Below are 1,043,340 nucleotides of genomic sequence, written 5' to 3' on the forward strand. Positions count from 1 at the left end.
ACTAAAGTCCGATCCGCCCCTCTCAACAGCCGTTCTATATCATCGGAAAGGTGAATACTGACTGTTAGGGGCAGTAGCTGTAGCAAAATAGGCCGCCAGAGTCTCAGCTTGTCTAGGGCTTGGTCTTGAGGCTTACTTTTTCCAATATGACACTTACCAGACATTTCCACCTAGGTTTTGGTGGTCACGAACTGTTGCCATGTGTTCTTCTTGGTCTCTCTAATAATTAAGTGATATTTCGTCCTCGCATAATAATAAAATATATCAAATATTTTACTGAAATTATAATAATTTTTAGGTACGAGAATAGTAAACTGCTTTAGTACAGCGGCCAAGAAATCTCTTTGGTGTAAATAGCACGCCGTGCGAGTAAACGGCATTCGTAGTGTTCGGTTCGCCTTAGCTCATGTCCCGGCAGTTGTTGGTTTGCCCACGAACCATTGCAGAAACTTCGCTTGTTTTCTGCTTCGGCTCTAGCTTTGGAGTCAAACAGAAAGAACCCAAATTCTCTATCACACTCTGTTGTTTCTCGAGCGCTAATTTCCTTTGCTATTACTATGAAATGCGATATGTGTCAGCCGTGAAATAACTGGAAGACAACGTATTGTTGTTGACTGAAGATTACAGATCTCACCGGTGCTTGGAGATACTGTAGATCCAAGAGTCAAAGACGTAGAAAAGAAATGACGCTTGGCAAGAAATTTTAGAAACCTTGAAAATATCAACAGAGGAACTGAACAAGAGCTCGTTACCTGCTTCTTTCAGGAGTAAATGGACTAAACGGAGCACAATCTCCAGAATGGATGCAGGGAAAAAGTAGAGTTCGAGGTGGACTACCTTCAAACCGATGACGCTCTTCCTCGACAAATTTGAACTGAAGAAAGGCAGATGTTCGGAAGTAAATATATGTATCAGTAATATCTGGTACTAATTTAGTTTATTCCTACTAAAAATACAAACAGTAACAGCGAATCTACTCAGCTAAACAATGTTTATCCTCCCATGGGGCTGCCCTTACATGAATTAAATTACTTTGTAAAATCTAAATTCTGTATATTTCTTGGACGATTTACGTGGAACAGACCTCAGAGGGAAGAATGAAATGTATGTTTAAAACCCTCGCTGCCAGCTAACGTAAACCAGACCCTCTTCTTCATTTTCTTTTTTATTACACATATTAAAAAACGTTTTGCATCACCTCGGTTCCGAGAGTTCCGGAACCTGTACAGAAAATTGGAACAGAGATCAACATAAACATTTTTATTGCTCATGAAAACCACACTTGCATGTTGTACCACCATACAGCGAGACCTTCAGAGGCGGTGGTCCAGATTTCTGTACACCTAGTAGCACGTCCTCTTGCATTGATGCATGCCTGTATTAGTCGTGACATACTATCCATAAGTTCATCAAGGCACTGTCGGTCCAGATTGTTCCACTCCTTACCGGCGATTCGGCGTAGATCCCTCAGAGTGGTTGGTGGGTCACGTCGTCCATAAACACCCCTTTTCAATCTATCCCAGGCATGTTCGATAGGGTTCATGTCTGGAGAACATGCAAGCCACTCTAGTCGAGCGATGTCGTTATCCTGAAGGATGTTATTCACAAGACGTGCACGATGGGAGCGCGAATTGTCGTACATGAAGAAGAATGCCTCCCCAGTATGCTGCCAATATGGTTGCACTATCAGTTATAGCATGGTATTCACCTATCACACAGCCGTTATGGCGCCTTACATGTCCATCAGCGACGTACGTCGGCCCCACATAATGCCACCCCAAAACAGCAAGGAACTTCCACGTTGCTGCATTCGCTAGACAGTGTGTCTAAGGCGTTCATCATGACTGGGTTGCCTCCAAACACGTCTCCGACGATTGTCTGGTTGAAGGCATATGCGACACTCATTGGTGAAGAGAACGTGATGCCAATCCTGAGCTGTCCATTCGGCATATTGTTGGGCCCATCTGTACCGCACTGCATGGTGTCGTGGTTGCAAAAATAGACCTCGCCATGGACGTCGGGAGTGAAGTTGCGCATCATGCACCCTGTTGCGCACAGTTTGAGTCGTAACACGACGTCCTGTGGCTACACGAAAAGCATTATGCAACATGGTGGCGTACTGTCAGATTTCTTCCGAGCCATAAACCGTAGATAGCGGTCATCCACTGCAGTAGTAGCGCTTGGGTGGCCTGAGTGAGGCATGTCATCGACAGTTCCTGCCTCTCTGTATCTCCTCCACATCCGAACAACATCGCTTTGGTTCACTCCGAGATGCCTGGACACTTCCCTTGTTGAGAGACCTTCCTGGCACAAAGTAGCAATGATGGCGCTATCGAACCTCTGTATTGACGGTCTAGGAACGGTTGAACTACAGAATACGCGAGCCGTGTACCTCCTACCTGGTGGAATGACTGGAACTGATCGGTTGTCGTACCCCTTTCATATAATAGGCGCTGCTCAGGTACCGTTGTTTAATCTTTGGGCGGGTTTAGTGATATATCTGAACAGTCAAAGGGACTGTGTCTGTGATACAATATTCACAGTCAACGCCTGTCTTCATGAGTTCAGGGAACCGGTGTGATGCAAACCTTTTTAGATGTGTGTATATGAATGCATGCTGTCAGTTCTTTCAGACAGGACAGACACCACGCGGAATCTGCAGCTGTGATACATGATATGTAAACTGAAGGTGGATGTGAACGAAAGGAAAGGAAAGGGAAGGGGCTACTGATGTTAGCTGCATCGGGACTATATACGAAATCAGCGACGAGGAGCGAAAATGCGTGGTGGACTGTGATTCGAATCTGGGCTCTCCTTCTTACTAGGCAGTTGTGTCAGCCACTGCTCCATGTGAATTATCTTGGCCGACCAACGCTCCCACCCAGAGCCACTTCTCCACAGTCCCTGTCTGTTAGTAACAGGGCAACAAGGCCATCAGAACAGTTTAATTTGTTAATGCAGGTTGCTTACATTGAGGGGCAAGCAATCATCCAGGGGCAAACCATTCTTCTCTTTTGATTGACAGGCCCTTAACCTATTATTCCGCCAAGTGAATTATGACTCCCTGGTGATAATGCGCTATTTGATTGACAGTCCTTAACCTGTTGTTGGGTTAAGTGCTTTTCCATGTCACCTCACCCCCTTCCCACCCTCTCTGACACCCAGCACCACTTCTGATATCAAATTAATTCATCAATTAAACTGATTGAAAAATATTGGTAGGAAATAGCTCAATAGTTCCAGTTTCAGTATTGAAGAGCTGCTTGAGGTTTTCCTAGTTCTCCCTCTTCACCACTGTATCAGATTGATGGACTAATTAATATGGGATACAAGGTGGTGTACTGAATATAGTCTATTTAAAGACTTTATCAGGAAATCGATTGCAGTGTGTGGCGCTTTTTTCATTCTGATCACATAAGGAAACACATAATTGCACTGTCACAGACCGCTTAAACATAGCCGAAAAACTTTCTAGCATACGCCACTTGCGCAGTCTGTCCTGGTCACACACCCAAAGGCCTGCGACAACTGTCAGGTTCCTCGCCGTGCGGGCCTCTGCAGCAGCAATTTAGGAAGGCTCGCTGCACCGCTGTTGGCTGTGGGCGGCTCCACAGCTACGTGAAGTACAGCGCTAATCTCTGAACAAAAGCGTCAGGTGGCGGCAATGCTTTGATATTGATACCTGAGAAATTCCTGTCGCCGTCCCCCACCATCTCAAGTGGTCTGTGTGCATCAACCAGCCTGTCGGATTCCAGCACATACGAGAGATGCCTTCCTTCCGAAGCAAATACCTGACATGAAATCGACCCAGAAATACTGCTGAAGTCAATAAATAATTAATTGCCGGTCATATGATCGTGGTGTAGGGGATATAATGCAGATGCGGTAACTATTTCACACACACGCACACACACACACACACACACACACACACACACACACACATTGACCATATAACAAAGCTAACAGAAAGCTGACTCGAAATACACTTTAAAAAAAGACTGTTGCACACAAAGATAGATAGATAGATAGATAGATAGAGAGAGAGAGAGAGAGAGAGAGAGAGAGAGAGAGAGAGCTGTAGTTTGCTTTGCAGATGACTTAGGAAACTAGCATGGGATATTCATTCCACCATGGACTCCAGACTGCCCCAGCCTCCCTTGGCGTACTTTCTTGTGGTGCATTTTATGAACCGCTTCAGGAGTTGTGATATTTCACACCTATTGAAGGTGTCACAAATGTTGCTTCACAAGATGTGGCTTGGGAAATATTAATGAAATCGTTATTATAGCGTTTAAACAATTTACTTCACACAGTAAAACTACACGAAATAAAAAAAAGATCGACTCTGCACATTAGTTTGCAAGCATGAACAACACTGTTATGTTTCTGATGAGAAATTTCATTAAACAGTCCTGACTTATTATTATTATTGGAAGTGGTGATGTATGGAATTACAAATTTCGACTTGAATTTATACCGTCATGTTTATAGCGTTTCCGTCCACTGCAGGTCTGATAAGCGTATTTTCTTCTTTAAAGCACCATTGAATCCCTAAATTGGTTCTCTCCACTACACTCAGAAGGAGGAAGAACGGTCTACCACATGATAGGATAGAGACAACAGCAAGACAGAGTCTACTGCAATGTACTGATAAGCAGTAAACCCAACACACTTAAACGATTTCCAGTCCGTAGCAGCAGCTGCTGCCGTGGCTAGATGGAAATTTCTGAAAACATCTGCACATCCCACGCACGGACCAGCGCGCCAAACTCCACATACACCACCAGCGCCGACCTTCAGGGATCAGAGAAAACTACTGCCACGGCTGCAGCCGCAGTAATGGACGCGCGTGTATTTCAGGATGAAGCACCCCCGATCATGGAGGACGTCCGGAGATTATTGGAGTGGTAGGAATTCAAAGAAGAACAACTGTGAGCAACATTCCTTCTTTTCGCGATGGCTTCAAAAGACAGGATCTACAACGCCATCTTGCCACTATGGGAGAATCAGTTACATTTTCTCTAAAAATCTGGCTCAGCCAATAGTACTCTATTGAGTTCTTGGCACACAAGGCTGACTAATCGTGAGGACATTGTTCTGGACGAGTGCCAACTTCATCGTACAAAATGTGCGCCTTATACACAACAGGATATACTAACAATTCTCCCTCGTTAAACTGGTTTTTTTTTTTTTTTTTTTTAGCAGAGAGTTGTGGTTCGTGAACTTGAACTGTGGGCAGGCACTCTGCTGCAGGCGATCGAGGGGACGGCACTGTCTCCAGAAGCCGTTCAGTGCTGGTCGGCGTACACTGGTTGTTAAAGCGAATGAAAGTAGAGCAGCTGCGTTCTGAATCATATTCTGTATCGCTCGTTCCTTGCTTTTTTTACCATACAACTTCTGTTGCTAGTTTTTTTCACATTTGTGGCTTTCTGTTGTAACGCTGTCCTCGATTATGAGAACTGCCCACATAAGCAGATCTTGTGTGCTAGATACATAAAGTTCCACAGTGTTTTGGTACAACCCACTATGTTAATGTCGTGTTGTAATCTAATTTTAACTACTCATAAATTTGTTGTGTGTTAATCATCTCATTGTGATTCATGTCAATGTTAATCTCAGTCCTGACTTATATTTCACGATCCTTCAACTTGTCCTACAACTTCTCGTGGTTAGACGACCAATTGAAAACGAATATAACCGGCTGTGTTCCCAATTCACTGCGTTGGCATTCTCCTTGTTCACAGTGGCCCACTACAAGGATAATTTGCTCAATATTCTGTCAAAATAACAAGCATTGCATTTGCTCATCTTATTTCAGTACGGGTTCTTATCTCCCGAAATTCAGTCTCAAAGCAAGGGGCGTTGCACTCGCTTGAACTGCATCAGTACTATTTTCTCTTGAGTGTTGTGTCGAAGCAATGAGCACTGCACACGGCTCGACGTGCACCACTACACACACACAGAAGATCGACAACGGTTCAAAACGTTGCGAAGTATCTCCTAAAGGCACCTGTTTTGAGTGCAACCTTGTATAGAAGTGTAATGTTGACAACAAACAGTTCACACCAGAAGAGAATAGATACTTCTTAAATGTGGTGATACAAAAAAATGCTGAAGGTTAAATGGGTAGACCGAATAACTGGTGAGAAAGTACTGAATGGAATTGTGGAAAATGTTATTTATGGCAGAACAATCTAAGAAAGGATCGTTTGATAGGAAACGTCAATTTGATAGTGGAAGGAGGTGTGGGGGCGGGGAGGGGGGGGGGAATTCTAGAGGGAAACCAAGGCTCGAGTACAGTGAGCAGGTTCTTCAAATAGATGTAGGTTGCAGGAGTTATGAAGAGATTCACACAGGACAGGCTTTGAAAGAGGGCTGCATCAAACCAGTCTCCAGAGCGAAGATCACAGCAACCACGACTATACACTCCACAGTGTTCATCCCATTTTCGCCATTTGTCAGCAGTTGTTCTCTGAAACATCAGTTTCATGGCAACTACAACTAACGTTAGCAAGGGAGAGGTTGAGAGATTTGTCGTTTGGTCCTTGTACGTGCCAGTTCCCTAGCACAGTTGTTGTACTTGGTAATATAATATTACGGTGACAGGGGGAGGTGCGAATTTAATGTGGAAGCTCACCTAGAATTTTCGGATTATGAGAAAGCATTTGACAGAAATTATGGAGACAAACTGTGAGCAATAATGGGAAAAAGAGGAGTCCCTAAATATCTTACCCAAGTCGCTAAAAGCCTGTATACACTCCTGGAAATTGAAATAAGAACACCGTGAATTCATTGTCCCAGGAAGGGGAAACTTTATTGACACATTCCTGGGGTCAGATACATCACATGATCACACTGACAGAACCACAGGCACATAGATACAGGCAACAGAGCATGCACAATGTCGGCACTAGTACAGTGTATATCCACCTTTCGCAGCAATGCAGGCTGCTATTCTCCCATGGAAACGATCGTAGAGATGCTGGATGTAGTCCTGTGGAACGGCTTGCCATGCCATTTCCACCTGGCGCCTCAGTTAGACCAGCGTTCGTGCTGGACGTGCAGACCGCGTGAGATGACGCTTCATCCAGTCCCAAACATGCTCAATGGGGGACAGATCCGGAGATCTTGCTGGCCAGGGTAGTTGACTTACACCTTCTAGAGCACGTTGGGTGGCACGGGATACATGCGGACGTGCATTGTCCTGTTGGAACAGCAAGTTCCCTTGCCGGTCTAGGAATGGTAGAACGATGGGTTCGATGACGGTTTGGATGTACCGTGCACTATTCAGTGTCCCCTCGACGATCACAAGAGGTGTACGGCCAGTGTAGGAGATCGCTCCCCACACCATGATGCGGGGTGTTGGCCCTGTGTGCCTCGGTCGTATGCAGTCCTGATTGTGGCGCTCACCTGCACGGCGCCAAACACGCATACGATCATCATTGGCACCAAGGCAGAAGCGACTCTCATCGCTGAAGACGACACGTCTCCATTCCTCCCTCCATTCACGCCTGTCGCGACACCACTGGAGGCAGGCTGCACGATGTTGGGGCGTGAGCGGAAGACGGCCTAACGGTGTGCGGGACCGTAGCCCAGCTTCATGGAGACGGTTGCGAATGGTCCTCGCAGATACCCCAGGAGCAACAGTGTCCCTAATTTGCTGGGAAGTGGCGGTGCGGTCCCCTACGGCACTGCGTAGGATCCTACGGTCTTGGCGTGCATCCCTGCGCTGCTGCGGTCCGGTCCCATGTCGACGGGCACGTGCACCTTCCGCCGACCACTGGCGACAACATCGATGTACTGTGGAGACCTCACGCCCCACGTGTTGAGCAATTCGGCGGTACGTCCACCCGGCCTCCCGCATGCCCACTATACGCCCTCGCTCAAAGTCTCTCAGCTACACATACGGTTCACGTCCACGCTGTCGCGGCATGCTACCAGTGTTAAAGACTGCGATGGAGCTCCGTATGCCACGGCAAACTGGCTGACACTGACGGCGGCGGTGCACAAATGCTGCGCAGCTAGCGCCATTCGACGGCCAACACCGCGGTTCCTGGTGTGTCCGCTGTGCCGTGCGTGTGATCATTGCTTGTACAGCCCTCTCGCAGTGTCCGGAGCAAGTATGGTGGGTCTGACACACCGGTGTCAATGTGTTCTTTTTTCCATTTCCAGGAGTGTATATATATATGACCAGGGAATGGAAAATAAATAGAAGACCATCAGGCATAAATAATGGGAGGAATAAAAATATTAACACAATGTTATTCGCAGATCTACATCTACATCTACATCCATACTCTGCAAGCCATCTGACGGCGTGTGGCGGAGCGTACCTTGAGTACCTCTATCGGTTCTCCCTTCTATTCCAGTGTCGTATTGTTCGTGGAAAGAAAGGTTGTCGTTATGCCTCTGTTTGGGCACCAATCTCTCTGATTTTATCCTCATGGTCTCTTCGCGAGATATGCGTAGGAGGGAGCGATATGCTGCTTGACTCCTTGGTGAAGGTATATTCTCGAAATTTCAACAAAAGCCCGTACCGACCTACTGAGCGTCTCTCTTGCAGAGTCTTCCACTGGAGTTTATGTGTCATCTCTGTAACGCTTTTGCGATTACTAAATGATCCTGTAACGAATCGCGCTGATTTCCGTTGGAACTTCTCTATCTCTTCTATCAACCCTATCTGGTACGGATCCCACACTGCTGAGCGGTATTCAAGCAGTGGGCGGACAAGTGTACTGTAACCTACTTCCTTTGTTTTCGGACTGCATTTACTTAGAATTCTTCCAATGAATCTCAGTGTGGCATCTGCTTTACCGACCATTAATTTTATATTGTCATGCCGTTTTAAATCACTCCTAATGCCTACTCCCAGATAATTTATGGAATTAACTGCTTCCAGTTGCTGACCTGCTATATAGTAGCTAAATGATAAACGATCTTTATTTCTATGTATTCGCAGCACGTTACCCTTGTCTACATTGACATTCAATTGCCGTTCACTGCACCATGCGTCAATTCGTTGCAGATCCTGCTGCATTTCAGTACAATTTTCCATTGTTACAAACTGTCGATATACTACAGCATCATCCGCAAAAAGCCTCAGTGAACTTTATTGTGAATAGCAACAGTTCTACGAAACTCCCCTGTGGCGCACGTGAAATCACTCTTACTTCGGAAGACTTCTCTCCATTGAGAATGACATAATCAAATTATTATACAAGACAGTGAAGATAAGTTACAAATTGCATTGCATAAACTAAATGAGATAAGTGTAAGCTAGACTCTGGCTATAAATCTAAATGAAACTAAGACCATGACCTTTTTAGGTATGCACACAATATGAACAAAAATAGTCCTCAACATTAAATCCTCAATGTTAAACCCATCGAACAGGTAGCCCATTTCAAGTATTTAGAATATGACACATCATGTGATCAAGATATGGATGGACAGAAAAAGGTAATGCTTGCCAGCATATAAGTGGCACAATGAGGAGAACACTTAAGGGTAAAACAAGAAAAGAGATACAACTGAAATTTTATATAGTCATGGCAATTCCTACTTTATTATGTAGAGCAAAACCTTGGGCGGCAACTAACAGCACCAGAAATTAAATTTCTCAGATCTGTCAAAGGCTACGCCAGGGAAGACAAAATTAGAAACGAAACAATAAGGGAAGAGTTAGGAATCCAACCCATAGCCCGAAAGGCAACGCAATAGAAAGGAAAATGGAGAGAAAATGTGCTTCTTTTTTCACCACTAATACTTCCTAAACTAGTTATGGTTTATAAATCATGGGACAAATGAAGTACGGGAAAACCGAGGATGAGATACTAAGATCACAACAAGCCCAAGGTCTAACCCATGGGGTGCCAGAAGAAAAAGATAATCTTACAGCTTGCTGCAAAAGGGTGAATAATTCCCGCCATATAGTAACTCACGCCAATGACTTTTCCACGAGTTTGGCCTGTACCAATCGCACTGTTCTAAGCTTGAGGAATATCTGCCTCAGCATCTGACACATGAGTTCTCCTATACATGGGAACAGCCATTCGCTACCTCTCAGATGCATAATGTAATGAGAAGCTTTCGTATACATCGAAATCTAACTTTGCATTAAATGAAATATTCAAATGGAACAAAGCGGAAACGTTCACAAGTCATGTAATTACGGAGCCCCTTCTCTCTGTATGGAAGATTTTTCAATCTTCTGATTTACAAAGAGCCCGGAGACTAAGTTCGGGATGAAATACTAGAAAATAACTCAGTGGATTCCTTAACATATTTCGAAAGTATTAATAAAGAAAACAAACTGGAACAGTTAAATGCATAAAAAAGTATTGTGTTACATCGTTTATCCGGTTGTCATCAATCCGGAGCTCTGTATCATCTAGATTTTTTTTTAAATTTATGTTTTTAGTGCGGTAACTGTACAGTATTTCATACCGGAAGTAATAGCGGCAACAATTTCCAGTGAGCATCATTAAATTTAAATTCAGCTAACTGCTATACGATGATCCTTGAATGATGTCAATTGACAAGTTGACACTGAGCGGCGCAGTGCTCTATTGGCCCAGTAATTGCGTGTATAAAACGATATAAAACACGAAGAAGGTGATTGTGTTCACGGACAAAAGGATACATATATTGCGTACTGTGCAGCTGTATTCGGTGTTGAAGCAGTTGCAAAGATTCCATAATGCTTAGACATACGCGGTTATGATGTAAATGACTGGTTACAAAATGACAATGACGCTATGAAATTATTGCAATTTGTTCCTCTACAGGCAAAGTCGATAGTAACGATGATTGAGTGCCGCGCGGAGTGGCTGCGCGGTTTGAGGTGTCATGTCACGGACTGCGCGGTCCCTCTTGCCCGAGGTTCGAGTCTTCCCTCGGGCATGGGTATGTGTGTTGTTCTTAGCGAAAGTTACTTTACATTACTTTAGGTTGTGTGTAAGTCTAGGGACCGATGACCTAAACAGTTTGGTCCCTTGGAATTCACACACATTCAAACATTCGATGACTCAGCTTACGAAACCGGCCTCAATCTGAAGACGTTACAACAACTAGAAAAGTAACAACGCAGCCGAACAAAATAATGTTGAATTTGTAATACCGGGCAGAAAGGCCTGCGTGATGGTGCTGCAAATAAACGACATAAGAAATCTGTTTCAAAAGAAACCTACTGACTATTTTAGTATTTACAACTGGCTTTTCCAATATATGATCAACATTTATGAAAATATAAGGTATAATTTGTGTCTTTACGTGAAAATAAAAACAACGTGTGAGAATAAAACAACGTGCTGTTAACAGCACTTAATTCGTTTCATTCAATTTTTTTCTGAATTTCCGGAATGGCTACATATTGAGTATGCGAATGACAACCGTACACCTAGTCTGAATAAATGAAGTTCCTCTGTATCTGATTCTTCAAGTTTTTTCAACAAATAGAAAACAACATCTTTAATTTTTTTCGGCAGACTAAATTGGCAACGATTTTTAGTGCAGAGCCACGAGCTCCACGCATTGCTTTGAATGGACGAAAAATTTATTGTAATTCTTTTTCATGTTTGCTTTTGATTAGCATACGTCAGATGAGCTCCCTTTTTATACTAACTTCCCAATAGTTTAATTTAAGGATGAAACATACCACACTCTTTCTTCTTTTAAGTCTTTGGCATCAACTCTTGCATGTACCTATAATAGCATATCTATCGTCCAATACCATACTGACTGATTTATCAATGTTTAAACCCGTGTTTTGGAGTTTTCGGAGGTAATTCACATGATTCATCTCCGACAGAAGTAAGGTCACGTATTAGTTAGCCATTAACATCCTAAGACAAAAAAAGACGCACCACTAAGAAGTTATCAAAATGGGATGGAAATCAGCAGGTGTGATGAACAAGTGTATACAAACAAATGATTACAAGTTCAGAAAAATTGGATGATTTATTCAGGAGAAAGAGTTTCACAAATTGAGCAAGACAAATACCTATTGGTCCAACTTTGGTCCTTACGCAAACAGCTATTGGGCTAGGTATTGATTGATGGAATTGTTGGACGTCCTCCTGAGCGACATTGAACCAACGTCTGTCCAAGTGCATTTGTGCTAGGTGTTGGTAGCTGAACTACATTTACAAGCAATTTTAGGACACGGGACGAGAAGTGATGTCAAGACTGCATGGGTAGAAGTGACATAAAATCTATAAAGTTGCGAAAAATGACGGTAGTTACGTATAAATTGAGGGAAAATACACCAAAATGCGGGGAAATTGAGGACGCAATTTCGTGTCTTCTGGTTGGCGCAGAACAATTCTTGTACATGGGAATGAGTATGCGGTAGCAGGAGGAAAACGTGAAAACGTTGTATGGAAGCACCTGGAACCAGGGAAACAGTCATTACTTTTCATCGAGGCAGCATTCTGTTGAGGTAATAGTGATATACGCGAGTTGACTGCCTCTAAACTTACTTACATGTGCGTTAATGGATGACAGAGAGTGGCTGGAGTGATTGGTTGGTTGAGATGGAGTGTAAACGAGGTGCGATTTAATTGTGAACTGATAATACCTTCTAGAGAGAGAGGGGGGAGGGAGGGAGATGTTGCCGCAGATCATTTGACTATTTTTTCCCCGTTGTTCTGTCAGGAGGGATCAGTTGAGTTGTTGACATAGCCTGCATTCGACTCATATACTACCGTGGGGCTGGTTTAATTTAGAGCACTGTCTTCTTGCGGTCGTTAACAGCAAACCTCTCGGTCATCAGAGGTTTCCATGTCACGTGTGATGAAACGTGGCCACCCCGTTTCGAACATTCCTCTGAATGAACGAAAATTTATGTGACGTACTCCATTCCCCTGTCGCATCTTGGGTATAAAATCAAGACTTCAGTTTCATAACTAAGATGATTCTAAGTTAACGACAGATGTTTGTGAGGTACTTCAATCCCCATATATACATCTGCTTGACAGATGTCATGTTTACAGAATTAGTGGCGGCGTGACATGTAATTTCACATGTCAAACGTCGCTGCTATGCATTTATATGTTTCCTTGTAACAGGTCTTCTCCGTTACTAACGATCGTTTTCTATACGTGTGATGCAACCATAGTATAATTTCTGAACCGTGATCAGATGTGAAAAGTGGACGCTACACACTTCTGGAAAGCTACATTGTGCATGTATCACACAGAATCGATGTTTTTAGGAAGTAGTTTTTTTTTCATTTTACAGTTTGTCGCCACAGATTATCATAAAGAAACCTGCAAGAAAGATGGCTGCCATGCACTAGAAATATATCTATTGTATTGGAATTTTAACAGCGTTGCATTCTATATGTCTAACAGGTCGGAAACTGCAACGATATAACATTATAGCCTGTTTTATGTGCATAACCGTGTATCCTTAGGAGTGCACGTTGTGCACTTACCAATACCTTCTTGGTACTGATCCCAGACACTAGAACAACTCTTTAGAATTGATAGGTAGTTGATTTACGTAAAATGCTTCAAACTCTGTCCGCCTGGAGCTCCATCATGCATAAAAATCACCCATTTAATGTCCTTCTTGACCAACTGCTATTACATCACAACACTTACATATCTACTACTATACACCTGTAGGTGTTTCTAACCTCCTCGACAACCACGCATCTGGAGAAATATTATGCACTTGGATGGGTACAGAACAGCAGTTATAGACTCACCACTCTCCATTCTTTCACAAGACATGGTATGAAGCGATCTACTTCTGGTCAGCTGCAGATTAAATCGGTGACAGTGCTGCAGGGCAGGTTGGTCAAAGCCACTGCGAGGAGATTTTTCAGTATCTAACTTTATCCTAAGAATGCGAGAATGCCCTGTGACTCCCATCCGTATAGAGAAAGATCGTAAATTATGCACTATGCTCGAAGTGCTAGAAATATGTAGACCGCTGTCTGGTATACTTTAATATGTATGCTCTAGAATTAACAATGAATGGACGTACTGCACAGTCATCTATCTGCATTCGCAATCATACTCGCAAAGTAGAGGAGGGGCGGTTTAGCAATGACACTGAAACTGAGAATCACGCTGCCACCTCACTGGTTGCCGTCGAAATTACAGTAAATTGCTAAAATTATTCACACTATCAACTGTGATGAGTATTATGACAGTACATCGGTGGAGTCTTCTCCATCACATCTGTTCACCAATATGCCATTGATTACCACGTAGTGGTTGACTGACATTGCTCGTTTGAGATGGAGCAAGAGTCTTGGTGGAGGGGCAACACCTTCTGAGGATGGCTAGCAGCAAAACAGCGATCACATGCATGACTGCAATACGAGGAATCAATCGAAATAGAACACTGAGCCATCAGCTAGACGTCACTGTGACAGATGAGTTTAAATGTAGAGGCCGCCAATCACTTTCGGACAGCAGTTTGGAAACTCTCCACAAGGCCGCCAAACTCGTCCAGATTCCTTATGTTGTAGCTGTCTCTTATTTTAAATCATCCAGTGTGTGTGGCATGTTATGGTAGTCAGAGTAACAAGATGATTTACACTGTGCGACGTCTGGTTTTCTGTGAGAAGCAGTGGATCAGATCGTGTTAATGTCAGTTTAGAACTTGACACAGACCTCGAAGTCAAGGCGCAAAAACAAAATGTATGGCAGTGAACAAAGCATGTTATGGCAGAAAAAAACAATATATCAAACAACAAAGCAGTGACTCTCTCTTGCGACTGATAGTCTGTGGGATATAGTCGTCCCACAGTATGGGCTATGAAACTATACACTGGTCTGTGCAAGCGACTTCGATCACTGACCACCTGCTCCAATCGATCAGTACCTGTATATTTAACAGGATCACCACACTTGCTTGATGCTGGCACATAGATAGTATTTGTTTTCGATAAATATTTCAAGTTCTTATAGTTAGTAGTTTTTTGTTCTCTGTTGGTGGAGAGAATGTTGGGGTGATAGACATGAACGGACCCTGAGAGACGCAGATCTGCTCCGGACTGCAGTACCTGTATGTAGTTGGAGACACTTGGCAATGCAGTAGCAAAATCCTCATTCATCTCCCAGTTCCTGTACTATCTTTTATACTACCTCGTGTTGCAGGAGTGGGCTTCTTATGGCGCTGACCTTACGTATCACACACGATTGGCAGGGCTACGGTAACATGTTCCCATATCCGCCGAATGCCAAAATATGTTCCTGTCGCACTCACTCTAACCTGTTTCTACATGGGTTGCAGAATGTGGTAGATGTAGCTCTCTCTGACTTCTGCTCCGTTCCGACTTAAATTCGAATGATCACATCCGCAAAACTGCAGGCATGGCAGGGCTGAGTCTGATGAGCAGTTACAAGATGCATAGGGACTGCCTAAAAATCGATGTTAGAGTTTTACTGTGACAGATAGGTTCGAAAAAGGTGACTCATTTAGAGATATGAGAGTGCCACGAATATGATTCACCAGTGCCTGTAATCATTAAAATACTTCTCCATAGGATCCAATGCAGGTATGTGGTTGAATGAAAGGACTTGATTCCAAATCACAGACATCATTTCTACTGGAAAGTGTAACAGTATAGATCTGAAAAACTATTGTACATTCCTTATGACCTAAATCTAACATTGCATAGCACACCATATCGTTATGTGATTATTTGCAATCAACCATCGCCTACAACCCAGTGGATATATCACAGAATCTCCGACGTGTCCTAAAGACAGAATGTGTTACAAGTACTGGAGAAATGTCTGCCAGTGGCGTGAGGAAGTTGCAAATATCACTTCATACCACGTTCCTTAGCTGAATCACTTTCTAGATCTGGTGATTTTATTACGAGCTTAAACCATCGGCGAAGTGTAACTGACTGTTGGCCTGTTAATATACCCTCCGGCGATCAGCGTCTATATTCGCTGTTGTGGTATTGGTGTGAAAAACCACTTCATTCGGAAGCAATTCCATACCTCAATTTATAAAGTCAGTATAGTTTTTAGCATGGATACTTGTGTGCGCTGGAAGAACCAATAGTGATTGTGACCATAACATGGCCATTGCTATCAGGTTTTTAACATCTGTCAGCTTGTAAGACGATTATGTTTCTCTTTCTAAGACACAGTGGTACAACTCGCAAGAAAAACTTATGAGACATGTCCATCTATCACCGATTTTCCCTCATTATTGTTTCATATCGCCAGCAGTCAGTTACTGGCGAAGTATTATAGTAGTAGGGGATACATGATAGATTCACTTTGAGCATCAGGCTTAGGAAGTATGTGTGTGTGTGTGTGTGTGTGTGTGTGTGTTCCGACATGTGGAATGAAAGTGGATATGTCCTGTCGTAAGGGAAAGTATGGATCTGACGTGGTAAACTGGAATGAAAGATTTTTTTGTTTTGCTTGGAAAATTATGTCAAGTCATCAGAATGGTATAGATATTTCTATTTCCAGAGCCGCAGTCGTCAGGAGGGGGTATTTGCGATACTTCTCTCATTGTTGAATTTCGTCCGATTGAAGTTGCAGTCGTAATATTTAATTTTAAGTACAGTGATCAAATATATCTGTGGCCGGTTTCGTAGGACGATTCTATCTGGGGGTGCGTGGCTCACGGCGGCAGTGGATTGTGGAGGGAATAATTCACGTTTCTCGCTTACGGCAGGAGATGTCCGAATGGAGAGGACATATGGGATGTAGGAATATAGCTGACCTAACCGTGTCGCCCTCTAGACAACTGAATAGCGGACCAATATTCAGTATGGGTTGGACAGCTTTCGTGATCGCATGTGTTCTCCATGGAAATTTGAGAATGTTTAATATGGACGTGTGTTTGCACTGGACTATTATTCCCTCCCACGTAAATTTTCCAGTTGAGTGCTTGTGCACATTTCCAGTCTTTATTTAGTTGAGAGAATCTAGGAGCTGCAAGACGGGTGGAAGATACATTTGCTGGTTCTCTAGACACGAGAAACACCTCAGTTGACTTTGTAAATTACAAGCATAATTTGGAATCTGTTATATCACCGACTTCGGTATTCGTGAGTGGAATTATCAGTTTCCTCTATTTTTTCGAGCTTTCACGTAAAGTTCTTCACAGACGAGGTAAGTTTAACATTGTTTGTGGTTCACAGCACATTCCACCTCGCTGCACGTCACCAAAGTTTTGGGTTTCTAGAGAAATAATTTCCAATCTATTTCTTTGGAATTATACTGTGCAATAGATACTGCTATGTAATTTATATTTCTATGTGTTTTATATTGGGAAGTATCGCCCACATATGTTCTTGTAATCCCAGAGTCTGGAGATTGCTATAGAAAGGAAGCATGCAACCAGGTCAGGGTCAGAAACAGTAACACCTCTGTGCCAAGGGGGACTGACTTAGCCTCTGTACAACTGTTCAGAGAGTGACCTCAGCCCACTGAGGGCGCTTTGATCATGCATTGGGTCAGTGTGTGCGCAGGGGCAGATGACGTGTGACCGTCGACTGCAGTGGATGACTGCCCAAACCCACAGGAAAAATATAGTGTTGTGGACCAATATTGCATGTGCTTATGCCATCTGTCTTCGTCGGATGTGTATGTGTGTCTAGTGGTTGATAGCTATATGCAGGATACAGAAAGTGGTGATTTTGTACTACACAGGATTTGAACTGTGTGTTTACTACATCGATATGGTGTGTGGTGATCCAGCCGAGCTGGAGAGAGGCTTCACAAAAAAATATTCAAGCTTTCCTCTACAGTAGCAGAGCAGTTTAATTCAGGAAGTGTATTTCCATATTTGACATTCTGTAGACCACTTTTGCAAGATTTAGCTGTCAGTGCAATATGGTGATATGTACAAAATTGTTTTGCCACTGAAAGTCTCGTATGTGGAAAAAAAATGCGGACACTGCTCCCACACTGTCAGCAGCAGCTGTTTGACGGGTAAAGTCAGCAAGAGCCAATCAGAATGCTCCATTCATTCAAACACATTCTTTGTGCTGGGGCATAAGAGCCCCTGCAGACTGGTTCGAATAAGAAGGGGACATGGTATCTTCTGTTCTGAGAGTAATGTGAGGTCTTCTTTGTTCGAACATTCAGAGTCAAGTTGAAGCAGACCATCCATATCCAGCAGGATGCCGCCCCTCATCCGCTACTGTGGCATCAGAACATCCCCAGACCAGCAGCTGTAGGACACCGAAAATTCCAGCCATTTTGCTCTTCTGTAGGATGGTGCTTCGAATTCCATTTGCGTAATTTTTCTGATTTTCCCATCTGTGCTTAGATAGTGCTTTCTTTCCAAACAACAAAATCATCATCATCATCATTTAAGACTGATTATGCCTTTCAGCGTTCAGTCTGGAGCATAGTCCCCTTTATAAAATTCCTCCATGATCCCCTATTCAGTGCTAACATTGGTGCCTCTTCTGATGTTAAGCCTATTACTTCAAAATCATTCTTAACCGAATCCAGGTACCTTCTCCTTGGTCTGGCCCGACTCCTCCTACCCTCTACCGCTGAACCCATGAGTCTCTTGGGTAACCTTGCTTCACCCATGCGTGTAACATGACCCCACCATCTAAGCCTGTTCGCCCTGACTGCTACATCTATAGAGTTCATTCCCAGTTTTTCTTTGATTTCCCCATTGTGGACACCCTCCTGCCTTTGTTCCCATCTACTAGTACCTGCAATCATCCTAGCTACTTTCATATCCGTAACCTCAACCTTATTGATAAGGTACCCTGAATCCACCCAGCTTTCGCTCCCATACAACAAAGTTGGCCGAAAGATTGAACGGTGCACAGATAACTTAGTCTTGGTACTGACTTCCTTCTTGCAGAAGAGAGTACATCGTAGCTGAGCACTCACTGCATTAGCTTTGCTACATCTCGCTTCCAGTTCTTTCACTATGTTGCCATCCTGTGAGAATATACAACCTAAGTACTTGAAACAGTCCAAATGTTCTAACTTTGTTCCTCCTATTTGGCACTCAATCCGTTTATATTTCTTGCCCACTGACATTACTTTCGTTTTGGAGATGCTAATCTTCATACCATAGTCCTTACATTCCTGATCTAGCTCTGAAATATTACTTTGCAAACTTTCAATCGACTGTGGCATCACAACTAAGTCATCCGCATATGCAAGACTGCTTATTTTGTGTTCACACATTTTAATCTCACCCAGCCAGTCTATTGTTTTCAACATATGATCCATAAATAATATGAACAACAATGGAGACAGGTTGCAGCCTTGTCTTGCCCCTGAAACTACTCTGAACCATGAACTCAATTTTCCGTCCACTCTAACTGCTGCTTGACTATCCATGTAAAGACCTTTAATTGCTTGCAAAAGTTTGCCTCCTATTCCATAATCTCGTAGAACAGACAATAACTTCCTCCTAGGAACCCGGCCATATGCCTTTTCTAGATCTATAAAACATACATACAATTCCCTGTTCCACTCATAACACTTCTCCTTTATTTGCCGTAAGCTAAAGATCTGACCCTGACAACCTCTAAGAGGCCTAAACCCACACTGATTTTCATCCAATTTGTCCTCAACTAGTACTGCACTTTCCTTTCAACAATACCTGGGAAGATTTTACCCACAATGCTGATTAAAGAGATACCTCTGTAGTTGTTACAATCTTTTCTGTTTTCATGTTTAAAGATTGGTGTGATTACTGCTTTTGTCCAGTCTGATGGGACCTGTCCCGACTCCCAGGCCATTTCAGTTATCCTGTGTAGCCATTTAAGACCTGACATTCCACTGTATTTGATGAGTTCCGACTTAATTTCATCCACCCCAGCTGCTTTATTGCCCTGCAATCTGTTGACCATTTTCATCATTTCCTCAAATGTGATCCTATTTCCATCCTCATTCCTATCCCATTGTACATCGAAATCTGAAACATTGCTGATCGTATTTTCACCTACATTGAGCAACTCTTCAAAATATTCCCTCCATCTGCCCCAGGAATCCACAGGATTCACAAGCAGTTTTCCTGACCTGTCCAAAATACTTGTTATTTCCAAGTCTTCCCAAGATTTCTTCTTGGATGCTGGAATTATCTGTTTGGCTTTGCTTCTTTCTTCAACATAACTTTCTCTGTCTACGTGAGTTCTAGTATGTAGCCATTTTTGATACGCCTTCTTCTTCCTTTTACAGGCTGCCTTGACTGTGTCAATCCACCATGCTGTTTGCTTCATCCTACCTTTACACACTACTGTTCCAAGACATTCTTCAGCCACTTCTAGTACTGTGTCCCTCTACCTTGTCCATTCCTTTTCCAATGACTGTAATTGACTACATTCAACTAACTGGTACCTTTCTGAGATCACTGTTATGTACTTGTGCCTGATTTCCTTATCCTGAAGTTTCCCCACTCTTATCCTCCTACATATGGACCTGACCACCTGCACTTTAGGCCTCACAATACCAATTTTGCAGGAGATTAAATAATGATCAGTGTCCTCAAAGAATTCCCTGAATACTTGTGTGTCCCTCACAGCCTTCCTGAATTCCTAATCTGCTATTATATAGTCAATGACAGATCTGGTTCCCCTGCCTTCCCAAGTATACCGGTGAATGTTCTTATGTTTAAAAAAGGAGTTTGTGATTACTAAGCCCATACTGGCACAGAAATCCAAGAGTTGTTTCCCGTTCCTGTTGGCCTCCATATCCTCTTCAAATTAACCCATAACCTTTTCATTCCCTTCTCTCCGATTTCTAATCCTGGCATTAAAATCACCCATGAGCAGAACACTGTCCTTGTCCTTTACTCTAACAACTACATCACTGAGTGCATCATAAAAACTATCCATCTTATCTTGATCTGTCCCTTCACAATGCGAATATACTGACACAATCCTAATTTTCTTGCTGGACACTGTCAGATTTATCCACTTCAGTCGTTCGTTTTCATACCTTATTGCAACTACGCTGGGTTCCATTTCTTTCCTGATGTAAAGCCCTACACCCCATTGTGCTATTCCTGCTCTGACTCCTGACAGGTAGACCTTGTATTCTCCCACTTCCTCTTCTTTCTCACTCCTTACCTGAATGTCACTAACAGCTAAAACATCCAGCCCCATCTCACTTGCAGCCTCTGCCAGCTCTACCTTCTTCCCAGAGTAGCCCCCATTGATATGAATAGCTCCATCTCTCATTACCGTTTGTTTGCCGAGTCATATCTTAGGAGTCTCTGGTTTGTCAGTTAGAGGTGGGACTCCATCACCTCCAAAGGTGACTGTTGCCAGCAGCATATTTAAAGTACCAGGAAAGCAGGTTGCTAGCCTTACTTGCCCCGAGTCCCATTGAGTTTTACCCCTAACGGTTGAGGGACTAACCGGCGGGTTTGGTAGTCTTTGCCGAATGAGCACAAAGGTGACCATAACTCAGAATATGTCCGAGATGCCCAGCCTTATTCCAAAGTAACTGGTATCCCGACTGTCGGGACCACTTGCTTGGCCACTCATACGTTGCCCGTGTTTCATGAACTAGGACATGACTACAGGAATCCACACCATGAACCACAAGAATGCTTTTATAATTAATGGTGCTTCTGCAGTCATGCACAAATATGATGAAGGCTTTTAGCGGTGAGAACAGAAGTGAACGTTTACCATTTCTGATACTATGTTGAAAACAGGAAGTTACGATTTCTGGGAAGGGTAACACGTGATGGGCGGGGTGCCTCATTAGGACCATCAGGAAGAATGTATTCAGTGTTATTCCGGAACATATTCGTAGACAGGTACTGTTAGGACAAGAATTTCCATGCAGAGAAGCTGAGACATCAAAAAGCTCCTACAACCAAAGCGACCACTAATTATGTGGTACTTTGCAATTTCCGGGAAGGTTGTCCCATTAGGATTGCTAGGAAGAATGCATCCTGTGTTATTCTGCAATATTTTCGTAAACAGTTTCTGAAAGCAATGCAAAAGATTTTATATAGCGCATCCAGAGGGAGAAAAAAAATGGTTCAAATGGCTCTGAGCACTATGGGACTCAACTGCTGTGGTCATTAGTCCCCTAGAACTTAGAACTACTTAAACCTAACGAACCTAAGGACATCACACACATCCATGCCCGAGGCAGCATTCGAACCTGCGAGCGTAGCAGTCGCACGGTTTCGGACTGCGCGCCTAGAACCGCAAGACCACCGCGGCCGGCCCAGAGGGAGACTTGACTGTTATTTACATAGACATGAAACATGAGCATAACATTGACAACTTTTCAGCTGCATATGTGGAGATGAGTCGTTAGGCAAATATCTTACTCAGCAATTAGGCTAGTGCTGGAGCCACAGGTACGAAGGCTACACATCAGTGCAGCAGCAATGGTAAACACATGCGTGGCCAGAGGCATCTCACATGTGGGTCATCATACCAGCTTGGATCTCTGTAGGGGACAGATCACTGATATGTTGCGGTCAAGTTTGTTAACTAGAAGTCAAAAGCGTTTTTACATGTAATCAGAGTTTGTGCACTGCATTATTTCGGTTGTTTAAGCATTGTGAGTGTGTTTGCAGAGCATTATACATGCATTATTTTGCCAATTTTATGCATAGTGAACATGTCTGTACATCAGTGTACTGCATTGTTTTGTGAACATATCTGTAGTCTGTGTGTTGCATTATTTCGACAGTTTACAATTATTGAGTGTGTTTGCACAGGGTTTTACATGCTTCATTTTGACAACTTATGTGTTGTTTGTGTGTCTGTACATCAGTGTACTGCATTATTTCGGTAATTTACGAATAATCTGCACGTCTATAGGCTATTTATTGTGACCCCAAGCACATCAGGGTGTGTGTTTTTTGCCTGCATAATAAATAAACTACATGAAATCCATCCCTAAATAAATTTTTCCAGCTTCCTGCTAAAAATAAATAAATTACACTCCTTCATCTCCAGTAGCTGAACACAGACTGTGTCCTTTTCCCACCATTTTTCTCTAGACCGCCATGCTGGATTACATCATGGGATGGGAGAGGGGTTTGGAATGACAGCGCTCTCTGGTGGCCGTACTGAGTAGTAGGTGAGTTGGACTTCGGACCTCATGGTGAACACACTGGATGGAGCTACTGCTTGTAACAACTCAAATTATTTAAATAAACAATGCACGGAGAATAATGACTTACATCCATCATCTCCAGCAGTCCAGCACAGACTGAAAGAAGAGGTGGTGGTTGGATGACTTAGGTTGGTGGAGGTAGCCCAATTGACCTATTTTCCTGCCAAACTTTGAATTTCCTGCCATGATGTCATTGTGACATTACCACATGTATCATCACCATCTTGGATCCGCTGTCTTGAATAAATTTGGCAACACTGCAGAGTGGGGCCACACCAGCCTTGTCCCACTACTAGCGATTTATTTGCGTTCTTCGTGCACTGTGTAAGGCCTCAGAACATATGGTCCATGACCAGCTAACACAGTACTTAGCTACAAGCAGCCTATTAGACGAATACCAATCAACATTCCATAAACATCGCAGCAGAACGTTTCCCTTAATAAGGGCAACAGACGACCTGAAGCTTTCAATTGATGCACAAGAGGCAACTATGATGTGCATCTTAGACCTCAGAAAATCCTTTGACACCGTCTATTATGACATTTTACTTGCCTAACTTAGCAACCTAAATTTCTCGCCAAGTGCAGTGAAATGGTTTCTTCCATACCTGACATCTCACCAGCAATGCATCATATACGGCTCCATAAGGTCACAATGGAGGCAGCTAGTATCTGGAGGCCCCCAGTTTTTCGGTAATAGGCCCTACACTCCAAGGAAGGAAGGAAGATTGAGTTTACCATCCCGTCGATATCGAGGTCATTAGAGACGGAGCGCAAGCTCAGATTGCATCAAGGCTGGGGAAAGAAATTGGCCGTGTCCTTTCAGAGTAACCATCCTGGTGTTTGCTGGAGTGATTTAGGGAAATCACAGAAAACCTAAATCAGGATGGCCAGACGCGGGTTTGAACGTCGTCCTCCCCAACCGCGCCTTGTGTATTAACGACTGTGCCACATAACTCGATGCTCATTGTACGTAAATGAGGTGTCATCGGTCTTGTCTTACTGAAAATACCATATGTACATTGGAGACTTCTAGCTGCATCTAAGAGCAAAACCTAGAAACCAGAAGACAGCTATCGAAAATTTCAGTACCGATCTGTATGTACCATCCAAATTGGCGCTGGATATACCAGGTGTAGAAGTGTGAAACTGGAATATCCCTACAGACGGTGCTAGCCGTCAGTGTAGGGCTCGTGAGACCGAGTCTGCAGCGCCATCTGCTTCCTGTAAAGGCTGGCAAAGAATGTCAGCACGCAGTAACCCAAGTTCCATACATTGGTATCTGTTTCAACTCGTAACCATGTCGAGTTTTGTGCCTGCGAACTACGATTTGCGCACAACTTTGGTTTCCTGTTACTGCTTGAAGAAAACTGCTGCAGAATCGCATCGAATGCTAATCGAAGCTTTCAGCGAACATGCTCTTGGAAAAACACAGTCTTCTGAGTGGTTCAAAAAATTCAAAAGTGGTGATTTTGACGTGAGAAACGACGAGCGCGGGAAACCACGGAAAAAGTTCGAAGACAACGAATTGCAGGCCTTATTGAATGAAGATGACACGGCCCATCACACACAGCAAAACGGATCAGAGAAACGATTGAGTCGTTCAGCTGGAAAATACTAAGGCTTGCAGCTTATTCTCGAGACTTGATTCCGTCCGATTATCATCTGTTTACATCACTGGGACACACTCTCCTTGAACAACGCTTCAATTCGAATGAACATGTACGAAAATGACTCGGTGACTGGTTTGCTTCAAAAGAAGAATTTTGGGGTGTGGGGGGGGGGGGGGGGGGGGGAGCGCTTGTGGCATCTCATCTCTAGCCTGCCGGAGAAGTAGGAGAAATGTATAAATAGCCATGGAGACTATTCTGAATAAAATATTGTTTATCAGTTTCAAACAACAGACATGTAATTTTTACAGCCAAATTCCGGTTTCCTATTCCTACACCTGGTAGGATTAAAGGCCACCTCGTCGAAAACCTATTCCTACACCTGGTAGGATTAAAGGCCACCTCGTCGAAAAAACAAACGATACTGATTGGTGATTCTAAGTTCATTAAACCGAAATATCGGGAATCCCTACCATCTTTAGCTCTAAATGGGACAAGTGTCAACTTCTCTCCTTCAGAAAAGAGTCTAGGAGGAATAAAAGCTGAAAATCCAAATTGGACTGAGCACGCAACTGTAATGTGCAAGAAAGCATCAGCATCACTCCGGTCCCTACAAAAATAGTTATAGGTATTCCCTCTTGACTTGAAAGTAAACTTGTACAAACGCTTCTATTTCCAGTTATTGATTTCAGCGATGTTATACTGCAAGGTCTTTCTCAGCTAAGCCCACGCTGGGTATGGATGTCTGTGCTCGTTATATCTGTGATGTTCAACTCTGAAAACATTTGACCTTCACATGCAAAGCTATCCTGGCTGCGTGCAGACAAATGCAGAGATTTCCCTACCCTCTGTCTTCTTCATTGTGTTATCAGTGAACGCTGTCCCTCATACCTCTCTTCGATTTTAACGCTCTTGACTGAACAATTTGGCAAATACACCAGTTCCCATCAGTGCAAAATCCTTTCGGTCCCATTCCGTCGTTCAGCTACCTTCTCGAAGTCCTTCGCAGTAGCAATAACATGACTCTGGAAAACCTCCTGCACTACATAAGAAAGGTAAACAACATCTTCAGCATCATTAAACATCCCTGTTCCCAACACAATATTCCTCATCTCCCAGTATCGTTAGCCGATGTAGTGTACTTAAATTTTCCTTTCCTCGTAACTCGCTGTATGAGAAAACATCTACTTAGTAGATCTATAAGACCTTGTTTTATTGACACTAATATTAATGTTATTAATGTCACATTTATTGTAATTATTATTATTATTACTGTTATCACATCAGTATCTACAGCTGCAGGAGTACAAGTAATGCCAGTATTAACTTTGTTAGTTCATAGTCAGTCACTTCACACAGTCATCTGAACTATTGGTTCTCACTTTCTCCAGTCATCTTCGAAGATACAGACGCATCTATCAGCCGACGTAAAATGAGACTGAATCTGTGCTAGGGATCTGAATCCCCCCTCCCCACCCCCACCCCCCACCCCCAATTAAAATGTTTACTGCTTACTGCTCAGGCAACCTCTAAACATAGTCAGAAATACCTAGTTATGTATTTGCTTCTTGTTTAACACGAATAATCTGTGACGCTATAACAGACTCGTGATTGAAGTTCTTCCACTCATTCAAAAGGCTGTCAGCAGTTAACAATAAGTTTACCGCGTGTTTAGGATTTTCAAAATAATTTCCACAAAATAAGTTTAGTACAACGTCACAAGATTTTTGTTCCTGTCTTCCATTCCAAACGCTTGCGTCTTCAGTGGAAGACTAGTATTTTCTCTTGTGATTATATCTTGATCGGAGAATTTATGCACGAATTTGTACTCGAATTTGTGTCCAGTCTCGACGTTGGCAGAGGTAACTATCCGCTGTGTGAGAAATAGATATTTTCCCTAAAATAAGCCACTTTTGCAGAGCCTACGTATTGCTGTCCACTGTATCTCACTAAATGAGATTCAAATCCAAATTCATTGTAGTCTATTATGAACTCCCAACGGAAACGTACGACTGAGTCAGGATAATTGCGAAGCCAAGATGCACATTCTCACTCAACACACTTACTTCACAACTGAAATCCGGTTTCGCAGGACAGAGCGGATCAGGTTGTGGAAAGGGGCCAAGGTCAGTTACTGTTAGTTATACAAGAAGACAACTTTATTCCTCAAACCAATGCACAGTTTTCTCTTGAAAACAACAAAGATGAATTCACAGCTAAGGGCCCAAGTAACATCTCCAAAATAAGTTTAACTGATTCTTTCTAAAACATCAGAATTGAGAGTAACGCCTGAAGACCTTACTTAAGTAAAGCTGCAATATCTTCTTGGCTAAATGTCGAAATAATATTTCAGATCAGCCAAGGAAATTCTTTAAATGCCAAGCATTTACAAATTTCGGCTAAAGGCGGTATTAAGGAAAATCCAAATTAGTTCTTCTGCTGAAAGCCCAATTTAAAAAAAAAATACATGATAAAAGAGAGGCTTTAAAGATAAGCTTTTACACAGTAGAACAGAAAAAACATCTTAAGAAAACTTGAAGTATCTTGTCGGCTGAAGGCCCAAACAATTACTCAAAAATAATTAAAGACAACCTTAAGATAAACATTTACAGAGCACAGCTGAAGGCTGTTTCAAGAATTCAAGATAATGAAACAGAAACCTTACAGACAAGGCTTTACATATTAAAGCCATAGACTCTGAAACAAACGCCGCTGCAGGCCTAAATCCAGAGCAACAAGAATTTTAAATGAAACACAGTTGAAGACCTAATCTTAAAGTTGTTATGAAGTTCGGCTGAAGGCCATATATTAAACATACAGGGTGTTTCAAAAATGACCGGTATATTTGAAACGGCAATAAAAACTAAACGAGCAACGATAGAAATACACCGTTTGTTGCAATATGCTTGGGACAACAGTACATTTTCAGGCGGACAAACTTTCGAAATTACAGTAGTTACAATTTTTAACAACAGATGGCGCTGCAAGTGATGTGAAAGATATAGAAGACAACGCAGTCTGTGGGTGCGCCACTCTGTACGTCATCTTTCTGCTGTAAGCGTGTGCTGTTCACAACGTGCAAGTGTGTTGTGGACAACATGGTTTATTCCTTAGAACAGAGGATTTTTCTGGTGTTGGAATTCCACCGCCTAGAACACAGTGTTGTTGCAACAAGACGAAGTTTGCAATGGAGGTTTAATGTAACCAAAGGATCGAAAATCGATACAATAAAGGATCTGTTTAAAAAATTTCAACGGGCTGGGAACGTGACGGATGAACGTGCTGGAAAGGTAGGGCGACCGCGTACGGCAACCACAGAGGGCAACGCGCAGCTAGTGCAGCAGGTGATCCAACAGCGGCCTCGGGTTTCCGTTCGCCGTGTTGCAGCTGCGGTCCAAATGACGCCAACGTCCACGTATCGTCTCATGTGCCAGAGTTTTCACCTCTATCCATACAAAATTCAAACGCGGCAACCCCTCAGCGCCGCTACCATTGCTGCACGAGAGACATTCGCTAACAATATAGTGCACAGGATTGATGGCGGCGATATGCATGTGGGCAGTATTTGGTTTACTGACGAAGCTTATTTTTACCTGGACGGCTTCGTCAATAAACAGAACTGGCGCATATGGGGAACCAAAAAGCCCCATGTTGCAGTCCCATCGTCCCTGCATCCTCAAAAAGTACTGGTCTGGGCCGCCATTTCTTCCAAAGGAATCATTGGCCCATTTTTCAGATCCGAAACGATTACTGCATCACGCTACCTGGACATTCTTCGTGAATTTGTGGCGGTACAAACTGCCTTAGACGACACTGCGAACACCTCGTGGTTTATGCAAGATGGTGCCCGGCCACATCGCACGGCCGACGTCTTTAATTTCCTGAATGAATATTTCGATGATCGTGTGATTGCTTTGGGCTATCCGAAACATACAGGAGGCGGCGTGGATTGGCCTCCGTATTCGCCAGACATGAACCCCTGTGACTTCTTTCTGTGGGGACACTTGAAAGACCAGGTGTTCCGCCAGAATCCAGAAACAATTGAACAGCTGAAGCAGTACATCTCATCTGCATGTGAAGCCATTCCACCAGACACGTTGTCAAAGGTTTCGGGTAATTTCATTCAGAGACTACGCCATATTATTGCTACGCATGGTGGATATGTGGAAAATATCGTACTATAGAGTTTCCCAGACCGCAGCGCCATCTGTTGTTGACAATTGTAACTACTGTAATTTCGAAAGTTTGTCCGCCTGAAAATGTACTGTTGTCCCAAGCATGTTGCAAGAAACGGTGTATTTCTATCGCTGCTCGTTTAGTTTGTATTACCGTTTCAAATATACCGGTCATTTTTGAAACACCCTGTAAAACAGACAATATTAATACATGACTGATACCCTGGCACAGTACCTGCGACCCAATAAAATGACAATCACAAACAACAAACAGTGGTGCTCAGAAGTGTTCCAAGGGTCGGCCTGGGGAGGAAACTCTAAGCACAGTTTAGGTGGAACAGACAGCCGAGCATAACACTAAACACTCAGGGTGCAGCACGACCTACGGAAGGCTGAAGAACCAACCAACAACCTAATCAATTCCCTCTGTCGCAACCGACCATTTGCCTATTCCAGTACGCAGACAGCATTCATGTCATCAGTGGAAATCACAGAAGCTACACACAGTTCGAAGTAAACACACTTGCACAAGAACTTGAACATTCGTAAAAGCAATCACAGTAAAACAACAAGGACGAATCAATTCGACACACAGAGAGTTTCCACAAGTGGTCGGCGAACAAATACACATGAGACACATGAGACTACCGACCAAACGACCGACTCAGGTCGTTCCCACTCAAGTTACATGTCAGCGGTGGTTGGGCGAGTCTTGGCTGCCTGAAGCTGACTGCAGCTCCAACCCGACTCAACTCCATGTCCGTTCGGTACTCGGAGACACGGTGACCAGGGCACCCTGGATCATGCAGAGGTAACTCTTGCCCATTGGCCATGACGTTTCTGCACGAGGAAGGAACTGATCCACGTCCGGCAAGATGACCAAGTGACGAGGCCCAGAGACAGTCAAAAGATCAAATACACGTCGCCCGATGAGAGGAACAACCGAACGACCGACCAACATTCGTCCCGCTCCAATCTCCTTCCATCGGACAGTTCGTGTGTGTCGCCAGCGGTCTTCGAGCACTGGCTGCCCGCATCTCACTGGCGCTCCGTCCCCGACTGAATTGCTGCTGTGTCCCGACGGAGCTTCCAAATGAGCTCTAGACACACGACGACCCAGAAATATTATCGGTTGCTCCAGAGATGGTCTGCTCCTGCTCCTGCCACTCACGAGCAGGTAAGGCAGGAAGTTAGTGACGACAGTGAATGGACCAAGAACACGAGGTGGGGGTACCTTAAGACAAGATGACAAACAATAAACGATGAACACGAGCCATGCACGGCTCAACAATGTTATCATGTTGTAGGTCAGTGCACTTTGATGATCGTTTCTCTAATGAACAGATTCCATCCCAGAAGTGCGATCCTGGAAGGTTTACAGAATACTCTTCTACAGTTGCCACAATCTTTTCATTGCCCTAAAATTGTTTTCCGGACACAAATATCATTAGATTTGGAAATAGATTGTCGTACATCCTCCCTTTGTACCTGCACAGTGAGTGTACTAATGTGTGCAAACTTAGCTTACTACTTAGCACGCAAGTGGACTAAACATCTGAAGTGTGTTCTTAACCTCAGGGCGTCAAACAGACATTGTAAATAAACATGACCCTGGCCCTGTAAGGTGGCTAATATCAGGTGTGGATCGTAACAAAAATCATTAGAAATGTCGCTGTCAAGTACCTAGAATGGATGAATTAATAAAAGTGAAAGTTCGGCGTCTATTCTGGAAAGACAACACAGCTATTCGGTTTTTTGTTCTACATATAATTTATCAACTCTTGCTTTCAGGGATCAAGTGATAAACAACAATCATGTTCAATTACTTCTGACACTCAATAACAAATTATTTAATTCTTCTACATATTGAAATGACGATTATTAAAATCTTTATCTATACACATAAAAATATTGTATCACAGGAAAGAATGATTATTAAAATCCTTATTAGCTCATTTAAATCTACATTGTCGTAGCTGGTCAATGCACTGAGTTGGTGGAGAATAAATTTCCTTTTGGACCAATGCAAAAACTCTCATGTACTGAATGTGACGGTAGGTTAGCATTCTAGTTTTTGATATTCAATGGGTAATGTGTACACACGATGGAGTGAGCAAAATCTACAATCAACATTTACAGTGGTCTAATGCAGGATGGTATAAGGGGCGTTCAAAAAGTTATGCACAGTCGTCTCTAATTTTTCTTATTTATTGCAGGATGAGAATGAAATATTTTGTGAACATACTTGGAATGTTTAGCTATACATTGGGCCTACTCAATGTAGCCTCCATCAGCTCTGATGCATCTGGCCCAACGTTCTTCCCATGATGTAAATGTACTTTGTTAAAATTCTGGGGACTGAATTTTACACCATCGCTTGACACAGCTCACTATCAAATATTTAACCGTGCAGGTGGGCCTTCAGACGACCAAAGAGGTAAACATCAGACGGAGCCAAGTACGGACTGTAGGGAGGATGAGGAACCATTTTCCAACCCATTTTCCTGATTTTCTCCTGTGTTATAAGGGCTGAATGAGGTTTGGCATTGTCATGTTGTAGTCTGATGAGCTGACCCTGAAGCTGTGGTCTGTGGGTCTTGACGGCACGTCGCAGCTTGTCCAATGTCAAACAGTAATGGTCCCGGTTAATTGTGGAGCCAGGTTCCAAAAAGTCAATGAAAATGACACCACACTGATGAAACAGAAGAAGGAGGCCATCACCTTTCGGCCTGCTGTTCGTGAAAGCCTTGGTTTCTTCTTCTGAGGGGAACCCGAATGACGCCACTCCATGGATTGGGTTTTGCTCTCAGATTCAGACATAGAACAATGATGTTTCATCCCGAGTAATGACGATGTCAAAACACTGTTTCCACTATTCAGTAAGGATCTTCATGAGACCCTCACACACATTCTTCCTCATTGTTTTCATTTATCTTCTCAATAATCTAGACACGCATTGTGAATAAAATTTTCTATACCCTAGTTACTGTTCCAGTGATACCACACTACCCAATGAGAAACGAGTCATTTTAGCAAGCTGTTGTGTCATCACACATCTGTCATTTTGGATGATTTGATCAATGTTCTCGTTATTCACATCACTCACGCCCCTCGATGGTCTACCACATTGTGTATTGTCCAGTAGAGAGAAATCGCCTTCTTTAAACCTCTGCAACCACCGCCGGATACTGCTGCGATCCACTGTGTTCTCTCCATAAACAGGGAGCAACTTCCTGTGAATCGATGTGGCAGAGTCATGCTGGTCTTGAAGAGGAACTCCATCATCGACCGTTGTCACAACCTGACATCTACTTCACTGCCCATTATGGCTCACCTGTAAATATAAGAAAATACTTTTATATATGAACTTATAGCTAAATGCTCCAAGTATGTTCACAAAAAATTTTATTCTCCTCCTGCAAAAAATAGAAAAAAATAGAGACGACTGTGTCAAACTTTTTTAACGCCCTTTGTACTTCACCAAAAGGCATCTGCAACGGTGTTGTCTTCATGGTGGATCTGAAACGCTAATTCCCTACTCTGGCCTCGACTGCATTCACTCAGTCGCAACTTCCCTGCGTTCAGTAGAACGTTAATCTTTCCCTAATCGAAATAATGGATATTGCACACTCGTTGTGGGTCGGAGTGATGTGCTCAATTTCTTTGCCCGCCAAAATTCTCGAAGGAATAATTAACTACCGCTTTGCTATCTGTCACCACGATATGAGAAGCGTGTCATCCTCACTTCACAGAAAGCAAAGCTTTGAACGCCCTTGCTTATTTCCACGCACTTGTGCGGTCCGCTGCGAGACGAGAGAGAGAGAGAAATTTTAGGTTGGGTTGGGTTGTTTGGGAAAGGAGACCAGACAGCGAGGTCATCGGTCTCATCGGATTAGGGAAGGACGGGGAAGGAAGTCAGCCGTGCCCTTTCAAAGGAACCATCTCGGCATTTGCCTGGAGCGATTTAGGAAAATCACGGAAAACCTAAATCAGGACGGCCGGACGCGGGATTGAGTCGTCGTCCTCCCGAACGCGAGTCCAGTGTCTAACCACTGCGCCACCTCGCTCGGTAGAAATTTTAGGTCTCAAAATGCTTTTATATAATGGAGATCTCCCCACCGTGTCGCGTCTGTGTCGCCAAGAATGAGTTCTACAAGTCACCATCTCGCTAGAGGCAAATACATTTTTATTTTCCTTGCTGGCTCGCAGCCTAGCCCTGTTAATGACGTGTTAATAATGTATTGTTCTGGCCTTATCCATTTCTGTGCTGAATCTCGCCGTTCTCTTGCTAAATGGGTGTTTAACCACCTGGTTGGTTCGTCTCCAGAATGCGTTCCACTTTAACTTGTTTGTTCATACTAGTCCACATATTGGTAGATATTGTTTTGTTAGGTTTCGGTACATGAGATTAACCGTAATTGCCTTTCGTTGATATAATATAATTATTATTTTCTGAGGATCTCATATTGTATCGTCCTATCGTTATGGATCAAGCTGATGTAAGGTCCGTAAAATCCGGATGCCTTACAAGATGACATCAGAGAATGCCATGTGTGGTGAGCAATGAACATGTTACGTATTAGCTCGGCCAGACAGCCTATTCTCTTCGGCTTAAAATCCATCAGTGTTCCCATTGCCAAAACCCCTTTGTGAGTAGGAGCATTGTCCTGAAAAAAAAAGATTTTTCTCTTTTGAAAGGTAGGTTACTTTTAATATCATCTCCACAGCGAGAAATCGACGCTCTTTAATCAGTTGGATTATTTTTAAAAGAATGTAATCACTGATAATAAATTGATTTTCGAATTTCTTTTGGGCCCGTATCCAAGTTGCATATAATTTTCGCACTGTTCATTCGCCGTGTGCAATGTGCCATCCTCATTCTTATCATGAATCAGTGTCGCAGCTACTTCATAAACGTTTAATCGCCAATCGTGCAATACCAAAATGTGCACTTCATCGATGTTATCTTAGATAGTAGCATTACTGCAAACTTACATATTATGATGGAGTGACTGGTGTTGTGATGCAGTTAAGATGCTGCTTCTGGCAAGTCCCAGAAGATCATCATTCAGTGAGAGCAGTAAGTGTAGAAAGAAACTGGAGGGATGAGGAGCAGCACGGTTTTGAGCAGGTGGGCGGAGGGTGGGGGAGGGAGTGGACTGATGTCGAGCTGGAAAGTGTCTGATCGATAAGTAGGGGCGGAACAGGGGGAAAGAGGATGACGTTACGGTGGTCTGGAGACTGGGAGGGGTGTTGGAGCCTTCATCTATCCTAATTAAATGGGCTCTAGGGCTGTAGCTGGTAAGGCAAGGCTGCCATAAACACAAAGGTCGGTTTGAGCACAACAGTGCTTCACTAGCCTTGGTCCTATCGGAAGTGGTACTGCCTTCCCTTTCTCAAATCTTTGAACTACTCTACTCAATGATTTACATGAGATCCTATAGTTTAACGTGGAATACGAACCACGTTGTTACTCGGCATTTTTGACATTAACAAGCGTTGCTAGAGGCGAAACAAGTGATAAGGCACAAAACCCTGGGACTTAACCACTAAAATTTTTCTTTCTGCTGGAGATCGAAATGCGACCATGGAGTTGTGGGTTAGGTAGAGCCTGTTGAAGTTTCCTTTGGATATGACGTGGAGCGTGTAAAAGTCGAGGTATCGAATAAGAAACAAAATATGACTTAACAACTGAGAATGATTTTTCGTTGACTGTAAACCGCCAAAAACAAATAATTTCCAATCTTCCATCTGAATGAAAGACACAGAAACATAACTATTTTTAAAGGTCAGACCTTCGGATAACGTTGTCAAAGCGGACGATGTCCCAACATAACAAAAAGACTTTTCATTGATATCTACGGCAACCCTTTACCAGTCCGAAGAACTCTCACTTTTTTCTATCGTAAAGAGGCTTTACGATTAAACGTGCGAATTGCAGAACCCGTCTTTTCTTCCGCCAGACAGTCTAACCTCGAGTCAATCTCATACTCAGGCAATAAGTGTACAATACAATACGGGTTTCTCGCATTTTTTTTTCCTTGGCCAGGTCCTAGCGGTAGTAGCGTGTCGTTGCCTACCTCAGATCTGTTAACGATCTATCAAGCACCTTTCTCTATAGTGAATGTGCTGAGCAAATATTCAGTGTAGGTTTATGTTTGTATTGTAACGAGTGAGTGTGGACTCAAAGGAAGTGAGAGCAACAAGTCCGGTCACACTATACTCTCCAACTCAAACAGAGAGTGTCACAGGGTTTAGCGTCCCCACTGAAACGACAGATCACGATCAACGTCAGTCCATTAGACGCTCAGGAGTCTTTTCTGATGTAACCCGGTAACACAGTGACATTTCTGTCTAACAGGACAAATACTGCCGAAGAGAATACGCTGTCTGGCCGAGCTAATACGTAGCTACTACCTACAAACTTTTCAACAATGTTTGTGCGTATTAAAGTGCTACTAGGAAAGTAACTTTCCGTTAGATTGGAATCCCTTCCATATCTATAATTTAGTAGTTTTTGACACTGAGTGACAACACGAAGAAAGCACCACAAAGGTACATTTTCAGTTGGGGTGAGAATAGTGGTGATCGACGAAATTGTTTTGAGATTTCACAACAAATGGCTCTAGGCGCACTTGCTGCTTGCCAACATCCATTACATATTCTGACCACAAACTCCTAAAAGCAGACATACTGAGCTCTGCACAGAATACAACTTTTAACAACGTTAGTATTGGCTTCCTGGCTTGCTGAATGTGCTGTGAGATATGTCTGAGGAAAGTATATACACTTTGTAACCGCTTAGCATGGATTCGTTTTTTTTTTTCGTGATTTTTTTTCACAGCTACAACATTCATGTGAAAGATGATGAATGACGCAAACAGCTACAACTACTTTTAAAATATATCACTGCCATAACCAGTTTCGGGATACCGTGGCCGTCTTCAAGTGGCTAATATTTTCCGGTATACAGGGTGGTCCATTGATAGTGACCGGGACAAATATCTCACGAAATAAGCATCAAACGAAAAAACTACAAAGAACGAAACTCTTCTAGTTTGGAAGGGGAAACCAGATGGCGCTATGGTTGGCCCGCTAGATTGCGCTGCCATAGGTCAAACGAATATCAACTGCGTTTTTTTAAAAAATGGGAACCCCCATTTTTATTACACATTCGTGTAGTACGTAAAGAAATATGAATGTTTTAGTTGGACCACTTCTTTCTCTTTGTGATAGATGGCGCAGTAATAGTCAGAAACGTATACGTACGTCGTATCACGTAACATTCCGGCAGTGCAGACGGTATTTGCTTCGTGATACATTATTCGTGTTAAAATGGACCGTTTATCAATTGCTGAAAAGGTCGATATCGTGTTAATGAATGGCTATTGTTATGAAAATGCCCAACAGGCGTGTGCTATGTATGCTGCTCGGTATCCTGGACAACATCATCCAAGTGTCCGGACCGTTCGCCGGATATTAACGTTATTTAAGGAAACAGGAAGTGTTCATCCACATCTGAAATGTCGACCACGACCTGCAACAAATAATGATGCCCAAGTAGGTGTTTTAGCTGCTGTCGCGGCTAATCCACACATCAGTAGCAGACAAATAGCGCGAGAATCGGTAATCTCAAAAACGTCAGTGTTGAGAATGCTACATCAACATCGATTGCACCCGTACCATATTTCTGTGCACCAGGAATTGCATGGCGACGACTTTGAACGTAGTGTACAGTTCTGCCACTGAGCAGAAGATAAATTACGGGACGATGGCAGACTTTTTGCACGCGTTCTATTTAGCGACGAAGCGTCATTCACCAACAGCGGTAACGTAAACCGGCGTAATATACACTATTGGGCAACGGAAAATCCACGCTGGCTGCGACAAGTGGAACATCAGCGACCTTGGCGGGTTAATGTATGGTGCGGCATTATGAGAGAAGTGATAAATGGCCCCCATTTTATCGATGGCAATCTAAATGGTGCAATGTATGCTGATTTCCTACGTAATATTCTACCGATGTTACTACAAGATATATCATTGCATGACAGAATGGCGATGTACTTCCAACATGCTGGATGTCCGGCACATAGCACGCGTGCGGTTGAAGTGGTATCAATAGCATATTTCATTTATAGGTGGACTGGTCGTCGAAGCACGTTCACCGGATCCGACGTCCCCAGATTTCTTTCTGTGTTGAAAGTTGAAGGATATTTGATATCGTGATCCACCGACAACGCCTGACAACAGGCGTCAGCGCATTGTAAATGCATGTGCGAACATTACGGAAGGCGAACTACTCGCTGTTGCGAGGAATGTCGTTACACGTATTGTCAAATGCATTGAGGTTGACGGACATCATTTTGAGCATTTATTGTACTAATGTGGTATTTACACGTAATCACATTGTAACAGACATTGTAAAAACCGAAAAAGAATGTTCAAACGTACCTATGTTTTGTATTTTAATTTAAAAAACCTACCTGTTACCAACTGTTTGTCTAAAATTGTGAGCCATATGTTTGTGACTTACAGCGGCATCTATCACAAAGCGAAAAAAGTGGTCCAACTAAAACATTTGTATTTCTTTACGTACTACACGAATATGCAAAAAAAATGGGGTTCCTATAAAAAAAACGCAGTTGATATCCGTTTGACGTATGGCAGCGCCATCTAGCCGGCCAACCATAGCGCCATCTGGTTTCCCCGTTCAAGCTAGACAAGTTTCGTTCTTTGTAGTTTCTTCATTTGACGCTTATTTCGTGAGATATTTGGCCCGGTCACGATCAATGGACCACCATGTTGTGGTCAGCGGTACGTCGACTGCTGCTGCAATAACTTCCAGTAGATGGCGACTTGTTTTGTTGTGGTCCACATGTTGTTGCTGCACTGCAAACAGCACACATATTGTAAATGAATCACTGTGGCACATTTCATAATATTCTTAATGCCAGTGTCGAACGCCACACATGTGCTAGGCACTTCATGTTTTCGTTCGCAGTGTGTGTACTGTTTGCAATTTAATAACATACACAGCGTCCTGGAAAATCGTATGTAGCACGACAAAACATGTCGCCATGTGGAACTTATTGCACAGCTGACGACATGTCGTTGACCAAAACATGCGTGTTACTGAAAATATTAACCCTCTGAAGATGGGCATGGTAGCTCGAAACCTGTTATGGTACTGAAATAAAACAGTGTAAAAGTATTTGTGGCTGGTTGCGTCATTCAGCAACTATCATTAATGGCCACACGAGATCCAGCATGTATAAAGTAACATTTATATGAAATGTTCTTGGATCCAGAGTTCTGAGTCGAGATTCATATTATTGTGACAGAATATTTAAAAGGGGTAGTGTCGTCAGTATGAACGCAACAGAAATCTCCCTAGAAAATTGTGCTGTAGTTACATATGAACAGAACTTCTTTGGAGTTCTTGTGGAGAACGGTATCCTGTTACACGAGATGCGGTCGCCCTCTGTGCTCAGACAACAGTTCGAGTTACAAATGGGCCTGTCACAGGGCGGCTGACAGGGCTGTGTTTTCTCTGAATGGGGAGACAGCCCTCGAGGGCGGAGCAAGTCAGCGACCTCTTGCGGCCATCCTGAACCAGGTAGTGTTCATTTGCACACGCTTGGCAGCTGTCAAGCTGATTTACACCGGCCCGAATGGACGGAACACGAACAAACGAATTATTCGACAAGATTCGCTAGTATTCACTTTCATTCGTCTTTACGTGTCAATGCGCGTCTACACAGCTCATAACGGAGGTGAACACAAGAGAACAACTATCGAAGAATGCGCTTCGCTGTTGTTTTTTGGCGCTAAAATTGTCGCTATAAAGTCACTTAACTCTATCCATACAACACACAGAGTCGCGATGGAAAACAGGCGTTCAACTTGGTTTATTGTGTATGCCGAGCACGCCCTTGGTCTGGAAAGAAGCGAAACGGCGTAGCAATCATGAAATGTGGGTGGCTCAAGTTATCCGAAAGCATGGAACGAGGGTTGCCTCGGCTGTGATGGGTGTTTGGCAGCTGCGACCGTCCCTGGTCCTATTAATACGTCGGTTGACGATTTTCACTTGCTGATTATTGCAATGAAGGCGATGATTTTTAAAGCTAGACACAAATTATTGACGAACTATATCAGCAGAATAGAGGCTAGCAAATACGCCCCGATTCCTAACAATTGGTGACAGTTGAGCTAGCCTCAAGTGTGTCCTTCTCATTTTGTCTGCATCTACGATCCTAGAGAATACCTAAAGTATGTAGTGCCATATGCAAAGCCCTTAAGGATTTTATTAAAGTAAGTGCGAGGGTGGTAGCACCAATAACACCGACTATGTAATGTAAAAATTTATAAACGAGCAATGTTATAGACTTTTCATAAGTTGTATTTTCAGTTTATCGGATACGGGACAGCGTGATTGGACGAACAAAAGATTTTTATTCATTTGGTGACTACATTCAAATCTCGTCGAAGTAATAAGGAAAATTGTGACGTACTTACAGATACCTTGAACATACGCCACGCGTATTACCGGATCTTTCATATTATTGACGAAATTTATATGTTTAGTACAAAGTGCATTTATTTTACTGTTGACTGTTACATATGTTGAATGTCAATAACCAAACACACAGTACACGTAAATATTAAACTACACCAAAAAAACTATGCACGACATTATCAGAAGGTTATGAATTTGATATAATGGAGGAAGAGGCTGATCACTGTATTATTTCAGCTGGCTGGAAAGATACAGAACGGCAATTGAAATTGTCCTTACGTACTTGGAATAAAAGTTCCTGAATCTTGAACTGCACTATGTGGCGAACATGGCAATTATAATTTTTCATTTTTGAAGCCCCTTATTCGAAAGAGAACTCACAAGGCAACTTTCTTTCTTGTTTCACAGCGTCGTTTTTTGTATCTGCTAGAAATATCTTTTTTAAAGTTTAGGGCATCAGAAAATTCACTGTCTGATTTCTTACATTTTCTCTCCTTTTTTGGTGACTGATATAATTCCACTATGTCCTCTCGATACAAACCTTCTCAAGCAGGCTGTGGTGTGTATGACAGAGCTATGACTTCAATCATTCCCTCATCTTTAGTCACTTCCAAAGACATCGCATATTCCTCGACTACCTCAACTGTGCGCATTGTTTCCTAGAAGTAAACAATATTTCTTGACTCACCGTAACATTTATAAGACATGATTTGTTTCTTTAAAGGCAGAAGAATTACTTTTGATACACTCCAATTTAACTGAATCAGTCTAGATATCAGTTAGTGGATTTCTTCGATACTATCTGTTTAGGTCAATAAAGACTTTTATAAGTCTCTCATTTATTAGAAATAATTTTTCCTCTGTTTAATCCAGTGCATTCTGAAGCTACAGCTTGCGGTGGCACAAGCACGTCCGTCGATCTGCTAATATCGAACTTAGATTGATGATCCGTTTGTAACACAGCCTGCTCTACTGTTTCAGCGTGCATGGCAGTTGTGTAACCATACACGTAACAGCACAATCTCCTTCACATGATCAAGATTTACAGAAATCTTTATGCACCTAGAAGAAAAATCTCAAGCGTGGAGCATGGAGGGCATGAAAACAGTAGGGTAACAAGAACATCAGGCCAAATTGTTAGTGTGAGTTGCCTCCATTCAGGGGCAAGCATACATTCAGGGGCAAAACTGTTGTTCTCTTCTGATTGACAGGCCTTAACCCATTGTTCTGCTAAGTGGATTATTACCCCCTGGGGATGACCCGCCATTTTGATTGAGAGGTTCTTAACCTATTGTTGGGTTTTCCATTTCACCTCCACCCCTTACCAGCCTCTCAGAAACTCAGCACCACTTCTGATATCAAATTAATTGACTAATTAATTAAATTCATTGAAAAATGGCGGAAAATAACTCAGTTGTATCACTTTCTCATTAACGAGCTGCTTCAGGTTATTCAAGTACACCCTCCCCACCTCCCACCTTACCACTGTATCAAATTGATGGACTAATTCATTACTTAATTAAATAGATATCTTCAGTTTTCCTTGCCCCCTCCCCTTTCTGGAAACACTGACTGATCGGTCGCAATGTAGGAATATTATTTAAAAAATTTAGACAATATACGTAATATTGTTTATTTAAACAATTTACGGGATGCAAGGTGGTATACGGAATATATCGTATTTAAAGAATTGTTCAGGAAATCGATGGCAGTATGTGGAATATTTAAACAATTTGCGAAGTTTTTTTCTTTTTTTCATTCCTATCGCGTAAGGAAACTCGTAATTACACTGTCACAGACCGCTTAAGCACACCTGAAAAACTTGTAGCATACCGCCACCTGCGGAGGCTGTCGTGGCCACGCAACCAAGGCCCCACGACAGCAGTCTGCTGCCTCACCCTGCAGGCCTGTGGAACAGCGACTCAGAAAAGCTCACTGCACCGCTGGCGGCGGCTCCACAGCAACGTGAAGTGCAGCGCTAATCCCTGAACAAAATAATCAGGTGGCGGCTACGCTTTCACTTTGATAACTGAGAAATTCCCGTCGCCGTCCCCGCCCCCCCCCCCCCCCCTCACCCCATCTCAAGTGGCCTGTTAGCATGAACCAAGTTGCCGGATACCTGCACACGCAAGACACGCCTCCGTCCCAAAGCAAACACCTGACAGGGTATCGGCCCAGAAATACTACTGAAGTTAATAAATAATTAATTGCTGCTCACATGATCATCAGCAGGAGATATAAGGCAGACGCGGTAGGTATTTTACAAACACAAATTGACAATGTCATCTTTTTTTGAAGGCCGCAACTGTGTGGGAACCACTGTTTTCATGCAAAATGGTCACCATCTCGTGTCGCCCACCCAGTCAAAGATCTGCTTAACGCAACCTTCCACGAACGTGTTATATTTTCCAGAGGCATGCATGTCCTGCAAGACCATTTGATATGAGTCTGTGTGACTTTGGCGGTGGGAATATCTAAAAGAACGCGTTTACCAGGGACACGTTTGGTCCCTTCCCAGATGCCAGCAGAACTGCTGCGAGTTTATGCCTCTTTCACTTGTTTGACGTTTTCTGCCCACGTCCGGTTCCTAATCCATTACATATGGAAAAATTTCTTGCATTCACAGCGCCAGATTTTCACCTGGTGGCCAAAATTGGAACTAATTTTTTTCAGGCGTATATCAGTACCTTTGGAGAAAACAGAACCACTTGTATGAATATCGAGAGCTCAGATGGAAACCCAGTTCTAAGCAAAGAAGGGAAAGCAGAAAGGTGGAAGGAGTATATAGAGGGTCTATACAGGGGCGATGTTCTTAAGGACAATATTATGGAAATGGAAGAGGAGGTAGATAAAGATGAAACGGGAGATATGATACTGCGTGACGAGTTTGACAGAGCACTGAAAGACCTAAGTCGAAACAAGGCCCTGGAAGTAGACAACATTCCATTTGAACTACTGACAGCCTTGGGAGAGCCAGTCCTGACAAAACTCTACCATCTGGTGAGCAAGATGTATGAGACAGGCGAAATACCCTCAGACTTCAAGAAGAATATAATAATTCCAATCCCAAAGAAAGCAGGTGTTGACAGATGTGAAAATTACCGAACTATCGGTTTAATAAGTCACAGCTGCAAAATACTAACGCGAATTCTTTACAGACGAATGGAAAAACTGGTAGAAGCTGACCTCGGGGAAGATCAGTTTGGATTCTGTAGAAATGTTGGAACACTTGAGGCAATACTGACCCTACGACTTAACTTAGAAGAAAGATTAAGGAATGACAAACCTACGTTTCTAGCATTTGTAGACTTAGAGAAAGCTTTTGACAATGTTGATTGGAATACTCTCTTTCAAATTCTATAGGTGGCAGGGGTAAAATACACGGAGCGTAAGGCTATTTACAATTTGTACAAAAACCAGATGACAGTTATAAGAGTCGAGGGGCACGAAAGGGATTCAGTGGTTGGGAAGGGAGTGAGACAGGGTTGTAGCCTCTCCCCGATGTTATTTAATCTGTATATTGAGCAAGCAATAAAGGAAACAAAAGAAAAGTTCGGAGTAGGTATTAAAATCCATGGAGAAGAAATAAAAACTTTGAGGTTCACCGATGACATTGTAATTCTGTCAGAGATAGCAAAGGACTTGGAAGAGCAGTTGAACGGAATGGACAGTGTCTTGAAAGGAGGGTATAAGATGAACATCAACAAAAGCAAAACGAGGATAATGGAATGTAGTCGAATTACTCGGATGATGCTGAGGGAATTAGATTAGGAAATGAGACACTTAAAGTAGTAAAGGAGTTTTGTTATTTGGGGAGCAAAATAACTGATGATGGTCGAAGTAGAGAGGATATAAAATGTAGACTGGCAATGGCAAGGAAAGCGTTTGTACTCACGTGATTCATATGGGAGGCTTACCGCCCTTTTCTACCTTGTACAAGCGACACTTCCGCCGTAAATACATGTGCATATCGCTATCCCATGACTTTTGTCACATCATTGTATAGCTGATGACAGCAGGACTAAAAAGAATATGAAAAACAGGCTGGTAATAACAAGAAAAGCTTTTCTGAAAAGAAGAAGTATGTTAACAGATAGTATAATTTAAGTGTTAGGTAGTTTATTGAAAGTATTTGCTTGGAATGTAGCTTTGTATGAAAGTGAAACGGTGCACACAAAAAGAAAGCTATAATTTTTGACCTCGGTATTTCAAAAGAATGTTGAAGCTTAAATGGGTGGTAGGAGAATTTCTGAAAAGGTATTGAATCGAGTTGGAGACTTTTATGCCAAACTTTACGAAAAGATGGAAGCTTTCTGAAGCATCAAAGAACAGTTTATTTGATAATGAAGGGGAGTTTGTGAGGTGGGTGTGGGGAGGAGAGGGAAAGTGTAAAAACACTAGAGGGCGACCAAAGCTGGAGAACAGTGAGCAGGTTCAAGTGTATGTACGTTGAAATAGTTAAGCAGAAATGCAGCCTCCTACTGAAGATCATAACAACGACTTTTGAAGGTGCCTGATTGGGATGCAGATACCTTGTTAAGCTTTAGCGACTTTACTTTCCTTTCGTTACTGTTTCACTTACTTTTTGTATGATGCGGCGATCGAATGGTGATAACATACTTGATTTACTTTTGTGAAATTCAGATTTTATTTTGCTGTTATTATTGCAGTCAGTATGTCGTCAGAAGCCTTAATACACTGGTGTCTAAAATCGGATACCAATCTCTGGATGACGCGCAGCCTCTGTTAGTGGCGGTAAAACATTACACACTAGAGGCATTTCTGGTACAATGCGATGATAACCTATTCTGGTGGCGTTCCTCAAGGTGACCGCTGCTCTCACGTGGTCATTACTCCCTAGCTCCCCGAGTCAACAGCAGACGCGTGTGAAGAACGAACCGCTCGCAGCAACTGTAGTCGATTTATATGCTCTTCTTATGCCACCGTACAAACATTTATGACAAAAGAATAAGACCAACAGCTCTTGCAAGCATAAAAAGGAGTCGTTGACCTTCCAGATCGTCTTTCTTGTTTTTGGAGTTCAGCCATACGGTTCAGGTGTAAAAGTTTGATACTTCTTTAAACACACAATTTTTGGTGTACTGTGTTAAGTTTTGCCGTGGTTAAGTGGATTAGCTTTTAGGCTTCGACATTGTGGTGGCTAAGAGTTACTTTTTATGGTACTTAACATGACTTTGACCTCTATCAATGAAAAATATCAGGTTTTATCGTAGTGTGGGTTCTTCATAAAAGGTACTAAAAATTTAACGCATTTTGCAAATAAGTGAAACAGAATCAAGTAATTATTTTGTTTGTCTTTCGTACAAGAAATAACAGTTTCGCTCAAACTTTACAAATGATGCAAAAGAAGACCATCAGTCTTTCAACAGTATACACTATGTGATCAAAAGTATCCGGACACCTGACTGAAAATGATTTACAAGTTCGTAGCGCTCTCCATCGGTAATGCTGGAATTCACTGTGGTATTGGCCCACCCTTAGCCTTGATGGCAGCTTCCACTCTCGCAGCCATATGTTCAATCAAGTGCTGGAAGGTTTCTTAGGGAATGGCAACCCATTCTTCACGGAGTGCTGCACTGAGGAGAGGTATGGATCGATGTCAGTTGAGACCTGGCACGAATTCGGCGTTCCACTCTGTGCAGGCCAGCCCATTACAGGGGTGTTGTTGTCGTGTAAGTACTCAGCCGCAGGCCGCGCATTATGAACAGGTGCTCGATGGTGTTGAAAGATGCAATCGCCATCCCCGAAGTCGGAAGCAAGAAGGTGCTTAATACATCAATGTAGGCTTGTGCTGTGATAGTGTCACGCAAAACAACAAGTGGTGCAAGACCCCTTTATGAAAAACACGACCACACCATAACACCACCGCCATCGAATTTTACTGTTGCCAATACACATGCTGGCAGATGACGTTCACTGGGCATTCGCCATACCCACAACCTACCATCGGATCGCCACATTGTGTAACGTGATTCGTCTCTCCACACAAAGTTTTTCCACTGTCTAATCATCCAGTGTTTACGCTCCTTACACCAAGCGAGGCGTCGTTTGGTATTTACCTGCGTGATGCATGGCTTATGAGCAGCCGCTCGAACATGAAATCCAAGTTTCTCACATTCCGTCTAACTGTCATAGTACTTGCAGTGGATCCTGATGCAGTTTGGAATTTCTGTGTGACGGTCTTAATAGATATCTGCTTATTACACATTATGACCCCTTTCAACTGTCGGCGGTCTCTGTCAGTCAACAGACGAGGTCGGCCTGTACGCTTTAGTGCTGCACGTGTCCCTTCACGTTTCCACTTCATTATCACATCGGAAACAGTGGACCTAGGGATGTTTAGGATTGTGGAAATCTCTCGTGTATGTCACAAGTGACACCCAATCGCCTGATCACGTTCGAAGTCCATGAGTTCCGCGGAGCGCCCCATTCTCCTCTCTCACGATGTCTACTAAGGTCGCTGGTATGGATTACTTGACAGTATGTAGCAGCACAATGTACGTAATATGAAAAATGTATGTTTTGGGGGGTGTCAGGATATTTTTGATCACATAGTGTATCAACCTAAACACTCAAAAATTAGCAGTACAAGGTCAGTTATAATTATACACACAAAAACCAAGTATCTTCGAGCAAAGAAAATACACAACCAGACATTAGATTTTTAGCAACAAACGATTTCACTGCCTAACAAAATACTAACAAGGGATACGAGCCATACAGTAACCAGCGACTTAACAGCAACCATGATGGACACGATAGTGAAAAGTGTTGTAACTTTGAACATTTTTCGGATTGTTACCGCTAGCCAGCCCTGCAACAGAATTTTAATATACTTTCCTATTCCATTTGTAAATGATAGCATTCACTTTTTATGTGCTGCAGTCCTTTCCTGAAATTTAAAAAAAAAATTACTTCAGGAAAGTAAGATTTTTCCAAATGTGAAAAAATTATCCAAGGTACAACACAGTCATGTACCTAGGAACAGAGGTTCTATTGAAACTTATAAATGTTGTGATCGATAAAATCTTGTCAATTCTGTATTATTACTTCACTACATACCAATATGTGAAATCAAATTAAGTAGCAGTATCACCGAAAACCAGCTATTGAAAACTAACACAATTTTTATTTTCAAGACAGGCAAAATTGTTCAGAAACTGAAGGAACTCAGTTTTTCTGCAAATATCACGGATTCCATGGTAGAATACCTTCATCCATTTCAAGCTGAAAGACTCTGCGCCCAGACGAAGTACTGCATAATTGTCAATACGTTTGCGCGACGGGAATGCACAGACTTTGAACCGTAGTCACAGTTAGACGCATGGGACATTCCCTTTCGGATATCGTAACAGAATTCAATATTCCGAGATCAACAGTGTGAAGAGTGCGCCGAGAATATCACATTTGAGGCGTTACCCGTCACCACGACAATGCAGTGATCGACGACCTTCACGAGAGCAGCGGCGTTTGCGTTGAGTTGTCAGTGCTAACAGACAAACAACACTCAGTGAAATAACCGCAGAAAACTATATGGGACGTAGGATGAACGTATGCGTTAGGACAGTGTGGCGAAATTTGGCGTTAATAGGCTATGGCAGCAGACGACCGACGCAAGTGGCTTTGTTAATACTACAAAATCGCCTGCAGTGCGTCTCCTAGGTTCGTGACCATATCGATTGGACTCTAGACAACTGGGAAATCGTCATATGAGTCCCGATTTCAGTTGGTAAAAGCTGGTGATAGGGATCGGGTGTTGCGCAGACTTCACGAAGCCATAGACCCGTATTGTCAACAAGGCACTGTGCAAGCTGCGGGTGGCTCCGTAATGGTGTGGGCTGAGTTTCCATGGAATGACTGGGTTCTCTGGTCCAACTGAACCGATCATTGACTGGGGATAGCTGCGTTCGGCTACTTGGAGACCATTTCCACCCATTCATGGACTTCATATTCCGGAACAGCGATGGAATTTTTATGGATGACAATACGCCAAGTCACTGGGTCACAATTGTTAGCGGTTAAAGAGCATTTTGGACATTTGGTACGGATGACTTGGTGACCCAGATCGCCTAACATGAATCCTATGGAACTTTTTTTTGTGTCATCAGTCTTCTGACTGGTTTGATGGTGCCTGCCGCGAATTCCTCTCCCGTCTCAACCTCTTCCTCTCAGAGTAAGCAGGGGCTGTGGGAAGCCGCGTAGGGGAAATGCCGAACGCTGGAGGCGAAGTGCCGTTCTAAACTGAAGTCTATACTCACATTGTTTTGTAAAAACAACTTGTACGCTGACCATTCAGAATGATCTTCACTTCTGCTTTGGTTAATATCTAAAAATAATTCCGCCAAATATGCAGCTATTTATTTTCACGTGGCTAGTTAACCATTTGTAACTTTCAGAGATGCGTCACTAGTGGTGAATTTTAAGTAAAAGCTACACATTTCTCTTGTTGCCATGTTAAAATTTGCCTCTTTTGGGAAAACACAGCGAAGTTGACACAGTATCATCTCACAAACATGTTGTGCAAGGGCAGTTGCGAGAGAGTTCTGAAACAGTGCTTAATTAAGTGAGGAACTGAGGAAAAGCAAGTTCAGTATCTTATAAAAAGAAGCACCATATGGCAAAATACACTTCTCTTAGCGTGCTACCATTTGTCAAAATCTCATTTCTGAATCCCAAACCGTATATGAAACATGAGGAATTTTGTAGATATTTAACTCTTGGGTTATCGGTGGAGCAGAGCGATAGCAAATGAGTGTCACATCAGTTTTCTCGAGATTGGTGACAAATAGACTTCCACCCAAGTCTAAAGAAAAATTCAATATGTTTGCTAAATTTCATACGCAGCAACACATTGTGTAATATGCACTAAACGCAAAATCAGAGTGACCTCTATTTTTCATTGAAAACTTTTTCAAATTTCGCGCAGTGCTTTACTTCCGTGTAAATATCACAATATATACGACCATTAACGAAATTATGGGCATATCATCACGAACCTGATATATAAAGCTACAAGTAAAGCAAAAATGAATTTTTTTACCGAATAGTTACTGTAAAATCGTTTGAGAAAGTTGGCATGGCGTGTGCCTCGATTCTCTCATCGAGATCGGCCGAAAGATGTTAGACAACAACGAATGAACTCGCCCAGCGCTTGGGACGACAACTGGTCGCTGTGCACTGGCCACCGTATCCAGCTTGAACTCTAGCAATCCATTCTTTGAAAACCTCACATCAATAGCTCTTTCCATTTCCCCAATATTTATGGTGCAAATTTTAGGTGATTCAGCCTTATACATACATAAACACACACACACACACATACATATATGAGAGAGAGAGTTGTTGTTGTCGTCTTCAGTCCAGAGATTGGTTTCATGCAGCGCTCCATGCTACTCTCTCCTGTGCAAGGTTCTTCATCTCCCAGTACCTACTGTAACCTACATCCTTCTGAAAACTTCTTACTGAATTCATCTCTTGGTCTCTCTCTACGATTTTTAGCCTTCACACTGTCCTCCAATACTAAATTGGTGATCCCCTGATGCCTCAGAATATGCCCTACCAACCGATTCTTTCTTCTAGTCAAGTTGTGCCACAAATTTCTCTTCTCTCTAGTTCTATTCAGTACCTCCATATTAGTTATGTGATCTACTCATCTAACTTTCAGCATTCTTCTGTAGCACCACATTTCGAAAGCGTCTATTGTCTTCTTGTCTAAACTATTTATCGTCCATGTTTCACTTCCATAATTGCTACACTCCATACAAATACTTTCAGAAACGGCTTCCTGACACTTAAATCTATACTCGATGTTAACAAATTTCTCTTCTTCAGAAATGCTTTCCTTGCCATTGCCAGTCTACATTTTATATCCTCTGTACTTCGACCACCATCAGTTATTTTGCTCCCCAAATAGCAAACCTCATCTATTATTTTAAGTTTCTCATTTCCAAACCTAATTCCATCAACATCACCTGATTTAATACTACTACATTCCATTACCCTCGTTTTGCTTTTGTTGATGTCATCTTATATCCTCCTTTCAAGACACTGTCCATTCTGTTCAACTGCTTTTCTCTCTCTGACAGAATTACTTTGCCATCGGCGAACCTCAAAGTTTTATTTCTTCTCCATGGATTTTAATTCCTACTCCAAATTTTTCTTTTGTTTCCTTTACTGCTTGCTCAATATACAGATTGAATAACATCGGGGATAGGCTGCAACCCTGTCTCACTCCCTTCCCAAACACTGCTTCCCTTTCATGCCCCTCGACTCTTATTACTGCCATCTGGTTTCTGTACAAATTATAAATAGCCTTTCGCTCCCTGTATTTTACCCCTGCCACCTTTAGAATTTGAAAAAGAGTATTCCAGTCAACATTGTCAAAAGCTTTCTCTAAGTCTACAAATGCTAGAAACGTAGGTTTGCCTTTTCTTAATCTTTCTTCTAAGATAAGTCGTAAGGTCAGTATTGCCTCACGTGTTCCAACATTTCGACGGAATCCAAACTGATCCTCCCCGAGGTCTGCATCTACCAGTTTTTCCATTCGTCTGTAAAGAATTCGCGTTAGTATTTTGCAGCCGTGGCTTATTAAACTGATAGTTCGGTAATTTTCACATCTGTCAGCACCTGCTTTCTTTGGGATTGGAATTATTATATTCTTCTTGAAGTCTGAGGGTATTTCGCCTGTCTCATACATCTTGCTCACCAGCTGGTAGAGTTTTGTCAGGACTGGTTGTCCCAAGGCCGTCAGTAGTTCTAATGGAATGTTGTCTACTCCGGGGGCCTTGTTTCGACTCAGGTCTTTCAGTGCTCTGTCAAACTCTTCACGCAGTATCATATGTTCTATTTCATCTTTATCTACATTCTCTTCCATTTCTATAACATTGTCCTCAAGCACATCGCCCTTGTATAGACCCTCTATATACTCCTTCCACCTTTCTGCTTCCCCTTCTTTGCTTAGAACTGGGTTTCCATCTGAGATCTTGATATTCATGCAAGTGGTTCTCTATTCTTCAAAGGTCTCTTTAATTTCTCTGTAGGCAGTATCTATCTTACCCCTAGTGAGATAAGCCTCTACATCCTTACATTTGTCCTCTAGCCATCCCTGCTTAGCAATTTTGCACTTCTTGTCGATCTCATTTTTGAGACGTTTGTATTCCTTTCTGCCTGCTTCATTTACTGCATTTTTATATTTTCTCCGTTCGTCAACTAAATTCAGTATCTCTTCTGTTAGCCAAGGATTTCTATTAGCACTCGTATTTTTCCTGCTTGATCCTCTGTTACCTTCACTATTTCGTCTCTTAAAGTTACCCATTCTTCTTCTACTGTATTTTCCCCCCATTTTTGTCAATTGTTCCCTAATGCTCTCCCTGAAGCTCTCTACAACCACTGGTTCTTTCAGTTTACCCAGGTCCCATCTCCTCAAATTCCATCTTTTTGCAGTTTCTTCAGTTTTAATCTACAGTTCATAACCAATAGATTATGGGCAGAGTCCATATCTGCCCCTGGAAATGTCTTACAATTTAAAACCTGGTTCCAAAATCTCTGTCTTTCCATTATAAAATCTATCTGATACCTTCTAGTATCTCCAGGATTCCTCCATGTATACAACCTCCTTTCATGGTTCTTGAACCAATTGTTAGCTATGATTAAGTTATGCTCTGTGCAAAATTCTACCAGGCGGCTTTCTCTTTCATTTCTTCCCCCCCCCCCCCCCCCCCCCCCCCATCCATATTCACCTACTACGTTTCCTTCTCCCCCTATTCCTACTGTCGAATTCCAGTCACCCATGACTATTAAATTTTCATCTCCCTTCACTATCTGAATAATTTCTTTAATTTCATCATACATTTCATCAATCTCTGCGCCATCTGCGGAGCTAGTTGACATATAAACTTGTACTAATGTGGTAGACGTGGGTTTCATACCTATCTTGACCACAATAATGCGTTAACTATGCGCTTTGTAGTAGTTTACCTGCATTCCTATTTTCCTATTCATTATTGAACCTACTCCTGCGTTACCACTATTTGATTTTGTATTTATAACCCTGTATTCACCTGACCATAAGTCTTGTTCCTCCTGTCACCGAACTTCACTAATTCCCACTATATCTAACTTTAACCCATCCATTTCCCTTTTAAGGGATCTGACATTCCACGCTCCGACCCGTAGAACGCCATTTTTCTTTCTCCTGATAACAATGTCCTCCTGAGTAGTCCCCTCCCGGAAATCCAAATGAGGGGCTATTTTACCTCCGAATATTTTACCCAAGAGGACGCCATCATCTTTTAACCATACAGTAAAGCTGCATGCCCTCGGGAAAAATTACTGCTGTGGTTTCACCTTACTTTCAGCTGTTCGCAGTACCATCACAGCAAGGCCTTTTGGTTAGTGTTACAAGGCCAGATCTGTCATCCAGACTGTTGGTCCTGCAACTACTGAAAAGGCTGCTGCCCATCTTCAGGAACCACACGTTTGTCTGGCCTCTCAACAGATACCCCTCCATTGTGGTTGCACCTATGGTATGGCTATGTGTATCGCTAAGGCACGCAAGCCTCCCCACCAGCGGCAAGGTCCATGGTTCATGAGGGGGAGGAGTTACAACACATTATTCTGAGTGGGTTGTCTCCATAAGAGTATTTGAGCCAAGTGAACTTAAAGTAACAGATTTAAATCTGTAAATCAGCTTTTTTCCAATATTCCGTTATCAGATTGTGTTTATTTATTCTGTAGAATAAGGAGGCAACACTAGTAGGTAGTCGAAAAACCCTTGCAACCAGTTTCCTTTACAGTACCTCTTGTGCTTCCTTGTACTTAGTGCATGCCAGTATTAAATGATTCAGATTCACCATGAAAGTTTGGTTCTCTTCACAATCTCCTGAATCTGGAACTTTCACGTGGTTTAAATGCCCGGGGTAACGTCTAAGCCGCATATGAATTATGGACAGCACTCAATGTTTAATTAGCTTCTCATAGTCAAACCATGCTCAACAAGAGACGCCTGGTGTTATGGCTGCTTGGTATAGGCACTTGTGTTACTCGGATACATGGCAATAGGACTATAACAAAGCCAGTTCTGTCCCACATTGCATTGTTGCCAGAATTCGCCATTGATCCTCCGCTCCCCTCCCCCCCCCCCCCCCCCCCGTCAATGATGTCTCATGCTGTTTTCAGATTTCCCCCTCTCCCATCTCTCGTCATCCATCTGACATAGGCAAACTGCCCTTTCATGGGAAATTCAATTGCATCACGTGCAAAATGATGGGAAACTCAGATGTGGCGTGAAATAAAAAAAAAAAACGAGATTTGCAATTACCTTCTTAGTTGAAAATTCAAGATGGCAGACCCTGCAAAACTGGTGCAGCCAGCATAGTTGTCAGATTCCCTGGATTTTCCCCATCGCTATGACATCATAATTCAAGAAGTTGGACTCTGGAAACTGGCACAGCCTGAATGGTTGTCATATTTCATGAATCTTCCCCAATTCTTTCATTTAATAATTCAAGACAGAGGACCTTCAGATATTGGTGCTGCCAGCATGGTTGTCAATTTCTTAGTTTTTTCCAATCTTATGACATTTTAATTAAAAATGGTGGGCCCTAGTATATTGATGCAGCTTGTATGGTTGTCAGTTGTCATGTGTTATAAGTTCAGAATTCTGTTCTAAGAATAAAAACTGATCGGAAATTCAATAAATAGACACCAAGAACGCCTGAAGACAACAAGAAGTCGGCCTGCCGAAATATCGAGCCTTTTGGACGACGCTACCTGGCTGAATACAAGAGAAATATTCAATAAAAAATAATTGGCTTTCCCTGATGTTTCAGTCCCCTTATTGTATGTTTAAAATTTTGTTGGCCAATCTCTCAAAAATTTTCGCAACTTCATCCACCCCTCTGACATAACTGATACAGCTTGCATGATGGTCACCCTAACTTTGGTGCTGACTTGCCCTATGTTTAAAACTGTAAGTAGGCTATTTAGTTTTTCTTATTGGTAACGCCACGTAGCGCTCTGTATGAAAATTACTGGCTGTGCAGTGTGCAGTCTGTGGGTAGTTTGCATTGTTGTCTGCCATTGTAGTGTGGGGCAGCTGGATGTTAACAGCGCGTAGCGTTGGGCAGTTGGAGGTGAGCCGCCAGCAGTGGTGGATGTGGGGAGAGAAATGGCGGAGTTTTGAAATTTGTAAGACTGGATGTCATGAAGTGCTATATATATTATGACTTTAGATGATATTAAGGTAAATACATTGTTTGTTCTCTAATAAAATCTTTCATTTGCTAACCATGCCTATCAGTAGTTAGTGCCTTCCGTAGTTTGAATCTTTTATTTAGCTGGCAGTAGTGGGGCTCGCTGTATTGCAGTAGTTCGAGTAACCAAGATTTTTGTGAGGTAAGTGATTTGTGAAAGGTATAGTTTAATGTTAGTCAGGGCCATTCTTTTGTAGGGATTTTTGAAAGTCAGATTGCGTTGCGCCAAATATATTGAGTGTCAGTTTAAGCACAGTCATGATTAATTTTTCTAAGGGGACGTTTCATAAAAGTATGTGCTGTCTACTAGGAATTGGAAGGAATGTCTACATCTTTATTTAAACAAATATTATATTGGGGAGGGTCTCTTCCGTGGTCATCAGACACTTCGGTCACTGGTAAGACAGCGTGCACTGCTGCCCCAGACAGGGCCACTGTGCGCAGAACTTAAATTAATTCTGGGGCTAAATTTGAATCGAGTATGAACGATAGCCGTTGTCTGCTGAGAAAAGAGCTCATCAGGGTAATTAAAAATGCGTTTAGTTATCACTGGTGGAACCTAAGAGAACTTCAAAAGGAAAATTAGAATCCCACCAATGCCTAGCACATCATGTGGGTTCCTTCCATTCATTAATTCCAACCATGGTGAGACTTACAGTGGTTGGTTCTTTAGCTAGTGGCATGGCAGCTATCGCCAGAACAGTTGAATGCGTAGAAAATGCATCGCAGCAGCTTCATTAAGTGAAGAGACATAATAGAGTCATGGAATCTGAGGCTATTGGGAAAGGATTATCTTTAAAACGGCACAGGAAAGTGCTTGAACTGTTCATGAAAGATAAGGCTATTATCTATATTGTCCAACAGACTGCTTAGAAATATCGACCTGCTTAAGTTCGTAAAAGAGTTCTCCATCCCAAAATTTTGTTTTATGTTTATGCAGAATCCACGGCCCGTGACTATGTGGAAATCTAAAAAATGTGGATTTGTGTATTTAGATGTTGTAGGAGGACTTGGATCTCACTGGGCGGAAAATGTCAGAAGTGCCCTGAGTAGCATCTATTACTTTGACTCATTCAGTCTCTTACAGACGCCACAAGAATTATGCTGCTACTTTATCGATAGCCGCGTATTCTATAATTGCCAGTGATATTAAAAAGTTCATTACGTATATCTGCAGACATTTATATTTCATTCTGGCATTTATATATCACTCAGACTGTTACAAAGAAGAAGACATAAAAACTAATGTCACGCACACCATTTCGACAGTTGAGCTTGAGGAATGATGTCCTATACATTACATTCACTTTAAAAATTCGGTTGTTGGTGCTAACTCTGAATTACTTTCCACAAATTAAGCAGATGGTATTGAAATATTGTGTCCCTAGGCCCTATTCCTAATATCACAGTATCAAACTGCAGTCTATGTCGGGGAAGTGGTAAAATTGTGCAATTACCTCCCCCCCCCCCCCCCCATCCACCCTCCCCCCAGTGCTTATGAAACCGATGATTTAAACAGATACTTAAAATTGGTAGTATGGTAGTATCAGGTTTTGACTTAATTGCGAATGTCAATAGGTTTAAATGGAAAATAAGAAAGATCAAGCAAGTAATAGATTTTAGAAAGGAAAATTCAATAGAATCGACCCAAATAAATTTTGTGTATCGGTTTATTCAGTGGATATACCACTGGTTAGGCAAATTCATGTCGACTCCAATATTGGGATGTACTCCCTTCTCAATAAGAAATTGATTCAAACAAGCTATGGATTCTTCCCTTCCAGGTATAAAATTGTAGATTTGTCAAGCAATACAATTCTCCTTTCAATCCCTGTTCATACATTAGACTATGCTGAGTTAAGAGCTCTGAAACAGAGCCATTATCTTGTCGACTTTCGACTTTCACAGAGAATAAATCATGGTATGACTATATTTGAAGCAGGATGAGTGTATGGTATAAAACCAGCACATGCAACCAACAGCAATTTACAATGGAAACACGACATGTTGATACCATAGAACCTCGATTCCTTAAATATTAGACTTGAAACCACACAATAACAATGTCAGCACTCAACACAACTGCTCCAGTCAAACATGATGAAAAAGTCATTTGGCAAGGATACTTCTTGCTTGAACCTTTTGTACAAGCAATGTTCGAGAACCATGATGAGCTCTACATAGTTATACAGCACCAGGATGATGTGACCGTTTCAAGTAAGCGTTTCCTCTGCTTGTAGGGGAATTTCATGAAAAAGATTGGTGGTCTCACAACATCCCATCTTACAAATAATGCATTAACTTTCCTGTTTCAAGAAAGAACGTAGAAGTTAAACGGTGTTGGGATTGAGAACAATCATAATATAGGTACCACATCAACCTTTAAAACATATATTCCAGCTTCAAAATTGCACTTGAACGGTTTAGAAAACGCAGAACGATTTATGGAGAAACAACCATCAGCAGAAAAGTACAAGTGATCTAGTTCATGCACACTTCTCAAGGTTATTGTATGATACTTTGAGGATACAAGACAAATTCTAGTTAATGTTAAACAGGAACTTATACTAGCACAACGTGGGACAGACGTTTTCATACGTCCAAGCTGTCAATGGACAAGAAAACAATATTGTGCTTTAGAAATTAACTTGGAAAATGCCTCATGTCTCTGTAGCCGACAAAGAATGTTCGAAACTTCTAGAAATACTTTATTCTGGTATTCATTTGCTTTTATATTTCAAATCATTGGAGCTGTTTGAATATCCTCTACTTCCAAGCTCATAGTGACGCTCATGAGTATCAAAACATCATCTTAATTAGAAACACCATGATTTACTATACTTGCATTTCAGTCCAATAGGAAAGTGAACCTGACACATAATTTGAGTGAATTAGACAATTGTAATTTAACAAATGCAAAAGTTTATCTTAATTCTGAGCTTTACTTGTATGACAACTTACAGAAATATTGGTCTAATAATGAATATAGCTGCTTTTCGAAATATATGAGAGGATATGTCAAACATACTCTGAAAATGAAGAGAATGAAAGTTGTCTGCTCAGTGCAAAGAAATTTAAGAACTTTGTTCCAGTTGCCCTCATAGATTGCTCCAAACAGAACAGAAGTGTGAAGAGTGGGGCAGTTGACGTTTGCATCGAATATGAGGCCTCTCAGGACTTCTCCTCCGGCATAGCAGCAGTTGCATTAATGTCACATGAGCACATAGTCAACTACAGTCTACTTACTGGAGTAGTGTAGGGGCTTGTATGAATTAACAGATGTTAATATCAGTTAAACCATTTCATAATGGCAGCTCATAATTAATTCCAAGTCTTCCTTGATGATCATCGACATTTTGTATTTAAAGGCACACAAGTGATGGATGAGTTAGCATGACATTTTCTACATCAACATTTCAGAGACATTAAATATCCCAAAACACATAAAAGTGTGTTATGGTTAAGCCAAAAATTTCATGGTATCAACTGGGATCGAGATGGAATATAGTGATACAGTGCCTTATTTCCGAAATTTTGATCATACTGACTTGACAGTTCATATGAAAAATCTTTATCGATATCTAATATTCCCCCTCCCCCCATGACCTTGCCTCAGCAATACAGATAGCCATACCATAGGTGGAACCACAACTGAGGCGTATTTGTTGAGAGGCCAGACAAATTTGTGTTTCCTGAAGAGAGGCAGCAGCCTTTTCAGTGGTTGTAGGGACAACAGTCTGGGTATTTGACCGATCTGGCTTTGTAACATTAACCAAAGCGGTCTTGCTGTGCTTGTATTGCAAACGGCTGAAAGGGGAAACTACAGCTGAAATTTTTCCTGAGCGTTTGCAGCATTACTGTATGGCTAAATGATGATGGCGTCCTCTTAGGTAAAATATTTCGAAGGTAAAATAGTGTCCCAATCGGATCTCCAGGCGGAGACTACTCAGGGGGACGTTGTTATCAGGAGAAACAAAACTGGAGTTCTGCGGATTAGAATGTGGAATGTCAAATCCGTTAATTAGGCAGGTAGGTTCGAAAATTTAAAAAGGGAAATGGATTGATTAAAGTTAGATACAGTGGGAATTCCTGAACTTCAATGGCAGGAGGAGCAAGACAATTGAATACAAGGTTATAAATACAAAATCAAATAGAGGTTATGCAGGAGAAGGTTTACTAATGAGTAACAAAATAGGAGCGCAGGTAAGCTACTACAAACAGCATAGTGAACGCATTATTGTAGCCAAGATGGACACGAATCCCATGCCTACCACAGTAGTAGAATTACACATGCCAACTAGCTCCGCAGATGGCGAGATAAAACAAATTATTCAGATAGTGAAGGCAGACGATAATTTAATAGTCATGGGGGACTCAAATTCGATAGTAGGGAAAAGAAGAGAAGGAAAAGTAGTAGGTGAATGTGGAACGGGGGTAAGGAATGAAAGAGGAAGCCACCTCGTACAATTTTGCACAGAGCATAACTTAATCATAGCCAATACTTCGTTTAAGAATCATATATTGGTTATGAACTGTAGATTAAAGCGGAAGAAACTGCAAAAATGCGGGAATGAGATAAGACCTGTATAAACTGAAACAACCAGAAATTTTAGAGACTTTCAAAGAGAGCATTAGGGAACAATTTACAAGAACAGTGCAAAGAAATACTGTACAAGAAGAACGGGTAGCTTTGAGAGATGAAATAGTGAAGACAGAAGCGGATCAGGTAGGTAAACAGACGAGGGCTGGTAGAAATCATTGGGTAACAGAAGAGATATTGAATTTAATCGATAAAAGTAGAAAATATAAAAATGCAGTAAATGAATCAGGCAAAAAGGAACACAAACGTCTCAAAAATGAGAGAGACAGGAAGTTCAAAATGGTTAAACACAGGTGGCTAGAGGCTAAATGTAAGAATGTAGAGGCACATGTCACTAGGGGTAAGATAGATACTGCCTACAGGAAAACTGCCTTGGGACAACCAGCCATGACAGAACTATACCATCTGGTGGGCAAGATGTATGAGACAGGCGAAATAACCTCAGAATTTAAGAAGAATATAATAATTCCAATCCCAAAGAAAGCAGGTGTTGACAGATGTGAAAATTACCATGCTACCAGTTTAATAAGTCACTGGTGCAAAATACTAACATGACTTCTTTACAGAGGAATGGAAAACTGGTAGAAGCCGACCTAGGGGTGGATCAGTTTGGATTCTGTAGAAATGTTCTAACACATGAGGCAATACTCACCCTTCCACTTACCTTAGAGGACAGATTAAGAAAAGGCAAACCTACGTTTCTAGCATTTGTAGACTTAGAGAAAGCTTTTGACAATGTTGACTGGAATACTCTCTTTCAAATTCTGAAGGTGGCAAGGGTAAAATACAGGGAGCAAAATGCTATTTACAATTTTTATAGAAACCAGGTGGCAGTTATAAGAGTCAAGGGGCATAACGGGAAGCAGTGGTTGGGAAGGGAGTGAGACAGGGTTGTAGCATATCCCTGATGTTATTCAATCTGTATATTGAGCAAGCACTAAAGGAAACAAAAGAAAAATTTGGAGTAGGAATTAAAATCCTTGGAGCCGAAATAAAAACTTTGAGGTTTGCCGATGACAAAGTAATTCTGTCAGAGAGAGCGAATCAGTTGAACAGAATGGACAGTGTTTTGAAAGGAGGATATAAGATGACATCAACAAAAGCAAAACGAGGGTAATGGAATGTAGTGGAATTAAATCAGGTGATGCTGATGGAATTAGGTTTGGAAATATGAATCTTAAAATCGTAGATGAGGTTTGCTATTTAGGGAGCAAAATAACTAATGATGATCGAAGTAGAGAGGGTATAAAATGTAGACTGGCAATTGCAGGGAAAGCGTTTCTGAAGAAGAGAAGTTCTTAGGATCGAGTATAGATTTAAATGTCAGGACGTCATTTGTGAAAGTATTTTTATGGAAGTAAAATATGGACGATAAATAGTTTAGACAAGAAGAGAATAGAAGCTTTCGAAACGTGGTGCTACAGAATAAAGCTGAACATTAGATGGGTTTATCATGTAACTAACGAGGAGGTACTGAATAGAATTGAGAGAAGAGGAATGTGTGACTCAAGTAGACTAGAAGAAGGGATTGGTTAGTAGGACACCTTCTGAGGCATCAAGGGGTCAACAATTTAGTGGTGGATGGCAGTGTGGAGGGTAAAAGTAGTAGAGGGAGACCAAGAGATGAATACACTCAGCAGATACAGAAGGATGTAGGTAGCAGTAGGTACTTGGAGACGCAGAAGCTTGCACAGGGTAGAGTAGCAAACCAATCTCTGGATTGAAGATCACAAGAACATCATGTGATATTTACAAGAATCCCCCTGTTAGAAAACTTGAAACATACAGATGTCCACCGCTACATCACTATATTAGATAATTTAAAATATGTACTATTTAATTGGGTTATAAGTAAATCATTTCTTAAAATAATGTACAGTGAAGAGCCAAGGGAACTGGTACACCAACCTAATATCGTGTAGGGTCCCCACGAGCAAGCAGAAGTTCCACAACATGATGTGGCATGGACTCGACTGATGTCTGAAGTAGTGCTGGAGGGAAGCGACACCGTGAACCCTGCAGGGCTATCCATAAATCCGTAAGAGTACGAGGTGATGGAGGTCTCTTCCGGACAGCACGTTGCAACACATCCCAGATATGCTCTATAATGTTCAAGTCTGGTGAGTTTGAGTGTTCAAACTCAGAAAAGTGTTCCTGGAGGCACTCTGTAGCAATTGTAGACTGTGGGGTGTCCCATTGTCCTGCTGGAATTGCCTGAGTCCATCTGAATGCACACTGGACATGAATGGTTGCAGGTGATCAGACAGGATGCTTATATATGTGTCACCTGTTAGAGTCGTATCTAGACCTATCAGGGGTCCCATATCACTCCATCTGCACACCATTACAGAGCTTGCACCTGCTTGAACAGTCCTCTGATGACATGCAGGGCACACAGTTTCATTAGATTGTCTCAATACCCCTAACTGCCCATCCACTCGATACAATTTGAAACGAGACTCGTCCAACCAAGCAACATGTTTCCAATCACCAACAGTCCAGTATTGATGGTTCCAGGCAAAGGTTAAATCTTTGTGTCATGTAGCCGTCAAGAGTACACAAGAGGGCCTTTGGATCCGAAAGCTCATAACGATGACGTTTCGTTGAATGGTTCACACACTGACACTTGTTGATGGCCCAACATTAAAATTTGCAGCAATTTGCGAAAGGGTAGCACTTCTGTCACGTTGAATGATTCTCTTCAGTCGTCTTTATCCCATTCTTGCAGGATTTTTTTCCAGCTTCAGTGATGTTGGAGATTTGATGTTTCACCGACTTCTTGATATTCACACTACACTCATGAAATGGTAATACGAGAAGTCCCCACTTCATCGCTGCCTCGGAGATGCTGTCTTCTATCGCTCATGCGCCGACTATAATGCTATGTTAAAACTCATTTAAATCTTGATAAGATGGAATTATAGCAGCAGTAACCAATCTACCTACTGCACCAGACATTTTTTGTCTTATATAGGCGTTGCCGACCGCAGCGCCGTATTCTCCCTTTTTACATGTATCTGTATTTGAATATGCATGCCTATACCAGTTTCTTAGGCACTTCGGTGTATCATGTCTTCTTATTTCACAGATGCACCCCAGCTTTCAAAGCATTTACTAACACTCTACTCCCGCTAGCTGCAGTGACATGCATCCACTCCCAGTGGAGTCTACATTGCTACCAGCTGAAATCTCGCTAACTCTTCCGCAGGTGTGCCTATATAGCAACGCCCAGCAAGCGGTAATTCACATTAGTCTGGTTCTAGCATTTGTGTGTATCACTATTATCCTTAGCATCTTCATTATGAAGAGGCCAGGCAGTGCCAGCAGCAGTTACAGTGGTAGCTGCCAGCACCTTGATGAGATTCATGATAGCAGTATGTCATCACTCCTCTGAGATGATGATAATTTTGCTGCTTTCATAGAGAACATTGCAGATGACTAGGATCTTGCAAGTGTGCGCTACTTATTTTCTGTGTGTGTGTGTGTGTGTGTGTGTGTGTGTGTGTGTGTGTGTGTGTACGCACATGGGTGGGTGTCAGTATTTTCGATATTTATTGACTGATGGTGATGTTCCAGGAATCATGAATAATTTGAGTGTTACTCTATAGATACATACATCATATGACTGATTTCATTAAACTATCCCAGCATCCTGATGACAACAATAGTACGTATATCGCTATACATGTGTGAATGCCTGTATTTTTCGCCTTTTACTTACCTAGAGTAGCTCTTGCTGTTTCAGAATCTATCAGCGATCTTGTTATGGTGCACATGCCGTTTTTTGGTGTCACTGTCACCTGAGGTCAGCGTCCAAAAGTTAATAGGTTATAGAGATTCAGGCTACACAATCTCAGGGTGACTATCATATATATATGTTTGTGTTAGTGTCTGCGTTTTCTTACATTTTACTCAGTCAGTGTCATTCTTGTTTTAGGACAGATTAGTGTTGATGTCTTTGCACCTACATCGTTCTTGGCTTTGCCAGCATTGGAGGGCTGGTACCCAATCATTAATGGCTGAATAGAGAAGTTGCCCACACTATTTCAGGACACTAATGGATGATGAGTTTATACGTAAGTATCTAGCCATCTCTCTTTTACTCAAGTATATGTCTGTGCACAAATTTTCAATATCGATAGGCTTATGTGATTTTTTTTGTCAAAAATGCGCCGTAGTTTTTAGCACCACTTGTGGACAGAATCATGAAGATGATGATGTTTATCATTTGGGTAAGAGGGAGTTTTCACTTACAAGTAAGTATACGTCTGTCTCTTTTTTTACTTGAGTACATGTACGTATATAAATTTTCAGTGCTTATTGAACATTGTGTTTTTTTTTCATCTGCTTTCCAGAAATGTTCGGAAACTTAGTGCAATCACCTGCATCATTGGCTGCACAGACACAAAGAAACAGCGCATGTCCAGATTTGTGCAAACAGCAGCACCAGCACCACCAGTGCGTGGAAAATTGCGAGCACCAGCGTTATCGATATGTGCATCGCTGATGTGAGGGCCTGCGTGGGCAGCAGCAGCAGCACTGTTGCTGACACTGCAGTGTAGTTTTAGAGAAGATCATCTATTGGTCAGTAGCAACCTCTCTGCCCATTCTGACAGTGAATGTAAATATGTTCCGGTATGCTAGAGAGAATTATCATTTTCAGTTATTAGAAGCACACTTCGAGGCAGGATACTGCTTACCTGCATGAGTGCATACCCGTTCTGGAAAGCGAAATTTCCATGAACTTCAACGTACTGTGATATGCTGCCATTAAGTGCAGCGCTACATTTATAATGTGAGTTCACCCTCCTACCTAAGGAGGGTATCTCCAAGAATGTGATTACATACAAGCAATGTGATAATAGCAAGATAATGTGGGACACCTCAATTGCTGATTGGTTTGAGGAGTTTACCCTGGAGCCAATATAGAACTGGTTCTTTGAGTTCCAAGTTAGCTCTAAATAGAGTCATGTAATTCGATGTTGAATGCTTGCATTTGATCCAACACGTGATCCTTCCTCCTATATTCACCTTACAGAGGATGGAGCAAAAAAAGGGGACATTATTAAAGTCAAAATAATGACAAATACTAGTTTCTGTGGTTAGTTCTGGTGTGCAAGAGAAACTTGCTTGGTATCCAAATAAGCACAACATGGATATCAGTGGCTATTATAAATATGAAGGTACTGAATTTTCCCAAAACTCTTCAAGATACCACTAAACTGGTGACATATAATCCCGAAATACCTATTCATGTACATGGCATGAAGGAATGTAGGTCAAATGATGGAATGTTACATAAGGTCACTGGGCTCCTTTACATTGCCAGGCTCATTGGTCGGCATCAGAAACATGAAGACTTGTTGTCAACTGCCAACGACCTTACAGCAGTGGTAACCTGGTTCCCGTCAGATCGCCGATGTTAAGCACTGCTTGGCTGGGCTAGCACTTGGATGGGTGACCATCCGGTGTGCCGAGCGCTGTTGACAAGCGGAGTGCCCTCAGCCATTGTGAGCCGGCCGCGGTGGTCGTGCGGTTCTAGCGCTGCAGTCCGGAACCGCGGGACTGCTACGGCCGCAGGTTCGAATCCTGCCTCGGGCATGGATGTGTGTGATGTCCTTAGGTTAGTTAGGTTTAAGTAGTTCTAAGTTCTAGGGGACTGATGACCTAAGCTGTTAAGTCCCATAGTGCTCAGAGCCATTTGAACCATTTTCAGCCATTGTGAGGCAAGTTGAGGAGCTACTTGATTGAGAAGTAGCAGCTCCGGTCTCGCAAATTGACATACGTCCGGGAGAGCGGTGTACTGACTTAATGCCCCTCCATATCCAATCCAGTGACCCTGTAGATGAGGATGACAAGGCGGCCGGTCGGTACCGTTGGACCTTCCAAGGCTTGTCTTAATCATTTTGGTTTGTACATCTACATCTACATGACTACTCTGCAATTCACATTTAAGTGCTTGGCAGAGGGTTCATCGAACCACAATCATACTATCTCTCTACTATTCCACTCCCGAACAGCGAGCGGGAAAAACGAACACCTAAACCTTTCTGTTCGAGCTCTGATTTCTCTTATTTTATTTTGATGATCATTCCTACCTATGTAGGTTGGGCTCAACAAAATATTTTCGCATTCGGAAGAGAAAGTTGGTGACTGAAATTTCGTAAAAAGGTCTCGCCGCGACGAAAAACGTCTATGCTGTAATGACTTCCATCCCAACTCGTGTATCATATCTGCCACACTCTCTTCCCTATAACGCGATAATACAAAACGAGCTGCCCTTTTTTGCACCCTTTCGATGTCCTCCGTCAATCCCACCTGGTAAGGATCCCACACCGCGCAGCAATATTCTAACAGAGGACGAACGAGTGTAGTGTAAGCTGTCTCTTTAGTAGATAATCCTGTGGGATTTTTTCTTGCTTAATACGAAGACGCCGGCCGCCGTGGCCGAGTGGTTCTAGGCGCTACAGTCCAGCACCGCACGGCTCCTGGGTCGCAGGTTAGAGTCCTGCCTCGGGCATGGATCTGTGTGATGTCCTTGGGTTGGTTAAGTTTAAGTAGTTCTAAGTTCTAGGGGACTGATGACCTCAGATGTTAAGTCCCATAGTGCTCAGAGCCATTTGAACCAATGCGAAGTCCTTGCAATGCGAGTTGATGAGATTTATAGCATCAACATTCCTATGACCAAAATGCAGGAAGAGAAATTACTGTACAAGAGAGGAGTTCGTTGTTATATTTGTGGGCAGCTATTAGATAAAAAGCAGAAACACTGGGTGGAGATCGTTGCCATCTAACTGGCAATTTCTGCAGTGCCAGACACAATGCTTAAAGTTGAATTACCAATCCCCATGACACTTACCCATTTTCAGCCATAGCTTAATTCCTAGTTGTGCTTCCAGCTGATTGTGATCTGAGCAGAGATCAGGTTAGTGTTCCGCCCAACAGCACAGATGTATGCATTAATTCGTTTTCGAGGAGAATCATCAAAAAAAATTATGTTGCCCTTCTTGGATTCACCGAGATTCATGCAGGCACAACTACACAAACTTGGTGAAATGATGGTTAAGTAGATTTACAACTAACTCGAGCTGCTTTTCCAATGATACTTTCAGTTTGTAGCGAAAAAGTAAGTTTTCCCATACAAATATCTAGATTGGAGGGAGAAACTCAACGAAACCACATTGCTCGACATAACCGCATTCTCGAGCAAACTTTCAGGCACTGCAGTACTGGAAAGAGAGTAGGGGAATGCAGTGAGTGTACGGCAGGAATTCAACGTATCTAATTTAGGGGAATGAGCAAAGCTTTATATGGTCCCTGACGTACGCTCACTTGCAGACATTTCCGAAAACTTCTAAAATGGAGACATATCATGTGGATATTGCCAACTACTATGCCTTGCCAGAGTTTTCATGGGACGCCCTGATGAAAAAGACACCTGACAAATGTCGATATACTGTTGTTGTTATATGAATCTGGGGCTTGCGGGGTCCTTTGACGATGTATCCACAGGCATACCGACGCAAATAACCCACCAACGCATGAACAAGTCAGTGCATCTAGCAATTTACCTTACGTCCTGTACTTAGATGTAAACAAAGTATAAAGGCATCCTGTGCAACAGTCTTTACCTATTGAACGGTTTCTATAGCTGACTGGTAAGGAATTCATCAGACTGAATAAAGTCAAAGATGTACCAGCACAAAGGGTAGTTGTATTCTCATGAAGCAATGAGTGTAATCGAGAGGGAATGTCAAATTGATTCGTATTTTTGGATTTCCAGAAAACTTTTAATACAGTTCCTCATAAGTTGAAATTGAGTGCCTACGCAGAAATCGTCTCAGTTGTCCGGCTGGATTCCTGATTTCCTGTCAGAAAGGTTACAGATCATAATAATTGACAGAAAGCCATCGAGTAAAATGGAGGTGATATCTGGCGCTCTCATAGAAGTGTTATAGGACCTCTATTGTTCCTAATCTGTAAAAATGTTTTAGGTGACAATCTGAGCAGCTATCTTAGATCGTTTGCAGATGATGCTCTCTTCTACAATCTAGTAAGTAACTCAGAAGATCAACCCTATCATAAAGTGATTTACCTGTATGGAGCGAAAAAAATTCAGATTTATGAAGTACCGTAAGATATTTGTAGCATGGTTTCCGCGCTTGTAACTGCCTATTTTACAGGCCTGACCTCTATCGCTACGTTGTGCCAACGCCATCTAGGGACAAGGTGGTGGTGGTGTTAGCTACGCATCGCCCTCTTCCCACAGCAATGAGAGAGCTGAGTCGCTCAGTGAAAGTGATCATAAAGCAATTAGACATACGTTGACAAGCGCAACTGATATGTTATCTACAGAATTATTTCCAAATTGCTATGGAGTAGACACAAACAAATATATGGATTGGAAAACGAGAAAATGAATTTTATTTCTTGCGACTACCGCAAAAACGCAAAATGTTGACGCATTGTTCCAAACATACATTTTGCATGCACCAAGATCATGCACGAAAAGACGACATATGACAGCTCTGCGAGTCACAGACGTTATTAGACGTCCTTAAACAAATTTGGGTCGGTATTAGAAATGAATCAGGCCTAATATCAGTATATTTCAAAAAGTGTCACGCACATTTAATAAAATTTTGAAACCGTGGAAAGGAAGACTGATAATCTACTACTGACTGCAAATTGAGAGCATTGTCACGGAGGTAGACTGAAAGCTGGAGTGATCTGCACACAATAATTTTCTCTGTTAGTTTTCTGTGAAATACCTTTCACTGACGGGAAAATTCTGTCTAATGGTTGAATTACGTTCGTTCCAAAATGTTCAGATGTGTGTGAGTACCTAAGGGACCAAACTGCTGAGGTCATCGGTCCCTAGACTTACACACTGCTTAAACTAACTTATGCTAAGAACAACTCACGCACACTCATGCCCGAGGGAGGACTCGAACCTCCGACGGGAAGGGCCTGAATTACGTTCGCCTTGCCGCGCGGAATCTGCAGTATCTTCACTTCTTTGTTAGGGTGAGCTCAAAATACAGCTTTTAATGAATCAGAACTTTTATAACCTAGAAGGAAAAAAGATTTGTTCCTGCAGAACTGAACAAAAGCATGATGCTTGGAAACTGTAAGGTTTTCATTGCCCATTTTTTCCGACTTCGTTGCGTCTACCACATTATTGTTTGTGTAGAACATTGCTCTTTTGACACGTGGTCCAAAACGTCCGATTGATTCTTGAAGACATACATCTAGTTTAGGCAATAATGAACCATCCAGACTAATTATGAACATTATAGTGTACGACTGCAGTCGTGGACTGCACAGTCGCTTCTGTATGTTTTTCTCCTTTGAATGAAAGTGTTCTTTCAGCACTTTTCTTTTCTTATTTTTTTAACCTGTATTGTAAACATTAAGATTCACTAAAACTAGGGATCTTATGCTTTGCATTCTTAATGAAAGCTTCAATCATTTCGGTTTGAATCACTTCATTTTCCAACCTATTTCTCGATACAAATTTTGTTATTTTTCTTGCAGCAGTTATATGTGATCTTTTGCAGCGACTAATCCATCGCTGAGAAGCTGTAAGTTCTTTAGCGTCTATCGCGTTGGCAATATCTAACGACCAGTCACTTGTGATGTCCTTAGGTTAGCTAGGTTTAAGTAGTTTTAAGTTATAGGGGACTGATGACCTCACTGACACTACATGATTAAATGACATAAATAGCTCAAAAGTTGAGAAATTAACTCCGTCCCAATTTGCAGTCGACGCTTAAAGACGTCCAGACACTTCATTTTTCCGTCTATACAATTCACGTTCACAACGGGTATGATGATGATGATGTCCCATATTCCTTGAAAGAGCGTAGGGGAAAATGTGGGAGACCCGCACCACTGACTAGGCAAGGTCCTAGTGGAGGCGGTTTGCCATTGCCTTCCTCCAACCGTAAGGGGGATGAGTGATGATGATGAAGACGACACAACACCACCCACTCATGTCGAGGCAAGTGAAGATCCCTGACCCCGCCGCGAATCGAACCCGGGACTTCGTGCTCGAGAAGCGAGAACGCTGCCGCGAGACCACGAGCTGCGGACTCAAAACGGATAAAGCGATATTTATTCTGAGCAGTACTGATACATAGGCGTTTCTTACCACTTTTGTTCAACCGGTACATAATTGGTTTTTCTTTGTCTGATAATTTTAATTCCAGGTGTTGCTTTCGGAGACAGTTGATGATTATACGTGACACTGTCACTCAAAAAGTTTCACGAGTACAACTTTCTCCAGTTTCTTCACAGTCTGAGGATTCATAGTCTACAATATCAAGTGTTTCAGCCGTTTCTAGCCACATTTCTGCACTGTTTAGAAGTTTAATTATCATTTCGTACATCACATCGTCTTAACGCGTGTTTTGTTGATGGCTTCATTTGGCGTCTGTTGTATGTCTCCATAGCAAGCAATAAAACATTTACAGTATTCGCCAGCACCTGTGAGGAGAGACTGAATGTTCAGTGTAAAGTGACTTGTGGGGCATAGATGTAAATGTACAGAATATATTTCACAGATCGAATTAGCGTCAGGACGAAATGTTTCCAAATTCAAAGAAAATGTGTCCCAAAGTAAGTAATATTAGTTTCCCTTTTTCACTAAATGTTGCAGCGATATTCTTCTTTAGTGAACGGTCCCATAACACGCGCGCAACGTTCGTCAGACCAACACCTGGCGACTCGCGGATTCCAGAGCTGGCCAGCTTTCACTTGCTAGCACCAAGCAAGAAAAACAACCGTTTTCGTGTTTTCGTGTAGGTGACTTTCAGTTCGTGTCAGCAGCTACAATTCTGCGTACAGACCTTTTTCACAGTTAACTAACAACGGTAAAAAAAATCGATACTGTTTCGTCATGACAAACCCGACCACTCCCTTGTAGGAGGAACAAGTTAAATTGCAGTTACACAATAAAGAACATAAATCTAAAGATTGTCATTTCATCTAAATACCTAGGAACTACAAACACGTTCAGCTTAAATCGGAATGATTACTTAGGTAATTTTGTGGGGAAGGTGTATCAAAGACTGCGTTTTATCGGCAAAACACTTACAGGGCGCAATGGATCCTTTAAAGAGACAGCCAACACTACGCTTTTCCATACTCTGCTAGAGTACTCGTATTGCTGTGGCTATAGTATCTTCACCAGATAGGACTGAAGGAGGACATTTCACCGAAAAAGTTCAAAGAATGGCAGATCGTTTCGTGCCATCGCGAAATAGGGGAGAGAGTGAATTTGGATGGCAACTATTAAAACCAAGGCGTTTTCGTTACAGCGAAATCTTTTCACGAAATTTCAGTCTCCAACATCCTGCACCAAATGCGACTCACAATAACGTAGGGAGAGAAGCTCATCATAGTAAAATAACAGAAATGAGAGCTCGCAACGAGAGACTTAAGCATTATTTATTCCCATGCACTGTTCGAGAGTGGAACGGAAGGGTAATTGTGTGAATATGGCTCAATGAACCCTCTGCGAGGCACTCAAACGTAATTGCACAGTATTCATTTATATAATGAGATTTTCATTCTACAGCGGAGTGAGCGCTGATGTGAAACTTCCTAACAGATTAAAACTGTGTAGCGGACCGAGACTCGAACGCGGGACCTTGGCCTTTCGCGGTCAAGCACTCTACCGACTCTTTTCTTTCTTGTTTTCATTTTGTTCGTTATTGTTTGTTGCGTTTGGTCTGGGCGGACGCCATATGACATCCGTTCAATTTGATTCGTTTATTCCTTTGCTCAGTTATTATTATTATTATTATTATTATTATTATTATTATTATTACAGAGGGCAATCGGCCCTCTGACTGAACATGCTGAGCTACTGTGCCGTCTATCAACTGAACTACCCAATTACACAATTTACGACCCGTCATCACAGCTTCAATTCCGCCAGTACCTTGTCTCCTACCTCCCAAACTTTACAGAAGGTCTTCTGAGAAACTTGCAGACTAGCTGTCCCGGAGGAAAGGACATTGCGGGGACACGGCTTAGCCACAGCCTGGAGGATGTTTCCAGAATGAGATTTTCACTCTGGAGCGGAGCGTGCGCTGATATATGACATTTACATTTCAGGTAAATGTAGGTTTTATGTGAATGTACATACCACTAGTTCGTGTGACGTGCACAGCAATTTGCCGCTATGTGCAGAGTACTGTTTCTGCGAAACAGTTCCCACCCCAGGCTGTTAACAATGCTGTTACGAAAAATAAGGTACATATTACATGATCGTAATTTCCAGCAGCGACTCAAGTTTGGGTTGAAACTGGATAGAGTCACCACCACTATTTCCTACAAGCAGCATTCCTGGTTCAAGGAATGCATTTATATGCACATGTGAGAGAAGTTTTTACAAACCTTCGAATGATGCAGTTTTCGGCAAAACCATAGAAAATTTTAAAGAACATCACGAAATTCACTTACACCATGTCCTCAAAAGTATCCGGAGACCTGGTTGAAAATGACTTACAAGTTCGTGGCGCCCTCAATCGGTAATGCTGGAATTCAATACGGTGTTGGCCCTTAATGACAGCTTCCGCTATCGCATGCACACGTTCAATCAGGTGCCGGAAGGTTTCTTGAGGAATGGCAGCCCATTCTTCACGGAGTGCTGCACTGAGGAGAGGTATCGATGTCGGTCGGTGAGGCCTGGCACGAAGTCGGCGTTCCAAAACATCGCAAAGGTTTTCTAAAGGATTCAATCAGGGCTCTGTGCAGGCCAGTGCACTACAGGGATGTTATTGTCGTGTAACCGCTCCGCCACAGGCTGCGCATTATAAATAGGTGCTCGATCGTATTAAGAGATGCAATCGCCATCCCCGCATTGCTCTTCAACAGTGGGAAGCAAGAAGGTGCTTGAAACATGAATGTAGGCCCGTGCTGTGATAGTGCCACACAAAACAACAAGGGGTGCACTCCTCCTCCATGAAAAGCACGACTACACCATAATACCCCCGCCTCCGAATTTTACTGTTGGCACTACACATGCTGGCAGATGACGTTCACTGAGTATTCGCCATACCCACACCCTGCGATCAGATCGCCACATTTTGTACAGTGATTCGTCACTCCACACAACGTTATTCCACTGTCCAATCGTCCAATGTTTACGCTCCTTACACCAAGCGAGACGTCGTTTGACATTTACCGGGGCGATATGTGACTTATGAGCAGCCACTCGACCACGAAATCCAAGTTTTCTCACCTCTCGCCTAACTGTCGTAGTAACTGCAATGGATCCTGATGCATTTTGGAATTTCTGTGTGGTGGTCTGGATAGATGTCTGCCTATTACACATTACGACCATCTTCAACTGTTGGCGGCTTCTGTAGGTCAACAGACGAGATCGGCCTGTGCGCTTTTGTGATGTACGTGTCCCTTCAACGTTTCCACTCCACTATCACATCGGAAAGAGTGGACCTAGGATATTTAGGAGTGTGGAAATCTCGCGTACAGACGTATGACGCAAGTGACATGCAATCACCTGACCACATTCGAAGTCCGTGATTTCCACGGAGCGCCCCAAGCTACTCTCTCACGATGTCTAATTTCTACTGAGGTTGTTGGTATGGAGTACCTGGCAGTAATGGCAGCACATTTTAAATGGGGCACAATATTCAGTAAAGATTTTCACGGTTTGGAGACGACTGAGTTTTTGATAGAGATCACGAAACCTGTTTATGTGAATATGTGTATATTACACCCGTCTATACTCCACATCTATCAGTTCCATCATGAGTTGCGAAAACTAATTTCATGGATCCAAAGTTACTGTATAGAGACGCAGACAGCGTCATCTGTTGGGCGAAGAAGTAAAGAGAATCAATTAAACTGCACCCTGATGCCTTTGATACATATGGATATGCAGCTAGTAATTCTTATGGTATAACGCCAGCTAACAATAGTGTTATAAGCTTGATGAAAGATAAGGCAAATGGGTCACGAATTTGAAGTGTGTATGCACCTGCTAGAAAATGTAAGCAGGCCGCACAGACACAGTTGCTCTCTCGTGGTTAAGGACTACTTGAAGTGTCTGCACAGTGGTGTTGGTGGTGCTTCATCTGCCCCTCTACATATGGTGTACCAACTCAGCACTCAGTCACGAAGACATGAGGTGCACACTGTATCACAGCTGAAAATTGGTCTGTTGCGACATGACAACAGGCATTCATTTGAGCTGATGAGACCAGAATCCTACCGTGACACACTACTCACTTGAGTGATAGAGTGTATGTACGAGTGTTGTATATATGGTGAAAATGTGTGTGTGTGTGTGTGTGTGTGTGTGGGAAGCAGCATGACCTACTTACCATGTTATGCATATATCTGTATTTATGTATATATCTGTGATTTCTGTGATTGTATGTGAGAGTGCATGTACAAGTGTGAATTGTACTGTTTTCCACACCCTGTGTATGAGTACACAGGGTTATTTGGTAAGCGTGATAGCGTTACGGAGATGTTTAGCAAACTCAAGTGGCAGAATCTGCAAGAGAGGCGCTCTGCATCATGGTGTAGCTTGCTGTCCAGGTTTCGAGAGGATGCGTTTCTGGATGAGGTATCGAATATATTGCTTCCCCCTACTTATACCTCCCAAGGAGATCACGACTGTACAATTATAGAGATTCGAGCGTGCATGGAGGCTTTACGGCAGTCGTTCTTCCCGCGAACCATACGCGACTGGAACAGGAAAGGGAGGTAATGACAGTGGCACCTAAAGTGCCCTCCACCACATACCGTTGGGTGGCTTGCGGAGTATAAATGTAGATGTAGGTAGATGTAGATGTACATTCTGTGTTTGTGAAACAGGGGGCGCACTATGCTCATATTGTATGTATTGTTTACACATGATTAAGTTTCACTGTTTCTGGCCATAACAAAATGAGATCATATTTAGTTTAATGTTGTGTCTCACAAGGGGACTTGGTTAAAGTGCATAGTCTGCATTCCAAAAAACATCCGTCAACTGTGATACAACATTATAAATTGTGCTAGTATTATACTAAACTGTTGGAAGAAGAAAATATAAAAGGGCTTCAACTGTAGAAAACACATTAGCTGTGAGATATATTTTTCGTATATATTTCTTTCTGGACATTCTTAAAGTGTTTTTTGTAAATTTTTGTATACAGCTTTTTGTATCTTGTTTTTTCTGTCTATGAAGTAGTCCCACTTGTGCTGAAAAACATATTATGAGAAACGTAAAGCGAATTAACTACTCCAACATGGGATACGGATATTCTCTGTAAAAACATATTATCTGAAATCTTAAATCTATTTTGAAAAAAAAAAAGAGATGAAGCAAATAAATATATCTGCACTGCACATATCTTTTTCTATAAGCCTGGGCACATGTACACTATTGAGTATGTTCAGTTTTACAGTATGCAAACAAACATATGCACAAAATATTCAAGTATACAGTAGGCAGGTACATCTGAATTGCATGTGTCCAAGAAGAGATGCATTTACACTTCATTAAAAGCGTTGAAATATGAACACCTACACTTATCACCAAACAGCTAGGTGAGCAGCAGAGTGGCCTGGCAGGTCGCAGGGCTGACGGCGGAGGTTCTGCCCAGGCCTCTCTTCAGATATGGCACATGACCCAGTAGTGGTCCAGTGGAGAACTATATCCATGGAGATTTTTTTGAATTTGCCAACAGTTCTTATGTTTATGAGAGAATTCTTAACTTGAAGCAATTGACATCTGACAACCATGCAGGCTGCGCCAGTATCCCAAATCTGTCATCTTTAATTCTAACATCAGACGGTTAGGGAAAACTCAGGAAATTCGACAGCTATGCAAGCTGCACCAGTACCCCACTGACCACCACCTTGGATTTTCAATTAATAAGAATAGTTGCTTATCTCAGATCTTTTAAATTTCCTATCTTTTTTTGATTTCCCACCATTTTACATTTAAGAAAATTGGGCTACTTTGAATTTCTCACCAAATTTGAATTACCCACCAATTTATACAAGAGGCAATTTGCCTGTGTTAGAGGGGCATAGGGAAATAGGAAATATAGCAACAATGCACGACATCATTGAGAAGAAGGGGAGGGGAGAAGAGGGGGGGAGGAAAGGTTAAGACTCTGTCAATGACGCACCTAGGGCATGAACCGGCTTTGTTCTTTCTCTTTTTCTGTGAGGTATGTGTATTAATTCCTGGATTGCCATTCATGGTCTTTCTTGATCATGGATTTGAAATCAGTATGAATTGTCCTTCAGTAATGCTCCTCTTTGCTAGTTAGTCGACTATTTCATTACCTAAAATTCTGTGAAGTCCTTTTATCCAGTAACAAGCAGATGTCTATATCATTTTTCCTTGGTTCTTAGATGGTCTCCAATCTTCGATATATCCTAAATATATCTGTCAGACAGCCTGTCGAATTTTGGATTTTGCAATTTCTCCATAACGTTTTGGGAGCTCATGACTATCAGGATGAGCGTAAATATCTGTGCACCATAGCAAACAGCCACCCTTATGGTCAACAGCCCCCTGTATAGAAGGAAGTGCAATCATTTTACAGATGCCATTAGAGTGCTGAAGAAGACATATCCCAATTCCTCTTCTGTTTTAGAACAAGCATATGTTACTCTAGTTCATAACTGATGTGCTTCCCGTTTCTTAAAATGAATGACAAATATACCACTAGCGCTGCATTACAGAAGATTTCATGCCAAGAGCAAGGTAATTTACAGTCCTATAGAATTATTGTCAAGGAATTTCGCCATTTCTTGCACTTTCTTACCAGCAGAGCAGTTAATTTTGTTCTTTTTATGTTAGATTTTTGTGTTCGCCCTTAGAATATAGTCACTGTCTTTATGGAGTTAAAGTCAGAGATATGATACACAAGGTCATCAATTTGCTTACATCTTAGTGTAAACAACAACAAAATATCAGAAAACACCTATTATCTTAACTTTTACTTCATGTACTGAAGCAATTAAATGGAAAGATATATTCATTGAACTGAAAGCTAATTTTGTTCTGAATAGTTCCCCTGACATACTTAATGCTGTACATAAAATAGAGATTTTTCTCAAAATGCAAGTGAAATCGATTTAGTAGAGGAATGTCAATAAGATAAAGGAGAAAACAAGGCCCAAGACCCATTTTCTACTCTAAATCAGTACTTCTAAACAAACAGAAGGACTAATTTTAGTACGTATTGCCACTTCTAATGACATACAAGAAAGGGTAAACACCAGCTGTCACCCTCTTATTTTTTGTCACAATCCTTTTCAATGACTGTCCGTCATGATCACTCAACTTACACACTTTCGTCCACGTTGTGAGTTAGTGGATGATGGTTTCCTCTTCCCCTGTACAGGGTATAAATCTTAGATATGATGCGTTTTGAAACAACATACGCTTGGGCCACCTTGGTTAGGGGAGCACCCACCATACGAGCGCCAACCATTTTCCACGTTCGAAGTCACTTGGCTGCGACATAATGCCCTAACAACCGCACAGAATGCTGTTCTAACCACGACTGACAGTTGCTTCGCATTGAGGACATTAGATGTCTTTCATGGTCAAACAGAACAGCGCAACGTACAGGCTCGTCTAGCATCTGCATTTATGTTCTAGCATGCATTTCTCTCCGCTTTTCCATATTTTTTGTCCAGCCACAGTATGTCACTGCTATATTGCTTACTCAAATTAATCTGTCACTCTATAACTGGCCACCATAGCCTTTATATTTGTTCAAAATAATAAAATGTTCCACCAATGGATGTCACTCTATCAGAATGACAATATTGTTTTGTCGACTGATTTCATTCTCTACGAATAAATTGAATAATCACTCACTGTTGCCCTTACAATCGACAGAATACTTCCAAGCTTATTTTAATCACATCAGCTGACAGTTCATATAATTTTTGGTGCTAAGGTGCATACGATCGTTCTACGTGAAACCCAGACAACGTCTCTGTTCTCACATTCTGGTGCATGGCGGGCATTGCTCGTGCATTGTCAAATGTAATAGCCAGACACGACCCTGTAGGGGCGCTCAGCTCCAAACGTTCTAGAGAGCCAGTGACACATAAGGGATACGATTTGCTATATCATATCACTATCGATGGGCGTATCCCTTACAAGATGTAAAAATGATTTGGAAAGTGTTACCCAAAAAACCACAAGTGCATCATCAAAATATAACTTTATTGATTACAAAGCAAGAAACGACAATTTGCAGCCATATTTATACAATATAAAACACAAAAAAAAGCTGCCAATAAAGAGTTTTGAACAAATTTCTAGCATCAGATCAGTAAAATATCATCTTTTAACTTAACCAGATCAGTATACAAGTATGTATGTGTAATGTGCTGTCCAATAAAGGAATCACAGTAAAAGGTCTCCATATAAATAAATGGTTCGATCTGATCAAAGAGTGTGCAAAGGGCGTTCAAAAAGTTTTGCACATTCGGCTCTAATTTTTTTTATTTCTTGCAGGAGAAGAATGAATTTTTTGGCGAACATACTGGGAACATTTAGCCATGCATTGAGCCTACTGAATGTAGCCTCCATCAGCTGTGACACATCTGGCCCAATGTGATTTCCATGACGTAAATGCACTTTTGTAAAATTCTGGGGATTGCCTTTCACACCATCGCTTGACACAGGAAATAAGGTCTTTCTCACTATCAAATGTTTTACCGCACAGGTGGGCCTTCAGACGACGAAAGAGGAGCCAGGTCCAGACTGTAGGGAGGACAAGGAACAATTTTCCAACCCATTTTCCTGATCTCCTGTGTCATAAGGGCTGTATGGGTTTGGCATTGTCATGGTGTAGTCTGATGAGCTGAACCTGAATCTGTGGTCTGCGGGTCTTGATGCCACGTTGCAGCTTGTCCAATGTCAAACAGTAACGGTCCTGGTTAATTGTGGAGAAGAAGGAGGCCATCACCTTTCGGCCTGCTGTTCATGAAAGTCTTGGTTTATTCTTCTGAGGGGAACCCAGATGACACCACTCCATGGATTGGGTTTTGCTCTCAGGTTCGGGCAAAAACAATGATGTTTTATCCTGGCTAATGATGCCATCAAAGCATTGTTTCCACTCTTCACTAAAGGTCTTCATGAGACCCTGGCACACATTCTTCCTCATCGTTTTCATTTCTGTTGTCAAGAACCTGGGCACCCAACGTGAACAGATTTTTCTGTACCCTAGTGACAGTACCAGTGATACCACACTACCCAATGACAAACGAGTGACTTCAGAACGCTGACGTGCCATCACACACCTGTCATTTAGTATGATTTGATCAATGGTCTCCTTACTCACATCACTCACTGTCGTCGATGGTCTACCACATTGTCGATTGTCCAGTAGAGAGAAATCACCTTCTTTAGACCTCTGCAACCACTGCTGGATACTGCTGCGATCCACAGGGAGCAACTTCCTGTGAATCGATGTGGCAGAGTCACCGCCAGTCTTGAAAAGGAACTCCATCACCGACCATTGCCGCAACCTGAGATCTACTTCACGGTTCATTGTGTCTCACCTGTAAGCAAAAGAAAATACTTTTTTATACCGCCTTATAGCTAAATGTTCCAAGGATGTTCACAAAAAATTTCATTCTCCTCCAGCAAAAAATAAAAAAATTGGAGATGACCGTCCAAAACTTTTTGAACGCCCTTTGTATTACTGATAGCTATAAAGAAGAAAAAACGTCTGGTGAATTCTTTCACGGAGCAGTAGGATATACACAATTTAAAAAGTTACAAGAAGCAATTATATCGTCTAGTTGAAGATACCCAAAGCATAATAGAGGGTGCTTAAAAAACTGTACTCTATTCTTACAGGAGAAAGTACTGATGAAAACTAAAAAGAAAATCATATAAACGTTTCTTCAGGATCAAATACTTGTAGAGAAAAAGAGATAGGGATCATTTTACTTCTCTTGTGAAGACTCAGTACTCAGTGGTTAGGTTGTCTCCCTGTTGGCGGTCAGTAACTGTCTCCTGCATATTGGTTTTAGACTGTGCTAAGATGGGAACAACAAGATCAAATAACATGGCCTCCCCATTCATCTGACCTTAATCTTTATATTTCTAGCTGTAGGGACATTTAAAAGCATTGGTGTATTAAACAGAGCGGGAACCCTGTGCAGATGTCCAAAAATTAGAGCATCAAGTATGTTCACACAAGTTTGAGACACTTTGAGAAGGAGAACTGAATAATTTGTAAGAATGAGTTGTAGCCACATTGACTACCTCCTGTGTGTCAAGAACGAGAGCATAGGAAAAAATGAACCTTGCCCAAAAAGTATTTGTTTCCATCAATATGTTAACTGACATTATTTCTAGTTTTGATCAGTGTTATCTCACTTTAAAAAATGGTATGCTCTTTTTTCTATTCTTTGTGTACTGAGATTGAAAGAAATCATAGACAGGTGAGAAAGAAGTTTTAGAATTAATGCTTGAACTACTATCACTGATCTCACAATTCGTTGAGGGAACTGAGCTTCCAACACATTATTCACATCATAAACCATTATGCAAGTGCATAAAAAGTGAAACCATTTGTTCACCCTTAAGGAAAATAGTTACAGAAGGCTGATTTTATCTTTCAGTAAGTCAACAGAGATGTTTACTTACAGGAAAGTTGATGTTTACTGATGCAGTTTTATCTTGTTTGCTTCTAATGACAAGTACATACTTAGCAGGCACCAAATGTGGCCCTACAGTTAAACATGGAGGTTGTTCTGTCAAACATGCTTCTGATCTTACACATACGGCATATGCAATTGTTGCTACTGGTAGTAGTTTAATTAAACAGTAGATTCTGTTGTATGAAAATGTATAAATATGCTCTTACGAAACTGGATCCACTGCTTGATCAAGCATGATAGCGTCATAGAAGATGTTTTGGGTGAAACAGCCCACTTTAGAATGAGAGATCTAATTGTCATAGAAAGCAGTTCGTGAGCACAAGGTAAACTGAATACTTACTGGTGATATTTACAGAATAGACTTTTTAAATTGGTCCTGGAATTGTAATTTTCATACTTATCATGTAGTACAGCCACATCTTAAGAACTGTAACACTAGCCTTCATTCTATATTCGAATACATGTTTTCTGCAATACCAGTCAAGATAATGTGTGTTGTCTTGTGCAGCTAGTACGCTTGCTTAGTGCTGTCACAGATTAAAAAGATCGAGAGAAGCGTCTTATACTAGGCTTAATGAATGCTATTGCGTTTCGATAATTTCTATTAACTGGAAAACAAAAATAGTTCCCAGTCCATAAGCAAATGTCCTAGTGCAAATTGCTTGGTAATCAGCGAGTATGTTACTCTTCATTTGCACAAGGATCATGATCAAATCTATGATTTGCTATGTGTGTTCTATTCTAATTTCTCCCTTACATTCACCATTTGGCTTTACTACTCTTGCATTTGCCGTGTTTGAAATTAAAATTATTGGATATGAGGACTGTATGTTATGCTAAACACTGTTTTTCATATGAGTCAAACATGATTCAACACCTTTGTTCCATCATAAGTGTGTTTTCTTCAATTCTGTGAGATGTGAACATATTTTAAGAGATGACTGACATACCAAAATTAGGTATAAAGATAGTTTTTATTGTTTTTGTTATTATCTTAATTTTAAATTATATGGTTATGCAGGACCATTTCTACATTGTCATGTACTGGTAGCTTGTCAGCTGCAACCAAACGATGTAAATGTGAGTTTGGTTGGCTAGTTAACACATCACTTCATGTTTGTGTAGAGATATTTTGTGCATGTATTTGCTATTAGTTACATTTTCCTTTACAAATACTTGTTTCTGCATTCTCATGAGTTATTGTGGACCACACAAAATTTCTACAAAATGTGAGTAGTATTTGTGTATGGTTCTCAATAACTCATGAAAATGCGACAGAAAGAGGATCTGCCAAAGCAAAACATAACATCACTAGGCAATGGAAACCTCAGAACTCAAAATGGTCAAATTTTACAGGAGAAACAAAAAACGAATTATTGAAATCATATGGGAACCTGATTAGTCAAATGTAGTGGTTTCTGCTACACAATATGGATCTGGTCATTGGTACATAAGACTTTATTGTGCACTTCAAATTGTCTGCCTGTTTTTGGAGTTACAAGGTTTTCACAGTTATTTTTTTGGTAGTGATGGAGATAAGAGGCATTTAACGAGTACACAGTTAAAAATTGAAATGAATGTTTAATTTGTTTTAAAAAGTACTCACTTAAACTCTGCATTATTTGTGAATAATGAAACATCTGTAAGGTTACATTATTACAGATATGAAGTGAAATGAATAATTTCACATTGATCAAAATATTGGAATCTGGATGTTAATAAATTACAGTGTTTAAAAAACACAGAAACGATATTGTAACCTTTAATTAAACTTTTATTACTGTAAACATTTGTGCAGTTTATTAACATTTATTATTTTTACTATTACTGCTACTGTCACAATCACAGTCATAGGTGGCTGTAAACAAGTTTATTTTCGGATGCAATTTTTTAGGCATGGACATGTTCTCTCATTACAAATGTGTGGCAGTGTGTCATAAAATGAACGCACATCCTTAGGAAGGACCAGCTTTAATTGTTGCAAATGTGTAAACTTTTCTGCACTGGTCTTTAGTGGTGAACTGTGTAGAGGGGTAGGGTAAATGAGCTGGGTATGTTTGACATCCTTCTTGTAAGTGGTTCCCACGTATCGCTGAATTTCAATTTATATTCCATGTTTCCGGAGGGATCATACTTGAGACAATGGTTATCGGTCACTGTTGGATCCCCAATCTTGGATCCTGGCTGAACAGACGAATACAACGAGAGTTTATCATAGGACTTGAAAAACGTGTGGTCCAAATTATTGACAACGTAAGGTCTAGCACTTTGTCTTGCGGTAGTACAAACTTCTACATAGCAGGATTATAAATGTGTCTGTTTTTTAACTTCCTTTCTATGGTGAAGTGCATAGAATCACATTTCATTTGAGTGTGACCTTTCTCCAAAAATTTTTGCACTGTGTAATGACTTTCTGATTGGCGAGATGAGCCAATGCAATACTCATGACTGAGTTTCGATTCTAGTACATGCATTCATTGCTATAGAAAATAGCTTCTGAATCTTTTTGGACGTACGTTTCTATAAAATGCACGAGTGTATTGGCAAATTCCGAAGCTGTTAGTCCACCTTCACTCTCGTGCCAAAGGTAACAATGACTATAGCTACTTTTTAAATCATAGATGGTAAAGTTGTGGACCTTTAGTTTGCTTTTATAGTACAGTGCAGATTCTTTTAGCCTGGGAGAAAGCAGAAGTGCTTGAAGGTCCATAGAAAAACAATCTAGCTGGTCATAATTTATCGCTATTTTTCGCTTCCCTTGCCTCAGTTTTTCGGGCCATATGCAAAGAGTATTCATTGTCTGAGAGATTGCTGTCTGGTGAAAACGACAAAGATCGCACTGGTCTTTTTTAGGCATAAATAAGTTAAGGTTATTTTCATCGAATACCTATCAGAATTGTTTGTAAGCAGCTGGGATTTGTCCTCTTTTCTTGCAAAATTCTATGTATACCCTATGTAGTTCTGATTTACTCTGCCAGTTAGGTTCCAAGTAGAGTTCTGTGGAAGAACGATGGCAGTAATGCGATTCCAGTTTCGGCAACTCTGCAAAAAAATCTGACGCTGATTGTCGTCCACCTGAAACTTTTGTTGGTCTCTCCTGCATTTGAGGCCCTTCTCCAAGCGTTCTTCCTGATGCACTAGATACCTATATTCTGACACTCCGTTCGCCTGAGCACAGAGTATTCAGAAACATAGTCTTGCAGACAGTTTTCTCTGTCCTTCTATTACAAAATTGTAATATAGTGTGTTAGAACGGTGAGATTTATTAGATTCTGAATTATTTCTGTCTTTTAACTGGAACGGGGTAGACATGGCTTCACCCCAAGACATATACTGCCAGAAATGATTAAATATTAGCTGTCTCTGCTCTTCTGTAATATCCTTGCAATTCCTGTTCTGATTTAAGGAAGAATGTGTACAAGTACATCGTGGTTTCATTTCCCTCCTATTTCTGCCAATTGTTGGTCTCTTTTTGCCAAATTCATATTTTTGCATTCCTAAATAATCCTATCCCCTCATACGTTTTTCTTTCTGCAAACTTTGAAGCGATTGATTGCTTTTTCTTTTACGGCGCTGCTTAGTACTTTTTACTCCCACATTAACTTCGTCATCGTCGTCTTCCATGCTGTTGTTACTGCTATGGTCATTTTTGTTTTTATCTGGATCATACACATCACTACTGCCACTGGAGATGTCATCCTCGCTGCTGTGTTCGGAAAGACTTTCAAACTCAGAAGTGGAAATCGCCTCTGTATTGGCTTCTTTTTCCGCATTATCTGTACTGTAAACAATAATGTCATCAATAATATTTAAATAATTTAATCACCTCAACTTTCAAACAAAGATCTTACTTGAAGTTACAGCAATATAAACTACAGTTTTCCTTCATTTTGTAGGTCTACTCTTTCTTTTGGTGGAGGACAAGGAGGAACCTGATTAGAATCTTCTTTTATACGATATGACCCGTTGTCGGTTTGTTTCACAAGGTGAAGAGTGCATTTATTCTTTTTACCCATAGCTAAAAACTAAGTAGTTACTGTAGAATGTAAAGGATTCTGTTAAGTTCTCGTATGTACCGAATGCAGTCTGCTTTACGCGCGATGAAAACTGGTAAATCAACATTGTACTTAATGAGGTCATTATTAATTCTGTATATTAAAATACAATACATAACTATACCTAGATACACTAACACGTACCTGTAGCAATAAATCAGTGTTCAGTCTGTCAGTCAAAAAGCTTACTATCACATCAAAAAACGTTTTAATCTTGGAGAATGTGTTCACCCTGCATACTAACAATGGCGATTACCGGAGATGCGAAGTTTACAGCACAAACTACACATCGCTGGAGTTGTGAGTTTTTCATTATTGCTGCCTGATGGCGACATTGTACAACTCGAAGAAGGAAGGTTTCAACAGGCTATGTGGCATAATGGTCTACATTTGGTAATGGAGTTACGTGGATTTCATTGTCAGATGGAGTTATGAGGTTTTCATTGCCTAGCGACGATAAGTAAACGCAAATATATGCATGAAATGAACAGTGTACAGCAAAGGCGTTCCTTATTTCAAAACTAAAAGCTCGATAACTAAGAGTGACAGACAAGTACACCAAAATGTATGTTAATTGTGAAAGCTGCAACAACTTAACGTAGAAGTTTCGAAATAGATTGAAAAGCTGCTAACAGGTGGCACTGTACACTTACTGCTGTAGTGGGCATAATTAAAGTCCTCATCTGCAAACAGTCGTTCCAGTCATATCACAATCTTTTCGAAATGTCCATCAGTAACATAATGGAAGCGGTGCAAACGAACAATGAAAGTTTCCATCACATCCTGCAGTGTCTTAACGGAAATGGATTCAGATGCCACACAGCTCACCGATTCAATACCGTCCAGCATGCCAGAATTTATTTATTTATTCCATATGATCTGGTGGTACACAGTGTGCTGCAGTTGTCGGAAAATATCATGTGACATTGTTAACATATATTAATATAGGCCTATAGTATCCTAATGTATTATATTGCTCAATGTTTTCAATTTAACACAAACAGGAAGATTACTGTTCTAAGTATTCGTTTACAGAGTAAAAACAGAGACACAACAAATATGACTTCACAGCTTTCCTAAATTTTATGTTGTCTTTGATGGACTTAATACTAGTGGGAAGTTTGTTGAACAGTTGGAGGCCCATGTGGAAAGCTCCCTTTTGTACACAGTTCAGTGTTTGTACGTATAACATGCAGGTTTGAGTTTTCCCTGGTGTTGTGTTCATGTTTTTCATTATTTTTGTACGACTCTGGGGTCAGTTGGCACTATGTGGTTTCTGAGAAATTTTAGTCTCAAGAATGTAGAGGCAAGGCAGTGTAAGGATTTCCAACTTTATGAAGATGGGTTTGCAGGAGTCTCTGGGTTTGCTCCCAGTAATAATCCTCATTGCTCTCTTCTGGATTCTGAATGTGCTCATAGCAGTTGGATAATTTCCCCAGTATATTACACCATATTTTAGGTGGGTTCATATGTAAGCATAGTACGCACTGGTTAATGTTTTCAGGCTAGCACATGTTTACAGTACTCTCAATGCATAACAGCCAGTACAGATCCTGGCATTTACCTTTCCTGTATGTGTATTCCATTTCAGGTTATCTTGAACCCACAGACCCAGGAATTTGAAAACAGTGTCGGTATCTATTGACTGCTTATTTACAGTGAAAAATGGCTGAGAGGAATTTGCATTTTGTGTTGTGTGAAAGTTCATGGAAGCTGTCTTGTTGGTGTTGATAGTTAATCTGTTGATTTTGGCCCAGTTGCTGAGTTGTTCAGTGGCCAAGTTCACAGATTTTTGCATAGCCTCTGTATTCTCCCCTTTGAGGAGTACAGTGATGACATCAGCAAATATTATTGTTTTGTGTGCATCAACGTTCAGGCTCAAGTCATTAATATACAGGAGGAAAAGTAGGGGTCCCAATACTAAACCCTGTGGAACACCTTGCATTACAGTTTTATTACTTGATAGTATTTCGGTTATTGAGTTGCTTTGTCTATTAGTGTATTTCATGCTGACTCTCTACATCCAATTGGTTAGGAATGTAGCAATCCAGTTGTTTGCAATTCCTCTGATACCATAGTGTTCTAATTTTTCCAGTAATATTTTGTGGTCAACAGTGTCAAAAGCCTTTGACATATCCAGAAATATGCCTGTTATGAGTTGTTTTCTATCTAACAGTTCTAATAGCGTATTTATGATATCATATACTGCAGTTTCAGTAGATTTGTCGCTTCTGAACCCATGTTGAGCTAAACTTACTAAATCTTTTTTTTCAATGAATTCCATCATTTTTTGTACATTATTTTTCCAAAAACTTTAGAAAAGCAGGATGAGATTGAGATTGGCCTGTAGTTATTCATATCTTTATTATCACCTTTTTTTGAAGAGAGGAAATTACTTTAGAAAGTTTCAGAGCTTCAGGGAAGATACCAGCCTGGAAAGAACAGTCACAGAGGTGAGTTAATGGTCCAGCAATTGTGTGTTCACAATTTTTGTTACAGCTGCTGGTATACCATCAATTACAGCTGAATATGAATGTTTTAACTCTCTGAGGGCTTTCGCAACATCATTTTCAGTGACTTTGGTAATGAAAACTGACTCTGCACACATATGATATTTTTGGTTTGATGGTTGGTAATTTGTGTTACGAATATTTTGGACCAATTTTTCAGCTATGCTCGTAAAGAAATTGTTGAAGGAGTTCATAACAACTTCGGGATTAGGTGTAGATTCATTGTTGAGTTTGATTTCTCTGTTAGTGTGTGAAGCTTTCATTTCCACTCTCTCGCTTTTTATGATATTCCACATTGCTTTTACTTTATTGCTGGATTTGTGAATGTACTCATCATTCTGCATCCTTTTTGCTTGTTTTATAACCCTTCTTAGGATACATGTGTACTTTTTTTTGTATTCTGTTAGTTGGAGGGAGTCACTACTTTGTGACTTGACTCCAGTGAACAGTGTCTTTAAATATTCCCCACAAAAAGTAATCACAAGGAACACGTAGGGCGAATATGGAGGCCAATCAATCATTTCGCCAGTAAACTTGCAATAATCCAAGACAATGACTCTATTCCTGGAGTATTCATAAAAAAAGTTCAAATGTGTGTGAAATCTTATGGGGCTTAACTGCTAAGGTCATCAGTCCGTAAGCTTACACACTACTTAACCTTAATTATCATAAGGACAAACACACACACCCATGCCCAAGGTAGGACTCAAACCTCTGATGGGTCCAGCCGCACTGTCCATGACTGCAGCGCCTAAGACCACTCGGCTAATCCCACACGGTGCATTGATCAAGAAAGGGAAATACCTGTTCAATGTGATGTGTTCTAGCACCATCCTGCATGACCACTCTGTGACTGGTCAATCCTCCTACACCAGATGTGTGTCGACAAACTGTTCCAAAATTGCACCGTAACGTTCACTGAAACTTCCTTGCATGAAAAAAGGGCCAGTAATGCTCTACTGCATATTCCAACCCAAACAATGACCTTGGGAGAATACAGTTGTTTCGCGGGCCACTGTGGCCGAGCGGTTCTAGGTGCTTCAGTCCAGAACCGCACTACTGCTATGGTCGCAGGTTCGAATCCTGCCTCGAGCATGGATGTGTGTGATGTCATTAGGTTAGTTAGGACACTGGATTCGCATTCGGGAGGATGACGGTTCAATCCCCTGTTCTGCCATCCTGATTTAGGTTTTCTGTGATTTCCCTAAATCGCCCCAGGTAAATACCGGGATGGTTCCTTTGAAAGGGCACGGCCGACTTCCTTCCCCGTCCTTTCCTAATCCAATGAGACCGATGACCTCACAGTTTGGTCTCTTCCCCCAAACAATCCAACCCAACCCGCAGAGCCAGAGGAGCAGGTTAGTTAGGTTTAATTAGTTCTAAGTCTAGAGGACTGATGACCTCAGATGTTAAGTCCTATAGTGCTTAGAGCCATTCGAATCATTTTGAAATACAGTTGTTTTGCTTCACGCAAATGGGGATTTTAAGAACCCCAAATTCGCCAGTTTTGTTTACACGACTCCATTGCAGTGGAAATGTTCTTCATCTGTGAACCAGCCAACATCAAATCCCTCATCAGCAATCATAGTGAGAATGTAGTAAGCTATGTCAGCCCTCTGTCGTGCAGCTCACATAGGTGTGAACGTAAACATGTGTCAGCTTTGTCTCAGTATTTTCTGCATGCTGAAACACTTCAAACCAGTCTCTGCTGCAATTCCTCAGATGGGTTTCCTTGGATTTGACGAATAATTATAGAAACTGTGGCGACATTTTCAGGAGTAACTACACTTTGTCTGGGGCCAACATTCCTCGACAGATCAACAGTCACACTCCTTGTACATTGGAGTCTGGTGAAGAGCCTGTGAATAGTATTTGAAAGCTACACCTTATTGCCATATGGCTGTATGCTACCCTGTGGTATTCCAGCACTAGAAAACATGTTGCTCAGTGGAATACATGATTTCTACCTCTTCCTTTGGTATGCTAACCCTCTCTCATGTTTCAATGGTGTAACTGTTCGTTCTGAGCTGCTGTGCGCTATTTATAGGCATCATGCATTCCGATTACAGTGCCATCTGTTAGCGGCTTTTGGAACTATTTCGAAATGTACGTATAAAATTCTAGCAGCTTTCACAACAAACATGCCATTTGTTGTAGTTGTCTATCGGTCTCAGTTTTCAGGAAATTTAATTTTGAAATTAGGAACACCTTCACTGGACACACTGTAGGTATCGTGACCAAACAATTACGTTTAAACATGGAATGATAAGTTAACTCACCAATCAAATTAACATAAACACGGTTTGTGTATGGATGAAAACGTAACAGTGCATGATAATGTACAAATGGTCCTGCAAAACTGTATAATGTAAAATTAAGGTAATACCAAATACTATTTTCATAGATTAGTTATTATTTAAAACATGTTCACATTTCACAGAACACAATCCAGGAAACCATAATACTACTGCTAATGTATAGAGAGAGAATTATTGATTGAAATTCTTTTACAGTAACTTAAATTGTGCTTTCCCACAGTAACACATAGTTTCATATATACTTAGCCAGTAACTATCGAGAATTTAGCATATATTTCTATGGACTTTAACTTCTAACGTTTCAGTACTACCATTCCAAACTAAAAATAAAGCAGTTGGAAGGGAATATCCATATCTTCCTTGAAGAGGTACATTTAGCAAACTAAGATATAGCTGTGACAACTAACTGAAATAATGTACCATACTGGTAATTTTCAAATATAAATTGTCTCAAAGAAGTGCAAGTAATTCATGAACCAGAATATTCGAATTAATGCCTGATGTGTCCTTATAGGCAACATATGAAAATAGATCTAATTGCACACAGCTCATAGTTAAAGACTCAGCGACAGAGCCACCTGAAAATATACACTGTGAATCATAATTCCACCAACAAACTTTCTGAAACTTTAAGGGAGGCCTTCTGATTATTTTGATGTAAGGGGCCCATGGTCTCTAGTGGCTCATTAGAAAGTAATAATTAATTATGATTAATTCAGTTTGTTATAGCAATCACCCTTGTTTTTGTGAAAATATTTTCACAATAGTGAAGAAGCCTATAATCCAAACATGTTATAAAAATGTATATATGTGTGTGCATGTGTGTGTGTGTGTGTGTGTGTGTGTGTGTTTGTGTGTGTGTGTGTGCGCGTGTTTCCCATATCCCCTCCTAAACCACTCTATCAATTTCAACCAATCATGATACACATATACCTCACTGTCAGGCAATAATCGCTGTGGGGGTGGAACCAAAGAAGAATTGTGGCTCATGATGGTTGAATTCCCAGATTTTATTCATCTTGTATTTGAGAATGAGAACATTTAGCTGTGAATTCCCAGATTTTATTCATCTTGTATTTGAGAGTGAGAACATTTAGTGACTTGAAACAAACTTTATGTACTAACCTCTAGAAGAGGAGGGAGACTCACTGAAGTGAAACATACACTTTGCAATAGCAACTATTTATTGCAAGAACTGAGCTAAACAGAACCTCTGAGAGTAACGTCTACGAAACTTGAGAATAGCAATATACTGAGGAGCAGCGAAGATTAACATCGACACAGTCCCATGAGGCTGCTAACTCGTAGGCGGTCTCCCAATGAGCTGTAACGACACAGTCCTTTGAGGCTGAGAGCTCATAGGTAGTCCCAATAAGGAAACCTCAAACCATGATCATTATTTCATTATCATCATCAATCTATACAGGGTGTTTATTTTAACTGAAGACAGTGGAATATCTCGAAAATTACACATTGGAACAAAAAAGGCTATAATCCCAATTTGTCTCAGAGGAGGTATCCAACGATAAGACACTCGATCCCCCATCCCGTCCCATCTATGGATTATAAGTGGCCAACCTGTTCATGACAGTAAGAGTCATGTATCTGCCTGCATCTTTATGTGTATTTGAATTTGGAGTGTCAAGTTAGTTATTCTGTTCTTTAAAAACTTGGTATTGTATTTTTATTGTCAATATCAAACGTACTTTTCATCTCAAATTTTATATCCATTAATTCACAATTGTGTCACAATTGAAACATTAACAAAACTACATAAAATCTATAAGCTGCAACAGAAGAATAATACCTGCTCTACATATGGCGTATTTAGCCTGGAGCTAATTAAAGCAGTGCTTCACTATCTGCAACATGAAAAATTTAAATATATTCATAACTGTTTACACTCAATGAATAAATCTAATTTCCCCTTTCTATCTGAGGAACTTACCCACTGTTTTACAAGAAGTATTCAATATCTTCCTGCAGTAGAAACAACAATGTCAAAATAGTATAATTAAATTTATAGAAGTAAATTTACTAAAAGATTAATTTAATTGAATGAAATGAAAATATTACTTGTTAGTAAAAACATAGTTTTCGTATCTCAGTTATTTATGGACTAATATAACGTAAATATTGAACAGGATAGCATGTAAATGTACTTGCAAATAAGGACATTTGAATTAATGCTGTTAGCTATTATAGCTGTTATTGGATGTACTGTGATTAGTGTCACCAGGAGCATTTAATTTAATTTTGTATTTGTGCTTCATGTCAAGGCAGTAAATAAACTGAACAGCCAATATGGAATCAACCAAAAGTTGCACAGCTGTTATAGCAGATGCAACTAGATTTCCTTTACAGACATTGAGGCCTTGTAGTGGGAACCAAGACGGTTACATTTAGTGCAGGAACTCATGTTTGGAATCGTACTGTTTTCCTGCTACATGCAAAATACTCCAGTACATTTTCAAATCTTCAGCATTTCAGTGCCACTGAGTAGAGTACTGATCATCTAATGCCTTGCATCTACTACAGGTTTATTTGCATGCCACTCAGTTGAGTCTTTGATCTGCTCAGAGTACTTTGTAGCTGCTATTGTGCTTGTGATCTTTGTTCATGTGCATAACTGTGAAGTAGTAATCATCCACTACAGTACAGAATGCAAGGTGTATGTACAGTTCATCTCTAGGGTGTTGCTGGTGACTGTGGTGAACTACCTATTTGCGGAATACGCCAGCAAAATGTTTTTATATGGCGAAGCTCAGTGCAAATGGAGGGCTGCTCATCAATTGTATGTAGAGCAACTGCCACACTGCCAAACACCTCTACAATCCCTCTTTTCTAAGGTTCACTAGTGGGCCTCAGAGACAGTTGCATTCATCACCAGCTTGGCCGACTGTTGGGCTCCATGGTGGTGCTGCACACTCAAGTTTGAAGAGGCCATACTCCATGTAGTGGAAGGAGACATGACAATGAGTACCAGAAAAATAGTAAATAGACTGAATGTGGGTCACTGCTCTGTCAGGCTTGTTCTGCGTCAGCACCAGCTACAGCCATACCACCCCAAGAAGGTACATGCAATGCAGCCATGGGATTTTACCTCACAAACCCATTTCTGCAGGTGGTCCTTGCACTACTGTGTAGATGAACCCAACCTCCCATGGCAGATCCTTTTCAAGCAAGAAACCAAGTTCACCAGGGAAGGTGACCTCAGCTCCCACAACAGCCAGTTTGAAATGTTGGAAACCCTATGCTGTGTGTCCCCATAAGTTTCAGAAATTATGTGGTCTGAACATTTGGCAATATTCATGGATGCATATGTGGTTGGGCCATACATTTTTCCATTACATCCCACATGTGCTGCGTTCTTGCAGTTCCTTGATGATGTACTGCAAGAGCTCTTGGAAGGTATGCCACTGCATGTGTGTCAAAACATGTAATTCCAGCATGGTAGTACACCACCTGTTTGTTAGTTTGAGATCATCTGAACCAATGGTTTGGGCTACAATGGATTGGCCGTGGGGCCCAATTGCATGGCCTGCATGGTCGCCCGACCTGAACCCACTATATAAGTACCTGTGTGATCTTGTGAAATCCTTGACTCCTATGGCATCCACCTACTGGTATGGGCTACAACTCTGTTTAATTGGGAAGCATATGTACCAGAACATAATATAGAGATATTGTGTTTGTGGTGAGGTCAGTGGTCGTCACATCAAACCCTACTTGTACAACATGCAGTAAGAGTCAGAGAGAGACATATATTGTGGTATTTTGCTTGTAGCAAGAAAGCTGTGTTTCTGTATGTGGTAAATAACCTCAAAGTCTGTAAATGGAATTTAATCACCCCCCGTGAATCAAACTTAAAAAATATGGATATCTGAATGGTGGCTGGTTGTCAGAATGAATGGACACACAGAAAAATTACAGACCAGTAATAAGTAAACCTGTGATTAAAATATGTCAGCATGTGAATGATAATATGTCAGTCTCAATCATTACGCATAACGTATAAACAAACTAAGATTACACAATAATTTCACACAATCAAATCTCATGTCTAGAAATAGAATAGGAGCGATGAATTAAGAAATGATGAGTCAGTTTGGATTTAATTTTCTTTCTGTGATTCACTTAGGTTGGATCTACTGAAGTGTGATTTTATATTTCTATTTCCATATACTTGAAGCTGATTTGATAATTTTTTTGCTGATTATTTTTCCTTATTGTAACGTTAGCGACCATATTATGTTTGACTGACAATTCTAAATATTATTTTGAAACGTGTAAACGTTAAAAAGAATGTTTGGTACTGGATTTTAAGCTATTTGGATATCGGTTTACAGACTGAAATCCCTCATGTAAATTCAGTGGCTTACACATTACTAATTTTTCAAAGAAAGAAAACAAAATATTAACTAGCAACCCACACTAAAACTAAAATTCGCAGTGTTGTAAATAAAGAGGAAAATGTCACTTAACTCCAAACAAACGTGCAATGATGGGGTTACCGGTACCGTACATGACTTTCGTAAGCATTGACACAGTTCTTATGGTGCTTCTAGTCTGTCACTTGTTGTTAATATACGTTTTATAATATGAATGCTGACCCTTAGACTACCGATTTGTAAGGTTATACAAATTAAATGCTAGAGACCATGAAAATCCATAATCAGATTTTGAAAATCTCAGTCACTGGCCGTGAATGATAGGTATGTAAAATTGTTCGTAAAAACTGTACCTGCTATATGACTGATTACAAACGGCATATTTTACTGGATTACATCTCTGAATTAAAACAGCAGAGAGGACTTCAGTTAAATTTAATAAGGTGGCATGTAAATCCCATATTAATTATATGAATTAAGATTTACTTAAACTGGCCACAGAATCGACTCAAGTGGGACCAACCACATCTGCATGCAAAAGCATCGATTTCTTAGTTTGCTGGATATGAGGCAACTTCATCAAATAATTGTCGATGAATAAGAGACGGCCATGGCTGCAAATACTTTCATCTGTGTGTACCATCAATGCACTAGCGTTAACTGACTCTAGCAGCAGACGTTTACGCACTTACCAATTTTTTATTTCAGGAGCTTTTAAACATGGCGGTTTTTATTTCATCGGTCATCAATTTAAACAATCGATGAGTGAGAGTATATCGATAGTGTCTTAATTTCACCCTCTGCCCCAAGATCACCACGCTTCCCGCAGTTGGTTAGGAGGAGCGTGAGGTCGGTGAGGGTGGGTGTCAGTTTATAGTTCGTTTCTTTTTTGTTCTGCAATGAAGGAGCGTAGCACCTTTAAAGTAATCTGTTTATAATGAGCGATTATTACTATCTGGATGTTTCATTGTTAGTAAAGCTTCTGTTTTTAGCGTTTATATGATTCAGAGTTTGGTTACGTTTTGTTAAACCGGCGATGCTCACCGAGCGCGCTTAGAAATTGTTTATACTTTTCTTCTTGTGTATTAATGTTACAATATTCATAAATCTGAAGTTTACAACTTGTGCTATAAATAAAAAAGTTTTTAAACGACATTTCTTGCACAGGGAATTGATACCGGCAGAGAAGGAGAAGGTGTCAGCTGTATATTTTAAAAACCATGTTATGCAGTCCATGAAAATTTTATTTGGAGAGGTACGTATGTGTAAGTTGTTTTACTATTCAATGACAGCTAGCAGACTTTCAAGAAGTGCTTCGCCCAAAGCTAGAATGTTGGTTAGTTTATTATTCGTTGATAAAGTCAAACAGACAAATAACTGGCTTCATTTTTGTCGACTCATTATGAGGATAACGTTATGCTTTTTAGATGATGCAATCGTGTGCGTAACTTAAGACATAGTTCGGAGAGGTACACAGTGTCGCGCTTTTATAGAAAAAACTCGTAACCGGTCTTAAATTTTTGCAAGTGCATAGAAAAAAACTTCAATGAAAGCGGTGTTCTTGTTTTTCTGAACATTTACACGTAGGAAACCCATCTGCAATTCAGAGATGTAGTAACAGATCAGCCTACCTGAGCAATTTTTGTTTTCTTTTTCTTTTCTGTATTTTTAGCGGCCGCATACAGGCCAAGTATCATTGAACCCCGCATTCTCTAAGACCCCTAGTGAAGTTGTTTATATCTAAGATACGAAACCACCACTTGATTACATTGCCTGCGAAAACAATTTTTATCTTGTTTTGCCATTTTAGTACCAGAAAATGATCTGCATTGCCTCTTATGCTTTACCCAGAAATTAATTTTTTGTTGAAATAGTGTTACGAATACTGTTTTCATTAAATATTGCACGAAACTATTCCCTAAACGTTTGCTATGAAAACACTGCTGGTATGTTTACAAACAAGTTGAATTGTAGAGATAATTTCCTCTGAGGGAAGGGGTGGAGGGGCAGTCAAGTAACAAGTTTTTTTCATGTTCACTGTTAACTATGGGAAAGTGTTGTACACTCTTCAGTCAGAAAGCTTGTAGCGAAGAAGGGCTACTCAAGTGTTAAGGCATGTGGAATGATATGACGTGTGAAGTTGCAGGCACCAGAAAATATTTTAAAAAGAAATATAAATGTTGAGGCTTTTTTTATTCACTTGATTTTAAATTATTGTGCTCTAACTTATGTAATTAACTATAATGTTCTTTGTTTTCAAATCATTATTTTTATAACAGATAACCAGTTTTATACACAGCTAATTCTTTCTCCACCCACTTTCGGTGTTGGCTATCCCATGCCCAGCTTCCACGCAAGTAAATGGCCACATCTAACTGTGGTCCAGGGCTCTCTAATGAAGAGCACAGATGAGAATTGTCTGTGCAACACAGCCTTTATTCCTGTAATCGTTCTGACATCACTGTCTACCTCCACCCTGCACCAGCAGTTTGACTTCACTCGTCCAGTACTCATTACCCTCTTCCCTCCATTCTTTGCATTCTCTGGTCTATCAAAAGTATTGATCTGAAAGATGTCAAAATTTTCAGTATTGTTTATTTGCCTGAGCAGCTCGACACATCTACTGTTTGGCGAGTTATTGCATTTATCCCTAAATATTTGCATTCTGCCAAAGCTTTCCACCATCATTAATCAGTTGTCGTGGCTGATTCTATTATTTCAGTCTATAGCGAGAGTGGCTCATAGTTTGGAATATTTGTGCATTACCTTTCTATAATAGGGACACAACTCATGTGTGCCTTCTGCACCTAAAGAAAATTTTGTTACATCTTCTCTGTGATACTTGAAAAAGATAGTCATTCACAAAATTTGTTAATTCTTGTTCCTTTGCTGTTATTTTTGTGTTGTTGTAATTGTTTGCCTTTTTGGTTTCTTCTTTTATGACGTTCCATGCTGCTTTACTTTTATTTATTGCATTATGCTGCTTTACTTTTATTTATTGCATTATGCATCATTTTTTATCCATAGACTGTAAGCTTTATGTAAGTGTGATGATAATTTGGCAACATTAGATCAGTACAGTGCTTTTCTTAAGAATGGAGGCGCAATGTTAGTGTCCTTGGGCTATCTAATACCTGCAATTATTGATTTACTTTTAGTCGATGCTGCTGCTGCATAATTAGTCTCCTCAACATACAGTTTGAACATTGTGCAGAATTTAGAAAAATATATATTTTAGGCTTGCAGAGGATTCCTTTGAGTCCCCAGTATTATCGAATTTTCTGAGCCTGCCTTTAGACTCATTATGTTATTATTCACTAAAGACTTAACACCTCTTTTAATTTGTGAAAAAAGTTTTTTTTTTTTTTAAGCAAATGATAGCATCCTGGGGGGCACATACTTTTGTTACATCATGGAATCTCAACTCTTGTATCTGTAGAGATATTGAAGCAAGTATGATTTTTTAAAAATAGAATGGTGTTTCTTGTATCCATTCCAAAAGCACTTGAAAAGGCTAGTACAGTGATATAATGCTTATTAATTTTGAGGTTGAAACTCTTTGCAAAAGCACCAGAAATATCCTAAAATTAAAAGGCAGGTTGGCCAGGGTGGTAGTTATAAACACATTCATGCTAGGCTACTTCACTGTATCAAGCCTTTCGACAATTTTCTTGCCTGCACTGCAAAATTAGCAATAAGTGTGGCTTATATTAGCAGGTCATTTCTGCTTCAACATTCCTTGCATGCAGGCATGTGCACCAATGAGGAGAAGTATGGTATGCTGGATTTTTACGGCAAATTTCAAAAAAATCCACTTAAATGGTATGATAGGGTAATGCAATGTCTATTCTGATCATTGCAGTCCATTGGACCAGGCACTGCACAAATTATTAGGTCACTAATATGACTAAACAGCTTCAACGTCAAACAGAGGATGAGGATGAATACTGCAACTGACAGTGCAAATGAAGAAGCTGCTCTGGCTATGACATACATCAGTCTGCATGGAAACACAAGGCACATTGCCAAGGAATGTGGGATCAGACAGACAAGTGTTATTCACATCTTGCATTGACATAAATTTCGTCCTTATCGATCACTCCCCCTCCCCATGAACCATGGACCTTGCCGTTGGTGGGGAGGCTTGCGTGCCTCAGCGATACAGATAGCCATACTGTAGGTGCAACCACAATGGAGGGTTATCTGTTGAGAGGCCGGACAAACGTGTGGTTCCTGAAAAGGCTCAGCAGCCTTTTCAGTAGTTGCAGGGGCAACAGTCTGGATGATTGACTGATCCGGCCTTGTAACACTAACCAAAATGGCCTTGCTGTGCTGGTACTGCTAACTGATGAAAGCAAGGGGACACTGCGGCCGTCATTTTTCCCGAGGGCATGCAGCTTTACTGTGTGATTAAATGATGATGGCGTCCTCTTGGGTGAAATAGTCCCCCATTCGGATCTCCGGGCAGGGACTACTCAAGATGATGTCATTATCAGGAGAAAGAAAACTGGCGTTCTACTGGTCGGAGCGTGGAATGTCAGATCCCTTAATCGGGCAGGTAGGTTAGAAAATTTAAAAAAGGGAAATGGATAGGTTAAAGTTAGATATAGTGGGAATTAGTGTAGTTTGGTGGCAAGAGGAACTAGACTTCTTGTCAGGTCACTACAGGGTTATAAACACAAAATCAAGTAGAGGTAATGCAGGAGTAGGTTTAATTATGAATAAGAAAACAGGAATGCAGGTAAGCTATTACAAACAGCACAGTGAATGCATTATTGTGGCCAAGATAGACACGAAGCCCACCCCTACTACAGTAGTACAAGTTTATATGCCAACTAGCTCTGCAGGTGACGAAGAGATTGAAAAAATGTATGATGAAATAAAAGAAATTATTCAGAGAGTGAAGGGAGACGAAAATTTAATAGTCATGGGTGACTGGAATTCGAGTGTAGGAAAAGGGGGAGAGAAGGAAACGTAGTGGGTGAATATGGATTGGGGATAAGAAATGAAAGAGGAAGCCGCCTGGTAGAATTTTGCACAGAGCACAACTTAATCATAGCTAACACTTGGTTCAAGAATCATGAAAGAAGGTTGTATACATGGAAGAATCCTGGAGATACTAAAAGGTATCAGATAGATTATATAATGGTAAGACAGAGATTTAGGAACCAGGTTTTAAATTGTAAGACATTTCCAGGGGCAGATGTGGACTCTGACCACAATCTATTGGTTATGACCTGTAGATTAAAACTGCAGAAAGGTGGGAAATTAAGGAGATGGGACCTGGATAAACTGAAAAAACCGGAGGTTGTACAGAGTTTCGGGGAGAGCATAAAGGAACATTTGACAGGAATGGGGGAAAGAAATACAGTAGAAGAAGAATGGGTAGGTTTGAGGGATGAAGTAGTAAAGGCAGCAGAGGATAAGTAGGTAAAAAGACGAGGGCTAGTAGAAATCCTTGGGTAACAGAAGAAATATTGAATTTAATTGATGAAAGGAGAATATATAAAAATACAGTAAATGAAGCAGGCAAAAAGGATGTAGAGGCTTATCTCACTAGGGGTAAGATAGAAACTGCCTACAGGAAAATTAAAGAGACCTTTGGAGATATGAGAACCACTTGTATGAACATCAAGAGCTCAGATGGAAACACAGTTCTAGGCAAAGAAGGGAAGGCAGAAAGGTGGAAGGAGTATATAGAGGATCTATACAAGGACAGTATTATGGAAATGGAAGAGGATGAAGATGAAATGGGAGATACGATACTGCATGAGGAGTTTGACAGAGCGCTGAAAGACATGGGTCGAAACAAGGCCGCTGGAGTAGACAACATTCCATTGGAACTACTGGCGGCCTTGGGAGAGCCAGTCCTGACAAAACTCTACCATCTGGTGAGCAAGATGTATGAGACAGGCGAAATACCCTCAGACTTCAAGAATAATATAATAATTCCAATCCCAAAGAAAGCAGGTGTTGACAGATGTGAAAATTACCGAACTATCAGTTTAATAAGTCACAGCTGCAAAACACTAACGCAAATTCTTTACAGACAAATGGAAAAACTAGTAGAAGCCGACCTTGGGGAAGATCAGTTTGGATTCCGTAGAAATGTTGGAACACGTGAGGTAATACTGTCCCTACGACTTATCTTAGTAGCTAGATTAAGGAAGGGCAAGCCTATGTTTCTAACATTTGTAGACTTAGAGAAAGCTTTTGACAATGTTGACTGCAATACTCTCTTTCAAATTCTAAAGGTGGCAGGGGTAAAATACAGGAATCGAAAGGCTATTTACAATTTTTATAGAAATCAGATGGCAGTTGTAAGAGTTGAGGGGCATGAAAGGGAATCAGTGGTTGGGAAGGGAGTGAGACAGGGTTGTAGCCTCTCCCCGATGCTATTCAATCTGTATATTGAGCAAGCAGTAAACGAAACAAAAGAAAAATTCGGAGTAGGAATTAAAATCCTTGGAGCCGAACTAAAAACTTTGAGGTTTGCCGATGACATCGTAATTCTGTCAGAGACAGCAAAGGACTTGGAAGAGCAGTTGAACGGAATGGACAGTGTCTTGATAGGAGGATATAAGATGAACATCAACAAAAGCAAAACAAGGATAATGGAATGTAGTCGAATTAAATCAGATGGTGCTGAGGGAATTAGATTAGGAAACGAGACATTTAAAGTAGTAAAGGAGTTTTGCTATTTGGGGAGCAAAATAACTGATGATGGTCGAAGTAGAGAGGATATAAAATGTAGACTGGCAATGGCAAGAAAAGCGTTTCTGAAGAAGAGAAATTTGTTAACATCGAGTATAGATTTAAGGGTCAGGAAGTCATTTCTGAAAGTATTTGTATGGAGTGTAGCCATGTATGGAAGTGAAACAGGGACGATAAATAGTTTGGACAACAAGAGAATAGAAGCTTTTCAAATGTATGCTACAGAAGAATGCTGAAGATTAGATGGGTAGCTCACATAACTAATGAGGAGGTGTTGAATATGATTGGGGAGAAGAGAAGTTTGTGGCACAACTTGACCAGAAGGAGGGATCGATTGGTAGGTTCTGAGGCATCAAGGGATCACCAATTTAGTATTGGAGGGCAGCGTGGAAGGTAAAAATCGTAGGGGGAGACCAAGAGATGAATACACTAAGCAGATTCAGAAGGATGTAGGTTGCAGTAGGTACTGGGAGATGAAGCAGCTTGCACAGGATATAGTAGCATGGAGAGCTGCATCAAACCAGTCTCAGGACATAAGACCACAACAACAACATCTGCCACTACATTAGGCACTTGGAAGATTGATTTGAAATAAGTAATGGAATTTTGTTGATTTCCTCTGGGGTGCCTGGGAGCTGACACCACATTTTTCCAGTGTGTGGTTTTTACTGACAAATCAGTGTTTATGCACCATGGTAATGGAAATATACATAATATGCACTACAAGGCAGCTGAAATCCCGTGGTGGCTCCATCAGGCTCAGCACAACTACTAAAGAACGGAAATATATGGTACGGCATCATAAAAAAATCAGGATTACAGAAGTGTCTGATTCCACTAGTCTGCTTTGACCCATGACATCACCAATATGGTGGAAACAACCATTCTCAACATTTCCAATGTGGCACCTATGACGTCATTACATAAACACAACATCAAACGCGAAAATAAAACCAACTAACACATGTCCCTCCAAAAATATAATCAAACTAACGGGACCAGCGTGGGAAATTGGGAGTTTTTCTGTGGGGATAAACTAAATATGAAAACACACACACCACGACCACAAACCACACGAAACGGCAACATAAAACCACCACAAAATTCCCAAAATCCGCTACACTTACAATATCAACAGGAATAGCTCACTTCCCTTCACCTACATAGCTCAACCACAATTGTTGATACCACAAAATAAAAACCATCTATTCCAGAAATTATAATCACACCGCAAATTTAGATACCATAAAACCAACATCAAGAACAACAAAAATTGGAATCTGGCACTTGTCTTGACCTATGTAGGTCAGCAGCAGCTCACAATACTGAAACACGTAATTATGATCACTCATTGGAATCGGACACTTCCCTTGACCTATATAGGTCAACAGCAGCTCGTGATAGGAAAACACACACAGCTACGATGACACATTGGAATAGGTCACTTCCAATGACCTATGTAGCTCAGATACAATTGATGATACAAAAAAATTGAAATCTAGTACTTCCCCTGAGATACACAAATCAACCACAAGTACCGATACCAAAGTATCAACCACCAACACGTGCAGTAAATAACACTTCCCAACAACACACAAAAACCCTGCGAACAATAGACCCAAGAAAAGACTACTTACCCCAAAAAAGTTCCGGTCCCCCCCACCCCCCCCCCCCCCCCCCCTCCAAACACACACATACACACGAACAAACAAAAACAACCCCAACTCGCATATTCTGCTTGCATACGCCGTATTTTACTATCTCCGCGACAAGCCCAAGAAGTTGAAGAAACTTAATTACGGCCAACGTGTCGTTCCCCATTTCAGCTCGCAGATGCACACTATTAAACTTACAAGTCATATCCATACCCAACTAAAGAAGCCACAAATTGAATTAAATGACTTACTGTGCAACAAACAGTAAAGCAGTAACATCAAATGACACCACAATAATGTAAACACAATGGAAACTTAATTCTTAACTCACTGAAATGCACACTTCAAGCACAGACACCCAAATGAACCCACGCACTACAGAATGTGCTGACCATACACACACCACCAGAGAACACCACAAACTGCAGCAAGATGAAATATACAAACACAACACACTCGTAAACTAAACTCCACGCCATCATGACCACCACACCCTTATGTCACTGGTCAATGCCAACTGGTGGATTGGGCAGCTCAGTTGACCCAACAATTCTACTGAGATATCTTGGAAACTTTCTTATGAATGTTATACCTGTTCGTGTTGAAGAGCTGGATAAATGACGCTGTATGTCTTTCCAAGGCGGTTGCCCAGTGCACTCTTCTACATGCTTCTCATGCTGCAAGACAAATGCTGAATGAAAAGTTTCCTGACTGTTGGATAGGACAGAGTGCCGCAGGAAAATGGCTGGCCAGGTTCTCTGGTTTGACTCCTCTTAATTTTTATTGTTGTTTGTGTTGTTGTGGTCTTCAGTCCTGAGACTAGTTTGCTGCAGCTCTCCATGCTACTCTATCCTGTGCAAGCTTCATCATCTCCCAGTACCTACTGCAACCTACATCCTTCTGAATCTGCTTAGTGTATCCATCTCTTGGTCTCCCTCTAAGATTTTTACCCTCCACGCTGCCCTCCAATACTAAATTGGTGATCCCTTGATGCCTCAGAACATGTCCTACCAACCGATCCCTTCTTCTGGTCAAGTTATGCCACAAACTTCTCTTCTCCCCAATCCTATTCAATACTTCCTCATTAGTTATGTGATCTCCCCTTCTAATCTTCAGCATTCTTCTGTAACACCACATTTCGAAAGCTTCTATTCTCTTCTTGTCCAAACTATTTATCGTCCATGATTCACTTCCATACATGGCTATACTCCATACAAATACTTTCAGAAATGACTTCCTCACACTTAAATCAATACTCGATGTTAACAAATTTCTCTTCTTCAGAAACGCTTTCCTTGCCATTGCCAGTCTACATTTTATATCCTCTCTACTTCGACCATCATCTGTTATTTTGCTCCCCAAATAGCAAAACTCCTTTACTACTTAAGTGTCTCATTTCCTAATCTAATTCCCTCAGCATCGCCTGACTTAATTCGACTACATTCCATTATCCTCGTTTTGCTTTTGTTGATGGTCATCTTATATCCTCCTTTCAAGACAGTATCCATTCCATTCAACTGCTCTTCCATTATCATTATTATTGTTAATTCCCCCCCCTTACGGGGAGAACTAAAAGAAGCCATCTATCATGATGCCCCAACTACGCAAGACTGTATGCACCATTAAATCGCCACAGCATGCAACGTCAATATCATCCAGTGTTCTTTCATCTGTTCATCTATCTCTCGAACAGTGATTGCAAATATGCATGAAGTTGATGCTGAACAATTTGGGCACATGCCTAAGCAAGAAAAGTATTTATTTTATGTTTGACATTGTTGCCAGTCATTCTGAATAAAATGTTTAGTTTATTTCAGGTGTAGTCAGCCTAGTTACAGTTTCGAATAATTTGTCCAACATCATGTGTTTTGGCTTTTAAGAAGCATTCGAGTGTCTCCAGGCAGAGACAGGTCAGGATGATTTTCCTCCAAATTTGAGGAAGTTTATACAGCAGTTTTGTCTGCCAGTTAAATAGGGCTGTCTATCATTTTGAAGTCTGAGCAACTGACTTTTTTGTTTTGGCTTTGACAACGTACCTGCATGTGAAATAGTTTTCCTAAATCACATCTGATGCCCCAGAAGCTAACATACACCACATTTCCATATAGAAAAATCATGGCTGATTCTTTATCTGCTATATAAGAAATGGGAGTTTTATCTTAGTAGTTTAGACCTGTCTTGCTGCATATAATGGGGGGGGGGGGGGGGGGGCTGGCATGAGAACTCTTAGTGGTATTTATACTGCCACAGCCGACTCTGACCTCATTGCTTTCCATTTTTAATACGTTATTTTGATTCTTTTGTGAATGATTTCAATGCCAATATTAACAAATGATATGCCACTGTAATTCTCTTTCAAAGAGCTATTGAATGCAGTTATGAAGTTTGCAGGTCCATTACAAAAACCATACTTCTTTCAATATCTCAGTCGAAACCAGATTTCAGAGCATTATTCACACACGAGCTGTCATGTCTCTCAGGATACTAGCAGTTGCAGAAAACCTCTTTTGATATCTGGAACCTTTCAGGGAATAAAAAGGGTGTTATGTGAGCCACCATGTATATAGGCCTATATTGCAGTTTTTGCTGCTGTTATCTGTAAGTGCATGGTCTAAGACTGACACTACCTTTTTATAACTTCTGTGACAGTGTTTTTACAGGTATTCACATACCCACATATAATTATGTAAGTTTTGTGAGATAAGACTCTGTCAAGTTAATTTGTTAAAAATCTTGTCCGCAAATGTCTCTTGCCTGCTATAAATGCATTGTCCATCCCTTCCTCCCTCTCCTCTTCGGTAATTCTGCAATAACAGCTTGCCATTCTGTAAGGTGTGAGCACCGCATGCTGTATTTCAGCATCTCTACACTAGTGCTCAGCCACACAAGCAACATACTGTTCAGAAGCTTTAGATCCATTACAAGTTATTGTACATCATTTTAATAGACTGTACACTTAGATGGAAGATGGACAAGTCTGTGTACATTTCTGGGATGTTTATCCTTAATATTTCTTTTTCTTTGCTGTTACCTGTGGTCATACGCCCAGTGTGGTACATTTTATCTAAAGTGTACCTGTTGCAGAAATCTCTAAATCAGTTAAAACACATGGTTGTCAGAGAAACTTCTTGCCAAGGTGAATCCTAAAAGGACCTGGTTCTTCTTCCCATAAAAACAGGGACTGAACCATTAAAGGCCCCATCCCAACCCTCTACACTCAATTAACCCCACTAGCCTCACTTTCCCAACACTATTCAGCCATACCTAGCTCCCAGTGGTCTTAAGAAGCACCAGTGCAATGTGTGTCAAATCAGCAGTCATCCGTATCATTTCCAGCTCCCCTTGAACTCCCTCTACAGCACTGTCAGTGCATGTGCAATCATGGTACTGGAATAGTTCAACCAGGCACACATTTGTGCCCCCAGTTAAGGGGCTTTAGTGTTCAAGTCACCACCTATGTCATATTTCCTCTCACTTTCGAAGCTGTTCTCTGCTCCACTTACTATTACCATCTGATCATCTTTATTTAAATATTTACATGAAGTCCCTAAACCCTCTGTCATCTGATTGGGCCTTGCATTTAGCTTGAAAAAGCTAGTGTGCAGATACTGATTCCAATTTCTCCTGTAACTGAGGACCTATATCTGTGGCATGACTACTACCTAGCAGTCACATTTTCATTTCTCTCCAATGAGCAGTGTTCCTATTTTTCCTGGTCATGGGCAAAGTCTTTGGCAAATATCCTACTCTGTTGCTGCTTGAGGCTCCTCTTGACTTCCCTCCGGCAGCTGGAAGCTGTTTTTGGAACTTGTATGAAGTCGGTTCATATCCCCCACCTTCCGGTCTTCTTACCAGCTTCCAAGTTCCAACCACATATCTTCCGCATTCCCTGCTTACGTTCTCATTAGCTACTTCCTTACTTCTTCCAACTGTGCCTGAAGAGCACAGATTTTTCTTTCATGCTTCTATATTAAACTATTCCTACTTCACATCTAGCAGCTCCAAGATGGGACATCTGTGATATCCCCAGTGTTCTCCCCACTACACTTCCACCACTGAAACCAGTTACTGTAACCTTCACAATGTATCCCAGTACTCACTTCCTTATGACATCTCTGACAGTTCTCACTCATGGTCAATAACAAAAAAACTAAAGTCTAACTCCTAGCTAATAATGTTTTGTAGTAATAAAAATCACGGTGCTAAATCTGCCAGATCTAATTTTTTGAAGGTAGTGTTCAATGCAGGCAGGATGCTAGTTCTACCACTATCTGAGAAAAAATAAATTTATTTTTGCTTTGCAAGCAAAGTACAGAAGTAACTGGAGTAAAATGTTTGTTTTAGATTTGATTTGATAGCCAGCTATGAAACAAAGTGTAATTTTTAAATGGTTTATTGTGAAGCAGTAACTGTCCACTTCTATCATCATCATTACTAATAGCTATTTTGATTTATAAGGACACATACTATTAGTTCTACAAAAGAAAGTACCCATCTCAAACAGCTGTTTCTGAATAAAAAGATTTAAAATAAAGAGAGGTTCATGTTCTACAACCTGTCCAGGTGATTTATCTGTAAAACTGCATTTGTGTAAAATTGACATTTGAAAATCAGTGAACCAAAGGCTTAAGAAGCTAAAGTTGTTAAAGAGAAATAAATACTGTGTGACAGATCAGAAGATTCACAAGAGTTACAAATGAGGTATTATTTAGTGAGAATCCTGAACATCATCCATAGAAAGAACATAATGTTCTGTACGGTTACCTTGCACAGTACAGCCTAGACATTATTGGGAGAAGAAAACATGGGGAGGAGGGGGGGGGGGGGGTGTTATGCACATGTTTTAAATACCAGAACAGGTCAGGTGGTCATCCCATTCCATAGTTGCCAGAAGGTGCATTTTTTGTGAAGGCAATGAAAGACTCTTGGTAAAAGCTTGGATTGTTAGCAAATTACTTCATGTTCCTGAGTTGCAATATTATACATGTAACTGGTCTACATGTAGCAGTTGTTTTGCTGATAATGTCAAGCTCATTTGTCTCAGGTTTGATATCAACCACTGTTTTGACTTTGGATAAAACTCATCAGCTGTGGCAGCCCAAAACTTAGCAGTGTAAAGGGACAACCGTATTCTGCCAATGACTGTGTCAAAAAAGTACAGAGGTATAGATAATGTCCAGAGCATGCTGTTGTCATTTTGATGGGAAACTGATACTCACAGCCAAATAGAATGTTGGTCTGGAGTACATCATTGTATAGAAGCAATTACAGACTGAGAGAAAATTGTAAAAGAAGGTAATTGAAGTGGTTGAAATGTAATATCGGGTGAGGCATAAAGGATGGATGTTAAAAAAATTGTTACTTGTGTTTCAAAAAAAATGTATTTACAGAATAATAATCAAATGATGCTGCCATTTTATACAATTAATGCTTGAAAACATAATCTCCCAGGTGACGGCCATTTTCAGCGATGCACTTCTCAGGCTGCTCTCAGAAGTTGGCTTCCCCACTCCCTCCAGCATTGCTCCATCAATTTGAACAACTTCCTCATGAATTGCTTCCTTCAGTTCTTAAAGTGTATGCAGTTTACACCCGTTACTTGTCTTGAGGTAACCGCATAAAAAATAGTCGCACATGGACAGGTCTGGGGAGTGAGACGGCCAAGAATACAAAAAAAAAGTCTGAATAGCTTCCATTGATTTTCTTGCTGTGAGAGTTGAGCCTGTCCTGCTGAAACCAAACACACTGGCTAGAAATAAGTTTTCTTCTAGTTCAGGTAGGAAGAATTCAGTGATCTGTCTATAACATTCTGAGGTTACAGTTACAGTGCTCTGGTTATCCTGTTAGAAAAAAAGTATGGACCAGTAACATTTGTACCAGTTACAGCACAACGAACATGTGGCAGCTACAGCACCCTAGTCAGCCAGCTTGGGACTATGTAATGGTCTCTCATGCATTAGTTTCGGGTTTTCACTGGCCCATTAATGACTGTTCTGCTGATTTACCATGCTGCTTAAATGAAAATGAGCTTCATTACTCATAAACAAACTAATGTCATTTTGCTGAAGTATGACCATTTTCTTGAGCAAAATTTAGCTGCTGTACATAACCTCAGTTGTTGCACCATGGCCATTTTGTAGGTATGAAATCCTAAACCAATATGCAAAATACACCTTACTGTACGATTACTTATGTGCAGTTCAGCAGAATGTTTCCTAGCATATCAACCAGGACTATGAAGTATGGCTTGCCAAGCTCTTTCAACATTTTCTGCAGTGCATACTGAGCAAGGAGCCTCTAGCAGTTTTCTATTCATCACTGTTCCTCATAAACCAAATGATTCAACCCAACATTAAAAGTGGGAACACTATCATGTCTCGTGAGATTGAAATGGCGGTGAAACTCTCACTGAACTGCAATGATACTCATTATTATACACAGAACTATCATAAGCAAACACGCAGTGGTGCACAGTCCATGGCTCCATGACCTCGGTGAAATCAGGCTGGTGTCTGTGTATATGTGCGCGTGTGTGCGCGTGTGTGCGCGTGTGTGTGCGTGTGTGTGAGTGTGTGTGTGCGCGCGCGTTAGTATATACCTATCCTTTTTTCCCCTAAGGTAAGTCTTTCCGCTCCCGGGATTGGAATGACTCCTTACCCTCTCCCTTAAAACCCACATCCTTTCATCTTTCCTTTTCCTTCCCTCTTTCCTGACAAAGCAGCCGCCGGTTGCGAAAGCTCAAAATTCTATGTGTGTGTTTTATTTATTGTGCCTATCTACCGGCGATTTCCCCTTTGGTAAGTTTTGGAATCTTTGTTTTTAATAAACCACATATTTCAATTGAGTACCTCCAAGAATAGCATCCTCACCAAAAAACAGAAATTGTTATTAAGTTATTGTTGTTGTATACATTTTATACAAATGTGAGAAATGCACCAGGTGACACCTGTTAGTTATAGCTCTAGGGACTGTATTAGCTATGTGGATTATACCAAACCACTTTTTCTTTTCATTAGGGCCTACTTAGGACCACAGGACTCATTTTGACACTTAGTCCTTCTTTTTTTCTTAGCCCCTAAAGCTTTAATTTTATGTGGGACATGGGGGAATATCCCTTGGAGAGTGATCTTCCAGAATTTGGACTGATATTGTGTGGTTTCAGTAGAATTTAAGTGTTCCAGGTCTTATTTCACTGTGGTGAAACATTTGTTCTTGGATGCTTTCCTTCCGTATGTGATGGTGAAGATCCTGTTCCTGAGTGGATGGGTTCTTGTGTGTCAAATGTCCATAGAAGGCCAGTAACCTTGTCCTTATAGTTGTGACTTCTTGGGTGTGGTCACTGTTGTCTGATCCTGTAGGTGGCATCATCTTCTGTAATTGGCTCTAGTATTCTCCTTAGCATTTTCTGTTCCTTGACCTCTAGTTTCCGGAGTGAAGCCTTCCTGTTCATCAAGAGGCATATAATATGGAGGGCTTTACTACTGAGTTTGTAATGATTAATACTTTTCAAAATATAAATACTCTTGCAGGAGTGGCACATCTGGTATCTGTTGACAAGTTCTCACTCCCATTTACTGAAATCCACCCTCCTAAATGCTTGACTGCTGGAACTTCACGAGTAGTGGTGCCTTTTAGTGGAATTGCAGATGGGGCTTCCCCTAGGTTATTAATAAAAGTGTATATATGCTGACTGTCGGTCGTGTCTAGCTCCAATGCTTTAGAGGCTCTGTAGTTGTTGAGTAGCCTCCTCTGTATTGTTGGCTGCAAAGGCTAGGCAGGGTATGTTGAGGTTATCTTTATGCACCCAATCTTTACTTCAGTTTCTGATGGTAGTGTGAGTCCATTCACTTATAGATTTTCCACTACACAATTGAATAGATAGACAAGAGGCCATCACCTTGACTAATTCCCTTTCAGTAATGAAACTTTCAGAGAGCTCACATTTAAATTTGGCTTTGGAAGTTCTGTTCCTATTATTATTATTATTATTATTATTACATCAGTGTGGCTGTATAAATTTTATTCAAATGTGACAGTTATATTAGACACCATATATCACCAGTATCTTAAAGACTATTCATAATGTTGATGTGGTGCAGCATGTAAATTTGCAGATAAGTGGGTAGGCTAATCCCGGAACCAGTACGTTGAGACACATTCTGGTACATGGCGTTGTGTCGTAACATTTTTTGTTTTCTAGAGTATTTGCTGATTAGGTACTTTACTATTTTCTACAGGTCAGTGGATGGTTCATGGTGAATGGAAAAAGGTCATTTATAAATGCGATCAGACTGATAATAATGTGGTTTGATACCTTCATTTTGGAGTTGGATGATTAACTCCAAAATGAAGGATGTTGAGTGCCCTCCACACAAACCAATACTGTTCACACCCAGGTGGGATGATTTACAAAGGGAGGGGCTGGTTGGAGCGATTCTCAAGTTGAGAAGTCCACAATTTTCTTCCTTGCTATAGCTGCTGGAGATAACCATGGGGCTGCTACATGTGCTCACATAATGGGAGGTTTTCTTGATGAGCCTGATTTGTTCTCTCCACATTGGCAACTACTTTACAGTGAATATCTGGTGGTGCTCTACTTGGGAGCTGATAAAGTTTTATAAGTAGCATACATTTCAAATGACATGCAATAAGCCTACACATTTCATTTTGGTCCTTGTCAACTATAATTGCATGGATAGATTTGCACCAGACTGGACACACTTTCTCTGCAGCCGTGTGACGTGTTTCTGGTTTTGTTGTTGTCATGGTGTGTGATCAAAAGCCCCAAATGCTATAGGTGACCTTTTGAAGGATAATATTTCTGGCTTCCTCCTTCATTCTTGCATTTTCGCAACACTGCTTGTACTTCAGATTATGACCCAAAGTGGCTTCCAGATATTTTGGATGGTGCAGATTTAATAATTATTATCACTTGCCAAGTGATGTTAATTTTGCTACATGCTTGATTTGCTTAAGATAAAACACACAGTTTGGTTTTAGTTGGGTTTGGACGAAGTTGATTTTTAGATTAATGGACACTAAACTCTTTGTGCATCTGTTGGGTGGACTGTAGTATCTAAAATAGATTTATCTTGACTCACCAGTGCCAGATCACTGCTATAAAGGAAACTCCTTGTTTTCAGCAGAAGTAGTTGTTCATTGGTATAGATGATAAATAACATTGGTGAAAGAACACTTCCTTGTGCTAAGCCATTCTTAGGTATCTCCATCAGTTTTGTTGACCCTGGAGGTCCACGTAAAATCTCCTGGTTTGGAGTGAACTTTGAATAAGTTTGGTTAAATCATAATCTGTCATTATCTCCTAGCTTTTCTGTGACAGTGTGTTGGTGATTGGTAGTGTCAAACGTCAATAAAAGCTACTCCTGTAGTTCTGCAGGTTTCTGAGTCACCCTCAGTGAGTTGCTTGAGATTGAAGACTTGAGACAGATTCTTAGTGTCCTGAAACCTGCTTGTTCTTTTATTAGAATGTGCTGTGCAACAAGAATCAAATGGTTCAGCTACATTCACATGAAAATTTTGAGCAGATGGCACAACAAAGATATTGAACTGTAGTTTTCTGGCTTGTTGTTGTTGTTGTTGTTGTTGTCTTCAGTCCTGAGACTGGTTTGATGCAGCTCTCCATGTTACTCTATCCTGTGCAAGCTGCTTCATCTCCCAGTACCTACTGCAACCTACATCCTTCTGAATCTGCTTAGTGTACTCATCTCTCGGTCTCCCTCTACGATTTTTACCCTCCACGCTGCCCTCCAACGCTAAATTTGTGATCCCTTGATGCCTCAAAACATGTCCTACCAACCGATCCCTTCTTCTAGTCAAGTTGTGCCACAAACTTCTCTTCTCCCCAATCCTATTCAATACCTCCTCATTAGTTACGTGATCTATCCACCTTATCTTCAGTATTCTTCTGTAGCACCACATTTCGAAAGCTTCTATTCTCTTCTTGTCCAAACTAGTTATCGTCCATGTTTCACTTCCATACATGGCTACACTCCAAACAAATACTTTCAGAAACGACTTCCTGATACATAAATCTATATTTGATGTTAACAAATTTCTCTTCTTCAGAAACGCTTTCCTTGCCATTGCCAGTCTACATTTTATATCCTCTCTACTTCGACCATCATCAGTTATTTTGCTCCCCAAATAGCAAAACTCCTTTACTACTTTAAGTGTCTCATTTCCTAATACAATTCCCTCAGCATCACCCGATTTAATTTGACTACATTCCATTATCCTCGTTTTGCTTTTGTTAATGTTCATCTTATATCCTCCTTTCAAGACACTGTCCATTCCGTTCAACTGCTCTTCCAAGTCCTTTGCCGTCTCTGTCAGAATTACAATGTAATCGGCGAACCTCAAAGTTTTTACTTCGTCTCCATGAATTTTAATACCTACTCCAAATTTTTCTTTTGTTTCCTTTACTGCTTGCTCAATATACAGATTGAATAACATCGGGGAGAGGCTACAACCCTGTCTCACTCCTTTCCCAACCACTGCTTCCCTTTCATGCCCCTGGACTCTTATGACTGCCATCTTGTTTCTGTACAAATTATAAATAGCCTTTCGCTCCCTGTATTTTACCCCTGCCACCTTTAGAATTTGAAAAAGAGTATTCCAGTCAACATTGTCAAAAGCTTTCTCTAAGTCTACAAATGCTAGAAACGTAGGTTTGCCTTTTCTTAATCTTTCTTCTAAGATAAGTCGTAAGGTCAGTATTGCCTCACGTGTTCCAACATTTCGACGGAATCCAAACTGATCCTCCCCGAGGTCTGCATCTACCAGTTTTTCCATTTGTCTGTAAAGAATTCGCGTTAGTATTTTGCAGCCTTGGCTTATTAGACTGATAGTTCGGTAATTTTCACATCTGTCAGCACCTGCTTTCTTTGGCATTGGAATTATTATATTCTTCTTGAAGTCTGAGGGTATTTCACCTGTCTCATACATCTTGCTCACTAGCTGGTAGAGTTTTGTCAGGACTGGTTGTCCCAAGGCCGTCAGTAGTTCTAATGGAATGTTGTCTACTCCGGGGGCCTTGTTTCGACTCAGGTCTTTCAGTGCTCTGTCAAACTCTTCACGCAGTATCGTATCTCCCATTTCGTCTTCATCTACATCCTCTTACATTTCCATAATATTGTCCTCAAGTACATCGCCCTTGTATAAACCTTCTATATACTCCTTGCACCTTTCTGCCTTCCCTTCTTTGCTTAGAACTGGGCTGCCATCTGAGCTCTTGATATTCATACACGTGGTTCTCTTCTCTCCAAAAGTCTCTTTAATATTCCTGTAGGCGGTATCTATCTTACCCCTAGTGAGATAAGCTTCTACATCCTTACATTTGTCCTCTAGCCATCCCTGTTTAGCCATTTTGCACTTCCTGTCGATCTCATTTTTGAGACGTTTGTATTCCTTTTTGCCTGCTTCATTTACTGCATTTTTATATTTTCTCCTTTCATCAATTAAATTCAATATTTCTTCTGTTACCCAAGGATTTCTAGCAGCCCTCGTCTTTGTACCTACTTTATCCTCTGCTGCCTTCACTACTACATCCCTCAGAGCTACCCATTCTTCTTCTACTGTATTTCTTTCCCCTATTCCTGTCAATTGTTCCCTTATGCTCTCCCTGAAACTCTGTACAACCTCTGGTTCTTTCAGTTTATCCAGGTCCCATCTCCTTAATTTCCCACATTTTTGCAGTTTCTTCAGTTTTAATCTACAGGTCATAACCAATAGATTGTGGTCAGAGTCCACATCTGCCCCTGGAAATGTCTTACAACTTAAAACCTGGTTCCTAAATCTGTCTTACCATTATATAATCTATCTGATACCTTTTAGTATCTCCAGGGTTCTTCCACGTATACAACCTTCTTTCATGATTCTTAAACCAAGTGTTAGCTATGATTAAGTTGTGCTCTGTGCAAAATTTCATTTCTTAGCCCCAATCCATATTCACCTACTATGTTTCCTTCTCACCCTTTTCCTACACTCGAATTCCAGTCACCCATGACTATTAAATTTTCGTCTCCCTTCACTCTCTGAATAATTTCTTTTATTTCATTGTACATTTCTTCAATTTCTTCGTCATCTGCAGAGCTAGTTGGCATATAAACTTGTACTACTGTAGTAGGTGTGGGCTTCGTATCTATCTTGGCCACAATAATGCGTTCACTATGCTGTTTGTAGTAGCTTACCCGCATTCCTATTTTCCTATTCATTATTAAACCTACTCCTGCATTACCCCTATTTGATTTTGTGTTTATAACCCTGTAGTCACCTGACCGGAAGTCTTGTTCCCCCTGCCACCGAACTTCACTAATTCCCACTATATCTAACTTTAACCTATCCATTTCCCTTTTTAAATTTTCTAACCTAGCTGTCCGATTAAGGGATCTGACATTCCACGCTCCGATCTGTAGAACGCCAGTTTTCTTTCTCCTGATAACGACATCCTTCTGAGTAGTCCCCGCCCGGAGATCCGAATGGGGGACTATTTTACCTCCGGAATATTTTACCCAAGAGGATGCCATCATCATTTAATCATACAGTAAAGCTGCATGCCCTCGGGAAAAATTACGGCTGTAGTTTCCCCTTGCTTTCAGCCGTTCGCAGTACCAGCACAGCAAGGCCGTTTTGGTTAATGTTGCAAGACCAGATCAGTCAATCATCCAGACTGTTGCCCCTGCAACTACTGAAAAGGCTGCTGCCCCTCTTCAGGAACCACACGTTTGTCTGGCCTCTCAACAGATACCCCTCCGTTGTGGTTGCACCTACGGTACTGCCATCTGTATCGCTGAGGCACGCAAGCCTCCCCACCAACGGCAAGGTCCATGGTTCATGGGGGGAGGTTTTCTGGCTTACCTGATGATTTTACAGATAGGAATTGCATTTAGTTTCCTCTAGGTTTCAGTGAAATCGTAGGCTTTTACACAATTCTGAAAAGCGACAAAATCCCGTCTCTTGCCTAATCGCTAAAGTGTTTGATCTGCTCCATTCTGATGTCTTCTACCCCTTCTGCCTTTGTGTTTGTGGTTAATGGCTGCATTCAGTTCTTTCATATGAAAAGGCTGTAAAATTTCACTACTCTCCAGTACCCTTGCCCATGCAATTTTGTAATCTGACTTACATATAGGATGACTGGTTTACCGTTGCTTGCAAGTTGGCAACTAGTCCTTTTCTTGTTGTTGTATAGCAACTAGGATACTTAAGAAACCTCCAGGGTTTGTGGCTACTCTTGCACATATGACTCGTACATCAGTTGACACCAAGCATCATCCTTGTTCTTGGATATTGCTGTTAACAGATCTTCTCCAACCTACAGGACCTTTTCACTAAAAGGATCAATATCAAATAAAATAGTTTCCCAAGTATTCCTAAATTTCTGAAGTCAGATCTTTAATGTATTGTGGCCTCCAGCCACATAGGATTCAAATACTGCAGCAGTGCTTCATGACATTCACAAAGTCATCATCTGATTCTGGAATTAATTGAATCATACATATTCTCTTGTCCCATGCAAAGCTGGCATTGTTAAAATTATACCTTCATCGAAAGGGAAATTTCTGTGGTTGGATTACAAAATATATCCAGCATATAACAGAATGGTGTTGCATGCGAGGATTGCCTGTTCCACTGATTTCATTGGTAAGTGAAATATTTGTTCGCAATGATGAGATCTAGATAACTTACAGCTGTTGACTGATGCTAGAAGTTATTGTGTAGTAGGCTGAGGGTACCCATTCTGCCATAATTCCTCAAATTGTGCCAGTATTTGAATAGCCCAACATAGTATTATGGCTAGTGAAGTGGCCAAGCCCAAACATGATGCAGTAATACTGGAAGTTACTGGATTCCACAAATCTAAATCCAGTGCTCAGGGGCTTATAAAGAGATGTTATGGAACAATTACTCATTTGTTCTGTGAGAATTTTTGTATTGTCTTCCACTTATATTCCCATGGAGATAATCTGAATATTAGGCTTGATAAAGTGGGCTTGCTATATTGTCAGTGAGGATATTCAGTTGCTAGGCTTACTCCTCTGTTTTTGGAGTGACAAAAGTTCAAGTCCCTGAGTATCCTGAATTGATATTAAGCACAATTATGGTATCTAGCTTAGTAGTGATTCCTTTGCAAGATTTAAGACCTTGCATATTGACAGAAGCAGTCACTTTTGGCTTTGAAAAGGACCGGGTTTTTATTAACGTTTTCATTAAATTGTTTCTACATTCCCAGTATTCAGTTCGTTACCTAAGTTCCTAACCCAGTTACCTATGTGGGTGCACCACGTACAGGAATCAGCTTCACCCTCAACCTTACAAATTTTTTTGAGTTAGTGGCCTGACAAGATGTGAGGTGCACTGCAGAATTGGGGGGAGGGGCGGGCAGTAATATATCGGACATACTTATCTACAAGAAGGGACAGGATGATAGAACATGATATGACACTAGGGAATAACTTTTATGATGCTGGACAAAACTTTGCAAGGGAAGAATTGTACAGGAATATAGAATTAGAATGTATCTACAAATATTTGAAGTTGGTTGTAGGTGCTACTCTGAAATGAAGAGTTTGTTTGGCTTCGGAGAGAGAATGTGGTGGACCACATCAGGCCAATCAGAAAACTGATGAACCAATTAAAGAAAAAGTAGAGTGCATATTGGTGGTATAGGAAGTATCAGTAGCATTTGTTTTTCAAAACTTCACTTCTTTCAGAACTGTGGGGTACTGCTTTTGCTGAAACAAATGCAAAATAAGGAAAAGATAAATTCGAAGGTACTGATACAAGATAATAGATTATATTTTAGGTGAGTTTTGTTGATTTCGGGAAAGGGTCAGTGACAACAATTTTTGGAAAACAAATTGCAAAGGGATGTTAGTTACCGTCCTTTAACGATGCTTCTTAACACTGTAAACCTGTATTCCTCCCTTCGTGTATCCATGTAAGAAAATAATTATTCTGTGGCATTAGGACTGTACACTTAATCTGTTGTATTTTTCTAGGTCTTAACTTTTTCAGAAGATTGATTACACAACTTAAGTAGCTGGTGATGGTTTTTTTTAAATATATAAATTTGATTTTAACAGTTACCTGCTTACAGATGAATTTGTTACAGGTTGGTGCAAGCATTCCTGTTGATGTACTGAAGTACGATATTGAAAAACAGCGTGCTGTTCTTCGCTGTCCAGCAGAGTCCTATGTGAAATTGCATAGTTCTCTAACTTTACGTGGTGATTACGGTGGCAGTTCGTGTGTTTATAAAGTGCATCAGACCAGTCCATTTCTTCTGTCTCTCCTTTCAAACAGTAGGACATACAGTCATGTGTAAGTCTTTGTTTTAAAAAAGCCTAGCCAAGACTTTGTATAGTTCCTTAACTGTGATTCTTGGTTGTGAAAAATGTCTTACTGTCGTGAAGAAGGCAAAGACAGAATAATATTTGCTACAAAAGAAGATCATAAAGTTCCAAGCAAAGTCCAACTCCCAGCACCTGATCCACAGCCTGGACTTATTCTTCCAGATGGCAGTATCAACTGGAACTGTCCTTGCTTAGGAGGTATGGCAACAGGACCCTGTGGTGTACAGTTCAGGGAAGCTTTTTCTTGCTTTCACTACAGCACTGCTGAACCAAAAGGAAGTGATTGTTATGACGCTTTCAAAGAAATGCAGTCTTGTATGTCAAAGTATCCAGCCCTATATAGCCGTGATGATGACAAAAATGATGATTTAGACCTTGAATCTTTATCGGAGGCCTCCCAGGCAGATGCAAGTGACAAACATCCACAGCAAGAAAAAACAAGTGACAAAAAGGCGTAGCCATTGCGTTTTGTAGCAGTTTTTCGTAGCATTGAATAATATATGTTGTAAATAATGTGAAGGCAATTGTGTTGGTTTCTCGTATGCAGTGAGATAAGAAATTGACTTGCTAGAAATATTTAATTTTTGACACAATGAGGCTGACACCAAATTTGCAGCAGTTTTCAAATATTCATTATACTCGTAATGAGTTTTTTCATGATGTGTTGTACTTAATGCAACATCTGTATTCATCAGGTCAGTAGAGCATGTGCAAGTATGCTGACTTACTACAATATTGTGAGTGATGTTTAGAAATTGATGCCTTTCGTATTCTGTGCTCATTGTTTCTGACAGTGAACTGAACACCAGTGTGAATGCCAAGTTTGTGTTGTGGAAGAAGCTTCTTGTTCAGTGCCTAATTATGAAATAACCCTTCTGATGGGCAAGTTACATTTCACATTCTTGTCATTTGCCCAGAAATAGAGTATTTATAAACAAAGCAGAAAGCCATGCTATTATATGAGAAAACCTTGTTATTAATGTGTAAAACTGTTATTAAACTTGTTGCAGATATTTATATTTCACTGTAAAGACAGTAATAAATAGTCATGTTTGAAAAATTGTTTTTTACTGTAGGTTTTGAAAGGGGAAAAATCCTGCTGTTGCGGAAATGCTTGAAAACTTGGGTTACTTCACAGATATTTTTTTACTGAATTTCGTATTTTAATACTCTCCAAAGATACAAAGTAAATAATTTAGATTGTGGTGGCAGAATCAAGATGTTGATTCCGTCAGTGTGCTTTTTTTAAGGAAAAGATATGCATTCTGGAGAATATTTTGACTTCCTTGTGCTGCGCTGCTTATTTGAGTTTCATGTCAGCATTGTTGTCATCAACAAGGTTATAAAATTTTTAGAGATGGCAAACATTACTTATAAAACAACTTTAAAAACTTTATTTTGTGGTCGTTACATCCTCTTCACATACTAGTAAGTGCATTCTTTGAACAAGTTGGAGGAGTGGCTTTTTGAGACTACACTTTTCCTACACAATAACAAAATATATGCTTTGATGAATGTTAGTGACAAATTGGTGTACCAGACTGAGACTGAAACTTGGATTTTTGTGTTCTGCAGGCATTATACCACCAAATGTGCTGTCTGCCAGTGTCCCACTGGTTAACTCAATTTCAATCTGTCTCATTTCCTTACTTACTATTCAGACTTGACTCTGCCCACCATACATCAGTTTGTTGCAAATGTTTATTGCAGTATATGCTCCACTGCAAGGGTAATTTCAAAAATTGTGCACACCGTAAAATTATGCTTCAAAAAAAAATTCAAAAAAATTATTTGACAGGTTCTCCATGGTCCATTCTTAACAGTAACAACAGTGCAGTGTTTCAGCAAGTCTTGTATCCGTAAATATCTGCATCTGAAATCTGCTCAATATTTTGAAAACATGGTTTCTCAAGTTTAGGGTACAAATCAGTCCAGTGGGCTCAAGTCAGGAGTGTAGGGTGGATGGGGAGGAATTTTCCAAAAATGTCCTTACTTGTTTCCAATATACAGTCAAGCATTACCATGCAGAATGAGCACTCTAGCTGCCAAAGTGTCAGACCTTCTTGGGCTAATCTTTGACCACAAAACATTTCACAGGAAGTCCATGTACTGGGTAATCAAAAAGTCAGTATGAATTTAAAAACTTAATAAACCATGGAATAATGTAGATAGAGAGGTAAAACTTGACACACATGCTGGGAATGACATTGGGTTTTATTAGAACCAAAATGCAGGTTGGCACTCCACTCCGTATTGCTAAAAGCGTGAAAGATCTCTTGTGCAATTATCAATTTTTTAAATTTTTAGGGTGGTTACAAAGAAACATCACTCCTTCCCCTCCGTCTCCCTCTTCCCCCCCCCCCCCCCCCTCCCGCAACCACTATGGTAATACATGTTGTTGAAAATTTGTTAGTATTGTGAGGATTAAAGAAAATTAGAACATGTAATAGGTAATGACTTGTAGCAAGTGCTCAGGCATTTCTCATGGAATCTCAAACTATTTCATTGTTCACTGAGAGGCTAATATGAATTGCTCACACACACCACAGCTCAGATCCTGGGTATGCTCTTGATAGTAGCTTTAAGAAAACACTTTTTGTAAGACCTTTGCTAAAATAATGAAAAATTGGCATACTGAAACAGGGCAGACTAAGTAAAACAGAAGGTATGAAGAAACAATGGAGGCTTACATCTTTGCAGCTTCTGCAAATGATATCTTTTTTATGAAGTACCACCTTTTCTACTGCAAAATCAGGACAAAGTGCACCTACCAGGTATCTGAACACTTCTTTACTTCTATGTGAAGCTGGTATCTGTACAGACACCATTGGTGATCCTACAGCTCTCGAAGAATGAAATTATAATGAAATCTAGACCTTCAGCTGCTTACAGGCATTGATAAATATCAACGAGACAATTGGAAAAATGTGTGCCCTGACGGGGACTCGAACCCGGTACCTCCTCCTTAGATGGAACACACTATCCGACTAAGCCACCGAGGACACTACAAGTGTAATGTGTGGACAGAAAGTTAAAAAGTGTGGGTCTCAAGGGGTGCGTGTCAGAGATAAGTCCCTGCAGTCGCGCTATTGTCTATCCTCGTTGGCTCAGTCGGATAGAGCATCTGCTATGTAAGCAGGAAGTCCCGATCGAGGCACATATTTTTCAACTGTCACATTGATATTTATCAATGCCTGCAAGTAGCTAAAGGTCTGGATTTCATTATAATTTCATTCTTCTGTGTGAAAGCAACTAACAAGTTGCAATATGGTAGATAACCGTCAAAATAAATACAAAAGAACCCTGAAGGCAATGTTGTCAGTATCCCATTTGCTTCTAAGAAAAAAATTTCCCTCAGTCACTTACTAATGTGCACTGTGTATAGAGGTAAGCACTGACCCATTAAAAACTCATTATGTTTATAAGCCCCTTAAAATCTCCTTTCCTTTTTACAAAGGAAGTGTATGAACCATGTATTATTTTGTGTAAAACATTACTTACTGAGAAAATTACCATCTTGTCTTTGATGGACAATGCAGTTTTACCACCCAGCAGCAGGTAGATTATTATCCAAGAATATTTTTTCACAACAGTAGGGCTGTCATACTTTTCCAGTACAAACTATACACCTGCACTCTGCACATGGAAAAAATATATATTACTGTGAGGAAGCCTTAAGAACTTAAAATAACTCGCCACGAATTGTGCTTCTAACTGGAAGATAGAAAATTCAGTGAGAGGAAAGTACTTCATGGCAGTGTAGAGAAATTCCATAGTCTGAACAACAGATTTGAAGAATGTAGAGCCTTTTCACAACCACTGTACTGTGTTCTGGAGGAAAAAAATGTGTTCTGATTACAGTCTTGCTGAAACATCTGTTCTACTACGATGTTAGTGAAGTCTGAAGCTCATGGTCTAGTGGCTAGCATTGCTGCCTCTGTCACGGGGTCCTGGCTTCGATTCCCAGCTGGATCAGGCATTTTCTCTCCCCAGGGTCTGGGTCTTTGTCTTGTCCTGATCATTTCTTCAAAGTGGCAAGATTGGGAATTTGAATGGACACTGATAACCGCGCAGTTGAGCGCCCCACAAACCAAGTATCATCATTGTTGTCACATTATTCCATAGAGAAGCCTCAGTTCATGGTAATATTAAAGATTTTGAAGCATCAGATATGATAATCGTGCAAAAGATCTTTTTTAGTGTTTCTCAGGCTTGGTTACACTGACTATATCGTAATGGATTCAAATGATTAATGGAAAATCTCATATAAATATGTGAAACAAATACTAACAAAGAGATAGAGGGGCTGGCCAGTACTTACCTGAGCTCAGTACAGCCGATAGATGACACAAAACAGAAAAGAAAATTTACATTTGACAACCATGCCTCCATCCTTGCTACCCTCCCTGTTTACCTTTTCTTGTTGCTTCATAACCTGGGTTGTGAGTAACTAAATCCACTTTCCCTTCTGCCCTTTTTTTCCCCTCTCTCCTCCCTGATGAAGGAACAAAGTTCTGAAAGCTAAAAATGTAAATTTTCTGTTCTGTTTTGTGTCATCTGTCGGCTGTACTGAGCTAAGTACTGGGCAGCCCCCCTCTCTCTCTCTTCATAGTGGATATATTCAGTCCCTTTGCAATGCCTTGTAAGCTTTTTTCCCCTTTGCTTGTATCTGCTTCTAATCATGTTCCCAAGAAAATACAAAAGTTGTGTAATACATAAAAATACATTAAAAATGGTATTTCAATTAAATAAATGTTCATTATTTATGCTTCATAAATCATTAAAATATACATCCCTGGAAATAAATTTATTGCACCACATTACATGTAGTAACAAGGTTACCTTAAATTTGAATGCAAGGATACATTTTCTCAATAGGTGATTATTCTTTCTTTGCTATCATTGAGCACAACTTTGATGCCAGTTGGGAAAAATATGTAAACAAATTAACTCAGGTATACATATCACTTGACTTTATGTATTAGCACCATTGTCACACTTTTTTTTCTGGAAATGAGAATCAAGACAAGCAAAGTTCCAACATATTAGCTGCTCATTCGAGGAGTTACGGGATGAATATTTCTCTCTGCTGCATACCTCCAAGTTGCAAGCAGCAGCACCAGAGCCTAAAAATGAAAGTATTTTCAAAATTATGTTTCTTATATATAATGCAGAAACATTAAAAAATTCATGGTAGTTTATATTTTCATTTATTTATTTATTACCAGCAGTGTTTAAAGATTAAATTTATTGAATCAAATTTAATGTGTTACATTTTAAACAGATTTTCATGCAACCAGCCTGTCTTTTTTTAGAACTGTTTTCCTTCTAGTGAACCAACTATTGAGCTGTATTCAAGTTTGTATGCTAGTAGGAAGTCTTCATCTTGGCAACTGAATATGCAATGAAATAAAAGATTCTGACTCTGTATATTGCATCACATACGCAGCTGTATTCAATTCCCCACAGATGAAGTGCCACTTACAAACAAAATGTGCCGTTATGAATATGTCATTGTCTTACCTGGTTTCCTGATCTTTCAGCATGTTCAGAGGTTTTTCCTAAATATTTGTTGGGGCTCCTGCTTCAGATGTAGTGTTATATGTTTGCCTGTAGTGCATACTAATGTGAGAACACTGACACCAGATTGGTGTACTACATGTACTTGCTACAGCAGCCATAGACAGTGTCCTTTGTGTGTGTGTGTGTGTGTGTGTGTGTGTGTGTGTGTGTGTGTGTGTGTGTGTGTGTGTGTGTTTCTCCTCTATATGGCGAGTAAAAATCTATCCTTTTCAAGCAGCGGAAAATCCAGGACCGAATAATGATAATATTATGAAAAGGATAGTCGCTACTAACCATATAGTGAAAATGCTGAGGCACAGCAAAAAGACTTTCATCGAAATGAGACCCCCCGCCCCCCACACACACAAAAGCACTGCATAATGGGAGAAGCAATCTGGATGGTGGGGGTGAGGAGGAGAGTTGTGTGGGGAGGGGCTGTAAAGTGCTGCTTGTGGGAAATACAGGAAGATAGGTGCTGTCAGTAGGTCAGATGGGTGGGGGACAGCAGAAAAGGAAAGAAGTAAAACGGCTATGCGTGTCTTGGTGGAATATTGGGCTGTATAGTGCTGGAATGGGAACAGGGCAGGGGATAGGTGGGTAAAGGACAATGACTAACGAAGGCTGGGGTCAGGAGGATTACAGAAACATAGTATATATGCCATAGAGAGTTCCGAACTGTGCAGTTCAGAAGAGCTGATGTTGGTTGGAGGGATGCAGGTGTCATAGGATTTGAATCAATCATCAAAATGAAAACCATCGTGTTGGGCAACATGATCAGCAAGTAGGTGGTTCAGAAGTTTCTTGGCCACAGTTTGTCAGTGGCCATTCGGGCAGACAGACATGCCCACGTAGAATGCAGCACAGGGGTTACAGCTTAGCTTGTAGATCATGACTGGTTTTACAGGTAGCCCTGCCTTTGATGGGATAAGTGATGCTTGTGACTGGACTGGAGTAGGTGGATGTATGGGACAGGCCTTGTACCTAGGTCTTATTTCAGAGTGTGATGAGAGGTAATCAAAACCCTGGCAGAGAATGTGATTCATTTGCTCCAGTCCTGGGTGGTACTGAGTCATGGGCAGAATGCTCCTCTGTGGCTGGACGGTGGGAGACTGGAAAAATAAGGCATGCAAGATTTGGTTTCGTACAAGGTTGGGAGGATTATTACAGTCTATGAAGGTTTCAGAGAGACCTCTCAGTATATTTTGAGAGCGATCGCTCGTCACTGCAGATGCGATGATCACGGGTGGATAGGCTGTATGGAAGGGACTTCTTGGTATAGAAAGGGTGGCAGCTATCAAAGTGGAGGTATTACTCGTGGTTAGTAGGTTTGACATGGCCGGAGGTTCTGATGTAGCCATCTTTGAGGTGGAGGTCAACATCTGGAAAGGAGACTTGAGTTGAGTAGGACCAGGTGAAGCAAATGGGGGAGAAGTTGTGGAGGTTCTGGGGGAATGTGGATAGGGTGTCCTCACCCTCAATCCAGATTGCAAAGATGTCATCAATGAATCTGAACCAAGTGAGGGGTTTAGGATTCTGAGTTTTTAGGAAGGATTCCTCTAGATGGCCCATGAATAGGTTGGCATAGGATGGTGCCATGCGGGTGCTCATAGCTGCACCCCAGATATGTTTGTAGACGATGCTTTCAAAGGAGAAATGATTGTGAGTGAGGATATAGTTGGTCATGATGACTAGAAAGGAGGTTGTAGGTTTGAAATCCATTGGGCGTATGGAAGGGTAGTGTTCAATAACGGGAAAGCCATGGGCTTTAGGGATGTTAGTGTAGGGAGGTGGCAACATTAGTGATGAGCAGGAGATCGTGCGGTAAAGGAACAGGAACTGTGGAGAGTTGGTGGAGAAAACGGTTATCTTTCATATAGGAGATTAGGTTGCAGGTAATAGGCTGAAGGTGTTGGTCTACAAAAACAGAGATTCTCTTAGTGGGGCACAGTAACCTGTCACAGTGGGGCTCGTGGGTGGTGTGTTGTAATAAAAATAAATAAATAAAATAATTATTAAATACACCCGCATATTAAAAACATTTAAAAGAAGATAATTCAGTTGTGTTATTAGAGATGTTCTGTGCTTGTACGAATTTGTAGGCAACCAGACTTCTCTTACATTTCAATTGTAGATGCAGGCAGTGGACTTAAAGTACACCAGTGCATGCCATAAATGAGAAAATCCTCCTTACTTGGTTTCACTTCACTTGAATAAAAAATACTTAATACTGGTGTCAAAGTTTTTCTTATTTTGAAATAGGTATGATAAAAACACACTCATAGCCTGTCGTATTCTGAATGGCACATCTCAACAGAACCTCTACATGCAAGAGAGTCAGAAACAAATTTACGTACAAAAAAATGAGTGATGTTTTTTCATTTGTCTGTGCCTTACCATGCATTCATAATTAACGTCTTTGCTATCACTTATGGTCAATCGGTGTTTCATTTTTATTTTTAATAAATTTTAGCTTTGATATCCTGGGGGTTTTTAATCATGTACCTACACAATTGCCCTCACACTGTACGTTGACATGTTTACATTTGCTGATAGGGGTCAATACCCTTTACTTGTCGGCTTCCCTTTTATTTAATGGAATGGTTATGTCGGCTTATCCTATGTATGTTAGAGTTCTACAAGAAATTAAAAGATTGTGCATATAATATGACAGTCCATTACATATTTGAATTTAGTGTGTGAACAATAATGTTCGGTTTGCTTCATTGTCACTGCCGGGTTTCGCGCTTGCACACTGGCAGATTTGGTGGCAAGAACTAGTCACCATCGGTCAACATGTCAGCTGCTACCATCGCATGTGCAAGCACTCGTTTTCTGAGTGTTGATGTCACATTGAGTGTCACACTTTCACCTGAGTGTCACATATTAAAGAGTTGCTGTGGCGTTTGTCTTCATTCTGGATGCAGTGGATGTATGCTTTTTGTTCAAAATCCAACGCTGTGGCAGATCATCTCCATTTTTTCGGCCCAGGCATTATTATTACCCATTGTATTTGCATTTTCAGCAGAGAGAACCACGACCAACAGTATCCGTCAATGAGGTAAGTACTGGCTCAAACAACTATATTTCACTTGTTACTGTGCCCAGTGTTGTGAGCCACAATACTCAGAAATTATTTCATTGCACACGCATGTTCATGTTGCGCCACTTCACCATCGACTTGTTGAAACACACAAATAGCCACCCAAAACATACTATGCTTAAACTTCTCTTCGTTCACATTATCATGATACAATACAAGCATATCATACATTTATGCTTCATTTTATAGGTAGATTTTTATCACTTATGGGAGCTCATTTCTTCCATAGATAGAGGAGTGAGAAAAACATTGGAAAGAGGACTAAAACATTATGCATTGCTGGCTTAACTATGCTTGATGCCGCCTTCTTTGTTTGGGAGGGAAGAAAGGAAATACTTGTCTTCTGATTCAAGGATTTATGAGGAAATGTTACTTATACAGTCATGTTGCCAAGGAACTTTCGTTTCACGGAAATAATGTGTATTGACTAATCATTCACGTGATATCACATTGTTTCTTCATGTGCTGATGGTTCAAATGGCTCTGAACACTATGCGACTTAACTTCTGAGGTCATCAGTCACCTAGAACTTAGAACTAATTAAACCTAACTAACCTAAGGATATCACACACATCCATGCCCAAGGCAGGATTCGAACCTGCGACCGTAGCGGTCGCTCGGTTCCAGACTGTAGCGCCTAGAACCTCGTGGCCACTCCGGCTGGCCATGTGCTAATGCTATTTACTTCAATTCACATGTAGCTTAGTGTGAAATATGGCGTTTTAACCATCATAGACTTATCTTTCTCAAATACCTGGAAAAATCATTATTCAAGCTTTCATGTGACAATAAAAATTAATTGGTTTTTGCAAAATCTCATGTTTAACTGTTTGTGTACTATGCAGCGAATAGGTACTGATAATTATCATGGAGATACACTGTGACGATGCATTTTTCATTTGTCTTATGATCTTTGCATAAATATCGTTATAACTAAATTGTTTAGTCGAGGTGAGGCTGGTTTCTTCATTTGGTACCTGCTACTCTTAATGTAATTCTCTCCTCCTGCCATGATGGGGCACTGGTCGCTGGAAGAAGAAAGCTTAAAACTAATTGCATTATGTAGCTCAGTGGTCACTGATACATCTGTTCGCAGATATTTCCATACTTTGTTTAAATTCACAGACATTTGTTTATTCTGTTACCCATTATGATCATTTACTCTGCAAAGAAAGTTATTTGACATTTCTTACAGTATTTCGTCATTTGTTCTTAACTTACAAATCTTCTATAATTTTTAATGCTCTTTTTTGCTTGTAAATATGTTGTATATAGCTTAGTATTCAATTAAATCTCTGTGTACATATATCAATAGGTTCTCTAGTTATTAGACAGTAGATGTATTTGCATAGTATTTTCATTTACTTTGTATTTAAGTTAGGTACTTGCACATATTGCATTCCTATTTGGTTGCGCCTTCCACCAGTCTGTCGCACATGCACACAGGTCAATGCCATCTCTCCTACTAATTTTGTTTATACCTTTGTTTTGCATTAAGCAGTGTATTACTTACCATTGCTGTTAATTTTATGCCTTTGTGTACAAATCAAAAGAATTAATTATGCCTATACAGATTACTTTATCTTAAAATACACTTCACGAGAAAAATTACACTTTAGAGTTATGTACAGTATGTAAACTTATCTTGTGATAGAAAGAAAAAATGCTACCTAGCTTCATCATTCTATAAGAGCTTTTATATCTTTGTGAGTGTGGAGACCCTTGTCTCTCCCTGTTTTCAGACAGACTATCCTGTACATCCCAGGGTAAGGTATTTTGGAAATTATATATGGCCCCAAATAGAGTAATTGCCACTTCTTATTCAGTTTGCCAAATTTTGTCGATTTGTCCATAAGAGGACTCGTCCTTAAAAAAATTGTGCAACACGTTTCAGTTTCTTATCATAAATTTTCTTTGAATACTTGGCACGGTTTCCTAGTGTAACCATGGCTTGTTTGATTTTGTTGTGTAGTGTCATTTCTTTAGTGGGTACCTTTGGTGTGGGCGACTCCCACTCATTTGTCTGTTTTGTCTGAATATCAAGTTATTAGGTGTGAAACCTGTTGAAGAATGTGGAAGGTTATTGACAATTTGCATAAAGACTGTTACGTACTCTATCCATCGGGTGTGTTTGTGAGGGATGTACATCCTAATAAATGACTTAAATTATTTAAAGACTCGTTCTACTGGGCTTACTTCTGGGTGAAAAAAGCTTATTAATATGTGCTCTATGCCCTGTGAGGTCATAAATTGTTTCAACTTTTGCCCAACAAAATATGAAGCATTATCAGTTAATAGTACCTTTGGTTTACCTATTTTTCTCAAATAGTCTCTTTCTGATTTTGTGGCTGTTGCATTTTTAATGGGACAAATTTTGATATGTTTCAAGAAAATCTCGTATAGTCTACTATGTATGTTACTTCTCCTTTAGTTCTTTGATATGGACCAGCTATGTCCAGGGATACTATATCTAAAGGGTTTTTTGAGAGTACTGGATTTAGCTCAGTATATTTTGACACATTGTACTCTTTTGATTGTACCTTGCATTAATAACATTCTGAGTTCTGCATCTTGTTCTGTTAATTCACCAAATCCCTCTAACCCTTGTGATAACCTGTACAAAGGGCCTGCAATAACATTCTGACTTCCTTTAATATAAATGATCTCGAAATTTAATTCTTGTAAATATAGACACCACCTAACTAGTCTGCGGTGCAGTAGTTTACATGTTAAAAGAAATGACAGTTACTGATGATCACAGTAAACTTTGGTATGTTTGCCCCACAAAAAATATTCAAACCTTTTATATGCCCATATTACTGCTAAAGTTTCCAATTCTGACACAGGGCACGATCTTCCTGCTTCTGATAATGTGCAACTAGCAAAATTCACATCCGAGACAAGCATGCCCTCCAGCTCCTGAGGGGTCAATAGCTTGGGGCTTAACTACGACCGGTTGATGTTTCCCGACGGCGTAGTGTGACTTTGTTCGTTACCTGGAGTAATTTCAGTTATTTGCACTGTGTGGGTACTTCGTCAATTTGTGTCGTTAGCTGCTATGCCGTTATTTTGCCAAAGATCGGCTGCAGTACAGCACGAGCCACTAGTGTGGCTGACTGTTTCTGTTTATGTTCGGCATAGGGCCTTGTGATGGTGGATTGTAATTCACTCGTGCATTGAAATTACTCCTGTTGTTTTGAAAATTTCTTTTAAATAATTTGTTTTTTCCATTCCCATTACCGTACTTGTTACTTCTGGGTATGTAACTTTGTTGTTGTGTGTATCATCCTTGTTGTGTGTTTGGATCACATTTTATTGACTAATTTACATAACTATGTTGTTGTTGTGCCTGATTTTCTGTTGGCTACAGGTCTTTCCTCACTGATTAAGTCAATAGAATCAGGCACTCACAGAAAATATTCATTGTCATGCTCTGGTGTTGTGACTAATTTTTCTCTAATGTGCTATTGTAAATGACTTTCCAAAATTCTTAGCACATCTGCCTGTGATACTGGGTTCGTCCAGTAGTGTGTCTTGTTCAGGTATTTTTGAAAGTATCCACGTGGGCTACCGTATTTGCCATTGAATGGTGCGGGGTTGAAAGCCTCGCATCTGAGTCTTTCTTGCACTGCCTCGGACCAGACTGCCTCGGACCAGTATTTGTTGAGGAAAACTCGTTCAAGTTGGATATAAGTGTTGCAACATTTGGCCACTTCAGATTCCCGCCCGTAAAAGAATGTCACCTTGCGTATACCCACAATAAATCTGATTTTCTGTACTTCCGTCCAGTGGCGTGGAAATGCATGACAAAAAGTACTGATAAATACTACAGGATTCATTCTTTTATCTTTGGAAGTGAATGTAGTAAACTGTCGATGTCTCTACAGCTTTCACTAGTACCTACTGTGGGACTTGTGACAATTTTTGGGTAAGTACCAACAGGTTGTGGTTTGTTCACCGTAGCATGTGTATTATTTACATGCATATTTTGAGATATGATAATATTTCCTTCTGAAAGAGTGCGGCTCCTATTTTCTGCAGCTTGTAGGTTAGTGTTTATCTTGTTCACTATTTCATTTTCTTTTTTCTGAATAGCATTTTCTACTACATCTGTGTATAGCTTGCAATCGGTTACTAACTTCTCTGCAATGGTATTACCCTTATCTAATGTATTTTCGTTGATGTCTCTCTCCTTCTTAGCATATGCTGAGTCAACTTCTAATGTTGCTGCCTTTAAAGTAAGCTCTTCTACAGCTACAGGTACACTTTCATAGTCTTTAGTTTGTTAGTGACAGTGGTTACCTTTTTTACTGTCGAAACCAGCTGGTTTTGTGTGGCTTCAGTATTTGTGTTTGTGTCTGTGATTTTCTTTATCTGTTGCTCTACTAGATCATTATGGTTGTTAAAAGAATCTACCTTCTGTCTTAACTCCATAATATCATCATTAACTTCAGAAAGTACTTTCATGCTTTACTTGTTTTTTCGTATCATTCAATTTTTCGTCGATTTCGAAAATTTTTGGCTAAGTCATTGAATTTCTGTGAGACTGTGTCTTGTAAATCTTTGATCCTTGAATACCTGTTTTTGTTCTTATTTCATTATATTTAGATCTTGTGTGACAGTGTTCAGATTGTGTGTCCATATATCAATTTTGGTATTCATATTGTGTTTCATATCACTGAAATTTGTGTTGATGCTACCTAATTTCATGTTAGATAATAACTGCCATAGCAGTGTGTCAGTTGTACTACTGTGGTTGTTGTCAGCTATAACTTTCAAGTTAATCAATTTGTTGTGACCAAGTGGTGTTTATGACGTGTTTTCAAAATTCATATTGGAATCGCTCTCCAGTGTTTCCTTCAAGAGCGTTATGTCGGTCTGGGAGATGTGTGGCATTGCCTCATCAATGGTAAGCATTGTGTCATCAAGGTTATTTTGCTGTGGAGTGTCGCTATCATTTGTCACACCTGCGACATTCCTCTCTGATCGACTTAAACTTTCTGCTGTAGGCATGCATGGTGCTTGAACTTAAATTGTTCGATTACGTAATTCTACACCACCTTGGCTGGTTGTGTTTTCACTGTCGCTATCAACAATGAACATGTATTTTTTGGCCATGTTATATGAATGTGCAAGAAATAAAATTTTAACAAAAGTGTAAAAAATTCACATGCTAGTTATTACACTTCACAATCGTAATTTACATGATGTCAAAGACTGTTTTACCTCTATCATGATATGCGAACTATTGTGTCACAATTCCTTATGTTTTACAAACAATGTGTATCCCACTGAAATTTCCTGTAAATTATTCAGAATAAAATTCAAGGAAAGGAATAACGAGGAAAATGTTTCTATCTACATCAAAAGAGGCGCTACCAAGTGTAACCATGGAAGCAACTTGTGTAGCCGTCCTGCCTGTGCTATGCTAAACAAAACAGCTCACTGTGAAAATTTTATGTAAACTGTGTCCAATTCTTATTACTTTCCATAATTTCTCATCAATTTTTGCCTTTCTGCTTTACTTGCTCCCCCTTGTGATTCATTCAAGCAGAAAATACGGACAATTAGTTTTTATGATTCATAACAATGTCATAGAAATTTCTTATTATAACAATAGTTAACAAACCCTACTCACAACCGGTGCCTTGAAATCCTGGCACACACCTCGACAGTTGTGCTGTAATATAAATAAATAAAATAATTATTAAATACATATGCATATGAAAAACATTTAAAAGGGATAATTCAATTGTGTTATTAGAAATGTTCTGTGCTTGTAAGAATTTTTAGGCTATTGGACTTCTTCTCTTACATTTCAATTGTAGATGCAGGTAGCGGACTTCAAGTACACCAGTGCGTGCCATAAATAAGAAAATCCTCCTTACTTGGTTTCACTTCACTTGAATAAAAACTACTTAATACTGGTTTCAAAGTTTTTCTTATTTTGAAATATGTATGACACAAAACATTTGTAGCCTATCATATTCCAAACGACACTCCTTAACAGAACCAGAGTGTCAGAAACAAAATCATATACAAAAATTAATAATTTATTTGCCATCGCTTATGGTCGGTCAGTGTTTCATTTTCGTTTTTAATAAATTTTAACTTTAAGGTATCCTGGATGTCTTTCATCATGTGCCTGCACCTACCCAGTATTGCAGTATGAAGAGAGTAGGAGTGTGGGGAGTGGAGAGAGGTGGACTCTGGGTAGAGGTTTTGGGATGGGCCAAAGGATTTGAGCAGAGACTAGAGATCCTGCTGGATTTCTGGAAGGGGGTCATTGTGGCACTGTTTATTGGTGGATGAATCTGACAGCTGGTAAAGAGTTTCTGCCAGGTAATCCTTGTGGTTTGAAAAAACAGAGGTGGAGCCTTTGTCAGCAGGTAGGATATAAGGTCTAGATCAGTTTTTATATGGCGGATAGCAGTTCTTTCTGCAGGTGTAGGGTGTCAAAATCTCATCCTTCAGTATAGTAAGTGGTGCTATACAACGTATGTCCATGATGATATTGTGAGCTGTAATAGACGTTGGCTTGTCGATTTTAAAATAACAACTTTGTGCACACACATTATTGCACTGATTATAAGTGTTCACATTATCACCACTTTACAACTGACAGATCTAAGCGTAAACATTCTTATATTAAAAACAAAGATTCCAAGACTTACCAAGCGGGAAAGCGCCGGTAGATAGGCACAATAAATAAAACACACACACACACACACACACACACACACACATAGAATTTCTAGCTTTCGCAACCGGCGGTTGCTTCTTCAGGAAAGAGGGAAGGAGAGGGAAAGACGAAAGGATAAGGGTTTTAAGGGAGTGGGTAAGGAGTCATTCCAATCACGGGAGCAGAAAGACTTCCCTTAGGGGGAAAAAAGGACAGGTGTACACACACACACACACACACACACACACACACACACACACACACACGCACACGCATCCGCACATACACAGACACAAGCAAGCAGACATAATGTCCTTTTTACCCCCTAAGGGAAGTCTTTCTGCTCCCGGGATTGGAATGACTCCTTACCCTCTCCCTTAAAACCCTTATCCTTTCGTCTTTCCCTCTCCTTCCCTCTTTCCTGAAGAAGCAACCGCCAGTTGCGAAAGCTAGAAATTCTGTTTGTGTGTTTTATTTATAGTGCCTATCTACTGGTGCTTTCCCGCTTGGTAAGTCTTGGAATCTTTGTTTTTAATATATTTTTCCCATGTGGAAGTTTCTTTCTATTTTATTTACATCATCATTAATTTGAACCCAACGTAAACATTCTTAGTGATACATAAGTACATCAGATGGCTCAGTGGTAGTACAAATCAATACTATCACCTCACATCAGATAAGGCATTGAGCTACCGCTCCAAATAATTATGTATACCTAAACTATCATCGAAACATATAAGCTAAGTTGGTATTTCACATTTTTTAAAAACTGTCTGTAAAACAATGTGCAACATTCATAAAACATAACTTAGACTAAAGCTTTTTATATCACTTTAGAAAAATCTTAAAAACATGTTATGAACATTCTTAACAATTCTTTACCAAGTTTTCCATTATATAAAATCACAACCAATGTGACAGCCTATAACTACTTAAAAGTTCTTTATGTACAGCTAAAGGTATCGCAAGTAGGTTGATTTTAATACGTCTAGGAGTAGCTCGATATCTGCAGGCACAGGTACGATATTACATCAAGAATACATTCAAGGTGTGTGTACCAACAGTGGAGCTGTTTAATGTTTGTGCTTTTGTTGTCCTTTACAATCTTTATGTGAGCTTATCCAAAAGAATATGTTACTGGAGGTCCAGTGGGGGATCTTAAATTGAGCCTATGATCTGTCATTATCAGCTGTCTCTTATGTGTGGCTGTGCTAGAACAAATATGTTTAGATGCTGTCAAAATGCCATCATCTAACAGAACATGGTCAGTGTCCAAATCATCATAATAAATATTTGTTATACAATAAATCCGTAAGACATTTTTCATACAGAATTACATTATATGCCAATCTTTACCCAAAAAACTTTTTCTAAAAATAGTTCTAAATTTTTTAACAATTCTTAATGACAAATTACATAAAATGAAACCAAAACCTTTTTTTAAAAAAAATCTTATGTATGCCTTGTAATGCCGTTTGTGAGCTAGTTTTATTATGTCCATAATTACTAGGAATTAAAGGTGCAGTTAATACATTATGATAATTTTCATCTGGAGCAACAATTAATATTTTGCATTTCTGTTAGCAACCAACCTGTTTGTGCTATGTTGTACACGACAATATGTTGTTCAGCATCTAGGTGAGAGCTCGTTCCTTGATGCCTACCTGCAGTTCAGTCACCTGATGTCCAGATGAAATCTCTTCCATTGTTTGATCTGATCAAACACATGACTTTAGCAATCTTGGCAGTTGAAAATTTATTCAATGTTCACAATACTATAGATCACCCCCTTGCTGACTATGTCAGAACTGTATAAATGCGAACTGGTTGTAAACGGTACTTCTAACCATTTCACTGGTTATCACCTGGAGCTGAATTTGTGAGAAAGATCTGACACTATTTTTGTATTTGGTACTCCTGGACATTGAAATTATATCAGAATATAAAACTGTCTTGACAATTCATGTTACAAAACAGGATCATTCAGTTATTGTACACGGTAGTGTTTACAATTCTAGCCTCTCATAATGAAATGCAGTAAGTCATTCTGTCACCCAAGTTTCTTTCTCTCGCTTACGTAGATCTTCACATGATGTAGACAGATCATCAGGGCTGTTGCAAATAGGTAGCAAATTGATTGAACACTTAGTGTAACAATGAACAAATTCCAAATTGATAAAAGGATGACTCTTGGCATGCTGCAATTAAATGGTCGCCAATAGTGTGGCGCTGTGCAGCCAGCTTGATGTAAACACTTTTGTTTTTAATTCTTCAAAAGTGTTTGCATCAAGGCATACCCATGGTCCCATATTGTTTTATGCATTCATGGAGCAACACAAAAGAAAGAAAATAATTAGTTATAGTAATTACAACAACAGAATGCTTCTAGGCCATTTTCTGAGCCTTCAGCAAACAAGATGTTATCAAGAATTGAAACAGACAGTGCCCTGAATGATACTCAGACCTCTAAGTTGTAGTGATTTTTTTCGTTTCCAGATACTGGTGCAAATTTTACACACTCGGACAGAAAATATTCCTCGGATAATTATTCTTCCATTAATTTGTTAAGTGTTGCGTAACTAGTAGCATCCAGAACAATTCTAATAGTCAAAAAACACATATTTTTAAATTTTTTTATTTATCCTTTGCCTTTGGTCATGTTCATAAAATGCTTGTAATTTTGATGCCGGAATGAAATAGAGATGAATTATTTATGAGATGAAATCTGCAATTGTAGCAACTCTATATACAATTTAATGAAGAATATTTCTTTTTTTTACGTCTGTAGTTACAAAGTACAGGAGACAATTTTTTATTGTGATCAGATAGGTACATAAATAAGCAAACACATGCTAAAAAAATTTAAGACTGTGGAGGTAGACTACTTTAATGCAGGCAAATATTCCTCAGATAATCCAATAAAAGTATTATAGACTATCTAAACTAAAGCCAAACTTTCAGATTATTTGGTAGAATAAAAATAGTGTTCCAGGAATAATGGTTTTAAATTAGGTCTAAGTGTTCTACCAAGTAGCTTGATTTTATTTCTTGTGGAGCACCATTATGCAGTTTTTTTACTCATGTACTTAATATTATAGGTTTTGGTTTTATAGGTTATTATTTGTAGCTGACTTCTTGATCTTGGTACAGCAATGACTATCTTCCTTTTTACGAGATGTGGCTGGAAAGTTTTAAGAATGGCTCTACTACTGCTTATTGGTTTGGCAGGCAGGTACACGGATGGCAGGCAGGTACACGGAGGGTGAGGAGTGAGTCATTGCCTTGTCCTTAAATGTCCTCTCACAGGAAACTGCGTTTCCTTTACTCAGTTCATTGTGGCAGCGGGTTGAGTACGGATCTGTTAGAGCTTGTTGCCATATTCTGTCAGCGTGAAAATGGACATAAAAATAGAGCAAAGAGTTTGTGTGAAATTTTGTTTTAAAACTGAGAAATCAGCTTCTGAGACTTATAAACCATTAAAAACAGCTTTTGGAGATAATGGTGTGAGACAGACAAATATTTTTGTCTGGTTCAACAGATTTAAAAATGGCTGCAAATCATTTGAAGATGAACCACAGTCCAACTGCCCTTCCCCCTCGAAAACGAATGAAAATGTTGTGAAATTTCATGACTAAGTGCACTCTGATTGTAGACTTATAATTAGGGCTGGTGAACTTAATTTAAGTTGCTATGCAATTCAGTTAGTTTTAACTGAAGATCTGAACATGTGTTGAGTGGCCACAAGATTCTTTCCAAAAGTGTTGTCAAGTGACCAGAGGCAATAACGACTCGAAGTGTGCCAAGAACTGCTTACTCAGACTAAAAATGAATCAGATTTGTTAAATAGGATAATTACAAGTGACAAATTATGGGTATATGGACTTGATCCTGAAACCAAAGTGCAGTCTTCGTAGTGGAAGACTCCAGGTTCACCACAACCAAAAAAACACACTAAGTCGGTTGAAGGTGAAGACAATGTTGGTGTCCCCCCCCCCCCCCCCCCCTCCCCCACGATTCTACCAGTATTGTGGATCATGAATTTACCCCTGAAGGACAGAAAATTAACCAGGAATACTGCAAATGTGTCCCCAAGTGTGTTTGTGAAAAGGTTTGGAAGAAAAGGCCTGCATCAAGGAAAGACAGGAGTTGGGTGCTACACCATGACAATGCTCCAGCTCATCGTGCCTTCTCCATCATTGAGTTTTTGATCAAATTCAAAATTCCTGTGCTTCTACAAGCGCCATATTCCCCTGATTTGGCCCCTGTGAACTTCCACCTGTTTCCTAAACTGAAATTTTCACTGAAAGAGAAGCAATTAGACTCAATTCAAGCATCCATGCAAATATGGAGTGTGTCCTTAACACACTTCAGGAAAAAAAATTCCAGGAATGTTTCCAAAAGTGAAAACACTGTTGGAGTTGATGTGTTCAGTCAGAAGGGAACTATTTTGAAGGAGATGCATCACAGTGCATGTAAGTACCACCATTGTACAATTACAAGCCCTTTCTTAAAACTTTCCAATCACTCCTCGTATGCAGGGTGCAAATTCTCTCCCCCTTCCTCCCTGTTCTGTTCCTGTAAGGAGAGCAGGAAGAAAGAATGTTTAAATGCTTCTGTGTATGCTGAAAGTAATCTAATCTTGTCTTCACAGCCCCTGTGGTAACAATACATAGTGGGTTGTGGTATATTCCTAAAGTCATCGTTTAAAGCAGGTTCTTGAAATTTTTTAAATAGGCTTTCTAGGGATAGTATACATCTATCTTCACCAATGGCTCGAGCAAACCTGTGATCATTTGTGCTAATCTTCTGTGTATATGTTCAATATTGCCTTTTACTCCTGTTTGGTGCAGGTCCCACAGTTCAGCAATATTCTAAGATGGTTCACATGATTTGTAAGCAATCTTCTTTGTAGAGTAATTGCATTTCCCTAAATTTTACCAAGAAACACTAATCTGCTATCTGCTTTACCTACAACAGCCTGTGCGATCGTTTCATTTCATACCCCTTAAAAGTGGTACACCGAGGTACTTTTACTAGTTGACAGATTCCAAATGTGACTTGTTGATACTGTAGTCATATGACATTACTTTTTCATTATGTTGAGTTCACAGCTTTACATTTTTGAACATTTAAAGCAAGTTGCCAATCTTTGCACCACTTTGAAATCTTACCACGATCTGACAGATTATTTATGCAACTTCTTTCAGGCAATACTTCACTGTAGATAACTTTGTCATCCACAATAAGTATGAGGTTACTATTGATGTTATCCACAATGTCAATAATATTTAACATGGACAGAAAGAGCCTCCAACCGACTTCTCTGAGGCTACTTGAAGTTACTTCTATACCTACTGATGGTTTTCCATCCAAGATAACATGTTGTGTCTTCCCTTCCAAAATGTTTGCAATCCAGTCACAAATTTCACTTGACATCCCATACAGTTGTCCTTTTATGATAAATGAAGATGTGGTACTGAGTCAAAAGCTTTTCAAAAATGGAGAAGTACTGCACCTATCTGACTGCCTTGATTCATGCCTTTCAGGAAGTAATGTGAGAAAAGTAAGAGTTGACTTCACATGATTGATGTTTTCAGATTCCATTCTTGTTGGCATGGAGGAGGTCATTCTGTTTGAGATATCATAATACGTTTGAGCTCAGGATACATTATAAGATTCTACAACAATTGAATATTAAGGGTATTGGATGGTAGTATTGTGGATCACTTCTGCTACACTATTCTTTCTTCAGACAACTGTACATGGTTTTTTGTTCAAGGGAACTACAGTAGGTTAGTTAGAAGGATTAACTCAGCCACAAATTCAGCAAAGAATCTGACAGAGATTCCATTATGCCCTGGAGCTTTGTTCAGTTTTTGCAATTTAAACTGTTTCTTAACACAACCAGCACTAGTATCCATATCACTCATTTTGCAATGGTGCAAAAATTAAATTGGGACAGTACCCCAGGATTTTCATTTGTAAAGGAACATTTGAAAAATAATTCAACATTTCTGCTTTTGCTCAGCTACCCTCAATTTCAGTCCCTGTCTCATCTGCTAGTGTCTAGACACTAATTTTGGTACCACTAACACCTGTTACAAATGACCAGAATTTCTTTCGATTTCATGAGAGGTCCTACTGTAGTTGCTGAGGGCTTCACACATTGCTCTCTTGGCAGACAAATACGTGTAATTCAGCATCTCCCTGTATCTAGCCTTATGTCTTGCTTTACACCTGTTATGCAGTAACCTCTTTCTTTGGAGTGACTGTGGAGATTCCATTCCATCATGAACTGTTCTACAGGGTACAAATCTATCAAGCACATGTTCAACTATTCCAAATGTGTTCACAGTTCTGCATGCCATTCTCAAGAACTAAATGTTTAGAATTCTTTACAGGCATAGGACACAACTGCCACTTAACCGAGTTTGCTGAAAATATAAATCCTTCTACTTGTTTTAATTTACCTTCATTCTATCCAATATATTTCCATCATGAAGGGACTTCCAAGTATTTTTTTCTAGATCATTCTCAAAGAATGCATATAGTAATGTTTTGCATGACATTTTGTCATGCCCACCAGTTGAAAACTGTAATTTTCCCACTTAATAGATGATTCAAGCCTCTCCAGTGATGCCAGTATGAACAGGGAACATACACACTAGTGAACTTACATGTTCTCAAAAGTTTGTAGAGGTGAATCTGATGGTCAATGGAAGGGCCCAATTATAAGTTCATGCAGACATTTGATATGACATCTTTCCAAAATAGTCACGTACGTAGATTCAGTTTCTATCTCGGTGGATTTAATTTTTCTGTGTACTGTGACAAATACACTACATCCAATCACCATTAACCTATCCTTTTAATATACTCTTAGATTTCTTTCCAAATATCTCACTACAGTCAACTGTGGGTTTTAACCAGCTCTCTGTACCTAATAAAATGTGAACTCCACAGATTTGTAGAACTGCTTCAAACTCTGGCACTTTGTTGTGAATGCTTCAGCAGTTAACAAATCACCCCCCTTCAGACATTTTTGTGGATATAATACTGACATTTCTGGGTCCCCTATAAACTGCCAATATCTAGGTTGGATGGAGAATAGCCCAGCCAAAAAATAAATAAATAAAGTATAAAAAAGGAGTGTGCTACCAGTGTAGCAACAAGTGATGTGCAGAACTTACTCAGTATTTTCTGAATGTGGTCTACAAGAGAATGTTAATCTGTTTTTCATAGCATAACTTGGTAGCTGCCTAGCAGTTGTGCTTTCTCAACAGAGAAAACCTCACGTGATTTCACAAACCATTCCTGGTTGACTGATTTGTTGTATTCCATATATCCCATAATGAAAGGAAATCTTCAAGAATGTGGAACAACTTAGGGTGTACAATAACAAAGTGAAGTGGCTTTTACATACTGTATCCATATAGAAAGTTACAAATGAGAGTAAGTAAGTTCTAATCAGTTGCTTGTTAGTCTGTTTTATAGAAACTGCATGCAGTGGCTGCTTTTGCCTGTTAGTGTATAACTTGACTCATCCCACATCCTTGAAGGTTCTCCATGATGATGGGATTTACAGAGAATGATGTGTGAGTATTTATCCAAGGTAAATTTAACATGGTAAAATTAAGAGGAAAACCAATACTTTCCTAAAATGTTGTGATATTCATGCAATCCTCCTGGCATAGGTGGAGTCTTACCTTGATAACATAAAGCTGGTGGTCATAATGATAATCTCACATTAAAATATTTCAAACAAGCAAAATCATGCAGCTGGTGCTACAAATAAACACTAATAGTTATACATCAAATGGAACATGATGTGTAAAATGTTTTGCAGCCCACCTGGACAGTAAACTAAAATGCACATAGAGAAACTAATCAAGAAACTCGGGTGGAGATATTTTGATCTACACGACCTCAATACAGGAAAAAAAATTTCCCAGTAGACTTTCGTCTCTTTATCCAGAGTTCTAAGTAATGTCTAACATAAACCAAGAAACTGAGACTCCCTCTACATTCAAAAGAAAATTAAAAACTTATCTTAGTAGGCACTCCATCTATAATTCACCTGGTTATCTAGATTCAAGGATTGAAGATTCCTGCTAGCAGCAAGATAAGTAAATGAGTTTTTTTTCTTATGACAGAAAACTATTTTTGATATATGTTATTTTGGCCATGTAGATATTACACTAGCTCCAGGAGATAAACAGCAGCTATTTGATATAACTGAGGTAGCAGTAGCTTTTTCAATCTAAAAGCTTTACTGTGATAAATCTAGCTTCATTCCACATCCCTGAATGTTCTTCCTCCACAACAGAATATCATGAATGAAAAAATCCTGGGGAATAGCATTCTGTGCATTACCAGCAGTATTATTAGTGGCTGCTTGTTTAGCAAAGATCTGTAGAAGCCAAGTTATTTGTTTCTCGTCAATCTTTGAGAGTAAGAGAGAGGTTTCAGGTTTTCATTTACTTTTATGTGAAAAATGTTACATTCATGTTATTCTTTCTTAGTCTTCAAGTACAATGTCTCCAGTCACTATTGCTCATCACACACACTCCTGATGCACCACAGTGAATATTAATCTATTTCTGCTTTCGGTCATATGAAGTACCTCCCACCACCTCAAGTGTAACAAGTTATGAATTATTTTTTATGTATTCAGTTTTTGTCTGTAGACGCTATAAAACTGCTCAGAGTTCTACTTTCTTTAAAATAAAATTTGAGTTTTAAATCCTGTTTCTATTATCTTCTATCGTGCAGTTAATTATACATGTTCTGTTGTCATTATTGGGGGTTTTAGCATACAAAAAAAAGACAAAAACAAAATTTACCAGAGTAGTGATGGCTACAGAAATAAATCCACACAGGAAAGAAGCTGTTGCTGCTAAGTCCAATGCTGCCACATCCAGGCAGCTCTGGGCAAAGTATGATGTAGATGAGCAGTTCTGAAAATAAATGGTTAAAATCTTCTTTAAGTTTTGGTCAACATCTTTACTAAAAGAAATCATTATGTACAACATCAAAAAGCTGCTATAAAGCTCAGCTTTGATTAAACTAGTTTCAACTATTTTGTCTACATATGGCAGAGCTTTCGTTCTGAATTCTTGTTTTCCATTTGAATTCTTGTTTTCCATTTGAATTATGAGTTTAGTTTCTATATATGCTGTATCGGTGTGTAATGTTGCCATGCATGTGTATGTAAATCAATTGCCAACTGTATCAGCATGGGCCAGTCAGCAGAGGCCACATGTAGAAAGCGTGCATATGGCTCAGTCTCCACTGCAGCATCTACTGGCAAATCACACCTATATACGCACAGAGCTGTGCTGACTCACCCTCTTTATGTTCTTTTAGTCAGTCTGTACTGCTCACATCAGTTTTTTGTGTATCGCTTATGTTGACCCTCTGTATGATTCTTTTGTCTTGTTACGTGTGTGAAGGCACAGGAGTCTTATTTCCATTATTACCAGAGATTTATGAATAACACCATATTTGTGTTACTTCAATCGGTTTCATGTGTTACTTGGTTACTACACAACTGGCAATGAGTTTGGATTAGTTTCCATGTGTGCAGTTTCATTAGGTTGGGTCATTATGGATGTCATGCTACTAGCCGTGATTGAACAGCTCACGTCACCGATTATTACTTTGTTGGCTTCGATTAACAGACAGGGTACCATTCCACCAGTCTATCCACCCACTTTTCCTCCACGTGATGATTAAGCTGAGGATTGGGTAGATTATGAAAAGAGACTCGGACAGATTTTTTTGGCTTTTGATGTGACAGACTCTAACTTGTGCAGAGCCTCATTCCTCTCGTGTATTTCACCTAAGGTGTATCGATTACTACATCAGCTTGTCTCTTTACAAGAACTGGTAGCTCTTAGTTTTGATCACATGTGCAGTTTATTGTCCAACTAGGATCGCAAACAAACACGTGTCGTAGCAGCACAAGTTGACTTCTATTGATGCCACACGAAACCAAACCAGTCATGCAGGGCCTGGGCAGTGAACTTCACGACCTTAGCTGTAAGTGTCAATTCATTACTGATGCCCACAATGACTCTTACGCAGACCCTATGAAGTGCGATGTAATTATATGTTTAGCTCCAGATAAGGAATTGAGAAAAAGCACTTTATTATGTGAACCCTGCCGCCCCCCCTCCATTGTCAGAAGTTTTGCAAATAATACAGGATTTTGAAGTTTCTCGGGCAGCAGGTCACCAAATTGAAGAGTGGGCCTTGATGGCAGTAGTGTCACAAGATGTGCCCACTATTATGACAAACAGCTTCAGCATGTTCTAAGCACTGAGATACTTGTAATGCTTGCCAGAAGGAAGGCCACATCTCCCTGTGTCATTTGCTAAAGGTTGCTCAGGATATGGATGTGTACATAAACTGTGTGACTCCAGTGCTCCTGACTTCTCCAAAGCTGTTTATCGAGTTAAGTGATTTTCGCCAAGTGCTCTGGCTACAGGTCAACAGGTGCTGCAGTGACATAATTGAATTGTCAAATCTATGAGAGTTTAGACTTGACGCTGTCAACACTGGTCATGCAGAAGCTTTTCAGTTATAATTGACAGAACATTGCACTGTTGGGACAATTTACGGCTTCTGCCTCTTACAAGTCAGTGGTTTGATCCATTACATTTTTGGTTGTTGCTGATGCTGGTGTTGAGAACTTGTTCGGAGTGGATGTATTTCAGGGATTTGGGTTTTCTGTCAGCAACACAGTTCACTTTGTGTCCAATCAGGTACCATATTCTCTATTGGAAACACTGTGTGAGGTGTTTTTGAACTTATTTTTGAAAGGTATAGGGTGTGCCATGAATTTTTCTGCTCATTTTCTTTTAAATCCACAGCTCAGCCCCATTTTTGTAACGCACATCCTATTTCCGCCAAAATTGAAAGATCAAGTGAAAGCAGTGGATGGACTCCAGTCTCTTAGGGCTGGTGCATCCTGTTATGACTAATACATGGTCATCTCCATTGGTTGTAGTTCAGAAGCTACCGGGGAAACTTTGCCTCTGTGGCGACTTCAGTACTACTGTCAGTGTGCTGTTGGTCACAAATACATATCGTCTCCCATGCCTGGAGGAACTGTTGGTGAAAATATCAGGTGGCCGGTACTTTTTCAAAATTGGTTTGTCCGGAGCATATCTGCAGGTTCCTGTGAACGAAACGGTGAGTTCTGGTTTTGGATATTCCTTTTGGTCTCTCTTAATATTTGCACCTTCCTTATGGTGTGGCTACTTCCCCTGCTATTTTCCAGTGCATTTTAGAGCAAGTGACTATGCCTGCCCATGTTGCATTAGTTATCTGGATGATGTTTAAAGAGCTCCTCCATGGCCGATTTTTTGAAAAATGTACACACTGTTTTCTTACAGTCCAGAGGCATATGATGTAACCTTGTGAAATCTCAGTTTTTTCAAATTTCTATTATTTATTTGGGGTTCAAGATCTCACAGGATGGGGTTCACCCTCCGCCAAACCACATCTCCACTGTGAAGTCTATGCCTTGCTCCTCATCCACAAAGGAGCTTCAGGCCTTCCTAAGGAAAACAGCCTACTACCATAAATTTCTGCCGGGAGTGGCCACATTCGCCCACCTGTTGCATGCCTTGTTACTCAAGAATGTATCTTTTTGCTGGAGCCTAGACTGCGAAAATGCCTTTGAAATCCAAACTACTCTTGGCCCCTTCTTTAGCTGTGTTCTCACTGGCACAGCACATAGTTTTGGTGAATGACAGTTCGCAGTACGGCCTCAGAGTTGTCTTAGTGCATTGAAATGCTGACACCTCTGAGCAACCTGTTGCTTTTGCCTCTAAATTGCTGACTCCAGCCAGCAGCATTACTCTCAAATGAAAAAAGAGGTTCTTTCTGTGGTCTATCCTCTCCAGAAATTTCATGGTTTTTTTGTGTGGCTCCACATTTCACCTAATTACTGACCATAGACCCTTGGTTTCCTTGTTTAATGCTACATTTCCTTGTGTGACAATGCAGCACACCACCTACAATGCTGGGTCCTGTTATTGTCTTTTTAAAATACTATGAAATCCATTTTTGACCTACATCTAAACATGCCAACACGAATGCCTTGTCAAGCCTTCATGTGGGTCCTGGTCCTGATTTTAAATGTGAAGAATTGCTTTGATTCCTTCTTGTTACTGAAACGCAGGCTGCAGTCAAACGTTTCCCAATTACAACCTGCATGTAGTAGCACCGTTGCCGTCAACACTGTTTTCCACCAGGGGGTTCAGATAGTTCAAGAGGGCTGACCAGATAAATTGCTGGGTCAGGTTTTGAACCCCCTGCATAACTATTTTTCCTTACAGAATCAACTCATCATTTTTTGACATGTTTTGCTGCTATCCACAGGAGACCTCTCTCACAGAGTAGTCATTCCTGCCACATTATGGCTCTATGTTCTATGCCTTCTCCACTAGGTCCATTAGGGAGTTTTGTACACTAAACTATTAGCTAGGAGACTTGATTTTTGGCCTGGTATTGGTGGAAAAATTGTCTGTTTTGTCATGGCATGTGAGCAGTGTGCCCAGCAAGAGGCAGCTCCCTGGGCATCTCTGTATGTCAGCGATGGGAATGCATTCATGTAGGCTGTTCTTGGATTCCCATCGGTTCTTGGTTGTGGATGCATTATCCCAGTTTCCTTACATTCTTTCGTGTGGGTCGACATTGGCTGAGGTCTCAATTTGTATGCTTTTGAAGTTTTTTTTCTGTTGGATGGTTGCTTTGTACCTTAGTTTTCAATGAAAGGTCTCAGTTTGTTTTACACACCTGTCAGTTGTTTTGTCCTGTCACTGCATTTGTCATGTTACAGCTCCACCATTCCACCCTCAATCAAATAGTGAGGCAAAATAACTGGTGCATATGTTCCAGTCCCAAATGAAAAAGTTTGTTGTGGATTCTTCACCAGATGACGCTCTCCTTCACTTTCTGAGCACGTATTGCTTCATGCCTATGGGGGAATGGAGCCTGGCTGAGTTGCTTCATGGCTGGCAGCCACGCACGCTCCTCCACCTTCTGTTGCCTGAGCTGCACCTGCCACGGTAGGGTTCATTTGGCCACTTCAAGTCGGGACTGCCAGTGTGGGTTCAAGGGTTTGGTAGCTGGCCCAAGTAGGTACCAGCCACAATTGTCCACCATCATGAAGTCCGTCTTTGTAATGTCCATATGGCTGACAGGCTGGTGACACACCCCTTTGATCAGTTTCGTCGCCAGAAACTATTGGTTTGCAGGCCTCGTAACCACAGTCCACCTCACCAACCTCCACCTCCCTCCTCCTCAAGTCCATCGTCGCCTGCTGTAGAGGTGCTGGTGTCAGTCCTTCTCCAGCCTTGGCTCCTTGTCACAGTCTGCTGCTCCACTCGGGTTGCCTCCACTGTCCCCCTCGCCATCATCACCTCAGCATCCCTGTCAAACCTTGTCTCCTCTGCACTGGGGCATGCCTGCCAATGACAACACAGAGATAGCAATGACACCCTCATATGCTGTGCTGTCGTCAGTTGCAGTGTGAATCCACCACCCTCAGGCATGACCGTGTTTCCGCACATTCCAACACTATGCTCTGATGCCTGCCTGGCATCTCATCCTGCCACCACCATCAGCACTGGCTGGTGCCACCTTGGATCTGATGGATGTGTGTCTCAGTAAGCCGTTGGCATCTGCTCCATCTCCTGGGTGCCCTCCTTGGATGAGGGAGAAGTGTGCTATATCCTGCTAGTATAGTCGAACCCATGAACAATGGCAATTCGCGAGGCAAGGACGAGGATTGCAGTGATGATGATTCCAAGTGATAGCTGCAGTATGCAGATGTGTATGCTTTCTTGAAGAAGACATAATTCTGCAAATTACATCTCTCACTTGCTCATGTGGAATGTATCACTTACCACCACTATCAGCAATGGTAACTTGCAACAAATGAAATAAAAATTCACTGATCAACCCACTACAATCATGTTTAATGCTCGCGTTAGCTAGAGCATTCAGAACAGATCGCTCAGAACACTAATGAATGCTCATGACTTGTGACTATAACTACAGCGCATGTGAATGAGAGCGAGTGAATGTTGTGTCACCGCATGTGTGTACTTAAATCAATTGCCAACTGCATCAGCACAGGCTGGCCACTAGAGGCCGCCTGTGGGAAGTGTGCACATGGGATGGTCTCCGCCACATTGTCTACCAGCGACTCGCGCCCATATATGCACAGAGCAGCACTGATTCATCCTCACTATGTTCATTTAGTTTGTACTGCCTCACACCAGTTGTTCTGGATATCAATTATGTTGCACCTCCTGCATGATTATTTTGTCTTGTTACATGTCAAGTCACAACAGACTTATTTCCATTATTGTTCAGAGGTTTATGAATAAAGCCATATTTGTGTTACTTGGACTGGTTTCATGTATTACTTCATTACTACAATGTCAGCCTTCCTTAGCTTGAAGAAAGAGACAATACTGCCACTTTGAAAGACATTGTCACATATTAATAAATGTCAGTCTGGACTGCACGTCCACAACACCCAACTCAGCCAAAATGTGAGGCTTGATTTTGTTTTCATTTTTATGGTAATACAATTCAAAAAGTAAGTGTTGCTAGTATGTAATGTAGAGATCCATGTTGCATTAACATACTCGTACCTGTCAACGTTTGAAAAGATCTATCAGTAAAGCTCACATGTGACAAAAAATCTAATGATTTTCAACATGCCCCAGATTGACAAAAATAATAATACTTCTGGGCTGCAAAATACAATAATTCAAGCTTTAAACAGGATACTTCAATGAAATCACATCGTACTTACGTGATAGGCCAATGATTTGTAGGTAAATATACCAATCAAGAAGAAATCCAAACAGCAGCAGGTGTGGTGAATATTGGTTTGGAGCAAACATAACAGGACTTCTATGATAAATTAAGCAGATATGCCATAATTGAAAAAGGCTTTACACACACAACTTGTTTAATGTAACACGCAAGAAATAATATAATAAAAACTGCAAACCAATGCTAGTAGGACTTAAAAGTTATAGTTGTGGGCTTTTTAGCCGTCTGCAGGTCTTGAGAAAATGTTCTGTTATAACAGAGACCAGAATTCTTGGTCTTCAAAATAGAAATAGACTCCAGAGATTCATTGGACATGGATGAGCTGAACTCTGTTCTATTATTCTTCACAAGGTTGAGAACACATTCACATTCGGTATTGCTGTGGGGTGTGGTGTGAATAGTGAGCATTACTCTAGACATTTGGTTATACTTAAGAAGTCCACTGGCTCCATGAATTCTTGACATTTGTGCCCAACTGGAATCACTTGCGGCTCCTTGATTTGCAGCCAAAGTGTCACCTACTTGAAGAGCTGTGAATTGCCTCTGAAGCTCATTCACCAACTCATCTGTAGTTTCATTCTCTTGTTTTGTAAGTTTACAAATTATTCTGACTTTGCTTATATCAGCAGCAAGTAGTGAAAAGAGTTTTTCAAAACTCATATTTATGAAGACATATTGCAGTTCTCAACACTTTCTAAAGAACAGTAATGTGAACTGTCAACCTCAGCCACTGAAAGCAGTCTCTTGAAGTATGTAGTTCCAGGTTCGATTTTGAAAGATTTTTCTAGGTTAAAGGACAGAAAAATTTCAATATCTCTTTATACAAGACAAAAATAAGTGCTTCTTTATTGACCATCACAATTCCTGCTGTATTTTCTGGGTAGTTATAATTAAACTTTCCCTATTTAACATGTTGTAACATGGAAACTAATTACCACACGAGTACTAAACTTGGTAGCATTCATGTCAAGGACATGGGGAAGAGGAATAATGCAGAATCAGTTCAATTGAAACACTTTTAATACACTGCTACTGTACATCATACCATTACATACCAGTAGCATTATTGCTACAAAACGGGCTCAATATGGTGCCCATCAGTGTCCAGAAGAGTCTCAAAGCACATGATTGCATTCAGCACAGGAGAATGAAGTGTGTCCATAGGTATGCTCGTGCCCTCTCTTGTAAAGCGTGTCCTTCAGGTAGTCCCACAACCAGAAATTGCAGGGTGTGAGATTAGGTGATCATGCCGGACAAGCATTTGGAAACGATCGCCTGATAATTTGATAGTTTGCAAAAGTGTTTTGGAAAAGCAGGTGAACTTCGTGAGCGATGTGCAATGGGCCCCCATTCTGCATGATAACTGTTGAGTTCAATGTGTCTCTCTCCTTTAGGGTGGGTTTGACATGTTATTCAAAAAAGAATGTACCAGTGATGACTGTAGCCCTGAAACAACACCATACAGTGACACGTTCATGATACAGAAGAACTTCATTCACAGTGAACGGTCGTGAAGATCCCCGCATTCAGCAATTTTGTGTGTTCACCTCACCCGTCAGAGAAAAATGAGCTTTGCTTGTCCCTAGGATGGTCAAGGGCTAGCCCTCACCATCTTCAATTCTTGCTAGAAAGTGTAGAGCAAAGTCAACACGTCATTGTGCATTCTATGGTGCAAGCTGCTGTATGATATGAATCTTGTACGGATACCACTTGAGAATGGTTTGAAGCACCTTCTATACAGTGGACCATGGATGTTCAACTATCGTGACGCAGCACGCACACTGCCTGACAATCGGGAATTGTGCACAGCATTGTCTGCCATAGCAACAGTGACTTCATCAACCACCTGTGGTGCAACCGGTTGTTGGCCTCTTCCCAGAGCAATGCCCAGTTCTCCAGTTAATTCGACCTTCTTCATCATGCTCTGCACAGCAGGTGGAGAAAGATAACTCCTCCGTAATCCTGGCAATATTCTCGAAGTGCAGCTGCAGCAGTACTGTTGTTTTGATAATAGAACTTCACCAGTAATGCCCTGCTCCTGTTGTCCAAGTTCACATTGACAAGTAACAAGTGCACTGCAACTGATCAGGTGTGTGATTATGAATCATGATAACTGATCATGGCAACTGTTGGCCATAGTTGGACCTGGGCAGTGCTGCTGTTATGCATGGAAATCATGCACTGGATGCTCTGGACATTAATGCTACCAAGTTTGGTACTCATATGGTAATTATTTTCTGTGTTATATCATGTTATATAGGGAAAGTTTAATTATAATTACCTAATATTTTCTAGTGTTATATTAAATTAAAGAGACTGAGTTTGAAGAGCCATGAAGTAAATTTATATTGTTAATTCTATTTTTATATCACTTAAAATTTTAAATCAAATCTTTAATGTCATCAGCTTCTCTTACCTCTGTCGCAAGACAGGAACAAGGGACAGAATCTTGAACATTCAGCCAATCACTATAATTGTCTACACCACAGCACTGCAACTAAGACAAATTTTTAAGTCAAAGAGTAAACAAGTCAGAAATAGGACAGCATAAAACTGCTAAACAGCACTGATATCTAATTCACAGTGTTGTATATAACTGGATGCGTATCAGGAAATGACATATGTTATGGCTAGCAATGAACTGCCTAAAACTTTAATAACACATATATAATCAGATATTCAAGAAAACACCTCAGCCATAAAGAAATAATTAAATGTTTGCTATAAGCATGGGACTTGGTCTGGGCCTGGAAAATGGCTTTGAAATACTGGATTGCTATCTGTACTGTAGAACTGGTAGTACCTAACATTTTTCTTAATTGAGAACAGAATTTTAAATCTGCTATTGAAACTATTATCACAAACATTTATGAGTACAATACATTAATGCCACACAAAACATTGGTTTGATGGGAGTTGTTACATTAATCTGTAATAAATAAATATATTAAGTTGTCACAAATAAAGTCTCTGCTACATTACACTGCTAACAAGTAATTACAGCATTGTCTGCTTCTATATAGGGTGAACATTAATAAAACCAACAAACTGACGGGATGAATTTCCAAATGGAAATGGAGGAAGAGAGGTCTAATGAAGATGTGTCTGGAAATGGACAGTGTGCGTACAACTAGAACAAATTCTCCCAGAGCACGGTACAGAGCTGCATTGCATACACTTCACAACAGGTGCTCAAAGGAGCCTCCACAGGATTGCGAGTGATAGGGATAATAACAGCTGTCATACAGGATATATGTAATTTTACTTTGGTTCACAATGTGTTGGTAGGCCACTTGCCTGGAGCTTGTACTAGAGTTCATGAAGATATGCTGTAGAATCTGGTCCTCCAAATCTGGTGTCTGAAAGGACTCATGATCGCACAAGGGTCTGAAATGTTGTGTGTTGGGGTTGGTGTCTGTGAGAGTAGTTGTTTTGGTGTAACCACACTACCTCTTGACCGTTTCCATCTGCTTGACCATACACATAACACCATCTTGGCTTGTTCTCGACGTGAATATCAGACCAGTATATTGTGTGAATCACACAGCCTGTAATGCACAAGGAATGCATGGTAGGCAATCAGAGGTACTGTTATTTGTCAGTGCCATCTACCGTGGCAATGATGCACTTCTGGACACACGTTACAGAACCTTTTTTCCTCAGTCAGGAATCCGTCCCTGCAGTTTGTCGGATATTAATATTCACCCTGTATAGCAACAAACATAAAAATGAGAAAAAGTAAAAAAAAAAAAAAGAGCTAGTTTTATATGTGTAACTTCCTTCAGGTGACAAAAGAGAAGAAATGTCCGGAGGAAATGGAAACATTCATTTATTAAATAGGAAAGTTGCCCAGGGTCCCTAGTGAAGGGAGCCTCATCCATGTGTTGTATTTCATAGGCGAATCTCCTTTATCATTGGTTTGCTCCTCTGTCTATCCTTGGGATTGTTGAGATCCTAAAATTTTATTTGTTTGCAGAATTGTTAGATATGCATTTAAACTATGGAGCAGTAGGATGTAGTGCTTGGAGAACTGAATAAGTGCACAGAGAAAAGTTTCACAACAGCTGCCACCATAATTAGAAGAAATTTATCACCATAGAGGCAAGCTTACAAGAAACTGTGTTCTTCAGGCCGCAGAAATATAGCCAGGGTTCTTGACAAAAAGTTATTTCTACATTAGAATTTGAGGAGATGATGTTGGATCAGCTGAAGATTTGTCAGTGTTCACTGTCAAATGCACACTTCAAAGAAACCAGTGAAGAGAGTTTTGGCAGAGCAGCAATGGCATCCCATCATAAAATGTGTGTGCAAGCAAAGGGGCCATATGATTATGAGCCAATAGTTCCATTGCAATGGGTGGACTGAGATTGGAAGTCATCACTTTGGACAATTTCTGTGAATTCGAGTTGTTGCTGTAAATTCAACTGGTTGCTGGAGGATGTAGTTGTTTATGACAAAAAACTAAATATCCATTTGTAACTAACAATTGTCTATATCAATGCAATGTTTCAGATACTTGCAACTCATTTCTATGCCTCCCCTTGTAAATCCTTCCTTCCACCTGACTACAGTTCTTGAAGACATGATGAAATGTGAGTTTAATTCTATACATGTACACACCATTGGCGGCTATCTAAATGATTAGAGTTATAATTCTCTGTGAGAGGTAGCACAGTGACCAGAGTGCATACGAGTTGTTCGCGTATAGTGTTGTTACCAGGCCTGGTAGGGTATGTATGGGTTGTGATCAGCATCAGATGTTGAATGATCATTGAAGGACACGGAGATAAAGCATACATGTGTGAGACAGCATTACAAGCACCTGACAGTTTGAAAGGGGTACAATTGTGGGTCTCCATTTGGCTGGCTGGTTGAATTGTATAAAATGCAGACATGTGGGTTATTCAGATGTGACAGTGGCCTAGTAGATTGCATGGGAACGTGAGGGCAGGCAAACTCTGCATCGAAGTTCCAGTGAACCTTGTCTGACCATCACAAAGGATGGTGGCTGTGCCTGTACTGTGCACCAAGCACATTGTAATACCTTCATATCTGCACTTGACATCCAAAAACAAGTAATGCACTCCCTCCAACATTCTATATCAAGTTGCACCACTGGTCAGATACCAGTAGCATCCAGACAAGAGAATTACTGTCCCATGCGTGGGCTGCTTAACACTAAAACACAAACACCTGTACTTGAAGTGGTGCCATGACCAGGAAATATGAACTACTGATAAATGGCATTGCAACAAATGACCATCATTGACTAGTATGGTGGTGACCTGAGGAGAGATCAAATTTTTCCAGTGTTTAAGAGAAGCAAGTGGCACTACTACTAGTGTCATAGTTTTGAGGTGCCATCTGGTATGACTTCTGGTCACAGCTAATAGTGTCTGAGCGAACTCCAACAGCACAATGACACATCACGGATATGCTGTGCCCTCAAGTGTTACCTCTCATGTGACAGGATCATGGTGCCATTCTTCAATGGGAAACTGCACGTCCACTCACAGAATGTGTATTTTGAACAGTTTGCATTATTTTGAGATATCCCAGTAGCCACCAGTTTCACCAGATATGTCCGCAATAGAATATTTGTGGGAGTATCCAAGATACTGAGGACCAATTACAACAGTTGTGGTCCAACTTGCCTCAGGAGAGGATGTAACAGCTTTAAGCCACCCTTCCCAACTGAATAACTGTATGTATCCAGGCCAGGGCGTTGCAACATTATATTGATAATTAGGCTTATATTGCCTAGTTCCTTGTAAATTCGACTCAATTTTTTTAATCTCTGGAATGACATCACAATCTCTGTCAAGCCATGAAATTTCATTTTGTTTCCTCCACACCTTCTGGGTGCTTCATGTTTATGCTCGGCTTGTGTATATGCCCAAACATTTTCCCTTCAGTTTATTATGTCCTTTACTAAGCACTGTTTACTGTTTAAAATTAGTAGGACATCTTTATTCATCACTTAATCAAGTTATATAATATTCAGTAATTTCCTGTAACTTCACATTTCAAAGGGCTATAATTGTTTCATTTTTAGCTTGCCCATCGTCCACATTTTGCATCTGTACAGAACTGTGCTCCAAATGTATCATATCACGATTTTTTTTCTTTTCCAGTTTCAATAGCTGTTCATTTATATAGAAAGCCCTTTTGTCCTGTATTAATTCTTGGCACTAAAGTTTCCTTGTGTCTTCCTTCTTTATCTATTCTACTTACGAGAGAGTAAAATTCATCCACCTCTTTGAAAGTCTTGTCCAGCTGAACAGGTAACTGTCCAGCATGTCCACCTCTTGTGCATACCGTTACCATAGTTTCATTTTTGCTAGTGTATATACCATAACTATCAGCTAGCACATGTTGGGTTTAAGCATTCAATTGGTGGTCCCTTTCAGTGACAATCAATATATTGTTGCAAACCGTATTGTTCAATGGTGGCTCATGACTAACATGACTTGAGGATTTACATACAAGTTCAAGATAAGTACAAAGTTAGTTTTCTTCTCAAAAATAAGCTGGCGAATACTACTTCTTTTATTTCTGAAACTTTCAACAAATTTCTTAAAACTATATACAGTTTCAAACATAACTACAAATACAATGTACCACACAGTTAAAATGAAAAACAGTGTCAGAGACATGTACACTTATAGCACTTTTCCTACTCTCACAACACAGCTCATCCACTCCATGGACAAGAACAGTAGAGGTGTGCCACAGGAGCTTGCCAGTTAGAGATTCCTCACCACTATTCTACTGACTGCCCATTCAAAGCCAGATGCCAGACAAGACATAATCTAAGTTTCAATTGTCACGTAGAATAAAATACTTATCGCTTGCGAATCATGGCATGCTCTGATTATGAAGTCACATTATAAACAATTCCTTTCGGCCCCCTTACTAGAGCACACTGGTCGCTTTGATGTGCTGTGGTCAGTATAGAACTGGTACCAGGCAGTCATGTGACCCGCCAGCACTGACATAAGTCATGGCCGGAAAGTGGTGCGTACATATCAGCAGGGTGTATACAGCTCACGTCAAATGAGAAAACGCGGGAACTTTTTCATCTGGAAAAAAGTGGGATTTTTTTTTAATTCCATGAACTTTTCATTGGTTTAGTTGTCTATTCAATTTTGAATGGTAAGAACTGATACTGTAATGATGAATTTTACTTTAGAGTGCTACTGTGTCAATAAGATATAAACAAGATAATAACGCCAAAATAAAACTTTAGTTGTAAGAAAAATGCACCATTTACAACAACAAAACGTAGTGCACCACAAGCGCCTGTTGACAGCAAAACAAGTCAATGACTAGGGTGAAGACTATGCAATACTTATAACAACAAGCCACCTTCAGTGACCGTGATGCCACAACCGTTTACATTTCTAACAGGTCGCGAGTAAATATTGTGATGGTGGTTTGAGAAGGATTACTTTCAACGAAAATTTCCTTTTACGCATACTGAATTATGTTATGTGTGAAACTGCGCAATAAATTTCTTAAATAACACAGCATTTGATTCTTCTTCAAAATAGAAACACTTTGAGAACCATTCACTTCAAAAAAATTCAGGCCCAGAAGACCAGCTATTTATGCCATACTTAAAATTTTACTGGTACATTTGTGTTTGGTATATTTTAAAGGGAAACACACACTAAAAATACCAAGCTTCACTGTTAGTTTTTCATATTTCCTTAAGGTATTTCATAGATTACAAATTATGCTATAAGAGTGGCAAAAAGTACAATTATCCTTAAAAAAGTTTGACTTGGCTTTTGTATGCAAAAGTCAAAGTTCTCGGTGGAACACATACTCAGCCATGTACAGGTAACTCACAAAATGTTCGCTGCACAGCAGTGAAATTTATGATAGTGATTGTCAGAAATATATAGCTGATGCGATTTAAGCTGTGCTCTTAGGATCCTTCCTAACTGCACTGTCGGAAAAAGAAACGCAAAAATTTTTTGATGACCCATATTATATGTGAAAGCTTAGCTTCTTGTAGTTGCACTGGATGTATATTAATTTAAATCATTAACTTTTCCTGTTTGTGTGTTCATGCTACTTAATAGTGATGTTACTATCGGCTGACAACATCACTTGTCCTATGCTCTAAATATTTGCTGTCAGTGGCTGGCGAGATCACGTGACTTGTGATTGGCAGCCTAAGCGCATTATGCAGCACAATCTTGATTTCAGTGCTTCAGAAGCAAATGTGTTTTATTTGATGGAATTCGTATTTATACGTTTTTAGATGACAATATGTTGCGTATGTGTTGCTGCACATCATAGATCTTTCCAAAATGCATTGTATTTGCTGGCTTTCGTTTTCCAAAGTGCTGGGAAGTTCTACACATGTGTATAAAACCTTCACCATTCAAAGGATGGATAAGTTTTTCTGGCTCCAAGGGAATGTATAGTGTCACTTAACACAGAAAAAAATGTACTTTTACCTTGGGTATAGCGTACTTTCACATAGGAAAAAGTGTATATGTAACTGGAAAATCAAGGAATTTTTTTTTCCTGTGCGCATATACACCTTGATCAGTGAGTTGTGTGGAACCAGTCCACTTGGGTGGATGTGAAAGCAGGACAGGATGGCACAGAAGAGTTATCTTCTATGTGCGTGTAACCACACTGTGTTGCAGTTACCTGATTTGTTGCTGTAACATTGTGGACTATCCAAAGTGTCTACAAGGAATATTGTGCCACATGCAGTCCTGTAACAAAACCTAAGAACAGTGGTAGTAAAAAGATCCTAACCGACTGGGACCAGACACAAGTTTCACACTCTATCAGTGGCACTCAGTTTTAAGCCCAACAGGAATTGCTGCTGTCCTGAATGCAGGTTCCTCTCAAACAGTTTCTGAACAAACGTTGCAGAGGTAAATGCTTACAACGGACATTTGGAGTCAGGTATGGCACCTCACTAAAGGCCATGCTCACAGCCGCACATAACGTTGCACGTCTTGGCTAGGCCAACCAGCACAAACATTTGACTGTAGCATATTGGAAGTGTGTAGCGTGGCGCTACTTGTCATGATTTGGTCTCTTTGTAAAAGATGCAAGCTGTCAAATACACTAATGACCGAATGAGATGTTGAACCTGCATTATACAGAGGATGTAAACTTGCCGAAAGTGTTTCCCGTACCATGACTTGGGCCCACTGAGTCAGGCTACCACGAATATGAATCAAGACCTTTATTTCAACATATTTGAAGACCAAGCATTTCCCATTCATCTAAATCTTCATCATGAATATGATGTGGACACTCCTGAGTTTCAAGATGACAACATCTGGGTTCACAGAACTGCACACATAGATTCCCAGTTCTACCAGCACACTGGCATCGTATTGCATCTTGACTGGTCCACTAGAACACCAAATCTTAGTCCCTTAGAAAATGTATGGGACTGTTTGGAACATTGCTTGAAACATACCAATCAACATACCTGCAGTTTGGTAGCTCATACGATGTAACCATCAGCTGGTAGATTCAACTGGACATTGCATATCTGAAGAAACTTGTGGATTCTGTCCATCGCCAGGGACCATCGTTAGAGCTAGAGGTGGTGTTATTCACTGTTAGCATGGTATCTCCTGGTGGTGACCAATTTTCTGCCCAGTGTACGAATACTTATTGCATTAGATTGACGCATAAGTTCATAGCATTTTTCCATAAGTTTAATAAATGTTACAGATACACCTAACACAGAATTTACTCATTAACACTGTACTCTCCTTCACTATTTGCAACAGTCTGTCAGCACTAGGGTAACTTCTCGGTTGTAGAAATCACGTGCATTTTGACCCAGAATGAATGTTCATTGAAGCTTGCTCCATCGAGGGGAGAGAAGGTGAAAACCTGAGGGGGCAATATCGGGTGAATAAGGTGGGCGCGGAATGACTTTCCAACCCAACTACTGTATAGCACTTTTTGTCAGTGTAGCAGATTGCAGGTAGAGTTATTTTGGAATAGGATCACTGCACGCAGTCTTCCCGGTTGCTGTTCTTGGACTGCATCTGCAAGACGTCTCAGTTGTTGACAATAAATGTCAGCAGTGATAGTTACACTTCAGGGGAGCAATTCAAAATATGGCTCTGAGCACTGTGGGACTTAACATCTGAGGTCATCAGTCCCCTAGAACTTAGAACTACTCAAACCTAACTAACCTAAGGACATCACACACATCCATACTCGAAGCAGGATTCAAACCTGCTATCATAACAGTCACGCAGTTCCAGACTGAAGCGCCTAGAACCGCTCGGCCACCGCGGCCGGCGGGAGCAATTCGTAGTGCACCGTATTGCTGCTGTTCCACCAGATGTGCATAGGTCTTTGTGTGGGGAGTTGCTGCTTTGTTTGGGCTCAACCACTCATTTCTTTTCCTTATGTTAGCATAATGACACTATTTCTCGTCACCAGTAACTATTTAGGATAGGAATGGTCAGCGTTGTTCACAAGCCAATTGACGACGAGCACACAGAACGCACGTGTGCCATCTACAGATTTTTTTCTGATTTTTGGCTTAGAGCATGCTGTAACCATACACCCAACTTTCGAACCTTCCCCATTGTCTGTAAACGTCGCACAATCTTGGAATGATCAAAGTTCATCACATTTTCCAGCTCTCGAGTACATTGAAGTGGATCATTCAGGATTAATGCATGTCAACGATCTTCATCAAACACCGAAGGAGAGAGTCACGATCCTTCTCAAAACGAAAAAAAAGAAACATTTTCTTGCCATGCCCTGTCCAATGGCATTATTCCCGTACACAGAGGAAATGTATTTGGCTGTCTCCACTGCTGTCACCCCTCTGTTGAATTCAAACAGAAGAATATGTAGGAAATGTCCGATTTCTCCACTTTGTGCTGCATTTTATAGCAACTCCATTCGCTCCCTCTATATGACAAAATGTCACTCAGATAGCATAAGTGAACTACAGATAAATATGGCAATCTGTAAGTAAACCGTTAGCAACCGTAGTACCAACATGCAAAACCAAAACGTTACGAACTTATGCACGAACCTAAAACAATAATATGACATGGAAATGTGTGGTGGGTTGACTGGCGAATCTGTTACAGATGCCACCAGCATCGTGTAGATTTTCTGCCCGCGACACGTAGGCCTACCGATCTCTGCAGACTGTCCCACGAGTGCCGGAGGTCTGCGGAATATCTGGTGAGGGCAGCGCGCATGACGGCGCCCATCGAGTCCCTGGCGGCGCCGGGCACCAGCACGAGGCCGCTGGGCAGCGGGGCGGCGGGGGGCGGCAGGCTGGTGGCGCCGTGGGCGGCGGGCACGAACGCCAGCGCCGCGCGCTGCTCCACTGTCTGCCACGCGCCGCCCACCAGCATCACCAGCGCCAGGCTCGCCAACGACAGGATCTGCAACGTCACGGAGCGGAACGCCTCTGACAATGATTCTCGGGAAGAACGTACAGTTTTCGTGACACACTGCGAAGGTTGCATCGGGACTCTTGATATTTTTCTTACGAGGGTTCTCACACAAAATACACCAAAAATACGAAAGCGCAAAATGATTTAGGATTTACAATATCAGAATAAAGAAAAAGCTTGCAGCATTTGTAAATTAGAGCACAAGCAGACAAATAATAAAAATCTCTGTGCACATGCCGCGTCAATTCAGGATAAAACTCCACCCACGTGCAAGTTCAGCCTGATAGCACTTGTCTTCGTAGATCTGGCAGCAAATAGGCGTCTACGTACGACCTACTAAATATTGTTTCATGTGTTTGTGTCTATATATTTTATCGAAGAAAATTTCTATGTTCTGAAATATGTGGACGACACTTTCAGTTCCTAGGAAAATTGAAAATTTATCGTAGGACTCTTGTCAATAACATCGGTCACAAATTTTGCTTTAGGCATTAATTTAATCTGCTATCATGGCTAGTGCCATAATTCCGGTACTATATTCATGCTTTTTGCAAGACAGGTTGCCTCTCCCGGACGCACACCCATCATTCACAACTGGGCTGAGTGATGATACATTTTGTAGATATCCATCTAGTGTGATCACATCACCATTTCACAATGCCATTCCATCTCATTCCACGTAGGTACATTGTGGGCCATTGTCGTTGATTCGTTTCCTAAGCACTGAGGACAGAAAAAAGGAAATTATAGAACGGGTTCCAGGCTTGGTCAAGGTGGTTCGTCTTTGGCGGGAAATCGTGAGCTAACCCAGGAACGACTGACAATCTGCCTCACAGTTTTAGTCTATCCCATGGGAGAAAGGACACAGCTGAGAGTGGGTTAGCCACGGCCCATGGAAGTTTTGTGGAGTTTATGCTGTGAAACTTCCTGATAGTTGCAAGCTGTGAGGCAGAGTGCAGTTCGTACTTGATATCGTTCAATTAGTAAGGGCAGCGTTCACACAAGTCGAGGATCCATCCATCACACAGCTTAGTCTGTTAGGAGTTTTCACAAAAGTGTAAATTGCATTACAGGGAAGAGGATTAATGTAAGGAAGGCTAGAATTTAACTTTCTGGCAAATCGATGTCCCCAATGTAAGACCAAAGTTCAGTTGAAAGTGGATAGAGCAAGAAAGTGACCGTGGCCTTTCTGAAGGAACTGTCCCAGCAATCGACTAGCTCAAGCCAGGAAAAGTGAAGTAAACGAAACCCACAAGTCAGGGTTATGAAATGAAAACTACTTCTCTCAAATACGTGTCCAGTGTCAGTAACACAACACTACACCACTTTCTAGGTAAAATGTTTGCAAGAAGACCATCTAGATGAGTTGTCGTCGTTCAAAAAGAGATAGTGTTTCTATAATTTCAGGGTTGGTAAGGCGATCGGGGCATCAAGATCTAAGTACGAGGTCTGTTCGTCAGGGAAGCACTGTACAGGAGATTGTTGTTTGGTTCCATTTTTTAACGTCTCCAGACACCACCCACTCAGCCAGTTTCTAATACAAGTAGTAGTCCTAATGTTTCAAGTATTTTTAACAAATTTTTTTTCTGTTCCAGGCACATTTCTATAGTCCTGGTATACATTCAAATTCCGAAGCCACGGTGCCGAAGCACGATCCCAGAGGGGCCTGAACATAAAGGCATTTGAAGGGAACAATGCTGCATTAACCGATGTTGGTTCGGTATTAGATTCGTGTGTAAGTTCGTAGCGTTGTTCCGTAAGTTTAATAACCACAACAGATACACATAACTGAGACATAAACCATCAATAGTATATTCTCTTGCATTATTTACAACAGTCTGTCAAGGCTGAGGTAAATTTTCGATTCTGCGACTGTAGAAATCACGTGGTTTTGGGCGAAAAACACTTCGAGCTCTGTTCTGAGTGTATGTTCGTCCGGAAATGAAGTTCTTCGAAGGTTGTTCGGTATGGAGTGGAGAGAATCTGACGCGAAAGATCGGGTGAACAAGGTGGATGCGGAATGACTTTCCAACCCAACTCCTGTATATTGTTTTTTGTCAGTTTAACAGAATGCAGGCGGCCGTTACCGTGGAGTAGCATCACTTCACTCAGTCTTCCTGGTCGTTGTTCTTGGGTTGCATGTGCAAGACGTTTCAGTTGTTGACAATAAGAGTCAGCAGTGATGGTTATATATTAGGGAAGCAATTCTTAGTACAATACACTGTTGCTGTTCCACCAGATGCATAACATTACCTTTTGTGGATGCGCACAGGTCTTTGTATGGGGAGTCGCTCTTCCTTTCTTTTCCTTATGTTAGCATGAAGACACAATTTCTCGTCACCAATAACGATACAGGGTAGGAATGGTCGGTGTTGTTCACAAGCCAATTGGTGACGAGCAGTCAGAGATCATATACGGTCACCCACAGATTTTTGTCTTTTTGTCTTAAAGAATGCTATCTACATCTCGTTTATACTCTGCAAGCCACCCAACGGTGTGTGGCGGAGGGCACTTTACGTGCCACTGTCATTGCCTCCCTTTCCTGTTCCAGTCGCGTATGGTTCGCGGGAAGAACGACTGCCGGAAAGCCTCCGTGCGCTCTCGAATCTCTCTAATTTTACATTCGTGATCTCCTCGGGAGCTATAAGTAGGGGGAAGCAATATATTCGATACCTCATCCAGAAACGCACCTTCTCGAAACCTGGACAGCAAGCTACACCGCGATGCAGAGCGCCTCTTTTGCAGATTCTGCCACTTGAGTTTGCTAAACATCTCCGTAACGCTATCACGGTTACCAAATAACCCTGCGACGAAACGCGCCGCTCTTCTTTGGATCTTCTCTATCTCCTCCGTCAACCCGACCTGGTACGGATGAGCAATACTCAAGTATAGGTCGAACGAGTGTTTTGTAAGCCACCTCCTTTGTTGATCGACTACATTTTCTAAGGACTCTCCCAATGAATCTCAACCTGGCACCCGCCTTACCAAAATTAATTTTATATGATCATTCCACTTCAAATCGTTCCGTACGCATACTCCTAGATATGCTGTCTGTATTTGTTCCGCTATCATATAATAATACAATAAAGGATTCTTCTTTCTATGTATGCGCAGTACATTACATTTTTCTATGTTAAGGGTCAGTTGCCACTCGCTGCACCAAGTGCCTATCCGCTGCAGATCTTCCTGCATTTCGCTGCAATTTTCTAATGCTGCATCTTCTCCGTATACTACAGCATCATCCGCGAAAAGCCGCATGGAACTTCCGACACTATCTACTAGGTCATTTACATATATTGCGAAAAGCAATGGTCCCATAACACTCCCCTGTGGCACGCCAGAGGTTACTTTAACGTCTGTAGACGTCTCTCCATTGAGAACAACATGCTGTGTTCTGTTTCCTAAAAACTCTTCAATGCAGCCACACAGCTGGTTTGATATTCCGTAGGCTCTTACTTTGTTTATCAGGTGACAGTGCGCAACTGTATCGAACGCCTTCCGGAAGTCAATGCTATACCAACGCATCCGATTTTTGAACCTATCGCACTGCTTGAAAATGTCGCAAGATGGTGGAATGATCACAGTTCATCATTTGCCAGTTCTCGAGTACACTGCTTCCTGAATGTCGCTAATGTCAAAACGATCCTCCTTAAAAAGAGAAAACCATTTTCTTGCCGTGCTCTGTCCAGTGGCGTTATCTTCTTACACGGCGCAAATGTTTCTGGCTGCTTCCGCTATCGTCACTCCTCTATTTAACTTAAACAGAAGAGTATGTAGGAAGTGTTACGATTTCTTGGCTCCCCCTTTTTTAGTGTTCACAGGTCCAGTCACTATCATCAAATAACAAAATGGCAATGTATAAACTCAAATAGCAACAATGAACTACAAATAAAAAAATGACAGTTTATAATTAAACCCATAGCAATCATAATACCGACATGCAAAACAAAAATGCTACGAACTTATGCAACAAACTAACAGGAGTATACAGCAGTGTGTATTGTATTGTGTATGAAACCGGGGATCTAGAAACGACGGAGAGGTTTCGTCCCGCCGTAGCCCTCAGTGGTACACAACCCTACAACAGGCCGCAGCAGTTCACCCGCCCCACCGCCGCCTCATACCGAACCCAGGATTATTGTGCTGTTCGGCCCCTAGTAGACTCCTCCCGGGAACGTCTCATACCAGACGAGTGTAGCCCCAAATGTTTACATGGTAGAGTAATTATGATGTACGCGTGCGTGGAGACAGTGTTTGCTCAGCAATAGTCGACATAGTGTAACTGAGACAGAATAAGGGGAACCAACCCGCATTCGCCGAGGTAGATGGAAAACCGCCTTAAAAACCATCGACAGGCTGCTCGGCTCACCGGACCTCGACACTAATCCCCGGGGTGGATTTGTGACGGGGGGCCGGCACGCCTTCCCGCTCGGGAATACGACAGTAATGTACCATCATACCCTGACGGGCCAAAATATTATGACCTCAGCCACAGCGAGACTGAAGGCAGCCTGGTGGTGTTGCGGACACATAGCATAGGAAGGAAGGAATATAAGTACAGCACAGACGAATGGGGAATCATTCTGCGACGATATGGGCCACCAAATGTGAAATACCTTGACACATGATTCTTGAGTTTCTCCCGGCGTATTTGATAATCAAAATATCCACGGGTGTACTGCCGGTCTACAGTGTCCAACGGGTACAACATTTCGGCGATCATACATGTCGCCATCATCAGGTGAACTGACGGACTGAGCTCCTGTGAACTTGCCGGCACGGAGATCCGTACGCTATGGCTGCTCAGGGGGAACTGGGTTCGGTCGCTGACGCTGACGCTGTAAAGACGAGCCGATCCTTGGCTCGAGAATGGTGCAGTCTAGACAGATTTGTCATTCCTGCGGTTCCTGTGGAAGAGAAAAGAAAAATATATTAACACACTTGTCGATTTTTCCATGCTGGTGTGACCTGTAAGAGAAAAAGTAACACACTCTGCTGGGGGATTAGTAAAACTTAATCCCTCAGCAGGTCAGGCCAGCGCGTGGTTGGCCTGTGATGTGGTTGTTGGCCCAGTCCACGGATGAGCCGGTTACGGGAGTGTTCCGTCCTCTCGTAGAATTTCCTGGCGATGGCGCGGAACCTTTCTCGAAGAGGCAGGATTCCGGTGTCCTCGTGGAGTTGGCGCGTCGAAAAGCGCCTTGGAAGATGCATAGCAGTCTTCAGGGCGCGGTTCTGTATCCGTTGCAGAGTCACAATGTGAGCATCTGCGGCTTTCCCCCAGACCACGGCCGCATACTCTAACAGTGGGCGAACCAATGTTAGGTAAAGCGTGATGCCGTGTTGCGTTGGCAAAGTTGACTGCGGGTTTAGCAGTGGATACAGGGCGCGGAGGCGTCCAATTGCTCTCCCTTTCACATCACGGATGTGATGCTTCCAGGTGAGCCTGCGGTCTAGGGTAACCCCTAGGTATTTTGCCGTCCCACTCCATGGGATGGGTTCTCCCAGGATTTCGAGCGGCGTAAGCCCTGGCGGCAGAAGTCTTCGAGTGAAGACGACTGCTGGGTTCGGTCGCGGCGGCGGCCGATTTAAATACCCTCCGCCCGCGGCGCGCTCCCTCCGCCGTCCGCGTCCCGCGCCACGGTCGCGCGGTGGAACAGATTGCGACGGCGTCTGAGATGACGTCGGTGTGATGTCTCTGCCCGCTGTGGTCGTCACAACTATACGTTTGCTCGATTTACTCTTGATTAAACCAGTCGTTGATTCCCAAGTCTTGCTAAGATTATAGCCACAGTCACGGTTTATGAGGTCGTCATTGGTACGAATTTCGATGGCCTCTCTAACAACGCTGTCCCAGTATCTCGACGTCTGTACCAGAATACTCGTGCGTTCATACTCCATAGCGTGATTTTCCGACTAACAATGTTGGGCGACCACCGACTTGTTCGGATACATCAGTCGAGTGTGCCTTTGGTGTTCACGGCATCGATCCTTGACGGTACGCATCGTCTGACCAATATACGACTTGCCACATTGACACGGAATCTGGTACACGCCGGCCTTCCTCAAACCGAGGTCATCTTTGGCGCTCCCCACCAGTGCACGAGTTTTATTCGGAGGACAAAACATAGTTCCGACCCGGTGTTTCTTCAAAATGCGGGCGATTTCCTCCCAGAGAGTGCGCCTGTATATGGAACGCACTGCGCGACCGTGGCGCGGGGCGCGGACAGCGGAGTGAGCGCGCCGCGGGCGGAGGGTATTTAAATCGGCCGCCGCCGCGACCGAATCCAGTTCCCTCTGAGCACCCATAGCGTACGGATCTCCGTGCCGGCACGTTCATAGGAGCTCAGTCCGTCAGTTCGCCTGATGATGGCGACATGTATGATGGCCGAAATATTGTGCCCGTTGGATACTGCAGACGGCAGTACACCCGTGGATATTTTGATTACCTTTACATGAGTGAAGTTGACAAAGGACAAGTTGTTATTGCCCAGCACCTGGGAGTGTGCATCTGGGAAACAGCGAAGCTGATTGGCTGTTCGTGTGCTTTTGTCGTAAAGCTGTATAGGAAGCGATGTATGTCATATTTAACGAAGAGTATAGTGCTGGTGCAGGCAAAAGTGTTTCGGAGCTCACCGTTCAGCGCTTATTGTCGAACGTGGTGCTCCACAGCAGAGGAACGCTGTGTATTCCCATGTTGACGCAACTGCACCTACAATTATAACTGCAGTGGGCACTGTACCATCGGAACTGGACCCTGGATCAATACAAACGTGCCGCTCGGTCAGATGAACCACGTTTCTTGTTGCACCAGGTCGATGGTTGTGACCGCATACTCCTCTATCCAAGCGAACGACTTGTCGAAAAATGTACTTCGCCACAGACGCCGAAAGTTGGAGAGGGGGGGGGGGGGGGGGATATGATGCTGTGGGGGACACTCGCCTTGGCTTCTGTGGTACCTGTGGTGGTAATAGAAGGTGCCATGACAGCTGCAGACTACGTGAACATTGTGACCACCTGCATTCCTTCATGGTTGATGTCTTCCTCAACACAGATGGCATCTACCAGCAGGCTAACTGTCTGCCTTAAAAGGATAGGATTGTACTGAAATTGTCGGAGAAGCATGGTTAGTGAACTCACCTTGATGGAACTTATCTAGGACGATGTTAGGCGCAAGCTTAACGCCATCAACTCAGTGGCCTGTAATTTACTACAATTGCTTGACTTGTGAGTTGACATCTGGTGCCACAAACTCCGGAAACCCACCAAGGACAGTTTAATCCATGCCATGCTGACTCTCTACTGTATTATGTTTCAGTGAGTACCAATACGCTAACGGTTAGGTGGTCGTAATGTTAGTGTGTAACACAGTGATTAGGTGGCAAAGAGATTTCCAGTGTGGTCAGACAAGTCGAAAGGACAAAGAATGAAGTGGCAGACCATCTCTCTCTGAAGAATCGGGAATCGCAAGAGAGGTAGTGGCCCTGAGGCTCGAAGACCAGTATATCACAATAGAGACGATATTGCAAATAGTAAAAATTGGTCATGGATCAGTATTCATCATAGTGTCTGACAATTTTCGCTCTGCAGCATAGTGTGCACTGGTTTGAAACTTCCTTGCTGGATTGGGACTCAAATCCGGGAGCTCTAGCTTTCGTGAACAAATGCTCATCCGCTGATTGGAGTTCCAGTTCAGTACACAGTTTTAAGTTTGATGACATGATGAACATGACAGCCCGGCTCCGTAGCTGAGTGGTCAGTGCGGCTGACTGACATGTGGGGGACCCAGTTCGATTGCCGATTCTGACGGGAAGTTTCTTCAGTGGAAGGACTGATGCGGAGTGCGCTCAGACCAATTGAGGAGCTACTCGATTGAGAGGTAGCGACTCCAAGGCGTGGAAAGTCGGAAAAATGACCAGGAGAGCGGTGTACTGCCTACATGCCCCTCCCTGCTGCATCTGTGTCACGCGGATTCGTCAGAGGATGACACGATGGTCGGTCAGGATCGGTTGTCCTGACAGGGTCAGAATGCGGAACATGATCGTACCCTTAGTTTGAACATGACAAAAGTCATCACTAGGTGGGTCCCACGACCGCTCGCACTCATTCTAAAAAGCCTGCTGAACTGAGGCTGCAGTGAAAACCTTGCAGTTGCCTCAGACTGATCAAGATGACTCCCTCAGCCGCGTAATCAAAATGGACAAGTTATAAATGTATCACTATGACACCGAGACAAAGAGATAAAGCAAGCAGTGGAAACGTGTGGATTCACCACCCCCCAACCATCATTGGGCAAAGGGTGTCAAATTAAACACCTTTCAACCGTGAAATTTCCAACTTCATTTTACTTGGCAACCAGTATCAGCGTTTCACTACGCTATCTTCTGGCCCTTGACCGACGTGTAGAAAGAATCTGCCTCGGTTTTGATCAAAACAGGGGCCAGAAATACTGGTATTAGTAGATATCTGCTACAGTGATCACTCCAACCATCACGTACCGATTGTTGGTTGGAAATAACGGTATATCCCTATCTCTTCCTGTACCACTATCATATTTTACCTTAGACTTCTCCATTGAATATTTCAAGCATCAGTTCAAATTTCCACCCTAAACTCATGTTCATAAATTAAGGATAATGCTGATACATGGTGAAACAACGCTCTGGTGGGCGATTTGCGGGTTTAAATTACCTCAGGGTATGACCATGCGGTGCATTTGACCTGCGATCGTCGCACGGTGGCGCTGGCAGCAGTCCACATACGCAGAGGTTTGTTGGTGCATGTCAAAGTACGGTGCAGCGAGTAAGTGTGCAGATGTTTTCAGACGTGCTGATGGTGACTGTGTGTTGAAAATGCCTCAAAGAACACATAGTGAAGACGTTATGAGGGGTAGAAAACTAGAGCGACTGGAGGCTGGTCAAACACAGCAGGTCGTAGCATGGGCCCTCCCTGTGCCACAAAGTGTGATCTCAAGATTATGGCAACGATTCCAGGAGGCAGGAAAAGTGTCCAGGCGCTACAGTAGGGGACGTCCACAGTGTACAACGCCACAAGAAGACCGATGTCTCACCATCATTTCCCGCAGACGGCCACGGAGTACTGCAGGTAGCCTTGTTGAATTGCTCGGGACCTTACCGCAGCCACTGGAACCATTGTCTCGAGACACACAGTCTACAGACGACTGAACAGACATGGTTTATTCACCCGGAGACCTGCAAGGTGCATTCCACTGATCCCTGGTCACAGGAGAGCCCTAAAAGCCTGGTTTCAAGAACACACAGTGATTCTCACCGGGTTTTCATCTGGCGTGAACCAGGAACCAGATACCAAGCCTTTAATGTCCTTGAAAGGGACCTGTGTGGAGGTCGTGGTTTGATGGTGTGGGGTGGGATTATGATTGGTGCACATACACCCCTGCATGTCTCTGACAGAGGAACTGTAACAGGCCAGGTGTGTCGGGACGTCATTTTGCGCCAGTTTGTCCGCCTGTTTAGGGGTGCAATGCGTCCCATCTTCCTACTGATGGATGATAGTGCACGGCCCCACCGAGCTGCCATAGTGGAGGAATACCTTGAAACAGAAGATATCAGGCGAATGGAGTGGCCTGCCTGTTCTCCAGACATAAATACCATCGAGCACGTCTGGGATGCTCTCGGTCGACGTATCGCTGCACGTCTTCAAACCCCTACGACACTTCAGAAGCTCCGAAAAGCAATGGTGCAAGAATGGGAGGCTATACCCCAGCAGCTGCTCGACCACCTGATTCTGAGTATGCCAACCCGTTGTGCGGCCTGTGTACGTGTGCATGGTGATCATATGCCATATTGATGTCGGGGTACATGCGCAGGAAGTGGCGTTTTGTAGCACATGTTTTTCAGGACCGTTTTCTCAACTTACCACCAATACCGTGGACTTAAGAACTATGTCGTGTGTGTTCCCTATGTGCCTATGTTATTAGCGCCAATTTTGTGTAGTGCCAGTACACTCTGCAATTATCCTTAATTTATGAGCATGAGTGTATTTAACTGCCTAGCTTTTGAGCTGTTCTATCAGTGATTGTAGCACCATCAGGAAAATTTCGAAGGGTCATAAATGATACTGCAGATAAACAAATAAAATCTAAAGAAACTAACAAAAATAATCTACTGCTGGGCGCTTCTCTCTATAAGGTATTACCACATTAATGTTGCTTCTACATCTACTCGTGTGCTTTGAGAACGATATAAAATGTCTGGGAGAGGATGCCTTCGAATTCGTGTATGGAGCTTACCATGAAGGATGGCTCGGCGCACGTTAACAATTACATGCGGTGCATATGTGTAGGGCTGCGAACCACTACTAGATACCTTACCTTTCTGTAAGGTACCTAGTAGTATTCAAATATCGTTTCACGTTATGTTGTGCATTATGCTTTGAGTATCAGCTGGTTCAGAATTTTCGAAGTTTCTATTACACTCTTACGTGAGTCAATCAAAATGCAACCATGCATAGTGCTCTTCTTTGTGGAATGCAGTGCCGCATGTTAATTCACACTGATTCAGATCTCACATACTTGAGCAATATTCCAGTGCAGAGAATGCATCCGTAGTAAATCGGCGTGCTAGGCTGAAAAACTTGTTTAGAATTTTTGATAGCTATTTCTTTGATACCTTGGTGGCTGCACAAAGAAGTGTAGGGCTAAAAACTGACAAGTGTGAGCCTCAAATGCTGGACAGCTATTGGATTTATTTCTGATACCTGGTGACTTCCACGAATGACAGTGCTTTTGTATAAATGTAGAAATCAAGTTGCAGCGTGCTTAGAATCGTTAAACTGTAGAATGGCCGCGCGGGATTAGCCGAGCGGTCCGGGCGCTGCAGTCATGGACTGTGCGGCTGGTCCCGGCGGAGGTTCGAGTCCTCCCTCGGGCATCGGTGTGTGTGTTTGTCCTTAGGATAATTTAAGTTAAGTAGTGTGTAAGCTTGGGGACTGATGACCTTGGCAGTTAAGTTCCATAAGATTTCACACACATTTGAACATTTTTTGAACCGCAGATCCACATGTAGCTAGCTTGGTCATCTAGAGCTGATTTTCAGGTCGAAGGAAGACAAAGACTTGTCACCTTGAACAGGACCATGCATAGTGAAGTACAGCGGTGCTCAAATAAATTTCCAGGTTTCAATTTAATAACAGCTCTATCTTTTTATTCTTTTACATCGTCGTTTTTCTCGCGTTAGAAAATGATCACATTCTGAACTGATAGTACTTGTTAGAAGCTGCCAGCACTCATTCACATCTAAGCGAAATTTTATCAGCCATGACTGCAATGAACGTCGCCTATCGAAATCAAAGTAGAAACAGTACAATTCTTTTGAATGAGAGGCCAATCTATGATGTCAAATAATACAGGACCACCGTTTCGACTGTTATTGAAGGCAATTCCTTTCTAATGACTCTATACTGCTGCGTATGTATCACTAGTTCCCTCTCCCACCATGACCGAAGAAGAGGAGCGTTTTGGGAGCTGTTGCGATGGATCGATTGTAGGGACGTATAAGAAAGAGTTGAAATACTTTGTTGATGAATGCTGTTAAGTACTTTATCAATCATCACCAACTGTCTGTGTATTTGTTGAAATAATGAGCAACCAACCCCACAGAAGAATTTTTTTTGTTTTTACCAGCTTCACATACCTTGTGCCCTTCTTCAGATGATTGTAACTATCGCGTTATTAGCGAGCATCAAAACTAAGCAGGCGTATGCAGCATACTACACGCACTATAATCCACATGACTACAGTAGTATGCTGCATGCCCTCCCCCCCCCCCCCCCGTCCTCCTCCTCTACCCCTCTTACGCTCATTTTTGTTTTCTCCCTTGATGTCTGCTTCTCATTCTCATTGGAGTTCTTGATGGGATCATTGTTATACATTAATTATAGTTCTTATTTTCTGATTCAATCGCAACTAATTCACCAGTCGTAATCAGATGATAAGATGGATACAGTAGTTCACTCCAATTCAAACGTAATTTTCCTCGGTGTCTGGAGTGCACTATTACATCCGTCTTACGATCTCAAGGTGGACGGTGGCGGCCGAAACCGGTAATTTCGTTTTGAAATTGTGAATATTTGTGCCGCAAAGCAAACTATTTTCAAAACAAGCATTTGAACAGAACAGACACTGACATCTCAAGAACGAGTGAATTCCTTTACCTCCATAAATTATATTGTCATCTGCGATAAAAGAAGCATATCGCTGTATCTTCATCTTAGAGCCAACAAAGATTTTTGTCTGGATCTGTCTACAGGATGCATGAAAACACGTGCCAGAAACTCTGCGGATTTATTCTTGACATGAAAATATTACACTTAGTTGCTATGAACGTGAGTCTGAAAATCCTTCGTCACGGAGGTATGTGAAAGGATTTATTACTGATGGTAGAAAACTGATACAAATCTGAAAGGAGTTATTATTAATCGCGGAAAAATGACACATACACCGAACAGATTTACATTTACAAAATGACCACTGGTGATTATCAAGTGCTTCCGTGTGTCTCCTGAACCTGCTTTTCATACTTGGCCGTTATGGAGAGCTCCTGGTGTATTTCATATTTGGTCAAATCCATTTTGGATACTCTCCCTCAGAACATTGACTATCGGTCGGTAGTTGAATACACCAACGATTTTAAATATTCCCAAAGGAAAACGTACATCTGGTAAACAGACAAGCCATGCGATGGATCTCTCTCGACCAATCCATCTGTTCGAAAACTGGTTGTCGGGATACTGGCAAATTGTGCGTGTAAAGTGTGGCAGAGCACCAGCGTGCACAAACCAAATTTGCCGCGCCGTCTTAGGCGCCTTGCAGGGTCCGTGCGCCTCCCCCCGTCGGAGGTTAGAGTCCTCCCTCGGGCGTGAGCGTGTGTGTGTTGCCCATACCGTAAGTTAGTTTAAGTTAGATTAAGTAGTGTGTAGGCTTAGGGCCCGATGACCTCAGCAGTTTGGTCCCATAAGACCCCCACCAAAAAAAAAAAAAAAAAAAAAAAAAAAAAAAAAAAAAAAAAAATGTTGGATGACGTCCTGATGTTCATCATAAAGTAAGTGAAGCAACTCGTGTCTGAGAAATTGTAGATACGATTGTCTAATAGACGTTGTGGGAAGAAGAAGGGCCAATGAGATGATCGTGAATGATTCCGCCCCACACGCTGAGGCTGAAGCCTGTCCTGTCGCACTTCGTCAGGGTTTTCGTAAGCTCAGACGTGACTGTTATGGTAACTGAAGATACGATCACGTCAAAAGCCAGCCTAATGACTGAAAAATTTACAGGCTTAGAGGTGCGCTGACGTAAAATTATTCTTGACTGAAAATTGGCTAATTTAGTCCTTGCACCCGGTGAAGGTGATAGGTGCACAGAAGATTTGCAAGCAGGATTTTCCAGATCGTCATGCCCTTAACGTCTTCCCTTCTCGTGATTCTCCTAGTACTAGTTGATGGACTTTCGTCCACAGCACGATGAAACCGTTCTTAAAGCTTATGCTTTCGCACATCGCTTGGTTACCCACCATCTGCAACTCTTTTCTCGAATGTGCCCGTCTCTTTCCCGTGTTGGTGGAGTCGTACAAGTGTTCTTGCAGAAGGAAACTGCCACCCAGGGCAATGCTCGAGACGTTCTTTGTCACATTCCCATCTGCTAGGCAGTACACGTTGTGCATATACGTCGTTTCAGACACGGACTACATCGCCGTGATGTTTTGTGATGAAAGTTGGTCTACAACAGAATAAATGACAATCAGACAAAAGAAAACAAATGCCAAGACCAACTGCAAACAAGAAAGTGAGTAAAAAAAGTACATATGAGGCAAATTACACAACCAGGAGTCGCTACTGTGAATTCATTTCATATGTCCCTAGCGAAGGTTTTTTCAGACCCATGTTCATATGAATTTTTTTGTAATGTTTTGATGATGATCCCTAAAGTTTCTGAAACAAGTTTTTGCTCATCCTGTATATTTACATACAGCCCAGTCTACAAAGACTAAAAAAGGTCGATTAGGTTAACAAAATTGCTTAGTCGCAAATTTTTTGAACAGTACTACGTAGGATGGAGTGTCCTGAACAACTTACTAAAACTCCTGACAGGTGGGGTTGGGTGGGAGTGCGTTTAAAGATTAATTTTTATATTTTTCTCGAAAAACTCGAAAACTGTGGCTTCTAGCGAAAATTTTCCCCAGTCCAAAACTAGATTACATTAAATTTCATACAAAAAATGCCCTATGCATTTTGTTCTCTAGGGCTAAGAGCTTCTGTGTTGCAGGGAATGGAAAAATCACAGTTTATTAAATCTATTGTTGTAATGGCATAAAATTAATATTTGTCTCTAAATAAAGTGGGTTAAAAACAAATATTAAATGTTTGTAGCCCCTCTAAGTGCAGCAGAGCCGTGTTAAGGGATAGCTTGTGTTCCGGTTGTGAAACGGGGTGGAGGGATGTGTGTGGGGTAGAAGCGCAAGGGGACGTAGGCCGCTGAATCGTGTTCATGCACTTCCCTTCTTCATAAGACTGCAAACTGAAGAGCGAGCGGGTGATTCACCACTCTATCTACTCCACCACGTCTCAAGAAGCAACTACAATGTGTTTCACATAAGTTATATCGGCCTTCCACGGTGTGCCTTATGAATCACAGGCGATGCAGTGAACAGACATACTAGGGGAATGTTTATTTTGCACAAAATGCGTTGACGCTACATGGAATACAGATATGAATTACTAATAACACTAGCGTAGATAATGCATACAGACATAGGAACGTCTACACAAACACGAGCTCAGTGAAGTTATTGTGTCTACTCACGTTACAGAACGTGGCAGGAAATGCTGGGGAATTATAGTCTACCTGTAAAGTGAAAAGCGATCTATGCTCACGGTGGGGGAAGTTGCCTTTCCTGGAAGAACACTGCGGCTTCTTTGCAGGATGACTAAGAACCAAATTCACCTCTAACAGTCTAGAACGGTGTGTAGAGCCTTACGTAGATTCCGTCCACATACAATACCTGTGCTAGTGCTAATAGTAACTCATATCCGCATTCCCTGCAGTGTCAAAGCATTTTGTGCAAAATAGACACTCCCCGGATAAGTCTGCACACTGCATCGCCTGTGTTTCATAAGTCGCGGTGAAGGGCCTGTATAGCTTTGTGAACCACCCTGTAGTTGCTTCTTGTGACGTGTTGGGGGACAGAGCGTGGAATCACCTATTTGACCTTCAGTCTGCAGACGTATAAAAGGCACGAACACAGCCTCAGGTGACCTACCTCCCCCTGCGCTTTTATCCTGCACATCTCCCCCTCCCACACTCTTACACGCTCGGAACACAATTCAACCTTCTACACAGCTTTACTGCACTTAGACATGGTATACACATTTAATATTTGTTTTTAACCCGCTTTATTTAGAGATAAACTTTAATTTTATACCTCGAGAACAACATTATTAACACTTTGCCGTCCGCACGTCTCGTACAAATTTATTCGCCTGGCGCCGGCAGCGGATTGCTTGGCTTGTCGCCGGCCTCTTGTCACCTTTCCGTTGATGACAAGCTTCAAACACATTGACTTTTGCGCGCTTTAATTTTCCGGAAATCCTCTATTTTGCCATATCGTTCCACAATCTCGAATCTTCTTTTCAAGTAACTTCTCTGCAAGTTCTACACTGTTACACTAATTATCCATGCAGAGGTGATGCCATTTGCATCAGGTGTCAATAGTTCCATCACTGTTTTTGCTAAAGGCTCTCCAGCGCCGGAATATATCTTTCATGAAGAAGTGTATCCCGTACTCGAATCACAAAGCATGTAAATGCGTTTGCCGTATTTCGTAATTTTCGATGGATTGTAAACTTTAAAATTTAACCGTCGACGCCACGGTCTCATTCCTTCATTAAATGAGATATTTTGACTTGCATTAAACGTTTCTTTAAACTTTTTGGAAAAGTAAATAATTACGAATTGCACTTTGACAAGCCGGTCGACATTATCCGATTAATTGTTGCTGTCGGAAAAATGTAAAAATTATAATATTTGTCTGAATCGGTTGCAGGACATCGTTTTGCGAAATCTCGGTGTGTCTATCAACGGATTCGTTGACCAATAATAATTGATCTTTGTTTTTTTACGATTCCCAAGAGTATAGCAAACCCAAACCGTTTTCTAAGTTCGGGTCCCGTAACGTCGACAAATTTGGCATTTTTTCAAATGCCGGCCACTGCGGCCGAGCGCTTCTAGGCGCTTCAGTCCGGAACCGCACTGCTGCTACGGTCGCAGGTTCGAATCCTACCTCGGGCATGGATGTGTGTGATGTCCTTAGGTTAGTTAGGTTTTAGTATTTCTAACTCTAGGGGACTGATGACCTCAGGTGATAAGTCCCGTACTGCTTGGAGCTAGTTGAAGTTATTTTTTTAAATCCAGTATCCTTCTATTGCATTGTTGATTGTAGTACTTGTTGGTTTCGTTGCTAATATGTTTCAACAGATCGTTCCCAATATACACTCCTGGAAATTGAAATAAGAACACCGTGAATTCATTGTCCCAGGAAGGGGAAACTTTATTGACACGTTCCTGGGGTCAGATACATCACATGATCACACTGACAGAACCACAGGCACATAGACACAGGCAACAGAGCATGCACAATGTCGCCACTAGTACCTTTCGCAGCAATGCAGGCTGCTATTCTCCCATGGAGACGATCGTAGAGATGCTAGATGTAGTCCTTTGGAACGGCTTGCCATGCCATTTCCACCTGGCGCCTCAGTTGGACCAGCGTTCGTGCTGGACGTGCAGACCGCGTGAGACGACGCTTCATCCAGTCCCAAACATGCTCAATGGGGGACAGATCCGGAGATCTTGCTGGCCAGGGTAGTTGACTTACACCTTCTGGAGCACGTTGGGTGGCACGGGATACATGCGGACGTGCATTGTCCTGTTGGAACAGCAAGTTCCCTTGCCGGTCTAGGAATGGTAGAACGATGGGTTCGATGACGGTTTGGATGTACCGTGCACTATTCAGTGTCCCCTCGACGATCACCAGAGGTGTACGGCCAGTGTAGGAGATCGCTCCCCACACCATGATGCCGGGTGTTGGCCCTGTGTGCCTCGGGCGTATGCAGTCCTGATTGTGGCGCTCACCTGCACGGCGCCAAACACGCATACGACCTTCATTGGCACCAAGGCAGAAGCGACTCTCATCGCTGAAGACGACACGTCTCCATTCGTCCCTCCATTCACGCCTGTCGCGACACCACTGGAGGCGGGCTGCACGATGTTGGGGCGTGAGCGGAAGACGGCCTAACGGTGTGCGGGACCGTAGCCCAGATTCATGGAGACGGTTGCGAATGGTCCTCGCCGACACCCCAGGAGCAACAGTGTCCCTAATTTGCTGGGAAGTGGTGGTGTGGTCCCCTACGGCACTGCGTGGGATCCCAAGGTCTTGGCGTGCATCCGTGCGTCGCTGCGGTCCGGTCCCAGGTCGACGGGCACGTGCACCTTCCACCGACCACTGGCGACAACATCGATGTACTGTGGAGACCTCACGCCCTACGTGTTGAGCAATTCGGCGGTACGCTCACACGGTCTCCCGCATGCCCACTATTCGCCCTCGCTCAAAGTCCGTCAACTGCACATACGGTTCACGTCCACGCTGTCGCGGCATGCTACCAGTGTTAAAGACTGCGATGGAGCTCCGTATGCCACGGCAAACTGGCTGACACTGACGGTGGCGGTGCACAAATGCTGCGCAGCTAGCGCCATTCGACGGCCAACACCGCGGTTCCTGGTGTGTCCGCTGTGCCGTGCGTGTGATCATTGCTTGTACAGCCCTCTCGCAGTGTCCGGAGCAAGTCTGGTGTGTCTGACATACCGGTGTCAATGTGTTCTTTTTTCCATTTCCAGGAGTGTATAATTCTACGATATCTTTGGGAAATATGTTAGGACCCGGGGATCCTTCAAATTTATTATTGGTCCTAGGTAAATCGAAGTCTGACCACTGTGGTCTGCCTTCTTCGTCTGATTCAGCCGAATCAGTTGGCAACCGTAGCTATCGCCGATTTCTTCTTGGACGTATCTTGGACGTATCTTCCTATGATTCTGCTTCACTTTCATTTTTTTTCTTTTTTACATCCAATGTCTTCTTCCCAATCGGCCAAGTCGTCCGGAACGTCAGACAAGAAGTCCGCGCATTCATCGTAAATAATCCTATTGTCTCTTTCATCCGCCATGATGAAAGGGCACAAATATTCATAAAAACAAAACACTTGCTCACGTGTGTAACTTGTTGTTACCTAAACAAAACACCAACAGAATGCAAATGACACACTACCGGCCATTAAAATTGCTACACCACGAAGGTTTAACCGACAGGAAGAAGATGCTGTGATATGCATATGATTAGCTCCTCAGAGCATTCACACAAGGTTGGCGCCGGAGGCGACACCTACAACGTGTTGACATGAGGAAAGTTTCCAACCGGTTTCTCATACACAAACAGCGGTTGACCGGATTTGCCTGGTGGAACGTTGTTGTGATCCCTCGTGTAAGGAGGAGATATGCGTACCATCAAGTTTCCGACTTTGATGAAGGTCGGATTGTAGCCTATCGAATTGCGGTTCATCGTATCAAGACATTGCTGCTCGCGTTGGTCGAGGTCCAATGACTGTTAGCAGAATATGGTGGGTAATACGGAACGCCGTGTTGGATCCCAACGGCCTCGTATCACTAGCAGTCGAGATGATAGGCATCTTATCCGCATGGTTGTAACGGATCGTGCAGCCACGTCTCGATCCCTGAGTCAACAGATGGGGACGTTTGCAAGACAACAACCATCTGCACGAACAGTTCGACGACGTTTGCAGCAGCATGAACTATCAGCTCGGAGACCATGGCTGCGGTTACCCATGACGGTGTACTCAACGACGAACCTGGGTGCACGAATGATAAAACGTCAGTTTTTCGGATGAATCCAGGTTCTGTTTACAGCATCATGAATGTCGCATCCGTGTTTGGCGACATTGCGGTGGACGCACATTGGAAGCGTGTATTTGTCATGTCCATACTGGCGTGTCACCCGGCGTGATGGTATGGGGTGCCATTGGTTACACGCCTTGGTCACCTCTAGAACAGTGGACGTTACATTTCAGATGTGTTACGACCCGTGGCTCTACCCTTCGTTCGATCCCTGTGAAATCCTACATTTCAGCAGCATAATGCACGACCGCATGTTGCAGATCCTGTACGGGCCTTTCTCGATACAGGAAATGTTCGACTGCTGCCCTGGACAGCACATTCTCCAGATCTCTCACCAACAGAAAACGTCTGGTGAATGGTAGCCGAGCAACTGGCTCGTCACAATACGCCAGTCACTACTCTTGATGAACTGTGGCATCGTGTTGAAGCTGCATGGGCAGCTGTACCTGTACACGCCATCCAAGTTCTGTTTTGACTCAATGCCCAGGCGTATCAAGGCCGTTATTATGGCCAGAGGTAGTTGTTCCGGGTACTGATTTCTCAGGATCTATGCACCCAAATTGCGTGAAAATGTAATCACATGTCAGTTCTAGTATAATATATTTGTCCAATGAATACCCGTTTATCATCTGCACTTGTTCTTGGTGTAGCAATTTTAATGGCTAGTAGTGTACTAACGTGGTGTAGCCGGCCACTGCGCGATACTATGCTCACACCACTGTGGTGTCGCCGGACGGCATAATGTTAATAATGCGCGATTTTTTTATCTCTTGCAACACGAAAATTATTAGTCCTAGAGAAAAAAATTGTAGATCCTTTTTTTGTAGGAAATTTAATGTAGTTTAATTTTGTACTGGGGAGCATTTTCACTAGAAGCTGTGGTTTTTGTGGTTTTCGAGTTATTCGAGAAAAATATGAAAAGTGACCTTTATGCCCATCCTCACCCCAACGGTCAACGCCACCGGTCAGGATTTTTAGTATGTTGTTCGTGACACTCCCTCCTAGCACTGTACAAAAATTAGTTGACTAGGGTAACAGTGTCAGGTGTGATTACGGAATTTTTCCCATCCTTTGTTCAACAACCGCCGCTTTCAGCGACTTCTTTCAGTACTTCCCGAGGAAATTATAAGACTTCTATTAAGATGGGATTCGAAAATGGTACAAGTGACTCTAAGCACTATGGGACTTAACTTCTGAGGTCATCAGTCCCCTAGACTTAGAACTAATTAAACCTGACTAACCTAAGGACATCACACACATACATGCCCGAGGCAGGATTCGAACCTGCGACCGTAGCAGCAGCGTGGTTCCGGACTGAAGCGCCTAGAACCGCTCAGTCATAGCGGCCCTCCATGGGATTGACGAGAAAAGGTAAGACTTTGAAACATGGAGTCTTTCGTCGTATATTTTTGTGTTAACTGTAGTGATGAAAGGGTGTGATGGCGGCCAGCGCACAGTGGGTGTATCGTCGCCGAGCCGGGCAAGTGGCAGGCGTGGCGCATGCCGGACGGCGATAAGCGCGGCATTCCACTGCCGACAGCCGCTCACCAGCCCTCCCTCCGGCTCGCCGGATTCCCAGCGTTGCTGCGATGCTACGGAACGCGCTCTCACAATTCATTAAGTCCTTAATACGACATATAGGCGTCGATTCTTTCGAGTCCTCGTCTCAGAAGTATGTCACTCAGTCTAGCAGCATAACTCAACGATGGAAAATTGCGCTACAACGGCAGATTTCCTCAGTAGCTTATTGGTTTACGTAAATCAGGATGGGGGAAAATCTTCCAGAAGTAGTAAGCCGGGAAGACATGGAGAGAGTGGCGCGGTAGTTACCAATGTAAAAACACAAGCGGCATCTGTAATGTAAGAAAGCAACTACTACTGTTAGTAGCAGGAGGTATCTTGGACAAGAACATTGGTTTCTTGGCATCCAGACATCACGTATAAGACGAACTTCAATGATTAATTTTTGACAGATTAGAGGCATCTCAAATTCAGACAGAGGGTGACAACTGATTCAAAGTTCATAGCATTGCCTGTAGACTGTCCCTACAATTTCCAACTACAAATTCGATATACACGGCAAGGAACCATGATGCAAATTAATTATGTTCAAAACGTTCAAATGTGTGTGAAATCTTATGGGACTTAACTGCTAAGGTCATCAGTCCCTAAGCTTACACACTACTTAACCTAAATTATCCTACGGACAAACACACACACCCAAGCCCGAGGGAGGACTCGAACCTCCGCCGGGAGCAGCCTCACAGTCCATGACTGCAGCGCCTTAGGTAATTATGTAATTACTTGTATTTGCTGTTATAAATTTTAAAGGCTGGAGGATAAGGCCTTTAATCCCTATTATAATTTCGAACAAATCGTATGGCACACATTCTCCTCAAATTTTCGGACGAATGCTTTTCGAATTCTGTATTTCTCTGCACTGCAATTTCTTGATGTTTTGCTAAAGCGATGTGCTAAGTACTGATGTAAGCAAATCATTATCATTATTATATTAAAAGATTTTATGTATTTTATCGTCATTATTATCAAAACCATAGTCATCTGTGGCACATTAAAAATGTAGGTGACCACAAGTAATATCTGCGGGGGGAATGGGGAGGCAGTAACAAGCTAGCCGCTCCACCCCCCACCCCATCTCCAGAATTGATCCCTAGATCTGCAGCTGAGTTCAGCTTTGTAAACCAGAAGGGCCTTTGATTTGATATGAAGATTATGGAAACATTAGTTAGCACTTTTACTCTATCAGGGCACACGCATCATATAGGCATTACTTGCGCTGTTCGAAAATGATCGGGACAGCGACTCCCAAACCACCTTATGGGAATGGCAGCGAGGCACGCGCTATGAAGGAGAATTTTTACAGACAAGAGGCGGGCTTCACTGAGACAGAGTTAGCTAAGTGGTTAGATGTCCGTCCGTTTTTGTTCAGTCTCTGGCAACAATTTCTAACCACAAGTTCAGCAGCCACAGTGTTCGGACAAGTGTTACGACATTCGTGTAACATGATATTTGGTGTTATACACTCCAAAGCAAGAGGACCACGACCTCATCTCCCACCTGCCCATCCTACCACCACGCAAAAGGTGATACTGAGGCTTATAAAGGTGGTTTGCACTCAAGGCGACGGGCCACGCTATAGTAGGAAGGAGTAGGTAGGACTGTCGCGTACACAATCGCATAAATCCCGGTTCCACTTGCGAATGTCAACAGGCGTCTTTTGGTTTGATGAAGAGCGACAACTCATTGGCATCCATCAAATGCACGTGAAAATAATGCGTACAAAGAATGCAGTATGTATATCTGTTTGAAGCTGTATGTCATTCCATGAATAACTATGGACGCCATAGTTATACGTAAATTGCATATCTGATGCTCATGTTTGTCATTATGCCATTGCAAAGGAAGGGAAGAAGGAAGAATAGGGTTTACTGTCCTGCCGACGAGGAAGTTATTAAACACAGATCTCAAGTTCAGATTTAGGAAGAAAATCGGTCTTGCACCTCCATCCAGGCATTTGCGTCAGGCGATTTGAGGAAATCAGGGAAAACCTAAAGCTGGATCACTGAGTAATGATTTGAACTGTCGTCCTCCAGAATACGACTCCATTGTCTTGACACTGTGTCACCTCAGTCAGTATATGACATTGCAGTAGGTGAGCCTTTTATCCCACAAGACGTTAGTTCTCGACTACGCTAAGTTTTGTGTGGAAGGGCACCAAAGCAAACATTTATCGCAGCCTAGCCTACCTCCAAGCTTGTATCGCTAACAGACGCAGAAAATTTATGGTTTGCAACAATAGTGAGGGATGTTACTGGCTGGCAGCGCCCCAAACCCTTGTAGCGGTCAGATAGGCGTGGATCCAAGGGAACGGCGGGAGGTGTGAGACGGAGAAGGAGAGGGCAATGCAGAGGGGTGTCATGGTGTCATGAACCTTCCTCTTTTCTTCTGAGCACCTGCTCTTACCTCTTGAGGTATGCATTTTGGAGCCCATATTTATTAGACAATTTTTTTCTTGTTTTCGTCCATACTACCTCCTTCCAAAATATAGAAAGCAAAGAGCTTACAGTAGAAGAGATTTGTTTCACAGTATCGAAGATGGAGAAGTTCTAAGTACTCTGAACGTATGCATTTTAAAAGCCGTGTTTGCGTAAATTATCACGTTGTCAAAGCTTTCTCTGAACTGCAATTTCTTCGATATTACGTTAAAATGATATACTAAGAGCTGATCTAAACTAAATATTATTATTATTATTATTATTATTATTATTATTATTATTATTATTATTATTATTATTATACTAAAATATTATATACACTTTATTGTTATTTTTAGTAAAGTTGAAGGTAGCCGAGGCACGTTAAGCCATTGGTATGACAATTGTAAATTGTCGTAGCTGTGTTGGGAAAGTTCCAGAGCTCCAAGCGCTAATAGAAAGCACTGATGCTAAAATCGTTACAGGCACTGAAAGCTGGCTAAAGCCGGATATAAGCTCACCCGAAATTTTTGCGAAGAACCTAACGGTGTTCCGAAAGGATAGGCTAAACACGGTTGGCGGGCGTGTTTGTTGCTGTTTGAAGTAGCTTATCTTGTCGTGAAATCGAAGTAGATAGTTCCTGTGAGCTACTATGCTCATTGCTCGCAACCGGAATAAAATAGTAATTGGATCCGTTTACCGACCTCCCTATTCAGATGATACAGTTGCTGAAACGTTCAAAGAAAACTTGAGTTTGATTTCAAACACGTATCCGACTCATACGGTTATAGTTGGTGGTGACTTTAATTTACCCTCGATATGTTGGCGAAAATACATGTTTAATTCCGGAGGTACGCGTAAAACATCATCCAAAATTGTGCTAAACGCATTCTCTGAAAATTATTTAGAGCAGTTAGTTCATGAACCCACGCGAGTAGTAAACGTTTGTGAAAACACACTTGACCTCTTAACAACAAATAAATCTGTGTTAATAACGAGCATCAAAACCGATACAGGGATTAGTGAACACAGGGTTGGCGTAGCGAGACTAAATACTGTAACCCCCAAATCCTCGAAAAATAAGCGAAAAATATACCTATTAAAAAAAGCAGATAAAAATTCAGTTGACGCCTTCCTAAGAGACAATCTCCACTCATTCCAAATTAATAATATTAATGTAGACCAGATGTGGTTTAAATTCAAAGAAATAGTGTCGGCACCAATTGAGAGATTTATACCAAATAAATCATCAAACGACGGAGCTGATCCTCCTTGTACCCAAACAGGTCAGGACACTGTTGAAGAAACAATGAAACAAACATGCCAAATTTAAACAGACGCGAAATCCCCAAGATTGGCGGTCTTTTACAGACGATCGAAATTTAGCGCGGACTTCAATGCGAGATGCTTATAACAGTTTCCACAACGAAACTTTGTCTCGAAACCTGGCAGAAAATGCAAGGAGATCCTGGTCGTTTGTGAAGTATGCTAGCTGCAAGAAACAATAATGCCGTCTTTGCGCGATAGCAATGGAGATACTATCGAAGACAATGCTGCCAAAGCCGAGTTTCTAAATACAGCCTTCCGAAATGCCTTCACAAAGGAAGACTAAGTAAATATTCCAGAATTCGAATCGAGAACAGCTGCCAACGTGAGTAACGTAGAAGTAATATCCTCTGAGTAGTGAAGCAACTTAAATCACTTAATAAAAGCAAGTCTTCTGGTCCAGACTGTATACCAATTAGATTCGTTTCGGAGTATCCTGATGCATTTACTCCGTACTTAACAATCATATACAACCGTTCGCTCGACGAAAGATCCATATCCAAAGACTGGAAAGTTGCACCGGTCACAGCAATATTCAAGAAAGGTAGTAAGAGTAATCCACTAAATTACAGGCCCATATCGTTAACGTCGATGTGCAACAGGATTCTGGTACATATATTGTGTTCGAACGTTTGAAGTACCTCGAAGGAACGGTCTATTAACACCCAGTCGACATGGGTTTGGAAAACATCATTCTTGTGAAACACAACTAGCTCTTTATTCGCAGGAAGTGTTGAGTGCTATTGACAAGGGATTTCAGATCGATTCCGTATTTCTGGATTTCCGGAAGGCTTTTTTGACACTGTACAACACAAGCGGCTTGTATGCGTGCTTATGGAATATAGTCTCAGTTATGTTATTGGATTTGTGACTTGCTGTCAGAGAGGTCACAGTTCGTAGTAATTGACGGAAAGTCATCGAGTAAAACAGAAGTGATTTCTGGCGTTCCCGAAGGTAGTGTTATAGGCCCTTTGCTGTTCCTTATCTATATAAACGATTTGGGAGAAAATATGAGTAGCCGTCTTAGGTTGCTTTTGCAGATCACCCTGTCGTTTGTTGACTAATAGAGTCATCAGAAGACCAAAACAAATTGCAGAACGATTTAGCAAATATATCTGAATGGTGCGAAAATTGGCAGTTGGCCCTAAATAACGAAAAGTGTGAGGTCATCCTCGTGAGTGCTACAAGGGATCCGTTAAACTTCGGTTACACGATAAATCAGTCAAATATAAAGGCCGTAAATTCAAGTAAATACCTAGGTATTACAATTATGAACAAGTTAAATTGGAAGGAACACATAGAAAATGTTGTGGGGAAGGCTACCCAAAGACTGCGTTTTATTGGCAGGACACTTACATGTGATTTGCAGAGCATCCATGTAGATGTAGAAGAGTGTGAGTGATGGCTGAATCCTGAACCACGTCTGCACTAAGACCAAAGAGCATGCTCCTATGGAGCTCCTATAAAGTCCCTAGTTACCATCACTGACAGCATCGCTCACTTGTGTAGTTGCTGAATTGCTCATAGGGATAATCATGATTTTACTGGCGTTGAAGTGTACTGAGACATCAGTTTTGTACATGAGATGTAGGTTACAAGTTGCAAAGTAATCTTTTTGACTGCGCCCATGGTTTCAAGTATTGTTTCATGATAATCGTCTTCATCAACGACAACAACCACTACTACTACCACCACTACTACTGCTGCTACAACAACCATTTGACATAATCTGCTGAATGAACGATTCCTCTAGACTTGAGCGCGCGTTACAGTGTTCGGCTACATGTGGGCTGGTTCCCCTTATTCGGTCTCAGTTACACTATGTCGGCGATTTCTGCTCAAACACTGTCTCCATGTACGCGTACACCATAATTACTCTACCAAGCAAACATTTGGGTTTACACTTGTCAGGTATGAGATGTTCCCTGGGAGGGGGGGGGGGGGGGGGTTCCACTGGGGGCAGAACCGCATAATAACCCCTAGGTTCGGTGTGGAGCCGCTGTGAAGTTAGTGGACTGGGGGGGGGGGGGGGGGTGTACCACTGAGAGCTACGGCGGGGACGCACCCTCTCCGTCGTTTCTAGGTCCCCAGTTCAATACGATACAATTTCTGTAGTGCTAGAGGGAACTGACACCATGAATACTGCAAGACTGTCCATAAATCCGTAAGAGTACGAGAGGGTGAAGATCTCTACTGAGCAGCTCGTTTAAGGCATCCCAGATATGCTCAATAATGTTCGTTTTTGGGGAGCTTGGTGGCCAGTGGAAGTGTTTAAACTCAGAAGAGCTTCCCCGAAGCCACTCTGCAGCAATTCTGGACGTTTGGGGCGCCGCATTGTCCTGCTGTAGTTGCTTAAGTCCGTCGGAATCAACAATGGACACGAATGTATGCAGGTGATCAAACAGGATGCTTACGTACGTGTCACCCGCCAGAGTCGTATCTAGACTTATCAGGGATCCCATATCACTCCAGCTGCACACACCCACACACAGCCTCCACCAACTTGAAAAATCCCAGCTGTCAAAATGGTTCAAATGGCTCTGAGCACTATGGGACTTATCATCTATGGTCATCAGTCCACTAGAACTTAGAACTACTTAAACCTAACTAATCTAAGGACAACACACAACACCCACCCATCACGAGGCAGAGAAAATCCCTGACCCCGCCGGGAATCGAACCCGGGAACCCGGGCGTGGGAAGCGAGAACGCTACCGCACGACCACGAGATGCGGGCGATCCCAGCTGACATGCAGGGTCCATGGATTCATGAAATTATCTCCCCCCGTGCACGTCCATCCGCTAGATACAATTTGAAACGAGACTCATCCGACCAGACAACACATTTCCCGTCCCAACAGTCACATGTCACTATCGACGGACCCTCGCGAGGCGTTAAGCTTTGTGTCGTGCAGCCATCAAGGGTAAACGAGTGGTCCTTCGGCTCCGAAAGCCGTTTCTTTGAATGGTTCACACGCTGACACTTGATGATGGCCTAGCATTGAAACCTGCAGCAATTTGTGGAAGGGTTGTACATCTGTCACGTTCAACGATTCTCTTCAATCGACGTTGATCTCGTTCTTGCAGGACCTTTTTCAGGCTGCACTGATGTCGGAGATTTGATATTTTAACAGATTTCGTATATTCACGGCACACTCGTTAAATGGTCGTACTGTGGCCGAGCGGTTCTAGGTGCTTCAGTCCGGATCTGCGCTGCTGCTACGGTCGCAGGTTTGAATGCTGCCTCGGGCATGGATGTGTGTGATGTCCTTAGGTTAGTTAGGTTTAAGTAGTGCTAAGTTCTAGGGGACTGATGATCACAGCAGTTTGTCCCATAGAGCTCAGAGCCATTTGAACCATTTTTGAACCCATGTCTGGAATGTTACAGTTTAGGTACAAAATATGCTTGAAGACCGACTCACTTTCAAATGTATCGCTGCACGGTTCGCAGACTAAGAAGAGGGCGCCGTCGTCAGTCCCTGTTGCAATCTCGACATCACATACCATCTGCGTTCCACTGTAACAACGCCTACGTTAAATTGGTACGTTCACAACTACGATGTTGGACTGTGGTGCAGCAGTTGCAGCAGTCTCGGCTTCAGATGGACTCGCATTCGGGAGGACGACGGCTCAATCCCGTCTCCGGCCATCCTGATTTAGGTTTTCCGTGATTTCCCTAAATCGCTTCAGGCAAATGCCGGGATGGTTCCTTTGAAAGGCCACGGCCGATTTCCTTTCCCATCCTTCCCTCACCCGAGCTTGCGCTCCGTCTCTAATGACCTCGTTGTCGACGGGACGTTAAACACCAATCTCCTCCTCCTCGGCTTCAGAGAGGACGTCCTTCGTCATGTACAAGAGAACCCGACGACGAGTACTCGCAACATTTGCCAGGGGCTCCTGTAGTGCACGCGGGTCAGAGTTCATGGTCTCCGCAGTGTGCATACAGCTACGCTGGCCATTTATAAGTAGTCCGATCTTCAAACTTATATTTTATCTAAATGGTAAATTTTCAGACATACCTTCTTTATCAAAATTTTATCTACTAGATTCCTGTAATAGGAATTGTGAAACAGATGCTATTTTATCGACAACTGACATTTTGAGACTGTGGTTGTGAACAAAATAAAGGGTTATTCTCAAAAAGAAAAAACCAGCAGTCAGCCACTGTTAATAATGCTATTTATTTTGACGTAATGAACATAAAAGTAAAACAATTCCACCTTAGAGATTTGTTTGTATTGTTTTAAATCTTTATTAGGCCACTGCTCACATGGATTTTTGGTTTTGGGGCAGCACCACCCAAGTAACTTTCGCCGCAACAGGGAAAAACAGCCAACTAAACAACAATAAACGTAATCCAGACGCGAACAACTGCCCGAAGATGAACGTGTCAGCTCGAAACCGCTGTTTGTGTAAATAAATAGCATTAGCAGCAGTGACTGGCTGGTGTTCCCTTCTTTGCAGGAATCCACCTGTACCCTGTACAGACCTCCGTGGCGCACTGTTTTGCCCACCCCTGCTGCCAGCACGTCTCCCCTGCCAGGAAGAAACGTCTCTTTGTGACAGGGGACGGAAAAGCAGGTATGCGTTATGCAGCCTGAGGTGCGCGCTCGCGCCCCTCTTGCTGGGACACGCCTGCGTCTGTCTATACGCTGCAAATCACCGCACGGCTGGACCTCAGTCAGGATGTTCCTCTGTTGATACCCAACTAGGGGTTGCAAATGCAGCTAATTTTACATAGGGACAAGTATTTATTTTGTACGTGTTGGATCTTGCTGAACTGCATGGCTGTTACTATACGAGGGTTGGAACTTTAATAGTGGTAGCCATTTATTTACAGCTCGTACAAAGTAGATACGTGTTTCAAAGTTTTACTGACCTTCATAATAGTCATCAGCATTGTATATAACCCGTTGTCAGCGATGTGGGAGTCGTAGGACACTCTTAGCAGTGCAGTTCTGTTGACAGTTCGAGCGCCGGCCACGGTGGCCGTGCGGTTCTGGCGCTACAGTCCGGAACCGCGGGGCTGTTACGGTCGCAGGTTCGAATCCTGCCTCGGGCATGGGTGTGTGTGATGTCCTTAGGTTAGTTAGGTTTAAGTAGTTCTAAGTTCTAGGGGACTTATGACCTAAGATGTTGAGTCCCATAGTGCTCACAGCCATTTTTTTGACAGTTCGAGCGGCGCGGTTTCTTGCCCGACGAATTTGTAGCAGTTCTGAAGCGAATGCCGTGAAGTGTTACCCTCGGTTAAGAAATCGAGTTGAACTCACGAGGGCTTCAGTCAGGGGAGTGTAGTAGGTGGTTTAGCACTTAGCAGCCCCATCAGTCAAACAAATCAGTAACAGCTTGCACTGTACGTGCTTGAGCATTGTCCTGCAAAATGATGGTCAGGTCCTGCACTTCTGTCTCTAAGCTGGTCGTAGGTTGTGTTCCAAAATCAAACAGCACACCAGACGAGTGCAACCCCAATGTTTGCGTGGTAGAGTAGTTATGGTGTACGCACAGCAATCACCGACATAGTGTAACTGAGGTGGAATAAGGGGAACTAGCCCGCATTAGCTGAGTCAAATAAAAACCGTCTTAAGAACCATCCACAGACTCGCCGGAACACCGGACCTCGACACTAATCCGCGGTTCCCCCCGTCGGAGGTTCGAGTCCTTCCTCAGGCATGGGTGTGTGTGTTGTCCTTAGCGTAAGGTAGTTGAAGCTAGATTAATTAGTGTGTAAGTCTAGGGACCTTGACCTCAGCAGTTTGGCCCCATAGGAACTTACCACAAATTTCCAATTTCCACTAATCCGCCGGGGGGATTCGTGCCTGGGACCGGCACACCTTCCCCGCCCGGAAAGCAGTGCGTTAGACCGCACGGCTAACCGGGCGGGCAACTGGATATTTACTATTAGCCTCCACCCAGACACCTCTTTCGTGGTATCTTTTGTGGACACAGTAAGACCGTCTTTGTCCCTCCCTTCGATCGAAAGACTGGTGTCATTTACAAATAGAGCTTTCTCTGAATCCTTGACGCGTAGTAGGTAGTCTCAGAAAATGTCTGGGGCTATTTGGAACAGAGGGTGAGGCGTAGCAATCAGAATCGCCGCAGTTTGGCTGCACTAGGAGATCTTCAGTTGAATACGGCATACCTGCGAAAGCTCCTCGTCGCCGCATTGGGGCCGTCATAAAGGCTGGGCTAGATGCGACGTTCTACGCCATTAGTAGGAAGTCTCCTGACTAATTTTTTTGTCTGGTATGTGCGTGTGATGGGTATGAGTCTTTGTCTGACAGGCCGTTCCCCTCAGTATTTCTATCTGCTATCGACTAACGACTGGCACTGTCCGCTTGGGTCATTAAGAGCAATCACGGGTAAAATTCGCTTAGGGATTCCCACTTCATCAACGTTCCTCAGAAGAAACAAAAGCTGTATCAATAGCGGTAACGACACGAGTGACAACAGAGCGAGATTTTAGAAAAAATATCGAACAGCAACATCGATCTGGTGACAAAAAATAACAAATGAAATACATATAAGACATAAAATCGAGCAGATGTATAATATTTTTCAAGTATTTATACGACCTTGAAAAATCTATAAACCTCATACGGGAAAGGTTCCGAAGTTTACGAACATGAGAACTGCTCTTCATAGGAGAATCATTCTTAGTTGCGTCTGCATAGGCGCCCGAGAGGGGAGACAAAAGGGGGCTTTTGCACATTTCTGGAATCTGTGGTAGACTTTTAATTAATATCAAAATTCTTACGTATTTCTAGAAATGATTGTTTCTTATTCTACTGAACCGCAACCAGGAGTAACGCAGTGACTTCAGTAAATACTATATTGTCTGATTGCCGTGTCGCTAAAGGGAAATTTTACCGTTTCCTTGTCGACGTTACGGTTTCGGCGTTGTTTTGCAATCTTCGGAGATGTGAATATTCACAGAATAGTTCAGTCTTTTGTCTGTCTTTCTTGCGCACGCCGTAATGAGCCACGCTGTAATAAGCTACAGTAAGAACAGTTGAACGGAATGGACAGTGTCTTGAAAGGAGGATATAAGATGAACATCAACAAAAGCAAAACGAGGATAATGGAATGTGGTCGAATTAAGTCGGGTGATGCTGAGGGAATTAGATTAGGAAATGAGACACTTAGAGTAGTAAAGGAGTTTAGCTATTTGGAGAGCAAAATAACTGATGATGGTCGAAGTAGAGAAGATATAAAATGTAGACTGGCAATGGTAAGAAAAGCGTTTCTGAAGAAGAGAAGTTTGTTAACATCGAGTTTACATTTAAGGGTCAGGAAGTCGTTTCTGAAAGAATTTGTATAGAGTGTAGCCATGTATGGAAGTGAAACATGGACGATAAATAGTTTGGAGAGGAAGAGAATAGAAGCTTTCGAAATGTGGTGCTACAGAAGAATGCTGAAGATTAGATGGGTAGATCACATAACTAATAATGAAGTATTGAATAGAATTGGGGAGAAAAGGAGTATGTGGCACAACTTGATAAAAAGAAGGGACCGGTTAGTAGGACATGTTCTAAGGCATCAAGGGATCAAAAATTTAGCATTGGAGGGCAGCGTGGAAGGTAAAAATCGTAGAGGGAGACCACGAGATGAATACACTAAGCAGATTCAGAAGGATGTGGGTTGCAGTAAGTACTGCGAGATGAAGAAGCTTGCACAGGATAGGGTGGCATGGAGAGCTGCATCAAACCAGTCTCAGAACTGCAGACCACAAAAACAACAAGAAATAGTCCCAACACATGACACAGTATATGCGGGGCCGCATTGCACATGCCCGACACCGGTCCAAAATGTTCACAAGAACAATGCCGTCTCTTGTGCACATTTAAATGTCAACAGTAAGTTTTCATTTGACCCGTCAAGGCGTGCTGAGACTGTTTTGCACTGCAAAGAGCTTGTATGAGAGTATAAACAACGCGGTAATGCTATATTGTTGGTAAATCAACCTATATCTTCTGCTCTCGACGAGAGGGAAAAGTGAAATATCAAAATCGGAAACGTGTTTGAATCTTATTAAACTTTATTGTTTTTAAACTATATGAGGTGCAGCCGTGCACGACACCCAGCCATACAGTTAAGAGATCTGTAGTCCAGTTTCCATGTCTACACAATAAGGTACCAAACCAGGGGAACGATCTTTTTCATTGAGTCTTAGACCGGTAACAGCTGATTCTAACGACCAATCTGATAGTTGATTTCGACGTTTTCCTACGTCAATATTGCTATTAAGACTATAAAATAATGTACTTGGATAGACTAATGAAATACCATTGCTTCTAAGGTATACCAGTAATGTACCTTCCATGGACTCTGTGACTGGTCCCGGCGGAGGTTCGAGTCCTCCCTCGGGCATGGCTGTCTGTGTATGTCCTTAGGATTTCACACACATTTGAACATTTAATGTACCTTCAAAAAAATATTGCCTCGGTTATTATCAGACTTTTAAGGTAGAATAAGCTTTGTGTACCGTCTGTCAAATTTATTTCTGAGGTTTCAACACATTATTCAAAAATGGAACTTTAGGACTCTTGCCCCCTCTTGGCTAAACTTCTGAGGGCGCCCGTGGGTATATGCCCCGATTTCTGTCAGCTCTTCACTGGTTTCTGTTGTCAAGAAATAACAAAAGTACGTATCAAGAGACTTATTTTGAACACTATGTGTATGAACAATACAAAGGTTTCAAAAAAAATCTCACAAGTTTGATAGATATAGAAATTAGTGAGCTTGGAAGTGAAAAACTAGTAAAGAAGCACGCCAGGGAAAGGGCTCGTTACCTGACTGAATATACGTTATCGAATATGCGGAAGAAATGGCCACATTTCTAACAACAGTGTGCCTTAGATCGCTAACATGCTACGTGACCGGAAAAAGGCGAACGTCTTTCCGATCTGTAAGAAGACTTGTGCAAACCTGCAGACCTATCTCTCTGATGTCAGTTTGCTGAAAAATCATCAGAAACATTTTGTGCTCACGAACGACTACCTTTTGGAATACACAAACTCCACTTAGGAACAATACGAATTCCACAAGCACCGACCTTTTGCAACTCAGATTATTCTTTCGTTAATGAGATCCAGAAGATTGTGGATAGCGGAACACAGGTTGATGCAAAGTTCATAACGCAATTTGAAGCTCTGTTACCGTGCTTGGAGAAAATAATAACACTGTGGCCTTCTTGCAAGAAAACAATGTTTGCCTGTATAATCCCCAAACACATTTCACCACCGTTGTGGCAGCCTTTGCGACTTTTTTCCTTTTATTGCTTCTGAAATATATGTATATAGGAATTTTTTGTAGGTTAGAAATATACTGAGATCAGATTTTGTCATGGTTTAGATTTATAATTATCTACTTCACCTCTTTTATATTATGACTACCTTGTAGCTGCCAACCGAAATCAGTGACACGTCTAAATTAATACACTGTGTCATCTGCAACACAGGGATATTAGGGCAACGTCTGGATTTAATTTTTATTTTAAAATATAAATTTTTAACTATATATTCAAGTATAATTGTGGCATATGCCTCTTTGACGCCTGTCATTGTTCTATCTGACTTGCCGTTAGCGGTACTTGGCCTCTATTTGCTTGTTAGATGTGTTTTTGTTGATTTCATATTTAAAATCACTGTGGACACCGGTAAAATTTCACGTGGCCTTGGTTTGGGAAGCTGTTTGTTGTGGTTTGTTATTTATAGATCGCGCTACTTATTTTTAACAGCATTTACTGTCGTTTTCTTGTGCTCATTGAGGAACTATGAATATTATTATGTTGCTGTGGCTTAGATAACACTTTTCACTGCTGCACTGCTGCAGTATTTACAACAATTCATGACTACCATTTAAATGTTTCTTACCTTATTGAAAGCCTCCTATTCAGCTTCGTTCCACCTTCTAGTAAACAAAACACGAACTTACAGAACAGCGGAACAGGTCTGCCAGTGAACTGAAGAGTTCCTAGATAACAGAACTCCACTGTATCGTTCTTTATGGGCAGACAATGTCAGTAGCGAAAGAAACGTCTCATGTATCTAAGAGAAGTGTGATGGAACTTTAGCGTTCTCCGTGTACAGGGTAAATTTTAAGTTGACAAACCAGAATAATTCGAAAAATAAGATTCACACGAAAAAATGTGTAGATTCCGAAGTTGATTATTTTCGAGGGGGACATCTGCTGGTGCTAAAATTAGCCCGCCACCCCAGCCCCTGGGGGTGACGCGGGAGGCGACTTTAAAATTTCAAATTGGAACCCCAATTTTTTATTTCAGAATCAGATTCTACATAAAAAACTACGCACATTTTGCCTTAAACATTTTTTTTGTTCCTTGTAGTTGACGCTGTAATTCAAGAAAAACCATGTTCTCATTTTTGCGTGGAAAATGGTTACGAATAAATAAAAAATACTTATTTACTTCGTAAATTTTGATTCGCTGAAACTAAAACTCTCTCTCTCTCCCCATCGAGTGGGGTCTCAGAGAGAGGAATTAGAGTTTTACAAATGTTGACCCACATATTAATTTTTACCGCAGATTCGGATAAGGTTTGCTTGTTTCGTGGTCCTCTCTCTCAAACCCCACTCTATGGGGAGAGAGGGAGAGTTTTAGTTTCAGCGAATCAAAATTTACGAAGTAAATAAGTATTTTTTATTTGTCCGTAATCATTTTCCACGCAAAAATGAGAACATGGATTTTCTTGAATTACAGCGCCAACTACCATCAATTAAAACTAATGTTTAAGACAAAATGTACGTAGTTTTTTTTACGTAGAATCTGATTCCGCAATAAAAAATGTGGGTTCCCATTTGAAATTTTAAAGTTGCCTCCCGTCTCACCCCCAGGGGCTGGGGTGGTGGGCTAATTTTAGCACCAACAGATGTCCCCCTCGAAAATAATCAACTTTGGATTCTACACATGTTTTCGTGTGAAGCTAATTTTTCGAGTTATTCTGGTTTGTCAACTTAAAATTTACACCCTGTATATAAGCGACGTACAGGACAAAATTTTTGTCTTTTTTCAGGTCGTTTGAATAAGATGCATTAGTATATAGGGTGGTCACACTGACAATTTTTTTTTACGAAATACTGAATAGGTGACTTCGATGAGCCATAAGTGCAAAGACTGGCAAATGATGCTCAACATACGCAAACGTAATGTAATGTGAGTAAACAGACGAAAATACCCTCTATGTTTGACTACAGCACCAGCGAAAAGTCTCCATAATCAGTGACAACAGTTACGTACCTATGAGAACCTGTCGAGCGTGATTAATGGTGTCCGACTGAGATCTATCGAAATACTCCTGCAGAAATTTTAGTCACGCACGAAAAGACGTTGATTCCAGAACTACCGCTCGACTTATTCTTGAGTATTATTCGACTGTTTGGATCCCTTACCAGCTATTAGCAAAGGAAGGAGATAGAAAAGATTAATTAAGATGTGCACACTGAGTATCAAGTTTAATTAGTCAGCGCTGGGGTGACACAGAAATGCTCTAGAGCAGAGTGGAAAGGGTTACAAGACAGGCTCTTGTGTTGAGCCTTTATGCGTCATTGATTTGAAGAGTTCCAAGCAAATACACATTTTGTCATTCTTAAGGTAGAGAAATCGTCAAACGTAAAAGAGTATATCAGGGTAGGCCTGCCGCAGTGGAGTGTTATATGACAATTACAAAGTACACAGGATGTTCGGAAATTCCCGTTAAAGTCTTGTAGAATTTGTAGGGGGAGTGAGCATATAATATTTTGAATAGGAACCCATGCCCAGAAGCGTACCGATTCCATGCTACAGCCGTTTGAAAACATGTTTGCTAAATAGGTATGCAACAGAGTAGTCATGGTGGGAGGGAGGCGGGGGGGGGGGGGGGGGGTGTAGTTATGTCGCATCGCCTGAAGTCATTTGACATCTTTTCGTTTCAAGCTTCATTCACGAGTCTGTGAGCGTTAGAGGAACATGGCTGAGTACAAGTTTGCACCGACACGGTTCTTCTGTATGGCGAAGCTCACGGAAATGGAAGAGCTGCTCGTCACCTTTGTCAAGATCGTCATCCACAACGTCCGACCCCATCGCATACCCTTTTCGTCAGAATTACGCATCGGCTTCGAGAAAGGGTACGTTCATTTTCAGCAGACGTGTTACTAACATGTTTTCAAATGGCTGTAGCACGGAAACGGTACATTTTCGGACATGGGTGTCGAATCAAAATATTATCTACTCACTCCCCTCTACAAATCCTATAAGTTTATAACGGGAGCTTCCGAAGACCCTGTATAAATGCCGTGGAGGACAGCGTTGGAAGTTCCTTGTATACAAGAGAAGTTGTAACGCTAGAAAACTGTAGCGAAATGCAGAAAGACCTGCAGAGGAGCAACGCTTGGCACAGGTATTGCCAGTTGTGTCTCAACATGAACAAATGTAACGCACTGATCATAAACAGGCAGACAGACCCATTGTTGTATGATTATAAGATTGTAGAACAGTCACTGAAAGTAGTCACATCCACTAAATATCTAAGAGTATGCCTACGGAGCAGTTCAAAATGGAACAGTCACACAATGCTAATCGCAGGTAAGGCAGGTGCCAGACTGAAATTCGTTGGAGGAATCCTCAGGAAGTTTGGTCCATCCACGAAGGAGTTAGCTTACTGAACGCTCCTCCGATCAATACTTGAATATTCCTCTTCAGTCTGGGATAGAAAGAGGAAATAAAGAACATCGAAAGAAAAACAACGCGTTTCGTCACAGTTCCATTTAGTAAGCGCGAAAGCGTCACGGAGTTGCTTGGCCAACTCCAGCGGCAGACGCTGCAAGAGAGGCGCTCTGCGCCATGGTGTGGTTTCTTCTTCTTCTTCTTGTTCTTCTTTCTTCTTAACTGTCGCTTGGCCCTTGGAGACCATACGCGTTCTCTTCATGCCTCTTCCAGTGCTCTCTGTTCCTGGCTTTTGCAGTCCATTCTCCTTTACTCAGGCCCATTGCCACCGCCGCGTCCTCGTCGATGTCATCCTTACATCTGGTTTGTGGCCTTCCTCGCTTCCTTCTGCCCCTTATGGATCCAGAGAATGCTACTTTAGGTAGTTGTTCCTCCTCCATTATAATTAGATGTCCAGCCCACATCAGTCTTCTCCTCTTCATCCTTTGACTAATATCTGCCTGTTGATATAGCTCCTTCAGTTCCTGGTTTTTATGTATGCTTCGCTCCTGTGTTTCTGGGTCTCTCTTGCGTCCAAAAATTTTCCTTAACATTTTCCTTTCAAAAACTAATAACAATGTGGTTTACTTTTAAAATTCCGAGAACGTACCTTCTTAGAAGATTCAAGCAACGTATTATTTCCCCCTTCATATATATCACGACAAGAGAGAGGCTTACCAGTAATCGCTCTTCCCATGAACCATTCGTGACTGGGTCAGGAAAGGGTGAGAAGTGTCAGTGGTGCAAAAAGTACCCTTCGCCACACACCATAAGTTGGCGTGGGAAATATAGATGTAGATGTAGAAGGAGGACACTCAGATAAAGTGCAACTTGCGACACTGCTTGTTTAATCTGACTAGCGATGTCATCACAAGACCACATTATTCACATGGCGAGTATAGCATCATAGTCTATGTAATATACTTTTCTAAATTTACTTCGAAGTTACTTATAACTACAAGACTCTTGCACAGGGCACGAACAAAGACCTGGGTGTACACTACTGTTCTGTCCATTACGGCAACAAAGGTTCTGAGGTAGGGTACAATCACACTGCAACCGCCGGAGGGGTGGCCGAGCGGTTCTAGGCGTTTCAGTCTGGAACCGCGCGACCGCTACGGTCGCAGGTTCGTATCCTGCCTCGGGTATGGATGTGTGTGATGTCCTTAGGTTAGTTAGGTTTAAATAGTTGTAAGTTCTAGGGGACTGATGACCTCAGGTGTTAAGTCCTATAGTGCTCAGAGCCATTTTGAACACTCCAACCAGGTGGCCACATTTCGAACTGTAAATGAAATAGACATTTTAATTACAAGAATATCAGACAAATGAAGTGATGGCACAGTAACCATTGCCATTATGCCGCTGATCTCATCGCAAATTCATTGCCCATAAAGTCCTTAGAGATCACAATACAGGGTAAGTCATGTAACTTATTTTATACCCAAACACATTTTTTTTTTGCCAAATAAATCTGTTCATAATCTTACGTTTGCTCTTCTCGACTTCGACATAGCTTATATGCTTCTACTTTGCTAACGTTATTTCAGCCACTACTGTAGATACTCTGTATTTTCCTTTGGGATCATGTACAGAAAACCACCGACTGGGGCGCGACGTACAGTGGTTACGGAAAATGGCGCCGAATCAGGCAGAGCAAGCATTTTCTGCGCTAGATTTTGTCCGTTGTCAATCAATAGTAAACGTGCAAAGAGATTTCCGTGGCAGTTTTCACAAGACACCATCAGCTTGCAACAGTTCTGTGCCGTGTCCAAGACAGCCTATGGATCTGTAGGTAGTTTCCTTCGCACAGTGCAAAAAAATGAAGCAATTATACGTAAACAGGGACGTTCCAGTATAAGAATAGAATCACATATATAATTAAGGCAACGACGGCCAATGTCCCTCCCGTGCAGATGTACACCAGGCTTGAACTTTGTTGAGGCGCTAGTCTTTATTTCACTTTAAGAGTGTATTTGCAGCGGCACTACATCAGCAGTGTGTGGTAAGTTGAGAGTTCGGCTCTGACGCGAGGTGTGCTGTGATAGTCCGTGCAGTTCTGATGACCACTGCGTCCAGATGGCGTAGTAGTAGGCGCATTTCGCTAGTAAGCAGCAGACCTGGGTTCGAATCCTGGTACAGCACACATATTCAACTTGCCCTGTAATCGGTGCCCACTGCAGCTAATGTCTTTAATCCGCTGTGTCGTGATTTATAGTGGCTGCAGGAACAACACTGGGTCTGTTGCTTCTGACACTTCCAAAATAAGAGGCACCACATACATACTTAAGACGATGACAGCCAGTGATTCGTTCAGTGCAGATATACAGATATACATTCTTGACAAGATGCTAACGCATACAGTCATGTGCAGAATGAGATTTTCACTCTGCAGCAGAGTGTGCGCTGATATGAAACTTCTTGGCAGATTAAAAGTGTGTGCCGGACTGAGACTCAAACTCGGGACCTTTGCCTTTCGCGGGCAAGTGCTCTACCAACTGAACTACCCAAGCACGACTCACGACCCGTCCTCACATCTTCAATTCCGCCGGTACCTCGTCTCCTACCTAACAAACTTCACAGAAGCTCTCCTCCTGCAAACCTTGCAGAACTAGCACTTCTGGAAGAGCACGTGCCCGGGAAAGGCAAATATCCCTAGTTCGAGTCTCGGTCCGACACACAGTTTTAATCTGCCAGTAATGAACACACTCCGCTGCAGAATGAAAATCTCATTCTAGAAACATCCCCCGGGCTGTGGCTAAGCCATCTCTTCTATTAATCCGATACGGTAAGAGTCGTACACTGACTAGCAACGCTCAAGAATCGGTCGAAAAAGTGTTTTGTAAGCCAGCTTTTCCGTGGATGAAACACATTTCCGTAAGATTGTTCCAATGAATTTCAGCCTGGCGTATGAGTTTCCTACAATTCTTTTTATGTGGTCATTCCACTTTAGGTCACTCCGGGTTTTTAATCCTAGGTATTTTACGGTAGTTAGTGAGTGTCTGGTAATTTGTCGCCAATGGCGTACCCGTACAGTTGCGCATTTCTTCGCCTGTTTATGTGCACTACATTAGATTTATTTACGTTCAGGATCAAGCCTGCACCAATCATTATTTGTCTGGAGGGCTTTCTTCGTCTCGCTAGCCGCCTTGCATTGCAACCTTCTTATAGAGAGTCGCTTCATTTGCGAACACCCTCAACGAGCTTCCAACGATATCCACTACATCATTTGTATAAACTGTGAACTGTTACGATCCAGTCACATTTATTTGGGGTACTCCTAAAATTACCTTTCCACCTCTCGATTTTGATGAGTTAAGTGCGACGTGAATCTGCAAAACAGTCCTGAATACAGTCAGAAAACTGGATCGATACACGGTAAGCTCGTATTTTGTTCGTATTTGACCTACTGAGTAGTGAAGTTGCAACTCTTCTGACAAGCTAAAAATTAATTTGTTCTTCTGAGGATTGCTAGGGACTTATCCGTCACTGCGATGCAGCAATGTATTCGGGATTATGCTTCTAATAATTAAGCTACAGGAATGCAGCTCTGAGTGTTTCGTAATTTAGTTTCTGTCCATGGCGGGGAATTCCTGTCGTATCATGTTCATAAGGTCAACATCTAATTTATACCTTCGTGGGCGTCTTTACACATCAGTGCCTCTGTTAAAAAAAATCTCTGCGCTCTATGGGGCTATCCGTTAAGAGTTTCGCACCGTCTGCAACTTTGCACCTTCGTCAGTTGAAAGTAGGAGGTCTGGGAATATGGAAATTGGTTTGGAGCTATAAATATAGTAAAAGTAGGCAAGTGTTCGCTTTATAGCCCCCCGTTACTCGCTGAATCATCTGAGCTCACGGCGTCTGGTCTGTGGACAGGTGAAGGGGCGACTAGGGCACGCCGTGTCCGGACAGCCAGCGCCCTTCGCCGCCTCGTAAGTTCCCGGTTGGCGGTTCACGTTTCAGGCGACCGCCGGGCTGCGTTCTCCTCAAGGCTGGCCATTGCAACACGGCCGCCCACTCCGATACTGTCAGTCGTAAGGTCGCTGTCACACGGCTGTGACACCGCGCCATTTCACATGTACGAAACTAAACAGCAAATACATAACACTAGCTGTTTGAGGAATATTTTCGAATCCGCGGATTTCGTGTGCAAATTTTGTTTGTCCTACAAATGATAAATTTCGGCACATGACAGTTCCCCTTACTCATCTTGCAGCTACGACCACCAGTCATCATCAGGATTCTTGGCAGTCAACCAGTGACTCATTTCAGTATTTTTTTGAATATTGGTCTTATTTTGTAAGTAGAGTATATCCACGAATAACACTACTGGCCATTAAAATTGCTACACGAAAAACAAATGCAGATGATAAACGGGTATTCAGTGGACAAATATATTATACTAGAACTAACATGTGATTACATTTTCATGCAATTTGTGTGCATAGATCCTGAGAAATCAGTACCCAGAACAACCACCTCTGGCCGTAATAACGGCCTTGATACGCATGGGCATTGAGTCAAACAGAGCTTGGATGGCGTCTACAGGTACAGCTGTCCATGCAACTTCAACAGGATACCACAGTCCATCAAAAGTAGTGACTGGCGTATTGTGACAAGCCAGTTGCTCGGTCACCATTGACCAGACGTTTTCAGTTGGTGAGAGATCTGGAGAATGTGCTGGCCAGGGCAGCAGTCGAACATTTTCTGTATCCAGAAAGGCCCGTACAGGACCTGCAACATGCGATCATGCATTATCCTGTTGAAATGTAGGGTTTCGCAGGGATTGAATGAAGAGTAGAGCCACGGGTAGTAACACCTCTGAAATGTAACGTCCACTGTTCAAAGTGCCGTCAATGCGAAACAAGAGGCGACCGAGACGTGTAACCAATGCACCCCATGCCATCACGCCGGGTGATACGCCAGTATGGCGATGACGAATACTCGCTTCCAATGTGCGTTCACCGCGATGTCACAAAACACGGATGTGACCATCATGATGCTGTAAACAGAACCTGGATTCATCCGAAAAAATGACGTTTTGCCATTCGTGCACCCAGGTTCGTCGTTGAGTACACCGTCCCAGCCCCTCCTGTCTGCGATGCAGCGTCAAGGGTAACCGCAGCCGTGGTCTCTGTGCTGATAGTCCATGCTGCTGCAAACGTCGTCGAACTGTTCGTACACATGGTTGTTGTCTTGCAAATGTCCCCATCTGCTGACTCAGGGATCGAGACGTGGCTGCACGATCCGTTACAGCCATGCGGATAAGATGCCTATCATCTCGACTGCTAGTGATACGAGGTCGTTGGGATCCAACACGGCGTTCCGTATTACCCTCCTGAACCCCCCAGACCACAATTATAGGTGTATGTCCAGTGTGTGCACGGCGCAGATAGGCTGGTTGAAAGCCCTCAACTGGCCTCATTTTAACCGACACACGGCCATCATCACTGGTACCGATGCCGAACCAGCTTTAATCAGAAAACACATCTCCACCTTGTCCTCCAACGAGCTCTTGCGTGACACCACTGAATTCGCATATGGAGGTGTTTTGGGGTCAGTGGAATGCACGATACAGGCATACAGGCCGTCTAGATCAGATTTGTAACAGTTCATTGTGTCACTGTGATGCCAACTGCTGCTCATATTGCTGCTGCAGATGCAGTACGATGCGCCACAGCCACACGCCGAATTGATGGTCTTCAAAAAAATGGTTCAAATGGCTGTGAGCACTATGGGACTTATCTGCTGAGGTCATCAGTCCCCTAGAACTTAGAACTACTTAAACGTAACTAAGGACGTCACACACATCCATGCCCGAGGCAGGATTGCGACTGGCACGAAATTTGAATAGACATCGTTGTCCAGACGCAGCAACACGCCTATCATCTACATCTACATCTACATGACTACTCTGCAATTCACATTTAAGTGCTTGGCAGAGGGTTCATCGAACCACAATCATACTATCTCTCTACTATTCCACTCCCGAACAGCGAGCGGGAAAAACGAACACCTAAACCTTTCTGTTCGAGCTCTGATTTCTCTTATTTTATTTTGATGATCATTCCTACCTATGTAGGTTGGGCTCAACAAAATATTTTCGCATTCGGAAGAGAAAGTTGGTGACTGAAATTTCGTAAAAAGCTCTCGCCGCGACGAAAAACGTCTATGCTGTAATGACTTCCATCCCAACTCGTGTATCATATCTGCCACACTCTCTCCTCTATAACGCGATAATACAAAACGAGCTGCCCTTCTTTGCACCCTCTCGATGTCCTCCGTCAATCCCACCTGGTAAGGATCCCACACCGCGCAGCAATATTCAACTTTCGTTTATCTCGCAGAACTCCTTCTTGGTGTTGCGATTTTTTTTCCGTGAGCGTAGATAAGTACTGCAATCGGACTACAATCTCCTGATGTAAATAATGTCCTTGGTGTAACCGCCGGTAGAGGAGTCCAGTAAGAAGGCGCGGATCCTGGGGCGTGATAGCGAGGGGAAGTACCCAGTTTGTTACCTTTATCTCTTCCAACCCCATTTCCCCCTAATATACTTTGCTTGCATTCCCACTTTTAACGCACCATAGTTACAAATAATTTAATAATATCTACAAAATGTTTTAATACAGTAATAATAACCTGCTTATTTATTGCTTATTGCATCGCTTCAGCACAAATTACAAGTCTTGTGTTCTGCTTCGAACACAAGTAGAAGTGAACAATTGTAACACTCAAAATGGTTCAAATGGCTCTGAGCACTATAGGCCTTAACATCTGAGGTCATCAGTCCCCTAGAACTTAGAACTACTTAAACCTAACTAACCTATGGACATCACACACATCCATGCCCGAGGCAGGATTCGAACCTGCGACAGTATCGATCGCGCGGTTCCAGACTCAAGCGCCTAGAACCGCTCGGCCACACCGGCCGGCTGTAACACTGAGTTAAGTGAACAGTTGAATAACATTACACTTTGTTAATACAAAAAATAATCTTCTCATTAGCTATCCATAGCTGTGGCTGTGTGAAACCTCATGGAACTAATTGTGCAGTTAAGTGACTTGCTTTTTAAATAGTCAAGAGACAGTCGTAGACACCGAGATCCGTTAAAGTAAAAGTCTGTAGATGATGCACTTTGAATTTTTACTGTAGCTACGACGAAAACGCGGCCGTTGATGGCTCTAAACACACTGTACGTTTAAGAATGAACTGGGCTTGATTCGGTGGCGATACGATGACACTGTCCTCTGAAAGCAGAAGCAGAACCTTGACGCGGGACTGCACTCGAGACGGAACTGTAGACACAGTTCGTAGACAGAACAGAACTGGCCGCCCTTGCCCTATGCAGCGATATATGGAGAGCGTTACGCGACAGCGGCACCTCGTAACTGCTCCTTCCTGATTGGCGCCTGGTGATGCTGCTTGGGCGTGGAGTGTCACTTGCGATGATCGACTGTCGATTTGCCGCAGTCGATTATCGGCGACACCATAACAAGTATAATAATTTGCACGATATAATATCGGACTGCGCGGTCACCGTGCACAAATGTCAGAAGACTATGACTGTGCGAGCGTGTAAAAATAATTTAGTATAGTATTTCTTTTATTTGTTAATTCAGTGGAGAGTCTTTCCATTTCCAGGCAAGACCTCAAGCGAGCAACTGAAAGTGTCTTGTGGTAAACGTAGCTTATACGAGGGCGTGCTGAAAACTAATACCTCCGAGTTTTTTATGTGAAAACTATTAAAACTTTATAAATAATACAAACCTTATTAACATTCAACATCATGAATTTTCATGTCTCCCTACTTACTTCTCAAGATAGTCACCCTGCCGACGAACACATTTCTCGCAACGAGAGACCACTTTGTTGATATCGTCGCTGTAGAATGCTTGACTTTGTTGACGGAGTCACAGCCTCATTTCTGCTTACACCACTTCATCACTATCAAAGTGAAGTCGTCAAAGGTGTTATTTAAGTTATGGACAAGGATGAAAATCAGATGGGGCCAAGTCAGCAGGATGCTCGATGTCAGTGAACTTAAGGTGTCGGATTGTTGCAGAAGTTGCAGCGCTCGTGTGTGTTCTGGTATTGTCATGCTGAAGCAGAGGATGCTCCATGTGTTGACGAACTCTTAGAATTCGTGCTTTCAGCGTTCTCCCGCACCGATACACACTGAAGAGACAAAGAAACTGGTACACCTACCTAATATCGTGTAGGGCCCCGCGAGCACGCCCAAGTCCCGCAACATAACGTGACATGGACTCGACTAATGTCTGCAGTAGTGCTGGAGGGGACTGACACCACCAGTCCTGCAGGACTGTCAATAAATTCGTAAGAGTACGAGGGGGTGGAGATCTCTTCTGAACAGCACGTTGCAAGGCATCCCAGATATGCTCAATAATGTTCATGTCTGGAGAGTTTGGTGGGCAGCGGAACTGTTTAAACTCAGAAGAGCATTCCTGGAGCACTCTGTAGCAATTCTGGACGCGTGGGGTGTCGCATTGTGAAATTTCTTAAGTCCGTCGGAATGCACAATGGGCATGAATGGTTGCAGGTGATCTGACAGGATGCTTACGTACTTGTCACCTCTCAGAGTCGTATCTAGATGTATCATGGGCCCCATATCATTCCACTGCAGACGCTCCACGCCACTGCAGGACCTCCACCAGCTTGAACAGTCCCCTGCTGACATGCAGAGTCCATGGAAATTGGAAATTGTGGTAAGGTCTTATGGGACCAAACTACTAAGGTCATCGGTCCCTAAGCTTACGCACTACTTAATGTGACTTAAACTAACTTACGCTAAGGACAACACACACACCCATGCCCAAGGAAGGACTCGAACATCCTACGGGGGGGGGGGGGGGGGGGGGGGGAGCCGTGCGGACCGTGACAAGGCGCCTGAGACCGTGCGGCTACCCTGCGTGGCTCAGGGTCCATGGATTCATGACGTTATCGGTTTTCTGATGTTCACAGTATGACTCGTAAAGTGGTTGTAAGGGAAAATCCCCACATCATCGCTACCTCGGAGATACTGTGCCCCATCGATTGTATGCCGACTATAACACCATGTTCGAACTCACTTAAATCATGATAATCTGCAATTTTAGCAAGAGTAATAGTTCTAACAACTGCGCCAGACACTTTTCAAATATGTAGGCGTTGCCGAGCGCAGCGCTGTATTCTGCCTGTTTACATATATCTGTGTCTGCCTACACCAGTTTCTTTGGTGCTTCAGTGTAGTTACGTTACACAGCGCCCTGTTACACGTTACAGTTTCGGATCCCACTAGCGGCAGAGGACTGCAGGTTTCGTCAGCGAAGCGGTAAAGTCGACCGAGTAGTACGCACGACAAGTAATACCTCAACCGATATTGAGAACTGAATTTAAAAATTCGGAGCCATTACTCTTCAGCAAACCCTCGTAGTTTTCTAGAATTCATTGTCATTTTTACACTGTAATTTCGATATACACGGTGTCTTGTAGACCGCATTCAGCGTCGCTGCTGTAGAAGGCTCGCCGGTCGCGGCCAGATGGCGCTCCCGCCGCCAGAGGACGCTGTATCCGCATCCCTTCGCTGCCTCGTCTGTTATTAGTCCACGCCGCTGCACTCATAGCTCAAACAGAGATTGATCTAAGATTGTCCCCAGATTATTTTCAGATTGTCATTAGACTACTCTCTGATCACACTGAGTGTACGGATGACAATGCACTGAGAACTTACGAACGTAGCACGATGCTATAGAGACTTGAAGAACCTAGTTCGACGATATTGCTACGCCGACTGCTTGTGAACATTGAAAATCAGGACCAGTGGAACAAAGAGAGATAGAGATACACAGAGAGAGAGAGAGAGAGAGAGAGCACAGACTCTAGGATACAAAGTTTCTTGTATATATTGTAAATGAAGACATTTTGTTTTGATCCTTCAATAGTGTGTGAGGTGATATGGTGTGTTCATCCACCTAATTATACCGACGGACACAACAGTACTCACGCTAGTTCATTTTCCGACATTATCTAAGAAGCTTGGAAATTGATGTACGTAAAAATATAAACGCTTTTAGTGGAATGCTCTTTACCGGTCGGGGGCACCTTCCGAGAAGAGATTTGCTTCTTGGACAAGGGGAACCATCGAATGGGTCCAACTCAAAAAATTATTGATAAGAAATTGTCCAACATTTAGTTTGTGTGGTCAGAACGTTCCTCTCAGTTACTTAATTATTTCGGCGCTGTTTCTTCTGGTTGGATCATAGTATACCGTTCCAACAGAGCAAGGAAATTTACAATATAAATACAGGGTGTCTCACTCAAACCTCCCTGATTTCAAAGACCCAGGAAAAAAACCACAGTAGATACGACAATCAAAAATGCACCACATTGTAAAGCATGTCAAAGAATTTATGTATTTATCATCAATACACTTCTACATGTGAACCATTTGTAGCACGAAGAATATCGAGTCTATATTCAATTTATTGCCAAGTTCTTTGTAACATTTCCTCTGTTATTGTTGCAATCGCATTAGTGATCCGATGTCGCAACGTAGGAATGTCGTCCGCTTCGGTCACATACACGCGGTCCTTGACGAATCCCCACATGAAGAAATCAAGCGGCGTAGTGTCGGGTGAACGTGGTGGCCAAAGCAATGGGTTCTCCGTGTCCGATCCAACGATTGGGAAATTTCCTTTCCAGGAACTTGCGAACAGTCGTTGTCCAATACGGCGGAGCTCCATCTTGAAAAATGATGTTGGGTTGCAAGTCTTGTATCTGAGGGTACACAAACTGCTCCAACACGTCCAGATACACTGACCCATTTGTTCCGCAAAGAACAGTCCAACAATCCTGTCGTGCATTAGCCCGCACCAGACGTCTAGTTTAGAGCTATCACCTTCAATGACAACGTGCGGATTTTGCGAACCCCAAATCCGAACATTATGCCTATTAACCCTTCCTGATAGGTGAAAGGTTGCCTCATCTGAGAATAAACATCTTTCCAGGAAGCTTGCATCCATATCAATACGCTGCAGCATATCCACAGCAAATTGTTGTCGTCGTTGTTTGTCGTTCGGATTCAAATGTTGTGGAATTTGCACATTGTAAGCGCACATACGAAGACGCTGGTGAACTACACGATGTAATGTCGATCGAGGTACAAGTTGCCTAGATGCTTGACGAATCGACTTACGTGGGCTTCTGAGAAACGTTTGTCTGATGTCCTCCACTGTCTCTTCTGAAACTCCGTAACTTGCATCGCCAGAATGTTTCAGAACACTTCCTGTCGCTAGAAACTCCCTATACCATTCCTGAATTGTTTTCACATCAGGTGGATCACATTCATGCACAAGACGATAATTTCTTTGCACAGTAATCGGCGATTTTGTTTCTGAAAACTACACTACTGCTTGTGCGCGCTGCTATGGAGTCGCCATTTTTTGTTCATGCGCGGCCATGCTGCACTCTGGCGACGATACTTGGCATTTCTGATGCGACAATATAAATTCATTGAGATTCTCTACAATGTGGTGCATTTTTCACTGTCGTATCTACTGCGGTTTTTCTCTCCTAGGTCCTTGAAATCAGGGAGGTTTGGGTGAGGCGGTCTGTATATCCTTACTAAAACATTGACAACGTCGCTCTGCGTTTTAGCTTCTTGTTCCTGTGTTCCTGCCGCGGCTTCGATGTACAGTAGGACTGTTGGAACCCCGAAGTCAATGGTGCGCTAAACAGAAATACCATTATCTCGTCACAACGTTGTGCAATGTCGACTTCAGAATGAACAGTTGCCGACTAGCACGCAGGTGACACTTGGATGGTCTGTGGCCAAAAGTCTCCTACATCACTTCCACTACATTTGGCGGATTCGTCCATGTGTCAGCAATGCGGTATGCTGGATACCGACGACCTGCATACTTATTGTCATTCGTTGTATTTCTGGTTAACTACAATGTACCATGTTGACCTGACTGTTCAAATAGTTCAAATGAGTCTAAGCACTATGGGACTTAACATCTGAGGTCATCAGTCTCCCAGACTTAGAACTACTTGAACCTAAATAATCTAAGGACATCACACACACATCCATGCCCGAGGCAGAATTCGAACCTGCGGCCGTAACAGTAGCGCGGTTCCGGACTGAAGCGCATAGAACCGCTCGGTCACATCGGCCGGGCGACCTGGCTGTCGTAGGTAGATAGGGGTGGTGTACCGTACGCCACACCACGTGCCTGTTAACGGCTGGATGTTTCCGTTCCGCCCTGTTCCGGGCGAACTGTCGAGGAAGCAGATAGCACACGTCCTTTGAGGCCAACTATCGGGAAATCGGTAAACGCTCTCGAAAGTATTTAACCACGACGACATTACTGTTGCCGCCCGCTCTATATTGAACTTGTTGTCCTTAGACCATTCGCTGTTTCTGCTTTGCCTTCTTTTTCACAGTTCAGGCACCCTTCTTCCTGGTTTCATGCTTGATCTGTGTTCAGGTTTTGACAGGCTGTCCATTGGGACCTCTTGCCAGTAAATCTGAGGGGGCTGCGATGCGGAATTTCTCTTGCGAGTAACTGATCCATCAGAGACGCTTCAAACCTTCTACAACTGCCCAATTCGACTGTTGGTGATGTGACTGTGAAGTGGATGCGCGAAGGAACTACCACAGCTAAACCAGGACCATGCCAACCTCATGAATTAACGAACAGGGACCGTGGAGCACTGCGGAGGTTAGTTGTAAATAGTAAATTAGGGTGAGGAATGGCTCGTGAGTTCCAAAGTGTTAACAGCAGTCCAACTGCCGCAATGACTGTGCACAGGAAGTTAAAAAGGGTGCGGCACGATAGGCGAGCAGCTCGTCATAAGCCACACATTTGTGTAGTCAGTGCTAAGAGACGCTTGGGATGGTGTAAAGAGAAGAGATGCCACTGAACAGTAGGCGACTGGAAATACGTGATTTGAAGCGATGAATGACGCTGTATCCTGTGGCAATCCGATGGAAGGGTTGGGTATGGCGACTGCTTGAAGGGCGTTATATGCCATCGTGTGAAGTGCCCACAGTGAAGCAAAGAGGAGGTGGCATTGTGGTGTGAGATATGTTTCATGGTTAGGATATGTCTCCTTTTTGCGCTTAAGAAAAAGCTGCTAAATGCGGAAGGATACGAACATGCTTTACAGCATTTTGTACTGCGTACAGTAGAGGAACATTTCGGCGACTATGACTGTTCGCATCGGCTCCACAACGTAATCCGTCATATGTGAGGCAATGCTTTGTGGACAATAACATTTCTGAAATGTGCTGGCCTGCCCTGAGTCCCTACCTGAACGCAATGGAACACCGTAACGTTGTCTGGCCAATTCGCCCCACACACCCACCTTCTCTGGTTTCGGCTCCTGAAGGAGAATGGGCTGCCATTTCTTCACATACATTGAGATACCTCATTTTAAGTGTTCCCAGTAAAGTTCAAGTCGTCTTAAACGAAAAGCGCGGGCACACACCACAATAAAAGCCACTAATAGGTGTCTGGATGCTTTTGATCAGATAGTGTACATGAAAGATGTCTGTGTATGTGTTTTTTTATGTCTCTTTTTCTGCAATCTTCTCCTTATGTTGTCAAGTTAATGTCTCTCCTTCATCACGCAGACATTTACAAACACACAACACATTCACTACGATCGGAGCCGTCATAATACCTTGGGAACTCGAAAAGACGTCTGTGGGAAAAGAAGGGGACAACACGGCCACAGGCATCATGTCTGATACTTACGAAAACACTCACAGCACTCGAAACTATCAATAAATTGCTCAAATTCGTCATGACATGCTTGAAAAATTGAAAATGGTGCAGGGATAGAAAACAATTAAAATCGCTCAAAAGAGGAAAGGCCGCTAAACCTGATGGGATACCAGTTCGATTTTACACAGAGTACGCGAAGGAACTTTCCCCACTACTTGCAGCGGTCTCTAGCAAAGCGTAGCGTTTCAAAAGATTGGAAAAGGGCACAGGTCATCCCCGTTTTCAAGAAGGGACGTCGAACAGATGTACAGAATTATAGACCTATATCTTTAACGTCGATCAGTTGTAGAACTTTGGAACACTTATTATGTTCGAGTATAATGACTTTTCTGGAGACTAGAAATCTACTCTGTAGGAATTAGCATGGGTTGCGAAAAGGACGATCGTGTGAAACCCAGCTCGCGCTATTTGTCCACGAGACTCAAGAGGGCCATAGACACGGGTTCACAGGTAGATGCCGTGTTTCTTGACTTCCGCAAGGAGTTTGATACACTTCCCCATAGTCATTTAATGAATAAAGGAAGAGCATATGGCCTATCAGACCAATTGTGTGATTGGACTGAAGAGTTCCTAGATAACAAAACGCAGCATGTCATTCTCAATGGAGAGAACTCTTCTGAACTAGGAGTGATTTCAGGTTTGCCGCAGGGGAGTGTCATAGGACCGTTGCTATTCATAATACATATAAATGACCTGGTGGATGACATCGGAAGTTCACTGAGGCTTTTTGCGGATGATGCTATAGTATATCGAGAGGTTGTAATAATGGAAAATTGTACTGAAATGCTGGAGGATCTGCAACGAATTGACGCATGGTGCAGGGAATGGTAATTGAATCTCAATGCAGACAAGTGTAATGTGCTGCGAATACATAGAAAGGAAGATCCTTAATCATTTAGCTACAATATAGCACGTCAGCAACTGCAAGCAGTTAATTCCATAAATTATCTGGGAGTAGGCATTAGGACTGATTTTAAATGGCATGACAATATAAAATTAATCGTCGGTAAAGCAGATGCCACACTGAGATTCATTGGAAGAATTCTAAGGAAATGCAGTCCGAAAACAAAGGAAGTAGGTTATAGTACACTTGTCCGCCCACTGCTTGAATGTGGGATCCGTACCAGATAGGGTTGTTAGAAGAGATAGAGAAGTTCCAACGGAAATCAGCGCGCTTTGTTACAGGATCATTTAGAAATCGCAAAAGCGTTACAGAGATGACAGATAAACTCCAGTGGAAGACTCTGCAAGAGAGACGCTCAGTAGCTCGGTACGGGCTTTTGTTGAAGTTTCGAGAACATACCTTCGCCGAGGAGTCTAGCAGTATGTTGCTACCTCCTGCGTATATCTCGCGAAGAGACCATGAGGATAAAACCAGAGAGTTAGAGCCCACACAACTGCATACCGACAATCTTTCTTTCCACGAACAATACGAGACTGGAATAGAAGGGAGAACCGATAGAGGTACTGAAGGTACCCTCTGCCACACACCGTCAGGTGGCTTGTGGAGTATGGATGTAGATGTACATCATTATTTCAATCTTTACTGATACAATCGCTGGATTTCCAAAAACATCGTTTACGATGAATGAAATTAAAACAAAATGGTTCAAATGGCTCCGAGCACTATGGGACATAAAAACATCTGAGGTCATCAGTCCCCTATAACTTAGAATTGCTTAAACCTAACATAAGAACATCATACACATCCATGTCCGAGGCAGGATTCGAACGTGCGACCGCAGCGGTCGCGCGGTTCCAGACTGAAGCGCCTAGAACCACTCGGTCACAGCGGCCGGCAAATTAAAACAATTTATAGAAACCATACAATTAAGGTCAGATGAACACCGGTTTTCGGGATTGTCGCTATCACGCGACTATCTTGCTAGGACAACCGAACAAGCCGGCAGCAGAGATGCCGAAACCACGGGCAGGAACCGTCCTGCAGCTGAAAGTCTTCAGCTGTTCAGCACTCTGGAACGAGCCGGAGTTCCGGCACCTGTTTACGATGGCTAAACGCCGCGGCGCTGGCCTTGGAAGAAACCGTTACTTGCAAGGGTTGACTGACTGAAAAGGGATGGGGTGGCGAGGAGAGTGTGGTGGTGGGTGACGAATCCAGGTAGCAGCCACGAGAGAGGAGAGCACGACGTGTGGACTGTGATGGTTTGGGAGAGCGGTGTAAATGTGTGGCCCACGTGCAGATACCATCGCCACTCGTTATAGAAGAAGCATATTTTGCTGGCGCTTCCAATAGGGATTCCCCACTCCACAATTAATAAAATGTTCCGGGCTATTGTGCCGTGGTCGAATAGATATTACATTTAAACAGTGTTTCGTCACCATCTGCGGAGGGCTATCAGAGCTTCTCTCAGTGCCCAATTCACACTCCGGCTCGCCACGCTGTGGCATGACGTCACATGTTTTGAATACCCCACCGCAGTTGGCCGTTGTCGACGCTTTTTGTATTATTCAGGTTCAGTTTTATGTAATTCAGAGGGCCAAGTCTAATACTTTGCGAAATGACCTAACTCCCCAACAGAGCGGTAGCGTCTCACTTTCTTATTTTCTGTGTTGCCCGTGTTAGTTCAACTTCCGCCACCGTCTGAGTTCTCGGGCAGCAGCCACACCACACGCTTCGACAACACACGGGACGCTCGTAGCTTATGTTGTTGGTAAATGACACATGAGCATGTCGCCATGTGGTAAGTTTCACAGGCAGCATACGCTTCTTCTTTTCGGCCATGGATGCCCCCCCCCCTCCCCCCCCCCCCCCCCATAACACTTAAAATAATTTCCGGTACATTTCAGTGCATTACATTTACTAGTTTTAATCACTAGCTTTATTTTATTCTTGAGTCGCTACAGGACCGAGTACGTGTCGAATAACATCTCTGAGGGGCATTTTGTTGCTTGACATAGGTCGACAAGAGCATATTTTAATCGGAGTGTGTACAGTTCGCGGCTTAACCCAAGTCAATCACGTTTATGGCAATTGATCCACAACATATGGAGATGGTGCCCATCTATTTTTGAGTTGAGCTACTGTTTCATTGTTTTTTAATTAATAATGATCACTTCTGATTCCTAATTCCATTCTTTTGTTTTAGACTTGACTTTCATCATTGACGATGGTCTTTTTATCATTTGACGATGGTTTTTTTTCAATTGAGGAATCCTAAAATTTTTACCTAGCCATTCCAATTGTTACACTGCGGCATTCTCTAACCTATGACATAGCATTTGTAAATACTTTCTGTTGGTAGGAATTTACAAGTTGCATTTATTAAGTGTATATAACCCTGTTCTTGTGTGGCGCATGTGATCCACACCAGTTTCCTAGCTTGACGCGTAATATTTTCTTCCATTTTTTTGCCTAATCATTCAGTATTCCAGGATATCTCATATAACTGCATTAATTTTAAAAATTACTTTGTATAGATTTTTACAGCAGAAGCAACTCAAAAGTTGGAAACCGGCTGTGTGGATTTATAAGTGACCTGAACAAATACAGCAACAGCGGACCTCTGGACACTTCATCCAGTTTCATTTTAATAGCTTTAACACCTGTATTTTAAAAAACCGTTCACTGTATGAAGTGTCAAACAATTATGTATAACTATTTTAGCTGTGGTTGCCCCAGTTTTAAAATTATCTGTAACCCCTGTTTACGTTCCAAGAGTGAAACAGACTGGATTTCGGTAATGAAAATTATCTGTAACCCCTGTTTACGTTCCAAGAGTGAAACAGACTGGATTTCGATAATGGTTTGGGCAGTCTTATCCTGTAATTCCATGTGCCCCATGGCTACTCTGCAAGATCGCACTACTGTCACGGATTCTGTGAGTATTTTGGATGATCAGGTGCATCCTCTGGTGCAACGTTTGTTCCCTAACTGTGATGCTGCATTCCAAGATGACAGGGTTCCTTTCACACAGCTCGCATCATCCAGGGCACGAGGATTGTCGCATCTTCCCTCGCCTATTCACCATATCTCAATATTACTGAGCCTTTGTGATCTGCTTTGGAGAGAAAGGTGTACTATCGCTATCCATCTAATCTTGCTACCATTTTGGAGGAATAATGGTATAAGATTCCCCTGAAAACCGCACGCGATCTGTATTTATCTGTTCCGAGACAACTGGATGCTGTATTGAATGCCAATGGTTATTCTGCACCGTTTCAGGTATAGTAATGAGTTGTGTTTTTGACATATCCATCGTTTTGCCCACCTCTTGTAGTCGCGTACAGGAAAGTAACGTCGTTGGCCGACCACAAGGAACGGTAGAAAGCCAGACAAAATTTACACTCTGTGTAATGAATGATGGCTGTCTTTATATACGAATAACTGCAAGGTGATGCCTATGGCAATGAGAAAGAACCCTATGGTATCTGATTACAAGATAACTGGTTAACATCTTGAGCACGTCAAATCGTATAAGTATATAAGGGTAATCACGACTGCTACGGTCGCAGGTTCGAATCCTGCCTCGGGCATGGATGTGTGTGATGTCCTTAGGTTAGTTAGGTTTAATTAGTTCAAAGTTCTAGGGGACTGATGACCTCAGATGTTGAGTCCCATAGTGCTCAGAGCAAGCCATATAAGGGTAATACAAAGTGGCAATATGAAACAGAACGATCACGTAAAATTAGTATCACGTAAGGCGAATGGAAGAAAGATACATTGGAAGGGTTCTATGAGAATTCAGTTCGTCCGTAAAAAGAAATCGCATGCAAGGCGTCAATGCTAGCAGTATTTGAGTTTGCTCCAGCGTGTGGACCCGTTATCAAGCAGCCATGACGGTAACCCATTCAATTCAGAGACATACTGCTTGGATTGTAGCTGGTGGGCGTAGCCCATATGAAAGTGTAACAGAGTTGCTTTGGGCCCTTAAATGAGTACTCTAGGAAGAAAGAAGACGTAGTTCTCGCGAAAATATGTTGGGTAAATTCAGAAAAACTTTATTCGAAGAATACTGTGCAACAGTTCTGTTGTTACCATCGAGTTTCTCGCTTGGCAATCGTGACAACAGACATGAGGGTGCAAACAAAGGCGTATAGACAGTCATTCCTCACTCGCCCAATACGCGAATGGAATAGTACTGAAAATCGATTATGGGTACGAAACACCCCCTGCTACATACTGTATTATAGCTTGCGGAGTACTTACGTAGATGTAATTGTATACGTTGATGTAGACGTACCTGTAGACGTAGATGAGGCAGGGGAAGAGCTGCTGAGACATTTGTCTAATTGTTAAGGCGCATCCACATTATGCCGTACTTTGGCGCTTGATGCCCGCATCTCGTGGTCGTGCGGTAGCGTTCTCCCTTCCCACGCCTGGGTTCCCGGGTTCGATTCCCGGCGGGGTCAGGGATTTTCTCGGCTTCGTGATGGCTGGGTGTTCTGTGATGTCCTTAGGTTAGTTAGGTTTAAGTAGTTCTAAGTTCTAGGGGACTGATGACCTAAGTCCCACAGCGCTCAGAGCCATTTTGAACCTTTTTTTTCTTTTTTTTTTTTTTGGCGCTTGAGGAGACAAGGTAGCAAAACAGCACTCGCCATCACTTCTACAGTACAAATGATAATTGTACACCACAGCCGACAAAGTAGTAATTTTTAGGCAAAATAAACCACATCATAAACGACGATATTTGGTGGGTCCAAATATCTGTAGAGACTAGTCTGAGTACGGGGTCAGTGATTTTATGAGAGATTCAATTCTGGATTACGTAGAGGACTTCATTCTTAAGTACAATTGTAGAAGTGGTTCCCGGATTTTTTTCGGAATGGCGAGCAGTGACTTTGAGTCTATTGTTAGTTTAACTGCTACAAAAATTAGGAATAGCAAAATTGTGTATGGAATAACTGTTCCACCCCATCAGCGTCCTGCACTTAGCGAGATTCCTGAATACAAGAATACTCGTATTACTCACTGGTGAGCTTGTTCGAAGTATCAAAGCAGGAATTTGCAACTACGACGCAAGATGTGAGTTATGATCTGTTCAACGCTTTGCATTGGTCATGTAGGGATTTCAGAAGCTAAGTTACACGTGTCGTCCCACATTAAGGGCATTACTCAAAAAGAGTGGCGCATTGTCAGAAGTACATGTTCACAGGGTGTCCTGCAGAAACAGTTATCTGCTGCTGTGAAAACTGGAAACGTACTACAAAACTGAAGTAGGAGGACAGCAGGATTCTTGCGGTCAAAACGTTTAAATTGCACTTAGATTCACTGTGACGTTCTGACGGTACATGGACCAAATGCAGTGTCACGTCCAGCCATAATGAAACAGTGCCAACGGTTTCACCAATGCCGCATACAACGTGAGTGATGTTCCTGAAAGAACATCTGGCGGGGGGGGGGGGGGGGGGGGGGGAGATTTTCAACGATGAGCATTTCTAAACGTTCACACAGCGTTTCTCGAATGACTCTGTGACTAAGGAACGGATTTCAATCGTAGAGTAACCGAACGACTGGCAGAACGCTCAGGTTGTTGTTTACAGAGACTTGACAATTGTTGAAAAATAGCGCAACCAATCCGTGCCACGTTGAACTGTAGTACAGCAATCGATAAAACTTACTTGCCCTATCATGGTAATTTGTAACTTTCTTTTTGAAGTCCCCTCGTATATTAAGGAAAGACAATTAATAATTTAAATCTATTAAATCACAAATAAGAGTATTAAATTGAAATTTTTTCCTTTTAGGAAAACTGTGATTTCAAAGAATTATTAATCCAAATACTTCAAAACAGTTAGTCACAAAATCGATTCACAACGTGAAACTATTCACGTTCGTGGAACTCTCGCGAGAAAGCTGTCAACGGAATCGAAACGGAAGTGTAAGGGCTTGGTTCAGATTGTGTAGATTGTTGGTGAGTAGGTATTTGTGACATGGTAAGTATTGTCCATGAATAGGGACTAACAAGTAACAGCAGGCGTGAGTAGCCAACACGCTTATTCCACAACGAGGGAAAACCGAAAACGGAATAATACAACACTACAACGACTAGGCTAGCCACTGGGACGACGATCAGCGAATCCTTGGATGAAACCGAGGTTGGATGCCGTGAAGCAGTATCCCTGAGTTGTTCAGTTCCAGAGCGGGGTTGAAATCTTAATGGTGGCAAGCAGAGTGGTGTGGCATCGTGATATGGTTCAAATGGCTCTGAGCACTATGGGACTTAACATCTATGGTCATAATTCCCCTAGAACTTAGAACTACTTAAAACTAACTAACCTAAGGACAGCACGCAACACCCAGCCATCACGAGGCAGAGAAAATCCCTGACCCCGCCGGGAATCGAACCCAGGAACCCGGGCGTGGGAAGTGAGAACGCTACCGCACGACCATGAGATGCGGGCCTCGTAATATGAACCATAGTCGAGTCCAAGGCGAGGCTGCCTGTAGCGAGGTGCTGCATGCGCTTATAAATTCCCCGCGCGGCGTAGGAATCTGCCCACCGTCGGCACATCGTGATTGGCGCAGTACAGTCGTGCAGCTATTTGACGTGGGTACGCCGGCCAGATGTTGCTGTGTCAGCGCGGAGGCAGCTACACTGAAGAGCCAAAGAAACTGGCCCGCAGAAGTGCCGCAACACGACGTGGCATAGACTCTACTAATGTGTGAAGTAGTGCTGCAGGGAACTGACACCAAGAATCCTGCGGGACTATCCATAAATCCGTAAGAATAAGCGGGGTTGCAAATCTCATCCGGATAGCACATTGCAAGTCATCCCAGAATACGCCCAATAATGTTCATGTCTGGAGATTCTGGTGCCCAGCAGAAGTGTTTAAACTCGGAAGAATATGCCTGGAGCCACTTTGCAGCAATTCTGGACGTGTAGTGTCGCATTGTGCTGCTGGAATTGCCCAAGTCCGTCGGAATGCACAATGGACATGAATTGGTGCAGGTGATCAGACAGGATGCTTACGTACGTGTCACCTGTCAGAGTTGTATGTAGGCGTATCAGGGGTCTCATATCAGTCCAACTAAATACGTCTAACACCATTACAGAGACTCCACCAGCTTGAACAATCCCCGGCTGATAAGCAGGGTCCATGGATTCGTAAGGTTGTCGCCATATCCGTAACCATCATCCGCTCGATACAATTTGAAACGAGTCTCGTCTGACCAGGGAACATGTTTCCAGTCATCAACAGTCCAATGTCAGTGTTGATGGACCCAGGCGAGGCGTAAAACTTTGTGTCGTGCAGTCATAAAGAGTACACGAGAGGGCCTTCACCTCCGAAAGCCCATATCGATGATGTGTCGTTGAATGGTTCGCGCGCTAACATTTGCTGATGGCCCAGCATTGAAATCTGGAGCACTTTCCGGAAGGCTTGTACTTCTGTCACGTTGAATGATTCTCTTCAGTCCTCGATGGTCCCGTTTTTGCAGAATCCTATTCCGGACGCAGCATTGTCGGGGATCTGATGTTTTACCGGATTCCTGATATTCACGGTTCACTCGTGAAATGCTCGTACCGGAAAATTGCTACCTCGGAGATGGTGTGCCCATCGCTCGTGTGCCGACTATAACACCACATTCAAACTCATAAATCTTGGTAAGGCGGATTGTAGCAGCAGTAACCGATGTAACAACTGCGCCAGACATTTATTGTCTTAATAGGTGTTGCAGAATGCAGCGCCGTATTCTATCTTTTTACATATCTATGTATCTGAATACGCATGCCTGTACCAGTTTCTTTGGCGCTTCAGTGTATGTGTTTGGGCTGTACCTGCGCTGTCCAACTCGTGAGCGCTGCGCATGCACTAAGAACGGCTGGCCGCGGGCTGTAAGACATGGCCGTCTGCGGCAGGCACAGGCGTTGATGCGGCAGGCACAGGCGTTGATGATAACACAGCAAGCATGGGGAGTAGCAGGAAAAGAGCCGCGTATAGGTGCAAGAAATATCGAAACTTACAGCAGTTACCCGATAAGCATCGAGCTTTTTGTTATGATTTTAACAGTTGACTATCCCATAAAATAGTCGGTCTTGATACGCATCTCATGAACTTAAAACTTCCCCGTTTATCTCGAACTGCGGTAGCTTACTACTAGCTCCAGAGTTGCTCATGAAACGTGGCCAGAAACAGCAGAAAGTCACTTGGGCCGTCCTCACAACCTGAAAGACGAGGCTTTCTTTCTTTATACTGATTGAAACTGGTCGATTTGCACCGGCTTTACAATCAGAAGCGTCATACTTGACAGCACAAGTGAATAAATAAATGCACTCTCTGCCACACTTGGTTGGCTAGGCCAACTGGCAAAGTGTGGCGTAGTATGGACATGCGTTTAGACAGACAGGTGGAAGAGGATAGGTTTGCTTAACAGTTTGGCAGTTACATGTGAGACTCAGGGTCCATGATTCCGATGATGCATACTTCCCGAGGCACACACGATTTCTAAGCGCTTAATGTTTGGTGTTTGGGTGCGCACTGTGGGAGGTAGGACTATTGGTATTCGTGTCTTTGTCCGAACAGGCCTCAGAAGGTCTAATGGAACCGACTGATGCCGTATCATCCTCAGCCGATAGGTATCACTGGATGCGGATATGAAGGGGCACATGGTCAGCACTCTGCTCTTCCAGGCGTTGTTGGTTTTCATGGCCGGAGCCGCTACTTGTCAGTCAAGTAGCTCGTCAACTGGCGTCACAGGAGCTGAGTGCACCCCACTTGCCAACAGTAGTCACCTATCGACGTGCTAGCTCAGCCCGACACTGTTACCTTCAGTGATCTGATAGGAAGTGGTGTTGCCACTGTGGCAAAGGCAGTGGCATTTCATGCCTGATGTAGTTATATTGCATGGACAAAAAACATGTTTACTTTTGTGACATATTCGTTCACTGTCTCAAAAAGAGACTAGACAACACATATGTTTTTGGATAGGGTCCTCCTTTAGCAAAACATAATTTTGTTTTTTATCCCAAGCATGTTTCACTGGAGTTGCAACATCATCAGTAGGCTTTTATTTTATCACTGTTCAACATAAACAATGTTCTTTACTGTTTGTATACATGTAAATATTGCAATTACAGATTTTTTAAGAACACATAAAATTATGTATTCATACCTTTTTGCACCACATGGTGAGGCACTATAAAAACATAATACATCCTTTTTACCACATGGTGTGATTTTCCTGATGTATTATGTTTTTATGTATGGGCAATACATCAGGATGTATTATGTTCTTATAGTGCCTATAAAAACATAATACACGAGGAAAACCACACCATGTGGTAAAAAGGTATAAATACATAATTTTATGTGTTTTTCAAACATCTGTAATTAAGATTAAAAACTAATGTTTACATGTGTAGAAACTGAAGAATATTGGTTATGTTTAGCAGCCAGAAAATAAAAGCCCACTGATGATGCTGCACCAGCCGCAGTGGCCGAGCGGTTCTAGGCGCTTCCGTCCGGAACCGCGCTGCTGCTACGGTCGCAGGTTCGAATCCTGCCTCGGGCATGGACGTGTGTATGTCCTTAGATTACTTTCGTTTAAGTAGTTCTAAGTCTAAGGGACTGATGACCACAGATGTCAAGTCCCATAGTGGTTAGAGCCATTTGAACCATTTGATGATGCTGCAACTACAGTGAAACATGTTTGGGATAAAAAACAAATTTGTGATTTGCTACTAAAGACGGACCCTATCCAAAAACATATGTATTGTGAAAGCAAACGGGGGCAAAAGAGCTTCAACCTCAAAAGACTAAACAAGAATATTTACTGCCGAAATTGTTTCTGGTGTAGAAAGCAAGAAGAGTTACAGAGCATTCTTTAAACACAACTTTTTTTCAAAACACCGCTTTTCGCTGAGACTTGTTATTTTCTCATCGGAGGTCAGGAGCTCTTTACACGCCAAGACGAGTCATAAGTAGTGCTGCAATCTAATAAATTTCGTATTCCACTAAAGCTAAGCGATAATGTCATGGCAATCGCTGCTCAATAGGGGTCCCAACCCGCTTAGCTAGTGGCGTCAAATCAACAGACAGTTTTCGCACAGCGGACGAGTGGTTTCTCGAAACGTCAAAGGAAGCCGCAGCTATAGACAGGGTAGCGGCTGGACCAACAGCTTAGAGGGGCAATCTTGTTTCTACTCGAACGGCCAAAGGAACTGAATGAAAAAGTTATGCAGCAGAGTCCCCGCTTGCGGGGACACCCACACTGCCACCCGCGCCGCCTCCGTCAGTCAGGTCGCACGCCATTCGTTTCTTTCAAGAAGAATCACTCTTCGAGATTAAAAAGAGACTAATAGGAGAGATTCTTCATTAGAAGCATAAACGCCCTTAATGTTCGAGATTCTGTAATGCAGGCGTTGTCTGTTTGCCCTAGATCTGACGATCCTACTTTGTAAATGCAGTACAAAATACCTACATCGACTGCTACAGTAGAAAGAAGTTTTTCAACATTGCGGAGTACAAAGACATGGCTGAGGTCGACAAAGAAGGAGGATCGACTTAATGGTTTAGCTCCGTTGAACACTCACCCCGATATTGATTGTCCTATTAATTATCGGAATGAACCAATTCGCCAGAAAGAATAGGCGTATAGAATTCGTCGTTTAAGGAAGAGAACCACAATTGTAACTTTCTTATATCATAAGATGGCACTATATTGCATATCTGTATAATCAGTTTAAATAAAACTTCCTTAAACTTTGCATGTGACTTGATTATTTTTTATTACGGACAAAGTAAAGGTAGCTTAAGACATGTTTAGCTACCCCTCCTTGAGTTTTTTCTGTATCCACCACTGATTGAATTCCGCCGCCACGAATTTTGTTCCGAGGGGTCGCCGTAATAAGAGCGAGAATAATCCATAATACCGTAAAATTTCGTATTTGCAGCTCTTACTGACCCTTCGTCACTGCACCTATCATCCAAATCGCCGATATACACTATGTTGTAAGTAGGCTGTTTAGGTTTTTTTATTGGTAACGCCGCCGCCACGTAGCGCTCTGTATGAAAATCACTGGCTGTGCCGTGTGCAGTCTGTGGTTGGTTTGCATTGTTGTCTGCCATTGTGGTGTTGGGCAGCGGCAGCTGGATGCTAACAGCGTGTAGCGTAGGGCAGTTGGAGGTGAGCCGCCAGCAGTGGTGGACGTGGGGAGAGAGATGGCGGAGTTTTGAAATTTGTAAGACTGGATGTCATGAACTGCTATATATATTATGACTATTCAGTTTGAATCTTTTATTTAGCTGGCAGTAGTGGTGCTCGCTGTGTTGCAGTAGTTCGAGTAACCAAGATTTTTGTGAGGTAAGTGATACGTGAAACGTATAGGTTAATGTTAGTCTGGGGCATTCTTTTGTAGGTATTTTTGAAAGCCAGATTGCGTTGCGCTAAAAAAATATTGTGTGTCAGTTTAAGCACAGTCTTGTATAATTTTTCTAAGGGGAAGGATTGCACAATACTGTAATGGAACAGAACTACTATAGTGATTGTGCAATGTGGTGGCGAGTGCATGTTTGTAGGTGGATTTGCATATTCAGAAAACGACGGTAAAAATTTACGAGACCTAGAAAACTGCGGACTTGTTTTTTTGTGGATGGAACTGGAATGGCTCTGATTGCTTCTAACTTTTCAGGATCCGGCTGAATGCCTTCAGAAGAAATAATATGCCCAAAAAACCTCATCTTTGACCTACCGAATTCAGACTTTTCCAAGTTAACTGTAATTACAGATTCTGCAAAAATACGTAACAAACTGTTGAGGATGCGATTATGTTGTTCCCATGAGGCTTCTGCTATTAGAATATCATCCACATATAAGGCAGTTGACGCTAAATAACGAAAAGTGTGAGATGATCCACATGAGTCCCAAAAGAAATCCGTTGGAATTCGATTACTCGATAAATAGTACAATTCTCAAGGCTGTCAATTCAACTAAGTACCTGGGTGTTAAAATTACAAACAACTTCAGTTGGAAGGACCACATAGATAATATTGGCGGGAAGGCGAGCCAAAGGTTGCGTTTCATTGGCAGGACACTTAGAAGATGCAACAAGTCCACTAAAGAGACAGCTTACACTACACTCGTTCGTCCTCTGTTAGAATATTGCTGCGCGGTGTGGGATCCTTACCAGGTGGGATTGACGGAGGACATCGAGAGGGTGCAAAGAAGGGCAGCTCGTTTTGTATTATCGCGTTATAGGGGAGAGAGTGTGGCAGATATGATACACGAGTTGGGATGGAAGTCATTACAGCATAGACGTTTTTCGTCGCGGCGAGAGCTTTTCACGAAATTTCAGTCACCAACTTTCTCTTCCGAATGCGAAAATATTTTGTTGAGCCCAACCTACATAGGAAGGAATGATCATCAAAATAAAATAAGAGAAATAAGAGCTCGAACAGAAAGGTTTAGGTGTTCGTTTTTCCCGCTCGCTGTTCGGGAGTGGAATAGTAGAGAGATAGTATGATTGTGGTTCGATGAACCCTCTGCCAAGCACTTTAATGTGAATTGCAGAGTAGTCATGTAGATGTAGATGTAAGGTGATGTGACGTTTTAAGAAATCAGGTAATATGGAATTTAGCCCACGAATGAATGCTGCCGAAGAAATGTTCAAACCAAAAGGAAGTTTCCGAAACTGATAACAAACGCCGTATCTCGAATCTAAGACAAGCCTGATCGATGCATTTTTCTTCTCAACAACATGTAATGGATTGTTGTATTAGCTTACTGCAGGCTGAATAATGCTCTCGTCAAGCATAGATTGTATTTCTGTTCTAACACGGTCCCTATAATGTGCTGAAATTACGTATGGTCTAACACAAATTTAGTGTGCTCACAAACACTAAATTGGTACTGAAATCCCTTGATTGTTCCTGTTTTGTGAGTAAAAACTGTGGAATGTGCTTGTAAAATCCTGCCTATCAGTGTCATTACAATTCTCAATTGTTTGAATTTTATTCTGAATTAACTCATTAGTTTAAAATATTCCGTCGATATCATCCCTGTCAGTACTTGCAGAGTGATTGTTAGTGTCTAGTTCCGTAGAAAATTCCGAACTGTTGTCTAACAGAAGGTAAAGCCGATTAATTTCCTCGTCATGGTTTGAGAGCCAATCTTCAAATTTCAAAGCTATTGACTTACCTTCTTTCTCTAAACTTATTTCAGCATCGTGAAGTTTAAGATTGCTTTGTATTCATTCAAAAAGTCTACTCCCAGTATAATTTCCGTCGACAATAATGGAACAGTAAGAAAGTTCATAGAGAAGCTGTGGCCATGACAAAAGAATTCTAAGTTGGTTTGTTGACGTTCATCTACACTTTTTCCAATGACTGCACCTTGTAGTTTAATCTTGCGTGGGGCAATCGTTCGATTTGTTGCATTTGCTAAAAGCTGTTTCAGTAATTACTGAAATGGGACTGCCTGAGTCAAGTAATGCCGTAAATTTTACGTCATTTACAGTAATATGAATCCCAGGATATGCAATGTTGTTATGTTTTACGTCGTGTTCCTGGAGTAAGATGTCCCTAATGTCTTCCATTTTTACGTAATTACTAGCTACGGCAGCTGCGTCGTCAGTTTCATGCGTACGTTTTGTGGCTGCCAGCGGTATGAGTCATTGCCTATTGTGTCTTTGTTGGCGCGCGTCGTTATTGGGATTTGGAGACCTAACTTCTACAAATTCACCTTGCCGAGAGGGCCCTGCTCTGTTTGAATCCCGCCAGTTCTGCTGCAATTCATGTCTGTCGTTACGATCATATCGTCTGCCGCCATGTCGGTAGATTTCATAGCTTCTTTCTTGTCGGTCACGTGATGGAGAATTTCTCCCTGAATCGTAACTGCGCGCTGGACCGTAGCGTCTTAAGTTATTCTGTCTCCCTTGATAATAATTATCTTGGTTTCCATATTGTCTGTTTCTCTGATTGCCTCTGTGATAGTCATTACCGCGGAGAGGTGATCTTTCCCTGTAATTATTACTACTCTGCCAACGGTTGTCATACAGCTGGTGTCTGTTTTGGTCACGATTTACGTTGTACGAATAGCCTTGTCGTGTATTATTTCTGTCATCGCGGAATTGTGACAGGTGTGACCTGTAATTGTTGTGCTCCTGTTTTCGCGTTCGCGATTGTCAGTGTCAATTTCCAATGTCCTCTTTGCAGCGTCCTGCCAAAATAATATGTCGTAAATGTTCAGGCAATTTGATTAAGCAAATTCGGATGAGTTCTGAGGGCTGTATGGGTTTGAAAGATATTGATTCTTATGTAACATGTCTTCAAAATATTTCACAAGACTGGAAAAATCAGATTGTTCGAAATGTTTCACCATTATGAAGCTATGTTTTACTCGGTCTTGTGTAGCTTGAGACCAATATGCTGAGAGGAAGGCATGATAAAATTCTCCTTCACTGTGACAATCGTGAATGACCGATCGCATTCTTACAGCTGGTTCATTCTCCAAGTAGCCACACATAAATTCTAATCTGTGCTCTAATGACCAGTTGGGAGGAAAACAATGATAGAATTGATGGAGCCACGCTTGTGGATGAATGTCGTTGCCAGAATTCTTAAACGTTTGGAATTTACGTGCAGTAATGAACAGCTTATAGTCACAATCATCGTGTCAGCGAGTAGCATATCGGTCATTGTTACGTCGTGTCGGCGGTTCCATCTCAAAATTCGGTGCACCTTGCCAACTTCTTTCATGATTTCCGAAATGCCCTGTGCTATTATTTTGTGGATTTTCCGTATTTCTAAGTTCCTCTTCCCGTGTTGGAGAGCGAGTGTCCTCTGAAATATGTAATTTTTGTATTACCTGCGTCAACTGATCTTGTACTTCCCAGATTTCTCTTTTGTTTTGCGTATTAATTTGATTCTGATTTTGTTTGAATTTCTTAATTTGTTCATACTCTTCTGTGTCATTGATGGCTATGGGTCTTGTGTCATTCAGATCATCATCTACCTTTGCAGATAAATTAGTGAACTGATCCGAAAGTTTGGCTACTTTCTCCGATAGTGAACACATTTCCTCAGTGTGTTTTTCTGAACCAAGTTTCAGAGTGTCCATTTGTGTTGAAATCGAATCTATTGTGTCCTTTAAGTTTTCCTGAGTTCTTGCAAGTTGCGTAACCGAATCGGTGGATGCAACTGAGTTCATTTTAGCTTGCAAGGTGTCGTGATTTTCACGAACAATAGTTTCCAGTTTTTTTATGGCTGCTTCGTGATTCTGTAATGCATTTTCATGCCGCGAAAAAATAGGTTGAAAATGCTCAAAAATTTGTGTTTTTACGTCATTACAGATTTTTTGACATTTCGATTCAGTGTTATGTAACTCAGTAGTTAAATCTTCACGTGTTTGTTCAAGAGTGGTGTCTAACTTCCGAAGATTTTGTTCCATTGTGTCTAACTTTTGAAGCTTTTGCTGTGTTTGCCTCTGATTTTGTTCCATTGTGTCTACCTTTTGAAGATTTTGTTCCATTGCGTCCAACTGTTGCTGTGTTTGTCTCTGGTGTTGTTCCATTGTGTCTAACTTTTGAAACTTTTGCTGTGTTTGTCTCTGATTTTGTTCCATTTGTTGCATTAATTGCAATAATAATGTATTAGTGTCGGGAATCTGTTCCTCTATGCTTTTCGGCAGTGCATTTGCACCGGCAACATTCACATTTTGACAAGCAGAAAATGTGTCTTGACTTATTTGAGGAACCGGTGAGGACGCAAAACCTGAATGTACAGTATTTGGAAGATTGTGTCCTATCATTTCGAATTCCTGACACGAGCTGTTGCCGATCGATCGATCGATAATGCTTCCCTGTTCACTAATTGTTTCACTACCTACACCATTATATGCAGCCCGCTCTATTTCCCTATGCACTATTACCAAATTACTACTTTGAACATTAGTTAATACATTATATGGTGGCGCTAACACACTGCTTTCGTCTTCACTGTCATTTCTCAGTTTACTTTGGAGCCTAGTATTACGTTTTTCACACGCCATTATTGTCACAATATTTCACACGATAACACAGAAAAACACAATTTGAAGAGCAAAAATAATAGAACACATTAACATGACAAATAATATCTAGTTAATTGCAAGCGCAACTGCGAAATACTTGGTGCAACTCTACATGCATGCCACAACTGTTTTACTGTACAACAATGAAAGACTACAACTACAAAGGAGATTCTCTCTACAATTACGCGCTAGCAATAAACAAAATCTACACTAATTATACAAACTACAAGGAAAAAATCGGAAGATTCCAGTGAGGTATCCTCGGCTAAGGGTCAACATATGAAACGTCCCCTTAGAAAAATTATACAAGACTGTGCTTAAACTGACACACAATATTTTTATAGCGCAACGCAATCTGACTTTCAAAAATCCCTACAAAAGAATGCCCCAGACTAACATTAACCTACACATTTCACATATCACTTACCTCACAAAAATCTTGGTTACTCGAACTACTGCTATACAGCGAGCACCACTACTGCCAGCTAAATAAAAGATTCAAACTCAATAGTCATAATATATATAGCAGTTCATGACACCCAGTCTTACAAATTTCAAAACTCCGCCATCTCTCTCCCCATGTCCACCACTGCTGGTGGCTCACCTCCAACTGCCCAACGCTACACGCTGTTAGCATCCAGCTGCCGCTGCCCAACATTACAATGGCAGACAACAATGCAAACCAGCCACATATATATATAGCAGTTCATGACATGCAGTCTTACAAATTTCAAAACTCCGCCATCTCTCTCCCCACGTCCACCACTGCTGGCGGCTCACCTCCAACTGCCCAACGCTACATGCTGTTAGCATCCAGCTGCAGCTGCCCAACACTACAATGGCAGACAACAATGCAAACCAATCACAGACTGCACACGGCACAGCCAGTGATTTTCATACAGAGCGCTACGTGGCGGCGGCGTTACCAATAAAAAAACCTAAACAGCCTACTTACAATGTGATCAAAAGCATCAGGACACCCCCCCCCCCCCCCAAAAAAAAATACGTGTTTCATATTAGGTGCATTGTGCTGCCACCTACTGCCAGGTACTCCACATCAGTGACCTCAGCAGTCATCACACATCGTGAGAGAGCAGAATGACGCGCTCTGCGGAACTCACGGACTTCGAATGTGGTCAGGTGATTGGGTGTCACTTGTTTCATATGTCCATACGCGAAACTTTCACACTCCTAAACATCCCTAGGTCCACTGTTTCCAACGTGATGTGTAGACGTGAAGGGACACGTACAACATAAAATCGTACAGGGCGATATCGTCTGTTGACTGACAGAGATCGCCGACAGTTGAAGAGGGTCGTAATGTGTAATCACACAGGAATTCCAAAATGCATCAGGATCCACTGCATGTACTATGAGAGTTAGGCGGAGGTGAGAAAACTTGGATTTCATGGTCGAGGTTCTGCACAAAAGCCACACATCACGCTGGTAAATGCCAAACAACGCTTCGCTTGGTGTAAGGGGCGTAAACATTGGACGATTGAACAGCGGAAAAACGTTTTGTGGAGTGACGAATCACGGTACACAATGTGGCGATCCGATTGCAAGGTGTGGGTATGGCGAATGCTCAGTGAACGTCATCTGCCAGCGTATGTAGTGCCTACAGTAAAATTCGAAGGCGGTGGCGTTATGGTGTGGTCGTGTTTTTAATGGAGGGGGCTTGCACCCCTTGTTGTTTTGCGTGGCACTATCACAACACAGGCCTACATTGAAGTTTCAAGCACTTTCTTGCTTCCCACTGTCGAAGAGAAATTCGGGGACGCTGACTGCATCTTTCAATACGATCGAACACCCGTTCATTATGCGCGGCCTGTGGCGCAGCCCATTCTTCATGAAGTGCTGCACTGAGGAGAGGTATCGGTCGGTGACGCCTGGCACGAAGTCGGCTTTTCAAAATATCCCAAAGGTGTTCTATAGGATTCAGGTCAGGACTCTGTGCTGGCCAGTCCATTACAGGTATGTTATTGTCGTGTAACCACTCCGGCACAGGCCCTGCATTATGAACAGGTGCTCGATCGTGTTGAAAGATGAAATTGCCATCCCCGAATTGCTCTTCAATAGTGGGAAAGAAGAAGGTGCTTAAAACATCTATGTAGGCCTGTGCTGTGATAGTGTTACGCAAAACGACAAGGTGTGCAAGCCCCCTCCAGGAAAAACACGACCACTCCATAACACCACCGCGTCCGAATTTTACTGTTGACACTACACACGTTGGCAGATGACATTCACTGGGCATTCGCCATACCCTCACACAGCCATCGGATAGCCACAGTGTGTACCGTGATTCGTCACTCCACACAACGTTTTCCACTGTTCAGTCGTCCATTGTTTATGCTCCTTACACCAAGCGACGCGTCGTTTGGCATTTACCGGCGTGATGTGTGGCTTATGAGCAGCCGCTCGACCATGAAATCCAAGTTTTCTCACCTCCCGCATAACTGTCATAGTACTTGCAATGGATGCTGATGCAGTTTGGAATTCCAGTGTGATGATTTGGACAGATGTCTGCCTATTACGCATTAAGACCCTCTTCAACTGCGGCGGTCTCGGTCAGTACGCTTTTGTGCTGTACGTGTCCCTACACGTTTCCACTTCACTATCACATCGGAAACAGTGGACCTAGGGTTGTTTAGGAGTGTGGAAATCTCGCGTACCGGCATATGACACAAGTGACACCCTACCACCTGACCATGTTCGAAGTCTGTGAGTTCTGCGGAGCGCCCCATTCTGCACTCTCACGATGTCTAATGACCACTGAGGTCGCTGACAGGGAGTACCTGGCAGTAGGTGGCAGCACAGAGAACCTAATATGAAAAACGTATGTTTTTGGGGGTGTCCGGATACTTTAGATCAGTGTACTTGGACAGGTACTCATTGAGTCGGTGGTACTGGCGTCTTAGATGCCTTTTCTTTACAAATGCACGGCAATTTCTGGAACCCTCTCACTAATTCACACATTTCAGTGCCTTTCTCCAGGACATTCTTATCTGAGCCGGAGCACCGTTTCACCGAAAATACAGCTTGCCAACGGTTGGAAACCCCACTCCATGCAGATCGATTATGAGCGCGATAAGCTTCCACAGATACACGAGTACACTTAGAACTCTCCTTAGATCGACAACTGACAAATTTCTGTCGTAATAAAGCCAATCTAGAGCAAAAGTGAATGTCGGTTATGTGGCATAAATCAAAAAGGTGTGTGTTCGTTGCAGTACAGCTAACTGAGTTAAAGCATAAAACGGAGTAGCACGTCGAGCATTTCAGGCGTACGCAGATGACCACGTATAGGATGGCATGTTCGGGTGCAGGCTGTAATCAGCTGCCTAATGGTTCTGCACAGTCTGTAGGTCGGCTATTGCGAGATGGCGCATACTCAACCGTCCGAATACTTCTCGCGTGTGTGTTAGTCCACCGGCTACAGTGTTCAGCTTTCGTCTACCAATGCTGATAGGTTTTCTTCTAGAATTACTCCTCACAATTAGGCTGCATACCATTACTCCCATAACATGTTCTTTTCGTCACATGTATTTGGAGCGTTTTTGTTGGACTTAATTCGACTTGCTACTTGAAGATAAAGGATACGTGCCAGATGCATATAAGGTTTATGTGTTTTTACAGATTGGGCAGATTGCTAGTGAAATGCCACCTCTCCCACACATCATTTTTTGTGGTAAATTTAAAAAAAAATATAGTGCCAGCAAATTTCTCGCTTCAGAACCATTGTACAAGTTCTCACCAGAAGATGAGTGTTCAACTGGGACTTTTGAAGTACCTTCCAGGACATAACGGTGGGCTATTGCAGAACAGATAGCATTTTAAACCCAAGACAATTTTGAATTCCATGCCATTTTTAAATATGATCGACACTGGACTAAAGCATAAGAGTGCTTCTTGCATTTTCAAATTTCCTAACATTTTAACTTAGCACATGTACACCGTAAATGTTAGACATAGAAAATGAGTTACTCAGCACTAAACTTAGGGCAAGTCAGCTCTTAGGATTTAAAAATAGGGTGACAATTATCTAAACAGCACAAGAAGTCTGCTAACTGGGGTGGTTGAAATCTTTTAATATGAGGGTATCACAAATGGATTGAAATTTAGGAAAAGACGAGTTTTTAATTTCATGCCATTTTATACTTAAGACAGGACTCTAGACTTAGAAAAAGTGACCTGGCAACTAAACAGATTGAACCAGTATCCCAGGTCCGCCGTCTTGGATTCCACACTTAGTCCAAATGACCAGACAAATGGTGGGCTGGCTCAGTATTCTCAGGCTAATCATGCAGGATTATATATTTAAAAAAATGGTTCAAATGGCTCTGAGCACTATGGGACTTAACATCTGTGGTCATCAGTCCCCTAGAACTTAGAACTACTTAAACCTAACTAACCTAAGGACGTCACACAAATCCATGCCTGAGGCAGGACTCGAACCTGCGACCGTAGCGGTCGCGCGGCCACAGACTGTAGCGCCTAGAACCGCTCGGCCACCTTAGCCGGCTGCAGGATTATAGACTTTGAACAAGTGTCTTGGCAACAATTCAGGCTGCACGAGTATCCTCATGACAGCCATAATCGATTCTATACGTAGCATAAGTGTTCTAGTTCCACTAAATTGGTTGTTTTTGTATTTCCCACCAATACAACAATTGCGTAAATTGGATTTTTGGAATTGCTATCATTTTATACTTGGTACAAGTGGTTTGTGAGATTCAGGACTGGAGGACAACCAATACCACGATTTAGCTATTTTCAGTTTCCTTCCATTTTTGCATCTCCAGCCATTTTATACGAAGGGTAGTTGCTCTGTGTCAGCAGTGATGTTAGAGGGGTCGGGGAGCATTGGGACGGGGGGGGGGGGGGGGGGGAGAAACATAACGTCATTGCATGAAATCATCGGAAATCTGGGCGCAATCCTGACTGTAAGAGAAGTTCACTAACCTCACTACTACTGCATATGTTAAACTGTGACACAGGGCTCAAAATGGCTCTGAGCACTATGGAACTTAACATCTGAGGTCATCAGTCCCCTAGAACTTAGAACTACTTAAACCTAACTAACCTAAGGACACCACACACATCCATGCCTGAGGCAGGATTCGAACCTGCGACCGTAGCAGTCGCGCGGTTCCGGACTGAAGCGCCTAGAAACGCACGGCCACCGCGGCCGGCGGTGACACAGGGCTACCACATCTCAGTCACATGGGCGATGGACCACTGTGGCAGTCAGTTCAGGACATGGCGACTATTGTGGCAGTCTACCGCCGTCAGAGAGTGGGGCGATCAAAAAGTTTCTGTTTGATGGTGTTGCTACAGCCCATGTGACACGAAACGCGACACCGACGCGGGTATACAGGGTGTTACAAAAAGGTACGGCCAAACTTTCAGGAAACATTCCTCACACACAAATAAAGAAAAGATGTTATGTGGACATGTGTGCGGAAGCGCTTAATTTCCATGTTAGAGCTCATTTTAGTTTCGTCAGTATGTACTGTACTTCCTCGATTCACCGCCATGATTTCATACGGGATACTGTACCTGTGATGCTAGAACATGTGCCTTTACAAGTACGACACAACATGTGGTTGATGCACTATGGAGCTCCTGCACATTTCAGTCGAAGTGTTCGTACGCTTCTCAACAACAGATTCGGTGACCGATGGATTGGTAGAGGCGGACCAATTCCATGGCCTCCACGCTCTCCTGACCTCAACCCTCTTGACTTTCATTTATGGGGGCATTTGGAAGCTCTTGTCTACGCAACCCCGGTACCAAATGTAGAGACTCTTCGTGCTCGTATTGTGGACGGCTGTGATATTCTCCAGGGCTGCATCAGCGCATGTATCCTCGCTAACGGAGGACATTTTGAACATTTCCTCTAATAAAGTGTTTGAAGTCACGCTGGTACGTTCTGTTGCTGTGTGTTTCCATTCCATGATTAATGTGATTTGAAGAGAAGTAATAAAATGAGCTCTAACATGGAAAGTAAGCATTTCCGGACACATGTCCACGTAACGTATTTTCTTTCTTTGTGTGTGAGGAATGTTTCCTGAAAGTTTGGCCGTACCTTTTTGTATTACCCTGTGTAAGCTCCGGCATGTAGGCAACGAACCAGTGTGCCATTCGAGCCTTTCCGATGTGTATGCGTTAAGTATTTCATCGCTGCTGAAAGACGAAGACCGCTAGACATCCATCGGAGAATGAAGATGTGGCAGCACGCCTGTCGCGAACCACCGTTGTGAAATGGTGCACCAAGGGGTGTGCTCCTCTATGATAACAAACGTCCCCATGTCGCAAATGTAACGCAGAAGGTACCCCAACTCAAGTGGGAGACACTAGAGAACCCACCCTGTCGCCCTAATCTCTCCCCATGCGTTTGTAACGCCTTCAGAGCGGCCTCGAAGGGTCGACTATTCCTGTCGCACGAGGATGTGCAAAACGCAGTTACGGACTTCTTCGAGTAGTAGGACACAGTGTTTTACCAAATTTTTATTTTCAAGCTAGTGCCTCGGTGGGACGATTGCCTCATTGCTCACGGCTGTTTCACCTCCCAGGCACACCGATTCTGGACCGCACGGCCTACGAACGGGATCTTTTTGACGACCCCGTAAGGTGTAGCTGTTGGACTCACGAACATCCAGTAGCCCTGGCCGTGCTGGGAGAGGCAGGCGAGCGCGGCGAGGCAGACGGCGAGCGCGCCGGCCAGCAGCATGAGCCCGGCGCACAGCGGCAGCCGCCACGCGCCCACCACGCGGCACAGCGACAGCTTGGCCGGCAGCAGCCAGCAGCCCGTCGCCGCGCTCAGTACGCCCACCGCCTACCGGCACAACCTGCCCCGTCACACAACACTAGCGGCGGGCGACAACTGAAAGGCAAGCACAGGTCTACCTACACATACTCGTACACCAATTTGAGCCTTGCCGAATGACAAGCAGGACGTCGCAGAGAGACGTAGATACTGGTGTTCGAGTTTACATGCGGTCAGCAGACATATTGTCAGAGATAAAACTTAACTATCGATTGTCACCTGTCAAGGATAAAACCTTACACAGGGTGGTCCATTGTTCGTGACCGGGCCAAATATCTCACGAAATAAGTCTCAAAAGCCAGCCGGTTTGGCCGTGCGGTTCTAGGCGCTTCAATCTGGAACCGCGTGACCGCTACGGTCGCAGGTTCGAATCCTGCCTCGGGCATGGATGTGTGTGATGTCCTTACGTTAGTTAGGTTTAAGTAGTTCTAGGTTCTAGGGGACTGATGACCTCAGATGTTAAGTCCTATAGTGCTCAGAGCCAATTGAACCATTAAGCATCAAACGAAAAAACTACAAAGAACGAAACTCGTCTAGCTTGAAGGAGAAAACCAGATGGCGCTATGGTTGGCCGGCTAGATGGCGCTGCCATACGTCAAACGGATATCAACTTCGGTTTTTTTTATAGGAACCCCATTTTTATTGCATATTCGTGTAGTACGTAAAGAAATATAAATGTTTTAGTTGGACCACTTTTTTCGCTTTGTGATAGATGGTGCTGTAATAGTCACAAACATGTGGCTCACAATTTTAGACAAACAGTTGATAACAGGTAGTTTTTTCAAACTACATTTTATTTCGGTTGTTCCAATGTGACATATGTACCTTTATGAACTTATCATTTGTGAGAACACATGCTGTTGCAACGTGATTACCTGTAAATATCACATTAATGCAATAAATGCTCAAAATGATGTCCACGAACCTCAATGTATTTAGCAATACGTGTAAGGAAATTCCTCTCAACAGCGAGTAGTTCGCCTTCCGTAATGTCCGCACATGCATTGACAATGCGTTGGCGCATATTGTCAGGCGCTGCCGGTGGATCACGATAGCAAATATCCTTCAACTTTCCCCACAGAAAGAAATCAGGCGACGTCAGATCCGGTGAACGTACGGTCCACGGTATGCTGCTTCGACGACCAATCCACCTGTCATGAAATATGCTACTCAATACTGCTTCGACAGCTAAGGTGGCCCAGCGGTTTTAGGCACTACAGTCTGGAACCGCGCGACCGCTACGGTCGCAGGTTCGAATCCTGCCTCGGGCATAGATGTGTGTGATGTCCTTAGGTTTAAGTGGTTTTAAGTTCTAGGGGAATGCTGACCTTAGAAGTTAAGTCACATAGTGCTCAGAGCCACTTGAACCATTTGAATACCGCTTCAACCGCATGCGAGCTATGTGCCAGACATGCATCATGTTGGAAGTACTTCGCCATTCTGTCATGCAGTGAAACATCTTGTAGTAACATCGGTAGAACATTAAGTTGGAAATCAGCATACATTGCACCATTTAGATTGCCATCGATAAAATGGGGGCCAATCATCCTTCCTCCCATAACGGCCGCACCATACATTAACCCGCCAAGGGCGCTGATGCTCCACTTGTCGCAGCCATCGTGGATTTTCCGTTGCCCAATAGTGCATATTATGCCGGTTTACGTTATAGCTGTTGGTGAATGACGCTTCGTCGCTAAATAGAACGCTTGCAAAAAATCTGTCATCGTCCCGTAATTTCTCTTGTGCCCAGTGGCAGAGGTGTACACGACGTTCCAAGTCGTCGCCATGCAATTCCTGGTGCATAGAAATATGGTACGGGTGCAATCGATGTTGATGTAGCATTCTCAACAACGACGTTTTTGAGATTCCCGATTCTCGCGCAATTTGTCTGCTACTGCTGTGCGAATTAGCCGCAACAGCAGCTAATACACCTACTTGGGCATCATCATTTGTTGCAGGTCATGATTGACGTTTCACATAGACTGAACACTTCCTGTTTCCTTAAATAACGTAACTATCCGGCGAACGGTCCGGACACTTGGATGATGACTTCCAGGATACCGTGCAGCATACATAGCACACGCCTGTTGGGCATTTTGATCACAAGAGCCATACATCAATACGATATCGACCTTTTCCGCAATTGGTAAACGGTCCATTTTAACACGGGTAATGCATCACGAAGCAAACTCCGTCCTCACTTTCGGAATGTTACGTGATACCACGTACTTATACGTTCGTGACTATTACAGCGCCACCTATCACAAAGCGAAAAAAGTGGTCCAACTAAAACATTCATATTTCTTTACGTACTACACGAATATGTAATAAAAAATGGGGGTTTCTATTTTAAAAAACGCAGTTGATATCCGTTTGACCTATGCCAGCGCCATCTAGAGGGCCAACTATAGCTCCATCTAGTTTCCCCCTTTAAGCTAGACGAGTTTCGTTCTTTGTAGTTTTTTCGTTTGATGCTTATTTCGTGAGATATTTGACCCGATCGCTATCAGTGGACCACGCTGTATATCGATGCTGCAGAGCCACTTGTGTTTCTGTTAAAATTAGCGCTGTGCTTGTATACTGAAGAGCCAAACGAATCGTTACACCTGTCTAATATTGTGTAGGGCTCTCGCGAGCACGCAGAAGTGCCACAACACGACGTGTCATGCACTCGACTAATGTCATAAATAGTGCTTGAGGGAACTGACACCATGAATCCTGCATGGCTGTCTATAAATACGAAAGAGTACAAGGTAGGAGATCTCCTCTGAACAGCACGTTGCAAGCCTTCCCAGATCTGCTCAATAATGTTCATGTCTGGGGAATCTGGTGGCCAGCGGAAGTGTTTAAACTTAAACATCGTTTCTGGAACCACTCTGCAGCAATTCTGGACGTGTGGGTGTTGCATTGTTCTGTTGGAAACGCCCAAGTCCTTCGAAATGCACAATGGACATGAACGGATGCAGGTGATCAGACAGAGTGCTTATGTACTTGTTACCTCTCAAGGTTGTCTCTAGACGTAGCAGGGGTCCCATATCACTCCAACTGCATCCCCTCCCTCCCTCCCCCCCCCCCCCCCCCGACACCATTACGCAGCCTCCACCAGCTTCAACAGTCCTGTGCTGACATGCAGGATCCATGGATTCACGAGGTTATCTCCATACCCGTACACGTCCATCCACTCAATACACTTTGAAACGAGACTCGTCCAACATGTTTCCAGTCATGAACAGTCCAGTGTCGGTGTTGATGGGCCCAGACGAGGCGTAAAGCTTTCTGTCGTGCAAGTCATAAAGGGTACACAAGTGGGCCTTCAGCTCCGAAAGCCCATATCGATGACGTTTCGTTGAATCTTTCGCCCGCTGACACTTATTGATATCTCAGCACTGAAATCTGCAGCAATTTGTGGTGTAATGTTGCTGCTATAATTTGATATAAAAGCGGTGCTGATAAGACAATAAAAGCGGGTTAAAAGCCGTGAGCTGTCTGGGGAAGTTAACCATGCATTACTGAGCAACTGTTTCACCAAGAAAATTTAAATAAAAAGAAATAAATCAGTTTATATTTGGAAATTTATTTTAACATTGATCATTGAAATTTCAGCATGTTAAACTTGAGTCATAACTAAACTGGTACCTTATTTAGGATTGTGTAAATGTGTTTGTAATCTTACGGGACACATCAAATAGGGAGTCAAGATTGGGAGACTACATACAACACTGCATTCATAAAATAACACACGAAGAAAGTTGAAACATACGCAAGAGGAAATTAACCACAACCAACCGATTCAATTTTCACCCAAATAAATTACGTTCATAGCGCAATCCTGTCCGTCATGTCATTACCACACACTGGTATACTAAATTCATACTAACTCTCTGTGAAATCTTCCCGAAAAGAATAGCTGAGGGCTACTTTGATGATTACACGACATGCTTCACGTGGTCAACTTGGTTTACACAAAGAGTGTAACTCCACAATAATTTTGATAATTAAAATAAATTAGATCAAAAAAGAAACGTCTTACTATTAACCTGATGGGTCAAACAATTGTATAAGCACGTGGTACTGGTCTCACCAAGTACATCCCACGTGGGTTGAACATAAAGAAAAGTTGCTATATTGAAATACAGGTATATTGTCAAGACGAGACGTTATAATTTCACGCACATTCGCATTTAAGATTGATGATCTTAGTTAGAGTTACTGATCAACACGTGGTTCCACTTTACTCACAAAGTAGTGACAAAGCAACTACCAGAATATATTCTGAACTTCACACTCGAATTACACTGTGTTGCAATTTAAGATAACATTAGATATTTTAGAGCTAAACCTGAAATAAAGGTGATTAAATTTTCAGTTAGGCTGAACTTAAGAAATCCATTGTCCTGCGGACTTAGCAGACACGCGCTTAGCCGGAGATCTTACCACTTCAGACGCTCGCCGCGGACAGACTGACCTGGGCTCCTACCGAGCGTGCTTAACAGATACAAATGGAAGTGACCAGAGGGGCAGCTCCCTATACCAACATGACAAGGGACGGACAGGACCACACTAAGAATAGAAACCTCTTTGCTTCTAGAAAGCTTAGCTACCTGTTCCAACGTTTTTCCTACTGTTCTCTAGCAGACAGGCTTGTCTGCTACCATCCAGTATGCAACTAGAAATACATTTGCTCATTCATTCTTTCACACAGAAGGGAGGGGGGATGACAGTATCTTATCACATACAGTGTATAAAAGAAAGCGGATGTAGGTTCCGTATGAGACTGTGTGACATGAATTACATATAAACTGTGTTTTAAAGTGTAGCAGTGTGACAGATCGTTCTTGTTTATGTGTAAAAGTAACACGTTTCACTGCTCAGTCTCCTCCCAGATAGTCAGAAACACCACAGTAAATTTAGAAGAGGAATTTATGCCGTAAATGACAACAGATTTAAGAAATTAACATGAAAGGAATCCAACAGAGACCTTTCAGTGGAAGGCAAGCACTTCTGTCATGTTGAACGTTTCTCTTCATCAGTCGTTAGTCACTTTCTTGCAAAATCTTTTTCCGGTCACGGGGATGTCAGAGATTTGATGTTTTACTACGTTCCTAATATTCACGGTACACTCGTGAAATGGTCGTATGGCAAAATCCCCATTTAATCGCTATCTTGGAGATACTGTGTCCCATCGCTCGTGCGCCGACTATAACACCACGTTCAGATTTACTTAAATCTTGATAACCTACCGTTTTAGCAACATCTAACAACAACATCATTCTTGATAGTGGCTCGATTTGAGTGTGTACAACTTGGACAGTGTAAAAATTGCGACTTTGTACGGGCGCTGATGACGGCGCAGTTGTGCGCACCACAAACCGAACATCATCACCATAGCTATAATTTTAACAGAAAACGAGAAGCCATGATAACAATGATATATCGACAGTGCTAGGCAGAATCGATAGATAAGTTTCATCTTGACAGGCGACAATCGATAGTTAAATTCTAACTCTGAAAAGATTATTTCTGCTGATCACGTGTAAGCTCAACCACTTCCACGTTACACAGTATTTATGTAGTCCGACGTCGCGAGGAGCACCTCCGAAGATGTCCAGCCACCATGGCCGTACAGTCCGGAAGAATCGTCAGCAACCATGGGATCCGATCGTGAAATCCTTCAGTGTATGATCAGAAGAGAGCATTCTCCGCCAACCAAGGGCGCCCGGCAAATCTTAAGCCCCTTTTAAAGAAGCGACATTCTTGTCTGTCAGTCGGCTACTTGTGCCAAGTGAGTCTACTGCAGGGGCTCTGGCATTTTATTCGTGTACTGAGTCCTGTCTGTCGCTAGTGGTCGTTTTCATTCACATGTCAGCGCCAAAATTGCTTGTGTTGGGAGACATGCCTGTTGAGCCGTCCGGAATCTGCGACATTGCCTGTAGTCCGCTTGCGGACATTGTACACGTGTGTTCAATTTACATGTTTATTTAGATTTACATCGAAACAGATATTAACATATCTTGCTTATTATAAATATAAAATAGATATAAGGAAACTATTTTCAGTCAAATATTGTAACTCGACAATTTTCGTACATGATTTGTATACGTTCGTGTAAGCCCCATGGGAATAATAATGTTACTTGAACGAAGCATTGATCGTTTAAATACTATAAATTATTATTGCAAATAATTGAAACATTTGCAGATGGTGCCCTTACTCAGTCTCTGATTCAAATGAAAACAAAGATAAATTAATTATTATTTGTTGTTGTGGTCGTCATCCCGAAGAATGGATTGATGAAACTCTCCATGCTACTCAATCTTGATTGTACCTCTTAGCAATTACTGTAACATTAACCCAGTTGACTACAGTCATGCATTGGTTGCTCTCTCAAGTTTTATCCCCCCCCCCCCCCCCTCGTCCCGCCCACATTTCCGTCTATCGCCAAATAGACAATTCCTTGACGTCTCAGAATGTGTCATATCAATCGATTCCTTCTTTTACTCAAGTTGTGCCACAAATTTAGTTTTTCACAATTTATTTCGGTGCCTCCTCATTAGTTCTCGGATGTACCCATCTTATCTCCTGCATTCTTCTGTAGCCCATCATTTCAGAAACTACTGTTGTCTCCTCGTCTGAACTGTTATATTGCCCTCGTTTCACTTCCATACAAGGCTGCACTCCAGACATCATCAGAATGGTTATGGCGAATGTCACACAAATTGCTAGTTAATTATCAAGGCACTGTATTATTCTATAAGACGCAAAAAAACTAGTTTTCAACCTTATTCCACGAAAGTGGATGAGAGAAATACTGTTGTTGTTGTGGTCTTCAGTCCGAAGACTGGTTCGATTCAGCTCTCCATGCTACCCTATCCTGTCTGTGCAAGCCTCTTCTTCACAAAATAACTGCTGCACCATACATCCTTTTGAACCTTCCTACTGTATTCATCTCTTGGTCTCCCTCTGCAATATTTATCTCCGCCCCCTTACTTCACCCCATTTCTTTTCTCCGCAATTCTGTTCAGTACCTCCTCGTTGATTACATGATCTACCCATCTCCTCTAGCATCACAATTCAGAAGTTTCCGTTCTCTTCTTTTCTGAACTGTGTCGTTCCACTGCAATCCTCGTTCAGAAAAGACTTCCTAACCTCTAAATTTGTATTTAATTTAACCAAAATCTGTTTTCTTCCCTTTTAGAATCGATTCTTTGCTATTGCCAGTCTGAATGTCGACCATCATCAGTCATTTTGTTGCTCAAACAGTGAAAAGCACCTTCTAATTTCAGTGTCTCATTTCTCCGTCTAATACCCTCAGCATCGCCTGATACCTTCTCCTTGCATTACTTCGGCTGATACTCATCTTACAACCTCTTCTCAAGATACCGTCCATTCCGTCCACTTGATCTTGCAAGTCCTTTGTCGTTTCTGACAGCTTTACAATGCCAATGGCAAATCTTATGACTCATCACTAAATACGTTCATAATGTTCCATGCAGTTCATCGCGTACCATGTGGTGCGGCATATGCCAGATGGTACGTCCCACCTGAGCTATTGTCACGCTATTGTCATAATACATATCACATGATACAGTGCATGTCATTTGGTGCACCGCACATTACGTATTATTGCAACGGTCGTGTAAAGTCGAGTGTTGCATCATGTTTTGTCGCATTATACTGTACGTAACGCCGTGACACCTGTCACTTTAGCTCATGTCACGTTTATTGTCGTGCATTGCAACATCGTGTTTCGCCTTACATTTTATGCCACGTTTCACATAACAACAACTATACATCCGTAGGAAGTCCGTTTTTAACGCTATTTGAAAGTACTTGAAATTATGATATTTATTAAATGGCATATACTAACGTTTATGGTAATATTCTTCCCTAAAAGAACAGGAAATATGCTAATTACGGAAGCCAAGACTTCTAGCAATTGGTAGTTTCATTTATACTGCCATGTAATACTGGATAATAGGATGGAAACTGTGCTAATTTTTTTCCATCTTTCACAGCATACACTTCGTGGGTAGATTTGACGCTACACAATATCGACTTTTTTTTCCATCGACCGCTCTCGAATGCCATAAAAGTCGTAATTCCATGTTACGGCATCACGGTTGTCTCAATCCTTGACCCGTTCTGTGCTACAACTTTACAAAAACTTGGCATGATATGTTGCGTTATAATATACATGGAGTAACAACTTTGCTGTTCAGATTTAGCATATCCTGTTACACATGTATATTTTTCTCATCTGCTGCATTAAGAAGCGTATGCGCTACGCCCATGTCTTATTTTTTTTTTCTCTCTTACAGCACAGTTAATCTGCAGGTCAGTAATAATTGGCATTGTGCGCACTGATGAGACTTATCATCACAGCTTCACTACAGCGCAGAATTACAAAATTCCCAAACAAAGTTTAAGTTGATTTCAGTTGAGCAGAAAAAATACCAGTCGCTATGTTGGCGGAGTAGATAGTTATGTACCCACTCTTGCTTAATAGACGGTTGTTTCACGGGCGTTACCAACCATAAAGTTTGCGTGACTCTGAAAAGATCACTCTGTACTGACATTTTTCTTGCTTTGGTGTTCCATCCCTGGAGGCGATGAGCTTGCGGCAAACTTTACATTTTGCATAAGAATTTAAGGATACAGGATACCTTTCCGACTCAATATTATGTAAAAATCGACATCTATTTCTTTCATGCACTGTTTATAATTTATATGTTTTACAGATTTTTTTGTTGATATCAGGTAATTCAGCACACTTTCTAAACAGATTGGAAGCATTTTGAGTCTTTTTGAACCTGCTTAGGGTCATTAAGAAATTACAAAGAAATTGATGCAATTTTTTTTCTAATATGCATCCTCAAATTGAGGTGCCATTTAATCCAATGTTATACATTTGTAGGAGATCCAACTTTTACCAGATATGCAAGACATGATGGCTGAGGTACTAGATCTATTTAATTCCATATATTATGTATATTACAAGGATAAAAAAATCACATATTACATTTCAATTTTTATAATTTTTTCCTAATAAAAATGTTATTTTTTCTATAATTATGTTGATTCTACAATAAAGCTAAGGTCTTTGGAAAAAAACATTTTGTCCATGGAGTGAGTGATTGGTTATTTTGTAAAAATTTTCTGTTTATTTATAGACGCAATCACATTCTTATGACACAGTCATAACCGGTTTCGGCCATACAATGACCATCTTCAGATACTAAAACAATACAAATGAATATTTATATTAAAATTTATATTAAAACCTAAAAATAAGTGCAATATTTAACCAGGCTTATTAGTAATCTAGCGGAAATTATGCGAAATACCTAAAGGCGGCATACACAGAACACAGGTTCATGTGTTGTTCACCCTCCTTCCGCTAGATGCGCGCGTCCTCTATCAGACAGTCTTTATTTTCAAAAGCCTAAAATATGACAAATTTACTATTAATACTGAGGTCAAATGTATATAAAATGTAAAATTACAGAACACATCGTTAAGTCAGTGAAATAACATTTCAGAGCAAGGAGAAAACATTGCTATAGACGAAAATAGTAGTAGCACTAGTAGAGTGTATTTCTGACGCCCGATGGCGCTGTATTTCCGGCTGCTGCCTGTTTATGCCGTCGTCCATTAGTACGACAGAGACCACACGGGCAGCACGAGGAGTGTAGTGCTCTGCTGCAGGTGGCTGGCACGATCCTCCCCTCCGCCTTGCATGTTGCTGACATCTGCTGCGGTCCGCACTAGACAGTGCAATACTCGACCGCCGGAAGGTACCATCCTCAAATGAAGCCCGTGTGTAGTAAAAACGATTGGCTCAGGTGAACACATCGTCGTAAATGTTGAAGTACGCGTCTGTTGCAAATTCATTCTGTTCATTGATGAGTTTGTCAGGTTCTCTGTGTCTCGTAACATCAATCTCCAGTTGTTCTAAAATGTCTGATCATATACTTCTTGCAATTTCATGTAAAATTTGAAGCTGTTCGTTGATTCCAATATTATGACCCTACTCTTGCATACGTAAGCCTAGCCCTGTCTTATTACTGGGATACGTGTGTTCTTTAAACCTTATATCAAAGGTCCTGTCTGTCCGATATTGCATTTACTATATTTATTACTTTTCCGTGGCAAGCTATGACGCACTAGTCTTTTTAAATTATCGGAAGTCCTAAATGCAGTTTTACCCCCGTTTCTTCGGAATATATGTTCGATTTTATCTGATGTTTTGCCTATGTACAGTATTTCATAGTGGCGTACTTATCATTTCCGGATGTCGGGTTTACCTGCCGTTTCTAGCTCCTTTTTATCTTTTTAATTTTGCTTTGTGTGGAGTTAACTATGTCTGGGTCATAATCATTGGCAAGGGCGACCTGTCTTAATGTTCTTTTTTCACTTCATTTTGACATAATGGAAATCTTACTATTCTGTGCAATACTGAATAAAAAAAAACATGTTTCTGACGTTGTGGGTGATTGGAGTGGGCATTGATAATCACGTCCGTACATATTGGATTCCTAAATATTTGGAACGCATGTCTACCATTTATGTTATGAATCGTCAGATCTAGAAAATTAATCTTTTTGGCTACTTTAATTTCTGTCGTGAATTTTATCTTGGAATGTACACTGCTAGTCATCGACATATCTTCTGTAATACACTATATTCGTCAGAATCTCTGGATTCGTCTCGAAGAAAGTCTTTTCTTGGTTAATAAAAATTTCTGCTATTGTTCCTGTTAAGCAGTTTCCCATAGCGATTCCATCGCCTTGTCTGTAACATTTGTTGTTAAATAGAAAGTAGTTATACGACAGAACAAACTCCAATATTTCAATCAGTTCTACAACTTCAGCTTGACCTAGACGCCCATTACGTAATAGGTTAGTTTTTATTATATCTAAGGCTTCATCGATGGGAATATTTGTACATAAGTTCTCAACATCCATTGTTGCGAATGTGGCATCCTCCGGTATCTCGATATCTTTTACTTATTGCGCAAAGGCCGCACTGCTTTTAACATTGTAAGATAATTCGTAAACAAAATTAGCTTTCAAAATTTTATTGAGTTCCTTATTAATCTTATATGTAGGACAATCTATATTATTAATCACTGGCCTAATGGGTTTTTCTTGTTCATGAATCTTTATTTGCGCACTTAGGTTTGGTGTACGTGCGTTCATTACCTTAAGTACCGTTTTTCTTTATCTGAAAACAAGAAATTCCCATTATCTATCCTTTTGTTTAATTCTTTCTGAAACCTCTTTGTCGGGTCCTTTCTAGCTTCTACAGTTTTTTCTTAAAGAAAATTTTTGTCTTTTTATGTAATCAGTGTCATAAATTGAAACGGCTGTATTGCCTTTACTTGCTCTGGTGACGAGAACTTTTTGATCTTTAAGTTTATTATTGAGCTTTGTAATAACTTTATCCTCGGTGATTTACTTTCGAGAAAGATTTTGGGATCTTTTTAAGAACTTTTCACTTTTGGCTGCAATAATAAACTGTTCGCCTCTGCTTACTTTTCCTATCTCACGTGCCATTTTAATCTCAACTACCGCATTTTTTATTGTAGCTATGTCTTGTTTCTTTCTTATATTATATTGTAAGCCCCTGTTTTGAAGCTGTTCTTCTTCAGTGTTTAAAATCAGAGCATACCGTTAAAAAATCTTTGGACTTGTTGTACTTTACTTTTTTGCTGTCTCAAACCGCTGGCATTTAAATAAAGCTTTCATCTTGTGTCTCGTCTTAACTAAAATTAGCTCTTTACGTATTGAAAGGGCACATATCGCTCAGTAATATGCTTTTACCAATACAGCATAAGCTTTCCTGATTACCATGCATTACCACCACATGATATATACATCGTCACAAATCAAAAAATATTTCACCAGCACCAGTCAAATGCCTTCGCGACTATGCTTGATTAGACGTTGTTCTCAACATGAGCAAAAACTAAGTTTATAATGTCATAGAGTTGGAGCTGACATCCGCCACACGTCCGATCTCTTGCAACATGAGCAACATTCTCTACACAATGCTAACCTTCTCTGGGCTGCAATGATGTCAGACCATCCGCTGTACGAGTATTAATGGATGTCACACTATAATATCTTAAATTGAGGGCCCCAGTGGAAACAATTTCAAAATAATAAAGACGTAATTTCACCTGTTCACCTGTATCGTACCTCTGACAGTCCATAATTCTGTGAGACTAATTTTCCTTTCCCCTTCTGCGTTCCTTTGAACTGTTCCACCAGGCTATAGCTGAGGAGTTCGAGCCAGTTACGCCGGCCTTCTTGACTTACAAATTCCGCAGTTTAATTCCCACCATGCTGTCTCACTTTTCTTTGCGAGCGCCTACCCTTTCCTGTCAAACAAAGGCTATTCGCGACCGCCGGCAGTTGCCGTAAATTCGGATCATTAAGCTCAATTTAAGTTCAGGTACCTCATGATTCCTATCTCGGATCATGGTTCACCAATCCAACTTTAATAAAATCTCACATCCATCTATAAATGTTTCCATCTGATTTCTTCCCTCCATAATTATTTTAACCTACCAATTAATTACCGCTGAAATGAATGTGCGCAGTGATATTCTATATCTTTGCCAGACCTCAAGTACTATAATGACATCTGCAATTAACCAATGACAGAATTCCGTCAGCTGTAAATAAGGGTAGGGGCTGTGCGTATGTAATTCTACCATATTCTTGCATGCGAAACATCAATAAGTGTAGAAATTCTGCTTGTGCTTGTTCTAATAACTGAACAATTTCATCGACTTTATCTACATTTTGTTCATTTTACCATTTATTTGAAATAAGATTGCTGGCAACTGCACCAGTTTCATGCAGTTTGTTGAAAACATGAGTGAACTCGCTGGAATGTGGTGCTCTTCAGTTAGGAATCATCAACCAAATCCTCTATATACAGCAGCAGCGATTCCATTACAAATGCCACACACAAATACCATTCTGTCATACTCAGAATTTTTAAATACATGTGACATACTTGAGTGACACAGCAGAATTAGCTAACAAATCACAATAACAGTTGAGAAATTCAGTTTTGTAAAGTGAAGTAAAACTTCACGACTTTAACTTTAAAACAAAGAAAACAGTTGATAAAGAAACCCACAGCAACTGGAGTACCAACAAGTAAAATGAAAATATCTCTGTAAGCAGGAGTATCTCTGTCACTATTATAATGTCACGCATGTTATATGAAATATTTTATACAAATTCGTCTATACTACCACCTCCTACAATGTTTACTATTCCTGCTGAAACACCCCGTATACTTCCTCACTTACTGCACAGTCCATTGTAGTGGATATTCTTCACTGGACGCTGTCTTAAAGAGTTCTTTCTATGCTAGTCACAGGCGAAGTCTGGGAAGAGTAATTGCTTATACAGTACATTGGTCCATGGAAACTTCGTTTAAAAGATTTTCGTTAAAGTAGTTTTTCTAAGGAAATATGTTATCCAGGAAAAAAGTTTATCTATGCACAACTGTTGAGTAATGTTGCTATGTATCAATAATTACTTCTCAGAAAATAGAAAGATGTGCCGAATTTCGTTTCAATATAGTCAACAGCTTTCCTCGATACAAAACGCTAAACCCAGTCATATTATGCCTAAAATTATGCAAAACCAGCACCAGGACATGGAGACCAATTGTTCACTACAGAAGACGCTTTCGTCTTGATTTGATTGATAACTGTGATCAATAAGAAAATCTTAAGGTAGACTCACCCTCAAAGGACAGTCAGGGAGAAGATACTTCGAAGTTCAATATTTTACAACGATTGTTCTCTCTGAACGGTAATTTTAGAACGGATCCTAATACTCCAGCATTTATTTTTCTGTAAACTCTATCAAAATTAATCCTAGTAATGGCTGATAACACCGTAATTCTGTTGTTACTGATAGACTCAACAGATGACCGAATGTCTTCCAATTACAATGGTAGAAGAGAACGTGTGAAATTCGTTGGTGCGGCAGCCATCGACTGTCCTTTTATTAGAAACGCAGACTTTATTTGACATACGAGAGTGGTTTGCAGAACATGGGTTCGGATGAATGTGTGTATAATCGGTGTTTAGCTGTTTGACGAGTGCAATAGTTAAATTAAATATAGCAGACAAAATATGAGTCAGACAGTATCAAGTAAAACATGTGTGTAGTTACGCTTGAACTATGCTCAAATCCAGTCGCAAGTAACATAGACGATAGATTCACCATCACTCAACATTTATAATAAAGCATTGGCTCGCTGGAGAGGGACTAGTTAAGAAATGTTTGCTGATTTGTTTCGGAATATTGTTAGAATACGTTGTGCTGTAAACGGATCAAAATACGTGAGGCCGTCAATTGTCTCTACGTTATGTTCCTAGAAATGTTTCACATTAACTACGAAATACCTCCCCCATGAACCATGGACCTTGCCATTGGTGGGGAGGCTTGCGTGCCTCAGTGATACAGATAGCCGTACCGTATGTACAACCACAACGGAGGGGTATCTGTTGACAGGCCAGACAAAAGTGTGATACCTGAAGAGTGGCAGCAGACTTTTCAGTAGTTGCAAGGGCAAGAGTCTGCATGATTGATTGATCTGGCCATGTAGCAATAACCAAAACGGCCTTGCTGTGCTGGTACTGCGAAATGCTGAAAGCAAGGGGAAACTACGGCCGTAATTTTTCCCGAGGGCATGCAGCCTCACTGTATGATTAAATGATGATGGCGTCGTCTTGGGTAAAATATTCCGGAGGTAAAATAGTCCCCCATTCGGATCTCCGGGCGGGGACTACTCAAGAGGATGCCGTTATCAGGAAAAAAAAAACTGGCGTTCTACGGATCGGAGCGTGGAATGTCAGATCCCTTAATCGGGCAGGTAGGTTAGAAAATTTAAAAAGGGAAATGGATAGGTTAAAGTTAGATATAGTAGGAATTAGTGAAGTTCGGTGGCAGGAGGAACAAGACTTCTGGTCAGGTGACTACAGGGTTATAAACACAAAATCAAATAGGGGTAATGCAGGAGTAGGTTTAATAATGAATAGGAAAATAGGAATGCGGATAAGCTACTACAAACAGCATAGTGAACGCATTATTGTGGCCAAGATAGATACGAAGCCCACACCTACTGCAGTAGTACAAGTTTATATGCCAACTAAGTCTGTAGATGACGAAGAAATTGAAGAAATGTATGATGAAATAAAAGAAATTATTCAGATAGTGAAGGGAGACGAAAATTTAATAGTCATGGGTGACTGGGATTCGAGTGTAAGAAAAGGGAGAGAAGGAAACGTAGTAGGTGAATATGGATTGGGGCCAAGAAATGAAAGAGGAAGCCGCCTGGTAGAATTTTGCACAGAGCGCAACTTAATCATAGCTAACACATGGTTTAAGAATCATGAAAGAAGGTTGTATACATGGAAGAACCCTGGAGATACTAAAAGGTATCAGATAGATTATATAATGGTAAGACAGAGATTTAGGAACCAGGTTTTAAATTGTAAGACATTTCCAGGGGTAGATGTGGACTCTGACCACAATCTATTGGTTATGACCTGTAGATTAAAACGGAAGAAACTGCAAAAAGGTGGGAAATCAAGGAGATGGGACCTGGATAAACTGAAAGAACCAGAGGTTGTACAGAGTTTCAGGCAGAGCATAAGGGAACAATTGACAGGAATGGGTGAAAGAAATACAGTAGACGAAGAATGGGTAGCTTTGAGGGATTAAGTAGTGAAGGCAGCAGAGGATCAAGTAGGTAGAAAGACGAGGGCTAGTAGAAATCCTTGGGTAACAGAAGAAATATTGAATTTAATTGATGAAAGGAGAAAATATAAAAATACAGTAAATGAAGCAGGCAAAAAGGAATACAAACGTCTCAAAAATAAGATCGACAGGAAGTGCAAAATGGCTAAGCAGGGATGGCTAGATGACAAACGTAAGGATGTAGAGGCTTATCTCAAGAGGGGTAAGATAGATATTGCCTACAGAAAAATTAAAGAGACCTTTGGAGATAAGAGAACCACTTGTATGAACATCAAGAGCTCAGATGGAAACCCAGTTCTAAGCAAAAAGGGAAAGCAGAAAGGTGGAAGGAGTATATAGAGGGCCTGTACAAGGGCGATGTACTTGAGGACAATATTATGGAAATGGAAGAGGATGTAGATGAAGGTGAAATGGGAGATACGATACTGCGTGAAGAGTTTGACAGAGCACTGAAAGACCTGAGTCGAAACAAGGCCCCCGGAGTAGACAACATTCCATTGGAACTACTGACGGCCTTGGGAGAGCCAGTCCTGACAAAACTCTACCATCTGGTGAGCAAGATGTATGAAACAGGCGAAATACCCTCAGACTTCATGAAGAATATAATAATTCCAATCCCAAAGAAAGCAGGTGTTGACAGATGTGAACATTACCGAACAATCAGTTTAATAAGCCACAGCTGCAAAATACTAACACGAATTCTTTACAGACGAATGGAAAAAATAGTAGAAGCCGAGCTCGGGGAAGATCAGTTTGGATTCCGTAGAGATACTGGAACACGTGAGGCAATACTGACCTTACGACTTATCTCAGAAGAAAGATTAAGGAAAGGCAAACCTACGTTTCTAGCATTTGTAGACTTAGAGAAAGCTTTTGACAATGTTGACTGGAATACTCTCTTTCAAATTCTAAAGGTGGCAAGGGTAAAAAACAGGGAGCGAAAGGCTATTTACAATTTGTACAGAAACCAGATGGTGGTTATAAGAATCAAGGGACATAAAAGGGAAGCAGTGGTTGGGAAGGGAGTAAGACAGGGTTGTAGCCTTTCCCCGATGTTATTCAATCTGTATATTGAGCAAGCAGTAAAGGAAACAAAAGAAAAATTCGGAGTAGGTATTAAAATCCATGGAGAAGAAATAAAAACTTTGAGGTTCGCCACTGACATTGTAATTCTGTCAGAGACAGCAAGGGACTTGGAAGAGCAGTTGAATGGAATGGACAGTGTCTTGAAAGGAGGATATAAGATGAAAATCAACAATAGCAAAACGATGATAATGGAATGTAATCGAATAAAGTAGGGTGATGCTGAGGGAATTAGATTAGGAAATGAGACACTTAAAGTAGTAAAGGAGTTTTGCTATTTGGGAAGCAAAATAACTGATGATGGTCGAAGTAGAGAGGATATAAAATGTAGACTGGCAATGGCAAGGAAAGCGTTTCTGAAGAAGAGAAATGTGTTAACATCGAGTATAGATTTAAGTGTCAAGAAGTCATTTCTGAAAGTATTTGTATGGAGTGTAGCCATGTATGGAAGTGAAACATGGACGATAAATAGTTTGGACAAGAAGAGAATAGAAGCTTTCGAAATGTGGTGCTAGGGAAGAATGCTGAAGATTAGATGGGTAGATCACATAACTAATGAGGAAGTATTGAATAGGATTGGGGAGAAGAGAAGTTTGTGGCACAACTTGACCAGAAGAAGGCATCGGTTGGTAGGACATGTTCTGAGGCATCAAGGGATCACCAATTTAGCATTGGAGGGCAGTGTGGAGGGTAAAAATCGTAGAGGGAGACCAAGAGATGAATACACTAAGCAGATTCAGAAGGATGTAGGTTGCAGTAGGTACTGAAAGATGAAGAAGCTTGCACAGGATAGAGTAGCATGGGGAGCTGCATCAAACCAGTCTCAGGACTGAAGACCAGAACAACAAACAACAACAACAAACAACAACAACAAACAACAACAACAACCGGAGAATAGGGGAAAATGCCATATTTGAAGGAAAACACTATTTTTTAGTTTTCGTTTATGAATAAAATTCCTGTTGCATGCAAGAATTTTTATTTACAGTCTGTCGGACAAAAATGTGAAGTACCCATGGAGGGGGAGAGGGGGGGGGGGGGGGGGGGGAACGAAATGAATCTTCACGGATTGAGAGGGAAGTGATGGTATTTCAGTGACTATAAAATCGAGTGAGATTTTCAAAGTACTTGGCAGTACGAGCCCACTTATGAGTATAAGCGTTGCGCCCCTCTCCTCCCCCCCCCCCCCCCCCTGGCCAGGATGCATGCGCTGATCCACTTGGTGAGGGCAACATAAAGCCGTTCGATCCTCTCTTGAGGCAGGCTGGCCCACAAATGTTGTAACTGGTCTTTGAGGTCATGGGTACTGGCAATGGGACAGAGTTGACGTTCGTACTGGTCCCATATACTGCATGTTCTATCGGGGACACATCTGGGGATCTTGTTAGCCACAGGAGTACCTCAACACCACGCAGACAATTCGTAGAGAAGAGTGCGATGCGTGGATGAGCATTGTCCTGTTGAAAAAAGGCACCTCGATTTTGTTGCATGAGAGGTAACACGGAGAATGCAGAATGTCTGTGGCGCACCGTTGCTCGGACAGACCAGTCGTGGCCTGAATTCATGCACGACGGCTCTCTACACCATCACACCAGGAGTGACGGGAGTCACTCAGCTGTGCCTCTTTAAAAAATTAGAAGAATGATGCCTTCCCCCAGGTCAAGTTTCCGATATTGATGTTCCCATCTATTATTCCCAGATACAACCAGAACTGGACGTAGCACTTCGTGACACTGTATTTTGTGAATTTCATCTTCATTGATTCCATTATGCCAGTAAATACACATCAGTTGGTATACAGCCCTCGTGGCAGGATAAGCCGTGGTACTCTAGTGCATCCATTCTTCTGCTGGCCCTATTCGCGAATGGAGACCCTTCTGTTTTCTCATCGAACAAAAAAAAGGGGGGAATAACAACATAACAATGACCATGATGCTGTACTTGGATGGCGTCATGGTTAAACACAACAAATAAGTATGGCAAACCCTCGAGATTACTAGAAGGTCCGACTTGTAACCCCAAAAATTTTGAGTAACCCTCACAACCCGTTCAACATACTGGAATGAAAAGAGTTAAGCCAATAGTTTCATCTCGTATTAGACTTACCTCATCATTCTATTTTTAACTATGTCCATCAGCATTAAGATCTGAGTGGCATGACTAAATATTTGCAGATCTTGGGCAAAGTAACCAGACTTCTTATAATCTACTTAAGACCACACTGGTCCGCTGCACTTAATTAATATGATATTTTCATAAAAGAAAGCTTTATCAACGCGAAAACTGATATGAATACCGCAATGTTTTACTAGGCAGCCCTCCCGTTACTTCAATCTGTGAACTGATGCGCTCAGTCAGTTACGAAGATAACGTAAAGTTTGGATGTAACCAGAACCGCTGGACTATTTGTCACTTTTCGCAATCTTAGAACACAAACAGCTGTGAATGCTGTTTTAAATACTGGAAAAAAAGAAAACTCCTTGGACTTCCTAGGTATTAGACATCGAACATTTTGAGTTTTTGCCTGAAACTTACACACATACCATTAAACAGCACGACATTTCATTACATATAATGATGTCATTTATGAAAGCATCGAATTTATATTAACGGCGTTTTGGAGACAGTTGTGGTATTGCCAGATTGTGCTTCAAACGTTAAATCTAGTCTGTGTTTCCCGACGTACGGAATCGCAAAGTAAAGTAACAGGGAAGTAACCGCATCACGTTTCCGTTGCACAAGACGCTAGAGACATAGTATGGAAGGTCCGAAGCACCCACAAAATCCCCCTTTTCGCTGAGGAAATACAATTTATACGTTGTGGTTGGTGGTTGGCGTCATGCTGTCTAGACGAAATAATGGAGCTGCAGTGTTATTAACACTGTTGCCACATCCCACTTTCAGAAGCGTTAGTTCTTGCTATATTTGCTGTAGTCTGTACCCCCACAGTAATTATATCGACCAAGTGTCTATTGTTTTCTCATTTTACGCCTCGAGTAACCTCCGTTTTCATTGTTACCTTAAATAGTAACATAATACACATTTTAAATACAGACAATAGGCTTTAGATTATTTGTTCTTTTGGCTTTGATGCATTTATTGCATAACGCAACCTGCCACATATTTCAGACCACTTCGATTTTGTGTGCATAAACAATGAATATACTGCATATTGAAGAAGTGATTGGACATTGCATTGTGCCTACCTTGCAAACTCGCTTGCTAAAATAAAAGATTACTCAAAACGACCTAGACACATTCAAGTAACTGAGTAATATTTGTACTAGGGCAAGGTATTATATGATTGTATGTAGGGAAACAGCAACTCAGGAAGTTTCTAGTGTCAAGTTTACCAATATCAGTGTCTGAACCGTCAGTCACATTGCACACGTCCAATCTGTAGTCTAATGTGGCCCACATTCGACCCAAAGTGTCCGCATAGGTGCCAGTCACAGCTATCTCGATACGTCATCATAAGCTAGCGATACTGTGGAGAAGTTCAGGCGTGAAAGCAGTGTCTTAGACGTAACCCTACACATAAAAATCACGTTGGGTCAGATCCGGTGGACGTGGAGGCCATGCCAGCAACTGCAGATTGCCAGCTAATGCACGACCGATCCGTTGTCGTGGTAGCTCAGTATCCAAGAACTCACGACCATTGTTGTGGAAGTGTAGTAGAGCACAAACCTGTTGAAAAATGAAGTTATACTGTCCTCTTACAATTGAGACGTGGGCTACAGCTAAATCATCCCCAAGTAAGAATGTCCACTGATAGTTGCCTGTGCAAAGGAGTAGGATCCATACAGTTTTTGCCTAGACGACCTATGAGCATCCACAGACACGGTCGACAACAATGTGGGGAGTCTGCTCCCCACATTGGCGCGCTGTGCCAGTTTACTGCACCAATCAGGTGAAAGGCAGCCCCTTCGCTGAAAAGCACTCGACGGGTGAAATCGTCTTCTTCCATTAAGAGCTCCATATCAATGTAAAACTGTTTCCGCAAACTTTAGTCGCTATTTGTAATGGCTTGGAGCAACTACATCCGATATGATTTCATATTCAGACGTTCTCTCAGCCTCTCCTAGCTCGCCACTTACACAGACGTTGATTTTTGTGGACTTACGAGAAATGTTTCCCCGATCCGTTCAACCTGTTCCTCAGAAGTTGATGTCCGACCACTCATTTTGCCTTTACAAACATATCCTGTTTCCTTAAACTTCTGCGCATGCTCGCAAATGAATTTTCTGGTAGGTAGAGTCTTTATAAATATGGTCTTGAATTTCTGATGGAATGTTACACAAAAACTCCTTGATTTGCTGCATCCCTAGATAGGGTGTCCCATTTATCTTGACCGCCCTAAATTACTGTTTGTCCAGATGCAAATTACAAAATGTATCAAGCAAATGTTCTTCGGCCGTCAGAGGGACATCAATCAGCATGAGTGCCTTCGTTGTAGCTCTGTTTTTTTTTTTTTTTACAAAGATATGACTTTTTAAATGGCACCCTGTATTTTTTGTTCGGTAATTCATTTCCTCTCCTAAAGATCTATTCAAAAATGTATCACAGATTCCCATTCACTGAAACACAACGTTATTAATTACATAACACAACATTAACGCTCCCAGTGCTTAGTGCAGGTACTCGGGGTAATGGAACACATCCACGGGCTGACGCTGACAGAGGACAAATGTTAACTTAAGTAGAATGCACTCCCGTCAATCCGTCAACCATTGTCATTTGTGGAGTTGTGTGAGTCGAATGTACATCAACGAAGAAAAGATAGAAATGCTAGTCATTTATCGAGAATGTTAGCATAGCAGTAATTGCAATAATGTTTTCTTATGTACGGGTACATTTAGCACAGTAGTTTAGTCCTTTTAAATACTGTTGTGTAGAGTAGGCATACAGTAAAGGCTATCTTTCCTACAAACCGCATCGGCATAACGATTCTTATTGTTGCTGTTGTTGAAGGTTGGCGAAATGCTACGTAGGCAGCGGTACTGTACAGAGAGCGATATCCTGACAAGAACCCACCTTCCCGATGGATGTTTTCTCGTCTTGTTGCGACGCTTCAGAAAACGGGAAGTTTCAACCCATGACGGAGCAATCGTCGTAGCACTCGCACAGACGAAGCTGCCGAAGTTACTGTTCGCGCTTCCGTTGCTATGTATCCACATGTGAGCACACGACAGCTTGAAAATGAGATTGGCATTTCTGAAACCAGTGTACATCGTATTCTTACACGTCACCGGTTCCATCCTTACCATGTACACCTACATCAAGAATTGCACGGGAATTATTTCTAGAATCGTGTACAGTTCTGTCAGTGGGCACAGCAGCAAATCCTCGCCAACCCGAACTTCTTCTCCAATGATCTATTTACCGATGAACGTTCCGTCTCAAACAAAGGACAGATAAATACAAGGAACATCCATTATTGGTCCAGCGACAACCCACGATGGCTTAGACAGGTGGAACATCAGTGTGAATGGAAGTTAATGTCTGGTGTGGGATGTTTGGTCTACAATTATTGGCCCTTATTTCATCAATGGTAGTCTAAACTGCATAGCATATGCCAACTTCCTCAGACGAATTCTTCCTCCTCTTCTGCATGAAGTGCCACTAAAAACCAGAATGCTTATGTGGTATCAACACGATGGATATCTAGCGCATAATGCCTTGCGTGCACGTCATGTTCTGAACCGAAGCTATCCTTCCAGATGGATTGGTCGAGGAAGAACAGTTACTTAGCCTGCTAGGTCTCCTGATTTAAATCCTCTGGACTTTTTTCTTTGGGGGGACATTAAAGACGTTGTCTATCGCGATATTCCATCAACTCCAGAGGACATGCAGGAACGAATCGTGCTCGCTTGTAATTCTCTTCAGCAGGTAACCACTGGTAGCAGTAAATAATTCTTTCATTCAACGAGTGCACCGGCGTATCGGTGTCCAGGGTCACCAGATTGAGCACCCTTTAATGTTCTACTCCTGGGCAATGGCACAGGAGCGTCAAAGTCAATTCTGTGTTGTTTTTAGTTGGTTTTTATTTGTTTTCTGACAACTTCAGCAATTGGACGAGTTTGTGATCCCGGGCTCAAAGTCAATGTTGTGTTATGCAATTAATAACGTTGGGTTTCAGTGAATGGTACACTGCGATACATTTTTGAATAGGTTATTAGGAGAGAAAATGAATTACCGAATAAAAAATACAGGGTGCCATTTAAAAAAAGTCACATCGCTGTTCATATCTTTGTAAAAAACAGGTTGGTTTTTGTTTTCTTACAACTCCAACAATTGGACGAGTTTGTGACCCCGGGCTCAAAGTCAATGTTGTGTTATGTAATTAATAAAGTTTGGTTTCAGTGAATGGTACACTGCGATACATTTTTGAATAGGTTATTAGGAGAGGAAATGAATTACCGAATAAAAAATACAGGGTGCCATTTAAAAAAGTCACATCGCTGTTCATATCTTTGTAAAAAACAGAGCTACAACGAAGGCGGTCATGCTGATTGATGTCCCCCTGACCCATTGCTTGAAACATTTTGTAATTTGCATCTGAACAAACAGTTATTTAGGGTGGTCAGGATAAATGGGACACCCTGTATATAATTATTCACTGAGGTGACAGAAGTAATGGGGCAGCGATATGCACATATACGGACGGCGGTAGTATCGAATACACAAGGTATAAACGGGCAGTGATTTGTACTCAGGCGATTTATGTGAAAAGGTTTCCGACGTGATTGTGGCCGCACGACGGAAATTAAAGACTTTGAACAGGGATTTGTAGCTGGAGCTAAACCCATGAAACATTCCATTTCAGAAATCGATAGGAAATTCAATGTTCCGAGATCAACAGTGGCAGGAGCGTGCCGAGAATACAGCATTTCAGGCGGGCAACAGTCGCCGATGGCCTTCACTTAACGACCGAGAACAGCGGCGTTTGTGTAGAGTGCTAACAGACAAGCAACACTTCGCGAAATAACCGCAGAAATCAACGTGGGACGCACGACGACCGTATCCGTTAGGACAGCGTGGCGAAATTTGCCGTTAATGGAGTATGGCATCACACGAACGACGTGAGTGCCTTTGCTAATAGCACGACATCGCCTGCAGCGCCTCTCCTGGGCTCGTGACCATATCGGTTGGCTCTAGACGACTGGAAAACCGTGGCTTCGTCAGTTGGAAAGAGCTGATGGTAGAGTTCGAGTGTGGCGCAGACCGTACGAAGCCATGGACCCACGTTGCCTACAATGCACTGTGAAAGCTGGTGGTGGCTCCATAATGTTGCGGGCTAAATTAAATGTAATGGGCCAGGTCCTCTGGTCCAACTGAGACGATCGTTGACTGGAAATTGCTATGTTCGGCTACTTGGAGTCCCTCTGCAGTCATTCATGGACTTCATTTTTATGGATGACAATGCGTCTTGTCGACGGGCCACAATTATTCACGATTGGTTTGAACAACATCCTGGACAATTCGAGCGACTGATTTGGCCACCCAGATCGCCCGACATGAATTCCACCGAACATTTATGGGACGTAAGAGAGAGGTCAGTTAGTGCACAAAATTTTGCATCGGCAACATTTTCGCAGTTGTGGAGTGCAACTGAGCCAGCATGGCTCAATATTTCTGCAAGGGACTTCCAACGACTTGTTGAGTCCGTGCCACTAGAGTTACTGCACTACGCTGGGCAACAGGAGATGCGACTAAGATATTAGGAGGTATACCGTAACTTTTGTCACCTTAGTGTATAATATAGTGATCGTCAAACACTTTCGCTCAAGCTCAGATACTGACATCGTGCGGCAGCATCTCGGGCCGTACATGTACCGATCTTAATAATAATTTGTAACCTACATAAATTGTTATGAGGCCCCAATAGACTAGCTATAGCAAGGGAGACATACGTTCGCCGCCAGCCCCAGTACTGATCGTTAATAGTGGGTATCATTCAGAACACATTGTGTCGACTGTTATCAGTTCCATCTTGCTGCCCTCCCAGCGACCCCAAAGTTGTGACGCAGAAATTTCCTGACAACGTATTGTGTTGACTGTGTGTGCGAATGAGTAACTGATTAGTAACTGCAACTACATTAAATACTGAAATGCATTATGCAATGTGAGACACAATCACTATATTATGAACGTCATTTTTCTTCTACTCATTGCACGGTATTACTAAAATTGTCACCTAATTTCATATTCGTTGCTAGAAATAATTATACTGCATCTGAAGATAATTGTCTCTATATTTGCATCACGAATCCATGTTATTTGCGATTGAAGTTTATACCATAGCTCACGGCCGTGGTTTGTGGGTAGTGGAAGACAAACAATAAAACATTCTCCTTCTCACATCATCCAACCCTGCAGTAGCCGCGCTACTTGCGCCTCTACCCCCACGGTAAGCGAGAAGCTTTACTTAACTCGAAACCGAATTCAACAACGACAAAGAAAGTAAATCTTTAAATACTGAATTACTGTCTCCTTACATACTTTGAGGTGGGTGATAGTACTGGTAATTCTGAACAAATAACTTCAAACGAACATCGCCCCTTTTCTTAGCCGTGTCTGACATACAGCTGTTTAAAACTCATGGGCGTTAGTCGCTTTTCCTACTTCACAAGCACAGACTGTCACGTCAAGCGATCCCATCTTCTAGTCAGGTAGTGCCACAAATTACTTTTCTCGTCAGTTCTACTTAGTGCCTCCTCAGTCATATGATCTACTCTTCAGCATGCTTGTGTAGCAGCACACTTCAAAGGCTTCTCTTCTTGTCGAAACTGTTTATCGGCAACGTTTCACTTCCATACATGGCTACACCCCAGACGAATACTTCCAGAAAAGACTTTAATCTATACTCAATGTTAACAAATTTCCCTTCTTCAGAAACGCGTTTCTTTCCATTGCAATTCTACATTTTGTGTCTCCCTGCTTCGGACATCAGTTATTTTGCTGCCAAAACTGCAAACCTCATTTATTGCTTTAAGTGTCTTATCTCCTAATCTAATTCCCTCGTCATCATCTGATTTAATTCGACTACGTTCTATTATCCTTGGCTTGCTTTTTTTGATGCACAGCTTACATCCTCCTTTCAAGACACTGTCCATTCTATTCCAATGCTCTTCCCCAGTTCTCTGTTGTCTTCGACAGAATTACAATGCCATCAGTAAACCTCAAAATTTTTATTTCTTGTCCTTGACCTTTAATTCCAACTTCAAATTTTTCTTTGGTTTCCTTTACTGCTTACTCAAAGTACAGATTGAATAACATCGGGGATAGGCTGCAACCATGTCTCACTCTCTTCTCAACCACCGCTTTCCTTTCATGCCAGTCGACTCTTTATAATAGCCAACTCGTTTCTGTACAGGTTGTAAACAGCCTTTTGCTTCTTCTATTTTATCCCTTTTTACCCCTGCTACCTTCACAATTTCAAAGAAAATATTCCAGTCAACATTCTCAAAAGCTTTTTCTAAGTCTACAAATGTATAAATGTATGTTTGCCTCTCCTTAATCGAGCTTGTAAAATAAGTCGTAGGGTCAGTGTTGTCTCGCGTGTTCCTACATTTCTCTGGAATCCAAACTGATCTCTTTCCGAGGTCGGTTTCTACCTTTTTTTTCATTCTTCCATAATTATTTCGTATTAGTATTTTGGAACCTTGATTTATAAAACTAACAGTTCGGTAATTTTCATAGTTGTCTGCACAACTGTCTTTGGAACTGCAATTATTACATTATTCGTGAAGTCTGAGGGTATTTCACCTGTATCATACATTTTGCACACTAGATGGAAGAGTTTTACTATGGTTAGTTCTCCCAAGACTATTAGAAGTTCTGACGGAGTGTCATGTACCCCAGAAGCCTTGTCCGACTTAGGTCCAGTGTCCTGTCAAATTCTTCTCGCAGTCCCATATCTCCCGTCTCATCCTCACCTGTTCCTCTGCAGTTTCTATTATGTTGTAGGAGAGGTACATACTTTGAGATGGGTGACGGTATTGGTAATTCTGAACAAATAACTTCAAACGAACATCGCCCCTTTTCTTAGCCGTGTCTGACATACAGCTGTTTAAAACTCACGGGCGTTAGTCGCTTTTCCTACTTCACAAGCACTCTCTGTAGTTCCTACATTATTTGAAGAAAGAATACAACTGACGGCATTCTATGGGAATTTATGAGCTTTCTGAAATATTGAATTTTTCTTCTAAAATGAGTACTGTCCTTGAAAGTTGTAATTTCAATCTTTTCATATCGTGAACTATAGAAATCGTTCACTGTGGCGTAAATTGCTGTACATAGGTTGAAGAAACAAAGGAATTACGTAAGTATTCTGCCTTTTTTTAATAGGTTTTTGGCGCGTTCGAACAATTTTGTTTAATGTTTTTTGTAGTTTTCGATTTTTGAAAATACTTTTTGAGAGTCTTGCTACATTCGATGTGGACTGGCTTAATCCAAAAGCGCAGAGCCGCCACTAACAAGGAACTTCTATCTCGTATTTTACATGCGTGTGCTCAAGTAAACGACTGTACGAATGAGCTCAGATCAGCAACACCGCATTTGGCTACAAAAGCTGCAAAATGCTTTGTAGTTAATGGCGGACGCTCATGAAACTGTTTTTCGTTATTTTCCAAGCTATTACACGAATGGCGGACTCTCTGGACATCTTTTGTGAAGAAATGAGTACAATTAAAGAAAATGTGAGATCACATTGTTTCATTCATCAGTTGCATTTGTCCTGCTTCCCATTGTTTTCCTTAGTTTCCTCGGAAACTGTTAAGAACAGGACATAAGTTCATATGGCTTTTTTTTCAGAATCGCTAATACTACCACCCCTCAAAGCATGTATCTCTCCTCCAGACTCATCCTGTACAACATATAAAATTGGATAAGGTTTTCCAAATGTTGCGGATGGGCGGTCGCAGTTTATCTATACCACAAAGACTAAAAATGTAGGAACGTTTATAACAGCGGCACAGAATAAGTAGTCATCAATGCAGCTGTAGACTAAGATTGCAGAATCTACGTTAATTCATGCTATCTGCATGCCCTTAAGTACTTTGAAATTTACACTTACATGTTTGGTATACTATAAACAAAATCAGAATCGCCGTCTGTCACCTGGTGATGAAGAGGCATTAAAATATATTTATTTTAATTCCTCACGCCTACTTTTTCTGTAACCTCCTCAGCTTTGTCTTTCTTAAAATTTGAGATCCTAGGAATGTACCTTTTATGTCTAGATTCTTATTTGTCATCCTTGAATTATATTCCTTATTCTGTTATATTCGTTTGCTTAAGTAAACTGTCGGAAAAACCAAAATTCGTACAAACTAAGGCGAATGAAGCCGTCCCCAAGCACAGCATAATGGAATATTTTCTGCGTATGTAGAGCCCCACAACTCCCGGAAATAAGGTAAGATCCCTTTCGCTTGTACCGGCGATGCATTTCTTTCGAAATTCCAGCGGCAACCGTGTGAAGCACGTCAACATGTGGTTGAGGACAGCGCTGTGTTGTCGATGCTAGCACGTAGCCCTCCGTGACACAGGTACCTGTAGCTGGCTCCCCTTGCAGCATAAGCATACGCGCTTACCACGTATTCCTAAGTGAATGCCGAATTGAGTCGAAAGAAAGCAGATCGGTTTGTTCCAATCTGAGAGACCGTGGACTAACCTGATTTCGTAAGGCTTGGGGTAATCTTTTATAGCGCAGACCTCTGTAGCAAAATTCTGGAAGCTAAACAGGTTGATTATCGTTTCCCGGATTTCCTGTCCATTTCGTGGTATAAGAGCGCTGGATCATCTAACTGTACACCATGCCTATAGTTTGAAGATAGCTCAAGTTGGGTGAAAGAGCATACTTTTTCGTTGTTTTCCAAAGTATTACATGAACAAATATGGTTCATGCATGAGTAGAACCGTACGCTCAAGTTTGCATTTTGCGATCTACAAACGTGTTATGAGTTGCCGCCGTCGTAGTCGTCGCCCCGCGTCACACGACACACGTCAAAGCGGTATTCAAGTTCGTTCCATGCTTTATGTAGCAATATCCGGTCAATGGTCATCTCAGCGGCATCGAAGCTTCTACGAGCTGTTCTCGTGCTCTTGGCAGTAGGGGTACGATCAACGCGGTCCTTAATGCACACTCAGAGGAAAATATCACAAGGAATTAGGTCAGGCGGCGGGGAGGTTAGGGCAACAGAGTCGTATCATCTTCGCCAGTACGCCCAATCGAGGGATGCGGAAGTTCATCACGTAGTTACCGACGAACACCGATACTCCAATGAGAGTTTGCCCCGTCTTGTTGGATTCCTTTCATGTTAATTTCTTAAATCTGTTGCCATTTACGGCACAAATTCCTCTTCTAAATTCACTGTGGTGTTTCTGACTATCTGGGAGGAGGCTGAGCAGTGTTACTTTTCCACATAAACAAGAACGATCTGTCACACTACTACACTTTAAAACACAGTTTATATGCAATTCATGTCACAAAGTCTCATACGGAACCTACATCCGCTTTCTTTTATGTACTGTATATGATAAGATACTGTCATCCCCCTTCCCTTCTGTGTGAGAGGATGAATGAGCAAATGTATTTCTAGTTGCATGCTTGAGGGTAGCAGACAAGCCTGTCTGCTAGAGAACAGTAGGACCAACGTCGAAACAGGTAGCTATGCTTTCTAAAAGCAAAGAGGTTTCTATCCTTAGTATGGTTCTGTCCGTCCCTTGTCATGTTTATATAGGAAGCTGCCCCTCTGGTCACTTCCGTTTTGTATCGGGAAGCACGCTCGGTAGGAGCGCAGGTCAGTCTGTCCGCGGCGAGCGTCTGAAGTGGTAAGATCTCCGGCTAAGCGCGTGTCTGCTAAGTCCGCAGGACAATGGATTTCTTAAGTTCAGCCTAACTGAAAATTTAATCAACTATATTTCAGGTTTAGCTCTAAAATATCTAATGTTATCTTAAATTGCAATGGAGGGTATTTCCAGTGTGAACTTCAGAATATTTTCCAGTAGTTGCTTTGTCACTACTTTGTGAGTAAAGTGGAACCACGTGTTGATCAATAACTCTAACTAAGATCATCAATCTTAAATGCGAATGTGCGTGAGATTATAACGTCTCGCCTTAACAATATTTTTCAATATAGCAACTTTTCTTTATGTTCAACCCACGTGGGGTGTAGTTCGTGAGACCAGTACCACGTGCTTATACAATTGTTTTACCCATCAGGTTAATAGTAAGACGATAGTAACCAGTTCGAGGTTTTTCTTTTGTAAATTGCTTTTCGATCTAATTTATTTTAACTATCAAAATTATTGTGGAGTTACACTCTTTGTGTAAACCAAGTTAACCACGTGAAGCATGTGGTGTAATCATCAAAGTAGCTCTCAGCTTTTCTTTTCGGGAAGATTTCACAGAGAGTTAGTATGAATTTAGGATACCAGTGTGTGGTAATTACATGACGGACAGGATTGCGCTACGAACGTTACTTCTTTGGGTGAAAATTGGTTGGTTGTGGTTAATTTCCTCTTACATATGTTTCAATGTTCTTCGTGTGTTATTTTATGAATGTAGTGTTGTATGCAGTCTCCCAATCTTGGCTCCCTATTTGATGTGTTGCGTAAGATTACAAACTCACATTTTCACAATCCAAAATAAGGCACCAGCTTAGTTATGACTCAAGTTTAATATGCTGAAATTTCAATGATCAATGTTAAAATAAATTTCCAAATATAAACTGATTTATTTATTTTTATTTAAATTCTCTTTTTTATATATGTATCACCGGTTTTCGTATGACTATTAAAAGATTATAATTAATGTTAGTCTGGTTGGAAATTTGGTAAGCTAGATTGGATACCTGGTGAAACAGTTGCTCAGTAACGCAACGTTAACTTCCTCAGATAGCTCACAGCTTTTAACCCTCTTTTATTGTCTATCAGCACCGCTTTCACATAACAAATTAAAGCGACAACATTACAAGTTTGCCCCATCTTGTTGGAAGACGATATTCTTAGGCTCAGCAATCAGCTGTGGACACAACCACAAATGCAACATATCAAGTTAAGAGTTGCCCGTCAAGTCTTCTCACACAAGAAAAGGGCTCAAACAGCATCGACTGTGGTACTGTATAGAAAATCGAATCTCATTCGTGCGTTTCAGTTTCATGGGGAGTTTCAGTGCCCCGCACTTCCATATTTTGGCGATTAACCTTTCCAGACAAATGAAAGGTTGCTTCGTCGCTGCATAGCAACTTGGTGGAGAAATGTTCTTCTCTTGCTCTGACAGCATTTTGTCAAGGCACTGCACTCGTAACGCCAGCCGGTGGGCACTGTGAGTTTAAGGTTCTATTCATGTATCAGTCAAGCTTGTACATGAAATACTTCGAAAAATATGGAGCTTTGAAAACGAGTGGATAGTTGATAGTAGTCCTCCATTAAGATACTAGTATACTTCATTGCCAGTATTCTCGCGTTTTGTTTGTAGCCGCGTGTGGTATCACAGTGTTTTTTATGTACCATAGAAGTGACAAATAGGAATATTCTAGCGATATGTGCACGCAGACGACACAATCACATTGTAAGCAAGAAGCAGAGGAGAAGACGTTATCATTGGAGCGAGACGTGCATCGTGCAGAAAAAAATGCATTTCAGTGGTTTTTGAAACAGCAGCTACTAATGTCATGTGGGTACACAAAAATGGCGAATTTTTCGGAAGGATAGTACATTGATGACGTGAGGCCATTTAATGTATTTACTTCCGCCGAAATTCCAAAATTTGCCCGAAGAGCGGTGGTCTGGAAGACTCTGAAACTTTTATATTTACATAACTACGTCGAGGAGTTTGGCTACATGTCATACCACAAGAACTAAACTTTGTAGGAGAGATAGACAAGTTTCCTCAGGGAATTGATGGTTACCCCCAAGTCGAGGATTGATACAAGAAGCCTCGAACTTTTTTTTGGTTGTGAAAGTAAGAAAGACGAGTTTAATTATTGGAGGTTTCAATTTATGGCAGGAATAAGAATGTCTTTTTTGACGGAAAGTAGAGATAAACGGTAAAATAAGACACTAGATTTCGAGCGCAGATTTCGTTCCGTTGCAAGTCGTTTTCCCCAGCATGTTTTCGAATTCTCAGCTGTATACTCGTATCAAGCCACTCTTTTGTGCCATTCCGATTTTCAATCTTACCTTCTTGAACGTACACTTTACAAGTTTATCATGAAGTGGAACTGCTACACTGACTGCTACACTGACTGCTACACTGCTGTTGTAGGAGTCAACTCCCCATACTGTAAATTCCTATACCGTACTATGGCTGGCATTGTCAAAGCTTCACCCCCCCCATTGCCAGTTCACCACCAGGCAATGGAGGGTGAAGCTTTGACAATGCCAGCCAGTCGTGCTGGCGAAACATCGGAAAAATCATTAGATGAACATCGTCCGAAGAACCCCAGACAGAAGCCAATAGGCAGTTTGTTAATTATAATGCTTTTACAATAGCGCGTATTACTTTTTCTAGAGTATTTTACAATTAGGGATGTTCGATGATCATCAGTATTTAAAAAATATCGTTATAAAGAGCTCAGACATCGATTCTGAAAGTTGAAACATTGTGTCATCGATGTTAATCACAAAATATAAACCTTAGACGTTGGCAAAAAACAGGCTACTTTTCACCATAGTAAATCAGTTGTTCGTGATTAAAAGTATCTGTTTACAACTTGTAACGACATCAGTGCAGAGGTTAAAGAAGAAGAAATAGCATTTGGAAGGACAAATCATATACATGGTGTCTGTAAAACTTCGTTATCATTTTAATAAATCACACCTTGCAAACTATTAATGCATTGTGGTTTGTTGTAAAACGTTTAGCAGCTCTCAAAACTTTTTATGTTGTGCCACAATTTCAGTGTGTAACCCGCTCATAGTTCCTAGAAGCTAAAGGCGATATACCAGTTCTGTCCATATGCAGGTCAGCATGGCAGCACCAACAACAGTTCTGATTGCTTAATTGAATCGCGGAAAATGGGTAGCAATGTCATTGACTGGCCTTCACGTAAACCCACAAAAAGAAGTGACATTGGATGAGCGTGGGTGCCATGTGATGGAACCATCACCAACCCCCCCCCCCCCCCCCTTTCTCAGGAAATGTGTGTCGTTCAGCAGACGCTGCACCTTCAAACTGCAACGTGAGGGTGCATCATCATGTTGGAACATCATGCGTAGCTGTAACTCTTCGATCTATGATGTCAGGAACTGTTTGAGCTTTTACACGTAAACATTCTCCGTAAGGGTTTTCTCTGTGAAGAAAAATGAGCCTATCATCCTATCGTACATTTGGTCACCATCGGACATGAAGCTTCGTGTTAACACGGATGTGTTGATGGGTATTTTACTGGTTTTCGGAGGATTGATTCCTAATGCCGTGGCGATCCACAAGTCAAGAAATATGCACCGTTGTTTCTTCTGCAAACAGCAACTTCTTTAGGTAATCGTTGTCAGCATCCATGGAAGCCAGCCTGGAACATGCGGGTGCACACGCAGAGGACGATCGTTTCGCTGCAATACTTGGACCATTTGCACTTCGTACGCAAAAACCGTTACCGCCTATGTAACACTTTGTGGACAGCTGATCTTGCTTCGTGGTATTCGCGCGATATGCCATGACCTGACTTCGGCGGCTGCGTTGAAATGCGGCTTGCACTCTGTCAACACGTGCCTGAGACGCAGAGGAGCGTCCACTTCGTCAGCAAGGCCTTTGACACTGCCTGTCTCTCTAAAGCTTTTTAACCACCTTGTTATGCTTATTTTTGCTTCCCATTCCGACGCCGATAACTTCGCAATACCGTTATCACACTGAATTCTGCATACCGGATGACTCACGCAATTGCGTCATTGCACTTTCTCCTGGTCTGTCGCCATTATGATGCACTCCAAGTCAAATCTGCAACAAAGAACAAAGTAAAAAAATCTTTGGGAGCTGCTAAACGTTTTATATCAAACGAGTCTTTATCTTTAGTAGTTCCCAAGTTATGATTTTTGGAAATAATAGCGTGACTTCATGAACACATGCACAATTTGGTAGCACACAGACAATTGAAAGGCTGACCAAGTGCCTGATTTGATTACTGTTGTGAACATGATTGTATATGGATTAAACAAAATAGAGAAAATAGATCTAAGGAAAGAATCAGACCTCAGATTAATGCAAGAATTACCACCTATACGGAATTCAACGTTCTTTAAAACTGAAAGATTGTTGCAACTGCGTTCAGTGATTAATACTATCATTGCCTTCATATTGCACCACACAGGCTAATAGCTGTATAAATTATTGTTTAGTTGGCATTCAGCGGCCTTTTGAAGTGAAATTTGCGTAGTACAGTAATCCCAATAACTATTACGTTGTAGTTCAGAATATCTGGCATGCGACCAGTGCAAACCATTGGAAGGAATGTAAAGAGTAGCATCATAACAGAAAACAAATAACGCATAGTACCAACTAAACATGTTAACATATCAACGTTATTCGAGTCTAGATTCAAGATATACACTTTCAAAATACTTTAGCATATTAAAAGCCAATCAAAACCATCAAGGATTTGTTTGCTGCTGTCGAAACGACAGTCAGTGAAGATGAGCAACACGTTGATACATTATACGCAAACATAGAAATACAATTTTATTTATGAGTGGAAATTATAAAATGTCGTCAGAAAAGAATAATTTGCAAACTGGAATAGAAATGTATCTACCATCACAGTTCAGTTATTACCAGAAAGTTCAACCTCTTGCTCTTCAACCAAGAGCACTACAAATATGGAATCACAACATCGGCGCCGGCCGGAATGGCCGAGCGGTTCTAGGCGCTACAGTCTGGAGCCGCGCGACCGCTACGGTCGCAGGTTCGAATCCTGCCTTGGGCATGGATGTGTGTGATGTCCTTAGGTTAGTTAGGTTTAAGTAGTTCTAAGTTCTAGGAGACTGATGACCTCAGCAGTTAAATCCCATAGTACTCAGAGCCATTTGAACCATTTTTGAACAACATCGGCACTACCTAACCAAAGTAACAAAAAAATGCACATATAAAGGAAGATCAAAAAGTTTCCGTTTGAGGATGTTGCTGCAGTATGTATGCAACGTAGCGCGACTCCGATACGGGTATATAAAAGCCGACATGTAGGCCAGCGACTAGTGTGGCGTTCGTGCCTTTTCGACGTGTGTTCTGTATGTGCGGAAACGTGAACTATGGCGACTTGATCACCAAATGCGGCCCAAACAGGACCAACGTGGTACTTATTCTTTTCTTGGTTACTGGATGACAAATACTGGTAGACATCCATTGGAGAATGAAGAATACCCGTTCATTTGAAATGCCCACATCACTAGCAATCTCACACACTTAAACTCTTCTGTCATCCATCAACATATCATGGATTTTATCAATGATTTCTGGAGTCGTAACCTCCACAGGGCGTCCAGCACGTTCAGCATCACTTGTGCCCATATGGCCACTCCGAACATTTTGAAACCACTTATGAACTGTTCTAACGAAAGGTGCACAGTCACCGTAATGTTTATCAAGCTTCTCTTTAGTCTCCTGGTGCGTTTTGCCTTTCATAAAGTAATGATTAATCACCACCCGAAATTCTTTTTCGTCCATTTTTTGACAATCACTCGAATTCATTGCTTCACACGAACGCCAAACACAAAGAAAGAAACCAATATGGCTGAAACTTGGTGTGCATTCTTTTCAAAGATGCTACTAAACATGACCTCGATACGCGCCCGTGGTGCCATCTCTCGGACTTTACACGGACTTTTCAAACGCCCTTCGTATATTTGAAGTTCTAAAAACTTTCCAGAAGTAGGGTATACTCTCTGTCAACAACGCAAATAAACTGAACGGAAAACTTGTATCGAATATGTTATTTTCATAGTCATGCAAAAATTGTTGGATATTTAATGTTAACTGTTGCTGTATTTATTGGTTAATAAACTAGATATTAAATGTAGAAAATAGCAACATGAAACCGAACGCGTAATGAAATCACTTCCCAACACCATTTATGAAAGTCTCACACAGCTAGTTCGACTAGCAACGGATGTATATGTCACTAATATTTGTTGCTGCCGTTCTATTCAATTCAGGAGGTAATAGCTATAGCTGAGCCCTATATTCGTTTTCAGAAGTAACCCTTCCACTGTTTCGAAGAAAAATTTCCAAATGCTAGTATTTCAACGGAGAGTAGCATACACGGTTTATTGAAAAAATAGCGTACATCGGGTTTGGTTTCAGGTGCAAAATGAAATAGACAACCTTCCGTTAGAACTCCACAGCTCATTTCCGATATTTTAAGGAGAATTACTGCCAGTCCAAATGAATCAATACGCAAGTTATTCCAACAATTTGGTGTCAAATATGCATGTTATCGTAAAATTTTTCATGTATTACAACTGAAACCATACCTCGTTACAACGGTACAACAGCTAAAAGAGACACACAAACCAAAACGAATTGATTACTACAGTTGACTTTTCGAAAACATTGATGCTGGACAGATTACCCGACGTCGTATTTCACGTCAGCGGAGGCATGGTTTCATTTATTCAGCCATGTTTATTCCCAGAACAGCAGGTATCAGATGATGATGAATCCTCACTAGATATTCGAGCGTCCACTTCAAGATGAAAAAAATTGTTTGGTGTGCCATTGCCGTTCAATATTCTTTGACGACACTGTCAATACACAAGTTTACCTCACAATTTTTGAATAATTGTATGCGCAATTTACTGATAGTGAAAAACAATACAAGTTATTCTAAGAAGATGGAGAAACATTTCACTGAATCGCGTTCCCTTGGAGCTACTGAAAGCAGAGAGTTTATGCATCTAATCACCACAATATCTATGATCTGAAGGTGAATGTTCTACGAGAAATCAATGCAAATGGCAACGACGTCTTACATCTGACAACTCTCACTGTAACAGTCGAACATTAAAGTGGTCCGATGCCCAGGGTGATCATTTTGAACATCTTTTGTAACAATAGTGATAACAAATGCGACATTTAAGTTATGTATCAATCGTGGAACTTCATTCTCATTGTACAAAAAGCTACCGATTCTGCACCGGTTACGTATTATGTTGCCCACTCTGTATTTATGTTGATTTTTACGCTTTGCGGTCGATTATTATCAGTCATCGATAATTTGCGAACATTGTAGGACTCGAGTCACAATACAAACCTGAAACAAAGCCACATTCCTATCGCGGGGGTTCGTAGAAATCTACATGACTACTCCGCACATTAAAGGCCTGGCAGCGGTTTCATCGAACTACTTTCACACTGTGTCTCTATCGTTTCATTCTCGACCAGCGGGCGGGAAAAATTGACCCTTGAATCTTTTCGTTCGAGCTCTCATTTCTCTTATTTTATTACGATGAACATTTCTTCATATGTAAGTTGGCGGCAATAAAATACCTTTACATTCTGCGGAGAAAGCTGGTGACTGAATCTCTCTCTCCTATTTTACGGTAATACAAAACGAGCTGCTCTTGTTTGAACTTTATCGATATCGTCCGTCAATCCTTTCTGGTAGGGATACCATACCGCAAAGCAAATCACTAGCAGAGGACGGACAAGCGTAGTGCAAGCAGTCTCTTTGGCATACCTGTTCTAAATGTCCCGCCAGTAAAACTGAGTCTTTGGCTAGTTTTCCTCACAACTTTATCTTTGCAATCGTACCAATTTAAGTTGTGCGTAAATGTAATTCCTAGTTATTTAGTTCAATTGACAGCCTTTAGATTTGTGAGATTTAGACCTATCATGTAACAGACATTAAACGGATTTCATTTGGTTCTCATGTGGATGACCTCACGCTTACTGATTTCGAGTGAATTGCCACGTTTCGCACCATACAGATATCATGTCTAAGAATTTTTCAATTGATTTTGTCTTCTGATGGCTTTACGAGACTAATATTTGGAATGTAATTTTGCGACCAGTTTCAGCTATTCACTACGCCGTCTACAGACCTCATGACCAACGTGTAGGAGGAATCCAGCCCATGTGCAGTTGAAATAGGGGCCAGTATTATGTAACTGGTATTCGTAGACTTCTAGTTTCAACAACGCGACCCTTTGCTCATGACAGCGTTTTTAATTTTACATTTTCCATCAGTTACTACGAACTGTGACCGTTCTGATAGGAAATCACGAATCCAGTTGCACAACTTAAGCGGTACTCCACAGGCGCGCAATTTGTTTAGAAACATCTTGCGAGGAACGGTGTCTAAGACTTTCTGGAAATCCAAAGTATGGAATCAGTTTGAGATCCCCTGTCGATAGCACTCATTATTTCATGAGAAGAAAGAGCTGGTTGTGTCCCACAAGAACTTTATTTTCTGAATCCGTGCTGCCTAGGTGTCAATAAATTGTTTTTATGCGAGGTAATTCATAATGTTCGAACTCAGTGTATGTTTCAAAATCTTACTGCAAATGGACGTCAGTGCTATGGGTCTGTAATTCATAGGATTACTCCTACTTCCTTTTTTGAGTATTTGTATGATCTGTGCAGCTTTCTAGACTTTAAGTAAGGATCTTTCGTTGAGTGAGTGGTTGTAGATGATTGCTAAATATGGAGCTATGCATCAATCTGATAGGAACCTAACTGATATGCGGTCTGAACCGGAAGACTTGCCTTTATTAAGTATTTGAGAGGCTTCGCTACATCGAGGATATCTACACAGAGCAACAGAAATAAAGGATCACTTTTTCGAGACGCAATTGTGAGCTTAAGTTTGAAATTTAGCTCAAAGGTGTATAAGTGTGGCGCCCTGCAAGGTCACCCTCGTGCTCGACTACCCTTCAAACAGTAAGGTATCAACAGGTGCGAAAAAAGGCCACAGCCCATAAGTTCGCGTGACGTGAAACTATGCCAATGACGTCACATTGGCACCAAATTTCAGCACAGTTCTGTCCAATGCCACGCTAGACGTCTGAACAGTGGCGCACAGTGTTGCAGTCACGTGGTTTTCTTATGAGTGGCCGAGGAAAACATTGCAGACAATTCGCCACTCAGAATCGGCACGGAAAGGCCTCAGGGGGGTAACATGAAGGACCTCAATGAATTCGCCCCTTTCCCTGGGGCGTGGATTGCCATTTATTTCGCCGTGGAAAACGGCAGCTCATGGTGTGATGAGCAACAGAAAGACGTTCCTGATAACATTTGAGACTGTGAAGGCCTCGGACCTTTCAATCCTTCTCTATCAACATTGTGGGGCTGCATCCCCATTAAACATGACCTGGTCCCTTTCGAGCGCAGCACGACCCCTCGTGTACAGGATGGAACCACTGGGGCCCATTGAACACCAGTTGACGATATCTGAATGTGATCTGTAGCAGAAAGTGTGTTTTTTCGTCTACACTATTTACTGTCCTCCTGTGGCGTGATCATGCGAAGGAGGGATGGATTCGACGTTGGCAGATGCAGATGCGTGATTGAAACGGCAGAGCGCCCTTCTGAGGCCCTCCCCCACTCCCCCCATCCCCCTTAATTCGGCAAAACCCTCAGTGCCACCCACCCACGTTTATTGAGCACCTTAAAAATACACCTGTACAGACAGACCCAGTGACGAGAATCCCAGGCACCTGCTGTTGACCGAGCGAGGTGGCGCAGTGGTTAGCACACTGGACTCGCATTCGGGAGGACGACGGTTCAATCCCGTCTCCGGCCATCCTGATTTAGGTTTTCCGTGATTTCCCTAAATCACTTCAGACAAATGCCGGGATGGTTCCTTTGAAATGGCACGGCCTATTTCCTTCTCCATCCTTCCCTCACCCGAGCTTGCGCTCCGTCTCTAATGACCTCGTTGTCGACGGGACGTTAAACACTAATCTCCTCCTCCTCCACCTGCTGTTGCTCTTTCGACACGGTACTGCTGCTCTTGCGCCGTATGGTAGGCCACCAGGAATCGTTGTGAGTCGAAAGAGTTGTGGGGTGGAAGCGCCTATGACTTCGTCACTGATTCTCTCTCTACGTGAAATTCTCAATAAAGGTGGACGAGTGCCACAGAGGTTTTTGCTGAACTGGGGGGCTCTTAGAGGGATCCTTTGCCGTCTTATTGACGCATGTGTCAATGTCGCATCTCCTCATCGTCAAGCCAGAGGACACAACACAGGAGCGCTGGAAAAGCATGAGCACCTTTTGCTGCTTCGGAACACGTTAAAATTCCGCCGAACGGTTTTGAAGGGTCTGTAGTGGTTCTAACCTGTACAAAAGAGCAAAAATTGCAGTCGTGCTCCTCCCTAAATGGGTGCGATCACGTTCGATGGGGATATAGCCCCTCAATGTCCTTAGAAAAAAGTTGAAACGTTCGAGAGTATCAGCAGTGTTAAAGATTGTGAAGAATGTCTTCCTCCTACTCATCCCACTGCGAAATGTCTTTTTCGATGCGAAACGAAATATTGTTATCGACTGCGAAATGTTTGGAAATCAACGCCCCAGGGAGAGGTGTGGTTTCATCGATGCGCTTTATGCCACCCTGTGGTCATTTCGTGCCAGTTCTGAGCGGCGGTGTATCTAGTATGTTTGCCTCCACCAATTATAAGAAACCTACTTGATTGCAACACAGGCGTGGCGGTTCTGGCCTCCATCACAGAGGCGTCAGAAGAAGGGGTGAAATGTCGGTAAGAGGGTGTGTGACGACTTTCCAATCTTGTAACACGTCCATGGGACACTGGCCAGAATTGTGGTGAAATCTGGTGCCAATATGACATCTTTAACCCGCCTTACACGTCACATGAACCTTTGGGTTGTGACCTGGCCTATGTGTTGCCACCTTAATACGAGGGTTAGTACTTAAATGGTGCCGGCCGATGTGGCCGACGGTTCTAGGCACTTCAGTCTGGAACTGCGCGTCCGCTACGGTCGCAGGTTCGAATCCTGCCTCCGGAATGGATGTGTGTGATGTCCTAAGGTTAGTTAGGTTTAAGTAGTTCTAAGTTCTAGGGGACTGATGACCTCAGATGTTAAGTCCCATAGTGCTCAGAGCCATTTGAACTTAAATGATGGCAACTATTTATTGACAACCGATACAAAAGAGTTACATGTTTGCATCTTTTACTGTCCTTCAAAGTAGTGACCAGCGTTATGTAGAACCCGTTGCCAGCGATGTGGAAGGCGTAGTATACCGTTAGCAGAGCCTGTTCTGATGATGGTGTGAATAGGACAGTCTAAATTTATGATTCTCGTGTACGACTGTGACGGTGTTATCCTAACGCATTACGTTCCTCCACGGCAGACCGTCAGCGCACAGTATTACTGTTCGCTTTTGGAGCATCACCTGCGACCAGCTTTGCGAAAGAAACGGCGACACTTTCTGCGGAACCCACACATTTTGCACGAGAAGACGTGGGCGCATACAGCGCAAGCTGTGGCTGCTCTGTTCGGTCGATGTGATTGGAAAGTTTCGTACCATCCCCCAAACTCCCCGCACTTAATTCCTTGTTACTTTGATTAGGTTCCAAAGATGAAGGAACCATTTCGTGGCATTCGCTGCAGAACTGTTCCTGAGATTCGATAGGCAGTAGACCGCTCCATTCGCACCATCAACAGAACAGCGTCTGCTAACGGTATACTACGCCGTCCACATCGCTGGAAACGAGTTCTACACAACGCTGGTGACTACTTTGAGGGACAGTAACAGAAGCAAACATGCAATTCTTTTGCATCGGTTGTGAATAAATAGTTGCCAGTATTAAAGTTCCAACCCTCGTTCTTGAAGCCTCATCGAACCCGAGGGTGACGTCGCACGGCGCCACGCTTTTACAAAATATGGTTCAAATGGCTCTGAGCACTCTGGGACTTAACATCTGAGGTCATCAGTCCCCTCGACCTTAGGACTACTAAAACCTAACTAACCTAAGGACATCACACACATCCATGCCCGAGGCAGGATTCGAACCTGCGTCCGTAGCAGTCGCGCGGTTCCGGACTGAAGCGCCTAGAGCTGCTCGGCCACCGCGGACGGCGGACAATTACAGACACAGGTCGTACGCACCTTTCAGCCAAATTTCAAACTTAACCGCCGGAGTGAATGGGAATTATGGGGTTTGGAAGAAGTGATTCTCTAATTCTGTTGTACAGTGTATTTTTAATTTACTTACGTTACTCACGTTGCTAGCAGTTCTTGATTCTCCTTCTGGATTATTTACTCCCCCTTTGATGAAGGAATTCCGGAAAACCGTATTGTTAACTCCGCTTTAGTGGCACTGCCATCGGTAAAGGTATCATCGCTATCGCACAGTGATGGTATTGATAGTCTGTTGCCGCTGCTGTAGTTGACATAAGACTAAGATCTCCTCCGATTTTCTGCCCGACTTCGAGTGAGAGTCTATTAAAAGCATCTCTGGACGTCCGCATCATTACTGAAGGCAGCTTTCATATGGACTACTTTGTTACAGAAGCAGAAGAGTAGAGAAGTGCGGTGTGGAGCTGACCAGCACGGTGGTGGCGGCGAGGCAGGCGAGGAACTCGACGAGCTGCCGGCGGGAGTCTGTGGTGGGGGCCCTGGGCCGCGGCAGCCCCCACGCGGGCAGCGGCGGCAGCGCCAGCGACACCACCGAGCCCAGCGACACAGACTCCGAGCTGTCGTCTCCCTGCACAGCGCACACCACCGCTCACAGCCCGCCCACGGACCGTCAAAGGACATGCCCAACGACTTGGACAAAAATTCCACTCGATCAACAGCACCTTTCTTTCAATGTGGATAAATGCGAGATAATGTCTATAAAATTGGCCAATTGCGAGTAGGAGGGTTCCGTACCAACTTAACTTGAGTACATATACACTCATGCTTATAAATTAAGGATAATGCTGATACATGGTGAAACAAAGCTCTGGTGGGTGGTTTGCGGTTTTAAATCACCTCGGGGTATGACCATGTAGTGCATTTGACCTAAGGTCGTCGCACGGTGCCGCTGGCAGCAGTCCACATACGTTAAGGTGTGTTGGTGCATGTCAGAGCACGGTGCAGGGAGTAAGTGTGCAGACGTTTCAGACGAACTAATGGTGGCTGTATCTTGAAAATGGCTCAAAGAACACACATTGATGACGTTATGAGGGGTAGAAAACTAGGGCGACTGGAGGCTGATGAAAAACAGCAAGTCATAACACGGGCCCTCCGTCTGCCACAAAGTGTGATATCAAGCTTTTGGCAACGATTCCAGCAAACAGCAAACGTGTCCAGGCGCTACAGTACGGGACGTCCACAGTGTACAACACCACAAAAAGACCGATATCTCACCATTAGTGCCCGCAGACGGCAACGGAGTATTGCAAGTAGCCTTGCTCGGGATCTTACTGCAGCCACTGGAACAGTTGTCTCCAGACACACAGTCTACAGACGACTGAACAGACATGGTTTATTCGCCCGGAGACCTACAAGGTGCATTCCACTGACCCCTGGTCACAGGAGAACCCGTAGAGCCTGGTGTCAAGAACACAGTGCATGTTCATTGGAACAGTGGTCCCGGGCTATGTTCACGGACGAGTCCAGGTATAGTCTGAACAATGATTCTCACCGCGTTTTCATCTGTCGTGAACCAGGAACCAGATGCCAAACCCTTAATGTCCTTGAAAGGGACCTGTATAGAGGTCGTGCTTTGATTGTGTGGGGTGGGATTATGATTGGTGCACCTACACCCCTGCATGTCTTTGACAGAGGAACTGTAACAGGTCAGGTATATCGGAACGTCATTTAGCACCAGTACGTCCGCCTCTTCAGGGGTTCAGTGTGTCCCCCTTCCTCCTGATGGATGATAACGCACGGCCCCACCGACCTGCCATTGTGGAGGAGTACCTTCAAACAGAAGATATCAGGCGAATGGAGTGACCTGCCTGTTCTCCAGACCTAAACCCCATCGAGCACGTCTGGGATGCTCTCAGTCGACGTATCGCTGCGCGTCCTCAAACCCCTACGACACTTAAGGAGATCCGACAGGCACTGGTGCAAAATTGGGAGGCTATACCCCTACAGCTGCTCGACCACCTGATCCAGAGTATGCCAACTCATTGTGCGGCCTATGTACATGTTCATGGTAATCGGCTGTCGGACCCCTTCCATCTAATAGGCGCTGCTCATGCATGGTTGTTTTCATCTTTGGGCGGGGATAGTGACATTCCTGAACAGTCAAAGGGACTCTGCCTGTGATACAATGGCCACAGCCAACCTCTATCTTCCCGAGTTCTGGGAACCTGGGTGATGCAAAACTGCTTTTAATGTCTGTAGATATTGATACAGGAAAGATATTAGTCACAGGAATTCGAAGACCTCATCAAAATCTCTAAAGTACTTCCTCAGACCAGCCCGGATATGTGTTGTTGTCTTCAGTCCTGAGACTGGTTTGATGCAGCTCTCCATGCTACTCTATCCTGTGCAAGCTGCTTCATCTCCCAGTACCTACTGCAACCTACATCCTTCTGAATCTGCTTAGTGTACTCATCTCTCGGTCTCCCTCTACGATTTTTACCCTCCACGCTGCCCTCCAATGTTAAATTTGTGATCCCTTGATGCCTCAAAACATGTCCTACCAACCGATCCCTTCTTCTAGTCAAGTTGTGCCACAAACTTCTCTTCTCCCCAATCCTATTCAATACCTCCTCATTAGTTACGTGATCTATCCACCTTATCTTCAGTATTCTTCTGTAGCAAGCCCGGATATAGCCTACCAAAATAAGCGAGCAGTGCACTTCAGTTTATAAATGTAGGGAGAGAAAACGTAACGAAATATTTTTGATATGCTTACTAAAACATGACTACAACTTTCATTTTATGTTTGCATGGAGTAAACTCGTTTATTGCACTTTTGACGGACGATGAATGTAATGTATGTTCAAATGGCAAAAGATATTTTTATATGATACAATTTAACAAGTTTCAGTTTTTCTTACTTTATTTCTACTACGAAACCTTCATTTTTGCCAAATTTCATGACTCTAGATCACCGGGAAATACCCTGCAGGTTTTGATGATTGATTTTGCGAGTATGCAAATATGTGGCATAAATAACCGAATCTTTTGACTGCATTTACTTAGCTAAAATTTTGTACACCGCGAAGGTACCATAGACTTTAGTACGTGACATATATTTGAACTTGATACGCCAAACTGTTCCAGAGAAAAGGGGATCTTAAAAGATGGGCTGACAAACGGATAAAAACGACAAAAATATTTTTTCGCTTGAAATAGGCCTAAATTAAGAATTTTTGCATTTTTCCCCTACTGCGAAACCTTGCATCCTGCGAAATTTCATTATTTTACGTCAATGGGAAGCACCCAATAGGTTTTGATGAGTCAGTTTTCGATAGTCAAAATATGACATAAATGACTGTACCTTTTGATTGCTTTGACTTAGGAGATAATTTTTATGCTATCAGAGGACCGCTATATCTAGCCATTCCTGAGAAATAGGGTTTTGAGCAGTCGGGCTTAGGACAGACAGACTGACAAGCGGACAACAAATCGATCCTATAAAGTTCCGTTTTATTATCAAATTGGTAGCACCTTCAGTGTTGCTTTTGGTCCATCTTGACGTGTAATTGCATTCCTAACTTGCTTGACAGATCATTGTTATTACAGAGTGGGTGTAAGTCTGATTTGCCACCATTCAGGTACACGCGGTCGATATCTGTAAGAAAATCCTTTCTCATAAGGTGAACCCCGCCCACTTACCATAGTACAGGCTTTAACGAGTATTTTGTGCCCCACGCGCACATTACACAGTGACTTATTACTACAGTTCCCTCTGGGCTGTCTAAACAACAAACTGTTTCTGCTGACCTGAAGGTGTTATACAGCAATTCAGTATTCAGAGTGTTAATGTGGAATTTGTATGAAGCGGTTAAAATAAAGAGAGACAAACATTATGCACATATGACTAAAGCAAATGTTACAAAATGCTTGGCAAAAGGCATTTTAGGACACTGGCAAACGTTTGAAAATGGAATTAGTGTGGGCGTTTGATGCTGGGCAGCTTGAATGCAGAATTGATGTTGAATGTGAATGTAGTAACCAAGTAATACACGAAACCGATCCAAGTATGGCTTTATTCATAAACCTCTGAACAATAACAGGAGTAAGCCTGACATGAATCCGCAGTTAACAAGACACATAACAGCTTATGTCAGCGGCAAAACTGGAAGAACCTGAGAGAGTCCGTCAGCGCTGCTCCGCGCATATGCGCGAGTCGACGGCATACGGCGGAGCGGAGACCGCGCCGCGCCCACGCCTCCCACAGGCCGCCTCAAGCGGCCGGTCTGCGCTGACACTTCGCGGCCGATTCCAGCATACGCGCGAGGCGTCACCACCCTCACCCTCACCCCCCTCTCACCCCCCTCTCACCCCCTCACCCCCCTCTCACCATGATATAGCTGTGAAAAAGTGTTTTTAAATATGTGCACTGGTAGGGTTCTTGCACTTAGCAACTAATAAATACACGAAATACACGAAACCCTCTGTTGCCAAATTTACCTTTATTGTAATTTTAATTAACGTGGAAGCCATAAGAACACCAGCAATCATGGAGGCAAAATGTACGCATCTAAAGGCTACATAAAAAAGGAATAACATCACTTAAATTTGTTTACGCAAGAGGAGAATACAACGTCTCAATGCGGACCTCGCTAACACATTTTACTGACATTAAATATAACAAGATAATCATACATGTGACGAGAACAAATGAATAATACTATCAATCTTTACAGATGAGAATACGACTATATCCACGTAGGTTCGCGCCCTGAGATATTTAACTTCAACATATAAGGCGATTACAGTAAGCCCTACTTCCACTCGACAAACGTAGTAACGATACAAGCGAGACAAATGTACTGAAGAAGGATAGCCGGATGTGCTGTAGTAAAAAGGGCCACTATCAACTCCGTCAGCACGCGACCCCCGTGAACACGACAGTTTCAGCTATCTGCAACATTGTCATTTGTAGCTTCTTAAAAACAATTAACATGAAAAGGCACAACGCGTAACACAGTAACAAAATATAAACGACTACTTCACAGAATATTAATAACACGTAAAATACGTCTAACCTATAACAAACTAAGGTACCAAGTAATAGAATATCGTCTTGAGCTCATAGAGTCCGCAGTTTGACTTGCCTGTTTATATGTCTTACAACTCAGTAGTGTCAGCTCAAGCAAACCCGCGAATGCAAAACTCGAAATATGACAGGAATAATGATAGAAGCCACTGACAATGCTAGGATGCCACACGGAGGAGATAATAGTAATTTACAACGACACACAACCGACCTTACATCTCCAATTTAGTATAATCAGAATAAACAATTTCGTGTATAATAATTACTTACAGTACCATGACAACGTCCGAATAACACTTATTACCCAAGGTAGGTGCTGGTGTCGAGTCACCTTTAGTAATACAGAGTTCGAGTGTATTCACTTATTGGAAGGGTTTCCACTTTACATCCCTTTCCACATAGCTCTCTGTTTACACACTGCGATAACTTTTGCAATTAAAGGATTTATAAATGCACATATAGCTGACAGATTTAAGCAGAATTAAACAGTACCTTAGTACGGCGCAAATGGCTTCATTTGCTTTACACGTGGGATATCTTCACCATTCACCATTCAGTAATTCCGAAATATATTCAACAACGCGTCAGAGCAAGACGTCGCCGTGGTCTCAGCTATTTACTTCACATAATTTCCTGCACTGACACAAGGCAGACGAAGCGTTTTCACATGCAACAGCGGCGAGCATCACACATTTCCTCCGTCACGCCATAGACAAATCTCAGTTTCAATGGCCAGTAACAAGAACCTATACATACCCTCCTAGCGGAAAAGCCCCAAAACACAACAGTGCACCACCGCGATACCAAACCCGAAGTCCCGTCAAGTCACTACCGGGATCTCTCGCTCACCCTGCCCATAGCATACAGGCGTCGTACCACAGGCCCCATGGTAAAAGTCAAGCCACCTCCGACCCTGCGAATCTCCACTTCGCTGTCTCCTTTCTCTCTTCCGTTAACCACCCGACCACCGGCCTCAATCGCGGAAGACAAAGATGGTGACCTTGTAATCGATGGCAGCGATGCCATTCAAAGTGCGAGAACATGGCCACAGCCGCGCCACGGCTCATGTACAGTTTTCCGTTCCTCTTTGCAGTCAGCATGCCATTGATATCCCACGCCTGCACACTGAAGACTCAGTTGTTCTTTAACATTATCAGATAACTAGGAAAAGTTTTTTTTTCTTCAGGTAGCGTAATTATTTCAAGCAGAGAGAAATACATAGAAAAAAGTCACGACAATCTATTACGAGGTGCGATCCAAAAGCAATGAGAACATTTCTTTGACAGTTGGTAGAACACTAGATCCGAATTCTTCCGCTAGGTCCCTTCACTAGACACCATTTTGCATCAGTTGCCCTAGCGGCATTGGTGGAAATATTATTGTAGTCTGTGCGACTGTTTCTACAAGCGCTTGTTTCACGGGTTCGACGATTTTTCATTCCTAGACATTAAATACCAACATGCTTAAATCAGGTTCTATTTCCTGTTAGAAAATCGGCGAGGGACTTTGGAGCCAGGCAACGGTTTCTGAGTGGGTTTCTCGTTTTAAAGGTGGGCAGATGGCAATCCATGACAATGGGGACGTCCCTCGATTTTCAGAACGGACGAAAACATAGAAAAAAAATCCTTGCTTGATCGTCGTAAAACAATCGATGAGATGGTGGAAATAATTGGAATGTCCTGAAGTCCAGTAAAAGTCCTCACTGGCAACGAATCGCAGTATTATGGATACGACCCAGAAACCAAAGAACAATCCAGCCACTGGGAAACCAAAGAAAGCAAGGCAGGTGAGACCGCATGTGAAGGCAATCGTAGGCAAAACCGACACCGAGGGAATCGTACACCATGAACTCACTCCCCAGGATACCACAGTTAACCAACGAGCACGTAGTGACAAAATAACGACCCGCATTGTGATAATCAGAAGATTGGCTTTTGCACCACAGGAATGCCCCTCAGCACACAGCATCGAGTGTCAGGCAGTTTTTTGTCGAAACCCAAATAACGATGGTTTCTAATCCAACCTACGTATCGGGTCTGCCCCCCTGGGACTTTTATTTACTCTAAAGAATGTTAACGAACCTGAATAGCGAATGTGTTCAAGAAGTAGAAATGAAACAAACTCACTCGAGGCACTAAACAGCATAAGTTCAGACGAGTTTCACATCTGTTTCCCCGAATTGAAAAAAAAAAGTTGGAACAAGTGTACTATGTCCGATCGACAATATTTTGAAGATGTTGAAGATTGGAAAATATTCCCTCAGTTACACGATTTTTCCTAAAGCAATGTCATTAGTTTTGGGTCCCCTCTCGTATGTGTGTTTTTGGACTCTTCATAACGATATTTTGCTTCGTCGCGTTCCCAAATTTCCTCTCTTAGATCTTCAATAGGTGGTCATTCGAATGTGTGTCGTCGCAAAACACGCCATTCTACATGCGAATGGGTCATACCACTGCTTTTGGAATGAGCGATTTACATTCTAATCACATTTTCCCGCGGATCTGAGTGTCCAAGTTTATTCATGTCACTTATAAGAAATGATACGAAATGGGATGATCACATAAAATCAGTATTAGAGAATACGAAAGGGGGCTTAGATTTGAAAATAAATTGTTGTCCTGCACAGTCACAACAGTTTCAAACTGAAATGACCATTTTCGGCCATCAATAGCCATCCTCAGATCACAAGACTGATCTCGCGGTTTAATGTGAGAGTGAAAGATACTGGCAATGCGGGTTCCGCATTGGTGGGAGAGAACCATGATATAACATATCATCTGAGGACGGATGATGACGGACAAAATTGGTAATTTCATTTTGAAACTGTTACGATTGAGTTAGACAATAAATTAGTTTCAAAACAGGCGATCATTGTGCATCCACAATTCGGCTGAAACGTCGTTCCTTCCAAAAAGACGCGGTTTTATTGGAAAGTCTCTGGGAAAATTCAATGCATCTGAAAAGAGAAATTGCACATAAGACGCTAGTGCGAGCAATACTAGTACACTGTTCCAGTGTTTTGAGTCTTTACGCAGTTGGCATGGCGATAGGCATCGAACAAAGTAAAAGCCGCTACTAGGATCATAACAAGGCGATAGAGCACATACCGACGCGTGATGGAAATTCACGGAGAACGAGAATGAGAATCCTTGGTAATGAGGCTACGTAGTTCCCGCGTAACTCTGCTGGGTACATTTAGAGAACCTGTAACAACGTTCCTTTCCTTCGCTCTTTGGAGCTTCCGTGGCGTTGCACGAAATTCCTCTAGCGGCCGCGGTCTGAATCGACGCACTCTTGGTGATGTAATGCGTGGGCAAAAAATTACGTGACCTACTGCTCCGCACATTTCCCTGGAAAAGTTTTTTGGCGGACCCGCAATATAACGCTCCTTAAAATATATTTATCTCACTTCTAGGATTATTGCTTCACCAAACTAAAGATACTTCTCTGTTTCCAAATATCTACTTTTTTTTGTTGCATAGTACAGGATTTACTATTAAGGTTTCAGAAGAAGACGGCGAAAAATTTGCAAGGAATATAGGAAATACACATATGAGTAGATAGAGCATCTCGACAAATTTTTAACTCACATTACAGGCACTTAATATAAGCATTGTATATAATGCAGAAAACGTTAATTTCACAGACACTTGCCGTGCATGCCCCGACATGTCATGGTCAGTATCAGTGATTGCACTGCTTATGCTTTGTTGCAACTCTTTCAAATTAAGTGGCAGTGTCGTGAGAGATTTGGAGGGAAATATTGGCGAGTACTGACAGCCATAGTATTTGTGTGGATTTAAGAGTTCTTGTCACGATCGTCATTGCGTCGTTTCAGTGGATATCTAATTTTGTTGACGTAGCTACTTCCACTTTAAACAAGAGAACAGTACTCGGCAACGGGATTCACAAGCGTTTGTGCTGTAGTTATCAACATGTTTGCATTAGGTCCACAGCTAGCACCAGTTAGTTTCCTTAATATGTTATTTCTTGATTTTATTTTCTGTCCTGTTCGTTGTATGTGTTCGCTGAATGCCAGGGATCTGTCGAGTCACATCCAAGTTACTACGCACCTGACTAAAATATAGAGAACCCATCTGGGCAACCAATGGTTTACTCACCTCAGAAAGCTATAACCTAAGAGATGAATGGAGAAATAATTGGACGTCCTTTCATGTCCATAAGAATTTAGGTAAAACAAGTCCGACCATCCAAAAACCAAACAAGAAAAATACGCAGCTCCCTCAACCGCATCAAACCTCGCCACGGCATGACCAACGTAACTGTGGAACATCGGAACAAACACTGACGCACATTTTGCTCCACTGCCCAAAAAGAAAATTCGTGGGTACCTGCAAAAACATCGCCGGCCGCTATGAGCGAGCGGTTTTAGGCGCTTCAGTCCGGAACCGCGCTGCTGCGACGGTCGCAGGTTCGAGTCCAGTCTCGTGAATGGATGTGTGGTGTCCTTAGATTAGTTAGCTTTAAGTAGTTCTAAGTCTAGGGGTCTGATAACCTCAGATGTTAAGTCCCATAATGCTTGCTCAGAGCCATTTGACGTTTACTTTTATAAAAAAAAAAAAAAAATCATAGACGCAAATGCTGCAGCACTGAACTGGCTGGAGTCGCTCGATATCCAATTATGATCGAAAACGGATATCCTAATTTCTTTCAGCTTCTGCCGTTTCTCTGGCTTTCATTATTATCTATTCATACGTAGATGTATCTGCGTGTATGGATTCACATCATTTTATTTTGTATCAACTTAATTACATGTACTTGTAAAACATAATCCTGTATACCAAACGCTAAATAAATAAGAATAAGGCAAGGGTTTATCTGTAATCTCGACGTCTGCCGCGTCACAAACGATGCCCGTACTGAGCGCCTGAAATTTGAGTTAAAAAGAAGCAGAGATGCTCTATCGACCCACATGAGTCATTTTTCTCCACGTCTTGTAGTTTCCACACAGTTGTCTTCCGAAACCTTGGAGATATTTATGAATAACCTTGTATATACACTCCTGGAAATTGAAATAAGAACACCGTGAATTCATTGTCCCAGGAAGGGGAAACTTTATTGACACATTCTTGGGGTCAGATACATCACATGATCACACTGACAGAACCACAGGCACATAGACACAGGCAACAGAGCATGCACAATGTCGGCACTAGTACAGAGTATATCCACCTTTCGCAGCAATGCAGGCTGCTATTCTCCCATGGAGACGATCGTAGAGATGCTGGATGTAGTCCTGTGGAACGGCTTGCCATGCCATTTCCACCTGGCGCCTCAGTTGGACCAGCGTTCGTGCTGGACGTGCAGACCGCGTGAGACGACGCTTCATCCAGTCCCAAACATGCTCAATGGGGGCCCAGATCCGGAGATCTTGCTCGCCAGGATAGTTGACTTACACCTTCTAGAGCACGTTGGGTGGCACGGGATACATGCGGACGTGCATTGTCCTGTTGGAACAGCAAGTTCCCTTGCCGGTCTAGGAATGATAGAACGATGGGTTCGATGACGGTTTGGATGTACCGTGCACTATTCAGTGTCCCCTCGACGATCACCAGAGGTGTACAGCCAGTGTAGGAGATCGCTCCCCACACCATGATGCCGGGTGTTGGCCCTGTGTGCCTCGGTCGTATGCAGTCCTGATTGTGGCGCTCACCTGCACGGCGCCAAACACGCATACGACCATCATTGGCACCAAGGCAGAAGCGACTCTCATCGCTGAAGACGACACGTCTCCATTCGTCCCTCCATTCACGCCTGTCGCGACACCACTGAAGGCGGGCTGCACGATGTTGGGGCGTGAGCGGAAGACGGCCTAACGGTGTGCGGGACCGTAGCCCAGCTTCATGGAGACGGTTGCGAATGGTCCTCGCCGATACCCCAGGAGCAACAGTGTCCCTAATTTGCTGGGAAGTGGCGGTGCGGTCCCCTACGGCACTGCGTAGGATCCTACGGTCTTCGCGTGCATCCGTGCGTCGCTGCGGTCCGGTCCCAGGTCGACGGGCACGTGCACCTTTCGCCGACCACTGGCGACAACATCGATGTACTGTGGAGACCTCACGCCCCACGTGTTGAGCAATTCGGCGGTACGTCCACCCGGCCTCCCGCATGCCCACTATACGCCCTCGCTCAAAGTCCGTCAACTGCTCATACGGTTCACGTACACGCTGTCGCGGCATGCTACCAGTGTTAAAGACTCCGATGGAGCTCCGTATGCCACGGCAAACTGGCTGACACCGACGGCGGCGGTGCACAAATGCTGCGCAGCTAGCGCCATTCGACGGCCAACACCGTGGTTCCTGGTGTGTCCGCTGTGCCGTGCGTGTGATCATTGCTTTTACAGCCCTCTCGCAGTGTCCGGAGCAAGTATGGTGGGTCTGACACACCGGTGTCAATGTGTTCTTTTTTCCATTTCCAGGAGTGTATTTACATTACTGAATGTGCACTAATACCATCCTTACGAGGAAGAAAGATGGCAGAAGTTCATTACGCCTCTTATAACATCATTACATAGGTCAGCAAAAGTGCTCTTCTCTTACTAACTTCATTACTTTCCTCAAAATTAAACTGCAAGGCGTCTACTTCCTTTGATTTCTACAAAACTTGTCTTGCTGAGCAAATGTGTTAGTTCTCATGATTACATTTTTAGGGCTTCCAGAGACGATGGGATATTGCTTCCTTCCATGGTGTATTACATCGAGACATCTAAACGCTTACATTAATTCTTCGTAATCTTTCGCAGTCCCCACCGGTGATTAAATCATGTCACACATGGGAAAAATGAGGATATTTAGGGATACGTTCACGACTCATTACACTTTACAAAACTGCAGTGAGCAATTTCAACAAAAAGTCTAGTTGTTACTGTTGAGTGTGAGGTTCCGCGATAAAATGGGGTAACGTACTTCTGCAAGCAGTCTATCTGTTAGGTACACGTTCACTGTGATAATATCATTTATGAATGGTACAATAGAGATTTTTACCAGTTTTATTACAGGCACAATTGCTTCTGATTTCCACAGTTTCGCTTTCCAGTTAGTTACACTTCCACAAATTATTACTGGTGTACTGAAAAATGTTTAATACCTACATCGTAAACTTTATGCGTGCGACTTGATCAAACAAACAAAAGAAAGAGCAGCAAAAATTCAAAATAAAATTGTACTGAAATATTATTTCTCACCAGTAAGTTCTGATTTTCATAATTTAGTTGAGGTTTTATATTAATACTTCCGATTAAATCAGAGACTTGCTTCCACAGTCTAAGAGACAAGTGTGAAAACCTTCATGACACTTAGCCTACTCCCGTTGGGAATAAATCACTGACTTAAAAAAATGTAAGAGACTTCTAGAATAATATTTCCGTGCCTTAACAGCGAGAACGTATAAATGAGGACTTAAAATGCCTGACAAGTGATAAGTTTACCTTAACATACATATATTCTGTGTTCTAAGCACTTAGTACAAGTGAAAATGTTGAAGTTGCATTTAGATACTCGTAGTTTCAACAAGTCATTTCCCAATTTACTTTACTCCCCAAAGGTGCTGAGAGGTTGAGATAGTTGGAATAGACACAGCGTCAGTTTTACAAGCGGTAGGACAAAGTTGATCAGTCAGTTTATACTCGAACTTGTATAATTTAGTGGTCGCTTCTGTGCAACAGGTAAGTATTGAAATAATTATACTTATATGTAAATCTCGATGTTTCTATCCAATCCTGTTTCTCCCATTTGCCATTCAATTTCGCCAAATGAAAGTGCCGAGCAGTTATCATGGGCGATGCTAATATAAACACGTACAACTCTTGGAGTCCTTGAAGTGTGAAGATCAGCAATCAGATTAGTTTGGAATGGGCTGTCCTACCTGCCACGACGATTTGGTCATAAATTTAGATGAACTTGCGAATTTGATAAATGTATTCAACTTCTGCAGTATCGATATAATCATATTCTTTGAGAGACTGTGTTTGAGACCAGAAATGTGGAAAGAACAAATCGGAGAGTAGCAGAGTCAGTATGTATTGGTGAGTCTGGCAATGTACTTCGTTTTAAAATGATGGAAGCTGACCTTCTGTGCACTGGAGCCAACATTATTTAAAAATTGATTTTATAATAATGTTTTGAGGAAATGTATTGATCAAATGAGATTATATTATTGGAACAATTTTATAAAGCTAACTTTGAAGGTAATCCAGTTTTTTTATATTTGTAACTATAGCTTCTTATTGTCAGAACACTGCGTACGGTTGAAGTTGCTTTCGAAGTTATCTAATACAGCATGAGGTATTATATCATAGTTGAAACAAGTGTCAAGGAAGGCAACTGTACACATGAGAGTTATTAATAAAAAAAATTCTAACTTGTCTAGATGAGAAAACTTTATGAAAATGTGTATTGTTGTCATGGTTTAATGAAGCGCAGTTAAACTTGGAGTCTGTTCTCTCATTTATCTGTCGTTAAGATTAGTTCCTCATTTTCATTTTTACTTTCATGACTGTTTGCACATTCGTATTGCACATCGCGAGTTGTATACTGAGAAGCATTTTATGGAAATGGTAAGATACCGTCTTCCATTGCACATTGCAAGAATGGCAAATGAAATTTGGTTTTTGACAGACATCACTATTCATAATAGCACCAAGTTGCAGAGCAAACGAGCGTTCCTTGCGCACAGGTAGGCCAATAAATTTAATTACCATCGAAGTTCACGTCCGCTGTAAGGCATAATGATTGTCAAGATATATTTGTGAAAATAATATATCACTTCAGAGGCTTAATACAGGCGGAAGATTTCAGTAAAGTGCTATCTTGTGAATTTTCAAGCAGTTTTATCAGTAAGTCAGATGCGTTGATTGTAATGTTTATTTGCTGTGTAATTACAGTAACAATTCTGATACAGTGATTGTTTGCGAGACTAAAGATAAGCTATATTCGGGACAACATTTTAATCTGAGTCGTTTCGTTTTGCAGTCCGATGGTATATGTAAATTTGACTGAAAACAGATTGCTTTCTCGTAGACAAATTCTTTGATGTGCCGCTTAGTCTGGATTTCGTATCGTATAGCATGAGCTCTACATATTTCCGTTCAAAAATAAATTTTCACTTAGTTCTGTTGCCCTGCACAGAGATTTACATATCACTATACCAAAATAAGTTTTACATATTTCTCAGATACCGGCTTGACACTTCTGAGCACGAGCTGAAAAGAAAAAGAAATAAGATACTTCTACCTGTCGACCTTTTCTGTCAGAATACGTATTTATATGGTAGGCTGCTGCTTTTTGCAGTCAGATAAAGATTTATCCTGCAACAGTATATACATGCTTTGATCTAGCAATTACTTTCAATATTTACGACGCAATAGTTGAAGTAATTATACACTGTATGCCCTTTCAACAATAGAGTTACTTTTGCATATTTATTACCGGGCAACACTATAGATAAATTTTATGTACAGCTGAGGTTTGTTTCGGTAGGAATAGAGCTTTGTGTATTTCCTGTATTTGTGTCAAGTACTTTGCTGAGTGTAGTGCAAGTGAGATTCTTTCATTTTTATGCATTTTTAATGTTGTATGGCGCTTAGAATAAGTGTTCCTGCTATTGATCTTTGCTATTGATAATGATACACTCCCAGTTACAAGTATCATTTTTTATTGAATCCTGAAGTTTTATATGATTAGACAGACAGTGATTTTTATTGTATATGCTACTTTGTGTCCTTTACGGAAGTGTAGGTATTTCATTGCACAGTGATATTATCAGAAGCTTGGATTTTCATTTCTTCAATGAATACTGTTAGTGGAAATGTAAATATTTCTCTGTTTTCATTAATTTTTATAGGAAGTGTTTTTAATCGTCTTGTGTGTGTGTGTGTGTGTGTGTGTGTGTGTGTGTGTGTGTGTGTGTCTAATTTCTATTTTGTTTGCTGCTTTACTACAGTTGTATTAAAATGTCGAAAGCTACCAGAGCTAGGTCAAATTCTAGAACTTCGGATGATGCAGCTTTTGGTAAATCTGTAGAGATAGAACGAACAACTGAACAGGAATCCTCTCACATTACCGGTTAAACAGAGATGCCTGACAGGATTGATCAGAGTAATTTTTTGGTATCAAATATGGAACAAGAAAGTGAATTGGGATTCTGCTTTAGACATCGAGTCTGCAAGCTGTAATTTGCTCGAACAGTCAGCTCCTGTGGTTTTGCACCCACAGCTGTCAATCAAACTGAGCCACTCTCTAGTCCTTCCGGTAGTAATGCCAAAGATAAGGACAACGACCTGCTGCAGATACAGAACTTAAAAGTGTTAAGGAAGACAATGAAAGTCTTAAAGAAGATACTAAAGAAACTGTTAGGGAAGATATTAAGGGCTTCAAGGATGAGATGAAAAAGGTTAGGCAAGTTGTAGGTGAAGAGTTCAGTCCTGAAATGAATAATCTGAAGTCGAGAGCTGAACACACTGAAATGGCCGAAATCTTACAGTTAAAACAGGACGATAGTCTATTTGAAACTTGTGGTACAGGCTCTTCAAGGGCAATGCGCATCATTTAAGGCTAAAGAAACAGTTACCCTAGAACAGTTAAATTAAGTTACCAAACAGGTAGACGAACTTACTGTAACCGTAACCCAACTGAGTAGCAACGCAGACAAAATTTCTGGTGAAACTTCCTGGCAGATTAAAACTGTGTGCCCGACCGAGACTCGAACTCGGGGACCTTTGCCTTTCGCAGGCAAATGCTCTACCATCTGAGCTACCGAAGCACGACTCACGCCCGCTACTCACAGCTTTACTTCTGCCAGTACCTCGTCTCCTACCTTCCAAACTTTACAGAAGCTCTCCTGCGAATCTTGCAGAACCAGCACTCCTGAAAGAAAGGATATTGCGGAGACGTGGCTTAGCCACAGCCTGCCAGGAAGTTTCATATCAGCGCACAGTCCGCTGCAGAGTGAAAATCTCATTGTGGAAACATCCCCCAGGCTGTGGCTAAGCCAGATGTTAAGTCCCATAGTGCTCAGACCCATTTTTTTCTATAACGATTCTTGTTTCTCTTTCTGTTTTGTATCCCGCCTGGGAGGCGGCGAATGGGTAAGAACGGAAAAAGGTAATAAAAGTCGGTACTGGACGAAAGTGGTTTACTGGTGCAAAAACAAGGTGATAGATGATTACATAACTTTGTACGTAGGTGCGATGCTGAAACGAAGTGTCCTGGCTGGCTGCACCTGAAGAAATGGGCCTGAAGCAGTCGCGGAGCTCGTAGACCTCGACAGCGCCGGCTAGAGGGCGCTGTCGTCGGTGTCTCTCGTAGTGCCAACCTAGCAGAGCGGACCTACGTTGTGGCATCGTAGCTATCGATACCACATTCCGTCACATCAGACAATTAGAGAACTTCAAGCGTACCTCTTCCTTCCTTAGTACTTCCCTATCCCACTTCTTTGCGCACTGATTCTTCCTTAGTCTCTTAAACATCAGTCTTCTCTTCGCCACTATTAAATTGTGATCTGAGTCTATATCTCCTCTTGGGTAATCCTTCCAGTCCAGTATCTGATTGCGGAATCTCTACCTGGCCATGATGTAATTTAACTTAAATCTTCAAGTGTCTACCGGCTTTTCTCAGGTATATCTCTTCGTCTTGTGATTCTTGTATAGAGGTGTTACTAGGTGAAATTTATTGAACAAACAATTAGTCTTTATCCTCTTTCATTCCTAGTACCAAGCTCATAGTCTCCCGTAGTCCTTTCTTTTACTCCTTCCCCTACAACCGCATTTCAGTCACCTATGGCTATTAGATTTTCATCTCCCTTTACGTACCGAGATCAATATCCTTAAATATTTTCTCTATCTCTTCATCTTCAGTTGAACTATCGTTTTCTGTGTCGATTTACTGTCGATTCTGATGAGAACAACCCACTCACTGAACTGTTCACACTACCTCATTCTCTGTCCCACCTTGCTATTCATAACGAATCCTACTCCCGTTATACCATTTTCTGTTGCTGTTGATATTACCCTCCACTCATTTGACCAGAATTCCTATCTTCTTTCCATTTCATTTCATTTCACTATTCTAGACTGAGCCTTTGCATTTCCATTTTCAGATTTTCTAGCTACCCTACCACGATCAAACTTCTGACGTTCCACACCCCGACTCGTAGAACGCTATCCTTTCATTGGTTATTCAATATTTTTCTCATGGTCACCTCTCCCTTGGCAGTCCCCTCCCAGTTATGCGAATGGAGGACTATCTCGGAATCTTTTGCTAACGGAGAGATCATCATGAGAGTTTTTCAATTACAGGCAACGTGTCCTGTGGATACATTTTATATTTCTTTAATTCAGTGGTTTTATTGCATTCTGCATCTTTATGCCGCTTATCATTGCTGATTCTTCCGACTTTAGGGGCATTTTCTCAGCCCAAGGACAAGAGCGTTCCCTAAACCTCTGTGACTCCTCCGCCCTCTTTGACAAGACCGTTGGCAAATGAGGGTGGCTTCTAATGCCGGAAGTCATTTATTCAAAACTTAAGCGGTGACGGTGTTCGAACCCGGGAGCGAGGACGATTCGATTACTAATTAAAGACGCTAACTCTAGACCTCAGGTGCAACAACAGCTATTACGAAAGAAATAATCAGGAGAGGAGGATCGTAGAAATTTTAGTCCTGAACAACGTGCTAAAGTACTTGAAATCAGACCATCTAATTCTCGTGATAATGTTAGACGACGGGCCATCACAGAGACGACTGATGGCTCATGCGGCAAACGACTCGTTTGTCAACACAGAAAACGTCTCCAGTCATACCATAAAAATAATACATTAGTGAACAAAATGAACAGTGTGAGCCTGTTAGTAATCAAAATGAGAAACAGATGTTATGAGAAACCGATCATAATCCGGTTAATATAGAGACTGTTGAGCACCAGGCATTAAACTTAAGGGAAATCAATATTTTTGACTGGGTAACTAATTACAAGTCTTGGTCAAATAAGTACAGTGAATGTGAAACAGATGTACATCCACTAACAGTACACGGCATAACAAATGATTTTGGATTTTAGTGATACTTCCTTAGGAAAAAAATTGTGATATGGATTCAGAGAGACGAATAAATTTTGTCCAGTTTGCTGATATTAGAGATATCTTGTTGGAAGAGAAGGTAGACAATCCGAACATCTTAACCCATCAAATGTTCAAATGTCTGTGAATTCCTAAGGGACCAAACTGCTCAGGTCATCAGTTCCTAGACTTACACAATACTTAAAGTTCCAGTTCTCATTCTGGAAACATCCCCCAGGCTGTGGCTAAGACACGTCTCCGCAATATCCTTTCTTTCAGGAGTGCTACTTCTGCAGGGTTCGCAGGAGAGCTTCAGTAAAGTTTGGAATGTAGGTGGCAAGATACTGGCAGAAGTAAAGCTGTGAGGACGGGATGTGAGTCGTGCTTGGGTAGATCAGTTGGTAGAGCACTTGCCCGCGGAAGGCAAAGGTCCAGAGTTCGAGTCTCGGTCCGGGAGACAGTTGTTATCTGCCAGGACGTTTCACTACTTAAAGTGACTTAAACTAACTTATGGTAAGAACACCAGACACATCCATGCCCGAGGGAGGACTCGAACCTCCGACGGGAGAGGCCGCGCAGTTAGCGACATGGCGCCTCTAACCGCGCAGTCACTCCGCGCGGCTCTTAATCCATCCTATAATGTCAGTTTATGTTGGACAGGTTTCTTTGTCAGTGGTATTAGACTCGGGTAGTCCTGTTTCGATTATCAGTGATGCAGCTTTCAGTAAATGTCAGAGGTCAACTGTTAGTCCAACATTTTCATTGCAACGAACCAAAATTGAGGGAATTGTGCAGATCAGGTGCCAAAGCCATCACTTCTCTGCTAACGTCTTAATTGTGCCACTACACAAATGACATTCGGTGTCGTTGATATCTTGACTGAATACACGGTCATTCTAAATTTGAATGTTGCTCAGGCGAAAGCTCTAGTCGATGGGAAGTTAATGTGTTTGCAATTCGAGAATAAGATCACAAAACTGAAAGAAGACATCAGCGTTTGAAATATTTATTTTCCTTTAAATCACAACCTTCCACTGAAGCTATTGATCATAAAGCAAATACGAGTACTTCTCAGGAACTGAAACAGTCTTTCGATATCTGAAATTATATGTGATTAAGCAGATAGTGCAGAGGATGCTTCTGAAGCAGATAGGCAAGAATTATTCAATATCTTACAATCACATTCTGAAGTCTTTGTCAACAAACCTGGTACCATACGAAATTTTCTGTGTGTATATAGAGTCAAGGAACATACGAAGCTTTTCGTTCCACGTTATGCTATTCTACTCGTATACAGGCAAAGAGTAAAGACAGAGATCCAGTCCTGTTAGCTCAAGCTGTCACTGAATCTGCCATGAGTTCTTACAACAGTCCACGTCATGTTAATGAAAAATGAGTAAAGCAGGTACAGTACCCATTTCTCTATGAGGGGTACATCAGGTGGCGACTGATGCCTCCTCAACCTAAGTATTATTATTCCTTTTAATCCACGGTGCACTCGACTTCTACTTTTCTCCTACTATCCTAGCGTAATATAGTGAACTAAGTTTTGAAACTGGTTGACCTTCCGCTGCAAGAAATTTTTTTGGAACTGGAGATAAATGTAATTTACTATGAACTTGTGGTGGTTTTTGAATGGTGTTTTAGAAGTCTACTGTATTCATGCCATTTTGAGATATCTGGAAATAGTTATGTGAAGCTAACAATCCTCAGCTATTGACTACACTTAATACTGAGCAATGACCTTTACGCTTCAAATGAATATGTATACTGCACACCACTGGACACAGTGTAAAGAGTGAAGAGACAGTGTGTAGTACGACATTTAAGTAAAAAATACTGAGACCAAAAGGTAAGAAATGATGTGTTTATGATGTAGTTGTATTTGTGTTATGAAATAAGATGCTGATATTGTGCAACAATGTAAATGTTATAAACACTGAGCAGAAATGATGGAATAATATGTGTTTATTATGATGTGTATCTAGGTGAAGATATGTTTTTTAAGAATAAGTATTTCAAGAAACGAGGAATAGAAGGTGTTATTTCGATAGTGATGATGTATGTGGAAGTTTTCATAGGTTATTATTTCAGCCAGTCAATGAGGGGTCATGGGAGATTTTTGTCTCAGAAATGAAGTTCTATGAGGTTTAATATTAACTTTATAGGAACACTCTATAATCGCTGGAACAAGAACCAATCTGTGTGTACGTCTTTATGTAGGATTAACTCAACAGATAATAGAGCAATTCTGTGATCAACATCTGATCTTTGAATTTTCAGGAGCTGGCAGCTTATTAGTGAAGATATAATGAACATGTTACTCCTGCATCACCAAGAATGACAACGGTTTTGTAGTCGTAATGATACCAGTGAATTCGAAGATAAAAGGGCTTAAGTCAGGGGAGTGCAGTAGGTGGTATAGCACTTAGCAGCCCCATCAGTGAAACACATCAGTAATAGATTGCACTGTACGTGCTTGAGCACTGTTCTGCAAAATGATGGATATGTCCTGCAAAAAGTGTCATCACTTCTGTCTCTATGCTGTTCATTTTTGGAACACAACCTACAACCAGCTTAGAGACAGAAGTGATGACATTTTCTGCAGGACCTGACCATCATTTTTTAGGACAATGCTCAAACACATACAGTGCAAGCTGTTACTGTTTTGTTTGACTGATGGGCTGCTAAGTGCTATACCATCTACTGCACTCCCCTGACTTAAGCCCTCGTGAGTTCAACTCGATTCCTAAACTGAAGGAAACACTTCACGGCATTCTCTTCAGAACTGCTACAAATTCGTCGGGCAATACACCGCGCCGCTCGAACTGTCAACACAAATGGCACTGCTAAGAGTATCCGACTTCCACATCGCTGGCAACGGGTTATACACAATGCTGGTGACTACTCTGAAGGTCAGTAAAACTTTGAAATACGTATCTCTTTTGTACGAGTTGTAAATAAATAGTTGCCACTATTAAAGTTCCAGCCCTCGTATGTGTATCTTCCTTGCTTTATTTGAGCTAACAAGAATATTTACTTATCTTCATAACATTTCCTTAAACATTTGAGCAAACAATTACAACAGTTTCGTAAAATCTTGTACCACGTTGCATGAAATGTGTGTATCTTTCTTACTGCATCTGAACTGACAGGAACTCTTACTTTCCTTAGAGGTTTATTTTAAGCATTTGTACACCTAGCTGTAATGGCTTTATAATGCTTGGTCCGTTATTGTAAAACTGTATGTATTTATAACAATTTGTCCATTTTATTTGGACTGTTGAGCTCCGTGGCCGTGGATAATGATATTTCACTGAAAAAATACGGCAACCAGCCACTTGTATGTATTTATGCCATTGTATTTGAATTAACTAGAATAAAGATTTACTACAGCAAGCATCTTGTAATGCCATGTCTTCGTTTACATGTGTGTACTGCTACTTGTATTTCAACTTATTTAAATTATTTATATCTCTTTGTACCTGTTCGCTGGTATTTTGTTTTCATCGTCACCCAGCCCAGGTATTTGTAACCACACATTTTGTACCATGCTTTTGTGATTTTGTTTTTAGTGTCTCCTGCCAGCGCATCAGCAGAAACAGTTCTGCAAAATTCTTCTTTACTAGGGGAGAGGTGACGAAAGAGAGCTGTCCTATTTGCCATGATGATTTTAATTGTAAAATTAAATAAATATGAATAATGTTGCGAATTTGATAAATATACCCGATCTCTCTAGTATCGATATAATCATATTCTTTGTAAGACTGTGTTTGAGACCAGATATGGTGGTCAGAGTAAGTCAGAGAGTATCAGGGTCAGTGTGCTTTAGACATTCAGGCGATGTACTTCGTTTGAAAAGTATGGGAGGTGACCTGCCCTGTAGTGAAGGTAGCATTATTTAAGAAATGATTTTGTAATAATATGTTTCGAGGAAACATATAGACCAAATGAGATTATATTAATGGGAGATTGATAAAAGGCAACTTTGAAGGTAATCCCGTTTTTAACTGTGAAGCTTTTCATCAAATGCTTTTCAGTACACAACTCGAGAGTGTGCAAGCAGAGTCATAAAAGTAAAAATAAAAATGGAGAATTAATCTTAACGACTGATAAACGAGAACAAAGACAATAAGTAGTGTTGGAACACCGCGTATGGTTGAAGTTGCTGTACTAATTTCATAATGCAGCATGTGGTATTGCCTTATAGTGGAAACAAGTGTCAAGGAAGGCAACTGCACACTGGAGAGTAATTAAGAAGTAGTTTTGCTAACTTGCTTAGGTGAGAGAACTCTATGAAGAGGTACAATCTTGTCACGGATTAATGAAGTTTATTTAAATTTGGAGTCTGTTCACGTTTACCAGTCGTTAAGATTAGTTCCCCATTTTCATTTTTACTTTCATGGCTCTGTTTGCACACTCGCATTGATAAGCATTTTATGAAAATTGGTAAGAAAACCGTCTTGCGTTGCACACAACAAGTACGGCAAGCGAAATTTGATTTTTGACAGTCACATCATTATTCTTAATAGAAACAAGCTGCAGAGCAGGTAAGTGTTCCGTGCGTACAGATAGGCCAATAAATTTAATTACAATCAAATTTCACGCCTACTGTAAGACATATTTGTAAAAATAATATCATATCAGTTCAGAGCCTTAAAACCAGCTGAAGATTTCAGTAAAGTGCTGTCTCGAAAATTTTCAAGTAGTTTTATCAGAAAGTCAGACGCGTTAATTGTAATTTTTATATGCTGTGTAATTACAATTTGGTACAGTGATTGTTTTCAAGACGAAAGATAAAGTTTAGCAATATTCAGTCAACATTTTAATCTGAGTCATTTCGTTTCGCAGTCAGATGGCATATGAAAATTCCGTTGAAAACAGATTGTTTGGTGTACTGGCTAGTATGAATTTCGTGTCGCGTAGCGTGAGCTTCACGTATTTCCGTTCAAAAATAAGTTTTCACATAGTTCTGTTGTCCTGCACTGAATTTACATATTTACCCATTTCTCAGATAGCAACTTGAAACTTCTGAGCATGAGTTTAAAAAATAATAAAGTTTCAAACTCCAACAGTTAGTAAGAGAGGATTTCACAGCCGCATAAATGATATGCAGTGTACCTCCACTGTTCTAAAAACAATAAAATGAGGAATCCCAGAAATGACATGAAACAGTCACAGCTCATTTTAACAGTACCCGATTGTTAAGAATGATTCAGTTACACTATGTCGTTTTCGAAGTGTGTGCAACACCTCTTGAGCAATTTACATTTGGAAAGGAAATTGTTAGAACATAACTTCCTATCAACTTCGAAATCGTCAGGGACGAAGAGAATTGGGAGTGATTCACTTCTACAATTAGTCACAATTGCGGCGTAACTTTATTTCTGTAAACCAGTTCAGTGACAGCACTTAGCTATTTAGCTTTCTAAGACTAACTAAATGCACACAATGACTTTCAGATATATGGCACTTAGTTACCGAGCCGTAGAATGTGTTATACGCTTAGATTTGCTACTGTGTCGAAGAGGGTGTTACATACTTAAATTTTTGGGGAGGAGGACAAACTCTGTGACAATTATTTCCCAGCCCACCGTCCGAAAAAAAAGGGCCATATTCTCGGGACAGGTCATTGTGTTTCGTGAAAATGACGACCGTATTCGGTTCTTTTACGACTGAATACTGATAACTTGTTCTGGAAGGGTTCGCTGCATGACCCGTCGAAGCTAAATATAACTCTCAGCCATGATCACATGTCTGGACCGGTTAGAGGATATCTACAACAGACGAAAATCGAGAGTTCCGCAACACTTGCGATGGAATGGCTCGAATTAGCTTATTAAATAACCAGAAGATATGTAGACATTCGGAACTTATTTAAGCACCACACTCGATATGCAGTCACAGCTCCACCCAACCAGTTGTAAAAAACGACAGCATAAGCCTGTATTACAATAAAAATTTGAATACGCGAAGTGGAAAAAGTCTCAGAAATCGCCAAAATAGTTATTGATTACAGTGCGATCGCCATGACATCCTGAAAGCCATGGATCAAGGCAGTCAGAAAGGTGTAATATTTCTCAACTCACGAAAAGCATTTAACTCAGAGCCAACACCTTTTAGCTCAAGTACAATCGTATGGGGGCAACGAACGAAATTTATGACTGGATTGAGAAGGACGTAGTTTTTATTACGTTTATGAAGGAGAGGGTAAAAGTCGATGCAAGATCGGAAACTAGCCCACTAAAAACGCATCGAGTCCTCATCTGATGGCCGGATTACCATCGACACACTCAAATTTCTTCGCGTCATGAAATGCTGCAGAGAGGATCCGAATTTAAACCAGGTACTTGGAGCAAAGTTAGGAATTGCGTATATCCATCTCATATCGCCTTGCTGTCCAAATACTGGCAACAAAAACTTCCTGGACTACCAAGATTCGAAACGGAAAACTCCAAGCCGAGCAGAAGTCCGCGTTAACAACATATTTTACGAAGGCAGGCTATCATTAATCTCGTACCTAGCAGTAACGATAGTTCTGCAAGAGTTAGTTCAATAAAGAACGCACGTGGCCGTAGCTGTCTCACAGTCAGGATGTCGACTGGATTCCAGCGAGTAGCACGGTCAACATTGATACTCGGCTTCTGAAAAGGACAACTAGGACACTTATCGAATTAGTGTGAAGATGCAGCGGACTTTTCAGTAGTTGCGGCGGCAACAGTCTGAATGATTGATCTGGTGTTGTAACAATAAGCAACATGGCCTTGCTGTGCTGGCACTGCGAACGGCTGAGAGCAGGGGAAACTACAGCAGTAGACATGCTGCTCTACTGTATGATTAAATTATGATGGCATCCTGTTGGGTAGAATAGTACTCATTCGGATTACCTGGCATCGGCTACTCAGGGGGACGTCGTCATCGGGAAAAACAAAACTGGCATTCTACGGGTCGAAGCGTGCAATGTTAGGTCCCTTTTGGAACCTTGGATTAGAAAAGGGAAATGGACAGGCTAAAGTTAGATGCAACGTGAGTTAGTGAATTTCCATGGGAGGAAGAACAGTAATTCTGATGAGGTGGGTAAATTCAAAATTCAACAGGAAACTGCAGAAGCTGGTCTAACAAAAACAAGAAAATAATAATGTCAGTAAGCTATTGCAGCCAGCAGAGTGGACGCATTATCACACACACACACACACACACACACACACACACACCTCAGAAGTACAAGTTTATATGGCAACTAGCTCTGCAGATGGTGAAGAGATTGAATGATACTCCCAGACTTAACAAAAATGTAGACAGTAATTTCAATCTCAACGAAAGCAGGTGCTGATAAATGTGAATATTAACAGACTATCGGTTTAATAAGTCGTGCTTGAAAAATGCTGACACGAATTATTTACAGCAAGCTGGAAAAACTGGTAGAAGCTGTCCTTGGAGAAGATCAGTTTGGGTTCCGGAAAAATATAAAATCACGCGAGGCAATACTGATCCTACGACTTATCTCAGAAGATGGGTTAAGGAAAGGCAAATCTATGTTTACAGCTTTTGTAGATTTGGTGGAAGTTTTTGAAATGTTGACTGGACTACACCCTTTTCAATTTTTTTACGTAGAGAGATACAATACATACAGAGAAAGATTACGATTTTTTGAGAAAACAGACTGCAGTTATAACAATCGAAAGACATGATACTGAAGCACTAATTGAGAAGGGGATGAGACAAGTTCGTTGTAGCTTCTCCCCGATGTTAATGAACCTGGACCATGATCAAGCAGTGAAGGAAACCGACGCGAAATTTGGAAAGTGGAGTAAAGTTCAGGGAAAAGAAATAAAATCTTTGAGGATTGTCGATGATTCTGTAATTCTCTCAAAGATGACAAAGGACATGGAAGAGCAGTTGGGCGGAATGGATAGGTGCTTGAAAAGGAGTTATAAGATGAACTTAAACAAATATCAGGCAAGGGTAATCGAATGTGGCCGAATTAAGTAAAAGACTAGAAATTAGAAACACTAAAGGTAGCATCTCAGCTTGGCTGGGGCAGAAAAATAATTGATGGATGCCGAAGGAGGTCATAGCAAGAGAAATATTTCTAAAAGATGGGATTTGTTAGCATCTTATACAAAATTAAACTTTTCTGAAGGTATTTGTTTGAAGCGCAGCCTTCTACAGCAGTGAAATCTGTGCGATAAGCGGTTCAGACAAGAAGAGAACAGTATTTGTTGTTGTTGTTGTTATTGTTGTTGTTGTGGTCCTCAGGACGGAGACTGGTTTGATGCAGCTCTTCATGCTGCTCTATTTTGTGCAACCCTCTTCATCTCTGAATAATTAGTGCAACCTACATCCTTCTGAATCTGGTTACTGTATTCATCTCTTGGTTTCCCTCTACGATATTTTCTTCCCACACTACCCTCCAGTACTAAGTTGCTGATCTCTTGCTGCCTCATAATGCTCCTATCAACCTATTCCTTCTTCTTGTCAGACTAGAAGAAGGGAACAAAAGCTTTTGAAATGTGATGCTATAGAAGAATGCTGAAGACTAGATGGATAGGTCGAGTAACTAAGGAAGAAGCGCTGAATAGAAATGGAGAAAAAGAAATTTATGGCACAACTTGACTAAATGCAGGGATCGGTTGATAGGATACACTTAAATGCAACCGGGCTAGGAGGCGCGGTGGTTAGCACATCGGACTCGCATTCGGGAGGACGACGATCCAAATCCCAGTCTGGCCCTCCAAATTTAGGTTTTCCCTGAATCGCTCTGGTACGGCTGATTTCCTTCCCCATCCTTTCGTACCCTGAGCTTGTGCTCCGTGTCTAATCATCGTGCTGTCGATGGGACCCTAAACTCTCTAATCATCCTTCCTTTTTCATTTTAAGGTACTGTTAAAGGGAGACCAAAAGATGAGTACAATAAGCAGGTTCGAATGGCTGTAGGTTGCATTAGTTATTCGGAGGTAAAGAGGCTCGCACTGGTTAGACTATACTGGGTGGACAGTTGCAGTATACCAGCCTTAGGACTCAAGACTACAACAATATCCATATTCAAAGATACCGGACATTTGACTAAGTGGAAAATTCTGTCCCAAAATTACACTGTACTTTTTCAGAATTCTCGCAACTATGTAAGTCTACTACTCACTATTACTGATTTCAGATGTTCGTTCTGTTCCCATCGCTTGGTAATATTGCTTGTAGAATTTTATACATCATTCCTTTAATCTAATTTTTAGGGGTTCGTTCCTCAATCTGTAAAAACAGAACCCTTATAGGACCTCTTCGTTGTCCGTTTGTGTGCACGACTCTTAAGAACTCTTTTTCTCAGAAAAATTTATGTCAGTTACTAAGCTCCACGGCCCCTTGGCGATGTAAAAATGGTAAGCTTCTAAGCTAACGCAATCAAAAGATACGGGCGTTTATGTTACATATTTTAATACTCGCGAAAGCACTCATCAAAACCTAAAGCGTGCTTCCCGTTTACTTAGAATCGTGAAATTCTACGAAGTTTCACAGTACAAGAAAAGGAAAAATCCGAAAATTAGTTATAGCACACGAACAAACATTTTTGTCTTTCTTTTTGCTCTTCTGTCTGTCCAATTTTTAAGACCTCTTTTTCTCCGGAACAGGTTGGCGTGTCAAGTTCAGATTTGTGTCACATATTGAAACCTATGTTCTCTTGGCGATGCAAAAAAACTGCAAGCTTGTAAGTCAACGCAATCAAAAGATTTGGTCATTCTGTCACATATTTGATAATCGCAGACTCACTCATCAAAAACTACAGGATACTTTCCGTTGACCTAGAATCATGAAATTCGGCAAGAAGCTGGGTTTCGCAGTACAGATAAAGTAAAAAAAATTATAATACATAAAAATATATTTTGCCATTTGAGCATTCATATTCATAATCCGTCAAAAGCATGGTAGACGATCATTACTCCACGCACGTGTAAAATGTAAGTTTTTGTTACTTTTTAGTAAGTACATAAAAAAGTTTTATTAAATATTCTGTATGTATATACCGCTTCCTTTTGTATGTCCAGGCTAGTTTCTGCGGTTACTGTAGAGATTTTGATACGGCCATGGAATTCTCTGGATCAGTATCTTGCCTGTATCGATTTCGATTAACAGTAAAAAAAAAAGTGTTGTGAATCTCGATTCCTTTTTTTCTTTATTATTATTTTTGTCACCTTATACAAAGGCGGGCTGTCAGCAGCAGAGTATGCCGCTCTTCAGCCGTGAGTTTGACAATAGGTATTACAGATAGGAGGCACAGAGAAAATAATCAAAACGGCGTCTCGATTCCCGGGATGGATGAACTATATACTTTTCACATACGTAATTAAGTTTGCGAGTGCTAGTTGCATTTGGCCAATTTTTTAATTCTCTTTGTCGTATTCTCTTACATTTATCCACATATATAGTCAATAAATTACAAATATCGTTGAAATAGTTCTAAATATTTTTACAGTCATCTAATGGCGAAGTAAGCTTACCCAGCAAAAAATTAATCATCGCGATGCGCACGAACAGATGAATCGTTAAGCCCTTAAAGATGTCGCAGCGATCGAGTCACGGGCTGAACTGCTCGCACTGCCTCTACGCGAGCAGAAAGCAGCAGCGGGCAGTGAGACATCTTTGTTTCAAGCGAATGTTCTACGTAAACGTGCATGAATGTAAGGAAGTGACAGCGTGGCAAAAAGGCACTGTGCCATTGCCACACGGATGTTAAGTTGCTGGATTTGTTGGCGTTTCGCGGAGGGCTGTTCAACGTGTCTACAAGCAGTGGTGTAACACATATGGTCATGATACACGACGTCAGAATTGCGGCCGGAAAAAGATTCTAACTGAAAATGGCCGGAGACGCGTTGCCCAGCGTGTGAATCAAAATCATTTCCAAACCTGACAGGTATTGCTGCAGGTGGTGAATGAAGGTCCACCCCAGTCTGCTAGCGAGAGAACATTGCGACGGGAACTTCAAGCAATGAACATCTGGAGTCGGTCACTTCACGAGAAGCTATTGCTCACACAGGCACATAAAGACAATAGCAAAGTTCGCCGGGCCGGAAGAATATGTGACTGGTTTTCTACACACTTCTCGATTGGCTTGTAAAATCATCTTGAACACCACAGAAAATCTGTGGGAACTGTTGGAACACTGGGTAAAACAGCGACATCTCCTTCTCCGCAATTTGGTGGAAATGCGTGACGAAATCCTCAGCGAGTGGCTTAACCTCGATGCAGCATATCTGCCAACCTTGTGGACTCACGATTTTATCAGATCCAGGGACGGAATTACACTGTATTAATTGATACTTGCTATTATTTCTCTATGGGTGACTAGTTCTACGTCTGGTGAGTTTATTCCAGTAGCCGGCCGGTGTGGCCGAGCGGTCCTAGGCGCTTGAGTCTGGAACCGCGCGACCGCTACGGTCGCAGGTTCGAATCCTGCCTCGGGCATGGATGTGTGTGATGTCCTTATGTTAGATAGGTTTAAATAGTTCTATGTCTAGGGGACTGATGGCCTCATATGTTAAGTCCCATAGTGCTCAGAGCCATTTGAACCATTTATTCCTATAAACAACGGAATCTTCAGCGAACCGTCTGGGACTGCTGTTACGCGATCTAATTTTATTAGTCCTACAACTTTGCTTCCGTCATTTCGCAATAGATGACAGTTGCAGAAATTGATGGTGCAGATGGTAGGTCGTAAGTGTCGTACAATAAGCCTTATTTGCAAGCATAATGCTATCAAAATATTAAAGCTATTTTCGTTTGAATATGTCAAACATACAAGCCCCGTTCTCGTCATTTGCGGGAAGCTTTAGTTTTCTACTGCAACATGAAGAATTCTGCGGCTGAGGCTCATAACATATTGAGTAAGATCTTTGGTGATCACCTGTTAGTGAAAGAACGTGCGAAGAATGGTTCCAGTGCTTCAAGAACGTTGATGGCCGGCATGGCGGTGAAAGAGAGGTTTCCGAAGCTGAAATCGAAGGTAACAATCACAGGAGATCGCTGTCGAAAGCAGTTGATGTATTTGACCCGAGCACTGAAAACAAAAGGCCACAATACAGCGATACACATGAAAAGGCGATTTTGCAACTTGACAGTGCTCGACCACCGTTCCTAGCAGAACTAGCTACTATGACCGATATCAGAACATGATGACACAGATCCCGAGGTTTTACTGTTTCTTACCTTACGCGAATGTCAGTCACTGAGAAACGCCGACGTTCACTCAAAACCACGTTGTTGAGAACCCTAAATATGGTTATCATCAACACAAATATCTGTACATTCACACAAAGTACTCGACGCAGCTTGCTAGACAGACCTTCAAAGAAACTTTGCGAAGACAGTATAATGTTAAAGATTACTGGTGTCTTGTAGGAGTTCAAGTCCCGATCGAATATACGATTTTAATCGGTCGCGGAGCCCATCCACCATCATGGCGAAACAATCATTCTGGAATACAACTCGCAAGGTGTGGTTAAACCAAGCTCTGCCACATTCTCTTGTGCAATCTTTATTGTGGTCCCTCTCTTTTGAGCCCAACCCGACGAATAATGATGGTAGATCGGGGAAAACCACCGTTCAGGTCGTGTTGTCGGCGGGGCCTGGGAGTTGCTTGCGCCTGATGTACTCTACTAGGAGCCTTGTAGGCTCAACACAAACCCTTAGCGTCATTACCTTTATTACTATTACCACAAGAATCCTTTCATTAGCAACTTTGAGCCAAGCACGAAATCAGTTACCTCTCTATTGTATTTCGTAGATAGTTTAGCAGGCTGGACATGGAGGTCTTAGTCTTAGTTTCTAGCTTTAACTTATCCTAATCTCTTCTAGTTAAGTTAGTTTTTAGGATGGTAGATGTTAGAGGCATGGTGAGCGATGGCCAGCGTCTTGAGGGTCATTCCAAGACCCGGGCAGCCGCCCACAAGCAGGTGACAGGCAATATTATACCTATCTCCTCTCTATTCAATTGTCTCCCTTCCTTCTTTCTAAATATTAATTCCGTTTTGTTTATTAATATCTCACTTGATTTTGTATTAGTTATAAGTTTTTCTAATGCTGCACAAAAAAAGATATCAAATTGATAAATAAATACAGCCCGCCTCCACGTGGCGGGACACGGGCAAGTGTATGAGTGAGGACGGGAGCCGGTGTGGTATTACTTCCAGTCACACCGGACCTCGGACCCAGTCACAGCGGCTAAGTGACAACATACGACCCACTATAAGAAATTAGACGGTGGGTCATAAAAAATAAGCAGCTAGTGAAAAAAAAGTGTGCAATAAATTATGGAAGCTAGTCTTTGTGCTGTCTGGAAATGGATCGTTAGTGAAAGTTAGTGCGAGAGCTCCAGAAAAGTCTTTTGAACCAAGACATCCACAACCATGTTCAGCTCATTTAAACAATTATGACCGAAGGGAATAATCCTAAATTGTAAAGCTGATGTATTTAATTCTTCATTCAGATGATAATAAACTCACAGTATATAAAAGAAATTTGTTCAGAGCACTTCTAGCGAAAGGCAAAGATCCAGGTTTGAGTCCCAATACACCCCCACTTTTCATTTTAATTCCAGGATGATACAATATTTTAGTAAAAATGAAATGAAATGTCGTGTGGCTAGGTCCTCCCGTCGGGTAGACCGGTCGCCTGGTGCAAATCTTTTTAGTTGACGCCACTTCGGCGAACGGCGCGAGATGATGGTCCGGGAATCGAACCACGGACAATATTTTAGTGTTTGGTTAAAACTAAACAAATTTGCAATACAGTGACAACGACTTTAGACTGCCGGCCGCGGTGGTCTCGCGGTTCTAGGCGAGCAGTCCGGAACCGTGCGACTGCTACGGTCGCAGGTTCGAATCCTGCCTCGGGCATGGATGTGTGTAATGTCCTTAGGTTAGTTAGGTTTAAGTAGTTCTAAGTTCTAGGGGACTAATGACCACAGCAGTTGAGTCCCATAGTGCTCAGAGCCATTTGACTTTAGACTGCTTGCTATTTCATAAGGCAGTAGTTGGAAGAAGTGGACAAGAACTATGACCATTATTTGTGAATTTTTTTAACCTTAGAAGCAACTGCACCATCAAGGCACTAGTTCTTATGCCTTTCATCGATTACCAGTTCAGGCCATTGCTTATTCAACAAGCGAAAAAGGATAAACGCTACAAGAAAATAACGAGGCACTTTTCTAAAATGGTTCGAGATGAAAGAATTCCCCTTCTGCTTACCCCAAAAACGGCCGACTTTCTGTAGCGAAGGTTGGCGTACATATTCCTGCGCTGGTTCGCAGCTTCCCAATGAATGAGTTCTGCGTTTGTCTCGTTTGTGTACTATATATGATCTGTGGGACGGACTATCTCTTGAATGTTCTCTGGTACGTTTCTGTTACTCCAAGGAATAGGTATTAAAATCAGTAACTTAATTATTTGTTAAAATAAAAAGATCGCCATACAATGATATATTTTCCACGTATCAAAAAGCAAGTTTGCACAGTAAAATTTTATACCACATCGCATTGTTGCTGCGTTAACATATTGTTAGGCGCACGAATTTGTTGGTATTCATCCTGATAAGAACTGTTACATTCAATTAGCTCAACCTGACTACTGTTTTGTCTTTTTGCTAGTCAATATCTTCCATTTAACAGTTCACTATATTTGTGCCATAATCGATTAAGGGCACTTAAAAAAAAGATAGCGAATGTACTTGACAAGTTTACTAACTTTATACATGTACAACTTCTGACAATCGTCGCTGAAGCACCTGCGACAATATGTCTCATCTTTTCAAGCATATCCAGAACACACAAAAAAATATTTATGTAAAAATTTGTCTTAATACACAAATATGATGTAGCTGTGTCGTCGTCCACGTGGAAAAGTTGTCTTTGTTAAGGTGATAATACGTAGGTTTAGGTCCCTCTGGAAACAGAATTGCTACGTCCTAATGCATATTCGTTTCTATGAAATTTTCTGAGTCTCAGTTGGTCGTCACATGCCGGAAAATCATGTGTTGTAGAAAGATTGAACGCGTGGCGGTTCTCATGTTTTAGAAGGCTGTGGACGGCACGTCGCTTGACAAGCTTAATAACAGAGGGCAGCACGGTATTTCCAGTTTGACGTCAGCTGGTGTGCGTTGTGTTTGTGTGCCGTTCTTTCGTATATTGTGATTTTTTTGTGAGCATTGTTTTAATAAAGAGCGTATTTAAGAACTTTCCGAAGAATTTTGTGTGCTTAACGACATAGGTACAACTGCTTCGTCATGGAGAAAAAGAAATCTTCCAAGGAAAAGCGGAGGTAAGTTCAAGTTGTTTATGGCTGCTCGTGTATTAAAGTAGGTCAATTCGTGAATTTCCGCAACATTGCAGCCGGTTCCGTGGCTTCTACGTTTCCGTAAAAGATCAAGCCTACAAGAATTTAATAAGCTGATGTAATTGTGTGCATAGGTTCTGTCATGATAAGAGAGTGTTGTATACATAACTTACCATAACCTTATGAGAAAGCAACTTTACTAACAGTAAACATATGTGAACTGTCTAACTTCTGAAGCAAATCCTGTTGGACTACAGCTTTTACATTCTAATGAGAGATTCTTGGAGGTCGCCTGTTTTATTTTGAATTGCTATATCTTATTCCCTCGCTGAAATATGTCTACTATAGTGAGTGCATCATATTTGTAGCTCCTTAGAGACGTGTTTTTTTGGATTGATTAAGTGTCCTTGTAATGTACTGAGTATGAATAATGATGTTTTAGTTAATTCTTGTATATGTGAGAGAATGTTTTTCCGATGACAGTGTTCAGAACAGCGCATATGTCTGCAGCTAATCTGTCAGGGAGATGCAGAGTAATATTGGGCTCTTAGACTGTGTCTTACGATTATACTTTTTTATAAACATTGTTATTGTCTGCTTACTACATATGTTTTTGTCAATGGTTTGTTGTCACCACCTGGAGAAGTTAAAATTTTGTTGTGTGCACAGAACAGACTACACGTGTTTGCAGGCAACCTTCGTTTCGCTTAATCTGAACTACGTTATAGAATGTGTTATTGTTTTCTTGCACTTGAAATCATAAATTCACTGCTGTTCATTAGACTACTAGTTGACAAGGTCAAGAAGGTCACTTAATCGGTAGCACTAATACAAATCATTACGAATATTGCAATCGGATGTTACCATCTCGTAAAACTTTCCATGTAATTATATTTACCTCCGTACGCAATCACGTGCGGTATGTATGGTAGTGGCGGACAATTCACCAGCTGGTCGGTTCCCAATTTGTTATGCATGCATTGTTTAGTGAGTGCTGTAAATTTGCACTTAACAGCCTGTAAAAGCGTGTTCTCTGTTTTACTTCCCAACAGCATTGTATACTTCCTATTTTTGTCTTAATTGATTTTGCTGTTAGAAGTGGTTGTTTATGAGGTTCACTTCTGAAAGAAAATGTTGAAGTATGAACGCGCAAAATTATGCCGTGTTTAGTTAAAGATCTACCTGCCGTTTCACTTCTTTGTTTTTATCTTGAGTTAAAATTGATTTAAGGTTGTGATAGGGTTAACAACACTACAGTTTATTTTTCGCTTCCTTGCTTGTAATGCATACTATGGGCTCAGTTTCTAGAGGCAAAGGTTGTCATGGAACAATTGAAGGGACGAGTAACCAGTAACGTACAGACAACAGTTTATCAAGACCTCATAGAGCTTTTCGTCAATATATGTAAAATTTAAAATAGGTATGTTCACAGTTTACTGAAAAATGAACCTCAGAAAATCTTTCTCAAGCTAGTAGGGTACAAATAAAAGTGATTTATAAAAATGTGTTGCTTACATTTGTGATTGATCATGCAAGTAAGGATGTTTCACTTTTCATGTTATCGTGAACCATGAAACTTCTAGCCCGTTGTTTACAAAACGATCAAAGTTTGTTTTCATAAAAGCGTTTTTATAATTTGAATTAGAAAAGAAAACAACGTACCTCAAGCTACTTCCAGGTTGCGCCAAATGACTAGCTTCGGTAGAATAGACTTTTTTGTGGAGCCAATTTAACAGGGCAGACGCCAGTTCTTCTACTTGATGAGTAGAAGCTACTACTTATGCACCCAGAGTCTATAGTTGGGAATGATAAGGCTATCCAATGACGTTCGTGACAGATAAGATAAATATCTTCATGATCACACCTATAGTTATCGACTTCTTATCGTTTGTTATTCGCGAAACAGTTTATTTACGTGTTACTGTGTGGAATTATGTTTCTAAAAGTTATATTAAAAAATAAATGTGTTTTAGGGCCTTTCAGACGTTCAGGGGTGTTTTCTACCTTTTTGCCTAGATAAGCTCACTCATAGACGTGATCCTTTTGTCTGCCGATAAGGCGTTGTAGCACTGTTCTGAGCTTGCAATATTAGTTTCAATTTGAAAGATGAATAACAAGTACTATCACGTTTCGGATTTGTCAAATCTTCAGCTGGAGTTAGATGGGATGTGGATGATTGGCAATGGTGTGGCATAGTTTTCACGTGCTGCATTAAATAGTTCTTTATGTAGTGTAAATTATCCAGAGCATGGATGCGATGTATCTTTCTCGCCAACCTTTCTTAATTTCATGTGCGAAAACATTGTCAGTCATTTAGCTATTTTAGGCTACGTTATTACATGTGAGATGGAATATGGCATGCAAAGGGACATAGTATACGCAGAAACTTAATAAATGTTTTTGATTGTGATTGTATTGGTTTGCTTTTGTCGGCCCTGTTCATATACGGTTCTACGCAGAACAGGTGCTAAATCATGAATCTAACATATGTCATAGTGTACGAAGTTATTGTTGTAGATATAAATTGTTTTTGTTGAGGTCCAGTTAACTTGAAAACACACTACTTTCTAACCAAAATTAATCATTTTTCTGTTATATTTTTTAGTATCACAGTTTTAAAAAAAGCATCTCACGCCAAGAACTCGCAATCGTATTCAATGACTTTGTCTCAATGCCTAGGGCAGCATAGAGTTTTTAATGAAATGAGATTTTCAACATATTGTATGAAAACCATCCAAAATGACCCAAACGCTCTTTGAAATTATTACTCTGATCCCGGTTTTTTCATGGCTAGTGGTTTAGCAGTTAACATACTGGACACATGTTCACTCATTCTGATGTCGATTTTCAGTGGTTTTCTTTATCGATTAAAGTGACTGCTGGGATGGTTCCTTTCAAATGGACGCGACGTTTCTCATTCCTCTGGAATGGATCCTTTGAAACGGACGCGACCTTTTTCTTTTCTCGTCCAGTCCGACACCGTGTTCTGTTCCAGAATGACGTCAAGTCAAACACTTTTCTTCCTTTGCTTCTTGATAACACTGCAGTCCCTTCATACGTTACGTCAATGGATATTGACTCTCAGCATGTGTCTAATCTAACCTGTTCGTATTTATTTTATTGTTATAAATTCTCTACGTCGCGTGTTTTGTCGTTTTGGGAAAAGGACATTAAAAATGTAAAAAAAAAGATTAAAAATATTGCAAATATTGGGTACAAGAAGAAAATGTATTTCAGCTCTATTATGATGAGCATTTTTAAAGTAAGATGACGGTACTGAAGTAAACAATTATTTGACCTTTACGTGACATGTTCTTCTTACTCGAGCATCTTCTCACTTAAAGTCAATGGAACGGTAAAGCTTATCCACCGACCTACGTGTAGTCACTCATTACATACGGTGAAAAGAATTATCTGGAAGGAATTTATTTTCGAAGTAAAATTTATAGATTGGGTGGGGACAGAATATGGTGCAAACAATGAAAGTATACGGGGTAGTCAAATGAAAACGAGTACATTTATCCCATGGGCCTACATTTAGCCAAGTGTTTCTTTCTGCACTACTGTTTTGCTGGGAAGCTCTTACACATTCTCCATACAGTCCCGATTTCCATACATTTGGAACTATTGACTAAAGACATTCGTGGCTGTCAATTTGCTTTGGTGTACTCTTTGGTACAATATTGGTTCCACAATCAAGTGCAGACATTTTTCTATGAAGGCACCTCACAGTGGGTTAAATTAATTACAGTTATGGCGTATTCCTTTGAAATAATATTTATTGTACTTACTTTTCTCGTTAATCACATTGACTGCCCCATATGTGATGGGTGTTGGCGCCGAGGTTGTTTGTGACGGCTATTGTACAAGGACATTGCAAATTTCCTGTGCAACATGTATTTGTGAATACAGGTAATACTCGCGAAGAAAAATCCAAACTCATCAACTATGGACATCTAAAACGAATCAGCACATGCTGGGTAGCAATCCAGAAATCGCCGTTTGAAAAGAAAAACGTATCACCGATAATTAAGAATCTTTATGCAGTGGCCCTTCTTAAGCATCACCTTAAGTATCTTCAAGTATACCTTAATTGGATGGTGGTAGAGAGACCGCAGGAGGAGTAAAGGATGGTTTGATGAAGGCTGCCTAACGCAACTGCAAATTGCAATGTGTTACAACAGACAGACAGTACATTTCGAACGTGTGGAGTAGATAATGGTTTGACTCGATGAGAGTTGATGTTCCTATTAGGAAATAATGGGGCCATAACAGAGGTTTATGCTAGTAAAGATTGGACTACATAAATCGAATAACTAAGGACGTCGGTTGTAAATGCTGTTGTGAGAAAGAGGCTGGCACGAGAGATGAAGTCTCAGCGAACAGCTCAATCCGGTCAGAAGACTAATGGCCCCCAAATAATAATAATAGTTTACATAAATACATACATAAAAACCACTAAGTCAAAAATATATTTATAAATAACGTTTAGTCATGTGCAATACATTCCTTGGCTTGTCTGTCTCTGATTGACTGAACATTATTTATAAATTTTGTATTTTTCACATTGGATTTTTTGACTTACAGTTTGTTCGTGCTGTTAGCAAAAATCAGACATATGCTTCCTTTCGCAGAGGCGCTCATGTTCTCTTTCTACGCATCTGCCCTCTCCTTAGCGTTTAAGGAGAGTATGGATTTTTTTTCGGATTATTATCTACCAATAACATTTGCAATTTTCCCAATAAAATGGTATACAAATCATTTATGAGCTCGAATGGGAAGTTTTTTTAAAAGTCATCTAATTAAAAACCTTACATGCATTACTTCAAGGTAAGATAAAGTCGGTAACTATTTACATAGAGTGCTGTGGGTTACAGTATTACAAAGGCGAAATTATGTTGATTTATTGGTGGCTCTGTCGATAGCAATATGGTAGCTATTCATAATGTAAGCTCATGTAGTATCTAGAAGATCTAAGAATCCTACAGCTACAGCGACTGGTGTCGAGACCGGAAAGATAATCGAATTCCAGATTCTGAGAAAATATTGTTATAACTGTAAATCAGTGAAGTAAACAGAACGTACCTGTGATAGGAACTATGAAAAAACAAGTGGTGCAGCTCTTGAAATTTTCAGTCGGTCCTTGAATGATGCGAGTGTTTGTTATTCTATGTTCTTGTGTGGTGGGGAATCAAAGGTATACAACAGTGTAGTAGCAGCTCGGCCATGTGGTGATAAGATTATCAAAAAGCAGGTATGTGATGCTCACGTCCGGGAGAGGATCTCCACTGGGTAAGGAAGTTGAAACTGACAAGTTTGAGAAACAACAAACCTTCTGATTGTAAAAGGGGTGGGCAGGCAGAATTATTGATGAATTGCAACAGTACTGTGGGACGAGCATTAGGATTGACACGGATTATTTGTTTAGAATGCGGCAGGCATTGTGGGCTACATTGTTCCTCAAACTGTCAACAAATGGGAAATCAATATATCAACTTTGCCTCCCGTACAAAATTGATGGTAAGTAACGCAACGCCCAACATTCAGACACTTCATAGAGCCAGAAACATTCCGCTCCAGCTGCAGTCATGGAAATTACAAATCCCATTTACAGAGATTTGGCACATTCTCACTTCTTGAAGAGTGTATGGGCAGACGCAGAATCTAAATAAGTCTTTCAAAAACTCATACGGACTCACATACCAAAAAAATGTTTTTGTTGGGAGGCAGACGCTAAGATGCCGGGTCTGGGGGTCTTTTATTGCTTTTAATGATGGCTCTCCCAGGGCTGTCAGTAGTTCTGACGGGATGTCGTCTACTCCAAGGGCCGTGTTTCGACGTAGGTCTTCCAGTGGTCTATCAAATTCTCCTCGCAGGATCATATAACACCTTCATCTGAGTCCGCTTCCATTTCTATAATATTGCCGTCAAGTCCGTCTACCTTGTATAGCCCTATATATTCCGTCCACCTTTCAGCTTTCCCTTATTTGCGTAGTAATTGTTTTCCATATGAACTCTTGATATTCATACAGTTCTTCCTTTTTCTCCAAAAGTCTCACTAATTTTCCTGTGGGTGGTATCTAATTTTCCTCGGACAAAAATGTTTCTAAAGCCTTACATTGGGCGTCTAGCAACTCCTACAATCTCTCTTTATAGATTTTGTATCCCCTTTCACCTGCTTCATTTTTGGAACGAAATTATTTCTGAAACATGGACCTATAAAAGTGGGCCCATATTTACCACTTTTAATATTAATAAATAATTTCACTTTGTAGAACAACAAAAAACTAACTGAGTAGCACACGTTCCCACACTGTCGACATACATGTTTCCTTAAAGATTTTGATGAAGGATTTATGTCAAATTCATATTAGACGAGTTTAAGGGATAGGTTTGCTTGCACCACCATTGAAAATATAATTGGTACGCCAATACGGCCGACTTCTGTCATGCCCACGCGTGTTTCATTTTCGTTACATTGATTAACAAATTTTTTTTATACTCTCAATCCGTATTCTGTACTCATTTTACTGTTCATTCCATTCAGCAGAGCATGTAATTCTTCTTCACTTTCATTCAGGATAGCAATGTCATCAACGAATCGTATCATTGATATACTAACACCTTAAATTTTAATAGCTCTCCTGAACCTTTCTTTTATTTCCATCATTGCTTGTTCTATGTACAGATTGAACAGAAGGGGGAAAGATTACATCCCTGCCCTACAATATTTTTAATCCGAGCACGTCTTTCTTGGTTGTCTACTCTTGGTTCAAATGGCTCTGCCACTGTGGCCGGCTGTCTACTCTTATTATTCCCTCTTGGCTCTTGTACATATTGTATATTACCCCTGTCTCCCTATAGCTTACCCCTATTTTTCTCAGAATTTCGAACATCTTGCACCATTTTACATTGCTGAACGCTTTTTTCGAGCTCGACAAAATTCTGTGAACGTGTCTTGGTTTTTCTTTAGACTTGTTTTTTCATTAGACTTGTTTTTTCATTAGACTTGTTTTCATTGTCAACCGCAATATCAGAACTGCCTCTGATGCCTTTACCTTTCCTAAAGCGAAACTGATCGTCGTCTAAAACATCCTCAATTTTCTTTTCCATTCGTCTGTATGTTATTCTTGTCAGCAAGTTGGGCATGGGCTGTTAAGCTGATTGTGCTATATTTCTCGTACTTGTCAGCGTTCGCAGTCTTTGGAATTGTGTGGATGATATTTTTCCGCAAGTCAGGTGGTACGTCACCAGACTCACACATTCTACACACCAACGTGAATAGTCGTTTTTCGCCACTTCCCCCCACGATTATTAGAAATTGTGATGGAATGTTATCTATCGCTTCTGCCTTATTTGACCATAAATTCTGCAAAGCTCTTTTAAATTCTATTTCTAATACTGGATACCCCATCTCTTCTAAATCGACTTCTGTTTCTTCTTCTGTCACATCACACACATCTTCCCCCTTCGTAGAGGCCTTCAACCTTTTTCCACCTATCCGCTCTCCTCTCTGACTTGAACAGTGGAATTCCCGTTGCACTCTTAATGTTGCCACCCTTGCTTTTAATATTACTGAAGGTTGTTTTGACTTTCCTGTATGCTGAGGCAGTCCTTCCAACAGTCATTTCTTTTTCGGTTTCTTTACACTTTTCATGCAGGCATTTGGCCTTAGCTTTTCTGCACTGCACTGCCTACTTATTTGTTCCTCAGTTACTTGTATTTCTGAATTTCTTTGAACGTTTTTGTACATCCTTCTTTCATCGATCAATCGAAGTATTTCTTCTGTTACCCATGGTTTCTTACCTTTTTTGTACCTATGTTTTCCTTCCCAACTTATGTGATGGCCCTTTTTAGAGATGTCCCCTCCTTTTCAACTGTACTGCCTATTAATCTATTCCTTATGCTAATCTATATCTTTAGAGAACTTCAAACTATCTCGTCATTCCTTATTACTTCCGTATCCCACTTCTTTTAATATTGATTCTTCCTGATTAATCTCTAAAACTTCAGCCAACTCTTCATCACTACTAAATTGTGACCTTAGTCTGTTTCTGCTCCTGGGTACGCGTTGCAATCCAGTATCTGATTTCGAAATATCTTGTTTGGCCATGATGTAATTTGATTAAATCTTCCCATATCACCTGGCCTTTTTCAAGTATACCACCTCGTCTTGCGTGTATTCGCTATTACTAGCTGATATTTATTACAGAACTCAGTTAGTATTTCTCCCCTCTCATTCTTTGTCCCAACCCTATTTTCTCCTGCAACCTTTTCTTCTACCCCTTCGCCTACAACTGCATTCCAGTCTCCCACGACCACTAGATTTTCATATCCCTTTACGTATTGTATTACTCTTTCAATATCCTCATATACTTTCTCTGTCACTTCATCTTCCGCCTGCGACGTCGGCATGTATATCTGAAGTATCGTTGTCGGTTTTGGTTTGCTGTCGGTTCTGATAAGAACAACCTTATCAATGAACTGTTCATAGTAACACACTCTCTGCCCTGTCTTCCTATTCATAACGAATCCTATTCCCATTATACCATTTTCCGCTGCTGTCATCCTATACCCATCGGACCAGAAATCCTTATCTTCTTTCAATTTCACTTCACTGACCCCCACTATATCTAGATTGACCCTTTGCACTTCCATTTCAGATTTTCTGGCTTCCGTACCACGTGCAAGCTTCTGAAATTCCACGCTCCGACTCCTAGAACGTTATCGTACCTTTGGTTATTCAGTCTTTTTCTCATGGCCACCTCCCCCTTGGCAGCCCCTTCCCAGTGATCCGAATGGGTGACTATTCCGGAATCTTTTGCCAATGGAGAGATCATCATGACAGTTATTCAATTATAGGCCCCATGCCCTGTCTCTTTAATGCAGTGGTTTACATTGCCTTCTGTATACTCAAGTCGTTGAGCACTGCAGATTCTTCCGCCTTTAGGGGCAGTTTCCTACCCCGAGGACAAGAGAGTATCCTGAACTCCTGTCCGCTCCTCCACACTTTTGACAATTTTTAGAGAATACAAAAAAACAAAATGTATGAATCACTTTAAAAAAGAAAGATGACGTGTAGTAGATAGAAGAAAAGAATGATAATTAAATTTGGAGAACAACAATAGCCTCCAGCAGGAATCGCGAAAAACTCCGTCAAAGACATTTGGAAAATTACTCTGTTACAGCTGCTGGGTGTTTTGAAGTACATTTACCGTAAACTGCCAACGCGCCAGGTCCGAGTCGTTCGATGGAAATCTTTTCCAAATAAATGAGGCTTCAGTAATGGAACGCGATAAGATGAGGTGTGACGAACAGTTAGCTTATCACTGAAGGGAAAAGCAGTGGTGCCCCGGCGCGGTACTTGCCTTTACCAGTAAAAGCCGGAGTCTCGATGATTCTGCTTGCTTACGCGGAAGATGCCTCTACTGTAGGAGGAACCGTTTCAGTTCGGCTATGAGATTTAAGATTGTTGGTTGCATTAGTGCCTTAGTTCCCGCAATGGTTTCCGTGCTAGTTATGGCAACACGTTATGTTTATTTTTCAGTAAATGAGTTATGTTTAAATACGGTCATTTTAGGTTAGGCTTGACTGACCATTACAATCATCAGTTGAAAATACAAATTACTGTTGGTGAAATCTTAACTTTGACTGGGTTGCGTATTTTGAAATCCATAATTGTGTTTTTAATCGTAGAAAAATTCAAATTGTGCACTTGCACAATTTTCGTAAGCATATTCAGTCCCTCTTGGAGACTGTTCTCAGATTCAACTAAAATCAGTGGTGCAGATGAATCTTAACGTTAAACTGGGTATTCACCAGTGATCTCGTCAGCCAAATTCCTCCTCTTCATCTACTACATCCACATGATTCCTCTGCTATCCACAGTTATATGTTTGGCAGTAAGTTAATTCGAAAACTTTCAGAGTATTTCACGGCCGTTTCTCTCTCGAATACCAAGTGAAAAATTGTACACCTGAAGCTCGGATTTCCCATTTTTTATCACAGTGGTTATTTCCTTGTAAATAGGTGGGGGCCAACGAAATATTGTGGCACTCCCTCCCCTATTTTGCGATAATACAGCACAAGGTTCCCTTCTTTGAACATTCTCAGTGTTATCCGTGAATTCATATGGTAAGAATCCCACACTGCGCAGTAAGACTGCAGAAGAGTTCGGACACGCGTAATGTAGGCTGTCTCTTTAGTAGGTATGTAGCATATTGTGTTCTGCCAATTAAACACTGTGTTCCGTTCACATTTCCCTAAACATTTTTTGTATGATGGTTTCAATTTAAGTTGGTGGTAATTGTAATCCGAAGTTATCCTGTTAAATCGATAAGCTTTAAATTTGTGTGAATTATCGTAACCAAAAGTTAAAGGATTTATTTATTTATTATCTTTTGTGCTGGTGTGGTGGTCCTCACACTTTTTATTGTTGAGGGCCAACTCTCACTTTTCTCAACGGGAAGATATCTTGCTAAACCATTTTGTAATTCGTTTTATATTCTGCTGAGTTTACTATACGGTAAACCACAGCGTCATGTGCAAAGCATCTAAGAGGGCTGCTTAGTTGTCTTTTAAATCGTTTATATGGAATAAGAACAGCAGAGGACGTATATCGCTCGCTTGGGATTTCTGTAGACTAATTCTCTTCAATTAGTGCGAACTGTGACCTTTCTAAGAGAAAACCACGAATGAGGCGCACTGCTGTGCTGCTGTGACGATACTCCACAGGCATTCGATTTGATTAAAAACCGTTTGTGAAGAACGGCTTGAAAACCCTTCCGGAAATATGGAATCAACTTCGATCCCTGACGATATCGCTCATTTTTCCGTGTGAATAGAGAGCCACTTGTGTTTCATAAGAATGCTAATTTCTGAATCGGTGCTGCTAATGTTTCGCTGTTTTCTGAATCAGTGCACGAAGTCATCTACAACCTTGTTTTATGTCGTTCTGTGTTGTACCATGTAAACTAATAATCGTTTTGTCTTTACATATTCTGTATACCTCGTACTAAGTTTTGTTGAGGATCCTTTTCAACGACTGGAAAGTTTCTGTTATTTTTATGTTTGTGGTGAGCCTGTCCCTTCTGTCTTCCCTTACCTTACCTTCTGTACCTAGTATGGCCGTTCTACATCAGGACTCAGCCACGATCATCCTGTGAATGTGCGCATTTACGTGGCTGGAAGGCTATCGGTCAGGTCGTAAGCCCATCCAGCTGAACAGATCATCGCTCTATCAGCTGGAAAATATCCCAAACGTAGCTTATAATGTCTACGATTCTGCGTCGTTTTCAGGACGGTTTGATATTCATAATACCTTACTTACTGAAGCTGTAAAATTTGTGCGTGAAAATATAAACGTTTTAAGTACCAGGGAAATTTGAGCAGTTGTTATAACAAAATACTTCTTGACATAAAAGAAAGAATTTCTGCTGGCTTCAGATGTCTACATGTCCTCGGAGAAGCGTTCAAGTCTAAAGCCAAGTAACATTCTACGAAAATGGAGACCCACAATGGAGACCCGGTGAGAGACGTAGAAACTTGGAGAACAATAAAGGACACTGAAGTTTATGAGATCATAAACCAACCCACCATTGTACAATATCAAAAGAGCGGACGACTCCGATGGGTAGGTCACGTAATCCGTATGCCACAGCAGAATTGACTTCCTAAGCAAAGTATCATTGCCACATTGCAACAAAAAGGCACCAAGGGGTTGGTCGACAGACAGAGGAGAAGACTACGTAAAAAAAACTACTAAAATGTTGTTTGGGGCGGGACTACAATGACAAGTCTCCACTTTTCATTCTCTCTTCGCGCATGTCTAGGTATTTTTAAAACGACAGGGGACACGCTAAGACCGCTGTCGCTGATTCGCGATTTTGAAGCAGTTCTATTAGATTTTATCCTGTGTCTTGGAAGCCTGAGGGATACCTTATTCCGTTGTAGTAGCCTGCCATGCAGGTCAGTTTTTAAATAAAGTATGTTTCTTTCGAGTATGTGCTCCAAGTCTAGCTTCTCTGCTATCTTGGTGTCGATTTGAGTCACCACCTCATTACAGGGTACACTGTTTGCGTAGTACCCAACCCAAATTGCATCATCATCATCATCATCATCATCATCATTTAAGACTGATTATGCCTTTCAGCGTTCAGGCTGGAGCATAGCCCTCTTATAAAATTCCTCCACGATCCCCTATTCAGTGCTAACATTGGTGCCTCTTCTGGTGTTAAACCTATTACTTCAAAATCATTCTTAACTAAATCCAGGTACCTTCTCCTTGGTCTGCCCCGACTCCTCCTACCCTCTACTGCTGAACCCATGAGTCTCTTGGGTAACCTTGCTTCTCCTATGCGTGTAACATGACCCCACCATCTAAGCCTGTTCGCCCTGACTGCTACATCTATAGAGTTCATTCCCAGTTTTTCTTTGATTTCCCCATTGTGGGCACCCTCCTGCCATTGTTCCCATCTACTAGTACCTGCAATCATCCTAGCTACTTTCATATCCGTAACCTCAACCTTGTTGATAAGGTAACCTGAATCCACCCAGCTTTCGCTCCCATACAACAAAGTTGGTCGAAAGATTGAACGGTGCACAGATAGTTTAGTCTTGGTACTGACTTCCTTCTTGCAGAAGAGAGTAGATCGTAGCTGAGCGCTTACTGCATTAGCTTTTCTACACCTCGCTTCCAGTTCTTTCACTATGTTGCCATCCAGTGAGAATATGCATCCTAAGTACTTGAAATCGTCCACCTGTTCTAACTTTGTTCCTCCTATTTGGCACTCAATCCGTTTATATTTCTTTCCCACTGACATTACTTTCGTTTTGGAGATGCTAATCTTCATACCATAGTCCTTACATTTCTGATCTAGCTCTGAAATATTACTTTGCAAACTTTCAATCGAATCTGCCATCACAACTAAGTCATCCGCATATGCAAGGCTGCTTAGTTTGTGTTCACATATCTTAATCTCACCCAGCCAGTTTATTGTTTTCAACATATATAGATAAATAATATGAACAACAGTGGCGACAGGTTGCAGCCTTGTCTTACCCCTGAAACTACTCTGAACCATGAACTCAATTTACGGTCAACTCTAACTGCTGCCTGACTATCCATGTAAAGACCTTTAATTGCTTGCAAAAGTTTGCCTCCTATTCCATAATCTCGTAGAACAGACAATAACTTCCTCCTAGGAACCCGGTCATATGCCTTTTCTAGATCTATAAAGCATAGGTACAATTCCCTGTTCCACTCATAACACTTCTCCATTATTTGCCGTAAGCTAAAGATCTGGTCCTGACAATCTCTAAGAGGCCTAAACCCACACTGATTTTCATCCAATTGGTCCTCAGCTAATACTCGCACTTTCCTTTCAACAATACCTGAGAAGATTTTACCACAACGCTGATTAAAGAGATACCTCTGTAGTTGTTACAATCTTTTCTGTTTCCATGTTTAAAGATTGGTGTGATTACTGCTTTTGTCCAGTCTGATGGAACCTGTCCCCACTCCCAGGCCATTTCAATTATCCTGTGTAGCCATTTAAGACCTGACATTCCACTGTATTTGATGAGTTCCGACTTAATTTCATCCACCCCAGCTGCTTTATTGCACTGCAATCTACTGACCATTTTCTCCACTTCCTCAAATGTGATTCTATTTCCGTCATCATTCCTATCCCATTCTACCTCAAAATCTGAAACATTACTGATTGTATTTTCACCTACCTTGAGCAACTCTTCAAAATATTCCCTCCATCTGCCCAAGGCATCCACAGGATTCACCAGCAGTTTTCCTGACCTGTCCAAAATACTTGTCATTTCCTTCTTACCTCCCTTTCGAAGACTGCTAATTACACTACAGAATGGTTTTCCAGCAGCTTGACCCATAATCTCCAACCTGTTTCCAAAGTCTTCCCAAGATTTCTTCTTGGATGCTGCAATTATCTGTTTGGCTTTGTTTCTTTCTTCAACATAACTTTCTCTGTCTACCTGAGTTCTAGTATGTAGCCATTTTTGATACGCCTTCTTTTTCCTTTTACAAGCTGCCTTGACTGTGTCATTCCACCAAGCTGTTTGCTTCTTCCTGCTTTTACACACTACTGTTCCAAGACATTCTTTAGCCACTTCTAGTACTGTGTCACTGTACCTTGTCCATTCCTTTTCCAATGACTGTAATTGACTACATTCAACTACCTGGTACCTTTCTGAGATCGCTGTTATGTATTTGTGCCTGATTTCCTTATCCTGAAGTTTCTCCACTCTTATCCTCCTACATATGGACCTGACCACCTGCACTTTCGGCCTCACCATTCCAATTTCACAGCAGATTAAATAATGATCAGTATCATCAAAGAATACCCTGAATACACGTGTGTCCCTCACAGCCTTCCTGAATTCCTGATCTGTTATTATATAGTCAATGACAGATCTGGTTCCCCTGCCTTCCTAAGTATACCGGTGAATGTTCTTATGTTTAAAAAAGGAGTTTGTGATTACTAAGCCCATACTGGCACAGAAATCCAAGAGTTGTTTCCCGTTCCTGTTGGCCTCCATATCCTCTCCAAATTTACCCATAACTTTTTCATACCCCTCTGTTCGATTTCCAATCCTGGCGTTAAAATCACCCATGAGCAGAACACTGTCCTTGTCCTTTACTCTAACAACTACATCACTGAGTGCATCATAAAAACTATCCATCTTATCTTGATCTGTCCCTTCACAATGCGAATAGACTGACACAATCCTAATTTTCTTGCTAGACACTGTCAAATCTATCCACATCAGTCGTTCGTTTACATACCGTATTGCAACTACGCTGGGTTCCAATTCTTTCCTGATGTAAAGCCCTACACCCCATTGTGCTATTCCTGCTGTGACTCCTGACAGGTAGACCTTGTATTCTCCCACTTCCTCTTCTTTCTCACCCCTTACCCGAATGTCACAAACAGCTAAAATGTCCAGCCCCATCTTACTTGCAGCCTCTGCCAGCTCTACCTTCTTCCCAGAGTAGCCCCCATTGATATTAACAGCTCCCCATCTCATTACCATTTGTTTGCCAAGTCGTATCTTAGGAGTCCCTGGTTTGTCAGTTAGAGGTGGGACTCCGTCACCTCCAAAAGTCCGAGGCATTTTGCTCTGATTGTTGCCAGCATCATATTTAAAGTACCAGGAAAGCAGGTTGCTAGCCTTACTTGCCCTGGGTCCCATTGGGTATTACCCCTAACGGTTGAGGGACTAACCGGTGGATTTGGTAGTCTTTGCCGTATGAGCACAAAGGTGACCACGACTCAGAATATGTCCGAGATGCCCTGCCTTATTCCAAAGTAACTGGTATCCCAACTTTCGGGACCACTTACTTGGCCACTCATACGTTGTCCGTGGTTCATGAACTAGGACATGACTACAGGAACCCACACCCCAAATTGCCTTTGGTATGAAAATATCTCTAGAGGCTTTTTTGCTGTTTCACGTAACATCACGTTGTGGAAGCGAGTGGCCTCTTGGAAAATTACGTGAATATAGAGGTTAATGTGCTGACAACGGGTTTCACCCTACAGGCACATCTGCACTAAAGAACTGCGCGTTGTGTGGTGGAGGCATTTTTTCATGCTACTATAATTTCCTTCCATTTCCTGCAGTGCGAGATGATCGGCTGTCGGTAATACTCTGTATGAGCTGGATTTTCCGTGATATTAAATCTCCTTACGATGCGCAACGTCTGCCGCTTGACCCGGATGAGGCTGCCCGTGACGCTCACTCCCTAACTTTTAAGAACCCATGAAGAAACGCACTGCTCTTCTTTGGATAATCCCTATCACCTGTGTTAATGCTACCTGGCAAGAATATTGTTCCTCCTATCTCCATTATAAGTGCGTGGTATGCTATTTCAGAGTGCTTAACATGCTCTTCAGCGTTAATGAAGAGGGCATTTTTAATATTTTTTCGAAGTTTGTTCAAAGAGGTTTTCTGACAATTTTATTTAAGGGACCAGATGTCTCCGGTGGGTCGTTAGGGAGTTGACAGTTCAGTTATGATTTGTTCAATTTGTTACCCAATTATCTTTGTTCCTTGTAAAATATTTTCAGCGGTGAAAAGCCTGTAACAGTCACTAAAACGTATAACGCGACACGCAGATTAATGCAAGAGCCGGCAGATGAAACATGTAACTTTTGTCGCAGTATATTCAGTCAGTTGTGTTGAAACATAACAAATATAGTACTGTTCGCTTACAGATATTGGCCAAATTGGCCACCGCCAGCGACTGTCAAAGAACAACCAACATCTTCGGGGAAAAAAACACGAGACTGAACTGAACAGGAGTGAATGCAGACTTAAGGGCAAAGAGTAAAGTGAGCATTGCTACTGTCAGTAGCAACTACCGTGTTTCCAAATAAGACTTATAGCCGCCCATAATTGCAAAAGTGTTGCTGGTACCGAGCGAGGTGGGGCATTGGTTAGCACACTAGACTCGCATTCGGGAGGACGACGGTTCAATCCCGCGTCCGGCCATCCTGATTTAGGCGATCCGTGATTTCCCTAAATCGCTTCAGGCAAATGCCAGGATGGTTCTTTGAATGGGCACAGCCGACTTCCCTTACGTTCTTCAACCAGTCGCAAACAATTGTGGTCCGGAGATATGGCTTATTGCGATCCATAAAAATTCCGTATTTGTTTGAGAACATGAAGTCCTTGAATGGCTGCAAATGGTCTCCAAGTAGGCGAACATCACCATTTCCCATAAAATAACAAGGGATTCAGTCCATTACATGTAAACACACCCCGCACGATTTTGGAGCCACCACAAGCTTGCACAGTGCCTTGTTGTCAACCTAGGCCCGTGGTTTCGTGGGTTCTGTGCCAACTCGAATCGTACTATCAGCTCTTACCAATGAAATCGAGACTCATCGGGCAGGGCTACGACTTTCCAATCGTCTAGGCCCCAACCGATATGGTCACGAGCCCAGGAGAGGCGCTGCAGGCGATGTCGTGCAGAGGCACTCAAATGATTCAAATGGCTCTGAGCACTAAGGGACTTATCTGCTGTGGTCATCAGTCCCCTAGAACTTAGAACTGCTTAAACCTAACTAACCTAAGGACATCACACACATCCATGCCCGAGGCAGGATTCGAATGCGACCGTAGCAGTCGCGCGGTTCTGGACTGAGCGCCTTAACCGCTAGACCACCGCGGCCGGCGCAGAGGCACTCGGTTGGTCGTTTGTTGCAATAGCACCTTAACGCCAGATTTCGCCGCACTGTCCTAACGGATACGTTCGTCGTACGTCCCACATTGATGTCTGTGTTCATTTCACCCAGTGTTGTTTGTCTGTTAGCACTGACAACGATGTGCAAAGGCACTGCTCTCGGTCGTTACGTGGGGTCTGTGGGCCACTGCGTTGTCAGTGGTGAGAGTTAATACCCAAAATTTGGTATTCTCGGCACACTCTTGACATCTTGGATCTCGGAATATTGAATTCCCTAACGATTTTCGATGTGCAATGTCCCATGCTTCTAGCTCCAACTAGCATTTTGCGTTCGTAGTCTGTTGATTTCCGTCGTTCGGCCATAATCACGTTGGAAACCTTTTCACATATCGCTATCACATATCTCTTGTCGTCTCAGTGTATAGCAAAATACTCAGAAAGTATTCCTGAATAACCCCGTAAATTTTGTCGGTGTAGTTCGGGTTTACGCTGCGTTGCTATTTTCGTGTGCTTGCCGGTATAAAAAGCGCACTACCTTACGGACACGAAACAGAAACACAATAGCGCGAACGTAACATAACGGAAAAATAGTTACTAAGAGCAACTAAGCAGATGTGTTAGTAAATATTACAGCCCAAGCGGAAAATTCCACTGTCATTCAACAGATTTGTGGCTGTGGTACCCAACGTTACGAAGATGTCCAAGTGACTTCCATTCTTCCAATGTTCTCTTCCCGTTACTGTCCAGCAGTTTTACACCGCTGCGCAACACCGCGTTATCGCTATCATGCCTTTCATTTCGTCATTTGCAAATCTCATATCTCTGAATGAAAGACATTCGGTATGCATCACTCACTGTCCCCATTAGGCTACAAAATTCAGCAGCGTATCAGTAACCAAGGGGGAGAGAGACACTCTTGAAATCAAAAGAGAGCAATATATATTTAGGTGCACATGTTCAAAATGTCGTTTAAAATGACTGACTGCATACACAACATATTTACAGAAGAGACCATCACTGTACTGTACTATGCCTCCTGCGCTATAAAACGGACTTAAAATTTTCCCAAGTGTTCATTTTGACCATCTCTTCATCACCTGTACCACCTTTTGTCACCTTCTCTCTCTTCCTCACTTCCACAAAAGTAAAAATAAAATGTTTTAAAATATTCTGCATTGTACGTACGTCTTCACTGAAACTTTAACATGTTGCTATTTTCTATATTTTTTCCCTTTTTCCCCACATCAGTCAGTTCTTCAGATAGCTATAGAAGAAAGCTACAAAAGTCACAAGAAGCTCAATATCATGATTACCTAGAAGGGACGCATGCTAGCGCGTTTATAAAGTGCTCCAACCTCTGTCGATTTTTACTTGTAAACTTTTTTAAAGAAAATAATAGCTGGATAACTAGCTTGTCATCACACAATATCTCGTAATTTTGGTCTGTTATCTGGTACAGTTCGCAAGATCCCTCATGCAGTATTTCAGGTTATACAACACGGGCTTCGTGTGGAAAACGAATAAGGTTTGTAATATACTATCAGGAGATAAGGGTGCAAACCAGTAGACGTCTCGGTTGCAGCACTTGGCGAGATGTACCTATCATCGGAACATTGCTTTTAAGCATAACGTTTCAGCAAAGAGTTCGTAGAAGCAGGAGTATCTTTAGTTTTGTAGCTCAGTACACGTATGTAATTGTCGCACTCTTTGTCTTCGGAAACTAGTGCGATAGCGAGGTATCTAATTTACGCTACTCATCAGGAAATTATAGGTTAAAAAGTTACTATCTTTCGGGTAATGGTCGTACTGTTGGTTGATCTGCGTTGCATTGAGTGGGGGCGTTGCTATTCTGCTGCCTACAACAGCAGACATGTGACTCCTACTGTGTCCCTCTTTCTTGGCGTTCTTCCCGCCATTGCAGGTTCCGCACGTGATGTGAGATCGCTCATCGTGGATTTGGCACCAGTTTCTGTGGCCACCTGTCCCCTGCCGCCACGTCATGTGAACTGAAGCTGGTAATGCGTTTAGACACGATCTGTGGCTCCCAAAAACTGTGTCCCTGTGTTATTAGATTTGCAGTGCTGTACCCAGAAGCTGAAAATAACGTCTCCCTAAGAGGGCATTGAAATCCGCCTGGGTAATGCTGTGTTCTTCGACTTCAGGAAGGCATTCGACACTGTTCCGCACTGCCGTTTAGTGGGAAAAATACGAGCTTACCGAGTAAAGGACCAAATTTGAAACTGGATTCAAGACTTCTTTGCAGCAGAATTCAACACATCGCTCTTAACGGAATAAAATCGAAAGATTTAAAACTAATTTCTGGTGCACCCCAAGAAAGTGTGGTGGGATCCTTACTATTTACAATGTATATAAATGATATAGTAGAAAGCGTGGGAAACTCTTTAAGACTGTTCGCACATGATGCGGTTGTCCATAGGAAAGTAGCAACGGCAGAAAGTTATCGTTTTGCAGAATGACCTGCAGAGATTGATGAATAATGCTGGGACTGGCAGTTGACACCGAACGTGAATAAATGTAACATATTGGGCATACATAGGAAAAGAAACCCACTACTGTATAAAAGCAATATTGATCAGAAACCGCTAGAAACAATATCTGCCATAAAAAATTTACGAGTACCTATCCAGGGCGCCCTTGTGTGGAATGACCACATAAAACAAAAAGTAGGATGCCAGACAGATTCGTAGGAAGAATCTTAAGGAATTTTAACTCGTCCACAAAGGAAGTGGCTTACAAGGCTCTTGTTCGACCGATTCAAGTACATTTCATCAATCTGGGACTTTAGAAATAATCGGTGCTATCCGCACGGAGTGTCCGCTCTGTTTGAAGCGCCATGCAAGGATTCCGCCGTCCCTCCCGCCAGAGGTTAGGTTCGAGTCCTCCCTCGCGCATGGGTGTGTTTGTTGTCCTTAGCGTAAGTTAGGTTAAGTAGTGTGTAAGACTAGAGACTGATGACATTAGCAGTTTCGTCCGTTAGGAATTCACACGCATTTGAACATTTGAATCGGTGATGGAGAGAGAGACAGACGGACGGACAGAGAGAGAGAGAGAGAGAGAGAGAGAGAGAGAGAGACCGAAGATCCAACAAAGAGCGGCGCCTTTCCTCGGCGGATCGTTACAGTTGGCGCGAGTGCTTTACAGAGATGCTGAACAAACTCCTTAGCCAGACGCTACGAGAGAGACGGTGTGCATCACGGAGAGGTTTACTACTAATATTTCGAGAGAGTACTGTCCGGGAAGAGTCGGACAACATATTTCTTACTGCCAGATACATCTCTCGAAATGGCCACAACGAGAAGATTCGAAAAATTAGAGCTAATTCAGAGGCTTACCGTTGATCATTTCTCCCAACCGCCATTCGCTAATAGAACTCGGAAGGAGGAATCAGTTAGTAGTACCATCTGACAAAGACCGTCAGGTGGCTTAATGTAACTGTAGAATAACAAATCTACCCGTATGGTGCACTCATCAGACAACTGAGTGATACTAACATAAAAAGTCTCTCCAAAATCCCATATACTACCGTTCTGAGCACTGCTCTGCCACTGCCGCCGCCGTCGTTGCCGTCAGTGTGAAGACTGGGCTGCAGCTGCTCTCCTCGCTAGTTCATTCTGTGCTAGTCCCTTCACATCCATCTAATGCTATAACCTGTATCCACTTAAAGCTTCTTACTACAGTCTAGTCTCTACCTACTATTTTTACCCCCGGCCCCTCCTCATCCATTATCAAAGGAACTATCCCTTGTAGGTAGGGTCCTATCAACCAGTCTCGTCGTTTGTCCTACAAATTTCTATTCTTCCCGATTTGATTCAGTACCTTTTCTTTAGCTATCAGATGTACCCAGTTAATCTTCAGCATTCTTCTGCTGCTCCACAGTTCACTTCAATGTAGGCCTATGTTCCATACAAATACCTTGAGATATGACTTCAGTACTCTTCAACTTTCCTTCAATGTTAAAAAATTTCTCCTTTTCAGAAACGCTTTCCTTGTCATTGCCATTCTGGATTTGACCATTGTCAGTTATTTTACTGCCGAAATAGCAAAACTAATAAAACTACTTTTAGAGCTTCATTTCGTAATCTAATTCCCTCAGGACTTTTTTTTATTTTTTTTTTTTTATTACCATCAGTCTACTGACTGGTTTGATGCGGCCCGCCACGAATTCCTTTCCTGTGCTAACCTCTTCATCTCAGAGTAGCACCTGCAACCTACGTCCTCAATTATTTGCTTGACGTATTCCTATCTCTGTCTTCCTCTACAGTTTTTGCCCTCTACAGCTCCCTCTAGTACCATGGAAGTCATTCCCTCGTGTCGTAGAAGATGTCCTATCATCCTGTGCCTTCTCCTTATCAGTGACCACATATTCCTTTCCTCCCCGATTCTGCGTAGAATCTCCTTATTCCTTACCTTATCAGTCCACCTAATTTTCAACATTCGTCTATAGCACCACATCTCAAATGCTTCGATTCTCTTCTGTTCCGGTTTTCCCACAGTCCATGTTTCACTACCATACAATGCTGTACTCCAGACATACATCCTCAGAAATTTCTTCCTCAAATTAAGGCCGGTATTTGATATTAGTAGACTTCTCTTGGCCAGAAATGCCTTTTTTTGCCATAGCGAGTCTGCTTTTGATGTCCACCTTGCTCCGTCCGTCATTGGTTATTTTACTGCCTAGGTAGCAGAATTCCTTAACTTCATTGACTTCGTGACCATCAATCCTGATGTTAAGTTTCTCGCTGTTCTCATTTCTACTACTTCTCACTACCTTCGTCTTTCTCCTGTTTACCCTCAAACCATACTGTGTACTCATTAGACTGTTCATTCCGTTCAGCAGATCATTTAATTCTTCTTCACTTTCACTCAGGATAGCAATGTCATCAGCGAATCGTATCATTGATATCCTTTCACCTTGTATTTTAATTCCACTCCTGAACCTTTCTTTTATTTCCATCATTGCTTCCTCGATGTACAGATTGTAGAGTAGGAACGAAAGGCTATAGCCTTGTCTTACTCCCTTCTTAATACGAGCACTTCCTTCTTGATCGTCCACTCTTATTATTCCCTCTTGGTTGTTGTACATATTGTATGTGACCCGTCTCTCCCTATAGCTTACCCCTACTTTTTTCAGAATCTTGAACAGCTTACACCATTTTATATCGTCGAACACTTTTTCCATGTCGACAAATCCTATGAACGTGTCTTGATATTTTTTTAGCCTTGCTTACATTATTAGCCGTAACGTCAGAATTGCCTCTCTCGTGCCTTTAATTTTCCTAAAGCCAAACTGATCGTCACCTAGCGCATTCTCAATTTTCTTTTCCATTCTTCTGTATATTATTCTTGTAAGCAGTTTCGATGCATGAGCTGTTAAGCTGATTGTGCGATAGTTCTCGAACTTGTCAGCTCTTGCCGTCTTCGGAATTGTGTGGATGATGCTTTTCCGAAAGTCAGATGGTATGTCGCCAGACTCATATATTCTACACACCGACGTGAATAGTCGTTTTGTTGCCACTTCCCCTAACGATTTTAGAAATTCTGGTGGAATGTTATCTATCCCTTCTGTCTTATTTGACCGTAAGTCCTCCAAAGCTCTTTTAAATTCCGATTCTAATAGTGGATCCCCTATCTCTTCTAAATCGACTCCTGTTTCTTCTTCTATCACATCACACAAATCTTCACCCTCGTAGAGGCTTTCAATGTATTTTTTTCCACCTATCTGCTCTCTCCTCTGCATTTAACAGTGGAATTCCCGTTGCACTCTTAATGTTACCACCGTTGCTTTTAATATCACCAAAGGTTGTTTTGACTTTCCTGTATGCTGAGTCTGTCCTTCCGACAATCATATCTTTTTCGATGTCTTCACATTTTTCCTGCAGCCATTTCGTCTTAGCTTCCCTGCACTTCCTATTTATTTCATTCCTCAGCGACTTGTATTTCTGTATGCCTGATTTTCCCGGAACATGTTTGTACTTCCTCCTTTCATCAATCAACTGAAGTATTTCTCCTGTTACCCATGGTATCTTCGCAGCTACCTTCTTTGTACCTGTGTTTTCCTTCCCAACTTCTGTGATGGCACTTTTTAGAGACGTCCATTCCTCTTCAACTGTGTTGCCTACTGCGCTATTCCTTATTGCTGTATCTATAGCGTTAGAGAACTTCAAACGTATCTCGTCATTCCTTAGAACTTCCCTATCCCACCTCAGCATAGCCTGATTTAACTCAGCTACATTCCATTAGCATTGTTTTATTTATATTCGTAACTCTATTTTGAAGACGCTATGGATTCCGTTCAGCGTATCTTCCAAATCCTTTGCCGCCTATGACAGAACTACAGTGCCATTGGGAAACCACAAAGCTTTTATTTCTTCTCCATGAACTTCGATCTCTTTTCAGAGTTTCTCTTTAGTTCCCTTTAATGTTTGACAATGTAAGTATGAGAACGTACATATTGTATAACATCGGGGATAGACTATAAGCCCTGTCTCATTCTCAGTGCCGTGACACAGGAAAAAGGAAAGGAGGCTAGAATTCAAAGTCCCGTGAACGCCGAAGTCATTAGACTACGGAGTAGCTTGGAAAAGGAAGGAAAGCGGCTGTGGGCTCATTTAGGAAACCGTCTAGCCCTCGCCTAATCTTATGGCGAGGTACAGTGGCAGATATAAATTTTATTGACTAGAGGAGAATTTGAGTTCTACGGAGCTCCTAAATCCACACCAATACCATTGCTGTCAGTATTCGCCTCAGTAAATCTCCGAGGACGACAGTGAGCAACAACACTTGAATTGACGAAACTTTTAAAATCCAGAGACCTCTCAGTTGCTCAATTAACTCACATCCGTCTAAAATCTAGAGAACCAATCTGAGTAAACACGCCCCCGGAGGAAGACCGTTCGAATCCTCATGGTGGAAAACATTTTCGCTGGCACTATTTGGCTGGCAAGGTGAGGAGAGATGGTGCCGTGAAGTTCCTGACCACTGTACTTTGCGCCAATGTTCTGGTTTAAATACCAAACTTCTCTGTAGTCTCATTAAGTGAGGGTATTTAACCCTGTTGATGGTAATCTGTTCGTCGGATGGGGACGTTAAGCTTGGCGGTTCCCTTAGTTGTGTTAGCTAGGAGCAGGCTGTGTGTCGGCTCCGGGTTTCATCCTCTCCCGTCTATCATCATCATAATCATCACCATCAAACAACACAAACATTACATTGCACCCCCCCCCCTCACATACATACATGTTGTATTACAAATATTGTAAATAAATAAAGTTGGGTAAATAATGGCCGCATCCTATCATGGTCATGAGAAGTTACGTAAAACAGATCCGACCTTCCAACTCCCGGGAGCGAACCAACCAAGAGACGCTTGGAGATCACAGCCGTGTCAGAACTGGCCACGTTGTGACCCAAGCAACGCAACACAAGTGAGGAATGACCAGTGATGACCAATGCGACTTGCGGAATATTGGAACAAACACTGAACCACATTTTGCACGACTGCCCAAAAATAAAATTCTTGGGTAACTGGGAGGGCAACGGCCTTCCGCAGTGGATACACCGGCTCCCGTGAGATCACCGAAGTTAAGCGCTGTCGGGCGTGGTCGGCACTTGGATGGGTGACCATCCAGGCCGCCATGCGCTGTTGCCATTTTTCGGGGTGCACTCAGCCTCGTGATGCCAGTTGAGAAGCTACTCGACCGAATAGTAGCGGCTTCGGTCAAGAATACCATCATAGCGGCCGGGAGAGCTGTGTGCTGAACCCACGCCCCTCCTATCCGCATCCTCCGCTGAGGATGACACGGCGGTCGGATGGTCCCGGTAGGCCACTCGTGGACTGATGACAGAGTGAGTGGGTAACTGAGAAGATTTTGCAGAAGCAGCACTTGCAGCAGTCAGCTGGCTGGATCTTTGGATATCCAAATCTGATGGTGAAATTGTTGTCTCGAGCGCCCTGAGCTACTGTCAGTTCTCCATCTTACATTATTGACCAGATCCCTCTGTTCATTTGTATCTTGTTGAATTTCTTATGATTTTTTCCTGTGGTTTCCGCTTATAAGAGGAGCAAAGCGCATAGGTGCATAAGCTGAAGAGAGCAACTTTTGTGTCGCAATCCGACTGGAATGCGGGTGTGCAAGGAGCTCTTTCACAAGCATTGATGAATGAGCAACGTATTGTAGTCGGGTTACCGTGTGGCTCTCATCTGTTACTCTTTCCGATGTACGGGTTGCAAAACGTACCAGAATTTATCTTTCCTATAATTACCAGAGTTTAGTCCGCAGCTCGTGGTCTTGCGGTAGCGTTCTCGCTTCCCGCGCACGGGGCCCCGGGTTCGATTCCCGGCGATTTATGACTGGGTGTTGTGGGTCTTTCTTCATTATTTCATCCCCATCGACACACAAGTCGTCGAAGTGGTGTCAACTCGAAAGACTTGCACCAGGCGAACGGTCTACCCGACGGCAGGCCGTAGCCACACGGCATTTCCATTTCCATTGCCAGAGTTTAACCCCCAGTGTCCATGACGTCGTTATACGCAATACTGTTTGCTAAGACTCGAAATTCGAATTCAAGTATACAGTGTGTTTGTCTCAACTAAGAGACAAATAAGTGTCTCGAAAACGACGCATCGTACGAAAAAAGTGTTCTAAGTGAAAAGTTTATATCAGTAAAGGGGATTTACGTGTCTGTGCTACAGCTGTCCACCTAACCACACGGTCTGCTTGGTCGAGGTCATCTTTCTATTCTCAGATGCGAAACCCCTATTTCATTGCATATTCGGATTCTACGCCAAATAATGCATACGGTTTACGTAAACCATTGTTTTTCAAACTTGGTAAAAGGCGTTGAAATCGGTAAATGTAAAGTGTGCACGTTTTGAAACTTAGATCCTATACATTTGATTCTCCAATTCATTTGCGATCTAAATATAAACCTTCGTGTCTGGCACATTATTCCGCAAGAGCCATAGAAGCACTGAATTGCGATTTCAGTGGTCGCTGGATCGGAAGAGAAGGTCGGGTAGCATGGCCTGCTACATCACCTGACCTTGAAATTGCCCAGTTTTTTCATTGTGGGGTTATCTGAAGGACAAAGTGTGTGTAGAAGTACCTACTACCCGAAATAACGTGATGAAACCTATCAGAAATGCTTGCAAGTTCACTCCACCAGACTTGCTAGCAAATGGAAGATCGTCAGTTTGAGCATTTATTGTCAACTACAGTTGTAGTGACACGCAAGGGGACTCACCAAAATCAAGCACATCAGTGGTAAGAGGCAGTGGAACTTGCCGATATCAAGCATCCACATCTGAACAAAAAACTGTTACATACACGCCGTTGTTCCTGGATCACACTAAACTTCTGACTAGACATTGAAATGACCAACCATATTGCACTATACAATCAAATTTGCACACTACGGTAAATTTCGAACTTACATATCAACGGTTAGAATGCAGATGTTTACATTTAGGCTTTAAATGAAATGTAGAATCCGATGCGTCGGTTCGCAATTGCAAAAACAGGCACACTTGATATTTATCGATTACAGCGCCATCTGCCACAAATGGAAAACGATTGTTTGAGAAACATTAATTATTTTTTAGTGTAGAATAGAAATATACATTAAAAATGAGAGGTGGGCTTCCCATTTCAAAATACACGCCGAAGGGGTGGTTGGGAGGTGGTCCATTCGTAGCAGACAATGTCCCCTTTGCTAATATTAACTTTTTGCCTATAACATTTTTTTTCGTACGGTGCGTCGTTTTCGAAATATTTAGCTGTATAAAGTTAAAAAAAATCTGTATACATTTTTTCCATGATCACTGTAGCTGCTACTGTGTAGGTTGCTATGTCGGCCAGTTTAAAGCAGCATTTCTGTGTGCCAACGCCTCGATAACAATCTCGTGAGCTTTCACTGCGTTATCATCCGTTACCATGCGACGACAGCACTGGCCTGCCGAAGTGCATCTTTGTTGCATCTTACCATCATCTAATCCACAAAGACGGAGCTTAGTCCACATGATCGTTATCCTCTTCTATCCTGAATCACCCACCCGTTTCACTCCCCGAATAAGAACGACACTGACCATTTTAGGTTGGGGTTGGGTTGGGTTGTTTGGGGGAAGAGACCAAACAGCGAGGTCATCGATCTCATCGGATCAGGGAAGGACGGGGAAGGAAGTCGGCCGTGCCCTTTCAAAGGAACCATCCCGGCATTTGCCTGGAGCGATTTAGGGAAATCACGGAAAACCTAAATCAGGATGGCCGTCCTCCCGAATGCGAGTCCAGTGTGCTAACCACTGCGCCACCTCGCTCGGTACCATTTTAGGTGACTGGCAAAAATCCAAATGTATTTCGCTGCAGTTTGATGCCGAAAACAAAAACAAGTACCATGCCAGTCAATATTAAGTGGTTTAGCAAAATTGTGTATTCGTCTGTGAAAATTTACGTGCGTGGACGCGTGTACCAGTCATTTCTCACCTTCGGAGAACATATTTGGCGGTTAACTTCGTAACATTCTTCATAAAGTGTGCACGTTTCCAGGTAGTAAAGAAGTTCTTTTGGGTACGTACTTGGGCAGTAAAGTTCGTTTGCAACGTTGTCCGTGGTTGCCGTAGCTGACACAGCGCCTCCGGATGTTTTCGGTCTGTCGTATCACCGGAAGGTCTCTGAAGAAACTGTACCTTTCCTCTTCCACGTTGGTTAGAGGCGCATGTTTGCTGAAGCGATCCTACAGCCAATGAATTTGAATTCATTTCTTACTGTTGGCACAATGGCTATTTCCCGTAGGTTCAGCTAATACCTGTTGAAAAACAAAATGTAAATATTTTAGATGTTCTTGTTCCCCTAGTTTCGTTTGAAATATTCCTCATTTGTAACATTCAGTAATCGATATTACGTAATTACGCAGCTGTTCTTTTGGAAATACGTAAGATAACAGGCGTTAAATGATTTATGGGAATACTATTTTAAGGACCTTATTAATGCTCGTGTTCCGAGAGTCATGTTTCAACACATAGTCTATCCGTTGTCTTATTTATCCATTGGTCTCACATTGATTCAAGCTACAACATTTTCTCTGTGAAGAAAAACGAAAGAAATGGGATCAACTCCGCTTTTACGAATTCTACAGTAGAGATAAAAAGTTGCTTTATACAAAAAACATAAAGCCAAATTATTCTATATTTTGTCTAAAAATACGTGGCTGTAACATGCTTTGGATTATGTAATTTTATCCAATTTGTTTACCAGTAGGTTTAAAAAGATTGAGCCTTATATTTTATGATACAGATTTAAATTACATATTTTCCTCAAGCCAAATACGTGTTAAACATTGTTACATCAAAATAAGTTCGAGTATTTAAACATTGTCTTCAGTTCATCTTTGTTTGGGTTGATCACAATTTCGTTCCAAAATTGCATCCCTCCTTCCGAAATGTAAATTAAACCTTTTTAATGTCATCCATTTTTGAGATGTTTATGGGTAGTTTGTATGCAAGATCCTTGGGAAGCTCTAGAGTCATCTGAGTGTTTCTTAAATGAAAGCTACCAGTTCGTCGGTCATTGAAGTTCATCTTATTTTGAGCCAGCTGAGATGTATTTTTTCGCGATACTTCGATTGCGTAAAAAAAAACTTTTTTTCATGTGAACACCTCTGCCGTAGGAATAATAAGTAAGGCAAGCTTTTTTGTAGAATTTTGCTCATCAAGTGTTGTAATCCGTATAGTCTTCTTTCTGTTTTCATGAGAACAACACTAAGTTTGTCTTTCTTCTGAGAAGAATGCAATATGAGGTGTATCTCCTCACTAACAGTGTAATATCGTTCCTGTTTCCTCAGTTTTCCTTTGATAATCGCAAAGTCCTTACATTACTAACAGCAGAAAGGGAACACGTTCTGGTCATGTTCTCTTTCTGCAGTAAAGTGGTGATTTATACCTGTTACGAGGCGCGCTTTATCGAGAGTGGTAAGTTCAGTGTCTGCAGTAAATCATGCGATGAACCGAGTTTTGAAAATTATGACACGTTTTCTTTGTGCAGTTAGCGATTCGTATGCTTTTCGTTATGATTTCGCAATCAGGTGGAATCTGCTTGCTAGCAAAGGCTGTTCACATGGTTAGTGTTTGACAGAAGCATTGTATTCAGTTTGGAAGAGGTTACCAGTGTTAGCGGTAAGAGTAACGCACTGGTTGCGTCGTTCTTTGATTTCACTGATAGATCTGTAATCGTAGCGACACTCAATTTCTGTCAAAGCAGTGGCAGATAACGCTGAACGTATGTGTATCAATCACTCACCAATCGTGCTAGGAGATGGGAGAAGAAAAGGTCAAATTCCATTATATCCATAGAGATTTAGGTATTTCAAGGTGTAACTAAATTGCTAGAGGCGAATGGCAGACGTTTCGTTTAAAGAGTCCACCTCCAGTTCTATTCCCCATGTACCTCATGATCGTCATTAAACACCATCATCTTCATCACTCTCAAAGACTTCGAGAACATGTAAACAGTAGGTCTGAAGACTGCGTGGAAAGCTGTAGAAAATTGTAATATTCAGCATACACAATGTGGACAAACCTTCGTGGGTCTTTAGGGCCCCTAAAGAAATAACTATCTTCCGAATCTACTCATTATTACTTGAAATAGCTTTTTTAAAGTACCTACCTAATTTTTCCGCACTCTGTAGTATGTGTAGGTCAGTATCTATGAGAAGCTGACAATCTACTTTACAAGATGGCTAAAACAGTGACCGATACACCATTGAAGATTGGCCACCCGACGACTTCCAGAGGGCAAAAACTGTGATTTTCAGTATTTCATTTAATTATCGGCTAAATTAAAAAAATTTAAAATGCTGTCATAATCTGCTCATTAAGAGATAAAATCTTGCAGTAAGTAAAGTATTTAAGTTAGAAACTGTGTATGTCTTAAGCAACGTATCTCAAAGGGCGCAAATTATCCAGACTGTATTCATCCAATGTTTGATAATGAGAACACTTAGACGTGAAGCTATTTTAAGGATCGGGGTTGTGGTTACTTAATTCCTAAGCGGCTCATGTGAAGTTAGAGAACAGTGAAAGTCGTCGTAATAATGGCGTGTGGTGCTCAAGTAATGTGGATGGTACTTATTATTTCATCGTTAGTAAACTGTGTGTACTTCAGAATATGTCCAGTAAGATTCCGTTCGAATTGCAGGTTAGATCGCGTCGTTCATTAGACAGGACCATATTCCGTGACGTACCACTAACTGATCACAAGAGACCAGGAAAGAGAAAAACATATAGGCTATAGATGTCACCTGATACAGATTTTTAAACCTGAAACCAGATAGGTTAAGTTTTAAGAGTTTTATGCCATACTAGTGGGCGGCTGCTGTTTTTAAGTTATGATATTCGTACGTAGCAAGCACACGATATAGTGAAGTATAGTGTGCGACACGGGCGTTCTTGAATCTAATTGCTATCTGAATATGGCCGCATCCTATTTGGAGATGAGTTTATTAACAGTAAAGAATACATTTAGCGTAATAATGTGTATGGATATTTTCACTCTTCATCAGATGTAGGTATGTAAACAAAAATTCTTGTATAAAGTAGAAGCAATTACCTAAAACATTTTTTTCTTCTAGCTTAGTCTTTGCTAGCTGTCATACATTTGATTTCGTTCCACAGGAGATCAAAGATCTTGGTATCAGCATTGTTCGTAGCTAAATAAATTTTAATGTACATTAAGTCAGTGTTTCTTTTAGTTTTGTAATTGAAAACAGTGTTATTATTAAGGAAGGCTGACGATTTATTTACAACAAATTTCATGGCAGAATACAACCGGTGTCAAAGGAGAAATGGTCAGTGTTCAGGGATATGACAAGAATGATCATTCAAAGCACAAAAGTCTAGTTAACGTAGGTTCTAAAATGCATACGTTTAGAGTTCTCGGCACTTCATTATCTTCTGTGCTGTGAAATACCGCGCGAGTTGTCGCAGTGGTTAGCAGACTGGACTCGCGCTTCAGTTTGAAACCGCGCGACCGCTACGGTCGCAGGTTCGAATCCTACCTCGGGCATGGATGTGTGTGATATCCCTAAGTCAGTTACGTTTAAGTAGATCTAACTTCAAGGGGCTAATGACCTCAGCTGTTAAGTCCCGTAGTGCTCAGAGCCATTTGAACCAATCCCGCGTCCGGCCATCCTGATCTAGGTTTTCCGTGATTTCCCTAAATCACTTCGGGCAAATGCCGGGATGGTTCCTTTCAAAGGGCACGGCCAACTTTCTTCTCCATCGTTCCCTAATCCGATGGGACCGATGACCTCGCAAATCAACCAACCATCTAATACTGTGAAACGACTCTTCTACAAACATGGGTGATTTTTTTCCTTCGCCAGAACTCTCTTCTACTGCAAGGTTTCTGCTTTACGTATTTTGAGAGGAGGTAATATGTACAAAATATAAAATAATTTCGATTTCAGAATAAAATTGAGTCGTCTGATTTATTCTGAAATGTATACTGAAGTTTCTGAGAAAATAACAGCTGTAAATAAAATAAAATATTGTCTAATAAAGGTGGGCTCTGAACTGCATACGCGACCTCCTGTTCAGTAGATGTGTTTTACAGTAGCGGTTTCAAACTGAAGTGCGAGTCCAGTCTGCTAACCACTGCGACACCTCGCGCGGTATTTCACAGCACAGAAGATGTAAAAGTGCCCATAGCTGTTAAAGTATGCAAATTAGGGGCTATGTTTACTGGACATTTGTTTCCTGTTTTGGTCCATACTACCAAGTTTCAAAGTAAGGGACGCAGAGAGCTTGCAGTAGAAGATAGTTGTTTCACTGTATCAAAGATGTAGTACACGTAGCTCGTAAAGTACGCGTTTTAGAGACCATGTTTGCTAGACTTTGCTTCGAAAGATCGTGCCTGCAATAACCCTCAATATTGACACTTCCTCCTGGGGAATCCTATATATGCTGCGATACAATTAAAATACATAATAATTTTGATAGTAGGTCATTTCTAGTTATTTAATTTTACTCCACGATTAAGTGCATTGAAAATTCTCTGAGTAACTCTTATATAATAGTATATGTCTCAAATGAATGAAATGGAACACAAGTATGTTATCATTATGTTTTGTTTGTGTCCAAGATTTGAATTTGTGACAAATGAGTAAATCATTGATTCTAGGTGTTCCGATAGACTTAAACAAGCGTATATTTATTTACTTTTATTTAAATCATAAAAAATTCCCCCAATTTTGTAAGGTTCTGCTAGAATTGTTAATTCTTGAGCGTGTAATGAATTTAACGTAAATATTATACCTATTAATGTGCAGAGCTAAAAGGCATTAATTAAAAAAACCAATGAAACCTAATTTCTAGAAAGCAGTCAATAACTATTGTAAAAGCGCTATTTACATTTTCTTATGGTTGCTGTCTATCTGTTAGGACTGATTGATACTCGTGAAACAAAAAGAAACAATTAGTTGTTCATGTACTACCGGAATTTCGATACACGAGAAGCAATAATGTACATACGATTGAACCTTGGAAGACTCCAGTAACAAATTTAGGTTATCCCCGAACAGCTTGGTTAAACTGGTTAGTTTGACGCCGTTATTTTAGGGGGCTAATGATGGACCCAGTTATTACTGAAATGTAATGTTTTTGTGCGGAGAATCAGCGATGACTATTTCTCTCAAACGCACTATTCGTGTGAAACAGTGAGCGGGACACACACTGGTATATCTTGTGTGGTGTTGATGATTAACGGTGTGGCTGTAGTGCAGTCGGTGCCGGCGAGGCGAGGCGCTGGTGAAGGAACGACCTCGACTCCTGCCTAATCTGTGTCGACCGGCGAGGGGTGGCGCCGTCTGGCGAGACAGATACAGATACACGCCACTGACGCGCCGGTCGTTAGCCACGCGCCAGCCGCCGGGCTCAGCTTCGGAAAGCGAACAAAGTCTTTCGTGACTGCTGTCAACATCCAGCGGGCTGCGCCTGGGCTGATGGGCTATAGATCATATTTCAATCCCTCTAGCGGAAAACAAAATACGTCATAAAACACTCTTATTGTAATAAAATAATTTTCGAGTCATTTAGCGTTTAAAACCCGCCCTTTTTGTACTGTCTTTATTGAAGTTTTGTAGCAGATTGTATACCGATTAAAATTACTTGTGATTGACGTTTCATCGAGTCGAGTGGTAGGAGCCAGCCGCCATCCAATTGTAGTTGTTTCTCGAGTGCCACGTCTTCGCTATGTAGCATGTTTTGTAAGTACGTGTAGCGATTTGCGGAGCGTGGCTCGCTGCACGATGGCAACAGTGGCCCCAGCCACTGCAATGTTCAATCACCAACAATTTTAATCAGAGTATACAACTGTGTGCTCGACTAGGACACGAACCTCCAACCTTTGCCTTCGTCTTTCGCGGACAAATTCTCTACCGACTGAGCTATCCAGACACGACTCACGAGCGTCACTCGCAGCTTTGTTTCCCCCGGTACCTATCTGCTATTTTCCGTTTCAGATCCCCCCATGTTGCGGCTAAGCCTCTTCTCCGCAATATCTCTTCTTCGAGGACTGCTAGTCCCGTAAGGTATGCAGAAGAACTTCTGTGAAGTTTGGAAAGTACTGACATACGTACTGAGGCAAGTAAAGCTGTGATCTGTGGTGTCTTGATAGCTCAGTTGGTAGAGATTGTCCATGAAAAGCAAAGAGAAAGATTTTGGTATCGAAACTCGATATGGCACACCGTTTCAAATCAGCTCACACTCTGCTGCAGAGGATGAATTCTTTGTGGACTATCTTCGTTGTCTGATGTGCCCTTCTCCGAAAAGTACACCACTGTGGCTGAGCAGGGCTCACATGAGGAACAACGATGTGGGATTAAACCGTGCCCTGAAGGCCTGAAATCAAAAACTGAAATTAGTCGTGACCACTGTATTTATTAGTTTTACACTGCCTAATGGGTTTCGGCCTTACTTCATTCTGAAAGGCTCAAGATGTCTATAACACATTCTTATATAAAACGAAACTGAATCATGGATGGTCTACATTATCTGAGTTTGCTCTGAGATGTCATTAAATAATGTCGACCAGATACTTTGAATCCATGTGTGACAGATTCGGTTTCTTTTTACCTAAGAATGTGTTATAGATATTTTGAGTCTTTGAGAGTGACTTAAGGCCGAAATGCATAAGACAGTATAAAATTAATGAATACATTGCTCAGGACTAACATCAGCTTCTGAATGGGTCAGAAAATGGCCGCAACATCTCACAACGCGTTTTGCTGTTACGGCTTGCACCAACCTGTTGGGGTCGCTATCTATAACCATGTTCTCCCATCCCAAATACGGCGGGACCATGTTCAGACAATACTCTGAGATGTTAAAGTGGTGCTTTACTACCAATTTACAAAGGGCCCGAAGGTGTGGACATCAACAGGTTGCGCTCCAGAGCCCCGCAGCACCTAAAAGCCGTGGAACTATTTGACCCAACCGGAGTGCGGACAAGGCAGTTGCCAGTGTCTGCCTACGACCTTGTCTGTGTCAGAGAAGAACCCTGAAAAATATGGACTAGCCTGAACAGGATAATGTATTTGGGAAGACTGAAGTTCAAATCTCCTCCAACCATTTTGATGCAGCTTTTATGTGATTCAGCAAAATCACTAATGCCAAACCCCAAGGTGGTTCCTAAACCATCGTCCTCCGAATTTGTGCTGCATATCTAACGGTCTCATTCACGACGAGACGTAACGTCCTAATTTTCCTGCTTTCAATTCGGTCACAGTTAGGGGTGCCGTATCTAGCTTGGACCGCATCGGGACACACATGAGACGGAGTGTAGAAATGAATTTAAAAAAATTATGTAATATACTATTTATTTAAAACACAGTTACATGGAACTTGTTGGTATATCATATTTTTCGGAATATTTCACCTTTCTTTTACTTTTAACTATTTATAAACCTCTATGCAAATCGGCTTGTAGCTAAATTGACATTGTAAAATTCATTCCGTAGTCCCGTGCGCAGTCGATTTCTTTCGTCAGTTCACTCGGCCGACACCAGCGAAAATTTTCTTTCCACAGTGGCGTTGTGTGCGGGAATAGAAAACAAATAATCGCATCATTTTAGCATTTGGCATTTGCGTGCAGGATTTCCCGTTTCCTTAAGAAAGTAAATCCACCTTTGTTCTACGGAGTGTTTAAACTCCCATTCTTCCGAGTCACGCTTAGTTTCTAGATAGCTCTTGGCATACATATATCCTGAAAACTATTGTCGCCTGAAATTTTCTAACCGTGTTTAGTTAGGGATACAATGGTGTTTTCAATCGTCACCCAATCTAAGGCTTCAGATAGCGTCATCCAATCAAATACTTGGTATTTATTAAAAGAAATAGCCCATTTCACTAAGTAATCAAATTCTGTGGTATAGAAAGACATTGTCTCTTCCTCACAGTTTGAAATCAAATTAGTTGTTTCTTGGTTAGGATTCTCATTCTTTAATTTGTTCAAATTCGTCTTGGTTTTTGCATTCCAATAAAATTGGTAGTTTTCCTCTCATCCAGACTTCTTAGAGTGTCGATTAATATATTTCCTATTTCAGTTATGGAGACTTTATTCTTCTCCACGCTTTTTATATTTTTTCAAACAGTGCGAAGTTTGACTACAGAAACATAAAATAAATTTCGCGGATCGGACTGCGGAAAAATACTGAAATTATTTTAGGTGGTCCGTCTTCGGCGTCAAAAAATTGTTTTAGTGGCCTCCAAAGCTTAAGAATTCTCTCAGCTGCGGTTATTAACGACAGCCATCTTGTTTTTAAGTGAGATAGAAGAGTTCGATGATTGACATCAGCGAATAAGCAGAACTCTTTCAGATTCTGTGCCCTTACCGTAAATATTGAAAAATAATTAAATATTTTCATGACGATTATTTCGGTGTCGACAGTTAGATTCCAGCTTGTGGAGAGTAAGAGTAGGGCATCCAGCTTGTGGAGAGTAAGAGTAGGGCATCCAATTCCTTTTACACTTTTTCGTAGTTCTTCTTTGTTTTGGTGAAACACATTCCGCTGGGCGCTTAGATGAAGCGTTCCGAAGTTGGTATTTTCTTCGCAAAAAAAGCGATTAATTTATGGAATTTTCAGTTGTCTTAAGTGTCAGGAAAGACTTCCTAACACTTAAACTTACATTAGATGATTACATATTTTTCTTCTTCACAGAAGCTTTTCGTTCTTTTTCCAGTTCGCATTTTATTTGCTCTTTCCTTCTGGCGTTATCATTTTTAAAATATGGCGTTTCAGTCTTCAATCGGCCAATTTTATTGGAATGCAAAAACCAAGATGAATTTGAACAAATAGTGATCGAAGACTGAAACGCCATATTTCATTAATGAACGATCGCGGAATTCGCATTGAGACAATTATGTCTAGTTTTGTTATCATTTATTTTTATGCCCAAACAGCAAAACATTGTGCATTCTCTCTCTCTCTCTCTCTCTCTCTCTATCTCTATCTCTATCTCTATCATCTATCTCCCCTCCCCCCTCCCCCCTCCCCCTCTCCGTCCTGTCCGCCGCTCTTTCCCTCCCTACCCTAGAGTTTATCCCATTGTACGGGGCCCACTGTTGTCTGGATTTGGCAAATAAATTTTATTTTAGCTTCATGACCGAAAGCCTATCTTCTTGCTAGTCAGCAGCTAATCTAAGGGAGGGTATCAGTGTGCATCATCCATCTGTAAATCGTGTAAAGTATAGTGTGTTATCGTATTTTAACTGTTTATGTATCATATCTTCTGAGGCGGAAATGGAAACCAACTCAGCATTTGCCTAAACGAGCATGGGAAACGGTGCGTTTTTATAGCACTACTAACTTTATTTTAAAGCCTCGTGGCAGCTTGGAACCGTGTGCCAGACCGGGAGTTGAACCTGGGACTTTTGCCTTATACGCACAAGTGCTCTACCGACTGAGCTATCCAAGAATGGCACAAGACCCGCCCTTACAGCTTTAATTCCGTCAGTACCTCGTCTCCTACCTTAAAAACTTCACAGAGGTCATCCTGCATAACTTGTGAGACTAGCACTCTTGGAACAAAGTAGTCGAGAGTCGTGCTTGGTGAGCTCAGTCAGTAGAGCAGTTGTCCGTGAAGGCAAAGGTCCCTGGTTCAAGTCCAGCACTGGCACAAGGTTTCAGTCTGCCAAGAAATTTCAAATTACCGCACACTCATCTGCAGAGTGAAAGTTCATTCTGTAGTAATCACTTTGTTCTTTGATGATGGCATCATCTTTTACTTCAACAGGTGGGAAATTAGAGTTTCTACGCGCTGTATCTTACGCTTGGAGCTTGGCGGGAAGAAGAAACTGGGTTTTATTACGCCTTTAACCCCCTCCCTCCTGCTACTTCCCCGCCAACTTCTTCGCGCCCCCGCCCCGGAAGATGGGGTGAAATGGCGCAGTGGTAGCGCGAAGGACACGAAGTGTCCGAGGGAGCGTGCGCCCTCTGTCTCAGTTCTTAAACGAAGTCGACGTCTGAGTGCATATGTCCGCGCGCACGAAGCCTCAGAAAAACCGCAGGCAACGTTAAGAGCAGGAATGCCGTAGCTCGGTTGCGCTTCGTTATATCGTCGACTGCTGTATAAATTTAGACTCCACTGCTCCAAATGAAAATACATAATTTCATTAACACGTGTAGATAAAACACTCTCTGGAATGTGCTCTCGAGCGTTCTCGCGCTGCACACTAATTGCTGGCGACGAAGGTTGAATGCACGTGGTACGCTTTTTCCCTCTTCGTGATTTGCCACCTCCGTTTCTTCGCTGGGTGGCGGCGGGTGATGTGTTGGATAACTCTCCAACGAGAGGACCCGCCCCGCCTGCTTGTCGTACTTCCCCCCCCCCTCCCCCCCTCCGTGTGTCCCTTGTTTTGGTGGATTGCAAGCCCGGTCATTAATCGCAGGTCGGAGCAGTCTGTCGCGTAGCATTAGACCTGTCCTACATTACGGGAGCGAATACGTGAAATGTCGCACATTGTGTTAGTTCCCATCTCCTACCAAAAGTTTTAGGTAGGAATCCATATTTACATCTACATCATTACTCTACTAATCACGATAAAGTGCCTGGCAGAGGGTTCAGTGAACCACCTTCAAGCTGTCTCTCTAACGTTCCACTCTCGAACTGCACGCGGGAAAAACGAGCACTTAAATTTTTCTATGCGAGCCCTGATTTCTCTTATTTTATCGTGATGATCATTTCTCCCTATGTAGGTGGGTGGCAACAGAATGTTTTCGCAATCGGAGGAGAACACTGGTGATTGAAATTTCATGAGAAGATCCCGTCGCAACGAAAAGCGCCTTTGTTTTTTCGCGATAATACAAAACGAGATGCCCTTCTTTGCACTTTTTCGATGTCATCCGACGTTACCACCTGATGCAGATCCCACACCGCCCAGCAATACTCCAGAATAGGGCGGACAAGCGTGGTGTAAGCAGTCTCATTAGCAGACCTATCCGCATCGTTCCTTATGAATCAGAGTAACCTGTAGTGTGATTTCCCTACTTCGCCTCTTTACTTACAAATGCCCGATCACTGACGATCGATGCGCTGTGCGCCCCAGTCCGAGCACCGCAGTCGATCTCCGGCTCTTGCCAGTACGCGCTGCGCATTTCGAAAGCTATTCGATAAACTTATTTTATTGCTGCCATTTATTTTTCCCCGCCATCTCTAAGCTATGTTACGCTGTAATTTCCTCATATTTACGTAATTTTATATTTGTATTAAGGATCTAGGCCTCAATGAATTACTTACTTTCTGAAACTGAAATACTGCTTAATTTCGCTTGGTCGTTTTATAGTCACTAAACAACATTGGAATGTTCACTTGTGTGCTCTGTTGAATTAATTGAATTAGTTCAAATGGATGGAATTCGTGGTTTGTGTATTTGCTTACTTTTTTCTTTTCCGTTTAATATCTGCACTTTTATAATGTTCTGTAAAAGGTTTTTTGCTGGAGCTATACTGGGAACATTGAGCGTATATCACTAGGGCTGGGGTTGATTTGTGGGAGGAGACCAAACTGCGAGGTCATCGGTCTCATCGGATTAGGGAATGAAGACAGCCGTGCCCTTCGAAAGGAACCATCCCGGCATTTGCCTGAAGCGATTTAGGGAAATCACGGAAAACCTAAATCAGGATGGCCGGACGCGGGATAGAACAGTCGTCCTCCCGAATGTGAGTCCAGTGTGCTAACCACTGCGCCACCTCGCTCGGTATATCTCTAGGGAGAAGATAATACCGCCTACAGAAGAATTAGAGAGACCTTTGGAGAAAACAGAACCACCTATATGAATATCAAGGGCTGAGAGGGAGAACCAGTCCTAAGCAAAGAAGGGAAAACTGAAAGGGGGAAGGCGTTTGTAGAGGGTCTAGACAAGGGGTATGTGTTTGAGGACAATATTATAAAAATTGAAGAGGACGTACATGAAAATGAGATTGGAGATATGATACTGAAAGAACACAGTATGGCAGAGTACTGAAAGACGTAAGCCAAAACAAGGCTGCGGGAGTAGACAACGTTTCGTTAGAGCCACTGATAGTCTGGGGAGAGCTAGCCATCTGATGAGCAAGATGTATGAGTCTACGCGAAATACTCTCATACATCAAGAAGCATATAATGATTCTAATTCCAAAGAAAGCAGGTGCTAAGAAGTCTGAATATTACCGAACTATCAGTTCAATGAATCATTCTTGCAAAACATAAACAGGAATTCCTTACAGAAGAATGGATAAACTGATAGAAGCCGTCCTCGGGGAAGGTAAGTTTAGATTTCGGAGAAATGTAGGAACATGGACGGCTATATTGACCGTCAGGTTATCTTGGAAGATACGTTAAGGAAATGCAAACCTACGTTTACAGGATTTGTAGAATCAGATAAAGCTTTTGACAGTATCGATTGGAATACTGCCTTTGAAATTATGAAGGTAGCAGGGGTAAAATACAGTGACCGAAAGGCTATTTACAATTTGTACAGAAACAAGATGGCAGTTATAAGGGTCGAGGGACATGAAAGGGAGGCAGCAGTGGTTTAGAAGGGAATTAAACAGGCTTGTAGTCTGTCGCCAGTGTACACTGAGCAAGCAGTAAAGGAAACAATTTAGAGTAGGAATTAAAGTCCAGGGTGAAGAAATAAAAACTTTGAAGTTTGAAGATAGAATGGATATTTGTCAGAGACAGCAAAGGACGTGGAAGAGCAATTGAATGGAATGGACATTGTTTGAAAGGAGGATATAAGATGATGGACATCAACAAAAGCAAAACGAGGATAATGGAATGTAGTCTAATTAAGACGGCTGATGCTGATTGAATTAGATTAGGAAATGAGACACTTAATGTAGTATATGAGTGTTGAAACTTGGGCAGCAAAATAACTGATAATGGCCGTAGTAGAAAGGATATAAAAGCGTTTCTGAAAAAGAGAAATGTGTTAACATCTAATATGGATTTAAGACTCAGGAAGTCGTTTCTGGAAGTATTTGTCTGAAATGTACATGTGTGGAAGTGGAACATGGGCAATAAACAGTGTAGGAAAGAAGAAAATAGAAGCTTTTGAAATGTGGTGCCACAAAAGAATGCTGAAGATTAGATGGGTATATCACGTAAGTAATGACGAGTTACTGAATAGAATTGGAGACAAGAAAAATTTGTGATACATCTTGACCAAAGGAAGGGATAGGTTGTTAGGACACATTCTGAGGCGTCAAGGGATCACAGTTAAAAAAATGGCTCTAAGCACTGTGGGACTTAACATCTGAAGTCATCAGTCCCCTGGACTTAGAACTACTTAAACCTAACTAACCTAAGGAGATCACACACATCCATGCCCGAGGCAGGATTCGAACCTGCGACCTTAGCAGCAGAGCAGTTCGGGACTGAAGCGCCTAGAACCGCTCGGTCACAGCGGCCGGCAATCACCAGTTTAGTACTGAGGGAAGTGTGGAGGTAAAATTCGTAGGAGGAGACCGAGAGATGAATATAGTCAGCAGATTCAGAAGGATATAGGTTGCAGTTGTTACTCGGAACTGAATAAGCTTGCACAGGATAGAGTAGAATGGAGAGCTGCATAAAAACAGTCTTCGGAGTGAAGACCACCACAACAACAACAATATGTCACATATATTCATACTCGCAAACTTACTCATTAAACCTGTGGGGCACTATCCCAGGGCGTAGAATCGTAAAATTTGGCAGGAAGAAATGTTTCACAGTACAAGTAAAGGAAAGAAATGAGAAAACTGTTAATTTAGAACTATGTCACACGAAAAAATTCTCCTTCTGTGATGTGTTATCCGACTTCAGGCTTGAAATTCAAACATTCTCGAAAGTCTTGGAATCCCTAGAACCAATATTTCCAGTAACAATGCCGATAAAAGGCAAAAATCGTCGAGACCCTCGAGTCCCGGAATGGATTAACTGTCTGTTAAGTTTCTACGGAACCCTCAGTGGTGCGAGCCCTAGTCGCACGTCGCCAGTTACTTGTTTCTAAAATTGTTTCCTTACACTTCTGTTCTTTATTTAGGTAGATTATTTAAGTGGATACACTTTTTCAATGAGTTGTTCCTCTCTCTTCAATGCCTTGCAAAATTCGTCGGTTAGGACGGCTTTGTCGGAGTGCGGTTCAGCGCGGTAGCATATGCCATATCCAGTCTGTGTTCGAGAACGTTCAACCATATTATAACATTTGAAAATATTCGATCTCATCAGACAGTGATACTGTAACCTCAAGAACGTTATACAACAGTCTCGAATTTTTTCCATTGAACAATACATTGATACCATAGAGACAGAGGAGTCGCGGTAACCACCACGATCTGATGAGCACTTTCAGACAGTCGCATCTCCACAGTAACAGCTATCACTGCACAGCTCCCGTAGCGCACAACGGGGGAACCAGGGGTAGCACCATACACAGAAACCAGTGATTTGCGATGAGTGGTTTTGGAGCTGTCATCAACTTCTCCTGCAACCACTGTAATTATATTAAGATGTGCCACTTGTAGAGAAAAACTGCGAAATTGTTCAGAGACAACAGTAGAAGAAAAGTTCGTGTTAAAATAGATTTAAGGTAATATCGAAGCGCATCTTCGCAGTTGTTTTACTCATGTTTTCAGAATGGGCAAAAGCACAGGTTAAACGGAATTTATTGTCAAGATTGGAAGACGACAAAGCCCGTTTGCCCGAACGTGAGACATCTGTGCTTCAACACACCAGTATTATCGAATTGTCAGGCTTCGTAGCACAGAATTTGAGTTAAGAAAAGACGATGCTAAGACGAAGACGATGAGTGATAGAAAAGTACGGAGAAATTTGCTGAATATCAGCCTTGGGAGGTAGGTATAGAGCGTTTAGCGACGTAGAAAATACGACGCTAGAGAGGCACTACGAGAAAATTAGCACAGAAAGAACTTTCTGCAGCCAGAAAGTTCTACTGGTATCAAATGTTGACATTGAATTGAAAACTTCTGAAACTGCATAATTGGCGGATAGCATTATATTAACGTGAAATGTAGCCTGTGAGAAAACTAAATAAAGAGGAGACAAGTGCCACTTGAGTGAGCAGCAAGTCTGTCGAGAGCTGTTAAAGAAAAGGAAACGAGTTAGTTTGCCAGATATATTCTGAGACATCCCAGAGAAATTTTTTGACGCTGGAAGGAGCAGTAGAATGGAAATAAGAATGTGTGAATCAGAAAGTTGCGAGGGGTAAATACACGAACGAGGTGTAATAAAAAAAAGTAACTGGAATTTTTCTTTTTCTGAGAGAATCTATATTTATTCATCATCAACAACTCTGTCCCCTTCAAAGGAATACCCCCCATGTATGATACGCATTTGTCAGAGTTCTTTCCAATCTTGGAAGCCCTTCTGGTACTCACTTTTCATTATGGTGTTCAGCTACGTCAGCGATTCTGCTTTTATCTCATCAGTGGTAGCAAAACGGTATCCTTTCATAGTCCTCTCAGCTCGGCACAAACTTTGTTGCTACACGTTTCATGCCCAAAACATCCGAAAAATTATTTGGCATAAGTTAAAGAATATGCCGACATCAGCATCCTAAGATTGTGATTGGCGATTTTCGAGAACAATTTCTTTAGTTATTCCACATCGTTGTCGGTAAGTGATGTGCTGGTGCGTCCAGGGCGATCGCCGTATTCAACGTCTTCTCGAACCTCTTTGAAACGATTATACCATTCGTGAGCTCTTTTCTTACTTATATACTCATACTAGATTCACCAAAAGCCACAATAAACATTTCGAGTGGTGCTGTACTTAATGCCATTTTTCAAGCAATGCAATCTCATTGATCCATATTTTTCGAAAGTAAAAATTCGCTTAGCTCTCGAAAACACGTATAACCTTTTCGACTGTCAACAATAAACTAAATATTCAAAACAGCTGAAAATGCAAACGTATATCAGGAACATGTGTTCCTACTAAAAAGATAAAACAAATTTTCAAAAGCGGATGCACAAAGCCCGCGAAATTAAAAAAAAATTCTGTCACTTTATGATCACAACTAATATACAGAGATGAAAAGATTAGCACTCTATAGGAAGAGTTGGAGGATGACATCAAATCGGATACAAGAATTGTGTTTATCCTGAGAAGAAGTAGGTACGCAGTATTATACCTGCCACTCATTAGTAAAGATACATAATATTTGTAAATGCTTAAAAGAGAAATGAAACATAAATATTCTATTAATTTACTTTATGTAACTGATGTCTCCAGATAGTTCATAGAAAGGTAAAGCATACTACGTCATCTCTGAGACTCATTTCAATAACCAGTGCCTTACGAGGCATGTTCTTGTTGGAAGTGGTAAGTCCTTGCCGTCCTCGGAACTTTGGATTGACTTATCCGTCTGATTATAGGGGGACCAAAAGTTAAAATGGACTCTGAGCCAAGATGCTGTTCTGTATTTTTTGAGTTAACAAAAATCTCCAGAGGCGAAAAACAGTATTGACAGATAAAAACACTAGGTTTGCCCGAAGACAGAACCCCAAGCCTTTGGGTCGGTAGCTGGCAACTAACCGCTGATCAACCGCGCCACGTACCTCGTTTTAATTTTGAGCTCTGCGCTTCGCATTTCTAACCTCGTTGCTTAAGAAGGTGATTCTGTACCAAAAGCAAGAAGCACTCGTCTGGTACACATTATTTTTTGTGCAATAACCAATATTATAGTATTTTTCTGTCAGTGCTACAGTAACGTTTCCACGCACATTTTTTTTGAAAATTAATGGATTATTTTTTGCATCACAGAGAAATGCTACATACAGGGTCAGTCAAGAGGAAAGGTACGTGTTTTGACTGGTGATAGCATTACTGATTCTGAACAAAAAACTTGATGTTGACAGATGCCCTATTCCAAATGGTTTCCGAGATAGAACTCTTTTAATGTCATTTCTGTTTATTTTCTGTATTATTCATTGTCACTGTTTACAACATACCACAGTAATATTGGGGAAGTTGAGACGAAGATTTTGATACGGGACGCTTGTGGTCCATCAAGTCGGAAAACTACCTCAAACTGGCCTACAAAAAGTCGCTAAGCTACAGCGCAAGCGCGTCGCGCGAGGTTTTCAATATTCTCGCGATCTCTCCGCGCAAATTGTTAGTCCTAGCCAAAAGATAAAAAAAGCTCCTGTTTTGTAGCAAATTTAGTTTAATTGTGTACTGAAACACATTTTCATTGGAGTGTGCGGTTTTTGAGTTGTTAAAAAAAACGTACAAAAGTAATATGAAACGTGTTCTATCTCGGAAACCATTCGCAATAGGGCTTATGGCCATATGAAGTTCTTTGTTCAGAATCGTTAATACTATCGTGTCTCAAAGCATGTACCTTTCCTCGTGACTCACTCTGTATTTCAAGACGATCGGTTTTGCGCACTTTCCGACGTTGTTGACATGAGTGCGGCTTAGGAGCTGGTTGGTGATGAAAATCTGTCCGCTACGTCGGCAAGTGTCTGGTTGATAACGACGTCATTAACCGTCGTCACGCGGAGCAGCGGAGTCTGCCTGCGACGTTTGGTTGAAACTGATACCTGACCGTAGCAACGTCCCACTTGTTGTCAACACTTAAGTGGTGTACACAGCTGTGAATAGAGCTGTTTCTGTGCGCCGTGTTTGCGTTCTCCCGAGTTCTCCATGTTAGCCTCTTTATAATTTACGAAAGGATGTCGGCACACAAGAAAGGATTCGATTCCACTCTTTTTTTTAACACAGAACAGAACTCGAACATGCTTATTACCTTTCGCGGCATTTCTGCTGTTGAGCCAATCTGACAGAAGGCTTTAAATAATAACGGATGCAAACGAATTCTCTCTCTCTCTCTCTCTCTCTCTCTCTCTCTCTCTCTCTCTCTCACACACACACACACACACACACACACACACACACACACACTGTCCCTCCATGCATAAATCCAGGGAGGTGGAGCATAGTTTTCGATTTTCCAAGGATTTTTTACTCTTTCCGTATGTGGTTTTTACTTCTGCCGATGCTATACGTATATATCGGTTTTCTGTTTTATTCTATTCGCTTATTGAGGCGAGGGGAAAACGACTTGAGTATGTTCCTCTGTACGCGTGCTGAGCTATATTTTATTATTCTCTTTATCCCTGTGCTAGATATAAGATATTGCCAGCATAATCTTTGCACAGTCTTCTTCAAGTACATGTTCTCTAAGAGTTAAATTATGTTTTCGCGAGAACTACGTTGTTTTCCTTCTAAGAATACACGTTCAAGTTCCCCGAGCGTTTCTGTTACACTTACCAATGGGCTACACGTATCTGCTGTTGAGCCAATCTATCCTAGCAGCGCGTCTCTGAATTCCTTCGATGTCGCCTGTATGTCTGCCTGATAAGGAATTCAAATATTGGGAGTTGGACGCACTAGCGTCTCGTATTTCCAGATGAATTGCATTTTCCCTGAACCCTTCCAACAAATCTAAGTCTTCCATTCATCACTGCTAACTGTTTTCTTTTAATGACAAAACTTGGCACACTGGCTATCGTAATTGTGCATAGAATTTCCTTTTATTCTGTCTTTTTAACTTCTGCAAAGTTTCCGCTGTTGAGCCATTTTCAGCAGTGTGGTAGAACCCATCAAACGGGCATTTTTGGATTACAGTCTCTAACCCCCTTTTTTGCAATAGTTTAAAAGCAGTGTTTAAAACTGTTCAGCAAATCTCGATAGCGAATATTGGTGCGTTCTCCCTAAAAATTCTCAGTACCCCGAGAACACACAAAAGAGTGCCGAATTATTGTATTGTGGCATGATAACCCTTAAAACTTGTAGAATTATTTATTACCTGACTTTATCATCTGCATAGTAGATCTAGAATGATGATTCTTCTTTGAAGAGAAGACACCTACGTTAGTAAATTTTGCAATCCATCAGCTGTAAAATGATTTGTTGCGAAGCTTTTCTTGTGAATATTTCCACCACTTATTAATTTGCTTTGAAGAACACATCCCATCACAAAAAATATTGGATTATAGATCTTTTACATGAAAATTTCCTCCTTGACACATGTTGGCACCCAACACAATACCTTCCTCAAGCGAAACTACTTAAAATTCTTCAAAAAGACAAAGAGATGAGGGACGTATTTCGCCATACAAAGATTTTGAACCACCATCCTCCAGAATGCGAGTTCAGTGTCTCGTTTTTTCCCGCGTGCCGTTCGAGAGTGATACGGTGGAGAGACGGCTTGAAGGTGGTTCATTGAACCCTTTGACAGGTGCTTTATTGTGAGTAGCGGAGTAATCACGTAGATGTAAATGCAGATCAATTCACACAGAGAGAAACGAATGGTGTGTCTCCTGTACGATACCATACATACATTGTTTCTTGGGACCACATAGCACTTTATTTTTCGTTAAGACACGTGCTGACTGTCCCAAAATCCTGTTCCGCAAATCATCTTATACTGCGATTGGTAAATGGTGAAATCTGTTTCGTCTAGGAATCCTGTCTACTCGGTTCCTAGACAAACAAACAACTCGTATTAATGAGTTTCATTACGATAAGAAAATTCCAAATACTTATATTTAGCAATTACACAGATGTGTAGCAAGCAAAGAGCGACATACGAAATAGTTTTGGTAGGGACTGCTAATCTCTGACGAAGTCTGTCCTGAACTGCTATTGAAGTAGCTAACGTTAAAGCTGCTATCCAAGTGGCTATTGTGACGTTGCTATCCAAGTCCCTAACATTGAAGCTGCTATCGAACTGGGCTCCAACATAACGCCCTTATGTTCTCCTCACGTAGGAGCCACTACTGTCGCGTTGTCGTCCTGGAAGGGGGTCGGTTAGCGTGCGATGGCTCACAGCTTTTCACAGTCGTTCCTGACTGGCGTGCCGACGCTTGACTTTACGCTGTAACAAAATCAATGTGGCCCCGATGACTATAGGGTCAGTCAAATGAAAAAGAGACACATGGAAAAAAAACTAAGTAAACTGTTTATTATTTCAAAAGTAATTGCTATGATTGTTAATACATGTTCGTCATTGTGAGACAGGACGGTCAATGCCTTCATGGAAAAATTTTTATAGTTTCCTACGGACCCATAATTGTACCCAGGCGTGCACCTCTTCGTCCAAACCAAATCGATGGCCACGAATGTGTTTCGTCAGGGCTCAAAAAACATGGAAATCTCATGAGGATAGTTCGGGACTGTATGGAGCATGTGTAAGTGCTTCCCAGTGAAACTTCAGCACTGTAGTCGAAACAACTTTCGCAACATATTGGCGGGTATTTTGGTGGCAAGTTGTTTCAACTATGCTGTAGAAGTTTCGCTGGGAAGCCCTTATACACACTCGGTTTAGTTTTTCGGCCGGTTCGGAGATTTTCTTTGCTCGAGGACTGGTTGTTTATGTTCTCATCACCCTTCATATCATCGTCACCGACGCACAAGTTACCGAACTGGCGTAGAATACAAAGAATTATCCCAGACGCGGTCTCCCGCAAACAATGCGATACGATGATTTCAGTTTTTTGTGCAGCGAGACTTGTAACCTCTACGTCGATGGAAAACCCATGGTGTCAGAAAACATCTGACAGGCTGTTGGAATTATGTGCAATGCATGTATTGCCTTTGGCAGTTCATGAATCCCAGGCGTTGCGCGGGCGACTCGTATCTTTTGATTATTGATTGTCGTGGCTACTGCAAGCTCTGCAGTCAACGAAACACTCTGGTGAGTCCTGCCATGTCCTCGTTGTTGGAACACGTGTAACTAAATACACAATTTGGGTCAACTGAACCTGTTGAGACTGGTTGCCGGCCGGAGTGGCCGTGCGGTTCTAGGCGCTGCAGTCTGGAACCGAGCGACCGCTACGGTCGCAGGTTCGAATCCTGCCTCGAGCATGGATATGTGTGACGTCCTTAGGTTAGTTAGGTTTAATTAGTTCTAAGTTCTAGGCGACTGATGGCCTCAGAATTTAAGTCGCATAGTGATCAGAGCCATTTCAACCATTTTTTTTTTTTTTTTTTTTTTTTTTAGACTGGTTGCCTTCTACCCGTAACATAATGATGTGGCAGGGCCAACAAGATATGCCGGCTTTGTGGCGTTTGTCACAGCATGTGACACTGCAGGCCTTACGAATTCTACCGACTGCCCCCGGCAGGGAGCGAGTTACTATTTCATACTAGTTTAATAGTTCCTACCTGCACATTAAAATACATGCAAGCTCTTGATAACACATGACTAAGTTAAGACGTTTGGTGGGTACCTTTTCATTGACATATTGATTTTTTCGAGGGCCACAGGAGGAGCCAAGTTTCGCGTTGTATGATGGGCAAGGCAACTACTGGTGTGGCGTCAGAAGTTGGTTGCAGGTTTGTATTTGTCGAGGGCCCCGGGTTGAGGCGGTGATATCACACGTGCGCTAACAGAAACAGGACCGAACCCTCATAATGTTTCCTTTTCATCTGTATTAGTGTTTAGAATATAGGGTATGATGACAGACTGATCTGTAACGTAGTCTGAGGTCAAGGTTAGGCTGAAAGGTTGACGTTCTTGCGAGTAGAAAGACATGTCCAGTCTCAGTCATGGATCTGATGGTTCGAAACTGGTAATCCAATGAATAAAAAAAGATACCTAGAACCTTTTTGTACTTGGACATTATACATTTAATTCTGGAAAGGTGACAGTTTGGAAATGACTTGGTGTGGCCAACGAATGTGAATACGGAAACCTAGATTTGTTGATTATGGATATATAGCGGAGCCCGAAGTCTGTTTAGGTTGGAAGATGACAGTTCAGTTGAATTGGCGTAGCAATATCCAACTCTTCAGTTAATCCAACTATTCCAGGCTATCGAGTGATGTGTCGCTGCGACTAGAGCGGTATTTTCTCCAAATCTATTTAAGGCGAATGTCAAGATGAACGCTTTTAAAAGGAGACGCCCAATTTCGCTCCGCACCCTTCCTCCAAATCCGTATTCTTCTCGTTCGCTAATGACTCTCCCCAGTATTTTCTATTCCAAGATGATTAATATGATTTGGTGTAGTCCATCTGTCAGCATCACCCCGGAGCTTTTGACCCTTGGATTCGAAGCCTTTATGCTAGTCGCATGCACGATTGCCCGGCAGCAGTAGCATCGAGCGGCATTATATAGCGTACTCTCAGCCACGCGGCAGGTGCACTGACGATATCTCTCTAAGCGACAGGAAGTATCCACGCTCTTGAACTTTCGCTTGTACAATATTTAGTACGTATTATCTTCAGCTGATACTCGTTCACGCATTTGCATCGAAAAGTTTATCACCTCTTCCCGTTCGCCGGCATATTAGCCTACTGATAACGAAGTGCTTTTTCCGGTCAAATGTTTGAGCGGAGCGAAAACAATACTCACTATAAATTACAGAATTCGTAGTCAAACTGTGAGTGGGAAACGACAAACGCGGGGTATGAAATTTACCAGCGTGAAGTCTAGTTTTGAAAAAAAAAAAAAATATTAATCGTTTGAAAATGGTCAGGCTAATTAAGAAAAACTGAGTTAGTAATTTGTTGGAAAATTACACAATGGATATTTTCCCAAATATTCATAATCAAGCAAAGAGTGGGAAATGAATAGCCAAAAGAAGGGTCGGAAATGGAGAAACAAGTTTTCAAATTGACTAGCTAGAGGTGCAGTTTTGCTAAATTAGATTAAATTGCGCGAAAGTAGTCAGCGTAGTTAAGTAAAACTTAAGTTTGTGATTTGAGGAAATATTGAAAAGCTGCTGCCAGTTATGTAAATGAAGTGTCAAGTTTTCCCATTTTCCATAGTTTTCATTTTACCTGCAGAGGATCGGAGTTTTCGTAGCCTGTCTGCAACGTTCAGAATCAATTGCGACGTTCATGCAATTCATGCTCTGTCCTACATGCGTCTCTTAAACTGTTAACGTCATTAAGGGAATCGTCTCTTCATACGCATCCATCCGGCCACTGTGTGTGAAACGTGTTAGTACTCGAGAATGCCCACTGGCCTCGTTACGGACAGTGTGCTAAGTGAGCCCAGTACTGGGCTGCTTGTGAGGCAGCAGGAAGTGTCGGCGTTTCCCTTGCCTAGTAAAGTTGGGTACGCCAGACCTCTACAGCTCTCCCTGACTCTGTGATGACAACAACAATTCGCCTACATAGGGGCCATGCGCGCTACCGTTCATCTACATCTAAACGCCGCACGTCACTTTATGGTGTGTTGGAAGAAGATACTTTGCGCACCACTGCCATTTGTCCCCTTGCTGCATCAGTCGCGAATGGACTGCGGGAAGATCGGTTGCTTGTAAGCTTCCGTCTGAACTCGACTCGCCCTAGTTTTGCCTGCATGGCTTTTCGCGAGATATATGCAGGGTGTTACAAAAAGGTACGGCCAAACTTTCAGGAAACATTCCTCACGCACAAATAAAGATGTTATGTGGACATGTGTCCGGAAACGCTTAGTTTCTATGTTAGAGCTCATTTTAGTTTCGCCAGTATGTTCTGTACTTCCTCGATTCACCGCCAGTTGGCCCAATTGAAGGAAGGTAATGTTGACGTCGGTGCTTGTGTTGACATGAGACTCACTGCTTTACAGTACTAGCATCAAGCACATCAGTACGTAGCATCAACAGGTTAGTGTTCATCACGAACGTGGTTTTGCAGTCAGTGCAATGTTTACAAATGTGGCGTTGGCAGATGCCCATTCGATGCATGGATTAGCACGGGGCAATAGCCGTGACGCGGTACGTTTGTCTCGAGACAGATTTCCAGAATGAAGGTGTCCCGACAGGAAGACGTTCGAAGCAATTGATCGGCGTCTTAGGGAGCACGGAACATTCCAGGCTATGACTCGCGACTGGGGAAGACCTAGAACGACGAGGACACCTGCAATGGACGAGGCAATTCTTCGTGCAGTTGACGATAACCCTAATGTCAGCATCATAGAAGTTGCTGCTGTACAAGGTAACATTGACCACGTCACTGTATGGAGAGTGCTACGGGAGAACCAGTTGTTTCCGTACCATGTACAGCGTGTGCAGGCACTATCAGCAGCTGATTGGCTTCCACGGGTACACTTCTGCGAATGGTTCATCCAACAATGTGTCAATCCTCATTTCAGTGCAAATGTTCTCTTTACAGACGAGGATTCATTCCAACGTGATCGAATTGTAAATTTTCACAATCAACATGTGTGGGCTGACGAGAATCCGCACGCAATTCTGCAATCACGTCATCAACACAGATTTTCTGTGAACGTTTGGGCAGGCATTGTTGGTGATGTCTTGATTGGGCCCCATGTTCTTCCTCCTACGCTCAATGGAGCACGTTATCCTGATTTCATACGGGATACTCTACCTGTGCAGCTAGAACATGTGCCTTTACAAGTACGACACAACATGTGGTTCATGCGCGATGGAGCTCCTGCACATTTCAGTTGAAGTGTTCGTACGCTTCTCAAAAGCAGATTCGGTGACCGATGGATAGGTAGAGGCGGACCAATTCCTTGGCCTCCACGCTCTCCTCACCTCACCCTCGTGACTTTCATTTGTGGGGGCATTTGAAAGCTCTTGTCTATGCAACCCTGGTACTAAATGTAGAGACTCTTCGTGATCGCATTGTGGACGGCTGTGATACAATACGCCATTCTCCAGGGCTGCATCATCGCATGAGGGATTCCATGCGACGGAGGGTGGATGCATGTATCCTCGCTAACATAGGACATTTTGAACATTTCCTGTAACAAAGTATTTGAAGTCACGCTGGTACGTTCTGTTGCTGTGTGTTTCCATTCCATGATTAATGTGATTTGAAGAGAAGTAATGAAATGAGCTCTAACGTGGAATGTAAGCGTTTCCGGACACATGTCCACCTAACATATTTTCTTTCTTTGTGTGTGAGGAATGTTTCCTGAAAGTTTGGCCATACCTTTTTGTAACATTCTGTATGCTGGAGAAAGCAATATATTGTTTGTTCTATGAATGTACGCTCACGGAATATTAACTGTAAACAAGGTTGTGATGCTAAACGCATCTTTTGTAACTTTTGCCACTGGAGCTGGATGAGCATCTCGGTGACGCTTTCGTACTAAATGAAGAAGTGACGAAACACGCTGCTTTTCTTTCGATCTTCTCTATTTCCTCTCTGACCTTTCTGGTACGGATCCCAGACTAAAGAGAAATATTTAATTATTTGTAGAACACGGGTTTTGTTAGCTACGTGCTTCGTGGGTAGACTGAGCTCCACATACAAGCGAAATTTCTCACTCGTTTCGAGTGATATATCGCACAGTGACGACGAAATAAACTATTCCAGTGACACTGGACTATTTCAGTGACCAGCTCATAATATGGAAACCAGAGGAATACAGAGAAATGTGGAAATAACGATGAAGGGTGTTCAACGTTCTTTGTAAAAAATTTGATTACAGTGAACTTAATTACAAACAGGACAAACAGGTAATAATATAGAAGAAACAACTTCAAAGTAAGAAGAAAAAACACGGAAACTGAATTTAATTACAGACTAGTTTTTAAATAAGAATTATGGTCTTGCGTTCGTAAGAACGTGTTTGTCGTTCCCTACCCTTTAGTTACTAAGAGGGAGTTTACGGACTGAAAGTATTTGATATTCTCCAAAATTATAGCATTTGAAGCTCGGTGGCGTGACATCAGTTTCCGAAAGCAGAACGAAACGGTCTGGTAGTAGCAAAGTCGTTGCTTCGAATTTCGTTGGTAGTAACATTTTTTTTACTTTTATTAAAAATCCATGTTTATTGACATATTAGAATGATAATTAACAAATAGTTAATCATAATTGTTAACAAAAGTAACACATTCCTATTGTAATTATTAATCGAATGAAAATGCGAGTACTCACTCTAAATAAAAATTTGGTGCAAAAATGTGAAACATCAAATAGAAAATAAAATAACTTTTTTATGTTAAGGGATTGAACTGTATGAGTGGTGTAAATAATAGTAAGGCATTTCGTCTATGAAATTTTAATTTATTTCCATGCATGGTAATTAAATAACGTGTATTATTATAATTATGATTTAGTATTTGTTAATTACCATTTCTATTTGTTGGTAAAAATGGAATTTAAATAAAGTTAAGGAAATGTCGCTATCAATGAGATTCGAACCAACAGATTTACAATTATGAGACAGTTATGCTACGCACTCAGTAATCGTCAACTGTGTTAATATGTTACAGATACTTTATAACGACTAGCAGTAGATTCTGAGTTCCAAAGACGATTTTTTTCGAAAGGCTTGTCTTTCTTTAGAATTGTGCCGTACAGCTTGAACAAACTGATATCTGGGCACTGGCTTTCAGATCCTGTCAGTATGTAGAGAAGGAAGCTGGCCGGTCTGTAAAGCCGTCTTGTGAATGATGTCGGTATAAAATTAATTTATTGGTGTGACACAGCAGTTTACTCAAGCCTATACCTTTCACGTGCAGCACGTTCCACTTGTGGTTAAAAGCCAATCCAACGAAATGCCTATAGGAACAAGAAAGAAAAAAGACAAAGAAAAAAAAATTGCACTACAAATCCAGACATCCAAAAAATGCCGAGTTGTACTGTGATTCGGGGTCTATTTTAAATTGTAGGTCCTCTGTGGCTGGGTAAGTGATTTCGACTGTCGGAAGAAAGCAAGGGGATACAAACTCCAATAGGACGAGGACGACATCTTGTAAAGCACTGTTGAAACCACCTTTGGGTTGAGGACAGCTTTACTTTACTTAAACTTTTCATTTATCATCTCAGTCAGTAGAAAGATTCTCCCTTGTTGTATTGAAACGAGTGAAGGGTTCAGCATGTGCCACTCGCTTCGTCCGCCTACTCACACTGCGCTGAAACGGGGACCGGTGCCCGTCAGTCACGTTGCTGTTTTAATCGTTCTGCGACTTTTTATCCTCCGGTCGTACTTCGACTGGTGCCGTTTCATCCTTAAAATGTGTGTTTTTGTGTGTACAATACTTCTTTAGATTTTTACCTACGTTTTACAGTCGCCGCTTTTTGTATGCTTTCTTCTGTTCTGCCTTTTTTGTTTCTATGTTCCGCCATGTTTTCTTCTTTATATTGCTTTAATGTCTTCCTGTCTATTTGTAAAGTCTTTCGGCTGAATAGCAGCGACTGTGTTGCTGCCAGCCCGCCCCAGGTGGGGAATTGGAAATACAATAAAGGGAAAAAAAACAATAACGAAAAAGACTTGATGTTGCCGAACGAATGTTACGGAAGAGGAAATGTTCCGTTCGCAGAAAGTGAGCAGAACTTGGGGGAAGGCAGTGGTGGACCAAGCCGTTGCCTGCGAGAGGTTCCTATTACTCACACGCCTCCATCCATGTTTTCCGCCATGCTCTTCGATTGCGAAGCACACTCAGCAGAAGCGTTTGCGATAGTGTGACTACGTTATTTGCGATTAAAATAACCTTGACTTTTCCCGCTAATTCTGCATCTACATCTCAACTCCGCGCAAGCCATTTACGTTGTTCGGCTGATGTAATTTTACCTTCATTCTGTGATAACGACATATTTGTTAGAGGAAACAATGCGTTGGTTGACTCTCCAAGGAACTTTACGTTCTCGGAATTTCAATAGTAAGCCACATCATGATGTACAGTCTGGAACCGCGCGATCGCTACGGTCGCAGGTTCGAATCCTGCCTCGGGCATTGATGTGTTTGATGTCCTTAAGTTCTTTAGGTTTAAGTAGGTCTAAGTTCTAGGGACTGATGACCTCAGCAGTTAAGTCGCATATTGCTCAGAGCCATTTTATAGAAAACCGGCAAATTTTTCTCTAAAATTTCCCATATGTTCACGAACCAGTCATCTTACAGGATCTAAATCACTCTAGATACCTCGAAGAACACCAGCTTGTGGTGTGTGACGGAGGGGAATTTATGTATCCCGGTCACTTCCCCCCTTTCCTGTTTCAGTCACGTATTACTTCGCGCGAAGAACGATTCCGATACGCCTCTGAGTGGGCTGAAGTCTCTCTAATTTTACCTTCATATTCTCTTTGTGAGAGATAAGTAGGAAAAAGCAACAAGTTAGATGACAATTCTAGGAACGTACGCTGTCGGAACTTTAACAATAAACCACACCTCTCTTCCACTGTCTGCCACTGGAATTGGTTGGTCGTCTCTGTGATGCTCTCATGCTTAGTAAATGAACCTGTAACGAAATCCTAATTTCATTAGACTCATAATCATCCCTGCAGCAAATAAAATATAATTATCCAGCGTTGTGAATGTTTTAAGTTGTGGTATTGTTGGTTACAGACATACAGCTGACTACAAAGATGTTTTCACTTCACATCGTAGTGCTCCAGTTGTTACAGGTTTATATACAGATTGAAAAAAAAATCATATAGCTCTGAGCACTATGGGACCTAATGTCTGAGCTCATCAGTCGCCTAGAACTTAGAACTAATTTAACCTCAGTAACCTAAGGACATCACACACATCCATGCCCGATGCAGGATTCGAACCTGCGACCGTAGCGGTCGCGCAGTTCCAGACTGAAGCGCCTAGAACCGCTCGGCCACAACGGCTGGCACAGATAGTCATTTTTGTGTTGAAGGGCAAATTGTGAAATAGTGTTTTTCAACTGTGATTCTGATTTCCTGGTCAGTTCTACGGTATCATTTAAGTATGGCGCAAGTATTTAGCAATTCCGAGTAAGAAATCCATTAAATTCCAATTACACGATAAAACACAAAAACCTAAAGGCTGTAAATTCAACTAAGTATTTCGGGATTACAGTTACGAGTAAATTAAACTGGAACTATCACATAAATAATGTTGTGGGGAAAAGCAAACCAAAAGACGGCCATGTTTTGGCAGAACACTTAGAAAGTGCTACAGGTCTACTGCAGAAACGACTTACACCACGCTTGTCGTGCCTCTTCTGGAGTATTGTTGTGCGGTGTGGGATCCGCATGACATAGGTTTGACGGAGGACATGGAAGAAAGTTCAGAGAAGGGCAGCTATTTTTGTACTATCGCGAAATAGCGGAGAGAGTGTCACAGATATGACACGTGAATTGGGGTGTCAGTCGTTAAACCAAAGGCGTTTTTCGTTGCGGTAGGCTCTTCTCCTGAAATTTGAATCATCGACTTTCTCTTCCAATTACGAAAATGTTATATTAGCGACCCTCGTATAGAGAGATAAGTATCTCCTGATAACATAAGAGAAATTGGAGATCGTACAGAAAGATTTCTTGGCGGCCTTTCGAGAGTGGAACGGTTGAGATATAGCTTAAAGGTGGTTCGATGAACCCTCTGCCAGGCACTTAATTTTGGATTGCAGGGTAATAATGTAGATGTAGATGACAATTCAAATTTAACTCCTTGCTTCGTGATATTCGGTTGGGGCCCTTCTATCTGTCGGCGTTAAATACGCTTGCTGCTTCCATTTTAGAGGCCTAAGTCTTGCGCATATGTATTAAACGTTCACAGTTTTGCTGTTACATTCTCGTCGGTGAGTGGCGTCTGCCCAACATACCACGAACGCCCGCCACTGGGGTGTAGCGTGTTGCACAGTAATTGTGAGCAGTTCCCCGTATTCTGCGGAGGACACAGCACTCGCGGTCGCGGTGGCCGGCCGGGGCGTCACGCTAGCGGTGCGCCGGTCCCAGCCACCTGCTGCTCTCGGAAAGAGCCCGGCTAAAAATACAGAGCCGAGTCGCAGGCACGCGCGCGCGACCTTATCACCGCACCGCCGCGAAACTCGACTCCCGCCACCCAGCGCCCACTTCACTGACATCGCATTTCCTGCGCAACCGCGGCCACCTAGCCGCCCGTCGGAAGAACGCTAACTACCGGCGTGGGCACAACAGAGCGGCTGTGCGTACGCTGAGGCTGACGCAACCAGACGCCGGCACGAGACAGACGCGGGCAGCGACCAGGCTGGGAAAGGTTTTCCGTGCGCTGCTCCTCGATTCGTACAGTCGTCATAGATCTTAGTTTAGTGTGTAGTCATTAGCAACTGGAACACTTGTTTTAGCCGGTAGAGCGAACCGTAGACTGGCCGTAATGGATATTGAAGTGGTCACGTGACTAGGTACAGCCATTCAATAGTCCAAAGTAGAACTCCGCATTGCAGCCGAGGCACGTGAACGCGGGAAACACCTTCGCAGGCATCCGTGATGGCTTGGGTATTGTGATTTCGAGTTTACTGGGAAAGAGAAGGAGCCGGCGCGTGTGGCAGAGCGGTGCTAGGCGCTTCAGTCTGGAATCGCGCGACCGCTTCGGTCGCAGGTACGCATCCTGCCTCGGGAATGGATGTGTGTGATGCCCTTATGTTAGTTAGGTTTAAGTGGTTCTAAGTGACTGTTGACCTCAAATGTCAAGTCCCTTATGCTCAGAGCCATTTGAACCATTTTTCAAACAGGGCAAAGGGGGTACAGTGCAGATAAAAATGACTGAACGTGCAAGCAAAATGTTAAAGTTGACTAAGTCGATGACGTGCCATTTATGGAAGATGGTACAAGATGGGATTGAAGTATTTACCCAAAGAAGAAGATCTGATGTTACTACTGTGAATAACCCACAGAAGACCTGGATAAATGTCTGTTTAACAACTATTAAGCACACAAGGAATTACCTACGTCGCACAACTCCACGGCTGTTGTAACACAAAACTAAACACCAAGCCAAGAAACACTGAGATACGCTTTCGTTTTAACTGATTCCAGACTGGATCAGTTATTAAAAGCCAATAAGGCGACAGAGTTTGAGAGAAAAGGCAAACTAAATTAATTATTGCAGAATAAAGAAGCGTCAGTTCGAAGCGGCTAGTTTTTTTAAGAAAATACGAAACATGGCTTCATATACATTATACTGCGAAGTAGAATTGTAGAAATACGAAATCTTTATACAAACCCGCGTCCGGCCATCCTGATTTAAGTTTCCGTGGTTTCACTAAATCACGTCAGGCAAATGCCGGGATGGATACTTGGAAATGGCACGGCCGACTTCCTTCCCCATACTTCCCTAATCCGATGGGACAGATGACCAAGCTGCTTGGTCCCTTCCGCCAAACCACCCAACGAAATCTATGGCACAACTTCACTAAAAGAAGGGATAAGTTGATAGGACCCGGAGGCATCAAGGAACTGTCCATTTCGTTATGAAGAAAAGTGGGGGACAAGGGGGGGGGAGGTTAAAAATTGTAGATGGTGATCGAGGCTTCGCTACAGTAAGCAGTATCAAACTGAAGTATGTTGCGGTAACTGTGCGTAGATGAAGAGACTGTGCAGGATACACTAGCGTAAAGAGCTGCAACAAAGCAGTCTTCGAACTGAAGGCCATATTGTGGCTGTTTTAGGTGGGGGAGTGTTTGGAACCATGGTTGCGTAAGATACCATTAGAGATCAGGCTTGAACTACCACTGCCAACTGCAGTAAAAGATTGCACTGTAGCCACCATCAAATGCTTCGTGTTCTCTTGTTATGGATTGCTTATTATTTCTTTTTTAAAATGTGTGAAGAGACTAATCCTGGTGCATAAAGTGGTCCGAATGCGACTTTTGCTATGATAAAAGGAATAAGCGATCGCTATGACTGTTTATTCGGCTCTGCCTTCATGGAAGCTCAGAACGCGAACGTAGGATAATCAGCCCTTCGAGAGGAAGAAAGGGCTAATTCTCCTGCAGCACTCGTCAGTCTAGTTCTCATTTGTTTACGGTCGCGGCCACTACCACGATATACCGTCCGCATAATAACAACAGCAGAACAACAGTTGCTGGCCACGTGATAGTGATCGAAGAGTATTGTGAAAATTCTACACAGTACTTAATTACTGTGTTCGCCATTACTGTCTCTCTCTGGCGTCAACACGACGGTGCTACAACCCTTAAATGTGCTTGGCGTATTCAGTCCTTAATCTCATTCCAAAATCCGACTTCCCGCCTCCAACATCCATCCATTGCCAGATTAACTACCCCTTCCTGCTTCAGGGAGTGTCCTATGAACTGATTCTTCTTTCAGACAAAATGTGCCTAAAATTTCCTTTCTCTCCAATTAGATTCAGTGACTCTCGTCGGTCTCCGTGGCTGACTGCCGTAAATTGGCTCCTAGATTCGATTCCCAGCCGTATTGTAGACGCCGTACACTCAGGGACCAACAGTCCCAATTGAGGGTTCCGGTCAGTAATGCTGCACGATCATTTAATTTCATGTCTGTACTGTTTGTCGTTCACGTTTCCTGCCCATTTAAAGCTACACACCAAACAAATTCTTTCAGAAAAGACTTCCGTTTGTATTGGACATTACTATCTTTATCATTTTCCGAAAAGATCCCCTTGTTATTGCCAATCGGCAGTTTTTATCATGTGAACTTCTGCGTTGTCAGTTATTTTGCTGTCGAACGAGCAAAACACATCTACTGTGTCTATAGCGTGTCATATCCTCATCTAACTCGTATAGCAACACCTGATAAAATTCCACCATACTCTGCTACATTTGTTTTACTTTTTGAATATCAGTACTCTAGAAGCAATTGAATCGAACACAATTAATGTTGCAAGATTTTGGGCAACCGTAGTGTAGCTTAATAATTTTCTCCATTTTGTTTTTAATGGTAATTACCATGTGTTGTATTTGTTTCTGATTCGAATAAATAAATCTCTTTTCAAGACATTTCCCATTCCCTTCAGGTGCTTTTCCGAACAGATGCAGTCTCCGACACAATTATAATGTCATCACCAAACCTTGAAGTTTCTATATTCTCTCCCTGAACGTCAACTCTCTTTTCTCAAATTTGTCCCTTGTCTCCTTTAATGCATGCTCATCGTACACGTTGAATAACACGGGAGAAAGTGTAGTAATAGGACAGACAACCAACTAATTTTACAACCGATTTGCCAGTTGATGTTTTTTCGTTCAATAGGTTGTTTCAGTCTAATGAAAGAAACTAGTATCTGCGACCACGCCTCCGGGTTTGAGTGATTTCACTTACATACTTGTTCAGCCTTTTCGGTTATACACGAACCGTGACTGTGATTGTTAACTTTTTAGACGCAAATAATGTGTCTTCCTTCAAGGAGAAGTGGAATAAGCTATATTTCTAGACATGAAATATTGTCATAATTTATGTATTTATTTACTTGAATATGAATTATTCATACTACTGGCGTTAAATAGTAGCTTTTAGTAGATCAATAACTGATGCTACGTCGTAATTTTTTTTAAAAATAAACTAACGTTATTTTTTATTTTCTATGTATTGAAGCTCTGTATTCCCACTAGTTCGACATGTCACGGAATAATTTCTTTCGATATATGCCGAAATAACGTTAGCAAAAAGCAAATAGGATACAATATTTTTTAATTGCTTGGGACTTAATCTGTTGCTTTTTAAGCATATACTAGCACATGTTGAAAATATTTTTTCCCGAAAAATATTTCTCATGTTGCCTTAATTTTTTTAAATTTCTGTAACTGATGTAGTTTGAGAATACGAATCATCCTTGCAGATACTGTTCACTGTATATCACATTGAATTTATCCTGAGGATCACTTATATGCAGTCATATGATTTCTCCCATTCCTACACCACTCTCAGTTTCGGCATTTCGACCCAGATCCAAAGGTCACTCACGTAAGTGCACTGTTCATAAACATGAACGAAAAGCTGACCGTTCCGCAATACACAGCGCTCTGGGAGCATTCCGCGCGTGCACCAACATTATGACGACGGACTGACCACATTGCACGACGGCAGCGCCATCAGTGGTAGAACTGCGGAACTCTGCTGTTCTCACCGTGTCGCGACCGTCGGCGTGTTCTTCGTTTGTCTTCGATGGCTCACTTGAGGGTGACTCACAGGTGCGCACTCGAAATATTGTGGATTTTATGTGGTTGCAGTATGTTTGCACTTTAAATTGTTGCCTAAGCATACGTGAAATGGAGGTACGCATGTGCGAATATGGGTGGTACCGTATCATAAATGTGAAATATTGCTACTTTTCACACTCTATGAAATGTAAATAATAAGTTTGTGCGCGTTAGTGCGATTTGTACATATGTAGGTGGTGACGCAATTTAGTGCGCACTGTATTAACTTCTACGTAAGGAAATGTTTGAGTGAGTAAGTATAAACGGTTTTTAGTTTATGGAGAGATCACACCTCTCCAGTTAACTGTCGCTAAAATTTGACCCTATTTCTATTTGCTTTTTATACCCGTAAGGTTACTTTTAAGTCTCTATTTTGTACCGCAACGATACATGAGCTTGATTAGTTACGTGTTAATCGCATCTTTTACACCTCATTCCAGAGCAAGCAGTTGTAAATGATAAACAGAAGTATTCGCCTATTAAATAACTAATTAAAGAAACATGTGTAATGCTTATTTTAACTTTGGCCTACACTCCATGGATGTGTTCACGTACCCCTGCGGGCACGGATATCGTCTGAGAGTGTGCGTATGCGACCCCAGTTGTATAGTACTGCTTTCATTCAATTAGTCAAAGTACTGCCAACTGGTGTGATTCACAAGAACGAAATGAATAGCCCCGTCAGTTAAAACAATACAGGGTGATTGCAGTTGAAAGAACGAATACTTTTTACAACCGACAGTAAAACTACAGAGTGGTTTCAGCTATAAAAAAAAAAAAAAATGAATGATTCGCTCATATGCGGAACTAGCACGGAATCTTGTGGTCTTTGTTTTATTGCCCCCTCAAACTGGTTTCGCTCGAAAGAAAGAAGTGAATAACAGCCTAGTCGTAAGTAACTCTGCAACCGATCGACTCGGTTGTTTTCATTGTGTTGTTCCGGTCACTGCATAAAATGTTTAGGGTATGGTACCTCGTTCATTGTACTTTGAGTGGAAAAGTGCGATTAGTTTTCATTTCATTAATAAGACGTGCCCTCCCGTTTGAAATGAGATCTATGTGTAACATAGACTGTCTAGTAGTCATTCTGCTAAACAGGACACAGGTGCACTTAATGATTGTATGTTGCTTCATAACGAACTAGCGTCTCCACGTGCTTTGTTATAGAAGTATCTGTTGGGACAGACTCGTTGCTTTTAATTTTACAAATAAGCATAATTGTATGCAATCTTGAGGTGGCTATTAATAGCTTTGATTAGTATAGTAATCAGCCAGTCAATTGTCGGATGTTATTCATGTTGTTTCGTATGGCTCTTGATAATAAGTGAAAAGTGTAAATTATTATAGAGAATAAATAAATTTTGTATGAGCAGTGACTGATATGAACATATTAGTCAAATTCTCATTAAAGAAGAGCTAAAAGCTATGTACAGGGTGATTATAATTTAAGTTAAACTTTCAAACCGCTGTAGAGTTAACACCACTGGTCAGAATGACGTCAAATTGCAACGGGATATTATCTGAGAAGGGGGAAAAGGTGTGGCAGAAAAAATAAATAGTTACAATATGCAGCAATAGATACCGCTGTAAGCATCATAATTTAATAGTGGTCGACTACAAATGACAAATGAATCATAGCCAGCATCTCGTGGTCGTGGGTAGCGTTCTCGCTTCCCACGCCCGGGTTCGATTCCCGGCGGGGTCAGGGATTTTCTCTGCCTCGTGATGGCTGGGTGTTGTGTGATGTCTTTAGGTTAGTTAGGTTTAAGTAGTTCTAAGTTCTAGGGGACTGATGACCATAGATGTTAAGTCCCATAGTGCTCAGAGCCATTTGAACCATTTGAAATGAATCATATAACAATGCGTGAGGTGTACGTCTGACGTTAAACTGTGCTACTCAGTGTGCATGAGTGTACATGTGTAATACTGTTAGTTAAGGAAGCCCATCCACCAAGGCGAGGTCATACCATATCGGGTGGGAAAAATTGGGTTTTAATTGTCCTGAGACCAATAACCGCATAAAAAGCTTCTGTCACGTCGGTTTGTTTTATTGTCCTGAGGCCAAAAACCGCATAAAAAGCATCAATCAATATCAAATCGAATTATTAATTTCCGTGTGAAATGATCAATTTGCTGTCCACCATTTTCTGCAACAAGTTGAAATCGAGAAACAAAATATTCCACAACTGATCCAAGTGTTTCCGGGATCACGTCCAGAATGTGTTGCGCAATGCGTGCCTTCAATGCAGCTAAGTTTGTAATCGGAACACTAAACACATCTTTCAGGTAGCCCCACAACCAGAACTCAGACGTCAGGTCAAGTGGTCGAGACGGTCAGGTTTTATGGAAATGGCGGCTGATAATTCTAGCATTTCCGAAATGGCGTTTCAGCAGCTGCTTAGCTGGATTTGCAGTGTGCAAAAGAGCGGGAATGACATGGTTGCGCAAAAGACACTCATAGTGCTTAACAGTGATGGTACAGGTAACAGTACGGAGAGCACCTGTTTCTTCGAAAAAATATGGCCCTATGGTAAATGACGCCGTAAACCCGCACCACACAGTGACCTTTTCAGGATGAAGTGGTACTGGCTGATTTGCATGTAGATTTTCCGTTGCACACATTCGACAATTCTGTGACATATCCTGTCAGAGGAAAGTGGGCTTCGTCTCTCCACAATCTCCCACGGGCAATCAGTGTCAACTTCCATGCAAGCAAGAAATTCTAAAGCAAAGGTCTTTCTTGCTGACAGGTCAACAGGAAGCAACTCGTGCACATGGGTAATTTTGAATGGATTGCAAAGAAGGATGTTTCGTAGGATTTTACGCACCGTGCTCACGGATGTGTCCGATGTTCGGGCAGTTCTCCGTGCACTACAGTTTTGCACGCACCATTAGTCTTGACGTCGAATCACTTCGTTTCCTGCCTCTACCAGGTCTTTTCGAATTTCCGAATCATTTACTCCAGACCCTCGGCAGTCATCGGACCAACGGTTTGTTTCAAACATAGGACCAACGGCTTTTTTCAAACCCTTTAGTGTCCGGAACTGCTGCAAGCGACATGTGCACAGTCATTATTCGTGTAATAAAGCTTTACGAGCAGAGCGCGATCCAGCATTGACACAGTCATGGCGAACGTCGCAGACGTGAAAGAAGGAAAAGCCGTGTACCCGGCTTGTTTATACCAACTTCAATGGGTCGTGCGCAAGACAAGTGTTTTCATTTACCTATTCTGACCCACACAGCGCCATCTGTTGATCAATTTTCACTCTATTTTTTTTTTCTTCTGCCATACGTTTTCCCACTTCTCCGATAATATCCCGTTGCAATTTGACGACATTCTGACCAGTGGTGTTATTTCTACAGCATTTTGAAAGTTAAACTTTAATCATAATCACCCTGTAGGTAAAGTGCTGAAAACTTTTTGTACATTATAAAATAAAAAAATATTTTTTTAAACATGTCTGTCTCTTTTCTTATTAGTATCTAAATATGTCCCATTCGTCATACAGTATGGTCTAAATAATTATTTTTTATATGCATAGCCGGCCGGTGTGACCGTGCGGTTCTAGGTGCTTCAGTCTGGACCCGCGTGACCGCTACGGTCGCAGGTTCGAATCCTGCCTCGGGCAGGGATGTGTGTGATGTCCTTAGGTTAGTTAGGCTTAAGTAGTTCTAAGTTCTAGGGGACTGATGACCACAGATGTTAAGTCCCATAGTGCTCAGAGCCATTTGAACCAATTATTCTTACACTAGACACTCTGCGATATAAGGTATAACGCCCATCTCAGTGGCTGCTTCCGTGATCGAGTGAGTCGTAGTGGTGGTTCAAGAGGCACCACATGGAAGATTCAGCCGGCCGGTGTGGCCATGCGGTTCTAGGCGCTTCAGTCTGGAACTGCGTGACCGCTACGGTCACAGGTCCGGATCCTGCCTCAGACATAGATGTGTGTGATGTTCTTAGGTTAGTTAGGTTCGAGTGGTTCTACGTTCTAGGGGACTGATGACCTCAGATGTTAAGTCATTTGAATCTAAATCATGTGATGAACCTATTTGATCACTGACAGATTTAGGTGTGCCGTCTGTAAATTTGTTTGTATTGAATTCAAGCGTGTAGAAGTAATACTATCAGCACATACACATGCACTTACACATCAGTTTAATGATTCATCATCACCGTCCTGAACCTTTTGCTCCATCAAATACGTTACATCTCATCGAAGCGTGTGTTGACATGTCGTCGCTATAGACTGACTCTCTGTGGCAGTCCATACTGCAATGTATGTTCCACACAAGGTAAGGTTACAACACTTGAATGTTTTAGATATACACACTGCGCTGAATGATAACCACAGAACTTCAGTTTAGCTATCGACTTGGGATATCAAATTGATTAAAAATTTTTAGATTTACGGAAGGCTTTCGACACCGTTCCTCACAAGCGTCTTCTAACCAAACTGCGTGCCTATGGAATGTCGCTTCAGTTGTGCGACTGGATTCGTGATTTCCTATAGGAAATTTCACGGTACGTAGTAATAGACGGAACGTCATCGAGTAAAAGGGAAGTAATATCCGGCGTTCCTCAAGGAAGTGCTATAAGCCCTGTATTGTTCCGGATCGATATTAATGACATTGGAGACAATGTGAGTAGCCGTCTTAGATTATTTGCAGATGATGCTGTCATTTACCGTCTCGTATAGTCCTTAGATGACCAAAGCGAATTGCAAAATGATTTAAATAAGACATCTGTGTGGTGCGAAAAGCGGCAGTTGACCCTGAAGAAAGAAAAGTTTGGAGTTATTCACATGAGTACCTAAAGAAATCCACTAAATTTCGATTACGCGACAAGTCACACAAATCTGAAGGCTGTAAATTCAACTAAATACTTAAGGATTAAAATTACAAATAACCTAAATTGGAACGATCACGTAGATAATGTTGTGGGTAGAGCAAACCAAAGACGGTGATTCATTAGCAGAACACTGAGAAGGTGCAACAGGTCTACTAAATTGACTATTTACACCACACTTGACCGCCCTATTCTGGAGTATTGCTGTGTGGCGTGGTATCCGCATCAGGTGGGACTGATGGATGACATCGAAAAAATACAAAGAAGGGCAGGTCGTTTTGTATTATAGCGAAATAGGGGAGCTGGGCCATAGAAATGATATGTGAATTGGAGTGCCAATCAGTAAAACAAAGGCGTTTTTCGATGCGACGGGATCTTCTCATGAGATTTCAATCACTAGTTTTCTCCTCCGATTGCGAAAACATTCTGTTGCACCCACCTACATAGGGAGAAACGATCATCACGATAAAGTAACAGAAATCAGGGCTCGCACAGAAAAATTCAAGTGCTCGTTTTTCTCGCTCGCCGTTCGAGAGTGAAACGGTAGAGAGACAGCTTGAAGGTGGTTCATTGAACCCTCTGCCAGGCACTTTATTGTTAGTTGCAGAGTAATCACGTAGATGTAGATGTCCATACGTGTTAATAATGGATGCGGAACCAGGAAGATTGTTTCCGGAGGTACAGTAGCGACACCCGTGTCTTGCGGCTTGTCAGTTCTGCGTGACCGCGAGGCGGCTATCGCCTTACAAGGCCGCCGACCTATCTTCGCGTCGAATGTCAGAGTAGCGCAGGTGGGTCCATTCTACCACTGGCCCAACCACGCTTGCGTTTGTTGATGCACCTCGGACCATCTGCTTCGTGGGCATTTTTAAAGTCCTTGCGCCCATTCTTCGCGTGCCCAAGTGCTTAGCCGTCGCAATGCGAGCTCGCTTTCTCACTGTCGCATGCACCGTCAGCTGGGCGATGCTTGCGCGGGCAGAGGAGCGGCGACTGACTGGCTATGGGCTGTGTGTACGGGAGCGTAAAGTTCACTGTCGCAAACACGAATAAGATAAACTTACTGCCCGAAAGTCAAGAAAATGCTTGTCCTATTTGAGGATGCGCTGTGTTTGATGCCGGAATGTTGCGGCTAGATGCAACATGTGGCATGATTGTAGACACGATACATGATCAGCCTATTAACGAACAGGTGTGGAACGAACTTATCAGCACGCCGCAAGTCGACCTCCTTTGACTGTAGGATGATGACTTGTGCAAAACGGAGCATATCGGAGGTTATGCATTGCAGTCAATAAAATTGCAACGCAATGGTGTATGGCACGTAACAGAATTTTACTTATTGTGCGCATACGTAAAAAGAATACATGATTAAAATTTTGAGCGCATACACGGTACGAAATTTAGTACAGGAAGCTGCTACCTTGGCAGCAACAGTGGCTTCAACTTGACTGGAAATTTGTCGAACTGAACTTGAACGACAGATACGAGTGCGTCATTTTGTGCTGCTTCAATCCTATGGTAGAGTTCATCAATCGTAATGGCTGGTGAATGGTAGCGTACGGCCTGTCTGCAATCCTGGACCGTGTGTATTCACTGGGTGATAGATTTGGAGAATGTGCCGGCCAGGGCAACAGTGAAACACTTTCTGGATTGAGGTAGGAAAGGGCGGGCGGGCAACTTAAAAGTTCTGCGTCATCTTGTCGTGCAGACCTCGGAGATAGAGAACAGCCACCGGCCTCAGCATGTCAGAAAAATAACGTCCACTGTCCGAATTACCGACTATGCAAACGAGAAATCTCTCATATGATAGAGTGGCAACTAATACCCCTATGATGATGACGAATGCAGTCTAGCGCACGTGTGTTGCTATTTCTGCCTGCTGAAAACAGAATTATTTTGAGACAGAACACTAGCTATGTTGGACAAGGATATGGGCCATAGCTTTCGCTACGTAAACAAGCGGGAGGAGAGTTGAATACTGCTTCCCTCCGGATACGGGTGCAGCATCTTAAAGATTGCGTCGCCTGGCTCGCTCATACACATCGTTGTGCTGCTGCAAGGACTGCGTGTGACAGTAAGTAATCTGGATGAGGTTGCAGTGCTGTTTCCTCGTGCGGTGTTCCCCAACAGCCGTCTGTACGCGACACCGCTCCGCTGGCCCCTCCGCGCGGGGTAGCCGCGCGGTCTAGGGGGCGTCTTGTCAAGGTCCGCGCCCGTCGGAGGTTCAAAAATGGTTCAAATGGCTCTGAGCACTATGGGACTTAACATCTTAGGTCATCAGTCCCCCAGAACTTAGAACTACTTAAACCTAACTAACCTAAGGACATCACACACAGCCATGCCCGAGGCAGGATTCGAACCTGCGACCGTAGCAGTCCCGCGGTTCCGGACTGCAGCGCTAGAACCGCACGACCACCGCGGCCGGCCCGTCGGAGGTTCGAGCCCTCCGTCGGGCGCGCGCGCTTGTGTGTGTGTGTGTGTGTGTGTGTGTGTGTATTTGTTTGTTTGTTTGTGTGTGGTCCTTAGCGTAATTTAGTTTCAGTTAAGTGGTGTGTAAGCTTAGGGACCGACGATCTCAGCAGTTTGGTCTCATAAGACCTTATCACAAATTTCCAATTTTTTCCGCTCCCTGCCAGCGACCCTCAGTCCGTTGTCTACCTCATACAGTAGCCGCGCGAGAGATTGTATTTTCTATATACTTTACGTCCCGTAGAAATATTCATTGCAGTTCAAGACCTTCCCCAAATACTAGTTCTGTGCTTCTGTGCATACAAGCTCATAGCCTCCAAGGTTACTTTTTACAGACAGACAAATCGTGATTTTAGGGCAAGTGTGGCGAAATGAGCGAAATGATAACTCCCTTCGGCGGATAAGCTGTATGAGTGTTCTCGCAATCCCTTATAGTTATTACAGAACTTCATATTCATTCCTATTATTATTCTCTTTTCCATAAAAGGAACCTAGTCTACTGAGACTCACAATCGTGGGTTACAGAGAGTGTCGTACCAATATCTAACTGGTTGACCAATAATGTCTCTGCTTCACGGAAGACTATAAGATGCGTCTTTACGGTTCGTTGTAGACAAGAATAATAACTTCTTCTTCCCATCTGTTTTGAAAACAAACGGTCCGCGGCTACACTTATTTCCGTTTCATTTATTCATCTTTCCTATTTGCTACTAGTTTTGGGGTCGTAGCCTGTGATCCGGCAACACAGCTGGTCAGAGCCAAACTAAACTTGTGTAGGAATGTGATGTACATACTGTCAGTGTGTGTACTCTCTGGCCGATGTACATCACATACCTACGCAATTTTAGTTTCGCTCTGACCAGCTGTGTTGCCGGATCAGAGCCTGACGTCATAGCTGATAGCAGGAATGATTGCTTGAAAATGTGGCTACGACCCCGAAACTAGTAGCAAATAGGAAAGATGAATAAATGAAACAGAGATAAGTATAGGCGCGGGTCGTTTGTTTCCAGAACAAATACCTTATCAGCTACGGACTCGCCAGTGAAATTACCCTTGAAAAGAATTCGTAGTCCCAGTTCATAGTACATGTCATTATTGCAGAAGAAATTCTTACCCGCGTGCAGTCATGCAATAAGGCGAGATTGCTTCCCATTTGCTCACTGTTTGCTTAGGCATTTCAGAATGAATGTGATGCGTAGTCTATTTCGTTGGAAAAATTTTGCCTGCATTACTTGACTTATCTAACAGTACTCCTGCAGGCCCCAAGTCCAGATAAAGAAGGAAGAGCATCCTGTTTGCAGTTCTCTGTGACAGAAACATATTCGTCAAAAGGAAGGGCTTGTAAGACCATAATTACTTTCTGAGCGGAGATGTGGCAGCTACTGTTTACTAGTGTAGTAGACTACCATAAATGTAGAGATGGCGTTGCTAACATGGATGTGGAGAATTATCTGAATCGTGTAGATTCCGGATGATAAAATCCGGCGAAGCTTGACGAGGAATTCCGAGAGACTGTGAAAATTATTAGGCTGTTCAAAAACGTCCAGGAGTGTGTGTGTGTGTGTGTGTGTGTGTGTGTGTGTGTGAGAGAGAGAGAGAGAGAGAGAGAGAGAGAGAGAGAGAGATAGTAGTGGAAGATTCCAACCAAAGTGGCTAAATTTAAAGACAAGGACGTAATAAAACCGAGCAATTTATATAGTAGATAGAATTTTGTAGCACTACTTGTTACCAGCATATAGTGCATACGAAAACACGACGGAGAAATTGATCAGACTAATCCTTACTAAAAAAATTGAGGGTTAGTACATTCTTCTATTGACGGAAGGTGAATTACGGGACCGGGTTGAATGGAAGAAACATCGGTTCTATCTTTGTATTGTACAGGCGTCTTTCCCTGTTATCATTCATGTGTAACCAATAAATATGCACTGAAGATGCCTTGCGTTACGAAACTTAAACCCGAAAAGAAAAGTACTGGAATGTTATAATTTGAGCGACTTTCTCATCCTTCGTATTATGATTTGCTACCTATATTTTATTGCTAAGCGTTATTAAAACGTTGTCTGGTGGTTTGTCTGTTTAGGTAGGCCACAATGTCTTAATTACTGGCCAAAACCCGAAGGCAAGTTTGTAGGCAGCAAAAATGCTTGTAGTTGCCCACAAAAGGGCGACGGTGGCCAATCGTCATTGTACTGTTTATTCCCGTCACTAGCAAGAAAGATTGGAAACTGCTTTAATTGTGTATGCATTGGCCGAAATTACTTTTAGATACATATAATTCACAACACATTACTCCTGCCAACGAATTATGTAACTCAACAACTAGCCTACCAATTAACTCTTGTAAGATCATAAATTACGCTGCCGTGTTGAAGAGTTTACAATATGCTAGACAGAGAGACATACCAATCCGGTGTCATCCTTCGCCACTGACCTTTCCATTTCTCCACTTCTCTCAACGTCTCTTATAAAGGGAACGTGCCCTCCCTCCTCCTGACCACTTTCCAAATTTAGCACTAGGATACGTGTAACAGACAGGAATCCGCCGAGACGAAAACTTAACGACCTAGAACAGGACGCTTTGTACGGATAATGAGGCATATTTGACGAGGATACGATGTTTGTGCAGCCATCTCCATTCTTGCTGGGACACCAGGCGCCAGACGACTTATTACGAACAGGCAGACGGAGATGTTCGGCTAGGTTCAAGAGCGTACCTGCAGCAGAGGATCTATCGACAGTTTTCGGTCATCACGATTGAGGGCCGATTGATTATTGAAAAAACATGGCACCGGTAACTGCTTTTCATGCACTGTTCCAATGCTCGTTCAAGGGGAAAGTCTCAAAGGTTAGATAAACACCTCTCATGACCATTCCTGCTAGTGGACTACTTTTAATTCCTCTGTTTGTTCCGTTGACAATAGAAGAGCACTTTCACCACCATGACATAGCGACAGTTTCACTAGAAAGGAGCTGAAGAGTAATGGATTAATTTACATTAACTCAACACTTCCAGCTCGTTTGTTGCCACACTGTCGGAACCTCTTGTTAATAAAGCAAAGTCGTATGACATTGTTGGTTGGAAGACACTGAGGGGTGGATCCAGCCGCCTAGACGAAAAGAGTTTCCTTCCGTCGCGCACAGCGACTCCCTTTCCTTGGAGGTTAGTGAAAGATATATCTTCCGTGTATTTGTGGAGTGTAGGAGTGTAATGGATGCGTATATTGTGTGGTGTTACGTTTGTGTTGCATGATAAAGATAGAGAAGGGGGAAGGCGAAGCACTTGCCGGCTCATAGCCTGCTACTCTCCAATAGCACTAAGCGGGCCGCTGACTTAAACGTCCCCATCCAACGGACGGATCACCGTCGGCAATGTCAGTGGCCTCTCTTCAAGAGTCATTGCTAGAAGTTTGAAATTTAATCCAGGACATCGGCGCAAAGACCGGTCATCAGGAACTTTACGTCACGACGTCCCCTCCCCTTGCCAACCCAATACTGACAGTGGAATTTCGTCCAACAGTAGGATTCGAACCGACTTACCTTCGAATCGAGCGTCACCACACAATCGTGTGTTAGCGAGCTCGTCTATTTCTTCATCAGTGTAACCAGTTTTAGTTTCTTCACCGCCAGTGCATTTGCAGCCCGTAACACTGAGTGCTTCAGTCGTTCCTAACCATATGTCTACACTGTTTTTGTTCGCCTACTCTAGAAGTTTTATCACCATGTTGCACATGATATAAACTTGATGCGTTTTCTGTTGAGGACTTCAGAACACACCTATTGTGTATTTCCATAGCAAACAGTAAAACATTCACAGGATTCTCGAGATTAATGGTACATAACTTTTTTTGAATTCCAAAATATGGTTACAGCGTATCTTCCAGACATTTACCGAAAAGACATTCCTGCAAGAAAACGAATATTAGCTTTCGTTTTGTGTCGCTAATCCTCTTCAAAGATGGCTGCGGTGATGGGCCGCAGTTCGCCCATCATACAGCACGCCCGAACAACAGCTAGCGATACCTATGGGTATCCATCTCTTAGTAGCATACACCAAACCAGAAAATACCAGTTATCGCGATTGTTAAAGGTATGTTACAGAATGTACGGGCACCTCAATATGGCTTGTCTATTACAGGCGGAAAAAAAGAAAAAGGCCGCTGGTTCCCATATGACAGGACTGGTCATTCCCTGTTACTATGCAATGTGCATTCGTCCCGTCGTTTGTGTTACGTTACACAGCTCAGACGTCTTTAATAAATAATCTCTACAGCAAAAGACTTGTCCAAATCCAAACTTAGGCGCTTCTACATTACCTCCGCAAGCAGCTTTTGTGTTTACAAAATTCAGACCGATAACTAAGTAGCCCTTCACAAAGGACATGTAATGTTAGTAGCTGTCGTTCACTAATTTTACGGAATTGCACAATAGTATGAAGCATTGGTTAGCAGATCGCTTATATTATAGCGAAACTGTACACAACAGAGCATAAAAACATATCGTGAGTACAATGGCAGTGTGTCACAGTTGAACTCATACAAATAATAGCTGTAATTGTTTTTTGGGTGGGGGAGGATGTATGACATTGATGTACCGTGTAGGTTGTTGTAGGAATCATGTGTCGTACTTGTCCGGGCCGTTAATACGGTACTGGGAAAATCCAATCAGTCTACTCAGGAGGTTGCTTACAAAATACTCGTGCGACCAACGCTTTAGATCGTGCGGCGAGTGCAGATCCGAGACGGTAAAAGTGGGCTTTGCTTGGCTGCTTCGAGCGTTTTTGTGTACGTTTCTTCAGAAACGCCTCAGTGTTGTCACAGTTCTATGCGGGCGGGTACTGTGGCTTTCAGGCAGTACTGACGGCAACCATTTACTCATGGCGCTCGAAAGCTGGCAACATTGCTGTCAACTGTCAGGAATATGCTTTCCCTCGTACTGAATACGGATTTGTACAATCAAATAGGACTAACAGTGTATACAGGAGGAATACAAATACAGTACTGGTGGTTCGAATGGTCACAGGTTTGTCTGACTAATGGGAGAGCGTCACGGAAATCCTGAAAAATTATAAGTGCACGACGCTTGAAGGTAGACGTCACCTATCCCGCGAAAACTAGTTTTAATTGAGGAATCTCGGAATGTACTACAGACTGTGCATCGCACCCGTAGCGGCCGAAAAGACAAGTTTAGGCGAATTACAGAGGGTTCTTAGCCGTTCGAGCAGTCATTCTTCACGCGCCTGGAACGAGAAGAAACCATAATACGTGGTACAGTGGGAAATTGCCTCTGCCGTGCACTTCACGTTGGTTTGTTGGGTATGGATGTAAATAAACTAATCGGTTATATAGATTTATTCGAAATTGCTTCCGCGGCGATTCTCATTTTAACTAAATAAGTACCGTATCATGCGCCTCATAGAATTTACACAACTGCTCGCAGTAGCATGCCCGTCAGGTGCCAGCTAGTTGAGCTAGCATTCGTGTGGAATTGTCTCGGAACTCGTACATGGAAGCAAATAAGTGGAAATGCTATTCGGGTCTTTTCAGTTCCATATTTCTTGTCGACAGTGAGAAGATTAAGCCCCCTTCGGAGGCACCGTCACGTCTTTGAAAAGATACCTGTGGGGATACAACAGCAGAATGCTCCGTCGGATCTCCGCCGGAATACATTAAGGGATTAAGCGACCGTCGTACCGTTCATTCCCTTTCAGGACTACGTCGTGGAACGAACACAGGGTGACACTACATTCAGTTGCAAGCTGCCGCCACGCTCCGATCCTCCCGTCCTGGGGACGTGGTTGCGTTGCCAGTGGCTGCGGTGCTTTGGGTAAAAGGGAGCCGGTGAACATCTTGTGTAAAATGGCAACAGTGACTGATGCGTGGGTGTCTGCTGGAAGTCGTGAGACAACATTGTTTCCGACTGGAAACAGTGACGTTTCTAGGTGCCAGCGGTGTTCTCCGATTGACTGGATGGTCTACATGCTTAATTACGGGGGAGGGGGGGGTGGGGTGGTAGCCACAAATTTTTAATTGAAATCTTGGAAAAAATTAAGTTACGTAATTAATGTTTGTTCGCAGGTACGTGTCTACGGTCCTGGTACACACTGAAGTGACTGTGCCACAGGACCGTAGCACGCCTCTGGAGGAGTCAAAAGAAAATGGCGCAGTTCGTTAATAAAGTACGGTATCGTACAGTAATTCCTTGTTTGCATTTGATAGTGAATGATGTTGAAAGAATCCATGCTGAGTGGATGGAACCGTACGGTAACAATGTACCTTGATATTACATGGCGCAGACGCTTCAAGTTGGCAGAACAAGTGTGAATGACGAATAAAGGAGTGGCAGACCATCTGTCTTTGAAGAGCCATGACGCAAGAGATGGCTATGGCGAGACTGGCGATTGTAGAAAAAATGAAACTCGGATACGGCAAAGGTGACCGTCCGCTGGTTTACGTCACTGCCGATACCCACTCAAAAAATCCGCCGAAACGAGGTAACAGTGGAAAGGTTGCATCTGTGTCAGGTTAATTCTGATGATGACTTCTGTAACCGCCTGCCGCCATGGCCGATTGATGGCCGTGTCACTGTGACCGCAGTACAAGGTACAAAGCAAGCGGTGCAAACAAGTCGATGCTCCATAACCGACAAAATCGAAGACCCGACTATTATTGTGCAAGATGATGATGAGTGTTTTTACGGACTGTCAAGATGTGTTACTAAGAGATTATAGTCGTAAACGGCAATCTGTCACATAAGCATTCCACTAGAATGTCCTGGCTAGACTACGGAGCTTCAAGACGAATTGTCGGCCCGAGTGATCAGCATTGAAGGCTGCCTTGTGGAGAGCCCGTGTTCGATTCCCCGTATTGCCAAGGATTTTTTCTCGGTGGTAGGACTGGTGTCTGGCACACTCAGCCTCTTGATGCCAACAGAGGAGCCGCCTGACCGACCAGTAATGACGCCACGGTCTGGAAAGTGTGTATAACGGCTGGGAGAGCGGCGTGCTGGCATATGTCCCTACACGCCGCACCCACATCCGCATGACGCTGCTCGGCGGCTAGTAGACACCCCTTGGGCCTTCACGGCCTGGCGAGGGGCTCGTTTTCTCAGAGACAAATTGTTGTGGAAAGCTGTCCGAGGGGTGATTTTGCTTTGCAGACAAGCCGCCCCCTCCTCCCTCCTCACATTCTGCACAGGACATAATGTCTCCTGACGTTACATCCTGGGTGACTCCTTCCTCTTTTTTTTATGGCCAACGCGCGGCAGGCATTTCCAGAATGATGAGCAGCTGATTTTCGAGGTGGGGCGTTTTCTGAACATCCGTTAGGACCGTGTGGCGAAATTTGGCATTAATGGGCCATGGTACCAGACGACCGACGCGAGTGCCTTTGCTAACAGGACGAAATCGCCTGCACCGCCTCTCCTGGGCTCGTGACCATATCGGTCGAGCCCTAGACGACTGGAAAACCGTGGCATGGTCAGATGAGTCCCGATATCATTTGGTAAGAGCTGAATGTAGGGTTCGATTGTGGCACAGCTTCGTCGAAACCATGGAGTCAAATTGTCAACAAGGCAGTGTGCAAGCTGGTGGTGGCAGTATTTACATGGAATGGACTAGATCCTATATTTCAGTTGAACCGATCATTGACTGAAATGTTTATTTTCGGCTACCAGGAGGCCATTTCAGACTTTCGTAGAATTCATGTTCCCAAACAATGATGTCGTGTCACCGGGCAACAATTGTTCGTGGTTGGTTTGAAGAACACTATGGACAGTTCGGGGGAATGATTTGGCCACCCAGATCGCCCGATATCTATCCCATCAAACATTTATGAGGCATAATCGGGATGTCAGTTCGCGCATAACATCCTGCACCGGCAACACTTTCGTAGTTATGGTCGGTTACAGAGACAGCTTGGCTCAATTTTTCTGCAGGGTTTTACGCCACGTCGAGCTGCTGCGACACGATGTTAGGAGGTAGCCCATGACTTTTTGTCATGTCAGTATGTATGCTCTGGTGTGCAATACTTAAGGATGAAAGTGGTTTTTACATGATATATCATTGGCAAATAACATACATCAATGAAACTTGGACCATACATACGAGGGTGAGTCAAATGAAAATCTTAAATATTTTTTTAAATATTATCTATTGTGCAGAAGTGGTACAAAGCTGTGTCACTTTTCAACATAATCTCCCCCTCGCTCAATGCAAGCCCTCCAGCTCTTACAAAGTGCATAAATTCCTTTAGAAAAACATCCTTTGGTAGTCCGCGCAACCACTCATGCACCGCGTGGCATACTTCTTCATCAGAAGGGAACTTCTTTCCTCCCATTGCGTCTTTGAGTGGTCCAAACATATGGAAATCACTTGGGGCAAGGTCTAGTGAGTATGTTGGACGAGGAAGACACTCAAAATGCATGTCTGTGATTGTTGCAAATGTTGCACGGTCAGTGTGGGGCTTTGCATTGTCACGTTGCAAAAGGACACCTGCTGAGAGCAATCCACGTCGCTTTGATTTGGTTGCAGGCCGCAGACGATTTTTTAGGAGATCTGTGTATGATACACTGGTGACAGTGGTCTCTCTAGGCATGTAATGCTCCAAAATAGAAGTCAACCCAGGTTTCGTCCCCAGTAACGATTCTTGCAAGGAAGTCATCACCTTCTCGTTCAAAGCGCCGAAGAAGTTCTTCACAAGCATCAACACGTCGTTCTCTCATTTCAGGAGTCAGCTGCCGTGGCACCCATCTTGCAGACACTTTGTGAAACTGGAGCTCATCATGCACAATGTGGTGTGCTGACCCATGACTAATCTGCAAACATGCTGCAGTGTCATTCAGTGTCACTCGGCGGTTTCACTATGGTTTCAACTGATGCAATGTTCTGTGGAGTCACAACTCGTTCTACCTGACCTGGACGAGGAGCATGTTCCACTCATGTCACACCATTTACGAACTTCCTACTCCATTCGTAGATTTGCTGCTGTGACAAACATGCATTACGGTACTGAACATTGATTCGTCGATGAATTTCAATAGGTTTCACACCTTCACTGCGCAAAAACCGAATAACAGAACGCTGTTCTTCCCTAGCGCAAGTCGCAAGTGGGGCGGCTATCTTTATACTGATACTGCGACGGTATGCGTGCATCTGCACTATGCTGCCACCTACAGGCCATTCTGCTCGCTTTTTGTAGCATGCTTACAAACTTACAGGGTAACGGCGCGAAATTTCGATTTGCTATTACAAATTTAAGTTTTTCATTTGACTCACCCTCGTAGAAAAAATCTACTGCAATATAGTGCAGACGACTACTGTATGAAATGCGCAATGAGAGGAATAGAAATGACGCTTTTATTCGAAGACGGTAGTCACTGCGATTCATGGTGGTCCACTGGACATTACAAAACGCGGGGCATGGTACTTAATATAGTTTGTGATCACCACGGATGCGAGTGCCTTCTATATAACGTGGTACCACGCTGGCCACAAGGTTGGTGCTGAGTTCTTGTGGTAGGCCGTTCCGTTCCTCCTCCGGCGCGCTGATAACTGCTGGTTGGTCATTGCTGCTTGTGGACGCCCTGTAATACGTCTCCCCAACTCATTCCACATGTTCTCTGCGGGATTTAAGTATGGGAAACGGGCAGACCAGTCCATTCGCCGCATATCTTCTCGTTCCAAGAACTCCACGCCACGGGCTGTTCGATGCGGTCACGCACTGTCGTCTATATAAATGTGAAGTCAGAGCCGAACGTACCCCAGAAAAGGCGCACACGGAGAAGCAGTACACGGTCACAATAATTTTGGCTTGTGAGTGTATCGTATCCGAAGATTGGAAGGTCAGTATGCCCAGGCAACATTATGCCTCCCCACACCATTACATCTGGGTACCAAAACGAGCATTTACGACAACGTTCCTGGGTGCATTACGTCTTCCCACCATTCGCCATATGTACATCTACATCTACATTCCGAAGCCACCTGACGGTGTGTAGCGGAGGGTACCTTGAGTACCTCTATCGGTTCTCCCTTCTGTTCCATTCTCGTATTGTTCGTGGAAAGAAAGATTGTCGGTATGCCTCTGTGTGGGCTCTAATCTCTCTGATTTTATCCTTATGATCTCTTCGGGAGATATACATGGGAGGGAGAGATATACTGCTTGACTCCTCGGTGAAGGTATGTTCTCGAAACTTTAACAAAAGCCCGTACCGAGCTACTGAGCATTTCTCTTGCAGAGTCTTCCACTGGAGTGTATCTATCATCTCCGTAACGCTTTCGAGATTACTAAATGGTCCTGTAAAGAAGCGCGCTGCTCTCTGTTCGATCTTCTCTATCTCTTCTACCAACCCTACCTGGTATGGATCCCACACCGGTGAGCAGTATTCAAGCAGTGGGCAAACAAGTGTACTGTAACCTACTTCCTTTGTTTTCGGACTGCATTTCCTTAGGACTCTTCCAATGAATCTCAGCCTGGCATCTGCTTTACCGACGATCAACTTTATATGATCATTTCATTTTAAATCACTCCTAATGAGTACTCCCAGATAATTTATGGAATTAACTACTTACAGTTGCTGACCAGCTATTTTGTAGCTAAATGATAAGGGATCTATCTTTCTATGTATTCGCAGCACATTGCACTTGTCTACATTGAGATTCAATTGCCATTCCGTGCACCATGCGTCAATTCTCTGCAGATCCTCCTGCATTTCAGTGCAATTTTCCGTTGTTACAAGCTCTCGATACACCACAGCATCATCCGCAAAAAGCCTCAGTGAACTTCCGATGTCATCCAGAACGTCATTTATATATATTGAGAATAGCAACGGTCCTACGTCACTCCCCTGCAGCACACCTGAAATCACTCTTACTTCGGAAGACTTATCTCCATTGAGAATGACAGGCTGCGTTCTGTTATCTAGGAACTCTTCAATCCAATCACACAATTGGTCTGATAGTCCATATGCTCTTTCTTTGTTAATTAAACGACTGTGGGAACTGTATCGAACGCTTTGCGGAAGTCAAGAAACACGGCATCTACCTGGGAACCCGTGTCTATGGCCCTCTGTGTCTTGTGGACGAATAGCGCGAGCTCTGAAGGTACGTCCAACATTGTCAAACATGATCGTAGTGATGGTGCATGTGTTACGGTGTCGGGAGGCATGCTGTTGCATGGGCGTACTGACCTTCTGATCTTTGAACACGGTACACTCACCGATTAACATTGTTGTCACTCTGTACTCACTCGCCATGTGCGTCTTTTCACAGGTGCAATCTGCCCTGACTTCATTTTTATGGATGACAATGCGACCGCGTCGAACTGTGCAGGAGAGAAGCTCTTGGAACGAGAGGTTATTCGGCGAATTGACTGGCCTGCCCCTTCCTCCGACTTAAACCCCATCAAGCACATGTGGGATGCGTTGGGTAGACGCATCACAGCGTGTCCACATGCACCGATGACCTACCATCAGGTGTCAACGGTGCTGGTGGAGGAATGGAACACCCTGCCACAGGAACTGCGTACCAACCTGCGTGGTAGAACGTTGCATAGAATGCATTGCCATCCAGGATGATCACAAGTAACACGCCCCGCCTTTTGTGATGTGCAGGGGACCATCATGAATCGCGGTTACTTCAGTGTATTTTTGATAAAAGTGCCATTCACATTCGTCTCACTTCTTACGTCTTTCAGTTACTTCCTGTCTTATACTATATCATTTTTTTCTATGTGTGGTCGAAATTTGACTGAGGTGTGTTACTGTGGCAGTTGATACATCGTGCGAAAGTTACTTTCGTTCTTACGTTTTGCACACTTGTGTAATTCTTTAAAAAACGGCGTCGAGTAGATGAGTACCTTGATTGCTGGCTAGATCTCAGAGAAGAGACGCAAAGTATTTGTGGATCAGTTGCCGGTCGACACTACAATTTATTTTTGGCACTTATCGTGACTTTCACATTCATTAAAATGCCGACTTGCACACTTGTTCCGATTCATCTTTAAACAGTTATGGTTTGGTTAGTCCGTTCTCGGACTGGGGAAGACAAACATATACTTCCTTCAGTAGAACTATAAAGCACTTAGATATTCATCCCAATGCTCAGGTCTATAATGTCTTGAATTTCTTACCAAAAAAATATTGTTACCGTACATTATCCCGAGTGGGATGATAAATACTCTGGCAAGATCTCCCGAAACGTCGTCTTCTTGTATTACTGCCAAATGACTTTTTTTCAGAATGAGATTTTTCACTCTGCAGCAGATTGTGCGCTGATATGAAACTTTCTGACAGATTAAAACTGTGTGCCGGGCCGAGACTCCGCAATAACCTTTCTTCCAGGAATGCTAGTTCTGCAAGGTTTTCAGAAGAGCTTCTGTGATGTTTGGAAGGTAGGAGACGAGGTACTGGCAGAATTCAGGCTGTGATGACGGGTCGTGAGTCGTGCTTGGGTAGTTCAGTTGGTAGAGCACTTACCCGCGAAAGGCAAAGGTCCGGAGTTCGAGTCTCGGTGCGGCACACAGTTTTAATCCGCAGGAAGTGACTTTTTTTAAAAACCAGAACATAGCTATCCATATCACATTCACTAGTTTACAAATTCTGTATTTCCTGATGTATTCGTGGTTGTACAGCCTCCAGAAGGAAAAATAATAAAGAGTTCAATTTCCTGCTGCTGCCAAAGTGTATTCTTTCACTTTTTCAAGTAGCTCCTCAATTGCCCCCACGGACCCGTAATGGAAAATTCTTTGCTCGTAGTGCGAATCGCTCCTGGATCACACATGTAGTAGTATACAGCATGACCACTCAGTTACGGGGACGGATATTGCCTACCAGTACAAGCTGAATGAAGGAATAAATATAACAGTAGAATAAAACAGAACCTGTCTCGGTGACTAGATGTAAGAAAAGATCATCAAAAATGAATAAAATACAGTTGCAGTGAAGGCCGGTAATGGATTAGGTGGAAGTCTGGTTACAGTGACAGAAGTCACATCCGGAACAATGTAGCACTAGATATTCTCAGCACAGGGCGTGGTGGTGTGGGATTCTATAAGTGCCCACAGAGCAACTAACTGCGGATGTGTTGATGCTACTGCCTGTTGAGAAGACGTTGAAGAGAGCTGACTTGCAGCTGAAGATCTATTTCATTGGAAATTTCTTACTCCCGTTCTATTCTGAAAGCGTAGCCCAATCGGCAGTGCCTTCAGTCGATCCGGAAGATGCAAACTAGCCCTTTGCTCTCTGTAATTTTGTATTGTGTAGCTTTGCAATAAATAAATAAGAACAGGATTAACGAGATCAGTTCGCCATCTGTTGTGATCACATAATGCACCATTCAACGAGCGAACATCTGACATCTAGCTAGCATCACTGTTGCAGCTTTCAACCGCTAGGTGCAAAAGGCTGTAGGAAGGTCCCAGTGCTTTTTATTTTATTGATGGCCTATGGACATTGTCCATTTAGTCACTTTCCGATACATCCTATTCTAAAGAAATTATAATGGGCAAGACTTCACTTTGTAGCATAAATGAAGAATAAAAGACAATGTCATAGTAGCCTGCAACTGTGGTAATATTAAAGTGACGCCGTAGAAACGGAAATAAAAAAAAGTGTATTGTGCGTGTTAGCTGGAGCTAGTTGATTGTGGTGTTGCACGCTGGTATCCAGACTGCGCATGTGTCGATTCTGTGGTTTTCTTCAGTTTTCGCAGATGTCACTAATTTATGGTGAACTGGGACGGCATCTATACACGACTAGCAAAAAGTTATTCCAGAAATGGGTAGTATCTGAAACCGTCGAACACTGGTGACACTCGGTGATTCGTCCTCCGTGAAAGGCAGCGATATTGCAATGTTTCACACCGTTATGGATGTCTCGTTCGGACTGGAACTGTAATAATAGTATTACATTTTGTGCGGTACTCGCAATGTTTTCAGTTATCCACAACACGTTTCGAGGGTTAAACCTTCGTCGTATGGCGGAAGGCGTCTTTTAGTGGAAAGCATGATAATTTTTTTGTAAATTGTGGTAAGCTTTTATGCAACCAAACTGCTGATGTCATCGGTTCCTAAGCTTACACACTACTTAATCTATCTTTAACTTATACTAAAGACAACACACACACCCATGCCCGAGGGAGGACTCGAACCTCCGACTGGGGGAGCCGCGTGAACCGTGACGAGGCGCCCTGAGACCGATCGGTTACCCCGCGCGGCGCATGAGAAATGGTGAACGTGTTTTATATCTGCATCAACATGTATACTTCGCAAGCAACGTTACTTACGTTGTGTGGCGGAAGGTACCCTTGGTTCCACTATCAAATTTCCCCATCCTTGTCCCATTCGCGAATGGTGCTTGATAAGAAAGACTTCCTATAAATCGTGTCTCTCTCATTTTCTGGTCATGGTCGTTTCGCGAGACGTATGTGGGAGGAAATAATTGTTGCTCGACTCTTCTTCGAACGTAAGCTATCGGAATTTCGATAACAACGCTCTCCGTTATGCATAACGCCTCTCGTGAAGCAACTGGCAGTCTTTTATAAATCTTTTGTTAATTCTACCTGGTAAGAGTCTCAGATCGATGAAAAATATTGAAGAAACAAGTGTATTGTAAGCCACTTCTTTCGTAGACAAGTTACATTTCTTTAGAATTGATGATTTCTGTGATTTTTTTTAGAAGTAATTTAAAAAATAATGCTAAATCTTATGATGCAGCTTTATTCCTTACACTTTTGTCTTTTTGGAATCACTTTTGTGTACTCATCGAACAGTCCGCGTAATTTTTGCGCCAGGTGGAAGGACGCCTTGCAGTATAGACACAGATACTTGGCGAATTCCCGAAGCGCTTCTACTGGACCTGTGTCAAAATAATGTTGTATTATTCGTTTTCAATATATTCTCTAGCATATGATAATTGAAAAATATTAAGGTCTAACAAAATGGTGACGTGGTGTTGAAATAAATGTCGTTTTCTCCGCCCACAAAACCAAGACAAAAGCGTGCAACAAGAATAGGCTCTTGAAGATACCACAAAACGGCTACGTACGCTGACAGAGAATTCCGTTTAGAATGCCGGCATCAAATTCCGATTAAAATCGTATGTACTGTTCTGAAGTTTGTTCCCCGCCAACTTGAAAGATTACTTCGTCGGCAAAAACGCGTTTTAAAGATTTGGATTACATTTTGTGTAGTTAAGTTAAGCATACGCCTAGTCAGCGATCCGTGGACCATACAGAAATCCTTCCAACTCCAAAAGGAGCTCCTCCTCCATTGTGGTCCTGCTGGCCTCTTTGACAGCTTCTGTCATTCGGTGCTCTGCTCGTTCGATACGCTTTTCGTCCGCTTTTATGCAAAATGTGTAACAGACTGATCCGATCTCAGTTTCAAGGACGTTCACTGTTTCCATAATAGTTGATATACCATCACTGAAATATCATGTCGACTATTTTTTTCCCCGCTTTGAATGGTGTTCGAAGGCACTTTTTCGCAAATCGCCTTGTAAGTCAAATATGTAGTTTCTGGCGAAATTGGGATGAACACTACAATAAAGTAGACATCCCAAAGAACATTTTAAGGAAAAAATCGATTTTTTGAAGTTTTGAAAGAGTTTTCAGCCTGGCTTGTGCTTTTTCTGCAGTAAATTTTATGTGATCATGCGGCTTTAGGTCGCGTGAGGTGTTTACTACTACACTGTGTTCATCACAAGAATAAACCTGATGTAAATATTACGCCACGTTTGCTTCAGTCTCATTGGATTTCGTTTCACGTAAAGCGGAAGCCAAGCTGTGTCCAGTACAGTCGAGTGCGATCATAAGAATGAGTTTTGTGCTGTGTTACACGCACATAGATTGAGCGATAATGCGGGACAACAGCTTTCCCAGCATATTTAACTTGGACAGCACTGGCCAATCAACTCGTCCAACCAACATGCAATGATGTGAGCAGATGCAGTTCAGACGTAACAGAGACGAGCAGAGAAAAAATATAGCTTCGAATTGCATTTGATTCTTAAAGAGAATGAAGTAGTATTCGGCAAAACTCCAGCAGTACTGCACGCTTCTTAGACGATCAGACTGACCTAAAATAGTGTTCTAATCACAGATGAGAGTGATAAAAATTCCTGACTTAAACACTTAGTAATTTTTCTGAGCGAGCTTTGTGTGATGCAAAGGCATTCTGCAGGGATCTCACCGTATTATTAAATATTGAAGTTACTAATATATTAATTACTGTCAGTCGTCTGGTAATGTCTTAACTCCTTCCTTATTCGAATCCGAGAAATACATATCAGTTCTGGAACTGTCATCTGCTACCTTGATAACGAATCGATCACCAACAAAATCCACGAAGCCACCAGGCGCCGCAGTTTCTCCTCGTTTTCTATGACGTGCTGTTCTACAATGCGCCGGCGTTCGGCAGGGACATGCGAAAAAACTGCGTGCATTAGTTTCACTACGTCTGGCGGCTTAACAGTCTTGTCATTTCTCGCGACAAAACCTGCAATTTGGCTCTTGATCAGTTCTGTTGGATTCATATTTTAATGGTACAGTGGCAAATGTAAAAATGCAGCGTTTGTATGGTGTGCTCGATGCTGCGAAAATTATTGTTTTTCATGTTTCTACGACACTTGTCACTCTGGTTCGTGTGAGACTACATCTGTTGTATAGAACAGTGGGCGTAGTCCAAATAAAGAGTATTTAGTTTTTCATTTTTGTCCTAAATATTAAGTTATGTTTTCTTAATTTATGCAAAATGTAATAAAAATTTTCATAAAATATCGAGAATTAAGAAATGATAAGAGGAATTTCGTGTGCAATATGTAAACAGAAACAAGAAGACGTGCATTATTCAATAAAAATGATGATTAATTTTACAATTATGACATGAAGGTATCTTAAATTGAACGAAAAAAGATGACGAAGGCGAGACGTGAGCAAGCGATCCATGAACTGCGCCGGGTTATCAGCCTTACTCCGCTATAGATCCGCGTGTATTTGTACCTGAGCTGTATGAAATACAATGCTTCGGAATACTTCAAAGCCGATTTTTTTGTAAGTTTATGAAAAAAATTAAGAACAACCTATTTCTAGGCACTTTTTAACCGTGTTCCAGAACTTAGTACGAAGCTGCCATAGTCATTTTTATACGGCGTATTAACAGCGCGAGAATCATAGTGCAACAGTATGGAGACTGTGACTGTACGGGTTTTGAAAGGAAAACTACATAGCTTAAGAGCGATTAAGGAAAATGTTGATGGCTGTTAATACAGTAGAATATCTTAAAATCATTTAACGTAACTTAGTAATAAGATGTCTAATACATAAGTAGGACCTACTACCAAGTGCGTTACAACACCAGTGACGTCTGCTACCGCTCCTGATCAATCACCGCGTGTATGATTGTTTACACAGGTTTATTCATGTGTTGAACAGAGAATAGGCATTTTACTGTTGTTACTATTTTCATTGAATTTTCAGTAAATGCGTAATCAAACAGTAGCTACTCTCGTGGCTCCCTTACCCGCAACGTGCTACGTTCAGAATGGTCTGCTACTCCCTGCAACAGTCACTGTCATTTCGCTGGACTTTCTGCATTTCGTTTAAGTCTTTGTAACTTTCCTACAGGCAACAGCAACGTCTGCAAAAGGCTCTTGGAGCTTACTAGTTATAATACAAATATGTAGTCATAACAGAAAGAGATGACACAACGAAGAACTGTAAATTGTATGAGAGTCGTGCTGTAAATTTACTGCGGTCTCATACATTCTTTCGGACATACAGCCATTGATTGTACACGAACGGAAGCGTTGTTATCGCTGTGTTGGAAAAAAAGTAACACTTTTCTCCAAACATTTACTGTAAAATCTCATAGTTAAGCACACCTTTTTTCGTTTTTATGTGAACGTGAATACTGGAAGTAGCTACGTATGTACCATCCGCAAAAGTGCCCCTGAGTTAAATGTAAATACATAAAATACCAGAAACTGTCGAATTATTAAGGATTGAATAGAGATTGTAACATTTGTTAATTGAGCGGAACCAGCTCTGTCATTACGATATTTGTCAGAAGTGATAAACGAAAACTGTTGCGGATATGAGTCCTTTATATTCTGCCACCAGGCTCATTCCATATGTCGCCATACATTATCAGTTACGTCATCATTGTAAACTTATTGGGTCCTCGCGAGTAATTCTAGAGGGACGTGTTTTAAATGGAAGTTACCTTGGCCTATTTTCGACACAGCATCGAAATTGCATTGTGTGTGTGTGTGTGTGTGTGTGTGTGTGTGTGTGTGTGTGTGTACGAGGGCAACACAGCCGTGATGTCATTTCTCTCTCCGTTATCACAGCCTCCTGGAGGACCAGAAAGCGAAACTCTCTGCAAATCGGCTCACGTCCAGAGGGTTATGTGCGACGCGTGGAGTGTGTGCTGATGGCCGAATGGGTAGTTGTGTGCGGCCTTGTCAGGTTCCTTTGAGAATGGCAGAACTGAGAACGGAGTCCAGCAACTTCCATTCACATCAAGTCCATCTGCCTGTTTTAAACGTTCCGTAGTAGTGTTGCCACAGCGTTGTCTGACTCTTCATGTTTATTCGTCGTTTATTAACGTATCACAGTGTTCTGTTCTCCTTTCCGCTTAGTGTCACATGTTGTCTGACGTGTATTAAATCCTTCCGCAGAACATACCCAATGAAATCACTCTTTTTCTAGATAACTACTGAAAAAAAGTCTGTACTTTTAGTTTCACTGTAAGCTTTATTACGGAATTGCTCCTTATGTTATTAATAACGAGAAGAAATGGTGTGCTATTTGTATCAGCCAGTAATATTTACGTATTCTACTTGTGCGGTTATGATGCTGTGTTCTACGACACTCTTTCTTGTGTGTCTGCGTCCTTGTATGTTTCTTACACGATGAAGGAACTGCCTATATCGCAATCTGGACTCTTCTTTCGTTGTGTAAATGCGCCATGATCCACGTCCTCTTTCGAGTCTTTCTTTGACTTGTCCTCTTGAACTATTTACCACCATTAATAAGTACTGATTTTAATTCCCTCTACGACACGGGACCCACTGATAACAAACCGCACACCTCCTCCCCCAGCACCAAATCCCACTAGATGGCGAATGTGACGAAGTGTGCCAAGTGTATCGCTCACGACTCTTTGCGTTCTTTACATTTTTCATTTGTTTATTTTTGTTATGAAATTATCTGATAACTGTCGTTGCACCTGTTGTTAAACTGAACTTTGCGCCATAATTTAGTAACTTGTTTCTTCTTAGCACTCGTAGTTGCAATACTAGGCACTATTGCCTTCCTTTCCTTTCTTCTCTTCTCTTTCTGTATTTCAGTTTACCGAACAAGGCAGTGCATTGAATAAGGCGCTGAATAGCTTTTGGTAAAACCGTTTCACGCGATTTCCGATGTGTCTCCATTGAACAGAGATTTCTTTGACAAACGGATAGATAATATTTGCAGTACTCCCCGTTCTTAACGCTTCAGTTGCTTATTTTATGTAAAATTATTTAATGTTCCTTGCGTTACTGTTACTTTTTTTTAGACTGAGGTGGAGTGGGGGAGGGGAACTGAGCTGGGTCACAATTTAAATAATCCTTTCGCGTTGATTGTGAGCAGTAGAAACATGACGTTGTTTGAGGTACGTGGCAGATGAAACAGTACAAAACATGGAGGAACTGGGATGCGTAATGTGATTGCTGTGAAGCATGTGGTGGTATCTCTTTAGATAATAGCGCTGTTTACCGGCCACGAAGCTCCTTACTGCTTGCTTTATCTTTTCTTACGTCCAGAGTGACCATCTCTGCAATCTCTTTGCTCTCGGTTTTCTAATAATAACTGTTGCGAGGCATGTGCACGCCGAACGAAGCAGCGCTTTCACCAGGATTAGATTTCGTTCTCTGGAGCATTTCAGGAGTGTGGTTTCTCATCCCAGACATGAAAGATTCGGACAAATCGTATGGTATCAGAAATTCACACTAATTGATACTTATCCCATTGTCTAGAGGTCATTGTTGTTATCTTTTTGAAAGAAGATTTTGATTAATTGGCCATCAGTGTAGAGGTACTAAAACTCGACCAAGTGACATGCATGCCTGGCGTTGAGGGCATTCATCATTTTGCAGTCCAGCGTTTTGGAGGAAGAAAAACTGTGATAGCTTTCAACACTGCGCTAACGGCGAGGTCGTTTAGAGCCCCAGCAGAAGCTCAGTTTGGATGAAGATGGAGCCATTTCAGATGAGCTATTTCGGCAATTCCCAAAGCGATACAAGGAAACCACAAAGACATAAATCTGGATGGCAGGTCACGTGTTTGAAGCTGTTCATCCTTCTCCAGAGAAGTGATCCAATAGAATTAATAACATTTTCCGCACACTGAATCCCAGGCACAAATGCACCACCAGCCGCACTTCGAAAATGGCTTGAATGTGACAGCCTGTGACCGGAACGATACGGATGCGGTCTCGCTAGTATTGAACTCGCTCTTCACCTCAGCCCCACCTGCGCTGCGGTACAACGCCGGACAAATTCGCCGATGATGAAAGAAATCATGTCACTTTTCAGCATGCCTTCTTAGTTGAAGCACGTCGATTGTAACATCATTTATCGCCCGTAGTGTTGGGCATCAGGTGAAATGGCACATAATAATCACTAGTTTTCCTGGAGGAAACATTCGCGTATCTTGTAATTTTGTTCAGTAGCGCTGTCAAACATTTGAAAGAGTCGGACTTGCAGACAGGGCGATATACAGATATTCGATAGAACTATGGAAACATCGCGAGAAATGCATGTTTGAACTTAAATGCAGATGCTGGCCAAACCCGCAGGTTGCGCTGTTGTCGCCGACCGCAAACGACACCTGTGCAATGTCCTCAGTACGTTGCAATTGTCAGTCGTGGTCAGAAAGCGTATTCTGTGTCATTGTGAGTGCATGATGCCCAACCTAAGTGACTTCGAACGTGCGCAAATTGTTGGCGTTCGTATGGTGTGTGCTTACGTAACCAAGGGAGCCGAAGTGTGTAGTGTTTCAAGAGGCACCGTATCGAAAATTTATAACTCGTAAAGGGAAAGCGGACAAACATCATCCGCTAAGTCGTAGCGCGCTCGAAATTGTGCGTTGGGGGATCTTGACAAACGGTCATTTGAAGAGGATTGTGACGAAAAGTAAGACTACAGCTGCAATAGTCTCTCCAGAACTGAAAGTCGCACTCGCGAACCCAGTCAGCAAAAAACAACACGAATTGTTCTCAATAAGCAGTGAATTGCAGGTTGGGCTTTGATTCCAAAACCACGTATCAGCGATTCAAATGCCCGTAATGCGATAACGTGGTGCAGAAGCCAAAACCTGTACTGTGTGCCGCCGGTGTGGCCGAGCGGTTCTAGGCGCTTCAATCTGGAACCGCACAACCGCTACGGTCGCAGGTTCGAATCCTGCCTAGGGCATCGATGTGTGTGATGTCCTTAGGTTAGTTAGGTTTAAGTAGTTATCAGTTCTAGGGGACTGATGACCTCAGATGTTAAGTCCCGTAGTGCTCAGAGCCTGTACTGTGGAGTGATGGAAGAAAGTTTCCAACGTCTGCCCGAATTTACGCCCGGTGTACGCCGTTCAAAGCCTGCTACGCTGACTGCTCGCTGCCAAAACGAAGCGCGGCGGGGCTTTTTCGGTGGTAATTTGGCAGCCATTTCGTGGTATTCCAAGGGCCCCATGGTTACTCAGCAACTACGCATTACCACCAAGGATTATGCGGCCATTTTGGGTGATGAGGCCCATCCCGTGGTACAGTGTTTGTTCTCCAATGGTGATGCTGTGTTTCAAGACGACAGGGACTCTGTTCACACAATTCGATGGTGAAGAACACGAGGGCGAGTTGTCGCACTGCCCCTCTCCATCACTGTCATCAGATCTCAGTAGTGTCCAGCCCTTGTCTATTTTGGAGAGAAGGTTGCGCGATTGCTACCCACCCCCTTCGTCGTTACCTGTACTTGCCACTATTTCTCACGAAGAATGGTGTAAGTTTTTCTTGAAAATAATAAAATGTGTGTATTTATTCATTGCGGGGCGACCGGAAGCTGTTTTGAATGCCAGAAGCTTTCCTACATCGTATCAGGCAGGGGGCAATGTTTCGTTTCTTTTGTCCACCTCCTATATGCGACTGGAGAGACGTGATGCTTCACTTTTTTCTATTGGCATTGCTGTTTTTTCTTATTTGTGTCTGCGGCTAATTTTTGCCTACGAGCAATTGACTTCTGATTCTTGCAGTCGGTACGTTAAAAAAACGCTGCATTTGATGATTCAGTATTGTTTTTCCTTTTCTCGCATTAGTGATAGGCACAAAAGATAAGACATCCCTCCTCCTGCCTGACATTGTCTGATACGATGCTGAATCACATTTCGTCTTTCAGTGCCAAGTACACAAGCGTTGATAGTAATACAATTTGCAGATACACTATGTAATGTGACGCAATACTGAACAGAGTTTCGGAACTCATTTCATATCGGTTTTCGATAATACTTCACGTCTATTTCCTGTAACGAGTTTTCGATACTGGTCATACTATATTAGGGCAAGTATTTTCGCTTCATAAACGTTTTAATGCGCTCTTCTTGTGTGTTTCACACTGAACAGTAATTGTGTCACAGGTTTCATTTGCACACCCAGCAGTAATGTGTTCGCTGCGGAGTGCTGAGGCCGCACGAAGGTTATTAATGACTTGAGTAAATCCACTAAAATATGATCTTCTGCGATTAGGAATGAATGCACTGTATGTTTAATTACAGCTCACAGTAACGGAGGATTCTGCAGGTACAGCTATCATTTCTTCCGTTTCCTGTTCCATTTGTGAGTGGTGCGCATTAGAGCGACTTCCGGTAGCACTCCGCGTGAGCTCAAATTTCCATGATATTACCATCATGGTTAGTTCACGAGATATATGTGGGAGGCATATGTTCTGCATTCCTCTAGAAACATGTATTCTCTAAATTTTAGTAGTAAACCTCCGCAAAAAATACAATGCATCTCTTATTGCTCATGTCAGTGAAGTTGGCTGAGCATCTCCGTGACGTCCTTATGCTTTTGAAAACGAATATATGACGAAACGCGCTGACCTCCTTTGGATCTTCTCTTTCACTGATGATAAATATTCAAGAATCGGTCGAACGAGAGCTCAGTAAGATATCTTTTTATGTTGATGAATTAGTAATATACCTGTTATGTTGATGAATTACGTATAATACAAAAGTCGATTGAAATGAAGCCCGAGAGTATCGGTAATATGTGCGTTTACATATTTTTGAACTCCATTTGATTTATTAACTGTCCTTTTAAGTCTTACGTTAAGGAGGCATGTCAGGTCAGGCATTGTGCAACAAAGAATTTGAATGTAATGTGTTTCATTCAAACTGAGTGCGTCTTCTTCCAGAGACTCAATTTATGTTTTTCAAGGAAAATTTTATTTCTTCATGGCCGTTGAAAATTGGACACATTAAACAACTTTTCTACTCCAGTACATTGAATGACATCTTTTCCTGAAGTATTGGAAGGCGTACAGAAACACTCTGACCATTAAGACGTATACTAAGTTATCCTGTTTGCTAATGTCCGTTGTCTAAACAATAATGTTTCATTGTTTACTGAAACGTATCCGTATTTTTTTTTTCAGTTATACGCAAAGGAATTGTACGCTGAAATAAAATTTCCCAAATCATGAAAAAGGAGACCTCGTACTAGACGGGATAAAAAAAGGTTTAGGGAAAAGACGATACGCAGAGTAATTGTACGCGACCAAAATAAAAGGAGCACAAACGTTATTCCTATGCTGTATAGTAGTTTTTATTTATTTATTCGTATGGCTCACATGCAGTTCAAAATTACAAGTATATAACATTAGTAATAGTATCTATGTAAAAATACAAAATAACATATAAAACTAACTAAATGTCAATATCGAGGTTCCTAATCGAAGAGTCGTATCATCAGCTTTCAAGAGGTCGCTCCAAGTCCCCTGGTAGGAACGCAACAGATATACATCTCTAATGTGCTTGATTGTCTGTTTCGGAGCCGCACAGTCACAAAACGGAGACTATGTAGCACTCCTATATAATAGTTCAACGTGTAGATGAAGACTGCAATGCATGGAGAAGTGTGGAGGAAGCCGCCAATAAACAGTAATGTCAAAAGAATGGTTGTGGTGGTGGTTAGTGGTTTACAACAAGTCAGACTGGTAGCAGGAGAACTAATCATAGAACCTGGAAGAGGCGGACTGCGTGTATGACGTTCGATATTATGTTTCATACATCCTTACATAGTTGCTGTGTGCCAGCAGTTTCTAAATCGGGTGCGACTGTTGTTTACTGTTACAAATAAACGTATTTGCACATATCGGCTCTAAGAGGCGCCAACATAGTTGGATCCCATTAGCTCAAGATTAAATGAATCGTCTTTGGTATAGGTAGTGATAGTTCTCGCGTTAAATCCTGGTCGGCATTAAACGAATAAGTCACCACGAATGTGACAGAATAAGCAATCCGGTCGGCTGTTTCCAACAAGTTCTAAATTAGTTGCGCTTGTTTTTCACACTAAATAAATACATACAAAATATGTCATGTGTGTCACATCGCACGAGCAGCGAAAGTGGTCTTTGTTTCTCCAAATCTTTTCATGTTATTCATATCTTTCACCTAGTCATTGGCAGCCTGTAATAATAAATATTATTTATCTTAGTTTATCGCAAGATTTTCCCAAAGAATACTTCTGTTTTTCGTATTCAACGAACTCCATAAAACGTGATATGTTTCCAGTATATTGTGCGAAAGTGCTTGTTCTTGACAAGGTCTCAAATACAGATGAAATGGGAAGTTTTAGTTTTCGACTAAGTCGTATGCTGTCGGCTTCGCGCTCGTTTTTTCTAGTTCTCGGGTCGGGTAGCGACGGAAAGTTCCGTTGTTTTCTGGTCTCTTCTGCGCCGCACACTTACTCACCGTCCGTTCCTAAATACAAAGCCCCATTTACATCAACGCGGAATAGCTGTACACAATAAGTAATCATGTGATTTTTTTAAATGAAAAAGCAAAAACATTGATGCCGCTTATCAACTTTTTTTGTCTCGATATTTCTTTGTGTAGTGTGCAGTGGATTTAACATCAAATGACCTACCTCTTTGATTTGATAACTTGTAGAATCTGTTGCTGGCCAACATATTACTCACCAAACATAATTTTCCTGTTATTTAAACGCCCTTAGTCCGCAGCTCGTGGTCGCGCGGTAGCGTTCTCGCTTCCCACGCCCGGGTTCCCGGATTCGATTCCCGGCGGGGTCAGGGATTTTCTCTGCTTCGTGATGGCTGGGTGTTGTGTGATGTCCTTAGGTTAGTTAGGTTTAAGTAGTTCTAAGTTATAGGGGACTAATGACCATAGATAAGTCCCATAGTGCTCAGAGCCATTTGAACGCCCTTTGCGATCCTGAAGACATCGGAGTCTGCAAGGATTTCAGTTCTACAACTTGTTAAGTTCCTGTCTGTATGGGATCAAGTGATTATCATCTGTTACATGTTTCTTTAAAAATGCATTCCATACAACTGTTACATCACTTTCCCAGAAGCGAAATATACGCTCCGACTCAGGGCTGCTTACTTTCTACCGTGCTGGTCAGCAGTTCCACTCCTGCTAACTAGTTGATTTCCGGACTAGCCGAATTCAGGACATCATATGCTGTAGCCTGAAGTGTAGCTGCATCCGAGAGAACAATGGTTCAAGTCCTCAAGCGGCCGTTCAGATTTAAGTTTTAAGACAAATGCCGGAATGGTTCCTTTGAGATGGACATCTCCGAGTTCCATCCTCATACTTCTCATTATAGGTGCTTACGCTCAATCTCTACTGACGTCGTCGATGGACGTTAATCACAGAATTTTCTTTTCCTTTCGTAGCTGCTTCTTACGTTGCCCGTACCAGATGAGCGGTAGTCTGTGTCGTCATTTGTAGGGCGAAATTTCCGAGAACGCACACCTCATCGCCGTGTTTGATGCGGGAATCTTCGTACGACAGCGCCAGGTATAGACCGTGAATTCAGAGAATTAACTGAAGCGTACCAAACAGCTTCGCCAACTCGCAACCAAACTGTCACCTTTCGACTTCACTTAGACTTCCATTATGATAGAGATATTACCGCGGCTAAGATTTCGTATTCGTTGGCTCTGTGTGTGATTCATACGAAGTATCATCACGAGTTTCTCCACGAGCGACGATGAAACGATGAGAGACTTTAAACTTTCGGTGCACATTTTGGCAGAACTTCTGTCATGTTCGCATAAATTCTTTTCTTAAAAGGTAATTAATGCGATGTAAGAAAGAATGAAATTTGATTAAAGACTTCTCACTGGACAGTACTGAATGCCAAATAAACGTTGAGTATTAGTCGTATGTTCGGTTTAGCTTTCTATTTCGCTTCGGCCGTAGTTGTTTTTCCTTTCAGGACCGGTTAAAGTACATTAAATGGACGCTGACCTATTGACTTCGGAGAAATCTGTGTTGATTCACGCAGAATGACGGCTGTTTGAAACTAAACAGAAGAGTCTCAAACAAATATCTGAACATTACTGAGTTTGGCTGGAATAGTTCGTGATTGAAACAAGTGCTGTAAATTCACTCATCTCATTTTAATAAAAAAAGAAGAGGATAAGGTCACATCCATCCGAGTGGCTGGGACAGAGGATATAAGAGAGAAAGGGATCTTCGTCTCAATAAAAGCGTACAGTTCGCAAATGCATCACATGATGAAGTCTCGTGCTTTATACATGTAGAACACCTTATGGTAACAGGTGTAACAACTGGTTTGAACATTTTTTTTACTCCTAATCATGAAACAGACTTACATTTTGAAGTGTGAGAGCAACTCTCTCTCTCTCTCTCTCTCTCTCTCTCTCTCTCTCTCTCTCTCTCTCTCTGTGTGTGTGTGTGTGTGTGTGTGTGTGTGTGTGTGTGTGTGTGTGTGTGTGTGAGAGAGAGAGAGAGAGAGAGAGAGAGAGAGAGAGAATCTTTGGTCATAGATCTGGTATGTGTCAGTAGTTAGATCCGACGACATCGCTAACGGGCGCCATGTAACTCCTACTGCGCCCTCGGTGTGTCTTAGAACTGCAGAAGCTGTGATTAATATTCAAAACGTTCACAACTTCTGTTGGCAAGCGGGGTGCACTCAGCCCTTGTGAGGCCAACTAAGGAACTACTTTATTGAGAGTAGCAGCACCGGTGACGAAAACTGACAACGGCCGGGAGGGCGGTGTGCTGACCACACGCCCGTCCGTGTCTGCATCCGGTGACGCCTAAGATATGAGCATGACACGGCGGCTAGTCGGTACCATTAGGTCTTCAAGGCCGGTTCGGACGGTGTTTGTTTGTTTGCGCCACTTTAAAATATTCCTGTGTGTTACCAACGATTTTTCCTATTACTCAGACCCAATAGTTCCTATTCTTCCTTCACCGCTACAGATCTTCCGAGTTGATTATAGTACTCCTGATCTTCGAACTCTTTCAGTAAATTCTCTAAAGCGGTGTATGAATAACAGTTTTGAAGAAACCATTCTTTTTTATCTTGCAAAAATTCGGATGTAGATCTAATTTCCAACCATTCTGCACTCCTGTTTTGCTTGTTTATTTTCTGTTTGCGAAAATAATATCTGCCAAACCAGATGACGAAATGCAGCCTCCGTACCAATAAACTCGCCCGCCGTGTTTCTCAGTAGGTTGCAAATGTTTAGCCTGCTCGCCGTTACTTGGCTTTCACCACGCCATAGATCTTCCATTGGTTGCTCTCATCAGTAAATATAAACCTATTCCACCACTCTCGCTCTGTTTTAACGTGGCTGCTTGCGAATTGGAGTCTTTTCTCTCTGTTCGCTTTCTCAAATATGACGTTTTCCTCGCCGTTCTTCCGTTCTCTGGTAACACCATGGGCATCTGATTCATTCACTCGCTTACCATATTTTTTAATAAGCTGCAGCGCAAACTTATATGCCCTTCATTGAGGATTACTCTTAATCTTTCTTCTGATTATTAGCCTTTTTATTCTGTGCTATCCCATCTCCTCGAATAGCCTTATAATATCCCCCGAATGCATTGAGCCCCTCCCGCCGGAATTTCGAGTCCTCTCTCGGGCATGTGTGTGTGTGTGTGTGTGTGTGTGTGTGTGTGTGTGTGTGTGTGTGTGTGTGTGTGTTGTTGGTTTAAGTAGTGTGTAAGTCTAGGGACCGATGAGCTAAGCAGTTTGGTCCTTTAGGAATTCATACACATTTTTTGAATACATTGAGCAAATAAGCACTAGCTCTGTGATTACGACACTTCACACAGTGAAAGAAAACGAATTATCTTTGTTCGATAGACCTTTTAGTTCCCTTGTGTCACATTCTGACCCTGTAGAACACCCGGCAGGCCGGAACAGTAACAATGGAGCAAGCGGACAGGAAGAAACAGGGCGTATCATACCACACGCAACTCGCATTTATAGGAAGGAACTCAAGGCTTGCTTTTGCGTGAAGCAGTATTAAAGATTCATTCATGTACAATCTTCCAGATTGATTATTTTTTTTTAAAAAATGGCAATCACTGTTTTCCAATGATTCATTGACGCTCCATTATTTAACAGGTATCTCTCGACAAATTCTTAGCTTTTTGTATAATCACACAACCGACGAAAATTGCTGAAAACAGAGCGTGATCGAACAGTGGCGACAGCCTGAGTTCTAAAAGTCCGGCTGAGAGGCGGCAGCGGCGCGTGGTAGGCCAGCTCGCGGGTTCAGGCTGTTGACCTTCGCCGTGACGTCAGCAGCAGTCCTCTGCTCCATTTATCTGGCCAGGCCGTCCTACGCTGCAGTCGGACAGGTGGGGCTCGATGGGTTGTTCGACATTCGTTCAAGGATATTGCATCTACACCATACAAAAGTAACTGACTCAGCAGCACACCGAACACTAGTCCGGCATCCATTTTAGAAAATAACAAACGGTCCGAGGGCAAATCTTCTACGGGCAACATCTTAAGTCATTTATGAAATACTTTTACATAAGTGTTATTTTATGGAGCATACTCCTCATCTGGAGTAAAGGTCCCTGGAAACTGTTGCTACCGAGTTGAATAAGTAGAAGTTCAGTTATATGAAACATATACCACGAAGATGACGTTCTACAGACACGAAATTTAACCGACAGGAAGAAGATGCTGTGATATGCAAATGATTAGCTTTTCAGAGCATTCACACAAGGTTGGCGCCGGTGGCGACACCTACAACGTGCTGACATGTGGAAAGTTTCCAACCGATTTCTCATACACAAACAGCAGTTGACCGGCGTTGTCTGGTGAAACGTTGTTGTGATGCCTCGTGTAAGGAGGAAAAATGCGTACCATCGCGTTTCCGACTTTGATAAAGGTCGGATTGTAGCCTATCACGATCGCGGTTTATGGTATCGCGACATTGCTGCTCGCGTTGGTCGAGATCCAATGACTGTTAGCAGAATGTGGACTCGGTGGGTTCAGGAGGGTAATACGGAACGCCGTGCTGGATCCCAACGGCCTCGTATCACTAGCAGTCGAAATGACAGGCAGCATTTCCGCATTGCTGTAACGGATCGTGCAGCCACGTCCCTATCCCTGAGTCAAGAGATGGGGACGTCTGCAAGACAACAACCATCTGCACGAACAGTTCGACGACGTTTGCAGCAGCATGGGCTATGAGCACGGAGACCATGGCTGCGGTTACCCTTGACGCTGCATCACAGAGAGGAGCGCCTGCGATGGTGTACTCGACGATGAACCTGTGTGCACGAATGGCAAAACGTCATTTCATTAATTAAAGCTTCCGGTCTGAATTGTCGTGTTCCATATATAAAACTGCTTCTCATTCCTGACGTTTCGTTTCCTACTGCGGGCAACATCTGAGGTGAGTCGTCAGGAAGGAGAAGCAGTTTTATATATGGACCACGGCAACTCAGGCCGGAAGTTTTAATTAATGAAGACGCCGGCCTTGAAAGCTTACATGTTTTGAAAACGTCATTTTTTCCTATGAATCCAGGTTGTGTTTACAGCATCGTGATGGTCGCATCCGTGTTTGGAGACATCGCAGTGAACGCACATTGGAAGCGCGTATTGTCATCGCCGTTTGGCGTATCACCCGGCGTGATGGTACGGGGTGCCATTGGTTACACGTCTCGGTCACCTCTTGTTCGCATTGACGGCACTTTGAACAGTGGACGTTACATTTCAGATGTGTTACGACCCGTGGCTCTATCCTTCATTCGATCCCTGCGAAACCCTACATTTCAGCAGGACAATGCACAACCGCATGTTGCAGGTCCTGTACGGGCCTTTCTGGATACAGAAAATGTTCGACTGCTGCCCTGGCCAGCACATTCTCCAGATCTCCCACCAATTGAAAACGTCTGGTCAATGGTGGCCGAGCAACTGACTCGTCACAGTACGCCAGTCACTACTCTTGATGAACTGTGGTATCGTGTTGAAGCTGCATGGGCAGCTGTACCTGTACACGCCATCCAAGTTCTGTTTGACTCAATGCCCAGGCGTATCAAGAACGTTTTTACGGCCAGAGGTGGTTGTTCTAGGTTCTGATTTCTCAGGATCTATGCACCCCAATTGCGCGAAAATATAATCACATGTCAGTTCTAGTATAATATATTTGTCCAATGAATACCCGTTTATCATCTGCATTTCTTCTTGGTGTAGCAATTTTAGTGGCCAGTAGTGTATATGGAAAATGTGGGTTTCGGTGTCTCAGCCTCTCTCAAGCAGTCAGTAATTAGTTAGCACGACACCAGCTATGACAGGTGCCAGAAACGTCAGCTGCAACATCAGAGTTGAACCAAAGACAAGAGAAGTTGATCGTCGATAAATTTACAGTGCCTGTAACTCTACAGGCTGAGTCAGAAAAAAAGGCACATGCTTTGAGGATGATAGTTATTCTGAACAAAACAGTCATATGCTTTTAAGTTTCCGCGAAATGTAATGAAAACAGTGGGAAACAGGACATATGCTGGTGATAATAAATGAAACATTGTGATTAAGTGTTTTATTTAATTGTGTATATTTCCAAACAGAAGGTATTAAAAAAGTCCGCCGTCAGTTGCAATGCATTTTGCAGCTCGTATAGACAGCTGTTGTATTGATGGCCTGAGCTCACTGGTACGTTCCTTTACTTGAGCACATGCATGTAAAGTACGAGCGAGAAATTCGTCCTGTGTGTTCCTTCTGAAATCGTCAGTAAGGACAACACTATATATTCTACTGTCGCTTCCGTTGTATTCGCATGTCAGTGCTGGTGAAGGAGAATGCGACGTACACCCATGATCTTCAAACAGCTGTACGTCGGATACCACTAGGAAAAGAGCATATGTTCGTTTGTAATGTTTTGTTCAGAATCACCAATATTATCACATGTCAAAGCATGTACCTTTCCACCTGACACACCTTGTATATCGTGACATATGTTCTGAAACAGTCGCATCTACCAGTATAAAAGGAGGCGTCGGTGTGTAGTGTTGTCAGTCGAGAAACAATAAGAGCACAATGAATCGGTCAGGAGAGCTCAGTTTCTTCGAATGTCGACTAATCGTTGAATGTCACCTGAGAAACAAATCCATCAGTGTCATTTCAACCCTTCTAATGTTGCTCAAATCGACTGTTGCTGGTGTGATTGTGAAGCGGAAAGGCGATGAACAACCACAAATCAAGCAGACCTCGTGTACTCACGGACGGGGACCGCCGATCCTTGCGGAGCGTGGTTGTAAAAAATCGCGTAAAATCTGCTGAAGGAATCAGTCGTGAGTTGCAAAGTGCTACGAGCAGTCCAGCTAGCACACTGGCTCTGCATAGGGAGTTTAAAGGACTGGGGTACATTGGTTGAGCGGTTCCTCAGAATCCACACATTTCTGTAATCAGCGCTAAGCGACGCTTAACGTGGTGTGAAGATTGCCGCAGCTGGACAGTGGATTGCTGGAAACGAGTGATTTGCGGGCATGGATCACGCTGTGTCCTGCAGCACGTGTGGAGAACGTACGGAGGAGGTGTGTTTTCTGTGGTGGAGTGTGTTCTTATTATTGCATATAGGCTACTGCGTACAGTAGACGAACAATCCGGAGACAGTGATTGACTGTATCAGCATGACAATGCATGCAGTCATAAAGCAACATCTAGGAAGCAATGGTTTGTGGATAATAATATTCATGAAATGGACTGGCTTGCCCAGATTCACGACCTCAGTCCAATGCAGCGCCATCAGGATGAGTGAGAACGTCGACTTCACTCTAGATCCCAGCGTCCAACATCTCTATCTTCCCTGGTTTCGGATCTTGAGGAAGTATGGGCTTTCAGCCCTCGACAGACATTCAAGCACCTCATTGAAAGTCAACGGAGTTCAAGGCATCATAAAGGCGGATGATAGGCACATCCCATAGTAATGCCCTTTAGTAGGTGGCCGGTTATTTTGGTCAGATAAAAATCAACACATCCGAGATATCCATTATATTGATCAAGGCTCTGAGCACTATGGGACTTAGCATCTGTGGTCATCAGTCCCCTAGAACTTAGAACTACTTAAACCTATCTAACCTAAGGATATCACACACATACATTCCCGAGGCAGGATTCGAACCTGCGACAGCAGCAGCAGCGCGGTTCCGGACTGAGGCGCCTAGAACCGCTCGGCCACAGCGGCCGGCATTGATCAAGACTGAGTAGTAGTTTCCTTTTTGAAAAGAAAGATGAAAAATTTATTTCAAAACCTTCACTAAGATAAATACGAGTGAGAACTGGTATATATGCATATCATAATTACAGACGATCAAATGCGTCCTTTCCTGACTGTAAAGTGCCACAAACAGCAAAAGTACATGTTTTCCGTCGGTTGTAATAAAGTTACCAAAAACATTTATAGAGGACGGAGAGAGGTATCCATCAGCGCAATATGCGCTCATTCCAGGGAGAACGTGTTTTCACACCCTATTCGCGCGCGTGTGTGTGTGTGTGTGTGTGTGTGTGTGTGTGTGGCGTTAAGCAGCTGTGACAGGTCCCGCATCTGGCGTTCCGTTGCTCTAGTACAATTAGTGTGAGGAGTCGTGAATGTTCCAAACTTTTCTTTTCGTATGTTAACAGTTTTGCGCGCCTCATTCAAGTATGGAATCACCCCAGTATTCGCCTAAAAAGCTATTATAAGCGATTTCACTGAAAAACCACACAGACTGGTCAGTTTACCAAGGCAGCAGTCGTTAACTCAGCTCGCTGATTAAAGTTAGGTCTACTTTTTTTCCCTGCCTCGCAATGTAGCAAAATTTTGTTTCGCTGTGGGAGTAACACATCAAGCTCAACGATAGCCTGGGCTCGGATAAATTTACTTACGTGTAGTGCCGGAGGCCATGAATGAATAAACTTGTGTCTCCGGGGAAATTTCTTCGTGAAAGCGCAATGGGCATTTTGTGGATACTCGAGGAAGCCTCTTAACGCGTTAATTTTTACGTAATTTATTATTCCACATGTTTTCCAAGTAGATTAGAAAGAGTATAATGCCCGCATCTCTTGGTCGTGCGGTAGCGCTCTGACTTCCCGCGCCCGGGTTTCCGGGTTCGATTCCCGGCGGGGTCAGGGATTTTCTCTGCCTCGTGATGGCTGGGTGTTGTCTGTTGTCCTTAGGTTAGTTAGCTTTAAGTAGTTCTAAGTTATAGGGGATTGATGACCATAGATGTTAAGTCCCATAGTGCTCAGAGCCAATTGAACCATTTTTTTGAAAGAGTATAATGTTTGCTGCCTTCACGAAAATGGTAGTGTGTAGCTGATGGTAAACGATTGCTGAAACTGTGTACTAACCTAATCAGTCAACGATTAGACGGTAGTGGAATCATTTCATTGCTGTGTAAAGAATTATTTTGAACTTTCGTAGTTTAAAGGCGAGATTGTTATTGCATTTGTCAAACATTAGTAGAAGCCGTAATCAATTGGCACATAAGTCATCCTGAACTTTTTCGAAATTGCTACCTGCCCCTGCACCGTCATCCTACGGAACTACTGCGTGTTGTTCTTGTACAGTTCAAATATTGGGTATTTGTCTGTTGTGATAGCCTTCTTTAACTCAGTCTTCCTTGACTTCTTTACCCTTTAACTTTGTATCTTGTGGTTTTGAGAGGTAATCTTTGGTTACTCATCCTGATAATGTGCTCAGTACAATTTCCCATGTTTTCATGAATTTTATTTCCTAACTGACATATGTCTTTTTCATTCCTGGTGTAATAATTCAGTCTAAACTACTCCATCCTTTTACTGCTCTGAGATATCTCATGCCTGCAGCATCAATTCTACTACCTTGCTGTTTATATGTGACCCAGCCAGTAAAATGATTTAATAGATTAACATGTATATTTTAGGCAGCAAAATGAAACCGCACCATGTAAAATTAATATAAGCGTTAGGCAGAATTAAGAATGATATCAGGGAGTGAACTGAATATCTTTAAATTACAAAGTAAAATGAAATCGCACTATGTACAATAATGTCTCATCTAAACGCTATCCTCTGCAACCATGTTTTGAGGGACAAGAGGTCGCTAAGACTGCATTGAGGTTGCAGCTTATACGTTACATTCTTTTTTTGCCTATTGACGGTATGCTAGAGGGGTATCGTTAAATTTGACTATGTTGAGGAATCGTCGCACTCTTTTACTAGTTTGTAACTGCAGAGGTAATTTGAGGACCTTTATCAGGAACATCTACCTTGCAGCTAAACCCGTGCGCATTTGAAGCATTTTTATGAAATTACTTGTTTTATAATTCTATTGTCTTGTGGTGTCCTCTGTATTTCATCAAGCGTCCCAAAGGTAAAGAGTTCCCCAATTATTGAATAAGGCGCAAGTGGTGGACACATACTTAAAACTGAAGCAGTCACCAGTCTGAAAGTTTATTTGGACAACGCCAAGTTATAAGTATGTCTGCAATTTTAGGAGGAATTCATACAATTATGAACAGTATTTCCTTACGTAAACAAATCTTTGTCAGACTTGCAAGTCGCAAAGACTGCCAGAAAAAAAATGTAGAAGCTGCCAGGGCTCTGATCCTAGACCTCTGGATTTGGAGTTCTGCACATTACCCGCAGCATTGTCAAGCCACACACTTCTCCCATTTAAATCAGAACATTCACTGATTTCGTTTTTCACATAGTTTCTTCATGTTATTACAATGCGTGCTTTGATGATCTATGTCCTGCTACACGTGCCTTCAGGTTGGAATTCTTATAGCCCTGCCAAGGAACATTTCCGCAGATTACGTCCAAGTATCTTCAATTTCTTCAACTGGCGATACAGAAATTGCGTTGTAACACATTTTGTTGAGTCTCACCATAAAATTTCCTTGCTTGCTTTCATGTACAGGGTGATAATTATTGAACTGCATGAAAAAAAAACATAAATTAGCTACAAATGCACTTTACTGAAGATGTAAAAGTGGCTACAGATATTCGGAACTACGTTATGACACGTTCGATATGCGTGCCCTCATTGGCGATGATGTGGCACAAACGAATAGCTAAATTCTACATGACCCGCTGAAGTGTCGGAACATTGATGCTGTCGATGACGTCCTGAATGACTGTTTTCAGCTCAACACCTTACCCCCACAAAAAGGAGTCGCATGTTTTCAGGTCCGGAGAATATGGCGGCCAATCTAGGCTCATGGCAGTGGTCTCCGGGGTCCCAGAGTCAGAACACTGTCCCCAAAGTGCTCCTCCAGGACTCAAACACTCTCCTGCTTCGATGGGCTCGAGCTCCACCTTGCACGAACCACATCTTGTCGAAATCAGGGTCACTTTGGGTAATGGGGATGAAATCGTCTTCCATAATATTCACGTACCGTCCGTTAGTCACCATGCCATTAAGGAATGTCGCACCGATTATTCCGTGACTGGATATTGCACACCACACTGCAACCGCTTGAGGGTGCAGAGACTTTTAGGTCCCGAAATGCGGATTCTCAGTCCCGCAAATGCACCAGTTTTGCTTATTGACGAATCTATTCATATGAAAGTGGGCCTCGTCGGTGAAACAAACAGCAATGCACATTGTAACTCTCATCATGCCCCACGACCAACCGTGCAGTTTAAACGTCCTAACGCAAACCGTTCAGAAGTAACGATGATTTCATTTCATATAGTTTAGTAACTGTCACCTTGTAATTATAGATGGTGTCATCAAGGCATGTCGAGATTCAGTTTTTTTAATCTGTGACAGACATTAGAGGCCTACACACGAGACTAGTTTTGATATATGGGCTTATCTTTCTGTAATCAGAGTTGTTAGCATTATTTATTGGCTGTCAGCATTATCGGTAGTTTAATGTGGATGTACCTGCAGAACTGGCGTATTAAAATCCGCCTTCCTTGAATGATTTTCTGTCCTTATCACAATGACTCATCAAATAGTGGTCACTAGTTGCTACGACATTTTTTCGGCCTCCAGTCGTGTATTCTTGTACGTGTCATAAACAGTAAGATTCAGCATCCGTCGGTACAATGCACGGTTATTCTGGCACGAGGAAGTAAGAGTGTACAGTGGTTATCAGCCTGATCCCTATAACCCACTAGTGGGCGTTCCAGCTTTCATGATGAGCGGTAGGCTGCTGGGGGTTTAAAATCGCATGCATCATAGACAGTCAACCATTTTCAATCAATGGTAGTTTTCAAATAATCTTTACCATGGTTTCGACGGACTTAAACTTTCTTCGTTAGAAGGACAAACTAACTTCACATTAGCAATCGGTCAGTAAACTATCTTCACGTGATATCTGTCGCCAATGGTCTGTATGTCCATATGTAAAAGTTAAGACCCTATAATCAAGAGCTTGTCACGCCAATAAAACCAGTCTCTTAAAATAAGAGACATGCAATTTCATTAGATTTTTATACAATTTTGAAGAAGATTTGTCAATTAATTATTATTATGTGCTTTAACTTGCTGTAACCCTGCTTTACAAATTTTTTAATTTACTTTACTATAATTTATAAATCACCATTACTGTGGACCTGTTGGCGGTTAGAAAATTTTGCTAGTGATATATGTATGTACGCAAAAGTAGGCGGTAGTTAAAACATGTTAACTACACCTGTTGTAATATGATCACACTCAGCCTTCTCTGGACGTTGAACTCATGGTGCGATTACGAAGAACGGTAAGCGCGTTGCGTATGGTTTCAATCTCGAAAGACTCTATTAACACGTTAAACATCTGTGTTATCCTTGTTTCTAATAAGACATAAGCGGCCAGGACAATTTATTTGTTCTATGTCAAAAATTCTTCCAACTTTTACTTATTTGCGGAGATACTGCGAATGTTAGAACGTTTTATCGTCATCCGTCAGATGCGGTCTGGTATAGAAAACTCTGTCAACATTGCAATTTTTAATTGGATATTTTTCAGACTTTACAACAACATTATAAACTGGCAAATGTAGACACCGTCCATTCATATTCGAATTGATACTTCGTGTGTCTAATGATATCGTCGTCGACGGGACCTCAGACTGTAATCGTCCTTTCTTCTGTAATGAGCTACATAAGAAACCTGATAGAGAACGAACGAACAGAGGAAGAGCATTCCGAGTGCCTGAACAAAGTAGCCCAAAGGGACTGGCTGTCAAAGGATTTCCTTTGTACTTTCCGGCAACTGAAGTTCCAGTAAGGGGACATCAGTTTGCTAAAGCAGTCCACTTCTCAAACTCACTCGAAAAAATTTGGTTTCCGAGTGCTGTTAAGTAAAACAATTTTCGAACCCTACAGTTGACCTATAATTTTAAATTTTCGATGTCATTCCTTGTAAACAAAGTTTGAGTTGATTTAGTAAGTAGCGACGTACAAAAAAGTGAAAAAAGAGCTGTGTGCATAACGCTCTAGTCTGGTTATCACGACATTGCTGGTTGGATTCTCGCCAGATGCAACTGTATTTTTATGTGCATTTTATATTTATTATCAAATTGACATGTTTATTAATAAATATGGAATCATAATTTTGTATCAAACTGGCATTTTTCATTTACAAATAGCATGGAAATGCGAGTATTCATAGTAAATTGAAATTTGGTACAAGAATGCGAATGATCAAATAGAAAAAATATTTTTTTCTTTCTAGAGATTACGAATAAATACAAATGTAATATTAAAAACAGTATCTATGAAATACATTATTTTGTCATTTGTTAGGGAAATATTTGGTACTTTTATTCCCCAAATTTATTATGAATACACGCATTTACACGCGATTAGTAATTAAAAGAAAAAAAATGTTGCCTTTAGCGAGAAACGAACGAGCAACCACATGATTATAGGATTAGAATAATATGCTACAGTACGGACGGCTGTTGAAAAAATTTTTACACTCGACACCACACGGAAATTTTAATAGTCGATTTTTACAAGTGATTTTTGCGAATTAGTCTGGCACTGCATGTATACTCTAAAACTGTAGAAAAGGACCGGTCCGACAGCTTCTCTTGTGAGACTCTGCAGCAGCCAATGTCATTTCTTCCAGAGCTGACGACGAGCCGCCTGTAATTGGTGATCACCGGGGAAACCCGGCCGTTGGCGGCTGGAAGCGTGGCTTCGCCGTCTGTCAGATAAGGCGTAATGATCAGTGGCCGCCTCACGTCCTCCGTACTGCCCGCTTCCCGCCGCCCGCATTGCCGATGCTCGCCATGAATCACCGCGGTTACCACAGCGGAAGCCGCTGCTGTCCCTTCAAGCCAGCCACTCCTCTTTTCCTTCTTACTACGGCACTACTGACAATCAGCTAGTCAGATGCAGGCAGAGACCGTACATACAAAGCGTAAAACCGGATATCCTTCGACCGATTTTCAGATTCAGATGTGTTTATCAAGACATGCTAATTATTACATTACAGTTTCTAAAATGCGGAGGAAGTAATGGAAAAAAATATAGGTCGTCGAAGTTAGCATAGATTTGGCGATACATTGACGGGCCTATATTTCCACCGCAACTGTCAGATACCACTCCATTTGTGGTCAATATTTCAAAAACACAATATAATTTTGACCACCCAGAAATAAATACATTTAAGTGTTTTATTGAGGCAATTTTTAGTTATCAGTCTTGTGACTGATTTGATGCGGCCCGCCACGAATTCCTCTCCTGTGGCAATCCCTTCACCTCAGGGTAGCACTTGCAACCTACGTCCTCAATTATTTGCTGGATGTATTCCAATCTCTGTCTTCCCTGTCAGTTTTTGCCCTCTACAGCTCCCTCTAGTACCATGGAAGTTATTCCCTGATGTCTTAACATATGTGCTACCATCCTGTCCCTGCTTGTCAGTGTTTATATATATTCCGTTTCTTGCCGATTCTGCGGAAAACCACCTCATGCCTTACCTCATCAGTGCACAAATTTTCAAGATTCTTCCGTAGCACCACATCAGAGTTTCGATTCTCTTCTGTTCTGGTTTTCCCACTGTTCATGTTTCACTCCAATACAATGCTGTGCTCCAAATTTCTTCCTCCAGTTAAGACCTGTGTTTGATACTAGTAGACTTCTCGTGGCCAGAAATACCGTTTTGCCAGTGCTAGTTAATATTAAGCCTTATAAAAGAAAAAAAATACTAGTACGGTACATAAATCAAACTGTGTGATGCATCATCAAAATTATAAATGTAATGATAAAAGGTACTAAGATGGAGTACCATACACATAGCTCGAAATTCAGCTGAGTATAATACCTTCAGTCTCACCAATCTTAAACCTAAATCCTTATTTGAAAACACCCATTTCAGTTGGAATTAACGTTACCTTTTCTTCATTTATCGAGACGATATCTGCTACTTGTGACGAAACAAACTTCATTCCTTGTCCGGAGATATTTGACGATATATGTTGTGCCTGAATCACTGCCTGAACCACAACAACTTGCAGTTCGAGCAATATATAACTGAAGTTTGTTTTTCTCACTTGTAGGCACATTAACAGTTACAGATGAGCTGTCGTCCATATGTATACATTCCTTAGTTCCTCACTGTCTGCGGCATGAACACTACCTGTAATTCTGGGGTAAAAATGACCAATGGTCAAAGTACGAAACAGAGAAATCGCGTACATGACCTCAGAAATCGTAATATTCTGGAGGGTACATGCATGTGGACAAAAAACTGATCAGTCGTATATCTTGAGAATTAATCGAGTAACATACATGATGTCGCTGAAAACATCGATCGCGTTGCAATAACATGATACCGGTAGATTTTGCACAACCTGATTTTAACGCAGTTTTATGGTGTACAGTTATAAGTCGAACCAGACTCGCCAACTGTTGCACAAGAAAATTGACTCTGCATGGCGCCGTTTAGTATATATTGATGAACTTTACCACCAAACGGTATATACTAAACACCCAACTGACTGCTTACCCGTCCACCCCTGAGGTAAGCGGCCAACGTTACTTAGCTCACGGCTAAATTCACCAACGTCAGTAAAAATTCAGCACATTATAAAATATTGTATTGCTGTCTCTGTAAGGCCGGCCTTTGTGGCCGAGCGGTTCTAGGCGCTTCAGTCTGGAACCGCGCGACTGCTACGGTCGCAGGTTCGAATCTTGCCTCGGGCATGGATGTATGTGATGTCCTTAGGTTAGTTAGGTTTAAGTAGTTCTAAGTTCTAGGGGACTGATGATCTCAGATGGTAAATCTCAGAATGCTCAGGGCCATTTGAACCATTTGTCTCTGTAAGTTTGTTTGTTTCTGAGCAGGAAAAATACGCTCTTGAGAATGTCTTGACTTTATTGGATTCAGCTGTTAGCTGCTAGATACATACTATTATAAAATGCGCCTGAGAACCGAGGGTCGCACGAATATTTCTGACCGCATGTTTGACAACCACTTGTCTAGTCAGTGGAGAACCACTAACAGCGGAATTGGTCGGACAGCAGAGGTAAGTGAAATCGAACCCGGACCAATCATTGGATGTCGACTGAGTAACAAATTAGTCTATGAGATTTCAATCCTTCGAAAGCTGCCCGAGTCTAACTTAATGTGGCGGAAAAGGAAAACGCGAAGGAACAACCTCAGCTAAACCGAGACTAGGCAGACATGATGCATTGTCGGCAGGGATCGTCAAACATTGCGGAGGGTCGTTGTAAACAATGGCATGAAATCAACGGCAGGAATCACATGTGTGTTCCACAGTGCTACTAACCGTCCAGCTGTCACAGTGAGGGATTTTATAAGTATGTGGTGCAGCGGTCGAGCAGCTCCTCATTAGCCAAATATTTCTATAGACAGTGCTTAGTGATACCACTGGACAGTGGATGAATGGAAGCGAATGATTTGGAACCATGAGTCACGTTATAAGCTCTGACATGCCTATAGAACGTTACCTGCCATCGTGTGCAGTACGGAGGACGTGATGTTAACGTAGGGGTGTGTTTATCGTGATTAGGGTGTGATCTCCTTACTGCAACTCAGAAAACGCTAAATGCTTAAGGATGTCAACTCATTGTAGTGCATAGCGTATAGTAGTGTAACAGTTCGGAGGCAACGTTAGCTTGTAGCAACATCACCGTGTCATAAAGCAACATCTGTGAGGCACTGTTTGTGGACAATAATACACTACTAGCCATTAAAATTGCTACACCACGAAGATGACGTGCTACAGATGCGAAATTTGACCGGTAGGAAGAAGATGCTGTGATATGCAAATGATTAGCTTTTCAGAGTGTTCACACAAGGTTGGCGCTGGTGGCGCCACCTACAGCGTGCTGACATGAGGAAGGTTTGCAACCGATTTCTCTTACACAAACAACAGTTGACCGACGTTGCCTGCTGAAACGTTGTTGTGATGTCTCGTGTAAGGAGAAGAAATGCGTACCATTACGTTTCCGATTTTGATAAAGGTCGGATTGTAGCCTATCGCGATTGCGGTTTATCGTACCGTGAGTTGCTGCTCGCGTTGGTCGAGATCCAATGACTATTAGCAGAATATGGAATCGGTGGTTTCAGGATGGTAATACGGAACGCCGTGCTGGATCCCAACGGCCTCGTATCACGAGCAGTCGAGATGACGGGCCTCTTATCCGCATTGCTGTAACGGATCATGCAGCTACGTCTCGATCCCTAGTCAACAGATAGGGACGTATGCAAGACAACAACCATCTGCACGAAGAGTTCGACGACGTTTGCAGCAGCGTGGACTATCAGCTCTGACACCATGGCTGCGGTTACCCTTGACTCAGGATCACAGACAGGAGCGCCTGAGATGGTGTACTCAACGACGGACCTGGGTGCACGAATGGCAAAACTTCATTTTTTTCGGATGAATCCAGGTTCTGTTTACAGCATCATGATGGTCACATCCGTGTTTGGCGACAGCCCGGTGTACGCACAATGGAAGCGTGTATTTGTCATCGCCACTGGTTACACGTCTCGGTCACCTCTTGTTCGCATTGACGGCACTTTGAACAGTGGACGTTACATTTGAGATGTGTTAAGACCCGTGGCTCTACCCTTTATTCGATCCCTGCGAAACCCTACATTTTAGCAGGATAATGCACGACCGCATGCTGCAGGTCCTGTACGGGCCTTTCTGGATACAGAAAATGTTCGGCTGCTGCCCTGGCCAGCACATTCTCCAGATCTCTCACCAGTTGAAAACGTCTGGTCAATGGTGGCCGAGCAACTGACTCGTCACAATACGCCAGTCACTACTCTTGATGATATGTGGTATCGTGTTAAAACTGCATGGGCAACTGTACCTGTACACGTCATCCAGGATCTGTTTGACTCAGCTCCCAGGCGTACAAAGGCCGTTATTACGGCCAAAGGTGGTTGTTCTGGGTACTGATTTCTCAGGATCTATTCACCCAAATTGCGTGAAAATGTAATCACATATCAGTTCTAGTATAATATATTTGTCCTATGAATACCCGTTTATCATCTGCATTTCTTCTTGGTGTAGGAATTTTAATGGCCAGTGGTGTATTATTGAAATGGACTGGCCTGCACACAGTCCGGACCTGATCACATGAAACATTTTTGGATGAGTTACGACGTCTACTTCTCTCTATATCCCAGAGCACAATATCACAGTCTCTGGTTTCGGCTATTGAGGACAGTTGCACGCTGTGTGAATATAGGGAACAATACGCTGCCACCTCTTCTCCACAAACCATACAAAATATTCAAATGTGTGTGAATTCCTAAGGGACCAAACTGCTGAGGTTATCGGACCTTAGACTTACGCACTACTTAAACTAAGTTATGCTAAGAAACAAACACACACACACACACACACACACACACACACACACACACACACACACACGCCCGATGGAGGACTCGAACCTCCGGCGGGAGGGGTCGCGCACTCCGTGTCATGGCGCCTCGAACCAAGCGGCCACTCCGCGCGGCACAGACCATACAACATTACTAGGTTGGTGCAAAGTTCGTATGGTTTTTCCATAATTTTAATAAACACAACAGATACACCTAAAACAGACTTTAGTCATCAGTGATATGTTCTGCGCTGTTTACTACAATCTGCCAACGTGGGGGTAACTTGACTCCGCGATTGTAGACGTCGTGGTTTTCAGGCGAAGAACTCGTCGAACCATGTTCGGAGCGCTTTTTATCCGGCAAGGAAGTTCCTTGTAAATTGTTTGATAGCAAGCGGAAGAGATGAAAATCTGAAGACACAAGATAAGTTCAATAAGGTGGGTTGCGGAAAGACTTCCCAACATAACTCTTCTATAGTGTTTTTAGGCAGTGTAGCGGAATGTCCGCGGGCGTTACCGCGTAGCAGCATCACTTCACGCAATATCCCTCGTTCCTTGTACTTGCATTGCGTCTGTAAGACTTCTCAGTTGTTGACAGTATATGTCAGCAGTGAGGGTTACGCCTCAGGGAAGCAATTCGTAGTTCATCACACCGTCGGTGTTCCTCCAGATGCGAAACATTATCTTTTGTGGATGCGCGCAGGTCGTTGTACGGGGAGCTGCTTCTTTGTGTTTGGGCTCAGCCATACCTTTCTTTTCATAATGATAGCATGAAGACTCCATCCCTCATCACCAGTAACGATAACGGGTTGTTCACGTGTCAAATGATAGTGAGCATGCAGAAGTGCACATATGCCACCGCCGGTTTTTATGATTTTGGCTTAGAGCGTGCGGTACTCATACAGCCGAACTTTCCGGAGTGCGTGCAAATGCTGCACGATGGTGGAATGATCACAGTTCATCACATTTGCCATTTCTCGAGTACAGTGACATACACCATTGTGGATAAATCCGTTTAAAAGATCTCCATCAAGCCCCGAAGGTCTTCCTGAACATGAAGAGTCTGTAATAACAAAATAATCCTCCTTAAAACGAGAAAACCATTTTTGCCTTCCTCTGTACAATGGCATTATCCCCATACAGCGCAAATGTTTTTGGCTGCCTCCGCTGCTGTCATCCTCTACAGAACTGAAACAGAAAAATATGTCGGAAATTTTCCGATTTCTCCACTTGGCACCCCATTTTCTAGCATTAAGAGTTCCACATACTGTCTCCAAATGACAAAATGAACATATGTAAACTCGTATGGCAACAATGAACTACAAATAAACATTGTCAGTCGATAAATGACTCCGTCTTTTGTTGATTTATTTGGTGTAAATCTCTCAATTGCTGCCGACACTATTTCTTTGAATTTAAGCCACATCTGGTCTACAATTATATTATTAATTTGGAAGGAATGGAGATTGTCTCTCAGGAAGGTCAATGAATTTTTATCTGCTTTGTGGAATAGGTATATTTGTCGTTTATTTTTGGAGGCTTTGGGGGTTACAGTATTCAGTATCGCTACGACAACCCTATGTTCACTAATCTCTGTATCCTCCTTGGTACAAATTTCTTAAGAGCAGTGATTTCTACGTGCCTTAAACTACTATTTCATTCTTTCATGTACGCTTCGGACATAAAACACCTTTACCTCCTGAGTAATTCCTTTTTGTATCTTTTGATCGACCACGAATAATTGAATTCATTTAACGATCGAAAAAATGTGAAAAAATTTGCTGTATCTGTACTGATGCTTCAGGCAGACGACAAATAAGGTCACACGGTGTAAACATGAACAGAGTCCTTGGTTCAACTTCCCATGGTGAACAGTAAACTGAAGTTCCTATGTCATTTCAGGATAAAATTTTCAGGCGACAGAACAGTGCGCGCGCCAATGAGCCTTTCTGTAGAATAAAGTTCTTTGTCTGATTGCCATTTGCGAACAATGAATATTGGTTGAGCCGTCTGAGTAAGCCCAACAGATGGAGTCTAGCAGTACTTCTCCCTACCCTTTCTTCTACGTGCAGTGGCTATATTCCAGAGACGTTACGCAATTCGGAAACTTGGGAGGGCGGTACAGGGGGTCAGTGGCTTATGATGAAACCGTGAGAAATTTTCAGTTCTCTACTCTAGTAGAGCGTTGCCTCTGACATGGTGGTTTGATTTAGTTTATGCGTGTCTGAAAGAATATATGGGGATTGGGGAGGCCTACGAAGTTCAAGTGTCAAATTAGGGCATGTTTGACACGTCCAAACGTTGACATATTCCTCTTGTGAATCGTCAGTGGTGTGTAACTCGTCAGCGCATGAGCTCTTGAACCACTCACACTTCCCATTGCAGTAACTGCACAGCCGTGGTTCCGTGTCATCAAACGCATAATCACAACTGTTTACAGCCTGTGTTGCCGGTAATTACCAATAACTTAATAGGGAACGGAAGAAAAATTATATGAAACCTATTCCAGCTGCTCGTATTCTTACGGACTTCCTTGATTCTGGGAGACTTCCTTTCTGTGCCATTTTTCTTTTTAAGTCTCAGGGGACTCAAATATCCATTTTTCATTGGTTTCATCGCTTGTCCACACAATCAATGATTTGGTATAGATAATCTCGAAAGGAGTGGGTTTAAACTTTCCCCTCTGACCACCGAAATTTTGATTTTTCTTGATTACCCAAAACAGCAAATGATGTTATTATTTTTGAAAGGCCCCAGTTGATTTTCTGCCCTGTCAATTCCGTCTCTGATGATGTCTTGCTTGGTGGAACATTAAACCCAAATTTTCCCTTTCTTCCTTGCTCCCTAGATTTAACTGCTACCATTGTCTATTCCTGTACTCTTCAAGTGAACGAGAAAACAATTATTAATTGTCCATTGAGATAAATAGTTTGTAGGCACTATAATTTTCATGTTTTTTTAATGATTTATGTTTTGTATTCGCTATAGGTAAGCACTTTCAAGAGACGTTCCCAACTTCGTGTATGTAGGTGCGTTTGTATGTGTGTGTGTGGGAGGGGGGGGGGGAGAAGGAGGAGGAGGAGAGAGAGAGAGAGAGAGAGAGAGAGAGAGAGAGAGAGAGAGTATTTCGAGTATACATAACGCTATTTAGTAAAACATTCAATGATTCAGTTCTTGATCAGAAAGCGGAATGGTAAGGTCATTTTCGTTTGCAGCCTCCTTAAATTTGTTTAACTTACAAATGAAGCTTGCCGTTTCTTGGTGTTGCAAACCACCAAAATATATTTTAAGGTACGTAAATATCAGTAGTCAGTATTCTTTTTTTTTGGGGGGGGGGGGAGGGATGGGGGAGGATCTATCACTCAACCAATGCACTTGCATTGGGGAATAGTGGACTTCAGATATCCGATCGACTACAAGGCTACAAGGATTTAAGTTTTCCGTGATTTCCGTAAGTCCATTAAGGAAATGCCGTGATGGTTCCTTTTGAAACGGAATACAGAGAGTTTGCTTCCTTATCTATGTCAAAACCATTTTTCTTCCCTCAGTAGTGATCTTATCATTGACGCTGCTCTAATATCTTACATTCCATCCCTCTTTCAATAAAGCCCAGCCAGTATTTAAGTGCTATGCGGTAGATTTTTTCCATAATTCTGATCCAGTTCTGAAGGCAGAGTAATTGTCAAAAGTACGACCATCCATTTTTCGAGTCAGTAGTCTTCTGATGGATTTGATGCGGCCCGCCAAATTCCTCTCCTGTGCCAACCCCTTTATCACAGAGTAGCGCTTTATATGCTGAGTCCTCAATTATTTGCTGGATGTATTACAGTCTGTCTTTCTCTACAGCTTTCAAGCTCTACAGCTCCCTGTAGAACCGTGGAAGTTACTCCGTGATGTCTTAACTGATGTCCTGTCATCCTGTCCTTTCTTCCAAGTGTTCCTTTCCTCGGAAATTCTCCGGAGAATCTCCTCATTCCTTACCTTACAAATGCATCTAAGTTTCAACATTCTTCCGTAGTACCAATCTCAAATGCTTCGATTCTCTTCTTTTGCGGTTGTCCCCACAGTCAATGTTTCACTACCGTACAATGCTGTGCTCCAAACGTACGTCGAATACTGATCTTGGACCCTTATGATTACATAGGTGAAAGGGTTTCCACATTGCTCTTCCAAACAGCTAGGTCTTGTAATACTGCTGAAAAAGTGTTATAACAGATGCGTTATATACTATGAAATGGTATTCAGAAGACAAGTGCGCAAGGCCGTTTATTGACCTGTATATAATTTTCATGTAAATATCCAGAGACGATGCGTACATGAAAGTAGGAAATTTCGTGGCTTGATTTCTGACGCGTAATTACACACACACACACACACACACACACAGACAGAGAGAGAGAGAGAGAGAGAGAGAGAGAGAGAGAGAGAGAGAGAGAGAGAGTTGCGATCCAGCCTTCTAGTCTTGTGTCGAGAGTATTCGTTTCGTAATAACTTATGGCGCGAGAGATAACTATTATCTAATGTGATGCAACTGTACTGACAGCGCGATTACTGACCGAGTATCCTCTCTTTTCATTTACTAAGCGAATTGTGAAATTGATGGGATGAATATTGTGTGTAAAGAAAGAAATATTGCATATCCTAATGTTTTATAGAATTAAATTCATAGCATATATTGTAGTTACCTGCAGAAACATATTTACTTGATTTAGGTTTTACTCTACTTCTTTCTAAAGAAACATGGACTTTTCGTGAAGTTAGTGTGTGTCACATTCATTACTTTCTAACGACAGACTGTCGGAGATAGTAGAACACTATTTTTTTCGCATACTATTCGACATCATACAGTAGTGCCTAAATTCAAATTCTATTTCGTGCAGCTCGAGGTTGGAAGAATTTATCGTTTATCTACTGGAGGTATTATAGTGAGGAAAAACTTGTGTTACTGCCCTCTGTATCTGACAAACACCCATTGCTGTACACGGAGGTAACAAGAGCTATGGTATGGGCATGTTTTCAGTGAGGGAGGCGTTTTATTGCCGCATCTGTTAATACTCATTTGGCGTTTTACGACGTAACGCATCCTAGATGTTTCTACAGTGTTTCATAATTTATGATTTAGGTAGTTAAGATCTGACACCGAACCGGTTTTGTCGTTAAAAGATTAAGAGGACAAAAAGGACCATAGCTAAGATAAGGGCTGAATACGAGTATGAGTCGTTATAAAGCGTGGTCGTCGTCACGCGAAGTCCGTAAAGCTCAGATGTGAAAAAGCGTTATTACGTCAGACCGAATTCGTGTTAAAATGAAATAAACTGGACTAATATCTTTGATATTAGCTGTTTACGAGCGGGTACCCAAAAGGAACTGAACTATTTTTTAAAACCTATTTATTCACATATTAAGTACAATCGCCTTCGAAGTACTCGTCACTTGCATTAATACACTTGTCTAATCTTTTATTCCATTTTTCGGAACATTGCTTAAATTCATCCTTTGTGATTCTTGACAGCGCCACGGTCGTTTCATTCTTCACCTCGACATCACCACCAAAACGCTTCCCTTTCATGTCTTATTTCATTCTAGGAAACAAAAAATAATTACACGGGGCAAGGTCGGGTGAGTACGAGGGGTGAGGAACAGGGATGATACAATTTTTGGTAAAGAATTGTCGTATAGACAGAGCTGTGTCAGCTGGGGCATTGTCACGATGGAAAAACCAGTCATTCGAGTACCACAAATCAGGCCGCTTCCACCGTACTCTGTTGCACAATCTTTTCAAAATTTCCAAGTAGAACGCCTGCTCAACTGTCTGGCTCTGCCGAACAAACTCTGAACAGTAGGCTCGTCTCAGATAGAAAAAAAGCAAAGCAGCATTAAATTACCTTCCATTGGGAAAGTGGGGCGCGTTCCACGACTGTGATAGGACTTTCAAAATGGTAGCAATCAGTCGTCATTTTCGTTCTGGGTGTATTATAACAAATCCAGATTTCGGCTAGCAACTAGCCATTATGAATACGATACTCATTAAATCAGCAATGTCTTAATATCTGATTTCGAACTTGAAGTCTTCCACTGACCTGATTGTTGCTTTGAGTCAGGATGCAATCATAGCACCATGTTTCGTTACTTGTGGTAATTTTTGAAAAAAGTTCAGATCATTTCGGGACTCTTCTTTCAAAGACCTGCGTGCTTTCACGCGATGTTGTTTTTGCCCGGCATTCAGCAGTCGTGGCAAGAATTTGGCTGTCTGGCAAGAATTTGGCAGTCACCCTTTTCATTTCCAAATCTTCTGACACAATTCGCTGCACTGAACTCCAGGTCACTGCCGACAGTTCCAGAATTTCATCAGTGGTCCGTCATCGATCTCACTGATGATTGCACAAATGTTTTCAAGATTTTCATGTGTCCGGGCCGTGGAACGACCAGAACAAGGTTCGTCACCCGTTCACATTCCACCATTGTCGAAACAGAAGAACCGCTCCAACACCTTAGCATTCCCTCATACGCCATTTTTAACATTTCAAGGGTTTCTGTTCCACTTTTTCTGAGCAAAAAGGCAGAATTTCACCGCCGCACGCTGTTCACGGAAATCAGCCTTGCAAAAACGACAATCACACAAAACAGTTCTCACTGTAAATTCTGCCGAAACTAGTCCCGACCTCCTTCCGCGACGTCATTCGGCTTACTGTCTCTGGAATGCTGGCTGTATGCGCTCCTATTGGGCGATTGACGGTTGAATGTGTGCTAAATGGCTCTGAGCACTATGCGACTTGACAGCTGTGGTCATCAGTCCCCTAGAACTTACACTACTTAATCCTTAACTAACCTAAGGACATCACACACATCCATACCCGAGGCAGGATTCAAACCTGCGACCGTAGCAGTCGCACGGTTCCGGACTGCGCGCCTAGACCCGCGAGACCACCGCGGCCGGCGGTGTGCTAAATAATGACACTATAAGAAAAACAGAATAAAGAATACCACATTTTGTGTGAAGAACAAACTATGATATTTGTTCCTGGTGAGTGCCACATTTGTTGAATTTTACTTAAAAGCAACAGCGACAACGCATTACTCATCATTGCCTGGACCGTTCCAAAAAGTATCTGATTATGTGCGCCAATTTGTTGCTGTGTGTAAACTTGACTTCGTCTCGACACGAGAAAAACGAAACTGTCAGAACAATGGGTGGAAGCCGGTGGCCTTGCACCACATAGGGCAAAGGCGATTGCATCAGTCGAAAAGTTTACGGGTTGCGAAAGGTACTCTAGTTACCTGACAAAGGGTGAAACAATAATACTACTGTTTGTCCGAAAAATGTAGTACAGGCCTGGGATTCAAAAGAGAAGAAAATGTATTTAAATTAGGAAAATTCATCTGTCCGCTTAAAGTGCTTTGGTAATGGAAAAACAACGATAGTAAGTTAAGTAGTAATTATTAGAACACTACCAGATTCGTCAGCCTCTGACGTATAGCTGTTTTCACATCGAAGGAAATGTATGGTAGCAAAGCACTTCTTTTGAGTCCAGTGAAACGGTTATGGCAGCCATAGATTGTATTTGCGGACCTTCCAGAATCGCACTTCAGGCCTGGAGTTTAGTCAACGCTAAAACTTTAATCAAACTGCAATGGCTTAATAAGAGTGCAGTGAAACCTCGTTTATGTGATGCTCAGTAATAAGTATCACTGGTTCAACTGATAGTTTTTGGGGTTTCGTATTTCAGTTGGCTAAACAGAATCCATCTAGGATCACATTACTGTCGGTTTGTTAAGACACATTTTTCTCAGGAGCGAGAAGAGGTGCCAAGTTGAAATTTATGTCAGTTACTGCTAAAGTGTACGGTTCCATGGCGGTGCAAAAATTGTAAGACAGTGCAGTCAAAAGATATGGCCTTTTGTGTCATATTTTAACACTCACAAACTAACACGTCAAAACCTATAGAACTCTCAGAGTGCAAGTCGTACTCGCACTTGTCGTTTTTTCGCCAGTGTGGTAACTGTACAGTAATTCATACTTTGGAAGTAAAAGCAGCGACAATCATTGAATTTAAATTAAGATGACCGCTTTACTTTGGTTGTACTGTATTGCATGACCCTGTTTGTTGCAAGTGTAAAAGTAACATAAAAAAGAAGGTTAGTGGTAGTGTACACGCGCAAAAAGTTTGGAAGAAAACTGCAGACTTTTGTTTCCAAGTGACTGATGAAATTGTCGCCGTTTGTTCATCTGCAGACAATGACGACAGTGTAATGGACATTCTGTCGAAGTTGCCGATCATTGTGAAGACTTCATGACACAAAACGGAGCTGGACGGAAATTTTTAATATATGTGTTTATACGAGGGGCGTTTGAAAAGTCCGTGCTAAGTCCGAGAGTTGGTACCACCGGCAGGTATCGAGGTCATAAATAGTAGCATCTTTGGAAAGAACGCACACCAAGTTTCTGTCATATTGGTCTATTTCTTTGTGTTTGGCATTCGTGTGAATCAAAGTCGAGTGATTGTCGAAAAATGGACGAAAAAGAATTTCGTGTGGTGATTAAACATTACTTTATGAAAGGCAAAACGCCTCAGGCGACTAAACAGAAGCTTAATAAACATTACGGTGACTCTGCGCCTCCAATTAGAACAGTTTCGGAATGGCCAAATGGGCACAAGTGATGCTGAACTTTCTGGACGCCCTATTGATAAAATCCATGGTATGCTGATGGATGACAGAAGAGTTAAGGTGCATGAGATTGCTAGTGCTGTGGGAATCTCGAAAGAACGGGCACATAATGTTTTCATTAACATTTTGACATGAGAAAGCTATCCTCAAGATGGGTTCCGCGATTGATCACGCTTGACCAAAAACGGAATCGTGTGAAGTGTTGCAAGGATGGTTTGCGGCTGTTCAGGAAGAATCCATAGGACTTTAAGCGTCGTTTCGTCACAGTGGATGAAACATGGGTATAATACCATACTCCTGAGACCAAACAACAATATAAACAATGGGTTACCAAGGGAGAATCTGCACCAAAATCGGCGAAGACCATTCTTTCGGCCAGAAAGATTGTCTTTTGGCATTCGGAAGGGGTATAATCCTCATCGACTATCTGGAAAAGGGTAAAACTATTACAGGTCCATTTCATAGTTATTGGACCGTTTGAAAACCGAGCTGCAAGAAAAACGCCGGCGATTGGACCGAAAAAAAGTTCTTTTCCATCACGACAATGCACCAGCACACACCTCAGGAGTTATGGTCGTAAAATTAATGGAAATAGGATTCCAACTCGTTTCACATCTCCCCTATTCTCCAGACTTGGCTCCTTCGGACTTCTATTTGTTCCCCAATTTGAAGAAATGGCTGGCGGGACAAAGATTTTATTCAAACGAGGGGGTGATTGCAGCAACTAATAGCTATTTTGTAGACTTGGACAATTCATATTATTCGGAAGGGATCGACAAATTAGAACAGCGTTGGACGAAGTGTGTAAGTCTAAAAGGAGACTATGTCGAAAAATAAGAAAAAGGTTTACCCCAAAAACGTAAGAAGTTTTTATTTTTGCACGGACTTTTCAAACGCCCCTCATATAATGCTGGTGTAATGCCTGTATTATAATCTTGCACACAAGCGACATACGAACACAACTCACAAGAAAGTTACTGATTATTTTAGTGCACAAACTCACTGTATGTTGGCCCAGTATCTCACCAGAATTTCTGTGTAATGTATCATTACTATGTTTACGTGAAAATAAATTCATCGTGTGTGCTTCTAGCATTAAACCCATGTAATTCTATTGTTTTCCAGATTTTCCGAATTTGCAATAATCCGAGTGATGTACGGTCTAACCTACCCCGGATAAATGCGGTTCCACTGTACTACTTAAAGTGAAGAAAACAAGCAGCACACTTTAGACGTTAGAAACGCAGTATTTCACTACCACGCTTAGAATTTAATAGCTTGGCCTAGTAGAGGCTAGACTTTAGAGAATTCAAGGCCCACACGTGAGGCTCTGTCCCCTGAGAATAGGGAATGGTATTGGGATTGACACTTGTAATACTATCGCATTCGGGAGGACGACGGTTCAATCCTGTCTCCAGCCATTCTGATTTAGGTTTTCCGTGATTTCCCTAAATCATTTCAGGCAAATGCCGGGATGGTTCCTTTGAAAGGGCACGGCCGATTTCCTTCCCACTCCTTCCCTAACCCGAGCTTGCGCTCCGTCTCTAATGACCTCGTTGTCGACGGGACGTTAAACACTAACCACCACCACCACCACCACTTGTAATACTAGGTAACTAGGTGTAAAGTCTTGATAGTTTAGACGCCATTTTGGCTTTTTAGGTTAGGAAAAGTCACGCTTTTGCAAACGTTTATCTGCCATAGTATGACCTGAATGAAAGCTGCCTCAGAGCGGAAGTGGTTACCTGTAAGGAGTGTGTGCACGTGTTCTAGCGGACTACCATTCTGTAGGATTCGACAAGCGGTGGCGCCACGGCCCAGATGAATTGCATTAGTCATTCCACCGCTAAACGGTATAAGTGTATGAGAGGCCATTGCAAATTACAGCCGTTATGTGCGAATACAGCGCCCTTTTATTAGCTGGTGGCGGGGGTGTCATAAATGAAGAACCGGACTTCGTGATATTTGCGTATACTTGACAGTTACGTAGCTGTTACGAAGCAGCAGACTTTAACACGAAACGGATGATAACACACAAATTTTCTGACGTGGTTCTTCCTCTGCCCCGTGATTTCTAGTAAACGAGTATATAAAACGTGTAGAGTGAGGTGGCGCACCAGATTTGTGTTCGGGAGGACGACGGCTTAGGTTTCAGTGTTTCCGTAAGTCGCATAACGTGAGCGCCGAATGGTTCCTTTGAAGGGGCGCGGCCGATTTCACTCCTCATCCTTCTCAAATCCGAGCTTATTCTCCCTCCGTAATGAAATCGTCGTAGACCGCATGTTAAGACCTATTCTTCTACAACTACACCTACATGGTTACTTTGGAGTTGGTGTTAAGTCCAAGGCAGAGGGTCCCTCAAACCACCTTCTAGCTACTTCTGTACCATTCACCCTCTAATAGCGCTTAGGAAAAATGAACGCCGTCCGGAGTGGCCGTGCGGTTCTGGGCACTACAGTCTGGAGCCGACGACCGCTACGGTCGCAGGTTCGAATCCTGCCTTGGGCATGGATGTGTGTGATGTCCTTAGGTTAGTTAGGTTTAATTAGTTCTAAGTTCTAGGCGACTGATGACCGTAGAAGTTAAGTCGCATAGTGCTCAGAGCCATTTTGAAAAATGAAAGCTTAAATCTTTCTGTGCGAGCTCTGATACCTCATATTTTATTATTATGGTCATTTCTTCCTAAGTAGGTTGGCTACAATAAAATATTTTCATTCTCAGAGAAGAGAATTGGTTTCGTGAAAAGATTTCGCCGCAACGAAAATCGGCTTATTTTAATAATTACCACCCGCAACTCGGGTATCATATCTGTGGGATTCTCTCCCCTATTTCCCGATAATATAAAAGGAGCCGCCCGTCTTTGAACTTTTTCCACATTCTCTGCCAATGCTAATGCTATCGCACACATTACAGCAATACTCTAGAAGAGGACGGGCGAGCGTATCGTAGGCAGACTTTTAACTAGGCCTGTTGCATTTTGTGAGTGTTGCACCAGTAAATCGCAGTCTTTGGTTCGCTTTCCCCACATTATCTACGTGATCATTTCAGTTTAAGACATTCGTAATTGTAATAGCTGAGTACTTAGTTGAATTCAAAGCCTTTAGATTTTTGTGAATTACCGTTTAACCGAGATTTAAAAGATTTATTGCGGACGAGGATTCACATTTTTCATCATGTAGTCAGTTGCCACTTTTCGCATCATATAGCTGTATTGTCTAAATGATTTTGTAATTTGTTTTGATCTTCTGATGACTTCAATATATGGTAAATTACATTATAGTCTGCTAACAATCTTAAGAGGGCTGCTCAGATTATCTCCTAATTCGTTTGTATAGATTAGGAGCAACAGAAAGACTGCAACTCTTCCCTGGGGAACGATCTATATCAGTTTTGTTTTACGCGATGATTTTACGTCGATTACTACGTATTGTGACTTTTCTAACAGGAAATCAGGAACCCAGTCGCACAGCTCATGCGATGTTCCTTAGGCACGCTATTTGATTAGAAGTCTCTAGAGAGGAGCAGTGTCAAAAGCCTTCTGCAGACCTGGAAATGTGGAATCAATATGAGATCCCCTGTCTATAACGAATAAAGAACTAACTGTGTTTCACGAGAACGACATTTTCTGAATGCGTACTGACTGTGTGTCAGTAGACCGTTTTCTTAAAGATAATTCCTGAAGCAGCTTGCTTATGGAGCAGCTTGTTGGTAAGAGTTTGTCTGGTATTTTGCTCACCCTAATTTAGTTAAGTTACATAAGGCTGCTCATAAGCTCTTTCCATTTTTAGCGTACCTTTAAAGAAGGTAAAAATGTAAACACTCTGCTTGTGTGCAAGAAGCAAACCTTGTCCGACGCAGACTGATGGAAGTAGACCTATTTAGGTAGTTCGTTGCAGTTGGCCAGTGAAGGCTACAATGACTCGTTGTTAAACACAGGACTGTTTTCCTATCCTTCGAAACATTCACGCTGCTTTTCTGGTTCCTTTCTATTTTTGTCCTTGTATAGAACTTCTTATCATTTGGACAATGTTGACGAGGGTTCGAAACAGTGTTTTCTTTCTAGCCTTCAATACCGCACAGGGTGACCAATCATTTAATTGTAACTTTAGTAACACAGTTATTTGTCCACAACGCCCGTATGTGCACCTGTCATCACTGCACATAGATACGCGTCTGGCGATTTAAGTCATCGTCCGTTACTTCACTGATGGCTATTGCCCGGAATGCTTGCCAGACTAAGTCCGTTTTCATGTGGAATTCCAGTGTACTTCTTTTAATTCCAAGTTGTGCAGCATCCTTTTGGTCGCCTTGCAGGGTGAACACATCACTGGCACGCTAACTCCAGCACGTGTTGCTCTTTGGGTCGGTGGATGAGCAGAATGGAAGGCACCCAAAACACTTCTCAGGTGAAAAGCTTTCCTCCCCCTGAAGACTTCGTGACTCCATACCGAATTGTTCACGAAACCCATCCAACATCTGTGTCATATTTTTGTTGTATTTCCGTCCGTGGACCCACACACCTTTCAATAGGTGAAGAGTCTGGTGTCTGCCGTAGTTCGTCCCCAAACACGGAAAGGCGAACAGTGAACTGGTGAAGGTCACACACTTTATTCTCCTCCCCGGTCAGTCGCGTGGCAGTTACGCGACAGTCACGTTGCGGTTCGCGTGAGCAGCACTGTTGCCGTATCAGTGGTCGGAATGGGGATTCAACCCGCAAATATCATACCATCTTACGCCGGTAAACGCATTTAGTTCAGCTGACTTTGTGGCCAGACCGTACGTTGTTGCAAACGATGAACGGAATGGGCTTGATTAACCTTTTCCTGTAGCGTATCATTTTTCATTTTCACATTTATGATACTGAGTATTCGGCAACTGGCAAATAACTTTCAAACTACCGGTGTAATATAAGCATGTACCCATTTTTAGGATTCTAAGTGAGGATGAATTTCGTAAGTCCTCTAGCGCGACTAGTTTTTTTTTTTAATTTCATTTTTGTTCGCTTTTGTTCGTTGCATCTGCTCGGGGCGGACATCGTAAGACATCCGTTGTTGATCGAGTAACTCAGTTTTTCTTTATTACAGAGGGGGGCTAACCCTCTGACCAAACACGCTGAGCTACCGTGCAGGCCGACTAGTCAGCAGTATGGGTGCGCCTTGACGAGCGCCCCGTGGCAAGCAGACAGTAGTTGACCGGAGCCGCTGCAAGTGGGCGCTTTTTAAGCTGCAGTCCGCGAGTAGGGCAGCCGTCATGATGCACGCGAGACGGCAGTTGCGCTCGGCGGCGCTAGCGTGACCCAAATCAGTGTGTTTGTGCTGCTGACGCGGCGGCACGCCTGTCGGAAGATTCTCGGCCGGTCCGCCGCGCCAGCCTAGCAGCGCCGTTTCGCAACGCTGCCCGTCGCCTTGACTGCCGCGCGAAAGCCGCTTTCGCTTTTTCGGGGCCGCGACCGTGCAGTAGAGCGATAAGCTCCACCTGACTGCAGCTCGGCTCTGCTCTTGCACTCAGTCGGCCGTAGCTTTATCTAGTAATTCCCTGGTACAGCACGCTACCAATATGTCTTTTTGTGGATATTGTCCTGATTGCTGCGTGGAAACGGAAGTTGGCATACAAGGCCACCCAAAAATCTGTAACACTTGAAAATGCACTAATTCACGGAACGACGTGTGTAGAGAGGTAAAACTTGACACACATGCCTCAGATGATATGGGGGTTTTAGAGAAACCAAAACCGAGTGCAAAAACCTGCCAACAGATGGCGCTGGACAGCGAGGTGATGTAGAGAGCCTGTATAGGGAAAAAGTGGCCAACCGGACGATACGGCGGCCATTTTTCTGCCAAACTGCGGGCGGGACTTTTGAATGGCCAGTAGTGGAGTACACACTCACCGAATCAAAAGCACAAGACAATACGGCGAAATCATTCGTTAAATGCCTTTGTTTATAAGAATAATGTGTTATTATAATTTCCAAACAGCCAATTTACAGGTCTGTTTTCAAATTTAACTATGTACATTGCAAGTTGTTTAAGATGTAGTAAAAAGCGAAAACGACTTACTTCTCATAGATAAGAGTACTTGGTTGGTTTCCACAAGGCTCCTGTTTGATTTATGTCAGCCCTGTTGACAGCGACTGCCCACTGCTTTCGTCTTTCTTCATTGCGTGGAAATGCTAACATGCGAAATCCACCTTCGCCTCTATTGGATGAATCAAATGCAGCACAAGCTGGCATCGTTTACGAACGTCTCCAGAACGAATTACCCATGTCAAAAACAATACTGTAGAATTACTAACGTGTTTACTTCAAACATGTAGGCCTACCGACTTCATCACAAATCGCTTTATTATTATTATTTCAACCCGTATTTAAGATAGTTAGCAACACTGCTGCTGTTTTGAACAGTAGTGCTGCTGACAAGGTGACTATTGCATATGCTGTTTTTTTATACATATTTGACGATTCTGGTGCTAATTTTGTGTTTAACATTTGACGATGCCACTATGGCTGCAGTACATTAGGACATGTCGTTATAGAAGAGATCTGAAGATGGTCATTATAGACCGAAACCGGAAGTCTGATGACAAAATATTTGTGACCACAGACGTAAAATAAAGGAAATTTTAATATTGAAGTATGTGAACAAAGATAGCGATATCATAACCATAACAATGCGAAACACTTCCAGTCTCAGACATATTTCGATATGTGCGTAGATGTGACAGTAGGAATTTACAGTTACTGTTGCTCCATTACTTGCCATTTGTATCAAAAGCGAACTGGATAAAATTAATATAAACAAATGAAGCAGTCAGTTTGTTATAAAATGGTACTGCGTGATATTATGTAAATATTAAGCTATACATTGGAACCGAAGTAAATGATAAGGGGTAGATGTACATAAATAAAAATTAAAAATGTGGACATATTATGGCATACGTGGGAAGCAAAGTAAATAATTTGGGGTGGATGTACATAAATAAGTATTACAACAGTGGATATTACACTGATTTTTTTTACGTATATAGCTAGTTGAAGGTACTGTATGTGTACCCTTATTCTTCTTCTAAAATCGAACTTTTTTTGCCGTGTGTGATAGCCTCTGAAACTGCATCGTTTGATTGTAAACTTTCTGTTTGACGTACGTCACTTTAATCCCCGATTTCAGTTAGTAAGAGAATCATTGTTTCTTGAGTGATATAGTTGATTACAGTTTTACGCCATATTGAACGGCTAATCGGAGCAGGCACATAGTATCTCATCGTAACTCCCCTCCTCCCTCAGTGCTGGAAGTAACGCACAGTTATGTGCCGCTCAACGAGCGTCGTATCTTTTGTAACGGTCCTCTCGGCCTGTGAATGGACCCGTAAAATAGCCTCTTGTTGCGCTCATGTAAAGCTGGACAAGTCGAAGAGTGTTCCCTGGGATTACAACGGCATATTTTCTATTATTCTATTTTCGTGCGACCAGTACAGTGTGTTTGAGTGTCTCTGTACAATTGCTGTCCTTTTCATCTTAGGAGAAAACTGCTGACAGCTCCATTCTCCTTTAGCGCTATCACGCGTAGCACATCCCAGCACAGTGTTGCCCGCGGCGCCCGGAACACACTTCGCAATGGCCGAGCTATAAATGCGCTGATGGGAAAAGGAGGGAAAATATGTTTTTAACATCCCGTCGATGGCTTCGTCATTAGAGACGAGCGCATACTCGGAATGGGCAGGGCAGGGGAAGGAAAGTTGTCGTGTCCATTTCAAAGGAGCAATCCCAGTATTGGCCATAAGCAGTTTAAGGTGAAACTAAATCAGGCTGGCCGGGTGGTGAACTGAGGCACCCTCCTCCGAACGTTAGTCCTTGGTCACGGGGTTGGGCATGACGGCAGTAATAAAACCCTTGACCCACTGAATACGGGGATCGAATGCTTTCAGCATCCTCCAGATCTACAAAACCGTGTTCCGACCTTTCCTGCCCTATGTCAACGTCGCCTCTGTTTCCGCACCATCTCCATCAAAATTCTGTCATTGTCTCCAATTCATCGAATGTTGGCACACGTTCTGCGACCGCCTATCTGTAACACGTGTGTATCAACTTTTAAATCTCCCACATTCAACACCTTCGGATCTCCTGCTCTTACCGCAGTCTTGATGCAAACTGACCAATTGTTTCATCATTGATTTTCAATTCTCATGCTCCGGCTGCCTTATATCGGCACACTCTTTACATCCTATCCCGATAAAATTTTAATGACCTTCCCCACCCTACAGTGAAATCACCCCTGAATCCTGCCTATCCCTCCAGATTCAGCAGAATCCGCTTTTTCCTGTACATATTTGAGCTCCTCTTGTCTCCACTCCACTCCTCAGTATTCCAAAACATTGATTCAGTGCCCGCCTCTCAATCACCCAACATCTATCCTATTCAAAACACTCCTCCACATAAATCCCACACCACCCATCACCTTTGATTATAGCCCACTTCTCGTATCTACTGCACTCACCGTCCTAATCCCTACCCCCTAAAAGTTACCAAACATCCTGCACCATCAGCACTTGCAATGGTACAATCAGTGAAAGTATCAGTGTCTATCTACAATTACGCCATAAAATATCAAGGAAATCGAACCTTTACGTTTAAAAATTTCTCGGAGCAAATTATATGTATTTTAATTCGTAAGACATGTCTAATTTAACACTTTCCGATGTTTAAAACTGCTTCTGTGAATTTTAAAACTCTTCCCCCGCCCTCCCCACCTGATATATGAGTGTGATGAAGTTGAGATGAACGTGTAGTCGACAGGTCGATGTCATTGTAACACTGCACTGAAAACTAAAGACTCAATAGGACGCTGCCAAGGACGGGGTAGGGCGCATAACCCTCTTACAACCGCCGCTTTGAATGAGGGACACCTGTAATTTTTCCACTACAGATTTGAGAGACACGTCTCCTTCCTTTCCTTTGTATGTGGTTAAAGAAGCATCAGAATATTATGTTCACAGTAGTGTGTCGGCCCTTTACGCGAACGATGAACATACAACGCTGGTAATAAGTTGCTTTTTATCGTATTGAGATGGTCACAAGTGCTTTGACCGCTGTGAAGATTGTATCAGACGAACGTTGGACATCCAGTTTTGACGGTCTTTCGTAAGCCTCGGGCGTCGATTCTCCGTAACGATTTGTCGCCGAATTAGGTCGGCCGCGCTAATCAACGAACCGTGCTGTGCGAGACGCTGATTTAGTAACCAGCAGAGTGTTGGGCAATTTTTGTCTTCGTGTCTGCTGTGTCATCCGCTGTTCGTCTACAACGCCTTCCTGTTTTTGACCAGGAACGTTTAGCTGCTACGATGTACTCAGCAATGAAAACATTGTGTCGATAATCCTGTTAATTTCAACTTTCTCTAAATATTAAGCCCTCTTGTTTTTGTGTTATGTATTCCGTGCCTCTACGTCATTCACGCAGGCAGAGAAATAAAAACTAAAAGAAACTCTACAAGTTCACCTTCTATTATCACCTGAGTGATAAGAGAATAGAATCGTCAGATTTTGTAGTCGCATATATCCTTTCTATACCTACACAGACTTGCATACTGTATGCGTATCTATGCAGAAAGCTGTACAAGACGTGGAGCAGCGTTCGTTCACCATTGTTGGTCTATTCCCACCGTGTTCTATTCACGAAGGGAATAAGTGAAGACTGCTGGCCCTAAGATCACGTATCTTGTCTTTAGGGTCATGAATCAATATTTACAAAAGAATCTATAAACTATATATTTACCTAACACCTGTTTACACTTATAATCTCGTCCCTTTCTCCGTTTACGTTCCCAGACCTTCGTCACACTTATTGACCAACACGCACAATTAAAGCCATTGGTGCGTGCGGCCTTGAATTCCTTACAGATGACCCTAGAAACCACATAAACCAATGAATTGTTTAGGGAGAAGGGTGGGCGTATGGGTTCGCATTTGTACTCCCACTGCTACATTCATCCACCAGGAATTTAAAATCTATCCGCATTCGTTTGTCCTCCATCTTGCGATAAAATGACGAAATTATGTTCACGCGTGCGCAGAGAAAAGGTGTGTAGAGTGGCAAGTAAACTATCAGCAGAAAGCATAAAACTAGAGGCCAAGTGGCGAAAAGACACATTTATTTGCTGTACTGTGTAGTTTCATAAAATCAGTGATATGTTGAAAGCGACAGGACAAAGGAAAACTTGAACTAATATAGTCCTTTGCTAGATTATACTAATAAGAACGTTTTGAACTTAGAACAAAATTTTAGTATGACAATAGTTAGCACGACCGTTTCTCTTGCAGTCGACCGAAGATACCTGAAGGAATTCAGCGCAACATCTTTTTCTTAAGAAACAAAGTAAAGTCCCTGTGATGTAATGCTGTAGTGGGCCACTGCACAGTACAAAGTAAACGGTCACGTAGATTAAATCGTAAGAACGAAATCATTCGGCTACCCTGGGCTACTGCTTAGTTTGGGAGTAGCGAGACACTGACTGTAATGTTTGTTAAACGTTTCAGCAGCTTTCATCCCGGTGTGTAATTGTAAAGCTGTGTTAATTATTTGTGATAACACAGTTGGTAAACACCTGTCTGATCATCCGAAGAATAAAGTTTCGAGAAAAATAGACGATTGTCAAAACCAAATTTATAACAAATCACCTTTCTCATAATTCTGAATTGTTTTTAACTAAGTCTCAACTTGCTATATTTCGTATGAAAGAATTCACATTATTTCCACATATCGACTAATGACAGTAGCGCCTCGGTTAGCACGTTATTTCAGTTTCTGTGACAATTCTACATCATTACTTGCAGGCGGGAACGCAGAGCCGAATCCCGACGTTATACGTGCACGTTTGAATGTGCCATATCTTAACTACAAAGTGACCAAAACGATTGATATTTTGCCAATCGTAGTATCACACTAAAATTTAAACTATGTACGCTGACCAGGGGCCACGACGTGGAATGACGGTAGGATTTGCTGACAGGGAAACTCATCATCGCACCCCTCTCAGATTTAGTGTTAGTTGGCCCATTGGACAGCCCATCAGAAACTGAACATAGACCAAGCATGAAAACAGGAAGAAGGTGTACTGAACCACGGAAAATAGAGGAATAACAGAAACAGTGTGCTGTGTAAATATGATATGTACAATATCGAGCAGTGTGGATGGGCGTCGTTTCGTGGTTCAGTGGTCACGGTGTTGGACTGCGAAGGGGGAGATTCGGGTTCAAATCCCACTCGGCCACATTTTTCTTTTTTTTTTTTCCACAAAATTTCGAACTTTCCGTCCTGTCGTTGATGTGTTTGTTCGCTATCTTCAAATGTGTGTATGGGTCGTTGCGTAATGTCAGTTTGCAACTGCGACGTCTGACGAAGGCATTTCCAGGCGTACGTACCTCCTATTTGTTCTACATAGGTACCATATGCTATACCTATCGCGTTTCGTTTTGGACTTTTTGGCTCTTGAATTCCTTCGTTGTAACATAGTTCATCCCCCCCCCCCCTTTATTTGTTGTTTCCATTTCTATGAGAGGTCTGTGTGGCAGTATATGTGTTGGATAGTGAGAGCAGGTAAGATGCCACATAGATCTCTCACAAAAATGAGAACACAAGTAAATGGGTGTGAACTATGTTACAACGAAGGAATTCAAGAGTGAAAACGTGCAAAACGAAACGCGAGAGTCATAGCATATGGTGCCTATGTAGAACAAATAGGAGGTACGTACGTCTGGAAGTCTTTTAGTCACACGTCGCAGATGCAAGCTGACATTACGCCACATCACATACACAAATTTGAATATAGCGAACAGACACGTCAATGACAGGACGAAAAGTTCGTAATTTTGTGCGGGGAAAAGAAATGGGACGGACTGAGATTTGAACCCGCACCTCCCCCTTCGCAGTCCAACACCGTGACCACAGAACCGCGACACGACCTCCATCGACGTTGCTCGATATTGTACATATCAAATTTACATAGTATACTGTTCCTGTTTTTCTTCTTTTTTCCACGGTTCAGTACACTTCTTCATTTTTTCATGTTTGATCTGTCTGGGTCAACTTACCACTAAATCAGAGAGGGAGGAGGGGGGGGGGGTAGTTTCCCTTGTAAGTAGTCGTAGAGGCATTAATCAAGTAAGCTCACTGGACAAACATTTTTCACTTGCGCTCGTACAAATTAATGTTTCAGCTATCAGAGAAGGCGCAGTGATCGAGTCACGCACTGTATCTCGTGAGCTCAAAGCAGTAGCGATCAGTGAGATATTTATGATTCGAGGGGACATTGCACATAAACATTGGTAAATGTAGGAAAAGGGGCAATCGTGTTTGGCCTTTCCCACGGCCATACGGTGTACGAAGTTGCTGGACATGCTGATGTTCCGTGACAGATTGTTCAAGGAGTGTACAAGCAGTAGTGTAACATACATTGTCACGAAACACGACGTCAGAATTGTGGTTGGAGAAAGATCAGGACTGGTAGCGGAGACGCGTTTCCCGGCTTGTGAATCAAAATCACTTCAAACACGACAGGGACTACTCCAGGCAGTGAATGAAGGTTCAACCCAGTGTTAGAGAACATCACGGCGTGAATTTCATGCAATGAACATTTGTGCTCACGCAAGCACATAAAGACAACAGCAAAGTTCATCGGGCTGTAAGAATATGTGACTGGTTTCCTGAACACTACCCCACCCTATTACATTTCGACTGACCTGCAAAATCAACCGACTTGAACTGTGTAGAAAATCTGTGGGGCATGTGGGAACAGCAAGTAAAATACCTACATCAGCATCCCCACAATTTGATGGAATTGCATGATCAAGCCCTCAGCGAGTGCTTAACCTGGATCCGACGTTCGTGCACAACCTTGTGGACTCACTTCGTAACCGAATCCGATCGGTTATAAAGTCCTGGAGAGGAATTATACGTTAATAATTTCTCTATGGGCGACAAACTTTTTGTCCGGTGAGCTTATTTGACGTCCTCACTTACTCGGCTTCAGTTACGGCACTTGCGACGTTAGCAGCCGACACCCCCACATTTAACTATGAAGGTCCTAATTAAATGAACTCAGAAAATACATTTACGCAAATATTTTGCGTCTATAGAGCTGACAGCACTATTAAGTTTTTTAAATTTGTTTATTTACGCTATCAACTTATCTGTACAAGCTATCTCCCATGAAAAAGAAAACAAACACACACACACACACACACACACACACACACACACACACACACACACACACACATATATATATATATATATATATATATATGGTTGGAACTTTGATAGTGGTAACTATTTATTTGCAGCTCGTACAAAATAGATACGTGTTTCAAAGTTTCACTGACCTTCAAAGTAGTCACCAGCATTGTGTATAACCCGTTGCCAGCGGTGTGGAAGTCGTAGGATACTCTAAGCAGTGCCAGTTTTGTGACAGTTCGAGCGGCGCATTGCCCGACGAATTTTTAGTAATTTCTGAAGCGAATGCCGTGAAGTGTTTCCTCCAGTTTAGAAATCGAGTCGAACCTGTGAGGGGAGTGCAGTAGGTGGTATAGCACTTAGCAGCCCCATCAGTCAAACAAATCAGTGAACAGCTTGCACTCTACGTGCTTGAGCATTGTCCTTCAAAATGATGGCCATGTCCTGCAGAAAGTGTCATCACTTACAGGATGGGACTAAGATGACTGTGTGCTGATATACCGCACGCGGGTAGGAAAGCATCGAGTGCTTAGATGAAACGGTAATGCCAATACAAATGAATGGAATTCAGAATCTATAATGTTGCATTGTCAGCGTTAAAGGACAAACAGTGGTTGTTGCCAAATATTTTCGTAAGGCTTAGTAGCCAGGCGTGGCGGGAGTTGTTTACCGAGCGGGAGATGGCTTAAGCGGCGCGCGACGGCCTGTCTGTTGACTCTGCGGCGTTTTTAAACGCTTGCCCGCTCTTGTTGTAGCAGAACTGCCTACTATTTTGGAGGCCCAGAATGATCGCCCCTTTCGAACTACGGAAGGTGCCGACAAAGCTGTCTCTCACGAGTACGCGACATTTCCGTGCCCTTCATAGTGATCACGCAACGTCTGACACTCTTCAAACCCTTTATGTAACCAGGAACGGTAACAGGACTACACACGAATGCACCCTAGTGGCCGTTCTACCTGTGACAGAGAATTACAATTCTGACTATTTACATTATTTACGATGGTGTGTACGTTTACGATGTTATATTGAAATCCGACCACGTCTTCTAGGTGCTTCAGTTTTTTTGTCATGCAGTGTATTTCCAGTGTTACGTATCTGCATGAATATCCCGTTATAAACTGTAGACTTCGTGACACAGGATACTTCGCTCCTAATTTTCCCTCCCTGTCCTCTCCACTAACAAATGGATCCTGGGCAAAATTACTTTCCTTGCGTCTTTATGCACCACCCAACGTCGCTTAGGAGCTTCCACGAGATACAGTGAGGAGACAATAAAAATAGTTTTACGGAGATAACTTCTTTAATTCTTCAATGACAGTCTTTCTTGTAGTGGTTCTCATGAAGGATCTTTAAGTGAACGAACCGCGAGAACTAGTGTTCAAATCTCTGTCCTGTATAAGCTTTTCGTGGTTTCCCTAAATCTGTTATGGCGGATTTGGGATGATTTCTTTGTAAAGGAAACAGACGATTTCATTGAAACTCCCTGGCAGGTTAAAACTATGTGCCGGACCGAGACTCGAGCTCGGGACCTTCGTCTTTCGCGGGCAAGTGCTCTACCAACTGAGCTACCCAAGCACGACTCACCCTCCGTCCTCACAGCTTTATTTCTGCCAGTGCCTCGTCTCCTACCTTCCAAACTTAAGTTAGAAGCTCTCCTGCGAGGTTGGAGACGAGGTACTGGCAGAAGTAAAGCTGTGAGGACGGGGCGTGAGTCGTGCTTGGGGAGCTCAGTTGGTAGAGCACTTGCCCGCGAAAGGCAAAGGTCCAGAGTTAGTCTCGGTCCGGCACACAGTTTTAAACTGCCAGGAAGTTTCATATCAGCGCACACTCCGCTGCAGAGTGAAAATATCATTCTGGAGATGATTTCATTCTCGATCGTTACCCTGTACGAGCTTATGCTTCATCTCTAATAACTTCGTCGTCGTCTTCTGGACATTAAACCAAAATATTCCTTCGAATCGTCCGCTTACAAATATAGCAGCAAGTCTCTTAATTCCTTGGGTCTCTCGTTTTACCCGACGTAGTAACGATTGCAAACAGTAGCAGAAATGGAGACTAGCTCGCACAAGCGTTTGCGATTTCCTTCCATCAGCATTACCTTTTCCCCAAAATTACCCTTAGAGAACTAAATGATACATTTTTCTTCTCTGCAACAGACTTTTTATGTTTCGTCCGACTTAATATTGTTCGTATTTACCATGTTATTGGTTGAGAGCAGCAGCGAGCAGATTACTTTTTTCGTTTTTTAAAAAACGCGTTTTGCCGTCAAGTGCTCTCCTAAATTATTTAACCACTAAACTGGTTTCGACTGATAAGTTATTTTCAGTAGCCCTTAGATTCTTCTAGGCCTAATTCTGCGCCAGAATATGCAGGGAGTCACAGTTTGCACTAGGTTCCCACCAGCGATGAATTACACCTAGATTTTTATAGATGTAACTGAGCACAGAAGTTTGCCACTAACGCTGACTTGAAAAGCTACCGGATTTGTTCCCTAATCATGAGCGTTATCCTTGCTTAATATACACTTAAAACAAAATGTCGTTCATCACACCAAGTTGATATTTTCTGTAACTCGTTCAGAATTTCTCTACAGTTCTTGATGCGGATATTTATAGGTGGCCAACCGCTTCTCCAACAATCTGAATATGCTATTCGCACTGTGGGTTGAGTCATTTGTGTATATTGAGTACAAGATCAGTTCTATACACTTTTCTGCAGCATTCCTAACGTTACAATCCAGGGTAACATGCGAGTTTCTGCCAGTAAAACATTCTACTAGCTAGCATCAAATTTCTGGAAGTGCATCACATACGCGTATCGTTGATACAACTAGACCGTGTGATGTGATGTCCGAATACCTTTCGGGTATCTGGCAATATATGTGCCTGCTCGTGTGTGTGTGTGTGTGTGTGTGTGTGTGTGTGTGTGTGTGTGTGTGTGTGTGTGATTTATAATTTATCGGATGCAAAAAGCATGCTTCCAGAATCTGTACTAATTTTTGAAGATACGCGTTCCTGTCTCTAGATTCGTCATTTTATTGTATCTCGAAAAATGTTCTATGATATTTCTTTCAGAGTGAGGCAGCACGATGGTGATCTACGCGCCAGATGAGCTCATTGAGGGCGGTGCCGTGTTTGTTTTGTGTGATGATCAGGTTGCATTCCTTTTTTGAGACTCGTCTTTTCCCTCCTTTTAATTATATTTTCCATCTGTAATACCAGAAACTTTTCACTGAACATATATGAATTACGGCACCAACAGTGCGATGTTATAAGTATGTCACATCGCACAATAAGGCCGGAGAAAGGCAAAAAGGAAGGCCATTCAACGAGACCTTGCCACGGGAACAATGCATTTTTTCCCCTTTGCAAGCACAGTTAGTACTGAGACAAGATAAATCATGTCTTGTTTCGACAGGCGAAGCTGTAACTCGGGGCATGGCCTTTTACTTTTTCTCCAGAACTAACGATAATGCCGTGACCGTCTCAAATCCGCAACTGAGGCGTATCAGGCAAAGAGCTCACGCTTGTACACCAGTTGTCGAGTCCATCTATGATTAGCTAAATTCTATTTTTCCTTAGTTACGGATTAAAAATTCTAACATCACAAATGTCGGACGAAACTTGAATTGTTCGGCTGAACATAATTGTGGCATTCCCACGTCAAGATTAACTGACTTAAGCCATAATTGACGGGGATCGTCATTGCATGTACGAAAATAGACGCTCTGCAAATTCACTATGCTATGAAACAGATATTCTTTATTCATCGCTCGTAATCCCGTTGCTTTATTAATTAATGAGTAGCAGCAACTGCTGTTACTATTGGGTTTTGCAGAAGTACTTCGCATTCTTGTATAAGTTTAAAAAACACAACAGATACACGTAACAGAGACTTTATTCATCAATAATATATTCTCTTTCACTATTTACAATAGTCTGCCAACGCTGGGGTAACTTTTCGATCCTGCGACTGTAGAAATCACTTGGTTTTGAGGCATAAAACTTATTCAGCCATTTTCGGGGCGCATTTTTATCCGAAAATGAAGTTCCTTGTAAATTGTCCGGTAGCGAATGGAGAAGGCGAAAATCTGAGGGCACAAGATCAGGTGAATGAGATTGGTGCTGAATGACTTCCCAACCCAATTCCTGTGTACTGTTTATGGTCGGTCTAGCAGAATGTGGGCGAGCGGTATCAAGGAACGGCATCACTTCGCGCAGTCTTCCTAGATGTTGTTCTTGCATTGAGTCTGCAATACAATGGCTCAAATGGCTCTGAGCACTATGGGACTTAACGTCTGTGGTCATCAGTCCCCTGAAACTTAGAACTACTTAAACCTAACTAACCTAAGGACATCACACACATCCATGTCCGAAGCAGGATTCGAGCCTGCGGCCGTAGCGGTCGCGCGGTTCCAGACTGAAGCACCTAGAACCGCTCGGTCATACCGGCCGGCTTTTCTGCAGTACATCTCATTCGTTGGTAATAAATGTCAGCAGTGATGGTCACATCTCGGGGAAGCAATTCGCAGTGCGCCACACCGTCGCTGTTCCACCAGATGCATAACAGTATATTTTGTGGGTGCGCGTAGGTCTTTGCATAGGGAGCTGTTGCTTTTTTGGGGGGCTGAACCACCTCTCTTTTCGTTATTTTAGCATAAAGACATTATTTCTCGTCACGAATAACGATACAGGATAGAACTGATCGGTGTTATCCACGACACGATTGATGACGAGCAAGCAGAAATGCGCACATCGGCACCCTCTGATTTTTGTGATTTTGGCTTAGAGCATCGGGACCAATACACCCGATTTTTGAACCTTCCCCATTGCGTGCAAATGTCGCACGATGGTGGAATGATTACAGTTAATCTCATTAGCTAGTTTACGAGTACACTGACGTGCATCACTATGAATTAATGCTTTTAAAAGATATCCGTGTAACCCTGAAGGCTGGTTCCGGCGGAGGTTAGAGTCCTCCCTCGGGCATGGATGTGTGTATTTCTCTTTAGGATAATTTAGGTTAAGTAGTGTGTAAGCTTAGGGACTGATGACCTTAGCAGTTAAGTCCCATAAGATTTCACACACATTTGAACATTTTTTTTGTAACCCCGACGGTCTTCCTGGGCGCGGAGAGTCACTAATGTCAAAACGCTCCTCCTTAAAACGAGCAAACCATTTTCTTGCCGTGCTCTGTCCAACGGCATATCTCCATAAACGGCGTGAATGTTTGTGGCTGCCGCCTCTGGTGTCACCCGTCTAGTGAACTTACACAGAAGAGTCTGTCGAAAACGCTCCAGTTTCTCCACTTGGCACTCCATTTTCTATCGTCCACAGCTGCACTAATTATCTGCAAATGACAGAATGACAATACGTTAACTCAGACAGCAGCAATGAACTACAAATAAAAAATGACAGTCGATAAATAACCTGAAAAACAGATATAGCAGCATGCACAACAAAAACGCTACGAACTTATGCACCAGCCTAATATTTCCGTGTCCAAGGCTCGTAAATATGTCCCGTTGACCTCCCCGGGAAACAACAGCCTTGCTTCTATCACAATTTACTTCGCAAATTATATTTCTATGTGAGAATATTTTTATATGAGATCGCACGTTGAGTGGGAGTAAAGTCTGGAATTATTATTTCCCCATAACGACGAACCACTGTTTAATTGAAGCAAGAACAGGTAAGGAAACTGACTGTAACCTTGTCGATGGAAGCATTGTAGAATTAATCTCATTTAATTCAGAGAAACAACTGGAAATATATATCGGGATGTACATACGTGAATTAAAGCCTCGCTTACCGACACCATACTTTGGATTGACCAAGCGGTTTGTAAAGAGCGCTGATCATTTCATTTTTCAAGGAGTGTTGTCGCTTAGATGCACACAATTACAGGCCCATATCGGTGACATCAGTCCGTTGTACAAATATGGAACACGTTTTACGTTGACGTATTTGCAGAGCGAAGTGCCCTGTATAGCTGTCAGGAGGTGTTTCATGAACAGAGATCATATGAAACTCGGCTCGCTCCGTACGTCCGCAATACCCGGAGTGCCGTAGATAACGGCACTCGAATTGATACCGTGCTCCTTCACTTCCGGAAGGCATTCGACACTGTTCCGCACTCTGCTTAACTGGGCAGAATACGAGGTTGCCGAGTGTGGGTTCGGCCTGAGAATTCTAGCCTGCTGGAACACAGCACGTGGTTCTTAACGGAACGAAATTGGCAGATGTTGAAGTATGTTCGTGCAGCTGTACGTACGGAAATGGTTCGCATTGCAGCCCCGGGAATTTTATGAGACAGCCATTCGCCACCTTGTGTCACAGTGGTACAAGTGTCTCAACAGCCACGGTCAATACTTCTAATATACAGGTACTGATTTATATAATTATGCCTCCGGCTCGTTTCTTTTTGAACGCCTCTAATAATTAATCCACGAATATTCATCACCTTTTGAAAACCTGCTGTAGACCGGTGAAATTGACACTCTTCACTTCAATACCACACATCAACAACATTTCCAACTGGATGCCCCTCAGATGCACTTTAAACGTGGTCAACAGCGCATGCCTGATCTGGGCAAGTATTTGGACTATGTTGCTACTATTTCATTCACAAGCCTTCGCATATAAATCATGCAGTGCATAACCAGTCCATGTAATCGGAGACAGTACCAACAGGGAAATGTTTAGGAGCAGACATCTGGAGCTACCTAAAATGGAATGATGGCATAAAAATAGTCTATAAAAAGTCGATGACGGCCTGCGAGTGTTTAGAAGACTCTTGGGGAAGTTTAACTCGTTCACGGAATCAGTGGCTTACAAAATAATTGTTCAGCCGATTATCGGGCATTGTTCTTTCAGTCTGAGACCTTTATCAGGTTGGATTAATACAGAAGATAGAGGAGATACAATGAAGAGGGGCGGCTTTTAGTCGCATAGTTTAAAAAGCACAAGAGCGATACGGAGATGTTCACCAAAGCCCAGTGGCAGAAGCAACGAAACTTTGTACATCACTGTCAAATTTCCGAGAGCGTACGTTCCAACAAGAGTCAGGCATATTGTTTCCTCGCACATACATCGAGCGAATGATAACAATGGAAAAATCAGAGACGATAAGAGTCACGTAAAGTGATCTGCAGAATATTGATACATATATCAATACGGATGTGGATCGTAGTCTCAGTTACGGTTCTGTGCAGAAATACACCCTTTCATCTATATGACACCATCAGTCTTTCATCGACCCAGTTTTCTTGATCTTGTACTCCGCGCATCAGGGCACATGCTCTAATGCTTTGTATGTTTCGTTTGTGCATTGTGTCATTTATGTGAAAGTAGTTATACAGGGTGTTACAGGAGGAATGACCAGTATACAAGAACGGTCATCCGAATCAGAAAAGTCTAGTAAACGCGGGCACTAAAACGCGTACATTAACAACTATGAGCACTACTACATCTTCGATACAGATCTCTTCTGCTGCAACCTCCTTGCTTACCAAATGTAGAGAGGTGGTCGTATGGACCAAAACAAGAAAACAAGTCCAGTAAACATGGGCTGTAAAGTATGTACATTAAGTGCTATGAGCACTTGTTCATCTTCGCTACTCTGAAATACATCTCTTCCGCTGAACAAGTGTTCGTAGCTCTTACGTATTCGTTTTAGCGCCCCGGATTACATTACTTTTTCGAGTTGTCTTTCCTATCCCTGAATGCTGACGGTTCCTTCTGGTATACCCTGTATAATTACACGGGGTGAACGAGAGCTCCACTTACAAAGTTTCAGACGTTGTTCAGGCATACCTTCTCACTACTGTAAGAGATCCTCGGTCTCCGACGGCTCTTTAGAGGGTAGTAATGTAATTATGATTTAATCGGTTTGTTAACACAATGTACCTGGTTTCTATGGAAATGTCTTCACAACAGTGAAGAAACCTGTAATATGCAATAACAAAACGTACAACATACAACACAAAGTAAAGCAAAACCCCTCAGCTGCGAAGTACTGTTTGTGGTTGCCATCAGTGCGGGAACAGTTCAGCACAGTGTCATTGTACAGCTCCTCCACTGCATTCAGCGAACCCATAACGAGCTGCATGTCGGCCAACTCTTGATCAGTGAACCTATCCATAGTACAGGTGTGTCACTGTTAAGGTACAACTAATAGTGCCGGAAAACAAAATCCTTCACATAACCTAACAGTTCTGAATGTAAACTTGAGTGTAGCTGGTTAAACACGACATCGTTGTTTTCAACAGCGCGTACTGTAAACGACTGAAAACACAGACACAGCACATGCTGTCGGCACTTGCACTGTTGTGCTATACAGATAAAAGCTAGTCGGAGCAAGAAACCAAACGAAATGCACTAACTCTGTAAGGAACCACCAGAGACGCGGGTCCCTTAAAGCAAAGCAACCACTGACAGTTTTTGGGTGGAGTTCTGGTTCGCCAGGTATGTGTTATATGATTACAGTCCATATTATTGTTCTTGTGGTCTTCAGTTCTGAGACTGGTTTGATGCAGCTCTCCATGCTACTCTATCCTGTGCAAGCTTCTTAATCTCCCAGTACCTCCTGCAATCCACTTCCTCCTGAATCTGCTTAGTGTATTCATCTCTTTGTCTCCCTCTGCGATTTTTACCCTCCACGCTGCCCTCCAATACTAAATTGGTGGTCCCTTGATGCCTCAGAATATGCCCCACCAACCGATCCTGTCTCCTAGTCAAGTTGTGCCACAAATTTCTCTTCTCTCCAATTTTATTCAATACCTCCTCATTAGTTATGTGATCTACCCATCTAATCTTCAACATTCTTTTGTAGCACCACATTTCGAAAGCTTCTATTCTCTTCTTGTCCAAACTATTTATCATACATGTTTCACTTCCATACATGGCTACACTCCATACAAATACTTTCAGAAACGACTTCCTGGCACTTAAATCTATACTCGATGTTCACAAATTTCTCTTCTTCAGAAACTCTTTCCTTGCCATTGCCAGTCTACATTTTATATCCTCTCTGTTTCGATCATCGTGAGTTATTTTGCTCCCCAAATAGCAAAACTCATCTACTACTTTAAGTGTCTCATTTCGTAATCTAATTCCCTCAACATCACCGGACTTAATTCGACTACATTCCATTATCCTCGTTTTGCTTTTGTTGATGTTCATCTTATATCCTCCTTTCAAGACACTGGACATTCCGTTCAACTGCTCTTCCAGGTCCTTTGCTGTCTCTGACAGAATTACAATGTCATCGGCAAACCTCAAAGTTTTTATTTCTTCTCCATGGATTTTAATTCCTACTGCGAATTTTTCTTTTGTTTCCTTTACTGCTTGCTCAATATCAGATTGAATAATATTGGGGATACTCTACAACCCTGTCTCACTCCTTTCCGAACCACTGCTTCCCTTTCATGCCCCTCGACTCTTATAACTGCCATCTGGTTTACGTACACATTATAAATAGCCTTTCGCGTCCTGTATTTTACCCCTGCCACCTTCAGAATTTGAAAGAGAGTATTCCAGTCAACATTGTCAAAAGCTTTATCTAAGTCTACAAATGGTAGAAATATAAGTCAGTACTGCCTCTCGTGTTCCAACATTTCTATGGAATACAAACTGTTCTTCCCCGAGGTCGGCTTCTACCAGTTTTTCCATTTTTCGGTAAAGAATTCACGTTAGTATTTTGTAGCGGTGACTTATTAAACTGAGAGTTCAGTAATTTTCACATCTGTCAACACCTGCTTTCTTTGGGGTTGGAATTAGTATATTATTCTTGAAGTCTGGGAGTATTTCGCCTGTCTCATACATCTTGCTCATCAGATGGTCCATATATACACACAAAAAAGTGTTTTGTAATAACTTGGTTCCGAGAGTTCCGGAACCTCTGCAGAAAATTGAAATAGAGATCAACATAAGCATCATTTCCGCCCCTTTTATTGCTTGTAGTATCACCATACAGCCTGACCTTCAGAGATGGTGGTCTAGATTGTTGTACACACCGGTACCTTTAATACCCAGTAGCACGTCCTCTTGCATTGATGCATGCCTGTAGTGGTCGTGACATACTAACCACAAATTCATCAAGCCAGTGTTGGTCCAAATTGTCACACTCCTCAACGGGGATCGGCGTAGACCCCTCAAGAGTGGTTGGTGGGTCACGTCGTCCATAAACAGCCCTTTTCAATCTATCCCAGGCATGCTCGATAGTGTTCATGTTTGGAGACCATGCTGGCCACTCTAATCGAGCGACGTCGTTATCCTGAAGGAAGTCATTCACAAGATGTGCTCGATGGGGTCGCGAATTGTCGTCCATGAAGACGAATGCCTCGCCAATATGCTGCCGATATGGTTGCACTATCTGTCGGTGGATGGCATTCACGTATCGTACAGCCGTTACGGCGCCTTCCATGACCACCAGCGGCGTACGTCGGCCCCACATAATGCCACCTCAAAACAGCAGAGAACTACCTTGCGGTGGACAGTGTGTCTAAGGCGTTCAGCCTGACCAGGTTACGTGCAAACACGTCTCCGACGGTTGTCTCGTTGAAGGCATATGCGACACTAATCGGTGAAGAGAACGTGATGCCAATCCTGGGCGGTCCATTCGGCATGTTGTTGGACCCATCTGTACCTCGCTGCATAAGTGTCGTGGTTGCAAAGATGGACGCCGCCGTGGACGACGGGAGTGAAGTTGCGCATCATGCAGCGTATTGTGCTCAGTTTGAGTCGTAACACGACGTCCTGTGGCTCCACGAAAAGCATTATTCAACATCATGGCGTTGCTGTCAGGGTTACTCTGAGCCATAACCTGTAGGTAGTGGCCATCCACTGCAGTATTAGCCCTTGGACGGCCTGAGCCGTCCATGTCCGAACAACATCGCTTTGGTTCACTCAGAGACGCTTGTTTCAAATGGCTCTGAGCATTATGGGACTTAACACCTGAGGTCATCAGTCCCCTAGTACTTAGAACTACTTAAACCTAACTAACCTAAGGACATCACACACATCCATGCCCGAAGCAGGACTCGAACCTGCGACCGTAGTGGTCGCGAGGTTCCAGACTGAAGGGCCTAGAACCGCTCGGCCACTCCGGCCGCCAGAGACGCCTGGACTCTTCCCTTGTTGAGAGCCCTTCTTGGCACAAAGTAACATTGCGGACGCGAGCAGAACCGTGGTATTGACCGTCTAGGCATGGTTGAACTATAGACAACACGAGCCGTGTATCGCCTTCTTGGTGGAATGACAAATTGATCGGCTGTCGACACCCTCCGTCATATAGGCATTGCTCATGCATGCTTGTTTACATCTTTGGGCGGGTTTAGTAACATCTTTGAACAGTCAAAGGGACTGTGTCTGTGATACAATATCCACAGTCAACGATTATCTTCAGGAGTTCCGGGAACCGGGGTGATGCAAAACTTTTTTTAATGTGTGTATTGTATATGTGTCAGTGGTATCATCCACGTCTTTTGGATGCGGTTGGACTTGGTGCTTTCGACAACGTCAGAGGCATGGTATGCCACCGTGAGACGAAAGTTCGGGCCACTACGAAACCTGTATTTGCTTCTCCTCTTGAGACGGCTGCTGGACGAAGGAGAAAGCTCTGCCTTTCTCTGGGAATCCCTGTGGCAACGTTCCGTTGCATTGGCCCCACGCTTTAGCTGAGACCAGAGATTCTCTGTTGACCATGGTCGCGGATGTAGTATGGCGCAGACTGTTGTACGAATACTCTTACCTGCCCAGTTAAGTTTTACCACTGAATGATCTCTGACAAATGGCACAGCTGACTGCACATCGTGGCTCATGGCGCTGTGAAACGTAACTGAATTTCCTGCCCTAGTTCAGAGGCCATCCTCGATATCCTTTACACACCTAGCTGAACGAGTTAAGACCGCTAGCCTCGGCTCGCGGGATAGATACACAACTCACAATTTGTATCTGTGTTTCTTAAACTCGTAGCAGTCTTCTGGCCTGGACCTGGGCGGGAGATTTAAACCACAGCTTCAGTAGATGTTTCGGATTTAGATTTATTGATCTTCGGTTCGTATCCTCCTATTTTCCGAATTGGTCAGAAGAAGTTAGTCCGATAGCAAAGGTTTTTTTAAAAGAAATACCACTGCGCCATGGACTTCATGAGCAGCAACGTTTAATAGTCATTATGAAGATAAGGAGAACATTTGTGTCCCACGTTCTTGCTACTATAAGAGAGAGAAACGTTCAGGGTAAAAAGATTGATCAGAAACTGCGCAACCTCACACTCTATGACTATGTCATAACCGCGAGCCATATAGATCTGTGACATGCAGCCTGATGCCGTTCATGCTGGGGCTGTCACGTTGCCCTCAGACGTGGATACGTTGGTGATTGCTCCAAAGACGAAAACTAGACTAATCACTGACGACTGCCTTCTGCCATTCGGCGTGAGTTCATAATGACCGATCATGGAAACTCTGCAGCGACTCTGTTGTTGCGTTAAGAGCAACTATCGTAACCGTCTAAATGGCGGTACTTGCATACAGAGGACGTTCCAAGCAAGCAGGGCAGCAGTAATTGCTGAATGATCTACGGTCACACTGCCCGGATGTTTCCGCAGGTCATGGGCAAATACAGCGAACGTCTATTTTTCTTCTCGTGTACCTGTGTAACCGACGCCATTTGGGCGGCTGCTTGTCAAGAATCTTAAATCGAAGTGTCTTATCTACGTGAATGTGATGAGCAGTCTATGATACAGTGCCGAGATAAACTTTTTTTGTTTTTAAAAAAAAGGAAGATGAGGAAAGAGAGAGGGTGAAGGTCAGTATTGGCACGTAATCTGCTTCTCGCGGATAACACCAAGGGGGTTGCCAAGCTTAACGTTGTCATTCGACAGACAAATGGCTACCAACTACGTAACGTGCCCTAACTGCGTGAGACACTGTGGAGAGGTTTGGAATTCGATCCGAACCTTTGAGGTAAAATGTCGTGATCCGGAATAAAACGCCGCCGTCTCTTCTCACATCACTGGTGAAATTTTTCCGGTACCAGAATCTGACTCCATGTGCGCCAAGTGCCACGGCACAGGCATGTATGTGTTAGCGACTTCGGCTATCGATATTATTTTTTTTTTATTTGATGCTACTTCTCAGTTCTAAAGCACCGTTCTCGCTGTTAGATGGATCCAGTGGGTAGGGCGGTGCAAGATATTGCAAAGATAGAAGGAGGGAATCATTTCCTGCTGGTTTCCAGGGCACACAGAGATGCGGGAAATGAACTCGTCCACCATTGTCGAAGATGCGGGTCACGGATGTTGATGCAGCATATTTTAATTGCGTTTTATTTGACGACCTGAGGGCAAAGATGAATCTCCCACAGGGTGTGCCTTTAGTTTTAAATGACAATGAGACGAATGTGGTACATATTGTAAGATTTTGTGTGTGGTCAGGATACACTGCCAAAATATGGGGTGTGAAATTTTAGTGTGTTGAAGAGTGGCTGTGTCACCAATCATTTGCACGTAGTCACCCAGCGTTAGTTATATTTCCCATTTTAAATGTAGCTGTAATGCCGTTTTACTGGGTGCAGAGCGAAATCTTCCTGTCGTGTGTGTGTGTGTATGTGTGTGTGTCTGTGTGTGTGTGAGAGAGAGAGAGAGAGCATGCGTGTATGAGTGGTTTTTTTTTTTTTTTTTTTTTTTTTTTTTTTTTTTTTTTTTTTTTTTTTTTTAAAGCACCTGTAGTGAACAGCGGTGAACGAGAGGATAGTGCTCGTTTGTCTTGGCGACTTAATTTTGCTATGGCCGTTCGGTCATCGCAAATTGGAGTGCATTCAGGTCGTAGTCCTGATCGGAAACAGATTGTCAGGATACTGGCAGTGTGCAGAAAGAAAAGCTAGAATTTGAGGATACCCGAAAATGTCGAGAATGTAAGGCTTACGATTTTGAATTCCTCGAAGCGACCTGCACACAGACATGCAGCAGTTCTTGAACCTCTGATCGCACAGTGCGAGGAGTTCTTAATGAAGACTGGAAATTTCGTCAATACAAACTGGCGGTAGTGCATACGCTTCATTTAGGTTTTTTTTGTTTATTTTTTTCACGGAAAACATGAAGCATTGTCGAAAACCTGCTTCATGACGCCTTGTTTTCCAGCGACGAGGCACATTTTGGTTTGTCTATGTATGTGAATAAACAAGATACGCGGTACTGTAGTGATACGAACCCTCGAGACCTTCATGCGCAGCCTGTACGTACAGAACGCGTGACTGCTTGGTGTGCACTATGCAAAATCAGCGTTATTGGCCCGTGGCCCATGGTGTTTCGAAGAGAACGATAGAGCAGTTGCGGTCACTGCTGAGCGTTATGTCCAGATGTTTGAGTAGTTTTCTGTTCCCGAGCATGAAGAAATAGATGTGAAGGATGTCTGGTTCCAACAAGACGGCGCCACAACTCACACGGCACGAACGTCAATGACAGTCGTGCGCGAACACTTCCCCGACTGTCTCATCTCTTTGAGGAGGCGATCTCTGGCCAGACTTCTGCCCCTGCGAATTTTTCTTATGGGGCTGTTTTAAATCCTCGGTGTCCACCAGTTGTGCACTAACCCTGGGTCAACTGTGGAACAACTTCGGCACTGCTGTTGCCATCATAGAAAGATGCTGTGCAAAGTGCACCGAAACTTACCATTTCGACTCTTCAAATGCATTGAGCAGAACGGAAGCCGCCTTTAAATCATTTTCAAAACCTAATTAAATGAAACTTTAAATGTATCTTTGATTAAAGAAAAGAAAATTGATATCTTAATATTTTCTGTTATTTGATTTTTTAAATAACTAATTTCTCGCGCCGCATCCTTTATAATTTAATTTTATGTGCTGTTATTCTAGTGTGTCTTTATGACTCTCCATATGTCGGTGTTTTACTTTATATTCTCGTTTATTGTGCTGTGTTTGTTTGCACAGCTTGGTTTAAAATATTATTTTTGTTTTAATAGAGTTTAATCAACCTTGTCTCTATTTCATGCAATGTCTCCGATGACCGCACAGTTTAGCGCTCTAAATGTTTACACTATCTCTTAGCTCTTGCTTGTTCTGTGTACGTGCGTTTCTCTATACAGTGCAATTAACGGCGTGGCACGGGAATATCGTAAATGTTGTTTGTGGTGAAACTGTTAATAAGAGACAAGTTTCGCGAGGATACTTGACTGTTTTGCGAGCGGCGGCGAGTTTGGAGATAATCTGCAGTGTTAGTTTGCTCACGTCTCTGCGCCTGAACAGGCACCGAGACTCCCGACTTGCGTGCCAGGCAGCTGTGGCGCCTGTGTAATGCGGGAGGCTGAGGCTCCCAGAAAAGCACATTTTAAGCTCGTTAATTTAATCGCTCTGTAGTTCGGCAGCGCGTCTGACGCCATCAGCTTAACTTAGCGGAGTACCTGGGGAACGGTATGTTCGTGAAGCTACGCTATTATGAGGCATGCACAGTTGCGTGATTTGTTCTGTTGCATCTGTGCGATAGTTATAATATTACGTTAGTTATGGATTCAAAAGATCATATTTGAGGATAACACCAATACTTACTAAAACGCTATTGTCTGTTTTGTGGTTCTGTAGGTCTACATCTACATAAGTACTCCACAAGCGTTCGTACGGTGAGTGGCGGAGGGTACGTTGTACTTCTGCTAGTCATTTCGTTTCCTGTACCACTTGCAAATGGAGTGAGGGAAAACTGCTGTTGATATGCTTCCGTACGAGCCGTGTTTTATCTTTTCTTCGCGGTTCTTAAGCGAGATATGTGTTTCTGAGAGTAGGATCGTCTTGTAGTCCATCGCAAATGATACCTCTCTAAATTTCCCCAATAGAAGACTTCACGTCTTCTTCGGTCTGGGGATGCCCATTCGAGTTCTTGTGTCATTTCCGTGATACTCGTTTCTTGATTGAACCTAACGATGACAAATCTCGCAGCACGCTTCGAATTGCTTCGATGTCTTTCCTTAATCCGTAATGGTAGGTATCCCAGACACCCGAGCAGGACTCAGTGAGTCGCACTAGTTTCCTGTACGCGCTCTCATTTATTGAAGGGGTAAATTTTCCTAAATTCTCCCAATAAACACGACGTCGGCCATTCGCCTTCTTTGCAACTGACCTTACGTGCTCGTTCCGTTTCACGTCGCTTTGCAGTGTTACGCGTAAAATGTAAACGACATGACCACTTCCACTGTATTAGAATATTCCTATTAATCTTCGTTCATTTACATTTTCTCATAGTTAGGGCAAGCGGGTATAAACCACACTGTAACTTCCGACGGTCACTCAACGGCTACACTCTCCCGTGCGCTGCAGCGCCATCAGCAAACAGTCGCAGATTGGTGCTCAGGCTGTCCATCAGATTTTTTATGCATACAGAGAAGAAGAGCGATGCTGTCACACTTCCTGTGCCACTCCTGACGATACCCTTGTCTCTTATGAACACTCGCAGTGGAGGAAAACTTACTGTGTTCTATTGCTTAATAAATCTTCGAGCCACTCCCATATCTGAGAATCTATTCCGTGTGCTCTGATCCTCGTTAACAGTCTGCAGTGTCACATTGTGTCGAATACTTTGTGGAGATATAGGAGTATCTGCTGCCTTTCATCCATTGTTTCGCATGATATCGTGCGAGAAAAGGGCAAGTTGAGTTTCGCACGAGTGATGCTTTCTAAATCCATGCTGATTCGTGGACAGAAGCTATCCTGTCTCAAGAAAATTTATTACATGTGAACTGAGAATATGGTCAAGGATTCTGCAGCAGACAGAAGTTAGATATATTGATCTGTAATTTTGCGGCTTCTTTCTTTTACCTTTCTTATACACTGCAGTCACCCGCGCTTTCTTCCAGTGACTTGGGACTTTGTACTGGGCGAGAGATTTACGATAAATGCAAGCTAGGTAAGGGGCCAGTGCCGTATATTCTTTATAAAATCGAATTGGGATTCCTCCTGTTGGTTTTCAAATTTTTCAGCTGTTTTTCAATGCCAGGGACGCCTATTTCTAGGTCTTCAATAATTGCGGTTGTACGGCAATCAAATGATAGTATGATATACGATCCTTCTGCGTGAATGATTTCTATTTTCAGCGCAAAATTTAAAATTTCAGCTTTCCTTTTGCTGTCTTCTGTTTACATACCAGACTGGTCTACGAGTGAGTGAATAGAAGCCTTCGAGCCGCGTAGCGATTTTACGCAGTACCCGAATTTTCTGGGTTTTGGGCAAGATCTTTTGCTACGGTATGACGGTGGCAGTTGTTGTTGTTTCGCGCATCGATCTTTCTATAGGCGCACGAATTTCTACTCACAAATGCCTGTGTGTGTGTGTGTGTGTGTGTGTGTGTGTGTGTGTGTGTGTGTGTGTGTGTGTGTTACCGAGAGAGCAACAACCGCCGTTTTCTCAGTATTTTCTGAATTTTGTTGTTATACCACGATTGTTCGTTCTATAGCCTTAATCCACCTAGTCGACACGTACATCTCCATAGCGTGGTATTCAATCAGTTTAAATTTTCATGTGTTAATTTCTAAAAATCTGCCTCTCTCCAAACTTTTCGACTGCCTTTTTTGCTGTGTTTATTGACTTAACAGATCTATACTTCGTCGTTATTTTTTGTTTTAACTGTCTAGTCAAGGAGGCTGTACCGACGGATAAAAGCTGAATTGTGAGGTGGTAATATTACGAAGAAAAGTCAACAGTGTTGCTGTCTTATATAGACATTCGTGGAAACTTTTTCCTGTGAAAATACCCTTAATCGAATTGAACTGAGATGGTGGGGGGGGGGGGGGGGGTGGAGGTGCATAAAACTGATTCTTTGTGCGGATTGTAAATTAAAACGGTTCGAGCGACAGTTAGTGTCCTAAGGTGCTTGTTGAATTTCATTGGCCAAAGATGCTGTGCTCAGCTAGTTTTTTGCTCCAGTTCTCAAACGCAACAACTCTTTCCATCGTTGGGGAGGAGTACATCACTGTTTTCAAGTAAGTTGATAGACCCACAACGCATAGTAATTGGCCTTTCGAAGCGCCTAAGTAAGTAACTGTTGTGTTGGGCAATTACAATCAACATTTACTTGAGCGCGTAGGGCGGGTCACTGCATGCTGAAGTATGTGCTAAGGACCAACTGAAACATCAATATCGTAGCGAAGTTCTAAAATTTATCGCGCATGGAGTGCAATAGTACAACTGTGAGAGTATTTGCTAGATATATGGTTACAGCTCCCAGTTAATATAGCGTCTGTATGAAAGATGTGTGTTTTGCGTGTAACGTACACTGATCAGCCAGAACATTATGACCATCTACCTAATAGCCGGTATGTCCACCTTCGGCATGGAAGCAATGAGGCCTTGATAGGTCGCTGGAGGGAGTTGGCACCACATCTGCACACACACACACACACACACACACACACACACACACACACAAACACACACACACACACGTCAACTAATTCCCGTAAATTCCGGGGAGAGGGGCGATTACCTCTTGACGTCACGTTCAAATCACATCCCGATGTGTTCGATCGGGATCAGATTTGGCAAGTTGAGGGCCCAGCACTTCAGTTGGGACTCGCCACTGTATCCCTCGAACCACTCCATCACACTCCTGGTCTTGTGACATGGTGCATTATCTTGTTGAAAAATGTCCTGCCGTCGTGAAGTATGATCGTCATGAGGGGGTGTATATACTCTGCAACCAGTGTAGGAAGCTCGTTGGCCGTCATGGTGCCTTCCGTACACGAGTTCCACTGGACTCATGGATGCTCACGTAAATATTTACCAGAGCATAACGGAGCCGCCGCCAGCTTGTCTCCGTCCCGCATAAAAGTGTCAAGGAACTGTCCTCTGAAGGATGACGTATTCCCGCCCTCCCATCGACATGGTGAAGAAAGTATATGGATTCATCAGAACCTGCAACGTTCTGCCACTGCGCCAACGCTAGATACCGATGATCACTTGCCTTTTTTCACTCGTAGTTGCCGATGTTATGATACTCCCATTGGCGCATGCTTTGGTCGTTGGCTGCTTAGGCCCATCGTTAGGAGTGTTCGGTGCTCTGTGTGTTCAGAGACACTTCACTCTGCCGAGCATTAAAGTTTGATGTTAGTTCCATCACAGTTCGTCGCCTGTCCTGTTTTATCACTCTGACCACCCTACGACGTCCGACGCCACGACGCCTGAGCGTGGTTTCCCCTTGGTTTCGCCATGTGTTGAAGACACCACAGCACTTCTCGAACACCCGACAAGTGGTACAGTTTCCGAAGTGCTCGTGCCGAGCCTCTGGGTTATCACAGTCGATCCTCCGTCAAACTCACATAGATCGTGCCCCTACCCTATCGCACAGCACGTTCATTTTTACTACATGCGCCGTGCGTACGTCTTACTATAAGTCATTCCTCGCCGGTTGACGTTGATATGGCCTGGATGTGTTATTCGTTAGTAGGCCGGTTATCATAATGTTCTGCCTAAAGTATGTTTCCGAGCCGGCCGCTGTGACCGAACGGTTCTAGGCGCTTCAGTCTGGAACCTTGCGACCGCTACGGTCGCAGGTTCGAATCCTGGCTCAGGCATGGATGTGTGTGATGTCCTTAGGTTAGTTAGGTTTAAGTAGTTCTACGTTCTAGGGGACTGATGACCTCAGATGTTAAGTCCCATAGTGCTCAGAGCCATTTGAACCATTTGTGTTTCCGATTATGTATTCTGCCACTTTTGTAACATTTCATTATTTTGTTGCAGGTAAGACAGAACTGTCCGGAGACCTTGTAGACTTCGTGATCATTTCACGGCTTCTGGCGACTGCTGCTGCATGTTAAAAGCGGCGTACATGTGAGTTCGCTCAAGCGCGCAGCATATGCCCAACAGTCATAAATCTTGCTTTGGATAGCAATGTAGATATGCATGAGGTTGCTGTGTCTCCTGAAATATACTAAAGCCAGGATTCAGTTGTGTGCTATTTTTAATATGGTATATGTACCACTAAAGAGAAACTCCGTATTTTAGGAAACTGAGAACGACCTGATTGCTGCTGTGTCGTAATTCGATGCAGAGCTCTCAGTCCTGTCTGAGCTGAAGTCGATATCAGCGTTTACCAGTGTGTCTAAATTTTGTTGCGTGGCATAGTTTATACAAATTAGGTAATTTGTGTCATTAATCATGAGAACGCCATATTTATTGTCGCTGGCATCGCCTTCGACCACAAAAGGAGTTTAAACGACGCCTAATTACCGTGTCAGTATCACCATGAGTACAGGACTACATCCGGATTTTAATCTTCCACTCATAGAGACTCAGTAATGTTTACAGTACCATTGCATTTTTCATATGTAATGTATACAGGGTGAGTTACTAACTATAGCCATCTAGAATAGCTCCGAAAGTTTGAGAGTAGCTGAAAAGCTTTTGGGACAAATGTTGTATGGGACAACGGCTGCAAAGTAAAGCGTTCACTTTTTGTTGCTAGGTGGGGTTGCGTCAGAGATATGAAGGTTAACTATGTTTTTTAAATGGGGTGCTATAGTTTGGTACTTATTTTCTGGTAGCGGCTATCGAGACGAATCCAAGGTCTTTGAAGTTCACGACGGTAAAAAAGATGGCATGAACGACCATTGACAGGTGTTCAAAGTGATGACCATTGGTATCAGTGCAGTGCTGCAATCTTCTCATCATGGACTGAGTGGTATTCCTTATTACTTCGGCACTTATCGAAGCACTTACTCTGACAATTCTCCCTCGTACATAGTGCAAACAGTAAATATTCGCCGAATGCGGCATATACATCTAACGTGCCATTGACATGTAAACACCATTCGACGGTTTCGCAATACAACACTAATAATAACGGTAAGACTAGTATCGTCCAATCAAGCTAATGTGAATAATGTATTCCTTCGAAGAACAAGTCGATATACTTCTCATTTACGGAGAATGCCGACGAAATTAATTGACAACTAGAGACAGATACACTGAAAGATTTCCTCAACGTACTTACCCTACAAGTCTTACATTTAAATATGTGTATGATAAATTGAGAACAACTGGAACTTTGACGCATCGGAAACAAATCCGGCAAAGGAAAGTTACTAACGAGGAAACTGAAATTTGCACTCTTGCCACTGTGGTTCGAGGTCCTTATGTTAGTTCACGTCAAATCTCAGGGAAATCTAGCATGAACGAGAGTAGCCTTCTTCGTGCTCTGCATCGCCATTAACATCATCCTTACCATATCAATCTCCACCAAGAATTAACTGGTACGGATTGTACGCGACGCATTGAATTCTTCCGATGGGCTGAACTTTAGATTCAGATAGATGACACATTTATTAATTTGATTTTATTTACTGACGAGGCTACATTCACGAACCATGGAAATGTTAATTTTCCTAACATACATTATTGAGCAACTGAAAATCCCTGTTGGTTGCGGCAAGTTGTACACCAAAGACCGTGGTCGGTGCATATATGGTGTGGGGTTCTAGACAGAATAATAGGCTCCTGTTCCATCGAAGGAAATCTTAATGGTGGAAAATACACCACATTCTTGCAGGAAACATTAGGTCTGTTATTGGAAAAAAATACCTTTAGGAACAAGGAGCACAATGTGGTATCAAGACGATGGGTGTCCTGCACATTTTTCGCCGATGGCTAGAAATGAGTTGCAGAGACAATTCCCTAATCGTTGTATTGGACGCGGAGGAGATGCGTCGTGGATCCTTCGTTTGCCTGACTTGACGCCTCTGGATTTTCCTTGTGGGGTGAAGCTATGCGAGAGAGAATTGCCAGAGCATGTGCTTCGATAAGTGCCAATGGTCATCACTAAGAACTACTTCTGTAAATTGACGTTCATGCCACCTTTGTGACCTTCGATGACCTTCAAAGACCTTACTGTTACACATCATTGGATTCGTCTCGATAGCCGCTATCAGAAAACTATAGCATCCCATTTAAGAAAACAAAATTGACCGTCAAATCTCTGAAGCGACCCCACCTACCAACAGAAAACCGACGTCATATTATGTCCCCCGTTGTCCCATGCAACTATTGTCCCACAAACTTTTCAGCTCGTGTCATACTTTCGGAGTTACTCTTCTTGGCAATGGTTGGTGACTCACCCTGTATAATTTGTGTGGTGTGTGTGTGTGTGTGTGTGTGTGTGTGTGTGTGTGTGTGTGTGTGTGTGTGTCCAATCGGATTATTTTCATACAGGTAAGTTACTGTCTTCCAGAGAGGCCATATTCTGGGGAAACATTTTGTTTATTGATGCATCAGATACACGTTTCTCTTTAGAAAGGAGCTACAGAGCATGTCACACACAACGGAGACAACGCTGATTTTTACGAAATTGTCAATACGTCAAGATAACTAAGCATGGTTTTGAGATATCCACGCTAAGCAAAAGGCTTAGTCTTGAGTTGTAGTTAAATACTTGTAATTTTTATCCAAACAATTCTGAACCATCCGTTTTTAATACAAATATCTATGTTTAGACTGTCCGTAAAAAGAGTGGTATACTAATGACACGTTTGTTGGCACAGCAGATTTCTTCATTGTAGATGTTATGCAGGCGTTGCTTGGTGGGCCATGCGATCCTAATTTTTCGAACATTTCTCACTTGCTTTTGCGAAACCGATGGTTAAGAGACTGCGGCGTTGAAATCTCCTACCAGCCATTGTGGTTACACTTCATCAGTGTTTTAATAAGTGACTCCAAGCAAATTTTAGGAAGATTCTTTCCACTAAAGTGAGGGTGATTTCTTTCCTTTTCGTAGCCAAAAAGAGCCAGTGCTGTGTCTATAAATTCTGGCGTATCGGCAGGACTTGGAACCCCGTCCGTCATAACTTTTTGCGAAAAATACCCTGCGTTACTTCATTGTATTTTTTTCCACAGGGACGGCAGAACGCTGTTAAAAGTAGTTCATCGTACCACCAACAATTAACAGTAGCAACGATAGAGAAGTCTCCCGGGTTCGATTCCCGGCGGGGTCAGGGATTTTCTCTGCCTCGTGATGACTGGGTATTGTGTGATGTCCTTAGGTTAGTAAGGTTTAAGTAGTTCTAAGTTCTAGGGGACTGATAACCATAGGTGTTAAGTCCCATAGTGCTCAGCGCCATTTGAACTTTTTTTACAGAGAAGTCTGTTACAAGCAGAAAAAATAACCTTCACTGCGAGTACTATGGATTGCCGAAAATTTTCTGAACTGTTTATGAAATGACATGAATTTTTGCGTTATACGAGATGGTTTTTTACTTCATGCATTACTATTCCATCGTAAAAGATATCCAGCATAGGCACCACGATTCATTGTAACAACCAAACACACGCGTTAGGCGTAAAAGGCGGCTGTTACAGCTGATAAGTACAGAGCACTCTCAGTCTTTACTTCTTTATGCGACTCGTTTTATCTGTACCATTAGACGCCACGTTGGAAAGCTTTCTATAAGGGCACTCTCAGCCTCTACTTACACCACATCTCCTTTTCGTTGGGCTACTGTCTTAACAACCAGCTCACAGCAATTTCGGTTGACGCCGTGGACTCGAACGACGACACATAAATCAGTCCACTTAACAAATTAAGCATGCAGTAGGAAAAAGGAATTTCGCCCTTTCTGCGACCCATTAATGGCCCCAGTTCGAGAAGTTATTGTTGGCGCGTGACTAAATTTCAGGTTAGTTTGCTTATCATTCATACGGCATTGGAGTCACTGTGCTTCTAAGTTTTCGTTGCTGTAAATCAGTGTTTCCCCTCTCACTTTAGCGTTCTGTCTTTTTAATATTTCTGATATCGCCCTTAGTTTCTAGGCGTTTGTAAATGAATCATAATGTATTTTGTTGAACCTCCTAGAATATTGCTAATATACACCTGTCATCCAATGGTTGTGGTTGTCGTCGTCGTCCTCGTTGTTGTTGTTGTTGTTGTTGTTGTGGTCTTCAGTCAGAAGAGTGGTTGGATGCTGCTCTATCCTGTGCGAGTCTCTTCGTCTCCGAATAACTACTGCAACCTACATCCTTCTTAATCTGCTTAGTGCTTCATCTCTTGGTCTCCCTTTATGATTTTACCCCCCCCCACATTTCTTTCCAGTACTAAATTGGTGATTACTTGATGCCACAGAATGTATCCTATCAACCGATCCCTTCTTTTGGTCAATTTGCGCCACAAATTTCTTGTCTCTCTACTTCTGTTCAGTACCTCCTCATTAGTTGCGTGATCTACCCAACTAATCTTCAGCATTCTTTTGTCGCACCACATTTCGAAAGCTTCTATTCTCTTCTTGTCCAAACTGTTTATCGTCCATGTTTCACTTCCGTACATGGCTACACTTTATAGAAATACTTTCAGGAACCACTTCTTGACACTTCAGTCTACACTCGATGTTAACAAACTTCTCTTCTTCTGAAACGCTTTCCTTGCCATTGCCAGTCTACATTTTATAGCCTCTCTACTTCGACCATCATGAGTTATTTTGCTCCCCAAATAGCAAAACTCATTTACCACTTTAAGTGTCTCATTTCCTAATCTAATTCCCTCAGCATCACCCGACTTAATTCGACCATATTCCATTATCCTCATTTTGCTTTTGTTGATATTCATCTTAGATCCTTCTTTCAAGACACTGTCCATTCCGTTCAACTTCTATTGCAAGTCCTGTGCAGTATTTGACATAATTACAATGTCATCGGTAAACCTCAATGTTTTTATTTCTTTTCCCTGATCTTTAATTCCTACTCCAAATATTTCTTTAGTTTCTGTTACTGCACAGATTGAGTGACATCGGGGATAGGCTACAACGCTGTCTCACTGTCTTATCACCGAGCGAGGTGGCGCAGTGGTTAGCACACTGGACTCGCATTCGGGAGAACGACGGGTCAATCCCGCGTCCGGCCATCCTGATTTAGGTTTTCCGTGATTTCTCTAAGTCGCTCCAGGCAAATGCCGAGATGGTTCCTTTGAAAGGGCACGGCCGACTTCCTTCCCCGTCCTTCCCTAACGCGGTAAGACCGATGATCTCGCTGTCTGGTCTCCTCCCTCAAAACAACCCAACCCAACTCTCACTCTCTTATCAACCACTGCTTCCTTTTCATGCCGCTCGTATCTTATTAATACCGTCTGTTTTCTGTACAGGTTATAAATAGCCTTTCGCTCCCTGTATTTTATCCCTGCTACCTTCAGAATTTCAAAGAGTGATCCAGCCAACATTGTCAAAGGCTTTCTTTAAGTCTTCGAATGCTATAAGCATACGATTGCCTTTCCTTAATTTATCTTGTAAGCTAAGTCGTAGTGTCAGTATTGCCTCACGTTATCCTACATTTCTCCGGAACCCAAACTGATCTTCCCTGAGGAAGGCTTCTACTAGTTTTTCATTCCTCTGTAAAGAATTCGTGTTAATATTTTGCAACCATTACTTAGTGAACTGATAGTTCGGTAATTTTCACACCTGTCATCAACTGCTTTATCTGGAATTGGAATGATTGTATTCTTCTTGAAGTGTGAGGGTATTTCGCCTGCCTCATATGTGTTGCACACCAGATGGGGGAGTTTCGTCACGGCTGTCAGTAGTTCTGACGACACTCGTCTTCTCCCGGGACCTTGTTTTGAGTTATGTCTTTCAGAACTCTGTCAAATTTTTCTTGCAGTGCCATATCCCCCATCCCATCTTCGTCTGCGTTCACTTCCCTTTCTATACCCCATGGTATGCATGTATGAAAGTATCTTGCATATGTAAAAGTATTTTGCAGTAGAAGGTAAAGCTTCATCAACCCAGAAGCTGGTATGAACACCACAGTAATTTACTGGGCATAGTCGTATTACAGGTGATATGCCCCTGCTTTCCTCTGTGCTTCCAACAGACTTGGTTTCCTAACCGTTTTGCAATTCCAAATTTTTCACATTAACATACATTGCCAGTGGCGAAAGAAATGAAAAGTGACAGGTGGAAATCCTATGATCGACCAGGGATCTAACCTTTTACCTATTATGTGGCACTTTGCCAATAAACTCATCGAGCTACACTTAATGCTAGATTAACCATTACATATTTATTTTGTAGTATTTCTTAATAAATGGCCTGTTTTAATGTAGTGAGTAAATTTTTATCAGCGAAATGGATGTGGTCTACGATTCGTGAGGGGAAAACTCGGTGGTGGTGGTGGTGGTGATTGTTATCTGTTGACTTGAGTCTGTAGACGTGAGTCACAGTGCCTCAGGGCAGTTATCATCTCTGTGCGTAAATGACGCGGTAAATATTAATATCGGTAACCGTCTCAGCAGTTTTTCTTAAGCTCGGATGCTCAGCATAGAAGAATCTGAAGATGTAGCTATGATGTTCTCTGTAACCAGCGATGCAGCGTAACACAGATCAAGAGTCGCTGCATAATTTTAATAAGCATCGAGGTATCCCAGGAATCCAAATAGCTGTATGGGCAGTGTTACCCTGCGATTGTATTACGGACTGTGGAACAGAAGGAGGGGAGACGGTGGAAGCTTGTAGCGATGCATGTTCTACATCCAAAGAGATGGTACAAAAATTTCGCCGAACACAACTTTTACGCTCACCAGATGAATCACCATTAACAGCTTATCCTCTCCTTCCCTCTAAGACCCTAAGGAAATACGGGAAATAATGAAAAGTGAATGACAAGGCAGAGCAGTTTCTTCTCCCTTTGGACCAGTTCCAAAGAAGATAGCTGCGTTCCCCATCAAGCATATGTACCGACTGCGCCCACTTCGAGTACTGTACTAGCAGACAACATTTGGTAGGAACCTTATCTATGAAGCTGACTATAATGACGATAACGATTAGATTAACACCCACATAGTTTGAATATATTCTTACTCTAGACACTCAGCGACATATGGTATAACGCCATATCAATTTCATGTTTACGACGGAGGCTTTTATTATAGCTCGGTCCATTTGAAATTTTTTTAAGGACTGCCACGTATGCACAAATGAGATTATTTGTAAAACCAACTCATCTGTCTTGGTATCCACACCACTTCTAAATGACTGAAGAAATAATTCAGTTTGCTCGAGAACCTCTAGAACAATTCAGTAACTTGCAGTGCGAGACACAACAAGAAAGGCGTCGAGCCTCATGAGTCTAGTTCCTGCTAATATACCGTTAGCATATACACTGGGACGAGTCACGCATACGACGTCCCTCATTCTTATCGCGCAGAGCCTCAAATTAGGTTACATGAGGAAACCCACAGGCGATAGTTTCGTCCTAGCACCGCCCATGAGTCGAATCTGCGGGGAGGCAGCCTACATTGGTACCGAGCTTGCTCTAAATCACACAGACCTACCTACCTGTATTTGGGGAAGATGAACATGTAAGCAGCGTCTGATAATAACTGGTATGTTGTGTATATATGTAATATTCACAAGAGGCAGAAAAAAAATTCGCCATTCCATTGCAATCGGTGCACGCAGCTGTGCCTCAGTTTCACATAGAACTAATTAATAGAGGCGCTTTACAGTTATACGTCGTAAGAATGTACGTGATATGGTAGAATTTGCATTTTACTGGGACATCTTATACATGCGGCCGTAGATGAGTCGCTCTTCCTTTCTTTCTTAGAAAGAGTGGTTAAAAATTTCCTTGGTTCCAGTGAAAATTAAGTCGCCACTCACGTTCTGGTTGAAGATATTCTCAGCAGAGTCATCAAAAGTAATAATATGCTTTGAGAAAATATCTTCCTCATTCTAATAAATTTATAGCGGAGATCCATAGAAAGTAAGACGAAGCTCTTTCACATCAGGGCAGCAATTTTGGTAGCCACGAAGTTGCATTGATTAGTGTTCAATTCTTCACAAATTTTCGTCTGGTGTTCATCGCCAATTGCCTAGTATCGCTCCTTTTTTAGATGTTGTATGGCGTAATCGCAACATGCGGAGTGCTAAAACCCAATACATCTGTCAGTGTTGACAACCTCATCCTCCTCCCTCATCACCCTGTTTAAATTCTCTGTACCGCTTATACCTTTTCTGATCCAATACGTAGGTGCTTTAATACTTTTTCGTAATCTTCTGACGAATGTCTTCTGGTTTTCCTCGCTCCCACACCCAACAAACTGATCACTATCTTATTGCAGACGCTGACAGCACACACTCAGTACTACCACTTTTATTGGTCCCCCAATGGGAGATTGCTCGTATATTTTACTCCGACCTCTAGATACTTTTATTTCAAGGCACAAACTTTTTTATGACTAATCAGACTTGTGTATGTCTAAATAACTGTCCAGTTTGCATGAGAGACATATCTGTTCCTTTCCTTACAGTTGGTTCCTTCTAAATTGCTGGAATTTCGTGCCGGCCGCGGTGGTCTAGCGGTTCTAGGCGCTCAGTCCGGAACCCCGCGACTGCTATGGTCGCAGGTTCGAATCCTGCCTCGGGCATGGACGTGTTTGATGTCCTTAGGTTAGTTAGGTTTAAGTAGTTCTAAGTTCTAGGGGACTGATGACCTAAGATGTTAAGTCCCATAGTGCTCAGGGCCATTTGAACCATTTGTAATTTCGTGTCTTACGGGGCAAATAGTTGCGAAGAAAGTAACTGTGCAAATTACCACACTTTTTTGTCATTCTCAAGCTAAATTTCGTTTCGTAATTAAATGCATATTAAAATATATGAATTATTTCGTCATCATAAATATATGTGTCACTGAAACATAAGACAATTAAAGCGATCTTCCTTTTTAAATGCACTAGTAACTGTTGATGTAAGCCGTCCGCAGTGGCCGAGCGGTTCTAGGCGCTTCAGTCCGGAACCGTGCTGCTTCTACGGCCACAGGTTCGAATCCTGCCTCGGGCATGGATGTGTGTGATGTCCTTAGGTTAGTTAGGTTCAAGTAATTCTAAGTTCTAGGGGACTAATGACCACAGCAGTTGAGTCCCATAGTGCTCAGAGCCATTTGAACCATTTTTTTTATTTTATCCTCATGGTCTCTTCGCGAGATATACGTAGGAGGGAGCAATATACTGCTTGACTCCTCGGTGAAGGTATGTTCTCGAAACTTCTGATCGTCTCTCTTGCAGAGTCTTCCATTGGAGTTTATCTATCATCTCTGTAACGCTTTCGCAATTACTAAATGATCCTGTAACGAAGCGCGCTGCTCTCCGGTGGATCTTCTCTATCTCTATCAAACCCTATTTGGTACGGATCCCACACCGGTGAGCAGTATTCAAGCAGTGGGCGAACAAGCGTACTGTAACCTGCTTCCTTTGTTTTCGGACTGCATTTCCTTAGGATTCTTCCACTGAATCTGTCTGGCATCCGCTTTGATTTTATATGGTCATTTCATTTTAAATCACTCCTAATGCCTACACCCAGTCAATTTATGGAATTAACTGCTTCCAGTTGCTGACCTGCTATATTGTAGCTAAACGATAAGGTACTTTCTTTCTATGTATTCGCAGCACATTACACTTGTCTACATTAAGATTGAATTGCCATTCCCTGCACCATGCGTCAGTTCGCTGCAGATCCTCCTGCATTTCAGTACAATTTTCCATTGTTACAACCTCTCGATATACTACAGCATCATCCGCAAAAAGCCTCAGTGAAGTTCCGATGTTACCCACAAGGTCATTTATGTATACTGTGAATTGCAACGGTCCTACGACACTCCCCTGCGGCACACCTGAAATCACTCTTACTTCGGAAGACTTCTCTCCATGGAGAATGACATGCTGCCTTCTGTTATCTAGGAACTCTTCAATCCAGTCACAGAATTGGTCTGATAGTCCACATGCTCTTACTTTGTTCGTTAAACGACTGTGGGGACCTGTATCAAACGCATGGTGGAAGCCAAGAAACACGGCAATTACCTGGGAACCCGTGTCTGTGGCCTTCTGAGTCTCGTGGACGAATAGCGCGAGCTGGGTTTCACACGATCGTCTTTTTCGAAACCCATGCTGATTCCTACAGAGTAGATTTCTAGTCTCCAGAAAAGTCATTGTACTCGAATATAATACGTGTTCCAAAATTCTACGACGTATTGTCAGTAAAGTGTGTAGTAGGATCGTGTGGAACCCGCGAAATTTTATTTTTTGTTTAGTTCGAATATCTTGATACCTTTGAGGCGCTATGCTCTTAGCTGTTGAACAGAGTGATTTGCTTACAGTAGGTAAGTTTGTTACCGTAGAACAGTTTTTCTTTCTGTTAGGAACCAGCTCCACCATAGCAGTATGACATTTTTCTGTTGCGAAGTGTAGCCCTAATTAAACTGTTTAAGGATTTATTTACAGATTGAAGGGACGAATTAAAATTTGTGTGGAGGGTGGGATTCGAAAGCGAGGCTCCCAGTCACTATGAAGAAGTACTAACCACTACGCCACCCTGGCATACTGGCTTTGCACAACTACAAGGACACACGCAGCAAATAACTGAAATTCGGTTTTTTGTTTAAATGTTTAACGGCGCTGTGAAACAGTGACTAGGGCTGCACATTCACAGTTTGGTTGGACTTAAAGTAGCAAGCAAAGAAACCTGCGCTCGACATGCGACGAAATCAAGTATGGAAACTGACGAAATATTTTGTAAAGCGATAATGACAACTAGGATATAAACCGAAACACTTGTTAACCGATACTGTTGTTCATGCGGCAAGCAAGAAGAGAATCTCATGAGGACACCGCAAGTGCCATAATCCAGTTTCCCAGAAACTTCGCTCAATGGAAGAGGGGGTCAAAATAAGCGAACAAGGGTCTCGGATTACCCATAGATTCTCGACTGTTTCTGAGAAAACGACCGTCAAAGTTTTCGAAGTACTTTATGTGCCCTTTAGCGTGTAAACAGTTCAACAGAAAGACAGGCACAGTGGCTAGCGTCGCGGCCTCAGTTTTTTCCGCTCCATGTTCGAAACGCTATTATTATTTTAATTTTTGTTTTTCATTTATCTACTGATATCCCTATAAGAGTACTACACGACTGCTTCCTAGTGTATACTGAAATAACGTTGACCTTATTGGTCTACTAATTGTCTGTCTGCCAAAATGAACTAAAAAGTCGACATTAAACGAATGAGAAAATTATTTGAAATTGTTTTCAGTAAAATTCCTGTAGTGTATCTTGATCCATAATCAGTAGCAGGTGCCAGTTTTCGGTAATGTGACTCGTTATTCGTAGTTTGCCACGAAATTATTGCCAACCCGCGAAATCTTCAGTAATGTTAACGATGTTTCTTTCGCGAGTTTGAGTCACACGAAGAAAGTCACTGTGTTAAGCCTGTCTTCGCGCGATGCTCGTGATGTTCGGAATTTCTGTGCTTCGAATGTTTCTAATATCGGTATCCTCCAAGGAAACGCGCCAAATCTTTCTGAAGTATAAACATAAGAATAAAAGATAAGAATTAATATACGAATTGACACAAGAATGAAGTATAAGAACACGAGAATTTTAAAAGATTGTAACCGCTGAAAATACTATACACACACATTTTATAATACTTCTGTGACACTTACTGTGAAACCCAGTGATAACTTGATAACAAACATCGGTGTAGTAACCTACGAACATGAGTAGATAATTGAAAAAACAAAATAAATAAAAACAATAATAGGGGTTCGAACACGGGGCGCAAAAGTGGGAAGGTGCAACGCTAACCACTGTGCCACCATTTCAGCTTACAGTATCGCGCGCTGAAGGGCATCTAAATTACATAGTAAACTTTGGCCGTCTTTTTCTCAGAAACGGCCTATCAACGGATAAGCCGAGGCACATGTTCGCTTATTTTGTCTGCTCTTCCACCGAGCGAAGTTTCTGGGAAATCGGACTGTGCCCCCCCTCCCGTGTTCTCCTCGTCAGACCAACGCCACGACAAGACAATAGAAGTTGACACAAGAACCGCTGTCTAATGTGCATGATGGCGCCGTCCTCCGGTGCAAGCGGAGTGGGCGCCTTTCTCTCTGTGCCGTTCACACGAGCGTGGAGAGAGCGGAACCGGACTTCGTCACCGGGTCCGGAGTCGTAGCCTCAGTTACAGGATGGAAACTAAGCAGCTGCCCCTCGGTCCCCCTCGACGTGCTTATATTACTCACAAAACAGACAAACAACGCCCAACGGTATCGACCGGCCACCGTGTCATCATCGGCCCTTAGGCCTCATCGGATGCAGATATGGAGGGGCATGTAGTCAACACACCGCTCTCCCGGAACGTTATCACTTTTCGTGACCGGTGTTGCTACTACTCCTACTCAGTCAAGTAGCTTCCCAATTGGCCTCACAAGAGCTGAGTGCTCCCGCTTGCCAACAGCACTCGGCAGACCCGGACAGTGATCCATTCAAGTGCTAGCCAAGCCCGATAGCGCTTAACTTCGGTGATGTGGCCGGAACCGGTGTTCTTACTGCGGAAAGGCCGCTGGCGTACATAACTCAAACGTAGGCGATTTTATCTTTCGCCTGTACTGTCACTGGGTAAATTGAGTCTTTTACGAGGGTTGGAACTTTAATATTGGAAACTATTTATTTACAACTCGTACAAATTAGTTACGTGTTTCAGAGTTTCACTGACCTTCAAAGTAGTCACCAGCATTGTGTATAACCCGTTGCCAGCGATGTGGAAGCTGTAGGATACTCTTAACAGTGCCAGTTGTGTTGACAGTTCGAGCGGCGCGATCTGCTGCCCGACGAATTTGTAGTAGTTCTGAAGCGAATGCCGTGAAGTGTTTCCTTTAGTTTGTAAATCGAGTTGAACTCACGAGGGCTTAAGTCAGGGGAGTGCAGTAGGTGGTATAGCACTCAGCGGCCCCATCAGTCAAACAAATCAGTAACAGCTTGTACTGTACGTGCTTGACCATTGTCGTGCAAAATGATGGTCAGGTCCTGCAGAAAGTGTCATCATTTCTGTCTCTAAGCTGGTCGTAGGTTGTTTTCCTAAAATGAGCAGCATAGAGACAGAAGTGATGACACTTTCTGCATGACCTGACTGATGGGGCTGCTTAGTGCTAAACCACCTACTGCACTCCCCTGACTTACACCCTCGTGAGTTCAACTCGATTTCTAAACTGAAGGAAACACTTCACGGCATTCGCTTCAGAACTGCTACAAATTCGTCGGGCAATAGACCGCGCAGTTCGAACTGTCAACACAACTGGCACTGCTAAGCGTATCCTAAGACTTCCACATCGCTGGCAACGGGTTATATACAATGCTGGTGACTACTTTTAAGATCAGTAAACCTTGAAATACGTATCTATTATGTACGGGCTGTAAATAAATAGTTGCCACTATTAAAGTTCCAACCCTTGTACCTCAGGCCGCATTAATATTTCTTTAGCGACAATTCCGTACCAGCGTAATTCTTACTCTTTTGGTCTTTCGTGAGTGGACGGAGCTTTATTTACGAGGGGCGTTCAATAAGTAATGCAACATATTTTTTTCTGATAGCAGGTAGGTTTTATTCAGCTTTCAATGCGACGGCCCGTATGGTGCCACTCTACTGGTCGACGTAAGTTAGTTTGTATTTTTGTGGCGATCAACACGCTGAAGTGGTTTCTTCAGGTTCGTGAGGTTAGCACAGCACTCTTCAGAGTTGATCTTTGCACCATAAGGGAGAACATCAAAAAGAAGAACCCTTTCAGGGACCCAGAAGACCATTGCCATGATATTGGTAGTGAGGGTGCGGCTTTTATATATTGATTCCGAGGAGAGGTGGTGTGGCCCCACTTCCCATGGATTGCTGTTTTTTTTCGATTCGATGAACCCATGTTTCATCGCCTGTGACGATTTTTGACAAAAAGTTGTCAAAGTCTGCTTCGTAACGAGCAAGAATTTTCGCACAGATTGTCCTTCGTTGCTCTTTTTGGTCTTCTGTTAGGCGACGAGATACACATCGTGCAGCCATCTTTGAGTACCCCATCTAGTGGACGAGTGTGTCAGCACTACCAACAGAGACGTCCAGTCGAGCAGAGAGGTGTTTCATTGTTATCAGTCGGTCACATCGAATGATCAATCGATCACGTCGAACGATCAGTCGATCACCTCGAATGAGAGTGTTCGCACCTTGCAACATTGCAGGAGTCGCAGCTGTGTGCGGCCTAACGGCACGCGAAAGATCGGACAGGTTTGTGCGACCTTGTTGCGGTGATGACGGACGGTCCCCCAACGTCTCATCGTTTTCCGCCAAATAAACGCAGTGACAGCTCTTTTCTTGGAACGCACATCTGTAGCAGACTCCATTTTGAAGGCTACATATAGCGTCATTATCCATCGGAATTTCATGAAACTATAGGCGCTGAAAGGGAATATTACACAATGTCCCTCAACGAATTCTGCATTTTTTAACCGAAACTTCCCGAGGAAAAAGTGTTGCTTTGCTTCTCGAATGCCCTTCGTAATTGGCACCCTGAAGGGAGCTGCGGTCTGCCCAGTCTCACAGTTGCAGAATGGGACATGGGAGGAGCCTCCTTGAAGAGTGCAAAAATTACGACACACTGGTGTCCACTGGAAACGGTGAGACATCAGCCAATCCTTCCCCTCCAGGAGGACCATCAAAAATTAATTTATTAGGAAAATATTACGCCCACGAAAACTATGTACGTTTGGAAATTGGGAAGTAATTATGAAATTTATAGTATCGTAGAAAACACATTAGAAATAACGTGAAATAGAAGAGTAGTATTTTTTGGACATATATACCGAATTCGAAGCGGTAGATTAACCCAAAATGTCTCCAGATATTTGTGGAAAGATGTTGTGTGAATAGTTATTGATTTGTGAGATGTTTTGGAGGAGGAGGTCAAACAGCGAGGTCATCGTTCTCATAGGATTAGGGAAGGATGGGGAAGGAAATCGTGTCCTTTCAAAGGATCCATCCTGGCGTTTGCTTGATGCGATTTAGGGAAATTACGGAAAACCTAAGTCAGGATGACAGGACGTGGGATTGAACCGCCGTCCTCGCGAATGTGAGTCCAGTGCGCTAACCACTGCGCCATCTCGCTCGGTGATATTTGTGGGATTAAAAGCCAACAAGAAGTTGGATCTGTGAAGTGAAAAAGGAATTAGAAAACAATAATATGAAGACTGAAGAAATAAATGAGAGGGAAGTGTTTTAACGAAAAAGAACTGAGTATGGAAAGATTCCAAAGCGGGAGAGTGAAAGAAAGTGGTCTGAAGTGGTTAGAAGACAGAAACAACACAATGAACAGATGAAAGAGTACTGCAAGAAAATAACAGGATAAAGAAATCAAAATGACACGTAGTCGCCGGCCTGTGTGGCCGAGCGGTTCTAGGCGCTTCAGTCTGGAACCGCGCGACCGCTACGGACGCAGGTTCGAATCCTGCCTGGGGCATGGATGTGTGTGATGTCCTTAGGTTAGTTAGGTTTAAGTAGTTCTAAGTTCTAGGGGACTAATGACCTCAGATGTTGAGTCCCATAGCCCTCAGAGCCGTCTGAACCATTTTTGAGACGTAGTCCTTAGTTGGCGTATTCGAGAAGAACAGAAAAAAGTGTTCTTGTAGTACCTGGTGTGTGTGCTACATACGAAAGTATTGAAAATACGTGAACACACATTGAACAAATAATAAATGGGTTAATATAAAAATTACTGTAGAGGAATTTCTTAATGAGACTGTAACAGCAAACATCAATTATCAGATGTTTAACTAGATAGTGAAAGCAAGTTCTGTTGAAACCCTGCCTGTACATTTCCATAGCTACACACTTGTCAGTACTGTCCGCAATTCCATGCATGCATGTCGGAGGCAAATTAAAGTTGCTGAGACTTTCTGTAATACGCTTTCTAGAAACTCTTTTGACGGCCTTTGGCGGGGGTACTGCGTCCTGTTTGCAATACATGTACGTTGGGCTGTCGTGCTACCTAAACCGATAGGTCGAAAATCCAGCAGACGGTATCCGAATTGCTTTGATCTCCTGTGTAGGCTTGATATGGTTATAAACACTGGAGCAGAGTGCTCCAGAGTGGGTCACATCAAAATTTTGCCGTCAGCATAGTATTGAAGGGTTCAGCTTCGTGGTGGTTATGACACTGCACTCGCATTCCGGAGAAGCAGAATTCAAATTCTCATCAAATCATCCTGATTTTAGACTTCTGTGATTTCTGTTGACATTCGCACGGTTTCTTTCAAAATGTAGGAGTTGCTGTTATATAGGGCTTATGTCTCGTCAGTAACTGTCATGCTTACTTGTGTTAGGATCAACAGCACCATAAGGTTGTTCGCTGACGATGTAGTTGTGTACAGGAAAGAATCGTCGCTGGATGATCGTAATGAGTGGCGTCTCTCTTTAAATATAGATAAATGTAAGAAATACCTGTAACAAAGAGAAGCCGATAGTATCTGTTTACGAGATTAGTGGTGAACATCTTTAGGACAGCTCGTCACAGTGTATTATTACACTCTAAGGGGTGGGGGGTGGGGGGGGGGGTAGAAGACGCAGCACGAAAGAATTAGGCGAATGGGATGGAAATCATTAGATGTCATGTACATGTACAGACAAACAAATGATTACAATTTCAGAAATAGTGGATGATTTATTCAAAGGAAAGAGCTTCACAAATTGAGAACGTTAATAACGCGTTGGTCGGACTCTGGTCCTTATGGAAGCATTTATTCGACTTGGCATGTGGTTCGTAGAGTTGTTAGATGTCCTCCTGAGGGATATCGTGCCAAATCTGTCCAATTGACGCCTTAGATCGTCAAAATCTCTAGCTGATTGGACGCTCCTTCCCATAATGCTCCAAACGTTCTGAATTTGGGAGAGATCCGGCCGGCGATCTTGCTGGCCAAGGTATGATTTGGCAAGCAAAAAGACTAAACACTGTAGACGTGTGCGTGCGGCCATCATCGTGCTGAAGTGTAAGAGGAAGATGGATGGTCCTGAAGGGCAACAAAACGGGGCGTGGAATATCATCGACGTAGCGCTGTGCTGTAAGGGTGCCACGGATCTGACTCAAAGGAGTCCCGCTATAAAAAGAAGTGGTATCCCAGGCCATCACTTGTGGTTGCTGGGCGGTATGGCCGCGACTGTCGGAAGTCGCCAGTCGCACGGCCTGACAACCAGGAATGATTGTCTGCGGCGTCATTCGGATAGTTGTTTAGTGGTGCGTTGTTTTCTTTTGTCTTAGAATGTATTTAGGGCTAATGCTAATAACCGGTATGGATTGGGATGATCACGTAAAATGTGTATTAGGGAAGACGAATGAAAAGCTTAGGCTTGTTAGAAGGGTGTTTGGGGAAGCGGGAGAATGTGTAGCGAAAATAGCGTACAAGACACTACTGCAATGATTCTATTGTACAAATGTTTGGGGTCCTTATCAAGTGGGCATGTTGGCAGACATCGAACGGATTCAGAGACCTGTAGCGAATACCGTAACAGGCAAATTTAGCACATAGGAAAGTCTACTTCTCGCAAAATCCTATTCGGTAAATTTAAAAAACCTTTATTCGAAGAAGACTGTCTGATCATTGTACTGCCATCAACGTACATCTTGCGCAGGGGTCAAGAGAAAAAAGCCGGCCGCGGTGGTCTAGCGGTTCAGGCGCTCAGTCCGGAACCGCACGACTGCTACGGTCGCAGGTTCGAATCCTGCCTCGGGCATGGATGTGTGTGATGTCCTTAGGTTAGTTAGGTTTAAGTAACTCTAAGTTCTAGGGGACTGATGACCACAGATGTTAAGTCCCATAGTGCTCAGAGCCATTTTCATGAGAAAATGATAAGACAGATTGGGACACATACAAAGGCATTTAGACGATAATTTTTCCGATCGCTCAGTATGCGAATGAATAGGAAAGAAAATGGATAATATTGGTCCGATACACCCTCCGACATGCAGTATTAGTGGCTTAGGCCGTGGGTCATAATGGGAACTAATATGCGCATTATGGTCCGGTTTAGCGGTGAAGCCCACTTTCATTTGGATGGGTTCGTCAATAAGCAAAGAGTGCGCACTGGGCCGACTGAGAATCCCCATTTCGCAAGCGACAAGTCTTTCCACCCTCAATGGATGACTGTGGCGTGCAATGTCCAATCACGGAATAATCTGTGCGATATTTCTTGATGGTACGGCGACTACCAAACGATCAGTTGTAGAATTTTGGAACGCGTATTATGTTCGAGTATAATGACTTTTCTGGAGACTAGAAATCTACTCTGTAGGAATCAGCATGGGTTTAGTAAAAGACGATGGTGTGAAACCCAGCTCGCGCTATTCGTCCACGATACTCAAGAGGGCCATAGGCACGGGTTCCCAGGTAGATTCCGTGTTTCTTCACTTCCACAAGGCGTTTGATACAGATCGCCGCAGCCGTTTAACGAACAAAGTAAGAGCATGTGGACTATCAGACCAATTGTGTGACTGGATTGAAGAGTTCCTAGATAACAGAACGCAGCGTGTCATTCTCAATGGAGAGAAGTCTTCCGAAGTAAGAGTGATTTCAGGTGTGCCGCAGGGGAGTGTCAAATGACTGTTGCTATTCACAGTATACAAAAATGACCTGGTGGATGACATCGGAACTTCACTGTGGCTTTTTGCGGATGATGCTGTAGTATATCGAGAGGTTGTAACAATGGAAAATTGTACTGAAATGCAGGAGGATGTGCAACGAATTAACGCATGGTGCAATTGAATCTCAATGTAAACAAGTGTAATGTGCTGCGAATTCATAGAAAGAAAGATCCCTTATCATTTAGCTACAATATAGCAGGTCAGCAACTGGAAGTAGGCATTAGGAGTAGGCATTAGAAGTGATTTAAAATGGTATGACCATATAAAATTAATCGTCGGTAAAGCAGATGCCAGGCTGAGATTCATTGGAAGAATCGTAAGGAAAATCAGTCCGAAAACAAAGGAAGTAGGTTACAGTACACTTGTTCACCCACTGCTTGAGTACTGCTCACAGGTGTGGGATCCGTACCAGATAGGGGTGATAGAAGAAATAGAGGAGATCCTACGGATCATTTAGTAATCGCGAAAGCTTTACGGACATGATAGATAAACTCCAGTGGAAGACTCTGCAGGATAGACGATCAGTAGCTCGGTACGGGCTTTTGATGAAGTTTCGAGAACATACCTTCACTGAGGAGTCAAACAGTATATTGCCCCCTACTACGTATATCTCGCGAAAAGACCATGAGGATAAAATCAGAGAGATTAGAGTCCACACAGAGGCATACCGACAATATTTCTTTCCACGAACAATACGAGACTGGAATAGAAGGGAGAACCGTTTGAGGTACTCAAGGTACCCTCCGCCACACACCGTCAGGTGGCTTGCGGAATATGGATGTAGATGTAGATGTTGATGTAGGATACGTGAAGGTTTTGGAAGATGGTTTCATCCCCATTATTCAAAGTGACCCTGATTTCGACAAGATGTGGTTCATGCAAGACGGAGCTTCGACCCCATTGAAGCAGGAGAGTGTTTCATGTCGTGGAGTAACACATTGGGGACCGCATCTTGGCTCTGGGGTATCCAGAAGCCACTGGCATGGGCCTCGATTGGCCGATTGGCCGCCATATTTTCCGGATGTGAACACATGCGACAGATTTTGTCGGGCTTCAATAAAGACAAGATGTACAGCAGTAAGCTGAGCTGAAAACAGCTATTGAGGCGGTCATCGACAGCATCCATGTTCAGACATTTCAGCGGGTCACGCACAATATCGCTATTCGTTTGCGCCACATCATCGCCAATGATGACAGGCCTATCGAACATGTCATAACCTAAATCCGAATATCTGTAGTGACGTTTACATGTTGAATAACATGTGTGCCCAACGTAGATTGTAATTAATTTACACTTTCTCCCCCTGTAGTTCAATAATTGGTACCCTTAATGTAGATAAAGACCTCGCCTAAGGACACTGGCAGTTACAGAGTTTTCACAATTTACTGTTGCAGTCCTTATTTTGGGGGTTGTCATACTTCACGTTGTGAATTGGGACTGTTTTTACAGTGTTTCTATATATATCTCATTAGTAGGTGTGCGAAGAAAATGGAAGCCTGTAACGTGATGGCAGATCAGGTGTAGTTAGCGGCGTGGCTATTGAACTGCGCACGTAGGAAGACGGAGCGCTCCATTGGGCTAACTGGCGGTGCCTTGAGTGATGGTCGCCATCCTGCGCGGACTGCGCAGCGCAGCAGCCAGGAAGCGGCGGCAGCCTTGTGCCTCAGGGCCAGGCTGCTTCCTGCGCATACGTCACAGCCCACTTGCCCTTTACTCGCCCCTAGGCGATCACTGTACACGCGCTCTGGGCGAGCGCTTCGTCAGCGCACCGCAGATTTTTGATACCCTCCTCCCAGAAAGAACTCGCAAAGGCGCTCTACTCGCGAGCAACTTGTTCTAAGATGATTTCATTACCAGTGTTTGGCCGCCAAGGGTGCGAGACGTTGTGGCGTAAAGTTCACGGTCACCAGGCTGCACCAATGTCCTCGGCTAATTTCCAAACCTCTCAGCTGTGTCTCCTAGACTGAGGGCATGTGACAATGTGATCAGTCCCCTTGGAATTTTTAAAAGGAATGGTAGGTTCTGTGTCGGCACTGTGTGTCACCACTCCTCTCTCACCACCACCACTACCATCATCATCAGCCACAACAAAAAACCTAAACTATTTCGTGTAAATAAATATCTCTTGCTGTAGACCCTCCTTCGATGTACTGTACTTAAATACATAATAAACAAATCTCTTGTAATGGTTGTTTTTATTGGCTCTTTGTGTCATGTGGCTAAGCTAATACCTCTCTGAGTGTCTTCCATTGATCAGTGACATCGTCGTTGACCATGAAGTCGTCTGTTAGTTCGTGGCTCTGTTCTGTCTTCTTCCGTATCTTCTGCTGTTTCCTTATAGTGGCGCCTTGTCGGTTCTAAGTATGGTCCAACTGCTGTCTGTTCTTCTCGTGTCGGCTCGTCTTCCTAGGTATTACAGTATTTTAGGTTGGGGCATTTCAGACCTTTACGTTGTTTTATATCTTTTAGTGTATTACTGTTGTCACTACTTACATTTAGATTGCGCCATTCTACTGCTCACCTTATACTTTGGTTTCTCCTTCATTTGCATTTTAGCCCAGGTCGAAGAGTCGTATGTGCTAATCGGAATTGTACAAGAATTAATCATGTTTCTCTTTAGGCAGAGAGGTAATTTGCACTTTATACAAAGTTGAAAGCTCCAGTACCTTCTCCAAATTTTATTTATTCCAATATAATGTTCTAGTCTTTTCTCAATTTACAGTCTCTTTCAAAAGAATCTTTACGATACTGTAGTCATTGAGCGCACTCTCTGCAGCCCTAATGTCAGGATGACGACATCAAATAAACCCGCACCCAAGTCTTCTACTTGCGTTACGGAGAGGGATGTTTTGTATATCACATATAATAGGAAAAACTACTATTGCAAATCACTGCACTAAAAATAAATAAAAAGCTGAATAATTTTGTGAAATTTTCGACAAACCTGCGAACATAATTGTTTTCGTATTCCTCGTTCGTAGAAAAACAGTAGTGATAATCTTTTAGTTAAAAAGCATACACACTACAACATTTTACTACGTTACTGAGTTTGTTTGTTTTCTTTCGAATGAACGCCTGTTTCTATGACATATGGTAATGTAGCAAGGCGTAACTGTTAAAAAAAATCCCTGTCTGTGGGAACAGGAATTCCCAAGTGCATTTGTTGCTAAGAGCGAAAGATTGTCCAGCGCCAAGAAACCCACACTTAGCTCGCAGTTTTCGCAGTCCACTACGTTGAAGTTTTTTGTTGCGTAAAGACAAATAAATGATTAATAGAATTTCTCGCTTTCCAAATTGTCCTTTCAGATAATTTATAGTAAACAACATGCTCAGAGTTAAATATATGATACTTCTACATTCATAATTCATAGACATTTAATCGAAAAATGACATGAATGGTGGAAATAGAAACATAATAATATGTTTGTTAGATGAAGACTCGTGTTTGTAATGCGTAAACAATTTTTAGAAACCTTAATGTCACTTGAAGGTGGGAGAGAGGGGACAAAAGGGGGGGGGGGGTGCTTGTACTTAAAAGCATTCGAAACTGATATATGTATTACAAAAAATAACACTAAGTGACTGGTTGCTGGATGTTTTTCCAGTAATTGAATTGTCTTATATATGAGGGTTGAGACAAAATACTTTATAACCAGTGGCTGGGTTACAGCGAGATGAAATGTGTAGCTCTAACGTTAAAAACAGCGTCCGGCGGTCAATGTTTTCTTTAATGTTGAAAGATGTATCGAAATACGATGGTAAAAAAAGAAAAATATGTCGTCGGTGATCTCGTTTTATGGGCACTATACCAAGGTTCAACGCCTATTTCTGCGCCTAACGTCTCGTCTCTTAATGCTGGATAGGCTACATCATCACAGCCTACAAACACTCAGATAGCAGTTCCAGACTTACACAGTCTCAGCAAATGCCAGCCATGAAAGCCTGCATCGTATGAAAGAGAAAAATAGCTTTTTGTGGGACGTATTGACACATCATTACGAAACTGATGAAAAAATAATAAAAATCAGAAACTAAAATTCAATTACATCATTTTTCATGTTTATATGGGGACCATATATTTTCAGTGACAGAGCTGTTGTGGGTCAAGAGATGTGATTATCACTGTATTGTTCCGGAAACAGACTATGTTAACAAAATAGTTGCCCAACACTTCTTTACGTCTTTGACACACGGTGGGGCCAAAGAGCTACATATAAGCTAAAGTCACGTAATGCTCTCCGCACATGACGAAAACATGTTTCTGAAAGAGACTTTGATGGTCATCCCAACGCGCAAGCTTCTGGGCGTTTTTGATGTTTATTGTACGTGCACTTTGCTGTCAAGTTCTAATCGAGTTAAAGGATGTCTTCTACTGGAGAAAGAAATCGCGTAGTTGGCAAGACAGACTTCTCTGAAACGTTAGTGTATTCCTCCACGTCCATTCTGTGCGACGCTCTCACCAAATCTACTACTTCACCTACATTCACCCAGCCCCAAACAGCGAAGCTTATCCTCCCACTTTGTGAAATGAGAACAAAGTGAGTTCAAGAGTAGCGACTTTATCGAGTGCCCATACGAAACAGCCTGCCGACCTTGTCCGAAAGAAAAACTTCATTGGACCATTCCAGCTGGTCCCAGTATTGTTTTGCAACAGGGAAGTACTCTAAACAGAACGCTTTACTCGCACGTCGATGAAATTAAGAAATGGCTCGATTGTTTGCAGGTTATGGTGATGGAGAATGAGCATTTAGGCGTCGGCGAACAATAATAGCACCCACGTACAGCAGGTTCTGCTCATTTCTCTAGTTGACACGAATACATTCCCAACGCTCCCATAAAGAGGCTCTTTCTTGCACCCTAGTAGTTACGTCAGGCCTTCCCGCTTTGCGGCTAGTCGAAGACCTCGCTCATACTCCTCCATCGTATCTTGTTACTCATATTTTAGCAACCTATGGACTTCAATTGCTTCTATAGTATCAGCGACGGGGCTACCGCACTCCCACATAATCTCCAGTGTATCCCTTAGTTACTCTAGATAAAAAATGCCTTGATGCGACAAGAATTCACTGAGCGAAGTGATAAAGTGCAAGGCACTGGGCTCATATTCGGTTCATATCGTCATTTGGTTATCCACATTTAGGTTTTTGTGGCGCTCGGAAATCGCCTAAGGCAAATTCTGGGTTAGTTGATTAGGAAAGGACAAGGCCGATTTCCTTCCCCCCTTCCTTCTTTCAGTCCGAGCTTCTACTCTCTCGAATGACCTCATCGTGTACGGTAAGTTAAACCCTAATCTTTTTCCTTCCTTCCTTCCTTCCTTCGAAAAGAGCACTTTTCCGTTATTTGTATAGCCGTTGACGCATACATACACGCAATGCTTGAGGAAATCTTTCGGTGCAATGTCGGAAGTAATGAGCGCGCAGAGTTTCCGTTTGTTGACAAATACGAGGATGCCAGGAAGGATCGGTGGACTTCTCGCCTCTCGTTCACTGTCAGCACAATTCGTGTGTTACTGTGACGCTCAGGTCTTTGACGGTGAGCTCTCAGCTCAGCAGAATAATAACCGGAAGCGCGTGGATGTGCTGCTCAAATGAGGGAAAGTGATCTCATATATGTACTGTTGATTCCGAGAAACAGACCATAAAATACAGTGTTGAAAGGAACGGCAGCGGCAGAGGCTAAATAAAGTGGCAGCGGCAGAGGCTAAATAAAGTGGCGTTATGCATCACGGAAAAGATGACTGTAAAAACAACTGAGGAAGCATGCTTCCTCCACATACATTTCTCGAAATGACCATGACGGGGAGAAATCAGAAAAGGCTCTCCAGCATGAACTTTCACTCTGCAGCGGAGTATGCGCATATTTGAAACTTCCTGGCAGGTTGTAATTTTGTGCCGGACTGGAACTCGAATCTGCGAGGAAGTGCTCCAGCGACTGAGTATCCAGGTAAAACTTATTATCCGGCCTCACCGCTTTGGATCCGCTAGTACCTCATATTCTATCTTGCGGGATTAGTACTCCGGAAAGAACGGATGCTGTGGAGACACGGCTTAGCCACAGCGTAGGAGATTTTTTTCCAGAAGGAATTTCCACTCTGTAGCGGAGCGTGCGCAAAATTGGAACTGCTTTCTTCGACAAGTGCTAGTCCCGCAAGATATGCAGGAGAACTTGTGTGAAACCTGGAAGGTAGCAGATGAGCTATTGGCAGAAGTAAAGCTGTGAGGGCGGGTAGTGTCGTGCTTGGATACTCGGCCGATGGAGCACTTGTCCCGGTCCGGAAAAGTCTTAATCTGCCAGGAAGCTGTAGAAAAGACCTAGCTCATAAAGATGCTTGGTCAGTTATTTTTCCCTCAAACCATTCGAGAGTGGGACAGGAAAGGGAAAATGATAGCGCTATCTGAAGTATTCTACGCCACACACGTAAAGTGGCTTGCTGAATATAGATGTAGATATAATGCTCCTGCGTATTGGCTAATGTCTGACGCGAAATGTGTCAACTGCATCTTAATAAACGTCCCCTGGTTGGGTAAAGTCGTCGTACAGATGGCCGACTTACTTGCGGAAACGTGGATTGACAGTGAAAGTATGGCTCAGGTCAGGATTCAGGCTTGAATAACTTAAAGGTAAGCCGGCCGCGGTGGCAGAGCGGTTCTAGGCGCTCAGTCCGGAACAGCGCGACTGCTACGGTCGCAGGTTCGAATCCTGCCTCGGGCATGGATGTGTGTGGTGTCCTTAAGTTAGTTAGGTTTAAGTAGTTCTAAGTTCTAAGGGCTGATGACCTCAGATGTTAAGTGCCATAGTGCTCAGAGCCATTTTTGAACTTAAAGGCAATGCGACTGCTCTCAAAAACAGAAAATTCAACTCATGCCTTGTTCCTGACGCGCACATGCAACTACCATCTCAGATGCATATAATCGCGGCTGTTCGTATATGTCCTTATACTATTTACCACAGTGGTATAAAAATTACAGGGTTTTATTTTGTACCTGTATATTGCATCTCGTTTCTAAATGTTGCAGTAATTGCCGTATGATGAAAAGTAAAATAGATATTGTAATGTTACGGAGAGCCAGATAACTAGTTTAATATGCCGTTTCTCCGGCGAATGCATGCTAATGATTGAAGCTCTGCCACTCATCTGGATGTTGAACTTCACGCTGCGCACTCTTTCTAAGGTTCTGAAGCGGTGAGTTTGCGGGGCGAGCAGAGCCCATCCTTTTTTTTTTCGTGTTACAAGAACAAATAACAATTAGTTTTCACCCACAATAATCGGATTTATGACATATAGTATGCCATTTTCTCTTTCGCTGTACAGACGTGGTATTAACATGTATTTCGCAGAACTCCCAACGACTGTAAGGTACGTTCTAAAGGGCATGAAATTCAGAGAAGTTAGAACAACTGACTTGCCGTGAACTTACTTGGAAAACTGTCTGCCGGACAAGATGATCATTTTCAGGTTGAAAAAATTTGAAATTAGACTCGGTTTTAATTATTCAGCGATTTCATATTCTCGAGAGTAGATTGACGAGTGACGATACGGTAGCCGGCCGGTGTGGCCGAGCGGTTCTAGGCGCTTCAGTCCGGAATCGCGCTGCTGCTATGGTCGCAGGTTCGAATCCTACCTCGGCCATAGATGTGTGTGATGTCCTTAGGTTTAAGTAGTTAAGTCTAGGGGACTGATGGCCTCAGATGTTAAGTCCCATAGTGCTCAGAGCCATTTGAACCATTTTGGAGATACGGTTCTTCGACCACTCAGTCAGAGGCTGTTTCAAGAAAGACGTACGGTCAGATGATAATGACTGGTCATTATAGCTTCAGTCATCGTGTTACTCCAGTAGAACTGCTTCGTGTAAAAGGTCTAAGACGGGCCATTAGTCCGTGTTACGGTTATTGTAATATATTAATTCGAGCCAGAAATCGGGATACGCGTTGGGTGTCGCACCAGCGAGCGAAACCTGCCCTTCCCTTCCCGCGGATCACCATGCCGAGCCGCATGTCTGGTGCAGAAAGGTCGTTGCCCTGTTGGGGTTCGAGCCGTACCACGATGTACAGCACGGTGCGCGAATCGCCTGTTGCGATCATCATTAAGCCGGCTCTCCCACGTCTCGAGACCAGGCACTGCCGTTTCCCCTTGCGTTCCCGCTCCCCTCCGTCCATTCTACCAAGGTCCTTCACTACAGCTGGCCTGCGGTTGGTGCAGCGGGCGACATGGAGGGGACTCGACGATGTGGGTCCAGACGCGTAAGATCAGGCCGCCTACAGCTGCCCAGCGTTCCTCGAGATGATACCGAGTGAGCAACTGCACTTCCTGAGAGTACATCAAACATAACGACAGTTTCATGGTTTTGCCATAATGACAAAGATACAAATTACATAATTCTTCTACATCTACATTATTACTCTGCGATTCACAATTAAGAGCCTGGCAGCTCCAAGCTGCTCCTCTGCCGTTCCATTCTCGAATAATGCGCGGTAGAAACGAACACTTACACCTTTCCGTGCGAGCCCGCATTTCTCTTTATTTTATTACGATCATTTCTTCCTATGTAGGTGGGCGCCAACAAAATATTTTCACATTCTGAGGAGAAATTTCGTCGAAAGATTTCGCTGCAACGAAAAATGCATTTGTTTTAATGATTGCTGCCCCCAGTTCACGTATCATGTACGTGGCATTCTCTCTCCTATTTGGCGATAATACAAAACGAACTGCCCTTCTTTGAACTTTTCCGATGTCCGCCGTCTATCCTATCTGAAGGGAATCTTACAGCGCAGAGCAGTATTCCAGAAGAGGGTGAACAAGTGTAATCGCAATCTTTAGTTTGCATCCCGCGCAACATGATCTATGTGGTTGTCCTAATATAAGTTATTCGTAATTGTAATCCGTAAATATTTAATAGAATTCACAGCCTTTAGATTTGTGTGGTTTATCGCGTAACCGAAATGTAGCGGACACCTTTTAGTACCCATGTGGATGACTTCACATTTTCCATTATTTGGAGTCAAATGCAACTTTTTGCACCACGCAGATAACCTTGTCTAAGTAATTTTTTGATTTGCTTTGATCCTCTCATGACTTTACAAGACGGTAAATAACACCATCATCTGCAAACAATCTAAGAGGATTGCTGAAATTGCCTCTTACATCGTTTATGTTTATCAGGGACAGCAGAGGGCCTATAACACTTCCTTGGGGAACGCCAATGTTACTTCTGTTTTTCTCGATGGCCTTCCGTCAGTTAATACGAACTGTGAATTGAATTTATGGTAAGGTCTTATGGGACCAAACAGCTGCGGTCGTCGGTCCCTAAGCCTACACTCTACTTAATATAACTTAAACTAACTTACGCTAGGGCCAACACACACACCCATGCCCGCGGGAGGACTCGAACCTCAGACGGGGGGAGCCGCACGGACCGTGACAAGGCGCCTCAGACCGCGCGGCTAACAACTGTGACCTTTCTGACAGGAAATCACGAATCCCGTCACACAGTTGGTTGGAAGCCGCATGTGAGGAATGCTGTCAAAAGTCTTCTTGAAATCTAAAAATAGGGCTCTAAACACTACGGGACTGAAGATCTGAGGTCATCAGTCCCCTAGACTTAGAACTACTTAAACTTAACTAACCTAAGGACATGACACACATCCATGCCCGAGGCAGGATTCGAACCTGCGACCGTAGCAGCAGCGCGGTTCCGCCTATAACCGCTCAGTCACAGCGGCCGGCTCTAAAAATATGGAATCAGTTTGAATTCCCCTGTCGATAGCATTTATTACTTTGTGAGAATGAAGAGCTAACTATGTTTCACAAGAACAAAAGTTTCTGAATCGGCGTTGGCTTCGTACCAATCTGCATTGCTTGCAGCTCCGAAGACAGAAAACCGTACCGTGTCACATGTTTGTGGCTGTCTTTTTGAACTGTTGAATTCGTAAATAGTCGGAAAAGCGTGACGCTGCCGAGAATAATCTGGATTCGATTTCAAGCCTGCGTGAATCAGATTCCTGAGAATAGTTATTGAAATTTTTGGATTTATGTGTCACTTTTCGATACCCTGGTATTCGGCGAGTTAAGTTAGTAGGAATAATAGCTCAGTAACAGACACTAACGTAAAGAGGACAGGACTTTACTTAATTCCTGTTCTATACTTTGAAGACGCCTAATAGGTCACGGGTATTGCTAACTTAAGTTTTCAGGTATAGAGAATTTAAAATCCTTTGTCTTATCAGAGTATCTAGTGATTAACTTGGGTTGTTGGGCAGGAGGACGATGTGCGCTTACGACAGTATTTCACAAATTGTTTTCATCTTCTGGAAACCGACCCCGATGTAAAGCCAACAACAATCATTTAAATGATCTGGCAATTATGTGATGTGAATAGAGCACAATTTCGTGTCATTTGTAATTAAATCCCCCTGAAATGATTGACAGTTATGTAATATTTCACGCTCGATTTCCGTGGAGATGGAGTCTTCTTTGCTTCGTGAGGCCAAATGAGAAGCTTGTCGAATAAATAAGCAGCTAATTAACTATACAAAATACCAAAGTTTTGTCACATCTGAAAGGCACCACCGAGCTGTTTGTGATACTATATCGCGTACAAGTGTCGCTTATTATCTAACACACTTCGAGTGTACTGGTCATGATTGTTAACAGTTCATCACACTCACCGAAGAAAGCCAGCTTTTAGTTTATTCTCATGTCGACGTCAGTGTCTTTGAAAATCAGCTAAACTTAAGCAGGAAGTTTTTAGAAAGCACAGAGGCATCATTCGAAAGAGATTTTGAGAAGACACGTCAAATTTTACATGAACTGGCTTTAAAAGGCCATTGGGACAGCTTGTGGTGCATTGTATTTGTGTTAGAAATTATGTACTGCGACACAGACTCTCTAGGGTCACCAATTGAGGCGGTGGTCAAAATTCCTTATTATTTGTGAGAGTGAAAGTTTGTGCTTTGTTAAATTGTTAACTGAATGGAAAATACCGCTTAACCCCTTTGCTGGGTTGGAATAGTGTTCAACAGCTGCCTCACACCTCCCTGCCCTTCTAATCCACTGTCACCATCTCAAGTCTTCCTAGTTTAAATGTACATAAAGAGTACCGCCCATACAAACGCTCCTATGTACAGGGTATTGCCATACACAGAGCGGGAAAAGTATGAAAGATTTTATACATAATAATTTTATATGAAGATAAAATAAAGTTACTTACTGTTAAAAACGTGTTTTAATAAACTTCCAAAACATACACGGTGTTCAGAATTCGCAGTACTGACACTTTGCTGCTGCTAAATCAGTGGTGGTGACGAGTCGGTTTTCGGAAGCTCCTTATGGGATTCTTTTGCCTGAATCTGAGTACAGTAACTTCTTCCATCTGCTAACATTGCAGCGGCTTCTGGAAATAATATTTCATACAAGATTCTCTTCAAAAGGATTTTCGTATTTATGTGTGTCTTTCAAGTTATTGTACTCGTAGTATGATTTTCACGCTAATTGATAATATCATTCTAATCAGTATTTTTGTCTGTTAGCATCTAAAATAAAAGTAATCGTAGCTAATATAGAATGCATGCTTCCACTGCCCCTCGCCCTTACCACCGAAAAGTGAAACTCCTCCCTCGAGGATGCTATGCCACCCAGTTCGAGAAACACTGCACTAAATCTGTGACGTGTCGATCGGTCACATTAGCGAGTAAATATAAAGCCGTGTACTTTGACCCGGCCAGATACCTGAGCGGTTTAAAGCGCAGATTCCTGGATACGGGAAGCGAGCCTGGCCAGAACGAATCCATTTTGTGGACTAACGAGGAAGGCTCGGGAGGCATGGATGTGGTTTTTAGGTTTCCCACATCTAACTGGGTGAATACTGGGCTGATACCCACGTTCCGTCTTAGGTAAACGCTAGTCAAACATTTTGAAAACGAATGAAATTTTCACTCTACAGCGGAGTGTGCGCTGATATGAAACTTCCTGGCAGATTAAAACTGTGTGCCGGACCGAGACTCGAACTCGGGACCGTTACCTTTCGCGGGCAAGTGCTCTACCGACTAAGCTACCCAAGCACGACTCACGCCCCGTCCTCACAGCTTTAATTCCGCCAGTACCTCGTCTCCGACCTTCCAAACTTCACAGAAGCTCCCCTGCGAACCTTGCAGAATTAGCACTTCTGGAAGGAAGGATATTGCGGAGACACTTGCCCGCGAAAAGCAGAGGTCCGGACTTCGAGTCTCGGTCCGGCACAAAGTTTTAATCTGCCAGGAAGTTTCATATCAGCGCACAATCCGCTGCAGAGTGAAAAGTCTCATTCTGGAAAGATCCCCCAGGCTGTGGCTAAGCCATGTCTCCGCAATGTCCTTTCTTCCAGGAGTGCTAGTTCTGCAAGGTTCGCAGGAGAGCTTCTGTGAAGTTTGGAAGGTAGGAGACGAGGTACTGGCGGAATTAAAGCTGTGAGGACGGGGCGTGAGTCGTGCTGGGGTACCTTAGTCGGTAGAGCACTTGCCCGCGAAAGATGAAGGTCCCGAGTTCGAGTCTCGGTCCGGCACACCGTCTTAATCTGCCAGGAATTTTAATTTCGAAAACGTTCTCACACTTAAACATGACATTTACTCCAGACGCATCTAGATGGGGTACACAGATTCCGTTAGGGGAGGAGTGGTGACCTCAGGGAGAGCATCCGGTCACCATCTACCACTAATATTGCCTCAACCCATATTGCAATGCCGACGCCACAAAAGAAATGGGAGAAATCAAAGGACGGAGAAAACGAAGTAGTAGTAGTTGGAGGAGGCAGAGGAGAAAGAACAATGTTGTTTCATCTCTTGATTCTAACAGAGGGCCAGAAATATTTTATTCACAACTGTGAGAATGGCAGGAAGTAAGTGAGCGCGTCAGTTGTGCAAACGTTGCTTTGATGTGGACCGGTAGCAGTAAGTACGGGGGGCTCGATCCGCGACATTGAGATTGAGCGCAGAGCCCGGTCCCGGCCTCGCCTGGTGGCCGTGCCCCAGGCCAGTGCCCGCCGCACGGTTGGCTTTTTGCGCAGCCACCCCGCAATTGGCAGTATCCGCGCCGGCGCGGCTTCTGCGAACGCGTGTCCCGGTGCGCGCGCAGCGGCACGTAGTCTGCGGGCCGGACCGCCTCGCCGGAGTCTGCGCCAGGCTGTTCACCCGCGCGGCCCTGCCTCGCCCGGGAGGTCACCCACTTATCACTCTGCCTGCTCCCCACTTCGCTCGCCGCCGCCGCCGCCGCCGCCGCCGCCGCCGCTGCCGCCGCCGCCGCTTACTGCCTCTTCCGCATTTCATTCCGCTCTTCCCATCGCCCCGCTCCTCGTCTTCTGCGCTTGTCGCCCTGTTCCTCGTATCCCTTCCCGCTCACATTCTTCGCTTGTCTCTGCCTACTCTTCACCTTCGCCCTACATTCTCTTGTGCTTTCTGTGTACCCTTCAGTAATTCTAGTTCTGCCTTTATCGTTTGTTACAACGTTCCCTTTAGGCTGCCTTCGCGGCAGCGCGTCTCTGCTGCTAGCTCCTGCAGCTGTTTAGTGCACTTCGCTCTTACCCCACTGACCCTGCGCCCCACCATAGCTCTCTTCCTCGCCTGAGGAAGTCTGAGCACAGTATGGAACTGCCGTTGGCAGGCCGTACTTGCTGCTCTGCCCTTGCATTCGTATTGGAATGCAGCTGCAAACACAGCGCTGCCTACAGTCTTCAGGCACTCGTAAAGAATTAGTTCGTTTAGTTCCAGTCGATTGACACAAACAACTTGTCGTCAGACCACTGATTTTGTTCCATAATGACCGTCTCCAGAACTGTCAGGAAAAGGGAAACGACACGTTCCTGCTGCACTCTCTGCATCTTGTAAACAATAAATCATGAAATAATGAGAAGGTGCCAATTTCATGACTTAAGACTGGAGCCGCACGGGATTAGCCGAGCGGTCTAGGGCGCTGCAGTCATGGACTGTGCGGATGGTCCCGGCGGCGGTTCGAGTCCTCCCTCGAGCATGGGTGTATGTGTTTGTCCTTAGGATAATTTAGGTTAAGTAGTGTGTAAACTTAGGGACTGATGACCTAAGCAGTTAAGTCCCATAAGATTTCACACACACATTTAAGACTGGAGTAAGTTTTCTTCGTCTTACTTCTTCTTATTATTTTTGAGAGGTAGTCAAATGAAGACTGAACACGCACCGCAAGGAACCATAAAATGGTACCATTCAAAATTAATGAGTACACGCGTTAAGACAAACACTATGTGATCAAAAGTATCCGGACACCTGGCTGAAAATGACTTACAAGTTCGTGGCGCCCTCCATCGGTAATGCTGGAATTCAATATGGTGTTGCCGTGATGACAGCTTCCACTCTCGCAGGCAAACGTTCAGTCCGGTGCTGGAACGTTTCTTGGGGAACGGCAGCCTACTCTTCACGGAGTGCTGCACTTTAGGAGGGGTATCGATATCGGTCGGTGACGCCTGGCACGAAGTCGGCGTTCCAAAACATCCCAAAGTGTTCTCTAGTATTCAGGTCAGGACTGTGGAGGCCAGCCCATTAGAGGGAGATTATTCTCGTTAACCACACCGCCACAGGCCGTGCATTATTAACAGGTGCTCGATCGTGTTGAAAAATGCAATCGCCATTCCCGAATTGCTCTTCAACAGTGGAAAGCAAGATGGTTCTTAAAACATCAATGTAAATCTGTGCTGTGACAGTGCACCGCAGAACAACAAGGGGTGCAAGCCCCCTCCATGAAAAACACGACCACACCATAACACCACCGCCTCCGAATTTTACTGTTGGCACTACACACGCTGGCAGATGACGTTCACCGAGCATTCGCCATACCCATACCCTGCCATCGGATCGCCACATTGTGTACCGCGATTCGTCACTCCACACAACATTTTTCCACTGTTCAGTCGTCCAACGTTTACGTTCCTTACATCAAACGAGGCGTCGTTTGGCATTTACCGGCATGATATGTGGCTTATGAGCAGCCACTCGACCACGAAATGCAAGTTTTCTCACCTCCCGCGTAACTGTCATAGTACTTGCAGTGGATCGTGATGCAGTTTGGAATGTGTGATGGTCTGGATAGATGCATGCGTATTACACATTACGACCCTCTTCAACTGTCGACGGTCTCTGTCATTCAACATACGTGGATGGCCTGTACGCTTTTGTGTTTTACGTCTCCCTTCACGTTTCCACTTCACTATCACATCAGAAACAGTGGGTCTAGGGATGTTGAGGAGTGTGGAAATCTCGCGAACAGACGTATGACGCAAGTGACTCCCAATCACCTGACCACGTTCGAAGTGCGTAAGTTCCGCAGAGGGCCCCATTCTGCTGTCTCGCGATGTCTAATGACTACTGAGGTCGCTGATATGGAGTACCTGGCAGTAGGTGGCAGCACACTGCACCTAATATGAAAATGTATGTTTTTGGGGGTGTCCAGATACTTTTGATAACATAGTGTATATCGCCTTGGGAGATGAGACAATCGATTCACGCTTCGTAGAACGCTGTCGACTGCGTACGAATACACAACCGCGCGTACTCTTGTACTTCCTCGTCCGTCTGGAACCAATGTAGAGGGATATTTTTCTTCAGGTCGACAAAGATGTGACAATCACGCAGTGAAAGGCGCGGGCTGTACGGAGGACGTTGCAGTGCTTCCCTACCACATCGCTGAAGCGAAGCTTTCGTCCGATTGGCATTATCGTACAAGGTGATTCCGTCCGATAGAATTCCTGGGCGTTTTGACTCTATGTTTGCCCTCGGGTTGTCGGAATGCTGTCGGACGGACGGAACCGTACTACTGCACGATAACGCCCGGCCCCACATTGCAATCGGACGAAGGCTACGCTTAAGTCATTTGGTTGGGAAACACTGCAACATCCTCCTTACAGCCCAGATCTTCGACCGTGTGATTTTCTCATCTTTGACGACATGAAGAAGGACAAGCATGGACGTTCCAATCGGACGAGTGCGTGCGATTGCGGATCCGTAAGCGGCTGGTCGCCTTCTACGAAACAGGTATTGATTCGTCTCAGCTCCCATTTGGATAAATGTCTTACGCGTATGGAGATTGCGTTTGAGTGGAACCATTCCATGGTCTCGTTGTGGCGGCTGTTCGGTTGTCATTTGACTGTACCTTATATTTTATCGTATTAATGTAATTTTGTTAGCTCCTTAAAGTCGTGTGGCATCGTTGGCTTGGAGACCCTATGGTGCAGGTCCAGGCGCCTAAATGGAAAGGTTTTCTCTATCGTTAATGCACAGTGGTACGTTTCCTTCGCGATGTGTGAGAGTAGTTTGTTAAGTGTATCTGATACCTGTGGACGACTGTAAGGATGTGTGTGTAGTGCGGTGTCGTGTTCGCGTTGTTATGAAGATGAAACCTGTGGCGTCACTCAGTCTACTAATACTCTTGAATATCACCAAGGGGGCCGCCGAGCTTAACGTAGACATCCGACGGAGGCGTCACTATCAACAATGTCAGACGCGCGCACCCCATGAGACACTGAGTTGAGGTTCGGAATTCAATCCATGGCGTTGGTGCAAAGTTTTGTGATCAGGAACGTTATTCCACCAATTCTCCTCCCCTTTGCCGGAAAGGGAAAGGTGCCAACAGCGCATCGTGTAAGAGGGCGGTTGTCCATCCAAGTACCGGACGCACCCGACGTGGCTTAACTTTCGTGGTATGACAGGAACCGGTGTATTCAACGAGGCAAGGCCATTGGCGTTCCTGAAACTTCATAGATTGGGTATATTTTACTGCTATCTAGAGTTAACGCCATAGTCTTTCGACATCACATAATGTCACTCGCCACCCATTTCCTTTTTAACAATCAAAAACTTAATTTCATTTACGCTTTTTAAAATATTTTAGTAATGTAACAACTTATTAGATATTTGAGTTACAGAGCAGTTTTTTACTTTATTATACATTTTTACCAAATTGTTAGATATGTTTGCAGTAACGACACTCGACAATTTTGTGTCGCAAACGTTGTTTTTTGTACGGAAAACACACCTCAGTTTTGTAGTAACAGCAACGCCTTCACATTATGATTCTTCCGGCGCTCTAGCCTGGTTTGCACTTTATTATTTTACCTGTTCGATGATGCCAAGCTAATTTTGTTTATAACTTTTGACGTCTTCTTTGATCAGACATGGAATTAGTATCTCTACATTATTTCTTAATGCATTGTTTAGATGAGAGAGACTACCCAGAAATTTTATTTGGAATCTCTTTTCCTAACAGTCGGCAGTTCGTATATATATATATATATATATATATATATATATATATATATATATATGTGTGTGTGTGTGTGTGTGTGTGTGTGTGTGTTGTGTCCTCATCTTCAATTCATCATCAACGCGCAAATTGCAGAAGTGGCGCCAAATAAAGACTCGCACCAGGCGGCCGAACTTCCAAGAAGGGAATCCCCAACCAACTACGCCACACGTACATTCAATTTTTTCTGATAGATCGTCATAATGGATCTAATCGCTCGAAATGAATAGTCTGACGACAATTTTTATGATAACCGGCTGAAGCCAAAGAAACAAATTCTGGACTTAGTGCATGGAGCTTGTAAAACTTATGTCACAGCTTCTTTTTATATAATAAGATTCGTCTGGTTTAATGAAGCTCTTCATCTCCTCCAGTTCTGTACTAAACTGCACGTTAGATGGTAAAATTAGCTGAAGAACCGAAACATCAGTGTATTGCCATCGATGCTAAATAGATAATTTCGATATATTAGAATTTTTGAGTTACCAAAAAAAAGATTCTTATTTGACGAAACTTAAACCGGCAACAAAAAACTCATATTATTTAAATTTGTTTTATGACAGGTCTGTTGTTTACAAACCATTTTTGTCGAGACATTTGTTTGATTTTTATTAAAAACTATTAAAGTTTTCTTTATTTCTAAGTTAATGAAAGTATAGAGCTGTTTATTTAGCTAAAACTTTATTAATGGTGATACCAGAGACATAACAGTTCCTATAAAATGAAAATAGTAACTGAAGTCAGAAATACTAATCTTTTATTGAAAGTTCTGCTTATTAAATTGATTCGATTTTGACTTACAGGAACGCTATTCAAAAGTGTTCAGTTTAGAAAATAATAAAGAACTGTCAGATCAAAAATAGGGTAGCAAAAAAATTTGTTTATGTACAAAAAAATTTTTTGTTTCATCTGAAAGCTTATTTTTCTGTGTCGTAAAATTGAAGGCAGCACCGTTTTTGACTGAAACTTATTTTCACTTCGTGGATGACCAGTCGCTGTACTCCGAAGAAATGATGGCAAACGAGAAGAAATTATCTTTTGAACCTTATGATACTAACGGCAGGATAGGTGTAAGTGCTGAATCAGTATCTTGTGAGGGCATGTAGTCAGTCGCTAGTGTGTAGATACCCATTGCAGACAATCTGACTTATTATTTATACATTAACCATTTAGTCTTTTATTTTGTAAAGCTGTGGGTATGACTTCGAGTTTGAAGTATTTCCGGAAATTTTCAAAATTTTGTTTCAGATGTTCCACGTACCACCAGTTCCACAGCTTTTATTCTAAACTGCCTTCACATGTCGCTTTTAGGAGCCATGCCCCACTAAGTTATAAACTAACTTTGACCAAGCTTTCAAAAAAAAAAAAAATCACAGAACGATGCAATATTTACTTCTTCAATTACAAGTCAACAATTTACATACCTCAAAACATAAGAATTTGATTGAATAGCCGAAATGAATTGATAGAGATGCGCGACTGACCTCAAATGGAGGAAGCCACCCAATGAGTTCAGATATACAGGGGATTCACTGAGTCGTTTAAGACAGATTGGGAGTCAAGCGAGTTGTTCAGTTCAGTAAGAGACACAAGTGACACGAATATTTGTCATATATCTAGATCACCCAGAAGTGAAAATGATTTCATTAAAAATAGTTAGGTACTTACAATCTAGAAGAGCTGAGGTGTCATATCAATGGAATACTGGAAATATATGTTTCGTTCTGAGGGTTTGAGAGTGAAAGCGTGATTTAGTAGTGAAGTATGTCGATATAGACTGTTTTGAGTCTGTGTTTGATTATTGATTTAATTTTTCGTACGTATCGATGTATTGTTGTAATTTCTATCTCTGCGTCAGCTCGTAACTACCAACCCAACATCATAAAAGATCTTTTTTAGATTTTCAAATGGTTCGAATGGCTCTAAGCACTATGGTACTTAACATCTGAGGTCATCAGTCCTCTAGACTTAGAACTATTTATAGCTAACTAACCCAAGGACATCATACACATCCATGCCCGAGGCAGGATTCGAACCTGCTACCGTAGCAGCAGCACGGTTCCGGACTGAAGCGCCTAGAACCGCTCGGTCACATCGGCCGGCATTTTATATTTTCAAATCTTAGTTTTTGTTTGCGATTTGCCCCTTGTAACTCATCGTCCAATGGCAGATTAATATCTCCCGGATGTCGCTGCAAATTCCACACTAACGTGGCCCTTTTTCTGTAAAGGTTTTTTCATAGACTGCTATCCTTTTTTTCTTCTCACAAGGGAACCTCCCCATCGCACCCCCGTCAGATTTAGTTATAAGTTGGCACAGTGGATAGGCCTTGAAAAACTGATCACAGATCAATCGAGAAAACAGGAAGAAGTTGCGTGGAACTATGAAAAAGTAAGCAAAATATACATAAGTAGTCCATGGGCAACATACGCAATATCAAGGACGGTGTGAGCACAGGAGCGCCGTGGTCCCGTGGTTGGCGTGAGCCACTGCGGCACGAGAGGTCCTTGGTTCAGGTCTTCCCTCGAGTGAAAACTTTAATTTTTTTTATTTTCAGACAATTATCAAAGTTCAGGCACTCACACATAATCAACTTCGCTCTCCAAAATTCCAGGACATGTTCAGATTTGCTTGGACATATGCAGGATTTGACGGTCTACACAAGGAAAAAATTGAAAACGTTAAAAACATATGTTTTGACAGAGCACAGAAAAAACTGTGCGACTGTGAAACTGTTGCATTCATTTGTTGCAGTTTATGTGACACACTCTTATGTTTTCATCACTTTTTTGGAAGTGATTGTCACATCCACAAGAAAACCTAAATCGGGCAAGATAGAAGAATCTTTTTACCCATTCGCCAAGTGTGCAAGTTAGGTGGGTCGACAACATATTCCTGTCATGTGACGCACATGCCGTCACCAGTGTCGTATATAAAATATATCAGACGTGTTTTCCTGTGGAGGAATCGGTTGACCTATGAACTTGCGATCAAATGTTTTCGGTTCCCATTGGAGAGGCACGTCCTTTCGTCTACTAATAGCACGGTTTTGCGGTGCGGTCGCAACACACAGATACTAAACTTATTACAGTGAACAGAGACGTCAGTGAACGAACGGACAAATCATAACTTTGCAAAAATAAAGTAAGTAAACTTTTAGCTCGAGGGAAGACTTGAACCAAGGACCTCTCGCTCCGCAGCTGCTCACGCTAACCACAGGACCACGGCGCGCCTGGGCTCACATCATCCATGATGTTGCATATGTTGCCCATGGACTACTCAGTTTGTATATTTTGCTTATTTTTTCGCAGTTCCACACAACTTCTTCCTGTTTTCTCGATTTCTTTGTGTTCAGTTTTTCAAGGCCTATCCACTGTGCCAACTTATAACTAAATCTGAGGGGAGTGCGATGGGGAGGCTCCCTTGTCAGTACTTCCTCATTTCTCGCGTCGCATATCCACTTCATTTTGAACATCATTTCGAAGCACCGCATTTCAGGTACTGTGCAAAAATACGCATACTTAATTTGGTGATCAAATGTCAGTGTATTAATATTTTACATTGTTGATTTTAACGCATTCTAAGCACTTACAGCTTAGGGGAGTCCGTTGGAGCATATATATCGTTTGTCTTGTGAATTGGAAACTCATGGAAGAGTGGGAAGTAAAAATTCTGTGTGGAGAGCCAGGCAAGAGTACAGTAATCGGGTTCATACGAATGCAGGCTTCAGTAGTGATGTTCTTAAGTATCAAAAGACTTATATAAGGTAGATTAGCCGGCCGGAGTGGCCGATCGGTTCTAGGCGCTACAGTCTGGAACCGCGCGACCGCTACGGTCGCAGGTTCGAATCCTGCCTCGGGCATGGATGTGTGTGATGTCCGAGGTTAGTTAGGTTTAAGTAGTTCTAAGTTCTAGGGGACTGATGAACTCAAAAGTTAAGTCCCATAGTGCTCAGAGCCATTTGAACACAAGGTAGATTAGCATGTAGAGCTGAATCAAATCAGTCTTCGTAATGATGACGGCAACAACAACAACAACAACAGCAATGAAGACATTTCTATTGCGACAGACGTGTGATGTATGATAGAAACTGCTTCTGCAGCATATTAACGTTTGTAGGAAGAGTCGCAAACTTCAGTTTGTTTTCGTGAAGCATACGGCTCCTTTTGCTTAGGCATACGGATTAGCAGCGTTTTGTTGCGAGAGGCTGGTGGAGAAAATAGACGCAGAGGAAATGGTTTATCAATTTAATTCCCTCCGTTTGGGAAACAGGGTGCTCACGTTACACAAACATGGAGGATGGGGGCAGAAACTCCCACACACAATGAACTCTTAAAGACAGGCTGATCGCTTAAGGGGAGTGATACTGAAACACTGATATATATATATATATATTACTGACTAATAAATCCAGCAGTTCTAAGAATAAACTACGTGCAACCACCTATATTTTGAACCAAAGGCGTCCAGACGAAAGCTTATAACTCACGGGAGTGAAGTACCCCATTATGTGTGATGATCCCTTTCCTATCCTTATGGATGAAATTATTTCACCCTCTTTCTGAATATATTCATTTTTTGGTGCCAGTGTCACGTTCCTTCTTCTGCTAGAAGCACAATAAAAAATGAAGTAACAAACATCGATACACTATGACGTGCAAAGGAATATTCAAATGTAGCTATGTGGTAACATCGACAAGCGAACCGCCACTAGCTTTCTGTAAATCTGCAAATTCTATAAACGTCGGTTTGTCTTTTCTTCATGCTGTCTTGTAAGATAAGTCGTGGGAGAGGGGTCCTTTTATATTATTAGAGGAAAAAACGAAAGACTGTAAAATTTGAAAGTTAATTAATCTGAACAAAATGCCTCTCTGTGCTTCATCAGATTATGCTCTTTGTAAAGGCGTTTGAAGCATTGTACGTTTCTTGAAGTGGTGCTGCCTGTTTGAGCCTTGTTTCTCAGCGTGCAGAGAAATTATATTGTTGTCAAAAAATACACACTGGTATAATGAAGGTTAAAAACGAGAGGGTTTTTGTTTTCTGCATTACGATACTGGACCTATAGACTGGTTATAACTATAATACTCGTTTTTTATGGTATCCTTTGCTTCGAATTTTATCTGTAACAAAGTGTTTTTAGTTCTATACATTACTGCATCAGGAAACACCAGAAAGTAAATATTATTATAAGTAATTCTTGACAACGCAAGACCGTTAGCGTGTTTATCAATTCCAGAGCTGTTTCTATGTTTCTTGACAGGATCGCCAGGTCATTGGCGATTGAAAGGCATTAAACTTAACAGTGTTCTTTGAACCTCTAATGTGAACTTCGTTCATTAGCTCTTTCCCAGCTTATTCCTTTTCCCGTTCTCTGATGACCTTCGCTATCACGCAGCTAAAGATAACTGGAGAAAGTCCATCCCCCTGTCGGATTCCAGTTTCAATTAAAATCTCTTCGGCGAGTCTCCCATGAATCTTACTTTCGAATGATTCCTTGTTGGAGCTTGCTTGCTTGATAATATTTACTGTTTCTGTATCCACTCTAAACACTATTAAGATGTCAAACACCCCTTCCAGGTCGATCGAATCATGTTGTTGTTGTTGTTGTTGTTGTTGTTGTTGTTGTTGTTGTCTTCAGTCCTGAGACTGGTTTGATGCAGCTCCCCATGCTAGTCTATCCTGTGCAAGCTTCATCATCTCCCAGTGCCTACTGCAACCTACATCCTTCTGAATCTGCTTAGTGTATTCATCTCTTGGTCTCCCTCTACGATTTTTACCCTCCACGCTGCCCTCCAATGCTAAATTGTGATCCCTTGATGCCTCAAAACATGTCCTACCAACCGATCCCTTCTTCTAGTCAAGTTTTAGCCACAAACTACTTCTCCCCAATCCTATTCAATACCTCCTCATTAGTTGCGTGATCTATCCACCTTATCTTCAGCATTCTTCTGTAGCACCACATTTCGAAAGCTTCTATTCTCTTCTTGTCCAAACTAGTTATCGTCCATGTTTCACTTCCATACATGGCTATACTCCAAACACATACTTTCAGAAACGACTTCCTGATACATAAATCTATATTCGATGTTAACAAATTTCTCTTCTTCAGAAATGCTTTCCTTGCCATTGACAGTCTAAAAGGCTTCTTAAAGTCGAAGAAGACGACCACCAGGTATTCAAAAATGTAACTTTCCAATACGCTTTTTAGTCTCCGGATCTGCCCTTCCTATACGGGGGCTTAATATTAAAAAATTTGCCGATCTAATTGCTTTACCGGCTTAGCCTGCAGTGCTTTGGGGAGTGCCTTGTAAGTTTCAGGTTATTTTCCTCATATCTATTTACATCCTCACCATATGAAGCACACCTGAAAAATTGCTGTTTTTCATATATCCTCCTCCGAAAATTTATGCGTAAGGTAACTGTTCATTGTTTTGTAGGCGTACAACTGTTCGTAGCACGATACCTGCTTTGATTTGATAAGCAGAGCTTTCTTGGTAATTGACGTCTTTGCCTTGCTGACTTCGTATGCTGCATTCGCGTCGTGTTGCCGAGACAGGATAATCTGAAACTCATTCCGCGTGTCGGCATACTGGGAAAGCCTAGGGTTGCTGCCACTGTTTACTTGCTTGCGTCATCGTTTCAGCAGTGTGCTGGGGTATAGCAGCGTTTAGATCTGTGGACCCGCGCGTGGGAGAAGCAGAGCTGAAAGCCCTGAACGGGGTCTGGCGAATGCTGAGACAGTTCCGTGAGAGCAAGACCTCAGCCCTTTGTCTGGACGCGACGTTGAACTATAACTTTCCATCTTTCCGTCGGCTCTTTTGTCTGTTATGTTGCTCTAAGTAGAACACAGTATTTGTGGCAGCTGAACAAGTCGGATTTTTCATGCTTCTTTCCTGATGTAGCTCATCACCTTTTCGTTACTAAGACCGTTAGATACTATTATTTCCTCTTCAGACTTTTTGTTGTTGCTTACGACAGTTCGAATATGGTAGTGAAACTTCAGTCATGGGCAACTCGATGAACAGTTGTTGTAATTAAGTGAAAGAGACATAATTGAAAATTGTGTGCCTCTCCTCACAAATATTAATGCATGAATGGCACCGCAGTGGAAGTAAGATAGCATATGCTAAAGAAACTCCTCAGAGATTGTTAGATAGCTGTTTTCCTTCTCCAACCAAGAAACCATCACAGAATATTTCATCAAACATACAAGTTATTTGTAATAAACTGTAATCTCCAGAGCATTACGTATGGAACGAGTCAAGCAATCTTAACGTTGCAAATAGTAGTTCGCTGACTGTTGCGTGTTCAGTAACTATATCAGTTCCGCGCAGTAGGGCCACCTTTCAAATGCATCGAAAACACTGAAATAGTTCAAATGACTATGAGCACTATGGGACTTAACATAAAAGGTCATCAGTCCCATAGAACTTAGAACTACTTAAACCTAACTAACCTAAGGACATCGCACACATCCATGCCCGAGGTAGGATTCGAACCTGCGATCGTAGCAGTCTTGCGGTTCCGGATACACATTGCAAAAACGCAAATGCAGATATCTGGCGAAATACCAGGGAAAATTCGCCTCACGAATCTTGGAGGATACACTCTGTATATTTAATTTTTTTATCGCGTATCGTTTTTACTCCGTTCTTGTTTTCGAAGATAAACATTCATTTCTGTTTTGGGTATGTTTCCGGCTATTTTGTTTCAGTTTCACTACGTAGATTCGCAACGAAAGATGATGTATTCCGTCCCATATCCGACTTCAGCTCTTTCGTATTCAGTGACTTCTGTCAAATGAATACAGCGCCGGACAGTATGGAACACCGAAATAACTACGTAGCCTTCCGCTGTGAATCTCAAGATGATAAAAAAATTTCTGGGTGTTCTACCCGCATCACGTGGTACAGCGTTCCAGTTTCTGTGTAGTCACACTTACCATTCCGTCAACGTCCTGTTCTTTTAAGTGTGTTGTGTAAGGTTCATATCTGGTAAGAAAATCCGTCATATCCCTCATGGATAGCATGTGCTTCATTTGAAGTCTTACCTCCACGATGGGAAGGAACTAACTGGTGCGTCGTGCTGTTGTTTTTGCGTCGCTGAAGTCCTACCAGTCTTTTATTATGTGTCCATATCACTAATTCCTGTGGCTCTAATTCGTAAGCAATCTTATCCTTCCTTCTTTCTGATTACTAGGTCTGAGGGACATACACCACAGAAGTGGTGGTGTATGCAACTGCAAACCAAGGTAATATGCTCCTCTGCAAATGTGTTCCTAATATAGTGTCACACGGACGTCACCAGTGGCGCAACTATAGCGGTCCTTTTGCATAGTTTTGGCAGGGTTGTACCGTGTCCCAAGGCACCAGATGGAGAAACTGAGGGACTCACACACCAGGATACACTCGGATTCGCCTGTGTTTTCTTTTGTGACCGGAATTATGCAGAACGACGGGGCAGATGTTGATTTGATTGGACCTCGCCTGTCACTTAAGGCGTGATAACTCTATTTGCCGTACGGCTCTTATTTCCCCCGTACTGATATTATCTCCACAACCAGGATACATTGCTACGTGTGACGTCCAACACTCGACCCGTGTCGTGATGACTTTAGTCAACCTCTAATTTTCCAATTATCCCCTTACATTCACCATGCCGTCTTGCTGCCCAGCGGCTTGAATACTGCCTGCGAAACTGTGACGCCACTCTGCCAGGAACGCTAAAAAGACTTACCTACCATGCCTCCTGTTTTTATCTCCTTAAATACAGTTTGTTAAGTGAAGAAAGTTGAATACGGCGCTGATCACAGTGCTTTAGGTCCAATCCACCGTAGTATTAACTTTCTACATTGTTAGATTCAAGTACAGCAGTCACGTGTAAAATTGCCAACATAGATGTTCGTATTAGACAGCGTTCTTGAATACAGAAGGTGAAGCGCCCATTCACGTTCATGAGAGACTGAAAAATGTGTGCGGTGATGCAACACTGGATGTCAGGTGCTGTCAGACGACGGGTTCGTCGCGGCAACGAAGCTGGAGGGCAAACATCGTTGGCTGGCGAAATGGGGAGCAGCGTGCTGACGACTACAGTGACGCCACACAATATCAGCGAGTCGATGACATCATTCGCGATGACCACCGAGTGACTGCAGATGACTTGTGTCGCTCTACCTCCTCAGTAAAGGCAGTGCGATGACGATTATTGAACAACTGGGACACTCAAAGGTTTGTAAGGCTACACGTCACTCGTCACACCACTGAAGACATTGTGAAAATTGGTTGGGAAGTCTTGCCTCATCTGACATACGTCCCTGACGTGGCAACATCAGACTATCATCTTTTAGGGCTGCTAAAAGTAGTACACTGTGGGATTCACTTTGAAGACCAGGAGACCGCGGAAACGTTCATGCTTCATTGGCTTCGAAAGAAGGACCTGGCGTTTTATCATGCTGCAACGCCCGCTCTCGTTAAAAGATTAATCAAAACTTTGGAAATGGATGGAGGTTATGTTCATAAATTAAGCGTCAGTGTTGTGGTTTTGAAGCTATGTAGTTCCATTTGAAATTCTTGATTAAAAAAAAATAGCAGGCATTACTTTTTGAGTGGCTCTCGTATATGCTTCCATGTTGTCCCTTCAGATTTTATTCTGGACAGTGCCGCGATAACGCGCTGTTTTGTTGTAGATAGCGAAGATCCCTTAACTTAAGGAGCGGACTTGTATGTGTCTTTAAAATAGTTCATCGTGAGTCCTCAAGCCGGCTGGAGGTTCGTAAAGTTCCGCTCCGCAGACCCAGGAAAACTGCGTGTCACTGGCGGCTTTGCAAAGGCCTTTGCTCCAGAGTTTGCAGTTTGATAATAACGTTTGCAGGCGTCTTATGTTGTGTAATGGAACGGGTGAATGGCGCTCTTCTTACATCACTGGAGCAATCTGTGTTACGTCAGCGTCCGCTGCCGTAAAGTCTGCTGCGGCTGCAACGCAGACGTCTCAATAGGCATTATGGGATGTGTTACTGAGTGCTCCAACTTTGTAAGCGCCCTCAGTTATACACACCGAGTTTAATGTTTCCTTTTCTCTGCGGTTCTATAGTAGACAGTGTTTAGGCAGGTGGACCATGCGCCTCAACCTCGCCGTGGCGAATTGAAAATAAAGAGCGTGGGCCTACACAATTTAGAAAGGGGGTGAGAATCTCACTTACCTGCAGTTTACCAAAGTCTTTGTAAATGTTTCATATTAATAACTAGCTGTTCGCCATATCTATAGTTTCTTTAAAGCTGCAGAGCACCGTACGTAGATGGCGTTCTCATCAAAGCTTCTCACCTCTACCTTGATTCATGATACATCCGCTCGCCATGCCCGTCCCGTAGAGCACCTTACTTCATTGCACTGGCGGGGGCTTACTAAATAACATTCTATTAGTTGCTAACAAAGTTGCGTATATTCTGAAAGTGACTCATCGAAGTTACGCATTTACGCCTTACGTACATCAACACAGAATTGTCAGAAATAGTCGCAAAAGCTTGTAAGGGCGTTGCAGCGTAGGCTGTACTGAAAAATAATTGTAAAGAAACAAAATCAATACGGTTCGCCGTTCCCGAGTTAATTAACTGTGAAGTTAGGCAATAAAGCTGTTACGCGTGCAAATTCAAGCTGCCCACCAGAGATGGTGTCGCCAAACGTGTTCTTCGTTGGCTTCCTAAAGACGAACAAGAGAACAATACATGGGACGGTAGTAAGGATCGAACCCGAGCCAAAGGCTATGCAGTGTCGTGCAAGAACTGACGCTGTATTTGGCGGGCCACTTAAATTTGCGCGCACAATAGCGTGATTGGCTAACTTCAGTGCTAATTAACATGGGAAAGGCACAACATATCGAACTTTTTCCTTAACAGTTATTTCTTAGTGCAACCTACCCTGCAACGCCTTTACAAGCTTTTCAATCTGTTTCTGATTACTCTGTATAGACTGATATGCTAGCGATCAGGGCGGACTATTGGCAGACCATTTCTGGGGTCCAGAATGCTCCGCATTTATTACGCGATGTTCCATATTTCGTGTTTGCCGAAATCGTACTTTCTTGACTTCGGCCACAACACGGTTGAATATACAGGGTGTTAGAAAAAGGTACGGCCAAACTTTCTGGAAACATTCCTCACACACAAAGAAAGAAAATATGTTATGTGGACATGTGTCCGGAAACGCTTACATTCCATGTTAAGAGTTCATTTTATTACTTCTCTTCGAATCACATTAATCATGGAATGGAAACACACAGCAACAGCACGTACCAGGGTGACTTCAAACACTTTGTTACAGGAAATGTTCAAAATGTCCTCCATTAGCGAGGATACATGCATCCACCCTCCGTCGCATGGAATCCCTGATGCGCTGATGCAGCCCTGGAGAATGGTGTGTTGTATCACAGCCGTTCACAATACGAGCACGAAGAGTCTCTACATTTCGTACCGGGGTTGCGTAGACAAGAGCTTTCAAATGCCCCCATAAATGAAAGTCAAGAGGGGTGAGGTCAGGAGAACGTGGAGGCCATGGAATTGGTCCGGCTCTACCAATCCATCGGTCACCGAATCTGTTGTGGAGAAGCGTACGAACACTTCGACTGAAATGTGCAGGAGCTCTATCGTGCATGAACCACATGTTGTGTCGTACTTGTAAAGGCACTTGTTCTAGCAGCACAGGTAGAGTATCCCGTATGAAATCATGATAACGTGCTCCATTGAGCGTAGATGGAAGAACATACTGACGAAACTAAAATGAGCTTTAACATGGAAATTAAGCGTTTCCGGACACATGTCCACATAACATCTTTTTTTTATTTGTGTGTGAGGAATGTTTCCTGAAAGTTTGGCCGTGCCTTTTTGTAACACCCTTTATTGTTTGCTGATAACATTACGAAAATACTTAAAGCGTTCGTGTTCGAATTTTATTTGCTTGACTGTGAAGAGTAAATTACCATTTCCTCCGCTATAGGTCACCGACTTGTTGGTAGGTTAAGGGGTGTGCTACCTTTAGACATCCCAGCAAACGTGTTGTTGGCCCAACGATATTGCTTGAGTGTGTATACATTTCTCCTGGAACTAATCACTTCCAACGCATCAGATCTCAGTAGAGAGCGCTTTTCTAAAATAAGTTCTTCGCTTTTGTATGGAAATGACATTATTGTGTGTGGCATTATGGGCCGGTAGATACCGTCTGGGCTGGTTGTGCTGCCTGGTGCAAGTCTTTCTGTTTGACACCAGTTCGGCGATCTGCGAGTCGGTGATGATGAGATGGAATGATGTACCATTAACATAGCATAAAAATAATACTTTTTACATACTAACGAGGCTATGATCGTTCTATATCGTCCACACACAAGACATACGATCGGCGTTTAAAAAGTCCGTGCAAAAATAAAAACTACTTAACGTGTTTGGGGTAAACCTTTCTTATTTTTCGACATAGTCTCCTTTCAGACTTATACACTTTGTCCAACGTTGTTCTAATTTGTTGATCCCTTCCGAATAATAGGAATTGTCCAAGTCTGGAAAATAGCTATTAATTGCTGCAATCAGCTCATCGTTTGAATAAAATCTTTGTCCTGTCAGCCATTTCTTCAAATTGAGGAACGAATAGTAGTCCGAGGGAGCCCAGTCTGGAGAATAGGGGGATGTGAAACGAGTTGGAATCCTATTTCCATTAATTTTGCGACCACAACTGCTGAGGTGTGTGCTGGTGCATTGTCGTGATGGAAAAGGACTTTTTTGCGGTCCAATTGCCGGCGTTTCTCTTGCAGCTCGGTGTTCAAATCGTCCAGTAACGATGAATAATATGCGCCTGTAATAGTTTAACCCTTTTCCAGATAGTCGATAAGGATAATCCGTCGCGAATCCCAAAAGACAGTCGCCATAACCTTTCCGGCCGAAGGAATGGTCTTCGCCTTTTTTGGTGCAGATTCTTCCTTGGTAACCCATTGTTTCGGTTGTTGTTTAGTCTCAGGAGTTTAGTAATGTATCCATGTTTCATTCACAGTGACGAAACGACGCTTAAGTCCTGCGGATTCTTCCTGAACAGCTGCAAACCAGCTTTGCAACACTTCACACGATTTCGTTTTTGGTCAAGCGTGAGCAATCGCGGAACCCATTTTACGGATAGCTTTCTCATGTCCAAATGTTTATGCAAAATATTATGTACCTGTTCAGTCGAGATGCCCACAGCACTAGCAATCTCACGCACCTTAACTCTTCTGCCATCGTTCACCATATCATGGATTTTATCAATGATTTCTGGAGTCGTAACCTCCACAAGTCGTCCAGAACGTTCGGCATCACTTGTGCCCTTACGGCCACTCCGAAAATTTTGAAACCATTTATAAACTGTTCTAATCGAAGGTGCAGAGTCACCGTAGTGTTTATCAAGCTTCGCTTTAGTCTCCTGAGGCGTTTTGCCTTTCATAAAGTAATTTTTAATCACCACACGAAGTTCTTTATCGTCCATTTTTTGACAATCATTCGACTTCCTTGATTAACAAGAGTGACACACACAAAGAAATAGACCAGTATGGCTGAAACTTGGTGTGCGTTCTTTCCAAAGATGCTACTAACTATACATGACCTCGACACGCGCCGGTAATGCCATCTGTCGGACAGTGCACAGACTTTTCAAACGCCCCTCGTACAGGATGAGTCCCAAATCCACCGACATTACTTCAGAAATTCTCCAGGTATATTTTTTGAGTATTTTGGTATAAGGGACCCGTGGTCTCCAGTAGATCATTACACAGTAATAGTGTAGTTATGATTTACTTGTACATGTATACTCCGCAAGCCACCATACGGTCTGTGGCGGAAATGACAGTACCGCTGTCATATCCGGCCCCCTTCTGTGCTTCACTTAACAATTGGAAATTGGAACCATCACATAGCTACTGTTGTGGGATGATGATCCAAAGACGGTGTTTTAATGGCAGGACACGTATAAAATGCAACAAATCCACTAAAGAGAGACCGTCCACCATCTTTGGCCGTCTTCTGCTTGAGTATTGCTGTGCAGTATGGGATTCTTACGTGTAGGGTTGACGGGGAACATCGAAAAAATTCAAAGAAGGGCAGCTTTTTTTTGTACTGTTGCTAAAAAGGGGCGAGAGCCACGGATATGACACGCGAGTTGGGGTCGCGATTATTAAAACACAGGCGGTTTTCGAAGCGGCATTTCTTTTCACGAACTTTCAGATCCAAAATTTCTCTTCCGAATGCAGAAATATTTTGTTGACGCCCACCCATATAGACAGAAACGACCATCGTGAAAAGAAAGAGAGAAATTAGAGCTCGCACGGAGAGATTTAAGTGTGATTTCCCCGCGCGCTGTTCAAGAGTCGAATGGTAGAGAAAGTAAGTGGTTCGATGAATCGTCTGCGAGGCCCTTAAGTGTGAATTACAGAATAGTCCTGTAGATGTAGATGTCTGTAAACTTGAATGTGAGCTCTGATTTCTCTTATTTTCTGGTAGTGGTCATTTCGCGTCACATACGAGGGAGAAAGTAATATGTTGCCCGATTCTTTGTCGAGCGTTCGTTCTCGGAATTTCAACAGCAAACAATTTCAACAGTGAAACTCTCTGCTGTAGACAACGCCTCTTATGTAGCGACTGCCACTGTAGTTTGTTGGGCATATGCCTGAGGCTCTAGAGCTTGGTTCATGATCCCGTGACGAAAGGTGCCGCTCTTAGTTATCTTCTCTATCTCTACTCTTAATTTTGCTTGCGTGAGTCGCAGACTGGTGAACAGTACTCAAGGTTCAGTCAAACAAGTGCTTTCGTGGATTAAGTTCATTTCCTTAAGCTCCTTCCAGTGAATCTCGGCCGGGCATCTGCTTTTCCAATAATTTGCTTCCTACTTTGCGTCGCTCTGAACATTTACTCCTAAATCTTTTACGGTTGTTACTGTTTCGAGTGAATTTTCACCAAATGCGTAATCGAGCAGTAATGAATATCATCGCCTATTTGCGGCCAGCGTGTTACATTTATCTACGATCAGTCCCTGCGGCAATCATCAGTCTTCAGGTGTTCCTGCATTTCGTGACCGTCCTCTGGCGTTGTAGTCTTCATATAGGCAACAGCTTTGTCTCCAAGAAAAACCTCTTTCCTACGTTATCTACCGATAATTCGTTTGTGTTATTAACATTAATGTCCCAATAACACTCCCTTGGTGTACTCCAAAAATTACAATAATATCTGTCGATTTGCTGTCGTTAATAATAATATATTTAGTTTCGTCTCGTATAAAGTATTGAATCGAGTTAGATAATCAAATGTGTGTGTATTCCTAAGGGACCAAACTGCCGAGGCCATCAGTCCGTCGACTTACACACTACTTAAAGCTGTGGTCATCAACCCCCTAGACTTACACACTACGTAAACTAACGTATGCTAAGAACAACACACACACTCATGCCCGAAGGACGACTCGAACCTCCGGCGAGAGGGGCCGCACAATCCGAGACATGGCGCCTCAAACAGCGCGCCCACTCCCCGCAGCGAATCGAGTCTTAAATCTGGTCTGATACTCGGTAAGCTCGTATGTTGTTCACTATTGACAATGCTGAACATTATCGAATGCCGCCCGGAACTGAAGAAACACGCCGGCGAGCTGGGTGCCTTTGTCTGTTGCGCTCTGGATTTCATGGGCGAACAGAGCGAGATGTATTTCGCAAGATATCTATTTATACGTTTTATTTGGTTTGTTACATAAATTACCTTTGTTACAGTGAAAATACTTTCACAACAGTAAAAAAGCCTGTAATATGCACTCACCAGACTGTACTGCACAAAATACAGCGCAGTGCAACAACTCTCAGATGCGAAAGTGATTTCCACCTCCGCGGAAACAGCTCACCGTACTATCGTCGTGCCGCTCTTGCATTGTATTTAGTGAAGCCATACACGAGCTGCATATCGGCTAACTCTTGCTGAGGCAACCTATCCATACTGGTGTGTAAACACAAAATGAAAGTGATTTCAGGCGGAACCGAACAGTAGTGAATGCAAGCTTGAGAGCGAAGAATAAAACAAACATTACTGTTATTAACAGTATGTAACGTGAGTGAATGGAACAGGTTGTTTCGAAACAAGAGACAGCGCATACGGTCGACATATGCTCTATTGTGCAGATATTTTCAACGGAATACAGATACAAAGATAAACGAAGCATGCAACCGTGCGATACGCAATTACTCTTGTACGAACCAGCATAGACTACGGGGTTCTTATACCAAAATAATCTTAAAATATACCTGAACAACACCCGAAATTTTGTCGGTTGAGATGACGCCCACTCTCTGACTCAGACTGCTACAACATGGTCGGTGAAGAAGCTATAGACCCGAATACAGTACGCTGCTGCACTAAACTGTTGCGGGCGTGCAACTTCAAATGTTCAAACATAAAGCTGCATCCTAATGAGAGTATGCTAATCACTTTAGTCGTCTATTTTTGCGCGTGATTATTGTAGAAGGTCTACAGGAGCGAAAGCGCTATGTGCTGTATGGAAGATGTTGTTCATAAGTGGATTTTTTTTATAGTGGACTGTACTACAATCCTGTTCGGTTTTGCCGAAATCGGATTTATTATACGTTTTACGAGTGGGGTGTGTTTAATGCAGCGTAAATTTTCATGTGGGAAGCGAAACATCGGAAGCCAGAGGTTTGCCTGTAAACGAAAGTTTCTTCGACACTTTCTGCTATGTTTAACGAATATCTAAAGTACATTTTTACAATTCGACGTCAGAAATTTTGTAGTTACCTCTGTCCGTGTGTTGTACCTAGCTTTCCCGTTATATGAATAAACCTCTGCTGAAAATAAATATTTTTCATCGAAATTCTAGGTCACTCCAGGGAACGAATTGTCCAATCTAACGTCACATCGCCAATCTGGTCCGTAATGGCGTTCAAAATGTTCAAATGTGTGTGAAATTTTATGGGACTTAACTGCTAAGGTCATCAGTCCCTAAGCGTACGCACTACTTAAGCTAAATTATCCTCCTAAGGACACACACACACACACACACACACACACACACACACACACACACACACACACACACCCATGCCGGAGGGAGGACTCGAACCTCCGCCGGGACCATCCGCACAGTCCAGGACTGCACCGCCCTAGGCCGCTTGGCTAACCCCGCGTGGCCGTAATGGCGTGACCGGAGCTCACACAAGTAGAGGAAGAAATATACATTACCTGTTAGGTAACTTTCCAAAACTCGCGTGAAGTGATGAATGAAGGAAAACGTCAAATTGAATGGTTCGACCCCGACTATCCAACAATCTAAATACCGTGACATACCGTACTCAGAAAATAATCTTCTTACAAAGGGCGGCAGTCTCTGTACTTTCCAACCTTATAAATCTGGAGCATCGTGCGGTACAGTTCTAACGTAGAAAGAAGGTTGCATATTATGCAGCTAACACGATTTTGGAAAGCGAATATCAGCCACCATTGGTTAGCATATATCGACTTGACGTTTAGCCGTCAAACACATTACCGACTTGTGGTTATCTGGAAAATTTATCCCGATTCGGCGTCGCGTATCCCACTCTGACATTATCGAGTTTCTCTCTCTACCCCGTATAGCAGTGGGTCACGACCCCTTGGGGGGAGGGGGGGGGGGCGCAAAGCCTTGCTCAGGGGGTCGCGGTGGCATTAGAAAGCGAAGAAACTTGTCCATTTTGTACTCGCTCAGAGCGAAGCACGAGGACAATAATCACGTCCGTACTTGATGGCGTATTCGGACAACTGATTGTAGTGACCGGAAACGCGTGACTATGCCCCCGTTGACCCCTTCTCACACTCACGCCTCTACTGCGGCTAACAATATAATTATATCTTTGCCCGCAGAGCACTGCGACCTTTTTCCACATTGTATTTGATTTCTCGATCAGTGTAGTGTCAATAGAAAGAAAATTAAATACGTTGCCTTTGAAATCGTTGACATACTTTTATTATGGTTCGGGGGTCGCCAGAATGTTTTTACTTGGAAAGGGGTCGCATATTCAAAAAGGTTGAAAAACAATGCTGTACAGTAACTGACGGTTGAGGTTTCGCGACTTAACTGGAGGTAATTTGCAAATAAAGGTCCGCCGATTCGCTTCAGCTGAATGTGAAAGCAGAGCTAGTACACAGTTGACATTCTGCCTTGTTTACCGCGGTGCACTGCTGCCTTATGGTAGGCGACCTCTTCGGCGACGGCGCGGATTGTGCACGTCGGCGGTGACACGTGCCGTCCATTGACGTCACGGAGAAGAGTCGCGGCCGCCGTGACCGGAAGCGGCTGCGTCCGTGTCTTCTGCGAACACGCGCGACGTACGCTGCAGTTGCCGCCCGACCCCTTTTTGAGATGGGTCAGGGACGATGCAGTAAAAGCGACGCGGTTGTCCCGCAGGCAGTTACGGCCACTGTTTGAAGTTTCCTTCCGATTTAGGAAAGCAGACATACAAAGAAGGGCAGCTCATTTATATTATCACGAAGTTGAAGCAGAGAAGAGAGAGAGCTACGGATATGACTTGCAGGAGGGGTGGCTCAATAAAACAAAGGCGTTTTTCGTTGCTGCAAGGTCACGAGATGTCGATCACCAACTGTGTGTGTGTGTGTGTGTGTGTGTGTGTGTGTGTGTGTGTGTGTGTGTCGTCAGTCTCCTGACTGGTTTGATGCGGCCCGCCACGAATTCCTGTCCTGTGCCAAACTTTTCATCTCAGAATAACACTTGCAACCTACATCCTCAATTATTTGCTGGATGATTCCAATCTCTGTCTTTCTCTACAGTTTTTCCCCCCTGCAGCTCCCTCTAGTACCAGGGAAGTCATTTCCTGATGTCTTAACAGGTGTCCTATCATCTCGTCCCTTCTCCTTGTCAGTGTTCTCCAGACATTCCTCTCCGATTCCGCGCAGAACTACTTCATTCCTTACCTTGTAAGTCAACCTAATTTTGAACATTCGTCTGTGGCAGCACATCTCAAATGCTTCGATTCTCTCCTGTTCCGATTTTCCCAGTCCATGTTTCACTACCATACAATGCTGTACTCCAAACGTACTTTCTCAGAAATTTCTTCGTCAGTAAGACCAACGCTAGTAGACTTCTCTTGGCCAGTAATAACTTTTTTGCCTGTGCTACTCTGCTTCTGATGTCCTTCTTGATCCGTCCGTCATTGGTTATCTTGCTGCCAAGGTAGCAGAATCTCTTTACTTTATCTACGAGGGTAAACCCAGAAGTAAGGTCTCCTATTTTTTATAAGTACATAGACTGTTTATTTCTACAATGGTTTACATCAGTTTACAGCTTAAACACTTAGCTACTTTTCGACATAATCACCATTACTGTCGATGCATTTTTGCAGACGCTGTGGCAGTTTTTGTATGCCCATGTCATACCACCTCGCCGCCATGTTGTTCAGAAAGGTATGAACCTCTTTTTTCACCTCGTCGTCGGAGCTGAATCGCGGGGACTACAATTAACGCTGACAAGTACTGTGAGACTCTGCAGAGACGGGCAGTTCAGAACCGGAGAAGAGGAATGTTGAGCAAGGGCGTACACATTTATCATGACAACGCTCTCCCACACAGCGCTCGGCAAACCGTTGCTCTCCTGCAACAGTTTCAGTGGAACATAATCACTAACCCACCCTGTAGTCCTGACTTGGCGCCCAGTTACTATCACCTGTTCCCTAGGTTAAAAGAACATTTGGCCGGAAAGCGATTCAGTTCTGAAGACGAGGTGAAAGAAGAGGTTCATAACTTTCTGAATAGCATGGCGGCCAGCTGGTATGACATGGGCATACAAAGACTGTCACAGCGTCTGCAAAAATGCATCGACAGTAATGGTGATTATGTCGAAAAGTAGCTAAGTGTTTAAGCTGTAAACTGATGTAAACTATTGTAGAATTAAACAGGTCTATGTACTTATAAAAAATAGGATACCTTACTTTTGGGATTACCCTCGTACTTCGTGAGCATCAATGCTGATGTAAAGTTTCTCGCTGTTCTCATTTCTGCTGCTTCTCATTACTTTCTTCTTCGATTTACTCTCAATCCATATTCTATACTCATTACACTCTTCATTCCATTCAACAGATCATGTAGTTATTCTTCACTTTCACGGACGCTAGCAATGTCATCACCGAATTTTGTCATTGAAATCCTTTCACCTTGAATTTTAATTCCACTCCTGAACCTTTCTTTTATTCCCATCACTGCTTCTTCGATGATCAGATTGAACCGTAGGGGCGAAAGACTACATAACTGTCTTATACCTTTTTAATTCGAGCACTTCGTTGTTGATCGCCCACTCTTATTATTTCCTCTTGGCTCTTGTAGGTATTGTATATTACTTGTCTCTTCCTATAGCTTACCTCTATTTTTCTCAGAATTTCCAACATCTTGCACCGTTTTACATTGTCGAATGCTTTTTCTATGTCGACAAATCCTACGAAAGTGTCTTGATTTTCCTTGAGTCTTGCTTCCATTATCAACAGCAACGTCAGAACAGCCTCTCTGGTGCATTTACCTTTCCTAAAGCCAAGCTGGTCGTCATCTAACACATCCTCAATTTTCTTTTCCATGCTTCTGTATGGTATTCTTGACAGCAATTTGGATGCATGAGCTGTTAAGCTGATTGTGCGATAATTTTCGCACTTGTTGGCTATTGCAGCCTTCGGAATTGTGTGGATGCTATTCTTCCGAAAGTCAGATGTTATATCGCCAGATTCATATATTCTGCACACGAACGTGAATAGTCGTTTTGTTGCCATTTCCCCTATTGATATTAGAAATTATGACGGCATATTATCTTAAGTCTTCCAAAGCTCTCTTAAATTCTGGTTCTAATACTAGGTCCACTGTCTTTTCTAAATCGACTCCTGTTTCTCCTTCTGTCACATCAGACACATTTCCCCCATCATAGAGGCCTTCAATACTCTCTTTCCAACTACCCGCTCTCTACTCTGCAGTTAACAATGGAATTCCCGTTGCACTCTTAATGTTACTATCTTTGCTGTTAATTTCACCAAAGGCTGTTTTGACTTTTTGGATGCTGAGTCAGCCCTTCCGTCAATCATTTTTTATCGATTTCTTCACCTTTTTCATGCAACCGTTTCGTCTTAGTTTCCCTGCACTTCCCTTCCTAATTATTTCATTCCTCGGCAACTTGGGTGAGGGGGTACCCCAAAGAACCAGAATTAGTTTTAAAAGTTATATGTTTTTAAAATGTTTACAAAACATCGCTATCCCCTTCAAAAATACTCTCCATTACAACTAATACATTTGGCTCACCGGTGCTTCCATTGTTCTAAACATTTTTTATAGTCATCTTTAGAAATGGCTGACAGCTCCTCCCTCGTTTTTTCTTAACTTCTTCAATGTTGTGCAATCGGTGTCCTTTCATTTCCTTTTTCATGCGCGGAAATAAGAAAAATAACTTTACTAACAGAGGTGGCTGTGTGTGCAGGTGCGTTGACGTGGTGGAAGAACAGGACTCCTGCCACAAAATCGAACCTTTTTTGACGAACACTGTTGCGCAATCTTGTTAAAGCTGATTAAAACAGGCTCTGAGCACAGCCTCTTGAATGTTTCAGTATTTTCATCGATTCGGGCAGTTAATGGACGTCCAAAAGGATGTTTGTCATCAATCGACAGGTCGCCGTTTTTAAATCGAGCAAACGACTTGAACACTCGAGTTTTTCCCATAGCGTCATTTTGACAAGTTGTGTTCAGCACTGAAACAGTTTCAGCAGCATTTTCACGGAGTATAAAACAAAATTTCACGGCTGCACGTTGTTCATTTAAAGTTGTCATCATAAAAACCGAAACAAGAACAGAACAACACCAGCAAAAAGAATCACTGTGGATGAACAGAATAAGCCAGGTCGACGATACAGGCGGCACTGAACTGGTAATGAGTTGTCCTATACGTGCCTAGCGGCCGAAATGCATACTGCCCACGGCAGTGTTGCTTCTTCTTCTTCTTCTTCTTCTTCTTCTTCTTCCACCCTCCTTAATGCTCGACGGTCTTCGTGCATCATTATATAAGGTCTGTCTGGTCTTGTTTTAGATGAAGTTGTTTCTTTGCATTTCCACTTAACAATCACATCAGCAGTTGACTATGGGCGACTGTAGAAGGGTTGAAATGTCCCCGATGGATTTGTTACTCAAGTGACACCCAAAAAGTAGTCAGCGTTGAAGTCACGAATCTCGTGTAACCAGACCATTCTTCTGTTACTGTTTCTCTACTGACGACACAGTGCTCCTCCAGCTTTCTTTTACACTGGCAGGTCCGCCTCCCGTGACACCTAGTGATCAGTTGCCGGCAACGGTGGTCTCACGGTTCCAGGCGCGCAGTCCGGAACCGTGCGACTGCTACGGTCGCAGGTTCGAATCCTGCCTCGGGCATGGATGTGTGTGATGTCCTTAAGTTAGTTAGGTTTAAGTAGTTCTAAGTTCTAGGGCACTGATGACCATAGATGTGAAGTCCCATAGTGCTCAGAGCCATTTGAACCATTTTTAGTGATGCTAAATATTGTTTGGGCTTTGTTAAAGAGAACAGTAAAACGAGAGTATATAAAGAGCAAGATATCACTGGCGGAAAAGGATCGAACAATAGGCAGTACGAGAGACCTTTACAGGAATCAGGTTCTTCAAGAAAGGTCGTAATGCGAGAATTGACACGATCAAATGCCATGCAGGACAGTTGATAACAGATTAAATGAAAGTTGTGGGGGAATTGTGAAACTGTTTCAAAAATCTTCAGAATGTGGCCGACGCCATCAACAGCGCTGCGACAGCAGCATCAGAAGAAGAAGAATTGCACGGAGAAGATAGAGTAATAATGCCTAAAGTGAAGACTGAATTCCCGAGCATGGCAGACGCAGGAGAAACCATAAAAATGCTGAAGAGAGGAAATGTATCATGAATAAATGGCGTACCTGCAGAGATATTGATAGGAGGAAGAGATACCCTACAAAAGAGAGTATACCACCTAATTAGTAAAATTTGGAGGAGAGAAAGGATCCCTGCAGAATGGAAGCAGTCTGATATCTGCGCAATACTAAAGATGGAGACCCAGTGAGATTAAGCAGCTGTAGTGCAATTACCTTACTACACACAATTTATAAGACCCTGAGCATGTTATTGCTGGAGCGACGAACACCATACGTTGAGGAGATACTTGGATTCCAACAGGAAGGGTTAAGGAAGGGAAAATCAACCGTAGACCAACTACATACAATAAGGCAAATACTGTAAAAGAGCTAGGAATTTCGTAGATATGTTCACTAGACTTCCAAAAAGCGTATGATAGTGTGAAGAGGCAAGCAATATTTTGAATACTGTAAAGTCCGCAGGTTTCTAGAAAACAAATAACAATAACACAAGTGTGTATACAAGAGACAACATATATGATGGAAGTGAATGGAAAGATGTCAGAGGAATGCAAGCCGAAGAGTGAAGTGCAACAGGGAGATTTGACTCTCCCTTCTTCTGCTTAATCTGGTTCTGAAAGGGGCTTAAGCGTATGATGTAATTTTAATAGCCTAGAATGAGCAAGACTTGGTGCAGATGGCAAGAGGCTATGAGAGCAGGCACGAAGCTGAATATGGATAAGACCATATATCCTGTTGCGAGAGAGAGAACGGTGAAAGAACTTTAGATGTAGATGGTAAAATCTTTGGGGGGGGGGGGGGGGGGGGAGTGTTCAAATAGCTTGTGGAAGTACGCAGTGAAGGGAATGAGATGGATCACAAGATATATTGGCAAGAGTACAAGTAGGAAACAGGTCAAGGTCTGCACTCGGAAAGCTGCTGAAGTTCCGCCCTCTATCGAGATCCACAAAGATTAGGATCTACAAGACAGTAATAAAACCTGAACTATGATAGAAAGAAAAGGCCTGACATTTGAGAATGCTGTTCTCAGACAGACTTTTGGGCCAACGAAGGATGGAGACGACTGGAGAAAAAGGAAAAAACGCGAATGGCAGGAGTTGTACAGGTCGCTGGACGTAGTGGCTGTGATTAGAGAGAGGAGACTGAGGTGCAACGGGCACGTAATGCTGCGAGAAGGCCAGGCAGATGGTGGAAGAAGACGTCAGAGGGGAAGACCACGGCTGGGGTGGATTGATGGGATCAGAGGGGTGTAGGTAAGATTTGACCAGCGGGAGAAGAGTACACAGACCGAGGAAGATGGAGGAGGCTGATTGGCGAGGCCAAAAGCCGACAACGGCTGTTGTACCCAACGCAGCAAGTTGTTACGGAGTTGATCCTGTGCGTCCTTCAAAACATGGTACATCATCTTTTTATCTTCTCCTGTGTTTACCCGTCTCTCTAAGCAAAAGCCAAGAAGCTACCAAAGCAGCTGTTCGTTTTTGTCATCCCAAATAAGATATCTTCGGCAGCGGCACGCTGAAAGGAGTGTGTGATTCACTCTATAACTAATGCCTTTTTTGTACTGCTTTTACAAGAGGCCGTAAATAGATCAGCCTCCTTTTTCTTTTTTGAGATCCGTATCCAGCTGATAAGACACACTCATCGTCAGCGTCTACTTCAGTTCTCGGACTTGAAGCGACAGCCGTTCTTCCGGCATTCTTCCTCAGCGCAGCATTGGCCAAGACAGTGCTTTTCCGCGTCAAATAAAGTAAAATGCGTTTTTTACAAGCACGGTTCTTGTTCTCGTGCTCATTGTCGCACATTCTTATCATATCGTTCTTTCCCTCCCGTTAGAAGTCGGTTGTAACTTGTGGCGATTTTAGAGCTATGCCCTCGCGTGATCAGGTGTTGCTTTCTCCGCGCTGTTAAGACTTCCATTTCTTCTCTCTCTCTCTCTCTCTCTCTCTCTCTCTCTCTCTCTCTCTCTCTGTGTGTGTGTGTGTGTGTGTGTGTGTGTGTGTGTGTGTGTGTGTGTGTGTGTGTGTGTGTGTGTTTTCTAATTTAATTTCCCACTTCTAATCACGGACCATCAGATAAAGTCCGTTGCTACTGTGACGAATATTTTGTTCGTAGATATTGTCTGCCCTCGACTTGTATATCCATAGTACTCGTCTTAAATACGTTATTATATTTTCTAATTCATAACTTTCTGTCTAATAGTTTTAACACAACTATTTTCGGAAATACTTTAACTCTGCTTTGTTTGTGTTATTTAACACTGTTCATATGATGGAAATGCACAACGCCAGTCTGATCCGTGATAAAGGTTACTTTTCGCCTTGTTACTGTTTCCAAATTATACTCCCAGAAATAGTGAACACATTCCACTTACACTAGCTTTAAGTCAGATCTAAGCTAAATTTTTCAACTGTTAGGTGTATTACTAGCTGCTTCTTTCGTGCTCACAGCAGAAAAAAAACACAATATGCACGCTTTTAAGTTCGAACAAAGTGACAAACAAATGTCTTCTGTAATACTGAAATAGATCAGCAAGGACGGGATAGGATTAATCTGGAATGTGCGTGACCAGTTGAGGTGAAATGGACAGGATTGACTCTACTGTTAATCAGTTACCTCTAGCTTGGAAAACCTTGTCGTACTATAAGAATTTATACTTTAGTTATGGTCGCATGTTCGTAATGTTATATTTAATGACCGTGTACATAAGTTGTAGAACCCTTTTCGACCACAACGCAGGGGTAGCGCATTTACCATTTCTCTCTTTAAGAACCAAGACTTAGATTTTGTCTGGGGGGGGGGAGCATCATTGTGTATGAAGATCGTATAGCGTTCAAAAAATATTTGAGAAAATAATTTACACTGAGCCAAGCAGCAAGCATAAATTGTGCCGTATATTTTAATTTTCCGAGCAACGGTTTCGCTAGTGCCACCTGCAAAAAACCGAAATTACATTATTTCAAAGAATATACAAGCACGCTCCCTCAAGAGAACACAGGGACAGTCTTGTAAACGAAAAATTTGTTTGCGGATGTAGACGGGAGTCATTTTACTCGGATGTAGCTCACGTCCTTCTGTGTGACCTACAACAGTAGTTACATCCTGTCATGATGACTGACTAAGAGTCGAAACTGATGATGATTGCGTTCGTGTGATCTGAGGCTGAAGCACGAGAAAATTTATTTTAATTTATGTACTGATGTTTATTAAGGTATTTTATGATAATAGTTAAGCATATCTGTATAGTTTGTGACCGTGCTAGTTAGCGACTCTTCAGTTTCCTTTCTGTATCGGATGGATGGACCCTTAAAATAATTCTTAATCCCTTGCAGATTTAACAATATGATCTAGGTAGCCATGTTTCACTTTTGTTCTGTTTAGTTTATTAAGTTGTGCTGCAGCTGTTGCGTTAATACAACGGTTACATTTACATACACCTCGCACGTATCGTGAATAAAACTCATAGCCATCTTGCAAATGAAGGAACAGCGTTGATAACCTCCAGAAACTACGCTTTGTGTCCCAATTTAACGAAGGTGGCAACTCACTTTTGGTAATACTGACGCACCTTCAGGCAGGAGCGACATCCTAGCTGCACGGCGACCCCCCCCCCCCCCCCCCCCCTCGTCGCTGAGGCGAAACAGATGGGCAGTGTTCTGCAACATAAAACCCAAGAGTGCCAGACCGTTTGCTTTTTTCTCTCCTTCTAAGTAGGCCAGCATCTGGATCTTGTCAGCAGAGATGACAGGAAGACATACAGCTGCCGCTCTGTGGTGCCCGCACCCACCGGTAACCAGTTTTTCAGCGTTCGTCGCGTCGATTTAAGAGCGGGCGGCCGGACGATGAATTGGCGCAGTCTTTAGAGAGTGCTAAGTTCAAGTGTTTGTGAAAACTGTAGCGCCGTCAATGGTTGCCGGACAGGCAAGCTTCTATAGAGTGAAGTCGCATGTTGCAAGTTTGTCATAGGCGAGGAGCTCGAGCCCGGGTGGCGAGGGTTGGGCATTATGAGCAGCCAGGTTTTAAGCTGAACCTCTAGAGGTCTGTAGGAACTTGGTGCACCCTGTAGAATCCTCCTCACCACTGTAGAGTCCGCGCGGTCTCAGGCCGTCTTGTCACGGTCCGCGCAGCTCCCCCCGTCGGAGGTTCGAGTCCTCCCTCGGGCATGGGTGTGTGTGTCGTCCTTAGCGTAAGGTAGATTAGGTTACATTAAGTAGTGCGTAAGCCTTGGGACCGATGACCTCAGCAGTTTGGTCCCATAACACCTTACCACAAATTTTCAATTCCTGTACCGTAAGCAAGTTATGGGTTGCCAGTATCCTCTTTCTACAACACAATTGCACTCGTGGATTAATACGTTTCTTTATTTGCATGAAGCTGGTACTTAAATGGAATAGAATCCATGTTGTGGTACAAGTTCATCACTAATAGTCCTCTTGCAGACAGTATCGGTAATCTTGCTGTTACAAACTTTAGTCTCACTCTTATTACAGACTTTAGTCTCACTGCTGAAAAATGGAAAACATTCTGTTCAATCAGTATGGAATGAGAATAAACATGAAAAAGACTTAAGTGATTGTATGCAGTACAGGAGCAGAATATGAACCTCTGAGAATGAGAATTGGAAGAGAGGAGCTGGAAGTGATAGAGGAATTTACTTACCTGGGAAGCAAAATCACAAGAGATGGTAGAAGCCGGAAAGAAATTGCGACCAGAATACAAAACGCCAAAATTGCATTTAACCGGAGAAGGAACTTACTCACCAGCCACAACATCAGTCTGAAAGTAAGGAAACGTATCATGAAAGGTTTCGTTTGGAGTGTGGCCCTATACGGATGTGAAACTTGGACAGTTGGAAGAGAAGAGATAAGGCGGCTGGAGGCCCTGTAGCTGTGGTGCTATAGAAGCATGATGAAGATCAGCTGGAGAGACAAAGTAACAAATGAAGAGTACATGAAACCAGATCTCTGTGGAGGCACATCCAAACAAGAAGGGACAAACTTGTAAGGCACATCCTACGACCCAAGAACATCATTGGAACAATAGCAGAAGGAGCTACTGAGGGAAGGAATCGGCGGGGACGACGAAGGATAACATACATGCAACAGATCATGAATGACGTTGGATGTAACACATACGTGGAAGTGAAGAGGAAGGCAGACAGAAGAGAGGGATGCGCTCTGCTGCAAACCAACCTCAGGGTTGAACACTAAAAGAAGAAAAGAAGTCTGTCTGCTAGTGCGGCTATAGTCGCTGATCCTGTCGCTTTGTACTGTCGTAGCCTGTAACGTGAACTGAGCCTGCTCTGCGAAGAAATTATAGACGCCAGACTGGAAGACTGAATCAGTGCGGTCACCTGGTCAGCGGCAGCGGCCTGAATACATGCTGTTGAGAGGGCGTTGGCAACACGTTTGTCGGTACGTCTCTGGCCTCTCTCATGATAGGCGCGCTTGATCCATCGTCTACTATCGATCTTTGCGCTTCATCTTCGCTGACCGGCGTGCTGGCAACAGCTTACGCCAGCACATACCTAATGTGACAAAACATTACTAATCGCCAAAATATTAAATGGTAGCAAATGCTTTAGTGCCGTAACATAGATTCTCCGAACATTAAATAAAACCGTCCGTAACCAGGTGGTTGATCTGAACACTGCAGTGATTTACCATGAACCTGCGAACTATCTAGATCTTCATCTACATACGTACGCTGCAGACCATACGATGCATGGCGGAGAGTACCTTGTACCGGTACGAATCATTCCCTTGTCTGACCATTTGCAAATGGAGTGAGGGAAGAACCACCGTCTACAGGCTTCCGTACGAGTTCTAATTTCTTTTACCTTGTCTTTACGGTCGTTACGCAAGTTGTATGTTGGTGGCAGTGGAATCGTTCTACAGTTGTGTCACAAATTTCGGTTGCCTTAACTTTCTCAATACTGTTCCGCGAAAACCGCTTCTTCTGCCCTCTACAGAGTCCTATTTGAGTTCTCGTAGCATTTCTGTAATACTCAGGTGTTGATCCAACCTAACGATAACAATATCTAACAGCACGCGTGTGGGTTGCTTCGATACGTTCGTATGATCCGACCTGGTGGGGCTCCCAAACACTCAAACAGTAAAAGTGTTCCATACTCAGTCTCCTTTACAGATGTGCTACACATCTCTATTCTCTCAATAACCGTAGTCGCCTAACACCTACAATCTATCTTATGTACTCGTTACATATCTCTTTGCATTATTATGCCTAGGTATTTAGTGGACGTGACAGTGTCACAATAGCATACAACTGATACTGTATTCGCACATTGCAAAACTGACTTCCTACTCAGATGGTTCAAATGGCTCTGAGCACTATGGAACTTAACTTCTGAGGTCATCAGTCTCTTAGAACCTAAAACTACTTAAACCTGTCTAACCTAAGCACATCACAGACATCTGTGCCCGAGGCAGGATTCGAACCTGCGACCGTAGCGCTTCCTACTCATGTGCATTAATTTACATTTTTGCGCATTAAGAACAAGCTGCCGTTCATCACATGAAATATAAATTATGTCCAAGTCATCTTGTATGTTCCCACAGCCACTCAACAACGATATTCCCCGTACAGTACGTCGTCATCAACGAATAATTGCAGGTTGTTGCTCACCCTCTCCGTCAGATCATTTATGTATACAGCCGGCCGCGGTGGCCGAGCGGTTCTAGGCGCTTCAGTCCGGACCGCGCTGCTGCTGCGGTCTCAGGTTCGATTACTGCCCCGGGCTTGGATGTGTGTGATGTCCTTAGGTTACTTAGGTTTAAGTAGTTCTAAGTCCAGGAGACTGATGACCTCAGATGTTGAGTCCCATAGTGCTTAGAGCCATTTATGTATATAGACAACAAGAGTCGTCCTATCACACTTCTCTGGGGCACTCTTGACGATGCCTTTTTGTCTCCGATGAACCCTCGCCGTCCTGGACAGCGTATTGAGTTCTGTTCCTCACAAAGTGTTCGACCCACTCACATATGTTAGAACATATTCCGTATGCTTGTATCTATCTTTGATAAGTCGGCGTTGTGGCAGTGTGTCAAACGTTTTCCTAAAATTACCTCTTCTCTTTATACTGCCTTACTTAGCAAGTTACAGAGGAGGGACCCACAATTTAACGTGGATTCCCAACCACTGTGGAACTCGGCATTATTCACATTTGCAAGTCATTGCCCGATGTTGAAGACGAGATTACTGACGCAAAAATATCTTAGAGCGGACACGGGATTTAACCCCGGACTTTTCGGTTTGTACACTTCACTTACACTCTGAGCCACCGAACAACACCTTTCTAAATTAAATTGAAGTCAGAACTCATGTGTTTCGGACAGCATAGACATCACACCATCGTGAGAACAAAATACACTGTGCGTGGTGTTGTATGCCGCGTAACTTCTCTTGGCAATAGCCCTTGCACGATGTCCAGATAAGCTCACCGAACTCGTCATCTTACGTCCAATCTCTATAATCGCAAAATCGCCCCTTTTCTTTGTCTGTTTGTCGCATAAACAGGAGCAATGAAAAGCCATGAGGATGGATATAAAGGGTGTAACTAAATTTCCTTTACAGACTTTGAGGAAAGATTTCTTATATGAAAACAAGAAAAAAAGGTGTAGTAAACATGTGCTCTATAATTAATATATTAAGAGGTATGAGCACTTGTTCATCTTCGATACTGAAAATACATATCTTCTACAGCAAGCTGTTTTCTTTCCCTTTCTTTGGACAAAAACAAGAAAAAAAGGCCTTTAACTTTGGCTCTAAAATGCGTATATTAAGAGATCTGTCAGCACGTGTACAATACAAGAGACGTGTTTCACAGCAGCGAAGATGAACAAGTGCTCACAGCTCTTAATTTAGGCATTTTAGAGGCCATGTTCACCGACTCTGTTTTAGTCCATACCACCTCCTCACAAAATACGGAAATCGAAGAAATCGCTATTGAAGAGATGCGTTTCGCAGTGCTGAAGATGAAGCGTACTTAGCTCTTTGGATCCCACGTTAACCGGACATTTTTTGTTGTTTTGGTGCAGGGAACCTGTCCCACCCTTATATGGGTTCTCCGCCACCTTCAGTCTAGGCAACTGATTGATTGATTTTTATTTCTCCCCAGATGACTACACAGTGTGTTCTTTTAATAAAGAACAGGTAAACTCAACTAATGACGTCAAAGCCGCGCGGAGTGGCTGCGCGGTTTGAGGCGCCATGTCACGGATTGAGCGGCCCCTTCCGCCGGAGATTACAGTCCTCCCTTGGACATGGTTGTATGTGTGTTGTTCTTAGCGTAAATTAAGATAAGTAGTGTATAAGTCTAGGGACCGATGACTTCAGCAGTTTGGTCCCTTAGAAATTCACACACATTTGAACATTTGATGTCGTCAATTATTATCATTGGGGTTCTAACTGAAGCAAAAACGTGCTAATAAGGTAGTGAAATTATATATATTTATCTCTATATTTATATTTAGATCTTAAAGTTATTTAGTTACTATTCAACTCAGGTGACTGCAGCACAAACAAACACATATGACAGACAGAATTATTTATGGTTACCTGTAGTTTAAGATTCAGATATTAATTATTAAAAATTCCACTGGTTGTAATTCCGAGTAACACTCTGATCGACACCTATTCTAAGGTTATAGCAACAAGTGAATTAGCCACACTAACAGCTCTTGACGACGCAAATGCTACAATGAATGAAATTTCTAATGGGAGCGTTTGTCTTCATTATTGTTTCGGGGGCACAAGTATCTGTAACAGCGCTGTGAATGAAAATTGTTACACGTCGGAATGCTGTCAACAGATGTTATCTCTGGCATTGTGCCCTGTTTGGAGTGGACGCAGCCGTTTTACAGTCACGTGCAAGCGTAAACATGATACACACTACGGCTCCGCAAAGATGGAAACATTTTCAAAGGACCGCTTCAAGGGCGTTAGAACACTCAAATGTGTACTCGAAAATCTACTGTACTTGCAGAGTAGAACTAGAAACCTGAATATGTTTTGTTCCAGGTAAGTCTGCAGCGTTTCGTGGTCACTGTCATCTAAAATCTTCTAGGTTGTTAGGCCGCGTCATGTTTCTTCTACGTGAACAACGTATCGACCACTCTTGTAGGATCTTCTTCAGGTTCTTGTGCCGTCCAGTCAAACGTGCTTATTGTTAAATTTCGATACGCTTAGCAGGTTATCTATGGGCTATCCATACCACTAAAACAGATTTAATTTACAGATCTCTTTCTCGTTCTTAGGGTAAACTGGAATTCGTCATATATAACGTAATTAAAAATAGTGGTCTGGTGTGAATTGATGAAAAATTGCTTGCCATATTCATTACAACTTATCAAGCTTGTTACATTTTAGCTCATTTGTCTTGCGCTCGGATAGGGTGTCTCGAACACTTGCTTGGGCTTAAACCATGGCGTGATGAGAGCAGCTTTTGAATACGATTTGTAGATGACGCTAGTTAGCGTTCAACAAGTTCATCTTATAAGGATGTATACTAATCATTATAATATTTTTACCAATTCAGCTATTTGTAACATAACATGTCTCGACAATTTAAATCATTAAAAAAAATCGCAGATATATCGTATTTTAGTGAATGAGGAGAGTGAGTCGCATTATTAATTTTTATGTATAATATAATATGTATAATATAATATAAAATAAATAATGTTAAATTACAAGTACATCACTGTTTCTCTAAGGCAGCATGCGTAATTAGTGTACGAATGATTAACTTCCACAGTTGTCGGCCAGGTTCACACATCACTAATAGGATGTCAAGCATTCTCACTGTATCATTAAATTAACGAAACTTATTAACATATATTATGTAAACAACATTTAAAAGAAGCCTTGACTTGTAGTAATTAAATAGGACTATGGAGACAGTGTATGCCACTTCCATTGCAATTTCACTAAAAACGCGTAATTAACTTTCCCTTTCCATAAACTGACAATTTACCTTACATCAGGATAACTAAAAACCACAAAAATTGATATAACACTGAGGAGCGGCACAGCAAACAGTTTAGACTCATGGTGTGACTGGCCCTCCATCAGTAATAAGTTAAAGCATTTCCCGCACCATGCCAGCATCTTATAGCCTCAGGACCCCATCAGCCACTGTGCCCACCAAGACCCCTTTGCCCGACTGGTTAAACGTACTTGGATGTAACAATAAGATCTATAATCCGACATTATAGTGTGTGAACTGTGTGAACATTGATGTACAAAATAATGTCGATACTGTAGAAAAGCTTGAACCCATACTAAGAAACCATGTAAAGGAGCAGAAGATCTGTGTGTAGAGAATAAAAAGAAGAATTGTACAGCTGTTGTTCACCTCACAATAGTAGTATTGACGTTTTTCATCAACTTCAGGACGACAAGCCACTGAAATGTACAAGGTGCGTCTGAAAAGAGCGGTAAATGGTCTCTGAAAGTAAAGGAAACACGCGCAGTATATGCGAAGCGTAAGGTTTTCAGGGCTAATTTAAGACGGGATCACAAAAAGAAATCTGCCGGATCGAAAATCAGGAGAATAAGGAGAATGTTGAAGAACAGACACCTTGCATTGAGCGAGAGAGTTCAGCACGCAGTAGTTGCGGATATTCAACAAAGCCTGACCACGGTGCTTCGAGTGATTCCGCAAGAAGCGTTTTCTGACAGTTTCCAAAAGCTTTGCAATCGTTGTAGTAAATGTGTGGTAGCTAATGGTGATTACTTTGAAAGCTAGGAAAGCTATTTTGTTTGTAACTCTTGTTTCCTTTATTTTCTAAGATCACTCACCGCACTTTTCAGATGCAATTTATAGGTAAAGAGATGAAGGTTCAAGTTACTAGGGTTGTTATCATTCTATTGGCATGGAAGACCACAGTTTTAAACGCAGGAAAATTTGTCATGTTGTTGGTTAGACTGCATTTGTACCTCTGTGTTAATGTGACAATAGAAAGAGAACAGAGTAAATGGACAGAGGTCGCATTGTGACTGGTCAACTAGCGGCCTTCACACGAGACGTGTTGCTCATCGCGAAGCGCGCCGAACGTCGCCGTCTTGGTTGCTGCACGGTTTTGAAACGGTCAGCTGCATTTCCCGGAACGTGCTCCTCATCGTGATTTACGGCTGCAGCAGACTCCAGCGGCAATTAGCTGCATCTGGAGTGCTAATCACACAGCTTGTTTACGACAAAGGGCTCGCATAAAATGATTATGTTAACTTTATAGCGAACATAGAAGAAGCGCGGGAGAAATCGCGAGGAAGAGTCCGAACTCGATGATGACTCGAACAGCGAATGGCTGGTAGAGGGACCCTAGGCATGCTGGACAAAGATCTGATATATGTACCATTAGAGGTTTCTCACGGGCTCAGTTGAATATCCATTTCATTTCCGATTTAAATTGAATATAGTTAAAGCATAGTGTCTAATTTCAGTTCCCACATAAATAATATCCATATGCTAAATGTTGTGTTGACTACCACAGCTCTGAAGGAAAGTACTTTATCACTTAGGTTTCAAGATCGCGATTCATCCCGTAATTTCATTCGAGTGGAATGGGCGATTTTTTTTTTTCCGAAGCTGATCACCACTATTGAAAAGTATATTTACCGTCAAGATACAAAAACGAGGCAGTCCATAAAACCAAAAGTTAGGTATGTATTATTTACACAAAGTTTCATAATAGCATATACTTCAAGTGTCGTAACTGTTGTTTACTTCCCAATATAGATTGGCAGTCAAGTTTAGATTTCTGGCCATTGGAGAAACATTTCAGTCGTTGGTCTATGCAACAAGAATTGCAGCAGATACATTACTTACAGTAAATAACATCGACTGTTGCAGGTCATATTTCTATTAACTCAATAGGGAAGTCCCAGAATTATTTAGGCCGGCCGCGGTGGTCTAGCGGTTCTAGGCGCGCAGTCCGGAACCGCACGACTGCTACGGTCGCAGGTTCGAATCCTGCCTCGGGCATGGATGTGTGTGATGTCCTTAGGTTAGTTAGGTTTAAGTAGTTCTAAGTTCTAGGGGACTGATGACCACAGATGTTAAGCCCCATAGTGCTCAGAGCCATTTGAACCAGGATTATTTAGAACACGCAGCATTGAAAGAAAAGATATTATTGCTCTTTTATTTATCGGGTGGCAATACATATACAAATATTACAAAACAATAAGCAAGTCAGCATTTAAACACAGCTTCCCGGCATAAAATATCGCAAATGACAACAGCCGTATATGGATATGAAGGACATTTATGTGCTTTATAACATCAACAGTTCTTTGAGGAAAAAACCCTTGTAGGCACATGCGAGACATGTCGATACAACATGAGCAACTGTCTGTTGTTCCGCACCACAGTGACGTGATGGTGATGAATATTTGCCCCACTTGTGGAGACTCTCTACACTTCGTCCATGGCCCGTTGGGATGCAGTTCAAGGTAGTCCAAATTGCCTGAGGCTGGTCGTATCCCGAGCATTTCTTCTGGATACTAGGTAGCTTCAGGCATTGTGGTGAACAGTTTCATTGCCCGCAGCTTTTCCTTTTATCGATGGTATTGAATTCAGTTTCCATGAGAGTCCCAGTTGTGATGAGAGTGGGATGTCTTGATCTTATTCTTTTTCGCTCCGTAGGGAATACGTCGTCCATTATTCGACGGTCGGTGTTATTAGCAGTCTTCTGGTATTCACGCAGTAGCACGTTCCTCCGTCTGATATCCAGAGATGAAATGTGGACTATTACGCCAAACGCGCAATACTTTGCTGTTGAGTATACCAAACTGTTGCTGATACCCGGAGAGTATGTGCTGACTTTATCGGGAATGTTGTGTGTGGTTTTGGGTTGAGCAGATGTTTGTGTCAAGTGCTCCTTAAAAGAAAATGTTCTATCTAACATGATCCCAAGGTATTTTGGATGCATAGTATGGTGAAGTTTGTCTCCTTCAAAACAGACATGGAGGGCTCTGTGTGCCAGTCTATCGGACAGATGAAAACATGAAACCTCTGTTTTATTTGTGTTTGGTTGTATCATCCATTCACGGAAATAAAGGCTGAAGATGTCTAGATCAGAAGTCGGGATTTCTCCAGTTGTTTCAAAAGATTTTTGTTGGGTAACTGTTGCCAGTCGTCTGCAAAGCCAGCCCTTCTGGACTGTGTTGGAGGGATATCAGATATACGTAAATTAAACAAGAAAGGAGTGAGTACGGATCTATGTGGTAAGCCATTACTCAATACTTTTGGGCAGCTAGTGTTTTTTTCTGTCGTTACAGTGAATTTCCTTCCAGCTACCATATTGTCAATTAATTTTGTCCGTTTCATGGGACAACCTGAAATAATTTATAAAGCAGTCCATATGCTACACTTAGATCAACGAAAGTAACTGATGTTTTCTGCTTCGTTTGGTATCCTGCTTCAGCAAATGCTTTTAAAGATAAGATTTGATCAGCGCAGCTCCATCCTACTTGCTCAGTAGGAAGGTTGCCAAAGATTGCTAGATTAATCCGGTTGTATATAATTCTTCTAAGGAACTTATAAATAGTCCTCAATAGTGCGACTGGGTGATAGTCGTTAAGCTGGTCTGGTGTCTTGCCGTGTTTGAGTATTGCTAGGATTTTTGATAGCTACATTTTTTTTGTGGGACTGAACCAGATATCCTACTGTCAGCGAAGAAATCCGCCAGCCATCTTTTTGCATAGTTCCCACTATGCATAAGAAATTCTGGGTGGATACCGTCACTTTCCAGTGATTTTCCGAGTTTTAGAGTTTTAAGAGCAGCAGAATTTCAAGAATAGAAAAAAGTCCTTGAAGTCAGATGGTGCATTAACGTTCTTTTTGAGTAATGTAATTTTGCGTCTGATGTACCTTGTATGAGTTTTATTCCTTGGTGCTCTTGATGATGTGGACAGTAAATGTGATGCAATCATAATAGCTGATATACGAATTTTGTTCCTTACTTTAATTTTTTTTCCATCCAACTTCCGTAGTAATGACCATGCTTTTCTATTTGATGTTTGGAAACTGAGTAACTCAACAGTCTCTATACAGCTAATACGTCTTGCTTTGTTGAGGCTATGAAGTAGGCTATCCGCTATTTCCGGGTCCCCGCTTTTTAAAAATTCATCATATTGTTTCTCAATAGTTTCATTCCAACCTGCATTGTATTGCTTCCGGTAGCCCCTCGGGATTGCCTTCTTTGCTGCACTTATCATAGCTCCAACAAGTCTTTCACGGTTTTTTGCTTTTGGGGGAATCCAACCAAGACATATGTCCTGATTTTTAGCAAATACATCCCAGTTTGCTTTTCTGAAGTTTCATCTAGGTCGTGGAAAGGATGAAACGAGTGGGGTATTTATCCCTATTATGATTAAAATTGGACGGTGTTGACTGTGTGCGAAGTCTTGTAATACGAACCGCGAACTTTGGAGAGGTAATTAATTTCGATTAGTTGTCACAAAGCGTAGATCAGAATTATACTCCTGTTTTCAAGGTGCTGATGCGAATGTCCCTTTGTCCTTTGCATCAAATGCCAAATATAAGCTATTGTTTTCTGCCCCCATTTACAACGGCTTCACCATTTTCATCACTTTCCTTATACTTCCATTAAGTCTGGTGGCTGTTAAAATTTCCGAGGTATATGGCGGGGTATTGTGATACCGGAATGACCTAAGGAGGCTAAGAGATAGCTGGGGGTTTTGTATACATTAATTACTGTTAGTCCTCACATTTTACTTATATACAAACGCGAACCTGTTACCTTTCCGTTCCCAGACGCTATCACTAGCGCTACGTTTTGAACATGGCCGGGATTAGTAGATGGTATATATTTTTTGCTAACGTCGTAAGGGCGGGTATTCAAATGTCATTATTTGATATTTAACTACGCAAATTGTACCAAAAACTACGCGCTTTTGACAAATGACAAATGCGTCTTAGCATTGAAACGTTATACTTATGAAGTATGCGTGCTATAATACAAAAGCATCAAATATGAGAAGCTTTTTCTCTACCGGTGTGTAATTTCATTTCATTTTATTGTAACAAATCGTAGCAAAAACGACTTGTTTTCGAGAGCTCCTCATTGTTTTGGTACTGGGAAACAGCTTAAATTCGCACTCCATAATTATGAATTAATACAATATGGCGTCTCTTAAGTTCTGCTTGTGACGCAAAGTCGATGCTGCTCCTTATTGGTCACGTTGCTCTTCAGCAAGCAAAACTCTGACATGGCGGATTCTTCCTTTCACGCTTCGCAGTGTGGTGGAATGTGAAATTTCACCGAGGCCTGAGTGGGCCTCGAATTTCACGGTGTGACTTCATCAGCTCCTCGATTCCGTTTCACGTCCTTAAGCGTTGCTACGAAAGAAATAGTCGCACGATATCAATTATAGACCCTTAGCAAGGGATTAATATTTTTGCCAGTAAATTATATGTTTATGTATCGTTCTTACTTCATATGTAAATCCTGCAAATTTTTTGGTCGTGTGACTAGGGCCTCCCACCGGGTAGACCGTTCGCCTGGTGCAAGCCTTTTTATTTGACGCCACTTCGGCGACTTGTGCGTCGATGGGGATGAAGTGATGATTATTAGGACAACACAACACCCATTCCCTGAGCGGAGAAAATCTCCGACCCAGCCGGGAATCGAACCCGGGCCCTTAGGATTGATAGTCTGTCACGCTGACCTCTCAGCTATCGGGCGCGGACTAATCCTGCAAATAAAATGCGTTGTAGATGTGTTAAGAGGAGAAGAAAGCGGTTCGAAGGCAGAAACCGATGAGCAACATCCGGTCGGAAAATCCTTACTGAAGTGGCAGAGCTGGCCGCAAGGAAATTAAGCTACACTGTTGTTACAGGTATAAATACGCCATTCTTTTGTCGATGGGAAATTGTTCCACAGCGATATAGTCTGAGACTGTCAACAGTGAAGTTAATCAATTAGTCCTAAAACGATCGTAATTGAATCTATATATTGAACCCTAATAGATACTACGTACACCTAAGGCGTCTAATTCTTAGGATTCTATTATGTGAGATCGTACAGCCAAATTTGTGATCCTGTCTGTCAATTTAAGGAACCATCAACTATCAGGGAATAGCCTTTTTAGCTACTTGGTGGGGAAGCTGGATCGAGTTACCCCAATCTGTTGTATTAAATCATCGGGGCAGTAGCATAGAACGGAGCCAACGGCTGAAGAGGTTGAGATTTACTAACATTTTATAGCGGACAGGGTTAAAGACGTGGCGTTGCCAATCTATTATTTTTTATGATAGGCCAGGTTATAGTATTTTAGGTTGTGCAACGGAAATCGCGTTCGGGAAATGTAATGACTTTATGGCTCACAAAGCTCGTTAAGTTATTTCTAAACAGTAAAAGACTGGTTAGTATTTTCTATAAATTATATCTTGTCAAGATACAGTTTTAAGTAGGGTTCAATCTATTTGATAATAGTTTTATCTTAGGACGAGGGGGACATAAAAGGGAGGCAGTGGTTGGGAAGGGAGTTAGACAGGGTTGTATCCTATCCCCGATGTTATTCAGGCTGTATATTGAGCGAGCAGTAAAGGAAACAAAAGAAAAATTCGGAGTAGGCATTAAAATCCATGGAGAAGAAATAAAGACTTTGAGGTTCACCGACCAAGAAAAGCAAAACGAGGATAATGGAATGTAGTCGAATTAAATCGGGTGATGCTTCTGGATTAGGAAATGAGACACTTATAGTAGTAAAGGAGTTTTGCTATTTGGGAAGCAAAATAACTGATGGATGTCGAAGTGGAGAGGATATAAAATGTAGACTGGGCAAGGAAAGCGTTTCTGAAGAAGAGAAATTTGTTAACATCGAGTATAGATTTAAGTGTCAGGAAGTCGTTTCTGAAAGTATTTGTATGGAGTGTAGCCAGGTATGGAAGTGAAACGTGGACGATAAATAGTTTAGACAAGAAGAGAATAGAAGCTTTCGAAATGTGGTGCTACAGAAGAATGCTGAAGATTAGATGGGTAGCTCACATAACTAATGAGGAGGTGTTGGGGAGAAGAGAAGTTTGTGGCACAACTTGACCAGAAGAAGGGATCGGTTGGTAGGACATGTTCTGAGGCATCTAGGGATCACCAATTTAGTATTGGAGGGCAGCGTGGAGGGTAAAAATCGTAGCGGGAGACCAAGGGATGAATACACTAAACAGATTCAGAAGGATGTAGGTAGCAGTTGGTACTGGGAGATGAAGAAGGTTGCACAGGATAGAGTAGCATGGAGAGCTGCATCAAACCAGTCTGTGGACTGAAGACCACAACAGCAGTGGGAAGAAAGTGATGGTGTAAAATTGTAGCATCTTTGACTGAAGCGCTGTTACATCTTTGTCCTATTGCTGTGTATGAAGAAGCTATATATGAATTTCAGAGGAGTTTTCACGTGAAAGTTAAATATTGTATTGCAGGAAAAAGTATTGATGATTAACTGACGAATCGCATATCATCTTAAAACGATGTGGGTGCACATTAATATTAGACTATTTATTATACGCCGGCAGTAGTCTTGAGGCTGCGTATTTAGTAGCGTAGTACTTAGTCTCTCCGTCTTCAGGCCACGAGTGGCCTACCGGGACCATCCGACCGCCGTGTCATCCTCATAGAGCATGCGGATAGGAAGGGCGTGGGGTCAGCACTCCGCTCTCCCGGTCGTTATGATGGTATGCTTGATTGAAGCCGCTACTATTCTGTCGAGTAGCTCCTCAATTGGCATCACGAGGCTGAGTGCACCCCATTTAGTAACGTAGTACATCGGCAAAATATTCGCGTAAACCAAATGCTTTGTAATCATTGTTTGGATGTTGACGCTCTTCCTTCTTTCCGGTCTTGCTGAGAAAATTGGTGAGATATTCTACCTTATCCTATAAGTTTTGGAAACAGATGAAAATCGAATGGTGTCACGTCGGGACCTTAAGGAGGATAATCGATGACCGTGAACCCATGGGTCGGATTGTTGCAGTTGTCGCAGCACTCGTGTGTGGCCTAGCATTGTCCTGCTGAAGGAGACGGTGCTCCACGTGTGGACGAGCTCTTCGAATTCGGAACTCGATTGCAGTACGCTGCTTCTCACGCATCGACATAATGACATTACACACCGCCAACCTACGCGCTACAGTTATGAGCGCCATAGCAGCAGAGGGTAGCAAATATGTAGGCGTGAAGAATAAGTATGTAGAATGGTAATAAGAGCTGTTTCATTTTAAAAGGTTAAATATTTTTCACATAAAAATTCGGAGGCATTACTTTTCAGCATGCCGTCGTATTATTGTGCATATGAAGTAGTGGTAACAAAGTCTCAATTTAGCATTGATCTGCATATGTAGTTAATTGCGAATGTCAGCTAACAGATAGAAGAAATACGACGTTTTCCTGCTGTAGCAAAAAACGTGAAATATTTTGTATACCAGTTATCCGACATGTGCAATTAATTCCGTTTGTAAACCAGTGCAAAATTGATACGTAGTTACCATTCCTTCATATGTACATAAACAACTTTAGACAGAAATTCAAATGTAACTGTGCTTTAAAAATTTTCAGACAGCAAAATAAAAATATCCCACTGATGATAGCACAAGTGCTCAAACATATTTTGGAAAAATAAAGCACACGCACATTGTCTTGCATAAGGCGGAATATATCACTGAATCCTTATAGTAAACCATACTCATTTGTATATTAATTCTCACTTTGGAATACTGATAGAGAGAAATTATGTATTAAAGATAGAAATGGTTCTTCCTGTCATGAGAGACGTATTAATAGGTTTCGTAACTGACATCTGCAGTTAGTCGTAGGCTTGCCGCACAGTGAGCTAGAGGGTATTACAGTATCCACTCGGGTAAGTTCGAAGTAAGTGATTAGCGAAGATCAAAAACACTGAATTAGTATTCTAGAGAATCGAGATTTTCCGTGGCTCCTTCAATCATTCCACCCAAATGTCAACGTATTGTCTTCCGCAAGGTCACAGCCGCTTCTTTCCTGGTTCGTTTCAAAATCGAATAAATATTCCATCGGAAATGGACTCGCTATTGTGAAAACCTCCAGCATCTGTGCTATTCCAGGTGAAGAATCTGCCACACCAAGACCAAAGTAAGTCATAAAGTGGACATGTTTCCTACTTAAGAGACCATACTTTGTAAAAATACACTCCTGGAAATTGAAATAAGAACACCGTGAATTCATTGTCCCAGGAAGGGGAAACTTTATTGACACATTCCTGGGGTCAGATATATCACATGATCACACTGACAGAACCACAGGCACATAGACACAGGCAACAGAGCATGCACAATGTCGGCACTAGTGCAGTGTATATCCACCTTTCGCAGCAATGCAGGCTGCTATTCTCCCATGGAGACGATCGTAGAGATGCTGGATGTAGTCCTGTGGAACGGCTTGCCATGCCATTTCCACCTGGCGCTTCAGTTGGACCAGCGTTCGTGCTGGACGTGCAGACCGCGTGAGACGACGCTTCATCCAGTCCCAAACATGCTCAATGGGGGACAGATCCGGAGATCTTGTTGGCCAGGGTAGTTGACTTACACCTTCTAGAGCACATTGGGTAGCACGGGATACATGCGGACGTGCATTGTCCTGTTGGAACAGCAAGTTCCCTTGCCGGTCTAGGAATGGTAGAACGATGTTCGATGACGGTTTGGATGTACCGTGCACTATTCAGTGTCCCCTCGACGATCACCAGAGGTGTACGGCCAGTGTAGGAGATCGCTCCCCACACCATGATGCCGGGTGTTGGCCCTGTGTGCCTCGGTCATATGCAGTCCTGATTGTGGCGCTCACCTGCACGGCGCCAAACACGCATACGACCATCATTGGCACCAAGGCAGAAGCGACTCTCATCGCTGAAGACGACACGTCTCCATTCGTCCCTCCATTCACGCCTGTCGCGACACCACTGGAGGCGGGCTGCACGATGTTGGGGCGTGAGCGGAAGACGGCCTAACGGTGTGCGGGACCGTAGCCCAGCTTCATGGAGACGGTTGCGAATGGTCCTCGCAGATACCCCAGGAGCAAAAGTGTCCCTAATTTGCTGGGTAGTGGCGATGCGGTCCCCTACGGCACTGTGTAGGATCCTACGGTCTTGGCGTGCATCCGTGCGTCGCTGCGGTCCGGTCCCAGGTCGACGGGCACGTGCACCTTCCGCCGACCACTGGCGACAACATCGATGTACTGTGGAGACCTCACGCCCCACGTGTTGAGCAATTCGGCGGTACGTCCACCCGGCCTCCCGCATGCCCACTATACGCCCTCGCTCAAAGTCCGTCAACTGCACATACGGTTCACGTCCACGCTGTCGCGGCATGCTACCAGTGTTAAAGACAGCGATGGAGCTCCGTATGCCACGGCAAACTGGCTGACACTGACGGCGGCGGTGCACAAATGCTGCGCAGCTAGCGCCATTCGACGGCCAACACCGCGGTTCCTGGTGTGTCCGCTGTGCCGTGCGTGTGATCAATGCTTGTACAGCCCTCTCGCAGTGTCCGGAGCAAGTATGGTGAGTCTGACACACCGGTGTCAATGTGTTCTTTTTTCCATTTCCAGGAGTGTAGTAAGAAATTGTCTAAACAATTCAAAGGAAATTTGCATCACTTCTGTTGTCACTCCTGCAGCACTACAAAAACACGTAAAGATGTCGTTTATAGTTCGAATAAGGAAATAGTTTGATGTGATAAGATACACGCGAATAGGTGGCAGTACGCTCAAGGCCAACCAATCCTGCTTACACACAGTCCTGTAACATAACGCCAACTTTTTTGAACTGTAGCTTTCTACGGGAATCCAGTTTTACTGCATATTTAGATTCGAATAGCAGGTGTCTCTATTCAATCTTGCTGTATTCTATCACCAAAACACCTTTTGAATCCTACAGAGTCTATAACTTGAATGTTTCTGGTTTTTGGTAACTTTGTTGCTGGCTTTGTCTATCGTTTGAGGATTTTATTCATGTAAATAAATTTCATAACGCAATCAAATCTGTTGCACAAGTTCATAATAGGGCTTCACTTACAGTTGCAATCAAAATTTGGAGACATAATAGCCATTAGTGATCTCGCAGGAGCCACTGACAGCTGTCAGCATACTCAAGCCCAATTGCCCGTGAATTGTCCAACTGCCAAGATTTCATGATTTGTACAAACGACGACAGCTCTTCTTTTAGCAGTGTATAGTTTATCGGTTAGCATCTGGTATGAACGCAGTAACAATTTTTAGAACTTATTTCAGTGGAGATCCTGCTATATCTTAGCACCTTTTAATTGTCAAAATTGGTTTGGAAGACGACGAATATACAGAAAGCAAGGCGTTATACTATTGAAAATCCAACCTTTCCTGCAGGTTTAGCTCAGATAACGCCGTGGGAGATTGTTAAGATTTTGACGTGTCTCGTATTATAGTGGCATTAGTGAATGTCTGCATCTGATACGGTTACAATGTGACGTATGCTCACCTTTCGCTCCTGTTGCAGTTTCCTCTTTTGTGGTAGAGTTTTCACTTAGCCGAGGTACACGTAAGTAGACAATTCTTAGTTTGTTGTACCATACTGAACAGTTAGGTATGTAATAATTTTGTCATAATGCGGGGCCACAGTCGTATTTCTTTGAAGTCAGTACCGCCTTTAGACTTGTTTATTTACAGTGTTACATTTACACTGATACACTCATGATTTCGGCTTCAAAGTGCCATTATCAAGTGTTTTAAGTGTTATAAATTGCCTAAGATGGCATATGTCGTATTAAAATACACTATTACACACGTTGTCTAATAGTCGATATTTGTGGCAGAGCCTATTGCTTTATTTCATTACTGTCATTCAGTCAAGATAGTGTACTCAGTAATGAACAAAAGCAGTAGGCCAGAAATATCGGCTCTTAGACAATGTGTCTAATAGTGTATTTTAATACGACTGTATGGCATCTTAGGTAATGGCACTCTGAAGCCGAAATCCTGACAGTGTAAGTGTAAATGTAACACTGTAAATAAACAACAGCTGAATGGCGTAACTAACTTTATAGAAAGTTAGTGAAATAGTCTGTTATGATCGTAAAAACAAGCGTATTGCACTTCCAGGAGATACTCAGTTGATCCTTGGGACAGGCTGAGTTATTTAAGTCTTACTTATTTTGTCAAATTGATCTAGTTTGTCTTTCGCTTCCAGAAAGGAGGCGTGCCCATGTTTAAAAACAACAGAACATTTCTCAATTTGTTGAAATTCAGTCACAGAATTGGCGCGTAGATACCTCTTAGCGAATTACGACGACTTTTCGAAGTCCGCCGAAAGTCAGCGGTCGTACTCTCTAAGCAAGCTAGACAGTTTTCATTTTCGCCGCATGTCTAAAGAGTCAGCAATTGCTGTCAGTCAGTGCATGAACTGTATTGAAATTATATAGGAGTTCGCTTTTTCCAGTTTGTCACCATTATGTTTAAAAAAAAACTGCATTCCTTCACCCACAATCGTCGCACGTTCATTTCGACCACTGTAGTTGCACTGTACGCTCATTGAGGTGGGTTGCTGGGTGCGGAGTTTTCAGCAGAAGTGAGCCGGTAGGGACTTGCTCCCCCGGTAGGGACTTGCTCCCTCTGGGTACCTAACTTATTTAGCGAACAATTGTGTTGGCAGTAGCGTTGAATGGTAGTAATAGCTGAAAAGGACCTGCTTCTCTTGGTCATTTTCATTTTTTTCTGAAGTGGGAAAAGTGTGCAGTTAATCATTTCATTTTTGTAGCATCAAACTTAGAATACATTCTTATGAACTACGTTTTGCTGTTTTGCTTTCGAATGCAAAGTTCGAGTGCAAAGACGAACGTGTTACATTTAGTTGTCTGTGCAGGAAACATGATTCTTTTAAGCTTACTCCATAACATTGAAATGTTTGGCCTTACGCATTATTGATAGTCACACTGTACGTTGATTTTGCCGGAGATTTTAGACGCTCGAGAACACAGTACAACAGTTTCGAATTTTTTTCTTCAGAAATACATTGATGCGAAAGAGATAGTGTCACGGTCAGATGCAATTTACAGGAACCAGATTTCAAATTTCGATTACATAAAATCATTATATTCCATAGTAATTCTTACTCGTTTCTGTTTTATTTGTTTCGCAATGAATTTGAATGGTTTTGGGACCAGTATAAGAAGCTCTCGAAAAAGGCTCATATCGTTTCATATGGTACTGACTACTACTATACGGAAAGAGAACGCTTATTTTTCTGCAGACGTTAGCAGAACGCGCGTCTAAACAATTGTTCTGTTTTATCCTCGTTCGCTGAGTCATCTAGATAGCGGTCACATCAACAGCTTTCCGTATCCTGGAACGTAGAAAAGCTTTATTTAACATGCCGCGGGCTGGTTTACCTTGTCCTTCCACCATCCTCTTCTTGAAGCACTGTTAAGTTTCCTGCAGCTACTTACCACAAATTTCTGCTCGGTTATACCATACTGCAGTAATAAATTATCAATTCTGAACATCATGCCAAACGCTGCTGTGGACCTATAATCCCGAATAAAACAAAACATGATCAGTATAAACAGATCTATCAGAGTTGTGGATTCGAGAAGCTATTAATGGGAGGGGGGGGGGGGGGTGATTCAATGCAGTCAGATATAACAAAGATAGAGCGCAATGTGTCAATGCAATCTATTTAACATCAGACGATGCACTGTTAACTTCGGAAAACAAAGCTGGAGTCTATACGCTGAGGTGACAAAAGTCATGGGGTAGCGATACGCACATACACAGATGACGGTATTATCGCGTACACGACGTATAAAAGTGCAGTGCATCGGCGAGGCTATCATTTGTACTTAGGTGATTCATTAGAAAAGGCTTCCGACGTGATTATGGCGGCACAACGGGAATCAACAGGCTTTGAAAGCGAAATGGTAGTTTGAGCTAAACGCTTGGGACTATCCGTTTCGGAAATCGTTAGGGAAGTGTCATGAGTGTGCCGGGAATGCCAAATCAGGCATTACCTCTCACCACGGACAACGCAGTGGCCGGACTTCACTTAACGGCCGATGGCAGCAGCGCTTGGGTAGAGTTGTCAACGCTAACAAACAAGTCTGCGTGAAGTAGCTGCAGAAATCAATGTGGGACTCGCGAAGGATGTGTCCGTTAGGACAGTTCGGCTAAATTTGGCGTTAATGATCTATGGCAGCGACGACTGACGTCATTGCCTTTTCTGACAGCACGACATAACCTGCAGCGCCTCTACAGGACTCGTAACCGTAGTGGTTGAATCCTAGACGACAGGGAAACCGTGACCTGGTCAGATGAGTCCCGATTTCAGCTGGTAGGAGCTGATGGTAGGGTTCGAGTGTAACGCAGACTCGACGAAGTTATGGATCCAAATTTTAAGTAAGGTGCTGTGCAAGCTGATGGTGGTTCCATAATAGTGCGGGCTGTGTTTACATGAAATGAAATGGCCCGTGGTCCAACTGAACCGATGACTGACAGAAAATGGGTAAGTTCGGCTACCTGGAGACCATTTACAGCCAAACAATGATGGAATTTAAATGGTTGACAGTTTGCCGTGTCACCGGGCCAAAATTGGTAGCGATTGGTTTGAAGAACATTCTGGACAGTTCGAGCGCCCGATATGAATCCAATCGAACGTATGTGGGACGTAATCGAGAGGCGAGTCCGTGCACAAAATCCTGCACCAGGAACACTTTGGCAATTATGGACAGATGTAGAGCCAACAAGACCCATTATTTCTGCAGGGTTTCCAACGACTTGTTGAGTCCATGCCACGGCGAGTTGTCCCACTATGCTGGCTCAAGGAGGCCCGATACGATATTAGGAGGTATCCCATGTTTTTGTCTCTTCAGTGTACATTGCTGCTGTTCTACCGTACAATTAAACACACATAATCTGAACTATAGCCACATACTTAAGTTTGACAAAACACACCACGCTCTAGACCAATTTTTGCAAAGATTCCGTGGCGACATTTAGCTAGAGAACTTGCAGCCGGAATGCAAGGTGAGTGTTGCCAAAAGAATCTCTCGGTGATATAAAATTATAGGAATTTCCGTATCTATTAATTAAAAAATACGGAAATTTCTGTATCTGTTGACTAAAACGTTATTGTTACAGTAAAAATTTTCATTCTTTTTCAGAAACGCTGTACACATCTTCCTGTCAATAGCTGCAGAACAACTCTGTGTATTTGGTTTACAGTCTAGAATAATTAGAAATGAAATGATATTTACAGTGAGACGGAGTAACGGCCGCGAAGCCGTGGACTGGTTTGTTCAAAACGTATGGTGCAAATGCCGATTTATTCTTCGCTGAAATAACGTATGAGATCCTGGCGGGCTAGCTTCCAATTACCGTCTTCATAAGTTTCTTGTCCCTGAAGTTGCTTATACCGCGCAGAGACACTATGGAACACCGGAGACGGAGTCAGTGGACAGCACCTGGGTTGTAAAGAAATCAAATGAAGTTGACAATGCAGACTGGTCGTGAGTTACGCCGTACAGTTTGTGCTACAAATTCGCCTGTCATGTAATCTTTACAACTATATTGCGTTGTGAGCTTGAGACCAAAAGACAAGCTGAAAAGCATCATCTCCTGCACTGAAATGCAATATCTTCTAAAAAAGAACAGATTTTGTGTCAGCTTTGTGTTTAGTGACGGCAATCATGTACGTGATTGGACACGTAATTTGCCGTAATGCTTAGATCTGGTGCGCAGGAAACCCACATACTATTGGGGAACCTGATGCATTTCCACCAAACGAGAACGGAGCTGTACGTAGGTGAAATCCGGAGAACCGTTCTCTCAGTACGATGGATTCGCCGAGCCGGGAATGATGGCACGTCGATTGTGCGTTGGCCTCAGCATTTTCCTTATTAGACACCAACAATTATTTTTTCCGTAATACGAGAAGTATGTTGTTTGGCGTTTTACATTTCCCTCGGCAACTGAATGATTTTAAGAACAATGTTTGTCTTACTCTCTTTTAGTGTCACTGATAACCGAAGGCAACCCCTCACCCGAAATCGATCGTGGTCGAGACATCTGCTGTGTTCTTCAGAGTAGTGATACTCGTAAGATGTAATTCCAGAATAACGACACTGTTGCCATGATATACTTGAACAACATAGAGCGTCATGAAACTTAGAACCGACAAACTTAGGAACATTGCCATCCTTGTATTCTCTCGTTTGCGGTGTATGCCTTTACAGTAACCAATGTATCAGCTTTATTTTAGGATCAACGTTTCAAAATAACCGTACATTTTCCATGCGCAGTTTGAACGAGACGTTAATAATCAATTGGCTTAACTTTTCTTGAACAAAGTCCAAAGGAAAAAAGTCTTATGCGACTGAGGGTTCATAAATGTACATAAATTTACAGGTTTCTGGGCAGAAGTAGCACGAATTGAATGTTTTTGCCAAATTTTTAACGCCGGTCCTGTACTTTCCGATCATGGTAAGCTCGGAGTTGATAGAACTCGATGACGCCAGGGTCTTAATTAATAGTTCACGGCTGAAGCGTTAGGTAAAATGCCGATGTGATCGTTTCCTTGGAATTACTTATGTAAGGCACGTGGCGTTAACAGGCCAGTGGCTGTTTACGTGCGTGCTTGCATCTCGGAATGGCGGAATAGCAATCCGAAAACCGGTTCTTTGGTGCACACGACGTACAGTAGCAGAATCATGCGCTCACGCCCGTGGGCTGGTCTAGGGGAAGGTTAAAGACTCTCCTGATTGTGCTCCTATTCTCACGTATACGTAGATAATGTATTTCTCCGCCTTTTCTAGACAGCTACTGGGACTCTCAAGAGCGCAACTCTTTAAATTTTAAATCAGAAACCAACAATTCTGAACCAGTTAAATACCTAAAGAAGGGCCGCCTGTGTTTCGAAATCTCAATTATATGTTCAGTATTTTTACAGGACCCGATGCTATGCTTATAGGCCTTCTTCCAGTGTATTACGGTAATCCACTATAGTGATTAGTGAGAAATTAAAGTGACGGTCTCGAAACAAGTATGCAGCCTTTCTTTTTATTTATTCATGTCAGTGCATCGAGCAGGGCAGCTAGAAGATAACTTCCACAATTCAGGGGTCCAGACCAACGGGGACCGCTGATTCTCTGCAACTGCGCTAATTGTGCTTATCTATGCATTTTCGCATTTTTAAAGCATTTGGTCACATATATTGATTGCTTCCTGGATGAGGACCACTTCCTGGACGAGGACCACATTCGAACTGTTTCCCAAATTGTGTTGGAAGCAAGTTTCATTTTGTACAAAGGATTTGATATGACTTTGAAGAGATTGAAATGTAATCGTTCCAAAATAATTCACTTTTTTTTCACACACACCTCGGAGAACACTGGACGTCCAGAAGCAAAATTCGACTTCTTTGACATCTGCTTAACTCAGATGGCATTGTTTTTACTCATTTTTATCTCTGTTTAAAATACATCACTAATCTTGACCAATAGTTTTTTAATTTGTTTTATTAAATTATCACTGGCTTTGGACAAAAATTACATGTTGTAACTCACGTTTGCAGCACATTATTGATTCATAACAAGCCGGAAAAAGCAGTGCTGAATATTTCGTTTACTGCTTGTTGTTAGAGTTTCTCATCTCGTCGAGAAAGGCTATTAGGGGAACGACCGATCAAAGAAGCAGTAGTGTGATTTATGGGATTCTTTCTGGTATTTATCTGAAGTGGCAAGAGAAGTAATAGAACACGGATGACTTCAGTGTTACTTCGAACGTTTGCGACAACAGAAACTGTAAAGAATTGAATCTGAAGGCTCAATCAACGATGTGAGCATGGGGGATGGCAGTTAATCTATTTACCAGTTTGCTCGGCCGGCGTTACTGATATGGCAATGAAAATATGGGGGGTTTCCAAATTAAAACTCCTTGCTGTGTGCCCTGCCTACACCTCCCTCTTATTCGCCTCCTCCTCGCTTTACGCACTAATGGGTGTTGGGGAACTTGTTGTTGCACCCATTCCATAGTTGGTCGTCAGACGCTTCTTTTCCCTGCTGATTTATAGCAAAAGCTAGTTTTGAGACGCTGCTGTCATTCGTTCTTAGTATGTGGCTTACACACTTTGTCCTGTATTTCTCAGGTGTCGCCAGAATACTATGCTCTTTGGAGATTGTACCTGGCTCATTCATTCATGCGATATAGCCTTTCCCTCGGTCCTTGACTCTTCTGGCCCATGTTTCGTTTCCATGGAGAACAGCGGGTATTGCGATGAAATTTTAACAATATTTATTTTTTGGGTGTTTTGAATATCTAATATTAAAAATGTTGAAAAGAACATTTTTAATACTACGATTGAAATGCAGCTGACGTTAGACCGGGTGTATCATTTGGAAGACTATTTGAGTTGAAGAAAGCACGTTACTTCACTTGCAACCAGTTCTTCCAAAAACACACACTTGCAGCTCACGGATAAATTAGAGCGCTCAAGACGAAGCACTACCTATGGGTCAGACATGACTCTCGTCGGTGTTGTCACAGCACTTCTTCTAATTCACTTAAGGATACAGGGTACTTATAAATGATGGAAAAATCGAACTTTTTTATGACTTTATTAAATTATACAGTCTTTCCTGATTACATTGATATATACATAATAGATGAAAAGTGACCCATATATACCAAATTTTAAAGTTAGGGTCATATATGCCTCCACGCCCCCTTTATTTATGTTACAGAACCCACTATTATTTCGAAAAGAACTGTGAACTTTCTGTTTCCAGCGAATACACGTATGATACATTGTATATGTTGGTAACAGTGCAGGTTTCTAGTGTCTGTAAATGATTATCTTTGCTAGTATTTACTTCTGTTTCGTTGAAGCAGTTCGTTTACGTGTTACTGAATGTTTGTGCCCAAGTGCTACATATATTTTAGTGTGCAATAAATACGAACTATGAGCGCATCAAGAAATTCAATAAAAGGAAATTCCATAGTAACCAGTTAACAAACAAAGAAAGCCACACTGTTGAAAGTAACCTATGTGTCAGTTTTTCAGGGAAGAAATTCCCAAATGACACGCCTCCTGGTGATTCAAATTTTTGTGTTAACAGTGACGCTGTTTGTAGTGGATTTGTTGTTGTGGACACCTTATCTTCTTTGATAAAGAAGTGGTGGAGTAGGCTGTCTGGAAATAACTGAACAACAAAGTAGCAGGAAGGGTTTAGCGTCAAAATTAGTTGTTCTGTAAAGATCCTGCAGTAAATCTACCTCGAAAATGGCTTAGAACATTTTGCATAATTCATATGATATGAATTTGAAGTTACTGTATGCAAGGCGTGCAATAGGAAAAGAAGAAGAGGCTGCTCAAACGTTTTGTGGTTTGATGGACCTCCCTCCTCCTCCTCCTCCTCCTCCTCCCAGTAGGTTCAGTAAGTACATAAATATACTTTTAGCATCTTGAAACGTGCAAGAGAAGAAACTGTAAATATTATTGGAACCAGAGACATTTCTGTTGCACATGATGGGACATGCCAACGCCATGGACAGCTTTCCTTGAATGGTGTTGTAAGTGCTACTTCTCTGGAGAATGGAAAAGTTGCTGTTGAGTGCTTATCTAAGTACTGCCACACCTGCGATGGTAACACTGAGTAACATATTGTACATCAGTGTTCTAAGAACTATGATCGATACAGTGGAGGTATGGAGTGTGAAGGAGCTCTATAAATACTTCAGAGGTCGCTGCCCGTATAACGTTAGATATACGAAGTACCTAGGCGATGGTGACTCTAACGCTTTCAATAAAATTAATGAGTTCAGTGTTTATGTGATACCTCGGTAACAAAACTGGAGTGTTGTGAACATGTGCAAAAGAGGATGGGTGCTAGATTGAGGATGCTACGAAGAAAAATGAAAGGAAAGTTGCTATCTGATGGAAAATCTCTGCTGGCCAAGGTAGATTGACAGAAACTGAAATAGACCTTCTTCAGAGTTATTATGGACTGGCCATTAGACGAACTGCACCTCTGAATGATGTTATAGCAATGAGAAAAGCTGTATGGGCCATCTACTTTCATAAGTTGTTCACAGATGACCACCCTGTTCACGGACTTTGCCCTAAAGGAACAGATTCTTGGTGTGGTTACCAAAAAGCAAAAGAAAGTGGTCAAATATACCATCATAAGCATTCTCTTCCTGAGCCTGTTATGAATGAAATAAAACCAATTTTTAGAGACCTGAGTGACCCTGTTTTGCATAGAAAATGTCCTCATGGGGGCACTCAGAATACGGATGAAATTTTCAGCCATTGCATACGAGACAGATTACCCAAGAATATTTTTGTACGACTAAATACATTAAAAGTTGGTATACTAGGTGAAGTGACATGTTTCAATGATGGAGTGATGGGAAGACTGGAAGTCCTGAGAAACTTAGGCATAAAATGTGGCTCTAATATGGAAGATCAGTTGCTTGCGTGTGACAAACAACGGGTGCATGAAGCTGAAAGATTCGCTCTTCAAGTTACCAAAGAAGCAAGAAGTGCTAAAAGGAATGCCAAGAGGAAGCCTGAAGATGAAGAAGTGCTGCAGGATGAAGACTATGCTTGAGGAATGTTCTGAGACACAGTTTAATTGGACTCATATCTTCATTCGCAATTTCCCGCAAGTTATATTTTTCAAAATTCAGATACAAATATTTCCTAAAGTTAATAAAGCATTTCTTTCATTTTTTTCTGTAACTTGCAGTACTCCATATTTATGTAGTAGACGTAAGCTTTATTGCAGAACTAACTAAATTATAGGAAAAGCAACATTTTTATTAGGAAAAAAAGTTGCAAAATTGAAATGTAAGATGTTTCTTTGTAATTTTTAACAACCCTAAGCAGGTTCAAAAATATTCAAACTACTTCTAATTTGTTTAGAAAGTGTGCTGCATTACCTGATATCAACAAAAAAACATGTAAAACATATGTTATAAACAGTGCCTGAAAGAATAGGTGTTGATTTTTACACAATATTGAGGCGGAAAAGTACCCTGTATCCTTAAACTGTAGTTGACTACACGACGAAGAGGGCACCCTGTTCGATGATGAGATCCGTCAAGTTTGTTCATTTTCTCCCATATACGGGAGCTGTTTTGGATGCCCCATGTCAGTCACAGCCGAGGCGTGGTTCAGCTTGTGACTGGACGCGGCTCTTAACCCACGCACTTGCAGCGCGTGTCGCTTTCGGAAAGCAGTCAGTACACGTCCAGGGGAATTTGTTTCCCAGAACACTTCCTTTTAGACTGCATAACACGCAGACATTTGCGCAAGAGCATAGAACACATAACAGGAGGTACACTATATGATGCACTGAAGAACCTTGACACATGGACACAATTGAACAAAATCACCAATAACACCTGAAAAGCAAACGAAGACATACACTTGTAAAACATCGTTTATCATTGTCTGTTGCTGAACTTAAGTTTGGGTTGGTGGCAGTACTAGTGTCATCTACAAAAACAACTAATTCTGTTTGTTGTACGGAGTGGTCAAAAAATCTCTCCGCAGTGCCGTATGATTGATAGTCGCGCGTGCCGTATGCCGCAGTGAATATACCGAAATGAAGTTCAGTGAACTACAAGTTATTAATTTATTGAGTATTCATCTTTACTTACAAATTTTCACATTAAATTTTGAAAATGTCCCCCCCTGTTGTTGAATACACAATTCAATTCGTCTTATCATGTTTCCAAACACAAGCTGTAACACTTCACTACTTCTGTAACAAGCAGTGAAAGTGGATATTGCAGTTTTCAATTCATCGAGGGATTTTGGACGGTTTTTATAGACAGTTGCTTTCGCTGCATCCCAGAAGAAAAAGCCAGGCGGTGTTAGGTCAAGCGATCGTGGAGGCCAAAGCCCCTGTGAAATTATGCGATCACAGAAAACATCAGCAAGCAGTGACTTTGTAGCGCGAGCTGTATGCGCGGTTGCATCTTGTTGAAAAAACCCGTTCAGTATTTCACTTAACACAAGTTCTCCTATGAATGGGTACAGAATGTCACTATTGTATCGTTGTGCGCTTATTGTTTCGTTGAAAAATATGGGACCCACAATCCGACGTCTAGAAATTGCAATCAAAACTCCTATTTTCACAGAATGAAGTGGTTCTTCTTGAATACTCAATGGATTTGCAGTACTCCACATACGAGAATTTTGCGAGTTTATGTACCCGGATAAATGAAACCAGGCCTAATCAGTGAAAAACTTTTCATTAGGAATATCCCTTCCATTTTGTTGAACGAAATTTTTGAACCATTGACAATAATGCAGTTTCTTGCCATGATCAGTATTTTTCAGTTCTTGCACGACTGTAACTTTGTATGGGAAAAGTTATAATTTTTTCCTTACAGCTGTGTGGGCGGTTCCGACACTAACATCGATTTCTTGGGCGAGTTTTCTTACTGACTTGTTCGGACTCATGGACATTCTATCGGAAATATCGAGTGGTTTATCCTCAGACAATACGCTAGGACGACCACTTCTCGGTGCATCTGTCACTGAACTCGTACTTCGAAATTTGTTAGTCAAATCTCGCACGGTATCGCGATGCGGGTGTGTTGTCTCCGGGAAAACTGAATTAAACGTTTAACGAACTGAAACTGCTTTGAACACTTGTTCGACTTAAAACACACGTTCTTCGATGGTTAGCATTTTAACAGTGACAAAAATGTAACAAACGAACAAAGGAACTTAACTTTAACGTTCACGTCGACACGTAACGATACACACCAACAATGCTGCTGACGCTGATCGAGATAAACGAAACAGTGGAATGTTGGGAGAGTCCACTTGAAGGGAAGTAACCCAGGCAGGCGTACAATCATACCGCACGCGCGGCTAACATTCATACGGCACTGCGGAGAGACTTTTTGAACACCCATATAAACAGACTCGTCAATACAGAAGGGAAAAAAGTCAGGACGACAAAGATGATTCGTGTGGCTCCAGCACTGACGAAAAAAATGGCAGTGACAACACTGACACAAGATAAACACACAAAAATTACACAATAATTGCTGTGTACGTTAGTTACATAACGATTTGTATTTCATTATACATCTATGTAAATAAAATCAGTAGTAATTAGGATAGTCCGTGGGTAGCTATTTGTTCTAGAATCCACGTCAAACCTATATACATTTGCTCTCTTCTTCAAGACCAACATACATTTATAATTTCCTACTTCCAGTTTCATGTACTTTTCTTCGAAAATAAGTATAATTGCTGCATGTAAATAAAAGAAAATACTAAATAGCAGACGAAAGAACTCCACGCAGCCCCCACCTCTACGTGGTGCAGCATGGAAATGGTGTCCGCGACCTCAGCTGCATTAAGCACTCCCTTGCTGCGTCGTGGGGGCCGTGGTGTTGCCTGAGAGGTCCTTGTAGAGCAGTGCGGCCTCCATAAAGTAATCAGATGGCAGTCCCTAGTAGTCCTAATGCAGCTTTTTTTACAGTACTCTCCTCCAAGCGCCCCCTCCCACCCCAAAGAAAAACATGTCTGGTAGCACCGGGAATCGGACCCGGTTCCTCCGAATGCAGCCAAATTCGCTGATCGCTCAGCTACGGGTCGTATGCGCGCAGTGCAGATATACTGGCAAATGCAGAAGTTGTCGGATCTCTCGCGTGTGACTGGTCATTTTGGCCAGGAATTTCTTCTTTCTTCTTCTTCTTCTTCGAACTATTACAATTCTCCTTTAACGTTACAGCGAGAGGATTGTTCGGAAATTTCTAGCACCGCCAAGTACTTCTTTACATCTACATCTACATCACTACTCTGCAATTCACATTTAAGTGCTTGGCAGAGGGTTCATCGAACCACAATCATACTATCTCTCTACTATTCCACTCCCGAACAGCGAGCGGGAAAAACGAACACCTAAACCTTTCTGTTCGAGCTCTGATTTCTCTTATTTTATTTTGATGATCATTCCTACCTATGTAGGTTGGGCTCAACAAAATATTTTCGCATTCGGAAGAGAAAGTTGGTGACTGAAATTTCGTAAAAAGGTCTCGCCGCGACGAAAAACGTCTATGCTGTAATGACTTCCATCCCAACTCGTGTATCATATCTGCCACACTCTCTCCCCTATAACGTGATAATACAAAACGAGCTTTAGGCGAAGGCTTGAAATTTAGACGTTCAGTATTTATCACATTTCCATTCAATAAACTCAGACGCTTCATTTGACATGTCGCACGTTTCCTCTTATCTTGATTACCATCAAGTTAACTAGGTCACCAGTTTGAGTGATGTTTTTCATGTATTTATTTATTGTTCGTGCTATTTTATTTCTTTACGATAACTTCGATGTGTGGTAAGTTTTCTCATAAGCAAAATAAATTAGTAAGAGGACGTTTTGTTGAAATTTGGAATGACCCAAAATCGAGCGTTGTATATGGCCACAGTGTCATTACATTTTGTTTCGACATTAAAACAAAGGAAGCAGTTGAACTGTGTTCGTATGGCTCAGGTATGTGACATTTACAATGCTGTGAGCTAGTGTAATCTCGGAATTTTAATACTTGTTCGTCTTTTGTGTTACAGGTAAGAGCATTTCAAGTACACTGAGAAGTGCAAGTTTCCAGCCTAGCTTTTCTCGTTGGCGGTAAGTCATTTTTCTCTGATACGAAGAGGCCGCGTTTGCAGCGGCCGACGGGGAGATATGTTTGCGTAACAATATTTCGTGCGCAATTGCGGGTTTGGGCAAGCCATGTTTTGTGACTTCTAGTCCCGTTTAGCGACAGCATTTGTACATGATATTTCAGCAACCGATCTAGTCGTCTATTTCAGTGAGTCATCTTTTTTAGGTCCTTCGGACAGTGATCTTACGTGTGCTCGTTACCCTTGACCCAAATCAACCAAATGAGCTGGGTGATCCGTTGAGGAATTCGTTAAGCCAAACTCCAGCAAGGTGAGTGTGGGACAAAGATGTCCCCAATTAAGAATGATTGGGAGGAGATTGTCAGTTCTGGCATTTGCTTTACACCGAGAGATCGGGATGGAAGATTGTGACGATAGGTGCCAGCCAAAAATATTAAGGACCTAGTGTATTCAGAACGAATATTTCACTCTGTAGCGGTTTTGGACCTCTTCTCAGATTAAAACTCAGTGCCGCACCGGGAATCGAACCTGGACCGTGTCCCCGCTCTCGCAGCTTCGCTTTTGGCAGTACCCCTCCCCTACTTTGTAAGTTTGAAAGAAGCTCTACCGCTAACCTAGCGGGAGTAGCACTCCTGGAGGCAAGAACATCGCAGAGAAATGGCTTAGCTGCTGCCTAGGGGATTGTTTCCGGGATGATAATTTCAATCAGTAGCGATGTTTGCACCGCCTACGAAAAGGAAGGATCCGGTTTCGAGTCCCAGTGCGGACACAGTTTTACGTGGTGAAATATAAGATTTTGTATTTGTTAATGATGATGGTCAAAGTAGAGAGGATATAAAATGTAGACTGACAATGGCAAGGAAAGCGTTTCTGAAGAATAGAAATTTAACATCGAGTATAGATTTAAGTGTCATAAAGTCGTTTCTGAAAGTATTTGTATGAAGTGTAGCCGTGTAGGGAAGTAAAACATGGACGATAAATAGTTTGGACAAGAAGAGAATAGAAGCTTTCGAAATGTGGTGCTACAGAAGAATGCTGAAGATTAGATGGATAGATCACCTAACTAATGAGGAGGTATTGAATAGAATTGAGGAGAAGAGGAGTTTGTGACACAATTTGACAAGAAGGAGGGATCGGTTGGTAGGACATGTTTTGAGGCATCAAGGGATCACAAATTTAGCATTGGAGGGCAGCGTGGAGGGTAAAAATCGTAGAGGGAGACCACGAGATGAATACACTAAGCAGATTCAGAAGGATGTAGGTTGCAGTAAGTACTGGGAGATGAAGAAGCTTGCACAGGATAGAGTAGCATGGAGAGCTGCATCAAACCAGTCTCAGGACTGAAGACCACAACAACAACAACAACAACAACAGCAACAATGTGCAAGAAAGCTCCAGTTAACATATTCGTAAATCCAGAGTAAAATTTTCGCTCTGCAACGGAGACGGAAAAAAGACAGAACATGTAAAAGCCTTTATGTATGTGGGAAATTTAAAGACGTGGGACGGAAGCTGTACGTAAGAAGTAAAGATATCTGTGGGAAAGAGAGTATATGGAAAGATGAAGCAGTTACTAAATTATAGAAGAGTTCCATTGGATATGAGGAAAAAAATTTGCTCGATGTTGTCTGGAGCGTAGTGTTACACAGCAATGAGTCATGGACAATCAAAAGAAAACAAGAAAGATATTTAGAACGTTTTGAAAAGTGGCTAAGGAAAAGAATGATTAAGGTGAAGTGGACTTACAGGCTTAAGAATGAGGAAAACAGGGAAGAAGATTATTGGTAGTAATCAGAAAGATGAATAATCTTGGCAGGGATATATATTGCGTAGGAATGTTCTGCAACATAGAGTTACACAGGGAAAAGAGGAAGGAGAGAGAGGAATGACATTACAAACAGGTGAAGGAAGATTCTCAGAACAGGAAGCGGTGGAGAGCCTCCAGCTGACACTTGACAGAAGACGGACGCACTAAAGAATAAGGAGAAGAAAGTGTTAAGATGGGTTAAAATCGATGAATTACTGGATATATGCTGGTCCTGAGTGTGGTTTGTTGAGGTCGCGACCCATGCTCGTACCGTTATTTCGTCCAACGAACATCTCTTCGACGTCTCGCTTTACTCTAGAAATTTTTCCTGTGTACTAAATACTGCCTGTTTCGAGAGCGCAGCCAGTCATAGTCTATTACAGCGCAAGACGTTTCGTCTGGACAACCGCGTGACATCTTGAGGTGGACCGCTGAATAATGGCTGGTCTTAGGCGTCTCACATAAGGATGTGTGGCAGATGCCCTGGTGAAACATCGCGCGTTGTGGTAAATGACGGCTGGCTGCACTCTCCAAGCATCGTCGAGTACCTGCTACGTGTTTCTCGGCTGTAATGGAAGAGACGACCAGTGAGTGGCGCACCCGTAGCTCTACTTACAAGGGCGACTTACGGAATGGCTGGTTTCCGTTACCTTCATACTGGTATGTTGTTATGGTCAGTGTCCGTACATGAGTTTCCTAAAGCAGCGGTACGACGCAAATCTCAAAAAATCCTCCTTTGAAGATAATATTTTCGAGCGCTACTAAGTAAGACACATTTACTGCTTACTAAATCGACTGTGTGTAACTGAGTGCGTAATGTACAAGTCCGGCAATCGTAAAGTTGCTGGTTCAAATCTCATTTGTAACAACGTTTTTTCTTCAATTTAAATTCAATATTCGTTATTTGTTATGTTATCAAATGGTAATATTTATTAACAAATATTGAATCATAATTTGAATAAATACGTCTTTTTATTTTTAACTACTGCTCGTACGAAAATAAAGTTTAGCCGGCCGGTGTGGCCGTGCGGTTCTAGGCACTTCAGTCTGGAACCGCGCGACCGCTACGATCGCAGGTTCGAATCCTGCCTCGGGCATGGATGTGTGTGATGTCCTTAGGTTAATTAGGTTTAAGTAGTTCTAAGTTCTAGGGGACTGATGACCACAGATGTTACGTCCCATAGTGCTCAGAGCCAGCCAAAATAAAGTTTTATATAGGGTAGAAGAGACACGAAAGACCTTATTGTTAAATGAAATGTGTGTATAATAGTGTTCACACTCTAGAAGTAAGGAAGCGTTTCATTTCCTGTTTGATGTGTACCATGTTTGTACCAAATTTTAATTCTTTACTAACACTCGCATTTTCAAAAGATTAGCATTTTTTAATTTAAAAAAATATTAATAATAATTCAGTATTTCTCAGTTAAACTTTCCATTTGTTAACAAATATGAAATTTTAAATGAAAACAGAATTAGTTGGTGCTAGTGATATTCGAACTAGTGACATGGTTACAAAACTCTTTTAAGCTAAGCTCTCAGCTACTAGCGACTATAGTAAGAAAATAATAACGTATTGTACTTAACGGCGTTCGGAAATATTATAGCCAACAAAAGTAATTGTTTTTTAGAATTTCACCAAACTACTGTAGGAAATTGATGTTCGGGCTTCCCTTTTGAAGTATGAAGAAAATTGGAGAGAGAGAGAGAGAGAGAGAGAGAGAGAGAGAGAGAGAGAGAGAGGGGGGGGGGGGGGGGGAGGGAGTTCCTAAGAACCCCATGTTGGATCGAAACCTGCGTCTTACCTCCATATTTCGATGGGCTCTTTTAATTATGCTGTCTTAGAGACTTTGGGCGCGACGTAATAGTTCGCGACGTTTCTTTGTTTTCGTCATTCGCCGCCGCAATGAAGATAGCCTTCGGGACTGGTCGTTCACTGTGTCCATGAATATTTGGCTCTTACGCTTTCGATCATCGCTGCGTGACGGGCCATATTAAAACTCACTTTGTCTCGTACATTTCGTACAGTGTGAAGGACAAACCACGGTGCAGATGAGATACACGCTCCACGGAAGTACGTGCCAGTTCTAAGGAGTGATTGCGCGATGTCATGAAACTATGTGGCGCCAGCGGGGTTCCATATTACAAATCGGTGCTTGTGTCAACACAGCTGAGTGCGCTGCGTAGCACTGGCGTGGAGACGTGGTCGTCGGACTCGTGAAGCAGCCTGCTTCCTGACGAGGCCGCTACTGTCCCCGAAAACAAGGCGTCGCTTCTGCGTCAGCATTGGCACCGCTACGATGTTTACGCCGGCGCCAGCCGTCCGCCCGGCCGTCCGTCCGTCCTTCGTGTACCGCTTAAACGAGTGAACGATTATCTGGAAGCGGCCTCGTCTCCACTTCCAAGAAGTGAAGGACTTGTTCTCCATGGATTGTTCCGCCACTGGGAGAGGTGTGCGTGTCTGCACGACGGCATTTACCCCAGGGCATTAGAACTTGCAGCGTCTGTGCTCATGCTCTTTTTCAGTACATGGCGGAGAGAACTTTGTACCACACTCTTGTCTTTTCTCTTTTCTGTCTTCATTTAAGGAAGCTAGTGCCTCCTCACGTGCGATGGAGACGGCGCAGTAGTGTTCTCTCTCTCTCTCTCTCTCTCTCTCTCTCTCTCTCTTACACACACACACACACACACACACACAAGCTCACCGGAGTAAATAGTAGTCCATTACGGGAGCGTACTGGTCGCTTTGGAGCACTGCACACGGTGTAGAATTGGCACCATGCGATCATGTAATCCTTCACCGCTGATGTATGTAATGGCAGTAAAGATTTTGTGAAATTAGCGATGTGAAGACTTGGTGGAATAGCAGAAAAGGAGCTGTTGAATTTGAATATGCCCACTATCACATCATGATTGAAGTTGTGGGATTCGTCGGTGTATCAGCAAGATCTTCCCAACGTGTCTAGATGGAATGGTCAACCATTCGTAGCCACACACTGCGTCGAGAAAAGTCATGGGATAGCGATATGCCCACATGCAGTTGGTGGTAGTATCTCGTACATAAGTTACAAAACAGCACTGCACTGTGGAGCTGTCATTTGTATTCAGGTGATTCATGTGAAAAGGTTTCGAACTGATTGCCGCGCGGGATTAGCCAAGCCGTCTGAGGCGCTGCAGTCATGGACTGTGATCTGGTCCCGGCGGAGGTTCGGCTCCTCCCTCGGGCATGGATGTGTGTGTTTGTCCTTAGGATACTTTAGGTTAAGTAGTGTGTAAGCTTAGGGACTGATGACCTCAGCAGTTAAGTCCCATAAGATTTCACATACATTTGAACATTTTTTTTTTCTTTCCAACTGATTATGCCCGCACGACGACCAGACGCATGGGACATTCCATTTCCGAAATCGGTGGGGTATCCACTATTCCGAGATCGAAAGTGCCAAGATTATGCCGAGAATACACACTTTTCGGCATTACTGACTCAACAAATGTTCAAATGTGTGTGAAATCTTATGGGACTTAACTGCTAAGGTCATCAATCCGTAAAGTTACACACTACTTAACCTAAATTAACCTAAGGACAAAGACACACATCCATTCCCCCGGGACCAGCCGCACAGTCCATGACTGCAGCGCCCAAGACCGCTCGGCTATTCCCGTGCCGTTATCTCTCACCACGGACAACGCAGTGGCGACTGTCTTCACTTAAAGTTCGAGATGAGCGGCATTTCTGTACAGCTGGCAGTGCTAACAGACAAGCAAGACCGCGTGAAATTACCGCAGAAATCAATGTGGTACGTACCACGAACGTATCCGTTAGGAGAATGCTGCATAATTTGGCGTTAATGAGCCTTGGCAGCTGACTACCGACGCGAGTGCCTTCGTTAACAGCACGACATAGCCTGCAGCGCCTAGCCTGGGCTCGTGGCCGTATCTGTTGATTACTGGACGACTGGAAAACTATGGCGTGGTCAGACGAGTCCCTTTCAGTTGATAAAATACTGATGGGAGACTCCGAATGTGGCGCAGACCCCCACGAAGCCATAGACCCACGTTATCAACAAGGCACTGCGGAAGCTGGTGGTGGCTGAGTCCTTTGGTCCAACTGAACCGATCATTGAGTGGAAATGGTTATGTTCGGCTACTTGGAGACCATTTCTAACCACGCATGGACGTCCTGTTACCAAACAGTGATGGAATTTTTATGGATGACAATGTGCGACGTCGTCGGGCCACAATTGTTTGAGATTGATCTGAAGAACATTCTGGACACTTCGAGCTAATAATTTGGCCATGCATATCGCCCGACATGAATCCCTTCGACCATTTATGAGACATAATCGAGAGATCACGTCATGCACAAAATCCTGCACTGGCAATACTTTCGCCATTATGGACAACTATAGAGGCATTGTGACTCAGTATTTCTACAGGGGACTTCCAAAGATTTGTTGAGTCATGCTGCGCGCGATTAGCCAAGCGGTCGAGGGCGCTGCAGTCACGGACTGTGCGGCTGATCCCGGCGGAGGTTCGAGTCCTCCCTGGGGAATGGATGTGTGTCTTTGTCCTTAGGTTAATTTAGGTTAAGTAGTGTGTAACTTTACGGATTGATGACCTTAGCAGTTAAGTCCCATAAGATTTCACACACATTTGAACATTTGTTGAGTCAGTACCACTTCGAGCTGTTGCGCTACGCCGGGCAAAAGGAGTTCCGACGCGATATTATGAGGCATCCCGCGACTTTTGTCACCTCATTGTATAACACCGCATAATAACAGTAGTTGTAAAAATGATCCTAACCGACAGGGGCCGGGGGCAGATTGCTGCTGTCAGGGGTTGCTGGTCTAACTCCTGCTGTCATGGTATGATGAGCCATCTCAACCAGTGTCCGAGCGAATGTAGCGACGGGAATTACAAACAGCGGTAATTAGGAATTTGAGTACCGCGCAAAAGGCTGTTGCTCGCAGAGTCATTCGAAGTTGCATCTCTTTAATTGGCCAAACAACGCAGGAACTTGACAGTAGCTGACTGGAGGCGTGTATTGTAGACCAACGAGTAGCGATTTTGTCTCTTTTCAAAAGTTATAAGGCATTGTGCGCACGGGCGGCGCATTGAGGCGTTTAACTCGCATTATTAGCAGGGTGTAGTTCAGGCCGGAGGCGGTCCGATGACAGTGCCATAATCGCCACATACTCATTCACGTTACCTTGAATGTGAACCACGGAGTTTATTTCAGTATTTCGGGGACCAAATGTTCCCCATTCTTCCATGTCTTCACCCATCATGCAAGATACTAACAGGCATGTTCACAGGGCTAAACGCAAACATACTTGGTTTGACGAACACTCGGGAACGCTATCGCACATCTGGTCAGCAGCGTGTTGCTTCAGTTGTCCGTGGCATACCTGAAGAATCTTGTGGCCTCTCGTCTCGTAGAAATGAGGTGATTATCAAGGGTAGATGTGGCGATCCAATATTGGTGTGATGTCCTCCGTAACTCTGTAATGAAATTTCGTATTTCATCTACCATTTCCACAAGACATATTCCTAGTTGCTTAATTCTGTTCTTTTCATCATCCTTTCTCTCTCTCTTCTCGAGCTTCGCCGGAAAAAGCTACCCTGCTAACTGTGAGAGAAAATTAGTGTGTCGTGCATTGTGGTGTAATGGGGCGCTGCGATATATTAACGTGTACTTCCATTTCTCAACAACGGAGAAAAAATTGTGCTAAACCTTGTGTCAAAATCGCTGTAGCGCAGTGTGAAGTTCCGACGAACGTACAGATCGAACACGTATCCACACTTCCACCAGAAAGAATTGTGTGTGGATTTTTAATTCATGTTTGACACTGATCGGCAGCTTCACGTCAGCCATGAAAGAAAAAATCTCATCAAGCAAAATTCTACGGTTTCCAACGTATCATAAAAAGTAATGATTTTTCTGATTACATAGCAGAGGAAAGGGACACCATTTGCGCAATGTAGTTTATAGTCTGGCGCAACAAACTGCAAAACAGATTTTCGTTTGAAAATACACCATATGATCAAAAGTGTCCGGACACCTCCAAAAACATACGTTTTTCATATTAGGCGCATTGTGCTGGCACCTACTACCAGGTACTCCATGTCAGCGACCTCAGTAGTCATTAGACATCGTGAGACAGCAGAATGGGGTGCTTCGCAGAACTCACGGACTTCGAATGCGGTCAGGTGACTGGGTGTCACTTGTGTCATATGTCTGTAAGCGAGATTTCCGCACTCGTAAACATCCCTAGGTCTACTGTTTCCTATGTGATAGTGAAGTGGGAACGTGAAGGGACACGTACAGCACAAAAGCGTACAGGCCTACCTCGTCTTGACTGACAGAGACCGCCGACAGTTGAGGAGGGTCATAGTGTGTAATAGGTCGACATCTATCCCGACCATCACACAGGAATTCTAAACTGCGTCATGATCCACTGCAAGTACTATGTCAGTTAGGCGGGAGGTGAGAAAACTTGGATTTCATGGTCGAGCGGCTGCTCGTAAGCCACACATCACGCCGGCAAATGCCAAACGACGCCTCGCTTGATGTAAGGAGCATAAACACTGTACGATTGAACAATGGAGAAACGTTGTGTGGAGTGACGAATCACGGTAAACAATGTGGCGATCCGATGGCAGGGTGTGGGTATGGCAAATGCCCGGTGAACATCTGCCAGCGTGTGTAGTGCCAACAGTAAAATTCGGAGGCGGTGGTGTTATGGTGTGGTCGTGTTTTTCATGGAGGGGGCTTGCACCCCTTGTTGTTCTGCGGTGCACTGCTACAGCGCAGACTTACACTGATGTTTTAAGAACCTTCTTGCTTTCCACTGTTGAAGAGCAATTTGGGGATGGCAATTGGATCTTTCGACACGATCGAGCACCTGTTCATAATGCACGGTCTGTGGCGGAGTTGTTAGACGACAATAACATTCCTGTAATGGATTGGCCTGCACAGAGTCCTGACCTGAATCCTGTAGAATGCCTTTGGGATGTTTTGGAACGCCGCATTCGTGCCAGGCGTCACCGACTGAACGTATGCCTGCGAGAGTGGAAGCTGTCATCAAGGCTAAGGGTGGGCCAACACCATATCGAATTCCAGCATTTCCGCTGGAGGGCACCACGAACTTGTAAGTCATTTTCAGCCAGATGTCCAGATACTTTTGATCACATAGTTTACATTACAAGCATTATGTTACCAAAAAAGGCACAAACGTTGTAGTAATCATAGTTTCCAGCATAATAGTAACTAAGTTATTACCATTGCATGTTTCGCTAAATATATGTTTATACTTTTTAATATTACGTATAAGCTACTCTTAATTAAAATTAATCTTGAACAATAAAAAGTCTTCGTTAGCCCAGACAGTCAAAATGATGTATTAGATGGTAATCGTTCCTAAGTTCGTTTCGTTATAGATGTTACTTTTATAAATTTTCAAATGTGTGTGCATTCCTAAGGGACCAAACTGCTGAGGTCCCTAGACTTAAACACTACTTAAACCAACTTATGCTAAGAACAACACACACACCCGTGCCCGAGGGAGGACTCGAAGCTCCGGCGCGAGGGGCCGCGCAATCCGTGAAATGGTGCTTCAAACCACGCGGCTTCCTTTTATAGGTAAGACATTAATTTTTTGCATGTTCTTACTCACTGCAGGGATTTCGAAACATGTGCTAAAATTATTTTTTACCTCTGGCCGTACGTACTTCCACCTAACGCGATTTGATAGCGCTCTCGTTACTCTGTTGCTAAGTACAAGGAATGATAAAAAAATTTCCACATGAAGCTTTGCTGCAGCGCACGTGCAATGTAGCGGACTCCGATGCGGGTATATAACTACCGACTTGTAGGCAAGGGATTAGGCTGCAGGCAAGTCTTGGCGATGTGCGTGTCGTAAATGCGGAAACTTGGACTATGGCGACGTTGTTACCAAATACGTCCAAACAGGGCCAACCGGCTGTTATTTTTTTCTTGTCTGCCGAAGAACAAAGAACGGTAGACATCCATTGGTGAATGAAGGATTTGTATGGGGCAGCATGTCTGTCGAAAACCACCGTTGCCGAATGGTGAGCTAAGTTGCTGCTTCGTTATTACGCAGGTCCCCATATCGCAATGTAGTTACGCAGAAGCTGCACCAACTCAAGTGGGAGACAATCGACCACTCGCCCTATAGTCTTGACTCTCCCCATGCTTTCAGTCCCTTGAAAAAGGCCTTGAGAGGTCAAGGAGTTCTACCGAACGAGGATGTGCAGCGGACAGTTACTGATTTCTCATGCACGCGGACACGATATTTTAGGGAACAGATATTTTGAACCTGGTTCGTCGGTTTGGATGATTACTTCAGTGCTCACAGCGATTTTTCGTGACTGGCACACCGACTTCGGATCGTACGGCCTTCGAACGGTAACTTTTTGACCGCCCATTATAAATCAGTCAGTTGCTGCCAGATGACGCGTCCTTCGTTTTTCTCTTCCGTCCATCTCGGCAGTGTTAAACACAAAGCAAAGCAAAACCAAAAGTCCGCATTGTGGCTCTGATGGACCAATTGAAACCGACCGATCGCCGTGTCATCGTCTGTCAGTGCCCCCATTGGATGGGATATGGTGATGGGAAAGGCGGGGGGGGGGGGGGGGGCGACGTGGAATCTGCACACCGTTCTCTGGTCATTGGTATCACGAGGCTGAGTACATCCCGTTCGAATCGTCCTACCAACGAAAAATCCCTGCCAGTAGCCGAACCCAGATCCTTCGCATAGCTGCCCGGCACGCTGATCACTGAGCTCCGCAGGTGAACCTATTTTAAGTACGCTAAGAAAAAAGAACACAATTTTTTTTCTTTCTCTCAGTTATTATTTACTTTATAAAAGAAAGATACCTAAGCTTTGTTCACGTTTCTTGTTCGTGCGATGAGAAAAAATACCGAGATCATCTGCTGAAAATAAACGCAATTCTTATAATTCAGAAAGTCTCTGAAAAACTGATACGTTAGGAACCGTCGCGAATAAAAGCATATCATGTGAATTCGCTGCCGTTTACATGTAGGTGGCTCCTTACTCTGTGTAAACTCCGGCCCTGGTAGCTGAGTGGTCAGCGTGACAGATTGTCAATCTTAAGGTCCCGGGTTCGATTCCCGGCTGGGTCGGAGATTTTCTCCGCTCAGGAACTGGCTGTTGTGTTGTCCTAATCATCATCATTTCATCCCCATCGACACGCAGGTCGCTGAAGTGGCGTCAACTCGAAAGACCTGCACCAGGCGAACGGTCTACCCGAAGGGAGGCCCTAGCCACACGACATTTCATTTCATATCACTCTGTGTAAACAGTCAAAACTGTTTTTTCTCAGACTGAAACTGCTTGTGTAACAGAGAAGTAGTTTTAGCGCCTTCTCTTAAACTTTTATCTGTACATTCGTTCAGTCACCGACTGTATAATTTTGACCTTGAAAGTTTGGCTTACATTGTTCGTTGACCTAACTCTCAAGAGATTTGGGATCGCGGTGAACACACACGTGGACTGAAAGGCCGCCGCTTACGTGGCCTTGTTGTCTTCGTTTGCCTGCCTCGGTATGTCGGTCACTAATTTGTCGGTGTGGTTAATTTCCATGTAAACAAGATAGCGGATCCATAGCGCGGTCGCTGCGCGCCGTTTTACGTAAACCAGCGGCTGGCGGCTGCCCCGGACTACAAACAGGCTTTCGGCGCGGAGAAAGCGCCTCCGCCACCGCAGGAACGCGCCCACCTCGCTTCGCCTCAGCTGCTGTTCCCCCGGCCATTGCCGCTGCAGCTCCGTGGGTTGGCCCAGGTCCGTGCCCGCGCTAAGGCACGGCCGCCTGGCCCACACACAGCAGGCCATTAAAATTTATATTCGGCGTGCAACAAACGTCAAATTACCGTGAAGTGCGCTGCATCCTCGCATATGCAAATGATCAGCATTTCACGCAACCGCCCCGAAGTGGGAAGGAGTAACACCATCTACATTCTGTACACAAGGGAGGATGTCGCAGCGAGTCTCGCTGCATCACCAAGGTGGGGACCATGACTCGGACTTCTTTAAGACTCAGTACAGGACACGTTAACAACGCTCCGAACGAAGCGTAGTTCACATGTACAAGATTTCCATTAGACCTATTCTCGAATGTGCAGCGCCTGTGTGGATGGCTAACCCAAACCAAACAACAAGATATTCAACACCGAAGGAAGAATCTTAAGAACAGCAGCAAAATACTGAACACACAAGCAAAACAACGTCACATATGAAACAGTCAATTGAAACCTTTAAAATGCTTACACTTCAAACTGGAAAATAGTTAGACTGGACAGATTAATAAAAGGAAACTATGTGGTGCCGGAGATGTTTTCAAGTCTCAGGCATCTATGATGTTTATATGCAACGAATGAAAATTTGTACCATGACCGGGATTCGAATGCGGGTTTCCTGCTCACTAGGCAGATGCGCTGGCTGCTATGGCACCCTCTCACAGTAGCTTCGATCAACTGCACGGACTAGTCTTCCGTGCCTCCCTCCTCAATCCAAATTCCCATTCACGCCGTAGCACACTTGGTATTCCCCTAATCTCAAACAGAATTGCGGAAACCGTCAAGCCGTATTGCAATAGCACCTCAGCATCGAAAGAAATGGATGATCTGCATGAAACCTAAACTGAAGATATACATTACTGGCCATTAAAATTGCTACACCACGAAGATGACGCTACAGACGTGAAATTTAACGGACAGGAACAAGATGCTGAGTCAAGCAGTATATTGCTCCCTTCTACTTATATCTCGCGAAGAGACCATGAGGATAAAATCAGAGAGATTAGAGCCCACACACACGCATATCGACAATCCTCCTTTCCACGAACAATACGAGACTGGAATAGAAGGGAGAACCGATAGAGGTATTCAAGGTACCCTCCGCCACACACCGTTAGGTGGCTTGCGGAGCGGAGTATGGATGTAGATGTGGATATGCAAAAGATTAGCTTTTCAGAGCATTCACGCAAGGTCGGATTGTAGCCTATCGCGATTGCGATTTTTATCGTATCGCGACATTGGTGCTCGCGTTGGTCGAGATGCAATGACTGTTGGCAGAATATGGAATCGGTGCGTTCAGGAGAGTAATACTGAGCGCTTTGCTGGATTCCAATGGCCTCGTATCACTAGTAGTCGAGATGACAGGCATCTTATCCGCATGACTGTAACGGATCGTGCAGCCACGTCTCGATCACTGAGTCAACAGATGGGAACGTATGCAAGACAACAACCATCTGCACGAACAGTTCGACGACCTTTGCAGCAGCATGGACTACCAGCTCGGAGACCATGGCTGCAGTTACTCTTGACGCTGCACCATAGACAGGAGCGCCTGGGATGGTGTACTCAACGACGAACCTGGGTGCACGAATGGCATAACGACATTTTTTCGGATGAATCCAGGTCCTGTTTACAGCATCATGATGGTCGCATCCGTGCTTGGCGACATCGCGGTGAGCGTACATTGGAAGCGTGTATTCGTCATCGCCACAGTGGCGTATCGCCCGGCGTGATGGTGTGGGGTGCCACTGGTTACACGTCTCGGTCACCTCTTGTTCGTATTGACGGGACTTTGAACAGTGGACTTTACATTTCAGATGTGTTACGACCCGTGACTCTATCCTTTATTTGATCCCTGCGAAACCCTACATTTCAGCAGGACAATGCACGACCACATGTTGCAGGTCCTGTACGGGCCTTTCTGGATACAGAAAATGTTCGACTGCTGCCCTGGCCAGCACATTTTCCAGATCTCTCACCAGCTGAAAACGTCTGGTCGATGGTGGCCGAGCAACTGGCTCGTCACAGTACGCCAGTCACTTCTCTTGATGAACTGTGATACTGTGTAGAAGCTGCATGGACAGCTGTACCTGTACACGCCATCCAAGCTCTGTTTGACTCAATGCTCAAGCGTATCAAGGCCATTATTACGGCCAGAGGTGGTTGTTCTGGGTACTGATTTTTCAGGATCAATCATTTCGTTCGATGCTGAGATGCTATTCCAGTACAGATGGAGACCGTAAGCACGTAAGCAGTATCAAGTGAGCTGAGATGTAAGTGGGAATTTGGATTAAAGAGGACACGTGGTAGGCACTCCGTACAGCTGTGCAAAGCCACCGTGCCAGGGTGGCATAGTGGTTAGCACATCGGCCAAGTGAGCAGAGACCCGTGTTCGAATCCCGACCTTGATACAATTTTTGATTCGTCACTTCATTCTGCATAAAAACATCATGAACAGATATGTGCCAATATGCTGACGACCGTACTACTTAATGAGAAAATCATTAATTTTCAATTTTCCAAGATTTCATTACAGTCACCCGCCGAAAACAGTGAAGTAGACCAGCAAACTGTATGAGCCATCAGCATCAACCATCTCTTATAAGAAAACCAAGAAAGACAAACTAGGAAAGTAACAGTCAAATGCATCGTGTTCAAAATAATGGCAAGTAAGCATTTACAGAGGTTTCCCTGACCTGTAAGGCGAATGCCGGGATTATGATTTGCCCCCTCAAAACTGAACACTTCGGCTGTAAGCAAAGGTAAGAAGCAAGTTGGTTGTTTTGAGAAACTGCGCAGTAAAGTTTAAAGAAAATCTCGAAATCGGACATTCAAGTATATCAACCATAATTTATTCAGAGAAGTCGTTGTCCTCAAATAGCTCTAGATTAACGAAATATTTTTAAAAACGTAAATGCTATCCAAAGTTTTGTTCTTAAAAATGCGTCTGTGACGTAATGAACATTGTTTACCTGCAAACTGAGTTCACTTAACACGGATTAGCATTGACGTACCACTGTTTACTTGCTGGATGAGTTAATGAAACATTACTGTGGAGAGTTCCGAATTGTTTCAGTTCATGATACTAAGGCTTCCATTGCCGATTTTTGTATTGATAAAGAGTAACAGCCTCAGAAATTAATCTATGATTCGGCACAATACAACATTAATTTTATAGTCGCCCTACTACAGCACCTAAACGGTGTTAAGTGTGTCCCTTGACATTTCTATTGGCACAGTGTCACGAAAATTCATGTAAGCTATGGTATAGAACACAGCGTAACATTGTTTACTTCCCGTTTACCTGCTAAGCGATAATGTTTGAAGCGAATTTACGTTCAAGAAAAAATTCAGGATGTCTATCTGATTAGTAGTTGCCCATATCATCCTCGAATTAGTACAAATCGTACATGGATAGAATTTTGCTGGAAGGGGAAATGCACACGTTAATTACTACTGGTAGCTTTGTTTTTGGCGCTTACCACTGTTTACATGCACACATCCCGACGAAGTTTCCATTTGTGAGAACCTGAAATTATAGCTACCCCTTCTCGGTTTATCGTCGAACTACCAAATTATATGAATAAAGCACTTCACATACCATACTCTACATCCAATGACTTATTTCTCATAGACAGTGCCTTACCATTGCTTATGGCCGAGGTCTCCAATTCAAATCAGAAAAAATGGAAAATAAATTCTCCTTGCTTCCCACTTACAGATAGAAGAATGTTACTATCGATGGAGCACCTAAAGAAAGTGTGTAATAAAATCTTCGGATATTGTAACAGATATTTTATTTCCAGTGTAACTGGACATTATCTCATGCATATCACTGTAGTAGACACAGAAGTCATAAATACGATTGTTCACTGTAATGAAATATTTGAAAAATAAAAGCATGTGTTTCGGCCTAGTCAAGGGGACTGATTCCCTTCATTGGGTCAGACACTTTCCGTGAATGGGCTATAATACAAAAGCTGGTAAATACTAAACACGTCTAAATAAGTGTCAATACATTTCATATTTTTTAGGAATTTTTTCTTTTTTGGCTTCAGAAACCGAGTAACATGTATTCGAAACCAGGGAGGCTAAAGATACAAACGTTGCCTGCGTAGATTAAACAAAAAAAGCAAAAAAAAAATCGGTCTTCACTGATTACCAGAACAGTTACGGACTATTAGCAAACATATGGCGTGAATTGTCGTACTTTTCCAATGATGGCTGTAGAAGTTTTATCATTATCACCATATCACTACGATACGTCTCAACCAGTAGTATTAATACCGAGCGAGGTGGTGCAGTGGTTAGCAGACTGGACTCGTATTCGGGAGGACGATCGTTCAAACCCGCGTCCGGCCACCTTGATTTATGTTTTCCGTGATTTCCCTAAATTGCTTTAGGCAAATGCCGGGGCGGTTCTTTTGAAAGGGCATGGCGACTTCCTGCTGATCCTTCCCTAATACGATGGGACCGATAATCTCGCTGTTTGGCCCCCTCCCCCTCATCCGCCATTAACATTAGTCAGTTACGAGAACATAGTGAAAAGTCATATCTTTTTGCACTGTTACTTTGTGAGTTCGTAGAACAATTCACCAGTACGATAACGAATATTTTGCATCACGGGACACACTTTATGACCTCTAGTATGTGCCTATTGTCAATATCCGCAGAGAAATTGAGCTCACCATCGATAGTAACTTTCCCCTAAATGTAGTCAGAATGGAAACATGTTAGTTGACTGGTTCAAAGGGCTTCCAGACTGTAGCGCCTAGAACCGCTCGGCCACTCCGGCCGGCAAACATGTTAGTTACTTGGGAGAAAATAGTGTTATTCTTCGTGTAAGAAGGAGAAACGTCTACCAACACGTGTCGGAATTAGGCAGTGACAGAACTGTAGTCTATCAGACAGGTGTTTACTGATCCGCGATATTGCAGCACGCATGGCCGAACGAAATGTTTTTGATACTTTCAGGCGGGCCATGCTCATCGCCACTGAAAGTGCGACGTCTGGAGCGCCAAGAACTGCACGGATACCATTTCTGCGACTTCCCGTGCTGCGGCAGCAGAAAGAGAGAGAGGGATAGTGAGTGAGAGAGTGTGAGAGAGAGGGTGGGGCGGTAGAAGGGGGGGGGGGTCTAGTCGTTTCCTGTGTACTGCATCACGATGGACTTGTCAGTGCCCGGAGACTCAGAGAAGAACGAATATTGCATGCTTGCGTTCGTCTTCATCGTGCGGTCCCCTCACCTGATATTATGGTGAGGGGTACCATTAAATGCGTAACACGGCCACCTCTGATGATGTTTCCACAGACTGTAATTTGGTCAGCAGGCGTTACATTTCTGATGTCTTAATACTGATGACCGTGCCCTATCTTCGAGATGTCTGTGACCTTATCACACAAAAAAACACCACAAGACCGCATCTTGCTCGTGTTGTCCTAACCTACCTCGATACAGAGAGAATTCGACTGTTATCCTGGCCTGGCCTCTAGAACCCTCACTCATTGAAAACATCTAGTCGTGTGTTGCCGAGGGAATGGACACGATACGCTTCGGTGGCCACTACAGATGATGAACTGTGGCATATTCTTGAAGCATGGTGGAATGACTAAATTTCATTTATTTCCGTCAGTGACCGTGAAAGTTTTTGGTCCTTAGATTACCGATTTTCGTTAGCGATGGCCGTCTACAGATCTAAGTTGTTAAGGCTTCCGTGTCCACTTGTTAACAAATTGCCTGTTGTCTTCTGTGTCGGATTCTTCGGGCGACCTCTGTTTGATAATTTTGTGACGTTTCGTCAGCACAACTGGCTGGCATTGTCAGTGTTTCACCTTCCATTGTCCACCACCAGCAATGGGGGGTGGAGCTTTGACAGTGCCAGCCACTCGTGCTGGCGAAACATCAGAAAAATTATCAAACGAACATTGGCTGAAGAACCCGAGACAGAAGCCAACAGGCAGTTTATCTTCAGACCTGTTATACAACATGTCCTAACATAATGAAACCATAGTAGCTGCATCAAAAAATACACTGAATCAGCTTAGCTTCCTCGCAAAAATTTAAAATACGGTGTTAACTAGGCTACGATGACTGCAGAGTCATCTTGTTAGCAGCGCTAGTATTCAAAATAGTATCTGTTATACGAGCTCATCTCAGTTCCAATCGATCATCAGCCGGGTTAGAAACGTTGTCATTGCCAGTGGCGTCAGCTCTACGTACTAAATTTCACGCTCTGTATACCTTAAAGTCTCCTACAAATTTAATTATATTTCTTCCCACTATACTTTAATTATAGTATCAGTATTGTATCAGTGTGCTTGAAGGGTCCTGTACAGATCACTAATTAGATCGACTCTAGATTATATCTTCTATTTTTATAGTGATACCAACATCAGATCGCTTGACAAGATTGCCTACAGCAATGTGTCCGCAGGACCAATGGAAAAAAAATGCCTATTAATTCATTCTTGATTGGAGCTTGTGAAATGCCACGGCGTATGTTAAGAACTCGCCTTACAGATACAAAGCCTCCAGTTACCAACTGTTCCACGATATGTTAGTATACCAATCATCAGTTTTCAGTATCTAGATACACTACCTGATAAAAAGTACCCTGGCAGCGATCACTGGAAATTAATATGGGTTGTGTCCATCCTTCGTCTTTATGACGCCTTGAAATCCGTTTGTCGCACTTTAATTGAGGTGTGTGAACGTCCGTGAAGGTGTGGCAGCACGTTCTTCCTTACGAGCAGAAACCAGAGGAAGTTGTGATATTGCACGTTGGGGTCTGGAGTGAACTTCCTCTGGGTTCGGGTCGAAATTCTAGGTATTCACATCAGTCCAAGAAAAATTACGGAAGTGAATGGTAAGCTACATAGCTCAATGGTAGTCCATAAATGGAAGTTGTAATGATCAAATGAATACGAAAATAACGTGCTTTTTGGCCTCACGGACGTAGCAGTGTCGTTGCTCATTTTCCGGTTCTCGTTTGACGCAGCACATACGTTATCTATGTTGGAGGTGGAATGAAAAAGAATTCAATCGCTTTGTTTGCGCCGGACGAAATTAGTTACGTTCTTAGTCTGAAGCGAGGACTATAGCTTGAAATTCATTCCGGGCATCAATTCCCTAATGGAACACATTGTTGTATAGACTGCATCGTTTAATTTTCGTCTTACACTCGCCACTGTCTCACTAAACACTGCTTCGCTGAAGGCTATGTAATCCAGACTATCGGCCGTTTCGTCTTGTCACTGTTACTTTACATCAAGATCGTCTACTCAACGACCTTACTAAGTCATGATTAAAGGAAACATCGCCAACTTGACCTCATATTGTAAGGGGAGAAAGCGCACTTGCAAGATTTCTGCTCCAGCGATCGATCCCGCACGAAAATTTGGGCCATAATTCTGAATAGTATGCACTTGTGACGTTCCGAGTGTACAAGTTTTAAATTTCGCACGCTGTTTCTCATTGCTCCACCCCACTGCAGCCGCTTGACGTCCAAATACGACATATTGTACAGTGGTGTAAGAGATTTGTGAAATACTGCTGAGACGTTGGTGATAAGCTTCCTTGATTATGTCAAAGTGGCAAATATACCTTCGCTCTAAATGTTTTTGTGTTGAGATTCACAAGTACAGTGTAAATGAGCGAAACTAGTGATTGTGTCATTAAAGACGTAGCGGAGCACTATTTCATTACTAACATAACTGTTGCGAGTTATGTTCTTGGTATTTTAAAACAGACAATATTGAAGTGAAATACGTATCACAGGCTGAACTATTCTTCAACGTTATTTACTCGATTAAATTATAAATTCAAAATAATTTCATTTCATAGTAATTCGTCATTTACTTGGGTTTACTCATTTTGCTTTTGAGGCGTATATACAGAGTGGTAAGAAAATGTCCGAAAAGCTCGTAGGGCTGTTGCGGACATGTTGTACTCAGACATTAATGTTAAGAAACAAAGAATATTATAAGTAGCGCCGTTTCCGAATTATTTAGTATTGAAATTAGCCAACCAGGTCATCGCGCGCGCAAATTGAAGTTTTAACTAACGAAACAAAGCACTGGCTGGGCAGGGCAATACCGCCATGGCAGGCCGCTTGAATGTGAACGCGTGACGTACCGATTGGCTGACTGCGGTGCCAAATAACTCGGGAATGGCGCAACGTAACGAATTTTTTTTGTGAACATTCATTCCCCAGAACAACCTGCCTGCAACATCGCTGCAAGCGTTTCAGACTTTTCCGACCGCCCTGTATAGTTGAAGAATATCAGTACGAGTATATTCAACCTATATGTTTTTGCGTTTGACATATTATGTACTGTACTCACCTCTTTTTCGCGTAGAATATCGTATTCTCGAATAAGATCTGGTAATACCTTTGGCGAAGGTGTCCAGCTCCTCCCTCGCCGTCATAAATCCCGCGAACACCGAATCTCTGGTTGTCACTCCGCTGTACAGCACTTGGCGTTTCGGCATTCGGTGACTGCAATGCGCCGGAGCGAGTGACAAACAATCGGTGCGTGTGAAATTTGAGTGCTGTACATTCAAATGCTCATAACTGCATCGTTTCAGGATTATGGCCCAGATTTTCGCGCGAAATCGGTTGCTGGGGCTGATATTTTGCATGCGCACTTTTTTCTGCTTAAAATAAGAGGTTGAGTTGGTTCCTTGTCAGACTAGTCACACTCGCGGAACAACAGTGGGAAGGAAGGAACGCTGTGTAACACTGGCGCAATAGCGGGGCTTTGGTTTGTAAAGTATGCAACTCGAAAAATTAGACTAGCACCATTTCTGATTCACTGTGCCATGGTTTATGCACTTGGAAACAGTGTTACTGCGATTCTGAAAGTCCAGCCTAGACATCGCTGACCTCAGGAAATCGAATTCTCGCGTAATCTCCGATGTATTACAACCCACGAATTCTCGCGTAATCTCCGATGTGTTATAACCCACGCGTCTTCCACCGACTGTCATTTCACGTTGAAAGTCTGTTAACTTGTGACATGGTGTGAAGTGCACTACACAACTGTTTGTAACATACTTGTCAAAAGCGCCTACGCCACACATACTAGCAACCTTCTGGGGTCATGCTTGGCATGTCATCAAATCGCACACAATTTCCTGTGGTTTTTAGATTCTCACAATCAGTGTATGTCAGTGTGGTGCCTAAGTTTGTAGATCTTCTGTTTTGCATGAGTTGCTATTTTGGTTCTGTGGGTTTATTTATAGATTGTCATTTTTAATTTGTAGTTCACTGTTGCTATTTGAGTTCACATATTGTCATTTTGTCACTCGAGGAGAGTGAGTGGAACTGTGGACGCTAGAAAGTGAAGTGCCAATTCTAGAAATCGAGCTATTTCCCACGTAGTCTTTTGTTTGCGCTCAATAGAGGGATGACAGTAGCGGAGGCAGCCATAAACATTTACGTCGTGTACGGAGATAATGCCAGCGGGCAGAGCTACGCAGGACAATGATTTTATGGTTTTAAGGAGGATCGTTTTGACATCAGTGACTCTCCAGGTGCAGGAAGACCTTTGAGCTTTGATGAAGATCGTTTAAGCCCACTAATCCACAACGATCCATGTCAGTGTACTCGATAACTGGCAGTGTGATGAATTGTGATCATTCCACCATCGTACGACATTTGCATATAATGAGGAAGTTTTAAAAAAAAACTGTGTATGGGTACCACATACTCAAGCCAAAATCACAAATATCAACAGGTGGTTACCGCTTGCTCGTCATCAGTTGGCTCGTGAACAAGACCGAACATTTCTATCCTGTATCTTCACTGGTGACGAGAAATGGTGTGTTTATGCTAACATAAGTAAAAGAAAGTAATGGTTGAGCCGAGACAAAGCAGCAACTCCACGCACAACGACCTGCGAGCATCCACAAAAGATAATATTTTGGACCTGATGGAACAGCGACGGTATGGTATACTACGAGTTGCTTCCCCGAGGTGTAACCATCACTGCTGACATTTACTGTCTCAACTGAGACGTCTTGCAGACGCAGTCCAAGAACAACGGCTACGAAGACTTCCTGAAGTGGTGTTACTCCACGATAACGCTCACCCGTATTCTGATAGACTGATAAAAAAAACGCTATACGGGAGTTGGGTTGGGAAGTCGTTCTGCACCCACATTATTCACCTGATTCTGCGCTCTCCGATTTTCACCTTTTCCGCTCTTTGTCGAACTACTTTCAAGGAACTTCGTTTCCGAATGAAAATGCTCACACATTAAGAATAATTGCAGAATGTGTTGCCACACAACGTGGCGCCTACACAAAACTGGCGCTAATAGAATAGGCACATAAGGAACACACACGACACAGATCTGTAAGTCTGCGGTATTGGTGATAAGTTGAGAAAACCGTCCCGAAACACATGTGCTACAAAACGGCACTGTTTCCTGCGCATGTACCTCGACATCAGTATGGGTAATGATCACCGTGCACAATTACACATACTCTGGATCAGGTGGTCTAGCAGCTGCTGGGGTACAGCCTCTCATTCTTGTACCAGTGCCTGTCGGAGCTCCGGAAGTGTCGTAGGGTTTGAAGACGTGCAGCGCTACGTCGACCGAGAGCATCCCAGGCGTGCTCTATGGAGTTTCGGTCTGGAAAACAGGTAGGCCACTCCATTCGCCTGATATCTTCTGTTTCAAAATACTCCACCACGATGGCAGCTCGGTGGGGCTGTGCGTTATCATCCATCAGGAGAAAGGTGGGACGCAGTGCACCCCTGAAAAGGTGGACATAGTGGTCCAAAATGACATCCCGATACACCTGACCTGTTACAGTTCCTCTGTCAAAGACATGCAGGGGTGTACGTGCGCCAGTCATAATCCCACCCTACACCATCGAACCACGACCTCCATACAGGTCCCTTTCAAGGACATTAACGGGTTGGTGTCTGGTTCCTGGTTCACGCCAGATGAAAACCCGGCGAGAATCACTGTTCAGACTATACCTGGACTTGTTCGTGAACATAACCTGGGACCACTGTTCCAATCACCATGTACTGTGTTCTTGACACCAGGCTTTACGGGCTCTCCTGTGACCAGAGGTCTGCGGAATGCACCTTGCAGGTCTCCGGGTGAATAAACCATGTCTGTTCAGTCGCCTGTAGACTATGTGTCTGGAGACAATGGTTCCAGTGGCTGCGGTAAGATCCCGAGCAAGGCTACTTGCAGTACTCCGTGGCCGTCTGTGGGCACTGATGGTGAGATATCGGTCTTCTTGTGGTGTTGTACACTGTAGACGTCCCGTACTTTAGCGCCTGGACACGTTTGCTGTCTGCTGGAATCGTTGCCATAATCTTGAGATCACACTTTGTGGCATACGGAGTGCCCGTGCTACGACCTGCTGCGTTTGACCAGTCTCCAGTCGCCCTAGTATTCTATGCCTCATAACGTCATCAATATGTGTTGTTTGAGCCATTTTCGACACACAGTCACCATCAGCACGTCTGAAAACGCCTGCACACTTACTCGCTGCACCGTGCTCTGACATGCACCAACACACCTCTGCGTATGTGGACTGCTGCCAGCGGCACCGTGCGACGACCGCAGGTCAAATGCACCACATGTTCACACGCTGAGGTGATTTAGACCCGCAAACCGCCCACCAGAACGTTGTTTCACCATGAATCAGCATTATCATTAATTTATGAGCATGCGTGTATTGTAAACAGAGAAGGAGAATATATTATTAACAACCAAGGTCACTGTTATGTGTACCTGTTGTGTTTATTAAACTTATGGGAAAACGCTACAAACTTACGGACCGAGAACAATGAGGATCGTGCAACTTTTCTTGAGATACTCCTGACAACACCATTGGCTCCGATATGGGCGCACACCGTCTACGACAACGCATTGGGTCCAGTCAGACTAATTTCTTAGAACTTGTCACATAAAATAGACCTACTTTCGTGCTCGAGGATGAGCTATATCATCTGTATTCTCTCAGTAACGATAGTCCAGGATGGTACGAAAGACGTTTGTTTGAAAATTTGGGAATTAGATTGTAATTACTAGTACGTCGAGATTTTGAGGTGAACTGTGAATTATGCTCTTTTGGAATAATCGATGAAAAGCCTCCGCAAAAGCAAGGATTAGGATTCAACTACTGTTCGGCCGGCCGGAGTGGCCGAGCGGTTCTAGGCGCTACAGTCCGGAACCGCGCGACCGCTACGGCGCAGGTTCGAATCCTGCCTCGGGCATGGACGTGTGTGATGTCCTTAGGTTAGTTAGGTTTAAGTAGTTTTAAGTTCTAGGGGACTGATGACCTCAAAAGTTAAGTCCCCTAGTGCTCAGAGCCATTTGAACCATTTGAACTACTGTTCCAAAACATAGTGTAGTCGGTTTGAAACGAACGCAATAAATACGCCGTCTAATCACAGTATTACGTCTGCCGTTTGTAGAGCAATTTGAAGGTACTTAGTCAGGTGCTTATAGGTTTCAACGTGTATGCGGAGGCATTCTATCTGCAGTTCTTCCCTCAGTCGTCGAAGGTTCTCCAACGGAGAATTCACAATTCAAGGTGTTTAATCTGGTTAAGAACCGTAGAATTTGTGATATGGTTAAGACCCTGAGAACTTGAAGGCGGTGAATGTCTTGAGTGTGCTCTTCTTTAAGTGCTACAAAGAGCATTAGCCCTCATTCCATAAGACAATCACTGAGCGCTGGTCACTGTTATCCCCAATGCTCGGTTGCTAAGCGAAGCGTCTAAGGGTGGTTCTGATATGTTTTAATAGTCCTGTAATCAGCTACAAAAATATTTTTCTGGCTGTAACACCGCCTCGAGGGTTTTGTGTTGTTTTGGCAATGATCGGAGTGAGTTTCTGAGTCGTCGTCCATACTGCACTCTGCATTCGTCCTTTACCAATCAGAAAACATTTCTCATCGCTTAAGCCATTCAGCAGCAATTTTTTTCATGCTCCGTTGTTGTAACGGGCGCAGACACAATCCGTCTACCCTGGAATCACGATGCGCAGTAAGAATTCCCAGAACTGCTGTGACGGACACGGATGTGTTTGCTCTATGTTTATTTGGACGGTGAATGGTTCCACTGTAACTTGTCGATCTGCTTTCACACATAATTGTAACCGGCGTTCACGTTGAACATGAACGGCACATGAATCTTCCTGGTTCACATGTATGATTTGTTTGTCTTTAAGCTGAAACAAAAAGTGTATGTCAGAGAGGCTGCGCAACCTTTTTTGCAGCTACATTCCTCACACACAAATAAAGACAAGTTGTTATGTGGACATGGGCCCGGAAACGCTTAATTTCCATGTTAGAGCTCACTTTAGTTTCGTCAGTATATACTGTACTTCCTCGATTTACCGCCAGTTGGCCCAATTGAAGGAAGGTAATGTTGACTTCGGTGCTTGTGTTGACATGAGACTCATTGCTCTACAGTACTAGCATCAAGCACATCAGTACATAGCATCAACAGATTAGTGTTCATCACGAACGTGGTTTTGCAGTCAGTGCAATGTTTACAAATGCGGAGTTGGCAGATGCCCGTTTGATGTATGGAATAGCACGGGGCAATAGTCGTGGCGCGGTACGTTTGTATCGAGACAGATTTCCAGAACTAAGGCGTCCCGACAGGAAGACGTTCGAAGCAATTGATCGGCGTCTTAGGGAGCACGGAACATTCCAGCCTATGACTCGCGACTGGGGAAGACCTAGAATGACGAGGACACCTGCAATGGACTAGGCAATTCTTCGTGCAGTTGACGCTAACCCTAATGTCAGCGCCAGAGAAGCTGCTGCTGTACAAGGTAACGTTGACCACGTCACTGTACGGAGAGTGCTACGGAAGAACCAGTTGTTTCCGTACCATGTACAGAGTGTGCAGGTACTATCAGCAGCTGATTGGCCTCCACGGGTACACTTTTGCGAATGGTTCATCCAACAATGTGCCAATCCTCATTTCAGTGCAAGTGTTCTCTTTACGGATTCCAACGTGATCCAGTTGTACATTTTCACAATCAACGTGTGTGGGCTGACGAGAATCCGCACGCAATTCTGCAATCACGTCATCAACACAGATTTTCTGTGAAAGTTTGGGCAGGCATTGTTGGTGATGTCTTGATTGGGCCCTATGTTCTTCCACTTACGCTCAATGGAGCACGTTATCATGATTCCATACGGGATACTCTACCTGTGCTGCTAGAACATGTGCCTTTACAAGTACGACACAACATGTGGTTCATGCGCGATGGAGCTCCTGCACATTTCAGTCGAAGTGTTGGTACGCTTCTCAACAGCAGATTCGGTGACCGATGGATAGGTAGAGGCGGACCAATTCCATGGCCTCCACGCTCTCCTGACCTCAACGCTCTTGACTTTCATTTATGGAGGCATTTGAAAGCTCTTGTCTACGCAACCCCGGTACCAAATGTAGAGACTCTTCGTGCTCGTATTGTGGACGGCTGTGATATAATACAGCATTCTCCAGGGCTGCATCAGCGCATCAGGGATTCCATGCGACGGAGGGTGGATGCATGTATCCTCGCTAACGGAGGACATTTTGAACATTTCCTGTAACAAAGTGTTTGAAGTCACGCTGGTACGTGCTGTTGCTGTGTGTTTCCATTCCACGATTAATGTGCTTTGAAGAGAAATAATAAAATGAGCTCTAACATGGAAAGTAAGCGTTTCCGGACACATGTCCACATAACATATTTTCTTTCTTTGTATGTGAGGAATGTTTCCTGAAAGTTCGCCTGTTCCTTTTCGTAAAACACTGTATGTTGATGAAGGCATAAGATGAACTTTCTTTTGGTTGTGACTCTTTAGTTCGCTGTTCTTTTATGCCTTGGTTTCACATATCTCAGTATTGGGTAATGGTTTTGGTAATACCAATTAAAGTTGATAAGTGTACCGAAATTTTCCCCTGCGTTTGATAGCGTAAACACCTGTACATACGCGGATACCAGTAGACTTGAAGATGTTACACATTACTATGGCGGGCCATGTAATTTTTATTGAATTCCACACTACGCTTCAAAGTGACATAGATATATAACACTATTTTTCAACGTAGTGACGAAGTCTGTGCAAACAGCGATCGGAACCTTCAACCAATCGTTCAGTTCCTCGACGACAGAAATCGGCCCCTTGGCCACGGAGCCATCGACTACCACTGTGTGAACATTATCTTTGGAACCCCCCCCCACACACACACACATTTCTTTAAGTTCGCCGAAAAAATGGAAAATGTATGGCGTGCGATCTTTCTTCCTGATTAGTGTCACCCATAACTGTGCGGCCTTGATCAGATTGTTGGTACCATTTTCCTAGGCTATATGCGACATGACATTTTTTGCATATACCGGCAGAATATAACAGTGAATAGCCGTGCAAATTAGACGTTTTTCCCGCTAGACTTGTACTGTCCGGCGTACTTCATCTGTTATCCGTGCCGCGACAGAAATATGCCTGGAGAAAACCCGCAACACGCACAGTCTTCTGACAAGATACACATTTGTTGTGCAATGGTCTTAACGTGGGTCATCAAGCAGAACTCACTTTCTGAAGGTCCTACATATCATTGACTTCGTCTTCTTCGCAGGATAGTCCTTGTGCCTTGCCTATTATATCATCATCAGGATTCATCCAGTCAACCACGAACGTCCCCCATGGTTGAAGCTTCAAATGTACGCTGAAAATCTGTATCTTGTCTTTCACCAAGGCCAAACAGGTTTCTTTGTTGCATAAAAGATGATTTCATACGATTTAAAAGGTATTTCAACATTTTACAATTAACGAGCTTGGCGCGAATGATGCCCGATGCAGTAAGGCGGCATTTCACTTCGCGGTTACAAAAAAATAAAATGAAAAACAACGAGTCTAAATTATTGCGAATTACGAATTAGACTTACTGCAGTGTCAAGTGCTTAAGAGTACGAAAGTACGAAGATTGGAGATTCAAATAAGATTAAATTTAATTAGAATATGCGTGGGTGATTAATGTGGATGCGCGGTAGAAATATGTATGGTGAGGAATTAGCGAACTTGGTAGTTTGGGCCACTCAGTATACCGCAAACCCACGCACACGGACCGTTATTTGCACCGGGATTCGAACCACCACCCACAACAGAAGCGGGGTGTTATCAAGACGTTAGCGGACAGAGCCAAAAATATTTGTGATTCTGAGTTGCTCGACGCTGAGATGGAACATCTACACAATGCACTTATGAAGAACGGATATTCGTCCTCCGAAATAAAACGTGCGTTGAGGCAACCACGCAGAAATCATACTGATGTACAGGCTACTGCAAAATCTAAGGTTTTCCTGCCGTTTGTTAAAATGTAACGGAAAGAATAGGGAGGATCTTGACGAAGCGAAATATTACCGTAATTTACAAGCCCACTAGGAAGATACAGGAATACCTTAAGCCCGCCAAGGACGCTCGCAAACCTTTGTACAAAGCTGGAGTGTATAGGATCCCATGCAGCTGTGGTGATGTTTATGTGGGTACAACTAAAAGAACGGTTTCTAAACGTTTGGAAGAGCACAAGGGAAATAGTAGAAGAGGAGAAACGGAACGATCAGCTGTTGCGGAGCATGCTTTCCAGCCAGGGAACCACAATATTCGTTTCGAGGAGACGCAAGTACTAGCGGCCACAAGCGGATACTACGAAAGGCTCTACAGGGAGGCAATCGAAATCGCTAAACACCCAAATAATTTCAACCGAAAGGAGGAGGGCGTGAAATTAAACGGTATATGGATGCCGGTGTTAAAGAAGATGTGTACCGCCCGTCCACTACTGGGTGATGGCAACGGCGATCGACGGCGACGGACAGCGGCCAATTGCACTGACGTTTTCAAAACACGTATTGTCACACCTTGGCGCGGGAGCTCGCGGAGACGGAATTTAGCGGCCGTCAGTAGCGAGCCAGTGGGTGTGTTGAACCTTCTATCGACCTACGAACCCCCTTGAAGATGTCTCCCGCAGTCTGAGACGAAACGTTGGGAACTGAGACAAAATTCATCGACCGACCACGGCGTAACAGCCCGGATAATTATAATGGACACGAAAAAAAATTGTAACATTTGGTATAACGCCTGACTTTCCAATAGGAACAAGTCAAAAGCGTGGCACTTTGCCTTTAGGGGGAAAGTGCTCTACCGACTGAGGTATCCAAGCACGACACACGACCAACCTCATTCTGGAAATACTTGAGCACTGTTCTCACTGAGGCGGTAGGATATACGATGGGACTCGGGCATACATGTGTGTGATGTCCTTAGGTTAGTTAGGATTAAGTAGTTATAAGTTCTAGGGGACAGATGACTACAGCAGTTGAGTCCCATAGTGCTCAGAGCCATTTCAACCATTTTTTTGAACCAGCGCACACTGGGGCGACAGCTGCACAACACCGATATGATTCTCATTCGTATGCTCAGCGCGACACGTTGCTCCACGCAACTTCGAGGGCTGTTCGGAAAGTTAGGAACGACCGGTCGCGAAATGGAAACCGCAGTGAAAATCAAAACTGTCTTATTTGCAACAGCTAAACGATTCAACCACTTCTCTACATAGTCGCCGCTCGAAATGGACATCTGCCGTAGAGTAGTACCAACTTCGCAATACCCTCGTTATGGAAATGAGCGTTTGGCGTCATTGGCCGGAGGCCCATTGCGGGACAGGTCCGGCCGCCTTGGTGCAGGTCTTATTACATTCGACGCCACAATGGGCGACCTGCACGCCGGTTGGGGATGAAATGATGATGAAGACGACACAACACCCAGTGCATGAGCGGAGAAAATCTCCGACCCAGCCGGGAATCGAACTCAGGCCCGTAGGACGGCAGTCCGTCATGCTGACCACTCAGCTATGGGGGCGAACACCCTCGTTATAGAAGGCAGCCACCTGTGCTTTCCGACATTTTAATACTCTGGACAGCAACGCGCTGTCTGGTCCAAAATGTTGTCTTCATAGCCAGCGGTTCATTTGAGCAGAGATATTAAAAATCAGGGGGAGCCAAGCCAAGGCTGTATGGTGAGCGATCGAACACGTCCCACCGAAAACGCCATAGGACCGTCTTCATTGACCCTTCAGTGTGCGGCCGAGAATTTTCATGAAGGAAACGCATGACAGTTACGTTATGTGGGGTTGCGTGAAATCGTGCGAAACCCCGCGGCGTGCACCTATACTTGGCGGAAGACACTATTTTCTAACCATCTTTCCGCACTAATTGTGCTCTCAGAACTGAGGAGAGAGACGTGACGCTACATATGGGCATGCTAGAGACACAACCCCATACAATGTGCATGCCTCATCGGATTTTCACTGTACTTTCTACTTCGCGACCGATCGTTCCTTACTTTCCGAATAGCCCTCGTATATCGTACGATACACGGGGAGGAAAAATTCAAGTTATGTGATACTCTTAGAAAAAAAAAAGTTTTTTGAAATATTTAGGTGAAGCAATGTTATATCAGTGTGTGGTTACTTTCTTAGTGAAACTTTTCGTGTAAAAAATAAAAAAGGCACTGTTGTGGCATTCGCGCATGTTCTCCACTAAGCAGTCTTTCTCATTCGATTTTGTGGGAAATACTCCGTAAAAAAGTTGATGTTTTTCCTTTTTACTGTCAGATGTCACAGATTGATTGTAGTTGTTGTGGTCTTCAGTCCTGAGACTGGTTTGATGCAGCTCTCCGTGCTCCTCTATCCTGTGCAAGCTTCTTCATCTTCCAGTACCTACCGCAACCTACATCCTTCTGAATCTGCTTAGTGTATTCATCTCTTGGTCTCCCTCTACAATTTTTACCCTCCATGCTGCCCTCCAGTACTAAATTTGTGATCCCTAGATGCCTCAGAACATGTCCTACCAACCGATCCCTTCTTCTAGTCAAGTTATGCCACAAACTTCTCTTCTCCCCAATCCTATTCAATACCTCCTCATTACTTATGTGATCTACCCATCTAATATTCAGCATTCTTCTGTAGCACCACATTTCGAAAGCTTCTATTCTCTTCTTGTCCAAACTATTTATCGTCCATGTTTTACTTTCCTACATGGCTACACTCCATACAAATACTTTCAGAAACGACTTCCTGACACTTAAATCTATACTCGATGTTAAGAAATTTCTCTTCTTCGAAAACGCTTCCCTTGTTTAGTGAATGGTTGTCTTTTCGCTATTGTCCGTAGTCATTACGCTACTTTGAAATTAAGTAAAACACAGCGCATATTTGTGAAATGCGCAGTAAAAAAAGTAGTGTATGGCCACTTTACGTTTGGTGCATTTTAGGTCACACAATGCTACCTACCAAATATAGCTAACATATCGAGCCGGCCGGTGTGGCCGATCGGTTCTAGGCGCTTTAGTCTGGAACCGCGCGACCGCTACGGTCGCAGGTTCGAATCCTGCCTCGGCCATTGGTTTGTGTGATATCCTTAGGTTGGTTAGATTTGAGTAGTTCTAAGATCTAGGGGACTGCTGACGTCAGATGTTAAGTCCCATAGTGCTCAGAGCCATTTTAACATACCGAAATTGTTTTTAACCGTGAAGGAGAGCCATACCTCTTTCCATTCCCGATTAAATACATGACGTATTTGTCGGCGCGCCACATGCAGAGCAATTGGCGCCTGCTGTGTCTTATTGCTCGTTGTTTGGCTCTTGCGGGAACAGAAGTGTCGCACGAATAACGGCGCGTAGCGCGATCTGCGTGTCCTGTCGCATCAGTGAGAATCGTGCCGCACAGTAATGACCACTAGATTTGACGTGCAGGTAGGCGTTTCTCTGTGGCTAAGTGTGTTGTTTGGGTTTGGCACGGCCGATCCGTGAGGCGAGTGGAGATGAGGGCGACCATTAGCGCAGGGCGCGCAGCGCGGGCGGGGAGGGCCGCGGCGGCGCTGGCGGAGGCGGAGGCGTCGCTGCCCGCCGGCCGTGCCCGCTGCCCGCTGCCCGCCGCCAGTCGCTCCCGAGGTCCGCTCGCGGCAGGTGCGCCACTCACTCTGTCTGTCCCTCGTGTGCCGTGTGACATGTGGATGCGACAACACGCCGAAACGTGGCGGCTCGCCGGCTGCGCCTGCGCCGCCGTGCCGCTGCCGCTGCCTGTTCCCGCGCCCCTTCCCACGCCGACGACACCGCCACTGGCCGACACTCCAGAGGACGTCTCTTTCAGGTACGGCGCCGATAGTCGCAGCTTCCAGTCGACGACGAGGCTAAACCTGTTGCGGTGCCACTAGGATGCGGGCCGCTGGACTGTGTGCTTCTGTTGATACGACAGATGAGTCCGTTGCTGCAGTGAGTCGCGTCCAGTGACACTTTTGATAAGAAACCCGACATCTACGTACTTCGTTGTGAATGATTCCTTAGATCGCGTGTTCGACCTATCGATACTGGGTCTTCCAGTAGAGGGGTTTTTGAGATTAGATTATAATTACATCGCTCACGTTCAGAGCTCACGTGTTTCTTGTAAAACGGTGCACCATACTGCTCTGGAGCTTTGGAGATTAGTGGGAACCGCATAATGCCGTCTTAGAGGAGCTACTTTTCGTTTAATTTCTCCTGCGTGTGAGATGTGTATGTGTATCGCGTGAATGAATGTGATGAGCCTGCTCAGTACATCATCCAATTTTATACGATCCACAATAGTCCAGTGGACCTTTGACCTTTGACCTTTCATCGTAGTGCGTGTCTCTAACCTACCAGAAATCCTGCTGGGTATAGGGGACCGTACGGTTATACATGGCATCCGACACTTCTCTAAGGAAGGAGGAAACATTAGTGCCGTCAGCGATGAGGTCATAAGAGATAGAGTAAAAAGTCAGTCAGGGGGATAATCCAGATGGAAACTGGCCATGCACTTTCAAAGGAACCATCCCGGTATTCATCTTAAGGGATTTAGAGATATCACGGGAAAGCTAAATGTGAATGTTCGGATGGGAATTTCAGCCGTCCTCCCGAATACGACTCCATTGTCTTACCGCGGCCATCTCCCTCGGTGTTCACCAGCAAGACACACGCACGTCTCCTTTCCTAAGAAATCCATGTGATCGAAACATTAAAGCAATGTGGAGGATAGGTTATGGTGATGTTAGGTAATTTTCTAGTAGAAACGATGGCGCGGACAGTCTCGTGTTCACACTAACTGCACTGTTAATGTATACGAACTGTCGCGAAGTCAGTTTGTGGTAAATTCTCTAGTTTTGGGCATCAAAATGCTAGCTAATCGATCGCGGCTTCTTTAGTGTAAGATGACTTGTCAATGTCTGACTGAGTAAATGACATATTTCGACCGTAAAAGTTTGGGTTTTGTTCCCTAGTTGGTCCTAGGGTTTCATCTGTCGCTTTTCACTACTTTCCAACGCTCATCTGCACAGTGGTTTGAATTTAATCTCAAGATTCTCTCAACCCATTCCCCCAGTCATGTGTCCACCCACGTTACGTGGCCGAAGAAGGCAAGCATATATCTTCTTCAATAGTTCATGCGCAATGAAGCACTGGAGCGTGGACATAACCGGTGATGCGTTATTGAAAAAATGGGGCATTTATAGGTTATACTCACCGAAACAATGAAACCAAAAGAATTACAAATCTGTCGAGAACACAAGTTTACAGTGACCAGTATCAGCAATAGGGTCTTGCCAATTTTTACTCCTAACACTCAACATTCATCTTAAAAAAACCAAACCAAACCAATCGAATACCAAAATGATTTGCGAGTTCTGACTACGCATGAAAGTGCCATCATTGGAAGTGCCATCATTGGAAGTATCTTAATTTCAAATATTTCACGGACTGGTTAATGTTGAAGTTTTCCTAGTGGGATAACTATGTCTTCAAAAAATACATCATGGAAATGAGATTATGCGTCTTTCACTGATGTTATTGCTTTTATTTTTCCTAGATTTTATCCTGTGATTTGCTTTTCAGGATTTGGCATTTTGTTATGTAACAATGCAGCATGATGCCCTACCTTACGTCATAGTTTTCGGAGTAACCTAAGAGAGGGAAGTCTTGTGCACATCTGTCTGTGATTTGTGGAAACTTTGTTCTGCGTGTGAACGTATTTTAAATGTTTGTGTATCGTATTCTATGAGATGGAATTTGGATACTAGCACAGCATTTGCCTAAATAAGCGTGGGATCGCCTAAAAACGACACTCAGGTTGGCAAGAATACCAGCCCGCGATAGTTAGTCCTTAGCGCAGATTCGGCACGACTTTAACGTACCTCCTGTCTCGTAAGCTAGCGCGCTGCACTTTACGCTGTACGAGCACGTATCATGCCCAATTTTCCGACTAACCATGATGATGACTGAGGTGCTAACCCTGATGATGAGTGAGGAGTTCAGCTGAAAAATCGATTGAAGGTTGCTGAGTAACCAGTTGCATTCCGCGATGAGTTGCCATGCACCGACGGACAGGAGTTTACAGTGAAGTTGGAACTTTTTTTCATCGTCTTCCGGAGATCTTTGTCACTGAACAAAAGTTTTCCAACCAAATGGACGACTGCTGAGTTAATCTCAAAATTCAACCACATGTACCTGGCCATGGTAATTTATAACACGGTAGAGTTCGACATGTACGTGTTATTCAGATAGATTACGTAACTTTCTGTGTGCTTTTTAGAATTTCACTACCAACTGAAAGCTAAAATATTGAAGTGAAAATGGGGCTGCAAAGGATCAAAATGTAGTCCTAACCTTTAAAAGCCTTGAAACTGCATATACGGCTTTCAGTTGATTATTTCTGTCGCGAGCGTGGATTGAATTAATTTAATATCGTTTTTATAAATAACTTCTCCCAAACTTATATGGAAAATGGATATTTATATTTGCAGAATGCTATCATCTTGAACATCTGAATGATTGTCGGCGGAAGCTGCACGTGTGTCATTTCAAAGCAATCCGTTATTGTGATAGAATATCTCGTCACACTCTCCAGGCTCCGTTTTGACTGTCTTACGAGTAACAGATATGTAATGTAGCAATGACTGAACACTTCATCGTAAGAGGCACTATGAACAGAATTATAACTTCCATGGTCACTGACACTACCTGTAACACCCACCCTTCCGTAACCAGTCCTTCAGTCATTGTCATTTCATGAAGAAATTTAAGAATGCATGTTCTTAAGTATTGTGTACAGTTTCTTCCAAGAAATGAGAAGCACATTGATAGAACTCTACTCGACTATAGAGCGGAGCAGCGAACTCACCGGCAGCATTCCAGACAGCGAGAAAAAAGTTTCTCGAAACTTCTACCAGACGGGCTCCTTTATAAGGCGAAGACCGAAGGATGGGAGGAGAGGGGGACGATGGCAGGTGGAGATAAGGAGGTGGTGTAGGTCAATGCTGAGACGCGGCCGACTCATTTTCTGTATTCCGTCCAGGATTTTACACGCTGTTTCCCACTGTATGTTAACCTTGCTCCTCCATTTCCGATCTCTCATGAGACTTCAGGCGCTTTTATGGTTGTGGTTTGTCTTCCCGTACAGCGTTCACATGGAAAGAAAAAATGAGTTATTGTTCTGTATTCCTTTAACGAAGCTACGTCGTTGAAAGTCATACGTCTCACTATTAGTAGTGACGTTATCTTGATGTCTGCTCAGAGCGAAATCAGAGAATGGTAATGGTCGAAACAATGCTGATGGCTAGAATACGCTAGCCCCGAGCGAACTTGCACTGCTGAGACGTAATAAGTGCTGCCCATGCGGCTACTACGAATTGCCTGAGGACAATTGACGTCAGGCGACTACCGGATCCGGTTGAAGAAATTTATGACACACCCGTTGATAATGTGGTCCATTTTCCATGCTCAAGAATAAAGACGTTGCGACGAAGTGACAAGGTTCCAAGAATTTCGTCTGCGGTCTCGCCGTTTACTAAACAGTTGTGGGACTTTGTACGTCGCTGTCTGCTCCGCATACAAACACCTTCCAATTTGTGTTACGTTCACCGTCTGGTGTTAACGGTGGTCACTGGCGGTTTCTCAGTGTATCAGACGAACTATACAGTCAGAGGTGTTTGTGCTGCTCACGCCGCTATGCTGTTTTCTTTATCTTATCCTTGTAACAATTTTCTGTTTCATATTTTCTTTTATTTCATGAAACTTATGAGAATTTAGTATAGCCTTCGTGTTCAAGCACATCCTTGCGAAGTATGTTAATGGTTAAGACGCTGTAGTATAATGGAGAGATGCGGGGTTCAAATCTCCATGCGACTTACCTAACGTAGATTTTCGATGTTTTCCGCAGAATTACAAAAGACTAATGCCGCTGTGGTTCCTTGAATAATAGTGCGATCGTCTTCCGCAGCTATCCTTTTGCAACTGAGCTAGCGCTACGTTTCGGAAGTTCTCCACATTTACTGAATTTTTAAATTATAGACTTCCTCCTTTTCTGTTTTTCTGGTGCACTCCTGCAAATGTCCTGTGCAGCTTATCTATCAAGTGAAACATTCATACAGCACTGCTTCTGAGCAGACTGATATGTTTCGAAGAAGTATAATTTCTAAATTTTCTGACTGATTTTAATTCTAATGTAAAATTCACTATGGAATGCCTTCGCAGAAATTTCAATAATTGTCCCAAACAGAAAAGAAGAATTATCGAAACGTTGATGGACCGGGCTACAAAAATTTGTCAGCTACAGTTTTTGGAGGACCACCTCGATCATTAAGAACTGCCTTCACAGGAAACAGCTGTTCCGACAAAAAGATAAATAGGACACTACAGCCTATAAGACCTAGAGTTTCTAATGAAATAGAACGAATAAATGGAAAGTTTTCATACCGTTCGTAAAATAGGTGACAGTTAGCCATTTCAGAGTACTCAGAAGACACTGAATTGAAATAGTGTTTACACCAACAAGAAAGATTATGTGAACACTGCAAAGGAAACATAAAATCCCTCGCACACGTGGTCAAGTGTACATGGAAACTAGGAAAAGCAGCATTAACATCCGCTTTAAGGAACACAAGATTGCCGTGTTGGCAACACGTATAAACTGTCAGCAGTAGAACATGGGTTTGGACGAGGGAACCACCAAATTCATTTCTCTGATACCATGTCTTTGTCGTGATCGAACCATTTAGTATGCTAGCATGTGCAGGAAGACAATAGAAATTCAGAAACATAACAACGGCTTTAACAGAAAAGAAAGACTGAATTTAGAAAAGTTGTGTGCTTTAGTACCAAATAAAGGTCCAGAACACATGACGGCGCGACTCCGCGATGTTAGGCAGCAGTCTGATGATGTCACGAACCGACCGTTGCCAACGCCCGTTGCCCGGATACGTATAAATAGTTGGGGATGCTGAGCTTGTATGAGATTGTAACTGCTTTGTGAGTAGTCACAACCTCTGATGAAGTCTCCAGCATTGGAAGACGAAACGTTAGGCAGAGAAATATGCCTTGGACCACGGCCTAATTCACATAGTTGTGCGAGTTACACAACTGATCCGGCGACAAATCCGAGAAGCGTTTTTGCAACAGATCCGTGGGAAAGCATGAAAAGTCATAGCAACAAATATTTCGATGAACTATTTCTGCTGTCTCGTTATTTATCGAAACAATTGTTGCTCTTATTAAGTCGTTGTCTGTCAGCATACGAGCAATGTTAAATTGTGTCACTTCCTCTTCCCGATAATAAGCGTGGCCACCGCCGTCTCACAGTATATCAAATATATACGGCTTTTTTTTCGATGTTTCCGCCACCTTGCTGTCCTGCGTAAATATCGGATTGCTGACGCGACATATGTATGGCCTGTTTCTTCTTTGGCTCTCGACAGATTGAATATTAACGCACAACGTTGAAGGTCTTTGGTATCAGCGTATAACCCCACGGGACCCACACTTCCGTTCCGGCGCAGACTCCACTCGTTTATATTTCAACCAAGAGAAGGAGTAAGCTGGTTGAATATTAGAGTAGAACACGAATGGCGTAGGATCAAATCCTAGCCTGGCCATCTTGACTCAGATTTTCTTTGATTTCTTACAGAGCGGAGTGGCGCAGTGGTAAGATAGCGGAGCCATACGCAGGAGGACCGGCGTTTAAAATCTCCATCCGGTCAGCGCAGTTCAGTTTTCCGCTGTCTCCGTACACCAATTATGGCAGATACCGGACTCCCTTTGAAAAGAAGACTGCTGATTTCCTTTCATATCCTTCCCTATTCCAAGGTTGTGCTCCGTCTCAAATGACCATGTCATCGAAGACACGTTCAGCCGAAGGCTTCCGTTTCTTTCGGAATCAGGCCGACAGAATGCTGGGATGTTTCCCTCAGAAATTTCACCGTGAGTTTCTTTCTCGGTGCTTACGTAATCTGAAGCACATTCTTGTAAGAGTCTTCTTCTTCTTCTTCTTCTTCTTCTTCTTCTTTGCCGTGTCCCGTTTCTGTACAGGTCGGCGTATTTGTACATGTGTTAGGAAAAGAACTGCTGACGAGATACTCTTGCTGCATCGCTACTCCCTCCGGGACAGAATTCGAGTACGCCATGTGTTTGCTTCTAGAGTAAATCTCATATGTGAAGAAGAATTCTAAATGTTTTCTTAGCGTGTATCTGAGGTATGATGTGGGCGCCAAGACTCGTATTTACCAAGTTGGTGTGGGAAACAGACTAAAAATTTCGTCAGTGTGGGCGGCTCAGCACTCCTCGCCGCTAATAGGTGAGGCTGATTCAGTTCGGTGCAGGCTCACCTCCCTGTATTCCGGAAGCGGCGCGATAACGCTCTTGAATATCCGAGAGCCACTCTTAATAGCATGAAATATAATAATTTATGATCCGTACATCCTAGGAAAAGCATATCTTATAAAAGTAAAAACTATGTAGCAACAACTTTAAATGGGATTAGTATCATTTGAAAACTAATAATATTTTTCTCCAAAAATCTCATATCATCATTTGGGTATGTGAATCTAATCTTTTATAGTTCCAGATCTTCGCCTAATTAATTTAACCAGTTTTAACCCTAGTAATAATACGGCATTTTCGATAACGTGCATTATCATCAGGGAGAGTACTATGTGTCCACCTTAAAACATTAAAAAATCCGTTAATTGTTGTTTTATTATATTAACAATATATTTTTTATAGAGGCACTCGTGTGTAAGTACGGTCCAGGAATCGAAAGTACCTGTTAGCACACCTTTAACGGTACCGTCGCGAATTTCAGTAACGTGTGCTGCTGGTTTTACAGCCAAAACAAAATAAATAAATAAATAAATAAATAAAAATAAAAAAATAAAATAAATAAAAAATATAAATGGAAGTTTTGTTCGTCGTTGTTGATTTTTATGGTAAACATAAGAAGGTAGGAAGATGTGTACTTTTACTTAATATTTTATTAAAAATTTACGATGCAGTTTGTACCTCCGTTGGAAGGCAGAAAACAAGCCAGATGTTTCATGCTGCGTCTATCATCACCTAGCTGTAACTTTCTTTCTCATCTGTACAAAGAACTTGAACTGCTGAAAAATCATGGTTGCACACAGCTGTAGTAATCAATTCATTACAGAACCAGTTACAGTAACAAACGAACCTGTTCAGGTGTAGTGGTACATTATAATCGGATGTGGGACAACACATAAGCCGGCCGGAGTGGCCGAGAGGTTGTAGGCGCTACAGTCTGGAACCGCGCGACCGCTACGGGTGCAGGTTCGAATCCTGCCTCGGGCATTGATGTGTGTGATGTCCTTAGGTTAGTTAGGTTTAAGTGATTCTAAGTCTAGGGGACTGATGACCTCAGCAGTTTAGTGCCATAGTGCTCAGAGCCATTCCAACCACTTGACAACACATAAGCACCATCGAGCACCATTTCACATTGCAACATCTCTATTGAACGACTCACGCCAGAACACTATGACCACCTACCTAATAGCCGGTAAGCAGGCCCACATCTGGGTGGAGGGGGGTGGGCGGCGGAAAACTGAAGTATCTGCCCGGGCGGTAGTTTTAGGGGGCGCAAAATTCATATTCTCGAAGAAAAAAAAGCCTTGTTTCACGAAGCACCTATCATTCAGCGCACGTTAGTCTATCGATTGTTAATATGCTTTTGTAACGCATATCTGTTGGTTTTTGAACATTTTCGAACACATTCTAAGTTGGTATCTGAACGAGTCTTAAGTCTATTTTTGAATGTATGCATAGTGTACGTGACGTTTCTGTCAGGAACATCTACGTCGCATCCAGAAATAAACAACTTTCCCGCAGACAAAATAGGACGGGACTACACGAGCTGTGCCGAATAAACACGAACGGGTGAATGCAAATCGCTGTTTGTTTGTGGTTGGTTGGGTATGCGAATGATAAGCATTGTTATAATTATTAGCAAAATCCGTAGATTCAGACTACCAGAGTAGAAATAAACGAAAAATAGGAATAATAGGTAGGAAGGATTACACATTATCTTCTCGATTTATCCAAGAAAATGAAATCTTGACAGGGCATTTTTGCCAGGTCGCTACACTACTAAGGGCCAGTTGTTAGGTTAGCAGCCGCGTAAGTTCTGTTCTCGGGATAGCGCGGAAAATGCGTTGTACGAACACATAATAACACCTAACCGGGAAATAAACGCGAGATAGCTAAACTGGTGCTTCTGGCTGGGTTAGCGAAGTTAATCAGAGAGAATGTTTTGACAGTGGCAGGAATAGTAAGAGAATTAGTGATGACAAGATTGTTTGTTAGAACGAGGAAGGAGAAGAAACGGGGGCATCACACACACTATATGAAGGAGTACGACGATTCCAAATTTATATAAAAATTTAGTACTACTACTACTACTTTTCGATCTCACGCTTGAGAAACTGGAGCATATGAATTGAATTTAAAACTATTTCCTAAGATAAAACCTTTTTGCTTGTACTTGTAGTAAGCACATTAGGCGTTTGACGCTATTACTTCGTGAATGATACTGTGTCGTGTTGTTTATCTAAATGAGGTAGATAAAAATGACCATTTGTGCCAAAACTGTCTCGCTTATTTGGAGTGTGTTACAATTGCTGCAGTATTAGAAAGGACTATCGTTTTATCTAGCAGACAGTGACACAATGTTCGTAATCAGAGCGAGAAACCACACCAGCCTTGAGTACTACTCGTTTTGAGAGCTTTTTCAGTATTAGGCAACGACATTTTGATTTTTCATGTAGCAAAAAGTTTGACGAACTTTGATGAGGTAATAGATTCTTTCGCGGAAAGGAATGCACGCCGAGTAAAGCTGTAGCAAGATTAGAGAGAAAAAAATACTCAGCTCTAAGGATTTAAGAAATGCGTATTGTCTTGCTTATCTCTTGCCTTTGCTGCTTTTATGTTTACTATATTTAATTTTATGTCGTACAGAAGTGGAAGTTATTAGGTAATAGGCAATAAAGAGTGCAAATTTTCTGGAGTGTTCTCATCCTCCCGGTCAAAAAAATCCCGTCCAGTATTAATTATGAGCTTTTTTAAGGACGTCAAATCGGCCGACTGGGAGCAGGAGAGGCACGACAGGACATTTTATTTCCACTGTCGTTAATATAGGTTTGATGCCATCCATTACAAAATATAGTCCGCCCCGACAGCTGAACGGTCAGCTTGATGGACTGCCGCCCTAAGGGGCTGAGTTTCGATTCCCGGCTGGGTCGGGGTATTTCTCCGCTCCGCGACTGGGTGTTGTGTTGTCTTCATTATCATTTCATCCCCATCCGGCGCACAGGTCGCCCATTGTGGCGTCGAATGTAATAAGACCTGCACCAAGGCGGCCAGACCTGCCCCATAAGGGCCTCCCGGCCAATGACGTCAAATGCTCATTTCATTTCATTACAAAATATACACGTTAGAGTTCCATAGGTCAAAATAGAGTGACGTGCGATTGAAGAACGCTGTGTGAAGAGGCGTGGCACTGAGGTTTGGCACACTTACGACCAAATAACGTAGTTTACATTTCCTCGCCGCGCGGAGTGGCCACACCGTCTGAGGCGCCATGTCACAGATTACGCTGCCCCTCCCACCGGAGGTTCGAGTCCTCCCCGGGCATGAGTGTGTGTTTTTCGGAGCATAAGTTAGTTAAAGTAGTGTGTAAGTCGATGACCTCACAAGTTTGGTCCCTTAGGAATCCACACACATTTGAAAGTTTTTGATATTCGTTGGCCTTCATGGTGGCTTGCACGAGCTACACTGGACGCATGGATGCCCACGTGAATATTCCCCCGTTCATAATGGAACCGCCGCCAGCTTGTCTCCATCCCTCAGTACAGGTTTCAAGGAGCTGTTCTACCGAAAGACCACAGATTCGCGCCTCCCCATCGGCATGTTGAAGAAGGTATCGGGATTCTTCACCATGCAACGCTCTGGCACTGCGCCAACGTCCAATGCCGATAGTTACGTGCCCATATCAGCCGTAGTTGCCGATGTCATGTGTTAATATTGGCACATGTATGGATTGGCGGCTGCGAAGGTCCATCGTTTGGAGTGTTCGGGCACTGTGTGTTCAAGCATAATTGTACTTTGCCCAGCATTTAAGTCTGATTTTAGTTCCGCCACTGCTCGCTATCTGTTCATATGGCTCTAAGCATTATGGGGACTAAACATATGAGGTCATCAGTCCCCTAGAACTTAGAACTACTTAAACCTAACTAACCCAAAGACATCACACACATCCATGCCCGAGGCAGGATTCGAACCTACGACAGTAGCAGCTGCGTCGTTCCGGACTGAAGCACCTAGAACCGCTTGGCCACTCGCCACATGTCCTGCTTCACCAGCCTGCCCAGCTTACGGCGTCCGATGACTGTAACGAAGGGTGGCCGTCCAACCCCACGACGTCTGGATGTGGTTGGTTTTGTCACGTGTTGAAGACACTCACCACAGCACCCCTCGAACCCCAGACAAGTCGTGCAGTTTCCGAAGTGCTCGTGCCATCACAGGTTGCCTTCACTCAAACTCAGATAGATTGCGCGCCTTCCCCATGCTGCACACGAACAGTGCGCTCACTGATACTACATGCACCGTGCGTGTGTCTGACTAATAGTCATTCCTCGCCAAGTGACCCTGCTATCACCTGGGCGGGTTTATATCGATAGTAGGTCGGTGGCCGTAGTGTTCTGACTGAACGGTGTATAAATCGGGAGCACATTTAAAAACAGAGTAACTTCTCTGTTGTGAGAAGAGTGGCTAAGATTTCTGTGTGTACTGGTTTGTGCGCCCGCAGACAGCAGATGGAGCACAGCGCGGCGGCCAGTATGGTTAATCGAAGAGACGGGAGAGCAGGCAGCTGTTTGCGCCGCCTATTACGTCCACTCAGGCGGGCCGTGACCGCCGGATTGTACCGGGTCGCCCGTCCTCCCGTCTGCCGTCCCCAGTCGCGCCCGGCCCACGGCCAGCTCAGTGCGCGGAAAAACACTCCCGTTGTGTACACTTTTCATGAAACTCCGAGGTATTTAAAACTTTCCATCGTTGATACGTAGTCCTTATGATAAATCGAGAATTTGCCCCAGACTGCAATGAAAATATCTCCAGTTTTCTCCTACACAAATCGATGTCGAGGCTTCTAGTATCGTTTTCAGATGTACCTGATCAAATGAATGTGTTACAAAAGGCGTGTGCTTGCATAATACAATTTCACTACTTACTGATTGTGTGTTAACAACTTGCTCGACCTCGTCGTGAATGTAATGTCATGTTCAGGTAGAAAATGTATTTACAACTGCAATTTCGTATAGTCTTGTTGTTGTTGTTGTTGTTGTTGTTGTTGTTGTTGTGGTCTTCAGTCCTGAGACTGGTTTGATGCAGCTCTCCATGCTACTCTATCCTATGCAAGCTCCCAGTACCTACTGCAGCCTACATCCTTCTGAATCTGCTTAGTGTATTCATCTCTTGGTCTCCCTCTACGATTTTTACTCTCCACGCTGCCCTCCAATACTAAATTGGTGATCCCTCGATGTCTCAGAACATGTCTTACCAACCGATCCCTTCTTCTAGTCAAGTCGTGCCACAAGCTCCTGTTTTCCCCAGTTCTATTCAATACCTCCTCATTAGTTATGTGATCTACCCATATAATATTCAACATTCTTCTGTAGCACCACATTTAGAAAGCTTTTATTCTCTTCTTGTCTAAACTATTTATCGTCCACGCTTCACTTCCATACGTGGCTACACTCCATACAAATACTTTCAGAAACGACTTCCTGACATTTTAATCTATACTCGATGTTAACACATTTTTCGTCTTCAGAAAAGCTTTCCTTGCCATTGCCAGTCTACATTTTATATCCTCTCTACTTCGACCATCATCAGTTATTTTCCTCCCCAAATAGCCAAATTCCTTTACTACTTTAAGTGTCTCATTTCCTAATGTAATTCCCTCAACTTCACCCGACTTAAGTCGTAAGCAAGAAATATTTATACAATGGCACTGTCCAATTTACTTGTGTTGAATATCATCTAAAGGCGTTCGCAGTTAATTTATACCTTAAACTAGTTGACAAATGTGGCATTACATGGGAACTCATTTTGCCGATTTTCTATTAGAAATGAAAACAAAAAATAAAATGTGTTTGAGGTACCGAAAAAAATTCATTTACATATATTCGTGAAAGCACCTTTGAAATTACGAAACAATCTTACAAAGAAATATAAATAATGTACAAATGTGTAAGTGCAGTATCCAAAAAAAAAAAAAAGAAACACGATCCCGGACATTTTCTGTAAGCTGGCTTCAACTGCTTCGCGTCTCTACAACGCGATATTGTAAACATCTTTATGATAGTGCTTCTTCCAAGCTCTCTGTAGTTGGCTATCGTTTTCGCATATAGCCGTTTGCGTTTCGCACTTGAAAACTGTCTATGGGGAATTATTTGACGCATTTCATTGCTTATGCCGTCATCTTTCTTCAACGACGTTTCCTGGCAATGATATATTCGTGTAGGTACATAAAGCGGCGTGTGTGTATATAGTCTGAAAAATGGATTGCTAATAGAGTTAGTAGAAAAGAAGTAATTAGTTGAAACGTCATATACAAAGCGGCAGTTTTTCACGCATCTCGTTGTTTATTACATCATATCCGGAACTATCACAGGTAGATGGTTCTCACCCCCACAGCGGTTGTTGCTTGTTATGTGGACACACACACACACACACACACACACACACACACACACACACAAATCACAAATTTTATAATATGTAGGGATTAACAAACATTCACAGTGAAAATTTGTACGTCACACTTATCGTGCGTTTTTGCGCCAAAAACAGTCAAAACATCATATTAAACAAGGTAACATCTTATTCCTAAGACGCAGGACTGATCAATCGTACAAACTCAATTTCTAAAGTACCATGCAGGAGTACTGTTAGTAACGATTTCTGGAAATGTATCCAAATTGATAAGTGAAAATCTATATCACTAACCCGTGCAGTTTGCAGGAATTGCGTTCTTCGCTACTCTGTAATGTAAAAACCGTGGGCGTTATTTGCATATCAAAGCATTAACGACACGGGGAAATGTTTTAACTGTGGAAGAAAGAGAATGAGTAACTCTGCTACATCTGTACTCCAAAAAGTTCTGTAATATGCACTCGGGAGCATTGCGGCTCAGATCTCTGTCCGGTCATCCATATTTACATTTTTCCGTGCCTCCCTTGAACTGCGGAAGACAAATGCCGGATGGTTTGTTTGAAGAGGACACGTCTGTTGTCTTTGCTGTACTTCTCCAATCCGAGTTAGTGCTCTGCCTCTAATGACATCGTCTTCGACGGGGCTTCAAACTCCCGGTCTTCCTTTCTTTCTTTGCAGCATGCGTGACACAACATAGTTTTTGTTGTACCATATAACGGCGTTCCATCCATGGACCGAGCGTTCAAAGCACGATTGCTGATACGCCTCTGCAAATGTTTTTGGTCTAATTTTATCCTCGCAGTATCGAGAGGGACTGAAAAATGTACTTTCCTTCCGCCCTGAGAGGTAATTCTAGAAGTTATCCAAGATTGTCGTAAGATGTAATACGTGTTGCTTCACATGTGTACCAGGTGACAATCTTCCGCATTTCAGTCACTTGCCAGTCTATCAAACAAGTAACCAAAAGCGCGACCCTACTTCCCATACGCTACATCCGTAATTTTATAATTGCGTCCAACATGAATCGGACATCCTTGAGCAATATATTAGAATAGTTCAAGCAAATGTATGGAGCGAAGTCTTTTTAAACGGCAGTTTCCCAGTAAGCTAAAAATGGGTCGAAACCTGTCATGAGCTTAGGTGTTAGTTGGGCCTCATATCTTCTGGGCATCTGCACCACACGAATGATACCTGCTTTGGTTGTCAAAAGATACACCACTTGATTGTTTCTCAAAGCGCACAGCACCTCGTTAGGTTACAGTAGATGCTAGTCACTCACCGCTCCACATAGCTATGGCTAACATTTTGTTGGATGTACCATGGCCGTCTTTTATGCTTTAACAGAAGCAAAGAAAGAAAAACATTTTTTGGTACAAATCGTTTTATTTTCCTCAAAATATCAGCCTTTAAATTTTAATATTTTTCTATGCGTTCGAACTGTTTTTAGAAACGTTTTTCGCACTCTTATGTTGTTACTAAAAAAATAGTATTTGGAGAAATCAACAAATCTTCGAGGCAGTGAAAATATCAGCACACGCAATTTTTGTTTGATGAAAAAAAACTATGCTTTTCTTCGTCAAATAATCTATTATTAAGCATAATGTGTGACACGCGGCATAGTGATGACGAATGACGCGTCGTTTTTGGCAGCTTCTGCTGATTCAACGGATTATTGTATACCATTCAGTATCAGGTGTTCCTTGATCCTCTCTAAAGCAGTGGTCATGACATGTCCGGTATAAACAAAGAAACAACCGGCGACTTTCTTCGAATTCGAAGCACTTTTCTTGGTTTCGCTGGATAACTCGGCAGAAAGATTATACAAAGTCGAGTTTACTGCAGGTTTCGGATACCTTGGGAAGACACAGTGATTCTCTTAAAACACATGGCGAAGAGTGCCTATGTCTTTTTGAGGCCACAAATGATTTGGGCTGTGCTTTATGAAACTGGTCTCTGACAAAGACCCGACCACGACGAAATTCTGAAAACTGGCTGTAAACATTCTTTTCTGAAATTTGTATATTACCAGAAGTTGAAAGAAACGAATCTAGATGTTTTGCTGAGTTATGCCTGAACGAAAGTCGTAAAAACCGCGCATTGAAATCTGTCACGTGAATTTCCACTTTTTTCATAACACAGTTCGTTTACACTTTTCCAGTAGTAATGTTACATGCCAATACGCCTTCAACAGTAGACACTCGTAACAACTTTGACTGTGTCCCTTGTAACTTCTCATGAAAATTTGTTTAGTGTCACATTTATTACGCCTTTTGGTCTTTCGGGTAACGTTTGATCTATCTGTGGGGAGAGAACAGTATAACCAAAGGTACACCGCATTTGCCTTCACGACTTCAAAATTTGAGAGATTTCATTAACGCACGTCAATGAGAAGACGTTCCCTTTCTACCTGAATTTCTGAACAAGTCTTACCTACCTGTGCAAATCCAGAAATTAAAAACAAAAGAAACAGTTCTCATTCACGCTGTAAATCATTTATACATGACCAAGAAAGATGCTGAATTATTCTGTGTACGGGGAACACAGTAGACGACACGCTAAGGAAATATTCCGGATGCTTGCTATTGCGTAGGATTATTGTGGTAGAGCTTCAAGAATAGATGACAGACATTTCAGCCCCTTCTTTAAGGTGATTCCGAATAATATCCGGTTATTTCGTCTCTCTTAGCATTTTGGGGCACAGAAAAGGTGAAAGAATGTATGGGGGTTTTCTGAACGACGGTCTTATGAGAGACTTTTTTGCGTCTTCCGTAACAAGGCGGATGTTGCGGTCGCCCTATGACACTGAATTTTATACACCTACGTCATGCACAGTTACGACAATCGTTGGCATAATTATAGCCCAAGTAACCGACACGGTCCTCTCGGAAATTAATATTTCGAAACCTCGTCATTTCGGTTCCGCTTCCTTCTTTTCTTCAGTTTTTCTGTACGCGGGACTTTATCTACTTTCCGTCCCAGAGTCAGTGACGAATGACTGTATCTTGATTAAGTCGTTTGACGGCAATCTTAAGAGATTTCTCGAAAGAAAAGGGAGCGGAATGCTCCCAGCTCTAGTGGCAGTCGCAGGAGAGATAATGACCTCTATGCAGACTATGTTCCGGCATTCTTAATCCTCTTCACTTATCGTCAAGATCAACATAAACGTGACACTGCCCTCTAATGCACTTACCACTCAGTTGTTCTAAAAAGTTTCATTTAAAACGCGACACTGGCACTTGTGGTCAGCAGAGGATTGTGTGTGATGAAGGAGATCTTCCCAACTAAAAGGCTGTATCAGACCTTCAAGGCTGTGGCACAATCAATGCCGTACGACGTAATTTCTCTAATAACAATAGTGAAACGATGTAAATTTGCTTCCTTACGGAATGAAAGAAATTGCAGAACAGATATGCTCACTCTACGTTAATTCTATCTCCGATTTGGTGGCACGGTATTCTGATTGTTGTCGACTTTGACGTCCGTGCACCGCAATAGTGCTAATTATCTTTTTCAGTGGTAAAGAGAACGGTTATGTCATCCTGTTGAGCCAATTAGTATGCTTAAGACTATTATGCAATATCCTTACCGCAATACTTTGGCGGCCGCGTGTAGTGGGCACGGACTCCTCGATACACTGAGGGAGGCGCTGATAAGCCTTACTGGTCCAAGGCTGGTCGACGCTCTATCCAAGCCATTCAGGACTCGGTCGGTGGTACCACAGTTGTACTCATTAGGACTGGAGTCAGGTGACCCGATGGGCCAAGTGAGCGCTCTCATGTTCCTAGAGTGTTCCAACTAGAGTTCTGATACTTTAGGAGCGATGAGGGCTTTGATTGTCTTAAGCGAGAAGACGAGTGCCCAAGATGGGATGATAAGCTAATAATTAGTTCAACAGCGAGAGGTGATGGTACACGTTTCTAGGATATCCCGTAGCCCCACCCCCACCCCCACCTCCACCCCTACCCCGATCTCGATCCCAATCCCAATGTTTATGTCCCGCGCACAAGAATACCTCCACCGCCTGCCTGAACTAAGTATACTGTGTTGGCTAGAGACATGCCTCCAGCCCATGGTGTTCTCGTGCCTCGACCTATTGTGCCAACGAATACAGTAAGTCACCAGTCTAGGTACCTTTCCCTATTCTTCTAGCGCCTAAACTAATCTCTGTGCCCTGTGACATATGATAAGAAAATAAATCTGTACTTCATAGCTAGGAGATGGTTATGTGTGGTATGACTGCTTGCAGGTCGTTGGTGCTGTTGTCCAGCATTGAAGGAAGATTAGGACATAAAAGATGGAACAGAAGGTTGGTTCGCGAAAGGAAAACGGCGGTGGCCTTTCAAATGAATCATCGTGGCATTTGCCTTAAGCGGTTTAGGAAAGCACTGAAAACCTGACTATTGATGGTCGGCTTCTGTTCAGGTATCAGCACATATTTAGAAATCATCGCTCGTGCAGAACTCAGATTGCGCTTATCTCGCACTATATCCTGGAAATCATTAATGAAGGGAAACAAGCATATTCCGTTATTCCTTGGTTTCCGGAAAAGCGTTTTATGCATTGCAACGCTGCAGACTGTTAACGAATGTCGGAGTATACGAAATATTTTCTCAGGTATGTGAGTGACACGAAGACTTTTTAAGTAATAGAACGCAGTACGTTGTTCTGAACGGCGAGTGTTCAGCGGAAACAAAGATATCGCCAGGAGTGCCCGAGGGAAGTTGATAGGACTACTCTTGTTGTGTGTATACAAAAACGGTCTGACGGTTGCGGTAAGCGGCAGTCCGCGACTGTTTTCCAACGACGCTGTAGTGTATGGGAAGGTGTCGTCGTTGAGTAACTGTAGCAGGATGCAGCATGACTTAGACAGAATTTCTGTTTGTTGCGGTGAAGGGCAGCTAACTCTAAATGTGGAAACATGCAAGTTAATGAACGTGAGTGGGAAAAACCATGCTGTAATATTCGAATACAGTATTAGTGGTGTTATATTTGGCACAGTGACGTAGTTTAAATATCTAGGCATAACGTTGAAATGTGACTTGAAACGGGAGTACGTAAGGTTTGTTGTACGGAAGGCGAGTGATTGACATCATGTTATTGGTAGAATCCTAGTTTAAGTATACCGCATCTGTAAAGGAGATCGCGTATCTTTTGTGCGACCCATTTTTGAGTACTTGCTCAAACACCATGAGTATACGTCCAGTTAAGTTTTCTGGTTAAATAGAAAAAAGACATTGCCATTTCAAAGTCCGCCTCTGCCCGGTCACGCCGTTATCTGCTATCCGCATCTAAGAGTGTCTTAACCATGGCGAAAGATCAAATAAAAGAATAGTCTCTGACGCGCTGGGTAAGCGATCGAATATCTTCTGAATACACACTTGTTTATAAAAGGCTTTCTCCGTTATCGTGAATGATGTCATAAAACCGAACATGGCCATTGGAGCGATATGTGACTGAGCACGAATTGTTTTTCTGTCACGTCTGTACACATCTTTTTCATGGGTTTCAAAGATGCTCATTCCCAGGCGACGGACCAGACTGATATGCACTTTGTGAAAACCGCTTGTGACAGTGGATTTCCTCATTTGCAGCTCGTATTGTCGCTAGAATTGTCTACTCCATTTTTTCAGTCTCGTGGTGAGTAGTGGTTATAATGTTTCAGCTGATCAGTCTAGCGTGGATTTGAAAGCACATCGAAATATTCAGTAACGCCTAGGAGAAACTACTGTCCACTAAATGTGGAGAATGGCTTTTAGACTGAAACCTAGGTCGTGTAAACTGGTGAAAAACGGGCAAAAAAGGTGCGTTCCCTAGTGTGATAAAAGTTATTCTATCTTATGGCATGACGATACTGGCACCTTCATCGACGAATCATCACCACATTGCTTATATTTTCTAAGACGTCATTCAAGTGGATCATCTTCAACAGAATTATGGTCCGTTTTGAATTTAGCTACCCAGTAGTTTTGGACTCGCATGCAACAAGTTTCTTTGCGGAGACCGATTATTCCATTTGGTTTCTGCGAACAGGAGTGGATACGCGCGTAACATTTAAATCGGATAGAAAAGATATATTTTCCGCGAAACAAGTTAAAATAATAAATAATATTATGATGCTTACCTGCTACTAGTAAAATACGAATATTTCAACAGTATTAACAAGGTTTGTTTTGCGAATTTGGCAGTTTCATGCTACCCGTCAAGAAAGCAATTCACACAAACCTTTGTTCTAATTTCGTTAATACGAACGTTTGGGGATTAGACAGTAGAAAGGAAAATTTCGTGATCTTTCAGTCTGCTCGTGTCGACAAAATCATTGTGAACCATAAAGTCCATCCCAGAAAAAAATATATTGTGAAGCCGGACGTGAAGAGTATTAAATACTATTTTGTCAGTGGAGTCCATGTTGAGGAGTGACCATGACAATAAGGCGAGATAGACATTTTAAAATCAACTGCCAGCCCTAAAATACCGTTATTACTTCGTTTCACTTGCAAATAACGCTGTTTATATGTAACCGAAGGTATGTAATAACAGATTTTTCCAGTTCGAGAGTTCATGATGTCTACATAAAAAAATAAAATGATAGAAAAGCACGGCAAACAGGTACTGCAATATCTTATTTATCCGCCGATACTAGCAACTTTCAATTAAAATGTCCGCCCCTGTGCGGGAATTACATGTTTTGTGGACGAGTACAGGCTGTGACGCAGGAACGACGACATATGAATTTTGGGCCTCGCCATGAGTCATGCACGGATAGCCAAAGCGATTGAGGCGACAGCTCGCATAAAGCGGGAAATCTGGCTTCGAGTCCCGGTCCGGCATAAATTCTCATTGTCGTCATTCCCTTTCACAGATTTTTGTTAGTTTTGAAATTTATTTCGGCTAACAGTAACATCTAAGGTTGCGGAACCTTTCGCAAATCAATTAGACCTTTTCTACATCGCACTTTCTTTCCTTGTCGTTCATACCCTTAGCGCTAGCAGACATACGTAAGCTTTGGTCTCTAACAGCCAAGTTGCAAATTCACGCTTTCAAAGCAGTGGTTACTTTAACAGCGTTTGTCAGATTCGTTTTGTTCGTTGTGATCCTTAGTATCATTTTATGATAAACTGAAACAAGTGCAAAGTGTTCTGTAATCTGATAGACTCCTTTGTAATGGCAGTTAAGAAAATCGAGGCGGGCCTGCTCGCTGAAGTATCTCCAGTGAATGTTCAGTACGTTTGTAGGCTTGCTTCGCTTTTTCACAACGACGAGAATATTTTGTCTTTTTGAGTTGCCTGTCTGTAGTAAATGAATGCAAGCGTTTAATGAATAGTATCCTTGCATAGCAGTTAAAAGCAGCTTTTTCCATAAACATAGGTCTATCACCCATGGAAATCACTTCTAAGCGCATACATTATTTACTGAAAACAACGGCATAGATCTTAACGATGGCCTTGTAGTCACATGGGTACTAGATTAAAATACTAACTATGCCATGCTGTTAATCATTTTCAAAACTTCCGGAAGTAACTCAAGAAGAGAAAAATTGTGTGTTCGAACCCTTTTGCTGAGACTACACTGGTATACCGAGTACATTGGGACTGTAATTGATACATGAAACTTTAAAAATCAATAATTGAAATTTTGGGGAATGTTCGTTCATCCGTCACAAAGTGAAACGCAGCTTCAATATTTAAATTTCACTTTACAGATTTCGACGACTTCTCATACTGACGAAGCTGATAAAATAAAGCTAGTGATTTCTTTCACTAAGATTAATCTATCAACTAAAAGCTAAAGGAAGCATGTATATATGGTCAACAAAAACTAGATAAACTGAGCTAAACTTTTTGTATCCCGCCTGGAAGGCGGCGCGTGGGTAGGAGCAGGAGCGGGAAAATTACGTCGGTACTGCAATGAGTAAAGGTGGTTTACTGGTGCAAGAAAGAATACATAACTTTTGTACAGATGCGAAGTCTTAGACCCGGCGTATGTAGAGCAAAGCTGAAGCTAAGTGTCCTAGTTGTCTGCACTTGATGAAATGGGCAGAATCTATAGCGATGCTTGTAGAGCTGCACAGCACCAGCTAGAGGGCACTGTCGTCGGTGTCTCGTGGTAGTGCCAACCTTTGAAACTACGGCGTGGCATCGTTGCTATCGATACCACCAAACTGAAAATAGTAAAAGTCTATGTAAAAGCGCCAGATTCTCAGAAACCTCCGTCATCGAAGTGTGTGACAAGCAATGTGTTTTAAAGTAAGTAATAAAGACTTTGCGAAACGCATTTTCGTTTTCAAGATTAGACGCCAGGAAGAAGAGAACATTCAAAGCGGCTGAGGCTTTTCTAGAAAACAAAGCATCTGGAGCCACGGTAGCATGTGTCGTTCCACGATGCATCTTGAATGACCTGAAAAATAAATAATACAAAACGGGTTAGTTTAGCTGTAGCTCACTGAGAAAGCAATGAAAAATTTATAAGAAGCTCAAAATATTTTTATTTTAATTTGGCTGTCCAAAATTCCCTTAACTAGTGAAATGCTCTATCGTCCATCCTACATGGTTACCTTAGGTTTGCCCGTTTGTCTAATCAAACAATTTGTAGATGGGAAATAGTTTGCAACTAATAAAAAAGATGTAACAATTGCAAAAAAGTCATTTATAGAAGCTTTCTAAGAAGATTGTGTGTGTGTAGACAGCAAAATAATCGTGGAACATAACTAGATGACCTACACAGCAACATCAAATTTGTTCTACTTTTATAAAGTAAAAACAAAGCTTCAAAAAATATGTAAACGCGCCCAAGAGGGAGAAATTCCAGGAATCAAGGCATATACCCAATCAAATTATAAAGCTACAATGCAGTGTATGCTGGAATAACAAGCAGGAATTCTGGTACGAGATATAAAGAACATACGAGATATTGGGAGTATGACACAAATAGCTCCATGTTTTCAGGACATTACAAGTAATATAGCCATCATCTCACAAATATAGAGCAAGACATTAACATTTGGACAATAATTAATCATGATACTTATTCTAGTGTAAGGAAATGGTCACATTCAAAAAGCCATAGTGGAAACAAAGCAGCTGATATATGACCAGACACGTATAAACAACTACTCACTGCTAAGTAGTTGATGTTCGTTGAATTATAAAACCGGTTTCATTCGCCGCCGCCGCCGTCGTTTGAAGATGGTCAAAAACTTACGGAAAAGATTACCACAAAATAAATCTCTTTGCAATCGAGACTGTTCGTGTTCATTTTTAGAATTCACTGCTTAACCTGACCAAAGAGCGCTCTCTCTCTCTCTCTCTCTCTCTCTCTCTCTCTCTCTCACACACACACACACACACACACACACACAGTAAGTATTAAAACAAATATGAACAAAGGGTGCGTAGGTCAGAACTGCTTGTAACTTGCAAGTACAGTAGAAAAATATGTAAGTTGAAAGTGCTGCATACAAACGAAAATGTATATGTATTTTAGGCCATTTGTGATGCTGTAATAAATTGTGGCGAAACGCGTCTGGCAAAACACATATTTAACTTGCAGACTGTCCTAACTAACTTAAAAATATTAATATAACATTAATATCAATTGGGATCGTCACATCAACAACGTTAAATATATTTGAAACAAGCTGATACATTCGCGGGGAAGCCTTCTTGCGAAGTTCTAGTATGTAGAAATCGGAACAATAGCGCTCTCTTGAGACCAAGAGGATATGTGTGCCCTCTCCACAGCTGCGGACTGCCGTAATTTCGTGTGTTTGTAAGCAGAACACGTGACGTCTTAAGCGATTTATGGATTCGGCTTTTGAATTATTTATGTTTGCCATGGAGAAACAGTTCGGAATTTACGGCCAGCTTCGGCGCTTGTACTGAACTACGCCGCGTATTTCGTTCAGATGGAGGACGCTACGTAGCCGCCCTTGCGAAACTCTCATTCTTGCATGTCTAATTCACTGAGGACAGCAAGAAGCTGAGTCGTTTTAACTGTCGACGCACTCGGCTTGTACATGACTGTACTATGTGACAAAACAGTGCTATTGATGCAGAAATCGGAGATACCTTGAAATGCGCGACTTGTATAGAACGCTGTAGCCTCGACGTGTATCGACAACGCGGTACACGTGTTCTGACTGCTGTCCACGTTTCTCAAGGCGGAAGCATTCACACTGGTATTTACGTTTTAGTCTTTAGGTGCATTCCTTGTTTTAGCTTCGTGGGCAGCAGAGCTGCAAATAGTAGCGGAGCAGTTCGTTCTAATTTTTTCGTGACCTTCATGCGTCATACTTTACGAAAATCAGTACCTTTATGTCAGAATCACATTATTATTTCTTGACGGTGTAATAGCGGTTCCAAGTCACGAAAATTGATAACGGCCGGAAGAGCGCTGTGCTGACCCATGCCGCACCTTACTGCATCCAAGGACGCCGTTGGCAGTTGATGACACGGCGGTCGATCGGTAACGATGAGCTCGACGGGCCTCTGGACGGAGTTTAGATTTACATCATAATCATAAGTTCCTTATAACTGACAGGGTAACTAAGTTCAAAAGTCGGAGGGAGGCAACAGCATACCAACTCCAGTATAATTGTTGACAGCTTTATCTACACTCCTGGAAATGGAAAAAAGAACACATTGAGACCGGTGCGTCAGACCCACCATACTTGCTCCGGACACTGCGAGAGGGCTGTACAAGCAATGATCACACGCACGGCACAGCGGACACACCAGGAACCGCGGTGTTGGCCGTCGAATGGCGCTAGCTGCGCAGCATTGGTGCACCGCCGCCGTCAGTGTCCGCCAGTTTGCCGTGGCATACGGAGCTCCATCGCAGTCTGTAACACTGGTAGCATGCCGCGACAGCGTGGACGTGAACCGTATGTGCAGTTGACGGACTTTGAGCGAGGGCGTATAGTGGGCATGCGGGAGGCCGGGTGGACATACCGCCGAATTACTCAACACGTGGGGCGTGAAGTCTCCACAGTACATCGATGTTGTCGCCAGTGGTCGGCGGAAGGTGCACGTGCCCGTCGACCTGGGACCGGACCGCAGCGACGCACGGATGCACGCCAGGACCGTAGGATCCTACACATTGCCGTAGGGGACCGCACCGCCACTTTCCAGCAAATTAGTGACACTGTTGCTCCTGGGGTATCGGCGAGGACCATTCGCAACCGTCTCCATGAAGCTGGGCTACGGTCCCGCACACCGTTAGGCCGTCTTCCGCTCACGCCCCAACATCGTGCAGCCCGCCTCCAGTGGTGTCGCGACAGGTGTGAATGGAGGGACGAATGGAGACGTGTCGTCTTCAGCGATGAGAGTCGCTTCTGCCTTGGTGCCAATGATGGTCGTATGCGTATTTGGCGCCGTGCAGGTGAGCGCCACAATCAGGACTGCATACGACCGAGGCACACAGGGCCAACACCCGGCATCATGGTGTGGGGAGCGATCTCCTACACTGGCCGTACACCTCTGGTGATTGTCGAGGGGACACTGAATAGTGCACGGTACATCCAAACCGTCATCGAAACCATCGTTCTACCATTGCTAGACCGGCAAGGGAACTTGCTGTTCCAACAGGACAATGCACGTCCGCATGTATCCCGTGCCACCCAACGTGCTCTAGAAGGTGTAAGTCAACTACCCTGACCAGCAAGATCTCCGGATCTGTCTCCCCATTGAGCATGTTTGGGACTGGATGAAGCGTCGTCTCACGCGGTCTGCACGTCCAGCACGAACGCTGGTCCAACTGAGGCGCCAGGTGGAAATGGCATGGCAAGCCGTTCCACAGGACTACATCCAGCATCTCTACGATCGTCTCCATGGGAGAACAGCAGCCTGCATTGCTGCGAAAGGTGGATATACTCTGTACTAGTGCCGACATTGTGCATGCTCTGTTGCCTGTGTCTATGTGCCTGTGGTTCTGTCAGTGTGATCATGTGATGTATCTGACCCCAGGAATGTGTCAATAAAGTTTCCCCTTCCTGGGACAATGAATTCACGGTGCTCTTATTTCAATTTCCAGGAGTGTAATATAGACAGTAGGACCAGTGACAGTTGGTTCACCGTTGAATAGATTTCGTGCCATAGTTGGACCGGACACATTGTACGGAGTATGTGATGTTCCAGTTATTGCAGTTTGTTGGTTCAGAGTAAACATTTGCGATATTCGCAGTATTAGTTTTATAATATAAATCACTGTAATCATTAGGTCTGGATGCTGTCTACAGGGTGCCCCAGGAGGATTGCTCAGTAGTCAGGGGATTTGACACGAACGATAATTCGAAGCAAAAAAAAGGATAAACTTGGACTCTAAAATACATACCTCAAGAGCTATGGGCACTTCCTCGTCTTCGCTACTTTGAGATTCATGTCTTCCACTAAACAAGAGATTGTAGTTGTTAAGGTATGCATTTTAGAGCCCAAATTTGCCAGACATTTTCCCTTCTTTGGTCCAGACTACCTCCTTCCAAACATGGAAACAAATAGCTTGCAATAGAAGAGATTTGTTTGACTGTATCGGAGATAAAAAAGTGAATTTTAGAGCTCATGTTTACTAGATTTTTTTTACTTCGAATCATGGTATTGTCATACCCCTGATTATTGACCATTCTTTTCCGGATTCGATTCCCGGCATGGTCAGGGATTTTCTCTGCCTCGTGATGACTGGGTGTTGTATGATGTCCTTAGGTAAGTTAGGTTTAAGTAGTTCTAAGTTCTAGGGGACGGATGACCATAGATGTTAAGTCCCATAGTGCTCAGAGCCATTTGAATCATTTGACCATTCCTCCTGAGACATCCTGTACACATATACATTTAATGCAGAGAATTTTGTTAACTTTTCTGACACAGAGTAAGAGTTAAAATTAAGGTTATTCAGATAATGACTGTTTGATCTGAGAGCTTTAATCATTTTCGAACCCACTTCAGTTTTCAAATGCTTCGCGTAATTATCTGCTTCGTATTTCTATTATTTTTCTATAAGTTTTGTATTGGCTTTTAGTTCAAATGCCACATAACAAAAAGAGAGACGAATTCTGTGCTGTACAGCATATAATATTATCGGTTATTTTCTCTGCTGTGGCCTGATCGGCTTATAGGATGAGCGGCACGACAAGTCCTGGAGGAAAAGACATAGCAGAGAAATAGTTTAACTGCAGGGTAAGAGTGCTAGTCGCGCTAGGTATGCAGGAGAGTGTCTGTGAAGTTTTGAAAGTGGGAGACCTGTACTGACATAAGTAAAGCTTCGAAGTCGAGCATAACCCAGCCGACAGCATTCCCCGTGGAGGGCAAGGTTCCATTTTCGAGTCAGTTTCTCTTGAGTGTTTATGATCATTAGACTACAACTACTTGTCTTTTGCTATACTACCTTAAAATTTCAGGCTTCGGCTAGTCGAAATATTTCAATTTACGTGGGATATATATAGAAAGAAAAGTTCGTGTTAAGAAGGTCGCAAGACACTATCAAGACTCTATAGTAGTCATTTCGTCTCTTAGACCATTTCTGCAAATGGTCAAGTAGAAGTGGGGGTGGGGAAATCACTGTGGTACTCGTTGTACGAGGGGCTTTTGAAAAGTCCGTGCAAAAATAAAGACTACTTTGTTTGGGGTAAACCTTTTCTATTTTTCGACATAGTCTCCTTTTAGACTTATACACTTCGTCCAACGCTGTCCTAAATTGTTGATCCCTTCCGAATAATAGGAATTGTCATAGTCTGAAAAATAGCTATAGTTGCTGCAATCACCTGATTTTGAATAAAATCTTCGTCCCACCAGCCATTTCTTCAAATTGGGGAACACACAGTAGTCCGAGGGAGCCAAGTCTGGAGAATAGGGGGGATGTGAAACGAGTTGTAATCCTATTGCCATTAATTTTGCGACCACAACTGCTGAGGTGTGCCCTGGAGCATTGTCGTGATGGAAAAGGACTCTTTTGCTGTCCAAACGCCGGCGTTTTTCTTTCAGCTCGGTTTTCAAACGGTCCAATAACGATGAATAATATTCACCTGTAATAGTTTTCGACTTTTCCTGATCGTCCATGAGGATTATCCCTTGTGAATCCCAAAAGACAGTCGCCATAACCTTTCCGAGCGTAGGAATGGTCTTCGCTTTTTTGGTACAGATTCTCCCTTGGTAACCCATTGTTTAGATTGTCGTTTGGTCTCAGGAATATAGTAATGTATCCATGTTTCATCCGCAGTGGCGAAACGAAGCTAAAAAGTCTTGCTGATTCTTCCTGAACAGCTGCAAACCATCCTTGCAACACGATTCCCTTTCTGGTCAAGCGTGAGTAATCGTGGAACCCATCTTGCAGATAGCGTTTTCATGTCCAAATGTTTATGCAAAATATTATATACCCGTTCATTCGAGATGCCTACAGCACTAGCAATGTCACCCACCTTAACTCTTCTGTCATCCTTCACCATATCATGGATTTTATCAATTATTTCTGGTGTCGTAACCTCCACAGGGCGTCCAGAACGGTTAGCATCACTTGTGCCCATATGACCACTCCGAAAATTTTGAAACCAATTATAAACTGTTCTAATTGAAGGTGCAGAGTCACCGTAATGTTTATCAAGCTTCTCTTTAGTCTCCTGAGGCGTTTTGCCTTTAATAAAGTAATGTTTAATCACCACACGAAATTCTTTTTCGTCCATTTTTTGAAAATCACTCGACTTCTTTGATTCACACGAATGCGAAATACAAAAAAATAGACCAATATGTGTGAAACTTGGTGTGCGTTCTTTCCAAAGATGCTACTAACTGAACATGACCTCGGCATGCACTGGTGGTGCCATCTCTCGGACTTTACACGGACTTTCAAACGCCCCTCGTACATTTCAGTGATCTCCTTTAGATGGCTTGTGGAATACAGCTGCAGACAAAGAAGACGTCAAAACATTCTCCTAGCTAGGAAATGAAACTATAGCAAATAGACGCGGCAAGGAAGAAATGTTGACATGAAGATGAGAAATTTTTTTTTATAGCAAGATGCTTTACAAGTCACTGCAAATGTGAGATATGTGACGTGGATGTTGATTTGCTTATGCTGTATATGCATATCGTCATCACGTCCATAGGTCGAGTATTTGATTTTATCACTATGGTCGTCTCTCGCATAAAAAACCTTAAACCACTAGACAAGCTCAGTCTGTTAATGGCAGCAGCCTCAGTTCCCATTAATCCAGGAAATATATATGGAGGTTGATTGTTGTTTATGCAAAATATGACCTCAGAAGTAACATTAAATACTCAGCCCTACGGATATGATTATTACACATTTACATGCCAGATAGATTTGAAGTTTCGACGTGTTACTGAAGTGCGGTTTTCTCAGTACTCAACTTCAGAATGGCAACGTGGCCAAAATTTGCAATAGTAGATTTTATGTATGTGTCGTTTTTACAGTCAGAAGCGATCATTGAGAGTTAGTTGTTGGGACGAAGCTTGTGGAAATAATTGCCTGTGGAAAAGTTACTTTGCCTGCGGAGTAAACTTTGGAAGAGATTATTTACAGGGACAATCAAAGTATGTAAACGAAATTTTTGATAATGTCCTGCGATGTAGTTATGTTTAGACCGAAAAATTACGTAGAAAGAAACGAAATAGAACATTAACCACCTTATAAAAAGTACTATGCCAATAGAATCAACATTCAACAGCGTGGATTCATTGTTGTGTACCAAAGGGAAAGACGAGCGACCTACTATTTTTCAGATTCTCTCACCCGTCAGTTTCTGCATATTGACAAAATCTCCCTTTAGGACAAGGTAAATTTCCTTAAAATATGCTTTTTATATGAAGTCCGAAGACTGGGTTGATACAACTCCCCTCGATAGTCTATCGCGTGAAAGGCGCTTCATCTCTGCATAACTATCACAACCTATTTCCATTGGACCTTCTTATTGTATTCAAGCCTTGATCTCTTTGTACTGTTTCACCCCCCATACTTTGCTCGATTAGCAAATTGACGATTCCTTGATGCCCTGGGATGTGTCATATGAACCAGTTCCTTCTTTTAATCAAGTTGTACCACAAATTTCTTCGTTCCCCAACTCCATTCAGTTATCTCCTAACTAGTTAATAGTTGTAGCCATCTAATTTGCAGCATTCTTCTCCAGCACCACATTTCAAAATCTTCAATTCTCTTCTTGTTGAATTGTTGATCGTCCACGTTTCATTTCCGTACAACAAATGCCTTCGGAAATGACTACCTTAGACAAAAATCAATGTTTGATGTTAACGAATTTCTCTTTTCCAGGAACTATTTCCTTGCTATTACCCGTCCGGATTTGCCCATAGTTTATTGTATTTACTGTCTCGTTCCCTAATCTAATTCTGTCATCATCACCCGATTTAAATCGTTATACTACGTCATCTTTGTTTAATTCTTTAATATTCCTCTCATAATCTCTTTTTTTAAAACAAAAAAGAAGCTGCCCAGTCCATTCAAATGCTCTTCCAAACCATTTGCCGTCCCTGAGAGAATTAATGTGGCAACGGCAAAACACAAAATTTTGTTTCTTGTCCCTGAACTTTAATTTCTTTTCCAGATTTCTTGTTCTTGCCGCCATCGCACATCTCTATTTCCCCACTATATCTTAACTTCAACCTACCGATTTCCGTTTTTAAATTCTCTTAATCTATCGACCCGATTAAGCGATCTGACATTCCAAATTGCAAGCAGTAGAACGCAAATTTTGTTTCTCATAACAAATTCTCCCGAGCAGTACCCACCTCGAAATCCGAATGGGAAACTATTTTACCTGAAGAATATTTTACCTAGGCGGATGTCATCATCATTAGTCCATACAGTTGAACAGCATGTTCTCGATTGATATGACGGCTTTGGTTTCAGCCATTCGCAGTAGCAAAATAACAAAGTCATGTTGGCTAATAATACAAGACCAGATCAGTCATCCAAACAGTTACCCCTCCAACCACTGAAAAGGCTCTGCTCTGTTTAGGAAACTTAAGTTAGTATGGCCCATCCACAGATATCCTTCCGATGTGCTTGCACCTACGGTACGGCTGACTGTATCATAGAGACGCAAGCCATCCCACCTCGGCAAGGGCCATGGTTCGTCGAGGGACCTTGTTAATACTGAATATTAATTTTCGTCAATAACAATGATGTATACGACGCAAACGATGTTGATTTGTCTCGCCGTTCATATTAATGTTACTAACCATAGCAATTGCCGATCACGTTAGTCAAATTTTAGTATCTGCTGTGCTAATAAGGCTATACAGTGAAAACAGACTGTATTCATTTTGCTCTTTCTACTAGGTTTGCGAGCAACCCGAGAGGAGCCGACTGTGTGGTCCTAAACCGTGATGACACGAAGCCGTGTTCGCACGATGGCCGACTCTGATGTCTCGTCTCTCCTGAGGCCTCGTCTAGACAAATCACTGGGGACGTTAGCCGTAGCTGCTAATGAGGAGACAGATTCCTCCTGTTTCCTCGTCAGGGGCAGCCCGTCCCGACAACATCGCCTAGCAAGCCTCCTGTCAGTCTTTCCTTTATCGTTTAGAGCATGCAAGGAAGATACTCAAAACCGATTATCAAAGGCGTTGGGTGCAGTATCTATACTGAATTCAGAAGATTAGGAAAGTACAGCAAGATGTAGATTGGCACACGAAACTAGTAAACGCAATGACTATCATAATAAGTACATGAAGCTCTGAAACAACTGACTTCAACAGTATGTTGCCACTTTCACATCGAACGTTATCAAGTTACGTTGTGTGAACAAAAATCCTCTGTCCGCAGCTCATGGTCGTGCGGTAGCGTTCTCGCTTCCCACGCCCGGGTTCCCGGGTTCGATTCCCGGCGGGGTCAGGGATTTTCTCTGCCTCGTGATGACTGGGTGTTGTGTGATGTCCTTAGGTTAGTAAGGTTTAAGTAGTTCTAAGTTCTAGGGGACTGATGACCATAGATGTTAAGTCCCATAGTGCTTAGAGCCATTGCAACCATTTGAAAAATCCTCTATTAGTTTTTCTCGGTCTCCAATGGCGTAATGGGTAAGGCACTGCACGACATATGTAGCAACTGTCACGGTTCTTTACACATACTTTAAATCACATTTCGCCCAAATTACTGTACCTCATATTGGTGCTTAAGTGTGCTACGAACATGAGAATGAAATACAGATTATCGTGCGAACGTGCGTTTTCGATTACCTAACTCTGTGCCATAGCGCGCTGAGGCTCAGATTGTGAATGATTCCAGCTTTAGAAACGACAAGAATGTATAGGATGTTGGACAGGTAACATAATGCACGCTGATAGATAAAACTCACTTGGGAAACTTGTTTAACTATTTTCCTACTACGCCATAGCACCTCTCTTAAAGTTTTGAAGTGCTAGTACGTGTGAGATCATTATGATGCCAGGTTGGTGTAACACCGTGGCGAACGTTACAGATTTATCAGTTAGTGAATCTGCAAATCTACTTAGAAGGTTATCTACAGCCACTGGATCTCTTGTCATGGCAGCACACCGCTTAAATAGGTAAATATCGTCGCACAGAAGAACTATCCACTAATGTAGACGGGATGGCAGGGCAGTGTTGGTACCACTAATAAGAAGACCCCGAGTACCATTGTGGTTCAAATGGCTCTAAGCACTATGGGACTTAACATCTGAGGTCATCAGCCCCCTAGACTTAGAACTACTTAAACTAACTAACCTAAGGACATCACACACAGCCATGCCCGAGGCAGGATTCGAACCTGCGACCGTAGCAGCAGAGCGGTTCCGGACTGAAGCGCCTAGAACCGCTCGGCCACAGCGGCCGGTGTACCATTGTGAATGGTGAACTTAATGTGCCACTTGAGAACAAAGGACAATAGCATATTGGTGATTAGAACTTCATTAACAAATCATTCGCGGCAGGAGCAGGACTGCTATTTCCATACCAACTGTAAACTAGCTGAATACAAAGAGAATTTTTATTGGTACAAGAGGCACAAAATATGGACGCTGGCTTAGGGAGACGTGTAATGTGACCAGGCGAATCAACTTTCGCCCCAATGACAACCAGATAAAGTTAACATGTAATGTTTCTGCCAATAAATATTTGGTATCCCTCCCTTTTGATCATGTCACTGATTTAACAGTATGCTATTATTACGCACACCTATTTTCAACGTCAGAGCTGTTACGACCTTCAGTCTGATGGCTTGGTTTTCAGGCAGCTCTCCACGATACGGTGTCCTGTGCAAGCCCCTTCATCTCCGAATAACCACTGTAACCTATACCCATTTTAACCTGCTTACTGTAGTCATCTCTTGGTATCCATCTACAATTTTTACCCTCCACACGTCCCTCCAGTACGAAATTGGCTATTCTGTGGTGTCTCAGAATGTGTCCTATCAACTGATCCCTTCTTATGGTCAAATTGTGCAACAGATTTCTTTTGTCGCCAGTTCTATTTAGCACCTCCTCATTAGTTACGCTAGCCAGTAATACACCGACGGAAAAAAATCGCAATACCAAGGTAGAGTTGTGCAAGATAAACGAAAGTTGTTAGGCATGTTCCAACATCTGAAAGATGATGTCTGTTCACATTTGGCACCATTCGCGTAAGATTGGCGGTAGTGGCGCCAATGTGAGGACGCAAATCAGATTTGCTTTGAGTACACGGTGTAACGGTCGTGAGCGTTAGTTACCCTTGAGATTGAACGTGATGAGTTGATGTTAGTCAAGAATGCCTTTAAGGCGACAAAGACGCCATTATCAACACCTTACCGAGTTTTAATGAGGTCGTGTAAAAGGGCTACAAGAAGCTGGATGTTCCTTCTGCTATGTTGCAGAAGTATTTGACAGGAATGTAGCCACTACACATGATTGCTGGCAGCGGTAGTCCGAGAATATTCGGTCATAAGAAGATCGGGCTCGGGAATGCCACGTGGCGCATGGCTCTGTCACATCGTACTGCATCTGCAATTTAGTGGTGTCAAGCGAGACCTTATTGGGGAACAGGTAGAGGCCTGTTGTGGTTTTTTTTTTTTTTTTTTTTTTTTGTGAAAGCTGGTTCTGCCTTAGTCCCAGTGATGGGCGTGTGTTGGTTGGAAGAAGGCCAATTGAGGGTCTGAAAACAACCTATCTGCGCGCTAGACACGCAGGACCTGCACCTGAAGATATGGTCCGGGGTGAGATGTCGTATGACACCAAGAGCACTCTGGGACTTAACATCTGAGGTCATCAGTCCCCTAGAACTTAGAACTACTTAAACATAACTAACCTAAGGACATCACACACATTCATGCCCGAGGCAGGATTCGACCTGCGACCGTAGCGGTAGCGCGGTTCCAGACTGAAGCGGCTAGAACCGCTCTGCCACACGGGCCGGCTCTCTCGTGGTCATCCGACGCACCCTCCTACAGATTTGTACGTCAGTGTCTTCTGGTCACTCATAAATGTAGCTAACAGTAACATCCAGCGTTTGCGAAACCATTTTGGGCATTCGTCTGTTGGTACAGGCGTAATTCCTGAATGAAGATAGGAGTTTCCCAAACGATAATGCCTTACGCACACAGCTGGGAGTGCCCGAGATTGATTTGTTGAGCATGAGACTCGAACAACGCCTTTTGCGTTTCGTCCGCTATCGTTGAATGTGAATGCTCATCTTGCGGAACGGCTGTGGTTTATATTGGCAAGTAATTAAGGACTCGTTACCTGTTGTGGAGCTGGAGAAAGCAATTTGTCTGGAAAGTATCATATAAAATTCCATTGCCATTTTCCAGCCAAGCAGAATTCAAAGCACTGCAGTAGCCCTGAATGGTTCAAAAATGGTTCAAATGGCTCTGAGCACTATGCGACTTCAACTTCTTAGGTCATCAGTCGCCTAGAACTTAGAACTAATTAAACCTAAGTAACCTAAGGACATCACACACATCCATGCCCGAGGCAGGATTCGAACCTGCGACCGTAGCGAGCCCTGAATGGCTGTGCGTAATTTTAGACCTGTGTTCATATTATTTTGTCCATTCCCCGCAGTTGGTCCATAGCGGCGGTGCAATGAGTTGGTAGTATGAGGGATCGGTCTCTGGCATGGAATTAGACGGCACTGTTTTCGCGTAGCTGAGCCCGCCCGTCGGCGCTAAACATGTTTTCCGGCGGCTGTGCAGCGATACGACGGGCCATCACGCTAACGAGCGACAGAAGCAGGGTGAAGGGAGGGGAGGGCTAGGGCATAATACGGCGCCAGCACGCATTCCGCGCGCCCGGGGCCCATACTGCTCTCCTACACACAATATAGGCCGGAGGTCAGCGAGTTATCTGCCTTATCGCTCCTCCACTGTCCGGCCGCTGCTTGCTTAATGACCGCGGTTTGCCTCTTACGACCTCGATGTCGATGAGCTGTCGTGCGGCAAAGCCGGATTCATTGTTACGCGGGGAGCTTTCCAGAGAGAAAGTGCATTACTCGAGACAGCTCTCGTCGCAGGTTATTTGACGTGCCCCGTCAGTGGCTGTTCTTTGATGTATACTGCACACGAAATTCTTCTAAATGTACTGAATGTTGTTATATACGAGACGGTCTGATAAAACTAAGAAAAGAAAAAAATACCACTCTTCAGTTATACACACAAAATAATAATCAGTTCTGAAACTTTCTTGCAGATTAAAATCGTACGTTGGATCGAGGATTGAATTCGGAACCTTGAGACACGAGGTTCTGGCTTCCAGTCCCCTTCTGGTACAAAGTAGTGTGGTTAGTCTGTCAGCACGATCTTATGGAACGCGGGAAATCTTCATCATTCTTCCCTGTCTTACCTGGACAGACGCCCAGTAGTAATCTCGTGGAGGGCAGTAGACGACGATCAGCTGCAAGTCTGAATTTTCTTTTAACTTTCCAATCGCAGGGAAAGTTTTATTTATATCAGGTTTAATTTGCCAAAAAGTTTCAAAGCAGTACACATTCCGCTACAGAGTGAAAGATTCCTTCTGCAGGAACATACTTGTGCTCCGTAAGCGATCATACGAAGTGATGTGCGGTCAACTGGTTCATGGAGTACCAGAATCGTGCTCCGTGACTCGCGCTGAAGATGTGCACAAGTTTTGTTTCGAATACTTGAAATGTATCCCATCAGAGTTTTTCAAAATTTCTGTGATGCTCTCGCGTTGACCAAACAGCCCATAACCAATCGCACGGTTTTCCTCTGAATTCTCTCTACTCCTTCTATATATTCAGGTTGGTAATAGCGCCAGATCGACAGACAATACTTAACGAATAAGCATTTTAAGCGACTTACTGCATGGATGAATTACACTTTATTGAGATCCTTTCAGTAAGACATTGCGGCTGGTCCCGGCGGAGGATCGAGTCCTACCTCGGGCATGGGTGTGTGTGTTTGTCCTTAGGATAATTTAGGTCAAGTAGTGTGTAAGCTTAGGGACTGATGACCTTAGCAGTTAAGTCCCATAGGATTTCACACACATTTGAACTTTTTTTTTCAGTAAGTCTTTGTCTGACGTCATACGCGCTAGACCGCTTTAAACTGCTCTACATATACGGACATGCTGGAAGGTTTTCACTTTTCCTCTGACTGATCTCTGATAGAGTATCCGTTGGCGCACAATACATTACCTTTATGTACGTTCTTGTTATGTCACAACTGCATTGATGTTTATTCTACAGCTAATCACTAAAACTGGCACATCTGCTTCGGTTTCATCATTGGTTTTCTCCCAGGTGCCGTTAGCAGAACTGCCATCGACTTGAAGATTCGTTTTAACATTGCAGTGCTTTACTGCTCCTGACCTTATTGTAGGTATTATGCCGTTGCCTTCGTCCTACCTTTGAACTCTCTTTCCGGGGTATTTGCGGAGGCCCTATAATTCAACGTAACTTCAGAACCACGATGCGATTCGGCATTTTTCACTTTAAAAATCATTGCGAGAGGTGATAGATGAGCTAAATGACAGAAAAAAATCCTAGAGCCGACCGGGGATCGAACTTACGGATCTATGGATTTGTAGTTTGACAGGTGCACAGAGGCACACTTTTAAATGCTTCTGCAAGCTATCAGACTTGTTTGTAAAATTCGCTTTTTACTGTCCAAGCGTTTGTCGAACAAGCGTGCATACGCACCACAAAGTTTGTCATACTTCTCACTTTTGAAGCAGCTGTCACATCGTTTCGTCAGTATTTTGACACTAGTGGGCAGTATACGAGGTGTAACGCATAATACAAACTTTAAGCCTTCCAAATTTGCTCCATATGCCGGAAATGCAAGTTATAGACATATTACGGCAAACAGCCAGCTATTATGCGACACAAGTATGCACAAACTGGCAAACTCGTCAATCAAAGATGCACACAGCGAAATAACTTGAGAAACACGTTAAGGGCGACAAGCAGTTTGATCGTCGAGGAGGGCTTTGATTACTCTTCCCGCAACAGCAGTTTGCAGACATTTCAGCTGTCGCTCTCGCTACAGCCTGAACCGCCAACATCGGCCCAGCTACCGCGCTAACCATGAGACGACCGCTAATGTTTGCCGGAAGGACTTCGCTACTCGTGTAGCGCATGCACAAATGGCACTTTACCCCTCGCCCCTGTATCAGCGGACATCTCGTGGCACGGTCTTAGTACTGCACCAGCTGAAATTTACGAAGTGTTTACTGTTATTAAAGTAGTTTACTATTATTAAAGTACTTTAGTCCACATCTGATGTCTGAGAAGAGTACTCGAAGTGTTGTTACTTTAGCCAAAGTTCTGCTCTACTGTATAATATTTATGGATAGCGTGGGGAGAAAGGGGGGGGGGGGGGGGAGAAAAGGAATACTCCTGGGTCCCTGGTAGCTAAACGTATAACGGCCAATGAAGAAGAGGATTATTTGCTCCAGATTTACGCGAGGCCCAGAAAAAGAGATAGCAGTATGTTTTTTACCCTACGTCAAATTCAAATAACTGGTTTTTTTCCTCGGCAGTGAAACGCACTTGTAGCTTTTTAGCGCACTTTATAATCATTTTGTACACGAACTTTACGTGACTTGCAGCAACTGTTGCACTGTAATTATTTTGTCGATTTTGGGGACGAAGCACTACGCTGGGCACATTACATACTAACCGGCGCAAAAGTTCCCGGTCCTAGGAAAGCTCGGCTTCATGAATCACTGGCGACGCACTGCGCAGACGTTTGCAGGGGGTGTCATTTTTCACAAAATGCGTTAACACTACGTGGAATGCATATATCAATTGCTAATAACACTAAAGCATGCGGACAGAATCCACGCAAATCTATGCACACTGTTCTACGCTGCTAGAGGGGAACTGATTCATAGTCATCGTGTACGGCAGTCGCGGTGTTTTTCCAGGAAAGGTAAATTCCCCGCTAGGAGCGCCGTTCGCTTTTCAGTTCACGGAATAAACGCATTTACTTGGTTCAAATTGCTCTAAGCACTATGGGACTAAACATCTGAGGTCGTAAGTCCCCTAGTCTTAACTAACACACATCCATGCCCAAGGCAGGATTCGAACCTGCGACCGTAGCAGCCGCGTGGTTCCGGACTGAAGCGGCTAGAACCGCTCGGCCTCTGCCGCTGGCAAACGCATTTACTCTCCACTCGTCTTATATGCGTAGACGAAATAACTTCACCGGGTTCGTGTTTATGTAGTGGAGATACTTTCAGCTGATGTGGTATGATTCATTATTACGAGTTACCACGCGCAGTCAATCCGACGTTGATTCTCGGGAATAGCCGTGACTTTTGGATCGTTAGTCGAATACCGCCTGCTGAAGAAAAATGAAATCTCAACTTTTCGGAAAGAGCACCGTAGCGAACCTGGTAATCGGGAGAACTCCCGGTTTCATTGGGAACTTCATCCTACGTTGTCATCTTACAATAACGTTTCAGCAATTCTGTCCAGATTAGCGTCCGTAGATGTTGAGGGTAATCGGATATTCCATGTAGAGCTTAGAGGGGCCCCAGAGACAAGCTTTGCGTCAACAGCTACTAGACAGGAAGACTCGTGATGCAACTTGTTAAGCCTGCGGCTCGCCAGCTGACCGGCAGCCGACAAGGCTGTTACACAAGCGCTGTGCTGCCGAGTTACGACCGGCGGCTCGTGTTGCTTGATCGATGTAGTGGTGTGTGTGTGTGTGTGTGTGTGTGTGTGTGTGTGTGTGTGTGTGTGTGTGTGTGTGAGAGAGAGAGAGAGAGAGAGAGAGAGAGAGAGAGAGAGAGAGAGAGAGAAAGGGAAACAATAACTTTAGTTGGTGTTGTGACATAGGGGAAATATTTCAATCTGACGATGAGAACAGCTGTTGACATTGCGATAGCGAAATACAAAGTTTTGTTTGCAGTAGCAGTCGCAACTACTGCCAGAATTGATTTAGGAATTTGCGCACGTATGTCATAGTGAAAAATGATGTTGGCTGTGAAATGCTTTCCATCCGTCTGCCCAAACGATTTTAATGCTGTATGAACGAGCCGTAAGAAATTTAATGTGACTCACGACTACTGTCAGCATTCATCTCCAGTTAGAAAGATCTCTACTCTCTGCTGGTTTGGATCGTGATGGAGGGAGCTTTTTTTCACGCTAGCTGCTGCCTTAACCTCGTTTATAAGCTTTTTTTAAACGGCTTCTCCTCTCTGCAGTCAGATGTTTTTTAGATAGTTATATTTTCACGTGACCCCTTTTTTGTGGGAGATCAGTAGTAAGATCTCTTTTAAATGCCTCACCTGGAATACGTGCTACTAGCACCGCATTGTGCATTCACTGAAGAAACACACGTTGCAGAGATGTGCGCCGTTCTCTCCTTACGCTCGATCATCCATTTATGCCTTCACGCATGTCGTAGGTTATTCCATTGATAGCCGGTCATGTTCTCATCAGCTCAGTCGAGGAGTACCTTCTCCTAGCTATCGGAAGTCCACCTGGGGGGAGTGCCGCGTAGGGCATTCCCTAAGTAATTAGAAAATACTGCCTGCACTTCGGGTACCGTACAATCTTACTATGACGTTCTTGTAGGTAGTTTCAGAAGTTCAATACATCTTTAGGTTCACCGTGTGACCACGGGCCCACATGACTGCGTTCGGTTTGGTGCGCAGGAAATACACTTCATCTGGAAGAAGTAGATGCAGAGGTGCATTATGTTCCGGGGTCACTCGTAGAAAGTACGCCAAAATTTGTCGCACCAAGCGCCTCGTCCGAGTCTGGTACGCCGCATTCCTGTTCGCACGTTCAGATTCGTTTGCAAAACTTGGAGCGATTCACAAGAAAGTTTTCATAAATTTCGTTTAAAGTTCAACTAGGAGTGATTTAAAAAATGGCTCTGAGCACTATGGCACTTAACATCTGAGGTCATCAGTCCCCTGGAACTTAGAACTACTTAAACCTAACTAACCTAAGGACATCACACACGTCCATGCATGCCCGAGGCAGGATTCGAACCTGCGACCGTAGCCGTCGCGCGGTTCCGGACTGCAGCGCCTAGAACCACTCATCCACCGCGGCCGGCCAACTAGGAGTGAGTAGGAGAAAAAACTGTTAGCGTAAATTTGTGGCACATTATGAGTAAAGGATACGCCCAAAATTATTGCATTCCTTTTTTGCGCAAAATCTATTTTATTTAGTTAAGTTTATTTTTCCTTACAGGCAGGGAGAGAGAGAGAGAGAGAGAGAGAGAGAGAGAGAGAGAGAGAGAGAGAGAGAGAGTCTTACGAGGTATAGCCTATTAATACTTCGTGAATACACATTGCCAAACTGTACTTTCTTATAGTTACAGTTTATCCGGAAGCTTGAACAGACCCTCCCTAAAGATCTACGCTGTCTCACGTCGACATCTGCGTTCTGCCAGCCACATTACGCTGTTGCCGCTACAATGGCGTCAGGTTGCGTGCTGCAAGATTTCTTTCCGCAGTTTTAAGTATAGACCCCGTAGTGCAATCAGGTCTCATTATCCACCATTTACGGGGTTACTCAGGCCCTGCGAGGTCAACTGAGAAGATGCTTGAATAAATAGGCAAGAACATTGGATCGCAAGCAACCGAAGTGGCGTCAAGTAGAGAGGCATGTACCAGGTCATGAGGATGCATTACTATTCTTAAGTTCAGTGTGACCTCAGGCTTTCCCAACGTATGTCGATCCTGAAATGTTTTCGTGGATAGGATCTGGTGGCGCTATATTTCGCCTCATTGACGTGTTGTTATCCTTAGGTAGCCATAAAGGTCTTCTGACGATGGTAACAAGTCAGCTTGACGAACTATACATTATATGACTACGCCCCCCCCCCCCCCCACTCACACACACACACACACACATACAAACAAACCTGTTCTGAAATTTACATGCTAAGTGCAAAACACTTTCAACGCTTGCACACGTGCACTCAATCTTTTTTTTGTTAACTCTCAGCAGTTGTCGTACATCTTTCTTTTTAATCTTAATGTAAGATGTACGGGGCCAGACAGTAATGTAAAAAGATGCTTTAGGAGTACAGCAACTAAACTGAACCTACTACTTCCAGCAGGAAATTCCTCTTTTTATCTATCTTTACTGTGTAACTCTGACAGCTCTTTTAATTTTCCGAGCATATACTCTGAATATGAATATTTTCTAAATTTTCGCGTGTTGCACGGCATCCCTCAGCGTTACGCTTCATACTGGGTGATCAAAAAGTCAGTATAAATTTGAAAACTTAATAAACCACGCAATAATGTAGATAGAGAGGTAAAAATTGACACACATGCTTGGAATGACATGGGGTTTTATTAGAACCACCCCATATTGCTAGAGGCGTGAAAGATCTCTTGCGCGCGTCGTTTGGTGATGATCGTGTGCTCAGCCGCCACTTTCGTCATGCTTGGCCTCCCAGGTCCCCAAACCTCAGTCCGTGCGATTATTGGCTTTGGGGTTACCTGAAGTCGCAAGTGTATCGTGATTGACCGACATCTCTAGGGATGCTGAAAGACAACATCCGACGCCAGTGCCTCACCATAACTCCGGACATGCTTTACAGTGCTGTTCACAACATTATTCCTCGACTACAGTTATTGCTGAGGAATGATGGTGGACATATTGGGCATTCCCTGTGAAGAACATCATCTTTACTTTGTCTTACTTTGTTATGCTAATTATTGCTATTCTGAACAGATAAAGTACTATCTTCCAGACATTTTTTGAACTTTTGTATTTTTTTTCCCTAATAAAACCCCATGTCATTCCAAGCATGTGTGGCAATTTGTACCTCTCTATCTACATTATTCCGCCCAGTTTTCAAATTTATACTGAGTTTTCTATCATCCTGTGCATGTTATAACATAGTGCTTGTGATATTTGAATACTTTAGCTATAACATTACCTTCGTGCCAGAAACTTTTATGTACCTGCCGCTTGCTGGTGCTATGAAGCCAACTTTACCACAGGTTTGATTCCGGCTCGTTATTCGTTCATTCATTGCCAGAGAAGTAAATGTTTCTTCTTAAATTTATATTGTGTTTCATGTAGTCTTCAGCAGAATCAGTAGATGATAAGTGTGATAGCAGGGATCCTGTTGGTGATTCGTGGACGCCACAGTAGAACTAAAAATAATTCACAGTCTCATATATGGGCAGAATTTCTCAGGTACTTGCTAGAAAGCTATAATTCTGTAAATGTATACCCGTTTTCTACGCCGGAAAGAAGATAGACATGATGCTGTTAAATAGTTAAGATAAAAGTAAGCTTCGTCAGCGAAGTGATCTTTAATTATGTGATAGTTAATCCACTGTCCAATATTATATGGGGGTCAGTCAGCCACATTTGGGTGGCTGATCGTTAGGCAGAACGGAGACTGAGGAGACACTCAGACTGTGATCGTCTTTGTCTTTTTTGATTTAACTATATCACTCTTTTTTCGTTTCACTCGCAGCGATTTAAGCTCTCTTGGGTTCGTATCAAACTACACCCTCGGAAATCGCGACAAAATCTAAAGAAAAAAAATATATTTTTGACAAGCAAGAATACAAGTGTCATTGCTGCTCGTTTTGAGTTCGCTGTGTCCTGTAATAAAGTTATCAGAATTTGTTGCTGCAATGTGTAATGCATAACTGCAGCTTATCACTTATGTTGTTCCAAGTGGAACGTCGAAAAGGCACTAAAGGGAGTGAAAGAAACTTTAGAGCATCAAAAGTAAAAGAGCAACTGATACCAGTTCTAAAGTATGCACGCAACGTAGCCTTTCTGGTTATTTGTAAGCAAGACTTTAAAGACCTGTTGAAAGGAACGCATAGCGTGCTTCGCACAGAATATAACTTGCGGGCAAATAAAAGAAAGACAGTAGGAAAAAGTGGAAGACAACAACAAAACAGTAAAGAGACTATTGACGAAAAGAAATATTTTTCGACATGATCATTCTAACTGCCACTAGAGATCCAAAACGGCCCATAAAGTAATTCTCCTTCCTTCAAGTAGACACATGATTAGAAAATATCGAAACGAATTGAAGACTCCTTATTAGATGCGCAAATTCCGTTGTGAGCGGTGTGTAGTCTGTCTGTCTGTCGGTGGAGTAGTCGACGTATTGACGGGAAAACGCCATTTGTGATGTGTTTGGAGAATAGAATCATCGGAAACCATAAGACAGATACACATGGAGTGCAATTTCGACAGTGATGATTGTGTCTCAGAGTGACATTTGAAGGTCTTGTTTCGGCTGGTTCGAGTCCTTCCTCGGGCATGTGTGTGTGTGTGTGTGTGTGTGTGTGTGTGTGTGTGTGTGTGTGTGTGTGTGTGTGTGTGTGTCCTTAGAATAAATTAGGTTAAGTAGTGTGTAAGCTTAGGGACTGATAACCTTAGCAGTTAAGTCCCATAAGATTTCACACACATTTGAACATGGTGCTGGTATACAGGAAACGTTCGCATTAGGGCACTGCAAGGTTGATCGGGCGTGATCGATCCACAACAGGACCGATGTCAACAGTATTTTAACGTATATAAATATTTCATTTTAAAATGAGACGTTTCTCATTTTGTACCAAAATTTATTTTTTAATGAGTATGTTCATTTGCATACGATTGTAAATTAAAAATACGAATTTTATTTTTATTAAAATCTGATCACTAATCGTGAACATTTTTAATTTACAAAAAATGTTAACTATTACTGAATTAGACTTTAATAATCGTTAGTTACAAAAAATGTAGTTAAAAGTAAAAGAAGCCGAATCCAGCAAGAATCGAACGAACTACTTCGAGATTACAAACTTAGAACGCTAGGCACTCAACTACGAACGGCTGTGTTAAAAAGTTTGAAACTTTTATGCGCAAAAGTGATTGTAACATACAAAGTCAGGTTTTTTTGTTTTTTGATGTGATTGTGAGAAGTGAATCACTGCTTCAAGAAATTGATGACCGGACGCTGATTTTGAAATTCTATAAGAAGAAAATGGAAGAGAGCCAGTCTGTAGTTCAAAAATGGCTCTGAGCACTATGGGACTTAACATCTCAGGTCATCAGTCCCCTAGAACTTAGAACTACTTAAACCTAACTAACCTAAGGACATCACACACATCCATGCCCGAGGCAGGATTCGAACCTGCGACCGTAGCAGTCCCGCGGTTCCGGACTGCAGCGCTAGAACCGCACGACCACCGCGGCCGGCCAGTCTGTGGTGTTTCCTTGGTTAACGACTGAGCAATTGATCTTGAGATAGAAGCTCAGTCTTATGTCCGTGTTTGCTTACAGGTGAAAGTGTTTCTCGGTTGGTCCCGCCTTGAGCAAGCACAAATTTTCTTCTTTTCACCCAGACATGTTTGACTGAAGTTAACAGCATCATCAGTGGTTTTATTATTTTATTTCTATTAAACAACAGGAAAACTGCTTTTTACTATCTGTACATATGGAAATCTCAGTTTTAACGAAATATTCAGGCATCGATAACAGACAAAATTATTTACTTGATAAGAGATAAAAAATTTTTTCTGTTGTGATTGCGTTTCTTAAAAACTGAAATTTCCATGTTTACAGGTAGTAAAGAACAAATATCCTGTTCATTAATAGAAAGAAAATAGAAAACCCACATTCGGAAAGTGTTAGGGGAGTTTACTTGGTTTGAACCGCAAAACACTTTCTGTTAACGGAGCGTAAACAGAGAGAGCCAACCCTAGGTCTACTATCTCCTGGTGTGGAGTTCGCGTAGTTAAAGAATTTATTAGATCAGGTATTTTAGAGATGGAGTGGGGAGGACAGTGGTTGCCGTTGAGCTGATGACTTGAGATAACTGTCATGTCCCTCAAGTAGAGAGTGAGCGAGATTTGAGGCTGGGAAAGGTGAAGCACCGCGCGGAGTTCCGGGAAATGCGACGCTGTAGGGCGGCCCACGGAATTGCTGCAGCTGTCTGCTGTGCCGTTATTGTACTTGCATCACAGCTAGCGGTACGCCGCTGTCGTTCTCCCGTGTTTGCCCGTTATGAGCTTACGAAAATAAAGTGCAGCCCTCCAGTGCGCGTACACATACCTCCTCAATAGAGAGAATACTTTACGGGTCGGGGTGAAAAGTCTACGTCCACGCTGAGAAAGCGCAACCTTTTCGACACAATCCCATTTTAGGTTAATGCGCTTTGAGCAACGTTTTACACTGGGAAGCTGCCATCCCTAAAGTGTGAGCGTGGAAGCTCATTATTTTCCTTTAATTGCGACAATAATCTTATCGGGCAAACGACTCCCCTAAGAGCGTCTGCCATTTCCTTTTGTCGAGTGCGTTAGTTGTCCTTGAATACTAACTGTGACGTCCCGGATGTTGTTTTGCCACGTAATTTTGGATCTCCCTCATACTTTCATTCCAAATGTTGTAAATTTCATTTGCTTTCGAAGCTCAAGTAGCAACCGCATCTTTGTGCCATCATCAGTGGGTGCTTTTCTTCTACTCTTCATAGCGCAATATATATATTCTCTAAGACAAAAAAGGAGTTATGCAAATTGATCACAAACTGATATTCTTATAACTATCGACGAAAATGTAAAATTGTAAACTTTGGCGGCCGATGAATGAATGTAAGACGCTGCAGCGCAATTTAACGCGCTGCTGGCAAGATTTGTAAACAGGGAACATGTTGGCATAAAGTCTTTGCGAATTTCATTCTGTGTACTCCGTTGGACAGCGGAGTAACCGGCGAATCGCCCAACGTTTGAATAGGAGCGCTGTCACGATTCGATGATGTCGGCAGGAATGGATGAACAATGGCCAAGCACAGCGTCTAGGAGGAAGCGGTCGATATAGAGAGACGACACAATGTAATGACCGAGAAATCGTCAGAGTCTCTCTCAGAGAGCCCCCTCCTCTCCCCCTCACCCCTCCGGATTCATCACTATCATCAATCCGACCTGCGACTGGTGCTTTATGGACCAGAAGCAACATTAATAGGCGTTCACAGACGTCCATTGGCGACTAAACACCAAGCCGATTTGCTGTGGTGTCGGGCACAATTCGGCCTGTTGTAACATTGACTGTAGTAGATATCTTCAATGACGAGTCCTGCTTCGGACTGAGCCCCGATGACCAACGAAGACGTGTCTAGAGACGCCCTAGACAGCGGCGGTACACCAACCTGGCTGTCGCTCGCCATAAAATCTGAAAAGCAAAAGTGATGGTCTGCGGTGCCTATTCATTTCATAGGAGGACCCTTTTGGTTTTCATCTGCGGGACCCTTACAGCACATCCGTAAGTCGACAATATTCTGCTCCGCGTTTTGTTGCCCTTCATCGCAAGCCATCCTGGCCTCTCATTGCAGCGAGTTAATGCCCGTCCGCACTCGGCGAGAGTTTCTACTGCTTGTCTTCACATTTGCTAAACCCTACCTTGGACAGCAAAGTCGTCGAATCTCTCCCCAGTTGAAAAAATTTGGAGCATTATGGGCAGGGACCTGCAACCAGCTCTTGATTTTGACGATCTCACGTACCAGTTGAACATAATTTGACACGATATCCTTCAGGGGAATATCTAACAACTCTGTCAATCAATGGCAAGCCGAATAAGTGCTCGCATAAGGGCCAGAGGTGGATCAACGCGTTATTGACTTGTTCGATTTCTGAAGCTCTATCTCTTGAATAAGTCATCCAGTTTTTTCAGAAATTGTGATCTTTTTTGTCTGCACATTTACGATGCGTGCCCAAAGTAACTTCGCATCGTAATTAGAATAACAATTACACACCACTATCGTATTTACCTGCCGACACCGGGCAAGCGATTTTAACTTAAAATGTCTTCAAATGGCTCTGAGCACTATGGGACGTAACATCTGAGGTCATCAGTCCCCTAGAACTTAGAACTACTTAAATCTAACTAACCTAAGGACATCACACACATCCATGCCCGAGGCAGGATTCGAATCTGCGACCGTGGCAGTCGCGCCATTCCAGACTGAAGCGCCTAGAATCGCACGGACACAGCGACCGGTTAAAATGTCTTCCTTGTAGAGAAATATACGCAATGAAATTAGGGGTGCAGGTTGTAGACACATGGTTGACGACGTATGGAAGTTTGGGCTGGTCATGAGTCGTGCACGGATAGCCTAATGCAAAGGCAATCGCTCGCGTTCTGGGTGCTATAGTGTGGAACCGCGCGACCGCTACGGTCGCAGGTTCGAATCCTGCCTCGGGCGTGGATGTGTGTCATGTTCTTAGGTTAGTTAGGTTTAAGTAGTTCTACGTTCTAGGGGACTGATGACCTCCGGTGTTAAGTCCCATAGTGCTCAGAGCCATTCGAGCCAATCGCTCGCGTCAAGCGGGAAATCCGCGTCTGAGTCCCGGTCCGGCAGAAATGTTCATTGTCGTCATTCCATTATTAAACTAATGGTTGTCCATATTCGCAACAGCGCATACATTTCCTGTATTTCGCAACGGCTACTTCGCCACAATGCGTGTTCCTTCGGACACGCATGAGCATGTTAGGAGGAACATTGCATTGTGTTTCTGAACAACACAGATACAGCAATATCGGAAATATTTCGTAAGTTTCCGGCCTTCCACCGTGTGCGAAAATTAATCCGTATGTTTTTAATAAAATATCAATAAAAATTCAATGAATGTGCAAGAGCAGGTCTTAAGTAAAATAACAGATTAGGATCTAATGTACACTTCTGCCCACGTTTTAAAATTTATCTCCGGCAGTGGAAGAGGCTGAGTATCGACTGCGCCTTCAGAAAGAAGCATGCAAAAATGGTCTATAGTCGCCATTGTGTTGAAATGCACATTCAAGATGATTTATTTAAAATGCATTAAAGTTGATTAAATTAGTTCTGAGAAGATGTGCAGTTGTAAAAGAATGAAAATGTTATTTAATGATCAGGCGCCGTATATTCAAACATTGTTGTGTGTGTTCTGGCGAAGACTAGAAAGAAAAGGTATATGAAATATTGCTATTATTATTTTACAAATGATACTCATCTCATTTAATGTTGTGATGCCAATCGTATCCCTACCATGTGATATATTTCAAAAGATCTGCCCCGCATTTAATTGCTTTTCGTAGGGCTCACGGATCGTAAATTACAATATTTCGTGCTAGCATGGTTGGATCTTATAGAGTGAAGTTACACTACTGGCTACGAAGATGACGTGCTACAGACGCGAAAATTAACTGACAGGAAGAAGATGCTGTGATATGCAAATGATTAGCTTTTCAGAGCATTCACACGAGGTTGGCGCCGATGGCGACACCTACAACGTGTTGACATGAGGAAAGTTTCCAACAGATTTCTCATACAAAAACAGCAGTTGACCGCCGTTGCCTGGTGAAACGTTATTGTGATGCCTCGTGTAAGGAGGAGAAATGCGTACCATTACGTTTCCGACTTTGATAAAGGTCGGATTGAAGCCTATCGCGATTGCGATATTTATCGTATCACGACATTGGTGCTCGCGTTGGTCGAGATCCAATGACTGTTAGCAGAATATGGAATCGGTGCGTTCAGGAGAGTAATACGGAACGCCTTGCTGGATTCCAATGGCCTCGTATCACTAGCAGTCGAGATGACAGGCACCTTATCCGCGTGACTGTAACGGATCATGCAGCCACGTCTCGAGCCCCGAGTCAACAGATGGGAACGTTTGCAAGACAACAACCATCTGCACGAACAGTTCGACGACCTTTGCAGCAGCATGGTCTATCAGCTCGGAGACCATGGCTGCAGTTACCCTTGATGCTGAATCACAGACAGAAGCGCTTGCGATGGTGTACTCAACGACGAACCTGGGTGCACGAATGGCAAAACGTCATTTTTTCGTATGAATACAGGTTGTGTTTACAGCATCGTGATGGTCGCAACCGTGTTTGGCGACATCGCGGTGAACGCACATTGGAAGCGTCTATTCGTCATCGCCATACTGGCGTATCATTCGGCGTGATGGTATGAGGGGCAATTGTTACAAGTCTCGGCCAGCTCTTGTTCGCATTGACGGCACTTTGAATAGTGGACGTTATATTTCAGATGTGTTACGACCCGTGGCTCTGCCCTTCATTCGATCCATGCGAAACCCTACATTTCGGCAGCATAATGCTCGACCGCATGTTGCAGGTCCTATACGGGCCTTTCTGGATACAGAATGTGTTCGACTGCTGCCCTTGCCTGCACATACTCCAGATCTCTCACCAATTGAAAACGTCTGCTCAATGGTGGCCGAGCAATTGACTCATCACAATACGCCAGTCACTGCTCTTGATGAACTGTGGTACCGTGTTGAAGCTGCATGGGCAGTTGTACCTGTACACTCCATCCAAGCTCTGTTTGACTAAACGCCCAGGTGTATGAAGGCCGTTATTACGGCCAGAGGTGGTTGTTCTGGGTAGTGATTTCTCAGAATGTATGCACCCAAATTGCGTGAAAATCTAGTCACATGTCAGTCCTAGTATAATATATCTTTCCAATGAATACCCGTTCATCATCTGCATTTCTTCTTGGTGTAGCAATTTTAATGGCCAGTAGTCTAATTCGAGATGACAGTCTAGTGATATACAGTCTTAGATAAAATGAAACAAAAGTGACGGGGCAAACCGCTGTTTACGTGGCGTAACAGATACGAGAAGCGTTCTGTTAATAGATCTGCAAAGAAGCGCGGGCGTTTGCTGTCTCTGGTGCTTCCAAGCAGCCGGGTGGGATAATAGATGCAGCTGGCGTGCTTGAATTGCAGACGGGCTGGATGCAGATGTAGGCGTGGTTAGCCAAGAGGACTTAGGGATGCCGGTGACTGCGGCCGGACGACAGGGCAGTGCGTGAGGCGCGAGCCGATGGCGCGGCACCGCGCTGACGCCGGCGGTTTCCTTGAACAGCGGATGCCCGGCTGGGCCTTCCCTAAACCGAGCCGCCGTCCGCTGCCTGCCAAAGGAGCTGCAGGTGGCGAAGGACGCGCCGCGGCGCCTGCGCCCTGCGCCTTGTCTCTCAGTGCCGGCACACGAGTGTGCTTCCATCCAGTAGCAGTCTAGCAAACTGAACGCGGCGTGTCATTCTGAACGAGGGAAGTCCTAAGACGTAGAAGTAACACTGGGTATGCCCCGAGGGAGTGTTGTCCTACCATTACTTACACAATACATACAGGGTGCCCCAAGACGGAATGGTCAGTATCCAGAGATATGACAGGAACTCTCATTTGTGGTAAAAAGTTCATACGGCCATATGCCGTATTACGAATCGTTTCCTGGATAGAACGCATTTAATGTAACGGGTGATCAAAAAGTCAGTATAAATTTGAAAACTGAATAAATCACGGAATAATGTAGATAGAGAGGTACAAATGGACACACATGCTTCGAATGACATGGGGTTTTATTAGAACCAAAAAAATTCGAAAGTTCAAAAAATGCCCGACATATGGCTCTTCATCTGATCAATTATTAGCATAACAAAGTAATACAAAGCAAAGATGATGTTCTTCACAGGGAATGCCCAATATTTCCATAGCTGTAGTCGAGGAATACTGTAAAGCATGTCCGGAGTTATGGTCAGGCATTGGCGTCGGATGTTGTCTTTCAGCATCCCTAGAGATGTCGGTCGATCACGATATACTTGCGACTTCAGGTAACCCCAAAACCAATAATCGTACGGACTGAGTTCAGGGGACCTGGGAGACCAAGCGTGACGAAAGTGGCAGCTGAGGTCACGATCATCACCAAACGACACGCGCAAGAGATCTTTCACCCGTCTAGCGATACTTTGTTCTAATAAAACCTCATGTCATTCCAAGCATGTGTGTCAATTGCTACCTCTCTATCTTCATTATTCCGTTGTTTATTAAGTTTTCAAATTTATACTGACTTTTTGATCAACCGGTACATCTGTTTTCAAGCTAGCGGCGCGCGTATGTGTCTTAACCAACTCACTGGATTGCTCATAGTTACACATTTAAATGGCCAACAAGGCAATTGTTTTTTGTTTATGGGATCGGATGAAGTCTCAAGTGTACAAAGGAAATATGAATATGGTAGATAAACCGCTTGGGAGTATCATGGACGCTGCCATCCACATTATGGAACGTGCAGAGGCACTCAGACAAGCATCACATATTCTCCCAGGAATGCACAAATGCATTGAAGTGGGTTATGGGATATTCGATCAGTTATGCTGAAGTTTACAACAGCTGTAATATGAAGTATACGATAATACTTACAGGTGAGTGTGTTAAAATTCGTATTTTTCAATTGGTACTTTTTAAAATACAGGTTGTAATGTTTACTACCTCTTGGCACCTGTGAACCTGACGCTTCGAATAATAAAGAAGATAAAAAACGATCTGCAGGGTGGGCAAATAGAAGTGTCCCGGACGAATGGATTCGAGTGGACGTGAATGTGTGCATATAATCACACCCCGTGACCCGTGGATGTAATGTAGCATACAGTTTTGTGTGTTAATTGATTAGATTTAACACCCCATCGACATTTTCTACGAGGTTGCAATTCATTCGGACAGCGCTGTTACGAAATCTACATAAAAATAACTATTTAGTAATTCCAAACACCGTCCTACCTAAAACGATTCTAATACAGTGCTGGCTATTAAAACTGCTCATTGTACGTGTACAGCATATTTCGCCGTTCTGCTAAAGGTATCAGTCTGATGGAATCTCAAACTTAATATGCTCCACTTTCTAACCCACCAGCAATATAAAAACTTTCCAGGAACATTTCGACGAAAGAATTCTTCGCTGCGTCAAGGTCAGAACTGTTTATGCTCAAGCGCTTCCTCGCCATACAACGGCCACCGACCATCGAATTCACAATGCTAAACATCTATGCTGTTAAATATCAACAATTTACACTGTATTATTACTTCAGAATATTTCTGTTCTTTTTCTCGTTAGATACGTTTTGTAGGGTCTCTCCTTTTGCTGCGATATACGCATGAATACTTTCTTTACTTTGTTTGACTAAACTGACTAGTTGTCAAGTTAATTTATTAGCCTTAAGGTGTAGCTCCGTCACTCGAATACAAATATTAATTTCTCAAAGGTAGCATTTGCTACTCTGTGCAGTTCTTCAAAGTATGTTTTTCTGCTCGTAGGTGTCGTATTTTCTCGTAGCGTCTCATTTGAAAACCGAAACCTCTAGTCTGGTGGTTTCCCTTGCAATTTGTAATTCTTGTGTACGAATTTACATGAAGTAATGGAGCTCGAACTGCAAAGCCTGTAAGCTACCACCTCACTTTGTTGCTGCTTATCAGGAAATTCAGTCTGTAGCAAACACTGTTAATAGAATGTCAAAGGAATTCGGTGGTACGAACTTCAAATCCGTATATCTTACTTTACCGTGGTCCGACGGGCTATACGTGTTATGAGACTCATCTTCCCACTGGCATCAAAAGTCTAGGTTGTTGGTTAGTTCCCTTTTGAGCAGTCTTATACTTGTATTGTATTACGATTTTTCTATCCTTGACTCGTAAACTTATTTTATGTAGTTATTCTTGTTTTTATGACTTCTGTATCTCACAACGTCATGGCTATATTTTCAGTTCTTGTGTGTTGATAACACTCGGTTTTCAAACTTATTGTTTATTATTTTCACAGTTTGCACCATCATCATCTCTCTTAGAGTCCCTTAATTTCGTTGAGCAAGTACTTTGATGGATTTTGTGGTGTGAGACCTTTAGGTTATAGGCATCGTTACCACCATTTTAGAATATAGTCAGTCGATTTGACGCCAGTTAGTTAGGATGTAATCACTCATAAAGCACTCAGTCTTCAGGCCACGAGTGGTCTACCGAGACCATCCGACCGCCGTGTCATCCTCAGTGCAGGATGCGGGTAGGGGGACGTGGGGTCAGCACACCGCTCTCCCGGTCGTTATGATGGTATTCTTGACCGAAGCCGCTACTATTCGGTCGAGTAGCTTCTGAATTGGCATCACGAGGCTGAATGCACCCCGAAAAATGGCAACAGGGCGTGGCGGCCTGGATGGTCACCCATTCAAGTGCCGACCACGCCTGACAGCGCTTAACTTCGGTGATCTCACGGGAATCGGTGTATCCACTGCGGCAAGGCTGTTGCCATACTCACTCATAGGAACATGAAATTCAGTTTGGAGCTAATGCTCAAGAATTTATAGGAAGTGATGGAGACCTCTGTTAGTACTACTGCCTGCACATATCTACGTGCAATCTACAAATAACTCTAAAGTAAGAGGCAGGCGACACTTGTAACAGCTATTTAGGTTTCTTTAGTTTCCATATAAGGATGTCTGTCTAACAGGCGCCCCTTATTCGAAGCCATCTCAGCGACTGTGGCTTACAAATAGTTTGAATGTGCGTTCCTTGTACCACGTCACATCGCACTAGATGCTCATTTGTTAGGCTCAAATGGTTCAGAAGGCTCTGAGTACTATGGGATTTAACATCTGAGGTCATCAGTCCCCTAGAACTTAGAACTACTTAAACCTAACGAACCTAAGGACATCACACACTTCCATGCCCGAGGCAGGATTCGAACCTGCGACCCTAGCAGTCGCGCGGTTCCGGACTGAAGTGCCTAGAACCGTTCGGCCACCGCGGCTGGCATTTGTTAGGCCTTCCCAGTTTAGATTGTCTGCTCATTCCCTATAATGTTTCTGATGAGTACTGGAGTAATTTCTTCCACTGTTGTTACTCATATAACAATGAAAGAAATTCGCCAAAGCCACATATTAGCAGCAGACAGTGACATAACGCAACAATAAATTCCAACACATTGCCGAAAATGCCAGTAAGTAGCGATCCGTAGCATTTTTACCATGGTCTTGCTTTACATCTATCTGTACACAAGTTGTTCTTCGTTTTACATGCTTGTTTCAACATTTTCCGAAGCTAGTGTAGTTCATTGGATAGACGTCGAAAGGTAACAAAAGTTAAATTCACTGTCAGACAGCCACAGACTGATATAGCTAGTTTATTATTCAATTCCTCTGATGATGATAGTGCTATTGACAATGAGCGGTCAGTGCAAAGGCTCTTGTTCCTGACGTGCTATGTTGCTTGGGTTTTTGCTTTACCACTAACAAAATTTATTTTTCTTTTGTATGCACTAGTATTAACTTTAATTTAAAAAATGGTAATCGCATCATTGCACTACTAGTCACTTCCTGGGGTATACTGATTTTTTCCCCTCATTGAGACATCGTAGCTGTTAGTATCAGTGTCATTTAAAGATTTTTTTTTAAAGACAGTACTACTTGGTATCAATTTTGTGTCTTTCTCTGTGGCGTTTAGCTTGAATTTCGTAACTTAAGTTTCCAAGTATGTCCTTACAGTGGTAGTGTAACTGTTTTTGAGACTGTGGGTTATCGTTCATTGTGATAGCGGTCTATCGGCTTCGTTTGTAGTACATCTATCACGCACTGGTTAAGTCTGATGTGTTCAGAGCGTGGTGGAGCGGCAACAGTCAAGGCCGGCTACGATGGTACCAGTCAAGGAGGGAGATTTTGTAAGAGTCGGTAAGCACAATGCATTATTTGATAAGAGGTACACTTCAAACTGAAATATTTAAGATAGTGGAAGTCCAAAAAAAAAAGCTCTAAGATCATAGAAGACAACTAGTCCCGTAATATAACTGGCTTATTTTACCGTCATGAATTACAGAAAACTAACTATGCTGAAGTCTGTTTTAAAGAGAAACTGTTGAGAAAGAAGCATTGGTGAAGTGGTTAGGGTTGCGGAAAAAAACTGCCGTTGGATTGCTACAGCATAAAATCTAGTTTCACTACATTGTCATACACACTGGACAAGTAGTAGATGTTGTTCAGTCCTCTACGAAAGCAGTGAAGTAGTTATTTCAGCGTCAGCACCACCAACAACAATTTTGTAATGACAGTCACTACGAGTCATCTCCCAAAGAACAGATAGCACACATAAATAGTATACTACCTAATAAAACATAAACATTCATGTGTGCATCTATGTTAATATTCCACATTCTTTGTCAGTATTTCGATGCTTTTGCCTGTCATCTGCAGGAACATGAAGTTTTCTTCAGTGTAGAACATTCTGAAATGATGATGATGATAATTATCGTTTGATAGATAATACAAGTTGATATAAATGGTGTGGTCTCTAGATTCGAATCTTTCCATTGCTTGGCCCTGGGAAGTGCCGTTGGTTGCACTTGCCTTGTGCTCTCGCTTCAAATGACCGTGAGAGATCTGTGACCAAGTTTGGCGGCCGTGTATGTGTGTAGACATACTCCTGCGTTAGCTGTCCGTTTCTCAAGATGCACCTTACTAAAAGTTGTCTATACTTCGCGCGCCATGGTATGAAGGCCAGCCCTAACTTCAAGACATCATAGACCCCTCAGTTAAACTAGATGGATTCGACTTGAAGAAGAATATCTGGCAGGAAGGAAGACGAGGAATGAACGCCAGTTGGCGACGGCGCCATTTGAGACGTGGCAAATGCTGGAATAGAGGAATGATAAGGAATACTATCGACCGAATACTTTTCTAAGGAATTATATCGAAATTTGCTGTTTGTGGAACCCACGGGAAACCTAAATCTTGATGGATGGGCGTGGATTTGAACCGCCGTCCTCCCAAATCCGAGTCCAGTGATCTAACTACTATGGTACCTCACTCACTAACTTCGTCTGGCGAAGGACGTGTTATGCAGTGCCGTAAACAAAAGTTCGGAACTTATCCGACTTGACAACTCCTGAACAACGCGCTCAGCCGAAATGTGCTTGAATGCTATTAAATGAATATTTGGTGTCTGTTCTGGGTCTAGGGGACACCCACACTGAAGATATATCATGAAAATCCATCCAAAACAACGGACACCAAGCATTCGTACACTGAAGAGTCAAAGAAACTGGTACGCCTGCCTAATGTCGTGCAGCCCCCCGCGAGCGTGCAGAAGTGCAGCACCACGACGTCGCATGGACTCGACTAATGTCTGAAGTGTGCTGGAGGGAACTCACACCATTTGTCCTGCAGGGCTGTCCATAAATCCGTAAGAGTACGAGGGGGAGGAGATCTCTTCTGAACAGCAAGTTGCAAGGCACCCCTGCCGGAGTGCCTGAACGGTTCTAGGCTCTTCAGTCTGGAACATCGCGACCGCTACGGTCGTAGGTTCGAATCCTCCCTCGGGCATGGATGTGTGCGATGTCCTTAGGTTAGTTAGGTTTAAGTAGTTCTAAGTTCTAGGGGACTGATGACCTCCGTTGTTAACTCCCATAGTGCTCAGAGCCATTTGAACCATTTTTGCAAGGCACCCCAGATATGCTCAATAAAGTTCATGTCTGGGGAGTTTGATGGCCAGCAGAAGTGTTTAAATTCAGAAGAGAGTTTCTGGAGCCACTCTGTAGCATTTCTGAACGTGTGGGGTGTCGCACTGCCGTGCTGGAATTGCCCAAGTCCATCTGAATGCACAATGGATGTGAATGGATACTGGTGATCAGACAGCATGGTTACGCACGTGCCACCTGTCAGAGCCGTATCTAAACGTATCAGGGGTCCCATATCACTCCAATTGCACACGCCGTACACCATTACAGAGATTTCACCAGCTTGAACAGTCTCCTGTTGACATGCAGGGTCCATGGATCATGGGGTTGTCTCCTTACCCTTACACGTCCATCCGCTCGATACAATTTGGAACGAGACTTGTCCAACCAGGCAACACGTTTCCAGTCATCAGCAGTCCAATGTCGGTATTGACGGGCCCAGGCGAGGTTAAAGCTTTGTGTCGTGCAGCTATCAAGGGTACACGGGTAGGCCTTCGGCTCCGAAAGCCGTTCCGTTGAATTTCCGAAAGCCGTTCCGTTGAATTTCCGAAAGCCGTTCCTTTGAATGGTTCGCACGATGACACTTGTTGATGGCCTAGCATTGAAACTTGCGGCAATTTGCGGAAGAGTTGCACTTCTGTCACGCCGAACGGTTCTCTTCAGTCGTCGTTGGTCTCGTTCTTGCAGGATCTCTTTCGGGCCGCAGTGATGTCGGAGATTTGATGTTTCACCTGATTCCTGATATTCACGGTACGGGGAAATCCCCACTTCATCGCTATCTCGGAGATGCTGTGTCCCATCGCTAGTGCGCCGACTATAACAGCACGTTCAAACTCACTGAAATCTAGATAGCCTGACATTGTAGCAGCAGTAACCGACCAAACTACTGCGCCAGACAATTGTTATCTTATATGGGCGTTGTCGACCCCAGCGCCGTATTCTGCCTGTTTACATATCTCTGTATTTGAATACGCATGCCTATACCACTTTGTTTGGTGCTGATTTACCCCGATGGTCTAAGAACCCACAACCATCGGTGCAGATGCACATTTACGTTCGGTCTCCAGTGGGAATGTAAAGTTAAGCGAGCAAAAAGGATACGGACGGGGCTGCGGGTAAGTGATGGCGCAAGGTGGGAATATGAGAAGGTTGGGGAGTGTGCCGAGACAGTCCGCGTATTTGCGATGAACACTGTGTCCGGGTGGCGCATTGGTTAACATAACTACCTAGTAAGCAGGGGATCCCGATTTGTAGTACCTGTCTGACAAACATTTTCATTCGTCACCGCTGATTCTGCATAAAGTCCCGATGCAGCTGATATCATCAGTTCTTTCCCCTTCCTGTTCTTTCTCCCCGTCCACTTTCAATTTACATAATATTCTTGAATGCTCCGAGACAGTAAGGACGTCACCCCTAGGCACTCGACTGGCCGCAGTTGCTCCTTATAAGCCTGTGGCTGAAGTCTCCGTTTTGTATCCTTCCAGTTTTTTTAAATTTAGCGTACAGCTGGTTTCTTTCTTTACAATGAATAAATAAATTATTATTAGAAATTTATGAAAGCATATTTTCTCTATCAACATTACTAGCATCGCCGAAATGATATTCGTGCAGTGACCGAGATAATTAGTATTACTTTTTGCTAAGCACTGTAACAATATGCTTAAGTGCGTTGATAAGGTCACCTTTGGCGAGTCTTTTGTAGGGGGAGCCACCCGTGTTGTGTTCGGAGCTGAGGAACTACGTGAAGCTAGTGTGGTAGTCAACAAGAAAGGCATTTGACGTCAATGGATTTCAGGCTACGATCAACGTAGCAGCGCACGTGTGTTGCGGCCTCGGCGTAGACGAAGGCGGAATTGCAAGCGGCCAACGCCGAGCCATGTGGAGGCGTCTGTGACGTCCGCGCCGCTGTCTGGCGTGGCCTGTGGCGTGGTGGGCACTGGGGGCGCCCATGGTCCGGGATGGACAGTTTCAGAACCGGCCGCCTGTTTGAACAGGCAGGAAGCCTCTCCGCACACAAACCGACCGATTGCTGGCCGTTACAAACTCTGCCTATTGACGTCAACAGTAGCCTCTTCGATATATGTTATCAACCTGGTTTCCTTCAAGCGCTCGCTGGACTCTCTCTATACGGCACCGGCTCACCAGTCTTTGCGTGCTCACATGATGGGGAACTCAAATGAAACGGAAAAGAAACTTTTACATCCGGTTGCAGTGCTAGAACGATCGAGATGGCGCATTGGTTAACACTCTAGCCTCGCATTGCGAAGCAGCGTGGCTCAAATCTTCGTTTTGCCGCTCCGATTCATGTTTTCCGTGGCTTGTCTAAGATTTTCAAGCGAATTCCGTGAGGCTTCGTAATCCAGGCCACGCCAGCTTCCACCCTTTATCCTTTTCCAGCTGAGCGACTACCCTGTCTATCTAATTTTCGTGCTGTCTGTCTGGTGTTCCGCACTTCCTTCTTGGGTATAAATCATAAACGTTTTTAGTTCTGGGGTCGCAATGGTGTGACTTTTTAATGGGCTTGTTATTATACCGCACTATAAGAAAGTGGCAGCCAAACTAAGTAGAAGGAGGTTTGTATGGTGATCGAAGGAATTACCAGGAATTGCAGCTTTGCATACTCTTTGGGCGATAACTAAAAGTGTAGAAAAGCTGTAGGCTTAGATAGTGATCTACTTATTACTGCTGCCGCATTTTATCTTTTCTGTGATGGGAAATAATGATGTAGCACTGCATGGTAGAGATACATACAGGCGATGTACTACGTTCTTCATTCAGAGGATTGCATCGTTTCCAATCTAAAAATAGTCCATTATTTTTTGAGCTCGTTTGGGCCACCTGTGGGCCTTGGTGCGCGCTTTTTTGCTGTAGTCGTCTGCCACTTTTGGTATTCTTGTTGAAGTGTATTGGCTGTTCTCTTGTTAGTACCGTGAGCTTTTCTGTTAGTCCAGTAGTCCTTCATTTTCTTGCTGAACTCTATCTTACTTTCCTCGGACCTTCTCGAGGGATATTAGGAAGGGTATGGTTTCAATAGCTAAATTGTGACAGTCACCGCTGTCAGTAGTTGATGTTCAGGAAGGTTTTTCTCAATTCGCTTGAACCTCAGGGACCCAGTGGTTATACCCTAGTTGGCTGCTTTGAAAATATTGTAAGACAGTGTGTGGCGGTCCATTCCCTACAGGTGGCCATAGAAAGCATGTCTTCTTGTTCTGACGCCAAGGATCAGATATTCATGGCGGTGGTAGAGTTCGACGTTAGGTCTGTACCATTGCCTGCCATCTGGCAGAATCCTTTGTCCCACTGTCTTTCGCAGGAATTTCCTTTCTTGTAATTCGAGGATTCTTATGGGATCTTCTTAGTCAGTGATATGCGTTTTGTATGCCCTTCCTAATTTGATCTTACTTCGTTTGAGAGCTATCGTTTCACTGAGATCACCTGAGAACCGTCCTCCAAGCTATTTTACGATTTTGGCTCTCATGATATGCTTTGTAGCATAGATTCTCATCATTGTAGGACATCTTTAATATTGGGAATGAATTCGACCTTCCCGATGTTGATCATGGACCTGTTTTCTCTCCTGTCAAGTCAATCATGCAAATTAATGTAACGTATCTCCATTAACGAGTATTAAAGCAATGTGTCGCACACTGCAGGGAATTGCTGTAGAAACTGTGAAATCTCACTGCTTTATTTGCGAGGTAGGAGTGAAAGTAGATACTAGGAAATCGTAGTCTATCGCCAGACGCTCTGTGTAGAGGACATGAGAGTAGACTTCGTTACAGTCCTACATATGGAGCGCAGAGCTGCGTGCACACACCATGGAAATATTTCTGCTAATAGAGACTGCTTCTGTACATGAGACGCTACGAAGTTTGAGACCTAAGCTAGTGAGCAAATGACCTGCCTCCATCCCCCCTCACTCCCTCCCTCCCTCCCTCCTTCCTCCCTCCCTCCCCCCTCCCTCCCTCCTCCCCTCCCCCTCCTCCTCCCCCTCCCTCCCTCCTCCCCTCCCTCCCTCCCTCCCTCCTCCCCTCCCTCCCTCCCTCCTCCCCTCCCTCCCTCCCTCCTCCCCTTCCCCCTCCCTCCTCCCCTCCTCCCCTTCCCCCTCCCTCTGTCCCCCTCCCCCCTCCCGCGCTCTCTCTCGCGGAGTGGGGGCGAAGGGTAATGTGTTGTACCAATACTGCTGTATTTTCAGTTATTGTCCTGAGGCTTGTCAAATGAACGCTATTGCATCACGCAATCTTTTATACGGTGTACATGAATCGCTTTCTTGAAGTTGACCAATTTTTACTGTCGAGAGTGACGATTAGATTTTAAAGTTAGAGTGGAAGCTGACCGTGTACTATTATTTCATACGCCATTTACAGCCCGTACAGGGCAGCAAACAATGATCCCTCTTCAGGGCGGTTCTCTGTATTCATATTCCCAATAACATTTTTTTTCCTTTTTTCGGTTGCTTTTTGCAGTAACGAGCATTTTCAGTTTCCTTTCCAACGCAGTCGACAATAATTTTTAATAATCCTGTAGTAATAATGGTGACACATCGATTCGGAAAGCTAAACTGTGTGTCAAAGACTTCTATCACTCCTTCTAAATAGTACTTATTTGCGGACGGTATTACTGTAGCTGAACCTTTACGAAATATACTGTGGGAAAGGCTGAGCACACCAGAAACGGTAATACGAGATGACGCAAATCATTGCGAGAAAACAAATTCAAGACAAATAATTCCACGATTTTGAACACCTTAATATTTTTAAAACACATATGAAGGCACAGCAATGGTGAAAAAATGTTTTCGTGAGAAATATATTTTTTTTCATACAGCTCAACATAGCATCTTATGTGATTAACCGTGTGAGTACCTTTCCCAATTTTCTGAAGGAATTTAGAAACAAGTTTTTAAAATTTCCTTGTCAGGAGAGGCCCTTGAATGATTCTGTTGTCGATGTTTGCTCCTTCAGTCATTGTGTATTTCATTAAAGTAACATGAAACGTAGTGCCAGCATGCAGCAATCATCTGATTTATTCTTATCACATGTTAATACACCACATTCGCTTCCTAGTAATTACTCCTTAGCCGGCCAGGGTGGCCGAGCGGTTCTAGGCGCTTCAGTCTGGAACCGCGCGACCGCTACGGTCGCAGGTTCGAATCCTGCCTCGGGCATGGGTGTGTGTGATGTCCTTAGGTTAGTTAGGTTTAAGTAGTTCTAAGTTCTAGGAGACTGATGACCTCGGATGTTAATTCCCATAGTGCTCAGAGCCATTTTTGAATTGCTCCTTAGCCTTAACGCAGTTAGAGTGTGTAGTTACTTTTTAAGCAAATGTGGAGTACTACGGTTAGGCAACAATAACAATATGTATAAGAAGAAACAGGAGCAATGAGGGAATAGTAGAGCGGATGAAGATGAGTGCAGCCTTCTGCATGACCAGAGACATACGCAGTAAATAGAATATATCTAACGGCACGGAGATGAGACGTTACAACTCAGCGTCGAGCTATGTGATACTTAAGCGACTGAGACGAAATCACTAGGAAAATACGATCCAGAACAATTACAGAAAGGTGAAAAATATTGATGAAACTACTGGGTCCTAGAAGAGGTGGTGAAAAGCGAAAGCAAAGACCTAGGGAAGAACTGTACAGGAGCGTGAGGACAGTATAAGAAGAAATCAAGCTTAAAACGTAAGATTTGCGGGGCGTGGGATCAGGATTAATATAGACCGAGTTGCGAAAAGAGTATGGGAAACAACAAAGATGATTAGAGGAAAGACGGGGACAAGTGGTGGTTTGTTAGCCCAGGACTGGTCTGCACAGCGGTCATACTAGAAGGGAAAGAAAGTTGGAGAAGCAAGTGCACACCGACCAATACACCACAGATCAACGACATCGAAGGGTACAGGAAAGGGAAGAGAGTCGCAAGTGTAGCTGACGCGAGAAGTGGATACTGAAAATCTCTGAAAAAGAGCTGGAGAACAGAACAGAACAGAAGAGAAGGGATGAAGAGGTTCTTGGACGAGAAGAAAATGCACTTCATGAGGGGGCTACGCATGGTCCTATCGAGACTGTAACGGAAGAAGGAGTAGGAGAAGAAGAAGAAAGGCAACAATAAGGAACCTGGTTATGGTAGCTTGCTGACGATCAGCTTCGTTCTTAATTAGATAGCAAATACTGACGGAATAGCATTCTGTAATGTATCCAATGTGGTTATTTTTCTTTTAGACAGGGAAGAATGTGCTCGGGAGTAATCTGAACGTTCCATTTTGCTCTCTATTAACCTTGCATTCGATCACCATGCGTGATTACGTTGAAGACGGGCGTATTGTGAGCGGCTTTCAGCCCCACTGCAGTTGCCTTTTGAGAGGAGCAGATGTTTTTGTCTCAGGTAGTAGAGGTGGACTCTGAGCAGCTGAGTCGCAACGGTTTGCAAGCCACGCGGATGCCGTGCCTACTCTTATCTCGGTCGGCAGTCATGCCATGTGCTTCTCAGAAACAACCGGACTGCAACGGTTGAGACAGCACCTTAGGTGTACAACTCGAGCACCAAACCTCTGCCGAGTGAATTGTTGGTGATGCCTCTACTCTTATCTCAAAGTGAACACTGCACTCCGACCATTGCTGACACAAATTGCCCACCCCCCAATTCCTCCCGCCCCTCCCCTCCTCCCTCTGCCCTTATGGGAAATGTGGGAGTGAGTCCCAGTATGGGTGACCACGAGGTCCCTACACTTACGAATACAAGTCCTCAAGTAGTAAGTTTATTATGTTCACAGTTTTATGTTACTTGCCGAGACATTTGACATTCACTAGCAAACTATGCGGAGACACAGTACCATCGTCACATGTAGGGAATTTCGTGTACAAGCGCACCCTGCACCGATGTAACGGACACACTACTTCCGGATTCAGAAATTGGTGCAGAAATATAAGCCTTCTAACCAGCTATAGTTCCCTCCGCTCTTATACACTCATTAGATAAGACTCCCTTATCCACCACCTAAAATCCTACAAGGTCAACACAAGATTGTGATAGACTGGTGCAATCATAACCCGCCTCCTTTGCGACAAAACTGATCATCTGCCTAGCGCTCTGCCATGAGTGGCTCGTCATCCCTAGATGTTAAAGAAGCTCTAGTTCATTACAAACATAATTTATACTTTACGCCAAAGTTGATGTAATTTGACGTAATTTTCTGCTTATGGCTATTATTGTTTTTATTGGTCTCGCGGTTCTAGGCGCTCAGTCCGGAACCGTGCGCATGCTACGGTCGCAGGTTCGAATCCTGCCTCGGGCATGGATGTGTGTGATGTCCTTAGGTTAGTTAGGTTTAAGTAGTTCTAAGTTCTAGGGGACTGATGACCACGGATGTTGAGTCCCATAGTGCTCAGAGCCATTTGAACCATTTTTTTTATCAATCCGATAAGGACGTTGTTATTTTTAACCTGTTTCTATGCCGTAATATGACATTGAATCCGTCTGCTTGACTCTGTACATAAGCCGAAATTGCAACAGCACAATAGAAATTGTTGCAGTTGAAAGTGTAAAATGACCTCACTTAAAGAAATTTTAGAGACTGTGGGCCTGCATTACAGGAAGTTATTTGGTGTTATTTTCAATTTGAATAACGTTAATACTTTATTTCTTACCTTCTTTATTTCTTTGATTAAGGCTTTAAACGTAAAAAAAGTTACTTGAAGAACTGGCTGGAAGCACAATTCCACCTGCCATTGGAGAACGAAATATACGATTAGAAGGTACAGAACATCAACCAAAGCTGTGGCCCTGTCTCGGTGATCCGATTTTCGTGGACAAATGTGCAATTAAAAATATTGCATCCACGGCCCCTTCGTTGAAGGAGAGACGATGAAGGTGTCCTGGATGTCCGGGAATCATCAGTTTAAGAAACTATTTGTTTAGAGCAGCTACTTCCAAAAAATGCGGGATTCATTGACTGCCAAAGCCCAGTGAGGATACGGAATAACAAACAGAAAGACATGATCTACCTATATATATATATATATATCCTACAAAGTGTAAGAAAGCGCAGAGATACATTTCCTGTGCACTTACTGGCATAATCATTTCTAGCCACTGAGAGATAAGTACTGCCTACGTCATGAGCAGATAGCGCCTGCAGAGAGAATCCGACCGGAAAGTGCTTCAGTATCAGGGAAAAGATAGCAGCGTACGAGCTCGTTTCTGTAATTAAATCGGGCAGTTGAGCGTATTAAAGTGAATCGTGCTTGCTCCGGACAGTTGGAATAAACATGTGTCGAGTGCGACTGCGGGAAGAAGACAGGATTAGGTGAGTGTGGCAGTATGGTGCGTCGAACTAAAGTCGATTAATTTTGTCGCAGTTATTTCGTATAAATCCCCCGTGCCACCAACATCTGTAGCAATAATTTTCGAATTATAGTAGTAATTTTATTACGCAGCTCGAACTTTTAGTCTATTTGCTCTACAGTTTCTGACCCTCAGAAAGATTAGATTTGTAGTGACACAACCTTGAGTTTTTTTTGTGGAAAAATAAATTATAGATGCGCGTGCCGTTTGCTTGTCGTCACTGATATCTGGACTCGCAAGACAAGGAACAAATGTATCTAGTGATGTGTATTGCGTTTTGTGAGAAGTACCACATACGATCACAGGTTTGATATCGAGCACTGCGTTCTTCATACGTTGTTGTTGTTGCTGATTTTGTGTTCACTTATTTGTTCACGACCATTTCTTGACACCAGGATCATTGCAGTGACGAACGTCAACTGTTTCCGCTATCTTCGTTGATAGCGCTGCCATTAACTTGCGTATTTCGTCATAGACATTAGACCCAATAAGTGAAGTAAAAAAACCTACAGTGGTGGACACGTGGAGACTGTGCTCTGAGGGGGCTGGACACTGAATTGAAAATCTGCATATTATAGGTTTTTTTTTCTGCAGCATTGAGGCAGCTGCTTTGAACGTTAGGCGTTTCAGTTAGGCATCCATGTCACACAGGCGCAGGTTAAGACGAAGTTTCCTGTTACAAAACGTGGCGCTGCCCGTTACTGTATAAGCGATCGTGGTACCCCCCGCCCCCCAAATTATGTTTGAAAACTGTACTTCGCTCTGTAATAATCACGTCGACAGTGTAATTACAAATAGTTGTGTCTTGTCTTCTAAACGTGCTCATAACATTTGGCAGAAATGTTCTTAATAAATATCACATTTAAGAGAGAGAAATCAAGGTTTAAGACATATAAACCGGCAGTTGTAAACGTAATCGTACTTTAGAGACGTTGTTATGTTTTGCGCAGTGATCTAGCTGCCACCTACAGACGGCCAAAGACAGACAATGTATAGAATGGTACGTATTAGTTGCTGTAAGAAGACAGACTATTCCCAGACGATTGACAAACTTGTATTGATGATATTATGCTACCACTGGAAAATAAGCAAAGAAACATAAAGCTGACGTTTATGAAGTCGTAGGTAGTATTGCCAAAGGAACGTCAAAGTTAGTACTCATTCTTAGTAGCGCTTGTTTTACATGTTTCCATTATGACAGATGTAATTTAATTTGATTTCTCGTAATGACTGTATATGTGTGACTCATTTTCCCCACATTTACGTGATACTTACAAATTCTGTCTGCAAGGAAACAGCTGTATGCAAAATATATCTGTTAGTAAAACTAAGATCAGAAGACTTGCAGGGTTAAATACATTTTTTGCTAATGAGACCTTACGCAAATAACATTACGTTAATTAGCTGAAGATGCGGAAGTTGCATTAAATTCGGAACAGTGGATGACTAGGCATTTTTCATATGCGCAAGATTATGTCATAGGTGTAATTCACATTATGGCAGAGAAGCCTTGGATTGAATCTCGAAATAAAATAGCAATTTTTGTTTTTGCAGCTAATGTATAATTATATTGCTTTATTAATACTTAAATTTCCTTTTTTTACATTTCTACCAATCTTTGATGCAATCTCAGTTCATATAAATTCCGGTTTAACTTGCACTCCTTTTTCCTCACTTTAAATATAATACGGCTTCATTCTTTTGTGTGTATTGTAGTGCATGTGTATTCTTATCCTCTTCTTATGGAGACTTTAACATTTGTATTTCTCTGAGCCATATTTTTGTAGTTACATAGCATTTTAAGTATGCAGAAATTTTTCGGGTGAAGTCACGTGAAAGACAAGACCCAGTATTGAGGTAACATTACCCGATCTCGCATTCTTATTGTGACTTCATCATTCAAATGTGTTGTGATTTCACCAGTGTTGGTGAAGTGCTTCTGTGCAGCCGCTGAAAAACTCTCTTTACAAAGGTATATACTGTTTATGTGTACCGAATTTTGATTTAATCGATATTTTATTTATTCCTGTTTACTTAATATCAGGTTTAGAAATAATAAATGCCTGAGTACCGTCTCACACGATTAGGGAACCATAGTTTGCTCCGCCATGACGAACCTTAACAGTTTTTTTTTATATTAACGGGAGCTGTGTTTATCTTTTACACTCATCAAAAAACGTTTTTCATCACTCCGGTTCCAAGAACTCCTGAAGATAGACGTTGACTCTGGATATTGTATCAGAAACACAGTCCCTTTGACTGTTCAGAGATGTCACTAAACCCGCCCAAAACCGTAAGCAACCATGCGTGAGCAGCGCGTATTAGACGGAGGGGGTCCGACAGCTGACCAGTTCCAATCTTTCCACCAGGAAGGAGATACACGGCTCGTGTAGTCTGTAGCTCAACCATGCCTAGCCGGTCAATACCGCGGTTTGATCGCGTCCGCATGGTTACTTTGTGCCAGGAAGGGCTCTCAACGAGGGAACTGTCCAGGCATCTCGGAGCGAACCAAAGAGATGCTGTTCGGACATGAAGGAGATACAGAGAGACAGGAGCTGTCGATGACATGGCTCGCTCAGGCCGAAATAGGGCTACTACTGCATTGGATAACCGCTACTTACGAATTATGGCTCCGAGGAACCTTGACAGCAACGCCACCATGTTGAATAACCCTTTTCGTGCAGCCACAGGTCGTCGTGTTACGAATCAAACTGTGGTCTGCATGATGCGCAACTTCACTCCCGACATCCATGGCGAGGTCCATTTTTGCAACCACGACACCATGCAGCGCGGTACAGAAGGGGCGCAAAAACAAGCCAAATGTACCGCTTAAGGTTGGCATCACGTTCTCTTCACCGATGAATGTTGCATATGCCTTCAACCAGATAATCGTCGGAGACGTGTTTGGGGGCAACGCTGTCAGGTTGAACGCCTTTGACACACTGTCCAGCGAGTGCAGCAAGTTGGAGGCTCCCTGCTGTTTTGGGGTGGCATTATGTGGGATCGACGTACGCCGCTGGTGGTCATGGAAGGAGCCGTAACGGATGTACGATACTTGAATGCCATCCTCCGACCGATAGTGGTACCATATCGGCTGCATATTGGCGAGGCATTCTTCTTCATGGACGATAATCTGCGCCCCCATTGTGCACATCTTGTGAATAAATACCTTCAGGATAACGACATCGCTCGACTGGAGTGGCCAGCATGTTCTTCAGACATAACCCTATCGAACATGCCTGGGATAGATTGAAAAGGGCTGTTTATGGACGATGTGACTCACCACTGTGAGGGACCTACGCCGAATCGCCGTTAAGGAGTGGGAACAATCTGGACCAACAATGCCTTGATGAACTTGTGGATAGTAGGTGTCGACTAATACAGCCATGCATCTACGCAAGAGGACGTGCTACTGGGTATTAGAGATACCGGTGTGTACAGCAATCTGGGCCACCATTTCTAAAGGTCTCGCTGTACGGTGGTACTACATGCAACTTATGGTTTTCATTAGTAATAAAAGGGGCGGAAATGATGGTTATGTTGATCTCTATTCCAATTTTCAGTACTGGTTCCAGAACTCTCGGAACCGAGTTGATGCAAAACTTTTCTTGGTGTGTGTATAAGCGAAGGTCATAGCATGTGAAACTCAAGTAAAAATTTGTGTTTGATGATATGCTGCTTTTGTTCTAATAACTTTGACTTACTAGAGATATAATTTACGCCGCTCTTGTTACGAACAAGTCACGAATATTCACCACCCAATATTTATTTTCATAGAGCTGTTCCTTACTGAGGGTTGACTGTTGCTACTCTTCTAGGTACTTTTTAAATTGACAGATATCTCTTTATTGCTACCTTCTCTATGGGTCGCATGTTGCTACGCTTCTAGGTACTTCTTAAATTGACAGATAACTCTTTATTGCTACCTTCTATTTAATAAAAACAAGCTGAAGTATGTTATATGTGATTGCGGTTTTCTGTCAGCTATAGTATAGAAAATGATAAATAGATGCTGAGTATTGCTTTTTTTTCACTAACGAATTTTAGTGTTTGTTTGCATAAAAACATTTGTTACGCAATCGGTAGTCAATATTATCCAATAATTAATTTGGACGGTATTTCTGCTACTGGGACAAAATTGCGCGGGAGACTGGCTGCGTAAGAATATTGAATGGCAGTTCTCGACAAAGGAAACAATTCCACATCATTGTCCGAAAATAGGAGCATGATTGGGCTGCCCACCGTCTCTGATGACCTTAACGTTGACAGATCTTTTAAACTCTAATCTTCGGTTTATTTCCTTCTGTCACGTTTTCGAACTGGGTCCCGTGTTCAAATGGCTCTGAGCCCTATGGGACTTAACATCTGAGGTCGTCAGTCCCCTAGAACTTAGACCTACCTAAACCTAACTAACCTAAGGACATCACACACATCCACGCCCGAGGCAGGATTCGAACCTGCGACCGTAGCGTTGGGGCCCCGTGTTCATTTCCTCAAATCTGGGTCTTGGACTCTAAGAAGCATATCGTTATGTACCGTAGTGTAGCTTGTTAATTCAAAAGAAAGACTAGAGAAATCAGTTTAGCGATTTGTTTTAAATGATGACTTTCTTAGAATTGATAATTAGTTTACTACATTGATGACGCGAGAAGCTGCACTAATCTGTGATTGTACTACAGAATTTGATCGTCTGCACCAGTCACTTTATGATGGTAATTTATTCACGCTATTACTTTCAGGTTAGACATCTCGATACTAGACGATTACGTACATATATCTGAATAAAAATTAAAAATATGGCTTTCATGTAGTCCATTAAAATAATATGTGAAAAAAACTGTATTCGAAAAATAATTACTCAAGTGCTCCTTCAAAATCTCCAATAATTACTCAAGTGCTCCTTCAAAATCTCCATATGCATAAGAATTGTTTGTTGTTCGATGAGACTAGCTTCTGTGTAAGTGATTAGCTTGTGTTTATGACACTATCATTGCCGTGAAGACACTGATGGTGTTGGCGCCGTACCTTTGTCCTGACCTGGTATGGCAAGCGAAAAAGGCGAGAATTTTATTAAGGTCAAGTTATTTCTTCGGCTTCACAATACACTATGATTATGGGATGCTGAGTCATGCGCGAAATTTATGTGCCTCAGATAGCGCAACTGAAAATGTGCCGATTGTCTGCTTATGCCACTTTCTTAAAGCTTACCAAACGTTCGTACGTTCGTTGCTGCAGTTTTCGTGGTACTTGCTTACTATATTGTATCGTATTGCATTGCATTTTAACCGGGGGCATAGAAACGACGGAGAGGCTCCGTCCCCGCCGCAGCCGCAGTTGTCCACAACCACACGACGACTACCGCAGTCCACTTCACCCCTCCGCCGCCACACACCGAACCACTCTTTCAGGGTTATCGTGCGGTTCGGCCCCCGGTGGAACCCCCTCCCCCAGGGAACGTCTGACACCAGACGAGTGTAACCCCTATGTTTGCGTGGTGGAGTAACGGTGGTGTACGCCTACGTGGAGAACTTGTTTGCGCAGCGATCGCCGACATATTGTAGCTGAGGCGGAATAAGGGGAACCAACCCGTCGAGGCAGATGGAAAACCGCGTATAAACCATCCACACCTGACCGGCTCACCGGACCTCGACACATGTCCGCCGGGCGGATTCGTTCCGGGGCCAGGCGCTGCTTCCCAATCTGGAAAGCCGTGCGTTACACCGCGCGGCTAACCGAGTGGGTCTGCTTACTGTTCAAGCACGACTCTACGTTTTTCACATGGTAGATTCACTGAGGTAACAAAAGTCTCGGGATACCTCCCAATATAGTCTCGTTTGTACTATTCAACGGGCCTTGGATTGTGTATATCCTTTAATCAATTCATTGTTCAACCATGTCAAGTAAATGTGAGGCAAGGAGTTGCCCACACTAGTAATCGGCACTGAAAAAAAGACAGGATCCATCTGATTGAAGCTTTTCTCTTACCAAGAATTCTCTCTTTGGCTCACGCTCTAAAAGCGTGGTACTAGCAAGAAGAGTCAGGTCCAGAGTTGAGTTCGAAAGCTATTTCGTAGCAAGTAGAAACCAGGCGAATGGATAAGCGAACGTGTTTTCCCCGCTCTGTGGTAAAAATGTTATCTCAAGAAAGCTCTGCCGCTCTCGTGAATACTTTTATTTTGTAATGCTGAGACCGGCAATAGCTCGAAATCGTCGTTTCTCAGTAACTCAGTGATATCGCTGCTCCAGCCCTGTGTGACATTTCCACTCGCTCGCAGTGTCAGCAGCTCTGTGGCCTTTTGACAAGCTAGCTGCCACGAAGTCGACGGCGGCCGTAGCACTACCCCACGTCCCACGCCGTTGCCTGGCCAGGCCTGGCGGTGTAACATCCTTCACTAGAGCCGTCCTCTTACTGGACGTGAAAACGCGCGTTTACGAGGAATTGGTGACGTCACAGCGCTGAATTTCACGTTACACTACACCGCGGAGCGTGAAATAAAGGATCTGGCACGTCAGAGTTTTGCCTCGTGAAGAGGAACGTGACCAATGAAGTTCGACATCGTCTTCGTCACAATCGGAACATAGGAGCCGGCCATATTTTATGGCGTTAAACATCGTATTTGGCGGATTTTCTTTCTCGTAGAGTACGTGGCATAAATGTAAAGTATTTCAGAGCGTCAGAAATTTGCAGATCTCTCGAAAACGCTACGAAAAGAAAAGAAAAAAGGAAACTACGTATCGGTAGGTGGATGCCAGTCTGTAGTTGATGTTTTTAGTGTTATACGATGAAGTACATTATTCCAGAGTGGTGGTAGTCAATGCTACATCAAGAATATTGCCCAAACTGACCTTAACGATATTCGATTTAAAACCGGAAGTGAGATGAAAATTCAATTCAGTTAACGAATAACTTCTGCTAGTATTATATCTCAGATCATGTTACAGTGTTACGTAGTTTTCCTCTACAAGCAATTTGCTATTCAAGCCATCGACGAGCCCAAAATCTTCTTCGCAATTTTCTCCGCCCTTCTTCGACAATCGCTGACAATAGTTAACACAGATATTTTATGAGCGTCCATCTTCGGAAACAAACTGCGTGGTTTGCGAGCGAGATAAAGCAGGCAACTGCCGCTGGAGAGAGCTGAGAGTGGAAAAGCACGCCAAACAGCTCGTTCCTTGCGCCGACTGCGCTCTCTCACATCAGATCGAATGCCCCGCCCGCGTCCACGTCAGCATTAGCTGCCACTTGATGTGTGAGGACGGTTTAAGCGTTAACGTAATCTCCATTCCTTCACGTTCTTTTTACCACAGATCATCTTTAACGGTGATAACTACTTTTTGTCGATTATGGCCAGGTAATACGAAGGACTCTTAGCAAGTGATTTTTCATTACGTACCTAAACAAATCAGTTTGTGTGAGATTCATTTCTAAGAAACAATAATTTTCTTTGCACGCAACCACATTTCTGAAAATTAGCCGAGTGATAGATTGTCTGCGATTGTTAGTTAATGTAAAACAGTTGTATTTTCAGTAACGGCCACAAACAACTTGCACAGCTATTATCACTTTCAGCGTTTAAGGAATCTTCAGATAGCCAGTCCTACAGAGAGAAGATTATCGTTTCTTCGTAGGGACTTCAGAACGTTGGTTAAACGTGTTGTCCCACGTTGAAACCATTGCGCATTACGACCACGTTTTCAGAAGAGACGCACTCTAAAGTTAAAGTACACGAGACAGCGCAACTCATGTCGGCAAAATGTGTAAGTTACACACAGATTCACCGTCAAATTATGGCTGTATATCGATCATACCTGCTACTGTCAGTTGGAAGCAGTTGTTAACTAAAACTTTGCCTGATGAACAAATGTTGCGATCTCAAACCCAAATAGAATAGAAGACGACGTGCCCAGACGGATCAAAAGCGACAGCAGATAAATATAAAGTGACTCGCAGTCCTTCATTGATGATATGCTCTCATTTTTGCTGTGATTGTCTGTTAGATCGTTGTTCCTTCAATAGTTTAGTGTGATATACTGATGATCTTTCTCTACGTGGGACTATATCACACTAGTATTTGTTATTGTGACTGAAAGTATAACTGATTAATAAATTGCGAAGTGTGAGTCGATGACTGTATGGTAAACTGTTGAAACAACAAAACACTCCGTGAACTACTATCAAAATCTATGTTTATTGGTTGCAACTCGTTTCGGATCCTTCCATCCGTTACGTCTTCAGGTGATAATCTTCGACCTAGTCACCTAAGTATGGAACTAAGTCTCCGAAAAGACTGGCTACGCACAATTTTCGTTGTTTTGAAAATATTGCACTATTTTTCCGTCACCCACTTCTGTAAAGGATCTGTTCTTCGGTCGTTTTTGATCGTCCTGCCAGCGTGTATAACTGAGTGACTGTGTTCCGATTGTAGAACTTAAAGTTGTGCATCGAAATAAAGAAGTACGTATAATTAGCATCCTGCGTTTCTCTTTAAAAAGGTAACTTGATACAAGTACCTCCTGGTCACTACAGGCAGATGTCACAACGTCGTTGTGCCGTTTTCCCCGTCTTATCGATCGTTTGCTTAATTCCAACAGCGCTGTTCGTGGAACGACCCAATGTTGTTTACTGAACATTTAGCTTTAACGCAGCGGATTAAATTATTTGAAAAAAGTATTTATCTGTCACTTGGTACGAGATAACACTCGCTATAATTGAACGGTAAGTTTCCGAAGACAACGTGGTAATACACCATTGCCACGGGCGGATGGAAGTTGCGTAATGCAGAAGTATCCATTCTCAGCGTATAGTAATCACAATAATTTTTCATCCAAGCTACAGATGGAACGATTATGCTAGTGGAGGAACCGTGTTTCCGGGGCGTAGTAGAGTGATCTGTCATCTGCTTTGTCGAACATGAGCTATCGTTTCCACAAACAAAAATGACTCTGAGCACTATGGGACTTAACATCCATGGTCATCAGTCCCCTAGAACTTAGAACTACTTAAACCTAACTAACCTAAGGACATCACACAACACCCAGTCATCACGTTTCCACAAATATTTCCGTTTGAGACAAGTAATACTATGTCACTTAAGTTGAACTCTTAACAGTGTACGGCTAACGTCAACTCAGAATAATCATATTTTGACGACGTATTATGTCCCGTTGACCATGACCTAATTAGAGACGGAAACAAACTAGGATTGAGGATAGGGAAATAACTGTGTCATATTCAAGGAAACCATCCCACTATTTGCCTTAACTGAATTTGGGGTGAACCTCGGAAAACTAAATATGTATGATCGGACGGGCTTTCGAACCACCATCTTCCCGAATGCGAGTCCAGTATTTCATGGAATGTAGTTCAGGAATCCAATGATGACTCTGCACAAAATAGACATGCCTTGAAAAAGAAAGAAGAGCATTAGCCTTTCTGTGTATGACACAAAAAAACAAAAGTAAAAGCTAGGAATCAAATAAGCGCACGCATTGAAGAGGAGCTAGTTCAACGTACAGCTAAAGAAATGCCTTCAGGTAAAAAGAGCAGCCAGTTGAAAAATCAAGTGTAAACTATTTGATAATGATGTTGTTGTCGTGGTCTTCAGTACAAAGACTGGTTTGATGCAGCTCTCCATGCTGCTCTATCCTGTGCAGGCTTCTTCATTTTCGACTAACTACTGCAACCTACATCCTTCTGAATCTGCTTACTGTACTCATCTCTTGGTCTCCCTCTACGATTTTTACATTCCACGCTTCCCTCCAGTACTAAGTTGGTGATACCTTGATGTATCAGAGTGTGTCCTACGAACCGATCCTTTCTTCTAGTGAAGTTGTGCCACAAATTCTTCTTGTTCTCAATTCTGTTCAGTGTGTCCCAATTAGTTACGCGGTCTACTCATCTAATCTTCAGTATTCTTCTGTAGCGCCACATTTCAAAAGCTTCTATTTTCTTCTTGTTTAAACTGTTTATTGTCCATGTTTCACTTCCATTCGTGGTTACACTCGATACAAATACTTTCAGAAAGGACTTCCTGACTCTTAAACCTACACACAGTCTTAACAAATATCTCTTCTTCAGAAATGCTTTTCTTGCCATTGTCAGTCTACATTTTATATCCTCTCTACTTCGACCTTCATCAGTTATTTTGCTTCCCAAATAGCAAATTCCATTAGCTGCTTTAAGCGTCTCGTTTCCTGATCTAATTCCCTAAGCATCACCTGATTTAATTCGACTACATTCCATTATCCTCGTTTTGCTTTTGTTGAAGTTCATCTCATATTTTCCTTTCAAGACACTGTCAATTCCGCTCAACTGCTCTTCCAATTCCTTAGCTGTCTCTGACAGAATTAAATGTTGTCGGCAAACCTCAAAGTTTTTATTTCTTCTCCGTGGATTTTAATTCCTACTCCACATTTTTCTTTTATTTCCTTTACTGCATGCTCAATATACAGACTGAATAACATCGGGGACAAGCTACAACCCTGTCTCACTCCCTGCTTAACCCCTGCTTTCCTTTTGTGCCCCTCAACTCTTATAACTGCAATTTGGCTTCTGTACAAATTGTAAATAGCCTTTCGCTCCCTGTATTTTACCTGCTACCTTTAGAATTTGAAAGAGAGTATTCCAATTAACGTTGTCAAAAGCTTTCTCTAAGTCTATTTATCTTAACCTGTCTTCCTAGAGAAGGAGGGTCATTATTGCCTCCCGTGTTCCTACATTTCTGTGGAATTGAGACTGATCTTCCCCGATGTCGACTTTTGCTTTTTTTCCATTCGTCTGTAAAGAATTCGTGTTAGTGTTTTTCAGCTGTAACTTGTTAGATTGATAGTTCGGTAATTTTCACACCTGTCAGCACCTGATTTTTTTCGAATTGGAATTATTATATTCTTCTTTAAGTCTGGGGGTACTTCGCCTATCTCAGACATCTTACTCACCAGATGCAGGAGTTTTGTCATGGCTGACTCTCCCAAAATAGTCAATAGCTATAATGGAATGTAGTCTACTCCCGGGGCGTTGTTTCGACTTACATCTTTCAGTGCATTATCAAATTCTTCACGCAGTAACATATCTTCCATCTCATCTTCGCCACACTTGATAGCCACGAGGCCAGTGGCGCCTTGCCACGGATCACGCGGCTCCCCCGTCGGAGGTTCGAGTCCTCCCTTGGGCATGGGTGTATGTGTTGTCCTTAGCGTAAGTTAGTTTAAGTTAAGTAATGTGTAAGCCTAGGGACCGATGACATCAGTTTCTTGGTCCCATAGGAACTTACCACATATTTCCAGATCTCATCTTTCTCTACGACCTGTTCCATTTCCACGATGTTGCCCTGAAGTGCATCTCCCTTGTATAGACTCTATTTATACTCCTTACGCCTGTCTGCTTTCCCTTATTTGTTTAGAGCTAGTTTTCCATTTGAGCTCTGGATATTCGTACAGATGGTTTTCTTTCCTTCGAAAGTCTCTCTTACTTTCCTGTAGTCAGTATCTATCTTACCCCCGAGTGATATATGCTTCCACATCTTTACATTTGACCCCTGGCTATTCCTGCTTACCCATTTTCAATTTCCTGTCGGTCTCATTTGTGAGTTGTTTGTATTCCCTTTCACCTGCTTCATTTACTGCATTTTTATATTTTCTCCTTTCATCAGTTAAATATTTCTTATGTTACCCAAGGATTTCAACTAGCCTTCGTCTTTTTACCTACTTGGTCCCAAGCTGCCTTCACTATTTCATCTCTCGAAGCTATCCATTCTTGTTCTACGGTATTCATTTCACTTGCTTTTGTCTATAGATCCCCAATAATCCCTCTGAAACTGTCTACAACTTCTGGTTTATTCTGTTTATCCAGATCACATCACTTTAAGATCTTACCTTTTTTCAGCTTCTTCAGTTTTAATGTACAGTTCATAGTCAGTAAATTGTGGTCAGAGTCCACATCTGCCCTTGGAAATGTCTTACAATTTAAAATGTGGTTTATCTTTGTCACTTTCATATAATCAATCTGAAATCTTGCGATGTCTCCATGTCTCTTCCACGTACACAACCTTCTTTCATGATTCTTAAACCAAGGGTTAGCTATGATTAAGTTATGACCTGTGCAAAATTCTACCAGGCGGCTTCCTCTTTCATTCCTCACTCCCAGTCCATATTGACCTACTGCTTTTACATCTCTTCCTTTCCCTACTGTCGAATTCCAGTTTCCCATGACTGTTAAATTTTCGTCTCTCGTAACTATCTGAATAATTTCATTTATTGTCTATCTTGGCTTCAGTAATGCGTTCACTATGCTGTTTGTAGTTGCTTACCCGCTTTCCTATTTTTTCATTCATTACTAAACCTACTCCTGCATTACCCCTATTTGATTTTGTATTTATAACCCTGTATTCACCTGACCAGAAGTCTTGTTTCTCCTGCCACCGAACTTCACTAATTCCCACTATATCCAACAATAATCTATCCATTTCTCTTCTTAAATTTTCTAACCTACCTGCCGGATTAAGGGATCTGACATTTCGCGTTCGGATCCGATAGAACGCGTTTTGTTTCTCCTGATATCGACGTCCTTCTGAGTAGATCTGAATGGGGAGACTACTTTACCTCCGGAAGATTTAACCCCAGAGGCTGCCATCATCATTTAACCATACAACAGAGCTGCATACATTCGGGAAAAATTACGGCTGTAGTTTCCCCTTGCTCTTAGCCGTTCGCAGTACCAGCACAGCGAGGCCGTTTTGGTTGATGTGACAAGGCTAGTTCAGTCAGTCATCCAGATTGTTGCCCCTGCGACTACTGAAAGGCTGCTTTCTCTCTTCAGGAACCACATGTTTCTCTCTCCTCTCAACAGATACCCCTCCGTTGTGGTTGTACCTACGAACCTGCGGCACGGCTGTTTGTATCGCTGAGGTACGCAAGCCTCCCCCACCAGCGGCAAGGTCCCATGGTTCACATTAATGATACAATATTAAAAAACTAAAACAGCTATAAATATTCCGTAGGTGTGAAGGAATAGCTGTAAACAATGTCCTGTGAAGATAAATAACGTTAAAAAAAAAACAGGGTTACTTGCAGCCTCAAAATAAAACCGTAATAGGAATAGAAATGGTAAAACAGGCAGGCCGTTTACATTACTGAGCATAGTATATGAAGCTTTATAGAAGAACAGCAGGGCATGTATAACAATCAGAAAATTTTCTGTCGACTTTGAAATACGTCATGATGAGAAAGTTGGTGAAGAGAGTCGCTTGGACGGGATGCTGAAGAGTGAATACCATAAAGACTTCAGCAGCGTTTAGAAGCTTTTGGTATGCAAGTATAGAAGGAACTCTAAAGTGCGAGTTGGAAAAAGAGATTTAATGTGAGAGTTGGATATAAAAAAGAGGTAATATAAAAGAAGGTGAATGAGGCTTGGCAAATGCTCTGCGCAAACAATAACAACACTTCAGTGAGAACAGAAGGTCAAATACATGATGCATTACAAGGAACAGCCAATGAATATGAAATCCATGGAAGGAAATTGTGCAAGATAAAAGCTGTTGATTTGAAAAAAAAATCATTAGCTTGGAAAAAACGCAAGATTTGTTATTATTATTATTATTATTATTAGCAGTAGTAGTAGTAGTAGTAGTAGTAGTTACTACGAGTATTAGTAGTACTAGTAGTAGTTTCGTATAAAATCTCATAAAATTAAGACCCAGGCAGACGTAAAAACGTAATTTTGTTGTTGTTTTTGTTGTGGTCTTCAGTCCTAAGACTGGTTTGATGCAGTGATGCAGCTCTCCATGCCACTCTATCCTGTGCAAGCTTCTTCATCTCCCAGTACCTACTGCAACCTACATCCTTCTGAATCTGCTTAGTGTAGTCATCTCTTGGTCTCCCTCTACGATTTTTACCCTCCACGTTGCCCTCCAATACTAAATTGGTGATCCCTAGATGCCTCAGAACATGTCCTACCAACCGATCCCTTCTTCTGGTCAAGTTGTGCCACAAACTTCTCTTCTCCCCAACACCTCCTCATTAGTTATGTGAGCTACCCATCTAATCTTCAGCATTCTTCTGTAGCATACATTTGAAAAGCTTCTATTCTCTTCTTGTCTAAACTATTCATCGTCCATGTTTCACTTCCATACATGGCTACACTCCATACAAATACTTTGAGAAACGTCTTCCTGACATTTAAATCTATACTCGATGTTAATAAATTTTTCTTCTTCAGACACACTTTCCTTTCCATCGCCAGTCTACATTTTATATCCTCTCTACTTCGACCATCATCAGTTATTTTGCTCCCCAAATAGCAAAACTCCTTTACTACTTTAAGTGTCTCATTTCCTAAACTAATTCCCTTAGCATCACCCGACTTAATTCGACTACATTCCATTATCCTCGTTTTGCTTTTGTTGATGTTCATCTTATATCCTTTCAAGACACTATCCATTCCGTTCAACTGCTCTTCCAAGTCCTTTGCTGTCTCTGACAGAATTACGATGTCATCGGCGAACCTCAACATTTTGATTTCTTCTCCATGGATTTTAATACCTACTCCGAATTTTTCTTTTGTTTCCTTCACTGCTTGTTCAATATACAGATTGAATAACATCGGGGAGAGACTACAACCCTGTCTATCATCATTAGTGATGCGGTCGAAATGCACCGATTATCTCACTGTCTGTCGAAGAACCTGTTCGTGAAGTGAAATAAACGGCAACGATCCGAACTACAGGTACTGCTGGCCTTACGGGACACGTGGCTCGTACGCCAGGGCTGGGATATGTTAAACTACCGCCATAAGGTCCACCGATAATAACGCGGTGTGTACCTGAACTTGACCTCTGACTTACCGCTGTTATAGGAGCGCTGTCGGGAAAATGCGTGGGCCTTCTAAGATAAACTGAACTTAACATTTTGTGCCAGAATAAGATGGCTCAGTGTGATTTGATTCGCATTCAAGAAATGACACTGTTAAGTACAGGTTTAATCATCCTGGTTTTGTGTTTTTAATAGACAGCCGAATGTCGAAACAATTTCTTGAGATCACAAACGATTTATTTGTCGTCCCACTAAGAACTTAGTGCTGCTGCCTGCATTGCTGTAAGTGACTGAGAGAAGTGTATGAGCATTGCCCAGAAAACAATTCCTACAGGTTGCTCCAGATAAAAATGTCGTAATCGATATCTTTTTGTTGTTTTTGAGATACTTAAAAATCCACGGAAAGTAAAATTTAGCTTTTTAAACACGGGTGTTTATTTCATTACCCTCTGCATTCTACTACCGTAACCCGTTTCTATCGAATATCATGTATCGGGCACTGCGTACATTTGTTTTCATTTACAGGTTACTTACATTCTAAGTATTGATGAAAACTATAATAGACTTGAAACTGATTACATCTCTGTTTAAGTGAAAAAAAACCTACTAATTTCTGAAGTTTAACTGTAGCGCGATGTATGTGCTCTCTTGTAAAATCTCACACGTTACGCAAATGAGTTTCATTATACAGATGGCAGTTTACAGACGGACGGCTGGAGTTTTAACATCAAATCGATGTCGAGGTCACAGCAGATTCCTTGCACAAAGTGAAAAATGGAGGCTACCGTTTCTGGGACGAAGCTACAACCGTTGAACCGCGTTGCATGAAATCAGTCAAAATAATACCACCTTCTGGCCATGCAGTCGATATATTTATTATTCATCTAACAACTACAAGAAGCCACTTAACAATTAAAGTCCAGTATTGTGCATGTTCTGCAGTTAATAATGTAGAACATACACAATATTGTGCTTTTCGTTTGTTACCATGAAATTATTCTACCAAGAAGCGAAGGAAGAATCAGTTAACACGGAAATGCAACTTTACTGGTATCAGTGCTAATTATCTACCCATATATCACGCAGTCCTAGGCAGTTGGGAAGTGTCCTAGTAGTGCTAAAATACGAAATCCAACATAGCGACGTCATTTGCAAAAATTAAATAATAATAATAATAATAATTATTATTATTATTATTATTCTGTATGGCTTAATGGGCTAGTTTACTGTGAAACTCCCCATGGAAAAATGACCGAACCACTTTCTCCTTAACATTTGAATTATTTTATCAGGTATTGAAAAGAGAAATGGAAGAGCCAAAACGGTCAGGGAGGAGTGCGAGGCGAACAAAACTTCCGTGATTCTGAGAGAACATATCAGGCCTGTGCCATGGATGCAACGGATCCGCCGGCCGATGTGACCCAGAAGTTCTAGGCACTTCAGTCTGGAACTGCGCGACCGCTACGGTCGCAGGTTCGAGTATGGATATGTGTGATGTCCTTAGTTAGGTTTAAGTAGTTCTAAGTTGTAAGGGACTGATGATCTCGGATGTTAAGTCCCATAGTGCTCAGAGCTATTTGAACCATTTTGCAACGGATCCGCCTTTTTGGACTTCGCTAAGAAACTTGTGCTTCCTCTGTATCTTAGGGGATTAAAACGATTCTACTAGGACGACTTATCGTTCAGTAATTTCGAACATTTTTTCAGGTTGCAAGTCTATGCCCGTTGATCTCGAATACTGTACGGAACGATTTCTCACTGAGACTATACGCTATGCGATACGGCACTTTCTAGTAAAGGTCGCGCGACGCGACGGTTAACCGTGGGACGCACGTGTCCCTACAGGAGCGATATTAAAAGCAACAAGACACAGCAGCCGCCGATAGCTTCGCGTCGCTGGCAGCCTCTATAGTTGACAACATAATGTACGCAGTACTAATACTTCATAATTCCAGGTGTACCGGCTGTTTCATCTGAACCTCAAGCCCACAAATGTGCTTAATGAAAATGACGATAACGAGGACCATGAAGTGTTGCAATAGGTCATAATTGCGTGTGTCTGAATTTAGTATCTGTTTTTTATGATGTGACTATATCTTCACAATAATTAAAAGCTTTATAACTGTCAAAAGACGCTTTTTTCTCTAGCCTATACATCGAATCTTTGTGAATTAAAAGTAATAAATGTAATCTTAAATATTATTTAATATTTCATAACATAAAATGGGTACGTTATATAGAAGGTACAGTATGTTGAGACGTGGTTCAAAACAGTTCAGACGAATGTGACTGATGATTTGTCAATAAATTTAATTTCACAAACATATATATTTCTCAGAACTTTGATTCTGTACTTTGGGCCCTTATGGTTCTCAGTGTCTCAATTTTTTAGGCATATCATTTGAATTAAAATTTCCTTCCGCGTGTATCGTACGATGCAGTTGCGAGGAGCATCGCTGTAGTGCCATGCCTGTGCCATGAATGCAACGGATCCGCCTTTTTGGTCTTCGCTAAGAAACTTGTGCTTGCACCCTATCTTAGGGAATTAAAGCGATTCTACTACGTGGAATTACCGTTCAGTAATTTCGAACATTTTTTGAGGTTGCAAGTCGCTTCAACTACGTTTCTTTGCCCTCCACCAATGTGGTTTGCTTGTGCGTAGTATCGCGACTCACCTCTTGTACCGCATCGCATATCGCATTGGCCCAGTGAGAACATACAGAGGTTTCACGACTGCAACGCTTTGCGGCGGTAACAGTCTGCAAAATGTTTGTGGGGTTCCACCGTGAAGTAGTTGGCCGTTTTAGTTCTGAATGAGATTGTTCCGATTTTCTAGTTTTCCCTCATTTTTCTACTCATTGTAACGTTGCATTTCGTCTTAACTGCTCGTGAATATCAGTTTTATGTGTACTATCTGCGTTCCATCCGTTCAAGGAAAGTCGTTATTAAGCAGTCTCGACAGTTATGTTTATGAGAGAATTAGAATGTAAGCTTAACTATCATGTCAATGGGCGTGCCTCGCTGTTAGTGTACCATTTTTTAAATGCAGACATTTATTAGTTAAAGAAAAGAGTCTCCTATGCTCATGTCCTCTATTGGCGTTTTCTTCTGTTGCCACTGAATCGGTTCGCCATTGTAATAGAATTTTCTCAATAAATAAGTAACATTTAGTATCTAAATCCCCCGCCCCCCCCCCCCTCTCTCTCTCCGCACCCCTGCCCCCCTCTCTCTGCCTCTCTCCCTCCCTCCCTTCCTCTCTCTCTCCCTCCCTTCCTCTCTCTCTCTCCCTCCCTTCCTCTCTCTCTCTCCCTCCCTTCCTCTCTCTCTCTCTCCCTCCCTCCCCACCTCCTTCCCTCCCTACCCTCTCCCCCCCCCCCTCTCTCTCTCTCTCTCTCTCTCTCTCTCTCTCTCTCTCTCTCTCTCTCTCTCTCTCTCTCTCTCTCTCTCTCTCTCTCTCTCTCTCTCTCTCTCTCTCATACACACACACCGCCCCCGTCGCTGGTCTTTAATCTTAGGCTGCTACTCTCCCGTGGCAGTATTTCTCTGTATAAGAAAAAAAGTAAAGCTGGTGTAATTTCAGTTCAGAAGACATCAGAGCTACACTCATGGGCTATAGAACAAGGATAACATTAAACTTTGACTATTTTCGTGTACGCTCTCGCAGCAAGGGGGGAGTGAGTTTAGCCTGTCTACTTCCCGGCTCACGGTTACATTATCATGCTGAGGCAGTTCGGTAATTAATCGGCATATTTCTCATTCTCTTAAGCTGTTTAGTCTCGTTGGCGCAGCGTGTGAGCGCTCGCAAACGCCGGCGTGTCCGCCGTGTGACGGCGGTGTTTGCTGATTTTGCAGAAGCGGCTTCCGGTGGCGGACGATGCTCAGGGCAGGTGTGGACGCTGTGGCTTGTTTGCGGAATAAGGCTCTGCAGGGCGCGCCTTCCAGGAACGACGGCTCCAATAACGTCACAGTCGCCACAGCCCTTATCTGTGCGTCGCTGGTGTTCGAGGAGTTCTGCTCCTGATTTTGGTAGAGTTACGATACAGCTGTGTGAAACCATGTCCAGCGCTTCGTCTTCCCCCCCTCCCTCCCCCCTCCCCCTCCCCCCTCCCCCCCAAAACCTCCTCTTTCTTTCTGTAGCCGGTTGTAAAACGCTAACTAAGCTTCACGGAAGAAGAAAAATGATGTTTATCCCCTTCTTTTTTGTGGATGTTTCTGGACGGTTTCCAAGGAACGCTCATGTGTTGCTGTTTTTGCGCTTCCCGCCATCTGTACAAGTGTCTACTCAGGTGATTAATGTGGAAAGGTTTGCGACATGATTATGGCCGCACGATACGAATCAACAGACTTTGAACGTGGAGTGGTAATTGGAGCTAGACGCATGGGACATTCCATTTCGGGAATCGTCAGGAAATTCGGTATTCCGATATCCACAGTGTCAAGAGTATACCGAGAATACTAATTTCATGCATTACCTCTCACTACGGGCAACGCAGTGACCGACGGCCTTCACTTAACGACAGAGAGCAACGGCGTTTGCATAGAGTTGTCAGTGCTAACAGACAAGCAACGCTGTGTGACATAATCGCAGAAATCAATGTGAGACTACGAATGTATCCGTTAGGACAGTGCGGTGAAATGTGGCGTTAATGGGCTACGGCACCAGTCGAGCGACGCGAGTGCCTTGTCTAACAGCACGACATCGCCCGACAAGAACCCCACCGAAAATTTATGGGATATAATGGAGAGGTCAATTCGTGCACAAAATTCAGTACCGACAAAACTTTCGCAATTACAAACGGCTGTAAAGGCAGCATCGCGCAGTATTTCTGCAGGGGACTTCCAGACTTGTTGAATCCATGCCACGTCGAGTCGGGCAGGAGGAGGCCCGACACGATATTGGGAGGTATCGTGTGACTTTTCCACCTCTGTGTATAAGGTCTAGCTGGAATCGCACTTTCTGCCATTCGACAGGAATTAGCAGCCAGAAAAGACAAGACCAAAGTAACATCAGCGCTTGTCCTGTGTTAAGTTACCAAGAAGGACACCCACGATTGAAGTCGAGAAAGACTTCCTTGAAGACAGTTGAGGAACTTATACAGCGGCAACACAGCAAACAAGACTACGAACCTGGTGTGCTGGAGACCAAGTTACTCCACCGACTCGGTCCTGGTGCCACGTTGAGGAGAACTAACCTCCAGAGGTGCAGTCTTATAATGGAGTCTTGTGTTCTTTGAGTGTGTAAGGCCAAGAAGACCGCGTTGTTGGAACTTTGACGGTGCACCACACCGTGACGCAGAACGTCTCTCTTGCAGCGTTTGCCACTGGAGTTCGTTAATCATCTCTGTGACGCTTTGGTTACTAAATGACCCTGTAATGGAACGCACTGCTCTTCTTTGGATCTTCTGTATTTCCCCTACCATTCCCATCTTGTACGGATCCCATACTGACGAGCAGTAGTCATTTATTGGTGGAACGTGTGTTTTGTGAGCTACTTCCTTTGTTGATGGATTACATTTGCTGATGATTTTTCCAATGAATCTAATTCTGGCACCTGCCTTACCTGCAATCAATTTTATATCCTCAACCCATTTCAAATAGCTGTGTATGCATGGTCCTATATATTTTATGGAAGTAACTGCTTCCAGTGTTGGTTCCGCAATCGTGTAATCATACAATAAAGGGTCTTTCTGTCTTAAACATTCGCAGTACTTTAAATTTGTTTATGTTGAAGGTCAATTGCCACTCACTGCACTAGGAATCTATCCTCTACAGGTCCTCCTGCATTTTGCTACAATGTTGTAACGTCGCACTTTCTTCGTGTGCAACAGAATCATCCGTAAGAAGCCCCATAAAACTTCCGACGTCATCTACTAGATCATTTATACACACTCTAAAGGGGGGGGGGGGGGGGGGGGGACCATGCAGATGTCGGCATTTGAGAGAGGACGTGTACTTGGATTCGAAGAAGCCGGTTGGAGTACTCGACATTTGAATAGGAGCGATGCCACTGTTCGACGATATTGGCAGGAATGGGCGAACCATGGCCGAACACATCGCCCAGAAGGAAGCGACCGATCTAGAGGGATGAGAGAACGTGAGGAACTAGAGATCATCATAGAAGCAGTCAGAGCCCCGCACTCATCTTTATCATCGATCCAATGTGCAGTTGGTGTTTCAGTGACCACAAGGAGCACTATTAATACGCGGCTCACAGAAAGGGGTCTGAGCTCACGGTGCCATTGACTTCTGTGCACCACCAAGCCCATTTGCAGTGATGTCGGGCACGTTCGGCCTGGAATCACGTTGTCTTCAGTGATGAGTCCTGCGTCGAACTGCGCCCCAGTACCAGCGAGGATGTGTCTGGAGACGCTCTAGGCAGCGTTGGGATACCAGCCTGACTGTCGCCCGTCATACGCCTCGACATACAAGAGGGAAGGTCTGGAGTGCCGTTTCATTTCATAGCAGGGCCCCTTTGGTTGTGATCCGTGGTACCCTTACAGCACAGCAGTTCGTCGACGGTGTTCTACGCCCCGTTTTGTTACCTTTCATGGTAAGCCATCCTGGGCCTACAGGTCAGCAAGATGATACCCACCCTCACACGGCGAGAGTTTCTACTACTTACCTTCGTTCTTGCCAAATACCACCTTGGCCAGCAGGGTCGCCGGATCTTTCTCCAGGTGAAAATGTTCGGAGCATTATAGGCAGGACCCTCCAACCAGCTCGGGATTTTGACGGTCTAATGGGTCAATTGGACAGAATTTAGCACGATATTCCTGGAAGACATCTAACAACTCTTATCAATCAGTGCCAAGCCGAATAACCGCTTGCGTAAGAGTCAGACGTTGACTGCAGCGACACTGACTCGCTCAATTTGTGAAGCTCTTTCTGTTTAATAAAGCTTCCAATTTTTCTGAAATTGTAATCATTTATTTGCCTGTACTTGTACATCACATCTACCGATTTCCTTCGCATGCGGATAATTCCTTCGTGGGTCGTTGTTTCTTTAGAGTGTACATTGAGAAAAGTAATGGTCCTTTAACAATCCTCTGGGGCACGGCCAAAGTTACTTTTGTGTCTGAAAACTTCTATCCGTTAAGAAAGACATGATGTGTTCTGTTTGCGAGAAAGTCTTCAATCCAATCACACAAGTGGTCTGATATTTCGTGCGCTCCTATTTTGGTCATTAGGCTGCAGTGTGGAACTGTATTGCCGTCCGGAGTGGCCGTGCGGTTCTAGGCGCTACAGTCTGGAACCGAGCGACCGCTACGGTCGCAGGTTCGAATCCTGCCTCGGACATGGATGTGTGTGATGTCCTTAGGTTAGTTAGGTTTAATTAGTTCTAAGTTCTAGGCGACTTATGAGCTCAGAAGTTAAGTCGCATAGTGCTCAGAGCTATTTGGAACAGTATTGAATGCTTTCCGGAAGTCAAGGAACACAATATTTACCTCGGCGCTGTATCTGCTACTTTAATGGGTCTCGTTGACGAACAGAGAGAGTTGATTTCACGTGATCGTTGTTTTCGGAATCCGTCTTGGTTTCTATGGAAGAGATTTTCGGCCTCCAGAAATGTCCTAATCCACTAGCATAAGACTTGTTTCAAAATTCTATAAGTTACCGTCAGGAATATAGGTCTGTAGTTTTGTGTGTATGTTCGACTATCCTTCTTGGAAACGGGAATGACCTGTGCGTTATTTCCGATCGTCCGGAACACTTCGCTCCTCCAATGATCTACGGTACACTATTGCTAAAACAGTTGCAAGTTCTTTCATGTACTCGATGTGCAATACTGTTGGTATCCCGTTAGGTCCAGTGGCCTTCATTATGTTGAGCGATTTCAATTGCTATTGTATCCCTAGGTCACTTATTTCGGTATCAGCTATTTTGTCGTTCCTGCAACCTTTTAAAGTAGGCGCTGCAGTGCAATCTTCCCTTGTGAAACAGTTTTGTTACCCAAGAACGACTCAAGCCCCGTCCTCACAGCTTTACTTTTGCCAGTATTTCGTCTCCTACCTTCCAAACTTTACAGAAGCTCTCCTGCGAACCTTGCGAGAAGGGCGTTACACCACGGCTTGGATATAAATTTGAATACAGCGAACAACGTAATAACAAATTGGTACGACAGAGGTTTGACCACAACTCGCTCTCTTGGCAGACCAACACAACCACTCAACCACAACGCCGTTGCTGCTTCACCCTGCTGTCTGTTGCACTTCTTTTCCTTGGACCGTTCACTGTTTCTATTTTGCTTCTTTTTTCACAGATCAGTACAACTTATTCCTGTTTTCTTGCTTGATCTGTGTTCAGGTTTTTACGGACTGTCCACTGGGCCCTCTTACCACTAAACCTGGGGCGGGGGGGTTGCGATGGGGAGTTTCCATTGTCACTACACAGTCGTTTCGCAGGATGCTTGCACGTGAGAGCCTCTTGGCGTTGCTGCTGTAGTGAAGAAGCAGAAAAGCTGTGGAAGTTTTGTGACCCATTGTCTTGAACGCTGTGGTTATACTACATGTATAGAATAGGTTACAGCACACGACTTAAGTTTGCATGATTGTCATTTGCGCATGTAGAATAGGCAGTAGCTCTAACCTTCTTTGTCTTCCTTCCTCGTGAACGTTTGTCACGCAGTATAGCAGAGTCCTCCCTTTTTTTCTCTCTGTCTTCACCTGGCACTACCTGGTGCCTTGTCTATTGCTTTTAAGTTTGATTGTGGTTGAAAGTTATTCTTGTCTGCAGCATCCCGTGGAAAATCAGCAACTGCAGTGTCCAAGGGGCTAATATCAAAGATCACTGGTCACCGTGTCCATTATTATGATGAAAAGAAAGGGGTGAAGAGTTGGTCCCTAATGAACACCCACAGAGACAAGCAGAGCTACCTGGTGCTCTTGAAGCAGATTGTAGTCGACACTCAGGATTGCTTTAGAGCAGCCAGTCTCATTCAGTTAGTTCTCCGGGTCTTCATGTTCACCGTCTGCCTGCTTACCTGGGTGGTAACGTACACGCCCCCCATGCAAGCGGTCCCGGGTTCAATTCCTGGCCGGGTTGGAGACTTTCTCTTTTGGGGGACTGGGTGTTGTGTTGTCCTCATCATCATATCGCCGGCGCGCAAGGCGCCCACTGTGGCGTCCAGTGAAATAAAATTTGCACTTGGCGGCCGAACTTCCCCGGTTGGGGCCTCCCGACCAACAATGCCATACGTTCATTTCCATTTTTTTCATGCTCACATAGATAACGTGGCACTCGCTCAAAAGCGTGTTCAGGGTCCAGGAAGGTAAAGTAATGATGATTAGATCTTTCTCACAGTGTTTTCTTAGTAAGCAAGCAGATATGGACGACACCGGTGGTGCCATAGCGTTTCACAAAACCACGCTGATTGATGATGATATTGATATTGACATCCGTGCATATTCTGCCGTCTGTGATGCACTGTGATCTTAATTACAATAAAAACATATTTCAGATATATGAACAAGTGTACAGAAGAAGGGATCGGTTGGTCGGGCATATTCTGAGACGTCAAGGGGTCATCAATTTAGTATTGGAGGGCAGCGTGGAGGGTAAAAATCGTAGAGGGAGGCAAAGTGATGAATACACTAAACAGATTCCGAAGGATGTAAGTTGCAGTAGGTACTGGGAGATGTAGTTTGCACAGGATAGGGTAGCTGCATCAAACCAGTCTCTGGACTGAAGACGACAACGACAACAACAACAACGACAACAATGGTCCATTGTGTTTTAGCTCCGTATCTGAAATGTGTGGTTTTTATTTTTTTTCCATTAACTTTTGTTACATGTTTCCAATTACGATAAAGTTAAATAATAGTGCGAAAGAAGGTATTTTGCTTCCTTTTTGTTGAGATGCAAGCAATGCTAAATAATTTTTTCTCTGTTTCAGGAATTCGGAAAAACGAAAGGAGAAATCCAGAGATGCTGCGCGATGCCGACGCAGCCGTGAGACTGAAATCTTCACCAACTTAGCACAAGCATTACCTTTGCCACAGGCAGCTATTTCGCAACTTGACAAAGCCTCTATTATGAGGCTCGCTATTTCGTATCTGAAGATTAGGGACCTGCTCAGCCTTGGTATGTGTTCTTTATGAGTTTCAACGAAAAAAATTATATTTATGTCTTAATTTAGTTGCCTTTTTTTTTTAAAAAAAAAGGAATCTAGAAAATAAAACGTCAGCCAACTATTCACAAAATACAGCAGTAGATCCAGCCATATCTAAAAGATGGCCGCCTCACGAACTTATTTCTGCCTTGAGAGTATACTTTGAGTGGATGTGTCATTAACTTCTGTGGTTCTAGTGGAGATCTTTACAGCCATCAACCAAAGCTTAATAATCTGTTGAGGCAGAGGGTGGATGACCTCTGCAATGCCAGGGTTAAGTTGAGGTGTTGACCAATGGTTCTGAAGGTAACATAATTACTGCCATACATTTTATTGGAGCACTAACTACAAGACTCATAGCGACACTCTGCGGCGGCAGCACCTCTTGGGTGTGCGCTGAAGCAAGCGAGCGTCAAGCGGGTGGTTAGGAATGTGCGGAGTCCGCAGCAGTACGTGTACCTCTCAGGCACGGCTCTGTAGCCCAAGGCAGGGTGCGTAGGGGAGAGTGGGCCACATTGAACCATAAAAAATAGTTCTCCATCTTACTCATCCAATAATTTTACCACAGAGTTGTGATTTACAGATGTTACAGTTAAATCATTCAAGTATCAAATGGCCTTATATGATTGCATTGTCATTAATTGTTTTTTAGCTGCACGCCTTTGAAGAAAATTTGGTAAATGGTTTATTGTGCCCCACATGTGGGGTACATTGAACCACTTTAAACAGGTTCATTGAAGGAACCTATTTAACGTACAAAGGAAGTGTGATACTCTTCTAATGGTAAATAAAGCAGCATTTAGTTTCTGAACAAGATCCTGGACATGGGCTTTCCACAACAGCTTACTATCTATCCGAACGCCTAGGAACTTGAACTGTTCCGCCTCGCTTATAATATGCCCATTCTGTCTGATCAAAATATCGGTTCTTGTTGAATTGTGTGTTAGAAACTGTAAAAACTGAGTCTTACTGTGATTTAACATCAAATTATTTTCCACAAGCCACGAACTTATTTCATGAACTGCATTATTTGATACTGTTTCAATATTACACACAAGATGCTTCACTACCAAGCTAATGTCATCAGCAAACAGAAATATTTTTGTATCACCTGTAATACTAGAAGGCATATCATTTATAAAAATAAGAAACAGCAGTGGCCCCAGCACCGACCCTTGGGAAACGCCCCACTTAACAGTGCCCCATTGGGACTGAACATCACTACCACTGTCAATATTGCGGAGAATTACCTTCTGCTTTCTGTTCTTAAAGGAAGAGGCGAACCAATTGTAAGCTATTCCCCTTACTCCATAATGGTCCAACTTCTGCAGTAATATTTTGTGGTCACCACAGTCAAAAGCCTTCGTTAAATCAAAGAAAACTCCTAGCGTTCGCAACCTTTTATTTAATCCGTCCAAAACCTCACAGAGAAAAGAGAATATAGCATTTTCTGTTGTTAAACCATTTCTAAAACCAAACTGAACATTTGACAGCAAATTATGTGAATTTAAATGCTCCAGTAACCTTGTATATACAACCTTCTCGATAACTTTAGCAAACACCGATGGCATAGAAATAGGTCTATAACTGTCAACATTATCCCTGTCTCCCTTTTTATAAAGTGGCTTCACTACCGAGTACTTTAATCGGTCAGGAAACCGACCACTCCTAAAGGAAAAGTTACAGATATCCCTAAGTACTGGGCTAACATACATAGAACAATACTTCAGTATTCTGCTAGATACCCCGGCATATCCATGAGAGTTCTTGGTCTTCAGTGATTTAATTATTAACTCAATCTCCCTCTTATCAGTATCATGGAGGACCATTTCAGGTAACAGTCTCGGCACACTTTTTTCTAAGAGCGCTATATGATTCCCTGTTGGGACTAGGTATCTATTTAGTTCACCTGCTATATTCAGAAAGTGATTATTAAATACTGTACATATATGCGACTTATCAGTAACACGGACATTCCCACTACGCACTGATTCTATATCCTCGACCTGTCTCTGCAGAGTTGTGATTTACACCTGAATATGTTTTTTATATTTCATTTTATCTGTTTCTAATATCGTGTTATAAATTCATGTATTGACTTGTTCCATGACCATGGAGACTTCTCCTTAATTTGGTCCCACGGAACAATAAATAAAATAAATAAATACTTTAAACATAATGTTTACATATGTTCCACGTGTGAATCATATAATTAAAATCTTAGTCACACAATAAAGTAACTTATTTTGGAATTACCGAACATCAATGGACTCGAAGCTGATTCCAAATTTGAAATGTGATTTTTGTCTCTTTGTCACACCATCAGTAGCAGGTTGTGGGAGCATGTATAGTGTGTTGCTAGCTGGAACAAGAGCTTCATCCTTTACCTCCCATTTTTTCACTTTTTCTCAAAAATGATACCTGATAGTTTCTTGTGTCATACTTCAGTTTCAAAATCTTCCCCACATAGTAAACCGGCGTTTTGTTTGCTGATTAAAGGACGTTGCTCTGGATAAGCTGCAGCCCTCTAGGGTTCAGATACTTAAACTGAGATTTCGTTTCATGAACCCATAGAACCAGTCTACACCAGCAATTCCCTCCGTCCAGTTCTCAGGACATTTCAGACCATTTTAGAAAGCCAGCTCATTTGCAAAACGCCTGCATGTTTTAGTGTCAACACAAAATCGTATCTTAGAAGAATGTAACAAATACTCCACTAATTCTTTCTCCTGCTCCACAGAAAATACCGTACGATTTTCATAGTTTGTTGTCAATCTTTCACTGGAACCACATTTGATGTTTTGAACACATCGTCGAAGAATAGGGTAGGATATTGAATGAGATTTAGGTGCTTGGCGAACTGCCATGCCGTTATTAAGAACATCCTGTACAGCTTCCTGCATAATATCATGGTCAGTTTTACCTCTGTCTGTCTTCCTGCGGTGTGAACGAACCACCTTCAAACTTGATCATATAAAACAGGAACGCTGAACGTCTGTAATTTAAATGCCTTAAATACCTACACATATGTTTTTACCCATGCTAAGGAAACAAAGTACAAAGTGCTTGTATTGGACAATAAAAATATTCCTGTGGCACAATGAACCATGGCTCATTGAGCCCCAAGAGAGCGTGGTTCAATGTGCCCCAACAGTACATATTTCAAACAGAGCTCATGTGAGGCTATGTATGAACATTGTTAATATTTGAAGATCTATATCATAAAAATACAGTATTGATATTGTTACAATGACTTACTTTGTTTAAAATTTGGTGACAAGGGATTGAACAAAATTCAATCTATCTACGTCTCCAAAAATTACTTCACTGTCGCGAAACTAACTCATCACCAGTGCAACACTAATGGCAGGAACTAGATCGTGCAGAAAACAAATGGCAGTCGGTAGAGCTGTACTGACAACATATGCACAGAGGAAAAAAATTTTACTAACTTATACTGAAATTATGCTACCTGATTCATTGTGCCCCGTGCTTCAGAGTGCCCCACTCTCCCCTACACCTTTGCGAGCCGAGTGTGCCTGCCAAGGCGTAGATGGTTGTGCGGCTGCACTGCCCTTGTCTCGAGCGACTGCCTGCCAGGGCAGAAGGCTGGTTGCGGGTGAAGTGAGCTCCGAGGTGGCCCGCCGGATCGAAGGCACTAAGTCTTCAGCGGTGAACTTAAAGCTAACGGTAGGCCCGCAGTTGGTGCAGGCCAAGTCTCGTAATGGCTGTTTGCAGAACCCTCTACATCTACATACGCACTGTGCAGACCATCGTACAGTGCTTGACGGAGCGTACCTTGTACAACAACTAGTCATTTCCTCTCGCGTGACATTCACAAAGAGGGGGGGGGGAGGAGGATGACTGTCTAAAAGCCTCCGTACGAGCTCTAATTTCTCGCATATTATCTTCATGATCATTACGCGAAAAGTGCGTTGGCGACAGTAGAATTGTCCTGCAATCAGCCTGAAATGCCGGTTCTCTAACTTTGTTCAGTAGCGCCTTGCTGGTTCCTACTCATCCACATTAATTTACAGTTTTCTACCTTTAGAGCAAGCTGCCGTTTGTCATAGCAACTAGAAATTCTGTGTAATGCATACTGTATATTCCTGCAATTAGTCAGCGACGATACTTTCTCGTACATCACAGCGTCATCAGCAAACAGCTGTAAATTGCTGCTGATCGTCAGGTCATTTATGTTTACACAGAATAAAAGCGGTTTCTATTACACTTACCCGGGGGCGCTCCTGACGATGATAGCCTTTTCGGCCCGTGGACCAGCTTAGACATCCCATCGTAGACGGAGCTGCCAGACTTTGATACCTTTGGCTTTAGATGTGTCAGTGTCTGCTTGTTTTGCTGAAGCTCCGCTTTCAACCAGTTACTCCAAAACGAGTCCTTAACTTGGGTGTGTAGTAACCAGCCTGTCGTCGTTATTGCGGTGCTGACTCCTGGCCCCGCCGGTAATATGGAAACCCGCCAGTGGCGTTGCTGCGTCTGACGTTAACGACATTTTGGTCGATTCTGCGCTCGCCAGCTCCCATGCCCTTTTGCAACAGCCGTGGTACCATTGCTATTTTACTCAGTAGCGCAAAAAAATAGTGGCACTGCTAAAAAATCAATAGTTCCATTGTTTGTTAATTAAATAATTATTTGTACGTGTTCTGACTTGTGTGTATCACACCATGTTTTCTTTTTCAAGCACTGGATTATCTGAGAACCACCATACCAACATTTCAGTTTGAAACACGTTTATCAGCCTTTCCTCATTGCCTATGATTTGCCGTAAGTTGAGAGCACACTACTCCGTATCCAACCTGCGACACCCAAGTCACTTTTCACCGCCTTCACAGTTTCTACAACAGCTTATTTAACGTCATGAATAGCATCACTGCAACAATTTCTACTGCAAATTTCCTTCTGTCTACTCTCGGTGGGCTAGTGTTTCAGTGTTATCGTAGATACCACTCTTTGTGAGGCCCAAGTTACAACATTCTTTTTTTGCCAGTTATTATATGCCATCTAAAACAGATCATGAACGGCCTGATATTTTGTAAAGACGGGCCTTACACTACTCACTAATCGTTCTCGCGAAAGATTATTGTATGGCAGTTGCACTGGGAAACCGTCTTTACACAAGACGCACTGAATCAAACTCAGCACACAATATGCCTTTAATTAGATTCATAGGAAACAGCACACTGGTCCCCAGTGCTATGTGTTTGCGACAACATGGATGATGATAGTGATTGGTTCTAAAAGGAGCAAACACTCAGGAACATTGAAAATAGCGCACCAACACGGGAGCATCGGACCGAAATGAAACTTATTAGACATACTGATATAGGTGAGAGATTCACTTGATCCCAAAACGAAGACAAGTAAACAAATACAGTGAGTACAAGTAGACAAATAAAGTTCAACATCAAAAAGCGATGGACCCCTTTTTGGTGCAGTACATGCCGCAACATGCTCGGTATCGAGTTGATTAGACGTCTGATGTTGTCCTGAGGCAGACTGGGCCGCAAATCTTGAACAGCCACCTCCAAATCATGTGCAGAGTGACACGGCGGCATCTGCTGTTTGAGCTGGTCCCACACACGCTCTAAGGGGACGAGTTCGGGGAGCAGGCCAGTCATGAAAGGGTCGGAACATGAAGTAGAAAGTCTTGCGGACGAGCGTTATCTTGCTGGAAAAGTGCTCCTCGTATACCATGTAGGAAAGGGCCCACGTGGGGATGAAGAGTGTCATCAACATAACACTGCGCCACCTCGCTTGGTAAGACAAGACAAGGTCCCACGACGAAGGGCCTTCTCATCTCAGCTGCAGCGTCAGGTGTTTACTAGCTATCACCACTAGACGACGGTCATCTGCCCTGCTACACCTCTCGACTGTCTTGTCTGCAAACCGATTCAATGCGCGTAATCTACACTGGTTGAAGCACGAAAGTAACTTTCGCATGATGTGTCACTGGCAAGTAACGACGTGGACCATACATACAGAGAACTGATACAGTACAGTACAGTACAGTACAGTACAGTACAGTACAGTACAGTACAGAAGGTACGTGAAGAAATAAGCAGTTACGCTTTCATTGAAACAGAATAATACCACTGAAGTCACCATGATTTATTATGGTCCCCTGGATATTATAAACAGCGAGACATGGTTCTTAATACTGCGATCACCACGGACGGCAGTGCATGTCCTGCAGTGTGCTACCACGGTGGCCTCAAGGTTGGTTCTTGTGGCTGGGCGGTTGCGACTACTGGATGGTCGTTTTGTGTACGTGGACGTGGTGCAACGCGTCGGGGGAAGGACGGGCACAATTCGGTTCGGCCGCGCGTTGTTACCGATCAAAATGAAGATAGGGCCGAATGCGCCACTGAAAAGACGCATACGGGGAAGGAGTGCAGTGTCAAAATGACGGTGACCTTGAGTGTACATCTACATATATATACTCCGCTAGTCACCAATCGGTGTGTGACGGAGGGCACAATTCGCGCCTCCTCAGTACGAGCTCTAATTTCCTTACCTTTGAATGGAGATCATTGCGCGATTTGAAAGTTGGTGGTAATAATATATGCTGTACATCCTCGACGAAGATCGAATTACGGACTTTAATAGAGCAGCCCCTTCCGTTTAGCGCGTCGTCTATCTGCAAGTGTGTCCCACTTCAAACTATCTATGAGATTTGTAACGCACTCGCGATGGCTAATTGTATCAGTCACGAATCTTGCCGCTCCTTTTTGGACCTTCTCAATCTCTTGAATGAGACCCAACTGGTAGGGGCCCCTACAGACGAGCAGTACTCTTAAGACTGGACGAACTAAAGCATTGTAAGCAGTTCCCTTTGTTGAAGGAATGCATCGCTTCAGGATTCTACCAATAAACCGCAATCTAAGAGTTCGCTTTGTCCGTTGCTTGTGTAATCTTATAATTCAGATGGTTCAAATGGCTCTAAGCACTATGGGACTTAGCATCAGAGGTCATCATTTCCCTGTACTTAGAACTACTTAAACCTAACTACCGTAAGGACATCACACACATCCATCTCCGAGACAGGATTAGAGCCTGCTACCGTAGCAGCAGCGTGGTTCCGGACTGAACCTCCTAGAATTGCTTGGCAACAGCGGCCGGCTCTGATCATTCCATTTGAGATCATTTCGAATAGTCACACCCAGATACTTGAACGGTTGTTACCGCTTCCCAAGACTGGGCATTTATTTTGTACTCGTACATTAATGGGTATTTTCGCCTTGTTATACGCAGTAGGTTACATTTACTAATATTGAAAGATAACTGCTAGTCATTACACCACTCATTTATTTTCTGCAAATCCTCATTGATTTGTTCCCAACTTTCGTGTGATACTACTTTCCTGTGCCGGCCGGAGTGGCCGAGCGGTTCAGGCGCTTCAGTCTAGAACCGCGCGACCGCTACGGTCGCAGGTTCGAATCCTGCCTCGGGCATGGATGTGTGTGATGTCCTTAGGTTAGTTAGGTTTAAGTAGTTCTAAGTTCTAGGGGACTGATGACCTCAGATGTTAAGTCCCATAGTGCTCAGAGCCATTTGAAGTACTTTCCTGTAGGCTACAACCTCATCGGCAAACAGTCTAATGCCGCTGTCAGTGCCATCAACCAGGTCGTTTATGTAAATCGTAAAAAGCAGCGTACCTATTACGCTACTCTGGGGCATTGTACCGTGTTCATCAAGGTCAGTACGCCCATGTAACATCATGCCTCACTACAGCACAACACCTGGGCCACCAAAATAATCGTGATCGACAACGCTGGACGTACACTCATATGGCGAGAGGTGGAAAGAAGTAATGAATCCAGGAACATTATCAAACATGATCATTTTGCTGGGCCAGCCACGTTATTTGGCAGTGACACATCATGTGAAAGTTACTTTCGTAGTGAAGTTTTCGACACCAGTGTCCTTACTCTCAGTTTTCTTGGTAATGTTGTATCATGATGTTTTTATAAAATGAGATATATTTGTGGAAATCACTGACTTTGCATATAATTTCGAGAACTTTTCGTGGCCTAATAAAATTTCCGATTGTTAAAATAGTTTCGTCCCAACAGGTAATTCTTTACACGTTCTCAGGGATTTAGTTTTATATAATAATGCATTCATTCTCAACAAGTTCTGTGAATTACTCGACTGTCACCGTGGCAAATACACTCCTGGAAATGAAAAAAAGAACACATTGACACCGGTGTGTCAGACCCACCATACTTGCTCCGGACACTGCGAGAGGGCTGTACAAGCAATGATCACACGCACGGCACAGCGGACACACCAGGAACCGCGGTGTTGGCCGTCGAATGGCGCTAGCTGCGCAGCATTTGTGCACCGCCGCCGTCAGTGTCAGCCAGTTTGCCGTGGAATACGGAGCTCCATCGCAGTCTTTAACACTGGTAGCATGCCGCGACAGCGTGGACGTAAACCGTATGTGCAGTTGACGGACTTAGAGCGTGGGCGTATAGTAGGCATGTGGGACGCCGGGTGGACGTACCGCCGAATTGCTCAACACGTGGGGCGTGAGGTCTCCACAGTACATCGATGTTGTCGCCAGTGGTCTGCGGAAGATGCACGTGCCCGTCGACCTGGGACCGGACCGCAGCGACGCACGGATGCACGCCAAGACCGTAGGATCCTACGCACTGCCGTAGGGGACCGCACCGCCACTTCCCAGCAAATTAAGGACACTGTTGCTCCTGGGGTATCGGCGAGGACCATTCGCAACCGTCTCCATGAAGCTGGGCTACGGTCCCGCACACCGTTAGGCCGTCTTCAGCTCACGCCCCAACATCGTGCAGCCCGCCTCCAGTGGTGTCGCGACAGGCGTGAATGGAGGGACGAATGGAGACGTGTCGTCTTCAGCGATGAGAGTCGCTTCTGCCTTGGTGCCAATGATGGTCGTATGCGTTTTTGGCGCCGTTCAGGTGAGCGCCACAATCAGGACTGCATACAACCGAGGCACACAGGGCCAACACCCGGCATCATGGTGTGGGGAGCGATCTCCCACACTGGCCATACACCTCTGGTGATCGTCGAGGGGACACTGAATAGTGCACGGTACATCCAAACCGTCATCGAACCTATCGTTCTACCATTCCTAGGCCTGCAAGGGAACTTTCTGTTCCAACAGGACAATGCACTTCCGCATGTATCCCGTGCCACCCAACGTGCTCTAGAAGGTGTAAGTCAACTACCCTGGCCAGCAAGATCTCCGGATCTGTCCCCCATTGAGCATGTTTGGGACTGGATGAAGCGTCGTCTCACGCGGTCTGCACGTCCAGCACGAACGCTGGTCCAACTGAGGCGCCAGGTGGAAATGGCATGGCAAGCCGTTCCACAGGAATACATCCAGCATCTCTATGATCGTCTCCATGGGAGAATAGCAGTCTGCATTGCTGCGAAAGGTGGATATACACTGTACTAGTGCCGACATTGTGCATACTCTGTTGCCTGTGTCTATGTGCCTGTGGTTCTGTCAGTGTGATCATGTGATGTATCTGACCCCAGGAATGTGTCAATAAAGTTTCCCCTTCCTGGGACAATGAATTCACGGTGTTCTTATTTCAATTTCCAGGAGTGTACTTACGACGCTGAGATGGAAGTTACATGAATCATTTTAATACGGAAGATTCGGTTTCAGAATGTGAGGATCACACCATTGAAAAGCCGACGTCATCATCTTTTTGGGTGCAGACGGTAACCAATGAATAGCAATATTGTGCTGGAATTTTGCATACTGCATCTTTATATCTGTTTCTTTTATCCGTGTCCCACACGAATAGAAGTGTAACGTATATTACGAGACGTGTTTTTAAGTAAGAACCATTTTGAAATAAAATTAAAACAAGTAGACTTTTCTTGGCAATTTTATTTTTACATGATATCCTATACTTTAATTTTCTACATAATTCCAACGAATAGTAAGGCACTTATCGTATTGTACAACCAACGTTGAATACCATCCTCATAGAAATCTACCGCCTGAGCGTAACTTTCGATAATTTAAACATAATGTAACAATTGAAAAAAAGCCCACTTTTTATACTGAAAAAACTCATCGTAAAGCGTCTATTCTTTCTCTTTTTTTTTCTTCAGATTTCTGCAGCAAATCATCAGTAATGGCTTCATTCCAGTTCGTTTCCCATAATGCACGTTTTTCGGCCATCTTTAAAAACACGCACCCATTTCTGTACCATTACATCGCTCATACATGTCAAGAAGTGTTCTTTATGCAGTTGTATCAAAAGTATAAATTACTGGAAGTTACTTGCTAAGGATCTTGTGGAGCTATTACTTAGCACTGGCTTCCTTGTTTGTCTCATGTTCCCAAAACTTCCTCATCCTTTATCTCCAGGCTTATCTTGCGTGCATGCGTTTTTAAAGTTTCAAATTTCTTCCTATTGGATTTCTGGGTGTGAAATATGTGTCATGTTTATCTCCCTCTATATAATCCGTGTAGTTGCCAGAGATCAATACCGATTTGTGTGAGGTCACTTTTTGTAGTTGGCAACAGCGAACTTGTATGTCCTCTTTGTTGGACAATTAAAATGAGGTTTTGGAAATGTTATAGTGGTCCTTGTTGTCATCAGCACAGCTCTGAAAGAAGCTATGCTCATTATTGGGTGGCAGGGCTTTCAGCAGTTTGCACAGAAGCAATGTAAGGCCGGTATTACACTATCAAATTTCTTTGTCAAAGATTTGATCAAAGATATGATCAAATATTCCTTCAAATATATTTGACAAAGATCTCTGACGTAGCGCTAGAAGGGGTATTACACTGTCGTCATATTTTTCGTCAAAGTTCAAGACGGCTGACAACAACAACAATTTGTTATTGACCGCAGCAGTTGCACGTACCACAATTGCAGTATGTGCACATGCGGAAGAGAAGCGGGGGGAAAAAAGGAAACATACCTGGGTGAACTCGTGGGTTTTACGACTACGCGATAAAAGCATTCAACAAAACTTGTTACATGAGCTTATAGTGGAGGAAGTTAAGTCATACATCAATTACTTAAGAATGGATGAGCATACATTTCTGTATGTGCTCTGTGAAGTGTATCCTCATATCACAAAGCACAATATTCACTTAAGAACTGCTACATCTGCAGAAGACAGGCTCACTGTAACACTCCGATTCCTTGCTACAGGAGAAGGTTAGGTTAGGTTAGGTTAGGTTAGGTCAGGTCAGGTCAAGTCAGGTCTCCAATCTTCTTAATTTATTTTTGTATTCAGGGTGCTTCACATTGTAAAGCGCTTCATCAGCTTCATACATCTCTATTAATTTTCTAGTTGTCGGCACACACCAATCGTATTTACTGGCAATGTTTATAAAAACACTACAGACGGCAGAACACTGCAGTGATGCTAGCTCTCCATGTGGTAACATTCACATTGCAGTGAACAGAAGACAAGCGACTTCTTTGATCAAATCTACAGCGAGGCCCTAGAACTGATCAAATATTGGACGACATTTGACAAAGTTACCTATTACACCATCAAATATCTTTTACTAAGATTTTTGACAAAGATATTTGGCAAAGAAATTTGATAGTGTAATACTGGCCTAAGCAGTGTTTCATTTTTTCCTCAGCTGTGTTTCTTCGATATTTCATTTCTGTCCTGTTTTGACAACATTCCAATTGTCTTGTTTTGTTATTTCAGAATGCAGGAAATTCTGCATTTTGGTCATACTCTCCCATAATTTACAAGGTGATTATAAAGGCAATAAAGGATTGTAAAAGAATGAAAGATTGAGCTATTTATGGGTAGTTCTACTAGTTTAAGTACAACAAATTGTAGTAATGTAATGAACACACATGCTACTTGCTAAAGTCTCAAGGTCGTACTCTTTGTCAAGGTTACATGTTTGCACTTGACAATTTAAATTAGTAGGTGTGGGGAGGTGGAGGCAAAGTTCATCTCATTTGTCTCTTCAAAATAGCACAAGAAACTAAAAAGAGAGACCTAGAGCTTTAGAAATGGACACCGTGGGAAGAGCATATAGAATTCCCCGATTTCACCTTCTAAGAAATGAGTAAATAAGAGAGATGATGCAGACTCATTATAGTATTACAGATATACTAGAAGATAGATTGCTAGGATAATTTTTGCATTACAGAAGAGTGGATGAAGACAGATGGTCCAAGAGAGTACTTTCATGGCAACCTCCTTGAGGAATAATAATAATAATAATAATAATAATAATAATAATGATGATGATGATGATGATGATGATGATGATGATGATGATGATGATGATGATGATGATGATGATGATGATGATGATGATGATGATGATGATGATGATGATGATGATGATGATGATGATGATGATGATGATGATGATGATGATGATGATGATGATGATGATGATGATGATGATGATGATGATGATGATGATGATGATGATGATGATGATGATGATGATGATGATGATGATGATGATGATGATGATGATGATGATGATGATGATGATGATGATGATGATGATGATGATTGAGGAGGAGGAGGAGGAGGAGAAGGTCATAAATTGTGGTTAAGGGGATCCAAGAAGGGATAGGGAGAAGATAAATAGATTATGAAGAAGAATGGTAACAGAGATGCGAAATGCAGCATCAGCTGTCGGACCCCCACAAGAGAGAAACTCAGTTATGGACCATATTGCAAAGGTAGTTATGGAAATGAACCCAGCATTCATTGCATAGTATTTGGGAGGAAGTGAACACATTTGCTGTGGTTATACAGAATACAGGAAGAGAACAAATTGGAGTGGAAAATAATGACAGTGTTAAGAATGACTTTAAGAAATAAGGTTTGCTGTGGCCCAGAGGTCGGAAATGAGCTCTGTATGCCCACTTTAAACTCTTCAATAGTTCCTATGATGTTATCTCACTGTTCGCAGTCTCTGTATGCAGTCCTCTGTATAAGGAGATGAAGAGGAAGAGAGGAGGAGATGAAGAGAAAGAGAGGGGGAGGAAGAGATGGATAGAGATAGGAGTATGAGATGGATGCACAGAGGGAGGAAGAGGTACACATATAGAGGAGGAGGAGGAGGAAGAGTGTGCTCATTATGTGTCAGACACATGCAGTTTGGCTAATGGTTTAAATACCCTGCTATCATAGTTAAAACTGACTGTGAGAAAGAAAACTAAACTGGAGGTTTGCACAGCATAGCATTTTCTTCCTCACAGTCACTTTTAGCTTAGTTTGAAGAAAGTGTATAGCCTATCCCCCTCTGAATGTTTATTAGGGCACTGTGTACAAATGTCAATAACTTTTTGAGATTTTTGGTAAAAATGTCTTGTCTTCATATAATAATGTAGGTATCTTCTAATGACTTAAGTAATGCAGTTTAGTTAGTTATGGGTCTTCCAGGGAAACTCAGAGGAAATGTACCACCTGGGGCTTTAAATATGAATAATATTTTAGAGACAGCAGCCACGAAAGTAAAGTAAATCATTTTGAAGTTGATTCTTAGACAGCGGGATCAGAGAGCTTTGGTCATTGAGAACAGAGCACTGAAATTTGTCATTTCATGACATGATGAGAGTGTGAGATGAAATTACATATAAAACTCAGCATATAATTATTATTTTACTTGATTGTTAAGTTTAGTAAATCTGTTGGCACACTCTTCAACAAGATACTAGGATATTTTCAAAGTTGCTTCAAGCTAACACGTTCCATTATTATTATTATTATTATTATTATTATTATTATTATTATTATCATTAAAAAAAGTAAAGAAAAATATCTTACGAAAACTGGAAGTCAATACCATGCGGTATCGAGCAAATGAAGTAGTGTGATAAAAATTTAATTACATGCAAACTGAGTCACCATAATCAAACAATTAAAATTTTTTGTATAAATAGGTGTGGCCTCCTATTTTAGTTAATAGATAATCCTCATAAGCATTTATCTTGTTTGCTGGATCTGTTTAGGCATGCCTGATGTCTGTTGATTCCAACTGATTTAAGCCTCACTTTGCTACTTCTGCTAACCTTTTATGTCCTCTCTTCTTTTCAGCTTTTATTGTACAAAAACTTTTGATAAAGAGCATAAAAATTTCACATTTGCTTTTGAATGTTTCCTGAAGGTTCAGATATTGACGGATGTGATAGATGTTGTTGCTTTGCCTGTTAATATCAATGAATTTGTTTGTATTTATATTTGAACGTACACTTTATTTTAACTTTTGTCTTTTTAGCTCCGGAACCGACTGATTGTAAGGCTGATGCTATCAGTGATCCCCTATTCTTAAAGGCACTGGAAGGCTTTCTGTTGGTCCTGTCTGCTGATGGAGACATGATTTTCCTGTCAGATAATATTAATGAGTACCTTGGTATTCCTCAGGTATGTTGTGCTATATGTCAAATGTTACAAGGTAATGGCCATATTCTGACCTATGATGTGTACTTCTACCGCTGAGTACCGATCACTATAAAGTACATGAAAGAGGGTAGTTTGTAACGTATGATTTAATCTGATATTGCTGCTATTTTGTATACTATTGATTACACGTTTGTGAACATGCTGAAACAGTGTAACCTATGCAATCATTATAGAGCTAAAAGCAAAATGTTTTTGATGTCCCCAGAAAAAGATCAATATCAATATATGTAATTGCAAAGATCAGTTTGCTGATAGAAAAGTGTGTCTCATTGCAATCCGAATGGTAACCTAGTGAAATAATACCAGAAACTTACTGGAAAGTGCTGTTCAATTTTATTTTGCTGCCTATTAATACATATGTTATGGTTATTCACAATGACATAGGTTTAACTGGGTGTAATTAAAACACTGTATAATAATATTTTTTCCAAAACTAATATATGGAAATATTATTTACCATAAAGTTTGAACTGGTTAGTTCCATTCAGAAATTTTAATTGACAGATGAGGTGAGCAATACTTTGTTTCAGTATTGATAATACTCCTGATGTCTAGAAACAAAGATCTCATATTCTGGAAAGAAAAGAGGGTACAGTTGGAGGAGGCCTTAGATAGTGTGCATGTCACTTGGAACCATTGTATGAGGGGGAGGTAGGAAATTGAAGATTACAGTAAAGCCCATATTTTATCTGTATCTGTGTTTTTCCTCATGAAAGACTGATCTACTCAGCTCATGTCATTCAACATTTTTTCTCTGCTGAAGCTTTAATCATTATGTCTGTAATTACATTGTGGGTGGTAAAGGACTCACAAATGAACTCTGCTACTCTAGCTTCACTCTCTCACTTACTCACTCTCTCACTCACATGTACCAAGTTTGGTTGAAATTGTTTCAAGAATTTCAGATTTATTCCTATACCAACAGTTCCAATTCACCACCACTCAGAAATGGGGATGGTAGCAGCGTTTTTCCCCATAGTATTTTCTTTTCTAGACAGTAAGCCATTTATGTGCTATGTTTGGTGTATATTTTGTCGTGCATGCCCGAGTTATACATACTTGTCAAATCCACCCCTTCCTTACACTCATCACCATCCCTAGAAGTACTTGACTAGTCCTTCCACCCCACCCACCCTTTCCCCACGTTTAAGGATTAAATGCCATCGGGGCTTTCAGCAGTCAGTCCAGCAGCCATGAAAACTATAGACTTGATACCATAGCTAATTTTTATTTACTTAAATGTATTACTCTTTACACACACACACACACACACACACACACACACACACACACACACACACACACACACACATAAAGCTGCTAGGCATTTCTTGCCCTAATAGTATATTCTTTTCCAGATAGTAAGCCATATTTGTGACTTTGTTATTTCTAGGATAGCAAAATCAAACAATGGGAAATACAGGATGGAATAATGACAATAGTATTAAAAGGATAGATTGCTACTCATCAATTCCAATGAAGGCCTTTTTGGTGATAAGCTTACCTGTTTGACAGCCATTTTGTTGTGCATTTCTGTGCCTCAACATCTCTGCTACATTGGACATTGGATATTATTTTCTTGGTACTAGTGTGTTGTTAGAAAGTGATAATGTACAAATTCATTATTTATATTATCCATTGTGGTAACATTTACAACATTTGCTTCCAGATTGATCTTATGGGCCACAGTATATATGAATTCAGCCATCCATGTGACCATGAGGAAATTAAAGAAATTCTCTCCATCAAGACTCCAGTTGTGCCTTCTATTCCACGTTCTTTCTTCATTAGGATGAAATGCACTTTGACTAGCAAAGGCAGAAATGTAAATATAAAGTCAGCTACTTATAAGGTGAGTTGAATATAAAATACACATTATACCCACGTAATTGTTTTTCACTGTTTTCTTATTACTGTGCAGCTAATGTTGATGGTAGTGCGCAAAAAGAATTACAGAAAAAGTGTTTAATGTTAAGGTAATACAGTTGAGTCCTCTTTTCCCTAATGCTGACACCACCACCACCACCACCACCTCAACAGTCACATGACCACTACCATTAAGTATTAATCTTACCAAGAACAAGTAATAAGAGGTAGAACACCTGAAAAGAGGTGAGAAGAGTGGGAACCAACTCAGATCAGAAGTGCTAACGCAGGAGAAGTTGTAGTAAATAAGTAACACATTTGCAAGAAATAGATTAGTATTGTAGGAAGAGACAGTGAAGAAGAGTACCTATCAGTTGCTGAAAATTAGTACCAAATATTCATGTTCATTTCAGGAGGTGGTCGCTGAAAATTAGTACCAAATATTCTTGTTCATTTCAGGAGGTGGTCAACTTGAAATAAGTTTCTCATTATTTCCACAATAATTACAGTTAAAGCTTTGTATGCTAAGTTAAGCAAAGCATAACTAAATCCTCTCCCAGCTTTCTTCAAAACAAAAAGTGTGTCCCACCTCCAGTAATCTTGTTGCCAATGTAAAAAACGAAAATGTAGAAAATAACTTCATTTCTTAAAATTACCGAATTTGCAGCATCCAGTCACAAAATCTTGTTTTATTTATTCACTTTTGCAAATTGATTTCAACTGATTAACAGTCATCATCGGTGCTTTCAACCAATATGTGCCCTGAGTAGTTTAGTAGAAATAACCAATAAACTGCTTAGCTATTACTATACATACATCAAGAAATACATAGTTAAAAATACCATGGATCTAATAAAACAGAATAAAGACTCAATTTACCACTTATTGAAACCATAAACAACATAAGAAATAAAATGAAACAAGGTTAGCCAACCATGAATACATGAACTGAACTGTGTCGTAGTCATAATGCTATCACACAAATATTTCACTCTCCGAGGAAAGAGAGGCAAGCAGAATGATGTGGTGGCTCCAGGAAGCTGCCGTGCAGGAAGATCACTTAGAAAGTAAACTTTTCAGAGAACAAATCCAACGGTCTGATAAAGTATGTATAATCCTAAAGTTAATATACAATGTGTCTGTCTGTCTGTGTGTGTGTGTGTGTGTGTGTGTGTGTGTGTGTGTGTGTGTGTGTGTGTGGGCGCACGCGCGCGCACGAGAGTACACCTGTCCCTTTTTTTCCCCTAAGGGAAGTCTTTCCGCTCCCGGGATTGGAATGACTCCTTACCCTCTCCCTTAAAACCCACATCCTTTCATTTTTCCCTCTCCTTCCCTCTTTCCTGACGAAGCAACTGCCAGTTGCGAAAGCTCGTAATTCTGTGTGTGTGTTTGTGTGTTTTGTTCATGTGCCTGTCTGCCGGTGCTTTCCTGCTTGGTAAGTCTTGGAATCTTTGTTTTTAATATATTTTTCCCATGTGGAAGTTTCTTTCTATTTTATTTATATAAATGGATACGTCAGATATGTAAATATAACAAAACAAAAGTAGATCATAAATGAAAAATAACCTCCTAAGATCTTACAACGTAAGTAAAAAATTATAATTACAACAAAAAGTGGTTATTTGTGACACTTATAATAGATTGAACCATTTCTTAAAGCCAGTAGTGGTAAATAAAATATATAAAAATCAGCTTTGGTGAATTATTGTTAGAACAGCATGCATTTCATGCAACGTGTTGAGGTTGCAGAACAGTATACATAAGAAATATATTGACAGCAGTTAATTGCATCTATGTGAGAGGCTAGAGCTGGGTATCAAGTTATTGCATAGTCATTGAAGTTGAAGTTTCCTCTCCTGAGATGCCATTACTAACTCAATATGATACAATCAGAGTAGTCATTTCAAACCACCATAAACTACTCCCTTTAACAGCCACTGACATTCACACAGCCTGCAAAGCTATGTTCTACAACTGCTGAATATTCTGCTGTTGATTAGTAAAGCAATCAGCTGTTTATCACTAGCACTCAGTTGATGAGCCTCTTATTTTATTAAGTTTCGCTCTTTTATCTTTTTATATTCCAGTAATGCTACATGTTACTACAAGAGGAGCCTCTGCATCCTTCTAGAAAATGTTATTGGCACTAGTTGCTTGAGATGTTAATAAAAAAAATAATTTAGTCCCTGTGTAGATACAGTTGTTAAAATGCTCCAAATTTGAATCTAATAAATTGTATGTGTAATTTTGCATTTCATCTCCTTCAAATTTCTCTCTGCCTATACCCCAGTGATGGTTAAAGTTGACAAATGTAGATTATAATGTCTCACAAATTTAAGTACATTTTCATTTTCCTGTCAACGGTCTGATGTAAGAGAGTAAGACACTTTTTGTAAGGCTAAACAAGACAAAAAGTACCTTCAAGTGAATACGGTACTATTCTGCCACCTATTATTATGCAGGATCTGGATGAAGCAGGCTGATGTCTTTCTCATTTAGACTTCCAAGTCATTTTGAACTGTTCCAGAAAATTTGCAGTAGTCTAGAACAATGAAAGGTCGCAATTCAAATAGAAAATCAGCATACTCAAATTCCTTACATTTCAGTGACATAATGACAGCACCAGTTGCCATGGAACTGAATCAGTAGTTGTCTATAAATGGAAACTATCTGTTGAATGGATTATGACACATTGACTGGTAATTGAAGACATTTGCAATGGAAATTGTCCGTGGTGACTGAACTCTTTTTCCATTGGAATGGGAGCTGGAAAAGACAGTTGTCTCATATAGAGAACAGAAAATCACTGACACAGGAACATTCCGAAGTGTCAATGAACAATTTCTCTTTTAAGGGTTAAAACAAGACACAAAAGATAATTTGGAACATTAGATTTGGAAGGAATATCTTCAAAACAGTGGTGTATAAAAAATGTTTCTTGTATAAAAGTTGACATGTAACTAATGTTCCTGAAAACTGTATAATCAAATTTCATAATAATTTGAAATTTTGCAAAATACCCCTCTGCCATTGATTCTGAAGTATGAAAACTTTATTGTAACATAAATTTAAGAATCTTCCAAGCTACATACATCCATTTGTAATACACTGAGTTGATGAGTGCCATGGGATAGTGATGTGCACATATACAGAGAAAGTGGTGAGGTGATTCATATCAAAAGGTTCCTGATGTGATTATGGCCACACAACAGGAACTAACAGACTTTGAGCATGGAAGGGTGGTTGGTGCTAGGTGCTTGGGGCATTTCACTAAATCGTTTGGGAATTCAGTATTCCAGTATCAACAGTGTCAAAAGTGTGCTATGAATACAAAGTTTCAAGCATTACCACTCACCACAGAAAATGCAGTAACCTTCACTTAATGACCAAGAGCAGGGGCATTTGAGTAGAGTTGGCAGTGCTAACAGACAAAGCAACGCTGTGTGAAATAATCTCAAAAATCCATGTGAAACATACAATGAATGTATGTAGTAGGACAGTGCAGGGTAGTATGATGTTGGTGGGCTATGGCAGCAGATGATCAATGCGAATGCCTTTCCTAAAAGTGTGGCATTGCTTGCAGTGCCTCTCATGGGCTCATGACCATATTGGTTGGACCCTAGGTGTCTGGTGAGATGAGTCCCAATTTAGTTGGTAAGAGCTGGCAGTGCAGATTCCACAAACCATGGACCCAAGTTGTCAGCAAGGCACTATGGGAGCTGGTGGTGGCTCCATGATGGTGTGGGCCATGTTTACATGGAATAGATGAGTTCTCTGGTCCAAATGGACCGATAATTGACTGGAAATTGTTATGTATGGCTACTTGGAGACCATTTGTAGCCAAACAATGATGAAATTTATTTGGATGACAGTACACCTTGTCACCAGGCTACAGATGTTTGAGATTGGTTTGAAGGATATTCTTGACAGTTTGAATGAATGATTTGGCCCCCAGATAACCTGAGGTGAAACCTATTGAACATTTAAGGGACGTAATTGAGAGTTAAGCTCACATACAAAATCCTGCACCAACAATTATGGATGACTATAGGACATGGCCCAATATTTCTGCAAGGGACTTACAACATCTATTTGAGTCCATGCCACATTGAGTTGCTGCACTACTAGAGGCAAAAGAAAGTGTGACATGATATTGGGAGGTATCTCATGAGTTTTGTCACCACTGTGTAAAGATGGTTTGTGAAATACCATTTTTGTAAAATAAGCTGTACACGCTGTGCTGTCAGAGTATCTTCAACATACCTAATTAAAATATCTGAACATTCATTATTAGTGTAATTATTTATTTTACTCATTCTTCTTTTATGTTTTAAATTATTGTTTTATGTTTCACATGCAATTTTTTAGTTTACCATTTCACATCTGTGTATTTTGTTAACTGAAAATAATAAATAACTCATTGTTTGACACGAAATCATTGCAATAATAGCTTTATAAGAATGTCCTTGCGACGCCATCTAAATCTGGTAAACAAAATGTCTGGCCAGGTCAAACGATATTCGAAAGATGTTTTCTTTCCAATTGAGAGAGAAAAAATGTGTATTATTGTTAGATTCATAGGGCTGCCAATTTGAAAGAAGAAAAAAGTGTGAAATGTAAAATAACAATTTAAAACGTAAAACAAAACAAATATCAGTAAAATAAATAAGTAGGCTAATAATGAATGTTTAGAGATTTTAATTTGGTATGATGAAAGTACTCTGACAGCACATTGTGTACAGCTTATTTTCCAACAATGATATTTCAGAAACCAGCTTTATTACTCATTGATTCACATTGTAAAAGAAGTTTTCATTTTCCATGATTAATGAATGGTGATGGAGGGTTTCGCAAAATTGTAAATTATTACAAAATTTGATTATACAATTTTCAAGAATGTTAATTAATTATCAACTTTTACATGATGAACATTTGTTATATACAATTGTTTCAAACATATTCCTTCCAAATCTAGTACGCCAAATTATCTTTTGGGGTGTATTTTAGCCCTTCTAAGTAAATTGGTCATCAACCAAAAAGTGTATACTGTATTATTTTGTTCCCTCTACACACCCTCCAGGTTTCATGAGAGTTGTTCATTGGTAGTTGGAAATATCTATGCCAAACAAATGCATATACGATGCAATCAAGAAAGTTACAAGCCTGGAAGAACTGTGGTACATGCTGGAACTGTTGGGCAGACAGTAAACACAAATCCTATTTGCTTATTTTTGGTGTGTATTTCTTCTCCAGAGAGGATACTGCACTTTAAAAGTGTATGATTTACCATTCAATTTCTAATTTGTTCTGAGTGGATGACATTTGTTCTGAGTGGATGACATCGGAAGTTCACTGAGGCTTTTTGCAGATGATGTTGTGGTGTATCGAGAGGTTGCAACAATGGAAAATTGTACTGAAATGCAGGAGGATCTGCAGCGAATTGACGCATGGTGCACGGAATGGCAATTGAATCTCAATGTAGACAAGTGTAATGTGATGCGAATACATAGAAAGATAGGTCCCTTATCATTTAGCTACAAAATAGCAGGTCAGCAACTGGAAGCAGTTAATTCCATAAATTATCTGGGAGTACGCATTAGGAGTGATTTAAAATGGAATGATCATATAAAATTGATCGTCGGTAAAGCAGATGCCAGACTGAGATTCATTGGAAGAATCCTAAGGAAATGCAATCCGACAACAAAGGAAGTAGGTTACAGTACATTTGTTCGCCCAATGCTCGAATACTGCTCAGCAGTGTGGGATCCGCACCAGGTAGGGTTGATAGAAGAGAAGGAGAAGATCCAACGGAGAGCAGCGCGCTTCGTTACAGGATCATTTAGTAATTTCGAAAGCGTTACGGAGTTGATAGATAAACTCCAGTGGAAGACTCTGCAGGAGAGACGCTCAATAGCTCGGTATGGGCTTTTGTTAAAGTTTCGAGAACATACTTTCACTGAAGAGTCAAGCAGTATATTGCTCCCTCCTACGTATATCTCGCGAAGAGACCATGAGGATAAAATCAGAGAGATTAGAGCCCACACAGAAGCATACCGACAATCCTTCTTTCCACGTACAATACGAGACTGGAATAGAAGGGAGAACCGATAGAGGTACTCAGGGTACCCTCCGCCACACACCGTCAGGTGGCTTGCGGAGTATGGATGTAGATGTAGATGTAGATGTAGAGTATGCAACACTTTCAACTATTTCCTTTCCTTCTAGGCTATTTCCTATTATACTAGGCTTACTCACATCCCGACCCCCTACCGCCCTTATTCTACTTCTCAGTGAATAAAACTTATTCCATTGGGGAGACTGACCAGTTTTTTGTTGAAAAATGGATAAGTGGGTGGTGGTGATTTTTGATGTCAGCAGTGTGGTATATCTTATCAACTTCTGGGACAAATAATTTGGTACACAAATTCCCATGTAGAATCACCTCAGTTCATGTGCCCATGGAAATGCTAAGTTTCTCTGAAATTCAATGTCTCTGTTGAACTGTAAGATCCTTTATAACTGGCTGGGTAAGTCATTTCAAAGGTCTTTGGAAGGCATACCATCTCCAACAAAGTTACGTCTACTATTGAACTGTGGTGTTCAAATCAACAGTTGGGTTGGAGACAGCTTTACATTAATATAATTTAAATGAATTTTAGCGCAGCAGCAATAAACAGAGATTGCAGTGTATTTAAAAGCTGTTGGTGTGTACTTATATAATACTAATCTTACCAGATGCAGTGATCACCAGAGATACAGTGCAGGTCTTTTTTGCATTTTCAGGTTATTCACTGCACTGGCCATGTGCTTCCTGGTACTTCTGGCAAAAAGAAGATCAAGTCGGAGAGCAGTGGTGAGTGCAGTAGTGACAGTGATTGTTCCTCAGTTGATCAGCAGCACTGTCTTGTGGCCATTGGTGAACCGATTCCACATCCTTCAAACATTGAAATTCCACTCGACAAGCAAACCTTCTTGAGCAAGCACAGTTTGGACATGAAGTTTACGTATGCTGATGAAAAGTGAGTACAGCTTTGTGCATAGTGTAATGCAGCAATAGTGTTGAATAATTTACTAACCCACAGAGTTCCTTTGCTGCAACTAGTCAGTGTTTATTAGCAACTAATGCACAGAGTGCTATTGTATTTACCCCTTAGTTACAGTTTTTGCATTTGTGACAAATGCTTGTAAAATAATTATGATTGCATGTTTTGCACTATTAACACTTACAGATATTTTGATTGCATAAGGCATCAATGAAATTAAACTACTCCGAAGAAAGCACTCCAGTTATCTTGACTTCATATTTTTGTAATTTATGTATAATATCAAAGAATAATTCTCGTGGAAATTGTTTACAAATTGTGTTATACTTTTTCCCATGTATACTTTCTTTTAAATATTTTGAATATCAATAATAGGTGCTCATAGAATATCTTCATAGTGATGTAAAAATTTAGAAAATGTAAGATGTTAAAGAAACGAACATTTTTTAACTTATCAGATGCCTCGGTCATATCTGTACAGAAAACAGTAACTGTAACAGTACCTTAAGTTTTAGGCACATTTTGTGTGCTACTATTACTATTTTACATTGAAAATAGTGAATCCAATGCAGGTTTTCTTCTTCTTAAAGTAGCCTGCGTTGAGGAAGGGATACACATTAGCAGATGTTAACTGAACCATTTTTAATGTTAAGATCAAATTTTTTGTGTGCTTCAATTGCAGATTGTTTCATTTGCAGATGATGCACAGGGATAACAAGTGTCAGTATTCATCTTTTGTAGGCTCAAATTTATCTAAATTTACTGTCGTGGTTGAGAGTGTGTTGGATGAAATAACATATTTTCTTGACTAATATTGGAAGCTAATACACTGCTAATACACTGTGCTGTCAAGTGATGTCCCCCATTGGATGTTACAGAAATAAGGAATATCAAAAGTGATATTTTTTATAAAATATATTAATTATGTGACCAGTTTTAACACTATGTTAGGGCCATCTTCAGGCCCCTATGAGAACTGCATTGTGATATCCAACCCTTGGTGCATTGTGACAGGTAGTATGTTTACACTGGTCTCATGGATTTCTACTTACATGATGTGTGCACCCTAGCCATCTGAAAATGGCTGCCAAATATAAATGTAGATCCATGAGACCGTACATGGTACATGTGTTGATGCACTGAGCATTGGATATCACCATTCATTTTGCATAGGGGCCTGAAGATGACACTAATGTACTATCAAAACTGGTTGTGTAATTCATATATATTACAAAAGTATGACTTTTGGTGTTCCTTATTTCTATAGGTTTATGTCTCATGCCCACTTCAGTGATGTATCATCAAAAAACCTGTTGGAAGTTGTTGAGCCTTTCTACAACACAGTCCAAACATACCACAATATACTGTTCTGCCTTATGTCATGATTCTAGGCTGGCCAATTGTATAGAGAAGTTGTTACCATACTTTTGCATAGTAACATGTTATATGTCATATTGAAAAGCACAGGTCTCCAAATTAGTCCATGGAGGTTGCCAACAGGTAAATACTAAAACTCAATAAAGGAAATATGTGCAGAATTCTGTTGGTTTCTTTTTCAATAGGCTTTCATTTAAAAAAAAAAAAAAAAAAAAAAAAAAAGAGTAATGAACCCAAAGCATCCACTCGTAATTTCAAAGGATTCCTTGGAGGGTACACTTGTCCTGTCCTGTGTAGGGGTTCCTCAAAGTAATTGAGGAATTTTCTCTGTAATATTCTCACTTTTTTTAATTTTTAATAATTCTGTAATTTTTTTAAAAAAAAATTCTAATCTGCATTTTGTAGACTATATACAAACTTGTTCCATGACCAAGTAACTTTGGCTCAAATGGTCCCACAAACCTGATAAATAAAGAAACAAATTCTTTATTGGTTCCTATTGCGACATTGCCTAGCTGAGCAGCAAGAGGGGGAAGCATGTTTTGTGAAGAAAGGCACCACTTCCACATTTCTTTATGGACTGTTCACTTTCTGACATGTGCTGCTAAGCAACCATTCTATAAATCCATAATTGCTTTGAATTCTCAACTCTTGTCACTTTTATTAGTCTAATGCCATTGCATTTTATGTCATACCCTTGTCCAAGATTTCATTAATGTGTATTTTTACGAAGAGCTGCTTGGTTATGTTAAGCTGTTCGGTTATGTTAACAAATATCTAGATCTTGTCCTGAACAGTCATGGTGTCATAAACTGATCCTGATGCCATGAAATGTCTCCGTATTGATTATTGAAGTTGATAGCCAGTTACTGAATACAGTCTTCTTAAGTGTTCAATGGTCACTGGATCTCAGTTGATATTGATTTGGATTGTGTTTGTCTGATATGTTATCCACTGTTATGGCATTAGAGACAGTGTGTCAGTCTATATTTAGTTCAGGTGAAGGGTCAAACTCTGGTGTCTGATATGTCCATCATATTTACCTAATCCTGTTTGGATGTCTTTAATCTTTGCAGAATAGTTTTGCCTGCTCTGCAACTGTGGATGTTTTACCTTCATTTGAAGTCACTGTAAACACATTTGTTGTTATGATAGGTTTGTGTGTACTTGTACCAGCTATATAGAACAGGCCAATAGTGTGTCCGTAGAAAAAGAGAAAACATTGTGTGTTGATATAAAATAACAAACAAGGAGTGTGTTAATAATGATTGTTGTGTAGTTCTTCAGACAGTGCTATCCCTCCCTACTTAAGCTTCCATATGATCTCCATTTTTCATTTTCGACACTTATTAATTTGTGTGTTGTGTGACAGGAACTAAAATAGTTGACATGGCTACTAGGTAATGCAATGTTTGTTTGGGAAATGTTGGTGTCTGCCTTTGGCTGCTGACCTGGATCTGCGAGTACAGTTCACATGCAGTTCTTGAACTACGTGTTAGACTTGATGTCCAACCCATTTTCAACAGTAATGTAATGCAATGTAATGCGATTATACAGATGAGCTCCAGTGATCATTGAGCACTTAAGAAGACTGTATTCAGTAACTGGAAGATGTATGCCTGCACGATTGTCAGACTTAATCTTATTCATAACTCTGAAGTATTTAGCAGTGTTTGTCCAAAGCCTCACTAGACTCGCATTTGAGAGGGTGACAGTTCAAATCAGCATCCAGATATCCAGATTAAGGTTTTTCGTGAGTTCCCTAAATCACTCCAGGCAAATGCAGAGATGGTTCCTTTCAAAGATCACAGGTAATTTCCTTCCCCATCCTCAACACATTCCTTTCTTCACCTGAAAATGCAAAGGGAAAGAGGGAAAAAGATTTTGGTGCACTATGTGTGTGACACAAGAAAGAAAGAAAATTTCATTCTTGTCTCTGAGATTTTGCTCCATCTTTATTGATCTGAATGTTAATGAGACATTAAACCCTAATACTCCTTCTTTGTCCAGAGCAATCTAAGGTGGGATGATCAGATAAATGTAAGTGTTAGGGAGGGCAGATACCAGGCGGATGTTTATTAGAATGATGTTGAAGAGGTGTAAGTGATACCCGAAGGTGTCTGCTAACAAACACCTCACCCTACCAATACTAAATTAGTATTTGTTAATCTGGGCCCTTACCAGATTTAATTAATGTATGAGATATAGCTGAAGAAGAGCTGCACAGTTCAGCAATTGTTTGCTTCAACAGTATAAGTGGTGCAAAAAACATTTAATAAATTCCAATGAGATACATGGCTTGCAAGAATAGAGCCTTACTTTCAAAATTTTGAGATTCCTCCTTTTGCTATGATCTGACAAAACATTTTACTTCATCCTTCATGCATCACATATAATCAGCTCACCAGTAAAATTAGTGAAATAAAAGTGTATGCACAGAAATAGAAACACTCCTTTCTCTGAGTGCATTTGGAGCCAGAAGGAGGGAAAAATATTTTATTATGCTATTCATAGGACACAAGAAACACACAAAATTTATGCTTGCCACCCACTGTCTCAAACTGTATTCCAATATACCAAGTGTAGATGAAGTTAGGTCCACTGAAAACAAAGTCATATGAGGCATTGATGCAGAATTGCTATTACTCATGGAAGAATTTATGATGGATGACCTTGTAATTTATGTAAACATATGTCATGAGATGAATAAACCGCAGTTCACAACACACACCTTTTGCCACAGTTCATAAGATGACAGTATAGATATAGATTTCTGCAGTGAGCATGTTGTGCTTATGCAACAAACTGCACAATTCCTCTATGCTTGAGAAGAGCTGAGGAATGTAAGATATTGTTTGTCAAAAGAAATAAGTTTTTTCTATTTTTTGATCATTACATCACACAGCTGCATTGTTACGAAGGTTAGGTGGATGGCGGAAAGACACTACTCTTAGTTCATTCCTATGAAATCCCCAAATCACCTTCCCTACCTTCTGGCTCCTACCCTTGTAACTGCCCCCGGTGTAAAATCTGTCCCATGCACCCTCCCACCACCACCTACTCCAGTCCTGTAACCCGGAAGGTGTACACGATCAAAGGCAGAGCCACGTGTGAAAGCACCCACATGATTTACCAACTGACCTGCCTACACTGTGAACAAACTGTCCATTCGCATGAATGGACACAGGCAGACAGTGTTTGTTGGTAATGGGGATCACCCTGTGGCTAAACATGCATTGGTGCACGGCCAGCACATCTTGGCATAGTGTTACACCGTCCGGGTTATCTGGATACTTCCCACTAACACCAACCTGTCAGAACTCCGGAGATGGGAACTTGCCCTTCAGTATATCCTATCTTCTCGTTATCCGCCAGGCCTCAACCTCCGCTAATTTCAAGTTGCCGCCGCTCATACCTCACCTGTCTTTCAACATCATCTTTGCCTTTGTACTTCCTCCTCGAATGACATCTCTGCCCAAACTCTTTGCCTTTACAAATGTCTGCTTGTGTCTGTGTATGTGCGGATGGATATGTGTGTGTGTGTGTGTGTGTGTGTGCGAGTGTATACCTGTCCTTTTTTTCCCCCTTAAGGTAAGTCTTTCCATTCCCGGGATTGGAATGACTCCTTACCCTCTCCCTTAAAACCCACATCCTTTCGTCTTTCCCTCTCCTTCCCTCTTTCCCGAAGAAGCAACCGTTGGTTGCGAAAGCTTGAATTTTGTGTGTATGTTTGTGTATCTATCTACCTGCCAGCACTTTTGTTTGGTAAGTCACATCAACTTTGTTTTTAGATATATTTTTCCCACGTGGAATGTTTACCTCTATTATACAGGGTGCTTCAAAAATGACCGGTATATTTGAAACTGCAATAAAAACTAAACGAGCAGCGATAGAAATACACCGTTTGTTGCAATATGCTTGGGACAACAGTACATTTTCAGGCGGACAAACTTTCGAAATTACAGTAGTTACAATTTTTAACAACAGATGGCGCTGCAAGTGATGTGAAAGATACAGAAGACAACGCAGTCTGTGGGTGCGCCATTCTGTACGTCGTCTTTCTGCTGTAAGTGTATGCTGTTCACAACGTGCAAGTGTGCTGTGGACAACATGGTTTATTCCTTAGAACAGAGGATTTTTCTGGTGTTGGAATTCCACCGCCTAGAACACAGTGTTGTTGCAACAAGACGAAGTTTTCAACGGAGGTTTAATGTAACCAAAGGACCGAAAAGAGATACAATAAAGGATCTGTTTGAAAAATTTCAACGGACTGGGAATGTGACGGATGAACATGCTGGAAAGGTAGGGCGACCGCGTACGGCAACCACAGAGGGCAAAGTGCAGCTAGTGCAGCAGGTGATCCAACAGCGGCTTCGGGTTTCCGTTCGCCGTGTTGCAGATGCGGTCCAAACGACGCCAACGTCCACGTATCGTCTCATGCGCCAGAGTTTACACCTCTATCCATACAAAATTCAAACGTGGCAACCCCTCAGCGCCCCTACCATTGCTGCACGAGAGACATTCACTAACAATATTGTGCACAGGATTGATGACGGCGATATGCATGTGGGCAGCATTTGGTTTCCTGACGAAGCTTATTTTTACCTGGACGGCTTCATCAGTAAACAGAACTAGCGCATATGGGGAACCGAAAAGCCCCATGTTGCAGTCCCATCGTCCCTGCATCCTCAAAAAGTACTGGTCTGGGCCGACATTTCATCCAAAGGAATCATTGGCCCATTTTTCAGATCCGAAATGATTACTGCATCACGCTATCTGGACATTCTTCGTGAATTTGTGGCGGTACAAACTGCCTTAGACGACACTGCGAACACCTCATGGTTTATGCAAGATGGTGCCCGGCCACATCGCACGGCCGACGTCTTTAATTTCCTGAATGAATATTTCGATGATCGTGTGATTGCTTTGGGCTATCCGAAACATACAGGAGGCGGCATGGATTGCTGAAGCAGTACATCTCATCTGCATGTGAAGCCATTCCGCCAGACACGTTGTCAAAGGTTTCGTGTAATTTCATTCAGAGACTACGCCATATTATTGCTACAAATGGTGGATATGTGGGAAATATCGTACTATAGAGTTTCCCAGACCGCAGCGCCATCTGTTGTTGACAATTGTAACTACTGTAATTTCGAAAGTTTGTCTGCCTGAAAATGTACTGTTGTCCCAAGCATATTGCAACAAACGGTGTATTTCTATCGCTGCTCGTTTAGTTTGTATTGCCGTTTCAAATATACCGGTCATATTTGAAACACCCTGTATATATATCTGTGTGTGTGTGTGTGTGTGTGTGTGTGTGTGTGTGTGTGTGTGTGTGTGTGTCCATTTAAGAACAAGGCCTTCTGGCCAAAAGCTTATGTGTTTAGTAGTCTTTTTATTGAACATCTCCACTATATGGTGAGTAGAATCTGCCCTTTTAATCATATTGTAATTATTCCATCCTGGATTTTCCACTGTGTGATTGATAAAAACATTGTAACATTGTGTTTCAGCATCGGACAGTTCTTGGGCTTCCACCCAGATGATTTAATTGGGAAGTCAGTTTATGAATATCATCATGCTATGGACAGGGATGCAATAGAAAAAGGATTTAAAAGCTGTAAGTGGCAAAATCTTTATTGATAGTATATTTGCTAATGTTATACTTAAGGAATGATGGAGTGGGAGTAACTTGTAGCAACACAGAAATAAAAATATTTTAAGTTCCATTCACTTTGTTTATAAGTATGAAACTTCAGGGACTTGGGGTTTCATTCTTACAGTAATTTACATATAAGAATACACATTTCTGATCTTAAATTATATCTTAATTTGATGTATGTTGACTCTCGTGCAGGTTTCACTCTGACTGCTACCAGCAATGAGTGGGGTTTGGTTAATTAACTAGATTCTTTATGTGAGGATAGACATCATTCTACTGGGCAGTATTTCAAAATTGTACTTTATTCATCATAATCAGTTTTGGATAAGACCCATTTTCAAATGTATCGGTTAACAGATGTGGATACATTGTCCTCACCTTGTCATCCAAAAAATGAAGATGGTGTATCCATTATAGATGCACTGGAACTTGGCCACGCCTGAAACTAGCAGTGCTGAATAAAGTACAATTTTAAAATACAATCTGGTGGAATAGTCCATTTTCTCATGATTTAATGTGGCTGTGGTGTCCACCCAGAAGAAAATCGATTCATAATCTTGGAGCTAAAGCTTGTAATCACCTTCTGACCACCACTATTAAAATTTTTCGCTGTTTCCTATAAACTGTTTCCTTTGTATTATTAATGGGCAGTTTCTGTAGAATCATTTGTTCTAACTCCACTCACAGGTAAGAACATATGCAAAGATCTAACGGGTCTAATGAGAACACAAAACTGAAGTTCCATACAAGTTCCAAAGTACAATCAAGGCAGTTTTCACACTACAATTTACTGTTAGTTCCCGAGAGTGGAGTCCAAGTAACTACGATGAATGTACATGTACAATAGGGAATGTGAGAGAGAGAGGGGTGTGTGTGTGTGTGTGTGTGTGTGTGTGTGTGTGTGTGTGTGTGTGTGTGTGTGAGAGAGAGAGAGAGAGAGAGAGAGAGAGAGAGAGAGAGAGAGCACTCTCCACTTGGGGATGTATGTTTCTTGTTTGTTTGTCTGCTAACCTTATTGACATTAATCATCAGTGGCACACGCAGATCGCGAAGTGAAGCTATCTTCTGATGTTTGGTAATGGCACCTCCTTGTGGCTGGTACTGCACCACCTGGTGCCAGTGTGGGCGAGTTGAATACTGACAGCTTGCATTGGGTGTATTCGAAGGTTATGGCAGCTGCAGTGGAGGCACTGATAAGGCAACGATGAGATGGCATGAACCAGGCATCTCTCCTCCGTACTGTGAACTGTGGCAAGACAAGCAAATAGACAGAAGCTCTCTGTTGGTGACATCAGGAGAGTAGGACTGGAGGTGGCCCTGATCATGAAGACTCCAGGACTCCACCATGGTTGAACACTGGGCAGTGTGGCGGTAGCAGCCAGTGGACGCTCTGATGCCAGAGTGGAAGTCGTGGGAGCATCTGGCTTGTGGGGGGGGGGAGTGAGAAAGTGTTGGGTCCACCTGGCAGTTGAATCTGAGGAAAGATTCTTCTGCCACCATCCCTGACAATTATGCAGAGGGATGAAACAAACAGCAGATGAGGATGCTGGGGGGTGGGGGAGGGCAAAGAGGAGCACAACGCAGGAGGCCAGGGTAAAGAGGGAGGAGGTGCCCTGAGAGACAGAGGAAAATATGTAAAACCAGGATCCGACAGATGGAGTGGCGTGGGAAGTGCCCAAGGGGGACAATGGGAGTTCCTCCCCCCACCCATAGGTGTAGCGAGTTGGGATGGCAGGCCATTAGCCTGTCGCCTATGTACAGTGTGAAGACACACCACCCCCACTGCTTGTGGATGATCGCCCGAATCCACTGTTTGTGAAGACTGAAGGCACACATGAACCCAGATAGGGGTCCTGGGCATGTAATGTGGTGATAGCCACAGCAAGAGGTGTAGCAAGATGTGTGCCCTTGCAGCAACTCTACCAGCAGGTGTAGATCTGTAAGAATGAAGAAAACAATTGAGCATTTCTTCTGCTGGAGCATCCCTGATGTACTTCGCCATCCATGTTTCAGAGTTTTGTATGAGACCTTCTGTCTCACCATTGGACAATGGGTGAAATGTGGGCACCTTGAGGTATTGGACACCATTCTGCGTGCAAAATTCTTTGAAGGTCTGAGAGATGAACTGCAAACTGTTGTCCATTGTGAGAGTATGGGGAGCACTTTAAATGGAAAAAATCCAGGTGAGGGCATGTACAGTAGGCTCCACTATCATGGAGCAGACTTGAGGATGTATGGGAAACGGGAGTATGCATCAATGACAATCAGTCAAAATGTGTGCAAGAAGGGGCCTGTGAAATATGGGTGGATGCATTCCCATTGTTGTGATTGTGGGTGCTGGTAACCATACTTGGGACGTGCAGCAATTAAGTGTTCCTATAATCGGTCAACACCAAGTCAATAGTTGTAGTGGGAGCAATCATTTTCCAATGTGATACTCCCCACTGACTGTGATGCAAGAACCAAAGTGCATCACGCCGATGGGATGTAGGAATGACCTCCTGTGGCACAGCATCCTCTGTCATCAATAATATCATGCCGTTGATCAGAATTAATCTGTAGCGAAGCACAAAATAATTATGAACGGGATGTGACACACAGGCTGGAGGCCATTCTGGCCACTCCCACTGGATATGCTCTCACACTTGGCATAGAACAGGATCTACACTGATGGCATCAACTAAATGTGAGATCATAACAGGGATACAATCCACTTGTTTGCTGAGCTTCGTCATTGAGATCAAAATAAAACAGTTCTTCCTGGTTGAAGCAAGGGTCAGGACCCATATGAAAACACAATAAGGCATCTGCGTTAAGAGTGCTGAGCTGTGGGGGAGAAGTGAATCTCATAATTGTAAGTGCTGAGGATCAGGGCCCACCATTGCAGTTTGTGGGCCGTCTTGTCCAGCAGAAATGCAGAAGTATTAAGGGAGGTGATGAGCTTCTTGTGGTGTGTGATGAGTGGGAAGTTCGCACCATATTAAAAAATAAATAAAATTAAAAAAACCATGAAATTTCTTCATCACATAAATAATGATGAGGGCTCCTTATCAGTTTTTCAATAATTCTTCTGTGCCATGTTTAACGTCTTTGAGGCAAATGTTACTGGTTGCTCTGAACAGTCAATTGGGATCAATCAGTAGACAAGATGAGCTATTTACGTGACGAAAAGGGGGGCTGACGAAGACCATCTTTCAGCATCATGAAAGCTTTGTCACACATAGCTGACAAAGCAGAAGGTGCACCCTTTTTCAAACTGATTTAGAGGCTATGCTATGGTGATAGCTTTTGGCTGAATTTATGACAATTAGCAATTTTGCCCAGAAAAGCCTGGAATTCCTTCAGGGCTGTGGGCTGTGAAAGAGCATCAGTGATTGCAATGAGACTCTCTGTTCGCTGAATTCCCCAAAGGGAAATGAACTGTCGAAGCTGTTCATTACAGGTCTGAAAGAATTGTGATTTATCCAGATTGTGCTTGAGATCCACATCCTGTAGGGTCAGAAAAAGAAGCTGGAAGTTCCATGGAGGGACCAGTGATCACAGTATCGTCCAGAGAGTTGATACAACAAGTAATGTGTTGTGTGAGTTGCTTCAGGAAACTCTGAAAAAGTGCAAGAGCACTTGTGGTGCCGAAAACCAACTATTTGTATTTATACGATCTGTAGGGGATGTTGGCTGCTAACAATATATCTGAATGATCCACATTTGAAAAATGCTGACCCTCTGCCAGTCACCTGGATGTTGGATGAGGAGTAAGCGTCAATCAGTGCCTGTGCATTGATTGTCACTTCAAAATCGCTTGCAAATACGAAGCTTGCCAGATAGTTACTTAATGATCAGCAGCAGTGTAGCCCATTGGCTTGGCAGAGTACGTTCAATCACACCCAAAGCCATCAACCTGTTGAGTTCCTGCTTGACTATTTCATGAAATGCTAATGGCTCATGCTGTGCTTGAAAAAAACATAAGGCTGTGCTGTTAGTTTAAGGGTGAAATGAGCGGTAAAATCATTAGTCGTTCTGAGACCAGGCAACAAAATTTCTGGAAATCCCTTGCAAACTTCAAATTCTGGGTATGGCATTTAGTCAGAAACCAGGTGAACTGACTTGGAGACTGTAAACCCAAAGGCTGTGAAAACCATTCAAGCCAAACAAGGTTTCTGTTGAAGTGCTGTTCACCACAACGAAGGTTGATGGAGAAACCACAGACTTGTACACTGTGTCTTCTGTAAATTGGTCAAATATGGGGATCTGTTGCCTGTTGTAGCATAAAAGATGACATGTAGTGGGTGACAATGACAGGCACTGAGATGTGTGATAATTAATGAGAAATTGCAAGAATTCATGAGAAATTCTGTGGCACCAGTATTGATTTAGTATCTACTTGCAACTGAGGGGGCTTTCTGTTGATACACATATTGATGAATAACTTATTGAATACTGCTGCAAGGACATCAAATACAGGGCTTACAACATTGATGTCCTTCACCTGAGGGTGCAGTGTGCAGGCCAAGCATTACACACCTCGCATTGTGTAGCTTCTTGACAGTTATGAAAGGAAGACCAATGCTTGGAGCAATCAGGCTGGTCCTGTGGAACAAAACAAGTGGGGCAAGAAGAAAAGGGCTTGTGGTAAGCAGGCTGCTGTGGACGTTTTTGTATGGTGTGGCTGCATCACTGTGATTTCCACCTCAAAGGACATACCAGAACCCGAATGCCTGCTGTCATCACTATTTATTGTGGCCATGTCCACCCAGGATTCCAACTCAAATGACTGAGCAATAGAAAATATTTCTTCCATTGTAGGATCTTGAAACTGCAATGACCATTGGAGAACCTCTTTGTCGGGGGTAGATATAATGATAGTGCTGCTGAACATAGCATCAGCATAGGACTCTTTATGCTGAGTGTAACAAATTTTGGGAGATCAAATGGTGATCACTGTAGAGAGAAATGAAGTCAGATGAAGCAAGGAAAGAAGATGAAAAAGAGAGAAAATGGGATAATTGGCAGAGAATTTACATAAAGGAATTGGTGAATGAAGGACAGTTAAGAAAATGGATGAACTGCAAAACTAATGTGCTTAATGAGTGAAACTGATGTGAATGAAAGCTTCTTAAAGATGGAGAACTAAGAAAAGAACTAAGTATTGTGCATGTTCATATACTAAAGATGCAGTGAATTCTAAGCCCCATTTTTTATTTTTGTTTTCCAAGGGTGTTTGAAAGTGACATGAGCCCAAAAATTTGTGTCATTAGGTTCCATTGCATCTTCTGCTAAGAAAATATTATGGTACATGCATATATTTAAGAAGTTCCTCACATGTAAAAACTGCATTTAGAGGCCTTGGATACAAAAAATAACTTTGGGATATCTTAGTGTGTGAACACTAAATTATCAGTGGCATGTTTGTGCTGTTGGTTGTGGGGAATCTAGAAGAGGATGTGTTTTGAACCAGAATCAAAAGAACTGATATGTAAATGACAAAAATTCATTAGCATTCATATTAGTAAAGAATTGATGTTGTTTAAATGACAATATTTGAGAACTTTTCTTTTTTTCAGTTTTAAGTTATTTGGTTCCAATTGCATAGATGGGTATTATGCATGAAGCCCACTAAATTGGAGAGCTTCCAGTTGTTGAGTACACCAAATATAAAGAGAGGAAGTGAAATACGTTCTAAGTGTCGTACCTCATATTTGTCAGGAGAATTATAATAATAATAATAATAATAATAATAATAATAATAATAATAATAATAATAATAATAAGCTAGCCAACTGGAAAATGATTTAAATCCGAATAGAGGTGTTTTGCAGGATATGCTTCCTGCAACCACCCTGGAAGGAAAACAAAGACAGAGGATGAGATGGTCAGATGTTCTGTTATTACCAAGCAACAAACCTAGGAACCAACACAACTGGATACAGATCACAAGTATACACAACATTTATTACCAGATACCCAGAATTAAAATTTTTAACAGAACGACGACTAGCTGTTCAGATCCGTGTAATAATAAAAAATAACAGGATACCCCAGTCAGAATTAGAAAACATCAGACAACAAGTACAACAAATACTGGAACAAAATAATGTGCAATCAGAAGAAGAAGAAAAAACAGTAATGGACTCACACATCCCAGAGCAAACAAACAAAGAACAACACGCATCAATTAAACAATCAGAGGAAAACGAAATCTTAAGACTGCCACCAGAACAAGTACAAATAGAACACGAAGTGACACACATTTTTGATATAGAAGAAAAATTTCAGCTGACATCTATAGAATACAAAGGCACAAATACAGACATTAGACCATTCTTGTATAGACCGCCAAATAACCCACAAGTCGAAACAACAATAAATACTATCAACACAATCATACACAACAAAATAAATGAAAACACAACTATGGAAGAGTTACAACTACTGGTTTATATAGGAGCACTCACTACACTAAATATACACACTAGGCAGAGATCAGAACCAACCAACACACAGAAGAAACCTACAAAACCAGCATGGCAACACAGGCTACAGATCAGAATAGAAAAACTGAGAAAAGACATTGGACAGCTAACACAATTTATAAGAAAAGAAATATCAGACAAAAAACGAAAAAGGTTAGGTAAAATCTCACAACAAGAAGTGCTAGAGCAATTAGATGAAAAGAAGCAGAAAATACAAGCATTGGCCAAACGACTTAGAAGATACAAAAAAAAGTGAAAATAGAAGGAAACAAAACCAAACATTCAACACAAACCAAAAGAAATTTTACCAAACAATAGATAACACACACATTAAAATAGACAATCCACCAAACATAACAGACATGGAACACTTCTGGAGCAACGTATGGTCAAACCTGGTACAACGTAACAGGCATGCACGGTGGATAGAAGCAGAAACAGACACATACAAGATGATACCACAAATGCCTGAAGTGATAATTTTGCAACATGAAGTCACCAAAACAATTAATTCTACTCACAATTGAAAAGCCCCTGGAAAAGATAAAATAGTAAATTTCTGGCTAAAGTAGTTCACCTCAACACATTCACATCTAACTAAATTATTTAACAGTTACATTGCAGGCCCATACACATTCCCTGATACACATGGAAGAACTTATATGAAACCTAAAGATCAAGCAGACACAGCAAACACAAAATATTAACTTCAGTCATTACACAGAAATTAATGACACATACAACACAGAACAAAATTATAAATGAAGAACAAAAAGGCTGTGGCAAAGGAGCACGAGGATGTAAAGAGCAACTGATAATAGATGCAGAGGTAACATATCAAGCTAAAACTAAACAAAAGTCGCTACACTACGCATACATTGATTACCGAAAAGCTTTTGATAGTGTACCCCACTCATGGTTACTACAAATATTGGAAATATACAAAGTAGGTCCTAAATTGATACAGTTCCTAAACATTGTAATGAAAAATTGGAAAACCATGCTTAATATCCAAAGAAATTCAAATAATATCACATCACAGCCAATACCGATTAAGCGTGGAATATACCAAGGAGACTCATTAAGTCCTTTCTGGTTCTGCCTTGCTCTGAACCCACTATCCAATATGCTAAATAATACAAATTATGGATACAATACTACTGGAACATACCCACACAAAATCACACATTTGCTATACATGGATGATCTAAAACTACTGGCAGCAACAAATCAACTACTCAACCAATTACTAAAGATAACAGAAGTATTGAGCAATGATATAAATATGGCTTTTGGAACAGACAAATGTAAGAAAAATAGCGTAGTCAAGGGAAAACACACTAAACAAGATGATTGCATATTGGATAACCACAGCGACTGCATAGAAGCGATGGAAAAAACAGATGCCTATAAATATCTAGGATACAGACAAAAATAGGAATAGATAATACAAATATTAAAGAAGAACTAAAAGAAAAAAAGACAAAGACTAACAAAAATACTGAAAACAGAATTGACAGCAAGAAACAAAACAAAAGCTATAAATACTTATGCTATACCAATATTGACGTACTCATTTGGAGTAGTGGAATGGAGTAACACAGACCTAGGAGCACTCAATACACTTACACGATCACAATGCCACAAATATAGAATACATCTCATACATTCAGCAACTGAAAGATTCACATTAAGCAGAAAGGAAGGAGGAAGGGGATTTATCGACATAAAAAACCTACATTATGGACAGGTAAACAATTTAAGAAAATTCTTTCTAGAACGAGCAGAAACCAGCAAAATACCCAAAGCAATCACTCGTATAAATACATCCGCTACACCACTGCGATTTCATAACCACTTCTACAACCCATTAGATCACATAACATCAACAGATACGAAGAAAGTAAATTGGGAAAAGAAAACACTACATGGCAAGCACCCGTATCATCTAACACAGCCACACATCGATCAAGACGCATCCAACACATGGCTAAGAAAAGGCAATATATACAGTGAGACGGAAGGATTCATGATTGCAATACAGGATCAAACAATAAACACCAGATATTACAACAAGCATATTATTAAAGATCCCAATACCACAACAGATAAATGCAGACTTCGCAAACAACAAATAGAAACAGTAGATCACATCACAAGACCCCAGAAGACATGTCAATGTAGCAAAAATAATACATCAACAGCTTGCCTTACAACATAAACTTATAAAACAACACGTTCCCACATACAAGTATGCACCACAAAATGTACTGGAGAATGATGAATACAAATTATACTGGAACAGCACCATTATAACAGATAAAACAACGCCACATAACAAACCTGACATCATACTCACCAATAAAAAGAAGAAATTAACACAACCAATCGAAATATTCATACCCAATACAACAAATATACAAAAGAAAACAGAAGAAAAAATTGAAAAATACATCCAACTGGCTGAGGAAGTCAAGGATATGTGGCATCAGGATAAAGTTGACATTATACCAATTATACTATCAACTACAGGAGTCATACCACACAATATCCACCAGTAAATCAATGCAATACAGCTATATCCAAACTTATGTATACAACTACAGAAATCTGTAATTATTGATACATGTTCCATTACCCGAAAGTTCCTAAATGCAATATAACATATACCGTACAGTTAAAAGGAAGTCATGCTTGATCAAGGTCTGCGTCACTTTCTACTTCTGACCAGACATAACGTCTGAGATAAGAAAGAAATAATAATAATAATATAATAATTAAAAAACAGTGTTTACCTTCTTTACATAACTTATTTGTATCCAAAAATGGAGAAGGATTCTGATACTACAGAATAATGTTACCCACTTTATCACCACAAAAATAATGTGGCAGATCAGAACTTTCTTATTAAATTATCTATTTTCTAAGTACCATACCAGGAAGCTGACTGGTTCTAATTGCCAATAAAAAAGTTTTTGTTCCAGGTGCCATTAATACAGAGGCAATTCATTTTATTTGTGATAATGCAAGTACAGAAATACAGCAGAAATATTTCAAGTAGTCAACAAAAACCAGTTCTCATTTAATTTTACAAGAGAATAAAAAAATTGATTTCATGAAAAAAAAAGTATTGACTTTTGTTTCTTATTCAGCTACATTCGTGGACTCAGGTGTTGCAAAGTTTACTGTAAAACTCTCTCTGTGCCGTTTATGGAGAAATGGCAACATTTTTAATAGGTCTTTCTGTTCTACAACTGATAAACATGGCTGGTCTTTCAGATGAAGTACGCCGTGGCATACATCTACCATTGTCTTCCCTTTTGTTTTTGAATACATCATAATTTTTTCCATTCTTCTGTTCCAAAGTAAGAATTTTGAATAGCTATTTGAAAGGTGTGAGTGTGAGACACTTGGACCATTCTGCATTTGGAGATCTAGCATGGCCCCATTGACGAAAATGTCTCAGCAGCATCTTCAAAATCATATAAATCATTTGTATGCATTGAAATGGCATTTGAGTCTCCTGAGTGAAGTATTTCTTGTCACAAAGACCTTGCACCTCATAGTAATAAATGATTGAAACCTTTTCTCCATTATTTTACACTTGGAGGAAGTCTGGAGACATGCAGCAGAGTACTGAGAATACAATAGCACTGAAAACAATTTTTAAAAAATGCACCTCAAATGTTTTGAATTTCAGGTCCTCATTTGAAAACAACAGAACTCAACGTTGTTGTTGTTGTTGCTGCTGCTGTTGTTGTTGTTGTTGTTGTTGTTGTTGTTGTGGTCTTCAGTCCTGAGACTGGTTTGAAGCCGCTCTCCATGCTACTCTATCCTGTGCAAGCTGCTTCATCTCCCAGTACAAACTGCAGCCTCCATCCTTCTGAATTTACTTAGTGTATTCATCTCTTGGTCTCCGTCTACGATTTTTACCCTCCACGCTGCCCTCCAATACTAAATTGGTGACCCTTGATGCCTCAGAACATGTCCTACCAACTGATCCCTTCTTCTAGTCAAGTTGTGCCACAAACTCCTCTTCTCTGCAATTATATTCAATACCTCCTCATTAGTTATGTGGTCTACCCTTCTAACCTTCAGTATTCTTCTGTAGCTGCATATTTCAAAAGGTTCTATTCTCTTCTTGTCCAAACTATTTATCGTCCATGTTTCACTTCCATACACAGCTACACTCCATACAAGTACTTTCAGAAATGACTTCCTGACACTTAAATCTATACTCAATGTTAACAAATTTCTTTTCTTCAGAAACTCTTTCCTTGCCATTGCCAGTCTACATTTTATATCTTCTCTACTTCGACCATCATCAGTTATTTTGCTCCCCAAATAGCAAAACTCCTTTACTACAATAAGTGTCTCATTTCCTAATCTAATTCCCTCAGCATCACCTGACTACACTCCATTATCCTCCTTTTGCTTTTGTTGATGTTCATCTTATATCCTCCTTTCAAGGCACTGTCCATTCCGTTCAACTGCTCTTCCAAATCCTTTGTTGTCCCTGACAGAATTACGATGTCAAGAACTCAACATGTAAGCCACAAAATAATACTGTTTTTATGTGTAGAGTTTTGTAAAATGCTTCCTGTCGCATGTGTACTGATTAAAACAGAATAGCATTTGGGAAAAAACACTGCTTATGCATCTCTGTAGATTAATCAGTGTGAGTGATGGTAAGATATGCTTGAAAGAATAAGAAGTTAGTTTAAAAGGCATCATCAAACAATAAGTTAACAAACATCTTGAAATGACAGTAGGCTTTTCACAAAATTTAGGTCATTTAAGTTTTCATTTTTTCCACATGTCAAAGCAGAATAGGAAAAAAAAAAAAAATGTAACATAGCTGACATCTGAACTTTAACATGAAATCCAATGCTCATAGTGAACTTCACATTTTTATAGCATAGAATATAAGGGTAACATACTGCTGTGTTTATTGTTCCTCGCACGTAAAGAGTCCTGTAATCACTTACGAGTACCGAAGTTTGTGTTGAATGCGTCTTAGAAGACATGATATTTGTATCATATTTTCTTATGTGGGGAGCCATGCTCATGGATATGAAATCAGTTTTAACACACAATTGTTTCATAGATTATTTACAACTTTATTCTTTCAGTAAGAAAATTATCCCTTGTTCTCTAATGACCTTTAAGAGACAGTGATATAGTTTCTAAATCTGTAGATCAAGGTACATATTCAAAGAGAATCCGTATTAAAGCAAAAACAGCTGTACTTTATTCAAAAAATTTTGTTGAGAATAAAGAAAACTTGTAGAGCATAACCTGTCATCCATACCTTAGCTTTAGTGCCTTGAAACTAATGTGACTAAGCTCTTAAATAAATATCTAGACAAAATTAAAGAACATCTGTTTCACTGAGATGTGCATTTATTAGTTTTTCAGGTTGAATATTCGTGATATTCTTCTCATTGCTGGTAGCTTTGAATTGTTAGTTGTGGTTTTAAAAGAAATTGTGCAAAGGAAGCTAATATTCTGAGAAAAGAATAATATATTTGTTGAAATAAATTATAGTTTTTTCTGTTGTTGGTGTACCCTTTGTAGATATTTCTGTAGTAGTTTTATTCATTTGATAGATGTTCAAGTAAGAAAAGTGTTTACTGTGTATTTAAATGTAGTGTGATTCTGATAGTAGCAAAATCCTTGCAGTAAGAAGAAGGGAGAAAATAGGACTGGTTGTTGGGAAAGATTACAACTCAGATAGTTAGTTTTTCAAGGTTAGCTACAGGTTACACTTAATTTTGGTAGCTGCAGTCAACACTTCTGTACACAGTTGTGAAGTCACATGCATGATCACATAAATATACAGTGCTATTTTCATGGAGCCAAATTTCTGCAATTACAACAATCCTCTGAGCATGTCATATTAAGTTCGTGATCTCATTCAGAAACTATGTGCTAGAGTGATGAGGTAGAGCTATAAACTTATTATCAGTATGTCACACGATGAGGCAGCTTATTGAATTTTGTGATGATAGTGTCAGCATAGCTTTAGACCCAGAATTTCATTTTTGGGGTGGAATAATTATTTAACTGGTGGCAATAATATAAGGCAATGATGGAGGGGGTAGGCTTCATTGTTGCTTGCTGTGATGCCACATTTGTACCCATTTAATCCACCCACTGATATCTAATGTGATCAGTGGATACCACTCACTTTATACAGCCATGTGTGTTTTGAGTTCTGTACATACATGTATGTGTAGCAGCTTTCCTCTTGTCTTTATCACTGGCTCACAAAATGTATTCTACTCCATTCTTCACTCACTCTCACAATCACACATTGTCTTTTGTAGCTCCAATCATTAAGAAAAATCTTCAGTAATATGGGCACAATAATTTACAGTATGCACTGAAATATGATCCAAGTATACAAATTAAGAATCATTGTTACTGCTAGTGGACAGGGTTAATTTTATTGCATGTCTGACAATGAGTCTCTTGTAATCTGCATTATAAGAAAGATAGATTGCTGCTCACCATAAGAGGAGATGCTGAGTTCCTGACAGGCACAACAAAAAGACTGCTACACATTAAGGCCTTCTTCTACAATAGAAAATAAAACATATACATATTCACACAAGCACAACTCACATACTTGTGGCAACTGCCTCTGGTTGCTGTTGCCAGACTAAGCTGTAACAATTTCGTGGTGGGGGTAAGTAAGAGGAATGGGGCAAGCACAGGGAGGTAGGGTAGGGAAACATGTAGTGCTGCTTGTTGCAGTGTCCAGGGATGTCATGGGGTAGGGTAGGTCTGCTAGTTGCAGGGGGGAGGGGAGGAGGAGGATGGGAAGGGGTGCAGAACGGGGGAGATGTAGAGAAGTGGAAAAGGAATGAGTGCATTGATGGAAAAGGAGGCTGTGTTGTTCTGGAGTGGGAGCAGGGAAGGGGGTATGCAAGTGAAGGTAAGGCACTAATAAATGTTGAGGCCAGGGAACATAAGATGTATTGCAGAGAGAGTTCCCACCTATGCAGTTCAGAAAAAACGAGTATACCAAGAAGTCCCTTCCTTACAGCATAGCCACCTGTGGTCGTTGCATCTATAGTGGCAGCCAGGCTCTCTCAAAATATACCTAGGGTGTCACTGTGGCTTTCACCAATTGAAATTACCCATTCATACATATACAGAAAAAATCTCCTGTGCCTTGTCTCTCTAATCATCTACCACCTGACACTTACCCATCATCTGGCCACAGAGCAATACACCCCTCATGACTCAGTACCACCCTGGACTGGAGCAGCTGAATCACATTCTCTGCCTGGGTTTCAACTACATCTTGCTGCACCCTGAAGTGAGGACTGTCCCACCCATTATTTCTCCCATCCCCTTCCACAGCAGTATTCCACCTCTCATCAAACCTATGCAATATCCTCGTCCATCCCTATTCCAATTCTCTTCCAAATCCCTTACCTCGCGTCTCGTATCCCTGCAATAGGCCTAGATGCAAAATCTGTCACATACACCCTCCCACCACCACCTACTACATTTCTGTCACAGGCATCTCCTATCTCATCAGAGACAGAGCTACATGTGAAAGCAGTCATTTGATCTACAAACTAAGCTGGAAACCTTTTCCTGCTGCTTTCTACATGGGCATGAAGACTAACAAGTTGTCTGTCCACCTGAATTGGCACCAACAACTAGACCACCCAGTTACTGAATATGCTGTCCAACACAGTGTGTTTCGCTTCATTGACAGCTTCACAGGTTGTGCCATCTGGTGCTTTCCTACTATCACCTTTTCTGAACAGCATGGGTGAGAACTCTCCCAACAGTGTACCCTACGTACCTGTAACCCCTGCCCCGGCCTCAACCTTCACCACTCCCTGTTCTACATTTCCCTATCCCCTCCCCTGTTCCTGCTCCAGCACACACAGTCTTCTGTTCCACCAGTGCACCCACTACTCCTTTTCTCCTTCTCTACATCTGCCCTTTTCTGCACTTCTGTCCCAACCGCTCACTTCCTAAACCTCTTGACTGCACCTAGAAGCTCTATCCTGTCCTCACCTTGTTCCTGGATGCTCCCACAAGCAGCACTATACATCGCCCCCCCCCCCCCCTATCCTACCCTGCTACCCCCTCACCTACCCCACCCCACCCCACCCCAGGCCACCTCCTTACCTCCATCACCAGATTGTTGAGCCCATCAGGCACAGATACAACTTACTCCAGCCACAGCAGCCAAAGACTGCAGGCATGAGTATTTGAATTGGGCTTGTGTGAATGTGTGCATGTCTTTTACTTTAGAAAGAGGTGTTTTGGCCAAAAGCTAAAATGCATAATAGTCTTTTTCTTCTGCTCTTCTGCGACTGAGTGTCTCCTAGGAATTGCTGACCTGATTAGTGTGTTGGTCTTTCCATTAGATCTGTACTTGGCTTCTATTATCCACATCAATATATACAAGCATATCCGTACTCACATTCTGCAAGACAGTTGTGAACTGAGTGGCAGAGAGCACTTTTCATTATCCTGGTTCTATTAGGGCTTACTTCACTATCCTTGACAAATTGTAATTATTCAGCTATTGAGCTTCAGATTATGGTATACCTTTTGATAACTTTCCATTGTTACTTTAATAGCTTAGTGAATTAGTTTGCTAATTTGTAAGTCTTAAAGAGTCACACCAACATTTTGGAATCTAAAAATATTAGCATATGTGTGCAATATGTCATGTTAAATTACCATGTAAAGCCATTTAGAAATATAGTGCACTGCATATGGTTCACTGATGATGCTTTTGTAAATAAAAAGTGAGATGTGCCTGAAGTGTATTTGTAAATGTAAAGCTGTCCTCAACATGAAAGGTAGTTTGAACACCACAGTGCTTTGCTAGACATATTCCTATCATTGGAAATGCTGTGCCCTTGCCTTCCCCTGACCTGTTAACTGACTGAACCTGGCAGTTGTAGGGGAAACCTATAGTTTTTTGTGGGCTCATACCATGCTGTGATTTGCCATTTTTCATGTTTACAAGGCATTGTAAGATGTGAATGAAACTGGAAATGACAAAAAGAAAGGATAAAAGTGGGTGCAACTGGCTTTGATCCAATAAAAATTATTACTTATTCAGTTGGGGCCACAGAACTCATGAACATATGAGAAAACGATTTCTAAAGCAAATATTGCTGCAAATAATACTCAGAAAGTAATACTTCATGTAATACTAAATCCATAATAAAAGTTATATTGGTTGCAAAAAAATTAAAAACTGATATTGCTGACACAATTTTAAGTATAAAATGAGAAAAAAGTTTGGATCATTGTATACTGAATAGGCTCAGGTTACCCATACAGTTTTTAAGTATTATGAATCCTAAAGTATACTTTGGATGTATTTCCATGGTTTACATTATCCTGTAAGATTTCTTATCAAAAAGGTTTTCCTAACAGCAAACGTGTAAAAAAATCTTATCCACTAAATTATGGGATGCACATTGCAGTGGTGTGCTGCGACACTACTGAGTGAGTGTGAACTGCGACATTGTTATATGGGATGTATCACCACCTGAAGATGATGGATAGGAAACTCTTCAAACCATTACAACAATGTGATGCTGTGACTTGGCTGATATTCCGAGAAGATTTCTTGAATGTTTCATTGGTTCCTTCTGATAGTTTCCTTTAGGTACTTCTATCTGCACATAGAAGCCGTAGTTATTTTGGAACACATGGAAGGAATAAGTCTGAATGATGTTGTAACTGTTCCACACAATTTGCCCAAATTTCTTTACTATTCTTCCAAAATCCAGAACTCAGAACTGTTCAATCAGTTTCAGGTCATGCAGGACCGTCTAGGTTTAATATCTCGTCATAGCGTTAGAAAGAGGAGGCTTCTTATCACACAAAAAAACCCAAGTGCTTGTGCACAGTCACAATAGTTCATACTGTTAACAGGGTCAGCTGAAATCTTACCATCATGATCATAGTGAGGTAAAGCAAACAACTTCTAGGTCACATGAAAGTCTCTTCCAATTCACCCATAGTTACTGCAGTTGTGAAGAGGTTGATGAAAGAAGAAGGATGCCTCCCAATCCATTATTTGAATGTATTTGAATTTTTCTGTTGTCGTGTGTTTACTGCCAATACATGTATTTTTAATACCCTTGCCAGAAGTCAAATCATTCCAGTGTGCCATACCTCATTGAAGTGATTAATATCTCCTTCCCTGTTGTTCACACTGCTTTAGGAATCTGAAAATATGCATATTACAGTAATGAAAATGTATGTAAACTGTAATAAAAATGAGGAAAATCAACTGAAGAGAGTAAGTACAGTACTGAAAACTTAAGGATGCAAAGTGTAATAAAAAATGAGGAAAATCAACTAAAGAGCACGTCAGTCAGGATAAGTGTGAGGAAGCCTTTCCTCAATTTTTGTTATGACAACATAGTATATTACATAATAGTGCAATCCTGATAGAGTGATGTACAGGTAACATGGTTGGCAATGGATAAGAAGTGTAACCAAGAGACAATGTACCTGTGATTTAACAACCTGTAACGTCATTCTGTGTTTAACACTTTGGCTTACATGTAAATATTTAGTATTTATTTTGATGTTAGTGCACATATGGTCAGTAGTGTTCATTATGTGTGACATACATGAAACAATCAAATATATAGTGAATAAACAAATGTGGATGGCTCCAAATGTAAAGGCACAGTGGTTAAGTCACAAAAATCTCACATTTTTGTGGAGTGGTATCAGATTCTTTCCCTATCCTTGTACCATCCTAATTTGAGCTCCAATTATAATACCCTCATTATTGTTGAGACATCGAACCCTATTATTCATTCCTTTGTGAGTTATAACCTTATGTGTGTATCAGTTCATTGAGAGAAAGTCATAAACAGAATGAGTGACGCATGGGAAGAAAACTCCATTATTGCCAGTAGCCAGGACAGAAAATGAGTGGAACATGTGTGAAACAAATAAATAGTAATATAAAGAAGCCACAAACTATTCATTGTATCTTTCTCAGTGTAGAACGCATCCCTGTTACGTAGACACCACTTGAATAACTGTTAATAATTACATAAAGTATCAAAAAACAGTCATTACACGTGTGACTGCATGATTTTAAATAGTAGTCAAATTACTATAATATTTTAGCTCATATCATAGTCTCAGTTATTTTCATTCTACTATTGAAAAAAATGCCATTCAATAATTAGACATGTTGTCTTTACATGTGTAAATTATTAAGTCATATTTTTGTTGTTATCACATTACTGCACATGAAATCTTGGATTTGGCAGTGAAACTTTGAAGGTGTTTCAGTACAAGTAGGGTACTTTGTAGGATGTTTAACTTGTCACATTCTCTTTGTGTTGGAATGAAATACCAAGAATTTCTTTTGACAGTCATACACAACTTAACTAATGAGTTTTCTTGCATTTTATCCAGTGGCAAATCATAATTTTTGCTACAGTTCATCTCGTAGAAATATATGCCTTATGCTGTGTTATTCCCTGCACTTTTCCATATCATCATCATGAATTATATTACTAGTGTTCTTAAAGAAATTGTAAATAGTGTGGCAATACATCCCAAAAAGTGACTCACATTTTCCTCAGATAGACATGGGCACCATTCGGACATCATCAGGTGACTCTTCTTTGCCTGAAGATCCCTGGCAGGTGCTCAGAGGAAATATCATCCATGGTAGAAAATTGTGACTGGCTGCACTCCAGAAGCAATATTGAGTATTCAGTACACTGGGAAAATTTCAAGATTCACTTCACTTTAATATCTATGCAAATACTGTGAAGTTATATTAAGTGGTGTAAACATGCAAAAAAGAACATCATGCATTTGTATTGTAATGCATCTGCAAAGGTGACCGCGTACATGATCCTTGTGCATAGTTCTTAAGAAATACTATAGAGTTTATCTTGCTCACTAGGACAGATGGAAACAGGAGACAAAAAGAATTCTGAAGCCTCTTGCCAGCATTGTACCTATTTGGTTAAATCATTACAATAAATAATTACAAGACTGTAACAAATATGCTAAGGGACATTACATAAGACTCTTTGGAGGAAAGATGATGATTTGTTTGGGGGGAAATGCTATTATGTTGGTCTAACACACCAAATTTCTGACAGATTGAAAGCAGTTCTGATGCCTACATTGTATATCTCACATAGCAAACTCTAGTTGTGAGGTAATGGAGATTAAAGTGCACATCATCAACCCTTTAATTGTCTGCTCAGTTAGCAACAGAATCTGAAAAGGGTATGACTAATAACTATAGGAAATACACTTGAGCATGAGCTGAATAGTGATTTCTTTGATTTACTTGAGTTCAAGCATACTTATGTGTACAGGGATGTGTGACCCACACTTTTTGGTGCATGCACACCATTTTATTTTATCCATAGAGAAAGCACTTTGAATCACACTTATGTACAAAGAACAGTTGTCATTTCTGTAACTAATTTGAGGACCAAACTCATCTGTAGAGGACAGTATATGTATCTTGTGAAACTTACATATTGTTCCTCCTGTAGCTTGAACAAATGAAGGCACTTGTTTACATTAACTTACAATTAATATGTTGAAAGGTTATGCACCACAACATATAAATACCTTTAGTGGTCATTTTGTAAATTATTTTTTATAGTAGTGGAGAAACAGTATGTTATCTCCACCAGAATCTATGCCGCCATATAAAAATGGTTATAGGCCTGAAACTAGTCAAGGGCATATCAATTGCTCCCTCAGCAGAATTGCTGCTGGTTGCAGTATTTCTCTCATCATTGATCCTGTGAGGCGGTGATTGTTGGATCGAATTTACAGCAGCTCAAAATCTGACTATTCATACAGTGATATGGGTTTCTATTTAGAGACACTCATTCAGAAACTGCCATGTTTCTTTGTGGAGAGGGTTAAGATAATAATAATGGCAAATTACTACAATTACATCTATATCTACATCTATACTCTCTACAATTACATCTATATCTACATCTATACTCTGTGATGTGCATGGGAGAGGGTATGTCCCATTTCTTGTGGTTTCTTCCTGTTCCATTCACATATGGAGCACCAGAAGAATGATTGCTTGAATGCCTCTGTATGTGCAGTAATTATTGTAATCTTACCCTCATGATCCTTATGTGAGTGATATATAGGAGATTGTAAATGTTTCTAGAATAATCATTTAATGCGGGCTCTTGAACCTTGTTAATAGACTTCCTCAGGATATTTTTTCATCTATCTTCAAGAGGCTTCCAATTCAGTTCTTTTAGTATTTATGTAACACTCTCCCATGGATTAAACATACCTGTGACCATTCGTGCTGCCCTTCTGTGTAAATATTCAATATCCCCTGTTAGACCTATCTGGAACGGGTCCCAAACACTTGAGCAATATTCTAGAACCATTCGTGAGTGATTTGTAAGCAATCTCCTTTGTAGACCAAGTGCCAATAAACGGAAGTCTACCATTTGCTTTACCCACAACTGAACCTATGTGATCATTCAATTTCATATCCCTGCAAAGTGTTACACCCAGGTTTTCATATGAGTTGGCTAATTCCAACAGTGACTCATTGATATTATAGTCATAGGATATTACATTTTTTCCATTTTGTGAGGTGCAAAATTTTACTTTTCTGAACATTTAGAGCAAGTTGCCATCTCTGCAGAGCAAGTTGCAATCTCTGCACCACTTTAAAATCTTATCAAGATATGACTGAATATTTATGCAGCCTGTTTCAGGTAGTATTTCATTATAGATAACTGCATCATCTGCAGAAAGCTGATCTTACTATTAATATTGTCTGCAAGGTCATTACTATACATCATGAACAGCAAGGGTCCCAACACACTTCCCTGGCACACATCCAAATCACTTGTACATCTGACAATGACTGTCCATCCAAGATAACATGCTGTATGTGCAGTAATTTTCACTTGATACCCCATTTGATTGTACTGTTGACAATGAGTGTAGATGTGATACTGAGTCAAACTATTTTCGGAAATCAAGACATACTACATCTACCTGGTTGCCTTGATCCAAAGCTTTCAGTACGTCATGTGAGAAAAGTACGAGTTGGGTTTCATATGATCAATGTTTTTGAAATCCATACTGGCTGGCATAGAGGAAGTTGTTCTGTTCAAGGTATGTGTAAGATTCTACAACAAATCGATGTCAAGGATATTGGCCGGTAGTTGTGTGGATCACTTCTACTGCCCTTTTTGTAGATGCATGTGACCTGTGTTTTTTTCAAAGAACTGGGCATGATTTTTGTTTTAGGGATCTGTGACAGATTATAGTTAGAAGAAGGAAGAGGGGCCAACTCATCCACAAATTCAGTATAAAATCTGACAGGGATTCCATTGGGCCTGGGAGCTTTGTGCAGTTTCAACAATTTCAGCTGTTTCTCAACACTACTGACACAATACTTATTTCATTCATCTTTTCAGTGGGATGAGGATTAAATTGGGACAATTCTCCTGGGTTTACCTTTGCAAAAGAACATTTTAAAACTGAGTTATGCATTTCAGCTTTTGCTTTGCTACCCTCAGTTCCATTTTCTGTCTCATTCGCGAGGATCCGGACACTAATTTTGGTGCCACCAACAGCCTTTACATACGACCAGAATTTCTTTGTGTTCGGGTGAAACATCACTTGATAATGTTCTGCTACGATAGTCATAGAAGCAATCACACATTGCTCTCTTGACAGCCAAGTGCAGTTCATACAGCATCTCTGTACCTATAGCCCTATGCTGTGTTTTACATCTGTTAATTTCTGTTTCTTGGAAGTTTCTGTACAGTGGCTGTATGCCATGGAGATTCCCTTCCATTATGAACTGTTGCACTCTGTACATATGCATCCAGTGCATGGTCAACTACTCTTTTAAACTTGATCCATAGTTCCTCTACATGTTCCTGCCCTATGTTGAAAGTTTCAAGCTCCTCATTGAGGTATGACATTACTGACTTTTTATCTAGTTCACTGAACATATATATCTTTTTTTGCTTGTTTTAGTTGTCCTTTTTACTTTGTTAATCATTGTTGCCACAACAAAGTCATGGTGATTGATACTAGTTTCAATGTGGAACTCCTCAAAGGGCAGGTGAGGTTCCTAACTATCTGTTCCAGGTAGTTGTCAGAGGAGGCATTTAGTAAAGTTTCACAGGATATCTTCTCATACCCACCACTAACAGAACTGTAATTTTCCCAATTAACTGTCAGATGATAGAAGTCTTCACTGATTACAGTATGATAGGAGAACTTTCATAAAAGTGAACTAAGGTTTTTTCTAAAGTTTTCAGTTGCATCAAGAGATGAGTCTGGTGGGTGATAGCAGGATTCAATTATCATTTTATGCCCATCCCTGATACTGAGTCTTACCCAAACAATATCACATGCAGCTTCAATTTCTATCTCTGTGGATTTGAGTTCCTCATCTACTGCGACAAATGCACTACCTCCATTTCCCATGTATCTATCCTTTTGATATACATTTAAAATTTCCCCAAAAATCTCACTGCTATCAATTTCAGGTTTCAACCAGCTGTGCCTGGTATTATGTGAGCTTCACTGCTTTTCATGAGTGCTTCAAACTATGGCACTTTATTGTGAATGCTTCGGCAGTTTACCTTTGGGATTTTAATACTGTCACCTGTAGGAGGCATTACTTTCAATCTTGCACTAATACTTCTGGGTTTCCTACAGCTGTTGTTATCTTGATGGAGAGTCGCCTAATCTGAAAAAACCTTGTGTGTACCCTGCGCACAGTCAGATACCTGAGTAGCAGCCTCTGATGTGGAACTGCACATCAAACCTATTTAGGGAGACCCTATAGTTCTCAAAGTCAGCTCCTTGCTGCAATGGATACACCGATTCCCGTCAGATCACCGACATTAAGTGCTGTCAGACGTGGCCGGAACTTGGATGGGTGACCATCTGGACCACCATGTGCTGTTACCATTTTCAGTGTGCACTCAGTCTCGTGATGCCAAATGAGGAGCTACTTGACCGAATAGTAGTGGTTCTGGTCAAAGAAAACCTATGACACAAGTACATGAAGTCACAGCTCACTTTTCACATAACATCTGAAGTCTCTGGTTCCTGAGACTCCACATGCAAGACTGTACTTCTCAGCCTTTACTGCCAGACGTTGGAATGACCCAAGAATGACCTCAGAGCCTAGATGACAGGCATCTTTTTTCCAACGAGTACCACAGTCTGCAGTTGGTTGCACCCTGTACCCTAAGTAACTGCCAGAATAGTCTCTTCGACATGTTGAGCCAGGCCTCCAGGCATATTCGAGTTCACCTGGTGTGCTCTCCTGTGTTGGCATTTCTTTAAGGGGTACCATCATTCGCAATATGTTTGAAATGTCGACAGTTAATAGATCCCTACCCTTTTGCATTTGCTTCGTCCTGTTTTTCCAAAACAGGTGGAGTGAGTCCCATTGCTTAGTTTTTGTTTCAGTGGAAGACAACCCCTCAAACATGTTGGTTAGGGTAATCGGTACAACACCACGAGAACTCCCTTGTCCTTCTCCATCATGTACAGGATGTGTAGATCTTCTATTGACATGCCACTCAGAGTAAAGTCGATGGATAATGACAGATCCTGTACTTTCTGCAGAGGAGACAGGGTCAGTAGAGAGAAGATAGTATGAGGATTGCCCAGAAAGTAATGCACCAGATTTTTTTCTCAGCCAAAAAGAATGCTATGAATGTGAATTGTTAAGTATGTATTATTTGAAGTCTCCTGAGTGAGTGCATCCAGTTTCTGTCACTTCTGAAAGAGAGCATAGCTGCAGGACAGTTTCAAAATGGCCTCTGTAGGTGATGTATGTTACAAGCAATGTGCTGTCATTGAATTTCTCACTGCAGGGAAAGAAACTGTGGGGAACATTCACAAATGCTTGTGCAAAGTCTGTAGAGCATCTGCTGTCGACAGAAGTACAGTTAGTTGCTGGGTACGGAGGGTGAGGTCATCAGAAAGCGGTTCGATAGAGCTCCACGATTTGCAGCAGTCGGGGAGACCATCTACAGCTGTCACACCTGACATGTTGCAGTGAGTTGATGTTGAGGTCAGACGCATTGTGACTTGGCAGTTGGAAGACAATTTGAGGTTGATGAGGAAATGTTTTATACAGTGACGCACCGATTCTGCCACCAGGACAAGGATTGGTACTGAGAGGGCATATACTCCCTTGTTTCGCTCTGGAGGAAGGCCATATTATAGTATGGAGATTACATGGAAAAATAGGATGTGTAGATAAAACACCATTCTTTCATTATGTACATTCTTCTCATTATGATCAGTAAACAACTGTTGAAGGAAAAAAAATGCAGCGCATGACTTTCTGAGCAACCCTCGTACTAAAGGTACCTCTCATACGGGTGTTACAGATGCACAACTCTTTGGAGGATAGGATCAGAGATATAATAAGGCTTCAGCAACTAAGACATTGACCCGAGGTCCTAAAAGGAAGATAAAAATGGATTAAAATGGAAAATCAGTAAACTCAGTCAGTCAAGTGAAGTATTTCTCTGCGTTAAAATAATTACAGTTGATTTGGGATATCGTTCAAAGATAGATGTGTGCAAATCATTTACTATATCTGCCTATGTTGAAGAGTGATCTGCGTTAGGGCTTGTACATCAATTAATTAGATCTATAGAACAAACAGGACTAGAAACGAGCAAATGTTATGGCCAAGGCCATGATGAAATTGAGGACTTCAAGGTGAATTTGAGAAATTCAGATTGGAAGGACTTATAACACACACTTAATCTGAATGAAAAATATAATGTATAGTGTAGCACTGACGTAAACGCCAAACCCATGACATAATCAAGTCACCATAACTCAGCTTTAGTGGTTCTTATTGTCATCAATTACAAAAATAATTGAAAAATTTCAAGCAAACTCACCATTGAATCAAAATGTAGGTATCTCCCCATTCATATGAGATGATTGGAGATAGAACAGAAACTTGAAGTGAGGAAGGATCGGGAAGGATAGCAGCTGTGGCCTTTCAAAGAAATTGTCCAGCACTATGTTAGCCCATTTAGAGAAATCACAGAAGCCTAAATCTGGGTTGTGGATGGTAATTTGACCTATTCCCATGAATACAAGAACACTGTTTTACCACTACATGTGTTTTCAAGTACAAATAAATCGTAAAAACCAAGCAGAAGGTGGCATCAGAAAACTGATGAAAGTTTGTGACTAATTATGAATGGGTCATTGAGCACTGATCCAACTCTAGGGAGATGAGAAGTGAAGAAAAAGTTGGTATACTGTACTGGGACTGGCAACAGCAACTGCACCAGCACAAAGATGATAAAGATAACTACTTTATTTAATGATACGTATGCAGAAACTATACTTTAAAATCACTTTCTATTCCAATAATGAGACCCCTATGAAGACAAATTAGTTTTCAGACAAAGACGTAATTTAATGCTTGAGATCCACCTATAATGCATTGGAAATTTTTGGTAAGATATAGTATTTCATAAGACACGTGCAAAAAAAGCATATGTTTCAAGACGCTGTGGTAATATAATCAACTTGTTGAATAGGATCACTGTGAGCAAATAGAGAAAGCAGCTGGAAAGACAGATTCATTGCAGGATTGATAATTTGTGATGTTTGATTTTATTGTAACTGCAAGATCCATAAAATTATTTTTTTTTTTTTTTCCAACGCCAACTACCTCAGACAAACTGATTATTACAGCTGTGTCGAAGAACTCTATATTCATGAAACACACATGCTTGTGGGAATTTCTGCTAGGCAATTGCATGAAAGTGCAGCCCGCTTGACACATAAGCTTTGAGTGCCAAGTATCAGCAGAATTCAGGCACTGGTTGATGGTTTATCTTCTGACTGCTTCGTTTCTCCATGCTCTTACTGCATTTCGCGTCTTTCTTACGATTCTGCTGAATGAGGACAGAAGCACTTGGGTTGCACCCCAGCTGCCATGTTTTCGATTAAAGCTAAGGAATAGCATGGACCATGTAGTGTTACGGACTACATCACATTTTGATTTGTTTTTGCTCTAAGAAGATTTAAATAGTCATTGGACAATTCAGGAAACTATCTGACAATAATAGCAGGGGTGTAACTAGGCTGTGGCATCTAGGGCTATACACTCGAGTTTGAGATGGCAAAGGCACTCCATTGGAGGCGAGAGAGGAACACCCCATGTAGCTCTCATGGAAAGGAAGAAAATATAATGTAGTCAGGTGTTTTTCTTTCAAAATGATGATTTAAAAGTTGGTATTGTGCAGGTTTTTAGCAGGTGGAGCACCCTCCATATTGTTTTGGGACGTACTTGTTTACTGGAACTCTTTTTATAGCTACTTGCGAGTCGCCATTTGTCTTCCTAAATATTAACAATACATCCAGTCCCCACGACTAGCGCCTCTCCCCCCCCCCCCCCCCATACAAAATGACGTATGGACACCATTGTAAGATGTGAAAATCACTTTCCTCATTTACCGAGTCAAAGGTCAGTCTTGAACATCAGTTAACTGACAATGTAGACTGAAGGGGCTAGATGTGAGCAAATGTTTTAGCCAAATCTGTGAAGGAGGATTCATCATGATTGGCGCATACAATGGTGTGCAAAAAAAAAGAATAGACTCAAATTTTGAATCTGCTCCTTAAAGGCACTGCAGAGACTAAGATGCTAGTCGGACAGTTGGGCTGTATTTCAAAACAGTTCAGAACAGCTACAACATTTTTGGTCTAATAATGCTACAGTGGTGAGGAACAATATGTGGGCGATTTGTTGCGTTGGGAATGGGGTGGTATGCAATAGTGAGACAGGGGCTTAATTTTAGGTACGTGCTCCGGACCCCCAAGATGTAGCTACGCCCATGGATAGGATTGACGTAGCGAAGATAATCGGACCGCTACAGTTCAGTGGAGCGTGAAAGACGTGCACCAACGTCTGTAAGTAGGGCGCAAATATCAGCTGCACGAGAGCGAAGAACGTTAATGGCTCTATCACGACTTGTATACATGGGATGCTTGCATTGTGTCTTATTCCCATTATCTCCTTCAGCCTCCCAGGACAAGCAGTGGTTTTGCAGTTAGTCAGGAAACCAGATAGTTTGCAGAACGGTTGTGTCATTGAATTTACACAAATAGGGCAGTAATCTTGTGCTCAGTTGGTGAGAGATATGGAAGCTAGATTAGAGGGAAGTGGTCCGCCGAGATCGAACGTTTGAGGTTGCAGCACTAGCTCGCTATGGACAATAATGAAGAAAAGAGAATGGTTCGTGGTCTTTTTGAAGGAATCATCCCAGCCTTCACCTGAAATGAATAATGAAACCGCGGAAAACCTAAAACAGAATGAATCACAAACCAGGACTTGAAATCTGCTTTTCACAAACCCCAGAGCATTTTCTCAACAGCTGCATAATTTCGTCCCGTGAGATAATGGAAACAGAATGACGGAAGCATGTTTTCTGAGGCATTATTCTAATGCGCCTCTAGCCTCCTGTTGATCGACGTAGATCGGATGTTCCGTCAATAAAGAGTTGCTGCGAGTAGTACACGGATAAAGTTGTACAGTATAAGATGCTAAACTAATCTTTCTCTTTAAAAAGTACAGTGGAGGGGGGGGACTCAAGGTCTAATATGACATTGGTGTTTCTAGATTTTAGAGAAGCTTTTGGTGGAATATTTCAGAACCGCCTACTGAAGAAAACGTTCGTACAAGATATCTGGGTAGACTTACGGCGTCGTTGAAAACTATTTAATGCTCAGAAAGCATCAAGTACATGAGTCATCTGTAGACACTTTCGGGTGTACAGTAGGGATATATAATAGGGACATTACTGATCATGTTAATTTTCGAAAGTACTCGTTACTATCCGAATTTATTCGCAAGTAACTCACTTATGTATGGAGATGCGTAATCCGATAAAAATAATTTCGTAGTAATGCGTAGTGAGATCAGAGTAAAATGTCAACAAGACTGGCAGCTCTACTGTTAATGTAGAGAAATTCGAAGTTATACGCTTAACAACTACAAGAATCGTTAATACAAGTACTTGGGAGTAATAATGTGTGGGAATGTGAAGTTAGGGATTTTTTTTTTTTGATAGTTTTCAATTTACGTGTAGAATATTCGAAAACTGCGCTTGCATACTGAAAAGATTGCTGACAGTACACTTTTATGGGTTATACTGAGGTGCAGCTCAAGTCTGATGTGTACGATGTGTACGAGGTAGGATTTGCAGGGCATATAAAGCGTATTAAGGTAACGGTTCTTCGGGTGCTCGGAGGCTTGTTTGGATTTTGGAAGTGTGTGATGCAAATGTTTAAGAACTCGATACACAGACGCCTGAAGAAAAACGTCTAATATCTCGCAAAAACCTACTTGTAAAATTTTCAGTAAAAACAGAAAAGCTGAATTGTGACTGATAACAGCATTCAGAGGCATACAAGCAGAAATGATTCTTCAAATACTCCGTCCATGGGCTGAACGAAGAAGAACCCTACTAAACGGTGCAATAAAAAGTATCGTTTCCTGTATGCCATCTACATTCTGCTGGTTCGCTGAGTGCAGATTTGGATGAAGTGGCCCGCCTTTGTTTCTCGTTTTAAAGCGGCAACGCGAAACCTACAACTGTGTTGACACGCAGGCACCCAGAGATGTGGCGCGCGACTGTTTTCAGAAGTAGCGCGTGGACAGTTTCCCTTTAACGCCGGTATTGGCGGGAGCTTCCGGGCCGCACGTGCAGGCAGCGCACGTTTTTGAATGGGCTGGATGGAGAACGCTGGCTGCCCGCTTCCACTGGGCTTACCTGCCGCGACACCGTGCCACAGTACAATGGGCTCGATATTAATACCTGTCATTATACTCCCGTAGCCCACCTTCCAAGCTAATTCTCTCGTGTTGTGTAACATTTCGCAACCGACAGTAGCTCACTAGCGGAAATGTATGGCTGGTTAACAAGACGAATGTCATACATCATGTGCGAAGACCTGAACAGGATTTTGAGTCCGCGTTGATGCCAAACACTTGTGTCTCCTGAGTTTCTATCGTCATCAGTGGCTTTCTTTAAAATCTGAAAAAATGAAAATATTAAATAACAGTGGTGAAAACTGATTAATTTTCTGTTACACTCTTCTTCTTCAGGCCCTGCTTTATGCAGTTTATTGCTTGTTACGACCCCCAATTTTTTCTCGATCTTCCTGGGTCTCGTTCAGGTTTTGGTTTGTACAAGTATTTCTTCATTTTTGCCAGCAATATTTCAGGATCCATTCCTCAAAATGGTCACTCCATCCTGTCTTGCTTTCTTCTAATTTGACTTGATGAGACCGCAGCTGTGGTAGAAAGGTTCAAGGCGCTTCAGTCCGGAACCGCGTTGCTGCTACGGTCGCAGGTTCGAATCCTGCCTCGGGCGTGGATGTGTGTGATGTCCTTAGGTGAGTTAGGTTTAAGTAGTTCTAAGTCTAGGAGACTGAGACTTCAGATGTTAAGTCCCACAGTGCTTACAGCCATTTGAACCATTTATTTGACGCTGAGTGTGTTCAATTCATATCTGATATCAACATTTCTGATTCCGTCCGTTCTTTACGTTCCTTGAGACTATGAAATCTCATCTCCGTAGCTGGATATGCAGTGTGTCCGTAATTAAAGTTCCAGTTTCAAAACGCTGTAGAAAGAGAACCATTGCTCAGAATGACGTCAAATTTGAACAGCATTTACCAGTAGTTGGCTCTGTAAGCGTCTTAACGGAAATGGGATCTGCTACAACAGATGAAGCGTAATACGACGGCTATCCGTCGATTGCACAAGTTCGGCAGTCATCAATTGTGGCATTGTAGGTAAGCCCATCCACCACGGCCAGGTCGTATCGCATCGGGTAGCAGTAGTCCTGTGGCCAAAAACCGCATAAAAAGCAGAACATCTATTTTTAACTGTCATGATACTGAATTCTTGAATGTGATGTCCGCCGTTTTCAGCCACAAGGTGAAATCGACAAACAGTGTCTTCCACAACACACAGAATACATTTTATGAGTTTCTTACAGAGAGTTCTACTGCGTTACGGGTAACAAGTGCATTACAGTATGGGCGTGAAATCGCGCGGCAACTGGAAACGTACTCCGAAGTCGAAGTACACCGCACCGTATGATTCGTGTTGGCAAAACATCTAAATTGCACACAATTCACCGTCGAATTCTGGCGATATACAGTGACTGACGTAATTATTCGGACAGACATGATGTATTATATTTTCCCTCGTATCAGTAATTTCAGTAATAACAAAGCATTGGTTTAAAGTAAATATAACTGTCTGTAAGGAATGTAAAAATTAAACGTCCATAATACTTCTAAACGACACTGGAAATACAAACATAAAAATTAACAACACAATCAAAGGCAAACAAAAATTGCTCAAAATTATTCGGACACCTTTTTTTCTACTTATGGTCCAATAGTTCAGTATCTGGTAGGCATTCCTTTGATCTTAATTAATTCTTTGAGACGAGCTGGAATGCTGTCCACTAATTTCCAGCGTACTCGGGAGATTTTTTCTGCCACTCTTCTTGCAGTCTCTTTTTCGGCTATTCTCTCGATGTCGTTGGGTTTTTCCTTTTTTTGCCCTTCCCGATAGCCGAGTGGGCCGGCACGGTAACTCAGCGTGTTCGGTCAGAGGGTTAGCTGCCCTCTGTAATAAATAAACTGAGTTAATCGATCAACAACGAACTTCAACGGATGTATTACGACGTCCGCCCCGACCAGATGCAACGAACAAAATCAGATTATTAAAAAAAAAAAAAAAACTGGTCAGCGTGACGGACTACCGCCCTACGGGCCCCGGTTCGATTCCCGGCTGGGTTGGAGATTTTCTCCGCTCATGGACTGGGAGTTGTGTCGTCTTCATCATCATTTCATCCCCATCCGGCGCGCAGGTCGCCCAATGTGGCGTCGAATGTAATAAGACCTGCACCAAGGCGGCCAGACCTGCCCCGCAAGGGGCCTCCCGGCCAATGACGCCAAACACTCATTTCCATTTTTCCTTGTTTGTTTATCAGGTTTGTCCCAAAGATTATCAACTACTTTCGAATATGGTGATGAGGGTATGGATCAAGCACCTTTCGACAGTGAAACAATAACCACATCCTCACATTCCTGGCCATATGTTTCGGATCGTTATCTTGATAAAACTTAATATATTCCCCAGTCTCCATGTTTCCAGCGCTTCTTTACAGTTTGTCCCTCATTATTCTGAGGTACTCAAATTGGTCTATTTTACCCTAAATAGAAACCAGCTCATCAACTCCATTCGCTGACATGTACCCCCACACCATTACATGTCTATCGCCGTACTTCACAGGTGGCTTGCGATTTTTCTCTTGAAATTCAGTATTAGGTCCTCACCAATTGCTATTCTCCCATTAGATTAAAATACGTTTAATTTACTCTCATCAATATAACGTCATTCCACCACATATTGTCGTCTCTAACAGTATTCTCTTTCTTTGATTTTTTTACTGATGAAGAGCTTCCGTCTTGCTATACGGCCGTGAAAGTTACCTGTTTGGAGCACCCTCCATATTGTTTCGGGACGTACTTCCTTTCCATTGTATTTGGCGGTATCACTCCTTTTCATTTTTCTGATGATGTAACACTCTTCTTGCACAGAAAACGCTCTTGGACGTCCCGTATGCGGTAGCTTGTCAATCCTATCTTCCTCCCGCAATCTTCTGATTATGTCGGAAACTGTACTTCTCTTCATTTGTAACATTTCAGCAATTTTACGATCACTTTTGCCTGTAGCTTGGTGAGAAATTAATAGCTGCCGCTGTTCGAATGTTCTCTCTCTTCCCCTGCTTCCCACTGTTACTTCAGCTGTACACAGCACGTTACCTCGCTGCATATTTGCATTCACACTTTCCGTGGCACCTACACACGACCACTGCAGGAGCAGAACTGAGTGTGTTCGAATAACTTTGTTGGCGCGCATTAACGGCGTTCTGAGGTTCCAGGATCACTCGTTTTCCCCTGTTTCGTAAGCGTAAACATTTTACCGTAGTGTTGACTCTGTCAAACAAGGATATTAGCCACTAGTTTGCATGTACACTATTTTCTTTGAACCGTAGGGCCAGTGTGTAGCAAAGGCTAGCTATTAATGAGTGTCCGAATAATTATGTGAACCACTGTATGGACTAAACGCAATGTTTCGTCCAGCCATAGGAAATGGTTCCAGTAACTTTACAAAGACCAGACAAACATGCGTTATGCTGATCGGGAAGGAAGGCCGTCGATATCGACCAAAGACGAGAAAGTCCAGGCAGTCGAGGAACTGATCTGTAGCAGTTGCAGATTTTTCGACGACGAGAAACTGAACGTTTGGAAGAACGTCCCAATCGTCCGAAGTCCCATGCATTATAACGGCCCCGCAAATCCTGCATTATTTTTTGCAGACAAGGAGCAATCAACAGAAGAGTATGACAGCGAAGAAGTGCCAACTTTTCCAAAACAGTTGTAGCGTAAAACATCAACATAATTTGGCGTAGAAAGTTTACGACAGGTTCGAGGACTTCTTCACAGAAATAATGCAGCACGTTTTCGTTGAGTATAGGTCCTTCCAGTTAACAGGTAGTGTTGGTTGCGATGCCAAAATTTTCGAATAAGACAGTAGTAATGAGGCTGGGTTATCCGATTAAAATTGTAATGGTAACTATTCCTAGCTTGACAAGATATCATCTTGTTGGAAGATTGGCAACTAACACAGAAAAAGAAAATACCGTCGGAGGAGAAGTTTCGAACAACGTTTTTTAGAGTGTACGGTTACTGAGTCAGTCAGTCAAAGAAGTTATATGTGAGTAACTATGGAAGGGTATATGTTACGAAATGGTCACAGACTGCTGAGTTGTGGGCAAAGGGAATGGGAGGCTTTGATATATTCGTTTGTGCAGGAAAGGGATTGTTTACAAAACACTTGCACTGCCTCTGATGTGGAAATTATATTCGACTAGCACTGTACATCCAGAGTATACAAAGCGTAGCACCAATGATTACAATTTTGCTTGCTCCATGAGGGAGTGTAAACAGAAATTCTGCAAAATCGAAACTGGCAGACCTATAAAGAAGAATAGTATTTGGGGAAAAAGTGCGTAGGTATTTCCAAGAGCAGATTTTCAGAACAAAGCTATAAATGTGTTTCAGGCGCATACAGATCGCCTCGTTAGCGACTGAAGAAATAAAATTCGGCCGATAGCAGATCTCAAGGCAGTATTTAAGCACAACAGAAACGAAATATGTTGTTGTTCTGTCGCCGTTTAATGTTCGTCAGGCACCAAATAATAAAAGACCGAGCATTATCTCAGTGCTGACTACGGACTGAGAAGACAGCCGGACCTATTCTCAGTAAAGCAAAGGCGGCTTCTAGAAGGATCAAAGTAGTGGCCTCAGGATTAGAATTAGAACATTAGATACCATGGTGGTAGCGCTTTCGCTCCGCACTAGTGCGTTGCCAGAGTGTACAGACGGAATCACAGATTTCTGAACGGGGCTAGAAGTGACGAAGTCGAAATCTTCCAAGTGGCTATTCAACACAGATAAGAAGGCAAAGTTACGCGAACTCAATTCCAGAGAAAAAAGTCTCGGGGCTCTTTATGAGGCACTCCAATAACGAAAAATTTTGGTAACGAAACTGCTACGTCACAAGAGGTAGCGTTCTGAAGGTGTACCCAAATAGATGTGGATTCTTGTGCAAATAAATGAAGGAAGATTAGCGTCTAATGTCCCACCACGAGGTCATTAGGGACGGAGCACAAGCTCGGATTGTGTCAAGGATGGGGAAGCCGAGCTCTTTCAAAGCATCCATTGCCTTAAGTGATTTAGAGGAATCTCTGGAAATATAAATGTGGATTTGAACCGTCGTCCTCGCGAATGCGACTCCGCGATCCCAGAATGCTGACCGCTGCGCCACCTCGCACGGTACACGTGCAAACAGCTCGCTTTTTTTTTAGCTTACTAACGTTTTCGTAACAGATGACTGGCGGTTTGTTCCGAAACAAACCGCTAGTCATCCAAAATAAGAAAGAAAACATAATATTGAGAATGAATTGTCATTAGAAGTATGGCACTTGCGGATGTAGAGCGGTGAGGGCGTGGTGAGTCACACTTGGATACTCACGAGGAGAACACGGCAAGTGCCAAAACCCAGTTTCCCAGAAACTTCGCTCAGTGGAAGCGGAATCATATCAGTGATCACGTGCCTCGGCCTATCCATAGATACTCGATCGTTCCTGAAAAAACGACGCTCAAAATTTTCAGTGTAATTTAGACGCCCGTTAGCGCGCGCTAAAATCAGCTGAAGTGATGGCACAGTGGCTAGCGCCGCGGCCTGTCTCTGTTGCGCCCCGTGTTCGCAACCGATTAATTTTTTATTTATTTTTATTTGTTTGTGTTGTTCATTTATCTACCCATGAACGTAGAAGGTTACTACATGAATGTTTCTTATCTAGTTAAGGAATACAAGAGCGTTATAGTAATCGTAAAATTACGGCTGGGTTTCACAATAAGTTTCAAACATTTACTATATAATATAATATTTGCGTATTGTATTTTCAGGGGTTACAGTCTTTTTAAATCCTCATGCTCATATATTTCATTGTTATATTAATTCTGATATTAATTTTTTATAATTCATTCTCTTCACGAAGATTTGGTGCATTCCCTTGGGTGATACCGATCGTAGAAACGTTCGAGACATAGCATCGCGCGAAACCAGGTTTGCCACCAGTAACATTTCTTCGTTAACATTGCTGAAGATTTCACTCATTGGCAACAATTTCGCGGCATAGCACACATAACGGATCACATAACGGGAAGCTGCCGCTTGCAGTTGATTGTGAATCAAGATACATTATAGGAATTTTACCGAAAACAATTTCAAATAATTTTTTCTTTCACTTATTGTTTTTGTTTAAATTCATTCGCCAGACATTCTATTAGTAGACGAAAAAGGACCAAGTTACTTCATTATTAATTGGAAAACATTCGCGTACTAATCGTCTACTGGCAGGAGTAGATAAATAGAAAAAATGAATACTCTGGTTTCGAACATGGTGCGCAGGAGTGTGAATCGACGATGCTACCGCCTGCGCCACCACTACGGCTGCATGATTTACCTAATGAAGGGCACATATAGTAGGGCTACCTCGAAAACTTTGACCGTCGTTTTCGCAGAAACGGTCCAGTATCTACGGATAAGCTGAGACAAGTGTTCGTTATTTTGACTCCCCCTTCCATTGAGCGAAGGTTCTGCGAAATTTGGTTACGGCACTTTTCGTGTTCTCCTTGTCAGTCAGTTAAGCACTTGCCCGCGAGAGTAAAGGTCCCAGGTTTGAATCCCGGCCTGGTACGTAGTTTTGTTCTGCCAGGAAGTCTCGACATTATTTTGATTTTGGACTTGCCCAGGTGTGCCGGTTTTTTGGGCGTGACATGATCGATTCTCGGGCATGATGTGATCGATTCTCTGCCTTTGGCTTTTATTTCACTGTTTCAAAAAGTTCACATGCATGTCCGCCCATCATCATCATCGGTACCAATGAACAGCGTTGTTTAAAGTTTTGCCGTGTCACAGACGCAACGTACATGATTATAAAAACATGCACTTAATGCCACTGAATTTCATCTCGTGTTGAATGTAAAACGATTACCAACAAATCTTGTGGAAAATTGCATTAGCTGAGCCCATATATATATATATCTGCCTTGCGCGCACACACACACACACACACACACACACACACACACACACCGTGTTTCGTTAACTACCTATTGCCCTACAGCATTGTAATAACAAGCTGTGCTTTTTTCGCAGTGACTTGTTACATCACCATCGCGTAACATTGTAAAATGTTTCAGACGTTTATTACTGTTGCGCGAATACAATAAAGAAGACTACGCACACGTTTTCATTGCAATTTGAAACTCGAAAAGAACTGCCCTATCGATAGCTTCTGGACTTTCCGTCTTGAAATAACCGCGCGAAACAACATCAAGGGGCATGAAAGCTTGTATACAACTGAAGTAATAGACTCAGGCACTGTTGCATAAATTATGGGTAGATGTAACATGTGTGCAAGTGTACTTACAAACGTTTTTATGTGAGTACAACGGAAGACTACCCATAGTTGCAAATTTCTCTTTTTTCTTGTGTAATTGATGACTAGTTTCGGGACCGGACCCATTTTCAAAACATTCAATAGTCAAAATGGTATTTCCAAAAATACGAGAACCATGTCAAGATAAATTTATAGGTATTGTGAAGTGCAAATGTACAGAAACGAATTGTTAAGTGATCCAATATTCGGTTCGGCTCATGTGCATACGAATTCTACTAAGACAGTTTCAAGAAAGAAGTCGGCCAAATTAAAAAAAAAATGTGGAGTTTATTTATTACCGACGGTACAGTGAACGATACTTACTAGCAGATTAAAATTCTGCGGTATACCGCCGCTGTGTTGTATCCCTAATGAAATGTTCTTGCAAACACTCAGGTATAGTTCGTGCAATAAATTCCTCAAATAGATATGCATTAGGAAACACAACTTCTAAAACGTGAATCCCTTTTTTTCCTTTGGGTCTTCTCTGATTGAATGGAGAATAAAGCTAAGACAAGATGAAATAGGCTTCCAAGCGAAATTGATCCGTCTTAGCTATTTATGGGGAACAAAGAGCGAAGAGGATACTAATTTACTTGTTCTCTTTTATCTTAATCTCAGTGATTTACCCACCTTTACCCATGCGTGTGCCCAACTTCTGAAAAGAAACCAGTATCTTTATTTGTTGGAAATAGGATGGTGGGGCGGGGAAACACATATCGCAAAATTATGGCTGCTCGGGTGCCCGAATCTCAAATCTGGCACAGATCTGTAAACAAATATTAGACAAGTGATAGACAATGGGATACATTGGGGTCCGAACCGTATAATAACCCTGAAAGAGTGGTTCGGTGTGGGGCGGCGGAAGGGTGAAGTGGATTGCGGTAGTCGCCCTGAGGTTGTGGACCAGTGCGGCTGCGGCGGGGACGGAGCCTCTCCGTCGTTTCTAGGCCCCCGGTTAACATACAATACAATATTGGTGTAAAGGGGCAAGGAGAACTGATGGAATGTGATGGCATGCAACCAAATGCGACAGCTTGCAGTAGAGCTTATTGTGAAACAGGCCATTCTTTAAGGGGTAGCTGCAGATAATACGATAATGTGTTTAATAGGCACGGAGAAAAAGCATCAAGAGGCTGAATTTGTCCAGTGATTCCGGGTGGTGTGAATTGCGGCGTTACACACTTTTCAGGAGATGATGATGATGATGATGATGATGAGGAGGAGGAGGAGGAGGAGGAGGAGGAGGTGTACAACAACACAAACACCCAGTCCCCGGGACTTTTCAGGAGAGATAGATTGCTCTAAAGGAGTAATATTTTTGTGCGTGACCAGCTATTGGCCATATCATAGTTGTAGTTCTCTTACGCCCGCTTTCCTACTCTTGCTTGCTGTGACATAAATGTTTCCTACGGCCCTTGCAAGATCACGCGCACGACAGAGAATCGTAAGGGGCAGAGCACGTCCAACATCTCGCAGCAAAATAAATTCCTTTCTAGGTAATTTACCATCTAGATTAACAGTCAACGTAATTGTATACGTAAGCGTTAATGCATGTTAGTTGATCTTGATACAACTCTTTGGGTACTTGTAATTTCTAGGGTTCCTTTCATATGCATTTCCTCTTAAAATCCCGATTGATCGAACTTGAAAACAAATTCCTTCATCTACATCTACGTGATTGAGAAATTCACAATAAAGTGCCTGGCAGAGGGTTCAATGAACCACCTTCATGCTGTCTCTCTACCATTCCGCTCTCGAACTGCACGCGGGTAAAACGAGCACTTAAATATTCCCGTGCGAGCCCTGATTTGTCTTATTTTATCGTGATAATCATTTCTCCCTATGTAGGTGGGTGCCAACAGAATGTTTTCACAACCGGAGGAGAAGACTGATGATTGAAATTTTATGAGAAGATCCATTAGCAACGAAAAACGCCTTTGTTTTAATGATTGCCGCTCCAATTCACGTATCATGTCTGTGGCACTATCTCCGCAATTTCGCGATAATACAAAACGAGCTGCCCTTCTTTGTACTTTTTCGATGTCATCCGTCAGTCCCATCTGATGCGGATCCCACACCGCACAGCAGTCACAGTGAATCGCAGTCTTTGGTTTGCTCTACCCACAATAATATCTATGTGATCGTTCCAATTTAGGTTATTTGTAATTGTAGTCCCTAAGTATTTAGAAGAATTTACAGCCCTCAGATTTGTGTGACTTATCGCGTAATCGAAATTTAGCTGATTTCTTTTAGTGCTCATGTGAATAACTTCGCACTTTTCTTTATTCAGGATCAATTGCCACTTTTCGCACCATACAGATATCTTATCTAAATCATTTTGTAAGTGGTTTTGATAATCTAATGACTATACAAGACGATAAATGACAGCATCATCTGCAAACAATCTAAGACGGCTACTCAGATTGTCTTCCATGTCGTTAATATAAATCAAGAACAATAGAGGGCCTATAACACTTCCTTGGGAACGCCGTATATTACTTCTGTTTTACTCGATGACTTTCCGTCTATTACTACGAACTGTGACCTTTCTGACATGGTTACAAGACGCTTGTGAAGAACGGTGTCGGAAGCCTTATGGAAATCTATAAATAGGGAATCAATTCGACATCCCTTGTCGACAGCACTTATTACTTCATGAGTATAAAGAGCTAGTTGTGTTTTACAAGAACGATATTTTCTGAATCCGTGCTGGCTATATGTCATCTTCAGGAGGATTGTCTCTCGCTGAAGAGAATTTTCTTTGCAACTTACGTCGCGCACAGTCGTGCACCAAGAGACGTGAGGATGCACGTGGCGTCAGAAGCATTTGTTGATGTACTGTACATGGGCCATACATGTAAGCTTGAGTCCCATGAAAATGCTCTTCACGCATGGTACAGAAAGTTTGGGATGTTGTAGAGAATCCTTGGGACTGCGACATAACAGCCCTCTGCCACACACCGTGAGGTGGCTTGCGGACTATGGATGTAGATGTAGATGAAGTATTTAATACGTCGAACAGTTCAGGCTTGAAAGTGCGCTAGCTCACTTAAAACTGACTGCCACTGTTTTCGTATCCCAGGCGACCTAAATGAAAAGAGCATGCCCCAGTTAGCGGACGAGTTCAATGTCGATAGGACATCGGGGTCTCATGTTGTTATTCTTTCCGGTATCAGAGCGTGGGAAGGCCTGGACCACGACCCTACTTGCAGAGGGCTACTAATTTGAATGGATACTGGGGAAAGGTGGTAGAAATCGCAACACAAATAAAAGATTTAGAAACTAACACGAAGAGATGTGAAATTAGTACAGGGCGACGCTCTCTTAACTGAGGGCAGCCTCCATTAACACACGCATTCACAGAATGACATATAGAAATAGCATTCACGAATAGCTACACAAGTTTAACTAAGAACTCTTCAGAGAGAGAATACTGCACGACTAGATCTAGTTATCGGCAATTAAAGGGGGTTGGCAGAATTCGGTGAACCTTAGCACATAGCTGATGAATCTGCTCTCTCGTAGTATTGCGAAATACTGTACTTTCGAGCACCATTATTAGACTGTGCCCCCAAGTCACGGACCTTCAAGCTTTACCGTCGCGTGGCGGAGCGCACCTATGGACAATTGGCGGTCGCGCGCGCGACATCGGCTGGTGGACCTTCCAAGAAGACGTGTCAGGAAGAGCCGGAGGGGCGATGCTGAGGGGTTTTGTTGACTGGTCGGCATCTCACATTCGTGTACCTACGGATGAAAAAAGTGGTTACCGTGCTAGCTTACTGGGTGGTCAAGCGGGTAGCTGTTGCCTGGTGGGCCATAGAAGTGGCCGCTGTTTTTTACACCAGAGGTTTCCTAACCTGGCGCAGAGTCGCCCGTTGCGACGGTGGGCGTTTCTGCGTTCGTGCACGCCTCAAGAGCAAGAAGGTGTCCGGTTTGAACTTGGAACTGAATCATTTTAACGGCCACCACCGTATGAACAATTTATTAATTTCTCTCAAAATGATAGAAGCCGAAATTTGTGTATACAGATTTGAGTTCCTCTGCATGTAGGAAATGGTTATTACAAGTTTTCTTTCGTTTCTGTAAAGGCTTTAATTCGCGGCTGAATCTTCCGATACGTAGAGCTGAAATTGGCGTGTAAATAATGGGTAGAGTAGCGTTTGTTTTGTCATAAAAAGGTCCCGAATCTGTCACCTGATTTCTTATTCTTTTAAGTACACTACTGGCCATTAAAATTGCTGCACCATGAAGATGACGTGCTACAGATGCGAAATTTAACAGACAGGAAGAAGATGCTATGATATGCAAATGAGTAGCTTTTCAGAGCATTCACACAAGGTTGGCGCCGGTGGCGACACCTACAACTTGCTGACATGAGGAAAGTTTCCAACCGATTTCTCATACACAAACAGCAGTTGACCAGCGTTGCCTGGTGAAACGTTGTTGTGATGCCTCGTGTAAGGAGGAGAAATGCGTACCATCACGTTTCCGACTTTGATAGTGGTCGGATTGTAGCCTATCGCGATTGCGGTTTATCGTATCGCGACATTGCTGCTCGCGTTGGTCGACATCCAATGACTGTTAGCATAATATGGAATCGGTGGGTTCAGGAGGGTAACACGGAACGCAGTGCTGGATCCCAACAGCTTCGTATCACTAGCAGTCGAGATGACAGGCATCTTATCCGCATGGCTGTAACGGATCATGCAGCCAAGTCTCGATCCCTAAGTCAACAGATGGGGACGTCTGCAAAACAACCATCTGCACGAGCAGTTCGACGATGTTTGCAGCAGCATGGACTATCAACTCGGAGGCCATGGCTGCGGTTACCCTTGACGATGCATCACAGACAGGAGCGCCTGTAATGGTGTACTCAACAACGAACCTAGGTGCACGAATGGCAAAACTTTTTTTGGATGAATCCAGGTTCTGTTTACAGCATCATGACGGTCACATCCGTGTTCGCCGACATCGCGGTGAACGCACATTGGAAGCGTGTATTCGTTACTGGCGTATCACCCGGCGTGATGGTATGGGGTGCCATTGGTTACACGTCTCGGTCACCTCTTGTTAGCATTGAAGGCACTTTGAACAGTGAACGTTACATTGCAGATGTGTTACGACCCGTGGCTCTACCCTTCATTCGATCTGCGAAACCCTACATTTCAGCAGGATAATGCACGACCGCACGTTGCAGGTCCTGTACGGGCCTTTCTGGATACAGAAAGTATTCGACTGCTGCCCTGACCAGCAGATTCTACAGATCTCTCACCAATTCAAAACGTCTGGTCAATGGTGACCGAGCAACTGGCTCGTCATAATACGCCAGTCACTACCCTTGATGAACTGTGGTGTCGTGTTGAAGCTGCATGGGCAGCTGTAACGGTACACGCCATCTAAGCTCTGATTCAATGCCCAGGCGTATGAAGGCCGTTATTACGGCCAGAGGTGGTTGTTCTGGCTACTGATTTCTCAGGATCTATTGACCGAAATTGCGAGAAAATATAATCACATGTCAGTTCTAGTATAATACATTTGTCCAATGAATACCCATTTATAATCTGCATTTCTTCTTGGTGTAGCAATTTTAATGGCCAATAGTGTAAAATTGGCGTGTAAATTATGGATAGAGTAGCGGTTTGTTTGTCATAAAAAGGTCCGATTCTGTTACCTGGTTTCTTATTCTTTAAGTACTTCTCGACTCATCCTTTGCTTCGGGCCGTGCGAGGCCGCCCACGCGCTCGTCAGTGCAGGTTTGTGACAATGTGTGACAAAGATTACATTGTCCTTTGTTTTTATAATTAAAGCTACTTCTGTGTACTCAGACATTAGATTAATTGTAAATAATGCTACTGCTAGCGTTTACATTTACCATTGCACGTGTATTGCGAAAGTTGACAAACAGAGGTAGCAAACCACAAAGCTACGAAACCCATCGGCCGAAGTTGTTCTTCGCGTAAACAGGAGCGAGCGACAGCGGGAAGTAACAGCTGAAGGGGGTGGTGGCGGTAAGCGGTGTGGGTAGGAGCGCTCCGGGAATGGCATCGAACGTGAGCTTATTTGGTCGGCGTAGCCAACCCAGTTGTTCCGGCCGATATCGGCGTGGGCCGCTTGCACCCTCGCACAGCGGCTGCGTGCCCCAGTTTCGGGTGCGCATGCGCGGACTCGGGGCAGGAGATAAAGGGTGCGCGCGGCGTGGTACCGTACGGAGGGGGCGGGCGGTGTTTTACTGCCAAGGCGCCAGCAGGAGGGGTAGAGCGAGGGTGGGGGGGGGGGGGGGGGAGGGGGCTGGAGTCCCCGGGCCGGGCCGGTGGCCAGCGCGGCCGACGACCTCGCGGCTGCGCTCCTCTCCTTCCCGACAAATGCCGCGACCCAGAAAGACGGTCTAATCTGCGCCCGGGGCGAGATGGGGCCAGTGGCGGTGGCGCGCGCCTTTGTCGTCTGTCGCCTCGCCTCGGCGCGCGCGTTGCCCCTGGGGAGCCGAGGGAAGGGAAAGGAAGCTACTGGCGCTGCTGAGCCCGCACGCACGGAATTACTGCCGCAGCCGAGGTCCTTCATCCCCATCGCAGTTGCGCCACCGCGCCGTGCTCCGCCATAAAACAGAGCCTCTGCCGCCCTTTTATTGTTCGACAGAGCTGCGCCGGGTAATGCGACGGCGACGCTCGTAGCGGCGCGCTTAATTTCGCCGGCGAGGGTGCATTTGTATACCGGACGAGAGAAGCCGTAGGGTAGCCAGTCTGAAGACTGTTTTGGTGCAACTGTACACGCTAGTCCATCAAGATGGATGGTGCATTTCTCTTCTCCCAAGTTGATTCTGTACCTCCTCATTAGTTATTCGATATACTTAAATATAGTTCTATATGGCTACTCTGCAAAATCATACTTAAGTGGGTGACAGAGGGTTCATCGAATCACCTTCACAATAATTCTCTATTATTCCACTTTCGAACAGCGTGCGGAAAAACGAACACCCGTACCTTTCCGCGTGAGCTTTGATTTCCCATATTTTGTTATGATCATCATTTCTTCGTGGCCAGCCGGAGTGGCCGTGCAGTTCTAGGCGCTACAGTCTGGAATCGAGAGACCGCTACGGTCTCAGGTTCGAATCCTGCCTTGGGAATGGATGTGTGTGATGTCTTTAGGTTAGTTAGGTTTAAGTAGTTCTAAGTTCTAGGCGACTGATGACCTCAGAAGTTAAGTCGCATAGTGCTCAGAGCCATTTGAACCATTTTTGGATTGGCTTGGGAGCGCACCGAAATAGTTTGCGCAATTGCGATAAACACTGTCCGGATTAAGCAATGGTTAACGCAACTGTGTAAGGAGCAGATCACGGGTTCCTGTCCCGATCCAGTACACATTTTCACTGGTCGCTGCTGATTTCACATAAAGTCCCGATGCAGTTACTTCCCTTCCCTTCCCTTCCATTGCCTTTCCTTTCCTTTCTTCGCTCTCCATCTTCATTTTACATAATACTGCGACGGACTTGAGGGGGTCTTCTTGACTGGGAGGCGGTTCATTATTTTTGGTCGCTAGCAACTTGAAAGCAGGTTTTTATACAATATATTTTCGATAGCCTTATGTTTCAGTAACATTCAGTTTTGAAATTCTGACAGCAGCCGTCTTTGAAGATTAAGTATAGGACTTCAGTTTCACGTGTTATGCGAACAACTACTCTTTTTCAATCCCAAATGTATGTCAATATTTCGGTGCCATCATCATTGGGTACTTTTATTAGGACAATAAGACCCGAACTGATGACAATGCAATGGTGCCGAAAGATGTTTATGCATTAAAAAGATTAGGTCTTTGCATAATAGCCGGACCTGAAGTCCCATAACAAAATGCTTCGCACACGGGGGCAGCTGTTTGGAGATAGACATTTTCTATCTGAAAATTATAATGCTTCAGATGATAAAGCAAGGACCACTGCGTGAAGGTTCAAAGAAAAGCAGGCAGTTTTGTGTCATTTCTAGTATAATATATTTGTCCAATGAACACCCGTGTATCATCTGTATGCCGGCCGCGGTGGTCTCGCGGTTCTAGGCGCTACGGTCGCAGGTTCGAATCCTGCCTCGGGCATGGATGTGTGTGATGTCCTTAGGTTAGTTAGGTTTAAGTAGTTCTAAGTTCTAGGGGACTGATGACCACAGCAGTTGCTGTGCTCAGAGCCATTTGAACCATCATCTGTATTTCTTCTTGGTGTAGCAATTTTAATGGCCAGTAGTGTACTATTATGTGGTGGGGATGTTGTGATGGTTATATGGATGTGTGGTGTCTGGTCTTTCATACGTGTCACAGCCTTCAGTGCGGATGCACATTTACTTTCGACTTCTAGCGAAAATCTAAAAATAGTGAGCATGGAGGACATGGATGGGGGCTGCGGGCAGGTGGCGCTAGGTGGGAATATGGATTGGCTTGGCCGGCCGAGGTGACCGCTACGGTCGCAGGTTCGAAACCCGCCTGGGGCATGGATGTGTGTGATGTCCTTAGGTTAGTTAGGTTTAAGTAGTTCTAAGTTCTAGGGGACTGATGACCTTCGATGTTAAGTCTCATAGTGCTCAGAGCCATTCTTCATATCTTGGTTCACTCAGTCATCTCGGATAAGACAGCCGTATATCTTTACTTAAATAAAAGTGCGTTGATTATTGCTGTGTGGTGTGAAATACCCCGATGATCGAGCTACTTATCATACAGCCTTGTTATGTCTTCTTTCACACTGGAATTGTTATGTGCTAAACACGAACACTACAAGAGAATCAGGCTCTTAAAGGTAATGCAAGAAAATTATCTTTGTCCATTTATTAAATATGTACGTTAATTTCCACTGTTTAGAAATTTCCAGCACCTCTGCCTCTATTTCTCTCCCCGTCTACCCATATCAACAATAACAACAGCAGGGCGAAAATTGTAGCTACACCTAGAATTATCGTCATTTGAAGAACTCTTCAATCTGTTGGCTATGGGAAAGTATAGAGGACGTTCATTGCCCTTTCTTCCATCGATGTTTGTCGCCTCTATTCTTGTCGTTTCTTACGTCCGCACGGAATTTCCGCGCCCTGGATCCAATCCCAGGCATCGTCGCGTGGAGTGAGGCTAGAAGGCACTGTACATGGAAATCCGCGCGACGAGTGGGCACGTTAATCTCGGCGGCGCCCTTGGCAGACACTGGCTGGCGGCCAGCATAGGACTCTTCCCCTCTTTCTCTTCGGTACTTTTTATAGTTTACGTGAACAGCTCCTAAAAGTAACAGTGGGACAATACTTTCCACCACTGTTTTCTCGCAGGGTGGCAAGTTGCGGAGAACTGATCCTTACCTACGAGTTTGTTCTCACCTGGGAAAATTAGGTAAATGCTACTATAGATTATTTTACGCAAAATCTGAGCGGTCGTTAGAAATGTTGTCTTGCTTTTCCTCTAAAATTTCACGACTTATATAGACTTCGTGTAAACAAACGAGGACACTCGTATGCGCAGAAAGGGATAGACAAGTAAGGGGAAGAGGTATTGCAGCGTAGCGGACGAACAGGTTGGGGGCACAATATAAATAATACAGTTCATCGTGTGACGTAATACTATGGATGTTTCACTGTGACTATTTCCACACAAAAACACAGTTAGAAAATGCTCCACCCAACGTTTCTTTATCATCAGAGCCGTGTCTGTTTTACTTCCACTGGCACTGCCAGTTGATTCACTCTCATCTTCACTTGCGGAATCAGTATTGCTTCCATCACTATGAATATCACTACTCGGGTCTGTACTACTTTCCACATGTATGATCATCTCCAGCGCTTGGTCCAGTAAACCGTCACTTGAAATATACTGCTCTTCAGTTTTCTTTATATACTCACAACGTTTCTTCCATTCTTCTTTCCTTATGGAAGCAATTTGTTTACGTATAAATCCATTCTGAATGTCGCATTATGTTCAGGAACACCATTCTTGACTCTTCCCGTTTCAGTACTATAGGATCTAATTCTGGGTGGTATGGAGGAAGTCGTAACACATTATGACCATGTTCGCTTAAAATAGTCTATTTTAGAAGTGATGTGGCCTGATTTGTTCACTTCGATCAGTCAATACAACGGGGAGTCTCAGCATGCCCTTGTGAAGTGGAATTCTCTGTTCTGTTAATCAGGACATCGTCTCTCTCCTTACACAGTTTGATATTGGACCACTACTGAGCTGATTACTGTAGTAAGCGGTGTTATCATAGTTTGAGGAGTCCTTGTCGTCGTGACAATCCGCTGTTTTCTGGACAGACTTAAACATTAGGTTGGCATTCGTTACAAAACCGTGCTCCCGACCATCGTGGATGTTGACAATTCTCCTCCCTTTCTAAACAAATTTCAACATACTCGTACTGAATTGTTACTCCATCCGTACGATGCTGTGCGACAAATGCGTATAGGCAAGAGGACGACACTCACGTGTGTACTGTCGGGTAATTTTCCAGTAAGCAGTTTGTTTTGCCCTTATACTACTTTGTTCCTAGAAAACTCTTCGGTTGTTCGCAGTCTTTTCCCACCTATATCCTAGAGCGAGAAGAATTTTACGAAGTGTATTTTTACTTCCTTCAGAATTTGTTAAACTCTTTAATTTTTATACGAATTTCCCTCAAAGTGCGTCTTCTTTTATCTGTAATGTAGAAATTATTCACCAGGCGGCGAACGATAGCCTTCCAAGCTCTACTTGGTACTGCGCCTTTTCCTGTAAGGTGCCGAAAATGTCGAGTATTCTCCAGCCTGGACTTTTTCCAGCTCTCTTCATTCATCGAACGGAAATAAACTGCTCACCAGTTGATTCGGCCACGCATTTCAGTTTCAGTGGAGCACATAGCACAGCGACTTGCTTCGTGATCTGACAGACGTTTGCAACCACTTCCCATGTTTAACTATGAAAAGCTTTGCCTTTTATCTTGATTTTTACTGGGTCCAGTTTCCAATTTCGAATTTACCCTCCCAGAGCATTTAATAGTTGAGGGCTCCGCCTAACTCGATGGCGACATATCCCATTCTGGTGGTCGACTGGGCGGGGTCTACTGCACATCGTGTTTACGCTGTTCACATCTGTTTACATAAAATGTAACACGAAGTGGAGTTACGTTATTTATTCATTCATTCATCCAGGAATCATGGTGATATAGGATTTGTCATTATACTGCCGTGAAAAGAAGCTCGAAAATAACACACACATGGAACGTATATATATATTCCTTTTGCGAGGACACCACAGGTGGTCGACCATGGCCTTGCTGAAGGAACCATCCCTACATTTGCCTGAAGTGATGGTAAGGAAACCACGGAAACCTAAATCAGAATGGCCGGACAGAGGAAACTGCGTTCTGTCGAATATGAATTCAGTATCTTAATAACCGCACTGATTCATTCGGTTACTCCCTTATTGTACATTGTTCTTTTGATTGTACACAATTTTCACAAGATAACTTATAAAACTTTTGCTCTGCATCAGTGCACACACGTTGGACACTCCTTCGTGACCCCAGGACCACTAACATGCTGCTATGCCCATTGTACTAACTCCGGTCTGTTCGGGAAAATAACTCGAGGTCCTTATAAATATACAACTACACCAATGCATGTCCTTCCCTCAGTCTGCCGGAAAATATAAACCAGTAACTTCCACGATGAGTTAGATGTTGAGTTCAGAGAATGAGGACACATTGCTATTATGCACCATATATCTCCCAAAAGATTTTCTTGTAAAAGAGTTACAAAATGTTCAAATGTGTGTGAAATCTTCTGTATAGAACTGTTAGAGAGATATGTTTTCTCTCATATCCACCACAGATAGAAGTTCTTGTTAATTCAGCGCTTGTTGCACTGTGCAAAAGTTTCGCCTACTTGCTGAAGGTCTTTATGGAAGCCTCCTGGGCATTATGTTGCAGTGCGCAACGAACTGTATAGTGATTTGCGGAGCACATATGTAGATGCATATCGCGCGGGATGCTGTATTCATTCTGCCATGTTAGCCATCTGATTTTTTTCCCCAACCAGCAAATGTATCCACAGCGCTTTCAGTATAGTCACGAGAATCCTCACGGCGCTAACAGCGTTGATTTCCCTCGGGAGATGTCCCACTCTCGTAAACTAATCATCCGAGGCCAACGTCAGGATCCATTTGAAATGGCGGTAGGTGACGAGCGAGAAAAGTATTTTGACCTGTGAAAACATTGGAAATGGGTATTAAGCTAGTCAACGTGTTATAACCCTTTTTAAATTTTTTATATGACTTTAATATACTTTTAGTACTTAAATTACAATACTATTCTTGCATCCATATCAGTAGGCGGGAAACTTTATGTAATTTTTCTTGATTTATTTCACCCGTATTTCTCAACTTTTGTGGTCGTTTTCCTCAAATATGGAAATTTATTTATTAGAAGAGTATGTATGTAAGGGCCGACGCAGCGCCTTCAAGAGATACAGCAACTGTTGATTGATTAAAACGGATGACCTCATCCGGCCGTTAGAAGCCGTCTTCAGATCTTGGTTTCAGTGTTAACGCGACATAGTCGTCGCCATTACTCGTTGTATCGATATTAAAATATTTCAAGGTCGAAGCATCCTTCACGCCGGCGAGTGTGACTTGTACACACAGTAATCCGTTGTACAGACTTGAAGATGGGCGCCAACGGCCGAAACCGAATGATCACTCGTTTCAGTTCGCAGCTGTGAAGGAAATATATAATCATTTGAAAGAGTGAAGTACTGTAGCGCCATAGGTCTATTGATCTAGGTACATTGGCACGTCAATATGAAAGTGTGGTTGCAAAGTCTATAATACCTACATAGTGTTACTACGTGAACTTGATAGTGAGAGAGAGTGCGACATTTCCAAGGTCCTTTCGCAGATTGTTCATCTGTTTTATTGCAACGTGACGATAATTTGTATATGGATTGTGATTGGCTTCGATCTATAACTGCAGTCCCTAAACCATCTTACGGTGTGTGGCGGAGGGTAACTCTAGTACCACTATCATTAACTCCCTCTGCCCTCCATCCGCTGCCGCCTTCTTTCTCTGTCGATAAAATTGTGTGTGAACTCTCGGATTTTTTCGCCGTTGTTATTTCGGGAGACATACATGGGAGGAAGTGGTATGTTACGCAGTTGATCTTCAATCGTACGCACTCGAATTTCGACAGTATCTTCCCGCGCGGGGTAGCATTGTAGCCGCGTGGTTTGAGGCGGCGCCTTGCCTCTCTCTCTCTCTCTCTCTCTCTCTCTCTCTCTCTCTCTCTCTCTCTCTCTCCCCCTCTACCCCTCCTCCTCCTCCTCCTCCTCCTCCTCCTCTTCCATTCCCCATCAGGGGTTCGAGTTAGCCTAAGTTATATTCAGTAGTGTGTAAGCTTAGGGACTGATGACCTCAGCACTTTGGTCCCATAGGAACTTACCACAAATTTCCAAAATTCAACTGTAGCTTGTGCGTGAAGCACTTGCGCTTGCTAAACGATCCCGTGACGAAAAATGCGCTCTTCGTTGAATCTTCTATCCATCAGATTGGTAAGGCTCATAAACTAATGAAAAACACTTAGAAATTGGTCTACAAGTGGTTTCTCGACCGTTTCTTTCGTAGATGAATTACATTTTCTCGTAATTCGTCTAACGGATTTGTTTGGCAACTGCGTTTCCTAGTTTGTTTTATGAGGTTATTCCATTTTAGGTCGCTCCAGACTGTTAATCGTAGATATTTTACGTTAGTTACTGTTTCCAATCGAAGTTCAGCAAATGCGTAATCGAAACGCCTATTTACGGACAATGTCACATTTATTTATTTATGCTCAGCGTCAGCTGCCAGACCCTGCACCAATCATCGATCCTGTGCAAGCCCTTCTGCATATCTCTACTGTCACCTGCCGTTGCAACCTCCTTTTAGATAGCAAAATCGTCTGGGAAAAAAGGAAACACACACACACACACACACACACACACACACACACACACACACACACACACACACACTAACACACACAGAGATCATGTACACTGTGCGACAGAATTAGAGGCACCAAATGTCACCACAATTTTGCCAGAGGCCACCGGGGGCGAGTCACTCCGTATCGAGGTCGTCAAACCCCCTCTTACACACATTTCACCCCTTCTCTTGATGCCTCTGCGATGGAGGTCGGACCCACGATGCCCATGGTCGAAATAACGTGACTTTTTTTAATCTGTAGCGGAGGAAAACGTTTCTGACACACCGTTGCTCAGAATCGACGCGAAAAGGCCTCAGGAGGTGACATAAAGGGCGTCAATAAAACGACCTCTTCTCTTGCGACGTTCATTTTCACTTATTTTGCAATCGAAAGCTACAATTTCCAGTGCGATTTGCAACACTACGACTTTCTCGACATCCTTTGAGACTGATGACACCCCTCGGGCGATTCAACCCGTCTGTAAGGTATTATAACGTTGCAACTCCACTGAAGGTGATCTGGCCCCTTTGGAGTGTAGTGCGAGCGCAATTTTTGGTCTGGTATGCAAGTTGGAACCGCAAGGGACAGTTCAAAACTATTCGATGAAGTCTCAACATGGTCCGAAGCAGCAAATGGTGTTTCTGCTTTTTCAGTATGGCGTGATCACGGGACTGTGCACTATTGACACGGGTGTGAATAAAACGGTAAAGGGTCTCTCAAAGACATCTCCCCCCCCCCCCCCCCCCCTCCAGTAATCGCCCTAATTTTCCTGTGGGTTACTGCATAAATCACATTTACATCTGTCAATTTCATCACGTTAAGAATAAAGTTAAAAAATCTGTTAAAAATCGTGATTACAGTAAAAAAATCTGCCTCGTTACTCGGTAAGTTCCTATTTTATTCACTAAACGACTGTGCTGAACTGTATGAGAAGTCAGTCATTGGTAATACTTAATCTACATACATCATTCTTGCCGTTGTTCTCTCACTGTGTTTTTGAAGTGTCCAACATTAGTGAATAGTTTCAATTTCACTGATGAATGCACATCACACTTGATTCTTTGTTGTACCTGATGCCTCCAAGATGCACCGTAGATAAAAGCCGAGAGGCGATGGGTCTGGAGATTTTGTTCCCACTCAATAAATATTTTAGGCCGTCGAGGGCGTCCACTGTAGCTGCTATACCAAAATGCCAGTAATTTTTGCAGAACAGTGAATTTAAAAAAAATCGGCGGCTACTATCCAGTTCCCTCTCAGTGGATCGACAATTTGCTCAGTTTTGTTGAATATGGTTCGAATACGACTTCCTTAGCCTGCAAATAAATAATAGAGGACGAATGTTATAACTCGGATCAGGTAGGTGATTTATCCCCGTCCTCGATATGGTCTTAATTGTCATTTCAAGTGCATGCTAGTATTTGCGCTCATTCCTTTTTTTATCAGGTGAAGACACTTGAAATTTACCCTCCTCCTCCTCCCCCTTCATCATCATCATCATCAAAAAGGCTCTGAGTACTATGGGACTTAACTGCTGTGGTCATTAGTCCCCTAGAACTTATAATTACTTAAACCTAACTAACCTAAGGACATCACACACATCCATGCCCGAGGCAGGATTCGAACCTGCGACCGTAGCGGTCGCGCGGTTCCAGACTGTATCGCCTAGAACTGCTCGGCCACTCCGACCGGCATCATCATCATCTTCTTCTTCTTCTTATTCTTATTCTTCTTCTTCTTCCTTCATCAAACTTCATGATGCGTGTCTTGTCAGAACTTACATTTCTCATCGGCAATGATGATTTATCCATCGTTCGTTCTACTCCTCGTTTTTTGGCTTGTTTGTCACATGATAGTATTTGTTACACTGCAACAAACGTCAAGTAACTACACGTGTATTATTGAAATGGGTGCGCTGGGATGTCGTGGGTATGTTTTGCACATCTGTGACCTTAAGACAGTTTGTTGCTGTTGCTTCTGTGCCACGTGTGCGGAATCAGAGCGTCTCAGTAGGGGTGGTGTTTGATGGGCGAGCAATTGCCCCAGTTCCTGAGCGCGACTTGGCGGCCGCTGTATTTGCATAATGAGATGACGCTCCGCCCAGCACTCAGACTTATGCACCACGCAGCCACAGCCGCCGCTTCCCTTAAAAGGGATGCCAGTCTTTCTTGCCTCTGTGTATCTGGCGTAGAACACAGCAGGATCTTCCTGTAGTGCGTATAATACCGAGTTATTTATTTTGTTCCTTCTCTTCCTAACATTAGAAGCACAGATTGGAACGCTATTGACAAACTCTGGCGCGCGAATACGATTTAACAATACTTGACTTGAGCGTTAACAAAGTGCAGATGTCATCTACGAGGAGCTTTTAATAAGTCTGGCAACTTTTTTTTTCTGATAGTGAGTTGGTTTTATTCAGGGCTCCATTACACCATGTTATTGCCAACTCTTCTGGCTACAAAACTCTATTTTGCGACATAATCTCAATTCAATGCGGCGGCCTTAAGCCGCCTTACTGGGAAGGCATGTATGCTGGTGGACTTCAAAGCCGACGTCTTCCTCATCAGTAAGCTCACCGCCATTCACGTACTGTTTCTCGCGAAGTTCATCTTTCATTGTGCCAAACATGGAAGCCGGAAGGTGCGACATCCGGGCTGCAGGGTGGATGATGGGGAACAGTCCAATCAAATTGTGTGAGCTCCTCTAGGAAGGGCAGACTTTCGTGAGGCCGTGCGTTGTCTTGGAGGAGAAGTTTGTTTGCATTTTTGTGGCGACGAACACGCTGAAGTCGTATCTTCAGTCCCCTGAGGGTAGCACAATAGCTCTGTGTGGCCGACCGGCCCGCGGGACATCAGACAGGTTTGCGCGACCTGGTTGCGATGATGACAAACGCCTCACCGAACAATTCACCGTGCTTTTGTTCACTCCCAGGGCCCCGTAGACATTTTGCATGCGCTTTTGAATGTCTCCGATGCTCTCGCTTTTTGTCAGAAGAAATTCCATGACAGTCCTCTGCTTGGACCGCACCTCTGTTACAGACGTCATTTTGAAGGCTACGTATAGCGACGCCATCTATGAGAACTTCATTAAATTAGAGGGGCTGAAGCGGAAATATTCCTTGACGTTCCACAAAGTTTCTGCAGTTTTTCAACAGGAATTTGCTGAGAAAAAAATGTGTTGATTTACTTAATGACAACTTCTATCGCCTTACTGAAAACAATTTCTGTTTCTTTACACAGAAAATCCGAAAATGCTTACAGAATTTGTGATTCAGGTTCTAACAATTAAGACTTACTCTTAATTGCTACAATTTGTACCATAAATTCTAGAAATGGAGACGTAGTGTATTGCTAGAACTTGGGGCTTAATTCAGCACACCATCTCTCTTCAGCTGTCGAATGCTTCGGGTAACGTCAGCTGAATTTTATTCAAAAGAAGGAAAATAACTTCCAGTCATAAATTATTTCAACTCTGGGACTAATTCAAAGACTGATGGAGAAATGTAGAGAACGCGAGGTTAAATTTTCCAATCGTATTCGCACAGCATTTCGACTAAAACATGTCTCGTGTCACGTCAGCCGATGCTATGACGAATGGGTGGCCGAGCTTCGAGCAAATCGAGACGGGTTTAATGTGCTTCCGTGCTCAGATTTTGCCTGAAATCACAGTAGTAAATTCTCATCACGTCTGCCGTGATGATTTCTTGGTGCTCACAAGCAGTAAGCAGCACTCCCGTCACGTTTTAATTGAGATAATTGAATTCAGTGTCGAATCTTTTTTCCATCAAGAGTACAGTGTTCATAATTTCTATTTCTCTTCAAGAGCTAAGCAGCGAGGGACACTTTTCTCTAAGTTCGGGATTCTGCCGCAGAAATAACCCCTTTTGTCTCAGAAAGTTCCTTAAGTCTTTCACCGCAGTCTTCTTTAAGAGTATCTAACACACTGTACACTTAGTTGATTTTTTTATGTTCTTGCGTTCATTTCATCTTTACTATCATACAATGACGAGGAATAGGAGTAGATCGACGAGAAAATGTGTTGCAGCCGGCTGTTAAGTCCACACAAATTCCAGACAAAGCACTATGAGACTCTGTTGGCTATTAGCGGCCAAGTTTCGACTTAAATGTGCAGCCTTTACTCTTCAACTGTCACAGTGCCTAAGACCCGTGCAACTTGCATTTGAACCTCGCGTGCCGGCCGTTTGTGGCCGAGCGGTTCTAGGCGCTTCAGTCTGGAACCGCGCGACCGCTACGGTCGCAGGTTCGAATCCTGCCTCGGGCACGGATGTGTATGATGTCCTTAGGTTTAAGTAGTTCAAAGTTCTAGGGGACTGATGACCTCAGATATTAAGTCCCATTGTGCTCAGAGCCATTTGAACCTGGCGTTAGTTAAGAACAGGTTACGCCATAGATAAAACAAAACAGTCAGTTCTCAACACTGTAACAATAAACTTTTATTAATTTAACCACTCTCTTAGGCAATTGTAATCTTGTGGTTGGGCAAGTAACTGTCAGACCACAAATCCAGGAGATTCAATTCTTGGATAGAGCAGCTGGGTGGATGACCCGGTGCTCACGTCAGATAATGGAAAGGAAATACGACATCCAGTAGAACAAGATACAGTGAAAAAGGCCGTTGTGTAAACCAACCTTTGGGTAGATGAACGCTGCAGTTGTGCGTCATATTGTTTTATTGGACTCTGTGTATAATCGAACTCTCGTAACAAAAATTATGTGGACTAAATTTCATTCATTGCTGCTCATTATTTCGTAAGATATTTCTGCATATCAATCTTACCTGCACAATGACGTAATGATCTCTCTCATTGAATGTTTCAGATATTTTATCATGGCGCACAGCACAGGCTTTATTCTCTTGCATGATAAGGCGAATCCTAATTCCTTTGTAGAATCTGCATCTCCATCCATACTCTGCAAATCACGGCGAACTGCATGGCACAGTATACATCCCGGTGTACTGGTTACTAGGACTTCTTCCCGTTTCGGTCACATAAGGAGTGCGGGAAGAATGATTTCTTAAACACCTCTGTAGACGCTGTAATTTGTCTAATCTTATCCTCGCAATGCCACGGAGGCGATATGTTGGGGGTTGTGATACATTCCTACATCCATCACTTAAAACTGGTTGTTGTGTAGTTTCAGTGTCTCCTGTTAGTCCTGTTTGGTACCAGTCCCACACACCTGAGCAATATTAGGTGTGTCGCAAGAGAGTTTAGAAAGCATTGTAATTTTTAGGCTGATTAAGTTTCCCTAGTATTCTATAAGCAATCCAAAGTCTGCCACTTGCTTTACCTACAAATGAGCCTATGGGATCTGTTCATTTCATGTCCATAGAAATTATTATACCCAGGTATCTGTTTGAGTTGGCCGATTGTAATTGCGACTCCTAAGTGATCATTGCGTAATTTGTGTTTTTGTTCTACGATGTGCATTTTTGAACATTTGAAGGAGGTTACCTATCTTTGCGACACATTTTGAGATCTTAACAAGATTCGATTAAATATTTGTGTTCTTCTTTAGCAGACACTACTTCATTCCAGATAACTGTATCATTTGCGAAGAGTCTGGCATTAGTATTAATATTTCCTCCAAGGTTCCTATATTAGCTCTACACAGATAGTTTTGTTGTTCCTGACACTGATACTAGTTGTTTATGTTGAATGAGATTGGTCGGCTGATTTGGGCGAGGGGGCCAAACAGCGAGGTCATCGGTCCCAACGGATTAGGGAAGGTCGATCGTGCCCTTTTATAGGAATCATCGCGGCATTTTCCTGAAGCGACGTGGGGAAATCGCGGAAAACCAGGATCAGGATGGCCGGACGCGGATTTGAACCTTTGCCTCCCGAATGCGAGTCCAATGTGCTAACTACTGTTCCACCTCGCTCGGTAGTATGAGACTGCTTCGATTTTTTACTGTTTGTAGTGAAAATATCGAGGAATACTAGCGATCCGATTGCTCGCATAAAAATAACAAGACATTTCCGTATCGGTAGTAGTTACGAGCATTTCACATGTAATGTATATGTGAAAGATACTTTTCATTGCATTTGTTCTTTACTGTATTTTATGAATGGTTCACAACAGTTATCACACATTGTTCGAAGTGACATCGTTCCGTCTTTGTATGGCCTTAAGCTCGCCGCCGCCGCCGCAGTATTTCTAACAGACTCGAATATGCCTGGCATCATGTGTCTGCCTCCACATCTAGCACACCATACGCTTCATCATTGACAGGTGTTACGTAAACCGTCGAATTGGCATTTTCTCACAAAATGAAGACCAATTGGTTGAAACAGATGAGCTTGGAGGCCACGGAATTGTGGTCCTCTACCTACCAAATAGGGAAATATCTAGTAGGTGCGGTCATGTACGCTCATTAGGATGAGCAAGAGCGTCATCGTTGATGGAGTACATACGTCGGCGTACCTAGCAGTATGTCTTGTAAGTAATCGGATAACAATAGTTCTTAAACTTTGAAGAAGTAATTGAGACTGAGACACAGACACGCACCACCCCCCACCCCCCACCCCACACACACACACACACGCAAAAATGGGACAGTGACCGTAATTCAGTCTCTCCGCCCCGGTAGCTGAGTGGTCAGAGCGACGGGTTAGATTCATTTCATTTTTTCAGTCATATTTCCGAAACTAAGTACGCCAGTGTATATTTCCATCTATACATGTTGCCACTATTTTCTATAGACCCTTTGTACAACGTCGAGGTGGTTGTTTGATTTCTTGGGAACATTCTAATGTTTAAGGCATTTGTTATGTGACTGCTATGTAAGAAACATTTTTTTTAACGAAAAGGTACAGCATGATGAAAGACTATTCTTCTCGGAACAGAAAGAAACTCGGTAAAATTTTTAGAAATGTTCTCTTGTGAACGTAGGCGTAGGAGTTTCATCAGAGCAGTTATTTTTCTGGAGTCAAGCAAACTGCTTGACTGCAGAGATAAATAGCTGTTGCGGTATCCTCTGATTGTTTTTTCCCTTTTCTCTGGCAACCTTTCTTAAGCCATTTGTCACTCAATAAAACGTGAGGTTAATGGCGTCGTAACCGTTTCTATCCCCGCGGAAATTTTCGCGTGGCGCTTTTTATTATTTTGTTTTGGTGGCAACAGTCACTGACCCCTATGCTGAACTACACCTGTCCGCCAGAGTAAATTGAAGAGCGCTAGGAATGGCCGCTCGATGGAACGAATTTATTCATCTCTCCTAGCCTACGTGAATCGCAGCTTTCATCAGCAGCCACGTAGCACGAGTGTTGTCGCTCATGAATCTTGCCACAGCCTTAATGAAGCGGGGGCTTTCTCAGCCGCTTGGCAGCGTGGCTTGTGCACAAAGCGGTTCGCAGGAAAAGACCTCTTCTCTCTGCCCTGTCAAGCCAGTGCGTTTGTTCTTTCCTGTTCATTCTGACCGTTACACTCAATGTGGATGAAATATAGGCTGCGATGTCAGAAAGTTAACCTAGTACCACTGGAAATAAAACGACACTAAAGATTACTCAGGCTACCTACATCTACAGTGGTGTCGAAGCTGACCGTCTATTTTATTTAATTAAAAATAATTATGCAGTGCGTTCGTGAAGTCAGGGTGCAGTTTCATTAGGTCACAGAAAAAGGGCGAAACTAGATAGAAATGTGGAAATGATAGAAGTGCAAGAGAAACTCTCCAAGTGTGCATTAAGTGCAGTTCGATATGGCTTCCATTTGTCGCCATACACATATGTAAACGATATTCTAGTTCTTCCTACACACATGGAAGGACATCTTTTGTAACACAGTGAGTAGTGCCTCTGATTCTCTGTTTTAAATGATTAATGTCATTGATACGTTGACTTTACCCAAAAGTAAAAGTCAAATGGCATTAGGTCCGGGGACCCTGGTGGCCACGGCTTAAAACCATCCCTTCTTGTCCTCCGCTGGGGAATTTTGTAACCCGAAATTTTCGAACATTGTTGGAGTAGTGTGGAGGAGCGCTGTGTTGTTGAAAAATGACATCGTCTGGAAATTGTGGCACTGTCTACAGTTGCAACATGTCGAGGTAGTTCTTTGAAATCAAATTCAGTTCCGAAAAGAAAAATGGATGTATAATTGTATCGTACATCAAGGGGGAGGGTGATACTTTCATTCTTGATGTAGGCACCAGAATTTTCAGAAGCTCATATTATGACGTTATAGCGATGAACGTAGTCACAGACGCAGATTGTGACCTCATCGCTTAACACAATTTCTTAATAATTCGTTCATTACAATCGGTCACATTAAGCATATCTGTAACAGATTCGAATCATTTGTGTTAGTCAGTCCGATAGCGTCCAACAGGAGCAATTTGTAAATCGAAAACTGGAGACGTGTCTTTAAAACCTTACAAACTCTAGTCCTTTTTAGGCCTAATTCTCGAGCACACACATGCATAGAATTTTTGGGAGGCTTGTTAGGTAGCTAGCCTGTATAGATTCTACAGACTCGTCACTTTCCGAAGGTCTACGAGAACCTGGTTTGTCCATCAAACTGCCAGTATTATTTTACTGCTTATCCTAGTGATTAAAGTTCTTTCTAATATGTGGTGACTCTTCCTCGTATCGCGACGATATTCATACTTAACATTGGTCACAGATTCGAATTTAGCCAGTCACAGTACACACTAAACTTTCCTCTGTACCGTCCTCATCTCAAATAACGTGGTGTGATCCGTTGCTGCTACACGGTTCGTTGTGTTGTGTGATCATCTGCCCGCGCACAGCAGTATCATACTAGAGAAACTCTTTGCCGTATTGTCCAATAGAGAGCACGTTTCATCCTTTCATTTCGTTTCTGTTAGCCACAACAAGCGTTCATAACCGTAGCATGACTTTACGGACACTTGCTGATTTGTTTCTCTTTTTTGAATTGTAACATTGATGTTCTAGCAATTCAGTTTTTTTTCTGAAATTTGCTAGAAACTGAGGCGAAATGTGTAAACTGTCTTTACGTCACGTTGAATTTTGTATATTTTTGTATCCCTGGCTTCTGGTTAGTCTGCTTCCCGTACTGCATACGTTGGCAGTGGAACCAATTGCTGCGTGGTTAGGGTTTGCACCCCACTAACTTGTCTCAAAGAATCTAGAGTTTTACGTAATTTATATGTGCCTCTGTGGCAAAGTGCCAGACTAATCATCGACTTGTCTGGGGTTCGATCCCAGAGGTCTGCAATTCGATCCCTTATCAGTGATAAGATTTTTATCTGTCACTTATCATTTCTTTCACCAATGTTTGTTAATGTGAAAAAAAGGCGAATTGCTGCAACTGCAACTGCAGCAACTGATTGTCGACGACATGCTCAACTCTATTTTATTCTCCTTTCAACCTCACTATTCTGATAATAACCTTGATTGTCGACGACATGCTCAACTCTATTTTATTCTCCTTTCAACCTCACTATTCTGATACGAAGTTATGCTTTACGTTCGTTACAAGTATATATAATGATTCACCGATAAAGTGTTTTTGACTTGTATTTCAGCGCTGACAGTGATGTATCCCGTTGTAATCGTGATTTCGTACCTACTTCCGCTTTGGTACTAAGCATTGTGGGGCAGAAGTAAGATATCTGGATTCTTATTCGGGAGGAAAGGATTTCAGATCGTCGTTCATCCATCTTCATCTAGATTGTCTGGATGATTTGTTAAATAGAAGGACGTCACTTCTATACTACATGTGCGGATGTTCAATCACTAATAACCTTGATTGTCGACGACATGCTCAACTCTATTTTATTCTCCTTTCAACCTCACTATTCTGATAATAACCTTGATTGTCGACGACATGCTCAACTCTATTTTATTCTCCTTTCAACCTCACTATTCTGATACGAAGTTATGCTTTACGTTCGTTACAAGTATATATAATGATTCACCGATAAAGTGTTTTTGACTTGTATTTCAGCGCTGACAGTGATGTATCTCCCGTTGTAATAAGAGCGGAGATGAAACTTTTGTTGTTTGAAGCGTGTTTCTTACACAAGAAGCCCGACGAAATGAGCTGTAATATAAACCACGATTTAGTGGATAACGTAATTTGCACTTACCTTTCCGTCGATTGTAACAGTAGTCCTGTTGCTTCCACATTGCTGTTATTTGGGGATGTTAGCTGTTAATTATTATACGGAGATTAAAGGCCTTTAAGATGAATATGAAACCGTAATTACTTCCATGTCTATGACGAATAAATGAAAAAAACTAGTAAAAATAGCTGAGTGGAGAAAAAGTAGTAAGAGAGTAGCGTTTATTCTCCATAACATACCAATTTGAAATGGTGTATTTCGACCTTACAGGCATCCTCGTAATGAGTTGAGAATGACTCGAAGGTAGGGAATCGAAAGATGAGTGTAAGAAGTAGTTTACAATTTGTACATACGAAACTTAACCGATTAATCGCGAAAGACTGTTAGTGGTATCACGTTTTCTGATGTATCACTGCTCCAATAAATTTGCAGCAGATTAATTAAATCAAGTTTTATTTTTTAGTATATTTCTCGCACGTTTCAGTTACTAGTCAGAACATATCTGTGACGCATTACCTATGGCGTGAGTGGCGGTAATTGCCGCACTGTGTCGTGTTGCTCTTCAGAGTTAGGGGAGAACTATTAAGATACTCAATCTATAATGAAGATAAATAACTACAACATTTCATAGGTGGAGTTATTCTTATGTGAGGAAAAGGAAAACAATTCCGCAAGGTGCAAAAATATCGTAAAAATACCGAATATAATTATGAAACTATTGTTTATTGGAAGAATGATATCTAGTAACAAGAGAAAAATTTACTTTTTGTGTCGTGAGGAAAAAAACTTTAATAATCTCTCTGATCTTTAAAGTCAGAAAGCAGCTAGTCACTATCCGACAGGAACTTTAAAGTCAGAATCCAATTAGTCACTATGCGACAGGATTTCTGTCATCGGACCTATCTTCACTTTCTCAAAACCTACTCTGTGGACGTACTATCGTACTCTACAATACTCTTGATTATTTTGTTTTTACGGACGACAGCTATCTTTCAGCCTTCCATAGGGACTTCTTCGGTGGCTACTGACATTATGATCTTCAAAACTGAATGTGACATGATACTATTTTTGATTCTACTTTGTATCAGCTATACTGGATTTACGTCCAGGCGATATGGAACCAGTCTTAGAGGAAATAATGCATTTAATATAAGTACACATCGTTGCGACGCTTGAATATACGAAAGGCAGGTGCACCGATCTCCTCATTCAGCTACTGAAACTAATTCTTATTCCTCTTAGACAGTATTACCGTCGACTCCACTAGAACGTGAAGAAGGCACCGTATTCATTAATATGTTACGGCAAGGCTTGCGACCAGTAACAACTGTGAAGCTTTCTGCTAATCGAGGTATCCTCTTGATGTATCGTCGCACCTTCTTCTATTCCGTGTGCACAGTCGTAGTTCTTCGGTGCAGTTGGCTGTCGTGGCAGCTCACCTCTACGACTAGCTCCAAAGTGCGCCGGCTTGCCTTGCTTTTATTGATTATTGCTATCATTATTATTATTGTTATTATTATTATCATCATCATCATCATCATTTCTTACTGATTTTGGTTGTTATTGCCTTGATTGCTAAATGAGAAGGATTTGTGTTTGTGTGACAGTTTTTTCCCTAGCAATAACAGTACTTACCTTCGTACGTAACATATTCTTCTTGTATCGTTTGTAGCGAGTTGGTGTATAAATAGTATCGGCTCTATTCAGGAGTGCCGTGTATGTGTTGCACGAATTGGGAAGACTTTTCTCTTTTAGTGTGTAGTGAGTTCGCTAAGTCGTAAGCGGCAAGGGGCCTACTCAATTCTAGGCACCACTGCCAGCCATCCTACTAAAGGCGAGGCACCATTTCTGTAGTGCTGTTACAGCTTAGGCTCCCGTCACACGCTACAGCGCAAGGCGGTTGACGCCATTCTGTTCACTTGCGACGAAACACGTCGTCGGCGGGTCAGCCACTCGTTTCACGTACTTTGGTTCTCTGCATCTCCACCATACGAGCAAGACATCACCGACAGCTGAAACCGATAGTGTTCTTCCGATTCAGCTTTTATATTAGGAGCAATTGTAACTACCTCTTCTATAACTCAGATTTGGCACTTGTAGTTCAGAAAACATGTTGCATTGCTATATTTCCGTATTTTTAAAGAAAAATCTGATTACATTTTTGTTGGGAGAAAGCAGTATGGCGGCGCGAAACCGAAAGCATGTGTCTCCTTTTGGCGCTCGTGTCGGTTTCCTTTCGTCGACGGTACCAGCACGAGTGGCTGGAATTGTCAGAGATTCTCTCAGTTCACCACCCGCAACGGAGGGAAACGTTTGTCAGAGATTTACTCAGTTCGCCATTTGCAACGGAGGGGAACGTTTTGACAAGGCTAGCGACTTGTGCTGGCGAAACGACAGAAAGGACCTTAAAGGACTGTCAACTGAAAATCTCTAGACGAATGCCAGCAAGCAACACGTGAGACAGTGATTGCGGGAGTCTAAGCATTTTAACCGACAATGAAAAAAACCCAGATTTCATGTACAATTTTAACCCAAAACATACATTTGTTGCTTTGAAGATTTGCGATTCACATCATTTGTATTTTTTCACTAGCAAGAGTTCGCTGAACTGTAGCTTACAGCTTTGGAGAGCCTCCTGGCAAAAACAAAAGCCATAGAATGGATGCGTTCAGATGTTGAAACTGATTTAGCTTTCGTGCTCTGAATAACTCGCCAAAGCATTTCGTTTGCCAGAAATAAATTTGTCCTGGGTTAGGGACGACAGAAGCGTCCAAATTCCTTTTCTTTCGCAAAGCTGCTGTGTGTGTGTGTGTGTGTGTGTGTGTGTGTGTGTGTGTGTGTGTGTGTGTGTGTGTGAGAGAGAGAGAGAGAGAGAGAGAGAGAGAGAGAGAGAGAGAGAGAGAGAGAGAGAGAGAGAGATATCCGGGAATCGAGAATCTCGACAATTTTTGCCTGTTATCGGCATCGATACTGGCAAGATCTGGGCCCTAGGGATTCCAAGATTTTCGAGAATGTTTCAATTTCAATAATTTGAATATGGAAAAGTCATGCAGGAGTCAGGTGACCATTACTATAATAATCAGTAGTTCTCCGTTGAGGCTGACTAGGTCGCAGTGGTAACAGTCAAACATCAGGCAAGGAATGACTTTATTGCTCATATGACGCGTTCCGGATTTTATCCACCACCAGATATATAGGAGGAATTATTTACGAGCTGTAAGTGCACCTGGGTATCTAATTGTGGATAAATTTCGAAACACGTCATGTGAGCCATGAAGGCATTCCTTGCCTGATGTTTGACTTGTACTATTGCGGTCACGTCAATCTGAATGCAAGAACTATTGATTGTTTAAATTTAGAGTTTGACGTCGGATTAAAAAGACATAAGAAATGATTTTTCGTGTTATACAGTTAAAATTAACAATTTTCGCTTTTTTTCTTTTAATTGTACTGTGAAACCGTACTTCTTGCCAAATTTCGTCATTGTAGATCAACGAGAAGTACACCAAAGGTTCTGAGCAGTGGCTTTCCGAGTACCAAAGTATGTGACCTAAATGGCCGTAGCTTTTGGTTGCATTGCCTTAGAAGCTTGAATTTATTACACCGGCAAGGGCCTGTAGATCTTAGTATGTGACACATTACAACTTGATACGTCTACTGATTCATAAGAAAAAAGGTTGCACTGAAAGCTGCAATCGGTGAGGAACGTTAGTGCTGTGGTACTCCACGTATAGGTCTCCGGTTCAGATCCCAGTTATGGAAGATTTTCAGCAACGATACGTTGCCAACAAAGGGAGGAGAGTTTGTGCTGTGTGAAAACTGTCAGCAGGACGTGCTTCCGTCTCTTGGATTTAACGTAAAGCACTTCTTAATATGGAGTGGGTACGTGTTAAAGATATTGTAGGCTACCCGTGTGTTGCGTCGGAGCGTCGACCTTGGTGAACCCCGTGGTGCTGATCGAGAGCACCAGGCTATGCTAGAAATGAATTCCACTCTTTCCCTTGTTTTGTTTAATACACTTCTGTGAAAACAACGTTGCACTCATAACAGTAATCCAAATGATATAATACACTCTTGAGTCTTAATAATAGAATACTGGTCTGCAACGACAAAAAGCCACCATTAGGAAGCAGAATGTATACGAGCCTTCCATTTTGTCCCCAACGCTCACTAATGAATGCGATTTGTACTTCATTATTGTGTTCAAGAAACCATGTAACTTAATACCTTTCCATTAGATCACCTGAGAGACGTCATAAATTGCTTCTTTCTTGACCTTCCTTTTGACCTGTGATGTTACAGATTAATAAAAATGTCTCCAATAATGCTAGTCATCAATGAAGTCATCAGTATCACTCAGAAGTAGAAGGCTCGGATCCACAGAGCCTGGAAGGAAACGTTTCAACACATTTAAGGCAAGGTGTAGGGCATATGCTAGGGAGTTAACTGCAGCTGAGTGTCTCACAAGAATACCAGCTTCCGCTGGTAATGTACTGAAAAATCAATTATTTATTTATGTTACTATTAGTCCTATATGGTATTTTTGTTTCTGCTACTTCGATGATTACTCCATGACACTTACTTTTTATTTATTCATTAATTCATTAATCTATCTACCCCCCCTCCCCCACCCTTTCTCTCTCTCTCTCTCTCTCTCTCTCTGTTCCCTATTGCTGTTGCGCAGACTAACTTTGTTCGTGTATGTATGATGTAAGTACATTATTAGCTAGTAATGGTACACGGGGTGGAGAACACCAAAAATGCAGCACATTAACATCCCTAATAAGGTGTAGGAAAAATATTGGCATCCAAACTAGCATCCAGTCGTCTCGTAATAGATGGTTTTCGAGGGAATCTTGTGCCACTGTTCCCGCAAAACAGTGACTGGTTAAGATAACGATGATGGAGGTGGGTAGAAGTCAGGCACAGTTGTCTCCAACGAAGACCTCAAAGGCTCAATCATATTGAGATGTTCTGACTGATGGCCAGGGGAGCTATGACAGTTCTTCCTCGCACTCACAGAGCCAGTTCTGGACGATGTGTGCTGCGTGAACAGGGGTTCTGTCACCCTAAGACACAGTATCACCATTGGGGAACCAACATTGTGCCATGGGTTGCACCTAAGTAGTCAAAAAGGTCACATAATACTTGACAGTAATGCGGCCTCGCAGGGTAACCATGGAATACGAAATGCCTGCCCAAATCATCACCGAACCCACGCCGTGTTTCACTCTTGTGGCGTAAAATCTACCAGAAGTTCGTAACCGTGTGAACAGGAGTGATCCGACCAAATGATTTTCTTCCGTCACGCCATTACCCCAGGTTTTATGGCTTCGACACCATATTTCCCGCCGGCCGCTGTGGCCGAGCGGATCTAGGCACTTCTGTCCGGAACCGCGCTGCTGCTACGGTCGCAGGTTCGAATCCTACCTCGGACTTGGATGTGTGTGATGTCCTTATAGTGAGGTTTAAGTATTTATAAGTCTCGGGGGCTTATGACCTCAGATGTTAAGTCCCATAGTGCTTAGAGCCATTTGAACCATTTTTTGAACCATATTTCCTTGTTACGAATACTTGCATCTCTGATGTGTGGTTTTGGATTCCCTGCTTCTGGAGCTCCCATCGTGTTGTTTTAGTGACAGGATCCGCGCGTGCGACGTTCAGTTATGCAGTGACATTTGGAGGTGTCGTCCTGCATTTTTCGTCACAATCCTGTTTAATGGTCATCTGTCACGATCATGCAGCACGCACTTTCGCCCACGTTGCGACGTTTTTGTGCTATCCCTGTATGCGGTATAAATCTTCCATGGGTGGCTCTTGAAACACCAAAGACTTCGGCTACTCTGATTACATTTACAATTTGTCCACGTTCGAATTCACTTAGCATCGAACATAATGCACCCGTAGCTACACAGAACAGTGTTCTGACAACGACTGACTGCCTTCCTAAGTACTGAGGGCATTGCACACGTGCCATTCGTGATCAAATACAACAGCGAACATTATGTTCAAGCATGCATTTCTTGCGGTGTCCCCTTATTTTTGTCCAACCCCCGTAGACCGTCCAACACACTGTAAGAGCCGGCGACTGTTCTGACGCCAGAGGCGGTGTTACGCAAGGAGCAGTTGGGATCTTGCATGCTGACGTGGGACTTGTAGCATTCAATAAGAGGAGTGGCGGTGTGGCCGGACGTTACTGTGCAGCCACAAAGGAAGCCCGTAGGCGGCTCCAATTCGACTGGCTCGCAGCGCGCTGGCCATTAGCTGCAGGCGGCCGTCGCTTCGCGGTGATGAAACCCTTCGCCCTCCTCGCTCGCCCACCCCTTCCCCGCTGATCGATGGGCGACCGTCACCAGCTGCAGCCCCCTTGTACAGCCGCGTCTTGTCTCCTAGCCGTGTTACTTGTGGTCCACTGGAAGGTGGTGATTCACTTTCACACGCCGATTGTGCGATGTTTTATAAAAAGCGGCGCACCTCTGCAAAGGCCCAAGAGAAACTTGCTTATTTATAGCCGGGGCATTAAAACCCAGCGGCCGTGCCAGCGCCTGCACCTGCTGACGAGGATGACGTCAGCGGGCTGCCGCACGGTCAGCTTATTATGCATGGCTCATTGTTCTCGGGCGCACCATTGGGTGGCCAACGGCGCTACTTATCGTAATCGGCTGAGGTCTCTGCGAGTTCAGTTACGCAGTGCCCACTACCTAGCGAACGTCTGTAATGCGATTACGTGCCAACTATGTGGCGTGAAAAGACTTTACATACGCTCTGTTAGAAAACTGCAACTAAGGTTCGTATCGAAACGTAAACAAAGCAGTTGGCACAGTGGTGCGTAACAATAAGGCCACCGTCTAGCGTCGCAGGCACAAGGTCCGGGTCTGATACGTGTGCCTTTGTCGTGTTAACGATTGACTTTTCCTTGTACTTAACTTGAATGTATTGTGTGACGAACGTCGCACGGGGTAGCCGCCCGTTCTGGGGTGCCTTGCTACGGTTCGCGTGGCTCATCCCCGTCGGAGGTTCGAGTCCTCCCTCGGGCGCGTGTGGGAGCGAGCGCTTGTGTGTGTGTGTGTGTGTGTGTGTGTGTGTGTGTGTGAGAGAGAGAGAGAGAGAGAGAGACATTAAGTAGTGTGTATGCATAGGGACCGATGACCTCAGCAGTTTGGTCCCATAGAAATTTATCACAAATTTCCAAATTTCTGTGACTAACCCTTGTACTTTGCATGTGGAAAGCCCTATGTCGTACTGTTGTACGAATTGCAGGCGCAAGTCTCGGTACGCATCGTACGCCGCTTCTCAGAGGGCGTGCCAAAGATCATACCTTGCGAAGCACTATGGTATTCAGAACAAACTCCTCTTGGCGACGAGCGTGTTTACAAGTTCTGTGGCTACTTCGCATGGTGTCCACCGTAAGGACGATGGACGGTATAGGTTTTGCGCAGTGCCCTGGACGGGCATCCAAATTGTTTTTCCAATTATTTCTGTAGCATCTTTGGTTGACATGTTTCATAGGATGTGTTATGTTGTGACGTGCAAGTTTTCAGTCTGTTTCGTGCGTGCAGGGGGCTGAAGATAAAATTGATGTCTGCATTAAAGTATTAGCTGTAGGCTTGATAAAGCCTCGTGTGGATTCTTTGAGCAGGTACTGACGCATAACGCATGGTTTGGAGTTACTCCAGCAAACCTTCTTTAAGAAAACAGTGGATGTGATTTGGTCGTTCAGTGGTTAAGCGTTTCAACACAAGTTCGGGTAATAGTATTCTGAAAAATGTGTGTTACCGCCTTGAACTGTTGATAAAATTTACGCAACCAGTTTCGGTAGACTTGACCCATCGTCAGATTCATGACATTATCACAGCATCTCGTTAGGCCAAATATAATTTTGTTTATAGATTGACGGCGTAATTTATAGTACTAAGTTATAGGGGACTGATGACCTCAGAAGTTAAGTCTCATAGTGCTCAGAGCCATTTGAACCATTTTGTACCATTCACTGTATTTCGTCTTCTTGAGTTACCTTTTGGTGTAATTTGCTTGGTTCAGTGACGTTAAATAAAAATAAGACAGAATCGAATTCATAATTTAAAAACCGCTGTGGCGCTTAAGTGTTTTCAACCTGTGAATTTTCATATACCTTCATGCAACCATCTATTGGAGTCCCATATGAACAATCGCTAGCAGGCACCTCAGGAAACAGCAAAAGTACTTCTGGCAGGCTTTTGGTTTGACGTGCGCAGCGAAGTCTTCTGTTGTTTCTTGTCACATGTCGGAATGCTTCCTTACATAAGGCTGGAACTGGTTTTCGTCAGATGTCACTCCGTGTACAGATACTTCAGTGTGTACATGTGTTAACAAAATAAGTAAAGTCTCGAGTTGGCAAATGTTGACAGAGTTATTCAGAAAATTCTTCTTTGGGCCCCTAACCCAGATAATGTTCCGGCACGAGTTTCGCTCCGTCAAACGTAAGGCACGAAGAAAAACTGATTTAAATTATAATGGTTGTAATCTGTTGCTTCTCCAACAAGTAGAAAGTGATGGCGTGGCACTAAATCAACTGAGACGGAGAAGTGCGCTTGTACCATGTTTCTCGTTACGCGACTAGAATCTCTCTAGTTTTCGATGTGTTGGCCGCCCGTTTTGTACGTTTACACGAAGGTCTATTTCAATGTTGTGTTTGCTAACGCTGGATTTTAGCTAAAGTTGGCTATCATAACCAAATATTTTAGAATTTACATTGGGTAATATTTCACTCTTCTGCAAATAGACTAGTGATACAGCTCTGCTCTAGTGCTCGTATATACAGTGTAGAATTTTTAAATGTTAATTCAGCTGAGTTGTTCTCTAAAGTTCTCAGCGTTGATTGAATGTTAAAAATATGATTAAAAGAAACCGACACTGAAGCGTATGTTGAGTCTTACAATGTTTCTGGAAGAATCTAAAAAGTTGGCAGGATGCGAGTAGAACTCGCACTCGGAGGTTCCTATACCAAACAATTCATCTATACTGGGACGAATACCAAAACTTCCGAGAATGTTTTAGTTTTAAATTTTTATGTACTTTCGCGTTTGCTATTGTAATTCCTTATTCTATGTCAATAGGAAGTACACTATAGGTTTTGAAGGGCGACTTTGCAAATATCAAAAAATGTGACATAAATGGCTGTATCTTTTGAGTGCACTGACTTAAAAGCTAGAAATTTTCTGTGAAAAAGGCACCATAGACCTCAGTATGTGATGTAACTTCCGATTTGATATCTCTACCCGTTTCTCAGAAAGGGGCTCTTAACAGGCAGACAGATGGACAACAAACTGCTTCAATAAGGGTTACGTTTTTACCGATTGAGGTACGGAATTCTAAAAATGAAAAGACCTACCGCCACGCGACGTAAGTGGTACGTAGCCATTACTTACGACAAACTTACTGCATAGGTAACGTCGTTATGTTTGTATCTCTGTTGAGTTTCCAGCGTGACTTTTTCCTTTTTTGAATAATTATGTTTTATTCCATTAACCGGTTTTCGAACCTTTTCATCGTGCGGTAGCGTTCTCGCTTCTCGCTTCCCGTGCCCGGGTTCCCGGGTTCGATTCCCAGCGGGGTCAGGGATTCTCTCTGCCTCGTGATGACTGGGTGTTGTGTGATGTCCTTAGGTTAGTTAGGTTTAAGTAGTTCTAGGGGACTGATGACCACAGATGTTAAGTTTCATAGTGCTCAGAATCATTTGAACCATTTTCGAACCTTTTCAGGTTCATCTTCAGATGGTTTCAGGAAGTTACATCATTACTGGTGGTAGCATAATGCTGGGTGCTGGCTTGCGACAGTATAGGTGGCTTTTTTCGGTTAGTGTCCATCTGTCTGCCTCCATTTTGATGGCCCGTAGTTATATAAGGACACACACTTCCACACAAATTATATTAATTTCCACTTTGACAGCGAGACTTTTCCAGCATCCAGCATGCGCTTTACAACTCAAGCGCATACTGGATGCTGGAAAAGTCTCGCTGTAAAACGTTAAAATGGAGACGCTGTTTCACTGTATTTGTGTACGGTACGCTCGATCACGCTCTATCACGTGTCAGATACGATTTTGTTTACAACATCGTAGACTGTAAGGGGGTTTCCTGGGGGAAGAGACCAAACAACGAGGTCATCGGTCCCATAGGATTAGGGAAGGACGGGGAAGGAAGTCGGCCGAGCCCTTTCAAAGGAATCATCCCGGCATTTGCCGGCGTCAGGATGGCTGGTGGCAGGATTGAACCGTCGTCCTCCCGAAAGTGAGTCCAGTTAGCTAAGATCGTAGTCTGTTCTAGGTTTCAGCCTGTAGGGGTATTTGAGTGTACAAGATCTATAATCGTAAGAAAGTTCAAAGTTAGTTCCTGTGGTTGTTGAAATGATTAATGATTTAACAGACAGGTGATGCGGGACACATCTCACAAGGCGCCGTAGTGTTTATTGTTTTCATTAATTTAGTGCAGTTGATATAATTGTACATTCGTATTTAGGGGACTGATGACCTCAGATGTTAAGTCCCATAGTGGTTAGAGCCATTCGTATTTATGAAGGATTTTAGTTAAAACTCCATCGATTAATTAAGTAATGTAGACAGAACTCTAAGCAAATGTACTAGTTGTCGGTGACTTATAATCTAACATGAAATCAACTATTACAGTTGCATCTGCTGGTATTACAGGTGTTGGGACCATAGCGCAGACTGCACTGCAGTTGCATATTGGTTTAATATATTAGGCTTAGCTCTGCGCCTTTTGATTGTTCCGGAGTTGTGTTCTGCTGCCGCAACAGCGGCTATTCCTGAACGGACCCACTCTCTTCGCGTTCATAGTTTGGTGCCAGATGCCTGACAGCGAAAATATAGCGGCGGTATTATGAGGCCCCGCGCGAAACTCTGCTGTTACCACGAAGGTCCCACTTTCATGGAACCTCGTCATCAATGTTTTTTTTTTTTTCGCTGGCTTCGTACGATTGAGCATACTCTCAAAATATATATTACTTACATCAGCAAAAGCCGGCCGCGGTGGCCGAGCGGTTCTATGCGCTTCAGTCCGGAACCGCGCGACTGCTACGTCGCAGGTTCGAATCCCGCCTCGGGCATGGATGTGTGTGGTGTCCCTAGGTTTAAGTTGTTCTAATTCTAGGGGACCGATGACCTCAGATGTTAAGTCCCATAGTACTCAGAGCCATTCTGAACATCAACAGAAGTGAACGTTTGAGTGGCACAGAATGCGTATCTGAGTGAGCAGAATGGCGCATTTTTTGAATTCAAAGCCGAAGCCCACAACTTACCAACGGAAGCCTAAAGTTGGTTCTAGTTAAGCTTCAGAGAAATGGACCGTCTATAGGCTGTTAGTAGTTGTTGTAACCTTCCTCACCATCACACAGTAAGTCAATCCTAAAAGTTTGGAAACTGGATTAATAAAAAAAATAGGGAACAGTTAAGGTTGTTGTGAAACTGTTAGAAAATTGCACTTTCTGAATATTGTTGAATCCGCTCGTCACATTCACATTGTCTTCGGTCTTGCCGTACCATAAGGAACCCATTCTGCACTGTGTCGTGTTAACAACAAGTCTCTTCACCCCCCCCTCCCCTTTTTTTCTTCGCCCGTGACTTTTTTTTCACGAAGAACTGTCTTATGTTTTTCTCTTCTATAAAGCTGCGGCAGGCGTCCCCGAGTCGATTTGTTCGATAGACCAGCTGTGCGGTATAAACTTAACACCCACACTTTTCTCTTCTTTAAAAAAATTCGGAAGAATGTCTTGAGTACTTGATTTACAGATTTTTTCTGCATTGAGGTTTGTGACATAACGAAGTTGACTTAACACTACCTCTTCGCAGCTGATTGGTGGAGGAGACGCCTTTTTTATTGCAATCTAACCATCAACTGTTTCATTGAACCTATATGTTATCTACCCGTTTCGATCATAGATCATCGTCACTGGATGTAATGTAAAGCAGAACAGTCGAAAGCTTATACTAATTTCCTTTTAAGCTGATACAACACAAGGTTGTCACGGTGCAGCCACTAGCTGATGTTGTATCAGCTTAAAGGAGAATGGGATATGTTTTTAACTGTTCTGTTTTACCTTGCATCCAGTGATGAGGTTCTATGACCCGAAATTGGTAGAGGATAAGTAGGTAAAATAAAACAGCTGATCGTTAAGATGCATTTTCTAAAGTGCTTAGCGGCTGTTGGTTCTCGCCTGGTGAAAACATTACATGTCTGTTAAGTTGTTAGTTCAAGCTGACACGGTTACTGGGCTCATGTAGCTTATTCGCCAAGAATAAAATCCGCCTCGCAACATTTTGGACTACGTGATTTAGTAGTCGAGTGTAAAAATAGAGGTCTTCTTTAGGTCCGTTCGTATTAGTTGCATGGAAAGAACAAAAGTGTTTACGTCTACGCCTTAGCCGTAAGCAAAGTAACGGTTGAGTAATCACGCAGTATGTCTATGAGAGATAAACATGTTTCTAAAAATTTTGAGAATGATAATTTTCTTGGTGCACACCAGTATTGTAGCATCTCCCGCTGTATTCGGCAAAAACTCTCACACTTATAAAAGAAACCCATGACGAACCGCCCTTTTTTTTTTTTTTTTTTTTTTTTTTTTTTTTAATTTAAATCCGTTCCTCTACTCTCCTTTTAGTCCTCCTCCACTGTGGTCGCAAACAGAGTAGGAGAACCTAAGAATGACATGGTCAAGGGTCTTTGACGCAGCCTCCTTCGTGCGTGAGTTACTCTTTCAAAAAATTGAGTAGAATTTGTTTTAGACTTGATTAAGATCGTTGCTGCATTGCACTATTCCGCGGAAGTTCTTCACCATGAGAAAATGCCACGCGATCTTCCCGTTGGGGGCAAAGGGTAGAGAGGACAAGGTGGTTGTGATATACCAACTTCGCGGCCGCTTTTAAGCTAAGGGAAAACAGTGACTTGTTTCCGTCTGTTCTCAAAACCTTGTGCCTGCCATGTGAGTCGTGTAATGCCTCGAGCGCGCTCTGTCAGTCATGAACTGCCAAGACCAACATCGTAGCTGCCAGCGGCCAAAATAAGTTCAGGGATGCTTCGTTGACAGCTTTGTGAGATGCGGCTGCGATGTTTCGTGGCCGTGCGTTACGAAATACTTCGGAGTCCGCTTACGCGTCGCATCTGGCATCACGTGAGCACCTGAAAAAGCGTTGTGCCAGTACCATCGTTCTCACTCGAGGAAATTCTAGCTTATGGAATGTCTCCCTCTATTCAGCAAGCGTAAAGTTGGGGTAGACCTGCGGACAGCTTATTTCCCAAGGTACGTTTATTGACGCCAGTACAGGCGCAACATGAGGAAAACTGTGTCTGTGCAAAACTTCCGTTTCTAAGTGCATACTGTAGAGAATTGGTTTGCCACCGTTTTTCAGTCGTTTAAGTGTAAGATTTGATTTGAATTATTTATTATTTCGAAAGAAAAAAATAAGATATTATTCCGAATGTAGCGTCAGATTATTGATTTTTTTCTCTCGCGCGGCGCTTCATCATAGGAACTAGTGCTGCAAACCATCCTTGTATCCTGTAAGTTAGTCAGATCATGGTCTATTCATAAAATTTACAAATGGGATTGTGATTTGGCAAGAATCAATCATAGTTCTCGTTCGTATGTTTCGTGTTCGGACAGAACGCTGATACTGAAGTGGCGCAGACGGCAGCAAACTGTAGTGTCCCTTATATCCTTGAAGGTTGCCGCAAGTGTGATGTACCTTTAGACACAGTTTGTTCATGAGAGCAGTTATTTTCCTCGGTACAAGACTAAGTTAAAGGAAAGATTTCATTTTCTTTGTACTGAGTGTGTTTCGTTTTCCAGTGGTCACTTACTAAGCCGGAGTAAAGGAGGTGATACTAAACTTAGTTTTTATTGAGGACATATGGCATAGTAGATGGGTAGGCCGTAAGGGGTAGTTTTTTTTAGCCGCTTAGCCGGGAAGGGTTTTATTCCTCGAGCACAATGACCCCCTTCCTTGCGAATATGTGAGCGGTGTGTCGTATGTGTATTTGTTGAGTGTAATGGATGCGTATATAGCGTGGTGTTGCGTTTGGTGATGGTGATGATGCAAGGAGAGCCTTAAACCAGGTGCCAGCACATAGCCTAGTCCTCTCGAATAACACCAAGGGGGCCGCCAAGCTCAACGTCCCCATCCGACGCGCAGATCACCATCAGCAGTTCCACGTACCCTGCCTTAATGACCCACACTGCGGAGAGGTTTGGAACTTAATCCTGGATATTGACGAGAAGTCTGGTGATCAGGAACTTTACCCCACCATATCTCGCCAGTGAAATACCATCAGTGAAAATATTATCCACCACCGGCATCCGAATGACCTACAAAGAATACTGAGGCGACCGTGCAGAAATCATAGCGAGGCACAAGCGTCTGTGAAATAGAAAGCTTCTTTTTTTCATTAAGGACGTTGCTGATCGCTTTAGAAAAATCTTGGAAAAAAAATCCACGGAACATCGCGATAATCTACAAAACCGTCAGGATGATAAGAAATCACCTATAAATGTCCAAAGGTGCCCCCAAACCGCTGAAAAAAAAAAAAAGACTGAAGGATTCCGTGCAGTTGTGGAGAGGTGTAAGTGGTTACTGCAAAAAGAACTATCAGAAAACAACTAGAAAAGCACAGGAGAAAGCGTAGAAGAAGGAAGATAACAGATCAGCTGTTGTGAAAAATACTTCGCAGCCAAGAGACCGCCACATTCGCCGGCCGGAATAGACGTGCGGTTCTAGGCGCTACAGTGTGGAGCCGAGCGACCGCTACGGTCGCAGGTTCGAATCCTGCCTCGGGAATGGATGTGTGTGATGTCCTTAAGTTAGTTAGGTTTAATTAGTTCTAAGTTCTAGGCGACTGATGACCTCAGAAGTTGAGTCGCATAGTGTTCAGAGCCATTTGAACCACCACATTCATTTTGATACGACTCAAGTGCTAGCAGCCACAAGCGGATACCACGAAAAGCCATAGAGATTTTAAATACCCCAGGAACTGCAATAGAAAGGAGGAGGGCGTGACATTTAATAGGGACTAGATCCCGGTCATGAAGATGATGTCTACTAGTCTTCCATCATGGGGTGATAGCGACAGCGAACGACGGCAATCGACAACGGCCTATTGCGCTGCAATATTTGAAACATGTGACGTCACGCCACTGCGCAGAAACACGCTTAAACAGAATAGTGCTAGTCAGCAGCGAGCCCGGGTGTGAATGGAGACAAAACGTTGGGTTAAATGTGAAATCCATTCGAACACGGCATAATAGACCGGAACATTTTATTAATCACGTCATTTCCGGCCTTGGAAGTTTACAACTTTCAATGTTCGTTTACGTCTTTCATGAAGATGACGCGTCCACTTAAAGTGCACAAAATTTGTTTGATAAGTAGGTAAGCGATGTTTGTGTAAAATGCTATTGAGACTCGTCACCTTACTCTGGCATCTTCCAAGGAATGTTGCTTTGCGAGGAGTGTTATAAAAGCATGTTGATTATATCTGGTTAATCAAGTGGGCATTAAACCAATAAAGAATTGAGGATCCTTTGGATGGCAGTGGTGGGATTCCACTAGATTTCCTTTTTTTTTTCAGTTCAGAACATTCCGTTTTGGATTCGTAAAAGTGGTAGTGTAAGGTAAAGATGTAAGTTGAGTGGACAAGTAGATAGCTCCGTGATTTAATGCCACACTACGGATCGAAACCCATGGGGGTCCGATCCCTCGTGAGCCCAAGAACTTTTGTGTCTCATTTATTCCTTCTTTCACCTTAATAAACGTTTCTTAACGTGAAAAATACCGAGTTACGTGATTTGCAATCTGCGTTAATTTATAGTTCTTCCCGTAACTGGATGGGCATTCCACCTACTATAGGGGTATGCCTAGTGAAGCACTGTGGTACCCAAGCAAGCTTTCGGTTGATGGCCTACAAAAACAACCGACGTTAGCACTGTTTCTCTGTGCCTCGCCTCGATGCGGCAAGTAGGCGTGGCGCCTCGGGGGGCGAGATTTCTGGCCGCGAGCACACAGGTATAGTGGAGGGCGTGGCCGCCTTGCGTCAGAATCATGTGATAGCGGGCTGCGTATTCTGGGCGGCGGGACTGTTGGCGATCACGGGACCGCACTCGGGCCGCCGGTATTTGCGGCGCCTGCCGACTCACTGCCGCCTGGCTCCTGGCGGCGTCGTCGGTCGCTAATGGAAATGCGGCGCGTGCCTTTCTTAAAGCCTGATCCCCCAACACTTCGTTTCTTGAAATTACAATGAAATGAACACCTTTAGCTGCTTACAGGCGTTGACATACATCAACGGGGACAGGTGAAAATGTGTGCCCCGGCCGGGACTCGAACCCGGGATCTCCTGCTTACATGGCAGACGCTCTATCCATCTGAGCCACCGAGGACACAGATGATAGCGCGACTGCAGGGATTTGTCTCTGGCACGCCTCCTGCGAAACCCACGTTCTCAACGTATTGTCCCTCACTACATTCGTAGTGCCACCCCCTTTATACTCATTACTCGCGGCGCTTTGCCGATTCCAGTAAGAGTTCGGGTACTGTTTGTGCATTCGCACAGAAGAAGAAGATGGTCAAGTTGCCGGTGAGCCTTAACTATATATATATATATATATATATATATATATATATATATATATATATATATATATATATATATATATACACTAAGATAGTATCTGTTCTTTCGGACATGTCCGAAAGAACCGATACCATCTTAGTATATACTTCGTTTCTTGCCTTGCAAGTCGTATATTTCCTTGTGCTTCTGCGTGAGTGAGACCGACCGACCGACCGACCGAGGTTTTTACTTACCTTTCTCTCGGACGCTCAAAAGAGTGCCTTATCACTGGGCCCCTTCAAATTTTCGCTATGCGCGACTTTTAAATATGTTTCATTTCAGTTATATATTTATTAGAAAATTGAGAAAATGTTAAGTAACAAGTATTCAAATATAGCTGTTAATAAAAATATTTTACTAAATAGTAGTCGCATGAAAATGCGAGTATTCGTAATAAATTAAAGCATCAAATAGAAAATAAACCCTTTATTTCTAGAGATTAAAAATAAATACAAACAATATTAAAACAGTGTTATTGAGATAAATGATGGTTCAGTTTATCTGATAACGTTTGATACGTTTTACGAGAATCGAACCAACAACCTCGCAGTTGTTAAGACTGCAACTCTGTGAAGGCACCTACGAACGGCTCTTTTATGTTCAAGGACAGCTTCTACACAGCATTAGATGCTCTTAAAATGCCTAATGGCCAACGTGATATTCTGGTGCACATCCCATCGTCAGTGGCATCTGATGCAGACGACAACTAACAGTTGTATGTAAGTCCCTCGCTATCTGTAACATGACAATTTTATATATAACAGCAATCTATGTTTTCATCAATGACATGTGTGACAGGTATAACTTCCATGTGCTTCTCAACTTGACGTTAATCTTAGAAGCTAACAACAATGTGGGTACCAGGAACCCAGTTACAACCATGACTATGTTAATATTTTAGGATATAAAGTCCTTTCTGTCTCACACCGCACAGGAAATCATGTACGTTACTGCTGTCAACAAGAAATGTTAAATGGTTCAAATGGCTCTGAGCACTATACGACTTAACTTCTGAGGTCATCAGTCGCCTAGAACTAATTCCGAGTTGCTTGATTTGCAATCTGCGTTAATTTGTGGTTCTTCCCGTAACTGGCTGGACATTCCACCTACTATGGGGGTATGCCTAGTGAAGCACCGTGGTGCCCAAGCAAGCTTTCGGTTGATGACGGGGTTACCTTTAAGAGGATGGCCTACAAAAATAACAAACGTTAGCACTGTTTCACTGTCCCTCGCCTCGATGCGGCAAGTAACCTAAGGACATCACACACATCCATGCCCGAGGCAGGATTCGAACCTGCGACCGTAGCGGCCGCTCGGTTCCAGACTGTAGCGCCTAGAACCGGCCGGCAAGAAATGTTACTGCCTAAGAAATGACAGCAGTAGCACACACGACATCGTGTGTACTGTGAGGTAGGGCGGATTTTAATTTCCAACATATTAACGTAGACTCGGTTTAATTGTATTTTAGCGGGGTCAATGAAATATACGGGTCGTACAACGAATTGTGTCGTCACACTAGTAGGCTCGTCCTCCACACTTCGGGAACTTTTGGCTCCGTGCAGGGCACACCGGAAATCAATATTTAACTGAAAAGGTAGTCATTAAAGGTCTTAATTTTCTCGTGTGCTATCCATAAAGTGCGTGCATTTAAACTCTTTTGAAATAGTTACTCGCTCGCCGCCGGAGACGGGGCGGCAGCTGGCACTCGTAGGACCTGCAGTGTCACGTGCTGTGACGTACGTGCTACGGCCTGTCTTTCTTGTCGACCTCGGATTCTAGCTATACATGTAGTTGTTTGCTTTCTACGTGAACATCAAGTTACAACTGTTACGCATGTCACTGGTATAATGTAAGTCGAGTTACGATTGTGCTGTTATGTACACAACTATCTCCTTGTAGATAACGATGTACATGAAGATCGGTTATACATCCGAATAGCAGTTTGGCTGTTAAATATTTTAAGTGCAGCTCATGATGTTTAGGAGATGGCCTTTAACAAATATCTACTAACTGTGCAGCACCAAGAAGTCGAGATTTTCACCCTGGTTTTTTACACTAAACTGTTCTGGGAAATCTTCAGAGTACATTTTTCCATGTGGTTTGATGAGTGCGCTGTACTTGATGTCCAGGCATTGGCCTTTAAATCCTGTAAATATGAAGAAAATCGAAGAGGGCCACTTTCCCATACATGGCTAAGAGCACTTCGTACCAATGTTAACCACTCCTGTTTCATTTGTGTGTGGAATGGCGGATAATGGCTGTGTAAGGCTCAGTGCGCCACTCAATATCTTGTCATTTTCAAGATCCCTAAGAGAAAAATACAGTGTGAAACTGAACTCCAGCTTAATAATTTCGGAGGTTGTTCAGTGATACGTTGTGAATATTTTGATACAAGGGACCCATGGTCTCCGGTGGCTTGTTATGCAGTTATAATGTAATAACGATTTATTTGTCTTGTTTCCCCAGTTATCTTTATTTCTGTTATAATGCCTTCACTACAGTGGAAGCCTGTAATAACCAATCACGAAAACATACAAGACGATTCTGCATGGTAGGACCCGGATTTTGGTAGGAGCCTATCGAAAGATGCTAAAGTACAGTGGTGTGGTTACCGTATCTGTGAGAACAGCTCAGCATATCGTCTTGTTGCGGTCTTTCATTGCATCCAGTGAACCATACACGAGGCGCACATAAGCCTGTTCTTCACAAGTAAACTCACCCAAACTGCTGTGTATCACAGTCAACGTCCAGTTAACTCTGCCGAAAAAAGTGAAACCCTACACACAACTTAGCAGTACAAAATGCGTGCCTGAAGGCGAAAAGCAAAGTGGGCATCGAGAACAGCAGTGTAAACAGTGAGTACCGTAACAAACTTGTTTCCGAACAAAATACACAGCACATGCCATAGACGTTTGCAACTATTGTCCAGATATTTTCACTGCTACACAGAAATAGATACAGAGCAACAAATCAAACGAAATGCATTTAGTCTGTAACGAGCTACCGTAGACCATGGGTCCCTAATAACAAAATACTCAGAAAATATATCTGAACAACCTCCAAAATTTAATCGCTCCAGCTCGGTTTGACCATATGTAGAAAAGATACTAGAGCTGTTGCACAGCCTCACTTATATTAAGCATCCTCAGAATTAAGAGAACAGGGTTTAGCGGAAACCACGTCCCATGTCTTTCAGCGTCTCTCATGAAACTTACCTGGGCAACTCTGTCTTCCGTCGACATTTTTCCCCTCACGTGCGTTTGATGGTGTCCGCAATATTTAAAGTTAATTTACAGATCTCCTCGCAGTTTTCTGTCGTCTGGTGGCGTAATTCAGAGTTGATGCTGTCCGTTCCATGTGATGGAGAAAAAGTTTTGCAGCTCTCTTCACTATTCTGGGAAGGGACAGCAGCTATGTACTGGCATCCAGAGACAGAAACTAGGCAATAGCAGTCTATCTCAAAAAAATAAAAAGTAAAAAAATAATAAAAAATCCACAATTTCATTTATTTGTCAAAAAATGTGTGAGAATTTCTATGGGTCGAGATTGCTAAGCTCATCGGTCCCTAGACTTACACACTACTTAAGCTAACACCCGTGCCCGAGGGAAGACTTAACCTCCGGCGGGAGGGGCCGCGCAATTAGTGACGTGGTGCCTCCAACCGCGTGGCCACTCCGCGTGGCCACTCCGCGTGGCTCATTTATTTGTCCGAACGTGACGTCTCAGTAACGTGAAATTACCACCCCGTTTGGTGTTATGTAGAAAGGTATCTTCTTAGTTTACTTTAATCTAGTTTACTTTTATCGGATTAATGGCGAACGCTGTAGTTCTCTTGTAATTTATTGTATAAATACCCGCAATAGGACATCTGGAGTTACTGAAGAAGGTATGTTACATAACGGCAGTAACCGAATAAAACCCTCTGAAATTGGAACAGAATATACAGGAGAATATTAGGTAGCACCTAAACTTGTCTGTTTAACGATGTCCTTAGTAGAGCGAAATGAAGCTGATTAAATCATTGAATTTGCCGTCAGTCAGAATCTGGTGCAGATTGAGATGTCTCACCTTTTTTCCTCCGCCCTCCGTCGCTTTGTCATGGTTTTCTGGGAGCACTGAAGGTAAAGGACGAAACTTTCTTCATAAACGGCAAAGCCGAAATTTTGCCCAACCTTGTCCAAGTAAAGTGATCTCAACTAACGATCTCGCTGTGACTGCATGTCAAACCATAAAAAAAATAGCGGCGTATTGATAGTACACATAAGCTACGATCGTGCGCAACCGCGCCCAACATTGCTAACGCGGTCCGTATACCTGGTTACGTGTGTTAAGCGTTAGAGTTTTGCGTGCGATAGCACGATGACAAAATGCGAAAACTTGCTAGAAAGCAGATACGATAGTCATTGATGACTCTTACACCAAAGATATCTGCCAACATGGGCTGTTGCAATCACTCTGTGCTGTTTAATAAGATGTATCACGAGTTCCATGCTGTTTCCTCCCTGTATTTACAGTGTCGTTTTTTAGCACACTACCTCGAAGATTTCTTAGCGACGCTGGTTTATTTCGAGCCCACACATTAACTGATGTCTACGTCACCCGTTTCAGCACGTTCTGTGAATGGTAATGTTGCGCCTTTTTGCTTCTTTTCCCTCGTGCACTGCAGGATTCCACAGAAATGGGGTTATGGAATTTGTTCGAGCCATCAGAAAGATAGGATATATGGTTACATGTGCCTGATGTGGTGTGTCTGTTGTAACTCTACACTAAAAGTAAATTTGGATGGAAGCTTCAGTAGCATCTGAAGCCTGAAGTCATCTGTGCCAAAACGCATGCCAGAGCTGAAGCAAAAATGCAGCGCACTCTGAAATCTAGGATTAAAAATAATTTAAAATGCAATTCGACTATTAACGAACTATGTAACTCAGAGGTTTTCGTACTAGACTGGTATTCGAGATGAGTAGTGTTCACATCTCGTTTTGGCGATCCAGATTCAGGTTTTCTGTCGTTTCCCTAAATCGGTTGATGCGTTTGTCTGGATGATTTTTTTCGGTAGTCCCATCTCTACCCTTTTACTATCTTTATTAGGCTTGGTCTCAAATGATTTTGTCATCGACGGGACATGAAAGGCCTAATCTTCCTTTCCGTTCAGTGCAAGTATGGCTGATCGCATCGCGTGGTGTACCGCAGCGCTGGCTGGATTCCTGCCACCGCGAGTGTTGCGCAAGCAGGGCCTAATTACAGCCCGCAGCGCCGTCACCATTAGCCGATACCGGCGGGGCTTAACAAACACACTGCCGACTCCGTCTGGCGCATGTGGAACACGTGTTTAGCAGTGCGCTGGCGCTTGTGACCCTCCGTAAGGAGCTTATCTCGAAGAATAATATGTTCTGGGGGAAAAAATCTGTAGTAAGAGTGAAACCCCTTTTTTCCATGAACATTATCTGGATATCAGTGCGAGAAGATGAACAGATGTTAATGGTTTTTATCTTAGATTTACATATGGCGCTCTATTATACAGGGTGATTCAGGTTTCGTGATACCCGCAGTGCCTTCGAAAACCACGACCGAGATTTTTGTATTCTTTCACTCCATAAGAAAAAATAAACAGGACCTTTTGTAGGAAATGTAATGTAGTTAAATTTTTTACAGTAATACGTTTTCGCCGGAGGCCGCGGTTTTCAAGTTTCTATGCAGAGGGGGCCAAAAAAATGTATCCACTGTTTAAAAGTCCATAACTGGCAAACTAATTGACGGAGTTTTCTCATCTTTGGTAGTGTAATAGTTTGTAGTTCCGGCAATCGCCACACAAGCGTTGTTTTGTTTTGTCAGATGACAGTCGCCAGACAGTCAGTGTTTTGTTCTTAGTTGCGCCTAGTTACTCGAGTAAGCATGCGTGGCACAAGGCTTACATTCGATGAACGGAAGTCAGTTCTGAAGTGGTATTTTAAGTAGGAAAACATTAATGAGGTTCAACGGCAATGGCGAAATGAGTATCAAACAGAGCCACCGATACGTTTAACGATTCGTCATATTCGAGACAAATTTGAAGCCGAGGGCTGTGTTAAAGTTGTACGCAAACAACGATCTGGACGACCTGTAACGGTAACGAGTCCAGCTGACTCCCTTCGTGTGTTACAACAATTCACTCGCTCGCCACAGAAGTCTGTGAGACAGTGTGCCCGTGAAACTGGAGTGAGTCGCTCAAGTGTTAGGCGAATTTTGAAGACAGCAAAGTGGAACTGCTACATCCCACGATTGCTACACGCAAAGAACGAGGACGATCCAGATCGTAGAATGGAGTACTGCGCGTGGTTTACTATCATGGTGCGCAACGATGAAGAGTTTGCAGAGATGATTGTGTGGTCTGATGAGGCACAGTTCAAACGCAATGCTACCGTAAATCGCCACAATTGCATCTACTGGGCCGTCGAAAATCCGAACGTCCATTTAGACAAAAGCCGTAAATTTGCCAGGAGTAAATGTATGGTGTGGGTTGTCTTGCCGGGCTTGCTTGGGCCGTTTGTCTTTGACGGCACAGTTACCGGTTAGGTGTACCTTCAGAAGCTTCAGGCATCCATTTTACCTGCCATCCGAGACTTGTATGGAGACGGAAAAGTTTACTTTCAACAAGATGGTGCCCCAGCCCACTACCAAAATCGTGTTAGGGGGTATCTCGACGAAAATCTACCAGGAAGTTGGAAAGGTCGTAGAGATACTGTGGAGTATCCACCACGTTCCCCAGACCCAACTCCTCTGGACTTTCACCTGTTTGGAGCACTAAAGGACGTCGTTTATCGACAAAAGCCACGCACTTTGGATGAACTTCGAGAATCCATCGTACATTCATGTGCAAATATCCAACAGAACACGTTGCAGTCAGTAGTTCGTGCTGCAGTTCGGCGGCATCGTTTGTGTGAGGATGTTAATGGTGACCATTTCGAACACCTACAGTTATATCTTTAAGCTGGACTTTAAGCTACACTCCGTCAATTAGTTTGCAAGTTATGGATTTTTAAACGGTGGATATATTTTTTTGGACCTCTCTGTATTGTCTGAAGCTCGCGTCCTGTTAATTTTTTCTGTTTGACAGTCTTGCATTGTATGTGGTATTTGAAGGTCTTGCAGGTTGCGTAAAACCCATGGGTAAGGGCAGCTGAATCACCCTGTATACGGCTGTATCGACTGGTCACCAGTGTGAGGTCATACAAACAAGGTACGCTCCCAAACTGGAACTGCTAATATAGAATAAAAATGATTTAAAAAATACAGTGATGTGGCACATCACTTATGCTGTTTTACTGGTTAGCGCACAATCAGTGTGAGAAGGTTAACGAATCAAGAGACCGCAGAAGCCCAAGTTGTTGGAGAAACAATACTGTATAAATAACAGTTATGACCAGGACACTCACCAGACTCACTAATGTCTTGTTTAACCAAAAGCTAAATATTTGCTCGGAACATGTGTTCCCACACGCAGTACTTACACAGTCGTATTTCCCATTAGTAGAAGTTTCGGTATTCTTCCCTTATTTGTCATTCTAAGTACAGATGTGGATTTCAACTAAATGGCTAAAACACAGCGGAATGGAACAGTATTCACACTTGACAATAGTAACATGTGGTCATGTATAATTTTCTCTGTATCCTACAATGTCAAAAGTCACTGTGGTCGCATTATCCAGACCTTTGGATAAGGTATTGTGGTTTACGTACACTATCCGTCCGAAAAGTTCCGCCACTTTATTCCCGGTGTATAAGCGACGTCAGCGTGACTAACTATGGCAGCAGTTTGAACCGACTGTAAACAGTTGTGAGGAGTTGTGTGGCTGAAGTGTGTCACAGATTGCAGTGGAGCAACAGCTGTAAATCAAGTGTTCAAGACGTTCTCCAGAATATGTAGGAGAAGACGAAAATGTTTGCAAAGTTTGGCCCAGGCACCCTGACTCCCGTACAAAAACAAAGACGGTTGGACGTCTGCAGTGACTTGACAGAAAGGCAAAACGTAGAATGTTGTTTTTTACTTAAAATCATCACAGATGACGAGACTTGGTGTTATGAATAAGAATTCTACCACATACCGACAGAGTACAGAAATTCACAAATGGTCAAGCGCTTTGACGACCTGACTGACATTCAAACTAATGTGCCGCTTTAAGTTTAACAACACCCCATAGAACGTCTTCTGACAATGTGATGTTCATGGATGAACATTCTGCGCATTGTACTTATGTGGGAGCAGACTACGTAGAACACCTGAGGCATTAAAGCCACCACATTAAATTTTACTTATACTTTTTATTAATCTAGTTTCGAAACTTTTTGGGCTGACGAGGTATACGTTTGCAGGTATAGCTGCAGTTAAGATAGAAAGTGTTAGGGTCGACATTTTCCAGAGGAAATAGAAGGAATTATTCTTACCTGAAAATAGTCCACTATGTTACGGTGTTACGTCACATTTATATACACAGACTTTTAGGGGATTGTTCGTTGTTAATGAATTCTGAGTGGCGTGCTTATTGCACACAAGGTTCCATTAACGAGGTGAGGCGCTCTCTCCATCCAAGGAAAAAACATTAGATTGTAACGTCCCGACGACGACAACAAGGAAGGATTTAGCAAAAGCTCGGGGTGGACAGAGGAGGAACTCGATCCTGTCGATTTGAGAGGAACCAGCCCGATATTTGCGTTAGTCATTTAAGGAACCCACGAGAACCCATATCTTGATGACCTCCCTCAGAATCGTTGTATTTGTATAACCCCTAAACAGTGCACCAACTCGCCCGGAGCGTCCTGTGTAACATTTACAGCGTGGTTACTACGTAGAAATCAACCCGTCGTAAATTTCCTAGGAACTGTGAGACTAACGGCAAGGTAGTAATACGTTATCAAATACTATTAAATCTGATGCCGCATCATTGCTGTGACTCCTGTTTGTCGTCGATGCGGTATGTCTTTGAACTAATTTAGCGGCTTAGACAAAGGCAGCAGAGTTAAATCATTCCTGCTCTTGGCAGCGGTTATAAGTGAAGACTTACTCACGGTCAGACAGAGGAAGAAATTGTTTTCTCGGAATGCGACTGAAAGCAACGACGCTTGGACGCCTTTAGTGCGCTAATGGAGAGCTGTCGTGATGTCATTGCAGCTGCTAATTGGTTAGAGCAGCTGGACCGCAACGGTGATGCCAAGCACTTTCGGAAGACCAGCACAGTATTATTGCCAGGGTCTTCCAATATTGGCCGTTATGTGCCTTTCCGCAACCAGCGATAACAGGCTTGTCAGCTGTTGTTGACTGACTGCTCCTGTTACGTCATTTTAAGTCAACTTACGCCTTGGGATTGGTGCGGTTTCTTCCGCTTTTGTCAGTAAATGGCTCAGAGCACTATGCGACTTAACTTCTGAGGTCATCAGTCGCCTAGAACTTAGTACTGATTAAACCTAACTAACCTAAGGACATCACACACATACATGCCCGAGGAAGGATTAGACCCTGCAACCGTAGCGGTCGCTCGGTTCCAGACTGTAGCGCCTAGAACAGCACGGCCACTCCGGCTGGCTCAGTAAATGGCTAACAGATAATAACGTTGGGTAACATCGTCGACGGTACTGTAACGTACAGGGTGTATGTGAAGAGCCGGCCAAACATGGGCAGTGGATCTTACATAAAGTTTAGCTTAGAAAAACTACAGCCCAATGATTACGTGCACTGACAGGCGTTTAGGACCAGACCCTGCCTTATTTCGCCCTGGTATAAGAACTATAGGGATTACTTTTTTTTTATTTTTGTACCTTTATTTTCTTACAACCATCACTGAAACGTTTCACATTGTAGTACCCGGTTTTGATTAACTAGTGGTGATCAGTTTAAAAGCGCTGTAAGCGATGACCTAACGTTCCCGTTGCATTGTCAATGTGTACTATCCAGTCACATTAATGTGATTACCTGTCAGAAGCCTGAATGAGCAACTTTTGCATCACGGACCGCTGCGAGACGTGCAGGAAGAGTGTCATTGAGCTTGAAAAATGTGTGTGAATTCGAAAGGGACCAAACTGCTGAGGTCATCGGTCCCTAGACTTACACACTACATAAACTAACTTATGTTAAGAACACACACACCGCCGGCCGATGTGACCGAGCGGTTCTAGGTGCTTCAGCGCCTAGAACCGCGCTACCGCTACGGCCGCAGGTTCGAAACCTGCTTTGGGCATGGATGTGATGTCCTTAGGTTAGTTAGGTTTAAGTAGTTCTAAGTTCTAGGGGACTGATGACCTCAGATGTTGAGTCCCTTAGTGCTCAGAGCCATTTGAACACACACACACCAGGGGAGGACTGGAACGTCCGGTGGGAGGTGCAGCGCACTCCGTGACGTGCCGCCTAAAACGGCGCGGCGTCATTGATGTTCCGCAAGGCACCCATAGGGATGTGGAGCCATTCCGACTATCGTCACGGCCATCCCGATCGAGGTGGTCCCGCAAATTGTCGACCGGTTTCAGTCCGCCGAGTTTGGTGGCCAGAAGAGTACGCTAAACTTATCCTGATGTTCTTTGAACAGCGCACATACGCTGCGAACTGTGTGACACATTGTATTGTCCTGCTGGTAGATGCCATCGTGCGAGGAAAAACAAACTGCGTATGGGATAAAGGCATACTTGTGTTGGTCCATTGTGTCTTACAGAAGGACGAGATCACTCAGGGAATGCCACGAAAACATTCCCCAGATCTAAAGGCTCCCTCCTCCGGGCTGGACCCTTCTGACGATTGTAGCAGGATGTTTGCTAATAGACGGCCATGTGTCTGATGGAGCATAAAACGTGTTTTCTCTAAAAGGCCAACTGTCGCCATTCAGTGGACGTTTAGTTGCGTTAGTGGCGTGCGAATTCCAGCCTCGATCCCCGATGAACAGCATGGGCGCATGGACCATTCGCCTGCTATGGAGGCCGATACGCAGCAACTGAACGGTCGTTCAGGAGACACTGTTGGTAGCTCCTTCGTTGACCTGCGCGGTCAGCTGCTCAGCTGTTGCACGTGTATTGGTCCGTATACGTCTCCGTAGCTGTCGTCCACCCCTGTCACGTATGGCCGGTGGCACTGGTTTTGGATCGCGCTGTTTTACCAAGTACGGTATACTTCAACCACGGCGGCACGCAAACGCTTTATAAACTTAGCGGTTTCGGAAATGCTTCCACCAGTGGCGCGAAAGTCAATGTTCATGTCCTTTCATATGCCACCGGGGCGTGTATTTTATTACCACAACGAGCGCTAGACCATTTCACAATGCAACAGCCGGTTTCGACCAGCCAATGATGACAGATTAAAAGCACTCGCCACAGGCGATAAACTATCGTTCCCGTTGCATTGTCAGTATAATTATAGCTTGCAGCGTGTGCGTGTTGTCTGATTATTAGCACCGGCCGGTCGAAACCGGTTATTGAATTGTGATATGCTTTTGCGATTGTAGACGTAATAATATAAAATAAATTAGCAGCAGTCACAAATCTGCTTCGAGTGTATGTGACTTTTAACACTTTTTATCAGTTCGGTTCCTTGTCTGTGTCTGGTACAAATTTTACAATTGATTCTAAACTAACTTCACGACGATATAGAGACATTAAACTTTCAGCATAGCTAAGAGCTCGCCGACGGTGTAATATTAACTCGCTTCCATGTCTTGTGTGTGTGTGTGGGGGGGGGGGGGGGGGGGGGTTGTAAAACCGACACCTCTCCCTTTTCGTGTCCCAGTCATGATCGCTTCGCGGGAAAAACGATTGAGTTCTGCCCTCACGGCCTTTTCGCGAGATATACATAGAATTAAGCAATTAATTGGTTAAATCAGGTGAAGAGAAACTGAAATAAACTTGAAATTTACCAAATGTCTGTTGCAATGTCATCAAAATATTTGAAAGCGATTGAAAAATTTCACGCACACAATACCAAAAAGCAGAAAGTAATTGACATTAAACACTTTTTAATAAAATGGCTCTGAGCACTATGCGACTTTACTTTTGAGGTCATCAGTCGCCTAGAACTTAGAACTAATTAAACCTAACTAACCTCCGGCCGGCACTTTTTAATACAACATGTTTTTAAAACGGAGTAAAAGGTATGACATAATTTCTCCTATCCCCATACAAATGGTCCTGACAATTTGTACTTGTGAAGTTTTACTTGCTGTGACAATACTCGTAAAATCTGGAACGAAAAACGTTAAGCGCGTACAATAGATAATTGATACAGGACTAAGTCACTAACAGTTTAATTGCACCGCAAATGATATGAACTGTTGTGCGATTTTGATCAACGACAGATATTCTCTACACTCTTTACTATTGTCTACTTTACGCCCCGCTCTCCTTCTCCCTTCCCTCGTGTTTTACGTTTTAAATTTTACAAATTTGACACAGCTATTAAAAATTCATAAGGACAAATTTTCAGAGGTATCTATTTGGGGTTTGGAATCTATATGCAGCTAGGAGAAATTTTATACTTTTTAGTCAGTTTTAAAAGGTGTTGCATTAAGAAGTTTTCATGTGAATAATTATTCCTAAATCGATGGACCCGCACAGCAGATTTTGAACATAGCCACCGCGCTCGCCTATTGTGTGTGCGTGCGCCATTTATTTCTGTACCTTTTATCAAGGACGAAGTTTACATCTTTCCGCTTCCAGGGATATATCAAAAATTGAGAATATTCCATTACAACTACAATCGCGATGACCCACCTACACCAGTTTGATAGGTCTTGAGGAAGGAGGGACTGCCGGCCGGAGTGGCCATGGGGTTCTAGGCGCTACAGTCTGGAACCGAGCGACCGCTACGGTTGCAGGTTCGAATCCTGCCTCGGACATAGAAGTTTTTGATGTCCTTAGGTTAGTAGGTTTAATTAGTTTTAAGTTCTAGGCGACTGATGACCTCAGAAGTCAAGTGGCATAGTGCTCAGGGCCATTTAAACCATTTGAAGGAGGGACTATCGTGAGTTTGTCGTGTAATATCTTTCAAACTTCCTTCTTTCATATCAATGCGGAGTTTATGATGCACCAGTTATCCAGATCTGTGATTTCCTACAGTTAAAACTACAGTACATTTCGGGAAAACATAATCCCGTTATCTAGTTTTATAAACAAAAAAAACGTTATTTCACATCACCTAACTCACCAACATACATGTAATGAAAATCAGTCTGTAGTCCACGTAGTACTACGCAGTCTGAAAGTAATACACCGTTAGACACAGCGATGAAATAAAATAAATTTTTTTAAAAATAAAAAAGACAGTTGTGAGTAGGGCTCGCGCACTGAGGTTTCCGTAAACAGTTCACCCATTCCAGGAATCTAGGATATTGGCGATTTTTCCCGTTATCGACATTAATACTTGCAAGATATCGGTCCTAGGGAGTCCAAGACGGAATAATATTTTAACTTGAAGTTTGAAGTAGGATGACAAATGACAAAAGAGTATTTTTTGTGTGATACAGATTAACAATTTCTGTTTCTTTTCCTGCACTTATACTGTAAAACCTTTCTTCTTGCCAAACTTAATGATTCTACGTGAAGGGGAAGTACCCTGTAAATTTTGAGAGAGATTGCGAATATCAAAATACAACTTTCCAAAGTTCAAACCGCGGGAGAAAGTGTATCCAGTTATTTTTCTTAAATCATTTCAAGGTTCATTACCAAATGTATAGATCGAAACAGAGAATTCGAGATTTATTGTAAGACATTTGGAAGAAGATGCAGCTCAGTGGGCTACATAGTTTGTGACATAATTACACGTATCTTTTGGTTTCATTGACCTAAGAGCTTATATTTATTACACCACCGAGGGACTATAGACTCTAATGTGTGACATTGATTTGACCTGGGTACGTCTACCCGTTCTTGACAGCCAGACGCACGGATTATGAAGCGATCTTATAAGGGTGCTATTTTTATAGACTAGGGCACCGAACCCCAAAAATCAAGCAGCAAACATGCGCTGTTAGACATTTAAGACTCTTCATTCTACATATCATGGTGTATCGTCGGTAATTAATGGTGGCACGTAACGCTCTGACAGGACAGGACTCCATTTGCTAACGAAAGTCAGCTGCCGTTCACTTCCCAAAGATTGAAGTAACTTGTTAATGTATACATCATTGCCAACCAAGTACAGAGCTACCGAGTAGAAGTCCTAGATTAGTCTAAAGGTAGGTGTAAGATTGTTTTTAGGTTTTACTCTGACATAGACAAGTACACCTACGTTTAGGTTTAACTATGACCGATATACAGACGTTCAAACGCCTGCGAGTCGGCAGTTGTGTCGTTGGTTGGCACTGATGTGTACGTCGCGAGTTACTTCAGTCTTGTTAAGTGGGTGGCAGTTGACTTTCGTTATTCAGTAAACAGTGTTAAGTTTCATCAGTAATTACAAAGTTAACCCTTGACTGCGCCTAATGATGTAATACTACAGTGACAGTAGACAGAGCTTCATTACATGCATATTATAGTGCGAAGTAATGCGAAATAATGTGTTTCCTTGTTTGTAGAATTTGATAATGCGATTATATCTTGCCTAAACATGTTGTGGTTTTAAGTTAATCACAAATTTAGTCAACTGGTACGTCATAACGAACTGAAAATGAAATGATCGTATGGCATTGTTGGCTGGGAGTTCGCAGTCGGGTTCGGCCCCCAAGTGCAAGTCTTATTTCAGTCGGCGCCACATTGGGCGACTTGCGGCCAATGATGAGGACAATACAAAATCTCCAAACCGGCCGGAAATCGAACCCGGGGCCAGTGCATGGGAGGCAACCACGGTACCATCCAGCTAAGCAGGCTGATATCGTGGTACAGTTGTATTATACCTTCAGAACAGATTCCCTCTTTGAGATGGCAGTATGTTCAAAGTATAGTCTCATAGAATCACTGAACAGCATATAGCCGTTCTGTATTTTTCAAGTTAGTACTGCTACCTATTCACGATTGTCTAGATACTTGCTTGTGGGCTCAACTCTTCGAACTGGTACTGGCAGCGAATTGGCGGGCTACCAGTCCCACAGCTTAAATGTAGATGCGGAGCCCGCCTTTTCCTTGCGCGTAGTGGTGTAGCCTTATTGGCGCGACGGAAGCCGGCGTCGATTGGGATAAGGGCCGAGACGGTTCGGGGCGAGCAGTAAAGCGGACAGCAGAGCAGCGTGGGCGGCGGGGGCGGCGTTAGGCGGGCGTTCGCCCCCGCCGCTGCCCGCCAGCCAGTCGTAAAGCCGAGACCGGAACGTCAGCTGCCTGCAGATACGCCCAATATATGGCCCCGGCGCCGGACCCAGTTGGGCCGCTCCCCCAGGCAGTTGCCCACCAGCTTCGCCGTCCCAGCTCCTTGCCAGTCCTCTGCAAATTCTTGGAAGATGGCTACCGAGTCAGCGTGTCGTACGCAACTACAGTGGTTCGTTTCCATTGGTGTAAAAGCGAGTTGTTGCCTTCGTTGTTATCAAATCTACAGCACATAAAGTCTTAACACTGAGAGGTCCCCAGCGGTGAGTTGAAATCACCTACACGACGATACAGGTTAAGATCCCATGCAGCCATTCGCCCTGGTAGGCTTTCGTTTGCGAGTTATTGACGAAAAAATATTTCGGAATTTTGCGTGACGTTCAGTAGCATTAAAAAAGTTCTATCATATTGACTAGTTGCGTGGTGTAATGGATAAGGTAATACCTTGATGTAAAGAAAGTCATCGTTTCGAATCTTGTCTGGTACTTTACATTCTTTCTTCATTTTTAAATTTTTGTCGAAATTTCTTTGATTTTTATTCAGTTAATTGATTGAAATGTAATTTTTTATTTCTTTTCCTTTGTTAAATCATTTTAATCGCATCAACTTCTTCATTTGCTCTCGTTTTCTTCACATCATTATTTTTCCGCTTTAAAACTTAATTAAAAGCAATCTAACGAACGTTATGAATTAATTTCGATTCAATTTCTTTTGTTTTGTCATCCTGTTTTTGCATTCATTATTTCTATTCCTCATTTTGCTTGAATTTCGTTTTAGTTATAACCCTTTCTTTCGTTGAAATCTTCATGCGCGTTATTTTGTCTCTAGTGAAATAGGAGCTTAGGCTGTGTTTTAAATATTTGTACGTAGATTACCATCCAAAAAGATGCACATCTTGTAACGAAAAATACATTTTGACACAATTGCACAGTAAATTATTTCGTCTTATTTTTTTAACCGACAGATCGGCATTTTCAAATATTGAAATCCTAAGGAATTGCAATCCCAAAATAAAAGGAAGTAGGCTACAGTACACTTGTTCGCCCACTGCTTGAATACTGCTCAGCAGTGTGGAATCCGTACCAGATAGGCTTGATAGAAGAGATAGATAAGATCCAACGGAGAGCAGCGCGCTTCGTTACAGGATCATTTAGTAATCGCGAAAGCGTTACGGAGATGATAGATAAACTCCAGTGGAAGACTCTGTAGGAGAGACGCTCAGTAGCTCGGTACGGGCTTTTGTTGAAGTTTCGAGAACATACCTTCACCGAGGAGTCAAGCAGCAGGTATACCGACAATCCTTGTTTCCACGAACAATACGAGACTGGAATAAAGGGAGAACCGATGGAGGTACTCAAGGTACCTTCCGCCACACACCGTCACGTGGCTTCGGGGTGTGGATGTAGATGTAGATAAATATAATTTAATCCACGTCTATAAAAATGCTGACTGGAGAGAGAATGATATAAAGAAAAAATGAGAACAAATTAAGAAAATCACATGATTATTAAAATGATGTGACAAATGAATAGAAATAAAAAATTGCATCTAAACCAGTGAATTGAATAAAAATAATGATCAGCCATTTCGAGAAAGATTTAAAAATAAAATAAGCACCTGACGAGATTCAAATCACGACCTTCAGCACGTGAAAGCTCTAACCTAGCCGTTACACCACGCATCCAGTCTACAAGACTTATCTTTCAACGCTATTGAGCGTCACTTAAACTACTTTTTTTCTGTTGATTGCTCGCATGCGAGGGCCCTCCAGGATGAATGGCTGCAGGCTGTGGTAGCTGGCATCTTAACCTGCATCACCATACAGATGATTTCAAAAAGTCCAACCCATCGTTGGGGACTCCTCTTTGTAAGCGAGGACTTTTATTAGCACAAACATGGCGCCCAGGTGCCTGTAGACTGAAAGTCTTTACTCGTGAACCTATGTGTACCTGGCTGGATAGCCGCGCGTGTTAGCACTCCGCTTGTGGCATTCGGTCAGTTTGCCAGCCTCGGACCGAATTTGCCGGCGGATTAACGACGAGGGTCGGTGTGCCTGCCAACGTGGATGTGGTTTCTAGGCTGTTTTCATATCCGACCAGGTCAGTACCGTGTTCGTAACCAAGTCCCGGCTCATGTACAGCAGTCGCGAACATTTAGAAAACGTTCGCTCTCTTTCCATGAACAAACTGTACACAGACAGTTTGGATACACATATTCCGGGTAATGTGGTGGCAACAAGGAGGGCATCCGGTCACGCTTTAAATTAAACATGCCTAATCCGTTACTAACCATACCGGCGCTGCGCAGGTACGGGACAAAGTCCCAAAAAAAGAGAAGACTTTTTGACATTTATGTGCATAAGCCATTTTATCGTTCTGGTTATTATCTTTACAGAGTGAGGTTTTGCAATATCAACATATACTTGTACAAATGGACAAAGCTTCATAGCGACAGTTCAAGGGTGCAATGAGATAAAAGATGCTATAAGTAGAATTAAAGGACAAGACAACCTTATCGTTTTGGGAGTCTGGAATGCATCAGCTGGAGAAGGAGCTGAAGTCGCCATAATGTGACTTTTTGGGTTTGGGAAAGAAATAAACGTAGAGATGGCTTAGTGGAATTTTGTACAGAACATGAGCCAGTAATATGTGACACTTGGTTCCAGCACAATCCATGGAGAAAGTATACGTAGAAGGCGCCCGGAGATAGGACGAGATACAAGATTGACTCCATTCTTGTTATACAAAGCTTCTGTAGTCGAAAGACAGAGTATAGAACCTACCCAGACATCGAAAGTAACCATAACATAGTGATAGACGTCTTGTTCAGTGGGTACATTCGGAGAGCAGTAGAAGAAGTCGGGGGAGAAACGAGGAGTTAAAATCTATCGTAAGAAAATTGATATGTTGAGATTTGCTGATGATAACGCAGTGTTAAAGATGCAGAACAGTTAGGAAGCGATCCTGGCCTAGATGTAAACCGCCCTCCACCTCTTGCTGCAAGATGAAAGTTGATAAAACTGCAACAAAAATCATACTGTTGCGGAGTGCTTACCTAACAAATGAGCGACTGGTGACTGTCGAATTCTTCACTTACCTAAAATTTCATCAGATGAAAAATCAAATGATATTACAATCCGAATCCAGCTACTTTTAACGAGAGTAGAAACCTTTTCACATAGAGCTGCATAGAATAGTGTCTAAGGAAAGATCTTATAGAGCCGTCTGTTCGGAGTATGCTGCTGTACGAGAATGAAACGTGGACCCTCTGAAAAGCAGAAAAACACAAAATAATTGCATTCGAGATATGGTGTTACCGTAGAATGCTAAGTACCGATCTCATGAGGAAGGCCGAAGGCAGAAAAAACATGGCGAGCTACTGCTAACCAATTTGGTTATTGAACACCCAATAAGAAGACGTCTACATTCCGCAAGACACCTTACGGTGTGTGACGATGTGTACTTCTAATAAACAATCGGACGAGTGCTACCCAGATCGAACTTAGGGTGCGTGTTGCATTATTCAGATTATATAATCGAAGATAATATTCTTCGAAGAGTAAAGGACAACGAAACGCGGGGATCGGATTACTTAATTTTCACGTTGTTTATTACATGGGAGCTACTTCTTGGAATATGTTGTTGTTGTGGTTTTCAGTCCTGAGACTGGTTGATGCAGCTCTCCACGCTACTCTATCCTGTGCAAGCTGCTTCATCTCCCAGTACGTACTGCAGTCTACATCCTTCTGGATCTGCTTAGTGTATTCATCTCTATTCATCTCTTGGTCTCCCTCTACGATTTTTACCCTCCACGCTGCCCTCCAATATTAAATTGGCGATCCCTTGATGCCTCAGAACATGTCCTACCAACCGATCCCTTCTTCTTGTCAAGTTGTGCCACAAACTCCTCTTCTCCCCAATCCTATTCAGTACCTCCTCATTAGTTATGTGATCTGCCCATCTAATCTTCAGCATTCTTCTGTAGCACCACATTTCGAAAGCTTCTATTCTCTTCTTGACCAAACTAGTTATTGTCCATGTTTCACTTCCGTACATGGCTACACTGCATACATATAACTTCAGAAACGACTTCCTGACATTTAAATCTCTACTCGATGTTAACAAATTTCTCTTCTTCAGAAACGCTTTCCTTGCCATTGCCAATCTACATTTTATTTCCTCTCTACTTCGACCATCATCAGTTATTTTGCTCCCCAGATAGCAAAAGTCCTTTATTTGGAATATATTACGCTTAAAATGATGGGGATTGGTGTTTTGTTGGCCTTATTAGATTTAAACGATGATTGTTTACTGGCTGTATATGGATACAGTATGATTACAAGTTTACTGTGCATTGCAGTTGTTGCTAATAATGAGAGTTTTAGATGTGGAGCCGACATAACACCAGTACATACAAACAGAGCTTATCATTTTAAGCTAGTGAAACTGCTTCATTGCAGCAAGTCAATAATATACTTACAAAATGATTGCACATGCAGAAACTTGGTGATTAAGTAGCCTCCAGAATTTACCTGCTCTGTAAGTAAAAGGAATGTAATGTGGCTAGATTTTATCCTTCCATTTACATCGAGAGTATTAAAGAACCTGTTAGTCATGGATTAGATGAAGATAGATGGGGATGCGAAGAAGATACCATACGCGTATTGGCCTTAAATGATGATGAAAATCCGTTTAAAGATAAAACATAAATGACCAGACGTTCAGTTGAACCCATTTCCACTTGAATGCAAGCCCAGCCATATACGAGTAGTGCAGCCACTGGTGTGTTGAGTAGGATGCTGCGAATACTGTCGGACTTCACGCCATTATTTCAACGTGGCACTCCCTGTGTACTGAAGACTTGCGAAACGTCGGAAACATCACCGTGGCGGCTTCCCGGAATTGCTGTAAGGTTTCCTTTGTAATCGCTGCGGTTGACTAAACACGTCGCGTTTCGTGCGGTTGCGCACATAGCTGCGGCTTTCTGGTGCGAGCATTGTGCTTAGTACTTTGATATGCTTGTTGTACTTAACAGTTATAGTAATGACAGAAGGCGGTGTAGCTGAAGGGCTAAATATGTCTCGTAGACATAAATGTCCGATGCAATTTACAAGTAGTCTAACTACTGTGTTTTTCTCCTGTCTTATCGGTCACTCCCGCTACATTACTTTAGTCCACTTAATGCTTAGCTCTGGGAACAGCGGATGGGGGGAAGCCTAACGCCTTGGGAATCCTTTTACGGTTAACGACCGGTGACCTGAAACAAAGCAGCATGGATGTCATTTTTAGGTGGTTTTCCATCCTCGTGAAGGCGTGTTGGGCTTTGTCACTATTTGCACCTGAATATCAAACGCCTGGAAAAATGTACACACAAAGAATGCGCGAGGCATACGGTGACGCATGACGTGTTCTTTCACTGTCATTATAGGTTAATTAAGGCGTAATTCGTGCTAACGTATGCTCATAGTTACGTGTTGTGGTAACTCTGTCAAGATGAACTCAAATGGGGAAGACAGATGGCGAAACATCATTTGACAAAGCGTAAATACCACGGAGGATAGGTAAAGTGTTGAAAGCGTGGAAGTAAAACACTTCCTAACAGCTCCCATGTGCCAGCTGTGATTAGATGACTTACTTCTTTGTACGGTTTAGACGCGTTGCTGCGATGGCTTTCGGTTTGCTGCCGGCAGAATAATTATTCTTCAGTATTCACTCGGGATAATCGTTAACTGACATTTTGCGAAATCATAAGGAACTAGAGCCGTTATTCTACGCCTCTTTTTCGACAGCATGGAGGAAACTGCTGGAAAAACTATATTCCTAAGAGTAACCATTGTAGAACGAGATTGTTAACAAATTGTACAGTCCGTAATTTCTCTTCGTCTGTCATTCGTGAGTGTAATGGGAAAGGTGGGGGGGGGGGGGGGTAATGGGAAGGAGGATTTTTAATAATCCTGCGTAGTATCCTCTGTTGCGGTCTGCACTCATGTTTGTGGATCATGCAGGGCCTACGCCAACTACCAAACGATGGCTGTTCGCATCGGATATCTATTTCGTCGCTTGTGAAGCATGGACATTATGTTCAGGTTCCCAGAGGACGGAGCGACAAGTACAAATTTCACAATTTGTTAAGGCTTAGCGGCTATTAAAGCTGATGTCGAGTGTCCTGAAATCGAAAAGAATAATCTACCAATAGTAGCGAAATGCATAAAGCCTTTCAGAAAATCGGTGCTTGGTTTAGGAACTTGCAATTGATATCGCCGAATAAACTACTGCGCGTATATAGGGCGGAAGGGGCCGTTATTGTTAATTATACAATTTGCATACAAAGTACTGGAATCAGGTGCAACACAAAAAATATCCAGGAGCACCCGTCGCTGTGGTTTGAAGTGAAACGACAACACAAAGCTAATTCTATGAAAAGCAGATGCCAGGCAGATACATCGGAAGAACCTTACTCAAATGTAACTCATCCGCGAAAGAGGTAGCTTACAAAACCCCAGTTCGACCGATATCGAGTATTGTGCGTCAGCCTGGGACGTTAGAAGGTACGATTAATGGAGAAGATACAAAGAAGAGCAGCGCGTTGATTTAGTTTTCGCGATATCGTCACGGAAATGCTACACTAACTTCAGTGGCAGGCGTTTTAACAGAAGCATTGTGCCTGACGAAGTTTATTGTTAAAATTTCGAAAGCGTTTGCTCGAAGAAGAGTCGAGCAACAAATACTTCCTTCCACGTGTATCTCTAAAATATCATAATGGTTAAATGTTAGAAATTCAAGCTCATGGTAGAGGAACGACAGTGGTTCTTCCAGATTAACATTCGTGAATGAAACAGGAAATGATAGAGGTGACTGAAAAGCACTCCCCTTCACACCATAAGAAGAGGATTTGGGAAGTACAGATGTCGGGGGGCACAATTAATGATTAATACTTGTTGTTCGTCATACAGTTGACACAAGTGAATACCAACCTTTCACTGGCAGCGAAAGGAGGATTTTAATTACAGAAAGAAAAGAATATGCGCAGACAGAACTGCACTTAGGCATTTTTGACGTAGCAGCAGAGTTAATTCAGCTGTTACTACTGTAAACGATCTTCCGTCTAGTCTAGCCCGTAAGCGTGCCCAAAGAAAAGACACGTTCGGGTTACAATAACTCTCTGAAAAACTTCAGAACTATGCTTCAGTAGTAATGAGTTAAGGCTGTTAAAGGCCTTAAGCACAATATAACCCCCTCACTAAATAAAAGCAACATTACAGACCTAATAGTAAGCACAAAAAGTGCATCCACAGCAGCTAAACTAAAACAACGAGAAAATGCTATAGCCCATAAGGCAAACATCATTATGAGAAATATTCACCAGAACAAAAGTTGCAATAAGATGAATAACGATCATAGGACATTATGTGACATAAACAAGAACTTTCAACCAAGGACGCCCTCGTTGTCAGAGCTGAAAAGGGCAGCACAGCTGTTGTCATATATGAATCAGATTCTATTAACAAAACTTGTGAATTCTTCAGAAAGAATAACATAAAAGATTAACATATGACCCTACTCCCAAATTCTGAGGTAAAATTACAGAGTTGCTTAGAAACTGCAACTTCTTGTTGACACCAACCGAAGCAAAGCACTGTATAGTGATAAACCCATCAGCACCAAAATTAACATCACCACCTAAGATCCATAAACGAGACTGTCCAATACGTCCCATTGTGAACTCCATAAATAGCCCAAGCTATAATATCACCAGAAAACTTGATGATATTATCCGAAAGGCATATGTATTCGAAAATAACTTCTCCATCAAAAACAGTCACGAGCTCATCAGTAGCATAAAAGATATCCCAAACCCAGTCACAACTAGATTTGCATCTCATAACATAGTCAACTTATATACAAACATACCTGTCAAAGAAACAATAAGTATAAAAAGAAATAAATTACTCAAACATGGAACAGTGGGTAGAGCTGAAATCTATGAACTAGAGATTCTGGAGCTTGTATTACCACTCAACTACTTTCTCTTCAACAAAAAATGGTTCACATGGCTATGAACACTGGGACTTCACTTCTGAGGCCATCAGTCCCCTAGAACTTGGAACTTAAACCTAACTAACCTAAGGGCATCACACACATACCCAAGGAAAGATTCGAACCTGCGACCTCTAGTGGCAGTAGTTTGCAGGCTTGCTAGCAGACGTATGTATTAATAATATTGAAAACAACATTTTTAGATACCAAGCCCAGCTAAAAGATAAGCTGTTTTACTACAGACGCTATGCTGGTGGCACACTCAATCTGTTCAGTGGAACAACAGAAGAAATAGAAAATCTAGCCAAAGAAATTAATAAATTACACAACAAAATTCAATTCATAGTAGAACATGAAACACCAGAAGGCATTAACTGTCTTGATTTAACAGTTCTCAAATAAAATAGAAAGCATAAATTTCAAATTTTCAGAAAGCCAACAACCACCAGTAGTACCATACACAAGTCCTCTTGCCATCCAGACCAACATAAAAAAAAGCATTCTTTAGAACAATGGTTAATCGCGTGCTCAAAATCTCAATGGACACAAGTGAAACAGAAAAAGAAACATAAATTATTGAATCAGTTGCCTCCAGCAATGGGTACAACCCTGCAGTAATAGATAAACTAATCCATACAGCAAAATTAAATCAACCAAACAGCTGAACAACCACCCACAAACAAGAAGACCACATTTATAAGCCTGCCTTTACTAGGGAAGATTTCTCACCAAATTGCCAACCTCTTCAAGACATGCAACAAAAATAAGCTGCTTCACTAACAACGAAATACAAAATAGAATCAATTGAATCATACACAGCACCAAAACTACTATACAACAGTATCAAAAGCCAGGTGTATACAAGCTCACACGCGACTCATGTCCAATCTTCTGCATTGGACAAACTGGTAGAAGCTTCACAACGAGATTTAAAGAACACACAGATGCACTCCGTCTTAACAACCTGAATAAATCCAACTTTGCACGATACTTTACCTTCTTTAAGAAATTGAAATATTTATCTACACAGATACAGCAACTGACCACTTGATGACCAAACTGAACTAATTTTTCCATCAGAACTTTGAAGATTTACTAGTTCAAAACAAGTAACCACTCAACCAACCCTAACATCATCTCCCCCCTCCCCCCCACAATCCCTCTCCTTACATCCTAACTACACTGGTTCAATGTAAATATGCTATCACAGAATAAAACCTTTACTATATTTCTAAATCGTAAAGCCCTCTACTGTTAAAATACATCAGTACTTTTATTCAAATTACCTCTAGCTGGAACAAACAGAATCTGCCTTTACCAATAAGCCAGCTCACGTTAATGTAAGAACAAAAATAAATCATCAGTTCACTTGAACTTTTGTTATTTTATTTTTAAATATAAAGAACACAGTCATACAAACAGCTAAAGTCCATTAGAAAGAATATAACTTTTATACGTATTACCTGAGCTAAAATAAACAAAATTTACTAATATTCCAGATCATATAAACGTCAGGACAGAAATAAGCCAACAGTTCATTTGAAGGTATGGCGATTCATTAAAACGTCTTCCATCTTCTTGTCACAGAGCCAGCACCCAGCATTATGCTTAAAATAATGATATAACCTTCAGAAACCATCTGAAGATGAATCTGAAAAGGTTCGAAAATCGGTTCATGGAATAATACATAATTATTCAAAAAAGTGACTGGTTGCAGTTTTATGTAACTTAGTTACATTCAATTAATAGTCACGGTTTCTAAAATATCCGTGATGGATAAGCTTAGCCGCTCTGAACTATTTCATCAGTAGTACATCAAGTAGATCAGATCGAAGAGCTATCTAGATAATAAAGCTCTTCAATCACGTTTCACATACTATTTGCAGCGCTAAAGGAATGTAGCACCACAGACAGGCTTAGAGGCCTTTAGATAAAGCAAATGTAGCAGCTGTAGAGGACGTTTAATTAAACATTATTGCATAATTTGCATATCATAATGTCCGTAGCTTAAACTTCGATGAAATCTGCAGCCATTCTTAACAGTACGCAATTTTCTTTGTTCTTAGCAGAAACTGTGCAAAAAAACACTTTCACACACTGTGGGCTGTACCCATCAGAAAATGCAAACTGGTTGTGACAATGGAATGAGGCGTCCGGCAAATAAAGGGGGAGGATAGGCAGTAAGATGGAGAACAGGTCGATACTTGTTTGTGTCCATATGGTTCCTTGACGTGCACCAAGTACGGTGAAGTGTTTTAATGAGATAACCGAGAAAAACACTCGTCGCCATTCAGATTTTGGTATCATTCAGATCTTACGTTCGTGAGAAGGAAATTGAGAAGGTGGTTTTGAAAATTTTCTTCCATCTCTCAGTGTTAATAGTGAGTCACATCATCTATACAGGGCGTTTAAAAAAGAATGGCTCGATTTCAAAACTCCATATTTATTGATAAAAACATACTACATACATGCGATAAATTTGCAAAATACCCATTAAATCTTGGAACTTTTAACCTGCTGTTAAAAATGTTCTGTGTCCTCTAGCATCAGGACGAACAACATCTAGACCATAGATAAATTTGTCAAACTTCACACAATGTATCTGCTTTTACAGAAGTTACGGCGGCCATTTTTCTGTTATTCACTTCTTCTATGTCACAGGTCAATGGGAGATGAACACACTTTCGCCGGCCGAAGTAGCCGTGCGGTTCTAGGCGCTGCAGTCTGGAACCGCGAGACCACTACGGCCGCAGGTTCGAATCCTGCCTCGGGCATGGATGTGTGTGATGTCCTTAGGTTAGTTAGGTTTAACTGGTTCCAAGTTCCAGGGGACTAATGACCTCAGAAGATAAGTTACATAGTGCTCAGAGCCATTTGAACACACTTTCACATATCCCCTTAAAAAAAGAAATGGCGTGGGGTCATGTCTGGCGATCTTGAAGGCCAAAAATTCAGGGCAGGGTCCCGGGGTCCCGTGCGCCGCATCCAGCGGTGAGGCAGTGTGTCACTGAGAAACTGACGTTCGTTCTTATGCCAGTGTGGTGGAGCTCCACCCTGTTGGAAAGTGAAGGCATCGGAGTCTCCTGAAGTTGTGGAAAAAGCCAATCTTGCAGCATTTTATAAGGCGCACGGGATCCCGAGACATTGCGCTGCATTCTTGGCCTCCAAGGTCGCCACACATGACCCCAAGCGATTTTTTCTTGTGGGGATATGTGAAAAACGTTGTTCAACTCTCCTTTACCTCGAGACATAGAAGAAGCAACTTCTGTAAAAACAGAAACATTGTTTCAAGTTTATGACGAATTTAGTTTCTAGATGCTGTAGCTCGTGGACCCAGAGAATTGTAATAGCATAGCTAAAACTTTAAGACTTTGTATTTTGCAAATCATCGCAAGTTTGTAGTAGTTTATTATCAATAAATATGGAGTTTTGAAATCGGACCATTCTTTTTCAAGAATCCTGTATTTTGGAATAGTAATAAGACCTAATTGTTTAGGAGTTCTTACTATTTAATGTTATATGACAACAGCCAGACACTTAAAGATGTCAGTCAGAATCTTTATGTAACGATACGTTAATAAAAAGTGATTCATGCTAAAGAATCATCTTAAATGTAAACGTATTAGCGTGCATGGTGCCTTTTTTCCGCTTTATTTATCATCGGAATGCTTTCCTGAAAAAGAATTGTATCTTATGACTTGTATTGTGATGTTTCGACAAGACAACCATTACGGAACGTAAGTGAATTACTTGTGGTGGACATATTAACATTTTGTTTTAAAACATTCGTCTGAAACATTGTATTATGCGCACTGTTCACTTCTGGTCCGTCGGTGCTGGCAAGTGCTGAGATCCTTCGCCACAAGCGTTTCACTGCCTCCGCTTCACATGAAAATATTCCCTACTTTCTGAGTACGCGATTAGACTTCGGGTATACAGCAAGATGTAGTTAATTTTTTTGTACTGATTTTTTTCTATTTTCTCTGTGTCACTCGAGAGCAATAGTTTTTGAGTGGTTGTAGCTGTTTAATACTAGCAGCCAACGAGGAAACACGTGGAGGCTCAGATATTAATACTTTCAGACAATTAGTACCACAGATCCTAAAAGAGTGAAGTTAAAAAAGATATGGTGTCTTCCAACAGTCTACTCCATGCCTTGGACACTGTAAGGTGCACCATGTTATACATTGTGATGTCTTGGGTCCGAGCGAATCTGAGGGGCGGATTGCTGGATTTACTGCAGCATAAACTGTAATTGCCATTAATTATACTGCCACCAAGTCGAATTTTCATTGCTGTTCTGATAGAGAGTCTCAGAGATTTTGATGTTATATAGACTGCATAACCGTTTGCAACGCGATTTTCAACTAAAGCAGTTTTGCTGTATTCTAAAATACGGTATTGTGTCTACGTTTGACGCGTCGCTCCGGTACACAGTTTAAAGTTATGTGACGTAGGACCTGCCACATAACGGAACGTTTGTAAATGTATGCCTAATGTAAATCCAGATCGCCCGTCCTCCGCAATTTGCTCCCACAGCGCTTTTTATGCCCAAAACGTCCACTACTTGGGGCGCCACAGCCTCCGTAAGAGAATGTCACACGTTCAATCCTCCAGAAGACAGTTCTCAGGTGAGGCCTAACTTGAACGAGAAATAGTATAAAAACGAATTGTATACCATTACTTTCAAAATCAGGTACGTTAGTAAGTATGCATTTGCTACAACCTCTTGATGCTACTCTTTGACCATAATTTCGTTGTCGCAGTGGTCTAATAACCTTCGTGGACGACTTGTCAATATTTGTTTGCCACTGAAGAAAACAGGAAGATTAGTTAGTGACTGAAAGGTTTATACGTCCACTCTGATTCTGTTACAAACGTTGAATATTCTAATGCTACTTTCGGGAACAACGACAACGCGCAGACTAACACCAATCGAGAAGATGGCTACGTTTAGGAATGCCTTTCAGAAATTAATGCATTGAATTGCGTTAGCTTACGGTGCACAACTTCCGGGTTTTGTACAGTATTTAATTTGTTACTATTAACTAGTCTCTCTGAATTAATACACCCTATTGCTGGCTGCGAATATGCTATCTTCTGTACTGCAGCGATGGTTTTCTACTAGCAGTAAGCCTGTAAGATGCTAAATCTAAATTTATGGAAAATATCTAATTGGCTCGGAGTTATCCTGTTGGAATCAAGGTGTTGAAAGATATTTTCATCGCCATTATTTTACTGATACTTATTTTTTTCGCCGCATAGTTAGGGCACGTGACGCGATTGATAGCACTGCCTCCGTTGGATGGAAACTGTAGGCTCTGTGGAGAGTTTACTTGACTTTCGGAGCAGTGAACTGCATGCTGGTACCGTGTTTTGCCGTCTTTCGGGAATATTTAATCTGCCTGCATTACACGTGTGCTTTGCCACATGGCTTCATTAAAATGGAGATTAACTATTCACGATATCCAATATGCGTAAAATACGCCCCATAAGAAAAAATATAATTATTCTCAGGATATTACTTTCATATTATTTGACGTTGTCAAATGTGTTGATAAGCGACCTGTTGTCTTAAAGCTATGGATTCAGAAAAACCGTTATTAAGCAGGTCGCAAATATAATTTAATTCGATTACTAGTTTCGGCTTATCTACAAGCCATCTTCAGGTCTGTAGTATAGAAAATTACATCTAAGTTGTACAGAAGATCAAATTTCTAATATGGAAGTTCCATCACACGATATGTACTATAACAGAATACATTTATTACTGTACAACTACCAATCGGCGGGACACTTGTCATAATTTGTGTGTACAGGACCTTTTGCTGAACAGTCCAATGGAACAATCATGTGAATTATCCTAAAAACATATTTAAATCGTGACAGTAATATTATAGTGCTAAGATACATTACTAGGAAATACGAGTTGAGACTACAACTGTTACGCAGAATAATAGTCGTCATATTTAATGCTTACTGACAATCAGTTTACATATTTGAACACTACAGTCATATTTGCAACATTACTTTAGAATAAAGTACTCATACTTTCGTATAGAAGTTGCTTATAGTTCATTTGGAGCGTAATTATACTTCGTTAAATTTACACATGTAATATGTGTTTACTAGTGCTTTCAACAGCTTCATGCTGCCTTGTTAATGGCACCCAACAAATTATATTTTACTCTTTCGTTTTGTGTAATTAATTATTCATGTTGTCATTATATTAATTGTTCGTTAGTTCTGCTAAGAGAAAAATTAGTTATTAGCGCCATCTGGTAGAACGTGACTTTCCGTAAGCCTTGACTAACACCATCAGTTAGTCTTCGGCCTGCCGCATTACGGGCACTCCCTTGTTTACCGAGGCTTGTTTCATGAGCGACACATGATGTTCATGTTGACATATGGAAGTTACATAGTACTGGTTTCTATTTTGGAACAGACATCTAGTTCTGCGGAGTCCGTAACAGTTACTGCTTCTAAGGCTACTGTAGAACATAATGTAGCAAATAGGATGGCCGTGTCCACATACGTGAACTATGTCATCATGTCACTGTCCAATTCACGTGACGAATTTTAGTCTCAATACATGTGACGAATTCAAGTCTCAGCTTCTATATTTCTCTGCACTATAAAGTTATTGTCATGATTTATATATGTTTTTAGGATAATTTACATCATGGTTCCATAGCTTTGCACAACAAACGAACGTCTTCGCACAAGTTGTCACGTGACCCGCCGTTTGGCAGTTGTAAACAAACCAGTGTAATTTGTTATGTATCGTGTGATGGAACTTGTATATAAACGATTCAAAACTATACGCCTCTTAGATGTAATTTTCTATATTATAGACCTGAAGATAGCTTGTAGATAACCAGCAATTACTAATAAAATAAAAAATTTGATATCTTGGCTATTAAAGATTTTTCTGAATTCACAAAGATTTCATATTAATTTCTTCGCTCACTAACAACGACACAGTCACCTTCCAACCTAACATACTTCGGACTACGCTGCAGACCAGTGTCACTACAGGCTGAAACCTCAAAAAATTATAGAAACGTTCTCGAGTTTCATTACATTGCATACGTCTGACGTTATTCGCCATAACGTTACGCCACGGATCAAATCAGACGTCTTGTATAGACAGATTAAATCGACACACTCTTCTGTCAACAACATGACACTATAGGAAACTACTACTCTTAGGATCTAGACGCACAAGATGTCGAAGTTGCATCAGTTAGAAAAAGGCTCGCATCTGTCCGCGGGCCACAGAAATCATCATCAATTAAAGTTAACTACATCCATTTGCAACCCCGAAGTCTAATCGACTCACAGTACGACGTTGCGACAGAGTGACGTGGATTCCTACACATTTTATGTTCCTGCCGGTTTGCAGTAACATTTCTATGATACATCTCACCATTCAGGATCCCGTGCTGGAGCGCACCTTTGGCCGGCAGGAACAACGGAGACAGGCAGCCTAAGCATATAACACGGCACAGTCGGACACAGCACTTCACAGGTCACTGTCGGAACTAGAACTGGCGGCGGTATCGCTGCCTCCGCACGGAGGCCGGCGTGTCAACACGCTGATTCGCAGGCGGGGCCGGTTTGCCGCGCTGTCATCTGCCCGCTGCCACCTGCCCCGTGGAGCGCACGCCGCGCGACTGCGGCCGCGCCGCGCCTCGCCGGCCTATGTACGACGACGCCCTACCCTCTTCCCTTCCCTGTTGCAGTGTTCTCCAAGGGCCAATGCGAGACGGGCCAGTACCGCTTCCTGGCCAAGAACGGCGGCTACGTGTGGGTCCTCACGCAGGCGACGCTCATCTACGGCAGCAAGAGCCAGAAGCCGCTCAGCGTGGTGTGCCTCAACTTCGTCATCAGGTACGTGACCGCGCGCACGCACGCCCCAGCCGCAGCCGCAGCCGGCGAGCGCCGACCCTGACACGGATCGGCAGCGGCGCGCCTCTGCTCTGCCGCACGTTCACCTCGCGCCGGCCGGCGGGGCTCATCCCGCACCTGGCCTCGCAGATCAAAGCGACCCTGGCTCACCTGGCACTCGCCGAGGCCCCGCTCTACTCGCGACGCTGGCTACGAAGGACGAGGCTCCGTTTCACATCCAATCCCGACCTCGCTAACAGCTTAACCATTTGAGCAACGCAGCTGCGAGACCGTAGCTTGCTCGCCAACTCTATCTAGGAGCACGACGTCGAACAAAAAATTTCCATACTTTACTCATGAGTACCGTACTCTTCATAGTGCCGAAAGAAATGTATTGATATCTTGCTGCACCAATGCTCATCTTTGATTTCAAAAAAATTAAAACAGATACTCTCTATCGACCCGAAGAGGGCAACGAATTCAGAACAGGGCTTTGCGACTCTCTCTTCAGATTCCTCGGAACTGTATGAAATGTATTTGCAGTTGCGAATTTGGACACCATCAGCTATATAATGGAATTACACTACTGGCCATTCAAATTGTTGCACCAACATTTTAGCCTCACTTCCTCTTACATTTGTACTCTACTGGCCATTAAAATTGAGACACCAAGAAGAAATGCAGATGATAAACGGGTATTCATTGGACAAATATATTGTACTGGAACTGACATGTGATTATATTTTCGCGCAATTTGGGTGCATAGATCCTGAGAAATCAGTAGCCAGAACAACCATCTCTGGACGTAATAACGGCCTTGATAGGCCTGGGCATTGAGTCAAATGGAGCTTGGGTGGCATGTACAGGTACAGCTACCCATGCAGCTTCAACACGATACCGCAGTTCATCAAGAGTAGTGACTCGCTTATTGTGACGAACCAGTTGCTCGGCCACCATTGACTAGACGTTTTGAATTGGTGAGAGATCTGGAGAATATGCTGCCGCAGGGCAGCAGTCGAACATTTTCTGTATTCAGAAAGGCCCGTACAGGACCTGCAACGTGCGGTCGTGCATTATCCTGCTAAAATGTAGGCTTTCGCAGGGATCGAATTAAGGTTAGAGCCACGGGTCGTAACACATCTGAAATGTAACGTCCACTGTTCAAAGCGCCGTCAATACGAACAAGAGGTGACCGAGACGTGTAACCAATGGCACCCCATACCATCACGCCGGGTGATAACGCCAGTATGGCGATGACATTTACACGCATCCAACGTGGGTTCACCGCGATGTCGCCAAACACAGATGCGACCATCATGATGCTGTAAACAGAACCTGGATTCATCCGAAAAAATGGCGTTTTGCCATTCGTTCATCCAGGTTCGTCGTTGAGTGCACCATCGTAGGGACTCCTGTCTGTGATGCAACATCAAGGGTAACGGCAGCCATGGTCTCCGAGCTGATAGTCCATCCTGCTGCAAACATCGTCGAACTGTTCGTGCAGATGGTTGTTGTTTTGCAAACGTCCCCATCTGCTCACTCAGGGATCGAGAGGTGGCTTGCACGATCCGTTACAGCCATGCAGATAATATGCCTGTTATCTCGACTGCTAGTGATACGATGCCGTTGGGATCCAGCACAGCGTTCCGTATTACCCTCCTGAACCCACCGATTCCGTATTCTGCTAACAGTCATTGGATGTCGACCAACGTCAGCAGCAATGTCGCGATACGATAAACCGCGATCGCGATAGGCTACAATCCGACCTTTATCAAAGTCGGAAACGTGATGGTACGCATTTTTCCTCCTTACACGAGGCATCACAACATCGTTTCACCAGGCAACGCCGGTTAACTGCTGTTTGTGTTGAATGCTCTGAAAAGCTAATCATTTGCATATCACAGCATCTTCTTACTGTCGGTTAAATTTCGCGTCTGTAGAACGTCATCTTCGTGGTGTAGCAATTTTAATGGCCAGTAGTGTACAATGAAAATTCGTGTCGGACCAGCACTCGGAACCAATATTTTCCTCTTACCACGAGCGGTCGCATTACTGTTAGGCTATCCGACAACGCTTCGCGCCAGACCCATACTTCATATGTTGTGAACCACGTGTCTACAACCTACAGTCGTACATCTATTATGTATATTCCTATACAGGGGAGACATTTCAATTGAAAGTCTCTTGTCCGGTGGCGGTGGATAAAAAAGATATTGCAGTGTCTATATTGTTCAGAAGTACGATGCAATGTCCCTTCGCATAGCCTAATGCTGAGGCGACCACTCTCGATAAGCGAGAAACCCGTGTTTGAGTCCCAGTCCATCTTCACTGTCGTCATTCCATTATACAGCTGATGGTTGTCGATATTGGCAACTGGGAATACATTTCATGTGTTAATGATTGTAGCCGCCGCAGTGCCTGTTCATTGGGACACGTGGAAGGAACATCGCATCGTATCTCTTAACAACACAGAGAATGCAATACGGTAGTCCCCCGGAACGTCTATCGCGAGAATTGTACCTACTGGCTGACGTACCGCGACTGAAAGAACGGCAACGAGAAACTTCAAGTACGTTCTACAACGTACTGCTAGCTCTGCAGATACAGGGTGTCTCAGGAGGAATAGTCAGTCGTCAGGGATAGGACAGGAAACTCATTTGAAGCTAATTATGTCATATGGACATAATGCACTATTCTGAATGGTTTCCGAGAAAGAACACATTAATGTATACATGTTCTTTTGACAACTGGGTGGCATATCTTTCCCATCCAACCTCTTTGACGTTTTATTTAAGCCAAACTTACCTCGTTTCTTTCACCTCTTTGCTCGGGATCTTTATATGCCATTAAACTACCCAGTGAACGAACAGTTGCCCACGGCGTATTATGAGTGAAATTGTTGGAGAGATTGAGAATGTATCAAAGAGAAGAATCGGTTAACTGTGTTTGTACATGCGCCGGCTAAAATATCACACATCTACACAAATTAAGAATATAACGATGTGGTATGTGTTTACCGCTTCTGCGATGGTAATACTCCTGCTGCTGTCGAAGAATACCTCGGCGTTTCCGTACGGGTCGAATTCCTGATCGTAGAGTGTTTATTAGTTTTTTTTAGCATATAGCTTGCTACAGGTATAGTCTTCCAAGTTCCCGTTTTTCTTCCGAACGAGTAGTTCAACAGCCTGTGGATGAACAGTAACACATTGTACAGAATATAAATAACAATGTACATTAAATGTTTTATATCAGGGAAACCGTTCGGAATAGCTCGTGGTTACATGCTGAACTCTTTGCTTCAAATAATCGTTCCGGTCATATCCCTGAATAATCGCCTGCAAGGACCCACTATATACGCACCTGGAGTTTGGAATACAAAGGCTAGTATCGCCTCACTCTACAGTGATCACACCACCTTCAGGACTAACATGTTGCGACAGGGGAAAAAAAAAAACCGGAAAAATTACTACTTAGGTAGCGACAATAAGTTCCAAAAAATCTGTTACAAGTAACTATAGCCATACGTATGGAACAGACGTAAAACAACGCAAGACGGTGGAAGTTAAGACACGGGGTTAAAATTTCATATTAAACTGGAAGTTGAGAGTTTCCAGTATTAAAACTCTCGTCGTCGTCTCTCCATCGTTTCAGTTTCTCAATCACTGTTTTTTAACTGTATCTGTGATAGATACAGTCGATTTTCATAAGTTTTGAATAGAATAAAACACGAGTCAAATAAGGCAATGTTTTCATAAATGCTGTTTCGTGTTTGAGGTATTTCTGTTCGTTATTATCCAGTTTATCAAAATACTGCTAAGCTTCACTTTTGGTAGGCGCCATTCTGTCTGCTGATTCAGTAATTCTTGCACCTAAACTGTTTTAAACAGCAATACGAAAACAAAGTAATAAGTCAAATAGTGAAAATAATTTGACTCCAAGTGAACCAGTTGTGATCAAAACGTTGCCTGCATTGGCAAATCTTCTTAAATGTTTTCGTACAATCATTCTTCGCTCGCAGTGACATTGCTCGTCCAGTTGAAACTGAATCACGTGGTCAAAATTTTGAGTACATAATAAGAAAGAAAGAAATAGTTACTACGATCATTCCGTACGATACCTCTTACTAAGCACTGATGAGAATAAAAGTATCAGCTTAAAAGTATCGAATGAAAGAGTATAGGTATAGAGTTGGAAGTACTAGCTATCATGTATCATAGATACTTTTCCCTGTACCTATCCTCGGCTCCAGTTGTAGTAATGAAAGAATTATGACAACTTCTTCACCGCATAAGTGCACTTATACACCCAACGTCTCCAGCTACCTGCTGGATATTATCCCGCCTTTCCCTACAGCTTTTGCCCTCTGTGCCACTCACTAGTGCCCTGTGATTCATTTCCTCACGTCATAGCAATTGTCCCATCAGACTTTCCCTTCTTCTAGCAAATGTTGAAATACCACATTAATTTTCGTCTTCTCAATATACATAGTCATCAGTATCCCACTTCTCAAGCTCCTCGATTCTCTCTTTTTCCAGTTTCCCACGGTGCATGATTGGCTTCCATGCAGTGCTGTGCGCCAGACGTATATTGTCAGAAATTTCTACCTCAAATTAAGACCTATCTTTGATACCTGTAGACTTCTTTTGGCGAGGAAATCCCTCTTCATAATAGTTTGCTTCTTATACTCTCTTTGCTTTGCCCGTCACGCATTATTTTGCTTTCGAGGTAGAAGAAATCGCTCACTCACGATTTCAAATTTTGATCTTAAGTTTGTCGCTAAGAGCATTTATGCTACTCGCTTTCGTGTTTCTTTCTTTTACTCTCAATTTATGTTCTGTGTGTTCAGCAGATCCTTTTAGTCTTCCTCGTTTTCACTGGGGTAGCAATGCCATCAACGAAACTTGTCAGTCATATTATTTGACGATGAATTTTAATGTGAACAGTATGGAAGAAAGATTATATGTTTGCCTTATCCTCTTTCTAATCCGAACGCTTCACGTTTGGTTTGCCATTCTTATTACTCCTCCTCTTGTTTTATGTTGCACGTCTTTCCCTATAACATCACTTACCTCTCTGAGAATTTCGAACATCTTGCACCATTTCACATTGCCAAACACTTTTCCTAGGTCTACAAATTGTTATAAAATATCTCGATTTTTCTTAAGTCTTCCCTCCATTGTCAAAAAAAAAAAAACTTCAAAATTGCCCCTCCTTTGCCTTTACGTATCCTCGAGTAAAACGTGTAACCGATCCTCTGTTTTCTTTTCCGTTGTTCTGCACATTACGCTTGTCAGCAACTTGCGTGCATGAGCTGTTAAGGTGATTGTGCGATAATCCTCTCGTTTATCTGCGTTTGATATCTCCGGTATTGTGTGAATGATAGTCTTGAAAGTCCGATGGTATGTCTGCAGTGACACAAATTCCGCACCGACACGCCACAAAAACAAAATTAGAAATGTGAATTCGAATCACACGATCGCCTGGGAATTTTCAGCCCTCTGTTTGCAAGTTCTTTCAGTCGGACGCCACTTCGACGAGTGTTGTGCTCCTAATCTGTCCCAGTTATCTTTCCGGGAGTTCCATATTTTCACTTCATTGATACGTGAAGGCTAGCGTAAAAGCGGACTGGCCGCGCCATGTCACGTTTTGCGCGGCCCCTCCCGCCGGAAGTTCGAGCCCTCTCTCGGGCATGGCTGTGTGTGTTGTTCTTAGCATAAGTTAGTTTAAGTAGTGTGTAAGTCTAGGGACCGATGACTTCAGCAGTTTGGTCCCTTTGAACATTTGAAAAACATACTGACGAATTAAGATGTCCCTGGAACTTTACCATTAGAGCACTAAGCCCGACATATAAAATATTTAAGACTGGTCAAGATGGCGTAGTGATAAAGACACAGGACTTGTTTTACGAAGGAAGGCAGTTCAGACACCTGGTCGAACATCCAAATACAAGTATTCCGCAGTTTCCTCAAATCACTTCAGATGAATGCCGTAATGGCTCCTTTGAAAAGAACTTGACCCATTTCCTTCTCCAAACTTCTCCGATCCGAGCTTGTGGTGCCGACAATAATCTTAATGTCAATGCGACTTTGATAATTAGGATGGACGCCCAGTCCATCCCCCGTCAGTCTAGAAAGACGGGGTTAAGAAAAAATAGAGAAATATTTGGAAGATGGTTTTAATACTTCAAGGTGGTTTACACAGTCTCCTCGGGCTTGAGTATAACGGACAGTAGTTCATACAACCACTTGGAACTGTCAGAAAAAGTACTTCTTTGGGATGTTGTTCATTCCACGCGTCACATTGTCTTGAATTACGGGTGTGTCCTGAAAGCGTTGACCCTTCAAGTGAATTTCTGGAATTTATCGTTTTGTAGTAGGTTCATATTGCTGACACCAAATCTCATCATCCCTCGCATTTTTTCGGAAAAAAAATGTCCACGTTTCTTATTTCAATCAAGTGACTGCAGACGTCCACGCGTCTATTTGTTCGGGAGTCGGGGTGTGTGCCACAAACTTTGTACACAGTTTTCTCTTTTTCAAAACAATACGGAGAATGCTTTAAACTCTAAATCAAGAGATGTTGCGCCATTGCTATGTGCGAGACAGTTACGTTGACACACTACGGTCACATGTCCATTACTTAAAAGCTGCACGTTTACAGCTGACTGGTCGAATGCACTTGTGTTGTTTACAGTTGTTAGTTGAAGCTGCTACCGTAGTAACTGCGTTGATGTCGCCTATACACCAGGAATAAATTCAGTGTCGGAACTTCTTGGGCAGACAGTGTACAGTAGTCAGAGTGAATGTTGCTTATTACTTTATTGTCTATAATAGGAAACAAAGTTGGTTTTGTTTTATCAGATACAGTCACAAGAAGACGAAAATCTCCACTTGACAAACACAAACAAAAAATAAAATAAAATAAAATAAATGTTACGAAAAATCCACTGCAGGCACTACAGTTTCTTCTGATGTCATCTTGCATAATAAATTCTTTATGTACCAGTTTGCCCTCCTCGTAACTAGAGACACTTTTGTATGCGGTTAGGCATATTCTTTACCATATAGTCCAGGAAAACCTGTTGGTTATTGCTCCATTCCTCCACAGCGACCTCTGTGGTCTCTCTTGTGAAAAGGCCGATTTCTAGGTGCTCGTTATAGCGTGGCCTATCCATTTTCAATGCAACTGAGATTTGGAGAATGTGGAGGTCATTCCATTGTTTGTCTGCTGCATTAGGAAGGTGTTTAGAAGATTGTGGCGATGGGAGCTTGCATTGTCGTCCATCAGCGTAAATCACGCTCCAGTATGTTTACCAAACGGGGTCACAGTGCATGCAAGGATTCCGTCCCGACAATTCACATCAGTCATCTTCTCGTGTATTGGCACAACACGTGTTCTGCTGCCATATGTGATTGCACACTGAAACATGACTGAACCGCCTTCATAAAGGTGGCGGTCTACGAGAGAATTCAGTGTAAACGTTTTCTTCGGTGCCTCCACACACGAATATCAATATTGTCAGGGTCTCATCAGAAAAGAGCGTTGTGTCCAACTGCCGTGTAGCCCGCAAAGAATCATTTCGCGTCCCTGCGACGCAAGCCTCTCTGCGAGCTCGATGTAGAGGAGGAGCCTCAAGGTCTTCTGATGTGTAATCCTTACTCTTGGAGCCCATTTCCTATCATTTGTGTTGACACCTGCAGTCCTGTAGCTGTTTGGAACTATCGCTGTAGACGTGTCGTATCGTGTTGGTAGTGTCTATTTGCTGTTATATGCCTCTCTCCGATGTTATTCAATCTGTATATTGAGTAAGCAGTAAAGGAAACAAAAGAAAAATTCGGAGAAGGTATTAAAATCCATGGAGAAGAAATAAAAACTTGGAGGTTCGCCGATGACATTGTAATTCTGTCAGAGACAGCAAAGGACTTGGAAGAGCAGTTGAACGGAATAAACAGTGTCTTGAAAGGAGGATGTAAGATGAACATCAACAAAAGCAAAACGAGGATAATGGAATGTAGTCGAATTAAGTCGGGTGATGCTGAGGGAATCAGATTAGTAAATGAGACACTTAAAGTAGTAAAGGAGTTTTGATATTTGGGGAGCAAAATAACTGATGATGATCGAAGTAGAGAGGATATAAAATGTAGACTGGTAATGGCAAGGAAAGCGCTTCTGAAGAAGAAAAATTTGTAGACATCGAGTGTAGATTTAAATGTCAGGAAGTCGTTTCTGAATGTATTTTATGGAGTGTAGCCATGTATGGAAGTGATACGTGGACGATAAATAGTCTAGACAAAAAGAGAATAGAAGCTTTTAAAATGTGGTGCTACAGAAACATGCTGAAGATTAGATGGGTAGATCACTTAACTAATGAGGAGGTATTGAATAGAATTGGGGAGAAGAGGATTTTGTGGCACAAGTTGACTAGAAGAAGGGATCGGTTGGTAGGACATGTCCTGAGGCATCAAGGGATCACCGATTTAGTACTGGAGGGCAGCGTGGAGGGTAAAAATCGTAAAGGGAGACCAAGATATGAATACACTAAGCAGATTCAGAAGGATGTAGGTTGCAGTAGGTACTGGGAGATGAAGGAGCTTGCACTGGGTAGAGTAGCATGGAGAGCTGCATCAAACCAGTCTCAGGACTGAAGACCACAACAACAATATTCCGATATCAGTCCTGCACACCTGTTCTTTTTTTTCCGCGGTCACTAGTGTGACTGGTCCTGTCGCTAGAAACTTGTTCTAGATTCTAGAGACATTACTCTGACTCACAGCGACGTCACTTCAACGTACACCTGTGCCATTCGCAACCTCAGTGACTATACAGAGCCTCTGATCGTACGTTATTGTTGTCCAAACTATCCTGAAGCAACACAACTCTCTTGATGATGCACAGCATAAGTACTGCAATGGTTACAGGTGACAATGTTGCCACAGATTGCACATAATTCCCCCCTCGTAGTGGAAATATGGACTGTTTCCGCTATAGTTACATTAAAAAGAAACCTGTGTGTTGACATTATAACGTTTTTCTGGATCACATTGTTCAGTTTTACAGTTTCAGCAGCATGTAACTTTTGTTTTGAACACTGTATATCGTGCAGTCTGATGGTGGAGTCTAATTTCTGAGGGCAGTACCCTGCATTGCGCGCTTGCAGTAAAACCCCGAGTGCACCCAAACTGCGACGCAGCCGATGACTAGGGCGAGCGTGCGACACTGGAGCTGGTGGTAACGCGAACCGCGGTAGGGCGGCTGTCGTGGTCTCGGCTATGGCGGCCTGTCTATCGCAGACGGCGACAGCGACAGCAGCGCGCCGCTGCAGCCGGTTTTCCCAGGGGCACTCAACGTATCTGCGTTACAGCGCCCCGCCGCTAATAGCCACCAAAATGCTCTCTCAAGCCGCAGCCATTTTGTCGCATTTCCCGCACCTTTTGTCCCTCGCATTTGTGACAAGGTTCCACGCCCTCAGTTGCTGCCTGCAGTAGTAGTGCCTTCTGTACGTTTGCAACAGTAGCTTCAGAGCCATACTGAGGTGATCCTGCGTCCTTGGCGGAATTCTAAAGCTACTTCCAACCGTAAAACAACCTTTCTACAGTTTTTTCTGTGCAAATTCAGTAAATTTTTTAAATTTCGCAACGTGTTTAATAAAAATAAAGTATTATAGACAAGCAGTACTTACATAAGCTATATTGACGAGAAGTATTACACATCTTATGTGTTTGTGTGTGTCTCGGAACTCCGCCCAGACACTGGACTGAAGTGGACTAAATTTGGCAGACAAACTTCTTGCTCTGAGAGGACCAACATAGGGGGTTTTATAGCGCACTAGCTCTAACGTTTACGGAGATATAGATATGTGACGATTTTAAGTCCCAGCCGTATAGGCTGCCCTGCGCAACAGATATGCTGTGTGGGAATAGTATCAACCTGCTCTGCAGAGCACCGTACACGTCATGCCCCTTAGGGGCAATTGGGTAGGCAACCTGCCATACGTGGATGTATTGCCCTCACCCCTCTCCCCAGCGTACGTTCCTCCATTCCCATCTTTCCACAGACAACAATGTGTCACTTCCGAGGTGCATCATAGCAAGTATGCTGCATGCATTGCGATTGTACACACAGAGAGTGCTCCACGTCGTGAGGTCACCAGATGTACGCCAGGCTCTTAGCACAGGCATGTCCCACTGTACTCATCCAATGAGGAATACTTTACATTTTCGTCCCTCGTATACCTACTATGTACAAATGCTACGTTCATTACGGCATGGACGAAATATTACATTGTGCGACTTGGTTGAGTGGCATTGGCACATTCCGACGCTGGACGTTCTGGTGGACATGTGCAGGGGAACGTTGAGATGGATAGAAAAGAGGGGACAGGAGGGGATAGACAGTGAGAGAGAGAGAGAATGTGGAGGAGGTGGGCAGAGAGAGAGAATGTGGAGGAGGTGGGCAGAGAGAGAGAGAGAGAGAGAGAGAGAGAGAGAGAGAGAGAGAGAGAGAGAGAGAGAGAGAGAGAGAGAGAGAGGACTAGATGGACTGGTGGAGTGGGGAGGTGGAGATGGACGGAAAGAGATGGGCTGAGAAGTGGAAGAGGAAGATGACAGATGGGGGTGCGAGGACGTAGTGGACAGAGAAGGTTAGGAGGAGATGGACCAAGAGTTGTGAACATTTCAAATGACATACACGTACACAGGTGAAGCCACAGGGAAAAGTCTAGTATCCAATTAAATGTTGCATTCTAGTAAATACACTACAAATTGTGGTGGAGATCTCTTCTGAGCAGGGCGTTTCAAGGCATCCCAGATATGCTCAATAATGTTCATGTCTGGGGAGTTTGGTGGCCAGCGGAAGTGTTTAATCTCAGAAGAGTATTCGTGGAGCCACTCTGTAGCAATTCTGGAGGTGTGGGGTGTGGCATTGTCTTGTTGGAATTGCCCAAATCCGTCGGAATGCACAATGGACATGAATGGATGCAGGTGATCAGACAGTATGCTTACGTACGTTTTTGTCACCTGTCATAGTCGTACCTAGACATATCAGGCGTCCTATATTACTCCAACTGCACTCGCCCAACAGCATTGCAGAGCCTCCACCAGCTTGAACAGTCCGCTGCTGTCATGCAGCGTCCATGGATTCATGAGGTTGTCTCCATATCCGTACACGTCCATCCTCTTGATACAATTTGAAACGAGACTCGTTCGATCAGGCAAAATGTTCCCAGTCGTGAACAGTCCAATGTTGGCGTTGACGGACCCACACGAGGCGTAAAGCTTTGTGTCGTGCAGTCATCAAGGGTACACGAGTGGGCCTTCGGCTCGGTAAGCCCATATCGATAATGTTTCGTTGAATAGTTCTCGCTCTGACACTTGTTGATTGCCCAGCCTTGAATTCCGCAGCAATATGCGGAAGGGTTGCACTTTTGTCACATTGAACGATTCTCGATTATCTTCAGTTGTCGTCGGTCTCGTTCTTTTTTCCGGCCGCAGTGATGTCGGAGATTTGATGTTCTATTGGATCCCTGATATTCTCGGCACACTCGTGAAATGGTCGTACGGGAAAATACCCTCTTCATTGCTACCTCGGAAATGCTGTGTCGCATCGCTTGTCCGCCGACTATAACACCGCGTTCAAATTCATTTAAATCTTGATACCCTGCCATTGAAGCAACTGTAACCGATCTTACAGCTGCACCAGGTAGTTGACTGATATAGGCGTTGCCGACCGCAGCGCCGTATCCTGCCTGTTTACGTATCTGTGTATTTGAATACGCATGCCTCTTTCCAGTTTCTTTGGCGCTTCAGCGTATGTTCGACTACGCGGAGGAGTTGTTGTGTTGTTGAGTGGTGATTCCTAAAGCCGAATTGCTCCAGTCTTAGGGTGCCATTGGTGATGCAGTGCCTAGTGATGCGTTGTAGTGTTACCTTCTAAACGTCTTAACAGCATCTAACCTCCCTTTTATAGAAACCGCCACCGCGACCACTAAGGCAGTGGTTTTGTCAGCCCTTGGTACCTCCCAAAAATCTTCGACCCGCTGCACGCTGTGACTACCGCTAGCAGTAATGAGAAAGGACGAACAGACGGCGCTGTAAAGGTTAATTAAATGCAGAGACCTAATTGGAGCTGTAGCGATTCTGAGAAGAAATGGTGATCACGGTTGAATAGCACATGCTTACGGGAACCGTACTAGTAAGAGTGGAATAAATAAATAAATGAAAGAAATACAGCAGTATTCAACAGAGGATCGCGGCCCGTAACCTTTTTACAGTAGCTACAAAGCTAATTAATCCCCAAATTTTAAACCTTTAAGACAATTGCATATATGAATGAGGATGTAATTTACTCGGAAGACGTTGCACATAAATCGCCTTTGTTTATCGTGGACTAACTTTTATCTTGTTGCTGTGCAATAGTCGGTCACAGAATGCAAAAATGCAGCCAGAGGAAGATAAATGATTTAGATGAGTTCACACTTTGCGTAGATCGCTGTGTGTCATCCCGTTGTGCTGTGTCAGTTGACTGGTTTTTATTGTAAGGTGACCTCTTAATAGACCTCGGCGAGACGGGTTAACTTCCGCTGCCCGTTTCGTCTGATCAGACACGGGAACAACAGCCTCAGCACAACGTTTCCACCTGGAATTATGTCCGAATACCAAGCAGTTACGACTATGAGGTACAATTTATACCTCCCCCAATAATTTCCTTGACTGATAAGAGACGGTAGACCTAATACCAGAATCACTAGCGTAGCTTGGGAATGAGTACCTGTGTAATAAACCATTATTACAAATCTCATTTAGTAGTTTACGTCGGTCAATATCAAGTATTGTTTCCTCTCCCGAAACGCGTTAGTAACTGCAAAATAATTCTACACCACCAAATTTGTCTTAACACGCAGTACCAGTTTGTGGATTCCAGTTTGCCCTTCGCGATAATGAATTCTCGATCCCCTGCAGTGGAGCACGATACATGTAGGGCACATGACGTTGCCGTTACGTGGAAGCTTGTGTCACATGAAGATCACAGACGTATACAAGGTGTTTCTCGTTTCATGTTACACACTTCTAGAGGTTGTATAGGGGCTTAGTAGATAAAGTTTTACATAGAAACCCATGTCCGAGGAGCTAGTCAGTCGCGCGCTACATGTTTCTTACGTAGTTAGCCTGATATGGTGGGCTACCCACGTTCATGAATTGTAACGATGATGCGATGTCACGTGTTGTCTGTTTCCATCTGTCTTGTTTTCATTCTTACTGGTGGTGCATCAGGTGACATTATAGTGACTAGTACTGCAGTAACAGTACGCCTGAGAACACGTTCGCAGAATATATCGATATGTTGTGAATTCACGGTGAAACTCTTCGTAATGGAAGCCTGTACCACGAGTACTTTCCAAATCGTGTGACTTCATCTCACCCCATGTTTGCAGCAGTAGAACAACGGCTGCGAGACAGTAAGAGATTCACAAGCAATAGATCAAACTGTGGTATTCCAAGAAGGCGGCGCACTGTTGAAGAGAACCAATCGACGCGTACTCGAACCATTGCAAGTGATTTGGATGTGTCTCAATCGTCTGTCTGGCGTGTGTTGCATGAACAGCAACTCCACCCGTATCACCCTCTGTAGGTACACGCCATGCTCCCGGCAGGTTTTGTGCCACGTGTCAATTTCTGTACTTGATTTTTACATCGTTGGCGAATTATGTTCAACGACAAAGCGTGTTTCAACAGGGGAGGTCTTTTGAACTCTCTAAATAGCCACTTTTGCGATCAAGAAAACCTCAAAGCCACGTGTGCAAGTAGATTTCAGCATACCTTCGGTATAAATGTCTGGACAGGGAGCTGTGATGGTCATGTGATTGGGCCATACCTCCTTCCTCTCCACCTAAGGGGTGACAGGTACTTGATACTCATGCAACAAGTGCTGGCGAAGTTTTTGGAAAATGTGCAAGGACATTCGGCACGAATTGTGGTTCTAACATGACGGCGCGGAAGTACATTTCGCAGTTCGCGTCCGAGGTGGATCGATCATGGTGGACCACATCCTTGGCCACCAAGATCCTCAGATTGAACCCCTTTGGACTTTTTGTTTACGAGATCCCTGTCCAGTTAGAGGAAGATGTCGGCGGTCCGATCATGGCTGCAGCAGACGTGATTAACCATAAACCATGCGTGTTGGACTGAGTTTATGCGAAATTATTGCTCAGGTACAATGTGTGCAAAAAAAAAAAAAAGGCTCAGAGCACTATGGGACTTAACTTCTGAGGTCATCAGTCCCCTAGAACTTAGAACTACTTAAAGCTAACTAACCTACGGACAGCACACACATCCATGCCCGAGGCAGGACTCGAACCTGCGACCGTAGCGGTCGCGCGGTCCCAGACTGTAGCGCCTAGAACCGCTCGGCCACTTCGGCCGGCCACTGTGTGCACCAAACTTGCTGGTCGTCATATCGAACAGCTGTTGTGATATCATAGTAAATAATAATAAAATCTGTACAGCTTGTTTACGTTGTAACATAGGAGCGAACAGTTTCCGGACACGGATGCCTATGTAAAACATAATGTACTAAGTCCCCTCTACAACCTCTAGACGTGTGTAACACGAATTGTGAAACACCCTATACGTGTGAAAAATGGGCGACGAGCGTGGCATTTCGTGCTAATTATGAATCGCCTTAGCTCAAGATGTTTACAAACAAGTGTAAGATAAAAATGCATTTACGAAATAGTGATATGAAAAGTTCAAAGATCACTAAACTGCTCTGGAGTAGTTCATGCCCAAGTCTGAAGCTCAAAAAATGTATTTCAATATTAATCATTAGTTTGTTGTAAGTTGTCCCAGTTTTTAGAGCTTAGCCTGTTAATTAAAAGGGTCTAAAATATGTGGTTTGAAGATTAAACTCCAATAGCAGTTAATGAATATAATTGTCTATGGGTGATCATACTGCGATTCCAAATCCACCCAGTACATATGCGCCAAACCTTGAACCCACTCAAATTTGCAGAATTTATCGAATCCGAGGGGTAAAAGAGAGATTGTAGTAGACTGAATCTTGAGTCGATCTGTGCAGTGTTCTTCATGGTTCTGGCTGTACAGTGTTATGACTTTTCGTTTATTTTACATTCGTTTCTTATTGTAGAACCGTATTCATTAGTAGTCCATCACCACTGTCACACCAAACTTCCGAGAGACATCCAAAATCAGCGTTTCATGGGCTCACGAAACATCCTAATCAAGAACAAACTCCATCACCTGCAACTAGAGGCAGGTGACTTGATCTCAGTTTAATCTCACGGCTAACTGAACTTACAAATGAAAAATAAGACGTAAATGTACATCTTGTTCGAACACTTTTAACCGTGGGGTGTTTTTAATAACTGAACAATGTTGCATTTTAAGAAATATCATTGCTGCCTTAATTACATGACAACTGAAAATATGTAAAATTAAAGACGGCGTAACAAGTATAGTACCAACAGTGGATATATTTCACCGCTCCCGTATATTAATGAGGACTGCTGTAATTATGTTCTCGATTCCTTTAATCAGCGCGCCCCACTTTTTTCCTAGTCGATGTTCCGGCTCATCGCCTCCTGTATTACACAGCGGAATTAGTGATTGCACAAATTATTTTTTAAAAAATTTGGCTTAAACAAAATGGAGAAAATACACAAAAATAGAGGATTAGCGGTCGGAAAACTCCGTTGTAAGAAAACTGTCTGGGAAAGACAGCTAGGTGAAGTACTTTGTTTAAGGCGTTGGACTCAAATTCGGACGGGACAGGGCTCAAATCTCCTTTCGACCACCGCGTTGTCATTTTTTATGGTTTTCTCGAAATTATTCTGAGAAAAACTCCTAAGAGATGATTTCGTCAATAATCCTTTTTCTTGCCATCTACAACTACGCACGTAATGCACCTACCGTTAAGAGACGTTGCCCTCGGATCAATGTTTTGTTTCTTTCCAGTCGCGATCTGGTGCCCCGTCGCCATATTCGAAGAACTGTGTTTGTAGGTGGAATGTTAGCGGTACCAGTGCTAGTATGGTGGGATACGGGGTTTATAAAACAGGTTCTAGCCGTCATATGAATGCAATATTTAATCCTAGCAATGCCAGCGCATGTTCGATAATGTACACTACCAGGTCGAGGACTCAATGCCTACATAAAAAAAAATAAGCGAGTAAAGAAATTTCGTCAACTGTTTCTAACTTTTATTAACGACATACGTTTTGAATATGTACTTATATATGAGAAGGGCCCAGAACAGGAAAATATCCATTAGCACAATCTTAGCAATACCAACGCATTGTCTTTATAATGCGTACACCAAAGGGGAGGTGTACTTTATGACAGTTAAAAAGTTTTTAAGAAATTCAAATTTCTTTAATTGCTGTTTGACTGTTATTCAAAACATACATTTTAAAGATGCATAGATACGTAAGAAGTGTCCCGAACCTGAAAGTATTAATGAGACAGATGTTGCAAAAACTCACATTCACTACTAAACCTTAATTTTTTTGTTTACGTTTTACTCAAAAACTTAAAAAAATACAGAATCAGTTGTGGGAAGTCATTAGAAACAATAAATATTTTCAAAAACTTTATTATATAAAATACATGGCTGGATTACAATATTTTCAAAAGGTGGGCGTATGGGCATTAAGCACTTCCCGCCTCGCACCGCCCCCTCCCCCTTTTGGTATTGCGAGGTTTAAATAATTTTATATCATTGCCACTGGCTTGTGAAATCAGACAGTCGATCTCAGATCAGTGCTTTATTTTTATGAATATAATAACCGCTTCTTGTACGTTTTTTATTCTCATGGTATCGCTGTAACCTTCCTAATTTTTCCGAAACACTGTGTTAGCCTACAACATTTTAACGAAAACTTCTGATTCTGAACTTCCCTGTATCTAACTGTATATAGTATTACAACTGCAAAATTTTTCCGCGCAAATATCAGTGAGGCGCGATGTATATTAATGATGCTCGCCTTTATGTTACCACCTTAACATTCTTTCCGAAAGATTTTGAGATTGTCCTCTAAAAGGTAAAAAGTCCTGTAAAACATGATTCAGCATTACATTTTTGCGATTCTGTGTTATATGTTTATTCAGTACCTAGAGAAGACTAGGGAAATTTAAGTAACAAAATAGTACCACAGAACGATCATGCAACAATCAGTATACACATCCTAATATTGATATTTAAACATAGTGCCAATTTTAACATTCATTATGAAAGGAGGGCAGTGAAACCCACGTAATTAGGAATGTACTTTTTCACTTATGTGAATGCAACAACTACTAGCTAGTTTATAGTGTCAGCAGTGGAAAACAAAAGGTAGTAACGAACCGGGGAGCGGCAACGCAGACTGTACATAATGGTGCTTATTGGCGTCGTTTTTTCTCTTACTTTTGTCTAAGGGTAAAAGAAATTAAGTTCATTTACCATCGTTACCATAAAATTTTAAGTGAGTTGCTAGTTTTCAATTTCTTCATTTTGAATAGATACAACTTTCCTTATTGTACGGAAACTATATTTGTTTTAGGCTATGCCTCGAAGAACAATACTAACGGGTGGTACTTGACAGACAAAGAGCTAGAGAGAAACAATGTTTGCGTAGACAAAAAGTAGGAATAACGTGGACGCTAATAATGATAATTGTTGTTTTGAAAGATAGATTTAAATGTGCACTGAACGTAATTCCAAATAAATTTTGAGATTTACAACTGCAGTCTGATGAATTTAAATTGCTGATGTCTGACGTTATTTTACGTTATTACAAAGGCATTCACATTGTGTTGTCCTAAGGGAAAAGATAATTTGCCACCTTCAACACAAAATTTATTGTTCAACGCTCTGCATCATGGACTCGTGAACAATTAAAAGAGAAATCAAAGAATTGTTTCAATAATATTCGTAGCTACAATGCAGCATTTATTGTGGTCAGCTTCGAGGCTAAAATTTCAGTCACAGTTTTAAGTGTATTGTATCACTTGAAAATAGACGACATTCTTTATTATGTATCTATGTATGATTGTTTTGCGTTGTTGGATTTTTAAGACATCGACACAGTTTGTCGAATTTCGACCACAGCGATACTAGCGCACGTAAGCATCCCGCTGACTTCCGAAGTTTATCTGTTCGTTATCGGCAATGGGAATGGGTACTAATATTATCATTATATGCACGTCTACCTAGCAGTTAGCAACTATTTTACAAATTCTCTGTTTCACGATTTATTTATTTTTTTATAAACCATGTGCAATCGGACGCTGCCATCAAAATGACGAACTGCAGTATCTAACAAGCGTATGTTACAGAATGCTAAGATACATCCGTTAGCTGGCACAGTTTCCGTTTGTACTCCTGCGTGGAAAGAGTGAGAAGCTCAAGTACCGTGTTATGTCGTATCTCCACTCCGCCGAGTTTCGTTCGTCCCCTTCGGCGCTGCCGGCTAGACCCGAGCGTGTGTGCTTGGTGCGTTGCTGGTAACATATGTAGCAGGCAGTTCCCTGGCACGGACGGCGGCAACCGCCCCCTCTTATAAATTGTTACTTCATCTGTCGCGGACCACACCTCGTAAATTAAGTACCAGAATGTGTAGCCGTGAATCTCTCGTGAAGATGGCACTTGAAAAATGAGCTTTGGTTCAAGTGAAAAGCCCGTGTAGAAATACTGCAGTAGCGATACGTGGTTCGCTAAGTATAAATGAACTACTGTATATATTTGTGGAGAGAACTATCACCTTCAACAGGAATGCGGTGCTGTACGAGGAGTATTATTCAGAATGAACTCGGTCATTAATTCGTGACAAAAGTATTCGACATTTCGTTCCATAGCTGCTATATTATTAGTACTACCATTATTATTATGAAGCGCTGGGAGCATACGATCGTTGCATTTCATTTAAAGAGAAAGCACTTTGATCTTAAGAATTCTTTATTGGCTCTGAAATACATCCTGAAAGCCATTCGGAACGCGCCGTGTACGTTTATGTAATCATGCATTGCAAAAGAATAAGAAGAATCATATATATGTTGAATTATGTATAAAATTCTTGAGCAATGTACTAGTAAAGTAAATACAACGAGCACCCAGTAAAGATGAAGAGGATGTGTTGCGATTCAAATTTCATTTCTCCATATCGAAACGGGAACAAAGCCACGACAGATTCCACTCTTAAGCCTTGACCGACTGATCTTGTGTTCCACTTCCAATGACGTCAATGCCGTCGTGAGGTATGATTCTGTAACCTATCTCTCTCTTCTTACAGGGCACAGTGAAGGTCATTATCGATCAACTTCTGTTCGTCCCTATCGGTGATACAGGAAACTACCTCACGGTAGCGGATAGCGTTGTCTGGAAGCAGCCGATTCAAATTCTGATGCTGTATGAAATTTTAATCACCAATATATCGCCAACAACGAGCGAAGAGGCGCTGAGAAGCACCAGAGACTGTACCAACAGCCTTGATCAACCGCCATACTTCTCTACAGTGTCTCCTAAAGTGAAAGCAAATTCCATTGCAGCTGGTGATTATCAGTCATACGGAGATTTGCTTGGAGTCTGCCTGGGGTGCTACTCGAGAGAAGCAGGCAGCGTGCTGTTACCGGGTTTGATGTTCTATACTTTTCTCGTCAACATAATGACCCAAGTTCGATGTTATACTCAAGAGAGTCTCGTACTACAAAACATCAACACTTCAAATACAATAATGCAAACCACCGAAGTGGTGTCAAGTCAAAAGGCTTGCACCAGGCCGTAAGCGGCTCGACATTAAGTTATTGTCATCAACTTGATATTGAGACTTCTGTGTTAGTATGTTGGGTTTGGGCCCTACTGAACAGTGCTTCCAGCATGTTTAGCGGCGAGATATTAGCATTTCCAAACAATCATAAGCTCCGTAGATTCATCTTATATACTGCTTCCTGACATATGAGACAGAGCTCTCCTTCGGTTGTGCAGTATTGATTCCAGGGAGGCAGTTATGACACCGATGGACTCAGTTTGCACTGGCCACATACGATTAATCTCTTTAGTTTCTTCTGAGCTGCTTTATCATTTTACTTGCCATGTAAGAATGTTATATTGTTAGCTGCATCTGTTTTATTGGTGTTTGTTGGTCATAAAATAGAGTGCTAGGCTTAGCTGTTACAGCCTTAGTTTGTTTGTGTCCCGTTTGTTGGAGGGATGTGGTCTTCCAAGGAATATGCATGAAATGGTTTCATTATTATTATTATTATTATTATTATTATTATTATTATTATTCTGTGGAAAAGACCTCTTTTTTATTAGAGCTTAATTCACTGTCATCTGTAGGAGCTTCATTACAAACTAATCAACTACTGAAATGAAATATAAAAGGGAATGAAAGATCAATTGTCTTGTTGGAAGGTCTGCTAGTCCGCAGCTCGTGGTCGTGCGGTAGCGTTCTCGCTTCCCGCGCCCGGGTTCGATTCCCGGCGGGGTCAGGGATTTTCTCTGCCTCGTGATGACTGGGTGTTGTGTGATGTCCTTAGGTTAGTTAGGTTTAAGTATTTCTAAGTTCTAGGGGACTGATGACCATAGATGTTAAGTCCCATAGTGCTCAGAGCCATTTGAATCATTTTTGAAAGTCTGCTATGTTATACCTGTGAAGTGGTCTAAATAATCCAGTTAATACCGGAGTCATGCATCACATGTCTTTGCACCACTTCGTGGTTCCAGGTGTGTCAGGCATCACTCCCACACGTATAAACAACTCTACTACTTCATTCTGCCATGTATGCGTTTGGTGGTGGCAACTTCCTATACGATGAAATTGCTGAGGTCATCGGTCCCTAGGCTTACACACTACTTAATCTAACTTAAACTAAGGACAACACATACGCCCAAGCCAGAGGAAGGACTCGAATCTCCGACGGGGGGAGCCGCACGAACCGAGGCAAGGCGCCTCGACCGCGCGCCTACCCCTCGTGGCCATGTATGCTGTGAAATTCATAATCACTTCAAAGTTAAGACTGCTCGTTGCCTTTAGAAGTCCGAAGTAATGGAATGTAATACCCACTTGGTCTATATATTATCTTCCTCTGGCTCTACGCTAAAATGTCGTGGGACTAGGGCCTCCCGTCGCCGGGTGCAAGTCTTACGATTTGACGCCACTTCGACGACTTGCGCGTCGATGGGGATGAAATGATGATGATTAGGACAACACAACATCCAGTCCCTGAGCGGAGACAATCTCCGACCCAGCCGGGAATCGAACCCGGCCCTTAGGATTAACATTCTGTCGCGCTGACCACTGAGCTACCGGGGGTGGACTGGCTCTACGCTGTGAATATGAACTAGCACTTTGGTTCGGATTCCATGCTGAACTTTTGGTAGACCCATGATTTAAATGGCGTTTCGCTTCTTAGATTGGAATGAGACAAGGACATGCCGCTTTCATAAGGACAGAGCCTATTCAATGGTCACTAAACGAGCTTTAAGGAGCTACTTACTTTACTTGAGATAAGTTGAAACTACCAACAGTCGCCAGTAGTACTTGTCTGGTCTGAGAAATGGGGAAAGAACTCATTAGCGGAACTTTTGAACTGATCACTGTTTCTTCGGTCTGTGATCTTCAGTGCCGCTGATTTATTTTGCTCGGCCTAAGTGCACTTCCTTCGATTGCTGGCAAGGGAGGCTGGGACTGGTACCGAGAGCAGAAGAGGGAAACCCCGTGGAAAGGAAAAGTTAGGCCCTTATTCAATCTTGGGAAGCTGTGTGCGAGCAGAGCGAAGTGTTTTTTGCCGGTGGCCGAGGTGGACGTATCGACTGGAGCTCCCCGGCGCCGGACCGGCTGCCGCTCAAGGCTGTCCTGAGTGCGGCCGTTGCCCCGCCTCTATTCCTGGGCGGTCGCCGCTTCGACTACCCGACGCTCTGGTCGCTGCAGTGCGCGCCGCCTCGCCACACCCGAGCCTCATGACCACCACCTCCGCGCAGACAGATGTGATCATATGTATCCGGTCACCTGCTTCTGGATATTAATGTTAGGTGTGGCCAACATCCCTCCTCAAGAGCCGAAACCAGAGAAGGTAGTGGTGTCAGACGGCGGGGTCTGGGGCAATGTCGAACTTCTAGCTCGCCCTTAACATGTTCCATTGGGTTCAGCTCGGGACTCTGAACAGGTCAGTACATTTCGGGAATTTTATTGTTCACAATCGTTGTTTGACAGTTGCTGATTTATGACAGGGTGCATTGTCATGCCGACACAGTCAGTCATTGCTCCGAACGGTTTAATAAGTCAAGGTTGCAAAATAATGACACCAATTATTTACAGGTGAATGGAGAAACTGGTAAAAGCAGACTTAAGAGATCAATGTGTGTGCGGGAGAAATGTGAGCAATATTGATCGTACTGCCTAGCTTAGGTGATGTGGCTGAAGAAAGACAAAACTACTATTGTAGCGTTTGTAGACTTGGATGAAGATTTTGACTGTTTTGGCTAGAACGTACTTTTTGAAATTCTGAACGTAGCAGCGGTAAAGTACAGAGATCAGGAGGTTATCTACAACTTGTCCAGAACCCACACTGCAGTCAAGAATCGAAGGACATGAAAGGGAAGCAGTAACTGAGAATGGAGTGGAATAAATTCTTGGCCTAATCCACACGCTATTCAATCATTACATTGAACTTTGAAAGAAAGGAGAAATTTGAAAAGGGAATTAAAATTCAGGAAGAAGAAGCAAAAATTTTAACGTTCGTCGATGGCAGTGTAATTTGCTGAAGGACAGTAAAGGACAATTGAATGGAATGGACAGTCTTCAAAATAGTTTATAAAATGAGGTAAATAAAGGTTATTGGAATGTAGTCGAATCGAATCAGGCGATGCTAAGGGAATTAAATTAGGAAATGTAACACTGAAAGTAATTGCAGTGTTTCGTTATTAGGGCAACCAAATAAGTGACGTTGGCCAAATTAGGCAGGATATAAAATTCAATCTGTTCGCAACAAGTAAAACATTTCTGAAAAAGAAAAAAAATTGTTAAATCGTGGGTTGTCATTTATGGAAGGTATATGCCTGGAATGTAACCTCGTACGGAAGTGAAACTTAAACTGTAAACAGTTCAGACAAGATGACAATAGAATCTTTAAAAAGTGGTGGTACAGGAAAGTGTTCAAGACTCGATGGAGTGTTTGGATAAGTAATGAGAAGTACAGAAAGGAGTAGGGCATAAAATAAATTAGTGGCGCAACTTGACTAAAATAAGGAATCAGTTGATAGTAGACGTCCTGAAACATTAAATAATTTTTAATTTGGTAATGGTGAAAGTGTGTGGGGGGTAAAAATTGTAAAGGGAGACCAATGCTTTATTACAGTAAACAAGTTCAGTTCGATGTAGGTCGCAGTAATTATGCACAGACAAACTGACTTGCGCCGGATAGATTAACGCGGCGAACTTCATCAGACCAATTTCCCGATACTGTTTTGACTGGACATTGTGTACCGTGCTCACAAGTTTCCAAATTATTGCATAAAAGGAATTTTCGAACGAATTCTAATTCCCTAGTTCTTCCTTCAGTTTTTCTGGCCAGCCTTCATTCGCAGATTTAAACAGTGAAATCACTTTTTGTCATTTTGCATCTGTACGCTGTTGCTTCATGCGTACAGTTCAGTCGCCGTGTCACGACCACCCGTGACATTTGGCATCGGTAGCGCTTTGTTGCGAAGTTCGTCAAATTTAGGGAGATGGCTACGTAAAGGGCGAAGTCGACGCCTGCACGGTCTAAAATGACGTAAGTTATAGAATAGGAGCATCGAGTGTTAGGGCACTTTTAGTAAGGTAATGTGTTGTGTGTGAACAAAATCAGCCTTAGCGTTGAAACTTAGATGCTCCAGATAGCATTGACCTAGGCTCTGCCCGTCGGTTAGTAAACACCGAAAAATGCCTGACGCGCTACCTGACAGCGACTTAGAATGGGCCATGAGGCTGCCAGGCGCATACCTGTCTGAAGCAAATGTCCTTGTAACCATGCCGCTTTGTGTAAAACGATATAGCATTTGCTAATGTTGAACCCTACCTGGAAAAGCCTGCATTTGCAGCGGAGTATTGTAATTGACTCTTGTGGCCGATAAACTCCATCTACATGGAAAAATCTTACGGTTTGCTTCTTGGAACGAATGAATGTAATTGTGTAAATTGATGAGCCAGAACATTATGACCACTGCCTATCGCGACATTGGATGCGGCCTGGTGTCGTTACGGACACGTGACGCGGTAACAGAAGGGTGTAAGAGGAGCAGACACTGACGGGGGATCACCCTAGCGCAGATACAGGCTGCAAATGGGGAAATCCATTGATGTAAGCGACTTTGACAAAGGACAGATTATTATTACGCAGAGGCTGTGAACGAATATCCCGAAAACGGCGAAGCAGGTCGAATGTTCACGTGTTACTGTCTTGAGCATCTTCGGAAATAGATAGGACAGTGAAGCTACCACTAGGCGCCAAATGGTTGGACGTCCACGGCTCTTCACAAAACGTGGGGTCCAGAGGCTTGGTTGCTCTGTAACGTAGAATAGATGGTGTTCTGTGGCATCTCTGCCGACAGAGCACAATGCTGGTGCATGCACAAGTGCTTCGGAGCACACAGTTCGTCGTACGTTGTTGAACATGGAGCTTCGTAGCAGACCGTCACATGACTCAACGCCATCATCAGTTACGATTGCAGTGCGCCCGGGATCATCGGAATTCGACCGCCGATCAGTGGAAACGTTTCGGCTCTTCGGGTGAATCACATTTTTTCTAAGCTAGGTCGACGGTCGCCTCCACAAGCGCCGTCATGTTGATGAACGACAGCTCGAAACGTGTAGCGCGCCTCGGTCACAGGCTGGTGGGAGCGGTTGTATGTTGTGGGAGACATTCTCCTGCGCTTGCACGTGCATGGGACCTGCGATAGTAATCGAAGACACGCTGACAGCTTCGAACAACCTGCATCCCTTCATGCTTGATGTCTTCCCCGACGGCAATGTCACCTTTCAGCAGTATATCTGCTACAGTGATTTAAGGAGCATTATACTGAACCCATGTTGATGTCTCGGTGACCAAATTCGCCCGATGTACATCGTATTGAACCCATCTGCGTCGCTATCGGGCGCTATCAATGCGTGCACAAATCAGCGGGCCGTTATTACGCGAATTACTTGACCTGTGCGTAGATATCTACCTCCACAAACCTACCAACAAACTGTCGGACCCGTGCCAAAGACGGACAAACAAGTTCTTAAACGGGTGGTCAAAATGTTTTGGCTCGTCAGTGTATATGATGCAACCGATAGACAACACACATCTTGCTACCGAATTGCTTTGCACCATTATGAACTGAGGAATAAATTGCTAACATTCTTTTCGAATCAATCGCCTATGGTAGGACTCTCATAACCTGTATGGTATCCTTTCAAGTAATGAGCGCTAACTCGCTCTGGATATGTTCGCTGGGGCAGATATGTCTTTCTTTACAGTGTTACTACATGTCTCACAGTTCTCATTCAGCGACTATAAAAGTGTGGTTTGTGGCTTCATATACGTCCTAGCTCTTCTGACTGTTGTTTTCAGTGCGATGGAACGTCAAAACTGTAATCGAAAAACCCTGTGACATATACTGAACCATGACCTGCGGCAAATGAGAACGCGCTGTTGGCGCTACCAGAATCCGTTGCAGTAGCTCGACAGGTGTATAAAAAGCATTCTACATCAATAGTGATACACGGCATTGCAGGAATTGACTCTGGGACCGACTCGATACTAGTTTCGCTCTGTGGTTCCAGCACGTGGCACCCTAACAGAACTGAGCGATACATTGCAGATAGAGACTTGCCGCGAGCTTCATGAAGTGTCTTCCAATGAGTCGAACTTTTCCACTTTTCCCATGACGTTTGTTTTTCATGCTATATGCTGTGCTATGTGTTGTTCATATTGACTGTACTTCCTTGTGTATCTGTCCTCTTTTCGCTCTGGAGCTGCGATGGTGTGACTCAGCTCCTGATGTTAAAGGTTGTTGTCTGTTTTATAATGAAGATTATGTGGAAGGTATCGTGTAGAATCGGCACATGCGAATGTTCGGGTGATAAGGAGTTCGCCACTTAACTAGTTACCGAAGCGGCTCTAATCAAAGGTGGCTGTTATGTGTTATCGTTAAATGATAGTATAGACTTTGTAATTTGTGCCGTATCGTGTTCTTTAATTAAATCTTGTGCTGTAAGAGCACCAACCGGTTTCGGAATTGTCGTGGGCAGTTTTACGCCAGTTTCAAAAATGGTAATTGTGCACAAGTGAAGTTAGTGCGTTTAAAACGTATATTAACATGCTAATATTTCGATGGATCAGCGCTATCGTAAGAGACATGGGTGTGATCCACGATCAGGAAAGCGATTGTTTTTCTAGTATATCCGTCCAAGCGCGGGTCCAGGAGGGGGGGGGGGGGGGAGATAATCGTGGTAATGCCTCCTCCCTCCCTCCCCCCCTCCAAAAAAATTAAAAATATCCGTAATGACCCCTGACATAAAAAATTATGTTTTTTACATTAAAACATTTTATGTATTTGAGAGAAGGAGACAGAAAAAGACGTGTGTTCTCCCTAGAACCGAATATCGTTTGTAGGCGGTTTACCATCGTGATTTATGTAAGTGCCAGGCTGAGTCTCAACAATCAATAAGTTTACGCAGCTGATAAACAAATTTATAAATAAATAAATAAATTGTCAAGTCATGAAAGGAGCAGCTCGAATCATGTGGCCACGATACGATGCTAGGAAGAAGAAAATCTTTTGATGCTTCAGTGAACCACATCTGGTAAACAACCTACAGCCGTCAACAAGCTCTTTCTAGACTTCCGTATGCAATTATGTTTTCACGTATAATTTGTTATAAAGGGAAACACTGTCACTTTACTTTGTTACAATGTTTTTGTCGTCACAATAAACAATTTGTCAGTGGGAAATGTTAGGTAGACGCCGTAGTGCCGGAAACGGTGAATGTTGCAGAAGCAATAAAAACCATGTCAAGTGGTCTCGAAAGTCGTTAAGCCACTCCACGTTGGCTGCAGGCCGGTGCATTAAAATAGACCACACCACGGGGGAATTGCCTTCTTTTAGTGGCAGCGCTATTTTCTCTCTCCAGCGTTAGTCAGCTGTCTTTCTGCTTAAACAAAGCATACAAGGATCTATAGACAACAAATGTTCTAGGTTGTACTATTTAGCATATCACGTAGTAAGTAAGGTATAAATACGCATACTGTAGAAGAGTACATATTGTCATCTCCTTTACTGTCTAAATACAAAATAAAAACGTTCAGTAAACAAAACCTCCAGTTAGTCTAATATTCTGATAGATAATGAAGCTCGTCAACAAGTCCCACAAAATCAGGCATTTGGACCGAGCGAGATGGCGTACTGGTTACCACACTCGACTTGCATTCGGGAGGAAGACGGTTCAAATCTTCGCCAATCCATACAGCTTTAAGTTTTCCGTGATTTCCCTAAATCGCTGCAGGCCAATGCCGGGATGGTTCCTTTGAAAAAACCACGACCGATTTCGTTGATCCTTAACCCGAGCTTGTCTTCCGTCCCTAATGACCTCGTCGTCGATGCGAAGTTCAACCTTAATCTTCCTTTCAGATATTGGATCGTGCGTTATAAGCAACGAAAGAGATAAGTGACAGGTCCCAAACTACATCCGGGCCGATTCTCAAAACTTTGTTAGATTAAACGTAGAAAGATACGCAACGTAGATTACATAAAACTTTGGCAGTTCAGACAGTCCTGTGTGGCGCCGAGACGTGAACTGTTGAGAATAAAATTGAGATAGCAGAAATATAATTCTTGGGAATGCCAAAAAATATTTTTTTAGATCACAGTCCAAGTCATTAAATGAGTGAAGAACTAAATGTGAAAATAAAATTAAACCAGAACACTGCAAATAGGCGCCATTGACTATACGTAGTATAAGAGATGGAGGAAGCAAGAATGCACAAAATAATGATAGTATGTCGACCAAAAGGGGAAAGAGATGTAGCCGGATGGTGCCAGCACAGAGTATCAGATGTCACCGCTACAGCCTCCTCGAAATCGAATAGTGCAGTAGAAAAGTTGTTTATATTTGTTTTGCTTTCGGGAAAGTGTAATCCTCCACTACAACAATTAAGATGATACATTTCAGCGGAGCTCTATGTCGACAGCAAAAAAAGCTTCGCCTAGAATGAGGAGACCACAGGTACGTCACGCGCCCTTCCTAGAACGCAGAAGCGTGTGGAAGCTTTGCTCATCCGGAGCGGCATTCCGTACGCAACCGTTAGAAGGCGAGGATGGTGCTGATCTTGCACATAGTACAGTCCGTATGAGAGCCGTATCTCATGCGAGCACAGTACAGTCTGTGGCTGAAGAGCGAACAGTTGAGCCCCACTGTACCCAGCTGCTTGTCAAGGAGCACCTGTAGCCTGTTTCACTAGGTTTCACCGACCCTTCCGCAGCGCGCCTTTTGCATCAGTGACCAGATAGTGCGCGGACACACCCGGAAAGTGTTAATTTTCCAGTAAACCTGTTAAGACTAGACAGATTACAGTTATTAGTAACTAATACAACTGACGCAAGAAACGCACATGAACAGAACCTACGTAGATGTAGATGTAAATCACGACACGCTACACTGCTTAACTAGACAGGAAACTATTACTGATTCTGTACAACAGTCGTAGTGTTATTCCGGGAGATGTCACCTCCCCCACCAAAAGATCTGCTCACTCTTCGGTTTACAGACAGACTAGAATTATCATCCTGTTCAATTACGAAGTGCATCGGTTCACAGTTTGAGTCCTTGAGACCTATTATAGGTAATAAGCTACATTTGCGAAGAAATGAATAAATTCTTTAAATCATTGGAGGAGAATGGTGGCGTGCTCCTTTTTTTTTTTTTTTTTTTTTTTTTTTTTTTTTTTTTTTTTTTTTTTGTGCGTCATGCGAAGTGGATGAAGATGGGACTCGGATAGTTCTTTGTTGTTATTGTGGTCTTCAGTACTGAGACTGGTTTGCTGCAGCTTTCCATGCTACTCTGTTTTGTGCAAGCTTCTTCATGTCCCAGTACATACTGCAATCTACATCCTTCTAAATCTTAAGAAATCTTGATAACAACGTCCTCTTGAGTAGTCCCCGCCCGGAGATCGGAATGGGGGACTATTTTACCTCCGGAATATTTTACCCAAGAGGACGCCATCATCATTTAACCATACAGTAAAGCAGCATGCCCTCGGGAAAAATTGCGGCTGTAGTTTTCTCTTGCTGTCAGCCGTTCGCAGTATCGGCACAGAAAGGCCGTTTTGGTTAGTGTTACAAGGCAAGATCAGTCAATCATCCAGACTGTTGCCCCTGCAACTACTGAAAAGGCTGTTGCCCCTCTTCAGGAACCACACGTTTGTCTGGCCTCTCAACAGATACCCCTCCATTGTGGTTGCACCTACGGTACGGCTATCTCTATCGCTGAGGCACGCAAGCCTCCCCACCAACGGCAAGGTCCATGGTTCATGGTGGGGGGGGGGGGATAGTTCTTAATTTCGTTATGATATCGTACACTATTCAGAAGAATTAGGGGAATTGTATTATCGTCCGAAATGTTAAAAAAAAAACATTGTGATATAGGCGATACATGTTGTCTTATTGCAGGGATTGAGATCTTCGCTTTCAATGTAGGCAACAATTAAAATTGTTCGCCGTCTGTTAGCTGTATTATGCATTACAGTGTCAGGCGACCGCACAGAAGGAAGTGATTACCGATGTCTCTTAGAAGGGTTACTGGAGCCGCTGTGTGCGATTAGATTGCAATCAAGAGGTTACGAGAAAGGACCTTACGATCCAGACGTCCTGTTGGAGTACCCCGCTTGACACCATATCTTGCAGCTCGCCTTCAGTTCTGCCGTTCCAGGCATGTTTCCCATATGGACGATGGGGTTTAGTTAGGGACTCACTGCTGGCTATTCCATTACTTCAGTGTTCAGGTTTCGTAACACTCCCTGCAGACAGCGAAACGTGTTATTCGCAGACGAGTCCAAATATCCTCTGACATAAGGTGATGGCTATATTCGTATGTGGATAGTACCTACCAAATGTTGTCAAGGAAGTTGACAGACTTCCAAGGTTCTGTGACGTTTTAGGAAGGCTTCAGTGTTGACACCCATACCGATCTTGTCGTTGTCCATGCTCGCCTTATCGCCAGGCAGTACATCGAACAGATCCTCGTGGACCATGTGGCGGCTGCTGCATGTGGGTGGTGGCCCACGAATTCCTTCTAATACCAGGGCCTATTTGGCGGGCGTCAGCAGCGATATCTTGCGAAGTCTAAACCCCGTTGTGCATATGTGGACATGGCTGACAGACGTGTTCGTCGTTGTCCTGTGCCACCACAGCCTCATCGTGAACTCTCATGGGTTCTCATTGAACAGTGGGAACGGATACCGCAGAGTGATCTCTGTAGACTTAATGGTACGGTTTCAGGCACGGAGGACATAAATGTTATTGAAGCCCGCAAAAGTACAATTAAATGCACCTGGGATGAATGAATATTTCCCTTCCTTCCCGACACATGCTGGACATTCCAGTTCTCTTTATTTAAACGACGGAGAATGTAATGTTGTTTTGTTGCGTACTTAATTTGTCAAAGATAAAAGTATAATTTATCATTTATTGCTCAGTGGAGTGTGGCAGACGCTAAAACCTATGTTGCCCTAATTCTTTTGGGCAGTGTCTCTTCGCGACTGCGCGCTGTGTGTCAACAAAAATTAACAAGAAATTATCGATGACTAACGTTATATGGTATAGGATATAACGTTTCATAATAAGAATTCAACTATGACTGGAAATGTCCATAACGGTTCGTTAGGGAAAAGGAGGAGGAGAATACTCGTTGGGGGAAGGCATTCTATAAATGAACTACAGCGTTAGACCACGTATATAAATTGCTTGCTCCTTTCGTTCCAGGATTGCTCAATGTTGCAGCAAGCCCCTTTTTCTTGTTTTAGTGGGATTCTCGTGTCTGCAATATCGCTAGGTTATAAGAGCTAGATCACTCACTGAGATCACATACAGACACGAATACGAACATGCCTCGGCTTGAATAAGTAGGTGTTTGGTCGGTATTGAAAATTGTAACGTGTAAATAATTTTTATTCATTGAAAAATTTGTGTTAGTGTCGTTAGTATTCTCCTTGCGTAAAATAATAGAATATAGATCTCATTTAGTGACAGATGACCCAAAGAGCACAACATCTTCGAGGGCTCGAAATTCGTGGTGCATCGTCAATACAATCACGATTCGTGACCACTCACGGGCTTTTATTCCATATTTTAATTTTGTTTCGTATCTACCTTTAATTTCAGTGCATTTTACTGTGCAAAGATTACGTTCATTTTGGACTGAATCCCAGTTTCAGATCGTCGTTGATACATGTGTTTTACTCTTTGTCATAGTCTTTAGTAAACGGAGTCACTTACTAATTAAGGTGTCTTCGTCACATTCTTTTATACAGACGACGAATAATCTTATTTTAAATATTATTATACGGTATAAAATGTTGTATTTCGTTAAATACTGCAGTACTGTGGACGTTAAACAGAAATTAGTTGTCCAGGAGTGTTTTATACTCTTAAATATTATGACAGGAACTGTGTTCTCTCCTCAGTCGTGCTGTTTACATTTGCAGCAGTTTCAGTCTTCAGCAATGTATCACTTCTATTATACTGTCTACTAAATAAGAATGTCAGCAGCCTGTTGAAAGGTAGTTTTTTTCCCCTCAGGGCAACTGTCGCGTAACAGGCGAAAATGCTGCACGTACTGGAATTTGCATGTCGTTAAAGACCTCACTGTTGGTGCAGCCGTTTTTTCCAGGTATTCTCATTGCTAATGGACGGTCGTTACGGGGCAGGAACGCATCAGAACGTTACATTCGTGCGGGGCACTGTTAATATATCATCGTTTCCCTATAGAACAGCGTTAATGAGTTGGCGTGCGCGAGCGTCGCTAATTAATGACGCCGGCCTTTTCTGTGCGCCAGCTGTGCCTGAAGAGCGTCATTCGCTCACTCACTGCGATGAAGTTGAGCAAGGGCGTGTCGCCTCAAAGTTTCCGCTGAGAGCCGCTGTCGTTACGCGATACCCCGGTTTGCTGATGGCACCGTGCTTCGTCGCCTGCAGCCTCTTCAGGCTTGTGTTTCAGCGCATAATTTGAATCGACTCCGCCCCTCAGGCACGTCATGGTAGATGGGAGACGGTCGCGCAGCACACCCCAATGGCCATACCACAACAGGTCTGTGCAAGTACAGTGGGGTGTGTATTTTCGTACGTAGTTTCTGGCATTCTGCAAAGGAAACAGTACGGGCAACGAGTCGACGCGGCATCTCCGTTAAACTGACGAGGAGAACATGGCAAGTACCGTCACCTGATTTCCCAGGAACTTGACTCAGTGGAAGAGGAGTCAAAATAAGCGAAAACGTGTCTCGGCTTATCCCTGTAGATACTCGACCGTTTCTTTGGGGAGGGGGAAGACATTTAAAGTTCGAGGTACATTATGTGCCTTTCCCGCGCGATCTTCTAAGTCGAAACAATGGCGCAGTAGTTTGCGTCACGGGTTCTTAAGATTGCGTCCCACGTTCGAAACCCTATTATTGTTTTTCCTTATTTTATTTTTATTGTTTACATTTATCTACCAACGCCCGTATAAGGATATTACACGAATGTTTCTTACCAAATTAGGGAATCCAAGGGAGATACATTAATTGTAAAATTACAACTGAATTTGCCGGCCGCAGTGGCCGAGCGGTTCTAGACGCTACAGCCTGGAGCCGCGCGATCGCTGCTGTCGCAGATTCGAATCCTGTCTCGGGCATGGATGTGTGTGTTGTCCTTAGGTTAGTTAGGTTTAAGTAGTTCTAAGTTCTAGGGAACTGATGACCTCAGCAATTAAGTCTTCTAGTGCTCAGAACCATTTATTTTTACAACTGAATTTCACAATACGTGTATTATATAATATATGTGTATGGTATGTTGAGGGTTTATAATCTTTTTTAAATTCTCATATTCTGATATTTCATTCTCGTCTCAATCCTTATATTAATTCTTATATTTTTATTCTTCAGAAACATATGGTACATTCCCTTGGATGATACCTATCGTAGACACATTAAAAACACAGATATTCCAAACATCACGTCATAGCGTGAAGGCAGGTTTGCCACAGTGACATTACTTCTTATGCATTTCACTCAGGAAAGAAATGTCGGTTAACATTGGCGCGTTGGCAGTAATTTCGCACCATACTTAACGGATCACTTTTCCGAAAACTGGGTTCAAGTGGCTCTGAGCACTATGGGACTTAACTTCTGAGGTCATCAGTCCCCTAGAAATTAGAACTACTTAAACCTAACTAACCTAAGGATCACACACATCCATGCCCGAGGCAGGATTCGAACCTGCGACCGTAGCAATCACACGGTCCTTTGAAATGTCTTGACGATACTCTACCTGAGCTCTTTTGCGCGTGTTGTCCTTTCGTATCCATCACTGTGGAAATCGTTCGCTCCAGGAAGCCACTAACATATAAACTCCAGTCTGGTGGTGCACCATCGTGCTGGAAGATCTCATTTGGCTGAAGGGTAAGAAGCCGAGGGACAGCAAATTGCTCATGCATGTCCAGATAAACGGCTCTTTGTTACTGTTTTTTCGATAAAGAAAAATGGTCCAGCTATGATGTCTTTCGTCAGCGCAAACCACACATTCATCTTTTTGCCTGTCTCGGACGCGTTCCCGAAAACTACGAGCGATTTTCGAACCCCGGATTTGAATGTTGAGCCGATTAACCTTATCACACCTGTGGCAGGTTACCCTGTCAGAGAAGACGGCTTTACCCAGATAGTTGGGGTTTTGCCCGATCCAGTCCAGCATCTGTGTAGCAAATCCCTGGCGACGCTGCAAGTCATTTCGCTTCAGTGGTTGCACAATTTTTACTTTATAAACGTGCATGTGAGGTCGTTCATGCAGCACCTTTTGAACTGTTGAGCGAGGGATGGGTAACTCTCGTGATGCTCGGCTAACTGACTGACGAACTTCTTTGAGAAATTTATCTGATTTCCTCTAATATCTTACGATATGTGGGAAGACCAAAAGAATCGCTGGAGTATACTGTTAGCGGACCACGGAGATGGATTTTTCATTGTCTCTCACTGCACAAATGAGATCGTACCATACAATTAATTATCACTGTTTAGGAATTAGACTTGTCGCTCTGGGTCAGTGATAAAACACAAGGTTTGTGTTCAGCTCCGACGGGGTTTTTAATACCCACAGGCAACCTAAGTTTTCCCGTAATTTATGCTAACCATTTCACGCAAACAACGTATGCCCTCTTCAGCAGTGATACGATGGGATCCTTCCGCCATCTTTCTCCAACTTATCTCGGTCCCCAGTGAGTTGAACGTGGACTGAAGGTTGGCATACAACATATCCTTGCGTCAGAAGCCATGACAGTAAAATTATTATTCTTTATGAATTTAGGTGGCATAATAGTGGTAATGATTTTACCATGAAATTCTTGCTCTCTCCTAAACATGTTGAAAACGCTCCATGACTGTGTATAATGTTGTATCGAGTGTTACTATCGCAACTTAACTTACGCGCAGTCTTCTACGGGATAAGCCGCGCAACTACTTTCACACACGGCTTCTTTGAAGAGGCAGCCAAGTTTGTTTCGCAAGCGTACGGCTGGTCTCTATAACTCCCTTGGCCTTTGGTCGTCGACTTTAAGTTGTAACGTTTTATGAGGAGTTTCTGTTGTGCATCATGCACGTAGCCATGCACGTAGCACTGCGTCTTCTCCAGTTTTGATCTCGGCCCAGGTCAACTTGGCAGTGAAGCATATACAATTTCCCTCATTGTCGTTGAGAAATATCCCTCTAACGCTTTTGTCTGAAATTTTGACTGCAGGAGACATGACACTGTTACTGACTCAATGTCGCTGTGTTTTATTATTGTGCATGTAGAAAGTGAAAATGGACGGATATTGGAGAAAGATGGAAGATTAGATTTAACGTCCTGTCGGTACCAAGTTTATCAGAGATCGTGCACAGTCTCAGATTAGACAAGGCTTGCAGACGTAATAGACCTTGTACTTCCCGAATTAACCATCTCGGCAATCGCCAAAAGTGATTTAGACAACCACGGAAAATTTAAATCGGTATGGTTCCCCTTTGTGTTTTCTCTATTCAGAGAGCCTTAGTCGCTGCAAATGACTTTGGAACTTGTGAATATTATGTTTTGGAGGGACGAGTACAGAAGAGGAGAACCCTCGAAGTCTTCAGAGAACTGACAGTTCTTTAAAAGCAAGGAATATAGATAACTCAAAAGCTGACAGTTGTTTGTTATGTCGATGTGTATGTATTCATTTTAAGTCGTCGTTGGCATATTTGATACGAATTTGAGTTAGACTGGGGTGATAATAATAATCGAAGCATCGACCAATGTTGATCTGGGCTGTTAAAAAGTGATATTGTCCTCTGCTGAAAGTAAATAACCATTGTCCAGTGTATATACCAGAGGATGCACGATGTTAATCTGTTCCTTCCGCTCTCCTCAGCTCGTTAAGTAAATGAAATTGTGCTAGTAGTATTTTGTGGTTGAGATAACTTACCGCTTTAGATTGTAAGAGTCTGCTGCTGGAATGAAGAATCTGCTGAATAAAAGGAATATGAAGACGCATACTGGAGCTGCGGTCATCAAATTCTCATGCGATCACGGTTCCATGGTTTTCCTATATCACTTTCAGGGTGGATTTTTTTCTACATACAGACTCCGCAAACGAATGTACGGTGCACGGCGAAGGGTACCTTGTATCATTTTTAATCATCCCCGGCTCAAAACAGAGCGTCTAAGGCACTGACATCACATTCCGAAGGGACGGAGTGCGAATCACCGCCCAGTCAGCCAAATTACGCTTTCGGTCGTTGAGGCAAATGGCGGCATGGTTTCTTCGGAAAAGTCAGGACTGATTTCCCGCGCACTCCTTGCTGCCTCGAATTTCGTTTTGGACACCCCGCTTCCTTCTTTCCATTTTTTATTTTCCTCTTAATAACTTTAGTTTCGATGTGACGCTGTTACAGCATTTTTCAGTCATAAGTTGGGAACGTACAGAATTCACTGATCTTTTTCATCGATGGGCACGCTGATTTTCTACAACAAATACACGGAATTCGAATTAGGATAGGCTTAACAGAATCACAACTTGGCCTACAGAATTAAAGAACAGCTTATTCGCGATTCGCCTTTTGTACTTATGACGTAGTCGCCTCAGTTCTTATTTATTTATAATTTTTCAGTCGTCTGCTAACTATCGAAAAAGAAAATAATTTCCATCGTTTATTATCAGGTTTTTATCTTGTAATATGATTTATTGCTAAAGGTCTTCCATTTCACTGCCTTGCTCCTGCGAAGGTATCGCCGGGTTTTAGTTTTTGCCATTATTATTACTCAGTTACACAATTTTCCCTAATTTCTCTCTCTTACAATTAAATCCTGTAATATGTATATCATGTCGTTACAGTACGTCAAGTGAAAGCGTGTGCTTTTCGTTTTTACCGGAAATCGTAAGTGTTAATCGCTCTAAGTTTAACTTCAAGTGTCTATAGAAAACCAACATCCTCCTTGACATTGTATGTGGTGAACTATCGATCATTTCAGATATCATGCGTTGGACGTCAGTTGGAAGGCTCATAGAAATTACTGTGAAACTTTCTTGGGCTCTATAACTTTGTATACATTTTCTGTTTAGCTATGCCATTTAGTATGATGGAATTATGTCAAGACTGTCGAGACTGCTATGCAGCAGCATTTAAGTTTTCCAAGAATATGAAAAGGAGTGAAGCGAAGGTATTGTTTTGGCGTACCATCGACGATTAATTCGTTGCAGGCACGTTTCGACAGAATGAACCATGCAGTCGGCTGAGACATTTTCTAATACGTCTTTCCGGCATTTGCCTACAGTGATTCTAGGTAACCGTGAAAAACCTCGCTGCGGGTAGTTGGACCACAATTTCAATGCTGATCCTCCCTAATCCGATGGCTGCGTTAACAGCAGTGCACATTCGTTCTGTACCAAGCAGACCAATCAGTGTTTTCACTATGAAGGACCCTTTTTATCTTCGTCGCTCTTTCACTAGTGCTTGTTTTTCATGTACTGTGTTAGCGTGAAATGGATTTCTTGGGCGTCTAATGGTAAAGACGTGATGGGAAGTGTGTTGGATCCAGCTGGAAGGCTGCGCCCCGCACCCCTCGGTCGGGTGTCCCGGGTTGGCGGCCTGCCGGGGGCCCGGCTGCGGACTAAAAATAGAGCGTCGCCTGTGTTTACGCGTGCCTCCCTCGCCGCCACCAGCTGACGCCTCTTGTGCAATCTCCGGCGCATTAGCTCTATTGTAGACTTGGCGAGGCGCGGCGGCCGGCAGCCGACCTTTGGGAGTACGTCATTCTCACTGGTCGCCATTCCTTCGCTGTTGAATACTCTACAAACCAGAGCAGTTTGAAGATCCCGTTCCGCCTCTTCTTTGTTTACCTTACGTTACCCGTCGATTTTACAGGGTTGGCGAGAACTCCTCGTACCCCCTAGTGAGACGGGTTCCTTTCTAATTCGGCTGTGTAATGAGGATTTTCTTTGGAACAGACGGCAATATTTCTAGCATGTCACCTGGTGTAAATGGCACATTGATCTCAAAATATAACCTTGGGACGGTTTACTGAATTTTGAAATTGATATAAATAAAGCATAGCGTGGTAAAACGCGGTCATTCCGGTCTGCATCGTATATCTCAGTTCACAAACTTCGGTCGAAATAGGTCTGACCGTAAGGTCTTTTTCCCATGTGATCTCGCACTGTTGTTCGCGGAATACAGAGTTCCGAAACACGTTTACGTGTCGACGTCATAGGAGATTGTTCAATCAAAGCAGAGACTCTGACACGTTTCTTATCGTGTCTTTTTCCTTCCACTCAGCGGTCTATCTTTAACACTGCCAAAAGCATAAGCATGTGTCTCACAATCAAGAAGTGTTGCCTTTCGTGGTGTTGCCTTGTAAAATCTTTACTGGAATGCCCCTGTAATATGTCTCATTACCTGCCCTATGTGCTGTCGTTCGTGCAGCCACGCACTTATCACCAAGCGCTCCTCCGTAACAAATTAAAACTCGACTGTGACTGCGCAAACATGTAAACATGAATTCCAACAATTGAAAACAAATAACATAGCTACAAACCTCTGCCAGACACTTGAATGTGATTTGCAGAGTATCCATGTAGATGTAGATAACAACATTTGGTAACTGAAATGAAACTGAATGAGCGTATGGCATCGTTGGTCGGGAGGCCCGTATTCGGGGAAGTTCGGCCGCCAAGTGCGAGTCTTATTTCAGTCGACGCCACACTGGGCGACTTGCGCGCCGGTGATGAGGATGAAATGATGATGAGGACAACACAACACCCAGTCCCCCAGCGGAGAAAAATCTCCAACCCGGCCCGCTTACATGGGAGGCGAGCGGTTGCCACCCTGCTACGCAGGCGCACATTTGATAACTAAGCAGGGGTTTCGGACTATGGGGCTTCTCGCCCACCCTGTGTAATCGTGAGCGTCGGGGGATTGATCTTTGAGATGGGTTTGCAAAACGGAATAGAGTATGATGACAGTTGTGATGATAGGTAATTAAATATTATGCGGCTGTCACGAATTTCAAACGTACTCATATTCATCCTTGGTTGGAGTGTGTTAAATGCGAGATACGCCTGAAAAGTAAAACACAACTGCGCATGGAAACATATTTTAGGGGGTGGTAATTAGACTTATACGAGTAAAACATTCCATATAACACGTGTCCAGTTTTTAGTAGTTACAGAGATACAGCTATTAGAATGTAGCCCTGACAGATTCTCACAAAAGTAGTTAATCAAAGGCAAATGATTAATGTGAAACTTGATTTTCATACATTAAAGCACTGACTTCAAACCGCTTTTGAATTCTTCTGAGTTATGTGGCCATTTTTTCGATCTTTTATCAGGGTAGCACTATTCATAAACGTAACGCTGCGCGGGGTAGCCGTGCGCTCTAGGGTTGCCTTGCCACGGTTCGCGCGGCTACCCCAGTCGGAGTTTCGAATTCTCAATCGGGCATGGGCGTGTGTGTTGTCCAGTTGGGGCTGTAATTATCATACGGCAGCAAAACTTGATAGATATGCTAATGCGTTAATAGGGTATCGCTGTACGCTGGAAAACAAATTAGTTCAAATTTTGACAACCGGGTGCAAATCTGGCAACGCCTGCGGTGCTCGTATTTAACAAATTGTGTAAACGGAAATTCGTAGTAAAATCAACGCTACGCCTTTCTCACTTCTTTGGTATTTTCTAACCATGTCCCGTTCCCAACCCCTTGCATATGGAAACATTTCTACATGTCTTCCTTGCATTTACAGTGGCAGATTTGCTCCGGTGACCAAAATTGGAACTAATTTTTTTCCATCGTAAATCGATTCCTCATTAACGCATTAGAATATTTTCTAAGTTTCGCTGCCATACGCTGATTACAGGCTACGCTGGACCTTTGTGAGTAGCTGCACTTTAATTGTAAACAGCCAGTACTTATTCGGTGTCTTAAATTAGAAAGGCTATCGTTGCCGTCCAGAGAACTTTCCACCAAGAAGACAAATTAAGCGTACTACCTCAAAAGTTTGAGCCAAATAAACTCGAAAGTAGCTGATCTTGTTAGCCACTACGTAAAAGGGCCAGTCATATATCGTCACACCCTGATTCTAGCGTTCATTTCCTACTCCTGCAACTAATAAATATTTCAAAATCTCTTTCAGACCGCTTTTAAGAGATTCGACGTTTCCCGTCGAGCTACGCCATATACCGACGAAAGAGTGGTAATATGCTCATTGTCTTTTGTGGATTACAGAAGGAAGTCTGCAGACTGTGTTTGAACCATCTTCGTAAGTTTTTGATGTTGTCGAGATGGAACAGCTCGCGATGCTTTTATGATGTACCTGCTGCGTCCCAAAAGTTTGCACTCAATAGTTCATGTCAAAGAACTCGAGGTCGCAACAGTTTTCGATAGATGCTTTAACATTGAAGTCAGTGAAAATAAGGAAAAGACTGGGCTATTGGCGTGGCTGTACGTAGAGAACAGCGTTTCTTCGACGCAGCACCAGTAGGGTGAGTTGGCGCCCGGGAAAGATCCCCGGTACTCACTTGGCGCCATCCTGTTGGGACTGGAGCGCGGGAAGTCCCCGCCCCTATCCGCAGCTCTTCGCGCTTGACCACACGGCCACAATCAGTGATAGTATGAAGGTCCGTTGTTGAAGGTGGGAATTTCCTTCTATTCATTAGATAATCGAAATGATAGTTATACAGATGTCCTTTACGATCGATGAAGTGGGGAAAACCAGTTTGGAACCGCAGATTTAATAACTATTCCCGAATTCTTTATCATAATCAAACCATGAATCTCCGTATGGTGACTATTGACATTACTCTCCATAGTAGACATGTAATTTTCATTTGGCTGAGAGTGCTTGTAGATTATAATTGTGATTGACAGAAAATTTATGGCTTCCCACAGTTTCACGCATGAGTTCAATTACGTGATTGTCAGCGAGCCGCTAGTGAACCACATATTAGCAGCTGCATTACTATTGGCGAAAAATGGGAAGATATGACCTAATACGGGTGTAACTGTTTGTTATCACATTGAGATAAGATAACCCATAATTTTCCAGAACTGTAATAATGATAACTGCTAGAAACATTGGGAACGATTACCTGTGAGCGAGCGGGATGATACAGCGGTAAAACGTTACTCTGTCAGTTTTGAAAAGCGCGGATCACATACCAATTTCACTATTCCGATTCGAGTTTGTCGTGGCGTCTCTGAACTATCTCAAGCAATTGACAATACAGCTTACGCAGGATACGGCTGATACTTTCTGCGCAACCTTCCCAAAATGTCAATCTTCTTTACTACATGATATTTTTTACCTTTTAAATGAAAATGCCTTTAAGATTTTTTTTTACTTGTTTCACATTCATGACGACCATTTCACTTGAGATCTGTGGAAGGTAATCTATTTCTTCTTTGAAAATATTTATTATCTGTTCTTATTTCGACATGTTCTACATCTTGGAGGATCTCTTCAATATGTATCTCTTGGAATAAAAAGTCCAGCAAATGAAACTCAAAATGGTTATTCGACTATTAGTAAAAGGTAAATCTATCTTCAACCATAATTTTGACGTGATCACCGCTCTGGTTTATTTAGGCACGGTATGGGTTAGCCTTCACCAGTGTTTTAAATAACTTAAGCAGTGGGAGACAGTAGAAAAAGACAAAAACCGTTGCCTTTTAAGTTCCTAAATCGCTCATTCCAAAAATAGTCAATTGACATATTTTTCAGAACTTGAATAATTGCTAGAAAGATAGTTCTTTGTAACTGATTTTTTGTTATTTCAATGTGCCAAAGATACTGATCATGGTGACCACACTATTATGCGCAAATAATGTCAGATGAAGTGGTTATGCTATCAAGATTTTAGTGTAATAGAATAGCGCTGAGGCTCACCGAAATTTCCTGTCTCATGTAAAGACATACGTGTATTCCTCAGCACTTCTCGCGCTGTGACTACGATGGCAGAATTGTAAATCTGAGTAACGAATTTATTTCTCGATTCTCATATGCAGAAAGCGTATGAAGCCAATGTCAATCGTATATAAATCCAAAGGACTGAGCACAGCATTTACTAGACTGGCGCTCCACTAATAGAGTCATGGAAATTCTCAACGAGCTTCTGATAAAGCTTACGCTTTGCCATCCCTAATCCGCGTTAGTGTTTTATGTGTGATGTCGACGCTAGCGGCGTTAAAAGGCAATGAATTAGCTCTTAGTGTTGAGACGATGCCCTGTGGTAAATTTGTTTCGTACAAAGCTTTTCGCTCGACAACTTGTGTACGGTAGCTGTGCAGCAAAGCTTGCGTCATACCGCGCTCTGTGTTAAATATGCGTCGGCTGTTTTGCACGTCGGCCGCCTTCACGCACAGTAGTTACGCAGTGCTTTAAAGAGCGGCGCGGCCATGAGCTACCATTGAACAGTTGTTTTGAGCGAGGGCCTTGCGTGACAAGCTCGTACCAGTCCACCGCACACCCAGCCGGCATCCGCTCTTCAGTAACCTGCCAAGTATGTCTACGTGCCACCTGTTTTTTATCTACATAGCGCGATAGGCTGCTGTGCTGGAAACAGACTCAGCTCCTGAACGTTTCGGATACCGTCTGACCCAAGACCGTAGTAGGCGACAGGGATTTAGAAGCGGTCGTCCAGTGTTCCAGAATTGCTGCTCTCCCGCACGATTCCGCAGGTTTCTTTTCAAAGAATTTGCGTCATTGTAGGCGGCATAATATGAGGCACTGTTGAAATCATTTCCTGCCTTCGTAGGTACCAAACCTGTTCTGCCAGGAAAATATTGTGAAAAATGGTCAGTGCTATAACTGGATTCGCCACACAGCGGTAGGAGGAAAACTGTAGTCTTCGGAGAGTAGTGTGTGGTAAGACAAGTACGTACAGGGTGCTTCACAATTTGTTACACACTTCTATAGGTTGTAGAGAGGATTTAGTAGATCTAGTGTTACATGGGAACTCATCTCTGGCAACGTCATCAAACGACGCTACAGAACCTCAAAGGCGCAAGCGAAAACCGTTCTGATAGCACTGACAGTGGAAATTTGTTATAAGTTCCATGGGACCAAACTGTTGAGTCTATCGGTCCCTAGCCTTACACACTACTTAATCTAACTTAAACTAACTTACGATAAGACAACACACACAGGAGCCACCCGAACCGTGGCAAGGCGCCCAGACCGCGTGGCTACCCCGTGCGGCCCTGACTGTGGAATACATGTATCGATACTGTTGTTGCCAAGAATGTAGGGTATGCAACTTTCAGAGGTGGCAGTATGAACCAAGACAAGAAAAAAAGTCCAGTAAACATGCCTCTCCTCTACTGAAGAAGTGTCCGCAGCTCGTGGTCGTGCGGTAGCATTCTCACTACCCGCGCCCGGTTTCCCGGGTTGGAGTCCCGGCGGGGTCAGGGATTTTCTCTGCCTCGTGATGACTGGGTGTTGTGTGATGTCCTTCGGTTAGTTAGGTTTAAGTTCTAGGGGACTGATGACGATAGTTGTTAAGTCCCATAGTGCTCAGAGCCATTTGAACCATTTTTCTACTGAAGAAGTGCTCATAGCATGCATTCTACAGCCCAGGATTACTAGACATTTTTTTTCTTGTTTTGATCCATACAATCACCTCTGAAAGTTGCCTACCCTACAGTCTTAGCAACAACAGTACCAGTATATGTATTCCATTATCAGAGGCACCAGAACGGTTTTCACTTATAACTTTCGCTTCGTTTGTTTCCGGTAGAGGGACCCATACCTCAAACTGATACATTTATCGTTCTCCATCATCCATGAAAGTTTGTAACAGCATGATGCAATCACTCTGCGTATACATATAGTTACGGATGGCAGCGCCTATAACTTTGACAGTCCGTAGCGTCGTTAGATGACGTTTCCGGACATGGGCACCATGTAAAACTTGATCTGCTTAGTCCTTTCTACAAACTCCAGCAGTGTGTAACATGAACTGTGAAACACACTTTATATATCAGTAAACTTCCCCGCTCATTTGCTGTATATGATTTCGAGCATCATTCAAAGGTGTAAGAGAAATCATTTCACATACTGTTTGACCCTTTTTTAAATCTTTTGTATCTACATAGATTTGCACGGTAGTGGCGAATATAAGGGCAAATACAATAAAGAGCAGACTTTATTATGATTATAGCCGGTAATTCCATTAAATTTTATGAATTTGATTGTGAATACCAAACCACTTAAAACATTCCGATAACATACACTGATATCGATATCTGCCGTTCTGATGTAATGGCTGGCGCAAATGTGTTGAGAACGGCGTTGTAGCACATAGCAGGGCTCTCTTGAACTGTCTTAAGATTCCCCTATGTCGAACGGCTACAACCATTGCACCGTTTGTATAATATTCCTGTCTCAGTATAGAAGCCCAGTGAGCTACACCGCTAGTAGGTATTAGAGATTTCGGCAGACATGAATTGTCTGACGGGAACCAGTTGGGACATGTTTTTGTACCAGTGACTCCGCAAATAACACAACTGCTTCGTTTTCACGTTCCACCATCTAGTCAAAAGGGATTTGTTCGATAACACCAGAGATTTACGCGTTTTGCGTGACGGCTATCTTATCTTTCATAACCGTCGAACTTGTTTCGGTTGTTCTTACACTGTTGTAATGTTTTCTGTGTCTAGCAAATATCTTTCAGGACATAGTTTCAGTGACGCTAGCACTCGAGGGCCAATGTAACACGCCAAGACGTTGTAGCAGCAGCAATACTGAATGGCCTGGCGGAACCAAGTTTTTCCGTGGCCCGACTTTCCAGACTTTTAGCGAGCTCGAGCACAGGGCAGTTTTCACCAGTATTGCGTAACTACTTCTGTAAATCAAGCGGTACGGATATAACTAACTGTGGCAAACCAAACTTGCATATTAATTTGGAAATCGTGAAACATTATGTTATACGAGGGTTGGAAGTTAGATAGTGGCAACTATTTACCCACAAGCGATACAAAAGAGTTACATGTTTGCACCTGTTTCTGTCCTTCAAAGTTGTCACCAGCGTTGTGTAGAACCCGTTGCCAGCTATATGGAAGGCGTAGTATACCGTTAGCAGAGCTTGTTTTGTTGATGGTGGGAATGGAGCGGTCGAATCTCTGGAAGAGTTCTGAAGCGAATGTCACGAAGTGGTTCCTTAATCTTCGGAATCAAGTCAAAGTCACAAGGACTTAAGTGCGGGGAGTATGGTGGATGGTACAGTACTTCCCAGTCCCATCGACCAAACAGAGCAGCCACAGCTTGCATTGTCGTGCAAAATGATGGGTGGGTTGCGCAGAAAGTGTCGCCGCTTCTTCCTCAGACTGGTCGCAGGTGATGCTCCAAAAACGAACAGTAATACTGTGCATTGACAGTCTGCCGTGGAGGAACGTAATGCTTTAGGATAATACAATCACAGTCGTACTCGGGAATCACCATAACTTTAGACCGCTCCATTCGCACCATCAACAGAACAGGTTCTGCTAACGGTATACTACGCCTTCCACATCGCTGTCAACGGGTTCTACACAACGCTGGTGACTCCTTTGAAGGAAAGTAACAGGGGCAAACACGTAACTCTTTTGTATCGGTTGTGAATAAATAGTTTCCTCTATTTAAGTTCGTTAAGGCACAGCGGCCATTTGACCATCTTCTTCTGTGCGGATGCACAAACAGTGCCCGAACTCTCACGGGAATCGGCAAAAAGCCGCGAGTAATGAGTACAATGGGCAGGGGGACTATGAATATAGTGCGGGACATTAAGTCGGGAATGTGGCTCTCACGGGAGGCGTGCCAGAGATAAGGCCCTGCAGTCGCACTATCCTCTGTGTCCTCTGTGGCTCAGATGGATAGAGCGTCTGCCATGTAAGGAGGATGCCCCGGGTTTGAGTCCCGGTCGGGGCACACATTTTCAACTGTCCGCGTTGGCGTACATCAACGCCTGTATGTAGCTAGGGGTGTTCATTAATTGTAACTCCAAGCCTCATAGTTTGACTTTGTCGTCGGAAGTCTCTTTTCAGAGATACTTTCTCAGACAGCAGCATCTGAATGTGGTAAGTGCTTATGAGGATATATTTGCCACAGATTGTAAACATTGTGTTACAACTATTACTCTTAAGTCGTCTACCGGTTGGAAATACGTTAAACTGTGTATTGAAGAAAATATTCGCGTTGTACACTGGCGGAATCTGATGATTGCAGTGTTAACTACCCAATTATCTTTTGAAACTCATTCATATCTATACGAAACGTCCCTTCCATATCACAAGTAATAAAAGCACGACCCTCTGGATTCGTACTACAGCCCTCACATAGCCACTGGCGCGCGTATTAGTGATTGTGACTGACTCTGATCGTCGTACTTGCCGGAGGTTTTCTTTCCTTCGTCACAAGGAATGGCTCGTTAGCTCAAATGCAAAAGCGTCTAACGCAGCATGACGCAAGTGCGGCTGAAACATCGTCCCTTAGCACGTTATTTTATGTTCGCAGGATGTTAATTATGTATGTGTGTGTTTTTGGTGGTGCGCTCATGATAACATAGTTGTAGCTCACTTCTGGTAAGGTTCAGTCGGGGACGATACACCGCTGCTTCGGTTAGACAACCATGCAGGCATGCAGAGGAAATAACAGGGAAAACCACGAAGGAAAATCAGGATGGACAATTACTCGGGCCTGTGGTTCTGACAATGAGTATCATTTTAGGCCCACGCTAAAGTAATTGTTGAACGACTTCGAAACCAACCCCAAAGCCTCAGAACGAGCAATTATTTCCTCTACATAGTTTCGTGTAAGGTCCCATTAGGGCGTGGTTACATCTATATTTGCGTCGCTCTTCGGCGTCATTTTATGGGTATTGCCAGCAGCTGTGACAACAGTTTCTTGCGGCGTAAAACATGTTGTGTGGAAAACACGTGACGTAAGGAGCACAGAGCATATTCTGCCAAATAACACATGTAAAATTTTTCATGAATTAACCACTGGTATAAATTATCCACTCCCCATTAAGTTCGCACGTAACAGCTCCCTGTTTTAATGGTTTACATTAGCACATGTTAATACTGCATTAAATAAACGCGAACTGACTGTGGCATGTAATAAGCAAAGAGAGTTCGCAGTTTTCAGTTCGTGCTAGCATTTTCAATGGTGACAGCAAGTCCTTTGAATAGTGCAGCTCGTGTTTCTAACCTGCATCCCGGAAGTAAGCGTCAGTGTCACAGTTACCGTTGTCTTCTGTTAACGCACATGAATCTTGTAGTTCCTAGCAAGAAACTATCGCGGAAACTGACATAGTCATATAGAGATCCACCAGCGGGAAACTGTTCACCACGACAAAATAAAAGCATTAACTTCATTTCAATGTTTACGAAAGCTTGCACCAGTTACTTTTTTTCTTGTGCATAGCACGACTCCTCTCAACAATTTGTTTCTATTTTCAAGTGCATCTATTTACATCAGTATTGCATGCGTTGTCTTTGTGTGTTTTTCTGTTTCTCTGCGGTCGTCTTTTTGTGGTTTTACTGCTACCAGAAAAGTAAGGCATGTGATTCCTTCAGACTCTAATGTTAGAAAATAGTATTTCTTGCGTACTTATGTGCTGGTATTGTGCCACCTTCATTGCGCATAAATTGTCACACATTCGCAAACCATGTCACGTTGCTTGTTCACAATCAGTCAAAACATGGTACCAAGACACTAAACATCATCGCTTCCTAAAGAGTATGGATACAGTCCGAGGTATTTCCGATTTTCCAGTAGCACTAAAACTATGAGAAGACGAGTGCAGCGCAAAGGAAGCAGAACAATACACACGCAGGCATCAGATAAAATACGAACGTAAATCCTTGCACTTGAAAATGGGAGTAAGTATCAGAAACGCGTCGTGCTGTGCAGTAATAAACTTAATTGGTGCAGTGTTCTATTATTTAAATCAACAAAAGCATTTCCTTAGTATTTGTAGGCGGTTGATGTCTATTTAAACACTCTGTAATTCAGTGGCTGCTTCTAAGTTAAAAAAAAAGTAACACAGTCCACAACACAGCAGCGCTTCACCACGTTTGGTCGTGGTGGGAAATAATGATGACGTGCCTTTGCCTTCCTCCGACTTTTGAACACACTTACCCATCCAGTTTTAGTGGGGCCTACAGTCTGACGTGGACTACGAGCCACGGTGCAGCTTAGCATTTCTCACGTAACAAATCATTCGCGGTGATGAAAGAAGATGGTTCAAATGGCTCTCTGAACACTATGGAACTTAACATCTGAGATCATCACTCCCCTAGAACTTAGAACTACTTAAATCTAACTAACCAAAGGACATTACACACATCCATGCCCGAGGCAGGATAAAAGAAGGGCCGACTGTAATTGATTCTGCAAATTTGGCGCTTGCTACCTGAGCCACGGAGCCACACAATCGTAGATTAAAAAAAAAAAAAAAAAAAAAAAAAAAACATCAGTTTTTACACCGTTTAGGATGTAACAGGTGATGTACGCATCGTAGGTGTGCACTGAAAAGAAGAAAAGTTAGCTATTAACTTACCGTCGGCAGTGCGGTCGTTAGATGCGGAGCACAAGATAGGAATGGACAAGGAATAAGCCATGTGCATTTTGAAGAAACCTTGGCGGAATTCGTTTCGTTTGTACGTAAAAACCGCGGAGAAACTAGAGGAAGGTGAGTACAGTCCTTTAGCCATTGCACCATTTCTCTCGGACATTCTGAATGGACTGTTGTTCCCTAGACCACTTCAAAACTGCAGACATGAAAACTTAAGTAACAAAAAAGGAACATACACCTACAGTCACTGTCCTAAGTTGGGTTTGGCACCCGTGATACGTGCGCTGCGCGCCGTTTGTGTGAGAGCGCGGTTTTGTGACCGACGAAAAAAGGAAAAGAAACAGCAGGGCGAAGTAAGAGGGGGAAGTAGAAGAATGACAAGAAAATATATTGTAGTCCACTAAATTCGGAAGAAGCGGAATTGTATGAAAGGCAATCCGAAAGACAATGGGAATGGGCTATGCTGAGGAATAGTTCCGTTAAGCCCCACCTTTTCAGGCACGGAGATGTATGGTGCCTATTTCCAGCTGATACATATAGTAGCTGTAGTTACGATAAGTGACACAACCCAGTGAAGGTGTATAGAGTACATTTTACGTTGTTTCTTCTTTTTTTTTCATGATTATGCACTGTGGAAAATGAAACAAGAAATAAGTTACTGTTGCAACCAATGCAACCGTGCACAAAATGTGCTCCATGGTTTGGATTGCATCATGAGCTCGTCGCCTAGGTCGCACGGCCCAAGCAATGTCGACGGGCGCCGTGTCATCCTTTGCCCTGTGGCGTCATGCGGGTGCAGCGTGGAGGGGAATGTGGTCAGCACACCGGTTTCCCGGACGTTTTGCGGACTTTCCAGAACGGCGAAAGAAAAGTGGGAGAGGCAGGGCGAAGTAAGAGGGGGAAGAGGAGGAATAAGAAGGAATTGGATGGGAACACACTGAAGTGGGAAGTGGCGGAGTTATATGAAAGGAAAGCGGAGCCTACTATTCTATCAAATAACTCGTCAAATGGCACCAAGAGGCTAAGTGCATCTCGTACCGGTCTTTCCACCAAGGAAAAATCTTTGGCAGTACCGTGAGTCGAACTCGAGTTCTCAGCGTGGCTGTCACGTACGGTGACCACTCACGTAAGGAAGCGGACCAAATTGTATCGTACAAGAAAAGAATTAATGAAATGTGTGCCTCGAACTTAATTATACTCACTTTGAAAAAAGAATTAGATGTCAGCAGACGGGAATGAGGGAAGGGGAGTGCGAAGTTTGCCCTGTGCGCCAGTGTAGTGTCCTATACGCTTATTACCGGCAGCATCAAGATAATTCGGCCAATTTGAAGCACGTATCGCAGCGGCACTGTGCCGTCGTTAGTAGAGTGCCAGCAGCAGCGGGGATGGCGCGTCGGCCTTCATTGAGAGGAGAGGCGTGGAGCGGATTATGCAAGCGAAGCGGCGGCGCTGACTCGCCGCCGTCGCCGCCGCAGCCAAGGCCCGTGTGCCTGTGCCTGTGCCTGGGCCTGTGGCTGTGACGTAACCCCGTCTGCCGGCCCGCGTGCTCTGCATGTGCTCGCGCCACGGCGTGGCGTTAGCGGCCATTAGTGGGCCGGCAGCTCTTAGCACGTGCCCTCAACGTACTGCACCAGCTGCGCGGCCCACGGGCGGGACGCCGGAACGGGAAACGTTCGATTGTCTGCGGTACGGCCAAATGAACACTCCAGTATAACAAGTGTACAGCATATGCAGTACCACTATTAAAAGTATACCCGGTAGTATACTTGAAAACTTCCCAGTAAACACGCGTTCGTAAACGAATCATTTGCGAGGTAATTGTGTGATTATTACTCACCACCAACTTCAGTGTGACATATTGTCCTAGTTCCTACAAATGTATTTGAAATATACACTTCAGTTAAGTCTCCATGTAATTGTGCTCTAATTTCACCCGTTGCTTACTTCAGTACGTTACATGTTACTCTTTACTTTCCTCACGCACCTGCCGAAGGAGGTATTCCACTTGTCGTCCTCGCATTTGGATGCAATATTGCACTCGTCTCGTAAATCTTGTCACCACTGTACAGTTCTTCAACCGTCTCAACGGGAATACGGTACACTCCACTTTTGAACCGAGCGAGGTGGCTAGCAGTGGCTAGCACACTGGACTCGCATTCGGGAAGACAACAGTTCAATCCCGCGTCCGACCATCCTGATTTAGGTTTTCCGTGATTTCCCTAAATCGCTCCAGGCAAATGTTGGGATGGTCCCTTTGAAAGGGTACGCCCGACTTCCTTCCCTAATCCGATGAGTCCGATGACATCACTGTTTGATCTCTTCCCCCAAACAACCCATCCCAACTCCACTTTTGAGGCTACCCCAGACAGAAAAGTCCGGAAATTTGAGGTCAGGGATATGCTCGACTTACCCATGTTGGACCATATTGGCTGTCACGTATCGTCTTACATCAGCAACAAAATGTACTGGTGCCCCATCATACCGGTGGCACAATCCCCATCATGGGCCATGGGACACATGTAACGCCATTTAGACAGGGACGCAAATATATTTATACTGATTAGGATAGATTTTTCATCCTTATGTCAATGGCGGCTCCTAACCACTCATTCACAATTGCTTGTTTTTGCTTCTTTTATCGCATAATTTGACCCGAGTCAGTTTTTGCTATTAATTCTGACTCAGCCTGTATATTATTTCCCTCTAAATGAATCCTTCGTGGCTGACAGGCATATGCGCTGTTATGTATCGAAGACGTAAGAACAGTCGTGATGTCGTCGTCAGATATTGAATATTTTATGAATGCGGCTAAAAATTCCTTATATGAGATTGTAAGAATTTTGAATGAGTCGGCAGTATGGGTTGTGAATAATAACCGATCTTTGCTCTCTACTATTTCACAGCATTATATACACTCCGGTGATAAAAATAATCCGATACCGCCTAATATCGTGTCAGACCTCATTTTGCTCATCGTATTTCAGCAGCTCGACGTGGCATGGATTCAAAAAATCCTTGGAAGCCCCCTGCAGAAATATTGAGCCACGCTGCCTCAATACCCGTCCGTAATTGCTAAAGTGTTGCTGGTGCAGGATTTTGTGAACGAACTGACCTCTCTCTAATGACCCGTAAATGTTCGATGGGTTTCGTATCGGGTGATCTGTGGCCCGGTAACGTAGCGTATTGTCATCCACAAACATTGCGTCGTTGTTTGGGAGCATGAAGCCCAGGAATTGGCTGCAAATGGTCTCCAGGTAGCCGAACATAACCACTTCCAGTCAGTCTTTGCTGGTCCTTTATGCGCTCTGGGACAACGGCTGACATGTATTTCTTGATACAATAATTTACCAACAGCCGTATGTATTGTAGACATTTATTTTATGAACTTCTTATATGCAACCAGTTTCGGCATTACATTGATGCCATCTTCAGGCCCAACACGTCATAGTCGTAAAATCGCTATACACGGAAGGGGCCATATAACTGGATTCGTGAATCGAATCGCTATGCAACAGCTCTTGGTGATCAGGCGACACACCGTGTATAGCGATTTTACGACTATGACGTGTGGGGCCTGAAGATGGCATCAATGTAATGCCGGAACTGGTTGCATATAAGAAGTTCACAAAATAAATGTCTACAAAACATACGGCTGTTGGTAAATTATTGTATCAAGGAAGTTCCAGTCAATGTTAGGTTCAGTTGGACCAGAGGACCCAATGCATTGATATAATTACAGCCCATGCCATTATGGAGCCACCACCAGCTTGCACAAGTCGTTGTTGACAACCTGGGTCCATGGCTTCGTGGGGTCTGCGCCACACTCGAACCCTACATCGGCTCTTAACAACTGAAATCGGGACTTACCTGACCAGCCCAAGGTCGAAGCGAAATGGTCACGAGCCCAATAGACGTTGTGCTGGCGATGTCGTGCTGTTATCAAAGACACTTACGGCTGTCGTTTGCTGCCACAGCCCATTAACGCCGGATTACGCCACACCGTCCTTACCAGTACGTTCATCGTACGTCGCAAATTGTTTCTGCGTTGATTCCATTCAGTGTTGCTTGTCTGCTTGGACTGAAAACTCTACGCAAAGGCCGCCGCTATCGGTCGTCAAGTGAAGGCCGGGCCGTCGGCCACAGCATTGCCGGTAGTGAGAGGAAACGCCTGAAATTTGGCGTAATTACGTCGGAACCTATTCACACGAATCACCTGAGTACAAATGACAGCTCCGCCATTGCACTATCCTTTCATACCTTGTTTGCGTGATAATGGCGCCATCTTTATATGTGCATCCCTTGACTTCTGTCACCTCGATGTATAGCTCTAATCCTACTCTTCTAAAATAGAAAGGAAGGAACTAATATTAACGGCATATTTTTGCAGTTAAGACCGTTACCTGTAGCGTACTAGGTCAGAAAGCTCCGCAAATATCTAATCAGATCTGGGATTAGATTCCAACGTGGTGCAAAGATTGGCAACGTATTGGAAATGTGCAGGAAAGTAGGATGCGCCCATACAATAACAATGAGTTACAAGTGGAATATCTGATTGAAGCAATTTCTAAGAATATCAACTGGAATAATGGCATAGGCTTAGGTTTAGTCGTAGATAAAGCTCTTGATGGATTTCTGTTCATTCGTAGGATGCCGTGAAAATGTAGTCAGCGTACCAAGAACAGTGTTTACAAAACACACATGGGTCAAAAATTAAAATATAGATCGAGCATGTGTGACCCATATCAAACGGGACTGTTAGGGAACGTTAAACTTATGCAAAGAATGTTAGTGCGAATGGTCAGAGGTTTGTCTGACTCACGGAGGTTCTGAAACCTGAACTGACAGGCGCATGAATATAGACGCAGCTTTACCGAGGTGTCGTTGGAAAGCGGGCAATGAAGGGAGAAATATTCAGGGGTAATGTCTCATCGACGGCGAGGAGATTAGAGAGGAAACAGAATTTCATGTCATGAAAGGAACTCAACCGTGCCAATTCAGAGGCTTAGTCCCGGGATATCCTTAAGCAGTTTAGAGAAACTACTCAGAACGTAAGTCTGGGTGGCCCCTCCAGAACTCAAGTCCAGAGTCTTGCCCGTGCGGCACTCGGATCTTCTAAGAAAAAAAGACACATTAAGATTCGGTTAGTGGACTTGTTGTGCAGTGTTTTAAGCTGGGTTTGTTTCGTCGAAGTCTGTTCTGTAAATGTGTGGTAATCTACGGCTTCCCAGCTTTCCATGCAACGTTTCCTCGAGATCTTTGTCGTTAGAGACGAAGCAATAGGTCTTACTGGACAAGGATGTGGAAGGAAACTTGTCGTGGCCGTTCGGGAGTTCGCCTGGAGCGATTGGAGCAATGTATATTAATGTATTGTGAAGGGATTTGTCTGACTCCCAGTTACTGTAGAATAAAGTGAATAATGAGTGATTGACGTGTAACTATATGCCTTTACGTAGTGTTTGTATCCCCAGAAGACTGCTTTTCTCTTTTCATCATCTCCCCTGTTAGTGGACGTAGATGTGTAGATGGTACGCTTCCTTTTCATCTCGCTGAAGAAGTCACATTACGAAAGACGCAGATAACATTATCTAAATGCAATATCTGTACTTGCCACGGCAGGCTGCTTGATAAGCGATTCGCACTTGCGTCTGGCGTCAGAGGTTGATAATGCATCGTACGTGGTAATAAAGGAGTGCATTGTTTGTTTGTGTTTCAGAAATATGGCTCTTTGCAGGCTATTGGAAATTTTTTCAGTAAACGAATATTTTAGTATAGTATTCCTTTTGACTCTGTAATGCCGTGCTAACACGTCATCTACAGCTTCGGTGGACTTCAGTACGTGACTGCTAATCGTTGGACAGGATTCACACAGATGAAAATGTCTCGCCAATATAATTTCTAATTATTGGATTACTCTTCCGTCAGGAAACAAAGTTCTTTCATCTCTTGGCGACGTTGGTAGAGAATATTCGACTTCACTGGGTGTTCTGCAATTAACATACAATGAAATAGGGTCTGCGTTAGCCGTATTACGTACATGATATTCGAGGACGTGATATACGTGTGTATTATTACCTTGTGAAGGCCACTTACGTTTGGGAATTTATGTGGTTTTGGTTAAGGATAGGGCTGCTTTCAGATTTTTCTGTTATCATAATGTCAGCATTGCTAGTTTGTCGAACGGACTGATCATGCGTACTGTGTCGTGTCCTAAAGAAAGGTTTGCATATATAACTACGAACACTGCCGTCGTTATGCTGATTTAGGTTTGGAACGTCCGTTAATAGTTGTTTTCACAGTCAGTTTTCAATTCCATTTTATTAATTTTTTCTTACACTATAACACTTTGTCTTACCTGTAAATAACGTATCCGCCAATGTGATGGAACGAGGCGTAAAATACTGTGAACTATAATTTCGTTTCCCTCCAACCGATTGCATTAACCAACACGTTTGCTTCGTTTGCACAGGAAACAACGCTAGTGTGCAGTAAGGTGTGTTATGTATGTAGACCAAATGAATATGATTTATAAGGGGAAAAACATTTTTTTTAGCTAAGTGTCGTATACGAAACAGCATTGTCACATGTGCCCTGATATCTCACCATGTAGCAGGAAGGTTAATTTTATGAAGAGAATAGAAGATACGGTAAGTTTTTCAGTACGATACAAAAACTTCGTGCATGAAATTGTAATTTCCATCACCACACATCCTGTTCGAATAATTATGCAAAAGACCTCCATGTATTTAATAATGGAATGTATTGAGCTAATATTATACAAGTAGGTCAGGTAAAACGTTTCTTTCTTTAATTCTTAACTTGCTATGGGCAATATAAGACCAGTTCTCTCATAGTTAGTAGACTGAAAAGCTTTTAAAAGAGCAAATTAATAAACATGATGCTTACCTTTACGTACATATGTCTCACAAAAACCTACCGTCTCTGCCGGCCGCGGTGGTCTATCGGTTCTAGGCGCTCAGTCCGGAACCGCGCGACTGCTACGGTCGCAGGTTCGAATCCTGCCTCGGGCATGGATGTGTGTGATGTCCTTATGTTAGTTAGGTTTAGTTTAAGTAGTTATAAGTTCTAGGGGACTGATGACCACAGATGTTAAGTCCCATAGTGCTCAGAGCCATTCGAATTTGAGCCTACCGTCTCTGCCACATTTATGTACATCACCTCGCTTCAGAACGGTGTAGCGACAATGTAATGTATTGCTTCTTTCCATTGTATTCCACCCATTGCTTGCTGTTTCACAGCCGTGTGCTGACTCTGCATGCGGTAATCAGACGTGAAAATTATACCCCCATCCGGCTTACACCAACATCCGCTGTGCCATCAGTACCGCTGCCGAACAATTTCTGGCTTCAAAGCGCCATTTCATGCTGATATAAATTTCTTATTGCCTAACTCGAATTAGAAATATTCACGATGCTGTAAAATCTTTGCAAAAAGTATATGTTGTGCCCCCAGGGAATTGACCTAACTGTTTTACACTGAACGGTCGAAATAAAACTGGAACGGACAAACGTATAAGAATGACGCAGAGTATATCCTTTTCAATGACCAGGAGAACTTATCATCACGGAAAATACTGGAAACCGTGATTTGAGGCACAAATCGGTTTCGGTCACATATCCTGCACATCCGTTTATCCCGCATGTTCTATCCCCTAGTACTTACGTCTAACTGAGAGAGAGGATCATTGTGGTGTGGGTGACCCGTAGTTTTCGGTAGTGTCAGCTGTGCACTGAGGTGACTAAAGTCATGGGATAGCGATATGCACAGATACAGATGGCTGTGGTATTGCGTGCACAAGCTATGAAAGGGCAGTACATTTGCGGAGCTCAGGTGAATAAACGTTTCTGACGTGATTATGGCCTCACAACAGAATTAACAGACTTTAACGCGGAATGGTAGTTGGAGCTAAACGCAAGGCACATTCCATTTCGGAATTCGTTAGGGAATTCAGTATTCCGAGATCCACAGAGTCAAGAGCGTGCCGATAATACCAAATTTCAGGCATTACCTCTCACCACGCACGTCGCAGTGGCCGACGGCCTTCATTTAAAGACCAAGAGCAGCGGCCTTTTCGTGGAGTTGTCAGTGCAAACAGACAAGCAACATCCCTTGAAATCACCACATAAATCAATGTGGGACATACGACGAACTTGTCCGTTAGAACAGTGCGGCGAAATTTGGCGTTAAAGTGCTATGGCAACAGACAGCAAACGCCAGTGCCTCTGCTAATAGTACGACATAGCGTACAGCGCCTCTGCTGTGCTCGTGGCGATATCGGCTTCACCCTAGACAACTGGAAAACGGTAACCATTTCAGATGAGTCCCAATTGTAGATGGTAAGAGCTGGTGGTAGTGTTCGAGTGTGACGCAAACTCTACGAAGCCATGAAACCACGTTGTCAGTAAGGCACTGTGCAAGCTGGCGGTGGCTCCGTAATAGTGTGGGCTGCGTTTACATTGAATGGACTGGGTCATTGGCTCGAAGCGGTTGTGTCTAACTGCTTGGTGACCATTTGCAAGCCATTCATAGGCTTCATATTCTCAAACAACGACGGGATTTTGATGGATGACAGTCATCATGTCACCGGGCCGCAGTTGTTCGCGAATGGTTGGAAGAACGTTCTGGACAGTTCGAGTGAATGATTTCTGTATGGGTTCACTGAATGTAATGGAAGAATAACACAACAGCGCTATGCTGAACTGTTTCTCCGGAGCGACGGCGACATCACGCTACTTTTGCATCTGAGTGTTTTTACTTTGTATTTTACCTCGTACGTTGATAGTGTATATGATTTTTCATGTTATCACGATATTTACATAGAAACAAGGATAACTGAGATAACAAAACTTATAAATCACAACTGTAGTTTTATAATTATGTAGTGAGCCGTTATAGACTGTGTGTCCCTCATACCAAATTACTGAAAATTTCGGAGGTTGTTCAGGGATCTTTTCTGTAGTGTAATCCGAGGTTACTATCTATGTAGCTTTTGTTGAAAAAGTCTAAGAACTACAGTAGTACAGAAAACACTTTCTTGGGAATAAAACAAAAATCGTTTCTCGCTAAACTCTGTTGTAGCGACACTACTCACTAGACAATTGGCTCATTAGTATTCTTCGACTGGCGGTATCAATGAACTGTGGACTTTGATCAAAAGAGCCATACGGGCAGAACACCAGAAAGACTTTAAATGCCTCTCTGGTTCCACGTTGTAACGTATAGAAAAGCTCGAGATAGCTTCCACCAAGGTACGGTTCCTTGACAATAATTTGTTTCCCACACCGGTCAGTAGTCATATCGAAAGGTGAAGTTGACATCACCCGTTTTGGAGTAGAGCAACTGCCTTCCATGTATTGCTTTCACTGCTGTTTCGTTTCTGGCGTGAAGTAGTTGACCCACGTCTCAAACAGAGTAATATATCAGGACAGGAAATCAGTACTGTTTTATTTAAATAGACACAATCATCTTTGAGGACTTTCTTTTCGTATTTCCTTTGATCAGTATTCAACAAATTCTGCGCCCATTTTGCACAGAGACTCTCATGCTTAAGTACTCATTTAAAATTTGCAATACCTTTTCGTCTGTAATGCTCATCGTACAAGTTTAAAGTTCTGTGGTGTACACTTCTTTGATATATTCATCTATGGGTGCAGATTTCGCTCAGTCTTTCTCGTGGAGCATCGTTAAGAAAAGTACGGCACGTTTGAAGTAGACACACATATTTCAGCTGCTGAAAGTTAGTAAGAATCAGACTCTATTTTAAAAATTCGCACCAGCTAGACTATTACTGTGCAGATCATGTCGGCATTTGACTTACATTACTGTGTAATAATTACGGACATAGCGTGAAACATATTTTCTTTGATGTGAGTGCTACCTCTGTGTACAATGCAAAATTTTCTCCTTAGCATCGTATTTCACTATCGTTTGTACGCAGGATACGTTTAATACACACTGGCCCCCAATGATTTATTCGTTTGCTGAAGTTTCTCTGTGTGGCAGTGTACCAAAGATTACTTTCTCTTTTTCGAGGCAGTTGCGTATGTCCATGGCTGGTGTAACGCTTTTTTGTTTTCCGAAATCAGAAGCGTGATGATGGTAGCATGCTGCGAAAACGCGGCGTATTTCTTCAGTAATCAAAATGTACTGGCTGAAACAGTACTCGAAACTAATTTCTCGTCATTTAGCATTACGCGTCGTTGTGGAAAGTATTTGCGCTCCGATCCGTGCCCCCACGAGAAAACGCGAGACCGCTGTGCCCCTACAGAGATGTGCGGGTTCTTATGAGCTGGCAGGATATCTCTTGAAGCTGCGAAATTGTACGGCTGTGGTGGCGTCACGTGACTGATGAGCGGACAACGTTCAATTGGACAATCGACGAGCGACCTCATGCGCTCATCCTGCGTAGATTCTCTCCGCCGCGCCCAGCCGCGCTGTCCCATTGTCTCCTCAAGATCGGCTTGCGTCACGGTGGCACTGCGGCTACACTCTGGATGCGAAGAGAAATGAAAGGATGATAGTACGCAGCCACGCGCTTCATACGTGTGCTCCGTAACTCTTCTGCTACGTCATCCATGAGATCGCAAATTTGATAATTCACCATAATGTATCTCCTTCTGCAGCTGGAGAAGCGAAGCGTTCCTAGTTGTTACCGTTTTCAACATGGCTCACCGAACATGCGCACAGAACTGCAGGCCCATATCGCTGACGTCAGTGTGCTGTAGAATTTTGGAACATATTTCGTTCTTGCTTATTAAGACATTTCTGGAGACCGTAAATCTCCGCTATAGAAATCAACTGCATTCCGACAACAACGATGATGAGAAACACAGCTCGTCCTTTTCGTGTACGATACGCAGGAGGCAATAGATAGAGACGCCCAGGGCGATACCGTGTTGTTCGACTTACAGAATGCTTTCGATACTCTTGCACACTGTCGCCTAATTAACAAAGTACGAGCGTACGGTATGATGTAGTGCATAACGTCGGAATTACATCAGACTGCTAGCGGATGATGCTGTTACATAACGAGATGTCTCAACGCTAGACCATTGTAGGAAAATGGAGGAAGACCTTCACAGGATTGGCCGTTGACACACAACAACAACAAACGTAACGTACTTCATGTAAATAGACAGAATGCCCCATTATTGTATTATTACAGGAATGCAGAACATTCAAAATGGTTCAAATGGCACTGAGCACTATGGGACTTAACTGCTGTGGTCATCAGTCCCCTAGAACTTAAAACTACTTAAACCTAACTAACCTAAGGACATCACACACATCCATGCCGAGGCAGGATTCGAATGTACGACCGTAGCAGTCGCGCGGTTCCAGACTATAGCGCCTAGAACCGCTCGGCCACTCCGGCCGGCTGCAGAACATTCACTGGAAGCAGTCACATCCATTAAATATGTGGGAGTAGGCGCAGAGAGCGTCTGAAAGTGGAACGACCACATAAAAATACAAGACTGACATTCATGGGAAGACTTTTCAGGATGTGTAGTCCCGCTACGGAGGAGGTAGCTTATAGAACCAGCGTTCGACCGACATTCCCGTGTTGCTAGTCAGCTTGCGATCCGTGCTTCGTGGGATTAAAGGAGGAAATAGGGAAGATGCAAACAAGAGCAGCGCGTTTCGTCACAGATTCATTTGCTAGTCTCGTAAGCGACACGGAGAAGCTCGTGGAACTCCAGTGGCAGATTGTTACAAGAGAGGCGTAGTGTATCACTGTATGGTTTATTGTTTAAGATTCAACAAGATATCCCCTACGTATATCTCACGAAAAGACAGTGAAGACAACATTGGAGAAATTCGCGTTCACGTGGAAATTTACCAACAATCGTTCTTGTAGAAGTAGATGCAGATGTTATCGGATTGTGTATCATGACGTATCAGTTTTATCATGCAGAAACCAGTAATGGGGAGACTCGCTTTGATCACCGGATACGCTCATACCAATTTGTCGGACTTCACAGGTAGAGTATCGGGTTTGATTGAACTGGACGAGTTAGGAGCGGACTTGCAGAAAGAGTCGGAGAAAACTGTTGTTGCATTCAGCACTTCACACCACTGGCTATTGCAGCCCATGCTTATTGGAGAGGTTGATTCTGGTACGCTCATTTTTCTGATGAAGCATGGATGCATCTGTAGGGTCCTTTGAACACTCAAAACAGTAGTGTCGGGGTTCTGAAAATCCGCATCAGGTAAATCAAGAGCCACTGCTTGGTGTGAAATGAAGAGAGTGTTGTGCGATTAGTGCAGCACGGACAACTGAGCCGATCTTTTTCCACCAAACCATAACTCCTGACAGGGATGTGAACGGTATACTTCAACTTTTTTAAAAGAAGTAACAACTAACGGAAAGACCTACTGTTGTTTCACGAGGGTCAGTGCAATAGCGAACATCGTCAATGTGTCTACGGCAGTATTACAAGGTGGTTTTTGATGATGATGTAGTTCCTGTGACAGATGCTTCCTATCATAAATAACAGCAACGGGCCCGAGCGTCGTACGGTGATCGCAGTCTGCCTATGTGTGTATTTGTTCCTGTGCAGCGCGCCATAGGCAGGGCTTGCGTCGTACGTCAAGATAGAGCGTTCACGTAGGCTCTCTAAGGTGAAACACCATCTGGGTGATGGGCAAGTACAAATATCCACTACATGAATGTATATTTCTTATCGATCTTTTTAAAAATTGGAGAATATTTACGAAACAGGTTGTGAAGTGTTTTCATACTCGTGTTTGCGAGTGACAGGAATTATAATTGTTTACATCTGCAATCATATCAGTTATGTGCGTTTTTACGTTTTAATTTGGATCACTTTTGCACTACGTAATAAGCCTTTTGTCTGAATTATGTCCATATGCTAAATCCGTGCACGTACTTTTTCCCTACTGTACATCGCATTGACTGCATTCCCGTTCTTAGACCATACCAGAAACTGACATATCCGTGGAAGTTTATTATAAGCTTCACCTCTAGCTGCACCTAGAAGACAACAGGCACTGTAACGCAGACGATGGACACAGATTGTTTGCCCACTATGTCGACGGAAAACCTCTGAATAATTATTCTTCGGTCACTGTAGCGAGCGTTGTTATCCACCTGCAACCTTGTCGTAATGCAGGAAATAAACTTCAGAAAGGTGCAACTGATAAAAGCATTTTAATGTTATGGATTGTTGCTTCATCAGCTAGTAACGTACGCGTACCGTAGCGGTTAACACGTTGGACTTGTTTTCTCACGGAAACGACTTTCTCCAATGTGTACATCTGGATTCCAGTTTTCCGTTGTTTTCCCTAGACACATCCCGCTTTTCAAGGATGATTCCTGCTTAGTAAAAGGACGCCCGATTTCTTTTTGCATTTTCTTCAGGAATAGCGCGCGCGGATACTTTGACAATGAGGCATACCACATTCTCAAGATTTAATGAACGTATTTGGTCGAATCTCGTGAAAACTGGCCACCACTTCTCGGACCCCCATCCCAATTATAACATTCTTCGTACTATGATTAAATATTCTGTTAAAATGTTCACAATGACGAAAATCTACTAATATTGCTTTGATGCATGTGATAGGTTTCCTTAGTGCCACTGTTACGTTGTGCATCAAGTGCGAGTAAAGTAATTTACGCAGATGACCGTCGAAGCAGATCTACATACAGTTCTGCTGTCGGAGCTGTGAACGCAGGCGAAGCGACGTAACGCAGAGCCTTCTTTCGCTTGCGTTATTTTTACTGGCGCTTCTTTTGTGCTAGCCAAGGCTTCAAGGATTACAGAGCTGTGAACAGACAGTCTTACGTAAACGGAAAAATGCATTCTTGTTTTCGGCGCGCCTTTTAGAGGGAGTACGAATGTTTTCTGTTACTGCTCCGTTCGCACTGGAACAACGTTACCAGGTAAACACGTGACCATTTTAATATTTTTTTTATACTTTTAAGGTATATATGTGGGTAGTTTTAACGTAAAATCAAAGAATTATATATCAGTTTACAATAACAGGATTCTTAATGCCATCCAGAGTGAAGCGCTCGTATTTTGAGCAGTGGCGACGTAACACTGTCAGTCCGGAGCGCATTATTAAAAAATAACCGGCTACAATATGTGCGGTCTTTTTTAAAATTTCTTGCTTCTTGCTACTGGAAAGAATGTAGGTATTAACGTCTCGTCGACATTAATACGTTTCATACAGCTGATTACAGCCTGGAAAGCAGGAAAAATATGGGGATTAAACGAAATAATCAGACCTGTAGACTAAAAAAGAAAACAAAAGTTGATGCATTTCACTACTTAGGGAAGTCACGGAAGACGTAAATCGGGATTATCAGATTAGGATTTGGATCTAAAAAGCATTATATTGCCACACTATCTCAGGCATAAGTAAGCATAGGCCTACTACCGTCTAAAAAGGAAAGAAAAAAAAGAACAAAGAAATGTAGACGGCGTAAGTTGCGAGTATGAAAGAGTGATCATCAACGGCACATTTTGAATAATATTTTGTTTCTTTTTAAGAAATAAATTTCTAATACCAGTAAGAAATTACCTGCAGTGACATCCAATCCTCGTTTCACGTATTTCGTTTTAGACAAGGTAGCATACATAAATTTATATTTACCACGTTTGGGACCAGTTTGTCTCAGTTCCTATTCCAATGCTGTTCACTTGTAGATATTCTGAGTAGTACTCGTCCTCTGCCATATAATTTTATTTTGCTTCTCAGCGAGCCATATTTCACCCCACTGCTTCGGGCATCTCCAGTTCTGTACAACAGAAATGATTGTTGTAGTTGTTTTAGGTACGTGTGTACACACGAATAAAATATAAATTGTGTACTAATATCGGCTTCGTCTCTAATAACTATTCCGCAGTATTAATATTATCCATGCAAAGAGGAATTTAAAGTTTTCCCGACGCTCAGCGTTCCCGAAGCAGCCACGTTTCGATTTTCTTGTGATTTCCGTTACGGGGAATGTACGTGGCACGGATGTCGCGTTGTGGGCGCCTCAGCGATATTTCTGGTAGAGCGCTCTTTCGGAGGCGGCTACAATCTGTGACAGGGCAGAGTGGCGTCGAAGAGCGTGTCGGGATCGTTGTCCGGAAGCGGTAAGGCGACGCTGCGCGTGTGGGGATACGTTCCGCTTTGGCCAGCGCGCCGCGCCGTCACACCTTGCCACGCCCGTGGGTCAGCTTCCACGGCCTCCGCGTGCCTGCCCTGCTGCCGAAGACGGCACCACTGCTGAGTAAAGCCTCCTCAACACAGAGAAGTTTTCTTTCCGCTAAAGTTTGTTCTGGACGCGTATCTGACACGATCATTACTACGAGTACTTCATGTTAACGACAAGTGCAGGAAGGGCCTGCATTTATTGTCTGGTCTCCGCATTTGTGTCCTCCGCGGTGATTCATTGCACATTACGTCGAGCCACTCTAGGATGCGTCAAAAAAAGAAAAGAAAAAAGTTTCAAATGGCTCTGAACACTAACCTAAGGACATCACACACATCCATGCCCGAGGCAGGATTCGAACCTGCGACCGTAACAGTCGCGCGGTTCCGGACTGAAGCGCCTAGAACCGCTCGGCCAAAACGTCCGGCTAGAATGTGTCGCGGAGGGTACTTTTACCACCGTAACTTCCTCTCCTTTCCCGATGCTGTCATGAATAATGCAAGGTTTATTTCTCTCAATTAGATGTGGCGGATGTCTTAACTAGGACATATCGTGAAACGTTCGACGATTTCCTGATGCTAACTACGCCGCAATTGACTATATTAAAAATTTAAATGCCTGTTTTTAAATTACAAGTATTATATTTTGTATTCTATTTAATATTGTGCTTAAAACCATACGATAAATAAATAAATAATTTCAAGGGAAGAGCGACTGTTGATAAATTCCCGTATGAAATCTGATCTATTTTACCGTCAAGGTCTTTCCACGAAATGTATCAAGGGAAAGCAGTATAATTGTTGATTCGTATGGGAATATATGCTCTCAGAGGTTCTAAATGAAACCACACTGCCGGCCGGTGTGGCCTAGCGTTTCTAGGCGCTTCAGTCTGAAACCGCGCGGCCGCTACGGTCGCAGGTACGTATCCTGCCTCGAGCATGGATGTGTGTGATGTTCTTAGGTTAGTTAGGTTTAAGTAGTTAAAAGTTCTAGGGGACTGATGACCATAGATGTTAAGTCCCATAGTGCACAAAGCCATTTTGAACTGCAGTTGGCTCAGCATCTCCGCTTTCGTGATCAGCATCTCCGCTCTTTACGAATGGCACTGCTCTTCTTTGGATCTTCTCTAGTTATCTATCAGTTCTACCTCGTAAAGGTCCCACGTTGGGTATAGATATTCAAGTATCGGTCTAACGAGTGCTTTGTAAACTACTTCCTCTGTGGGCGGATTACACTTAGAGGATTCTTCCAACGAATCTCAGTCCCGCATCCTACGATTAGTTTCATGTGATGGTTCCGTACTAATACTCCCAGACATTTATTCGATGCGAATGTTTCCCTTGATCGGCCGCGGGTAGTACAATCAGTGTCAGATGTTTCCACCCATGTCTGCGCAATACATTCATTTGGTTGTGTTGAGTGTCAGCTGCTAGTCTCTGCATAAGACATCGATCCTCTGCGGGTCTTTCTGTATTTTGCTACAATTTTACAGTATCTCACTGCGAGGCAAATGCTTGTCTGTCGTAACACTGTCATCGATGCTTTGGTACTACTCAGTAGCGTTAAGCTAGGTGCGATCAGCGAAGTTCCCTGTCTCTCCTCTGTAGGCTTCATCAATGGTACTGATCCGTCATCTACACAGTATAAGTCGCCCCAAGGCGAAATACTGAAAGTTCTAGCCGTGACCGTAACCGAGGTCACTGGTGCACCAATGTGCGCCTGCGCTCGACCATTAAGCACAGAGTCGACTCCCGTGTTGGTAGAAGAAATTTTCACCTCCACCTTTTGGCCAGTGACGTGAGGAGAGGTGGTGGCGTAAAGTCCCTGATCATCAGACTTTGCGGCAATATCCTGAGTTAAATTCCAAACTCTCTGCACTGTCTCATGGAGTAAAGGCATATGATCCGTTCGTTGGACGGGGACGTTAAGCTCTGCAGCTTCTTTGGTACTGTTGTAGATATGGGGCAAAAGATCACTTGACAGAAATACTTAGACATAACACTCAATCATTGCGAAGGAAAGCTGCCATTGTGCAGAAAGACGAAAACATTTCCCGTTAGACGTCTGATCTTAGCCCTCGGGGTCTCTCATACAATAATGGTATACAACTTTACTTTTAATATTACGTCTCGACAGAAGTATGGACGAATATTGCAGCAAAGCACCCCATAGTACGTATGCTCCATAGGCTGAATTAATCAAAATAAGGCTATACTAGGTAAAATGTCTCTCGCAATACACAGTGGAGCTGTTTCTACTCCCGTAGAGCGCTTCGGCCGTAACTGGATCGCAGTTTCAAAATTAATCGCTTATCGGCAGAGATCGGCCGCACTGCTTGCGGGCGCAACAACAAATCAGCTGTCTGGCCGTGTACCAGCACTTTCACCGCCAAGTTGCCGCCGTAAATTGGGGCTCAGTGCTCCCATTGCAATGCCACTCCTAACCACGTTTCAAAAATTAATATCCCAGCAAGATCGTAGACTGATTTATACGCAGGTTGTCCTTAAACGTATTAGATATTCGATCCAAACAGTTTTCAGTGACAACATAGTTTGACCCTCATTGTATTACACAATTGCTTTACGTGCCCCGCCCAGCTCCAGTTAGTAACCTCTCCGCTTCATCGTTTTCACATTTGAAATATTGGATTAATTACAGCTCAAATTTGCTGGTGGCGGTGGTATGCTCTGCCCATTTGGAAGTTCAGCATTCTTTAGTCCGTCCTGTTTCCCGCCATCTTTTCCGTAGCTCTGTAAGATGCATACATTTTGATGTTCTTAATTTAGTGATATCTTCTTTGGCTTCTGATCGTCTTTCGAGTCACCCTTCCTTCTAGTGAATCTTTTATTGTACTGCCTCTTCTCATCTAGTGTCTTAACCAATTACTCTTCCTCCTCTTTAAGTGTGACTACTATTTTTCATTTCTCACGCACCCTCTGGAACACAACCTTATTACTTATTGTAGCCGTAAATTTTGCACCATTACTTTTTCATAAAATGGTTACTGTAAGGTAGATAGGAGAAATGCTCTGAGGCTTTTGAGATACGGAGAAGATCAGATATTGAACATGTTAACTAGAATTAATACAATGATTCACTTGGTCTTGTGTGAGTGTTGGGAGGTAATTTTTAGGAGTGATACTATGCTGACGTGCTGAAAATAGTTCAGGGATACAGAGAAACTCTAGATACACGTTACATTGTTTAATGTCGCAATTCATTTGATACACTTTGTCACAATTAGATCTTCATCAGTTCATAAACTCGTAAGTTAAGCGTAATTGTATTATGATCAGTTTAAGGCCACTTGACAAATTGGTTTAAAGCGCAAGCACAATTGAGCATAGTAGTGGCGCAAACGTGTACTGTCACAAACATTCGGCCATGCCCCGTCTGTGGCGCATTCATGTTCGCGCCAGTAACCACGACACAATTCGCTTCAAGCTTGCAGTCGAGAGGCCTGCCACAATCCTCTGGTCACCGTCTGTCATGCATGCTGCTTTAGAGAGGTTTCTACGCCCAGTTACACAAATTCAGAATTGTTCTCGCGCACCAGTCACCCACGACCACACATAGCAAAGAGCACACACGCAGCAGATTATTCTCTCTCATAATACTGTGACCCTCCCCCGCGAAGCTCTTATGTACTGGTTACGTCGGGGTATAGAGTCATTATAGGGCTTATCAGGGAAAAAATCTAAGAGTTTTTAGAAAAGCATGAAAAGAATCCCACTCTTTTTACTATCTCACTCTCGACTGGCCGTTAACCTCCGCTATAGCCGTGCGCGTTATAGCGTCTTTGCCGGAACGGGGAGGTGCGCCGCCCCTGGATGGACTCTGACCAGCGGATTAACGACGCGGGTGGTGTGCCGGCCAGCTGAGATGAGGTTTTTATGTGGTTTCACGCATCCCACTAGGTGAATAGCCGATTCATTCCGCAGCCACGTCTCAGTGACACGATTTGCAAATGTTTCGAAAAATTTCGCTCACTTTCAATTGAACAACAGTACACGCTGTTAGAGTACATGTACTCCGTCCCGGGGGATCATAGGGTGGCTACGAGAACGGCATCCGGCCACTCCCTAAATTAACCATTCCAAATCCGTTAGTAACCATGCTTATCTCACACCGACGCGGGACAAAGGCACACGAAAAAGGGAAAAGAGTAAGGCTCTTGGTTGACAGGTAAACACGCACACAATACAGAAAACAGAACTCATACAAGAACTGATTTTACCTGCATACTTAATTTCGCCTGAGGAATCAACATACTACGTAGTGTGCTGGACAGTGTTAGATTTTATGTTGGCAGCGCAATTCGTCCACTGTCTTAAAAGGTTGCAGCAAACGCAAGATATTACGGCAGAAGCTGCTTTTCCGGCCAGTCGCAGTGAATGTGTCACTTACATGCACAGCGGGCGCTCGTACAGACTCTTGTTCTCTGTGGATTAATTGCGTTGTTCGCCCTCTTGCTTCACCTTTGTCAAGATTACTTAAGAGAGATTGTACCTTTATTGGAATAAGTAGTTCCCACCGCGGCCTGTGTTCTATATTGGACGAAATATATACACGTTTCGCTCTCGAAACAACACGTTTTCGGGAGTTTCTGCCTGTTGCAAATGATTTATAAACTTCTCTAAACATAACGCACAAACAAAGATGGATCATTTACGGGATTTTTACCTCTCGAGTTTTGTCCTCCCGCTTATAAATTGCGCAGCGAGCATTCAAGTTCGAAGATACGTGGATTTGGCCCTCACAATTTATTTCAGGAAATGTTATTTCAGGCACTGTATCTTCTGCTGTTTCCTTTTGCGAGCCTTACGAGATGTTCACTAAATCAGTGTAGCTATTTACCGCCTTCGATCTGCCTGCAAATATAAAACGAATGCTGTAGATTAGTAAAGTTTTGAGTTTATTTATGTGGTTAGGTGCATTCATATATTTGACACATAAAAACAGTAAACAACACTTTGATGCATATAAACAACAAACAAGTGCGCGTAATTTAAAGTTAATACAAAATATTCTCCCGGCCAACGCAAGTACACTTTACACTAGTTTACATAAAAATGCACTGTATGAAGGCTATAACTACAGGATACAAAAAAAGCGAAGTTCGATTTGCAAGTACGAGAAATTCCGTATGAGAAGATAATTTTTTGTAAGATGGTTGCGGCGCCAAATGATACCATCGAATAACTTCCAGGTCAAGAAAGCGTGCATAGGCTGGAAGTGCCCATTACACAAAGACAGCGCGTCATAAAGTTTCATCGGTGAGAAAATGGCGATTAAAAACATAGTTAACTGACCTCAGAACCCCTGTGTTGATCCCGGAACACTTGCCGGTATTCACTAATTCAGATATTACGTGCGTACCTACGATAGCTTGAACGCCTCCATCTTGGCAATGAATAGTGGTACCGAAAAAAGATTCAGAATTCCCTGAGATCATCATCTTAAGAATACATGGTAAACATTTTGATAGTCTGTCGTGACTATAGAAGTGGCCATCCTCACAATAGGTACTTTTGGTAACCAAAGTCATACTTTACCAGTTTTTTTTCCCAGGAACACCCATCAAAAAAGGCTCCCTAAGGCCCACCCTAGACCACACCTACAGCAAAAGAGCCAATCGATTTGCCCAATTTGTCTGGGCTGGAGGAAGTGCGTAGTGTTCACACTTTGACCCTGCACTTTAGCAAACTACAATATACCTATTCATGCGATAGGTATATATGGTCGCTAGGCCAAGAGCTACCCAAATAGAACGTCAGATATGACCCCCCCCCCTCAGGGAAAATCGAATTTCACGCGCGGCTTTTTGGAACAGGTTGGTACCGTGCATTGTCGCGCACGGACTGATACACACGTGGCGAAAATCCATATACAAAACAAATAAGCCAGAAGGAAGCGCTTGAGGCGATGCTGACACGGCTGTTTGTGACTTCCTGCCAAACGCAGTACCCTCTGGTCGTCGTTGGCGGAGGCGTCAGGAACAGACGCGCTGCCAGCGACACGTGTTTCATGCGTGACGGGACCGCCTTGCGCGCAGTATGCTACGCATCGCCGACTGCTTGCTACTGTGGAATCCGCCGCTTCCAGTACGCCAGTAAGATGCCACATGTTTCCTCGGAATGTGTAACGAGTAACATATTCACGTTGGCGCCAGGTAGAAAAATTACACCCTCCCTGCTTCCTTTTGCTCATCTATTTTTAGGCCACAACGTCCCATAAGTAGGGACACAGAGAGAGTATTAATACTACTTCGTATCGAGTACTTCCATTTAAATACCGATACTATTTTACTCGATGCTTGTAGTTGATAATTTTACTCGTATTATTACTTTAAAGCAGGTATCATATCGAATGATTCTTGTAATAATTTATTACATTTTTGTTATTATTAACTCAGATTTTTAGCCGCATTAATCAGTTCAAACACTTCATAAACAGTTCGACGAGCGGCGTGTGTGCTAGCGACGGAGAGTTTGTACAAAAAATTTTGTGATGCAATGTCAACCTTGGCAACGTTTTTTTCACAGTTCGTTCACTTGGTATTGCCTTGTTTTCACTATTCGACTTGCTACTTTGTTTTTGTCGAATTGTGTAAAGCAGTTTAGGTGCAAGAATTAGCGAATTCTCAGGCAGAATGGCCCCTACCAAAAATGATACTTTGCCGTATTCTGATAAACTGGATAATAGCGAAGTGAGGTGCAGAATCTGTTGCAAAAATTTGAAGTCTTCGGGAAATATTTCAAACATGAAATAGCCTTTAAGATAACATTGCTTGATATAACGCTTGTATTATTCTATTTAAAATTTGCGAAAATCAACCTCGTATTTCTTTTATAGATAGATTTTAAAAGCTGAAATGTAGTAATGAGAGCCTAAATAATGTGTCTACTGTAAACGGTTTTCTAATCGAACATCAGGATCGATACTACAAGGTATCGAAACTTTTCTCTGAATACTTCTATGAGTACGATACTGTTTTATTTAAGCTACTACTCAGGAATAAAGTATAGATAAGTTTCATTAGATTCCGTGTCCTACGCATAACAGCGAAATTATTGCTATCGTATCGAAGTGTATAATAATCATATACGAGTAATTCAGTTCAAGCTGGCCGAAGCGGTATCTGATGTCGATATCTTCCATGTCGGCTTAGCCTCTATCTCAGACTCCTCTATAGCGAGGGCATATTTCTGTGCAGACAATTAGCTGTTCAGTCGGAGATATGCACTATGCCTTCGCTGTCATTTAGTCTTGCCGAAACCTTACCTGCTTAGTCATTATATTCAGAAAGAGGACTCTGTGACATATTTCCGCGGAAGTTCATCAGACCTAACGGAGAACAGACATAGCATCCCTCAACGGAAGATTCCAACTATACGTGTGTTGTATGGGTAACTGTGGCGAGTTTTTGTGTTACGTTTGTTTTATGCAAATTTCGAGGGTGTAAACAAGGCAGAATCTGAGACACGTGCCTTCTCATCTCAAAATGAACAAAACCCCTCGTAACATGTCCATGTACCAGAGGGATTACGGTAACAGTGTCACTTTCCCTCACTTAATGTGACGAAGAGGAAAGAGATAGAGGTGGTTGGGGTTTCAAATTCTATCCCGGAGGTTGGTACACGATTTGATGGGTAGAAACTGTTCGCCATCTTCTCTAATCTCCTTACCGTCTAAGTACTGATTTTGAAGATTTTTTTCCACCACCAGCATTCAAACTGCCTAACTTCCTGTCGATGACCACTTGTGTAGCAATTAGTGAATTGTCTTACATCCTGTGCGTGGTTGGATCTGAAGCTGAGTCCATAGGGAAGGTGCTGTTGTGCGCCAAGTACATAAAAAAAGAGGCATCCAGAAGGGGAGGAGGAAACGAAGTGAAGCTGCGTGGGTCGAGAGGGGATGTGATGTTATTTCACTGATCACAAATTCGAGTCAAACTTGGCAGTATGAGCTCACTAATCAGTACCATGTTGTATCCCCTCTGGCATTTAAATGCATGCATTGATTCAATCGAGAAAGGTGTCATAAAGCTGTTGTGTCCTGCCCTGAGGCAAGCCAGCCGCCAACTGTTGTAACTGGCGTTTGATATCCTGGATACTGGAACATTATGGAATTCACGTCGCATTTGGCCGCACACATATCCTATCTGGGACAGATCTAGGTATCTAGTAGGCCCCGGGAGAGACTTGTGCTATGTATGAACGAGCATCATCTTGAGGAAAAAATGGTACTGCGCTACTGTCGCATGAGAGGTAATACATCAGGACACAGGATGCTCGTGGCGTACTGTTGTGCCGTCAGATTTCCCTCAGCCACAGTCAGCCGTGCCCCACTCCACGACGTAAGGAGTAACGCTGTGTGCCTCTCCAAAATATTGGAAGACTGGGACCCATCGTATTCGCCATACTCGCCAACGTAAAGCACTTAAATCGCTGTAGCCTTAGAGAAATTTTTATTTTACGTTCTTTAATTTAAAAAAAATCATTAACAACTGTATACCAATAACATTCTAATACTGAGAATTGTTTGCTGTTGGATCCAGAAGCATCCGACCCACCTTACATTTCAAGTCGGTGGGTTATTCTGTACTGTTAATGAAATAAATAAATGAAACACTAGCCGACGGTGGTCATTTAGGGTAATGCAGAACCACAATTCATCGCTGAATACAGTGCGATGCCGTTCATCAGTGGCCTGTCCTTCCCGCTCACGACACATCTACAAATGCAGCCGTTGTGTCGAGGTGTTAAGCGGCAGCTTACGCACGGGTCAGTAATTCAACATCCGAGTGTTACTAGCTTCCAGCCAGTGGTGTGAGATGACACAGAATGTTGCAAGGAGTGCGTTACTTGTTCTCGTGTGGCAGGCGTATTCGTGGAGGGGTTACGAAATCTTCAGTGCTCAGTACGGCGATCCGCCCTTTTGGTTGTCAGATGTAGTCAGTCGGAACCTTGTCGAATGTGCCTGCTCCAACGTTCCCATGTAGTTCAACATCAGGCCGTTGTCACATCTGAACGACCCACGAATCCGGATAATGCACAATTCGACCAGCCGACCAAATGGAAGCCCATAGTGAAGCTCCTTTCACAGGTGCTGATAATGCTCTCTCAAACGAGTACGCTTTAGCTCCTTGTCCTTCACAGTGGTCACTCAACATCTGACGCTGTCCACGCCCCTTACATAACCTACCAGGCCTGGTTCGACCACTAATCACGAACAACACTAATGTACTCTGGTGGCCGTTCCACTTACAAAGAATTGCAACTCTAATTATGTAAATACCCAACGATGTTGTGATCGTGTGCTAAGTTACATTGGCACCCTGCCGTGTCTTCCGGGTGTTTCTCTTTTTTTGTCAGGTAGAGATATAAACGATATTCTGCAAGTAGTATCAGTAGCATACCTCAGCTAGTAAGCTGAGATTTTCATTGCACAAGGGAAAGGTGAGATTTTTGCGATAGCATAGTGTGCCGTATGTTGCTTGTTGAAAGATGTGAAATACATTAATCGATTCACAGCATATCGGTAAAATGTAGATTTAGCTCCTTGTATACCTGCGAGTAAACAATGCAAGGCGGGTGTTTCAAGCGAGCCAGAATAACACAGACGGATAAAAAAAAAGGGTAGCATTACACTGAAGATGAACGAAGTGAGTAACAGATACAGTTATGTGATGGAGGTAGTGCAAGAAATGCAAACTGTGTAGACCGGAAACAGCAGTGGGTAGCTATTCACGATGAGAGCAATCTCCCTGTGATTACCTCCAGGTGCCTGGCCTCTCCTACAGTAGCAGCGGCCGCCACTGAGAGCCCTCTGCCTGGACGGGCTTCCGACGTCTCAAGAGCCGTGCATAATTCGGGCGCGGTCGAGTGCCGTAGCGCTTCGAGGCGCTTACGCTGCCGGCCAGCATGAGAGACGCTTACCAGGAATCAGAACGCGCCGGAGCTGGCAAGTGCCGCGGAGTCAGAAAACCCGATAATGGGAGGCACTTCCTACGCCGTACGGCATCTGCCTACCGAACACCCAAAAGAACGAAAGGAAGGAGGGGAGGTAGGAAGGAAGGTTGAGATTTACCGTCACGTCGGCGACGGAGCGCACGTTCAGATATGACTGGTGCCCTGTACGAAGGAAACATCCCGGCATACTTACAACAGAATCCTAAAACTGGATGGTCTGCATGTGGTTTGAACTTGGCCTTAGCGTCTCGATTACGATTTTTCTATCGGACTTGAAGAACATTAACATATGGTTATTTATCATAAGTAACAATATTTAAAAGATACGTACCTCCGTTTCCTTTGATCTTTTGGGAAGGACTGGGACATACGGGGTTATTCTGAAGTACCTCCTGGATTCCAGGAGACGGTTTCGTAAAAATTATAAGACACACCGAAAAAACAGCCACCAGTGAATAGAGATGTCTCAAAGTTTTGAATTCTCATTAAAGGTGCTCATAATGGGCATTGTTTGTGAGGCAGCAAGCTACGATAAGTACGTGCTTGCAATTCATTGACAAGAACCGTCCGGGGAGGTGCGATAGCAGCGCGTTGTGCGGATCCGTTCATTGGGTTGTCTGTTTCCAGGCGCGAACTAATTCGATGCGACAATACGAAACGAATTATTTATGTCCATGTTGTGCCACGCCCACCCCTTACGCCATTTACGCCACTGTGCGTATAACGAATCGAAACTAGGAGAGATGCTCCGTCGACTTATGCGTCATTTTTCCACACGTCTCATAGTTTTTGCGCAGTCCTCTTATGAAAGCCTGATAACCTATCGTGGGCTACATACGCCCGAATGGTAGCGAAAGGCTTACTTCGTCAAGTACATACACCGCAAGCCATCGTATTGTGCACGGGGGAGGGTGCCCTGTACCACTGCTCGTCATTTCCTTTCCTGTTCCACTCGCAAATAGAGCGAGGCAAAAACGACTATCTATATGCCTCCGTAGGTGCCCTAATTTATCGTATCTTATCTTCGTGGTATGTTCGCGGCAGTAGAACCGTTCTGCAGTCAGATTTATATGCCGGTTCTCTAAATTTTCTCAGTAGTATTGCTCGAAAAGAATGTTGCCTTCCCCCCTGGGATTCCGATTTGACTTCTTACAGCATCTCCGTAATACTTCCGTGTTGTTCGAACGTAACGATAACAAACGTAGCAGGCGGCCTCTGGATTGCTTCGATGTATTCCTGTAATCCGATCTCGTGCGGCTCCCAAACACTAGAGCAGTAATCAAGAATAAGTCGCATCTGCGCCCTATCTGCGCTCTCGTTTACAGATGAACCACACTTTCCCAAGATTCTCCCTTTAAACCGAAGTCGAACATTCGGCTTCCCTGCCCGATCCTCACATTGTCGTCCCATTTCATATTGCTTTGCAACGTTACGCTCAGATATTTGAAAGACGTTATTGTGTAACACAGGACACTACTAATGCTGCATTCGAACATTACGGATTTGTTTTCATACTCATCCACAGTAACTTACATTTTTCTCCATTTAGAGCTATCTGCCATTCATTACACCAACTACAAATATTGTCTAAGGTATTCTCTATTCCGCCTTTTATCGAAAACTAGCGAACGCGACGATCCTTCGCTATTGCTAAATATACATGGGAATTGCATATTCATCCTAAATCCCCTGCCCCTTTTCTGCCCATCTTCTCATCCCCCCCTCTCTTCCCATACATCTCCTCCCTTCTCCCCTCCATCTTTGTGTTCATAACTTCCTCCCCCTTCTGTACGTCAATTTCCGTCTGAACGTTCAGTAGCTCCGTACATCTCCGCCCCCGCCCCTACCTCTCTGTGCATAACCCCTCCCTCGTGTCTCTATCCATCTCCTCCTCCTCCTCCTCCTCCTCCTCCTCTCTGTGTCCATTTCTGTCTGAATGTTCAGTGGAGTATCGTGTAAAAATTGGAAGCAAATCCATCAAGAACTTCTCGTGATTCTTGGTAACAAGCTGCCCTCTTTATATTTTACATATCTATGTGTATAATACATAACTATATAGCCTTTCTGCTTGTGTCTGTCCGAATGTTTGAGCATCGTGAAAAAATTTGAAGGAAATCGGTTAAGAACTTTTCGAGATTTGTCGTAACTATGTTTCCCCTTTATATATGATATATATATATGTATTATGTATGACCTACCAGGTTAGCCGAGAGCGGAAATGCGCTGCTTTCTGGACTCGGGTAGGCGCGCCGGCACCGGGTCGAATCCGCCTGGCAGGTTAACGACGAGGGCCGGTGTGCCAGCCAGCCAGTCTGGATTTGGTTTTTAGGCGGTTTTCCACATCTCACTAGGTGAATACCGGACTGGTCCCCATGTCCCACCTCAGTTCCATGAGTAGCAGACATTTGAAAACGTTCACACTATGCCATGGTTTACACTAGATGCAGACAGTTGGAGTACACTAATTCCATCCCAGGGGATACGGGGTGGCGACAGGAAGGGCATCCGGCCACCCTCTGATGCTAACATTGCCAAATCCATAGTAACAGGGCCCACCCGACAAAGGCCCAAGGAAATGATAATGGTATATGTATTATGCATATGTGCAGACATATGTAGCTTATGCCTGTTCAAACATTCATTTGAATCTCTTGCAAAAATTTGTAGTAAATAGGACAAGAACTTCTAGAGTGTTATGAAAACATGTGAGAGCAGAAATGTCAAACTGAACGCATTTTTATTTCATTGTTGATACCAAAAATACCATTATCATCCACAATTACGAACACAACTACAACAAAAAATCAACAAAAACCAGCCAAATCGGTCAAGCGGTTCGCTAGTGATGGTATTTCACATTTAATTTTAGTTTCCGACTCTTCCGGTGGATTTTCCAAAAACGTTCTTTTCTTCAAAAAGCCTTGTCCTGACAATAAAGACCACAGGTAAAAAAAAAAGTCAATCCGTTCTCAGGTGATACTCTTTCATACACGCGGCAGTTGATTTTTATTTACGTAGATGATACAGAGATGACGCAGAGCACAAAAATTTCTCTCTCCTCCCCTTTGCTGGAAACTGATTTAGGGAGCCCGTGGAAGAGGAGGCGTAATGAACGGTGTCAGCGGGAAAGTCAAATGAAGTGAGGTGGCGGCCTTTGTCGGACATCGGCACGCAGCCGGCGGTATGCGCTGGCGAAAGCCGCGTGAAAGCGCTCCATTTGTTCGCGGGGGGGGGGGGGGGGGGGGGGGGCAGCGTTGTATAGCGGGTAGACGCGGAGCGGACACTAGACGCTAGGGGCGGCGCGCCTGCCGGCTCGATTTCACCGGCTGGAGCACTCAGCAGTAGCCACCGCTGCTCTGTCTGCTTCGGTGCCTCCTCGATTCACGACAGGGTAAAGGATTTTTCCACCCCTGTCAGCTTCTTCCGCATTGTTAGAGAAGAAAATTTAAAGGCTATCCTTTCTTCCACCAGTACAGCTGACGTTGATAAATCGGTGCTTATGTTTCTTCTGTGTCATATTCTTACCTAACAGTTTTGCGGATTTTAGTTGCAGTTGAAGCATTTTTAAAGCTAAATCTATAAAAATTGGACTTTCTTCTCCGTTAAAAATGAAAAATTACATATTTTACTGTTTTTGGAGATTGAGCCCTTACAGGGGTGAAACAGGGTCAGACTGATTCCCCGAATCGTCATCGCCCAGCCGAGACCGCGAAGAATAGAAACTTAAAATTTGTAGAGGGTGTGATCTTATACTGTAGGTATCGTTTAAGAAGGGATTATTAGAATATTCACTCGTAACTGGGTGAAATAGGGTGTGAAAGGCTTTTTGAAAATATGTTCCTATAAAGACAGTGTATAAGATAGAGCTACGAAAATTACTCCTTGGTTTCTCAGTCAAAAATAAAAGAATATAAGCTTCAGCATCTTTGGAAATTCAACTATTAAGGGGGTAAAATAGTGGGTGAAAGTTTGTTTTGGAAATAAATAATTATTAAAGAACAACTAAAGCATTTTTAAAGCTACTTCTTTGACAATTGTTATTTCACTTCTCGGTTAGGTATGAAGAACTGTGTGTTAGGGAATAAAAATTCCTACGGAAATATTACCACAAAAACGCAAAAGCTATGATTAACAAAAATATCTTGGCTCGAACTACCAGAGTCGTTGTAGGACAGAAGTACATTCGGAGAAGCGCATATTTCTATGGCCATAGCGCGGAATGTTCAGATGTTGTTGCAATTTGTGGAAAACATGAAAATTTGTATATATGCAGACCATACAGAGTATGCGAGCGAAAACGCGGGCGCTAAGCTAGTTTAGAATATATTTGCGGTATTGTATTATGTAATTATCTCGTTTTATGGGCCGTTGATTGTGAGATAAAACCGTAGAGATCTAAGTGGTGCGCTGGATCACTGCTGTACGCAATAGACTTATCAAGTCTTCGACTGTGAAAGCAGATAATACTGGCACCTTCGTGCGGATAGACAATTACACGTGTGAATTGGCGAATTCTCGAACTCTGGCGCAAGTTTGGCCATCTTAATGAGCTATGCTTTAGCATGCATTTGCAAATTGCTCCATAACCAAAACTGCACCGAAATGGAAATAAATGAAAACGAAGTTGTGCTTCTTCTAATGACGGCCTGTGTGGTAAGATGCGCTTATTCAGACCGTTTGTCGTGGCTTCGGAAAGCGCGGCGGCCAAAATAACGAAAATCAACACTTAATAGGTTATATAAAATTGCTTTATGATTCTGTAAAACTAATGTAGAACGCGAATTTTCAATAATTTCAAGCACAGTTTGCAAAAGTAAAGTACTGTTTCATCAGAATTTTGTCGTGACTTTAAGCTGACTGAAATAGTCATCCCTATATAAATTTCGTGAAACGTAACTGGTTTTCATTGAAATTTCGTTCATCTTCCACGTAAGAGGAAAGTAGAATTTAGGAGCAACGAAAGCTCTGATTCATTAATAAAAATGGAATTCGGATTAGAGTTCGAACGTCTTACCAAACGGCAGCAGTTTGAAATGCCTCTCCTTGTGGTTTATTGCTGCATACAAGCCTTTGATTGGGTGGCTCTTAGATGTCTTGTATGACGGACATATTATGTGTGTAATTGGAAGTAATTGGAACGTTGGTTACTGTTACATATGTGTATGTGGTGTGCAGGTCATGTGTCTGTTGGTGAAAGAGGAGGGCCATCGAACTTAACATATCCATTCGACGAACGACCACTAACTACAATATCTCATTCCTCACTCCCTGAAACTTCACATCAATGACATGGAAAGATCACCAAACCACGAACTTGAGTGATGAACATCACGTAATCGCCTGCCCTCTCCAGTTTGGTCAAAAGCTGATGATAAAAATTTATTCTGCCACCAGAATTCAAATAGGTGACCTCACAGACGACTGGCAACGAAAATACATAAGACGACGACAACTGCTGCGGGGGAGGTATTTTGAAATTGCGTTAGTAATTGAAACAGGTGGCTCCGAAATATATTTTTCCTACTCACTTGTTGCACTTATGGTCGGAGGATAGCATCAGTTAAGTAATTAAGACAAATTAATTTCTTGCTTGCCTGTCAGATAATATTTTTGCTCTTTAGAAACGACCGTAAAATGTTTTGTAGTCATTCTTAGACGCGATCATGCAGCATTAAGGATAGGAATGTCCATTTTCTTTATTTTTTTTTCAATGTTGTGGGTTAACGAAGACAATTAGTCAAAGCCATTTGCAGTGTTTCCGAAAAAAATATTAATAATCACACCTATAATCCCGGTACTCATTTTATACCATCGCACGCTTCAAGTTTATTGGTGTTACTAATAAACAGAGTTCACACCACGTTTGAGCGAATGGTTAGGATGTACGGTGTGCATGTATACAGGCGACACATCGTCGATACCACATAGTCATGAGCACATATTAGTCTGGAGCCGAATGTTGTGTACATTCCAAACAATCATACTTGTGCAAATAACAAAAGCACAGAATTCCATTAAGTAAATAACTCCCAGAAAATATGCATTCTCCATTCATGTGGTGACCAGAGGAGAGCTGCAACATTTCGACCATGGAACTGTGCGCAAAATACATTACGGCTTCATTCTTCGTGTCTCGGTCGCGATGTTAGCACTGATCTCCCATTACACTCGCTAGCATATTTTGACATCTCGTAGCGGAAGTAATGTATCGGCAACTATTTGCTATTAACTCCTCTGAAATGTGTGGAAATCAGGGCGCCATGCACCAGCGTCGATTCCGGCCGTGTTTCATATTCGAAGTGCTTTCAATGATAGTTTGTGGCGAGTAAGCAGCGCTACAATCTCCAGATCTCTGCCCTGGAGACTGTTTTTACATTTCCAGGACATTTAATCGCACACTTTTCTGCCCCACCTCGTGTACATCTGTTGCACAGCTTTGACGGTAAGAGCGTATTGTTCATTGGTGATTACTCAACGCTCGCTTTCACAGGCCTCACTAACGAAGACTCGCATGCCATCACTAATGTCGTTAAGCGCGCACGCAGCTAATGAAACCGGCAGCAACTGTGCTCGACCAGCGTCTCCGTGTGGCAGTAGCACACGCAGCTAGCCTACCTGTAACCGCATGCAAGTGGGACTTTCAGTTTGTCACAAGTTACTCTTGGCACGTTCTGTAAAGAAAAGTGCTGTATTGGGTATTTTTCCTGGATTACAGAATTTTGCAGTTGCTTTTCCTTAGAAGAGCTGTCACTGTTGTACTTCTTGTAGAACAGTAATAACGACAAACTGTTTTGTTGTCTGCTGACGAGGTATCGTCTCTGCTATAAACGGATGTTCACGTGACATTTAGAGCTACTGCTGTTGATAACGTTATCCCTGTGAGCGTACGGTACTTAGGGAGGTGTCAACAGCGTCATTACGAGCTGTCCTCTTCGTTTCTAACCAGCAATGACTTCCCGTAGCATTAAGCGACGTTGCGATATGTACAAAACTGATTGTTAGCCTGTAGTGAAATTCACATATAATGTATTAATTTATTAAAACAGTAATAAATCTCGGATACCGCCGGCCGGTGTGGCCGTGCGGTTCTAGGCGCTGCAGTCGGGAATCGCGTGATCAGTTCGGCCGCAGATTCGAATCCTGCCTCGGGCATGAATGTGTGTTATGTCCTTAGGTTTGTTATGTTTAAGTAGTCCAAAGTTCTAGGGGACTGATGACTCCAGATGTTGAGTCTCATAGTGCTCAGAGCCATTTGAGCCAATCTCGAATACCATTTCCTGGAGTTTACTGATATTCTATGTACCTTGTGCGTATGTTGCGTATTAGAATGTAAATGTTATACAATTGATCGTATCCAGGTTCTGTAATTTGAATCTGATTGTGTGATCGAAGTGCGAAGACTGTTATCATTGTTGTTAGTAATAATAATAATAATAATAATAATAATGAGTGCCTGGTTTTCTAATCTGATTTCTTCAGCGTAGCTTGATTCAATTCGTCTACATTCCATTAACATTGTTATAATTACGTTGATGACCGAATAACATCTTTTCAAGTCCGTATTCATTCCGCCTAGCTGCGCTTCCAAGCCATTTGCCGTCTCAGACAAAACTGCATGGTCATCAGCAAACCTCAAAATTTTAATTTCTTCTGCGTGTTTCCAAATTTCTACCTTGGTTTCCTTTATTGCTTGGTGAATCTGGTTTCATTGAGTGCTTAAAACAGCTAATTGCTATTATTTGGTAGCTATACATACGATTAAGGGTCCATGATTGAAAGAATGAAGGAACGAAGTACGAAGTATCAAGATGATGGCAACGTTAAAACTGAGTTTGCTGTTTTACAGTATTACGTGAAGTAATAGACGGGAGGCAGCTACTCTCGGAATGGTTGTTAACGTCGTTCGCTGGCAGTATGTGATCGCGGTTTTGCACGTTTTGCGAAGGAGGTTGTGCCTAACAGAGCAACGGTGGCTCGGTTTTGCGACACCTTGCGGCTGATGCAACTTTACGGACCAGACCACACCGGAAGCGTGATTCACTCCCATCGGCTCAGTCTTCAGGTGGTGCATGCCTGTGCAATAGCTCAAGCTCGTCTCTCTCCTCTTCCCTTCCATTCCCCATACGTAACGAACCCTAATGTGACGAACGTCTCAGATCTGTAGGTACTGGCTGGTTTCGCACTTGCTCCTGTATGACATGTTTCCCTTACGAAAGTTCATACTTGGATTGCTCAAGGTGTTCTGCACAGATTACTAAAGTATGTACACGCTTTTTACACACAAAAGTATATTACTGCTTCCTCTGCGTCACAGCGTGTTCTTTGTCGCGTAGTCAGTTAGATCCACCTCCAATGATAACCTACATATCAAATGCAACATAGCGACTTCAAGCGTATTTTGAAGATAGTATTTTATGTATCTATTACTCTTTTTCAAATCGTTTGCGATATAGACTCAGTCTTATTTATTCTTCAGCTTAATGCAAGGCACTATGGATGTATATAATACAGAAAATAAACGAAGCCGCATTAATTCCTATTACTGAAACTTTTTACTGTCATTCTCGTCTTTACCTCGATATTGTTTGCTACATACTATAGGAAGAAACTGTGTTTTCCCCATTGTGAGTGAGTTGCTCTGTACTTCTAAATTTTTGGCGCCACTGTCTTCTGTCCCCTCCATAACATTTTCTGAAACCAAGAACAAGTTTTTGAAGGTAGTATAGTGTCTGTGAACTGATGTTACCTACGTTCAATGTATGGCAAAGCAGATTCTACCTTGTGCGAGGAACTGTCTTCTCTTTTATTTTTCCCACCCATACTTTTAAAACACTACAATGTATTTAATTCATCATATGAACACGAAAAACACTCACGAAAGAGGAGAAAGCCATCGTAAGCTGTGACAATAACACGATTATAATTTTACGATAAAAATTCAGAAATCTTTTCAAATTTTTCTTAAAAGACCAATTGATTTCACTGTTGTACATGAAAAGCTATAAATGTCTAAAATTTAGATGCAGAAACTCGGTCAAATGTAGCGTACAGTTACTTTCACATACGAGACGACGCAAAATATTATTTCCGTATTTTTAACAGTTTTTTACGGTAGTGCTATATCCCTTTTAATATGCATAAATCAACGGGACAAATGCGTAGAGTGTTCAAGGACAATAGGTTCATGTTTTATTATCATAGCTGAGTGGTCTGGGAGGCAGAATGCCATGCGAGGGGCTCGGGTTCGATTCCCGACCGTATCGGGTATTTTCTCTGCTCGGGGTCTGGGTGTTATGTCTTCTTCATTATCATTTCATCCTGGTGTCTTCATCATTTCATCCTCATCGTCACGCAAGTTGCCGAAGTTGCCTCAACTAAAAAGACTTGTACTAGGCGACCGGTCTGCTCTACGGCAGGCCCTAGCCACATGCACATTTCATTTCAGAGCTATTTCAACAAACTTCATAAATCGTTGTATGTTTATAATTTTTAGGCGATAAACAATTGCACACCGAAAACAGAACAAAGGTTGCAGAAACATAGAACGTGTTTTCATAGGAACTTTTGTTTGCAAGTTCGGAAACCGAAAATAATTAGGGGTTCAAATTAATATCACCTGACCTGAGGGGAAAAAAGGGGAAACGAATAAGTCTATTGTGATTATAACTTACATTTAACTGTGCGATTAACACTCAACAGCAAGGAACTGTACATTTCGCAGGAAGTAGGCTACTTCGCGAACAGACTCTATCTCCCGAAATGAGCGTTTGGTTTCTATAGCACTCAAGCATTTTATTTCCCTTGTTGCACTACAGAACTAATAGAAATAATAATAATAATAATAATAATAATAATAATAATAATAATAATAACGAGAGGAGAGCGCTGTACCACTCAAGTTACCAGTAACACATCTATGTTTGAATCCATGTTTGTGAATGACGAATGTAATTCTCTAAGAAGGCACAGCCGTTGATCGCGGTATTGGCGCCCGAATGGAGTTCCCACTATGGCGCCAATATACAAACTGCTGCTGCATGACGGTACCTCTACGTTGTTGCTGCTTGCCTCTTTTTCCTCCCAGTCTAGCTTTTTTATCGTGTCTGGTGATCTTGGAAAACACTGTAAACTGCCTGCACAAAGACTTCGTACCGTCACAGACATATGGAGGATAATTGTGTGATCTGACAGAAGTTCTGTTGAACCACACAAACAGCACGAGGTGGTGCAATGGTAACACGCTGGAGTCGTATTCGCAAGGACGACGTTTCAAATCCCTGTCCGTGATTTCCCTAAATCGTTTAAGGATGTGACATATGAGAAAATACAGGATACATATAAGCTAATGTAACTTTTACTGTTTGAGAGATAATTGAACCAAATTTTGGACATGTTGTCATTGTATTATTGACTGTAATTTGGATGTTTCTCCGATTTTTTATCAAATAATTCGATCAGTACATTACTGGAGACTTTAGAAGACACACTATCACATAAGGAACATTGTCTCGGAGGTTACTTTATTTATCCCTTTCAAAATATGGAAGGTCATTCTTACTAATTAGATAGATCTGTGCAGCAGTTTCTTAATATCATTCTTAGAATTCTCGCAATTTTTTGAAATTTATGTGTATGATACACAACAATTTTTATTTCACAAAAACTTAAATAGATTTGAGAGTAATCGACTTTGAAAAAATTTGCATCACATGAAGCTGTGTTAGTATGCTCAAAGTCCGTAGCAGGTTTCACCACTTTATCAGCAGGTGTTCAGCAGAAGATGTTCCTTATAGATTGAAAAATGAAAGTTGCAGGCAATCCAGAAAAAAAAGATTTTATGAGCATTCATAGAAACGAGTACGTCACTGTTGGCTATAACCATACATTTGGACTTGTTGGTCTTTGTGTAGCTCTTTTCTTCTTGTCCAGTTCCTCTAGCAAGCCCTTGTGGCAAAATCCTTCACCGACATTTCAGGACTAGCAAGACGCACATTATCAGTCTTCTTCGTACGTTTTCAGTGAAGCAACCTGCATCAACTCCTGTTCTCGTAAGGGCCCTGATTCTTCCAGGGTTACCATCACTGAACACCAGACAAGCATCATATGAGAAAATTTTAACAATAGTAGATGTGCAAAATGTTGTCTTTTGCCGTCTCTGCTAAATGTGGTTATTAATGCTTTCGTTCAAGTTTTGAGTTCCATCATGTGTTTATTTCTTTAATTAATTGTATCGTAAATGAGCTCAAAGCGTTCTTAACACCACAGATATCTTTTCTGATGGCAGGAAATAATAAAGCCCCAAAAAAGAGGACAGAGGCGGATCAAAAAGGCGGCGTGGCTTTGCACATTGGTTGAAACAAAATGGATTTTACTTGATTTGTAACACGATTTGAACTATGAAAATTGGAGACAATATTTCTTACACGTTACAGAACTATCTGGTGGCAAAAAATTCAAACTTTTTTTGACCAGTTTTACATATATTACTCCGCAAGGCGAACTCGTGGATAATTATTTTGAAAGGGCGCGACCTATGTCTTTGCCAGTCAGAGCTTGCGCTTCGTTTTCATGATCTCGCCGTCGACGGGGTGTTACAGTCTTAACCTTGAATCACACTAGTAAAATTGTCTGGAATTTGTACTCATCATCTCAGCGTTGTACATGGAAAATTTTAGGGAATTGGTGTTGCTCAAATGTACCTCTAATGTGTTAAGAGGTGTTACGTAACGACTACACAAATTGAGTGTGCATGTGAGAGGGCTCATCGCTAATCGAATGCCGTGCTGTTGGCGGAGCCTGCAACAGCGTGTTTGGCGCCATCCAGTTGCTGCCCTGAATTACACTCTCCATTCGCCTGCTGGTCAATACCTGAATGACGCATGTTACATAACCACGTGCTGCAATGCCGGAGTAATCATCAACGCTTTACTGCCATGTCTTTCGTTTATTGTTTTGCTAACACAGCTTCGCTTTCGTGCGGTATGTGAAGCACAACTGAAATTCGTTGTCGCATTATAAGAGGATAAAGTAAAGGGAAGGGGACGTTAACTGCAATTTGTATAGAAACCAGACTGCAGTTGCAAGACTGAAAGTTGAGGGAAGTTAGACAGGTTTGTAGTCTGTCCCCGATGTCGTTCAGTCTGTAAATTCAGGAAGCAGTAAGGAAACCAGAGAGAACTCTGGAAAGACACTCAAAGCCCAAGGATAAGAAATAAAACTTCTGAGGTTTGCCGATGATGTAATTTTCTTAGGAATGGCGAAGGCCCTGATAGATGGATTGAACAGAATTGATAGTGTCTTGTTAAGGAGTTATAAGATGAAAATCAACTACAGTAAAGCAGAGGTAATCGAACCTGCTCGGCGTCAATCAGGCGCTGCTCAAAGATTCACACTAGAGTTGTAAAGCTACTGCAGACTACTGTAGATTATCACAAGTAAGCCTAGACTATGGTAGCTCTCCTAGTAGCCTTGGTTAGTTAAGGTCGTACCCGCGTTACCTGTACGTTAGGTTTGTTGCTCATATCGCTCGATTTGTTTACGTATGCGATCAGTGTCGTATTAGACTCCCCTAGAAACCTGAAACGGATAACAGTCCACAAACTGAGAGAGGATGTATAAAGGGCAGCGTAATGTACGGAACATTTTAGTTCTACATAGTTATCCTCCGGTCTGTTACTTAAAAATAGACAGTGTTTATAGCAAAATTGAAATTTTCAATATTTAATTCAGGCTTTATTATAAAAATATTGATGTGTAACGTGAAACAGAGGGATGTTTGTGGGGGGAAAAATCTTATAGCACAAGAAAACGCAATTCCCTCAAAAACGGTAAAATGATAAAAAAAGAAAAACAAAATATATTAAACATCATTTCTGTACTTCATCGAAACTATATATAAAACATGTTTTTGTAATTCATAGGAAACTTTGGAATTTAACAGTAATAAGGGGAAACTCTTGTCTTTGATAATGATGATGAACTTTCGGTTGATTGGAAAATGACAACGATAGTTACATACATTTTTCATGTCTGTACATGTAAATTCTTTTTGCACCAGAATTAATTCCTGTAGTTACATAAAAGTGCAAAGTTATCCGATTAACTGATTTTTATTACGTACAAAATGCAGTTTATGTTCTTAAGGATGTATAATACACAGTGGACTAACACTGAACCATGTGCTGTCCTAATTACCTGAAAAAAAAAGTAACAAAGAAACAGAAGTCGTCGGCTCCCAGTTTCTCTCTTACTCATGTACTTATGTTTCTTTCCCTACCAATGCTACCGGTAATCCTACCATTTACGACGTCATTTGTGTAGTGTACCAAAACAACCGAACCGTTATTTTGGTAGAGCGCGAAAAAAAGCAAACATAAACGTCACGCCCGGCAGCTGCCTGAGACGACGGTCATGTGTGCTTGAGATGTGCTTGCTTGTATGAATGATTGTGTGCTTCTCTTTCTTTTTCTGAAGAATGTTGTGGTCATAATGTGTAAGTGTTTTTTAACTGCGTCTGTCTGTAACTTGACGTGTCATCTTTTCGCTTAATGGAATCTATCTTTCCCTTTCATTGTTTACTCTGAGAAATGAGACATTAAAGAACAGATGAGGTTTGCTATTTGGGCAGAAAACTAAATGATGATGGCAGAAGTAGGTATAAAATGCAGAGTAACAATACCAAAAAGCGTTTCTGAAAAAGATAAATTAACATTGAAAATAAATGATGGGAAATTTTTTCTGAAGGTATAGCTGTCTTGATTGTAACCTTTTACGGAAATGAAACGTGGATGGTAATCAATTGAGAGCAGAAGAGAATAGAAACTTTTGAAATGTGGTGCTAGAGAAAAGTGATGACGATTACATAAGTAGATATCAGCGCACCCTCCGCTGCAGAGTGAAAATCTCATTCTGGAAACATCCCCCAGGCTGTGGCTAAGCCATGTCTCCGCAATATCCTTTCTTTCAGGAGTGCTAGTTCTGCAAGTTTCGCAGAAGAGCTTCTGTAAAGTCTGGAAGGTAGGAGACGAGGTACTGGCAGAAGTAAAGCTGTGAGTACCGGGCGTGAGTCGTGCTTCGGTAGCTCAGATGGTAGAGCACTTGCCCGCGAAAGGCAAAGGTCCCGAGTTCGAGTCTCGGTCGGGCACACAGTTTTAATCTGCCAGGAAGTTTCACATTTATCACTCTTTGAGGCAAGACGGTCAGTGCCTTCATGAAGAAATGCGGTGCTAGCCATCCACAGAAGGTGTTGCCCCTCCACCAAGACTCTTTATCCATCTCAGACAAGTGATGTCAGTCAGCCATTTTGTGGTGGGAAGGAAAAGACACCGTCGGTGTACTGTAATAAACATCATAGTTGATAGTTCAATCAGTCTTGCAATTTTACCAGTTTTTCAACGCCGACCAGTGACACGGCGCAATGCTTCCCAGTTTCTGTATCATCGCTCTCCTATTCCTCCATTACTAGATTGCAAATGTAGACGAAAGACAGTGCAATACGTCCATTCATACAGTGATCTACATATTTATAGCACCTCGATCATAGGGCGTAATTTCCGATTACGACTTCCCATCTTTCCCTATGCGGATGGGAGTCACAGAGCATTCTCACATTCTTAGGATAGACGCCGATTTAATTTGTAGCTGACCAGAAGTAGACCGGTACATTCCACATCTCGTGGAGGAACAGAGCGAGCCGAGTTCGTAACTGCCGTTCAGCGAACATTGTTCCGCACCAGTCTTAGCTCACGGCACCCATCCAAGTGCACAAGATACCTCCAAATGCGCGCATGTCGAGGTTAGCTCCCCTTATCGGTGCTACCTATAGAACCGTGGTTGTATTTGGGCAGACCTACATGTAACGAAGATTTTTTTCGAGTGTGCTGCAGAATTTTCGTTGTAAAGCACCTACGCATCCTCCATACATTCCCAGTCTCTCCCGTTGCGATTTCTACATTTTTGGAGCCTTGGAGAAATACTTCGGACAAGGAGGAGCACGCCTGGGTACAATCATGGTTCCGTGTGTAACTGCAAACTCTTTTTCACGAATGACTGGCTTGTCTTACAGTGGGATACATGGATTAACAGTTTTGGCGAGAAATTTTGAAATAATAAACAGTTCACTTACTTTTTTCCATCTGTCTCGTTTTCATTTGACTGCCACTTATAGGCTTCAGTAGCTGTCCAGAGGCAAAGAATCTACCACAGTATAGAACAGCCTGGAGAGCTGCCGCAGCCCATTCCCCGGACTGACGGTACAACAACAAATAACAACTATCTGACAGTTGCTGTTCGTTGTTTCGTCTATGTATGTCAACAAGATTAAGAAATTCTAAGTTAATACTGCAAGTCCAATATATTTTTATAACGTGTTGCTGTTGGGCATATGGCCAAAATATTTTTCATTTGGTGTGTTAAAGAGTTTCAGCTGTATTGCACACCTTAAGCGTGCCCTTTCGACGATAGACGACAGCTGGAAGCAATTGAAATACAATTGATATCATATCCTCTGAAAAATTCATGATAAATATTTGAAAAAAAAAGATACCTAATTGTGTGCCATCAGAAATTGGTGAATTAATAAAATTGAAATTGTTGAAAAAAGTGCAGAAAAATATTTAACGGAAGAATAAATAATGACTATGTCTAATGAGAAAGGGCGTCTCAAGCAATGTATCTCTGTAACTAAAGTCCGCAACTCTTGGTCTAATGGCTAGTATTTCTGCCTCTCGATCACGGGGTCCTGAGTTCGATTCCCTGTCGGGTTGGGGATTTTCTCTGTCTGGGAACTGGGTGTTTGTGTTGCCCTCATCATTTCATCATCATTCGGGCAGTTGCTATATTGGACTGTGTAAAAAAAATGGACTGTGTAAAAATTGGGACTTAGCATGGGCGCTAATGACCACGCAGTTGAACGCCCCACAAACCAATCATCATCATCACCATTTGTATCTACAGAATTAAGACACTACAGCTGCGCAAGAATGGCTAGATTAAAACTTTTTTGTGCGTAGAATGCTTAACAATAAATTATATACTGAATAAATTGGAGACACTAGAATGCAGAATTTAAGAAAAATGATAGTTGCCGTGAAGGCAAAAAGAGTACATAGAAAATGATGTGATATGAGAAAAGTCATCGGGAAGGACAAGAAACTTAGTGAGTACTTGCATAACAAGATCGTAGCTTGGAACTAAAAAAAGATTGAAAAAAAAAGAATATTGGAAAAATAGAGGGAGAATTAAGAACAAAACATGAAGAAATTCAGAAGGCTACATTGCCGAAAAAGTAGAGAAATATTGAACAGTATAGATGGAAGAGAGAATACAATGTGAAGAGAAGATGGCTTGTTAAAAACCTAGTTAGAAATATAGGAAATAACACAGAAATAAAGAATTGTAGATGAAAAGTCATTCTCGTCAGAAATAATAACAACAGGAAAACAATGTGACACAGTTTATCAAACGGCTTTCATTTATTGGTTAATAAAGAGCGACGGGAAATTGCTTTAGATTTCGAGATAATCGTGAGTCTCTGGCATCTGAAACTGCATCCTTTGGTCCATTAGCAAATGCATACATAGCGTGGGAAAAGGAGGTCGGGGCGGGGGGAGGGGGGGGGGGGAATACTGCTCTCCCTGAAATAACTATCTTCACAAACCAAATTTGGATCCCGTCCCGTCTCACTGACAGATAGGCCAGTTCAGTGTCAGTTTGAAGAAACGGATACTGATTGGTAGTAAATGTACCCAGAATCATCTGCTAAGAAATCTCAAAACTGTTTAGTCATTCACTGCGGAATTTCATCCCCTCCCGTCTGCCGCCTTCTCAAACCCTGGGTGCACTCTTGGACACACCATACAGGTAAAATAAGGCGTCTCTTTATCGATGTATCAGACCCACGTGATCGGAACATTAATGATGGAGTGACATGGATGAATTTTGAAGAATAAGGATCTGACCACCAATGTCAGTCGAATGTGGAAAATTAAAACTGATACCATCGCCATCATCATTGGCGTGCGGGGATCAGTGCGACATAAGCTTGACAACAATCGGTCCAGAATCTCAGGATGCAGAAAAGACAGTGAAATACAATAATTAGCAATGTTCGGAACGGCCCATACCTTGCGTAAAGTACTGCAAAATCACATACGTTACTAGCCCTGCTCATTAAGAGATTGAGAGCAAAGTGGAGAAGGCTTGGTTTTATGAAGATATGATGATGATGAAACAGTATCTTAACCACCGTACCACAGTGTCTTAGCCACGGGATTCGCAGATTTGTTGCGCTGCAGAACAGTTGGTCACGTTCTCGGAGTACATGGATAACTTCACGATAATTGATTTTTATACCGTTGTCATTATGTTAGTGCCACGTAAAATTTAGTTAGGCAGTAAGTAATGACAACAAACAAAAGCAACTATTGGGTAGCACATCTCGCAATGTCCTTAGGTTAGTTAGGTTTAAGTAGTACTAAGTTCTGGGGGACTGGTGACCATAGATGTTAAGCCCCATAGTGCTCAGAGCCATTTGAACCATTTGAACCACATCTCGCAATGGAAATTCTTTCCGACCGGTAACGTGCGGCAATATTGTTGTTACTAAAAACCTGCAGCCAAGGAGGTTTCCTTCAGAGTGTCGAAGATGACAGAGCCTTATCGGAAGGCACACAGTGATAGGCGCCTGCCGTGCTTGCCCTCCCTTGTTCCTCCCCTTCCATGCGGAGAGCCGTGTTACGCTGCAAGCGCAGGAGAACGGGGACCACGTCAGCAACTGCCCAAGTTAAGAGCAGCTTGCGGTCTGCACGCGAAGACACGGAGCAGCGCCTACGCAAGGCGCCAGATTGATTTCCGATTTTCTACGGCGCCAGCTCCGATGGCCCATTTTTGTCTGGCTGCGTTGTTAGTCGCCCGCTGCACGAAATCAATTTCCATCAGTGAGCGCGGAGCTGCATTCCGAGAGGGCAGTTCCGGCGCTGCACTTAGGTCGCTGATGGCGTCGGCAACACGTATGCGGCTATTAATAAGTCACTCAGAGTCACGCGACGCGCCGTGAAAATGGCTTGTCGCTGCTGCTCAAATCCCGCCACCGCTACTCCAGTAGATTCAGCCATTCATCTCACATTCTTTTCCTCGCCGTGTCACATTCGACATTTATCAGAAACATACAAACATCAAAGATAACATTATGAAGAAGAAGAAAACATTCGTTCATACATACACTCTGCGCTGTCCTTGAATATAGCGGAGAAGTGTTCTAAGGGGGGAGGGGGGGGGAGACCATCGTAAACCTGATTTTTTGAAACGATTCCAAGGGATTTTCTTCCTCATTCAGTTAACTGCCACATTAGCTTCTTTAAAAAGTACGTGGGCAGTTTTTTGTTCGTTTCTTCTTTACAAGCGCAACACTGACCTGAGCCAGGGACGGTTACCGTTTCTTGCGGGTTTGGTTCTCTTTGAACTGGGAGTGGATGGTTTTCCTAGTCAGTAATAATACATGCTCGTAATGACTTCAACCGTGCTCATATTGGTAGAGCACTTTGTCATTATTGGAAGCGAATGTGACCAACATATGTGAACTGTTCTATTAATTAATGATTCCCAGAAGTTAATTAGATAATAGAAAGCTTACATCCTGCGTAATAATACATTGCGTAATTACGTGGTTAGGAGCCAACTGTGGTCGTTAAACTATCGGACAAGACAGTGTTCGAGAAGTGCTAAAGTCAGCAGCGCAACAACTCTGCGGACCCTCTGGTTAAGGTACTGTGGTTAAGATATTGCACTCCTCTCGGGGAAAATGGAAGGAAGATCGTGTTTAACGTCCCATCGACATCGTGGTCATTAGACGGAGCGCAGGGTCGCAACAGGGATGGGGAAGGAAATCGGCCCTTTCAAAGGAACCATCCCGGCAGTTGCCTGAACCGATTTATATAAATCACGGAAAACCTAAATAAGGATGAACGGACGCGGTTTTGAACCGTCGTCCTCCCGAATGCGAGTCCAATGTGCTAACCACTGCGCCACCTTGCTCGGTCCCACCTTTCGGTATGAAACTGTTAATGCCCTGTGCCGACAGTCCCAATTGATCAGCATTTCCAGTAGATTGTGAGTTTTTATAAATGACAATATGTCCGACTAGTGTTGTTCTGTTACATTTGGAAATCATAGGCAGAGAACTGCCCTAGTGATGGAGTACTTGATTAGAGGACGCCAGCCACTGCTCACTTCGTATGGACTGGTCTCTCATTATATTACTATTACTGCTGTTGTAACCATCACCACGACCAACACCATCATCATCATCATCATCATCATCATCAATCATCGTTATTTCTCGTAACAGGGATTACGCTATAGAATACAAAACCTACTTCACGTTGCTTTCAACCTTTTTATGAGCAGGGCTAGTGACGTAGATGATTTTGCAGTCCTTTACGCAAGATTAGGGCCGTTCCGAACAGTACTAAACATTATTTCACAGTCTTTACTATATCTTGGGGTTCTCGACAGCTGCTGTCCATGTTATGGTTCAAATGGCTCTGAGCACTATGGGACTCAACTTCACAGGTCATTAGTCCCCTAGAACTTAGAACTACACTCCTGGAAATGGAAAAAAGAACACATTGACACCGGTGTGTCAGACCCACCATACTTGCTCCGGACACTGCGAGAGGGCTGTACAAGCATTGATCACACGCACGGCACAGCGGACACACCAGGAACCGCGGTGTTGGCCGTCGAATGGCGCTAGCTGCGCAGCATTTGTGCACCGCCGCCGTCAGTGTCAGCCAGTTTGCCGTGGCATACGGAGCTCCATCGCAGTCTTTAACATTGGTAGCATGCCGCGACAGCGTGGACGTGAACCGTATGTGCAGTTGACGGACTTTGAGCGAGGGCGTATAGTGGGCATGCGGGAGGCCGGGTGGACGTACCGCCGAATTGCTCAACACGTGGGGCGTGAGGTCTCCACAGTACATCGATGTTGTCGCCAGTGGTCGGCGGAAGGTGCACGTGCCCATCGACCTGGGACCGGACCGCAGCGACGCAGGGATGCACGCCAAGACCGTAGGATCCTACGCAGTGCCGTAGGGGACCGCACCGCAACTTCCCAGCAAATTAGGGACACTGTTGCTCCTGGGGTATCGGCGAGGACCATTCGCAACCGTCTCCATGAAGCTGGGCTACGGTCCCGCACACCGTTAGGCCGTCTTCCGCTCACGCCCCAACATCGTGCAGCCCGCCTACAGTGGTGTCGCGACAGGCGTGAATGGAGGGACGAATGGAGACGTGTCGTCTTCAGCGATGAGAGTCGCTTCTGCCTTGGTGCCAATGATGGTCGTATGCGTGTTTGGCGCCGTGCAGGTGAGCGCCACAATCAGGACTGCATACGACCGAGGCACACAGGGCCAACACCCGGCATCATGGTGTGGGGAGCGATCTCCTACACTGGCCGTACACCTCTGGTGATCGTCGAGGGGACACTGAATAGTGCACGGTACATCCAAACCCTCATCGAAACCATCGTTCTACCATTCCTAGACCGGCAAGGGAACTTGCTGTTCCAACAGGACAATGCACGTCCGCATGTATCCCGTGCCACCCAACGTGCTCTAGAAGGTGTAAGTCAACTACCCTGGCCAGAAAGATCTCCGGATCTGTCCCCCATTGAGCATGTTTGGGACTGGATGAAGCGTCGTCTCACGCGGTGTGCACGTCCAGCACGAACGCTGGTCCAACTGAGGCGCCAGGTGGAAATGGCATGGCAAACCGTTCCACAGGACTACATCCAGCATCTCTACGATCGTCTCCATGGGAGAATAGCAGCCTGCATTGCTGCGAAAGGTGGATATACACTGTAGTAGTGCCGACATTGTGCATGCTCTGTTGCCTGTGTCTATGTGCCTGTGGTTCTGTCAGTGTGATCATGTGATGTATCTGACCCCAGGAATGTGTCAATAAAGTTTTCTCTTCCTGGGACAATGAATTCACGGTGTTCTTATTTCAATTTCCAGAAGTGTAGTTAAACCTAACTATACTCTGAACATCACACACATTCATGCCCTCCATGTTATGTCGCACTGATTCAAGGACACCACTGATAACTAGGATAGTATTAGTTTTCGATGATGCTGAATTTGAGTTTGGAACTTTCAGAGATAGGTTACTGAATTACGCGTGCATGTCTTATGCGAACCGCGAAAGATGAGCACAGTCAACTGCATTATTTAAAGTGACCAACAGAGGAAATTATCCAAATATGCACAACTTTTGATGCTCTTAAATGAAAGCATTGGTTATGTGTACCTTTTTTCATATAAAAGTATATCGGCAGTCCCAATGATAAAAGCAATGTTTCGCCGTAAATATGATCAGAAGCAACTATAATAGTTTTCTCCGTCTGGATCCAGGCAGCACTCTTTTAACTGACGCAGCATTTCGTGACTGTAAGAGAGACTTTGTTTCTGGATATAGCATTCCAAACGATAGTCTGGATAATGGTCCTGTCAGGATTCCTGGCAGGGTTGCACGATTGCGGAACGCTCAGGAAATTCAGAGAAGTTTGACTGTAACGCAACATTAGCGTAGAAATTCTGAAGATCAAAGAAGAAATAATGTTTATCTGCTCACATCTTTTAGGTTAACATTATTGAAACATATCTTCCCGTTTGTGCAGTCATCTTCATGTCATTGCTCCCCGAAGATGGTTGTAATACAACTTTATTGTCAAGGACAACAGTAACTACGTTAAATATGTGGCTGTTGGCGACAGTCTGTAATGAGCACTATGTTATGGCACTGGAATGTGTGAAACAATACCAAAGGTACTACGTAGAAAGAGGAGGTTTTTTTTTTAAGTATATTGGCGATGTAACTGTAAGATCTATCACTCCAGCGTTACGTCAGTACAGAAATAGCTACGTGAGCTGATTTCCGTGTTCAGCGTCTTCGAGGAACTTCTCTTCGCGGAACTGTGCCGCTGCGTTAACACCATCATGCGTTGCTACATACTTGCTTGTCATTCTTGGGAACGGCGGGACCTGATGTAACTGTCGACCACGCTGAGACCGACAGTACGTTTCAGATGAAGCGAGATGGCTGATGGGGTAACACAGTAATACTTATTTGCAGCAGAATAAATTCAGTCAGTGTTCGGATATCCTGGTATAGGTTTTCGCTGTTATTCCGACTAACTCGATGAGTTTTTCCCTGTTCCATTCATTTTCCCCAAATGTGTCAAAATTAAACCTAAACAGTAACCCTTGTATCGGCTGGATGCCAATCAATAAAAAAGAGGGCTTTGTTTACGATTTGTAGCATACGAGTTATGCATTTCACTGCAAATATGGCGTGAACAAATGGCGAATATAGATTGCTTGCCTTCTGCGCAAATGTCTATGAAACTGCGGAAAATAGCTTCTATGAGTTTGAGGCGCATTCCGTAGAAACGAGTCGCCGATCCTAAATACTCGCCGTTTTGGAACCATTGTATGCATCAGTTTCTCCCAAACAACGACGGCAATCTTTCTTTTGAGAATACTACTAACTCAGGAGATTTTCATTAGAGGGGCAGAAGCTATGCTGATGCGTACTCGTGCACCTTTTCGTCATCTGTGTGTACCAATATTATTTATGCCAACGTCAATATTACTATGACTGGCAGAAGAGGCCGGTAACATGATTTCTAGTTTTCAAGAGTCCTGTTCTCTGAGCTGTCAGAGTCGTTTGGATAACGGAGTTGTGCTGTCGTAACTCATTTAAGGTTTCGTCAACTGCAATGAAAAATAAGGAACCACCTGTTCTAAAGGAACGCTGGGAAGCGTTTGAACCAACTAAATTGATATTGCGTGGATTGTATATCGAGTTCATTAGAGAAATGTATAAATATCGTAACTAATATGTTGTAGAGCAATAGAAATAAGACGTGAAAAGATGGTACGTTACTCTGATGCCGTTGGGAGTCGTTCCGTAGGAGTAAGAAATTTGGGCAGTTGTAAACGTACTCTTAGATCTTCGAAGGATATAAAACAAAGCAACCGAAAAACATACGTTACTTTGATGAGACTAGGTGAGGAGAACTAGAGCGGTAGCATGCGCGACGTGTTTTTAAGCGGGCACCTACACCTTTTTAATCAGTTGACTTTCAAATTCTCGTATCTTTCAATCAGAAACTTCCCATAAACTTTGCATGATTCATAGACCAGTCGTGTACCCGAATTTTCTTTCTGCCTAATCTTTAGGCTTACCTTGTGTCGGCAGGAACAGCGTCCAGTGACAGAAAATAAATCAAAAAAAGTATGTTAAAGCCAGGATGCTCGAGTACGCATCACTTGCACACGGCGAAGCAAAATTTTCACTGTTGCTTTTTGCAGAGCTGTTGCTCAATGTACGAATGAAAATGAATTGTATACTATGAAAACCGTTATCAGATAGATTTCCGGCGTTTGCAAACAGTGCTAAATAGTTATCTGTTGTATGATGTTGTCTATTTCTTGCTCGAATGGGGTTAGCAAACTACCAATCATATCCATGTAGTTTCATGTCAGAACAGCCTGTGACGTGTTAATTAAACGGCGGTGACCCGACAAAGCGTGAGTATGAAAGTAATTTGTGTAATGCTTCACGCTGTGATGTGTGTCCTCTGTAGCGACGCGGTTTGTTTATTGGACTGCTCCAGTACGTGTGTCAGTACGCCCTAGAAACGAGGTCTTGGCTCTTCATATTTGATACGAAAGTCGATCCGAGGTTCACGTGTTACCACGGCAGTGGGGTTCCTGCGGTTGTACGTGGTAACATTTCCATTTGCGGTTTACCGGTGTCGATCCACGTGAGGTACTCAGGACTTTGGTTCTTACATGACTGCAGCAGACAGTTGTATAAAAAACGTTTCTTACATAACCAAAAGCTGCTTTTAATTGCTAATTTATTCGCAGAACAATAACTTCGACATTGCATCAACACTGGGGGAATTTAACAACCACGTTTACTAAATCAAATGGCTCTGAGCACTATGGGACTTAACATCTGTGGTCATCAGTCGCCTAGAACTTAGAACTACTTAAACCAAACTAACCTAAGGACATCACACAACACCACGTTTACTGTGTACGTCAATTATTGTTGTTGTTGTGGTCTTCAGTCCTGAGACTGGTTTGATGCAGCTCTCCATGCTACTCTATCCTGTGCAGGCTTCTTCATCTCCCAGTACTTACTGCAACCTACATCCTTCTGAATCTGCCTTGTGTATTCATCTCTTGGTCTCCCTCTACGATTTTTACCCTCCATGCTGCCCTCCAATACTAAATTGGTGATCTTTCGATGTCTCAGAACATGTCCTACCAACCGATCCCTTCTTCTAGTCAAGTTGTGCCACAAGCTCCTCTTCTCCCCAATTCTATTCAATACCTCCTCATTAGTTATGTGATCTACCCATCTAATCTTCAGCATTATTCTGTAGCACCACATTTCAAAAGCTTCTATTCTCTTCTTGTCCAAACTATTTATTGTCCATGTTTCACTTCCATACATGGCTACACTCCATACAAATACTTTCAGAAACGACTTGCTGACACTTAATTCTATACTCGATGTTAACAAATTTCTCCAGAAAACGCTTTCCTTGCCATTGCTAGTCTACATTTTATATCCTCTCTACTTCGACCATCATCAGTTATTTTGCTTCCCAAATAGCAAAACTTCTTTACTACTTTAAGTGTCTCATTTCCTAATCAAATTCCCTCAGCATCACCCGACTTAATTCGACTACATTCCATTATCCTCGTTTTGCTTTTGTTGATGTTCATCTTAAACCCTCCTTTCAAGACACTGTCCATTCCGTTCAATTGCTCTTCTAAGTCCTTTGCTGTCTCTGACAGAATTACAATGTCATCGGCGAACCTCATAGTTTTTATTTCTTCTCCATGGATTTTAATACCTACTCCGATTTTTTCTTTTGTTATCTTCACTGCTTGCTCAATATACAGATTGAATAACATCGGGGAGAGGCTACAACCCTGTCTCACTCCATTCCCAACCACTGTTTCCCTTTCATGTCCCTCGACTGTTTATACTGCCATCTGGTTTCTGTACAAATTGTAAATAGCCTTTCGCTCCCTGTATTTACCCCTGCCACCTTTCGAATTTGAAAGAGCGTATGATATGATGGCCAAATCATCACCCAAACCCCGTCATGTTCCACTCTCGCCCTGAAGTTGGAAACTGCGTGAAAAAAGACTTATGTGGACAAATGACATTCTTCCATTGGTCCATGGTTCGGGTTTTATTGCTTCGGGACCACGTTTTCCTGTTATGGGATATGCATCGTTGATACGAATGGTTTTGGAATCCTAGCCCGCACTGCAATTCCCTGCTTATAGTGTTCTCGGCGCGCTCTTTTAGTTCTGACGACGTTCGCGAATGTGAAATTCAGTTCTGCAGTGACTTTCGTAGCTGTCGTCCTCTTATTTTCGTCACAGTCCTCTTCAGTCACGATCACTCAACAGGCATTTTCGTCCGCGTTGTGACTTAGCAGATGATCTACATCAACTACGCAAGCCACCGTACGGTTCGTGGCAGAGGGTACCCTGTACCATTACTAGTAATTTTTTTTCCTGTTCCACTCGCGGACAGAGAAAAACGACTGCCTATATGCCTCCACATGAGTCCTAATTTCCCATATATCATTTTCTGCTTTCCCTTTATGTGGCACAAACCTTCGATACGGCGCCTCCTGAAACACCAAAGACTTCGGTCACCTTGGTTACGGGAGCACACACCATACGAGCACCAACAATTTGCCCGCGTTCGAAGTCACTTGCATGTGAGATAATGCCCTCACAACTACACAAAACACTGTTCTGACCACGGCTGACACTTGAAATATACTGAGGACATTATACAGCTGTCGTTCGTGGTCAAAAACAACAGCGGAACCTGCAGGCATGGCTGGCGTCTGCATTTGTGTACATAAATACATTTCTCGCGGTTTTTCCATAGTTTTTCTAATTTCTGTTTATATAGCTGAAGCTGACATGAACGAACAAAATTGTTCCAATAAACGAACGAGCCGCATGCGAGATAGTTGCGAAAGTGTAGTTACGAACTGCTACGGACTTAAGAATGAAATGTAGTCCTAGTTGGTATAAACGTGTTTGAAATTTAAATTTTTCGATCACTTTTCAGTCTGATTGGATTCCAGTTTCGTCCATGGCTTATGGTTGTGGCATCTGGTGCATGTATGATGGAGCACTGGGGCATTTTGGTGCTGATGTAAGACGACGTCTATCGTGCCAATATGGCCCAATGTGGACAGGTCGAGCATGGCCTGTACCTTGGTCTCGAACATCACTTGAACCATTTTTTTTTAGGTACACTGTAATCGTGGACACGCATACCAGTTTGAGCTGAAGTCTGCCAAATGATGACGCAACTTCGAAACTACTCACAGGGTGGGCAGTCAGTCAATTCTCAAAAATACGTGTGGTGCATTAGTTCTAAACAAATGAAAAATTTATTACCGGCACAGGAAAACATTTAGGTTTCAATGAACGTACAAAAGGCCTTGAACGAGGTTTCCATACTGCTCTAGGCAAACATTGCACCTTTTCAACACGGATTTACAAATTTTCTCGCGAATCATCTGGGACTGTAGCCTGTAGGTACTCAAATTACGAACGTATTCGTTCCTTCAGCATCACGAATCCTGACGGAATAAACCTTATTTTTTAGTATACAACAGACTGAGAAATCCATGGGTGTGACATCTGGGGATCGTGGAAGCTATTCAATTCTTCCCCCTCTGCCAATCCAGAGAGCAAAAGCTTTCATTTAGAAAGTTTCATGCAGTAACTCCGTATCGAATTCTCCTTATCTGGCTGTAGAAGGCCCGATTAGGCAATCGCTGAAAATCTCTGCCCATTCGCTGATGTCAGGAGAGTTTAATTCCGTCTCCATCGCCACACGATAATTCGTTGAATCCGTTAACTCTGCCACTTGAAAATCGCTTCGTAGCGCCAAAGAATGCTTTTGTAAAACTTTGGATCGGCTTCTTTTCGGATTGTGGGCAATTCGCAGAATACCACACGCCTGGCTAGATCATCTTCATCTAGGCCTTAAAAGTAAAGAAGGCCTGTATGTCTCAATTTCACCTTTTTCTGGATGCTTGGTAGGCTTTTCCATACCCCATGAATGCTTTTCTTTGAGATTTAGTAGCTGATTGCTCAAAACACTGCGTGACAACATTATGATTCTCTTCTGGAGTAACAGGCGTCGGCCTACCTGATCGAGGAAACTCCACTATCGACCCAGTCTCTCTAAATCTTAAATTTAATTTGCGAGCACTTATCGAGATAGATGTTTGGGAAACGTACCACAAACAAATCACAAACATCAATGTAATTATGGACATGTTTCCATCATGTGCAAAACAAATACACGCTGTCTTGCAGTTAACTTTCTAATTTTGTTTTTCGGATTCCAAGAAACAACGTAATCTCAAACTCATGGTGCTGACTGACTCTTGGGTTCTACGCTCTAGTCCAGTCTACTGCTGACTACTGCTACGTTAAGCAAGATTGGTATGATTAAATTTTCTCATGCTGAGAAATTAGAAGGAGCTATCTGTTTTACTTGGTAAAACCTTTCTGAAGCCAGGATCGCATAAATATTTACAAACAACCGGTTTTGACAGATTTTGCTAGTCACCTTAGACTAAGGTGGATCTTCAATGATTAGAACATGTCCAGCTAACGTTAAGAGATATGGTACTGTGTATCTTATTGTATACTGTGTGTTTATGACGTAACAATCATCATCTGTGAGCGCTAAGTATATGGACATTGCCATGTTCGCGAAATGCTTCCTGAGTTTAAATGTTTTATTTGCGACAAACGTTTATACTGTGTGCTACATTTTATGTGCGTGACAACTTGGCGTGAGGCCCAACTCAAAATTAATACATTTTATAACAGAGATGTTTGAAGACCTGAAAATTACAGCAAAAGTCTGTCGAAACCTGATGTTTGTATATAAAGAAGCTTTAATTCTATCTTTGGCTTTAGAAAGTTTTTATAAAGATTGTTAGTGACAAACGACTTACGACCCAGCCTGTATCATTTAATAGCAAATTTTTTTGTGTGAACGATTTCCGCAGTGCAGCATGCCGAGGCTGCGGAGCGGAATTCAGCAAATGGTGCACAGGTTAGCACTCTGTGATTCCGTGGACATTCGCGCGACAGTGGGCGAAGCAACCGAGAGCGGGGTGTGTGTGCCGCGCGTCGGCCTTGAAATATATTAGGAGGATGGCGCGATTGCCACACACAGTATTTTCTTTTTTAGATCGACGGGATTGTGCTGGCACAGCGGCGAAGTAGCCAGCAGGCCGAATTCTTGGATGCCTTCCTCGGCACGCGGCGCTGCATCAAGCGGATAGCTTCCCTCGTGTCCCCCTGTACGCTGCGCTAGTTAAGAGCGTGTTCATCAGATGACGGGGACGTGCTGATTGCTTTGGCCTTGCCCCCGGCTGGGGACCACGCAGCTGTCAGCTCTGCTGTGGCCGGGACACCTCCTCCCTGCATGATTCTGATTGTGTGACGTATTCTCTCTCAGGCAGCCCGTGCTCCGGCGGTAATCATGTGTGCCACTCTCTGTCACAGCCCGAGACGTGGGAAAGTTATTGTTTTCAATCTATAGACGTCAATTCCTTTTGGCAGCAATGCACATCGCACATTCGAGTAGACCAGAATTAATTTACAGTCTGATCGAAACTATGCGGACAACCCCATGTTATGCGGAACTGATCTCTAGATGTCACGAGATGCGGAACCGCTAGTGTAAAAAGAAGCTGTGAGTGCTATGTTGTCAGTGGAGAAGTAGCGCAGCAGAACGGGTCAGTCAGAAGAGCTCAGTGACTTCAGCTTGTACCAGTTATTGGATGTCAGCTGTGTAACAAATCCATAGGGACAGTCCAACCGTTCTGAAGTTGCCCAAGTCTGCTGTTGGTGCTGTGACTGTGGAGTGGAAATGCGAAGGAACAGCCACTTCTAAACCAAGACCAGGCAAATCTCATTCACTGACGGACAAGGACCATCGAGCATTTCGGTGTTGATTGTAAAAAATCGCTTGAAACCAGTGGAGGGAATCACTTTTGAGTTCCAGAGTGCCATCAGCAGTTCAGCAGGGGCAGTGACTGTGCATACGACGTTAATGAGAATGAGGTATGGTTGGCAAGCTGCTCCTTCTAAGACACATATTCCTGTAGTCACTGCTAAGTGACGCTTGAGGCGGTGTAAAGAGCGACAACACTGGACAATAGATGAGTAGAAACAAGTGATTTGGAGTGATGAATAACGCTATACCCTCTGGCAATGCGAAGTGAGGGTCTGAGCTGGCAGTTGCCTGGAGAGCGTTACCTGTCATAATATGTAGTGCCAAGAGTGAAGTATGAATGGGGTGCTCTGGCATGGGGTGTATTTGTGATTATAGTGTGGGTGTTATCACCTTCTTGCGCTTAGGAAAGAGCTAATTGTGGAATGATGTGAACACATTTTACAACATTATATACTGCGTGCTGTGGAGAAACAATTCCGAGCGATGGTTTTATAAGTATGACGATGCAGCCTGTCATAAAGTAGCATCAGTCAGGCATTTGTTTATGAACAATGACATTCCTGAAATGGACTGGCCTACTACGAGTCGTGGCCTGAGGCCAGTGGAACACCTTTGGAATGAGGCAGAACCTCGACTTTGCTCCAGACCCCACCCTTCTCTTGTTTCGGCTTAACAGGAATGGGCTGCCATTCCTCCGCCGATTTTGAAACACCTCATTGAAAATGTCCCCAAAGAAGTCCAAGGAGCCATAAAGGCGAAGGGTGAACAAATCTCACATTGACAAACTGCCTGTTGGCTTCCGTCAAGGGTTCTTAGGCTGACGTTCGACTCACGATTTTTCTGACAAAATGGCTCTGAGCACTATGGGACTTAACATCTGAGGTCATCGGTCCCCTAGAACTTAGAACTACTTAAACCTAACTAACCTAAGGACATCACACACATCCAAGCTCGAGGCAGGATTCGAACCTGCGACCGTAGCGGTCGCGCGGTTCCAGACTGCAGCGCCTAGAACCGCTCGGCCACTCTGACCGGCTGTGACGTTTCGCCAGTACGAGTGACTGGCATTGTCAAAGTTTCCCCCGTCATTTTCTGGTGGTGGAGCGGAGCCGAGTTCGTGGCCGCAGACCGGCTCCCCACCACCAACAATGGCGAATGAAGCTTTGAAAATGCCATCCACTCGTACTGCCGAAAGGCTGGAAAAATTATCAGGCGAAAGTCGACCAAGAACTCGAGGCAGAAGCCAACAAGAAGTTTGTCAACAAGTGGCCACGAAAGTCCCATCTCATATTAATGTCCTCTAATTGATGTCCTCTAATTGATGTCCGGATATATTTGGTGAGATAGTGTACGAGGGTAATCTCAAAATTTCCAGTCTTAACAAAGAAGTAAGACATTTTTCTTCAAATTTCTTTTTGTTGTTCAAAATAGTCTTCTTTTAAGTCTGTGCACTTTTCTCCACGATGCTCCTATCTCTTTAAGACGTCCAAATAATACGAAGGTTGGAACTTAACTAGTGGCAATTATTTATTATTAACCGATACAAGCAAGCTGTGGCTGCTCTGTTCGGTCGATGGGACTGGGAAGAACTGTACCACCCACCATACTCCCCGGACTTGAGTGATTCCGAAGATGAAGGAACCACTTCGTGGCATTCGCTTCAGAACTGTTCCAGAGATTCGACAGGCAGCAGACCGCTCCATTCGCACCATCAACACAACAGGCTCTGCTAACAGTATACTACGCCTTCCAAATCGCTGGCAACGGCTTCTACACAACGATGGTGATTACTTTGAAGAACATAACAGGTGCAAACGTAACTCTTTTGTATCGGTTGTGAATAATTAGTTGCCTCTTTAAGTTCCAACCCTAGTAGTTAGTGTCTTTCTTTGCAAAATAGTTATTTACGGATGTGGCTGCCTCTTCATTCGAGGGAAAATTCCTATCCCCTCGAGTAAGGTGGGAGATGTTCATAGCCTCTGCTTTCTCTCTCGCCGCAATCCGATGGTTCTCTATCACAATTTGGCGATGTTATCGTCAGTGGTTGCAGTTTTTGGCCGACGCGAACGTTCAACAGCCAAGCTGATACGTCCACATTTAAATTCAGCTGCCTAAAAGTTCACGGTGGTAAATTGTAGTGCAGACTCCCCGTACACAGCATACAACTCCTGTCTAATTTGTGTAGATATATTGCCTTTAAAAACAAAAATCTGATGACAGTTCGATACTCGATTTTGTCCGTTTTCACAAAAACACTCGCATCGACTCACCAAAACGAATGTCAAACATCTACAGCGCGCCCAAAATGACTGAAATTTAGATGAGTGGCGTACTACGCATGCGCAAACAAATTCCCCGACCCCTTTTTTATTTTTTTATTTTTATTTTTTTATTTTTTTATTTTTATTTTTTTATTTTACAATTGCTGCCATCTCCATGTTGGGGTCGTAAGCTAAAATATTACCCCCGAATTTGTGAGGTTCTGTCCTTTCCGATATGGCTGGCGTCACGCTGTACCATGTAATTCCGCCTGAAAGCTTCACTCGCGACGCTGATGGTACCATTTTTTCTGTTTACATCTGCGATTTGAGCGTTGGTAGTGTGTGCCGCCGGCCGCTGAGGCACGCTCTGTCGGCGACGGCAGCCAGCGGCAAATATAGCCCCTGAGGCTAGGCGTATTGCCTCACACCGTTCATTGTCACTTTCCTGTTGCAAACTGCCCTGCCTCACTCAAACGAGATTGCCGTATGGTCGGTTTTACGTGTTTCGGCGACCGTCGAAGGCTTGCGTGCTATCCAGAATCTTTGTCCTTACATGCGCAACGCATGCACTGCACTTATTTCACAACCTGTTTGTTTCCCGTATGAAGATGGGCCGACTGTTTTTAAGTATTTTAAAATGGTTCACCGTAGCACATACCGTTTCCGTTAGACGGCTGCAAAATTTTGAAACGGAGTTCGTGGTCGTTGGCGCCTGATTATATCTTTGCGTGTTATGGTTCTTTGTAGTTTAACTGCCCTTTTCCCACAGTGATGGTATAAATGAGTCAACGATAAACTTTATTGTAGTACATTAGAACAGAAACGTATATTCTTCACGCTGTGGTAAACTGTACAATCTACGTCGGATAGTTTATTTGAAAACACTAAATTTAAATTTCTTGCGTATCAAATTCCGTACGTTTTAGGAGTAGGTGCGTAATTGCAAGTCAATTTAAAAGAAATTATTTCGTAATGGAATGTAGATGGTAAATAAGAAATGACTGTGTGAATGAATGCGAATGACTGACGTGGTAAGGAGCACAAAATTACACACACCGACGTTAAGGTTTTGCCCTAACTCAGTAGGCTATCACTCTACCAAGCAGCTTCCAGTGTCCCAAAAATCGATATTTTTGTATCAGTACTCCATAATATTTGGCATGAATAGAATTTCATCACGCATAGGTAGCTAACTTGGGTAATTTTCCATTTATTGGCGTAGACTTTCCGAGCGAGATCCGATACGTGTTTTACTAACGGATGAGGATGTCCCAGATACGGGCGCCCAAAACACCAGTTTTATAATAATATAACCTCATCATCAATTATAGGTTCTTTTCCACTTAATTTTAAAACATGCGGAAGTGACTCGACATTTACGTTAAATACCTCTAATCGGCTGCAGATAATTTTCATGATTAGCTTATGCACATTCGGGAGCCATGTGATAAAAACATGGATTTAATTTCTTTCGTTACTATCTTTCATGAGGTGGACGTCTAGGTAATGGTGTCTCTCCTAACGTGATGCCATAGGCGCACAGCGTTACTAGCTGCATGTAGTTTTGTTTCTAGCTTACGTTTGTCCTTGTGCGTCCAACGACGTTAATGATCTTCGCGTCGTGTTTTAGTACACAGATACGGAACTTATTGAGACACTTGTCACGCCGTAACCCAATCAATTCCAGATCCGAAAGCAGGGCCGTCGCTGAAGTACAACACTTTGCACACTAAGCACATTTACTACGTAGCAATAGAACAGAACTATCTTCTGGTATTTATACATACATCAAATATTCCAGAATTTCCAAACATTACAAACGTAAGAAATTTCTAGAACGTACTAGAAAAGTGGATTCTAAACAACAAACATTTGTTGGTGATCATATTTGAACTAGCGGTCTGCAGCACGTCATCCAGCGTCGTAGCAGGCTACTCCATATTCTTGAAGCGCAACTCGCGGTGTATTCCAGAATGAGATTTTCACTCTGCAGCGGAGTGTGCGCTGATATGAAACTGCCTGGCAGATTAAAACTGTGTGCCCGACCGAGACTTCGGTAGCTCAGATGGTAGAGCACTTGCCCGCGAAAGGCAAAGGTCCCGAGTTCGAGTCTCGGTCGTGCACACAATTTTAATCTGCCAGGAAGTTTCCCGGAGTATTGTTAGATTTGTCAGTGTCATAGGCACATCATATTTGCGTTACCGAAGTGTCGAATATTCTGCTTGTGCTGAATAAATATGCTGCTACTACTACCATTTTTTTTTCATGCCAGCCGTTGTAAGTTTCGGCAGTCAATCTCAGTGGGTCCGTCGGTGCCCTTGTGCCTATAGAGCGCAGAAGTGTCCATGAACGATGGCCTATTTGGTAATTCAGATAACGATCACGAGGGGAGGCTTAAGGCTTAGCGTACATAAAATGTCTGTAACGTAAGCAAGCTTGTGTATAGGCGTGAACTCTGCGGGGTTATCTCAACGCTACTTGGCTGCATACAGTGATAGAAGAAGTATTTCGTAAAACGGGTGACGGTCGCGCGACGGCGTGTAACGGCGCTTGATGTCTTCTTTTTTTCCCCTACAACGCATCAAAAATTCTGAGCCATAGTGAATCCCGTACCTGAAATCATTTGTCCTGTATGTGCTATGAAAGTAGGAAACACGACACAGAAATTGTAATTCTTTTTATTCTCTTCAAGTTTCTGTGACATCATGAAACCAGGCCTGTTACCAGTAACGGTAAAATCCTTGAGAGATAACGAAATGCGTGCCGTATGCGGTACGCCAGTGTTTCACAGTTTTTGTGGCAGCTGGTATGGAACCGTCGCCAGCGGCTTGGCGCCTGAGGAGGTATTGCATATAAGTTTTTGTTACGATGTGGTTGCTGGAAAGGTGCGACCAGCCGGCTTATTCACTGATTTAGATTTGTGCCCTGGAGAGCTGAACTGTTGTATGTAGAAGATGGTATTCTCAGAAGAGTGAGGGAGAATTCCTGAAGAAATGCAATGCTTACAAGATTTTATCCGTGTTGCATAACTACGAGCGAATGGCTTCTTACACAATAAAATGTGCCTGTACAGGAGACAGAATTGCTGAGTTCGATATACACGCACTCTGGGCACCTCCTTTACGGGATGCGAGTATGATGTTTCGTAAGTGTAACTAGTGTGGGTTTGCGTCTGGCGACAGACGCGGGAAAAGGACTTTTTTTTGGGGGGGGGGGAAGGAGGGGAGAGGTCCCCACTTTACCGTCAGGACAGGAAAGTCTCTTGTGCCATCATTGTATATCGCGCTGCAGAAATGTATGGATAATAAATCATGACAATGATACTTTCCTTATCAAAAACTATAAACAAGGTGCGTTTAATAAGCAATGTAACATTTTTTTCTCGACCAGTTTAAGTTCAAAAACTTCGCAATTTTGTTTACAACATCCCTAAACATTCCTGCGTCATTTCATGTAAATCCAGTAACTCCTGGTGATGATAGCTTTAGTAGCGTTATGGCTAGTCTTAAAATAGGCGTCTCCAGCTGAGTTGCGTCCGAAGTAAAGGGCATTTGTGAATTTTCTTTGGCGGGAAACCACACCATCACCGAAATTGAGAGGCGTGTACAGTATATGTACAGACACCGGGCAGTGGATAAAATCATCGCAAGTTACTGGGCGAAGCGTCTGTCGTCAACAGAACAAAGAAAAGTAAATCTGTGTAATCTCACATGTCAGACGACTGCACACATTTGTGACTTCTGCAGTGTTGCAACGTCCGGACACATTTTATTCAATGTGATCGACGTATAACAGTCAAGCAACTCAATTCTGATACACTTGTCCACCTGGTATCGTATTCAGAAGTTTGTGCTCGCTGACTTCCTCGAAACCCAACTGAAGAGCATAAAGAGGAAAGAAAAATCATCTGTACTGAACCGCTTGCTCATTATACGCTGATGGTGACAATTTCTTGTCAAACATTGTCACAGATGATGAAGCTTGGAAGCTTGCAACCTGAAGGAAAAACGGCAATCCATGGAGTGACACCGCACAACACCCACTTCGAAGAAGCAGTTCAAAATAGTGCTCTCAGCTGGTAAAGTCATGACTACCGTCTTTTGGGAACCTGAATGGGCTTGTTCTGTTCTAAGTCCTCCATCATGATCAATCGATCAACTCCGAAGCGTATTAGGAAACTCTTACGGAACTGAAGAAACGATTACACCATGATCGTGGCTGTCGAAACAGTGTTTACCAGTACAAAGGTATCCGAAATGACGATAAAACTAAACGAGGGCACTTCATCACTTTGTAATTTACGCCTCACTTGCGATGATTGGTTACGGGAGCTATGTTTATTGGGATTATTTACTTGTTTCGTTGTCCTCTACTCGCCCTTTCATTTGTACCTCAAGGAGCCAAACACCTTGTACACTGACTTACGCACTGCTCGCGTATCTGAGACCCGTATCATGTGCCTACAAAAAATTTTACCTGTCCTGAGATGAAATTTCACTTAAAGGTAAACTATGACTTATATGTACCAAAGAAATTGAGGATGTTGGATGTAAGTGCTTCTCTGACACAAAGGCAAGCGTAAGAGGTGAAGAGATTTGCCACATCAAACCATAATCTTCTCCCAACCCCTCCAAAAAATCATTGTGCATGGCGTGTATTAGATTGGAACATAAGTTCGTAGCGTGTTTTTTTTTTTTTTTTTTTTTTTTTTTTTTTTTCATGTTGGTATTCAACTTGCTACACGTTTATTTATCGAATATAATTTTTTGTATGTAGCTCACTGTTGCCATTTGAGCTTACATAGTGTCATTTTCTCATTTGGAGATAAAGAGTGCAGCTGTGGACGCTAGAAAATGGAGCGCCAAGTGGAAAAATCGGAACATTTCCGGCATATTTATGTTTGACTTCAATGTAAGGGGGACAGCAATGGAGGCAGCCACAAACATTTGCGCTGTGTGTGCGGATAATGCCATTGGACAGAGCACGGCAAGAAACTGGTTTACTCGGTGTAAGGAGGATCGTTTTCACATGAGTGACTCTCCACGTTCAGGAAGAGCTTCGGGGTTCGATGAAAATCGTTTAAAGGCATTAATATACAATAATCCACGTCAGTGTACTCGGGAACTGGAAAATGTGATGAACTGGGATCATTCCACCATCATGCGATATTTGCTTGCAATGGGGAAGGTGCAAAAATCGAGTGTATGGGTAACAAATGCTCTGAGCCAAAATCACAGAAATCATTGGGCGGCCATATGTGGATCTGTGCTTCCTCGTCATCAATTGCCTCGTGAACAAGGCTGACCATTCCTACCCAGTATCGCTCCTGGTGATGAGTAACGGTGCCTTTAAGCTAACATAATGAAAAGAAAGGAATGATTGAGGTCAAACAAAGTAGCAGCTCCCCGTACAAGGACCTGCGAGCATCCACAAATGATGTTATGCATGTGGTGGAACCGCGGCGGTGTGATATAATACGAAATGCTTCCCCGACATGTAACCATCATTGCTGACATTTACGGTCAACAACTGAGACGTCTTGCAGACGCAATCCAATAATAGTGATAAGAAAGACTGCGTGAAGTGATGCTATTCTGGCCGCGCGGGAGTAGCCGAGCGGTCGGGGCGCTGCAGTCATGGACTGTGCGGCTGGTCCCGGCGGAGGTTCGAGTCCTCCTTCGGGCATGGGTGTGTGTGTTTGTCCTTAGGATAATTTAGGTTAAGTAGTGTGAAAGCTTAGGGACTGATGACCTTAGCAGTTAAGTCCCATAGTATTTCACACACATTTTGAACATTTGATGCTATTCTACGACAACGCCAGCCAGCATTTGCAAGACTGACAAAAACACGACACAGGAGTTGCGTTGGGCAGTTATTCCGCAGCCACCCTATTCACGTGGTCTTGCGCTCTAAGTTTTTCACGTTTGCGCTCAATTGAACAACCTGCAAAGAATTTCCTTTCGGAATGTAAATTGGCTCCGAACATGGCTCGACGAGTTTTTAGGGTCAAAATCACGTCACTTCTACAGTCGCAGAATCTAAGAATTACCCCAGCGTTGGCAGACTGTTGTAAATAGTGAAGGAGAATATGTCATTGATGACTAAAGACTCTGTTGTGTGTTTGTTGTGTTTATTGAACTTACGGGAAAACTTTACGAACTTATGCACCAACGCAATACAATAAATAATCCTATGCCATTTCGATGAGGATGTATGTTGGTACTTGTGCCTCTAGAAAACGATACATACAGGACAGTGTGCTGTTTTTTCTTGTCACGAAGTTAACGGTCGCCGGCCTTGTGGCCGAGCGGTTCTAGGCGCTTCAGTCTGGAACCGCGCGACCGCTGCGGTCGTAGGATCGAATCTTGCCTAGGGCGTGGACGTGTGTGATGTCTTTAGGTTAGTTAGGTTTAAGTAGTTCTAAGAACATGTGTATGAATGCCACCTCTTCGATGACGTAGCAAACGAACTGCGACAACAACTCCCGAATAACGACACGTACCATCTGCTAAGGCATGACAACACCTTCAATGTCTTGAACAAACTGGCAGATGAAATCTCGAAAAAAGTACTTAAGAATTTTCTAAGGGACAACCAGTAAAAACCACATCAACTCAGACTACGTGCACCTTTCCTGTTCCGCCGGGCCGGGACTTGGTCAACCGCATCACGGCTGGAATCCGCCTTGCTCTGGACTAAAGGGGGGGGGGGGGGGAGGGGGGATTACAATAACCGGATAGGACAACGCACCAATTTGTGACACTAGACTTAAAATAGGTTAGATGTAGAAGATAGGATAACGTTTTTTAGGACAGACTGCAGCAACACCAAGTTACTGGCCAGCCCAGTGCCAGGGGCATGCCCACTGGGATTAGCTCAGTGGGCCAGGCCAACATCCATCAGGTTTATGGAGCGCTGGCGCACCTGTAACGCTGCAGGTAGCATAAGTTTTGTAGATTAAGTAGAATTAGGAACCCCATGGCGTTAAGATCAAAATCTAAGATTACCTGTAGTATAGAAAAATAGCTGCATATATGTGTATGAAATTAGGACCCACTAATGTATTCAGGTAGTGGGTTAATATGTATAATGCAATGATTTGAATAAAGAATTTAAAAAAAAGTTCTAGGGTACTGATGACCTCAGATGTTATGTCCCATAGCGCTCAGAGCCATTTGAACCATTTTCTTAAGTGAACAGTCCTCCAGAAAATCTGAATATCCGATTCGAACGTATTTTGTTGAGCAGGCGTCGGTGCGTGTGTAGGGTAGCTTGCAAGATGGACATTGTGCAGTGGCAGCGAGAATGCGCGTCCGTGCCGCGTTAGAAATGGAAAGCGGCGAGGAGCGGAGTCAGCGGGGCTGGGTGTTTTTTGCCCCGTAGGCGGCCGCAGCCGTGAGGCGGCTCACGTGCGCGAACCGCGCCATGTCGCGCCGCACGTACGGGCGCGGCAGCGGCAGCGGCAGCGGCAGGTGCAATGCCCCAGTTCCGCCGGCGGGCTGGGCCGCTATCGCGCCGCCGCGCCGCCTCCGGCCCGGCCCGGTCTGGTCCGGGAAGTCTCGCAGCCGCAGCCACGTCACCTCTGCAGGGCGCGAACCCGCTCTGGTTGCTGCGCTCCACTCTGCACTTTCCAGCTGTCTGTCTGTCAATGGGCTTCGAAACGTAGGGTGACACTGGGAAGACATGGCCGAAACACTACATTCGTTTCCCCAAAACTGTTTCATTTTTAAATAATTTTATGAGTATACAGAGAGGCGACAGAAGTCATGGGATACCTCCCAATATCGTGTCGGACCTCCTTTTGCACGGTGTAGTGCAGCAACTCGACGTGGCACGGCCTCAGCAAGTCATTATGGCCTCTTCGAGGCGTTGGAAGTCCTCTACAGAAATACTGTGCCATGCTGCAACTGTAGCCGTCCATAATTCCGAAAGTGCTGCCGGTGCAGTATTTTCTGCTCGAGGGCACCTCTCGATTACTTCTTATAAATGTTTGATGGGATGCACGTCGGGCGATCTAGGTGGCCAAATGATTCTCTCGAACTGTCCAGAAAGCTCTTCATAGCAGTTGCGAAAAATTGTGGCCTGAAGACATGCCTTATTGTCATCCATAAAAATTCCATCGTTGTTTGGGAACAATGACATCCATAAACGGTTGCAAATGGTGTCCAAGTAGCTCCAGTCAATGTTCGGTTCGGCTCGACCAGATGGCCCAATCCTCCCATGTTAACACAGCCCATACCATTATGGAGCCACCACCAGCTTGCACAGTGTCTTGTTGAAAACTTGGGATCGTGGCTTCGTGGTGTCTATGCGACACTCCGGCTCCTACCAACTGAAGTCGGAACTTATCTGGCCAGGCTGTGATTTTCCAGTCGTCTAGGGTAAGACCGATGGGGTCACAAGCCCAAGAGAGGCACTGCGGGCGATGTTGTGCTGTTAGCGAAGGCACTCGAGTCGGTGTGCTTCACTACCCGCTTAACGCCAAATTTCGCCGCACTTTCCTAACGTATACGTTCATCGTACGTCCGCTGTTATTTACCATAGTTTTGCGTGTTCTGTTGGCACTGACAACTCTGTGCAAACGCCGATGCTCTCGGTCATTAAGTGAAGGCCGTCGGCCACTGAGATGTAGTGGTGAGAGGTAATGCCTGAAATTTGGTATTCTCGGCACACTCTTTACACTGTAGATCTCGAAATATTGTGTGTCCTAACGATTTCCGAAATGGAATGTGTAATGCGTCTAGCTCCAGCCATCATGCCGCATTCAGATTCTGTGAATTCCCGTCGTGCGGCGTTAATCACATCACAAACCTTTTCACACGATTCATCTGAGTACAAACGACGACTCTGCGAATACACTGCTCTTTTATACCTTGCGAACGCGACACTACTGCCATCTTTATATGTGCATATCACTATCACATGACTTCTGTTATCTCATTATGTATCCTACATTTGCCATCCGTACTACATACAGATACTACCTGTTCGTCCCATTTCGCATCACTACTTAATACTACCCCTGAATTTTTGAATTATATAGCGTGTTGTAGATCACCATCATCCATTTCTGTCATCAGATGAGGTGGCCTCTTCAAGTACTGAACTCAAGTATGTCTGCAACTTCTTCCATGAAGGATGGTCTGAAGCTATATTCAGCCAGTTTAATCCAGTGATGCTGCGTAGGTCTTTGTGCCATCGGTCTGGCGGTCTTCCTCGTAGTCTGTCTCTGTCTTTGGACTCCATTTCCAGTACCGACTTTCTCCATCGGTGATATTTTTTTCTGGCACAGTAGCCGGCTTATTGCCAGTCCATAGCGGTTGTTCTCTCCAGGTTGTCCCTGACGTCGGTAACAGATCTGGTGTCTTTTGCTTCCGTTTTTTAAAAAAAGAAAAATCCGACATATCTTTCCATCCCTCACTCTGCGGTTCTAAGTTTCCGTCTTGTATATTCATGTAGTGTCCAGGTCTCATACGCGTTAAATCCAAACGAGAAGGACATATTGATAAAAAAACTATTTTTGTACTGTTACTGCCATGTTTGACCTATTATTGACTGTCGTCCAGCCGCTTGCCACTTTAGTTTTACGAGTCGAAAGTTGCGAAATATTGTGTGTCCCGTCATATTTACAATTCGGTCAATGTAGGCTTTCTGACTGTGTCCAGTAGTGTGTTTTTTAGTTCTAAGTTTTCTACGGAGCTCCGCTTATTAGACATAATTTTTACCTTGTAAAAGTTTATGTTCCGTCCCACTGTCTGATGTTCTGAGGCGAGACTCGATACTAGTGTCTGCAATTCTTCAAAATCATTTGCTAACAGTATAATATTATGTGCAAATCTCATAGTGTTAGGTCTCTTGCCGTAGATTCTAAATTCTGTATTTTCCCCGCTTCAGTTTTGACGTTGCCACTTCCAGAGATTCGCCATTAATCTTGTAGTCAGATACTTTTGTCTCGTATTTACGTGCATTTAAAGAAGAGTGACATGCATTACCGAAGTGGAAATTTTGTCCAAGTCTTTCTGCTTTCCTTTTCGATCGCCCAATGACGGTACTTTCCTGTAGACAACAACACCATCAGGGACCCATCTTACAGTGCTGGTGATCTTATCTGACAGGTCGTTTACCTGTATTGACAACATCGGAGGTCCTGTTACGCTTTCCTGAGACATTCCTGGTGTTATTTAGTTTCCGTAGAACATTTGCCGTCCAGTATAACGTACTAGGTCGTGTTTGTAAAATATTCATTGAGCCAATCACATATTTGTGAAGATACTCAGTACGGTCTATCTTCCTTATTGGTTACCAAAGCGGCGCAGTGTCGAACACCTTTCAGAACTCTAGGAAAACGCAATCTAAGTGTTCACCTGCAGCATTTGGATGAAATAACATGTGAATGAAGCAAACTGTGTTTCTCACGTGGAATGTATTAGAGATGGGCAAACTAGTTCATCCTTGGGAACCAGTTCACTGGTGATCGCTCTTTTTTGGGAAACTTCTGCTATTTATCGAAATAGTGAAGTAAGCGGAGATGCCGTTTTGTTGCCCTAAAAATATATGTATTACATACCAAGTAATTTTTTATGTAATTTACGTAATTATAAAATACATTTTATTTACCGGTCATGAACGCTGAATAGAATACGAAAAGGACCAGAGGTTCAGAGTTAAAAAAAAAAAGTTTGAAACTAATCTAGAATGGGCGTGCGCAGCGAACGAAACGAACAACTCGATACTGAACGACCTATGAGCAGTCGGCAGTGGGACTGCGACGAGTGGCCATGCGAGGAAGGACGAGTTCGGCCAAGCGAGACCGACACAGACGGGAACGGTACCGAGGCTGGAACGAGACCGACCTTCTCCCGTTCCCGGGAACTATAAGTACAAAGCCGCGACCGAGATCGAGACAGACTGGAACGTGACCGAGGTTGGAACGAGACAGGCTGACGTGCCGTTGCGGGAACGAGACCGACCGTTACGCATTCCCGGGCACTATAAGAAATCTGCGACCGAAGTGAATTATGAAAGACCGGTCCTTAGAATTCGTTCCATCCATCTTGGTGTCCATTCCTTTGGATCTGTTAGTTAGCGAACGGCCCATCTCTAGAATGTATCTTGAATCCGTACTGGTCTATGAGAGACGCTTCTTCTTCCACCCCACCCCCGGGAACCCCATAACGCTTGAGCTCAGAAAATGCTTAAGGATGTTAGCTCTGTAGTATGTAGTCATGTGCAGCTATTCTATTACACCCTTTTTGTTGACAGGAGCGCCGTGCGCTCATTTCCAGCCTTTTAGGGCTGTTCGATGTACAGGAGATACTCGATAAATATTATAGGCGTCTGGAAAGACCTGTTGTCCCCCCGGCTCTTACATCCTATCGAGCGTGCGTTGGACGCCTTAGGCTGATGAATTGCAGAAATAACACCGCCATCGCCGCAGAGGACGCTTGTCTGGCAATTGGTGCTGCAGCAGTCCATGCTGATGGACCTGATCCACATTGCTAGGATATTTTACGGTATACGTAATGTCATTTGAGGGCCTCGCGCCTCTTTATTTACGTTCTGAATTCCACCGGTGGAGGAACACCAGGCGTGGCAAGTGACACTAACGGCTCATGGCCATTTTCAAATGTTCTTGCGTCCATAGAACTACGTCCCATTTTACATCTGTGCCACGAAGCCACACATGTTTAGAAGCTGCATTAAGTTACCGTCCTGAGTATACTAGCCATATGTCGCCGGGACGGTTCAGGCTGGGAAATTTGCAGGTATCGACCAACAAACAGTAGAGACACAAGACAATCAAGAAGCCAGTGGTGACCGAAGCAGGCTGTTAAGCTGAATTCGTAAAACTGTAGTGAATATATGGAGGTAAATGGAAAGCCGAGATCTTCAAATCTGCGTTTTAAAGAAAACGTTCGTTCTGGAAGGTCATAGAGGGATATGGCAGTTTAACCGTCTGACGTACACTGAAATGGGTGACATTGAAGTAAACATTGATAAAAACGAATAATGTTCCAGGCCCTGATAAAATTCCTGTGAGCTTTTATTCTGTGCAGGCTGTAGTCATCCCCTTGTCAGTTTTAAGTCAGTGTTAATCTTTCACACAGCGATTACTCCCAAAAATTAGAGAAATCGTTTAGTTTATAAGAAGGATGAAGCAACAGATGACCCAAGCAATACGGGTCACAGCCTCCACTTAAACGTAATAAGTAGCTTCAAATGTGGTCAGAGGTGTATTTTACATTGCATTCTTGTAGTAAATGCATTCACGTAGACGGCGGGTGTGACGTCTGGCGGAGGGTGCAGGAAAGACCTTTGACAGTAAAGAGGAGCATTCTGCTATATGTCGCCCTGAGGGCAACATGTTTGTGTAGTGTGATACTAAAAAAAAAAAAAAAAAAAAAAAAAACGGTTCAAATGGCTCTGAGCAGTATGGGACTTAACTGCTGAGGTCATCAGTCCCCTAGAACTGAGAACTACTTAAACCTAACTAACCTAAGGACATCACACTACACCCAGTCATCACGAGGCAGAGAAAAATCCCTAACCCGGCCGGGAATCGAACCCGGGAACCCGGGCAGTGTGGTACTAGCTGAGGTGTTTTATTAAACTTGTTCTGTACAATTCGAACTTCATTTCAACCCCTCACGTGTTTATTCAATTATTTAAAAATATTTCACAGTTATTATTTTAAACCTGTACAAGAAATTCATAGTATTGCGAAATTAAATGTCACATCGAATCTACGGAGTGAAGCTTCTCTGAACGAATTGTCCATTGTTAGCAGATAGTTTGACACAGTTGAATAAATGGTCACGTTGTTCGAAAATTATTGCCAAAGCTACAAAGACTTTCCAGAGCATGAGTTTTGGTACATAAAGTGGCTACTGATACTCGGCATAAGTAAATTACTGCACGATCACCCTTATGTCACTGGAATCCGTCGTAGTAGTCAAGTATGCAGAAATATTTGACGCGATCTGAAGCGGAATGACCGCATAAATCTAGCTGGACGGAAAATAGAATCCAGGCTAAAAGTTGTCACAAGCACCCTAAGGAAAGAAAAGAATGTCGCCAGGATCGGTAAGTGGTTCGAACTCGACGGTAAACTGAACGTCCACGTTATGGACAAACAAACCGCCGAACTGGTGTCCAGTTGAAAGACCTGCACCAGGACTTCGAGCCACTCGGTATTATTATAGTGTAAAAGATGAGACTAAAGAGGAGATGTGCAGTTGGTCCCTGTAAGTGTGAGAGCGGTACAGAAATGTTCGACAGCTTGTGAATTGAAATGAATTTCACACACGTCTGACACATTCCGTATTCCTGCTTTTCCGAAAAACATTCATCACTGCGTCACACTGTCGACTGATATGAAAGATACAAACGCCCGGAGTACTAGTAGTACGAGAAGTAGCGTAACAAACGTGTAATTGACTGGTAAAGAGCGTTGTATCATGTGACGAGTGTTCACGGTAATACTTGAGTTGCTTCAAGGAAGCATTATAGCACCAGTGCTGTTTCCAATCATACAGAATGTTTTAAGGCTTTTAGTGGGCTGCAAATAGAATTCAGTTTGAATAAAAGCATACAGTTTCTGCGCCAGAAAAAACTCCCGCGTTTGCCAAGTGAAAGAGTGAGAAAAATTTACCGTTGCTCGAGTAATTATTACATTTATAACTAACTAACGAACGAACGTATTAATAGTACGCAATGCTAAATACTGACTCTGTAGGCGAAGAAGAAATAAACCACAGTGGAAGAAGAGATACCAAATATCAACATGACGCGTGAGAAAACTGAAACTCCCTTAGCAATGGACAGTGCTATCAATTGAGTTAGTTAATTACCAACAAATGTTAGAATTAACATAATTATGAATATGTGCCTGAGCTATTCACGTTTCTTCAATTATTTTTGTGTTTCCTTCTTTGCTCACTCTAAATCTGTGCTGAAGTCATTGGAGTACTGACTCGAGAAAATTTCTAATTCGAGAATGGATATTGAATGTATACCAAATTACTTGTATTAACTACAGTTTTACTGTACATTTATTCGCTGAAGAAATTTATTGACAAAAATAAAAGTGACATTCGCAAATACAATACTAGAGGAAAAAAATATCTCCCTGTGCTGTGTAACTTTGTCGCAGGAAGTAGCGAAATACTCAGCTATAAAACGCTTGGCAGTCTAGCCATGGAAGTAAAATATCATACTGGCAGTGACAGTGTTTTCAGATGGAGATCAAAATAGTGGCTTTCAGAATTATATGCGGTAGAGAAGTTGTTGAGAACAGACATTTATAACCTCATGAATGTGTAGGCATATTATAATATAAATACATTTTTGAAGCAGTATGTGCGCCTTATATCCGATTCACGATCCATGTCGTAACATGTATTGCAAATATGATTTATGGATTACGTAATTACTCAAATTCAGCTAGACGCTGAAGGTCATCGGGCTGTGTCGAACATTTTGCAGAAAGCAAATAGTCCTTGCTTTTGCCGGATCGTAAGACACCGTGTAAACTAAACGGTTACTACACGGACGCCAGTTTTCTCGTCGAGTTGTTTTCATCGCGTGCGGTGCGTATCAGAGCCAGCAGGTCGTGACACCATTATCGGTTTGTTTCAGACGTCAGCTCAGCCTGCATAGCTCCTGTTTGCCCTGTCTGGCCGGTATCATAACGCTGTCTCAACTACCTCCTCTCTTCGCTCGTTTCAGAAGTATAGGCTTCGTCGTGAGCACTCACCATGTAATCAAATTCGCGTCAGTGTCAGCGGCTTCTGTAGCGAATCATACCGGCAGTGTCGCCTAGTGAAACTTCCGATGATCTGAAAACTCTAGACTCCTAATTGCAGATATTTTTTATTGAATTTTCGATTTGAACTCCTGAGATAGAACCAGAAAGGCATCTTTACTCTCGTTCACTCCATTCTCATCCCATTGCTCACAGTCCTTCGTACAACCAACGCCACGGCACGACACTGCATACATTAACACAAATGTAGTCTCCAAAACTTCCTTAAGTCAGGCCTGTCTTTCGTTTCGGGGCGCAGATAACTATATCAGCGGCGATAAACAGTTGTGAGGGAAAATACTTCCTGCATTGATTCTGCTTTTAACATAACGATACATAAACGTACCGAGTAAACACGTGGATTGTGTCGCTTCAGTCTAGAGCAAGGGTTCCCATACTTTTTGCCACTACATACCACTCAATGTTTTTATAAATTTAACGTTACCACTGTAGCTTTTACACTTTTTAACGATCCCTGCAACAAATAAAAATTGTCTGTACCTTTTATCGCACTTGCGGTTAGGTGTTGAATTTGATTTTTTAACTGCATCCTTGGAGGTAGAGGCAGTACCCTGGCTTAAAGATCACTTCATGGTTAGCTTAAAACACAAGTCACAGTCAAGCGTAACTTCGCATCACAGTTGCGGTATTCAAGAATTAGCTCGTTGTAATACGCATATTACGGTTCCAGACGCAAGCTTTCTTCGTATCACGATACCATACCATTTAAAGTAAAGCCCAACAAAGCGACAATAACAACAATAAACCGTTCACTGCGTAATGACTACTGCGCCACCACACATTGGTCACCGCATAGGTTGATAGCAATTGCAAAGTGGCACGAAACCTCGAATAACCACCGACAAGACACGATCAAAATATCACCAAAGTTAAAACAAGATTAACCATTCCCCGCCAAGGCACTGACGATTAATGAAGGGGGGGGGGGGGGGGGGCGTGGTTAGAATCAGATTTTCGTGTCTCCTGCGCACAGTCCGAAATAAACATTCTGCTGTAAACCCATTTGCTTTAACGTTATAAGCTGTTGCTTTTAACAAACAGATTTCTCACTGGCATTTTACTTTAAAAATAAGTAACGTAAGAGAATAATTTTGCTTACATCAGCATGTGTATTATTTACTTGTACGTGTAACACCTGAAATGTCCTTGAGTACTACGAATGGTAGGCGTACTCGTCTATATAACGATCTCAACAATTACTAGATTCCAATCGACACATCTTCGTTACGTATAATAGTAGGTTACGTTACTCATATCCTTTAAAGATAAAAAGAGATGTATCCCCATCATTTTCAAAATTGCTGATGACAGGTTTTTTCCACAGCTCGTCTTTTTGCAAATTTCTGAAGAAACCATTAGAAATTCTGAAACCGTCTTGTAGTTTTCATTGTACTCGACTTTTCACTTCAAGCTCTTCAGATAAACTTCTTTCTTTAGGTCGCTTCTGCCCTCGTTAAGGTGTTCATTAGCTAGAACATATTGACAGTTTTCCCATCTGATCTCATTAATTGGCCCAGTCAGATAGATTTATTATTTGCTGTTTAATCTAGGATGCTCAAAACATGTCAGAAGATTGTAGAAGGGCTGTTTCGAGGTCAGTCAAACTGTTGTTTCGGTTTTTAAGAGCACTACAATTACTTAATGCTAACGCTAATGTTTGGAAGGGGCTCATCCACATCCCTTCCAGATGCTCACTCCGAGTTTTCAGCTCCGTCCAGCCATCACGTGATTTTTTAGAGTGTCATCAGTGAAGTCGTGTTATTGTTGTGAGTTAAGAAAACTGAACAGGGAATTTAGAGCAATGTCGTGCAATCAAGTGTTGTGTTAAACTTGGAGAACTCGCGAGTGTGACCTTTGAAAAGTTTAAAGAGAACAGTCCTTATCAAGCGCACAAGCTTTTTGCTGGTAAAAATCATTTTTGGAAGGCCGAGAACACGTTGAAGAGGAACCTCGCTCGGACAATTTCAAAAACATGTGCGTGCTCTTGTGAGATCAGACCGACATTTAACATTACGGGTGTGGGTGACCTGTTAGACTTAAACACTTTCACCGTATACCAGATTTTGTCCGCAGTTTTGCAGATGGAAAAGATTTGCTCCAAAATGATACAGAAATATCTCATAATAGAGCAGAAGAATAATGGAAACATCGTGTCCGTTGCTTTTCTCGAGAGGATTGCCAATAACCACGAATGGTTCAGTCATGTGATCATAGGAAATGAATCATGGATTTTTGAATACGATCCTTTTGAATCATGGATTTTTGAATACGATCCTGAGACAAAGCGGAAAAGTGTGGAGTGGTACACTGAGACATCTTCACGACCGAAAAAAGCTTGAATGAGCAAATCAATGATCAGAAAAATGTTGATTACCGTTTTTTGACACTAGGGATACCGCACATAGAGAATTTGTTCCTCCAGGACAAACTGTCAACCAAGTGTTTTACGTAGTTGTCCCTGATAGGCTCAGGAAAAGAGTGAATTTAGTGAGATTATACATTGCAGAGAAGTGGATGCTACACCATGACAATGCCCCATGCCACACGGCCACTTCCATGACGAAATTTTTAACTTGTAAAGGCTTTCCTGTTGTTCCACAGCCCCCTTATTCACCCGATCTGAGTGCTTGTGGCTTTTTATCTTTTCCTGAAATTGAAAAATGTCTGAAAAGTACATCAGTTTCGAACTACAGAAGACATTCAAAAGAATATGACCGACATGTTAAAGGCCCTACCAATTGAAACCAAGACTGGAAACGACGACTCTGCCGGTGTAGGCTGCGGGAGGAAACTACTTTGAAGGGGACAGTATAGTTGTTTGAAATAAATAAAAACTTTGGTATATAAAAGAATCAGCCACGTTACTTTCCTTACACACATCTGTCAGTACCTCTCTCCTGCGGTCCACACCCCGTGCAAGTTCATACCCTTTTGGACGACTAAAACAGCAATATTTAGATACGTTGTGAAAGACGTAACCGAATAATGAGATCCGCATTCGAACCCATGCCATTTGTGAAAAATGCTTATATCGTCATGTCTACAAATGCACAACTCAGGAACCACATCATAGTTTACATCTGCCGTTACTCGTCCATTGCATTCCATACTCCGTGCGATTTCTTATGCGTTTGGCTTATTAAAATAGCCAAACTAAGACACATTGTGAAATACATCACCGAATAAATGCTTTGTTACTGCCTAATGTCATGGACCTCTGAAGAATTCTGTTTTCTGACCTCGAAGGGAACGGTCTCGCCGCTTCGGGAATGAAGCCCCAGTATCGATGTGTGAGGAAAGCCGCTCCTGTACGTACAGTATGCCCGACAGCGTTTGGCCGCCGGCCACACTAGCCCTTATGTAAGGCAGCGGCAGTTAGGTAAGAATAGACGCTCACATGCTGGCCGATGTAAATAGCAGAGCAGCTGGGAGGCGCATCTGATGGGGCAGTCGGGTCCCGGAGTCTGCAGCCGACGTTAGTGCTCGTTCGCCTTTCGTTAATTGGCTGCTGCGTCAGCCAACGGGCCGTTTGGCACTTCGGTAACGCAGAGCCGCTCGCCTTCGTTTGCCGCCAGCGTCGGATGTGGAACATTTCCAGTGGCAAGCGAAGGCCTTGTCCGGGTGTTGACACGAGGTCCCCGTCCAATAAAATCTACTAACACGGCGGCCGACTCCATGTTAGACTCATTCGCAGCGACAGCGGTGTAGCGACCCGAGCACACAAATTGGAATTTCGCTGGGGAGGCTGCGTTCACTTCCTGGTGTGGCGACCCACTTCGAAGTTTCCCCTGTTGCCATGAGATCGGGAGAATGCATTTCTTTTGTGCTATGCAGGGGGTTCCACTAGTTTAACGTCGTCTACACAGACCGAATGTAAGGTAACGAGATCATACTCTAACAGTTACATGTCTGAATGTTTACTGACTGCGCCGCGTAACAAAGAAGATTGTGGATATTTATTTATTTATTTGTTGCAGGAGCGAGACGCTGCTGTCGAAATATGAAGTCTTAATATCCGCTGCCGTAGCAATTAGCGTTCCTCTTAACTGCTTCAAATTCGTGCTGAAACGCTTCTTTATACAGCAGGATTGTTCCTTATTCCCGATTGCTACGTCCAGATCCTGCACCTGTAAAGATCTCGTACCCAGTAGGTGCTGGTCGGTTATCTTCTGTTGTTTAATCATGGCAGTGGGGAAAAGCATGTTTCATCGAGCGTCCTCCACATTCAGTCCATATCTTCTTCCATACTTCGTCTCTACTTGCTTGATGTCGACAGAACTCTTAACCTGCCATTAAAAGGTGTGGCTTTCGCTGTCACTGGCATTCGGGTAATTAGCAAAAGGATTCGGGTTATCGAGACAGCTGGATCAAACGAGGCGGCACAGTGACTTGTATGTTGACCACTGTCAGCGAAGCTCAGGGCCCTGCTTTGTGTTATTTAGTGCTGATGATCATAAATTACTCAAGACTAATGCTAGTTCTGGAGTTACCCATTATTGTCGAGTCAATGAGATTTAAAGTTCCCCTAAATTTCATTTAGACGTTTGTTTACAGCGAGAAATTTGAAAGTAGTTGTCGGCAATTGCTGTCCTTATTACAATTTTTTTCCGTGTATAGATACATCAGAAAATACGCGATGACCGATTTATCGATCACTGACTCGAGCTCAACAAGCTTTTCGGTATTGACAGAACTCAAAGCGTTGTGAATAAATTTTATACAGACAGCCCACCAATTTCGGAGAATATTTGCATTCAGCCACAGTCGCTTCTACTTGTGACTGTTTACTTGTTGCAAATCATTCTCGTACTTTCTTCATACAGTGTTCGTAGTGCCGTGGTTTCTCGTTAACTTGTCAGTTAATGTCTGCAAGACCGTCAGTTGTGGACGCATCGTATCAGCCAACGTGACAACCTACGTTTGCGCGGGTTTTGATGTCGGAAATATACCGCCTACCAGAATCTAACAAAAATAAAGAGAAACTTCAAGAATGAACTAACCATGTAGAAAAGTTTAAACGCTGTAGCATCACGAGTCAGCAAACGCATTGTTATAGCACCATGAAATTATTTATATTAGCCAGTGCACACCTTCACCCACAACACTAGGAAACTTTTCCTGACAAATTGAAGGGTATATCTTTGCGTTATGCACTTTCAAAAATGCCACGTTGAGCGTAGCCATCAGTAGCAGTCGCATGCTAGCTGGAATTCTGAGTTCTGCGGGAGAACCCTGTAACCCGAAGCACCTTTGAAGGATTTGATATCCAAGCCATGTTCATTGTGTAACTGATATTCCACATTACATTCCGTAGGACGTGGCATCGAATTCTGCATGATATACACACTGAGATATCGAATTCTGCATGATATACACACTGAGATATCTCTGTATTTACATAATCTTTGCATCATTTTTCATAGCCTGTTTTCCTGTATGTGAAAAGCCCATTCGTTTCAACATGTCCTGTACAGACTTTTTTTGGCTCATTGCTAACCTTGGATTCGTTTGCTGGTGAAGCGCTGGGCGCAGAGGGTTTCTTCGGCTACTACAATTTAGCTTTCCATTGGTTACCTTAATCAGCTTCAGACGATGGCTCCATCGACAAGACCATGACCGATTTCCTTCCCCGCCATTTTCCAAAGGAGCCGGAATTCCGACCTCATCTCGACGGGACGTTAAAAATCTTGTATAAATAACGACTGCTATTGAAACTTCATGGCAGATTAAAACATGTTATGGAAACATTCCCTGGTTAAGCCATGTCTCGGCAATATCCCAGTCGTGCGAGTTTTGTAGGAGCATTCTGTGAAGTCTGGAAGGTGGAAAATGTACTGGCGGAAATAATGTTGAGAGAACTGGCAGTGAGTCGTGCTTGGGTACATCTCAGACGGTTGAACACGTGCCCGTGAAAGGTAAAGATATGTGGTAAGATCCTGTGGGACCAAACTGCTGAGGTCATCGGTCCCTAAGCTTACACACTACTTAATCTAACTTAAACTAACTTACGCTAAGGACAAGACACACACCCATGCCCGGGGGAGAACTCGAACCTCCATCGGGGGTAGCCGCGCGAATCGTGGCATGGCGTCCTAGACCATGCCGCTACTCCGCGCGGCGAAAGGTAGAGATCCCGGGCACACAGTTTTAATGTGCTAGGAAGCTTCATATCAGTGTACGCCGTGCTGCAGAGTGAAAAATTCATTCTCGAAACGGCTGCTATTGTTCCAATCCCTTTGCATTTCTTCTGTGACTTGTGAGAAGATTATCAAAATAATCACAACTCCTCTCTTAACCATCAGACAACAGTTGCAGATTTCCATAGTGTGGTATAAAAGCAAATTGATCCATTTCAACAGCAACATTTCCTGTTAGCAGAACTCCTTTGTGTATTCCTACTTTGCCACTGCATTCCGATTGCAACGAATTCATGAAAAGTACAACAATCAGCTTATTCGGTATGGCACACACGTAATTGTTGCGACGCGCATGTACGTTTACGCCTAAAAATTAACATTGTTCATAGTACGTCCTCATATTTTCTGTCATCTGTCGTTTGCAACACGTGCTCAAAATCGACATCTTCGGAGTCCACTTAAAAATTGTAACGGTCACTCAGGAAGCTCATAGTAGAGTCACGGTTACTCGGCCTTTAATCGACGCTGAGTTCGCGTAGCCCACACCCCTGGTTGTGGACAGTTTGCGCTGCGCCTTCCGTCCCCACTGCTTGTGATGCAAGGGGTGTTCACGGCGGCGGCCAACTTGGGAGTTCGCTGCCGCCCTCGTAGCCCAGCGTAGCGTCACGTACGTAGATAGCTGCCACCCAGGGCCACTTGGGCCAGTCTCGCGTACAGCCAACTCTGTTCTTTACTGCATCACACACTCTTATCGTTTTGCGAAAATTTGCATCTCTATTCTGCCCGCCCTATACACATTGTAGGGTTGTAACATTTAATATGAGTGTGGTGAATTACTTTCATCGGTACATCAGATCCGAACACAATAGGTGTGTTTGACTGTCCATACTCGCACGTTACTTCTTGTTCTAGCCGTTTAGCTGAGCTCATATTTCTTCGGAAGATGTATGTTTGTGTGCTTCAATGGCCTTCGATACCAACCAGTAATTTGCAGTATATGACAAGGCTTCGACTTTATAACATTAATTTTCAACTAACTTATTCGTTGCCGGAAAGTTAATTCGAACAAGGAAAGGGGTTTACCGTAGCGCCGACGACTGGGTCACTAGAGACGGGTAGCAGAAGCGCACATGGGAAACAGGTCGTGTTCTTTTCGAAGGAACAACCCCGGCATTTCATAAAACTAGTTTGAGAAGCTGACTGACCATAAGACGTTTGTACCCCGCTCTTCCCGGACTGCAAGGTCAACATCTTCACCTCTTCGCCCGGTGAACTTCATTCGCCGTACGCCAGCAAGTTGGCAATGAAGAGAAGATAGACCTGACCTCAGTGATAGAATTGTCTTCCAATTATTTGATCGAAATCATCAAAGATATCTGATAGAGATTGACAGTAACAAACTTGTCTGACAACTCTTCTGAAAGAGAATAGGAAAGCACGTTTGTGCGTAGCTCTCCCAATCGGCTGTACGCAGAATTTCGATGACAGCGATTATGTGTGCAGAGGAAGCGTTTCTAGAATCACTGCCAACGAGGATCCAGAATTAGGCGGTGCAGCGCCTGCCAGTCGCTCGAAATTAGAATGCAGGCAACCATAGAATGAAATTAACGACACACCGGGTTAGCTTTCTTCTCAGGACCGTAATCCGACATTCTTTTCTGCTGCTTTGGAAAGACGGGGTAATAGATAGACTTGGCGGTCGCCTGAAGATGTTAAGTTTACCACCACAGGTGGTGCAGATTTTTTCTCGAATGCTTATATTTCGATTGAACTGTATCACAATGCTTCACATACTGGGTTGCTTAACACTTACCTTTTATATATATTATCTCACAACAGGGGTTACAGATATTTCGTTGCACCAGTGATGATCTGTATAAAATATTGCGATAAAAATTGTAGAATGCACGAATGAACTTTATACTCAACCCAGAGCGTAACGTAATGCATTAAATTGTGCTTTACAAAGTAAAGAACGAGCGGCGCTCAGTAAGTAATGCAGCATATTTTTCGTGAAAGCAGGTTGGTTTTATTCAGAATTCCAATTCACTGTATTATTCCCCACTCATTTGGCTACAAAATTCTCTAGTTTTCTACATCTTTTCCATTCAATGCTAAGGCCTTACGCCACCTCACTAGAAGGACTTGTATGCTCGTATCGTACCGGTCTACTGGTCGACGACGGAACCAACATTCTGCTGCATCAGTACCTCCCCATCGTCCACGTACTGCTTCTCGCGGAGTACCAAAGGAAGTCGGAAGGTGCGAGACCGGGCCGTAGGATGGAATAGGAAGAGGAGTCCAGTGAAGTTTTATCTCCTCCCGGGCGCGCAGACTTGTGTGAAGCCTTATGTTGTCATGGAGAAGGAGAAGTTCTTTTGCATCAAATGGAATGAGAATGTCCTCACATTCCAACATCGCAGAAGTCAATGTCTGTGCGGCCGGCCGGCTCGCGGGGGATCGAACAGGTTTGCGCGTCTTCGTTGACAGACGCCTCGCCCAACGACTCACAGTGCTTTTGTTCACTGTCAAGTCTCCTGGTAGACATTCTGCAAGCGCCTATGAATATCTGCGATGCTCTGGTTGTCCGTTAAAAGAAACTCGGTGACAGCTTTGTGCTTGGAACGCACCTTCCGTTACAGACACCATTTTGAAGGATACGTGTAGCCATGCACCCTATCGGTACTCAGGAAAATATAGGAGCTGAAGCGGGAATGTCCCAGGATGTCCCATAGCGAATTCCTCATTCCATCAAGAGAAATTAGCCGAGAAAAAAGTATTGCATTACTTATTGAACACTCGTCGTACTTTTTCCCTCTCCCCACTGCTTTCCGTGGGTGATGCAATAAAAAACTACCTAGGATTCTTATGTTATGCCACATTATACTCTGTGTTAGAGCTCCCTAACCTCTGACGGAATTTTCTTTTCTGTGGAAAAGGGAAATTGACCCAATGGTCTAACAAAAGGGGATGAGTCATTCAACTTTCATTCCCGTAACAAACGGAAAAGACAACCAACCAGTGGCTTTATTTTGGATGTAAGAATCTCTGAGTTAGAGCTCACCACTGTGTGGATCCAAAGCTGCTTCCGAAGAATTTCTTCGCGGTTCCGGTGGTACTCGTTTACGAAAGTTGATTACACGCATAACTCTGAAACGTTTTGGACAGGAAGATAAAACACCACTGATTACATAGTTGCCGGCTCGGGTGGCCGAGCGCTTCTAGGCGCTACAATCTGGAACAACGCAACCGCTACGGTCGCAGGTTCGAATCCAGCCTCGGGCATGGATGTGTGTGATGTCCTTAGGTTAGTTAGGTTTAAGTAGTTCTAAGTTCTAGGGGACTGATGACCTCAGAAGTTAAGTCCCATAGTGGTCAGAGCCATTTGAACCATTTTTATTACACAGTTTCGGTACTACAACTTCAGTGACTGCCCTAAATTTCTGGTACTCCTCCCCCCCCCCCCTTCCCCGCGATGTGTCGCTCACTCATTACGTGCGCTGAACGTAAGAAAAAGCCGAGTATGCAGCCTTATAAGGAACAAGGATTGATACATCCCTCGCAAACCCTACGGTTCGAAACACTTTTAATATAACGCAACAAATGTGTAAGACGTACTCTCTTCCCATACCCGTACGGAGAGCGAGAGCAGAGTTCCGCGTGGATGCCATCAGTAGCTCCGATAAGCCGAGCAAACAGAAACGTGACCGGCTACGTCACGCAGGACACAGCTGCAGGCCGTATTTCTTGGAAATGAAACAATGAACCATAAAAGTGTCTCCCTTAAACGCTTCGTAGTGAGTCTCGTAACCGCTTACACTACACGAGGGCAGTTAGCCAGTCATATTTAACTACCCTTAAAAATTGTTAACGAGTTCAAGCTGTAGAGAAACGGAGGCTCCTTCAAAAATGCGGTCGGAGGGGGGGGGGGGGGCGATGCGCTAAAAGTAGAGGAAGTTTCGGAAGATGAGGTGCACAAATCTGAAATACAAAGGCCTTAGCGAAAAGCGTGGAGCGAGCTGGCCGGCGCGCCAAGTGGGCTAAACGAGGCAGCCGCATTATGCCCGTGTCAGGCCCCAATTGAGACAATCTGGCGCGCAACGCACAGCACTCGCACCAGCCTGACGCAACTTCCGATCCAGCGCAGCCGCAGACCACCGTCGGTGCCTCAACAGGCGAGGCAGAACACGGGTGGATCTATGTCCAAGGGCCACGGGCTCGCGTCGCAGGCACGAAACCTAAGCGTGGCGGAATCTGACTCGACAAATTACACAGAATAGATATTCCGTATAGTGTACCTCTGCCAGAGTATAGAACAGCTTAAGCATTCGATAGATATGCGTATTCAGATAAGCGCGTATTTCGGGGAGACGATTCCGTGCCGAAGATTGAGTGAGCTCGTGTACAATCAGTACTTGTAGAGAACTGGTACAGCGCCCAGTCCGAGCAGTTACTTAAGGGGGGGTAGGACGTCAAACAGGCCGACTTGGAGCAGGAGAGGCACCACAGGGCATTTTAATTTACACTGTCTATACCTTTACAAATAAATTCATAAAACTTTGTCAGCATGACCAGGAAGGATTCTGAATTCACACTCATAGCAGTGGAAGTTCGAAAACATAACGAAATAATTGTTTTTTACACGTGAAATTTCATTTATTTCACTTACTAATGGCAGTATTTGGTGCTCTAGGTACACTTTTCTTCATAAGTAAGAGAGATTGTTCGATGAATTGTGCAGAGCGTACAAACCATACTTAAAGGTGTATGAAACTCTAGAATTTTCCAAATCTATTAAAAACTGTGGTAAAAGTTGAGGTAATTAACTATAAAATTTGTGTTTTTCCTAAACATGATGTTTAAAATATAACAGTTCATTCGTTTTTTTCATAAATTAAATAAATTCTAGAGTTTCATACACCAGTGAGTATGATATGTATGAGGTGCAAAATTCATCGAAGAATCTCTCTAACTTATGAAGAAAAGTGGACCTATAGCAACAAATGCAGCCATTAGTAAGTGAAAAAATGATGACATTTCACAAATAAAAAAATATTTTGTTATGTTTTCGAACTTCCAATGCAATGAGTGTGAATCCCGAATCCTTCCTGCTGATGCTGAAAAAGTTTTATGAATTTATTTGTAAAAGTATAGACACTAGAAATAAAAATGTTCTGTGATGCTTCTCCTGTTCCGAGTCGGCCCGTTTGACGTCCCACACCCGTTAAACCAGTTTTCCGCAGCGGAGAGAAAAAGCTCGCCTGATTCTCCATTCGTTCTTCGTTTACCTGGTCATTTAAAACTGAAACATACCTAACAAAGCTTCCATCGTACGCAGAACGACTGCACACATAATCTTCTCTCCCTTTCCCTTCTCTCGTCATCGAAAGGTGTGAATTCCCAAAACAGTCTCATCTGAGGGACGACATGATTCAAACGAAAAGGCCACGGCCAAGAACATCCTTACGCCAGCCTCATTCAGCGAGCTGTGAAATTAATCCGTCGTACTCTCATGCGAACGAAGTAAACGTGTAGACGTAATACGTCTGGCAGTCATAAATTTCATGCGCTTATCACTATTTTCGTTATCTGTGCTGTTACAGCGAATCTTCTGAACACCTCACAGTTTATTTGCAGATGCCGTAACGGCTAAAAGCGGGCAGTATGTCATATCGGTGGGTTGTGGTATGACGAAGCCCAATTTAATACAGCTCATTTTTGCGATTATATTCAAGAGACACTGGAAGGCACTGGCGAAAAGGCCTTATGTATCGTGTTCCAGTCTGCAGGCAACGACTGCGCAAGGGAAAGCTTCTATTGTTGCCGCAAAAAGTAGCATGTGTTCGTAATTTTGCGCGCTGAACGTTTGTCTGTAATCCTCGGCAGCTTTAGTAAAGCTCCTAGCAAGGACATTGGACCCGAAATGGCTCGTTGCGTGTCCGAATGTATTGTGTAGATATCTATGATTAGTACAGGTATCACATGTAGTGTGATGCGCGTCTCGTTACGTGAGAAGATGGAGGTGAACTTGAGGGAGAGGAGGAACCTCGGTGCCGGCACACTGGCCGTAGCTATCAGAAGATTTGTGGGGCCGCCGATCTTAAGCTCTTTATCCCAGGGACGGATCACCACTAACACTGGATTACGCCCTTAGCCCATGTAACATGGCAGAGAGTTGTAGCCGGCCAGAGTGGCCGAGCGGTTCTAGGCGCTATAGTCCGGAACCGCGCAGCCACTACGGTCGCGGCTCGAATCCTGCCTCGGGCATGGATGTGTGTGGTGACCTTAGGTTAGTTAGGTTTAAGTAGTTCTAAGTTATAGGGGACTGATGACCTGGCAGTTAAGTCCCATACTGCTCCGAGCTATTTGAGCCATTTTTGAACCAAATAGTTATCAAGTTAAAATTCGCCATTTATCCAGTTGACAAAATGTTTCCATCGGAGAGCGGCGTATTGGAATGCGATACGCAAAACAAACTCCAGTACACGATGAACATCACAAATCAAGTACAAGATATTAAGAATGGAAATTTCCACATAAACTTTCTTGGAAACGAATACATTGCGAAAGTACGTTAACGAATGTACGCCAAGCAGCGTGTTACTCAAAAGACATCTAATAATTTCGTTATAAAAAATTGTGAGTTTGCGATGTTTAGTACGACCTCAGTTACTGTGCTTATAGTGGATGGAATGAAGAGCGTCAGTGCACATGTCGTTAGTCTCCCTGTCTTGCACTGATTCAGAAACATGAGAGTAAAGAACAGAGCGCGGGACTCAGTTTTAAAGAGATTTCCAGAAGGATATGAAAAGCACACGAGGTATTTTTTTTACAAATGCCATCTATGGCAGTGCTCCACTTCGACGTCCAATCGGATTATTCACACTTAGGCGGGCAGTGCATCTGAAAACAAGGTGGGGTCGATCCGTATCGTAAACCTATTGATGTAAATAGAGCCACATATAAAAGATTTTACTTACCAGGGCTCTGTCTAGGGCCTAAAACCCGAAGCAGTTATTAATCGGAAGACTATTTCGAGAACCATATTAATTTCGTAGTCTTACTCTGCCTGGAGATGTGGTATCTATCTCCGGAAAAACAATTCGAATGTCTTCTGAGACGATCTAAACATTATCATGATACCTTACGACCAGGACCGCAATTCAACTATACTAAATAGTTTTCATGTGTACAAAAGTGATAGTATATGAAAAAAAAGTGGATGCTGAAACGAAAGAGGGACGGTACCCCTCTGTCCTAACGTTTGACAATGAAGTTCTTGCTGCTCGAATTGTATTTAGTTTTAATTCGAGGTACTTACAACCAGTTCTAAAAACACCTTTATCGTAAACGTAGACAGGTAACTATTTTATTGGCAAGCGACCATTTATGAGTAGTATAGTACTCAGACGACTGAACGCACGAAACTATATATTCTCAGATATCTTGGAAATTCCGTATTACTGCTGGCCAGGACGTACACAATTTTTATGACGTATCAGGAGACAAATGCTTCGAAGGTTGTAAATGCGTTAGGACGCGTGCAAGCGGTGCAGGTGTGTGTGTGTGTGTGTGTGTGTGTGTGTGTGTGTGTGTGTGTGTGTGTAACGAGCGAACCAAGATCAGTCTAGCGTGGACAACTATCACATTTTGATTGCGAAATAGTGTTCCCGGCAATTTTACACCACGTAATGGGGGAAACGAGGTTTTTTGTGTGTGGTTTATACCCGTAACATTTAGTCCTATTAAGATACAAGACACCAGTTGTACCTTGCCTTTAATGCAACTGTGGATAGCTTTTGAACACTTTCCATAGCTCTTGTGAAAAGCAGTATAGTGTATATCGCTAATCAGTGTTTGAAGTGCAACATTTTGCAAAGTAGTCCGGTTTACAACAAGTGCTGACCAAAGCTGCCGCCATAGGACTTTTTCGCTTATCTTGCGACGTAAATATTGGATAACAGGGCTGAAACTGCTCTATGCCGGCACATTTCGGCCATGGGCATAAGTCATTTGCTGTATATCTTTGGGAAACGATTCTCCTCATAGACTAAAAGGCACAGTATTCAGTTATAAGGCTCCCAGAGGCTATTAAAATCAATAAGTAGTTCTGTTTCTCATCAAGATGAGGTAGATCCTTCGCCTTTTGCTTTTATTATAAATAATTGCATCAGTCTCACCGCAACTAAGAAAGTAAAAGTTTAAACTCGAGGAAAACAGTACTTGGCCCTTCGGACATGTCACTCGTCGAAATCCTTCTGTCTACAGCTTGAACCGTTTGAAAATTATTTTGTGTGCCCACTTAAAGTGTAATTCAACCATTGTTATAGGAGAGATTGTATTGTAACAATTACAGATAATCGTAAAGCGATAAAGGTCAGTGCAGCCAATGCGTGATGTGAAATTCTTTTTCCCTTTCATCTGTCGGACCACGTTAAAGAGGTGTTCAGTTTTTACCGTGCAACATGTTCGGAACATCCAGTGATGTCTTGGTAGTAAGTAGAATGCGGTAATGGTATCATTTGTGTGATCTGACTTGAAATAAATAAATAAATAAATGTACAAAACGCTCATTGCGTTCCCATAAGGCAATATGCCTAGGATTTGTAGCAGGATCGTTCGTTCTTTCCTTACATATATTGAAGGAGAGAATAGGTATATTATCAGGACCAGTGTTTCAGAATAGTCCTACACCTTTCCCAGCTCATCTAGCTGCTCCACGAAGTTGTATTGCTGTATTTCATTAGATAAAATTTATCGAGTCGGTTCTGTCTGGCAACTTGTTCCTCATCGCGGACTACAGGAAGACCATTGTTGTCAGTATTTACCGGAGTATCAGAAAACAAGCGAGTAATCGACATGCTTATCGCGGCTGTAAAGCGTTGAAGTGTAGAAAGCCAAACGACTGGAGCAGGTTTCCCGGACGGCGCTGTGCGATGTAGAAGCCCGATTGCTGCCCACGGCTGTGTGCGGAGCATCAATCTTTCCGCCGACGGTCGCGATGCCGCTGTCTCGAGGGGCGGCTCGGCTGTCCCGCTCCCAGCAGCCGAACTGCCGCATAACCTGAATGTCAACTCGAACATCCGTCACGCCGCACGTGGTGTGTTGTGGCGCGGGCGCGCAGGGAAGCGCTGCCATGTTTAGCATTCTGCTATTCTCCTAATAAAGGGGGCCATGGCCTCTTCCCACACTCGAAATAAATACCGTGCGTGAAACGAAACAGGTGTCTAGCTGCAACAGAAAATGGGGACCCTGGTGTGTGTGTGTGTGTGTGTGTGTGTGTGTGTGTGTGTGTGTGTGTGTGTGTGTAAAAATGGTCCAAATAGCTCTGAGCACTATGGGACTTATCATCTGAGGTCATCAGTCCCATAGAACTTAGAACTACTTAAACCTAACTAACCTAAGGACATCACACACATCCATGCCCGAGGCAGGATTCGAACCTGCGACCGTAGCGGTCGCGCGGTTCCATATTGTAGCGCCTAGAACTGCTCGGCCACTTCGGCCGGCTGCGTGTGTATAGCTTTGTGCTCTGATAACGGTACTGTAATTATTCGTGTCGGTAATATTCAGAAATGGATATCGTAGTTAAGAGGCAGATGTTGAAAGGGTTTCGCAAGTTTTCAAGCACGTACTACGCGTATTAAATGAGTCCTCGAAAATTATCCTTGCCACGAGAGCACCGTTTGTGGTAGAGGTTCCGTGATTGACTATATTTGAAGCGGCGTTTTTTTTCGATGTGTGAGAAGACCAACGTCTATTTGCGGAAACAAATCTGTTAAGAAAGACCCTCTACAACTTTCCCACTAACACTTAATTACTGTTGAATAGAGAATTTGAGATTAAACAGTGCAACCTTCGAACAACAAAAGACTCAAATCGAAAAGGAAACTAATTCCACATTTGTAAACCAGCGTGCTCCAAAAATTATAAACAGAGCGTCTACAAAATGACTATTTACAAAATACTCGAGCGTATCATTTTATGCTATTGATCAAATGTTTGGGAACCATTACAGATATTACTAACGGACGATACTGAATTTATACAAACAAGGACTGCACGAATGAGTGTTCGTTTGACTTGCGAGAAAACGTCACCAAAATACTGCACGCCATGAATTGGCGGACGATTGAAGAGAGAAACACCAATTATGCGGCTAAAGTCTACTTACATAGCTTCAAGAACCAATATTAAAGATCAGATGATCTAGAGATATTCAACCCTCTAGGTATAGTTCCCATAGAGACCGGGAAGAAAAGATTAGACTAATTACCGAACGAAAAAGATTAGACTAATTACCGAACGTACAAGAGCATTTAAGTACTCATTCTTGCAGCGCTCTGTATGAGAATGAAATGAGGAGAAATACTAATACGTGGTAGAATGTGAAGTACGCTTTGCCTTGCTTTCACAGTGATTTGCAGTGGAAGGGTGTACATGTAAAGGGCGCCATAATAAATTAATAATGCGGCCACCACAACGGTGCTCTAGCCTTCTTTCTATCTTAGAACTCACTTATCGAATTTAACGTGGACTCTGCACCAGGGTGCAACTTGGCACTATTCACGTCATGAAAAAAATTCTAATATTACAATGGAATTGGCCCTGGACCTCTAGTGTCACAGTCTGCCCACTAAACGGCCGAGGCAAGGAGGCAAGAGATACTGAGATGCCTAAAATATAACACTGTGTTTCTTAGGGGGGACTTATTTTCGTAGTACGTACGTAATGACCAGTATTTAATTGGTAAGTTCTCGATTTCAAAGAGAGTAATGGCGGCGGTAGCTTCCGGAATAGCAGTGAATGTACCAACTGACCATGTAATGAGTTGCTTTTAGAATTCATCTGTTCTACTGGCTTTCACATAGTACGATCAAGCACCGCGCAACAGAAACATTTATCGGTGCCTTCGGTAGTCAAGGGTTCCTATTTCTACTGCGGCTAGACGCTTGTGGAAAACCATTAAATAATTTCCCCGCCCAGCAAAACGCAGAATTTACCATTCCAGTATGGCTCTTAGAGTGTAGTATGATTCTAAAATTAACCTCTCTAACGCCTTAAACGTATTTTTTGTTTTATTTAAGCAGAATATAAGCACAGGTTGTACTCGTCATGATTTAAATTGTAATCCGCAGTCATCTTTAGATCCGTTGGTGCGAGCCGTTTTATGCTGCATCACTGGATTTGAGATGATTGTGTACTACAGTCGAAATCGGCAGTTGCATGAGTAAAAGCTATGATCATCGCCTGGTTGAATAAAGAAACAATTTGTAATTATATGAGCCACTTAAATCCCCGAAACTACAATTAACATATTTTACAAAATTAAACATAGCCAACCGTCACTGAAGTCCAAGAGTGGGCTAAATTCACTTGAAAAGACAATTAGTTGCCAGTTGGGCGCCAGTGTGTCGTTGGAGACGCTTTCGTTTGGCAAGAGAGTTGAGAAGTGTATGCGGTCTATAGCACAAGAAACGTCGACTGACTTTTTCTGGGGACTCGGGCAGACAGTAGGGGCAAAGGAGCTCGGACAAACTACTAGTAATTCTATAGGTTTTCGTATGTTCCCCAAATTACGTTAGGCGAATGCTTGGACAATATGGTCGCATTCAATTCTTGCACGCTATCCATCTCAGTTGGTCCCCTGTCACCTATGTCGACAAGGCGTTACCATCCAACTTCCCTTTTACCTGTAGTGGTGTTCCAATGTTGTTTCATCACTCACGATTGCTCCTAACAACCTTTACCCCCCTCCCCGGGGATATTCGTCATGTCCTGTTATCTTGTACCAGATTTACGGGCTCGCTTCAGACCATGTCACCCGTCACGCACAAAGTACTCCAGAAGCACTTGGTTCTTCAAGGGCTGCATTTCACCGCATGACGATCCGAATTCACGAAGCGACCGTTCCACCCCGTTCAGTCACTGTAGCTCGTTGAACTCCCATTGGCATAGTGATCGTTCAAGCAACATATAAGCTACTACGCCCCCCCCCCCCCCCCACACACACACACACCACTCTGCAGTTCACATGGTTCACACTGAGGTGACAAAAGTCATGGGATACCTCCTAATATCGCGCCAGACCGCCTTTTGCCCGGCATAATGCAGTAGCTCGACGTGGCATGGACTGAACAAATCGTTGGAAGTACCCTGCAGAAATATTGTGCCGTACTGTCGCCACAGCCGTCCATAATTGCGAAAGTATTGCACGTACATGATTTTGTGCACGAATTGGCTTCTCGATTGCGTCAGTGAAGTGTCTAGTATGTTCTTCAAACGTAACTTGAACTTTCACGCAGTGGCATGACACATTGTCATCCATGAAAACTGCGTCGTTGTTTGAGTACATGAAGTCCATAAACGGCTGCAAATGGCCTCCAAGTAACCAAACAACCATTTCCAGTCAGTCATTGGTTCAGTCGGACCAGAGGGCCCAATCCGTTGCATGTAAACACAGTCCATATCGTTATGGAGCCACTACGTGCTTGCACTGTGCTTTGTCGGCAACTTGGGTCCGTGGCTTCGTGGGATCTGTGCGACACTCGAACCAAACCATCAGCTCTTACAGACTGAAGTCGGGACTCACCTGACCAAGCCACGGTTTCCCAGTCGTGTAGTGTTGAACAGATATGGTCACGAGCCCAGGTAAGGCGGTGCAGGCGACGTCGTCTGCTACCATAGCCCATTACCGCCAAATTTCGCCGTACTGTACTGACGGATTCGTTCATCGTACCTCCCACATTGATTTCTGCAGTTATTTTCACGTAGTGTTGCCTGTCTGTTAGCACTGACAACTGTACAGAAACGCCGCTGCTCTCGGTCGTTAATTGAAGCCGGCGGCCCCTGTGTTGTCCGTCCTGAGAAGTAATGCCTAAAATTTGGTGTTCTCGTCACGCTCTTTACACTGCGGACCTCGGAAAATTGTATTTCCTAACGATTTCCGAAATGGAATCTCTCATGCGTCTAGCTCCAAATACCACGCCACAGATCAAAGTCTGTTAATTCCCGTTGTGCGACCATAATCACATCAGAAAGCGTTTCACATGTATCAGCTGAGTACAAATGACAGCTCCTCCGACACACTGCTCTTTATACTACCGCCGGCTGCGAATGTGCATATCAATATGCCGTGACTGCTGTCAAGTCAGTGTATAAATGACATTTTATATGCGGTTTTAATAACTAGATATCACAGCCACAGACTGCACTTGCTGAAGAACCGGTGAGCGCTGCAGCCGAGCAGGTGTGAAGCGAGTGTGGGAGACTGTGTGTGCTCTGGGTAGGAAGTGCTTCGGAGCGTCCCGCTGACAACACTCGGTGGTCAGTGAGTAGCGGAGGGGCGAGAGGCAGCTGGTTGCTCCACTGTGAACGCCCTGGGAGGCAGGTGGAGGGGAGGAATAGGGGGCGGGGACTCGGGGCAGGCGCAGTCGGCGTGTCGCGCGTCAGTCGCTCGCCGGTGCACACATGAGCACAACGTTCCGGGCTGTCACGTAACAGGCCTCGCCACGCACAAGCAGCAGTAGTTTCTTCCGCGACTCCTGGTGAGTGGCGCAGCTTACGGCTCCTCGCGTCATCAGTGGACACGACTAAGCCGTATGTGCGAAAGGCTTCTAGAGCAAGCATACGTTTCTATACGGAGAATGCCTCAATCAGAAACATCTCAGAACTGAACTTGCGATGGATTTATATACAGTGCGGAAGGTGCATTACCGTCGGCTGTGGATACAAGTGCTTCAGCGAGAAACGTGCAACTATATAAAAAGAAAGAAAAAGTTGTCTATTGCAATTTCAGTGCCCATCCACGTCAGTTGTGTATTTTCTACTCAACACTTCGAAGGTTACATCCATCGTCTTCGGCAGGATTCGTGAATATTTAACACACAGACTCTACAGTTACATGCTGCGTACTCTTCGGAGAGGAAACTAATGCCAGAGAAAGGCTTTAGTGGAAGTATCATTGTATAAAAGAGTGGTCTAGTTATGGTTCTGACGGATAGTTTTACTGTACACGAAGACGAGGGGGAAATGCACGAAACGTCGATTGAAATGCACAATTGATGCGGCTAGCTCAGCGTTATCTTTTATTTGCGAATGTGGCCGCTACAGAATGTGAAGGCGGAAAGAACTCTTGACATCCAAATACCATCTCTCAAAGTGGCTTGTTGTCCCTTCCAGGCTCTGTGATTTGTCGTTAAAAGCGTAATTCGTGGTCTCCCGCAGCCTGCCGGATTCTTTCTGGGGACAACAAAGTTATCATAGTCACACGTGTGCGTGCAGAGTACGGTTCGACGACATATCGGTGAGCCTTGTTAAAGCACAAGGCGCTTCTTACGTTGTTAAAAGATGTTTCATCAAAGGGTGCCCATGACTGATACAGAGGGTGCGTCTCTCGTTCCTTTCACTGGAGTTTGGCGGTTTTAACGGCTTCGCTGTCTTACAGAAGCCGGACGAATCATTTCTTGTGTCTTCGATGTAAACAGTGAGAGTGATGTTTCGTTGTTCCGTGTTGGCGTTACTGATGAGTTTGAGAGACGCTGGTTACTTTAGTGAAAAGTCGCGACTGCTGAATTTCTGTACAACCGGACGTGGACTCTGTTTCCCATGGTTTTCTTTCGACATTACGGAATGTCTCTGTTGCTGCGTCTGCTGCGATCATATGGGAGGTCTGCCGTTATCTTCTTGTCGAAGGACGGCGCTGCCAAGGCCACCAGATTTCGCGGAAGGCAATTGAAATTTCGTGCCTTGCTCATGTATTTATAGTTCCAATGGAAATTTATCATCAACGTTTTGCGCAGTGTGCGGACATCAGTAAGCGTTTAATATTTTCTACATTCGCTGGCAACAAAGCGAGACTCTTTTTACGGTGGAGTGACTAGGTAGCGAACTCGTTCGCTAACTAGATTTTACATTGAGCTGGGTCAGTTAGATACGTGGTCCAGTCTGCGGAAACATAAGGTCATCACCGACTCGGCTGTGCGTTACCAATTGGAACTTGTGCGTTAATACAATCATTGTATGGCAAATAAATAAAGAATATTGCTACGACAAATTTTTAGAGACAGAGAATGCTTCCTGGTAGTTTGTGAAGGGGCGATTACTTGGCGGTGTGTTTGATCACTTGATACTGGTCTTGTACTAATACTTGTTGTTTAGTGAAATGCTGTATTTGCTAAAGACATTCGAGAGAGGTTATAAAAAGAGTTCTACGATATAGCCCTTGATAATTTTGGCAGATAAACTCTTCAACAAAGAACATCGGGAATGTGCGAAATACAGGACTATAATCTGCTGGTTCAGCAAACTATCCACCTCGATATAGAATTTTTGCATAGCAGTGTAGGTGAAGCTGCACAGCCACAGTAGTATGACCCTCATACAATGCATTATACTCTCTCTCTCTCTCTCTCTCTCTCTCTCTCTCTCTCTCTCTCTCTCTCTCTGAGAATAGCTATATCAAGTGTCATATCACTGTAAACCTTCTCAACAAGGGCTATACAATGCCAGTGAATCATACAGAGTTCATCAAAAAAGTATAGTTGTTTCACTATCATATTCGCCGTTCAGCAGTGCAGTGTACACTTTGTCTCGCTGTCTTAACAATTCCAGACCTTTAAAAATTTTGCATTTTTTTTTTCTTTTTAGGCTGCCAAACCAACTGGCGCAAGCGTATCCGCGGCAGACTTCCATGCTGTATCTGTCACTTATGGCTACTTGAAGATGACAGTTTTGTCATGCCAAACTATCACTTGTTAGTGAAAACTGAGCAGAAAAAAAAGTCGTTATGTAAATGTTCAAGAAATAATTATTTTGATTTGTTACATCATCAGTTGTGCAGAGCACCATATGTGTATGAGCAAGACACTTTTTATTTGCAAAGAATCATCATAGGAGACACTGTTTTAGGCTTATGCGTGCACTCTGATAAAGGCCACTTCTTATGTTGTAAGAGCTGTCCATTTACACTTGAAGAGCAAGGAAATTGTTACGGAAAATTATCATCGCAAATGATGACGCTATTCGCAGTGGAAACACCCGACGCCTTTGGCGTAAATACGCGTGTTTTCAGTTACATTCATAACACAACACAAATAACTTGACGAATTGTTAACAGGCGACTGAGGGCAAAACAGGCTGAAAATTCGAGGAAATGTTCCAAAACTATTTCAAATTAACATATGTTCTGTGTGTGTGTGTGTGTGTGTGTGTGTGTGTGTGTGTGTGTGTGTTTTGCGCGCTTGCTGAGTACCGAGGGCGTCGCGTGTTGCAGTGGCATCGAGCACCGGGATGAGGTGTACGCGAGCTGCCAGTTGTGCGCGGGCCCTCCGGCTGCCGCTGCGCCGGCCGGCGTGGCGGTGCCGCTGAAGAGCGGGCCTTGCGTCGCGCAGACCGTGTCGGGCAAGCTGTTGTCGGCGCGCACGGTGACGGCCAGGGTGTTCTCTGCCGCGCCCGCCGTGCGCCACGCGCCGCAGACGGTGCTGCTGCCGCTCGCCGACCTGCCCCCGGCACCCGCCGCCGCCGCCGCCTCCCCGGCCACCGCCGCCGCTGCAGCCGCCGTCCACCAGCCGAGGGCCGCCGCCGCCGCAGTCCAGGCTAGCGCGCCCGCCGTGCTCGAGGCCCCGCAGGTACACGCCGCCCCCCCGCCCCCCTTCCGACCTGTCAGCAGTGTCAGTTGAACTTCGCACAACAGGGTAGGAATATCTGTGGAGTGAGCATTCAGACGCACAATTTTCGTAGCCAGCTTATATCGTGTACAACAGTCGATTGACTGTGGTTTGCCCGTAAGCGTTCTGCTGATTTTGAATGTCATTACATCGCCAGTACAGATGGACTTTAGTATTCGAGTCTCATAAGTAGATAGTTTTATGTTCCGTGAATGGTTTGTATGATTAATTGCGACGATGTGGAATGAGTCATTCTACATTTGTATATAAATATGGCAACATGCTGACCATTCACAGGTTTTTTTTGTAATATTAGTTTGATGCATAAATGTAATAAACACAGCAGATACACGTAAGAGAGACGTTAGAGGAAGACATTAGTCGTCAATAATAAATTCGATTCAGTGACTGTAGAAATCACGTGGTTTTGAGGCGAAGAACTTGTCGAGTCTTTTTCAGAGCGCATTTTCATCCGGAAAGGAATTTCCTTGAAGGTTGTTCCGTAGAGAGTGCAAGAGGTGAAAATCTTAGGGCACAAGATCAGGTGAATAAGATGTGTGCTGAATGGCTTCCCAACCCGCCTCCTGTAAAATGTTTTTGTGAATCTGCAGCGGAGGCAACGAGATATGTGGACCCTGTGACAAACTGGTGACGTCGCACCAGTCGACTCGTCCGTCACACTCGGTGAATGCTGGGCTCTGTGCAGAGCCCACGGGAAATCGATACGTAATTGAAAACGTAACCTATTAAAGGTCTTAATTTTGTTGTGTGCTGTCGAGAACTTGCAGGCATTTACTCACACAGTCAACGATAATCGAACTCGTCTGAAATAGTTACTCCCCACTACAGATGGCTGCTGGCACTCGTAAGACCTACAGTGTCGTGTGCTGTGACGTATGTGCCACAGCCTATCTTTCTCGTAGGCCTCTGTCTACAGTATGAAATGAAATGTCGTGCGGTTTAGGGCCTCCCATCGAGTAGATCGGTCACGTGGTGCAAGTCTTTTTAGTTGACGCCACTTCGGCGACTTGCGTGTCGGAGGTCTACAGTATGTGGGCACACATTGTTGTGGAGTGACATCACTTCACGTAGTCTTCCCGGTCAGTGTTCCTGAATTGTCTCTGAAACATCTCGGTTATTGACAATAAATGTCAGCGATGATAGTTACACTTCAGGGTAGCAATTTCTAGCACACCACCCGTTGCTGTTCCACGAGGTGCACCAGTAACAATACAGGATAGGAATGTTCGGTGTCGTTCATAAGTCAGTTAATGAGGAGCAAGCAGAGATGCACATATGGCCACCTGCTGATTTTTGTGATTTTGGCTTAGAGTACGCAGTACCCATACAGCCAGTTTATGAAGCTTCCTTATTGCATGCAAATGTCGCACAATGCTGAAATGATCACAGCTTACCACATTTGCGAACTCTTGAGTACAATGACGTGAATATTGTAGATTAATGCATTTTAACGAGTTTTATCAAACCCTGAAGACCGTCTTGAATGTGGAATCACTAATGTCAAAATGATCTTCCTTAAAATGAGAAAATCATTTTCTTGCCCAGCTCTGTTCAGCAGCATTATCCCAACACACGGCGCAAATTTTTCTAGCTGCATCCGCTGCTGTCACCCCTCTATTGAGCTCAAATGGAGGAATATGTCGGAAATGTTCTGATTCCTCCACTTGGCACTCCATTTTCCAGCATCCACAGCTCCTCTCTAAGTGATAATACGTAAACTCAGATAGCATTCCTTAAGACTTACCTGCACAGTAACAATCACTGCTCAACTGTACTCGTCACATTATACTCTCTGTAATGAGTGCATATATGCATGTCCTTAAAACAAACCGCTAGCTGTTTTCATGATTTTAGTTCCAATTTTCTTTTCTCCACTTGAATGTGATTCCCCTAGGAATACAGCAAGTTATTCACTTAAATGCAAAATCCAACACCACATGGATAACTTAAAAGTACGGATATTCCAAAATACAAAGGTTTTTACTCGAAATTGCTATTTGCTTTATTTGCAAAACAAACTTCGTGTCACATTTGAAAACCCACTGGATTAAGTATAAGTTCCTCTATGGAAACTAACTAGTGATTTATGAAATTATGCTGAAAATGCACTGTATTTCACATAATTTTGATTCAGTCCAGTTACGGGAAACAGCCATTCATTTTTTTCTGTTTTTGGTTTTGATTCTAATTTCTCCTGATGAGCATTTTCATTTTCCAGAGAGTCAAAACATCAATATTAGTCAAACAAATTCTATCCTGAATACTCTATTAACAAATCAGTGCATTTCAGTGACTCAGTGAAATGAAATGTCGTTTGGCTAGTGCCTCCTGTCAGGTAACCATTTACCTGGTGCAAGTCTCTTGAGTTGACGCCACTTCAACGGCTTGCATGTCGATGACGATGATTAGGACAACACAACACCCAGTCCCTGAGCAGAGGAAAATCTCTGACCCAGCTGGGAATCGAACCCAGCCCCCTTGGCATGACATTTTGTCGCGCTGACCACTCAGAACTGGAGCGGTTTCACTGTACATGATAAAACATGAGTAATATGCAAATACTATATTGTAAATGATACCTTTAATTCCAATTATAATAGAAGACTTTAGGCTTCATTTTTTTTTTTTCAATAATAGCCAAGCCATATAAGGATAATCCTCAAATCAGGATTATTGGGAACTTGCTGTATTTTCAAGCCCACTGTAAAACATCTACTTCAAGGATTTTGAAGAAGAAATTGGACTAAGTACTGTTCGCACTTTCGTTAAATTAAATTTCTGTCAATTACAATAAAATACTTTGATAGCAAGTCATTTTTGCAGTTCAAGGGAACATTGTCTGACTAACACTGTGAGGTAATAACAGCCACTACTTAGAGCTGAAAAGATGAAGTTAGTTCCTGCTGTGACTGGGCCTACAGTTTTCTTTGTCAAGTAATAAGCACACTATGAAATACACAAATGCATGTAACCAGTCAGTTCATATCTGTTCTGACTGTAGTCTTTAGACATTGTCTTTCAATCCACTATTAATTGGCAATTCCTCTAAAACCTGTGGATGTTGTCATGGCATGTTGGCAATGATGCTGCTTCACAAAGAAGGGCAGAGCTGGTTCTCAGTGATTTGTTATTCTGATGAAAGAATGTTTAAACAGTAATTAATAATGCGAATCAGCAAATATTTAAAGAAAGACTCTACTTACCAAGCAAAAATTAATGATGACAAAAACAAGTTTTAAATTATTAATCTAGGAATATATTGCAACCCACTAGAAAGCATTCACATGGAGGATTTTGAAGATGAAATAGTACTAATTGCTGTGAACATTTTCGTTTAATTTCATTTCTTTCATGAGATAACCTAAGTAAATGCTGTAGTTTCAGAACAATTTGTTTGTTTATTTTCAGATTGTGGCCAACAAATCAGCACTGATTGTGGGTAGCAAGTTAACAGCCCCACTGCCAAGTGAGCCTTTGCGAGTTGCACCTGATACAGTACGTTCAAAGGAACAGCCCCAGACAGTAACTGCTAAAGTTTTCACAAATGTGACAAGGGAGGCACCACAGGTTGTCACCAGCAAGATATTCAGCAACATAATTCGAGAGACACCGCAAGTTGTGACAAGCAAGATCTTTTCAAATATCAGAGATACACCGCCACAGACAGTGACACAGAAAGCATTTGTCAGCACTCCTCAAGTGAAAGAAGCTCCATCAATAATAATAACTAATGCTTCAGCAACACCTGTGAAAAATGTTCCTCAGGCTGTGACAAGCAAGATCTTTGCTTCAGCTCCCAAAGACATCATCCATCAGCAGTCTCCGCCTAAGCTGTCTGCACCTGCAACTGATTTGCCTAGACCACAAGCTACAACATCCAAGATATTTGCTCCAAGAACTGAAGATATGAACAAAGGATATCTTATGTTTTCAGACGAGGAGCCGGGCTTGACTAGTAAGAACAATATTTATATTTCTCAATTATTTGTTTTTAATAGATGTAAGACACTGGGGACACTCACAAGAGAGTTTGTCTTGAAACCAATTTAATGTTTGTTGCAGTTCTTAAAGATGAGCCTGAAGACCTTACTCACTTGGCCCCAACAGCTGGAGATGTCTGTGTTCCACTTGAAACAAATGCTTTTATCACAGACATGTTTGATGATATTATGCTATCCGATAACTATTGTCCACTCTTGAATGATGATTTGAACTCTCTTAGTGACTCTCAGTCAAGCAATGGCTCCAAGACAAGTGGAGACCCATTCTTCTCATACAGAGAAGAGTTGTCTCCTTCAGCATCTCCAAGTGACCTCAGTAGTTCATCTTTTACAAAGGTAAACATATTCCTGGTATAACTGTACATATTTCAAATTATATTTCAAAGTTTAAGATACTTCAGCTTCCTTGAAGTATGATGTTGATAATTTGCTTTGACATTACAGAGTCCAGGTGGTTGCAGTATGCCATCCCTGTGCAGTCCAAGTCTATCTGGTGATGACGATCATATGACACAGCTGATGTCTGTTGGCATGGGATCACCTTGCACTGATGCTGATGAGGATCTTACAATGCGTGCCCCTTACATACCAATGGGCGTGGGAGATGATCTCCCATTGCTCATATCAGCTGACTTAATGTGGGGCCCACTGCAGGATAAGCCGCCATCTGAAGACAATTGGTGAGAGGAAGTCATTTTTTTATTCCCTCCCCTGCACCACTCTCCTCCTCAGACATCCCTCCATCTTAAAGGCATTTTGTAATTTAAAATGTTGTTTTGCTTTATGTATAGCATATAAATTGTTAAGTTTGTTGGTTCCCTTATTGTGGCATGTGAGTACAACAGAAATGATGAGCTTTATTTTTCAGGTCATTGCTATCACCTGTCAGTAAGCCAGACCTGAGCTCAAACCTAGCACAACTGTTATGCTCTGATAGTACATCATCTCCTGTGATTTCATCATCACCACCACCATCAGCAAGAACCACCATAGGACGCTGCAATGATCATGGTGGAGGGTTGGTTGACACAAATAATATGCTGTCCAGTGCAACATGTAAGAAAGGTAAGCAGTGGTATTCTATTGTCACCAGTCATATGTAGAGTGCTTTCGATTTCTTTTTAAAGTAATTTCATTGTTTTGTATGCTATCCCAACAGGGTGTGTGAGTGACAGTGACTGGCCTAAAAGTCCACGGCGCCAGAGGCAGAATGGGCCACCAGACCCTTTAAAAGAAACAAATGGAGTAACCACCAGCAGAAGAGCCCCTGACAGGCCTCCGTGCAAGAGGGTAGCACCGTCAGGCTCGGCTCGCTTAGATGCAGGTGGTGGGGCAGGAGGCAAAAGACCTCGACAGGCACCTGGAGCCTGGATACCTGATGGAGGGGGGACAAGTTCCAAACCGCCACCACCTGGTGAAAGTGTGCTGATGAATCTTCTGGTCAGCGGGTGTGATGTGAGTGCTGGCTATATTTGCTTAGGGCCTACTAGGGCAGGACTGGTATCCAAGCAGACAAAGCCCTCTTAGGCAAGTAGAGCTTTCCTTTGGGTTTCACTTTCACTGTGTGGTTGTTAATTTTTACGAACAGTCACACAGTAATCAACTACACTGCCTATTATACATGATACTGCCACTCATTGTCTCTTCAGCACAGGAGAACTGAAGTGGCAATTTTCTTATTTGTGTAAATAGACTCTTCGAGTGAGATCTAAATGAGAACAATTGCCATACTTGCACAGTGGAGAGAACATTCTTACAGTGGTATGTATATATGAGGATCATAATTGTCAGTTGTGAAATGTAAACATTTGTTGGCTTGATGCCATATAGCAGAAATGGAATGTATATACGTACCTGTTCTGTTTACCTTCATCACACTTCAGAGACTCACATATCTTTGTGTTGCTACCAATCCATGGTAGATCAGTAAGGAAAGGAAAGTCATAATTTTGATGGCAAAGTTTAGTCGACAATATTAGCTTTGGTGTGCTAGTCTTGCACACAGAATCACAAATAAAAGGAAAATAATCTGAATGTAAAATTTGCGAGGCAGTGACAGATGTGTAAAACATGCTTAATCTAGTTGTGTTACAGCTGGTTGTTGCTGCTTCATTTTTGACGTAATGAGACATTCCCTATGTAGTATATTGTTTCATGAAAATCTGAATTACTGCTAATAGATTCATAGATACAAAAGAAACATACATTAACAATATATCATGCTTCATCAGATGGAAACCATTATTTTTGTATCTGTGTCAAAAGAAGTTCTGTAAATGTATCAGAAATGGCTACTGCATTGCAGTCAGTCCTCTCTTAAACAATGACATCACACTTAATAAGTGTACATTGCAACAAGACAGCTAAGTAGACAAAATAGGACACTGTACTTTGTGCAGCCTTTAACAATGTACAGTAAGTATTGTTCCTTTCTCTTAGAAATGTTTTAAAATTTTCATCTTCATTTATAGAGAAGATGTGTCCTAGGTACAGTATGCAGTACAAGTGTCAGCCAGCAGACCTGTCGTATTTTATTGATTTCTAAGTGTAAGAATGATTATGTGATACAATAAAGAAATTTGTAGTAATTGTAAGCCTTACATTAGCCCTTCTTTCACTCATCCCTATTTCCTTCTGTATTTTAAAGTTGGTATTAGGGTTTTTTTGCACTTGAATCAATAATTGTTATAAATGAACTTTAAGTGGGAGGGGGGGGGGGCATCAATGTGAATTCATTTAGGTGTGGTAAGGATGTCATGTTCAAGTAACAGCATACCAATTTTCAACAGGAACACACCTTTGTAATATGTTATGTTAAGTATACTAGCAACTCTGTATTTTCTGACATTTGTTTTCAAATAGAAAATGTGTAATATGCAGAACAAATGCAAAGCAGGAAGAGGCTAGAAAGTCACATGGCAGAGGGGGGGATAGTGTGACATTCTTTTATTAGTTACTTATTTTTGTAAGTTTTCTTTTTGAAACACTCATATCATAACTAAAACCTCTGAGAAGAATTCAACAAGGTGACTTTTTCCTTTCATGTAATGGATTTGTTATCCATTTTTGCCACCATCACCCATTCCTTTCTTTGAGAAACTTCTTTTGCATAAGTTGTCCTCCCATTTGAAGGAAAATTATCCTGCAGGATGAGGTACATGTTTTTATCTATCATTCTATCATCACATAAAATTATCCATTTCCAAAAACTTCACTATGTTTGAAATTTAGACCTCCTGATTGTTGATGTGGTGTCCTTATCCAACTAAGCAATTAATATCTCTTCTTCTTCTTCTTCTTCTTCTTCTTCTTCTTTCACTAGTTATAAAACGAAACCCGTCAGTATGAGGGCTATTTTTTTCCTCCAATTTCTGATTGGATGCGAAATAGAAACCACAGTGAAAATCAAAAATGTTTTGTTTGCAAAATTTACCTACTCCTTCCAGCGGCTCTCTATGTAGTTGCCTCTCCAACTTGGACATCTGTCATAGCATGGCACCAACAGTCCAATATTGTTGTCATAGTAGGCAACCACTTGTGACTTCCTCCAGTTCCCTACACTGGTCTGCAGCTCATTGTCTGTGTCAAAGCATGGTCCTCATAGCTTACATGAGTGAAGAGATGAAAATCTGAGGAAGCCAAGTAAGGGATGTATGAAGAGGATCAGATACTTCTCACTGAAAAAGCTACAGGAGTGACTACGTTGCTCCTGCAGTATACAGCCAAGAATTGTCATGAAGTGGGAAAAGCATGAGAGTTACATTATGTGGGCTGTATGAAATCGGGCAGAATCCCTCAGCAGGACTTCACACTTTGTGGGAGACATTATTTTCTAGGCAGCTTTACATGCTCACTGTGCATTCAGAACTGAAAGTGCAACATGAAATAATAGATGGGCATACGAGAGACACTGCACAACACTTCTGCACAAAGCTTCACTGTGGTTTACATTTTGTGACTGATTAAAGGTTGGGGGAGGGAGGGGGGGGGGGGCTATGTGTATACGAAAGCAAATAAAACAATGGAAACTAAAGATTGGAATATCGACAATATTAGGAAAAGAATAAGTTGCTGCTTACCATAAAGATGGCCCGTTGAGTTGCAGACAGGCACAATGAAAAGACTGTTACATATTCTTCTTTACTGAAGCAGGCATTGGTCGAAAGTTACAATGTGCAACAGTCTGTTCGTTGTGCCTGTCTACATGGGTTATCTTTATGGTGAGCAGCAATCTGCCCTTTTCTAATAACAAATAAAATCACTGGAAGAGAGGGGGGGGGGGGCACAGATCAAATCAGATCAACAGTTATAATTTGTCACAAAGATATATTGCAACAATCATATTGCTACAAAACAGTTCCTTGTGTACACCTTGAGAATTCAATGGTAAAGTTAGATGTCAGTAACTTACGAAGTATAAAATCTCATGAGTCAAGGGCACACACATCCAAATTAGCATCCACTCACTGAGGAAAAATTTGCTCTACTGCGTTCCTAAAAACTTGTGACCTGTAAAGAACAACTGAGAAAACTTCCTTCTCCTCTCATGCTTTGTTGTGATTAGATTTTGGTAAGTAGTACATAATAATAAGGTATGCAGCTTCAATTTAAAGGACACAGTCTTGTCTGAGTTTGACTGAAACAAAGCTTATATTTACTTTAAACAAAAGCAAATAAAGTAAAGACTTAACTGCTATCTCAAACCATGATAACCTGAAATTTTCTAGCAGAATGATTTGTAAATGAAGGATTCTCGGGATACCATTAAAGAGGAAAAGGGAGGGAGGGAGGGAGAGAGAGAGAGAGAGAGAGAGAGAGAGACAGACCTGGATTTGGGATTGTAAGAGTACATTAGGAGGATGAACAAAGGAGGTGTTGCAAGGAACTTGTACTGAGAATGTACACACATATGCAAAGTTATTTGCTTTGAGGGGCGATAGTATTAGTGATTCTCAACAAAAAAACTTCGTACGGACATATGCTCTATTCCGAATGGTTTCTAAGAGTAAACACATTTAATGTATATCATTATTTATTTTTTTATACTATTCAGACATTGACATTATTTACAAGGTACCACAGTAGTGTAGAAGTTGAGAAGAACAGTTTGATAAAGGACACTTGTGGACTATCAAGTCAGGGAACTGCCTCAAATTGGCCTACAAAAACTGCCTAAGCTATAGCACATGTGCATTATGCAAGATTTACAGTATTATTGCACTCTCTTCATGCAAACTATTAGTGCTAGAGGAAAAAAATAGGACCTTTTTTGTACAAAATTTAATGTAGTTTAATTTTATATTGTGACCCATTTTTGCTGGAAGGTGGGGTTTTAAAGTATTCTAGAAAAACCTATAAAAGTGATATTAAATGTGTTTCATCCTAGAAACCATTTGGAATAGGGATGTGTCCATATGAAGGTTTTTTGTTTGGAATCGCTAATACCAGTACCCCTCAAAGCATGTACCTTTCATCTTTACGCATCCTGTATATGTTGAATTAGTGCAGGTATATGATAGAACCAGTCGTATACTGAAGAAACCTGCACTTTTGCACTTTTTCCTCCAAATACATAAACTGCACAGTGTGGAAAAGGTATTTTCAGATCTAAAACTGTCAGAAGGGTGTGAGGTTGGCATTACTATGTGAGAAGCTGGTGATATGATTTAGAATATTCAAATTATATAATCTCCTGAACAGGACCAGTTTAAGGGCCCAGTGACACAAACCGCCACTCAGGGCTCCCAAGTGCTGGGTGTATCCACACATAATTAGTATTGAAACCTGATTCGAATGAAAGTACACAGCGGAGAGAGAGAGGGAGAGAGAGAGAGAGAGAGAGAGAGAGGGAGAGGGAGGGAGGGAGGGAGGAGGTGGGGGGGATTGGGATTCAAATGATATGTTGTTAGTGTGGAAAAAATGTTCTAAAACTGGTCCTGATCCTGTAAATAGTCAAATATAAAAAAATGGGGCAGTTTGCTCAAGATGTTTTGCATTATCCGCCACAAGAATTACTTTGAAATAATTCAATTTCATTACAACACCAACCCAATGTTTGCAAATTCTCAGTATGAAAGTTGCATTGAGATCTTGATGCTCATTGAGAACTAAATTTTTGAATATAGTCATTTATTTTGATGTTGCACATGCAGGGTTATATCTTAGGTATAATGTAACATACGAAATGCATAAAATAAATTCTGCAACTGACAAGTCAAAAACAGGTGTCTCAACAAGTAAAAAAAGTTATCCAACTAATTATATGGCTGCCATCAGTCACACAAAACTTTCCAATTGTTTTTACTAAAGTCTCAGTAACAAAATTCTCAAAATGATGAGGGGAGTGGGGGGGGGGGGGGGGGGCATTACTACATGATTTCAGATTTTCCTCATTGTCTGGAACATTTGGACATTTCTCATTTTTTCCATGGAATTGTACCTGCTGTTAACATCAGTTTTATCATAGGGAATACCTCTGACCACGTTAATACATGAGTGGGAAACTGTGCAAATACATTAAAATTCATCTGTTATTTCTTAAGGAACTCTTCACCATTTATTCATGAGTTACAGGTAATGACTTGTTTGAGAGAATTATACAGATAGACATAGCTAAGATCTAAATCACGACAAATCAGAATTAATATTGACAATACATGATGTCACATAGTAACTAAATACATAACAGGAGGTGTAATAACACTTAAGATTAAGGAAAGGCAACCACTCATCTGTAGCTGACTGACGTCTAATGCATCAAAACACACAACAGAAAAGATTATTTACACTGGCAAAGAGCTCTTGCTCTTTCTCTAGCAAAAGTATACACATTCACACATGCAACCACACAGACACCAAAATACTCCTGGGGCTACAAATATATATATATATGTGTGTGTGTGTGTGTGTGTGTGTGTGTGTGTGCGTGTGCGCGCGCACGCTTTTGATAGAGGAAGAGCAAGCACTTGAAAGCTAGTGCACATAGTCTTTTCTGTTGCATGTTTCTATGCACCACACATTAGTCAGCTATACGTGAGTGAGTGTCTTATCGTTATTTTACAGGTTATTTTATCCAGGAATTTCTATAGAAGTTCTAATAAATTGGTAATATAAATTTAAAAATAGTTACATATTTCGTCACAGTCCTGTATACTTAAGTAGCAGTATGGTAAATTATTGCTATTTTTGAATAGGTACATCATGTCTTCTTTCTGGGCTGTAGTGGTATATTTCAACTTTTGTGCCATTGTTATCAGCTATGGTTTACTGTGCAAACTGAACACATATGTTTAAAATTTGGGAACACAAAAACTAAGTTAGGGTCAACATTCCAGAGAAGAGCATAAACTTGTTTGTCAGGCTCCATAGACCATGTTATTTTGCTTAATAATACAGACAACAGCTGACTGATCGGCAACTATTGAGTTCACACATATATGTGCCATCTTAGTTGGCCTACTAATGAAAAGGAACAGTTTGTAGTACCCTTAACTTAGTAATTTAAATTTTCATATATATAGTTAAACCACTTCATGAGTGTAAAATAAAAAGAAAAATGAAGCTATTACTGTAAAATAGAATAATGTATGTAATAATGTCTGGAAACATAAAATCAATAAGGTGTTGACCCACCTATTAAAGATGAAGACATATTGTCTGATGAGTCATGGCCCGAACAAAAGTAAAAATTAAACACATTAAACATTTGACATGAGAGATGCTTGGTGAATTTTTTGACTACACTTCTTTGATAAAGACATTAAAGTACAATGCGAAAGGGACAGAAGAATGCAGATTCCAAAAACCAGTCTGTGAAATGCATCCCTACTCCTGAGAAATATGCCAGATTTTTTTGTAATTATTCATTAAGAAACAGTTTCTCCCTATTGTGGTTCCCCACCACCATAATGAAACTTTGAAAAAACAGTTTATATATCAGCATCACTCTATTAAGTTAATACAAAGAGCAAATAAAATCTTGTTTAAGCTATGCTTCTTAGTGAATTTAACCTATTTGTTGCGTGTGAACTATTTTTTCCACTCATTTTTTATGTGATCAACTTGATTAATATTTGACTCAATTCACCACACAAACCCAAAGGAAAGCTGCAAAAAGATGTAACATACTGTAATTTATATTTGAAATGTTGTACAATAAACTTATTAAGCATTGTTATTGTATGTGAACAGTGGTATACGAAGAATTTGTTGTTGCTATAAGTTAAAAAAACTTAACAAACACATTGGATGCAATTGCTAATGTATCCTCAGAAGAAAGAAAGAAAAAGATAAGTCAATATGGTGGTACTAAGTTATTCAGAAGTCTATTACACATGAGACAAAAGAATTTGACTGGAGTGGAAAGCAAACAGTGATGAATAAAATCTATACTGTTGGCAATTTATTGTCATGTTTGTGTTTCTCTTTGTAACATAATGTAATTAGTATTTCATTCTTGATCTCGTCATTTTGATAATGATGTTGTAACTGCATTTGTGTAATTAGACACTTTTCACTTTATTCTAACTAGCAGTGATGAAATAATAGTTCTGAAAGAATCAGTATCAAAAGAAAATTTTTATCTTACTGAAACTCCTTTGACTCTTATTGGCATACATCAGCCTTTTTAACCAAATGTTAGTATTCTGAGTAATATTTTGTTAGCTCATTTAAGTTTTTGACACAAGGTGTTCAGAATACAGAAGGCAGAGAAGATTAAAACAATGCCTGACAGCAATCTCTGATGCTAGGGATGCTTTACACAGAAGGTAGTTAGCATGCTAATTACAGCGGTGGCATTCACCGGAACTGCTTAAATGTGCAACCGTTGCCCTATATGCACACAGTAAATCGTTGGACAGTTGAGTGTCATGTCCTTTTGAAGATTCGTGGCAAGGCTGCAATTGTACCAGCAGTGACAGCAATTTTAGTGATGAGGCCTTCTGTTTCTACAATGATTTTACACACCAGCTGTTTCATGTGCTCCTAGAGGAAGATATCCAAACACATGTGGCCAGGTGGGCTAGGTTTCCAGGCCACAGCGCCACCTAGCCCAGTCCATCAATTCCCTAAGATAGTTCAGATGCTGCAATCTTGAAATGGTCTGGCACCCCATCGTGTTGGAAGTACATTCTTTGTCTAATATTCAGGGGTACACCCTCCAGCTGTTCTGGCAGTACAAGTTCCACGAAGATGTGATATCTCCATCCACTGAGGTGAAATGGAAGAATGTATGATCCAGTCAACCTGTCACCTAGAATGCCAGCACACACATTAACAATGAATCACTATTGATGAGCACTACGCCAAGTACCTTGTGGATTCATTTGTGACCAAACATATGAATTCTGGATATTTCAGTGACAGTACACATTATCAGTCAGCGATATCAACACAACAGCTTTTGTCAGTACCTCTAACAAAATGTTCCCTTACAGTCCAAGTTGATTTCAGAGACCATATATTCCTTGTTGAAATATATTTGTTTTGATGTTCTCTACCTCCTGTATTAATTTCAATAACTGTTTTGGAACACCCTGTATACATTTTTGCTTATGAGTGAATAATTATGAAGTTGGTATACATTTTGATACAGATTAAGCTAGCAACTGGAACAAACTCTAATGTGTCTAAATTTCTGTTTTTCCAGGAGTTAATGAATAAGAAAACAGGCCAGAAGAAATTTGAAATTCAAGACCCTGGGCCAGCTTTCAGTGGCACTAAAGTGGCAGAGGAGCGAAAAGCAAGCATCCGCAAAAATTCCTTCTCGCTTTTGGAGCCAGAGAGTTCAACTATACCATCTTTAGCAGATTTGAGTCAACAAGACTATGATGTTAATGCTCCAGTTAGTTCAAGTGGTGGTTTGTTACAAGGACAAGAGTTACTTTCAGCTCTCGAAGTTTCCAGTGCTTTAATGGGGTAGCATGCTGACTATCTTTTTCAGTCAACTGTTACATATTAAGCACATTCCACAATTTATCAGTTCTTGATAGTGGTGAACTGTTGAAGTACAAAATCCAAACTTGTTCTTCAAATCTTAAACACCAAATGCCAACTTCATGTTCTGAGAGGTTTTTAAAACTTATTCTGAACTTCCTGAATGTATTTATTATTAAAAAAAACTATTGTGTTCATATCATCATAGATTAATATGGATGTATTTTGTGTAGACATGACAAGCTTTTATTGAAAAAGAAATATAAATGTATTTGCTTTAACTCATGAAATATACAGCACTTTTAAAAACTGTTGAAATTGTGGGTGTACAAATAAGTGACAAGTGAGCTGTTTTTTTAATTTTCCATTGAACCCATAATGTTTGTGGGAGATTGCTGGTGAAGGAAGGTATATTATGGGCTATGATAAGGACAATAGACCAACTTTACTGCCATTACCTTGACAACAAAATTGTAACATGTGACCCTGAATTTTTTATAAGATTTATCATAGTGGTGCATTTTTCCCCACTGATGTTTATATCTGGGTCCAAGAGCACTATATTGTGAAATGAACAAGGAAATATGCTCGTATGTTATTTTAGATTACAGGGTGATACCTACAGACATTTTAAAGACAATTTTATAAGCAGTTGCATTGTGGAAGATTTAGATCTGCCACCAGAAGATTGAGAAGTGCTTGATTTCTAAAATTTGAATGTTCTAATTTTTCTGAACTTTGGAGAACTCCAGAAACTCTTGTTTCAGATGGGAATATATTATTTCATGTAATATACTTTCAGTGTATGCACATTTAAGCTGTGTATGGGAAATAAACAAGATGAATTATGATTTTAATGTTGAAATATTATATAATTTTCATACGTTTTTATGATATATTTTATTTTGGAATTGTTTTAGTAAATAAGACATTTTTATTCTTGTGTTCATATGAATAATCATTATATGACTAATAAAGTATCTCCAGTTTTTTAAGTAACAGTTTTCACCCATTTCATTATTTTCATTGATTTGTATCACATATGCAGCCATGACTAAGAATAGGCATTCAGCTGAGGTTTAGGCATTATGCTGCATCATCTTTGATGGTCCCACATAATGAAAGTGAATGAATAGCACTGTATAAAATAGAAGTAGGATCTGTATGGAATGTAGAGAACAGAGATAAGAGAAGGTAATGTAGTGAATACAAAATCATCAGTTTCTTCAGTTTTGTCCCTTGCTTCTTGTCAGCATTCTAAGGTATTAGTTTGATTTCCTTTCTTCTAGCAATTACATGTGATTTATAAACATCTCATTCACTAACTTAGTGCTGACAAAGATAGACGAATAAATCTGCCATATGTATTGGATTATTGGAAAGATTATTTCAGCATTTACTTGGTTGCACAAAAAAACCACATGAAGCTTTTATCAGAATGTTTCTTTCACTCTGCAATTGAATTTCCACTACTGCGAAATTTCCTGGATGATTTAAAACGAAATGCCAGCCTAGGACGTGACTGAGCTCACCAAGTGTGACCCAGTATCAGCCCCACAGCTCATATTCGCAGGTTTCTCTCTCATGCATGCCACAATCCACAAAGGTTCTTCTGCATATCATGCTGGGCATGTCCACGTGGGAGAAAGGAAGAAAAGAGACATACTTATAATTACCTTTCATCTTTCAGAAAATTTCATTACAATATAAATGCTACTGCAGAGTGTAATATTCATTCTGAGAACAACCCTTAGGTAGTGGTCAAGACATTGCCTGTCTAAACGGTGTGCTGGATCAGCAAATGTATGTGGGAGAGTATCTGTGAACTTTGGAAGGCAGTAGGTGTGTACTGCAAGGTTAAAACTGTGTAGTTAGTAAGTGTTGCCCACCAAAGGAAAGGCACTGAGTTTGCTAAGTATGAGTGTGAAACTCAACTTATAAACGTGTTCACTTTCTGTGTTGTGCATGTGTCTGTATTAGTTCTTACAGTACTCTTTCTGATCTGCTAGGCAGGAGGGCTCTGACACTATAAAGCATACAACTGAGACCGGCAGGGTGTAGATAAATGAGCTCTTCTCAGGGCTTTGAAACTTAGTAATTCTAATTATTTTTGTCTTTGAGAAATAGTAGTGTGCATAGGGCAACAAATCAAGTGAGAAACATAAGTATTCTCACACTTCACAATGAATATCTTTAATTTTTGTTGTGCGCTGTCAGGTTTAGTGAGGTATTGTTTCAGGAAACTAGATATCTTTGCCACTTGCCTTGATGTTCAGCTAAGAGTTGCAGCTGTATTTAGTCAAGAAGTAAGACAGAGTGCTACATTATGATGGTTGCATCTTTTGTCAGGTATAGTACTGCCTAATTTGTATCCTTATTCAAAAATACATTGCATTTGTCTCAGATGATGACCAGTTTGTCTGTTGGAAGGTGTTTCATTATCTCAGCCATTACTTTGTTTATGGGACATAAGTGTATACTCTTTTTTCATTTACCAATATTACATAGCCCAAACAATTACTGTACCAATATTACACAGCCCAAACAATTACTGGTAATTCTGATGAAAATAGCTTAAAATCAGTGTTAGAGTGAACACTGATTCATAATCCTGGTCAGCACCGAAACATTTGTGAGACCTTTTGTTTGAAAGTCTTCTTGTATCTAAGGGCTCCTAAGGATCCCTCAGAACATATGTATTTTCGGGGATGTTTTTTATTCTTTAAACTTGCATTACTATTTGTCCTTTTTTTCTGTTTTTGAGATGTATGAGGTCTGTTCAAAAAATTTCGGAACTTTGTCCACAAAAAGTTTCCGACACGTACTTTTTACTTGTTGTGCATGGTCTCCTTCGAAATATTCTCTTCCAAAATCAGTCTTGGTATGCTTCTTGCTCAATCACATGAAGCACCATATGCAAATTTTCTTTTATTTCATTGGTAGTTGCAAATCTTCATCCTTTCAGTGGGGTTTTGAACTTTAGGAATAAGAAAAATGTGCAAGGACCATGTCTGGAGAGTACAGATTATGAGACAGCATAGTGAGTTTGTTTTTTGTGCAAAAGTCACTTGCCAGCAGGAATGAATGTGCGGGTGTGTTATCATGATGCAAGAGCTGTGAAATGTCTCGCCACATTTCAAGCTGTTTCCATCTCACATTTTCTCACAGGCATTGCTACATGTCCTGGTAGTACCACTGATCAACAGTTTATCCCTGTGGCAAAAATTCATGGTGAACTAATCCTTCAAAGTCAAAGAAAACTAGATGGAGAATGGCATCCTGAACAAGGGTCATCTTTAATTACTGTCGAGCCATTTTTAAACCATGTGAACCATTCGTAACACTGAGTACAGCTTAAGCACTCGTCACCACAGGCTTTCTGTATCATTTGGCGTGTCTCGGTAAAAGTTTTCATGCATTTCATGCAAAATGTAATGCAGACATGTTGCTCCTCTAACTCTGCCATCTCGAAATTCGACACAACGTTCTACACAATACAGCACTGAACAATAACTAAAAGATATCAACAATGAAACTTCCAGCAGTTATGCATTAAACAAAGGCATTTGCAGAGACTCCAACCACATTTTGCTCCAGCATACCATTGGCATGAAGTTATGAACACTGGAATTTTTTTAAACAGACCTCATATATTTTATCCTTGATGTTGATGTTGGCTGGTTCATAAAGAATAATGCAAGATGTTGACTACAGAGTAGAAAATTTTACTTGCTACCCATGTAGTAGACATGTTATAATAAATTTGTGGAAATATACATAATATATTACCTGTACAACAAAGTAAATGTAGACCATAGGCTGTCCAGCCAACATAATGTAGAGAGGCAAGTGTGTGTGAGAGTGGGAGTGGGGGAAGCGACAATGGATTTATTCCAAAAGCTAACAAGTTTTTTTTCCTCTTTTGTGTGTGCATGTCAGTGACCTGATGCTTCTGCTGTCTAGAGATTGGTTTCCTTTACTCCTAAACTACCTATAAAAAGATGTCTTTGTTTTAACGCTAACCTCACTTTTGAAATGGAAGAAGATGGAAAAATATTTCTGAACCTCTTGGGCTTTGCATTGGATGACATTACTGGAATTTGTATTACTTTTAAGAAAACACCTCCATGTAATCTTCTGGTGATTGTTTATTGTTTTGAGAGTACTGTGTGTAAGACATTTCACCGCACTATTCTTTCTTCTAGGAGCACTAGTTCCATAAAGTATACTGTAGAACTTCTACGAAGTTTGCAAGATAGGGGAGACATACTGGTGGAAGTAAATCTTTGAGTCATGCCTGGCTAGCAAAGTCGGTAAGAGCATTGCATGTGAAAGGCTTGGTTCAAGTCTTACTCAGGCACTCATTTTTGACCTGACATGAAGTGTCTTGTGCACTGCTGAAGGAAAACCCAAAGAAGGCCCTACTGATGCGGCATGCAGAATCTGAGGGCCTCAGCAATTTTACTGTTGGGAAAGTTCACAGTTCTGTCTTACCTGTTAATAAAAATTTCAACAAGAGAGACAGAATGATTTAGTTTGAAGTCATTACACAAAGCCTTAAGCAACACAAAATAAATATTACAGTTATTGAAAATATACTGAATGATAATTATGCAGTTTTGGATTAATAAATATAAGTAAGCTGATGCAACAATTTACACACCAATTCCTTAGTCAGGAAGAGTGAGTTTCAATATCCATCTGATCATCCTGGTATGAATTTTCAATTGTTTCTGTTAATTACTTCATGTTGGCAACATTCAGTGTCATGTTCTTTCTTCCTTAACTGAAGTAGCGATGTTCCATGATATGCCTTTAAATTTACAACTTACTTTTTTTGTCTTTTGGGAAGTTAACAGTGCTATTTGTGGAAAATAGGGGGATTTTTTTAAAGAAATTACTTCCCCGTAATTGATAAATGCTACTCATTTTCATAAGCACATGAATATGGATGAAAATTTTTGCTCTGTGGACTAGAGATGGTTCTAAAGAAGAAATAATTTTAGAATGATTTTAAAATCAACTTCAGTTTATTACAGGCTTTTTGCATCATTAAGCTGAAAGATTTTTCTAACTGTGAATTAAATTTTTCTGTATCACAGAGAGCCTTAATAAAGAATAAATAAAAATGATACTGGCAATTAAAAATAGCAAAAAAAAAAAAAAAATCCTAGGCAATCTGTGAGGAATCCATTCGCCCACCCCTTTCAAATAATCAGTGACAAATTGTCTGCTGCTGCCCTAACAACACAGTCCACGGGTGTACAGCTGGTTCATAGCTTCCAACGGGCACAATACAGGATGTATAAAACAGAACCATCAGATTTTTTTCAAAAATCCTAACTATTATCTTATTAGAAATACGTGCGTGAACAATGTACTGTTGAAAAGAGCAAACTCTTCGAGCATTACGTGGTTCCCACTAGGTAGCAGCGGTTTGTGATCCCTTCAGTTCTAGTAAAAATGGTGTCTGGACACCAGAAAGCATTTCGTGTTCTACATTTTGTGCAGTGCAGGTCAGTAATAACTGTTCAGCATGACTTTTGTACCAGGTATTGTGTGGATCCTCCTACAGCATAGAGAATTAGATGATGACATGAAAAATTCCAAGAAACAGGTTGTTGGTGTAAAGGCAAATTGCCAGGCTGTCCCCAATTGTCTGGCACAGACGTCAAATGCATCTGCCATAGTTTCACAAGAAGTCCGCAGAAGCATGTCCACCGTGCAGTTTGACAGCTCAACTTGCCCCCAATGTCCATCTGACGCATGCCGCACCGATGTTTGCATACGAAGCCATGCAAAATTCAGCTACTGCAAGCTCTTCATGAAGGTGAAAAACATCATCATTTGGTGTTCTGGATGATGACTGTTTCCTTTCACACTTAGTGTTTAATGAAGAGGCAATATTCCATTTAAATGGAAAGGTGAACCATCATAATGTGAGAATATGGGGTACGAAACAACTACATGAAGTTGTACAGCATGAGAGGGGCACTCCAAACTTTAATGTGTTTTGTGCTGTTTCACGGGAAATGGTGTATGGTCCATTTTTCTTTGCCAAGAACACAGTTACAGGAAGAACATATCTGAATATGCTTGAGGACTTTCTTTTCCCACTGTTGGAGACTGATTTGAATGCCTTCATTTACTAACAGGATGGGGGTGCCACTGCACTGGCATCCGGAAATAAGAGAATTTTTAAATCAAAGGATTACTGAACAATGGGTCGGTTGCATTGGACCAAATGATTCAGCCTTACATTATTAGTCTTAAAGATCTCCAGAGCTGACTGTAGGTGATTATTTCTTGTGAGGGTTTATAAAAGATTCTGTTTATGTGCCTCTATTACCAACAACAATGAATCACCTGAGACGTCGCATAACAGCAACTATGGAAGCTGTAACTCAAGACATGCTTGCTGCAGTGTGGGAAGAATTGGAATAACCCATTGACATGTTGTGCATCTCAAGGGGTGCATGTTGAACACCTATGAAAAGGTATTAAAAAATAACTTTTTGAGTTTCCATTCATCAAAAAACAACATTCATTTTAGACAAGCCAAATTGGATGATTCTTTTAGATACATCCTGTATTTTGGCAATTAGACATGTCACCATCATCAGGTGCGCTGACGAACTGAGTTCTTGAGGGTGTGTGGCTGACTAATATTCCCTGCCTCCAATAGCTCCTCTGTCTGTGGTCTTCGGCCTTGTGTCAGCGATTGCGGAGACCCTAGCATTGGTGTTTGTGGTGGCATTGAAGTAACTTCTCTGTCCCTCCTGGTCACTAGATCATTTTTCTGGCTGAGAGTCTTATTAATTAAACTCATTTCCAGTTCCCAAGCCTTGCCACAATTATAATGGCAATCTTGGTTAACAAAATTGTCCCTGGTTGAATTTCTATGGCCTCTCTAATAACGCTGTCCCATTATTTGGAAGACTATGCCAAGATCCGGATACAGCCATTCTCCATTGCACGATTCTTGGACAAACAGTGCTCTACGACTGCCGACTTGTTGGGATTCATCAGTTGAGTGTGCCTTTGGTATTCACAATGGTTTTTGATGGTGCACACTATCTGCCCAGTATGTCATGTCACACTTAAATGAATCTGGTATATTCTGTCTTCTGCAAACTGAGATCAACTCTGACACTTCTTAGTAATGCTCTTGTTTTATTGGGATTTCTTAGTAATGTTCATGTTTTATTGGGCAGGCAAAAGACAGTTTTTACTCAGTGGTTCTTTAATATGCATCTGATTTCGCATGATAGTGCACCAGTGTACCATATAAAGGCTGCTTCTTCTTCTGTGGCTTCTTCCATCTCCACAGGTTGTACTGTTGTGGTGGGGCAGAGAGCGTACCTAATCTGCGATTCTGGATACCCATTTTTTTGGAATGCAGGTCGGAGGCATTCTGGCTCCTGGAGCAGACACTCTGCAGCTGAAACGGTGCACGCCCTGTGTACTAGTGCTTTTAGTACCCCATTCCTTTGCAAAGATCAGCGGCAGCTCTCTGAATACAAATACAGGTCAGAGGTTGTTTTCTTTTACTACACGCCATGACCCAGGGTGCCATCAGCATTTCTCTTGACCCCGATATCCAGGAGAATGGTAACCTTCTTTCTGATTTGGTCGCCATAGTGACTTTGACGTTGGGATGTATGGAGTTCAAATGTGTAAGGAAGTGAAGGAGTTTGTCTCTTCCATGGGGCCACATGACAAATGTATCATCCACATAGAGGAAAAAACACATGGGTTTCCATTTAGATGACACCAGGGCTTCTTCCTCAAAGTACTCCATATGCAAATTTACAACTACAGGTGAGAGTCGGCTAGTAAGCAAGGAGACCCTGGTTCAAGTCCCGGTCATGGCACGAATTTTAATCAATTTCTTCGGCTTCTATCATTATCAAAGATATAGATGGGACTCAAACATCTCCAGGAAAATTTAGTTATATCAGATCTATAGATCATGTATGCCTGAAGAACAGGCAGGATTTACCCATTATGTCCAATTCTGGGGTGCTATTCCAATAGCGGAGAGCCTCGGCAGTAGTGATGATCTAAGAAAACGAAAATAATCTGAAAATGTGAAACGAAGTTTCTGTTAGGGAGGTCACTGGACTAGGGTAGTCCATGCAGCTGTGTAGCTATACCGCCAAGTAAGCAAGGAGACCTGGGTGAAGTCCTGGCTGTGGCATATATTTTAATTCATTTCTTCAGCTTTTACTATTACCATAGATAATTATTGTCCTCCATTAATAATATATATACTATGAATACTAGACAGCCAGCTGAACATCAATATATAATATGAAAAGAAAAAATAAATCCACTGAAGATAGAGAAACCTCATTGAAACATGTTTGGGCACTAATACAAGAAGAATTGTGTTTGCTCGAGGTAGAAACACATTGTATATTAGGAAGCAAACATGGACTACAAAAGAATTTAAACAGTAAGATGAGTTCCATTAATTTTAAACAAGAATAATACATATGGATTAGTGCAAGGAGTCACTCTGCAGCATATATACATTTATTTGATACCAACAATGGGGAAAAGCTGTGTTAGTTGGTGAATAAACTGCAAAACGTTTGTGATCAAAATAAATTCATTTCATACTAAGTCACTAAAAGGTTGATGCAGAATTACAGGAAATTTCACTATCAGCATTTCTTGTGGATGTGGTACATTATTGTAACTGTTTTGATTCAAATAAATAGTTGTTTGTTGACTTCGTGTAGGCAATATGAGACTGGGTGCCTGCTTATGAAATTTGATATTCTCATTGAACAAGAATGCTTCTGCACTCTGATATTCAAGAGTCATCAGTTCCAAATTGCACTCAATAGAGTGATCATCTTAGATCTAGGTGACTTGAATATTTTTTAAACCACCAGACAAAGGCAAAAGGTTTTTGTAAATCACATACAGCAATCCAATTACAGTTCCTGAAAATTTGCAGTAATTTTTTATGAACAGACAATCACTTTCCCAATAAAACTAGAAGTAGTGTATCGTACTAGTCACAAAGCTGCATCTGTAATAATTTTGAAATGCGTCTATTCCCACCAGGGATGTTTCAAGAAAATTCCATGTGACTAGTGTATTTACTTTACGAAGTTCCACCTTGGCACAGCATAGTTAAATTACTACTTATAATTATTACTTAAAAGTCTCTGGATCTTATGTAGTTCTTATACTTTATGTACAAAATTTACTTAAAAAAAGAAGTATAAAACTTTGTCTACGTCTAAGATAAAATTTTTAGCCAAAATAGTAGAGTTTTCATCTGAATCAATAGCTAACTGCAAAATGTCACTACCATTGCTACTGAACTAAATGCCTATTAAGGTAGCAAAATTAATAATTTGAACTTAACTAATTGACCAAATGTTATGAAAAACCAAATTTCCAAATTTTATTACATCATCCGGCAGATCATATATGTAAAAGAAGGAATTCTGTGTCACTGCACAACACTTTGGCACATTGCATAGAGGAAGTGGCTTGTGAGTATAGGAACTTACAGTGTAGCAACTCCCCATGCAGTGTATGGGAAACCCATACTTGTCATGGAAAAAGTGCAAAGTGAAACTTGTAACTGTGTTGTTGGCTCCAGTCCCAAAACCTTGATGAAGTATATTTCAAAATCGTGTGGAAAAATTTGGGTGCTTCTGGCATTGACTGTGACTAGAGATGGAATGTGAATCATCTACTGCATTAGGTAGAAAAAGCTGCAGTTAGAATTGGACTGAAAAGTATGAAAGTCAAACAAAATTACCATACAAAAAATTCTCTTGCATCAGTGCACACACTAACACATTGACCATTGCAATGGCAAAATATATGAACTTCATAATGAGGTTTTTGTAAACCATATCTTTTGTGGCTGAGTAATATTCCTGAGGACTCTATCAATGAATCTCAAAGAGTATGAGATGTGGCTATAGACTTACAGAAATACAAAGAACTATATTTGCAAACAAAGGAAGAGAGATGGAACACATCATAAGCGTCATAAGAGGAACTCCTAACCCGTGATCACTCGCATTTGGGGGGGGGGGGGGGGGGAAGAAATATATATATATATATATATATATATATATATATATAAAAATTTTTTCAGTTTTAATGAGCTTATAGACACTGCGCAAAATGTGTCTGTGCGATGAAAGAGATTGGCACACGACCCGGTACTCTGGCGTGACAAAGAGTATATCATCAGAGGAAGGGCACAGAACGGGAGGAGCTGCTGCGGTGTCACCTGCTCCGAGTGTGCCCACTGCAGGTGTGAGAAGACGGACAGAGAGGTCTTACGGACAGCCGGTTCGATGCCACAACTGCGGACACTCACGATGATGCGCGGTACCAGAGCTCGCATCTTACGTAAGATCTGCAGGAACTGTCCGAATCTCACAACTGTGCAGCTTCATGGCTGTCAGAAGATGAACTACTCGCTCCTGAAGTACATTTTTGAGGAGTGTCCGAAGATAGAGAAGCTGATAATCGCCAACAACTTACTGGCCGACCGACGGTACGCAGAATTGGTGTCGCGCCCGGAACACTTGCAGAGCCTGGAAGTGTTCGAGAATCGGAGAGGTGCGGGGCCCGTGCTGCTGCGCTTCCTGGCAGACGCCTGCCCGAAGCTGCAGGAGATAAACCTCAGCTGGGACTACCACCCACTGGAGGACGTCGAGTACTTCGTGAAGGCCAAGAGGGACACGCTCACTTCTGCCACCGTGTGCTGGACCATGGCGGGGAAGAGGTGTGTGGTTCCCGTGCTGAAAGAGGCTGCCAGCTCTCTTGAGAAACTGCAGCTGCACCTCTTTGACGTGGTACCCGAGGAGGAGGCCGCGACGTTTGCGGATCTCGGAGAGCTGCACAACCTGCGTGAACTCCACTGCAACCAGCTCCGCCCACACCGGCCTCGCCTCATCTCATCTCTCTCGCCTTCCAACTGGATCTCTCCGGATGCGCGGGGCTGGGCGGATGTGCTGTGGCGCATGTGGCGCAGCTGCCGGCCCTCCGCACGCTGCTCCTCCAGTACATTGACGACCTGACAGAGCTGCAGCCGAGCCTGCGGCACGTCCTGGACTTGGAGCAGCCGCGCTGTCTCAATATCTTGAACAGCGACCACATCAGAGCTGTGCCATTTGAAGAATTTTCTGTCAGGCTCGTGAATCTCAGGGAACTACACGTGACGTATGAGGAAGAGGATGAGGTTTTTTACAAAAATGTTTTTGCTGAAATGCAGAGTCAAATGCCTCGGCTCAGGATCATTAATACTTTCCGATGGACAGAGGACGACTTCCTAACAGATTACGAAACAGATGATGATGATGATGATGGTGACGACGACATAGGGTACTGAGGAACAATTTTGGTTTTCTGACTGCAGAATGTAACATTGGAGTCCCTGGATGAGTGAACTGTTTGAAAAGCCAGTAAAAGACAAAATATGGATACTGAAATTATTGTATAAGTGCCAAGAAAGTGTTGTCCGACATAACTACACTGGAACCACAACACCCCAATTCAGTAGTTAACCTTTCCTCCAAACCCCTCTCCCAATCCGAAACCTCTGTCCTATCCAAAGGCCTCACCTTCAGCCCCACTCCCAGGTTCAACCAAACTGCCCTTGTCAAAAATTTGCTGTCCTACACTCGTAGTCTCTGCTGGAAATATCACTTTGCCACGAAGAAAAACAATCCTGATCCCACTCCTAATGATCCAACTCCCCAAGACACTATCCAAATTGAACCCTGCCTGCAACAGTTCCGTCCTCCATCACAGCGGGACCCTCCTCCTCTTCCTCAAAATCACCCTCTCCAAACCTTCCAGGAATTTCTCACTTCCAGCCTTGCCTCTCAATCATTCTTGAAAAACCTTAATCCTACTCCCAACATCACCACAGCCGAAGCCCAGGCTATCCGTGATCTGAAAGCTGACCGATCCATCATCATTCTTCCGGCTGACAAGGGTTCCACGACCGTGGTACTTGATCGTAGGGAGTATGTGGCTGAGGGACTGCGTCAGCTTTCAGACAACTCTACATACAAAGTTTGCCAAGGTAATCCCATTCCTGATGTCCAGGCGAAGCTTCAAGGAATCCTCAGAACCTTAGGCCCCCTACAAAACCTTTCACCTGACTCCATCAAACTCCTCACCCCACCGACACCTCGCACTCCTACCTTCTACCTACTTCCTAAAATTCACAAACCCAAACATCCCGGCCGCCCCATTGTAGCTGGTTACCAAGCCCCCACAGAACGTATCTCTGCCTACGTAGATCAACACCTTCAACCCATTACATGCAGTCTCCCATCCTTCATCAAAGACACCAACCACTTTCTCGAACGCCTGGAATCCGTACCCAGTCTGTTACCCCCGGAAACCATCCTTGTAACCATTGATGCCACTTCCCTATACACGAATATCCCGCACGTCCAGGGCCTCGCTGCAATGGAGCACTTCCTTTCACGCCGATCACCTGCCACTCTACCTAAAACCTCTTTCCTCGTCACCTTAGCCAGCTTCATCCTGACCCACAACTTCTTCACTTTTGAAGGCCAGACATACCAACAATTAAAGGGAACAGCCATGGGTACCAGGATGGCCCCCTCGTATGCCAACCTATTTATGGGTTGCTTAGAGGAAGCCTTCTTGGTTACCCAAGCCTGCCAACCCAAAGTTTGGTACAGATTTATTGATGACATCTTCATGATCTGGACTCACAGTGAAGAACAACTCCAGAATTTCCTCTCCAACCTCAACTCCTTTGGTTCCATGAGATTCACCTGGTCCTACTCCAAATCCCATGCCACTTTCCTAGACGTTGACCTCCATCTGTCCAATGGCCAGCTGCACACATCCGTCCACATCAAACCCACCAACAAGCAACAGTACCTCCATTATGACAGCTGCCACCCATTCCATATCAAACGGTCCCTTCCCTACAGCCTAGGCCTTCGTGGCAAACGAATCTGCTCCAGTCCTGAATCCCTCGACCATTACACCAACAACCTGAAAACAGCTTTCGCATCCCGCAAATACCCTCCCAACCTGGTACAGAAGCAGATAACCAGAGCCACTTCTTCATCCCCTCAAACCCAGAACCTCTGACAGAAGAACCCCAAAAGTGCCCCACTTGTGACAGAATACTTCCCGGGACTGGATCAGACCTTGAATGTGGCTCTCCAGCAGGGATACGACTTCCTAAAATCCTGCCCCGAAATGAGATCAATCCTTCATGAAATCCTCCCCACTCCACCAAGAGTGTCTTTCCACCGTCCACCTAACCTTCGTAACCTCTTGGTTCATCCCTATGAAATCCCCAAACCACCTTCCCTACCCTCTGGCTCCTACCCTTGCAACCGCCCCCGGTGTAAAACCTGTCCTATGCACCCTCCCACCACCACCTACTCCAGTCCTGTAACCCGGAAGGTGTACACGATCAAAGGGAGAGCCACGTGTGAAAGCACCCACGTGATTTACCAACTGACCTGCCTGCACTGTGATGCTTTCTATGTGGGAATGACCAGCAACAAACTGTCCATTCGCATGAATGGACACAGGCAGACAGTGTTTGTTGGTAATGAGGATCACCCTGTGGCTAAACATGCCTTGATGCATGGCCAGCACATCTTGGCACAGTGTTACACCGTCCGAGTTATCTGGATACTTCCCACCAACACCAACCTATCCGAACTCCGTAGATGGGAACTCGCCCTTCAGTATATCCTCTCTTCTCGATATCCGCCAGGCCTCAACCTCCGCTAATTTCAAGTTGCCGCCGCTCATACCTCACCTGTCTTTCAACAACTTCTTTGCCTCTGTGCTTCCGCCTCGACTGACATCTCTGCCCTTACTCTTTGCCTTTAAATATGTCTGCTTGTGTCTGTGTATGTGCGGATGGATGTGTGTGTGTGTGTGTGTGTGTGTGTGTGTGTGTGTGTGTGTGTGTGTGTGTGTGTGTGTGTGCGCGAGTGTACATCTGTCCTTTTTTTCCCCTAAGGGAAGTCTTTCCGCTCCCGGGATTGGAATGACTCCTTACCCTCTCCCTTAAAACCCACATCCTTTCGTCTTTCCCTCTCCTTCCTGAAGAAGCAACCATCGGTTGCGAAAGCTAGCAATTCTGTGTGTGTGTTTGTGTGTTTTGCTCATGTGCCTGTCTGCCGGCGCTTTCCCGCTTGGTAAGTCTTGGAATCTTTGTTTATCATGTTTATGATTTTATTGGAATATTTCAATATATTGTTGCACAAGAAGCTCAGTAGTGCAGTCACTACAGTGTAATGGTTATGATACTAGATTGTTGCTGGAGGGTCATGAGTTCAAAACGCATCTGAACTGAAACATTTTAATTTCTATCTTTAGCTCGAGTACATTTTAGAAGTACCCACAAATGGCAAGAATCGTTGTACTGGAATGTTCTGTAGCTGTATATATATACAGTATGTGTTCTGGCCAGAGGCAGTTCGCTCCGCGCTCTGTATGTGCAAGTGCTGAATAAATCGGCGTTAAGTGAAGTTAGTGTTCATCATTCATCTAGTTACACATTATTCTGGTGGAGGCGCTGGGTACTGGAACTTGTGATCCCACACATTATCGATAACACAGTGGCTCCCATCAGGCCATGACAAAGCTGCCGTTTACGTGGCGAGAAACCCAAGTTCGAGCCATATTTAACAGATCGCAATTTATCGGAGACATAAGAAGAAAAGGACGTCATGATGACAGGAACTGTGTGGCACAACATGAGACATCCTTCTGGGTTCTCTCCTGATGATGGCCAAGATCCAAACAAGTTGCTGAAGGTATATGAGCGTATAGCCAAATTTAACAAATGGGATGACACCGTGTGTTTGGCTAACATATTTTTCTACTTGGAGGGCACTGCCAAGCAATCGTATGAGAACAACAAGGATAAGTTCACAAGCTGGGAAGTATTCCAGGTGGAAGTGCGCAAGTATTTTGGCGACAAACAATGAAAGAAGTGCAAGGCTGAAGATAAATTAAAGTGCAGGGCTCAGCGCCCAGGAGAAACGAAAGCATCCTACATTCAAGACGTCTTGGAGCTGTGTAAAACAGTGGCTCCTCGGATGAAGGAGGAAGATATGGTAGAAACAACTAATGAAGGGTGTTGCTGAGGATATGCATCAAGCCTTACTCCTGAAGGAGGTTTCGACAGCATAACTTGGTGCCAGTATATCAAGAGAATGCATCAAAACAGAATTACATGCAAGAAGTTTGAACAGCTTCCAAGGATTGTATCGATGTCTTTGATGGAGGAAGAAACTAATTTCACAAGTGTTCTTTGTCAGATAGTGAGAGGAAGTTCAGAAGGCATTTGAATTGCACGGCGAGCAAAAAACCAAGACGCTTCAAGAGGTCATAAGGGAGGAAGTGGAAAAGACATTGAACCCAATCTCTCGTCCTTCATTTCCCTTTAAAACGGTGACAAAAGTTGAGACCCAGGCAAAGTTACGTTCCTACAATGCCGCATGAGGAACCTGTTTAGGCACCAAGGAAGACTGATGTCTGGAGGACCCAGGATAAACAACCAGTATGTTTCCACTGCAGATGACCGAGACATGTGGTGCACTATTGTAGAGAAAGGCGGCAGATATTTGATGATACCTATGCCAGAAGACAGCAGACCGATCTTAGCCAATGACGACGAAGGTGAACAAGAAGAGGTGGGTGCAGGACGATGTAGGTCACCTTAGTCGCAAGTTAGCCGCTGGAGAGGACGCTCCCCAACACACCGATCATGGTCTCCATCGCCATTTAGAAGCTCCAGCTGATCACCTAGCGCTGCAACCTGGAAAACTAAAGGGTGTGACCTACCTTGGAGGTGAGGCTGGCGAAGAGAAAAATCCTCTGTCGTCAATCACTACAAAAATGATAGGAAACTAAGTTGATATCCTCATGGATGGTTGACCAGCCCAAGCTCTTGTGGACTATGTAGCATCGTATTTAGTCATTTCGGAGAAGTACCATCACCAGTTGCAGAAAACCATGTTCGTAGACAACAAAACATCTCTGCTGAAGGTGGCTCATGGGAAATATGTAAAACCTACAGGAAAGTGTGTCATTCGTGTGGGTATAAGTGGCCATACACAGACCTTAGAATTCATCATCTTACAATAGTGTAGTCATGACGTCATTCTTGGATGGGACTTTTAGAAAGCTTCTCAAGCAATTATAGATTGTGGCCACTCAAAGATTATGCTAGACGAGATGAGATACTGTGGACAGGAAGATGCACATCCGAATGTGTAGAGACTATGTGTGCTGGATGAAGTGATCATTCCTGCAGTCAGCACTGGAAAGGTAGCTGTCATGTGTCATGCCATGCATCAACCCGTGGATCTTGTAGTGGAATGTAAGAGAAGCATACCACTGAAGAATAACTTGGTCATCCCAGCCACTGTCGTCTCATTTCAGAACATATTCAGAGAATCTGTCACCGAGAATCATCCAAGATGCATGTGTGTAGCAAACACTGAGCCGTTAATTGAAGAACAGCTGAGTGTCATAGAAACCTCCCATGCCGAGTCTTTGGGCGAAATTAGTGCTACCACTATGAGACAAGATCTTCTAGCTCGATTATCACCAGGTCTCACTAAGGAACAACAGGAGAAGCTACTTGACATTCTTCAAGAGCTCTCTGATGCTTCAATCCTCAGGTGAAGAGCAAATTAGACAAATCGACGGTGAAGCACCGGATTAGCACTGGAGGTCATCAATCAATAAGCCAAAGAGCATACCATGCGTCAGCAATGGAACGTCGAGTAATTCGCCACGAGGTAGAGAAAATGATGAAGAATGACATCATTCAACCTTTGCAGAGCCCATGGTCATCACCAGTGGTTGTCGTCAGGAAGAAGGATGGCAGTTGACCCTTTTGTGTTGATTACAGGAAGCTTAATAAGGTAAATAAAAGGATGTTTACCCTATTCCACGAATTGATGATACACTAGATTGTCTGAAGGGGGCTAAGTTTTTCTCAACCATGGACATGTACTAAGGATACTGGCAAATTGAAGTAGATGAGGCTGATCATGAGAAAACTGCATTCATCACCCCTGTGGGCCTGTATGAGTTTAAGGTAATGCCGTTTGGTTTGTGTAATGCACCAGCAACTTTTGAATGAATGATGGATGATCTTCTATGTCACCTGAAGTGGATGATGTGTCTTTGTTATTTAAATGACATTATAATGTTCTCAGAGACATTTGATGAACACATAAAAAGACTGAGGTCCGTTCTTAAGTGTCTCCAACAAGCCAGACTGAAACTTAATCCAAGAAAGTGTCTCTTTTGAGCAAAAGAAATCAAAATGCTTGGGCAGCTTGTGTCAAGCGAGGGTGTGTGGCCAGACCCAGAAAAGGTGAGAACTATAACAGAATTCTCTATTCCTAAAAGTATTAGAGATGTGAGAAGCTTCCTCAGATTGTGTTCTTATTACCGTCATTTTATCAAAGACTTTTGTATCAAAGCCAGGCCACTCCAAGAGTTGTTAAAAGCTGATGCTAAATTCATCTGGGGTGGTGCTCAACAAGATTCTTTTGATGTGCTGCAAAAAGGTCTGATGGTGACCCTGTACTTGGTCTGTAGATGAGAGAATACCTACAGAACTACACACAGATACCAGTGGGTATGGGATCGGTGCTGTTCTGGTGTTACAGAGCATCATTCACTTTATTGGTTGACAGGTCTTAAGGATCCAACAGGATGACTCGCCAGGTGGGCACTACGTTTTCAAGAATATGACATTACCATAGTGTACAAAAGTGGAAGAAAACACCAAGATGCCGACTCTCAAGAAACCTTGTGCAAGACCATCAAGACTTTGATGAAGATAGTGACTGTCTCACTGCACTCCAGGATCTCTCTGCTGAGCAGAAGAAGGACGCCAAGATATCACAAATTATGCTTGCCTTAAGTCGGTCAGAGGGTGTAAAAAGGACAATTTAATGTAGTTAATTGATTACTTTGCAAGAAAAACTTTGATCCGTTTGGAAAGAGGTGGCTACTAGTGATGTGCTTAGATGTTCTACAGAAATTCCATGACACACCTTAGGCCGGACATTTAGGATTTATTAAGAAATACGATAGGATCCGCAAGAGATTTTTCTGGCCAGGTTTATTTAGGAGTGTCTATCATTATGTGTCACACTGTTGAGAGTGCCAGAGGAGAAAGGCAGTTCCTCAGAAGCCACCTGGCCAACTCATACCAATTTCACCAGCCGAAATGCCTTTCCAGCATGTTGGGATTGACCTCCTCACATAACTTCCAACGTCTACTAGTGGCAGTAGATGGAGCATTGTTTGCACTGATTATCTGACATGCTTTGCCATTGCAAAAGCCGTGAAAACAGCCAAAGCATTCTAGGTAGCCAAATTCATCATATAAGACATTGTATTAAAACACGGTGCTCCAAGGTTGTTAATTATGGATCAAGGAAAAGTTTTTCAATCGAATCTTGTGACAGAGATAAACTGTCAGTGCAGCATTACTCACCACATGATGACTGATTACCATTCACAAACTAACAGGCTTACTGAACACCTTAAAAAGACCGTGGCCAACATGCTATCAATGTGCGTCAATGTTGAGCAGAGCAACTGGGATGAGGTGTTACCTTTCGTGACGTTTGCCTCCAACACCGCCAAACAAGACACCACAGGATTTATGCCATTCTTCCTGGTGCATGGGTGTGAGGTGACAACGATGATGGACACTGTGTTTCCGTTACATCCTGATAACATGGATGATGACTACGTTGGCCAGGTGTTAACCAGAGCTGAGGACGCTCAGCAGTTAGCTTGACTCTGCACGCTGCAGGATCAAGAAAATGATCACCGAAGGTATGACGCGAGCCACCGCCCTATTGTCTACCATCCTGGTGACCTTGCCTGGATCTTCACTCCTGTTCAGAAGGTTGGTCTCCCTGAGAAGCTGGACCTTATAAGGTTGTAAGACAGTTGTCTGATGTTACTTACAGAGTTGAAGATTTCGACCCCGACACAAGATGATGAAAGATCAGAGATATGGTCCACGTTCTTTGAATGAAGCCCTACAAGGATCCTGCAACCCAGGGTACATTCGGAGCTCCAGCAAAAGGCAACAAGTGGAAAGGTTACGAAGAGCATAATGCCAAAAGAAGTTCTAAGAAGATCAGCGGCAAGGTGAGTATCAGTCATCGGGAGTCGGAGTATGCAGGACTGATGACTCGTTCCTGGACTAGGAGGATGTAACACTGAGAGGAGGGAGCAGTGTCACAGAAGAAGTCAAGTAGTACAGTTGCCATAGTGTAGTGGTTATGATACTAGATTGTTGCATGGAGGGTCATGAGTTCAAAACGCACCTGAACTGAAACATTTTAATTTCTGTCTTCAGTTTGAGTACATTCTAGAAGTATCCACAAATGGCAAGAATCATTGTAATGGAATGTTCTGTAGCTGTACATATATCGCATGTGTTCTGGCCAGAGGCAGTTCACTCTGCGCTTTTGTATGTGCAAGTGCTGAATAAACCTTCATTAAGTGAAGTTAGTGTTCATCATTCATCTACTTACATCTTCGTCTACACAATAATATTTAAAAAAACTGAAGTGTTGATCTAACAGTGTATTCATTGATGTCTACCAGTGGTCATTGTCTCTTTTTATTGGTCAAATTACAATTCAAGCCTGTTATAATTGATTTGCTTGAAGCAGCGCATATCGTTAGATTTTCTCCTCACATGAGAATTATTACACAAAAGTTTCATATGAATTCCTGTAACATTGCATGGCCTCCTCTTTAGTCTGTTTCTTTGTGTTAGTTAAGTGCAACTAGGTTTTGTCCTGGAATTGTTCTGCATATATTACATCTTTTATACGCAAAGTAAATATTCTTATTGGGTTTTTACATATTGAAAGAAGCAGCTGCGCATGTGCACACACACACACACACACACACACACACACACACACACACACACACACACACGCTCAACACAGCAGTAGAGCAGTTTGACAGTGATTCTGAAACTTTTGCAGACTGTCATATATATTGCAGCAAGGATGGAAAAACAAAATGTGTCAAGCATAAAACCTCTCCATCAAAAATTGGTCATCAGAGTATTGTGACACAGCTTCCAGCTGTAAGGAAGAAAGCAAAAATGTCACAAAGACATAAGGATTGCTGGAAACTTTTTGCCAGATAGTGTAATTGACCACATTGTACACAGACCAAGAAGTAATAGTTGACAGAATGGCAGCACGTTATTCATGGAGTGCTAGACACTGTGCAGAGAAAGATTTTGAAGAATTATTTGATTTTCTTGGTATTTTATACCTAGCAAAAGTGAAAAAGTCAGAGCATCTCAACACTGATGAACTATGGGATTGCACCAGATTTTTTTACTGCATTGAGGAGCAAACGGAGGTTCCATATTTGTCTCCAAGCTGTACAATTTGATGACAATTCTACAAGGGCACAGTGGAAAGAAATGGATAACCTGGCACCAATTATAAAAACATTTTATCACATTATGAATGTCTGCATGAAGAGTTTCAGTGCGAGAGCATTGGAACTGTTGTGCGACTAGGGCCTTCCATCAGGTAGACCGTTCGCCGGGTGCAAGTCTTTCAATTTGACACCACTTCGGTGAGTTGTGTGTCGATGGGGATGAAATAATGATGATTAGGACAACACAACACCCTGTCCCTGAGCAGAGAAAGCCTCTGACCCAGCCGGGAATTGAACCCGGGCCCTTAGGATTGACATTCCATCGCGCTGATCACTCAGCTACCAGGAGCGGACAGTGCAAGAGTACTGATAAGAATAGATGAGATGTTGGAAGCATACTGTGGAATTGTAAATTCAGGCAGAACATTCCAAGCAAGCCAGCAAAATACAGTATCAAAGTATAAGCAAGATGTAATGCTACAACTTTTTACTCCCTAAACAAGAAAGTCTATACAGACAAACAGCCTGCTGGTCCATATCAGGTACCCAATGATTCAGGGAATATGGTGCCACCACTAATTCAACTCTTTGGCAACACATGCAAAAATGTGATGATGGACAACTTACATCTATGTCAGTCGCTAACTAACAGTCCACTTAGCATCAATTCATAGTAGTAGTTACTCTGCAGAGGAATAAGAGAACAGTTCCACCAGAACTGCTGTCAAGAAAGGGCAGAAAACTAAACAGCAGCATTTTCACAAATGGAGAAAAATCAAGTATCAATTGCCTCCTTTGATAATATGTTCCAAACAAGAAACGGAAAAAGAATGTACTAATAATATCTACAGGGGCTGGAAAAATACACGCAAATGCCATGAGAGTGCATGCTTGAACATAACTGTGGATGCTAGCCAAGCCTGCAGGTTGAGCTGTTGCATTTCATCATGAATGGCACCTCTGCAATGTCCTCAGTAAATTGCAAGTGTCAGTCATGCTGAGGACAGTGTTATGCTTAGTTGCAAGTGCATTAAGTTAGAGATAAGTGGATGTGAATGTGGGCAAACAATTGGCACTTGTTTGATAGGTGCCACTGTAAACAAGGGAGCCAAACTGTTTGGTATTTAAAGAGGCACCAGATTGAAGCTTTATATTACACATAGGGAAAGTGTAAAAATATCACTGACCAAGTCACAATATGGACAGTGTCCTGTATAGTTGCGAGTGAATTGTGTTGGAGCTAAGTGAATTTGAATGTGAGCAAATTATTGACACTCATGTAGTGGGTGCTTCTGTAACTGAGGAAACCAAAGTGTTTGGTGTTCCAAGAGGCACCATATTAAAGATTTATGCCACATATACTGAAAGGATACAAACATCATCTATTAAGCCACAAAATGGATGAAAGTGTGTGTTGAGTGATTGTGACACTGATTGAAGAGGATTGTGACAAAAAATAAAGAAATGACAGCTCCAAAATTGCTGCAGAACTGAATGTCTCACTTGTGAAACCTGTTAGTGCCAAAACACACAGAGGGCTCCATAAGCAGGGAAAGCTGGAATTCCAAAGCTGCCTATCAGTTATGCAAATGTCCTTAACAGGATGTGCATAACAAGAAAATGTGGTGCTGATGTCATAAAACCTGGATTATGGAGCAATGAAAGAATGTCATTTGGTCAGATGAGTCGTGTTTTATACTGTTTCCAACTTCTGACCGAGTTTATGTGGCCTGGGTTGGATGATGATTTGGGCAGCTAGATCATGGTATTTTGTGGAACCCATGGGTGCTCTGCCAAGGATTATCTTACCATTTTGGCCGATCACCGCATTATACAATGTTTGTTTCCCAGTGATGATGCTGTGCTTCAAGACAACAAGGCTCACATCATTCAAAAGTGGCTGTGTGAGCTTGAAGATGAATGATTGTATCTCCCCTGGCCACCATAATCACCCTACCCAAATAATATTGAGCCTTTGTGGTCAGCTTTTGAGAGAAGGGTGTATGATCGCTATCCACCTCCATCGTTGTTATCTGAACGTGCCACTATTTTACGAGAAGAATGGTATGAGATTCCATTGAAAACCATATGGGAACAGTATTTATCCATTACAAGAGAACTGGAAGCTATTTTGAATGTCAGCTGTTTTCCTACCTGTATTAGGCATGATAATGTGTTGTTCTTCCACATTTTTGTACACTGGCAAGCCACCATATAATGTGTGGCAGAGGTTATCTTTTACCTCTACCAGTAACTTCATTTCCCGTTTCACTCACAGACAGAGAAGGTAAAAACAATTCTCTCTCTGGCCTCATACAAGTCCTAAATTCTCATATCTTGTCTTCATGGACATCATGCAAAATGTATGTTGGCAGCATAGAATCATTCTGCAGCCAGGTTCAAATTCCAGTTCTCTAAATTTTCTTGATAGTGTTCTTTGAAAAGAACTTGTTTCCTCTAGGGATTTCTACTTGAGTTTATGAAACATCTCTATAAACTTGTGTGAAATTGATTCAATGTCTTCCTGTAATCCTACCAGGTATATACCTCAAATGCTCAGGCAGTACTGGTGTTCTACACCTTCTCTCCTTTATGTGACCCTTACATTTATATCACTTTGCAATGTTATGCCGTAGTACACTACTAATGTTGTATCCAAACATAACTAGATTATTTATCCTGGAAATTTTGTGTAAGTCATCTTGTATCCTCCTACAGTCATTCAATAATGACCCCATCCTGTGCACCATAGCATTGTCAGCAAACAGATGCAGATTGCTGCTTACCCTGTCCTTCAGCCTAGACCATCAGTATAGGCACTGACTGTGGCAAAGTGAATGAGTGTGCAGTGATTACAATCTACAATCTCACAAAAGGAGGTGTAGATGTTCTTCATCATCTAAAATTGGAATATTCTGTCTCAAAGCCAACATTGGCCTCTTACAATGATTTACAGCTTGCTGAACATCTGTATGCAGCATTTACTAGTCATGACAGGATGGACTGCCTCAAAATTACACTACTTATCATATTATAACTGAAGACAGATATTTACAACATTTTTTCATATAACATGTAAAGAACAATAAGAACACATACACTGAGGTGCCAAAGAAACTGGTATAGGCATGTGTATTCAAATACAGAGATACACTCCTGGAAATTGAAATAAGAACACCATGATTTCATTGTCCCAGGAAGGGGAAACTTTATTGACACATTCCTGGGGTCAGATACATCATATGATCACACTGACAGAACCACAGGCACATAAACACAGGCAACAGGGCATGCACAATGTCGGCACTAGTACAGTGCATATCCACCTTTCGCAGCAATGCAGGCTGCTATTCTCCCATGGAGACGATCGTAGAGATGCTGGATGTAGTCCTGTGGAACGGCTTGCCATGCCATTTCCACCTGGCGCCTCAGTTGGACCAGCGTTCGTGTTGGACGTGCAGACCGCGTGAGACGACGCTTCATCCAGTCCCAAACATGCTCAATGGGGGACAGATCCGGAGATCTTGCTGGCCCGGGTAGTTGACTTACACCTTCTAGAGAACGTTGGGTGGCATGGGATACATGCGGACGTGCATTGTCCTGTTGGAACAGCAAGTTCCCTTGCCGGTCTAGGAATGGTAGAACGATGAGTTCGATGACGGTTTGGATGTACCGTGCACTATTCAGTGTCCCCTCGACGATCACCAGAGGTGTACGGCCAGTGTAGGAGATCGCTCCCCACACCATGATGCCGGGTGTTGGCCCTGTGTGTCTCGGTCGTATGCAGTCCTGATTGTGGCGCTCATCTGCACGGTGCCAAACACGCATACGACCATCATTGGCACCAAGGCAGAAGCGACTCTCATCGCTGAAGACGACACGTCTCCATTCGTCCCTCCATTCATGCCTGTCGCGACACCACTGGAGGTGGGCTGCACGATGTTGGGGCGTGAGCAGAAGACGGCCTAACGGTGTGCGGGACCGTAGCCCAGCTTCATGGAGACGGTTGCGAATGGTCCTCGCCGATACCCCAGGAGCAACAGTGTCCCTAATTTGCTGGGAAGTGGCGGTGCAGTCCCCTACGGCACTGCGTAGGATCCTACAGTCTTGGCGTGCATCCGTGCGTCGCTGCGGTCCGGTCCCAGGTCGACGGGCACGTGCACCTTCCGCCGACCACTGGCGACAACATCGATGTACTGTGGAGACCTCACGCCCCACGTGTTGAGCAATTCGGCAGTATGTCCACCCGGCCTCGCTCAAAGTCCATCAACTGCACATACGGTTCACATCCACGCTGTCGCGGCATGCTACCAGTGTTAAAGACTGCGATGGAGCTCCGTATGCCACGGCAAACTGGCTGACACTGACGGCAGCCGTGCACAAATGCTGCGCAGCTAGCGCCATTCGACGGCCAACACCGAGGTTCCTGGTGTGTCCACTGTGCCGTGCGTGTGATCATTGCTTGTACAGCCCTCTCACAGTGTCCGGAGCAAGTATGGTGGGTCTGACACACCGGTGTCAATGTGTTCTTTTTTCCATTTCCAGGAGTGTATAAACAGGCACAATATGGTGCTGTGGTCAGCAACACCTATATGAGACAACAACTGTCTGGCACAGTTGCTAGATCGGTTACTGCTCCTACAATGGCAGGTTATCAAGATTTAAGTTAGTCTGAACGAGATTTTATAGTTGGCACATGAGTGATGGGACACAGCATCTCGAAGGCAGCAATCAAGTGGAGATTTTACTGTACAATCATTTCATGAGTGTACCGCCAATATCAGGAATATGGTAAAAGATCAAATCTCCACCATCGCTGTGGCTGGAAAAGGATTCTTCAAGAATGGGACCAATGATGACTAAAGAGAATCGTTCAACATGACGGAAACACAACTCTTCCACAAATTGCTGAAGATTTCAGTGCAGTGTGCGAACCATTCAGTGAAACATCATCGATATAGGCTATCAGAGCCACAGGTCCACTCATGTACCCTTGATGACTGCACAACTCAAAGCTATATGCTATGGACCCGTCAACACCGACATTGGACTGTTGATGAATGGAAACATGTTGCCTTGTTTCAAATTGTATGGAGCGGATGGACATGTAAGGGTATGGAGACAACCTCATGAATCTATGGTCCCTGCATGTCAGCAGGGGACTGTAGCAGCTTGTGGAGGCTCTGTAATGGTGTGGGGCATGTGCAGTTGGAATGATGCGGGACCCCTGATATGTCTAGATATGGCTGTGACAGGTGACGTGTACGTAATCCTCCTGTCTGATCACCTGCATCCATTCATGTCCATTGTGCATTCCAATGGACATGGAAAATTCTAGTGGGACAACATGACACCCCACAAACCCATAATTCTGCAGAGTGGCTCTATGAAGACTTTTCTGAGTTTAAACACTTCCACTGGCCACCAAATTCCCCAGACACAAACATTATTGAGCGTATCTGGGATGCCTTGCAACATGCTGTCTGAAGAGATCTCCACCCCCTCATACTCTTACAGATTTATGGACAGCCCTGCAGGATTCATGGTGTTAGTACCCTCCAGCACCACTTCAGACATCCGTCGAGCCCACGATATTAGGCAGGTGTACCAATTTCTTTGGTTCTTCAGTGTAAAACACATAAAAAACAATATTTTGACCATCACTATTGAAAAATTCTCCAACAGAGTGTAATAGGTGCTGTTCCAAGTCCTGTGAAATTTTCCTTCTGAATAATCATGGTGAAAGACATTGCACTTCTGGAGGCAGTCAGTTGAACATTTTTAGGGCAACCATTGGAAAACTGTCTTGTGTTCCAGACAGTCAACAGCTTGGTATATCTCTGTCTCTCTCATTTTGGGTCACAATTATGTATTTCTTGCCTCATGCTGAAATCCCCTTGATTTTCTTTCACACTAATGAGACATAAAAACATACACTGACTGAAAATGGTCATAACTTCTACCAGGCAAATACAGGCTTGTAGTGCTTCAGTCTTTTGCTCGCAACCTGTAGTGACCCCATAACATCAGGTCATAATTAATGTGGCTATTACACAGTGCACAATACACTGATATTATTAACTGGCCAGTTAACACACCCTCTAGCCTCCTCAGTAAGTGTACTCCATAGGCAAGCTTGGTACACATGCACAGTGTGCTCATTAGTTGGTAATGCTGTCAGACCAGCAGCTTGACAACCTCCATATTATCCTAGCAGCTGACATTGCTGAGGCTGCATCAGATGATGTTTTCAAACCGCACATCTTTTGCTAGCAGAGTTTGTGCAGCAGTTTTCACTTTGGGGAAAATGTGATGTCATCAGTAAATTGTAACTTATGGTTGCTACAACCCACATCATTGTCATAGATAAGGGACAGGAGAGGTCCTATGATGGATCCCTGAGATAAGCCATGCTCCACTTCTTGTTCTCGGAAGACTGCCCCATGGAATGACACTACCTGCCTTTTGTTTTCAAGATAAAATTGAAGAGCTTCTCAGAACAGCACCTTAGATACCATAACACTTTACCTTACTAAGCCATATGTTACGTAATACTCAGTCAAATGCTATGCTGGAGCTACAGTGTCAGTTCCACATTTTCTCTGTCATCAAACTTCTGCCTTATCTTTGTAATTAAGTCCAGTGCTACTGTAACCATTTAATTTCCTTTTCTAAAAGCACGATGTGTGTCCTTAAAAAGTTTGTCATCCTCAACATAACTTAACATCCACTATTTCATTACAGATTTCATAACTTTAGCTAAAATGGTGATTACTAAAACCGGTATAAAATTGTATACTTCACATGGTTCACCACTAGGCTGGTACTGCCCATGACCGTTTTGGAAGACGCTGGATAAACATTTCATTAGTTTGGATAAAACATCCTTCATTGAGTCTGTGACCATGTTTGGCTCAATAATATACTCTCGTCTTAGTTGCTGCCCCCGATGAGCCATGGACTTTGCTTGGTAGGGAATTTTGCGTGCCTCAGCAGTACAGATAGATATCCATACCATAGGTGCTACCACAACTTTGGGATATCTGTGAAGAGGCCAGACAAACATATGGTTCCTAAAGAGAGGCAACAGCCTTTTCAGTAGTTGCAGAGCAACATTCTGCATGGTTGAGTGATCTGGCCTTGTAATATCAACCAAAATGGCATTGCTGTCCTGGTACTGCAAATGACTGAAAACAGGGGGAAAGATCAGGTGTAATTTTTCCCAATGGCATGCAGCTCTACTGTATGGTTAAATGAGGAGCATTCTCCTGGACAAAATATTCTAGTGGTAAAATAGCCCTCCATTCAGATCTCCGGGTGGGCACAACTCAGGAGGATGTCATTATGTCTGATCACTTAATCAGGCAGATAGGTTAGAAAATTTTAAAAGGGAAATGAATAGATTAAAGGTAGGAATCATGGGAATTACTGAAGTTTGGTGGCAGGAGGAACAGGACTTCTGGTCAGGTGAATAACGGTTATAAATACAAAATCAAATAAGGGTAATGCAAGAGTAGGTTTAATAATGAATAACATATGGTTCCTAAAGAGAGGCAACAGCCTTTTCAGTAGTTGCAGGGCAACATTCTGCATGATTGACTGATCTGGCCTTGTAACATCAACCAACATCACATCAAGCAACTCTACGGGGAGGAAGTGATGGAATGTATTCAAAGATTCGACAAGTTACGTGAAAGAAGAGCGAGGCTGCTGAGCTCATTGATATTCTTATTAAGTTGCAGAGACAAGGGCATTATTCCAACGTTTGCCAAAATTGTGCATTTCATAAACACCACTGCTGCAAACAACATCAAAAGTAAAGCAAGCATGGCTTTGGTGAGAGAAAGGATTCATTTTACTTGGCGTGAATTGGATTCTGAGTCAAAGGACATGTTCCAGATACATTTGGAATTGGCAGCAAGACTATCTTCTCTGTCGTGGGACTGGGTGGATAGTGTGACATTGGCTAAAGCAAACTGGAGCCATGATAAAGCTGTGACGAGGCAAACTGCCAAGACTGACAGACTTTCTAAACAGATGCAGCAGGAAGTTCCAACTCGACGATCTGTTGTTAATTTGACAGAGAAAACTTTAGATGACGCGACTGTGTCTGTGCTAGCAAAAGGACTGAATTTTGCTCCCACGCCTGTTTCACTGCCACTAGTGGATTTCATCAGTGCCATTGAAGAAGCTGTATGACGGCTTGATACAGATGAAGCGGAGGAAGTTCGTTGAGAGTCTTGTCGTGTATTGACCAGGACTGCACCAATGAAGAATAACATCTTGCCCATGGAGAGGAAGCCCTCCGTAACTTACAAGCAGATGTGGATACAGTAGTCTTAAAATCTGACAAAGGAAATGCTACTGTCCTCATGCCAAGCAATGACTATATTAATAAGATCAATGTTTTATTGTGTGATTCAGCATATCGCAAAATCGATAAGGATCCCACGAGCCAAAAACTTTTATCAAATAGTTCTCGACCGAAGGAGGTTATCAAGAGACTGAAACCAAACAGTTCAGTTCCAGCTAGGCTATATGTACTGCCGAAGATCCACAAGGAAAATGTGTCATTACGTCCAATTGTGAGTAACATTGGAGCAGCCACCTACGACCTAGCAAAATTCTTGGCATCTTTGCTCAAACCAATGATAGGCAATTGTGCACATCACATAAAGAATTCTGGTGATTTTATCAGTCGACTTCAGTCACTACAACTGCAAAGTAGTGACTTATTGGTCAGTCTTGATGTGGTTTCACTGTTCACAAAGGTGCCTCTGGTGGACTCACTACACCTCATTGGCAATATGTTTGGTGCAGACATTACAGCGTTGTTTGAGCACACTCTCTCCTCTACATATTTTATATTTAACAGCGAATTTTACGAACAATCTGATGGGGAGTCCTTTGTCTCCCCTGGTGGCCAATCTTTTAATGGAGGATTTTGAGGAGAGAGCACTCGACTCTGCCACTTTTAAACCGACAGTATTTTGGCGGTACGTTGACGACACATTTATAGTGTGGCCTCATGGTCTGGACCGTCTCCAAGAATTTTTACGTCACATGAACTCCATACATGAAAACATAAAGTTCACCATGGAGATAGAGAAAGATGGTTGTCTTCCATTTTTAGACATTGTGGTGCGACGGAAGAGTGATGGCATACTTGGTCACTCGGTGTACAGAAAGGCCACTCATATCGACCTGTATCTACAAGCTACTAGTTGCCACCATCCAGCACAAACAATGGGCATTCTCAAAACCTTGGTCCACCATGCCCATACTATCTCTGATGCTGACAGTCTTCAAGCGGAACTGGAACACCTGCAAAAAGTATTTTTGAAGAATGGCTTTTCACCTAGGCAAGTGAACAGAGTGATGAAGACCTACAAACGATGGAACAAGGAAGAGGAAGACGCCTTCAGGTCAACTGTTTATCTACCATTTATTGGGAATATTTCTTCACAGATGGGCAGAATATTGAGAAAGTATCAAGTGAGAGTCACCTTTCGTCGCCCTTCCAAAATTTCATCACTGGTGGGATCCGTTAAAGACGACCTGGGCCTGCATAAACCAGGTGTTTACAAAATTCTGTGCGAATGCGGCAAATCATATATAGGGCAAACAACATGAACTGTGCAGGAACGCATTGTGGAACACCAACGGCATACTTGCCTTCTCCAACCCATCAAGTCCGCAATTGCCGAACATTGTATTTCCACAGACCATTCCATGAATTACGACGACACAAAAATTTTGGCCCATACATCAAACTTTTGGAGCTCGATTATCAATGAATCTTTGGAAATAAGATTGTCTGACAACGAGACTCTCATCAATCGAGATAGCGGTTACCAGCTAAACTCTGCTTGGAATCCTGTTATAGAGAAACTTCGTAGTCGACGTAGTTATCTGCATAAAGATACCGATACGCCAGGCTTTCAGTGGAGGGCGCGAGGCGCAGCGCATGAGGACGTTATGAACGTGCACGCTGAGCAGCGCATGTGCAATGTCACCTCAGAAGACTTTAAATAGCGTAGCTCAGCGTGTACTGTACTACTACAGTGGCATTCACCTGAAGATGGCCAGAAGACTCTGCACCAAAATATCGTGGCAGAACGTTACTGATATCCGGCAGTTCTCCCGTGTTTTTATGGCACAATGAATAATAAAATAGGAACACGGGTAAGCTATTATGAACAGCGAAGATAGACAGGAAGCTCGCACCCACCACAGGAGTACAAGCTTATCTGCCAACTAGCTCCACAGATGAGAAGGAGATTGAGGAAATGAGTGGTGAGATACAAGAAATTATTCAGATAGTTAAGGGAGATGAGAATTTAATAGTCATAATGGACTGGAATTCGATTGTAGAAAAAGGAAGTGAAGGAAAAGTAGTAGGTGAATATGGACTGGAGCAAAGGAACGAAAGAGGAAGCTATCTGGTAGAATAGTGCACAGAGCATAATTTAATCATAGCTGACACTTGGTTTAAAAATCATGAAAGAAGGTTGTACAAGTGGAAGAGACCTGGAGGCACTGGAAGGTTTCATATTGCTCACATAATGGTAAGACAGAGATTTCGGAACCACGTTTTAAATTGTAAGACTTTTCCAGGGGCAGATGTGGACTCTGGCCACAATTTATTGGTTATGAATTGGAGACTAAAAATGACGAAACTGGAAGAAGGTGGGAATTTAAGGAGATGCGACCTGGATAAACTGAAAGGACAAGAGATTGTAGAGAGTTTCAGAGGGAGCATTAGGGAATGACCGACAGGAACAGGGGAAAGGAATACTATAGAAGAAGAATGGGTAGCTTTGAGAGGCAGCAGAGGAACAAGCAGGTAAAAAGACGAGGGCTAATAGAAATCCTTGAGCAACACAAGAGAGACTGAATTTAATCAATGAAAGGAGAAAATATAAATATGCAATAAATGAGGCAGGTGAAACGGAATACAAATGTCTAAAGAATGAGACTGACAGGAAGTGCAATATGGCTAAGCAGAAATGGCTAGAGGAAATGAAAGGACGTAAGAGCATATATAGCTAGGGGTAAGATAGATACTGCCTACAGGAAAATGAAAGAGGCCTTTGGTGAAAAGAGAAGCAGCTGTATAAATATCAAGAGCGCAGATGATAAATTAGTCCTAAGCAAAGAAGGGAAAGCAGAATGATGGAAGTAATATATAGAGGGTCTCTACAAGGGAGCTGTACTTGAGGGCAATATTATGGAAATGGAAGAGAACACAGATGAAGATGAGAAGGGAGATATGATACTGTGTGAAGAATTTGACAAAGTGCTGAAAGACTTAAGTCAAAGTAAGGCCCCGGGAGTAGACAATATGCTGTAGAGATACAAGTAGACTTGGGAGAGCCAGTCATGACAAAACTCTTCCATCAAGTGTGAAAGATTTGTGAGACAAATGAAATACCCACAGACATTAAGAACAACATAGTGATTCCATTTCCACAGAAAGAAGGTGCTGACAGGTGTGAAAATTACCAAACTATCAGTTTAATAAGTCACAGTTGCAAAACACTAACATGAATCCTTTACAGAAGAATGCAATAACTGGTAAAAACCAATTTCAGGAAAGATCAATTTGGATTCTGGAGAAATGTAGGAACACCGAGGCATTCCGGAGAGATGTAGGAACATGTGAGGCAATACTGACCCTACGACTTCTCATAGAAGAAAGGTTAAGGAAAGGTAAACCTGAGGGGGATGTTCGGATTAGTTACACCAAACAACCCCCATTTTGCAGTAGACTCTTTATTCACCTAAACACATCAAAGGCTCACAAAGAACTGAACATGGTGCAGGAAAGCAAAGATAATCTTAGCTTAGTTCAAAGATGGATGCATCGATGTTGGTGTCGATTTCATCGGCGCCACATAGGCACCGCCCCCCCCCCCCCCCCCCTCCCTCCCTCCGCAGTACGGAGTACTCTTGAGAGGCTGGGGAGGAGGGTGACTATGGCGTCGGCAGGAGTGGTCCGCAGGAGCCGGACCACGGTCAGCTCGAAAGCATCGTCAAGGAGCTGTGTGGGTAGATGACATGAAGGAAGGTTCAGCCACTGAACATGGGAGTCATTGAAGCGAGCTGGGCGTCATACTGGGCGTGCTGGTCATGCAGTGACAGGTAGGCCAGCAGTTTTCGGGTGAAACGGAGTGGGCGTGGCGAACACACGAAGCATGTCCAGGTCAACGTCGGGCGGGAGCAAAACACATATCACCAGGTGGCAGGGAATGGCAGAGGTTGTGTCATGAGCACTGGATGAAGAGAAACACACAACGAACAGTGTATAATCGCGTAGTATTATTGAGATGTCGTGCATTATGTCTGGGGGGGACAGGCACAAACACCTCAAGCGAGGGCACGTTCAAGATGGGGGGGCAGAGAAGAAACCTCGACAGGGTGAGGCAGGCGACGGTGGAGAGGTCGAAGAGACTGGCGAAGGGCCCGGTGGTGAGGGCATGATCGTGGGTATGCTCGACGTGGGAAGCATGTGGTCACTTGACGGAGTGCGTGAGACCGGAATAGAGGGCGAGGTTGGAGGAGAGCTCCACAATTGGAGCTGGAAGTCACTCGACCGAGTGTGTAAGTTCAACGTGGAGGGAGTGGTCGGAGCATCGTGAGCCACAACAGTGAGTGGCATGGTCATGGCATGAAGGGGGGTAGAAAAAGGCTCGACTTGAGCAGGCTTAAGTCTGTTGAGAGAGACTGTAACAGCTGAATCTTTCATCTGGATGCCATAGGTGTTGACTGAGCGCTGGAGAACTCGGTACAGGCCGGTATATGGAGGTTGGAGGGGAGCACGAACAGTGTCACCTCGGAGCATGACGTACTCGCAACTGTCCAGAGATTTCGGGATGTGAACCTTAGGGCAGGAGTGGCTGGCGGGCGGAGGGATATGGAGGTTGATGAAGTGACGTCTGACGTGGTCCACAAAGGAAGGTAAGTCAGACTGAGGGACAGAAGGGAGAACAATGTTCTGACCGTATACGAACTTGGCTATTGTGCCTTTGAGGTCTTCCTTATAGATTGCACGAATGCCGAGTAGCACAAGGGGAAGGGCCTCCATCCATAGAGAGTCGTGGCATTGAAGAGCCGCCTTGAAAGTGCAGTGCCAGCGCTCAACTAGCCCGTTACTTTGCGGGTGATATGCTGTGGTACGGATGCACCAGATGCCACAAATGTTACAAATCTCATTGAACAGAGCCAACTCAAATTGTCTTCCCTGGTCAGTTGTGATGATAGCTGGACATCCGAAACACAATACCCATGACTCGATGAAAGCTCGAGCAACAGTTTCTGCTGTAATATTGGGGAGGGGGACATCCTCGACCCAACGAGTTGTTCGTCGATAGACGAGAGAAAATAATGAAAGCCGTTAGAGGGGGGGAGAGGACCGACAATGTCAATATGAATATGCTGGAAACGCCTAGGGATTGAAAAGGCACCGAGGCGGGAGAAGTGTGCATGTGTACTTTGCAGCATTGGCACAGATGCAGGAGCGCGTCCATTGCTGGCAGTCCTTGTTTACATGTCTCCACACAAAGCGCTCCACTATGAGGTGGGCGGACGCACAAACACCAGGGTGGGCTAAATTATGCAATGCGTTGGTTTCTTGTAACGTCGTCGACAGAGACGAGCATGTAAGGATGAGATCAGCCCGGACCGATGTGTCATGGGGGGAGGGGGGAGGGGGCGGGGGTTGCTCGACGGAGCACTGGGGATGTGAGTCTTGGACGGGGACGGATGATGAAACACAGTGTTTCACACTAGGTCCGGTGAGAGTTTGTGGTGTCACAAGAAGTCAATGCCTAGTATAGGTTTGTCAATTTCGCACACCCAAAAAGTCCACTTGAGTTTGCAGTTTGCGGAGAGTGAGACAATGTGCGAAGTTAAACCCAAGCATTGTAATTTAGTTCAATTTGTGGCTTGCAGTAAAGTATGATGAGGGCGGATGTTCGACGGGTAAGGACTTAGGCAGCAGCGAAACATCGGAGCCTGTGTCCACTAGGAAAAGGTATCCCGATGAAATGCCTTTAATGTAAAGTCGTCCTCAATTATCCAGTTGTTCCCAGACAGAATGGAGCACTGGGGGGGGTGCCTGTCATGTTGTACGCAGGAGGCGGCACCTGGACTTACCTGCGATTGGCAATTTGGAAGTAGCAAGGTGGTATGCAGTTTCATGCCGACTCACCAAACCGTGTGTGGAAGTAACAGTATGGGTCCTGCGGAAAGTTCATTGCCAGTGGCGGTGGCCGAGGTTCGGTGGCCACAGCAGGTTCGGTTGCAGGAAGGGGTGTGACCATGGGCGGAGCTGGTGACGTCCCAGTTGCTTGTTTACTGCTTCCCAGAGCGAGCGGAACAGTCAGTGCAGTGAGGCCCCAGCCGCAGGACGATGAGCCTGAACCTGAGACTTGTCAGGTAGGCAGTGGCTGGCGAAATAGAGCAGTGATGCATCATGTAGCTTGTCAACAATTGTCATTCATTGCTCAACAGGTTTGGGAGATATCTGAGCTACAGCAAAGCGGATGTGAGGAGATAGTTTATCTGACCAGTTGGTGAGGAGAGCTGTGTCAGAGAGTATATCGTCGCCGACCAGGGCACGTAGCCATCTCCAGAGCTGGGAAGGTTTATCATTGCCTAGCTGCTCGACGTGGAGCACTTGCCGTATTGCTGCCTCAGTTGAGCGTGCAAGCGCCGTATTGCTGCTTCAGTTGAGTGTGCAAGCCAATGTAGAACTGTCTTTTTGGCTAGAGTGTACCGGGTAGCTGAGTCCGGGGCGTCGACCAGGTCAGGAATCAAGTCCTCCTGGTCGTGCAGGTGGGTGATGAGGCACGGAAACCTGGTTGACTTGTCAACTTTGTAAGGGTTGAACACTTCGTCCACAATTTTGAACCAGGTTGTTGCTCTGTCAGGATTAAATGGCGGCAGCATCGGTAAGTGTTGTAGAATGTTCAGAAGAACAGGTTGAGTTGAGTTCATCAGGGCACTGCCTGAAACGAGCTGTTGTTGCTGTAGTATTCCAGGAGAGTGTGCCTCCAGGAGATGTGGCGATGATGGCTGGTCAGGTGGCAGCATGAAGGTAACGCATTGTGGTTGAGCACGATCCGTCGCGACACGGAAGGCCAACGTGGGTGAGAACCCATAATGTGTCTATTGCGGTTGCGGAAGATCGACATGTTGCGGGTGTGTTCGGATTGACGTGTCGCAGAAGACCAACGCGAATGAGGCACCGAGATGGCCTGAGAACGGTTGCGGAAGCTCGACTGGAGCCAGTGCGGGGGCGACAGTTGAGAAAAAGTTTAAAGCTTGAAAACGCATGTTAGTCCACGGAAAGCTCAACATATGAACAGAGCCAGGGGCCACCTGTGTTGCAGGGAGGTTACGGAGGTGCAGGCTGTCCAGAAGCACAGTGTGGGAAACGATGTTGAACATGGGACGGAATGTGTGAATGTTCACTGTTCATGGTCACTCCACTCAAAACGGTGCGCCGTTAAAGTGAATGTCACGGCACAAAACACTGAGGCATAGCAGTGAGACAGAGATGGAACAAGTTATTGTTCCTGTGGTAGGCCGAGGTATCTAAGCAGGAAGGCATGTGCTGATGCTGAACCGAGGCAGACGCGGGCGTGGTCGGATGCTGAGGAAGTTGACCTGTGAATGAACCAGTTCCTGCCATGTGGCAGGAATCCGCATGGATTGCGGCATGGAAAATCATTGTCCTGGTGGTGGTAGGTTGTCCAACGAATCATTTGCAGAAATCGGCATTGGTCCCGCACTGCACGGATATTCATAAGAGGTAACTGCACCATTGATGAGGGAGGGCACATGTGGTGGGAACAAAGGCATCTGATAGCTGGAGGCATGCACACTCTTAACCTCACTCATTGTTGCAGGCTCGAAAACATCTGATGTAATCGTCGAGTGAGAGGCATCGTGTTGTAATCCTGGTGGGTGTACAGCTCCCGCAACACGATGCATGTCGGTCATAAAATCCGGCATTAGGCACTGGGCGGAAGTCATTGTTCGAATGCTGTGTTGATGTAATGCATGCGAAAATAACCGACATGGAGGTCGCGGACCCAGTAAAACGGCGAAAACGGAAGATGTTACAACTCGGGGTCACCAGTGAGGGGGATGTTTGGGTTCAGTCACACCAAACAACCCCCATTTTGCAGTAGTCCATTTATTCACCTAAACACATCAAAGACTCACAAAGACTGAGCATAGCGGACGAGAGCAAAGATAATCTTAGCTTAGTTCAAAGATGGGTGCATCGATGTTGGTGTCGATTCCATCGGCACCACAAACCTACTTTTATAGCATTTCTGGACTTACAGGAAGCTTTTGACAGTATTGACTGGAATACTCTCTTTCAAATTATGAAGGTGGCATGGGTAAAATTCTAGGAGTAAAAGGCTATTTACAATTTGTACAGAAACCATATGACAGTTATATGAGTTGAGGGGCACGAAAGGGAAGCAGTGGTTGACAAGGGAGTAAGACATGGTTTTGGCCTTTCCCCAATGTTACTCAATCTGTAAACTGAGCAAGCAGTAAAGGAAATAAAAGAAAAAAAATGCGTGGAGAAGAAATAAAAACTTTGAGGTTTGCCGACAACATTGTTACTCTGCCAGAGATAGCAGAGAACTTGGAGGAGCACATGAATGGAATTGACAGTGTCTTGAGAGGAGGATATAAGATGCGCACATGAACAATGGAAAAATGAGGATAATGAAATGTAATCAAATTCATTCAGGTGATGATGAGGGAATCAGATTAGGAAATGAAACACTTAAAGTAGTAGATGACTTTTTCTATTTTGGAAGCAAAATAACTGATGATGACTGAAGTATGGAGGATATAAAATGTAGATTTACAGTGCCAAGAAAAGAATTTCAGAAGAAGAGAAGTTTGTTAACATCAAGCATAAATTCAAATGCTAGGAAATCCTTCTTGAAAGTATTTGTGTGGAGTGTAATCATGTATGGAAGTGAAACATAGACAATTTAGACAAGAAAAGAATAAAAACTTTTGAGATGTGGTGCTACAGAAGAATGCTGAAGATTAGATGGGTAGATCACGTAACTAATGAGGAGGTACTGAATAGAATAGGGGAAAAGGAAAAATTTGTAGTACAACCTGACTAGAAGAAGGACTTGGTTAGTAGAACACATTCTGAGGCTACAAGGCATTGATGGTTTAGTCTTTGTACAAGGCTGTCTGACAGCTAAATAAATACTTGCAGAGAGAAACAGGCTATCCAGAGAATATAAATGAACTTGTAATTAATTTTAAACATATCCTGTACATCAAGTCTAAGTCTTTACCATACTTCCAGTTTTCATCAAATTTCTCTTGTACCTGATTCTAGGAAATACACAGCTTATTTGTGTGATGGGAGATGTTTCCAATATTCTTTAGTACCTTTTGGATTAAATGTGTCTGTGGCTGAATTCATTAGGGATTTGGACTACTGTTGGGGAAGGAACTGTTAAACAAACTAACTGTATATGTAGGCAACATACTTGTAACTTGGAAAAGTTGGATGAAACATTTGAATACCTTAAGTGAAGTGGGGGAGGAATCAAACAAAGGGTGAATGAGCTTAAAATTACAAAAGTAAAGTTTGCAGTGACTAAATTGGAGTTTCCAGGACACTATGTAACAGAAGAGGGAATTTTGCCTGATGAAGAGAAAATCTTGGCCATAGAAATTTTTTTCAAACCCAGAGATGAAACAGAGTTAAAGTAATTATCTTAGTTAACTACTTTCTACAGAAAATATGCAATGATACAAGCCCTTAATGAATCATGTCTGGATAATCTTCTGAAGAAAAACGGTATTTGGATTCGGGATGAAAATTGTTTGCAAGCCTGTGAGGAGACAAAGAAACAACTATGTGACAGTAAATCTTATACTGATTTATCTACCCTTTTGTGTAATGTGTGGTAGCAGTGACAGTAGTTCTAGAACTCATTTACTTCAAGAAAACTATGTAGATAGTAAAGTGGAGCACTGTTCAACAGCTTTTGCAAGTAGAACTTCACAGAAACATGAAAATATTATACATTTGCAGAAAAGGAGCTATTGGCTATTCAGTGGGCATTTTTTAAATTCAGCAATTATCTATTAGGACATGAAATCACTGTATATTCAGATTATAAAGCACTGAGCTATTTATGGAACTGCAAACTATACCACATCAAGATCACAGAATGAGCACTTTTCCACAACAGTCAAATTACACAGTTAGATATATAAAAGGTGAAGAAAATGTGACTGCTGGTGAATTGTCTATACCACCACTGGCGGAGGGGTGGGGGATTTAGAATGAGAAAAATGGAGGTAAATGTGATAAAAATTTCAAAATAATGTTTATGAAGGTATCAAAGATGGGAAGGAGATAATTAAGATTTGTAAGGATATCATGCAGAATGAAAATCATGATTCAAATTGGAAACTAGAAAAAAGTTGATACAAAGGGAAAAGGAAAAGTGGAATTGTACTTTAAAGTGTACAAAAGGACTCTTTTTCTTTTATTGATACATTTACTTGGTATGTGCATTAAAGCTGTGGTCATTGTGGAGTGCTGAAAAGTATACAGAAAATTCAAGAAAATTTATGTTTTTATAGCATGACAAGAATGGTTAAAAATCTTTTAGCAACTTGTGACAGATTTCTAAGAACAAAAATTAGTAATCAAATGTGTGCAAGTTATATGGAAAATGTTATACCAAAACACAATTGGAATTAGTGGGAGTGGATTTCTATGTGGAGTTACCAAAATCTAAAGGTGGTTATAGCTATATTTTTGTGATGGTTCGTCTATTCTCTAAATTCTTCAAACTTTACTCATTAAGAAAAGTTACAACCAAGAAATATTATCTCTAAAATGTGTAAAGACTATTTTCAGAATGTAGGGAGACCCAAAGCCAAACAGTCAGATAATGGGGAACAGTTCACTTACAAAGTATGGAATAACTTGTTGAGGTATAAAAACATAAAATACATATAAATTTCTGTAATTTATGAGGATCATCTCCTTAAATTCCTACCTTTTTGCAGTTTCTTCAGATTTAATCTACAGTTTATAACCAATGAATCTGCCTCTGGAAACATCTTACAATTTAAGCCCTGGTTCTTACATCTCAGTCTTACCATTATATAATATATCTGAAATCTTCTAGTGTCTCCAGGCCTCTTCCATGTATACAACCTTCTTTCATGGTTCTTAAACCAAGTGTTAGCTATGATTCAGTTACGCTCTGTGCAAAATTCTACCAGAAAGCTTCCTCTTTCATTCCTTACCCCCAGTCCATATTCATCTACTACTTTTCCTTCTCTTCCTTTTTCTGCTAACGAATTCCAGTCCCCCATGATTATTAAATTTTCATCTCCCCTAACTATTTGAATAATTTCTTTTATCGCATCATACATTTCTTCAATCTCTTCATCGTCTGTGGAGCTAGTTGGCATATAAACTAGTACTACTGCGAGCTAGTTGGCATATAAACTAGTACTACTGCGGTGGGCATGGTCTTCGTGTCAATCTTGGCTGCAATAATGTACGCACTATGCTGTTCATAGTAGCTTAACTGCATTCCTTTTCTTTTTATTCATTATTAAACTTACCCCTACATTACCCTTATTTGATTTTGTACTTATAACCCTGTATTCAACTGACCAGAAGTCTTGTTTCTCAAGCCACTGAACTTCACTAATTCCCACTATATCTAACCTTAACCTATTCATTTCCCTTCTTAAATTTTCTAACCTACCTGCCTGATTAAGGGATCTGACATTCCATGCTCCAATCCGTAAAACAACAGTTTTGTTTCACCTGATAATGACACTCTCCTATGTAGTCCCCCATGGACATCCATAAGGGGGACTGTTTTACCTCCAGAATATTTTACCTAAGAGGATGCCATCATCATTTAACCATACAGTAAAGCAGCATGCCCTTGGGAAAAATTATGGCTGTAGTTCCCCCTTGCTTTCAGCTGTTCACAGTACCAACACAGCAAGGCCTTATTAATTTCATCTTATTTGTGTTTCGTTATTTGCCATCTACACAACTATATACTAAAATTATGTCACAGGTAATATTACATATGTGAGAGACATTTTGCTTGGCACTGGAAGAGTTTGTTGAAGGAGTGGATTGTACACACTAAGTAACCTATATACTGTATGAAAACTGTTTAAAACTAAACTGTGTTGCATTGTTTTGAAATAAATATTTGACTCTGTACACAGAATTTTATACTTGAAATTAGTCAGTTGCACTAGCAATCTTAAGAAAGAACAACACAAGTGAGTTATTATTGATGCTGGAAGATGTATTTCCTTAGATTGCTGAGAGATAAGGGAAATACTTTATTTAAATAATCACTGCCTGAGAATTATTTTGATACACGTCACTATATTACAATGAGAATATTTCTGCAAATTTATGTCACATACTTTAGATACACCCTGTGGATAATTTTTTGGTTCAGTTGTAATGAGTAAAAAGGAAAGGGATACTGTTGTGAAATAATGCACATATATTCCATTTGAAGCCGCTGTATAGACACATCTTGGCCTTATATGCTACTTCACATGGTTTTTATTCTACTGGTAAACGAAAACTCAAGTTAGTGATACACAATAAGTATGATCATATTACTTTCTGCTGTTCTTGCCATCCAGGTGCTGAGTGACTGGTAGACTGTTAGGAAGAAACATTGGAGTTTATCAATAAAGTGTCTCAAACATGTTCACATGGAAGAGTTCTACATTGTAAACTTATAACTGACTTCATTTGTTTATCAAGAGATGCATTTGTATACCCAAGTTTCATTTTTATTGCATTTTGAGAGGTGTTTAGTTACAAAACGTATGGGTGTTGAAATATGTGTGTGTGTGTTTGGGGGGGGGGGGGGGGGGTCGCGCTTGTGCACGCTGAATATATGTATGTATATGCACACAATGAATGCTATTTAGCGATACATTTAAGGCAATTTGAAAGAAGAAGCGTTACCTTCAACAAGCTATGGTAAAGGACAGTGCTGCCTCCCAGTAATTTAACTTTGATGGATTAGTAAAGGAGTTAGCTGAATAGAATTGGCATGTAAGCTGTCACTTGTAGTGACACATCTGACTGGATTAATAACTGTTAATCACATAATCTGCACACTGTACATATTGATTGTCAGTATATGAAAATTTAATTACATATCAATTAGAGGAATATTTTCCCAAAGGTGTGTGCTTTCACAGCATTTCCTTCTTCTGAAAAAAAAAGAAAAGAAAAAAGAAATTGTTACTTGATATTTTGATGTTTTCTGAGTTGCGGACTATTTTGCAGAGAGAGAGAGAGAGAGAGAGAGAGAGAGAGAGAGAGAGAGAGAGAGAGAGAGAGAGAGAGACCATTTATGATGTCACAATCAATATACAAACATGCAAAGGAGAATGTACACGTTATCCACAAATGCCATTTGAGGAGGTCATGCATCCTTATTGATAGAATTGAGCAAAACTTATCTTGCTAGAAAGCTACTGCCTATGAATCAATATTTGTATAATGATCATGAAATTTGATACTTTAATATAAGCAGTATATCTGGGTATTTGAGCCTCAACCATGTATAACTCTTTCCTGCTCTGTAATAATTTGTCTTTGCTGTTCTGCTTCCTTGTATACTATGCTGTGTGTGTGGCTGAGAAGAATAGGGACTAAAAGTCAACTGGATATATTTGCAGAGATCACTGAATGCAGAGTGTGTGTCAGACCACCAGAGGAATATGAACAGACTGGTAGGAGGTGTTACAACAAATGGACTGGAATTTTCGAAGCAGTGAGAAGCATGTAAGAAGAATATATACATTTTCCCTTTATAATTTTGTGTGATTGACTCACTTATTTCTTTTTTAAATTATGTGGAAATGGACATGATTTAAATTTCAATCTTTGTGCCAAGTTTTGCTTTAACCACATTTGATGTTGTGCTGGCTGGTAATTTTTGGGGAATTTTATGCTATGGCTTCCAGAAACTCACGGAAGTTTAATTTCTGACAGAGTATCATACCTGATTCTCATCTGCAATACTCTGGGGAGGGTGTGGGGGGGGGGGGGGGAGGCATTGCTGAAACATACCTATACTTGATCCTTTGGATAAGTATAACATGATGTGATGACCTCAACTGTCAGGCTGCAACATTTACAGTCTTCAATCACAGAGATCTGAAACCTGAGCTCTCTGAGACTGCAGACATACGCGCACGTGTGTGTGTGTGTGTGTGTGTGTGTGTGTGTGTGTGTGTGTGTGTACTGCTGACAAAGGCCTTAATGGCTGAAAGCTATAATTGTGTGAATCTTTTTGTTGTGCCTATCGCGACTCAGCATTCGGCTATATGGTGAGTAGCAACTTTCCTTCTCTGGTATTGTTACATTCCATCCTGGATTTTCCATTGTTAGATGTATCCTTTGATTATTCTGGCTTCTCTTCATAAACCTGCTCTGCCCTGTGGCTGACAAGGCCATGGAATCTGTTATTGTTACACAAATCAGTTCACTAATCAGTATGGTCTCTGCATTGAAAGGCAACCATTTCATTGTATTTGCCATCGCTCTTCTTATCAATTGAATCTTTGGTCCTCAGCAATACTTCCCATTGATGTATTCCTTCATTAAGAGGTTTACTGTGGTGATGACTCCATCATTTTGAAAATATAGACTCGCCTGCAAAAAAGTCGATGTTTGCATCCTCCTCTTGCAGCCAATCAAGCCCTAGCATGCAATCATCAACTAAATTTGACACAACTAGGCACTGGTGGGTATTTTCTGTGACCTATCTAAGGAATCTGATTGTGTGAATCATAGTATAGTCCTAGATAAATTGATAAATGGTACAGCCATTCAATGGATCATGTCATACCTAACCAAAAGAATGCAGAAAGTTGTACTTAATAGTAATTTAAAAAACAGAATCCAGGGACATAATTCTGACTGGGGAGAAATCATGCATGGGGTCCCCCAAGGTTCAGTCTTAGGTCCACTACTGTTTCTCATATAAGTAAATAATCTACTGTCTAATGTACAACAAGCAGAATTAGTTCTTTTTGCAATCACTCCTAGTACACAAACAGAAATGGAAGAAATGTTGAACAAAGTTCTCAAAAGTATCATTGACATGTTTTCTGCAAATGGTCTCACCCTGAATTTCACAAAGACACGTAATATTCAGTTCTGCACCTCTAGGGGTACTGCACCAGTGATAAGTGTTACACATGGTGATGAAATAATACATAGGGCGGAAACTTCAAAATTCTTAGGTGTCCATATTGATGAGAATTTAAATTGAAAAAAACACATTTTGGACCTCTTAAAACAACTCAGTTCAGCAACAGTTTCACTTAGAATTATAGAAAATTTTGGGAAGAGAGAAATCAGTAAGTTGACATATTTTGCTTATTTTCATTCAGTAATGTCATACGGAATAACGTTCTTGGGAACTCATCTTTAAGAAAGAAGGTATTCATTGCCAAAAAATTAAGTTTGTTGTAAATAATCCACCACAGTTCAAAAGGAACAACGATGTACATAATGACAGTGTTGTTGTTGTTGTGGTCGTGAGTCCTGAGACTGGTTCGATGCAGCTCTCCATGCTAATCTATCCTGTGCAAGCTCCTTCATCTCCCAGTACTTACTGCAACCTACATCCTTCTGAATCTGCTTAGTGTATTCATCTCTTGGTCCCCCTCTACGATTTTTACCCTCTACGCTACCCTCCAATGCTAAATTTGTGATCCCTTGATGCCTCAAAACATGTCCTACCAACCGATCCTTTCTTCTAGTCATGTTGTGCCACAAACGTCTCTTCTCCCCAATCCTATTCAATACCTCCTCATTAGTTATGTGATGTACCCACCTAATCTCCAACATTCTTCTGTAGCACCACATTTCGAAAGCTTCTATTCTCTTCCTGTCCAAACTATTTATCGTCCATGTTTCACTTCCATACATGGCTACACTCCACACAAATACTTTCAGAAACGACTTCCTGACTCTTAAATCTATACTCGACGTTAACAAATTTCTCTTCCTCAGATACGCTTTCCTGGCCATTGCCAGTCTACATTTTATATTGTCTCTACTTCAACCATCATCAGTTATTTTGCTCCCCAAATAGCAAAACTCCTTTACTACTTTAAGTGACTCATTTCCTAATCTAATTCCCTCAGCATCACCCGACTTAATTCGACTACGTTCCATTATCCTCGTTTTATTTTTGTTGATGTTCATCTTATATCCTCCCTTCAAGACACTGTTCATTCTGCTCAACTGCTCTTCCAAGTCCTTACAATAACAATACTAAAAGAAAAAATGACAGTCATTACTCAACAGTAAAGTTGTCTTTAGAGCAGAAAGGGGTGCACAAAACTGCAACAAAAAATTTTGACCACTTAACCAGTGATATAAAATGTCTAGCAGGCAGGAAGATAAAATGTGAAAACAAATTGAAAAAGTTTCTCCTTGACAATTACTTCTATTCCACAGAAGAATTCCTATGTTTGTAATGTGTAAAAGGTGGTGGGTAGGGATTGATAACTCAGTCTGTACGTCTTGTTTTCATTTCGGGGGGGAAAAATGGTGATGTTTAGAGTACAAATAGATGTACAAATTAATTTTCAATATGAATGTAAAATGACTCATTCCACATCATGATGATTTATCATGCAAAATGATCCATGGAACACGAAAGTAACTACCTAAGTAACTGAGTGACTGTGCCAAATGTGGCATCATTATCCAGAATTATTTTTACTTATATGTGTCATTTCACAAATTGCAAATGTTCTCCAACAGCACCTATTATTTGATAGTTTGCTGCTGGAAGAGTTGGTACATTCATTATTTCTGTAATTCTTTGGAATAGAGATAATGACAAGGCACTGATACTTGCACCTGTGTTAAGTACTGGATTCACATTTAGGCTTTCAGTTTCAGCCTGGACCGCAGATTGTGGAATCATAGTTCAATTCACATTACATGGATGAGGATCCATGGCTAGTTCTCCACTTATATCTTCCCATTCAATATATCATAACATTAACAAACCATAACTCCTAATACTACTGCACCACTTATGGCCATTCCCAACCAACACACTGTGGCAACAGGTGGTTGATTTTAGTTAAACACTGACGGCTTAGCTTTAGAACAATTGTCCTCTAACACCTCCATAATAATTGACAAGTTATTTCTCCAGTTGTTATTTACATTAGGAGAAGCCAGCCAGTTTTATTTATACTGTTTGTTACCATGCCTGATATTCTGGACTAAATGTCTTTGACTCTGGAATCATTTATTGTTAAGAGGATTATCATTTCAATTATTCTTATTCTGGTCCCTAGTATTCATCATTGGGTTGTGTGGAGTAGGTCCATTTCCAGTCCAGTATGGCCTGTTATCCTGCAAAGATTTAAACCTTCTCACATGGTTCTAGCTATTTGTACTGCAATGATTGGTATACAATGTCCCACTCAATCTTGCATCTTCGTATAACAAATCTAATGTAACCACAATGGACAAGAATTCCTCCATACTTAATTAATTCACATTAATCAACTTTTCCCTAATCTCAACAGGTAACTTTGGCTCCAGAATTCAGAGTAGCTTTTTATTGGTAATTGGCTCAGTGCATTAACACATCTTATTTACATATTTTTCAAAATATTTGTACATTGTTCCCTGGCTCAGATTGTGTGTCTCAGGACTGAATACTTCCTTGCACAAGCATCCCTGGATTGCTGCCAACCAGTATTTCCCCAGAAATGCCTTCTCAAACTCTTCATAAGTCCTACAGAACTTGGCCACATTAACTGCCCAAAGCGCCCCACCACTGTGGATGAACCCAGTCATAAAACTTATCTTCTGCATTTCAGTACACAGACATAACAATGCTCCTCTTAAAGTGTGAATAAACACAAGTGGATGGATAGTTTTATGTTTAGCGGTATCTATCTGAAATTTCCCATGTTTAATCAGTCCTCCCCCTCCCACCCTTTGCCCCCCAATCTCTGATCCCCACACTAAATGAGACTGTGGTGACATGCTAAATTCATTACCAGATTGTGAATATTGTGGCAGAAATGTTATTGACTGTGGGACATTCTGTCTTTCATTGTCACAATGGAAGTATTGTCTAGCATGCCGTCTTTTATACACACTAGCTCATGATTAACCATTTCTATATGCTGATTAACCTCATTTCACCACTGAGAGAAATCTTCTGTCATATGCATCTCAGCTGCCTTTAATCAATTTTCTTTCCCTGATTTAATGATCTCAGCAGCAGTGTGAACTTCCTCATGTGCTTTGGCACTGAACTGTTTGTCTTTTTGCTGCAGCCATGTCTGAAAGTCTGAATGTAGTTTCTCTTTCTGTTCATTATAACACTCTGCAATAAGAGATATTGTGACCAGAGTCAGTCAAGACACCACTACAGCATATGCAAAGAGTGAATGACGACCTTGCTTGACATTTTTCATTTCATCATTTAAAGTCTGTACAATGACAAGCAGATCCATATGCATTTCTCAGAAGTGGCCAGTCTCACCCAATAATGTAGAATGTGACAGAATTCCCGCATCTTTATCTCCAAGGCATATTGAGACTCAGTAAATTCCCTTTTCAGGTTATTGTGTACCAATTTAATCTCGTTATGTAACGCATTCTAAGCTCCTTGAGCTTTAAACTGTTAGATCCTGCTTCACCCATTCAGATAACTCTTGCTTTAAGCTTTCTGTTATGTCCTGTTTTAGAGTTGTGGACATTATAGGCAACTCCGGTTTTAGCTCTTCAGGTTGTTCTTGTTTCAACTTTTATGATAATTTTTATTTATGAACTTCTAACATTGTGTTTTCTGTCACATTTGGCCAAATGAATTCTGCTCTTGCTGTTCTGTTGCAGCCTGTACTTTGCTGTTCACCACTTGCTCAATACTATTTCTGCTCAGTTGTGCCACATTGTACTGTTTCAGATCAACACTGTAACATAATACTCTTGCAGAAAATTCCTATTAGCTTCTTCCTACTCATTAGAAATATGGTCTCTAATCTTAGGTTACTATGTCAGAGCTAATATGTTAATCTAAGACCAAATGGAAAAGAAGGTCTAACATTGTCAATTATATCCACTTTCATCAACATCTGTAAAGAAAAATAATCTAACTAAATCTACACTCATGCTCATAAATGAAGGATAATGCTGATACATGGTGAAACAATGCTCTGGTGGGAGGTTTGCAGGTTTAAATCACGTTGGCGTATGGTCATGCGGTGCATTTGACAAGCAGTTGTCGCACAGTGGCGCTGGCAGTCCGCATACACGGAGGTGTGTTGGTGCATGTCAGAGTACATTGCAGCGAGTAAGTGTGCAGATGTTTTCAGACGTGCTAATGGTGACTGTGTGTTGAAAATGGCTCAAAGAACACACATTAATGACGTTATGAGGGATAGAATACTAGGACAACTGGAAGCTGGTCTAACAAACACAGCAGGCTGTAGCATGGGCCCTTCATGTGATCTCAAGGTTATGGCAGCGATTCCAGCAGACAGGAAATGTGTCTAGGTGGTACAGTATGGGACGTCCACAGTGTACAACACCACAAGAAGACCGGTATCTCACCATCAGTACCCGCGGACAGCCACGGAGTACATCTACATCTACATTTATACTCCGCAAGCCACCCAACGATGTGTGGCTGAGGGCACTTTATGTGCCACTGTCATTACCTCCCTTTTCTGTTCCATTCACATATGGTTTGAGGGAAGAACGACTGCCTGAAAGCCTCCGTGTGCGCTTGAATCTCTCTAATTTTACATCCGTGATCTCCTCGGGAGGTACGAGTAAGTAGGGGGAAGCTATATATTCTATACCTCATCCAGAAACGCACCCTCTCGAAACCTGGCGAGCAAGCTACACCGCGATGCACAGCGCCTCTCTTGCAGAGTCTGCCACCTGAGTTTGCTAAACATCTCCGTAACGCTATCACGGTTACCAAATAACCCTGTGACGAAACGCGCCGCTCTTCTTTGGATCTTCTCTATCTCCTCCGTCAACCTGATCTGGTTCGGATCCCACACTGATGAGCAATACTCAAGTATAGGTTGAACGAGTGTTTTGTAAGCCACCTCCTTTGTTGATGGACTACATTTTCTAAGGACTCTCCCAATGAATCTCAACCTGGTACCCGCCTTACCAACAATTAATTTTATATGATCATTCCATTTCAAATCGTTCCGCATGCATACTCCCAGATATTTAACAGAAGTAACTGCTACCAGTGTTTGTTCTGCTACCATATAATCATACAATAAAGGATCCTTCTTCCTATGTATTCTAAATACATTACATTTGGCTGTGTTAAGGGTCAGTTGCCACTCCCTGCACCAAGTGCCTATCCGCTGCAGATCTTCCTGCATTTCGCTACAATTTTCTAATGAAGCAACTTCTCTGTATACTACAGCATCATCCGCAAAAAGCCGCATGGAACTTCCGACACTATCTACTAGGTCATTTATATATATTGTGAAAAGCAATGGTCCCATAACACTCCCCTGTGACATGCCAGAGGTTACTTTAACGTCTGTAGACGTCTCTTCATTGATAACAACATGCTGTGTTCTGTTTGCTAAAAACTCTTCAATCCAGCCACACAGCTGGTCTGATATTCCATAGGCTCTTACTTTGTTTATCAGGCGACAGTGCAGAACTGTATCAAACGCCTTCCGGAAGTCAAAGAAAATGGCATCCACCTGGGAGCCTGTATCTAATATTTTCTGGGTCTCATGAACAAATAAAGCGTGTTGGGTCTCACACGATTGCTGTTTGCGGAATCCATGTTGATTTCTACAGAGTAGATTCTGGGTTTCCAAAAACGACATGATACGCGAGCAAACAACATGTTCTAAAATTCTACAACAGATTGACGTCAGAGATATAGGTCTATAGTTTTGCGCATCTGCTCTACGACCCTTCTTGAAGACTGGGACTACCTGTGCTCTTTTCCAATCATTTGTAACCTTCCGTTCCTCTAGAGACGTGCGGTACACGGCTGTTAGAAGGGGGGCAAGTTCTTTCGCGTTCTCTGTGTAGAATCGAATTGGTATCCCGTCAGGTCCAGTGGACTTTCCTCTGTTAAGTGATTCCAGTTGCTTTTCAATTCCTTGGACACTTATTTCGATGTCAGCCATTTTTTTGCTTGTGTGAGGATTTAGACAAGGAACTGCAGTGCGGTCTTCCTCTGTGAAAAAGCTTTGGAAAAAGATGTTTAGTATTTCAGCTTTAGGTGTGTCATCCTCTGTTTCGATGCCATCATCATCCCGGAGTGTCTGGATATGCTGTTTCGAGCCACTTACTGATTTAACGTAAGACCAGAACTTCCCAGGATTTTCTGTCAAGTCGGTACATAGAATTTTACTTTCGAATTCACTGAACGCTTCATGCATAGCCCTCCTAACGCTAACTGTGACATTGTTTAGCTTCTGTTTGTCTGAGAGGTTTTGGTTGCATTTAAACTTGGAGTGAAGCTCTCTTTGCTTTCGCAGTAGTTTCCTAACTTTGTTGTTGAACCACAGAGGGTTTTTCCTGTCCCTCACAGTTTTACTCTGCACGTACCTGTCTAAAATGCATTTTACGATTGCCTTTAACTTTTTCCATAAACACTCAACATTGTCAGTGTCAGAACACAAATTTTCGTTTTGATCTGTTAGGTAGTCTGAAATCTCCCTTCTATTACTCTTGCTAAACAGATAAACCTTCCTCCCTTTTTTTATATTCCTATTAACTTCCATATTCAGGGATGCTGCAATGGCCTTATGATCACTGATTCCCTGTTCTGCTCTTACAGAGTTGAAAAATTCGGGTCTGTTTGTTATCAGGAGGTCCAAGATGTTATCTCCACAAGTCGGTTCTCTGTTTAATTGCTTGAGGTAATTTTCGGATAGTGCACTCAGTATAATGTCACTCGATGCTCTGTCCCTACCATCCGTCCTAAATATCTGAGTGTCCCAGTCTATATCTGGTAAATTGAAATCTCCACCTAAGACTATAACATGCTGAGAAAATGTATGTGAAATGTATTCCAAATTTTCTCTCAGTTGTTCTGCCACTAATGCCGCTGAGTCGGGAGGTCAGTAAAGGAGCCAATTATTAACCTAGCTCGGTTGTTGAGTGTAACCTCCACCCATAATAATTCACAGGAACTATCAACTTCTACTTCACTACAGGATAAACTACTACTAACAGCGACAAACACGCCACCAGCGGTTGCATGAAATCTATCCTTTCTAAACACCGTCTGTGCCTTTGTAAAAATTTCGGCAGAATTTATCTCTGGCTTCAGCCAGCTTTCTGTACCTATAACAATTTCAGCTTTGATGCTTTCTATCAGCACTTGAAGTTCCGGTACTTTACCAATGCAGCTTCGACAGTTTACAATTACAATACCGATTGCTGCTTGGTCCCCGCACGTCCTGACTTTGCCATGCACCCTTTGAGGCTGTAGCCCTTTCTGTACTTGCCTGAGGCCATCTAACCTAAAAAATCGCCCAGTCCACGCCACACAACCCCTGCTACCCGTGTGGCCGCTTGCTGCATGTAGGGGACTCCTGACATATCCAGCGGCACCCGAAACCCCACCACCCTATGGCGCAAGTCGAGGAATCTCACTGGATTTTCATTTGGCATGAACAAGGAACCAGATACCAACCCCTTAACACCCTTGAAAGGGACCTTTACGGAATTCGTGGTTTGATGGTGTGGGGTCGGATTACAATTAGTGCACATACACCCCTGCATGTCTTTGACAGAGGAACTGTGACAGGTCAGGTGTATCAGAAAGTCATTTTGCACTAGTATGTCTGCCTTTTCAGGGGTGCAGTGGGTACAACCTTCCTCCTGGTAACACAAGGTCCCATTGTGTGAGTACCTTGAAACAGAAGATATCAGGCGAATGGAGTTGCCTGCCTGCCTGTACTCCAGACCCAAACCCCATCAAGCACGTCTGGGACGCTTTCAGTTGACGTATCACTGCACGTCTTCAAACCCCTACGACACTTCAGGAGCTCCGACAGGCACTGGTGCATGAATCTGAGACTATACCCCAGCAGCTGCTCAACCACCTGATCCAGAGTACGCCAACCCATTGTGCGGCCTGTGTACTTGTATATGTTGATCATATCCCACATTGATGTCAGGGTACATACACAGGAAACAGTGGTGTTTTGTAGCACATGTGTTTCAGGCCGGTTTTCTCAACTTAGCACCAATACCGAGGACTTACAGGTCAGTGTTGTGTGTGTTCCCTATGTGCCTATGCTATTAGTGCCAGTTTTGTGTAGTGCCACCTTGTGTGGCACCAGATTCTGCAATTATCGTTAATTTATGAGCATGAGTGTATTTACTGAATAAAGATGCATAACTTATTGACTGTCTTGAAGCCCAACAAGAGCCTTGTTACTGTGAAGCATAGATCGACAAGAGTGTGTACACTTAGTCAGTGTTGGAATACTTCACAGACCTGGGTAATGCTAATCATATATCATTCCAATACTCGTTATGGCTTTGTCAGCATTGGAAACATTACGTGAAATAAAAATACAATGATTTATCTACTATCATAAACATCACAAAATTACAAATAATATAATGTACTAATTACAGCAGTTGTATTTCTCATTAGTTCTGTCACAGCCGCCACACTAAAATGTCCTACACTACTATTACAGTAAAGAAGCCTATTTCAGACCATTTTCTGAATGTTGCTGAAATAAAAAACAGATTAGTTACAGCTGGAGGACTACACCCGACAGAAGGTGTATCCGGATATGGAACTCGTTCTGTTAGTAGCATAGAGAAATACAATTGATTTTTTACTGCAGGCTCATCAGCTAGATTTGCTGCTGTCTATAATGCCTTGCAATGATCTGGAACATTTATGACTAGTAAAATAAATAAGCAAAGAACTGAAATTTAGTCTCAGGAGCAATGAAGTGATGAGGACATTTATTGGACTTGAAATCATTGCATCCAAGCATCCACATAAATTCATAGAAAATGTTGGCTTAATTTGTTATTCACCTTCCTGCACTTTTTTCCTACACTTTAATGTACAACTTAATACAGAAATCAGTATCCCTCCAGATGGAACTCAGTCAAACATATCTCCATTCAAACCAAGACCAGTTTCATATCCATATGCTGAAAGTTGACTATGAAATAAACAGCAAAGAACAAATGTTTCACAGCACAGTTCAATGTTCATTACAACTCTGAAGAGCAAGTAACTTTACACTTTTACTTAATTGCTACGAATGTTCATTTTATATGACTATGTACTATAGTAGAGCTTGGTCACAAAAGGAGATAATATACATAGTATCACCACTGACAGCAGGATCTTCACGCACACAACATAGGACAGCTAATGACACACCAGTGCAACAGTTTAGAACTGTCAAATTAATGGTCGATCTAGGACCAAGTGCATGTGTGTAAACCAATCTTAGGAGTGGATTTCCTTCATTATTTGCACCTTGTGACAAAAATTAATTAGGCAAACCACTTCTGACGAAATTGTGTAAGGATGTGTCAGTTTCATTGAAGAACATCACACACTGTATCTATAAACTTATGTAAGAAGCACGCACCTCTCATGAAACTACAACACAAAGAGCAACAGCACTACATGCTTCAGCCACAGTTCACATGTAATGTTCAGTGCAGCATTCAAAGTGTGCAAGTGCCTGTCATATGACACTCATATTAAACAATTGGTACTGATATGGGGTCAACATCAGGGTGCCAAACGCAATACTATGCATTGTATTCACACTACCCCGGACCATCAGTACATTTTAAATTGCAGTGCCTAGTGCCAGATAGAATGCATGTGGCTAAGACTGTGACAAATAAGCTACTATTTGCAGAAATAGTGTAGCCATTGGACAGTTTGTGGGCTTCGCCCACACATTTAGTACCAAAAAATGATGGTTCATAGAGGCTTTATGGGGACTACTATGCTCTGAATGAGTGGATAATATCAGATAGGTATCCAATCCAGAATACCCAAGACTTTTCCCCTGTGTTGGTGGGTGTCACCATTTTCAGGGTAATAAGTCTGCAAGAAAGCACATTTGCAAATTCCTATATGCCAAAATGGCTGTAATCACACCATTCAAATGCTACACGTTATTGTTTATGCCTTGCAGATTATAAAAGGCTGCACAAACATGGCAGCACTTGGTTGACAAGTTATTACTCCAATTTTCATTTTGTGTTTCTTACCAAGATGACATTCTAGTTTTCTCAGCTTCTCTGAATGAACTAGAGGAACACCTCCACATAGTTTTTAATACACTAGAACACCACAGCATGGTAATAAATTAAGAGAAGTGCCAGCTCTGAAAACAACCTTTTCATAGGTCATCTAGTAAATCAGACTAGTGTCTGTCCCATGCAGGAACATATCAAACTTTCTTAAGTACTACCTAGTCCTTCCAATTAGCAGGAACAGAGGAGAGTTCTATGACAGCAAACTTCTATGTGGGTCATCTATCTCAGGCAGCAGCACTACAGTATCACTCACTGATGCCCTCAAAGGAAGAAACAAACAGGGGAAACAACTACTACAGTGGATCCAAGCAGTGCAAAGTGCATTTGGTTACATCAAGTTATGCTTACAACATTAACACACCCAATACTGGACACACTTCTCTCCATCACAGATGATGCAAGTGATACAGCCATTGGTGCAATTCTGCAACAATTCATGGACAGCAAGCAACAACCAATACACATTTTTTCACAAAAGCTCATGCACTCACAGTGAAAATGGTCCGTGTTCAATCATGAGTTGTTAGCAGTATATGAAGTGATGCACCACTTTAAGCCTGAAGTGCAAGGCAAACAGTTCATTATTTTCACAGACCACAGCCTGGTAGCAGAAGCAATAGGAAACCCAGACAGCGACTGTTCACCAAGAAGATTTCAGTGTGAACACCAGCCTCAAGTTCAAACATTGCTCACTCCCCATTTGGTGCAACATTTTCTGGGGCAGGGACCACCCATTGTCCCATCAACTATGCAGAAACAAGTCTTTAACTGCTTGGAGTGAAAGTCTCACCAGGGATTATGGCCCTCAACGAAATTGGTAACAGACAATTGTGTGTGGCCAGAAGTAAAAAAAGAAAAAAGAAAAAGTGAACAGTGGATACAATCATGTGCAGTTCACCAGCAGAGCAAAACAAGATCTCATGCCAATCCTACATCCCTTCTGGCAGACTGCAACACCTTCACTTAGACTTGGTCAGCCCCTTCCACAATCAAACTCCTATAAATAAACTGCCAGAAAAAAATCAACATGCCCTTTTGGAGGCTTCCAGTTCACACAATATTAAGAAAAATAGTTGCTACTCACAATATAGAAGAGATGCTGAGTCGCAGATAGACACAACAAAAAGACTGTCACAAAATAAGCTTTCAGCCAACAAGGTCTTTGTCAAAAGTAGATTATGAGAATGTAGGATATATTGCAGGGAGAGTCCCCACTTGCACAATTCAGAAAAGATGGTGCTCGTGGGAAGGAGCCATATGGCACAGGCTGTGAAGCAGTCACTAAAAAGAAGTATGTCGTGTTGGACGGTATGCTCAGCAACAGGGCGCTCCAGTTGTTGGTGGCCATTCATGTGGACACACAGCTTGTTGGTTGTCATGCCCACATACAATGTAGCACGGTGGTTGCAGCTTAGCTTTTAGATCACAGATTGGTTTCACAGGTAGCCCTGCCTTTGATGGGATAGGTGATGTTTGTGACTGGACTGAAGAAGGTGGCAGTTGGAGGATGCATGGGACAGGTCTTGCATCTGGGTCTATTACAGGGATATGAGTTATAAGGATAAGAGGTTGGGAGCACGGAATGTGTAGGGATGAATGAGTATAATGTGTAGGTTTGGTGGATGGTGGAATACCACTGTGGGACGAGTGGGAAGGATAGTGGGCAGGACATCTCATTTCAAGGTACAACGAGTAGTAATCAAAACACTGGTGGAGAATGTAATTCAGTTGCTCCAGTCTGGGCGATACTGAGATACATGGGGAATGCTCCTATGTGGCCGGATGGTGGTACTACGGGAGGTGGTGGGAGACCTGAAAGATAATGCACGGGATATTCGTTTTTGTACAAGGTTGGAAGGATAATTACAGTCTTTGAAGGCTTCAGTGAACCCTCGGTATATTTTGAGAGGGACTACTCATCACTGCAGATGCCATGGCCATGGGTATCTAGGGTGTATGAAAGGGACTTCTTGGTAAGGAACGGGGGGGAGGGTGGGGCAGCTGTCGAAGTTGTGGTATTGCTGGTGGTTAGCAGGTTTGATATGGACAGAGGTACTGATATATCCATCTTTGAGGTGGAGGTCAACATCTAGGAAGGTGGCTTGTTGGGTTGTGTAGGACCAGGTGAAGCAAATGGGGGAGGAGTTAAGGTTCTGGAGGAATGTGGGTAGGATGTCCTTACCTTCGATCCAGATAGCAAAGATGTCATCAATGACTCTGAACCAGGTGAGAGGTTTAGGATTCTGGGTTTTTAAGAAGGATGGAAACCCAGTTCTAAGCAAAGAAGGGAAAGCAGAAAGGTGGAAAGAGTATATAGAAGGTCTATACAAGGGCAATGTACTTGAGGACAGTATTTTGGAAATGGAAGGGGATGTAGATAGATGTAATGGGAGATACAATACTGCGTGAAGAGTTTGACAGAGCACTGCAAGACCTGAGTCGAAACAAGGCCTCCAGAGTAGACAACATTCCATTGGAACTACTGACGGCCTTGGGAGAGCCAGTCCTGACAAAACTCTACCATCTGGTGAGGAAGATGTATGAGACAGGCGAAATACCCTCAGACTTCAAGAAGAATATAATAATTCCAATCCCAAAGAAAGCAGGTGTTGACAGATGTGAAAATTACTGAACTATCAGTTTAATGAGTCACAGCTGCAAAATACTAACGCCAATTCTTTACAGACGATGGAAAACCAAATAGAAGCCGACCACGGGGAAGATCAGTTTGGATTCCATAGAAATGTTGGAACATGTGAGGCAATACTGTCCCTACGACTTACCTTAGAGGCAAGATTAAGGAAGGGCAAACCTACGTTTCTAGCATTTGTAGACTTAGAGAAAGCTTTTGACAATGTTGATTGGAATACTCTCTTTCAAATTCTGAAGGTAGCAGGGGTAAAATACAGGGAGCGAAAGGCTATTTACAATTTGTACAGAAGCCAGATGGCAGTTATAAGAGATGAGGGACATGAAAGGGAAGCAGTGGTTGGGAAGGGAGTGATACAGGGTTGTAGTCTCTCCCCAATGTTATTCAATCTGTATATTGAGCAAGTTGTGAAGGAAACAAAAGAAAAATTCGGCTTAGGTATTAAAATCCATGGAGAAGAAATAAAAATGTTGAGGTTCGCCAATGACATCGTAATTCTGTCAGAGACAGCAAAGGACTTGGAAGAGCAGTTGAACTGAATGGATAGTGTCTTGAAAGGAGGATATAAGATGAACATCAACAAAAGCAAAACGAGGATAATGGAATGTAGTCGAATTAAGTCGGGCGATGCTGAGGGAATTAGATTAGGAAATGACACACTTAAAGTAGTAAAGGAGTTTTGCTATTTGGGAAGCAAAATAACTGATGATGGTCAAAGTAGAGAGGATATAAAATGTAGACTGGCAATGGCAAGGAAAGCGTTTCTGAAGAAGAGAAATTTGTTAACATCGAGTATAGATTTAAGTGTCAGGAAGTCATTCCTGAGAGTATTTGCATGGAGTGTAGCCATGTATGGAAGTGAAACATGAACGATAAATAGTTTGGACAAGAAGAGAATAGAAGCTTTCGAAATGTGGTGCTACAGAAGAATGCTGAAGATTAGATGGGTAGATCACATAACTAATGAGGAAGTATTGAATCGAATTGGAGAGAAGAGAAGTTTGTGGCATAACTTGACCAGAAGAAGGGATCGGTTGGTAGGAGATGTTCTGAGGCATCAAGGGATCACCAATTTAGAATTGGAGGACAGCGTGGAGGGTAAAAATCGTAGAGGGAGACCAAGAGATGACTACACGAAGCAGATTCAGAAGGATGTAGGTTGCAGTAGGTACTGGGAGATGAAGCAGCCCATGAATAGGTCAGCGTAGGATGGTGCCTTGCAGATGCCCATAGCCATACCCTGGATTTGTTTGTTGGTAATGCCTTGAAAGGAGAAGTAATTGTGGGTGAGGATGTAGTTGGTCATGGGCACTAGGAAGGAGGCTGCTGGTTTTGGAATCTTTCAGGCATTGGGAAAGGAAGTGTTCAATAGTGGTAAGGCCACTGGCATTAGGTATGTTAGTGTAAAGGGAGGTGGGATAAATAGTGATGATCATGCTACCATGTGGTAAAGAAATAGGAACTGTGAAGAGTCAGTGGAGAAAATGGTTGGTATCTTTTATGTAGGAGGGTGGGTTCCGGATAATAGGCTGAAGGTGATGGACTATGACAGCAGAGATTCTCTCAGTGGGGGCACAGTAACCAGCCACAATAGGCCATCCAGGGTGGTTGGGTTTATGGACTTATGAAGCTTGTGGCAGGTAGGAGTATGGGGGAGTGACAAGGGAGAAGAGAGAGATGGACTTCGGGAAGAAATTCTGGGATGGTGCTAAGGATTTGAGAAGAGACTGGAGATCTTGCTGGATTTCTGGAATGGGGTAACTATGGCCAGGTTTGTAAGTGGATGTTTTTGACTGTTGGTGGATTTCTTCTGCCACGTGATCCTTGCAGTTCAAAACAACTTGGTGGATCCTTTGCCTGCATGTATCATTATAACCTCAGTATCAGATTTAGATGGTGGACTGTGATTCTTTCTGTGGATGTAAGGTTAGTTTGTATGTTGAGGAATTTGGAGAGGATGATGAGACAAGGTTCAAGGTTAAGATATTCTGGAACATTAACAGGGAGTAATTGGGGGGAGGGGGGGGGGGGGCAGTGGGTGTGGATCACGATTGGATGGAGGAGTGAACCGAGTCAGGCAGAGTTCAACATTGGTCTTTGGTTGAGATTGATTGATAGGTTTGGTGGCAAAAACAGTGTTTTCACTGTAGGGTCTGGAAGAGGGAGGGAAGGTCTTTAACAAATCCTCATGATTGAATTTGGGAATGGGACAGAAGGTGACGTATTTTGAAAGGACTGATATTTCTACAGGGCAAAGGGTTTTGGAGAAAATGTTCATGACAGTGTTTTGGGTGTGTTCAGGTTCTAGATTATGTGTAGTGGTGGGAGGGAGTTTTGTAGGGTTGGGTATATGTAGGAGGTCTGTGAGACAGGGTTTATCAGCTATGGGGGAACAAGGGGGAGGTTTGGAGGTTGTTTTAGAGGTGGTGGACAGGGGTACTCCAAGGCAGGAGTAGGAAGTGAGTAAGTTGGAGAGATTTTTGAGGTGTTGTTGTGTATGTTGCTCTAGTTCCTGCAGGGCAAGGGTTTAAATGTGTGTTATGGGTTCCAGGAATTTTAGATTGCATAGCAGGAGAATTTTACGGATGGAGAGAAGGTATTGCAAGGAGGCTTGGGCTTGACTGATATGGTTTTGCAGGACTATGTTGGTGAGGACTAAGGATTGGTGGAATCTGAACAGATGGGGGTCATTGTGGAAGGATGGATGGCTAGCAGAGAAGGGTAATTTGTTTGTAGGGCCAATTGGATGGATTCCATGAGCCAAGCAACAACACAGGAAAAGTATGTGAAACTGGGTTCTGGCAAGGGATACAAAAGCTTTTCTGCTGTTGACGTAGATGGAAGGAATTGGAAAAAAAGCATGAAAACATTTGCAAAAAACATAGGATTACATCTAAAAAAATTCACAAAATTACACACAAATATGTGGGAAAAATCAAGAAATGGATGATGTAGGGGGAAACAAGATGCGAGACCTGAGGGAATGCGATGATTTTGAAAGGCAAAAACCCACTAAAGTTGGTGGAAAGTCACAATGAGTCAAAGAAAAGACATAAATAAAAAACAATTTTACTGTAGGTTGCAGGTCTGAGGGTGGATAAGTGTAAAGGAGGGGGGGGGGGGGGGGGCAGCAGATGTGACGGCATGAGGTGAAATTAGTAGGTGCAAGCTGGGGTAGAAGGGAGGAGTGGGGATGAGTTGGTTGGATGAGATACAATACCATGTGGCACCACGAAGGTGCGGGAAATACCACACAAAAATACGGGAAAGTGATCAATTTGAAGGTATAGGATTAGTGATATTGACGGCAGTAATGTGGGACATAAAGGTGGTGCACCAACAGTCAGCATGATCTTGTAGCTGTCTGTTGTGCATGGCCGAGACAGCTGATAGGGTGTGGCTCATAAGTAGAGCATGCAGTGTGGTTTGTAAGGTGACAACAGAAACACAAGAAAGAAGGATAGACATGGAGTATAATATTGCATTAGAAAATAGTAGCAAAGGAAAACAGCTCTGAGGTAGAATGGAAGAAAAATCAATCAAAATAAAACAGCACAAAATCTTGGATGGAATGTAGTAATATTATGAAAAGGTTAGTTGCTATTCACTGAAGCCAGACTGAGCAGCAGCAGTAATCCATTATGGGTGGCTGTGAGAAGGAGGCAGACTGGGGAGGGGGAGTGATAGCAGGATAGGCATATGGCACGGTGAAGAGTTGCAGGGGAGTGCACTGGGATGAGGTGAAGATAGTGTAAGGCAGCTAGGTGCACTCAGGACATTAGACGAAGGGCAGAGGAGATTTGGAGGGGGGGGGGGGGGTAGCAGAAAAGGACAGAAGTAAAAAGACTGTGTGAGTTGATGGAATAGAAGGCTGTGTAGTGCTGGAATCAAAACTGGGAAGGGGCTAGATGGATGAGCACAAAGAGTAATGAAGGTTGAGGCCAGGAGGGTTACAGGAACATACGATATATTGCAGGGAGAGTTCTCACCTGTGCAATTCAGAAAAGCTGATGTTGGTGGGAAGAATACATATGGCACAGGCTGTGAAGAGTCACTGAAATGGAGAGTGTCGTGTTGGGTGGCATGCTCAGCAACAAGGTGGTCCAATTGTCATTCAGACAAACAGCTTATTCGTCATCATGAACAAATAGAATGCAACACAGTGGTTGCAGCTTAACTTGTAGATCAGATGATGGGTTTCACAGGTAGCACTGCCGTTGATGGAATATGTTATGTTTGTGACTAGACTGGAGTACATGGTGATGGAAGGATATATGGGACAGGTCTTCCATTTGGGAATATTACAGGGATATGATCCAAGAGGTAAGGGGTTGGGAGCAGATGTCATATAGGGGTGGACAAGTACACTATGTGATCAAAAGCATCCCGGCACCAGGCTGAAAATTACTTACAAGTTCATGGCACCCTCCATGGGTAATGCTGGAATTCAACATGGTGTTGGCCCACCCTTAGCCTTGATGACACCTTTCACTCTGGCATGTATACCTTCAATCAGCTTCTGGAATGTTTCTTGGGGTTCAAAATGGCTCCAAGCACTATGGAACTTAACATCTGAGGTCATCAGTACCCTAGACTTAGAACTACTTAAACCTAACCAACCTAAGGTCATCACACGCATTTATGCCCAAGGCAGGATTCAAACCTGCGACCACAGCAGCGTGGTTCCGGACTGAAGCACTTAGAACTGCTCGACCACAGCGGCTGGCGTTTCTTAGGGAAAGGCAGACCATTCTTCACAAAGTGCTGTACTGAGAGAGGTATCAATGTCGGTCAGACCATTCTTCACGGAGTGCTGTACTGAGAGAGGTATCGATGTTGGTCGGTGAGGCCTAAAACAAACTCAGCGTTCCAAAACTACCCAAAGGAGTTCTGTAGGGTTCAGATCAGGACTCTGTGCATGCCAGTCCATTGCAGGGATGTTATTGTAGTGTAACCACTAAGCCACAGGCTGTGCATTATGAACAGGTGCTTGATCATGTTGAAAGATGCAATCGCAATCCCCGAATTGCTGTTCAACAGTGAAAGCAAGAAGGTGCTTAAAACATCAATGTAGGCCTGTGCTGTGATAGTGCCACACAAAACAACAAGAATTGCAAGACCCCTCCATGAAAAATACGACCACAACACAACACCACTGCCTCCAAATTTTACTGTTGGCACTACACACATTTTTGGCACTACACACGCTGGTACATGATGTTCACCAGGCATTCGCCATAACCACATCCTGACATCAGATCGCCACATTGTCTACCATGATTCGTACAATGTTCTTCCATTGTTCAATCATCCAGTGTTCACGCTCCTTACACCAAGCGAGGCTTTCTTTGGCGGATCCTGGTGCAGTTTGGATAGATGTCCTTCCTAAAAATCCAGAATCCTAAACCCCTCATCTGGTTCAGATTCACTGATGACATCTTTGCGATTTGGATCGAGGGTGAGAACACCCTATCCACATTCCACCAGAACATTTTCTCTGGCAATTTGCTTCACCTGGTCCTACACAACCCACCAAGCCACCTTCCTAGATGTTGCCCTCCACCTCAAAGATGGAAACATTAGTACCTCTGTCCATATCAAACATACTAACCACCAGCAATACCTCCACTTTGACAGCTGCCACCCATTCCTTACCAAGAAGTCCCTTCCATACAGCCATCGCATCTGCAGTGATGAGTGGTCCCTCTCGAAATACACCAAGGGTGTCACTGAGGCCTTTACACACTACAATTATTCTCCCGACCTTGTACAAAAACAAATCCCCCATGCCTTATCTTTCCAGTCACCCACCACCTCCCAGAGTCCCACTGTCCAGTCACAGAGGAGCATTCCCCTTGTAACTCAGTACAACCCAGGACTGGAGCTAATGAATTACATTCTCCACTAGGGTTCTGACTGAAATGAGAAATGTTCTGTCCACTATCCATCCCACCCCTCCCACAGTGGTATTCTGCCAACCACCAAACCTACACAATATACTCATCTATCCCTGCAAAAGCCCTGCTCCCAATGCCTTACCTTATGGTTCATATCCATGTAATAGACTTAGATGCAAGACCTGTCCCGTACGTCCTCCCACCACCATCTACTCCAGTCTGGTCACAAACACCACCTATCCCATCAAAGGCAGGACTACCTGTGAAACCAGAGAAAGTACTACCTATTACACATTATGACCCTCTTCAACTGCCGGCAGTCTCTGTCAGTCAACAGACAAAGTCGGCCTGTATGCTTTTGTGCTGTACATGTCTCATCATGTTTCCACTTCACTATCACTTCAGAAATAGTGTGCTGCATTCTATATGAGCATGACAACCAACAAGCTGTCTGTCCACGTAATGGAAAGTGACAAACTGTGGCCAAGAAAAAACTGAACCACCCTGTTACTGACATGCCACCCAACAAGAATTCTTCATTTCAATGACTGCTTCACAGCCTATGCCATATTGATCCTTACCACAAACACCTGCATTTATGAATTGTGCATGTGGGAAATCTCCCTGCAATATATCCTATGTTCTTGTAACCCTTCTGGCCTCAATCTTTGTTAGTCATTTTCCTTATCCATCTAGCCGCACCCCTGTTCCTATTCCAGCACTACACAGCCCTCTATTCCATCAATGCACCCTATCGTTTTTTACTTCTCTCCTTTTCTGCTATCCCCCTCCCCCCTATCTAACCTCCTGAGTGCACCCACCTGCCTTACAATCTCTCCCCCTTGTCCTTGCATGATCCCCAGCAATACTCCACTGTGCCACACCCCAGTCCTGCTATCCTTCCCCCTCCTTCCTCCAGCCTCCTTACGCCCAACCAGTCACCTTTCCCAGCATGGGCTACTGTTACTGCTGCTGGTTGTAGTCTGGCTTCAGATGCCAGAGACTGTGGTCATGTGTGTTGAGTTGCATTTGCACGAGTGTGTGTTTGTGTGTGTATCACCTATTTTTGAAACAGGTCTCATTGGCCGAAAGCTTATTTTGTGACTGTTTTTGTTGTGCCTATCTGCAACTCAATATCTCTGCTCTATGGTGAGTAGCAACTATCCTTTTCTTAATACTGTTACATTCTATCCTCAATTTTCCATTGTTTTATTGTTACAATAGTGCATATGGGGAACATGATATGATTACATTTACAGATAAATAGCACAAGCAGTTCTGAGGTATCATGTGTTGACCCATGCTGAACATCAATTCCAATATCTACATCTACATCTACATCCATACTCCGCAAGCCACCTGACGGTGTGTGGCGGAGGATACCCTGAGTACCTCTATCGGTTCTCCCTTCTATTCCAGTCTCGTATAGTACGTGGAAAGAAGGATTGTCGGTATGCTTCTGTGTGGGCTCTAATCTCTCCGATTTTATCCTCATGGTCTCTTCGCGAGATATACGTAGGAGGGAGCAATATACTGCTTGACTCTTCGGTGAAGGTATGTTCTCGAAACTTTAACAAATGCCCGTACCGAGCTACTGAGCATCTCTCCTGCAGAGTCTTCCACTGGAGTTTATCTATCATCTCCGTAACGCTTTCGCAATTACTAAATGATCCTGTAACGAAGCGCGCTGCTCTCCGTTGGATCTTCTCTATCTCTTCTATCAACCCTACCTGGTGCGGATCCCACACTGCTGAGCAGTATTCAAGCATTGGGCGAACAAGCGTACTGTAACCTACTTCCTTTGTTGTCGGATTGCATTTCCTTAGGATTCTTCCAATGAATATCAGTCTGGCATCTGCATTACTGACGATCAACTTTATATGATCATTCCATTTTAAATCACTCCTAATGCGTACTCCCAGATAATTTATGGAATTAACTGCTTCCAGTTGCTGACCTGCTATTTTATAGCTAAATGATAAGGGACCTATCAATATGTGGTGTAGCCTCCATGGGTGGCAATGCAGGCAGTGACTCTGGCATCCAGTCGATCATACAGATGGCATATAATGTCTTCGGATGTTTTGCCACACTGGCTTGACCTGTTCAAATATGAGAGAAGATTGAAAAGCGACAATCAAAAATTTTACTATCAAAATGTTTAGAAAGGAAAAAAAGAAAGATCATAAATGAACTTGCATTATACCCACTTTTCTATACAGTCACCAACATTCACAGTACATTTATCCGATCATGTAACCAGTTTCAGTATGCCCCGTTTGCAGAATTCCTTTTGGTTGGTGTATAGCCCATCATCATGAAGAAGTTTGACACCATCAGCATTAACATCGTTGTGTTTGTCATGAAAGGTATGACACAGCTTAACGAAAGTTTTAAAATAAGCTGCAGCGTTCACAATGATCCCGGGTTCAGCAAAGGCCACCAATAATACACCATGCATATTCCAGAATACCGCCACGAGCACTTTCATAGCCGACTAAAACACTGGTTCAGATGGCTCTGAGCACTATGGAACTTAACTTCTAAGGTAATCAGTCCCCTAGAACTTAGAACTACTTAAACCTAACTAACCTAAGGACATCACACACATCCTTGCTGAGGCAGGATTCGAACCTGCGACCGTAGCAGTCGCACGGTTCCAGACTGTACCACCTAGAACCGCTCGGCCACCCCGACTAAGTCACTCTGAACTTTATTCATACTGGGGAACCAACATGTTCCCCCTCCATAGAGGCCTACTTGGTTTTGAGTGTGTAGTGGTATGCACGTCTCATCACCAGTGATGATTCCATTCAGAAAGTCATCCCTTCCTGTGGCATAACACATTAAGTGATCCTAGCTCGTCATCCACCAGCTCTTGTGGTTACCTGTCAGGTTCTTAGGCACCCCGCGAGTACTAACTTTATGAAATTTCAACATTTCATGAACAATATCTTACACTACACCATAGAAAATATTGAACCGCTGGGATTAGCTCTGCAGTTGCACATGCCATTTATTCAAAATTGCTGCCTCAATACCTTTGAAATTCTGTGGGGTTGCAGCTGTTACTGGCAAATTGCTGAGGTTCACAGAGCCCTCTTAGAAGAATGTATATGACCTGGAGACATTGCTACAGTTCATACAGTTGTCCCCATACATGCCATGCAAGTCCCTGTGAATTTCACTAGTTTATGTCCTGTGGGCCACAAATACCCAACTCACAAGCTGACAACAGTAAGATGTATGCCATGTTTGTTTTATAGTTCAGGCTTCTCTCACTAGAGTTGCACATGAAAACAAAACTTCAAACCATACAGAAGTGAAATTTCAACATTTAAGCTGCAATACCAGCGCAGAAAAGTTATTGTGCGACACTTTCTGATCCTCCCTTTTAGTCTGTAGGAGTCATTTGACAAGTCGCATGGGTCACTGCTCACCCCATCACATCCCACACGTGCTCAGTTGGAGACAATTCAGGAGACTGTGATGGGCAGGGACGTTGCTGCATATCTGGCAGAGCATGCTGAGTTTCACAAGCAGTGTGTGGGTGAGCACAATCTTACTGGAACAACACATCATCTTTCTGTTGGAAGAATAGGAAAAGAATGGATCCAACAACATCCTGAATGTATTGAGTGCTATTTAGCATCCCCTCCAGAAACACCAAAGGGGAATGAGAGTTGTAGCTTATTGCACCCCCAGACAGCGGGGTCTGGGGTGGGGGTCAGTATGTCTTGGACGAATGCACTGTAGGAGACAACACTCACCATGTCAACATTGTACATGAAAAATATCATCACTTGCATGGGGGGAGAATCTGGTTTCCTTGCTGAAGACCATTCCACCTTTTAAGTAATCCTTTGTTAGCATCAGTCGAGCCATGAACATACAAACTGCAGTGTGAGTGGAAGTCAGGCTAGAAGTATGCATGCCCTTAGCCCCACTGTTAACAACTGGTTCGCAACAGTTCATGTTGACACATCTGGGATTGCAAGCCCTCTTATCTGTGCTGTGGCAGCTGTACAGTCCGTCACTGCTGCCCTTAACGGTATGACAATCCCGGTGCATGTCTGTGCTGATGGACATCCAGAACCTTGTCTACTGGTGTGAGAATGTTCACATCACACCTGATACAAGAATTGTTGTACAACTGACATAGCACATCCAACTTTTTTGGCATTTCTCTGAAAGGACTATTTTGCCACTTGGAATGCCACAGTTTGACCCCTTTCAACTTACTCAGTTGGCTGTAGGAAGCCCGAGTATCTCTCCATGACACGATTTCCTGCTTATTTAACATATCTGCACCAGACTGAGCCTTCTGTCTGTAATCATTCCCTATTAAAGGGTAGACACAGATGGTGCTCTGGTAACTATGCCAGCGCACTATCTATTGGTAGGTGATGCTGACACCATCATCAGCAGACCAAACAATCAACCATGTGGCATATGCTGTCACTGGAACAAAATTGACATTGTATTTCCAGGTGTACTAACTTTATTTATTTTATTCTTCCCAGCAGAGTATTTTCTCTCGGTTGCTGATCATGTTACACACTGGGTAGAGCAGCACCACTGGCAGACATTATCATGGACTCAACAGCTCTAGCATGGGTAAAGTTGTGGATTTCTAGATGTGGTTGGTGGGATGTGATTACCACTGACCAGGGCTATCAATGACTCATTACTTTTCAGGGGATGATGTACACTTTGTGGAGTGTGATGCTTTCACATCACCATCTACTGTCCCCAGACTAATATGTTGGTAGAGGGGTGGCATCCCAGCCTCAAGGCAGCTTTATGTGCTGTAGGGAACAATGGCGAGAGACAGTTCCTTCTTTGATGTTGAGTGCATGCACTTCCTTCAAAGGTGACTTACAGACACCACGAGCAGAAGTCTTGTATGGTGAATCTTTACACCTCCTGGCAAAACCCACTGAATCATCAAACATTCTGGAGTTACCATAATTAGTCAGTAAAATACAAAGCACATTGCATGGATCCGCACATCACCACCACAACCACACAAAAGATTTTTCATTATGTCATAACAAAGAAACAAGACGTCGTAACAAAGAAACAAGACGTCATAGGATACTCCAAGAACACCAGAATTTCGTGAAGCATACTAAAAGACTTAAAGTGCACATTCGTATGTCCAGTTAGAGATGTAAATTTTCCTGGAGTACCAGTCCTGTAATAACTCATGTGTGGTTCTTTATTATGACATAATGCCATACGTGCTACAATATGAAAGTGTGCACTTGCAATAAAGTTGAAACGAGCCAATAATGTGGAATTAAACAATTCATTTCAAATAAATTGACTGCCTCAGCGGAAAAGATAAATAAAAGCCAAATTTCTTTGACAAACTGACAAAAATAACTTCATTGCTCTGCAAGGCATTAATGCTTGTCTGTCAGAAATGTGGAATTAAAATAAAATCTGAAACGAATAACACATTTTAGCCATACGTAATTATGTGAATGTATTTTAATTAACTCGATAGCTCCCAGCCACAGAAATCTGTTTTGTTTTCATTTGACGTGAGAACAATAAATGAAGAAGAAACAGCAGAATCACTAAATGTAAATACAGGTCATATGGAGACTACCCACCTCCCCACTACAACTCGGACTGCTCTGCACATCAGCCCCGGATCTACGATATTTCTGAACTGGGGCAATACTAGATAGTGACACTGCGTTTTGTTGTTGTATATGGTACATTCCCTTTGCAACTCAAGTTTTATTTTTTTCTCTCTTTCATGTTTAACTGCTGCAGAATCATTATGCACTAACAAAACACAGTAATATCGTTTGTTAGAGTATTGGTTATTACCAGTCAAGATAACAAATATTTTACTGAAAACTAAAACAATGAAAAATTCCTGGAATTCTAAAAAAAATAACCGGGCGTATCCTGGATGAAAGAAATTCCTGGGTTTTCCCGGATCTCCCAGGTCATATACACCCTGAATACTTCATATGGCCTGCCTAATGGACAAACAGTGATTATGTTACAAAAAGTGCATAAATAAATGAGTTGAAGGAGGTATAATACCTCAGGATAATGATGTAGCCCAATCAGTAACCCAACCACAAAATTAAAGTTCACTATCAATTTATACAGATTGAAACTAACTGCTTCGAGCAGTAGCCTTACAGAGGCAAATCTTTAAATACAGTGATGCAATTAGAGATCAAATAATTGACCTAGCAGTGTAGGCAAAGTGTTCGCAACAAATAGTGAATGTAAAAGGCACTGTGCAGTCTGTCAAAACCACTAAAACTGAATGAAATTCATAAAGTTCAATAAATTCATTTCAGACTTTATGTGATAACCAGTTCACCTTAGCAAAGTTCAATACTGTTAGTTATATTAGCACTCACCTGGTCAAATACTTTGTAAGTCTCCAAACTGTTGCCTTGAACAATTACTGGGTCCTGAATGACAGCACATTGGCACATTCCTATCTCTGAACTATTGCTTAAACACATGTGCCTGTCAGCCACACAAACCTTACTAATGACTCTACCCAATGAGACACTAACTCTGAACCATGCTCTGCTTGCCTATTTGAAAATTCTGTTATTTGACCAGCAAGTACAGACAAGCGCAGAGTAATAAAATGCGCGCGCACCTGTGTGTGTGTGTGTGTGTGTGTGTGTGTGTGTGTGTGTGTGTGTGTGTGTGTGTGAGACTACCCCACCATTCTAATGAGAACTTTATCGTTTTACCTATATTTAACATATATAATATACATTTTTAAACAATTTGCAGACAGGTATTACTATATTACACACTAAACACGGCAGAATAATCAACTGTGAGTTATTTTTTATACCTCGCAGAACAGAACACAAAGCACTAGCCAAACTCTTGACTTTATTGACCTTGCTGCTGTCATACTATGCTACTGTAACATCTCTCTTACAAATGCTGACTTAGAAAAATTATTATTAAAGAAGCATAAATAAATTGGAATCTATGTATCACTGGAGAACTCTTCATTTTGGCACTCTGTTACTATTCGCTGCATAAGAGCAAATAATGTAATCATTTTACTGAATCATATTTTCTGTAGCATGTCTGGAAATGATTTTAAACTTCTAGATTTACCAGACCTTGGCATATTTCCTTGCCATTCATTCACAAGCATGCAGTGGTACAATATATCTAATATACACGAGTAAACAAACTTATCCCACTTCCATGCATGGCCTGCAGCACTGAATCAGACTGCTAGACAGCTTCTGCTTACCTATCTGGCTCTGCCACTATACTCCAACTTGCCAGCCACATATCGGTAAAAATCACACCTGCTACTTTCGAATATCTTACTCAGCACACACACTGCTCGTAAAGTCAAAACAGTTTATTTATTCAAGATTGAGTATAATGAAACAAGAACTAATAAAATGCTGATCCCTGCCATAAAATATATTTTAATAAGGTAGAAAGGAAGGATAGTAATGAGAATGGTAGTCATGAATTGGGAGCAAAGTAACATGGTGTGTCCCGCAAGCTTTGGGTGCAGTGATTACATAGTACTCAAAACATGCTAACCTACAAATGCAGAAACTGCAGTAATTCCTTGTAGTACCAACATATATTATTTTCAAGATTTTAAATACAAGAGGATTCAGCTTGATAACTGTGCCAATAGAGTGGTCAATGGCAAGAGGATTTCTGAAATTTTAGTTCAACATATGTAGGTGTATAAATTTATGTTGTGTTGGCTTGTTATCTAGAAGGGATTAAAAGGCCTGTAGACACATTGTTTTGTGAAGTACATTTGGCGCAGGATGGGTGCAGTAAGACCCAATGGGCATTTTTAAGTGTTAAGAGCCGATATGCAAGGGGGAGGATGAGATGTATATCTTTTCTTGCAAATATAGCTGTTGTGGTTTGGTTTGCTAATGAACAAACATGCTTAAAGTGATTTGGCAGTTTGCTGTGAAGTAGTCATTGTGTGGAGTACAGTGACTGTATGTGGACACGTAGCTCTTGCACCCCATCTCATCTATTGATTCTTTATGACCAGGGGGCAGTGACGCTGGACTAACTCAGCACAAATATGACTTTCTAAAATTTACTGGCTTTTACAAAATTTTGTATGGGTGACTGTGTTTGTAGTTTTGTATTCCTTTGTATTGGAAAGTGTTAGTTTTGTAGGGGCTAGGTCTTCCATGGTTGGCTGCTCAGAAGCCATTAAATCCCAGTGTAGAGGAATAATAGCAATACCCTAGCTGTGTAAGTGTGTGTGTGTGTGTGTGTGTGTGTGTGTGTGTGTGTGTGTGTGTGTGAGAGAGAGAGAGAGAGAGAGAGAGAGAGAGAGAGAGAGAGAGAGAGAGAGAGAGAGAGAGGTGGGAGGTGGGAGGTGGGAGGGGAGGACAGCAGCACATGCACGTCCAATACATTACAGAAGATTCAATAAAGTGTTTGATTTATGAAGTTTTTAATGAACACAGAGTGGCGCAAAACATGTTAGAAGGTGTGTAGGACAATAACAGATTGAAAGCATAATCAAAAACAGACAATTTCCTAAAGGAATGTTGCATTAAAATTATTCTCCCTGCACATTGTGTGTACTTAATAGAAAGGCATTAATATATTGAAATTAATTTATGTTGAACATGAGAAGTGCACATTCAGTGCTTGTACAAAATCTATGACTATGTTTACAATACTGAAAAAATAGTAAGCTCTTAATTTAATCATAAAGGGAACTCCTTAAACCCCCCCCACACACACACATATATTTTCTCATTGGAACTAGTTTCTTGTTAATTTTATTTCAGGAGATTCTGAACCATGATGGGTGATGATGTAAACTGTGAATGAGCAGGTTCAAATCACATCACAACGTGGTTGGTCACATCATGCAGAACTTCACGCGAGCATGACATGCTGCAAATGTGTGGTCTGAGGCTCGATTTCTCTCAGATTTGGTTGGTCCTTCTTGATGCAGTACATTTCATTTATCAGCATGATGTGACACTGTTTCTTGCAGCCTTTTACGGTCAACATGACTTTCTTCAGTTCCGCAGAATTGTAGCGTCAGTGTTGATTATCATTCACTATTTATCTGCGGTATTAGCGAAGTTCATAGGTCAAGTGGGTGTTTGCACAAAAAGAGGCACTATGGCAATCTAGTGTATCAACTTATAAAAATGAATAGGCACCAGCAACTCAGAATTCTTAATATCCATTATGCAGAACTGCAAATATGCTACGGAATGGTACAATATCATCAGAAGGAATTTAAAGATTTATCTGATGAAGAAAGAACAAAAAATTACAACGATCCCCAGACAATTCGTACAGGATTTATCATTCTGTATCAAGAAGCACTTTGTTTTAAATTAGCTGGCATGAATCATGCAATAAAATTGGTGGTAAGAAGTCGATGCATTATTTTATCATCAGTTGCAACATTCTTAATGGAACTGAGAAAACAGTATGGAGTCGTAGTGTATTAGTGTAAAGAACATTGGTTAATGTAAGTCTTCAGGCTTTAGTTACATCAAGGGACACATCTGGAACACTTTTTCAATTGAGGACCCACTATTGTTGAATTCCTGAAAGAAAGGAAAGCAAGAACAAAACTTAGAACATCCAAAGTGAATTGCAGACCTCTCACTTTAAGGGGACTTGACTGCACACTATCCACAGTAAAATGTTGTGAGATAAGAAAAAAACTTATTCTTGATATGTTTGGTATTTATTTCAAAAGAAATTGTGTTGTGGGAGAGGCAACTTTGAACCAAAAAGAAAGTCTATTTCCCTGAACTTACTTGTTAAAGAAAAAACAAATTCTGAAGAACCCATTGTGGCATTCAAAGAATTACAGGAACGGTTTTCTAAACACTTGGAGAACACTGCCAGTCTTATCTCTCCTTTAGAGCTATTTTTGAGACTGTTTGCTATTTCAGCTAAAAGTGCCCCTTTACATGTGCAGATGGACCTGATCGATTCACTATAATCCCAGTTTAAAACAGGAATTCTTTTATGATAAAACTGTTAAAAAGTGCTGCAATATTTTCCCCGAGAAGAGTTTCCACATCTCTGTAATGAAGTTGCAAAAGGGTGAAAGGCATTCTTTGATTGTGAAACAGGTTGAATCACGATTACATGGCATCCCGGGGGACAAAAATCTGCGAAACTGTCTGTATTTGTAAGATGAGAGTTTGAATGAAATTGCAATTTTATTATGCCTTCACTGTGCCAAAAGTAATAACACAAGGCTGAAAAGTTTTGTTTGTTTGTGATTTATTTATTTATTTACATGTCAAATTCTGTTGGACCAAATTGAGGAGTAGATCTCCAAGGGCATGGCACGTGTCTGTACATGAAATTACATCTTAAAAGTAATAACAGATAAAAATAAAATGTTTATGAACCCAAAAGAGTCAAGCTATAAGTTTAAATGAACACAATCAACAATACAACAAGAATCAGCTTAATTTTTCAAGGAACTCCTTGACAGAATAGGAGTGACCCATGAGACAGCTATTCATTTTCGATCTGAAAGTGTGTGGATTACTGCTAAGATTTTTGAATTCTCATAGTAGTTTATCCTTTTAGAATGGGAAGAGTTACCCCAAAATATAATACCATATGACATAAGCGAATGAAAATAAGCAAAGTTGACTAATTTTGGTGTCGAACAATTACTTACTTCACACACTGTTTGTATAGTAAAAATGGCAGCCTTAAGTCTTTGAACAAGATTCTGAATGTGGTCTTTCTATGAGTTTACTATCTATATGAACACCTAGAAATCTGAACTGTCCAGTTTCACTAATCATATGGCGTTTCTGTGAAATTAAAACACTGGGTTTAGTTGAATTGTGAGTCAGAAACGGTAAAAACTGAGTCTTAATGTGATTAAGCGTTAGTTTATTTTCTACAAGCCATGAACTTAGGTCATGGACTGCACTATTTGAAGCTGAGCCAATGTTGCACACAACATCCGTCACTACCAAGCTAGTGTCATCAGCAAACAG

General features: G+C 42.5%; 2 protein-coding genes and 1 non-coding gene across 5 annotated transcripts; 1 reads left to right on the top strand and 2 right to left on the bottom strand.

Annotated features, from left to right (window-relative positions):
* Positions 1–120,719: 120,719 nt before the first annotated feature.
* Positions 120,720–306,547, bottom strand: LOC126348796 (uncharacterized). Its single transcript, XM_050002385.1, has 7 exons — positions 306,450–306,547; positions 274,526–274,684; positions 231,972–232,157; positions 157,293–157,547; positions 148,550–148,630; positions 140,115–140,228; positions 120,720–121,053 (listed from the first exon to the last, which is right to left on the bottom strand). Exons 1-7 carry the CDS (start codon positions 306,489–306,491, stop codon positions 120,973–120,975), a joined length of 918 nt encoding a protein of 305 aa, XP_049858342.1. The 5' UTR covers positions 306,492–306,547; the 3' UTR covers positions 120,720–120,972.
* A 579-nt stretch (positions 306,548–307,126) lies between these two features.
* LOC126348760 (protein similar-like) lies at positions 307,127–970,905 on the top strand. 3 transcript variants are annotated; one of them, XM_050002384.1, is made up of 14 exons: positions 307,127–307,517; positions 675,416–675,603; positions 689,877–690,022; positions 691,731–691,913; positions 698,711–698,946; positions 705,861–705,967; positions 813,332–813,479; positions 955,555–955,909; positions 959,378–959,924; positions 960,032–960,306; positions 960,415–960,650; positions 960,839–961,035; positions 961,130–961,425; positions 969,620–970,905. In XM_050002384.1, the coding sequence occupies exons 1-14, from the start codon at positions 307,483–307,485 to the stop codon at positions 969,890–969,892; spliced, it is 3,222 nt and encodes a 1,073-aa protein (XP_049858341.1). In that variant the 5' UTR covers positions 307,127–307,482; the 3' UTR covers positions 969,893–970,905. The 3 variants fall into 3 exon arrangements, with proteins under 3 accessions (XP_049858341.1, XP_049858339.1, XP_049858340.1); XM_050002382.1 differs by lacking the exon at positions 307,127–307,517 and adding an exon at positions 586,277–586,793; XM_050002383.1 differs by lacking the exon at positions 307,127–307,517 and adding an exon at positions 650,543–650,680.
* Positions 782,001–782,074, bottom strand: Trnat-ugu (transfer RNA threonine (anticodon UGU)). The gene has a single exon. It is a non-coding gene; the product is annotated as a tRNA-Thr (tRNA).
* Positions 970,906–1,043,340: the final 72,435 nt, after the last annotated feature.

The sequence above is a fragment of the Schistocerca gregaria genome, chromosome 1 (genome assembly GCF_023897955.1).
Source record: "Schistocerca gregaria isolate iqSchGreg1 chromosome 1, iqSchGreg1.2, whole genome shotgun sequence".
In the NCBI taxonomy this organism is placed as follows: domain Eukaryota; kingdom Metazoa; phylum Arthropoda; class Insecta; order Orthoptera; family Acrididae; genus Schistocerca; species Schistocerca gregaria.

Bases quoted from the DNA above. Each gene is read 5' to 3' on its own strand.
- LOC126348760 (XM_050002382.1), top strand. From the start codon at position 586,465: ATGAGGGCGACCATTAGCGCAGGGCGCGCAGCGCGGGCGGGGAGGGCC. The intron at 586,794-675,415 runs GTACGGCGCCGA...TCTCTGTTTCAG, and splicing joins CCAGAGGACGTCTCTTTCAG to GAATTCGGAAAAACGAAAGG. The intron at 705,968-813,331 runs GTAAGTGGCAAA...TCCCTGTTGCAG, and splicing joins AGAAAAAGGATTTAAAAGCT to TGTTCTCCAAGGGCCAATGC.
- LOC126348796 (XM_050002385.1), bottom strand. From the start codon at position 306,491: ATGTACGCCAACCTTCGCTACAGAAAGTCGGCCGTTTTTGGG. The intron at 157,548-231,971 runs GTGAGTCCAACA...GTGACGTTGCAG, and splicing joins GCCAGGGCTACTGGATGTTC to ATCCTGTCGTTGGCGAGCCT. The intron at 121,054-140,114 runs GTAAATTTTGTT...TTTCATTTTTAG, and splicing joins CTGTAGCCATCACTACTCTG to GCTCTGGTGCTGCTGCTTGC.